This window comes from Penicillium malachiteum, assembly GCF_028827825.1.
Source record: "Penicillium malachiteum strain IBT 17515 chromosome Unknown utg000004l:1.0-4883003.0:1.0-4884900.0, whole genome shotgun sequence".
Lineage (NCBI taxonomy): Eukaryota > Fungi > Ascomycota > Eurotiomycetes > Eurotiales > Aspergillaceae > Penicillium > Penicillium malachiteum.
In genome coordinates, this window is record NW_026643097.1 from 272,119 (window position 1) to 1,230,710 (window position 958,592).

Here is a 958,592-nt window from a genome sequence, read left to right on the forward strand (position 1 = left end):
GCCTGGTATTTTGTTCTACATGTATCGACCCTACTGGCATAACTATTCCATGCCGGGACCGTTGGTGTGGCCCCAGAGCATTGGTAATTCGATCTATGCGGAGGGTGTGACGGGAACGCCCACAGGCACTTGGTCGGCCCCTGCGGTGACTCCCTTGCTTACGTCGGCTGGGGTCATGTCTCAGTAGCGTGCGAGTTACCTCTACGCCACTCACCTCCACACCACTGACTCCTGGGAAGTCACGTTATTCTTTCGGAGCCACCACTGCGCCAGTCGCTGAAATTAGAATTCCAGCAGGTACCATGGATGGTGTGGATGCCCAGGCCTCAGCCACAGACTGTGCTGCGATGACTGTTACCACCACAACGACCATTCGACCTGAGACTTCCACGACTGAGGATAGTTGTGCTGCCGTGACAACTACTACCACTGTTACTACTGCAGTCACTGTCACGGACTTTGCGGCGGAGACTCGGCCTATGTAATTTTGTATTTTTGTTTCAGTAGCTAAATATTTTGAACTTATGAACGGATACAGCCTTCATTTCAGGAGCTTCCTGTACCACCCTTCATCCAAAGTTGCATTTCGCGGGATACTGCTATGCTTTCGCCACATATTCTAGCCCTCGCTTCCGCTACCGGGTTCGTTCATTCCCAGGACCGGTTGATTTGATCCCCATAAGCGGAGGTCCAATTCGGCGCAAATGTCTCAGACCCATTGCAGGCGTCACTGACTCACGAGTGCCTGAAAAAAGGGCAAATACGTCTCAGGAAAATTAAAAGGAAGAAAAACATGCCAGCGAGGAGGAAATCAGGCTCTCGCTACATTGGCCAAGAATATCTTGGCAGGATAAATATCGAGTGAGGGGCATTTCTTCATGACGAGAATACTACTTTATTGTACCCCATATATTTGAGGATTGCCCTAGACAGACTAGCTTCCGGCGATATAATAGAAGGCAGACTGTCCATATTTTCTCAGGCAATACTCGATGCACAAATGGCGCTGCCGCGTGAGACTCGAAATACATGTTCTATCCTTATCGTCTCATTTCACTCCACGGTAGATCGCATCAGAAGGACATACCAACTTGCAAAACAATCGCTGTCAATTAGAGTGGCCGACTTGATTGATTATCTGCTAGTCTTGTTGAGTAGTCTGTGAATTGTATAGTGCTGGAAAAGTATCGAACCCAGTAAGGTTGGATGCTCCGCTCAGACTGGGCCAGTTGCAATCCATGGCACCTGACCCAGGCAGGAATGTTGCTAGCTGGCGATTCTGGATGGCTTCAATTGAGTTCCAAAGCCCAGTAGCGGCCGATACCAGCTGCCTATGAGCTTGGTACAAGGCTGGCTGTATCTCCCTCCAGCCCACTTGGTCTTGCGTGGCCAGGGCCTTCGCCTCCAGCTCTTGCTTCAGACGAGAAATCTCACTCTCGGCCGGTAGATTCTTGGTTTGGAGACTGTCTTTTTCGATGGTCATCTGCTCCAGTCTTTTCGCATCTTTCGCCTTTTCTGCCTGGAAACGCGCTTTTGTCCTAGAAAGGTGCTCATCTGCTTCTTTTTCCATCTCGGTCTGTAGCTCAGAAAGGAGGTCAGAGCAGTTTTGAGGGTCGATCTTGTCATCTTTGCGGGAACCCATCGCGGAAGACCCCTATCTGCTGTCAATGGAAGCACACAAATGGATAGAGAGAGACAAGCTTCTGAGTAAAAGCTACTGCCATGGTTAAGACAAATGCGACTCACACTGCGATGCTTCTTCAAAATGCCAGACTTTGCTCCGCGAACGGTCGAAGCTGGAGAAGCTGACCGGATTGAAGCATTCGAAACAGATCGACCTTTAGTAATCACCGTTCTTGCTCGCTGCGAGTGATGGCTGGTTCTATCCTGCTTGCAACTATTTCCTCTCGACATAGTGAAGGGAGCAACGGAAATGATGAATGATTGGCGGTAGGATGAATCAGAGACGGGGAATCGAGCTGTCAATGATCATATCCCGTGGAAAGTGAGCATCAGGGCAGTATTTAACATACACATTGGAGCCTGCCAAGCCAAGGAACCACGATTTAAATCTTGAAAATTAACTCCCAAACTCACTGGATACAAAAATGATGCTCAAAAGGTTGCTCAGGTGGTTCGACTACTGTTCAATTTGACCGATCAGTGTTTCAGGTATCAGCTCAACCTCACATTGTGAAATCGCCTGGAGGTTTCTGGAACCTAATGATGAGTGAAGTAGAGATTCTTGATGCGAATAGACTGCTATTTGATGCCACCGTCACATTCAAAAGGGGTGTCACTTTTGTTTCTGCGACTTTGGTAGCTGGAATATGTGCGTATGCCCTCGCTGACCTTCACCACTCGACCTAAGTTGATCGACAGTAGCTGATTGTGCTGCATTGTGCTATCATGTCGTGCTGCCTCGAGCTATGTGACAAATATCGTGGATTCACAGAAGAAAAATTTATGGACAGTCTTTTTATTACTCGAGATTGCACGGGATTGATAGTCCTGTCGAGATCTGCAATGCTTGACTTGTTAATTCACTCCCCCAAAGCAAAGTGACCTATTATTTGTGTAAGAAACGATGTAGATTCTGTACTGAGCCAAACAATCCTCATTTTGGTTGTTTCCCCCAATTTATTTGGCAATGGTCCCGCAGTCATCGCCGTTGAGTCCACATATGGGGAACCAACGATTATGCTGACCCATTACCATTGAGTAAACGGAAATCATTCAGCAACCATAATTGATCAATATTTGAAATTGGATTTATCTCCCGATGATCTGCGGTAGGACCAAGCAGTCCCATCAAGTCCCTCAGTAGCAATATGTGCATGCGGTTCGAGGGATATACCGTGACTCACTCAATCAAATTCAGTTGCCACTTCTTTGGTATAAAAAGCAGTCATCTCTCAGCTGGACTTTTTCAATCAAGTGAGTGTCCATTCGTGACTGCCTGCAAAAATGAATGCATTGTCTGACGACTCGACTGCCGACGGGCGACAGCACCCCCGTCAAAGATTGCAGCGTGCTCTCTCGTTGTCATCGCGTGATTCTGATGGTTCTGGAAGTGCTTTGAGTGGTAACACCACAGTGGATGATCCTTCCTTCCAAGATGAGGACGACGAGCTCGAATCCTGCCTCGGAGTTGATGAGGGAGAGCAATCGCCGGGAAATGAGTATCTCGGCCACACTGAAGCGGTAGAGAGAGTTCTCCGTTCATCTGACGCAACCGGCGCAAGAGACAACAACATCCGTTGCCATTCAATGTCTAGCTGAGTATGTCCAGTAACTTCCCTTTTCTTGAGAAATATAGCTAACCTGACTGAAGTCTAGATAATCGGATGAAGCAAGTGAAAGACCCAGGCCGCCTAAAACACTACTGACAACTTCTTCGTGGGCTCGAAGCTGCTCTACGTGAGCGGAATATAGGGAATGAATTTGACGAATCATATGTTGGAAGATGTCAGCAATCGATTGGCAGCGGTGGAAGCGGCCATTCAAAACGTGACTGATACGGGAAGGAAAACGACGAGTGGTCGTCGTCGCTCTACCAGACAGACCGCGCAACCGCGGCAGTGAGGACCTTTTATACTGAACCAAGATGGGACTCGGGCTGCTGAATCGGCAAAGCGGTATCTAAGTCCCCTCGCGTTATGTATGCACCCGGGAGCTTCTCTATTTACACTCTTTGCAACCCTGGCGTAGGACAGGGAGGATGACAGTCTGCCTCCGGAATTACCATTGTCTGGTTGAAACGAACTTATTTCCTTTAATTGTATGAGATAACGGATTTCATGATGATGATATGTAGAAAATAGTCAGAGAGATAATTGACACAGATGGTAGCTCTGACGATCTACATAGTAGTTTGATGGGGTTGACCGCTAAGTAACGTTCCCTGGGACTAAGAGCTCCAAGCTCCAAGCTTCTTGACATCCCCACCACCTTTCCACCATGGCGCCCCTCCGCCGCTATCTCCGCATCACCAAATATTCTGTTTTAGAATGTCGCATATACCTCGAAAGTCCGTCAGATAATCGTTGGCTCCTGAGCTCTCCAGATCCTGTCCTCCCACGCGTGTTCGCCGCAGTTCGCCCGCTGGTACTACCTAAGCTGCGAGAAGAGAACGAGCGACGATGGGCCCGGAAGAAAAGCAAAGCTACCAAAGATGTGATCGCTGAAGGTACTGCCAGACTTTGACTAGATTACCCGCTGGATGAGCATGTAGGCTAATCAATTCTGGCTCTGATTTAGATGATTTCGAAGTGGGAATCTTCCTGCGTGAATCGCGCTCCCGGCATTCCCTCCTGACGCGAAACAAGACCTTTCACAAGCCGACTAAAGATGAGAATCCAGAGAACTCAGCAGCTCAGCTGGGGGACTCTGCGCAAGTTGCAGACACAGAAATTGTTATTGAGAGCGATAGCGAGCCCGAAATCGACTTGCGCAATATTCCCGAAGCGACCGAGGGCGACGAGAGCGTACTGAACACCGAACGGCCCTCACGAAAGAGGAAAAGAAAAGCGGAACTGGATGCTGATGACACCCAAAGCAACACAGATGAGAAAAAGCTTGGATTCACTACCCACTATGAAGGGTTTAGTATCTCCGGATGGGTCTTGTGTCTGCTAGTCGCGCGCAAGGGCGACCGGACACGGGCGGGTGTGAAGGCCGGCGAGCCAAATCAGCCTCTGATGGAGCAGTGGATCTCAACACAAGCAGAAGGTGTCAGCGCGGACTGAGAGCTCAGAATCGTTCGGATATTTTGTTCTGGAGAGAATCTTGAGTACTGGTCAAGCTTTCTCTGTCACATCAGCCACGGTTCCGCCTCCGCGCCCTTACAAAGACTGGATCACGGAGCTGCATACTTGCATCTATATCCAGCATATTCCAAGCTCTCACAAAGACCTCACTTTCGAGACGAATGCTTCTCGTTATGACCTTAGGGCTTCCCATACCTCAGCTTCAATAGAGGCAATCGCACCTCTCTCCATCGATGAAGTGGCCGCCACAAAGCGCCATAGGGCTGGAACAACCCCCTTTCAATAAGTATATGTTGATTGATGGCACAACGGCGGGATCCGTCACCGCAGTCGACTCGGGTCGAGCCAGGGTACTTGTTTTCTGATCTAGCTATCTCCCATGGCCAAGTTTCTACAATCATGTAGATCAGGATAACTTTGACACACATGGGGAGCTTCCGATGGCCATTCCATTAATTTACACGTAGCTAGTACACACATATACAGTAAGATTAGACATGAGTCCCCGGCAGTGGGGAGGATCTTCAAGTTTGATAGCATGAGTCTCATATAACATCTCTCAATCCCAACTTTGGATCATTTGACTTTGGAATTTTTGTGACAATGAACACTGTAAGAATATTTTGAATCCAGAATCTGCAGCCAGATGACAAAAAAATCCAAAGAGTCGTGAATATTGGGATTCATAAAGATTTTTCCAGACTCGGATTCTGTACCCCGTACTCTGTACTCTAGGCGGGATCAAAAGCGGAGCGGGCTAACTCCATTGTTGCCTACTCAAGAGTCAAGACCACAAAACCCGCCATATTTCACAAGTGACACATCCTTCTTCACTTCCCTTTACTAAAACCTCTCTTAAAACTGTTGATTATCACTTATTCTCATGGCTCGGGTACTTCGAATTCCTCGATCCGATGAGCAGGATAGCTTCATCCTGATCCATGTGGTGAGTTCAGGAAGTGGTCCGCTCAACTTAACGCTCACAGCCACTGAAGGCGAATGCCCATATGCAGCTACTAGTAAGGCCACCGGGAAGTGTTGAGAATATTTTTGAAGCACACTCTGACTAGCTCATCTCATAGTCAAGGCATCCCAGCTGAAAGGGCTTCGTGCCAAGAACTACCAGGGCTCAGATGATGAATGGACCCAAATCATCTCTTATATCTTGAAGCAATCGACTTCAAGTACATCTTCAGCGGCATACACTGGAGTAGAGACCTCCGCGAGTATCACAGGCTCAGATGATGAAAACAAAGAACTTGTCATTACGATCCGAAAACGGGTTCAATCCATCACGGTAATGAATATTCTCCAGCCAAGCGCCCACCCACCTTCTGCTTAGAAATTCTAACCTATGTGCTTTTCTGCTTTTCTTCTATAGCAAAAACTAGGATCTATCACCCTCAAGCAAGATGATGATCAAGCCATTGAACTTTTTGAGTGGTCGGGTATCTCTCTCGCCAGAGTGGAAGAATTGGAAAATCAAACCATCGAGTTGTCAGATCGGTGCCGCGTTGCAGATGAAACGATACAAAAGTTGAAAGAGCAGCTCGATGAATTGATCAAAGCCAAAGTACAGCATGAATCTAAATTGATTGCCAACTTTGCTCAGCTCTTGAATGAGAAGAAACTCAAGATCCGCAACCAGCAACGACTTCTCTCTGCCGCAACAGTCGACCCTTCAAAAGGTAAGTCTCACTAGCTTGGGTCTTCATTACAACTGAAACTAAACTCAAGTTCTCATGCTAAATCTAACCGGAACTTAGTTGCGGAGATACGAGCCCACTCTGTTCAGTCGCATACAGCTAAGGGAGAGGAAAATCTTGCTAAACGAGGCGCACAGAGCCTGGACGACACAGATGATGAGAGTGATGATGGTTTTGAGAAAATGGATGTGGATAAACCGAGATCTGGGAATTCATTGGAGGACCAGGATACAGAGGATGAAGATGAAGATGGCAGTAGGACAACAGACGATGACTCTGATGGGTCCATGCAGGATGAAGTACCATCCAGCAAATCCCAAGAGCAGGATAATGATGACCCTCAGCGCTCTAACACAAAGGAAGCGACGCCTCCGCCGCGGAGAGAACTGCCCTTCACGAGGCGGAAACCAGCTGAACAGCCCGAGGCAGCCCCGATTCAGAGCGAGGTACATGTAGGTGGAGAAACTGCCGGAGAGACTGATGATGATGAGTTATAGTCTTGATCTAAATAAGATCTCTCGTTTGGACCGGTCTATGTACTCCATGTAGTATGGATGAGTATATTCGAAACTGATACCCAAATAACTTTACACTGGCATTTTCTATACTGTAATTGCAGTCTACACACTGACCAGATTCTAATTTCTACCTATATGATCTTTAATTTTTCAGTAATTTGAATGTTTCTATGTATTACGCTGAAATGTATCTTGAAATGCCAATGTTTCAAATTTGAAACATGACGTAACTCCAAGCATCCGTCATTCAATCTTATAAACTTCCAATGTTGTAACTTGAATCTTGAATGTTGAATCTACAGCCTTAACCTATCTAACATCTATCATGCCCAGCAATATTGGCCAGAAATTACTCAACGCCCTGGGAGGCCATTCAAATCATGACCCACCCCCGCAATATCCACCGCCACATCAGCTCCCCGGTGGGATGGTGAACAACGATGAGCGCCCTTTATCCTCTCCACCAAATCGGGGTACCTACCCGCGCCTCGCACGATTGTCAGACGGCTCAATTTTATCATCATTTACGCGGTTTCCAGATGGCAAGCGAGCTCTTTGTGTGGCTCGCAGTATCGATAATGGTCAGACATTTGAGAATTTCTCTGAAGTCACGCGCGCTGCGGGAGACGTGGATAATTTGTTCTTGGTAGAAGCAGCTCCAGGCATGGTGCTAGCAGCTTTCAGGAACCATGACCTGGGCCCTCATGGTCCTACACATTTCCGTATCACGGTATGCAGGTCTTTAGACGGAGGTCGCACCTGGCAGTTTGCATCGCAGGCAGCCGAAAAGGGTGCCCCACTCGGGATCTGGGAACCGTTCATGCGACTCGGTCGACAGGGTGAGGTTCAACTTACCTATTCGCAAGAATTCGCACCGAATAATCAATGCACTATGCTCGTTGTCTCGAATGACCAGGGCAGTTCCTGGAATCCTCCGGTCTGTTTGCACGGGCAGAAGGATCTCCTTCGCGATGGTATGAATGGAATCGCAACTACATTTGAAAATGGTCGAGAGGCGTTGGTTATGGTGTTTGAAACCACACGCTATGGAAAATTTAGTGTGGAAGCCTTAATATCATACGATAATGGAGTCTCCTGGCATAGCCGCCATGAAGTATTCCGGCCTAAGCCTGGTCATAATGCAGGATCTCCACAAGTTGCATCTTTTGCAGATGGTTCTATGGTAGTTGTGTTTATGACCGATGAGGATTCATCCCAGGTGGATTGGGTGAAGCATGCTTCTATCAAGGCAGTTTTTGCTGGGCCTCCACAGAATGGACGGATTCAATGGAGCGCGCCTACTCTCATTTCTCCTGCATCTAGCTTTTGGCCTGGTGTGATGGCAATTGATCATAATACTGCACTAGTCACTTATGACCGGGGTGGTCCCTTGGCTAAGACGGTCACTTGGAGACCTTAGCTTAAGTTGAAACATAAAGTGTTGAAAGTGACTCCGAGTCGGGCGCGGTATCCGATGATCGGGTCATGCATCCGGTATAACAACTTGAATATAGTAGACATTGACTCAAATCATGATGCTCCTAGTTGTCTTTATGTATAATACTTTATAATATTTGAAACGATTGATTTATGACAATGAGTACTACATATTCTGAATGTAATCCAATCTTTGAATTGAGAGTCCTTTGCACTTCAAATGTTACTAGAATTCCATACAATCAAATATACCCAGGTGGATAAAGATACAAGCGGCCCCCCATGACCGGGTTGACTCCGCATTCATCGGAGCTTGTCCGCGGAACTCATAAACCATCTCACTCCGGATTGAACTTGTCCTTGTACTACCCTCATCATTTCCCCCCCGGTCGCACAACATTACTATTCATCATGGCATCCTCCATTAGAGCCAATTGTCGCAAGATTATGTGTATCGGCCGTAACTACGCGTGTGTCTCTTTCCCCGACGAATTCCTGCGACCTACACTACCCCAGTTATTCTCACAAGACAGCAATAGATTACTGACCTTTTGAATTTCAATTATTTAGCGATCACATTGCCGAGCTGAACAGCGCGACTCCCAAGCAACCATTTTTCTTCCTCAAGCCTGCCTCCTCAATCCTTACCCCCGGCGCTGGCCCCGTCCTCCGCCCCAAGGGTGTTAGTCTGCATTATGAGGTGGAATTAGGTCTCGTGATTGGCAAGACCATTCGCGATCTGGACCCAGAGGATGAGAAGTCCGCATTCGACGCCATTGAGAGTAAGATTGATCCCAATCTCGATTTTAGCGCCCATGAAAGAAGCGCCCGCTAATTCTAATCTTTCTTCAGGCTACGTGCTCGCTATTGACATGACCGCCCGCAATGTGCAAGACGAAGCTAAGAAGAAGGGTCTCCCCTGGTCCATTGCTAAGGGATTCGATACTTTCCTCCCCATCTCCGAAGTCATCGCCAAGTCACGCATTCCTAACCCCCACGATGCCTTCCTCCGTCTCCGTGTTGGCGATGTCGAGCGCCAGGCTGACTCCACCAGCCTGATGCTGCACCGCATCCCTAAGCAACTTGCTCAGATCTCCCGTGTTATGACCTTGGAGAAGGGTGATATCGTTCTGACTGGTACCCCCAAGGGTGTCGGTGAGGTCAAGGCCGGTGATGTGATGCATGCTTCGATCGAGGTTGATGGTAAGGAGATTGAGGAGGGTCGCATTGTGGTTGAGGTGCAAGACAGTCAGAGCCGCTATGAGTTCAAGGAGACCTAAATCAGGTTTGAATGAATTGTGAATATCATTGATTATATATGGAGTGGGCATGTATCAACGAATTTATCAAAATACACACACGATATCCAAATTTGAACTGGATTTCAATAATCTTTCCACATGTGCGAGGTTCCATTTTGAAACTCACCCATACCAACACAGACTTCAACTGTCTTCCCAATTGCACCCACGGTCTTGCTCACATGCTAGGGCCGATATCAAAAAATCCCGGCCAGTGTATGGACTATTCTTCTTACAAGGGAATCTAAGATCCTGTACATTCAAACTCCTGAAACTCGATGAATGGTCCCAAAATAACTTCTTTAAACGGATGTTGAAATCAGCCATTACTGGTAGCTAAGATTAGACATAAAACCACAATGGGTCATTTATATCATTCAAGTTCTATCGAGTCTTTGTACCATACATCGCTTTCAGCATTCTTTATTCCCATTGCCTCCTGGATTCAAATTCTATTGTCTTATTGTTGCCAGAAAAAGAACCAAAGACTCGACGATACATAGAACAATGTACTAGTAGTCTCCAGGGCTTAGAGTCTCAAACATTGTTTCATGTTTGAAAAAGCACCATTGTGCCCTTTATGTTCACAACTCCATTAAGACTCGAGTCATAAAGAACATTTTGAATTGTGTAATGGTCTCTTTGTTCGAGGATAATGGACCTATTTTCATAATCCGAAGTTCATTCTTCCATTGATTGTAAATAATAGCTCATGAAAAGGCATTATGCGAGAAAGCATCATGAACAACAGCATTTATAGCCGGATGTTTCCCACAGAGTTGAGATCAGATCATCAACAGTCTACCATCATCTTCACAGCTCCTAGTTATCTACTCAGTTTTCTTCCAAATCTCCAAGGTTATTTATACATAAACCACTGGCAGGATTCCGCATTGGAACTTGAATAACAACATCCGGATCTATAAACCAGCTTTATCCTACCTTTACTGACCCAATAGCTAGACCTCCAGTTCCTTATGGTTCAGCGAGTCTTTGTTATCCTACATTCGCAATGTGCTGGCATTTGATCTCAATCAGAAATAAGAAAAATGGCATTCTCAACCCAGCCTCAAATCAATTGGAACACCAAGGTCCAACCACTGGTGCGCCCTGTTATCCCAGAAATCCCAGTCTCAGTCCCAGAAAAGACCCTCACGGCCAAGGTTCAGGATGCCTCTCGTCACCCATGGGGTGTGATCGACTACCACCTGTACCTTGCATTCATTGAACGAGGCCGTGATGATTTGAAGCGCCAGAGCGAATTCATGCTGTTGGAGGCCAACGGGTTGCGCCAGGTTCACGTCGATGACCTCCTCGACGTAAACACATTTGCACACTCTCCTACCGAGACCCATATAATCACTTTCCTTAACTTACCCATGCTACCTTTGTCTATGTCAATGCAACTCACCGAACAAAAGCTTGTACTGGGCTTTGACCTTCAACGCCAACATCTCCTGGGATACTTCTTTGAGTCAGCTCCAGATAATCTCGCTGATGTTTACTCTATCTGGCACGAAGGTGAGGTTGTCATTGACATCCATATTGACCGATTCCTGGAAATGTACGAGTATACTGTGAAGGAAGCATTGGAGATTCTCGGTGTTGGTATGTTCCGCCACTTTCGCGAGAGCAAGCGCGAGCTCCCCGCTGGTATGGACCTTGTGGTGACTATCCAGTTTGCTCAGTTCCTGCGTGATTTCGCCGGCCTCCTATGGGAAGACCGTAGTAACGATTTCCGAAAGGTATATTTTGAACATGAAGATCACCTTCGAACTCTCATGTCGCGAGCCTCGTGGGAATCTTGGTTTGCGGTGCGAAATGGACTAACCATTGAACAGTATCGACAGAAGATGATGGGGAAGATGTAGAGGTTCACCTCGTGTGACTTACTGTTTGATTGGCCAGCTGAGCCAGCTGCGGTGCCTTCCCCACAGCCTCAAATGTCGAATTCTAGTTCATTTGATGTTTCAACTCTTTCACGTATCTTGAAGCCCGAGGGTCGGGTGATGCATGGTCAAGCGTGCCAGGTTGTTTTCACTCACTCTTTGACTCGGAAATGTTCTTACAACCTCAAGCTTTCTCAAAGAATCGGAAAAACCCCGGGAGAATTTCTCACCATAATACGACCTTAGAAGTATTCCAGCCCGCAGTTCTGAGCCTTGGAGAGATTGAGCTTGGGTAGTAACATTTGAATAAATTGAATGTATGTTCGTGTGTGTATGTACGAAAAGCCTGTCCTTTAAACACCTGCAAAAGATGATAGACCCCACATGTGCATGAAAGGTTCAAGTCGTTCCTTAGTTCAAAGCTCTATATCAATGAATGCACGCTAGCCCTTTGATCCGAAAAGCGGCTCACACCTTTGGATGAGAGACCGAAGGAAGTATGTCCCGCAACCACTCAGCCATCATTGCCACCATTTCCTTGGTGCAGCTGTGTCCAGTATTATCCTGAACGAAGAATCTGATATCCTGATTGGCGCGTTCCGGATTCCGTTTACTTGCTTCCACCCACGCGCGCGTGTATTTGGCCGGCACAAGTTTATCATGCACACCGTTGCATAGCAATAATGGCACATCAGTGGGGAACTCATTGGCCGCTTTCAAATCCTCCTGATGCACAATCTCCGCTAGAGGACGAGGCCATCTGCGCTGCTGAGTCGAGTCCATGAGCCGCTGAAGCTTTTCCCAGTCAAATTCGTTATCCTGGTTCACAGTGCTTGGGTCGATTCCAAGACGACTGAGAAGAAGGGTAGACAGACTTGGACAACCGACTACCATTGTATACGCATAGAATTGACCTGGGGAGACCAAGGAAGCAATGCGCCAAGCCGTATGGCCGCCTAGAGATACTCCAGCCATTATGTTGTAAAATCGAGTAAACTGGGGTAGATAGGCTGGGAGATAATCCAAAACCAGCTTGAAATCTTGAGCTGACCCAGATATGATAGACATCAGATCCATGCTATAGTCACGTCAGTAACATAATCTCTAATACTGTTTTGTGAGACGCACGCATGATTCTCATTCCCGTCTTTCCAAGTTTTGTTCGCCCGGGAATCAACCTGAATGATATTAATACTTAATCGCATAGAAGAAAAGTTGCATTAGTGGATGACAAAAGTTCTTACCTCTCGATCTCCATGATTTCTCATATTCATGGTCACAGCGATCAGACCGACTGATTCGCCCTTTTTCTCGTTGGTCCGATACCGATATAGGATCTCGTGGGCCATGTCTTCCATCACCCGATACGTCCTGGTCCGGTTATGTGCCATATACAAAACCGCGATTTCTCCAGGAAAGCTCTGTGATGGATTTGAATTAATCTCATCGAGTCCATATACATAGATTCGTAGGCCCCCAATGGCCAGTTCCGTTTTACTGGAGAGGGGTGTTGTTGGCGGAAGAGAAAAGCGAGGCTCGTGGCCCTTGCTATTAGTGGTGGTAGTAGCAGCGGGCGACATGTTCCCTGATAATGAAACTAGATAATCCCTGTTTATTCGGGTGCGGAGAATTCTAGACTCAAGCGTTACTAGCTGAAGTGCTATGACAAGCGTTTATAACCTGTTGCCCTAGTGTCGATTCCACCTGTACGTGGCTCAATTTTGGCCCGAGATAATTACCGAATTAGCCGATCGCCCCCGAAACTTGGTTATTCTGGTTATTGTGTGAGCAAGATATGCTCTGACTCCTCTGAATGACTAGGATTTGACCGAAAAATTGCCGGGCCCCACTAGATCTACATCCAATTATTGAGATCTTCAGCCTTGAGGTTTGTGAACTTGAAGATCATAAAAGCGAAATTGGGTGATGATGGGTCATACGGTAGAATCAATGATGCAAATTCAAATTGAAGTTTGATTGAGTGAAATTATACATTTCTTCCTAAACCGTGACCGTAGGAGAGTGTCAATCGACTATTTGACAAACTTAGTCATTGAAAATGTGTTCAATTGCAAGTCGACTGTGGTAAAAGACTCGGTGGTAAAGATCACGCTGTAAGCCCAATGGGTCAAGAATCAAGATCTGCGTAACTGGAGATACCATTGAGTCGCGCTGAAGAGCTAGATCGATTATGGAGATGGATGATCAGCACTGGATGGCTGGTGGTGGAGATCGGATACTCGGTTCAGGCTCAATCGGTACAATAACCGGTTAATAGCAGGACTTGCCTTACTGCTATCAACTGGTCAAATATCACTTCAAAGATGTTCAAGCTTCAAGTTTCAAATTGGATGTTTGTTTGGTTAGTGCCAACTCGAGCTCTGGTGGCAGGTATTCTCGAACATTGAATGTGACATTTCCACTCCTTACCAACCCTTGGTCTTGTCCGCGCCTTCGTTGGGTTATAAATGACTGACATGATGATATTCAGGTCTGACTCATCCACGCAAAACACAGTTCTGGCATTTCTTTGTTTCAAGGTGATCTTCCAGGGCTTTTTGACTGGTTCAATGCCTAGTATATTGACGTGTACGGAGTAGTTTTGGGGCTAATTTTCTCTTGATTCCACTCGGCTTCGAAAGCCATGGACTTGGGCGCTTCCTCCATAGACGCATGTTCAACGTTGATCAACTGGTGTAGACTAGATCATCGACGTTAGTCCAAATTCGTTTTTAATTACTTTTTCTTTCTTTTCCCTGCTGTGCAGATTTCTCCCCTCTTCCTCAACCTCCACCATACCACACCACCTTGATCTCTCAGCCCGGTCATACTATCCGGACTTCCACAGCTGCTTGTCGTAGATGCTATTAACATCTAGTACCAATATGATGACGACATGAAAAGCTGGGGAAAGCTCCAGTGGCTGTTCAAGGCGGTAAGTACAGGGCGGACCGAGAGCGCGCTATCTCTTATCTTAGAGCGCGCATGATAAGCCGCGATGCGCTCTCATACACCCCTCAGAAGCAGTAAGCCAAAAGCTGAATCTCACTTCTTGATTCTTTGTATATTACGGCGATTTCCCCATATATCCATTTTCATTCATTCCAATACGGTTCCATCCTTCATTCGACATGACAGACACCATAGATCCGGAGGTTACTACCGAGAATATCGCCGAGCTACTTCAAAATGACCGGATGGTCAAGGTAGCCGGCGTTGATGTCGATGGAGTATTGCGCGGCAAGCTGATGAAGAAGTCAAAATTTCTTTCTATCGTATCTGAGGGCTTTGGGTTCTGTTCTGTCATCTTTGGCTGGGACCAACATGACCAGACCTATTACAAGGAGCTCTCAATCAGTAACAAGGAGAACGGATATCGCGATCTCGTGGCTGTGCCAGACCTGCGCAGCTTCCGTCGCATCCCTTGGGAGAACAATGTACCATTCTTCCTGGTTAGCTTTCTTGACCCAGACACACGCCAGCCGGTCTGCGCGTGTCCTCGAGGCTTGTTGAAGACCGTTGCGGCAAAGCCCGAGGCTGCTGGATACCGTGCCATGGCAGGAGGTAAGTGGTGGCAATGGCCTTTGAACTCCAATATCAAACATGCTATCTAGATCAGAGTGATTAACCAGTGCCTAGCGGAATACGAATTCTACCAGTTTCGCGCCCCCGGTGACCATCCCACGCCTGAACGAGCCGCCTCTCATACCGCCGCCTTCCTTCAATCAAATAAACCAGAAGCTCTGCCTGCCTTGACAGAAGGCATGTTCGGCTACTCTATCACTCGCCCTCTTCATAACCAAGATTATTATTACGGAATTTTCGACGCATGTGAGCAGTTCCGCTGCGATATCGAGGGATGGCACACCGAGAGTGGACCAGGTGTCTTTGAAGCCGTAAGTAGCTTCAATCTGTGACATGTGGCGCAAAACTAGTCTAATATTTGGCACTACAGGCATTGCAATTCGGTGAAGCCAAGGATATGGCCGACAAAGCAGGTCTATTTAAGTATGAACCCTCGGACTCTTACACGCCCAAAGACAAGACAAATGCTAATCAAACATCAGATATGTTGTCAAGGCCTATGGTATTAAGCACGGTATCACACCTTGTTTCATGGCAAAACCCCGTCAAGGTCTTCCCGGAAACAGTGGACATATGCACATATCCCTCGTAGATGCGAATGGGAAGAATGCCTTTATTCGCGATACCCCCGATCCCAACCCTCCATACCCAGATGTTGCACACCTGTCAGATCTAGGCCGCCATTTCCTAGCGGGTCTACTGATCGGATTGCCCGATATTATGCCTATATTTGCGCCCACGATCAACTCCTATAAGCGGCTTGTTGAGAACTTCTGGGCGCCCGTCACCGTGTCCTGGGGACTGGAGCACCGCGCCGCCTCTATCCGCTTAATCACACCACCAACCGCCAGTGCCAAGGCCACTCGCTTCGAGGTGCGTGTTCCAGGTGCTGACACGAACCCGCACTTTGTCCTTGCGGCAATCTTGGCGCTAGGATGGCGTGGTGTGGAGAAGAAGTTGGAGATCCCGGTGCCGCCGCTATCCAAGGGCGAAGATATGGGCGGAGCTAACGATCAGGGTGTGCGATTGGCAAAGAGTTTGAAAGAGGCAATTGAGACATTCATGCGACCGGATAGCATGGCACGAGAGGTGTTTGGAGATGATTTTGTTAATCATTTTGGAGGAACGCGAGAGCATGAAGTGCGATTATGGGAGGAAGCGGTGACTGACTGGTAAGTCACGAAGCCCATATGGATATGACCACGGTCCGCTACAGCTACTAACCGACTTAACAGGGAGGTGAAAAGGTATATTGAGACAGTCTAGACCTCAATCCATTGTATCTAGCGATCACTGGGTGGGATATCGAGTAGGATTAGAGCAGCGACTACTTATGATGGATACTTCTTATGTATAATGCAGGCATTAGCAATGGAATCTAACTCGTTTTACTAGTATATCGCTAAAAGATTCAAGAATAACTTCAAGGTGTCGGTCGTATCAAGCTTAGAACTTCAAGTTTGCGTGAAAAAGCACCCGCGATCATATGAGAATTTCCGGTTTCTCAAAGCTTCGAGGGTGATACATCCCGCTTAGATTCTGCATTTCTAGGCTTTCGGGTTGCAGCAGGAACATGATCCAGCCACGCTGAATCAATCATCTTCTTTTCAAGACGATTCTTCTTCCTCCATGCAGCATTAAAACTCTCCTCCTCATCACGCCAACGCCTAAGCTCAGGACCAATCCAACAGACCGCTGCGTCCGCGCACTCATTCACAGCTTCTTGGGCCAGTAAATGGCCGAAACTCTCAAGGAAAACCTCGCGCACACGACCAGCTGCAACACCGCCACTTCCCCCAAGTCCCGTTCCTGTGTTTGCGAGCTTATCCGCGCGCATCTTAGGCAAACACATATCGGATTTGCCAGCGAATATATAGAGCACACTAGGACGTAGGAATGGAAGCTGTGCAAAGATTCGGGATGGCTCAGGACGGTAGAAAGGGTGAGAGTCCGGATGATCGGCGTCAAGGTCCGGGTGAGTCACACGGTTGACAGGCTTACCACTACCGGGAATATGGTTATAGTTCGGTCGGGAGAAGGTAAAAACTTCTTGATGTAACGTTGTGCGCAGAGTGACGGGTGGATTTTTGGGATCAATATGAGATTGATTATTCGATGGGTGGATAGCCGTGGGGAGATCGCGTAAACCATACTGTACCCATCGATCTAGTACACGTGGATCCCAGGCTTGATAGAATGGACTGCGTTTGAACCCTTCGGCTGCAGCTTGGCGAGAGGGCCAGATGTCCCTGCGGTAGGTAGAGAGCTGGGTTGTTTTGGCGATGACGCGCTTGTTCTCTTCACGGCTAAAGCCATCCAGTTGTGTGGAATGAGGCTGAACCACTGGGTCTAGAAGCACTAATGTGTGCATTAGACGTGGGTGCATCAAGCTGAGTTGCGTACTAGAGGTTTCGACATGAGTATATGTTCAAATAAACTAGTGGGACTGATCAAGTCCGAGTCAGACTTACAGGTGTGCACCGCCGAAACTATGGCCAATTCCGATCATGGGTCGGGGCATTTCAGCGGCCTTGACATTCACCAAGTGAAGAAGATCACGGGGGTGATCAAACCAGCTTGCTATCATATTGTTAGTATCGTATTTAAGTGCGTGTGGCAAAATGCTTCATACGATCATTGCCGAGCGAGTCTTCATTAATTACGCCGCTCTCTCCTTGATGCGCCACGTCGGCCATCCAGACGCTACGAATGCGAAACCCGGACTGCTTAGCACGAGCATGGATTTCTTCCCATAAAGGCTCGTATAATTCCTAGGTATCGAATCAGTGACACTGAGCGGCAAGAACCCATCCATCACATTTGGAATCTGGTACTGGACTCGGCATGAATGCGCCTGTCCTAGCTGAGGACTATCCCACACCTTGGGTGTTTGATCATACCTTAGGAAAGCCATTAGCGTGAGCCGCGAGAATTGTTACATCTCCTGGCTGTGGATTAGGATTGTCAATCGGAATATACTGCTTCACCGCAAGATGCAAGGAGGGTTGATCTTGGTCGTCAGCTACCGCCCCAGGGTACTCGCGGATGTGCTGACAAGGCACTACGTGCTCAACGATACGAAAAGGAGAGGATGACATGATTGATGGTGTGAGGTAAGAAAAAGAAAAATTGAAGACTATATGTCCTTGGTGTTTTCCCCGCGGGAACATCCATGCCAGTGGACCTGTGGTTCAGCCGAGGCCCCTGCAGGCCGAGAGAGGCACTACGTATCCAGTTAACTGCCGAGCTCCACTCCGCTTACATTTAGAGGCGTGATAGAGCAACCACCCCAGGGTCCACCTATTTCCTAAATAGGCAGACTTCCCGCATGTTTGCCTTGTTTACATTCCCCATCTAATATTCTGCCACTTTTTTCTGCCATCTAGTACAACTGAAAAGTACAGGATTTAAGAAGTTATTATAATACTCCTGGTAAAGAGATCTGTTATTCTTCTAATTTGGATGATATTTAAGTATTGACTGTATCTTTTATGACTATAATTAACCCTGTAATCAAGAATAAAATAAGAATTAATTGTTATGATGTATTATGTAACCAATCCTAACCCTTACCTACAAAGAGTTCGCACTAAGAGAGAAGGGATTTAGTCCAACTAGAAAATCCTTTATCATACTAGTAGTTCCAAAAAATAGAAGCTAGAAGCTAGAGTATAGAGATGATCTTGACTTATCCAGAGTAAAATGGAGAGGAAAGTGTAGACCTGGGATTTGGATGTATCTTTTTTGACCGCCTATATACCGCCTTTAAAGTGGGTCTTTGGGGTGGGAATATCCATGGGGTGGTTGCTCTATCACGCCTCTACATTTATGGACTGACTTGAGCACATATATCTTCCAGATCTCTCGAAATACTGATTTTTAGGATATTAGAGGCTCAGTCAATCTCTGTTTCTGATTTTCACTTTTTTTGTATGCACAAGTGCCCAAGTGGAACCTTTGAAAGTTGGAAATTTGGGTGATCAGCCAAGCACTAAGCTGCAGAGTGTACAACAGGAAACTTGGAATCATGCGTCATTTTATTTTTTGGATCACCTCGAAAGAACAAGAATAGAAAATGAGATTCTCATACAGAATACTGAAATTAAAACTTCAGTTGAACTTGAGCACTTGAGCATGAGGTGTTGTCAAAATAAGCTTGAAAGTGGAGGCGGCACTACTGTGACTGACCATTTAGTGACTCCTGAGCCTATAGTACCAATCTTCAGATTTTTGATTAGCTTCAAGTCGAAGTACTATTAGTTATTATAGCACATATGGCCTTTTATTGTAGAAGAAAGGTGTTTTTATTCTAAATGAAAGTATTTAAAATTACAACCTAAAGAGAATCCCGCTCGTTGTAACTTGAAGTGGTCAACCAAATAAAACTCCAATGTGTGCATACTATGTGCATATGTGCTCCATAAAACTCCCAAATGCTGTAACATCTAATATGAACTTAGCCACCCAAGACAGTCCAGCTCATGAGACCCACCCAGCCTGCAACAAACACCACAGTCAAGATACCAGCTCCGGCTCGATCTCCAGTGGTAATTGCGCTTAACGAGGTGGAATCAGCGGATGTATCATTTTCACCGGCATCGGGAACACTGGTACTGTTACCACCAGTGGTGGATGTGACTGGGGCTGACTGATCGAATGCAATCATGTTGGCAACAAAGATGTTCGTTGCACTGATCTCTTCTTCCATGCCGATCCAGCCATCATAGTCGGACTGGTACCATCTGACTCCACAGGTGTTGTTGTTATGACCCGTGCAGGATAAAGCAGCAGCCTTGGCGGAACCTTGAAGGTAAGGCAAAATCGTGTTATAGGTGGAGGGGACCAAAATGGCCGTGAGCGATAGCCAAGTTGAGACCAGTCCCTTGAAGAGAATCTCGTTGTCATTACAAGCCTCGGATGGCTCGCATAGTTTTTCTTCCAAAATATATGTACCATCATGGATAAAGCCATCAAGTGTTCTGTTCAATAGACCATCGACAGCAGTGAGCCAAGTAGAGCTACCGTTTGTCTGTATGATATTAGTCTACGGCCCAGGCTAACAGAGAGAATAAATAATATGAGCTTCACTCACATAATTGTACATATAGGCAGCACCCATCAAGTATGTACCATAATTGTAAGACCACTGGTCATCGCCCTGAGTGGCACAGTCGTTCGTCGTTTCTGTGGAATCGGCCACGTTCCAGGTTGAGTTGCTGAGAAGAGGAGAGGATACCGACCAGTCCCAAATCTTTTGGGCCCAATCAGCATATTCTGAATCGTCTGTGTATCGTGCAAGGCGTGCTGCTAATTGGAAGAGTCCACCGTTGGAGATGGAGTTTTTCATGTCGTAACCGGATTCGTAGGTCCAAATCTGCCATCGCAATCCACCACCGCAGGATGATGTATCCCATTCATTGACTTGATAGTTGTAAACACCCTGTGCGAGGGAGAGCCACGAATAGTCACTTCCAACATCGGTGGCATCGGTGAATTCGAATTCAGCGGCGGTTATGGCTGCAAGGCCCCAGAACATTTGGTCGTCGTTTCCCTGGAGCCATGAATTAGCTAGAAGTTCTTCCAGAATTGAAGACTATACGAGCTTACAATCCAGGAACTATAATTAGTTGGCATATAATCATCATCACCGGCTTGCCATTCTAGACCCACGCGCAATTCGGCGTTATAGGTGGTGTCTCCTGTGAAATGCCAGTAGTGGAGGAGGGCTAGGAATAGGGCTGCACCTTCCCACCACTTGTCTGGGAAAGCTCCAGGAATATGGCCAGTTTCGTTGCCATGATAGTAGGTCATCATAGCGTAGGCAGTTGTACTAGCGGCATCTTTGATGGATTCTATTCAAATGTCCAGCGTCAGCACCACCACCCATCGGATTTAGCGGGCTATAAAAATAGAGCCAGAAAAGAGGTGAGGATGCAAATATAGGGGAGTTGTAGATTTCACGCACGTTCATCGGTGATATCCAAGGTGATCGCATGCACAGAATCAGTGAAAAGGAGTGTGATCAAAAGGCCCTTCAATACCCGCCAGGGGCCGGGGAAATGCATTTTCAATGTCAAAAGAGCCCACAGGTGCTCAAAAGGGAAATATAAAGGAGTGTAAGAAAATTGTTTGCTGATATATGGTAGAAAACGAGTGACTCGGAGTTATCAAAGCGATGTGTTATCCTCCAGGGTTTCGACGTGCAGAGGATGACGCTGAATCACCTGAAAATTTCCAGGATCCAGGAGTAATAAAAAGCGGGTGCCACATTTCGCGCCATGATAATTAAATATAGCAGAGCATGCGTAATCCTCGGCGCTAGCGTCGTCAACTTCAATTGTGGAGTTTGAACGCGTACACTTCATAATGGTAGTGGAGCCAATCATCAGAGTCGGCCAAGCTTTCTTGTCAAGCTTTTTATGCGACGATCGGCACTTCTTAGTACAACTTGGGGACTACAATTCATAAGGGTCTTTTAGATCGTTCCAGATAGTAAGCCACAAGGGTTATCAATACACTGAAATTGTGGGGGATTCCAGACCAGATTGAATGCACATTTAATCGAGATGAGGCTATTCAATGTTGAGTTAGGTCCAGGTACAAGTGGGACTGGTCAAGAATAAGAAACTGTAGTACATGTACATCGGAGGAAGTAAAGCAGATATTTTAGGCACATGGGAATAAAGAAGGGTACAAAGACTAGTCTAGTGTTTCTTAGTGTAACTATCTTCGGATTTTTTGAATATTTCTTTGTCCTTGCTATATTCCTACCATTTCAACATCGGATTTCGGACTTAGGACCTCGGACGTCTCCTCGCCTTATGAAAAGCTTAATCAGCGGGAGGCGACATCCGATAACTAACTAAATGAAATTTCTGTCTATATTCATCTACTGAAAGATCACTTGAGTTATCAAACTACCAGGGTCTTGAACTGTTCATATCATGATAATTTCAGATCCCCCATTCTATAAATATGAATATGAAGTTTCGAGACTCGGAGTGGTGCGTGAGAACAAAGAAGCTATAGAACTTGAAGTGGGTGAATGGGGAACTGGGAGTGTGCGCCCAAAGTCATGAGACATGGTGGACTGCTCAGGTGGTACTAGATGTTGACCATGTGTTCAACTTCCAAGGTTGAGTACTCTCACTCAACTTTGCTTGATAGCCTCAGGGATCCTGGCCTTGAAAGCCATATGAACCGGACAAGGCCTAGATCTGCACTTTCAGTGAACCTGGCATGTTCATTTCTGGGATAGCGAAAAAGGATCTCTAGTTCGTGTTGAGATCTGGCCCGGCCTGGCCTTTCTAATCTTCAATCAGTGGGGCATCGTACTGATTCGTACATGAAGTCAACTGGAATCTTTGTTCATCGGGGCACTTATCCCCTTTTGGACTAGCGGGGGATCAAATTATAGATCACGTGTTATCATGTACTGGAGAAACTATTATCCTAGTGCGCCTTGAACGAACTTGTTGACAGGAATGCATGGATGAGTTCATACATAGATCCATTTGGGGTAGGTCATTGGAAACAGAACTTGAAAAGCCTACCTGAAGAGAGAAATTGCAAAAAAGGACTACAGACTTCGAACCAATCTTCAAATAATATAACTGTTTGCTCAAACTGAGATGTGTTGTCCCAACTTGAATGCCAGTGCTATGTGTACACGAAATCGCGTGGCTTAGATCTAACAAGTGCCAGGCGACCTATGATGCTATCTATTTGGAACAGACAATGGAAGAATTGACGCTATTGAAAACCGTAGGGACTACCGGCTCAACGAGAAAGCAGCCAACAGAACCCAAATCAACAGCCGTCTCGAATCCCCGATTCTGCGCGATTCCCACGAGTGACAGAGTTGTGTCATTAGCCGTCGATTCCTGATACACCTTCCAGGCCTTCACCTCCGTCGCTCCGTTCCAGCTCATAAATGCCGTTTCCTCAGCCAATATAAGCTTTGGCTTCTGTGTCGGTGTACCAATCCACGAGCCCTTGTATGCCCGATAACCTGCAACCTCATTATCAGAGCCATATCGAGCCTCCCATTTGAGATCTGTTACGTTGGGACCAGGTCCGACCCCAAACTCTCGCAGCAAAGGAAGTTGGCCATAACTCAAGAAGCGAGTGGTGGAGTTTTGTTGGTCAGGGACATAATCCATTGAGCCGAACGAATCACTCCAGAGACTACTGGATTCGTTGAGTGTGTTGAGGGAGAGGGGTGAAACATTTCTGCTTGGGGGCAGGGAGAGATGGAATTCGCGGCCAACTGTTGGTACAGTACCCGAGGTGCCGTTCGCGCCGGCATAGTTGTGGTTCACGAACATTGAGAAGATGACGAAATCAGGTCCGTAATCATGAACTCGCGTGTGGTATTGCCTTCTCTGTCAATATGTTAAATCCACCAGTTCCCGAATGACGGACCTCGTGGAGCGCACAATTGAGGGACTTACAAAAGACGATTCCTCGGGAACAATACCCCAATCTCCTCCAGTCTCACCATTGAATGTCCACATTATATCTCCATCTGTACGGTCGATGGCATATACATTCCAAGTGTGGCGTGCGTTGACCAGCAGATTACCGTCATAAGCTGAAACAGAATCGATGTGCACATAATCCCAAGCCACCGATGCATTTTGAGCACCATCAATGAGCGGCAATTGAGAAGCATTGAGTGGGATGTGATCAAGTGCACTCCACTTCCAAATAGACTTGGAGGTGCGAACATCAATCTTGTGAATTTGAGAATCTAATACCCATCCACTAGCCGAGCCGTTGACAGATGTGAGGTCCACCTGGGTCAAATTGTATGCGGTAACCAGAAGCGTTCCCCAAGGTGTGATGTACTGCTCGTTGTAATCAATATCACAATGATGGATTGCCGACTTTTGCGTCTTGATGCCCAATTTTGGGCAGACAGTGAATTCTCTCTCATATTCAGAGTTCAATATGGAAAGACTCCCATATCCAATACTGGAGTTGATGCCATCTTGTCGGTATCCGTGCCAGTAAGTCAAGTACTGTGTTCCGTTTAGGGCCTGCATCCGGAAGTTGCTGTACTCGTAGGGCGACGAATCGTCGACGGTAGGCCCACTCCAAACCAGATCACCAAAGGATGTCATGATCAATGGACCCTGTTGCTTGGTGGCATTGCTACCATCAAAGTTCCTGGGCTCGAGAAGAATGACTCCTGGTTCAAGTGCCTCCCCGTTCCAGCTGATGGAGAGTTCGGGTGGATTGAAAGAGGGTTCGCTCTGGTACTCAAGCCATGGCCAGATAGTGCTGGTATTGGCCGATTGAACGGATTGCCAGCTAGACAACAGAGTGGTTTGAGCAAGGGCTGTAGAGGCCAAGCCTGTCAGCGCACCAATAGTGGCCAACATGCCTTGTCGCAATGCCATTGAGAAGCAACTTGAGGACTCGGATGAAGATGAACGTGAGAGAGGACAATGGTTGATCTACATTGTCCGGTACAAGACGAGCCATATATACTACCCAGTTCTTGGACAAGTACTTTAATCTAATCTCAGAAGACTTTATTTCTCATGGGACTTGAAGTTGCGCGGCCTTATCCACATTCTTTGACAGGAAAGAATATCAGGATACATCTCCGTACTGAGAACCGTAGACATCGACCCACTATCAAGTTTCGTCTATCCGTGGTTGTCACTTTATGGAAAGCCATCGGATGGTCACTACTTTACAGAACCGAAGTCAAGCAAATAAAGCTTGAAGCTATCTGTAGATCGCCGTCCCATTCTGCTCCATACGGTTTAGTCTCCGCAGTTTCAAAGCGTGAAACTCCAGTTCTTGAAAAAACGTCACCGGTCTTCTTTCCCTGATAGGTGTTAAGGGCCTTTTCTCTGATGACGAATGCGTACTCCTTCTGAAGAACTCTGAAGAACTTACTGGATAACGGAAGATCATCCCCCATGGTTTTATTATAGTACGGCCCCCACCGAGATAAGATCTACTAGTATAGTATACTATATCGTAATCTTCCAAACTTGAGGTGCAATGCATGTTTATATTCAGATGCAAACTGCCAGTGGATAGATAGAACGTTCTGAAGGCTCAAGTTGCCGGCCGGGTATCAATCATGATATACTACTCAAGTCAACTGGTGCTACTAGTAGTACTACTAGTACATAACCGTGCAATGCATTTCAAATGTTGGAACAGCGCGACTCAACCTTGGAAGTGCTCAGACTAGCTCTGGAGGACTCGAGTGCTAGTATTATTAAGTTCGTAACGTAGACAAATAGTCATTGAACCTTTAAGTCTTCAATCCAGAGCTTCCACGGGGCCTTCTATCAAATTTATGAACTTGGAAAAACTTGAAACTTGAGGGCATTGATTTCAAATTTGCACATGTGGCCATCTTTCTGATCGATTTAACTTTCATTGAAGTTCAGCTCACCTCACGCACTTCGATTTTTCTATTGTCTTCAAATGTTATCAAGAGTAATGTTTGTAGGTCATGCCAGTGGTCTATACTCTGGGTACTACTTACCAGTTGACTGTCAAAGTAAACTACTAACACTCACGGTAAGACGTACTATAAACAACCTTGGAGCCAAACCACCGGTAAATTTTAATATACAGGTTATTAGGGAGAGAAAACGATCTTACCTTGGCAGTGTCCAAATGTCTCGAGAATGAGGACGGGGAGATATGCTGGGAGAGAGAACTTCAACCTTTGGTACTATGTTAAAGACTGGAACTTCCGACCATATAGGCTCATCGGTACCACGGTATGTAAGATGAGAAGGCACACTATAGATTATCTTACCAGAGTCCTATAATCACAAGAGATCCACGATTCCACCTGGGCATGAGATTAGCATATAACCTCGGCTGGGAGATCAGTCAAGGGACAAGGGTTATACTCGGTCCGCATCGGCGTTTTTTGGGCAAGGTCTTGGCACTCCGTCACCGCAGGCATTTCTCCTCTCATCTTACTCTCTGCAACTTTCCTTGGTCTAAGGCTCCAACACTCAGAGCATTTTCACCATGGCTAGCGGATTACGGATATTGGTCCCCGTTAAGCGGGTAATCGACTATGCGGTCAGCATTCCCTCCCAAAGCCTGGTGCCCGGTAATCGGAGCTGCACGAGATCAATGGGATCATTACCTGGCACCTTTACCTACACGAGAATTGCATTGCTTCTTCTGAAAATCATAAACTACAAATCATATCAAATACAAACGGAATAACTAACATGGAACTCTTGCTTTGCTACAGATCAAGCCCCGCATCAACAAAGCACAGACTGGCGTCGAGACCACCGGTGTCAAGCACTCTCTAAACCCATTTGACGAGCTCTCCATCGAGGAAGCTGTCCGTCTCCGTGAGCGCAAGGGTCCTCTCAAGGTTGAGAACATTCTCGCTCTCTCCGCCGGTGGTCCCAAGGCCCCCGATGTCCTCCGCACAGCAATGGCTATGGGCGCCGACCGCGCATTCCACATCGACGTCCCCGAAAGCTCCGGTAGCCTCGAGCCTCTGACAATCGCCAAGCTTCTGCGCGGTGTTGTTGAGAAGGAGAACATCAACCTCGTGCTTCTGGGTAAGCAGGCGATTGACGGTGATCAGGGCCAGACCGGACAGATGCTCGCCGGATTGCTGGGATGGCCCCAGGCCAACCAGGCCAGCAAGATTGAGATTAAGGATGAGAGCGGCACTGTGGAGGTAACTCACGAGGTTGATGGTGGTGTGGAGACACTGCGCGCGAAGCTGCCCATGGTTATTACTACCGATCTGCGATTGAACGAGCCCCGGTACGCGAGCTTGCCGAATATCATGAAGGCGAAGAAGAAGCCTCTGGAAAAGAAGACGCTGGCCGACTTTGGAGTTGAGGATACTCGCCGATTGAAGACCGTGAAGGTTACTGGTATGTTCAAGCTGTTTCTGCTTATCGCATTTTGTTTCCGATTACTGATGTTATTTGCTTTTAACAGAGCCCCCACCACGCAAGGGCGGTGGTAAGGTCGAGGACGTCGATGGTCTTGTTTCCAAGCTGAAGGAGCTGGGTGCGCTTTAAGCGTCTGATCCTGAATTTGTACTGTGTTTTTATACCATCAATATGTTCTCCTGCTAGATTAGATTTTTGGCAGCATCCCTCTTATGTGTCTATGAGGACTATTCCCTCGGGTTGAGGGTAGAATGGAATGTCTTGTCACTTCCCAATTCCATTTCCTCTTTTCTAATGGCTTTGAGTAGACAGATTTATCGTAAGAGCTGGATCATGTTATCTTCCATCGCATCAAAGTATTTTTCTTTTCTCAACATCACGACTATCATGCTTCAGACGTATCACTTACCTCGGGTGATTCTGTCTATCCGGTCTCATATTCTTCACAAGTACAGCAAACTAGTGCTAAAAGACCTCAGCACTCATCCCACGCTCGGACTAACACCGATATGTCCAGGAGTAGACCCGCCTTCCAAGCTATACCAAGGAGCTATGTGGTAGCAATAGAGGGGCTGCGTTACAGCATTCTTCTTCCAATGCGCGGTAATCTTTACTATGCTAGGGAAAGTCTTATCGAGGGGCTAATCTTGTCCCTCCATGCATGATGCACCCCCCGCATGGAGTATCCCACCTTCTGCGTGGGGGTGTTTGTAGGCGCGGGATCGGAGGGTTTAATTATTATGAGATGTCTTCAAAGATATGGTGCATTTTAACCCGATTGAGATTTCTCTCTCTTCTTATTACCCCTCAGCTCTACTTCCTTGTCTATCTTTCTCACCATGTCCGGCATTCCTGGTGTCACACAACCTCCTTATCCGATCCACGAGTCTGTTCGAGACCAGCTGGATCCGGAGTATGTCGCGTTCTACAACAAATATGTGATAAATAATCAACAAGTGCATCTCCAACCCGTCGCAGCATCTCGCACAAGTGGTGTCTTGATCCCAGGCGCGGGACCGATGCTAGAGGTTGGCAAGACTGAAGACCTCACGATTCAGCGACGAGAGACCCAAGGACCCCCGATTGCATTTCGATGTTTTACACCGAAAGGTGATGTACCAGCTGGTGGATGGCCAGTGGTGCTATATTTCCACGGCGGCGGATGGGTTTTGGGAAACATTGACACGGAGAACGTGGTGTGCTCGAACCTCTGTGTACGAGGCAATTGCGTGGTAGTGACGGTGGACTACCGGTGAGTCTCTTGGCGAACAGCACACATGCATGCATCCTGCATGGGGAGAACCATCCATCGCTAATCATAGTGCGAATTTAGTCTTGCCCCCGAAGACCCATGGCCAGCTGCGGTACACGATTCCTGGGAGGCCTTGTTGTGGTTAGCTGCAGAAGGTCCTGCCAAGTTATCAATCAACATGTCCAGAATCGCAACAGGTGGATCTTCTGCTGGTGGTAATCTCGCTGCAATTATGACCCACAAGGCCTTGACCCTCTCACCCCCGGTACGATTCCTAACCCAGCTTCTCTCGGTCCCCGTCACAGATAACACGGCCACTGTTGAGAACAATGAGTCTTATCGTCGCTACGAACATACTGCTGCCTTGCCTGCTCTGAAAATGATTTGGTATCGTGAACACTATCTGCCTAAGCAAGCTGATTGGGCCAATCCCGAGGCCAGTCCCTTGTTTTATGGGGGTGACTGGTCTCAGCTCCCGCCTGCGCTGGTGATGGTTGGTGAATTGGATGTGCTGCGATCTGAGGGCGAGCAATATGCTGAGAAGCTGCAGAAGGCTGGTGTGGCGGTCGATCTTCAGGTGATGAAGGGTATGCCACATCCATTCCTTGCAATGGATGGAGCGCTATCGGAGGGAAAGAGATGCATTACATTGATGTGTGATGCCTTGCAGCAGGCTTTCTGGAATTAACAACCAGCTGCATGATATAAGTATAGAAAATGAGGCAACCTTTGAATTTCATCCAATCAATATTCTTTTCCAATTTCGTAGATTACATAGAAGAGCTGTAGGATCTAGAGTAAGGAACCTTAATGAAAACTTGAATTTGTACTTAGGTAGCATTGATTGAGACTCAAGCGGCTTTCAGTAGTAGAAACCACCTGACTTAACCATAGTGCATGAGGAAATTAAGGAATAATTGCTCGTCCACTAATCCAATCCCTTGAAAACCTCCTCAAAGCGCAGCTCATTCCATCTCACATTGGGCTTGAGACCGGCAAACTTCCAAACTCCATCAATCTTGCGGTAATAATGCTCATTGGTAGCATGCGAGTGACCTCGCAGCTTCACCTCCTGCAAGTCAACATCGGTATACACTTGATGAGCGGCACGCAATTGGTGGTGACCAATGACTTCAGTGTCAGAGATCTTCTCCCACCAAGTCTGCCCAAGCAAGTGCTGTGTCTTGATTGTAGCGTCACCTAGGAAACCCGGATGAGTGACCATGGCCATGTACTCATCTGCGGGCATATCATCCCATCTTCTGAGTCCAATCTTAGTGTAGTCGACCTAAGATTTTTGATATTAGCCTTGTGTTGATTTGCTGTCGCTGGATTGTTTCATACCGTCAGTTTAGGGGCGATGATGCTGCGAAGGCGATCCCAGTCCTTGAAGAATTACTTAGCACATGTATCATTGACTCATCGAGCTTGAGTAAAGACAAACCTTGGCATCATAGCTATCAGCCCAATCGAAAACCAGCTTCGAGAGAACCAGATAGTCTATACTCTTTAGTAACCTCTCTCGATCGAGGGAAAGTATTTGACAAACCTTGAAAGCTAATGTCAAGATTAGGCTCTGTGTTTTTCTTCACAGCAGGAGACATTCCGGTTGTGTTCAAATTTTGGTCCGATAAATGGGTTCTGGAAGAAATGTGATAGCACAGGAGCGAGTGAGGGTTTGCCTTGGGTATATCTGGCCATTGTTTGAGGCTACAAATGTATGCCAGTGGAGACAAAGAGGTTTTCCGGATCCGGAGGTCAATGGCCTTGTACAGTCATAACAAAGAACATGAATGCAACTCAACAGCCCTGGCGAGGAGTGCTAATGTGACATTCCAGAGCTATCTAACCTTCACTCTCAGCCATGCGACCTCTGCATGCGGTAACCATCCCACGAGGTTGACCCCCAGAATCCATGAAAACAGCCTGCTCAATCTGAGATCCAAGTCTCCGGGATCTATTTTCAGATCTCGATCTAGTAGATGAGATCAATAGATTCCGTCCAGAGAAAATTGCCACATGCAGACCAAGGGAGAAATGTCTTTTTAGATAAATCAAAACGTATGCAACCGCTTTCAGGCATTATCTATTTGCGTCCTATGCTCCTTTTGCAAAAGATCCAGAAACGAGATATCTTGCTTGTAGTACATTCTAAGCTATAATACCTCGACACAGCTGCCGATCCTTTTTTTTTGTGTTTTCTTCCTGTTAATATCTCTTGTCCATCTTCTCCGTCCATAACCTCAACAATCGTCCAAGATGGTTGTTGTTCACCCCCAAGTCGCTTCTGCCGAGCTGGCAGGTAAAGTTGCTCTGGTAACTGGAGGCAGTCGGGGCATTGGTTCCGGTATCGCGCTCGAGCTGGCAAAGAAGGGTGCATCAGTGGCAATAAACTACGCTCGAGACCCGCACTCAGCCGCAAAGATCGTGGAGGAGATCGAGAGCATGGGTAGCCGTGCCGCCGCTTTCCAAGCCGACCTTACCAAAGTCGACGCTATTGAGATACTCTTCCGTGATATTGTGGCACATTTCGGACGATTGGACATTGTTGTGTCCAACTCCGGAACCGAGAAGTTCGTTTCCCTCGCGGATACCACTCTTGAGGATTTCAACGAGGTCTTTGATCTGAACACTCGTGCCCAGTTCTTCGTCGCCAAGAACGCTTACAAGTATATTCAACCCGGAGGACGAGTGGTTTTGATGTCATCGATCGCGGCAGGTGTTGGTGTCCCGGGACACTCCTTGTACGCTGGTAGCAAGAGCGCCATCGAGGGTTTCACTCGTTGCTTCGCTGCTGATTTCGGCAAGAAAAGGTGCACAGTCAACGCGATTGCACCCGCTGGTGTGAAGAGTGATATGTGGCTGAAGAACTCGTGGCGATATGCACCCGGTTGCGACCAGAGCTCATCCCTTGAAGAGATTGAGCAGGCGCTTGCTAGTGGCAGCCCCTTGAAACGGTGCGGTGTGCCGGCGGATATCGGCCGTGTTGTGGCATTCCTGGCCAGCCCGGCAGGGGAGTGGATCAATGGTGAGTTCAAGTTATGGAATGCAGAAATAGGAGATTTGGACGGACTCGGCTAACCGGCTTGCAGGCCAAATCCTACCCCTTAATGGAGGTGCGAACATTTAATGGCGAGCATACATTGATTGACGAAGACAAAGATTTCAATTGATGTGAATTGAACACAGCGCGAGTCATCTCACCTGGAATCAGTCAATATGTGATTATGGATTAAATACGTACCTGTTCCAATGGTTTTGGAGTACGTTATATCCTCGCGGCATGATTATTTTTTGACATTACTACACATGGGTGGCTGAGCATTGATTTTCGAAAACCTGGATATATCCCAAAAAAAAGAATTGAATTAAATTAAATTTTCTTTCAACTGTGAAGTTCTCACTGAGATAGTGTAGTCGAAGCGCCAAGTGATTTTGAAACCCGATCGGATAATGCTGATAGAGAGATCGAACAAATACTGAAAAGGGTCATTTGAGTCGTTAATGCGTTCAAAAGGCTAAAAGATAGACCAAAATCCATTTCGTGTTCGTCTTGAATGCCTGTGCTGATAGGATAAGCTTTCAACTTGGACTATGTCACTATTCGACGAAGCCAAGTAGTTGGCGACTCATCAATCTCAATAATGATGGCAACTGAGATAACCAGAGTAACAAGAATAATCTATCAAATGTAAGAAAGTGCAAGTTGCACAAGGCAGAGTCAACTTACGCAAAAGAGCAATATCCCCACAGAGTTCAGTTCCCAACCTCCCGCGTGAACTTTCCCAAGGGAGATCGCACTCTGCTGCCTCCAGAATCGATAGGCCCCAATAAGCGCCACAAAAACAGCCACACAATGGCAGGTGACAGAAAGCGGGATACCGACTTGATAGAATCGAAGGCGGTCCGCATCGGATGGCGCTCGTTGAAGCCGGAATAGTTGTGCGATGACTACCCCTTGCATCGCAATGACAACCGACGTTCGGATATAGGCGAGGAATGTTCTTTCTAAAGCTACAGAACCTCAAAATCAGACTTCATCCATTGCCATGATAGATTGATCCGATATGGTATCTTAACTCACCATAATGGTCCCGGTTACCCTTGTGTGGTACAGTGATGGTGACATGGTGCGTCCAAAAACGGCAGAGACGACCCCACAGACCGGTTCGGTCCTTATGCGATCGTTGTGTAGCACGAGAGGTTGTTCGACGCGTAGTAATTCGGTACTCGTCTCCCGATGAAGCGGATGCCGAGGACTCATTCAGCTCGTTATCTTCGCGGGTTTGGATTTCATGGAGCTCAAGTGCCTCCCGTTCGTCTATTCGTGAATGACATGGAGATGGCGGTCGGGGATCTGTCATAAGGGCAGCTAGCGGCTCTATCGGCGGTAATGCATTTGGTTGAGTCATGTTGAAGCACCATGGGCACGATGAACCTCTCAGAGCTAACAAGGTCTTTGACACGTTGAAGTCGAGCAGATTTTGGGGAGATTCCATATCAGGATAATCGGGTTGATCCCCGGATCGGTTGGAGCCGATCTATCATGTCTATCAATTCCCATTTGCCCCGCAATACTACTCTACAGTAGTAACAGTCCACGACATTGAATGAATTTGGGAGAAAATAGAGTCAAATTAGAAGGAGAGTTCTGAGTATATTTACTTTTCATTCTGATGACAGACATAGATCAACATACTCGGAGTCCAACCGAACTTGAATGGCCCCTGCATACGAGAATGGGTCAAGAAAGCTCTCCCACCAACCAGAATACGATAATCATCAATTGCACCATCGGTGGTCCTGATGCTCTAATATGCTGCCAATTGTGATGCATTTTACTCAAATCAAGCATTGTCTCCACGCTTTAGGTGCAGAATGGGGATTGGATTCTCTTGGCCTTGTTTCACCTTGAAGGCTCCACCATAAGGGCAATCATTGATTAACACTAACGAGAATTAGAATCCGGGGACTGGAGAAATTGACACCAAAAAGGGACAGCCTTCTTCCAATTGGAAATGTGCTCCTAGTATATGGATAGGTTACTACCTCGAGACCTAATATTCTACTAATAATTCTCGTAGCTTTGCAAGTGTCTCTGTGTAATATTATCCAGTGCACATAATTAACTCGGTGACGATGATACACGCATGATGGTAAGATGATTCACAGACCAAGCAACTCTGCAGCAAGACTCAGAACTTGCGAGTTTCACAGAAAGAATCATCTGCAGGGCCGATGATCATTCATTCACCTAGCATTGGCGGCTATCATCTGCCGTCCAGCAAACATTCAACCAAATTGATTTCTGCGCTTGCTTTCAGAATATTCGTAGTAGAAATAGGCAAGACCCGAAAACATTCCGTTGAATCGCAGTTCAAAGTTTGACTCGTGATGAGACGTAGAGCTTTCTATATACCGCAACTGGGCCATCTGGTCTCCATTAGAAGTCCTGACACAGAAAGCCTTGCGCCCCAGCCCAATGCTTTTATGGATTTCACCTGGTTTCAGCTCAGGGCTAGAGAGTCCCTTTTGGCAAGAAAAACAAATCCAGTCACTATCATCAGAATGGAGAATTTGAGTCTCATCGCATCTTCGGTGATGCCACCTCAAACATTCAGAACATAGAAGCCCGTCCTCAAGCCCAGTTGGGTCCCCGCAGCAGGGGACGGAAAGAACCATTGTTTTCAAACTCATGATTTGGGACTTGGAGAGCTGTGACAGTGATCCGTAGTATGATTGCTCTATTAAAAAGGAGGCTTGTGCCAGTGCGAGAGAATCTCTTGGCGTAGAGTGATCAAAAATAAGGATGAGAATTTCTGATGGTATTCGATGATGCCAAATTTCCCGCGAAGCATACTCCGTCTTATACCCGTTTGCACAAAGAACCTGTGCCAAAAGCCGGAATCCAGGAGAGCTTTCCGAGACTGCCAGATTGTGGATTAATGGAAACCCTTTGGTACGAGCTGCTGTATGCCGAGAAAGCTCAACGATAATAACTTCTCTGGGCGAGAGGAGAATGCATTGAACTGTATGTTGTAATCTCGGGGCATCGAGGAATGTTTTCGCCCGCTGTATTGCTAAGTGGACCAGTTTATCAGAGCCGATATCTTCTTGTAGAAGTACTAAGAATCCATGGAACCACCACATGTCACTCTGGGGACAATTCCACTCCGGGTAGGAGGATGGCCGCACCATTGCAGTTCCACTGCCTTTACAGATCTCAAAATCCCAGGCTGCAAGTCGAAGGAAGGCCCTCGCAAAAGTATGAAATACAGGAGTGATTCGAGGCCAAGTGAATGGATCACCAATCCAGTTTCTCCATGCGAAAAGAAAATCCATAAAAAATTGTTGTTGAAGTTCAAAGATAGTCGATGGGAGTTGCATATTGAACGGTAGATCGGATAGCACGGTAAACTCCGATCCGCTGGGATTATCAATACTAGTGCCAGGCGAGTAATACTGGCCGATTTCTTGAGGCCGGCTCTCGAAGGAGAATGCAGTGCTATTGCACACGGTGGCCAAGTCGGCCTTGAAACTCCTTGGTGTACAACTTGAAGGTGCGTTACACTGTTCATCCTTGACATTCCATACCCGGACGTTGATTATTCCCGTGTCCTGATCCACTGTTATAACACGATGATAGCCCACTGCAAGCGGGTAGGGAAATGGAATCTCAATCCATTCATTCCAGTTAATTTGATTTTCATAGATCTTTTTGAAATTGTGGAGAAGTCCTCCCTCATCTAGTCGCACGCTAAGCCTTCGAGAGCAATACCATTTCCCTGTGAGTACCAGTTGACGTTTCAGTGTATATTCAGAGACGGGGAGTTTTCATCCTACTGGATCTCACCATTACTCCGTAGATTCCATGCTCCCTTTGATTTCGCTAGCTGGAGTGAACCAATACTCATAGTGACCCCGCAAGCTGGCTCAATAAGGTGCTGATGCAAAAGTTCAGGAAAGGCGGGAAGTGGGGTAAGACCATAAGGGAGGAGAGAGTGAAAAAGAAAAACAGATCAAATATTAACGTAGTAAAGACCTGCACTGGCACCTGGGCACACATGCATCATGATGCATGCGGACAATGGTTAAGTAATCCATCTTCAAATATCTCCAATGTATCAACTTGAAATTTATTGGCCTCCAGGGCTGTATTGATCACTCCAAAACTTAGCGTGGTGATAATATGACTTTGTCTGCTGCGAATCTGCGACTTATAGTTATAGTATTGTACTAGTACCTCTGAATCGCTCAGTGCTATCCATTGCCCAGGTGGCATTGATCTCTAGTGACAGGAGTACCAAGACAGCATGAGACCTTGATACCATCAACATTCAGGATACTCTCGGATGGACAGCCGATATTATCTCCATTTGCCGCAGCTCATGTGTACAAGTCGGGGTTATCGGATCTGTTGATGGAAATCGTGGTTCAAGAATCTGTGCAGTAGGATGCACAGCCATAGCCTTCAGCAATCAAGATAATATCTCCAGAATTATATGTGAAGGTATAAGGATAAGCGCTTGAGATGTTCATGATGAGGGGAAGAGTTTTGTATCAGCAAGGAACTGCACCGCTCATACATAGTGGCGTAGTTTCACTCAGACCACTGTACGAGTATGTGCGATCTGAGCCACTGTCTGGATCTTGGTAAGGAACACACAAGGCCTTTGTCGCTGTTGCAACCAGCTCAGAGTCGTAAAGGACTAGAATCTTTTTGTCGTCCTCTGCTGCAATTAATTCAAGGGCAGCTCAATAATCAGTCGTGGTTGCTAGATGGGTGTCTTCTAACTCGAATGACGGGCTCGATGTGCATGACTTACTCTATGGATGTTCGAAAGCTATAAAGAGAAAATTCTTCCAAATCAACCTGAAATTGCCTGTGAAACTCAACTTCATTCAAGATTTTGACCAGGGTTCCAATCAAACTTAGACATAGTCAGTGGCAGCAAGAACTTGAAATGTAGCGACTTTCGTACTATCAAGCTCATCAACCTTGGAAGGCTCGAATCAGTTGACTAACTTAAAATATTATAAGAGACAGTTTATGTATCAATTATTAAATATCATTAGTTTTCAAATCATGGCATAATTTCGCTTTTCAATGTTGATTCCACCTATCGGCTGGTCCTTCCTACAGTAGTAATTCAGTGAATATGAGGGAAACGAGAGGCTCTGGTAATACAGAAACATTATCTCGGGGAGGTGAAGGATAAGCAAATGTGATTGGTTCAAGATCCCGAAGAACTCTTGTTTACTGCATACCATTGGTGTCAAACACCGGAATGTGGTATTTTGGTAATTACAATACAAAACCGGGGCAATGGAGATATCGGTGTCCAGAATAGACGGAATATCAACAAATTCATGAGAGCAGAAAAATGTATTTTGAACATTTAGAGAGCTGTAGAGAAGGGGGGAAATTCTAAAAAGAGATAGAATGGTATATCTAAAAGCAGATATAGAGATAATATCAAGAAAACAAGATGCTCTAGTGAGGTACATTCTGGGTATAGCAAAATATGACATCAACGCCCACCTTAAGGATCAAGCTTCCCTTCTGAGCTTACTCCAACTCCACGATCTCGACCCATCGGCACCATCTCCGTCCTCGGTGCTTCTCGGGCTTAGAGAGCAATCATATTCAAGCTCATCGGAAGCTAAGAACCTTTCAATTCCTCCCTGCAAAGATCAGAAAAGTACTTGAAGAGAAGGAACTCCTCAATCTCCCCGCACGTCGAACCTTGACTCCGCTCCTTGTTCCATCTGTATTATTAAACCACCCCACCTCGAGTGCCGGTTTCCCTCATAATGGAGCGAATCATCCGCCCCGTGTCCCGGCAACTCCTGCGTCCTCATCTTCGATATCCCTTTTCTATTCCCCCGTCCGTCGCTGCGAAGAGACTCTACACCATGGGACACAGCAAGCCTGAGGTTGGTGGTCACAATTTGGCACAAGCTTGACTTCCACTGACAAGATGCGGTTCAGTTGAAAGATCCGTCTCTCTTCATTGAGAAATGCTATGTGAATGGCGAATGGGTTGGTGCCCAATCTGGCAAAACCTTTGAGGTCCACGGTATTGACCCCCTCAATCTAAAAACAATATCTCATTCACGCCGATATTGATGCTTTCTCTCTCTCATAGACCCTGCTACCGGACAACTTATCGGAAAATGCCCGGAATTCGACCCCGCAGATGTCGAAAAGGCGATTGAGGCTGCCTCGGCCGCTTTCCCTTCCTTCCGTACAACCCTGGCCCGCGAGCGCGCCCGGATGCTCCGTCGATGGTACCAACTGATGATTGATAACGCCGAGGATTTGGCGAAACTAATTACCTGGGAGAATGGCAAGCCCCTCGCTGATTCTAGGGGCGAGGTCAACTATGCCGCCGCTTTCTTCGAATGGTTCAGCGAGGAGGCACCTCGTATCTATGGTGACACTATTCCGGCTTCAGTGCCCGGTAATCGTGTCATTACACTAAAGCAGCCCGTTGGTGTTTGCGGTCTGATTACACCTTGGAACTTCCCAGCTGCCATGATCACCCGCAAAATTGCCCCCGCCCTGGCGGCTGGTTGCACAGTTGTGGCAAAGTCTCCTCAGGAGACTCCATTCACTGCAAATGCCCTCGCAGAGTTGGCTCACCGTGCTGGTATTCCCAAGGGCGTTGTCAACATTGTCACAGCCTCGGAGAATACCCCGGCAGTGGGTGAGCTGATCACCACACACCCAGAAGTGCGCAAGGTGTCCTTCACCGGGTCCACAAATGTGGGTCGCATCCTCATGAAGCAGGCTTCATCTACCATTAAGAAGGTCTCATGGGAGCTGGGCGGTAATGCGCCCTTCATTGTCTTCGATGATGTTGAGGACCTTGATGCTGCTGTAGCAGGCGCTATTGCCTCGAAGTTCCGTAGCTCTGGCCAGACCTGTGTCTGTGCGAACCGGATCTACGTGCAAAAGGGTGTGTACGATGAATTTGCCAAGCGATTTGCGGCCAAGGTCAAGGAATTCAAGCTCGGAGCTGGCTTCGAGGATGGCATTACTCACGGGCCCGTCATTCATGAGCGTGCCGTGGGCAAGGTGCACGAGCATATTCAGGATGCTACCAGCAAGGGCGCTCAGATCCTTATTGGTGGTAAGAAGGCCTCCGCGCTGGGCCCTAACTTCTACGAGCCCACTGTCCTTGCTGGTATGACTAAGGACATGCTCATTGCCTCTGAGGAGACTTTTGGTCCGGTTGCTGGTCTCTTCTCCTTCGAGACTGAGAAGGAGGTTGTGGACCTGGCCAACAAGGCCGAGGTTGGTCTCGCCGGTTACTTCTTCAGTGGAAATGTTCGCCGTATTTTCCGTGTTGCTGAAGCCTTGGAAGTTGGTATGGTCGGTGTCAACACTGGCTTGATTAGTGATGTGGCTTCACCGTAAGTTTCCCACCCATTTTGAACTCCAAGGATCTTTGCTAATGAATCTACAGATTTGGTGGTGTTAAGCAGAGCGGTTTTGGCCGGGAAGGCAGTAAGTATGGTATTGATGAGTTTATGGTTATTAAAAGCGTTACTTTCGGCGGCATGGGAGAGCCTCTACAAGCATAAGGGACTCCTATGCATTCATAACTTGGATTAAATGATTGATATAAACATACTTTATATGAGCAAATAATGAATTTGCAAGTTTAGCTCAGTGCTTTCCAATGTTTCCCGTTAATGTGCTAAAAGTTCAAGTCATTTCCACCATACCTATTCAGTGCGAGTCACATGGCATATGAATGCCACTAGTATTCGTATATGGATGATGGATCCTACTAGTAGAGTTACTAGTAAGTCCGGGTAAATCTGGATCTATTAATTGATGTACAATCGATGCCATCTAGAACAATGAAGAGTTCGATCTCCAACTTGAAGTGGGTCATCAATTCAACCGAGATGTTAATTTAGCAGAGCTTCTGCATTTAGCCGGATCTACTTGAACATGAAGATACTTGAAAGCTTTTCATATTCACAATGTCTTGATTCATGGAACAATTTTGATCTCAAATATACCTATGTATAATTCAAACTGGAACTACTAATAATATGAACAATGTCAAGTTAAATTGTGTGGAACTCTGACATCACTACGGACTCATGTCCCCCGGATCCTCGCCAAGGAAACTCGTAGCTTACTTGCCGCAATAAGCTCTGGATAAATGTGATAAATGCATCACCCCTCTTCTCTAAGGGCAATAAAAAAAACATTCCATCTCCCACTTTCAACCTTCTCTCAACTTGTAATTGATTATCCTGATGGCATCTCAATCCCCTCTTTACATCGGTTTCGACCTCTCCACCCAACAACTAAAGGGTTTGGTCGTTAACTCCGACCTCAAAGTAGTTTATATTGCCAAGTTCGACTTTGATGCCGATTCGAAAGGATTCCCTATCAAGAAGGGGGTCCTAACCAATGAAGCAGAACATGAGGTATTCGCACCGGTCGCATTATGGCTGCAGGCTTTGGACACAGTGTTAGCAAGCTTGCGCGAACAAGGACTGGATTTTAGCCGGGTCAAGGGTATCAGTGGAGCCGGTCAACAGCATGGGAGTGTATACTGGAGTCACGAAGCGGAATCGCTGCTCCAGAACCTCAATTCCGAGAAATCATTGGAAGACCAGCTAGAATCCGCATTCTCACACCCATACAGCCCTAACTGGCAAGATTCGAGTACCCAAAAGGAGTGTGATGAGTTTGATGAGGTCCTAGGAGGGCCGGAAGAGCTTGCCCTGGCTTCGGGAAGTAAGGCACATCATGTAAGAAGCCAACCCAGTACATGATATGAGAAAAAGAGCCTCACTGACATCTCTGAAGCGATTCACCGGACCTCAAATCCTCCGGTTCACCAGAAAACACCCTGAGATATATGAAAGGACGGCCCGCATCTCCCTCGTCTCGTCCTTCCTCGCCTCCCTCTTCCTGGGCCATGTCGCTCCATTTGATATCTCCGACGTATGCGGCATGAACCTGTGGAACATTAAGCAGGGTGCATATGATGACCGTGTCCTCCAGCTATGTGCTGGGAAGTTTGGAATCAATGATCTGAAAAAGAAGCTGGGCAGTGTACCAGAGGATGGTGGGCTTCATCTGGGTTCTGTCCATCCATACTACATCAAGCGCTATGGATTTGGTCCTGATTGCACGGTAATTCCGGCGACTGGAGATAACCCAGCGACTATTCTCGCATTGCCACTTCTTCCTTCAGATGCCATGGTATCTTTGGGAACTTCTACCACGTTCTTGATGTCAACCCCCAGCTACAAGCCCGACCCAGCAACTCACTTCTTCAACCACCCAACTACCCCCGGACTTTACATGTTTATGCTTTGTTACAAGAACGGCGGTCTAGCCCGTGAATATGTCCGTGACGCCATCAATGATGCGATTCAAGATACACCTGATAATCCCTGGGCGCACTTTGATAAGATTGCATTGGAGACCCCTGCACTGGGTCAATCTCTCGTAACAGACCCCATGCGAATGGGTCTATTCTTCCCTCGACCTGAAATTGTACCAAACCTTCACTCAGGCCAGTGGCGATTCATTTATGATCCCAAGACTGCGACCCTGAGCGAATCCACAGAAGGATGGAACAACCCTCACGATGAGGCCCGGGCCATCGTGGAAAGCCAGATGCTCTCTCTTCGCCTGCGGTCCAAGGGCCTGACTCAGAGCCCAGGCAACGGTCTTCCTGCACAGCCACGCCGGGTGTATCTTGTCGGCGGTGGATCTAAGAACAAGGCGATCGCCAAGATTGCCGGAGAGATCCTTGGAGGTGTGGAGGGTGTGTACAAGCTCGATATTGGTGACAATGCCTGTGCGCTCGGCGCTGCTTACAAGGCTGTCTGGGGACTGGAGCGGAAACCAGGTCAAACTTTCGAAGATCTTGTGGGACAACGGTGGAATGAAGACGAGTTTATCGAGAGGATCGCGGACGGGTATCAGCCGGGCTTATTTGAAAAATATGGCATGGCGGTCGAGGGGTTCCAAAAAATGGAGGATGAGATTGTCCGTCAAGTGCATGCTGAGAAGCATTAGATAGCTCGATAGAAGAATAGTAAAAAAAGCGTTGATAATTATCCTTGTGCTGTGTACTCCGTATCGTTAACTGTGCAATAATAATGTCTACTCTTATCGTATCGGGGATAAGAAAGGCGGTAAACCCATCAACTAACGATTAGACGTAACTTGACTTGATTCTTGTTCACCACAATGTGACTCACCAAAAGTGTCTAGAGTTCGAACGTCTCGACTTCTCGGATGGCTGGATAAGCTACTGCTCTCTTTCTCGTCCATTTCCTGTGCTGATCTCGCCTTCACCCTTTTACTTCCACCATGGACGACGACTACGTTGCCCGCGTCCTGACCAAAGAGGCCCGGGATAGCTCTCAGAAGTACTCAACGGAGGGTCTAGGTGCATACATGCCCAAGAGGTACGTTCTGACTCGAGAAATTACTTTTCAAATCCTGCTAATTGGAATGTAGACCAGCAGGAAATGCTCCCAAACCCAACACCCGCTTCCTGCGTCATCTCATCAGAGAGACAGACAGCCATAATACGGCACTGAAACGCAAGGAAGAGAGAGAAGCCAGGGAAAGAATGCGGGCGTTGAAAGACCAGTCTAAAGCAGCTTCCATATCTACGTCTCACTCATCGAGAAGACCCGATCGCTCATCAACTACACGAGACTCCGAGCAACAACGCAAACAAGATCGCGAGGACCGACACCGGTCGTATCGACGACGAGATCGCAGTCGATCCCGAACTCCCTCGACAGATAGAGAAAGTTCACAACGACACCGAAATCGGGACGAAAAAGATCGGCATAGAACAAAGGATGATCGCGACCGCGAGGACCATACAGAGCGACGACGGGATCGCCGTAGGCATGAGTCGTCTCGTAAAGATCGACGAGACAGAGAGAGATCATACTCGAGGTCGCGCAGTCGCTCTCCCCGCCGCGGTCGCGATCGCGATCGTGATCGTGCCCACAGATCTCATCGCAGCGAACGATCACGTCGATCTGAATCTCCACCTGCCCGATCCTCGCATCCCCGAACAAAGCGAGAGTCAGAACCGCGCTCTCGACGGGACGAACATACATCCTCACGTCAGAGTCGTCTATCTCCACAACAGACTACGAAATTGAACACCTCAAAAACATCTTCCAGTGCGACATTACGAAATGACGAATCTGACGAGTCCGATCCCCTCGAAGAACTGGTCGGACCTCTCCCGTGACAGACCATTCCACTGCGCCCGTTCGCTCTCGAGGTCGTGGAGCGTACAAGCCAAGCACTAGTACCATCGACGCACACTTCGCGCCCGACTACGACCCTACCCTTGATGTACAACCAGATGAAGAACATGACGGATATGGTACAAAGAGCTCTTCCCGTCGTCATGTTCCAGGTCTCATGACTGGAGAAGACGACTGGGATATAGCTCTTGAGGCTCTACGCGACCGCACACGCTGGAAGCAGAAAGGAGAGGAGAGACTTCGGGCGGCGGGGATTAATGAAGATGCCATCAACCGATGGAAGACCGACGCCATTTCTACCAGTCAAAATGATGAGCGCCGACCTGAAGATGTCAAGTGGTCTACAAAGGACCAAGGTCGAGAATGGGATCGAGGGAAGTTTGTAAATGACGATGGACATATCGATGTTCGAGCCGCTTGGTCCAAGTAGGCTGGAGGTGGTCGACAGATGAATCGCATACTACGGAGTACAAACGTCTTTCTTACATAGAACCGTACAAGATGCTCATATCAATGTAAATTACGAAGTTCACGAGTTCAAATCCCTTAATGATTCTGTATTCGAAGCTCCTCCAGCGCATCCACTGAGATCCACCTGCACCATGAAAATCACATCTGGACCCGCTTCTTCAAGTTCCGCAGCTTTGTCAGTGCGGAACTCTTCCATGCTCGAGTGGATGGTGATACAGTCTGCCACACTGACGACATTTGTCCTCATTTGTGATTTCTCAGCTTATATTACTTGCTGATTGATAAGATTGGTCATCTCCTGGTGGATCAGTGCGTGCCTCGTATATATAGAAACAACCCCAAAATGGTCTAACAAAGTCAAATACAGGACAACTTGAACCCTCCAGCTGGAAACTTGAAGATAACAGCATTCAACATGACAGACCAGTTCGCTTTTACTTATCCATCTCCCTTAGAGGGATATGAGAATCTCGAGCCACTCTCCGAGTAAGCCCAGTCCGAGTCCATCTCGAAGGGGCATTTCCCCACGTTCCAACTTGAAGTTAATCCGAGCTCTGCGTGAACCAGGGAGCGAAACGAAGACGGCAAATCCTTCAAGAATCCCCAACACGGTATTCTCAGTGATGCATACTCAGAGTTCCCGGATCCCCTTAGCAAGGATCGACGCGGCGGTTTCGATGTCCACATCTACCACTTTCAGGTGAGCAATGACCCGGCTAGTACTTGATCCGTGTCACTGTCAGGGTTAAAAAGACTGATCCTGTGTACAGAGCAATCCCGAACAAGTTATATTTGCCAAGGCACTCTGGGAAAGAATTCGACGAGAATGTAAGCGATCTACTTACACCCAGGTACAACATGTATCCAAACTCATGATACCACAGTCCCCGAACTACGAATCTACAAATTCTTCGATCAACCCGTTGGCCCGCATCCTGTAGCCATGTTCGAAGTGAATATATTCACACCGGCTCAGTTCGGTGCTTTCATTCCCTGGTTGGTGATTAATCGGGGCCCGCTCAGTGCTTTGGTCCACCCTAATACAGGTGAATCAGCGGCATCACAAGAGCGAGATCATACACAACGGGCAACATGGCTGGGAGAGCGAATCCCGTTAGATCTGAGGATTTTCAAGTTAATGAAAGAGAAGGAGGAAGCAGCTGGGAAGGAGACGAGGCTGTAGATATCATGACTTGTAAGACATTCAAGTTCTCAGGTGCATAGCGAGAGAAAAGATTGAAGAACCTTATATTTTTTGAACAGCCTATAAGACTCCCAGTTATGAGTAGCTGAGAACATTGCTATTCATGAGTGGCCAATCTTCCTAACTTGCAAGGTTGTTTCTTGAAGGGCCATCGTGACCCCATCATCTGACTGGTAGGCGGTGATCACACCCTCCTGACGATGACAAGATCCATGCGCGGAATGCACTCAGGCTATTATAATATGACAGAAATAGGCTGCTATCGAATCAAAAACATAGATCTCCCAGCGTGGTTCCTGGATATTCATCTTGACCTCGAACCTACGCATGTAACATCAATTTTGAGGCATCCATCCCAAGTCCTTTCAGTCGATCATACTCAACACGAAGATTTGCGGTAATACGAACTTGAGTTTGCACATGTGGTTGTATTCAGATACTATTTGCTATCCCCTATCACTTGATATTCAGATGTTTGTTACAGCATTCAAGGCCCCTAATTTTCAACATAACATTTCAGGTTGATCTCATTTATACAACTTGAGGTGGGGCAAAAGCACCTAGGCAAGACACTTGTATTTGCTGCAGGGTGTGTTATAGACAAGGTTCGAAAATTATACAGATGACTTCTCTTACATTGCTACACTTAATAGTATGTTACTGGGTATAAGAAAATGGAATAGTGGTGGGAAAGGGCCTGTCTGCTGATATGTGCTGGAATGATACTGAGATCATCCAGTTCCAGGTATACTTATTTGGATGAACGCCTCAAACTCAAGAACTCGAATACCAAATCAAGACAAATCCATGACATTGTGAGACCAAAGATAAAGTTGTTTACACTTCCGATTATTGCTATTCATCGAATCTTGGTTAAGACTCCCAGGCCGCGATGCGACTGGTTTCGTGCTTTACGGTGATATTCATCCCACTATTAGCTCTATTTCTCACCCAAACCGCGGCTTCATCACAAATCACTCTAAGAGCAACGTCAAAAATTCCTCAATATGTATATGAATATGGTAGGTATAAAACCCAATATCCCTTTCACCCAATTCCTGCAAGATTCCAAGGTTCTAACCCGTACCCAGCCCCATTAGTCTGGCTATATAGTACAGATGCGTACAGACCAAGCGATCTACAACAACAACTCGACCACACAACCCCAGAGGTTAATTGGACAGCAATCTCTGGTGCTCCGTCCCCACTCACATTGAATAATATTGACCAGCTGAACAGTCTGGGTAATACCAGCGTTTATCTAACCACTCCCGACGGAATCGCACAAGATCCCCAGCCTGCCTGGTGGGATGGTATCACGCCAGATAGCGAAGGCCGCACGGGAAATGGAACAGGATGTGCCATTGTTGTCGTCAACCATGGAGCCGGCAATGTTGATGCATTTTACTTCTATTTTTACGCGTGAGTCCCCCGCGTCAAGACAGGATGAGAATGTTGTCTGATAACTGGCAGATATAACAAAGGAGATATCGTATTGGGTATGGAATTTGGTGACCATATTGGAGACTGGTAGGGAATTGAATCTTTCAACTTGAATGCGATGGGAGTTCGTTTGAAGGATTTCTCATCTCATTTTGAGCAGGGAACATAACATGATTCGTTTTGCAAATGGCAAACCTCAAGCCATGTGGTTCAGTCAACACGCCAGCGGCCAGGCATTTACCTACAAGGCGCTGGAAAAGAAAGGGAAAAGACCATACGCTTATTCCGCCAATGGCACACATGCCAATTATGCAGTAGCGGGGTGAATTGAATCTCTCAATTTTCCTAATAAATATTACTTGAAACGGGCTTCTAATATCATCGCGTGACAGGCAACACGATCACACAATCCCCGGTCTTAATCTCCCCACTGGGCTACTCCTCGATTACACAGACAGAGGAATTATTTGGGATCCGACACTTAATGCATACGCTTATACATATGATCCATCAACTGGGAAATTTACAGGAGATGGAGAGTCCCCTGTCGCCTGGTTGAACTTTAATGGAAAATGGGGAGATGCACAGCCACCTGGAGAGCCATCAATCTTTGGAGAAGCAAAGTACGTGGCAGGACCTAATGGACCAAAATTCAAGACATTGAATCGACACAAGGTTTGTCCATCTACACCGTGTATTGTTTTGCCGTTTAAGATCTGGGAAGAGGGGGTTGAGGCGAAATTAGAATATGATAGCTAGTTCGTTGACTTAGTTTAATTTGGAAAGATTTTCAAGTTTGTGTAATATTTTCGGGATGTATATCCGATTAGTTTTTTTCTTTTCTTTTCTTTCAATTTTAGTACTTGTCAAAAGAAGTGGGGTTGTAGCTTGATTCAAGCGTGCAAGTTCATCTCTATGTATATTTCCCTGAGCATCAGCCTTGCCCACATGTGCAGGTGCCAGTGGGGAAAACACGACTTGCCAGAAAGCTGTAATATGCAATGTGTCTAATTGTAGATGTGTTCTTCGAACCAATATTTTCTCCACTCATCCAGACTCTCAGGTCCGAACCCCTTGCTGCATACTAGCACTTGAGTACATATGCACATGTGTACTCCATAGTTTGACGTTATCTCCGGCCATTTTGGAACGTGTACATTATTACTATAAAACCAAGACCAAATCGAAGAGGAAATGATTTCCGTGATCTACATATCAATTCCCAACTACTCCGTTCTAGTGCTAGTACGGAGTAGTATGGGCTTCGTAGCCCGAGAGATGCCAGTGGGCGATCGCTAATTGAGGCTGGAATATCAAAACGTGAACCCATCCGGTGAGTAAACTGAGCATTTATTGACATATAATTTCAATCAATGGATTATGTACTCCGTACTCAACCCGTGTGCTGATACGAGGGTCGAAGTAGAAAGCATTCGATTATGATCTGTCCATTTCAAGCCCCATGTTGACCACAACATATGCCTTTGGTTCAACATCGTTGGAAATTTCCAGAAATTTATAACTTGAAGCAAAAGTTTTGAACTTCAAGTTCCAAGGCTGAAGCCCTCGGAACTATAGTTGCTAGAATTAACCTTGGAATCAAATGATGCCCATGTGTATTTTCGGGCGCTTGCTGCACCCCAATTTTATTGATAGTATTAAATATAGATCAGTAGGTAGACTGACCAGGTGCAAATTGGCGATTCAAATTTTCTATACTCCGCGCTGGCATACTGACTAGGAAATACCCAATTTGATCTGTCAATCCATATTATGACGATGGATCCAACCTTGGAACTATACTCCGTACAACTCGGTACTTCATCCTGAAGTTTTCTTAGCCTCGCAGCATTCTAAACGCCACGCATTGAATAGTTGATACCAGCGCCCCCTTAATCGCGAGAGAAAGATATGCTGTCAAATATTTTAGCTGACGAAAAAAGCAAAACAAAAGGGGGACCCAGGGGGAACTTGAATTGATCACTAGTAAATTAGCGAAGTATTTTGGTCTCATCAATTGATGGCCAATGTACAGAGTAGTACGGAGTAGTTAACAGTAATTGATCCTGATGAACAATGGGTATTTAACCGATTTCTCAGATAGATGAAGAGAAATAGCATCCCATAATTTAGCTTCAATTACTGAGATTTCCCCTCATCCTACATGGTCGCTAGTCAAAATCCCGCCTAAGGCAAGCCTTTAGTAGGATTCATTATTCATTACCTCTCTCTTGTTCAAGCTCCTTCCAGAAACCACAAGTGACACCCAAAGACGCGAGATAAATTCACGGCTTGACATAAGGTCTTCCGTCTGAGCTGGGATATTGTAGGTTTTGCTTTGCTTATGAAGGCTCTTGAGTCATTTTGACAGAATACTGACCGGAACTACAAGAAAAATTGAGCAGTCAATGTATCCGAATTTCGAAATCCGCGTGCCAGGACCTGCACAATTATCTTTAGAGAATCTGAATCCAGTCAATTTCGAAAACAAATTATCAGAACAGAGTATCCTTATCATGCCACAAAACGCGCCTCCGAGACCTGACCGGATGTCTGGGAATTTGAAAGACAGCGAGGTCTTTAAAACGAAGCTTTTGAAGATTTGCGACGAATGGATTGACTGGGGACATGAGATCAAATGTTACGACTTTGTGACCAACCTTGCCAATGCTTTGCATGAACATGAAAAGGGCAAGGATGGATCCGCGGAAGACATTGGGGAGTGGGCTACCGATTTTCGCAATCAGCGCCCTGAATTCCAAAAAAGGATAGATGACGCTCGCGCCCAGTCAAGAAAGGATAAGGAAACTGTCGCCAAAGGATGGATATCGATGGTGAGACGTTTGACCAGAAAATACCATATCGACCCTGAAGATATGTATGCTGTACGTGAAATCGGATATTTTACTTCAAAATCCGGTAACAGAAGATCGGTCACACTTGTTCGACCTTCACACGAAAAGCTTGCTGCACTCCAAACGGGCAGGTCCATGGCATCGGCCATTCATTGCTTCTCTGGGGCAGGGAAGATCCTCGTTCCTTGGGTGATGACCCAAGCAAAGGACCCATCACCATATGTTACCATTTCTGAGATTCAGGTCGCATCCAATTTGACTGGATGGGCAAGCATTATGGAATGGAAATCTTGGTTGCATGAAAGCTTTGAGCCCGAGACACGAAAACCGCCGCGTGAAAGTTCTCGATGGCGGCTCATGCTCGTTAATGGGTATCAAACTCCTTTCGATGAGAGCTGCTTTCTTTTCTGCAGAGAACACAAAATCCTCTGCATTTCATACCCTAGAACATGCAGGCAGGATCTTGATCCTTTTCATGTACGCGTATTTCCAACTATCGAGGAAAAATATCGGAGATGGATTTATTTGCGATGGGAGCAGTCAAAGAAAGCTGAGGTTCGTCTTGATACTCGGACGTTTTCAGGTATACTCAGCAAAATTTCGTTTGCGGGCCTAGAGACGGAGAAGAATGAGAGGAGAGTCGAAGCAGAAAAAGCATGGAAGAGTTATACCATTTTGATTGGTCCCATGGGTTCAACAGTCAAAACCCACCTTACCAGCAACACTGGCTGTTGGAAGAATCGAGGGGACGAATGCAGAACTTCTGATATTGTGAATAAAAGCACCCGCAACTCTCAGGCTGTTCGTTCTCAGGAATCCGACAATCAAAATGGAAATCAGGAGACGGTTCCCCCTACCTTGAATGAGGGTATCGCTACATTCCAGGCCAATGTCAACCTACCATCGAACGATCAGGAAGCATCCGAGCCTTTACCCAATGTTCATACTCCGTCAAATGATGATGGTAACGCGAAGGAAGATAACTCGAAGGAAAATACTCCTGCCAAGTCTTCGGACCAAAAATGTCAAATCTCAGTTTCGAAAGCCGTTGAGACCCAGGTCGCCTCAGATAAGAGAATTCGATCTCCATACTGGCCTCAACCTAGCCCTAGTGCTCGAAAAGCAACTATTGCCCAGGAAAAAGTCCCGCTAATACCTCTCGATAGCGGTGGATTGAATGTGGAAGGTTCAGTCTCAATGTCCGGACGACAGGTTCGATCTCTCAGTTCTTCGGACAAGCAAATGCCCCCAGCGCCCAAAGACAAAGGGCCAGTTTCCACATTTGGCCAGAAATTGGAACAGTCGACTCTTTCTCTTGTGAAGGATGATTTGCCCACCGAGTCACAAGGCACAAATCCGCTTGCGTTACGGCCCAAGGGATCCAGCCAATCGTTAGACCAACGCTCAGGTACAAAGCGCAGTGTGGACAACCCATTCGACACTTATGACAAGGCCATGAAGAGAATAAGAATAATGCCTGAAGACAAACAAGGAGCCCTCGAGAACCGGTTGAATTCCTGGTTAGACCAAGTGATAAGCTCCAGCTCTTTCGGACCGGAGTTGAATGAAGAATCATAGCTCAACAACGTTCCTTGGTCTCTTCAATTCATATGGGGCCTTATCTGGGGCCCGAGAGATAGTAGAGCTCTTGTCTGAATTGAAAGTTCAATTTCAACACCTACCTGCGCACCCCCTCTCTCCCTGCTTCTTTTTGTTTGTCGTGATATATGTGTTTTATGTAAATTTAGAGCTTATTTCATTGCTTCTATTCAAAATCTCGGAAATATTGTGTTTTGTTGTTCTCTAGTTTTACCTTCAAGTTGATTCAAGTTCATTTATGAGCATGCGCATGTGTTCAGCTAAATTACAATTTATTTTCCCAACCACGAAATCAATGTGATGTCCTATCAGTAAAAACCTTGTCCATCTCCAAGGTTTGGTGCAATTGATGATGTATACAACTCTGAGAGTTTATGAAAATTTTCATAGAACTCTACCAGCACTCCCGGCAACGTGAAGATGAGAGTATCGTAATGCTTCAAGTTCAATACTGGAGCACAAATCTAGCTTGTATGTATCTACTAGTCGGAGTTGTCCTCAGTAGCCCCGACGTCCGGGGTAGTGCATCGCGTGTCTGTCAACGGCTAGCCGCCAACACCACTGGGCAGTTGACTAGTCATGTCTAGTGGTATGCACTCCTTACTCCGTACTGTGCAACTTGAAATAGTTTGGGTCTCCCCAAGAAACGTGCATTATAAAAGAGACTAATTACAAGGAGGAAATGATCTTCACGATCGACACATTAATTTAGAACTAGATGGACGGATCGTCATCAATCCAAATCAGAAGTCACCTGGTGAGCAAATCTGGCTTATCCGGTTGATAGCTGCGAGGTATGGAGCACGCTAAGGCATAATATCTGACAAGCTATGCATCTGTGTGCAGACAACCATTAAATCCCGCTTCTACGCCATGCTGCACATGAAAGTCTCTTTTACGATTTAATGAGATCGGCTCTAAGAGAGAGCTGCTAGCATTTTGGGCTGGCATTTTATTTTTGGATCCAAGTACTCCGTACTAGACGGTATTATGATGTGTCCATTACAGAACTCCGAGTCCCCGGGGCGCGCCTCGACTGACACAGAATTCCAAACACTTCAATGTTGTAGTTCACGCACGGAGAGTACGCAATGCATCTACTCTCTGCGACTTTGCGGCGCCTTTCAAGATTCCTCATGATAATGGGGTGAAATCATGACATGATATTTCGTGTGGATTCATTCCTTTTTCATGGACCCTTGGTGACGTGATCCTAGTGCACACTATGCGTCCCCAGCAATTGGTGACGTACTCAAATGTCAAAATCAGTGCTCAATTGGAAAAGGGGGACCGAGTTGGCCCGCTTCTTTTACTAATGCTACAGCTGCAACCGGGGAAACCAAGAAAACACACCGATATTATCAATTGATACATCCACGGAGTGTTATTCACCGTGAATCTGTCAATTACCTCAAAGGCTCGTTTCCATTACATTAATGATCAATGCCGTCTAGACTTGTCAACCCCCACATGGTAGATCTCGGATATGCAGGGTACGCCCGAGCCAATATCCAGTATCGAATTCCCTTGTCTCTGCGGCAACGCAAAACGCCACGAACTAGATACCTAGTCAATGCCGGACCCTAAAATCGAACAGTGATGGTAAAAGTCTTAGCTAGGCAACAAAAGCAATATGTTTTCCCCCTGATAGACTCATTCACCGTCCAGAGAATCTTGATTAGCCAAGTTGGTCCCGTGCCCTAATTTTCCAGGTTTGTTTTCATACCTAGGTATACCCTAGTACTCCATACCCTCTGTTGTATGATATTCGTGTTTAAAACTTCTTCATATCCCATAGACAAAGATCCGAGGCCATTCTCAGCTTTCATCGTCAATCGTCTATATCAAAAAGAATTTCACCGTCGGTTCCACAATTCCGAACCTCAACGCTTTTCAAGGGAGGCGCCCGAACCTCTTTATCTTCAAGTGCTTCATCTTTGCCTTCAACTTTGAACCTGGTCAAGCGTGCACGGTCACACAATAAACAAAAGCCCTGTTATTGCACAATCGAAAGGATTCTTCAGAATCTTCAGCTCTCTGTAAGGTCTGCTTTGCTTCAATTCCTGATCGTGCCCTCCATGGCATGCTCATAGTCACCAATAAAAGCATTCCCCTGGTCGATGTATAGAGATTTTGAAATTTGCATAGTATCACTCTCGCAACAGCTTTCTGAGACTTCACACCCTTGACTGGTCCGAAAAGCCTGTGAAAAGAGGACATCGAGTTCACCATGAGCCGCAGAAGAGGTTCGAAACCAAGACTATCCGAGGAGCAAAAGAGAGAACTGGTTATACTTTGCGATGACTGGATCAAGTGTGGTCACAACATCCAGGCTTATGAATTCGTGACTCGCCTTGCAAATGCATTGCTTGAACGTGACTGGAGGCTAAAAGGAGAAATTGCTGGGACTTATTTATACGAAAAGTGGGGTTATAACTTTTGTTATTCCCATGGTCAATTGAAGAGAAAAATCCTTCAAGCTCGAAAGGCTTTGAAAGATAACGAGGAGAGTTATACCACTGGCAAGGAGTGGGTCGCGAATGTCAGAAGTTTGTGCAATCAATACGATATCAAACCCGAGAACATGCATACCGTGACGGAAATTGGCTATTTAATCTCAAAGAGTGACAATAACAAAAATGTCACTTTAACTCGACCTCGAAACCCAGATCTGGATCCCCGACCTATGGCCTCAGCCATACATTCTTTCTCCGGGGCGGGGACCATCCTTGCACCTTGGGCCATGTTCAAAGAAGATAATCACTCACCCTATGCGAAATTCGTTGGAATTCATATCGCATCCAATAGAAATGGCTGGCCAAGCAAGCTTGATTGGCAAGAATGGTTGATCAACCATTTCGAGCCTCGAACGCGTCAATGGGAGCTTGGAAGCCCCATATGGCGACTTATGCTGGTCGACACCTACAATTGTCCTATCCACGAGGACTTTTTTCTCTGGTGCAGGGGACACAAGATTCTCTGCATTTCATACCCCAAATATCAAAAGGACGATCTTGATCCCTTCAATTGGGGTGTTTCCAAGACCATTAAACGAGAGTACAAGAGGTGGCTATACTTGCGCTGGAAAAATATGTTGGAAAAGAACAACAGTGATGACCCTCATGACAATAGCAGTGGTCAGGTCAGTCTTAAGTGGCAGGAATTTGCAGGAATTCTCAACAGAATTACGGTTGCAGGCAAGGAGCCGATATTTGCTCAAAGAAAAGCTGAAGCAGAAAATGCATGGAAAACTGGGTCTCTTTCCGTGCTCTCGAGCGCCTCGACGGGTGCCTCGATCAATCGCTTTGAGGATACACAAAATCTGAACACGGAACAGCTGGTAGATGAGGAGCAGGAGGAGGACTATTTCATTGTGGATGAAGATGAGGATTTTCTGGACGATGTGGAATCTAGCTCCCAGACAGTCGACAACTCTGTCTACAGTGATGAGGAAGATGCTCAGAGTACTTCCAGTGAATCGACTGACTCTGCAGACGATTCATACGATGATTGCTCATACCCAGAGCCTTCAGTGAGAGGACGCTCCCGTTCAAGAGTAGCTGAGACACCCTTTGCAGCAGCTCGCGTCACCCGATCTCAGTCTAGAGCAAGATCAATGGCTCTCACTGCCGGTTCAAGGCCATCCTCGCCCGACAGGCGTCGCCGTCGATCACCTTCTCCAGCTCAATTGACATATCGACAGAGAGGTCGATCTCAATCTCGTGCGAAACTGGAAACTCCATCAAGACTGTATGTCAGAGTTCGTTCTCGTCCTGTCGAAACTTTGCCTCGTCCGCAATCAGAGTACTCGAGGTATTATTCCTGCGATATGGGCAATTCATCGTCTCCAGTCCCAGGCCCAAGCTCTTCCCTTGTCGGCCCATCTCCCATGACCAGTTCTTCCTCTGTTGCTATACACTCCTCCCCTTCATTCTCACCGGGCTCCGATTTGATTCCTCCCCTGAAGTCAACAAGAAAGCGGACTGTGAATGAAATCATAGACGATCATGGTCGTGCTATGGAGGCTTTGGAGGTCCTGCCTGCGCATGAGAGGGAAGTCCATCGGCAAACCCTGAAGGACAATTTGTGTGCACAGATCCTTGCGTCATTCAAATGAACAAATATCCTTCGTTCCCACTGCTGACATTTTCTTTGTGACCTTTTTCATCATCGTGATATATAAGGCCCCGCTCTTTTCTCGGTCCTTTTCTTTCCCTGTGCCTATGTCTGAAACTGCAGTGTGTGCATTGTATACAGTCCTTCCCTATCCCTTCCTTTCCTTTCTGCGCATTTTCTGGTTCTTTTTCATTTTTGCTTCAAATTCCTGGAAACCCTGGATTTTTATGGCTTTCTTTTACTTGATCAATTTCATTTGTTAGTCCAACGTTTTGAAACAAAAAAAGGAACAGAAAAAACTGCCAAGCAATAGTAAACCCTCCATTTCATCTTTAAATATTGATCAATAAGTAGCATCCTATCCAGATGTGCGCAGACCATTGCGGAGTACTATGTAATTCATCATGGGCAATTTTCTTACAAAGAAGCTTTAGATATTTCCACCTTAGAATTGATTTCACGGCGCTACATACTGAGTATCACAGTCAATGGTCCCAAGATGCAACTCTTAAGAATAAACTTGAAGCGATCACCTAGCCTTCAAGGGGCTTTAGCAATTCCGATCGAATGATCCAAGATCTTTCGGTATTTTTGTCGCTAAAGCTGAATATTCATTTGAATTGACACACGGGCAAGTGGGAGCAAGAAAATGATCTATTGAGTTCTTTGCAGGCCCATATGATGTATCAAATCCGGAACCCGACACGCGTCTTGCATGGGGAGCTGCAGTTGGCAGGTCGCAGAATTGTGCAGCTCCTTCCCGAGGTCGCTCTCTGTATACCACTCAAGCATGGATCATTCAAACACACAGTTTAGATTTGAGTGGTATTTGGCAACATTTATTGCATCACCAGAGTTGAAACTGGGCAAAATGGGCGTTTTGGTTTCATGGATGACTGGAAATAACATTCTGACTCCCATTCATCTGATTCCCGTCCACTTCTCTGTACAAAGTACGGAAAAAGTTGTTTTGTTTTTCTCAATTTACCAAGCAGACCTGTCAATTCATGTGGTGGGTCCCACGAAAGAAAGCGAAGAGATTTCTGGACCAAAGGCCCAAGTTGCCTAACCAACCTGGGCAGGATCATGGAGGAGATCACCAGGTTTTTCCTAGTGTCGCATCTTAACGCCACCAACTGGATAATCCATCCCAGCCTCTCCTGTATCCAAAGCACACTTGCTTTGGGATTTTCACGGTAATAAAAAAGCAAGCAAATGGCAGTATTACATACAATAACGAATTCTCGGTTGATATAGCGAAATGTGGTCTGTATTGCGCACAACTTTCCAAGGTTTATGTCTTGGTCAAAAACCTATACGATTGAAATTCACCTGAGCAGAGAGCCTGCTACGCATACGTACACAAATGATTTCTTGATGATTTCAGCACTGAATCTTGGCCGATCATTCTACCCCGAGAACAATCCTGGAAACCACCTATCCGAAGCTGGCTCTTGCGCTCATTCTTTATTTTTATGGTTAAGAGTTGAACAGGCATACAGATAGACGTCTGCAGTTTCAAGGATTGTTTCAAGTCCTTGGTCTTTGATCAAACTTCCTAGACCATTGTGAGTTCTGTTTCTCGCAAACTGCTTGATTTCAGTCTTAATGACCTACTGTCAGAAAGTGGTTTTGAGAATCAGATGCTAAGTAACTTTGAGATTCACGTACCACCACCTTCGAAACGATTTGTCAAGCATCCAGGCCGTTTCCACTTCTCAACCACGCTGCACAGAAAAAGCATTCATTCCATGGCCCGGAACACCACTCGAGCGCCTCTCTAGAGCACCTTCTCGAGGGCGAGAGGTTGACAACACAGAAGAACCGAAGCTCTCCGACAAGCAGGAAAAGGAGCTTCTCAAGATTTGCGGGGAATGGATCGACTTTGGACACGAGCTTAAGTGTGAAGAGTTTGTGGCGGGTCTTGGAGATGCATTACTTGAGCGTGATTCAGAGTATGAAAGAGGTGGTGCCACTTTCATGGATCATATATATCCAAAATGGTCGAATCCTTTTTTTAGCAAATTCCCTGTCCTAAAACGCAAGATGACTGATGCTCGGAAGGCCGCAAGGGTTGAGCAGGATGACCTGGCCAAGCAATGGTTATCAAACCTAAAGTCTTTGATCAATAGATATGGTATTCAAAAAGAAAATATGCATATCATGAAAGAACTCAGTTTTCTAACATTAAAAACCAGAAAGACAAAGGCAGTGACAGTCATCCGGCCCAGCGAGCCTAACGACGAACGGCGCTTCGTGGCTTCAGCTATAAATTGTTTCTCAGCCGATGGAACTCTGCCTGCCCCTTGGGCCATCGTGAAAGGCGTAGCAGACTCGTCTTGTCAAAGCTCCGCTCAGCTAAAAGTCATTTGCAATGAAAATGGCTTTATAAACCGTTTCCACTTGAAGAGATGGTTGACCGATCATTTTGATCCTCAGACAAGATCATCTCTCAAAAGTTTTCAATGGCGACTCATGCTTGTTGATGGCTATCGATACCCTGTGAAGGAAGACTTCTTTTTCTGGTGCAGAGAGCGCAAGATTCTCTGTATTACTTTGCCGAAAAATAAGAGAGAGGATTTGGACCCTTTCTATTGGGGAGTGGGGAGTCGTCTTGATCGAGAGTACAGGAAATCTCTGATCTTGCGCTGGAAACAACATTTAGAAAGAGCCGAGCATGAAGCGTATTCCAAAAAGAGCATTGGGATTATTCTCAAGCCTCGAGAATTTGCGGATATACTCCGCAAAATGACCGTTGAGGGGACAAGCAGAGAAATTGGTGAGAGAAAGAACGAAGCGGCAAATGCCTGGAGAAGTGCCCTTTTTGCATCTCTGGGTGCTCAAATACGCGATCCTGAGGATCCAGAGCCTTGGAACAAAGAGAATATGGATGAACTCTTTGCTGCTATAGACGAGAGGGATCTTGGCTCCTGAGTTTCATCGTTCCCAAATCATCATCAAGGGAAGAAGCCCAACTCACCCCGGTCAGCCCCGCAGCCTCCGATGATGAATATATCCCACCTGAGAAGGTTCATTGCAACACGGACTTCTCATCCCAAAGGCGTGGCCGCTTACTGGCAGTAGAAGACATTCCCACCAAGAGTCTCATAACGCGCTCCAAATCCGCAGCTGAGTCAATAGCTTCGAAAGATGTTGCCTTGTCACCCCGACCTCTTGATAGGCGTGACTCTGACGGGATTGAGATGTCTGTGGCGCCACGCTCTGGAGGTCATTCTCGTTCATCAATAAAGCCGCCGGCATCATCCAATACCGAAGGCTGCTCTCGTGCTACCAAATCTTCGCTCCATCCTCAAATCCCAAGCGGGACGCGGCCATCGAGTGATGAGAATGATTTATCAACTTCCCCTCCAAGACCCTCGCTTGCTCAGACGTCCTCCCTAACATACGCTCGGGACCTTGGTCAATCTTGTACGCCAAAGACATCAAAGACACCAAAGAAACGCACTTCAAGCGATATCGAGGACGATTATAAGCGGGACAAGAAAAAAGCGAAGCTTCTGCCGCCAGATGAGCAGAAAACCTTCAAGAAATCTCTACATCGCGTGAAGCGTGCAGAAATTGCCTCGCTCATTGACACCCCGAGTTGAGTAAATACGAAGTTCTTCATCATGTCTTTGTGGTTCTCTTGATACTACATCTTTTTTCCTTTTTTTCTCAACTTTTCTCTCCCATTTTCCGTTTGTTTTCCCTTTTTGTCTCCCTACACCAAGTACTTTGCAAGTCTGGTTGTTCCTGGCTTACTTGAAAATTCTCATTCCCTTGTTCTGTTGAAATATCATCTATTTTTTTTGGTAGCTTCTGTAAAAGTCCCATCCAATCCATGAGTGCCCCAACCTCCACCTACTGAGAATTTTTTGACTCACTGGGTTTGAAAGATTGCAACTTGACAGCACTTGAGTAGATTTATATCAATATGGTGATCATGAGGGGGCATGTGAAATACAGCATAAAACTGTCTCCAGGGCTAGCCTCCAGGCTGGAGCTAACTGCCTGCCCGGGCGCGGTCCACCTCTACTAGTAGGACTGGGGGACACCGGGCACGAAGAAAACTACATATTACATGTCTAACTCCAAAAAGCAAAGCGGGAGAGAAGGCGACAAGAAAATAAAAATAAAGTAACAAAAATGGAAAATGTGATGAAATGGAATCGAGAATACGGAGGTTGAGATGCATGTATTCCACCATTGTACGGGGTACTCCGTACTAGTAGTTTGAACAGGGATTTCTGTTTGAATTCTGAATTGTGAAGTATGATGTATCCATTTATTCACGAGTCTCGGGTCCCAAGGTTCTCCTGGAGCCAATACCTCCATAACCGGAATACTATTTTCTCCAGATTTTCCGTTTTTAGGAGACGGATTTCCAATCCATCAACCTTGGAATTTCATGTTGTATTTGCCATGAACCATTGACTGGGGGATAAATGTGAGAATGTATTTTTGTTTCTGGATGTTATTTCCACAGTACTATTCCGTAGTTCCCACAGATTTCGATCTGTCAACATTGTATAGTGGATCCCCGGATGTATATGGGCTATCCCGCGCCAATCTCCGGGGCTAGACTCCCCAAGTCTCCCCCCTAATCTTGAGGAATCCCCCTAACGCCACAAATTACTTGGATTTCCAGCTCTCTAGATTAGTAGGTTGAAAAAGCAACCAATCAATTTCGATAGTTGTACGGAATACAGAGAGAGAGCACAGAGGAGGATTTTCATTTCCAAAAATGGATTTATTACCGACCACTTACTCCGTATGCACATTTTCTTATGCCCTAATGTGGGAGTATAGATTTTCACAGGTCAAAAATCAGTAGCCCGTTTTAAAATCTTCGATCACTCTCAAAACTTCTCACACAATTGAAGTTGAAGATATCGGAATCAAACCTTCCCCTCGTTCTTTTCTGTTCTTCTTTTCCTCCTATTGCCCTTCGAGGTGCACATACGAGTATCAATTCCCCGCGTCCAAGCGAGCCACTCATTTTGCTGATTCCTTTTTAGTTGATCGTTCATTATTTCGGAACCTCTCATTATACACCTCCCAGTTCATATCTGCTATTGACTAGCCACCGTCCCTAGGACTGTCACTGTTCATAGTGGTTGACAATTGATACATTCTCATTCAACCGCCTCCAACCTTCACGAGTTCACCACGCCCACAAAATCCAAGCACCTTTGATAACATGTCTGAAGAGCCTCAAACGCCCTCCAAGAAAACACACGCATCGTGCTGTCTTAGCAAGAAACAAGAGGAGAATGTTTTGAAGTATTGTCTTCAATATCTCGATTGTGGACATGTCAGTTTGAAGGGTTGCGCGGGACGCATTGGAAATGCTTTATACCACAAGCCCAAGAAGCAGAGCAAATTGTATCGTGCAAAGCCACTGAATAAGAATTGGGGGTCAACTTTCTGTTCTCGCTGCCCTGAGCTAAAAATAGCGATCGAAAAGGGTCAACTGTCAGCTCGGCTCAATGTAAAGGCCTCGGCTGCTGATTTCAAAGTCCGCCTCGCCAAATGCATCGAGGAGTATAATATTCAGCCCGAAAACATGTATGCGGTAAAGGAGTGGGGATTTATCACCACTAAATACGCAGAACATCAGAAGATGACACTCCATCGACCATCAAACCCCGATCACGAACCCCGCAACTTGACTTCCACTATTCTCTGCATCTCCAGGAAGGGGAAGTTCCTGACTCCTTACCTCATCAACAAGGGCAAGAAGTCTGCAGGTTTTGAAAAAAAGTCCAGAGTTTGGCTTGGCTCCAATCCGAATGGCTGGGCAGACAAATTCGATTTTGCGAAATGGTATGAGTACTTTGAGAGTAAAACGCGCGGAGGCTCAAATCGCGAGTCCCGTCCATGGCGGTTGTTGCTCGTCGAGGGTCACAGATCTCCTGTTACGGAGCAATGTTTTGTGAGGGCGCTCAAGAGGAAAATTATTATATTCTCATATCCAAGGCATAAGGACAGTCAATTGGACCCTTTTTGTTGTGGGGTGCTCGACTACCTTGAAAGGCGTTTTGTTGAGTGGTTGAGTCCCAGGTGGGAAGAACGGTCGACTCGCGGAGAGGAGATTGTCGAGATTGAATCACTTGACCTTGCGGCTACAGTCAGTTGGCTTACCGTTGCTGGCAAGAAAGATAGCACCTTGAAGGTAGAGCGAGAAACTGAGATTCGCACAGCCTGGGTCAAGTGTAACCAGAATTGGATTCGGGGAGGAGACTCGAGTGCCTCCAAAGAAATCAAATCAACAGTTGTGAAGGAAGAGAAATGGGATAAGAAGAGTATTGAGGATCATTCCGAAGGCGAGCGTACAGGATTATTGAATGAATTCTTGATACACAACAAGACGGGGGATTCCAGCTCCATTCAGACGCAGACTACTAAGTTGGGCCCCTCTCAGCCAACTCCAGTAGATGTGATTTGTTTGGACAGCGGTTCAGATCTCCCTAATGATAGCGCCAAGTCTGCAAATCGTGGTCACAAGCGGTCGTGGTCAAAAGCTATTAGGACGACTTCTGAGCCTCAAAACGGTGGCCGAACTGGAATTCAGCCTAAGAAGCACCAGTCGATAAATCAACCACAAGCTACGTCCTTGCCGCCAGCTCAACCACAGCCGCAAACTCCCTTTCAGCTGCAAGTTGCATCTGGATCTCAAGGTCTCTCCGACCCTCGAGCTCCCTCTCAGCTGCAGGTTCCATCTCAGCGGCGAGCTTCGCCTCGGCCCCAAACCGCTTCTCAGCGGCGAGGTGCATCTCGACCGCCAACATCCTCTCAGCCACAACGGCGTTCTCAATCAAGGCCTCCCTCTCGACGGCGAGCTTTGTCTCCGCAAGATACTGTCTTTCGACAGCAAGCTCCATGTCAATCAGAAGCTGCTTCTGAGCTACAAAGTCATTCTGAGCCGCGCATTCACCCTCAACGGCAAGTCTCGCCTTGGTCGCGAGCTGGCTCTCAGCCTCGAGGTCCATCTGAACCGCAAGCTCAGCCTCGACCGCGAACACCCTTTCAAGGTCCAGCTTCCTCGCAGTGGCACGGTTCACATCAGCAGCGAGTTCCCTTTCAGCAGCAACCCGCCTCTGAAAAGCAAATTCCACATCGGCAACGAACCGGGCATCCGCCAAACGCTCCCTCCAAACCACGAGATTTAACTCATCAAAGTGACTCATACCGACCGTACAATACTTATGAGCCACCACCTTCAAATGGAAATTCAAACCAAGGAGTTTCTTTCAGAGGCAGAGACAGTTGGAGACCAAGCAAAAGACGAAGAGGAAAGAACGACGGGAGTGATAATGGATTTGAGCGACGAGATGATCACCCACCCTTATCTCGACCTATGACCTCGGCCGCTTTGTCGTCTTCTTTGGCACCCGACTCATCGCCCCTGCGATCCGAGCGGCGCTTAAACGAGCGCATCTACAAACCTAATGTTTCAAAGAACAGCCCCTGCAATCCCTCCCCATATCCCGCTCATCAAGGAACTCCTCCGGATGATGTGATGGAGAAGCTTACCAAATTCGTCGATGAGCATAGCGCTCAAATAAAGGAACTGCTCGCCAAGGCTGGCAAGCTCTAATAGAATATTCCCCGGATGCGGGGTAACAAACTCAGCCTCATTCTCGGGTTCTTGTGTGTTGTCTCTTCTCAATGGAAAATGTTTTATTACTTTGCATCTGAACTTTATTAAAGTTCTTTTATGTAGTGAAATTCGTGAAACAAAATATGTACAGTAGACGACAAGTTCGGTGTCCACAGGATTTACACTCTTTCTCTCTTTCTTAGCGCCACAGTAGCGCACTAGTCTGGATCGAGATTCGTTGAAATTTACATTGTCTTAGTACTGTTATGGTTATGACATTTCCCAGTCAAATATAAATTACATGGCTCGCTGGAACCATTGAGACGTTTAGTGAAACAGCCTAATTACTTTCCCATGGTATTATGATGCCTTTGAAATATAATCGCGGTATATTTTCAGATCCGACGATGAAAAGGGCGCAACGGGCGCAACGGGATTATACGTGATGCTAAACTAACCAATGAGCTGTTATATTCGTATTACAAGATAAGGAAAAGGAGCCCGAGCCCAGTACAATGGCCAGTCATCTAATCATGGCGAAAACCTATGATTATAACTGTCCCCGTAGAGTAACCCAGAGCCAGCCTGTTATGTTGTATAGCTAAGCAGCTCATAGTTCGATACTCAGCAGGAAGCCATATCGTATTTTTGTTTGCAAAGGTAATCCAGCCATTTGCGATGGAGGCATAAGGGCTAGTCTGGTTTGGAAGTTGGCCGAAGATGAACGCGACAGAACCACAATGCCCCTCGAATGTCTGTAGCTCCTTGCCCGTCTGAGCATCCCACAGCTTGATCGTCTCATCAGCCGAGCCAGAGGCCACCGTTTCGCCGTCCGGGGAGAATGCCACAGACCAGACCCAATCAGAGTGCCCCTCGAGAGTCTGTAGCTCCTTACCCGTGTGAGCATCCCACAGCTTGATCGTCTTATCACGCGAGCCAGAGGCGACCGTTTGGCCATCCGGGGAGAAGGCCACAGACTCGACGGAACTGGAATGCCCCTCGAGGGTCTGTAGCTCCTTGCCCGTCTGAGCATCCCATAGTTTGATCGTCTTATCATGCGAGCTAGATGCGACCGTTTGGCCGTCCCGGGGAGAGGGCTACGGACTCGACGGGTCTGGAATGCCCTTCGAGAGTCTGTAGCTCCTTACCCGTCTGAGCATCCCACAGCTTGATCGTACTATCCTCCGAGCCAGAGGCCACCGTTTGGCCATCCGGGGAGAAGGCCACGGACTCGACGGGTCTGGAATGCCCCTCGAGGGTCTGTAGCTCCTTGCCCGTATGAGCATCCCACAGCTTGATCGTACTATCCTCCGAGCCAGATGCCACCGTTTGGCCGTCCGGGGAGAAGGCCACAGACCGGACCCAATCAGAGTGCCCCTTGAGGGTTTGTAGCTCTTTGCCCGTCTGAGCATCCCACAGCTTGATTGTAGTATCCTCCGAGCCAGAGGCCACCGTTTGGCCGTCTGGAGAGAAGGCCACAGACAAGACCCATTGAGAGTGCCCCTCAAGGGTCTGTAGCTCCTTGCCCGTCTGAGCATCCCAGAGCTTGATCGTCTTATCATGCGAGCCAGAGGCCACCGTTTCGCCGTCCGGGGAGAAGGCCACGGACTCGACGGGTCTGGAATGCCCTTCGAGGGTCTGTAGCTCCTTGCCCGTCTGAGCATCCCACAGCTTGACCGTCTTATCATGCGAGCCAGAGGCCACCGTTTCGCCGTCCGGGGAGAAGGCCACAGACCGGACCTAATCAGAGTGCCCCTTGAGGGTCTGTAGCTCCTTACCCGTGTGAGCATCCCACAGCTTGACCGTCTTATCATGCGAGCCAGAGGCCACCGTTTGGCCGTCCGAGGAGAAGGCTACAGACCGGACCCGATCAGAATGCCCCTCGAGTGTCTGTAGATTTGAGTTCCAGTATTTCATCGCCTGTGGTAGTATTTCTATTTGTCTGGGCTTTTCGCGAAGAAAATTCTGTCGTATGATGCTTTGTACTGGTGCAAATGCCAGTCCAGAATAGTAGAGCTGCAGTGGAGCAATGCCAGCTATGTACGCATTTTGAAGAGTGAACCTTTTTGCATCCTGCAGAAATTCACGCAATTGAGAATGGTGCTCATGCTATACACCAGACAAACGACCACTCGACGGGACGCGAAACATCGAGGCAGCGAGATGTCGGGTGACATTCAAAACAAAGGACCATGTTTGTTTATCCTACAGGAGCAGTAGTTCGGCTTCCATAAGACATTCTCTCTTTAGCTTTACCTTGGCGCCACAACCGAGAGCTAGTCGACTATGTACGTATTCGGTGCTCCACGTTTAAAATTGCCGAAGTTCCATCCATGGATCATCCCCAAGTCTCTACTGGCGACCAATCTGGCGACCAATCACTTGGATAGTGATGCACGAATCATGGCTTCCAGCCTTGAAGCTATAATAGGAGAGAAGCAGGTCACATGATAGAGACAACAGTAATGCTACCTTTCATAAAAAGCGTAATCGTGCGAAGCTAAGCGGCATCATCTCCCGGCACAACGGCCTCATTTTCGTCACAAACCTGCCAGGCGTCTGCCTAGTGGTGCTGGGCTCCCTTATACTCCCTGCGCCCGTTGGATATCATTAAATCTCTTCTTTTGGTACGCCAATGTACTAATCCAGTTGTTGATAAACATGTAGCAGAACGTAAGTATGATGAGGCTAAAGGCGATGAGGGGGCCAAGAATGGAGAAGGCTGTAAATCCATACGACGCTGACTGAAATGCCTTATTTTCAGCGAGGGCATCAGTCGCCAAACCAACTTGCATTGCTGTCAGAACGAGGGCGATATAGACCGTAGCAGCGGCCAGCCAGGCAAGATTGTTCTGGAAGAAGTCGCCGTATCGATTCCACTGCGACATGTAACCATGCAGGAACGATGATCGGGTGAATCTGTATATCTTGTTAAGCCGACTCAGACGGAGCTCACCGTAGATGAATCGCGCATCGATTTTTTGGTATAGATGATCCGTAGCGAGGACCTGCTTGACCAGGCTTGTCCAGTCTGCCCAGGATACCTCAGTGGGTATTAGTTTTTTCTCCTGAGCGATCGCGAAGTCGCTCTCATGCGAGACCAGGGCGGTATAAGAAAACAGGAATCCAAGCGCTGACCTCCATAGCCTCCGGCGATCACATAGGCCGTCATTCAAAAGCGTATTTCCAGCCGAGCTGGCCCGCCTTGGAGAGCGGGTGCAGGTGCAACACGGCAGACAGGAGAGGTGGTCAATCCAGAAGCGAGGCACAAGAAGGAAGCGCGGAACCGGTTTGATGAATATTCGGCCACTGGTCCATACGAGATGCATGTCAATTTGCTCTGTGATGAATATATCGCGCGAGAGGAGGAGCTGGTGGTGTAATGAGCGTGGCGGTGTCGGGCGACCGACGATCCACAGCCGGGTGATGATGATCTGAAGTCTACGTAGATCAAGTTCCTTTTGAACGCACGCCGCGATATCCTCGGTGGGAGCAGCCAAGTTTTCCGACGTGGTGCGGTAGGAAGCAGGAAATATCGGGTGAAGTGGGTAGTCGTTAGGGGTTGATGGGTCGCCATGGTTCAGTAGTTGGACGAAGAACGGGCACGTCTGCACAAAATCTTTCAGTTCCTGGTGTCTGTATTGGCATGACGGTAGAACAAACGGACGTGGTCCTGTTGCTTTTCTGCCTGGATGCCGATCTGCACGTCACCCGACATCTCGCTGCCTCGATGTTTCGCGTCCCGTCGAGTGGTCGTTTGTCTGGTGTAGTAACAACAAGGATGCAGCTGCCCCGAGTAGATAGGTCAACGTGTCCTTCAAGGCTGCTGCGTCTGGTCTCTTGTGCTGTCACGTGATTTATGCATGGTGATGACACTGATGACACTGATGAGATGTGACTAGTGGGTCGGGCCGGTGGCTCAGCTGAGGGCTGAGGGGTATGCTCAAATAGTTCCTCGTATCTACTGTCAGTTGACACTATTCTGAATGGTGCCATCTCTTTGGCCGAGTGGCATCATAGTCGCACTGGCTATTCCGCATGACGACTCCGACCCCGCCGTTGAGCCAAGATCAGTGCGCAAGACGTAGGCCATGAATGAGCTTGTGCTGCGGGCCGCCTTAGTCCTGGTTAGTTTAGCATCACGTATAATCCCGTTGCGCCCTTTTCATCGTCGGATCTGAAAATATATCGCGATTATATTTCAAAGGCATCATAATACCATGGGAAAGTAATTAGGCTGTTTCACTAAACGTCTCAATGGTTCCAGCGAGCCATGTAATTTATATTTGACTGGGAAATGTCATAACCATAACAGTACTAAGACAATGTAAATTTCAACGAATCTCGATCCAGACTAGTGCGCTACTGTGGCGCTAAGAAAGAGAGAAAGAGTGTAAATCCTGTGGACACCGAACTTGTCGTCTACTGTAAGAGGTGACTTTCATATCCAAAGAATTGCCGCCCCAATGGAGACGCCTGGACGCCATTATTAGATTCATGGGTTTGATTCTGATAGGCACACCATAGTTTGACTATGACTCGTGTTCAAAGCAAACCATACTTCTGATTTGATATCAAATCGATTCATCTTCTCCCTCTTCCAATAAAGAAATACCATATAGTACTTCCTGAACAAGTCAGTATTAACTCGATAAACAGAGTCCAAGGTTATTCATGTAAAGTACCAGATTAGAAAGCAGTTCAAGTTCATCTTCGTTTTTCTTCACGCCTGATGTGACTTGTCCCGTGTATGGAGCGAGGAATGAGCCCATTCAGGATGCTCGCGACTCAAGCAAGGCGTGTGCGGTAAAGATCATTCCGACCACATTGAAATTGTGGTCGAATACTACGGAGAAGAGAACCCGAGTCTCCAGGAATTGCAAATGGCTCGCCATCACAGCCATAGATCGAGTATTCAAAAATGACTGTTTTGACCGCAGGCTTTGTTTCATCAAAATGATTGTGAAGGTGAGCAGTCATAAGGTCGTTCCATCTACCAGTACATAGTATAATGTTCCGCTAGCCGTCGGGGAGAGTGCAATGTATTCCCCCGAATGAGCACTTGAGTGGGCCCTTTCACTCAAGTGCTGTGGCAACGCGGCCCAACGAGTAGCTTGTTTATCTATTTATTACCCACTTTTTAACCAGTTGACTGGGTTAGAAGAATATCAATCTAAAAAGATCTATACCATACCGTAATCCATAGTAGACTCCCGAGGTCGGAGCCTTGTTTTGTTTACTAGACTTGAGCACTTGAGGCTATACCCAAAAGCGTATACTAACACTTGAAGTATTGATGACGTGGAAAACTTTTGACCCAGTGGCCTATGTATTGGGGGCTGAAAAAGAACCAATTAAATCTTCAAAAGATATAACAAATGGGGAGCTGAAACGTCGAATATTCACCGTTAAAAATATTTGAACCTTGGAAGGGGTTATAAAATTCCCATAGCATCCGCGAACTTTTTCCAAAGTTGTTTTACATCTTTCAAATGTTCGCAGCCGTTAAATAGTAGAGCCTCGTCCTGCGGTCCAAACTTGAAAGCGCGGAATAGAGCCCAAATCGACCCACCCCGGTTGTTATTTCATTGTTCATCCCAAATCCCATCTCACCACATCTTCTTCTGTCCAGTGTTTGAACTCTGAGTTATTTCTATCAAAATGATCGAGACCCAAATTGAGATCGCAGCTCCACCTAGTCTGGTCCGAGGCCTGGTAGGATCCCGTCATTCCTCTTGAACGTTGTTTTGAATGAGACTAAAAGCTAATATTTCGGTGGTATCACTTCTCTATGGATATAGCTACTCGATTTTGCAAAGTACCCGGATTGGCATACCTCAGGGCTGGTTCAATTATTGGAGCCCGAGGATTCGAGCCTAACGCTGGCGACCTTGCAGTCAGGAGACAAGATCAAGTGTGATATCGATGGAATGAAGTTCACAGCTGAGATTAAGGTAAGCCAAAGTCGACAGTCGATATACGAAACTACAGGTAGATCTAATGGGATATCTGGTAGGAAAACTCCGACCGTCTCCTTCAATGGCAAGGTCCACCCGTTATGGGCCTGATTTCCGGGCTACACTCATTTAGCTTCGAGGTTTCGGAGTCTGGAGGAACATTGTTTAAGCAGTCAGAGTTGTTCTCCGGTCCTATCACGTTTCTTATGGGGCCTTCTTTGCTAGGACGGAAGATGCTCGGTCAGTATCGCAAGTTCAATGAGGAGCTCAAGATACACGCGGAGAGAGAATTTGAAAGTTCCTCTTGATGGTAGACCAGGGGATGCCGGTGTCACTGTTTCTTATGTTTATAAGCGTATACTAGTATATGGTACCATAGGTACTACCTACCTCAGCAACTACTCCTCCATTTGTCCTTCTAGATATTAGCCTCCAGGGCTGTACATGTGAGGACTCAGACTCTGCACATGTTTTTTATATTTATGCAGGTGCAGTCACCTTGAATAGCTTGAAATGGTCGATTGTTGAGACAGTCCAGATGAATAATCAGAAACTCCCACCCCTCTCAGATACTAGGTATCAGAACGGAGCTAAACCTGTCGACCTGAAAATCATATACCTAATGGATATTCTTTGCGAGCTCGGCATTCTTATTTGAGGGAGATTGATGCGGTCTTCTACTATCCTTTATCGATCTATATGTTAATCTCAAGTTTGTCCATTTTCAATGAATATTAAATAGAATTTGTGAACTCTTTTCGTTGAGGCTGTTACATCATAAACCACATAATCCACCGTGGACTGCAAAACCCCGCTTGCCCCACTGCTGACCTCGGGCAGCAGATGTGGCACCTGGGGTAAATAAGGATTTAGAGACTAAAGGCTGCGGGGCTAGCGAACATGTGTGTCACATCAGTGACATCATGATGTCCATTTGTAGATCAATAAGAAGGCCATCTGATTCAAATGCTTTCATCCAATAAAGCTTGAATAAGATCTCGGCAGCTAGCACATTTTTTGTTTGAATAGTGGAGAGTCAAGAATTACTAATAGTACTAGTAACGCCACAAGAGGGGTTGAGGGTCAAGCTTGAACAAACAAATGCCGAGGGACAGATTTCTGAAAACCCCCCTTCAACTTCCTTAATCGAGATTCCACACGAGTATCATCTAAGATGAATCAAATTAAGGCTATTGTGGCTCATGAGCCAATAACACCTCTCAAACAGAACTGGTCCTTGCAAGATGTTGATCTTAAAGATCCCGGCGACGATGAAGTTTTAGTTGAGATGTATGCTGTCGGTATTTGCCACACAGATATTGTACTTGGATCAGTGCCTACTGGCACAATAGGAGTTCAATATCCAAAGGTTCTCGGACATGAAGGTATCTTCTTAATGACCCTCCTACTGTGGTGTCCCAGATGAATCTTCAACATTGGGTTAACTATTACTGATTCCACGATATTAGGTGCTGGAATTGCTCGGCAGGTTGGAAAGAACGTACAATCAATCGAACCAGGAGATCCAGTTCTTCTATCCTTTAATTCCTGTGCTTCATGTTCCCAATGTCTGGAATCCCATCCTGGGTATTGTGACACGTTTGCAAATCGCAATTATACTGGCGAACAGCATTCTACTAATTTGAGCTCAACTGATGAGAAAGTATGGACTGGGTTCTTCGGACAGTCAAGCTTTGCACAATATGGTATTGTGCATAAAACGAGCATTGTCAATGGAAAGGATTTAATCCAAGATCTCAGTGAACTAAAACTTTTCGCTTCCCTGGGCTGCGGATTCCAAACCGGCATGGGTGCTATTCAAAATATTACAGAAGCCAGTCCCGATGATACAGTATTGATCACAGGCTTAGGAGCAGTTGGGATGGGAGCTATCATGGTGAGTGGTACTTTTACCAAGAAGAAGAACCAAGCTAAAAGAAGCTAGACTGCCGTTAATTCTCAATGCAAGACCATTATTGCCATTGACAGAGTGAAATCCCGCCTAAATCTGGCCAAGGAGCTTGGAGCGACTCACATTATTGACACAAGCGAGCCAACTTTCACCAGTTTAATGGAGGCAGTTCATGAGCTGATCCCAACAGGTGTCACTATTGCTATTGACACGACTGGTGTTCCTGAAATACTTGAGCAGAGTATCAAGGCTACGCGAAAACGGGGTAAAATAGTGATGATTGGCGTGCCTCCATTTGGTTGGGAACTAAAGGTTCCAGCGACAGAACACTTGAATGTAAGTTTGCATTTTCCGTGACAATGGATGATCGCAAGATTGGAATATACTGATATTTTTCCTTTAGTCTGGCCGTTCTCTTATGGGATGTATCATGGGAGACTGTGATTCTCAGAAGGTCAGTATGCTCCAAGTAGTTTTCTTAATTGGTTAACTAAATTCTGTGCAGACAATTCCTCAGTTAATCGACTGGTATCGGACAGGGAAATTTCCCATCGATAAATTCGTTCAATATTTTGATGTTTGTTGTGATAACCTCTGAATTGGATTGTGCAAAATTGCTAATTCGAATGAGCAGGCTATGGATTATGAGACAGCATTGCAAAGAATGAAGAGCGGGGAGGTAATCAAACCAGTTTTGGTTTGGAAGGATTAGAGTCAATGTTTTATGAACAAGTCAAGTTTGTGCCGCGTCCAAATATCTCGTTCAGCCCATGGACATTTTAATTTCTAGTGATTCCACTTTGCCTTTCTCCTTCGTGCAATGCCAATTCAAGACCCTCGAGTAGCTTGTTGGGCATGCTTAAAAAGGCGAATGAGAGGAGTCGCAGCGAAAAGTCACGGGGTTCCCCAATTTATTCGCCAATGCCTTGAAACGGTAGCGGAAAGGCATTGTCATTAGTGCAGAAGATGTACATAGACGGCATATCATGCCAGGGTTCATACAGAGCCGGCTCTAGACTCGAAAGGACAGAATGAGACGCCAACTTCGCGATCCACTTTGCTGCTCATCGGAGGAAAGATCGTTATAGAAGATGGTCTCCTGTTGAGAAGAGTAGCAGAACCCGTCTCCATGGCTCTGATAGCGAGCGATTAGCATCCGGATATTGTCTCTACTGAATCAAAGGATGGCTTCAAATCACGTACCACGACCCCAGGATCCGATTTGCCTTCACATTCATCAGTAATCGACTGGACCTTCAGCGCCACGAAGGCAGAGATCCATACAACCATCACCACGCCTCCAGAGAGAGACATCTTAGACCTTTGCGCATAGCCCAAGCCTTCAACAGCACTTGCGCCAACGAGTCCACTGTACGAGTGGCAAATGACAACCACCCGCCGACCACTGCAAACCAATCTTCGAATTATTTGCTTCGTAAGATCGATATCAGCATGCAAGCCAACATCAGGGGAGGATGAATCAACAGAGAAGGTAGTAACAGCCTCAGAGTCATAACCACGATTCGCTAAGAGAGCACGGATTCCGTCAAAGCAATCAGGCCTTTGCCATGCCCCAGGAATAAAGACAAAAACCGGGGTTTCGGCTGTCTCCATGGTGAATGAGTAGAAAAGACGCTTCTTTGTATTGATCTTGACTCGTTACAGCCCTACTGAATCATTGTAGAGCTAACCGAAGTCTCTGTATTCACATGTGGGATATGGGAAGTAGAGATGGACAAAGCTCATGGGAACATAACCTATTACTTATAGTGGGTTAGGCAACTTAGGCCCCCCTACGATCCCTACCCATGGGTACGCCTTATTTGAACCTTCACTCAAATCAGTACATGCACGTTACATAAAACGTGTAGATCTTTGAATTCAAAAACATTGAATACCCAATCTTATCACTGACGGTAACTTAGATTCGATTCTCGAACAGTGTTAGACCTGGCATTAGAGTGGGTCAGAAAACATGATCCGGTCTATCACCGGGCTAGGGTCAGTAGCATGTTCAACTGGTGAACACTCTTCCTACTCCCTCACATATCATCGTTCCGATCGGAAAACTTCAAAATCAGGGAAGCTAACCAGGGTCATTAATTAAGCCCAATTCACGGATTGGACTGAACGGAAGGGGCTCAACAGTTGCCATACCGCCTCTAAAGAAATCATCCATCAGGAAAGGTCCTGTAATGGCCAACCAGGTTGACATATAGAGAACGATGATAACACGTCGTAACCAACCCGGTGTAACAGTCAGAGCTAATTTGGGAAGAATCGCATTTTCGAGGACTACCTCAACGAATATACCGAGTGCTTGGAGACAAAAGAATAAAAATGGTCCAGAAAGGGGGCGGGTATCCGCAATTTGCGCATAGCTGCCAGCAGCATGGAGAAAGCCACTGAACAAGAAAATGACAAGAGCGTAAATGAAGCATTGATTCGGATGTCTTCGCTCCAGCTAGTTGGAAGGCTGGAGACAGCCCAGCGTGCCGTGGCAGTGAAAGTGTAACGAAAATACTGTTGCCACCACCGTCCCCAAAAGTGCAGAATTCCATGATTAAGAAAGGTGATGTTCAAGTCGACCCGTCCATATGGAGCTCCATATAGCCAAGGCTCATCCAGTGGGACAGAAGTGAACTTGGATACCAGGTTTGGTACTGTTACAGAAAAGCCAAGGAAAAAGATCTTGTATAAGCTTGCAAGAGCATTGAAACCAAAGTAAATACAGGGTGCAGTGAAAAAAGAATACAAGAAGGATCCCAGTATAGGGAGATGCTTGGTCAATGGAAGGGGAAATGGTGGCACTGCATTCATGGATGAAACTTTGCCTTCAAAGTAAGGGTCTCATATGACCCAGGCCTTTGATAAGTCAATTAAAAGGTAGATCCCGATGAAGTTGCGGACTTCCTGTCCTAGATGTTGTTTCGCATCAAAGCTCATATCCTCCGCCGGCTGAATTCTGCTTGAGTTGAATCCTGACTGTAATTTGTCAAGAACAGATCGAGGAATTAGACCCATGTGAGGAGATCTCTAATTCCACTCAAGGCCTCTGAGGCTGATAAATAGTCCAAGGCACCAGTCTATCCAGTGCAAGAGACCAACAGGATATGACTGCCAGCGTAAAATGACACGCTTTTCGTCAACTACCACTCGCTCAATGCGCTGAAAGTCATTCTCGACGTCTGTGAACACCAACAAAATAGCACTCCAAAGCAGCCACCAAGCTGTAAAGATCCCAATTATATAACCATTACCACCAATCCTGGCTCGGCGATTGAGGAGGATATTGACCGAAATCCCTAGAATGAGAGCGAAAACTGATGGCCGAACATATCGGGTTCTTCCGCGGCGGGGTGTTGTTAGGCCAAGTAGGGGCAGACCAAGCATCATAACAATATGATAAAAGAATAATGATTTGAAGTCGCCGTGCTGTAGTAGTTCACGGAGAGTATCATCTTGGCTTTGTCCGAGTTCCTTGGGAGAATAATGAGATGACCCGTATGATGGTCGCTCAAGTCGATGAAGGATCATGATTTCAGAAGCTTATTCATTGACGATTTCCCTTATCAAAATGAAGGATGGCATCAGTCCTTTAGTTAGCATCAATAAGACAAGACAGAAAGATCTTATGAGAAAAGTAAATCAGAGTTAGAACAAGTATGTGGCGTATTTTGGATGTTTCAATCGTAGCGCATTAAGTTTTGATAGCGACTCCGGACCCGTTAAGTAGCATATGGAGGGATGCGATCTTTCAAATGTTGGAAATTCGTGGGTCCTATCGCTGAACCCGCATACGCAGTTTTAATACGTGGATTTTGCATTTTCTTGCTAATATCCAGCGGTGATCTCAGCTGCCTCCCTAATGGTTCACATATTTGCTTCTTCTTGAGTAACTTCAACCCCACACTCTTCACTATTCCAGGTGTTTTAAATGGACAGGAAACTACAAAGACCATGAACTGTGTTCAATAAGTGCCACAAGGATTTAAATTCTCTTCGAAGCCCTCTAGGTTTCCATCTAGTGAAAGATCGACATTGATATTGCATAAATATGTATAACCTTCATCTTACAGTGGTGAATAGCAATGCCACTGCGAGATTTGCCAAGTCCAGATGATCCCTGGCCGCTGGATTTAGCCTGGAACCGAGGCTATAATCTTTCTAGATCAGAATCCTGGAAAAACTCAAGCACTGGATGTGCTACCGCTAGCAGCAGCCCTGGTGGCTGAGGACCCAGGCGGGGAACCACCCATATTCATGCCAGAATCCTCATTCTCAACACCACCATTCTCAGTATAGTAAGCCGCAGGCGTAATATCACTATCCTCGGTCGCATCGATTCCAACAGTAATCCAAGCAAACACACCGTCTGACACGTTATCGCCCAGGAAGACGTACTCCATGAAGGGATCAATAGTGTCTGCCTCTTCCGCAAGGATGCTATCATCAGCGTTGGTAGTCAGGTCTTGAGTATTGGTAGAGTATGGTGATGTATCTTCAACGGTAGAGATGAGATCTTGGTCGAAGAAGAGTTGACCGACGTGCGAAGAATGGGCTGTATAGAGACCGGTAATAGTGTCATTCGATAGGACCGTTGTTTCGTTGACTGCGTGTGTGAGAACTATCATGAGAGTCTTGTTAGTGTCTTGAAAGGAATGATTGCTTGGGAATCCCGTACCGTGGATATGAGTGGCACGTCCAGTGTAGTGACCAGGGAAGATAGACTCGAACTGCACAACTCCCTCATCGTTGCTAGGTTGAATGCCGCGGAGGAAAGTGGCATCTAGGTTCGTCGCATCGGATTCATCACCATTTCCGCTCGCTTGAACACCGGAGTAGACACCCTGAAGAGTATCATATTAGCAAGTTTTGATATCTGGAATATGTCAAAAGGTACTGACAGTAGCATTGCAGTGCCAGATATCTGTATAGATATTCGGCAAAGGGTTGCAGGTATTGGTATCGATGATCTGAATGTCCATATAAAGAGGAACACCAGTCTGCGATTCGACGATATCCTCACGAATCAATTCACCAGTGACATCTGTGGTCAATTAGAAATCTGGGTATCCTCGCAAGGGTGATGAATGAGTAAACGCTTACAATAAGGCCCCTGGGTAACGTCAGGACCCAAGATACAGGTAGATTCGGAGCCAAACAGAATACTCGGATCAGTCGACTGGTCTACACTGGTTAAGTTGGAATGATGAGAAGTATTCAGCTCGGCATCCAAGTCACGCGCCTTCAGGAAGCGACGACCTGAAATGAAATCAGCCTCAAGGTTTTTCAATCTGTTATCGGAGCCAGAGTAAGAACTTACTGTCATTTATGCCACGTCGGTTGCGGATTTGTTTCACGGCAAGTTCACGACGAGCAACATTTCTGCTCTCAAGACCACGTGCCTTGAGCATTGATGCACATTGCGCAAGGCTTCGGGATTGAAGATTGGAGTCCTTCAGGAAGGCGGAACGCTCAGCAGCTTCGGCCTTGACATCGTGGCCCGGATGAGCAGAAGCAACGCTGACAAGACCCATCAAGCCAAGGGCGAGAGCAGAGGTAAATTGCACCATTATGAATAGAATGAAACGGGGTTGATCAAATTGACTTTGTATAGTCTATGAAGACTCTCATTTCAACTGGTGCTGTCTCCCCTTTATACGACTCTCCACGCTATGCTATGCTATACTATGCTATGCTATACCCAGACGGTCTACGGGATTGACATGATGTCTGATACAATACCAAGAAGAGCTGACGACGAGCCCGGAAATCTCGGTTGAAAGACTCACGAATCAAATCCCAAACGTTGCTCATCAACAATATACAGAAATGCAACGGATATTCCTCCGGTCCCACTACCAAGGCAAATCCATAGTGCCAAGTGAGAGCCAAGATTCCTACATAGTATATAGAACAAGTTTCGGCATTCGAATAAGGTCCAGGCACTACCGAGACCTCCGGGATTTTATCATTGTCCCATGCACCATATGCCGATCAGGGATCCACCAATGCGGCGCCAAGGCCGATGAATGAGCCCTGAATGGGGACCGAAAACCGGTACATCAGGGTGATTTCGATGGGATACACTCAGAATGTGGAGGCAACATGATCTGCAGAGCTGACGAGGCATTGGATATGGTTGGATATCAGATACAACATTTATGGATTCAGGAGGGGAGTTTAATATCGGCTCCGGGACTTGCATGGTCTAGCGCGTGTTCCAGATTCGTCACTGGAGTGGCCAAGACCGGAAGTTTAGCAATTGGAAATCCATAATACGTTGGAATATTAAGAAAATCCATTCTGGGAATTGTCATAATCCCGTGCTAAGGTTTTGAGTATGGTCCCTGGGAGGGTCCTCATGTTGATGAAGACGTAGTGGGTGTACGTACCCTTTCTTGGCACTAGCATTTTGGGAATAACACCGGAGGAGAACCAGGATGTTATGAATCATACTGACAGTCATACTAATATCCAAATTTTATGCAGTGGATAAAAGAGTTAATAAGCAAGAGATATCGAATTGAAGTCATGAATTCCTATCATACATGCGAGCTTCGTGGAAAAGAGTAGAAGAAAATAAAACATCACATCGTATCAGACACACATTACATCAAGGTATTTCGCTAACAGTAAATCAAGCATGGAAATATGGAGGGACCTATTGCATCAACCAAGTGAGAAGTTAAACCTCCTGGTGGCTAACAACAGGGGCAAAAGCAGCCTTCTCATCAACGAAGGTGGTGCTGGGCTTCCAGCCGGCCGAAGTGCGGGGAGTAGTCTCCTCCATCATCTTATCGACCTGCTCGAGGGTCAAACCCTTGGTCTCGGGAATCAGGAAGTAAGTGTAGACGAAAGCGCAAGTGCAAAGACCTCCCCAGATGAAGAAGACCTTGGCGCCGAGGTTACCCTGATCAGTGTCGACCATGTAGGGAGTGATAACGGCAATGATCTAAAATTCTTATTAGAAAATGTTTGAATGATTAATAGTAGTGAGTGAGGATGTGACATACGCAGTTCCAAAGCCAGTTAGAGGCAGTCGAGAGAGCAACACCACGGGAACGAATGGCCAGTGGGTAAATCTCTCCAATAACAACCCAGGCACCAGGACCCCAGGTGCTGGCGAAGAAGAAGATGTAAATGCAGATAAAGGCAATCATAGCAGCAACGGCCTTGTGGTCAGAGCCGTCTGTGACACCAATGATGGCAACGATGAACTGGCATACAATCATTCCAAGAGCACCCCAGAGGAGGAGGGGACGACGGCCGAATTTCTCAATGGCGTAGAAAGAGAGAGGAGTGGAAAGGACGTTGACAATGGTGGTGATGATGCTAAGCAGAAAGGGGTTCTGGATCGTGCCGAGTTGAGTGAAGAAGGTTGTTCCGAAGTAGAAGACAAAGTTGACACCAGTCCACCTGACAGAGATATGTGTTAGAATTTGAAAATCAAAGGGTCAAAGGAGTGAAGACATACTGCTGCATCATCTGCAAAGAGGTACCGAGGATAGTACGACGAAGGTTGCTGTTGGGCTTCCAGAGGCTACCGCGGAAGCAGTTAATCCAGCTGCCAAAGTAGCCACCATCATTGGGGATGCTCTGCATTTCGTAAAAGTGGTTGGCCTCGATCTCATCCAGCTCGGAGTTGATGTACTCGGAATCAGCAGGCTGGCCACGAACACGGGCAAGAGCCTCACGAGCCTTGTCCTTCTGCTCCTTGCGGATGAAGTAACGAGGAGACTCAGGAAGGAAGAGCAAGCCAACACCGAGGATAATAGCCCACATCATCTGAATAGAAACGGGAATGCGATAGGAGCCAGAGTCCTGACGGTTCTCGGTAGCATAGTCAATGCAAGAAGCCAGCATCAAACCAATAGTGATGCAAAACTGGTATCCAGACACAATAGCACCACGAACCTTGCGAGGCGCAATCTCAGACATGTAGAGAATGATGACAGCAGAAACGAAGCCAACACCAAAACCGGCAATGAGACGACCAGCAACAAGGAGGCCTAGAGCGCTAGATGCAGCTTGAAGAGCAACACCAATGAGGAAAACAATGCAACCAGCGATAATGGTAGTACGACGACCGAACCAGTCTGCAAGATCACCAGCCAAGAGAGCGCCAAAGAAGGTACCAGCGGAGAGAATGGAGACGATGAGAGACTTTTTCCAGGCAGGGATCACGAAATCGGCAGCGGGGGTTGTTGCTTTGTCCTATTGAATCATCAATATCGAATCCATAGTTGCAGATATGGAGAGATGATAATTTTTACTTACCAGGCCTTCAAAGGTCTCAATGAAGTAATCCATACCGAGGACACCACTGATATAACCGGAGTCATATCCAAAGAAAAGACCACCAAATGCAGCAAACGCACACATGAAGTAAGTCTTCATGGTGACGGGAGCCTCGATGCGTGTAGCATCGACGCCCCCCATGGTAACAACAGCACCACCGGGCATTTGATTCAAATGACTATGTGGAGGTGTAGTTGAGGATAAAGAAGTAAAACCAAATGAGGTTGGATGAAGAACTTGAGTCAAAGAGACAAGTAGATAAGAGGTCAGGAAGTGTTGGAAGTGTTGGAAGTTGGAAGTGTTGGATAGTAGATGATGAATAAATAAAGTGGGAAGACTTGGTCCTATTTATCCTGGGGAAAAGGACTATATTCCCCGCAAACGAGAGACAAACAAAATTGAACTCATGACTATAGTGGGCTACCAACCCCAGACGAAGCCTGATTACCGATCCAGATCACTCCAGGTTCCAATGGTCCAATCAATTGGGATAGATGTAAGAATAACCTGGGACTCGACTCCATAGTCACGGCCGAGCCGAGGATTGAGCTGAAATGGCACCATCGCTAAGTCGAATTAAGCCTAACGTGGATAGAAAATTCTCCCCAAACTCGCTAAAAAAGACCATGTGGCTAGAAACCGGGGAAGGTGGTTCGGATCCAGCCATGGTTAGACGTACAGAAGCGGGAGATGTGGTTGGTAATTACGAGCTGGACCCTGCGCTAGTGAGAGAATCCTACCATGCGGCGTTCTCCGTGGATGTGGCTAGAATAAGCCAGCCAAACAGATTCTCGGTTCCAAGCCGATTTTGTCTCTCGGGCTCCGGGGAATGGCCCCTGAATCGGGTTGGACTCCGCAAGGAACAGCATATTGATTGGTGGTCGGGTAAGGGTTGACTGCGCCACATCCCGAAATACTTTTTTTTCACTGCATTGTGACTTTTGTTGTTCCCGGTGCCTACCGGTGCCATGTTTTTTCGGCATTCCGTGAATTTCTGACAAACGGAGTTCTGATATGTTGTAAAGCTGAGCCTCATTCGGTGTCTTGTGACCTGACCGTGTGACCACCTGGGCAGTTGTGTTAGCACCACATGTACACCGAGCTCACTGTATGCCAAAAATAAATTCAATTAGACTCATCGTTTAACAAATTTTCAGAGAACGACGCACACGGCGCACACGGGAAGTAATTTTGAATAAGAACCTTGGCACCTGGGCATGAGTACAGAAAATGGCTCAACAAGCCACGTTGTGTACTAGTCCAAAGGTTTAACATTTGAGTGTGAAAAAAACCCTGCCCAAATGTGGAGACCCCGCCCCGTCTTTGATGCCTCGGGCATCAATATTGGAATGAAATACCAAATAACCTTGGATTACTCTAGAGCTCTTCATAAATTTCCAAGGTTATGAGTAAGGGTGAATTCAAATGTTGGGAGAATCTGTAATAATGAATATTTCCTTTTATTCCAATACCGTCAAAGGGACTATCTAGTGAATACACTAAGCTATTGAATCAATGCCAGGTTTGTTCTATACTTTATGCTACACATTATCTGCTTCTCAAATAACCTCAAGCTTTCCAAGACTTCTTTGGCCCGGTAACTCAACGTTGGGCACGAACCCCTGGATATCCTCAATCTGGGGAAGAAAAAAGGAGAATTCACATTAGGTTTGCAATTTGCCGATGCCTTTTACCAAGGATTGGCATTTCTGACACTTGGGTCCACTCTATTTCCCCGGTTTCAAAATGAAAATTGGAGAGAATGAAGAGAATGAAGAAATGGAACAATCTCGGTGAACGCTTTCCGTTAGAGAGAAAACTTTATCAAGCCTTCGAGACTATAGTGGCGCCGTCAAATTTCCGGGGCATGAAAGAAATCCCATTCTATACCGTTTATCCTGTTTATACCGAGGAACCTTGGCGCCTCACATAATAGACTTTCACATTTATCTCACATTATCTGACAATATCTGCAGACTAGACGCCCGGGCCGTTTGCCGATGCTACCTTGAATACGGAGTAATGTTCCAGTCCCAAGTCCCATCTTGGATTATCCCGATTCTGCAGTCGTACTCACACCAGACCTCTTCTTTGTAAGATGCGTCACCCTTGAAATGTACTTCTCTCTCGAAATTCCCAGCTCACGATGAACCCTTCGAGCAAAGACGGCCAATGGACAAGTAAGTTGATGGCGACGAGCAGCACGAACCTCCTCCTCTTGTTGTGTATTCCAGCTATGCCGAGACCCACTTCCATCGATCAGGCTTGAATCCAGATTCCTCGATCTTTGAACAAACTCAACCAGTTTATTCAGGATATTGAATTCCAGTTTCAGTTTCACGCTGTATATGAACCCCTTGATAGCGGTTTGTAGCGCGTATCGTCCCGCAAACTCCAGCACCAATATTACCACGTCCAGAACTAACACGGTGACACTAATCAGAATCAAGTATAGGAGAAGTCGCTTGCCAGCATCACCATGTATCTCAATGATACCTCGTTCGGAGTGAAGCATCTTGGATGTCTCATAGACATAAAGACCGGAGATAATCGATTCTTGAACAAAGAATATCGCGACTTGGATTCGCTCGTAAACCGAATAGGGGATGTTGAAACTGGTATATAATGGAGAATTCGCTCCAAAGCAAAGGATGATGATGGGTATATGAAGTATAATCGCATTGACGATAATCATTCCGAGAACGAGGTGAAGAATGAGACGACTGTGCAGGATAAGATGGAGGCGAGAGTATAGTACGAGAGATTGACCCGTAACCATCATGCACCAGCCGACAACGATAAAGTGTAACATAGAAGTATGTTATCGAGTTTGCGAGGCCGAAGTCTTTAAGGATGAAGCCGATGGAGTAGATCGCGATACCCCATGTTGCAGCAAGGAAGCTCCAGAAATAGAGACCTCTTCGGCGCTTGAACGTCACGAAGACCGTAGACGATAATTCGAGGACATTGTAGAGAGCTATCGAGAGGAAGGCACAGATTATGTACGTGTCTGGAGGGGACAGCTTGGAGTTCAATGTGCTGCCAATGTTATTGAGCGACATCCTGTTGGTGACGTGGGAGTTAGGAGGGTCTGGGATTGATTATGGCTCATCAGCGAGCGCTTGTCGGGAATGATCATGCATAACAGTAAATTTCCGCATGTACACCATCTCCGATCGATTAGTTTAATATTAATGGAAGGTTTCGAGTGAATGAAATTTCTTCCATTGCTTTTGACGTGTCAAAGAATTTTGGTGTGGCGTCCATGGTAGAACGGGTCATAGACTTGGGGATTTGCCACGGACTCGAAGCTTTCCCCTCATTCCAGTTATTTTGACCTGCACATGTAGAGTATCAAGCTTGGAAAGTCTGAGCAGTAAATCGATAGAATTTTAACAAAGAAATTGCAAGACAAACCTCTACCAGTACATATTCATTGCATTGGAAATGATTTCAAGTTACCAATCTTCGCTGGAGAGCCCGATACCAGCACCACGAATCTGACCTCACACATATTAGTAAAATAGTATACAGCAAAATAGTATACAGCTGAGCTACGGAATCATCGACCTCCCAACTTTGATAGTGGTGACCTGCGGAGCCTACTAGTAGTATCTGAAATCTGGAAGCACTGGATGTATAATGTTTTAGGAACATTTTGAACCAAAAACATCGACTTGAAACGTAAAATTCCCAATGACATTGCGGACGCCACAAGAATGTGAGCGTGGGGATGACTTCAGCCCACTGAACTATGCGACCAGTCTTTGCAAACCCAAAAATGCCTTTTCTATTTCCTGATTTCCTTCTTGATGAAGAGAAGATGATAGAATGCAGAGATAGACAGAGAAAACAAAACAAAAGATGACCAAGGTCATGTCCCGAAGACCACTATGCCGATTGTCCCGAGCTCTTGCGAAATCCGCCACGGTCATAGCTTCTCCCTCTCTTAGCTCTCTGTGCCGATTGTCCTGAGGTCTCGCAGAACCCGCCACGGTCACAGAAGATAAGCACCAGCGGCGTAAAATGCGCTGCAGGTTGTGCTACTACCTGCATTGTCAAGGCTCTGAGCCTGAGAAGGCAGAGCAGATGAGCAGTGGAAAGTGGAAAAAGGGTGTGTCCTGAAAACCACTATGCCGGTTGTCCTGAGGTCTTGCGAAACCCGCCACGGTCATAGCTTCTTCCTCTCTTAGCTCTCTGTGCCGATTGCCCTGAGGTCTCGCAAAACCCGCCACGGTCACAGAAGATAAGCACTGGGGGGGTATCTCTGCGCTGAGCGAGAATGCCCTGTAGGTTGTGCTACTACCTGCATTGTCAACGGCTCCAGATGGAGCTTGAAGAAGCTTGTTGGGTTACTTAAATGACGTTGAATTGGATAAAGTTGACTCACAGGGCCACAACGGGGCTCCAGAAACCATCAGCATGACCCAGGATAATATAGGAGAAGGCATTGCTTTGATGATGAAACATTCCTGATCAAGAGGATTTATCGTAGATAACGTGACTTGAGATAGCATGGTAAGACTGTGAGTTCATGTTGGTAGGAAAGAAGCATGTCATGGTGATCATGATTTGAAAACGATAAGTCAAGCCTGTGGATGTGTGATCGAAGAGGAAAAGTGTTCTCAGGGTGCTGGACATATTGATGGAGGGTCATGCTGATGGGAAGGTCATGTTTTCAAGGACAAGACGCGTCGACCAGAGTAAATAGATGAGGTGTTCCGGAGTTCCAGAGGACAGGGAGCTCAAAAGCTGGCAACAGATAGTAAATTCAGAGCCTAAGGTCTTGAGAAGACCAGAACGCGTCTCCTCTTAGCAAGGTGTGTTGCTAGTGGCACCGTGGGCGGGGCTCCATAGAGCAGTAAAGTACAGAAATCCCAGGATGAGACCATGGGCACGGAAGGCTCACCTGAGGAGTTGATGTCTTGACTGAGGTAATATGTCAAGAGAATGTGTTGATGGATGAATATGTTGATGGATGGAGAAGAAGTTTGAAGTGGGAAGTGGAAAGTGGAAAAAGGGAAGTGGTTGGGGAAAATCAAGAAGAAGAATTCAAAAGGCAGGAGCGATTTATGTATACCCTGGGGCAGGCACCCAGATCACAGTCCCAATTAGGCAGGATGGCGAAGTGAGATTGATCTTGAGCTGTGAATGACAACACAGCCATTTCACCATACTCAAGGATGCTTGCTCGCTTCCACATCTCTCACCTGCCATCCCAGCTAAGCGAGCCAATGGTGTGACAGGATCACAAAATCCGTTCTCGATCGTTGATAAGCGAGGCGCCATGGAAGTTTTGTTGATCTGGATCATCACGTGTACACAGGAACTGCATCCCACCTAACTTAACTCGAGTTCAACTAACCCCGATAAGACATCATGGAAGGCATGGATTCGTAAGTTCCCTGTTATACTCTTTTAAAAATCTTTTTTTGTAAACACAACTTGAATCTTTGATCCTACCTAGCAAACCTGAAGAGGCCATGATGTTTTAATGACCAAGACTATGTGAAAATGCGGGGAAAGCTTGGCATCAGCCGCACAGCCTCAAAAAGCAAGTATGTATGATGATACATTATTTACTTAAGCTTGACTGAATACCACCATGGAATAATTGGGAGATATTGGTGGAATTTAATATTGAGTCTAAGTTCCTCATAGAAGAAATAACCACGAAAGTTTCTAGACGTTCGTCAAAGCCTAATGTAACCTCGGCCTGTGAAATCACAAGCACCTCGGGTGCTCCACCTCTGCAATCTCCACACCATTCAAGCCTAAGCAACACCACGAGAACCCGCACGAGAGAGTGGTCGAGAATTCTCAACCTCTGAATTTTATACGCTGGCCAAACATGTCCGGGCTGAGCATCCTAGGCCTTGCAGCTGCCATGGTCCTCGCCGCCTACCTCTTCGATATTTGCGCTACGCCACCGAATCCATCACCTCCTCCACAGCAGGACCGGCCTAGCACAGACCGTATAGCAATTCTGATCTGGTCTCGCAGTCATTCAGCATGGGTGGGACATATCGCTAATGCTTTCATATTATACCATGCCCTCGTCACTGCGCTTCTCGTCATCGCACCTGAGGGAGTGTCCCAGGTCTGCCCGAACGCTGCAAATCGGAATAAGCCACTATTCCAATGGAGCGCTCCGAGTACCATCGGCCTTTCATTGATTTATTTGGGATTGGTTACTCGGATATTGGCGTACGGAGGACTGGGTCGGTCTTTTACTTTTCATCTTGCGCCGCCGGATCACCTTATCACGTCTGGAATCTACAAATGGATACAGCATGCTAGCTACACTGGGCTATTTTTAATTTTGGCCGGGGCTCACTTACTGTCTGGGCGTTGAGATGGTGGGCCTGCTTGCTGGCTTTCCGATGGCCTACTGAATGAACAAACTCCATGGATTTGGGATTTATGCCACCATTTCGATTGTTATTGGTGCAACCCTGGTCATCACTACTCGTATTCGGGACGAAGAGAGTATGTTGAAAGACAAATTTGGAAGGAAGTGGGAGGAATGGCATGCTAGAACGAGCAGAATCATTCCTGGCATCTTCTGAACGCAGCACTGCACGAGTTTACACATGTTATTGCACTTGCATCATGTGAGTACACAGCGGCAGAAGGCCGCCTAGACCAAGAGCTAGAAAAATTTGCACATCTTCATTTTGCCAATTTTCTCCAAGTCAACTCTATCGGGCGTCAGCTCATACTTTCTCGGTATCTTCATTCGCCTCAGTAGTATGCACAGTGTCCACGCCATCAACGCCCAGGTCAATACGGGGACCAGTGAAGTTTCTTCGTCCATCGACAATCCACTGGAAGACGGAGATGATGATAATAACTGCGAATGCGGCAATGCAATAATCTGTCTACCATCAGTAGCTGTACAGACATCATTTGGAATCGACTTACTCATGCTGCTGCCAGTGACAGTACTCGACGGAGGGAACACGAATAGGACGGTGGTCAGAGCAATATACGATAGCGAAACCTGCTACTGTCAGCGTTTGTCTTCACCTACTACGTTGGAACAGACTCACAATATCCGCAATCCAGCCAACTAGGCTGGGTAGCTTCCAGCTTCTCTCGGGAAGGGCATTGCGCCCCTGGAGACAATTAATGAAGATGGGAATGCCATACGACAGGTCAAGCGCCACAACTGATGCGGAGATAATAGCGTTAAAAGCACTGCTCAATTAGTATTTGATATCCTTATTGATATATGGCTGGCATACCTTGAAGAGCCAAGGAAAATACATCCAAAGCAAATCACCACGACCACGGTCAAGATCAGGGCATTGAGTGGCAGCTGCAGAGTTGGATGAACCTTGGCGAAAAACTTTGAGGCGGGAAGACCTCCGTCCCTATGAATGTCAGTACCAACGAGAACAGCGTCTGTCAGAAGCACTTACCTGGAAAAGGCGAAGATCATCCGACTACTCGTGGTCATGACACTGAGAATGGCAAGAATCAAACAGATAAGGGGTAGCCTATAAGCCATTAGCTTCTCCCCCGGGTCAATGATATGGAATAGCTTACATGAGAAGACAAATTGCACCTGCCTTACTGTTTGTTGCGTCGATCAGGATTTGCAGAAGAGGGCCCGCGGCAGATGTGGCAACTTGATCCATGTTACCGGCGACAAATAGTAGTACGACCAAAAAGATCCACCCGGTGACGGTGCCAATGCCTACACAAGAGACCATAATCTTAGGCCCTTCAACCGAAGGATTGGGTACCTCTGATCTCGTTAGATCTTGCAATTTCTTTTCCTCTGTGCATTGAGAGGAAATGGAAATAATACCTTCAATCATATGTGCCACAGCATCCTGATTACGAAGATGTTAGTTTACGACCTTGCCAGTGCATTATTCGATCCACACTTACAAAAGCAGTAACACCCAGTCCTCCTTGCAAGAGCTGAATATATGAATTTTTAGTTCAAATCCATATTCCGAGTGGATTAGACAATAAAGTGGGGCGTGACATACCCCGAGCAGCCAAGCAACACCATCGGGCCCTATGAAAGATCAGCAACTTTTACGTGAATACTATTGGATAAAATTCTCACATCCTGTCTTGTTAACAAAGTCACAGAATACAAAGCTATTTTGCAAGTCAGTAAGATCTGCAAATGAATAACCGTCAGATCAAAACTCACTAAGCAGAGTTATAATCTGGAGAAGCGCATGCAAGCACTGTGATGGACACAATTATGAAGCCACCAATTGACCAGGTAACTTCAGCAGATTAGCCACAGCTCCTGAAGTTTCCTGTGAGAGATACCTACAGGCGCCACGATAGATCGTCGGGAGGATAGCATTTCCAAATGCGTTGATTGCGAAAGCGCCGAGTGTCAGTCCGATATAGATAAGAAATTGCTGCCAGCGGGTAGACTCATAACTCTAACCAAGGTTGTCAACAATGGCACAGGTCAAGTATATGTTCGCTAATCATACCGGATGCATCGCTGAGATAACTCCAACAATGAGCTGGCTCGAGAGAAGGGAGTTGGTGGCCACAAGTGCAACCTAGCTTTTGTTACTTTCTGGGTGACATAGATTGACGCGGGAGTACTGTACCCATCCGGCCACATTAATCCATCCTGTAATCCAGGAGAGGATGGGCACCCATTTCGGCCAAGAAACTGTTTTGATAAGTTCCTGATGTTATCAAGAATGAGGGCGCGTTTGTTTAACGTACTGACTGGGGGGTTTATCAGTATATCACCCACTGCGAGTGTTGAAACATGGCTTCTTGACATACCTGCAACCCAATGATACTGTCCACCAGCCCTGTACAATTTGAGTATTCGATTTTTCAGTAATTAGAGAGATGGACTCACGTTGGATAGGCCGACAAAAATTCCGCCAAGGATGTCGCGATACATAAGTTGCAAAAACCCGCAGTGACAAGACCTATTGGAGTGTTACTCGAAATCCCATTGGTACCGTTAGGTCAATCAACGTACCCCATATGACACTAGTGCTACCACCAGAGGTGATATTTATTGATAAACTCGCTGACAGAGCCGTCCACGACTAAATTGTGTCAGTTTGGGGTGTTCGAGTCATTGTGGTGCATAACTAACATTGAGAACGGCAAATGCCAATCCTAACATCGCCCTACAATAAAGTCAGCGATTTGTTTTTTGCCAAATCTAATCCTATTTCTCAAACAGACCATGTCGAAAACTGTCGCTTGAGCTCAGGCCTATGGCCCATAGCAGCCAACTGCGCATCGTCATCTTGTATAGGAGCTTCTTTATTCATGGTTGTTATAAGTGATAAAGAGATCGTAAGAAAAACACCCAAAATATCGGAAGATATTCCATCTAAGTATGATCCTCGGCTCGGTGTCACCAACAATCTTGGAAGTATCAAGTCCATGCGGATCTCACCGACAGGGTTGCAGCTCTAAATTGGCATGCGGGGAAAAAGATCAGTATCCGAGAGAGCGCCCCCAATCACGGCGAAAGAATGTATAAAGTGGATCTCATCGTGGACCCTCACTATACCAAATCAGAAAGGTCTTATCAGTCCCCCCGAAACACTGGCTTTTAGTCAAAGGTTTAACTTACTATGTAAAGATTATCATTGTTCCTGAAACCGGCTTCTCCTCCCTGTTTGGTCGATCGCCGCATGGACTTACCTGACTTTGGGTTAGTTGCATTAGCTTCATCGTGGCGCCTGCCCTGCAACTACTTACTCTTCACGAGAATTATCGATCCGGTGCAATCTCGGATGGACGTGGTACTACCTGGGGCTATTTTTCTCTCAACAAGGTGCGGATTGCTCGCTTACAAGGTTGCAGTTGACAATTATAAGTAATTGGGCCTCTCGCTTGGATTCCGAGGTACGTAGTATGACTTCGCATACCTTGTTTCCTGCACATGTGGCCCCGATCGCTTCATTTCAACTTCAAATGTTTGAAATCCTCCATGATCACCATCATAATAGTAAAATATAGACTAGCCTGTGATCGGAGCATTCGACTACCACTGGCAGTGGGCTACTAGTAGGTAGTATGGATTATCATTCCTCTCGCACGTTGAGGGGTTGAATACACGTAGTACTAGTAGTAGTATGGCCTCCATAGTATCAGAACTTGAAGTATTTGGAGGATTTTAAAAGTCCGGATGTCTGTTGCCCAAGTGGATGTCTCCATCGGTTATTTTTGGGATTCACTACATAGTATCCTGAAGTTCATGTCAACTCGGACTTCGAGATTCAGTATGTCAATTTATCTGATAAACGTGTGGCAAATTATTCAGATTACTGCAAGTGCAAGTATGACTCAAAAGGTTCTTTCGACTGTTAAGTTCGAACTTCTAGATCCACTGGCATGGATATCTCAGGCTACTAGTCACTTTAACCTTTCACCTTAGGGCTCCAAATGTTACTAGTGGCTTGAACCTTTGGACTGTGGTCAATGGTGGGTGCATGGATACTTGACCAGTTGACTATGGGATGAAACAACTTGAACTAAAGGCTACTGTACTTGTACTATGCAAACATTTGAACCATCAAACTTCAACTTCACTCTCGACATTGAAGTTGAACTTCATTTCAATGTTCAGAGTACTAGTACTACTCGTAGTATTAATATGGGCAATACTATTAAACTCGGACGGCAGCCTGAGCCTGAGGTGCGAAAAACTGTCTATCAGTCAACTAGTGTGTACTAGTATCATTTCGAAAGACATACTATGAATAGTACACAAGTCATCTCTTTCAAATGTTCTACTTTAATTTTGGTTTAAAAGAGGGTTCAAATATGGAGGTGCCTGGGCCAGCTGGCGTAGATCATTCCCCGCGGGAATCCCGTCCTTGGACCTGCACATGTGGCCAGTTGGCACATGTGCATACTTTAACATTTGAGTATTATGATATTGCCGAAACTGAACCTCAGCACTTGAGGTGCGTCAAATGTTAAAGTTAGGAGTAGTGATACTAGTACCTGAATGCACTACTAGTAGTACTAGTGAGTACTATTAGTAGCCGGTAGTCCTAATTCAAGTTTGAATATACTCTCCAGTGCCGTCAACTGGTACTACTGCGTTGAACGGCGAGCGAACTTGAACATTTGAAACTTGAATATCTGACTTTAATCGAATATCTTGCCGATGGCTCACATGCTCCAAAGTTGTATCTCCATGTCTCTGTGCGTATATAATTTGACGGAGTACATAGCCCCGTAACTAGGATGCCTGGTATCCCGTCAGATCATGTCATCGCAGGCAGATTTATTTCGAACGTTATTGATCCGTTCCAGCCTAAGTCCATTTTTAGCTGATTGGATCTGGTTTAATCAGACAATAAGAAAAAAATAAAATAAAATAAAAACTTGGCGTGAGGTCCCGAAATTGGGTATTCCAGGCATGAAACTTTCTCACCTGGGAGCTACACACTGGCACTTAAATTACAGCTGCCTATGCCAGTGCCAGTGGATATTATCGAAAACTTCATGTTCAAATGTTCAATTTGAACTTGAGCATGCCCAGGTGTTGACTCGACGGAGATCAAATCTTTTGCCATTGCCACTGGCAGTCGTTTCCGAGTCATTTCCCTCTAGGCCCAATCATCCTATATATTTTTCGATTCCTCTGTGCCGACCTCCACTCCCAGCCGCCGCTACCAAGCTTTTGAACCAGCGGGTTGAGGCCAGATTAGCGGAGCACAGATGCCAGTTGGCAATGGCTGCAGGCAACAGGCAGACGCGAGTACGAAAAAAATACGAGGCCGAACCATCCGAGAGCCTCAAATTACACGTGTCTGTGATGCCCCACGTAACCCAGCGATTTCACCGATTATGGATTAGTGATCCTCTGGGAAGTGGGAAGTGGATCGGAAGAACGGGGGCCGGATAGATTCTATTCTGCCCTGATTAGCATTTTCCCCCTCTTTTTTCTCTCTCGAATTTTGCAACACCTGGAAGATGATTCCTACGAATGATGTGACAATGCATGGGCACAGACCCACCCATTTTTGACTGTTTCGAAATACCTTAAAAGGAAATAAATGGAAATAAAGTATTGGATGACATTCTTCCGTAGGCAGTCATGATTTTTGGGTGAGAGGAATGGGGTTGAACGGGTTGAAGGGGGATTGAGCCGCATGGATCCGCGGACCCCGACGAGATTCCATTTTGGGAAGCCGCGAAAAAGAGGGGGGGATTGTGTAATTTACAATGATATTACATTTAAAATACAAAAAATGGGGCCACTTGGACCCTCATTACTCCTTATCCCGCATTAATACAAGGCTGAGCATCGTAATATTATCACAGAATATTGACCAATCATAAATCAGTCAGCGGTGCTCAGCCATCCACGCGATACCCGATTTGGTCTCGTCAATTAGGCAGACACTCGTCCGTCATCCTTCCTCTCTCTAATGTCAATGAAAGGTCTCGTTGCCCCCGGAACCCTCCCCAGTTCCCTTCCCTCAACCTACTCGTATCCATCGATCTCGTATACTCTGGATTTGATTTACATATATTCGATCAAGAAATCTTTGAGATCTTCTGTTATATTCATTTTCTTCTCGACCATCTCGGCGGCTATCCCGCGTCATCTTTTTTTTCTAGTCAAGAATCGATAATCGTTGGTTTGACGCCCAAGGCATCAGAGCCCCCTTTTTCGACTTCAGATCTGGCTATTAGATCTGGCTCAAGACACTCATCGTGTCTCTTCTTCGCAGACCATCTCAACGGTCTTGCTCTGTCGAAGAAGGGCTCGCCGGTCCTTATATAGAGACTCCACTCTCATACACTCGCGATAGAGTCGGTGACTCTTAACGCTAGGCATCTTTCCCAATCAGCCGGATTCGTATTCGTGAGTCATAGTGGTGGACCCATTCATCTAGGCTCCTGCACTGCAGCCTCGGAACTATTCGAGCTAACGAAAGGGACTAAAGTCCATCGTCTAGCCCATCATGTCGACCGCCCAGGTTGAGACCATGCGGAAGCATCCGCGCCGCCGGCCTATCTTAAACGCAGACCTCCCGTCCCTAGTGACCGAGTCAGCTGAATCTTCCAAAATGAGCCTCAAGAAAGGAGAGACTTTCCACACGCCCACATCACCTCCCTCGAATGAACGTGATCCGGTATTAAGCATTCGATCGTTGCCTCGGCGGTCGCCTACCTCATTAGAAGCGATTACTGCCAGTGAAGAGCGCATGACGTCGATTCTCAGCCGGTTGACCCTGGACTCCCCAGAGGACGGCGGAAAGGACTTGTCGGCGTCCCACGATGACAAGTCGGACTCTCGTAGTGTATCAAAGCCCAATGCCAAAAGAGACTCTGCTTCCCGTCGCTCTTCCATCGGAGATGCCAATGATGAATCGAAGAAAGTCAGCGAGCGTGGCCATGAATCCGACAGTGGCCTCGGAACATCTATTAGCAGCCAGGAGGATTCAGCCTGTGAAAGTGACACTATAGGTAAAACCAATCCACCCATTTTATTCTTATTTGCGCGAAGGCGATCTTCGATCTTTCAGTGGACTGTTGATTTGCCAAGGCGGTGGAGAATGGTGGTGGCAGATGGTTCATTCACTGTGCTTCCAGTCCTATCGTCCCATCAACGTCATCCTATTGTCCCTCTTTCTTGACATCATATTTTATCCTTTTGTCTATTCTTCTTTCCAGAACATCCGCTAAACCTATCATACAGTGAATGATGCCGCACCTCAATCCCCCATTACCAGCCCCGGGGCAACATTTGACGCTGGGTCTACCCGAAAACGACAACTTTCATTAACTGCGTGCAAGCAAATCGAGCGGTATATTTTGGTCCCTATTCTCAAGGAACCAAAGCTCAAGCCCTTCCACCCGTTAGTGAAGTCGATTCCCACTCGCATTGTCAATAGGCAGATTGTATGCCTGCGTGATCTGGAGAAGACACTACTTTGGCTGGCTCCAGTAAGTTAATTCTTTGGTTTCCTTCGGAGTTTTGGCGTGAATGTCTTGCTTGAATTATGGGTGCTCATCTATTTATTTGAAAAACTGCAGAAGTTCTCGAGCTCTCCGCATACATATCTCAACTTCGCAGAATTTACTATCCAGTGTTTACATACTTCGGCTTCGCATCTGAACGATCGTGATCAGCGGATACCGACTGATCGCCCATACACTAACGGTTACTTCCTCGATCTCGTCTCCCAGGTCCGACGTTACGCCGCTATGATTCGTGCTTCTCGTGAGCGGGTGCAGCAGGCCAAGCAGGCCGCCAAGGCCGAGCAGCCTGAGCAGTCCGAGTCCGACGGCACCAATGTCGAGAGTACTGACAAGATTTCCCTTGTTGCCAGCGCTGCCCTCGAGGGCGGCCTTTCTAAGAACGGCAAGCCAGTCGAGCTGGTTGTTATGCAGGATGGCAAGGCTATCTCCATGCGTACTGGTCTCCCATTCACCCCCGAAGACACTCCTGTCACTTTCAAGCGTACCATCAGCTTCGACGAGAAAGTGGACGAGGGTGTCCAGCGTTCCATGGCCCGTCGCAAGAAGAATGCTCCTCCAATGGACATCAACCAGAAGTGCAGCCACTGTGACAAGGTCTTCAAGCGCCCATGTGATCTGACAAAGCATGAAAAGACTCACTCACGTCCCTGGAAGTGCACTGATAGCGATTGCAAATATAGCCAAGTTGGCTGGCCCACCGAGAAGGAGCGTGATCGCCACATCAACGACAAGCATTCCGACGCTCCTGCTCTGTATAAGTGCAACTTCCAGCCGTGCACTTACGCCTCTAAGCGTGAGAGCAACTGCAAGCAGCATATGGAAAAGGCCCATGGCTGGGTTTATATTCGCTCTAAGAACAATGCCCGTGGTGGAAGCAAGCGTGGCTCCTCCGCCCAGGCTTCTCGCACCCCCAGTGTGTCTACTCCTACTTCCAAGTCGGGTGATTACCCCACCCCTTCGTCGGGTCCCAGCCCATCTCCTCGCCCGTCCTTGTTTCCGGACCCGCCCTTCAACTTCAATGACCCGCCTATGCCGGCCAGTGATGACCGCGATCGCCTTTTCCAGGCTTCGCCTTTCTCGAGCTCTTCGGCTGGTATGGGCATGTCGTACCCTACCTCGCTCAATCTCGATTCTTTCCAGAACCAGTTCGCTGCGGGTGACCCTAACGGGCTCATTACCGATCTGGAGGTACACCGTCAGTCTATGAATTATACGGGCATTCCCTCTGCCGAGTCAGTTCCTGAACTGATGGGTATGAATTACGATAATTCTCCTCTGGTCCCCGACTCGGAGGCGACTACCATGGAGTATGACTGGTCCAGCATGCGGGACATGCCCGATCTCGATAATCAGGATTACATTGGTTTCAACATGGGCGTCACTGCCAACCAGACTGAGAATGTCTACGGTGGCTTTGCAGCCCAGATGTCTGCTAACGGCCCCTTTGGCATGGATGTCCCCGAAAAAGTCAATGGTATTCACGGTAATCCGATGCTCTACTCTCCTGACTCTGTCATGGAGAACTACGGTTATGCCCCTCAGCAGCGCACTGACCAGGACTTCACTCTGTATGCGGATGCTAGCATGACCATGTCCCAGATGATCCCGTCCATTGCGGAGCACCAGGCAACTCGCCCGCTTGCCCAGTCCGATGAGATGTTTCCATCCCTTCACGACGAAGACTCTGCCTTCCCGGGCATGCAGTCCTGGCTCAACGGTCGTGGTCCCACCTCCGACGCGTACCTGCCCAATGACATGAACCTGGAGTTCATGAAGTAGGCGTGTTCCAAAATTCCGCTTTCTACTGGGTATTTTCTTTGAGCGATGTTCAGCAAGCGATGATGGCTATTTATTATTATCCATTACACTCCTTTTTTGTTGCCACTTTCCCTTCGATCGGAACACCATGGATGGTTTTGTGACTGCTATCTCCGCTCACATATGAGTGGGAGTGGATCTCATATTCGAATCTGCTGTCCAATGTCTTATTTGATCTTGTGATCGATATGGTTCATCCTGTTTCATGATGTTTCTGATTTATTATTACCTTAATGATGAAATGCAATCACCTATTATTATTATCTCAAATCAACATTCTTCGTTCTGATAGTTATCTGTTTGTCGTAAGCAATACTGAAGTACCAAGACCCCCACCCTTCTGCACCATTCTTAGGCTGACACCTGGGCATTGGGGGCTATGCTTTCGATATTACTAATATGAGTAGAATTATTACTTGAATAAATTTAGTCGGATCATCAATATCATGCAGTATTCCTGCATCAACTGCATTGTCATGATCATCCTGATCTTACTAGACCTATAGTCCATAGTCCATAGTTCCAATTGACTACTACTCCGTAATCTACTATAGATCTAGGAATTTAGTCCATGCAACCATATTTCAACTTGAAATTCAATATTGATCATTTGATTTCTTTTTTTTTCTCTGAACTTGCACTATCCATTTATGCCACTAGTATCATTTATATTATTCAAAGGCTTGCGTCATGGCGGTTAGATCCTTGACTTAGTGGAGCAATATCCCAGTACAAAAAAAGGGCCGCCGTGTGACTACACCTACATACTGTACAGCCACAGTTGTCACTCATCTATAGATAGTAACAAGAGATACTTGGAGGGACTTGAGAAAACGCTGAGTCTGAATTCATCACCATCTCCACTTTGAAGATAGAATCCTGAGATTTTATAGGTGCCGAGAAATAACAATGCTGATCTTCGGAGCCACTTAGCCCTACCGTGCTAACACTGCTTTAAGTGGGTGACGACATCACATCTCCCCGCTTATCAACTCCTTTTCTTCCTTTCTGTTTTTTTATTTTTATTCTTGATTGTATTTGATTCTGAGAAACTTCTTCTACATTCATTTAGTAGAGGTTGCAGAATTTCAATTAACTCTTTCCAATTCCAGTGGTTGACAGCGCCCAGAGTCTTGTGGGGAAGGTCGACGGGTCACTATTAACTTCTCGGCATCAAGCAGGCGTCCAGGCAGACGAATTCTACCCCTGTCATCTCCCAGCACCGAATATTTGAAACAAAAAGTCAACTGAAGTTCAAGTCATATCTCTCGACCACACTTGAATTGCGCACGCGCAACAATGCAGGAGTCCCATCCCGCATTCTCGAACGGCAATCAGGGCGGAGAGCTGGCTGGTCAAGCTGCCGCCCCGCCGCCAGGGCAAATCCTGACTGGCAAGCAGGAGCACTGTAAGATATGGCTTACACCACCTGGCACACATAATCCCAATGGGGTTTTACACTCATTTATTATACACCTGCTAATAACTTTCTACTTGTTCCATACAGACCTCAAACGTGAGCTCATTGCCCGGCAAGTTAGTGGAGAAATCTCCGAGCTTAATTCTCCCACCGCACTCCAACGTTTCGGCGCGCCCTTTCGATCAGAATTCGGTGAAGTCGCCCCGGTTGATTCTGAGTTACCGATCCTTCGCTATATATTCGTTCACCATGTTCGAAATTTCCCCTTCCTCGACCAGGCACATGAGAAGCAATTCTGGCAAGATAAGCTACAAGTGGTGGGTCTCCGGCCTTACGAATAACATCTTCCCTCCAAATATTGACGGTCGCTATGATATTTAGTTCCTGGAATCATTCGCCAATAAACATGTCTCATCATCGGAAGATCGCCTTGAGGAAACAAAGCGCCGGAAGTTGGCTCGCAAGTGTGAGAAGCTTGTGGAGTTAATGATGGTTTCGGGAGTGCCGACAGCATCGGGATACGAAGAGCGTATACAATTCTCCGAGATGGAAGTCGTCGAGCGTGGGGCCAATGATAAGGGTCTTCTGGTGAATATGCCTGAGGGCCATGCAATTAATACCTGGGATGTAAACGTGGCTGCGGTTCGCGTGACTTCTGTCAAGCGCACTGTTCGATACCATCCCCACGCAGTAAGTTCTTTTCTTCGCAAATCGAAGACCGGAATACAGCATAAATTCTAACCTACTACTCCAGGAATTCATTATTCGGGTTCGTCGAGACGACAAGGAAGAATTTCATATCGGTCGAAGATACGGCGAATTCGTGAAGCTTCATCGACGATTACGCACAGAGTTTCCTGGCAAGCATTTGCCCCCTCTTCCTCGCAAGAACAAGTCTTCAACAACATCTAGCTGGTTTGGCTCAGCAGATGACGATAACTCTTCTGTTTCTTCCTTGTCCACACAGGATGCTACGTTCGAAGATGGAACTGGATCATCGGGTCGCACCTTGGCGCCCGGGGGAACCATCAAGCGATCAACATCACGAGGATCTTTCAGATCTTCCAAGTCACCTCGCGCATCTGGTGATGTCTCTAGGGAGACGGTTCTCTACCGCGAGGAGCAGCGAGTGTCATTGCGAGCCTTCCTTCGTACATTGCTACAGAACAAGCGGATTGCAGAGTCAAAGTCTATAGAAGAGTTCTTGACTGCGAAGCCCATTTCATTAAACGAAGAGGAACTGCTAGATGTCGACAGGCGGAAAGCTATGGATGCGATCCGAATTGAAGAGCAGAAGAAATTCTATGAGATCGCCCGGCAGCGTGCAGCAGAGTTGGATGTTTACATGGAGAAATTCCGTAGGGATATTGTGGAAAGCAGTAAGTCCGCTGATTGCATTTCTTGACAAGATAATATTGACTAACCTGAATCAGATGGTCTCACTAAACTCTTTGGGGAGATTCGTGAGAAATCCTCCATTGACGAGCTGAGCCCTCAATACCAGAAATTCGCTGAGTGGCTTCGTATTGAAGTTGCTGCCACCGTGTACCACTTGTTCCTTGCAGAAGACAACTCTCCTGAGTTATTTGCACAGGCCAAGAGAATTCACGGTCTCGTACCCTATACTCTGCTGAAGAACGTAATTCGCATCGCCAACCCTGCAGCTGTCATGTCTGGTGTTCTTGATCTCTTCTTGGCCCAGCCATTTGGATCACGGTCCCTCCTGCAACGCATTTTCTCCTTGACTTTGAACGACAGCATTAAGGACTTCCAGAAGTCCATCGCCTCTTTGAGTTCTAAAATCGAGGACCCGGTGCTGTCCCAAAAACTTAAGACTTTTGTGGATGCCGATGAGGCGACTAAGAATGAGATTCGGGCTGAAGCTGAGACCGAAGATGTTGATATTATTGTGGCTATCCTTCGTTCTGAGTCGTTATCGCCAGAACTCACTCCAGAGCAGATCGAGAAGGTGTTCAACAGCTGGGTCGCGTGGAATTATGCTGTGGACAATGTGGATTTGGAAATGCAGCAAGGTGCCCAGTGGTTCGCAAACATGAAGCAGCTACTGAAGTTGTACACCAGACAACGGGACAAGTCCATGATGCTGGGTATCGTTGAAGAGCCTACCACACTGCAGCTCTTCCGTGATCTCTTCACCATCTTCTACGAGCCTCTCGTCCGTGTTTACAAGTCTGCCAACGTATACAGCAGTATCACAGACTTTGCTCAATTTGCGGACGATGCTATTGCTGTCATTGAAAGCGCCCAACGTCAAGATGCCTCTGCGGATCCGAACCAGACCGTGCAGTCATTCATTGACCTCTGTGCTCGTCACCAAGACAACTTTTACAAGTTTATCCATGAAGTGCACCTACACGATAACGGGCTTTTCCAATCTCTCATGACCTGGATTGAGGAGATCCTTGACTTCCTTCGCAAGGGTCCTAAGGGTGGAAAGCTCGACATGAATGCTATGTTCCAAGGGGCCGTTGGTGTTGGTCAAGTCGATAGAGACATCGCCCTTGCGGAAATCAATTCACTGATCAAGTGGCACGAAGACCGCAAGCGTTGGCATTTGAACAAGACTCGTCAAAAGATGGCTGCTGAGGGTACATCGGAGTCAGCTCCTGGCTCTGCTACCTTCAAGGGCAGTGACTTTGGACTGGATGAGGTATGATCCACCTTCATAATCTTTAATTTTCCCTTGGGCTTTACACTAATATCTAAATTAGGCTGATCTGGAAGACCTTACCATCTCCGACGAGGCATCTGATTCTTCCGATGAAGGAACTGATGACGACGAAGAGGATGACCCCATTGCTGCTGAGCGTCGTCGCCGCGTCAAGAAGCAAGACCAGCTACGTCGTACCGCTGGAGAACCGATCAAGCCTGAAGTTCACGAAATACTCAAACTTGCTGACCCATTCGTGGTCATGCTACGCTACACGCTTGCTGAGTGAGTGTTAGATAATAGACTTAATACATATTATGCTTTTCGCAGGGAATATCGAAGGCCCTTTTGCTTTTCATAATTTGCAGTCGTGTATTGATTGCTGATAGAATGGATATTGTTTGTCCCCCACTGCCTTATTGCCCCGGGAAATGCGCTATAGAATTTTTTAGCAATAAATGCAATAGAACTTGATCTCGGACACTGACGATAACTTCAAATGTTGACATATATTACATTGAATGTTTATAAACTGGGCTATGCACTGGCATCGGCTAATCTGTTCGCTACGAGTGTAAATCCATGCTCCATCGCTATGTTCATCGGAGTCTTGCCCTCTAGATTCCCCAATGTTGGATCAATACCTTCTGCGTCCAACAAAGCATTTACATTCTCCAAGATCCCCATCGACGCAGCCTTAAACAATGCGGTCTCCCCGTTCTGATCTCTCGCATTAGGATCTGCTCTTCTCGACCCAGTGACCAACCTCCGAATCACATCCCCATTCTCTCTGGTTGTCGACGCTTCGTTCAACGGCGTTGTCCCATGTACATCCGCCAACTCCAAATCCACCCTCTCACTCTCCATCAACACATCCACTACGCTTACTCTCCCTTCCTTCACGGCCACAAACAGTGGCGTCTGATGCTGCCACCCATCCCTCAAATTCGGATCCGTCTTCTCCCATTTCAATAAAAACCGCACCACATCCACCTGTTCTCTATGAGCCGCAATAGAAAACGCACCACGGCCATATCCATTCGTCCCACCATTGGGATCCAAAAGCTCCCCAAAGGATTCAATTAAATACTTCACAATCTCTACCTGGCCCATAATAGCCGCATAAAAGAAAACATGCTGCACATGCGCCTTGGACCCATCCTCATCAAGAATCAGTCTTAAATGCGCCGCGAACAGTAACTCCACATCTCCATCGGCACTTCGATCAGCACTTGCCCTCGACAAAGCCGTAGCCCCTTGTCGATTCGTAACCCTCGGATCGGCCCGTCCACTGCCAACAAGCAAGGCGACTAGTCCCCAATTCGAGGTATTAGCCGCAATAAGCAAAGCCGCATCACCATTCTTATCCTGAAGATTCACATCGACACGCTCATCCCGTAATAACGCACGCACAATACACCCATGACCCTGCTTCACAGCCCAAGAAATAAGCGGCCGGATATATTTCCTATCGCGCGCATTCGGATTAAAGTTTATATCGTCGATTTCGAGCAAAAGTGATAACACGGCTTCGCTACCGTGATACGCAGCTAGTAGGAGAGGTGTACACCCTTTTATTTGTGGATCGGAATCGGTTAGAGCTTGTGGATCTGCGCCTGCGGAGAGTGCGAGACGAGCTGTGGATATTTGGTTATGTTTTGCGGCCCAGTGTAGCGCTGAACTACCTTGACAGGCACTTAATCGGTATAAGGGTCTTTGGAGGAGGGCGTGTAATATTGTTGTTGTTTTGCAGAGGGCGTTTAAGTCTGCTGTTGAAGGAAGGAAGGTTGAAATGTGCAGCAGGAGTTCTTTAGGGAGGGTTATGAGGGATCGTGTGGGGTTGGAAGGTGTCATTATTTTGCGGATGCGGGTTGCCTGTTGTTTGGGATGGCATTTGGGAAGTTTTGGGTACGATTTGAGATATCGTAGGTGGAGTCGAGATTTATAGAGGGTTGATTTGATGGGGGAGGAGTGACCTCCGGAGTTCTTTAGTCCCATTTTTGTTTGATAAGAATTAATGAGACGGATGGGTTTTATATGACGACATTTGGCCCTTAGGAATTGGCTTTGCGATCGGCACTATGTCATTGCGTGGCTGAAGCTGATGTGAGAAGGGTTTGTATGTTGCATAACGGGGAGGGGAAGGAATATAATTAATAGTATAGTCGAATTTAATAACAAGGGTCTCTACGGAGTATATCTATAGGCTATTTGCGAGGTGGTGAAGGATTCATGCCCAAGTGTCATCATTAGGGCGTGACACAGGTAAAATGCGGGGTGACTCTTTACTACTTAAAACTGATGATAGTTGACAACTACTAAGTTTAATTTCAATATTTCCAGATGTTTAAAGCAATCAAAGTGACAATACACCTGCTATATAACTCTCTATGATTCTATTATATTCTATAGGTTCATTAGAGCTGTCCTTTGTGAGTGATGTTAAATGGACACCCCTCACCTGATTTGGTTTAGTCTATACATACATCTCCCTCCAGGGCTTCAAGGCCATGTTGTTGCTACGAAGTACACATATCGGGTGTATGCAGTAGACCGGCAACCTCCAGGGCTTATTTATGACTTTAACTTCTTCTAAATATCACTGCACATGTGCCAGTGGGAGTCTGGAAGTTGTTTACCCCCTTATTTTTATAAGTACATATATTGGTCCCGGTACCTACTACTCCACTTGAGCTTCTAGGCAATGCAGTAGCCTCCAAAATCCCTTTTATATTTACACATAGGCAGTGACCTTGAATGAGACATACACTGTGCAAGTAGCTGATTGATTACCCAGGCGCCTTGACGCATGTATGCACATGTGGAAGTGTGCATTTACATAACAAAGCTCGTTGTAGGAGCAACATTGATAAGATAAGCGGATAAGATAAGAGTTTCCACGACAATTCATCATTGCATCTCTTTCACCACTTCGCTGCTCATCTCTTTATAACTCCGAATGAGCCTATGCATGTGAACTCATAAGCTGTCACTACCATGTATTCTCCATCAAGAAGGACTCCCATCTCTCCTAGAAATGCAGCCAGGCTGCACGGTCTCTTCAAAGAGAACGAGTGGTACTGTAACTGTCCAACCCGAGAACGAGCGGTCAGGTTCCAAGTCAAGAAAGAAGGGCCAAATCGAGGACGATGGTGTAAGTCATGATGAAGTTAAGGTCCATCTCACTTACCTCACTAACAGTTATGTCTACCTACCTAGTTTACACCTGCCAAAAATCCCAGCATCAACGTTGCGGGTTCTTTCTCTGGCAAGAGGATGCCAACCCCAGAGAGAAAGAAATACTAATGGCCAACTCGCACTCCGAGATCGACCCTCGCACCCAAACCCCATCTAAGACTCTCAACGAAAGATCAAGTGGTCTTCTTACCCCGCAAACTGAATGCCGCATATTAGACATCTCGCCGAACAAATACACCCAGAAACCCCCCTCCACCCCACTGAGTGCAAAGGCTCGTATGATGGCAGAAGACACCGACGACTTTAGCTGGGATCTTGACACTGAGGACGAATCGGAAATTACAGCGGTGTTATCATCTTCGCAAAGAGCGGACGAGTCCTTCATATCGCAACCTAATTTCCATGCCGTCGCAACCTCGCCAAACAAAGTGCCCCGCACTCCGAAAACAATATCTCCTGGCAAGCGCAAGCGGTTGGAAGACGTTGAAGGCTCCTCTTTCACCAGCAGCTCTTCTCTGTTCCCAACCCCATCCTCGTCTCACTCAGCCTCGTTCTCATCTCGTATCCCGCCTTCCTCGGCTGAATTGTGCATGACGCCCACGCCGACAAAATACCGTGATGTTCTGAGTAGTGAATCGCGAAGCAATGAATCATCTTTCGCAAGAGATATTATGGCAATCTTGGAAAAACACGAAGTTGTCATTCCCAATGCCGCTCGCGATGAGCTCGTCGCGCGGGCTAATCTGGAAGACTCCAAGTGCAAGGGCGCAATGCGTGCTCGGGATATGCTTCGTGGAACGATGAAGAAGAAGGACCAGGAGATGCAACTGCTGAAGGAGAAGAATACCAATTTGAGGGCGCAGTCTGAGATGGATCAGCAGATGATCAATTCGTTCAGTCGCTGAATTTGGTTGCTAGGGTATTTCAGTTACATGGTTCGCTTGCACATATTATTGTGCCTATCAGATCGATGAAGTTACGACTATTTTTTTTTTCTTGATTTTGAAATTCCAATTTCGTTTTGTTGCCTTCTTCCGCAGAAGCGCTTTTCACATGTTTTTAGTCTAGTTACCCTAGCGTTGCGGAGCGTTCAAAAATGTTGTTAAATGGACACCCTTTGGCAAACTAGACTTAGTCTGTACACTTCCATAGACCCATACGTGCATCAAGGTCACTGTAAATATAAAAGGGATTCCGAAGGCTACTGTAGTGTCTTGCTCTAGGACTGGATGCAAGTAGTTAGTTATCATATGTCCAACTGGGCCTGAATATTTAGGTATGCGATAAGATTTATACACCTCACGTGCCCGATAAGCACCTCAATCCACTATCGACTCCCGATACATTTTCCTGCACGTCTCGATCCTCTAATTGTGCACAGGCCACCTTCCTCTCAATGGAGTCTTCCAACGACGCGCAGCACGTTGCTCGTGACCAACCCAGCATGTTCCGACCTCCCGTTAACCGCGCAATGCGCACCCTCGATCGGGCATTCTTCCGCACCACTATACCCATCTCCGCCGCCAAGATCTTCAAGAACTCCGAGATCTCGAAAGTGCGCCAGGAACTCACCAAGAGCAAGGATCTGCTGGTCGTCCCTCGCGTGAGCGCTGTACGCGATATTAAAGAGGAGGATGGGGTTCGAAAGGCGCTGTTGCTGAGGGAGGACTTGAAACATGATGGTGCGTTTGATGGACTCGACTCGGTGCTTGAGGAATTTCGCTTGCATTGCTGGTCTGGTCGTGAAGAGAACAAATCATGGTGTTAATATGGTGTTATAGACAAGTGGACTTGGTCGCCTACTATCAGCGCACTCATTGAACGAGGAGCCGCTACGCTCGTACCCTATGATCTGGTTTTGGATTATGACCATTGGTCCTATGGTATGGAATTCTTGCGCTGGCTGCATAGCTACACTTATTTGGTCTAATAGTTTGGCTAACTGTGAGATTGCAGCCGATATTATTAATGCCATTCTCCCAGAGGAGGAGTTGCATGATGCCCCTCAAGGGTATACCCAGGTGGGGCACGTTGGTAGGTTTCTGCCCAATGTATAGAGGCACATACAATAATACTAACAAGTGACTCAGCACACCTGAACCTTCGCGATCATTTCCTCCCATATAAATATCTCATCGCGGAGATTATTAAAGACAAAAATGCGTCAATTCGCACTGTCATTAACAAGACGGAAGATGTTGGCTCGCACAGCCAATTCCGCACATTTCCTTTCGAGTTGCTGACCGGTGATAACGACTTGAATGTCATCCAGCATGAGCAGGGCTGTGAGTTCCGATTTGACTATGCCCGTGTGTACTGGAATAGTCGCCTGGAAACAGAGCACCGTCGACTTGTTGAGAAGTTCCAACCAGGTCAGATGGTCTGCGATGTCATGGCAGGTGTTGGACCATTCGCCGTCCCAGCAGGCAAGAAGAAGATTTTCGTGTGGGCCAATGATCTCAACCCACACGGACATGAAGTCATGGAGGATGCCGTTGTACGGAACAAGGTTCAGGACTTTGTCACCCCTTTCAACTCGGACGGTCGTGAATTTATCAAATCCTCCGCCATCTCCCTGCTCGAGGCGAAGCCTGTCACCGTCACTATCCAGCCCAAGATTAAGCACCGCAGTGAACGGAAGAAGCTTGCTGAAGAAGGCAACGAGAATGCTCCTAAGCCAGAAGTATATGAACGGCCGACCATTTTCGATCACTATGTCATGAACTTGCCTGCTACCGCGATCGAATTCCTCGATGCGTTCCAGGGAGTTTATGCTGGAAAGGAATCACTCTTTGCGCCAAACACATCCCAGCCTCTGCCTATGGTTCATGTTTACTGTTTCTCGGGTCACTCTGAGAATGAAGTGGATGACCACCTTGATATCTGCCAGCGGGTATCGGAGCGCATCGGATACACGATCACTCCAGAGGACCGGGTCGGAGGCAGTGGCAACCCAGCTATTGAACTGGATATCTACAATGTTCGCCTGGTCAGCCCTAATAAGCAGATGTTCTGCGCTAGTTTCCGTCTTCCAGGAGAGGTTGCTTTCCGGAAGGTGTAAAGTTGCATTGACAGTTGCATGAGAGGCGTTTGGATATAAAAAGGAGATAGACAAAAGAATTGATTGATACCCTACTCTAAAGTACAAAGATTTTTCGATCAAGTATCACCATTATATGTAATTATCTATCTGAGGAGAGATGTTGGTGTTCTACACCTGGGCATAGTAGATAGATAGCACCTGGGCTACTATGTATGGGCGGTGAGACCTCACCGCCGTGAATTGCCGGCAAGAAACCTGCAGACTCCATCGTCTTCAAGCTCTTGAATGAGGAAATAGCTTTGCAGTTTGCGTGTCATATTCACTCACGACATTTACCTCGACGTACCTTTCTACGTTAGATCACCGGTCTTACCATATTTCATCCATCAAGCCATCTCCAATTCTTCGTCCCTACGATCTCCAACCCCGCCTCATTTCAATACACGCGATCGACAATTCCTGCCATCAACTCATCATTCCACGGGAGCTTTACGAAGGCCTATTCAACCTCTAAGAATTATTCAAGTCGTTCAAGATCGCCATTATGAGTACTATCCAGCTTCCCCCCGCTGCTCATCGCCAGCGTACTGTGCCTCAAGGTGAACTCGAGGCCGCATCCACTCTCCGCCTGGGCGCAGACCAACACACCCACACGCTCTCACTGTCCGAGGCACGACTCGTTATTCACAAGGTGCTGGAGAACAAGCGACGAGGAGGAAACAAGTACGAGGAGCCAGAGTAAGTGTGATGGAGCTTGGACCAACCCAAATTGAACGGATGCTAATTGTGTAGGAACTTGACCAAGACACTTGATTACTTGGATGTGTTTGCCCGATTCAAGGATGAGGAGAACATCAAGGCTGTTGAGCGATTGTTAAACTCGCATACAGAGCTTGAGATGTTTGAGCGATCGCAGCTAGGTGAGTGAATATGTATTTCCCTGTTTGCATTGGTTACGACATCTATACTTGCTAAGTATGGCGTTACGCTATACTTTGCTTGGATCCATTTCTTCTCAACCAGTGGAATGTTAAGCTAACCAGACTTTCATATAGGCAGTTTGTGCTGTGACAATGCCGAGGAAGCCAAGTCGCTTATTCCCAGTCTCCAAACCAAAATTTCGGACAGTGATTTGCAGGAGTTGCTGGATGAGCTGACCAAGCTCCGTAACTTTACTGAGTAATCATTGATCTCCGTGGAAGCACAGACATTTAGGTTTACTGTTAGGTAAGAGACATCGGAGGACAGTTGACCGTCTTTACCTACTGAAAACTAAGATTCCGGCATGTGTATGTACCGAGCAAGGCGTTGGGCGTTTATATTAACATGAAGTTTTGTTCTTTCATGGTATTCAAGTACTATTTACCTTATATGTACTCTGTGGAGTATGTCTTTCTCAAATTTGCTTCATCTACTCCAGAGTCCAGAGTCCTTAAGGGCCAGGTGCCTGGAGTTATATTTAAACCCGAGAATTTCCTATTTCCCCGTTGCCACCCGGATCATTATTTTAGAGGGAAAGACCTCACATGCCGGGGATTGCATCGCCATCTCCGTTTTGTGGGGCAAGACCAGTTAAACTTAGGATTGTCATCAAGGCTATTAGATTCCCCCGTTAACCGTACGCTCCCGCATATTCCCTGCGCCCTTTCTGCGCCTGTTTCTCATTTGAGTCGTTTCCCTGTAACCCCACAATTTAGTAAATCTATTCTTATTGGATAGTCATTCAACATGTTATCATGATATTCTGATTGGTTCGGAGATGATCTTAAAAAAATCCCATTCGGATTTGTTCATATCAGAGGGCTATAGCGTATTATCTTAGATCATTTAATACTCTTCTCATTATTTTTAATTATCATTTTCCTTTTTTTCCCTTTCATTTTAATAGTTTCTTTATTATAATACTAAATGATTCCTCTATGAATCATCATCGGGGGCAAAGTAGTTGAGCAAGGAGGTATAATTCAGTACGTAATAAGGATGGAGGCTCTCTCGGATGGTCCAATCAGCGGGATAATTCTTATCAGAGTTGACAATTTCCAAGTCATAATTGGCATTAAATGAACATTCTCTTACGAGACGAAAAAGGCGATCGTCTGGGACAACCCGAGAGCTCGTCCATACGGGTTTGGTCTATATCGATGTCATCACCCTTTTTTTATTTCTTTCTTGTTTCTTTATGACTTCTTTAACTTGACTTATGATTTGAACAGGAATGACGGAGAGATCAATCCAACATTTAATTCTGTTATCTTTAACAGAAACATCTTGATATATCAGTTCTATTAGCACTTGAGTGCTTTCTTCTTATACTGGTCAACATCTTGAACTTTTTGAACCTATATAGTTGATCGTCGGAGATAACGCTTTTTTTTCTTTCTTTTTTTTCTTTTTTTTTATTATCTTTTTTTGGGATATTTCTATTATTCCCTATTCTTTCTTTTTTTTTTCTTTTTTTCATATACATTTGAACCCTTGATAAGCTGAAGTCATTATCTTGTATGTGCATCTTCCCTTATCTTTCCTATGATCTCCACGAATAACCACTAATCATTCCAATTATAGTCTCGAATAACATTTCAAGAAATTAATTTCAGAAAAAGATCAAGGATCAAAAAAGAGATCCCCAAAAAAAAAGAAAATTTATCGGATTACACATTCAAAAACTTGGAGAAATTCGTGGAGAGAGTCTCCCCGGACTCCCACTTACGTGACGAATTCGCCGCATATCAACCTTGGAGTTATCTATCTCCGATATTTGTATCTTACCGACCCTTTATCTTGACCCCGGTTGCCCACTTCTTCTCCCAAAATGGCTACGGTCATTACTATTCAGCCTTCTTCTACGGGCTCCGCCTATTCCAATCTCCCGGATCTCCGACCCCAGTCCATTTCGACTTCCAATTTGTCCTCGCCTATCTCCACCAATTCATCCTTGCCCGTGTTCAACGGGATGGAGCCAGTTGTGACGCTTGTCTCCGTAGAAAAAGTCGTTGCGCTATGAATGAAATGGTCAACAAGTGTTATTCCTGCGATTTTCATCGCCAGGATTGTACCTTTACCTTGACGGCTGGTCCGGAGGTCCCTAACAATTTGAAGAAAAGAAAGCTGTCTAATGAAGTTCAGGAAGTGGAATCAATTAAACGGTATGTGAGATGATTTTCCAGTCTGGATCTAAACTTGAAAGTCAAGGATGTCTGAACTACTGGGAATATACATTATTCTAATACTAATTTTCTTATCAGACCATCCACTGTCCAGTCAACAGCCCATGAAGTCGTCGCTCGTCCAGGTCATTGTCACGCCATGATCCGTCCGGGTTTCTTCAATCAAACTACTCAACATATTGGCATGACCACCGAGTTGGAACCTGCATTACTGGAATTCTTACCATTAGACGAATACGACGAATTCTCTGTGTCCGCCGCTCGCATTCGGAGGTGCGCAGACGATTGTACCTTCATGCGCGTGGTTAACACTGTTCCCATCGGTGACTCGCAGGCCGTGTCACTTGATGCCATTGAGAGCCTGGTTGCTCCATATGGTTCAACTTTGATTGAGAAATTCTTCGAACATGTTCACCCTTCTTTTCCCATCTTGATGGAAGATGCTTTCCGTCAATCATATCGTGAACGCCGCACACTTCACCTATCACCTTTACTTCTTGCTGCCGTATATGTATTGACCTTGAAGTTTGTCGATGTCGGTGCCTCCTCACAGACGGCACGACGGCCGGATGCTGCTCGGTTGGAGAGTACGGCGTTGAAATTACTTGTCGACTCACTACCTTTCCCTAGTATCTCGACTATCCAAGCTGGCTTGCTGTTGACCCAAAAATCAACACTTGCAACTGCTGCACTTAATGGTCAGCTGGTGACTGCCTGCTTCGAGCTTGGTTTGCACCAGGACTGTTCAAACTGGCGGATGAAGACTTGGGAGAAGGGATTACGGAAACGTCTTGCATGGGCTCTGTATATGCAGGATAAGTGGTCCGCACTTGTTAACGGTCGCCCGTCACATATTTTCGCCTTTAATTGGACAGTGAAGGATCTTGTGGAGCAGGACTTCTCAGATGCCTTCCTGTCTGGTACGGGCTCCGCACACGACGAAGGCGTTGTTGGACACGGTCCTCTACTCTTCTGCCACATGGTGGCACTCACAACTATACTGTCCGATATCCTGGACCGTTTCTACACTCTACAAGCCGCAGAGGATTTTAACGCCGCTGGTAACCAGCGCACACGCATTATTCTGGAAAAGGCCAAGCCCGCCCAGATCCGCTTGAAGGAGTGGTTCTCATCACTTCCAGCATCTCTAAAAATGGAATCCTCCAGCGGCGAGCTGGTCGAGACTATTACAGACGAACACGCCCGCAACGGCGCCCTCCATCTCGCATACTTCGCCACCGAAATCACCCTTCATCGATGTATCGTTCGGTCGCTTGCCACCGACGGCACTGATGCCTACCTCGCTCATATCTGTCGCTCAGCAGCAAAGACCCGACTCATCTCCGCCATGGACTTCGTTAACCGTCTCCGCCCTGCTCATCTACGCTCCTTCTGGCCCGCATCCGCACGTACCAACTTCTCCCTAATCGGCTCATTCGGTATGCTACTACGCATCACCGCACCGACTAGCGAAGAGGCCGAGTTCTACCGCGTGCGTCTATGCGAGTACCGATGGACACTAGATGTAAGCCACAAGAACGCGGAGTTCATGGGTTTCGCATTGGAGAGTCTCGACAATGCCATGGCTCTTCAAACACATGTTCCAGAGAAACCGAACATCAACGAATTAATGGCTTCTGCGAGCAAGCAACCTTCCCGGTTACCCATGATGCACGTCGGATCATACGAAGAAGCCATGAATGACCCTGATAGCATCCCCGGTGGAACTGGAGCTTCTTCATCCGTTATCTCTGGTCTCGCCTCTCCAGCTACATCTGTTAGTGACATGGATGAAGGCGAGACTATGCCACCGCTTTGAGTGTTTTATTTTCAATATACCCACAGCGCATCCTTATCCTCCTTGCAAACTATACCCCTCCTCGCCTCAATACTACCTCATCTATATCACATACCCTTTTCTTTACCTTGCAACCTGATCGGTGTTCAGGAAGGGATCTGGTTCGAACGAAGCATATGATTATTATTATTTCTTGCATTGGCCCGCTTGCATCTTGTTATCTGAACTATTTATTACCCCCATCCGCCGGATTGCTTTGACACGAACTTGACACAGTTGGAAAGATGGAATGACCATCTGGAACCACTGGAATATTATAGAAGGACCAAGGGTCCATAGATCGAATTATGAATGAATTATGATTGAAAACATTAATAATCGCTCCAAAGTATATTAATACACTCATCGTATCTAGAAAAAGGAAAACTCCTGTCCCCCAAACGCAAAGTCCTCTAATATAGTTGGATCCACTAAATTCGCCAACATCTCCGCTCGAGTCCGATCAACCTGTTGTTGTTGTTGTTGCTGTTGCTGCGGTTCTTGACTGAATAACGAGAAAAAGAAATCTTCATCATCAGGTAATCGAAGCTGTCCAGATTGTCCCAACATAGACGAACCCACAGTCTCATTCCCATTCCCATCCTGAAACGAAAGTTGCGGAACCAAGAAATCAGACTCGGTCGCACTTGTCACCGGTATCGAATTCGCAGGTAAAAGCGAATGCGACGTAAGTGAAGCTTGAACCGCTCCAGATGTATAACCCGGCTGCATAGCACTCGATCCGATTCCAACACCATCACCAATCCCAACTTGAGCCGCACGACTCATTGATCCACTAGATCCTGAATCCCGATCCTGTATTTGTCGTCGACGCAGAAAAGTACGCGCCACATCAAGAACTTCACGAAGCATTTCCGCACAGCGACGCGCAACGATAATATCATCCATCGAGGAAAAGATCTCTAGGGATTTCTCAACATCTTCGAGGAGTTCTTCGTCTGGTAAACCTGGGAAATTGGATAGAATGAGATGTAAGAGGATCATGGAGCCGTAAAGCGCGTATGTTGTATTATACCACCTGATATAAATTAGAATGATCGGATCAGATAATAAACAAGATGGATTGGGAGAGTACGTACCATGTTCGTATGTAGATACGGTGCATGAAGGACTCGTATTGCATTTTTATACTTGACCGTGCGGCCTCGATGCAGATGTTTAGGTGTTGGCGGAATTCGGAGGAATCGGTATTGCTTGTTGAGGCTACGAAAAAAGGCCTGTGAATAAGGATTCGGGTATTGTAGTATCCTGCATGATATGAGTCCGGAATTCCGATATGTAAGCGAGGGGGGTTAGAGGAGACATACGTAGTCGTAAAACGAGTTTTTGTTTGAATGCCCATTCGGGATCACTCAATGTATTCGCATCCAGATTCAAAAATGTCGGGATGTTAGATTTCCAATCCTGGAGTCTTTTCTCTAATCCCATCGCTAGATGAGATTTCTCACGTAGGGAAAGTTGTGTTGAGTGGTAGAGTTGATGTGAAGCCTCAGACATAATCTGGGCAAGTGAGACCATAACAGGAATCATAGCGATATCATTATCCTCTGCATCTGGATCATGGTCTCCGAAATGAATCTTGAGTTTTGGAAGAGAAGCTTGGTAGTGATGTAATTCCTTCATGCTATCCAGACGTCCAGATGAGCAACACATTTCAACTTCGTGAGAATATATGCACCACCAGGTGCGTTTCGCCTCTCGACGTCTCAGCCGGGGGTAAAGAATTCATGCTTGATGCGAGTCCAATCGCTGCGGCTGTTCGGACGGCCATGCCACTGTACATGTAGCAGCTATGTGGTTGGAGTGAATTCTGGCGAAATACACTGAGAAGTAACAAGGCTTGGGCTGTTTCGAGAGAGCTGCTTTCGAATAAATCACCTAGTGCTTGTCTTGAGACTCCGAAGTAGAACTTTGCGAAATCTAGTGCTGAGAATCGGATACTCGATGGGGCTTTCTCTGGGTCTGTTGAGTGCTGATAGAAATGATCTAAAAGGGCGGTCTCATTTGGGCTGGCATTTATCGCGCCAAGTGCAATGACCGCGAAGTAAAGACCTGAGAATTTTGTCGTCCCTTGGAAGAGAGCAGATCGTCTTGGTACAGGCCATGCGTCTCGCTCGCAGCGTCGCATGAATGCATCTTTGGATAAAACAGGGTGGATGTAATGTTTATTTGTGAAGTAGCTGGCAATGAAGATCTTTTCGATCTCCAATTGAGAGCTGCGAGGGATTTTCGAGAGTACCCCTGGTATCAGAGCTTCTTGTGCTATAATCCTTCTTATTAGAATCTGCAAATTGCCTTGGGCCGTCATGAGAACGACTAACCATTATTTCCAGGGCCAGGTGTACTCCTCGGAACGTCAGAATAAGGTCTCTGAAGGACTCCTTCTGCACCGTCATAGGACTGCGGCGAGGGGTGGCCTGTATAGTCAACATTGTACAGCAGGTTCACAATGGAGAGCTGGGATTTGCCCGGAGTCGATCGGCTTTCTGGAGACGATGCCTGCAGTTTGTTTGCGGTTGGCGTAGCATCTCGATTCAGAAGCGATTCCTGGCCTTCTGACTGGTGCTGTGCTCTTGCAAACAGATTCCCAAGAAATGCTAAATTAGATGAATTGCCATAGAACTCCGTTCCTTTGGTGTGTAGATTGATACCGCTCAACCCATCTCTGGACGCGGCATCGCCAAGTTCTGACGGAGCTGGGAGATTGTTAGCATTCAATTGAATTAAACCTGGACATGGATATATAAAAACCGACCGAACTGTTCATCGTCATTTTCAGTTGGTACAGTCGGTGTATCGGGGGTTGAGCCCCTTTGTCCAGCCGACTGCAATGCGCGCGACGGCCCGTCCTTTGAGAAGGATGTTGGCGAATCCACCGCCCAGGTCCTCTGAGTGGGAGCTTTGTTTGCAGGACTAGCTGGGCGTTGAATATCATTTTGAACCATGCCAGCTAGTGGCCACGGCGAAGGGCGGATAGTTTCATCTTGGCTAATTTTCGTTACCAGGATAAGCCGTTGATAACCTCATGACCGATGAAGCTTCAAAAACATCAAATTGAGTTTCTTACCTTTTCTGTGTTGCTCTCATAGCCCGCTTCTTCTCAGCAGTAGACTCCCTTGCAGTTCCTCGACCGCCAGAGGTACGATATACACAGTTGAATGAGTGATCTTGATCATGTTAGTCGGGCTTTGGCATAGTGGGGAATTGAAGAAAAACGCACATGCGCAGTAAGAGCATGGCTGAGCTTGGTCACACTGTTTTAACGGTCAGCCATGGTACTTAAAATTATTCAAGCAATTGAATATTTGACTATATTATCAACAGCTAAGGACAATGAATGGATGTACCTTGGTCTTGCGAGAGCGACATGTTTCGCATGCTCGCGACGCCCGCGGCACACGGCGTTGTGAGGCCCATCGCGGCTTAGTCTCAGACGCGTCCATAGCTTCACAGTAGAACTATGGGGCCTGATCAGATATAATCAGTGCACATGTATATCTCTTCATCATGTGTAAGAGAAAATCTTCGGGAACATCACAGAAAGTCAGTATGCCGTGTGAATTGCCGAGCGACCGCCACCTCAAAGTTGAGCAAAGCTTGTTAACATCTCGCATTGCGGAGATGCAATTATTTTGTGGGGTCTGGGGATCTGCCAGCGGCCATATCTTGAGGAATCTTAAATACTTTGAACCTCCTATTTTATTACTTCTTACGTATGTGGGATTCTTCTCAAGTACTGTTTTACTAGCTGGGGCTCCGGGATACCCGACATTATGATCTATGCCCTTATGTGCTTCTATGCAGCCTATGATAGATGGAGTCAATCCTCGGAACATCTGCAGGTTTTATTCTTCAGAAGCTCTAGAGAAATCTGGATACGCCCTTTTACTGAAATGAAGAAAATATGATTGAATCAGCAACATAGTACGGAGTAGTTTCTAATGACATACAGTGCCGCCAACTTCCGACGGGAGAAGTGATCCGTCGGAAGTTGTCCTTAGGCATGTAAAAGAAAACAAAAAGTGCAAACAAAAAGTTCAAAAAAAAAGAATTCTCAGGTTATGGTTTTTTAGGAATAGCCGAACGGGGGGGGTCGAACCCCCAACCTTGAGATTAAGAGTCTCACGCTCTACCGATTGAGCTAGCCCGGCAGGGCTGGTTGGAAGAGGTTTAACTTATGGTTATATAAACCAAAGTTTTTTCAAGCTGCAAAACTAACTGGTGGACTCGTGGTTTGGCCTTCCTGCTAACCTGACTCGGGGGTATACACCTTTGCACTGATGGCTCTCATAGAATTCCTACTGCCCGACTTGGAGTTCTTCAAGCTCAAGTTGATCAATCAAAAATCATGATCGAGATTAGCTAGAAAATTGTCGCTTTTTTCAACCACTCAATTTACAAAAGTCATCAAATCTGAGGACAACCTGGGACTTGCAAGTTAAGCCGGTTTAGTACACTCCGGTGTCCATTTAGAATAATTGGGAGTTCCATTAAAGAGAGCAAAAAAATTAGGTCGTGCTTTTCTTTTTCTCTCCCCACATACTAGCTCCTAGCTCCATAGATACTCCAGACAGCAAATTCAAAGGTGGCCGTTCACTAGTTTGTACATTCAACGAGCCTGTGATCATGCCATTGACATCGAGGATCTACCAATGGTCCCATTTTTGATCTTTTTAAATGCTTCGCCGTCCTGTGTGGATCTGCCTGTGGGGCTTGCCAACACATTCAGCTCAACATTTGAAACAGATGCTTGTGCCCATGCCCAGGTTGACATCTGGATGTAGATGGGCAAAGTCGTACTTCAAATGGGTTGCATTCCAGGTCTACCTAGGTACTAATTCTACGTACTCGGTTATTCAAATTTGAAGTTATCTGTCACTTATCTTTGTTAGTGCATGTATGAGTATCTACGGTAGCTACTACTCTAGTCCTAGGTTTCCATCTGTAACAATGGGATGTCCTTTCAACAACATTTCAGGGTTTGACGTGTCAAATTTTGAAATGTGTCAAGCCTAAGACAATTTATTCAGATGTCAGCCATCAAATGGCGTCCGTATTTCGGAAAAGTAGACCCGCTTATGTGGTAGACTCCCTGATCTGTGTTCTTCGATACTTGAAACGTCTCATCTGCAGATACGTCGAAAACCACATGTCAGGAACTTAAGATTTCACTAGGAGAATAAGTTAATTAATACTGTTCCGCTCTACGATGGTAGGTTCGCGCAGTAGTAAATCTGTTTCAGATATCTGAGTACGGAGTACGGGGCACCAAAAAGAGTTTGATCATTTTGTTGACTCATGTGGACGGTCTAGAATGAAATCCAGATCAAAGGATCTCAAACTAGCAAACAAAAACAATCTACGTCTTCAAAAAAGGGGGTAATCTTCGGGAATCGCAGGATTGACTAGGATTGACTATTTGAACCCGATTTTGAGTCGGTAAATAAAGGCCCCACCATCACTTCGGATGATCCGGCAGGATCAGGATCTTAGCGCTAAAAGACAGATTAGGGCTGATTCCCAGATTTAAAAAAATGAAAGGAGTCAGTTTGTGCTGACAGGGATAGGAAATTGATCTTAAACTTGGACCAGTATATGGACATACTCCGGACACATGGGACCCTGGATGACAGGGTCCACAGGTTCCTAATTCTAGTAAACAGTAGGTTAGTAACTAGTAAACGCCATAAAAAAAGCCTTCGGTTACCCTTACAGTGGCGTTCCCACATGTGTACTAGATCGGATAGCTCTCTTTGATGTAGGCCACGTCAGGGACCCATTTACCTTAACCCACATAGACCGCCACTATGTTTAAGGTGGATAATGGAAGTGAATTTACGCGATCTGTAGGGCGTTTCTGCCACATTTTGATTTGACCAATAAAATCTCATAAGTTCATAACGCCATGTACGCCACTGTATGACTAGCCGCGGGGATTTACTCCTGGCGTTCCTGTAATAATCTCCTGAAACAAGAGAAAAATGTCCGATGTGGATGCATCTGTCAAGGCGTTCAGATCTTCTTAATGTAAAAAATTGATATATTCATTCTTCTTCTCCCTGGCCTTTTTTCTCTTTCCCTTCAAGCATCACACTCCTTTTTGATCTCAACTCACATTCCTTTGATCTACCTACTGGTTAGGTATTACCATTCTTCTCATTCCTTAAACATACTATTTACAGTCCTTCATTACACAAACAAATCTGTGATTTGCCTCAATTCAAAATGGTTGGATTCTCTTACATCATGGGCAGTGCCCTCGCCCTGGCTTCCGTCGTCTCTTCCACCAGCATTCTCCTCCCGCTCTATGAGTGGCCAACCGACAACACCACCTGGTCCCCAGTTTATGAAGCTGCTGTCGCACACCCTGAAATTCACTTCCAAGTTATCGTCAACCCTGACAGTGGCCCAGGCGACACTCGTAAGAGCAATGCATACAATTTTATTGAAATGCCTCTAACATAGACAATAGAGTACCCCGAGTCCGAATACGTCAGTGCTGTTGCGCAACTGAACAGCTACTCCAACGTTCAGGTGCTTGGCTATATTCCAACTGAGTATGCCACACGCGATATCTCCGACGTTGAGAGCGACATCGCAACATACAGTGGCTGGTCCAAGTACAAGAAGCAGAACATCTCTGTCGACGGTATCTTCTTCGATGAGGCTCCCAACACCAATGACACAAGCAAGATCTCCTACATGACCGAAATCTCTAAGTTCGCCCGCGCAGATAACTTAACCACTATTGTGTTCAACCCCGGTACCAAGCTTGACGATGGCTCTGTGAACGGATACTTTGATGCTGCGGACTTGATCGTCGAGTTTGAGAATTCCTACGACACTTGGGTGACTTGTGTGCCTGCCGATGAGTTCTCTGCTCCAGATGACTATTCCAAGGATGCTGTCTTGCTATACAGTGCCCCTCTTGAGGCGAACTATGATGAAGTTCTGCAGGAAGCTAAGCAGATGGGTCTCGGTGCTGCGTACTTAACCAACACTGCTGACTACAAGAATGCGGATTCCATTTCTAAGGTCGCTTCTGCTTTGCAGTTGTGGTAAATGGTGCGTGTGATGGGCTAGGCTGGTCCTGGATCCTATCTCTTTTTTTTTTACCTTTCTTCACGAGGTTTTATCTCGTATGTCTTATGCTTCTCAGGTGCTGTGCTACTGTGTGTTACTCAATCCAATTTTATCTGTCCAATAGACGGCATTTTGATTTATCAAAATTCAACTTTACCTTGTCTATACGATACTGTGCAGGAAGTAAAAGTAAAAATCGGAATTAGCTTTAGATAACAACTAATAGTAGAGCAACCCCAGATTTTCCCCGCTATTGAATCTTGATGGTATTGGTTTATCTGTGTTGTGATGCATCTCCGACGGTGTTGAGACAGAACTCCGCCGGAGAAGAGATAACGACATCACCACGCATCTAGTTCTTCGACAATAGGATCGAAATATTTAAACAGCTACGGAGGATTGAAGTTCATCTGTATTAACCAAATCTTCGAAATGGCCCTTCTAAGTTTTTTCTTATCACCATGGATGGCTTGCACCATCCCCGTTTGGATAGTCCTCTACTATACCATCCCATATTTCACCACTTATAAATCATTATCTCATGTCCCAGGACCGTTCATCGCAAAATTTAGTAATATCTGGGTTGGAATCAGTGCCCGACGGGGACAAAAGTTCGCCGCCGTGGATACTGCCCACAAAAAGTATGGAAATGTCGTTCGCATCGGTTTCAACCATGTTTCCATCGCCGATGAAAGAGCCTTGAATGTTGTATATGGACATGGAAATGGATTTCTCAAAGAGTTCGTATCCCCTGTTTCTTCTATACATACCGCGCCAGACTAAACATTCTTCCAGTCACTACTATGAGGCATTTATCGCACGTGCACCTGGGATGTTCAATGTACGAGATCGGGCAGAACACACTCGTAAACGGAAGATCATTTCGCATGCCTTTTCTCCCAAGTCTGTTGCTGCATTTGAGCCTCACATGGCAGCCAATCTCCAACGATGGGTCAATCAGTTAGACCATATCGCAGTATCCGGGTCACAGACGGGTATTCGCAATGATTTTGCACGATTCAATGCCATGCCTTGGTTCAGTTACCTAGCCTTCGATATCATCGGAGACCTAGCGTTTGGAGCTCCATTCGGAATGGTCAATAAAGGGAAAGATGAAACAGAAGTCCAGTTTACACCAGGAGGACCTATTTCTTTAGCTCCTGCCGTCGAGGTCCTAAATCGACGCGGAGAAGTATCTTCAACACTAGGTCTTCTCCCGGCGCTGCGTCCCCATGCTAAATACCTCCCCGATCCATTTTTCACGAAGGGAATAGCCGCAGTTGAGAACCTCACTGGAATCGCGGTCGCTGCTGTTTCAACTCGACTAGATGCCGCAGAGAAAGGCATGGTGGATACGCGAAACGATATTTTGTCTCGCTTACTACAAGCAAAAGATGCAAGTGGAGCCCCGATGGGTCGCGAAGAACTCACGGCTGAAGCTTTAACCCAGCTAATTGCTGGTTCTGATACCATCTCCAATACTGCTTGTGCGGTATTCTACTGGATTCTTCATGGCGAGCGAAACGCTCCGAACACGATCATTCCTCGATTACGAGAAGAGCTCGATAACGCTATTGGTCATGGTACAGAGATAGCTTCATACAGCCAAGTCAGAGATCTACCTTTCTTGCGCCGCTGTATCGACGAAGGAATGCGTCTACACTCTACATCAGCGATCGGTCTCCCACGTCTTGTTACGGATAGTGGATTGGGAGTTGAATTCGATGGATTTTTCTTCCCGCCTGGAACTGTTTTGTCAGTTCCATCATACACTATACATCATATGGCTGAAATATGGGGTGAAGATGTTGAGGAATTCAAGCCGGATCGTTGGCTGAATCTAACGCCGCGGCAAAAGATTTGCTTTAATCCGTTTTCTTATGGGCCTCGTGCTTGTGTTGGGCAGAATGTAGCGATCATGGAGTTGCAGCTTATTATTGGGACTTTGTTTCATCGGTATGATTTTGCTTTGTATCAACCGAAGATGGAGTCGCATGAAGGTTTCTCGAAGAAACCTAAGGAATGTTATGCTGGGATTAAGCTGCGATCTACTTGATTCAAGTTAGTCTCGGGCAAGGTGTTATATTTTTGTTTCACTTTGTTGACATTGCTTAGTATGATTTAATGATAATCAACCTGACAATAGTCAAACAACACTCCCAAAAAACATGTCCTCAAGAGATGGAAATTCCTGCTCAATGTTCCATTCGCTGTCCATCCATGACCTAGGTGCAGGATCTGCAAGGAGCGAGAGGAATGTTTCCGCATTTTCACTTCCATCCGAAATCAAGGATTCCATCTCGCTGCCCCCATTGACATATTGTTTGATCACATTTAAAGACCACCTGCTCACCGGCTCCGCTTTGCCTCCACGTTGAATATGGGAGATAGCCCGCTCCATCAGATTTATAATATTAACAATATCCGGTACATGGTTGACAAATTCAGCTAGAGTAACCATCGCGAATGAGCAAAGTAGATTCTCGTAAGCAGGGTGGATGCAAGTTGTAAGATCCGACATTGAAAGGAACAGGCACAAGATCTGATCGGCATGGTAGATAGCGAATTTGATGAAATTCAAATCACTTTCTGCCTTGAGTGCTGATTTAGAGCTCCCCGGCCTCTCGGTTTGGGATTCGTGGATATGTTGAAGAGTGCGACGTGCGAGAATCAAGTAAGCACATGAATAGGCGAATCGTAACGGCTCGGAAGAGTCAAGGTCTACATTCAAAACAAGGTTAGTAACAATAAGTACCTTTCAACAAAAGTGGGACGTACTATAGATATGCTCCTGTGACTTGCGAAGTTGTTCAACTTCATGCCAGATTGGTACCTCCTTTTGGATTGAACTTGAACTGATCAATTTCCATAAAGTTCGGTAGAGATATACTCCAGATAAAACAAGCTCATCTCTTGAATTATAGGATGGGAATTCGAGTATTTTGGCGCATTCGTCGAAATACTGGCTGGCAATGACAGGTGGGCGACCAGAACCGACTGAGAACCTGAACGTGTGTTAGCAAAGAGAGGCCAACTGATGGATCTGAAAAATCGAACACCATACTGTAACTGACAAAGGCAAATCAGATTCCAGGTACGCAGTATTTCTCGCGCCCGAGCCTGCTCTTGACTTTGACTGGGAGATTGTAATAGCGATTCAAAGGAGGTGGTGATCATGACCTGCATCGCAGCAGTGCCACTCAATAGCCACGAGTTACCATGGTCATGATCTCTGGTTGGTCGTAGATCCCACATAGAGAAAATCAACATGGCTTGGATTGTATCCAGTGATACCACCGATGCAGATTGTGCTTGACCCAGAAGCCCATGCACATGGCGGTAGAGCGTCTGGTGTGTTGAAGAGCCATGTAAGGAGGGAGTGATGTGAAGCCCAGCAAGAATACATGTTCCAAAGAGAAGAGGTGATTTGGTCCGTAGGTTTGCTGGCTCTGTACTCATGAATAGCCAACGGCTGGACAGTTTTGAGAATCTGCACATATGTTGAGTTAAATGAGGCTTATTGGAATCCATAGAGTGGAGCCATACCCTTTCAAAAGAATTAAGGCGGTATTCTCAGATACTATTCCATTCAGTATGACATCTTCGGAGAGATCCTGCATCTGTAATGGCTGGCGATGTAGTGTGATAGTTTCTCGAATCTCTTGAATGAGGCTCATCGGGGCATCGCGTGCGGTTCTCTCGGCACTGGATTGAGCTGACTGAATATTCTCAGTTGGGCAATCTAGTGAATGATAAATTTGAAAGGGGTTACCTCTGGTCTACCAGTGATTCCACTAGGCTCGACAAGACGTGTAGATAACGAGGCTTGAATACTAGCTAGCGATGTCTCGACCGCTCGCAGTCCATAGTTGTTTGTTAGTGAAGATAACAAATGCAGTAAGGAATATGCTTTAATCCACCCGAAGGGGAGTCCTGCCGGTGATTTACCTGTCATGATAATCATATGTGTTCGTCGTCTGCCTTTCAAGCTCAATCTCAGGCTCTTTCCGCTCTTGAGATGGACTCTCATGTGTTCCATCAAATGAGCATTTGATCCTAAGCAGCGATCCATTGTCCGTTTAAGCTTCATTTCACACAGAAGGAAGATGGAGATTTCATTACCCTATTATCTCACAGCGATGACATCCATCAAGACTTGCATTTATTTCACATCGTGTCTTGAGACGTCGACAAGCTTCACATGAGCGAGCCTTGCTTGGCCTTTTGTGGGATTTGGTAGGAGATGAAAGACCTCGTTTTCCTTTTGCGACTCGTGAAGTGGAAGACATATTGAATCTCATGAGTAGGTCATATGAAGCTATTCATCATGAAGCGGTCAAGTGGAATTTGAAACATACTCCACGGGGTTAGATACATCCCCACTTTTGAAAGATGACTGTGAACATTTGAAGATCGTCAGATTCAGGCTGGAATGTACTTTGTCAGGCTTCATTTTAGTCTCAGAAATTGATCTATCAAATTAGTCCTGAAGATCGTGAGAACTGAGTCTCCACCAATTATCATGCAGATCGAATTAATCGATCAAGCATCATTGGTTCTGGACTTGAAAGTTGAAACAGTACACCCCCACCCTTGGGAGTGACTTGTTCTGCAGTGATAACACTTATTTCACTCAGAAATAAGACAGATACGTCAGACTGAAGAGCTCATGAGACCCCTCACTAATCCATTACCGAAGAAATTATAGCTTCGAGATTCGAGAATTTAGATCGTAAGAGGTCATCGCGATATAATCATTCTGGTGGATAAGAAAAGGGTGAATTGCTTTTTTCCCATACGTGCATCGGTCGCATTTTGATTAAGATGACGTTCCGACCGAATTGACTTTGATCGGAGCTGCGATCAATGAATTGCTATTCTATACGATCATCGCTTTCACTGGCAGCAATCTCAGAACCAACATGCCCACATGTGGAGATGTCTAGAGTCGATGGAGATCATCTCCGGGCGTCAATTTACATCAATTGTTACCCAAGGAGGAGATTCCCAAGACCGACCGCACTCATACTGACGTCTGAAAATTCGCTTCAATTTCATTGCCACTGCGCGTATCTCCTATCCCAAGAAGCAGAGTTCGTGAAGATCGTGTAGTAAGTGGCGAGTATCCGGCTGAAAACGCGATGTTTCAGGAATGAATGAGTTGTTTATCGCACGCACATCTTTCTTGTCATTCGCCTCCAAGGTTCAATTAAAGTATTTTAATGCTTTACACTGGCATGTGTCACGGTTCATTCGACTCCAGCAGTTTGAAGTGAGCGACATCATAACAGTCACAGACAAATAACGATAAATCCAGAAAAATGGATGCACCGATCTCGATAGCAACGCAGTTCATAGAGATCGCATGGAAGAATCTTTCAAATCTTATTACCAGAAACACTTCGAACTTGAACGTTAAAGGCAATCTGAACCACTGGTTACCATTGAAGCCCAGTGCCTGATCGATTTCGACAATCTTGAACCGGAGTCAACCGAGACCCACTACCTATGACATAGTTCCTCGTGGTCCCTGGCTACATCATAACCATCTTCCTTTCCCAGCATTTCTCTGCCAGGAAAATACTAAAAATGGGTATGGGGACTATGACATAGCTCGGTCTTGCAATGCCATATACTCATCCGCATATCCATATAGTCCCAGGCCTATCTTTCAAGTCAACACACGTTTCCAAATTCATAATTCATTCAGCCGCATATATTCTCCGCTGTTTTCTTTTCCATCTTTCCCGTGTCATAGATCTTCGATTTTTACCCTTCTGCGCCATCATGATCGATGCTGAAAATGTCAGTGACGTTTTGAATACTGATATCCGAGCACCAATCCCAGACTCCATCGAAACCAAGATTCTTTCCTTGCCGCCCTTCGTGACCCTGCCTGGCGTCTCCAACTTCCGAGATCTAAGCCATGATAATGACCTGCGACCCGGATTTGCCTACCGCTCGGGTAATCTATCTGATATCTCTGGGGAGGGAAAGTCCATCCTATCCAGTGAACTAGGCATTACCACAATATTTGATCTCCGAAATCAAAGCGAGCGAGAGCGAGCTCCTAGTCCAGAGATTGATGGAATTGAAACAATATGGATGCCATACGGAGCCAGACCCGCGACATTGAATCTTCGAGATTTCAGCAAAGAAGATCAGGGTGCAACGGGATTTGTCAAGATGTATACAGGCATTCTCAATGCAGCTACCCCAATATTTACAGAGGTGTTCACTCATATCAGAGATGAGCCGAATGACCCCTTTATCTTTCATTGTTCAGGTAAGTTAGTATGCTTTCCAACGCTAATCAACGTGGGATCTTCGGTATGTAATACTACCCGGGAACGCCTTTCACTGACAATTTTATGCAAACTATAGCTGGTAAAGACCGAACTGGAGTGTTATCGGCACTGATCCTACTTCTCATTGGGCAATCTCACCGTGTCATAATCGATGATTACATGTTGACCCGAGTGGGACTAGAGAGCGTACGGGAAAACCTGAGTCGAGCACTCGGTATCCGTCTTGACAGTGATTGCTTAAGTCCAGAGGCGAATGGCATGGTTGAAATCAGTGGAGTTCGGGCGCATGCAATGGAAACCTTTCTGAAGACCTTCGAGGCCACTTACGATCGTGGTGTTGAAGGATATCTGACTACTCAACTTGGATTCTCCCTTGATGATTTAGAGCTGATGCGGAGGAACTTGACACAATTTTGAACATTCTCTCATGCACAATAGAAGTTGAATGATAGAAATAGAACAAAGCTATGTATCCCTACTACTTAGATCTCTTCACAATATTCAACTTGAAGTTTTTCCTGCACCTTCATGTAGGACTCATGTACTAGTAGATGCGTGTGGCCAGTGCGCCAAGAATCAAGGGATGAATTTCATCCCAAGTGCTCCCTCTATATACACCGATTTCATCTTTTCTCCTACTGTAGCATCTCAATGCTAACATAGAGTGTCAAATTTTCCGCCACTACAATTTCAAAGCCAGTTGTGCTTCGTTATCCCTGTCTCATGTCTCACCACGCTCCTTCTTCCCCAACATCCCATCTTTACCCCTCTCGAGCTCCACCAACAACGCAGATCATCGCCTTTTGCCGCCACCAACTCCATAATCGGAGTATCATATAGGAGGAATCCCCGGGATCAGCCCCATTAGCTACGCAGCATTGCTACCGTTGCTTCCTTCCCCGCCCTGTGAAGTTTTAACATGGGTCATAGTGAGGTTATCCTCATATAGATTCATCAAAACAACAAGGGCACGGACCACGATTAGCTTGTCAGGTTAATTTGAAAGCCAAGCCATTACCTTGGTTCTCCACTCGTTTTTATACCGGTATTCTCCCGGATCAAATAGCCAAGGCAGGGTTCGCAAGATAAATCGGGGCAATCGCCCCCGAGTTGAATCTTCTTTCTGCGTGACTTAATCCTCAACAACATACTGGGTGTTGTTTGGTATCGCGATGCGTTCCTGGATAAAGTCATCACTGGGGTTTCTCCCAGTGATAGTACAATCTGCACTTGGCCAAAATGTTATTGACCTCACCGGAGATGGCTGGACAATCAGCAGCAAGGCCCTGAATATTTCAGCTCCTGGTTACTTGCCTTCTCAGGTACACCTGGATCTCTACAAGGCAGATGTGATTGGTAAGAGAACTAATGTACTTTCATATATGATCTTCGCTGACAATTGTTACAGATGATCCGTAAGTGACGAAGACAAATCAAGACTACATTCTTGTTGATTGAAAATTGACCTCGGCAGGTACTACGGTCTTAATGATTTTAATTTGCGTTGGATCGCGAGGAACAACTGGACATATACTAGTAACGCGTTACCTGGGCTGTAAGTCCCTTATGAATCCTTCTTTTGGCAATAAAACTAAGTACAAGCAGGTCTAACAAAGCCTTGGAATCCTGGCTTGTCTTCAACGGTTTGGACACATTCGCCACGATTGAGCTATGCGGAAAATTCGTTGGCACAACTGACAACCAGTTCCGTCAATACACATTTGATGTCTCCGATATCGTGAAAAGCTGCCAAGGTGACCCAACTTTGTCATTGAACTTCGGCAGTGCACCCTTAATTGCCGATAAGATCGCCGAAGATCCAACTTCCGAGAGTACGTTCCGCTCAAATTTTATAAACAATCTCATTTCCTAACATGCACCCGCGACAGAATGGCCATACCGTCCCCAGCAAATATATGAATTCCCCAACCGTTGGTACATCCGCAAAGAACAGTCTGACTTTGGATGGGATTGGGGCCCAGCATTTGCCCCCGCCGGTCCATGGAGAGACGCTTATCTCGTTCAATTCGAGGAGCAGGAGAGCATCTATGTTCTCAACACAGACTTGGACATCTTCAGACAAGGACAAATTAATCACGAGATACCCGATCAAACCAAGCCGTGGGTCGTGAATGCGAGCATTGACTTTCTCGGATCACTCCCCGATAAGCCTTCGATGCATATTGTTATCAAGGATGCTGAGTCTGGAACAACTCTCAAGTCTGCTGCTCTTGGGAATGTCTATACCTCTGGCCAAACAATTACCGGAAACATCAACATCGATGCCGATGCACCAAATCTCTGGTGGCCCACAGGCATGGGTAAGCAGAATCTCTACAAAGCAACAATCACTGTTAGTGGCTCAGGGCAAAACAAACCACTCGCCAGCGTCACAAAGCGCACTGGATTCCGCACAATCTTCCTCAACCGCCTCAGTATCACCGATGAACAAATCGCTCAAGGGATCGCGCCAGGAGCCAACTGGCATTTCGAAATAAATGGTCAAGAATTCTACGCGAAAGGATCCAACCTGATTCCTCCTGACGCATTCTGGCCACGAGTGACTGAAGAGAGAATGCAGCGCCTTTTTGATGCCGTTGTAGCCGGTAACCAGAACATGCTTCGAGTCTGGGCTTCCGGTGCCTATCAACCAGACTTTATCTACGACATCGCAGACGAGCGCGGTGTTCTGCTCTGGAGTGAATTCCAATTCAGTGATGCGATGTACCCAGTCAATGCATCGTTCCTGGAAGATGTTGCGGCCGAGGTTGCTTACAACGTGAGGCGAGTGAATCACCACCCATCACTTGCTCTATGGGCTGGCGGCAATGAAATTGAGAGCCTTGAGCTCCCTCTCATACAAGAGGCAGATCCCAACCACTATTCCTACTGGGTCGGACAATATGAGCAGCTTTTCATCAGTCTCATTCTGCCCCTTGTCTATGAGAACTCGCGGTCTATTTCGTACATGCCTAGTAGCACAAATAACGGCTACCTGTGGGTTAATCTCTCGGCGCCAGTGCCAATGGCTGAACGCTACGACAATACCACGGTTGAAGATTACTATTCCGATACAGACCACTACAACTACGACAGTAGCGTCGCCTTTGATCTTGGCAGTTACCCCATTGGCCGCTTTGCCAATGAATTCGGCTTCCATAGTATGCCAAGCCTCCAGACCTGGCGTCAAGCTGTTGACGAAGATGAGCTTCACTTCAATAGCAGCACTGTGATGCTTCGGAATCACCATTATCCTTCTGGTGATACCTCAACAGACAACTTCAAGAACTCATCCATGGGAATGGCCGAGATGACTATAGCGGTGGAGCGCTACTATCCAATCCCGAATAAGGAGAACTCAGTGGCGAATTTCAGTGCCTGGTGTCACGCTACGCAGATGTTTCAGGCTGACATGTACAAGAGCGAGATTCAGTTCTACCGCCGTGGCAGTGGGATGCCGGAGCGGCAGCTTGGATCCCTATATTGGCAGCTCGAGGATATCTGGCAAGCACCAACCTGGGCGGGTATCGAGTATGATGGTCGGTGGAAAGTCCTTCACTATGTTGCGCGTGATATCTACCAACCTGTGATTGTTGCACCTTATTGGAACTACACGACCGGTGATCTCGAAATATACGTCACCTCTGATCTTTGGGAGACTGCTCGTGGAACAGTGAATCTGACTTGGGTAGACCTTTCTGGCAATCCTATCTCCGGTAATGCCAATACACCGGCCTCTACTCAGTTCACTGTCGGTGCACTAAACACGACCAAGATATTCGGGACCACTATCTCAGACCTGGATCTATCTAACAAGACAAATGCTGTTTTGGTGATGTCGATTCATGCAAGCGGTCATCTTCCTAACGCTGAGAACGGCAAGGTCTCCACATTCATTCATCAGAATCAATTCACTCCTGTTTGGCCAAATGAGGTTGCTTTGGTGGACCCCAAGGTGGAGGTTTCCTATGAGGCAAGCACTGGTCTGTTCACTGTTGAGGCTCAGAACGGCGTGTCCCTTCATACTTGGCTGGACTATCCAGCTGGTGTTGTTGGTTATTTCGATGAGAATATGTTTACCCTTCTACCTGGTGAGAAGCGCAAGATCGGGTTTACTGTACAGACAGATGAGACTGGCGGCAATTGGGTTGGGGGAGTGACTGTGCAGAGTCTTTGGGACCAAACGACAAAATGATAGTGTCGAAATATGCATATTTAGTAGTGCACGATGCGCTACTAGCACTTGAGGGATATCTTAGGTAGTATACATATAGAATATATATTCATACTATTGAAGTACCTACGCTAGCACTTAAAAGTAGGTTCTTTGAAGTAGAAAAAATATAAAATTGGGACAAAAAGATTTACCAGGCCCGAACCCAGGATCTACGGGGACCTTGCGCATTCAAGTTTTTTATGCTCAAGGTTAAGACTCTAAGCGCGAATCATACCATTACTAGTAGACCATCTGGGCGGTTCAAATGTTGGTGATTAGCGGGCCAAAACCTGCCTACACATGTGCATGAAGCTAGTTATCAAGGATAGACCCTTGATGGATCTTTCCCGTGCGTTGTATGAGATACATCCGGTCCTTCCAACGTTGCTCTCACCATGACCAGCTAAATATCTTATTCTTATCTCATTATTGCCCCGACTCTTCAGTCCAAGTCAGCTATCACTACTCATCTCGCTTACGATCATCGATCTCCCCTTCAGTCCTATCCCAGACTCTTTGGTAAGATGTCCGACCTGTAGATCAGATTGAAGAAGTATTAGCTCCCTTAAAAGTCCCATGAAATAATTTTACTCAACCAAAAAGGGAGAGTTTACAGACCTTTGCTCATGCTCAGTAACCGGTTCTCCCATGGGCCCATAGGCTCCTCCATCATGACCTCTTGAGGCGGGGCATTCTCCTTAGGTCCTCTGTAAGCCCAGCCCCATCTCTCGACTTCGAGGCTATCAGTCTCAGTCTCTTCCCGATGTGAGTGATGGTTTTCACGACTGAAACTGATAACTGTACGAACGAGACAAGGCTCCCAAGGACCCTTTTTCAATAAGGCCCTGCATTTGTAAATTTCCTCGTCGTCGTACCCAAGTCCACCAAGGTCGAGGCGCACCCTCACACTGCTGTGCACTCTCTCATTCGTATTTTTCAAGAAGTACGGAGTTGGTAGACCAGTCTTCGGATCAACGCGATGGTATTGACCAGGTGTACGGGTTGTTTTTCCAGCCAGACGATAGACTCCAATATCAGGTTGTACAATTTCACCCAAAGCCCAAGGTCGAACGGGATAATGCTCATCGTAAACTCGCCTATGCGCCCAACGTAAATAGTGGTGATCACGCTCTTTTTTCGATGGCTGTGATCCGTCTGGATGCTTGAAGAAGTACCGCATATTCTTCTCCCACATAATCGCGATGGCGTTATCGTAAAAACTGACGCCGATAGACGTTAATTGGTCCATCATCCAAGCCATGCTGACATTAGCTAGCTCTTGATCGGGAAGCCCGCCGCCGACGTTTGAGTGTGCACCACAAAACCAGACCTGTCGAAGATCAGTCCGGACGTCATTTGGTCGCTCCCAGACGGCCGGAGCAAAAGACGTGCGGTCTTCGTCCAAGGCTAGTGCTTGGAATGCGTATTCAACAGTGTCGGTGAGACGTGTGTCGTAGAATCGGCATGTATATTTCAGTCAGTACTTTGAGCTTGTGTGATCAAGGGACAGGGGGACTTATTCTTTCGTGGACCGGGGGAGGTGAATCAGGTTTCCGATATTCGTATCTGGTATGCCTATATAATCATTAGTCGGATGCACCAGGCGAGCGATCTCAGATAAGAAAGAATGAAATACCTAAACTTCCAACGGTCTCCCAAACTGCAACACAACGGACAGTTATAGGACCCCTTTCGTTAGAGACTCTGGTGAGCTCAAACTAAAGCCAATGTCAGCCTTTGAAGGTAGAAAGAAAGGAAATAGAAGATATACATCTACCAATCTTTGCTTGTAGTCCGCTGCGGCATCTGGTCGACGAAACTTATTCGGAAAAGGCGTGTAGGGGAATTTGTCCTTGTAGTCTGGATTATGCATATTTTCCACATCCTTGAAGATGGGATACAGCATATTCAAACCTTCGGAATTGAGTAGACCAACGGCGTCAATCAATGCCTAGACGCGTTAGCATGATCGGACAGTGATACACTTGAGAAGGTCAATGCGCACGTACCGCCACGCCTCGAGCTGTGAATGCACCCCGAGAAAAGCCAATCAAAATAATCTCATCGTCAGTCTCATAATTCGTCGCAATGAAGCTGTATGCCTCTCTGATATTCTGTCATTTGTCAGTTTTCGCATTGAATAAAGATGCTGTAGATTGAACAAACCTCCCCGACACCGTCGCCAAATAGTCCGCCAGAAATAGAGTCTGCCACGCCTCCTGTACTCCCAACTCCGGGCTGGTAATACATAATCTGGCTCTCCCCGTTCGGCCCTCTCTTCTGCAGAGCACGGTACATGCGCGTCACATTCGTCTGAGGGGCGAGCGTTTCATACCGAGATCCGGAATTCTGGGTATCGCCTTTATCACTATTCATCCAAGTGCCATCCAGGCACAAAATAAGACGCCTTCTGTGAGATCGGTCTGGCATTGTGTGTATTGTTATCGGATGATAGGAGGAACTCGGGTCGTCCGGAGGATTTGGCAAATGGAATACCAATATTATGATCTTGTGATTTTTCCCTCTCCAGGAGGTTCAAGCCACCAGAGTATCGAGGGAACCATACAAATCCCACATTGCGATTAATGGGGAGGGGAGAAACTGTGGGGGCGGATGGACCAACCAGATGAACGTCAGCAGTGTGTCGGGCAACAACGAGGAACTAGTATTGAGCAAAATGATTGTGTCGCGCCTGAATTCACTATCCAGGTACAAGGATGGAAATGGATGAAAAAGGAACACGTAAATAATTAATTTTCTGTAGGAAAGCGCTGGGGCGACGAGTCATCATAATTGAGATGACTCGGCGACCCTCTATCAATCTAATAAAATCTTGTCTATCTTCAAATTCTTTATCTCACCCAAACAATCCATGGATCTCAATCATGACTCAGTCTCGCCCTTAGTTTTGCACCAAAGAAATAAAAGACATATGGGATCAACACCATCCCCAGTCCTATGAAGGCCAGTAACCATGAAGCCCACTGCAACCCAAGGCGATCATACATCTGCGTGATGAACAAAGGAAACCCAGCACCGCCACCTGAGCGCAGAAAGACTTTTGCAGCAAGTGCAGATGCAGCATACTTCTGATAGGAGTCGATGATGTAGTTATTCACACCATAGTAACACAAGACCATTCCAAACCCGAATGCGATGCCCGATGATGCAGGCCCCACCCAGATGATATTAGAATAAGACGTGGCACCCAGAATAAAGAGTGAGATTGGGACAAAGGGCGCGCCATACATAGCAGCCGGAAGTCGGTCTTCTGGGGTTGGTGCGCGCAAAAGGCAGGTCTGTTTAAATTGCTTTTCGATGTATGGAGTAACCAGGAGAGCCAAAGCAGCACCGATCAAGATGGGGATAAACATCAATCCAATCTGACCATCGTTGTAGTTGTAGAGCTTTCCAAAGATGACTGGATATGCGAAGAAAAATGCATAGAGCATGGAGTAGATAAGAACAACATACATGCACATCAGATCCAGAACAGGTTCGGTCATGATCATCGTGATGGGACGAATGAGGTTTGTTCGGATCACATCACGCAGAGTAAGTTTGTTCTTTTCTTGCTCAGTCATAATGTTTGCATTTCCTGTTTCCTTTCGAAGCTTGGCCGCTCGTCGTTTAAGGATCACAGGTGCATAGGTCTCCGGGATGAAACAGATCAAAACAGTGCAAGCACCTGCAAAAGCCAAATTGACCCAGAAAAATAGATCCAGTCGGCCTGTGCCAACATTGATCCAACCTGTGACAATGGGTCCAATGACAGGGCCACAATAAGGCGCAGCAGCGAAATAAGCAATCGCCATACCGCGATCCTCGATGTTCCAGATATCAGCAATAGTGCCACCGGCTAGCGACAGACCAGAACTGGAGAACACACCGCACAGGAAGCGACACACAAGAAGACCACCAATATTGGGTGATAAGGCGCAAGGAATGTTGAAGATGGTATAGAGTGTCAATGAGATAATGTATACTGGTCTGCGACCGATGATCTCAGACAGAGGCGACCAGAGTAAAGGTCCTACTGCAAAGCCGCATACCATAATAGAGCAGGTGAGAATGGCAACCTCCAATGACACATTGTATTTGTCCTCAATCAGGCCCAAGCCACCAGTCGTCATTGCAGAGCCATAGGCAATGCAAACTACCAGAAGAGATGCAACAAGAGTGATGTACCAGCGGTATCCACGAGACCAGTTGTGTGGGTGCTCGGCGTCTCCAATGGTAAAAGTCACAAATTGTACTGGCTCTTTAGGTCCTTTCTCGATATCATCATGTCTGTTGCTGAGAGTTTGTGTGACGGAGGAGGTTCGCGATCGCATTTGTTCTAAGGTTCTCTGTGAAACAAGACCGGTTCGAGTTTCGACGGTGTATTCATCAGGGAATTCGGGATTATCTTGACGCTCGACATCGGCATAGTTGTAGTCCACTGGTGGTGGATTCTCCGTGATCCCGACTTTCCGGAGACTTTCTTGTGTCTCAACTCCTGCCATGGCGCCGTGTTTCGGACGAATAGACAGGGATTTTTTTTAGGATGGGTAGGACAATATAATGTTCAAGGATGAGTGATGTAGTACAGATCTGTTCAAACCAAGGGGTAAATCTCGGTTTTTATATTTGTTTGAAGCCTTCAGCTACTACTATGCAATGTATACAATTTTCGATCAGCGCCTGATACAGCCCTGCAGGTAGATAGGATCCTTGTAAGCAATTCCGATCGATCTCCGAGATATATCCAGGCAATGTAGGATTTTTATCAAGCGGTATTTAATCTGATAGGCTAAATGCAAAAGCTAGTCTATCAAGATCTCCCTCTTTTACTTGATGGATATAGTTCGGTGAATGTACGAAGGGGCATAACCCGGTAAAAGCTCGGTACCGAGAAAACACCGCGTCTGATTGAGTTGTGTTCGGCATGCCGGGAACCGATCGTATCTAAAAACAGCACGAGCTTGACGGAGAGTTGACTCATTAAAGAATTAGGCAGGGTCACGGCATTTGAATTTGATTAAGTTGTTCCTAGATTGTCCTAGGAAGCTTCTTCCTGCGGGATTTATCGCCTCTTTGGAGTTGCTGTATGTGTCCAGTTGCATATACAACCTTGGAAGTTGAAAGTGGCCACATTCCGGAGCGTGAGGTAAATGTTGTGCAACACACCCTAGTAGCAACTAATTAGCACTTCCGATCTTTTCAGAAAATTTCAACTGCAAGACTCAAGTTGTCATTTTCAAATTACGATCGGCTGCCGGACCACTGGTAGCCCACGGGATGGATGAGACGGAGCCGCAGTGGGCTGATCAAGAAGCTGGAGTCCCAGTAGATGAGGACAGCATGGAAGTCCGACCACTCAGAGAGCTTCAGAGAGGTCCAATATTATAGAGAAATTGTTCACTGAGAAGTTTAGCCACTCTGAGATCAGGCAATAACCTGGTTGATGTCAGCTGTGAGTAGAAATCAAGTTTGGCGGGGAAGGAAGCAAAGAAACAACATGAATATGCATCTGTGATGTGAAATGTTTGATATACTAGTACTAAATATGCAGACAGCTTGTATAATGCCAGATCGTGTGGACCCAGAGTCAGAAGAATAAATTTTCTCATGGACTATAGTAAGTTTCGACCCTGAGCCTTTCAGCCCGGTGATACATTAGCCTAGTAGTATATGTAAATGTTTATCGTCATTGTCCAGATCGTGACCTTCTACTACACTGGAGCATATTTTTAAAGAACAGGATGAGGAGGGGAGGAGAAAGAAGAAGAAAGAACTTGAAGTGAAATTCTTGAGGGTACTAGGTCTCTCAGCTCGGCCATCTGAATTGAGTCGCGGCGCTCGAAAGTGACCTAGTCAATGACTCAAAACATGATCCAACTCTTTCTCGGGGAGCAAAATTTTATTTACTAGTTCAAATTCAACATTTGAAATGATCCATGGTTCGAAATATTGGTCCCATCTTTGTATTTCTTAGTATAACTCACCTAAATCTGAACACGGTACCTCCAGACTGGGAAGCGGCACCATGATTGCCACTACTAGTATACTATAAATTTGAAGTTGGCACTTGAATACTTAAGTGCTCAAGTAAGAGGCAAATCACAACATTTGAGGGGGATTTTTTTTGAAGTATTATTGATGCTATCGTGAATATTGTATTTTCAAATATTCAAATATTAAGTAGGGATTACCTAGTAAAGTAATCGCGGTGGCCATATCATGATCCTTCAAGTTATATGCAACCTCCAGGGCTCTGAGCCCGAATTGATCCTCTATCAGTATATACACCTACTGGCATGGGACTATGCAGCATAATCATTTCACTCAGTGCACCAGTAGAACCTTTAGAAGCGCTGGGTCTAGTAATATGTCGCGTTAGACCGAGAGAGCGCATCAATGGCCTGCTCAACAGTGATGACATTAAGAGGCATCTTCGGGAGAATACTCTGCAAGATGACATTGTTGATCGAGGTCGCATCATCTCCAGTCTCGATGGTGTTATTAGCGATAACGTAACTATTTGAAAATTAGCATCTGCATTACCAAGAACCGCCACCACTATGGATACTTACACATTGAAATCCAGATCGAAGAGGGCAAGAGCAGTTGTGAGCATTACGCCCGAAGTTCGCAGACCGGACTACATGTGTTATTTTCGTTAGTATCATCCATATACGTAATTGGGTACCATGCCCCACGAATGCGACATCTTAAACGGAATGACATGATATACCAGGACAACCGTGTCAATCTTCTGGTTGCGTAGAATCTGGACCAGAGTATTATCTGTTCCCGCGTAATAGCGAGTCTTTTGTAGCACGACATCGTAGTTGGGAAGAGGTTTGAAAGCAGGATAGAGCTGCGACAGTTCATCGGATTCTGTAAGGTTTCCGACCTCGGCTACATCTTGGTAGAAAGGTGCAGACAGCGAAACCTCGGGCATTAGGCTCGTGGAGAAATAGATACGGCTGAAGATGCTGATCGGAGGAGGGTTTTGTCTGTGGACACTGTAAAGATGTAATTGTTAGTCAATGATCATGTCCGTGCTCTCTCGGATAGTATGTTGGTAGATCTTACGCGTTGATCCACTTGCCGGTGCTCTTGATAAAAGCTTGGCCCTTGGTAGTTGTGTTGATGCTCCCCACCAGGGCAGTGATTAAGTCGAGGTTCAACACGGCATAGTGGGATCCGAAGCTCAGACTGCCGTTCACTGTGGATGGAGTAGTGGTCGAGTACCCAAGCTCAGTGGCATCGATAAGGGCGGGGGCCAGAGCAAGCAAAGCCCAAGAGAGAAGCTTCATTGTGATCGAGATTGGGTACAATTAATGATAATCGAGAGGTCGAGTCGTACAATAGTATGGGGTGCATATAGCTCTTTATAGCATTAAGTGATCCTTGCCGGTACAATCCTTAATTCAAGCTGGATAAAGGGGTAAGCTAAATTCCTTCGGAGTTCCGTTCGGAGTAATCCTTTTCACTACTAGTATGGCTTAAATAATTGGGGCGGAATTTGTACTTGATCGTTCAGTTTCTCCGCGAAAACAGAACTAAGCAATATTAAGCACAATTGCGTGGCGATCGGCATGATCAGGTTGTGGAATCCAAGCGAAACAGGTTCAGGGACTATGTGACTTGAAGTTAAAGTGACCAAATTATCCTCCTCTCCATGCATAAACTATAGATTATAGATCAATTGAGAATTCTCACCTTGTTAATCGTCGTATCTTGTTCCAATCTCTGATAGAAAGTCCGACAAAGGGATTCATCTTTCGCTTCAAATGTGTCGCCTTCGCCCCCACCGCGCAATTGCATGCAACTTAATTAGTGTGAAATCCACTTGAGATTACAATTTATTGGATTCTAATTAAACTTGCATGTTGAAAATAATTATTTTATTAAGGGAATTTCACTAAGATAAGTACTTTGGCTCATTCATAATTTTTTTTATTTTTTGTTTCTGTTAAAGAGACAACAAATCCCATAGTAATGCCAGCACTTGTCATCTTACTACACTGCAGGAAGATATTGCATTAATTTACTGATCATGATCAATTGATTGAGTAATTCAATGCTATGGAGGCTGGGAATTTCAGAATGAATTTATTCCCTCATAATTCTTATGATATTTTTGATCACTAGTAGTAGGTGCTACTGTGCTAGTGCTTACACAGTCATTAAGACAAATTTCAAAGTAAACATTTGAAGGATCGTGCTATCGGCTAGGGTCACCACTTGTTGTCATAAATCTTTCCATCAACATAGTTAACCAATTCTTTCACAGGCGGCAAATGGTCTCGCCCAGCACCGAAGAGCATTCCTTGACGCAATACTTTGCGATAATTCTTTCCCGGTGATACCTTTCCTAGAACGTATTCTTGCCGAGTCTCAACCCGAGTCGGGACAGGGATCGAGCGACCAACTGCTGCTTCCACACCTTGCCAGGCAAAAGTAATAGCTTCCTTTGCCTCACCTGGGATTCCGGCTTCATCTAGCATAAGGATGCGAGTATTTGGATAATTCTGTTGGATGAAGGCAGTGATGTTCGGGTTATAGGCACCACCACCACACATGAATATTTCAGCGATCTTAAGACCCTTGGGTGCGTAGCGGCGGTAATGATCCACAATGGCCTGGGCTGTGACACGAGTAATAGTGGCAACAACATCATCTGGTGTTAGGCCTTTTGCCTCGGCCTTGTTGATGAGTTCATGAGCGAGAGTATCACGGAAGACTTCTCGGCCTGTTGTTTTTGGCGGTTCCAAACCGAAATACTTGTGGCTCAGGAAATCGTCCACTAATTCCTGGTCAACAGTACCACGTGCACCCATCTCGCCGTCTTTATCATATTCAGATTCGCCGTTAGTGTAGTACCGTACGACGGCATCGATGAAGACATTCCCGGGTCCAGTGTCAAAGTCATAGCAGGCGTCCACACCACCGTGTGTATCAGGCGGGATGAAGCAAACGTTCGCAATTCCACCAATATTCTGACAAGCTCGTAATTTAGTTGGATGATGTAAGACCAACGCATCGAAGAATGCAATTAACGGGGCGCCTTGGCGTCCAGCTGCTTGATCACTGACGCGGAAATCGGTCACAGAGGTGATACCAGTGCGAGAAGCCAAAAAGGATCCTTCGGCCATTGTCAAAGCACTCCGAGTTTCGCCAGGCTCTGGCATGGATAGGAGCCATATAGTTTGTCCATGTGAACCAAGAAGATCGATGGAGTTGATATCAACTTGGTAGTCTTCACAAAACTTGTGCACTGCGGCTGCAAAGGTCTTCCCCAAAATCACATTCACTTCGGAGAGTTCCGAGGGAGATGTTTTGTTGTGGAGGATCATTTTCATCACTCGTTTCTTGATGACTGGCTCCAAGGGTATTTCGCCATACTAAATAATTTGTTAGTTGATGCTGGGCCGGAACGGGTTTCCTTGCAGACTTGCTTTTAAGAGCTCGAAATGCATTGGTGATTCCGGTGTCTCTTGACGAAATCGACATAGAGCGCAGTCAATACCATCCTAAAATTTGAATTGTAAGCTCATATCAATTTGTATGTGTAAAGGACTGATAGTCCCATAAAATTGCAGTGACCAAACACTTACCATTGACGTCCCGCTGTTAAGCCCCAGGACTGTCATGTCAAGTGCATGACTAGAAATAGCATTTTCAATACCCGAAGAACCCATGATGAACGCAAATCAAAAGATGACAATGGAAGAGATGAAAAGGAAGAATCGAAGAATCGAAGCACACGACATTTTTGTAAGGTTACTCCCAAAATAGGGTTTATAAGGAACCAAGTTCCAACCTTGGAACACATTATCAATTACCAGAATGATACCGCAGATGCAGAACCAGCAGAGCAAGAAATACTCTCGTATTACTCTTCCTACATCTGATATTCAAGATTCTTTTCCATCTGAATGGCCCATAACATCAGACCCGCTTTAAAAAGAGAAACGGATGATCGGCAAAACGCCTAATCGGTCCCGGAAGAACAAAAAAGCAGGAAATCACCCAATGCTAAATGGCTACGCGCTTCACTAGCAAGGGTGGTGTGGTTCCATCCCCGCGCCCGCGCTTCTCCAGCTCCAGAGCTGCCCCAGAAGAAGCTCTTGGCCCTAGTGAAACTACACTAAGATCAGGGCAGGGACCCATATAAAAGAAATTAATCTTTGCATCACATCCACGTCTCATTGGGCGCACGGGTGCACTCATGCTGCATGACACACGCTATGGGGTACACTACGGCTTGGAAGCGGCTTTCGCCGCGGCAGCTAAACTTAGCTATCCACACTTTTTCGCTGATCTCGATCTTCTTTGAGGGGTATGATCAGGGTGTTATGGGAGGTGTTAACGCCGCGCCCACCTACCTCACCAAGGTGGGCATTGGCAACGATACAGATAATGGGACGGTCACGCATACGACGCATGAGGGAGGCATCGTTAGTGTCTATTACCTGGGTGCGATCTTCGGTTGCTTCGCTGGCGGGTGGCTCGCAGATCGTATCGGCCGCATCAATGGTCTGATGGCTGGCTCGTTGTTCGCTCTTGTTGGTGGTGCCCTGCAATCGGCTGCCCAGAACTCGAATTTTATGATCTGTGCGAGAGTCGTGACGGGGATTGGTACTGGAGGTGAGCTAAGTCTCCGCAAGTGTGCATTAGTGCCAGTGTGACACTGTGACCTATTGGAGAAGATATGTATTACTAGTAATTAGTGCTAACTCACCATCGTTACAGCATTGACAGGGATCACCCCTGTCTTAGTGTTGGAGACTTCCTCCGCCGATCATCGTGGCGGGTTCCTCGGCTATGTCTTTATTGCTAATTGTAAGTAGCGGAATGTCCTACTCAATATTTCTTGCGATGCTGTTTGGCTGACTTTACCTGCACCCAGATCTAGGGATCGCTATTGCTTATTGGATCTCGTTTGGGCTCTCATTTGTGAACGATGGATACTCGCAAGTACGATGGCGATTCCTATTAGCCTTCCAGTGTCTCCCCGCTTTGATCCTCGCCTCATTTATCAAGATGCTGCCCGATAGCCCCCGCTATTTAGCGTCGGTGGGTCGGAGGAAGGAAGCACGCGAGCTGTTATTCCGTCTTCGTCAAGGCAGAGCGACCCCTGATGAAATTGAAAGAGAATATTTGGAGATCGTCACCGCTGCGCGAGACACGCAACCCAGTTCGCCAGTTCAATTTGCCAAGATTTTACTAGGGAAGGGTGGAAAGCCAGGCACAAATCTAGGCCGACGAGCATGGCTCTGCATCTGGCTGCAGATTATGGCTTCCTGGACCGGTATTACTGTAAGATTGCATAATTTCTTATTCCTGCATAGCTACAAGCGATTCTGACTCGTTCTTTTCCAGGCTGTTACTGCTTATTCCCCCACTCTACTGAAACAGGCTGGTTACAGCGATGTGAAGCAGAATGGTCTAGCAGGAGGTATCAACACAATCGGTATTATCGGCACCATCATAAGCGCCCATATCATTGACCGGCTGGGCCGGCGGGCCTGTTTGATGGGAGGATCAGTGATCTTGTTCGCCGTAAACTTGATTGTAAGTCTGGATTCTGGTGTTTACTTAGATCAATCATTAATAATTGGCAGGCCGGAGCTGTGTATGAAGGCTCACTCATTCACCCTGATAAAGCGGCCGAATACGCCCCAGGAGCAGTGACGATGCTCTTCTTGTTTAACCTGGGGTAAGGCCAACCATTCTAATATTCCATCAACCGAACTTGACTGACTTTTTGACAGTTATGCTGCCACTTGGGGTACTGTGGCGTTTTTAATACCCACGGAGATCTTTCCAAGCGAGTTGCGAGCTCAGGGCAATGGTTTTGGCATCACCGGCTGGGCCATCGGAGTTGGCATGACTACCCTCGTCAATCCTATAATGTTCGGTACTATGACTGTAAGGGCAATAATTCTCTTTCTCATTCCCCAGGATCAACTACTCACTTCTTCTTAGAGCCGGACTTACTTTCTTTTCGCTGGATTGAACATGCTGTGGTTGCCAATAGTCTACTTCTGTAAGTGTCCCTACAGTGAACAAACCTACATTGGACTAACATATGATCAAGTCTACCCCGAAACTCGAAATCGTTCGCTCGAATCCATAGAAGCCCTTTTCTCAACCTCGAGTCCGTTCTATTGGAAGATGGAGCAGGCTTACATGTTGCACGGTGATGTCCTTGCAGAGCATGGAGTCTCACGCAGCGAAACCGACGAAATGGACAGGATGGAGGTGAACTCTGACAAGCCGTTGGGGCCTGCTCCTGCCTGAACATGATTGACGTCTTATAGAGCCATTCAGTGGCATCATGATAATCTTAGACCCTTTTAGACTTGGGATTGATAGAATTGGTAGAATAGGTGTGGTATTTCGGATATGGACTCTCATTTATCATTATAGATCATCTTTTATGGTGAATAATCTAACATACGCATGTTATTTGCTTTATCACATCTTTATTAAGACATTTCTATTAAACTGATAACCCATTCTATGAAATAATTGAGATGAACTGCCAGTTGATTGAAGTAAATGTAAACACCTAATGGTGATTCGCTAGCTAAAAGTCTATGACACTGTGATGAGTCAGCAAACGCCAGGCGGAGGCAAGTTTCAACGAGTGACGTTCGGACATCTTTTCCAGTGATTCGATGATTAAAAGGACTCCATTGAAATACAATATTTGTCGGTTAAAATCCTAGTGATCAAAGTGGCCTTTTTCCCTTTCACCATCTCAGCCTTGAATCAACCAAAACACGCGAACCCAGAAATCCAACCCGGGATCCCGAGCGGAAGACCGCACCTGCATCCCCGGGCCCTCACTTAAACGTGGGATACTTCTTTCGAGTCTAGGTTCGCCCCCATTTATGGGAGGCTCTGGAATGAATGTCGCAATCGCAAAAACCTCGCAAGCTTCAGCGTGTCTCTAAGGCCTGTCAGTTACACCCCCTCTTTCTGATGCGCACATTCTCCACTCATCACTTGGCGGGATGTCTAAGAGAACAGAGAAAAAAAAAATAGTTGTTTAACAGATTGATAGGCGACTTCTGCAATAGGCGCAGTATCAAATGTGGAAAGAGTGAAGATCAACTTGGCAGGTGCCAAAATTGCGCGGACTTTGATGTCCCTTGTACCTTTGATCGCCCGGCTAAACGCCGCGGCGTGAAAGCCGGTACCAGGGTCGTTCCCGTGACAGCCCGAACCCAAGCTTGAAGCCGATCCTTGAAGATCAAGTTCCAATGGGACGGGTAAATGCACCCCACAGGGCATCGGGTTCCTCGGCCTCGAGGAGCTCCTATCATCCTGACTCTGTGCCCTCCCGCCCATTGTTGACAGGAGATCCCTGGACCGCCTTCAACACTGGATGGTCAACCGCCGAAGGGTACGATGATGATGGAGCACTGCGCAATTCTTGGAAAGCCTTTGCCATCTCTTGTCACCAACAAATCCGCAATCTTGTACAGGTTTATTTCGAGATCGTCTATCCCATGTACGACTACAGAGACCCCCTATCCTGCCCATCTTGGTGCCTTTCATTTTTTATTTCTTCTGTTTGGCTAATCAACTCCCTTCAGATTTCCTTTGTTTCACAAACAATCATTTATAGAAAGAATTAACAACCAAGAGCATCTACAAAGTCAGAGTTTGTTTGCCTCGACAATGGCTGTCTGTTCATTGGTGTCAGGTCGTGCCCGTGATGGGGCTTTGTACACTAACCGATGGCATCGAGAGGAGCTGTCCGAACCACCTTCAGAGGCATTTTATGCAGCAGCTAAAGACTCGCTTCCTCGAGATCTTGCTGCTGCCAAGGGCTTCAACTATATGCGCGCCTGTGCAATATTGGCCATTGCCAGCATTCAAAATGGACAAATCAAAAATATGCAGAAATATTCCGGCATGTATCATACATTAACGACAATGGAAGGTTTTCATGATGAGAAGCTCTGGCCAAAGGATATAACCACTATTGAGATTGAAGAAAGACGAAGATTGGTACGTCGACTGCCAGTGGTATTGCAAGAAAAGAAGATGAAATTGGTAAACTAACACAAGCTCCAGTTCTGGTCAATATATACTCTCGACATCTACTCCACGATTGTGTGGGGTGGTGTAATTCGATACCGTGAAGCTCATTCCCTTGTCCGATACCCCAGTGAGGTAGACGATGAATTTATTACACATCAAGGCTACGGCATGCCTCCTGTGTCTCCCGAATCATCTGCTCTTAGCCAGGGCGAAGTCCCGGTCGTGTCACGGCAGCCTGTATCTTGGATGCATGGTTGGAACTTCACTACAGACCTCTATCGCATTCTTGAACATGTCGTTGATGGTACTCGACGCAAATTCTCATCAGCGAATGGCACACAGGAGGTCTGGTCTCTTTTCAGTCCAGCTTCCATGTCGGAGCCAGCAGTCATGGAGCGAGTGCTTTCCATGTATGCTGCACTACCATCACAATTTCGAGAGACGCCTCCCACGACTGGTGACATCAGCCAGGATCTGTTTGGTTTTCAGTCTGCAAACATCCAGGCAACCTTGCAACTTCTCCGCATGGTTCTTCTCTCGGCGAGGAGATTGGGGTAGACAGAAAATGTGACGTCGCTGGTGAATTATTGAGTGTGTTTTCAAAGGTGCCGGTGGAGTACTTGAAAGCAATCAGTTCACCTCTGCTCCACCATTTAGGAGGAATTGGCTACATTCTCGGTTCTGTCATGGAGGGTAGCCTGTCGGATGCGTCATACCAACGCGTTCGAACCCTACTGTAAGTGTGCACAATTTGATGATCCATCCTACCTAGCTTTACTAATATATCCATCAGGCTCGAAATGGCCAGTCTTCTCCATCGTCTTGAAGTCGGTCTCCATCGTGCCGCGGGTGCCAGTGAGCGTCTTCGATCACAGGTGGATCGAATCGATGGCTACATGCGCACTTCAAGATTACTGAACATATCAGCCATTCCTCCACTATCCGCTGCACCAAATGCCCTGAATGGAACATCTAATCCGAATGATGTAAAGCAAGAGCCTGCAATTCCCCGAGTGGCTTACATTCACAGCGCTCCAGCCCCTCCAGTTGGGGCAGGACCCATGGCAAACCAGATGATGCAGTTTCAATTACCACCTGAACTACTGGCAGATTGGCCATGGCCATTGGATAATTCTCACTCTGAGGGATTTTTACCATTGGCATTTGAATAGCTACATTCGAGCGGAGTACATGTGCCAAAAAAATAAAAGTAATTAATGTTTCAATAGCATTTTTCAATAATCTACCATCACCGTGCACACAAGCCTTTAAAGATATGGTTCTGCATCCGAATCCACCTTGTTCACCTTGGAAGTATTCAATCCTTCTTAAGATACTCGTCAAACCAAACAAGAGCCTGCTGGAAAGACTGCTCCATGCCGAATCTCTGGACTGTAACCCACGGATTACCATTACCAGAAAAGCCATGCCCAACATGAGAATAGACAGTAATCTGATATGGGTACTTTATCTCCTCGAGGATCAACTCGGCCTCGTGTCGGTCAGCTGTCGTAAAAACAGAATCTCGAGCTATGACCCACATCAGTACCCATATCAACAACTCTATAAGGGATAATGGTCTGACAAAAGAAAGAATAAAACGAGAAGAGACTGTAAACTTACCACCAGAAGCAAGACTCAAAGGTCCCTCAATAGTCGCCAACAATTCAGTATCCAAGTAATTCGGATGGGCAATAAAGCCTACATCCAACTTCCCACGTTCAAGATACTGACACAGACAATCACCCCCAAAGGAATACCCCACTCCGCCAATGCGCTTACATCCGAGAGTATCACGCATAGTTTGAATCATCTTGTTGACGATTCTCCCCGTGCCTTCCGGTCTGTGAAATCTTTCCCAGTAATCAATACTAAAGTTCTCGTCGCGAAACTCAGGTATCGGGTCCCTGTAGAACAGGTCTGGGATCAGAACAAAGTATCCCTCTCTGGCGAATTGATCTGCGATGTGCCGAACACCGAATCTTTGAAGACCGAAGCCATCTGTGAGGATCAAGATGGCATATTTTGTTGAGCGATCAAGCGGGTATTTGACGTAGCATGAGACTAAATATATTCATTGATTGTCAGTAGACGAGATCGTGACCTCCTCATCATGATGTTTTTCAATAGGGGACTCATGCCAGTGAAGGGACCCCGATTATCTTCAAAATGAAATCTCGAAAATATCCTAGTGGACCATATTGGGGGAGGGCGCTATGAGGAGACATGTTGATTCAAGTTCATGTGGATCAGTTGAGTGTAGAGAAGAAGTCACAATTATTGGGACTTGAGATGTGTAAAAGGGGAAGAGAAACAGTTCATGAAGAATGAAAATTTAAGGAGACATGAGATCTCTTTTCAACCAAAATACAACAAATTCACTCACAATTATTAACTCTCCCTCTTCCTCTCTCTATTCTGTATTCTCGAGTCTATACTATATGTACTATGTTCTACCCGCTTGCATTCTCATGATTGGATCAAACACGGAGAGTGGGTCAAGGATCTTCAACCTCGAAAAGTTGGAACTTGATCCTCCTGATAATAACTCTTCTCCAACTCTTCTCCCCAATTCAACAATGTCGTCCATGTCGACTCGCTCAGCTTGGCGCACTCTGCACTACAGTGCTAAGCGTCGCGCTTTTCAACCCACAACCCCCTACCGATGCTTCTCCTGCACCCGCGCATCTCAAGACCAGAAACACGATGAACGCATGACACACTTCGGATTCACCAATGTCCCCGAATCAGAGAAGGAGTCCCGCGGTAAGAATCAATTTCCAACCCAAATACTCCAAGTATTAGCTCAAATCTAACAAAAATACCTAGTCGGCGCTGTCTTCAGCTCCGTCGCTTCATCCTACGACAACATGAACGATCTCATGTCCCTAGGAATCCACCGTCTCTGGAAAGACCACTTCGTCCGCAGTCTCAACCCCGGATCCCCTCTCTCCACCCGAATCAACAACCCAACACAAAAGGGCTGGAACATCCTCGACATTGCCGGCGGGACCGGTGACATCGCCTTCCGCATGTTGGACCACGCAACAAACATCCACCACGATATCGAGACCCGCGTGACGATCAGCGATATCAATGCAGACATGTTAGCCGAGGGACGAAAGCGATCTCTCTCAACACCGTACTACGGAACCTCGCGATTGGATTTCGTTGAAGCGAATGCGGAATCCATGCCTCACATCCCTTCTGAATCCGTGGACCTCTACACCGTTGTCTTTGGTATCCGGAATTTCACCGATAAGCAGGCAGCGCTGAATGAAGCGTTCCGTGTTCTTAAGCCCGGTGGTGTCTTTGCTTGTATGGAGTTTAGTAAGGTCGATAACCCTGTTTTCGATGCTATTTACAAGCGGTGGAACTTCGCTGCTATCCCACTTATTGGTCAGCTTGTTGCTGGAGATCGGGATAGTTATCAGTACCTTGTTGAGAGTATTGAGCGCTTTCCTTCTCAGGAGGAGTTCCGTGGTATGATTCAGAAGGCTGGTTTCATGATTCCTGGAAAGGGTTATGAGAATCTGACTGGAGGAATTGCTGCTATTCACAAGGGTATTAAGCCCGTTCCTAAGGTTTAAGCCTGAGGGTAGCTGGATAACTATGGAATGATGTGGTGGTGTGTATTATAGATTTTGCATTGTTTCTTATATGTACTTTTGTATTATCATAAATTTCTACAATTCTTCTGATTCAAAATGATCTGTGTGGAAAGTGCAAAATGCCCGTTTTATGTATGGGCTTGTCAATGTTTGGCCACCCAGCTGATCTAGTAACCAATCCGTATATCCTGGAATCAAGTACACAGAAGGATAAAATAAAAAGAATAAACATTTGTAGCGTAACATCGTCAAAAGTGTGCAGCCGATGATCTGGACAATCGCAAAATACATGCAAGAAGATCATATCAAATGCTTCAACAAGCGTGACAAGCATGCTAAAAGACCACAATCACTTATTATTCACTTATTCACCCCAGATATCCTCAGCCTCTGCAATACCAATACAACTATTAGGGCGAGTGATATCCTTCATAACAGCGACCACAGCTATCGGAGTTACACCAGCTCGGGATGTGGAGATCAAATGCCGGAGGTCAACCAGAGAGATTGATTCAGGTACCAAGCACCAGTCGCTCCGGGGCACCACTAACGGATGCCTAGGGTCCTTGGCGATAGCCTCAGCCACTCGCATATCCACATCGGTGTTTTGTGCGAGAAAAGAACGAATTCGACGTGGTGGAATGATTTCTGATCGAGAATAGAAGACCCATGATTTTGCTTGGGGATGTTGAATGGCAGTTAGGAGGATATCGAGTAATCGGATATCACCAGGGTTTTGTACGGACGAAACGGTGGGTATTTGGTCAAGACGAACAAGTAAATCTGAAGAGATGCGACGATGCTCTGGTGGTGGTTGAAGTGTAAATGGAGGAATCGCTGAAGCGCTGTTGAGATCATCCCATTGCATTGAAATGGATGATGATGGGGAATCAAATGTTCTATTGGAGTCACCACTCAATGAGTTTGTCATTGGTGTTGCAGATAGGGCTGCAGCTGCACCAATTGCGCCTCCAGGGTGGTGGCTTCGGAAGACTTCTGCAGGTCCTTTGCCGGGCGCAGTGTGTAACTTGCGAGCTATTGCAATTGCCAATGCATCACCTAGACATAAAGCCACTGTAGTGGATGATGTAGGGGCACTAACACCCAATGAAGCTTCCTCTTCTTCATGAATGGGAGCTGATAAAAGAATTCCAAGCCCACAAGGTCCATGTATCGATAGAAGAGGACATTGTGATGGCTGTGTATGTGAGGTTAAAGCGATCACAGGAACCGAAGCAGGGATATGGGGCAGCAGAGAGAGTAGTTCTGGTGAGCGACCGGAGAACGATATGAGGAGCATTGTATCATTCTAAAGAATAATAGTCAGTAAACACATTCACCAGAAAGAACTTAAAGGCCCCGCATTGATCAACTGCACTGCATCTCGGGGATTATGCGGATCATAACTTGAGCAAGGGTATAGCTTACCGGTCGGACCAATCCCAAATCTCCATGTAAAGCCTCAGTAGGATGTAAAAAAGCCGAATAGATCCCCAAGCTGTTCATTGTTGCCTCGATCTTGCGACCGATCTTTCCACTCTTGCCCACCCCGCAAACAACCAGCTTGCCGCCTTCACGGATACTTTGCGCAATGCGATCTACAGCTCGCGCTAGCTCATGTTGAGCCTGGGCATTTGTCTGATACAATCGCTCGAGGTGTGTTAGCGCAGCACGCTCTGTAGACATAACATGAATTGCTGTGACTACAGCAGAAACATCTTTCATCGTAGTTGGTGGGGGATCGGCATCAGGAGGGGTGAGTGGCCAGGATGGCGAGATATCATGGGAAGCCATGGTGGGCATGAAGCATTGGACTCGTAGAGATCATGAGGAAGGTAAAGAAATTGTACAAGAGAATCTTGCCCTCTCCAGGAGACGGGGGCCTGGAGGAGTAGGGCCGGGAAAATGTGGAGGACTAAGAATCAAATCGATAACGGAGGCAGATAACGGCGGAACAGATTGTTGTATTTTCCACGGATTAAACTAGTTATGTACATTAGAAGAGCTAGAATTGGCTGATCTAATCTTACATTATTCCAATGTTCAGATCGGGATAGATTTTAGTTCTGTGAGTGGTACTCCGTACATGCAGATCGGCTGCATAGAATAATCAATCCGAGATGGTGTCATTGACTGCATTGATGGTGCAGGTCGATCCGTTTCCGGATTTAGTAACACCGATTGTTCCAAGGTTCTCGGAGATGACAGCTACCGAATACTTGTAGCTTGAAGAGATATTTCAAGTCATAAACAAAGAGAAGACCTGGGAAACATATGGAGAAAGATATAGAGAAAGACATTTAGCTAACCTTGAACCATGGAGTGTATAGGTGGATTGTAAACTTCAAGTTCTTATGAGAATCTAAATCGAGAGAGGATCTATGCCTCCTATGTACGGCGATAGCAGAAGGAGAATTATGTACAATCGACTGCTTCAGGATCATCAGACTGAAGAACAACTAGACAAGATTGAACCTATTCTAGGTGACAACTTGAAACTTAAGAAGTCTTTGAAGCCTCAGAACACAGATAAAAATGGGCAATAACGTCGCAAAGCAGAGCTAGGAACAAAGCAAGTAAAAAATAAAATAAAAACCAATTCCATGTAATAAAATTTCCAAACGCCAGAAATCATGATATCGTCTAATTCTCGTACAGCGCCATTGGGGATAAATCCTATGGTTCACCGGAGTCAGGCTGGGACCAAGACCACTTGGGAGACTTGGAGAGACTTTGCCGGAGGAATTCGATCAAATCGAATTTAAAATCCATATTTGAGACAGAGAGACATCAATGTGAAGGGGGTATCGTTCAAGGTCGTAGTTGTGTGTTGTGTTCATCAAGGCCGCGCGGCAACGGGGAGGAACTCCTCACCCTGACTTTCCCTCTTGTCTTTCCTTGCCCTTTTCATTTGATGTGCCATCATCTTCGTAAAGATGATGCTGCTCAATGTAATGAATCACGGGAACGGGAATGAGATAACGGACACTCATCTCACGTCGTAAAAAGAGTCGGATCTTGGTGCTGCTAACGTCGTTTTGAATGAGCTGCTGGATTACGTAGATATTGTCCTTCCAAGGTTGCAAACTAGCCAGCGCCTCATCAATATCGGTACCACTGCGCTCAACAATAAATGACTGGAGAAAAGAGAATTATTAGCATAGGAATCTCTCATGGTTAGAAATCGAGTTCACTTACGCCATATTTGCCAAGAATGTGATCCAGATCCTTCTGACTCCAAACACCGGGCGTAGACATAGTGTGAATTAGATCCGCTCCAGCAAGTAAAGCAATGCGAACAGGCTTCCGGGTTCCATCGCCAGCTTCAACTCCACCTCGGACTGTATTGATTTCGTGGTCGAAGTGGTCCAGTACCACCGCGGTCGGCTGGTAGGCCTTCTGCATCGGCTCCCAGGTATCAACCATAAGCCAGTCCGAGGTCTGATCGACTGCTAATTGACACATCGCAACTCTATCCATTCAGAATATTAGCAACCGATCAACTCTTTATTTCTGCGACCAGTGAGGGTTTATTACCGGTGGTCTGCGTTGGCAAGACCGGCTTTGCGATAAGAATCGGATACGGGCGAGAGGTAACCACCCAGTAATTCAAACTCGGTACTAAATTTGACGTAATCGGCGGCCATTTCGAACATGCGCAGGTGGAGGTAGGTGATGGGTGAAAAGGAACCACACGCGACCAGCAGGAGTGGCGTCTTCTCCGGGTCGGTCATCTTGCGCTTCAAGCGCAGTTCAGGAAAGACATAATCTTCCATGGGAGCGGAGGGAATATGGTCGAGACGCTGGTGAACGTCGTCACTCTGGCCTCCGACCATTTGAGCGGCCATTGTTGTTGAATGGATTTGACAGATTTCAAGTAAAGAAGAATTGGGGAAGGTGGGGAAGAGGGGGTTTTAAAGGAAGTTTATGTGATTTTCTAATTTCTTAACGCGGGGGCGAACGGCGAACGGCGAAAACGGGGAAATGAATGGACCGCGTGATTAATAAGGTCTCGGTGAGTCAATGTATAATCTCGACTTAGACTTAGACATGATAGGAAGAATAGGAAGAATAGGCGGGATTTACTAGTGAGTATTTAAATATTTATAGTAGTCTAATTCAAATGTTGCATCTGGATAGTCCTTTACTCTGTGCTACTACTAGTACTAATACATAGTATGCAGCCCTGGAGTACTCTACCTGACGTAGGGAGGAGATCCACGTCTTGAGAAATGAGAAAACCAGGATTCTACTAACCTGAAACTACGTAACAATTGATGTAAAGATAAAGTAGTATTTTAAATTAAATTTGATGCCAATCCTTTTATACTTCAACTTCAAGTGCTACTACCAGCAGTAATTATATTACTCTGAGTTTAATATCAACCTTAAAATACAACTTAAGCACCTAGTTAAGTGTTATTAGCACTTGAGTATGTACTACTAGTCATTAGGTACTATGGCAATAATAGTAGTACATAACAACCATGTACTCCGTATAGTCCGAGTCTTGAGTCCTTCCTATACAAGTAGTAAAGACCGATACTATAGAACTTCTAAAAATCTAGTATAGTACCCCAGGGCTAGTATACTACTACATACTATGAGAATCCTGTAAATATCATCTACATCTCTTAATTAATTTGTATACTAAATATTCAAATATCAACATTCAAACTCATCTACATGTCTCTGTGCCCAATATGTACCCAGGCAGAATATCAAGGTACCAAATTGTCTTATCTCATCATCAGTGTTGCACTTCCGCCGCCTCACGCTCCCCGAAATTGATACCTTCTCCTCCACCCTCTCTGATCTTTCCCCAACTCTTCATTTTATTCTTTTTTTTCTTCCCCCCATCCATCTTCGGGATTTTCTTTCCTTGTGCGTGCGTTATTCTTCCTATTACCGTCTACTGCCCGACCCGATATCTTGCCGCCCCCGTCCCAAGTTCCCCATCTTTCGCCTCACCCTCTTCACCCGCTTGTACGCCAACTGCTATCAGGTGTGCGGATGGCGGGCTGAATCGGTGTTCACCTCTATCTACCAAAGATCCCCCTCCTTGATCCGATAACTTATGGCCAGGCAAAGGCCGTCCGTCAACCGTCAGGACCCTCTTGAGGATAATTCCGTCTCCCCCGCAGGAGCTGCTACCACCTCCTCTGCTCTGAGGTAGTTTCCCATCTCCTTCGCCTTGACCCTTTCCCATCCCCCCTCCTTTCTGTATCTCGTCTCTCCCTCGTGGTGGTTCTGCCTGATCCATCCTCAGGCATCCCTTATTCAACAAAACCCCCAGAAAAAAAAGCAAACAATTCGACTGGATCACTTGATTTCCTCTTGCCTCGCTTCATCTTCATCTTGTCACACCTTCCAAGCGGATTTTCCCAGAATCCTCTTGTGCCAACTGCGGGGAACCTGGAAAGATTGACGCCATAGCCTCTGTCCTCTCTCTTTTGCTCTCAGGCTTCATATCCCCCTCTCCTTTCCACCCACAACTCGTGATATCCCTCATCCGTCTCTTTTACCTGTTCCCTCTTCCATCGCCAATCATATCAGCCAAACCGGTTACTCATGTCACGCAGAATCACTCGCTCCGCTGCGAGACTTGCTACAGACCCTCCTCCGCCCCCTGAAGACACCAATACACCAAATCCTGCCGCTGGCTCGGCTTCCCGGAAACGCAAAGCAGTGGCACGTCGGGATCCTCAATCGGATAACGCCAACCAACCCACGACTAACTCTCCTCCCCGACGATCCAAGAGACAGCGAACTGCAGCAACCACTTTCACTCCTGCTGCACCCGCTGCTTCTACGTCTCGTCGAACTGCTCGTCGTCCAGCCATGTCACAGCCGGGGTAAGTGTTCAGTGTGACTGCTTTACTTGGTCACGAATATGAAATTAATATTGGGTGCTTTGCGCTCTACTTCTAGACCTTCTTCTCGTCCATCGGAAGATTCAAAAACACCTGCATCTCCGCCTCCTTCTAGACGGAGATCTAGCCGAAATGGTACGACCAACAACACTACCAGAGAAATGGCATCTCTCACCGTAGCTGACTTAGAGTCATCTTTCTCAGACCGACTTGCTGCGACCCAGTCTCCACCACCACGCCGACAGAAGAAGCGACCCACGAAATCAAATCCAGATGTCGTAATGCGAGATGCCGAGGAGGACCTGGATGACGAAGATAATCATGAAGAGCAGGAGGAATCACCAACTGGCGATAGCAATGATGGAACTCATCTCTCTGGCTTCGATGATGAAGATTTGGATTCCTTCCACAGTAGCCTTTTCGGTGGACGCGGTGCCATGGGTTTACAGAATACCCTTCGTGCCCTCAGCGGTATGATGAGTGGCATGTCTTCCCGTCTGCGAGATATCCTTTGCAATTTGAGAGAAAAGGATAACCCCTCGATTCAGCTAGTCGCTCTCTCAGAGCTCTCGGAGCTCTTGCTTGTTTCCAACGAAGACAACCTATCCGGCCAGTTTTCTCCTGATCCATACGTGAAGGAACTGGTGACTTTGATGCAACCAAACCAGTACGGCGAAGAGAACGCTGAAATCATGCTACTTGCCTGCCGCTGTCTTGCCAATTTAATGGAGGCCCTTCGAGGCTCTGTGGCTAACGTGGTCTATGGAGGCGCAGTTCCCATCTTATGCCAAAAGCTTCTGGATATCCAATTCATCGATCTTGCCGAGCAGGCTCTAAGTGTATGTCTATTCTGAACCCATCTTGACCCACGTGCGGTGTACGGTGGATGCGGTCAATTTTTTTGGACTTTTTGCTAACACATAGACTTAAGACACTTGCCAAAATATCGGTGGACTTCCCGGCTTCGATCGTACGAGAAGGAGGTCTGACAGCGTGTCTGACATATTTGGACTTCTTCCCCACAAGCACCCAGCGGACGGCTGTCACGACTGCTGCAAACTGCTGCCGCAATCTTCCTCAGGACTCTTTCCCTGTTGTGAGGGATGTTATGCCCACCCTTCTCAATGTACTCTCTAGCAATGACCCAAAGGTGGTTGAGCAGGGCTGCTTATGCGTCTCTCGTATCGTTGAAAGCTTCAAGTATCGACCACAAAGCTTGGAGGAGTTGATTGAACCTGCAATGCTTAAGGCTGTCCTTCGCCTCCTTCTTCCTGGCACTACAAACCTGATCGGACCTCATGTTCACACACAATTTCTCCGCGTGTTAGCAATAGTCTGTAAGGCTAGTCCGAACTTGTCGATTCAACTTTTGAAGATGGATGTTGTCGATACCCTTTACCAAATATTGACTGGGGTTTCGCCGCCACAAAATGTGGACAGCACCGCAGTCAAGATGGACAGCGTCCTGGTTATGCAAGCGTTGATTCATCGGCCTCGCGAACAAGTCCTGGAAGCACTCAATGTCATCTGTGAATTGCTTCCTGGCGTCCCTAACCGTGAGGCGTCTCGGGCCGACAATCTCCTCAGCTCGTACTTCGATAATAGCATGTCCATCGGGTTGAAGTCAGATAAAGCCAAAGACAATCCGGAGGAACGATGTGCCTTGCTAGACCAGTGCAAACCGGAGCTCAAGCGTTTTGCCACCATTCTATTCCCGACCCTCACTGATGCCTACTCTAGTACGGTCAATCTCCACGTTCGACAAAAGGTTCTGATTGCGCACCTGAAAATGCTTCACATTCTTGAGCCAGCCTTGATCGAAGACGCTCTTCGCACAGTCCCCTATGCCTCATTTTTAGCAGCTATTCTATCGCAAAAGGACCACCCTTCGCTCGTTTCATTGGCCCTTCGGTGTGCCGAGTTGCTATTCCAGCGCCTTGAACATGTCTACCAGCATCAATTCCATCGCGAGGGAGTCATCTCTGAAATCGTCAAGTTAGCTGAAGCAACTCCATCCACCGCCGAGGAAACCCACCCCGTCGGAGTCAATGAAAATAAGGTTCCTACAGAGGATGTTGACATGGACGCCGGTGAAGTTCCTAGCCACGGTAACAAGAATGATGACTCGGAAGACGATGATCTAGACAACGACGACGATGAGGATGGGGACGAAGATAATGAAGATGTCTCAGACTCGGAGACCTCCTCCGTCTCGGGCCGTCAGTCCTTGGAGAAACTTGACAAGGCTCTTAACGATCTCGTCGTTCGCGATGCTCATGCCTTCCTGAAGATCTACGAAGCTGGTAATGGTGCGTCTGTGCGAGATGAGGCTCAAAAGATACTCACTGAGCTTCAAGCCCTGGCTGCCAAAATTCGCACCTGCTACTCCAAGGGTGGGGACAACAATGGGCTTCCTCTCTTTAAAAGCCTAGCCTCATACTTTGATGGAGATGCGCTCGAGAGTATCACTAGCTCCGAATTGCTGAACTCAGGTATCATTGACATGCTTCTGGAGGTCCTGGGTGACTTCAAAACGCCGTGTATTAGGTTTGCACGATCTGCCTTCCTACAGGCGTTCATGGGCTCCACAATCTCCGAGAAAGCACAGAGCCAGAGCACGGCCACCACGCCATTCAGCGTTCTCATTCGCAAACTCCAAGATTTGCTGAGTAGAACTGAGCATTTTGAGGTCATGACCGTTAGCCATAACTCTTTGGAAAACACTCGCAGCAATGCGGCATACATGCTTGGCAAACAACTTCGTTTGAAACTTGTGGCCGAGGAGGGCACTGACGTTCCCCGTCCTTACCGAAACCTCATGGTCTCTATCCATGCCATCGCTACTTTCAAGGCCTTGGATGATTTCCTTCAGCCACGAATTGCTGTATCGGAACGCCCACGCCAGTCTCGAACCAGGGATGCAATTATGTCCCAGATTGCTCAAGCAGCGCGTATGCGTGAACAACTCGAATCTGATCAAGCCCCATCTGGTGGAAACAGAACTTCTCGTACCACACAAACTGGCGGAGGTGCAACTGGGCTCCCAGGCGGAAATAATAACCAAGCACCACCCGCAGAGCCACGTCGACGCCGTCGAGGCGCTCCATTACAGGAGGACGAGGATGAGCATGACGATGAACCGCTGGAGTGTGCCGACGAGAGACAGATGAGTGATGATGAAGATGACGAGGTTGATGAGGCGGAAGAGGACGAGGAACTCAATGCGATCGTTGATGATCTTGAGGATGATCTTGAAGATGACCATGTACATGATCCGACTGCGGTCAATATGGAAGTCGCCTCCTCTGGCAAGGTTACTGCAAGAAAAGAGGATGGGACTCGCATTGGCACTCCTTCGCAGTCTACCTCAGCATCCAAACCTTCTTCATCCGCACCAAGCACTAGTGCACCGCTGGCTACTGCTGGACGCCCATATTCCTCATATGCCGCTGCCATGGCTTCCATTCCCCAAGATTGGCACATTGAGTTCTGTGTCGATGGGAAGCCAATCGCTAGCGACATTACTGTTTATCGGGCCGTACACCACAACCGCGAGCACATAGACGAGGCCAAGGCTAAGAATATCTGGTCTGCTGTTCATACTGTCACATATCGACGCGTTCCTGGCCCACCACCGCCTGAGCCGTCTACACTGACGGAAACTAAGCAGAACGATTCATCAGCTACCGATCGTCTCGAAATGCCGGCTTCTCTGAGCAAAGATGCCATTACAGCTTCGATCCTTCGCTTGCTCCGTATCGTGCATGAAATGAATGCTACAATCGATGATATCCTCATGGATGCTCGCGATCATGGCACCATCAGTCCGGAGCCTCTAGCACAGTTCATCAATACCAAGCTGACTGCTAAGGTGAACCGCCAACTGGAGGAGCCATTGATTGTCGCAAGTAGCTGTCTTCCAAGCTGGAGCGAAGACTTGGCCCGTCTGTTCCCCTTCCTGTTCCCCTTCGAGACTCGGCACATGTTTTTGCAATCTACCTCATTTGGGTACTCTCGTGCTATGATGAGATGGCATAACTCTCAAAGTGCCGAAGACAGTCGCCGGGACATGCGGCGAGACGACCGACCATTCCTTGGCAGGCTTCAACGCCAGAAGGTGCGCATCTCACGCACTCGCATCCTGGATTCAGCGATGAAGGTAATGGAGCTTTACGGATCGTCTCCCAGTGTTCTGGAAGTGGAGTACTTTGAAGAAGTTGGAACTGGACTTGGACCGACTCTTGAGTTCTACTCGACTGTCTCGAAGGAGTTCTCGAAGAAGAAGCTTAAGATCTGGCGGGAAACTGATAGCACCATGTCATCTGGCGATTACGCATTTGGAAAGCGTGGTCTTTTCCCGGCTCCCATGACTGAAGAGCAAGCATCTCAAGATGCCGGCAAGAAACAGCTTGGTATCTTCAAGGTGCTTGGAAAATTTGTCGCTCGATCCATGCTGGACTCTCGAATCATCGATATCTCTTTCAACCCGGCATTCTTCCGCATTGCTGACACGCTCTCTTCGGTGGCACCATCGTTGGGAACCGTCAAGGCTGTGGATGAGGACCTAGCACGGTCTTTGGTCATGCTGAACCAATTTGTGAAGGCAAAGAATGCAATCCAAGAAGACCGAACTCTATCTTCAAAGGAAAAGACCAAGGCTATCCAGAACGTAGTTGTGGATGGTGTACGTGTTGAGGACCTTAGTCTGGACTTCACGCTTCCCGGATACCCATCGATCGAACTTATTCCTGGTGGATCTGACATCTTTGTGACTATCGATAATGTCGATCAATATGTGGAACGAGTGATCGATATGACTCTGGGCAGTGGTGTTCGTCGTCAAGTGGAGGCTTTCCAAGCTGGATTCTCTCAAGTATTCTCATACTCCGCTCTGCGCGCCTTCACTCCCAATGAGTTGGTCATGCTTTTTGGACAAGCTGAAGAGGATTGGTCGATTGAAACCCTCATGGATTCTATCAAGGCCGATCATGGATTCAATATGGATAGTAAGAGTGTTCGCAACCTCCTTCAAACCATGAGTGAGATGGACAACCAGCAGCGCCGTGATTTCCTGCAATTTGTTACGGGCAGTCCCAAGCTTCCTATCGGTGGTAAGTTTTTTTTTTCTACCCCCCTTTGTATAGTTTTTTTTGGCGTTACGGTGGATTTCTTTTTTGGAAATCTTGCTAGTACGGTGGATGTTCTCTGCTCTGGATTTTTTTTCTGGTGCGGTGGGCATCTTTTTTTTTGGACTCTGCCTGTACGGTGATGGATTGTATCCCTTTTGGGAACTTTAGTAGTGCGGTTGTTTGTTGCCCCTAGGTTGGGCGGTGGTCTGTTCTGGCTTGCCAATACGGTGTTCCTTCTCAGCCTTCGCTCCCTTCTTCGCTCTTGCGGTGTTTTTCTTTTCTTTTCTTTTTCTTTTTCTTTTTTCTTTTTTTCTTCTTCTTTTCTCTCTCTGGGAATTTACTAATACGGTTTACAGGCTTCAAGAGTCTCACCCCGATTTTCACCGTCGTGTGTCGCCCAAGCGAACCACCTTACACCCCAGACGATTATCTGCCCAGTGTTATGACCTGCGTGAACTATCTCAAGCTCCCAGACTACAGCACCTTAAAGGGGCTCAAGGATCGACTGTCGGTCGCGATTAAAGAAGGACAGGGCGCGTTCCACCTTTCCTAAACACGACCTCGCTTCTTTTGTCTGCTTCCGTTCCTAATTCTCTCAAAAATTTCCAACATTGAATCCCCTCGACAACTGGCAGTGCCGGTATTGCCCCCAGAAAATGTGACTGGTCTTCCATTCCTTCAAGGCTGTGGTGGGACGTTCTTAATGATGCGACGACGTGCGACTTGCTGATTTCCACTTGATCCCCCCTCACATTTTCCAAGTTTTTTTTTCTTCTTTTTTTTCGTTTCTTTCCTTTTCGGCCGGGGTGATTCTTTCATTGCTTTTTCAGTCTTTTATATGCCATTTGGGGCAGGGGGCGTCAAGGCGGACTCCCTTCTCATGATACTGATATTAGATAGCACTAAATACCATTTTCTATCAGTATTAATTTTTATCTTCAATTTTTCTAGTTATCTATAGCTCATATCCTGGCATCACAGTAGCATACTAGATGTATATTTGAATTTCAATTTTTTGTCAACCGTGGAACTTGAAGCTTCCAAACGTACAAGTTCTATAAGCGGATTGAGGGTGCACATGTGGGTAATAATGCCATTTCCGTACGATATTAACTTGAATTTTTATAGCTAACTTGAAGCTATTCAAGAACCTTCCAGTGGGCAGCTGCTTTGTGTTTGACGAGTTAGGTTGAGCGATCATTTCCCACTGGTCCAACCTTGGAAGTTGTCAATATGCTGAATATTCTTTGTTTCTTTTCTTTGCTTTTTCTTTTTTCTTTTTTTTGGTCTCCGAGGTTTTTCCTTCAACATTTTAAGTGACCAACATTCAACATATCGATCGAAATGCTCGATGATCAACTAGTTCAGCTAATTTTCTTTAGGAGAACAACGTCCACATATCTTAGGCTACTATAAAATTAAATTGAATGATTAAGTGTAGTCTATTTGAGTCTGTATCTATAAGTCATAAATGTGCAGCTGTACCTGCACTAGCAACCACTGCTAGTGATATTACAAGCACTGGAGAGCTCTGGAGGGCGCTATTCGTACCAATATCAAAATATTAAGTCCGGTAAACAGACACCATCGACTATCAAATCATGTTAGTTTGAGACAACATGGCTACTAGTATTCCAGGGTGCAACTCACATCAGCAAACTTGGGCTCAATGAACAAAGCCTTAGCCTCAGCAACCATAACCGCTCCCTCGCTATCCTCTGATAACAAACTCTCATCCGGCATGAGATCATATACCCCAGAGCTCTGACCCTGGCTTAACGGCAAGGCCAATGGAAGATAGATCATCTTCCCATGAACCCAAGCCTTTCGACCCTCCACCTTGGTTGTCTCAGTGCGCAACACATACAACCGATCCGGAAGCGCAGGTTTCCGAAAATCCACATTTAAATTCGCTGTCATTCCCAATCCACTTGGGAATGCAGCGGATATACAACGCGCAAAGACTTCATCGAATAAAACGGATAATAAACCCCCATGCACAAAACCCGGATGTCCACATAGATCTCGACCGATGTGGAATACTGAAACAACGCTACTGGTCTTCACACTGGAACTTTCGGAGATGGGATCTGACTCTTTGGCTTCTTCCTTTCGTGATGAAGTCCACATATATGGTGCTAAGGCTAGCTTTCCCGGTCCGGCGAGACTGCCACCTACGAAATGGTGTTGGCGGATAGCTGGTGGGATGGCGAGATGGGGTCTTGATTCTTTGTAGGTTTGTGATTGACGAAGGGATTGGACGAAAGGGATTTGAGAGATTAAGGTGTCGAGTTTGTGGGAGTCCGATGTAATTGATTTTGCTTGTTCAACGGGTGGGATGGGAGCTTGTTGGTTTTGTGGGAGGGCTTGCTCATGGACGACGGCTGAGCGAGATGGTCCTTGTTGATGAAGGTTGGCGGTTTGCGCATAGAGGAACGAGGATCTGACGAGTGATGCTGTTGATGGGCGTAGCCATCTTGTTGAGATTGAAAGACTGGTCATATTGTATCTCGTTTACTGGTGATGACAGGTAGTATAGATCTATAAATACATGTTAATGAGGTCCTAGCTTGTGATGCAGATCTAAGTCTCTTACCTGCATGTGCCTAGAGGCTAACGCACAATAATCTGCGGCTAAGTGGAATCCCGGAACTTTCGTGACAGACTGTATATCAAGACTGTCGTGGTTGCAGCCCTGGAGGAGTTCGATGCCCAGGTGGCGTCGGGTATGGGATGACGGCACTGGTAGTATGAAGGGTGAGTTCCTGGGGGACTTTTACCTATTCCCGCTAGTCATAATTTACGGGTCCTTTCTTTTCTAATCTCCTGGGTTTTTTTCTGGAATTTTTTTCAGATGGACCCAACAGTGGGTCTTCAAGTCCCGATTTTCGGCTATCGGATTGATCCCGAGATCTCGGTATGCCGATATGATCTACATATGGTCATGTTTATACACTTGCTATGGAATAGATTTTGCAGGTTTGTATGAAGTAAATGGTATTCGAGTAAGCTTTTATTTGAACTGTACAGATGAACATAAATATGGTATAAGGTAATGGTCAAACTTGATCAACGAAGATCAAAGAATTTAGAAGTTCAATGGGTCAAGGTGACCCAGGAAGGCATTGTTACCCTCACCACGCAAGAGGGCTTCGATATCAACACGACCAGCTGTGAGATAACGCTCACTCACACCAATGTTGATACGCTGCGAAAGCTGGTTCTTCAACTCAGCTCGCAGACCCTGAAGTTCACCCTTAGTGATAGTGCTAGCCTGCTTCTCCTTCTGTTGTCGTCCACCACCACGACCACGACCCTTGCCCTTTGACTCATCGAATTCCTCGCTATCATACTCAACACCGAGATCCTCCGCCGCAGCACGCATCCAGTTATCTTCAGCGGAGACCTTCTCCTTGGCAATGTTGGAATCGGTGATACGCTTCGCCAAAGTAATACGAGGGCGGAGACGAGACACAACACGGCGGTCAATGTCAAGGGACTCCAAGGGCAGCTTCTTGGCGCTAACATTGGGGTCCCTAGCGTGAACCTTCGCGGCCAAACGAGCGACACTAACAACCTCATCCGGAGCACAGATGATAACACTCTTACCGATTGCACCAGCACGAGCAGTACGACCGGATCGATGCACATAAGCATCAGCAGTGCGGGGTGCATGGTAGTGAACAACACAGTCGATGCCCTTGATATCGAGACCACGGGCTGCGACATCTGTAGCCACCAGAATGGAGCTAGGGTCGGCAGTTGGTGAAGAGAAGCGCTCCACAGAGCGAAGTCGAGCCTTTTGTGCCATGCCGGAATGCAGGGCAAGGGCAGGAAGCTGCAATGTCTGAAGAAGTTGAGTAATGCGGCGAACGGCGGAGATAGAGTTGGTGAAGACCAATGTCCGGTGTTTGGGGTGGTAGAGCAGAAGCGAATAGAGATAGAGATCCTGTTTTCATCGTTAGCGCTGCTGGGAATAGCCTTGAGTGATATTGTTGATTCTCACCTTTTCCATTGCAGGACATTCCACAATACCCTCCTTCAATCCTTGAGCCATCTGTTGCACAGGGTTCACATCGACGAACTTAGGCTTTTCTTCACGGAATTTGAGCTTCTTCAAAAGATACTCCATCGACTCTTTCTTGTCCATTATGTCTCCTCCAGTCCAGCGGCTCTTACCAGCAAGCTTCTGTTGTAGGTCACGGTGGAAAGTAGCTGAAAAGACAAGGGTCTGGCGGGACACGGAAGCATCCTCTGTCTCTTCTTCCTCCTCATCTGGGAAGTCGTTTTGAACCTGTCGATCTAAAGCGCCAAGAATCTCTTCCGCCTCCTTGAAATGACCTTCGCTAAGCAATCTATCTGCCTCATCAACAACCAGGAATTGAATGCTTTGCATCTTGCGGATCAACCCTGTTCCGGTGCTGAGAATCTCCCAAACACGACCGGGTGTACCGATGACAATATCAGCATTAGCGAGCTGTCTCTGTTGCTTTTGAATAGAGAGACCACCTGTGAGAAGAGCGATTCGTACATTTGTATCCGGCGAGTTTGTAGCCAGATCCCCAATGTGCTTGGCTAATTGATGGGCCAACTCTCGTGTAGGTGAAAGAATAAGGGCCATTGGGGATGAAGGTGCCTTCTCAGCTGATTTGCCCTGCTTCTCGCGCTTTTCTAGGTAATGCTCGAGGATAGGAATACCAAAGGCGAGCGTTTTTCCTGAACCAGTTGAGGCTTTTCCAACAACATCATGACCATCCATGATGGATGGGATACAGGCCTTCTGGATCTTACTAGGGGAAGAAAACTTCAGCTTAGACAGGCCAGTGAGAATCTCGGGAGACAAGCCAAGATCGTCCCAAGCTGATACATCAACACCATCATCATTGCCATCATCTTCGAGCGCAGCAAAGGAAAGATTAGCCTTGAGGTTTGAGTTTTGTGAGGATTTGTTGTCCTTTGGCTTGGCTTCTGTTGTCTTGGGTTCCTTCTTTTCTTTATTGTCTTTCTTCTTGGGCTCTTTGGTCTCCTTCTTCTTCTTGGCCTTTTTATCTTCTTTGGGTTCTGGAGTCTCATCGATTGTAGTAGTTGGCTTTTCGGTTGTTTTTTTCGCCTGACTCTCCATCGCTAAAACCAGACCATTCATCAAATTCTGTTTCTTCGGCGGTTGGTGTTCTCAAGATAGACTTCTTTGGTTTGCCTGATTTCGCCTATTGCCAGTTTTCCATTAGCTCAGGCGTGCTTCATACGATGCAATAATCTCATACCTTGAATTGAATCTCTCCCGAACCTTCTGTACGAATAATTTCGACATCATCAATTTCCTCCAAACCAAAGAATCCCTCCGCATCAGTCATGCGATCAGGCATGGCAACCTCCTTCCAGTTCAGATCATCCATACTGACCAGGCCGTCCCAGGAATCATCTTGTGATGCTATCGCGGCCTTGGCGCCCTTCTTGCGTTTTTTGGCCTCGATAGCCTGGGGCTTCGAGTCACGGCCTCGTTTTTGACCCATTATGACAGTAAGTCACACTCAAAAAGTAACAAACTGGAGGGTGTTCAATGTCAATAATAGAAGATTGAAGTGAAGATTGCGCAGAGAAAAAAAAGCGGCAGAAAGTCTCCGCCTTTCGAAATCTTATCGGAAGCTTGACATGCGGGTGCTCTAGGCGGTAAAGAGTATATGGGCAGAATTTATTTTTGACTCTTGAGTACCCACGGTGGGGTATATTGGAATTTCTGGACAAAAGGAAACTTCCCCTCAATTTTCTAGGTCTACTAAGCACATATCCCTCTCACAAAATGGGAAAGTCATCTAAGGATAAGCGCGATGCTTACTATCGTCTCGCCAAAGAACAAAATTGGCGTGCGCGATCCGCCTTCAAATTGATTCAGATCGACGAACAATTCGACCTTTTCGAACACGAGAACCCCGAAAAAGTGACAAGAGTCGTTGACCTTTGTGCCGCACCAGGAAGTTGGAGCCAGGTTCTAAGTCGAGTCTTGATCAAGGGTGAAAGTTTTGGACGCAGAGCATGGCTTGAGAAGAAGCAGAAAGAGCAACAGGCTCTGCAAAAGGGCTCGAACCAGGATTCCAGTGACGACAAGGACCTCGAAGATCTCTATGAAATTGGAGAATGTGACCCCAGCGCCGAATTGAAGCCTCGCAAGAATGTCAAGATTGTCTCTATCGATTTGCAACCAATGGCACCTCTGGAGGGAATTACCACTCTCAAAGCCGATATCACCCACCCCTCTACGATTCCTCTGCTCCTTCGCGCCTTGGACCCGGAAGCCTACGAATCATCTTCAGACTCTCCCTCCACAACCCCTGCGCCTATAAGACAACCGCACCCTGTCGATCTAGTTATCTCAGATGGTGCACCCGATGTCACCGGACTCCACGACTTGGATATCTACATTCAATCCCAATTGCTATATGCTGCTTTGAACCTTGCCATGGGTGTCCTTCGCCCAGGCGGCAAGTTCGTAGCGAAGATCTTCCGCGCTCGTGATGTCGACCTACTTTATTCGCAACTGCGCACCGTTTTCGAGAGAGTTAGCGTCGCGAAGCCCCGTAGTAGTCGTGCTAGCAGTCTGGAGGCATTCATTGTGTGTGAGGGATTTATCCCGCCTACCGGTGATGACAGTATCGCTGGAATGGCCGCATTGAAGAATCCTCTTTTCGGCGGTGCTGCAAACCCGAAGCCTGTCTCCGAGGATGGAAATCTCGCCGTTGAAGTACCCGATGACGATGAGAACGATGCGCCTCAACCGATTTTGACTAATTCTGCTGAGGTCAATGCTGCTTCAAACCACTTTACACATATCAGCTACCTGCATCCATCCACATCCCCATTGGATCCTCCTTCTACCCAGAAGCCGCCCTCTAAATTTGCCGAGGAAAACCGATGGATCCCATCCTTCGTCGCTTGTGGTGATCTTTCTGCTTGGGATTCAGATGCTTCCTACACTCTGCCACCAGACTATGTGCATTTGGATCCTGTTCAACCACCTACCGCTCCTCCGTACCGTAAGGCGTTGGAAATGAAGCAGAGATTGGGTGGTATGCACGGAAAGACTAAATATGCGCAACCGAAGAAGGAGTAAATTTCTCTCTGGACTGGAAATAAAAACTATGGATTTAACGGATAGATGATCATTTATGATGTATAGCTAGAAAAGATGGCGTTTGCATAGACCTGATAAGGCTGTTTGAGGAGGCAGATACCCGTACAATCAGTCTTAGGACTGTTATTAACTCAATCAAACGATCAAAAACATTTGGAAACTTCAAATTCTTAATGAGTTCAAAATTTAATTAAAAGAAAAGAGAATTGTATGTCATAATACTATAGATGCATTTTGATGTCTATGAACTTGCGCTAGGCCAAATCAAGATCTAAATAGGTGGGGAATAGACAACATGATGGGTAAAAAAAAGAAAATGCCAATCGTCAAATCATGTCAAGCTATGAGCTCAACTTCTAGTACACCTCCAAAACGTAACGCTCCTCATCCTTCAACTTTTCAATCTCCTTGCGAGTATCAACCTTCTTGCCGCTGGCCTTGGCCTCAGCAGCGATAGCCTCCTCAAGGACAGCAGTCACATCGGGCACGGGCCAAGTGGGACCACACAGGTAGAAAGCACCATCTTCCTGAATGTAGGCCTTGCGGATCTCAGCCAAGCTCTCGCGCATGCGGTCTTGGATGTAAATCTTCTGAGGCTGGTCACGAGAGAAGGCGGCACCAAGAAGGGTGATAACTCCTGCCTCCTGGTAGGCCTCCCACTCCTCTCCGTAACAGTACTCCTCGCGCTGGTGACGAGAACCCATGTACAGGAGAACGGAACCAATCTCCTTGCCCTGAGCCTTCTCGAGAGCGCGGTGCTGCACGAAAGCACGGAATGGCGCGAGACCGGTACCTAGACCAGCCATAATGAGGGGCTGGGTGGACTTCGGGGGCAGCTTCATCACACTGGACTTCACACTGACGGTGATGGAAGAGCCCACTTGCAGACGGCTCAGGTAGCGGGTAGCGAGACCGAAGCGGTCCTTGCCGTTGGGGCCAACCCAGTTGACTGCGACGATCATCAGGGCGACGCTGTCGGGAGTAACCTTCTGGCACGAGGCAATGGAGTACTCGCGACGCTTCAGAGGACCAACAATGCGGACAATCTCGTGGAAGTCGGGGTGAGCAGAGGGGTACTCGAGCAGGATGTCAGCGAAGGTGACAGTGTCGACCTCGGAGCGACGCTTGAACTCAGTGGCGCCGTCGGGGCCACCAAGAGTGCGAAGATCGGTCTTCTCCTTCTCATCGGTGGCGAACTCAGCGAGTGCTTCATAGAAGCGCTTGGGAGGACGACCGAAGATGTCAACGTTCTGGATCAACGCCTGGTAAACAGTGCGGTTCTCATAAACGTTGGGATCCTCGCGGCTGGGAACCTCCACAATGGCGTCAGGGTCAAGGCCGTAGAAGGCGATGAACTCGGTGACATCGGCAGGGTCGTTCTCAGCGTGGACACCGAGGGCCTCACCAATGTCATAAGTGAGACCAGTGTTGCCCAGGTCGAACTCGATGTGGAAGATGTTACGGTCGTAGGTAACGGGAGTAAGACGGCGGTTCTCCTTGACGTGGACAGTGAAGGTCTTGGTCGCCAGGTCGGGTCGGAGAGCATTTCGGGTACCGAATGCTTCCTTGAATGCCAGACCGGTGGCAGCAGTCTCCCAGCCCTTGAGCAGAGTGGGGACCTCGGCTTCCTGCTTGTCGAATGCAACAAAGCTGTTGGCAGAGATATCCTTGGCAAGCTCAGCAACCTCGCTGACTCCCTCAGGCTCCTTCCAGGCCTCGGGGATCCCAATCTGCCGAAGAACCTTCTCGAGATCCTTGCTGACATTCTCCAGAGCTTCAGCGTTGCCCGCAATGGAGGCCAGCTTCTTCAGGGCCAGACCCTCCTGGGAAGGCAGGGCAACGCGGAGGAAAGCAGCCTGGAGGATGGTCTCGGCAAGAGAAGCATCCTCGTTGGCAGAGGGATCGAGAACAAACAGGGAGATTCCACGGTGAGCGATAGCTTGTCTGAAAGTAGCAGGCAGCTTCTTCTCAAGGTCCTCGTCCTTAACACCAGGGGCGTTAACAATGATCTTAGCGTTGTCCTTAACGGAGGCAACAACATCAACATCATTGAGCAGCGCAATGCTTCCGACATAGGAAACATCAGCAGCAGTAACGGCATAGGGAGCATCGACGATCTTGGCACTCTTGCGAATGTCAACACGGATAGCACCACCCTGGACGAGGTTGTCATGAGCCTTGCTGGTGGTGACATTGCTGGCAGAATCAGCAGCAAGAGCCTGGCTCAGGATGCTAGTAGCGTTCTCAGACACTGAGCTGTCGACGTCCCAGAAAGTGTATTCTTGGACAGTAGTTGAGTCGAGCAGCTGGAGAGGGCTACCCTCGTTGACAGTGTTATCGGCGGGGAGAATGGGCTTATCGAAGATGCGCTGGAAAGCAGCAGCGGTGGTGATTTGGTCCCAACGCTGAGAGCGGGGGTACTTGATCTCCACACAAGAAGGAGCATGCTCGCGACCAGTGGCGAAGGTCAACGCCGCCAGCACATCCTCGTAGAGGGCAGAGTGGACACCCTCCTCCTGAACAGCCTGCTCGTCAACAACCTGACCAAGGACACCGACGGTCTTGGTGGATTGAGGCAGCACACGCAGGAACTCTTCTTCGATAAAAGGACGGTAAACACGAACGTTCACAACACCAATTCGAACACCAGACTTGGCCAAAGAGCGAGCAACCTGGCCAGCAAGGGCAGCCTCGACAGTGCCAAAGACAACGAGAACGGAGACGGGCTCTGAGTGACCGTGGTACTCGAACGCACCGTAGTCGGTGCCAAGCTCGCCATTGAGGGTCTTGAGGAGATCCAGAACCTTACCCTGGGCATCGAGGTGGCGGTTGCGAGATTCATCCAGAGTCTTGCGGATTGTTTCATAGGTACGGGCAAGACCCTCCTTGTCAAGGACATCAATGACACGGGTGGTCTCGCGGCCGACACGAACACCATCATAGATGTGGATGGAGGGAAGGACGGAAGCCAGCAGAGTTGTGAACAGAGCCATGTGCTGAGACTCGTGAGCAGAGCCGCTGGAAACTAGACCCAGGCCAAGGTCCTCAGCCAGAGAAAGAGCAGAGGCATAGTCAGAGACGAGTCCCTCATCTCCAGCGTAATCGACAGCCGCAACGTGTGCCGCCACCGGGCTTGCCACCGAGTAGAGCAGAGAGAGCTGCTCAAGGGCAGAGCGCATGTAGGGCAAAGTGGCAGAAGAAGCCACGATACCCTGAGGCACATGGCGCTTCTTCAGGTCAAAGTCCTGAGAGAAAAGGTATCCCAGAGCCATGTTACCAGCACCCTGGCGAGTCTCCAGGGTCTTAACAACGGGAGATTCTCCATTTGACTTGGTCTCTTGAGCGTCAGACCATTGGCGAAGAGCAGAATCGAGTTCGAAGGTCTCTGGAGAGTAGGAGAAGATCTTGTCACTCAACAAGTAAGCAACTTGTTGGATCAATGCCTGAGCAGTGACATATGTCGGTCCCGAAAGGGCAGAAAGAGTAGGGTTTGAAGCACCCATGGTGAATTTGACTCTTGTCTAGATACCGGGACACACAAGACCGATATCACAGAATGATGACAAGAAAGAAATCACCCCAAATAACAAAAATGCGGAGTGAAAGGAGGGGAGTTCTCGACCGAAAGCCCGCTTGTATAGAAAACCCCCAGGGCAGCCTTCCTATCTGGGTATAGCGTGAATCACGCAATCACGCAATTTGCTTATCGATAAGAAACTCGACGTTTTCGATGGCAAAACTTGGCAGAAAAATTCCGCTTTAGGATGCTGACTCATCTTGCTGACAAAAGTTGATCACCTCATTGAGTGCCTGAGGCAGTAAAATCAATCGTTAATGGTAGCATTCAAGTGCTGCCACAAGTGATACTCTATAAACTAGTAATTTATTAGCATAGTCGTATCATTCATATAGTAATAATTCATTCAAATATGCTTTCATTTCCCTCAATTGACAATTTATACGCTCAAGTTATGAATACAAACCAATTTTAAACTTTTCATGCCATGCATATGCAGCCGAGTACTATAGATCATAAATGCCGAAGTGGCAAACCCCGGAAAATCTCTCACGCTCCTCAACTTTAATATTATTCAATTTCTTCTTTCCATGGTTTGGGATCGGAGGATTTTGGTTCAGAGAATCTCCACTAGAAATTCTCATACTGTTGTCTCACCGTTGGTTGGTTGAAGTCCTGCTGTGAAGAAGCGACCACATGCCAGGCCAACAGCAAGGCTAATGCAAGCTACATCGTAGTATTTGGTTAATTTTCGTCACAACTGCAGGAGGGAATATGGCCAGAGTATTGAAACTTACCCAGAATAATACTCATATTGTCAAACCCAATCTTCTCGGACAGGAGCCCTGAAAGAGGGCCTACCATCAGTCCCAGGTTAAATGCGACCTCATTCATGCCAAAGGCCCTCGATCGCCCACCATGTGCACCAAATATGTTATGTTGCTTAGATTCAAGCTCCTCCAAAATAACTGGTTTGCCAATGTCTGTCAGAGTTCGAACATGAAAATTCTGGTTGGGGGAAAGACATACTCATCATATGCAGTATACCTGAGCCCTGGATCAAGGGTAGCGCAGCTCCTATCCCAACTATAGAAGACACAAAAATAGGCTTCCCATACCCTTCAGCACTGGCCCAGAAGAGCCCATTTCCAGGAATACCCATGAGAGCTAGTAAGGGCGCAAGTATAATCCAACCGATCATGGTCGGGTACCGAAGGCCAACGATATCTCGAAGCCAGCCTGAGAGCGGTCCCAGGATTATACCCGGAAGACGAAGGATTAAAAACATCGTTCCGACATCCAACGGTCCCCATTCGAAGATATCTCGGAGGTGAACCGGTAATGTCGCATTGAATCCGGCAGTGATGGCGGAGGTCATCACAACACTCCCGAGACTGACAAGAACACGGACATCTGTAAGCATTATATAGTAAAAGTTGGATGGTGGTAGGACCTCCTGGATTTGGTCATCTTTGGAGTCTGTCTGAATGATTGGCGAGAGAAGTGGAGAGTTCACTGAGTGAATCTCCTCAGTGATACTGGCTCCATGGTGTTCTGGTGGCTCATCTCGGACAAGGGCCTTATCGGATTCCGATTCCAGCTGTGGCTCAATTAAACCTATCCATGCGATAATGTCAAGCGCCAAAAATCCCATGGGCAAGTACCATGTTGGCCAGTATCCAATCAACTCCAGTGTACTTCCCGAAATCACAGGTCCTCCTATTGTTCCTGTCATCACAATAGACATGCTTAATCCCATCATCTTCCCCATATTTCCGGCGCCGGAGCTTTCGACTAGAACGGCCAGACAAATAATCCATACCGCGGCCCCTGTGACTCCTTGAAGAACTCGACCCAGAACGAGTGCCCAGTCTGTGATCAAATGTCAGTACAAGATACCTGGGATACTCAAGATAAGACGTAAAAATGGGGGTCTGTAGTTTGAAAACATACAACTCGGCGTTAATGCAACAAGAGCAGTTCCCCCCAAAGTCACGACAAGAGAGAGAAGAAGGGGAGACCTTCGACTCGGAGTCTTGTCAATGAAATGGGCAAGTATAGGAGCAGATACCACAGTGGAGAATCCATGGATACTCAACAGCTCTGTTGTCAAGCGCTGCGTCTGTGAGGGATGTTTATGCAAGCGATTCTCGAGCATGTACGGCAAAATCGGCACCACGAAGCCATAAAGCAGTACCTCTTGAACAGAAAGTTAGAGTTGCCACGTATTCCCACTCCAGAAAATGAGATAACTCACCAGTGAACAAGGCAAAACAAGCCGTGCTTACTATCAAGGTTTGGGACGAACGCCATTTATAGCCCGCCGGCAGTTTAGCACCGGATGCCATCTTAGTGAGATGAGAAGAAGATGAGAATCCACCGTACACACTCGAGAAGAGGGATATCAGCGACTCTGCGTGAGTCTTGCATGAGTCATCTGCAAAAGGGAAGGAGCTTGGGGAATATCACAGTCTTTATCAAAGTACTCCAATCACCCCTCACCGACCTCCAGGCATGAACCTATCCCGTTTAGGTTTAGATCAATATGCACTGCATCCTCGAGCTGAAACTCACTCACGCAAGGTTGATCTTCAATTGCCCTCACACTTAATCCGAATCTTCAGGATCCCAGATACTAATAGATTAGCCTGAGGCGGCATTTTTTTCTTCGTATTCAGCCTATGACTCATGAGCTCTTTATTGGCTAGTGTGGAGTTATGATCAATCTTATTGCTAAATTATAGGATGGTAGTAGCAGCTGGATTCAATTGTCTATTGGGTAGGTAGTATCCTTTTTGTTAGCCACGAGTATGATTGATTGTTACTCAGGTATTTTCATCCTAGCTGGCTGTGTATTGTAGAGACTCGGATCAACAATCGATATTGGATTGCCCAGGTGACTGCCCAGGTATACATAATTCTCATGTACAGGATGACTCATCTATACATCGCATAATTCTTGACTCCTGATATCTAAGGTGTCAACTCATGTGATGTCACTAGCATACCAGCACCGAGCCTCGGTCGCAACGCCCCGGCCCCGGGAGCCACTGCGGAGAAGCGGAGCTGGCGGTGGTCCACTATATGTACAAAGTAACAACACCTGGCAACACCTGGCATTGAACTTGATATTCTTCACTCCATATTCCAGTTTCAAAGCTACGTGCTATACAATTTGAAGCAAGATATCTTAACAATATTCACCCATGGCGACCAACTCACCAAATCCAGTTCCTTTTTCTGAACCACCCTACCTGCGTGGTTTGCCATCCCCATACATTACCCCTGCACACCGTCGTTTCCAGGAAGCATGCCGCAAGTTCGCGTGGGAAAATTTGATTCAACATGCAATGGAGTGGGAGAAGGAAGGAACCGTGCCGGATCACGTCTTCCATACCTTCTGCAAACACAACATGTTGTTACCAAACATGCCTGCTCCTCTTCCAGCGGACTGGCTGAAGCGCCTGGGCATCAATGATATCCTAGGTGTCAAGGTAGAAGACTGGGACTACATCTATACTGGAATTTATACTGATGAGGTGAGTGAATCGTAGTATATATTATCAAGGGAACCTTGAAAGTGATACCTGGGGAAATTACTAACTGTCAACAGTTGGCACGATCTGGCCTCAGTGGCCCTGGAGGCTCCTTGAATGCTGGTTTTGCCTTTGGAATCCCGCCAATTGTCAAATTTGGCAGCAAAGACCTGCAAGAAAGGTTTCTCCCCGACTTACTCACCGGAAAGAAACGTGCCTGTATTGCGATTACAGAGCCCGAGGCCGGAAGTGACGTTGCGAACATTGTCACCACTGCAGTCAAGACTGATGATGGCCAACACTACATAATAAATGGAACTAAGAAATGGTATGCCTTTTAGATCTACTGATTTATTCGCGTTTTAACAGACATCAGGATCACCAATGCTATCTGGTCTGACTACGCAACCATGGCAGTACGAACAGGCGGTCCAGGACCTACTGGACTATCGGTCCTTGTAGTGCCGCTCAAAAACCATCCAGGAGTCACGATGCGTCGTCTCAAGGTCTCTGGTCAAAAGGCTGGTGGAACTACTTACATCGAACTCGATGATGTCAAAGTCCCGGCCTCTAACTTGATTGGCAAAGAAGGGGAAGGCATGAGAATCATCATGACTAACTTCAATCACGAGCGCTTGGTTATATCCGTTGGTGTTACTCGTCAAGCACGTGTGGCGTTGGCTGCCGCATTTTCATACTGTCTCAAACGCGAAGCCTTTGGTAAGACGCTTATGGATCAGCCGGTTGTCCGACATCGACTTGCCAAGGCAGGTGCTGAGCTTGAGACCATGTGGGCTTGGGTTGAGCAGATTCTATATCAGCTTTGTCATCTGAGTAAGGAAGAAGGAGACAGACAGCTCGGCGGATTGACAGCTTTGGCGAAAGCCAAGTCAGCCATGGTCCTTAACGAGTGTGCTCAAGTCGCTGTTTTGCTCTTCGGTGGAAATGGCTTCACTCAAACTGGCCAGGGTGAGCTTGTTGAAGGTATGTCGCCTGTCATATTTACTTTTTCTTTCATTATACTAAAACATTAACTCATCAGCTATCTACCGCGATGTTCCTGGGGCACGCATTCCCGGTGGTTCAGAGGACGTTCTGCTTGACTTGTCTGTTCGCCAGCTGGTCAAGATCTATCAAGCCCAAGAGAAGAAGCTTGGTCAAAGTTCAATGATTTAAAATATTTCTATCATAGAACCGTGGAGGAACCTTGGAATTGATTATCTGAACTAAATATTGCATTTTATTACTACTCGCATTTGCTAGGCCTTGACTGGTAGTCTTTTTGATAGTAACAACGACTCGGACGCAAGAAGTTTTATAGAGCCAACTTGAGCGAGACGCCCAGTGTGGCGTCCGTACACCAAGACTATTTTTGCGAGAGGTTTTTTTCCAGCCTTGGATGGTTGTCCTGCTACCCAATTCGCAGATTTTTTACAATTCCACTTCTTTAAAGGAGTCCCCTCTCCCCACCAGCACAATAATTGAACGGATACCACCTGCTGCTGCAAGCGAGCAGGGAGCGGTGATCACTCACAGCACTTATGGCGCACCAGATACACCACCCAGCGACGGGAACTTGAAGTGACTCGGTGACCAACTTGAACATTTGAAGTTCTGTGATGGTACCTACTACTAGTACTACTAGTAGTAGTAGCACTGTAGGAACCCAGGGTGCATCATAGTAGGTACTACCTAGTAATAATTCAAGTTCAACCGAGCACTTGAGGTTAATAGATTCTGAGTCACGGTAAGGGCTCAAATATATAGTAATGCACTAGCACACACTTACTACACATGTAAACTCAAGTTAAGCATTAGACAAAATAAAAGTAAAATTCAGATAAAAAAGAAGTCAGATTTTAAAGAGTCATACCAATGAACGAAATTAATGACTAGGTTTTAAGTAGAATGTCGACTACAGATCTTAATTGAAGCTTCATGTCAATTACCCGATCCGGATTAGCTCCTTGGATGACGAAAGAGGAGCCACCCGTGAACCATTCTTAACTCGAATATCGCAAGCTACCTCCTTTTGTACTTCTTCAAGTCAAAATCTCAAACACACACAGATAATCATGGCGAACGTAGCACTCCTTGGCTGCACCGGTATGGTGGTGAGTTCCCAATTTCCCTACCCCTTGAACCACGCAATATCAAAGTTGTACATCCCCCGCTAACCCCCCCATCTTATCTTTCCTGGTGTAGGGCTCCCACATACTCACCAGCCTCATCTCCAATTCCGCCGTTAATCGCATTGATACCATCTCTCGCCGAACACCCCCAGCAGCAGCCGAAGCTCCCGCCAAACTCACAACATTCGTCTCAGATGATAGTACCAAGTGGGCCGCGCAGCTCTCGGAATTGAGCCCAACGCCTGAACTATTCATTTCCGCCTTCGGAACTACCAGGGCTGCAGCAGGCGGCTTCGAGAACCAATACAAGATCGAGCATGGATTAAATGTGGAACTTGCGCGCGCGGCCCGTGAGGCTGGCACCAAGGTCTGCGTGCTTATCTCTAGCAGTGGCGCTAACAAGAGTTCTTCTATCCCGTATACGCGCATGAAGGGCGAGATTGAGGATGATATCAAGGCACTTGGGTTTGAACGGACGGTTATCCTGCGCCCTGGTTTGATTGCTGGAACTCGCGAGGAGAGTCGTCCTGCTGAGGCTGCGATCCGGTTCGTTGCGGGTTGGGCTGGGAAGCTTCACTCTAGCTTGAAGGATGGATGGGCGCAAGAAGCGGATGTTATTGGTCAGGCTGCCGTTAAAGCTGGGTTGAAGGCTTTGGAGGGTGACATTCCTTCTGGAGGTGAGAAGGTGTGGTTGATTGAAGGAAGAAGCATCATTGATATTGCGAAGGAGTAATCGATTTGATCCTTGATATTTTTAGGCATGGTCTGTACATGCATCTACAGTTCCTGTTTTATTTCGGTGCGACCTGTGTGTATTTATGATGTTCTATTCCCCTTTATTCAGTCTTATCCACTGGCAGTTATATCACGAGTTGTTGAAAATCAAAGTGGACATTGAGCACTTACGCATGAACATTCTCACTGGCAACGACAAGCATCCAGTGTATGATACCCCTTTTACCTCGAAGATCGAAGTTTTACTTCGAGATGAATGAAATTCTACCATTGGTCACAATATAGAAAACCTTGGTTGATATTATGGTTTTGAGTCTTGCTTTTACAAACTTGAAGTTGTCCATACTCTCTCTTGATTTATCAATCATGCCTTGAAACACATTGAATAGAGAACTAGACGTCCCTGAGAAATTTGAAGCATGCTATTATAAAACAGTTAGGGCTGAGGTCAATGGAATTTTCCAAGGTTCAAGAGTTCATGGGTTCGAGTTGCGCTTACACGCCGCTCACTGCAACTAGGATCTACTAGAGTGCGGTATTTGAACATGAAAGGGTATTGGATTCTTTTCATGTAATATTGAAAGACTACCTATGGATTCATACATAGGGTAAAAGACTCAGATACAAGATCTTCAGAATAATTAGGTGCGCATTTAAAGCTCGGTTGAAATTTCAAATATGCGGCTTCATAGGAGTCCCAAGATTCCATTCTAACAATGAAGATGAGTAAAGATTTGAACGAGATAACTTGTATACATCGAAAACCCGACATGACCGAAGAGACTTGAGTCACTTACTCGGCTTTATGATTTCCTCAGTCTGAACATCATCAACTCCTAAAAAAGAAAAACCACAAAATCTCAATCCCGATATGAAACATGCGTTCCATCCTCCTTGACATGTATGGACCGACTCTTCTTAGTAACGCCCTTCCCACTAGCTCCCTTCTTCTCGGCATTACGATCAGGTCCTCCCTCAGATGGACCTCTCCAAGCACTGACTTCGGAATTGGCAGGGCTCATATTCAATGGGTTCCCTTCCTTCCCTTCAGCCAGCTTCTCCTTTCCCACAGCCTCGAGTTCGCTCTCAGGTGAAATGTTGTGTGGATCATAAGCTGAAGCATGTTGGGCAACCTCGCTGTCAGTTCCGGACTTTGTGACCTCTGATCGCTCGGGATTCAGCGCCTCGCGCTCTTTGAAGAATGCATCTGTGTTCCCGGTATCTTTCTGAGAATGGGGTGTTGTGCTGAAGGTACTCCGTGTTGCTGCAGATACCGGTGGTGTCCAGAGACCCGTGGAGCATCGGAGATGACGACTTGTCCGCGTGGCCTGTTGGCTGCTGGAGACGAGACTCTTCCACATTCTATATGAGGCAAGAATTAAGATTGTACTATCTTGCCGTTTGTTAGGAATGTGGCTCGTAATTGGGTATGTAGTATGCGGATGAGAAAATTGGTAAAAATTCTAATGGAATTGAAATCTGCGAAATCGTTTAAGCCAGGTATTTCCTCTGGAACTGTCATGATACTACTGTGGTGCCCTGTTCGGCTCAATGAGAATAATCATATTGACGTCACGATATACCGCTAACCGGATCTAGTAATAAGCTGTATAGAAGTAGTGCAGATAGTTGGATCACGAAAATAAGAGCAAGGGAAAAAATGTGACCTGTTGAATTAGCCTGTGCGAATGTTAGTGTATAATTGTTTTTTGTTTCTGTGGTCAAGCAAGTCAGAATGTGGAAGCGAGAATGAAGTACTGCCACGTCAACAAGTGTACACGAAGATCGACGTATGATCTCAATAATGAGATTCCAGGTTGCATAATCAATGTTTTGATTTCTTGTCAGAGAGAGAGAGAGAGAGCATTAAGATTTAGACTATTGTGCCATGAAAAGGACACTATGGATGGGAAATCCAATTTCGCGGGATGTATACCGGGCACTAATGTTAGCATACACATATGTACCATAGCAGGTTTCCTCGGGAGTGGTTATGGGTGCCTAATGAAAATCCGAGCACCAAGAAGAAGATCTAAAGATCAGCAGCGTTAAACCCAGAATGGAAGAAGCACGGAAGGGATACATCCGTGCCAAGCTAGACATGTGCCAAAATGACATGCGGGAGCATCGAGTTTCCTGGGTGGGAAGAGCACCTGGGCAAATGCAGATGCGAGGGGCCGCGTCGAGAAGGATTCTAATCGACCAATTAACTATCACGCCTTAGCTGGGCCCGGCCTGATACTTGACGATTCCCATTATTCGTCCCGGTACATCGAGGGTGGAGAAGGGATTGTTAGCTGCATATGGCCGACATCCCAAGCAGAGTCTATCATTGGACGCCAAGTTCGGCTGCAAGTGAGAAAGCCCTGTCTGTCCGACCAATCTGAATGTACTGACTCGGTCTCGAGGCAAGTTCCCTTTTGCTCTGGAATCCTAAAGCTCACAGATCCGGCCACCATTTGTCACCTGTTAAAAAATATATGCGCGTGGAAGGTGCGGGAGCCTCCGCTCACTTTAAGATCACGGGATCAGAGGAGCCCAGCAGTATGGGAGCGTGTATGCGGGCCCGAGAATCCAATTTCAACGTTGTAGCACGGATAACCGGAGTCAACGGCACACAAAATGAACCAACAACGACACTAATCCAAAGTTGAGGGCTCAGGAAACTGCTCCGGTAACTTCGCTTGTTGGGCAGGAATCACTTTTACGCTTTTTCCTCCTATTTTTGGCTTGAATCCTTGCCAGAGACAGGTCCCGGACCACGCAAAAAAAAACAAAGTCAGAAATGATCAATTCGATAGTAATACGGGGCGAAAGGCAAAAGGGCAAATAGGCAGGGGGGGCTTGAGAAGCTGATTCGAGGATTGCTGAGTGATGCAACAAGTTCCTCACGGAAATTGGATCAGTGCTCGCCCAAGGCAGTGCCTCCTGAGGCTGTTCGCCGCTCGTCAGAGTTTGCCCGGGTGCCAACTCAACATCTGGTCATGGATCACCATCCCAAATCCAGGCAGAGGACGTAATGTGAGCGGCCGAATCCGACGATCCTGCGTCGTATCACTATGTATCCCACCATCGAGTGGACCGGTGCGCTGACTAGTAGAGAGGCAATGCAGCCACTTCCACCTTGATCCGAGAGAAGCAACCCTCCTGCACTGATTTCTTTTTTTAATGACAGGGATGAAAGCCTGGCTCCTCGTGTGGAGCCTCTGAAGGCCTCCAAGAACGTTGCGGTCCTCGACCCACCCAGTCTGTCCGTCAGCCCTCATTGCCAGGAATTAGTGCACCGGGCCAGAAGAATCGTGCCACGTCAGAGTCTCCGAGCTTTGGTGCAGCTGCATGTGGTTCAGCAATATGTGGGAGGTGTCACGGTTCGTTTCTGAGATGGGCGCCGCACGGCATCCAGATCCTATCATTTTCGCCAAAAAAGAACAACTGTATGACGATGAACCATACACATGAGCGGGGCCAGATGCAGGATCCCTCTTCTGCAGCTGTGAAAGATCAGCTGAACAAGTATGGATTCAGCCCCGTCCAAACCCCGAGTGGACAATGCATCAACCGAGATAGAGAGAGAAAACCCAATTCCGTGGCCCGTGTCCCTGGGTACAGGAGGTACCAATAATAGAGCCTCAGTGACGCGACCTTTGCCACCCGGGTAAGGGACTATTGGCTGGCAGACACGGAGCGGAAAGTTGCGGCAGGTGTGGAACGAAGAACAAATCTCAATTCTGATAGTCCTGTACACAGGGCTCTCGGAGACAAGATGTTAGAGAGTGAGCACTAGATCGGGTCGCAACCTTACGCTGAAACCAAGTGCTATGTTCCCAAATTCTGGCCCGACGCAGGAGACGTAATGGCAATGGTTGACCAGGGATAGATGGATAGAGCGAGAGAGGGGGCGCAATGATGCGAATGTGCATGCGCATGCAATCACACAGACGGCAACGCCGAATGGGATTTCGTGTGGCCAGAAAAGGACATTCGGACAGACGGTGGAGTCAAAACTCAAGATAGATTGTATATTAAGCCAATCAATGGTGGCAGCATCGGGCATGCATGGTGTAGAGAACATCATAGCATTATGGTGGAGTCACAGGGGACGTGCAGAGTTCTGTCACATTCGGAAAAGACAATATCTTTTCTTTTGTCTGAAAACAAGGTTATCCCTGAACAGAGTTGTCTGAGAATTGCATCTGGATGACAGCTGGCGGCGACCGAGAGCAACTCAATCATGCAGGCTCGTCTATGTGGGACATAACAACATCGCTGAAGTCTGACTCCATGCGAACGACATGCACCTTGAAGGGCGGGGAAAGGCAATCTTGCGACGGCATAGTTGCAGTAGTCGAGACTGGAAAATGGACAACTGCAGCCATGACCTGAGGGATTTTCCATGCTTCGTACATCATCATGGGGACAAAACTCGCCACGGTCAACAAAAGTGCATGCATGCTTGAAGCAACGGTTCATCCTTGAGGTGGCTCCATCCGAAGAATCTTGGGCATCTTACAGTCTCCACTATCTTGAGGGAACTGCTGACAGCCAACCGGATTCAGATCAACCAGGCTGCGAAGTGAAATTCGATGAATGAGAAACACGGACGATAAGCCGTCCCGTGCCGGTCAGCGTCGATCAGCTAGATGGCCACGGTTTTCCGTTGGAGTGACCACGATTTTTGGGTGACCACGATTTTTGGGTGACCACGGTTTTGGGTGACCATGGTTTTGGGTGGCCACGGTTTTGAGAGGATCTTAGCGGTGACATGTAAATATTGACCGAAACATAAATAAGCCATTGAGATCCCCTTTATGACCGTAGTATTCAAAATCATCCCCCCTCAAGTTTCAAAATCAAAGTGTCAAAGCAATAAGTCAGGCTCATAGTATTCCTCAAGAAAAGCTTCCTTTTTTCTTTCCGAACATTTGTTTCAAAATTCTGGGCACGTTCCTGGAATCTTCGATCAAAAACATCATAAGTTAGCCTATCAAGCCTGTCAAGAAAACTTGGTCAGTCAGGTTGAAACCAATCGCATTCCCGGATTTATTCTGAAACGAGAGCTTGGGACCCGACAGCAAGTGAGTTTGATCGAACATGAGGATCGAACAGCACTAACTTCATTTGGCAGGTATGTGCTTTTACAACCAGAAGCGATTCTCCTGTGGCGACTGGAGCTGGACTAGCTTCGCCCACCGCTGCAATTACGAGTACCGAACAGGCGAAACCTGCGGAATGAGACTCGTCAACATGACCGAGAATGAAGCGAGCAAGTGCCGGCTCTGTGAGAAAATTGAGACCAAGTTTCGGCGGCGTACCGCCGAGCTCGACCGACTTGACAGGTGGAAACGTGAGGGGGCCACTTTGGTTGCCTCCATGGACCGGTCTCAAACTTTGATCAAGGAGCTGGACAAAGAAATTTACATGTTGCAACGGGAACGGGAGGACAAGCGCAACACCCTCCTAAGATAGGCTCGAAAAGCCCGGCGGGATTGACACAATTTCCGCGGTCTTCATTGAACGAGCAACGAGTGTATTGATTGGACCCTTCGATTTCGTTTTTTCGGCCCCTTCTCTTTCTTCTTTTTTGCTGTTTAGGAGTCTTCATTTCATGTCATCGGCTGGTGGCTTTATTTTCTTTGAACGTTTCATGTTTCACCACACAAAGCACGTCGTCTGTGACATCAAGTCTGAATCGAGTTGCTGCAATGTGATGACCTGTATGGTAGTAGAGGGTCTGAAGAAATTGAACAAAATTCCCTCATTGGCTGAGCTGCATCCTTTTTCCGAGGTTCATAGGCTGTCGATATCCAATGAATACCAGATATCAATGGAGCCTAGGTATATTATAAGCGCCGTGGGTTCTTGGCTTGGTGGGTGAGCGGTTCGCTGAGACGGACCCAGTCTCAAGAGAGAAAAAAGGGGGCTTCCGCTGCAGATAGCCGGACAAAACAGCACTCAAGTCTGCAGAAAGTAAATAGAAATCATTCAACTTTCAGAGAATATCCCCAAACCCTGCAATGGGTTCGAGAAGAATGATAGACAGTAGCCCCGCGAACTGTGGAACGGGTCCACGGGTGGACCCCTCATTTGGGTTATCACGTGTCGATGATTACATAATGGGTGTTGTTTCATCCATCTGGGGCCAAGTTGGGGCCCAACATCCATCATCGGTTGGGTTGATACCTAGAATGCCATTGTTCTTCGGGTACATTAGCTGAGGTGTTAGTGTCTATTCCGAGGCTGGTATGTATCAGCTGACTATCATGAATTTAGAAAGTCGTTGAGGTATACTTAATGGATATACCAGATACACACTGCCAGTGGCATGCGGTGCAGTAGTATATAGTTCCGAGTATTTAGTGGGAACTTCAAGTTGAAATTCCTCTGGATCCCCAGGGCCATACTTGTAGGGACTGCCCTGGACCTGTACTAGTACTAGTAGAAGTGTTAGTGCAGTTTTTCGGCACTGACAGGTCATTCTGCCTTCAAGTTCAAGTTGAAGAAACATACCCATATAAATCCTTCAAGGTCCACTGCACACATCATAAACTTCAAGTTGAACTTGAACGTTTCCGAGTCTGTCATGATCTGAGTACGAACCTTCCAAGGTTGGCACACTCCTTCAAGTTGGAGCTCCTGCGATACGATGATCTCCCCTGTAGACGACTCGGACTGTCAACCACTGTGATCCTGCACAACTTGAACTGCATGCCCAGATATGGCAGCTTGAAGTTGAGGGTTGTTGGCTAACGTTCGTTCAAACTAAGCCGGGCCGGAATGGTGAGCCGGGGATTAGGTATATATACTACATAGTAATATGACAGGCTGATGCAATATCGGAGAATTTATCAACAGTGGTCCCATCATTCAATGACCGTGAGGCTTCAGATTTAAAACTATATCCCGCTGACTACGTGTCTTGGTGTGTTTGATCGAACAAACAGCATCATCACATCGGGAATTCCAACCATCATTGGGTATCAAGACCTAGCCGCTCATGCCACGTCACGAACAGCACTTACTGCAGTCATCAGCAGCAGCATCCGTTGGGCCAGAGTGTGGCAGAGACAGGAACTTGAAGTATGTAAGATGAGTAAATGAGAAATAAATAAGTGCCGTTCTTGATTTCCAAGTTATCTGAAAACACAAGTAGAGGTATTAATCTATTTTATGTCACCAGCCTCAGGCTCGTCATTCACCTTAGCCAGCCCTTGATCCCGTAGAAGGGCATCGATCTCGTCTGCGCTCCATAGGTGGTGGTAGATCTTTCCGTCCTCGGTTTTGCCTACTGTTGCGAACTCGACTGAAGAGAAAAAAGGTCGGTTAGCATGCCGATCAAATGAAATTTCCCGATGTTAAAATCCTGCAGAATTATAGAGTGCGGATGCTTACTCTTCTCGCTGCTCAACTTTGTCGAATCCATGGTCTTGCTCAGGACCTTGACAGCCATAGCACAAGCTTCTTGCAATGTCTGGTCCTCCTTGTAGTCTTGCTTGAGCAGACTCTGCGCACTAGCATTGTTGGCTCCAACGCTGGTGGCCTTCCATCCACCGTAATTTCCACTGGGGTTGCTTTGATACAGCTGGAACTGGCGGAGATGATCCCATCCAGCATAGATGAACGATACACCGAATGGACGGAGACCACCGTGCTGGGTATAACCTTGCTTCAGATCGCACAATCGGCGAACGAGCTGTTCACAAGGGATGTCTTCGTTGTAGGTGAGGAGGTAGCGTTGGGCGTTTTGCCGGGCATAGTTGATCAGGATGTTGGCATCGGCGTTCATACCAGCCACAGCGCAGATCATGTTACTAGAAGAGGGCGTCAGCTCAATTCCACACAGACGGTGATGGATGAAATATTGATGAAACGCATAAATATGTGATAGGTTACGTACTCGTTGATTGTGTAGAGCTTCTCAGCAGAGGTATCCTGTTCCAGCAGCTTGCTGGTGACCTTCCTCTCCGCAGCGAGGACAATTCCATCCTTGGCAAGAATACCGAGAGCCGTACCGGCATGAGAGATAGCTTCTAGTGCATATTCAACCTGGTAGAGTCGACCCTCGGGGGAGAAGATGGTGGTCTAACCCATCAGCGTCATAGGTTAGCGGGAGCTGCACTTGAGGTGAAGATCTGATCAAACTTACTCGTGAATCATATCGCCGAGACATGGTGCATGTAAATAAGAACACAGGAAATTAGTCAAGACGACGGGATCGGGAATATTGCGGGTGGAGGGAATGGGGGGATGAAGATAGTTGAAGGTGCAGATGGAGCTCAAGGAAGTCCCAGGCAACTCGCCCTGGCGCGTCCTCTGTCATCCGCCAAGCTCGGACCATCTCACCACACCAAAGCTTTATCGCAGCTAATTCTTGCGCCAACATTAGGCTCTGAGATGATTAATTCTCCAGCCTCGCAACTGAAAAATCAAATCTGAACGGCTCAAAATGCTTAAATCTACATATACTCCTCCGCCTCCTTTGCCCCCAGGGTGGACAGAGCATCGAGCGCCGACTGGTACATCCCCCATCTGTAGTTTTCAAAAGAATATCTCTAACGATTCATTTGCAGGTCACTTGTACTATTACAACACCGCTACAAAACAGTCAACTTACACTAGGCCTCAATCGCAGGCCCCGCAACCAGCGCCAACCGTCCCTGTGCCAACATATGACCCCAGGTCATTACCGGCTTATTCTTCAACGCCATATGCCCCTGCTGGTTATCAACCCCACGGAGCGCAGCACGGCCAGCCCCAAGCAGACAACAGACATGGCCGTGGGGGGGTTTAGAGGTGAGAAAGGCTACCAGGATCGTGGTCGTCGAGAGCCCCAAGACCGTCCAAAGTCGAAGCATGCTATTCCAGACTGCGCTCCGTGGGTACTAGTAAAGACCAAGTTGGGACGGCGGTTCGTGCACAATCCAGATACCAACGAGAGTTTCTGGAAGTTTCCACAGGAGGTTTTGAAGGGTGTTATCGAGTACGATCGACTCGAGCGAGAGAAGAAAGAAATAATTGAGCGCGGCGAAGAACCGGAAACACCTCAGGATGTGACCGTATCCAAAGCGACTTCTGGCCCAACTTCGGACGATAGAGCCCATCCGGAGGCAGGACCAGTGGTACACGAACACGAAGCCGCGGAAGACAGCGATGAATACGAAGAAGTCGAAGTGACGGATAGCGAGGGAGAGGAGGACCAGCCGTCAAAACGTGCGCGAACGGAAAGCGAAGCCCCAGATAACCAGCCTGTTGAGTTTACAGAAGAGGACATGGAATACCAGCTTGCCGCAATGGGCGAGGACTATGGGTTAGATCCTGGTGAATACGGCGAGGTCGAACAAGAGGACTGGGAGACACAAGGTCTTCCGTTGACCGACGCTGATGCGGAGGCGCTCTTCCGGGACTTGCTGGATGACTTCAATATCAGTCCATTTACAACATGGGAGAAGATTATCGAGGAAGGCCGTATCATTGAGGATTCCAGATATACCGCACCTTCCAACATGAAGACTCGACGAGAAATCTTCTCGAACTGGAGCAGGGATCGTGCCAAGGATGTTCAAGAGCGCAAGAAGAACCAGGAAAAGCAAGATCCACGCATCAAGTACTTGGCTTTGCTACAGGAATATGCAACTCCAAAGCTTTATTGGCCCGAATTCAAGCGCAAATACCGCAAAGAACCAGAAATGAAGGACTCCCAGCTTAACGACAAAGATCGAGAGAAGTTCTACCGCGAATATATTTCCAAACTCAAAGCCCCTGAAAGTACTCGGAAATCAGACCTTTCTGCTCTACTCAAATCTGCGCCATTGCATGCTCTCAATCAGTCCTCCAGTGTTGATGCTCTCCCCACTGCAATCATCACTGATATCCGCTACATCGCACTTCCGCCCAAGGTCCGCGATCCATTGATTGAGGCATTCATATCTACACTGCCCCCTGCACCAGAAGAACAATTGACTCCAGAACAGCAAGAGGAACTGGATCGGAAGCGAAGAGAACGCGAGAAACGTGAGAAGGCGCTTGTGGAGCGCGAGAAACGTGTTGAAGAAGATAAACGGAGGCAGCGTGGTGACCTTCTGCGTGGAAAGCATCTTCTTCGAGAAGGAGAAGCCGAAATCGCGGAAGCTATGCGTGTCAACAAAGATGGGCTACGCAGTCACATGGATATCGATTCTATGGATATCGATGAATCACTGGTACCAGGTGACGAGGAACAGAAATAGTGGAAGTCCATAATTCAAAGAAACAGAAAAGCCATTCTATGTACAGCAGTTATCGGACAAACTCCGGAGGTCCCATTACTCCCAAATATTCCATTCTGAGCGTAAGTTTATCCTGGACACGGACTTTGCATACCATCATGATGACAATGATGTTATGTTCTAATTCCTACTGTAGTATATCATAATGCTCATTCAAGTTGTTATCAACATTTCAATGCTGCCTCATGTGCCACTGACATCATATACAACATAGCGTCTAGATGTCTTGACTCTCGAGTGGACTAATCACTCTAACTTGAACAGTCGTTTTTTAAATGCGCACATTCGTAGGTAGCAAGTAGTATACATTTATTTTCAAAGATTTAAGGCTTAAGGCACAAATACTAGCATGTTTCAATTTTTGAGGGTATCACTGTAGATTAAAAGGCCAATTCCCCTTCATGCAGAAAACATTTTTCTCGTTCCACATTGTTCATTTAAATCTCCAATCATCCCAATCTTCGTCTTCATCTTCATCTTCATCTTCCTCGCCACTATCACTTGCTGCTGCCCCTTGCTCTTCTGAGGCCATAGGCCGATCTTGTACTTCATCACGGGCTTGTTTTTGTCGCAGCTCCTCGCGCATATGTTTGAGTCGACGGACACGCTCTTCGAGCTGTTCCATCTCATCAAATTCCTCTTCCATCAATCGTGCCGCATCTTCCCGTTCTCCTTCCAACTCCGCTTCCCGAGTCCGAGCCCTTGTGGCGGTATCTGATTTCTGCTGTGCTGCAAGCTCCTCCGCGGAGACAGGAGCAGCAAATATAGTCGCGGATGTAGTAGCGGCAGCTGGGGCCTCTGGAAGTCGGCTTGGCGCGGCAACTTCTCGTTCGAACGCGGCCCACTCATCTTCGTCGACCGCGGCAGAGGCTTCTTGTAAAGGTAGTGTAGTCTCTTGTGTCGGTTGTAGTTGTTGAGGGGCAGTCGTCGAGTCTGGCTGATCTTCATCGAGGGGTAGATCTGGCCCAGCGACCTGGTCCTCTTCTACCGGCGCCAATGCTTCACTTGCTACCGTGCCGTCAGCACTCAGTGAGCCTTCCACCGCGGCGTCTGAAGCTGCTTGGACTGATTCCAAGCTGGCCGATCGTAATTTCTTTCGCATCGCGGCATCGTTATTGTCAACCTTGCGCTTCTTGGTGACGCGATTTCCGGTGGTGTTGGGAGACGTGCCCTTGCGCGAAGCTAATTCATTTCGGAGAAGGGATCGGACATCCGCCATGGCTCTGAGAAGGAAAAAGTATTGTACTAAGAGGAATTTTCGAGGAGTCGGAGGCGAGGGAAGTAGTATCGTTGTGAAAGAGATTGAGTTGGAAGATCTTGATTTGAGATAGATTTTCAAGGTGGATTTTGCCTTTGTTGCGGAGTGGGGAATATGGAGATTCTAAGCTTCGATATATCCAGGCCCTGGAGTGTGGCTGGTGAGTTAGTCACGTGACCGTCGCGCCCACTTTATCCTCCTCGGATGTGGCCCTCTTCGCATTCCTTGCTTTCCATCACCCCATCAATATTCAACCCCACGCGCGCGCGCATCACCCAGGGTTAGTCGCTGTTGAATCAATACAAGCGACTTTTCCAATTCGCACCCTAGACTTGTTTTCATTATCGAGCGCTATCATCCTTGAGATACCTCACGCGACCCCGCTCAAGAATAGGTGTCGCGACTGACGCGCAAGGGATTACACACTACGTCAAATCGCATCCCAGCGCATTGTTACTTGCCACCTTACTGTTTCAAAGCTGTGTGCCTCTTGAACAGATTGTTGAAGGAAAGAGGCCTTGGTGACCAAGTAATACTGTGGATCAAGCACCAGTGCCGTCGCAGCGTCTTCCTCTTGTGTATTACTTTAGCCTCCTTTGAGCCCGTAGAGATTCGTTCTTTTCTTTTCTGCAGTTGGCAATTGCCAGCGCATACCTGTTGAAAAAACACAGGTTTCTATCTTTCTGTTTTCTTTGATTGCGCCTGTGTAGTACCATTGGGTGACTAAACCCACGTTTGTGTCATGGCTGGTAAGCAATTCGTACACCAACCCCGGCAGTTGTGGCTAGCTCTACACAACCAACCAGTGAAGGAGACATAGCAACACGAGGCCAGATATTACCTGGATGAATAACTAACCATAATGCCAGACGAACCGCGACGATCGGGCCGAGCCACTAAAGGCCAACACAAGAACCTCGAACTCCCAGATACCCCCGCGAAAAAAGGCAAGGGTAAAGGCCCGAAGGACAAATCCAGCAAAGCCTCCGCCGAACCTACTCCAGGACCTAGCGAAGGAGGAGACGAAGAAGAGGAGGAAATCATTCGTTGCATCTGTGGCGAGTACGAAGAAGAAGAAGATGTGGAACGTGATATGATCTGCTGTGATCAATGCTCAGCATGGCAACATAACGACTGCATGGGCCTGAAGTTCGCAAAGGGCGAAGAGCCAGATCAATACTATTGCGAACAATGCCGACCGGAAAACCACAAAGACCTGCTGGGCAAAATCGCCAAGGGGGAGAAGCCTTGGGAAGAGGTTGCAGAGCGGCGGCGACTGGAGCTTGAGGAGAAGAAGTCGAAGCGCAAGAAGGGCAAGAAGGGAGGCCGAAAAAACAGACCTAGTGAGGGCAAGCTTGAGCCTACAACTCCTGCTCGCACTGGAACATCGACAACGCCCGGACCTGGGCCTTCCCCTGCTACCGGTGCATCTGTCTCGGTTGAGCCTGAGAAGAATGGTCACACCGCAGATTCACGACGGTCAAGTACCAACAAGCGCAAGTTGGAAGAGAATGCAGAGACTGAAATGGTAGGATCTCCCCAGAGTGTCTTTCGTATGAGGAAAAGAATACGCTGATGCTAACTGATTTCACACAGGAGCCTCAAACAAAGCACCCACGGGTTTCTCCACAATCTACTACACCAGTGGCCCCGAAACCCAAAGTGGAAGCCATTCCACTGATTAGCCGGGAGGAGCCTGCAATGCCCGCTCGCAAGAGCGCGGCCAATGCGCTAGTCAAGTTCTTCATAGATCAGATTTCTGCAGCCCAGAAGGAGGGTTCTTTCTCGTTGCCATCTGGACAGTCAGCCGAGGCTACTGCACGACACCTCGGCCTCGGAGTCGAGAATGCCATGTATGAAAATATTTGGGGAGGAACAGGCGAGCCTACTGAGCCGTATAAATCGCAATTACGAGCGATTCTATTCAACGTAAAGAGAAATGACTCTCTTCGGGACCGTTTGCTCGTAGGCAGTGTTTCCCCCGAGACACTCTCTATGATGAAGTCCGAGGAGATGGCTAGCGAAGAATTACAACGAAAGGACGCAGAAATCAAGCGAGAGGCTGAACGGCAACATATCATTGTTGAGGAAGAAGGACCACGGATTCGTCGAACCCACAAGGGAGAGGAACTAATTGAGAACGATACGCATACTGCTGCGACAGAGTCTGTATTCTCTGCAGTCCCTCGCCGAGCGACTGATGCCGGTGCCAGCCCTGTGAACCAAAGCCCTGTGACCCCGAAGGTACCGCAGGCGGGCCAGGGTGAAAGCCACGCTCGAGCTCTTTCGCCGGATGGCGCTCATGGTGATCATGTATTCCCCGAGGTTGCTCCTAATATCCGTGAGCCCGTGCCTCATAGGAAACTTCAGGGAGATGCGGACATTGATAAGTTGCTCGATGATGACGAACCTGATTCCCCACCTTACTCACCAAAGGATTTGAGTGATGACGGCTTAATCTGGCGAGGTAAACTCACCATGTTACCAGTCGCCGAATTTAATTCCACTGCACAACATGTCGGTGGTGCGGAGCTCAGCGGCCGCATTCCCTGGAGCCAGCTCGCACCCCCGATGCTGAAAGTTGATGGCCGGATTGAGATTCAGCGTGCCAACAATTACCTTTGTGGCTTGCGCTGGAGCGCTTCAACGGATGTATCTGTGATTGCAGTTAGCAGCCCTCGTTCCCCTAGAGAGATTGATGGTTTCAACAAGCTTTTTGATTACTTCCATGGTCGCCAGCGATATGGTGTGATTGGCGCGCATCCACTCCCTGCTGTCAAGGACACCTACGTTGTCCCTCTTGAGGTGGGCACTACAAAGATGCCTGAATTTATCGAGCTTCTCGAAAACACAACCCTTGGCGAAGGGCCCATTGATGAACGCATCATTCTTATTGTCTTTGTGGTCAAGACTCGTGACTCCAACCCTCCTTCCGTTCAGCCCTCTTCTCATCGCCCCAGCCAGGAACCAGCTGTATCTGCAAGTCCCTTGACAGCAGCTGCAGCAACGCCTCAAAATACATTCATGGCGGGGCAAGCTGCCTTGAACGCTTCGACTTTGGGTGTTGCTGCTCCCAACCAAGCTGCTTATGGCCAGCAACCCGTCCAGCACCCGCCCTCCCAACAGCCCCCTTTGACGGGCATCTCTTTGGCTATTCAAGTTCTGGGTCCCCAAGTCAACGCCCCTGCTATTCAGCAACTATTGAAGACTGCACCCGACGTGGACATGGCACAACTGACTCTTGTTCGCGATATCCTGGCCCGTCAGCCGGCCGCCGCCAGCAACTACGAGACATTGATGCAGGCTCTCTTTGACACCCAGGCGAATGGTCACGTTTAAACCGTCTCCAATCTGATGACCTCATTCTTTCTAAACTGTACAGTTCTTACTACCGTTCATTTTCTTTTTGTTATCAATATGGATTAGGGTGGGCCGAGGCCCTGTGATCCTTGCCAGGTGTTTGGGACATTAGGTCCCTCATTGAGGGTTTTCAAGTTATTATGGATGTGGGGGATACCAACAAGGATAGTTTATTGTATCTGTGGGCCTGCCCTCAAAAATGAATCTCTTAGTTTGTCTCATTGAATGATCTGAGCAGCTTTTACTGCACATGTGTATTTTCCTACTTCAAGATTGCTATGTATCCAACGTTATCTATGTGTCTATCCAGATTGTGTATCCAGGTGTTATTCTTCAAGTTCACCCGAGCATTCGAGTTGACAGATGAAAATTGGACGCGCTTAGTAAAAATCCAGTTAAAAGATATTTGGAGGTAAAGAATTGATGTATTTTCATGTTATCACGTAATGATAGGGATATATTGAGCACATGGCGAATAACAACCCTCCATCGCCGTCGAGCCTCTTCCACGGACCGAACGTACAAACGCCTGCGCTATGCAAAAAGACAAGAAAAAATATTACGGGAGGCAGAGTAAAATACCGTGAAGCATTACCACCGTCCACGTCGTCTGTATCCTCCACCCCCGCCCCCACCACCACCATATCGCTGCTGACCACGCCCAGACCGAGGTCCAGCACTGTATGGATCCTCCTCCTCATGATGGCGCACAGGAGGTGCCCGACCCTTCAGCTCAACGCTAAGCTTCTTCCAAGTCTTCCGCATATCCGAGTATCCCATGTGCATCTTTCCGAAAAAGTGGTCTGCCAATCTTCGGTCATTGTCGAGTCGACTCAGGTAGGCGCCACACACGTCGCAGACTTGCAATTTTTGATGACCGGATGGACCGGAGGTGTCCTGAAGGTTCTTAAGGTCTCGCTCGGCAGTTTCTTTCTGATGTTTTGCGCTTCGGACTTTGTGCATTTCGTTCATGGCCATTGCGACGGACCCAGTTTCGCCGAGGACGGAAACCTCAAGAAGGCCGGTGTTGATTGTGCTGTTCAAATCGGCAATTTGTTTGAGCTGCAATAGGGTTAGAAAAATATGAATATACTATAGACAATGTCTTAGAAGCTCAAAAACATACCAGATTGTTGGTCTGTCGGATCTCATCCGGAGTCTTTTCCAGTCGACGTTGCGCGGTGTCGATCCTCCGGTCACAGTCATCAATGTACTTTTGCATATCCCGCATGTAATCAAAATCGAATCCCCATTTTGCTTTATCCGCTGACGAAGCTGTCTCGTATTCGGTCTTCAATCCCTCGCTATGTACTTTCGGACAGGGACCAAGATCTTGCTTAGTGTTGGTGAAGAGGTCATGCGGGCAGGTCCCGACAATGTAGGAGCGGCAGACCTTGTTGTCCGTAATGGAAAGCTGAGAATTGCGACCCTGGGCGCCAGTACCAATGAGTTGGTCAGCTATGGGAAAACCCGTCATTAGCTACTTCCAGATAACTTGGTGGACTCATCTTAAGCTGATGGAATTGAGGGGAGGTTATGGAGAGGGGAAGGACATACCGCCCATTAGCTGCTCCAGCAGTTTTCTCTGTTCAGCCGCCATGGTGTATTTGCGTCACAAATAGGAATGGGGCGACGTAAGAAGGTAATGAGATCTCTTTGACGGACTTGGAAAGTAGAAAGTTGAGGGTTTTTGATGCTGGCGCCAAGGAAGGCGGTGAGGCGCGTCAATCAACAAGACCAGATGGACATTATTTGACAATGTATCAGAGCTACCTAGGTACTTGTGCTAGATTTCATTCAATTATCGGATGTACAAGTCCTTTGACTATTTTCAGGACTTCTCGAGGTGACATTCTGTGCACTCGGCTGCTCCGTGGTCAATCCTCATATCTCTACCCCATATTTGATCCCAAATCTCATATGGACTAGGGGCAGTGCATACCAAGCTCCGGCATGAAGTGATGACGGTCTCATCAATACTCTCGCTGTTTTTAGCGATTGCGGTCTCACTATGGGGCTCGCCAACCTTAGCTTCCTCAGATTACCATGAACAACTCTTCCTCGAGCCCCTCCCGCAGTCTTCACTCCTAGCTTCGTTCAACTTCCGGGGTAATACATCGCAACAATCGTTCGACAACCAGCACTTCCAATACTTCCCAAGGGCACTCGGTCAGATCCTCCAACACGCGCACACCAAGGAGCTTCATTTACGGTTCACCACTGGTCGATGGGACGCAGACAGCTGGGGCTCACGGCCATGGAATGGCAGTAAAGAAGGAGGCACCGGGGTGGAGCTTTGGGCATGGATTGATGCGTCGGATGACGAAGAGTATGTTGTCTACATGCGTCCCAGGATAGATTCATTTTAATCAACCTCTAGGGCATTCGCAAAATGGATCACCTTGACACAATCATTGTCCGGACTCTTCTGCGCATCGTTGAACTTTATCGACTCGACTCGGACAACACGCCCTGTTGTGTCCTTCGAACCTACGGGCAACCATCGGAATGCCTCTTCACTACACCTCCTTCACGGAACTCTTCCTGGAGAAGTGGTTTGCACTGAAAACCTCACGCCATTTTTGAAACTACTTCCTTGCAAGGGTAAAATTGGAATATCCACTCTTTTCGATGGTCATAAACTGTTTGATGCAGCATGGCAAAGTATGTCTGTTGATGTGCACCCTATTTGCTCCAGCGATGGGGATTGCATTGTCCAAATTGAGCAGACAGTTGATATGGTTCTCGACATTGAACGATCGAAGCGAACTCGTGGTACGTAATATTTAATATTATGCCAAGTCAAAGATGGAGAGCTAATATGATTTAGATAACCCGATCCCTCGTCCAATTCCTCATGAACAACTCATCTGTGATACTTCTAAACCATACACTTCGGAGGATACGTGCTACCCTCTGGAAAAATCAACTGACATGGCATGGAGTTTGAACGAAGTTTTTGGAAGAACCCTGAATGGCATCTGTCCTCTTGCAGACTCTAACGAGCTTTCTGTCTGCCTGCGCGTGCCTCATGAGAAAAATGTCTTTACTTCCGAGGGCGCGTCTGAATTAAAGCAGGACGATGGTTTCACTCGATGCTTTTCTTTAGCAGAAACCGAACCCTTTGACCTCTCCATCCCAGAGCAGGAAGTCCACACAAAACTTCCCCTGGATGAGCCAATTCTTCATGCAGAGAGAACGATTGTTGGACATGGCCAGGAGCGAGGTGGCATGCGAATCATCTTCGGCAACCCCTCTCAAACAAACGCAGTTGACTTTATTTACTTCGAGTCACTTCCATGGTACTTACGCCCTTATATCCACACTCTACAAGCTACCATTACTGGACCGGACGGAGTTCGACGGGAAATTCCAGCCAGTGACATTGTAACCGAGACCTTCTATCGACCCGCCATCGATCGTGAGCGGGGAACTCAGCTAGAGCTCGCTCTATCCGTCCCCGCAGCTTCTACCGTCACTCTCACATACGATTTTGAAAAAGCCGTTCTGCGCTACACCGAGTACCCGCCAGATGCCAACCGTGGATTTAATGTCGCTCCGGCTGTTATTCGTGTGTTGGACGGTGAAAGTGCTCAACCAATTTATATCCGGACCACAAGTCTTCTCCTTCCACTGCCAACACCCGATTTCAGCATGCCATATAATGTAATCATCCTCACAAGTACTGTGATTGCACTCGCATTTGGTACTCTCTTCAATATACTGGTGCGGCGGGTGGTTTTGGTAGAAGAGGCAGATGCTCTGAAGGCTCAAACCTTCAAGGCTCGACTTGTAGGCAAGGTAGTGGCGCTCCGAGATCGTTTCCGCAAAAAGGATACCAAGGTGGAGTGATCAGGATGCAATGGAATATTTGATTTGATTCATCGAAAACTATTTCCTTAAGCCAACCTGTGCTTGATTCCTACCCTATTGTACATATTCAATTATTTTTTTCTTCTTCTTTCAAACGGTTTCCATGTCAACATTTGAACTATTGAAAGAGTCAGGATTTAGGAGTTCATTCAATCCTAACTTGAATGACCACCCATGCTGTAAGTGACCCATTAGCAGAGTATTCTAAACACCTAGTACGACACGAAGTTAACTACTTACGCCCCCATGAGATTCCTCATAGTTCCCCACCCCGGCATCGTTTTGGAGCCACCAGGTCGATGATTCATGAAAGTGTGATCTTCACTCGCACACGTCGGTTCTCCATGCTCGCTCATAGGTTTCACATCCGCAGCCTCATCTGAGCGCTGCAAAAAATGATACTTCGCTCGTGTCTTTTGTTGTTGAAGACCAAGAGAATCTCCCATCGTCGCTCGTGGGTTAGGAGCCTATATATTAGGTCGTGATTAATGAGCTCGAGTCCTCAAAGATAAACCACATGCAGAGTGTATCAGCTTACTTCTACATGACCGTAGCCCTGACGAGGCTCATCATCGTCGCTGCCGGTTCCTCCTTTCTTAAAACCTGGGTCGCCCCAGCCGGACCCGCCGCCTACATTGTTGGCTGGAGTAGGCGTGGCACTGGTCCCACCGGCGACTATGTTGGTGGGTTGGTTGTGGATTGGTGATTCGGGCATGCTAAGGTAAGTATAGGTATGACTATGTGTGGTATTGATTGTGCGCGCGGTGGGCTTCCAAGGTTGTATGTGATTAAAAGAGCAAAGTTCAGGTATATATGAGGATATTTCAAATATTACAAAGTCTTGTGAAAGAAAGTTCATGTTGGATGGCAAATTTCCTCTTTTCACACTAGATCCCTGCAATTGATCTCATCCATCGCCTCCGATTCTGGAGCGTTGAGCCACCCAAATGAAGTCATCATGAGCTTTGTGTAGATGTCCCCATTGGTCGGGGCTAGCTAAGTCAGCACCCCCAGATGCCCAGGTGCGTCATGCAAAATCATGATAAATATTGATTGATGTCTTTCAGTAATGTAGCCTGTTTTATTCTACAATTATTTCATACTGGAATCTAGTATTTAGAAGCAAACATTGAAGGTCGTCATGGGTAATGTTATATACAACTGGTTGGTTTTGATGAGCCGGGGACGCAATCTTGAATACGCCACTTCAGACCCGGGGATGAATCAAGTTTAAAGCTGGGATTTCAAAAATAACAAGACAGATAGGTATCAGAAAAAGCGAAGGTTTATATCAGACGATTCGGAATGAGAATTTTTGAGGCTTAACTACATGTGTGGACATAATACACAGTCCTGTCAACGAGGGTGATCTCGATCATATTGAATCACCTTCAAAGCCGGCCACCACTGTAACAGTATGGCTGCAACCATCATACACCCTGCAAAGATCTGCGCATGCAGGAAATAAGCTGTATCAAGATTTACCAAGGCACCTGCAATTGGCGTACCCGCCAGGGCGCCAAATGATGAAATCCCCCACATCATGCCTAGACGAGTGCCCATATAGTTCGGATTGGTACAGAAAACCGGATGTGCAACGATAGATGTCGGTGCTGTCACAAGTACGCCACTCAGGATACCCCAATAGCAAGCCCAAACAATGAAACCCGGTGTTTCAGTCGCAGCAATCCAAGTGAACATCGCAATAGCCGAGGCTGTCACACAGAATAGCAAGATAGCAATCGGTTTCACATAAGCAACTAGCAAGTAAGGCACGATACGACCAAAGACGGAAGACCCATTCACAATGGCCACCATGTAGAATGCGAGACTGGTAGTTGTTTGTACTACAGTTTCAGCATAGGATGCAACGTAAAAAATCGGCACATAGTATGCGAGCATGACGCAAGTAAGGGACACAGAGAAAAGCATAAACGGCAGTTCTCGAAAAGCTGTCCAATCGATAAGACTGCGTGCTCTCGATTGATGACCTGGTCGACGACACAGGATAGAGCATGCTATTATGGCCATCAAAAGGCTGACGAATGCTATACAGCGCACTGCCCATGGAAAACCAATCTTAGGCTGAAGCTGACGGAACATCACGGGGAATATCACTGCACCAACGCTCGAGCCAATTGATGCGCATCCAATCGCAATTGGCCGTTTTGTGGTGAAGCTGGTGGAAACTACTGCTAGTGCTGGGATGTAGGATATGCCACCTCCTAACCCGACACAGAAACCTTGCGCTAGGAGAATCTATTGTTTGTTAAGGACTGAAAAGACCTTTAAATCGGGATGTCGGGCTTACCTGATAATATTCAGTCCCAAGACTAGTCATCATGAGACCAAAGACTGTTAAAAAACTTCCAATCACCATCAATGGCCGCAGATACCCCGAATCAACCAATGGCCCGGAAATTATACCGACCATGGGAATCAGCGTTGCTTGGACACTTCCAATCCAGGAGATTGTTGACGGTGATAGATCGGAAAGAAGTTCTGTCTGATAATATGCTTGAAACGCGCCAAATGTAGTGAGGATTCCCCTATCATATTAAATTAGCACATGAAGTACTGAGCCCTGCAGTGCTCCCACATGACGAATCGGACTAACCAGGAGTTCACAAAGACGCAGAACAAGGCTACCACAGTCATCCATGCTTGCATGCCACCATTAATCCTCGGTTTTGAAACCTCATCATTGCGTTCAGACGTAGTCAGTCTCCCTTGAGTAGACTGTCGATGCGCATTGTCGATGTTCTCTGAGGTTGCTTTCTCGGCCATTTCCATTCTTATACCACACACTCCCTGCCATAATGGTCATTAGAACAAATGGACCTAGTTATACGACCGCGATTTTACCCCAGTCCTCCACAGTGGGGGCTCTTTTCTGGGGTTTTCATTAGTCACTCGAATGATGTGCTCGGCTGGGACGGCAGTGGATAGCCGAGCTCTACCGATTTTCAGAATGAGGTTCAAGGGCGGGGACCTCCGAAATGTCAACTGGGACTTGAAATATCTCGGTTTAATGCTTCATCCATGACAAGCTGGTCTGGGAAGGTCGATGGCAACATTGGTGTTTGCGGGAATTCAACGTTGTTTGCCCTATTAGCGCATCAACAATTCATGTCAGGTCCGGAGTAGTGATTTTCTTTTAGCAACCTTGGTCCTATAATGGCGGCCGTCTGTCAAAATTTGAACCTGGATATCATTCAAATGTTCTAGCACTTGGGAATTTCGGATTTCAATATCCAAAGTTTTCATTAGGAACTTGAAACATCGAAGTCTCGGGATCTGATCTTGATACATATATCTCTCCAGGGCCCCAGTGGATTTTCACCACTTCAATGTGCCAATGAGAGTCGATGCCATCATGTTCAAGCAACTCTAGTATAGATGACTCGTGGACAGGACCGTGTGACACCTGGAGCTTCCACTCCAATGCTCAACCTTGAACCTGAAACCTCAAGTGTTGCACTTATTAGCCTGATAGATGAGGCGGGCTCAACTTGAAGTGCCCAGGTGCCCAGAACTGCACATGTGAGCATCAATGTGAGACTGTTACCGCTAGCGAATGCAGCGGTAAAAGCAGCAATATTGGCCAGAAACAACGACTGGCAATTGAACCTTTGAATAAAACCACACCTGCCAGTTCCCAACGCTGAAGAGGTTTCACCGAGGAAAGTACTGAACCTCGTTAAAGAAAGTATGTTGAATTCTTTGACTCACAAGCGCAGGAATGATTATAAGGGCGCTTGAAACATAAGCATAAGTCGGGAGTCTACATGTAGTAGTACATGCAAAGAATTAGACTTGGATTTCATACATCCCGAGTCTCATTCGCAGGCGCCGTGAACTTGAACGAAGAATGAACCAATGATACTCTTGCAGTCTGTATCTTCTACTGCTCCAGATCTGATAAAAGAGGGACGTATTACTCCGTCCAAGAGCCACCAGTTGGCAAATCGGAGCTTTGATGCCCACCCAGATCCAGATTGCATTTTATGAGTTGTGGGTCTTCCATCTTGATTGCGTGTGATGAGATACGCAGCACCTGGACAGACGGGCTTGAAAATTAACCCTTCTCGAAGATTTCGCCCAGATATGGGATGGAGCTGTCATTCGAAAGTGTTACGTATACATGAGTGTTTTCATTTGGGGGTGATCCGTATGAGGGCTTTGAGCCTTCTACGCCTGCGGGCCGAGTTCGCACTGATGCTTTAGCTGTCCCTCAAGCGCTATTGAGCGGTCTGCCAATCCCGGTATTTTCTGTGACTCAGAACCCAAAGATAGTAGTAAGACATTCTGCACCTACCCATCCACAATAGGCTTGACATGAAACGGACGCCGGGTCATCACTCAACGTTTAAAATAGAAGAATTGAACTATCTCGGGGCGAAAAGAAGCTGAGGCATTCAATTGATCAATGCAAATCAGTATAAATAAACTGTCAGTATGTATTCAGGGGGCCGGATTGTTGATTTGGCCCCGTCTTTAGTCAATTCGGCTCTTGACAAACGGACTAAACGGTATATTGTCTAGCGTGCGGAATCTAGCATGTTTACGTGGCTAACTCCGTGGCATAGGCAAAGAAATTTGCTTGTTCCCCGGCCGAAATCCGTTAGATTGCCACAGTGTTTGTGGGCTGTTCTCCATCGTCGTTAGGCACCAAAGATCGGTGAGAATTCGGAACCTTGGCCCTGTTCTTGAGGTGGTCCATATGAGGTCAACGGTGTGTTGTCAATTCTGATGTGTCATCTATATCATGCAGGAATTTAAGATCATGTTGCCTATCCGTATGCTATGACCATGCGTATGTTCAAAGGGGATCTTCTGTGCTCCGTGCCATAGTGGATCAACCTTGGAATCGCTGAGCCTTCCGTGACGCGGCCGCAACTAGCTCCCCCTGACTATATTAAGAGACCAGGAGTCAATAGTTTGTAATTACCAAGAAGAGCATGACGAGGCTTAATTTTAGATAAGCTCAATTTCGAGGTTTAGCGAGTTAATCAAGATTAAGGTGAGATTGGCACTACTGCATGAGTGTACAGAGTACTTTGGTGGTATTGTATGGGCCGGGGGGGGTTAAATACGAATTACGGGTCACATACATGAATACTACCCACCTGGGCAGGTGAGGTTCTAACATTGGAAAGTCTGGAGCCTGCCTGATGCCCCTTTCTAAGGTGGATCGGATCTACGGCACCGAGTACATAGTACATAGTAACCATTTTCTTTGGAACCCAACAAAATTGAGATAAAAAGTTTGGGAAGAAAGAAAAACAAATCTAAAAGAGAAAGAAAAAAAAATTCGGTTAACCATGAAATTGATCTATATAACACTCGGTAGGGCAGAGTTGATTTGACGGAGACGAGCGGATAACCGAGGATGCCTGTAGATTCAGGAACCAATTTAGTATGATTGGACCTCGAGATTATTCTGATCCACCCTTTTTTTTTCTTTCTCTCTTTTCTTCTTTTTCCCCTTTGCCACATCACCCCCACCACCAATCGAGTCTCGTTCCTTAGGACTCGGGTCCACGGAATTGAGATTGAAAAAACCCAGCAGGATGATTACGGTACCTGAAACCTTGCATGGTGCATATTGAAATTTGACACATGGCGATTGTTCCGAGGGGCCAACATGTTTGGTTCACACCGCAATCTATCTGACTCTGAACTATATGGGGAATTGGCGAAGTGTCATTTCTTACACTTATCATCTGTTAATTTCCACTTACCCCGCCATTGAGATGACTGCGATCTCACAATTGAAGGGGAAATACGATGTCTCAAAAAACACTGAAACCTTTAGTGTTACGAGACAGATCTGGCTCAAAATGCGTAATGGAGGGTGGCCTCGCCATCCGATAAGCCACCAAGACGACTCCTCGCACAAGTCCGTTCCCCACAATGCACCTAGATGACGAGTGATCTTGGGCGATTTCAAGCCATGGCTGACTCCACGGCATAATCAACCACGCGATTCCTGCATTATAAGTGGTTCCTGAAGGTTCCGATACTCCATTACCAGTGGAGACCTGATCTCCAATAGTCTCCATTGAGCGGTGTTCCTGGCGCCCGACCAGCGAACAAAATGGACCGAACCGTTAGGCTGACTCCCCCCCCTCTCATTCACCCGTATCCAATCATGATTCCCAGTAGATCTCGCTAGCCAGGAACAAGACGGGATCTGGAAGGCTTATGGGCGTCTAGACTGGCCATGGGGGCCCCATTACCGGGTGATGAGTGGACCGGTGCCTTTTTTCGATGCTTTTTTTTCGTGCGTTTCAAGTTTTTCCTTCACTCAATGGGTCGGGCCTCTACTCCACCCTGAACATAAAGAGCTGACGAGTTCTTCCTTCTGGACCTTTTTTCCTTCTTTTTCCTTTCCTTCCTCACCTGCTGTCAGTCTTTCGATCTAAACCGGTCCCCCTCACTCTTTTATCCATTGAAACTTGAGGCTGAGCCTCTGTTCAATATCCAATCCTTACAATCAACTTGCTAGTCTGTGGAACAGACAAAGCGTCCTGACCGGTCCTTTCAAAGCCATTTCCTCGATACCCATCTCTTCAAAGCATTGTACCTGCAGATCTTGTTTCATCAGTAACCAAAGATAAACAACAAATTTATTCACAATGCGCGTCATCACTGCTCTTGGCCTCGCTGCCTCTCTGACCGGCATGGTCGCGGCCCGTCCTCACGCCCACGGTCACGGTCACCAAGCCGCACACGCCGCTCACGCCGCCCAGGAGAAGCGTGATTTCATTCTCGACATTGTCACTGAATACGCCTTTGTCACCGTCTACCCCGATGGTAGCCCCGTCGCGGAGCCTACCACCACCTCGACCCCTGTCGCTGTGGAAACCACCCCCACCCCAACACCTACTTCCTCCACCCAGGCCATCGCTGTCGATCTCGCCATTGAGGTCCCCTCCAGCAGCAGCAGCAGCAGCAGCATCAGCAGCACCGTGGTTCCCACTACCAGCAGCAGCATCGTCGAGATCTCCACCTCTACCCCTGAGCCTACTACCACCGCCACCCCTACCTGGACTACTTCTACCACCAACGTTGCCAGCTCCACCAGCGATGTCGTTGAGTCTGCCACTGCTACCAGCGGCTCCGGTGTCAAGATCTACAACAACATGAACGAGACCGTCTACCTGTGGACTACTTCCGAGGTTAGCGAGGGCATGAACACTCTGATCCCTAAGGGTGGTTCTTACTACGAGAACTGGCAGATCAACTCTGATGGTGGTGGTATCTCCATCAAGATGGGTACTGACACTGAGGAGCAGTCCGTCCTGCAGTTCGAGTACACCAAGGAGGATGAGACCCTCTGGTGGGATATGTCCTCCATCAACCTTGACAAGGACTCCGCTATTGTTAAGTATGGATTCGCTGTTACCTCCAACGACGCCTCCTGCTCCACTGTCACTTGTGATGCCGGTGATTCCGACTGCTCAGAGTCATACCAGCACCCCGATGACATTGACACCCTCAGCTGTACTTCCAGTGCGGCCTTTGTCCTTACTCTTGGTCTTGACTAAATTGGCCACCCATTTTGGCATATTCAGTCAGCTGTTTGAGTCTTCTCGCTCCTTCAATTCTGTGTGATTTACTTTTTTTTCTGAAGAACATTTTTTTTCTCTTTCTTGAACAAAGCCTTGACCAATGTAAAAGTGCTTTCTTCGTTGGAAATAAATTGGATTTTATGTATACGAATCGACATGAATGATGTAAACTGAAATTTTGGAGAAACAAACTCCGCAACTTGAAAATCTGCTGCAACGTTTTTGAGCCTATAAAGGAGTCAAATCCACAATCAAGACCGTGACAACCTAGTGCATGTGGGCCTTTTTCGAAGATTCTATCGAAAAGAAGCTTTTAGGAATGATTCTAGTTCCAGCTAGCACAAGTATTCTTATCCACAACTTGGAAATCTAGAACGTAGGGCTGACTTGTCGATCTATGCATTCTTTAGCTCCACTCACGATGTGTGAATGCAAGGGTCAACTCGACTTCAAGCCTCACGAGAATTCTATACTAATGATGAATGAATGTATGATACCTAAGCCACTATTGAACTTGAACAAGACAACCTTGGAAATTCACGCCTATAAGTCACGATCGCCATTAGAGGGGATGCTTTAATAATTGCCTCTCTTAAATACTTACAGAGTTCACTATTCTTGAGACAAAGCTCATTGTTTTCATGACCTTGGGTGTGCAATCATTTTTTCCTCTACTACTTCCAAGATTAGTATCTTTCAAATTCTCTCTTTTAAGCTCTGGATATTCTGTCATCTTTCCAGCCTTGGAAGCTTTCTCAATCCACTACTCGAATCCCGATTTCATTTCCGTCCCCTGTTGTATCACTTCACCATGGGCATCGTTATCTCATTTCACCGTTATATCACTTCACCCTTTTCTTAATAGACTGACCCTACCAAGTTTCTTTTAAGTGCTGTTACTTTGGAGGAGTTAAATCACCACCGATACCTGAACCTCTAGCGGAGATCATTCGACTGTTCACAAGTAGTGATCCTGAAGCTAGAAGGTTCCGTCGAAATATCCAAGTGCTAAATCAAGCCTTAGCCTCTACTTCTGTGTGTTGTCAGTTCGACGAGCGTCTGTCACAAAGGGACCGGGCTTCTCTTTACCAAATTCATGGTGACGTCTACGACTTCCACCTACCAGCAATGCCATTCCTCCTCAGGCTCGCACTTCAAGTTGATAATCCTATGATCATCTTCGCGTGAGTATCAGGTGATCTTCCATCAAATGATAATTAAAATCAGACCCATGGATCTCTCACTTGTTTTTTTATGCTTCAGCACCATCGTTCTCCGTCCCTTCCTTTAAACCCATTCAACACTTCGTTTACGAATTAACAACGGCAAGCAACAAACCACCTGGGCACTGGATGCGGTTCATGTCGTCAGAATGAACCCCTGGAGATATTGTGTCCGCTACTATCGCGAAAGCTGATGATATTCTCAACTTGAGAGATGTCACCGAGCTTTTTGCATCAGAAATGCCCTTCCTGTTACCGGATTTGTTACTAGGCTCAAAAGGTCCTCCAAGTCCTTTTCCATACCAACTCTGTGGCTACGTTTTTCTCCATTGGAGCTGAACAGAATTTTCAGAAGCTGGGAAAATTTCGGATAGGCATTATACTAGGCCCGCACTTGCAGGAGAAACCCATGCACTAGGGTCTCTTCTAAAGAAATCCATATACTACCGGCTGCCAACTGAAAAAAAGAGTTGAAAGTCTAAAGATGTACAGGTGAAGAAGAGGCAGAGGAGTCTGATTTATTTATCATCTACAAATTGAACTTCACTGTTCATTGTGATACATGCAGTGCTTCTCTATGCATTCTCATCTTCATCCTGTCCATATCTAGATTGCGTCTTGCAAGGTTCGCGGTGCCATTGTGTCTGGCATCAATACCAGGTTTGACTTGAACTTGAACTTGAAGTTGTTTGCACACTTGAAATATTCAGATCTTAATTTCAATTGAATTAAATGCCATATATACAGGCATATAAAGAAACAAAGTTGTTTAAGGGTTCTGTTCACAGAAAAGTAACATCTGTACACATATATGGATATTCATTTTGACTCATTTGAAAATTTCACAGTAAAGAAATAAAAGGTATGCTTAGTAAACAGGGACCTTGAAAGCAGGGAACTCGTAAGTCCAGCTCTCGTATGAGGCCTTATCAAACACACAGTCGAAGGAAGTAGTGTTCTTCCAAAGAGGGCGCGAGGGCCACTGGCACAGCATCTGAGTCTCGCCCTCATACTCGCCAGAGGAAACAGTCGCGTTAAGACGAGAAGGCTTGACACCATTCTCAACCCAGTTAATCATGGTCTGCATGTTATCCTCAGGGTAAGGACCAGGCTGGAGGTCGTTGGTTCCACAATGAGCAGCACCGGGAATCAAGTACAGCTGGTACCAATCCTGCAGCTTGGCGAGGCCTCGAGATTCTGTGAGGTTGGGGTACATGATAGACTTCACGGATTGCCAGTAGTGGACAGAGGAAGCAGTAGGAACACTAGGGTCGGATTCACCGTGGTAGTGGATAAGCTTACCACCAGACTCTTGGAAGGTACTAAGGTCGGGGATAGTGGTCTGCAGGGAATCCATGTAGCGAACCATAGCAGTGTTCATCCACTCAACAACGGTGTCGTAGGTAACGCCATCCAAAGTGGAGAGGTTATCAAGATCAAGAAGCTGAACGAACTTGGCGATGTATTCACCACCCATCGAGGTGATATCAAGCTCCCATTCCTTGGTGTTGTTGTTGTACTCGGTTTCAGCATCTGAGAGCTCAGAGCCGATTTGCCATGAGAGATAGGCACGCTCACCCTGAGTGTTGTGAAGACCATCATAGATTGCCTGGGCGACAGCAACATCATTGGCGTTCACAGTTCCGTTTTGAGCAGGCTGGTAGCTGGTAGTGCTGCCCTCAGCACGCTTACTGAAACCAAATCCAAGGGATGTGCTGGTCTCAGCGGCACAGTAGTAGGACTCGCCGATGATAGAAGACAGGTTGAAGTTCAGCTGGCACAGGTCAGTGCGAGAGATGACACCGTCGGTACGTCCATCCAAAGGATCACAGGCAGCGATGGTCGCATTGACAATCTTAGCCAGAGCACAAGGGGCAGGGAAGTAGTCCTGAGTATGCTCGACAACGGAGGAGAGGATGTGGTTGACTTGCTGCTGGGCGTAGCGGAACGCAGGGGCACCTGTGATCGCACCATCATATTCATCTCCGTAACGCTGAATCTGACTCATACCCTCACGACCCCCATCGGAGCAGCCCTCGTAGTAGGTGTAGATCTTTGAGCTAGTAGAGTCACCGTAGAAGCCCTTGGTGAAGTATTTGCCAAGCTGGGCCATCTCACCCAGAGCCTGGTAGCCGAACATGTAGGTGGCATCCCAGTTGATGGAGCCGTTGCCGTACAGAACGACCTCATCATAACTGACACCGGACAAGGCGTCGTAGCCAGCATCGGTGGCACCTGAAGCAGCACCGTACTCAAGACCACCAGTGGAACTAGTGGACAGCGAGTAGCCACCACCACCGGCGACGTAGAAACGCTTCTTGTAGTCCGCGGGAGCCGGAAGACCGTACTGCACGACAACACGATCACCCTTTCCGGGGTGGGTGTAAGTCAAAGTGACATTACAATAGTCGTAGCTCTCGCTGGATGCAGTGTTGGCGGTAGTGAGCGAAGGAAGGACATTAATACCGAGGAGAGTGCCATTGGCAGGGAGAGCGGATTCCACGTTGGAGACAGTGCACACCTCTGACAGAGAACTAGCAGAGGCAGCCGCAGCGAATGCCGCAACAGAGACGCCTCTTTGAAGACGCATCTTGGAGTTAAATGTATGTGAAGTGAAGATGCTGAAAGAGTGAATTGAAGAAAAGTATAGATTCCACCGAGCGAAAGAGGGCTGAATTTATACAATTCGAGAATGTCAGGAGTCTTCCAGGCTTAATCTACCTGTAATCTACCTGAAAACCATCAAGCAACAGCCAAGAAACGGATATCACCTCCTGTTTAGGAGAGAACCAGGCTCGATTCCATGCTGATCTCCCGGATAAACGGTATCCATAACATGTAACTCACGTTATGGGCATCCATACTTCTCGAATTTCCGGCGTCGTCATCTCCCACTAGGACACGGCAGACACTCAGGGACCATAAGTTTTGAACAGAGCATAAAACCCGTCGGTAGTTTTGGGAATCAGGGTTTCGGGCTATTCAATATTGGTCATTACCACATCATTGTGGTCCTCAAGAGCAAATAAAGTGTTCTCCATGAGGGCATTGATTGGCTCGTCATGCAGCTATGCCAGGGTCAAGCCAATTGAAAATGTGATCCAGAGGATAGTGGAGTTCACATCCTTGATCAGAATTTAGACTATGGTTCGAAATTAACATGTCAAGGGACGCGACTCGGGTAAATCCAGGACCGGCTTGGCCATGAAGATCTGCAGAGGTCACCACCCAAAAGGTGATTAAAACTTGGGGAGACCGCGTCACCCGTTGTGTGGAAGCATGTTGAAGTGGAGAAGATACTCTCAGCGACAGCACCTTGTTGGCTATCAGAGTCGGTACATTTCGCCTTGTTTCCGCAGGGTAGATCGGCTTTTTTCCAGAGATGATATTGGGATCTTCTTCAGACAGTTAAGCGTGCCAAGAGTTACCTGTGGTTTCATCGCGTTGCAGGAGTTCTCGAACAATGGCGCACATCAATTTCGGGCGTGTTTCCGAATGTAGAATTTCAATAGAATCTCAATAGATTGAGATACAAATTGAAGTGTTGAAGCGAAGTTGTGACTTTCATGTTCCTTTAGTTCCGAGGACGCGTACCCCTAGACGATGGGCGTGGGACTAAACTTGAGAGGGTCTGGCGTTGCCGTTGATGTTGTTCTTGCTCCACAAGACATTCGTCACGGCTCTGGGGGGTTTAGTTTGTTTTCAAGCAGGCAGCAACGCCACCTGTGCGTATTGATGGTATACCCCATGGGCAGGCGGAATCATTGTATGCGATCCCTTGATCCGGAGTGCCGTGGCGCTGGGAGACGACATTGCGGGTAGAGATAAAAAAAACACTACTGTCTACCTAGGTATTATTCAAGTAATACTAACCCTGGAGGTACTACTAGCACTTCCAAGGTTTAACAATAACTGACCTCGGTCTTTGTACCTTATACGTTGGTACTATTATATGAACTTGCATGAAATGTAACCCAAACAATAGTATATAGCTTGACACGAGGGGTTTGAAATGTCGTGGATTGGGTCCTGGTATTCAGTGAGCTAGTACTCCCTAAACGACACAGTGAAAGTGCTAGTATAACTAACTATCTGCATGGCACTAAGCATAAAACTAGTCGACAATAGGGTAGATTCTATAACATTTGAATCAAGTTTTTAATTGATTGTTGATTGTAGTGGATCACTCTACGTGGCCGTGGAATCGTAAATCAAAACGCCCAAATCTCTTCCTCTTCTTGCCCTCTCCCTCAAGTGCTGTTTTCCTCGAAGATCCCCTGTTCTTTTGCTGATCTTGGTATCCCCTTTAGAGTAGCATCGACAACGATAGTATCAACACTCAACAGAATAAGGGCTTAATGGAGTCCAGTGTGGGAGGAAGATGATAATATCTTGTGGGCAAATGCTTCGAGTTGTTCAGGTTATTCAATGGTGCAGGTGCAAAGGATGAGCAGTCCTATGGGTGATTTGATGTTCCACTCCCGAGGTCGGTATTCGCTTTCATGAACCAGCCTCGAAAAAGAAACTCGGTCTGTTATGGCTCTGTCGAAGCCATTTAAAGCCACTCTCGGCTTTTGGCCATCTTTCAAACTTTCTGTCAAACAGGCCACAAAAATTCTGTCTGAGGGCCACTTGGGTGGATTGCAATGTGAAAAATGTAAGCACAAGGGGTCTTTCAAAGAGCCTTGATTCCTTTTTATATCAATGAAGGTATTTTGTGAGCTTTCCATCCATGAGAAGCTCCTTCATGTGACGCTCTGGTTCACTGCTGGAGCTGCGGGCAACGAATAGGAAACTGTTCAATATTCACCGTCAATCCTCTTTCAAGAAACGTGAGGAGATGAGAAGACTTGTATGTAGATGAGGAAAAGCTTTCATAAATTTGATGGATCGCCAAGGTTGTATAGGAAAATACTTCATACTTCACCTGGGTAGTAGGTACTGCTCAGATTTTCACAGTATCACTCAAGCTAGGTAGCATATCTGTATATCCTAGCAATAGTATTATTTACCTGTGGCAGTGCCAATGGAGTACTATTCATTAGAGTTGAATGTAAGTAGTATGTATTGACAATGTATTTTGTAAATGAGGTGATATATAATGATGTGGTTATCGAGTTCGATAGAAACGTGGTTTAAGGGGATTTCGTGTCGTGAGATGAGGAACAAATGAAAATCATTAAAAAAGCAAAGAAAACCACTTGGAAGACACAAAGCTGCGGCTTAGCTGCCTGACCCGTCATAGCACCATTACTCCTCCACCTGGTCAGCCCAAGTCCCAGTCACAGGAGACAGCGTAGCATCGAGGCTCTCCATGGTGAGTGGGGGCTTGATCACAGTAGTGGGTTTATCTGATTCCACAGCTTTAGTAGAGCTGTCTGTGTCTGGTGCTTTCCCACCTGGCAAAGAGGGGAACTCTGCCTCATTATTGACTGCAGGAGTCCGTGAGCCTGCTCGCTGAGTTGAGCCATGAGATGGCTGATCATCTCTTGAGTTACGGCCCGAACCACGGCCACGACGACCGCCTCGACCACGGCGTCCAGAACTTTCTTGACCAGTTGACTCGTCTGGTCGGTTCTCTTCAAAGTCTCGTCGTACATGGCCAGATACGCCACCATGCATTCCACGGCGGAATTGACTGCCACCACCACGAGGGTTGTAGTCCTCTTCCTTTTTCTCAGAGTCCCATTCACGACCTGTTTGCGCCTTCAGCTTGCGCTGGCGATTCTGCTCGCGCTCATTATCCATGACCTTTCGGTTGGCCAGCTCTTCGCGTCGCTTCTTGGCTGCAACCTGTTCTCGTTCGAGGAAGGAGGCTTGATCGGCTTCGGCACGGGCATGAGCAGCAGCTTTCTTGGCTGCATTCTCTTTCGCTGCGGCAATTCGCTTTGAGAGCTCTTCCTCGCTCAGCTTGGGCTAGAAGTGAAGGAGGTAATTAGCGCAAACCACCTAGTGTAATGGAAAATAGAAACTAACCTTTCTGATACCACCTGTAGCACTGCGATCTCCTCGAACAGCCGGAACGCGTTGCGCTTCTGGAGTCGCCTCGGTTTTCTCCTCATCTCCAGGAGCTTGGGCCTTCTTTGTTTCCTCGGGCTTCTCAGGAGTCTCGGCAGTTACTTCTGGGCTGATCTCGGACTTTTGCTTTGACTTTGCCGTGTATTTAGGAGTCTTGGTCCGAATTGCAAGCTCTGATGTCTTGGGATCTGCCCATCTTGAGTCTTGCAGGCCTTGTCCTCCCTTACCCCGGTTTCCACGGCCACGGCCCCGCTGCGGAGTCTCCCCACGCGGATGAGGCTGCTTTTTACCTTGGGCCTTCTCTTGGACTGGTGTGGACTCAGGTTCAGGATCCTGCACTACGAGAACCTCTGTTTGAGCTTCTTGTTGCTCTGCCAAAACCGGGATAATCTCGTCGTCAAACAAGTCGTCAGCCCCGCGCGTCTGCGCGAATTCATCCATGTCAGCCATATGAGAGGTGGTGGAGGAGTTATTAGGAGGTCAAGTCAGAAATTGGGAAATGAAAGTGATTTCTGGATGAAGCGCGAGTTCTTAAGAGTCCTTGCGAGTTGCGACAGTGTTCGAGGGGTAGCTTCTTTGAGGGTTCGGAAGAACTAGTCCGTGCGGGAACTAGTAATGTCTAGACTGGGTCGCGCACAAAATGGTAGTGGGGATTCACAGGATCGGTAATTGCGGTAATTGCGAGGAGAGAAAGAGAGAACTCATGAGAAAGAGAAATAATTCATTTAAAAATGATGCCTGCGTGGTCTCACTTCACCAAGGACCTCATCGGACCCCATTCTAGGCGGTGAGTCGGAACAATGAAATTCTGCCGAGCTATACTCACCGCCTTGATGACGTTGATGTTGATCTCCATGATCAAGATAACCTTGGAATATGGTTAATACTTTTTCTTTTTCATGATGGAAATGATTAATCTGGAAATTTTGAGCATGACAGTATTAAGAAAAGTATGAAGTTCATCGCAATTGTGAAACTAGATGCCTTGGTAATTTCAATGTTGTCTCAGACTCGGAAACAGAATTGGTCGACTCATTTGTGTAGATATAGTCTCAACTGTGGGGTAAAATGAGCCCGATGCAATACTACTATAGTAGTACTATGTCAAGGTGTTTGTACGGAGTACAAAATACCTAGGCACTGGCATTTCTCAGGTATATGGTACGCTTCCACCTCTTTCCCTTGGTTGGCATTTTATCTTGCTCAAACATTCTGATGCATTTTGGCATTTAGAATTTAGGGGGGGCACTAAAGCATGCTTTGGGCTACTCAACACCTATATACTCTAGTAGTTCTGTAATGGCAGAGTTGGCCGGGCTTTCAGATGCCCAAAGAACAGCGGTGCAGGTCACCATAACTGGATCAGCTGGATGTTAATGAACCTTGGAACCCAGCAAACGGTCTGATCAAACCCAGCCCAGATTTTCTCCACCGGTGCATTTTGACTGGCCAAGGGAAGTTGATTAATATTTGAGGGCGATAACCTTCTTATTCACTACCACCTTTGCCTGCGGGCGACATTTTGACTATCTGTGGGGGTCGTTAGTGGAGATTAGTAGTTACAATACCAATATCCGCCTGGATGGGTTAATCATATCTGATTTGATCATTGATATTTTTTGTCTGGATACTTCTCCCACTGCCAATGGTTAGTCTCAATTTACCTCTTACAGTAAAAGCGTTGTATAGCTGACCTTGTTAATTGTAGATTTGGAGAATGGTTCCCGGATCTAGTGAGTGTTACTTTGCGGTGCTCTCCTACAAGTTGATATTGAATGTGTTTCATCCATATTAGTACTTATAGGTTTAACCGGCTGCAGCAGCTTCTCAAAGGGATCTAGATATCACGCCATCAACCACTCCTCGTAGTTCCCCTCTTTCCTTTGTCTTTCTGCGCTCTGTCCCCTCTCCGATTTAAGCCTTGTAGCGGATAGTCTCAAATGTTCTGTATTTTAAATGGCTTGGGGACCCCCAGTGGAGCTGCCCAAGTCCCAGATGCCACTGAATTTTGGTTCTGACCAATTTACTCGATTGGGGGCCATTTCCTAAAGCTTGGCTTGATCCCTGTAGAAAAGCCTCACCACGGGTCAGTATGCTGCTAAGATCATGAATTCAATGCATCTGTTCCACTAGTCATATAAAGTCAATGAAACCTAGACAGGGGCTCATGCATGGCTTATCACTCAATACAAGAGCTACTGCAAGCCACTTCGAATGTTGTTCAAGTTCCAGAGGGGGCCAAACATGATTGAATGGATACTGCGGTGGCAGAACTTCTGGCATTTCTTGCCTCTGAGAGTCTATATATAGAGCTCGAATGCAAGATGGCCCAGATTCCAGTGTCTGTTGACTCATCTGAACCTGAGTATCTACTATTTCTCTCCTCCAATCTTAGAAAGATCGAACAAAATGCCTGAATTGGACCAGTCCTCCAACATGGCCAACTTGACATCGCAAACCAGTTTCCGTCTCGCAGATGGGTTGGGATATGCTCTTCAGCAGAATCACCGCTCTGTCATTAAGCTGAACTTACAACACTTCCTTCGACGCCAGGTATTTGGTTTTCAAATCCATCCTTCCGTCCCCACAGATCTTGAGAAGATCGCCGATGTGGCTTGCGGGACCGCATTGTGGCTGATCGACGTTTCCCGGGAATTCCCTCACTTCCAAATCGACGGACTGGATGTTGATTTGACTCAAGCCCCTCACCCAAAATGGCTCCCCTCCAATATCCATCTTCAACAATGGGATATTTTTTCGGATGTGCCAGCAGGCCTAGAGGCAAAATATGACCTTGTACATGCCCGACTTCTTGTACTGGTACTTTCTGGCCTGGACCCTATGCCTGTATTGCATCATTTGTTTTAGTTGGTTAAGCCGGGTGGTTATCTCCAGTGGGATGAGTTGGATACTACGAATATGCATATTAAAAAAACGGACCCATCTATCAGCGCACCTGCATTGCAAGAAATCATGAAAGCATCGCATGCAGGCGGGCGCCATGATTGAACATTGGAACTGTCACGTCTGTTAACCGAGGCAGGGTTTCAGGACGCTAACATTCATTTTTACGATGACCCCCCCTGAATAACTCTGTGCTTTTAATGATCAACACCTGTTGACTATGAAAGAGTTCGCTACCAAGTTGGCAAGCAAGGGCTAGACGGAGGGTGCGACTCGATTTACTGATTTAACTCAGTCTTGCTATCAGGAATGTGTGAATGGCGCGGCCTTATGCATTCCTCGAGTGGTTATTGTGGCTCGACGACCTCTTTAATCTTTCAAGTTCATGCCAGTGTTTGGTTCCTGGAAGTCTTTAGCTCATAAATCTAAGCTTTTGGTCCCATTCCAATCAATGATGAATCAAAGCCAAGAAATTGAAATTCAAATAAACATTTGAACACTCAAATCCACAGAGTGAGTAAATCTGCTAGGCCTAAGTAATGACTAAAATTTTGAAATTGAGTCACTTCATATCTTCATATGGTATCTTTGACGTAGCCATAGATACTACATCGCTTTTTAAGATCCCTATCAATGTAACATGGAGTTCTGGACTTTAATTGGCCTTTCTTTGTTCATTTTAAATCAATTTCAAGTTCTACTAAGAATCTGGCCCCATAGAATCAAAGTCCCCACGCCTCAGCCGTTCTGACTATAAGTTTTATCCAATTTTCTAATGGCGCAGCTCTTTTTAGCTAACTGTTTTTTTTCACTTGTATTTCTTGAATTTCTTTTGTTTAAATCTCTTTTCTTATCACGAATAAACTGGAAGTTTCCACAACTTTAGGCCAAATTGAGGCCATGACCAACAACATGAAAGATCCAGATACCATCACTCGCGATGCAGAAAGCAGCTCAAGCCCTCAGCTCTTAGTGAAAGAAAAAGACGAGGAGATTGTACCCGTCTCTGAGCAATTGGATGACCCAAATGACCCGACTGTATGGCCTCTTTGAAGAAATGGTCAATTGTGATGTGTGTAGCTCTCATGTACATGCTGGCGTGAGTGAAGACTGTTCTTGAATACTTTGACTTCTTCTAATCCATGCCCGACTAGAAATTTTGGAACCATTATAATTGTTCCTGGCATACCTCTTATTCTTTCAGAGTCAACGTATCTGGGAGCCTATATCAACCTTTAATAGTTTCCATCTGGGAACTCGGTGAAGGTGTCGGGTTCTTTGTGGTTGGGCCTTTATCAGAAAGATATGGTCGGAACATCGTCTACCATGTCGGAAATGTCCTCTTCATTCTCTGCTCTGTTGCGTCAGCTCTGAGTGTCAATGTCTCCATGCTGGTGGCCTTCCGTTTTATCAATGGTATGGCAGTCACCGTTCTCACTCTTTCGCCGAGTATCATTGAAGAACTCTTTTCCGTGAAGAACGAGGTAGAGCGATGGCTGTGGCTATTTCAGTGCCATTAATTGGGCCTTGTGTAGCCCCTATCGTGGGTGGATACGTGGCGAGCGCCCTCGGATGGCGATGGGCTATTTGGTTGGTAGCTATTGCAGTGGGATGTGTACCTCTATTCTCCTTAATTGTTTTTAAGGAAACATACATGCCACAGATCTAGGGAAAGCAGTCTCAGGGGAGTCAAAACTCTGAACCGCATAGTCCTTCTGCTCAGGAAATTCTTCACGATAGACCATCACAAGAGACGAAGCTTCAAAGCTTTCTGCGCCCAGTGCGCTTACTCTTCTCTTCGCCAGTTGTTCTTGTGACCTCGGCTTTTTACATCACTCGTTTACGGTTTCTCTTATCTTATCTTGACTTTCTGGCGGAGATCATGGAGGAGACATACGGATTCATCTCAGGATCTGCAGGATTAACCTTTCTCGGTCGAGGTAATAAATTTCTCTGAATTATTGATACACCCAAGCTAACGGGAAATGTGGGAAAGCCATTGGTAACCTCATTGGTCTAGGCTTGTACGGCCTTACCTCTGATCGCTATCTTGAATATCGGCGACAGAAAGTTGGTGATTCGATCCCTGAAGACCGTCTACCATTAATGGTTCTAGGGACCGCTTTATTACCCGTTGGCCTCTTTCTCTACGGCTGGACATCACATTTCCATGTCCAGTGGAGTGTACCTCTGATTGGAACCGGCATTGTGGGATTCAGCATGCTGTTGACGAAACTGCCAACAGATAATTATCTCGTGGATGCATTTGCACCACAGGGAACATCTGCATCAATATTATCTGCAGATGCCACGTTGAAAGCCTTGTTTGGAGCGGTTTCCCCGTTGCTTGGTCCGTCTTTATACAGGAATTTGGGCCTTGGATGGGGCAACTCACTCTTGGCCTTTATTGAGTTGGCGTTTCTACCTCTGTTCATCATATTGTGGCGGGAGGGTCAGGAGTTGAGAAGGCAAGGATGGAGCTATTTGAAGATCATGATGAAACGAAGATAAATAGCTGAAGATTCAACGAATCAATTGATTACCGAGGAATGCATATAGTATGTATTGAACTAGTATGTGTGACCTTCTGGCGATTAGTCTCCACAATAAGCACAGCGCAGTAGTAAATACTCACATCTAGCGACTGTGAATTCTATTACAGAATATTGACCGTTGTATTGATCTTCTCCACCCTTCAATGCTCTTCAAATTAAATTCAGTTACCAGAGTTGGGGTCGGATAGCACCTGGGCAGGGATTCTACTAATCAGTTTCGCTCTATTTTCCCGAAATAACGTCATGAATCATGATAATAGTTACTCGATAAATGCCAGTGGCTTCAACTGACGTTGCAACTGGCAGTCATTGTTGCCCAGATTACTGCGCGGTTTTCACGAATTGCTTGTTTGAAGAGCAGAATATCATAGCTAACTCCGCCCAAACCCGACCGTGCCACCTGGGCATGGACGAACCATTGGAATTGCACCTTGGCCAGGAACACCATGATCTATAAAGCCGAATTTTGCGTACAATGCGGAGCCCTCGGCACTTGCGCTCAGATAGACACTTACTCTTTTGATATCGGCCTGGTCGCATCCCCATTTCATAAGCATAGAAGCGGCCCCTCGTCGCTGATATTGTGGATGCGTCACAACTATGTCCAGAACTTCAACTCCACAGCGATTAGTCTAACTGAAAAAGCAGGTGTAGCTAATATAATACATACAGATATGCTTCGTATTGCCCATAATACGTCTTCTATTGCTCTCTCCTCTCGCCACAAAAGCTTCGCACAATTCCTTCGGCATATCCTCATGCCACGGTGGGTAGCGCGGTCCCCGCTCCTCAGGTAAAGAGAGGTCCCATTTTGCATATGCTACTATTGGTGGTCCACCGTTGTAATTCTTGGATTTGGGGTCTATGATCTTCATATAATGCTGGAATGGGTGATCAACGATATCATGGAAGATGGCACCTTCCAACCACTTCCGGACTCCGGGCGTATCAGGGAATAGCTGCCTTGAGTGAGAGTCCGAAAATGCTACGAGCCACAGATCAGCGAGGGCTGATCTGTCTCCTGCAGTAACAGGCTCTATTTTCAGAGATTCTGAGAGTCCCATTTTTTTGTAACAGCAGAGACCCGAAAATATCAGGTTAGAAAACCAAAAGGTCAACAAGATAGGGGGAGGCTCATTCAAAATGTTATCAGTGGAGTAAGCCGGGCTATTTGGGTGCAACTTTACTATACCCCTTTAAGCCTAAATAGATGATAAGTTATATTCAAATTGATAAACAACTTTAATACATACTAGTAAAGTGGAAATTTATCTTTCATGAAAAAATGTCCTAAACCTAAATACCCATTTCCCTTGGGGCCAAGGCACGTACACTTCGAGTTATACTCTGTTGTAACCGTTCCGCAATAGAACGAGAGGACCTATCTTCAAGATTCCAATTTCCATATTCAAGTTACAGGTGAGTACTAAAACTTGTCCTTATTCTCTTCCAACCATTGATGAAATCTGATAGGGTCCCGCTTGATATACTTCTTTATATTTCCCATGGCCTCTGAGTACGTAGGAAAAGTGAAAAATGCACCAGCATGTTCTGTCACATCAGTCACAAGCCACTGCGCCAAAGGTTCTTCTACTCCCTGCTCCATTCGATCAACCTTCATCTCCTGAGCCGAGACCCAAGTTGTCTTGATCTCCTTGCCCAAGACATTTGCCACAAGCGCCAGAGCCTCACTTAGAGTGAGTTCATCCAGACCAGCAAGAGAGACTACATGCTCCGAGGACCCATTAACGAGAATAGAGCCAGCCACGCGCCCGATATCTTCAGGTGAAATATAATCAGCCAGTGCGTCAAAATTGGCGTGCTTTACTTTCCCAGCGGCGATTCCAGCTTTAAACCACAGGATATTGCTAGCAAAGAATGCGGGGCGAATCGAAACGAAGTTGTCTATTCCAAAGACCTCTTCAAGGGATATCTCCACTTGAGCGTGCTCATAGGGAATAAAGTCGTCTGCAGGGATAGAGGCAGGGTCCCCTTGCACGGAGAAACTGCTCAAAAGAACGATAGAGGTGATTCCGGCTTCTTTGAGAGCAACTAGACTGGCGCGCATATGGTCATGTGTATCGAAGATAACATAAATATAAGCAGCTGTCGCTCCAGTCTGCTGCACGGCATCTGTCAGAGTCTCAGGCTTGGTAAGGTCTGCCTGAACTTTCTCGGCAGGGATGCCGTCGAGTAGAGGGATGGGTTTAGATGGGTCTCGAACGGCGAGGGTGACCTGGGCACCTTCTTGGTGAGCCTGGAGAGCTGCGTAGGATCCAGTGGCTCCAGTTGCACCGAAGACAATCACTTTGGTAGGGATACCCATTTGAAGGACTCTTTGAGAATTCCAGTTGAGATGATCGGTTATCGGAACAATTCTGTTGCAATTAAAGAGAGGGCTTTTCTAGTGTATTTAAGGACTAGACCACAACTTCCAATCGCTAGCCGCTTAAAATGTTAGTCTTCACATTGAAAACTATCGTAATGTGGTGTCAATGATAGTGGGGCGACTGAGGTCATTAGACTAATCGAGAGCGTGTCCGATGCAAGGGGTGGAGATCGACGAAGATCATTAGAAATCGTAGACGGCTTTAAGACACAACTTGAACTCCCGACCTCGGGAGTTCGGACTTAATAGCACGATGGTGAGGCTTTAGAGTATTTCAACTACTTGAATCTATAATTATTTTCCATCATCTGGATTCCGAGTCTCGAGGCTCAAGTTTAATATTGTCAGATCTCTAAGCTTCAATGTTTTGGTGATTGTGATTAGATGATGAATGGTTCAAAGTCCAGACTCATATGTATCATGATGCAATATAGCTCAGGTAAATTGACTATCTCCAGGGCTGATATAGTAGATTTCCAGTTTCCACTGGTACTAACACTCAGGATCCCGTCGACGAGCATATACTCCAAGGCTACGTAGGTAGGAGGCTTAGCGTGTAATATTACATAAATACCCTACCGTGATGTATTTTTGCGATAGTGAGTGATCTCGAAGCCTCATTTCCCCATAGTGTGTAATATAACAGCATTAGTTTCTCCCCCGTCATACAGCCTCAATTCTGGAAATAATCATTTGAAATAATTGATTCTAGCTACTGAGTATATCTGTATGGCCTCAAGAAATTTTCAGCAGAAAATAATCGCTTTTGGTAGTTTCCCAAGCCTTTTTAAAAGACTGTTCTTAACTATTACCACATCCACATTCTGACACTACATGGAAAATCTGGCACTACATCGACAATCTGGCACTACATGCGCAAACTGACACTACACCCACACAATCTGACACTACACCCACACAATCTGACAACTACACCCATAATCTGACATTACACCCACAAATTAACAGTACCCATAAAATCTAATGCTACATGCTCAATCTGGCACTAGATCCACAATCTAACAGAGCTTTCTTTTCGAACTACTCAGAAGGAGAAGTCTTGTCTCAACAAGGCTTGAACAATTGGTCCGATCAACAATAAAAATTTGATACAAAATTGCTATTCTGAACTGTCGACCGTCAAGAATGATAGTACGGCGAAGATTAGACACATTCCCATGAATTCTCATCTGTGTAGTTTCCAGGGCCCTTGAACACATTTCGTTTGGGCCATTTACAATGCTTGCGCCAGTACTCAACTGGAGTTCCTGCACCGTCTTCGAATTTGGCTCCACGAATAGTCTCCGGTGGGATACCCTCCTCAACCCACTTCACCATAGCCATGAGCACGTTGCTGTCAGGGTCACTGCTGGCATACGTGCTTGAGCCTTGGCCAATACCATAAGCACCATTTCCATCACCACAATGCGCCATGCCGCTGACTGTGAAGAAACGGTAGAACTCGTCCAGGTCTTGAGGTGGGAGTTCCATGGTTTCAGCGACATGCGAATAGTACCATTTTGAATCCTCGGAGCTGATGAGTTGATCCATCATTCCGTGGTAGTGAAGAACTTTACCTCCGGTCTTGCGGAATGGTGTCAGATCGCCGTCCCAGGTCTGAATGTTGTAAGGGTTCTGAGCTAACGCAGCCTCAGCGTCTTGGACCGTCAGGTTACCGTCCCAGGATGGGTCATTGTACACCACATATCGGAACCAGTCCAGACTGTATGGGAAAGGTGAACCGGTATACATGATTTCTGCAGCGTAGTTCTCGGATCCTGGTTGCATTCTCCTGTAAAGTGTGCTACCATTCACGCCGTTCAAAGGCGACAGAACCTGTTGGACAGTTTGGACTTGAGCACTGCTCAGACAGTTGGTGGTATTCTTTGCGTTGGGAGTGCACATCAAGGTCTCAATGATAGGGAGGCAAAGATCGGGGTCCTCGATGATATCATCTTTGGCACCATCAATGGTGTCGCACTGACGCAGGATCTCGTCATGAACAAGACTCCATTCAGCAGCGGTGAGGAATTTATCGGAGGTTGGGGGACCCGTGAGATCGTAGAAGTGAGCACTCCAAGAAATCAAGTTGGCAAAGTTGAGAGCGGGAGAACCTGCAACAACACCATCGAAGTCATTGGGGTATTTTTGGACTGATTTCCACCCTTGTCTGCCACCAGTGGAGCATCCAAGGTAATAGCTCTTATTGAATCCCTCGTCGTAGAACATATTCGTGAGTTCCTTTCCAATCACAACTCCAGTGTGGATGGATCGGTAGGCAAAATCCTTCAGAACCTCTGGATGGTGATAAAAGGGCTTGCCAGAAGTTCCGTTGTGACCATTGTTCGCGCCGACAGTAGCAAAACCGAAGCCGGCAGTGTAAGCAAGATCATAATATTGAATACCTGGTCGAGTTTTAGAATCAGTGTATGTCCACCGTGAGATTGTAACCAAATACTTACAGCCAGATAATCCACCATTACCGGTACTCAAAAATCGACCATTGTATTCGCGTGGGAACCAGGCCTCGAGAGTGATCTGGCTGCTGGAGGAGGTATTGACGGCCATTGCGACTCGACAAAGGTCCACAGAGACCTCCTGGGATGATGCATCGCAGCTTGGAGGGTTATCCGCCAAAGAGAGATTCGTTCCCCGGGGATATACTCGGCAAAGTTCACTTGCACATGGGGGGAGGTTAATCTTATTGTAAAATTGCGAACATTTTGTTTGGAAATCATCTTGGCTACTAGTAGCAACGGCTACAGATCCCAAGAGAAAAATAGGTAGTAGAGAAAAGCGAGTCATTGTAGCTAATAGCTGAAGTCAATCAGAAAAAGCACATTCTTCTTCATCTGCTGCGGGAATACTCTAGCTAAATAGCTCAATTCTACCAGTTCTGACTTCAAAGATCAACACCTGGGCATATTAAAGGCTGCAGATCGGCAAGTGCCTGCCAAGAATTTCCCGGTTCAGATACAGGAAAAAATGGGGTGCGGTCGTAACATATTCCCGAAGATAACCCGTAATCAGATGGAGTGTAAGGTATTGATACATGGGAATGAGCACATGAAAAACAAAGTGGGTCAATATGGGGTTGTGGCTGAAGTATGATGTTGAATAAGAGGGGAAAAAGGTGATTAGGTATCAAGAATATCCGGGAGAAGGGACAGATAACCCTGTTGAGAGGCTGGAAAATCCGGGGTCTCCACAAATGCGGGGAATCTCTTGGGCCCCTCGGCTTCGCATGGCTGTTGAAATCGGCATTTCAATAGGGTTCCGACCTCGGCACTTTGATAAATCGGAGATTGGTGAGCAAGACATCACCCGATATGACGGACTTGAAGGTTGGCTAAGCTTACCCTAATATGTCTACAGAGGACATGCAAAGATTAACTATATCCTTTGAAAGGATATCCCAAAAAAAAGAAATTCAATTCTTATGAGTCTTGAGCTTCCCGAGATTCGATTCAACTCTTTGAGTTGGAAACGCAGAGCTGAGCTCTCTCTAGTTAGGTCGGCATTCGCAGCCTGCTCTTCTTTCAAACGCTCACGATCATTGGGCAGGTGGGCGACTCAAATAGACGCCTCTCAGATGAGACGAAAGGTGCCGAACTAGTCAATTAGCCCGTCCCACTGACATTCCCCAGCATGAGAGCATTCATGGGCCCGCAGGATACTTCACACCTTTAATTCCAATGTTCAGCATGTAAGAGTTAACAAGTCCTCACGCTGCGCTTCGCGCGGCACCATAGCAGCAAAATTAGGAACAGTATGTTCCCAGCACTTAAGTGCTTGGCCAGGCGTATTCACATACCTTAATTACAGGGCTTAGTTAGTAGGTAGTATCTACAGGTGGCTAGTGACCTATATCTCTTTTTATGTGAATACCTACAGGGTTACCTACAGGGCTACCTAGAGGGGAAGGAAGGCTAGCTGCTACATCCATACTAGTTCAAGTTACTAGGAGACCGTAACATAGAGAACCTTCTGGCAGCCCTATGGATACGCTCAGGCGCCATATACTGACTCTGCCTTTCCCCAGATGTTCTTGACTACTCGGGTATTATGACTGGCGGTAAGTAAAAGTACAGGAACCTTGGAACTCAAGTAGCAAAAGAGGCCTGAACATATATGCATGATTGATTTTTCATGTGCAAGGTGCACTGGACAACCTGTTCACAAGCTGGATCAGGCGGATCCCTCTGTTCGAATTTGACTTGGTGTGGCCAAGCGCGACGCCTATACTGGATTAACCCTAAAGAAGCTTCGACACTGGCTATATGGTATGCACCTTACACTGGAAGAGGGTGCAAAAGACTTCCAAGATTTAGTCCCGTGGCAGCGCAGTTGAATCCATCTTCAACAGACTTACCAGCTGCCTGTCTGCACGTCATGATATAGGAGTTTTATAGTTAAATATAATAGTACCTATCTCTCCCATCGAAAGAGATCCACGGCAAATAAAAAAAGGGAAAAAAAACATGCGCTTTCAGTCTCAAAATTATCAAACTTCGAGTCGGTATAACAGCAGTCGTGGACCCAGCCTAGCATACTGGATTTGACCCAATGTCCTGAAGACCTTGGAATATTCGAAGAGCTATTTTCGGAAGCCAGAAACCTACCCTGAAAGCAGCCCTGGAGCAATTAGGCCCAATCTGGTTCCATTCGCCTTCCACATCTGGGCTAGTATATGGCATACTCCGAGCACTAGTCTGTTTTAGACCCCGGCCTCCAGGCCTTTTAGCAACAGCCTTACAAACAACAAATTCACAAACATTCAACAACCTCACGAAAACTCAGTCGCTTATAAATCCTCTCAAGCACAACGCTTGCTTCTTTCGATTTCCACTGGGATTTCCAAGCCAGTCAGCATACACACCGCGTCACCGTCACCATCAACTCCTCACAGAATGCAAGCCCTACAGCTCCTGTTCGGACACCGCCAAAAAACGTGGCAGACCACAATCAGACCTCCCAAGATGAATACGCTTATCGGGTTGCCTACCGAGATCTTGATAACAATCATCGAATACCTTGTTATTGTCAATCTTGCTTGTCTTTCCCTTTGTAGCCAGAGGCTACGCAGGGTCTCTCAGTGGGGTATAAGCCGCCTGGACTGCACTAAGATGAGAAGCTCTTGATCCTGACTCGGCTGGAACGTGACCTACCTCAATGCCTTGCTTGCCGTCATTGCTATATTCTTCATAAGTATGACGGAACCGAAAGCTTCAAAATGGATATTTGGTGCCATAAGAACATTTTGATAGCGTCTTTAGATCCCACAGCAATAAGCCTTATCTGTGGAGTCACCTTTCCTTTCTCCAGATTAAGCTATGCATGAGAAGTTTCCTTTATGGCCCACAATGCGGAATCAATACCGAGTCACTCCACTGTTAACAAGTCTGCAACTACCCACCAGATTCGGCTCACTCGGGAATGAGATTACTTTACTCTCGTGAAGCTTAAATGTGTCCTCATCACCTTGAGCCTGGCGTCTGTCTCAGAACGCAAGATGTCCTTGTCAATGTAAGCGGCGGCTTAATCCCCACTCCAGAAGACCCAGAAGTTCTTATTGAATGGGACCTTGAGTTTGCCAATTTCCAGAAGAATCCTTCTCGCTTTCTGGAAGTATGTCGCCATATCAGTTTTGCCGGCTTAAAAGATGGCATTATAGAGCTTCTTGGCGGAAAACCTGGAGGGAAGCCTATCCCCTACAGATGTGAGGTCTGTAACACAGACGTCTGCATTGAAATCAAACGATTTGACTTTAAAACTGCTCTTTTTATGACAAAGTGGGTTGGCCTAGGCCATGTCATCTACGAGGATGATCCATTGTGGAAGAGCCACGTCTTTTGGAACGATGAAGATATTGATATCGGAAAGATCAATGATGATGACCTTCAATGTCCCCGTATGTGCTTCGAAGAGATGGCATCAGAGTCGTTGAGGGACTTGATATTTCGGAATCTCTCTTGCCTGAGAAATAAGCAGTACAAAAAAGACTCACGTTTCTCTCAACAGAGAATGGATCCATACTCAGGACCATATTCAAAATGCGACGTCTCAATTTTGGTGTATAGAGAGCCCAAAGAGCCACTCAAGACAAGGCCTTGGAGGCTCCTGACGGACTGGCTGTCTTTCTGACAGACTGGCTGTCCTGCCAACGGAAAGGGGCTGCTGGGGCAGCGGGGCAGGGACGGGTTGTTATGATGAAACTTCATTCAGCAGTGCGGTTCAAGCACAAAATTTTCCCACGAAGCCCAACCCAAATGTTGACCTCCAGAATAAAAGTTTTGCCTCGATGGGGAGAGCATGGACATCGCTACCCCCGACTCCAAGAGAGCGGACAGCCTCTTTGGGTAAGCCTTTTTCTTCGCACTTGTATTATTAGCAGCTCCCAAGCCAAAAACAACGAAATCTTCCAAATTCCCAGGATAATCCGTTAGCCGGGAGGGCCAGGTAGAAGTACATGCATATTGAGTCTTGGAGCCTTGGAAGAGAGGGAGCGTTCTGTAATCGGAATGTACGGGTCACGGTTTCCAGCATCATAGCCCCCTTCTGTAGCAGATAAAGCGCCCGACTCATAACTCGCAGGTTTACGCACACAGTCATGGACTTGCATCATCGTATCACTTTAAACATCTAGAGACGCTCCCATAGCGAAAATTAGAAGCAACGCAACGAAAACATCAGCAGCCGGTAAGACCACGGGAAAAGAACGCAGCTTCATCTGTGGTCTCCCATTTGAGCGCAAATTCGACACGCAGCAATCGATATATGGAGGGCTGATAAAGAACAAGACACCATGTTCCACATGATGGTATGATTCTGGCATGATAGCCTCATATCATGATGCATTTTTGGGATGAATATTTCTACTAGTACTTTTGAGCCCATCAAATCTTTTATTTTGCTTTCTATAAGCGCCGGGCTTCATAATCACTGTCCCCCTGCACAAAGACTTCCGTCTTCATTGCAATCCCCTGAGACTGCATCCCTCCTACGAGCCCGATTGTATCATCCCCCTCGCTCTGAGACGAGCTCACTCCTGTCTTCACGTGCGCCGAATAGTTCCCAGTGCGCAACTCAACATCTCCGTATGAAAAGCCTGGGCGAGCGCGTTTTACTGGCTCACTTCCAATAGTGTGCTGCGCCTCACGCAAGTTACCAGCGCTCGGGCGTTTTTGGGTGAAATGTGGCTCGATATACCTGCGGAACAGTGGTGCCAATGCTGGTAGGCTCACGACTATGATGCTTAGCCAGAGCTCGAGAAAGCTGACTAGCCCAATGCGATACAGACCGTATACGAAATCGGCTCCAGTCGCAGGATCGAGTGTTATAATCAAACGAAGTATCATCACCGCTACAACACTGCAAATACTGTCAATATTATTGGAAGACTGGTATCAAAGAGGGGGTGCAAGCTCACAGCAAACCCATTCCAAACATCACACCTATGGTGACTTTGTTCCAGATTGACATGTGCAACTTCCAGATGATGGGGAGAGGTAACAACGCTATGGTGGAGTCAAGAACAATGTTCAACGTTATTGAAGCGATCTCCTGGATGCTAAGCGACCGACAAGAGCCACCTGGAACTGGGTGCCACTGGTAGGATATGGGATGGCACTGAGTGAGAAAGATTGGTAGAAATGCCACAAAGTATCCTACAACCATGCAGCTTATAATCCAGACCATGCGGCGAATTGGCCTTGAGGACCGAAAGATGCTTGTATAGAGTGAAAGCATCGAAAGCTTGCAGCACACGGTGCCCGTCAGCCACGTCATACTTGCTCCAATAAGCATCTAGCCAGGCACTCCGAGTTAAAACAGGAATATCTGTATGCATGATGGGTATGGTTGACATGCCTTGAATTGCACGATCAATTCATCCTTTGACAGATTGACAGTGTGATCACCGAGGCCATTGGCAATAGCCCAATAGTTCAGCCCGGTCATAGTACACGTACTGACCTATTGCATTTATCAGTCTGGGTATGCCATTCGTGAATTTTGATAGAGTTGAGCACATAAGCTATGATCACCAGATAATCGTGGACTTGAAAGCTTCTCCGAGTCAAGTATATTGCCCAGATGCGCAGACCGATAATTGCCGTTGTCAGGAATGTAAACATTGCCATCCAGATAGAGAGCCGAACTCCCGCAGGGCTCACTTTCATGATGTGAGGAAGATTTCAAAAGTTGCATTGTATCTTGAAAAAAAGAGAACTTGAAGTGTTCCTTTTGTAAAAAAAGAAAATCTTGATCAGGTACCTAGGTACTATAATGCCCAGTCTTCAAAACTCGGAGTGCGAGCAACATTAGATGAATGAGCGGGACACAGTTATCGGCAGCAATCCGACGTCACACCCGTACCATGTCACCACATGCAAGTTGTACACAAGGCCCCAAGAATGATCCTGATAGCTGAAACCACCATACCTAACATTTATCAGCAAAATCCTGTGGAGCTTCTTCCTCCAAGGCTGGATTCAGCCCGTTCCTTCCGCCCCCAAACGTCCGGACTGTCGCGGACAAGGCTGAGGTTTCACATTCTACTTCAACTTGCTTGTTCCTCAAGTTGATTGTGAAGATAGAACTACTCTAAACCCACTGAACTGCCACGATGAATCCTCCTTTCCCGTCTTTGACCAGCGTCTGGCACAATGCCCCATATCCAGCCATCTCACCCCAGAGACCTGAACTGAGCGCTGCAAGAAAAACAGTGATTATCACAGGAGCGGTATTTACATTCCCTGAAACCCCTCAAACCTGGATTGAGTCAGATACGGCGTTTTGCGAATTCGTATATCTAACTATTCATAAAGGGAAGCGGTATTGGTCAGGCAACGGCAGTGGCCTTCTCCAAGGCCGGTGCAGCCAACATAGTACTGATTGGACGAACCGAAGCAACGCTCCGAACCACGCAGCAACAGCTCAAGTGCAATAGCTCTATCCATGTGGCCAATGTCACAGATGAAGCGGCCATGGCCGATATTGCGGCTAAAACTGGAACCTGGGATATTATGATCTTGGCTGCAGGATATATCGCCCCGAAAACTGAGATACGTAACGCATCGGTGAATGAGTGGTGGCAGAATTTCGAGGTTTGTCTTGCCATACCAATCCTATGTAAACAATGTTGCATTCTGGCTTTCAATATGCTGACATGAGGTTAGACAAATGTGAAAGGAACCATGATTGCCTCGAAGGTCTTTCTTCCGACCGCTAACCCTGCCCGGTCCGCGGTGGTCGCACTGACTGCCATCGTGGTTTTCCCGACTGCGAGATTAGTAGGAAATTCGGGGTATATCAGCTCCAAGCTTACCATCGTAAAGCTTATGGAATTCTTGGCAGCGGAGAATCCGAACGTCTTTGCTGCTGCGATGCATCCCGGGATGGTTGAGACGGAGATCTTCCGACGTTCTGGGGCAGATCCTACGAAAGTTCCCATCGACTCAGGTAAGACATCAAAAGTTAAATTCTCAATGTTATGCTAATTCAAATCATGGTCAAGTTGATCTTCCTGCTGAATTCCTGATTTGGCTCACAAGCCCCGAGGCTGAATTTTTGAAGGGTCGTTATGTGATGGCAAACTGGGATGTTGACGAGCTTAAAGCCAAGGCCGATCAGATAAAATCAGGCCTTTTGCTAACGTCGGGTATCAATGGCTGGCCGTTTACCCCTAACTAACCGAGTTCGATGGAGGCACGAACATGACGCCTTTGACTTTACGCCAGTTATGCTGTCTTTAGCCCAACCGCACCATGCATTTTAAGAATTCGATTACTTGGGATTAAATTGAGCATTGCCATGATCGTTGGACTGGAGAGAGAGAGAGATCTCGAACTCTTATTATCTATAGTGGATCAGACGGCCGACGAGTGGAATCGATGCTTCAAATGAAAACGTTATTTGCTCAGTGATGACAGCATCCATGGATCTTTCATTAGTCTTTGATCTCTAAACAAAAACATGAACATCCACATGGCAAAGTCAATTCGAGTAGGAAATCTGTTGCACAAGCCCTGAATAGGCGACGGAAAATTTGTATCAACCAGGCTTTATATCGTCGGCCAATTTCGACTTGACAATACAGTCTTCACGTAACTCAAAAAATAATCTTAAACGACCGGGATTGGAGGTAAATTGATCTTTTAGATCTCTCCAAACCGACTCCATTGTCTCACCGTCTGGGACACTGAAGCGATATCTTCTGACAAGTCGCGCGGTGATGAGGCGCATATCATTCATCGCTAGGGTCCGACCTAAACAGCTAGTGTGCCCTTGAAGATCGAAAAGGTCAAAATTCCAATCCGAAAACGAAGGCCGAGAATACTTGCCTGTTCCAAATGGAGAAAACGCTGCCTTGTTGCGGATCATCCGGGGAGTCTTATACCACCGTTCCGGTAGAAACGTATGTGCCTGTTCAAAGCAGTCCTCGCCTGTGGTCATTATCAACAAGACAAATTATGTGAAGTATTCTTGGTGGAAACTGACGGCGTGAAATGCAAAATCTTGGAGCAACTATCGTCGTCTCAGGGGGAATGAAGGTTCCTCCAATAGTGATACCATTTTTCAAAGTCTTCCGGTTACCGCCCGTGGGAAGTGCCGGGTAGAGACGAAGAGCTTCAAGAATCGCACCTTCAAGATGGGGACAAGAAGAGCCTAGCGATCGAGCACCATCGCTAATGTCGACCCTTTCAACCTCCTGGTATATTCTATCAATATTATCAGGGGCTAGTGCTAACTCACAAAACAGTCCAACAAGCACAGCTGCAATCGGTTCACTACCTGCTACAATAGCAAGAATACTATCCCCGGTCAACCATGGAAACTGATGTGGATTTTCTCTGGCATCCTCTAGTAGGTAATGCGCGACATCGAGGGCTTTGGGAATATTTTCAACGCACTATACCAAAACGACTGTTAGTCTCACATTTTCAAGCTCGGCGATATTTGAGTATACCTTACATCGAGTCGTTCTGTGAGTCGCATCTCACACCAAGAAACCATCTGAAACCAATCTTTAAGAATCCATATCCGAGGAAAGAGTTTGAAACAGAGATGAAGAAACCAGGGTAAAGGACTGAGAGGACCTAGGAGAGATAAAGCTCTTTGCAGGAGGACAATTACATGGTGCCATTTCTGCCGAGACAACATGTTGAAAGTGCGACTGAAGATAAAGTCTCCCATGCGATCGAAGCCTATCCAGTACAGCAGATCTGTCATCTCCGAAGCTTTTTCAGCGGTTATATCACCATCGATACATCTTTCCAATTGATCGATCAAAGGTATCAGGCGAGATTGGTATTGATCAAGTGCTATATGCATCAGTATACCCGAGAGGTCACATCTGATGCTTGGGCCGATTACCTTGGGAGGTAAAGCCTCGATTCCACTGTCGACGTCGAGCTCCATGCAGCCTTTTGGTGCGAGCTGTTACGAGGGACTGATTGGGGCTCAACAAGTCGTACCATTCAGCCTTCACACAATTGCTTTGTGGACCGTCTATTGCCATGAAAACATCGGGATGGTAGACTGTAATTTCGCTTGGGCCTTGACTCATACTGTCAGTAAGAAAGGGGTTGAATGGAGGAGAGACTCACCAGTGCGAACAAAATCCCCATATTGATGATGAAGACTTTTTAAAAGAAGGTGATTCTGTTGGCCAAGTAGTTTCCAGGTGTGCCATATCTTGGTTATACGAGCACCCGCCGGACCTGGGAAGTGCTTAAGTCTGTGGAAGAAGATGCGATAAATGATGATACTTGAAAAGAGGCATATGAGATATCCTAGGAGCATCCATAATCCTTTGTCAAGTGTGGCTCCAACAATAGCGATGACTATTAGATGATAACAGAGCAAATCTGGTGCTCTTAGATGCCATTCGTGATGGATAAAAAGTAATAAGTGGCAAGTCACTCCCACAGCACCGCCGATTAATGTGTGGGCAAAGAATTTCATTCTGAGACAGGAAGGTACAGCAAAGAGCGTGGATGATCATATGAACTTATTGATCACACTGGGGTACGGTGAGGAGCGAGGGTTGATGCTATCAGCTCAGATTTTACTACAAAAGACTCATCACAACCACCAGTCTATTCCATATAACTCCACTAACTACTTCTTTGCTATACATTTGCGTTCAAGCATGCCATTTTCCGCTCAGCCACGCTTGGTACAACCACTCATCCTTATCTGGAAATTCACAGAGAGCAATTTTCCAACATTCGTCATCCCAAACTCAGCATTTGGTATCCTTTCAGCGTTAGCAGGGAAAAGACTCACCGACTGTGGGGAGAATGTCCAGACCGACATTCTTGCACGACGGATACCGCTTATTATCTTATTCAATTGGGCCAACGTTTTCATATTCGACCTGGCAAATCAACGCCTACCTGAAGCAATATTGGAGGACAAACTCAACAAGCCCTGGCGTCCATTGCTGACAGGACAAATCACCTCCGAGACAACACGGAGGGTAATGCTGTTTTCAATTCCAGCCACTGTAGCAATAAGCTTCGTGTTGGGTGTCGGATCCGAAAGTTCCTTGATCATGATTCTCACCTGGCTGTACAATGACCTTCGTGGCGGAGATGAAATTGTCAGAGATCTCATAATTTCAGCAGGTTATGCACTTTATTTCACTGCTTCACTGAGAATTGGCATTGATTTGGATTGCCTGGTTAGCACACAAGGGTATCAGTGGATTCTCATTGTGGGTGGAATCATTCTCACGACTATGCAGATCCAGGATCTGAAAGACCAGTTCGGTGATAAGACACGAGGTCGTAGGACATGGCCTCTTGTTCTTGGTGATCGTGTCTCACGTTGGATTATTTCAAGTTTTGTTTTGTTTTGGAGTATTGCTTGTCCATTCTTTTGGAATTTGCCAGCATGGGGATACCTCTGGTCGGGGCTTCCAGGGGTTTGGGTAACATTCCAGGTCTTACGGAAGAGAAATGATTCCGCTGCATGGAGATATTGGTGTGTATGGCAGATTGTTGTATATACGCTCCCCTGGTTGGCCACAGATTAGACAGTCCTGTAATACCTTGTGTGAAGAAACTGAGATTCAAGGAGGATGAATGGTCAGAAACAGCGTTTCATCTTGCGCGGCAACGATCTCAACGATTTTCTTTTCTTCCGGGATGGCTTAGGATGAGAGGATTTGGCCTGAAGATTGACATTGACAGTCAATAAGAGGGAGAACATTTCACCTCTAGTCTACAAAGAGCCTATAGAGAGATCTATTTCACTTACTCATGCTATCTCAAGCTCTTTTTCATTTATGCAACATAGTCGGCTTGACAGCTACCAGAGCATATGCCATGCATTTACTATTCTCATTTCTCGGTCTTATCCTAGGAAAAGCTGCAGCAGATACTACATGTCGCTGCTACCCCGGTGACTCATGTTGGCCAACTCCTCAACAATGGAGTGAATTCAACCAAACAGTCGGAGGCAGATTGATATCTATCGTTCCACTGGGCAGCGTCTGCCATACAGTCGGGCAATATGCGCTGTACGACGCGCAAGCATGTACGAACTTGACCGCCAACTGGGGATATCCCCACATGCACTACCAGACACCCTCATCACCGATGGCATCATGGTTCGCCAATTTCTCCTGTGACCCATTTCTCCCTCCAGAGGTCCCTTGTGAACTTGGTGGGTTGCAAAAATATGCCGTTAATGTCTCAGGCGCTGAAGACGTCTTGGCAACCCTGAATTTCGTTCAACAAAATAACATTCGACTGGTGATTCGGAATACCGGTCATGACTATCTTGGAAAATCTACTGCGCCAGGTGCAGTGGCATTGTGGATGCATCATCAGAAAGATACGCAGTATCTTGATTACACATCATCATATTACAATGGCTCTGCCCTACGTTTGGGTGCTGGCGTTCAAGGCTTTGAGGCTATGAGCGCTGCACATGCTCAGAACAAAGTCATCGTTACTGGGAATTGCGAAAGCGTTGGAGTTGCAGGTGGATATACACAAGGTGGCGGCCACGGTCAATTGGCCTCATATTTTGGTCTTGCTGCCGATCAAGTACTCGAGTGGGAGATAGTTACAGCAGCAGGTGACATCCTAACAGCATCACCAACTGAAAATGTGGACCTCTTTTGGGCACTTTCTGGAGGTGGCGGCGGGACCTTCGCCGTTGTCTTAAGCGTGACTGTTCGAGTCCATCCAGAGATGATAACCACGTCAGCCAATCTGACCTTTAGCGAAAAAGGTGTGGCTCACAGCTTGTTTTGGGAGGTTGTTGAGACATTTGTTTCTTCAGCAGCACTCATGGCCGATGCGGGAGCTATAGCAATTTGGATGGTAAGTAATTCGACATTGAGTGTGACGCCTATCACTTGGCCTGGTGCAACTCGAGAACAATTGCAAGAAAACCTTGAGCCTACTTTGGCTTTGCTTGAAGAATACAATATCGCTTACTGTACGATCCAGGATATGATCTCAATTTGAGGTAGAAATCTCTGATCAGCTTTGTACTAACACTTTATGCAGCATACTACATAAATGAATACCCCAGCTACTGGGACAGCTACAACGCAATGAATCCACGCAGTAACGTGACAGATTCTCAGATTGGAGGCAGGCTAATGCCTCGATCATTATTGCAATCTAATATGAGTGCGCTTATACTCACGCTACAAAGCATTGCAGATGAAGGTGCGGTAATATCGGGCGTATCGCTCAATGTCTCACAATCAGTCGGCATTTCAAGCTCGGTGAATCCAGCTTGGAGGAATGCAGCCATATCATGTGTTATCGGGATGTAGGTCTTATTTTCTCTTCTCAAAACGCCCTTTTAGACCGGCTAAGGGAGGCTAAAGTTTACAGGAACTACAACTCAAAAAATCGTTCTGCTGATGTGTGGTATCAATCGCTGATAACAGAAGATCTGATTCCACGCTTAGCGGCGTTGAGCCCTGGAGGTGGAGCATATCTCAATGAAGCTGACTGGAATGAGCCAAATTGGCGAGATACATTTTATGGAGAGAATTACGATGCGCTTGTTACTGTGAAGAAGAAGTGGGATTCAGACCATGTATTTTGGGCACGAACTTCTGTAGGAAGTGAAAAATGGGCTCAACAGCTCAATGGTCGATTATGTCAAGTTGATAAATGATAATTGGAGGAGTTTGAGGGGATGTATGTATTGAGAACATAGACTTAGAGATTAGAAAATTTACAGCCCTGGAGGTATTCGCTGTTCATTTCTCTGTGTCTTTTCTGGCGCAACACACAGACAGAGGGAAGAAGGTTCTGTATGTGCGCAGTTTGCTTTTTCAAATCAGGTGGCTTTCTCGGATAAAGTCTGAAGCTCGATCGGCCATGGAAGTAGAGATAGGATTCGCACGAGGGATGAGCAGAAAAATGCTTGCGCCAACAATGCGCAAATCCCGAGACAAAGGGAAGGATGTTCTGCATTTTTATAGCTTGCTTTCTTAAATCAGGTGGTTTCCTTGGATCAAGTTGTTTCCTTAGATCAAGTCTAAACCTCGCTCAGCCATAGCGTAAACAGTAGAGACAGGGTTCACATGAGGGATGCGCGGAAAATGCTTGTATCAAAAATGCGCAGATTCTGAACTGGGATAGGGGAAGGAAGTTCTGCATTTATGTAGCTTGCTTTCTCAAATCAGATGGTTTCCTCGGATCAAGTCTGAAGCTCGTTTGGCCATGGCATAGAGAGTAGAAATAGGGTTTGCATAAGGGATGAGCGGAAACTTGGAATCCTTGCGTCGACAATGCGTAAGAACCAAGCTGAGACAGAGGGAAGGAAGTTCTACATTTATGTAGCTTGCTTGCTTTCTCAAATCAAGTGGTTTCCTCAGATCAAGTCTGAAGCTTGCTTGGCCACGGCATGGGGGTTGTTTGCATTAGCAATACACAAATCAATGAGCAAATTCTGAGACAGGAAAGGAAGTTCTGTATTTGTGTAGCTTGCTTTCTCAATTCAGGTGGTTTCCTCGGATCAAGTCCGAAGCTCGCTCGGCCACAGCGTAAACAGTAGAGATAGGGTTCGCATGAGGGATAAGCGGAAAAATGCTTGCGTCAACAATCCGCAAATTCTGTATGCCATAGACTTTCAACTGCTCATCAACAACGCCACCGTCGGCCTGAGGAAACATTGCAGTGGTGCCACAAGCATGATGTGTGGTAGACCCCGTTGCTCTGATTTGATTCTTAATACCTTCGAGGTCGAGTTGCATCTCACCTACTTCAAAAAATGTACTTAAGGGTTCATGTGAGACGACTTGGTAAAGGTCCCGAATATGCCGAGCGAGTATTTCAATGTCCAATTCTTTGGCTGCTAAGCCTGCATCGACAGTTGGTAGATCTTGGGGATTATTCGAAGAGATGTGACTGCTGCCTCGGGAGAATGGAAAGCAGGAGATTGCGGCAATAATTGCTTTGTTTCCAGGGAGAACACCTATGAGGAAACAGGCCGATGCGTTGTCCGGATTTTGGAGAATGGATTTGATGACTTGTCCAGCCTTTCCGTCGATTTTGTGTGCCGAAAACAAATTGGAGAATTCTTCTGAGCTGAGACGAGTAAATGCAACTGCTTTCATTTCAGGTTTAAGGCCTTCCAAATGATCGCCAGCCTTGAGTTGGAATGTCTTAACGCTCATTAAATGTGTTTGGAAGTTTTCACCGACGCCTGGTAAATCATGGATAACTGGAATTCCGAGATCGTCGAGCCGATGCCGATCACCAACCCCCGAAAGCTCAAGTATCTTTGGTGTGTGCATGGCTCCCGCTGCAAGAATGATTTCTTTCGTCGCTTTTAAGACATATCTTTCACCGCTGTGGATGAACTCGGCAGCAGTAGCCATCGGGCCAGCAGATGAATTTTCAAGCAAAATACGTTCAACTGTAGCATTTGTGATGATAGTGACATTTGATCGAGAGGCGGCTATTGCGCCGTACTCATTATCTGCGCTGCTTCGAAGACCGGATGTTGGATCGATAGTGGCAGTATAGTCACGGGTACCAATGACTTTGTTTTTAGGAATGATTTCAACAACATGCTCGTATCCTTGATCTCTGAAGGCTTGATGCCATGCCTGGATAAGGGGCTCGCTCGCTTTATCTGCAAGGGCGGGGTATGTCACTTTGATCGACCCACTGGGAGCGGCGTCATTCAGTGTATCTCGGGTCTGTGTTTCATGCTTTGGCGGGGTTACTGTAATGCTTTTCTGGATATATGGACGAAGTGAGTCCCATGTCCAGGAAGTATTTCCGAGTTTTGCCCATACGTCAATTCCGGATGGCGAAGGAGGGAGGTACACCAGGCCGTTTATTGAAGAACACCCACCGAGAACTTTCCCTGCCGGACAATCTTGTTCTCTGTTCTCTAAACCGGGCTGTGGATCGTCAATGGATCTCTTCGAGAACCAGTGGCCGTGTTAGATATTCACACACCTGCGGCTCAATCTTCATCTTCCAGTCCAAATCAGAGCAACTTGATCGCCATAGCCGAGGGTCTCTCACGCGCGGGTCGGTAGTGGCGTCACTTCCGCTTTCTAAAACAATCACTTTAAACTCAGGATTCTCTGAGAGACGACAAGCAACCACCAGTCCAGCTGTTCCACCGCCGATAATAAGGAAATCGCTCATGGTGGGAAGGTCGACGGATGTCATGGCGATGTGATAGTTGTGGTGGGGGTGGAGTGAGGGCGAAGAGAAAGCTTGGCTCGTGAAATCCCGGGTTTGGTGGTCCCTGGTATACACTCACTTCTCTCTTTCTTCCGCTTAACCATTTGACGCAAGTCCGTGGGTTTTCGCTCTCAAACCTCGACGGAGTTTGTTATGTCGCCATCAATCACCTCCTACCCAGCATCTATCCGAACTCAATCTCCTCGTGCTTCAACTGCCTGTGGGCGCCTATGATACAACTGCAATCCTTGCAATGCCAGGCGCATCTCAACCTCATTGTGGTCGACTGGAATGCAGTATGTATCATAGTCAACCCACATATCCCTTGTTCTCGGGGAGTCGGCGTCCGCAAATGGCTTCCTGTGAAGTATTTTGGTTAGTATGAATATTTTAGAATCCCTGGAAGTGAACTTACCCTTTTTCATTGAAGAATGAGTAGCCACGGGAGATTATGAGGACGGGTCGAGCCAGATCGGCAATCATCTGCTTGACTGGTGCGTTGGGGAATGCCGAGATCACAATTGAGTCGTCGTCGATTTCTGCGAATCCACCTGCTCCGTGACGGCCGACGATTTGAAAGTCCTTCTTGCTGAGGATCTCTTCTGAAGACTCGCTGTAATCCGGGTCTTGGGCGAACAATGAACCCATCTCATTGCCGCAAAATCGAGCCATAGTGAGAGCTACCGCATGCTGGATCATTGCGTTCGATGAATGGTCCACGTCTGCACGTGTACCCCAGACATTGTGTTGCACTTTGAACCAGTGAGGAGCGCAGCGGGAGAAGTCGCCGAGGCCAAAACAAACAACCTTCTTTGCACCACGGCCTTTGCCGAGTAGGTCTTGGACAAGATTTGACAACATCTTGCAGGTTGTACTGTTCTGCCACAGCCAGTCCTTCTCGTCAAACACCCGTTCAGGCTGTGCTTGAAGCTCTTGGAAGTTTTTGGCGGCCTGGTTGTTCCATTCAACCATATAGGAGCTTTGGTACTCCTTGGTCTTGCCCTCCGGTGGTGAGAACACAAGCTGCCAGTATTCTTGGAACTCCACATATGGTTCCCTAGAGACAAGTTAGAATTATAGTTCGATTTATGTCTGATTAAGTACATACCAGATTGGATTCTCCTTCTGGTACATTGGGTTGACAATCTCAATAGTCCGTCCGTCAAGAAGACGAACGGAAAATCGAGCCATCAACCGACAGCTGGTCAACTGCCGTTCAATGTCCTGGAGATCCTCCTTGGTCCATAGCTTTGTCCCAGCTCTGTACAGCTCTTCCGCTCGCTGGCTACTGAGCATCCAGCCTGATGCATTGTTGAGAACCACCTTATCCTCCGAAGCTGACAACATCTTGACTGTCCAGGTCGAGTCGGTGCGTGGGGGAACAGAAATACGGCGTGAGAGCAGCAGGGGAGAAGTTCTGCGTGAGAAAAAAAGGGTGCGTCGAAAGAACACGCGCAAAGACGAAGAACGAATCAAAAAGCAGAGAAAAGCGACGATCGAAGAAAAGCAGTACGTTCAGGACAGCAGTGTGGTGGAAAAGATGTGCGTGTTGAGAACACGAGCAGGAAGTAAGAGAAGGGCGACGGCGGGGTGAGAAATCAACAAGAGGCATGTGATACCAGGCTACACGTTAAACAATCCGTTAAACAATCTAAGGCAATGGTGTTTAATGCGATGACAGTTCTCACTTTTTTTCAAGAATTGACAGCCTGATTATCTCTACTGCTAAAGGAGGACTTGCTTTCAGGATAGCTCAAAGGCGAGTTCGTCAGAATTGACAGAACGTGAACTACTAGAGATATGAAAATACCCAGCACCTAGAGTTTCAATAAGTTATATTCAAATACTGAAATAACACAGATTGATTTATTCACCTGATTCCCATACCTAGCACCAGAGCCTTCCCAAATCTGCCCAGATATCCATTCACTCATACAGCCAACCTGCCACACGGCGAGGATCCTTCGTGGCCTTGGAAATCCCTCGCCTAAGTTGACTGGGCCCACGTCTAAGATACTCACCATCTCCTGCTTTGCCTTTGATTTTACCATCTTCCCAAATAACCTGGCCTCGGAGAATAGTATATCGTGGCCAATTGGAAAATTCCATGCCTTCATAAGGTGTATCTTTATGAGAAGTACTGGTTAGTAGAACATCAGAAAGGGGTATCATAAAATTCACTCACAGTCAACATTATGGTGAAGCATATCGTTTGTCAATTTCAAGCTTTGAAAGACTTCCTCTGGGTGCCACTGTGTTCATGAGGGTTAATACAAAGCACATTGTAAGCATGTCGAGGTACTCACAATAACAAAATCGGCGTCTGAGCCAGGCATAATTGCCCCCTTCTTAGGATATAGTCCATACTTTTTCATGTTAGCTGCAATGACCATCACTCAACTATTGGGAAATAGAGCACATACCAGCTTCGCAGGATTTGTCGATGTCAGCTCTACAAATTTTTGTGGAGTAATCCGCCCAGTAGATAACGCTCCGGTATACAATAGTGGCAGTCTAGTCTCAACTCCCGGGATCCCATTTGGAATCAGTCTGAATGCTCCTTGCTTACGCTCAAGGAGATCTTGTAGCTCTTTGCCAGTGCAATGATGCTCACCCTCCATACTCGCTGCGTCTTCAAGGACACCAGAGGGTTTGCCATTGGGATGATCGTAACGGAATGGACAATGGTCAGAAGAATAGATGGTGAATGTGCCATTTTCAAGGCCCCTATTCACATTAGCAATAGTCATGGAGAATGAATCTGCTCAGATTCAACATACACAAAAAGTTCTTCTTGATCAGATGTGTCCGGCGGTGGTGGTGGAGAACAGATCATCTTGCTGTTCTCAAAGCAAGTAGGAGAATGAAATCGTTTCTTTATCTTTTATCAGCGACTCATGCGAGCAAAAAGTGAGCAGGAAGTAAATTCTTCGCCTACCAAGTCTTCCCATGTCAAGTGGAAATATTGAGGACATGTCTCTGCATAGACGGGAAGTCCCATGGTTTGTGCTCGGCGAACATTTGCGGCTCCGAGCTATATATGATGCTCTCAGTATGACTATTGTCAATTGTGGTGATTGAACGTACTGCAGATCCAACATGAACAAAGAGGATTGGGTTCTGGATCAATTGAGCTAAAGCAATTGCTCGATTAGTTGCCTCCCCCTCAACGAGGGCAGGACGGGATAGTGCGTGGTAATACGGTGCTATACACTGTTAGCCCTATACACTCACTACAGCCCTGTTGGGTGAGCAAAACAATGACTTACCGACCATCCCTTTGCTTTCAAGTTTTTCTGAAGATTAATGAGCATTATTATCAAGCTAATTGACTGGAACTTTCCTGACCTGTCAACCATTGAATCATATCCCCATTCTCGGCATGGATCATCTGTGGACCAGTAAGCATCGATTCCGGCAGCCCTAAAGAGCATTTTCAAGAAAATTTCCAATGCCTTACCGTGGTCATAGAATTCTTTTTAGCAGCAAACATGACATCCAAAAGTTGTGAGTCAGTCATACGCTGTGTTTCATAAGTCAAGAACAGCTTGCAGCTACTGATACCCCAGTCCTTCATCAGAACAGGCATCTCCTCTTCCAGCACATCAGCATCATTTCTCACAATTATTATGTGGAAACCATAATCAACATAGCTGCCAGTCGCCTCCGCACGGGCATTATATGCTTTCACAACATTGATAAGACTTCTGTCTTCTTCTGCACGAGTTTGGGTTGCGAAAGTAATGATGGTCGTAGTACCACCGGCAGCAGCACTTTTAGATCCAGTCTCGAAATTATCGGAACATTCACCTCCCAGACCATGAGGACCTGTTTTCAGATCTTGAGACAGATGCACATGAGCGTCGATACCTCCTGGCATGACATAGGCGCCTCTGGTCAGCTTGATTAGTACGATGAGGGCCAACTGGTGTGCAGATTGGCACTTACTGGGCATCTATGACTCGAGCTCCTTCCATCTCCTCTGGGTCAAAAGAGTCTATCAGTGTTCGGACTTTGCCATCTTTGACTCCGATACAGCAAGCACTGACATTTGTGTCAGACTTTGAATATATTTGAATGTTCCTGGATTCGAGTGGAGTTACCTGATATCGGAGGCGCTGACGACCTTCCCATTAGTGATAATCAAATCGAACTTGGCCATGGTATGGAATTGTTGATCAAATGTTGACTTCCAAGGTTTACTCTGAAAGCCAGAGCCAGCATTCATTTATTTGAACTAATTATCCTTAAGACCATCTCCCAATTCCGTACATCATCTTATCTTGCTGCTTATCGGGAAACATCCTTGAGCGAGATAAGGATGATGCTTACGCCCCGGGGCCGCTTTACTGAATTACTGATAACAAAGCTCCCAATTCTATCTCTCAGGCCGGATTTTATGGTACGATACCCAATAGCAGGTTCGCATTTGTCTGCTCTTCAATTCTGATTATCAATTTTCTTCAAGTTGGAACTATGTGATCCATGGATGGCAGATCGGGTATTTCCCGTGGTGGCCGCGGTATATACTCCCCTGGCAGTACTAGTAGTAGTAGTGTTGTGCCAGTGGAAGTTTTATGAGCAATACTAGTAGTAGTATGCTCGAATTCAAATTTGCATATGCCAATTCTTTCACTATTCACCATAAATTACAATTCATCAAAGATCAATTTTTATTTAGACGACTCTATGCTATAAGAGCCCTATTATCGGGAAGTTCTCCGTTCTACCCGTTCAATGTTCTCCGCATGCATTCTCCGCACTGCGGATTACGGATTATGGCTTGGCCGAACTCTTCTTCCTCCGATCACGTCACTCACAGAGACAGTCTCACCAACGGTCAATAGGCAGTCCTAACACCTGGATACCATCATGGCCATCGATGATAATGAGACGAGAATTCCCGCGACAGAACAAACCCCTCTGCTCCGGGACGACCCCGCCAACTCCGGTCCAGTGGGACAAGAACCGGAACCCGAGGAGGTCAGCACAAAGGAATTGATTATTATCTTGGGTTCTATCTGGGTCGGAGTATTTTTAGCAGCTCTCGGTATGTCAAAATCTCTATCTCTATGATAGTATCCCTGTGCACGAAGCTAACATTAATTAACCAACAAGATACAACGATCGTTGCGACATTATCCGCTCCCATTTCCTCCTCCTTCAACTCCTTCTCGCTGCTGTCATGGCTGGCTACCTCGTATCTGATCTCAAATGCTGCTTGTCAACCCCTCAGTGGCCGATTGACCGATATATATTCACGTCGTTGGGGTCTGGTTTTCTCCAATGTGTTCTTCGCTTTGGGTAACTTGATTTGCGGTCTGGCCAAGACACAGGGAACTATAATTCTTGGCCGTGTCGTCGCCGGTATTGGTGGCGGTGGTTTGACTGCGATCTCAACTTTTGTGACCTCAGATCTGGTTCCATTGCGGAAGCGAGGCATTTGGCAAGGCATTGGCAACATCTGCTATGGAGCTGGAAGCGGACTGGGTGGAGTTTTTGGAGGCTGGATCAACGATACCCTTGGATGGCGCTGGGCATTTCTCCTCCAGATCCCTTTCCTACTGGTTTCCTGTGTCTTGGTTGCGATCAAGGTGAAAATCCCAGTCAAGGAGACAGATGAGGCCAGGATCAAGCGTGTTGATTTTCTCGGTGCTATCACCTTGATCCTGACGCTCGTTACCCTACTGCTAGGGTTGAATACTGGTGGGAACCAAGTGCCATGGACTCACCCAATTGTCCTGGTCTCTTTACCCCTTTCCGCCGTTTTTCTGGGTCTGTTCATCTATGTGGAAGCTCGCGTCGCATCGGAACCTGTCATCCCCGTTAAGTTGCTGCTGGACCGCACGGTCGCAGCAGCTTGTTTGACCAATTGGTTTACTTCTATGACCGTATTTGGTCTACTGTTCTACCTTCCAGTTTATTTTCAAGTGCAGGGACTATCGGCCACTGCTGCTGGCGTTCGCTTGATTCCGCAGGCAATTGGTACCTCTATCGGCTCTTTGGGTAGTGGTTTCATCATGCGGTCCAGCGGTCGCTACCGAATCCTTAATACAGGTGCAATGGCTCTCCAGGTGGGATCCGTTGCGCTTATCTGCACCTTGACATTCTCTACTCCAGCATGGCTACCATTCCTGTACTTTTTCCTCCTGGGAGTCGCGTACGGCAGCATGCTTACAATCACACTTGTGGCTCTCATCTCAGCTGTGGATCATCAGCATCATGCCGTGGTTACATCTGCCTCATATGCCTTCCGCAGTACTGGCAGCACAATCGGTATCACTATCGCTTCTGCTGTCTTCCAGAATACGCTGAAGATTGGACTGTGGTCTCGCTTTGAGGGTCGCAAACATGCAGCAGAGTTCATTGGCCGACTTCGTGATAGCCTTGATGAAATTCACCAGCTTCCTCCTGATTGGGTCCCTGGTGTACTGGATGCTTATATGAATTCGTTGCGTGCTGTGTTCCTGACACTGTTGGGATTGACTGTTCTAGGCGCTCTGGTTAGCCTTGCCATGCGTGAGCACAAGCTGCACAATAACCTGTCTCGTCGCTGAAGACGATTGAAAATATTTAGAATGTTGATAGCGAACAAAAGCATTGCCAGTGGTAAATAAGAATTCCACATATTCTCTACTATGATATAATGAGGTCCAAGTTAAGCCAGTTAGTCATAGTTTAATCTAATTTAGTATCATAGTACCACTAACTAGCACTAAGTTCACGGGCTGCCGCTTCTAGCCGGCGCTTGACTGAGAAATTGTTACTTCCTATCGCTTCCCATTGGAGGAATTCTTCCTCCTTTCCTGCAGGGTTAAGAATCATTATCAGCTCCCGAATACCTTGCAAGTGGCGATACGTGGCGATGTGTGGGGAATCTAGAACCAAAGTACCAGATCACACTCAGCTTCAGGCTTTCAACTTGAACCTCGAGCATCTATTGAAACTCGAACAACACATAAACCCCCACCTACACCGCTTCAAAGCGTGCCGCCCCAGTTACACAAGTTAGCGTCTAGACTGGGCGTGCATATTCCAAGCATCGCATTGGGCCTCTAGTCACCGCTTCAAAACTGGACCCGATTGCCTGATCTCCCGAACCACAAAAACCTGCCCAGGTGCCGGATAAGCGTTTTCAGCACTTTTTCAATTAGACCATACTCATATTTCCTCGATCCTCTTTTCTCAATCTTTTTTTCTTCTTTTATTCCATTTGCAAATTTCTTTCACAATTTTGAATTTCTTTTCCGATTCAAGTACCACCTGTCTTGCTATAGACCCTGACCCGTCATTGATCCACCTTATAACGGCAGTTGACTTTCTCCCCGAACGTGAATAAACCTGCGCAACCAGCATTGCAAACAGAAAGGGGGACGTGAATCAGTGACATGGAGGTGGATGGTGATAGTGATGAGACGGTGATCGGTAGCAAGGATGGCTATCGAGTTTGCTGCGACCGATCTTTGCGGACAGAGACAACCAGCCCACGACATCGCCGAATACTCCTATCAACTGACAGCGCGTTCGCCGATACCGTTCTCCAATTGCTCGTTGACAATCCACACATTGAGCTGCGCTTAATCACCGACGAACCCTCCGCGCTGCTGGCAGGCACGAACAAGATTCCGCATTACATGGATACGGTGGATAGTACAACATTTGACAAAAAGACTGGCGCGCGTAAATGGCTCAAAGCCAAGGCAGCGGAGCTCTGTGAATGGGCAGATATGCTTTTGGTTGCTCCGATTGATGCTGGCGCTCTTGGGTCCATGTTGGCAGGTTTGACGAACACCTTGACCTTGGCACTTTTGCGTGGCTGGGTCTCGACAAAGCCTGTGGTTCTCATTCCTGGAATGACAGTGTCAGAATGGGATAACCCGATGAGTGGTCGCCAACTTAAGGAGATCCACCACTACTGGCCTTGGGTCCATATGGTTTCACCTGTGCTTTGGGAATCCAATGGACCAGAAGATTTAACCCAGTGGCCATGGTATGGTCAGAAAGACCTACTCAAAACACTGGAGAAAGCTTTGAACTTGCCGCCATGGGATGCATCTGTGGCTACTGCATCAGCTGTGAAGGGCAAATCAACTGTGGTGCAAACATCCTCAAAAGCACTTGCGTCACCATTATCTGGAAGCAATACAGTATCGGCCTTACAACATCTGCAAACTCATTGGCCCAACCCAGAATTCAAAGTTCGGTCACTTCCAGCAGAGCTTTGGCTCAACATCTTCGAAGTCCAGCTGGGAGATTGGGAAATAGCCAAAGCTGTCGGGATTCCAAATAGACTTCCTGTCCCGCAAGAATGGCAAAGCCATCTATTGAAAATGTCAACCCCCGCATCTCTCGAATACACAATCCTCAGGGGCTCATTCGCCGCTATTAAAAAGCGCATTGATGCACTTCCTCGATGGAAGCCTCTGTCAGATCTCGCCTGCCATCTTATAGTGAAATTCTCCCGCACCGATATCCTCTCCTACCTCACCGAAAACCATCTTGATCTTCTATGGACGACGTCTCGTCTAACAAATATCCCCTACCGCGCCTCGGCAATCTATGGCAACCCGACTGTCTTAACCTGGTGGCGTGACTCCCCAGCCCTTCCCACTAAAGAGTACATATCTGATGCGATGGATGGAGCATCGCGGGCCGGCTTCACCCATGTATTAGATTGGTGGCTCTACTCTGGACTTCAGCTCAAATACAGTGAACGTGCACTCGAGTCCGCCAGCGCTGAGGGCCGGGTTGCTGTACTTGACTGGTGGAAAGCGGCTTCAGCCAAAGCACCACGTCACAAACCTCTTCCCATGAAAGTCGGCAAATCCGTTCTCCTGGCTGCGCAGTCCGGGCAAACTGCATCTCTAGCCTGGTGGGATGCCTCAGGTATTCCATACAGTAATGCTGAGAATGTGGCCCGAATCGCTAGTACACATGGTCATGTCCATGTCCTGGACTTTTGGTATCGACTCAAGGGACCAAAGATGATCTTCGATAACCAGGTTCTTGTTGGTCCGACAAAGAATGGTCACGATCATGTCTTGCAGTGGTGGAAGGACTGCGGCCTTCGCGTTGAGTTCAAGACCTGTGATATCGAAGAGGCTCTTGAAGATGCAGCTCCAGGTGCAGATGTCCGTGTTCGCAGTTGGTGGGAGCGAAACGGTCTCAATCTAGGCCTCGGGACGAGAGAATGGATGAAGCCAAAGGTTCTTTAACTTGCATTATGAGTATTTTATCTCCGGGGTTTGGGGTTTTGGTTCATGCATTTTAGGCGATGAAACCTGTTTCATTTATCTTATTTCTTTTCCCCATTCGCATTCATTTGGGTTTTCTTGTTTCTTCCTTGGTTATTTGTTATTTTGTACTCATGAGACCAGATGATGATGACCCATAAATACCCATTTGAATATTTCTACTGTCAATTCTATTCATGTTGTCCATTTTGACATGAATGCATACTATTTCAACTTCAGATTGTGATTCTTTTCAAACATTCTCCATTCACTGTATATAGCAGAATATTCTCGGTACTACTACTCTACTAATTGCATACTTCATTTCCACTCCTCCAATCGCATATGCTTAATCTCAGAACCTTTTAACAACTTGAACTCCCTGAACTTGGCAAATTCTTTGAATCCCTCCGTCTCCGCAAATCCAAAGTGATCTTCCACTTTTTCCCATCCGCTGAATAGTACGAATTCCTCATCCTCGCCTTCTTTGTCAATTCTCCAACCCCCCAGAATACGCAAATGGAGCCGTATAAGCCCCCAGATGAGGAACCCCGGCTTTGGAGGCCGCATCAAATGCATCCTTATTCGCCGGCTCAACGAAAAACCGACTTATAGCGATGACAGGTGCATCGAGTGGAATCGGGGATGTAGAGGGCTTTAGAGTGCGAGTCAGCGCGGTCAAGTTCAAGTTATAAAAAACGAAAATCTATATTGAAGGAGGCAACTCACATCAATATCTAGATGAAACATCCACGCAACGGCAACATCATCCTTCAAAAGTCCTAAGTTCTTCTGATTCGTCTCCGACGTAATCCATTCCTCGGTGTGCACGGTCACGGATTCCCATCCTCCAACGATATAGCATATTTCCGGATCTTCAACTTGTCTGAAGAATCGAGCTGGGTACCCGGAGTACTCTGATTGTGCTTTCTGGGCTTGCTTGAGCTGGTCTTTCTTGGTGGGTGATGGATCTGTGGCCTTGAGGCGGAGACAGGCGAGTTCGGTGATGGGCATTTTTAGCTGATACTTCTCAGGGAGTCAGAGCAGTAGAATCTATGTGCTTGTAGAAAGTATGATGCTCCTGTGTACTTGTTTTTATACCTTAAGCTGGTCCGGCGTTAACTCCTGTTCGGGCCGAGCATCATCTTGTCTCATATACCAAGTGGGTCTGAGGCTGCCATCTTGTATGCGTGTTAAAATATTGGGAAAATTTTCCTAAAAGGGATTCCTGAAGGATTGGGTAACTTTGTTGGAGTGGGTTTGTTCCGTACAGAATTGGTGTACGTCGTCATTTGGGAGCCTGGGGGCGGAACTACTTAGTACGGGAAAGCAAGGATCTATATGAAAACATTCAAGCTATGCATCTAGAATGCATTGATTCTTGTGTAAGTACAACCGCCAATCAAACCACAATACAAATAAAGTGAGCACCGTAATCTTTCCAAGCTATACGCGGGGTAATCAAAGACAAATCTGTTCAAGTTGTTAGGAGTCAGACGCTCATACTTCTTTCCTGATGAAAAGTTAGTGATACATATTCGGTTCATAGGATCGGGATTCACATAACATACCAGGTGTAACTTGATTTTGCAGCAATTTCGGGCTTAATCGCATTCCGATCTCCAAAGGGATTATCCTCATCATCCTCTTCTGACTCCTCACTTTCACTCTCCAGATCCTGTAACGATGAAGAGGCAAGTGGGTGCTGCGCTGGACGAGCTGGTCTGGGTGGATTCACACTCAATCCACTGAAACTCTGGCCCATCTCATCATCCAATTCCGCCTTTGATCGCCAATTTCCGGATAGGATATCATCATCGCTGTCACTATCGTAGTCGACGCTCTTATCAAGGACCTCAAAGGCCATCAAAGCTGTCACAAGCTCCTCATTGGCATGAATCAATCCTCCAAGGAACTCTTCAGTCTCGATATACTGAATGTATCGCAGAATCTGGTGTCGCAGCTTCTTACACTTCTCAAATCGATTGATACATTCGGCATCCTCACTGACACGGGTAGTTTCTCGATTAACGAGTTTCAAAGCGTTCAACAAATTCGTACTCGCAACAGAAGCAGATGCAAGGTTCTGCAAGATTTCCGGTCTCTCACGCTCAATATTAAACCCTCGGCTCATACTGACAGACAGCTTCTTCTCACGCTTATCCTTCTTCGGCTTGCTCTTCGTCTTCGGACTCGCCAGCATGGTTGAGGGCCCATTACCCGCTGAGATTGAGACCGTGTGACCCATGGGCGGTTCATTTGAGCTCGGGTTTGCACCTTCACGCAACACCTTGGCCTTAGCCTGCGTTGCAGGTTGCTTCCGCTTCGGCAGCTGTTTGTACAGCGCAGTGATCTTGCTCATCCCCGCGGTGTCCTTGTAAGTGACGGCCCATTGTCCAAACAACACTTTACATTTTTGCTTGACGAGAGGATCGGAGACGGGGTCTGTTCCAGCGATTCGGAGTCGTTCGAGGAGGGGCTCATCGGCGAATTCGCGAAGGAATCGGTCCCCCGCATTTTGGATGAGGAAGTCGAGGATGACGAGGGAGCGGAGTTGTCGGTGGAGATTGCCGTATTTTCTGTGATAATGGAATGTCAACCTAGTTCCTCGAGCTATTTTGCTTCATTCATATAGGTGCAGTGGCGACTCACAGCTTCTTGCGTAGCGCACGGCTCGCTTCCGTTGGTCCGCTCGCTTGGATGCGGATGACCTCTACCAGATCAACGATACCGGAAGAGTCTTCGACTTCATATGTTTCACTTGTGAGGACCTCAATCTGTACTGTGACCGCCGAGTATGGTTTCTATGATATACTTCTATCAGTATGTGCCGTATTGTGCGACAATGGCATGATGGGTTTATCGAATGCTCAATATGGCGGGGAAGAGCTTACCGAAGACTGAAACATGGTGGGCAGGACTCAAGGTTTCCTAAATAACCCCATGGTTAATATATTAGGGCCATTTTGCAAGAGTGTGCGGCTATTATGTGCGTCTACTGACCTTGATCAGTCTGGTATGTAACCCCGCGGGTATTGACCCCTCTCTCACTGGAACCCTGCAGAGTTGAGAGTTGTTGAGAGTTAATGGAAGTGAACGAATGAATTATATCTATGAAGATATCAGAGGTCAAATCGAGATCCTAGTTCCAACTAGGCCGGTGTAAGTTGAGTATGAATGGTATATGGAGTTAAGGGTAAAGAAGATAAGTGACGTCGGAGGTGTCTTGGCGGGGATCAACATTGTGGGTACAAAGAGAGAAAGAGGGAAAAAAAAGGGACTGAGAAGCCCATCTATACTTGGTAATATATATGAAATTGGTTCTAAAAATCCACCTCATAAGATATTATTTTAGATGAAACTGCATTAATGATCCAATCTTCAACTTATCCTGGGAAGAATAGTAATATCTAATGAGAATTGCGGCCAACTGGTGAACTCCATTAGGACTAGGGGGGTTATAAGCTTAATCTTCATCTTCGGAGTACGGAGAACGGAATAAACTATTCATCCTTAGCTTATGAGCTAGGTCACTCCATATAGAGTGCTATATGAAAACTCGAAACAAAAGAAATACGAGACTCCAGATCTCATTCAAAAAAATCCTGCGCCAACCCTTATGATTACCGGGATCTCCCCTTTGGCGCGCGTCCTGTCCCGCTTTCTGCTCTTCTCCACCATCATTCTGGCTCTCAGCGTGGTTCTAAAGGCCCGCTCCCGCCTCTCCCTCTTATACCCCTCCTTCAGCACCCCTCCTCCCACATACCACACCACCATGTCCTACACACAAGAACGTCACATTGCCGAATTGGCCGTCCAGCGTGCCTCCATCCTTACCCAGAAGGTCTTCTTCGAAAAGGCTAAGGGTACCGTTTCTAAGGATGACAAGTCCCCCGTCACCATTGGCGACTTCGGCGCCCAAGCCCTGATCATTCAGGCCATTCGCAAGAACTTCCCTAACGATGAGATTGTCGCCGAGGAGGAGGCTAGCTCTCTCCGTGAGGACAAGGCCCTTAGCGCTGAGATCTGGCGTTTGGTTAAGGACATCAAGCTGGACGATGCCGAGAGCGATAACATCCTGGGTGGACCTCTGGCCAGCGAGGAGAGCATGTTGGACATCATTGATGAGGGCAAGAGCGCTGGTGGTGCCAAGGGCCGCGTCTGGGCTCTGGACCCCATCGATGGTACCAAAGGTTTCCTGCGTGGTGGCCAGTACGCTGTGTGTCTCGGTCTGATCGTTGACGGAGATGTTAAGGTCGGTGCTATCGGTACCCCTAACCTCCCCGTTGATGATGCCGCCACCATCGACGCCAGCACCGGTGCCCAGCAGGCTGACACCTCCGCTAACGGTGTTCTCTTCTCTGCTATCCTGGGTGAGGGCGCCACCAGCCGTCCCCTTGCCACCGGTGCTCTCGCTGCCGCTAAGCCTATCTCCATGCGTCCTGTCGCCGATATCGCACAGGCTGTCTTTTGTGAGGGCGTTGAGGCTGGTCACTCCGCCCAGGGTGATAATGCCGCTGTTGCTCAGCTTCTGGGCATCACTGCCCCAAGTGTCCGTCTGGACTCCCAGGCCAAGTACTGCTCCATTGCTCGTGGTGCCGGTGACATCTACCTCCGTCTGCCCGTCAAGAAGGACTACCAGGAGAAGATCTGGGATCACGCTGCTGGTGACCTCATTGTCCGTGAGGCCGGTGGTCAGGTTACTGATATCTATGGCAACCGCTTGGACTTCAGCAAGGGCCGGACCTTGGCTGCTAACAAGGGTGTTGTCGCTGCCCCCGCGGCCTTCCAGGACCAGGTCATTGGCGCTGTCAAGACTGTTCTGAAGCTGTAGATAAACAAAACGAATTTCTGATTATTTTGTGACGAATTTTGGAATGTCATTTGGGGGTTTTTGTTTTTGCGAGGATCACGCTTGATGCGTCTGAATGTCTTCATCTGTGATACCACCTTACAAAAGATATGGAGGTCTTTGGATTCAAAAAAGTACATATTTGAAAATGATGAACGGGGGATAGAGTACTATACAAATACAAGGGAACCCAAAATACCCATGGTCCACAAAACAAGGAAAATATAATAAACCAAATGCCAGACGCGAGTAGATCATTTGATCTTCTTCGCCTTGAGCTTAATAGTCTCTCCATTGACAAAGATACCCTTACCCTTGTAAGGCTCCGGTCGTCGCCATTCACGGATCTGCGCCGCGAACTGCGTCACCTTTTGCTTCTCCACACCCTCCAACAAGATACGAGTCGGTTGTGGTGTGCTAGCCTCAACGCCTTCGGGAATACCCAGTTCAATGGGATGCGAGAATCCGACCTTCAGGGAAACGAACTTCTGGCCGGGGTATGTTGGGGTGACGGTGGTAGCGGTAGTCTCGATAGTGGCACGGTAACCGACACCGACCATGGAAAGAATACAGATGTGTCCCTCTGAGACACCGGTGATATGGTTCTGGATGTGCGCGCGAATAGTACCTAAAGCGATGAATGGTCAGATATTGGAGCGAGAGGTACCGAAATGAAGTCGGAACTAGATTTTGGATTCAAACATACCCCACATAGCACGCTGGTGAGGATCCTCGGCGTCAATAATAGACAGCGTAGCCTTTTGGCTAACTGTATCGTGGTTAACAGTCAAGAAAGATGGGATTTCAAGGGTCAATTCGCCTATAATGACACCGAGTTAGCTATCAACAGTTGACATTGAAACAATCATATCTGGGACAAACATACCCTTAGGACCCTTGATATGCGCGGAAACCTTGCTGGCAGACTTTCCTCGGCCTTGAGTGCCGAAATTGGGTGCATCAATGAGGCTCAATGATACCTCGGGGGGAACGGAGATGGGAGCACCTCCGATACGGGATTGCGCCGGGGAGGTAGAGGAGAAGCATTGGACGCGAGAGGGGGAGAAGGCGGGGGTCAGGAAAAGAGGTAATGAGCGGCGCTGGAAGGGCTCGCGGAGAAGCTGCCGAGCGCAGCGTTGGGGTAGAAACGACATGGCGATTAGGTTGTTGATTTCGGAGACGATGCGGACTCGATGATTTTGTCGTAAATTATGGGGTCACGTGGCGGTTAGTTATATTGGCCAGATATTCCAGGCCTGATAGGCGAACCTTCTACATATAGTTATTTAATCTTTTCGACGTTCCAAATTGGATTCAAGTTGTTAAATTTTTATTTACTAGTACTGATATTTATGGGGCTCTATGTATGTATAATCTTGATTGTCTGCAGCCCTGGAGGCTATTATGTCGCCGCTTATGTACAGGATGCTCGAAACACTACTAGTACGGTAGTGGTAGGACTCAAATTTTTAAAACCCTGCCACGGCCCACTGTAGACCAGACATCTGAACCCAGTGACCTCTATACATACGGAGAACTTGAACTTGAACTGAATGCAACAAATATTACTGAAACCCGTGATTTTAGGTTCCAGTTGGCCAGGTGTCGTATTTTGGACCTGGAACGCCCTTAGCCCTTGGAGAGAGGTTCTTCGGGGCAACTGGTATAGGTCCCGGGGGCCACTGATTTCGAAAAGATGTGGTTTCCAGGTTGATGATTCCTTCCCCGATTGAAGGTGGTTCTCGCTCGTCTACTGCAAGAGGCTTTGGAAGATGCATACCACGTTTGGTAATCGAGATGAAGATATTCTTATGACCGTCAGGAACAAAACAGTTATAAAGGAGATGCCTGAAAACCGGGCCATCAACTCTAGCCGCTATCGCGCCAGTCGCGGCCGGGTTCCGAGGAACTCCAGGTACAATATTGCAGTCAATCATTGTCCAAGGGGTCATTCGCTTGAATTCTTCGTCAAGGAGACAGACTTCAACAATAATAACCTGACGTTCGGCCTCAGTATTGCTTCCATACACTTGTGTAGATCCAATTGTCCTGAATGTAGTGTTATTCGGGCCACATATAATCGGTATATCGCTATCATAAATCTCCATTCGATCAGATCCAGTGGCGAAGATGAAGTCCAGTTCAGTCCACCATTTGACCCCAGGGATCCTCACAGCAATTCTATACTATCAAAATAGTGAGCCTTGGTCGGGAAACGGGTGTTCAATTTGGAGATTAAGAAAGATCTTTTTCAAGGGGGCTGTACTTCGTTGAGATTTCTCCATCTTGGGTGTCGAGGGACAACAAGTCTGACCTCACTTCGGCGAGGGCCAGCTCAGTCGATCTAGAACAGAGAGATGTTAATATTCGAATTTGAGGATCTTCAGCTCATGTTCCTCGTAATGACCTACCCCCTCAACCCAAAATCCTTTGCTTCCTTCGTAGTGGGTGTTGATTGTTAATAGCTCATCCCAATTGAAAGGTCGAGGTTGGCTGATTTGAGTCCCATGAGACCAATATGTAACCAGATCATTGATTTCTAGCTGTTTAGACTTGTATGCCACTGTAATGGACTTGACATTCGCGCGTTGCTCATATGGATCGTCTAACTCCAATTTCCCCTGTAAGAACTCTAGAGATTCAAGTCGTTGGAGGACATTCCAGCTTAAACCATTCGGCCATTTCGATATAATTTGGCTATTCAACGAGAATTGAACAATCAGTATGAATCAACAAACAAATCTTTGGTCGGAACCTTACTCGCGGTATCCCTTTTTCTTCTCATATTCGTGTAGTCGCCACTGAAAGGCATGGGGCATGATATTATCCTCGATCCGCTGCTTGGCCCGTTGAATATTTGCATCGATATCTCTTAATTAAATGGATTAGCTCAGCCTAAACTGCAGTCAAATTTCAATACATACTCAGGATCTAGATCAGGTTCATTCATGTTCCAACCCTCAGGAAATTTGGAACAATCTGTCAATGGCTCTTTGCCATTACGAGTCCATCTTGGCTGTCTTCTCGACAATCCTCTGGAGCTTCCACTCTTGATGCTATACTTCAAGTTTGAATCATTGACGTATGATCTGGTCAAATCGAGGTCATCTATGTTTATCTGTGGGCGCTCGGGCATATCCCACGGTGAGCCAATCCACCCAGCTGCAACAGCCTCCTCATTTTCATCATCTTCATCATCATCTTCATCATCTTCATCATCTTCTTCTTCCATGAAAGCTTCATCACGGTGATGGAACTCATATTTGCGTTTACGTTTGGCTCCCCTTGCCTTGTAAGACAAAACTTCCATAATTGGTCTTATTCGGTGGATGTGTCCGATACTTTGAAGCTCTGAAGAAATTTGAGTATTGCGAAGGATATTGAGGTTGTTTGACCCGCCGCCATTGATTTCCACTCCGAGTCTTCAATTCAAGATTCTGCATTTTCGAACTACTACTATTAGTAGATGATGCAATGAAGAGTCTTTTTGTATTTGAGTCATGTCATACTGAAGATTAACTTGAATGTTAGAGTTCATGGAAGGAGTATAGTATTCAAGTACTAGTCGTCTTATTTCAAGTGCTCGATGTCAATGTAAGCTACCACAAAGGATGCCTCCCGAGTCTCTTTCACGGTAGGTTTTTCATTTCAAAATCTTTCAACGCCAAATGTAGAAATCAACATGAATATCATTCAGGGAAGAAGAAGCCTCAAGATCAGAGGGTCGGATTACTTGCCCTCTCTAGAATCCTTCTGAGTCCGGATGGGTAAATCACTCTATGGATGCTAGTACTATGTTCAATCTTAGGCAAATGGCATAAAATTTCCATCTATTAGTCTGATCTTTCTGACCAGTCTACAAGTTGTTCCAGCTTCCACTCCTAAAGAGGGTGTCCTCTGAATCCTCCACATTGAATCTCCCTGCCAGTGGAGAGTATAGTTGCAGTATCTTTGCCAGAGGTAGAACTGACAATGAAGCACTTCAAGTTGAGAAATAGATATTGGGAAATAGATCTCGGGATTTAGTACGGTTGACCTGGACAGATATCATCTGAAGTGATAAAGATTACCTGTGGGTTTAAAATTCCACTATCGATATGTTCTGATACTGTCGTCTCATCTCTCACCAAGCTTTGTGAGTCACTTCTCACCCATCTCACATCTTCTTCTTGAACTTCTCCCCACCTACACTTTCTTTATCACACCATTTCACTCCATGAAGCTTTGTTCAGATCGGACATCATGAAGTGGACCAGTCTCTGGTGGCAAAGGGTCTTGATACAATGGCTGATATGTATGACAAATATTGCAGCAGCTGGCCTTGTGTCAACTTCAGAACCTGGTGAGTCTCTTTGAAAGAGCTTTCATGCGCCCTGTTACGCGTCTGCTAATGAGCAAAGCTCACTTTCCTGCTATCCCCATCCCGAAAGATTCCGACCGGAACAATGCCATATCCTATCTCACAACAAAGAATCAACAACAGAACGTCATTTTTGAAGAGGCCATTCACTTGCTTGATTCCATGAAGTCATCACCATCGTGTTACCGGGTCGCAGCCACAAGACTCGTCGCCTCATGCCAGGCAATTGACGGAAAGGGAGCCCATGACTCCGCAGAGTATGCAACTTTGGATCGAATACGATCTGTTTATGCTGCAAGACTAGCAATCTGCGAGCTGGATGGGGCCGGCGCTTCCGTTCCAGCTGCTTGTCTGCCCTTGACTGCCACTCCGACACAAGCCAGACCTCGCTTTCTTTTCTCCAGCAAGCCCAAATCACTCCAAGAGTCTCCCGTGGATAACTACTCGAAGGAGACCTTGGGGGCTTGCTTGAAGACCCTCGAATCACGGCCTCAGTGGTGGACTTCTTATAGCAACAACCGGCAAAACGCAGTGGTCATTTGCCAGGCGGCACGTATGGAGACTGAGAAAGATGAACTACTGAATCTACATCGCTCCATTGTCAATAGCAGTGCAAAACTCAGCAATGGCCTAGATATTGCATTGGAGAAGGCGGCCATGAACTCTGTCAAGGATGAAGAATTTGCCGAAGCTGTTCGTGAATTGCAGAAGAGGATACTCGTGGACTTGGAGACGACGGATCTTAAATTCCAAGATAACTTCAACAAGCTACTGCATGACATGGAGTCCGGCATCGGTACCGTGGTCGAGAGATTTTCTTCAACGCTGCATAATATACAAAATGAGACAGCAAGTCTTGAAAAGGTAAATTGGCTATCTCCAGAAAGCGTCTTTCTACTATTGTTTTCCAAAGACTAATTTTATCAGAATCTTGTAGGCGTTTCTGGTCAGGTAGATGCTCTACAGCAAAGTCTCAAGACTGCAGAAGAAAAAGAACTTTCCGCGCTGCGAGTGCATGAGGAGACTGCACTCGCGTCTCAGCAGATCGCCTCGGACTTTCACCTTTCGTTGGAGTCTTTTATGGGCTCAGAGTTTCAAGCCATTTCTCAGAGAATGGCTAGCTTGGACGCGTCACTCGTGAGTTTCACAATCAACAGTTCTACATATGCAAGCTAACATGAATAGGAATGGTTGAGTAGTCGACTGATCCAAGTTCTCGAGCAAGAGCACAAGCTGGCTCATGTTGGTCACATTCCCAATATTAATTTCCTGCATATCTTCTAACTTTTTCAGAAACTCGAAACTATGGAAAGATCGGTTGAAGTCTCGAGCATCAAGGCCAATGAGCTACAAGTTGCTCAACATGAGCAAGCCAAGATTCTTGTCGCTCAATCTCAAGTTCACAAAGAAATCCAGTTCGCCGCTCAAGTTTCTACAGCATTAATTGAAAGAGCCGCAGCCACAGCAGCCAACCTTCAATCCAGAATCGAAGACGCAGCAAACAAAGCCAAGGGCATTCCAGAAATCACATTCGGGACTCCCTCTATATTCACTTTAATTTTTATTCTCATCCTTGCTATCAGTGCGCAGAATCGCATGGTTGCCATTGGCATGATATTTATGATCTTCGGTTGGTACCCCCAAAATCCTTTGTCTCTGCAAGGCTGACCTTTATCTCACAGGCCACAAAGTCGCGCTTTCACTCCTTCAGCGCTTCTAACTTTTTTATATCTCGTTACTGCTGGGGCAACTTTCACCACTTATTGCTTTAAGCCAACCTCGGCCTACCTATACCCTTTCGGCATTTATCGCCTACCCGATATGCGTTTCAAGTTTTGGCTTTATACTTCTTTCAATATCGATCACAACGGTACTTCATTATTTACAAACATCAAACAGGGTCATCAACATGCATCTCATGATAGCGACTCTTCCAATCTCTCAGCAGCTAGTTATAGCTAGATGCAGATAACATGGACAGAATTTCACTATTTTGACTCCTTACCATAGCCATGTCAGTCCAGACCGAAAGGCCAAAGGTCCTGAAACGAGACATATTATAAGGCAAGATAGATGCTGCTGCTCGGGTGGACTGAAGTAAAGTAGCCCAGCGTGAACAGCGAATAACAGAAATGATGCAGCGATCATTTCAACTAGGTATCAAATGGTCAGCAGAGCCTAATAGGCTTCGGTTAAAATTTGAAACTCACGCATCTGATTCTTGAAGCCAGTTGTCCAAAAGGTCGATAGCACAATCAAAATACTCATAGTGACAGAAGACAAGCTAATTGCTAGTGGCCTGCTGCCAGTGAAAACTGGTTGGATATTAGCCAGGCCTTCAAATGTTGTATATTGCAGTGAGTCGATTTGAGATCTTTAGATATACCTGACAGTGATTGTTGATTCTGAAGATCTCAATCATTCTCCTTTGGGCTTGAAGCCATATTTCCAGGTTTCTTAGACATGGTCGGTCTGGATCTCGCTGAAGTCTTCTTGCGTACCATTTCCAAGTAAGATCTGGAAGACCAGATTTGGGCTGACCGTTTGCTTTTGAGATTCAAATCAAAACATCCGATCTGAGCTCTGAGCTTTCAGAGATTGAGATCGAAGAAGAATGTGACAAGGCTGCGCATTATCAATTTTGTTGATCGCTGGAATGTCTCAGTGCCGGCTTGGCATCAAGACATGTTTATCGATCATAATTTGATTTGGAATTCTTTTATTTTACTTTCCGATTTATGATATTCTGCAATGAGTTCTATGTTGAATTGCAATATTCATCTCCTATGAGTATACTTGAGATGCGGACTCGCCGAGGTTGACTTGGACTCGGAGGACTTTCAACATGCAATACTGATTGGAGGAAATGCTCACATCTCGGACACAATAGGATTTGCACCTTGCTCATGCCGTAGAAGAATCTCTAGATTATATTGAAGGGACCGTCATGACTCATGAGAGTGGCCGTTCAAAATACGCATGCCTGAATTGATCATTATTCCTGGTATAAGAAGCATAGTTCTAGCCTCCAGATGTCAATCCTAAAACCTGAACATAGTATCGGATTCAAATTCCAAGGTTAGACTTGAGGATTCTATTCAAGTCTCTTCTAAGATCGAGTCCTTTGTATTACTTGTATTCAAATGTTTCAAAATAGGACCACCCACATAACTGTAGAAACAGACGGGTTCATTCAACCAAGCATGGAGATCTGGGCCGAAAATAGTGAGGCACGTTTCATCTCTTTCATGCACAAGAATAGAATTGGTCTCTAAGAATGCAAAAATAAGATGAATAACGAGATTAGGAATATAAATTAAGAACCCTTCCACCAGTCAGAAGAATACAGAGAAATTACAATTTCATCTACTATAGACCCCAGCCTCATTTCATTCCAAGGAAATATCTAAAAGAAATCTCATAGAGTCTACTGGAACACTCCTAGGCACACTCAGACAAAATGTGGTCCATTCCACATCATTTCCTGTTTGCCACCCTGATCCTAGACTACTACGAGGATCGACTTGAAGAGGGACAAAGCATGCTCTATTCCCGAGACAACACCATCGTCTGGCTATCTTTACTTGGCAGCCGTCTTTTCCAACGAGGTATCGACGTCCTCCGTGACGCTGGGAAGATTCTTGAATTCGAGAATGTTTATTATGCGGGACCAGGCCAAGTCGGCATGACAACTGTAGACCCCGGCCTTCCATATCGAGACCGATACTTTGAAATCGCAAGCTGTTTCGACGAGGGACCTCTTAGGGACTCGGACATGTGGCTTCCAAATGATATCTTGTTTCGGACTGGTAATACGCCCCAGCAACCGTATTGGTCCAAGATGCTAGCGGGAACTCAACATTCGGCGGATGAGATGGTACCAGAGGGCGAGTTGGCGCTTTGTAGGTTTTGTTTCACAGCTCTTTTGCCGAGCTCGGAGTGCTTGACTCTGCCGTGCGATCATTGGTTTTGTAGTTCGTGCGTTTCTTCCTGGCTTCGTGTGCATGATAGCTGTCCGGAGTGTTGTGAAGAGGTGGTGGTCGCTTCCAACTAAGCCGAGTTGGAGACTCGGGCTCGGGCTTTCTTTTTTTGCTTGGAGCATGGAGTATATAGGAATATCGGGGTGCAGAACCATAACCAAGGCTGTTGTTTCCTTCAAGTTTTCTCTTCTCTTTTGTGCGGTGGGATTGATTGCCAGTGATGTATGCATAGAATGGTGTCTGTCATTCCAATATACTAGTAGTACAGTGACTCTGTTGATTTATCAAGGACTGAAACTTCCAAAATAATAATTCTCAAGTTCAAATGTTCCCTATACTATGAGCATTATGGATCATGGATTGAAATGGTGAGCCACTCCTATGTAGTACTAAGCACTTGAGACGAACCTCTTGAAGGTCAGTAATAAAGAAGTAGTACTTACTAGTAGTCTATTTATTGAACTTATATCGGCAGGTGCGGCAGAGTAATCGATTGTCATGACTATGGATAAAATTTCAAAAAGAAATCACAGAAGCTGGAATTGAACCAGGGACTTTCAAAACTGGTGGGGACTGAGAAATCGGGTGCGCATCGAGGTGTGAGGTGAGATGCTGCGAACAGTCTCACTGGATACACCCATCACCACCATATAATCCCTCATATCTCACTCTTTTTTTTGGGATCTGACAGGAATTATAGAAAGACCGAGTCTGAAAATATTTGATATAAAATTAAAAAAATTAAAAAATTAAAAATCAGTAAGCCCAGCCGAAACTGATTCCCGCCCGCCCTCTGGTATACTAACTCGGCCACCGACAGGACCCAGGCCATCCTGATCAATGCTAATCTGTCCTCTTAGAGTCTGACGCCGCTATTCCGCTAGGCCAGCAGGGCTGAGTTGTTACTTTTCTCCCCCTCAACGAAATTATATAGGATCTCACCCATCAAAGGCTGGTGTTTTCAGCGTGTTTCCTTGTCGCCCAACTGACCCATCGGGTCAACATTTGAACTTAACAGTCAAATTAACATGACAACGATCTCCTATACTGAATCAAGATTCTTAAATTTACCCTTTTCTTCACCACCTGAAGCCTAAGGAGTGATACAGCTACTCGAAGTACCGACGCTGCATCTCATCGCATATGTTGATAGAAATCAATTTCAAGCCAAATGTAGCTAGGGTATCTTATTAAAGCTTCACAAGGCATAATCAAACAGGGGACTCGAACATTCAATCGCCACCGGATGAAGAAGCTCTATCTGCATCTACCATGTCAACATCACCACCGGCTGCAGCCGCAGCCGCAGCCTTTTCCTCCCGAGCCTTCTGTCGACGCTTGAGCTTCCGCTCGCGATTTTTGCGAGTTCGCTTCTCAGCATCCGCCTCCTTTGCTGTTTCGACTGCTGCCGCACGTTTCCGAAGAATAAGTCGTCGCTTTTTACCAGGCTTCTTGCGAGTTTTGGGTGACTTGGATGGAAGAGCCCCCTCAATAACATAAACCGGCAAAACGGGCACGTCCTTGTTCTTAGGCGGCAGTTTTGTCTGGTGTCGCTTCAGACTGATAACTCTCCATGGAAGATGACAACCAGGCTAGAAGAGTGTGTTAGTGATACAATCAAGGGATAAGATCGGCAAATCGACTAACCCATGGTTGGGACTTAGCCCAAGACATCATCTGTTCTCCAGTCACGGCTATGTCTTCAAATTGCTCCTTCTTCCTGGTTTGATCGGCTTCATCCTCTGACTTGACCTCGCTTTTGTTCCATAATGAAGAGCTGGAGAAATAATATTGCCATCCGCGGAACGCCTTCACGAAGCGGCCCTCCGAGGGATCGCCAGAGCCTGGAGTCGGTGACCGTACTCGAATCCGCAGCTTCTGTGTCTCTGAACCGGCTTTATCTCCGCCATCTGATGGTTTTTGTGTGGTATCTGGGGTTTTCGTCGGGGCACTGAACAGGCGAAACTCGAATTCCTGCTCCTCCTCCTCATTGGCGCCCGGTTGTGTCCCATTTGATGTATTTTCTGATTCCACATTGGGGCCAATTAAGTCATCGAGGTTGAGTAATTTCCCTAGACGGGCGTGTGCATCTTGAAGTTTTGATTCATCGACTGGGGAGGGTGACCGTGATGAAGCGGGGGATTGGACTTCATTGCGACGCACTCTGAGTAATAATTAGAAAGAATATTTGATAGAACCTAATACAATTGAGACATACCGCTTGGCTTCAGGTAAATCAAACATGTTGTGACAGGATCAGTGTGTAAGAGACTGATACTTAAAAGGTGTTCATGTAGACGGGGAAGAAAAAAAGAGGTCGGTACTTAATTTCCACGCGTTGCGGCCACGACCATGTTGCTTATCGATGACATCGCACGGACTCTCCCCAGCCTTCATCTCCGACTGCAACCTCTGAACCCGATCGAACTTTTTATTCCTCACACTCAACCTCCCGATCACTGCGCTATTTTTTTTTCTTCGTCGGTTTTGTTTCAGCATTCACCACACTCATTACTCCACATTCTTCGTCTTCTCGATCTAGCCTACCCCAACGAGGGGATTCCGGTCCCACCTTTGCATCGATAATTGGGAGGCAATTAATGCCTCGTGCTGCTCGCATCGTGCCCCTCCACACCATTTCGACTCGCCATTTTTAACCCCGCGTTCTATTTTGTCGCTTTAAATGGGTATCTGTTCCTCGTGCCTGGGCGGTAATCGCCATGAATCTCCCGAGGTGAGTTGCTTGGGCAGACCGCATCAACATGTTTAATGCGCATGACCCCGGCCTTATGCGCGAGGCTTGGCACGCTCTTCGAAAAAAACAACCTTCTAACATATCTTTCTCAAAGCCGGAGTCTTCTCGATTGCTAGAAGAAGATCCTTATCAGGCTGGGTATGGCTACGGCGCACTCAATCATGCCCAACAGGCTAATCAGCCGGATCCGGAGTACGTGAGACGCGAGAGGGAGGCACTGGATGCTATCTGCCAACGGACCTCCGAGTAAGTGTTTATCAACAACAGATGTTCATTACTTCTGTTCTGTGGTTATTTACTGATTTATTATGTTATTCTAGCTCTGTGATTGATATCTGGTCTCTGCAACCACAACCACATCTCCAGCCTCATGCCACTCTCCATGTTCCCCGATCTACGTCTACATCACCTACTACAAATGATGAGAACGCACATCTGACTGTCACCTCTGATGCTGCCTCGAATACCAGCCGTCCTAGTTCCGGAGGTACCGTGCCGAAACATTGGGGTGAAGTTGTTGTCAACCCGAACAAGAAGCGCTCCAGCCCAAACATGAGAGCCGACAGCCGCGATGTGTTTGGAGTCCTCAAGGTGACCTAAAAGTTCTGACGCCTTAATCTGGAGTATTTCTATATGAAGACGATGAATCATACGACAGGGAGGTCTACAGGAACAACGGTTATTAAGGGGTGGTTCAAGGAAATCTGGAGTCTATCGATATCAAGGATACCAACGTGTATCTCTGTATTTTTCTTTTCGTCACGCTATCCCCTCTTTCGTTTATTTGAGTACTTTGTTTTCTTTGCATGGATCGCCGGTCGACTGTTTCGCACATACATAGCCACTCTTTTTGTGTCTCCTATTTTCGTCCTGTTAATACCCACGGTGCAGGCCTCATCAGAATATTTCTTTTTTCTTTTCTTTTCTTGATTTCGAGTCTAGAGCCTCGGTGGTACACCTCTAAATCGATTATATTGGGCTATCTATTCTGCAAAACTGTGGATTCAATAGCTGTTTGGTCTCCCAGATGTACATCTCTAGATACATATGCTACGCAGATAACCACAAATCTGAGGTTCCGATGCCCAAAGTAAATAATGGTGATATTCCGTAAAAGTGAAGTTCCCCGAGAAAGAAAGAAACGGCATCCTTATGCTAGAGTAAGAAAGATAACGCACCGGCCTATCCCATCACTGACAACACCCGCAACGTGATAAATGCATGAATGCACGGTTTGAAACTCGAGAAGAGGTAAAGGGGAGGGGGCGGGAATAAAAAATCCGCGTAAGAAATAAAAATAAAAATAAATGAAGAAAACCTTCAAAACGCCCGCTGGTCCTATCCAATGAGTAAAATAATGAATCTCGAAGAGTTGAGAGGATGCAATATGGTTGTGCAGATCCAGTCTGAGACAAAGAAATGACACTGAGAAAGCCGAGGCCAGTGGACTAAACATCATCCATGGTACCGGCCGGCTCCTCACCACCAGACGCATAACTGCCAGCGGAGCTGAGCTCTCCCTCGGACTCTGTCTCTTCCTCGACCTCGTCCACGGCGTCCTTGCTGGCGTACTTGGCCACGTACTCTGCCACTTTGTTAGTAACTGGCCGAGATTATACCCCGCACGGATTACATACCCTTCACTTTCGCGTCGTAGGACTTGGGCTCCCGCATCATCAATGCTGCAGCCTCTCCATTGAGCGGGTCGGAAGGATTGGGGTAGCGAAGGAGCTGAGGAAGGAAGACTTCGAAAATGTTGATCATGTCATACATGGGGGACCAGGTTTGGTTGATAACATCAAGGCAAACAGAGCCAGACCTATATCGGGAATGGTCAGTATTTAATCTTGCTGGTTCTATCACCGAAGGCTCAAGGCTCAGGTAAAGAAGTATCTCACAGCTCGTCGATGTTGGGATGGAAAATGCGGTTGACGAATCCAATACTAGGGCTCTTGTATGGATACTGGTCGGGGAGCTCGACATGGATTTTCCAATGGCCACCAGCAAACGGAGCTACCGAGGGTTCAAGTCAGTATATAATCTGACTTAGATCCATCATGAGCAAATATTGATATACATACTCTCCTCGGGGCCCTTAAATCGGACGTAGAATTCTTGCCTGTTAGAATTCAAATATCAGCAATATTTCTTTGGTTCCCAACCCACGAAGTATAAGCCATACACTAGACTATGGTTAGCACATTGATCTTGCTCTTTATAAGAAGCCGCCAACTTACTGTTATCGTTGACAAGGGTAACTTCATAGTCACTCATCAACCTAAATCATCTCGTCAGTCATGTTCCCTCAATCCATATTGTTTCTTTTCGAGTCCAATCGAATAGGTTGCAGACAGAAGAGACTCGGGGAAGGGAAGAGGATTTTTAGGGCGTACATCCTATACTCGAGTTAGTATTTGTCCTCGAATCCTCAACGTTTGTATTGATTATTCAAATCATACTTCATAACCTAGAAGCAGTAAGGGAATCTGTTAGCTCATAGCTTGACTTCAGACGGGTAGTTGTAGCTCGAAAAGGTACTCACATCGGTCTCTATTCTGCGCTTTGGGCTGCTCATGATGGCGGATTGGCGATGTGAAAATAGAATGGCTCAGAGGGATTTGTGGTAAATTGAAGCTGGATCTACCAGTTCTCGGAGCTGTCAATGAGGTCACAGGGCAAGTACACTGCAGTCGGAGGCGGGGAATAGAAAGTGTTGTCTCTGGGGGAAGGAGAGGCGGCAAGAGAGGGTGAAGAAGTTGTGATGCCTGGAGATTCCAGAAGTTCAAAGAACAAGAAGAAGTAAGTGAAATCAGGTAACTTCGGAGTAAGTAGTTAGGCGTGAAGGTGGAGGGGGAAGAGGGGAACTGGTGATAATGATGACTGGATGAGTCAGCTCATTGTGAGATGGCCGTGGCTGGATCGATGGAGCCATGGAACTCCTAATGTCACGATCTTACAGCCATCACGACATCCACTTTTCTTTTCCGGTGATGCGGTTATTCTATTCTTCAAGGCGCTTTTAATCTTAATCGCGCACAAATTTCACTTTAGAATTGTCTCTGCGCTTGATGCCATGGTGGAGTGGACTCTCAAATTGCCATCACAACTAGGAACTGTGCACGAAGCCAGTTTTCTACAATCTTTGACCTCCAAGTATACTCCGCTCTTCGGTGAACTGTGCAAAGGGACTACTTTCATGCGTGAAACCGTATGCTGCTATCCATGACTATATGAGGGAACTTGCATGACTGGAATTATTAACATTCAGGCATCAGTCTAGGTTATCACCTAGCACACTTGGGCATAGTACGGGTCTGCAATTTATACTCCTTTTCTAACCATATGTTATATCCTTAAGGGCTCTTTTGACACGTGAGCCCATAAAATACTTGATAGCATATGACCCCATCAGTATTCCTATAATTTGCGTTGTTCTAGGACCTTGGGGATTCCACAAGACTTTTAGTGTAACGCCTAGGTAGCAGCAACTTGAAGAAATCAAGAAACAGGAACGTTTGAATAAACATTTGAATAAGCGAGAAGTAGAAGAAGAGATAAAAAGCTTTAGTAAATTAGACCAAATGAAAATATTGCCATATCCCTAGTTTTGCCATCTCGTGCAACTGTATGTTTGCTCTTGCTACAGTGACTCGGTGCTAATTAAGATTAGAAGATCGACACACCTTAAGTGTTCCTTCTTCATCACCTCTCCCAATACAACCTCCCCTCTCTTGACACCGAAATAAAATCATATTCTCGAAGAAAGCAGGTTTCAGACTATTGAAGTCTTTTTATCACAATGAACCCTTCTTCCCCCTCGGGGGACTCTTCTCAAAGCTCCCCCGCCATCCCACCTCGCACAAGCCTTAGCTATCGTCCCGGTTCTGACCGCCAAGTGCAATCACCAGAGTCCACATCACCAGGCATGACAGATGGCCCAATCCCAGATGATAATCATGGTGCAGATCTACCGATGAATATGACAGCATCCATCATGCTCACGGGTTTACCCCGCGATGCCCATCAGGCACTTGCCGACGTAGAAGCGATTGATGCTGGCAAAGGTACACCCCATCCCGCCGACGCCCAAACTCGGATTCAGGGTCTTTGGACCCAGATGCAGGACTGTATTGCGTGAATATTCTATTTCGATCTTATTGCTGACGTGGTCCCAGTTACTGTTCGCTTTCAACCTCTGCCTTCGGCCCCGATTCTCAAAACTCGGGTTTTCAAGGTTAGCGCTTCACAAAAGTTTGAAACCGTTGTCAAGTTTCTTCGCAAAAAGCTAGATTGCAAAGATACGGACTCCGTCTTTTGCTATGTTAATAGTGTCTTTGCTCCGGGCCTCGATGAAGGCGTCGGTGGGTTATGGAGGGTAAATTTGCATGGTTTTCTACCGGTCTTAATGCCTCAAAGCTAACAAAATGTTACAGTGTTTCAAAACAGACGATCAATTGATTGTCGCCTACTCTATGACGCCGGCATTTGGCTAGGCAGATACTAATCCGCCTTGCTAACCAAAGTGGGATGATGTTTCATGGGCTATGTACAGCTGATATGATACAAGACCATGCAGGGGGAAAAAACAAGAAAAGAAAATCGCAAGCAAATGTATGATCAAGGGGCATTATACAGTCATTAATTCGGGTACTTTTCATCCACCGCCTTCTCAAACTTCGCTAACTCCTCTTTTGTGATGGGGTAGGTGTATTCTGGCGAAGGGAAGGCGCGGCTCTTGACTTCATCCCGGTACTGAGTGATTCCTCGAGTAGCTTCACTCCAGACATCGGCATATTTCTTCACAAATTTCGGGACAAACCGACCAGGCTGGAAGTGCCCAGTCATGTCCACTTGAACAAGGACTTGGCCCGAGCATCCATTGCCAGCACCAATACCGATCGTCGGAACCTTGAGCTTACTCGTGATAAGTGTTGCAACCTCTGGTGGCATTGCCTCCAGGACGAACATAAACACACCAGCCTCTTGCATCACCAATGCATCGTGCAGTAGCTTCATCGCACTGGTGCAGGTCTTGCCCTGAACACGGAAGCCGCCAAGTGCATTCTGTCGCTGGGGTGTGAGGCCCACATGTCCAACAACAGGGATCCCGGCCTGGGTGATCCGCTTGATCGTTGGGCCTAACTCCTCACCTCCTTCAATCTTGACACCATGTACACGGCCCTCCTTCACAAGTCGGAGTGATGACTCGACCGCTTGTTCGGGACTGATCTCGTATGAGCCCATGGGTAAATCACCAACCTAGACATTCATGTCAGCTCGGCATTCAATGGCTCCGTGTCCACCTGAATTCAAAAACTTACAATGAAAGAACTTTTTGCGCCACGCACAACACTCCGACAATGCATGATCATCTCTTCCATGACAACTTCGGTTGTATTATCCAAACCTAAAGCTACCATTCCCAAGCTATCTCCGACCAAGACAACATCCATTCCAGCTGCATCAGCTACATGTGCACTTGGGAAGTCATGCGCCGTGAGCATGGTGATCGGTTCCCCCTTCTTATAGAGATTCTTCAATGTCTGCAAAGTAACCTTCTTGCGAGCATTGGGCGCAACGTCTGGCGAGGAGTAGGAGCTATGCCGGATCTGAGCGCAAGGTAGTGGCGAGGACGAGGAGGTGATGGATGGGGCGCGGAGGTTCAGGATATGGCTTTGACTTGTTGGGTGGTGTGATTTTCTCTCGACATCCGTCCTTAATCCAGACAATGCTGTCGAGAATGATCGAGAGAAAGGCCGCATCGAGGGCCGGATGGCTATTCTCGGCGCAGCCATGATGGCAAAAAAAGCTCAAACCGGAGTCGCACGGAATTCCTCAAAGTGATCAATGAAACCAAGCTGTACAACTCTTTCTCCTTGGTGTATGGATATTCCCGTCCAGATATAAAGAAAGTAAGCAAATGGAATGCAGCGCAATGACCTCACTTAAGTCCGCGGCAACTCGGCTCGCGCCACCAGGAAAGTTCGGAAAAGAAGTGGGTAGAATAGCTATTTCGTAAATGGAACTCCTTCGGCGCTGGCATCCATTTATATCATATCAAAGCTCCATCTGTCCGGATCTTCGTGCACATGTGCTGGGTTATGCGGCGTAGATGGGAGCATCTTAAGAAAAAAAGAGCAAAGCTATCATACTACCCGCCTCGGCTACAAGCAAGCCTCCCATCTAATTTAGGCAAGTTTTTAAGGCTAATGCAAGGCATCAACATACACCGCCTTTCATGGAGTTTCTTATCCACTTCACCGCCTAGACCCACTCTTCATATAACCCACTGGCATATACTCCAGATGTTATAGGCGTGAGAAATGGGATAAGAAAAAGGCTCAGAATATTATGTATGAATGAGAAGATCTTCCCATACTAGATACTTTCGCAGCTTTGATCAAATTCTTGGAGGTACCTCTTGAAATATGCATTTGAAATACAAAATACGGCAGAAAAATGGCAGAAAAGCGATAACAGCGTCTGGTGGCGCTTAGATCGGTCTAAAAGTTGCCTCATGGGAAATCTGATATGAGTTTAAAAGTAACCTTTGCATGGAGCTACAGGGGTCTGCATAATAGAGCAGTACAGTCAATGGATGTATGTAGACTTGTGGTAGCATTTCTCCGATAGGTTATTCGGAGTGGCCTCGTCTGCAGCGCCGAAGCTCCGGGCATAGGTAGAGCTTCCTTGTGCACGATCCCATAATTGCACAGCATTCTTGGAAATAAGCGTATTCCCATAGGTAATGATTTGGATTGATTACTTTTCTTGTATGCTACCTAGGTAATTGTGATATCTCTCCTCCAATCTTGCACCGTGGATTTAGAACCAGCAGAATTCCACCGCCTCCGTTTGCGTGGCCGAGGTTCATTCTACTTCGGGATTAGTGCGGGGAACTACATGGGTGTATAGTTGCAAGTCTGTATCATGTTAGCAAACCAGACATTAAAGTTTCTTTGAGATATTAATAGTTGCGTAAGAGTTTCACTATAATCTGGACGAACAAAAATTCTCAAATCTTGCAGTGCTTTGTTAGTACTTCGGCAACGCGGCATTCGTTCAGCTCCGCAGAATGCTAGACTGCAGACTACGGTGCAGAGTCGAGGCTGGATCGAAGCCCCACGCAACTCGAATAATAATTGGATAAATCTTCCGAGAGTTGTAGAAGGATCTCCACGTGTATGACTGTAAGGTACCGGACCAGCGGAGAAGTCATGGTTGCAGCTGGTGCACTTTGAGTTAGCCACTTAGTGAAGCTTAGCTCTTACAGGCATGGAGGTCGCTTGAGGGTCAGGGCATCATGATGGAAGAAACTGAGAAAAGCGAACTTTAAGCTACCTGTTAAAATGAATGCAAGAGTATCCCAATGATAAGGTAATATATTCGGTTCAACACTAAATTTAAAGAATAAGAATCAAAGACTCCGCTGCCTACACCGGGCAAACCCCGTAACAAAGAAGAAGCCGCCAGGCGGACAGAAACCAAAAGAAACGAAATAGATGTAAAAAAGAACAATTAGGCCCGTAGGCTTTCGTTGAGATGTGACCATGTAAACAGGACATGTCATGCAATTCCACCCGATGCAGAAATGAACCCTTCCCAACCATACTCAGCGGCCGATGACACCAGTCAGCCCTGCACATCTCCCTCCGATACAGATAATAAGAAATCAAGAAACATGAAAAAGAAAAATTCATTCAGGGCATGAGGGCGCACGCTCCACCGCTTGGCTGTTGGGCAGAAAGGAAAGGGTCATGATGCCCAATGTCGCCGACGTATAGACGCGTAATCGTTTGTCTTCCGTAAGATGACGGTGCTGATGCAAATTTTGAGTAGAAATACATGAGGGAAAGAAGGAGAAAGGGATCTTAAACGAGCGGACGACCTCAACTGGTGGAGGTCAAGCAACCTGCAAACTCAAAGCGATATTGACCGTCGAGAGGAATTGCGGTTGCCAATGCGAGAAAAAAAAATGAAACTCCACATTATGCAAATGTGTCGATGCTGGGTATTGATATGGGTTATGCTAACGAGCCAAGGTATGTGCTTCCAATGGCGAGACTCGATTGTCGATATGAAAGGAAATTGGGTAATAGAAGCCCGTTAATGTGTAAGAGGCAAGGAAAAACCGAAAGAGGCCAAGATGGAACAGAGGGATGTTCACAATAAGACAGCCTGGAAACAGATTACTCCTAGTCCAAGTCGTAGTCTTCCTTGAGAGGACGTTGAAGCTCAAAGAGGAGGGAGTCAAGCTCCGCCCAATTTGACATGTTTTGGGCGAATCGGCGATGCATTCGTGTCGTCGTGTGCTCCTCAAAGTCATCGAACTTATCCCTGCAGTTCTCGCAGTAACCTGGTTTAGGGTCTCGGCGCGGTTTCTTCTGTTCCAATTCCTGACTGTCGCGGCGACGCTTTGTTCCAGCTACTTCTGATGGATTGGAGTTTTCCTTATCAGCCCGACGAACCTCCATAACACGACGAGTATCCGTGTGAGTTCCGCGGTACAAAGCCATTTTGCCGATTGAAGGATTCTGAGGAGCAGCCATTGATCCATTCGAAATGGCACCCGTACCCTTCTCAAGGACTTTGCGTTTGAGGCCATGAACCTCTTTGCTCAGACCAGCCTTTGCACCAGGGGCCGCAGCAGTCGACGAGATCATTTGAGAACGGATGGCTGAGGTGACGTTTGATGGCTGCACACCTGATGCAGCAGGCTCACGGCCAGTGTAGAAAGGCCCCGTGCGGGGAAAGTGAGTAGGAATGAAACTTTCCGAGCTCTTTCGCTCATGGGCCTCATCAAGCAGCGGCTTGGTGGAAAGATCTGTCTTCGATGTAGACTTCTCATCCTGCTCACGCTGTACTTTGACAAGCTCGGTCTGAACTTTGGTATCGACCTTCTGACTGACGGCAGTCTGGGAGATCTTAGGGCGGGATTCATTTGCAGCTTTCTCTTCCTTCTCCTTCTGAGCTTGCTTCTGTCGCTGTCGGTCGTGTTCCTTTCGGCTAGGAGGTTCGTCAATGAAGGGACATTTTCCCAAAGGTGCACTTCGGAATTGCGGCCAAGTTCCCTCTTGTCGATTAGCGACGCGAGAGTATTCTCGAACCATGACAGGCTTCGTCTTCTCATTCATATCATGGATGTAGATAAACGGTCCCTTGAAAATAATCATTTCCATGGACGAGAATGGGTCGCGATCTGAAGGACCATTCAATAACTCCTGACGAAGAACACGCGACAGATCGTTTTCGCCACGGCCGCTAGCCGTACTTCCACCAGTAGCCTTGCTTCGAGATGCAGCATCGTTTTGGCCCCCAAGATAACCGTTATCATTAATGGTTATGATCATCCTTTGCAGTTTTTCGAGTGCCCAAATTTTCATCCCCATTTGCCGGGCTCTCTGCAGCACATCCATGGTTCCTTGATCACGACGGGCATCGTTTTTTAATGATACATGGCGTTGCGAGTCGGTGTTTCGTTCAAGAAGGGAAGGGTTTACGGTTTGCACATTGCCATCCCTGTTGGGACCCTCGACAGTCGACTGGTCCAATTCAGTGTGGCTTGTGCTGGGAATTTCTGGAATCGGGCGAGAGGTAACAACGTGAGTAACACATCGGGAAAAAAAAGTTTCTTCGCGCTATAGAAGGAAACAGTTAGTAAAGAAGAAAAAAACCATGGACTTGATCCTCTCCGAGCATATATTTTGGGTGAATACAATTCTCGAAGGGCGGACAAACAGAACAAGAATATCTTCGTAGACAAACTTACAGCACCAAGAGCAATAACCTGTCGAGAGAACTTGCGTCGAACATCTTCCGGAATACTATCGAAGTAGAAAACAAATGAAGGGAAAGCCTTGCGATAATGCCGTTGCCATTGACGAATTGTGTCGAGGGTATCCGCAGAAGGCTTCTCGCCCTTGGTCCCCTTCGCTAGAGACTGACGTTCCTTGTCCCGAGCAGCAACCAATTTCTTCTCGAATGCACTGGGATTGGCATTATTAGATCGACGTGCAAAAAGTTTCGATTCGTTACTCTGTTGAACCGTCGATCGGCTTCGAGTTGGGGATCGAGATTCCTGTTCTGCCGCTTCCATCACCTGCTTCTTCGGGGGAGGCTGGCCATAAGGTATTTCAAGTTGAGTAGACCGGACTCGTTTCGCTGGCAAGGTAACGGTTCTATGGGGAGAATTGGTTGCATTCGGCACGTTGGCGAGTGGACGGCGACTGGACATATTCAAGGAGGTTTGAGGAGACGGTGGGATAAGAACAGCAGCCATAGAGTAAGACTTTTTCAAGAGTTGAACGCGTGGTAGCTTATGTTATGGTCGAATAACCGGTCTTCGAAGAGGGGTATTCGAGTTCAAGCACGCGACGTGCTACACGTCTTTGTAGGTGCAATGAGGTCACAGTGAAAGCATGGTCACACAAAAGAGAAAGGTAAAGAAAAAGAAAAGACCAAATTAGCCTAAGGTATCCAATAAGGTACTTTGGGGGTAGAAAGAGAGGGTGGTGGTTGGTACGAAGTTTGGGGTAGAAGGAAAGGGACGAGAGGGCAAAGTCGTGTGGTGGAGACTCTCTCAGTTTGTTTTGGGCGTGCGCCGGACAACCACCGGCGTCGCGCGAAGCATGAACATCAACAACTACATTCTTGCTTCAAACGCGACGTGCCATACCTATTCTTACTTTATAAATGTCCTTAATTCATTTCTATGATATTCAGACATCTATAATTATGAGATTTCATTGCTGAGGGCATTATTCTTTACTATCTTAACTTGGTAGTCGACGTTCTATACCGAGTACTCCAAACAACAACCATCATTGCCAGCCACCTCCAGCCACCAAACTTTGAGCAAGGCACAATCTTGGGACGATTCAATATAATATTTAGCACGGGAACTGATGTGATAATGTGCTATACAAGAACTTTAGACCATTAGTAATCCACCAATGGGTGGATGTTAGTGTTTACAACTGTTGTTTGTATACATCAACCTTGGAAGTTGTCAACTGGTAAGCCCTCTCACAGGTCAACCTATAAAATACCTTCAACATTTGCATGATCAAGCACACGTGTAGCATTCAAAGAGAATTTTGGAATATATGCTAGTAAAATACTAACAAAAAATTGAGCCGTAGCCCAAGTGACATATTCAATTCTATCAATCTATAGATGCCACTACACCCTATTTCATAATTCCGCAACCACTTTAATGAGCGAAGACAACGGACTGTCCTTGGAATTTCCCTGGATGAGAATTATAGCTCACTCCGTCAACCTTAAGACCCTTCTCATTTATCAATGTGACCGTATCGGCGATGTTAGAAAGGTCAACATGGGAGATATCAAAGACATTAGTTGAATTGGCCTTCAACTCGGCATTTGCAGGTAACTTTTGGGCCTGGCCAGCGGAGTTCTTAATCTTCCAAGAAGACAGAGGAATTGTATGATCCGTCCGATTTGTGAGAGTAACCGAGCGGCGTCTGGTCTCAGAGGGATGCTGTTCGACCGAAGCCTCGTCGATGGATACAGAGGTCTCGATCAGATCAGAGCGCTTTGATGTTGAGCTCAGATAGTTAGGCCAGCGCTCCAATGAAATAGCATGGCCACAATTATCGGTGTGCACAGCTTGTCCAGCGAACCCGAGGAAGATGCCCACCCAATTGCCGGAGGTTGGGTACTTTATCAGAAGGCCTCCATCTTGGAAAATGCTATCATCGGATGTCCATTTCCCACAGTTGCCCTGGTTCATGTGGATATTGTGAATACCATTTTCAGTGTTGAACCTTTCTCCAAAGAGGTAGATCTCCGCCTTTTGATCGATTGCCTTTTGCACCTCGGGCTCGAGGATGTTTGGGCCTTCAGTATCGTGAGGTAAAAGTCGACCCCAATTCACGTTGAACAAATTGCCCCGGATGAAATCTAATCTGAGGCCACCAGGTGCTTTGTCCGCGTGTTTAAGCGAATTGAAGCCAGAGGGTAATTCGGCCAGCTTATTGACCATCGGGTTATCCTTGAAGTTTCGATTCGCCCAAAAAACTAGTCTGGATTCCTGCTTGACGCCAGACTTAATATTGATTGCTGCTCTGCTCAGCCCAGGAATTTCTACAGGCTTCGGGCCGCGATGGTGAGTCTTGTGGCGACCATGCTCGCGAAACTCGTTGGTAGAGCTGTAGTCTTCATTCTGTTCTTGTCCATCGTCAAAGTAGAGAGATAGATGTGGGGAGACGTTATCATCGGCATCATGTTCGAATTTATACATCACAGGGCGTGCTCTCCAGACGCCGTAGTCGTTGATTGGCATCTTGAAGATGGATGGGAATGTGGACTCACCTGCAGATTAAAGTGTTATTGCTAGAGATTCAAAATTGAACTTGAGCTTGAAGTCATGTTTCTGGAGGCAGTTAGTTCTGTTCTTATTTATAACCTCAACTGCTTGAGGCACTACGTACCGTTTCAACTCAAGTGAACCTTGGAACCTTGGAAATGTTAGGAGAGTACAGCACTGTCACTGGGGAAATGTGGTGGCGATTGGCCATAACGCCTCACTCTGACCAAAGAGCACTGTGGAGTTTGAAACATTGATTGAATATTGATAGATGATGGCACAACAGCACCTGCCAGTGCATAGTACCTTTTACTCGATACCTCTCGGCTCGCCACTCAACTATTGACCTCGGGATGGATAGCCAACAAGCTCAACTGTGATATTGGCATGAGACCATCATAGAGAGTCTAGATCAGACAATTGAGATTTGAATGTTGAATATCAGAGTTATTTGCCTTTGAAAGGCAAATTATTCAATTTGAATGAGCAGATACCTAGGTATCTGGAAGATTGCTCTGTCATTGTGGCAAAAAGAAAGGAGAGTCCAAACGACGTGCATCACTTCGAGCCACCTCACTACCTGGGCATCACTAACATTGAATAAGACTCGGTCTCGGGACTTAGGTGTAAGTTATCGTAGTAATATTTGGTAAGCTATGCTGTGGCAATGTATTATACAAGAATTTTTGAGGGTATCTGATTACTACTAATACACATGCTAGTATTGGCACCCTAGCTTCGAAGTGCCTCGATGTCGTCAACCTACAAAGATAGTTAATATCGTATCCTGAGTCCAGATTGCCTGATGAGACTTACTTCCTTGACAGCTTCAGGGGTCAGGACGATCGGATGGTCGTCTCCCACACAGACACTGTCTTCGATACGAATTCCAATGCCCCGGAAGTGAGCTGGCCATCTCTCATCATTAGGAACGTAGATGCCACTAAAATCATATTAGCCTTCTGTCAAAGAGAGGAAGATCTGCGGACGACGAACGGCTCAACAGTAATACACTGCCCAGCCTTGAGGCTGTAACCTCTAGAGTATCCAGGGCAATCGTGAACATCCAGGCCGATGTAGTGGCCAAGATGGTGTGGGAACAGGGTACTCATTGCCTAGTTGAAATTAGCAAGACCGTTTGGTCGAAAGTGAAAGGGTCTTTAGACATACATTGCCGGAAATATCAAATCCAAGCTGCTTGAGTTGGTCTCTCAGTCCATTCTCCGCGATATTATGCAACTGGTCCAGTGACAAACTGGCGCTCTGACGGCATAGTGCCAAACAACTCCGATGCACATTCAACACTGCGTTGTATAAATCACGTTGCGGGTCTGTGAACTTGCCATTGACCGGCCAGGTTCGTGTAATATCGGAGATGTAGCCTCCAAGCTCCTAGGCGGGGATCAGTTTCTGTACTCGATCAAATATAGGAAGACGGAAAACTTACACCACCGCCGTCCACAAGGACTAAGTCTCCATCCCTGATCAATTGGGTCAATAAGGTTTCTATCAAGATTCCATAATTCCATAGGGTGATTACCTTAAGACATCATCATTTCTCGTGTAGTGAATACTCAGCGCATTCTATTCTGGTTAGCATCAATTCTTTTTTTCCCCAAGAGAGAATGCTGCATACCTGGCCACCAGCAACTACAGGAACAAAGGCACTGCCGTCAGCGCCATTGACCTTGAACTGATACTGCAAAAATGAATTCAAATCCTTCTCAAAGTCAAATGTTTGTCGCATCGAGTCTGTAAAGGCCCTGCCGGAGGCTTGTCCCAGCATCCGCAAGTGGACCACCTCACTCTCAGACTTGAAAACCCTCATCTCGTTGAGAATTGATTTCAAAGGCTTGACCTTGCGATGGTCGACAAACTTCTTCAGCTTCTCTGACGCGACTGTTGGTCCGTATAGGTAACGGTGCAAGGATGATCTTGATCCATCGAAAGCGGGGATATCCGAATATACTTCTGTAGCTCGGGCCACAATCTTTGGTAAAATGTTTCCGATGTCTTCGATATTACCGGTCTAGAGGACAGAGTGTTAGTTCATATCCATTGGAGCTTTCACATAAGTGAGGTAGTATACTTCATCAGCATTGAAGATGTCGGCTGCAGCTTGGGTGCCAGACCGTGCGCCATCCCATAACTCTGCTTTAGGATCTTTCTCTCGGACAAAAAGATGGAATGTGTGATTATCGCCAGATCCGTCGTTTACGATGACCGCCAGCGCATTTGGTTCATTGAAACCTATCATGATTCAGAATCATACGATTAGCCAATGCCTCCTTCCCGAACCCGTGTCAACTGTCGTACCGGTCAAATAGAAGAAGTTTGATTCTTGGTGATATTCGTGGAAGATTCCTGGTGCTCTGTATTTCACTTCGGAGGCGGCAAGTATTGCGACAGCTCCCTCCGGGAGTCTGTTGGCGAGTTTGGACCGGCGCTGGGCATATTCAAGAGCAGTGATTCCTGGAGTGACTATTCATCCAAGGGTCAGCGGATTGAGGATGAGATGCAAGATACTTTAACCAGAACTTACGTTCACCAGGGCCCAAGAGATGGGGATGTGTCTCATGTAAGGGCTGTCCAAATTTGAGGTCCGCGGCGCCAACGGAGGTAGCATACGCCTGCGGAGAGAAATAACTGAGCTGGGAATCCTAGAATTGGATATAGGGCTCAAACGAGAAGGTCGACGTAGCTGAAGAGCGCATTGTCTGACAAGTGACCTGCAAGTGGCCATACTCATAATCCTTATACAGAGTCACAAAAGCTCTGTTGGTTCAATGATCAATGTTACCTCGGAACTGTCAATGCATCCCTGGTTGAATGGACCGCCGGGCGGTGTGGACCAATCACCAATTACGCGTTTGGCATCAAAACTATGAACATTTGAACATTTGAACTTGACTTTGAACACTTTGTTCAAATGTTTTAATTGATTGTTTATTAGGGGCTTTTTGTTCTAATTCTGTTCCATTCAATTTGAAAACTACCTAGGTATACATACTATCCACGTCGCAATGGATATGTAGGGATGAATACTACTACATATATGTAGTACTACATAGTACCACTAGTATACTCACCAGGGATTGGAACAGCCTGAGTCAACTCAAGTTAGAGCCTTGGATTTTGTAGATATCTTCAATAATATTTCCTATTTCTATGCTATGAATTATATTTCCCCAACACGTCCCTGTCTGCACCCATCGTCATTACGAATAATGAGCTTAAACGGTAGCTCGCTATCATCAAACCGAGGCTCTGCATAACCTTCTGGAACAAACATATGCACAATAAACCGCTTGGCTTGCTTGATCTGCACTAGCGGTCGAACAATGAAGGCAGCCGCATTCGGACCAAGATTCTCTGGGTGGAGATGGATGATCAACTCCTCTAGATGAGACATTCCAGTAAGGATCTCACAGGCAGAGCAGTAGCGGCGCCAGTCAACATAAAGATCCCCAACATAGCCGTAGGGATTATAGGGAAAATGATAGGTAAATCGAATGGAACGTATTTGGTCCAAACGGTTGGGCAAAAGTGTCTTGGATAGGCTGATTATACTGTCTGCATGGTCAAAAGTAAAGATGTTTCGATCATAGATCATGTTTATCGTCTCGGAATATCTGTGTGACATATCAACATAAGCACTGCTAGTAGAGAGATCCGAGCCTTGTAGATCAAGCCTGGATCTTCACTCACATCAACCGACAGGTCTGCAATAATGTGACAAAGCTAACTTCTTCCATATTAGAAGCTTGTGTCGAGTCCATATCCAATCTAGGCTTTATTGGGGACAACGCATCATGGAATGTCCTTGTGCAGGGAACCTTTCCCCAGCAAAGGTGGTTGCAAAAGGATCCTGCATTGTCTCCATGCTCATATGAACACTTTATTGCAGCTAGCCGGGTCTCCAAAGCTCTTGAATGACCTCGGTCTATACGCACGACATGTATTTGGTGTACACAGAAGTAGTATGTCCAGATCATCCACCGAATTTCGGGCGGAAGTCCCGCGAGCGGGGACTGATGCTGGTCGAGTGTACGTTGAACCTTTGATCTTCTGAGGAGTCTTCTCCAACCTGTCGGTGGCTCTGGTTCGGGAAATCCCAGGGGAGTGAGGGGCCGTCTTATCTCGGGAAGATGTTTGATGGTGTCTGTGCCGGGGTCTGCCTTGATCTCACCTGGTCGAGGTCTTAATTGAATACCACAGGGAAACAGACAGCCACTCATGGTAAACAGACAAAGAAATTAGAATCCAAAGAATCATTTCCAGAGGCCTTGGGAGCCCTGCTGCTAAGTAGGCCGTGTATCTTGTAACTGAGTGGACCGATAGGTCAAAAGGTGAAGGAGAGCTCTTTGTATGATCGGCACTGTGCAGTGTACACTGTTTGCCCCCACAGCCCCGCGTGGCTTACTCCAAACTCCCAAAAAAAACATTCTTTGAGCAAACCATCACTCCAACACGCGTTTCTTCATTCTTCTCAAGTATATTTAAAGAACTTCATTTCTCTTTTTACCTTGGATATATCTCAGATATTTCAGTTTCAAAATGACTTCGGTCGCAAGACAGATGGCTGGCATCCCTGCGGCAGATCTGCAGTCATTCACGGAACACCTCAAGAGCTGTCGACGAATCGTAGCTTTACTAGGAGCCGGTATCTCCGCATCCTCTGGTCTACCCACTTTTCGAGGAGCTGGTGGACTTTGGCGTTCTTTTGATGCTACCTCACTGGCCACGCCAGGGGCTTTCAAATCCAATCCGGGTCTAGTCTGGCAATTCTACAGCTATCGCCGACACATGGCCCTGCAAGCAGACCCGAACAGAGCTCATTACGCCCTTGCAGAGCTATCACGAAGAAACCCTGATTTTATCACATTATCTCAAAATGTTGATGGTGCTGAATACCGTTTACTTTAGAGCTCTTTTGTTTGGAAACTCATTTTTTAATATTCCATGCTGACGTTTGGCCTCATCATGCTTTCGATTTTTTAGGCTTATCACAAAGAGCACAACATCCAGCCAGCCAGCTACATCTACTTCATGGCACCCTCTTCGATGTCAAATGCACCTCATTCCACTGTGACTATATCCGCAAGGATGATTATACCGACCCGATTGTCCCGGCTCTTGACATCCCCAAGAAAGGGATGAATTTTCCCTCGTCAGCAGAGAATGATGGCGAGACAGATACAGATGCCGGAATTGAACTTGACATTTCTAATGCACAGGTCCCTATCCCTGAACTGACTCCCGCTGACCTGCCTCAGTGTCCCAAGTGCAAGGGTCTCCTTCGACCTGGTGTCGTTTGGTTTGGCGAGAGTCTTCCTTCAGATACTCTTGACTTTGTCGATAACTGGATTGATGAAGAACGAGTTGATCTTATAATGGTGATTGGCACTAGTTCCAAGGTCTGGCCCGCTGCGAGTTATCTTCATACTGCCCGGAGTGCTGGTGCCCGAGTTGCGGTTATCAATATGGACGCGGATGATCTGGCTGGTCGAAATTTAGAACCAGGCGACTGGTTCTTCCAAGGCGACGCGGCGGTCATCGTCCCGGAGATTCTGAAGAGTGTAATTGGAGAAATTTAAGCCCAGACCATATGAGCGTTTCTCATTAGTCGCCAGAGATTGATCTGCATTGTGACCTTTTCCCTTACTCCATAATCTTGTCTTTTGATTTGTTTCATTTTGTTTCAACTTTCCTTTTCTCTTCTGATTTTTTCTCTACCTTTCATGGATATCTTGTCCTCTCATATTTGATAGCGGTTTGGGTGCTCTACCTAGGATAATCAATTGTCATCGCTTTAGTTTAGAATATTCTACCTAGGTAGCAATTAGTAAACTCACGTTCAACCTCTTGAAAACTAACATATGCCCGCCTAGATGCTACTTAGTAGTGTTAGGTCCGAGTCTCACTCTCCAGGAGTGCGCATCGAATTAATGACACGTCTTATATCATCTTTTTGTCATACGAATGACTCCTCTCCAAAAATGTGTTTTGTTGCCACAACCCTTCTATACTTGAATCGTCACCATGTTTCAGCTTTGTTATTGATCTGAAGTCGCTATGTAGGTGCATGAATGCACGTGATTAATATACTGGGTATAATATTCGACTCGAAACCCCCCCTTTCTCTCATGCGAGCCCAAGGTACCTTTGCGATCTTTTGCGATCTATGCTTTTTCTCTTGTGCTTGGCAGGTTCTTCGTTCATTCCTTAGTCAAAAAAAGTACTACATTTACAGAGATGGAAAACAATGCTGCCACCACTGGGAATTATCTTCCTTCGAACAAAATCACAAAGTACGCCGATACTCAATTAACAGTCCAGTATCAGACGGGGCTTGACATTATAGGTGTTGGGGCAGCGGGCCAAGTCTACAATGTTGATGATCGAATCGTCTTGAAGGCGTGTAGAATATACCAGCGCCCTTCAAGTGAAGCTACTCCACGCGCCTTATGGGACTATGCCTCAGAAAGTATCTTTCACTTCTTTATCTTGAAAGATGAGAAAACCGTCTTGTGCCTGCCTTACAGAGCATCATCATCCAAACATCATAGAGCCCATTCACACGGATCATCCCGAAGGCATGTATATTCACAAATACCAGCCACTTTCCGCTCTCACACAAGAGTCTCAATCAGATCGGATCTTTCGGTATCAGGATATCATACGAGCGCTTGTGCACCTCCACGGACTTCGCATCGCCCATTCTGATATACGCAAGGATAATATACTCTTTGACCAACAAGGCCACGCTTTACTTAGCGATTTTGGCGCCAGTTGTCCATTTGGATATCCCAATCCTTCTTACCCAGTTCTTTCAAATGGACCATCGGAGACTGTCTCTGGTGCAACAGATCGATTTGCGATGGGCTCACTGATCTACGAACTGGAACATGGAATCCGATCGGAAATATCTATGGATGATCGTGACCGCCTTATTTTACCCCAGATCAATACAGGTCATGATGGCCTTGACTCGCTCATCGAAAATGCTTGGTGCGGAAAGTTTGATTCTACAACAGATATGCTGAACCATGCCGAATGTCTTAACGCCGTTCAGGACAGTCGCGGGCCAGTTGAACATCCGGTTTCAAAGGCAGAATTGATCACACGGATCACACAGTGGAGGAAGAACCGGGAGGAACAACATGGTACTCATTCGACTATGATCCCAAATGCTATAAGGAACCAGGCTAACAATATACTATACTAGGCTGCATCCTCTATTCCATACCAACCGAGTCTCAGCTGCAAATCCTAGCAGATGGCTATGGCTGGAAGATGGGTGAAGAGATGCGCTTTCTGGATGAAAGCTCTGTTCTTCCACGGAATGAATTTTCTGGCTGGTTTTATTTAATTGCAGAGGGGTTGTTCACATAGGAGATCGGTTCTACACTCTAAATAGGCTTAAATGCTAGAGTTTGGAGAAGAGCCAGTCCTAGTAAAAGAGCAGAAAAAGCAACTTGAAGTTACCATGGCTACTAGAATAGACACATCAACCAGAAAGGAGCACCGTCAGGCGAGGATGAGGGTATTCATCTCTCTCCTTTTTTTTCTCTCCATCCTTTCAAAAACGTTGTCCCCTCATAGCTGGTGGTCTGCGCTTTCTACCTACTCCTTGCATCCGTTTGATCAAACAGTATTTCCCGAATAGAAACATGCGTATCTACATGGCAATCCATGAACTATCATGATTTCAATTAACCTGGTCCATTCCTCTGTATTTTTGTAGAATTATGACATGTCAATTGATTCATGTTTGTTTGTTATTGTAAATTCGGCCTGATCTATAAGGCTGAAATTGTTGCTAGGGAATCCACCAAAACAAATCCCGTATCGATAACGTCGTCGATCTCATTCTTCTCAACTCCACCCCACGCTCGCTTTTTTTTTAGGAGGCTTGATACTTGGTAAGTGGGATGAACTTTGATGCTATCTCCATGAATCCCATGCCTTTCTTTGAATTCTGCAAGTGTCATTCTTGCAGATCTGCTTCTTGATATCTCTCCAGCATCTTCGAAAGCTTACAACTAGACGCTCTCCAGGTAAATACACGCCGACGTCACGCGCAAATACAAGAATTTCATACTGGCGTCTCCCAGTAATTGAAGAAACCATCAAAAAAAATTCCGAGTTCCGCCCATCAAACATTTGCCCGGCCTATCCATAGCGAGTAGCTTTACTGTCCACAACAATGGCCAGAGAAAGTGATGCTCCAAGTGTGCCCCTCACCCCGCGGCGGCCACATGAAGCACCAAAATCATCAGTTTCCCAACAACCCGAGTTTGGAAAGCCCTCGCCTCTTGGCCAACCGCAGCGTTCTTCCAATCATCTATTCAATATCCCCAAACACAACCGGGCGCGACCAGAGCATCATCGCGCTCCCCAACCCCCACAAACACAAACACAGCCGCAGCCGCAATCGCAACCAACAGCCCAGCCAAACCGCCTTCCTCAAGGTTTTCGACCACCAGGCGCACCAGGAGGTGGCTCAGCCACACCCTCTGCGAGCCGAAGCGCGGCATTTGACCCTTTCAAGCCTGTCAGGCCATCTGCATACACTGAGTATCGATCAGCCGTCCCACCGGGTGCAACTCCAATCAAACGTCCGCAAAATGTGAATTACACTACCCCTCGAGCCCCTCGAGCTCTTTTCTCGTCAAAGCCCTCAGCCAAGCCATCCAATTCCTCCTTGAACCTCCAAAACTTCATCGATCTTACGTCGGATAAAACTTCATTCAACCAGCCAAGTACCCCACGATATGGGGGAAGCTCAAGCTTTGGCTCCATTGACACATACAGTTACGTTGATGCAGAGAAGGCCAACGAGAACATTAAGGCTCTCCTTGAGGGTGCATTTGAGGAAGAGGAAGAGGAGGCTAAGCCAAAATCAAAGGGAAAGAAGAAGGGCAAGAAGGGCAAGAAGAACAACAAAAAGCAAGCAAAGGAGTCATCTCAAGCTGAAGTTGTCCCAGCTCCGAAGAAGGATGAGATTGACGACCTTGATGACTTGGCTGCTCAGCTTCAGGGCGTCACGGTGAATGACAAGGAAGAAGCGGCTGAAAGTCAAAACGAAACTGTGGTCGACGAAGAGAAGGACAAAAAGGTCGAGGAGGAAGGCGATGAAGAGGAAGACGAGGAGGATGATGAGGAAGAGGAGGAAGAAGAAGAGGCCTTAATCATCGAGGGATTGAAAGTCAACCTTCTACCTCATCAAGTTGAAGGCGTTCGCTGGATGTGTGACAAAGAAACTGGCCAACGCTCGGCTAAGGGTATCATTCCTAAGGGCGGAATCCTCGCCGACGACATGGGGCTGGGTAAGACTGTCCAGGCCATCTCTCTGATTCTCAAGAATCGCAAACCAGAAAACGACGAACACAGCGAAAATACCGAATCCGCCAAGAACAAAGACGACGAAGATGAGCCCCCAGCCAGTCGCTTGAGTGCGAGCACCCTCGTAGTTGCACCTCTTGCTCTGATCAAGCAATGGGAAGCCGAGATCGCCGACAAGATTGAGAAGACCCACAAGTTACGTGTCTGTGTATACCATGGAGCCAACCGCGCGAAAACCTCTGCATCGCTTGACGGTTACGATGTCGTGATTACCACTTATGGTACTCTGACCTCGGAAGCGGCAACAGCAGCCTCGGACAAGGCCAAGAAGTCAGGGATTTTCTCTGTTTATTGGTACCGCATCATTCTTGATGAAGCGCACACTATCAAGAATCGAAATGCTAAGGCCACACAAGCTGCTTGTACCTTAGATGCCAAGTACCGCTGGTGTTTGTCAGGAACGCCCATGCAAAACAACCTTGATGAATTACAGAGTCTGATCAAGTTTCTTCGCATCAAGCCTTACAACGACCTTGCTGCTTGGCGTGATCAGATCACTAGACCCTTGAACAATGGGCGTGGTGGTCTTGCCATCCAACGTCTACAGGTCTACCTGAAGGCTTTCATGAAACGACGTACCAAGGATGTTCTGAAACAGAACCAAAACGACGATTCCGATGATGAGTCCACCGGTGAACCTAAAAAGTCCAATGGGTTCAAGATCGTCAAGCGTGATGTTATCAGAGTTGATGCAGAGTTCTTGGAGGGCGAACAGGAATACTACGATCGACTTGAGAAACGTACGGAAAATCGCCTCGACGAGATGATGGGAGGTCAGAAGGTTGATTATGCGGGAGCCTTGGTCCTCCTCTTGCGTCTTCGCCAAGCATGCAACCATCCTGATCTCGTCAAGAGCGATCTAGCCACAAACAAGGATGTTCTCTTGCAGAATGGAAACCCTGGAAGCCAATCGTCCAAGGAATCGAAAAAAGACGAACTGGACGATATGGCGGACCTCTTTGGAGGATTGAGTGTTGTGACCAAAAAGTGTGATGTCTGCCAGGCGGAACTTAGCAAGAGTGAAGCTAAGAGTGGTGCTAGTCGCTGCAACGAGTGTGAGGCTGACTTGAACATCAACTTCATGGGCAAAGATAAGAAGAAGAAGAAGAAGAAGTCGAAGGTCCACAGACACCACGAAATCACTACAGTTGTCAGTCCCACTGCTAAGCCTGCTCGAGCCCGCAAGAATCGCCGAGTCATCCTGGACAGTGACGACGAGGAAGATGAGGCTGAGTGGATCGTACCCGAAGGTCAACGGAAGATGCCCAACCTCGGTCAAGCTGGCGGCTCCGATGATGAGGATGCCGAGGGCGGCGGCGAGTGGATCGGCTCTGATGATTCTGACACAGACGAGGAAGAGATTGACTCTCCGTCTGGAAAGAAGACTAGACCTATTGTACTGAGCAGCTCCGAGGACGAATCCGACTCTGACGATGGGGATGATATTCCCCACAAGGGTGAAAATGGCGAGCTGCCATCGACAAAGATCCGTCACTTGATGAAGATCCTCCACAAAGAGTCAGCAGACTACAAGTTCATCGTATTCTCAGTCTTTACCTCAATGCTCGACAAAATCGAGCCATTTTTGAACAGCGCGAATATTGGATTCGCACGTTACGATGGTCAAATGAGAAATGACCATCGTGAAGCTAGTCTCAATAAGCTGAGAAACAACAGAGGCACCCGAGTTTTGCTTTGCAGTCTACGCGCCGGTGCTCTTGGATTGAATTTGACTGCTGCCAGTCGTGTTGTGATTTTGGAACCGTTTTGGAATCCCGTAAGTTGATTATGCCATTCTATGAAAATCCTTTTTAATTATATTCTAACTGTTACAACCAGTTCGTTGAAGAACAAGCCATCGACCGAGTCCACCGTCTCAACCAGACCGTGGATGTCAAAATTTACAGAATGGTCATCAAGAATTCGGTGGAAGAGCGAATTGTGGCTCTCCAAGATCGCAAGCGAGAGCTAGCGAACATGACCATCGAAGGCAAATCTGCTGCTGGCAAGTTGACTATGAAGGACATGATGGCTCTGTTTGGCCGTGATGCCGAGTCAAAGTACCAAGACAAGCAGGAGACATTGGATTTCAAACAGACAACTCGTCTACTGGCTTCCAATGAGGACTCACCTCCCCCAAAGTCTCTGGTCACATCTAACCCTCGTTACCGAGATCATCGGCAACAGTCTAGTCGACCTGAGGATTCTGTCTACGGGCGACGTTGGTAAATGACGTGATGCGAGAATTGAAATTTGCAAGTGGAATGGATTGATAGATGAGATTTCTGTTTATTTCGGTTTCTTCTTATTTTATTGGCGTTTGTGAATGATGGATACTGGAATGCTCTGCAAATAGCAGCATGCTGGAGCCCTGAAGGGTAGCAGAATTCCTTTACTTGTCCATGTTTTACTTTTTCCATACATATGATGGAAATTTCTAGGTATTTGCTTTTAATTTTCATATTCATATTCAGTGTGTGTATCTTTCTCTCTATTGTGGTTTTTGTCTCTAGTGCAAGGGGAGACCCAAGGTTGGCTCTTCATGGCTCAACTATACTTACTCATGACTCCGGAACCTACGTCCACGAGTGATAATCTAGGAGGCAATTTCGAGTCACAAAACGTCTCTGCCTGGAAGTTCCGGGATGAAACCCCGGTCAAAAGACCTACTATAGCTACGATTATGGTGAGAGACATCGTGCTCACCTGCGGCCCTGGGAGCTATAATATTTGACCAATTTTGGACTTGCAGATCAATATCATCTTTCTATTCAAAGATCTTAGAAACAATAAAGCTCTCCAGGCCTTGGAACAAAGTTTATCATGACAGAGGAAGAGACCCGGATGATCCGCGCAGGGACCACGGAATGAGGCAATATGATACTTGTCTAGACCAGCCACAGACCAGGGGTGGTCCACTTCAGGGCTCCAGTTGAGCCTAGAGCAAGATGTTTCTTTCTCGCAAAGTGGAGGATTATTCCCCACAATCAAGGATACTGAAGCTATGCGCCATATTATCATGGTATGTTGCTTGAAAAAATGGGGTATCCAAAATGGAGAGATACGGTCACCATGATAATCCCAACGATTTCTAATAATAGTATTGTCTCATTGCAGATTTGGCCTTGTCTCAATCTCAATATCTCATTCCTATTGCATAATGCACCTCATTGCTCACCATGTATACACACCTTCCCTACATGTACGAATCAGTCATCAAGATTAGAGGCATGACTTGCTCTTCCTGACGGGACCTGCGGACTCTGCGGACACTGCGGATTCAGCAAGTCGAGGTGAAAGTGGTGTCCGATAGAACCCACGGTTCTATGGCTTTGGTTCAAGGATTGCGACTGTATTGCCGGTGGGAGTCCCTGACGAACCGGACAAAGGAACCGAAAATACACCTTTTGTGGAAGGCTTAGTGATCATTGAAGCGATCTTTTCATAGGCCTCTTTTCAAGGAGAATAGATGAGGAATCCCCTATTGTTTGGTACGAATGAGGCGAGAGATCAAGCCGTATTCTGGGGAAATCATAAACGTTCTGTAGCTTTTCCAACTGCCCTGGAGCTACAGCCGCGGCTTTCTTTGCTCAGTTCCCACCCATCTTAAATATTCTTTTCAGTTATCTTTGACGCCTTCAGTCTCCGATCAACTTGTTCAAATACAAGATATGAGCAAGCTGGAAGCTTAGGTACTTCATCGCACCCTCGAAACTTTCAACTTCAACAGCTGACACATCACTCTAACATAGCATAGACTTTGCTACATCTTATTCTCTGCTTGATTAAACAGAAACATGCACTCACCCGTTCGGCACGGAAATGAAAGTGAATGGAAAGTCATCTACAATGGACAAGACCATCAACACTTGTCCAATGACAGGCAGACTCTAGCACGACCACTTTCCATTCCAAAGTCCATGAGCATCCTATCCGACAAGAAAACAGATCTTTCAACTGTTACCGAGCTAGTCTCTCCAAGACTGAAGCTACCCAAGTTGGGGAATGACACTGTGGAAAGGGTATTCCCAGTTCGCTCTGTTGTCTCCTTCGACTCGACCCCTTCGTCAGCTCTTCAAACGCCTTCCTTGGATAAACTTGAGAGTCCGATCACACCATTTGCAGACTCAGTCCGGGCTAATGGAACGCCCGATGAGAGAACAGGAATGTATTCCAGGAAGTCTATGAGAGATACTGAGTCCCTGCCACGAAGACCGAATTACTTGACTCGCATGCGCCAACAGCCAAGCCTATCCAACATCTCGCCTTCCATCCTGAGGCCCAAAACACATGGTCCAGATTCACGTTCCTTTAATGACAGATCTCCTCACCCATCGAGTGGTAGGTCGAATGAAGACTCCAGTCTATCCGCTCAACTACAGAACACAATACGCGAAAGTGCAGATGTATTGGCAAGGGATGAGTTGACCCAAGGGCTCGGATATTTCTATGAAGATGAAACCAATTTGGTTGTTCAGCCTTTTGGTGCACTGCTTGTTGTTTCGTTCTTGAACGGACCTATCATCGTCCAAGCTGCAAGTAGCAACTCAGGAGAGATTCTGGGCTATTCCCCTGATGATCTGTTCAGTTTGTACTCCATCATGCATATATTGCCAATTTTGGAGTACAAAAAATTCTTCTCTCATATTGGTCGTGTCTCAGATGATGATTATGATGTGCAGTTGTGTGGGCCTGAGGTTTTCTCCCTTTCGATCTCAACGCGACAAGGTGGTACAACGAATTTCTGGTGCACCATGCACACCAGTCGAGTGTATCGAGGCTATATCATCTGCGAACTAGAGCGCGGTACACCTGATATCAATGAAAAACAAGAAGCCTCTGGCTTTGCAGACACTGCGCCAGTCACCGATTATCGAGCCAGGTTTGATGAATCAGAGCTTCTGAACACTCTTCCACGAATCGTACAAAAAATCTCAAGTACCCAAACACTTGAATCTCTTGTTCATCAGACCATGTCGAGTCTGCAACAGTTAACTCTGTTTGAGCGCATAACGATGTACCACTTTGATAGTGATCAGAATGGCATCGTTGTTGCCGATTGGACCGATGCATCACTCGATTTAGAGTCCTGCGAGGGCCTTAAGTTCCCTGAGTCTTCATTCCCAGATGAGATGAAAAAGCAGTATCTCCGAAATGCAGTCTCTTTTGCCTACAGAAAAGACCAAGATTTCGCAGAATTGAGATATCGTGCATCAACCATCAAGATGGGACTGGACTTGTCTCATTGTTATCTCCTAGCATCCCCAGGCTCCTCAGAGGTCAAATCAGATCTCCCTATTCAAGCATGTATATCGATCGGTATTTATGCTTTTGGAAAACTATGGGGACTGGTGTCTTGTCAATCATATGATGAGAACACACGACTTCGACCACTTGTTCAGCGAGCCTGCTGGCTATTGAGCGAAACAATTTCGAGCAACATCGAGCGCTTATCATACACCTTACCATTTCATGCGCAGCCAAATCCATCTAGCAGGGGCAGTGATGTAAAGCCAGAGCTTCAAACACCTTCTGGTGATCTTCTTGGTCTGTTTGGTGCGGATTATGCCGCAGCATCTATTTTGGGAGAGACGAAAATTCTAGGCAAACCACCCGACTCCCAGGAAGCATTAGCCTTACTGGAATATCTTCGTGCCAAAGAGCTAAGCACTGTTCTATGGTCGACAGACATCCTTTCAGACTTCGGGGATCTCGATTACTCCCCCGGTTTCCGCAATATTTCCGGTCTAATATACATCCCGCTTTCAGCAGATGGACAAGACTTCATCGTCTTCTTCCGAAGAGAGATTGGAACGGAGCAAAAGGCACGAAATGTTGAATGCAATCGAGCTGCACCATGGGGTCAGCCTAGCGACGGTGAGAACCTGAAGACTCGTCAGACAGAATGGTCGGCAGCCGAGCTTGGAAAAGCATCGATATTGTCCTTGCTATATCGCACCTTCACTGAGATCTGGCAAGAGAAAGAAGCTACGATGCAAAATAACCAGCTTATGCGCCTTCTCCTTGCTAACTCTGCGCATGAATTCCGCACTCCACTCAACGCTATCATCAACTATCTTGAGATCGCTTTAGATGGAAATATCAACCAAGAAACACGGGATAACTTATCGAGGTCCCACTCGGCGTCGAAGTCGTTGATCTACATTATCAACGATTTGCTTGACCTGACAAACGCAGAGAACGGCCAGAGATTGATTAAAGACGAGGTCTTCAATTTATCTGATACCCTTTGTGAAGCGACAAATATCTTCTGGGAGGAGGCAAGACAGAAACACGTCGATCTCCAGGTTGTGCAGCATGCAGTATTACCTGCAGTTCTTGGCGATCAACGGCGTGTCCGTCAGGTTATTACCAATTTGATAAGTAATGCTGTTCAGCATACATCAACTGGTGCAGTGACTATCGAATCATGCGTTTTACCCGAGTCTTGGGAACCAGATCGCATTTCGGTAGAAGTTGCAATTCACGATACCGGGTCTGGTATGTCTCAAGAGGCAGTGGAGACACTTTTCTGTGAATTGGAGCAAGTCTCAAACAAAGAATACATGCAGAATCCTCCATCCTATAGCGACAAATCAGATCTGTCCGCTTTGGAGACGGAGAGTGTTCTAGGACTGGGTCTTGCCTTGGTGGCAAGGATAGTCCGAAATATGGATGGACAACTTAGTCTCAAGTCTGAAGAGGGAAAGGGTAGTTGTTTCAAGATCCGATTGAAGTTTCCGTTGCCACCTGAGGAAGTTACATCTAGTTTTCCTCAGGCTTGCACTCGTGGAGGCTTGCAGTCTGATGCAGGTGCAGAGGAATATGATTCCCAGAAACCGAATGAGCAAATTCGCCACAGCCAGCAAGCAAGCGGTGGTCAGTATGAGTCGAACCGGGAGATCCAAGAAAAGGACGGAGTTTCTTGTTGCTGCGGTGAGCCCATAATGTCCGAATCTGCCATTGGTAGAATAGATAGTCCTCTCGTGGATGCAGATGTTACTCTTCTGAATGGAGAGTCGCGAAATCTCACGATTCTAGCCTCGGGCACCAAGGTTGAAGACGTGAGTACTACTCAAAGTTGCCACTCGATATGTGCTAATTCTTTTTTTTGGATTACTGCAGAAGGTGCCTTTGAGGTCAAATAAAACCGAACCATTCGTCAAGTCAAAGCCTATCTCTCCAGATGGGGTGGAAACGCCAGAAATTCCAATAAATCAACAACTCCGTGTTCTCATCGCAGAGGATGACCCCATTAATAGCTCAATCGTTCAGAAGCGACTTGAGAAGTTCGGGTATTCTGTTCGCATGACTGGAAATGGCAAGGAGTGTGCATCCGTGTACAACGAAAGTCCGAATTGCTTTGATGTGATTCTCATGGACATTCAGGTATGGATTGTTCCCTCAAAAACGAAGAAATATTTCTAATCATCTCCCTAGATGCCCATAGTAGACGGGTTAAATGCTACGAAGATGATCCGTCAACAAGAATGGCTGCATTCAACAGACCATGATAGGACTCCAGTTTTTGCCGTTTCAGCTTCCCTCGTCGAAAAGGATCGTCAGATCTACATGGATGCCGGTTTTGATGGATGGATCATGAAGCCGGTTGACTTCCAGCGAGTGCACCAACTTCTTGATGGAGTTTTGTCGGTAGAAAGTCGAATCAAGGATGTCTATGAACCTGGAATGTGGGAGCAAGGAGGCTGGTTTGAGTGAGGGAAATTGAGAAATATTAGTATTACAGGAATTTACAGCTTGAAGACTGAGCTTTCAGTAGTAAGAATGTACGCATATTTTTGAAGAATATTTACTATGTCATAACACATTAATAGTACTCGGGCAGACCCAAGCTTGAGAAATCCGGGACATCATCTCCGCACTTAAATGACGGCGAATAAGCCAGGGTTGGCATAAATCCAGCCTTCCAAGCCGCACGATAACTCCATTGTGCTGCTGATTCCGTACGCCAGGTCCAGTAGAACCAGCCCATTGCCGTTTCAAATACAGAAATTTGGGCTTCTGCGTAGTACAGCAGCCACTTCTTGTACGCATCGGAGTAGTCTGATACGTCGGCATTGGCACCGTCACAAGAACAGGTACCTTCACTTGCAGTTGGACAATACTGTGTCGAGGTACTCGTGTCATATGTCCCTTCCCATCGAGTGCCACGGCCGACATTATTAAGATATTTGGCACAATCAGTGTCAGCTTGTGACCACTCACCACAGATTGTGGGTCCCCATCTAGAAAGTAGGTTAGATATTTTGCAATTTAAACAATTGGAAGATATTTGAAGCTGAAGCTTACCCTGAGCCCGTGACATTGATAGCTTCTATCATGGGATACCAGCTATTGCAAATAAGCTCGATCTTCGCTGTGTGATTCAGCACGATCTCGCCAGTATTGAATGTGGTATATTGATGTGTGTCCAGATACATGTTATCTGGGTGCTCACTGTACATAGTGTCCCACTTGTCAAGATTCAAGAACCCATCATGAAAGACAATAGTGCTGTTGAGGCCGTTTTTTCGAGCAATCTCAGTTGTCGAATTTGTCCACTCGAGCACTGCTGCAGCAGACAGATCAAGCATCAGCGGCTCGTTTGCCACACCGTACATTTTCACGATATTCGTGTACCGATCTTGAGCAAAGAATTGCGTCAACTGGTCATGGATTTCCAGAGAACGGTTCGCAAAAAGGTCGCCGTCTGTTCCATTCAGCCAGCGAATTAGCCCTTGGTGACCACTATGCTCCCATCCATTTTGACTTCCTGGGACTCCATGGAGATCGAGATTGACTCGCAGTCCGTACTTGCGGCAATATTCAATTGCACGCAGGAGATATCTCCAGGCGATTTTAGGTACATATGGATCGTTGTCGTAGATTTTAACTGCCCAGTAGGAATATTGAAGGCGCACATGATCAAGACCAGCTTCTGCAATTTCGGCAAAGTCCTGCTCGGTGTAGAAAGTCGCATAATGTTTCTCAATTTCTGTCGCAGCATCGGACCCCAGCTGAGTTGTCAAAGTCCACTCATCTATGATTCCCTCATCTGAAGAGTAAGTATCAAACAAGGACGGTGTAATCCACGGTTCAATGGAAAGCCACCCTCCAATGTTGACACCTCGGATTGGTTGGGAGCCATAAGGGAATGATTCGTTCAATGGTGGAACATTATCATTGGGTCGGGCGGAATCATCCCATGAAGAGTTGAGGCCCATCATGTACAAGCCTCCCACGGTGTCGTTCGTAAACGTGAGGTTGAAGCCAATGGTTTCATACCATGTGAAAGGATCTAGGTATGTTCCCTGTGCCCAGGACTAGAATTCAGACAGTTAGTGGCCATACACAAGCCAAGAATAAGAAGACACTCACGGGAATGCTGTCGCGGCTGATAGTATCCAAATTCGCAGTCAGATTACTAGAACTTGAAGAAGTCGAAGAGCTGGAGCTAGATCTAGAGCCAGAGCTTGTGTCTTTCTTCTGGGACTCAACAACGGCAAGTGGTATAATGATAGCAAGCAGTATGAGGAGACCAGCTGCAGTTCCAAACCATATCCGCTTCCTCCTAGACCATGAGTCCCAAAATTTCCAGAATGGTCGTCTTCCAGCATTATCAAAGCTTCCCTCCCAGCTCTCTTCCTGTTTCCATGTCTCTTCCATGCCCGAGCCACCACCACCCCGGCGTCGAACATTCATGTCTGGTCTTCGACCTTCTTCTAGATAAGAGCCAGAGACAACTCGAGCTCCAGATTTTTGCTTTGAACGTGCTTCCAGAAACTCAGCACCAAGTGCTCCAGCTCCCGCACCAGCTAAGGCAGCTCGTTTCCGTTGACGACGCTCTCTGCGCTCCTCATCCATATTCCTCGAGCGCTCTCTCTCTTGATGTCGTTGCTCCCACTGCTCTGGAAGATCCTCATCCATCTCATGTTCAGAGACGTCTTCAGCAATTCTTTGAGCCAATGCATCAGCCGTCAATAGACCAGAAGCACTATTAGTAGACTCGGTACTTTTATGTTTCCTCGCAGTAGCAGCGGCAGCAGCAGCATCAGCTTCGAGCTCTCTCTCCCTCTCTCTCCGTTGCCTTTCTCGTCGTCTTTGTCTCCTCGCCTCGGCATCGGCGTCACTCTCCCCCTCTCGATTCCGGTGCCGCCGATCCCTCACAGCCTTTGTCGGACTCCCCTCATCCTCCGTAAGCTCCCTCCTCCGCCGATATCCATCCCGATCTCGTTCTCTATCCCTCTTTTTGATAGGTGACGTAGCAGGTGACTCCTTCGCCTTATCCATGGACTCTTCTCTCCGTCTGCGCCTTCGTTCCCTCCTCCTCCTCTCCTCCTCTTCAAACGCAGCATCACTCTCTCTCCTTTCATCCCGCTCATAAGAATCATAACCTGTCTCTTCTCCTCGGAAACGGTACTTCCCTTTGCGACCACTCCCAGGACTCGACGCCTCCCCCTCATCCTCATCATATCGACCACGAATGTACTCGCGCTCACGTTCAACCCGCCTTTCTCCTCGCCTCTCGCGCTCGCGTGTCCGTTCCCGTTGCGATTGTCCGTATCGATCCCGACTTCTCGATTGGTTTGGCATCCCCGATCACCAGTGACCACAGTCACTTCACCCTCCAACCGAACAATAGGTATCGTACACCGGGCGCGACTCTTAGATGTAGATTTTTAGATTGAGAATGCTAGTGCGGGGCGTATCTTTCTCTCGGATCTCGGAATGCTGAGCGCGTGGAAGCTTGGACAGGAGTGGCGTATGCCCCGCGAAACGTGTGAAACAGGTGGAATGTCGGGTGTTTCTTTTTCCCTTGGCTGGGATTGGAATTGGAATTGAAATTCGTGAGCGATTGATTTGTTGTATTATCTAGAGGAATTGGAGAAAGAGGATTGAATATTCCTCCCCTGAGGGTTGATCGTATGGCCGAGCGTGTTTTTCGGGGATTCGGAGTTATTGTTTTGCTTTTGCCTCTTACACGTTAGTGCTAGGATTGCGTGGACGCGCAGCTCGGGGGTAATTCCGCGGACTGGAATTTTGCCGGCTTCAAAAGAGGGACTGATTCGATGTGGTTTTATCGTTCCTCTAGGGTTCTTTATGGATTCTTGGTGGAGTCTGCGATCGATGTTGCGGAGCAACGCGTCAGAGGTGGAGTTCAGGGTCGTGAAGCCCTCCAGGGCTGAGGGTCTTCAACTTGAAGCGATCAGCGTCTAATTTCGAGACCCTACATACAATGGAACGGTTGTTCTGGCGAGAGGTGATTTGATGGATGAAGAAAATAGATATCAAGTTCGTATCTCAGTAATATGTACTAATAGTAGCAGTATAAGAAGGTGATGTATCCATACTAGTAATCGATTATAGAATACTAGTACCCGTAGAAGGCACCTGGGCATTCAGGTTTGGATGAATATATACTCCGTAGTAGTAGACGTTGAGATGCAATACTAGCAGTAGGTATGGTCAGCTGCCCATGTGGTCAAATAGCCATTTACAATCGCACTCATAGTAGCCCTAGAAAGTGATATGAAAAACGTGAAATGTACTACAAGCCCTGGAGTTTATATCATGTAGTAAGTAGATTTTTCTTGGTCTACTACCTACTCCATACAGGATAAGCATATAGTACTCCAGGGCTGGAGGCTTTGCATGTAATATTTCATAAATACCTTACCGTATTGTACTTTTTCTATAGTGGGTGATCTCAAAACCTCACCTCCCACCTGGCAACAGTATACCTATAATATTACGCCAATATGTTCTCCCCGTCATACAGCTTCAATTTTGAAGATAATAATTTAAAATAATTAATTCCAGCTGCTGAGCTTATCAGTAATACGTCCAAAAAATTTTCAGTGAAATATAATCGCTTTTGGTGGTTTCCCAGGCCTTTTTAAAAAAGAATTTCTTAACTATTACTACATCTACATTCTGACACTACATGGGGAATCTAGCACTACATGCGTAAACTAATACTAAATGCGCGAACTAACACTACATTGAGAATCTGGCACTACATGCGCAAACTGACACTACACCCACACAATCTGACAACTGCACCCATAATCTGACATTACACCCAAAATTTGACAGTACCCATATAATCTGGCACTACACCCACACTGACAGAACGTCTTTTCGAACAACTCTGCCTAGGTGATGTTTATTGCCAACAGCACTTGAGCTACCTAGGTAAATTACCTCTATCAAACTTCAATAGCTTCCATGCTATCTAGGGTGAGCTCCTAGTAACTTAAATACATTCTGATCATAATAGACACTACATAGAAATGCCAGTGAGCATCTGACTGGAACTTGAAGTCACAGCTACTACAAACATTGAACTAACATCCACATATATAAAAGAGATTCCATTATTCTGCTCTATCACTTAGATAAAACTTGGGTGCTATTTTCAGTCCTAGTAGTCAGATTATGAGTTCAAGGTTCAATATCATTTACATCCCCCTGTGCCGGGGCACAAATATTAAATACACCCGATTAAGCCATGAACAAGCACCAGTCCGATCTAGTTTAAAGAGAAAGGAAAAATAAGAATAAGACGAGAAAAACAGAATTCGTGTCCATCAATGAAGCAGGGTATGAGAACTCCGAGGGGAATGAACATGATTGTAACATGGCGGAATAAAAAAAAAAAAGCTCGTCGAGACAGCCTTCCCAATCGATCCAATGCAGTCATTTGTACAACTCAAAAAGAAATAGAGAAAATAATCAAGGATGGAAGAAAGAAAACAAAAAAAACAGATTGTCGCTGAGTCAGGGGAATCTAGAAGAATGAAACTGAGGTGGTGCCGCAGGCAACTCGGCCTCCTGCAATCATCAATGCAGGACAAAATGCGGGAGAAAGATCCATTAACAAGGTATAGTTAAGCCAGTAGGCTTCCATGGGCGGCATCTGAGCCAACCGAGCAGACGAAATGAGTAATAAGAAGCGTCTGGAAGACTTTTATCTCCTTGATTGATGCAAAGTCAGTAGCATACGCTACAGGCATGAGTATTGGAGGTACTTGATAGAGAGGGCGATGCAGCGTAGGCAATTTCCATCAAAGCCGCTACTTGAAAGTACGTCGATGGTAGGAATTCCCCAGCAGAGAACGACCCTCCTTAGCTGCTGATAATCTGGCGAGCCCCTTCCTTGCCCAGAACACCGGGCTCTGTAGGCTTGGGGCTGCGATCGCGGCCTTTTTTGCGACTGAGGAAGGAGAGCATTCCGCTATTGGAACCCTTTCCTTTACCTGGGTCACCCTCGAGGCCTTCTGCCGGAAGAGTATGGCTATGGTTGGCGAGTTCGCTCCAACTACCAGCCTCTTCCAACACCATTTGTACACCTCCTCCTTTGCTCATCTTGCGTGTGGCGCCGCGGGGTCGAGGGGTAGGGGGCAATGGGCGATGGAAAGAGGGATGTTGAGGTGGAGGAGAAGCAGATGCGCGGGTAGAGGGAGAAGGAGGTTGCCCAATAGATGCAGAGTCGTTCGGGTCAAGGTTTTCACTGATCGTTGGTGTCACGTCGGTCGGCAATCTTTGAACGGTGGGCTCGGTGATTGGTGAGTTGCGAAGGCTTGATTCAGGCTGGGAGAATTGTCGGATGTGAGAATTCATGACAGGAGGGGCATTGGTTGATGTATTATTGGCATTAGGGAGACAGTCCTCGGGATTCCTAGGATATGTTAGTCGAATATTCGAGGGGTCAATACCAGAGAAAGGTTCACGCACGTTGATGCAGCAATGGCATCTGCAGCGCTGCCTTGGTAATTAACAGTCGTGTAGTCGAATGGCTCAAACATGGTCTCGATAAGACGATGAAGTTCATCCTCTCGGATTTCCTTGGCCGTGGCATCGTCACGCAGTTCTGCGCGTGGCTTTTGGCGACGGGCTCGAGCCTCCAGCGGTGCCTCCTCCAAGAGTAGTTCCTCTAGATCGTAGGTGGCGTCGAAGTTCGTCTTATCGCTAGAAGGACGGAACACGGGTGGAATTTCCTTGCGTTCGAGAGCTTCAAAGTCGATCTCAGCGAAGAATTGATGTGAAATAAAGCTCTCCCAGCTGATCGCGCCGATTCGACGGCTCCGGTCGCGTTCCATCAAAGCCCCCAAAGCGCGCAGACAGGGGACCGAAACTGCCGGGTTGGTGACATAGTATTTCGGCTGTGCTTTTTTGATGTTTTCACTCAAGGTGTCCTGGCTGCGACCTTCAAATGGGCGCTGAGAATAAAGTTAGCGTCACAATTGGCTGGCTAAGCGGTAACTCTTCACATACCTTGTTGTAAATACATTCGTAGAATGTAACTCCCAAAGACCACCAATCCACTTCGAAAAAGTACCCACCACCCTCGTACACCTCGGGTGCCAGGTACGCTAATGTTCCCGATTTGCTCGTGAGAGGTTTGCCCGGTCGAAAGTCTGAGGCCACATTCTAGATTCTTCATTAGTTGATGAACTGCATAATGTATTGTCAAGGGTGTGTCACGTACGAAATCTGCCAAGTGAACATGGCCTTCTGAATCCAACAACACGTTATCTGGCTTTAGATCACGATGGATGATACCCTGGGAATGAATGTATTTCAAAGCACAACCAAGCTCGGCCATCCAAAAGCGTACAGCTTCCTCGGTAAAGCACTTGCGGGAGATATGGAAACGGAGATCGCCGCCATTCATGAGATCGACAACGATGTAACTGGAAGGAGTCAATTACCTGGACCTTCTGAACACCAATGACCAAGAACTTACATGTATTCCATGTCCTGGAAACTATAGCGCAAATTACAGAGGAATGGATGGTTCAGATGTTCCAACATTCTCCGTTCACGAATAATATTCCGTACACTCTCCGAACGAACCACTAACGTGGGATTAGCAACGTGTCTTGCGCCATGCAGTATAGAAATTGACGTACCCTCTTCCTTCCGAATGTATTTCAAGGCGAAAGTAAGGGCTGTATCTTTCCGCTCAACAATGCGAACCTTGCCGAAGGCACCCTTTCCAACCACGCGAAGGAGGCGAAAGTGGTTAAGGTTGACTAGCGGAAGTTAGTACGCTGTTTGGCTGATGGATACGACTCCCACAATTTAAAAAGTTTCAAAATTTTTTTATGAATGATCCGATATTATCACATACCTGCATCACTGCAAACAACGGGTTTTCCCTGAGTATTTCCCATTCTGGCGGAAGTGAACGATGTGGATGATTAAGACTATAATCTTTCCAACAACATTACACTGATCTGAGAAACCTCGGATTGCAAAGATTGGGGGAAAAGTTGTGTCCGTTAAACAGTCAACGGAAGGTCAGGAGAGATATTTGTATGTGGAAAGCTCAGAGCATGTAGTCCATGAGAAATGATGAAATGCGGCAGAATCGCGGAGCGGGGTGTTGCAATGGAACGCGGTGGGCGAAGACAATCGGGTGGCAGCAGCACGGTAGGAAATTGTGAGGATCGTATTCAAGAAGAATTGCGGGTCATAGAGTGGAAAAGAGTCCAAAATATTGAGAAAGATGTATCTCGTAGCAGGGGTTAAGTATACTCCCTCTGCGTAGAAAAATCGGGGACTAGAGTAAATCGGGGGGAGGCTAAAGCAGCCAGACGAGCCCAAAGCGCTCGGGAAGAGGAAATGAACCCTAGAAGATCAAACTGAAACAAATGTCTTGCAGACTCTTTGAACAAAAGAGTTAGACGTGTTCTGGAAGGATGTCGTTTTTCTTCCAAAGAAAGGGGAGAGAAGAGGGTGAGCGGTCAAAGAGTGGCAGTATAAGAGGATGGAACCAATCAAACTCTTTAATGGAGAAAGGGGGACTTGCATGATCGACGTTGAACTTCTTAATCTTTAATGAGAAGAGCGAGAGACTCATTCAATCATAGATTGTTAATTGGGGTGATGCTTTTTTTAATCTTTATCTCTTTGATCCCTTCTCTCCTTACTTCACTAGTAAATTTGATCTCTATATAGATCTATCACTATATCGAATAATTCTACATCCTACAGGAATGAACGCCCTTATGAACAGAGAGTCATGGCGGGACCCACGGGACGGGAAAAAGGATACGAGTACTATGAAAGACAAAGAAAAAAAAGAAATATCATTCAAGCATTCAATTGATAAAACTCCCGGTTGGATATGACATCAGATTGAGAATTATCAATATGAAATGTCTCTATGCGAATTCTTCTTAGGAATCTAGATCTATTAGAGAAACAGGGGCATCGGCTCTTTCAACCAGACTGGCCTTCGTCCGCTGCAGAATCCCTTTCGTCTCCGAAACTCCGTGCCACTCTGACCTGTCAGATCCGGACCCTTCCCCTCCTGATGTTCATATTTTTTGCATGGATATGGAATTGGGGTCCGTCTCAAGTCGATTTGTTGGATGAATTCAGACAAATAAGATTCCAACTGATCAGTCCCCCCTTTAATGGAAACGGACAGGGAACCATGTATGGGGGGCATTGCTCAGCACATCTCATCTTGAAGCTACGCGAATCAAGACTGGTAGTCGCCACGTTATTGACCGCCCTTATTGAGATGCAGGTCTCGGCTCTGTCCGTCGCACAGGAACGGCCGTAGAACACCTGCAGAACATTCGAAGATGACCTATCAATTGTCCTCAATCTCCACCAAGAGAGACCGCCCCCAAGCTATACGAAATAACTGCAGGGATATCACTGGATAGGTCTGATTATGATGGTAGATCAGTGGTGAAACTTCTCGGAATCGAGCATCAACCTGTCTTGATGGAAGATGCCCAACTCGCCGTCCGGAGTAGAAGTCAAAGAGAGAAAATCTCACTTGGCTCACTTGGCAAGTGCTGATTAGGTTATGAGGCCGGTCGCTCTTTGACCCACCCTGGACAGGGAATCTGTCGCATCCTGGTCGCGTGGGCGTTTCAGCTGCAAGATGACAAAGATGGAGCCTAAGCTGAAACGGGCGGACTCTGACTTTGCTTCAGGGGGATTATCTTCTGCAAAAGTTCCAAGAATGATCTCTATTTTATACTCCGTCGGATTTACTCTGCCCGAGCATTTGAAGATCTATCATGGATCTGATATGTTGGTTAGGTTACTATATTATTCAAGTTACTAATAGTGGCATGGGTGTAGAAGCCAACACCAGTTGACACAGGCAGTTTCAAACGCCAGGTGGGGTGTACTAGTACTAGTAAGTGCCGGCTTAAGACCGCTAGTCTATCTAATCATGCATGTGGCAAGATCCATATGAGACAAGCATGGAGCTAGAGAAGAATAATAGATATTAGAGCGAGTAAAACTTCAACTTGGAACATCTGGTCTCGTCTGGTCTCGGACGTTTACCGGTAGTAGCTACTAGTACCTCCCTGGATCAAGACCTAGATCGGGGCCATGATCTTTAGACCATGTCGGACGTTATGTCTCCAAGACTGGCTGTGATCAGTCCAATCCATACTCTTTGATCGTATAATCATGCCAGTTCAAGTTGTAATAGTTTGATCGCTTTCAATTCGGGAATTCCGATTGGCTCAAATTGGAATAGATGTAGAGCTGCCTGGATGAAGAAGCAAAGTCATCGACTCACCGGTTTTTCGTATCGGGCACTTTGACGTAGATTTAATCTAGTCCAGATATGCTAGGGTTCATCCTAGTCTACGATGGAAACTTGAAGGGGATTCCTGGCGTCCACGGGGAATAGCCCTCAAGTGCTAGATCAATCGAGATGGGCTGAGGAGGATGTAGAAACACTACTCTAGAACCGTTGTATATGGTTTCTTTGTGCCGAAGATACAAATCACTGAGTTGTGAGAACATACACCATCTGTACTAGACTTGTATCGATTAAAATAGTATGAGAATTGATACTTCCCAGATGTCTGGTGCCCAGGTGGTGATGAGGGAGTCCAAGTCACGGGAGTCTTGCACCTGCCTCCAGTTACTTCGTTACTTCCAAATTTGGAATCCATGCACATCTGGGCCTGTATTAGAACTTCCCTTCATCATCTCGCCCCATTCGTTTCCAATTCATCTCCAGCTGAGTACGTAACCATAATCTTCGCTCCCAATTCCTTCCAATATGGAAGGTCGTGGACAGATGCACCTAGATGTCTCATCGTTCACCATGCGTCCCCCAAATCTACTCGGCCAACCATCCCGGAAACAATCGGGTTCCGAAGCATCACGGTTGACGCAGCATCCAGCGGGCCCCAGTATTGATCTCAATTCTTTTTCTTTTGCCAAGCGAGTCCATCGTCAGCAAGCTTTTGCATCTCGAAATCCGGCCAAGCAAACTCCCCTCAACCCGGACACAGGGGGTTCATTTTCTCGGGCTGCTCAAAAAGTGCCAATGAGAGATGACGATCCATCGTTTACGCAAGCAAGGTGAGATGAGATGCACTCATCCCTGGGCAGCCCAAAGACTGATCCTTCTATTCTTCTCAGCGCGCTTGAACCATCTGTGGAGCTAGACTCACAGCTACCTGAAACACGTATTTCCTGCAAACTTATGCCTTCTTTGCCCGAGAAAGTTTCCTTGACGACATCAGCCTCCAGTCATGCAGAACCGTCTCATCTGGAGACTCAGCTTATGGACCGAACATTGAGCCAGTCTCCGCAGCCGGTAGAGGAACATAATAGTGAGCCTTCCAAACCGAGGAATGAGACTATCTCGACGGTGTGTTCAAGTCAAAATGATGAAGGCGTGGTATGTTTTCGAGATAATATTATTATTGACAACCGCTGATGATGTGAAAGCCAATTTCGTCCCGCCCTGGTTCATCGGAGTCGATTCAGGCCCAGGACCAAATGACAGACGCAGGCAAACCGACCCATCCAGGGCTTCTCAATTTACCGCGGCTAAAACTTGATGGTCAAAGTTCAGCACGCTCGACCCAGGTTCGAAAAAGCAAGCCTCTTCGACGACAGAATGCCAATTCCATGAGACCTGGACCTCAGAATCTCACGGAAGACAAACTCTTCGAGCTTCTTATTGGTAGAATGAGACAGCGTGAGGAGAGCGAGGCTGCTGCTGCTTGTATGCAGCGTGAGATTGAGGCTCAAAATGTTCAGTTGACAAAGCAGAATCAAGAGCTACAACAAAAGGTACAATTTTTCAACAAGCGCCTGCATGAGAGCGATGCTGAATGCCAAGCAAATCGTTCGCTGTTGGGCGAATGGAAAGCAAAAATCCGCAACTTCAAGCAAGTTGTCAATGAATTGGGGCATGGGTACGACTCCCTTGGAGATGAAGCGCAGAAGTTGAAAGACACTGTAATTTCCCTTGAGAAAGAGAAGAGTGATCTCACAGAAGTCGTCAACCAAATCAAGATGCGCATTGCTCAAGCGGAAGGAACTATTGAAGTGCAGCAGAACAACAGACATGAGAGTGAAAAACAGATCATGATGTTGGAACAGTATTTGCATGGCTCGAAAAAGAGAGAAGAAGTGGCGCAAAAGCAATTGACCGACCAGAAAACCAGAATAGCTACCTTGGAATCTTACATTCAAAATTGTGCTTCTGTCCAAGCTAGGCAGCTTGGTCTGATCAAAGAAGGCCAGCAAGGCTTACTTGAGAAGTTGACAGCTAGGATCACCACTATGACTGATGACTCTGTCAATGCAAAAGATACTCTGCTCCTGGCAATCAAAAGTGGATTTGAGGATTGGCATTCATCAATGCAGTCCTTAGCCGAAAAGTCCTCGGCAGAACAGGCAAATGTCGCGAGGTTTACCCAGAAGGCGCAGGATATCGTTTCTCAGTAAGCTCAACCGTTGTAACCCCGGTCTTAACCATGTAAGCTAACCATGAATTTCAGAATTGATACTTTGGCGACCCAATTCACTCAAAACATCGAGGGAAGCATCAGAATAAACAACGGCGTGTCAAAAACGCTCCAAAAAAGGTTTCAAGAGATTCAACATCACCTTGGCTCCGAGTCACCAATGATGAAGCGTCTTGATCATTGCGATGCCGCATACGAAGCTTTGAAGAACAAGCTTGATGTTATTCAGCCGGCACTCGGGACCCTGAGCAATTCCGTTCACACTTTCACTAGTACTGAGAATATGCTCGTTCACGATCTGGAAAGCTTGAGCAAGAAGCTTGAAGAGGTCCAAATCCCAGCAGGCAATCCAGCACTGGAATTGGAGGTCGCCAAAAAGTTTACTGAAAATACCGAGTTGCAAGTCAAGGTCCATGAGAGAAATTCAAAGATTGAGACTCTCAATGAATGTTTGAGTTCGAACAAGACGCTGATTGAAGATCTACAACAATCTTTGTCTGCAGCAGCCGAGAAACAGCATGAAACCGAAAACCAAAACAAACGATTGTCGACCGAAAAGACAAAAATGCAACTTGAAATGGAATCAAGCGAGCAGAGAATTCGCCAAGAACTTGACAAGCAGAGTCACGAGTCGCTGAATCGGATGAAAATGGAACATGAGGCACATCTCCGGGTTCTTCAAAACGAAAAGAATGATGTCGAAAGAAGCGCTGGAGAGCTTGTCACCCAACTTCAGTCCATTCAAAAATCCTTGGTTGGTCTTAATCATATCGGGCGAAAGGATACACTGGCTGATATCATATAGGTTGAAGCAAAGGAGCTCGTTAACAAACACAGCCATGAGCGAGAAGTTTCAGTACGTATTTCAGTCTCCCAAACTCATTGGTTTTACTAAGCCCAGCAGCTACAGGGGAAAGAGAAACGAATCGGAGAGCTCGAAAAGAGTTGTACAGATGCACTCACTCAGCTAACGATCCAGACTGAAGAGATCCAAAAGTTCCAAGAGTTGGATGCGACCTCTCGTGTTGAGAACAGTGATCTTCGCGATCGACTGGAGCACGCTCAACAAAAGATCCATGATCTTGAACAAAAGCTGACAGAGACTGGGACAGAGACGGAGAATGCAGCAGTATCGCGCACTGCAGGAATAGTACCGTTCGCCGCAATCCAAAACCAGTTATTGTCGCGGCCGAATACACCACTATATGGCGAATCGTGTGACTTCACGATGCTCTTCATGTCAGATGAACTAGCTCCATCAACGCCGCTTCACACATTTACCAACCCAAAAGCGTCACTCAAGAGCGTTGAAAATTTCGTCGACGAAACTAGCAACAAACCACGTGCCCTCAAAAACAAAGATACGGCAGTTGCTGGCTCGGAGAAATTGTCTCAGTCTTCCAAGGGCAAGAAACGCAAAGCCGTCAACTTTGAGACCGCGAAGACTGGACGCCAAGCAAAGAAGCCCACCAAGACACAGCCAAGTGGCAGTCAAGCTCAGGCGAGTGGTAACCTTGCTCAGCCAGCTAGCAGTAAAATGGAGGAAAGTCAAGAAGGACGTCCAGCCAAGCTATCCAAGCAAGTCCAAAAATGGACTTACAGCCGCGTTCGTAGCTCTGCTACTCAAATCCAACAGGAGGAAACTAGAGTTCCTTTTCATGCGCTCGCAGCTGGGCGACGACCAAGCCCACAGGGCCTGATATCTGCGAATACTTCGGAAGTCGTCACCCGTCCAAAGGCTCAGAGTCGGAGCCGACGCCGCACCCGAAGTATGCTTCCAACAGTTTCTTTTTTTCTTTTTCTTTACTAAGTCTGTCTGACTGACAATCGATAGGCGAAAAATACGATGCGCGTTTTAAGAATGAGTGAGCTTCTTTGCGACTGCTACCTTGGCGGATGAAGGCACCGGAGCGCGCTCGATGGTGCATTCGAGGGAGCGAACCTCATATTGGATGCTGGAGGAATAGTTTTTAAACATGTAGGCACTATGTATGTGTTAAAGGTTAACATGTTCATTAATCTTTGCAGTTCGCCAGCTTTTTCCAGGCTATTTGGTTATTCGTTCAATCTTTTTCCCACGAACTGCCCTCATACTACCTCTTATTGATCCACTCACCTGCGCAGTCGCCTTCAAATTTGAGTTCGAATATTGAGTTGTATATTAACCCCAAAATGACAAGCTCGAGATCTGATGGAATAAGAATTTTTATTTTCAGTTCAGTACCCAAAGCTGTAATGCTCTTAAACGCCAGACACAATGCTCCGTCAAAAAGGAGTAAACAAGAAACAGAACCTGACAGGCGAATTGTGTCACAGTATCGCCCAACTGCCAGAATTCCTGGATATAATGTACACACAAATGTTACAAGCCTCCGCATTTCATCACGACCATCGATTGCAAGCTTGTATTCCAAATTGACAACGCATTCCGTGGATATAATTGGTCCCAGGGAGCAGGATTCGAGGACATTATATGGTCGGAGGAGAGGATAAAGAATATGGGAGAGGTCGTCTAGCGATCCCCATATCGAATCGAATTGTCGTCGAAGGAACCCGGGGAAATGAAGATAAGCCGGATAAATCGGGACGCAAGTGGAGTATCAATTATCGAGATAGAAACAGTCGGAAAGCGAGAGTCGAGATTTAATAGATTTATTTCGCCTTTCCACCCTTGGTCGCTTCAAGGAAAAGCACCGTCTTCTTCACGACGGGGTCGTACTTCAGCATGCTAAGCGGACGGTGGACACGAGGCCGGATCATTGTGCGGTAGTAGCCCGTCATGGCCATCGAGATGAGGCGCACAGCGATAGTGCGTGACTTGGCTATAGAGAAATGGCACAATTAGCGGTCTATTGGCAAGTAATGCTTTGCAAGTTGTTTTCTGTTGAAGGTCTTGCGATCTCGACTTTAATCAGTGCAGACGGTCATTGAAGATTTGGTCCCCTGCATTGGACTCGAATTGATTGAATTGGCATGTCGCTTACATTTCTTGGCCATTTTGCTCGACGTCCCAAGGTGATTTTGGTCGTTGTTCGATAGGGTGGGAATTCGAGGCGCGGAGTTGGGCAAAATCACCGCGTGCACGTGATATGATTAGTCATGCAAATGAGACCGCCGCCCGGCGGTGGTGCTATCCATATTGACCAGTTGACAGGCAAAGACTGACTACGAAGTATATCAATCTCGGTTATTCGATATACAGTGCTCCAGGGCTGATTCGATTTTGCAAGTGCAAATTTACAATTTGTATTCGTTCAATTAAAAGTTTCTAGTTCAGACGAAAAGATAACCGGCCGTAACACAAAAACTCCCTTTGTCCACTACTAGGACTTATTTGTCTAACCTTGATGCGACCGGATTCCAGACTTTTAAGAATTTTCGGGCTTTAAGTACCGCACATTCGCTCCTCTCTTCCAAATCATTGCCACTGCCAATATTTGTGCTGCAGCGAATGCCCCAGCTAATTTCATCTGCATACTGTACGCCATCGCAAAGACTTCTCGAATGTATACCTGGCTCTCTGGTGATAACTGCTTGATGGACTCAGTTGTCTGTTGAAGTTCAGCAAGTGCCTGGGGTGATATATGACTTGCCAAGCGGCTTGTCAAGTAATGATTCAGAATGGTCGTGGAAGCTGCGATACCCAAGACACCACCAAGGGTTCTAAACTGAATTCCAATGCCAATAGCAGCGGCATGGTCCTCTCCTTCGACCACAAGGGGCGCTGCCATGTAGAATGCAGCTATGCTCAACCCAACTCCCAAGCCGGCAAGGACCAAATATCCGAACTGTCCTGTCCAGATGTGTGACGCACCAGCAATTCCTGAGAATAGGAACATGCCACTAACCTCACACGCAATGCCGGCCAAAATAATATAAACAAATGGAATGGCGAAGCGACCCGCTAAGACAGAGCATGCGATTATTCCCACTGGGCAACTCACCGAAAAGGACAATAGTTTTACGCCCGCGCCGAGTGGCGAGCTTCCATTGACAACTTGAAATCGTTGCGGAATCTCAATAATGCAGACAAATAAAGGTAGACCTGATGTTAAAAAGCCACTGGAATCATCGTTAGCTCGTTTGACAAATAAGCATCAACAGAAGGACAACACATACAAAGCAACACCCATGAACACTCGATGTTTCATCAGCCACCAAGGAAAGACCGGTGTGATAGCAGACTTCTTGGTGCAGGTAAGCCGCTCCCACCATACAAAGGCTATAATTGCGATGCCTGAAATGACAAAGAAGCTGATGACCAGGCTTGAGCCCCACGCATATTGCGAGTTACCTTCCTGCAAAGCGGCGATAATGAAGGAGCATGAGGTCAGGATCAATGCGGCACCAATGAAGTCTATCCTCGAGAATGATCTTGCATCAATCCAAGGGCCCTTTGGTTCTGACGGGTCTGGAGGTGCATCAGGGAAATGGCTCGGGATTGCGGCAAAGATCAGACCCCACGCTACGACGCCGACTGGAATACTATCACAATATTAGTTCGGTTGGATTCATCTGATTTCAGAAAACCTTACTTGTATAGGAAAATCCAACGCCAACTGCCATTGTTTGCAATAATGCCCCCAAGTAGAGGACCCAGAACTAGTCCGAGAGAGGAAATTCCACCGGCGAACGAGCTAGCCCTGTCAAAATGCCTGTATGGGAAAACTCTTACGAATGCATAGAGATTAAGAGAGTAGACTCCGGATCCACCGAGTCCCTGAAAGGCTCGACATATGATTCTGGTAATTTTGTCAGTCAATGCATTCTGGTCACAGATGTGGGGAAACATACAGCTGGCTGAGGTCATTGGAGGCAGCACATCCACCAGAAAACACAACAAAAAGAAAAAGTGCTCCCAGAACGGCCTTTTTCACCCCAATGATTGAGCTGCAATTTGACCAGATGATCAAAAACCCTATTATACACTACATTAGCTCTGCATGAATGCCCGAGTCTGAAAAGAAAATGGAATAACGGACCCGTATAGGTGAGTAGGTAGGCAGTAATGACCCAGCTACTTTGACCAGAGCCATCAAGATCATTCGTAATCGTAACCAATGATGTGCTAACAATCGTTGCTTCAATGCAGGTCAAAAATAACGCCAAGGCAAGCCTGTGAATGAGTTCCAGTTAGCTTGAATATCCGTCCCCGGGGGCCGGCCCCTATCATGACTCGGGGAACTATTTTGGGTACCTTACCCTATTGCCCCAAGATATAAGCGGAATCCATTGAGTGCACCCCCCCAGTCATTGTTCCGCTGAAGCGAACCTGAAGAACTTGAATCTTCAGCTTTCAGCTCCATTGACTCGACTTGATCCATCTTAGAAAGGCGCGCCTTGTGACTGGATTTCTCAAACGGAGAAATTTTCACTCGGTTGGAAGAAATCCAAGCGCCACAAAAGTCGTACAGGGGGTTGATCTCTGTAGAATTCATCACGGGGCATTTGAGCTGGTCTTCTGTGATAGATATTATGTGAGGAACTGGTGGCCTGGTCTCCACTTCTGTTTAGACGTACTCCGTACATATACATGAGGGGTAAATTCAAATGTTGCTCTTGGCTATGTCGCAGCCTCATGCAGGTTAATCAATTATTGAAGGGATCAACATGATTCTGAGTCCATTCTGCATGTGAGTGGTGGATTAATGACAATTTGTATTCATATCTTTAGAAAGATGCAATGTACATGTGTTTTGCTGGCCTCGGTTATACCTACAGATAATAGCGTGAAACTAAAGGAATAAGCGAGCTACACTGGACGAGATATTTATTGAAAATGGCGTCCTAACGGGATAATTGACAAGGATAATGCAGGGATTCATAATCCGTGAATATTGGACGTATTGGGTGCTTACACGTGTTTTATGCAGACTGTCAAGACTCAGGAACACCAACGGAGTACGCATAGACACCGATGCATACTAAAGATGCCTGATGAACAACCATGACACCGGCCGAGATAGCTTCGTATTCCGGTGAGTCCTGTGGAGTAAATCTCAATATGGGTCGCTTTTCCTGCGTTTGCCATAATGAATCGAGAATAGTGGATCTTATTTGTAAAGATGAATCGCATTGAATGTCCTCGAGCCCAATTGCTCATTGGTAGTATACTAATATGATGGAGACACTAGTATAGATTCATTGGGAGGACCCAGCGCGGGATATGTGATTAGTAGTTTGCCGGAGGATCTCGGGGCCATTCATCAAGGAACTTGCATGAACTATGAACGCCTCATGTTGTTAATATGCAGGATTTTGACCAAGGGGGTCCGAGTTGAGAAGAACATTATCAGGCCACCCGAAGAAACTTGAACTGACTTTGAGCCTAGTGGAGGAGATCGGCTAAGTTTTGATGACAGGAGTTTCTCGATTAACAAGAACTTCGGTTCTTTTGTTTCGTGCGACCCGCTCCAGGTAGCGCCTTTTTGTACAGATCAACTCTGTGTTTAGGCCTGTGATGGGTGGAGAGACGGTAGATCCGCCCCACACTATCCATATGGATCAATCTGATTCAAGCCCCCCCATCAATAAATGTACCACCATGGAGCCCAATCACGATATGACATAATTGATCAGGCGTATTGCCTAAATTTAAACACAAGGCACACCACTGATGGTTCGAACGGGAAATATCACCACGGGGCTCGTGAGAGTTACTGTATCAGTACTCCGTAGTGAAACTTGACATGGAAGGTTTTGACACGCAATGTGGAGCTCAGGCTGGTCCCAGGCCTGTTGAAGGACACATGAAATCTTATCCCGAGGCTAGAGGATTAGGGGATGATAGAGCAGCTCGTTTATTTTGCGGGCTAATGGATACTAGTAGTGGTGGAATATAAGGCTCGCATAGAGTAGGTATTGAGGCCTGTTGGGACACAATATTCAATTTATATGCACTGGAAGTCCGATTATTTAGATCAATTCTTCCAGAATTTCCACACTTCACCTGTTTGAGAGATTCTTCTTCAATTCAGAATACATTCAATCATTGGACAAATCAAATTCATCAGTTCTTTTTTCATCCCAATCCTTATCTGTCAGTGGTCTTCTGTTGACTCGGAAACGATCATCATGGTTACATTTATTGCTGATGTGAATGGCTCATCAGCTCATGCACCCATTGAAACCAGCACCATTAATGATTCCAATTCATCTGATATCATTTTGAATGCACGACATGTCCCTCCATCGATGCCCATAGCCATATGCGGCATGTCAGTGCGCCTGCCAGGCGGTATACACTCTCCACAACAACTATGGGAGTTTTTGCTAGCCAAACGAGATGCTCGTGGGCCGATTCCCAAATCTCGATATAATGCATCTGCATATTTCTCCGATGCGGCTAAGCCTGGTAGCATCAGGACAGAGCATGGCTATTTTCTTGACGATAGTATTGATATCGCCACTGTTGATACATCATTTTTCAACATGGGCAAGGCAGAGGTGGAGAAAATGGATCCTCATCAAAGACAGATGCTAGAAGTGGCACGAGAATGTATGGAAGATGCAGGGATGACCAATTATAGAGGAAAAGCGATCGGCTGCTATATGGGTAGTTTTGGCGAAGATTGGGTGGAAGCCTTCGCAAAAGAGAATCAACAATATGGGCTCCACCGTGTAAGTGGATATGGAGACTTTGTGTTAGCAAACCGCGTATCATACGAATTGGATTTGATGGGACCAAGGTTAGTGAGAAATAACACAGTATTTTCTTATCCGAAATTTGCTGATAGATATTCAGCATCACTATTCGAACTGCGTGTTCTGCATCGCTGGTCGCTCTTAATGAAGCATGTTCGGCAATTACGAAAGGCGATTGCGAAGGGGCTATTGTTGGAGGTGCCAATCTGATAATGGGCCCTGGAATGACAGCTGCCATGTCGGAGCAAGGGGTTCTTTCACCCGACGGATGCTGCAAGTCATTTTCAGCCGATGCAAATGGATATGCTCGAGGTGAAGCAATTTCAGCAATTTTCATCAAACCCCTTGACGACGCTATACGTGACGGTAATACAGTCAGAGCTGTAATCAGAGCGACTGCGACAAATAGTGATGGGAGAGGTACGGGAGGCATGCAAGTTCCAGATGCGCTTGCCCAGGAGAAATTGATCAGACACGCATATCAGTCTGCGGGTATTACCGATTTATCCCAGACCGCGTATGTGGAATGTCACGGCACAGGTACACCAGTTGGAGATCCGATCGAAGCAACCGCAGTCGGTCGTGTATTTGGGCCACATGGTGGGATTCAAATAGGCTCAGTCAAATCCAATCTGGGCCATTCAGAGGGTGCATCTGGCCTGACATCTGTGATAAAGTCGGTGCTCGCCTTGGAGAATCGCATCATACCTCCGTCTCTCCATCTTGGTCGGCCCAACCCAGCCATACCTTGGGACTCATATCAGCTTTCAGTTCCAACAGAAGCAGTATCATGGCCAAAATCACGGTGCGAGCGAATCAGTGTCAACTCCTTCGGAATTGGAGGAAGCAATGCTCACGTTGTTCTTGACTCGGCGAGAAGTTTTGGACTATCGCCAGTTCCAATGCGTCCAACCACAACACCACAGCTTCTTTTATACTCTGCTACCAGCGCCGAGTCATTGAAGAAAATAATCTCAAATTATGGTGATTTTGTTCTGAAGAACCCAGACCGAGTCAGTGACCTTGCGTTCACTTTAGCGAATAAGCGAGAGCATCTGCCTCATCGCGCCTACGCCGTGGTAGATCTCTTTGGTGGAGTTACGTCTTCATTGACATTCAAAACCAATGCAGTACCCAATATTGCCATGGTATTCACGGGTCAAGGCGCCCAATGGGCGGAAATGGGCCGATGCATGTTTTGCTGTGATACCTTCCCGGCCTTCACGGAAACAATTCGATCTCTCGATCTGCATCTGCAAACACTGTCTCATGCTCCAACATTGACTATTGAAGATGAGATCAAGAAGCCAACGAAATTGAGTAGCCTCAACTCTGCAGAGATATCTCAGCCTCTTTGCACTGCCATCCAAATCGCATTGGTTGATACTCTTGCTTCAATCGGAGTTTCGCCGACCGCAGTTATAGGCCATTCAAGTGGTGAAATTGCTGCCGCTTATGCGGCTGGTGCAATTGAAAGGGATCAGGCAATACAACTTGCATTCTACCGTGGCTATGTGACCAAGTTACAAACCAGGCATGGATCTATGGCAGCTATAGGGATGGGTTCAAAAGAGGTCCAAGGATATCTCCAACCGGGTTTAGTTATCGCATGCGAAAACTCGCCTAGGAGTGTGACTCTCTCTGGTGAAACTGAGGCTGTTGAGACTGCCATTTCGCGAATAAAAACAGATCACCCTGGCGTACTTGCAAGGTTACTCAGAGTTGACAAAGCGTACCATTCCCATCACATGGCAGAGATTGGTAGCTCATATCATGCGCTCATTCAAAGCATCTCTGCTAAGGCTCCTCAAATACTGTTCTTCAGCAGTGTTGAAGACGGCAAGCTTATCAGAGACGCGAGCCTTGGCCCAGACTACTGGCAAAAGAATTTGGAGTCGCCAGTGCTCTTCCGCTCTGCTGTGTTGTCTCTTCTCCGTCATGAAATCTCGAGGAACATGGTATTTTTGGAAATTGGGCCTCACTCTGCGCTCGAAGGGCCATTACGACAGATTCAATCCGAGACTTCGAACACATCTCCATATTCGTCCACATTAATTCGAAATAAGAATGATGTCGAGTCATTGCTAGGGACCATTGGGAAATTGCATTCTCTTAAATATCCCATTGACCTGCAAAAAGTGATCCCTAGTGGCTCAACTCTTCCCAACCTTCCAAGATACCCATGGGATCACTCGAAGAGATATTGGTACGAATCGAGACTCACCAAGGAATGGAGGCATCCAGCCCACCCACATCACAATCTTTTGGGCCGTCGTACCGCCGAGAGTACTGATTTTGATGTATCCTTTCGAAATTTGTTTCACATGGACAATGCACCCTGGATGCGCGATCATAAGATCGGCACAGACGTAATTTTCCCCTTTGCAGGGTATGCAGAAATGATTGGCGAAGCGTTGAAGCAGCTCAATGATTCTCAGAATGGATTCAAGTTACGGAGAACCGTTATCAGCACTGCTCTTGTTCTTCAGGATAATGGGAGTCCCGTGGAAATAATGACAACCATGCGTCGAAATCGCCTCACCGATGCTGTAGACAGCGACTGGTGGGCATTTACGATCGCAGCCCATAACGGATCAAGCTGGACAAAGCATTGTTTCGGAGAAGCTAAATCACATTGTGGTGAAGCTTTTCTAGAGCAAAAGATAACCCAGTTGGTTCGAAGGGTACCGACTAGCAGCTGCTACAGTGCCATGGCACGAGCCGGACTCAACTACGGGCCAACATTTCAGCGTCTGGGAGGTGTCTGTGCAGATACCCTCAGGCAAGAAGCCACTGCGGAGATCACGACGAGGGAATATGACACTCGAGATTATCATTTGCATCCCAGCATAATAGATGCCTCTCTGCAACTTTACAGTGCCGCTGCGACGAAGGGATATGCCAATGCCCCGGCCAGGATGATGATCCCCACCAGAATCGAAGAGATTTTTATCTCATCTTGTTATGAGAACATTCAGTTACGAGTCTCAGCGAAGAACACACCCAACGGCTCGATTATTGGAAATGGAGAATGCGCGACTCGTGATGGAAGAATAGTTCTTCGCGCATCAGGAGTCAAACTCTCTTGTGTTCAGGATGATCCTGCGCAGGGCCCTGATGGCTTTGCCCGGTTAGAATGGGGACCTCACATTGACTTCATGGATGTGGCTAGCCTGATAAAACCACCCACATATGATCGAGGAGCTTACATGGACCTGTTGACAGAACTGAGTCATCTATGCATGATCCAATCGAGACGAGCCATCGAAAAGTTAGATACTCCGCTGGTCTATATGCACAAATATCGAGATTGGATCAATCACCAACTTCAGTCAGCCGATGTTCAGCATCTGGAAGAGCTCCAAAGTGAACTCATTGAATACAAGATTGAGGCCATGATTGGCAATTTGGAAAATCCCCTGGCATCAATGGCTGCACTGGCGATCCAGAAGATATGCAGAAATGTGCCAAGGATTTTCACCGGAGAACTAGAGGCTCTTGACATCCTTCTTACCGATGATACATTGACGGAACTCTATGCTTTCATGGATCAGTGTGATCAGACACAGCTTGTCAGACATTTGGCGCACCGAAAGCCTAACTTGCGCATCCTTGAAATCGGTGCTGGGACAGGGGGCTCTACAGCACACATCCTCAGCACACTGACTGCAGACAAAAGAACCTTATACTCAAGGTACACATTCAGTGATATCTCGGCCGGATTCTTCCCTGCTGCAAAGGAGCGTTTCAATATGTATTCCTCCATGGAGTACACAACTTTGGATATCAGCAAAGACCCATCCGAGCAGGGATTTGACGGTCGCAAATATGATCTTATCATTGCTTCCAATGTAATTCACGCCACTTCTTCTTTGAATGAAACACTCTGCAATGTGCGCAAGCTGCTCGAGTCTAATGGTCACTTTATTCTCAATGAGTTGGCCCCAACTCATAAGTGGGTAAATTACATCTGGGGAGTCCTTCCTGGATGGTGGTGTGGTGAAGCCGATGGGCGGATCGACGAGCCATACATCAGTATCGAGCGCTGGCGGGAAGAGTTGACCGCTGCCGGATTCCTGGCACCCAATGCTGTGGTTTTTGATGCGGAAGAGCCATACCAGCTTGGTGCTGTCATTGTCACAAGACCCGACCGTGAGACTTTGTCAAAGAAGCGTGTCACACTTCTGGCACTCTGCCAGTCCAGTCCTGTGACACTTCTACAGGAGGAGCTGGTCAACAGGGGATATGTTGTTGATTATCGTGAATTATTAAATGACACACCCCTGCCTGCTGAGCAAGATGTGATCGCCATGCTGGATGAAGAGGTATCCTTCTTTGAAGATATGGATGACCAGCGCTTGAATTCGTTCAAGAAGGTTGTTGAGGACCTGAAAAGTTCCAGACTTCTTTGGGTGACAGGCCTATCTCAGATTCAATGTCAGGACCCACAGTTTGCCCAGATAAACGGCATTGCCAGGTCAATCCGCCTGGAGACATTGGTAGAGTTTGGTACATGCGAAGTTGACGACATCAGTCGTTCGGCTAGCAAGGTCATCGACGTATTCGAAAAGTTTGAGCTCCGCCAGGATGACGAAATCCTTAAACCAGACTACGAATATGCGATTCTGAACAATGTTGTTCATGTTGGACGCTTCCATTCTTTCAGTCCCGAAAGCGAGTTACTGCAGTCAAAGTCAGGTAATTCTGTCGCCCTTCGGGTTGGCAAGCTGGGAAGATTGAGCTCTTTGCATTGGTCATACCAGGATACTCGAGTACTGAGGAACGATGATGTTGAAGTCGAAGTGCATGCAACAGGATTGAACTTCAAGGTATATAAGACAGACACCATCATCATAATAGTTTAGATCACTAATTCAATACAGGATGTTCTATGTGCTCTCGATATTGTCGAAGCTCCAGGAAATGGGTTTGGCCTCGAAGCTGCCGGTGTTGTTCATCGCACTGGACCAAATGTGAGAGATCTCGAGGTTGGTGATCGTATCATGCTTCTTTCCTCCGACTGCTTCAGTACGGATGTGGTTGTCTCAGAAAAAGTCTGCGAACGAATTCCTGCAGGGCTGAGCTTTGAGGATGCCGCAACTATGCCTTGTGTGTTTGCAACCGCAGTTTACTCTCTTTTTGAAGTTGGCAATCTACAAGCGGGGCAGGTAAGTGAACCCAAAAGTTTTGCTGCATGAAATTTGCACGGGGACTAATGCATCAGACAGTCGATCCTTATCCATAGCGCATGTGGCGGTGTTGGTCTTGCTGCTATCCAGTTGGCACAAATGGCTGGCGCCCGGATTTTTGCGACGGTAGGAAGTGAAGAGAAGATCAAGTTTCTGGTTGACAGATACGGCTTGAGTCGGAAAAATATCTTCAATTCCAGAGATATCTCGTTTGCTGAGAATGTTATGAAAGCCACTGACGATGAAGGAGTCGACCTGGCATTGAATTCGCTCTCTGGAGAGCTGCTTCATGCGACATGGTCTTGCATCGGAGAATTTGGTAAGATGGTTGACATCAGTAAGCGTGATGCGATAGGTTTTGGCAAGCTTGACATGGTGCATTTCATCCCAAACCGGAGCTATTCATGTGTCGATCTGGATCATATCTGTCGGAAGAGACCGAATGTCGCGAAGAGGTAAGTTGGTCTAATATTCGAATCCATAGTCACAATTCGCTAACTCGAAATAAACAGGCTGCTCAAGCAGATCTCTCACTTGCTCAAGGAGCGCTATATTCATCCAATTCGACCAATCCAGATCTTCAAGGCTGACGCCATCCTTGATGCGTTCCGATATATGCAACAAGGCATTCATCTTGGCAAGATCGTTGTATCTATGAGAGATCCCCAAGGAGCTCTCACAGTACAGTCCAATATCCAGGTGCAACGAGCGCCTATCTCATTTGACTCCTCAGGTGTATATCTTTTGGTCGGAGGCCTCGGAGGTGTAGGCCGCTCTGTTTCTACATGGATGGCCGCTCACAGGGCACGCCATCTGATTTATTTGTCACCCAGTGCTGGCACAAAACTCAGCCATTGCGAGTTTGCAAAGGAGCTTCTGAGCATGGGTTGCCACGTTGATTTTGTGCAGGGCGATGTTTCCAGTCTCAAGGATGTTATCAAAGCTGTCACGCGATCCGAAGGACGATTGAAGGGTATCCTGCAGATGTGTATGGCGCTTGACAATCAAACACTTACACGAATGACTTCCAAGGAGTGGAACTTCGTCGTTGACCCCAAAGTCAATGGCACATGGAATCTTCACAACGCTTCGACGAGTGCCAATTGTGATCTCGATTTTTTCGTCATGTTCAGTTCCATTTCTGGAATTTGTGGACAGCCTGGTCAAACAAACTATGCGGGTGCTAACACTTTCCTTGATGCTTTCTCCCAGTACCGTTCGAATCTGGGACTTCCAGCCTGTTCCATCGAGGTTGGAGCTGTTGAAGAAGTTGGTTACCTTGCTGAGCATGAGGGAATCAGACAGCAGCTTAGAGCATCCAATGCTCTTCCCTCCGCCGTGTCGGAATCGGAGGTTCTTACTGCGTTGAAGTTGGCCATCTCAAAGCCTCAACCAAATAAAGGACAGCCATCTGCACTGAGAAACAACAACATCTGTCTTGGGCTGCGTTCAAGTATACCTCTGAACGATGCCAACAATCGATTAGTCTGGAAAAAGGACATTCGCATGGGCGTGTTTCACAATATAGAGAGTTCTGACTCTGCAGCCGGCACTCCTATCAGTGACGATCTGAAGTCCTTCGTCCAAGCGGCTAAGAAAGATGCTGCTCTGCTAGCTAATCCTGATTCCGCTCACTTTCTTGCTGTGGAGATCGGGAAGAAGCTATTTAGCTTTTTGCTGAAACCCGAAGAAGATCTGGTGACATGGTGCTCTCTGGCAGAGCTGGGAATGGATTCTTTGGTCGCAATCGAAGTAAGACAGTGGTGGAGACAAATATTTGAATTCGACATTAGCGTTTTGGAAATGCTGGGCATGAGTACTTTGGACGCACTTGGTCAGCATGCGGCTACTGAAATGTTGAAACTGTTACATGGTGCTCAAAGTTAGATAGAGGCTGTCATTCTTCTCTATGTACAAGTTTCAAGGCTGTTCTTATGAGTATTTAACCTAGACGTGATATAGAGAATATATTTCAGTATTATTGGTATATTTCAATCTGTAGGTTCGTTTTTCAAGATATAGCGACTCGGAATCGTGTCATATTCAAGTTGTCAAATTTTTTGTTTTATTTTTTTTACATGAAGCACCCATCAGCTACCTACCTATCAAGTTAGTCTATTAATCACCGGCGACTCTTGGTATTGCACATGTCTAAAAAAAGAATAAACAGCTGGCACTACTGCTCGTCGGTCACCTGATATTGCGGCTGAGCACGATGCGCGACTTGGACCTACGGCTAGCACTCTCACCCATATCTACGTCGCCGATCAGTGATGAATTCAATAAATTTCGGTGATAACAATCGAGGAGGCCAGGTGGGAATCAACAATGGACAAATCTACTTCCCGGCCGGTAGGCAAGACACTCCCCAGGTCAAGCTGACACTAACAACTTTTGGCTCAGAGCGCCCGGAAACTCCACCTGCCCCTCTATCGACCTTCCCGTTCCGTCACGACCCTGACTTTGTGAACCGTGGGACCCTGCTGGACCAAATAGATGAGAAGGGTTCTTTTCCAGGTGCTCGTGTAGCACTTGTGGGCCTAGGCGGCGTGGGGTGAGTTTGGGTGTATCCATACATTTTCAAACGCTAATATATCGTAGGAAATCGCAGCTTGCTATCGAATATAGTTATCGTGTACAGGATCGATCTCCAGATACGTGGGTCTTCTGGATTCACACGGCCAATGCAACCCGCTTTGAGCAAAGTTGTCGGGAGATCGCCGACCGAGTCAAGATACCTGGCCGACAGAATCCGCAGGGGAATGTATTCAAACTTCTTTGTGCTTAGCTGCATGACACAAGGAGAAAATGGATGCTTATTCTCGATAATCTTGACGATAACCATTTCCTATGTGAGCACAACTTTCTAGAAAATGACCTCAGACCAATCTGGGCGTACTTTTCTAGCCTCGGCGGCCTCATCCTCATAACAAGCCGGAGCAGACGTGTGGCATCGAGCATCGTGGAAGATGATGATATTGTTGCAGTGGAAGCCATGGATGAGAATCATGCCATTTTGCTCTTTAAGAAGAAGCTCGAGCCTCAAGCAAATATCGAAGATTGCATCCAGCTAGCCGCTGCGCTGGATTTTATTCCACTTACGATCGTGCAGCCGCAGCCTATATCAAGCAAAGAATGCCACGTATGTCGGTCACGTAGTATCTGAAGGATTTTTAAACAGGTGATCATCAGAGGATCGACTTTATAAATTATAAGGATGGGTATATTTGCAGGGACTGGGAAGCTGAAAGCGCCATTCTTCTCACATAGCAAATATCATTTGATCATATCTCAGAAAAAAGATCATGCGCGGCAGATCTATTATCTTTCATGAGCTTCTTCGATCGACAGGCAATCCCCAATTATCTGATCCAGCAAGACCAAAACTTGAAAGGCTTAGTTAACAGAAGTTTTGAGGATGATATGTTGATGTTGAAAGACTACTCGTTGATCTCCATCAGTGCCGAGGGAGTCAGCTTCGAGATACACCGACTAGTCCAGATAGCGATGCCGGAGTGGCTTAAGACCCACGAACAACTTGAGATATGGAAGGAATGCTTTATCAAAAAACTTCATAGCCGCTTTCCCGATGGGATATTCGAGAATTAGGCAGGGTGTCAAGTTCTCTTTTTTCATGTACTACGTGCAGAAGCACAACGGCCATTTGGAAAGAAGTCTTTAAAGGAGTTGACGGCGCTACTCCAAGAAGCAGCGTGCTTTGCATTTATTCGAGGATATTTCATCGACAGCGGGCGAATGACGGAGAAGGCGATGATCGCAAGAAGAGAGCTCTTTGGCATGAGGCATAAGGAGACCATATAAAGCTCTTTAATGCTTGGGCTAGCATATAGGCTTAATGGCCAGTTGGGAAAATCGGAAGAGCTACTGGTACAGGTAATGGATATCAGCAAGCAGGTGCTTGGGCCAGAGCATCCCAGTACTCTGACTAGCATAAGCTACCTGACATCAACCTACCTAAAGCAGGGACGATTGAAGGAAGCCGAAGACCTAGAGGTACAGGCAATGGATATCAGCAAGCAGATGTTTGGGCCAGAACATCCCCATACTCTGTTTAGCATGGGTAACCTGGCATCAATCTACCGACATCAGGAACGATGGAAGGAAGCTGAAGAGCTAGATGTATATGTGGTGGATATCAGTAAGCAGGTACTTGGGCTAGAGCATCCTAATACTCGGACTAGTATAAGTAACCTGGCATCAACCTATCGAAAACAGGGACAATGGAAGGAAGCTGAAGAGCTAGAGATAAAAGTGGTGGATAGCAACAAGCAGGCACTCGGGCCAGAGCATCACTATACCTTGAACAGCATGGCAAACCTGGCTTTCACAATTGGGGCGTTAGGTCAACATGAATCTGCTTTCAGATTAATGGCCGAATGCGCCCGACTCTTTGACCGAAATTTACGCCCTAACCACCCGGATACCACAAATTCAAAGGCCACTTTGAATAGGTGGCGCGGAATGCATAACGCTCAAAGTTCTCAATCTCTTCAAGCATCGGCCGGGATAGAAGCCCAGGGACATATGCAATCCATTACTGCACAAATCAATGAGCGACATCATGAAAGTGGTAGAAAGTTTCGGCGAGCAATCCTTTCGCGGTTGTTCCGCGGAAAATAGGAACCTTGGAACAAAATTTTGAAAGTACTTGGTGCAATCGCTACAAACAACGTTCATGGAATCTTTGATATCAATTTCGGCTACCTACTGTGTGTATATATGAAGACTAAGTATCCCTCAACTTAAAGTGCTGGCTAATTTGTATTGAGAGGAAAGTGGGTTTCGTCATGCTTTGATCATACCTAGGTAGGTACCTATCCATAGCTCATTACCTGCTTCCGAGTCAAAGATTCCGTCACGGTATTTCGATCTACTCAGGTCATAACTAGGGTAGTGGGGAAGGATGCCCTTCCTACTATACTTGAAAATGTACGATACCGTGCCATAAGGTAGTGTTCAAGTTGCTATACACTAGGTAGTCATGAATACACAGTTCTACACCTCTCTGATCGGACCATGAAGTTCAGTCCCTACATCTAGAACAACATGGTTTGACGTTATTGTTGTTGCATGTCGTGCTGTCTCCCGAGGTCCCGAGGTCTACCTATACACCCGTGGACGTGTATTCTGATTACACATCACTACGCCCGGGCGTTCCCCTCTTCCAACCTTGGAAGGTTCACTCGATAGTACACGGTATTTTGGTAAGGAATAATACAGCGCGGAAGGCTTCAAAGGTTCCAAGGTTGGAATCAAAGCTTGGAATAGTGGAAATTGGTGCACCAGTCACGGGACGTATTGTACAAATAAGCAGTCGAAGCATAAGGAACGTCATCAGGTAATGGCAAATAATAAGAGCCATCCTCTTACTTGGCTCTCACATGCGCAGCTTCAAGTTCAATGAAACATTCCATCCAGCTTATTATCATCGCCATGCACACCAAAAATGCCCTCCAAATTTTCTTTACCTCCCTACTTCTCTCAATTCCAACTCTTTCACAAACAGTAGACGGCTCCGAGTACAACAATTCCACAGCAGGACCGCCATCTAGGTAATTTACCGCTGTTACCACAGCCCCTATTGCAGCCTTGCAAAGCGCTGCAGCGAAAGCAAGCCAAACAGCGAAATATGCTACCCATCCTGTGAGCCGCAGTAGCGGTGCGACCAAGGTGACTATCCACAGTGACTGGTCCAACTTTACCGAGGTAACTTCCGGGTTATTCAAAGCTACAGAATTGAGCGTTTATTTCATATGGTTTACTGAATACTGTGGCTAATAGGGTACGGCCTTTGTATTGGTTGCTGATATGGATGTTGACTGCGATGGTATTGACTACAGGTGCAAGGTAATAACGTGCCTATTGGACATACTCTAAGTCGATAGACCAATGAGTGCAGATTGGGACTAAATTTTCTCAAGAAAAATCAAGATGGACAACCACAGACCAATTTCGGAGCATTAGCTGCTTACGAAGTCCCTTGGATCGTGATCCCAGATAAATTCGGAACCCAGTATCGAAGTGTCCTTCCGGGGAACAATATTGCTGCTGTTATCTGGTAAGATCTCTTGCTTTTCTTCGCAAGTCACTTCGAGAAACGAACACCAATTTTCTCTAGTGATGGAAAAATGTTCTACGGGATCTACGGTGACTCTGATGGTGACGATCCCGAAGTCATCGGAGAGGTATCCTGGTTGATGACGCGAACATGCTTTCCGAATGATAACCTCGATGGTAGCAATGGGCACACAGGGTTAGATGTAGCCTGTAAGTTTATTATCTACCTCACTTGAGTCGGGCTACTGGTGTACTTGCTAACGTCTTCCAGATATTCTGTTTACCGGAAACAACACAGTGCTTCCAAGTAGTGCACTAAACAAGAACTATATCACTAACTTTACTACTTTACGCTCTATGTGTGACAAGCTTATTGGAGGTCGCATGAAGAACTTGGGCAACACATCTGCTCCTTCAACGACTCCTAGAACCGAAAGATCTAGTAGCTCTTCTACTCCGTCATGTTCTTGGGAAAGGCATTGGGCAGGTCGGCTCAAAATAGCTGGCATTATACTATTTATTTTCGGGATGGCGCGTATCATATAGGCACTTTGTCTTCTTCCAGCTTGTCATGTTTGCTCAGATGATCTTGTGCATAAGAATGGCAAATGTGCCAGCCCTTTAACATAAATTGAATGAAATTTCCATCTTAAGATGTCAATATGATTCTCTATTTTAGGAGCTTCGTTTCGAGAGCCTCAGCAACAATATCTCAGAGTTTTTGGGGGCCTGGAAGTCCTGAGTAGCCTTAATAATAGTCAGTACTATTTGAGCACTTGAGGGTCAATTGGGGCACCTCGGAGTCCTGGTATCATTCGCCTCCGAGGGTTAGTCCATGCTCTGTTCGTTTCAAGTTCTCTTTTCCTTCCTGTAACAGAGGTGCTCTTTACACGTGCATATACCTCCATGTCTCTTCAAGTTGTTAATCTTTCTTGATCCTTCCAGTTGGGGGCTGTAGCATCCTTACACATGCAGTATACACGACGTACATCGCTTGCAGGACTTGAATTCTAGATCCTGTTCAGAAAGTAGCATCATGCATACCCAGATAGTATAGCAATTTGCAATAGTCTAAATGTGAAGAAACCAACATTCAAGCTTGAATCTCATTGAACGTCAATATATTCAATATATTGTATGCCAGTGCACTAACCCATTTAGGCAATTCCTAATTTGGAATATTGCCTATTTGGGCAGTATAAACTGGTTAGTCAGCGTGCATTTGCTCGCACATGCGGGCTGCCGGGCACCAGTTGGCCACTTTCAAGCATGAACCTGGCGTTTAATCCGTCGGAGATATGATCTCCCCCGGTGAAGGTCAAAGCATTAATTAATTCATGATGCATGGTGAGAACTTGGATGCAAGATCAGACTTCGGGGATGTAAAGTGAGAACCCGAGCACGACGCAGGGTTCAAGAAGTCAACTGGTCGCATAATAAATTGCATTCAATATAGGATTTGATTGACGGAAGGATTAACCCAGTGGACACCGGCATTGACAGTGATACAAAGCATTGGTTCCAAGACTACGGGGCAACTGATAATGTGTGGAAGGATTGAGCTTCGGCGGGGCACAACATAAAGGCATCAGAATAGTTGAAGTTGAAGGGATGGTATACAAATTAAACTTAGTCCACAGTGGCCCGAAGTGCTCTGATGCAATGCAAGCTAATACAATGCAAATGCATATTACCGGTTGAATTGTGCATTTCTCCATCTGGAAATCGAAGAACGCCTTGCGGCCCTTGCCCCACGGCAGATCAACAAGGACCCCGCAAGTCCCACATTGAGCCGTGAGTCACTTTCAAGCATTGAAATGATCTCACGTCGTGTAATGTAGAAAGTAAATCCAGATTGGTAGATCATGCAAAGTAATTTTTTCTTTTTGTTTTTGGAGATCTTCAAGTAGCCTAGTTCTTATCTTACAGTGAAAAGAGTAAATTTCAATCAAGACCATAGTATTCGGGTACCCGCTAACTAAACGTGTACTAGTAACTTGCTATCATCAACTCATCCGAATAAACATCTGCAATCATTCTTCATAAAGACAAAGGAAATTCATAGGACATCGGAGTCCAACAACTGTCGAGTACAAAGAGCCAAGTTCAAAATCGAGTGACTCACTCCCATAAGCCAATAAAAACGTGCAGCAAAGAACAAATCATGCATGAGATGAAGCATCCCTCCCTCTTTCCTATTGGCGGCATCCACACCACCAAGTGTGAATGGGGCGCATTCGCCAATAATGGGCCCAGCCAAGCGACCCGAAGTATAGGATCCCTGTAGCCAGGTTCGCCAGTCACATCAACAGAAGGATTCTTCCCTATCTGGGAGTCCGAGTGTCGAAATTCAAAATTCGAAAGACAAAGAGATTTCCGAGATGACTGAAATGAAGATCATGGGGGCGGGCGCACCAGGCAAGCCACTATCCCCAGGAATTGAGACCAGATTTCATTTGATTTCCTGGTTCTTCAATTTTCCTTGACAAAAAAGGAAATGACCGGCTGGCGGTCTGGGCACTCTATGCCCGTGGTATGGATTGAAGTGAAGGTTCCAGCAATGATGGAGTGGTAACCAGAAAGGCAGCATATTCATAGAAAAATGTTTGTAATTTTTCCCTTTTCATATTTTTTTTGGTCTTTTGTATTCAGCGGTGGTAGCGGTGGCCACGAGAGTCGTATCGTCGCTCTTCGCGGTCGAGGTGGTCATTGACGTACAAAGATCCTCGGTTGGAGGGGCTTTGGCTGGAGTTCGAAGATCGAGAGGATCGAGGGTAGACAATAACGTGACGCTTGCTGCTGTTCGATGGGGAACGCTCGATGATTTGATGAGGGGCAGGAATGTCCTCTGGGGTGATAGACCGAGGGCGCTGTTCAATGATAGGACGAGTAGAGCTGGGAGGACGGACAGGAGGAGCGCGGCCTCGGCGAGGAGATTGAAGACGCAGACCCTCAGAGACAGAGTCCAGAAGAAGGCGAGTAGCACTCGAGTCGCGGGGTAGCTTGACTCTCATGGGCTTTCCATTCTCCTTGTCCACAACAGCATAGTGCTTTCCGTTCACACTGTATAGATACTTGGTTACATCGACAGCGAGGAGGTGGCCTTTGTCACAGTAATTGTTCTCTTTGTTCTCCAGTGAAATTCCGCAGCGAGTACAGCGAGAGACATGACTTTCGAAGTCCACAAGGACGAGCTTCTCATCGTCGCGCAACTCACGCACGACGGTGGGCTCGATAACAACTTGAGCAGGCATTGTGGAGTTGCGGCGAACACTAAGGCGCCGCGAGGGAGAACCGGAAGATCTTTCTATTGTCGACAAAGTGTCGGGGTCGACGAAATAAGTAGTTGAGCGTAAGGGCGACACGGTGACTGATTTATTGATCACGCGTATAGAGAGGAAGGATGATCACGAGAGTGATCAAGTGAAGTTTGGGATGATAGATAGTAGATTTGATACTAGCAGATGATGTATTTATGAAAATGAAGTGGAGTGAAAGAATGAATTTTAGAAATGGAGGGGGAAAAGGAAGTAGTTATATAGGAATGATGATGTATAGAAAGCGGTTTCAACCTCATTGTAGCCTGGGGGAGAGAGGGACTAACCATAATAAGTAGTGAGTTGATACCCACTTAAAATCCACTTAATCCTTGGTCCTTTTTAGTTCCCCGATTCATTTTATTTTATTTTTTATTTTTTATAATATTATTATTCGATTTATTTCATTAAATTCAGTTCAACACCGCCCCTCCAACTGTTCTACAGTCTCTCTCACATCCATGATTGGTCACTAGTACTTCAAACCACGGTCTGTATTGGCCCTTTATCTTCATATTCCCTTTGTCTACTACCATAGGTAATTTCAATCTCGACTACCCTGCATGATGCCGGAACATTCTACTTTTTTTTTCTCATAATTAATTATTATTCACTTTTTTTTCTCCCTCTGCTGCCTGTCTGGAATTTTTATTTTTTTTTAGATTCATCATCGTACGGGTTTCGCTTTGTGTGGCTTGAGCCTCTCGTGTTCCTGCACCGGATGAACAAGGGGGGTCTCGTGCACCAAGAATGTGCTTCCCCCCCTAAACGTCATTAGGAAAGGTCAGAGTCAGACTCTCGATCGGAACATAGATGTCAACTTGTCAACTTGCATTGAGAGCCATTACATTTCATGTAGGTCATTTTAGACCTGAGCCTCCCTCAGTACACCTTCCCCCTCATTGATCGACTACCCGCTGCCCCCAATGCAAAGCGTTTACCGATACAATCATGGAACCTCCTAGTTCATATTTCCTGATCAGATTGAGCCGCATTATCGTATACCATTTTTGGTGATACGACTCGGTGTTTCGAATATCCAAAAAATAGAATCGCCCTCGATAACTAAGAATAGGGTCGCGGATCAACAAAACACGAGTCGATGTTTTAGACCCCACGACTATCCCAGACTCGGACCCCTCTATGGAGGATCCATCCCCTGTCGCCTCAGCCTCCAGCCACACCTCGATTCTAGAGAACCTTGTCCTGGCCAAGAAAAACACTGCCTCAGCCACGGAATTCTCACTCATGATTCGGTGGCACCAGCCACGTCTAAGCCTTTCTGTCATCAAGTTGACACGGGTTCCTGGAAGAGTCCCCGACATGCAGACCGATCAACCTGCAAGGAAATGACAAGCATACATGCATACAATGACGGTGTTCAAGTTTACGCGCGCCATAATTTCTAAACTTTCTATCCTTCCCATCCACACATTCTGACCTGGACCCTGCCTTACACTTTACACTCGCAGGCACCCGCCAATGTATATCCTCCAGGCGATGCCCACGGACCACAAGTTTCACCCGGGTTAACTGTTAACTTCCACAAGTGTCGAGAAGATACTCCGATTGCCCTGTTTCGCCCCTACTGAAAACTGACAAAAATTGCATTCCAACTTATACGCCTATACGATTGTCCAAGGACTCCGACAATTATCCATTCCCCTGCCAATGTGCTTACTTTTGAGTTCTAACAAATGCAATAGTGGACAGGCCTTGTACCTGTCGATAAGAATCGTTCTAAGCCTCTTGCCTTCAACCAGCCCTGCCGGGCTAGCTCAATCGGTAGAGCGTGAGACTCTTAATCTCAAGGTTGGGGGTTCGACCCCCCCCGTTCGGCTATTCCTACAAACAAAAACCTGAGAATTCTTTTTTTTTCTTTCAATTTTCAATGAAAAATTTTCACTTTTTGCATTCCAGAGTGATAAGTGGCTGAGAGCAGTATAGGGCGGACTCCACAGTGGGGACCGGCCCGTGAAAACGAACACATCGATGACCAAGACACTAGATTACTAAGAACTATGAGATCAGAGGAGACTGGCAAGTGACCAGGTCAACCATCTGGCCAACTTTGACGAGTGTGATCTTGAGGAGGGGATTCCTATTTTTGCAGGTAAGCAGACCATGTCTTGTGGCTGATGTGGGGCCCAAGCGCAAGGCAGATCGTGCTAGACTGTTTTGGAGAAGGTTCTGAGGTTCCAGGTTCAGCTTTACGATTTGTCAGATCTATAGGCAACAATTGTGATATGGCGTACAGTGCGGACTACAGCATGGAGTGTAGGTTGCTACCTGAGGAATCAGCCTTGGAGGCAAATTTGATAGAACTGATCTTTGGATCCTATCTATGCGGCATTATTTCGTAGTGTGATTTAACGTCATCCAACGATTGGATGACGATCTAATGATGAGATTTCTTACGAATGTGTGAAACCAGATCTAAATTAATCCATAGCGCTCGTAGGTAATACTGAAGCGTGAATTAGATGTTATTAGATGTTATCTTCTACCTAGTGTAGTGGGGAGACATGTCCTCACTATATTACTCATCAGTGCATTTCGGGTTGCTTATGTCATGTCATTTCATCGTTGCATACAAGAATGATCGCTGTTACTAGTTTAGAAATAAACTCTTTCACATTTCCGATCATGCCCCTGGGGGTCGTCTCATATCATTCATGCAGTAGTATTGTGGTTGTTGGTTTGTTCTGTTCATCCTCGACCCGTGTATCTTCGAGTACACCGCCTATAGTGTTCCCCTCTTCACTAGGTACTATCTAGTACTTATCAAGATCGATTGGTTCCGAGGATTCCGCCTTATCAAGGTTTGGCGCTTAGAAGGAACGACGTCAATGAGATACTCGACCTTCTAGCACAGACTTCAACTTGACCTTCAACTCAATTCCACTAACATAAACTATTTCCATCAAGCTCTACCTTAAACTCAATCTATCTCAATCTATCTCAATCAATTGACCAATAACTATTCCCAAAATGAACATGAAACTCGCCGGTACATCTATAGGACACCATTATGATCCACCGTTTCACGAAGCGCTAACACCAACCCCTCAGACACCCGCACCAAACAACCGCCCCTCAAAGCTCTCTTAGACAAATATAGACCAAACCTGAAACTCTTCGAAGAAATCTACCGCCAACTACATCAAAACCCCGAACTCTCCACCCAAGAATCCCAAACCGCTAAAGCAGCCTCCGATCATCTCCACACTCTAGACTTCGAGATCCACACAGATATAGGCGGAAACGGTGTCGCAGGAATTCTCCGAAATGGACCAGGTCCCAAAATACTTCTACGGGCGGATATGGACGCTTTGCCATTGGAAGAGAAGACCGGACTTCCGTACGCGAGTAAGAAGGTCGTGAAAGATCCATCCGGAAAACCCACACCAGTTATGCATGCCTGTGGACACGATTTCCATGTGACTGCTTTACTCGCTGCATGCACGCTCTTACATGCTGCGCGCGAATCCTGGAGCGGGACTCTACTCGTTATCTTTCAACCCGCAGAAGAGGCTCTAGGTGGAGCGCGCGCTATGATTGATGATGGACTCTATGAGAAGATCCCGAAACCGGATATTGTTCTTGCGCAGCATGTTATGTGCTTGAGGGCTGGAAATTTGAACATTCGCTCTGGGAGACTTCTTACTGCGGCTGATGCATTTGATATTCGCGTTTTCGGACGTGGAGGACATGGGTCTGCGCCGCAGACTACTATTGATCCTGTGGTTATTGGGGCGTCAATTGTGGTGAAATTACAGAGTATTGTGGCAAGGGAGATTACGCCGGGTGAGTTGGCTGTTGTTTCGGTTGGGAGTATTAATGCGGGATTTGCGGCGAATGTTATTCCCGATTATTTGGATTTGAAGGTTAGTGTGAGGACCTTTGATGAGGGCGTTAGGATGAAAGTGCATGATGCGATTCGGAGGATTGTTGAAGCGGAGTGTAAGGCTGGCGGTGCGACTCAGGAACCAGAGATCAAGTTGGTGTCTTCGACACCGGCGACTGTCAATGATGATCAATTGGTTAAGGATTTGGAAGGGACATTTGGGCCCTACTTTGGGGATCGAATGGTGGATATGGAGAGACCAAGTGCTAGTGAGGACTTTTCGCTTTTGGCGACGGAGGTTGGGGCTCCATATGTTATGTGGATGTTTGGTGGCATTGATGAGAAGACATGGGATGAAGCTGTTCGTAAGGGAAAGGTGAATGAGTTGCCGAGTAACCATTCGCCATTCTTTGCGCCAGTGATTGAACCGACTTTGAAGACGGGTGTAGATGCTTTTGCACTGGGAGCGCTGACATTTTTGGAACGGAAATAACATTTTCACTCAAATGCTGGACTTTGATTAGAGCCAATAGATTGATTGATACTCAGCTGCAAATTATGGAAAAGAAGAGTGTTAACCTTGAATTGCATCCTTTTGTACCAAAAATTGAAGACTCCGAGTGTTGAAGACTGCCATGACCAGCACATTTGCACTACTATTATTATCAAAAAATAATCATACAATGAGAATCAATGGAAGCCCTTGTGCCTCTTAGTTGCCAGTGTCCCAGGTCAGTCAATCGAACATTCTATCACCATCGAAGCTGCTTCGTAGTGTACTCAAGTCATTGACAATCTCTGTATCAAAATTAGCTGACCCCATTGAAAAGATAGTCGGCATACTGCTATCACCGCTGCTACTAAACAGGTTTGCACAAAGGGTGCCATCATAAAGTGAACATGGGGGATCCTCTAATAAAGCTGCTGATCTCTGTACCCCCGGAAAAAGATCCCTAGTAGTACTGAAATTTGCAGAACTACTGTGGCACTCGATCGATGACCTTGCATGCTGCACAAATACTTTTGCGACGCCTTCCAGTCCTCGAGCAAGTGAGTTCCGCTGGCCAAGATCTTTCAAGTAGCCTGGAAACAGTTCCATAGCCGCCAAACTTTGCTTCTTTTTATCGAATGAGCGAGTAGGATTTGGAACAGTGTCATATCGCGCAACATCTCGCTCTTATGAAGAAAAACTTCAAAGGCTATCATATGAAATGTTATTCAACGGAATGGAGGAGCTCGGGAAGAATTTTGCCTACTCTCTGCCCATCCAGCTGCATGGCCTTCGAAGGGGTTAGAGTCCCGAGGTACGGTTTGAAGTTTCGGAGCTTCATATCGAAGACCTGTATTCGTGCAGGGTTCCGAAAGAGATGAGAGCGCATCAATCAATCCCTGCTGTTGTGAAGTAGCATTTGTGCTCAATCGCTCGCGAGTAGCTTCTATATCAGGTGCCAGATGACATTGAACAATATCAATACTCCTTTCCGCTGTAGTGGTGATGGGTGTGCTCTTAATGGAAGCCTCCGAAGCGGCCTGGCTATAATCATGCGCTCTGCTTGTGCGCTTTCTCTTGCGACGAATCACACCAAATCGTGAGGAGATGCATTCGGTGCCAATATTGATGCATTGATTGCAGCCATCACTTTCTCTTGAGCAGGCGACCTACATCACAGTCAGTGGTAGTGTTTCAAAGTCGGTAATGTGAAATCACCTTTCTAGTTCTGCAACAGTCGCACGAGTATTTTTCTGTCAATTTGTCATGGTTTGTCTCCATTCTGAAACGCTCGGAGGATGGAAGTTATAGGAATTTACGAGATGAGTTTAGTGAGTTGTGGTCGGAGGTCACGGAACTTACCGGGACTTATGGGAGTAAACATGTCGATGCCAGTAAAGCCGCCAATTGATTGTTCAAGTGATAAAAGAACCGCAAATCCCTTCGGCTTGTAGTATGGAGATTTCACATGAAAACAATTTCTGTCCCAACTCTGTTCTTTGAATCTCATCAACATGATCTCACAACAGGTACCCATAGCCATCATTGGCGCTGGCCCTGCTGGTCTCACTCTTGCACGACTACTTGAACTTGCCAAGATAACATTTGTTGTATTTGAAACATATAATGTCTCAACGAAGATTGCAGATGGGGCAGGAATTGTTCATCTGGACATTCCAGGACAGTCCGGTGAAGAAAAGCCAGAAATTGACCGCAAAGATCTCCGGAAGATTTTCCTCGACTCTATACCAGCTCATAAAGTTCGTTGGGGATTCAATGCCCAGGAAGTGAAAAAAGACATCGATGGATCAATGTCCGTTCATGCTAAGAATGGTCATGTTGAATCTAGATTTCAACTTGTTGTCGGTGCAGATAGTGCTTGGTCCAAAGTGAGGAAGCTGGTAAGCATAACGCATATTGGAATTCAGTTGCTTGGGTTCTAACTCATCACACGTTATGTCTGAGCCACCGCAATATTCTGGAACTACATTCTTTACTTCCTATCTCCGGGTCAACAATCTAGTTTACTCGTCTGTTGCCTCCATGGTTGGAACAGGAAACTATCTCGCCTTAGATGAAGGATCTCAGATATTCTTGCATTATCTGGGTAACAGATCCTATCACCTTTCTGTGGGTATAAGAATGCCAGACGTCTGGGATGCAGAGGCCAGAAGTCTCCGTGATCCTTCGGCTATATTGCAGGCCATGACTCAAAATGTAACTGAGTGGGTTCAGGAGCTTACGGAGCTGATCAAGTCTGCCGATCGGAGTTTCCGCCCCTGGCCGTTGTACACATTGTCAAAAAGCTCTGTTACCTGGGAGCATATGCCTGGGGTGACACTGCTTGGAGATGCTGCGCACTTAACTTAGGACGTCCATTCAAAACATCCACAGGTGTAATAGTTTCAAGTTAACCTTGCTGATGATCACCTCTTCTAGTATACCCTCAGGAACAGGAGTAAATGCCGCATTGTACGACAGTCTAATGCTGGCTAGAAATATAATTCAGCATGACTCTGATGACTTGGACTCCACGGTGATAGAATACGAGAAGATGATGCTGCCTCGTGCTCTCAGCGCTATTGAGAAGGGCCAGTGGTATGCAGAGCACTTTTTCGGAGCTGATGGACCTCAAACCTTCCTGCGGGCCATTGGCGTGAATAGTGAAGAGAATTGAGAGTGCACATATGTATGATACGCAGTTTAGAATGAGCATGTGAATTCAAAGAAGTTCGACTTCGTTTATCTGTTTTGGTTCTGTTTCTCAACTCTGCCGGTTCACTAATGATCATTCAGCGACTCGAATCAGAATCTTGCCTCGAGCTCTTCCAGAGCATAGTTTATCAAAGGCCTCAACAGCATCATCAAAGCTATACTCAGTATCCACATTCACCTTCAGGCTCTTCTTCTGCAACATCTCACCAATTGCCACAACATGTGCTTGAGTATTAGCAAAAAAGAAAATACGATACTTCCTGCGCCCGCCACCCAAAAGCGAAGGCCATCCCACTCTTGACACATGAGTAGACATACCCGCAGCTCCAACCTGCAAGAACACTCCCTGCGGCTTCATGAAATGGTGACACTGGAAGTAAAGATCATACGGAAGTCCAACATGGTCAAAGATATGATCAAACACTACTCCCCGTTCCCGCAGTGCAGCAGAAAGATCCCCATTAGGGACGGTAGTATAATTAATCACCTCGTCAGCTCCGAACTCTCGACAAAGCTCAACATTTCTCGTCGAGCATGTAGCCGTAACATGACAACCCATATTCTTCGCGATCTGAATCTCAAATAACCCACAACCTCCAGAACCACCGTTAATAAACACCTTATCTCCCTCTTTCACGTATCCACTAATCGCCTGGAACGCACTCTGTCCCGCAATCCCAATCGTCGCCGCATCTCCAGGACTCACACCCTCGGGAACAGCGGCAATAAGATCCGCCGAGATGGAAAGGTACTCTGCTAGCGAACCAAATTTCACAGGTTGACTGTGACATCCGAAGACAAGCTGACCAGATGTAAACTGGGATACGTTCGCACCTGTAGCGATGACGCGCCCGCAGAAATCCATGCCCGGGGACGCGGGTAATCCGACTACTAGTTTTGCCGCGAGGCCGAATGCCATCGCGGGGACTTTGTAGTCGGCTGGATTTATGGATGCGAAGAGCACCTGCACGAGGACATCGTTAGGTCTTGGTGATGGGGGTGCACGGGCGGATGGGTCGAGATAGAGGTTTTTCTCGAGACCTCCGCTTGTGCTGGTGTATAGCCATGCTTTCATTTTTGTGGGGATTGAGGTAGACATGTTGATTGATTTGATTGATTGATAGAAGCGGTATGTGTGTTGATCCTTTTCCCCTAAGTTTGCGCTTTGGTTGCGCGGTGGAGTTCAGGGGGTCCAAATGCTTCTGGGCCTGTCGATGGGACCGGTGAGACCGTAATCCGTTTTAATGACGTGGACTTCGCTGATTTTAGAGCTGTCGTTTTCACCCTTGTCAGATCCCTGTCAGTTGCCGTGGTTTTTTATCTTTTGAAACAGTACGGAGTTAGAAATGAGGTGTGGCTGGGATTGAGTGGGTAGCGGAATGTCTGAGTGGGTCGAAGGCTTTTGGTTGGGCAAGTTTACCACTGGCACCAATGTTTCTGGTCTTGAATATTTTGAAGCGATAGTTTGAAGATAATATTTTATAACCTATGATACTTGATTTTTTTCTTCGAGAAATACTTCCACCTTTGCAATACCAGTCGTATCACGTAAAAAGCGAAGCATGGCCCCAAACCACGTCATTCGATGCGTGTAAGCCCGCTCCTTCATCGTAGCACTTTGATACGACAAAAAGCTAGTATAGGTGGACCAAAGAATGCAGTAGGCAAAAATGCCTGGAATATCCTGAGGAGACCTGGGGTCTGCCGAGCCATCTGGTGAAAGCTTGATAGAGTATGGTATGGTTTCGGCGATCTCATCGGTGAGGTTCACAAGAAAGTTGAAACCACGCTCCTTGAGTTCTAAGATATCTGTATTTGTGGGAGAGCACCGGGTGAGAAACTTGAGTATCTGGATCCATAGTCGGATACGCGCTGCGCGACACATGTTCCAGTCACTTGCTGCTACTGGATTGGAGTGCGTGCGCATATGGTCAGGGGCGCCCGGAATGATGAGCAGCTTCTTGGCCCAGTCGGGGCGATCAGTGTGATTCAAAGGGTGTCGCTCGATACAAGTCCACGCAGGAGGTAGACTCGCGGCTCATTCCTGCAACTGGTTATCTGAGTGCAGTGCTTCGTCCAGAGTCTCCATGTCTGAGGATACGAGATCTGGGTCTGTTCCCAAGGTGCATCGCTCATTTAGCTTTGCACAAACCACTGCAGTTGTTGACAGTAGACATGTAAGTCTCTTTTTAATTTCCGTATCAAAGGGAATTTGCTGAACCCAACCAGCCAGATGGGCGGGCGGTGGCTTAAGATCTGTCAGGTACCATACTATCTGCACTCATGTTAGCAGTTGTGACAGGCAGAGTCTCATCAAATGACCAACCACGTGTGTACAAAGCAAGGCGGGATGATTATTCCCATCCTGGGGGGTGGATCCATCTCTATGCGCGATGATGGCTTGTGTGCCGTGCATATGAGCGAGATATGACCCATCTCGTGTTGATGAAGTCAACATCTGTGTATAGCAGTTAGAAACACCATTACTATAGATGAGACGTATAACATTCGAACTCACTTCATACATGCTCATAGGAAAAATGACCATCAAGTTATCATCCCGCTGTATCTCTTTAGGATCAGCCATGATGGCCGCAAATCCTTGCAAGGTTTTCCCATAGTATACAGCCCCTGCATCTTTCGCTTCATCAGACTTGCATCTACTGTAAAAGTTGGCATACGCCACCGCAGCTACAGCAGAGCACAGACACGAGTCGGGAGGATTATTGAAAACTAATTTGGGAATTCTGCTCAAAGCTCCGGGGAATGGGGTGATGAAATCATAGCAGAATCTCCGATATGCGGGTTCATACAAAGAGGGCCCTGGGCTCTGAGCTGTCATGGAAATCGCAGTGGCTTCCTTTTTCGGCGAGGGATCAGCACGCTTGCGCCATTTGGTTATCGCAGCTTCTTTAGCTGAAATATTTTGATCTCGGTGAACACGGTCAAATGAATCTTGATATTCACATCTGTAGCTTCCTTTATTGCATCGGGAACAAATTGGTTTATCTTCGTCGCACTATGCACTGTATTAGTAGTGTCCGACCGAAGAGATAATCCTTTACCCAATCCTGATTGATTAAGATTGGGGGCAGAAGCGAGAAAAGACAAAATAAGTGGGGGAAATATATAAATAAATTTACTCGGACTTTCGATTCTCGACATCTGTAGCATCCTTTACTTGGGCCTCGATAATTGGACATTAGGAGATACTGTGTGCACGGTGACAGAGCCCGGATGTGCAATGTGCAGGAAGCCACTTCGCGGGACTTCAGCGCGCAATCAAAAGACGATGATGTGGAGCAAATATGCTGTGGCTAAGCTTCGAAGCCACATCTCCAAGTGTCGATCAACACCTGTCAGAGAGTAGCGTCGATAAACAACCGAACAGATTACCCCAAGAGGTATAGTGTACGCCCCCAGATGATGGATCACCAGAAATATTTGAGGCCCAATGATAGTTCCAGTATCGAAGAATCCCTTTTCTTTCGCTGTATACTCCATTTGGAGAAAAGATCGGATCTCGCACTCGCATTCGCTTCATGCACGCTGATGACAGGGCTGGGGCAGGATCCTGAGCCTATGATGGGGGCCGGCTGTGTACAGGGCTGAGTGGTCCCTTTCCGTTCATTATCTCATTGCCATTGGACGTATTCGGGATAACGAGGAAATATGATCGGCAAGTTCAAGCCTTTTTGTGTTGTGATCGGCATGGATGAGATGGTCTTGATTTAATTCCACAAAAGGAGGTTTGCGCGATAGTTTAAAATAGGAAAATAAGATTTGGGGGGGGGGATGTCATATTTGGAATTTGTATAAGATAACCCCAAGGATTCGTCCCCAATGCTCCATAGTTTCAAGTTCTAATTCTTTCCTTCTCTTCATTAAGCTCTTGGACCAAACTTGGCTTCTTTTTATCTGAGTTTGTTGTTCCTGATTGTTGATTGTTTTTTCGATTTCTATTCTACCATCATGGATACATTCAATTACCTCGTCTCTCGAGGGTCAATTTCTAATTACTTGACAAATGAAACATGTCCTATGCCAAAGAAACTCAATGAAGGTATGCTCAAATTTGGATTCTGAGATCTCACTGGCATATACTAATCTTCATTCTAGTGGAGGAACCCTTTCTGGGGAACATGACCTTCTACCACTTTAATATTATTGTATCGGGAGCATGCACCCTCATTACCTGTATCTTGATCTTCACACTACAGATGCAACATGCTACTCATTTTAGTGTTCCGTGCGAGCAGATCAAGTATGCTCAACGATCCAAACAAGTTGTTGCGTATCTAACAGAAGCCATTCTAGAATTATGCGAATTGTCCATATGCTTCCCGCCTTCTCGCTCACCTCCTTGTTCGCCATTATTTTCCCCAACTCCTACGTGTACTTGGAAGGATGGACAGAAGTCTTTCAGGCTATTGCTTTATACTCTTTTCATATGCTTCTCATCGACTTTCTCGCTCCATCTGAGAAGCAACGAGACATTTTCTTCGAAAATTTCAAGGTGAAAAAGAGCTTCAAGAAAGGCCAATACAGAGAGGGACTTTCCTGGCTAAAGGTGTGTCAACTTCGAGAATTAAAGAAGTCAAGTACTAACATCAAGTTAGTTGAGCTACTATTGTACTCTACAATACCCCATTGTTGTCTTCCTGGTCGCCATCGGTCAGTCCATCGCACAGGCCTTTAATGTATACTGCCTTGACTCGAATAAACCGGGATTTGCCCATATCTGGGTGGGTGATTAGGATGAATTTGATTAACCCCAGCCTATAAAGCTAACATCTTTACAGCTTGAACTTCTCCAAGAAGTGTCTGTCACTATCGCTATTAACGCCGTGATTCGCTTTTACGCAAACACCAAAGATTATATGAAAGAACACAAGCCACTCTTGAAGCTGCTTTCCTTCAAGCTGATAGTTGGTCTTATTTTCCTCGAACAGGTACGTCTCCCCCATAAATTTGTATCCTATCCTATCCTGTCTGGTGAATGTAATATTCTAACATACTCAGATCATTTTCATGGTTCTCGAATCCTCAAGTATCTTCAAGCCAACTAAGAAGCTGAGTTACGCCGATGTACACATGGGTCTCCCTACAATGGTCATCTGCGTCCAAATGGTCCCCTTCGCCATCTTCATGCACTTCTCATTCAACAAAAAGCCATACATCGTGAAACAATCTGGTCAAAACTTCGAGATGGTCCCAGAAGCCGACGAGAAAGGTCGACCTATCCCACGAAGCTACCAAGGCGGACCCGGTGGTCTCCACGCATGGCTCGCATACATGAACCCGATGGAGTACTACGCAGAGATGAAGTCCATGTACCGAACTCTACACCATGTGCACGTCCGCAACCAGAAACCAATCTACGAAGCCGATTTAAAGACCGAAGCATCATCCAACACATCGGCTCCAGTTGTGAACTCCGAGCTTGAGCAGCATACCGAGTATCCATCTCCGGAACCGTATGAGCCAATTCAAAGCCAGCAGACACATTATGCACACCCCGCTCCGTATGAACAGGCGCAGTTTGAGCAGTCCCAGCCTCTGATTAACCAGGCGGAATACCCTACTCAGCCTGCTCAGACGCATTATCCGGCTCAAGCTGCCGAGCAGGCTCATCAGTATTATCAGGCGGGGATGCAGCAAACACATTCAAGTTATTCAACGCAGCCTTATGACCAGAATCATGAACAGTCGCAGATGCTAAACCAGCAACATCAGCATACTGAGTATAACCAGACTCAATATGGTCATCAACACCAGTTTGGAGAATCTAACTATGATGGACGTCCGTACTCTTAATTTGTTTTATCCAGGGATTGATTCTTAAAATTTGTCATGTTCAATTTCTATGTTTGAGCGTTCTTGTCGTTTGACTTTTGGCAAAATTGGATGATGCCAAGTTGATCTTCACGCATCCTAAAGTTATGTTTCGTTTAGGTTGGATGTAGCTCAAGTGCTGAGCTGTTAAAGATTCAATTCAAATTCTCATATGTCATATCTTCATCCTAAAGAGCTGCATGTTTGCCAGGTTGATCTGGCAGTGGTGTAGAATAGTCATCATCTAAATCCAACTTATGGACTCGATGGACCGTCAGATGCTCCTCGGTCCGTGTATCAACTTCCTTTTGCATTCGCGTCTCTTCATCAAAGCCATCTTGTTTGTTGATAGCCTCCTGTGCAGCGGAAGAATCCGGATCTTTCACCCCTGCTTTTTGCTGATTCTGAAGACGTTCTTCCTCTTGCTTTCTGTCCTCAGCCTCAAGAGCAGCTTCCTCGCGTGCTACCTCACTAATATCAATGTCTTGCAATCCGATCAATTCAATGATCTTTCCCAGCAAGAACTGGTACCGAAGGTGGCCGCTGATCATCTCGCTCACATTGATATTATCAATACCTGACACATTCTCGACTTTCTGCACTCCCGCAATGCCAAGCTGAAGACTTGAGGTGCGATAGAGAAAAGCGAGGACGGAGTCATTCTCCGAATAGACATTTACAACTCGACCGCTGACGACGCTGCGGATACGCTGCCAATAGTCCGCATCAGATGGGGTCGGGGATCCCATCAAGATTACAGACTCGACTAGTCCGTATGCATCTCTCTTGGCCAAATTCTGAAGACACGAGAAAATTAACCGAGAACCCAGAGAATATCCGATGAGCGTTACCGGCCGTTCACCCTGGACTTTGCTGATCAGTGCGTCTGCTAGCACCTCGCCAGCCTTGTCAGCTCGAGCCTTTGCAACGCTGAAAGGATTGTCGACAACCCTGGCCACCTTCATCAGACCCAGCGGCAGCATGACAGCGCTCATAAGCGTGGAAAACACAGTATGCGCTAGAACCTGTCTTCCCGCAACAGACCATGCTGCACTAGTGACCAGCGAAGAGATCGCATTTCCAAGATTCATCAATGACTCCGTCTCCCAGCGCAGCGCAAACACTTCCGAGTCAGCACCGATGACTCGCCAGGGAACCACGAAGTCAGACTCTTCTTTAACCCAGCCGGTAACGCCAATAGTGATGCGCAACCGATGATCCTGTCGCGCAGCATCACTTTCCTTAATCAACCGCTTGCGCTCACCACGAATAGGCATGAAAGCAAAATCTTCCACTTCCCGCGCATACTTGTCCATCATACGACCTGTCATTCGGCCCCCATATGCGCCAAAAAGTCCACCGACAATCACACTGCTACTCGCAAGGACACCGAGGTACCCTGCAGCAGCGGTCGCACCCAGACCAAGCCCGCCCATAATCGTCCCGAGGCCAGCTGCTACTAATGGAGCAGCCAGACCACCAGTAAGACCAATCAAAGTAGCACCAGCGACCGAGGCAATTCCGACTTTCCATTTGCGAGAGTTGTCGCTTTTCTTAGTTTGTTGTTTGGCTTCCGGATCAGATAGTGCCAATGCGGTGTCGAGGAGTCCACGGGCCACTTTTGTTTCATTGTCATTTAGCACCTTGACGTCTATGTCCAGGCTGGACGCAACATGGAGCATCAACACGCGCGAGTAGGCACTGTAATGCTCCAAGCTGAGAAGCAATAGAAGCAAAGAATTTAAAATGAGTAACCGTGTCGCCTTGGGAAGTTGGGCTAATGGAGATTCCACAGGAGAGTATATCTCAGCCAGTTTCTCCTTTCGCTGAATATCCTCGTCAAGAGGTATTTCATCTGACTGCGTAACGGGATCTTTTTCCGCCTGTGCTGAAGGTTCCTCGTCTTTGTTCACAACCTCCCCAATGCGTAGTAGCACTGCATCTCTCCAATCTTCGAAGTGAGAAAGTGCTGACTTCTTGGCTTGAGCTTTCAAAGCTTGATTTTTGATATCTGATTTGGAGGCTTGTGGTTTCTTCTCCTCTGCTGGCAAATCATTACCCTCCGATCTAGGAGGAAGTGGCGGACCAGTGTCATCGTCATGTTCCTTATCTGTTCCAGACTGAGCTGGCTGCGAAATATTCTCTGAATTTTCCGTTGGAGTTTCAAAATTCTCCAAAATTCTGCCTCTCATTGATTCCACAATCTCCGCCACGAGGATTGTGAGGTCAGCTCGTTGCGACCGGTCCAAGATTGACGTCAGATCTTGGCCGCGGTCACTAGCCGCAGAGGCAGATTTATCGGATTGTTTGGACTCAAAGAAGGGGGCATGTTTCTCTTTGAAGTTCTTAAACATTGGGCCTGATGGTAGTAATTGAGAATAAGAGTTCGACTCTCGCAAGGATGAAGAGGTCAACTGGTATGGAACTTGGTAGTGAGGGGTGCTTGGCTCTCGCCTTACCCGGCCTGAGGCAACAATCTTATACGCCCGGAAACAGAAAAACGTCAACAATAATTCAAGTTTAAATGTTGCCTTCAAGCATGAATGTTCAAAATGTTCCACTTCTACTAGTATGCATATCATGATCATGATGGTAAGCCTACTGGCTGTGCTAACCTTCCCTTCCAGATAACCCTGTAGGTAACCCTGTAGGTAATCAATTACCTAGCCATATAGGATATTCTGTATGAATATAGTGATTCTTCATATCCAATTGTCTACGGTACACTACATATCATGATCCTGTAAATGCTAGGACGCAATTAGCCCAATGCTTAGACAACTTGGAATCATCGACCTTAAGTGCCAGTGCTACTAGTACTAGTAGACTACTAGATGGACTTAAAAGTCCCAAATATTCATACCTAGTTGCTAATCGGAGTCTCCATTTAGTTCATACTATAGATAGTAGCTATAGAATGATTCCACATGTGCAGTATCCACTGATATTGATACTCATTGCCCAGGTGCAGGATCCTGTCGCCAAGCGTAGGAGCCCTCTGGCTCCAGGCTTAGTATGTAATATTACATAAATACCTTACCGTGATGTATTTTTGCGATAGTGAGTTATCTCGAAGCATCACTTCCCGGTAGTGTGTAATATAATATTATTGGTTTCCCTCCTGTCATCCAGCTTCAACTTTGGGAATAATATGTTAAAATCAATGATTTCAGCTGCTGATTGTATCATTACCGTGTCCAGAAATTTTCAGCGAAAAACAATCGCTTTTGATGGTTTCCCAAGCCTTTTTAAAAAAGACTTTCTTAACTATTACTACATCCACATTCCGACACTACATGTAAAATCTGGCACTACATTAACAATCTGGCACTACATTGACAGGCACTACAAGCGCAAACTAACACTACACCCACACAATCTGACATTAAATCCACAATCTGACAGAACGTACAATCTGGCACTACATGCGCAATCTGGCACTACATGTAAACTTTCACATTACATGATCCACATTCTGACACTGCACCCACAATCTGACAGAACTCGAACAACATTTGAACTCTGGTGTTTATTGCCAGTATATAGTAGCAGCTAGTACACTACACCAACACTGGGCAACCTCCAACGTTCCATGCTACTAGGACTCGGAAGACCTACTAATAATACATTCTAACCTTGTGGGAGGTCTGGGACTTTTGAACATGCCCCCAACACAGTGTAGACACTATTTAAAATAAAATATGTGTTGAAAAATTAAAGAGCGGTGGTAGAGTGTTGGGACTGAAGATATTTTAGCACTATAACACATACCTTAGGGTGGACATATTAGATAATTATTTAAATGTGTTCAGATAGAAAGTGTGTTGGAAAAAAACTGGTACACCCTGGTACAGGCCAACTTTCAGTCTGGTAACTTTCATCTATATAGCTACATACTTCATACCTTCCTTCCTTATTCAGGTGCTTTACAGTGTATCCCTTTCCTTTTTCTTTTGATCTACAGGGGAATTAAACCCGGGACCTACAGTCTACAGTTTACAATTTGCGATTTACAATTTACAATTTACAATTTACAAGGCTTTACAAGTTACATTTTACAACACTACAGCTACAGTTTACCAACTACACCATCTACATTATTTTAACAGCTTCACACACCAAGTCACATCTTATACAGACCACATATTCAACAAGAAGAAATTCCACAGGCAATTCAACATAGGTAATTTAACATAGGCAGTTCCACAGGTTATTCTGTAGGTTATTCTACAGGTTATTCTACAGGTTATTCCACAGATTATTCCACAGGTAATTCCACAGGTAATTCCACAGGCTATTTTCCAGCCCTAGAGGCTATAGTAGTTTTTCTAGGCTATGTTATAGCCATATCAAAGGCCACATCTATCTTAGACCCATGTTATAACCTATAATAAGTTCTAAAATAGAATAATATTTTAATAGTCTAACATATTAAGCTCTTCAACATATATTTTATCTCCAAAACATATCAATACAGCCAAGATAGCCTACATCAGAACATGTTTTTTATCGGAAATAATACCAACACGTTCATTTCGCTTCGAACGATATTACCACTATTCAATTTTTAAAACTGTGTCTACACCGTTTTAGGGGCATATTCAAAAGTCCCAGACCTCCCGCATGGAAGGCTCTGATGTCCAATTCTGTTTTTCAAGTGCTTATGATGGACATCGTACAAATGTCAGGGGCATCCGACTCGAACTTGATTGTCACCATTACTAACATCAGTCGGCTCTACTGGTAGGACCTGTGAAATAGACGCCGAAAATGACAGCTTTTGACGCTAGAAGACCGCCACCTTTCCGCCATGGTGGGGTTACTGGGGTATACAATGTGGACCCTGGGCCCGCATCCTTAACTTGCCATCGACTATTCCATTCAGTGAGACGTCGCCCCTCCAAGCCTCCATGTCATTCTCCCTTCCTTATTATCGGGACGCTGGCCAATTACCGGGGCCTCTTCCTGAGCAGAAAGAGATTGAACTGGCAACACAGACCCTTCCCAACTTGAGATCGAATTACAATGGGCGCCTGATCGCAATCAGAAACAAAATATGTTGTGAAATGGGGCCCACTTGTCGATGAAAATGAGGGACATGCTCTACTTTTTGTTGAAAAACAACTCGACATCGCAGCACCACGACTCTACGCCATGTATCGTGATCGGGACATCCTGTATATCATCATGGAATACCTCCCCGGCATTTCTCTAGGGATGGCGTGGCCTCCGCTCATTGAGGCAAATAAATGTTCGATCGTTCGACAATTGCGATGCATCTTCGGTCAAATGAGAGCGCTACCATCGCTCGGATTTTATGGCAGTGTCAACAGAGGACCCGTTCCCCATAGGTATTTTTGGTCCTCTGAAAAAGACCTTGCTGTTACCGGTCCTTTTCAGACCGCAGAAGAATTCGCAAAAGGCATCGCACTTCGCTCAAAAGCTAGGTGGAGCGATACAAATATTCGCAGCTTTCACTCAGATTATCTTGCTCGCCACCTCCCATTAGCACTCCGCAATTATCCCCCCTATGTTCACCCACGGAGATCTCTACAGGGAGAATGTTCTTGTCAGAAAAGTTGCTAATTCTGTCACCAACGAAGAAGAGTATGAGGTCGCTGCTCTTGTGGACTGGGAAACGGCTGGATGGTATCCTTCATACTGGGAATACGCTCATATCTTTCTTTTATTACAGTGGATTGACGACTGGCCAGAATATGTTGAGAAGGTTCTCGATCCTTTGCCGCCAGAGGACGCCATGATGCGGGTTGTTTTCAATTATCTGGAGTTCTAAATTAGTTGTCATATTTGAATCCTCATTTGAAACAAGGACTCCTTTCACTGTACTGAAAAGGTAAAGTTGGACATTCGAAAAATCGGCATTGATTGTATCTGTCGATTATTTAGGCTTCACTAGCAAATTCAGAAAGAGACCTAGACCTTGATGCCTGAGTAACTATTGTCTCTTTACCCGTGTCTCTAGCACTGACTCATTGCCCCGTGGAGAGTCCCAAATTTTCACAAGCTCCAGTCCAACGGTGTCAAAAAGATTCTTCCACTGGGACACAGTTCTCTCAAGTCCCGCCGTATGAAGCCACATGAGGATGTCCATCTCCGCACCTCTGAGTTCAGCACCCGTATCTGGCAGCACGTACTCATCAATCAGAAGTGTTGAATACTCCGGATCCATAGCTTCAATTATTCGTGAGAGGATCTGAGCGCTCTTCCCGTCTGACCAGTTGTGCAGTATGTTTCGCAGGAAGTATAAACGAGATCCTAAATTCAAGGTCAGTATAATCCAGAGCAAGAGCTGCAATGATAGATCTACCTTTGACAGGCTGAGGTGTAAAAAAGTCATAATCCATAGCCTCAATCCCATCCGGTAACTTCTCGATACGGTTCAATGTGACTGGCAAGTCTTGTAAGACGAATCGCCCTGGAATTTCGGGGTATCGCTTCTTGAATCTGGCTAGTTCCTGGCCAGGCCCGCCACCAACATCGACCATAAGAGCTGCGCCGGGATTTTCACGAAGAGACCCGAGATGTTCGGCTACAGGAAAGATCTCAAACCACTGAGGCATATCAGCTACACGACGTGCAGCCATATAGTCATCGAAGGCTTGTTTCTGTTCTGCGTTCTTTTCCAACAAGCCGAAGATCACATCAGTGCCGTGAGCATATTTGAATAATGTGGTGGCTCCAGGCTCATCCGCAAATTGTTGAATGCCAGGTCCGCGCATATAGTCGACTAGCATCCCGCCCTGTTCATGGTCAGATGAATAGTTTTGGTGCTTGTACGGTTGATCTCAATCTCACCATCCCAAAATCCAGATCAAAACTGGGATGCTGTTAGTATTGCACATTCATTTGATACTATCGCTTAATGAATATGGAAATACTCACTGATGCTTCTCAGCAGCGATGGATCCTGGAAGAACCTTGAAACGAGTCTTGTCATTTGCCGCGTAGAGTTGGTTACCAAGCTCATCGCATAAGCCGACAGCAGTGAGAACTCGCATCACTCGAACTGCCAGCATTTTATTAGTATTGCACATGTGGGATTTAATCATTTGAGCATTCTGCTAAGTCTGCAACTGGCACATACTGATTAAGAGAAGATCTGATCCCGTTTCCTCAGCCAGTTCAGTGGCTGAAACAGCCTTCCCATCATGAGCAACAAGAACATGAAGGAACTGATGTTCGATCGCGACTCTTATTGCAATGTTTTGTGTTATCTAGTCATCGAATTTAGTTTGAGTCATCAATTCGAGTTCGGAGTTTTATGTTTAAGACTAACCTGGAAATTCATGCGAGATGTAGTCTCAAGGGGTGTCTCTGCCGCAAGCTGCAGTTCGCGAATAGCTCTGAGAAGATCCGCATGAGAATCTTTATTTCCAGACTCCTCTGCAGCAAGTCTCTGAACCTTGGCAATAGCTTCTGATACAGACATTTTGTGTCTCAAGACTCTGTATTTTGGGTTGAAACCAAGGTATATGATCATCTGGGTGCTGGGTGGGGGTAAGATGTGAAACGAGTAGCCTTAAATTGATGCAAAGCAACAAATGACAAATCTCGGGCTGCACAGACCGAAAAAGAAAGTATAGTTCAAGCAACTTGGCGAGATATTCTATGATATGATCTCCACTTATTTACAGGGATTTAGCTTGGATCTTCAGTCGGAGTCAGTCCCAGATAACCCCGTCTACGGTAACCTCTCTGTCTCCTCAATAATTCTGCAACTTTTGAAAGAGCAAGCAAAAGCATGTACATCGTAGAGAGATCCCGAGAATTTTCCTCTCATTTTGGTAGGTCCTCATAGTGAAAGACGCCTATGCTACTAATTATAGCTTAGGTCCCTTGGTCTTCAGAGTGTGGAATGAAAAATGAAATCATCTCTTCCATTGGTTCAATGATCAGATCAATATTAGGACCCTTATTAAGCATCAGTTGAAGTTTCAACAACACCAAGTACCCTAATATATGGTGAGCATGGAAACTCCGTATATCCACTGCACATGTGGCAGATTCCAAGGAAATAACTCACTCGTCCTCTCTGAGTATGAGATGTTCTTCTCCATCAATTGTTATCTTAGTCCCAGCGTACTATATGAACTGTCAACGTAACCTTCTGAGCCCTTTCATAGGATAATTGTGTACCTTTGAGAACAATACCTTGTCACCTGGCTTGATCTCCATTTCACTAACACTTCCATCTTCGAGGGTCTTGCCGCGACCGACTGCCATGACTGAACCCTGGACGGAGGATTTTTGCTCCTCTGCATCCGGGTTGACTATAATTTTACCCTCGAGGGGCTTGGTTGTCTGTATAATTTCAAGTTGTGAGTATAAATTGAACTTGGTCATTTCATTTTTTATATTCAAGTTTTACAATATCTATCAGTAATTTCGAAAGAAATGTTAAGAACGTACCATCTTTGCTTAGGGTCCCGATTGACTTTGAAATAAAATGAAGTAGTCATCTGATATAATTCAAATGTTCAGTTAGGTGGAACTAGGAGCTTAATTTATAATAGACTAAGAACGTTGACACTATGAGTAATATTAGTACCAATCAGTCTCATTATGGATAAAAGAGAGGAAAATACACAAAATAACTAAAATAACATACGTATCTACATAATATGCATAGTAAAAGGGAGGACTGTGATCTTATGTGTAACAGCACCTGGGCACTTGACTCGGAGCTTAAATTTGGTCAACCCTCCAGCCTGCCAGTGGGGCTGTAGAAATAGATGGACTAATAATCCAATCATCCATATGAGGTATATCTCACGCAATTTGGAGTACAGAGTAACGAGATAGATAGAGTAGCGAGATATATGAATTAACCAAGTAAGACATTTATATTTGGAAGGGATATCCATCTGGACATTCTCTACAAGAGAACATTTGAATTTGAGACAATAGGCTATGATTATATTGGGACAAATACTAAGCAGCTAGCTGCCCAGGTGTGCTACCAGTACGTGAGACTCATGTGCATCCATGCCATTTAGTTCGCAACACAATATGAGCACTTCCAAAGTTACGCTACTCTATGTGGATTTAAAATTCGACTTATGACAGCTCTGTAATTATTTTTGTGATTTCGAGAATCCAAAAATGGAGCGAAACCATTATGAATTGAAAGGAAATAGAAGCCAAAAACTAGAAGAAAAAAGCAGAGCACAGAGCTTCAGCCCCTAGAGGTTATCAATCACACCGTGACCATCCACCAATGGCAGTTGACGGGTACAGACTTCAAGTTGGCATCAGACCTGTACATGTGCCATTGCTGGCTGGGAGGAGGGGTTATACATAATAGGTCAAAAGTCTGGGTACACTCCATATATAAGATTTCGGCCGAAAAAGATAACCCCCACGTTAAAGAAATTCTTAAAAATCCAATTCTCAATATTCCGGCTTGAGATTGACTAAGAATACAAATAAATGAATAGACTTTCCCTTCATACACTAATATTTAGTGTAATACCCCCGAACGTTGTAAACCGCCTTACAACGCTTAGTAAATGACCGGATTAAGCCATCGATGATTTCTTGTGGAATATTCCACCAGGCACGCTTCAATAAATCATGAAATTCAGTCCAGGCCACTAAGGAACGTCCGGTATGTCGTAGATCAGGGCGTAATTTAAAAACCTTGCGTTTTAGCAGGAACCAGCAGACCTTAATTGGGTTTAAATCTGGTGAATGGGCAGGCCAACCCATGATGTGTATTCCATGAGCTATAAAAAATTCTTGTGTAGTCTCTGTGGTATAAGACCTAGCATTATCTTGCTGAAAGATTATATCTGATATGTAAGGGTATAAAAAAGCTTATTTAAGAGCCCACTGGTAAGATCTAGCTGAGTATCCACCACAAGGGGCTTTGGAATCACGCTATATGATAACTAGATCCGTACAGTTACTAATCCAAATACCACCCTAGAACATTTAGGCAATATTATGGCCATTGTTAGTTAGATTAACTAGGTCATATCAATAGGCCTCTAAAGCTAGTTCAAATACCTATTAAGTTATTAAATCTGATCACCTTTGAACTAAGCATTTATCGCTGAATACTTCTAATTCGTTGAAATACTGCCATTGATGTGTAAAATTCAGCCTCTGACGGATATCTCCTTTCTTTAATAGGATTCGACGACGGGATTTCCATTTATGGATCTTATAGTGGCGTAAGCATCGGTAGGCAGTTGATCTTGATATGCCTAGGCCTGTCTTAGCAATCAGGGCTGCCCAGCTCATTCTGGGGAACCTACGACACATCTGATAAACATAACGCGTAATTCGATTACTAACCAAGGTAGGGCGACCTGAGCGAGGACGCGACTTCATGTTGTTATGTTCCTGAAAGCGTTCCATCGTACGATATACAGTCGTGCGGCTGATTTGAAAATCACGCGCAATTTGAGCTGGTTTATTACCCAGTTTAACTGCTGTGCCGATAGTAAAACGTAGTTCAGCTGATAGCTTTGTATTTTTTGGTCGATTTCCATTAATCACCGTGCCGAAAGCTCTCATCTTGGTGGTATTATGAATTTTGGAAGTTGGTGGGTTGAAAAATTAAAGTTCTACAGAAAAAGTGTACCCAGACTTTTGAACAGGCATGTACATATACATACCCAAATTTTGTCCCATAATGTGCACCTTCAGATACATTGTATTCAAATAATCTCTCTACTAGTATTAACCTTCGCCATCTATCCTTCCTTGATATGCCTCTGAAGTTATTGTAGTCTTCTTCGTTACCAAAATCTGCTTTCCACTCGCCTCGACTCCTGCATCCTGCCTAGAAATTCCACTGTGGCGAGATGCACATGTTACAGCATTGCCTGGAAGACTCCAGGGTTTTGGTGTTTGTTCACTCAGCGGTACCCATGCCTGATTTTGTTCTCTACTGTCATCCAAATACCCCCGACCAGTAGAGCGTTTTCCCGAGCTTCGAGAGGAAAACCCGGCGGCGCTTTTTATATCTTGTGTGAATCTGACGAAAAATGGACGGAGGGTAGGAATGGAGCCGAATATGATGATGAACCACATCTCAGTCAACACCCAGGTGTTGAGTTTGTAGATCGCATAGGTCAGATCGGAGGATTGAAGAATGGAGGCAATTGCAATGGTCTTGTTGATTCCGGCTATTCCTGCTCTATACCTAGTCAGACGAAGAAGAAGATAGAAGGATTTTAACATTCAAGGATACCTACATCAAGCCGCCTCCCATAATTAAGCAAAGTCCAATTTTTGTGGAGAGTTTCATTAACTGGAGTCTTCCGATAATGTAAACAGGGTATGTGGCTAGGAAGAAGTCTGAGAATGCTCCGATACCTATTATTGACGAATTAAGCCAGAGGAAATTGGATTCACTTTGGGAGGAGGGCGCAGATGAAGAAAATAACCGTTGACACCACTTACTTCCTTGAGCATATCCAACCTGCGAGCAAAGAAGGATTCCATCGCATGTTCCCGGGAGAGAATTATCCCACAACTTTGCCGTTGGCGTGCATTGCTTGAATATCAGTCCGATTTCAATCACGTTGATGATCGCTTGAGTCGCTCCAACAATGTATAGAAGATACCTGCTCCTACTTCTAGTGCCGCTTTGAATAGTCAACAAGAAAGCAATAACAGCAATACGTGCGATGACCAAGTCAAGTATCGCTATCACTTGGGCAATCCAGCTCCATAAGTTTGTTTGCACAATCCTATGAGGAGACAGGAGGTTCTGGTGGGTTCCAAGTCCATACCAAACGCTCACTGTCATCGTACTCTCAGCTGCTAGAGCCACAGTCTGTCCCAGTCAGAATTCAAATCCGCCACATTCGAAGGAAATTGCCATTTCACATACAAAAGCAATCATCACCCAGACAAAGTCCCATCGCAGACCAAACAAGCCTGAAGATAATTGTCGCGACGGAGAAATCGACGCTGTCTTGGCTCGAAGGACGATTAAAATCAATGCGAGTCCCATTTCCGCCCATGTTACTCCCATAACTACGGGGCCCTTTCCTCCATTGGCAGTGGAAGAGCCATTTGTCATTGTCTTCAAGTTGACGTGGACAAGATCCGACGGGAATAATCACCAGAAGATCCGAGAGCTATTCCCGGGGTAGACGGGTTGTATATACATTCCAGTGAGAAGAATTCCCGTGCTGACATGGTGCTCCCTAGGACTCGATTGACTTTGTCTTCTGCCTCCTTACAAGCTTGGAATCCTGACTAGCGACCGTCACGTTGCCATCGGGCACCCGGCTTGTGTGACCCCAAATACTTTGACGAGTTTACGATCGGCCTCGAGCCTTCCGATACGCAAGGTCACCACCACGTTGAAAAGTCAAAAAGTCGGAGGCGTGGAGATCAGGCTATCCTCCACTACTAGCGTGGTTGGAAATGCTAAAGGATATGTAGATCATGCAAGCCAATTTTCTCTTGTTTGTGATTACTATTGAGCCCCTTGTTGCACTAATGCATGAAAATGCACCTCCAGGGCTACCTGCCTGTTTTGGACCAATCTGCGCTCAGTTGAAACCGGGGATCAGCATCAGCATCTCTTTCTGAATAGGAATTGTTGCAGCATCGAGTTTGATGGAGGCATTTCTTCATTCTTTTTCATTTGTTTCAGATTGGTTTGACAAAGCTTGGGAACTCTCCTTTTATACCAATTCATTTCATGAGTGACTTGTTCTAGACAATATCAATTACGAGACAAACCCCAAGAAAAACACCTCTCAATCAGAGTTCTCCTGTATCACCATGTGGTTAGGAGCGATTAGGCCACCCAAGCATATCGGCATGGCTCAAACTTGGTGGGTGGTTCAGAGAATTGTACTTTGTTACTAACCCCTGGGATTCGCCCACGTTTCCTCGATGCAACCATTCTACTGAAATTATAGACATGATTTGCCTGGACCAGTCTCTTGATCAGTGTTGTTCATCTACTGTGATCTACTCTCGATAGCTCAAATGCTAGCCTTGCTACTCCCCCTCGTTTTATTTCTCCGAGTTCGAAAAGCAATTTCAGTTTTTCCTCCTGTCTACCCTGCTTGTACGACCTCATAAGAATTTTCTTGTTCCACTTTGCTTTTTCGTTTTGTGTTATTCTTTGACCGGCAGTCCTTCATCATCACAATGGCCTCACCTATACCGCCATATGAAAAGTCGGTCAATCATCTAAATGCTCCTGGAGTGCTCGAGGAAGTCGAGGCTCTTGAGGGCTACGTGATCGATCCGAGCCATTATGCAGACAATGCAGCTAGGCTAAAGACCACCAAGGACGGTCGATTTGTTCTTATTCCACAACCGTTGGACTCTACAGAAGACCCGTTGAACTGGAGAGAAAGTAAGAAGCTCCGCATTGTTGCAATCATCGCGTACATTGCCTTGTTAGCGGACTACACAGGTGGGACAGCGATCATCACTGTTATTCCACAGTCTATGTCAGCATTCCACATAAGCATGGACTCCCTGTACATTACTAACTTTAAAATTATAGACAATGGGGCCTATCTCAAGAAAAAGTCCAGAGAGCCGTTGTGGGAAACCTCTTCACGATTGGTGTCTGTGGATTAGTTGTTGTGCCCCTGACAAGCTATTTCGGGCGCTGGCCAGTCACCTTGGTTTTTCAATGTATGATGTTGGGAACCTGCGTCTGGTCTGCAGCAGCCACGAGTTTTCCCTCGTATCTTGCAGCACGAATTCTTAACGGTTTCTTTTGCAGTGTTGGACAAGGAGGTGCGTTGTTATGGATCAAGGATCTATTCTATTTCCATCAACATCCGCAGGTCATCAACTATGTTGAATTCTCGATCATTCTGAGTCCCTACCTTGGTCCACTGATTACTTCCTTCATTGTATCGGAGGTGAGCTGGAGATGGGCATTCTGGGGTTGTACTATTCTGTCAGGAATTGGCCTGATTCTTGTCTTCTTTATGGATGAAACGCTCTTTGACCGCAAAAATCCTATCACATTGCGAGGCTCTTATGTTTCTCGTATTCTCGGAGCTAATCAGGCTCAGAATTGGAAGCACAAGAGCTTCTTATCCTGCATGTCACGCCCCATAGTGGCTATAGCCAAAGTTCCTGTGCTTATCATTATCATATACTACTTTCTCAACTTTGCTTGGGTGATTGGTGTGAATACAACCATCGCGATCTGGCTTAGCGATATCTATGGATTCTCAACCCGTGGCATAGGTGAGCCTTGAGCCTAGATGAGCACCAGATATCCCACAAACTGACTACTCATAGGCTACTTTTATTTCTTTGGAATTGTCGGCTGTCTCGTCGGCTGGTTCATTGGTCACTTCCTCCACGATGCTGTTGGAAGATACTATACCAACCGACATGCTGGACGTTTACATCCCGAGGCCAGACTCATAATCACATACCCAGCCACGATTCTCTGTTGTGTCAGTCTTATTATTCTTGGACTCGCATTTCAGATGCATTGGCACTATATGGTCATTGCGGTATTTGCTGCGACGCAATGTGTGGGAGTCATGATTGTCACCACTGCAGTGAATGCCTACTTGCTTGACTGCTACCCTGAAGGATCAGGTGAAGTAGGTGCCTGGGTCTCGGCGAGCCGAAGCTGGGCTGGATTTATGGCAACTTATATCCAAATTGAATGGGTGGATCGTACTGGGCCTGCGAAGGCGTTGGGTATCCAAGCTGGGATTACTGCTGCGTCGTTGTTTTTCATGGCTTTCTTGCAGGTATATGGAAAGCGAATGAGGAAATGGCAGGGTCGGATGGTTTTTCAAGTTGGGAATACTGTTTGATTTATAATGAGTTATGAAGAAGGTCGCGTTATAGTAAAAAATGGACCAGCTATACATACGAGGTTCTTGGTTACGACGAGTAGAATCCACGGCAGGAATCCCCCAATGGTTTGAAGCCACAATTACAAGAGACATAATTATTTTAACTCAAAAACAGTATGAGAACAATGATGAGTTAGGAGGCAGGCAGGCCAATAGCTGCTCCCATGGGGTATATTTAATAGTACAATGAGAGATAGTATACAGATACAAATGAAAGCCTTAGCTGCTGCCAGTTTCAACAACAAAATATTTTCCTTTTGTCTTGGAAGCAGAGCCAAGCACATTGCCATCCCAAGTCTCCCCATCCGGACGATCATTTTTCTTGTCCTGTGTGCGCTGAATCCTCCTCTGTCGCCCACTAACATTCTCCTTGGTAAGTGCATCACGAAGCTGGTCAAGCCCAATGGTTGTTTCCTTAACAGCAGCGGCTGTCTCATCTCGGATACTGCGCAGTGGCTCAACACCTGTGGTATCAACCTGCTGCATTTCTTTCACGAAATGGATTTGTGACTCTAGTGTCTGCAACATAGACTGCTCTTCTTCCGCGTTGGAGGGTTGTGGTAGAGCTGATAGACGAAGGAGATGGCGGAGTTGTTTCGGGGTGATTGAAAGAGTAGATGGCGTAGAATTTTCATCGGGGAGTAATGCTCTGACCGACCAGCTTGGTTTAGCAAGCATTGACTCCAGTTCAGCAGGTATTTGAGTGCTTGAGTAGGTGCGGATGATCGGTGTTCTGTGTCGCAAGGACCGAGGAAGGCGCGAGGCCGCGCGCAGAAGAGACATTATTATAGAGTGATTTAAATTTGCGTCTTAGGATCTGTCTGATCACCACGTATCACTGAATTATGAGACCTGACAGGAAAATCCTTTGTATTGAAAGACGTTGCGAATGTTGAAAAGCAGCTAAACTGAAATGCGGGCAAAAGAGACACCGCCTCCGCCGATCGACAACATCGATGAGATAACCCGATTATACTCCAACCTTAGCATTCTCCTACCCAACCCTTCCAATCTGAATCAAACCAAGGCGGAATACACAGATTCCTCTACATCGCCATGGCTCAAGATCCCCGAGCCCTCCTCCAAAAGGTGAGCTTGGATCTCTTTACCCCTCGTTATGCAGATGTACCTAAAGCTAGGTAATGACGAAAGCCCGTGATAACTAACCATGTCTTGCACCGAGCGGGGATATAGGCCGACAAAGCTCTTTCTGGCGCCTCAGGAGGCTTTAGCTGGTTTGGAGGACGCACTGAGAAATACGAAAGTGCCGCAGATCTGTTTACCCAGGCAGCGAATGCCTTTCGAGTCCAGAAGTTGAGTGAGTTCGCCCCCTCATACTCGCCACGTCGACTGTAGCTGTTTACTGACCTCTTGGTTGTTTCGCATATATTTAGATAAGGAAGCTGGTCAAGCTTTTGAGCGTGCGGCTGCGATTCAGACCCAGAATCTTAACGAACCCGACGATGGTGCGAATACCCTCCAGGAAGCTTTCAAGGTGTACCGCAAGTCAGACCCGGAGGATGCGGTCCGCGTGCTCTCTAGCGCGATTCAACACTACGTACTTAAAGGGAAACTTGCGCCGTGCTGCTACCCAACAGCAATATTTGGCTGAGGTTTATGAGGTTGAGCTGGGCGATATGAAGAAAGCGTTGGATGCATATGAGAAGGCTGCGGAGTGGTTTGAGAGTGACAATGCTGAAGCGTGAGTATATCCTTGTGGGGGAGACCATGTATAGTTGGATACTGTGCTAACAAATTGGACTATAGTCTCGCGAACAAGCACTTCCTCAAAGTGGCAGACCTCGCTGCTTTGGAAGGAGACTACTACAAATCCATCAAGCACTACGAGCGCATTGCCAGCCAGTCCATGAACAACCATCTCATGAAGTGGTCAGTGAAGGACTACTTCTTGAAGGCAGGAATCTGCCATCTTGCCACCAATGTATGTCTTCTTCCGCCTGTGTGCTTCAATCAAATCCATTAACCTAAATCTAGGACCTTGTCGAAACAAACCGGGCATTCGAATCCTACCGAGAAATTAACCCTGCCTTTGTCTCAGAGCGAGAGCACCAGCTTCTGGTGGATCTTCTTCAGTCTATCGAAAGCAAGGATCAGGAGATGTTCGCCGATAAGCTATTTCAATTTGACCAGCTCAGCAAGCTCGACAAGTGGAAGACGACTTTGCTTTTGCGTATCAAGAACAATATCGAGGAAGAAGAGGAGGACTTCTCGTAGAAGATGATTACTTGTTTTTTAATGCTTGGTTCTGATTCCCCCGCCTTTGCTGTGCAAGGAATTTTGTTTGGATGATTTTTCACTCTTGGGTAGTTGGTTGCCCTTCATTGTCTCTTTTCATCTGTATGGCTTGGAAATACATACACACAAGCCTTGCAGTGACACCCTGATGTTACGTACTTGAGTAGATAGTACATCTTGAAATGAATGCTAGACGATTCAAATGCCAGATCAGAAGCGAAAGTATACAAATTAAAGTACTATAGGGTTGAGGAAATTGGCGGGTATACATGCACAGCATGGTTTATGCGATCGTATAGGTGCACCTACGAGAAAACTACTACATCAAAACTCCAAATCGAAGACAAAAACTTGAAAAAATCGTCACTCATTATGAAATCTCTCAGATCTATTTACTTTTAAGGTGTATCAAGACAGAGTCCTGGAGTATTGAGGGTATCAAGAACCATCACCCATCGTCTCATATTCACAATAATATGACACTCATCCATCCCATATAACAAAGCGCCAGAATTGTGCATTTAAGCACAAACAGCCTCCAAAGCTCTGGCCTTGCGAGGGAAAACACGCTTGTACAGACTGATTCCAATGGAATCTTGTGGGTTGATCTTGGCATCGAATGTAGCCTTGAAGTAACCGTGCGTACCGAGACCCTCCTTGATGTATCCACTGCGGCCGCGACGGGTCCAGAGCTGCAGAGCCTTGAACCAGCTGACGTCTTCAGAATTGAAGAACATGTAACGGACTGTGACGACCTTCTTGTGGATCTTGTATGGGTGTCCGGTAAGGATAGCACGCTTGGCAATAACACGGGCTGGGTCGGGGGCAACGACTGTGCCAGTAGCGATAAGATCGAGTCGGTCCAAGGACAAAGGCTGTTCCTTGTCGTCCGCTGAGTCGAGGACCTCAGGGTCTTGCTCGACGGGCTTGTTCTTGAAGACAAGCACAGGGACAGCACCCCAGGTCATGGGTCCAATCCAGGATGCGATGGCGCTACGGCCTGGATGCAGGAAGCGATCGAACTTGTGCACGTTGTTGGGAGTGTTGTCAGAAGATGAGAAGATAGGGTTGACCACCATACGGCGAGGTCCACACTGAACGATAATCTCCTCCTTGGCCCTGAGAGGCTTCTCGACGTATGAGCTCATAGTCATGTTGATGTTAACAACGGTGTGCTTGTGCTCATGGCGGAGCAGCGAGAAGAGTGAAACGGGCTGGGGCTTGTTGCGGAGCAAGGCAGGAACAGCACGAAGGTGGACATCAACGCGGATACCCGGGTTAACACCGCCGACAAGAGCCTCACGGGTGACACGGTTCTTGGTACCCTTGTAGTCACCAAACTGCAGCAGTCTCCGCCAATCCTCAGGCTCGAAGGGGCGATCCTCAGATGTCTCCCAGGGACTAAGCTTGAGGTTCTTAAGACCACGGAAACGGGCCAGACGCTCTCTAGCCAGGACATTGGGGTGCAACTCAATTTCATCGGGGAACTCAAGGTCTTCTTCGGCCTCAGTCCGGCGACTGGCACGGTAATCTGCAAGTTGTTGGGCCTCATCCTCTGGCGATGGGTCAAGGAACATCTCTGATTGAGGGTACTCGGAGGGTCCACCCTCGGTCATAGCATCTGCATTGTCAGGGAAGATACCATCCTCGGGGGCACCGGTTGTATCCATCTCCATCTCCTCATCCTCCTCTCCGTCATCGATGTCAGAGCCAGAGTCGGAAACATCTTCAAGATACCAAGCAGACTGGTATTCAGAGGTACCCTTCGGCAAGCGCTTAGGCTTTTCGGGAATGTGTGAATCATCGTCTGAGAAGTAGTGGTGATCATCAAGCAAGACACCCTTACGCTCAGTTTCGGCTAAAGAGTGCATGTCGTCATCGTGGTCCTCCATCTCAATTTCCTCTGGCGCCACAGTAGCCATATCATCCTGATCGGCAGTGGGTCCATCCAGGACTTGAACAGTCTCGTCGGTGTCAACGTTCATATCATCATCACGCTTGCTCTTAGTGGCGAGCAAAGGAGCAGCAGTAATTGAAGCGATCTGGAAATCGCCCCAGCCGGGGATATGAGTGATTCGGTCCGCCTTCAATCCCATTCCACGCACAACACCGGTAATGACAACATCGTCTACCACTTCCGCGTTGACTTCTGGCCACTGGACATTTTCGATGAACATCCAGCTGCGCTCATCACGCCAGCGGATACCCTTAGGTGTCGCAGTGCAAAGTGAGCGGATAGCGTTAGAGCATTCCTGTCGCGAGTCCAGGGACATAACCTTCTCAACGGCGGGGAAGAAGTGGTTGATGTAAGACTTGAGAGAAGCAGCAACTTGGGAGCGCTTCTTGACAGGGTTCACCTGGTCCAGACCCTGGACAACAGTGATAACATTGGAGATACCCTGGCTTTCAATCGAGCGCAACAAAAGCTCGGCATCTTCTTCCAGCATGTCCTCGGCGGACATGACCAGAACAACGAAATCGGCCATACGGCATACATCTAAAGCGTGCAAAAGGTCGAATTTGGATGGAATGTAAAGAAGACTTTGGCGAAAACGGTCGATGCGCACACGGGTGACGCTGTCGGGCGAAACTGCAGTGGAAACATCGACGCTCTCGTTCAGCGCGCTGATGGCAGCCGTGGCATCGATCTGAGCGGACAATGGCACAACAGCGACGTGGCGAGGAGCACCATTTTGACCGGTGAAAACGCTGTTGGCCTGGGCCTTCTCCTGGTGCTTCAATTGTTGTCTCTGGCGAGCTTGGTTACGGCGATCGAGTCTCGACTTGAGCTGCTGGTGGGGGGGTTTTGCGAGTGCCCCGCTCTCCCTCGACTTTGCCTAGATGGATGTCAATATATGATACAAAAAATTCCAGTATATTTTGTGCTCAATTATGATTATGCATACCCTTAGCCTTCTCCTTCAGAGCACTCTTGGAGGCATGCTTGCTCTTGTAAGGCTTGTGGGAAACCTTGGTGGTAGAGCGGTGGTGGTGCACCTGGGTGGGCGCCATGTTGGCACTGGACCCTTTAAAACGATATGGGAGGGAGTCCAGTTTGAAGCGAAGAAGGATCTCCTCAAGACCTCTTCCAATGAGATTTTTTAATAGAGCGAGATGAATATAGACGGCGATGTCTACTAAGACAAAAAAAATTGCCGATAAGAAAACAAAAATTTGATAGTGGAGAGGATAAGCGGAAGCGGTGAGAGTCGGCGAAATTTTTTGGATTTTACGATTCTCCGCAACAGCAAGAGTTGACTCTTCTCTTCTTTTCGATTAGCTTGACAGCCCATAATTCATAATGGCGCATCCAACTTCCAAGGCCGTTATGTCGGCCGAAGAGCGTGCCGAGAAGCAAAGATTTTCTCAGGCCGAAAAGGTCTACGGCCGTGGCAAAGCAGTATCATCGAAGGGTGTTCATGACAAGAAGCTTCGTGCCAACCTTAAGGCGCAAGAAGCAAAACAAAAACAGGCAATTTTGCAAGCGAAGGATGCCGAGATTCTGCTGGAGCATGAGGCGGGATTCCTTGAGCCTGAGGGTGAAATCGAACGAACCTACAAAGTGCGACAGGATGAGATTCAAGAGAGCGTTGGAATCGAGACTGCGAAGAAGGGCTTCGAGCTCCGATTGAACGACTTCGGTCCCTATCGCATGGACTACACACGGAACGGTCGCGATCTTCTATTAGCTGGTCGCAAGGGTCACGTTGCGACAATGGATTGGCGAGATGGCAAACTGGGCTGTGAGCTCAACTTGAACGAGACAGTTCGCGATGCGCGCTGGTTGCATAATAACCAGTTCTTTGCGGTTGCGCAGAAGAAATATGTTTACATTTACGATCATCAAGGTGTTGAATTGCACTGCTTGAGCAAGCATTTGGAGCCTCTTTTCCTTGAATTCCTGCCCTACCACTTCCTTCTTGCCAGTGCTGTGAGTTTTCTGCGGTTCTTACTTAAGTTATCGGCGTAAACTAATCTCTCACTTTCTTTGTATAGCAAATGAGCGGTTACCTCAAATACACTGATACCTCGACAGGTCAAACTGTCGCGGAACTTCCTACCCGTCTTGGACGCCCGACTGCCCTCTGCCAGAACCCATCTAACGCTATTCTCCACGTTGGACACCAGAACGGAACTGTGACTCTGTGGTCACCAAACTCTCAGACCAACCTTGTCAAGGCTCAAGTGCACAATGGACCAGTCCGTTCTCTTGCAATTGACCGCCTGGGTCGCTACATGGTCTCTACTGGCCAAGACCAGAAGATGAATATTTGGGATATTCGTATGTTCAAGGAAGTTCACTCATACTCTTGCTACCAACCCGGTGCATCCTTGTCAATCAGTGACCGTGGTCTTACAGCCGTTGGCTGGGGTACACAAGTCAGCGTTTGGCGCGGTCTCCTTGATGCCGCACAGGCAGACCACGAGAAAGTGCAAAGCCCCTACATGGCGTGGGGTGGTGACGGCCAGCGTATCGAGAATCTCCGCTGGTGTCCTTACGAAGATGTGCTCGGTGTTGGACACGACCAAGGTTTCGCTAGTATCCTCGTCCCCGGTGCCGGTGAGCCCAACTTTGACTCCCTCGAGGCAAACCCTTACGAGAACGTCAAACAACGACAGGAGGCCGAGGTTCACTCGCTGCTTACAAAGTTGCAGCCGGATATGATCTCTCTGGACCCCAACGTTATTGGTCGTCTCGATACTATCAACGACAAGAAGATGCGGGAGGTGAAGGATCTCGACCGTCGGCCCGAGGAGCATATGGAGAAGATCAAGAACCGTGGTCGTGGCCGCAACAGTGCTCTGCGCAAGTATCTGCGCAAGAAGGGTCAAGGCAATGTTATCGACGAGAAGAGACTCAAGGCCGAGGCTTTGCGCAAGGACCATGCCGAGCGTCGCAAGGGCCAGCTTCAAAAGGCGCGCGACGATCTGGGCCCTGCCTTGGGTCGCTTTGCCAAGCGGGATGCTTGATCTTTCTTTGCCTGTTTCTTTTACTTTGCGCTCTCTTCTTTTATCTGTTGTCGATCGGCGAGGAAAAGCACTGTATATCTTCGGACAACCACCAGATACCCAGCCGCGGCTTCTTTGTGAGATACCAAACAAGACTCGGTGGCCTCTGCATTTCAGGCGTTAGGAACGGCATGAATAATGTATGTATAGAAATTTTATGGACAGCCAAAAGCAGTTGATTTGTATTATTGGAGAAATCCGAGCGCTTCGTGCAAGTTTAAATGTCACAAATACTAGTAATTGTAGTTGAGCTCTATTACGCGAATTTCAACTCGAAGTTTGCATGTGCTTAGTGAAATCTTCAACTGGTTAAACTTGAAGGATTAGCTCAGGCTACTACCTATGCATAAAATTAGTGTCTCCACTGGCATGCAGCATCTAACGATCGTTGAAACACCGCCGTGACACTAGTACAGGGCTCAATCCGAGTCGGTAGCATCTACACTGGCAGGTGACTGATGACCGACCCCTTTTTGTATGTAGGTACGTCCAGGGTTAGCTGGAAGGTTAGCTGGAAGGTTATCTGAAAGGGAAGGTTAGCACAGCCACTAGGCTTACTAGTACCATCATGATCATGATATGCATACTAGTAGAAGTTGAACATTTTGAACACATTCATGTTTGAAGGCAACATTTGAACTTGAATTGAACATTTCAATCCGAAAAGCCAGTTATATAGCAGCATATAGCAGCTACAAGATTTGAACTAGTCTTGCAAATATCTCCAGATATCTACTCATCCACGCTACCAGAACCACGAGGAGCACCCTCCTTCCACCTCTGCACACTAACATCATAAGCACCACTTCCCTTCCAAGCACTCAGAATCAAGTTAACAATATGATTCATTCCCTTTCCATCCTTAACAACCGCAAAGATAGTAGGACCATCCTCTCTCATCTTGGCCGCATCCCGCTCCATAACCTTCAAGTCCGCACCAACAGCCTCAGCCAAATCAATCTTGTTGACAATCAGCAGATCCGAGCCAGTGATACCCGGTCCACCCTTACGAGGGACCTTGTCACCACCAGCTACATCAATAACGTAGATAATAAAGTCCGCCAGCTCGCGACTGTAGTTCGCGGCAAGGTTGTCACCGCCAGACTCGATGAGGAGCAGATCGGTGCTGAATTGCTTTTGGAGGGTTTGCAGGGCCAGGAGGTTGGCGCTGATGTCTTCACGGACAGCGGCGTGTGGGCAGCCACCTGTCTCGATGGCGCGGATACGGGAGGGTGCGAGGGCTTTGTGGCGGGTCAGGAATTCGGCATCTTCGCGAGTGAAGATGTCGTTGGTTACGGCGGCGATGTTGTATTCGTCTCGGAGAGCGAGGCAGAGAGCACGCATAAGAGCGGTCTTTCCGGAACCGACGGGACTATAGAGAAATAATTCTTATGTTAGTTTTTAGATCTCATACTAGCTGCCAGTAGGATTTTGGGTTAACTGCTAGGATGGAGGTATATAGATCCGGGGTAAGCTTGGACTAGTAATAAGGCTGGATGATATATAGACATCCACCATACCACTAGTAATAAAAGCTTGAAGCAAGCCATATTCTAAACCCATATTTGCAGTTCTGTTTGTGTTTGCGCACTCACCCTCCAATACCAACAGTGAAGGCACGGTCCTTCCAGTCTCGACCCTCAATCAGCGGCATCTCGCGGTTGATGTAGGAGCCTGGGCCATCGAGGATATCGTGGGAGTGACCGTGACCGTTGAAAGGGTCATCGTGGGAATGGCTAATGCCAGCGTCATGAGAGTGAGAGTGAGCCATTGTATACAAAAGATCTGGATATATGAAAAAGTTGAAATTGGTGGGCTTGGAGGGGCACACAGCAAGGGGTGGAGACTATCGATAAGAAAAAAATGCCGAGAACTGCGATGACAATGCCCGTAACGCCGGACTCGGAGCTCTCCGAGATCATGAATAATACTTAAAAGACTTACTACAAATGGAAAATGATGAAATATATGTATGATGTTCACGCAGATTGCTGAGATATATGGATTCGTCAAATAGCGGCAAACCGATGAGCCCCGGTGTCATTAAGAATCTCAACGACCAGAACCAAAAGGAAACCCCCAAAATGCTCGCAGACGTATTTCCAGAAAACACAAAAGACCTGACGCCAGGTGCGATCGCCAACACGGATATCAAGAGTTTGGCCATATCAATATGACCGAAAAGCAAAGGGGCAAACGCCCAACCCGCAAAAAAGAAGAAATGAAAAAAAGAGGAACAATCCAAAAAAAGTCGTCAATCCCCAGGCGCAAAAAATAAGGAGATTCCAAATATTCCAGAGAACCCAGAACAAAGAATTCAGGCGATGATTCAAAACCAACAGGAAAACAGAACGCTGAAAAGGGAGATAGAGTACATTAAGGGTCGGAGCGGATATTGAGACCAATGGCGTATGAGTGATCAGTAACCACCTGGTGCCAGCTTACCCAGCTGGTAGGATGGGAACCAGACAACTCAACTGCATCGGGAAAGAAGCAGATTTTATCGTCAGAGTACCGAAACGGAAAAACGAAGAGAATATAAAAAAAGGCAGGTTAGGGCATCTGTTCAGGCATCAGCTGGCTCATAAAATGGACAGAAAAGACAAGGGGCAGGCAAATAAGAAATGCCTCGCTTTGGTATCCGATCATGCGCCGATCCCCAACTCTTGAAATGATGAAAAACGAATAAAAATAAAACGAAAAACGAAGACAATGCCAATTAAGACGCTGCTCCCTTCTGTCGCTTAGGCACCCGGGGGCTAGCTTTCACTTTGCCTGACCCAGGCGCATTCCCATTGACTTCGCCCTGGGACTCGTCATTCTCTTGCTTCACCGTACTAGCTCGCCGGCGTTTGTTGCCTCCGACATTAGGACTGTTATTCACACCAGCCGGAGATGGTTGAACCTGCATACCAGGCGGACCAGAAAGCTGACTCTGAGCAGGACTCGCGTGAGCTGAACCAGTCAGGTGGGGCGAGCCTTGGCCCCCAGGCAGGCCAAGATGAGCCATTGCAGGAGATGCGAATTGCGAAGGGGGTCCCATAGTAGGGTTACGGCCCATAGCCTGCATTCCAGCGGCCATGGGGTTTTGGAAGGTTTGATTGGGGTTCGGAGGAGTCTGATGGAAATTGCTGACAAGCCCTCGGAGAGCATCGTTGGCGGGTAGGTGGGGGTTCTGGCTGGAAAAGTTGAAGAGCAATTGCATCTGTGACATCGTTTCGGCCACCTCCAAGAATTGGATGACGGCACCAGGAACACCATTTGAGGTCACCATAGACTCGGGCAAGACTATTGATTGTGTTTGTTTCTGTGCTCTCTTGGCTGCACTCTTCGCGAGTTTGGGGCTTTGCTTCTGCTCCATAGTATCCAGGGACTGCTGAAGCACGCTGCGGGGGATATATTCATTATGACTCTGGACGCTGATGTTAAGCAACTCAATCTTGTTGTTCATATCAAAACTGGCCCGAAGAGTTCCGTGAGTGAAGACCTGGTTATATTAGCGCTTTCCTCATTATAAATAAACTTGTTGGGACTTACCTGGCTTTCATTTGTGTACCAGTAAATGAAAGAGGTACGTCCACTATCAACCACGTGACCGCCGTTGACACCTTCACATTCAGTGGCACCCTCGACAATCATCTGGATGTGGCGTATGCCGCTGGTGAATTGGGTCAGATAATATCTAGCCAGGGCTGGGGTTGAAATTTCGAATATCTTCGATCCAGTCTGGCTGTTCCAAATTCCCTGGCGCAATACACCCATCGGCGAAAAGAAACGATCGACGAAAGCCGTCCAATATGCGAGATCAAGAGCTTCACCGCGACTCTGTAGGAAAAGGGAAAAAAGAGGACATTGTTAGAAAAAGGGCACCCATATTTCATCTGGATAGCTTGTAAATACCTGGAAAGCACTGAGGTGTTCCGCATAGCTATTGAGAATCAAGGCTGGACTATTGTACTGCCTGTTCATCCGTTGTAGCAGTATCGCATTTTGCTGCACTTTCATCTGTTGCTCTCGCTGTGCGGCCAACGCTTGCGGATTTTGCGGGGTCGTTTGTTGACTCTGAGGGCCTTGCTGTTGCTGTTGCTGCTGACCGGGTTGTCCTGGTTGTTGGCCGGGTTGCTGCTGAGGTGGTAGCTGCTGTGGCTGGGGATTGGGAGTGGCTTGAGATGGAGCTCCCTGGGATTGAGGGGGATGAGTTGACGGCGGTTGTGAAGATTGGCTTGGCTGAGGGGTGCCGCCTTGTGGTGGGCCATGTTGAGACTGAGGGGTACCAGCCTGGGTTTCATGCATGCTTGGTGGTTGTGCTGAAGAACGTTGAGGGGTGTGCTGACCCTGCTGGCCGTTATTCGCCTGAGCCTGGGCCTGAGCTTGTGCTTGAGCCTGAGCCTGGGCTTGTGCTTGGGCCTGGGCTTGAGCTTGTTGAGCTTGATGAGCCTGCTGAGCTTGAGCTTGCTGAATAGCGAAGATCTGCTGTTGCTGAATATTCTGTGGCTGACCATGGGGCATCTGCTGGCCCATATGCATTCCCATATTCGCAGGTCGCATACCGGGGTTCGCTTGTTGCATGGCTGCCATCTGTACAGCATTCATTCCCTGGGAACCATTAGGTAATGATACAGGAAGACCGTGTTGCTGCTGTTGATGCTGTTGCTGTTGCTGCTGTTGGTGCTGTATCATCATTCGCTGCCGCATGAGTTGTGCCTGCTGTTGTTGTTGCATGAATTGTGGGTTGTTCGCGACTACAAGTTACGCGATAGCATTAGTATGCGCCCACAAAAAAAATAGAGATCGTTTAAAGAGCGCGGTTCAAGTGTTATCGATCGGAGATCGGTGCCAATATGCGCGCGACCCAGAAGGAAGTTGTAAAGGCGCAGTGTGCGTAGGTTTCCCTCCAATTTGGGACCAATAACAGTAAATCATCGGATGAAAGAACTCACAATTTTGGGGAAATCCCTGTTGCTGGAAAACATGCGCTTGGCCAGGATTAAGATGAGAGAGAGCATGAGCATTCGGCATCGGACCACCATGACCGCCATTGCCGCCCGGGGGCATTCCAGCCATCATGGGACCAGCCTGAGTTACTTGAGGACCACCAGGTGCTGATACACCTGGGTGCATCTGTTGCATCATACCAGGTCCAGGATGACCGGCGTTTGGGTGTTGACCGGCCATTGGGTGGTGACCAGGAGGCAGGCCGTGTTGCGGCATGCCTTGAGCGGGAAACGGTTGCGCCATCATCATTGCTAGCAGGTGGAAGTCACCGCCAACGGGGAGACTTCAAAAAGAAGCGCGACGAAGAGCGGCGAGCAAGCGGCGGATTCTATAAAGGATTGTCCGGGTGGGCGGGCGCGCCTGATAAGTATTGGGAGGCACCCGGTCTTAGCGCTTCGGAGTGGAGGCCCAGGCGGCTTAGTGTAGGAGATGAGGAAAAAGACCGAAGCATGGATCGGAGGCCTCTTTGGTCACCTGCCCTCAATGCAGGCCTCTGTCTCCTAAGAGGAGGGTATTAGTGGTGTTTGGGGGGGTTGACGTTGAGAGGGTTGATAAGAGGGTAGAGTTCTTTTGGGGGGAAGAGGCGGGAGAAGAGAACGGGGGTAGGTTGATGAGTAGGGGAATAGGGAGGCGTGGAGGGGCTGGGGCAACAACATGTAATAGAGAAAAATATATAAAGATATTGACTCACACCACGAAAGCCCAGGACCTCAGTGCTCTTCTCCTTGACGGTGAAAATGAGCAAATGAGTCAGAAAGAGAGGGTGAAGTTGTCAAGATCGCCCGTATATCATGAGAATGATCGCCCGGGTTGAGAGCGAAAGGAACTGGGGACGGAGGAACCGGGTCCGATGAGTGGAGGATGTAACCGAGCAAGAACAACGAGAACAGAGATAGGGAAGAATCGATATGATGATTAAGAATGATTTCTTTGTATTGATTTAGAGAAGAGGTTTGGGAATTATATTATCTATCTTTTTTTTTGCCATCTACATATTATCTTTCCCACTGTACTCTGTATTTCTCTCTCTCCTTATTGCAATTTTCCTAAAAACTGCAATTTTTCACGAGGGTGACCGCTAATCCCAATCGGGGACACCACGTGATATCCGTGTATTTCAACTTTTTTTTTCTTTTTTTCTTCTTCTTCATGTTGATCATTCTCTTCTCCTTCTTCTTCTTTTATTACTGGTTTTGCTTCTTCTTCTTCTCTGGAAAGCAGATGACTCGATTTAACACTCGAGTTATATTCATTCTTTTACCATGTTCTGAGATCATGTGTTATCATAATAATGTCTTATGATACTAGATCTGCCCACTAATCCTTGATCATCTCATCTTCCCAGATAGACCTGCCAAGGTCCCAAGAAAAAAACACTTGCCACATTGGCATTCCCCGAGGTTAGTACTTTTCTCTACAGAGATTCTTCTCTATGCTTTTTTGTTTTCTGTGTTGTTCGAGGATGTCAAACCCTTTTTACTTCTTTACCTTCCAAATCGCCTATGACGAGATAATTCGGGCCTTCCTTTCCCGGTGGGCCTGCTACTTGCCAGTATACTTTGTCTGAGAACACATTTCTATTCATTTATAATTGAAGCAACGAGCATTGCATGAAACATGAACTGATTGTTTTCTCGTTAGGTCACACCATAGCTGCTATATCAGCATGTCCGCCGTTGGGGATCTATCCATTGGGCATAGCCCTAGCTTAGTAAATAACACTCAAAAATAAACAAGTTCTTTCAATTTCACCTCAATTTCTATATTCAATGTTCATTCTGTGTAGATAATTTCAAATGTTTGTTTAGCATTGCTCTTTAGCCCTATTAAGAAGATCTATATTTGAGGCTAGAGTTCAGGAGCTACTTTAAATGTTGGACCTCTGGGACCAAAATTTTTGGTCAGCACTTAAGCATCAATCTTGAAAATCACCCATGGACCTCGTCGTAGAGCGTAATTCTTATATACTTATAATTGATCATTTCTACTAATTCATGCGTGTTCTGGCAATATATCATATTGTCTTTTAAATGGTGTGTAGAGGGTTATTCCCATTGACTGCTAGAAAAAAAACCGTGGATATAGTAGGGCGATTTTGATATAATTTATCTCCACGTGATGATATCTTCCGCGGAGAGAGATCGGGTCCGTAGCCTCGCCATCTCAAAACCACATGTATTCAATGTGCACGTATTTCCCTCTCCCTGATCTTGACCCTTAATTTCCAGTGGCTTCTTGTGCCCTGGATGTATTCGTCAATGCATCAGCTACGGCAATACGTCGTCGTACGCCCATGTCGCTTGATCTCCCATCGCCGGTATCCCACGCCTGTAGCCTCGCGCCGATTCCATTTGTCGCCGCAATGGATGTCTACGCCACCTCACGATCCTCATGACGACTCATCTGTACCATCCGATGCCATTGATGATAGCCAATCCCCGAATATTGAAGATAAATCTACCATCAATGGCTCGTCACCATCCTTGAAGGGCCAGCCGAGCAAGTCAGTCTCAAGACCGTATGGCTCTGCTTTGCGCCGAGCTATGAGAAATCGCCAATCCGAACAACCACAGAACACACAGAAAGACAGAACAACTAAAACGATTCCTGAATGGTTCTCAGATCAAAACTTGGTCATCCACGACTCGGAAAGTGCGGTGCAGATCAAACAACTCCAAATCACAAAGTCAAAACGCATGCCCGATCAGACGAACCCTGAACCGAAGGAGGTTTTTGCTAGTGCAGGCAGAGAAGATCCTTCTGTGTCAGATGGTCCCACAGATCCTAAGGATCCCCAGGAAGAGCTTGATTATGCCGTGCCGGAGGAGATATGGAGCGAGTTGCTAGCGTCAGTCAAAGCTGGCCTGAGATTACCACCCGTACAGTACGCTGAAGAACCCGTGGCGAGAAAATCACACCTCGTCCTCCAATACCCAGGAAATGACGGTATCCCCTTTCTGGATGCCGTTGTACGCCAAGTGTCAAAAGACCTAAAAACCGATCTGATTACACTCAACGCCCAAGACATCGCTCAGCTTTTTAGCGAGTACGACCTCGCAGAAACCGGCTCATGTTCCCCCGTACACTCATTAGGCTATGAGGTCCATCAGCCGGTGGCAACCCTGCCAGAACCAATCCATATGGAAGGAGAAGGGGTCGCTACTGCGGGCCCAGGAATGCGAACTGAAGTGAGCAATCCTAGTTTCATCACCATTGAGTCTGGAAAGGACTCTGGAGATATTCCATTGCGAAACTTGTCGGGTTTGAAGTCACTTTTAGCATCACTCAATGCCCAGGAAAACCAAGATCCAGCTGCGAAGCATGTCGGGCCACGAGCCGATCGACGCTGGATTCGCCTCTGGCATGAAATATTATCTTCACTTGGCCGAGCCCCCAATCCCAATCACAATCCCAACTCCAAGGACGCGGAGGAGTCTGCTGAGCTGGACATCGCATTCCCTGTGCTCCCTCGGGATACCATTGTTCACATCCAAGATTACCGCGATATTCAAAATGCGCAAGAAGGATATCGGGTGATTGACTTTTTGCAAAAGGTCATCAACGAAAGGCGCCGAGATGGTTCCAGGATTATCTTTATTGGAAGCATATCCGAAGAGCCTCGTCACTCCTCTTCACAGGATGGCGCAAAGGTTATGCAGAACCAACTCGAGGACAACTTTTCTAAGACCTTGATTGTCACCCCATCCATGGGATGGAACGCTCTTGAGAAGAGGTTCGCTCAAGACAAAAAGATTCGTACCATGGACATCAATATCCGCAACCTTCAGACTATGCTGCGATTCCGTCTCAATGAGACTTCTTCTCCCGTTAAGGATGATATCTTTAGCCATCGTGCCTGGCGTCTCGACCCGCTATTGATCAAACGATCTGGCATCAGAGAGAATTTCTGGTCCTATAATCACGTCCACTGGCTTGCAACTCTTGCCATTGGTAGCATAGAGCCTGGAGAAACTTTCGGTATCGAACATCTCAGACGTGGTTTTGAGCTGATGGATAAGGGCGATCGAGTCACCAACGATTGGTTGCATGACAACTCCCCCAAGAAAACGGATTCTCGTTACGGAGAAAGCCGAGAGCGACTGTTGGCTTCCTTGCGCAAGACCTGCACTGCGCATGAAAAGAAATTCCTGAATGGCGTCGTGGACGCAAAAAGCATCCGCACTACCTTCGACGATGTTCACGTATCTCCTGAGACCATTGACGCTCTCAAAACACTCACATCTCTCTCACTGATCCGCCCAGAGGCATTTACCTATGGTGTCCTGGCAACAGAGAAGATCACCGGTCTTCTTCTGTACGGTCCTCCAGGTACAGGTAAAACCCTTCTCGCCAAGGCCGTTGCGCGTGAAAGTGGTGCGACCGTCCTCGAAGTAAGCGGGTCGGATGTGTACGACATGTACGTTGGCGAAGGTGAAAAGAACATCAAAGCCATCTTCACTCTTGCTAAGAAGCTGAGTCCCTGCATTGTATTCGTCGACGAAGGCGACGCCATCTTTGGCTCTCGTATTAGTAATTCCAGCAGCCGCACCTCTCACCGCGAGCTTATCAACCAATTCCTCCGTGAATGGGACGGGTTGAACGCTGTCTCCGCATTCATAATGGTAGCCACAAACCGTCCTTTTGATCTCGACGACGCAGTCCTCCGTCGACTTCCCCGAAGACTCCTTGTTGATCTCCCTAACGAGCAAGAACGTCTTGCCATCTTGAAGATTCACCTCAAAGAGGAGCAACTCGAGCCCACTGTTGACCTCGCCGAGCTCGCCAAGCGTACTGATCTGTACTCCGGCTCAGACTTGAAGAATCTTTCTGTTGCTGCGGCGCTAGCATGTGTGCGAGAGGAACATGATGCAGCCGTGAAGCACCAGGGCGAAGAGCCATATCAATACCCGGCTCGACGTACCCTCACCTTCGCGCATTTTGAGAAGGGAATGGAGGAGATCAGCGCCTCGATCAGTGAGGACATGCCATCGGTTGCTGCGATTCGCAAGTTCGATGAGCAGTTTGGTGATCGTCGGGGTAGACGCGTGAAGCCTAAAGGTTGGGGATTTGGGCCTGTCTCTGATGGGTCCAAGACTGAAGGAGTCCGGGTTCGGGACTGAGTCAAACATAGACTCAGTCTCGGATATGATTTACTTCAATGTTTGTGGGATTTGCTCATTCCGAGTCCCCCTTGTATTTCTAGTGTATTATAGACATGTACCAATACATTACTGGTCGAGAGTACCTAAATACCAGACATATTGAGTCTACCTTTTCCTTCTAATAATCCTTATATACAGGGTCCTATACTAAGCATCCTAGGGGTAGCACATTCAGGTTACCAATAATTAGTGTGACCCAGTTCTTAGGGCTATAGAATTAAGAATTTAGAATTTGCTGCATGTCAGTTCTTTATTAATTGACAATAGAGTTTTCATAGCGCCTTGTGTTTCGTAAATAGATCACTATATAGGATATGGTGTGAGCCCGTGTGAGCCCGTGTGACACCGAAAGCTACCTAAGAGTCTGTGGTATTGATACTATTGTTAGACCAAAACTTGAACTTGAAGATGATAAAATAACCGTAAGTCTATTTGGAGTGAATTTTCTGAGTCACAAGTTCAAGATCAATATCTATATAAATATTATTCAATGAATTGTGATCTATATAACTTCGACTATTTGTTATACATTAGGCGGAGGGCACGTGCCCCATGACATCGGATCCGTCTCCACCCGCCACTTTTTCTCAAGCTTCACATTTCTCCAACCCCGCGTGGATACTAAGGTGGATTCCTGTGCCTGGGTTAATTTCCCGCACCAGGTGAACTGCCCTATCCAACTCGAAATCACAACTTGCTCATTTACGCCTGCTTTTGTGCTTCGTTATCCCGAAATATCTCCAATAAATTCACCTGCAAATCCATCATGAGTGCCAGTGACCCCTCTCGTGACACCGCCATCCGTGAGGCGAAAATATTTGTCCGTGAAGTTGTTCGTAACGACTGGGAATTCACCACCAACCCCGACGGATCTTATCTTTCCTTGCCTCCTCCTACCGACAATGACGCCGGTACACTTTATCAAAACCGCAAAGTGACCGAATGGCGAAGCAGAGAATTCGATAGCTCTGGCTCGGAGCTTGAACCTCAATCGTCTGACCAGGATTCAGACGATGATTCCCAGAAGGCTTTAGACGACCCCGCGACTGAATTGCGACGCAAACGCCGTCGCCAGATGGAGGAAGAAATGGCTTGGAATAAAGGACTACGGATGTGGATGGCTAGACGCGACGCGTGGTCTGGAGCTAGAACCCGACGTCAGATTCGCGCAAAGGGAAAGAACCGCGCTATTTTACAGCCTGGAAAGGACAGTTCCCAAGCGACTGGTACCGCTGCGGCGGACGGCTTGGATTCTGGGGTTGATGCTGCACCCCCGGCCCCGTGCTTGGGGTCTTCCCCGCACTCGGATCGTCAAAGTCAAAACACCACTGACGTCTTGGGGCTAGCCACCAAAACAGACTCATCGCTGTCAATTTCCAAGCAAGAAAAGATTGAAGAACGCCATCGTCGTGAGGATGCAGAGGAAGGACAATCCACTGCGGCCGATGAAGAAGCAAAGCACAAAGAGTCTACCGAAACCAGCATCACGGAGCCTGATTCGCAGAGCAACCCTACTCTTACCAAATTCCCTTCTATTGATGATGACGAACAAGACACAGATGAGGAGCTTGATGAACTTTTGATTCCTGTTGCACCACCTTTCCTCGCACCTGACAACCCTGTCCGCGCTACCATTACACCGACTATTTACCCCTCCATCTACACAAAAGTTGTCGTTCAGGGGATGACTCCCACCGTTCCAGTTAATTTGGCTGACCTGACCAAGGCAATGGTTCAAGGCTGGAAAGCCGATGGCCAATGGCCGCCTAAGCCAGCCGTTTCAAGCATTGTCCTCGCTGATGACGCTACCGTCCCAAAGAAAGCCTCAGACAATGCTGACGCTAGTCCTCAGTCGCGACGAAAGAACAGCATTACGAGTGCCATGCGCAAAGTTTTCCATCTAGGCTCCCACCCATTCCACCGACGCGGGTCCGCTAGTCAGGATGGTGGAAATGGGGCTTCGGCTGGTAATTCTGGCTCCGTTGTTTAAAAGTAATACGATGTCTCTTTCTTCATCCTGACATAAAGCTTAGGCTCTTATCGGGGAAGTTTTCTACATCAATGATGAACGATTATGACTCGGGTCATATACCCGCATGGGAAGATTCCCTGCAACTTGCATCCGGTGTTCATTTTGGGAGGTCCAGGGAATTATGTCTCTTCATTAATATCTCCTTTTTCGGTGTATTGGGCTGTGTTGGTGGATGACCATGGACTTCAAGTTTTATTTTTTTGTATCCTCGGACGCCATTATTTGTGCATGGTCTAATCCTACATTTTCGGATGATGATGATCCTCTTCACAAACGAAGCAAGCAGGTCTTGACGAACCTTGTTAATTTCACGATGTTTTTCTCAGTCACCATGGATTATTTTTTCAGTTCTTTTTTCCTATACCATTCCTCGTTCCTGACTACGTGTTGATTCAAACCCACCTACATAATAGACCTAACATACGGTGTTCAATTGCAACCCGAACCCGGGCCCATATTCACTGCCTCAATTATCCGATCCATGGATTATGATTCGTGCCATTCTGCTCTATTATTTATGGTAAAAGTCACACTCACAAATTTGTTTGGAAAGCGCTCAATGACTCCGCTGTCTCGAACCACCCGGTGTCTCGGTGATCTTTCAGGTGAGAAACTAGGTGAGAATACGATTATTAAGGAATTCCTGAGGAACGAGATCTTGGAGCTCAGTAATATTCAGTGCCTACTTCTGGAGGGGTTACAGATAGCACTGGCATGCATATTGGGTGAAAGCTAACATAGGCAATGAAGGCCACAAAGAAATACCAAGACTTCCTGCTCCAGACCCGCTGACTCATAAGTTCCATACTCTCCTCCGAAATAACGATGTCATGTTCAGGTCCACGGAGTGTCTCACAAACAGATTCGAACGGGATTGTTAAAGGTCCAGTGGCATGTATCATACCATCAGAATCTTCCGTTACTGTGACTTTTGTGACTTCCTATATGTTGAAATGGTGAGATCTGGTCCGAAGATAGCCGCTTATCGGTTCCATAGTTGAAGTAGTATTCCATGGTGGTCTTTGTCAAGGTCAATACCTAGTGAGCACAACCTGCATTGGAGAACATGAAGACTGGAGCCAGCATTCAGCATCGAGGAGCAAACGATGATAGCTCTCTGATAGCCCAACTTCCACAACGAATGAAGCACCACCGCCCGATAATACAATGGTAATATGGAATATCAGAGTACTCCCTTGAACTTCGAAGTTGGCAGTATCTCAATCTTCAAGTTGGAAGTAGTTTGCTATTTCATTTGAACGATAAGGCAACTAGCCCTCTACTGGCAGTTGTTATGTATCCCTCTACTATAGGGTGTGCAACACGATCACGGCCGAAAATCCCAACATCTGGACTTAATGATGTTCTCTTCAAACTTGAAAAGATTAGGTCACTAGAATTTGAAACTTTGCATATGTGAGTGTTTCATCGTTCCCGACCTTGGGAAGTTCAACTACCACTGTTCTTCTATAGGAATTGCGCGAATATAGGCTTTTCATTTGGAATAGGTTCACGCGGCCTGGGCTCATTCAAAGGTAAAGCGGGATTTGCAAGGCAACAAAGGTACCCGCTGGCTTTCCAGCTAGTTACTGACTTTTTAGGCACCAAAGAGCCATTTGGATAGAATAAACATGAAAAAGGTATGATATGGTCGAATGTAGTCATCATCGGGACCACGTTTGTAAGCGCCAACACATGCACCTGAGCATGCATGATGCCTGGGTACCTATTCAGAAAGCACCCAGCTCGTATCAGCCATCGCGAGACACAGCCCCTTTGTTTAAGTTGTTCGCAATAGATAAATGGGGTTTGCGAGGCAAAGGACATCTGGTCTTCCAAATTACGGTAAGATAAGCCTTTCATCCAATTCCCTCCTCAATTTGTCTCATCTACAACTCCAAAAGCAGCTTTTAGTCGAGCATCATAATCCCTCCGATCTTGACGCTTAGCAGCTGCAACATTCACATAGTCCTGAGACCAATACCACGGTACTATCTCATGAAAAGCCTCCTGATCCGGACAATGCTTGATGAAGCGCAGTTGGGTCTGCTTGTAGAAAACAGAAAATAGACCCATGGGACTAGAAAGTGCAAGAGAGAACCAGAAGGCTCCTGATTGCCAGCTTCGGTTCATTATTTCAGAAAGGCTTCTCGTGATTTGACCTTCCTTCCTCAATAAAACCCCCATGGCTTTTTCTTCATTTGCCATACTTTCAAGGAACTCAGACCTGGCAGCATCGTACTCGACAGCTTCCTCGGTGATTTCATCCATAGTTTTGGTTGTAAGCCAAGTCGATGTGCGTATCATCTCAATGGGGCGAGAACATGCCCATTCCAGGTCGACTAGAGAGGTGATATGCCAGTTGTCATCCACGAAGATATTGCTTGGATGAAGATCCGTGAAAGTGAATGCGAAAGGGCCACGGCAGAGATCTCGTGTGAAGAATGATGGGAATGTCGTCTGCATTGTAGCCAGGGCTGCTGTCTGGTTGATATAATCAATTAGGTGGTTTATTGCATTTCGTTGATGTCTGACTCGATTATTGTGCATCCTCAAAAGGTCTACAATATAAGACTCAACAGTTGAGTATGTATAATCTCGTAGCATATCCGTGGGTATGTGGTCATTCTCCAGGGCTTGAATCTCAACTGAAAGAGGACGGTTTTTCAATCGAAGATAACCATCTTTCTCGACAACGAAAGAGCCAATCGCAGGGAGAGATATACGTGTTAAGCTCAGTAGGATTCGGGAAAGATCGCGAAAAAGGGTCTGCCGATATTCAGAATTGTCACGCCTTTCTAGCCATGTTGACGAAAGCATTTGTCCCTTGGTCTTCTCAATAAGCTCGATTAACATATATCCTGTATTTCAAACACCATGCTCTTTTATGTGTTCTAAACTTGGTGGATGACGGGGAATGTAAGATGAAGGGAGTTGATAGCCTAGATATGAACGAAGTAGGCGATGGGAGTATTGGAAAAAACGATTTAGTAGAGGGAGTTGATCGATATGTGTGAGCTATGAATAATATTAGTATTATCTCAGTTGTAATCGAAGAACTATTATAATTAGAGAATATAATACAGTGACTCCATCTGAAGTAGCAAAGCCGTAGAGTCGCGGATTAGGAACATCAGGGCAGTTCTCTTCAAGCTAGGCGTATGTGCCTGCTTCACATCGAATCTTCTCGTCACAATTTCCTGGGCGGAATTCTTCGCCCAGTCGATGTGGGAGAGGAAGCCGAACGAGAACTCGACTTCCGGGTTGTGATCTGTCTTCCAATTCTCGATAGTGACAGGAATGCAGACATTGAAACTCCCATGAAGCCAACCTTTGACATCAGCTACTTGACATCGGTCTGTCGAAGAAAGTCCTAAATGGTGAGCTACGACGGCCTTGATGGATTCTGGATTGTCAGACAGCCTAGTAAAGAATGTCTGCTGTCGTTCGTAATACTGAAGTCGGAGAAGTATGTCCACTTCTTCCCTTTGAGCCTTGGAGTAAGTTATTTCCTCCCTCAGGAGGCGACGTGTCTTTGGCATGATCGAAGTAACTGCAACATTCAAATGTTGAACATGGAAAGTGAGAGCAATCGCCGATCACTTCGATAAGTACAACCCCTTAAATATCGACTAAACCCTAAGGGGTAAGGCTTCAATCGTATCAATTTCACCGCTTTACCAACTTACTAAGGCGGTGAAGTTCTATTCTATACAAGATGCTTCAAGGACATTGATCATTTATCGTGTATATAGATACATTGTGAGTTCAATCATTCAGCCGATCAGCTTATTAAACCAAGATGGATGAAATAACTGTGAGATAGTATTCGGTGGAGCATCACCGTATCTTGAATTTGATAAACACAATCACCGAACGCCAATGCTAAAAATGCAAAGTAGATAAAGAGCTATCGTCCATCTTTTAACCAGGCAGTGGTATATAACAAAAAGAAAAAAAAAGATACATCTCGCACTCCACCTTTCTCATCCAGACAAAAGTCCCAATCGATCAATAAAATCCAAATATTCATCTTTCGCATCCTCAAACACTCTCCTCGCTTCTGCCTCATTCTGAACCACCGCGACAATTTCAAGATCTAAAGTGACCTCCTTCGAGGCATGGCCAGGACGACTGTAGTAATACTTGCTGTCATGAAAAGACCAGTACTTAAGATAAGACTGGTGATCTTCGAAAGCAAGGCGTCGGCCCGTCACAAGATGCTGCGGTAATCCAGTTCCCAGGTTACTTGAGTTGAGATCTGAGGCGGGAATGCCAGCAATATTCATGTCAGACACAGGTCCCGAAATAGGGTTGTTCAACTCTAATGAGACGGCAGTGGACAGATCTCGAAGCCATTCAAGATAAGATATCACACTCGCTGCCTGATCGGTGCTACGGTCGAGGTAGTCAATCACAGGGAGTGAGGTAGATACCATCTTGAGAAACTCGGCGAGCATTGACAAGACAACAGGATCTTTGAATCGTCTTGGGTAGGCAGTCAAGGGCCGGAGAGCACGATACAATGACTGAAAGACCGCATCGAAAGATCTGAGTAAAGAGGTGACGCAAGCCGGGTCATAGGTATTGAGGCTGAAAAGAAGATCCTTGAATACAAGAGAGATGCTCTGAATAATGGGTCTGCTCAAAAGCCAAGCGGTAGGAGTGCTGAAAGACAACTCGAGATACGCTGGGAATACACACTGTAAAAGGACAGCACGAAGGGTGGGTCGATCAGTCCGTCCAGCCTCGTAGGTACCTTTCAAAGCAGTGTGTAGCTGATTGACTAAGTTGCTTTGTTGACGTTCCACCGTTGCTCGTTCGAGGATGCTTTGAACAAACATAGTCAAGGTTTGAACCTCCTTGTTGGAAGACAGCTTCGGCTCATAGCGTTTCAACTTGGCAACAATGTAACCTGGGTCTGTAGATGGTAGAGGGAATGAGGAGGGGTTCGTGAAGAAGGGGTCGACGGGTCGAATGTCGCTGGTGAGTTCTTGGAGGAACCGGATGATGCGGTGCACAAACTCGACATAGGCGCCCTGAGCAGATTCCACCGCTCCATTGCCTAGCTCACGGTAGTTCTCTTTCATTGCGGTCATCATCTGCTCCAATAGCTCGGAATAATCTTGTTTTGTAATCGACAACTCTCGGCTGCCTGAGACCTCTAGTTGTAGGACATGCTCACGCATATTTGAAAGGACACTGGAGATAAGAGAAACACGGCGCTGGCCAATGTCTTGTAGGGAAACATGATATCTGTCGTCTGTTTGGTCTTTCACGAACGGCAGATTTTTCAGAATCAAGTCGTCAGGTCTACCGTTGAGAAGCGCCTCTGTAAGACGGTGTTGAAACTTGAGCATTGGTGCGCGTTCTACTAAGGATGCCATCCAGATGCCCATGACGAGGTTCCGACTCTCAACAAGGATCTGTAAGTCTTTTTCAATACACAATGCCAGGAATTGAGCTGCATATTTCCGAGTCTGGATCGTCGGCCGAAGCTGGGCCCATGAGCGATCTCCGAAATGACTGAGATAGTTATCCCAGCGCTGAATCCCATGGCGAACAAGCGCACTTGCAATTGAAGCCCAAGCATCAACCACGTTCGAGAGAATTGCATCTTCAGGCGAATTGTCCGCACCGAAACAATTAGAGAGGAGGCGAAAAACAACAGGATAAAGGACTCGCTGCACATGCTCAATTTCTTCTCGTGGTGTAGTACTCTGTTGAACAAGTACAGAATCAATGTCGTTCCAGTCATCAAGACCTTCAAACTCTTGACTATCTTCTTCGATAGCCACAGGGGCATCATTGGGCACACTTGCAACAGGGGGAGCAGAATCTTTGTTAACATAGGTCTTTATCACTTGAAGGGCTTCCGAGACCACAGTGTTGACTCTTGGGATTTTCGGGTTGAACAGCCCAATAATAGAATCAAATGGCGTCTTCGAAATCACTTTGTGCGCATGTTCGAGTGAAGGAGCAAGTTCGATAGCAGTTCGTAGTCCAGAAAGACCCATGCTCAACAAGGATTCAATCTGTCGCTGGTTTTGGGAGATGAGGCTCTCAACGAGTTCCTTCGAGGCAAACTTGTCGCTTTTGCTCTGTGCTTCAATCTCACTTCGAGCCTGTGAATGCTGTTGCTGGAGCTCTGCCATGAAGTAGCTATGCCAATCTGCAAAGGGCTCCAAGCTTGAGACTTCCTCACTTGTTGACATTTTGAATCTGATGAGCCTTATCCACGATCGAATGTTGATGCTGCATGTTTCCTGATGCGAAGTAGCTGGGTGAACGAGGTTTCGAATCGTCTCTAGTCGAGGTCTGCACACTTCTGGGACAGCCCAGTACAAGGTACAAAGCAAGTCGTGGTGATTCCTCAAAGCATCCAAGTCCTCATGACGCAAAGGTTTTTCTTTTGGATAAACACGACCATGATTTGGAAGGAGACGCCAGGCAAAATTGCGAATCTTTTTCTCGTCGTATTTTAAAGCCAAGAAGCGAAGACCAGTAGCAATGATCTTCAGTAGGGTGTGAAAGCACGGTTCCCCAGGTCGAATATCCAGTGAGGGCGTCCCATCCAGCTCATCAAGAAAGGCAGGAGACCCACGACTTTCCTCGAGCTTTAAATTGTATAAAGTCTTCAGAGCAAAAAAGTCGTAAAGTGTGTCAAGAATAGCTTTGCATTCTCCCCATCCCCAAGCATTTATGAGACGGTGACATCGTTGAAAAATTGTTCGACAATAGGAATTGAAAGAAATAGGCTGCATAGCTGAATTGGCATCAGCATTATCCAGTGCAGGTGACAAGAGCTTTTTGACTAGAAACCAGTTTTGATGCGGTATCTTAAAGCGAGAATCATGACGTGCTATTCCATGGTGGTCAATCTCAATGAAAGGCTGAAGTAAGAAAAGATCACGCCACGCAGACTCCAGATTGGCAACATCCTTCTGGTTTCGAATAAGACCCTTTGTGCACACATCGATCTGAGTATCAGCAAGAACCCCATTGAAAGATTCTGAGCTGCGCAACAGCTGCTCAGTAACAACCAATGCAGTAACCGGAGCGAAGTCATCCCGAATTCCTGCATCCCGCTCTTCCTGCTTCTTGGTCTCCTCCAAAAAAATCTGAACACTCGCGATTCCAGCCTTGGATAATGCCAGAGAAATGACATTTTTTGCAGAGACTTTGACAAGATCCAATGCATCCTTAGAGAGCTGGTGATCAACGAATTTACCGTCGGCTATCTGGCGCGTTTGGTTTGCGAACACCAGATTATAACATGCCAGCATAACCAATTCATTCTGACCATCTCTCCCGCTGGCGACGAAAGCAGATATCGGTTCTCCGAGCCAGGAAACAAGTCCCATGGCTCTTTGGACAAAGGCTTTTCGATCAGTAGGATCAATGAATGATAATGTATCATTCACATAGACAATCATTGCTCGGTACGCAAGTAAAGCGGAAGACAGAGAATGAGCTAAACTCATTTCTGGGGCATTCGTGCATTGTTCGAGTTCAATAACCATGCTTTCAAACACCGAGCCCATTTGTGAAGAGACGTTCTCGTTCCAGGAGCTCCATTGGAAAACCTGATCCTTTATCATTATTGAACATGACCTCGAATTTTGATCTAAATTCCTTTTGGTAACTTGCAAGGACCGAGAGAAGTCGCCGCTCCCAATGAATGTGGATTCATGGAAAAACACACCATGTCGCAAGGGGGCGATGCCAAAGTCGAGCGCATACGACGACTGCCAGTTGAATAATCCGCCTACGCCAAAAGCAGCAGGACGGGATGATGGCACGGGTTGAGTCATTGAAACAGGAGTCAAAAGCTCTAGATTTGTTGCATTGAAATCCTGTGATTCATCTTGGTGAAATTCTTCTGCATCTATGTTGATTCGCTGGGGTGTGGGCTTCTTCTTCAATCTTCTTCGTTGCTGCCATTGCTGTATGGTTGGCTGTTTATCTTTTATCTGGGTTGGCACTTGTTTCGTCGGACCATCTGTAGAAGGACCCAAAGGTCCAACATCAGAAATATACCGATCTAGTGTCAGGCTAGGCTTGAAAGTCTGAGACTTATGCTGTTGTCGATAATCTCGATTAAGAAGAGTCAACGATCGACTAAACATGGTCTTGGATGCGGCTTGGCTACCGCTAGGTCCTGCCAGACTGGTCGCAGACGGGCGAGCAGTGTTGCGATGTAAAGATGAAATGGCAATATTTCTTCTAACAACCCATTGGTGACCATGTTTCTCTAGCTGTGAAGGCCGAACAGCTGCTACTTGTCGATTTTGTGGCATCTCAACAGGCGTCGCAGCCACATTTGCTGAAACATTCTCTTGCTGAATATGATCCTCATCGTCCACCATGATTGGATCAACCTCTCTGGGTGCAGAATCTGGAGCATGTTCAGGATACCGAGTCTGCTGGGCAACTTGCCGAGCTTGAGTACGCCGACTAGACAGATTTGCAAGAGGGCGCGACTTGCGAGGCTTTGATTGAGGTCGAACATTTTTAGATTGTCGAATTTTGCCTCGCTTCCATTCTTGCAGTGCTTGATTTGCATCAGTTGTATCAACCTTAGAGCTCAATTGAATGAACTTTCGGGTCGGACTTCGCCTGCCTGCATCTCGACGTGAGCGGACACCCCTCGCGGCAACCCTCAGAAAGAGCGGCTGCTCATCTCGTGGCCTTGATGCTACATCTGGTGCATCGAGAATGCCTAATCGCGGAGCAGATCGTGATGATGACTTCTTCGTCCGTCGAGTCCCATAGGACCCATCAGTAAGCCTGGTCTGTCGCTTCAAACGAGCCTTCTTCGCCAATCTTTCTCTTTCATGTGCGCTTTCCTTGGGCTTAGGGCGCTTCAAGCTTTTCCGTCTGTCAAGGGAAGCGGAATATTGACGTGGAACAGTCGGAAGCATGTAGTCGACTCGGTTATCTTCCATGATTTCACCTGCATCATTATCATTAAATGGGGCTTGGGAGGCGAACATGCTCCCGCCATCATCCTTCTCAGCAGTTTGATCATCCGCATTGCGATTGCGACCCTCATCTTCACTGTCATCTGAGTCCTCGAGATCGACAAAAGATATTGTTCTGCCAGATTGTCCAGATTTGCGCACAATCTTTCGAGCAACACCTTTCGCATCAGCCCGCTGAGTAGCCACATTTCGATTCTGCTGCGATGCTTTTTGTTGTTCAAGACGCTGTCGCGCTTCAAGTCGGACCCAGGATGCAGGGAGGACACCTTTAGTTTGACGCTGAATCCTTCGGATCTCACGCTCTTCAGCAGTTTCACCAGGGGCCGTATATGAGCCTTGAGAGGAATCAGAGGCCTCACTATCGTCAGAAGCAGCTTTTGAGTCTATCTGTTCGGCATTCGGTTGTTCGTCGACCCTTGGGGTAGCTGATTTTGAACCCGCAGCTGTCGTTGTAGTCGGAGGTGGTGTGAACCCTGGAGGAAATCGGAACCCATCTGCAGCACGCGGTGTCTGTGTCGCTGATGAAATACCTGAGTCTGGCGTTCTCGGATCTTTTCTAGGAGGTGTTGAATTATTAATTATCACCTGGGGTCTTGTGCCAACTTCTGATGTAGCATCATGCCAAGTTCCATACTGTGTTTTTCTTCTTCGTTTGATGACATGGGCAGATTTCGAAGGCGAGTTGTCTCTTTCGCGACGGCGTTCAGGTCTCTCGGGAGGCAAGTACTCTTCGGGAGGAGGACTTGAACGGAAGGGCTCGAATTCATCTTGTTCTTGGCTTTCGTCTGTAGCTTCTTTGGCTCGCTTTCTCTCCTCTTCCATAATTGGTCTAACAGGTCGAATGCCTCCTTCCTTCATCAATCTTTGGTATTTGGCCTTCTCTAATTCATACGGATGGATTTGGATAGCATTGCGTTCTCGAAATATTCTTCCTGCCGGTTGAGCCGCCTGGATCTCCTCCAAAAGTTCTTGTGGAGTATCAATTTCGGACACAAGCACCTCGGGAGTCTTTTGCCGGGGTTCCTCTTCGACCGCAGTGGCTTTTTCTGGTGTATCCTCTTCAAGAGAGGGTATAGACAAAGGCGCCGAGGACAATGGTGAATCGTTTTCTGAATCTTCTAGCGGAGGTTCTTCTGGCTCGTCGATTTCCTTCTCAGGGCGTCGTTGGGGGACTGGCTCTTCGACTACATTTAGCTCGTCTGGCGAGGAGCTTCGGGATCTTGCATCATGACCCAGTAATTGGGAGTCTTGAAGCTTTTGTTGCAGAACAGCAGAAGACTGAGGGGTTTTCGTGGGAGTAGAAACTTTTGGGGTCGATTGACGGCCACGGCGTCGTGCTTTCCGGGAAGACAAGTTGGGTGCAGCGGGGGAACTAGGAAGATCCCAAATTGTATCATCTTGGTGTGGTAGTTGGTCTCGTGTGCCATTTCTGTCATTCAAGTCTTTGGTTATTTTCTTCCCGCTCGACAATCGTTTCCCATAAGTATTAGTTGGTCGACGTGGTTTCGGTGTCTCCTCCTCAACAGATGCACTCCGTGGACGGTCCTTCGGATGATCTTTGGATTTCTTCGCAGATCCCTCGGATGGTAAATCCAGCTCTTTCGTATATACCTTCCTGATGACGGCAGGGCTTGTCAGAAGCTCTACAGAGCCACGTCGAGCCTCCTCTGTATCAGAAAGAGTCGTCGAGTCATTATCCTCGATCTCTTTATGACCCTCGGCGGGGCCCTTGGACTCGAGCACAGTTGCTGACGTCGTAACAGGAAGGTACTCGAGATCGATATCATGGTCACCGGTATCGTTAACGACCTCGTTATTCGATTCTAGGGATTCGAATTCGTCCTCCTCGTCTGAGTCTGGGACATACCCTCGTTTCCGCCATGGTTCCATTTGCATTCTCGGCGGGGCTCGCCCATGTCTCTAGGAATTCATTGAAAACGGGGAACCGTTAGAGTGAACGATCGGAGAGTCGTACGGAGGGTTTTCGTAATAGAGATAGCTCTTGGGCAGTAAAGTGGTTTTTTTCTGGTAGAAGAGAGACGCGTCGATAAGCAGTTTTAATAAACTGGCGACGCGCCGCTAATCAGTTCGATAACGGGCAGACCCGCATTCTCCGACCTCCACCTCTTCCCGATTACTCTGGAGTTCCGCTTGATGCAAATTGTTTCAATTACAGACTATTTTCACCAAATATGAGTCGCAACTTTATTACCGGTGCTGCCGTTATTGCTGTCGGTGTCTTCACTGGTATGTTGTCTTTCTTTATAACTGCGGTTCAGCGTCGCTCTTGCTAACACCAAATTCCTCCGCAGGCTATTACACTTTCCAACCGGCTTTCCAAGAGCTTGCCATTCAACGGGCACATGGAAATCAGCCTGGCTCCTCCCCTGACACATCTGCTTCCAAGCAAAATGCCAATTCTTCAGCCATCAATGCCCCAGTTCAGGCTCCCGCGCCCGTCGCTCCAGGACCAGAGAAGAGCAATTAGAGTCTGCAGGAATGGAATCGTACTTGCACACAAGCATTGATTACTCTTTGGGTCATTGCGGAGGGGGATGGCTTTTTGCTCCGATTCAGAGACCATTGCAGGCTCTTGATCATAGAAAGCTGTCACTTGGCGCTTCCCTCGAGCGCTCACAATCGCCAACTATTCCAGAATCCCAACTACACTGATGGGGCTCGCGAGCTATCTTCTGGTCTATATGTGTTACCGGACATATGTTTGGAATGGTGCTGTTGAGCTCAGTCGTGCTGGTCAACATGGAAGATACAAATCAGCCATGGTATATATGCCACTTAATCATATGGGCCTACAAAGGAAGCCTGGAAGACTGTACATAGAAGAAAGATAATGAGGATTTATTATGCATAGACCCTGCCTAGTTTGCATCCATCCTGAAGGCTAACTAATGGCACTTCAGCATGTAAACTTGATAATTGTAAAAGAAATTTGAACCTTTCAAAGGTTCTAACACCATGCCTTTTAACCCATTAACAGATGCTCCTAAAGGATGGTTCCCAGTAACGCCTTGACCCGAGATAGGCTCTTGTAATAGGTGACTACAGCTCTTCCACCATTTTTCCGTTCCCAGTGTTGGGTGGTCCGAACAGTCGCCCAGCCGGTGTACCAAGCCATTCCTCCGGTACGATCAGTTTGCAGCCTTTGGCGTTGCTGACCCATCGCACCATTGTGGGATCCGGCTTCTCAGGTTCTGCAGCCTCCTGATCGCCCGGAGTGTATCCAGATCCATCAGCTGCCGCTCGCCCGCGTCGCTTCGGAGGTTGCTTTCTGAGAAGCCGATTGATCGTATCCATCTTAAAGAAGTGTTAGCGTTTGAATTGATGGGCTTGATGACAATCGAATACTTCAACATACCTTTTCTTCTTCGTTACGCTTCTCACTCAGGTTCTTTCTGCGACGAGCCATTTCAGTTCGTCGCATGGCACGCTCCTCAGCCGTCAGGTGCTTCTTGACTTGGGGTTCTGCTCATAGATTAGTTTTCACTCTTGGCGAGGATTCCAGTTAGGGACTTCAGTGAACTTACCCATTGGGAGTTGGAGGAAATCGTTGCCCAGACTTCCACGTTGACGCTTGGTTTGCTTGCCACCGTCCATAGCCATCGCATCGCTGTCCATATCATCATCCAAGTCGTCTTCTTCGTCCTCCTCGTCCAAATCATCAACATTGACATCTGGGACGGCGCTCTCGTCTTGATCGTCAGGCTCGCCCTCGGCATCCGAATCGGTGTCTGAAATGTTTTCTTCCTCTTCATCATCTTCCTCTTCTTCTAATTCCATCTCTTTCTCTTCGACACTCTTGGCTCCTTTTCCACGACTGGATGTAGCTGGTTTGACATTGCGCCTCGCTGGCGGTTGTGGGGGAGCATCGTCCATATCCACATCGCCATCTGCATCTGCATCTTCATCATCCTCACCGGGGGCATCTTCATCTTCAACTTCATCTTCCTCTTGGTCGTCAATGTCATCATCATCCGATGTGGCTACCTCTACAATCTTCTTCTGATTGCGACTAGTTCGAGGACCAGAGACGATAGGATTCTCTTGGAAGACATTGACTGAGCGGCGTGCAGGCCGGCCACCAGTGGCATCGCGCAATTTGCCAGCGGGCATTTTTAATGTGAGACGAAGAGATCTGCGTGGCTCTTCGGGGGAATCAGATGCTGATCTTGAGACGGATACTGAAGCTTGAGCAGCAGTGTGTTGAGTAGGCCTCGTAGTTCTAGTTGGGACGTCAGCATCAGGATCAGACGGGTCATCATGGACAACTTTCGACCGGCGAGAGCGTCGAAATCCCATGTTGGTGAAACAATGATAGTAGCGATTGGAAACAAAGTTGAAGCTCAAGGTCAAAGGGATTGAGAAATGGAGGAAGGTGGGAAAGAAAAACAAAAGAAATATATGAAGCGGGGGGGTTTTAACAGAGTCCTAAGGTACACACGTGTGGCAGTACAGATTCCAGCCGCTCTCTAAGCAGGGAGGGGGAAGCAGTAAACCGCCAATCACCAGACCAAAAGAACGAGTGAATGATGCAAACCGGGAATGCACAGGATGGAGCAGGTCTTAGACGCCACGCTGGAGGATTAAACAACCAGTGCGAACAAAGCGCAACCACCAAGTTGCAGGGGGATCATGAAGGGCTTCCTGCCGTGTTCCCCGGAGTCCGGGTGGGAGAGATTGATCCCGAATACATGAGGAGCACAAAGACGACATAACACCAGGGCCAGGGGGGTTCAACTCACAGAGTACTTTTTTTCCTTAATTCCCAATTTGTTGTCACTGACACAGAACGAATGAAGTCACTCTCGCTCCATTCAAATGTTCTGCCGGGCGGTGACTTTCTTGCCCGATACATTGTTTACTGATTAAACGGGGAGATCTATATGTAGTACAGCTGGTAATATCTCGAGGGTATCCTGAGTTTTTTTGAAATGAGTCGCATGATTCCAAGATTGATTTAATCTGATCCTATTTCTAGTTGCATCATTATATGCCGATATTATCTGAAAATGATCCAGAGGTTAAATTAGGTACGATTGTACTCCATAAAGTGGGTCTCCCGCATATGCAGTTTAGTTGGGCTGCTAAATATCAAGACTGAATTAGCCTTATTAAATTAAAAAGTCAAAATAAATCAGGTTTAAGGGAGATCATTCAAGTGGTATTGATGATTGATAATGGTGCATATAGAATCAGTGAGTGAGTAGTACGAGAGTGCAATACTAGTATAGCGAAACATTGAATATTCAACTTGATCAGAGTTAAGCTTATATAGAGCCATAAACATTGAAAGAATAACATGATCCACTCAAACTTGAACATTCAATTGTATATTAAATAGACAACATAGACCTGAAGTACATTAGTATATCGTATTCATCTGGTTTTAGTCTAAGATACTCTAAGCCCTATAAACTAGGTATGTAGCAGCAATATGCCTATACTAGATGAAGACGGCAGGCATAGGCATTTAGTACAAGATTGATCCAATTAGAAGAAGCATTAGAACTGAATAAACATTTTAAATCTCAAGCTGGGCTTATTCTAAGCTAGAACTATGTGGATTTATAAGGAAATTAACAATAGAAGCTTGGTAGTAATATGGGGTCTAGTATGGTTCATTGCAATTTGGCAAGTCAGAAGGCATCATAGACATAATCCGTAATTTAATTGTAAATGCAGAGAAAAATGATTTTTCACTACAATTATATCTATAATATCTAGTAGTGGGTTAACAGTGCCCAGGTGGATGCCAAAGAAAGTAGAAGATCGGACTCTGCCGAATTGGGGGAACAGCCGAGGTCGGCTCACATGGCAAGTCCGGGGAACCTCCATATCTCGGTGAAGGTCAACTCCTCTGCTACAACACCACTACAGGAAGCTTGAACAATGTCGGATTCCTCTAAACCCCCTTCAATCCCCTCTTGGCAACGACAGCCTGCCTCGTCATCTACGGATCAATCCCCGACTCAGTCAGAATCACCTTCTCCATCGCCGAGCTCCGACGTTGCGCCCGAATCCACCTCACGAGAGGACCTCATCAACCAAGCAGCCCGATTCCTAGAAGATGAATCGATCCGCGATTCCTCCACTGATCGCAAAGTTGCCTTTTTAGAGTCTAAAGGTCTCAACGCCGAAGAAATCCAACAACTCCTCGGCGTTTCCCGAAACCTGGAGGCGACCAGCGGCAGCGCGAGCACAACCGAGGATAAGGCCCAGGAGACATCTGAGACCTCTCCCTCTTCATCAATCGTCGCACCAGAAGCTGCAAATTCATCTACTGAGACTACATCATCACCATCCCAAGCCTCATCCCAACAGACCACTATGTCTCAACCACGCGCATCCACCGCCACCTCCGCCTCTCCTCTCACAAGACGCGATGAGCCTCCCATCATCACATACCCCGAATTCCTCTTCCAGCCAGCCAAGCCTCCACCACTAGTAACCATGCAAAGTATTCTCTACACAATCTACGGCGCAGCAGGGCTTGGCGCTAGTATCTACGGTGCAAGCCAGTACCTCGTGAAACCGATGCTAGCGAATCTCACAAGCGCACGTCATGAGCTAGCAGAGACAGCACAAACGAATCTCCAAAAGCTTAACGAGAAGCTCGAGCAAACCGTCTCTGTAATTCCGGCCCATCTTACCGCTCTCAAGGGAAAGTCTTCCAACGAAGATACAGAGGAAGATAATGATAGCGAAAGCATAGCTTCCGATCCTACGGAACTCTTCCATCGCGATATCGGGACTCAAACTACACCCGATGTTTCATCTTCATCTACATCGCTAGAGTCAGCTTCGAAAGAAAGTGATGCAAAGCCTGCTGATGCGCCCGTGGTGGCAGTATCGAACCACATGAACAGGCTGGAGTCTATCCAGTCGCAGCTAAAGGAAGTCAATGATGTCGAGAAGGAGTCAAGCACCTTGGATGATTCTTTACGAACAAGTTTGAATGACCTGCATCATTATCTTGATGGCATTATTTATGCCGCGCCGAGCTACGCTACTGGTGCTTCTTACGGACTTTTTTCTGGCGGCGCTAGTTCTGGGACGAATGGGACCTCAACCGGGGTGCGGAAGTCGGAGGAAGATGCCATTGCGAGCTTCAAGGCGGAGATTCGCGGTGTCAAGGGTGCTTTGTTGAGTGCTAGGAACTTCCCTGCTAGTCGGGGTGGTAGACCTGCAGGATTTGCGGCTGGAGCTAGATAATGCGGGCTGAAGGTTGTTTCTTGTTGCTTTTTGTTCGCCCCTTTAGTATGTTCATGAGACCAGCGACATTTCGTTTCGATAGGCTTATTTGTACAGTGTAAATAGAGTCGAATTAAACTATCCAGAGGATACAGTGTCTACTAGTATTACTACCTAATGTGTTGTCGTGCATGTATCAAGGTAGAATATCTTGGATCGGTTTTCCACATCTAAGCAGTACAAAGGTTGAAATCTCATCTGAAACCGTGACAGTCTATTGATATCAAGTCATGAATTCTGTCTATCCTAACCGTCATCACACATAGCATGAAAAGTGCAGGAAATTTCATCTCACGATACAAGATTTTACCAGACTAGACCCTCAAGGAGCACATAGGAAAACGAAGAGAAAATGATAAACGCAAGCATTAATGGTAAATGAACAAGAAAAATAACATAAAAAAGCCAAACGCTTTATACCAAAGATCCAAACCACTCATTTTCGGCCAGGGACACATGTTACCATGTCAAGACTCTCAAGACCTACTGACCTGTTACAGAATTTGTGACTGAGAAGGAGTTTCTTCGGCTCTCCAGGTGGCTGAACACATCTGGATCAGATACTTGACTCCGATCTGTAGCCATTTTGTTAGATTGATGAAAGATCGTGATTCAAGATTGAGAGGTTTCTGCTTACCTGCAAGCTGCTATATTCATCGTTGTTGTTGACCAGAAGATCGCTGTGGATCTTGGTAGCAACATCGTATCTGCGAGCTTCAACGGCTTGAGCTAAGCCGACCAGCTTTGACACGGTCTCTGGCTTGAAAGTCTCGTTGTTGAGGCGATCGAAGATTTCATTCAAAGAGCTCGCAGATCGCTGAGTCTGCTTCTTGAACTTCTCTGGCGCACGAGGCTCAAGGAATTGGATTTTAGGGTTAAGGATCTCGTAGATGGGCATAGCGTTCGGGGGGATATGTGAACGGTCGCCGGCAGCTAAGAACTAGATTAGAAGGTATTCCAAGAAAGCAGAAAATGATTATTACTTACGATACTTGGATGCCGCTGGTGGAGGAGGGGCAGCCGCCTGGGATTGAGCAAGACCTGGGCGAGCACCTTGAGGTGGCGGCGGAACCTGGGCCCGAGGTGGTGGTGGAACAGCAGCAGCCGGGGGAGGAGGAGCAGACGCGTAAGGGTTTGGTGGCGGGGGTTGAGCAGCTGCTATAGGGGCGTACGGAGAGGCACCAGCCTGGGGAGGAGGGGCCATTGGGCCTCGGCCCTGCAGTTGTGGGTTCGCAGCCTGGGCTACCGGGCTAGGGGGCATACCGGTTTGATGGAGGTGGCATGCTCGGAGGGGCATTGTAAGGCGAGGGTCCCCGAGGAATAGACGCAGGAGGGGCCATGTGAGACACGGGCGGTGATCCAGGGAGGGAGGCATATGGATTGACCGGGGGAGGCGGGGAAGGACCAGGAGCAACATTTGAGGCCAAGGGCGATGTTACACGCTGGGGAAGAGCACCAGCCTTAGGTGGAGGGGGCACAGATGGTGCGCGTGGGCCACCCGCCGGCGGAGGACCCTGAGCGAAAAGAGGAGACTGGTTGGGGAATGGAGAGCTGATGGCAGCGGGAGCAGCAGCTGGGGTACCGCGACGAGAGACAGGCTTAGCAAAGCCCTCTGGCAGGTCATTCCATGCAGGGAGTCCAGTGGCAGTTGTGTAGGTGGTGATGGTGTTGGCAGGCGACTGGTTAGAGGCACGCGGGGGAGGCGGCACACCAGTAACTGCAGGCTGTGCACCAAATGCGGGCTGTGCACCAAATTGCGCTTGTGGGGCGTAAGCTGCAGGCTTCACACCCTGGGATGGCTGATAGCCTGCAGGCGTGTAACCACTGCCACCGGAAATTGCAGCATAGGGGTTAGTCGGCTGCGATGGGGCGGCAGCTGGGGGGGGGCATATGGGTTAATCGGTGCCTGGACAGCAGGAGCTGCGCTTGGAGGAGCATAGGCATTGATCGGTGACTGAGTAGGAGCGTAAGCATTCTGCGCAGCAACAGCAGGAGCAGCAGCAGGGGTGAATGTTTGTTGAGGAGAGTAAACATTCGGCTGCTGGGGAAGGGGCTTGAAGCTGGCCCTTGAGGTGGCAGCAGCCTGAGCCTTCTGTGGAGCTTGTCTCATGGCGAGTCTAATGCGGTTACGAGCCACCTCGGCTTCGGGGTGCTTCTCAGGAACAAGATCGAGGTACTTCTGAGCAACTTGGAGACGGCCGTGGGTAGCCACAACGTCTGCATACTCAATGTACTTCTCATACAGGGTTCCCAAGCGCCAGTCTGAATCCTTGGTTCGTTCAGTGTCCTGGAAGTTTGTGACCTGTCGGAAGATAGTAACCTTCTCGATCAGGCCTTGCAACGCACGGACGTGAATGGAGAAGGTAGAGCTGCTCGCATCACTCTCGATACCCGTCTGCTCGTTCTCTCGCAACTCCTCAACCCAAATAGCTACGACCTTCTCCAGCTTGGAACCAGCAAGGTAACAGAATGAAGCATCCTTGCGAGCGCTCTTGTCATCTGTGGCCTGAACCTGCTCTTCAAGACGGTCTCCGAGGGCGTCACAAAGATCAGGGAACTCCTTCTGGTCAGCGAAGGTGCACAACGCCGCCATAACCTCCTTCCAGTTGGAGAGATCAGCATTGTGGACAACATCCCACAGGTTCTTGCCCACAATGGAAGCAAGCAGGCGCATGTAGTTGGGACCACCGGTCTGCTTAGAGAAATAGTATTCCTGAGCCTTTTCAATGCACTTCTGACCACCGCAAATAGCGATCATGAAGGCATCAGACATACGGTCCTCTTGGAGGGCGACATCAAGAGCCTTGTCAAATTCACCGAGCAGCAATGACCGAGTGATCTTCTGCTCAGCTTCGCTTTCCGAGCCATTGAAGATTTGGAACGGGTTATTGGTCCGGGCACCCTTGGATGCAGCGAGATCTGACAGGAAGTCACTGTCAGGGGTAGCATCAAACATAGACTGAAGACGCTTGTGCTTCTTTACTGAGGATTTGGGCTTTTCGATAGCACCGTTGGTCTCCTCGTCCTCCTTCTTGTCCAATCCAAGCTTAGACAGGGTGTCGGCAACCTCGTCAGTAGACTGATCCTGGAAACCTAGGTACTCCACAAGGCCCTTGCGAGGGTTCTCAGAGAGCAGAGCCTCGATGACCTTCCAATCAGCCTTCTCCTCCTCATTTGAGGCACCGGAGGCACGGGTCTCGCAGAGAGTTCGAAGATCACCCTCCTTGAGAGCAGTCTCGAAGCTCTCGGTAGCATTGCCAACACTTTCATCAACCTCAAATGGAGTAATCTTAACCTTAGAAGCGCGCGAGCCCTTCTCAGAAAGACCAATGGAAACAACACGGCCGCCAAAACCAAATGAAGCACCACAGGGGCGCTCCATCCAACGTGGGGGCTTGGGAAGAGAGAACTTAGAGATCTGGGGCTGAGTCTGAGCCTTAGCGAAGAAGTCCTCGCCATCGAGAGTCTGGTTGTGGTCATCAATGGCCTGTGCACTGTCTGTCTTGGTGTTTTGAAGCGTCTGGATAGAAATCTTTCCGTCGAATGAGGCGGTCGCGAAGAAGTTGGGGTTATGAGGGTTCCAGCGTGTCTGGAAGGTCCAGTTGGTGACAACGGGGAATTCACCGTAGGCCTCACCGGTTTGCGGGTTCCAGCAAATGTTACGGTTATCCTTACCGGAGGAAAGGAGAAGGTCCGGGTCGTGGTCACACCAAGAGAGCGAAAGAACACCGGATTCGTGGCCCTTCAAAGTGCGTTCGGGGGCGTGAGAGTTGCGCAGATCCCATACATAGATCATAGGATCATCCGCCAAAGGAGTGGAGGTAATCAGCTTGGTAGGTCTCTCGGGGTCCCAGGCGACTGCGCTGACAGCCTTACGGCCGATGTTGTTGAGAGTCAAGCTCTCCTTCTTGGTCTTGACATCCCACACAGTCACAAATCCAGCACTGCTACCAGTGACCAGGATGTGAGCAACCTTCTTGTTCCAATCCAAGCACTCAATATCATCTGTTCGGGCCGCATTGTTGCCCAATCGGAAGGGGTTCTCGAGGTTGTTCAGATCGGAGAGGAAGAGCTCGCCTTTCGCGCCACCGGTGGCCAGGAGGTTGGAGTGCTTAGGGTTGAATTGAAGAGCCTTGATGGCGCCAGAGTGCTTCGAGGTTCTCGACATCAAGGAATCACTTGAGACCAGTTAGCGACAATTATCCCTTTCCAGGAGCCCTAGACACTTCACCCACCTTGATCCCGCAAGTAGCTTATCGGCACTCCACAGATCCAATGAACCATTCTCCAGACCACCTGCAATAACACCGCGACTTGTGTCGTCATACTCAGCCCATGCGAGGTCATTGAAGCTAAGCAGTCATAATCATTAGCAAGAAACTCATATCTCAAATGCAAAACAGTTGTATCATACCCAGCATCGGTCTCGATCTTAGCTAGCGGTTGAAGCTCCTCGCTAGCGTCCTGGCGATCTAAACCAAGATCCCAAAGCTCAAGACAAGTCTTGTTAGAGAAATCAACGTCGACGGCACCCGCCCGGGTTCCTGTGGCCATCAATGGAGATGCCGCACCAGGAGACCAGGCAAAGGTGGCCGTCCTTGGGATTTCCCGCAGACGGACCATGATGACGGTATGTGGGTGGATGTGGTTTGGGGGAGTTAATTAAATTTTTAAAAAAGAATAACAGAAATTCAAATGGTCATCCAATGAAGATCAGTAAGTCCAAATCCCACCCCTGTACATAAATTGGGACAACGGGGGGTGCGATGCTCTACAAGTCAACACCAAGTGGCCTCCTGGACTCTTGGAGGGACCGGGGAACCCGCGCTAAACCCAATTAGGCACTCGCCAAAACACACCCCCGATGCTTGTCGCACGTGATATCAGTACTCTCTGCAATGCGACGCCGAGTCTAGAGCTCACCCTCCTTGCGATTATCTACAATAAACCGAATAGTTCCCCATCCGTTCTTTTACAAGCTGCATACTTTCTTACTGGGATAATTCACATACCCGATCCGGTTCGAAACAACAGAAATTTTCTTTTCTACAGGACTAGACTTGAAATTCTTCACGACATCATGAGTGAAAGCACCCGCCTCAAGAGCACCATTTACGTTGGTGGCCTCGATCAGGCCGTCTCCACCCACACCCTGGCTGAGGCCTTTGTACCCTTTGGAGAGGTTGTCGAAATTTCACTTCCAAAGCCAGACCAGCCCAACTCAGGCGATTCTCATCGGGGTTTCGGATATGTTGAATTTGACCTCCCCCAAGATGCGAAAGAAGCTATCGACAACATGGATGGAAGTGAACTTTACGGTCGGACTATTAAGGTTGCAGCCGCGAAGCCGCAGAAGGATGCCAATGAGGGGCTAGGCAGCAAGACTGCTATCTGGGAGCAGGTACGTGGGATTCTACGAAGATCCTGAATTCTTTGTTGCTGTCGCATTGGTCGCAGTTATACTAATTGGATATGTTTCTACAGGAGGGTTATCTGGCCAAATACGCTGTCAGCGAAGAGGATCGCCAAGCAGCTGAAGAGGCCCGAGAGGCAGGCAACCGGCCGCAGGATCCAATGCAAGGTCTGGAACAGCTCGATGTTGCTGGCCCAAAGCCTGAGTGATGTACACAATAAAGGCCATGACGATTATGAACCACGAACGACAGTACTATTTGCCGAAAAACAAACCAACGGTCACTGCGAAGCCGAAACTATGTACACACGCTCCGGGACCGAGCACGGGCACGTCTTAATTTTGACCACTATTTTTTCTGGACTTCCAATTGTTTCAAACAATACAGGCGGACAAGAATTCAAGGAAAATTGGAATCGCATTCACAGAGCTCAAAAGGACACGGTGGTACATTTAGTGCTCACGGCTCTCGGGGCTGTTGCGGTAGAGACGCAGAGTCTTGTCGGTCATGAGCTTCTTGGTGCTGGCGTAGAAGGCGGCACCGAGGGCGACACTGCGGGGAGAAATGGGTTAGTTGTGGAAACAGAAGGATGGAGTGGTATCGATAATAATTCAATCGGAGCGAAATCAAAAGCGATGGGTATAGGAAAAGTTGTGCATAGTTTGGCAGATTCAACCGGGGAAGTCGGATTAGATATAACATACCCAAGGACGATACCTAAATTTCAAAGAATCATTAGTAACGTGTTTTAAGGCTTCATGAAGGTCCGGATATCATAGGGTACACATACCGAGAGGAATCAACTCTGGGGGGGCACTTCTTGATCATGCGCAGACGCTGGGAGATGGTGTGGGCTATTCAAATGCAATCAGTACAGCCGAACCTTAAGGTAAACTCTCACTTCAGCCACATGGCTCAATGCCCAGTGCCTCCACGAGAGTGTGGTGTTGGAAAGCATACCGCTGTGAGCCTCCTTCTGCAAACAGGAGTTAGTATTAACCGACAACCCGATCGTATGATCCCGAGGGACAAGAGACTTACAGGGGCGGGGTTGAAGAAAGCGCGCGAAGGCTGCATACGGAAAGCCTGAGTAGGGTACATGTTGAGAGAGGGGGGGAGGGTTGGTAGGTATATAAGACCAAGAGAAGTGGGAGAGGAGGTTGGAGTCGAGCTTTCCAAGAGCGTCGTTCTGAGTGGCTCGGGTGTTTTGGGAAAAGCGAGACTCTCAGTGGCTCTCGCTTGACCGCCCGCGGTCATACCCGGCACTTCACAGCTTCGATCACCCAACGTCTCTCGTTCTCTTGATCCTCTCCCACCACTCTCCTCTCTCTTTACCCCCGTTTAAACCGTTGAATCTTTTGTGTTCTTCAATCGAAGCTACACATTGCCAAAATGGGTGCCATTCCTGAGTTCGACCCCGAGGAGCCTCAAGAGACCAAGCCCTTCAAGTTCGTGACTGGTAAGTCCCAAATCACCCCCCTCTCCGTGGTTACAGGAGTAATCTCTTCAACTTGGAGTCAATTGCTAATATCAATGCAGCTGGTACGTATATAATCGATTTCCTTCCACTTTGAACGATTGGCGGGACACCATGAAATGGGTATCTCCGATTGGCCGGGGGACATCATAAGATTGACATTTTTCGATGCGACTACAGGTTACGATGCTCGTTTCCCTCAGATGAACCAGTGCGTCACCTTACCTCCTGATAATATCACGAAGATATCTTTCTAATTTTTTGCCTTTTTCAGAACCAAGCACTGCTGGCAAAACTATGTCGACTACTACAAGTGTGTCGAGGCTAAGGGTGATGACTTCCGCCCATGCCGTCAGGTACTTCTACCAACTCTATTTCTCTCGACGATTTATTTCTAACATCTCAATCAGTTCTACCACGCCTTCCGTGCTCTCTGCCCTAAGGCTTGGACCGACCGCTGGGACGGTCAGCGTGGTACGTCACCAAACCCGACCCTAGAAATCTCTTGTTCTACGCATACTAATCGCATATACCATTCACAGAGGCTGGCAACTTCCCCGCTCAGCTTGACCGGTAAATAACCAATTAAAGTTTTGAGTTGGTTATTGGGCTTTCGAATTTTTGTGTATCGACAACTACCAATGTACTCTACCTGGTCTTGCGGGAATACATTTCCTTTCTTACTGATTCAGTTCATCCGGTTTTTCAGAAAGGGTGTATATAAACTCGCCGTTTCGCAAAGAGATTGTTTTTTACTGGTTATTACAATTCTTTCATGACGTAAATTTTGAAAACATTGCTATGGTAGTAAGTAGTCGGATCCAAGGCCGAAGATGCCACAGTGAGGACTCGAGCTTAGTAGCTCTTTGATAAGAGTCAAACTTGTTCTTTTGGTCTGAACTAGTACTCTTGGAAATACTTAATGGGAAGAAAATAGCTTCAATGTTCCTCGCGGAAATAATCTGGATGCGATTCAGGTATATCTCTATGTCTATATCGTTCTAGTCTAGAAAGAAGCACAGCTTTCAATGCACTCTATGTGCAAAGGAAATGCCGCACCAAATCAGCAGGCCGCTGCCCACTGCAGTAAGGACATTCCAAGAGGAATGTAAGATATGTACAAGCTGAAGGTGCTCGTGAATCACAGTTGCTCCACCCAAAACAATTGGCAGAAGAAAACAGAAAAAAAACTCTTAAATGGGGTCATATATGACGAAAGATGAGAAAAAATGATGCAAACAATAGAGGGTCTCAAAAATGGAAATAAAGCAAAAGGCAAAAAAGAAAAACGAACAAACCTGGAGAGGATATAACCTCCATAGATTGCAACTGAAATCACATTTTAGATACCCTGCAACCTCCTGTAGAGCTTCTTGTGCTCTTCAAGGAAGATAAAGGTCGCAATAGTATGAGGGCCGAGACGAATGAAGCTGGGGACCCAACCACGGAAAGTCCAGCCCAGGCCTTCTTTGCGACAAATGTCACGAAGCAAGCCAGCGATGCTGTGGCCACGACTCTCAGCAGGAGAGGCAGTCATGATGCGAGTCTTAATAACATCCACAGGACTACAGACAGTGGTAGCCACAAATCCAGCCATAAATGAGGCTGTGAAGTGAGTGCCAAGGTTATCCTTCATGCCGGCCTTTTCGATGCACATTTTCTTGAAGGTATCATAAGATGCCAGCTGGGAGGCAGTCATAAGCACCGCGCGAGTTGAGTTTGGCCAGACACCACGGAACAAGGCACCGAAGCCCTCTGTGCGGGTCATCTGTACAAGACCATGGAAGGCGTGACGGTAGTTGCGGCGTTGCTCGATTGGCAAAGCGGCGTCCGATTGCATGCGAACGTTAAGCACATCGGCGGGGTTACCAGCGAATCCACCAATGAAACCTGAAATGCAGGATATTCCGAGAAGAGTGAGGAGACCTGGAGGTGCGGTAGGATCTTGGGAGTTCTTCATGACGCGGTTTTTGAGTTCTTCATAGATACCGAAGCGAGTAGTGGAATAAGTTATCTGGCGTAGGAGTGCGGCGGAGAGCTATATTGTAGAAACACAATTGATCTCTGGTTAGCTTCATTCTTGATCTGTATAAGGTGGATCGTCAGGGTCCCCATTCGAGGTGGACCCGCGCATGCTAATACTTACACCATTGTATAATCCAGTGACTCCATTATGTCTCACGATGTGTCCAAATGTGCCCACCATTGTCTTTGGCGCATCGGGCGCCCGTGTTTGTAATCGAACCTAGAATGCGACGAAAATTCCATGATCAGCGACGGAGCGATAAGAAGGCATGGGCGATTTCACGGTCTCGGCCTGAACTCCGGGGGGCGTAGGAAAATACCTTAACTACGGTGGCGCGAAGAGTCAGTACCAATGTCATAGAAGCAGTCGCAAGGAAATCATACCTAAATCTAAAGGGTGTGTCACACCCGCCGCAAAACATGATGCTGAACCTCCAAACCAAAAGGGATAGTGCACTTTCTTTGATTTGGACTGCGGGAGTGTCGATGTCGAGACTGACGCCACCCGTGAATGGGCAGGAGCCAACATCTTTCCAGTGTCTGCCATAGCCAGTTTCTTGAGAAACCTTGGACGACACTTGTGGGAAATAACGTTGGAGTAAAGGAGATTGTGGGAATAACCCAGGTGACAAAGGGATTTATTTGTGTAAGAGAATCAGCATTTTCTCTTGACCGTGAACCTATTTGACGTAATTTTGGATCTCAAATACCAACGGACACAAATCAGGTCGCCGAAGCCACTCTCGGCAGCCCCAGCCGACGGAGTCTTATGCCCAATCACATTGTGCGCCTTTATGGATCCTGGGCTCTTATACCAATCACACTCTCGGTTTTGCCTCCCCCCGGTGAATCTCCCCCCTGTAAGGAAGATACATGACCATGAGGGTGATCATTAAAAACAAAAGATCATGAACTACAATCATTCGGAGGCAAAATGTAGACTCCGAGAGATATACACGTCATTTATATTCGAGCATTTAAATCATATTGACCAATTATTTTGTTATCTCAGTTAAAATAGTAGAATGATCAATATCCTTGGTGCGGATATCCTCGGTGCAATTGCGGATGTTGAGCGGACGTAAGGATAAGATTACCGAGGGACGAGGGGCTCCAAGTTTTCCCCTCCATGAGATAATCAGTGGAGTAATACGTTAAGTGGGTGTAGGAATAGTCTACAGTCATGCTAGTATATTCACATCTTCAAAATCATTAAAAGTACAGGTACTAGTCACCTGGTAGTTTGATCACATGTCCACCAGTTGACGTAGTTGGGGCTGTACATGTAGTATGATGTCGATGCACTCACAACCTGCAAGGATCAATGTAGATAATACTAGTAAGATGCAATTGATCTTTATATGTAAAGTTATCAGCTTCTTACTAGTAGTATATATTCATCCTGGATATACCTACTAGAACTTGAAGCTAACTTACTAGTAGTAGTAAGACAATTTGTTCTGCCGGTCAATGCTTGACCAGTACCTACCTATATATCACCACTAACCTTGGAATACAGCTGTCCAAATTTAGTTTTATCTGAGAGGTGCTAGTAATCCGATCAAAGGTTTGAATTTGAAAATGAACCCCGAGTCCTCAATCAAAAAGTGCCAATCAAAACTAAAATCCTAAATAACTTGAAATGAGACCAAATACTATTGTGATCCAACTACATTGATCTGAAGATTATACCTCGGCGACTCATTTCCCCGATCCGGACATGTTTTCCACCCCGAAGTACAAGCATTAGTGCCAGCTACCCAAGTGCTTCAAGTTCCAATCACAAATCCTCATGAGGTTACTCGCAACCGGAAGAGCCCTGCGTGCCAGCAGCGGCAGATGGTCCATTCCTGCCGCTCGCTCCAGATTCTCAATTACTCGTGCCTACCCTCTCCACCCCATCCCGGCCAGCTCAAGAACCTGGAGCTCAACGGCAGCTCTCAGAGTAGCAGATAGTAACCAAGGCAAACCATCGTCGCAAACAAAATCCACTCTCCAAATCCAAGGCGACTCCCACACTACCGACCAATGGACAAATACCACTGATCAGATCCTTTCCCACGTGGGCCGACGTCTCTACTTGGACGAGAACCACCCTCTAGCGATCACGCGCAAGCTCATCGAGAGTCAATTCTCCGCGCCAGTCTTCGGAAACTATTTCGAGAAGAACCCCGTCGTCACAACTCGACAGAACTTCGATGTTCTCGGATTCCCATTGGACCACCCAGGTCGCAGTCGCACAGATACCTACTATGTTAACGACAAGACCGTCCTGCGCACACATACAAGCGCCCACCAGCAAGCGTATTTCCAGCAAATCAATCGCAATGAGCAGACTCGACCGGAGGAAGTCGGATACACTGTGATCGCAGATGTCTACCGTCGTGATGCCATTGACCGGAGCCACTACCCTGTCTTCCACCAGATGGAGGGTGCGATGCTCTGGAAGCGCCCGGATAACAACCCCCTCGCCAGCTCCGCGGAAACTGCTGCGCGGATTAAGGCGGATGTGGAGTTAATACCCAAGCATGATGTTGTTGTTGAGGATCCGAACCCTACAATTCATGCTCAGCGGAACCCGCTGCAGGCTGAGCACCACAGTGAAGAGGAGGTGGAGGCTATCGCGCAGCATCTGAAACGATCGTTGGAGCGTATGGTTATTAAGGTCTTTACCGAAGGAAGCAAGGCTGCTGCTGCTAGTGCTGGCGGTGCCGAGCCCGAGCCATTGAAGGTGCGCTGGGTTGAGGCTTATTTCCCCTTCACAAGTCCCTCATGGGAGCTTGAGGTCTTCTGGCAGGGTGACTGGCTGGAGATTCTGGGATGTGGTGTCATTAAGCAGGATCTGTTGATTAACTCCGATGTGCCTAACCGGGTTGGTTGGGCCTTTGGATTGGGTATTGAGCGTATCGCCATGCTTCTGTTCAACATCCCTGATATCCGGCTCTTTTGGTCTAAGGATGAGCGCTTCTTGTCCCAGTTCCGTGCTGGAACAGTCACTCGCTTTGAGCCTTTCTCAAAACATCCGGCTTGCTATAAAGATGTCGCTTTCTGGCTTCCACCTGCTGCTGTCACTGGAGGCAGCAGTGCTGCTGGTGGAGGTGTGCCTTTCCATGAGAATGATGTTATGGAACTCGTTCGTGGAATTGGTGGTGACCTTGTCGAGGATGTTTCGTGCATTGACGAGTTCACTCACCCCAAGACTGGTCGCAAGAGCATGTGCTACCGTATTAACTACCGTAGCTTGGAGCGCACTTTGACGAACGAAGAGACCAATGAGATGCATGAGAAGGTTCGGAGCAAGTTGGTTGGGGACTTGGGTGTTGAGCTGAGATGATCGGAAGTCATTCTCTTGTACTATTATGAATCTGTTCTATATCACTGTAAAATGTGTACAATATCAATCTTCAATCTCTCGATTGAAGTTTAACAACATGCTTGCTAGTGCTGATGGCCTCTACCTACCACATAAGCAGTTATCTTAAGAATTATACAGAGAAGTAAATTGAGATCGAGGAATCATTGCCTCTAGATGCTGGTGTATTATACAAAAAAGTGAGGAGAGAGTTATCAGAACACAGATTGTGCAGAAAGAAAAGGGACAAACCACCCTAACACAAGACAATCCAGACGCCTCCAGTCACATGCAACAAAAGTGTATCATACAGACCCCAAAGAGAAGCAGATATCAAGGAAGTAAAAGTTTTCCGGACCCAACAGCCAGCAGAATCCAAATGCCAATCCTATCGTGATCATGACGTATGATATATGGTACAGAGAGAAGGAAAAAGGAAAAGGAGATTATAATAGAGGATAAATTTAGGCGTTCTTGACGACACCGACCTTGGCAGCCTAAGAAGAAAAAGTAAAGATTAGCAAAAATTCTATACCGCAATGCGATTTCGGAAGAGAAGAACATACCCGAAGAACCCGTCCGTTCAGGCGGAAACCCTTGCTCTGGGTGTACATAACATCACCATCCTGCAGATCGGCGGAAGGAGCCATAAAGGTAGCCTCGTGCAGGTTAGGATCGAACTTCTGAGTCTGGCCATCAACCTTCTCAGAAGGATCGAAGCGCTCAAGGCCGTGTTTTGTGAGAGTGTTCAAGAGGATGTTCTCAGTCATCTTAAGACCAGCAACGAGCTCGTGCAGAGCCTTGTTCTCCTCGGTCTGAGCAGCAGTGAGCTGATCCGCGGGCACGGCCAGCAGCGCGCGGTCGAAGTTGTCAATGCTCTCCAGAAGGTCCTTGGCGAAGCGCTGAATAGCGAAGTTACGGGCACCATCCATGTCGCGCTTAGTGCGCTCCTGGAGGTTACGGAATTCGGCGACAGAGCGAAGGTACTTGTCCTAATAAACAGAAAAAATAAAACGTATTAGCTATGCAAAGACCAGGTAATGAGATGAATGACGTTGATTACCTTCAGATCAAGAATTTGCTTGTCCTTCTCCTCGAGCTGCTTCTGAACGGAGTCCTCGGCATTTTCGGCGGACTCGGCCTCCTTGGGAGCTTCCTTCTCAGTAGAGTAGAAGCGGGAGAAGGGCTGAGCAAATGGGCGAACAGCGGGCAGACGTGTTTGCAACTGTGATGTCCGGCGGACGGCCAATGAAGCTGATGTGGAAGAAGAAGCAGTCAGAGCTGACCGGGCAGCCTGGACTTGTCTGAGGATGGATCGTTGGAACATTATGAAAAGGTAGAGAAAGGAATTGAAAAGTGTAGAAAGATATCGAGTAAAAAGGTGATTGGACTTGTCTACTTCGATGCGATTGTCGGGCAAATTTGGTTGAATATCACCTGATCCCGGGAAAATTAAAATGCTTGCTCCGAGGTACAGGTGCCTTCCTAATCGGGTATGGACGTGGACTATCATTGATGTATGAAGATGAAGAGTTGATATGGTCATTGCAATTGAAACATTGAATTGGAAATGTCCGCCTGAAAGGTGTCATTTGCGGTCCTACTAAAGCTCAGTGTGCCTACGCAAATACTCCCAGCTATCATCCTGATCATCCGAGTCTTCACAGTGCGCCATTTTTGTCATCTCATATAATGTGAGAGCGTACCGAGTTGCAGCCTTCACTGAGAGAGACTTATCATTCTCTGAGTTTCCACCAACTATTCTAACATGTTCACCAACACTTTTCCGGATCGCTCTTTTGACCACCGATCGAGCACATCGGTTTCCCAACATGATCACACTCTCGATAGGGTTTGAACGTTCTCCACGTTCGTTCATTCTCCCTGTACCTCGTAGTTAGAATAATTGAAAACAATTTCGTAGGTTTTAATTCAAAGCGACATGATTGGTCTCACCTTGCAGACAGTCCAAAGTCCTATCAAACTGGTTCGCCAGCTCATCGATGTATTCAGCCTCGACAGCCTCTAGATCCTCCCAGCGAAGAACAACTGTTTCATAATCTCCAATCCACCAGTCCTGTAAATCGAGTGGCCTTTCGGCATAGTGATCATCGCCATCCTCGAGTGTGTCAATCTCGCTTGGATATCTAATACTCTGACTCGCAGTCCACAGAGCCGAGTATAAGTCCGGCTTTGAAGCTCCCTTTTCGACCTGTTGTTTCAATGGCCCATCAAATGAAGTAAATCTGTCAAACAACTTCTTTGCGATTCGCTGACAACCTAGTATATCCATTGGATATTTCATATGACACCTGCCATTTGTTGCAATATCAAAGTACCCAACTCCGTAGTCAATGAGTAACGAGTTTTCCCATGGCTCCGAAGAAAAATAATCAGTAACATCTTCGTCTAGTATAGAATTCCAAGGCCAGATCAAGTTTTTTTGAGGGAAAACGAGCGGGAAGGCAAGAACTCTAGTGATTCCGGCTTCAATAGCCGCTTCTTCAGCGAGTTCCCGAACATGGTCGCCCAAAAAGTCGGGAATAGTGATGACTGCACCTCGAATAGTGATGTTCATTGTTTCTCTGGCACCTTCTTTCAGGACTTCGAATGCCTGTAGGAATCCTGTCTTGATATAATCATCCGAAAGCTCTACATCAGTCTCAAGCTGCGAAGAGGGTTGAAATGAGCTCGATAATGGAGCGAGAAGATTGGACGTGAATTCACGTATTCTTTGAAATCCCTGTAGCAGTTTCTGTACTGTTTCCGAGTTAGAATCAATTAGAGAAGGTACTCTCTGAGACACGGAATTTTTTAGTGTAGCGATAGTGTCAATGATTGGCGATAACACTGGAAATCCTCTCGGAATATCTTCGGTCTCTTTGTTCAGACTTTCTGCATAATAGGCGAGACGTAGCTGTTGTATCGATCTTGCGTAATTTGGAATTTCGTCGCCTCGAATCATTTTTGGGCTGATCATGCTAATGTTATTCATTGAATGAGCATACGCCGCGAGTCTAAATCCAGGGAATCATATTAGCATTTCATCTGAAAATAGTCTCATTGAAAAGTCTTACAATGATTCCATTCCCAAATGAATTCCAATGGGTTGCATGTAATGGCACTCATCGTAAGCGTTGAGAGGCGTGCATAGAGCTGAGAGAGCCAGCATATGCAAAAATGCCAATGAACGCATTTTTGAACTGCGATGAGGTCCTATCTTTGCTGACAGTGCCTATGTGTTGATGACTGAATGAGAGGAAATCTCGGGAGTGGGAGCAGAGCCTCAGGGTCTCAGGGTCTTGAGACCCAGTCTAACCGGAAATTGTTATCTGGGGCTGATTCTTGCTATGGCCAATAATGCAAGACTACACAGTTCATGACTAGACAAAGACTCAACTGGAAATCAAACCCAAGAATGAGAGTAGGACAGTCATATTTAGCTGATTTATCATAATCAGATCACTTTTTGACACAAATGGTCTTAAAGCTGCCAGGTGACTGATATGAAGATTCTGGATTACAAAGCGGCATTGAAAAAATGGATACCAGATGGCTTCTGAAGACGTAGAATGCTTCTCAACTTCAAGTTGGCTAAATGGGATAAGTTAAATTTGCCCCAAGTTTACCCCATGCTGAAATGATGTGGAGGAAACCAACAGCGTTCATGTAGAGTCGGGATGTGGGGATGGAAGACGTGGATGCCCGCATTTCTCAATTCCAGCACTATTCAAGATTAAAACGATCATGAATGGTCACTTATTTCCGAGAGACAAATTTAATATTGTATAAGTCAAGTCTGACCCCATTAGCTCAAGATATATCCAATTCAAGCGCTTCTTCGATACCTCTCAACTATCAATTTCCTGAATCCCCGCAAGCCATTCCTGTGTCCACCATCAGACACCCTGGCTCCTACTACAGTTGTCAGACGCCTGAATCATTTGCAACAGACTTTAGGCACAATGACATCCCAAACTCTAGCCGGCAAGGTTGCCATCGTCACAGGATCAAGTTCCGGTATTGGCGCAGCCATTGTCCGCGAGCTTTCCTCTCGAGGAGCAAACACAGTCGTTAATTACCCCTTCGACAAGTTCAAAGAAGAAGCCGATGCAGTTGTATCATCTCTTCAGACTCCATCCATTGCAGTCGAAGCAGACATGTCGCAGATATCATCACCTCAGAAACTGGTAGATGCAGCACTCGCGAAATGGAACAGAATCGACATTCTGGTCAACTGTGTCGCATTAGCCGTGAACAAACCACTAGAGGAGCAAACGCTCGAGGACTGGGATCTTCTCGTTAATATCAATGGACGTGGCACATTCCTCCTAACGAAGGCTGTGCTACCACATATCACCAAGGGTAGTGGGCGCATTGTCAACATAGCCAGCATTTCGGCCCGGGGTCCACCTCCAAACCAGACTATCTATGCTGGTACCAAGGGCATGGTGGATTCGTTTACCAAGTGTTGGTAAGTGCTATTCTATCAAGCTTATTCGTCTATAAAATACTAACTAGTGTAGGGCGAAGGAACTTCCGCCCAAATACGGGTGCACTGTTAACGCAGTTAGCCCCGGTCCTACGATGACTGAAGGCTTTGCTGCTGCTGGCGAGGAGCAGATGAAGATCCTTCAGCCCATTATTGATCAGACACCTGTCGGGCCTCGAATGGGGCAGCCAGATGAGATTGCGTATGCTGTTGCATTTTTGTGTGAGGAGCGAGCGCGCTGGATCAATGGGACTCATATGATTGCTTCAGGAGGATTGTTTATAGATTAGGTGTCAATGTTTCTGCTCTACTCAAACTTGTTGGTATGCCCAAGTTGGGTATCGTTATGGATAACGAGAAAGCTTTGTTTGTTTACATGAAATGGGTCTTTTAGAGAAAACGAATATATCAAATGTCTTTCAGTATAGTATAGACCAGGCTCGTCGTATTGATAGGCCGTCCGAAGGTTTCACATTGGTAGAGGATGACAGTAAGGCTATATTGGTTAGTTGCTTTGCTGTTCAATTCCACATCAATTTAGCCAACAACATTACTAGAAAATAATAACTTGCAAATTGGTGATACGACACCGTATTCTTCATGTTTCACCCACTGTGGCAAGGCTGCCTCAACTATTTACCCGCGATTCTCATATAGATGCCCAGGTGATATCTTCTGGAGTAACAGGGCTCATTTGTCAGGCCCAGTTTGCACTGATGAAAAAGGTCCGCACAGCCTGCGCAACTAGGGACAAGGGGCTGTATGAATCAGACTCCCTATTTGGAAATTGAGAGCTTATGCCCAAGACACATGATAGTGCCGCATTGCGTATTCCGCCTTGTGGGGGCACAGACCAATACGGAGCTGATCTTGCAGAATAGTCCAATTTCAGGAGCAAGCATCATGAGGATCTGGAGATCGAGATCATGAGGCCCGATAGATGACACGAGGCGCGCGCAATTCAAATTTCCAGATCGGGTTAATCCTGTGATTGGTAGCCTCAGCTTGGGGTAACATGCAGTATCTCATCATAAACGTACTCCGTATTGTTAGCGCAATGCCCCTGTCTAATATTCCCCTGTTTATTGAGCTCCGTGGCACCTGTCGCGGCAATGAAGACCCCAGGCAAAGACAAACCACAGCTGCCAAGTGGTTCAAGGGGAGGGATTAGCTAGTAGCAAGCTCGGACTTTGGTCATTCCGCAAGGGCACTGCCCAGAACGAGAGCCAAGCCCCACAATGTATCTCCAGGCAGAACAAATAATCTTTATGTCATGCCGGTTCCCGAGGAGACTGAGGCGAAGCGGGAAGAACATTCGCCCCGGATATTGCGCGGTAAGTTGACCTGTAGGGGCGGAGCTTTTGGTGGAGGCGAGTTCAAAACCAAAAATGTGGCGTATAAGGTGTGGCGCATGTATAAATTGCATGAAAAACTACCCAGAAGAGTTTAGAGGCAGATGAGTGCGAGAAGGGGCTCAGCCAGTAGACGTGGAGAGTGGATCGCCAGGAACGGCGGAGTTGAACGGGTTGGACGGTTTCGTGCAGGCTGTGCAGGGTGACGATACACGGACCCAGATACCCTGGACTGCGCCTCTAAAAAGAAAGAAAAATTAAAAAAAATTAAAGGATAAATATAAGATTCTCTATGGCCATCTGAATCTTTCATTCTCTCACACCCTTTCAAGTTCATTAAAAAGAACAAAAAAGAAAATCTAGACCTTTACTCCGATTTAGTGGCGATTCCCAGTCTCCTTTATCTTCTTATCCGCCCACCGCTTTATAATCTTCAACTTGACAACTACCACACCTTCACCCAACTTCAACCCTCCACACTCATACACCACACAAAATGGTTAACTCAGTGTCTTCGCCGCCGCGTTCGCAGCCATCCTCTCCTGCCTTTAAGGCTACTAAATCCGCGCGATCATCACCTCGCCCTTCCCTATCTATCGACATCAACAGTCTTCCCCCACTCTCCCAGCCATCGCCTCCTTCAAACACACTCTTAATCACCGATCTCAACGACCTTGTCCTCTTCCAGCCATCTTCCCTGGATGAGATTCGCAAGCAGATTACTGCACTTGTGGCTTTGAACTCATTTTCCCCACTGCCATCCCTCCGTCGCATCGTCTGTTCCTTCCACTCCGATGCCGATGCAGTCACAATCCGCAAGATGCTGGAGGGAAAGCGTCTTCTGAATCGCAACGTGACTCCCCGCCTTTACTTCGGCGAACCCACACCTATCATGAGCGATGAAGGACCCAAATTCTTGCAGGCGCCTCAGAGTAACAAGCTGTTCTTTATCTCCCCGCCACCCAGCCCCCCGCACGGCTGGATGATGCGCAACGAGGACCCACCAAACAAGGAAGTGCATGCTCATGATTTGGCCCACGCACTGTCTATGCTGAAGACCGATCCCTCCGAGCCTATGCACGTTGATCCTGCTACTCCGGTTTCCATCTCATCGGATAAGAGGACTCCTAGCTGGCCGCTTGCGGGCTCGCAGCAGCGCAGCCGCAGCAGTACTATTATCTTCCACCCTGAAGATCATGGACACAGTCCTAATCTCCCGGCTGTTATGGTTGAGGATCACAGTCTGCCAGTGGATGATGAGGATGTTGATATGGATGCCGGTGATATGAGTCCGATCGAAATGTCGGTGAAGAAGATGCCGCCCAAGACTTCTCGCCCACCTGTTGAGCTGATGGGTTGAATATTCCTTGGATCATGTTCCTTTTCTTAATTATCCTGCATTTTCTTTGAGCGATATTTCTTCGTGTGCATAGACCTCTTTCGGTGCATTGCTATCGTCTGGCGTTGGGGATGAATTCATCTTTGCATTGCATGGATCCGGATCAAATATGTTTTTTACTGTCTTTTGAAAATAGACTTCAAGTTTATATAATAGTTGAATTCTATATCAAAATTATCTGTCCATTATTTCTCTCTTCACCATAGGATCGTAAGTGGAGCCTACTAGCAACTCGAGTATACTTAGTGCTCTCAGCATCAAGTCAACAACCTCCACAAAACGCAAGTACATCCCAAGGAGTGTAAGGTACTCCGTAGTCAAGCTTGATAATCATATGTTTATAGCTAAATATGATATTCAAGTTAAGCGCTGATTTACATCATAGTAGCCCTCGACGCAATAGCGCTCTCCATCAGCCAAGCTAAACTTTTTACCCTCTCGCTTTCCATCGTAGAATCATTCCCCAGCCACTGTTTGTACATTTTTGTAGCCATATCCCAGGCATGATTTGACTCAGCATCCAAGGGACGGCTACAAAGTTCGGTTAAAATGTAGCCCATGACATACCATTCTCTAAAACCCTTCCACAGCCACTTCCAGTCTTCAGTGAGTTCATTATCTTGCAACAGATGCATAAACTCCAAAACCTCAACACCAGTGCGAAATAACATATCCTTGGTGGTCGACTGGAAATCATCTGGTGTATCAGGTGATGGTAAATTGACAAAAAGCCATGCTCTTGATAAGTGGAGTCGTGCGATGGTGGCAGTCATCCACTCCAATGGCTGATCTAGATCGCAGCTTTGAAGATATCGCTCCTCCATTCTCTTCCCCAACATCTGTACAGCTTCTTTCCTTTGCTCTGGTGGAGTTTCGTCATGAATATCACTCAACCAGTGTAACTCGGTCAAAAAATGAGCCGTAACAATCGCCAATGTGATGTTCGTACAGCCGTTTTTCTCAGGTGGAATAACCTCCATATCTTTTATAAGATCGTCATCATCAATGTTTGCTGGAAACCCTATCGGACATACCAGGGTAAATCTGTCGAGGTACATCCTGGTCCTCTGATACAAGCATATACAATATGCATATATGCCACCATAATCGACGCTGCATCTCACAATCAAAAGGAGATAAAAATATCTTTTTTCCATCTAGATGAAGCTTTTGGCCTTGAGCCACGCCACTCGAATAACAATGGCCGTCTCAGCCCAGATACGTCTTGGGTCTTCGCCCACTTGAGAAGTAAGAAGATAGAGCACCGCAGCTTAGAGAACACTGAAGTTTTGAGTTGTGAGGAGCTTAGCTCGGTTCAAAGCATCGTTCACAGCAATATCGAGATTCTGTCTCGTTGTTTGATACTCTCGACCGATCTCTTCTTGACACTGTTCTGGTGTCATGCTGGCCACAGCCGCTGAGCAAACAGATAAACACAGCGCCTCATCCTCAGGTTCCAGTTCAAACCCAATTGACACATCATGGAATATGGAGAACACTGATGGATTATGCAATATGGCGATTATTGGTGCGACTCGCGTTAGGTATATTTGCCAAAAGCTTTTGAGCTGCGAAGGCTGAAAGTACTACTCATAGAAAGTTTCTCGAGACCAGTCCTGGATGAGAGGAGAAAAGTCGAAGAAAGCCGACGGGCTTGGATTCGTTCCTTTGAGAGAGTTCTCATTCGTCACTTGGTCACGGTTCACAGAACGAAGCTGTTCAACTTCCGCTTCCAGCTCCTCCAGGCGAGTGAGGAGCCCAGGGACTGATGGACGATTCAAGGTTCGCGGTGCTCGCTTATCTGGGTAAATGCACGGACTGCCAGATTCAGAACAGGCTTTGCATGGGTCCAGTCGGTCGCATCCAATTTTCTTCTCATTGCAGCGTTCACAGCTGCGCTTTTGCCGCTCAACTGAGGCCGAGATGGGGGTTTCCCTGTGGTTTATCCGGATATTCTTCGACATGTCTGTTGTCTTTCTCGCTCGCTAAGTCAAGCAGGAAGAACTGCATTTTCAAAAATCAAGATCCGGGGATTTATCAGGATTATAGGGCGGGACATTGTTGAAAGCAAATGCATGCGGAGTTATTTCGTGGCGTTAGGCCTCCCAGGGACCGGGGTTGAGTTCAACCCCGAGTATTATCAATGTAGACGGGGATTAAGAAGCTTCGCTAACTTCGGTCTTTTGAAAAGCATCGCATATTAAAAATTTGACCTCAGTTCGTATTGCGTGGTCTATATAAGGAGGGCAAAGTCCCTATCGGATCTACATCATCAATCAGTTTTCTCTTCTCTCGTGTTCATACTATACCGATATTCTACTCCCCGTAATACTTTGAGGGACTTCGGCAGACATGACCAAAGTTATCCTTGTTACCGGCGCCACTGGCAAACAAGGTGGCAGTGTGGTCGACAAGCTGCTTGAAAGAGATGCAGATGTGGAGATCCTAGCTGTGACTCGCGATGCCAGCTCCAACGGAGCTCAGAAACTCAAGAGCAAGTCTTCAAAGATCAAACTTGTCCAATGTAGCCTGGATGAGCCTGAAGCAATCTTTGCCAGCGCCAAACAAGTTACTTCGCAGCCTATTTGGGGTGTATTCAGTGTCCAGGTGAGTACATACCATATGCTCCATACTCCGCAATATCTGAGCTAATAAAAAGAACAGGTGCCAGTACTTACCGCATCAGTCCAAGAAGCTGAAGAGCGACAAGGAAAGATCCTAGTGGACGCGGCTTTAAAGAACGACGTCAAGTTCTTCGTCTACTCATCTGTGGATCGCGGCGGTGATGCATCCTATGAAACCACCACAGACGTTCCTCATTTCATCAGCAAGCACAATATCGAGCATCATCTAGTCGAGAAGACCAGAGGTACTGATATGATCTGGACAATCCTGCGCCCCGTAGCATTTCTCGACGCCTTCAGCCCAGATTTTACTGGGAAGTTCTTTACCACAACATGGAAGACAGTTGTACGACACAAGAAATTCCAAACCATCTGTTTAAGCGATATTGGGTTCTTTGCGACGGAAGCATTCCTAAACCCAGATGAATGGAAGAATAAGTTCCTCTCATTGGCTGGAGATTCGCTCACATTCGAGGAAATGTCGAAGATTTTCTATGCGAAGATCGGTCGCAGTGTTCCCACTACTTTTGGCTTTATTTGTACATTTGCTTTGTGGTGGTTGCCAGATTTTGGGAAGATGTTTCACTGGTTTTATAATAGTGGATTTGGGCCTGATATTCCTGCTTTGCGGAGGATGCAACCTGGATTGAAGAACTTCGAGACTTGGTTGGAGACTGAAAGTGCATTTGTTACTAAATACTGGGTTCAAGTTGATATGGAGTAAATGAGCGATATGGTGGATTCAGTTATAATCTGTTTGTTACGTGATCGTGTTTGATGTGTACTTTTGATCTTATCTCCAATCTTCAAGTTTCAGATAATGCACTGCAGTACCAATTGCGCCTTATTGAGATCAAAGTAATATCCACGGCTGGTATCTATCGTGCTGATTTTTATTCATATTAATTTTTAAAAGCTGTAAACCAAAAAATGTTCTCTAATTAGTCTGATTAATCTCAGTGTTTACTACAAAAACACCCGTGGACGCTTTCCGGATCAGAAGACCCCTGTCTAGATTTTAATACAGCATTGCTTCTGGGGTACATGCATTTGCTTCATAGTATACGCATTGATGAATACCTAGACACCTATCATCCAAACTTTTACAGACTTAAATCTCTTTTCTGCCAACGATTCTGTAGTTCAAATGCTATAAATTCAGCTAAATAGTATGATACATCGTGTCTCTAGTGTCACTATAGAATTACCAAGATGAGTGACAGCCTGAGTTATAATGTACATGTGTAGCCTAATAAACTGAGCTCGCCTACAAGTAGAAGTCCTTTTATAGCCCTGGAATAATTGGGGCGTACTTTTGTAGTTAATGCTAAAACATAATTGCTCTACTCCGCACCTGGGCATACATGTGCATGCACAATCTTGGGGTATTTGGAGTAAGATGCCGAGAAAATGATAGGTAGAATAACTCAGGCTGACTTTGCCGACGGGAAAGCATGACAGGGATTATATTCTCACGCTATTATGATTTTAGAAGGTGGCTGGACTCTTGGTGGTCGGGAGCTAGTCAAGCCACCAGATCAGGGGCTGACCGGGGACCACGCCCGAAATGGGCTGATTAACAAAGAACCGGGTACGGCACCCGGGCCCGTTTGTTTATATGAAGAGCGATACCGGCACGGCTCCCGTCATGCACTGATCATTAATAGGCCTGCTCGCTCATGATTATGAACGGAGTTGATGTCACAAACATCTCCGGCTTATTGCATGTTGAGTATCTTGTGGAAGGATTCTACCCGAGATCAGCGGAAGCTTTCCGAAACTAACTTGAAAGGATACGTTGTTAGTATTGAGGAGAAACCTATCGAATGGTTGAGGACTCATCTCAAAGGTACAGATCTCCTGAATGGGATCATTTGTGCATTATCTTCATCTTTCATAATACAGTTATCCAAAGCACATCACCTTTTCCTATTTCAAGTCATATGATACTAGTAGAATAAGTAAGCTTCTCCATTAGGTAAGTGTCTACGTAGAGGAAACTCTTGCCGGATAAGAGATTAGGATGAATTGGATATGACTCCAAAGTGGATTTACAAAGAATAGCAAGTTAGTCCCGGACCACTATTCAGATTCGTATGACAGTGGATCTCAAGCCGTTAGTTTGCGGGATTCACGAGAGAATCAACAAAATTTTGAACTTATGACGACGTAATTGCGGATTCCCCGCACTTAAAAAAGTGGACTCTAAAGGAGCAAGATGTGGTTCATTTGCGGGGGAGAACAGCGATCTGCCAAGAAGAAATCCGGGGTGGTATTGTCTGGGGGGGGGGCTACTAGTAGAGACATCATAGTAGATTCAATGCTACAAGAAAGGAATCACATTGAATATTCAAATGTTTAGAATAGATATAGAATTGAAGTACAATTAAAGACATCAGATTAGAACTAAATAAGATAATGACTCTTATCTATGGACTGTGGAGCCTGTTTCGCAGATCGAGATACGCCCCCCCTGAAGTCTTGGCCTAAAGAGATAACACTTTTTTAACCTGGGAAACCTGGGCAAGGGTTTAAGCCTAACTCGGGGCTGGTGAATGCAAGAAATGTCACCTTACATGGTTGACCCGGCCTTAACCGGTTAAGGACACAAAAAAATGGTTTAAATGCAGTCCCCGGCGCCCGATTCGAAATGTAACCTCATATTTTCATTTCTAACCTCTAGAGAGGTTTGCAATTCTCTCTCTTCTTTCAAATTTCCGTTTTTGTACGATTCTATGTCTTAAACATGTCGCTAGTGGACAAAAAACATGATGAGGCTTTATCGCCTACTCCATCAAATGTCGGTCAGGTTACCGATAGTTACGCTCATGATGCTGTGTTTGGTGAAATCACAGATGAAGGTCCTAATTATCGCAATGTATGTCTTTCTCAATTCCCCTTAATAGTAGTATCCACTAACAACCAAATAGGTAGGATGGCTTGGAACAGCTGTTCTCATGATGAAGACCCAGATCGGTCTCGGTGTCCTTTCTATCCCTGTTGCCTTCGATTCACTCGGCATCGTTCCCGGCGTAATAGTGCTATGTGCTATCGCGGGTATCACTACATGGTCGGACTACATCATTGGAGTCTTCAAGGTTCGCCATCGTGAGGTGTATGGAATTGATGATGTTGGAGAATTACTCCTTGGTAAAACCGGGAGAATTATTTTGGGAACAGCCTTCGTTCTCTGTGAGTCATTCCAGAAGATTAAAAAACTTGAAACAAACCTGGATTCCTAACGTATGACGATAGGGTGGGTATTCGTCGCAGGCTCCGGAATGCTGAGCATCTCGATTGCCTTGAACGCCGTGTCGAGCCATGCCACTTGTACCGCTATCTATGTCGCCGTTGCCTTTGTGATAACATTCATTCTGGGCAGTATCCAGACACTAGGACGTATCTCTTGGATTGCCTGGGTGGGTCTATCATGTATTCTAACCGCAAGTGAGTTTCCATTTCTATTACCACACCTAAAAACCCCATCATGGACTTAAATTAATCACATCATTAGTTATGACTGTTACCATCGCGGTTGGTATCGAAGACCGCCCAGCTCTAGCCCCCAAAGACGGCGTTTGGCAATCGGACTACAAAATTGTGACTAGTGCATCATTTTACAAAGCAATTTCAGCTGTAACCACGATCGTATTTGCGTATGCCGGCACCCCAGCTTTCTTCTCCATCGCGTCCGAGATGCGCGATCCCCGTCATTATAACCGCGCTCTTATACTCTGCCAAACAGTCGTCACCTGCTTCTATATCGCTGTTGGTGTTGTTATCTACTATTACTGTGGATCATATGTCTCCTCGCCTGCTCTTGGATCTGCCGGTGCGACAGTGAAGAAAGTCAGCTATGGCTTTGCCCTGCCTGGATTGATTGCCAGTACTCTACTTTTCATCCACGTAAGACTTCTCTTCAATCTTGATCGGGTTTCCAAGCTCCTCACTAACAATTATCTAGATTACTGGCAAATACATTTTTGTCCGCCTCCTTCAAGGCTCCCGACACCTAGTTGCAAACACAGTCACCCACTGGGTGGTCTGGCTCTCCTGCACATTTAGCGTTGCTATTTTCGCATACATAATTGCGAGTGCGATTCCCGTATTCAGCGATCTCGTTTCTCTCGTGGGTGCTTTACTCGGTACACCCATGTGTTTCCAGCCCATGGCTGGTATGTGGCTTTACGACAACTGGAGTCGACCTAAGCGAGATTGGAAATGGATGGCGATGGTCGCCTGGTGTGGCTTTGTTATTATCTCTGGAACCTTCCTCATGATTGCTGGTACATATGGGTCGGTTATTGCTATTATTGATGATTATAAGGCATCTGGTGGATCGGCTGCCTGGACTTGTGCCGACAACTCATCTTCGTAGATTGGGTTGATGTATTATTATGAATTTGTCTTGCTACTTGGATGAATGTCGCGGGCTGATAGTCAACATAGCTTAGGGCATTTAAGCCACATAACAAATGATTCATTATTATTTCCAAACTCCTGGTGATTAACACAAAAGTTTTAAGTCATAATATTCAGAATCCTTTTTGCTGTTCAACGGTAACTTTGTCGAATACCAACAGCTTTGGGCCCAACAAATAGAAATGGCTGGTGGAACTTTTTGAAAGGGAAAAAAGGGATCATTGAAATATTGATCCCAGAACACATCATAACACACTGACAATGGCTCCCAAAATAACATTTAGCGATTTTTAATATGTAAACTCTGAGCTTGAAGAGCTTGACATCTCCCTCAGCTCAAACGAGCCAGCCTCGAGATCGAATTCGAAGCCACTGACTCGATCTCGGTGAACAGGACAACAGTTTGAACAGTGTGAGATTAATCCAAGGAAAGCCTTTAATCCGTTGAGAATGAACTCCATGGCGGACTAGTTAACAAAGAAAAAGGAGGTTAGTGCAAGCTTTGTTCAAAATAACCTATGAAGAAAAGAACAAGCCGAGTATGCGATCTCTCGTGTCTCCTGTGCGGACTTTTCTTGATCAATAAGAACCTAAGGTAAGGATGTACATACTGTGAGCTCAAATCAAAATTTGAGAATAGGCTTTGTATTACTGGACGAATGATTTTTCAAGTCAAATGAAGATGTGAGCTAGCGACCTGTGATAGTTGAGTGTCTGAAGTTCATATAACATCTCCGTCATTTAAATTTCTCTCGAGACAAATGGGTTATAAAATAGTCTTGGTTCAAAATTTCATTTCTGTTATGGGTTTAACAATCAATCGGAAGCCCAAAGAGTGACCGGCACTGGTCTGTTTTCTAGCCGCCTCCTAATCAGAGTGCCGACGATGTAAAGTATGTAATATCTACTTAATTCTCAGACTGTAAAGATGAGTAATTAAGTTAAAGATACTTCATCACTAAAAATAGCATCAAGTTTAAATGTCCTGACTCCCCAGAGAGATTATCGTCAGGAACCTAGTCAAAGCTGGGAACTCACAGTCATGATCTCCAGGCCTCCATTGTAGTATGAGCTTACATACCCCAACTTGAAAAACACAAAGAGAGTAAAACACAAAGAGAGCAACCTTGAAAGTAAGAGCTAGGAGCAAAGGATACAAAGTTTGAAAAGTGATGAATAATGCATAAGCTTGGTGACATTAATTCAATAGAATAGGACCTCATACTATCTCAACTCCTTCAATAGTGATTATCATCTTCTGTTTATGAGATGAACTCAAATACTTCTGCTTGAAGCTAACCTCATTCCCTTATATCAGTCAACATGCTCAAATTCGTCGTACTCACTCCCTTCTCATATTGAATACAAAGTTTCAGATACCAAAAGCTCAGAATTACTCTACCTCAATCACGCTCCTGATCAACCTTTCAAAAGCCTACCTTTTAACCGACACTTGATCAGGAGCTCCCATCAGTACCATCTTTCGTGAAAGCTCACTATTTTCAGTTTACCATCAATGACCACATTACTTGATCTTACTTGCAAAATTCTTGGATACTATGACTTTGGTCAGGCTCGTTTCGGATCACCCAGCCACACGGTATATGTTCAAGCAGATTTATCGAGCTCCTGAAGTGGTACTGCGCATGCCTTGGGATCATAAAGTTGATCTTTGAAATGCCGAAATTCTGGCAAGAAGAGCCGTTTATGGCACAGAAATGAGCTCGAGTAAGAACCCAATCGATGCAGGCTTTTCTCCATACCTGCCCAGGACACCTACTAGTATTTCCAGGAAGATATGCAAAATCCCAATACTCTGATGCCGTACAGCTCTCAGAGATGGTTGCGCTTTTTGGACATCCGCCAAAAGAGATAGAGAAGTGAGTATGCTGCGCAGTTTTTCGATAGCAAAGGTATGGGAAGAGTCTGTCACATCATATTCAGATACTGATGGCATTCAAGGTCATTGAAAGTGGGATTCACTCAATCACTGTATGAATGTGGAGCCGTTGGAAGCAGCTGAAACGCGTCCGCAGTTCCTAGGTTCCATTTGATTTTTGCGCAAGGTGATCAACGAGGGATTCAAATGACCGTCCGCTGTGGAACTATGAACCGATCCGTGGCATCGGTGTTCGAAGTTGTGACTGGTGCTGGGTCTGGTTTTGGGTCTCAAGAGGTACAGTAGTGGACATATTAGAACCATGAGATGAATCAAAGCTTCCATACATAGCAGAAACATTCTGAATAAGTTTCTTTTTATATTTTCTATGAGAATTATGGACAGGGCGGTCTCAAAACCAGTTGATCATCAGCAGCGGTATCATATCTCACTCAGCATGGAAACTCCAAATTGCGCCGCCAACCCGCCAGAAAAATAAGATAAAAAAAGAAAATAAAAGAGAAAAGGAAGAAAATGATCAAACTCCACTCCGCATGCTCTGGAGCCCTTTTTGGTTGCCCTTTGTGCCCATATCATTCTTCTTCTAGAATCCATAAGCACTCTGCCCGTAAGGCGTAGCGCCATATGGGGTCTGCGCACTAGCGCCCCAAGCACTGGCAGCACCATTGCCGTACGAAGTGAGGTTCCCATCGATACCCTCTGGTGGCTCATAAGCATCTCCATCACCGGCACCCATCATGTCGTGGTCCTCAACTTGTCCGGCCTGACCGTCCTCTTCACCCTGGAGCACAGAGACAGTGGTGGCGAGCTTTCGTTGCAAGCAAATAATACCCTGCTGGATAATGGTGTCCGGTTCCAGGTTTCCAATACTCTCCACATCGAAGTAGAAAGTGTTCGGCTCGGCGTCGTAGTCGAAGGGCTGATCTGGGTTGGCAACCGGCTCCCATGCGGCATTCTCAGAGATGGGCCTTCACAGAGAAAGTCAGCAATCAAAATACATGATATCTGGAAAAACATCAAGCAACATACCACTCCTTAGCCGGATCCTGCTCATACCAATAATCCACATGACGCAGATTATTGTTTGGGTCATACTCGAAGCCGACCGCAGCAGTAGGCGCCCACTTTGCATGCTCCTTCGCTGTTCCCTTCTTCGCCAGACAAGTCAACTTGATCTCCTGGCCCTTTCGCAGCTTGCAAATCAATGGGCCTTTGCCCTCTGGATCCGTAATAACAGGGTCACCGATCGTATCGTTCATGCGCTCGCCCTGGACGACAAGATCTCGCGCATAGACTGGCATGATACCATTCCCGCAGCGCGCATGCAGTGAAAGTGTGACGCTGCATCGCACACAATGGTCCTCACAATCACAGTCACGGGTGTACTCAAGGTCCTGGTCGCAGTTCGTCGCGATCAGGGGAATCATACCGAGACGGTGGGCAAGCATCTCATCGGGGAGGACGGAGGTGTTGGATTCAATTTCGATGAGGTCGAGCGCGACATTGGGAACTTCAGCGAGGATTGAGCGGCGGAGAGAGTTGGCGACAGCAAGGTCAACTGAACTTAGACGGAAATCCACGCGGTTGAGTTCAGCCTGAAAGATAGGGGTTGCAAGGTTAGTTCAGCTTCAAATGGACTCTTTAGAGATATCTGTGGATGGTTGTGAAAATTCACCTCACGGACGGTGACCTGAGGGCCCGCGGGCTCCTCCATGTCCACCATATCATATTCCATTATTGCGTTGCGGCAGCGCCTGTAGCCGCCACCTGTGTTCAAAATTAGGTATCTACCGGCAATTCATGCAGTAGAATCTGTTTTTGATGTGTTATTGACGCGTTAAGGAGATGGGCGAGACAAGAAGATGGGTGAGGATGAGGTTGAATGCCGTTATTGAAGATCGCGGATTTGTTCTCGGAGCAATTTGGCGCTTTTCCTAATCGGGAACCGCCCTGGAGTATACTTTCACTCCTTCACTACGAGGATTACGATAGAACATCTGTAAATTTTAATTGAGAGGAGAATATCATTTTTGGAGGGCAGGGTCCAGAATAAAATTCAGGTGCTAGCTACTCTCAAGGCTAAACTGGGTAAAACCAGATCCCTAGACATCAGAGATCAGAGTCTCTAAGAGACTCTTCTATCAATTGGGCGTCAATTGAGCGCCTTCCACCACTTATCTGACCACGTAGAAAAAAGAAAAAAAAAGCACCATAGCAGCAGTGCCCCCAAGCTGCTTCTGAGCCTTGCATAACAAGGCTGACCGTCTATGACAGCAAAAAACCGAAGATCACAGACGCCAGGAAAAAAATGGTCATGTGTCGACCAGCCACGGGAAAAGGAACATATGCGATGCAAAGTTGAGATCAACGGAAAGGTAAAAGATCAGCGGAAAGGCCGATAAGCGAGAAGATCGATATCAGCGCAAAAGGCTAACATCAGCGGAAAGGTCGATAGTAAGAAAAAGCAAACAGACAAAAAACCGCCAGCCTTTCTTTCTTTTTTTGTCTGAGTCGTTTCGAGTCGTCATCAGGGCAAAACACCCCAAGGTTCAAGGTCCATGTATGAGAGAAAAAAAAGCAACGCAAATGTATCCGGACCATATGTATGCGTGGAGTTGACTAGCGCTGCAGGGAACTGCGGTTCAAAGCCTCCAGAAGCTCAGGTCGGTTTGCGAGAGCAGTTGCAGCCTGAGTGTAGCTAACCCACTTGCGCTGACGCTTGTGCTTCTCGGGCCACTCAGCCTCCTCCTTGTCGACTGTGACCTCGAAGAATTGGTAGGATGCCTTAGGCGCATTGGTAGTCAATTGAGCGGAGGGCCGCATATCGGGAATCACACCCAGGTCACGCTGCACGGTGCAGATCACACCAGCTTCCTCCCAAGCCTCACGGCAAGCAGCCTGCTGAGGAGTAGGTTCATCGGTTTCCCAACCACCCTTAGGAAGAACCCAACCACCAGGACCAGCAGACTGGATCATAAGAACCTTAGTCTTATCAGTGGAGAGAGGGACAACACCGGCAACGAGACGTTCGCCCTTAGAGCCGTAGCCTAAAAAAGTAAACGAAGTATGTCAGCAACTTTGAACTCATTCAACACGTACGCAACACGTGCGATTCTCGTAAAAAAGTGGATTTTGAAGCTCAACAAGGGTCATGATTCGATTAATCTAGTTGAATTCTTTATAACAAGGAGGAAACTCACGTTGATTCTTGCGCCCAACACGGGCTTCCATGGAACGGTTTTGAGCCATTGCGATGCGCCAAGATTACCCGATGCGGACAACGGAGTAAGAAGCGTTTATTTTTGCGGTAAGACGTCCTGTTGGACAATGTATGGAAAAAAAGGAAAAAAGAGTGAAATGGACCAAGGGTAGAAAGGAAAAAGAAAAGTTGGTGGGAAGAGAAAGAGATTGGGTCCAGGTGACGACGAAGAAAGTTCCTTTTTTTTGAAATTGTTTGAAGTGCTCTCTCTCTCACTCTCTAACTTTTTGCGCTTCCACCACTCTTTTTCTCTTAGGTCGGGAGGAAGTTCAGGCTTCCCTAAGGGCGGTCGGGGAAGGAAATTTTTTTTTTCCTTGATAAAATGCGGGGGATACGGAGGAATTGATATCAATTAAGTCTTCCCATTCATTCCCGTAGTGGACGGGAACCAAGATTTAGAAGAAGTACAAGGCATGGTGAATCAAAAATCTTGAGAGGAAATGGAGGAGAAAGATGAATTTAGGAGCAGAATAGGCAATGGAGGGGCAGCAGAACCGGCGGCGCACGGAAACTGGGCCAAATTAGGTGACTAATTTGGTTACGGGGGTTACGACCACTTTACATGTAGATTCATTTTTATTCTATTCATTACTAGTATTTCTTTGTGTCAGTGCAATTAGTTATAGTGACTTCCAAGGTTCTACTTATGTACTTTCATTTTGACTTATTGAATAATGTTCAAGTTGCTTTTTTTTTCTTTTCTTTTTTAGTATATAACAATATGAGTCATGTGATCTAGGGTTCATGAACTATATAACCTCATTATCCTAAGTTTTATCTCATATTATTTTTCTTCTTTTTTATTCTTCTTTTTTCTACTCCTTAAGATCTACGTTCAATATCAAATTTATATGAGCCTCGATCCCCTTTAAAACAGCCACATTTCATCTAAAAAAAAGAGGCCACAAATGGAGTTCTCGGGTACCAGACCCTAACTCCGGTACCGAGTAGTAGGAAAGTCGGAGCGATTCGATACAGATCTCCGCCGATCTGGTAACCGGGCACGGGGGGATACTCAGGTACCTATTAGAGAGAATCACTTGGGAAAAAAATCAGGAACCCGAAATTACTAGTAATCCAAAAAAAAGTTGAATTTTATCTTAATTCTCTAGAGCCTCAGGTCTTCATGAGATGTATCAGATACAAATATAACAAATAGCTGTAAAATCATTCCCCCGCCAAAATAATATCCCCCTTCTCTGATGTCTTCTTCCCCACCAACCTTCCCCCTTGAATTACTACCTTTTACCTAGTAGTTACCAACCCAGTCATTTATCGTTTTTTTCTTACTACGTACTTCGTGAAATCCTTCTTATTCGCCACGATCCACTTCGCTTTGTTTGTCTGCAACTTCCATCACCTCAATTTCTTGATCCCGCCGGGACCGCCAACCAACCCAAACCCATCAAATACACAATATGGAACCTGTTGACGCCGAACGCGCGCGACAGCTGTCGCTCTTCCGGCCACTAGGTACGTCCCACTTTTGCCCCTGCAGCGAGCCACTAAGGTAGGGCATTGTCCCCCCCGTGGCGCTTCCACTGGTCCTCAGGGTTGTTCAAGGGAAGGGGCAACTGGGGGGGCAACCACCCACCTGGGCAGGGTGGATGAGAGGGGGGAGAACCGGAGGCAACTTGGCGGGGGGGGATATACACTTGACCCCCCCAATACCAAACTCAACTCATAAACCACTAATGCGGGTCTGTTTTTGACAGGTTATCAACGTAACTCGTGTGGTTACTGTAAATCGGACAATGGAAGTATGTTCCTATGTTCCATTTCGTCATGCTCGTCATCATCAATCTCTTCTAGGAGGGTCCAAGCATGGAACTGACACACTGACAACTGACACGTCATGGTCTAGGCGCGTCATATTACACCAGCTCCGTGGCCGTGCGCCCCGAGCATTATGGAGAACTTATGGATCGGGGTTGGAGACGGTATGACAGCTGGATAGGGTCCATTTATTTTTTTTATTCAATCAAATGACTCACATTACTCCTAGATCGGGGACTCTGTACTATAAGCAGAATCTCCAGCGGTCCTGCTGTCCGCATTACACCCTAAGATTGGAAGCTTCGGCATTTCGCCCCCGCCGTGATCAGCGCAAGGCCATCAATCGTTGGAACAAGTTTATTCTCGGCCCCGAGTATATGCGAAAGGTCGCTCGCCTGAGTCCCCGTTCTCGAGAGTGTGTTCGCCTCTGGTTGGTTGTTGATCATTCTAGCTGACGATCCAATGCAGAGAGAAAAAGGAACGCAAGTGTAACTTCAATGTCCTATCCGCTGTCCACGAGGTCGAATACAGCAACCTGAAGCGCCCTATTGATCCGGCCACCAAACGAGCCATAGAGCCAGCACATCGCTTCGAGGTCAATCTTGAGGGTGATTCAGTCTCCCAGGCAAAATTTGATCTCTTTGTCAAGTATCAAACGAAAATTCATCGCGAGGATGTTTCCCGCTGGAAGTTGAAGGATTTTCAAAATTTCTTGTGCTCAGGAATCAAGAAAACCGAGACAGGCGAGAAAAAGCTCGGCTCATGGCATCAATGCTATCGTTTGGATGGGAAGCTGATTGCTGTTGCGGTACTGGACCTGGTGCCGAGCGGCGTGAGCTCCGTCTATGTCTTGTTAGTAGATTGATGCTGTACCCGTCTGTGAGTCCTGCTGACCGTTGATAGCTATGACCCTGAATATGAACAATGGGAATTTGGAAAGCTGAGTGCCATGCGAGAAATCGCATTCTCGATCGAGAACAAATATCCTTACTATTACATGGGTTCGTGTCTCATAACAAAACATTACGCCATCGTCACTAACCTTTACTGATTAGGATACTACATCCACAGTTGCCAGAAGATGCGGTACAAGGGAAATTATCGCCCACAGTACATACTTGGTTAGTAACAATCCCTTACGTTTTGTCGAACACTCATCTTGTCTTTTGAACTCTCACTAACCACACGTGATAGACCCGGAGTCAAACACATGGGATCCATTAGATGGCGAACTCACCGAGAAACTAGACCAACGACCCTACGTGTCTCTTTCCCGAGACCGGTCCTCCGGCGACGAGTCCATGTCCTCCTCCACACCCCTCGACTCCGATGTGAACGAGGAAGAGCTATCCCTTTTCGCCCTCAATATGCCAGGTGTGTTGAAGCTGGACGAGGTGAAGGCTCTGAATTTGAGTGACTGGTATCTACTCTATCATGGGTCATTCGTACAGATGAGTGTAAGTCAGACCAGCGCCATTTCATCACATGATCCACTTTTCTTACCTATCGCAGGACCTGGTTGGCTGGGAGGACATGCCCATAGACAACCCACAATCGTTGAGAGGCATCGTCTCAGAGCTCGCAGCCGTCCTCGGGCCGTCCATTGTCCGTAACAGTGCAGTGGTGCTTTTCGATTGAGATGAGCACTGGGATACGATTGGTTAGAGCTAGACTGCGTTTATGAATCACCAGACCAGCTGCATTGACTTGCGCATTTCATTCTCACATACTCACATATAGATCTCGCAGTTAATGCCCATGCTGATATAGTAAAGCTGGAAAGGGTATGCAGGGCGCGTAAGGCCTTCTGCACGGAAAGTCGCGGAAATGCCAATCTGATCGAGACGTTTTATTCGTTCAAGTACGGGACGTCGTAGCACTCAAGCCTTGAATGCGGAGGTGATCCACCATGATTGCTTTTTCATCGGGTTGGGAGCCCCATAATGCAATTCTTCATCAACAAACATTCGACCACGTATTCCCCACTATAAAGCTATCAAGGCCAATAAAACAGATAAAATTGATCAAGAGAATCCTTCCGAGGACCCCTCATCAATAAACGGATCCTTCCACCTTAGATTCACGGATCGTTTAAGCAATAAATGCGAGCTTACTGGATCTTCGCACTAGGTTGTTGATACTTGGCCCCCAACCACGAGCTCAAATGACCAAACTAGGGAAAGATCGACAACGTACTGCTTACCAAATAAGGTAATTCACTATCAGAATTACTACTTTCGTTAGCTTAGGAGCAACTAGGTATAAAATGACGTTTAGAAAATCCGGTCACTATCAGGGGGTAAGCATCTTAAATTTCGGCCAGTTCAACCAACTTGTTCAAGTTATTCTTCATATCTTCTTCAATCAAACCAACATGGCTACTTCATGGACAGTAAGTGCTACTATACTGTCAAAACCCATGAAAGAATCACAGATCAGAAGCTCACAAATACCAGAACAAGAAAAGCTCATCAGAGTCAGAGCGTCCTCCGAGATCTTCCGGAAACCTGAACAATGCGGCTCTAGGCTCCAGTGCGGATCAAATGCAAAATGAGGCTCAAAGAAAGCGACAGGCTACAGAAGAGAGTTTATCCATATATCGTCAGTTCCTATTTGGACGTCGAAATTCAAATTCCTGTGACACCACGCCTGTGCAGCATAAATTTTGCTATGATTTGCTAGGGTGAGTTTCGCTTTTCCAGTGCGATTGTTTTGAGACTGACTCGGATTTGATATTAGAGAGAAAGCAGCTGCTGGTCACTTTGCTCTTGGACCTTAGAGTCCTGGAGCGACAGTTATATGATAAAATATTGATGGATTTCATTCATTTTCTGCATTCTAGCGTCTATCACGGTGTACTCTGCCTATATCTATGCATGCAGGTATACCATTGCTTTTATCTCAACACAAGGTCAAGTACCAAGCTGCTTGACTACATTTCGGGGTTCTCGTTGCTTTTGTCTTTGTTCTCATTTGCTTGATATCCCAAGCCCTCTCAAAATTGACATCCTTTTTCTTTTGTCTCTTTTTTAATACTACAATCTATACTGAACTATAGGTACGAGATTGAGCAAAATAGTAAAATCATATAAATTGTGGAACTTCTAATAGTATGAACGGAAGTCATTGGCCAAGTAGTTTGGTGTTTCTGATGACTACCGTGCATAAGTTGGATTGAGAGAGGTCGGGTACAGGATCCTGGCCAACACGACTTTCACCGGTTGTCTTCTTCGGTCCATATTGCCTCGTTGAAGTTGTCGACGTTGGCGAGGCCGGCCCAGATAGCTGGAGAACATGTTGGAAAGCTTCTATGTAAAGTTCCGGAATTCCTTATAGCTGCGAGAGGGCATCGTTCAGGTCTGTGCGTGGCTTAGCAACCTTAGTCACAAGATTGAAGGCGCGAGATATCTAGCTGTATCCCAGCGGCATCTTTGTCAAGTTCCTGTGTGATAGCGATGCTAGAGTCGGTAAGGTAATTTGCCCTGCAAGGTGCTTTCCCTCATCTCCGGTTGCTTTCTCTATGAAAGGCTTCATCGTTGGTTCATGTTGAACGTAGTTGGGGGAATATGTTTTGTCCAGCCGAAACTAGTCATATGCTCTCCATCACCAGGTGTCGGAAGGTATAAATAATGAGGTTGGTAGATTTTCTGTATGGATTCCGAGTGGCTTGGTCCTGGCCTAGGTCAAGGCTTTCAAATGCCTCGGCTGGGCCCATGTCAATCGACTTACTCGGTCCAGGGAGCCAGCGGATGCGATATCCAGGGGGCTTGGGGATCTGGATAATGATAGGGTTTGGTGTAGGACACTGAGTAGCCTCTACTAATCAATGGATCCCTGATAGGTAATTTGTCATGAGCCTCAACCCACGGTATTGAAGTCCTGAAGAGGTGAAGAACTCTCCTGACAGCCCAAGTCTTCACGGAGTCTCAATAAGCGCACGTATTGGCTTATTTCTTGGTTGTGGAGGGCTCATCTTGGTCGAAGGGCTCGAACAGCAGATTATCCGAGCGGTAGTATCGCTTTTTTATGTCGAAGAAAGGATCGGCCCATGGTTGTAGAATGGTTGAGTGTCGTAGGGGCCAGGATAGTATATTAACAATCCCAATCTCAGAATTACGCAATCGCCTCTTCTGGTGATATATTCTCAGTCTTAAGCTTGACCAGCGAGATATGGGCAAATTGTCTGTCTGACCCACCGGGGAGTAATATGGAGCCGAAGTAGGAGAGGGTGGATTACACTTGCTCTGGCGTGTTCCTGGATTTGATAACTATCCAGGTGGTGGAATGGTGATTGTAGTCGTGCGCACCCACGTGGAAATCGAAAACCTTGAAGCTGTATACAGAACTCTTTCAGTCCATGCATATAGAGTATTTCCTTAAGAACGATGGCGTGGGCTAGTTTTGAGATTCCGTTGTATTCCGAGTGACTTGGATCGATATTTGACCTTGGCATGTCCATCGCGTTCAGCGGGGACAACGATCTCGCTTGTGGCCCAAATGGCGACACTCGAAACACTATAATAAGTTAATCTAACATGTACGTTCCGTCTATCTAGCATGACTTGATGAAGGCTGCGAGAGACCTGACTGTGACCGAGATGATCTATATTGAGTATTTGAAGCTGCGTTGTATGTGCCGATGGAAGAATTGTGAGGACGGAGCTTGAAGCCGGGTTCGGGAATTTTGTCGTAGGGAGGGGAGAAATGAATTCAGTTCAACTCTGAGGAAAAAGGCAACGATGTGTAATGTCAATGTTGTAAGCTGGTGGTGCATCCGTCAGAGTACGTGCCAACCCATGACGATGTAAATGATGCAGACCTTTCCTTTTGACTTGGTTTGGGTGATCACAACATGTTCGTTCGTTTAGACAGGCTATGTAGTAGTCCTTGTATACAACCACCTCACTATTCAAACCTCGTTGGTCAGGAATGAGAAAGTGAGATTCGATTCCAATCCATAGAAGAACGGAAGGTCGAAAGCTCTAGTTGGCTCCGGTTGAATACCAAGTAGATGCTTATCCGGGTGGAATTTGGCATCCCCGATCTTGATGAATGTATCCCAAGCGCTGCGTTTACTCTTCTTTGGAAGTGGACTTTATGAACAGGGGAACGAAGTTCATCGAACAGACCGGCGAAGCTAGGCGACGGTATAGTCTGCTGGGTCCCTCGCCAGGTGAATCACATGTCGGTATGCGACTTGGATATCCTGGTAACGAAAGAGGGTAGATCAAGCAGTTACCAGATTGGTTGATGGTAAGATGTTAGCCAGGTATTATCAACGCAGTGATGACCGAGTCGTGCATAATATCTGCCAATAACGGAGACTCATAACTGCGTGTCGCGTAGAGGTCGCTGGCTTGCTCGGTGGCATCTCTGGCTTAACCTTATCACTGCATTTGAAGCTGTAAACACGTCGTTCGAACCTTAGAGATAGTTCAGTAATAGGTGACAGTTCACCTGGTCGGAGTATGGGAGCTCTAGCCCCTCCAGCGCTCGAAAGCTGTGAGAAGTAAAAGATCAGTACTGAGTTGCGTCAAGTTGAAGAAGAGACAGAGAGATAGACTCGAAGCTCATATTCAAGGCTGTTTGTTATCACGTGAAACACGTACGAATGTTTGATTTTGTAACTCCTCTCACCAGGTCTTTTCTCTCACTTAATATTAGAAATCGCCATATTGGAAGTGGAAGTGAGCCAGGTAACAGTCGCAGATTTCTGCAGAAAAGGAATGAAATCCAATCAGTGAGATATATGGTAAAACTATCCTACAAGTCCAATTGGTTATAAAAAGCCCGTAGTTTAGTTACATTAAAATGACATTTCAAGTCTTAGGATTGGGTGATAAAGCCCGAATAGAAAGATAGTTCAATGACTAGAACCAATAAAAACCATGATATTTGTCCCCGATATGGATTGCAGGGCTATCCCAAGTTGACATGATGTATAATTGACTACAATTGGTCATTTAGTATCTCCTAGCATTAGTTCCGGCATATTCCCCCCTGGTGTCAGAGCGGGAAAGTGTTCAACGAGACCAAAGGGAACCCGCAGTTCAAAATCAAATTTTGGGTTGTCAAACTTGTCAGGGGTTAAAAGGGTCCACAACTCATAACCCATTCTACCCCATTTTTCACCAAGTCTCTTCCAAGGTTCTTGATCTTGTTTTCCAAGAGGGACGTGCTGGGAAGACACGAAGGGTAGTTGAACTTTGGAATACGTTTATTGTGACATGTCGACCCCTAACATTTGATCGATTCGCTACACAAATCAAGACTTGGCGGATATGATCTCCGCTTCCAAGATTGACACGACTGAGTCGGACACGGTTCATAAACCACTGGCAATCCCCACTTATGCACTCCGTACTGTGTTAGTCTGTGTTAGTCTGTGTACGACCTAGGGTTTGGGTCCGTGAGAATAATAAAAAAAAGATCCGTATTCGCACTGGCCTTATTCCTTCCCTTAACCTTGAAACGTTCACGCACTCATAATCGACCGTAATCATGGACGAAATCGAAATTGCTGTGGTAAGAGCTATGCTCACGTGAGATATTTCCACATAAGCAAGTTCAAGTTTCTTATCATAATTTAATAGGATTCAACTTTTCATACCATGGAAAAACCATGGGGGGAGGATGATTGGAAGTCGTGAGTGGAGTGATATTATCAATCGTAAATTCAAGTTCCGCTTACATTCAAATGTTCTCAGAGATACAACTTCACTGGCTTCGGAAATTGCTAGAGGTCGTGTAGAGAACGGTCGGAGGTATGAATATACTCAAATGAGTTTTTATAAATTTGAATGATATCAAATCTCCGAGTCCTGACAAGATTAATAGATATCAATCATTCAAGTCAGAGGAATACTGGTAAGATACTATACACTTCATCGGCATGTATTGATCACAGCTCACAATAACAAGGACCCCATCTGATGAACAACAATTCGATGCATATGAAACTGGGTAGGTTTATCATACCATATGATAAAAAGATGATACATCAACTAATCTTTATCCACAAATTTCAGCCATATTGTGTATCTGTTGATGGAAAACAGTGCCTCCAATCCATTACACCTAGCACCCATCGGTAAAAATCCCAAAGTGAGGATTCTTTAACCTCCAGAACTATATGTGCTATACTCATTCATTCCATAGCATATTCTCGATGTCGGTACCGGTAAAGGCAGTTGGGCAATGTAAGTTCCACGCGTCGTGTCTTCCAATGTTTGAGCAACAATACTAACGATGTCTAGTGATGCCGCAGATATGTACCCAAATAGTGAGACCACCCTCCCCAGACATACTGCTCCGACACTAATACTCAAAATTCATAGCTGTTGTGCGTGGCGTCGATCTGTTTCCTCCTCCGATCAACTGGCTACCCCCAAATTGTCAGTTCGAGGTAGATGACCTAGTACGAGAATGGACCTGGAGTATGCCATTCGACTTCATCTTCCTGCGTCATATGCTAGGATCATTTGACCAAGAAGGCTGGGCGACACTATATAAGAGATGCTACGAGTGGGTTCCAAATATACTCCCTTCCTCTCCAAAAATTGAACTCCTCCCGATACTAATGCTGTTGACTCCCAGAAACCTGGAATACGGCGGCTGGATCGAACAATTCGAATTCGACATCCGCGTCGAATCAGATGATAACTCCCTCCCAGAGGACAGTTTACTCGCCAAATGGGGAGAAACCTTCCTCGGATGCTCCAACCGAGCGGGTCGGTCCCTAAGAGTCCAAGAAACGATGCGAGATTCTATCGAGAAAGCCGGATTCATCGATGTACACGAAAAAGTCTATAAAGTCCCCGTAGGACCCTGGCCAAGGGATATGGTCCTCAAGGAAATCGGCAGACTGAACCACGAGCACTGGTCTACTGGTATGGAGGGATACGCCATGTGGTTACTTACCAAGTTTGGAGCACCGGAGCCATGGACTCCTGAGGAGGTACAGGTTTATCTTGCACATGTTCGGGCAGATTTGAAGAATCCTAAAATTCATGGATGGGAATATGCGTGAGTCTCCCTGGGTATGATTCGAATACTGGTTGTGGCTGACAGGGGGATTTAGACGTCGGGTGTGGGCTAGGAAGCCCCGAAAGGATGAAATTGATAGACAAGGGACCCCGATCACACCTGAGCCTTGGTACTAGTCTCAAGTTCAAGTTTCACTGATGACTTTAACGAATTTGCTTGTCTAGGTTGGGTGTCCTATTAGAGAGGATTGGGGAATTGCTCAAATGGCTCGACTGATTTCATGAATCTACTGGATGTTAGCAATTTTATATCATGCGGTGTCCTCTTCAATAGCTATCAGTGGGCCCGAGTCCCTAAGCCAGCTTTGTTGGATATGAGGTAAATTAGTAGAAGTACTCAAGGGCTCATCGTATCAATCACGTGGGCACATATGCAATATCTTCCAAGGTTTGACTGTACATACTCCTACCTTTCTACTCACATCAATGTGCAAGTCCTTGATGCCAGTATAGGCATTACTATTACTACATATCTGCAAATGAACGGATTATGATAGCACTAGTAGTGAGATCATGATGTTCACATATAAAAGCAACAAGCTTCATTCACCAGTAAAGCTGCTACTACCTATCAAATGGATTCACAAAGAGACGTAATAAAAACAGCCCATTCCGAGATCTAGTTCCTCGGATCTCGAAGATGATGTCATCTCTAGCTCATCCAATAATCTCAGTTCCACACCGACGCACCCACGCGATGATACTAGTAGCCAGGATGTGCACAAGTCAGCTCAGGCTACTGTACACATGTCCTACCTAGTTCTTCTTCCACCAGTGCTTGCCATGCTTTGGAGCATTCCAGTCTTCTTCGCCAGAGTCTTCGTCTGCGTACGCGAAGATGATCTCGATGATCCCATCCGCAGCAAAGTTGTCACTCTTCTCAGTGTCATAGCGACTGCCACGGTGAGGGACCTTGATACGGTAGGACTTTGAGTTGGAGGAAGAGCTCTTCTCATCGATTTCCTTGTCACTATAGGCGGACAGGATTTCGATAATGACATCATGATCCAAATTGAAGTCGGCAGAGCGCCCTGCCAGTGCATGGTCATGCTCTTCCGAGTCCGCTGTTATATCAATTGTTAACTTAATATATCTCTAGATGTCTTTTTCAATGCTCTTCCAAAAACTTACGGACAGGCGCGGCGCTAACGGAGACGGTAGCGGCAGCAATGGCCAGAATGAGAGCGGCAAAGTTCTTCATATTGGATGAATGAAGGATGGACTTTAGACAAGAAAAGACTTGTGGAGCTTGAGTTGTGGAATGTGATAAATTGAATGAAATCTCTGAATGATGGTTAGAGAAGAAAAAGATGAATTTTAATGGGAAATCTAGGTCTATTTATTACATCTAAACAGGCTCTTCCCCGCTCGCTCTCTATCATTCCAACATGAATTCCAAGGTCTAATCCAGCGACACGTATTTACAGATACGACGTTCTCCAACTTCTCAGTTTTGGGCATCTCATCTTTGGTTAATCAAAGCGGAGATACACTATCATGATGCGTTGATCCTGATACGGCGTTCTCCGACTTCACAGCTTTGGGCATCTCATTCCTGGTAAATTAAAGCGAAGATGCATTACATTGATCAACCTACTACGTTGCATTGCCGCTGAAGCTCGAGGAGCTTACTTTTTACGTCTAGATTGCGTGCGCCATGATGTTTATTGCCAACAAGAACTTGAAGCACGAAAGCTTAACTGCCTCGAATGGAGTCAATCCCTGGCTTAATTAGGAACTATCAATATAATACAGAATCCTGATTGCCAGCAAGAGCGGGGTGATACATTCCTGCCAGTGCTAGTCTTGAGATAGATATAGCCAAAGATAGATAGATACCTATTGATACGTAGGTCTATTGATCAATCAAAAGGCTCAAACTTTATAACTTGAAGTTATACTTAAAGGTGCATATGTATGCATGTGTACTAGAATGGCAGCAAGTGCGAAGGGATACCTATATGATCATTGCTCTTGTTCTTATCTCATACTCTTAGTGTTTGGTTCCAAAATCACATATACATGTGTATCTACTTCCAGGGCTGTAAATGGGCACTTCTCATAACTTGAAGATAGCTCAATTACTGAGCTTCCAAGGTTGATAGTCATCTTTCATGTAAACAGGCAATGGATGTGATGGCCTACTATCACATTGGGATTTGGGATAATGTATAGTACCCTTGGACATGTATATGCAGATATAGCCCCTCTTTGGTTGATAGGTCGATTTGCGAGCAGGAATGAAGATAGTGGCAATGGTCAAATCAAGGCGTTCGAATGTTATTGATGTTGCATTCATGCCAAAGATTACTGAAGGCTTGCATCCATTCCCCCGGTGCCAATCAAGCTAATAAGAGTCACGAAGAAATGTAAACGCCTCCAAATTGATAACTGCTTCCCCTCACTTTCTCCAGGAAAATATAGGATCAGACAGATGCCCCGGTATATCATGTCAAGCATGTCGCCCGATAATTATTAATGGTCTTAATTCTCTATTGATAGCTCTTTTCCCTATCCATGTTTCTCAAATATCTTTTCCGTAACTCAAACATGAGTGAAATGGTACACCCTACTCTATTCACATCCTGCCTTTTTCCATCAAACCAAAGAAGACTAAAATTTTATCTAGACTAAAGCATCCATAGAAAATTCCAAGCCCCACGACGCTGACTCTGTCAGCAACGCGTCATATGATAGTCTTCCACTGAAAGACTTCAATGAACAAGAAGTGCCGTTCTTGGGCATGCAAAAACTGCAGAAGAAGAAAAAGTCCAAGAAGACATTCTTTTTGCTCTTGCTGGCAAATGCACTTTTGTTTTGCATTTCCATTGCTCTCATTGTTTTTTCTGTTCTCAGAAAGCCTACCTTGACAGATGCACAATGTGACCGTATTCTTTCTCCATACTGTGAGCATCTCTTCCCCTCCCACAAACTCGGTCATTGGCCTATATTGGGACTGACTAATTTAACAAATAGCACCCGCACTTGAGGCTGTTGAGTACGAAACATACACATTCAAGAATAACTTTAGCCAGCCATCCGAATACCGAGGCCCACCTACCCCAGAGCGAGAAGCTGCCTGGAAAAAGCTAACGCATGGTATGGCTTCATGCAGTAGAGATGAGATCATCAGAAAATTGACAGAAAACATAGGTCCTGCAATCAATGTTCCTATGGAAAAGCTCTATCTGTTGAATAAATCCACCGAAATTGATTGGGTGCGCACACCAGAAGAGGCAGGCGGGGGCGCTGCAGCCCTTTTGGAAGTGGTTCACCAACTGCACTGCTTGGTATGCAAGCTGGAAAAATCCACGATTGGTATTCAGATAACTAATTCTCTGATGTGAGTAGGGCATGTTACGCAAATGGTCATACCGCGAATGGTATGAGGAAGCTCCCCCCGAGTTTGATGGCCCCGAAAATCTGATGCATATGCATGTTGGTAAGTTTTCCTAGAGTCAGACTTGGTGTACCTTCCAACAACAGAATTAAGTTGGGCTCTGAGATTGGGCTTTGCTAATTAAATACTCTCGATATGCTAGATCACTGTATAGAGATGCTTCGTGTGCACTTGATGTGTGCGAGTGATGTGACTCCTTTCCTGTCTACCGTCGACAATGATTCGATCATTGGGAAGCGTGCAGACTTTGAATCCATGCATAAATGTCGCAATTTCTCAAAAATACAGGAGTGGATGTGGGATAACTTGGCAATTCCGTGAAGGATTCTGCTGTACTCTGTGTGGTGTAGTTAGCACTGGTCCGAGTCCCTATATTACCCTATCTCGGGAATTGAAGATCGATGGCGAGAACTTGAAACCTGAAGACGTGCTTAGGAATTTGATTAGTATTTAGTTATCAAGGACTATGTATAAGTTACCTATGATACACTTAGTCCACGGCTCAGGCCCTAGATATCATATAAGGACTATGGAGTGGGTACTTACTACTACCTAATGAGTCTTAGTACAAGAACGTCTTCAGGACATCATGCCTAGGCGTTTCAATAGTCCACCGGTATTTGTCCCTTAAATACTAGTATATATCTACTAGGTATTTCCAGGGCTCTCTAGTATGTGCACATGTGTATAGTACTAGTAGTAGTGTATCCCTATTTAGCTGGTAGAGCACATGCAGTATTTAGTATGGATATCAACATGCCAGTGGCTGTGACTAGGTACTGCCAGTGTCAGTGGTAGTTGACCCTCCAGATGTCCTCATGTGCTTCAACCTTGGAAGTTTTCGTTTATAGTACATTATTATAGGTATATATACCAGTATGTATGTATAGTATTCATAGCACTTCCAACATAGAAGGTTGAGTACTAGTATGCGCTGTATCATGATGTTCAATGTTTTGAACCACCAGTTGACGTCACGGTGTAATGACTCGGAAGTCAATACACCTTTCAATTCCCCTGGGATATCTGTCAGTAAACTTGGAATTTAATCAAATCCAAACCACCCTGAGTTTTTGAGGACTCTGGATAGTGCTCAGTCCGGATCCTGCTCGAACAACTTGAAGCCACGAAGAGCATAATTGGTTCGTTTCCGGAATGTGGTGTAGCCCCCGCAATCCTTTGATACATATGAGGTAGATATTCTCCGTCTATACGGAGGAGTCTGAACATAATGTATATGGATAGTTTCCAAGGTTTTTGCCTATCCCTTTCACGCCGATCCCCGAGGTCGTTCACCAACTTTCAAGGTTGAACTTTAAGTTGAACCTTAGAAAGTCAATCGATTGATACAACAACAACAACCTTGGAACTCTAGGGCTTCCAAGGTTGGAAAAATGTATCCATCCAACGGCGCCAACCTATCTAGCCCGGTCCATCACTCAGCGTTAGCTTGGGTCCGAGTCCATATACCTTGCCTCTTTTCGACACAAATGCATGCATAATAGACGCTTATTGAATGGATTGTTCACCAACCCGGTCCTCTTCACTTCTGTAAATGGACATAGACTCCGAGATAAAATAAACTTTTATACTATCACTCCATATGTACAGCTCTGAGTCTGATTCATAGTAGGACGACTACCCAAGTGCCCAGGTGCTATTACTAGATAACATATACAGAAGTGCAAACTAGTACTCCATATATGCACTCACCTAGTTTCTACTAGTTCAAGTTCCACTACCCTGAATGTGTATGATAAGCGATTCAGTCTAAGTTTCAGAGGGTAAAAACAACATTTTGAACAGCACTTGACTCAGACGGCCCAAACTCATAACCTCGGGATAGTCAGTGGTGTGTGTACTGTGCAATGTGCAGTGGTAGTTCATGGAATAATCAATTTATCATTTAATTGTTTAAAGTTGGCTAGTCACATGCAATATCAAACAATTAACATTCCCCATTTCTAAAAGATACCATGCACTGGCAGGTGCAGGTGCCTAGTGAGATAATCCAAGTCCTAAACAGATACATAGTGTATTATCTCAACCAGGTCGGCATTTCAAGGTCTTTTGCACCAGCGCATGTTATTAGATATTCTAGTAACCTCTAGCGCCCGGGCGCTCGGTCCAGGTACCTACAGTGGCGTTAAAATGTTGTTGTGATTTTTATCACCTTCCAAGCCCTGGAGGCTTATTCCCACATTCTAGATGTCTGAATGAGGTTAGAAGCCCGAAGTACATAGACCTGGCACAAAGAACTGAATTAACAATAACATGCGCAGTGATACCAATATTTGATCCGTTTCAACATGGTGAGACTTGATAATGTATTAAAATGAACATCAATTATATAAGCTATAGGTGGTGAACTGGTTATTCAATTGAAATAATAAACCTCCCCTATAGAAAATTATAGCGGTAGAATAAAGGGAGTAAAAATTATTCAACCTTTTTAACACCACTGTACATACATACCTCAGGTGGCATCCATCCAGATGTCCAAGGTCAACCCCTGGGCATGGATATACATACTGTATTTTACTAGTAGGTCACGTCCCAAGGTTAGGTACTGTAAGTACAAGACCGCCCTGACGAATCTCACCTGGGGACTAGATCTACCCCGGGCCGCTCAGCTGAGCATGGACCCGTCCTTCGAAGCATTCTAACGTTCCAAGGAAACTTCCGACTACTGCATATCGCTGCGCTAACCCCCCTACTGGCTATCCCGGGATCTGTCACGGTACTTTAGGTGGAGGGTTTTGAGGGTTTAGTGCAGCTGAGTTGACATGTACTATACTTCAGTTGATAACCACATCCACATCTGAATTACTCCGCCGCCCAGCACCATTTGAACGGATGCATAGCTTAAACTGACACCGTGACCTAGGCCCCTTCTATGGCAAGAATCACCGCAAGATGCATGTCCAAATGCAATGTATCCATGGACGGACTCCGACGGGGAAAACGGTTTCCCCATTACGCCGCGGCTAGGGCTCCTAATGCCAGTTTCCAGATATCGATATCTGTGCATTATACGACCTTGGAAGGATTAGTTGGTACCAAAGAGATTTTACAGCTCTCCAGACCCTACTACAATGTTAGTTTATTTTACTCACTCCCTATTCCAAGCTTGGTGCTTCAATATACACATAATAAGACCTCTGAATGAATTTATTTTGCAGATTTCCAGTGTGAGGATGAAAAATAACCATGAAAGTTGACGGAACATGAACCAGCTGGCAGCTCTGGAGATGGTCGAGGTGCAGGGGGTGGCGTAGAATTACGTGTTCTTTTTAACTTGAATACCCCTGTATTTTTGCAGGCTAACTACTACTAGTGAGGTCGCTTCAACACTAAATGTTCCAGCTTCCAAGCCCTAGAGGGTTATTGGTGGAAGCATCGTTAAAATGATCCCATGATCTCATAAGGGTCAACTGGTCTGATTGGGCACAGCAGTATCTTCTCATTCATTGATGTTATTGGTGGGCTCTTATCATCCTACATTTTCTTTGTTCTTTGTTCTTTGGTGCCGCTCGCAGTCTTTGTGTCTTTCAAGTCGAGGGGGTATCTTTTACCTTTTACTGGTATACCTTTTTTTCACAACGGCCTGGGTGGTCAAGGTGCAATTTGGAAGAAGAAAATAATTCACCATTAAGGCTACCTGTGACTTGCTAATTTAGTCGCTATGCTCGAAACCTGTGGCGCTGGTAGTGACAATAATTTTGGCCCTCGTGTTGATGTTCACTGTCGAGGGTTCGATTTCACCCTTCTGTTCGAAGATGCCGTACTATCAATGGTACCAGCGGCTTTGTGCATTGTTTTCCTACTACTACGACTATATAGCATGCGAAGAAAGTCGGTGAAAGTGCTGTCCTACAAATTGGCGGCTTATAAAATGGTAGGTATGATACCTTTACTTGGGTCATATGAGCTTTGGAGTCACAGTGCAAGTTCTAACCAAAGATTGTGTCAAAAGGCGTTTCTTATAACATTATTTGTTCTACAAGTGATTTATGCAGCATTCCGGTTCAGAATACCAGTGTTGCGTACCTCATTGTCACTGCCATCTGATATTCTGAATATCCTTGTCACCGCTGGCGCAGTGACCCTTTCATTCCTCGAAGATCAACGCTCAACACGGCCATCTGACCTCCTAGTTGTCTATTTCTCTCTGCTGGTGCCTCTATGGGCCGCCCGGCTACGGTCGTTGTGGCTGATTCATACGTCAAGTCCCTGCAGAATCTTGTGGACAGTCATATACGCCATTGTCATCCTGGTTGCGTTCCTTGAGTCGACTCAAAAGACCAAAGTCCTGCGATCTTCGTACAAACATGTAAACGTGGAACAAGTCAGTGGTTTTTGGTGGCGAAGCTTCTTTGTATGGGTTGTACCTTTCATCAAAATGGGCTGGTCAACGATTCTCTCCGTCTCAGATATGCCGGAGGTTGACGAGAGCTTACAGGGCGATGTGGCACGTGTAAAACTGCAAAGATCCTGGGAAAAGTCAAAAGGAACACACCAGTTAATGAAAGCTGTCTTCCGCGCATATCTTTGGCCCGCTCTCTCTGGAGTTATCCCTCGTCTAATGCTCTGTGGATTCACCTTCTGCCAACCATTTTTAATTACATCTACCGTGGATTATTTCTCGCGGGACGCAGAGTCTATGCCCAAGGAATACGGACAGGCATTGATAGGAGCCTTCTTGATTGTATACATGGGGATGGCGGTATGCGCTTATCAATGAAGTCTTTCTGAGAGGCTGCTGACCATACTTCTAGATATCGACGTCTGTATACTGGCGCCAAACATATCGGCTGAGTACAATGATACGAGCAGGCCTCATCTCAAGCTTGTACCGACAAACCACACTCTTAGAGAGCGATGATGTAAAAGACAACGCCGCGCTCACATTAATGGGTACAGACGTGGAGCGAATTGTTGGCAGCTTCAGGTACTTGCACGAACTCTGGGCCTCGATCCTAGAGGTCGCCATAGCAATCTATCTTTTACAACGACAGATCGGGTTGTCCTGCATAGTCCCTGCAATAATCTCTCTAGGTGAGCCAGACCTTCTAGCAAGTCCCTAGCTGGGGATGCTGATGCCGTTTAGCATGCGTCTTTGGATCGGGGCCGATATCTGCAAAAACTGCACCAGCACAGAAGGCTTGGGCCGAGAAAGTCCAAAAAAGAATAGGTGTCACTTCCTCTATGCTTAAGGATATGAAATCGGTCAAAATCCTGGGTCTAAACGATGTGTTCTTCGGACTTATCACCAAGTTGCGAGTGGCAGAACTTAAAACATCTGCTCAATTCCGCAAGTTATTTATCTGGACAGTTGTGTTATGTAAGGTACGCAGGCTCTTTTAACAGAAGACAACTGACTGTGAATAGCAAATTTTCCTGCGGATCTAGCTCCGTACACCACATTTGCAGTTTATGCAATCATCTCTGTGGTCCGGAAAGATCAGTCCCTTGCCACATCTCAGGCCTTCACTTCACTTTCATTGATTTCGTTGATGACATCACCGCTATTGAGCTTTGTGCAAGCTGTCCCATCATTCATCCAGTGCTTTGGTTGTTTTGAAAGAATTGAGTCATATTTGGAAAAACCTGCGAATTCCTCGAGTGACGAACAGCTTTTTGGATTGACAGACGCAGAACAGACGCAGACAGAACTTGAACTTCTAAACAGGCCGACCTCCCCTCATGTGGTATCAATAAAAAATGCCGATATCTCGTGGCAATCCGATTCAGAACCCGTATTGCAAAACCTGAATTTGGAGATTGGCAAGGGAATCACAATGATTACCGGCCCTGTCGGCTCCGGAAAATCAGCCCTTATCAAATGTCTCTTAGGCGAAATGACTGTTTGCAAAGGGTCTGTGACTACAAATTTCGGCAATGTTGCGTACTGCCCTCAGATTCCATGGATTCTGGACAATACTATCCGGCACAATATCACCGGAGGCACAAACTTCGATGCGAAGTGGTATGACTTCGTGATTTCTAGTTGTGGTCTGAATGGTGATTTCCAGTCTATGCCTGCTGAAGACATGCATGTTGCAGGGAGCAGTGGTGCCTCCCTTAGTGGTGGCCAAAAGCAAAGAGTGGTGAGTCATACATGCCCTGGATGAGATCGCGTGTCGATGAATTAATCAGAGAGTACAGGCGCTTGCACGGGCAATTTACTCCAGGCTACCCGTCATAATTCTTGACGATATATTCAACGGTCTAGATTCTAAGTGCATTAGTGAGATATCTTCAAAGTTGTTTTCCGAGCATGGATACTTTCGCACTGCTACCAAGAACGTAATCCTGGTCACTCACACTGGTACGCATATTGTATTAATACCCTGGGTCGATTGAAGACTAAGAATCACATATTACAGAATCTCTACTGCCATATGCTGATGATGTTATCGTTCTCGATCATGGTGCGGTCTCTTATAAAGGTTCATATCAAGACCTTCCAAACAGGAACCCTCGCGCCATATTAAAAGATTCCATCTTTTTACAAGAGGCGGAGATTAATTCTAGTCCTCAATCAAGTCCTGCAGATAAGACCTGGTCTGATGCACCTGAGAATGCTCTAATTGATGGCAGTCAAAGAGAACTTGAAAGTGACATCGACTATTCTCGACGCGATGGCACTTGGGATGTGTATAAATACTACATCAAGGGCGCAGGCCCCTGGATCACGGCAATATTTGTCGCGTCTTTCATTTTTTATGCCTTTTTGAATACTTTCACGAGTAAGTCTAAGCTCTAGTATCGGTCCAATTGATTCAACTGACTTTACAATCCGAACAGCTCTGTGGATCCAGTGGTGGTCCGACTCGAATGATAAAGACCCCAACAGCAGGATTGGCTGGTACCTTGGCTTCTATACTACCTTCACAGTGGTCGGAATCTTCTTTTTCTTCGTCGGATGCGTGTAAGTCCTGAACTCAAAGAAAAATTAAATGATTGGTTTGCCAACTACTGACTTGTCTCCAGTTTATTTTTCATCAATATCATCAATGACACAGCTCTAGCATTCCACACTGACTTACTGAAAGCCACGCTAAGTGCCCCATGGAGTTTCTTCCAGACTACTGATGTCGGTATCATGACCAATCGGTTCAGCCAAGATATGGACCTCATTGATATGAAGCTTCCTCTCTGGGTTGTCAATACAGTAGCAAGTGAGTAGGCTTGACTCGACGGTAGTCTTAATTTAGCTTACTGACAATGATAGATGTCGCACTTGTCATAACGAACATGCTTCTTCTATGCGCAATAGGAAAGTATATGGCTGCCACTTTTCCTTTCCTAGTGACCAGCTTCGTGATCATTCAACGTATCTACCTCCGGACTTCACGACAAGTCCGATTACTAGACATCGAAGCCAAAGCACCTCTTTACGCACATTTCGCGGAGACCATTGATGGAAGCACGTCAATAGGAGCCTTTGGATGGCGTGATAGCTTCCAAGCTGAATGCAATAAGAGAATCAACCACTCCCAGAGACCGTTTTATATGCTAGCTTGTCTACAACAATGGCTTAGTCTGGTTCTGGACTTAGTCATAGCAGCAATGGCAGTTATTCTCATAACGGTTGCCTCGTCTCTAAGAGGTCAATTCAGTGCTGGTACTATGGGTGTGGCACTCAATCTTGTATTGAGTCTCAATCAGATTCTAGTGCAAGCAATTCAGTCATGGACACAGATGGAAACATCTATTGGTGCGGTTTCTCGAGTGCACAGTTTTAAGAGAGACACACCCTCGGAGGATCAAGCCCTCGAACAATCACCCACAGCCGACTCTCCAGGTAATAGTTCCATCGCTTTTGACAATTTAACAGTGGCTTATGGGTAGGATATCCAACTCCGATTATGACTTCAGAGATAACTAATTCTTATAGCAGTGTCGGTGGTCAATCTATCATCAGGAATTTGACTCTAGACATCAAGCCTGGAGAGAAGATCGCACTTTGTGGTCCGTCGGGCAGTGGTAAAAGCTCTCTCATTATGACCCTCCTTCGTATGACGAATATCAAGAGTGGGCATGTATTTATGGACGGGCGAGATCTCGCATCCATCAAGCCATCCAATATCCGCTCACAACTCAATGTCATCCCCCAGGACCCATACTTTGTATCCGGTACTATTCGATTCAATTTAGACCCTCGTGCGGCTATTTCCGATGATGACATATGCCGCGCAGCCAAACGAGTGGGTATGTGGGAGCAGATTGAGATGAATGGTGGCCTTGACGGAGACCTCGATGCTTCAAGATGGTCTATGGGAGAAAAACAACTGCTGTCACTGGCTAGAGCATTACTTTCACAAAGCTCAGTTTTACTTCTTGACGAAGCGACAAGCAAGTATGTTATTCCATATACTGGGTCCTTGACAGTGGCTAATTGATGGCAGCGTCGACCGTGAAACGGAATCACTCATGCAGCAAGTTATAGAGACGGAATTTACTAACCAGACCGTTATCATGGTTATGCATCGACTCCGTTATGTGGCTCGTTTCGATCGAGTGGCTTTAATGCGGAGCGGGGAGCTTGTTGAATGTGATAGTCCGTCTGCATTACTTGCGCGGGACTCGGAGTTTGCAGGGTTCTATACTTCATTCATGGGGTCACATTAAAAGACCACGCTCAGGGAAAACCTAAAATCTAATATGTCCAGGTGCATAGCGGTCAAGCAACTGCAATTTGCATTGTTTTTTCTTTTTCTTTTTACCTCTAAGTTTATGAGATTTAGTACTGGAGAAACAAATTTGACGAACCTTGATTGCACCATTCTTTCTCAGATATGAGCAATTTTAATCTCGAGATTTGACTTAATACTACTTATTGAACTTGAACTGATATCCTTAAAGCTCTAACAACATCTTATAGGCACTAATATACATCCATTTACACACATTTACACACCACAGGCCATTCTAAAGGCCATATAGGCTCCAGGGCTAGCACTATAAGCAGCTGGGTATGAGAACTTGTGTATCATCAAGGTTCGCAAATCCCCCTGGGCAACACATAAATCTCTTCAATACCGATATGAATCCAGCCCTGAAGAAATGACACCTGCCCAGGTGGGGTATTTTGGGGTTAAAATGCTTTCTGTAATGTAATGTACATCAATCATACATACCATACCGTAAAGAATGTCCACTGAGGCCGTGTACACACCGTATCAGTCTAGGGTTTTTTCTCAAATCCGTGGACTCCTATAAAGAAAATAAGCCCTGGAACATTTAGATCTGCTGAACCTGGGAAAGACTCGGAGTCTTCATGGAGTATTTTCACCTACTCTTCCAATTCTTCCAGTTAATAATTTTTGTTCTGAAATTCGAATCAATTTAAATTGCACTAAGCCTAGCTAGGCAGTTCCGAGAACAGACAAGTTTGGGTACATAGTACTAGGCCCCGTATTATTAGTATGCATCGCCTTATCGCACCCTTGACTATAGGAACAGGAATGTACGGCCCCGGGAGTCATACGGACCAAGACGCCACATTGCGTGCGACCTTAAAATGTTAGCGCCGAGTAGTCACTTCAACGTTCAGACCCAAGGGGGCTACCTTCGACGAGTGCCAGTGTTCCCCCAGGTGCCATCATCTTCTCTATTTTCATCTCTTCTCTCCATAATTTCCTTATAATCTTGTCTATGATTGGCAATTTTCAATCCTGCACAGCTTTGGACTCGGATATATATATAAATATAATTTTAAGAGGCCCAATGGCAGACATACCTGACACAATGAATGCTCACGATGAATATCAACTTTTATTGGGCACTGGCACCAGCCCAGAGTCGGACCAGATGGAACCTACATCGAAATCACAGAAGCTGACCGTGATGATTGCAGCATGCACACTTGTCCTCGCCATGGATTTTGGCTTCTATCTAACTGCTGCACCCCAAACAGAGGTCTTCGAGAATATCATCTGTCAGAACTACATGGCTGCTTTAGGAGAGCACGCAGATAAAACTTCAACAGAGGATATTTGTAAGTCTAAGCCTGTGCAGAGTGAACTGGCCCTGGTGAATGGATGGAAAGATACGTCGGATGTCTTAGCAGGTATGATAATTAAATGCATACCAGCATAGATCATTTACCACCGCAGGCTGTTGGTAATAATTAACAGGAATTCTTCTTTCCGTTCCATATGGTGTCTTAGCGGACCGCTGGGGGCGTAAACCGGTTCTTCTTCTGGGGATCCTGGGGGGTTCTTCTTGGGGAAACCTGGGTCCGTATTGTATGTAAGTGATGCATTGATTCTTCAAATATTGCATCGTGTTATTGTGGAGTGCATATCAGCTAACGCAAATAATGCAAGGTTTTTATTCCACCGCCCTCCCACTGCGATTGGTCTGGCTATCGGGTTTGCTGAGAGTAATTGGGGGCGGGGACCTCGCCATGTCATCCATGGCTCTAGTCATCGTTGTAGATCAGTTGCCAAAGGGAGAGGTGTAGGGAGTTTGACTGTTTAGCGATTCAACGTGATTATTTACTCATTTATTCTTAGAGCAACTGCCTTGTTCCGCATTACCAGTGCTACTCTTTTGGCTGAAGCCCTAGCAACTCCGGTCAGCGCGTACCTCATGACTCGTGATCCATGGATTCCATATATGCTTGGACTTGGAATTGCCACACTCGGAGCATTCAGTGCATATTTCATGCCAGAAACATTAAGCAAAGCGAAACCTGAGACTTCCACGGAGACCAGACTCGCCAATGAAGAGACGCAATCACAAGACTCACAATCGACTTCAAAGTACTACTCGATAAGGCGATTTATCATAGGCAAGTTACGGGATCTTCAAAGGTCGACTCGGTTTATCATGGGCAATCCAGATATTAGTGCCTGTCTCTTTGTAGTGTTCATCACATCCATCACCAAGCAGTCAACAAGTCTTCTTCTACAGTTTACGTCAAAAAGGTTCCATATGACTATTGCCAAGGTAAGTCTGATCGTGCACAACAACTTTTCCCCCATGGATTGATACAGTGCTGACGAACTTCAAGGCTAGTCTCCTTATTTCAGTGCGCGGCTCCATCACATTGGCAAACTTCATAGTCCTCATGCCAGCAGTGTCCTTCTTAATCACACGCTATTTCCATCTTGAGGGCAATTTGAGGGATCTGCGATTAGCACAAATCCTTTGTCTTATTTCTGCTCTTGGCTTCATAATCATGTCAGAGGCCATCTCCTGGGCGATGTTGATCATGGGCGTTGTTCTTCTCTCGTTAGGCGCTGCCTTCGCAGTGTTTGGCCGCAGTTTTATGACATCGCTGGTTCCATCAGAGCATATAGGGACACTGTATTCATCTGCTGCAGCTCTCACATCACTGGGGATGATGATTTCCGGTCCATTTTTGGCTTATATGTTTCGTTGGGGTCTTGAACTAGGGAGGTCATGGCTTGGACTGCCATTTATTCTGGCGGGGGCATTATATTTCCTTGGTTTTGGTTTTCTGATCTGGTTGAAGGTTCCTCAGGCTGATGATGTTTGTGAAGAGTAGTTCAAGTTTGCCACTACTATGTATTCTCTACTTTTCGGCTCGGCACCTTGAGCAACATTCATATTTGAAGACATGTTTCTATGAATCGCGGAAGTCGAGGGCTAGGTACCATTTTCATGTTTTTGGATTGATAGATGTTTTTTGCTTGCTGACTCATAAACACCATTTGAAAATTCCAGAATATTATCGACTCGGAGGTCAAATATCGTAAATTTAGAGTTGAATTACTGTTGTTTATGGGAAGTCATACATACTACTCATTTTGATCCTATTAATTTGAGAAGTGGGTAATATAACTAAAAATTGCCACTCTTTCTATCAATTGGCAAGATGGCCGAGTTGGTCTAAGGCGTCAGGTTAAGGTCCACCTTGACTCTTACGGTAATCCCGTTTCCTGATCTACGTTTGTAGGCGTGGGTTCAAATCCCACTCTTGTCACTTCTTTTTTTCTTTTTCTTTTTTTGCTTCATTTTTAATGCGATTGGAAAGCATGACATCTGGATAAATTACTCCTGTTGAGGTCTGGAATGGCTTCGGGTCTTTTCAATTTCCATTTAGGCGAGACCTGGATGCTCACCTGGGCAGGTCAACATTTGAATCAATCAATTGACTCAGATGCAGATACTAAATTTTTTGTGACACCTACTATATGGATGTGATGCTAGGCTCCAAGGTTTCTCTTTTGTCTTATCTCTATCACTTAAACCTTGGAAATATATATATTCGAAGGAAAGCCTGGAGAGCATGCAGCTAAAACAAACTTGAACATCATACATATTCATTTCTTGAAAATCAAACTATCCTGAGGTCACGATACTAAATGAATGCCATCTGCACACGTGTGAAATCCATTTCAAATTCCCAGCATCATCCATTACTTCAAATCCAGAACCAACAGTTTCTTCAATCTCAATGACCCTTTACCAAACCGTTTCCTTCCAGTCTCACCTGGGCAACTTGGTGCGCCTTGACTCCATTTCCAACCCGAATGAGTCTTGTCCATGAACATTTGAATCAAACTCAAAAATAGGCTATCATGAAACCATTCAAGCCTTAGGGTGTCTACCAGGGCCCTTGTTAGGCTTTCCACCGTAGGGAGGAGGGTGCGAGATCTCAGTCTCAGTGGTCTCCTCACGCTTGTGTCCGCCGTGGGGCTTTCCGCCGTGAGGAGGAGGGTGTCCATCCTCAGAGTTCTCAGAATATTCTTCACGCTTGTGTCCATCGTGAGGCTTTCCGCCGCCGCCGTGGTGAGGAGGAGGAGGGGGAGGAGGAGGATGGCGACCCTCAGAGTCGGCTTCCTCACGCTTGTGTCCACCATGAGGCTTTCCACCCTGATGAGGAGGCTGGTGAGGCGGGTGTCCATCTTCAGAGTCCTCAGAAGACTCCTCTCGCTTATGACCATCATGCGGGTGTCCGCCGTGGTGAGGGGGAGGGGAAGGAGGGTGGTCGTGCTCAGAATCCTCGGAGGTCGATACCTCACGCTTAGGGTGATCTTTGTGACCACTGTGAGGAGGTGGATGACCATCCTCTTCGCGCTTTGGGTGGCCGCCGTGGCCACCGTGGGGTGGTGGTGGGTTCTTGTGCTCGGTTTCATCCATGGTGGCTACCTCGCGCTTGGGATGTCCGCCATGGGGGTTTCCACCTGGATGATGAGGCTGAGGACCAGGCTTTTCAATTCCATTGGTGGCTGTGAAACGTTAGTTTGGAGAACTCAATGGCTTCATATAACGACGAAGGATAGAAACATACCGGGCTCAGCGATGGGAGCGGCGCCAACAAGACCGGCAACCATCAAGGTTGAGAGGATAACAGAAAGCTTCATATTGAAGAAGAAAGAGTTCGAAGCTGATGCTTAGAGAATACTTGAAGTGATGTTCGAAAGAAGATCTCGATGCTGCTGGATACTCATCTTTCCCTGGGTTCGACGCTCCTTTTATACTTCTTCGCCACAACCTCGAACATCTCAATGAGATACCCTTGTCCATAGACGTCGATAAAAATGTCTCAGGCGTCGTCAGCTCCAAGCTCTATTTCCCAATTCTGCAAGCCAGGAAGCCATAGCACATTAGCTTACGAAGACCTGCAGGATCCCATGATGCTGTCATTCCTGCGTATCGGAGCTATTGAATATATGACCTGGAATCAGAAATGTGAGATAGTCTTCCCCAGCTCCCAGTGGACCTTGGTCTCCTATCCCCGGATTTTCAAGCTCCTACTGGGACCTTTATTTCTGAAGCCCTTGAGGGACATATCGAATTGAGTTCCCTTGGAAATGGCCACGCGTGCAAATATTCCTTGAATCTGACTAGTTTTGTTGCGGAAAATTGTGGCAGAGATCAAGGATGCAAAGGGGAGAAATACAATCATGTACTCACATCGAGTCGGGTTTACAACTCGGACTTATTTTGACAGGTAAGATTGCATGCAGTCGGTAGTTGATTGATGTACTACGAATAAGTCGGGTAAAATTTCTATTCTTTTAAGCTCAGTTTCAGTAGATTCCAGGTGCTGACTATATTGTTGATACGAAAAAGCAAGGATATGGAGGTTTACAAAAACCCTGTGCCTTGTTCGGACATATAAGAAGTCAGAAACACATCAAGGAGTACTTTGTATAGGAAAACGGCTTTAGATACCCGAAGGAGATAAAATGACCGATAAATATCATACCAAGCATTCATAAACATTATGATATACTTCCTATTACCAGGACTGTGCTTATCCTGCATTATTATTCAGCGTGCATGGATATGCAGAGCCCACATTGAAATTCTAGCTATTTAATACTAGCTCAAGCCACGTAAGATTGCCTGCAGATAGACTAACCATTTTTCATTTAGGGACATCTGGAAGCATGTTGTGCATGTCCCTGACAGAATAAACGATAGTGCACGTCAAGTACTCCGATATAGTAACCGCTACTACTAGTACTAGGTGATGTGTTCAGGTTTGAGTGTGCATAGTAGCACAGGGATTCCCAAATCTGACATAGATTGGATGCTTGTTCAAATCTAGTGGCAAGAGTTCAAGTTACATGAACTTGATGGCGGTGAATTCCATTATTAGATCCCAATCGTGTGTGACCTTGTCTACAGCTCAGTCCTGTCCAGAATTTTTGCCCCTCTGCCCCCTCTTCTACTTGATTCTAAGAGTCAACATTTGAACCCAGACGAGATTTGAACTAGCCGTTGGTCAATTCTTTCTCAAATGACGGCGGCGATCTGGTTCGCATTCCACCTAGATGTAGTTTGAATATTCTGCACGTGCGAAAGGTTGTTTGATGTAAAGCAAGGGAGAGCGGAAGATTTGTATCAATCGATCTCTCATTCTATGTTTGACTCGGATAAGTCCGAGGTCTAGAAGATAGTAACATAGTCAAAATCACGTCAATTCTATCATTATGGAACAATATTCTGACAAGGATCCTAAGTACGGGTTAAATGCATTCCTGATGCTAACAAAGTCCTATCAAAAGACAAAAAATGAAACCAAAGAGAAAGAAAAGAAAAGACGAATAAAGAAAAAAGGAAAAAAAGAAGACAAAACAGACAGTTCAAAGAAAAAATTGGAACAAATATGTGCCACCATCCGTATATCTATCCCTCGTCTTGTATGCGCCCTCACCTGTCTCCGATTCGCCTGAGATATTGCACCAAAAGAGGCAAATCAGCAGAGCTCAAGACCGGGGAACGCCTTTGCCAGCCATATTCGTTGCAGGACCATAGTTGAACTATAGTCTCAGCCATTATGATGACTCCTTAACCATAACCAAGCCCAAGGGGAGCCAATAAACGCCAAAATATATGAAGCCCGAGTGAGAATGATGACAATGATACCGGATTCCATGCTTAGAACAAGTCAAGGTTAGGAATGAGAGTGTCGAGGAGGAGACGTATATGTGAAGGTAGGAGTGTGTCAGAGGGCGGGGGACCAAGATGGGAGTATAGCAAATGAGAAGTTTGAAGAAGAACAGGTAGTTTCCGGCTATGCACCTTCAATACCAAGTTCGTCTCCATCTATCCCTCCAAGTATGGACTGTGGTGGCTTTCGGCCAGACCCATATACCATCTCCATCAGTTTTGCTTTTTGTCGTTCGCGAACAGACCGCAGGTAATCGTATGTGCCCTCCAAACCCCGGATTTGCCCGTCGATTACAGACTCAACGGGTCCATGCATACGGCCTGCAGCACCAGAGTTCCCCGCTGCAGAACTGCCATCTACACTCATGAAGCTGACAGAATCATTGCGACGTACAAGTGGGCTGACTAACTTCCGGCGCAAGGTTTCAAGGTTAACCTTGAGGGTTAACAGGCGGCCACGATGATCGACTAGGAGATGTTTGTTTGCGACCGTGCGGCTTCGAACATTAGCGAGGAGTCGCTTGTTCTTTTCATATTTACGAACGGCGACGGCGTCGGGGCCCAGAACGCGGGTCCAGAGGGAACTGAGCATTTCACCCTCTGCACGCTCTTGGGCATCGGATTCCCGTACGACAGTTCGTTGGAGGTTCAGGAATTGGCGGTCGATAGACTCGAAAAGGGCGAAGAGGGCGGTGGAGTGTGTGAGCTCGCTATTGATGGATTCTTCGAGCACAGAGAGGAATTCGGTGAAGGTGCGTGTGATGGTGGCGCGGGTGCGCTGAGCAGATGTCGGGCCGAGGATGGCCATGACGAGATGTCCGAATGCTGTGGTTGTGGTTGTAGCTGAGACACTGCCATCTGAGACTTCGCCGGTACGTTCCAATGCGCCGAGTCGTGATAACATGTTGTGAACGTTGTCGAAGACGATGGTCGGTAAGGTACTTGGTGGTTGGGCAGATAATGTTTCAAGTTCACGTTTGGCCCAGTCCATGACGATAAGGATGGAATCAATATCCGAATCAACGTTGGCGAAAAATCGGGTCAACTCAAGAGACAGTGACTTTAGTGAATCGGATAGCTCATCGAGTTGCCGTACAATGATAGGCGCACTAGTCATGTTTGTTCCACGCACTGACTCACTCAGATCCCAAACCGCTACCCCTGTTTCTTGCAGAGTACCAATCTGCTGAACACCATTCTCCGAATAATATATTAATGGTTCGAAGGATCGCGCAAAGCCAGAAAGTTTCACCAGATCCGGAATCGCTTGCGGCAACCCTGGTAAGAACAAGGCGCGCATAAATGCGATTGAGATGAAAAACACCAAAACCGATAGTGTGGCATTTGATTTGGAGCTAGTGATGCGATCGAATTGTTTGCGCATATAGCTGCATAACGCAGCAATCGGTTCTCGATGCTGGACTTCTGCTCGCACTGCAAAACGGATATCTTCAAGACCATAAGCAAGAACAAGTTAGTGTTTCCATAATCTATAGAACAACAAATAACAAAAAACAATCAAAAAAGCATCCGACAACCGAGATTCAGGCAGTGCCTACAATTACTCAGATTTTCCGCCCCAAGGCCCAGTCTATCATCGTCAGTATGGGGTTGCGCCGCCATCACCGGTTTCTTCGGTGGACAAGGACTTGGAGATCGTCCAGTCTGCGGGGTCCCCACGTCCGCCGGTAAAGGCACATTTGCCGCGGCAGTGACATCAGAATCATCACTTGGTTTGTTTTTACGCGGCACTTCGAGCGCATCTTCATATTGGGGACTGGGTTCGCGCGACATTGATGGCGACAAACTGTGACCCATGGTTGGTCGCAGCTCTAAGCGTTCATCCAAATTCCCTCCTCTGCGCGAATAAGGTTGATGACGATACCAGCCACTTCCTTGGATGTAATCATGTTGGCGAAAGCCTGGAGCCGGTTCAAAACCTGGTGGCGACCAGCGAACGGCTGGTTCGGGTTCATCCATCTCACCATCTGATTCTTCAGAGCGAAAACCCGAATGTTGCGATGGTAAGAACAATGGGGACCGATGCGCATTGCTATTATTCTCAAAATCTTCCAGCGACGCATCCAGTGACGGATGGTCGTCGAATTCTTTGTCCAAGTCCTCCAGCATGGCGGACGGCGTTTGCCGGGATTGGCGCTGCAGGTCGGGTGGTTGTCGCAAGGCACGCAGCGCAAAAGCGAGCCCCTGCGGTTTGTTGGTTTACTTTGAATTACTGAAAATAAGGGTCGGTTAGTAGAAGCCGGACTGGGATCTCATGCGCTGATACAGAAGAAAGCTGAGATCAGAGAGTAAAAAAAGTCAAGAAACAAGTGGAAAGCCGTTTGAGAGACAATCGACCCCGCTTGATGCGATGCGAATGCGACAGCGAATGCGACGGGTAATGTTTGTGAAGAAGTGATATTGTATTTGTTGCGCGAAGTAAGTAGATTGGAAAAATGGATCAAGTTCAGTATGAAACAGGACTTCGAAGTGTTCAGGAGATCATAAGATAAAGCTTTCTTTTCCTCAAGTTGCGCCTCGAGCAATAATGTGGGATAAAGAAGTGAACTCCTCTTTACAAGGGGGGGAGGCTGGGCCAATCCGAGTCAGTAACAAGACACTCGGTCGATCATTTGGTATCATAAGTAAGTTGGACCCCCCCTGGTAAGTATCGAGTAAGTACCTGATTGAGATGAGATGTATGTCAGATGGTATGTTGATAGACAAAAGAACCTTCGAGGTACTTGGACTCGTGCCTGACCGCCCATTGCCGCCCAATCGATTCTCCTCATCGATCATTCTGAAACAATATATTACCATCTCAGATACAATCATCGTCATAAAAATGAGGTCGATCATTGTATGTACTCTGTATTGCTCTCAAGGTGGCTCAAGGTCCGCATGACCTGGAAATTGACATGTATCACATTTGAGATCCACTTTGCATACTATTGTATTGGCCACCCCCTTCCATCCAGGTTCTCCCCTAGTCTCACCTTGGTGATGATCGTACCTGCAGAAGAAGAAGAAAAAAAGTTATAGCTTATCATGAAAGAAACACATATTCAATAAAGAGAAGAGAGTTAAATCCAAATCTATTGCGGGTCAACCATGAGAATTTGTGATAATATTACATGCCCCGTCCCTCGGATGCCCGGAAATCAGCCCACGGCGCCAAAAAAATAAACCAATCCCAGACGTCTATGACTCCAAGAGACAGGGTGTGAAGGAGAACGAAATCAAAGGCCGTGTTGGAACAGTAGAAAAAACATGTCATGTCATTTAAGCGGTAGACTCCTTGAGGTAGCTGTATGGGAGAAACTCGTTAGTCTGATATTCGATATGGCGCATGTAATATTATGAGGGTGAAAACGTACGTGATGAGGTCGTTGCGCTCCTTAGCCTTCTTGAGACCACCGAAGGCCATCTTGGTACCGGGGATGAACTTCTTGGGGTTCTCGAGGTACTTGAACTATAGCGCGATAACCGATTAGTATCTGCGAAATATCATACGATACTTAGGGGCTTCAACTTACCAGAGACTCCTCGTTCCAGTGGACACCAGCCTGCTTGTTGGCATCGGTGTAGGAGTAACCATCGACCTCACCGGACTTACGGCCGAACAGACCGTTAAGCTTGGGGCCGACCTTGTTGGCACCGTCAGCCTCGACGGTGTGGCACTGAGCGCAGCGAGTCTGGAAAAGCTTGGCACCCTTGGCGGAGTCACCTAGAGAAAGAGTCATGTTAGTCTTGGTCTTTGAAGCTTCGATAGCTTTCTCATTTTCATCAGGACCATGCATAAGAAGAGCCAGCTCGTAATGCCAGGCCATCTCCCAAGCAGTCCAGCTCATGATGAGAAGGTCCCTAAGGATAAAGCGTTTGGAATCGGTTCTGAGGGGGGATTTGAGAGTGCGAAAGGATTGTTCGTTCCAATGTTGGTTTGATTGCAGCGAAGATGAAGGTTTGAAGAGAGGGTATGGTTGTTTTCATGGTTGAGTGGTCGAGGTGAGAAGTGACGGTGTTGCAATTGCGACGCGTGCCTAACTTGGGCAATGGCGAGGCTAGGTAGTGATTGCAGTACTTTCATCCGATCTCTTGTCCATGTGTTTGCTGTTTGCTGTTCTCTCTTGATCTCCTTCCTTCTCTGTCGCGCATGACCAACTTTTTTTTCTCTCACACTCTCTACCTTCCCCATAGAACCGATTCCAAAAGAGAATAAGAATTAAGCTTACCGGGAGCGAAAGAAGCTTCCTTGCCCATTTTGAATGTATGAGGATTAAAAGAAGAGGATAAGGGGGTATAAGCTGTACAGAGAAAAAAGATGGAGAGAATTGGCAAAGTCAAGATTTTCCCGCGTTTTTGTACCTGGAACCCCCGTCGGCTCCCGTGATCCAGTCTCTCCGCCAATCAACTTTCGGCTAATTCATTGCGAACGGGCGCAACCGGGATAAATCTCGGTGAGACTGTCATTTGTTTCTTGAATTTCCATGTTTGATGCGTGAGCAAGGATAAAATTAAACTGACAAAATCATAGAATATCATTGTTTTATTCTATACTCTATCCCCAATCTGCCATTGAATATGGTGGTGGCTAAATAGAGGACGCCACTTGTTCGAACTCCCATGATCTCATCATCCATCATCAGCCCGAAATGCGACCGGCTTAGAAGAGGCTCTTGATGACCAAGAAAATATACCTGTTCTCATGCATACTCATCCTACTCAGTACATATTAGCCTATTGATCAGGTTTCTCCCCGTTGAATCTATCTCCTTTGTTGGTGCCCTTGTTGGGGATTCTCTTCCCCCTTGAGAATTGGGGCCAAGTTTCTCCCCCGGTCCACTGGGGCTTCGAAATGCGCCCGCTATCATTCGTCCACGCTCCACAATACCGAACTTGGCCCGGTCTCTGTGGATCCTGAGGCAGAAAATGAACGTGGGTACTGTGGGTTTGTGGTCGGCAGTCAATGGAGTCGAGTGAATACACTCTCGGTGGACCGGAGACACGTAGTGCCAGCGTGATATTAGACCGCAAAAATAGAGGTTATGAATTGGCTTCATAGTTTGTAGAAACCGGCATGTATTGCTTGTCAATCTTTCATTCCGAGGTCCGAGACACGAAAAACCATACCGCAGTATTTCGAAACTCATGTTGACTTTTACTCGGCACAGTTGAACCGAGCTGCAGGTCCGGGCCGAGAATTCTCTTAACAGTGCATTATGTACTCGCATGTAGGAGCACTTCGTACCTGCAAGGATTCGAGAATAACCATGGAAAAGACCGGGGCGATCAATGCACGTGAACAAGAAGGGGAGGGAAATGATCCGGAAGTACCAGCCAACTGGTGTTCACTATAAAGTAGAGTACATGATACAAAACAGTGCTCGCTGAAAGTGAACGTGAAAAACTTGAAGGCAATTGCGAAAGACGAAGAACAGAGAACAAAGTATCACTGGCTATGATTCATCTAGACAATAGGAGGTTACTTGACGCCCAGTACCTCCAGTTATCTTTCGACTTAATTTAGGCTCTCCCAGAATAACTGCGCCGTCTTCATCCAAGCAAAGCGACTCGTCTGGGGTTTTTGACATAGAGTAGACATGACTGCACTCTGTACTTTGACCCTTTTGACACGCCTCAAATGTATCTATAGTGGTTGGTCTGGACATGAACAGCTTTTCGTTAACTTCAACTGGTTCTTGGAGCCTCCATTTCTTCTTGATAAAGTTTTCAGGCATTTCAGACTTGCCAGAATTAGATACTGATCTGGAGGAAGAGGATCCCATGCTCCGCATACTTGTTCCTGGAAGGGCTTGATGGCATCCGCCATACCTTTTGAGAATAGAACAATCATGTCAGGGTTCTCACGAATAATCCTGTAACATGAATCTGATAGATGATGACCTAGGGGCAACAAAGGCAAACGAATGCCCTTCTCCCATGATGGTCTGCAAGCAGCGATATCAACCAACTCCCAGCCTCGCAGACCCAAGGCTCCCATTCGAATATAGGATTCGTTGAATATCCTTCTTTGTTCCTTTCTCTTCTCCAGAGAGAGAAAGATCTCTTTCAGTTTGGACATGAAGTATAGAGGCTTCTCATCAGCATAGCCCTCTCTAAGCAGAAGTTGCTTATTGGACATCACTGCTTGCAAAGCCTCTTCGCCTCCTGCAGTGGTCTCAGGAAGGAAAGGAATCCTTGAGAGGAGCTCATCTCTGTCTGCCTGTCTGAAGGCCCAGATATGAAGGATCTGAAGGAAAACATTCAACTTGGGCACAATGAATCCAGTCTTTTTGCCTACATCATACAGCAAAGCTGGACTATCTTTGGAGTTCAGTAGTCTATCCTCCAGTCAAGTCTCTTTCGCCTGCACTGTTGCGAATAGTCCCTTTGCGATGATTATCTTGGCTGCAAGTCCAGCACCAAATATTCCCATTCCTCCAGTACCCATTGTCGAGGAGATTTCGCGTCCTATTCGCAAAGATGAGGAGTCCTGTTCCGCATAAGACAGCTGAAAAAACTCATAGCGAGAGTCCTTTGTTCCTGTTGTGACATGGGCGCGATTGCAGTACCCCACGAAAGATCTGCGCTTCCTGAGATCGTCGATTTCAAGGTCGAGTATCTCAAGATTCTCTGGGATACAATCCGTTGGCAAGTAAAGATCTTGCAAATCGGATTGTATAAAATGCCACTGAATTGTATCATTTGTTGTCCCAGGGGTGGGGATTAGCATTGTCGAATATCCTTTCAGCACCCTTCTGGACGGCAATTCGAGAAAGTATGAGACCCTTGCGAGGGTGACCATGATGTCAAATTGAATTTCCACTCCGATTTCCTCCCCTCGCCCTGGCACCGGAAACGATTCCGCTATCAAGCAGTTCTGGAAAAGGGAAAGCCAGCAAGCACCTAGTATCATGGAAGGCAAAACGGACACGCTCCCGAATCGAATTTCACAGCGGCGCAAATGCGCAACCGGGAATTCTAGAAAATTGATAGTAGGAGACAACAGTTCATCGTCTTGAGAGGTCGATTGACGTATGGTCACATAAGAATTTTCCGGCTGATTTAACCCTGTTTCCTCAATTTTCTGATGGAGACAGGCCGTCATCCAAGATACCAACGCTGCAAAGTTGATGACCTGTGCTTGACTGCCTGAAATCATGATCTTACAGCGTCATCCATCTATAATTTTGCAATATGCCTTGTATCTCAGCCCTGGCTCATCAAGGGCATCCAATTCCCAGTAGTGTTCTATATGCCGGTAAGGGAAGGAATAGATTCATCAGTGGAACGTCACATGGGAGATTCTTACCACCATGTTTCAATGCTACGATTAGATGCTCAATGAACTGCCAACCTCCTCTCCCCCCAAACTGATTGACATAATCATAGCATGTTGTAGCATAGGCTTTCTCCACAATGCCACTCAGAACTAGAAACTTAGCAATATCCTGAAAGTCAGGGACTTGGGCCATCATGCGGTCCAGGAAGTCGTCAGGGAGGGAAAATATGACAGTGTAGACACCAGAGGATAGTTCAGATCCAGATTTTCCCATTATGTCTTTTATTTGCCATTCAGCATGTTTAAAAGCTGCCGAGCGGTGGAGGATACGTAAGTCTGTATTTTCAGCGCGATGGGACTCGGAGGAATGAAGAGGCGAAACCGATCGACTCGTAGTCTTTTCTTGAGAGGTAGACGAACCATCACCTTTCTATCTCGGGATATTAATGTAATTAACACCACAATTCCTATTGCAGATAGATCCTTACCACATATGTGCAATCGCCACATGGTCTGTGCGAACATGGACATTGGGATTGAACATTATGGGGGCCCTCTCGGCATTGGCAACAGATGTATGTAGGCGTTGGCGCCATTCTTGTGGTATAGTTCTTACTCCCCTTGAAAAGTATGAGTATTTCTTGTCTAGATCTTTGAATTGTGAAAGTACAGATTCAAAGAGTCAAGGGAAGACAGGAATGTGGAAATCATCAGAGGCACAGAGACCTGCATGTGCGGGGATTCAGGATCATGTGCTGGACTCGGAAGAGCCTCATTTGGGCATTGATGCATAACATTGCGCGTTGTCAGATAAACACCCTAATAATTGCCAATGTATAAGCCTTGGAAATGCACAACATGTGGAATTCGATGTCGATTTCCTGATCGGTGTTTCGTGTTATGTTAGTTCAGCCAAAAATGAGTGATTAAGAAGCTCAGCGACCGATTTCCGATCCCCGCATGCTCCTGCAACATTAGCCAAAAGAAATCTGCAAACTTATCGGTAATTTCCTGTCCAAAATCACTCAATACTCTCTCGCCAATCTACATGGCAAATTTTTGAACGCCATCCCCCCTACAGCCCATATATCAATATTTTCGTGCCACACATGCTGCCAGTGCAGAAGTCACTCAGATGCACTTAAAGTTACCGAAGTTGCAGGAAGGAAGACATCATGTGTGTTTGACATAGCTAGCATGTATTAGTTAGCAACAAATAATCCTCATCGTGGAGCTAGGGGTCAAATCTCCACCGGATCACCAATCTTAACTATAAGCGTTGAGAATTCTGCATCATCCAGGACTCGGCGGGGACGCTGCAAGCTGACCAGATACTGCCGTGCACTGTTAGTAAGTTCAACTCCTGAGAACCAGCGAAAGTAATTGAATCCAGGCTCTGTCAATATTTCGCTTGGTGAAACCGAGTTCACGTGAATAGTATATTGATGGGCTCTTGTACTCAAGATATGCACCTCTGTGGACTATTCCCTATCCATGAATGAAGTTCAGTCCTTGGAGTAATTGCTTCGAAACTTCCTGAACGTAGACCATGTGCCGTGGCTTCTCACGAACAAGCATTACTTCACCATCTGATATCATGACTGGAAACACAAGACAAAGGTGTAAGCCATTAGGATATCGGTGTTCAAAATGATGGGGTAGCTGGAGAACATGATTTTCTGCTGGATGACCCAAGTGGTATCTATGACTCGAGGTGACGGAGAATAGAAAGCTCTCGACTATTACTCGAGACATCCGCTTTGGGAATCCTCAACGCAACGTATTCTTGAAGTCTATGCCAGGAGAAAGTGTCAGCTTGATACTGGGCAGTGGGAGGTCTAGTAAAAAGCCAAACAAAGAGTACCTCGTATGTTTGGCAAGCCGGACTGTAGAAAACTGGCCGAATGCCCACTTCACAACAACCTTGGTATCTCAGGTGGAAAGTATCCTCGAGATGAACTGAATGATATCCTGCCGTACGATGATCTTCAAAAGGCTTAACTGAACTTGTTAATTCGTTCGAAGCGACGTATCTTCCAATATTGGAGATAGAAGCACTACATGCTTCTGGGTAGCCAACATGGGAAGGAATGGAAGACAAGAAAGAAGCCGATTTGAGTAACGATAATCACGTGGTGGTTCAAACCTTGGAAATAACACAGCCTTTGATCTCAAACACTTCCAAAGTTCTTTTATTATTCTTCTTTGATTATAACTAGAGTATGTTCCCCAAAGAGTATTGTTGAAGACAATCTAGAAACCTCGGCCAAGGTACCCAGAGGGGCTATCTTCGCGGAAGCAGAAATGCACAAGAACAATCTTGACCCTTGAATATGGAGGATTTAGGCTATTATGTTATCACACAGAGCAAATTCACAAACAAAATATCTTCATAGGTCTTGAAGCTGAGCACATGGATATATTGTGGCGTGATTAAGCAGCTCTAAGGAGAAGTCAAAATACTTCCCTCCCATTGGCTCCCGAGTCCACCCGACCCATTATCCAAGGGCAGAAAAAAAAACATCCTCTTGAACTCCCTCTAGACAGAGAACAGAGTACATATTCCCATATACACCCGGGAATCAACCATGCCACCCTCAATCCCACCATTCCTCCTCCCAAGAGGACTCCCTACAACTCAAACTCTCCGCACAATCCGCACCCAACAAGCCCGCACCCTCAGCACAACCCGCAGTCTCTCCGCACGAAACCGCAAGCCCGAAACAGACAAGAGTCGCATCCTCGCGAAGCCCGATAAATTCAGACCCCCATCTCACCCACAGCGTATTGTCAACCCCGTTGTCCGGACTCCATCGGGTCAACCAGTGAACTATGGACCGCGATTGACATCTGCGGAGCGCGATGCGCAGAATAAGAAGCAGTATCCGAATATGTTCCCGCCGGAGGGAACAGTGATGTTTAAGTTTTTGACTAGTCGATGGATTCATATCTGGATTGCTATGGTGAGTGAACAATTCATCAACCTAAAGATTGATGCTAGGATCGGATCGGATCGGATCCTGGAATTTTATATCTCCTGTTCCCTGCTAACCAATCCCTATAGAGTATCCTCACAACTCTCGCTACTTTCACCTTCACCACAAACTTCAAAGCATCCTCTCCCTTTGCACACCTCCTACCATCTTGGTCTGGTCTTCTCACCGCACCTTTCGAGACAATCTCTCAAGCAATGTCCGTCTACCGTATGCACGTTCAACACGAGTCCATGCGTGTCCGCGAACAGCGTCACCGACGTATCGAGGATGCGGAGAAGCGTAAACAATACCGTATTGCGCATGGATTGGAGGAGGCTCCTGAGACAGAGACCGTGGATGATCAGAGTCCTATTGCTGTTGAGGCCTCGACTGCTCCCTCGCAGGGTAAGAGTGATGCTTATGTGGACTTTGAGGGCAATGTGAAGCCTGTTAAGAAGTGGTTTGGCATTTGGTAGATCCAACCTACTTGATTCAATGTATGCATTGGGCGTGTACTGTACGATTGGATTGATATGGTCATTTGTTCAAGGATGAGTGGTTGATATGACCTTGTATAAACTGTACACTATATTTACTTTCTCTTCTCATGGGGTTCTGTTTCCTTTAGAATGCATGTAATTGATCAATCATGAATCATGAATCGCGGGATTAATTTTGAAGTGGTATAAATGCAGAAGCTCCAACATAGTACAACATCGTTAGAGACTGAAAAACATAAGCCAGATTATTCGACCTCCACGCCCTCTAATCCAGCAAGAACCTCCTCACCAACACCGCCCTTCTTCAAGGAAGTCTTCATCATCTCCGCAAGCACACTACGCTTGATTCCACCACGTCGAGGGCGCCAGACACCAGGAGTATCCTCTTCAGCAGCAGCAGCCGAATCCGGACCATTTCCATTCTCGGTCTCGGAGTTGGCTATTCCGCGCTGCGTAAGTCTGGATGGGGGATCAATTGTTCGCATAGACAGTAACTTCAATGGCTCATCTGCGGCTGTACCGGAGTCACTGTTGCGTGTAAACGAGATAGCGAGTACGGCATCAGCAACGGCGATCTCTTCACGGCTGGGATCGAAGATCACGTTCTCGCCAACAGAGATCACAAGCAATGTGATTGGAGGGCGGACTTGTTGTGATGGGTTAGAGTTGATTGTAGAAGTACGCGGGTACAGATACTCCGCAGCAGCCCAGTCATCATCGAAGAAGGGGTCCTCCTCGCCTGTAGACTTCAATTTCGGAAGCTTGGTAGAGAGAAGAGCGAGATGTGTCGTAAGAGAGAGGAGAGGAAGTGGGTATGACAGAGGCTGAGAAAGTAGAAGAACCTAGTACAGGCAAAGTTAGTACACTCGTTCCTAGTATAAATGAACCTGGGGTTTGGCTTCCAACTTACATCAATGTACAACCTCCAGTGCCAGCGCTTATTGATAACCAATCTCCCCTTCAATCCTCCAGCCATATGCCTCTCTCCATTATCCCCATCATTTCCACCAACGGACCCAACAAGACTCTCCCTCAACATCTCCGCCAGGAAAACCGGCAGCGCATCATCGTCTCGGAACCCAGGAATCTCAATGGACATCTGCACCCATGATCCGTGTCCACCAGTCGCAGCGGACGCAGACTCCCCCTCACCTTCGCCGGTCTCAGCATCTTGATCCACATCCAAAGTATCAGAAATAAGAACAGTCCTCTCAACCTCTGCTTTCACACCGACGATAGCCTGCGTTCCATCTGCGAAGCCAATGCGCGCACTTCCATTTGTACCGGGTAAGATGTTAGATTCAGCAGATAGAGGACGGAACTGAGTTGGAGAGCGGCCGTCAGGTCGGATGGGGCTCTGGGGAAGGGCGAGAGAAGTGTAGAGGTAGGAGAGTTCGGCGGGGGAGAGGTGGGGGACTTGAGCGGCTGATGAAGCCTGGCGTTGAGACGACATATTGATTTTTTGTTTTTGAGACTGATTCCTAGTCTTGATTCTTTGTTTTTGTGTATCGCTGAGAGGGAAGAATGTGAAAAAGTTGTTTTGCGAATGAGCCTCGGAGATCTCTTATCGAGCTTGATGTCCGCAGGTTCTGCAGGCGTGGTTTCCTGTCAGGTGGTGCGGGGAATTTGCTTTTCGCTTGGGTGATAGCTGCAAGAATATCAAATTCTCATAAATCTCAAGTCAGTCCTCAAGAACTGGGGCTACTTGGATGTCAATTGCACAAGGTTAAAAAAGATTAAGAAAGAGCATGCTTAATCGGGAAATTCTAATTGATGCCGGATCATAGTCGGGCCGATACTATCAGACCGAAACTACTCCGTATATCTAACCAACTGGGCAGAGTAGGGATGATGACCTTGTAGTTGAACTTAGTAATTCTGTGCGCAAATCATTGACAATCATATATGGTTCCAGTCTAGTTAAAACTTGTACTCTATTCTATAATGAACTACGTACTTGAAGAGAAAATTGTGGTGAAAGATCAGTATTATGTATGTGAAGTATATGATTGGCAAGAGCCATAAGAGTCTATATTACAATATGATAGAGGACTGAAGCCAGCCAGTCAGATAGGGTAATAAATAGTACATGAAAGAGTGAACAAGTGGCTGGCAAAAATCCAGAGGGGATCAGGAAGATCGTAGATGTAGATGAGTGAGTGAAACGGTGCAGGGAAAATGATCGGCAGGGTGAGATGGCAGTAGCCAGGCAATGTACAAGAGACAAGAGTATATAGACAAAAGAAATTTGAGACACCGGGTTCATGGAAAGATGATCGGAGTAGGATGCAAATGATGGATGAGGTAGAGAATGGTAGAGGCGGCTGGCGCGTGGTATCAATGAAACAGAAAAATGGGTAAAAAGTATGTGCAAACGCCCTCTGTAGAAATATTCCAAACAAGATGTGAAAAATGACTCCAGGGATATCCGAGAGAAAAAATAACAGGGTGCAAGGCCAAATCCATCTATCAAATAGGCCTGTAAGGGTATGAAGATGTAAATGGTGAAAAGAAAGATAAGAAAAGAAAAACACTCCGCAAAGCATATGAACTCCATGCTTTTGCGTTCAAACGATAGCCAGAACGACCACACCTTGTAAAAGAAAAGAGACCGAAACCATACGCCGAACTCAGGCTATGCCGCTTTTATGCGGTTTCGCCAGACTTCTTTTGGAAAGCTGTCTTTAACCGATAACAAATGGAGAGAATAGGAGTTTTTCAAGACCGTCATCATGGCAGAAAAGATATTCATCACTTAGATGAAGTTGGACCCCGATGGGACGTAGTGAGAAGATGCCTTGCTACTCCACTCAGATTCCTCGTAAGGGGGAGTCGGCCATTGGCGATTCGAGTTCACAGGGTCAGCCTTGGAGATGCCCTGCTTGACAGGGGTATCGAAGTAGCTGTCACGGTTGGCCGCTGTGGGCGACGGAGTGGGATAAGGACTTGGTAGAGCACGAGATTGAGTCTGAGCTAACCGCCTAGCAGCCTTGCTGGCTGAGTGCAAAACCTCATCCAACAGCTCATCCTCCTCTTCTGGTGTCTCGTAGCGATGGACAGGGTGACTTGTCATTTGCAATGCACGGCGTGTCCTGCTCGAGATAGGACCAGGGTTGGTGCTGGTAGCCTGGGGCATGGACTGACGCTTAGTGATGTTGCCATCCGAGTTCAGCTGCACGGGAACATTGCCGAGAGTTGAGGAGTCCAATGAGTACTTGACGCTTTGAAGAGCCTTGTCAAGTTCAGTCAAATCAGAGTTACCCTTGGAATCGGTGATGCTAGCACCATCGAAAGCCATAGAGGAACGGTTAGACCAGGGGTTGCAACCAGCATTGGCTTCGACATCATCGGCGGGTGCTGCCTGATTACGGCCCGAAAGTCTGCGAGCACGCTTACGCAGGTGAGAGAAGAAGCTTTCCTTAGTAGTCGGTGTGAGGCTACCCGAGGCATTCAGCATTTTCTCAGCTTCCTGACGGTGCACGTCAGAGTAGTGATTGCCATTGGAGTTGACAGACAGCTGACGACCGATCTTCTTGCTGGCCTTGCTGGCCTCGCTTTCAGCCGACTTGAGTGACTCACTGTGACTCACTGTAGCATTGGCTTGAGCGGTCACTGAAGCTGAAAGAGGGGAAACAGGGCGAATGGACGGAAGAATAGGCATCGGAGCACCGTTAGCCCAAGTAGCCCGCTTGTTGTTTGCAGGACGGGGCTTCACAGGCTGGATTTCAGGGACGGTAGTGTATGAGACAACAGGAGGTCTCACAGGGCTATCGATCTCAGAGGGGACAGGACTTTCGGAACGTCCAATCAATGAGCGACGGAACCATGAGGGCTTGGTAGAGAGAGTTGGAGAATCGCTGGGGGTAAGGGTAGGGGACTTGAAGCTGCGCTCTGATTGCTTGCGACCAAGCAGTCTTGACGAGGTCGAAGATTTGGGGCGCAGAGGATCCATGGCATCAACAAAGTATTCGTGGTTCAAAGCTTGAGTCGAGGTTGGGCGATTCTTGGGGTCCCACATCAAACACCAAGTGACAAACTCAGCGAGAGCCGCAGGCCACTGAGGCTGCTGAAGAACTGTGTCCATCGCATGCGGTGCCATCTTAGGGAAAGTGAAACCCAGCTTGTGCGCTAACCTTGAGCCTTCCCGCCATTCACCACCACCAATTTTGGCACCAGACTTGCTGTACCAGTTTCCAGGGCTTCCCATAATTTCACACACACGCCAAACCTGATCAACCTCGTTTCCTCCAGGGAACAGTGGTTTCAGGGTAGCAATTTCCACAGCCATCGCACCAATTGCCCACATATCGACGGGGGCAGAATACTCTCCGGCACGCAGAAGGACCTCGGGTGCTCGGTACCAACGAGTAGATACGTAAGTTGTGTAGGGCTGCTTGGAGTGTGTTTCACGGGCAAGACCAAAGTCGGCGATCTTGACAGTGTAGGTAGGAGGAGTTGAAGGAGGAGTGACGAGGTTTGAGTAGCGACTAAAGGTCGAGTCATTGGGAGCGGAGGTGGAAACGAGAATGTTCTCGGGTTTGATATCACGGTGGAAGAAGTGATGCGCATGGATATGATCTAAACCAGATAGAATCTGGTACAAGATACTCTTGACGTGCTTGCCTTCGAAGTACTTGTGATCACGGGACTTCATCAGTTGGTACAGATTGCCGTCCATGTATTCCATACAGATGTGTAGTTTTCGGGAAAGAGGGTCGAGGAAGATGTCGAGAGCGGGAACTAGATGAGGGTGAACCGGCAAAGTTCGCAGAAAGATGACTTCCCGCAACTCCATGCAAGGTTGTAGTGAGTCGAAGGTCTTCTTCATTGTTTTAATGGCAACCTATATTTTTTAATTCGTTAGTATGTGTTTCTGGACGCAGAAGGGCGTCTTTCGCCGATCAACAATCGCTACGTCATTTTTTTGATCCGTACCATTGTTCCACGCCGCGCAATATGGGACCCAGCGGTCCGCACACGGGCAACCGCCACGCTACCGAAGCTGCCATCACCGACTTCTTTGATCACTTGAAATCGATCCTCCAAGGTCGCCATTGATGTGTTGGTTGGTCCCCGGGAGGGAGAGTCATATGTGACTGTCATGGTTGTTGAGGTTTTCTTCCGGTCTGCCCGCAGATAGAAGAGGATATGTACTGTATGGGAGGTATAAAATTAGCATTCACTTTCGAGGAAGCTCGGTTCGATTGTGACATCAGGGTCACCCAATCACTGCTCACATTATTGGAGGGGGAGGGGTTCAGAATTGGAGCTTTTCCCACTGTATGATGTGGATGGAGTAGTGGGGGATTGAGGAATTCAATTGGTGACAATGCTCATCATTCGAGGGAAGTTTGATTATGGTGAGCAAGGAGAATGGTTCTCTCCCATTTGATATAAAGTAAGGAGTGACGGAGTAGTTGGAAAGGGAGTATAAGAGGGGAGGGGAAGAGAGGTTCAGAGCGATCTGGAAAGACCGGGCGCGAAGCAATAAAAGGGAATTCCCACCAGAATAGGAGAGGACCCGTTGTGGGCACCAAGTCGATCGGAGACCGAACGAAGCCCCTGACGCGCGCTGACAGCTTTTGAAGCTCTGAGGGGGACGGGGCCGTGGAGACGGTAAATTAAACCACGTTAGGAAACGCAGATCAGTCCACTTTCTTTTTTGCAGAAAGTATTTGATTACTCTGTGTATAAGAGAGTACGGAGAGTAACGTTTTGAGAGATGTAGAATGAAGGAGAAAGAGAGATGATTTAGGAATAAAATGTGGTATATCTTGAAAAGAAGAGAATCCAGCGCATAAGAGGGGCCGGAGACACGACTATTGAGGAGATTGTAATGGTTGTATTGTGTATGAATACGGGATGAAGAAATCCCATGAAATCCTATGGGGATTTCTCAAAGTGCTGTAAATAATTACCATTTTGGTACCAGGTACATCATAGACTAAGATAGACTAAGATGAATTTGGATTAGAAGAAGTACACTATTAAAGGACCGGGGGCAGACTAAATGACTGGAGTTAGTTAATGACCATTCAGATTCACTATATAAATGGGGGGGATTTCCGTTTCCCACCAATTAAAGAATAGTGGATTCTTATTGGTATTTATTTATTTATTTATTATTTTTCATATTTATTTTCTTACAAGTTTCTTACAATTACTCCGTACACTCGATGGCATGATTTTATTTTTGATTTGTTTTATTTTTCTAAGTTTTCTAAGTTTTATTTCATTTTAGTTTATTTTTTATTATTATTTTTCTTTTGTTTCTTGTTACATTATTCCTACGTAAAAACGGTGAACTAGTGAAAGCGATCGAGGCAATTTATATTCACCCTAGTAAAATAAAATAAAAAATAGAAGAAATATTGGCAAGGAATCATTTGAATCCAAAGTTTAGAACAATTTTAACGGCTTTCTTTGTGTAATCCCGAGGTTCTTTATATACTTGGCTAAGGCACAATGCATAAGAATAGACGTTGGGCACCATATGTACCAAGGCAACTAGGGGCGGTCCTTCCCGTAAGAACCAACTGTTGTACCTCAATGCTGGGAGCCTTGGAGTGGGAGGTTGGGCCGCGTTGCGTAAATTACAGAGTAATTTATGTAATTTATGTAATTCATAACTCTTTCTCTGTTTCTCTGGTTCTCCAGGGTCTCCGCGCGCGCATATACCGCGTTGCTGGGACTTTTAACTTCGTCCACATGACGTTGCTTAACGATGAACCGTCTGGACCCAATCTATCATAATCTTCATTCGAACAGATCACCTTTTTACTCTCTTATTCAATCAATATGATCAATATGCTCTATCACTCGTATTTCTCATTAATTCTATGTTCTAGATTCCACCTTTCAATCATGTTCAGCCCTAGAGATTCATATAAATCACGGGACTCCTAAAATAACAAAGTCAAAGGTAAGGAGACTCTGGGCGCATGTGTTGATGCGATGTCATGTCCTACGTTGGACTGGTCGCAAGGACGCTCCTCCACTGTCTATTTACTGATAATCACTCAAGTGCTCTCCTGTTTCACTTCTCATTGGTGAGATGGTGGGTTTAATTGATTTCCCTCGTTGACCGGGCACCCTGTCTCGCCACCTGGGTTTCTGGATCCGGGCTTTCCTGGGAAAAAAAGAGGGGAGGCTATTGTCCATGGGTTTCTTTTTCTAGAGAAGATCTCCGACTGGTCCGAATCGCCTTCTGGATCATCCTATTCGTTATATAACATGGATTTTAGGTTCGGGTGGACGGATGCGTTCGCATCGGGGACTACTGTACGGACCATGGTCCAAAGGTCCCATTAGACTCCCCCCAGTACTCTCGACGGGGTAAGCTTAACCTGGGGATTTTTACGGAATAAATGCATCTCATGTATGAAGTACTCCGTACCGATCGAATGGGATTTTACCTATATCGCACATCTCGCATATGATATGTGGTTCCATCTCAGACGCTGCCTTCTTCTCAAAGACTCCCCCGGAACATGCGCCGATTGGGAACAGATGGCGCCTCATGATTCAGTTTTGGCTGTGACGCGACTCAAGAGAGAAAAGTCCTTTTTCATTTCTCACATTTTTAGTGTTTTATCATTTTTCTGACCCCTCCAAATTTCCCTTTGTCTCCGGGGGATTCGCTTCTCTCTCTAGTCTGTCCCGTGTGGGAAATTAATGACAGCGGTCGATCGACATCCCTGCACCGGGGAAACATATCCCGGTGGACAAGGAGCTTCTTATCAAAGGTTTTTGAGACTTTTTGATTTGGATTTGGGCAATTAGACGTGTACGGAGCATAATGACCATGATCCACTTGACAAACTCCAGGAACCCGAGGAACAGAGCCATGGGCGGTCGATCTGTCTATCATCTCAATTTTCAGTTGGTTTCTTTTTTTTTTTTCAAAAATTATGATACATATCAAAAAAATAATTTGAAATTACTAGGTGCAGCAAAATACAATACATGTACGAAGTAATGTTTCAAGTTCAAAATTGAATACCTGCAGGAATCGCACCTGTCAGACTACGACGAACCCTGGGGCGACCGTTTGGCCCGCAAGGATCCAGGATTGCGTCGCCCCCCCGTCACCACCACCGTCACCTGTTTTTTTTTTTGTTTTTTTATTACTTCGCGAGTTTATCTCATATGGTTGTTGCATCAACTGATTTTCATCTGATGTGATCCGTTTCTTTTTCTTCCTATTCTATACTGGGGAATTCCTATTTGCGTTGTCTGATTTATCCCTCATCAGCCACCCCCAATTTAGGACGCAAAGGCCCCCCCCCCCCCTTTTTAATGATCATGTGGAAAAGAAATGCCCAGAGAGCTCTATGATGGGCCGTACCGCCGGAGTACGGATCCCAAAAGATCCCAATTACAGCAGTGGGCCGTGAGAGGACTCGAGTCTCGAGAAAAAAAATCAAACCTTGGAGGAAATGACCCAATAGTGAAGTCTCCCCACCATGATGGTGTGCACAAAGTTGGAAAAGCTTGGGCATCATCACAGACAAAAATGGGGCGTTAACCGCGAATGAAACACCAACAATCAAAACAGCGCGTACATGCTAATGTACCAAATACCGATGGAGAACGGAGTACCATTATGGCTTTGTGTGGCCTAGCCACATGTTGGCCCTAGTGGATCCAGGTACTCCGCGCGTACCAAATAACATACATTGATTTTAACGGAGTACGGAGCCCTGGAGAAAACAACTGGGCAACTACTCCGTACAATCGGAAATATTCAAGTTCTTCCGAGACCCTCCTTGCACCAGGAACATACAGACTACATAATAAGTGAAGGATGATTGATCCTTTTCAAGAGTCGGTCTGTACTTCATTTTCGCGCCAATAATACCATTAGGTTATTTCGAAGAAAAAAACCCTCATTGGCTCCGCTATTGGGAACGAAAAACGAAAAAAGTAGGCCAAAAACGCACGAAGTGGATTGGTATGGTCCTTCGTCTCCAGGCTTCAAAATAGCGGTGCCCATCACACGCGTTCATTGCTGGAGGCGCTCACAGAGGTGGACCTAGCGCTGCGACGGTGTGTTCGGGGGACTACGGAATCTCCACCGCGTGGACCTTGTCCAGGCCCGTCCCTCGTACCCGAGAGCACCTTTACAGCGTTGTGTGTACTCCGTAGGAGGATCGCCTACCCTTCAAGTTTGCCACAAGTACGGAGTCTCATCCGCCAGGATTGGCACTATTTGCACCGGTGGCCAAACTGCCGGGTGCCGCCGTCAATCTATGACCTTCGAGAAGGTCACTCTAATATCGCTTTGACCTTGGGATCAATAACCTCATTATTCAACTTGCCCTGCATTTCTAGCGAGAAATCTCCATATCTAGTTCCCACCGAACAAAGTGGATGAGGCCACTTTGACCACACAAAATCCACTGTCGCTTGTGGCTTTGCAGCCTCCCTTTTTTTGCCCTCCCCTTTCCTTGTTCTTCCCTTCCCTTCCCCTTCCCCGGGGGACTTGTCCCGTACCCTTGAGCCGCCCCTTTATCCACACAAAATTCTCCGAAAACCAATCTACAACAAGAACACATCCCGCTATACGGAGTAGACGAGGATCAAACCCTGGCAAAAGCACCCGGTTTTGGTCTTAGCACTTGACTCCATCAAACCAAACTTAACCTGTAACTAACCTCACACAAATCTGGAGCAAATCAGCATAAAGGAGAAGGGACAAAACCGAGATAATCAAACACCTTGACCCACATCAATCCCCGACCTCAGTTTCTATTGTGTACATCATCACATCATATGGAGTATCCGTAGTGGCGCCCCTTAACTCTGGTCACCGGATAAAGCCAGAATTCCAAAGCAACGTATCAAAATCCACGATGACTCCATCTCCCCCTTTATGCATCATTGATCTCCCGATTAAGATCACAGACCCGGATCCGCCCCAGACCACGGTTGACGGTATCTTAGTGCCCGGGAAAACTGCACGAGGGGAATTCCAAGTTATGGCCCCCTTGACCTAAAATCACCGGTAAGTTCGGAATACGGAGTCCCTCTTGAGAACCCTTTACTATAGATGGTTAGTTTCAACAGTTTAGTTTCCTGACTACGAAGTCCTTAATCATCATTGCTCATCCTCGAGCACTTGTCTCCACTATCACTGGAGTAACGCACGCCCCTAGTTGACGCTATGCGTTTCTGGAAGGTCATTAAAATTGTTCTATGGAGACAGATGCCCACGCGGCCCCTAGTCTGTTCTGAGGTCACTGTGTTTTGTTTTGAACGTGCTCTTTCATCCTATTTCCAGAGGATTCCGGAGGAATTGATTATCTTGGCCCTAGTCTATTTCTAACTCGGATGACCGGGTCGGTTTTCAATTGACCCTGCCTATTATGGAGTACTCTAGTGTAATTGGTTTAATATACTCTCCTGTTTTGATTTGATATGTGAAGTTTCTGGAAACTTTCCCTTCCCGTCCCGCCTGGATGGCCAATCATGATACTGTTTACTTCTGTCATTGCCGCGATGCTTTTGGAAGCATATCCCGGTGGCTTGGCTCGCTTGAGTCTGGAGATGCGCAATTTCAAATGTTTAGAGGGCTTGAGGATCCTGGTCTGGAGGATGCTACTAGTATAAGCGAGCCCTGGAGGGCCTCGGAAGAAGGATGTGAACTAAAAAGGAGAATAGGGTGAGTTGAGATATTTCTTTGTCATGCCAGTGGGGATTAGCTCTGTTTTTACTACGGAGTACGGAGTATCTCCTTTACATACTCCTTGAGAGGCTATGCATGGCTGTGTAATCTTGAGGCTGTGCAGGTCAATCAATTTGAATTGGTGAAGGAGGATATCTGGAGCGTCTATGTACGTGTACGATTACTATTAATATTAGCTACATAGTAGGTAGTATGTATAAATTTACTATTAGTAGTACTAATAGCAGCAGGAATAGGAGTACCACTTCCTCAAGCCTAAGCTCTTCCAAATGTTAATATCATTACGTATATAGACCCTCCTGGCTCGGGGCTTGGATAGAGAGCTCCCCGCAGGAGGTAAACTAAACTAAACTAAACTGAATCGGACATAACCAGATATGAGTCAGAGTCAAACAAGTTCTTGGAATAAATCATCTCACCCTGGACTCCCAAGTCAAAGCTTTTACCGGGTCATACCCAAAATGCAAACCAGGGCATCTGATTCTGAGGGTGAGGCTCTAGTAGTTTTCTATAGTCACTTAGCTATCACTTTCCAATATCTCAATATTTCACCTTCAAGTTTTGGGTTATTTCTAACATTTGAAAGTACTAGGAGGGCATTGGAGAAGTTTAACCACTAGTTTAAGCAAAATTTACTAGTTTTTTGGGATTTTCCCAGGCTATGCCTAACACCTTAGATACACATATGTATATAGTAGTGAGACTACCACTCATTTTCCAATTAAGCCTTTTGTGTACAGCACTTGAGACGGCACATATCTTTGAAGAACTTGAAAAGGTTCTAAGATTGTCCCAGGTTGAAACTTTTAGAATTGGAGAAGATAGTATACTATAGTATTCTGGATAATAATACCATCATTGATCAACATTGGAATATGATGATCAATTGATACTACTATATAGGTATATCAATCTTAGGCTTCCAAGATTTTATTGCATGCACACATGAACTTGAATAGCTTTGTTGGGTTGGTTGAATGGTGATCACATGCATATGCATGCATTTTACCAACATTTGAAGATAGCTCAGTTCTTCAAGAATATCAAAAGACTCGGAGCAATCGTGGTACTAGTTTGTGATTTTTAGGGTATGCTTTTACTAGGAATGCATAAATAGAATCACTGTTACTAGTAGTACCAGTACTATAAAATTGCAGTCACAATATCTCTAAGCATTCAAACATTTGGACTTTTTGAACAAATGGATTCTGGCAAACTCCCAGCATTTAAATGTTATTAAAGAGTTCAAGCTCTCATTAGCGGCCAATGTATATCATGTACAAATTTTACCATATATATGTATATAATGCACACTATCATGGCTTAAGAACTCCATAGGTAATTCCATGAATCTATTCTCCAGAGAATATCTTACTGTCCTCATTCAGTAGAGCCCGGTACAGTCTCACTTTACATTCCAGGGCTTGTCTCTAAATGAGACTACTCAGGCGAAAATGCATTTTTGGATTAATATTTAAGCAAGCCGATCAACATTTGAACTTGCCTTTGCCTATCTGAGCTTATATCCAGCTCTCTCTTTCTGAAAATAAACTTTCACTTCTCTGACACCAAACTTCTTCCATCTTCCCAACACAACTACTTCCCCATCCATATCGCATCCGATCTGTCTCTCACGACGTCTGACATGTCTCACGAAAACAAGCCCTCGCTCCAAGAAGCTATGGATCTCCCCTCTAGTCTGTGGGACAGCCCGGATCCGTCACTGAAATCAAAGAAAAATCGTGCCTATGGCCGAGAAGGCTACAGTCGCGGTTTACAGCAGGCGTTAGTGGCCTGTCCTCTGCTCAATGGCTGAAAGGATTTATACTGATCGCTCTATTAGCATTACAGCCATGGAACTTCCAAATCCGTAAGTCGCGCATTCACTGACTAGCCAGGACTCATACTGACGGAGATAGAATCCGTTGCGCCATCTGCAAGGAATTTCGTCGTCATGAGGAGTATTCCAAGACCCAGTTGAATTTCCTCAAGCAAGAAGCCTATGTCAATGGCCCTGGAATTGTTTACGATCAGCGCATCGCCAAATGTCGTACCTGTGCCCACAGTACTATCGACGAGCTCCATTGTTCCTCCTGTGGCCATTGGAAAGCTGTTGATGAGTTCTCAAACACTCAGCGCCGCGTTCAGCAGCATGTATGTCCATTTCTTTGGAATTTCCATCTCTGATTGTTAGAACTAACGGCGCTACTCTTTATAGCTCTGCAAACGCTGCCAAAACTGGTACCAGCATCCGAGCACCTTGGAAGACGGCATTGGCCATATGAATGTTCTTGAAGAGGGAGCTCAACTCCCACTGGACTGGAGAATGGACGAAGTTAGTACCAGCAATTTGACTGGTGGGGGAAACTCCGATGAAGGATTTGATGGACTGCCCCCTGCTACAAAAACGCCCTGGCTGGATGATGAGGTAAGTTTCGCTGCTAAGTCCTAACTCATGATTCTTTATGAGTATTCTAGTTAATACGTGTCTACCTTTCTTACCCATAGGGCCGTCCTCTCATGGTGAAAGGGCGCGACGGTCTGGAAGATATTCCAGTCAGACATCCAACCAAAGACACCAGACATCTCTACCGTCCGGAGACCCTCAAGCAGCCCAGCAAGTTCGGGGCTGTCGTTGTGAGTAGTTATCAGTTTGAATACTTGGTCTTAAGTACTGACTATGATAAAGCGAAGAGCTCGTGAACACTCTGAGGACTGCGATCTACCCCTTCCCCCTCAAACCCCGCCTCCAGTTGACCCTGATGAGGAACTTCCGCCTCACTTGAACAAGGCAACATGGGAATATCTATGATCGACAGCCGGTTTGCAACAGAGCAATACTTCTCTCAGTTATTCGTGTTATTCTCTGTTTCTAACCATAAGTGGCGCTCGTTTCATATGGCGGCGGCTCTGCCTTGCTCGATAGCATTCGGTCAATGTCATCCCTTCTGCGGGCTTAGCAGTTTCATCCATTTCTATGCCGCGCCCGTTTTCCCCTGTGTTTTTGTTTTGCCTTTTATGATTCATTTTTTTTATCGCGTTGCGTGGTTCTATGGTCGCATCGTTCGACATTCTCCGGTTCGGCCCCTGCTGCACCGTGGTTAAGTCACTGATGGTACTGCCTCCCCACACTTTCCAAAGATGCAAGTTGATCCTTTGATCTTCAAGTGGCGTTTATGGTTTAAGTTATTTTTTTGCCCTAGCTACAGAATGAAAAATGGGACTTTTGTTTCTGAAGTCAACTAGCATATCGGCTCCACCTTCCTAGGGACTAAAATTGATCGACGAAACCTCTCTGGGGCATCGTTCGAGATTAACTACCCTCCATTATTGAAGAATTTCCAGTCGGTCCAATAGAGCTTCAAATGTTTGTTTCCATCATCATTGACAGCGCCAGATGATGCTATAATCTGCAGATCAACTAGCCTGCCCCATGCTTAACCCTGTCTATCGAAGTATATCAATACAATACTATACGACGCCGTCTCCGATTATTGGGCGGGAAACCCAACCCCTAGGGGTTATCCAAGTCGCATCCTTAACATATTGATTTATTTATCCATGCGCTTCTTCAGATTTGAAACGTGGCAGTAGCGCATCCCGATAGGTGATCAACCCATGTTCATCGATGCAAGGTATAGAGGGGAAAGCTGTTGAATTATATTAACCGCCGATCATGACGCTTACGACCAACCATAAAGACCTCGGGATATGGCATGGATAGTATTCTGGTTTTGCTGGTTGTTCCTGTGGCACTTGAATAGATTACAAAAGCGCCACATCGTGACGTTGGTACTTTTTTATCTATGAACCTCTAAAAGTCACACTTGAGGGACCCGGTGACGCCAGTTTCAGATCGCCACCTTTTTAGTTCTCCACTGCCCCGCCATGAGAATCTCACTGCCTTCAACTCTGCGGCTTACTTGTGTGCCTTGATTTTCTTTTTCTCTGCTTGCGCCCTAATATTTTCTAACAGATCCAGAGAAAGAAATAGAGAGCACACCCACATATATCATCATCAGTCTTATTTACCATACACTGAACACTCATGGCCTACGATGGGTATCAGCCATATCCCAATACGGGATACCAGATAGGCAACATGAACCCAGAATCAAACGATTCTCCTGCCCCAGGTGGTTATCCATCGGTCCCTCCTTATCCCTCGTACCATGAGTCGGATCATATCAATATGCCTCAACCACAGATGCCTCCGACCGCATCGCCAGCTCCGCCAACTACGGGATACGAGCAAGGCTACGAGCAGTATCCGGAACCACCCCACCCACAGAGCGCAAACACGGGGCAGATCAATGAAGCCGTTAGCTCGGCTGTGTATAATAATGCAAACACAAATTCTTATCTTTCACCCGAGGTGCTATCGCAGATTACCTCGACCGTTATTCAGCAACTAAAGGCGTCCGGTTTAAACGATATCCAAGGCTCTTCAAACCAAATCCCGCAACCCCATTACCCACCCCCACCCACATCGCGACCGCACTCTCAGACTCCGCAGTCGTCATGGTCTGTACCACCCACGGATCTGCCACAACGGCCGCAGACAGAATCTCCACCTGGCGTGGCGTACCCAGAAGGAAGGTCAATCCCACATGCGAATACTTTGCCAAATGGCTTTGAGATCAACCCGCCGTACTCGGAGCATCTGGGATACTCTGCCAAGCCTCGGTCGAGCTCGAAGTCCTCGGTGGACAAAGTGTCGCGCAGAACGGCTTCCATGTCGAGCCAGAGTAGTAGTGTGAAGATAGAGTCTCGACCGAAGCCACCAGACCGTGATACTACAGTCATGGAGATGACGACACTGGAGAAGATTTGGGGAAAGCTGTTTGAAGATGATAAGCCGACGAAGAGACTTGGTCAATTTTTGAGAGGAATTGCTATGCATCTTGTGTGTATTCTCGCAAAGCGATGAGAAGGATTTATGTCGCTGACCCAGTCTCAGATTGAAGATTATCCGCCCGGTAACACTCTCGTTATTACACCTCCAAAACTGCAGAAATTCTATGCAGACACCGACTTGGACTGGGATCCTTATCCATGGCAGGGTATGTCTCTACTATACTTGCGCCTCTCTCTGGTCATGTGCATGATCTGATGACTTGTTTTTACTATAGACATCTTTGATGATCGCACTTCTTCTATCTCGAGATTATTCCGTGAAGTCCGTGCAGAACACCATCTCGTTCAGGGAGATGATCTGAAAGAACGACCTGATACCCCTGGTCTAACTCCCAAGGGCTTCGAGACATGGGCCACTTTAATGATTCAAAGTCACCCGGATCGCGAGTACGAGCGCTTCCAGAAGGCCGTATTGAACATGCCAATCAGCAATCCGGATGATAAGAAGGAACGGTTCCCCAAAGAGATCCCACGCAGACTGTTCCCCGAGTTCGCTGATATCAAGCTGCGAGAGAAGACCGAGGAGCACCTGATGAAACACTGTGGTGTCGATCTACCTTACATTACCGAAGCAGAGCGAGCTAGAGCCAATCGCCCCAAGAAGTCTTCTCCCGTCTCTGCAAACAACACAGCCAATAAATTAGGCAACCTACACGCGCGTACTGGATCTACCGAACGAAGCCGGTCCTATGAGAGAGGACGACCGCCAACATCGGCTAATTCATCCTCCGCTGTGATCGATGACGAAGATGAGACCATCCCGTCTGCGCCCATCGAGCGCGAGCGCAAACCCTACTCGGCAAACCCTGGAGGTGGAAAAAAGTATGAAGAATCCGGCGGCTCGCGGAGCCACAGGGAATCGTTTAATACTTCGCGCCCCTCGGATATCCCAATTGCAGCACCGTCTTCCAGTCATCGTGCCTCTGCCTCTGCGAAAACGGGATCACCACTCCGCGACTCCCTATACTCGCGGTCTGGATCCGACGCTCCTTCCCGTCGGTACTCAAGGAGCTCGCGTAGCTCATCGCGCGGCATGGGCCATGATTACAGACACTCTGAAGGCGATTTGCTGGGCCGTGATCCCACACCACGATACGGCAGCGCTTCCGCGAATGACCTGTACATGGAATCACCCACCTCGATCGTTCCGCCTGAGTCAGATGAGCCCCGCCGACATCACGGGTCTCACCGTAACAGCCGACAGGCGGCGCCTGATGAAGAGTATTACCGTGGCATGCTTGGTGGACAAGGTGGCGGTCCCACTCATGAGTACAAATATTATCACTGATCTCTAGTTGTTTCTGTTTGGCTTGCAGCAATTTACTACTTAGCAGGTGTTTCGTCGTTGTACCTGACGTTTAGGGCTCATGTTACTTATGTTCTTTTGCCTTCATTGCTTTGTTGTCAGCTTGGCGTCCCGTTTGGCATGAAGATACCTCTTGTCTCTGTGCATTATGATGACTACGACTCTCATGTCTAACACTGTTCTATACCGTCTTGATCTTTAGCTTGAAAATATTTTGCATTAAAAGCCTTAATAAACCCTGATCTATCCTTGCGCGAGATAATAGCCATACACTGAACCCAAAGAGAGACAAAATGCCCAATAACACAGCGTGATTAAATAAGTGTGATGCCTTTCTATGTCTGCTCTATCCAATCTATCTTAAGGAGACTCCGAGTTCTCACCCCGTGCAAGTTTCGCCCTCTTCCTTTCCAAAATCTCCCTCATAATCCTCTCTCCCTCCTCTCTGCAAACCACAGCTTCTTTCTCCCTCTCTCGCTCCTCATGCTTGTACCTCCGTAAAATATGCTTAGCATCTTTCTCCTCCCTCTCAGCCCTCCTCTTAACCCTTATCTGAGCCTTGGACCTCTCCTCCGCAGCCCGTAAATCGCCATCCTCCCCTTCTCGACGCAGCATCTCAATCTCCTCATCAGATAATACCCACGGCGAAGAAAGCACCTCAACCAAAAACTGAAGCCGCTCATTCAGGAATACCATCTCCGCATTCGTATCTCGAAGAATATGAAACCGCTCCATATTAAGTTGAATAACCCCTCGCCAAGAAGTCAATGTGCCCTTCACTTTGACCATAGTACCGGGTACTAGACCCGAGATATCAATGATCGATTGATCCGTCGTACTGACATGCACATGCTGAACAAGCGAAACACCAGATTTGGGATTTGTATCTTTTGCATCAAGTGTAAAGTCTTCTTGGCTCTCTGGTTCGACCTGCCCACTGGTATTGGGGTTCGATTGGGAAGATTCTGTTTGTTTTATGCTTGAGCCTGGTTGTTGTTTTGGGTCAGATGAGTGTGGAATGACTACTTCTGCTAACGCGCCACTGCTATCGTCTATTGTCAGGATTGTACGACGATAGACCTCTGCTTTGGAGACGATGAGACCTGCTATGGTCACGAAGCGGATTGGGTGATTTTTGTAGAAGTAGATTCTTTGTCCTAGATCTCTGTTAATATAGGTATATGTAGAGAATGATTGAGAAAAATTAATCAAAACCATGGAAAGGGTGTATGGCCTGGAAAGGGATATCAAAAGGATGCATAGGTCATTTTATACATGGTAGATCTTGCCATTTCGAAGTGGATTAAGCCAGCGAGGAAGTTGCGTATCTGAATACCACATGCTATAGTTCCACAGTCCAAATGGAAAGAAGAAAAAGAATAATAACTCACCCTCAAAGCTTCTTGGCTTCTGTAGTCGATGCACGTCGGCTACCGACATCTTCACCCAGGTGAAATGTGTAGGCGAGGCCTTGAAGCAGAATGCAGGGTATATGACATGGTCCTTATAGTCATATGTAGCCATTTGATCATTTTCCGGTTGGCTATTTTTGGGAATTCGGTCAGCTTGGAGGTATAGAGCAAAGGTTGACGTTGTTTAACTGGAATTTCAAGGAAGAGCGGGGTCACGTGGAGTGGTCTGTAATTGTAAAGATTGTAGATTGTAGATTGGAGATTGACTCTTCAAGCGAGTCATCATTGGAATTTATTTAGAATACACGTCGAATCAAAAGTTGTATAGATCAGATGCATCATCGGGGGGATATTATCGAAGAATATGATCAAAGAATATTACCGCCCAACTTGTGGATCATGACAGGGGTCTGTAAACAAAGAACAAATAGCTCGTGGTTTAGTGGGAACTTGACCCGCGCTAACTCAGGCTAAGCATGGCTGAAGAGTTGGATTTTTATTCCAGTCTATATTGCACCAGTTGACGTAAAAACATCATATCATGCAGAACATTTTCATCTATTCATTTCCCTAAATCTAATAAAGAGTATTTTCTCCCTCCATCATTCTTTTCTTCGGATTCCGAGGCTGTGCCTCCCTTCTCCTCTGCTCCTCATCTCCTTCTACACCCTTTCCCATCTTCTCCAATGCCTCTCTCACCTCCTTTTCTGAATCCTCATGACCAGCCGTAGCGACCTGCAGAATCTCTCTCTCTAATCCAGAAACATGCTCCCACTCAATCCCCGCCTCAGAAAGCATCCGACACCCCACTGACGCCCCGACAAACGTCTCAGGCTCCTTAACACCAAAGTAAATCTTGTGGATCCCTGCCAGCCCCCCTTCCTTTGTCTTCACGATGCGCTGTGCACAGGGCGCATTTCCCGATAACCGCTTCCCGCATGGCTCCATGGTAACATACATGATGAGCTTCCGACCCGGCTCCACAGGAAGCACAAAGCCAACATCTTCTTCGGGAACCTTGTGCACAGAAGCGAAGTTTGAGAAGCAGCATTGTTCAGCATGTGTGTTGCCTGCTAGCTCCATCGTGTAGCCTGTGGAGAGAATGCGATCACCGCTAAAGGTGGGGTCGGTGTCTGAGCGTGAGAGGAGAAGGGCGCCAACGCGGAAGTTTGTTGGACGTGGAGGAGATTGTCCTGCAAGAGCCAGACATTTGCGAATATAGGCTGTGTGGTCCATGGTGGCCATTTTGCAGGTTGAGTATGGGAGCTGGATGCGAGATGAGAGCGAATGGAGAGGTCGTAATTTGTGGTGGTTCAGATAAATATATAGAGACTATATTTTATCCTTTTTTAATTGGCTCTTTTTCATTCAGAGAGGATGATTTTTCGCAATTCAAATAGCTGTTGGAAGGGGAAGAACTGACAGACGAGGTCGAGGATAAAAGGCGGGGAGCTTTTGGGATCAGCTATGACGAAATAGGGTACTGGGTGCGGCGCGTCTATTTCGTGTTAACCTACCGCGTCGTACTCGACATATCCTTTCCCCAACAACTTCACTTCTCGATATTCCATACAAATATACCCGACTGTCCTCCTTCTTCCCCTGTGTCCTAAATCTTCAACCCCAAATTTTCAAGCACGCGATTTTCTCCATGGCACGAGGCAAAAAGACGGAACAAATCCCCGAGGAGCCGCCCTCGGTCCAAGAGAATCTCTACAAGATCCTGGGCGTTGAAGAAAATGCAACCCCCGAAGCAATTAAGTCGGCCTACAAGAAAAATGCTTTAAAGCACCATCCCGGTATCTACTCCCGGTCAAATCTAGACAAAGACAGCAAAAACTAACACTCCAAAGACAAGGTCAGCGACGATGCCCGTGACGAGGCCCATAAAAAGTTCCAGCAGATTGCCCTAGCCTACGCTGTTCTATCCGATCCTCGACGCCGTAAGAATTACGATCGCACTGGCAATACCGAGGAAGTCCTTGGAGAAGATGGCGACTTTGACTGGATGGATTTCTATCGCGAGCAGCTCTCCGCCATGCTGGACACACGCGCCATCTCGGATTTCCAGAAGAAGTACCAGGGCTCCGATGAAGAAAAGGGCGATCTGTTGGAGGCCTACGAAACTCACAAGGGCGATATGGATCGGATCTATGACTCGGTTATGCTTTCCAATGTCCTCGAAGACGATGAGCGTTTCCGGGCCATTCTCGACAAAGCAATCGCAGATGAAGAAGTTGAGACCTACAAGAAGTATACCGAGGAACCCGAGAAGAAACGACAGCAGCGCAAGAAGCGCGCTCAGAAGGAGGCCAAGGAGGCTGAGAAGCTAGGCAAGGAGGTCGAGGAGAACAAGAATAAGAAAGCCGCAGCTGCTTCCAAGGCCTCAAAGGGTTCTGCTGGAGGTGAAGATGATTTGCTGGCCATGATCACCAAGCGACAGCAGCAGCGTGGTCAGGGCTTCCTTGCCCAGCTGGAGGAGAAATATGGCCAGCCTAATGGCAAGCGTGTTGCTGCTGATGAGCCTTCTGAGGAGGCTTTTGCGGCTGTTGGTGCTCGTAAGAAGTCGAAGGTTACGAAGCCCAAGTCCAAGAAGTCTAAGGCATAGACCTTGGATACTCCTTTCAAATTCTGTACAAATAGTCTTTCATGATGTGCATGAGCGCTTGATATTTTATGTTTAATGAACCTTGGAGTTTAGTTGAAATGCACGTATGTTATTAGGGTTAGTTAATGACTCGGAGATGGATCATCGTCCACGGGTGATTCTTCGAATGTTACTATCAGTATAAATAACATAACCTTCAAATTTCCGGGATATAGGCTCAAGTTGTTATACATACCTACCTAGGTACTAATTACTGATACTAGTACATAGCACATATGTGGTAGCTCCTGCACGTGTGGTCTCCGAGTCTTTAATGTTAAAACTTCAAGTTAAAAGCATTCCAAGGTTTCAATGTTGGACCTTTTCATTAGCCTCGGCAGTACATGTAGGTACTCAAGTTAGTGGCACTTGAGTAGACCCGAAACAAGCTATATGTAAATATCAGCTTCAAGTTGAATCTTGAAGGTTTTAACCTCGGAAGTTATAACAACCAGTTGACTTGAAACTCGAGCCATATACCAAGCACTTCAAGTTGCCGGTGGATCTACAGCTGTTACCTAGGTAAGATAAAGAGAAAGATTATGATACTAGATGTCTAGACCAACATTTGAACGTATACTGTTTTGTTAAGGCGTACCTCGTAATTCCGAGTCTTCACATGTGCAAGGTTCTCATTAGATTTGACCGTTATTCTACTAAATCCAAAGTGGATGTTGGTCATTATACTATGTATATGGATCATGGGCGCTGAATGGTTAACTCAAGTGCTCAGCCCTTCAATCACCGATTCACCACATAACGTCATTGCACATCGGGGATTGACACACTACTGTGCCTTAAAACACAACAAAATCCTTTGGTACAGTCTTCAATTATCCCCAGAATTGAATATCCTTACAGCCTTTGACAATCATCTCCGATTAAACAGACTACTCACGCACGATGTCGACTTCCAAGGTTCTGCCACTTAGTATATACTACTCCTACTATTCCCAGACTGGCAGTACATGTCTTTATGCCGGAGAGTTCACTTCCCATTATCTATATCACAAAAGTGCTATCAATCTAATATGTAAGTGAGCTGAAAGTAATTTGATAAAGAGCTTTATTAGACTCAAATTAGAATAATTGAAAAGTCAATGAAGACCTAGAATTATAGTATAGAGCTTCTCTAAAGTGAGGAACTTGACTCCGTTGCCTATTTAGGGTAATTAGGGTAAACCCTAAATTAGGCCCCACACTGACCGCTTCTCCCACCGCCTAATATGTCCGGACTCTCCTTCTACTTTACTCACCGCCCCTCTCACCGCCATGATGTTGTTCACTCCCGCCTGGGATACCCCACCAGGTTGGGAGAACTACCCGATCAACATCACGGCGGAGTTGAGAGGGAAGGTGCTTGGCCGCTTTCACATCGCGGCGAAAGGGAGGTTTGAGAAGCGACCACCCTGGCTCTTTCCGCCAAGAGTCTTTTTCGAGGGGCGAGGGGGGCCCACCACCATTTGCGCCATCCCCCTTACGCCAACAACACAACGCAGCCGACATGCCCTCAGCTCCAAGCTCGCCAGAGAGGCACCTGGCCGAACCTGATGATCTGCCCCGGCGATCATCTGATGAATCGGGCCGATGTGCCTCAACTGGCCAAGCTTCAGAGTCCTCCCCCGCCACTGAGCGTGCAAAGAAGCAGAGATCCCAAGGACGCAGCGCTATGGCAGCTATGATGTCAGGATTGGAATCACGTTTACTCCCAAAAAGTCTCACTCGCGGCCGCACTTCCAACCGTGAATCTAGTCAGCGTAACTCCTCTGTTGACTTTCTCTCCCCCGCCGTACATCCACCCGACCAACTCACTCCCTCTCACCGACCGGCCGAAAGATCGAAGCAGCCTCAAAGAAGCTCCAGAAGATGACCATCGGGGGAAAAACCGATCATATGTGGGGTCCATCAATGAACGAATCCGATGAAGCTTTCGCTCAACCATCCAGCAGCTCAAGTCTCCCTGGCTATGTAAAGCCGACCAGAGCCGAGCAAGGCGAACGTCTCGCAAAGGATGTGTTTGATAGTGAACACAACATCATTCACAGCAGCGACGATTCCGACTCCGATGGTGATGATGATATCTGGAACGAGGATATCCAGTCCACTGCGACACCGAACGATATCAAAGGCAAGCAGCCCAGGAAGTCCGCATTGAAGTCCGTGATTCGTCCCCAAGCATTCTTCGATAACCCAGCTCCAGCTCCACGATCGGCAGCTGGTACGCCATATGGATCGGATGACGAAGCAGAGCTAGAAGAAATCCACCGTGCTCAGAGACTTGCAATCTACGTATCCCTTATCGACAATAGTGTCCCCAATCGGTCCATTTGCACCATCATCCGCGGCAATTTTGAGAGTCTTCAGGCTGAAGCCGATGAAGGACGTCGTCGCCAGCGCAAATACCTGGTAGCCACCGATCTCAGCGATGAATCAGTCGTGGCGCTAGAATCTACCATTGGAACTTTACTTCGAGACGGCGATACCATGTGGGCCTTGTATGCTATCCAAGAGGATGCAAGCAGCTCATCTACTCATGTGGCGGAAAGTGCGCACAGCAACCAAGACATTAATACTATCGTGGGCAACCAAACTCAAGAGGCTACGAACCCTGGTCGCAATTACTTCTCTCTCTTGGGGTCAGCAATTGTTAAGTCTGCCTCCGCCGAAGGTCACACAGTCTCTGCCACAGAAGCAGAACGTGTCAAGGCCGTGAAAACCGTGACTGAAACATGCCTGAAGCTGTTGCGCAAGACCAGTTTGCAAGTTCGGATCGCAGTTGAGGTTATTCACTGCAAAAATCCTAAGCATCTGGTAACTGAGGCTGTATGTTCTGATCCCAAGCCACCATTAAATGTGCCCAAAATTGACCAATATTTACTTAGATCGATTATGTTGGGCCCACTGTTACTGTTGTCGGCGCCCGAGGTCAAAGTGCCCTGAAAGGGTGAGTTCTTGACCATTCATTGTTTACTGTTGTTTCAGTATGTCCTTTGCGTCGAGTCATGGATTCAGACTAACAATTTTTTCAAGTGTTCTCCTCGGTTCATTCTCCAATTACCTTATGGCCAATTCATCTGCCCAGGTGATGGTCGCACAACTCCCCAAACGTTCCTCCAAGAACGGACCGAACCGAGAGTACCGCTATCCCAATTACCTCCGAAAGCCCAAAAGTCTCACACAGGCCAGAGTTGATTAAGCCTATGTCCGCATGTTATGTTCTGCTCCTTTGCAAGTTCATGAAAAACGTCACATGCGAGTTATGGGTATCGCTTGACCTTGATCTCCTTACTCCCAACATCCCGTATCTCAACATTTTGAACCCATATCATCTCTTATCCATGCATGATACCCCGATAATACTGACGACCTGATGATGACGATTATTTGTTCGACTTATCTTTACTCCTCTCAACCTGAGAGTCTCGGCTTGTTCGGTCTACTTTGACCCGATACATGTATCCTTATGTCGAGTCAGAAAATCCCAAAAGAAATCAAAACTGGTCGAGAGCTATCCATCTTTCGGAAGCTCCCGCTTTTCAAATCAAAATCCATCCATCTTAACCCCCAATATAAGCTAGAAACAAGGAACATCGTTGTACATGTAGATTTATAAATGAAGTTGTCAATGATAATCGTCAACTGGTCAAGGCGCGGGCGCTTGTCGTCAGCCATCACGTGCCACGTCACCGCCCAAGCTATCGACAGCTTAGCCAACCTCGGAGTCGAGACCCTCCACATCTCCCCAGAAAGCCACCTATTCCTTGCTTTCGTACGATTCGCCCGCCATGGCTGAATTTGTCGATCCCCGGATGTCCTCCATCAAGCCCCGCATCCGCTACAACACCATCGGAGGTATCAACGGTCCGCTGGTCGTCCTTGATAATGTGAGAACCCCCGATACGGACCTTGAGATGCCGAGATGGAATTAAATGCTAATATGATCTCTGGGAAATAGGTTAAGTTTCCCAGGTAAGCTTACGGCTCATGCCTCGTGTGCGCAATAGAGCGCATAATCCGCAACAAACACCGCACTTCGATATTCGTATATCTTGCCTCTCCTGACTCCCCACCCTCCTTTTTATAGATACAATGAGATTGTTAGTCTTACATTGCCCGATGGGACGGAACGCTCTGGTCAGGTGCTGGAGGCTCGAGGTAAGCTATCGCAACTCCCTCTGTTCGGTTGGACATGAGCTAATACGTGGATTTGCTTGTCATAGGAAACCGAGCAGTTGTCCAGGTACGCAACCGATAAGAAACCACCCCGGAGCCGCTCCTAATGACTTTATATTGACGAGACGACTTGCTACTAGGTGTTCGAAGGTACCTCGGGTATTGATGTGAAGAAGGTATACAGCTATCTTGCAATTGGGATTGCGGTACATTGAGTGCTGACTTCAGGCTAGACCAAAGTCGAGTTCACTGGCCACAGCATGAAGCTCGGTGTGTCCGAGGATATGCTGGGTCGAGTGTTTGACGGTTCCGGACGTGCTATTGATAAGGGTCCCAAGGTTTTGGCAGAGGATTATCTGGATATTAACGGCCAGCCTATCAACCCATACTCTCGAGTAAGGAGCACTGGGCATTTACTGGAGAGTTCGAGACGCTGACATGCCTGCTCTAGGCATACCCCGAGGAGATGATCTCTACTGGTATCTCCGCCATTGACACTATGAACTCTATTGCCCGTGGACAGAAGATTCCCATCTTCTCTGCTGCTGGTCTTCCTCACAGTGAGTTTTAAGCTGATTTCCAGTGCGAATCACTTCATATAGACAGTGCTGACTGGACTAGACGAGGTCGCCGCCCAAATTTGCCGACAGGCCAGTCTGGTCAAGCCGACCAAGGGCATTCACGATGATCACGATGATAACTTCTCCATTGTCTTTGCTGCTATGGGTGTTAACATGGAGACTGCTCGTTTCTTCACTCGCGATTTCGAGGAAAACGGAAGTATGGAGCGTACCACTCTCTTCCTGAACTTGGCCAACGACCCTACCATTGAGCGTATCATTACCCCCCCGTTTGGCTCTGACTACCGCCGAATACTACGCTTATCAGCTCGAGAAGCACGTTTTGGTTATCATGTCTGACGTGTCTTCCTACTGTGATGCCTTGCGTGAGGTTTCCGCTGCCCGTGAAGAAGTGCCCGGTCGTCGTGGTTACCCCGGTTACATGTACACTGATCTGGCTACCCTGTATGAGCGTGCTGGTCGTGTTGAGGGCCGTAACGGATCTATTACCCAAATCCCCATTCTGACTATGCCTAACGATGATATCACGCATCCTATTCCCGATCTCTCAGGTTACATTACGGAAGGTCAAATCTTTATCGATCGTCAGCTTTACAACAGAGGTATCTCACCACCAATTAACGTTCTGCCATCCTTGTCCCGTCTCATGAAGTCTGCTATCGGCGAGGGCCGTACTCGCAAGGATCACGGTGATGTTTCCAACCAGCTTTACGCCAAGTACGCCATTGGTCGTGATGCCGCTGCCATGAAAGCCGTCGTCGGTGAGGAGGCTCTCTCCCCTGAGGGTAAGTACCAATTTCTAACCACCTACGCCACATGAAAATTTCCTCAACTAACAACTACTTAGACAAACTCTCCCTCGAGTTCCTTGATAAGTTCGAGCGCACCTTCATCAGCCAGGGTGCCTACGAATCCCGTACCATCCATGAATCTCTCGACCTCGCCTGGAACCTACTCCGCGTCTACCCCAAGGAGATGCTTAACCGTATCCCCAAGCGTGTCCTGGACGAGTTCTACGCTCGCTCTGCTCGCAAGATCCCTAACAAGGATACCAAGGATACCAAGGATACCTCTGCCGAGAACCAGAAGAGCGGCGACCTCATCGATGCTTAAAGAAGAGCATTGGGGCCGTTCTTTCGTGATATCTCAGTTCTGTTTCATGTTTTCTTTGTTTGCGCCAAGAGTGATTTGAGGAGGTTAGGTCCGGCCTGTGGCTAGTGATCATATAAAGGTTATGCTTATGCACATTCCTGCTTCTTCTTTACTTCTTGGTCTCATTGCATATACTCTACTGTACGGCTGTATCTGTTGTCTGTTTCCGTTTTTGATCTAAACCTTGGTTTGTGTAGGCGGTTAAACCTCAATCTATCTGTTTTTCACTTTTGATGATTAGAATATGGACTGGTGTCACTGTAGCGAGATGACAATGTTTTGGTTGATATAGATTTTGCGTATAGAGCCCAAACTTGAATAATATTGAGTTGGAGGCCAGTCAGTCAAGTCCAGTGATGTTAGAACCACATTAGTGTTTAATAAACACAGTTGATCTCAAGAACTTGGATTTAAGAATGATTTAAATCTACGGAGATTCAGTGAAGTATTCAATGCACAAGTACAGTAGTTAATTCGATGCTAAAGTGCTCAAGTGCTTAGACACATACATATGGTAGTACATCAGTGCGGGATAAAAAAACAACGCAACGGTCTTAGATGAAAGAAGGCCATGCAGTTAGACAATCCTCTTGGACAACGTATTCAGAATAAGATAAGAAAAGCATGACAAGATATGCAAACTCAGAAATAAATCGGAACTAGAAACTAGAAACAACCATGGCTAAGATGCATAACCATTAGCGCTTACCCTTCTTACGGGGAGCGACAACCTTGAATGCAGCACTGCTAGCTTCCTCTTCACGCTGGGTAGCAGCAGCAACGCTAGCAGTAGAGCCCTTCTTGGCGACCTCGCTCCATCCGCCGGAACCACTCTGCTCAGTACCGAAGGCGCTAGGAGAGACGGGGTCAACAACACCCTTATCAGCGAGCTTGCGGCGACGAATGAACTCATCAGCGAAGCGGCGACCATCCAGAGTCTGGGAGTTGGCGTAGACGGAATCGGAGATAATCTCGGCCTCAGCAGGGAGGAAAAGGAGTTGCTGGACGAAATCGTCGACGTTGATGTTGCTGTTCAGACCCTTACCAAGAGCTAACTTGGCCCACTTGGTGAACTCCTCGACAGCCCGGTTAGGGTTGGAGGATTGCTGGACCAGGACAGTACGAGTAGTGGTAACAGGACGAGGCTTGGCAACGGCTACAGGAGCTAGAGGGATGGTACCACTGGTTGAACGAGGTCCAAGAGGAGCAGCAGGAGGAGCTTTGGCCTTGCCACCGGCACCAACGGTAGTCCAAGCGCCAGGAGCGGATGGAGCAGCATTAGCAGCAGAAGCAGGGGAAGTAGAGGCAACCTTGCTGGCGAGATCGGCGTAACGCTTGCCGACAGATGCGGGAGGGCTTGGGCTAGCAGTCTGAGCTGCGGCTGCGGCAGCAGCAGCAAGACGCTGCTTGCGGGCCTCCTCTTCTTTTTGAATCTGGGCGAGAGTCTTCTTGGTAGCGGTGGTGGTGGGTGCGGGCTGGGTCTTGCTGTTCCACACTGATCCAGTGGTGGTAGGAGCAGGGGAGCCGGCGCTGGCCCAGTTAGCAGAAGAGGGCAGACCAGGCACAACCTGAGCTTGGGCTTGGCTGAGACGTTCTTGCTCAGCGAGAAGCTGGGCACGACGGGCAGCGGCAGCAACTTCCTCACGCTGGGCGGCGTTGCGAGCTTCGGCTTCTTGGATCTCCTTCAGAGAAGGACCCTTGGGCAACTCATTGGCATCCTTGGCCCATGGCGCAACTGAGGTGGGAGGGGCATCGACGGGAGTCTGAGTCTGAGAACGAGATCCCGCAGCGAGGGACTCGGCCACGTTCTGACGGTTACGCTGGGCGGCCGGAGCAGGGAGAGGCGATGCAGATGGTGGGGGAGGGAAGGGCTGGGGCATACCATTGTCCAGCTTGTTAACTCCCCACACGGATTCAGGAGTAGCCTGGGGTTGCTGCTGTTGCTGATCCTCTTCCTCTAGCTGACGCTGGGCGAACGCGGCCTTCTGGACCTGCTGAGACAAGGTCAAAGTAGGTTCATCGACGATAGGCTCTGCCTCGGGAGGAACCTCCAAAGCAGCTGCGACCTCGGCTTCAAGCTGCTGAGCGGCAACAGCGGCGGGGTGAGTAGGCAGACCCTCGGCGGTGCGCATACCAAGCTCTCCTTCCTGAGCCCGGAGAGCATGGAACTGACGAAGGCGTTCCTCACGAGCCTCCTGGTCGAAGGGGTCATTGGCATTAGCCTTATCGAACTGCTCCTGCTCTTGCTGAAGCTGAGCACGATCCTGGAGCATGGAGGCCACCTGCTGAGAGTGCAACAAGCTCTCGGGCTGACGTCCGGAGAAAGAAGAAGCCCCACCAAAGGCAAAAGGATCCTGTCGGCCAACGTTCAAGCGATCGAGAAGGGCAGGGAGTTGGTCCTGGGCAACACCACCAAGATCAGTGCCAAGCATACCTGGTCCAACATTGGACAGACCTCCCTGTCTCAGTTGAGCGGCAGAGTCAAAGAAACCAGGAAGTCCCTGGGACTGCTGTTGCAGAGCAGGCTGAATCGGAGAGGGTTGGTAAGCGCCCGGAGAGGCAATGCTGCCGAAGCTGGGCTGGCTGTGAAGGCTATGGGCACTCGACTGGTGTTGAAGCTGGGGCTGCAGTGTTGGTGGCGCACCGGGAACAATGGTCTTCAACATGGCTTGCTGCTGAGCCAGGTGTTCCTTCTGTCGAGCCATCAAGTACTGCTCTTCTTGCTTACGGCGCTCAAGAGCATTTTGCTGTTCGGCAGTCAATGTAGTACCGAAGCTAGGGAAGCTGCCGGGGAATGGCGGCTGGGCAGAGCCCTGGGTGTTGCCGGTCCACTGAGTAGCATTGGGCTCAGGGCCATGGGGGATGCCAATCTGGGGAACAAGGAAAGGCTCGCGAGAGTTCCCAATGCGACGCACCAGCTGGGCAAGCGGCTCAAATTCTCCATCTTCGAGCTTCTTGATTTGAAGGTCGGGACTAAAGAATCCAGCCTTAAACCAATCGTGCATTTCAAGACCAGTCCAAGGTCCTTGGATGTTACCCTGAGGGTCGCGATAAATCCAGCGCATCCGGTCTGGCATAACCATAGTGCGTTGCTGAGAAGCAGGGAGGGTGCCTCCAGGGGTCTGAACTTGGGTGGTGTCATGGCCCAAGTTGACAGGGATAGTTCCAACAGCTGAGACGGGTGTCTGCGATGCGGAATTGGATCCAGGCTTGCTTGCTTGGCCAGATTTGTCTTGAAAATCAAGCTGTCCGTCGGTCAGGCCAACGGAATCCGGTCGTCCTTGGTCATCCTGCATGTTAAAGAGAGCACCCAGTTTGCTTCCTCGTCCAATGCTTGCAGTACCACTCAGCCCGGCATGAGGACTGAAGAGGCCACCACCACCAAGAGTAGACAAGCTGGGAGATTGAAGGTCGCCCATGGTGCCAAAGATAGGATCGCCAAATCCTCCACCAAAAGCTGGACGCTCACGAGTCGGTGTACCAATAGCACCTCCAGCAGAAGGCCAAGCAGATCCTCCACCGAGGGACGGAAGGCCACCCAAGCTTCCAAGGCCGGAGAAAGTTCGGTTGGCATTAGCGCTCGAGTTCTGGCTGCGATCAATAGAGGGGAGGTCGATTCCTGAACCGACACGTCTCACAGAGCCGAACGGGTTCGAAGGATCGCGCAGTCCGCTGAGTCCAGGGTGCTGAGGGTGCTGAATGTCCGAGCCATCAGTATCCACATCCTCCTGGTGGTCCGCAACTCGGTCGCCATGAGGGCTTTGGTAAGGATTGGTATTGGTCGGGCTGGTCGGTTCATGTCCTTGGAGCAGATTCGGGGTAGGGTTTCGCGAATTTTCCTGGCTCTGCATCAACTCCCGGAAGCCAGGGATACTGGAAGTCATGCCGAAAGCACCAAATCCAGAATCCTGGGAAGGCGCTTCAACATCCTGGGAACCGCCCAGAGCAGCACTTCCACTGCGAGGTTCATCGAACGGATTAGTCTCACTGCGACCCATGCGGGTCTTCACAGAATCGCCCCATGGAGACTGAGCACGTCTGAGACCATCATCCTCCACCAGTCTCTCAAGGCTGCTCAAGTTTTTCTCCCTCGCAGAGCCCGCAATATCCTCCGAGCTGTCCTTGGAAAGTAGTCCCTTGAATCTACTCTCGCCGCGCAAGCTTCCGTATCCAGGCTTCTTCTCAGCTGTGGGTGTGGTAGCAGAAACGGAACCCGACGCGAGGGAGAAGGCGCCGAAAGCCCCCATCGGAGAGAAATTTGCACTCGCCGATGCCGATGCCGGACCCCAAGGAGAGGATGGTCCTACCGCGGTGTTCAACGGGTTGGTGGTGCTGCGTTTCAGGGAACCGAAAGGCGAAGCAGCATCGGAAGCCTCCTTCGATTTTTCGTCCGGTTTCGCGGCCGGGTCTCGAAAGTCGGTCTTCCGACGCAGGAGGGCCGGAGGAGGGGTAGAAGTATTCGCTTCGTCGCGGAAAAAGCGAGAGTTAGACGCGGTAGGAGACATGGGATTACCGACCGAGTCGCCCGTCTCTCGACGTCTCATTCCTGGACGAGTGGTATTGGGAGAAGAGGTATTGTAGTTATTAATGTGGCCTTGGGTGTAAGAAATAGACCCTTTACGACCACCACCAGTTACTACTCCGGTATTTTCTTTCGATGCGTTCGTAGGCGGAGGCTTGAGAGGGGAGTTGACAGACGCGGCAAAGAACTGGAAATTTTTTCTCGGGTTAGTTTTTTGATGATTCTCCCGCGTGGGAAAAATAGGGAATTCGTGAAAATGAAAGGGACCCACCTCCTTCTCACTCTCCGTCATATCATTCAAGCCCAGCGGTTCGGCCTGACCCTCATGGTCCCAACACACCTCAGGCCCCGCGGAAGTTTTATGGTCGTCCCGCTTCCCCCACGCTCCATTTGCGGAAGCTGAAACAGCATGAGGATCCCAGTCGGCCACGAAATAATCCTCCACATGCTTACCCAAGGATCCCGATTCTCTCTGTGTCTTGTACAAGTCTAGGAGTTGATCCTTGGAGTATCGGGCATCGCCGTTCCGCATTGCAGTAGACAAGGTATTTGAGCTCATGTGGGGAGGGACGTAGGCTCCCGAGGTCGGCGTAGAAGCAGAGACTGGGTGGCTACTCTCTCGAGTGTGCGAAGGGTTGGTCGCAACTGATGGACGGCGAAAGGTTTGAGTGGCTCCGTTGATGCGGGATCGAGACCTATATAGAAAAGGCTCTAGGTTAGCATCGGATATCTTGTTCGAGGCGAATTGAGCATCCACATGATCTCCCGATAATTCGAGAGAGCCGAAAGAATGTTGTTGACGCGATTATTTGAGAGATATGGGCGAGAGGGAGAGGTGCAAGTCGTGTTTAGAGACAAGGAACAAGATTGCATACCATTCTCCACCAGTACTTCCATCCCCTCTCCGACTGGGGTCCTGGGTGTTGCCAGCGGCGGCGGAAGCGAAACTCGACGGAAGTGGTGTAGGCATTATGGATAGTGCTGTTTGAAATGGAGTAATATCCCTCAAAAGACGGCCGGATTCTAGAGTTTGTCGCGAGACTTTTCTGTGGCGGATGATAGTGCGAAGTGTGGGATTGCGAACGGGGACGGGACGCAAAACACGGAAGTTGGAAGAGATCGAGAGAAGATGACAGCTAGAAGCTAGTCAATCGATGAGAGCTTGAGAGAGTTGGATGAGAGGGAATGCAGAATGCGAGGCGCCTAACAAGGTTGAAGGTTCAAGGTTCAAGAAACAGTCGAGTTTCGACTTCGCTAGCAAAAATGATTTAGCGGGCGCGTGGCACTAATCACACCCACTTGTGTCATTACCGTGTAAGGAACACCGTGGAGTCGCGTGCTTTACCTTAATTTGAGTGTGTAATACATGGTATTAATCTGTAATAAAATTACCTCCCTACAAGACAGTTTAAGATTAAGTACTAGATACATTTATCTAATACTATCATCTCACTATAAAATAAGTACCCAGTACTTTGATATATATGGCTACATTATATCACTAAAGACACTCTTCCGGATCAGTAGCAGTAAGAAGTCTGGATAAAGAATCAGAATTTAATGTTTATAATTTTAATAATAAAAAAGAAATATATAACCTTTGACCCCTTTTAGTCTTCTCCTTCATTTCTTACAGTTTTCTTTGGGGGTGTGTGGGGGAATGAATCTCCTTGACATATCTCTGGTGACGCAAAGTGTGGAATTGAAAATGTCTTCATCTTGTGTATGCATGCGGAGGTTGTGTATTTAAGATTGATATTGTATGGTAATATTAATGCCACGCTCTGCCCACAATTGGGTGGAGCTGCTTTCAAACGGTTCAGGTTGGATTGGACTGATCGTGAACTTTTTGTTACTTGTTACTTGTCATTTATGAAATAGATATGCTGGTGCCCTTGCGCTGATACATGTCGCTTTTTTTATCTTATTTTTTACAAGGTTCTTCTCTTTGATTTGTTCAATACTCTTGTAAGGTTCTTTGGAGAGGAGGGTTACCTGCATATCTAGGCCTAATCCTATCCCTTCCTTATGCTACTATCCAATTCCAGCCACCCTGCATAGATGGATAGAAGGACCCAGCCTGCATATTGTAGGAGCTTCCGTTGGGGTTCAGGCCAGTGGCTAGCCGAGTTGAAAATACTATCCTTTCTCTCCTGAACACTTGGGTGCCCAGAACTCCTTTATTTTGATGTATAAATGCCCAGTTTGGACAGTCTGGCCACTGACACGGTAGATTCGTCATACACCGACTAGATGCACGCCCCTCTCAATCCATCCCAACAGAGACCACTATTGAAATGGAATCAGAATGAAAGAAATATCTTTTAACAATGACTAGAGACCAAGCTTGGAGTAGGACATGAATGGATAGATCGTCCAGCCCTGAGTGACATGGCAAAACTTATTAACCTTTCCATCCGTCATCTCGCTCTCTATTCTTTACCACGACAAGACATTCTTTGGATCTATATCAGACATTGCAAAAGACTTCCAAGGTTGGCCGAAGAAAAGAGAAACAGATCTAGAAGCAGTTGTCTCCCTCCTACCCAGATAGGAGCATGTTCATGAGCAACCCGCCTCAAGCCCAGCGCAAAATGCGACATCCCAAACCCGATATCCCCTATGCTTGGTTCTGGCAGGGCAGGCCTCTACGCAGAGGATATTCCAGGGGCGAACATATCACAGCTGTCCCATTAACTCAGCAATTTACCCCAGAACCTTCCCATGCATCTCGGGATCCTTCTCCGACTAACAAACCCGCTCCTCCCCAATGCACTTGCGAGTTGCACGAACAAACAAGACCTCCAATGCCCAATAGTGGAAATGTCGATAACACAAACCGAGCTCATGGCTTTGGACCATACTGTCACACAGAGCATGAGCCAGAGCCTGCCCAGTCGGTGAAGAAGTGTACCTGCTCCGAATGTATGAGGTCCTCTGCTCCTTCCGCTACCTCTGTCCATCCTGGATATGAAAATCCAACCCCCTGCTCCTCTAGAACGATGACACCCGTCATGCCATTCCATCATGCTTGTGCCGCTTCGAGCTCCCGCACTGTCTATTGCTTGAATTGTCTCCAATACCATCATGAGTGCCAGTACCTGGCTGCAGTTCCTATTTCCGAGGCACAGCCCCAGCGTGCTGAAACGTCAGCTCCATCTGCGGCACCCATACAAGCTCAAGCTCCAAATCCCGCTCCGGTACCCCGCGCCAGCGATCCTCAGGTAAAGTGCGGATGTGCTCACTGTGTCGGTATGACTGAAGCTGTACCTGAGGTGGAGTCTCGTCACCATGGTTGCTGCCACCCCAAAGGATGTCGCATTGACAACTATGTCACACCTGCAGTGACTGATGACACCGCTTCGGTGTTTTCGGCGGAGATGGTTGGGGATAGTGAGAGTGTGGATGAATTTCGATATGGACATCTTATTATTGCATCTCCTATGCATTGCTACCCTGAGTGATGTCCTTGTAAGGCTGGTTATTTGGATGACTGTTGTGATACGTTCTGTTTTCTGAGATCTTATATAGTCGTTTTTGTTTTATAGAATGCCCGCCTATCGATTGATAACAATTCAAATGTTGATGATCTGAATATATTCATACTCGTAAGCGTCAAGTAGAATATGGATTGACCATAATCTGATCTACTTCAATCACATTTGGATAAAAATAGACTATTATCCGCCATGAAACCTTCCATGGTTTAAATGTTGTGTTGATGCAGCCCAGAATCCCCAAATTGGAGAAAACGGAGATCAATAAACCAAGGTTTATCCGTGGACCGAGGTCCCTAAACAGCTATGATGCATTCCCCCAAGACTTATAACAGAGTCTTCTTCCACTTTTGCAGGATTCATTGATTCAACTTCCATTTGAACAAAATTCAATAAAAGGGAATCATATTTCGAACCTATATCAACCCCCTCATATCACACTACAATTCCTGAATCTTCGGTTATCGATAAGCATCCCCGCACTCAATTATAAACCATACTCTTTAAGTTGCGTTCAACCTCAGACTACAAGCATCTCAAGTTCTCAACTGAGACGGACAAGAAAATGTCAAAAGCTGTGTATATCGCCCCAATTGATGGCAAACCTGGCAAGCCAGGCCAAGTATACTACCCCCTCACCGTACGAACCGTACCAAAGCCTACCCCGCAAGGCAAGGAGCTCCTCATAAAGCTCACAGCCGCCTCGCTGAACCACCGAGACCTCTTCCTCCGCCAACACTTATACCCAGGCGTCACATTCGATGTACCACTCCTAGCTGACGGTGTAGGCACTGTGATCAGTGCTGGGCCTGAAGTTTCGAATGCAGAGAAATGGAAGGGTAAGCGTGTGCTGCTGAATCCTGGTGTTGGGTGGAAAGATTCCCCCCGATGGACCTGAGGAAGCAACTGGATACCGAATTATGGGTGGAACGAAGTCCTATGATAAGGGCACATTGCAGGAATTCATCACTCTTCCTGAATCGGAGGTTGAGGAGGCGCCGGCTCATCTTTCTGATGCCGAAGCTGCGGCTTTGCCCTTAACTGGGTTGACGGCTTGGCGAGCTCTTGTTTCCAAGGCTGGAGAACGCAATTCGAAGGATGGGGCTGCTATTATCGTTACTGGTATTGGTGGTGGTGTCGCATTGATGGCTTTACGCTTTGCTGTGGCTAGAGGTGCTCATGTCTTTGTGACCAGTTCGAGTGAAGAGAAGATTCAGAAGGCTGTTGAGCTTGGCGCTTCAGGTGGTGTGAATTATAAGGAAGAAGGCTGGGATAAGAAGCTCTTGTCTATGCTTCCGGCAGGAAAGAAGAATTTTGATGCCATTATTGATGGTGCTGGTGGTGATTCCATTGAGAAAGCTGTTAAGCTGCTCAAGGTAAGTCTTCGCTCTATATTTCCGTTTTTATGTACAGTTTCTCATGCTCGGTAGGTTGGTGGTGTTATCTCTATCTATGGAATGACTGTCTCTCCAAAGATGCCCTTCTTGATGCAGGCTGTCCTGAAGAACATCGATGTCCGTGGCTCTACTATGGGCTCTCGCAAGGAATTCAAGGAGATGGTCGAATATGTCAGGGAGAAGAATATTCATCCTGTGGTTTCTCGAACACTTCAGACCGAGATTGACGATCTCGCAGGGCTTGACGGGCTCTTTGAAGACATGAAGCAAGGCAAGCAGTTTGGGAAATTGGTGATTGACTTTGGAAAGACCTCAAACAGCAAGCTCTAAACAGAGCCAGGTATGAGTCTGCCCTGGGTATTTTTATTATATAATTGATTTAACTTCATTTTTGTAGACTCTTTAAGAACTACGATAGCTGCATAGATGAATAAGTGGAATTGGATTATTATTTGGACTTCAACTTGATTTGCGGCACTAGCACTGGCAGAACCCATTATGAGATTCAAACCATGGAACGTTCAGATAATATTCGTCTCTGACACATCAGTCCCCTGCGAGAATGGTGGCCGGTGAGCGCGTAGTAGCGACTATAAATTGGAATCCATGGCATCATCCGAGACCACTATGTTGACGTTCTTCTTTGGCGTCATGTAGATCACGTTCCAGCCAGTTGTCAGCGTCACCCCATGACTCGAGAGGACGCAATGGCACCCTGTACAAATTACTGTCTCGTGAATCTCCTATATTTACTCCCAGAAGCCCACAATCCCGCTTGACGGAATTGAGGTCCTGTTGGTCCGTATGGCAGAACAGATTCCGATCCAAATAAAGGTGTATGGACTCCTTAGCTATACCGATGCTGACTCCAGGCCACCTTAGACAAGTTTCTTAACGGTCGCTTGTAAAGTGTCGAGAGTGTCGCCCCATGCTTTACTTCACTGCGGAGGATATTGGCAGCTGCAACAACTGAGTCGGGCAAAGAAGTTTCTGTGTTGGGAGGCTTGCCTCAAACAATTCCAGATGCGACCTGCATAATCACCTAAAAGAAGCGTCACACACAGCCTTCAATCAGCTTCATTACATTTGCAAGATGCCTCTCCATCGGCTCAAATTCCAATGCGTTAGGGTACACATGGCTACCCTCCAAAGAAGAGAGCACTTCCCTAAGGCGCAGCTAGAGATCATCGATTAGACGGAGGTTCAAGGCAGGCTGCTCAGAAAGGTCACAGCTGGGACATCTGTAGGAAATGAGGCTGACACAATTAAAGTCCAGCGGCCAAGACTCCTTTTGCATGGCCGCTGTCTGTGGCTGATTGACATCCTTAGACCTGAATCATAGCTAAACGCCAGGCTCTTGGATCAGTTGTCTTTCATTGAAACCGTTGATTGTTGAAATCCCTCTGGTGATTCTGAGCAATTTTATGTGGCCATTTTGATCGACTCAGTATCTCGCCGGCAGCCCAGTCTGCTAGAGACCAGAAACGAGTGCCCTTAGGTATGGTCAAGAAGCATATGATCGCCACTTTAGATCTCTGACCCCCACCAGCTTTGAATTGGCATACCGCTATTGTGCGTCAGTGCGGGCTGGGTTCAGATTCAGACACTCAGTCTCTATTTCAAGGGTGACTATGTATTGGCCAGCTTTAATCCTGAGTGTTCGTTGAATGAGCTGCATCTGACATAAATTATCGGCCGCCCTTCGCTGCTTTTTCAACATCCGGAGGGACTTCTTTCTTTTCTGCCTTATCGTTGTTTCCAAGCCCCAGGGCCAGATGAGCTGTGGTGATTTTAGGTTCGAAGAAGAAGGTCCAGATTGCCAACGTTGCAAATTTCCCTTGTACAACTGAAGGAAATTGATTTAGTCAATATCACGCATTTCCTTGTTGCGACCATCGTATTCCTCCGGTCGACGGTCTAGGACGTAACGGAGATCAGAGATGGTTTAGAAGTGGTAAAATACCACTCTGGCGCATGAAAGCATCGCCAATCGAGGATCCTGTTCTATTAATTCTTTTATGATGCTTTGACGTTCCGCATCATAGAATTCTGAAAACCCCCGTTTGTGTATCACTGGCATCATTAACCAAAGGTTGGTTCAGAAAGAGTAAGAGGAAACTCACATCATAGAGATGCTGTGAGAAGAAAGCGGATTGATCTCGCAAAGATCGACATTCTCGCTCCAAGGGACCAAAATGGCCACATTGGTGACAACGCACCAACTATAAGAAACAAGAATCCACCAGTGTAGATTGTTTGTGGCACTTAACGGACTACTCTCTGTAGTATCTCGTTCCTGGCCTGTGTGGAGTTCACGAGTCTAGTCTGGTGCAAGAGGACCACCAGCCAAGGGATCGGTTCTCCGTTCCTTAATCGAACAACACTGTAATATCTGCGCATAGCGGCTTCACATATCCTCAGACTGCATTATTGAATATGTCGCTTTTCAATCTGCGTTTTGCAGGGCTATTCCATGACCAGATCCTGAACGACTTGCTCATGAGATAAGACCAGTGAGAGAAGATCTCTCTCCCTGTATCAAGCCATACGGGGGAAAAACATATTTTCCCCGAGATTTTTTGGTCTTGTTTGCTCTGATCATTGAGCTCCGGTCTCGTCCAGAAGCCGGACGGTTTGTCTGATGACATTCCTGATTCGTTCGGTAATGTATGCCTTATTCAAAGGTATAACAAGCGACAGCATTGAGAGATTTCTTCTAGGTGGTTGGTGTCTACCCTGATATGGCCGCTTATATCGAAGTCAGCCCGATGCGCGAAATGGCAACTCCTGTTCCTGAACTGGTCTTTTCCCTGGCCAATGCCCAGAACAAAAATAAAGGCATTTTCTTTGACTCAGACATACAGTCTGATTTAGGATAAATGCATAACATCATAGATGGAAGATGCGAAAGGGTAACAACAAAGAAGAACGGAAAGGGGGCGAATAGTGAGATCTTGTGCGCCAGCCACCATTCTCGGTCATGCCGTTCGAGTTTCTCAAAGCAACTCCTCTCTCAGTTTTAAGTCTTGCCATACGACTCGAATGGTTGTGGGACAGGGAGAACGAGTACGGTCATCGACCCGTTTGGCGAACGTCGATGATGATTTGGCTCTCAGCGACTCTCTTGTTGTAGACCTCATGTTCAAGGCCGTTTACCACAGCCTAATTGACGAGGTCCTAATATGGCTGGCCAATGTTGGCTTGCTACGAAGGGTGTGAGGATAGGTCTGAGCACAGGCGCTGTCAGACACAATTGAGTTGATTTTGGCTTCATGGCCTTGGATCTCTTTACACCGGACCAAGGAGAGGAGGAGAAGATAAGAAACTCGTTGAAGAAAATTCGCTTAGGCAGCCATCCCAGTGATATGTGGGAAATGGTTAGGGTTGAGTCTGCCCAGAATCGGCGGGTAGGTAAATGGATCGGTGAAAGTAAGAAGGAGTGGAAGTCCGTTAGGAAAAGTGAGGAAGAAAAGTTGAAATCTCAATTCCGTGGAGAAGCGAGGGAAGCTAGTCTGAACGCAATGATGGGCTCCAAACCACGACAGTATAGCCGGAGAGTAGGTACTTGGTTCTGCGTGTATTCTAGCCCCGGAGCTCATAATGGGCTGGCAAGGCTTAGGATAGTATGATCGATTGAAGGGGAATTTGAAATTCTTTATCTCGCAAGCTCGTTCCTTGCCTCCTAGTCGGCCACTCTCTATAAAAAGATATCAGTAAGCGCAAGCCATTACCAACCTTGCAGAGTAGCTACTCACGGGCACTTTGATAATCTCTGCGCGGTTACCGTTCCACTGGTAGAGGCATCGTAATTGGGTCAGAGGAGAACAGAGCATCTAGCAAAATCAAGTCAATGACCACTCTGTCTGGCCTTGAGCAGTACTCTTACTTGATCGGTCTGTGATTTCTGTCGGATTTCCTCGAAGTGTGCAAGGAATCCTCTTTCCTTTGTAGTTCAGGATTCGTTGGATGGAGCGAAAAAAGGCATATTCGGATGTGGTCTTGTTTCGAGAAAAGACACTTGGATGTGGGTACGACTGAAAGACTGTGTACACAGATGGTTAGAGCTTTTAAAACAGAGTAATATGGGAGGGTGGTTACATACTAGATAGTATGTCACGTTGAAGTGCTAGAATTCTCGGTGGCAAAGATAAGAAACCAATACTCGCACTGTTTTCGTATACGCTAAGGTGTATACGCTAGGATGTTATGGTGTGGCCAGTCGATACCTGGTGCAATGAACCACACTGGATGGGAGATACACTGCCCGAGAGACACAAGAGAATATTAGTCGCGCGCTGACTGTATAGGGTAGATCATTCAGAGAATACTCTACCTTCCATATGCCTGGTGACTAACGAGCTGTCTTGATGTGCGCATCTGTTGGGTCTCGCAAGATCTGAAAATTCTCGACACAAAGGCCAGCCTCTGTATGAACTCATTTAGCTGAGGGGCATATTGCTCATCGTCAAGGAAGGGATAACCCAGGGGACTTTGACTTCTCCCACCACCTTCGATCGTCATCATCCTTCGAGATCACAGCAGGAGTGGTAGTAGACGTGGACTCCCCTTAGTCGGCATGTCCAAAGCGTATCTCCTTTGACTGAGATGTAACGATAGAGTTAAGCTTATCGCCAAAGTGTTTATGGGATCTTCCTTGGACTCCATGTTCGTCGCCAGCATCAGTTATAATCTCCTAGGATTATAGTGAGAACGAGGATCATTCTAGCTTGCAAGTTAGCATATAAGCGTATTATTTTTGTGTTTATTTCAATGACTTACCAGGCGTTTTAGGTTGATGATGTGAAAGAAGGCTGGCCGAATAAGCTGGCTCGACTCGCGAGTCTGGGACACTGAAGTACACAGCATGGCCTCGTTGAATCCTTGATAGGAATCGGTCGCCAATTTTGTATGTCCCTTCATCAGCAAAAATTGGATCTCCTCTAGACACCACTGATGTAAAGCGTAAGTCCATCGTTTAAAGGTGACGTCGAATTCTCTCGAATGTTCCGAAGTCAAAAGCCGACGTTGTCAGAGGTCCTACTCCCTGTTACGTAGAGATAAAGTATGAATGGACAGTTGACAGGATGATGATCAACTGGTCAAGGAGCTTGAGAGTTAGCCTCAGGAATCAACTAGTGAGTTTAATCACTTTCCTTCATCGACAAATAGAACATGAGAGGTTGATGGAAGTAAGAGTTGCCAGGAAGAGAAATCAGGTAGCTCAACGTAATAGTTACCAAGAAAGGTTAAAATGATGATCAGATAACCGTAAGAGGATTGATATTCTAAAATAGCTAAGGTTTGTAGCTGCGCTGACTGTACTCCGTACTAGGATCTCAAAAGATGAGATGAAGTTATAGATTGCTCAAAATATGTACAAGAATAATCGTATACCGCATTATGCACCTGTAGCTGACCCTTGCAAAAACGGTAGCTTACTGTGTATGTGTAATCTCACACCTGGCAAATAAGCTGCTACAGTAGCATCAGAATGCTGCCATACCAAAAAAGAAAAAAGAAAATAAAGCTTCAGACCGCTAAATTTTCGGGATCACCCCTATTACACAGCCACCAACGGCAGCTGCCCTTAGAATAAATGTTCGCTAACTTGAATTCGTCTAAGGATCCGTAGATCAGGCGGCGGGACTAACTTACACATGGCGAGCTGAAATGAACTAAGGGGCCCCAGTAATAAAAAAGCAAATTGATTTTGATGTGTGAGTCGCTAGGTTTTCCTTTTAGATTGTCACTACTGACTCTTTAGGGAATAAGCTTCAGATCAGGGCTTTGAATGGGCTATGGAATTGTCACCGTTACAGGCGGTCATTGTTGATACTCCATTATCCTCCACTACCTATCGATATACTCAAAATCGAGTTTTTAATCAATAAGAATAGTAACAATTTTCTGCTTTCTTTGTCTTTTCATTTTGATTGATTATTCTCAAATTGCCATTTTTATTTTATATTTTTGCCTCATTTTTATTTCGTTTCACTTCTTACTACTAGGTGAGACAACTGACCAGTTCCCGCACCACCGTGCAGCCGACTGGTGAACTGGCGGACCAGGTTATTAAACCAATAACAAGATCGCCTCATATGGGTCTAATTCAAGGACTCCGATTCGTCCCGGTTCGGTTAGGTTCCGATATCTCTGAGAAAAAAAAAGGCGACCGATGATGTCGTCAATTTCTACCGTCTATGGAGTAATACAGAAGAGGTGCAGTAGTTCGGCATTGGTGCGGGAGGAGTCAACATCCTAGTACTCCATACATAGAGAACCAAAATACTCCGTGCGGAGCATAATCATGCAGCCCGATTAGTAGACAATTGAAAGAATTTTCACTTCAGTGACCCTCGTATACCTCGATAAGCTCTTCTAAGCGAATGTTCTTTCAAGTTGTGGTATACCAAGACTCCAGTGCTGACCTATAAGATGGCTAACCGTTTTGAAATCATCGAAACACTTGCCCGATTTGGTCAAGTTCGAACTGTTTACTTTTTGTGGAGAGAAGTTGCAATTGAGTTCAAGTTCATGCTGTCAAGATGAAAAGCCGAGGTTCAATTCCAGTTTAGTTAGTTCAAGTTCAAAGTTCAAAGTTGCTGCCTACCTTGGCCGAGCTTGTGTACTTTGGTGCAAGTGGATGCCGCTTGGCAAATATATTATGCTTCAATCGTAGCCGAAACGAGGGAAATGGGGCAAGTTCCACATTCCCCATTTTATAATTCAATTTTTCTTTCTTGTTCTGAGTTTGCATCTGAATTTTTGACCCGTTTGGTTATTCTGAAAGGTGGATAAAAGTGCCATTGTTTTCTTCTTTTTCCTTCCAAGGTTCTTTTCCAAGAAATGGAAAAAAGTGGAGTATTTTGAATCGGGTCCGAGATAGAAGTCACCGAGCAAGATATCCAAACAAATCAAGGCAAAAGCAAAACTCTAATTGGCAAACTAGAATAGCACTTATCTCTCAATCCGGTTTAGAAGACTCGCGCAAGAGCAAGTCGGATCAAACTGGGTCCCGAGATCCCGAGCTTCTGTGGCGTTATGATTTGCTCGGTCTACTCCACTGTGTTTATGGAAGATCGCTTTTAGTGCGATGAGCATGGTATTCACCTGGGCACTGGAGGAGATCGGGATATCTGGAGCGATATATCTGAAGCGGCATTTACCGTGTTCAAGTTCTTCACAGTGACATGGGTTGTGAGTAATTGATTGAGGGGCAATCGGAACATGGGTTCAAATATTTAGTGTGTGGAATGGGGAAAGCGTTCGCTTCAGATTGATTTAAGTGGATTCCCCCATGCGTCGACTTCCTAGCTCCAAAATCCGAAAAGTTCGCTTTTCTTGCCGCACGTGCATGTTTGAGGAGTGGAAAGGTCCGTGGAGCAACATGAAACAGGCGTAGTTCGGCGGTGGTTTCAAGCATGGACGATCAAAGACGATCATCTTCAAATGTTCTCTTTGTTCCAAGGAGATAACTTCCAATGGGGTAAGTTCAAGGTTTTCGGGATTTTATCAATCTTCAAAGTTTCAATTTGACGTGTTCCAAGGTTCATATGTTGGCACTTGCAGATTCGGTAAAATTATCGGTTAATTGATCACCAAGATACTATTACTCCAGTTCAAGTTTTTGTCAATGAAGTTTACAAACATTTGAATTTGTTTGGGCCAAACTCTCTCCGCAAACCGTACTCCATTACTCCGTACTTTGTATGCGTAAACATAGCTTGATATATATCTGCGGGATGTCGATCACTGCCAGTGATGTCCTCGTGCCGAACTCCCATACTGAGAGTGGCTCGTGCTGAGACTATCGGATGACCTCACCAAGACTTACATGATTCAAGTTGGATTAAAGGTTTATTACTATGAAGAATGTTATTGAGGATAAAAACCATCTGAGCTATACAGAATCAAAACAGAACATTCATTTGAACACTAGAATATTATTAGAGCACCTGGGCATCTGACTTGGCAAAAGCGAACCCGCCAACCTACCTAAGAGTTGATTCACTGTTAAAAATAGCCAAAATTGTCTCACAACCCCTGAGCCACCAACAAAGCCACGAAGCAAGAACACTTGAAAACGAGCATCGAGATAAAATAAGAACTTTGGGCTGAAGCCACAAGACCGACTAAACCAAAATTGTACTTTCCAAGGCAAAACATCAAGATCGGACTAATTCCCCAGAGATAATCCTACAAGGAAGGTCCTTAATTCAACCATAAAAAAACTTTCGGCATGCCACCGTCAAGATCTCAGACGGGAAACGGGACATGCTTAGCATCCCAACAAAGACTAAGATCTACAAAGAGCTCCACGGTGCGTGGAGAGAATGACTGGCACCATTCCCACTAAGAAGGCATAGAGCTTTCTTCACACCAAGCCATACCAATTACGGATGTGATCATCGGCCACAGAGCGGGTGAGGGTACTTAGAATGGACCTGATAACCACCTGGTCAGTTCAGCTGGTGGTGAAACCCTTCCTATCGTTTTATATTTACTGAAACATTGAACGGGATGAGTGGTCACTAGGATTATATGGAATTATTCTGCGACATAACATATTCAGGTTTCTGTACGAGGTGCAAAACATCAGGGATGAAAAGTTGGATTTTGCTCTCATTTTTTTCGTTGCTCCGTACGTGGCTTGCATTGTATATGCAACTACAAATACAAGCATCAAGACACGTCACGATGGTCTTTCCTCATAACGCCACTAATGTATATTATATTAAGGCAGAAAAGTCAACTGGGGCATTTCATGACTTTAAACCATGACCGCTGTTCTACTAGTGAAGCTAGCACCTTAATTAAAAGCCAAGAGCACCCCAGAAATACAGTGTATGGGGCATAAAGTCACCGAGAAAGCACCGGAGAAGGACCGAGTCGTATGAGGTGATTGCCTGCAGATAATCGTTGCTTTTGGAGGATCAACTCACTCATCCACAACACCTCGATAGTCCATTTGAAGATGCCTAAAAGCTCTACCATGAATACCCAGCATCTTGGCATCCATGAAATCACCAGATATTTCAAGGTTAAAGTTAGTGAGGCTTTTTCTGTATAATCGTACCAAGCGAGAACTCCAAGCTTCTGAGTGGTTGATTAGGACTCGGCCCCAAAGCATAACCACAGCACACCCTCCACAGGATCAAACTATCAAATAATCGGTGCATATCCAAATAAAAAGGTGATTCTACCAGGATCGAATGAAAGCAAACACAATGAACCTTGTTCTTAACCCAAGAACCTGACACCGGAGTAGGATTCACAAACCAGACATTCCTCCGAGCTTAGCAGAATACAATAAACACTATCATCATTAGTCAGGATACTATTAGTCCCAAGGGCCACAATGTGGCTGAGCGTACTCCATCTACCGCAGTCCGTACGGAGTCGGAGTCGAATACATAGCCTCGCGGATCCACAACTCCAACCAGGTTTGAGTATCTCAGCATTGACCATGTGGGCGTTTGAAGATATCCAAGTTGAACCCCTGGCACGGGATCAAACCAGGAGCCCGAATTTTGATCCATTTCCATTAAAACATTGAATAGAGAGGGGGAAGGCGCCGCAAGGGTCCAACCTTACGGGATGGTGATGATAGACCCGGGAGGGGAGGGGTTTCACAACGATGATAGAATTTGAATTTGATTTTGATTCAAATGCAAGGTTCCTATCTAAAGCCCTGACATACACGAAGTCGATGAAATCATTCTCGATAATGCGTCATTAGATATACTTTGTATACAACATTTGAATGTAGCTTTTAGTTCAATGGTTATTAAGGAGGTATTTTTTTTTATCCCCTCTCATTTCAATGAGAAATTTAGCCTAATGCATAGTACTTAGTAAAAGCTAATTTTTGAGTAGGGAATAATGAGCGGAGCCTCTGATAATAGTATACGGAAAGAATAGTCGTTGGCAAATATGGATATATGGACAAATCGGGAGGATTACAAAAGACCGATACAAACCGACACGGAGAAGAGTCCCAGAAAGTTGTAGCTCCGACACCCTGAGTTTGCAAAGGATCCGCTTTTCGAACTTGGAATTGTAAAATCAATTCTAAATCAATTCTAAAATCAATTGTCAAATCTTGGGACGAATCGGGGATTTTTCTCCATTCCTTTTATTGTAGCCTGATCTTCCGTTGGTTTATGGAATTATTTCGTATAGCTGATTTTAAATGACGTTTTGGCCTTTTTTGCAATTTTTTGCATAATTTTTTTTTTTTTACTCGAGTCTGCATCTGCATCTGCGTTTACGTCGTGTGGAATGTGGCGGGTAAAGCGCCGAGGATCCGCCGATCCAGGACAAACGCCAGATCCGAGTCAAACCTGAACCCAAGGGATAATTGTGATCTGATACCTAGGAGGTTGTTGGTTTCATACTCTCCTTGCAAGGGTGATTGCAGGGGTCAAAATCGAAGTAGATGACTTTAGATGAAAAAGTCAACTTAGGGTGAAAGGTGTTGATACTAGCCGGGTAACAACCTGGACAGTGATTGGCGATCATCAGGATATGATTCAGTATTCTGTGCTCCATATTATGATACTCTTTTTAGAGTACTCCTTATTGAAGCTTCGCAGAAGATTGCTGATCATAGTCAGATCCACAGTCGCTTGAACCCGACCTCCCGTTGACTCCGGATGGTTCAATAAACCCTGCCCCTCTCTAAAACCCACCCGAGCCATTTAAACAGTATCCTTAGAGTTATTACGAGATAGGGTCCCACAGCTCTTTTAACGTGGCGAAAATCAATGGAGCACTTGAGTTTATGGAGTTGACCCTGAGAACCAAATTTTGAAGAGTATTTGATACTTCGATCAATATCCAAAATCGGGATCCATTTTCGGGCATTTACCTGCCATCGGATTTTTTTTTTTATGGAGTACGTCGGAGAAAGGCTGGCTCGCAGAGAGATCGTGGTGGCTGGTTGACATGCAGGTAGTCAATCTTTCTCGAAGGAGTTATGCACCCGAACCGTTTAAAGCCAGTGGTTCGTGGTGAAGGTCCCTATACGCCGGATCTCTTCCGTACTTGGACTCGATCTACTCCGAGTCTGTACGAAGGGGTTGGTCGGGACTTATCCTTACGTGCATGAATTGATTTCCCCCCCCCTCTCTCAGCTCCCTCGTTTTCCCTCCCTCGTTTTCCTAGAACCCTTGCACGTATGCGCTTTAATTCATGCGCGTGCTTGAATATGTATGTAATGTTTATTGAATACGTACATCGTGCCAGAATTTGAGGTATGGTGTACGGAGTACGGAGTACAGATTAGTGCGTATGGGTCACGTCGGGATTGTCCCGCGCCACGATGATCTGGTGCAAAGAATATCGGCACGATCGACAGGGCTCAACGTATAGGAAAGAAGCAATAAACTAGGTCATATTAAGCACTAATCTTGGAATCAAATCAAGATAATCAATATAAAGTAATGATCAACTTAAACAGAGACATCATAATGAAACGATGATCAAATTACGGGGACAAAATAGAGTTGTCATAGCCTCAGCTCTCTCTGGAAATAGAAACTTGAACTTTGCAACCAAGGTGACAGTGCAGAGTGACGATGGTGATGATACCGTCCCGTTCGCCAGGGATCATGATAAAAGTATGAATAAATCGAAAACCACTAAGAAATCACCAAAAAAGAACAAATCCCAGTAAATTCCCAGTAAATTCTCCCAAACCAACCTCAATTTGACTGGCAACACACAGAGCATCACACTAAACCAATAAGGGGTTAGTTCCCAGTTCAGCCCACCCAATCAGGGATCATATGCCCTTGCATTGTCAGGCCACCAAGTCACATGAGATGCAAGGTGTACTATGTTTAGGTTATTCAGTACTAAGAAGTAACCCGTGGACTCGTTAAATCCATACAGAGTACGGAGTAAAATACGACTAAATACGCAAATTATTTCCGAGAGTTCTACTTGGGTATACAAAGTACATAGTCTACGTAGGTGGGAAGTGTACATAGTACGAAGTAGATGAAATAGTTGGGTCAGGCGATGTCAAAGTTTAGATAAAACGCATGAGTACCTTTGAATCCATTATTTGGGGTAATCTCTAGCGAGATTTCACTAGTAACAAAGTGGGTATTTTTTTTTGACTTGCAGCCACCTCGTTTACAGATCCCTCGAGGGAATGTAATGTATGTGCATGAAATATCGCATTTTAGTTAAGGGCGCATGATGGCATCATGACACACGAGGGCTGAAGAACTGTACGGCCGAACCGGCGACTATGCTCCAATTGTTGCGCTCAGGGCGATCCAAGTGGACCTGGAAGTCCCTTGAAGTCCTTGGCATCTCTGGAGAAAGATTTGGAAACGCAGGGTTCTCTTGGCTCTCAGGCTTACCCCATTTAGGAGAGGAGATGTTAAGTAATGTCCCTAGGTAAAAAAGAAAAATGACCTTCCCTCCACCAGTTTGGGTTGTCCACTTTTTTTTTCTCACTCTTTTTTCTGGTTGCTCCTTGCTGGGTTGAAAAGAGTGGGATTAATTGGGGCCGTCACGGCCTAACTCCCTTTCCGAGACTAAGTTAGGGCGGGAGCTAATTATACCGGAGTAAGAGATTCTCAAAGAACAAGAGAATAGACGATAAACGATAAACGATGGGGTTTTTTGAAAGAGGAAATATTTGAATCTGATTGGAAGGGAAAAGCAGGAAAAGCAGGAAATATATGTGCATCATAGCCATGATTGGATCTATGCGTTGCAGTCCAAGGGGGACACTTTTTTTTTCTTTTCTTTTTCTTACATACATGATACATACCCGTATGTACTCCGTACAGCGACATTGACAGCCACTTGCTCCCATGATCTTCATGATCTCCGAGTCTTTCGTATAATCCGACATCATCTTTCTTTCTATACCATGAAGTCATATTCGGGGCTGAGAATCTGTGACCGTGGTTCTCTCCTAGGATCCCTTTTTTTTTTTTCAATTTTTCTCCGTTCAACCATGGGATCCACTTTTCTATCGCGGCGCAACCCGCCAGATTGGTGTTTACCCCGAGCGCATCAAGCTCTCTCGTCTTCGTATTACTTACTTGACCCACGGGCATGTACTCCGTAAGCCAACCCCCTCAAAAAAGATTTTTTTTTCAAGGATCCAAGGTTCTTCAATAATTGAGCTATCAGTATGATAAAGATCGATAATCAAAAAAAAGGATTGACAAACCAACCTTTTACCCTATTCTAAATGAGTTAGATGTCCGAACAGATCCAAGTAGATCCGGAGACCTCGGATCGAATGAACTGGCATCCGAGATGGATATACCGGGAGTGTGTATCAAAGTATGGGAGAAGTACTGTCGTACATTGTACATGTACCCCGGGCCGGTACAAATGTTTACTTCAGTGTTATTAGTATTACTCTTAAAGAACTCGATGATTAATTATCAAATTGAATTGTACACCATAATATAATACTATTTCTCCCGAGACTCTCAGTGTGACGATCTGATTCTCTTGTGTTGCTCAGTGTTTCCGTGGCCCCAGTTCGACATCTTGTGCATCCCCCGCCACGATTTCCCACTAGTCCCTTAGTTCAGGGTGACCCGGGAAAAAATCGAAAATAATAATGATAATAATAATGAAAAATAGAAAAATAATAAATATTATTCCATAATATTTCGCGAAAATCAAAAATAGATTTTTATTATTATTCCCATTTTCCCAATCGGCATAAGCGTAGGAGGTGACTCCACGCTCTCGTGGCCCTATACAGTTTAGGTCGGAGGGATTGGCACTCTGACCTGCTCGGACTCTGCCAGGTGCTAATAATAATCGTAGATGACCGTTCGCTTTTAACCCTTCTCCATCCTTGCATGATTTATCTTCTTTTTTTTCTCTCCCCCTCCCTTCCCCAAATCTTCTTGGATAACTATTATGACACCTTGAACGGTCCCACATTCGCTCACCCACGTTCGCTCTTACGCTCGCTTGTTCCTGCTACGAGAACCACGTTCGCTACGCCTTTTTTTTTTCTTGAAATATCCATTGAATTCATTCGGATCAACAAGAAAAAAAAAGAAACAAAAAACACAAAAACCCTCTTCCTCCAAAAATTCAATTCTTTACTGATTAAAAAGTGAGACCTAATAATTATTGTTATTGATCTCTTCTTTTTTATTGTGTCTTGAGAGGGAAAAAAAGGATACTAAAAAAGGTTCATATCGAATATTCTTAATATTTAATTTCGCAACGCCTTGCGCCTCACACGTTGATTCGTTGGATGCACCCTTGATTTGATATATTCCCACGATCTATCGGAAGAAAAGGGGAATTTAAATCGAAGGGAGATTGTATACGGCGTTTGCCGTTCCAAGTTCTCGATTGAAGTAGAAAAAAGAAGTGCATCCCGTTTGTTCTGCCGGATATCGAATCTCCCCCCGGGTTTGATCTATATCCACTTATACTACAATCTTCGAAGAAAGAGATCAACCCCGCCTTCAATCAACCTGATTGAGTTACGCTCGCTCTAGACCATCATCTCCATCTTCATCAACTTGTCTCAGCTAAAGGCATCCACTTCATTGATCCCGGTACGGAAAGCATTCATCTGTTTGGCAAGGTCTCAGCGCAAAGCCGTCAAGGGTCAAGATATTGCTCAGCTTAAGGTTAGTACAAATCAGAAGTTGATTACTCCACTTTTCTTCCCCCCCTTCGCGCCCACGGTCTCACTCTCCCCGTGCCTTGCATTTTTTCCTATTTGGATCTTTTACCCCGTCTCCTTGCAGTCAAGAAGTCGTGCTTCAAAGCTGCCCCCACCTGCGGGAGATGACGACCGTCATGGAGGGGGGATCAGTTTGGAGCTATTGAGAACGGAAAATTGAAGAGAGATGAGGAAGCTCGAGCTTTGGATGGGTCCTGTCGGATGGCGTTCCCGTGTCCCGCTATTGCATTTGATGTACGTGTTTGTTATTGACATCGGACTCTTTTTCTAGATTCTGGCGTCGGCCAAATTCTTGCATATTAGGCGACTTCGAACGACAAATCAGTCTTACTTTTTCTACTTCTTTTCAGTATTGATTCACTCGGTGAGTTCTTCCAAGACCTCGTCCATGCATCATTCCGACGCCGGCTTTTAGCCCTAAAAGAGGAAATCGAAAAAAAAGTGAAAGTCAAAAAAGTGTTCATACTCATTGCGAGAGTAGTTCGTCATCCCCGTATCTTGGTGCCCAAACAACATCGTTCCCGAAACCTGGTATAGGGAAATCAAAAGAAAGCAAAGAGAACCCTGTCAATCCCAGAACCTCACCAGTCATCGTTCATCGGATCACGCCTCCCAAGTCAATCCCGCTCCGTTCAATCTCGTGGATTCTCTCCAATCTCGGATCTCTCCGTCGCCACGAGCGGTGAATTCTTGTCTCTAAGTCTTGCTATCTTATGCGACAGGTTCTTCCCACAGTTGCGGTCTGTATGAACCATCTTGGGCACTTTTTCATTTGAGAAGTTCTCTTTTTTTTGCTGCAGCCAGCCTTCTCTAGTCTCAGCCTTGGTGGTGCAAATCCTGGATGGTGATTCGAGGCTTTGTATTGCCGACTTCCTTGTGAGACTAAACAGCCCAAGCTTCGTTTCGCCGTGTCTTCTGTCTCGGATTTTCGCCCCTTTCTCGTGTGTGTGCGTGTGGGTTGCTCACCAACGTGGTGTTGAAAGAACAAATAAATTCTCAGTCACTCGCTTCTTAAGAAGGTTCTGTCTCGTTGCAGTTTCTGCAACACTGTCAAGCTGGCTTACTCGAAGACACACGGTGTTTTGGTGAGATCTATTTCCCCATTTCTCTTTACCCCTGGTTTTTGTCTCTGGGTGCCCGCATGTTTTGCCTCTTGTGCCAAACCCAGTGCATGGTCTTGTTTGAAGCCACACCAAACCATTTTCCCCCTGAAAACCTTCTCTCTCTTGTTCCATGCGTTTTAGATCATGGTGGGCTGACTCTGGTTTCGTCTTTTCTCATTCTAGTTCGACCCGGATTTCCAAACGCCGTTAATCGTGGGTGAATCGTTGGATTTCTCGGATTCTGAAGAATCTCAGTTTCTCGGTGCATTTTCAGACGGCCTGTGGGCCAAGTCTGAGCATTTCCTGTCTATGTCTGGTTTCCAAAAGCCGGGAGCTAGCTCTGTACTTGGTATGATATCCATTCAATCCTTCTTATATTCTCCCTCAGACTAACACGGTGGATACCCAGATTACGCTGCCACACGATCGTTGCATGATGCTAGTTCGTTCACAACTTACGGCCAATCTCCCTACGTGACTACTTCTCTTGTTCCTTCCCCTATGGCCGACCAGGCTAGCCAGATCTCGGACTGTGTCCCATATATTCCCGGTACCGAGTATGGTAGTTCATACGAGGAGGCTCCATCCCCATTGATGAGCAACCGCTCCCGCCAACTACCCGAGATTGTTACTTACAGCCCTCAAAGGGGATGTGAGGGAACTCGGGTTGTGGTGCAGATCCAGTCTCCTTACGATCTGCATAGTTCCGCGTTTGGAACCCTATATGTGGCATTCGGTTCAAAGAGATGCGAATGCATCCCAACATTTTTGGGATTCGAGGGCTCCACTTTCCAATATGCCCTCGCCGCTGATGCGCCTCAATTCATTACCACTGGCTCGCCCTCGTTTGCTGTGCCTTTGCAGGTGGTGTTGGAAGCGCAAGGGGATTACCCGGCCGCAACCTTGCAAGTCGGTGTCTACACCTATGAACATATGCCACAGTCATCGGCATCTGGAGCCTCGCACAAGAGGAAGTACTCATCGTACTCCGACAACCCCGTGCCGGCGGCATCGGTCAAGCGACCAACTGGGCCGATCGCGCCTAAGGTCGATTCTCAAGAGAACTACTCCTACCGTGACAACACCCACAGTCGCTCCACTTCCACCTCTTACTCTCCATATGTGCAGTCTCTTCCTGCTATTCCGGGCTTTGTGGCTCCTTACCATGCTGCTTCTTCCCCTCGCACCGCTGCTGCTCAATACTCAACAGTCTCCGCCACACCTCACAACGGCATCCGTGCGCCCTCTCCTCTTACTCCCGCTTGGAGCCCTTCATTCGTCTCCGTCGGACCTGATGGCAGGGCAGCAAGTATCCAATCGGGTCTTTCCATCGCCCATGGAATCCCACAGCGCAGGGGACCTTCCCCAGGACGCGGCTCCGTTCCCACACTCATCCGCACCTCGACTCTGCAGCAGTCATCGACCATGGCTCACACCCAAGTCTTCAACCCTTATACCATTTACCCTACCAAGGCCATCCTCAAGTTGAACGGAGATCTGGATACTATGGCTGAGGGATGGAGCAAGGAAGAGTGCACTATTCAGCGACGTCTTGTCCAGTTCACCCGTTCCCAGTCCGGTAGCACAATTCACGCTGACTTCAAGCCTGTGACCCCTGAGGAGCGCACACCTAACAGCATCTGCATCAGCTGTATCGCCTGGGAGGGCAAGACTGAATGCTTCGTGACCAGTGTTGACACCATCTACCTGCTGGAGTCTCTGGTCGCTGTTCGGTTCACTGTTGAAGAGAAGAACCGTATTCGCCGCAACCTGGAAGGATTCCGCCCTCTGACTGTTTCCAAAGCCAAGGCCGACAGCGAAGATTTCTTCAAGGTCATCATGGGTTTCCCTGCACCCAAACCACGAAACATTGAGAAAGACGTAAAGGTCTTCCCCTGGAAGATTCTCAGCCATGCCCTGAAGAAGATCATTGGGAAATACGTGAGTAACCCACAAGTCTCCATTTTTTAACTCGACTAACCCTGTGTATCACAGTCCGCTAGTTATTCCTCCACCGCAGGCTCTTTGCACACCCCGATGACAACATACGCTAGCCACGGCACGGGCTCCGATTCAGGCACTGAGGCTCACACTGCCCCCTCTCCTCGCTCAGTCTCTGATGCTGGACCGACACCGAACTACCACGCCAACCTGGCGCCCGCGGTCTACTCAACACAACCAGATCAGTGTGCCTCTTTGACTGCTGCCGCTGATCTCCGGGCGATTATGCCTGCGGCCACACAGCCGTATACCACCATGGGTATGGGTAGCTACACCTATCCCGCCATTTGCCAGCCTCATGGCACCCACAGCTTGGTGGCCCCAGCTCCACGGTCAGCATGGGATATCCATGCTCTTGGTACCACAGCACCCTCCACGGCTGCACCGGCTAGCGCCTGCTACACCTATATGGAGCCCGTGTACCCGCTGCACGACTCGGCACCTGGTCATCATGGTCCATGATCATCTAATTATTGATTGATTTTTGCTTTCTGTTTATTGTTGTCGTCTTTTTATCCCCTTCTATTTTTATATTTCCCCTCTGCTCTGTTGAAGATACACGATTCTCCTTCCTGTCACTCCTTTGCCACGCCCAGACGGCGCTGTTGGCCTCACCCTTGGATTTCAAGGCTGGGGGCCTGACCATACTTGCTTTTTGATTTTTTCCACGATCTCACGTCTCTCCTTACAACATTTACGCCTGAATGCCCCCTACCCAAAATTTTTTCGCATCTTTAGATGGTGTCTTGTTCATTCCTTTTTATCTGGGTTGCATACTTTTGCCGAGCATTTTGGGCCTTACTCTCCTTTTGCATACAAAACTTCTGGGCTATTACTGTACGAGTACTTGGCATAGCATGGGCGCTGCAGTCATTCCTTACGCATTCGCAGGACGGATTTTGGATAGATTTGGTTTTTTGTTTTACTTTTTTGGGATTTCGGATTTGGAGGTCTGGGTTTTGGCTATTGCTGGTTTGTTTTTTTTTATCCCGCGCATTGCAGATTGAGGGGGTTGGGAGTATACAAGAGATCGGGCTATGTCCTTTTCTTCTTGGCTTCCTTCTTCTCTTACTCCTGCTGGTTAATATTGGGAGTATTTTGTTATTTTCCTGTTTTTTTTTTTTCTTTCGAGCTGAGGGTTCTCATCCTTTTTTTCTGCATTGTTCGGGCGTTTGGGCAGTGCCCTGATACTATATCTACTAGTAGTTATTACTTGAGTTCAAACCAAGGGTTTTGTTGGTTTTATCAATCTGAAATCATTCCAAATACTTCAAGTCCACTATAATCTTCATCCAAGACTGTAAGATCGAATAGAACCCTCTCTACTCCGTACACTCCTCCGTGCCTGAGCCTCCCACCAGGGCAGGGCTCCAGGGCTGGAGACTCCAAAGTTGACTAATCAGAAATCGTCCGAATTAGGTTAGCCATGCGGGTTGTTTATTTTCCAATCAGATCGAGGCATTACACGTGACTGGCCAATCTGAAAACCTTAGAACTCAATTCACGTGACTAGTCCCAGTTTTGGTCACGTGCTGTTACCCCGTTTCTTGGCAACACATATCCCATACCCTAACCGCCTGGCAATACCTTCATAACGACCAAAATAGCCTCACGTGATGATCAGATTGCCTTATCGCACGTGATTTCAGCGGGGCGACTGGCAAAAAAGGAAGTCGAAACTGACTCACGGCGATATTGCTACCTTCCCCCACAGCATTGAATAGTGAAGTGAAGAGTGAGCTGGTCAATTGCAACCCCGCCTTTCTCGACTTCCAAATTTCGCCCCTCTCCTTCTTTCCTCTTTCCTCCTCTATCCCTCTCAACCCTCTTCTCTCTCCCCCGATTACAACACTTTGACTTCAATCATGGAAGCCATCAAGCGCACTTTCGCTAAGTGCAAGGAAGCTCGCCGTGCGGCTCTTGTCGCTTATATCACTGCTGGATATCCCAGCGTCGAGGAGGCTGTTGACATTCTCCTGGGTCTGGAGAACGGTGGCGCCGGTACGTGTTCACACCCCTTCCACGCGGTGGCGGGGTAGACGTCAACTCACTAACACTCTCATTTATAATTCAGATATCATCGAACTCGGAATTCCTTTCACTGACCCCATCGCTGACGGACCTACCATTCAGAAGGCCAACACAAAGGCTCTGCAAAATGGCGTGTCGGTTACTACCGTCCTGGAGATGGTCCGCACTGCCCGCAGCCGTGGCCTGAAGGCTCCGATCATGCTCATGGGATACGTGAACCCGGTTCTGCGATACGGCGAGGAGCGTATGCTTAACGACTGCAAGGAGGCTGGTGTCAACGGTTTCATCATGGTCGACCTGCCCCCAGAGGAGGCTGTCCGTTTCCGTGACCTGTGCGCCAAGACTGGGTAAGTTACATCTTTTTTTTTTTTTAATATCTGAGTTGTTCATCGATCTGATAGATTGTGAACCTCTTCGATCCCCTTTTCTCACATGCGTTAATCGCTTGTTTGACGCAATGCCTTTTATCCATGGAATGATCGTTTGTTTCACGCAATGCATTGTTCAAAAACTGACTTTTTACAATTAGCCTTTCATACGTTCCTCTTATCGCCCCGTCCACCTCTGAGGACCGCATGAAGCTCCTTTGCAAGATTGCGGACTCTTTCATTTACGTTGTCTCTCGTATGGGTGTCACTGGTGCCACCGGCAAGCTGAGCGCCAACATCCCCGAGCTCCTCAAGCGGGTTCACGAGTACTCTGGAAACGTCCCCGCTGCTCTTGGCTTCGGTGTCAGCACTCGCCAGCATTTCCTTGATGTTCAGCAGGCCGCTGAGGGTGTTGTCATTGGCAGTCAGATCATCACTGTCGTTGGCCAAGCCGCTGAGGGCAAGGCTGCTCAGGCTGCTGAGGACTACCTTTCTAGCATCACTGGTCGCAAGCTTCAGCGTGATGCTCAAGGAACTATCATTGGTGAAGTCAATGTCATTGAGGCTGTCCACAAGGCCCTGCCTGATGCTGAGGTCCAGCCCACCAAGGTCATTACTGAGGCTGATACCCCTGCCGGCCCCGGTCTGGGTGACCAGCTCGTTGCTCTCAATGTGACCAAGGATCCCAATGTCTTGCCTTCCCGCTTCGGCGAGTTCGGTGGTCAATACGTTCCTGAGTCCCTCATGGACTGCTTGGCCCAGCTTGAGCGAGGTTTCAATGAAGCCAAGAATGACCCTAAGTTCTGGGAAGAGTACCGCTCTCACTACCCCTACATGAGCCGTCCCAGCAGCCTTCACCTTGCTGAGCGTCTTACTGAGCGCTGCGGCGGTGCCAACATTTACCTGAAGCGCGAGGATCTTAACCACACTGGTAGTCACAAGATCAACAACGCCATCGGCCAGATCTTGATTGCCAAGCGCCTGGGCAAGACCCGCATTATTGCTGAGACCGGTGCTGGTCAACACGGTGTCGCGACTGCTACTGTCTGCGCTAAGTTCGACATGAAGTGCACTGTCTACATGGGTGCCGAGGATGTGCGCCGTCAGGCTCTCAACGTCTTCCGCATGAAGCTTCTTGGTGCTGAGGTTGTCGCTGTCGATGCTGGTAGCCGTACCCTCCGTGATGCTGTGAACGAGGCTCTCCGCGCCTGGGTTGTTGATCTTGACACTACCCACTACATTATTGGTTCTGCTATCGGTCCCCATCCCTTCCCCTTGATCGTTCGCACTTTCCAATCCATTATTGGTGACGAGACCAAGGAGCAGATGAAGGAGCTCACCGGCCGCCTTCCCGATGCTGTTGTTGCTTGCGTTGGTGGTGGCAGTAACGCCGTTGGAATGTTCTACCCCTTCTCTAAGGATCTGAGCGTGAAGATGGTTGGTGTTGAGGCTGGTGGTGATGGTATTGATACTGCCCGTCACTCTGCCACTCTCTCTGGCGGTACCAAGGGTGTCCTGCACGGTGTCCGCACCTACGTCCTGCAGAACGAGCATGGACAGATCTCCGACACTCACTCTATCTCCGCCGGTCTTGACTACCCCGGTGTTGGTCCCGAGCTGAGTGCCTGGAAGGATGCCGACCGTGCCACCTTCGTTACCGCGGATGACGCCCAGGCCATGAATGCCTTCCGCACCCTGTCCGAGACCGAGGGTATCATCCCCGCTCTGGAGTCCTCCCACGCCGTCCACGGCGCCATGGAGCTCGCCAAGACCATGAAGCCTGGCGAGAATATCGTCATCAACCTGAGTGGTCGTGGTGACAAGGATGTCCAGAGCGTTGCCGATGAGCTGCCTCGTCTGGGCCCCAAGATCGGCTGGGATCTGCGTTTCTAAACGCGTTCCGTCTGCCTTTCTTTTTTTTCTTTTATATTTACCTTTTCGGCCTTTCAAGGCCTGACTACTTCTCCCGGCGTTTTTCTTTTACCCCGTCGTTCTACTGCATGAGATGATACGATTGCATGATTTTTCATGAAAAGCGTGTTTTCGGGGTTTCCGGGGTTCATTTTTCTCACTTTCATCTTCAATCCTGCCCAAGATTCCTTTAGATAGTTATCATCTTTTTCGGGCACATCTCTCTTTATTTCCCTTTGTAAACGTGTACTCTTTAAGATCAAGATATTAAATTTATAGATTTAGATTTAGTACCTTTATCCAGATGTCAGTAACTAAGTGTAGCCAAAGATTGAGAATGGCTGTGAATAGTCCTGATGTCATTCTGATAGAAGAACCATGTACCAGTGACAGCGCAGAGCTACTAAATTGCTCACTGGCATATCACAAACACATTTGTTCAAACATTCCAACAGTATCTATCATGGATTATTATAGTTAGCCAGAGCCTTATTCACTCACAGAAATCCCTCAACTTACGCATCTCTAAATGTCTTGGTATAGGGCTACTTGATCCCTCTGTACTCGATAGACCTTTGCTTCAGCATTCTCAACAGCAATACTGAGACCTACCAAACCAATAAACTTGAGCCATGTATTCAGGTAGTATTTAGGCTTGACTTTTAGACTTCGAAAATCCCTCTCAAAGCCTAAGGTAAGAGCCATGGCACTGCTGTCTTAGACTAGGCGGTGCATGCGGTGCATACACGAGTTAGTTTTACAAAGAGAAATCTTCAAGTGAGATGAGACACTAGTACATTTTCCATATTTGACATATAGTCCCATTACCATGACACTGGGTTCCTATGGTTCCTCTTGTTGGAACACGAGTACGAAGGTTCAAGTTGTATACGGGGACATCCGCGTGACTCCAAAATTGCGGAGAAACTATAATTAGGATCAAACTACCATGGAATTTAGCTTACCTATACAATTTGGACCTCCAATAGTAGGATTCGGGTTAAAATATCAAGTCTTCAATCCATGAATTCACCGTCTTGTCTTCTATAGCATCTGCGGTAATGCCTCGAATTTGTCTCACATGTGCAGAAATCAGCAGGATGTTGACTCTCACGGACGTCACCATTCTCATCGTATTACTATCAAAAGTCCATTCTATGAGAGCAGATATTTTTGGATCATGATGTACTTGATTCTTCAGCTATACAAGTTCCTGTATGCTGAAAATCTATAAAGTCCTCCATTCTGGACGTCTCTGGTGTGTTCATCAGCAACAATCGAGCATCTCATTCATCTGAATCACTCACTAGTACATCAATTCGTTCTTATACAAATACATCATGCATTTCATCACAGGACTTAGTCTTCTGGCTGCTCTCGCAGAAACCTCATCTGCAAGTCCCATGAAGCGAACTTCAACAGTTGACATTACTTTCATCGGAGCAGCAAATGCTCAGTTCTCCCAGAACTTCCCTACTGATGGCTCTTCTGTCTCTATCTGTATGCTGAAGACCTACCTTCTATTCAAATTTATCTGAGCAGAATCTAACATGAAACAGCCAACCCATTAAGCATTTCGCACATTGCATCCGGCAACGGAAACGTCCAGTGCACATTCAACGGCATCGACCACAGTGTGACAACCGTTACTGGAGCCGAGACTGTTGATGTCGGGCCTCCCCAGACTCAAACCTCTGGATCCTGTCATAAGATATCCAATCCCGTTGGACAACACGTCGTGGTTACTTTTATCGGGGCTGCTGGTGCAGAGTTCACCCAGAGCTTCCCAGTCAATGGAGGATCTGTTCAGATTAGTAGGTTCTCCGAATCTAAGTAATATGTGAAGTGTTTGAATGCTGACTGTTTTCTAGCTAATGTCTTGAGTATCTCTCACATTGAGATGAATGCTGCGGGTGTTACTTGTACCTTTGATGGTATTGATCATAGTGTTACCACACTTAGTGGCTCGCAGTTTGTGGATGTTGGACCTCCTCAGACTCAGGTCTCTGGTATCTGTCATTCTTAAGAGTGTCGATGACCAAGTCCTCTTTGGAGGCGTCAAGGACTCCAGGGACCTAATGTTTGAGCCTTGAAGTTAGGGTGAACAGGTCCATATGTGCTTCTTTCATTTTCGTTTTGTTGTTCTGAATTGGGAGAAAAAAACACAGAAAATGATATGTACAGATCCAGTTTATTTTAGTCAATTGCATTCTTAATGAGATCTTGAACAAGTTCCAAGGTTCTAAGGTTGTCTATGTACTTCGTTGGTAAGCAATTCCAATTTCATCTGGTCATAGATCCAGGGCGGGATGATCGCCGCTTACTAAGACCCACAGTGGGCTGGACTCCAGAGCTGCTTATGAGTTTCTGATTATTCAACATCCCGAATCGCTGACAATTATTGCCTCCTGTGTCCCATTGCCTGCTTATGCTCATACATAGTCTCTCTTCGATTTCGCAGATAAGCTCACAGGGCCCCACTCACTGTCCTGAGACTAACATTAACCATGCCTGACGAAAAACCTCCGACAGCTGAGCCTCGAAAGAGAGGTCGTCCGCGGGTTATCACAGATGATAAGGAGGTACCCGAGGTGGGTTATCTGATGCGTATCTAGTTTTGATATAGACTCACAATCCCCAGAGACGTCGCAAGCAGCTCCGCGTCGCTCAACAAGCCTATCGCAAACGAAAAGAGACAACTATCACTACCTTACAGACTCGCGTGGCAGACCTAGAATCAGGCATTGAGAAACTCAGCCAGTCCTTCCTATCGTTCAGTACTCTTCTAATCGAAGAGAACCTACTGAATTCTCACCCAAATATTGCCTCTGCACTCCAAGATATCACTCGACAATGCGTATCACTCGCCCAACAAAGCTCCAATGAATCAGATCAACAAGGCTCTACCGAAGTTGTGGAGGAGTTGCCCCGAAATGGACCCATCGTCCCACAAGTTGCGGTCAATCTAGACTTTGACGCGGAAATTGTCAGCTCGGACTTTACACTCAGTTCACTTAGCTCTCAAAGTTCACCGACACCATCTATGATGGGTATCAACCAGTGGACGGATCTATCATTTCCTCCTACACCACCTTACCAAGAACAAACCATGCTCCCGTTCGGAATAGTTTTATCAGAACCCACCTTACCTCCCTCACTACCAATTCCACAGATGTCAATGTCTCCTGAAAATCTAATACAGCAAAGACCGTGGACCCTCACACACCATATTGTGCGAGAATGCAGTTACCAGGGTTATAGATTACTCGCTTATGCACCGCACGATGCCGCAAGGATTCAACGTGTGTTTGGCACTGTTCTAACGAAATCGGAGCGCGACAATATCATATCTGGATTCTATAGCGTCATTACTGATTATGTGGGGGATATGGTTGACCAGCGCACCAAAGTTCTGAGTCCCCTACATCCCAGGAAAGATGTCTTCTCTTTGGACCAGCTGGCACATAGTTCCAGATCGTGGCAGCTAGTTGCTGAGTCCGGTCCTGGTCAATGGCTAGATGCCTGTGGAGTGCAGCGTTTTCTACAAGAAAGGGGGATTGATATCCAACCTGACAGTACACAAGACTCTGGTTTCCGAATCAAACCAGGCTTTGCATTTGATGTCAACACTTTTATAAGGGGTGAGTGGTTCTTCCTTTCTTAATACCATGTCCCTTACTAATTATACAAGTTATCTCTTCCGATTGTATATGCGTTGGTCCAGGACCAGCATTCAGGCGGAAAACTGTTGAAAAAGCACTATTACAAGCGACCTCTAATGACCCATGGGCCTATGTGCCTCCATGTACTATAACAGATCCAGCTTAATTCATCCAGCTATAATATTAAAAGAAGTTCGTTGCCTCAATGAGTTTCTGAAGCCGTTCATCTCGCCAGTATTTCTCCATCGCCTCTGTCTTCCAGATCTCCCAGTTTAGGTGCTGATCATCACCGAATTTTCTTGTCAAATCCTCACTCAACCCGTTTACGAGACCAAAGAAAAGACCCAAGAATCCATCCCAATCCGAGATATCATAGCCGCAGCAAAAATCAAATCGATGAAGTAGACGTCCAGTTCGTGTAATTTCACCCAGGTCGGGGTGTCCTTTCTCTTCCATCAGTTGCGCGAAGATCAACTCATCATCGCCGAGTCGGTTGATCCCATCATAGAACTCGCGCACTGGAAGAAGAGCAATGGGCGAATTAAACGCGATTGACTTCGGCGCTGTATACGCCCATTCCCAATCGATGATTCCAGTGATGTTGAAGTCTTCATCAACAAGAATATGATCACCCTTATCATCCGCATGTCTGAGATAAAAGTTCCCGTCGTCAAGGTCATTAAACGAGAAGACTCTTGCTACGGTATCCAGGAGATAGCGATGGATCAAGTACGCATCGACGGGTCGAGATGTGTATATCTCCTGTCGCAGAATCAAATCCAGTGTGAGATTGATACCTGATTTGTAATACTCTTGTATAGAAGAACAAGGGCTCGTTCTCTTCATCTCCTTTCCTCGTCGATCTGTAAGGGATTCAACAGCAAAGGGACCAACATTTTTGGAGCCTGGGTCATCAAATGAGCCCATTTTGTCAACCGGGTGTTTGAGAAGCTTAATATAAATGTCCGCAAGCTGACTTAGGACTTTTCGTCTATTCTCAGGAGACCACGTCATGGACAGAGAACTTCCCACGTTTGTACCGGGCATTTTCTCCATAAGGATATATGGAACACCGACGGGGTTATGCTCATCTGTTTCATAGTAATATACCTGAGGAGTTGGTATGTTGATATTGCTCAGAAACTGCAGAGTCGCAACTTCGCTCTGCAGAATGTAGCTCTGCAGTTCTGCAGGTGGAGATGCAGCGTTTGATCTTCGGATTCGCACGAGCCAGATGACTCCATCGCCGAACTGGATTTCAAGGTGGTAGTTCATACCCCCCATGACCTTGTCTCTGGTTTCAGGGTCATACTTCAAGCTACGAGGAATGGAGCAAGTAACTCCACCGCGTAGCTGGTTTGCTTGAGAGAGAAGAGCGGGTGCATTGATCTTCAAGAGAAGTTTGTTCATTTCGTCTCTTTCTGCCTTTCCAGCTGCTGGGAGATATTGATCTGTATCCTGTAGAAGATTAGTCTAGTACAATGAACTTGATGAATTGTTGATTTACCTTCCATGATGGACATTTATGATATTGGGGTTTCACATGAACGGCGCATAGATGTCTGTCACATAGAGTACATCCGCCTATTTGCCGGACTGCGGGCCTGCTGCAGCTCATAAAATCACAGTTCCACATGTTGAGTGATTGCAGAAGATGTATCTTGTTCGAATGTTTCTTTGGTCCTTGAATATGGAAGATATTAAGCCCAATGTATACCCCCTTGCGTATCATGTGACGCGGACTCATCGAGAATGCTCAGCGCTTACGGCTTCTTTTTTCAGTCACCCTGAAGAAGATGAAACAACAACTGATTTAATTTTCTGATCTAAACTACATGGTTGGATATTTTCGTCCCGTTACACATTGATGAGTGTTTCGGTTACTATTTTCATCGGAAAATTATGACGACTCATGTTGACCATTACGAAAAGCCGAACTGTGATCTGCACTCCAAGAATACTAGTACTCCACCCCATGGACTGTACTAAAAAAGGAAATTGTATCTTGCACGCTAATATTGTGAAGGGCTCAAATTGATGATCCATACATTTATGTGACTGATAGTATTCAGTATGTGGAAGGCCTGGAAGGCATACCTCATACCTTTTCCTGTCCAAATCTGAAGCGTAGTAGTCGTGCAGAATCCCTAGCACTTGCCGACCACGAAGTAAGATACATCCATATACGAGTGAGTAAAGGAAACCTCTCTACTCCTGATGCCTGTATAACAGGAACTGACTCGACTAGTTTTAGATGTGGATCAAGATCTTCTAAGACCACGGGATCATCAAGAGAAGATTGAAATTTAGCCCTCATATCAGTGACAGAGTTCATCCAACCCGAACGATTAAAGAACTCTATTGCCGCGGAGCCTATACCCTCGAATAGCATTTCTCCACAAGGGACTGTTCGACAAATCATCTGTAGAAGCCTGTTCATATCTTCTTCCCGAAAATAAGGTAGCAGACCTTCCATAATAACGAGAACGGGCCCAGAAACATCCCCCAGATCATGCATCCAGTTTTCTTCAAGAACGTCAACGCCAAGGAGAGAATAATCTCGGTCGGGAAAGGATATAGGTTGAGTTTTCTTTCGAAGCTGAATAACCTCTGGGAGATCAATATCGATCCATCGAGTATTTTCACCCCATTTAACCCGTTGCATGCGACTATCAAAACCACATGCTAGATGGAGGACCGTAGTGTTGGGGTTTTCCTGAAGGAATGATGATGTCCAGAGATCAAATTGGTATGTTCTCAGCACAATGCTCCTTTTCTGAAAATCTGTCATGGGAATGGCAGGGATGCTGAGTTTCTCCATGACTTCTCTCGCGTATGGGTCACCGAGAATAGGTCTGGGGAGGGCGTTGTCGTATCCACGGGCGATCAGAGTGAGCAGGCAAGTTCTTGCAACGCCTTTCAGATTGACCTCGATCTTGATCTTCGGCGTGAGATCCGAGTGGGGGCAGGATGAGATACTGGCTTTAGGCCATCCATGTTCCTCTTTGATATAAGCAAGAGCCATGTCGCTGGGAGGAAGTTGTGTCAATCTGGGATGAATTTGATCTTGATTTCAAAGTGTCAAGGAGCATGGCTGCTATTTATGCTGTTCATGGAGACCTCTTTTCTTTGTTGAGCCTCGAAAAATTCAGCTGGTATCCACTGGTCGTTGGGAATCGACGAGGCCATCTCCACTTCACTAGGCAATCCTTGTCGACATACGTAGCTCGCCATTTTGGTCCCATAGAAACCCTGTCGCTTGGAATACCGCTCTGATTTCTCATTTTCGAGATGTGATAAGAGATCACGAGCCCCGGAGTACGAAGTATCAGGCCCACCAATAGATGCGTGAAGGATGATGTGAATTGCAGGTCTGTCAACTGGTTGAAAGTGTGAATGGTAGTTCTTCGTTGACATATGAATCCATAAGAAGCATTTCAGTCCTTGAAAAGCCATAATTGAACATCTTGAATTATTCAATGCTGATTTATGTTCTTTCTGGGACATGTAACACTAGGTTGACATGCGAAGAGGTCGGTTTAGATCGGGGAATGACCATTCCAAATTCTGTAATTCTTGGAGGTTAATACTAGTAGATCCATAAAATTTTAAGCCTGAGAGATCTTAGATCTTAGATTTTTAAAATTGTAAAGTATGTGATCATAATCTTAGATTTAAACATGAGATCTACATCATCTATTAAGATCGATAAGTGTTCCCCGCTGATAATGCTTAGGTGGGGTTCGATTCTTATTAAGTAATATCAACCATTTAGTTACTCTATGTACTCATTCCGTTTCACGCCTTTCGGACGCCACGGGTGGGACTGGAGATAAAGTCCTATAAATCCATTGGTCTAAACCATACGACGAATTGTAAATTAACACTATCCGCTGCGACTAACTTGAAGCTTCTGGATACATGTTCCGTTGACTCATTTCTTCCCAATCCCCTCTGACTTGATAGAAACCTTTATATTGGACTGCAACTCCATTCTTTCATCGCAATTCTTCATTATTCAAAGTGAAAAGTAACTCGGATCACCCGGAATACTCTTGAAATCATGACTATCACCAGTGGCTCGGAGCCTACAGCTTTTGGAAAGCCAATGTTGAAGCATTGGCAGTTTGACCCCTCATATACAAATCTTAACCACGGTCCGTATCCGAGTCCCGAGGTCTTCAATCATGAAACTACTCGACATAATGCTAACGCATGATAGGTTCCTATGGCGCGAATCCCATCGTAGTCCGAGAGAAGCAACGTGCTCTTCATGGTCTCGTCGACAACCGTCCAGACCCATATATCCGGGTCGAGCAAGCGAAACTTCTCGGCCAAGCTCGGGAAGAGGTCGCTGCCATTATTCACGCCCCAAAGGATGAATGTGTCTTCGTGAGGAATGCAACATCCGGCGTCTACACTGTTCTTTTCAATCTGAACTTCCAAAAAGACGAGGCGATCATTTATTTTGAGTCTGTGTATGGAGCCGTGGAATATGGCTTCGTCTCTTTGCAAGAACACTCTCCTCTCCAAGCTCGCAAAGTTCCTTTCGAGTTCCCCATCGCAGAGGATGAATTGGAACGCCGTTTCCGTGATGTGCTTAGCAAGGCGCGCGCTGATGGTCTGAAAGTACGCGCTGCAGTCTTCGATGCGGTTGTCAGTAATCCGGGTGTTCGATTTCCTTTCGAACGGTTCGTCAAAATCTGTCGCGAAGAGAGTATTCTTAGCGTGATTGATGGTGCCCATGGTGTTGGAATGATTCCTCTCAATATGGAGGAGCTGCAACCTGACTTTTTCATATCCAACTGCCACAAGTATGTATCACTTTTCCAGATCTCCATCATCCTGGCATGACTCATTATGTCTGACCTGTTATCTAGATGGCTCTACACCCCTCGCGGCTCGGCAGTGCTTTACGTACCCAAACGTAACCAGCACTTCATCCGCACAACACTCCCCACATCGTGGGGCTTTATTCCTGGACCCAAGACTCCCGATGATATCTCATCCGGCATCCGATCTATGTCCTTACAGGACCAGTCAGCCAGATTCCAGCAATTATTCGCAGAGACCGCAACAAACGACGATTCTTCCTATGTCTGCGTTCCTGCAGCTCTGAAATTCCGCCGGGAAGTCTGCGGTGGCGAGGAAGCCATCATGTCTTATTGCCAGACCCTTGCCAACGAAGCCGGTGATCTAATTGCCGCCGCTCTTGGAACAGATGTACTCCAAGAACCAGATCTCAAGCCTGGCGAGAAGAGTAATATGCGTCAATGCTGCATGACTACCATCCGTCTGCCTATCGGGGTTGCGGGCGCTGATCTCGGGGGCGCTTGGGGAACCTTATCCTCCGAGGAGATGAATCTCGCAGTCGTGCATATGCAGCGATCGTTGGTTGCTAAGTATGATACGTTCCTTCCTATTTTCCGCCATGGTCCGTGGTTGTGGACTCGTATTAGTGCTCAGGTCTATCTGGAGAAGAGTGATTTTGAGTGGGCTGCTGGTGTCCTGCGTGAGCTGTGTGAGAAGGTTGCTCAGAAGGATTTCACTGAGGATTTTACTGAGAAGAAGCCTCAGATTGCTGCTAAATAGTCATGGTTTTGAGATTTGTTAAATTTACTCAAGTCCTGTTCAAATGTTCCAAGGTTTAATACATGTCTACCTAGTATGGATTATTTGCAACATCATTTGGAAATCTAATATCCCTCCTCCAAAGCAGATAGCATAGTTATCGCCATAGCATCAGTACCTACTCACAATGTAGGCTGGGTGGTCAGCGTAAAGAAAGGTGAATAAGTTTATTTCTGTTGTCGCTGTAGTATGGAGACGCTAACACGAAATGGTAACAAATTCTCCCTTATATTCGAGTAAAAAGCTCCCCAGGTAACCTCTCTACCCGGCTATAGTCTAGCGGTCTAATGACCCGTTTGGGGGACATTGATACGAAAATTAGGTATGCAGAGCCTGATTTTGGTGGGAGAGATGATCCCTGCGGGCGGGAGGGAATCAGCTTCGGCTGGAATAATGATTTTTGGGGGGGGATTTTTTTCCCTTTTACCCATGATACTTCTAGCCTTTCCCTTTCTATTCCATCTTTCAGATCCTCAAAATAAAAATAGTTGAGCGAGCTAGAAGGGATTATGTCTTGAGGATGGATGTATCAAGTGAGGCCACCGGGGCCACGCATTTCTGATTTCGAAGGTCTTGGGTTCGATCCCTGACCTTGTTGGATTTCTTTTTCTTTTTTCTTGTCACAATACTGAACTTTCTTTCTTACCATATAGGTACCTTCATATTTCTGGCTTGACTGATGCCTTGATGTAATACAACTCGATGAATGATATGGAGACTTTCATTCCAGATTTAAAAGCCCACAGAAGAGAGTAATGACCAGTTCCTTAAGTGGACACGTAAAAGACTTGAGATCTAAGCAACTATGGATTTCAAGTTACTACCTCGAAAGGGTTACCCTGCTACATACATTCTGCTCAACGATGATTCAGAGTGTGTGTTTGTAGTAAACTCTCAATTCATACCTAGGTATACTGTCGATTCCAGTTCAATCACGCAAGTCCAGTCATAGATAAATACTCCGAGTCATGATATTGCCAATCATTTCTGTATAAAATCAAGGTTCAGCACGCCATCCAATGCCAGTCTCATCACAGATCACCTCATACTAAAGCAAACATCAACTGCGGGGGAAGTTATATTCCACACATATTCCTCCTTTTCACCAAGGTCCTCTCTTGACTGCTAGCTTATAATACCATTTCCAACATTTGAAATATTCCATCATGTCAGTCGCCCGAGAATTCGAAACAGCGAACGGAAAATATGCCGCATCTTTTACAAAGGGTGATCTCCCTCTCCCACCCGCGCGGTAAGTATATCCATGGATCACACACTGTGGATCAATCAAATCAATCACATCTCCACTTTATCCCCACTGTGATATATCTAAAGCGCTAACATCATTTTTATATCTAGCAAGGTCGCTATAATCGCCTGCATGGACGCGCGACTCGGTACGTCACGATCTATTCTTACATCTACACTGGGAACTAGGTAAAGATGTTGAACTTCTCAACTGAGAACTTGATAACTTCTGGATATGCTCCGTATGTATGATCTATAACTAATTTAACAATCTCAAATTCCAGATCCCGCCCGTGCATTAGGCCTCGAAGAAGGCGACGCCCACGTCATCAGAAACGCAGGCGGACGGGTATCTGACGCACTACGCAGTATCGTCATCTCGCAGCAGTTACTCGGGACGCGGGAGATCATCATCGTGCACCATGTAAGCTGTTTCATACAATCAAGTTATTTGCCACTCATTGAGTCTGGATGAATCTTGATACATACTTGACTGCAGTTCAATGCTAATGGTTATAGACTGATTGTGGAATGCTTACTTTTACGGATGATGATATCCGGAATAAGATTCGAAACGAGCTTCAGCAAGACGCGGATCATATTGCCTTTTTACCTTTTCATAATCTGAGGCAGAGTATTTCGGATGATATTCGGTTTTTGAAGGGGAGTTCGCTTGTTTTGGATGTTCCTATTACGGGGTTTATATATGAGGTTGAGTCGGGTAAGGTTGTTAAAGTGGAATAATGCTATTGATTAATAGCATTAATATTGTCTGCTGCACATGTTACAAGGTTGTTATGGTCTTGATATTTCAATTTTGACCAGCTTACTACTATTATACTTCAGGACTACTTGAGTGGATGAGATTGCAATATATTCAACTTCTGATTGCAATATATTCAACTTCTCATAAGTACTGACCCGACTACTATACAAGTCTACTGTTACTGCACAGGTGGAGGGTGAAAGTATTGGCATACCGATAATATATTCTACCATCACCATAAATGGTAGTAGTATCATCAAGAAATAATACAGAAAGCATGGTGACTAGCCCGGGCACATCATGATCCGCCTGCGTACCGTGTGTGTAAACCTATCAAGAGAAACTGCAGCTGAAAATGAAAATGGGGGTATGAGGTGAAGCATAAAAAAAGAAAAGGAGCGCTCAAGCTGCTTGTATCGCCACATAAAACACAGGGCAAAAGAGATGTAATCCGAGGGGAAATGGTGTGTTGGAAAAATAGACAAGTTCGCTAGCTGCGTCATTCATGACATAGTCTTTAGTGGCTGCCAGACCCAAATCGACTCCAAACCCAGCCTGTAAAACCTCCACGTTGTCCATCACGACTGTGCCGACTGGACCGGCTAGATCGCCTCGTACCGGAGCCAGAAGCATTCTGATCAGGAGTAGGAGAATTGGGGACCGATGAATTTTGATTCGAGCGATTAGATCGAGAAAAAGAAGAGCGTCCACTAAACGATCCAAATGGGGAACTGCGTCGTCGACGTCGATTGGAAGATGTAGCGCCTGGGCTATCCTGGATAATAACTGGGTCGTCACTGGTGCCTTCACCAGTTGTCCGTGTGGTCCTTTGTGAAACATTTAATGTCAGCTGGGCTGGTCTAGGTTGGAGGGGCCGGGCTCATGAGGGAGGTGAAAAAAAAAACTCACCCACGAGCAGGGTCCTGAGCAGGGTCCGCCTGGGTAGGATTAATGCTCCGGCGACAATGTGGGCAGGTATTTTGTTGGGTGAGCCACATCTCAATGCAGTCGAAATGGAACCAGTGTTTGCAAGGTAACATGGCAACTTCCGTTCCCAATTCTACCGTATCCTTGCAAATGGAACATTCAGCTTTGCCATCCGATCCCAGCATCTGCTGGTCGGCCTTTTTCCTGGGTAAGGAGTGAATGGCCGAAGTGGGTGCTGGGGGTGGTGCAGTCCCTGTAGCATTATGATCAATTAGCTGGGAGATTACTCGATCTAGTTCCTCTTGTGAATAGACAGCATCTCCATTCCGGTTTAGATCTAGTAATGCAGAAAGCATCGCCAACGGGTTTGGGCCGGTACCAGTTCTTCGCGCCGTTGCTGGCCGAAGAGATTCAAAAAGCCTAGGATAGGCGACGTTAGCGCGTCCAAAGTGATTACGATACCTGGGTTTATGGAGCACATACTCAGCTAGGCTACCCTCTGACGGAAATGCGGTTCTTGATGCATATCGAGGCAACGCGGGATCTGCATATCGTGGTAACGCGGGATCTCGTGGAGCTATTTCTTCGGGATCGGGATGGTCGCCCAACCCCCGATGGAAGGGATCTTCCCAGCCTGATGAATCAGAATGGAATGGATCTATTGCAGCTCTTCTTGCCCCATTCTCAGTGTATCCGGTCTCCCCAAGCGATCGGAATATAGCATCTAGTCCCTGCAGCATGGTTGGCACGGTGGGAGCAGGTTGGGCATTGCCTTGTCGGGTTGGGAATCCGCCTGTTACCGAAGTACTAATGAAAGTGAATCGATGATTGGGTGACGAGTATGAGTGGGTAGTAAATGATGGAGAGCCCGGCATGCTTGAGCGTGAATAAGTGCGGTGCTCCGTTCGTCTCCAACCCGGACGATCATCATCTGTTGACTCATGGCGCGGGGATTCTGGTGCTGGGAATTGCTCTGGAGGATCATTATCGGGAGGAATTTCAATCTATAATAGCGTCAGTAAGAAGTTCAAGCTCGAAATTATCTTAGGTTTAAATTGATGCCGCATACAATCTCCGTAAAGTCAGATTCACATAGCGGGCAGCTTAAATCCGTCTCATCAACTTGTAAGGCTACCCCGCCACAAGCATGACAAAATATGCGATCTTCTCGGTTCGACATGGTTGAAAGTGAAAGAGAAATCAAGTAAATGCGTCAGGACACGCGTTGGGGGAGTAAAGACACTCAAGAGATCAAGTCGCCGGATATTGCGCGGAGCAGTCACGAGTCATGGCCTTATCAACGCGGGGCAGCTATGTGTTATTGGACTACTGCAAGTATCCGAGGTAACGAAGCAATAAGAAGATGGATTTCTTTAAGAGAAGCGACGTGTAATATTTCCAGGAGAAAAAGAAAAGAAGAAAAGAAAAAAAAGAAAAAAAGAAAAGAACTAGCTATTGAATATGACGTCGGGAATCAAAGCGGTTGCCTTATGGCAGTATTTAGGTACTACACGACAGTATAGAAATCCACACTTGGCATAAAACACCACGATTTCTTTCATGCACTATAAAAATAGAACCTGCAAGAATGATTCAAATTCAGCTTAATTTCATGTCTCGGAAGAATAATGATGCAAGTGGCAAGGAGTATGGAAGAATGTGAAAACTAAATAAAACACTTTATATACTACTACTACCTACTACTACCAAGTCGTAGTGCTATGTTAAGACTAAAGATATCAGAGTAAGCCTCCCAACATTTGAAGCTTCAGTCGGGATTGAATAATAGTTCGTTAAAGCCTGAGTAACATGACGAAACAGAAAGTACAGGTATAACGCCTGAAAAATGCTTGCATCATACAAATAAATCCCCCGATGAAAAGAAGCTAGGCAAAAGAACACCACTGGACACTATACAGAAATAGAAAAGAAAAAGAGTCAAAAAGCCGCGACGCAAGGTCGCCCCGAGCCGACTGTGCCACAAACCCTTGCAGCGCGTCAATCCTAACGCTCACCGTCTTCTACTAGCTCCCTTGAAAACTAGGCTGCCAACGACTCCCGCAGCTACAGCTAAGCCTCCCACGATCGCAATGCCCATTAGACCTTCCTTTGCCACTTTATCATCGATGAGGGATCCGAGACTGGCTGCCTGCAGATTGGCAGGTTCCTTCTCCAGCAGAAGATCATTATACCGACGAGCTTCGCCATAATTGCCCAACTTGTAGTTGCCTAGTGCGAGATAGTACAAGCACTCTCGTCGTCGTTCCGGTGCGCCACGGAAGATCTCTGACAGGAGCCGGACGCCTTCTTGTTGGTCGGGCCGAGTGTTTGACTTAATAAGACCCTATATTGAATTAAATCTCCGACATAAGCGGAGAGAAAGGGTTAGCCGGATATGTACAGTGATTGATTGCGTTTTCCGGTTGGGTAGCTGGGTAGCTTAGAGGGGTCTCATACCCAAGCATAGTTGAACTTCGTTTGGATGCCCACGTAGTCGCCTTCTTTCTCGTACTGGGCACGTAAGACCTGCAGCTCAGCGGGTTTCAACGGACTGTATTCGTATTAGATACGTCATTTTGCTTCGTCCCAAAGTGCTCGGAGCACTTTGGCATGGGAATTCCGACAGACCTTTCCGCATCGGCGGCATCTGGAACAGTGGCGCATAAGTTAGCAAACAGCGAACAGAAATGGGAAGCGGGGATAAGGGGCATGGGTAACCTACATGGGAGATTAGACATGATTCAAGATATTCTGTTAGAGTCGAGGAGTTGCAAACGGAGAAGACGGAGATCCGAAAAGAGTCCAAAGTAAGATCCAGAATAATCATAGGCGCCAACGTCACTTGCGGAGAAACATGTGGCGGTGCAAAGTGTGGCGGTTGCTGCCGCAACAACTAATCAAAACATCTCCAATTTCATCAACTTACACATATTAAACAGCCATCATGTTACTTGACGAGGATCCTGGCACGGTATGCTGAGTAAAATATTTATTATTCATTTGATCAGACACTAATACTCATTTTAGCTCATCCACCACACAATCGGCAACTTCAATATCCATCCAGATAAACAAGCCGTCACGCGCATCAATGACTCGCTCTCCACCCTCCAACAGTCCCGCGACCTGCGCATCCGCGAGGCTGAATCCTCCTTGCGCAAGCTGTCACGCCACCTCCACTCCCTGAACACCCAACACGAAGAGGCAGTCGCTGTCCACGACTCGGGTAAACATGCCGCGGAGATCGTCGAACTCGACACCAAGAAATTCCGCGTTGCGAAAGCTGCGACGGAACTAGAGATCGAGAGCGAGCGACTCGAAAGTGAGCTGGAAATGCTCAAGGAGCGACTGGCTGATCTTGAGGCGCAAGGTCTGGAGGGTGATGAGCCCACGCGACGGGAACGCGAGATGGACGATGCTACAATGTGAGTTGCGCCTTGTTCACTGGACTTGACTTTATACTAATCAGCCGATCTAGTCTGAGACTTAAGATCTTCCGATCACTGGGTATCGATATTGAGCCTGATGACGCGGGAAATTTCCACCGCGCAGTTATTCGTAATAGCCGTAAGGGTGATGTCCATGTCGTTAACATCGACCCCAAGTTTTCACGATTCTTTTACTCGAACTATTTCTGGCAGACTATGCAGGGATAATTGAGCTCATGGCGTTTTAGGGAAGGTGCTTGTCTGGCTGGAGTTCTTTTTTATACCCAAAGTTTTTGATATGAATGAAATGATTATCCATTTGGAGATTATTGTCCTTTCTGCTGACAATAGTGGTATCAACTATATAATACATATAAAAGTAAATTTTTATACACGCTTCAAAGCCTCAATCACCTTCAGCTGATGCACTTCCGCCACAGTTCCATCCGGATCTGTTTCTGGACAGCCACCAGGAAAGACCCTTTCAATCGTATCCAACAACACATTCTTATCAACCTCCAAGTCCTTTACCCAAGATTTAACCCAGCGCTCTTCCTCCCTCTCCAAACGAAGCTCAACAGACTCCATGTCCGGAATATCGGACCCATCCCACGTAAGTTCAACCTTCTTCTTAAGCTCCGAAGACTCAGTAGATCCATCCACCTCCGCATACCGCATCTCAACTCCCAAAGCTCCCAACCCCATCTCCTCCGCCTTAGAGTTCCAAAGCGCCTGTCTAAGCACTCCATCCCGCTCAATCATCATCCAGAAAAGCGGGAAGGAACTCCTAGCCAACGCATCCCGTACTCCCTTCGTTGCCTCGCGCGGACTAACCAAAACCCCCACTGTCTGGCCCGTGCGCCAACCCACCGGTGCTTGTCGCAAGGCACCTTCAAGCTCTCGAACAAGGTTCGGTCCTAGTTTCGTCTTGAATGCCTTGCACTGCACTAATACGCGGAGTGCACGCGAGTCCACGTGTTCGGGTAGGTGCCAGGTCCCTGCGAGATCGATGCCTGCATCGTCGCGGCCGCCAATCCGGTGGAGAGCTAGTGCATAGCGACGTAGACTTTGTAGAACTGTGTACTCGTAGTGCGTGCCTATGTAGACAGTACTTGATTCTGGAAGGGAGATTCTGGAGGCGTAGGAGAGGAATTGGGGGAGGTTGTCATGTTGTGAGGAGGGTGCGGAGGGTGCGGAGGGGAGTTTGTAGAGGCGGCGTGTGAATGGGGAGAGGTTATTGTTGATTTGAGTAGAGGAGAAGCATCGTGTTGAAGGAGGATTTATACTTTGAGAAATGAATGTGTAGATCGAGGATCTGGCACCGAGGCCATAATTTAATCGTAAAGAAACTCTCATTGACGAGTTGTTGTCAAGTCGAGGAGTGATTGCGCTCTCACCGCATTACAGCTTTTTCTCCGCATTTCAAGTTAACAGATCCACTTCTTCCAAAGTTCTTCCCTTCTTCAATACCCTCATTACTTCCTGAATTAAGCATCCAGTCGTCCACAATGGCAGACATCTTAACTCAACTTCAAACCTGCCTTGATCAGGTAAGAACCATATACTTCATTCAAACTCATTGATAATTCACCCAGCTAATACTCACCAGCTCGCAACCCAATTCTACGCAACGCTGGGCTACCTCTCAACATACCATGACAACAGTGCAGCAATACCACCACCAAACGTCCCAGACGCAGCGCCTGCTCTTGCAAAAATCTCCAAAAACACAACCTCCCCTCCAGTCCCAGCATCCATAGCCGCGAAAGTGGGCGATGCAACCACAGGACAAGCATCTCCCCCACCCGCACCACCACAACAACCCGGTGAAGGTCCAGCTGAAGGTGAAGATCCGAATCTCCCACCGCAGCCTGATTCACCGCGCACATTTGCGAGTCGGCAGCGGGAATTGGCGCGGGATCTCATTATCAAGGAGCAGCAGATTGAGTATTTAATCTCTGTGTTACCCGGTATCGGTGCCTCGGAGGCAGAGCAGGAAGCTAGGATTCGGGAGTTGGAGAGACAACTGAGAGATGTGGAGAAGGAGAGAGAGGATAAGGTGCAAGAGTTAAGAGCGTTAAGGAGGCGGCTGGAGGGTGTGCTTGGGGCTGTTTCGGTGGGGATTCATGGAGATCGAGAGGGAGGATTGAGAGAAGTTGGCAATTGATAATGAGTTTTAATTCAACTCTTGCTCTTACTCAAGGTTCCTGTCTCTCTACTGATCTAAGTTCTCATTGTTCGTTTTGGTTAATTTTATGCCCGAGGAATGGATGGGCAATGGCGTTGGAAGGTTACTTTGTCATGCTAGATACCAATTTATAGAACCTACTAATTCATTTCAAAAGATAAACATACATCAACTTAAATGACATAAGAACGTTGATTAGGGGTATTGGAGTGCAGCGAGCATCAAAATCTAAGGGCATGATAGGGCATCTAGATGAAACCATGCGTGTATCGGGTAAAGCATCGAAATGAAACTTGGTGAAGAGACTCAGACTAAAAGCAAGAAGAAATAGGAAAGAAAAAGAAGAGCAAAAGACCCGGTATATGTGCGCAAGGAGTATCATGCGCAGAACCTAGCGCCCGAGTAAATGACCGCCACCGCCGGGTATAAAACAAATTGTGAAAAATCAAAACCATCCTGCCGCCGGAATCCGAGTCTGAGCCGTGATTTGGGATGCGAAACTAAGAAAAAAAGAACCGGGGGAAAGAAATTGGGAACGAAAGCAAAAAAAGGGTGAGAAGAAGGGATACCAAAAGCAGAATCAAGGGCCGTACGAAAAAGAGAGATAAAATCATCCAGAACAATAGACACTTTGAAGATGGAATGAAAAGAACCCTCCAGGTTCTTTTGAAGGAGCAACCTTGAAGTCATCACAGGAACAGAGTACGGTATTCTTCCATGCGTTGTTCCTGAGCTTCCTTCTTATCAAGCTTGCCTCGATTCAGACTCATATCGGCCAGTCGCTGCTTCTTCTTCGCCAGTTCAAGAATCTTCTTTTCGATACTGTCATTCATGATGAACTGAATGGTTTGAACGGGTCGCTTCTGACCAAGTCGATGGACACGGTCTACAGCCTGCGCAACCGCAGCAGGGTTGTAATGTGGTTCCATGATATAAACCCGGGATCCAGAAGTAAGGTTCAGGCCAACACCACCCGCACCGATGGTAGCTAGCAAAATGGTAATGCTATCGTCTTTGGCAAAGGCATCCAGTGCTTTCCCGCGCGCTGCGAGAGTCATCGAACCATCAAGACGAGTGAAACTGTCGAGATCGGAATTCTTCAAAGCGATCTCAATCAAATCTAGATGAGTGGTCCATTGGGAGAAGACCACACTCTTGATAGGAGGCTCATCTACCAGGTTCTTGCTTTCCTCTTGGCTAACCTGAAGATGCTCAATCAATGCCTTTGTTTTTGTATGAGGCCCCTCATACTCGCCTAAGATTTTACCGTTGCGTCGCAGTTGTCGGTCTTGAGCCTGTTGAATGGTATAAGCCTCGAAACCTGCTGGAGTAAGGACGGTGTAAGCCTTGGCGATCCAGCCATCACAGGCTTTACACATAATATCTGTCCCAGAGGTAGCTTCCCATTCATTCTTCTGATTTAAGAAGCATTCAGGACAAATGATATCAAAGCATGGTAGGAAAACCGCCATGGCTGTATCTCGGTCGACTTCGCCGGATCCATTTCCATTACCATTACCATTGCCATTGCCATTGGTATTTGCTGTTCCACTGACTGCATCAGCAAAAGACTTTCGGCACAAGGCACATTGATCAGCGTTTGTTGCCTGCATCAGCGTGAACATTTCGTATCCCTTTTTCTCATCAGGAGGGCCAGTGATGTCCTGGGTATTATCGTCAAGATCGATGGGTTCATGGCGATTGAGACCCTTGATACGCTCTCGATCTTCAAGAGGCAGAAGCTCTTTGCCATGTGCACTGACTTGACGCAGGATCATCATTGCCTTCAGCACGTGGTGATAGACACGTCCTCCAATACTGGATTTTGTATCGTTGGTAAGGACCTTCATCATTTGACTGGATTCGGCACGGAAAAAGTTGTGAAGTTTCTTTTCCTCCTCAGAGAAATCGAGCATGATGAACGAATCCTCGCGGGGTGGTAGATCAATTCTGTCTTTGACACGGCGTAGCGTGAAGGAATCGATGAAGAGTTGCAAGCTACTCAGAGCAGTAGGATCACCACTTTTGAACCGACTAATGATAAACTGATTGAAATTACCGCGATCATCATAGGGGGGCAAGTCGCAGGAATCTTGTGACGGAGAGCAGATCCTCGAGGCGATTCTGCACAGGGGTTCCAGTCACTGACCAGCGCCTATTTGCATGAAGACCGAGAATGGCCTTCGTTTGCTGAGCGTTCTGTTCGCGAATTGTATGTGCTTCATCCAACACGATACGGAACATGTTCATTTTAGTCAGGGGACTGGGTCCACGTCCTGACCGCTCTTGGATTTCACTGAGGATGGTACTGTAGGTAGTAATGATCAGATCGTATGTAGAAAGCTCTTTGAGATCGAAGGTGCGGTTCGGTCCATGGAAAGTGTACCACTTCACGGAATTTTCCTGGAGGTGCTCTTGAATTTGCATCTCCCAATTCTTCACCGCACTCAATGGAACTACCAAAAGAGTAGTGCGAGTATTACGAACACCGGGGATTGCTCGGGCTAAGCCAGCTGGTGGGGGTTTCTTTTCCCACTGGTAAGCTTGTGGGAGTGACGAAAGAGCCAGAGAGAGGATGCTCAGTGTCTTTCCCAGACCCATCATATCGGCCAATAAGCCACCAAGAACCTGAGGTGGTTCTCGAGATACGACGAGGCCAGTGATTATCTCCCTGTATTCTGTTTGACCGTTAGTGTTGCTTTTGTTCGAGGGTTGAGCACGCCAGAGCGAGGTATTGTCTGCTTCGGTATTCCCAAACTTTCGTGGCTTTTCTTTCTCTGTCATAAACCACAAGGCTTGTTTCTGATGATGAAGCAGAGGAGTCAAAACTGATGCAGGTGCCTCCATCTCGGGGATATCAGTGTTGTGGAGTTGGTTAAGCATCTTGGTCACAGAGTCTGTAATCTCTTCTGCGGTTCGCACTTCGTACCTCTGACCAAAACGATCTCGCCCATTGTTGACAGCTGCAGCTGTAGATGCGACTGCCATCTCTCTTCTCTTCTGTTCATGAGGATTCCAAAGAGGAACCCCCTTCTCCACAAATGGTGGTGTGCTCAGCCATACGTTGTTATGACCGAGCTGTCGGCCAACAAGGTGTGCCCACTGGCGTTCACCGTACAAGATCAGTGATGCCTTGTAGCTTCGTGAAATAGGGTTCCATATAATCTCATCATCGAAGATGTTGCGCATATCCAGCCGAGCTCCAACATCGAGGTGAAGATGCTCTGAGTGAAGTAATGGGCAAAGTGCATGAGCGGTAATGGGGTCCACGAAGCCAAAGATTTTGCCATGAGGGTCCGAGACCTCAATGCGCTTGTCCATCATATTGGGTATTTGATGTAGATCCAGCTTGACAGGCGGCCACTGGCCAGCAAAGATAGACTTGGAGTTTTCACCTGGCTTGGGAACCAAATGCGCGTTGACCGTGGCTCCTTCAATCTTACCGTAGCAAACCCGTTGTTTTCTGAGATCGTTGGACCCTGTGACTTGAATCTCATCGTCGGTACTGTCCTTTGGGGGCGTGGCTGTCAAATCAACCACGGTATCTTTTTGATCTTCTTTGATAAACCGACCAATCTCGCTGTCACCGGGGATATTGACGGATTGACTGGCTGATCCAGTAGGCGATTCCTGCACCTTGATTTTCTTGGCAGGTTGCTGTCTGCGCTGTTCGACGTCGTAGATATCCTCAATAAAGTTCCGAGGTCGTGCAGTATCTTCGGCATCACTGGTTTCGTCGTAGCTGCGCTTTGAATCGGTGAACTGAACGGATACATGATCGTCAGGCTTCGGCGCGTCGGCTGGCGCAAGACTCGATGTCATGGCAGCATGTGAAGGAGAAAGCTTCCGAGGTATTGTGGTCGAGAACTGAACAGCCGGAGAAGTTCCAGCAGGTGCGATAGATTGGGACGAGGGTAACGCTGTGTCGAGACAAAGTAAGTGAGTTGATTCGGTCGAATCCACTGAGTGAAGCGCGGGGGAAGCCGTTGCAGAGTCAAGGGACAAAGAGGAGGGATTTTCTTCCCGCATTGTGTTGACTGCCACCTCACTGTTCCCTTGCAAGGCATCTTGGCTCTCAGAAGTGGATGAAGTACCGTTTTTCTTCATTTGTTTCTTGAAGCCCTTGGGGTCTAACAACATAGCCGCCTGGGAGGCCATGATGCCTATTTGATGTTGAAAATGAGGATGTCGTTCGGGAGTCGGTTTGCTCCAGGAAGGAGGCGTCGCGAACGAGAAAGACAGATGAGTAAGGAACGTTGGAAGCAGGATGAGGACGGGGTTGATCGAGGAAGAGTTATGAGCAGGTGACCAGCACGGGAACAAGAAACGCGTTCAGTCTCAGGTTCACGTCCTGTAGCACATCGAGTGCCTCGAGGAGGAGGAGAAACTGCAAACCACTAACAGTTGCTCCTCATGCCCGGTTCGCGTTAGTGTGTTGAAACTCGAGGATGTATTGAAGGAGTTGCGATCATGACCTCACAGCTGGAAAAGGCGGCTCGGAAGATCCCGCCGATAAGGAGGGTTTATCTGTAGTGGTCGGTGGGTTGGAACAAAAGGTGACGAGGGAAGAAAGGAAATTGGAGTAGAAAAACTATTTAACGCGGTCAGGATATGAAGAGAATTGAAAGGTGTAAATTGTATGGATTTCCATTGCATGTGTTCATAGTGGTTTTGCAACTAAGCGCTAGTTTATCAATCTATCTCTATCGCCTCGGGCCCCGCAGGTACAATCATAACAGCGATCATAAGAGAGGGAACTTGACTTAGGCACTAGATGCATGAATGCGTGAAATTTCCCAGAAACTAATACCATATAGGTTTAATATCTTAATTGTATTATATGTTATTAGCTCTTACCTATAGCTTCATATATGGATTTCCACCAAGAACACTCCATCTGTGCCAGGTGTATATCAATGGGATGCCCTAACAACCGCAAGGGAGATGAGGATATGGTGTATTCTACCTACTAACAGTGTCAATGGTGTGTACTGTGCCTAGTGGTGTGGTTTATGGTGTGGTTTATGGCGTAGCGTGTAGTGTGGCGTCCTGAATAGATAGCGCCTCAGGTCAATGACCAATACGTAGGTGTACAAAAAAAAAGATGGAGAAAAACCTAGTACATCTAGACGATGGTATCATGGAATTAGGTCTCGTCATATATGCTACATGAGGCGCTCAATCAATGCGCCACTACCCCAACCCGAACAGCCAGAGACGGTCTATATACAACACAAATTCTCCCAATCATGAGCGTGGCGTACAGAGCAAAAAGAGGAAATTGGGCAAAATGCGACATTTGCAGAAGCAATTGCCGCCAGGACAGGAACAGGAAAGAAGAGAAAGAAAGAGAAAATAAGAGAATTCAGATGCAGAGGACTCGGAAACCGGTCACTCTAAGCTCTGAGGAGAACGCTAAACGAAACAATGGCGGATTAAATAGTTGAGATGGGAAAATGCGACGGCATGAAAAGGGAATCGAGGGAAAGGTATCAACACCAGGTGAAAACAGGGTTCTTGCTCTTCACGGCTTCTAGGCGCTCCACAATGACTTTGCGTTGGTTGCCCTCCATGCCCTCAGCAGCTGCATATCCGAGGTCTCCTTCGAGGTCATCGCTGCCGAAGGTATTGATATGGGGAACACGGAAAGAAAGGGAACCACCATGCTTGCGATGTTTGTTTGTTCGAGCAGGAAGATCCGGCCATCCATCCAGGGACCGGGCATAAGTTCCATCCATGGTTTGGCGAGAATAGTCTCCTTCGTGGATAGTATCAGGACTACCAAAGGTGTCAGTAGCTCGCTCATCATTCCGGCCACGAGAGAGCTCGAACCGGTTAGGATTAGGAAGGTCGTTCGAAGATGGGCCCAGTCCCAGAAGATCTTCCTCATGGTTTGGTTGAGAGTACTTGGCTGCACCAATGTCCATCTCTTCATCTTCGTTGTCGTAATTCATGGCTTGGCGTCTTTGCATATCCGTAGAGGGTGCTCGCATAGGGATGGCAACGGGCACATCGACCAGATCATCCCAGACACAGACGCGAGTTCTTCGGGTCAACTCGAGAGGACCGTGATCCGCGTGCTTCAGTGTTTCAACTACGTTCCATGCTTGTCCCTTCATAACCGCGATTTGTCGAGCAAACATGCCCTCTTTGAAATCGTCGTCCTGAGAGAACACTCGGCGTAGCGCCATTTGCGTCCCACTCCACCAGGCTGTAGATGTGAGCAAAGGAAGAAAGTGGTCGCGCGTCTTTTGTGAAAAAGGTTGACCGATTAGTGAAACTGGTAGGAAGAGCCATCCGAAGGGGAAACTCCGCCACTGGTTTGGTGTGTTAGCTTTCAAGTAGATAAACAGATAAGGTCGAAGAGAAACATACCGCATCGGGATGCTTCCAGGGCCATGATAAACTGTTATCAATGGCACCAAGTTGCACAGAAGCTTGTTGCTCTGAAGAAGCCAATGGTGTTCCTGTGCGGCTCACTGCCATCATTGTCTCGCGTCTTCTGTAGGGGTTGGATCCGTTTGAGTTGACCGAAACCGGGCGAGGTGGGGGGAGGAGTTCGTCATCGTCATGCTTGGGTTGCGGCTCTGTAGTCTTTGGAGGATCTGCCACAATGGAAACCTGCTCGGTGGCCCAATCAATCTTGATCATCCAGTTATCTAATCCTCGATCTGTATTCCGCATGATGTAGTCCAAAATAACCAATTTTTCGAGTTCCTCGCGGAATGATTGCTTCAAAGTCTCGGTCCAGTTGAAACGGCGCTCGGCGCTTTCATCGCGCGGTGTACGAGATGCATTTCCAGCCTCATCATCGTCCTCGTCGTCAGATTGAGCACCCGATGGGCGACAGGCTTCGTTCCATGGTCGCTTCTTTCGTCTCGGCGCATCTTCAGCTCGGAAGCCTGAGTTAGTCTGATCAGGCCAAGGGTGTTCCCGCAGGAAGATATTCGCGTCTTTGTATCCTTTCAAGAAAACCTGGAAACTACCAGCCTTGGGAGGAAGGGTATTCTTCCCTTTCCAGGCCTTGCGGCGATCCCAGAAATCGTAGAAGAAGGACTTGGAGGACAGGTAGGCAATATCGGTATATGGAACAAGGTTTGTGCGCAGGCGGGCATCGAGAACATATGCGGCGGCTTCGGAGACGTAGGAGAGGTTGGGAATCAAACACGCTCGGCCAAAGAAACAAGGGAACAAATTGCGGTGAATCCATTTGGTCCATTTGGGATTTCGTGAAGCGTACGGTTCTTCGTCTTTGGGCTTAAACACACCCACGATTTTTCCTTTCGGGGTTTCGAGCAAAATAACTACCTGAACTTCCCTGTGAGATCATTCGTGGATGCACCCCAAGCTCAATTGCCAGGCGAACACTCTCAATGATCTCTTCATACTCCTCCTTTGCCCTGCGCTGCTGACCCTCAAATTCATCGGATTCAAGCGCCTCCGCGGAGATGGGGCGCACTCCATCGGGGGCCTGGAAGACCGAGTGATAGATTTCCAGCTTCTCTTCCTCATAGGTCTTGCCCTTGACTCGATTGATTTTGAACTTGGCGGCAATCTCCTCCGCCCATCGTTCCAGACGCGCATTGATAGCCTTGATGTCCACACCTGAGTTCCGACGACTTCGGCGAGAATACCCACTGTGTCTGCGTCGATGTCCTGGTGGCGTGGCGAGACCGGACGCCTGCATCTGGGCTCGAGAGGAGATAGGAGCATAACGAGGATTAGACGTTGATACGGTGGATGAGACCGCAGCCATTTCATCATCTTCGGAGTCATCGTGGATATAGCCGCGTTCTTCCTCTTCCTGGGCGAGACGGGCGTAGCCCGACGTGGCAGGGCGATTTTTCGGCATTGTAGAGGACACGCCGCTCTATGGGAGAGGAAGAAACAGGGAATAGAAGAGAGAGAAGCCAAGGGAGGGACAACAAGCTGTAAAAGAAAACGAAAGACAAGAAAAAAAAAGATTACTCCATTAGGGATAATAGTCCAGGTGCAAAGAGACTTGAAGGCAGAGGAATAACGTAGCCCGTCATGGTTAATTATTATGGCCAGACATGGCTTAAGGTAGGGGGCTTGACTGGGGCGGGTAATATAACTGGTAATTTACGAAACATAGCCAATAATACTGCGGGAGGGACCCCATCTCCCTCAATCTCCCTCCATCTCCCCGTCATCTGGCTCTAACTAATCAGTAATACCAATACGGCACCGCCACAAACTGCCGCGGGCTCCACCCCCTAAAACCCACCCACATAAAAGGGGGTTGCGCGGGCTCCAACTTGTTGGTTTATCATAATAATTGGACCAAGAAAAGGAAATGAGGTCTTTCACTGACCCACATGGTCAATTCGAGGACACAGTGTACGATGGAGCAACTGGGATCTATCAAACATATGTATGGAGTACCTTGAATTCATCAGTATATCAAGGTACTCATACTCCATATTGTTGATGCAATATGATTGATCTCTGAGTTGTACAAAGCACGTTTGACAAACTAATTGATTGAATCTATATAGCCTCAACTGACTTGAACTGAATGGTACCAGGGCTTAAAAGTGTCGAGTTCAAGTATTCAATCTCGACCTTGAATGTACCCGGCACTTGACAGTATATGGAGTACATGCCACCTAAGCCCTGATCAGCATAGATAGAGGAGGCAGGGTCCAATGCGACTCCATACTTCATGAAAGAGTTTATTACTACATTCCAGATATCCATTCAAGTGAAATATCATATTCAAGGAAACAATAGCCTAGATCCAGCTCCAATGTAAAGGCCTTCTAATTACCACCTGGGGGTACCTAAGCCTAGATACCTACTAAGTTTACCCTTTATCGTAGGACCCCAGTGCGATAAGTGATAAATCTGATACGCGATAATAACAATCGGTCCGGATAAGATCCATTTCTGATTTCGCATCCTCCACACCTTTCTTGTCCAATTGATCTTCAAACTAAAGACATCGGTCTCAATTTTGAGGGCGATCTGAACCCAGTCATTCCTTTGATTTTCAATTGATGGTTTGGTTTCCATAAGAAAGTCTTATCTGTCGCTGTCGCCTAGCGCTGGTGTCGGTAATGCGAGCCTTCCCTTCACTTTGATAATTCACTCAGCTGTGACTGACGAACGCGTTGTAAATCCAGATTACTCTCACTGTTTCTCCCATCTCCCCGGACACGCGACCCCGCGCTCCTCCTTCACAACACCGCACCCCGGATCTCGGCGCGCGTCCCGGATCTTCTCTTCTCCTTCATTCGGTCTCAAGCCGGATTTCCCATTTAACCTCATCTTTATCCTCCATTGTGGCTCCAATTCTCTATCGGGCTGCGCCCATCGATCCGGCCCTCAAACCTGGATCACCTGCGCACTCCCGTTTCGATTCGTCACCCGTCGAACCTTCCACCATTCGGTCTACTGATACCGACCTCCCCAAATCATTCTCTCCTGTTCTACCAGATCTAGGTAGTATCGGCAAGTTCGATACATCTGAGTACAGAGACACCTTCCCAGGATCAGTCTCTGTCAGTGCCTCACTTCCCGGTTTAGCAGCACTTGCCTCAGTCGCGTCTGCGCCTACATCTAATCTACGGTATGTTCAAGAATGGGCAGATGAGAAAAGATGAATAAAAGCAAAGGATATATATTCCGAGGCATCTTCCCCCCTCACCAGCTTGATACCCCTCTTCACTGCATGAGACACATTATCTACCTAGGTAGAATTGGGCGCGAATCGATTGGCTAACCGGTTTTCCTTCACATCAGAGAATCCAGTAATGCGAGTTTGATCATGAACAATATGGCGAACTCTTCTCCCGCTGCGACTACTGGTGGCCAAGGTGCCAACCCTGTGAGTTCTTTTTTTATATTGTTATTCTTTTATCCTTTTCATCTAGGTAGACTGCGGTGAACTGTATGGTCTACTGCAGTTCACTGCGGTTTTTTTTTTCACGTCATTCCCATATCACACCCTATCTATTCCTGATTTTCCAGGCTTATCGGAGTTGTTATCTTTGCCCGGAATTATTATCAGCAAAATCGGCGGGACTTGGCACCACCCGATCCGTGCGCCGACTTCTCTTATCGAGCCCGTCAAATCTCTCCCAATCTTATCACTACACTCCCCCCATCCCTAATCTCAGATTTCCTCTACTTGATCTATCATACCTCAATATGGCGTCCACATTGACTGATGACAAACAACCTCAATTACAGCCCATTTGCCGAAACTGTACCACCTCGACTACTCCCTTGTGGCGCCGCGACGAAGTGGGCAATGTCCTTTGCAACGCTTGCGGTTTGTTCCTCAAGCTGCACGGGCGGCCTCGTCCGATAAGCCTTAAGACCGATGTCATTAAGAGTCGCAATCGCGTTAAGACCGGTCAGGGTCCTAAGCGTAAGGTGAGTGATGCGGTGACTCGCAGCGCCGAGCTCCTAGAAAAAAAACTTTCATGGGGCCCTTCGATCCAAAGAGATGGTAGATAAGAATTTTCGGTACTGACAACCCATTGCGATCTGATAGTCTGGCGGCCATGTCGATGTCAACGGTCTTCCTGCGCAACCTGATTCTGGCACCCCACCTCTGACCTCCAACAATTACCGACGCAACTCACGCCGCAACTCCAACGGTCACTCTGATCGCTCGAACTCTCCCTTGTCGCGCAACGAGACCCCCGGATTTGGTTCCCTCCACGCGCACAACTCCAACATCGCCCCTCAGCATATGTTTGACAGTGTTACTCGAGGCGACGGTGCTCTGAACTTGTCCGGCAAAATGGTTCCCATCCCGCTTGGTTCCCCCTCTGGCATGAACGACTCCCCTCAGACCTACGAAAGCCTTCTGGCTCTTAACACCTCTCTTAAGACCCGCGTCAGTGAGCTTGACCTTATCAACGAACTTTTCCGTGGTCGCGTCGCCGAACTTGAGCAGAGTGACGCTAGCGCGCGTCGTTCCGAGATGATCGCCCGCGATTCCGAGTCTCGCCTGCGCGACTCTGAGGCCCGTCTGCGCCGCTCCTTGGAGGACGCTCAGCACCGCGAGGAAGGACTGAAGAGACGCATCAATGAGCTTGAGAACCAACTGACCGAGGCTGACGGCGACAACGGCGAGCCCTCCGCTAAGAGAATCCGCCTCTCCGACATGGTCGAGCAGTCTTCTGAAGAGTCTCCCTCGCAGACCAAATCTTCTCCTAAGAGCGCTTAAGAAACGAAAAGTTTCCTTTTTCCCCACCAATCAAACATTTGCGGTTCTTACCGGTTCTCTCGCTATTGACATCGAATCCCTCCTTCATTTCGACCAATGCGCTGACTGGAAGTCCCGATCTTCTCTGGTCTTTGTGATACCCTTCCTGACTCTCGTCGCCGGTGGCTGGAACTTTTCGCGTTTTTTCTTTCTTCTGTCGCACAAAAAAGCTGTCTTTTTATTGTGGATTCTAATATTTTTGTCCACCTTATGGTTTGATTTGAATGATTCTCAAGGGGCTTCGTTTTTATTCTTTATCTTTCTCGCTTTGCGCCCCGGGTTTGCGACAGCTTTTCCCACTATGTTTCTAATACACAGTTTTATCTTCTACTCTTTTCCTTTCCCATTGCTTTAGTTTTCCTGGCCTCCTGTCCTATGGATCTCATGTAGAGGGGAATGAGGAAGCCAGAACCAGTCCAGTAGCAGTAGGAGTAGCGAGTACCTAATGTCTAACTTCATTGACCTAACTCCCCCATGCACAAGATGCCATACAAGGTGCGCCACTGGTCAGTGGACAACAGAGACGATGATCTACACCAGGCTCAGCCTGCAAGACGCGCGAACGGCATGTCACTGCGGCCTTCGCTATAGCAATGTAGTACATAGCTGTTCAAAGGTTTAGTATAGGCCTCAAGTGCTATGCTGCCATACTACAAGATAGTCATTCCCACCATAGTTATTTCCAGGGTTACCTTCCACATCTTCCACATTTCTTATACTATCCCACAGTTAAGCAGCCCCCAAAATCTCACCCTAAAACGCCAAAGTTTCAATGTTTACAAAAGTATTGATCTCATCTAAACCTACGGCCAAGAAGTAAACTAGAGTAACTTGAACAGAATGAATTTTGGTCCCGGAAAAGAATCATGTACAATTTGAATTAGAGTCTGCCCCTTGGCAGAATGAATGAGCCTCCCAATCCCAAGTCTTTGCAAGAGAAAAAAGATGCAGCAAAATGCATGGAGTATCAAGTCTAAACGAAGAAAAAAGAAACAAAAATCAAAGAAAAGAATGAAAGCGATGAGCCATAAGGTTTGTATGAAGATCACATCAGGTGCGCTTTTTACGCAATCATAAGAGCTCAATCTTGGGGGATTGCTCTGCGCTAGTCATAGATGAATAAGAAAAACACCAAATACCCGAACTACTCCTCACGAAGAAGCCTAATTCAAGCAATACGGTGATCAGCCTTCTTGTGTTGTGTCTTGTGGATCTGCGACTCGCGCCAGATACTCCACAAACAAACACATACACCACAGAGGCCAGAGAAGAAGGTCACATAGTAGGCGGAGCGGTAGCAGGCTAATCCATCGGGACACTGATTGTCACCGTCAGGGCCAGCGACGGAGTGGTGATCGTAAACGGTACCGTAGATCAAGTTGAAGACGTTACCGCTAAGCACTGGGGCCAGAGTCATGGTTCCCCAGTTCTGGGAAAGACCACCAATACCGAAGGTGTGGGCGGTTAAGGAGGGGAAAACACCGAACAAGAAGCCGTAAGCAACACCAGTGAAGGCAGAGACGACAACAAGCGTATTTGGGTTTGAGATCGATGCGCCAGCAAGCTGGGTGATGGTAAAGACAGCGGCCGAGATGAAAAGACACCAGAAGCGAGACATGTTGAGTTTCTTAACGAGAATATCGGAGCCAATGCCACTGAACAGACGACCAAGGAAGTTTCCAAAGGACAAGATGGAGACGTGCATGACCTGGCGCTGCTGAATGAACTTTGAGGTTGCGCTGTCGTCATAGTAAAGCCAGAGGGCCTTGGTGCTGTTACCGATATTGTTGATGGTCATCAGTCCAATACCTGAAAGCAGCGCCATGGTCAGAAATAGCTGCCAGAATTCGGCATACTTGAGCATGGCCAACCCCCGGATATCGACGTGGTGTGCCTCGACAGCTATGTCATCCAGGAAGTCATCGTCCAGGGTATCGAAGGATGGCCGGCCATCGGGCTTAGATACCAATGATGAGGTTTCGTCGTCATGGATGTTGTAGCCTCCACTGCGGTGGTTCGAGAGGGTTGAATGACTGCGTGCATGCGCCGAGCTTTCATGGTCATAGCCAGTAGAGTCGTGGCCATCTGGGTGATCTGCCGCATTGCTAGATCGACGCAATCGTTGAGACTCGGGACCACCGGATTGTTCATGGCGAGGAACAGACGAATATGGCTCACTCAAGATAGCTGGGAAGATTCGCAAGAATGGGATTGACACAAATGAGAGGACGGTGGTTCCACAGGCGAGAAGCAACAGGAAACGACCAGTATCATCCTTGAAAATGATTGTCGACACATTGGACCAGAACAGAGCACTCAGACCAAAGGCAGCCAATGGAAAAGCCGTCGCGGTACCTCGGCTCTCGCCGAAGTTGGATGCGGCTGGAAGGGTTTGTTAGTCTCAGAGAGTTCAATCAGATGGGATGAAGTTACGACATACCAACTTTGATAGCACCACCAAATGCTGCGCAACCTCCGGTACCAGTCAGGAAGGCGAAAAGGCACAGGAAAACAATGGGAACGGATCCTTCTCCGTGTTGATAGGCTAATAGATGTCAGATACGATGTTACATCACAAGCCTCGGATTCTTCAGAGGCAATGGCGACGGCAACCTACCAAGGTAGATCGGGTAATACCCGAGGCCCAGACAGATTGATCCGACAAAAGTGACAAGCCGAGGACCTTTAGCATCGGTCAACAAGCCCATCGGGATTCCCATGGCATACATGCCCAGATTCCCCGCCGCACCCTGCCAAGCTGTCAACATCAAGATCCATTATATGGAGATACCTTGTTACACTACTCACGATCAGATTGCTCTCCGTCGATGAGAGCTTCATCTTATGAGCGAATTGTGGTGCCCATGCTGAATATGCATACTATAACCCCCAATTGTTCAATTAGCGATACGCGCCCCTCAAGTTCACCAGTTCCGAATCACGCACGTTCGTCCCGCAGGACAGAGCTATCAGAGTACCCGCAACCACGGAAATAATCCGGGCAGTTGTATGAGAGGAAGCCACAGTCATTGTGAAAAAGATTCGATCTTTATGCGTCCCACGAGGAACCGTCCACCTCGAGCGGATATTATCGTGCGAGTAAGTGCGTACGATCGGGTCACGCGTTCGATCGGAATGGGATATAGCTGAAAATGGGGATAAAGGAATGGGGAATGGGCCAGGGAAGGCGCATCGGAGCCGATAAAAGAGTGACGATAAGTGGAAATCCGAACCGAAAAGAGCCGTTTAACGAAAGGGGCCAAGTCGATGTGAAGTTTCAGGAGCGTCGTAATCGGCCTACGGGGAGGCCACGATAACGGGGAAATCGCTCCACCGGGTATGGACGGTAAACCCCCCGGTCGCCAAGCATTGATTTTATGTGCTTGTCTGAACTGTAGATAAGTCTGCATGGAATTCAAGGTTTATTCATCCGAGTCTATAGTTATCATGATCTATGTAACTTGAATTATCCGCGTCACTTCTGATATACTACATTCAATGTTACTCCGCGTTTCTCTTCAGCTGGGGCAGATTCGGACCACTATTGCGTCATCAGTAGAAAAATATTCTTACCAGTTGACAGCTGATGATGATTGCCGGCTAAATATCTCTCAATGACTCCTATCGAGAGATATGTATGGTTCAAATATTTTATGCCGGCTGAGATAATGCAAGGAGTGCAGGAATTGCGTGCCGTTTAGTATTAAGCTACACTATGCACATACTTCGTATACGGACTGTGTTACTTAACATGGTTTAGCGTCTCCCGGCAATGGTCAAAGAGAGGGTTCAACCTTATATCTATTCTAGAATGGCCCCTAAGTATATAAAGTTATTCTTAATTTTATACTACTAGAGATGTGTCTAAATTTATACACATAGACTGCCAGTGTTGGGGTGGGATAGAAAACAATAGTGTTAGGAGTAGATGGTAGAAGACTCCAAGTCAGAAGCTGGCCTTGATATGGTTTCTCAGTTATAGGGGTAAATTTGGGAGTCCAGATAACCATCCGCATCCCAGTAGCTCAGCGGGCTATCGTGTCTGTCCCGATGTGATTTGACACTATGATACTATAAGACTAGAATGCTGGGACTGAGGGTTGTCAAGTAGCATCAGCGAGCGTGAGACTTGCCTAAGTGGAACACCACCGTGAGAAAGCATGCAGCGGACTATGTGAAAGACTTCTGCGGAGCCTTTTTCTTTTTGCTCTTTCTTTTAATATTACTTTTCTATTTTTATCTATTTTATTAGATTTGTTATGATTTTTTGAAAGTTGAAGCTGGCATCGTCTTCTCATTTTGAGGCCTCACTTGTCACAAGCATCGTGAAATCTAGAAATCCCTGGTTCAATCCCTGCTCATTCCATTCCAAGGTTTCTTTTTAATTCTTTTCTTTTTTTCTCCCTCTCCTTTTCTCTTCCCTAGTGATGATTCTCAGGTGCTCTGATAGGAGCCACTAATATCTAATTCCAAAAAACCACTCCCAGGAACTCAGAGAGCTAGTAGGTTTTCTACTGCTCTCTCTTTAATTTTACTCAAAATATCATTAACACTAAACGTTATGGGTAAAGTCTGCGAGCAATGAAAGTTTACCCCACCGGGACCATATCCCCCTTGCTGACATTTAGATTAAGGCCCGCAACCTGAACTCCATATACAGGTGTTACCTTGTGCGAAGCGCGTATGAGAACCCAAATCTATAGGCTACAGCCCACGAGGCTAGGTATCTTTGAGCTATGTACCCAAATCCGTATTTTCTCCTTAAAACCTGAGCGTTCCCATCCATTCCAGGATCAAGCTCCGAGATATACGTGCTTGCCATGGCCACACCACAAGAACGACACCCGGATCTATTCCGTCCTGTAAACTATGAATCGCCCCGAGGAAAGAAACGAACCATTGCTCTAGAATGCCTGTGTCTTGGCTTCAACCGAACAGGGACTGCATGTAAGATGCCAATATCATATACCCCTGAAAACTATCACTGACCCACCACAACAGCGATGTGCAGTGCCATGGAGACCCTCAGCCTTCCCTGCTGGCATTCCATCCACTTGCTGGGTCCTAAATTCGGGGACATCGAGATGTGGCAGGAGGGTATCGACCGGAAGTTCTTCGGCGCGCCAGGTCCCAAGTACGGGCGTGCCGAGTTCGACCAGCTCCTACATGACTATGGTGCTGTCTCTTCAGACACGCCGGCAATTGCCTTCGCAGAGGAACTGATAAATGCTTACCCGGAAGCAAAGATTGTCCTCATTGAGCGTGAGATTGACTCGTGGTACGAAAGCTGGATGAACGGCGTGATCAAGAATACTTATGACCCATTCGTGGCATTTATCTGTATTATTGACCGCTGGTTCACTCGTCCAATTGGGCATATGCATAAGTCAAGCTTCGAGGGCTGGCTGGGAATTAAGACCCCTGAAGATGCAAAGCGCGTGAGTAAGGAGAAATATCGGGAACACTACGCGCTTGTACGTCGGCTTGCACCCAAGGACCGCTTGCTGGAGTTCAAGCTGGGTGATGGATGGGATCCTTTGTGCGAGTTTCTAGGGAAACCAAAGCCAGATGTTCCATTTCCATTTGAGAATGAGAAGAAGTGGTTAGATGAGAAGGTCCGGCTGGTCATGCAGCGAGGGATGACGCGGTTGGCGCGAAAGGTAATCTTGTATTTGATGCCTTTATTGGTCGCATTGGTGGCCTATAAGCTCTGGATTTAATTGGCGCCTCAATACCATATAAATGTAATTTATACTTGCATGAGACGAGCTCTCGCGGAATCAACATTTTGAATGGATTCAGTCCTCTGCTGATACAATTAAGTTCTTACATAAATATTTGAATGCACATGCGTTATAATGAATGCAGCTTTGAAAATCGGCAGTACTGTATGTGTAACTTCAGGTTGAACTTGGTAGCACTAGCACTAGCACTGGCAGTTACTATTTCCTGCCAGTGCTGTAAATCGATTGTAAATCAACATATTTACTAGTAATGACGAACATTATGCCCAGATGTAGGTACGGCTTCGACCGATGATGCCATTCTCAGCTCTATCGGCAATGGAATTTACATCTCCGAATGTGCAGATATTACTGGGCAGTCCTGGGATGAGTTCTACCCACATGTGTAGATATCTGGACTCAGAATTAGAGAGAGCGTAGTATTTGCCAGTCAATCAGACTTACATATGTCAATTGATAGGCTATAAGATTAATCCCTCCCAATACACGGATGGCATGCTCCATCAGGATCCTTAAGGGCGGATCTAGTTTAAAACTGGTGATTTGTGAGAAGATTTATATGGTCTACTCTGTTTCCCATCCATGTTACTTCACCCTGTTAAGAACCCTGAGGAGAAGAAGGGCTCCGGTATGGTGGTCCTAGTCTAATTCAGTCTATGTTGGACTGGCTTGATGACCTACTAATTCTGTATTTATAATCCTTATCATCTATATCCATGTATACTACTCAAGTGCTAGTACTAGTAGGGGTTGTAAATGTTAGCGTTAAAAATTCCATATCTTGCTTTCTCTCTTACCAAACATTGAATTGATCACTCTTGATGTCATATTAATTGTTAATTTGGAATTTCTAAGGAGATTAAAGGAACCTCTGGCTGCCTATTAGTATGACCAAAGGTAAGAAAATCTCCTCTCAATGCTAAAAAAGGCACCACCCAGTCCGATAGTAGTACTCCTAACTTTAAGTTATAAAGCCAAACTTGAAATCGCTTCTTTAAGTTACATACCTTCAAGTTACCTTCAAATGTTCAAAATATATTCAAGTTCGCGGAGGATTCCAACTTGAAGTCTCCACTGATAATCCACACTTGCTTCTAGACCAAACAGAACTAGAATCATCCCAGGCCTTAGGTTCCTTGACAAGATTATCCGCCTTAACCTTGGAACCTTAGAGGTATGTGATCACTGGCATGTTAATTAACCAAACCTTCTATCAGAGGAGGTCTTAAAAACGCTAACTTATTTTTCTCCCGGGCGGCACCTTATCCCTAGAAATACTAGCCAAGAGCTTTAAATCTTTCCTTGTTAATAGATTGTTATAGGCTCATTGTAATTTATGGACTGGACGGATTTGGACGTTTTGGGAGGAGTTTAGACCTTTAAAACCTGGTTGACGCCCAAAATTCACAGGCGGCTTTCTGCTGTGGTATATTTTAGACTGCTATCTTTACATCTGTGGTTAAGCCTCTGTTGTTATAAGAGAGTTATACCCTGGATAATAATATAACCTATAGTCAAACTTGAATGCTGTTATCCTATACTGCCTTTGGAAAGAGAGGCTATAGGGTGGTGGTATAAAAGCTACTTTATTATTCAAGTTGTGATATTAAGGTAAATATATCTAATAATTATGGAATATGTAATGGTATTATTCTGTGTTATGGAGTGAGGTGTTAAGGAAATAGTATAATAGCTACTTGATCACTCTGGTAGTAAGGTGAATATATTATATACCTGATAGATAAAGAATGATACCCTCTAGGTATTATTATATACTATAAAGTAAGGCCATGAGAAAATACCATAATAGCTACTAGTATAGTAAGACTACTCTAGTTTTAAGGTAAATGTTCCTAGTATAAGGATAATACTTCACTCTTAACTCTGGCTTTGAGATTAGGCTACCTGAAAATTACTAAGCACTTTCTTGGGAAAGTTTTGATTGCGAAGCCTTCAAGTTCAAAAAACGTGAATATATAATATGTATAAATAGCCACTCTTCAAGACCACCATGACATGATCTAACTTTCAGATGTCTATTACCATTTGGAGACTTCATCATAACCTGGAAGAAAAAGAAGCCCGATCAAGCTTTCCAAAATGGGGATCTGCCTTTGGGCAAATCGCTTCTCGCTGACAAGAAAGATGTTATGCTGTTAAATAAGCGCGAGATTAATGGCAAAGCAGCCCTGCACCATACGGCGAGTCTTGGTGACATCGGATCCATGGAATTGTCTATGGGTTTTCACGGCATAGAGCTTAATATGGAGGGTGATAACGAACAAACACCTCTGTGCTGGGCCGCTACCTACATAGTGTAGTGGGGTACCCTGTCCCCTACTACACGTCCCCTACTACACGTACCGTGCTAAGAATTACCGTTTGGTTACATCTCTGTTTTGTCATGTTTTCAGTCCCGTCTTTGTACGTACAAGAATACCCGTCGTTATAGTCTAGAATACACACTCCTACACATCTCTCATCCCACCCCTACGGGGTAGTCCGGCCACAACGTACATGTTGGTTGGTGTTATCCATTCATGCTAGCTGGATCGACCCGTGTATCTAGAATACACTGCCTAACGGTTCCCCTCTTCAATAGGTAGAGACGGTAATAGCAATTTTAGCAGCTTGCTGCTTAAAATCAATGGCATTGACCCTAACTTAGGTGGCTATAATGGTCAGGTGCATCTTTTTCAGGCAGCGCAAGATGGCGACGACGAAGTTGTTGACTTGCTCAAGACATCGACAGTTCAAATGTTACACTCCATTACCAGTAGAAATCGCCATCCGGAACAGACATCCCAATTCAAGCGATTCCTAGAAGACATGAGAGTAGACACCTGGGCAGACTTGGTCAACTTATGTAATCTTCAAGCAGAGCTCAATTTGAAAAGTAATATACTGAGGCTAACTTGAAGGTATGGAGCGAAATCTGCCGAAAATGTCAACTTTGGGTAAGAACCACTGGCATAGAGTGAGGACTATATATTGATCAATGTACCTAGGTATAACAATTAAGAAATTGGGGCTTTATATTCCAAGGTTACATATGGATACTAGTAATGTGGATATTCTCCATTCGCATTCTCTTCGCATTCGCCTAAGTTAGTGTCCTACGAGATTGTTACAGTATGCATCCATTAGGCACTTGTCCCGTGAACATGCTTTTCTAGGATGCGCGCCCTATAGACAATATGGCGTCACCTTGTCTACTCGTGGTCCTACACCTGTACCTATGACAACCTCCAGGGCTGCATCATGCACATGATGTGCGTGATTCAAACCAGTTCCGTAGATTCCGATTCCAAGGTTCCTCATCTCCGCACCTTCGCACCGTCGTATCTTCATGCGAAGTTTAAAGTTGTACTATATATAACTAGAAAGCTCGCCTTCCGACAACTCCTTGGAAGTAGAATCTCTACAACCTTCTATCCTAGGTATTAGGTTTTCCATTCTTATAACCGAAGCCAAGTTTTACAGTACAGAGGTACTAGTAAGCTTAAAAGCTTCAAATGTTTCTCTAATCTTACTATGGATTTTTACTAACATTAAAATATCCTAAGCCTCAACTTGAACCTCAAAATGCGGATCTCTTGGCCGTAAATTCTTACCAGCTCTCTTTGGCATAAATCTGTATGCTCCATGGCTTTAGCTCGTGAACGAAGCCCAAAATGATACCGCTCAAAGTGCCATGGAAGTAATAACTCTCGATCTTGAACGCTGTATGATTCCTGCGGAGGGTGTTGCACTCCTGAACACAACAGAAGGTGCTACTGGTTATTTTGCCCTTGATCCAAAGTACGAGGTACTTGAGCTTCAGCCGGGAATGAGCTACGAATTCAGCAACCACACGCTTGTTAAGCGTGGTGGTATCCATAGCTTTTTAGCCTGGAGCCTCGCTAACTGCAGAGGGAGTATTGAAGGCTATTTAAGGAACTGTTTATGCGCTGGTATATGCGTGGATTGGAATACTGCTGCGAATAGCGTACAGCTATTTCAACAGTATACGAACAACCCGCATCCCACAGCATCGGTTTTTGCCTCTAGGTACTGTACTGGCACATATCAATCTGTTGGCATTCTGTCGGGCGCTCTATCATCTTGTACCAACAGCCAGCTTGGAGGCCTGCGCTCAGCTTTTGTAAACTACAACTGCTGAGAAACCAATTTGGCCTTTCTCTGCACTTTGATACTACTTGCTTCTTCAAATTTCTTATTGGCTTTGTATAGTTGGAGAAATGCTACAGTCGTTGTATGGAGTTCCCATGAGGTTTAAGCTCGGCTGACTGGAAGCAGGGTGCCGATCTTTATCATTATAGAGATCATCTTAAATTCAAGCGTTGAATATCATGTCATCTCAAGTGCTATTGCTTGGCAATATAAGGATATGTTAAGTTGATTATTTGTCTTTGATCTCTAGTCAGTAATTGGCTATAAAGCATAATAAAGGGACTGACTAAGGTGGTAGTGAGTCCTCCGTTCACGGTTCTATACACAGTTCCCAATCAGGCAGAATACTGTCTATCCTAATTTGGCCTAGCCCCCCTAAACACCGCGTAATAATTACATAAGTGTCATGTGACAAAAATGACGAAGGCGGGCGATCGTCAACTCCACTCTCCAACTCCCTTCTCCAACTTGCCCTTACTCAACGTTTCGAATCAGCCTGCCTGTGAATACTCAAAGTCTTGTCTGGAAATTAAAGAGACCAGAGATAAGAGATAAAACCCGAAATATATATCATGGGTGCTCTTCTCTCTCTGCCGCTCCTAGCGGTGCCTAGCATGGGCACGGTAGGTCTATTCCGAGCGCAATCAACACATTTCTCGCTAATAGCCCTTCTTCGTTTGAATAGCTCCTCACGCTAGGTGGATCATGTTGTGGTGCAGCAACTTGCTCGGCGGTGTGCAGTGCGTGTGGAAAATTCCAGAATAGGTATGGGAGAACACTTGGTTGCCTAGTCCGAGGGTGTCGGTTAACAATAGAATAGTATGGCTACGCGAATCGCCTACGCATTCATCCTTTTGATCAATTCTATTGTGTCATGGATCATGCTTACCCCGTGGGCGCTCAAGAAACTACAAGGGTTGACACTCGATTATATGGAAATCCGCTGCGATGGCAAGGAATGCTATGGCTGGGTGGCAGTTCACCGCATCAACTTTGGTCTTGCTCTCTTCCATTTGATACTTGCCCTTTTACTTTTGGGTGTTAAGACTTCGCGGGATAGTCGTGCCGGACTTCAAAATGGGTTCTGGGGACCGAAAGTCATTCTATGGCTGGCATTTGTTGTCATGTCTTTCTTCATCCCCGAATCCTTCTTTTTTGTCTATGGCAACTACATTGCCTTCTTTTGCGCTATGCTCTTCCTCCTTTTGGGTTTGATCCTCTTGGTGGATCTTGCGCACACGTGGGCAGAGCTTTGTCTGCAAAAGATTGAGGACAGTGACTCGCGCCTGTGGCGTGGTCTGCTGATTGGCTCCACTCTTGGCATGTACTTGACTTCCATCGTCATGACAATCTTGATGTATATCTTCTTTGCCCGGAGCTCATGCTCTATGAACCAGGCAGCCATCTCGGTATGATTTCTCTGTCCCCCTTTTATAAACCGGGTTTGACATAAACACTAACATCTTCCAGATCAACCTCGTTCTTTTCCTAATCATTTCGTTCGTCTCTGTGCAGCCTGCTGTCCAGGATTCAAACCCTCGGGCGGGACTGGCCCAGGCCGCTATGGTCACGGTCTACTGCACCTATCTTACCCTCTCTGCCGTGTCTATGGAACCTGATGACAACGGCTGCAACCCTCTTATCCGCTCAAGTGGTACCCGAACAGTTACCATTATTTTGGGCGCGATTGTCACCATGGCCACAATCGCGTACACTACCACCCGTGCGGCTACTCAGGGTATTGCACTGGGATCCAAGGGCGGCCATAGCTACATTCAATTGGACACAGAGGATAATGGACATGGTCTAATTACACAACAACCTAGCGTTCGCCGGGAGATGCGGGCGGAAGCTCTTCGGGCTGCTGTTGAGAGTGGCAGTTTACCAGCTAGTGCCTTGGATGAGACTGATGACGAGGATGACTTTGAGACGAGCAGTAAAGATGATGAGCGTGGTTCGACCCAGTACAGCTACTCTCTCTTCCACATTATCTTCTTCCTGGCTACCACCTGGGTCGCAACCTTATTGACGCAGGGATTGCAGGTCGACACTAATGTCGACTTTGCACCCGTTGGCCGGACCTACTGGGCTAGCTGGGTGAAGATTGTGAGCGCGTGGGTGTGCTACACCATTTATCTGTGGACATTGGTAGCCCCCGTTGTGTTGCCTGACCGATTTGGGCCTTGAAATTATAGATAACGCAAAGTTGTATAGTGGAATTTTTGGAATACTTGGCGTTCTGAGCGATTAGTGGCTTGTGGCTTTTGTCTAATTTTCTTTTCGGAACATACCGCATTAGCATTGGAAATATAAATTGATGCCTTTTTGAACCTAAGTCTCTCACAGTTTTTGAAACTTGTGTATCTTTAATCATGGCGTCTCTACACTGCCCTGAGCGTCTGGGCGGGCGACCCATCACCTTATGTGGATCAAGTGGAGCTCAAGCTTGGCAGCGACTCTCGCGCGTTAAGTGCGACGCGCTCTCCAACACCCAAGACCATAGCATAATGGCAACCATCAAGGCCATCGAGGCCCGCTCAGTACGCTCTGGAAACAATGATTTAGTGAAAATTGGACCAGGCTAACTCCTACTCCCACCAGGTGCACCAAATCCAGTCGGGCCAAGTCATTACTGACCTTTGCTCCGTCGCCAAAGAACTAGTCGAGAACAGCCTCGATGCAAAGGCGACAACCATTGGTGAGTGTCTGAGGCAGAAGATTCAGGATGAAATAATAATTATGGACTAATTGTCTCCTCCAGAAATCCGCTTCAAGGATAATGGCTTGGACTTGATAGAAGTTCAGGATAATGGGAGTGGAATCTCGCCGGAGAACTACGAGAACGTTGGTGAGACAAGCCTCCACAACTCTATTTGTTATCTATAGTCTAATCATCTCGTGCTTTACCAGCTCTTAAACACTACACCTCCAAATTATCCTCTTACACCGACCTTGGCTGGCTCAACACTTACGGATTCCGCGGTGAAGCACTCTCCTCGCTCTGCGCTCTCTCTGACTTCCATGTCGTAACCGCCGAAGCGCACCAAGTCCCAATCGCCACGAAACTAGAATTCGAAGTATCTGGAAAGCTCGCCAAGAAGCAAGTGGTTGCAGGACGGAAGGGTACTACCGTCTCCGTGGGCACGATCTTTAAGCGTCTACCTGTTCGTCGACGAGAACTCGAGAAGAATATCAAGAGGGAATACGGCAAGGTTATCAATCTCCTACATGCCTATGCCTGTATCAGCGCTGGCGTAAGTTTCAGTGTCCGGAACACGGTCGGCAAGACAAAGAACGTCTCGGTGTTTTCAACGAACGGGAATCGTACGATCAAGGAGAATATTGCCAATGTCTATGGTGCAAAGACGCTGTTCGCTTTAATGCCTCTCGAATTGGACCTCGAATTTGAACCTTCAAATGCGATGAGACGGGCCAATGGTGACAATGCACAATCTAATCGGATTCAAGTTCGTGGACACATCTCTCGACCCGTCCTTGGAGAGGGTCGACAGACGCCTGATCGACAGATGTTCTTTGTAAACTCGAGGCCTTGCACCTTACCACAAATTGCGAAGGCCTTCAACGAGGTGTACAAGTCCTTTAACGTCTCACAGTCACCGTTTGTTTTCGCGGATCTGCAGATGGACACGTCTGCTTATGATGTGAACGTGTCGCCAGATAAACGAACCATCCTGTTGCACGATGCAGCGGCGCTAGTTGACTCGCTGAAAGCTTCTCTTACGGAGATGTTTGAACTGGCCGATCAGACGGTGCCCCATGCTCAACTCGGATCAAAATCTTCCGCACGTAAACAGCAGTCGCTGGGGTCATTACCAGGATTTGTGACGGCTAGGCAAGTCGCTCGGGGAGTCTCTGAATCTCCCACAACTACGAGTCAAGAAAAGGAAAGTACTCAACCTGATGGTGACGAGCCAGAGACACAAAAGCGGACGACACAGAGTGGTATCGGGCGGTTTATGAATTTGCAAGATGATTCGAGTCAGCCAGACTTTCCATCCTCGCCTATCAGATCTGACAAGGAGATTCGAAGAGATAGGATAACTACAGTGATAGATCCGCCAAGGATAGACGATGGGACTTCCAGCGTGCAATCCCAGGGCCAAGAAGAAGGCGTCGCGCCAGAAGAACAAAATGAAGACCCTGCAAATCCACCCCCGGAACTTTCATCCCAGCCATCTGAAGCGGAGCAAATGCCAAGTTCTAATACGCAAGAATCCGAAGAGACGCCAAATATGGTTCAAAATGCGTTTGACCGTATGCGCCCTCGTCGAATGCCGGCTGAAATGGCCACTATCACTATCGCTGGTCGTACTGTGACATCGATGGTGGGTAGTGGTTTACCGCGGAAACGGACGTCAAGCTCTGGCACGTCTACGAATGAGCCTTCGAAGCGCAAAAGACTAATTCATACGCCGTCAAGGCCAAATATCTTCGGAAAGCATATGCGGGCTTTCGCAGCACCGGGAACACAGACGGAAGAAGAAGATGACGAGGCTGACGACTTCGTTGGCATTGAGACGGAGCAGGTGGAAGAAAACCAATCCGAAGTGGATGATGAAGAAATTGAAGAAGTGGAAATGGAAACAGAGCAAGAAGTAGAGGATCAAGAAGAGAATGCATCTTCCCCAGCACCTGAAGATGACGAATGTGTCCCAGAAAAGGACATGTATGACAACCAAGAAGCGACTAGCAAAGAGCTCACTGTTGAGACGAGTCAAAGTGATCTTGATGAAGCGGAGAAAAAGGCCCAAGAAGACGCCAAAGTTCAGCGTCTGATTCACCAAGCCGAGGAAACCGCAGTCCTCCCAGAGCAGCATAGTGTCAGCCGCGCAAACAAAATGAATAAAGGCGCTACACATCGTGATGCTACTTTCAATCTCATCAGCACTATCGACACGTCAGTTTCCAAACTGCGTTCTCAAATGGACAAGCTACGGGAATGTCTCCAACCTCGAGATATCCCATCCCAAGCTGATGACCCTGATGTCGACGAGAAAACCGCAGAAGAACGTCTCTCGCTTACCGTCAGCAAGGCCGATTTCGCCCAAATGCGCATCATCGGCCAATTCAATCTCGGGTTCATCCTTGCTGTACGACCAGGCGATGACCACGATGAACTCTTCATCATTGATCAACACGCCTCTGATGAGAAATTCAATTTCGAGCGCCTACAGGCTGAAACTGTTGTTCAGAATCAACGACTCGTATGTCCCCAGCGTCTAGATCTAACAGCCGTTGAAGAAGAGATTGTCTTGGAGAATCGACCGGCCCTCGAGAAAAACGGATTCATCGTCACAGTCGACGAAAGCGGTGATGAGCCAATCGGTCGTCGATGCCAACTTGTTTCCCTTCCCCTGAGCAAGGAAGTTGTTTTTGACTCCAAGGATTTGGAAGAACTTCTCGTTCTTTTATCCGAGGCGCCGGTGAATCATGAAATCTTCGTGCCGAGGCCAAGTAAAGTGCGGAAAATGTTCGCCATACGTGCCTGTCGCTCTAGTATCATGATCGGAAAGACTTTGACTTTACGACAAATGCAGCGAGTCGTGCGTAATATGGGCACGATTGATAAGCCATGGAATTGTCCGCATGGTCGACCGACCATGAGACATCTCATGGGTTTGGATCATTATGAAGAATGGGATGAATATGGGCCAGAGGACCCAGAGGACCCAGAGGAGATGTAATAAATAGTTTGTACGAAATGTCAGAATGTGAATATATCAATTTCATTAAAAGTCACGGTCTCTTACTCCACCCTTTCCTTTCTTTGCTTCGCCCTACTACTTAGTAGATACGGACCAAACATTTGAAGCAAAGACTCTCAGCGAATTTTCTGAAATGGAAAGATCTCGCTCGGGTGGTGATGGTGGTCTTCCAGCGATGCGAACGAAAGATAAACAGAGCAGACCGGAGACATAAATCCTCCCTCTGGTATCCTCAGTGATAATGACACTATCGATTTCCTCGATGGGTGTTTGCTGTGATCTTGTTCTTACCAGTCGAGTCGATTGCGCCCACTGTTTGAAAGTTATGGAGTGATCGATATCGCTTATCTCAATCGTTAAAACAAGTTCCACTGGTGATCCCGGTACTTGTAACCATCCTTGGGCGTCGAGCATGAAATTCCGATGATCCAACTTCCACCACAAATGACAGGCGATCGGGGAACTGTCCGGGCACATATGAGGCATCCGGATCCTTGGTCCAATTCTGAAATCTTTGTGATGACCGTCCCCTACCAATGACGAGCTCAGGGTCTATATTGGCGAGTTCCATAAAAAAATATCTCTTGAACTCTTCCAGAGCTATCTCGTGTCTTTGCGAGGCTCTGACTTTTGCGATGAGTATTCCTTCTTGGTGGTTCAAAGTGAGTCGCGCGAATTTTATTCGCCGGGAAACTTCGGTTGCAGCTTCAGCGCAAAGGTCTACAGGTATGTTGGTAACGGCAAGGTATTGATATGATGTTTGACCTTCCTGTAGAGAATGTTGTAGACTGTGGAGCGCCGTTTCCAAGTCAGGAATAGAGGTAAAATAATGTCTCCGGCGTATGAGGCTTGCAAATTTGCAGAACGGAGTTTGATCCTCAGCAGGGGACAAGTTGAGAGGCGTCATGGTCAATTGGGAAAGAGTTCAAGTTAACAGAGTTGGAAGTCGCAACTATAGGTAAAGTATGGATGTATATAGTAGGTAGATATGGTTTAGAATTAAAAAAGTAACCTTGAAAGGTGAGTGGAGGAAGTAAAAGAGAAGCAGTAGGAAATGGCAATATTTATAGTTTTATCATCATGATGTAAAAGCTTCAATGGTCATATAAGGCTATAGTGAGAGATAGGTAAAGTGTAGGTGAGAGATAACTGAATTAAAAGGAATTCATATAGAATTCTTTCTACCCCTATACTTAGTACTTACTATTTATTTAAGTATTATTAATCTGATATTTAACTTAAAAGATTATACCTTACTTGATAGTACCTGATATATTTACTCTCAGATAGATATATTAGGCTTCTAAAGATATGAAATATAAGAATATGAATATATTGATTTCATTAAGTCGTCAGATATTCCAATCATAATCAGTATAAAAAAAGACCAAAACATAGAGATCCAGATCAAGATATCATCACCACCAAAAAAACCAACTCCACCGCTTCTTCTTGCCATCATCATGATCCTTATTACCGTTACCATTTCCATTCCCATTCATCAAGAAATCCACATCTCCATTCTGATCAATCACCTCATGATCAAAATCCATCTCATCAACCCTCATCTCATGATGATCCTCCTCATCCTCATCATGACTCCCAAATCCCTCAACATCATCCATCATACTCTCCAACACTAACAAATCCCTCTCAAGAACCTCCGCCCAATTCTGCACATCCCCAATCTCCTTTAACTCCGCCCTAGTCTCATCCGCCATTTTCTCCCATCCTTCATTCTGTTTCGCCAGTTTCGCACTATGCCCCGCTAACTCCGCCTCTTGCCGTTCCAGCGATACCGCGTTCGAGTTGATGATTGTTGCGCGTTCGCGAAGAGGTGCTTCGAGGTTTGTTCCAACGCTGTGTAATGTTGCTGTGAATGCAGCTAGGGCTTCTTGTTGTCGTGTATTTTCTTCATCTCTTTCAGTCGTGTTTCCGTTGGTAGGAAGTGTTGTGCTGGGTTTTGTGGTTGTGGTGTGGTTCAAAGAATAGGAGTCTTGGTTTGAGTTTGATGGACCTGGGGATGCGGAGGATGTGGATTGGGGGTAGGTCATTTTGGATTATAATGGATATTCCAGTCAAGTATATAGATGGGACTCGGAGTAGAGTTGAGTGTTTATTTTAGAAGTTGTGTTCCAAGGTTTCAAGTGGGGTGTTTGGGTGGAGTATGATAACGATAGACTGGTCGATACTAGATAGTATGTAGAGTTCTGATAACTTCAGGATTGTGGGGTCTGTGTAGTATTTATAGGCTGAATTATATCCACGTGAGTATGCAGGACCGTGACATGGATCAATAGATGAAGTTGAATCTGAAAGTTCGAAGCAAGAAATATAAATGCGGAGTCGGGATCGGCAACCCCACTTAGCGTGGCATGTTGTCAGCCTATTGATCTGATATGATATTTCACTTGAAGTTGAGACTAAACCGTTGTTGTCAGTTACATCAGTAGCATACAGTATTAAGTTATAACTGATCTTGATTTACGTGGGAGCACAGATAAAATTAATCACCAGATCCACTCTGGGCATTATGAGATTGCGTTGCGCCCGGAAGATACACGATGGCGGTTTATGAACCATGTCGGACCAAGATATTCAAAGAAACAAAATAATAAAATCGCAGACCAATACTCGCTCGAAAAGCGCTCATCCATGCAAGCTCATGCTCGGAAAAATAGAAACAGAAACAAAAATGAGGAATGAGGAGTGGAAATGCAAAGACATCCAATCCATCCCGATGACGGGACCCCAATGAAGATATTAATAACAAATGGTGAAATAAACCGCATGCTCATCTAAGATCCGACTTTTGTTGTGAAAAAAGATCTTGAGAAGCTAGTCATAGCTGATTAGAGAAGACCGGAAAGTACAGCCTCGGTAGCTAGAGTAAGATTGTTAGTAAAATGTAATAAGCTAATACGCAGAGGGGAGAAAAAACATACCAGAACTAATGTACGGTCGCTTCGGATCGAGATTAACCCCAAAGCGTCGCTCAAGCTCTTGCTTGATACTCTTCTTGGTCACGGTCATCAGATCGGCTGTTCGTAGAATCTCACGAATCTCAGTTAGAAGAACATCGTCACTTGGTAGATGACTCAAGTCCTCCATGCCAATATCCATGTCTATATGACGACTGAGCATTTCCGACGGTGCGACAGAAAGACGCGAACCTGTTCCAAGCAGAGGCAAATCAAGCTGGGAAGCAGGTCGGGAACCAGAAAAGCCATACTCAGAATGAGGTGTGTGGAAAGCGTGCGATTTAGTACCATATGAGATACCCGAGATCTCGGAGTGATCATCACGAGAAGTCTGGGCCTCCCAGAGCTCGACCTGGTAATCTTCCCAGCGCTTCTTGGGGATGGAATCTGGGTCAAATTTACCCTCATCGGAGATAACAACCTTGAGGCCCTTCTCTCCCGTGATAACACGAGTGTTACCCCAACTGAAATCATCCATATTCCAGAATGAATACAGCGGCAAAGCAAGGGAAAAGACGGGAATAGCCATAAGGTAGATAAACATCCAGCCAATCATCTCCCATTTGCGGCGCAGGATAAAGACGAGTGCTTGTAGACCGTAGATCACACCAAGGAGAACGAATGAAATCCACGGAAGAGACGATGTATCCTCGACCAGCCAGACGATCAGATAAATAATGTAGGCGAGGGTGACGGGTTGGATAATGGTACTGAGCAGATCAATGAAGACGATGAAACGCATACTGAAACAGCAGAAACCACATAGCTGCTGCAGGGGAATCAGCTCAACCAGATTGTGTACGGTTGAATTGATCCATCGACGACGCTGAGATAAGAAGACAGCAAAGCTCTCAGGGGCCACTGTGAAGGCATGAGCACGGAAGATGTACTTGGTCTTGAACTTCGGGTGGTGCTTGAGAAGCAACGTGGTCAGATATCGGTCCTCACCCAGATGGAGCAGGTTTTTCATATGAAGAGTGTCCACACGGATCTCCGAATAGTTTTCGATAACTTCCTTGCTGACGAACAGGGGTTTGCCAGTTTCGGATGAACGGACGCGATACATGGTGAAACAACCAGGTAAACAAGTGACTGACCCAAACAGACTTTCAAATGCTTTGGTCAGATTGTGAGAGATGTAGTACTCGTAAACTTGGATCATGGTCACCATAGAAGTTTTGGCATTGGATAGAGAAGTCTCTCCACATACACCGATAAGTCTTGTATCAGATAAGAACGATGAAACAAAGCGTGTGGCAGCATCTGGTGCTACCATGGTATCAGCATCGACTTGAAGAATGAACTCGTAGAACGTTGGATTGACACCGATAATGTTTCGGACCTGGTGATGCATTTCAAGTTCCATAGGACTCATGGGCAGGTTGTAATGGATACGGTTCAGGAATCGCATAACGATCATTTGAGAATCACGCTTGCCACGGTTACCGGGACGAGAAACCTCAGAAGGCTTGCCGACCTTGACCACAACCAAGTATGGAACAATGTGACCCATGACTTCGTAAAGCCCAGAATACACTTTACCCATATTGTGCTGTTTCATGCCCTCGCCAAGAGACTCAAAACTAAGAGGCTCTGGATCCATATTTTCAGGGACACCCAAAATGTCTAGCACAATTCGAGGAGTAGGCCGATCGTTGCCTTGACCGATAATCATACCATCACAGATAATCAGCAAGAGTTTGCGCTTGTCATCGTACTTCATACGAGCCATAGAGTCGATAGCTCGACGGAGAGAGTCTTCATCCTCCGTGTAGGCCGGGACTTGACAAATTATAAACTTGTCGAGATTCTCTGGCAGATTCTTCTTGCCAAACTGCAAGGCAGCCATGAACTTGAAGACGACAACCAAGCAGATCAAGACGGAGATCGAAAGAATAAAGTATTGTGCGAACTGACACTTGGGCGAGTTTCGAGTATCGACGTGCCCAACGAAGAACAGATTGTCCATGCACAACTGCATCCGGTTTCGCATGGCAGTATCAAAGGGTAGATCATTCCAGTATTTGGTGACGTCTTTACCGGACTTTTCCTGGAATAGGCTCGTGATCAAAGAGCTCATGAAGTCGGTATTGATGTTGCTGGTGGAGGAGTTCTTTCCCGCGGGGAAGCGAGGGATTCGAGGACCAGCCATGTAATAGGTCATATCATAGACTTTGCCATTGATACTTGCTATCATCTTATCGTCATTGTCCGCCAGGTCCTTCATGTATGCAGAAGTGTACCCAACGTAGCCTTTCTTGTAGCTCGCTCGCAGCATGATCATCTGCTCGTAATACCAATCTGGACGATAGTCACCGGTAATCCAATAACGGAAGTCATGATACTTGGCGTTTGCATCTGTGCCAGTCGTCGTGGATGACGAGGTAGAGCTGGTGTTCAAGTTTGATCGATAATCCAATGGCACACTTGGGTCCACACTCCCGTCCACACCTTGACACAAAGCCGACACTTGAATTGGGAAAAGGTCGGATGCATCAGTGCCAGCATAGGTCTTGAGAGACTTCTGCGGAACAATGCTGGGATAGTGGGAGGGCATGAAGTTGCCCAAATTAAATACAACGCCAGAAATGGCAACGAAGGAGCTTTCCTTTTTCTTGCCGTTGTGTGTAGCGAGTTCACCCTGGGAATAGACATGTTGCGTGGGACAAATCAAACCCGGGAAACCAACGATCATGAAGACAGCACAACCGCAGGCGAACCAAATGATGAGGTTGATGGCCAGTTTCTCTCGCCAAGCAATACGCACGTCTTTGCGCTTCATGCGACCGACCCATTTAATAATGAAATCGGGAATGTAAAATGTAAGCAGATAGACCAGAGCCATCCAGCGCTTGCGAGCTCCTGACACAGGCACCTCATCCACCTCTTCCAAATTCTTCTCGTTGCCCTTTTCCAACATCTGCTCTCGTGTTTCGAAGTTCCGGAACATATCACCAGAGTTGAATGCTGAACCTCCTGCCTCGGAGCGGCCATCCAGCTCACGGCTACCAAAATAACCCTGCTTTGCTTCGTCGCCGTAGATGTATGCACCAGGAGACTGGTCTGTCGGATGAAGCAGGCGGACTTTGGCGTCTGGATTGCCGCCTGCCGCGTTGAAATTCGCATCTCCATCGTCAACGCCGATACCCCTGTATGAAGGCACCACACGCTCACCGATCCTAGCAAGATCTGCCCAGCATCGCTCGCTCAAGAAAATACCGGTGCTACCCACACGGGCTTCGTTGCCGGGCCATCGTCGCTCATCCAAGACGACCTCGGCTTTTTCACGATCACTCCCCACGACCACATTGCCGATCTCAGCCAACCCCAGGAATTCAGCAAATGGAAGGAAAACGCTAAAATCGGCGTTGCGCAACCGTTGACTGATCTCTGCAATACCAAAAGTTTGGACTTGCATGCGAACGCACTTGCTATCGAATTGATTGGCAATACGACGGTCGTTCGGCTTGAGACAAATCACGAAGTAAGGATTCACGTTTGCCGAACTTAAACACTTGTTGATCACCTCTAGTCCGGAGAGGAACTGACCGGCTGCACCTTGCTCTGGACCGGTCATAGACCCGCCCTTGCGGTTACCCGCATTGCGCTTAGAAGTCGTGCCCTGACTGTCAGTATCAGCTGGGTCCTCGCCTTCTCCGCCAAATACATCAGGGGTTGCTTCATTCACAGCTGCAAGACGAGAATGCCGATTAACCTTGCGTCTAGCCATACTCGGCATTCGAATAGGCTTGGAGGATACTTGTGCTTGCATGATGGTGGCTTTCTCTTGAGGGTGCGAAATAGTCTGTAGTGCTTCTTGACCAAACAGCTCGCGTACAAAGTCACTTCGAGTAGATTTCATCAGATTCATGAGATCACCGGAGATCACCTCTCCGTTCTCTTCGAGCAGACCAGTGATAGAATAATCGACCTCGCCGGCATAATGTTTGACGGTGAACGCACTTCGGGTTTGGGAAATGTAAGCGCCAGCCCCAGAGCTGGAGCCACCGACAGAAATGGCCGGGTTCTTGTTCTCGAAACGCTTGCGAACGCTCTCCAGGAACTGATTCTCTGATCGACCGCGGCGAGTCTGATCATCCAGAATACTTAACAAACCGTTGCCCTGCTTCAGGAGACCCTTGACGGCATCAGTGTTATCAAAGTAGCTGGTGGCAGCGACTGAAATCTCCTCTCGGTCCAGTACATCGGCCTTTCGGTCGAAGAAGGACTGAAGACAAAAGTTGTACAGCGATTCAGTGGCTGCATTGTTGAGGAGTTGATCCAAAGTAGAGCCAGTAGCGGAGGACTGAGCAAAACCAGGGAAATCGACAATCGAGATCGTGTTGGCCACGCTATCCTCTGCCGCACAGATCTTTTGATTTACAGTCTCAATCACATAGGTGACCAGCAGAGAGTAAATAGTGCGGGCCAAAGCATCGGCATTCTGTCGAGCACCCTTTGGATCCAACATGACTGTAACTCGCTCCCGTTGGATAGTCTTGGTCTTGTAACCCAGACTGTTCTCCAATGCCTCCACGCTGAGACCAAGGAATGCGGCGACATTGGCGAGAACATCCTTATTCTTGACCACGGTGACAGTCTCACCACCTTCGTGGGAGTAGCCACCGCTCTCTTCGGCATAGGTAGTTGTTGACTGACCCGACACAAAATCGAGTTGTCCGATGTGAAGAATACTTGCAAGAGTCTGGCAAATCTCCGCGATTTCACCACGCGAAAACTCTAGCTTGCGAAGAGCGGTCTTGAAATGCTGAAATCCTTCGCCATCGTTGACTCCCACCTTCAATTGGGTCGGGTGACCCAGATACCGCCATCGCTTGTGGCTCACCGAACCTCCACCGCCAGTAGTAATGTGAATGGAATTATCAAATCCCAGATGCGACTTCTCGGCTCCACTAGTACCCGCTAGAAGATAGTACAGGACATGGAAACTACGTTCACCAGTGGGTACAGAAGCGAGACGGCTCCGTTCCAAGCGGTAGTCGATAATTTTACCACCAATCAAGGTCGGATTCACTGAAGATGAGCCATCGTATTGTAATTCGAGGAACAGACCAGCTTTGGAAGCTGTCGGGGTGGTAACGGACTTAGTTGTAGTCAAGGTGTCGAAAACAAACGCTGCATAAGAGAGTTTCGAGGATAATGGAGTTGAGGAGAAAGATAAGAAGGATGATAGCAGATGCGAACGTAGAGTTGTTTTTCCCGAGCCACTTTCACCTCTAGATCCATGGATTAGCACATGTGCGTCCTCTCGAGACCATGGAACCACTTACAAAAACACCACTGCTTGGTTCTCCGCCCGGGCTCCTAAGCGCGTGAACGCACGACGGGCGAGGTCCTCGGCTTCCCCCGCAGCACTTCCTTCTTTCTTGCCATCAGGACCCTTTGTAGCCGAGGTGTATGTGTTCAATGCAATTAATGCTTGAGAGGAGAGACGTGCTGTGGGTAAGCCGACATGGAAACTAAGATGCGGCTGATATTAGCACGCGTGGTGACCCTGAACGTTGCAAGGATCTACGTACCGACTGGCCAAGTGCGCTGTCAGATGTGTATCGGATTGGAGATGTGCGGGGAGAGCCGGTAGCGAGGATTGGGCGTGAGCTGGTGTTGCTATGAAATTTCCCGAATTACCTGCCATCTTGGATTGAGGTCCTCTGGACTCTGCGCTGATGGCAAGTGGGAGATAACGAGGGTATCAAAGGCCCCGATCAGGGACCTAACCTGGAAGGCGATTGAAAGTCTCAACTTTGATTGGGAATGAACGTGGAGTGAAGAATGTTGAGAGGAATGAAGTGACCCCTAGCGAGTGATGGGGGTTGTACACATTGACAAGCGATGAGAATCAAATGCGAGAAGAAAAACAATACATGTAGCGCGAGAAAGTAAGAAAAAAAAAGCAGGGATCGACTGTGAGGGTGATCGAAATCCACCTGGGGCACCTGAGAATATGGAGTGTATTGTTTGTTACCATAGGTACGCGGTCACACACTAAGAATAGATTACCAATGCATATCGGGTAAACCCACACTCCACCTGAGACAGTGATGGGTTACATTTATACGAGTGTCCCATATGTTATATATTATACCTAGGTATTTTCCATATGAATAGGTATAAAATTAATATAAGATAGTACTATAATTCAAGTTCTTCTGAACAATGCTTACCATTTAAATGTTCTTTTCTACTATGAATTTCATATCACATATAATGCACTAATAGACCGTATTTCTTTCGATTTCTGCACTAGTGGTCTAGTACTGATAAGCGCCCCACATATATAACAGGGTCCCGTCAACTGGTCCCTGAGAGTCCCTGAGAGTCCCTGACTCGTCACTTTGCATTTTGCATTTGCATTTTCAGGGTCTCAGGGTCTCAGGGACCATGTATTCTATCCACCTGTGAACTCCTTGCGTGTTGGCCTGATACTGTGCATCTAGACCATAATTTATATAAATACTAAACTTTGACAATGCGATCTATCACTCTTTCCTAATTGACTAAAAAAATATTACTAATACGGCACACTGACTCAATATGACCTCGGGATGTGGATCGAGTGAAACTAGGGGGGTTCGTGGCGGAACCGTAAAGGCAAAAACCTTGGGTGGCAAGGTGAAGTGTGAGACATGCCAAATATAGACGTAACAAAGCTAGGTAACAAAGCGCTGTAATACCTTGAATATTCAGATCTTTCACAACGTAACATTAGAACTTTTGGGAATAATAAAAACAGATTATAGGAGAACAGATTATAGGAGACCTGATCATACCCAGGGTTTTGTATTATATACCGTAACAGTCTTAATATATATCGGGTATTGGGGCGGGGAGAAACAACAATGATCCACATAAAGATGATTGCTGACAGATTCTCAATGTTTTCAATGTTTTCAATGTTGTGTTAAATACTGGATGCCGTGTGATCTTTATTTATATCATTACAGAATTATTTCATCTTTACTACACAGTAAGAATATTACCTAGGTGACCTACCTACTATAGAGAATATTCTTAAAGTTCCAAGGTTAATCAGACCATCACATATTTGAATATTGATATACAATTTTATTATAACATTTGAATATTCCCATTATACGGAGCACATATACACAAAAGCTTGTCGGCGGATCAGCAACGCGGGATCGGCAGGATTATTTTCAATGGACAGGACTAAAATCAGGACTAAAATCTGTAAATCTGTAAAGTAAATAAATCGGAATGACCTTTTTTTCATCGTTTTCACTAGTAACCGGTATTTTACCTCTAAAATGTGGCCAGGTGTTCCAGCTATCCACATGGGTCAAAGTAGTGGTATTCAGCTTGTATGGAATATCGTACACAATACACAGTGGAGGTGGACCCTTCTCCCCACGCCCATCACCTTCCCTTATCTCACTCTTTTTTTTTCTCATTCCTTTTGCTCCAGCAGTGACTGGCTTCTTTCTCCTGATCTTCTTGCAATCTCTTTCTCTCAATTCATCACCGTCTCACCCAACCCCCTCCAAACTCCCCCCCTCTCCTGTCGCTCGCTTGTTTCCCCGGAGTATACAGCCACGGAAGTTCACATTGTTGACGCGACAACTCTATCCCTCTCCCAAATCAAACTTACCGTCACATAAGAACTCTCCTAGATTGAACCTCGGATGCTGCAGTGAGGAGTTCCCCTCATTTATCAATTCGGGACGGTTGTTACACCTCGAGCGTTCGCTATGTCGAACCGCTACTCCGTCTTCTCTACCCACTCTGCTGGGATCTCCGCTGGGCCTCGGCCGTCCTCACAACATACGGGCCAGGTCTCCACCACAACCTTACTCAATGCTCTACACTCCTTCTACAACGCTGGTCAACCTTACCAGCTAGATGCTAGTACTAGCTTGGTTGTCAATACGTGGGTGACGGCCGCGACCATTCTTCCAGATGGCCGAAATGGCGCAGCTATTGATCGAGATCTGGCAATTCGAGCCTGGGAGCATGCTCGCCGTCGAGCTGAGGATGGCTGCATCCTTCTTTGGTACGTTCATGGCGACAAAACAAAAACCCAACAATTATCAATATTTGAATCTTGAATATGGCCCATTTTCTGACACTATAATAGCTCACTCCATCAATCCACTCCATCTTTGCTGGAGCCCTTCCTCACCGCGATGCCGCTGACCACCCCAGAGCTCGGCTTTACAGCACTCGCTGCACTGAGACCGTTCCTTGCAGCTGTCACTTCATTCAACCCATCCTATTCTTTACATTCGGCCCTGTCTGCCTCTTACACATTAACCCTTCAAGGTACTGTCGTGGGATTTTCCCTGGCACTCTCATCCTCCGGAATCAATGTGCCAAAGGGTCTATTGGAGATCCCGACAGAGAAGGGATATCGTGCATTTGATGTCTTCTACTATCTGCTCACATCCGCATCTACTCCCGCCGAACGTGAATTTTTGGACTTGAAAGAGCCCGCTTCATATACTCTATTGAATCGATCGGGAACATACTCGCCCCCGTCCTATCTTCCGACCGCAGATGATACAGCCGCCGCCGAAGACCTTCGAGCCAATTTGAGGACTATTGGCATTAAAGGTGCTGTTCAACGTAATCTACTTTCTGTTCTCGCGGGTCTGCTTAAGCTTGGCAATGCTATTGGCTTCATGGTGGACCAAGAGGAGCTGGAAGAGGTCTGTGAGGATGTCGGTGGTCTCCTGGGATTGGATCCAGAGGTTCTCTTGCATCGATGCTCTACCGACGAACGTGAGATCCTTGTCGCTGGCATCTACGAAGCTCTTGTGGATTGGGTCATTTTGAAAGCAAATGAAGCTATTGCTGTCGATATCCAGAATGCCCTGGAGAATGACTCGAGTGTCGGCGGAACTGGTGCCCCTCAATGGACCAACGAAGATACCGTCAGTTTGACTGTGATTGATGTTCCCCGCCCGGCTCTCGGAAAGGCGGTCGCGATGAGAGGCGTCTTTGATGACGATCTTGGAATCAATGCTGAGATGAAAGATGATGGAATCGCCATACCGTCTCTTGGCCAATCTGTCATCAATGAAATGAAGGCTGCTGTGTCCCAAGTGGAGGCAGATCTCGGAATCGCGGGCACCGCCCTCCGCGAACGAGAACACGATTTTGATCGACGACAAGGCGTATTGGAGAAGGTCGGCGAGGAGTTTGAATCGGATGCTTTTTTACGTCAGCTCCTTTTCCCTGTTGACGGAGAGGGCATTTCTGTAGGGAAACGGGGACGTTTTGATCTCGCGACTACTCTTTTGAGCAGCCGTGTTTGGTATCATCTCTCCATCCACCCTACAGATGAACTACCGGAGAAGCTCAATAGCTCAGCCCCAGCTTGGTCAGCGGGCTCAGTGTCACGACAGCTGCGAGATTGGCGACTTCCCGAGTGGGCTAATCGCCGCTTGAAGCAGCTTGATTTCACCGCTGATTTTGACGTGGAAGAGTTTGTCGGTCGCTATTCTCGACTGGGTTGTCCTGAAGGCCAGGATGGTGTGGAAAGCTGGATCCTTGAACGGGGATGGAGCAACGGGGATGCTGCTGTCGGCCACCAGCGAATCTGGATGCGAGAAGGGGCGTGGTGGGAAGCTGAAAGTATGCTTGATCTCAAGCCAGACGAGAACCCATCGAATCCATTTGGATATGGCGCTGCTTTGTACGAACCCGGAATCACCCCAGATGGGCACGTCGTGGGCGAATCGACCAACCTGCTAGGAAGCCAACCAGATCTCCTTATGAACCAATCCGCCATGATTGCTCCAAGTGTCATGGGAGGTGCTAAGTCGGTTGCCCCCAGCATGCCTTATACTCAAGCTCTCTCCCCTGGTGACTATGGTCTTGGTCACAAGGGTGACGACAACAAGGGAGATATTGCCTACTATGATGACTTTGGTCGGTACATTGGCGATCTAGACCCAGAGTTTGGAGACCCCAAACACATCGAGAAGAAGGATATCACAATGAGCCGTCGACTATGGACGGGTTTTGTATGGGCAATGACTTTCTGGATCCCATCCCCCCTCCTCCGCCACGTTGGACGTATGAAGCGTCCAGATGTTCGCATGGCGTGGCGAGAGAAGCTTGTACTGGTCATGCTCATTCTGCTTTTCAATGCTGTTGTCTGTTTCTACATTATGGCTTTCGGCGACCTTCTCTGTCCCAACAAGGGCAAAGTGTGGGACAACAAAGAGGTGAGCTGGCACACTGGAGACGACAATTTCTACGTCAGTATTCATGGTCGAGTCTATGATATCAGCAAATTTTGGCGATTGCAACACAGTGATGATGGCACGGATACGACTTCTACCAATATGGAGCCCTTTGCAGGGTTGAACCTCGATGCTTATTTTCCTCCACCTCTCACCCAGTTCTGCAATCCCTTTGTTACCGACCAGTCGGTCAAAATGATGAACAATGACACTTCAGCCATTCTCTACTCGGATGCTGAGCATGACTGCGGACCTCTGAACTATCCCTCGAATACCACAAAACTTCACGAGATCACTTGGTATGGAGATACTTTCTTGCCCAAGATTGCAGATTACTACAAGGGCGAGCTGGTCTGGTCCAAGTCCACTATTGAGAAGCAAGCCAACGATTATTCACGCTACTGGGTTATTGTCAACTCCAAGATTTACGATCTGACAAATTACTTCTACACCCTCGATTACTACTCCACTGAGAGTTCTTACGAGTTCCTACCGAGTGCCGTCACCACTCTTTTCAAGGACTATCCCGGAACAGACGTCTCAGATAAATGGCTGGACACTAAAGAATGGCAAGAGGCTACAAGATGTCTCGATTACGTCTTTTATGAGGGCAAGGTCGATTTCCGAGGTGATGCTCGATGCACAGTCAACAATTGGCTCCTCCTCTCATTCACTGTTCTCATTTGCTCTGTGGTCCTGATCAAGTTCTTGGCTGCGCTACAGCTAGGTTCCAAGCGACGACCAGCCCCCCCAAGACAAGTTTGTGATCTGTCTAGTCCCTGCTTATACCGAAGGCGAGGACTCGCTGCGGAAAGGGTTGGACTCGTTAACTGCTCTGCAGTATGACAATAAACGGAAACTCATTTTTGTCATCTGTGATGGTATGATCGTGGGTGGTGGTAATGACCGACCTACGCCCAAGATCGTTTTGGATATTCTGGGTGTGGATCCTAAGCTGGACCCTCCAGCCCTGCCGTTCAGATCGGTTGGCCAAGGTAGTGACCAGTTGAATTATGCCAAGGTTTACTCCGGTCTCTACGAGTACGAAGGAAATGTCGTGCCCTATGTTGTTGTCGTCAAGGTTGGCAAAGAATCGGAACAGACCAAGGCCAAACCAGGTAATCGAGGAAAACGAGATACACAAGTCCTGCTCATGCACTTCTTGAACCGCGTGCACCATCGAGCTCCAATGTCCCCAATGGAGCTTGAGATCTTTCACCAAATTAACAATGTCATTGGTGTGGATCCAGAACTGTACGAGTACTGCTTCATGGTCGATGCCGACACAAGTGTCAAAGAAGATTCTCTCAACCGTCTGGTCGCGGCTTGTGCGGCAGATGCAAAGATTGCCGGTATCTGTGGTGAGACAAGTCTCCAGAACCAAGAGCGCAGTTGGTGGACAATGATTCAAGTCTACGAATACTACATTTCGCATCATCTCTCCAAGGCCTTTGAGTCCTTGTTCGGCAGTGTGACATGTCTCCCAGGATGGTAAGTCAATCATTTCATCAAATCCGAAGCCAATTTATCTAACAAGTCTTTGAATTAGTTTCACCATGTATCGCCTTCGAACCGCGGACAAGGGTCGACCCCTGATTATCTCCGACAAGGTTATCAAAGAATACGCCGACATCGATATCGATACGCTTCACAAGAAGAACCTGCTATCACTGGGCGAAGATCGATTCTTGACGACTCTCATGACCAAACACTTCCCAACCATGCGATACAAATTCCTTCCTGATGCATACGCGAGTACGGCTGCACCGGAAACTTGGGGAGTGCTCGTCTCTCAGCGGCGTCGCTGGATTAACTCCACAATCCACAACCTGGTTGAACTGGCTGCTCTCAAGGACCTCTGTGGTTTCTGCTGTTTCAGTATGCGTTTTGTCGTTCTGGTAGATCTCCTAGGAACCATCATTCTTCCTGCTACCTGCGTCTACCTCGGATACCTGGTGTATCTCATCGCCAGTGGCAGTGGTCCTTTCCCCTTGATCTCTATCATCATGTTGGCTGGTATTTATGGTCTCCAGATGATCATTTTTATCATCAAACGTCAGTGGCAGCACATCGGATGGATGATCATCTATCTTCTTGCTTTCCCCATCTACAGTTTCGTTTTACCACTGTATTCTTTCTGGAAACAGGATGACTTTACATGGGGTAGTACCCGTGTCGTTCTCGGAGAGAAGGGCTCTAAGCGTGTGATTGCCGTGGAGGATGAGACCTTTGACCCTCGCAGCATCCCGTTACAGCGATGGGATGACTATGCAATGGCAAACAACCTTCCTGGTCGGCGTGGAGAGCCCGGAAGCGAAAAGGTCTACGCCACTGGCCAGTATGTGGATGACATGGAGATGGACGAGATGCACTCACAGTACTCCTCAGTCAAGCCTGCTTCAACCATCCTCACCGGTTTCCCAGGACATGGCCGCCACGCGAGTCCCTATATGCCACCTCAGTCACCAGGTCCGATGATTGGTGGTAACGTCCCTGGAAATCGCAATTCGCACATGTCCAACCTCTCTCGGTACACCGATTATCCCCAGCTAGGAGCTCATCCTGCTGCTGCCTCTCGTCACATGTCTATGGGCAGTCTTAGCGGTTACCAGGATAGTCCTGGTCATGCTACTCGCCACAGCATTAGTTTCATGAAGAGCACTGATAACCTCATTCGTGCTCGTAGCCCGGGCCAACTTCCTTCCCGGCCGGCCAGCACTGCCTTCGATTTCCGCGGCGTTGCTGGTCCTGATGAGATCTCCATCACTGATGCTATCCGCGCCTGTCTCGCAGAGGTGGATCTTGACACGGTTACCAAAAAGCAGGGTAAGTCTACATGCTCATCATTGCAGTGCATTACCCATCGATTAACTTTTATTTTCTAGTCCGCGTTCTTGTTGAACAACGCCTTCAAACCTCGCTTTCGGGCGACAAGCGTGCATTCTTGGATCGTCAAATCGATCAGGAACTCGCCAACATGTGATTATTCTTTCGCGCATACCTTTAATTCTTTGTAATATGCATCTATCAAGCGCATTTTGACCTTGTTCCTGTCTTCTTTACTTGTTTTGCCTCTGGAAAATTTCGGCATGTCTGGCGTCATGAGTTGGGATAGGCGATAATCATCACTTTTTTTTACTCTCAGTAAAGAAAACATTTAGCGAATTGATATTACAAGCTGGACGAACCTTGTTTAATGATAATATGGAACTTGATTGGAATAACTACTGTAAAGCTGACGTGTTGATTGGAGTAGCGTAGGGTGAATAGAACGTATACACACCAGTACATTCAACTTCAGTAGTAGTAAATACCTTCCATCTATTTGTCGTGGGAAATTGTTACCGCTAACGGTGCAAAAACTGTTTTCCCTGCTCCACGAGCTTCTTCCATCCCTTCGCACCATGCATTTGGACACCTACATGGTGATAGTAGTGGTCCTTTGCGGCATCCATGATAGCCTTGACTCGAGCAACGGGGACCTTTTCCTTCCTGTCATAGGAATAAAGTCCATTGACCTCTTGTTCGATATCACACCTAGAAGTACAATCAGCATATTTCATCTCATACCATCGATCAGGTCTTCATTTTCAACACGTTTGAAGCCTAACCCGGTGTAAACTTCAGGGAAGGAAACTCACAGCTGCGTGTAAACCAATCCACAAGAATGACCACCCTTGACGATACCCATAGTCAATTTCTCGAATCGAACGAGGAAGTCCTCTACATCCGCCGCGGTAGTATAGCCCCAGTCTCGCTCTCCAGCAGCTTTACCATCTTTCGGTGGTGTAATATTCACGCCTCCGAACTCAGTGCAGATCACCGGAGCTCCTGCTTTGTGCTGTGCACCGGAATCGAGAAGTGTATGGCCCGAGAAGCCAGAGTAAATAGGCTTCGTGAACATGTCATGACCACCCTTAGGGCCTAAAATACCACCTTCCATCTTTGAGCATGTGGCTGTAAGCTCGGGGGAATCAGTGTAGTCATGGTAGGTTGTCAGGTCCGTGAGGACATGTTCCCAACCACAGTTGTCATTGATAGGTCTACTTGGATCTATGGATCTGCTTCTATGTTATTTCTTTCTGTGCTGGGATGCGCAATACTCGAACTGAGCAATAGGAGCAAAGGAGAACATACTTGGTCAAGTAGTACAGCGAGCGAATATGATTCCGCTGCTCGATACTCCCCTTAAGATCCGTATATGCCCAGCTCTCATTAACAGGGGTCCATGTTACAATGCATGGATGATTGATATCTCTCCTCACAGCGTCTGCCCACTCAGCATCCATGCGCTCCACGTAATCCACTCCGAATTCATACGCATTCGCCATTTCTCCCCAAACCAACCATCCCAAACGATCGGCCCAATATTGGAAGCGTGCATCCTCGACCTTCTGATGCTTCCGACACCCATTAAAGCCCAAAGCCTTGCCCATCTCAATGTCTGCTTTCAAAGCCTCAGACGAAGGGGGCGTCAATCCGGTCTCAGGCCAGTATCCCTGATCAAGGAAGAGCATCTGGAAATACGGCCGTCCATTCAACCGGAACGTCCCATCTCCAGTTGTCCACGAGAGCGACCGCATACCAGTCGTAGTCTGGATCTCATCAATCAAGACCTGAGACGAATCATAGAGTCTCAGTGTGAGATCATAGAGGATCGGATGTTCAGGTGCCCACAGTGCCACAGCCTGGTCATCAGCTGCATGCCAAATATCCTCGGCCTTTAATGCTGGATCAATCTTCTTCACCTCCAAGATCTGCTCCTTAGACAACCTCACACTAGTCTTGAGCTCTGCCCAGTCCCGACTATCATGCACATCTGCCTGTGTCAAGCTAACCTTCACACCCGCCAAACAAACCTCAACCTCCACATAAGGCTTCTCCGACGCCGCACGTCCCTGAATAGCGATATGCGCACTGATTTCCCCAGACTCGATATCATCAGCCCGTAAAACTGTACCTCCACTTCCATCACAGATCCTCATACGCGGAACGCTTTCCAGCCAAACAGAAAGCCAGATCCCGCTTGTAGGGGTATAGAAGATAGACTCCGGGACTGGGCCCCAGAACTGTTTTCCGCGTGGTTGAGCCAGATCAGTGGGTGAGTCTCGCACACGGATAGTAACTCTAGCTTCGTCTGCATCTGGTAGAAGTGCGTCCGTGATATCGATATCAAAGGGGACATGGCCACCATGATGACCACCAACGTGGGCACCATTTACCCAGACGATACACTCGTAGTCTACTGCTCCGAAACGAAGGAAGAGTCTGTTTCCCTTGTTTATCTCGGCTGATGTGCGGATGTCGGTTATCTGGCGCTCGTACCAGAGGACTTCGTGAGCTTCGTAGAGGTTTATTCCTGATGCTGGGGTTTGGAATGCGTAGGGTACGTTTATGGTTTGTTTCTGGTGGGTGTCATTGGTAGACTTGTCTGGAAGGGGATTTTTTTGCCATTGGGTTCTTAGACCTTTGTCTGCATCGTCGAATAGAAAGGACCAGGGACCATCTAGGGTTTGCCAGTTTGGTGATTTGCGGGTGAAATCTGGACGAGGGTAGGCCATCTTGAAGTGTTTTTTCTCTTGTTTTTTGGAGTTTGATTTGGTTTATGAGAGGATTTATGGGAATTGAGGTAGATGTTTAAGTTTACTGTTACTGAGTTAAGAGTGGAAGTATGAGGGGATGTTGATGTTACGTAGAAACCCCGCGTTGATTGCTACGTCAGCACTAAGATCGCCATGGTCCACTTGAACTGATCAATTATTACTACAAATAGAAGGAATTATGGACTACAAGAACTTATGGTGTCGTCTAAGGTCAAATCTCATTGATGGGGATATCAAAAGAGTAAAACAATAACAAATTCCGAGTCAGTCCACAGAGAGGTATCACATCAAAGACTTCAGACTCGTTAAACCCAGTCCTCCCATGCACACCGAATGACAAATTGCAAAGACAAGGCATAAAAAAAACAAACCATCGAATCGGCGGAGAAGAAATTGTCTCCGCTCTATCTCACACAGATCTTGGATATCTCGTTTTCTTTTCTGACGCCTTCGTTGCTTGCGTTCCGTGGTATCAATCAAAACAAAATAAGAAGAAAACATAAAAACCAGATGATCAAAAGAGGAAGAAAAGGGAAGAAGAATAAGAGTCAAAAGAAAAAAGACACATAGACCGAAACACACGCTGGAAAATAAGATCAAAATCAAATCACATCAAGGGTATACTGCTGTAAATGGATATTTTGTGGTTTAACGCGGTGGCCCAATTGGGGCCGGGTATCCAGAAGTAGAATTCGAAGTGCTAGGACGACCACTGTCAAAAGAGGCACGAGGGTCATGCTTGGGTGTCATGTCCCCAGGTGCAGTACCGAAAGGAAACTTGGTGTCGAAGCGTGCGGGCCAGCCATTGTTGCTGTTGCTGCTCTTGTGGCTGTGCGAGCTCCCCAGCACAGGGAGATCATCCTCGGGGAGATTCACGCCAGAGTCATTCCAAGGATTGCGGTAGCCACTGTCCCGCGATTCCATTGAGACTAGCGATGCCTTGGAGGCGTTGCTGGACGCATGCTTGAAAAAGGAGGCAGGGGATGCCGAATGGTTCTTGCGACCGATGAAGGAGGAGAAAGATGAAATGCTACCAGGCTTGCGGAGACGCTCAAAGATCGATCCACGCTCGCTGACTTCGTCAACAAAGCTAGGACGAGTCGGCGAATCAGTCACAAGTGGAGCCGGAGCGTGTTGAAGCAACTTGGAATCGAAGAAGGGAAGTGACTCCTCGAAGGAGTCCGACTTGGGTCGAGGGATAGCACCCTTGACGGTATTGGCGTCGAGACCGTGAGCGACAAGGCGGGAGATAAGGAAATCAATGGCATCCTTGAGACCACCAGCATTGTTTCTGGTGTAACCAAGCACCACACGATCCTCCGGAGCCGGGTCAGGGGAAGAAGCCCCCCTGTCATCCTCATCCGGAAGATCAGCACTGGTGTCAACATTGATGTCAACCTCATACTGTTCCTTGAGTTTGGTGCGAACATCTGCAAGGAAGTCAGGAGCCTTGAAGTACTCCCGCAGCACTACAGAGCTCTGGAAGTGAAGCTCGTGACTTTCCGGTACCATACCCAACAAGGCATCAACGGCTTGAGGAACCTGGTATTCGGGACCCGAGATAGTCACAACATCACTGGCAAGCTCAGTGCTGGGGAACTCGATCTTGCAATTCCATTTCTTCTCCAGCTCATCGATCTCGGTCATACGAGCCAACAGTTCGCGGTGGTACAATCGGTTAATGACAACTCTCTCCGAGACATACTCGGCGTCCTGCGGTATCACCGTCAGCTCGGCATTCTTCTGTGCTAGGGGGGGCAAGATAACAAAGGAGTACTTACAACTTTCTCAACCATGTCCATGATCTCCTGCTTAACAAGGTCCAGGCTCTGGGCATTGCGAGCGGGAGTTCGACAGATGACATTGTCGACCTTAATGTCATCATCTTCCTTGCCCATACCACCACGGTCCATGGCGTTGGAGAACTTGACAAAAACGGAGTATTTCTTCATGATACGCTGGATGTGCTGTCCACCGATACCAATGATCCGTTTGTGGTACTGATCGGGGACGTGAAAGGAGATGGAAGCAGGCATCTCTTGCTCGACTAGATCAAGACCGTTCTTGGTAGACTCGTACTGATTTCCACAGACATCAATATAGAAATTGTACTCGTTGAAGCCGTCAAAAATAATTTGAACATTGCCTGCCTCATAATTAGCCTGAGTTTCATAATGGAAATTGTAGATCAAATACTCACTCTGACCCATGATCTTGTTGATCTTGCCATTCTTTTTCCCGCTAACGAACTCCTTGTGCTCATTAGCCAGCTCGATCTTGACTCGCATCTGGTATTGGCTTCGGGTAACAAATGGAATCTGGTTCACCACGGTCATGGCAGCCTTGACGGCATCGTCGGATCCGTTGATGGTGAAGGTCAGATTATCGAAGCTAACCTCAGCTTCGGAGTTGGTGCAGATATCTGAGAGCATCGACCGCACGTCGGCTGTCGAAGGGGAGCGAATGCCGCCCTGGGCAGGGTCAGGCATGATGATCCACCACGAGGCGCTGTAGAATTGACCAGCCTAGAGAAGACGTAAGTTAGTCGAGTGCCACTGAGAATAATTATCATGCGTGTATCATACCAAGGCCATAATCTCCCGAACGGTGCGCTCAACATGCAAGACCTCTGTGCCTTGAATGCGAACAAGCCCACGTTGGCTACCCAATTGCGGGAAAAGAACGTAGGAGCCATTCATCTCCATCACTTTGCGGACCTTGTCCAAGCGGTCCAGCAAGATGTTGTCAATCTTGCTCGAGTTGACCACCACATCCTTCACGTAAATTTTCACGCCCATAACCAGCTCCCGCAACTTCTGCTTCGCGCGAGTGATTTGCTCCGGCGTCTCACCAGTAATGTAGACCTCATCTTCACTTCGACGGTTTGCACCAGGTGGGGTATACCCAAAGATTCGAGGAAACGGCGGAGGGAAGTAGATGGCGGTGCCGGTGGCAGCTTCAATGAGCTTGATGTTCTTGCGAGTGCGACCACACACCAAGGTGTGCATGGTCAACTCCAACTTGATAGCATCGACATGACGTTTAAGCTATATAATGTTAGCTGACAAGATCCTAGGATGCGTAGATACAAGAAGAAACTCACAATCTGATCAATCATGATCAGAACCCGAGTCTTGGCATGTTCCGAGCTTTCCATGTCACCGTAGATAGCGACTCGGAAGCGTTGGTCCAAGCCATTGTCAGAAGCATATCCATACGAGGAGACGATCGCACTATCCGCATCGTGCAGCTTGGGTGTAAGCAAGAAAATATCGGTTCCGGTGTAGGCGGCCAAGGTGTCCATGTGTTCCAGAACGCTCGCTCGAATTCCTTTAGGTGAACCATCCATAATCAAATGCATATCCACGTCGACGGTTGCACATCGCTGAAGAAAACCGCAATCATTAGCATGGGGGCCTCTTTTTTTCTCTTCTCAAAATTTGTGTTCTGTTCGCTATTCTTCTAGCAACCCTCGAACAGAGCTTTCAACCAGCCGAGACGGACAAGGGGAGAAAAAAAAAATTCAAAAACTTCGCCCACGTACCAACATAATGGGGGTATCATTCAAAATCTTCGCACGCATCTTACGCGCCGTCTCTCCATCGCCGGTAACACAGACATTGGTCACCAGGCCGTTGGGTCGCCGTTGCAGCGATGGTACAGCCTTGGGTTCTGAAGATGTGACCGTGGCTTCGACGCGGCCACCACTGTTGTCGGTGATCTGGCGACATAACCTCCGCAATCCATCGACATTGCTTGTGTGCACCGGTAGTTGGTGGACGGGGGTACCTTCGGGAGTGCCTTCAGGAAAAGTCCAACGTTGTAAGGCGGCGGGACTAGCATGTAGCACATCTTCGACATCGGGGCCGGCCAAGGTAGAGGAGAAGGGGACATTGAAGGACAGGTTGACGGTAGGATCGATACTGGTTGGAGGGGTCATGGGCGGAGCGCCATGTGGTCGACGAAAAGCCATGTCGGTATGAGGCCTAGACATCCCGAAGGTTGGCGTCATTCGTTCCCAACCATGACGGGCCTGGCCCGTGAAGTTGGAGATCTTGTGCATGAGAGAAGTAGCGGGAATCCTTCTCTCTCTTACCCCTAGTGAAATTTGGGGGGTTAAGAGGGAAAGGGGGTGAGTTTTGAAGGTGGATGGAGGTGGGAAGAAGATCAAGAGCGTTCTCGACAGGGATAGGAATGACCGCTGTGTGGGCGTTTCGGGAATGGTGGGAACGAAGATCGATCGATTGGGGGAGAACAAGAGAAAAAAAAAAAACCAAAACCCCACGATTAAAAAAAAAGAAAAGAGAAATAGTTTCTATTGAGAACCAACTTCGAATTTGATACAATCAAATAATTAGAAATATCTAAAAAGATTGAAGTTGAAGTAGATTTGGGAGGATAAAGTAGTAAAAGGATCGAAGTTGTCGTCAGTTGTGCGGGTCATTTCAGTACGGTAAAGGTAAAAAAGGCGTTTTCTACTATACAAAAGTATAGACTCAATTGACATGACCTTAAGGACGGAGGATATCCTACTATGAAAAGGCTATATCTTCTTCATTCTCCTATTCAATCTATCAATCTCCCATTTTTTAAAGGGGAAGTGGTACGGAGTACCAATCCACATTTTAGCACTGCCTCGTTGGCAAAGAATGCGGCCGATCCGACAGAATGACCAAGGGTGCTCTTGGCACCTTTTGATAGTCATATTAATTAGTAGGTTATATTGTGAGATGAAAGGTATTGAAGGGATCAAGAGGAATATAACTATATAAGGATATCTTGAGTAGAAGAAGAGCTACAGAATACTATAGTCTGTACCTAGGTATATTGTTGAAGACTCTATGCGGTCACGTGACTGTATCACATACAGCCTGGAGTGTCAGAGTTAAGAGTGTCAGCTCACCCTCTACTCTTCCAAGGTTGTTTTCTCACTCTTGAGTCTTGACAGTACAGAGTAGAACCCAGTGGAACCACATCTCAAAAGTACAAACACTATGGGGGCCCAATCTTGGCTTTGGCGCCGTCGCCGTTGGTGCATCTGATGACAGATCCAGAATCTGGTCCATTGAATCAGAAACGACGATCCGAGTCCTTCCGCGTCTCCTACAGCATCCATACCACCAATCCTGCTTCTCATAGGTCGCGGGTTGAACAGCCCTGTACCACCACCGTATTTGACCCCGATCCACTCTGGAGTGATAGGATAGTCCTGGGGCCCGGCTAGCCCGGACACGGCCACCGACTTGAATTTACGGAGGAGAGAGGAGGGGAAAGTCTCAGGGCCCTAAGTGGATCAGAAGGAAGCTACTACCGCAGAGATGCTGATGCCTGGAGGACAAAGAGGGGGGGGGCAAAAAGAGACGCGCGCGCTGACCTCCACCCCTCCACAACTCCATGTCTCCACGGGGAACAAGTTGACCTTGAAATGAGTTTGAAAAAAAGCGGGCCACAGAGCCATTGTTTTTCTTTAACCTGTACCACTTTGTAGTTACCGAGTCCCTCGATACACTCAGAGCCCTGGAGTATGTAAAGAAATAACATTTGAACAGTTTAAATCGGGGGGAAATTGTGGTAACTCCGTACAAGGTTTTTGCGTTAAAACATCCCAAAATGGTCGACGTCATTCTCTCGTATGGTGCGGTGGGTCACTTCATTCCCAGTGTGAAGACTCGATGTCTCGAAATCACTTCCGACTGGAGGGGGACTAGAAGGGACGAGGGTTTGAAAGCTGACTGCAGGAGCCGTGCCGCATCCCCAGTTTTTTGGCCCCCATGAGTAGGTGCAGTCACCAAAGCGCCAACATTGCAGATATTCACTTCATATCACCATGAATGTTTGGATTGAGCCCAATGATTGGCTTAATAGTAGACATATCACACAGTATACCCAATTAAGACATCATGATTAATCAGGTTTAGATATGCGCTGCCTAATACACCATGAGACTTGTGGACGTTTGATCCACGTATTAACTACTTCCAAGGTTATGTGTACTAAACAAATGCCAAGTTCCTACTTCAGGGTTGACCAGGTTTGTGCAGCTTAAGACCCTGTTTTGAAGATTCAAATCTTCAAGTCTGTTCAAATAAATCCATGTTCCAAGGTTCAATCAATAGTCCCTGCTTTTCTGTTGCCCCTCAGTCTCCATCTCAATCCTGGAAGACACCATTGAAAAGATGCATCTGCATCTGCATATGCATATGAAACAGCAAGTCACCAGACAATACCAGAATGCATTCGGCATTTGACAGAGCACCTTCCCTGCAAAAAAAATCGATAATGCAATATCAAACAAATAATAGCCTCTCACACATCCAACTGATTAAGATACCTACCCCAAATCTTCAACGCCTCCTCAAACTTTTCAGTAGAGCATACAAACCCCACTCGAAGATACCCCTTAAAATCTCCCTCCCCCTCTGTTCCAAAAGTCTCCCCACCAGGTACAATCAATAACCCACACTCCCTTATCATCCTCTCACAAAACATCTTATCATCAACCGGAGCGCCGCTCTCCGGATTAAGCACCTGCACGAACGCCGAAGACGCGCCACTCGGCTTCACCCACCTTAGCCACCGCGAATGATCCACAATAAAGCGCTCTAAGATCGTAAGGTTGTGGCTGCATATAGCTAGCGATCGCTGGAGAATCTGGTCCTGTACAGGGGCATCGAGGGCGTAACTTGCTATATCTTGGTCGACTTGTGAAACGGAGATAGTGATATAATCTCTTGCCTCGATGACTTGATTCACTAGCTCAGCGTTGGGCGATATCACCCATCCTACTCGGATACCTGGTAAAGAGTAGGCTTTCGAAAGGCTGGATGTTGCTATGAGGTTTTTATACCTTCCCGCGAAGGAGATAATTGAAAGTGGGGCTGGATTTTCTGGAGACATGTCATGGAATAGAGGGCGGAATACTTCGTCGCTGAATACGATTATATTTCGTTCAGCGGCGAAGTCGACGATACTTTCCAGGATGTCCGAGGGGATTAATGCGCCGGTCGGGTTGTTGGGGTTGCTATGAAACTGGTTAGAACTGCAGATAGAAGTAAGTATAGATGAACCAACTTGATGATTATCATTTTGGTATTCTCTTTAACGAGTGAAGAAAGCTCATCTATATCCGGAATCCACAACTTCTCCGCACAGGTTCCCCAGAGCGAGACCTCTGCTCCTGCGCGTTGGGGCACATCGTAGAGCTGCTGGTAAGTGGGATACTGGCAGATGACATGATCTCCAGGGCCTAAAAGCGTGTCAAGGACTAGGAAATTGGCTGAAATTGCACCCTGAGTGACGGAAAGAGAGAGCTGGTCTGCAGGATTACCAGTCTCGCTGGCGTAGAGCGAGAGGATCTTGTCTTGAAGGCCGCGACTTCCCAGTACTGAGCCATATAGTAGTGGGTTTGAGGTATTTACAGGAACAGCTGAAGAATCGGTGGCACGGAATTGAGAAATTTGCTGTAAGGACAGTGGATCCACGCATGTATCTGATATTGTTAGATGAAAGTATCATGAGGACTTGAATTAGAGCATACCGTGCAGGGATGCCCTTGCTGCAGGCTATCATAGTGTTAGCTGGTCACACCATACCCATTGACAGGGAATATTTTTCACTTTGAACTTGCGGACTATCCCAGATAAGTGCCATCAGCATGAGGTTATTTTAGAGTCATGACAGGGGTATCTTTAAACCTACCCCAGTTATCCAGAACAAACGGCTTCACTTGAACCATTTTAGTCTTGCTTAATTTATGCCGGCAATAGTTTCAAATTCAGATTGAGTTGAGGGTATTTAACCTCCATTAAATACATACAAGTAGAGTTATCGAGCTTGATGCGTCAGACTGTAGATGCTAATGAGTCATTCTTATCTGTTTGGCCCCTTTCGAGGCACCGTGCATCAACGGGCCAGATATTACGAGTGCTGTATGAAAAACGTGAAGGAAGAAAAATGCTCAAGCCCTATTAGTTTAGTAACTTTAGATTACTAGTAAGCTGGAAACTATCTATCTCGAATGTCGTCAAATTTTCCATCAAGAGTTCCAAGGATACAGTATTCAACCGACCCCATACTAGCACGCAAGGAACGAGTCATTCTATACCCCACTGCTAGATATCAATGCATTTCTCTTGAAGTCCAATGATCATCATTTACAATCTCTATGATATAATTTCCGAGAGCTCTTTTTGGAAGTCCTTCGCATCATTGATAAGCTTCACCACCTTCCTTGCCGCATTCCGAGCAGAATTCTCTCCAACGAAGAAGAAATGGCTACCCTGCACTGGAGAGAACAGTCGATCCGGCGCAGAATGAACAAAATCCATTAACGTCTGCCATTTGAGTGTCCCTTGTACCTTCTGTAATCCTTGTTTCCCAATCATCGCTTCCAGTTGATAGGTAAGCAAGAAGCCCCAAGTGGCCCTGTCTGCAAGAGCATGGCTAGCATCAAGTATACTAGTCGGGTATAGAGCCGTGATGAAAGGGATATTGGCTATATCAAAGACCTTCGTATCCTCTTCATGAGTCATTTCATCTGCAATAAAAGAGCCTTGTCCATTATATTTCAACTGCACACCGGTGAGATTGATCGGAGTTCCTCCAACATATTCACGTAAGAATATTTCCCGAGGAATAGGAATCTGCTTATCATTGAATTCCCCCCATAGCTTCGACCTGGTGGTAAAAGTTACCAAGTCGATCTGGTATACAGAAATACCCTGCTTCACTGCAGGCCATTCCAGGTGCAGGATTGCGAATGCTCGATATACCCGGCGTAGCAGCAAAACTGACTATTTGCTGTACATTCAGTCCGAGCTCCTTTGCTGATATATTGAATGGTACGATCATTCGCCCCGCCATACTCCATGGTATCAAAATAATAGACCGTGTCGACAGGTCTCTGTCCTCGATGACTTTCTTGGCAATTGTGGCTACTTGGTGACCCCAGTCTTGAATTCGAAAGGTTGGAGCTGTGGCTGGCATGAGTTCAGGACTTGATTCGAGTGGGTAAGACACTGATAGAACGTTGAATCCATGGTTGCTGAGATGGTATGCCAAAAAGTCACTTCTTTTTGATCCTTCGTGTCCGCCGTAAAATATTCTGGCAAGGTGCATAGACCCTGGAGCGCAGACCACTAATGGGTTTGTTTTCTCACTGCCATTGGCTTGTTGCTGGCTGGATTGAAAATGGTATATTGTGGGGAAGCCGGTCACATTTTCAAGCAGCTCGTCCGGGTACAGCGCTGGGATTCGGGTGGCCTCGGCCGTCATGGTGCTTTAGATGCGAGGAGCCGGGTTCGCAGGGTCTTGGTTGTGGAAGAAATAAACAGAACTAATTGAGGACATTCCAAGGTTCCCCGCATTTCCCCCAACTTCTCCAGATGGATCCGTTTGTCGGTCACGTGTAGGCTGAATGGAAATGAGGTTATTGGGTAGAGCTGGGATTGTTCATTTACTTATTATATGGTTATTGGCGGCCAGTACAAACATTAAAAAGGGAAATAAGCAAATTAAAAAAAAAAAACTGTTGAAATTATGGGCACTTGGGTATTTCCGAGTCTATAGCCTATATAACATCCAGTCTATTCCTCCATTCTCTTTTTCCTGTACACGGCAAATTTGCCACTTGTTAAGGTGTATGTGCATATCTTCGTCAAGAGGCGTATTCCCACTTATCATGACATAACTTTATTGATCAAGCCACTTCAGTACTGGAAGAAGCTTCCTTGGCATAAGCATCAATATTATCCGATGCGGTATAGCCCATGGGTAGCTTTTTAGCCACTCGAACGGGATCAAAGATCGAGTTGGACTGAATAAAGATTTCATCAATCTCCTCCAGTGTTCTTCCTCGGGTCTCGGGGTAGAACAGGTAAATAACAACGCAGCCCGCAGCACTGGTAGCAGCGTAAACAATATCATATTTCCATCCAATGTTGTCTCGGGCAATTGGTGTCACTTCAGCGACCATGAAGTTGAAGAGCCAGCTGGAAATAGCTGTCGTCGCCGCAACAATGTGACGGATAGACAAGGGGGCAATCTCCGAACCGTACATGAATGGCATAATGAACATGCCGATCGGGAGACAGTACATGGCGAAGAAATAGAAGAATACGGCCGCTTTGCCGTTGGCTTGTTTCGATAAATCTGATGTCAAGCCTGAGACCGCTGCTTGGGCAAGGACCATGGAGCCGGTTGAGAACAGCATCAGAGGGCGACGGCCAACACGGTCGACCAGGAAAATGGCAGTCAATGCTCCAAGGGCCAGAGCGACCTGCAGACAAGCGGAGAAAATTCTCGCATCACTGCCAGAGTAATCAAGGGTTTCTTCGAAGATGGAGGTAGAGTAGCCAGCGATCACGTTGATGCCGGACATCTGAGTGAACATCGTACCGCTAGCCGCGATCACCAAGCGGTGCAGATGTCTGTTTTTGTCCATAGAGAATGGGTTGGCGGAGTCCTTGCCTGGTTGACCTGCGTCTCTGTTGAGGGCGGTTTGAATGAGGGCAATCTCCTTGGCCACTTCAGTGTCGGTCCCTGGGAGAGCCATCAATCTGGCCATAATGGCAGTAGCTTCTTCAATTCTTCCCTTTTTGATCAAGTACCGTGGAGATTCAGGTAGCCACGGGGTCAGCGAAAGAATGACCGCGATGAACACCAGTGGAAGTGCCAGAGGAAATCGCCAGCTCACTGAGCCTGTGGTATAATACATGCCGAAGTTCACCCATGATGCAATGGCAAGACCGCTCAGAGCAAATACACCTTCGACTAAGACAAGCTGGCCTCTCTTTTCAGAGTCGGACATCTCGCTCACGTACATCGGAACAGTTCCTGTGTAGATTCCAATGCCAACACCTATGTCCTCTAGTTAGTTGAGTGTTCACCAGAGAAGGCTGGTATAGTCACATACCGGTAACAATTCGACCAACGAGAATCTGAGCTAGAGAGTAGGTGGACGCTTGAATGATCACTCCTACTGTGCAAATAGCTCCTGCTACCAGCATTGATTTGGGACGACCAAGTCTATCACCAATGAAAAGACAGGAGAGGGCGCCAATTGCAGAGCCAAGTTCAAAGATAGCCACGACAAGACCTAGAGGTGGTTCGTCAATATTGTTGATGTCTAAACAGGGAATTGTTGCCCAGGTGCATAGATGTATGACTAACCTAAGATTGTCGAATTATGCGCCTCCTGGGCGCCGGTGGTGTTGACCGTATCGACCTGCGGAATTGCGGCCAAAAAGCTCGGCAATGTAGTGAAACCATTCATCACCGACTGATTATATCCTTGAACTAAAAACGCGACCGAGCCAAGAACCGCGATTACGCGCTGTAGGCTTTCGCCCTGGACATTGAGGATCCCCATATCCGCCAAGGGATTCTAAGACGACAAGCTTTTTCTAGTGCTGATTGGAAGTGTTGAGTATCCCCAGATATGAATTGATGTCCGAGTAAAAATAGAAGTTGACGTTAGTTCAAATATTCAATTCCAGAAATGTGCCGATCAATTAAAAAAAAAAATCGAAAACCATGACAGCGAGGAGTCATCGATCTTGGGAAGGGCAGCAGGCCTCGGAGTTATGTCTCTAGTCCCCGAGTGGACATGATCGACGAGGGATTTCCATTCTGATCTGGAGTGCATTAGCATTAGCTTGATTGGCTCATGGTTTAAGAAAGAGGATCCTCTTGGGGGGGAACTTGGGGTTCAAGATGATCAAAAAGTGAAGAGAAGTAGGTCCGATACCGGGATTAAGCCAATAACATGAAGTACTCAATTTCATGTTATCCACTTCATCCACCTAATGAAGTTAATCTAGTCCGCACTATTGGGATTTTCAGCTCAGATGAACTAAGCCTGATTGAATTAGTTAATGATCGACTTGGGTTGATATACATGAACACGTGTATACTCCGTACAGTCGTCTATAATCTTAAGAATCAATTACTAGTAGTGTTTTTATGATTTCTATAGTAGATATTACGGATAAGCCTGAAGAACTCATATATAAAGATAAGTTATAGGTATGAATTATTCAAGAATTGAGAGCTTAAAAAATATTTAGATGGAGATACTTTAAATACTTCCAAGGTTGTATCTAGTACCTAATTATCAATGCTAGATAAATGTGTATAGTAAGAATTGAGTATCATTTGATCCTACTGGTGCTAGTTATGTCGTAGTTATATTTTGTAAGAAGATGCTTATAGGATAGTACCTAGGTACTAGGTAGTAGTTAACACAAACTGAGTAAGAATTTTAGCAGTGAATCTTTGAATGATCGGAGAGCAACTCGACTAACCTTGGAAACAATGTAATCTTCTCTTATTCATAACTCACAACCTGAAGCTCAACTCCTCTAGAGCCCGCCCTTCAATATCTTGACTTGATTAGTAGCACCAGCGGGAAGCTCAAATCTAAGAACAGGTTTGTGAAGTCTTTTTTATATCACCACTACAGCTTAACCCTTGAAACTGCCAGCTAAAACACGTCTTAGTTGCTTGCGCGGTGTTTACCTCACTCGCCCTCAAACTGCACCGACACATCCCTCCCCCCCCCCTCCCTCCTCTCTCTCTCTCTCTCTCTCTCTTCCACACACACATACATTCACTCAGTCAGTCAGTCAGTCAGTCACACCCACTCACTCACATCCCCTGCAATTTTCTTCAGAGAGAGGTCTTGGCTCGCATAGGATGATGATGAATCCTTCAATGATCCGAGTTTACCATGTTGAATACTACATTGTCACTCTGATGTGAGCCAATTACCTCTGCATCATTACGAGCTCCCATTCATCAAGACCCCGCATCTCTGGCATACACTACCCATCAAGTGAGCAGCTTGAAGAACGCCAGGAGCCTGACCCTTCTTAGGTAACCAAAGTGCAAGTCAAGACTTTACTGGTTTACTTCCTTTCCTGACCTGATAGATCCATACCAAAAGAATTTCTTGACGCGAATCTTGGAAGTGACAACAAAAACAATGGGACCCCGAAAAAACGCGAAGCTCTCAGCTGCCCTACTTGAAACGCATTCAATCTTGAACTTCACTCCACATTGATATCTCTGCTCGAAATCACAAATATTCAAGAAACTAACAGCTGGAGCCACATGAGCCTCGCGTCTTTTCTCTTTTCTGATCAACGGTACGTTTTATAATTACTGTGATCTGGCAGACCTGCAAATGATGAACCAATCCAACTTTGATATTTTTTATGTGATAAGCTTACGAGCAATCTTTGAGATCTGAAAAATTCAACACTGCTAGCTTCTGATTGTATCGCAAGGCCAAACCCATTACTGACTGTGCTGCGTACCCCGTCAAGGTCTAGGATTCTTCACGAACACGTCAGAGAGAGTCAACTCTCTAGATCACATCCCCGCCCCTCATTTTTGAAGATGCAGACAACCTCCTTAGGTCAACCTCTTGTTCCCTCTTCACGATGTTGATTGAGCCTTGACCAAACACCTCTCTGTCGCAGAAAGCCATTATAGATTTCGTTCACCCAGTTCATTTCGACCGGATAAGACATGCGTGAATTCTCCAAGTGCCTTGATACCCGAAATACAGGTGAGCAGTCTGGAACTTCATGCAGAATGAGACCAAGTCAGAGCCCACCGATCAAGACCCAACATGATGCTTATATACAAGGCGGGGAATATTGAAATGTCGATCGAGAGAGCACCACTATGCTTCTCGTGAATGTCATCATGATGCTATAAATATATGACCCTAAATCTATTTGGGCTTGAAACTCGGGTTGGCGATGAAACTGAGTACTATGCATTGTTTTCGAATCATGTGCTAACTCTACTCTATTGCCTTAGGTTTACCATTCTAGACCACGACCTCGAGATCCTTCCGTCTTTCAGCTACCTACGTACCGCCGAATGAGAAACAGTTACCCAAGTCCTGCACATGATGACCACAAGTTGTTCCTAATTCCAAGATGATATGTAATTCTGAGATGATATGTAATTCCAAGATGATATGTAATTCTGAGATGATATGTAATTCTGAGATGATATGAATTTTCATGAGTCTGATGCGAGCTTGACGTATGTCTACTTCAAGTTCTACCTATTCACTTGGCGGGCTCGATTTGAGAACATCGACGAGTAGTACTTCTATGCCCACAGGTCATGTGTCTGATACTCAAATAATGAGGAACAAGTTCCGGGAATACAATTTCGGGTTCTTTTTGGCTTCCATGATGGCTTAATGCATCTATGCCGACTTTCGGTTCTCTCATAACTTCCAGTATCCTACTAATAATATCTTAAAGTAGAGAAAATGCAGTGGTCAGTGTCAATTACACCCAAGTCGTCCATTCGTGATCATATAGCGAACTTAGCCTACCTACTTCAAGTTGATAATGCTCATCAATCCATATTAATCCCGACTCAGAAAAGTATAGATCTTTCTCAAGCTAGAAGACTCGCCCAGGGCAAGTGATGTACAGACTCGGAGTAGAAGAAAATACGCCTGGACATAGATACTACAACAGGGACTAACTAGTAGAGCTGATTTGGAAATCACATTGGGAAATAAGTTGAACTTTTGCATTAACAAAATTGCAGATGCATCATAATGTCATTGTACACTAGTTTACATAACGAATTGAAACTTGAAAGGTTCAAGACCTTTCAAGTTGGATCATGGCTGCAGATTCATCTTGCTCAAAATATTCAACAACTTTACGTGTTAAATGTTTCATAAAGCACATGGCTGTGCCATCCTTTTATGCTTATGCTTGTGCACCCATCTTCAAAGAAAAATACAAGCGCCTTAGTAATGCTGAGAAACACGATGCACAGACTCCGCCGTCCCATCCAACGCCATACGATTCTCCTCGTCGTAATATCGTCGCTCACGGACATAATATGGCCGCTCAACATAGTCACCAATAGGTCTCTCCTCCAGGTACACGCTGACTTCACGAGCAGGCCCAGCAGGACCAGCAGGACGGGTGCTACCAACACGTTGGATGACATCATGGGGCTCTTCATATCGATGTTGTGGTTGTTGTGGACGCACACTAGCAGTCCGAATCACTCTCTCTTGAGGGATTGCATGCTCTTCTACATAGGTTTGGCGACGGGGAAGATATTCGGCAACTTGTACGCTGCCTGCACGAGGGTAAGGTTCATGAGCCTCTGCAGGAGTGACATACACCTGTCTATCGCTAGCAGCAGGGCGAGCATAGTTGGATGTGACACGTCTGTAAACAGGCTGGGGAGGTGGCATCTCTTGTATGTAGCGACGCTCAACATATGGGTCTTGATGAACAACCGAAGGTGCACGAACACTGGCGGGGCGAGCAGGAGGTCTGTCGTCGTAGACTTCGCCCTGAGGAGCGGGAGCTCGAGAAGCTGGTCTGGGGGGGAGGTGCCATGACCTGGGTCCTGCGGGATGGAATCATCTCATACTCATTTCCATGTTCATCGACAACATATCGGCGTTGAGGGGGAGGTGGCATGGCTCGTGCGGGTTGAGGCTCTTCATAGTACTGGCTTCGGTAGGCTGGTTGTGGTGCATCATCTTCAACTTGAATGTACCGTGGTCCATAAGAAGGAACATCTTCGTAGTATCTATGCTGTTCCGGTAACCGTCTCTCCACAACAGCATAAGAAGCAGACCTGGCAACATGAGGGTCATGTCCAATGTACTCTTCTTCGCGGTATTCAGGCTGTCGACCATACTGTAAACTAGCAACTCGTCTGAGATCGGCATCGTCACGAACCAAACGTCCAGCCTCCACTCGGGAAACTGTCCTTGCAGGTCCTTGATCGGTAGAGATCTCATGGTATGGATCCAGTTCATACATAGGTGCAGCATTGGTTGGCTCACGTCGCTCCACATTTGCTGTGTACTGAGGGGAGTCAATTTCGATATACACAGGCTGTCGGGTTCGCACAACAGCAGGGTCATCAGTGAATGGTGGTGGGGAAACCGGCTCTTCCTTGATGTAAGGACCAGAGGGATCAGCATTCTGCCTCTTGTATGACACACGAACATCTTGTCCCTTCTCCTGAACCCTTCTTCGCTTGCGAGACATGATTTGCGGAACTGGGGCATTGGGACTAGCACGACCGGACTCCGGATCGGAGTAGAATCTATCTACCCCTTGGTCGAACTGATCACCTCGAATTTGTTGAACTGCAGGAACCTTGGCAGTTGCAAGAGGCGAAACGCGGGACGGACGAGGAGCTGCTGGAGATGTGATATGGTTTCGGACTACTGTGAGATTGTTTCCAGATCGTTCCTGCACATCCTGTGATGGCTCAACGTATTTAGGCCGGCTTTCGTCGGTCGCAGGTACTTGCTCATAAGCTCTTTGGTCAATCGAAGGTGCAACTGGGGCGGGTGGGGAGTATTCCGGCTCTTCCACAACAACAGTCTGCTGAGCTTCATGGAAACGACGGGTTGTCTCCGGTTGACTGGGATGCAGCTTTTTCTGGGGAGGGGGTATGTGCTGGTCAGCAACAGGGTAAGCATCTCGCATTTCCTGATCAGATGCAGGTCTGTTCAAAGCTTCAAGCCGCTGCAACTCAACTGAGTAATGCTCTACTGGAGCCGCTTTAGAGACATTGGCTGGACCAGTCGGCATGACTGGAGATTGTTCTTGGTGTTCACCCATAGGAGGCGGCGAATCAGGCGCTTTACTGGAGTAATAGGAATTCTCATCAAAGGAGTCTGGCGCGTTGATCTCAGGTGGGTCATTAATCGGGCCAGGTTTCACAATTGTCAGCGCCCTGCTGAACACATCCGACACATCAAATTCAGGTTTTGTATCCTGGGTAGCGGGCTTCTGCTTTGAATCCTGCTTTTTGTGTTCCAATTGATCACGCAGTGTTCTTTCCACTCGCTGACGTTGTAATTGTAGTTCTGCCCTCACCAGATCATCTGACTTGGTCAAGAATATGGGATCGATCTCAGACGCGGGCTTGGACGCAACACACGCCATCGGTTGTGCATTCTTGGGAGAAGGAATCGATGTCATATCAGACGCGGATGCTTGTGCTTTGGTATTATGGGGGTTGTGCGATATTTCCGATTGAGGGGCGGGTTCTGTAACCGAAGGTTGATTTTTCACTGCCTGCTGAACCAACGGGCTATCTTGGCCTGGTTGAGTCTTGGGCTTGCGGACAAACTTCTGGGGGACTTTTAGGCGCGGGTGTGATCCAGAGAAGATCTCCTCGCTAAGTTTCAAAATCCTCTCATATTCTTGAGTCTCTTCAGCTGTTATCGGTGTAGAAGACACCATCGGCCCTGCTGTAAGGTGAGTTGCGGTCCCATTAGCTGTCGCCATGATTTAGGGAAGCTTCCAAGCTTTCAGGAAGGGGGGGGGCAATCAAGTTGAAGCTAAGCAGAAACAGGTTGAGTCTTTGGGGAAGGGAAGAAAATGTGACAACTATTAGGAGAGTAGAATCATATCCTTCATATCCAAGTATTTGGAGAAGATAAACTCTAGTCTTAATACTAGTCAGACCGCCAGAATGGGGGTTGGTGAGTTAAAAACAGAAAAAAGTGACGACGATGCGCTTTTCACGCTAGAGCGGATTAGGTAACGCGGTAGGTTCTCCGCGCCCTCCACTTGCCCAATGATACAACTCAGTCTAGCCATCCCCGTTCTACTTTGCGACAGGTCTTTTCCCTCTCAATGAATCGCGTATTCTTTGGGTTGCCTGGTCGTTCGTCGTTTCGTCCTTCTTTTACAATTCCTCGTGCTACATTTGGGTTTTTCCCCCGAGCAAGCCCATACTCTACAATGGCAGTCAACGGCACAAATGGCGCAAATGGCGCAAACGGGGGTGACTCACGACCGATCTTCTTCTTCGACATCGACAATTGTGTACGTATGATTAAGAACCTCAAGTCTGGACCTTCAAAAACCGTGACAAATTTGCTAACATTCGGTTTTACCAATTAGCTTTACTCTAAACGTGTGTCTATGATCCTCCACCTCCTAACAACAAGACTGACCCCTTCTCGTAGAATGCAATATCCATGATGAGATGCAGAAGTTGATCAGTGAGTCATCGCAATCTCTTGTTCAATTATACTGTTGCTGACTTGCTCATCTCTACCTTTCTAGACAAGTTCTTCTGCAAGCACCTTGCTCTCACTCCCGAAGATGCTCATATGCTCCACCAAAAATACTACAAGGAGTACGGCCTTGCCATTGAAGGCCTGACACGCCACCACAAGATCGATCCGCTCGAATTCAACTACGAAGTGGATGATGCTCTCCCTCTCGATACAATCTTGGAGCCCAACCCCAAGCTGCGTGAGCTGCTGGAGGCATTGGATACCAGCAAGGTGAAGCCCTGGCTGCTCACTAACGCTTACGTCAATCATGCAAAGCGGGTTGTTCAGCTGTTGGGTATCGAGGATCTGTTCGAGGGGGTTACATTCTGTGACTATGCTCAGCTGCCGTTGATTTGTAAACCCAGCCAGGACATGTATGCGAAGGCAGAGAAGGAGGCCGGAGCGCCTAGCACCGAGTCGTGTTACTTCATTGGTATGTTACCTTGAAACTTGCCACGTCTCCCCATGGCAATACCACCGAACACCATAAGCCATTATTAACCATTTTGATTTTACAGATGATTCATATCTGAATTGCAAGCATGCTGAGGCCCGAGGCTGGTCAGTCGTTCATCTGGTGGAGCCAGGTGTTGAAACCCCTCGCGTTCCAGCTTCCAAATACTCGGTTTCTAACCTTGAGGAACTGCGTGGCCTCTTCCCAGAGGTTTTCAAGTCATAGAGCAACGCAGTTTCGATGATGGAGTACGACTTTCGATGATTATATGCCTTGTTTATAGAGTTCTTATAATAAGTGACGTGGCGGATGCGATGGCTGTATATATTTAGTGGGCTTGAAGTGAGCACAATGTCTCCTCAACGCCATGTGTTTCCGGAGGTTGGCCATGGCAGACATTTGAAGACTTGGGTAGATGAGTTGTCAATTTCAACATTTGAACCTGAACACACCGGGGGGGTGAATTTTTTGCTTCAGATCCATGTTCTTATTCATATATAGGGAAACTTCTACTTTGCCATGCATGGTCTCAATTGCTCAAAGAACTTGGGCTTTCCATAGCTTCTGAAGAATGTTGTATTAATGTATTGGTCATATCAGTGAATACATAGTCTACTATAAGGAGCTGCTAGCATCTACTTTTTGAATATGAGGTGGAGCCAAGACTGATTGTGATTGACGAGCATGAATATTAACAAACAAAGATGAAGAGGTATCAACCTCTGTACAGGATTTAAAAGCCATGAGAAGGAAACAAACAAGAAGGTCAACACCGGATTGACCAACCACCCAAGAAGACCGAGGAAAGACCATGATGAAGGACCGAAGTAGAGAGAAGACCGAGATGGAGATTATATGCTATATGCCAATGTAGAGATGGCAGGCCAAGGTAGAGAGATGGCAGGCCAAGGTAGAGAGATGGCAGGCCGAAGTAGAGATTGTGTGCCAATGTAGAGATGGCAGGCCGAAGTAAAGATTGTAGGCCGAAGTAGAGATTGTGTGCCAATGTAGAGGTGGCAGGCCGAGGTAGAGAGATGGTAGGCCGAAGTAAAGATTGTAGGCCGAAGTAAAGATTGTAGGCCGAAGTAGAGATTGTGTGCCAATGTAGATGGCAGGCCGAGGTAGAGATGGCAGGCCAAGGTAGAGAGATGGCAGGCCGAAGTAGAGATTGTGTGCCAATGTAGAGATGGCAGGCCGAAGTAAAGATTGTAGGCCGAAGTAGAGATTGTGTGCCAATATAGAGATGGCAGGCCGAAGTAAAGATTGTAGGCCGAAGTAGAGATTGTGTGCCAATGTAGAGGTGGCAGGCCGAAGTAAAGATGTTAAGCCAAGGGGAGGCAGAGGAGTAAAGTATTGGAATGGTCAAGTAGGTCAAGGGTGGTTTGGTCAACAGGCGAGGACAACGTACAAAAGAAAAAAAAATCAAAGCTCGATAATCAGTAAAACAGTTGAGGCAGTTGGCAGGGTCGACCAGCAGAGTGAAGGCCGGAGAAGATGATTGAGTTGAAGTTGGTTGATTGGAGGCCGACAAGGTCAAGGCCAGAGAAGGTTGAAGGTGAAGTTGGTTGAGTGGATGGAGTGAATACCGACCAGTAGAGTGAAGGCCGGAGAAGATGATTGAGTTGAAGTTGGTTGATTGGAGGCCGACAAGGTCAAGGCCAGAGAAGGTTGAAGGTGAAGTTGGTTGAGTGGATGGAGTGAATGCCGACCAGTAGAGTGAAGGCCGGAGAAGATGATTGAGTTGAAGTTGGTTGATTGGAGGCCGACAAGGTCAAGGCCAGAGAAGGTTGAAGGTGAAGTTGGTTGAGTGGATGGAGTGAATACCGACCAGTAGAGTGAAGGCCGGAGAAGATGATTGAGTTGAAGTTGGTTGATTGGAGGCCGACAAGGTCAAGGCCAGAGAAGGTTGAAGGTGAAGTTGGTTGAGTGGATGGAGTGAATGCCGACCAGTAGAGTGAAGGCCGGAGAAGATGATTGAGTTGAAGTTGGTTGATTGGAGGCCGACAAGGTCAAGGCCAGTGGAAGGTAAGATTGAGGCAGACACCCAAGGCAGAAGCAGGACATTGAGGCCGATGGCTCAGATGGAGAAGCCAGGTGGATTGTGGATTTTGAGTTGAACAAGGCCGACAGGTAAAGTTGAACAATGCGAAGTTGAATGTAGTCAAGGCCAGAGGATGTGTCGTGTCAAGGCAGAAGCGGATATCGAAGACTGACAGGTCACAGGTGGGAACCGGACCGAGTGGAGTGGAGGCACACAGAAGACTGAGTGGGGACCAGGTGGAGACCAAGTGGATGTAAGTGGGTTTGACAGGCCAGGTAGATTGTGAGTGGATGTATCAGGCCAAGGTGGGTCGGTCAGGTCAGGTCAAGGTAGACAACAGTCAGTGGAGACATGTGGGTGATGTCGATGTGGATGTGTCAGGCCCAGCAAGAGGTAGGATGCTGACATAGATTGATGGAAGGTGTGATGTATCCGCTTCTGCCATGAGCTGCTTCTGCCTTGAGGTAAAGAGGTAAGTAAAGATGAGTCTGTGGTTAGTGCTGTACCACTGTAATTCATTGTCGACATGTGTGGGCTACAGCAGCTACCACGGTGAGGGAAGATGGTTAGAGCTTGATGGAATGTTAGTCGGAGCAGGAGGAAGAGAGACTGTAATTCTTTGTCGACATGTGTGGGCTACAGCAGCTACCACGATGAGGGAAGATGGTTAGAGCTTGATGGAATGTTAGTCGGAGCAGGAGGAAGAGAGACTGTAATTCTTTGTCGACATGTGTGGGCTACAGCAGCTGCCACGGTGAGGGAAGATGGTTAGAGCTTGATGGAATGTTAGTCGGAGCAGGAGGAAGAGAGACTGTAATTCTTTGTCGACATGTGTGGGCTACAGCAGCTGCCACGGTGAGGGAAGATGGTTAGAGCTTGATGGAATGTTAGTCGGAGCAGGAGGAAGAGAGACTGTAATTCTTTGTCGACATGTGTGGGCTACAGCAGCTACCACTGAGAGAGGGAGGGAGAGAGAGAGTGTGTGTGTGTGTGTGAGGAAGAGAGAGAGAGAGAGAGAGAGAGAGAGAGAGAGAGAGTTGGGGAAAAAAGAAAAGAGAAAGTGGAAAGGGAGGTTTTGGGGGAATTTATACCCTGGGGAAGGGGCCTGGGAGATCACACATCGAGGGTTCAGGATCAGCCAATCAGAAGCTTGGGAGGTACACAAGCATCGCTCCTGATACAAAACTGACAGACACGCAATGCGTAGTTACTTCAGGGTCAGGATCAATGTTTGCGAACCGAAGATCACCAGCCTCGAGCAAGCGAACCAATCATCATCCAGGATCACAGATTCTAAGCGAGCCAATTACGTACGAGGGACTCTGGAGATGTACTCCAGCATCTCTTTCCGTAGAAAATTATCTGCAATACGATGCTTGTTTACTTCCCCGCCATCGCAGCTCCAGGATCAGCGAGGCTCGGCGGGAGATCATCACCCGCTTAAATTAAGCGAGCCAATCACGGGCCAGAATCACCAGGACAGTCCTTGGTCCCTTTGGCATCGCGCCCCCTATCATAATAGCAGTACACTTGTGCTTCAACATGTCTCGATAATTTTAATCCCCAGACTTTGACCAAGGAGAACATTTACAATTCCTGATCTTGACTCCGATGATGCCGATGAGGCACAAATCATTATGGGGATTTTGAGCTTTAATATGGATGTTTATAAAATCGCAGCACTGATGGCTCACGAGGCTCCCAGGTGGAAAGATCAGACGTCGACGCTGTAATGCAGGGGAAACTTTTGGATCGGGAAAGTGTGAGGCTATTCGAGTCACACCTTAGCCTTGAAGGACAGCTACGACACAGGAGCGCCCACTGGGCAGCCTTCCACACCGTAAATTCCAATGTTACTAATATTGTACTAACAGACTTCAAGTTTTGCAAGTCCTTACTCCGAGTTGGATGTCATCCATACTAGCACCCAAAGTAATACGCAGGCTTGACTCCCGAGGTCGGAAATAATGTACTATTATGTCTTCCACTGGCATCGATCATGGATTGCGATCTATATATATTTCAGTTGATACAAAGGCAGTATGTACCTAGGTATGTAGTACATATGTACATATGTACTACTAACATTTGAAAACGCCCTGGAGCATACCTATGTAGGTACTAATGTAGGTACTATATGTGCTAGTACATACTACTACATAGCACTTGCACATGAGTACACACTATGCCTTCAAGTTGGAACATTTGAAGTGCTACTAGTAGTAGTAATTCCAAGGTTGGCATCACCACATGTGTACATAACTTGAACTTGAATTAATACGTATCTGGACACCAGTGCGTGCTAGTGCCCACTGGCAGGTGTCCACCAGCCGGCTGGTGGTGCTGGTAGTTACATATATATACTACCTATGCATGCCATGTGCAAGGTCAACCGGTAGTCATAATCACTGGCAGCCTGAGCCCTGGAGGTGGATACATATTCTAGTACACATCAATGTGCCACGGCAGGGGCATCAATACTAGTACTATCGGCTGCTCCCAGTAGTAGAATATTATTGAAATTCTTCGCGCAGCTCGGGCGATACCCCAGGTGCTGACTACCCTACAGTCATGGTGTAGCACATATGGTTAGTAGTAGTAACATTTTTTGAATCACAGAACCTTGGAATCTGAAGGTCCCCCACATAAAACATGGATTGGAAGGAGTGATTGGAATTTCCAAGAAAAACAGCAGCTTGATATTGATTACTAGGTACATATAATCAGACGTGCACGGCTTGATCTTCTTCTCCGAGAGGTAAGACGCGTTCTAAATTTAGGAGCATAAGTACACGCATGCAAACAATGTCATCGAGTCTGAGAGGCTTCAAAGCTAGATCTACTACAGGTAGTGAAATTTATCCTTCTGAGTTGAGCAGCTTCAAGTTGACAGAATTACAAACTACAACCTGTGGGATAAGCAACATTTGAATATACTGGGACGCATACCAGTGTGCGGTATGGTGCTGAAGAGTATAACAAATCCTACTCATAATATGCGGGGCCTCTGGCAGTGTTTGAATTAGACACTAGGTTCAAATGCTGCTTGCGAGGGCCAAGGATCATCAGACTCAGCTAGATTTACTCGTGGATCCTGCACATATTTTTTCATCTTGAAAATACCAGTAATAGCACAACTCCGGAATTATCAATTCAGATAGAACTCGAGGCACAAAACTTCGTATTAAGCCACCATTCACGGTGCCGCCCATAGATAAACGCATTGTCACTTCTCTCAAAACAACTGGGACCTTCGGAACCACGAGCACGAACAAAAAATCGTAAAATTCAAATGGGTATTTGAAACGGCCATAATAACCTTGGAAAAGACAAAGAAAGAAAGCGTAACACGTATTTATGTGAAAATAGCCTGGTAAAATTGGGCTTCGTATCTTGGAAACACATCACGTCGTGGCTCAGCCATTAGAATGCAACTCCGATTTCAGGTTCCCGAAAGACCAGCGAGTCCTCATGTCGAAGCGAAGCAAACGCATTACCGGGCTGTCGCACTTCAGGCATTGTTGGATGGAAGAGACCCAGCTCGACATCCTTGTCCTTTGAGATTGATGGCTTATGCAAAGACACTCGTGGTGTCGAGAAACCAGTAGTTGAGCTCGAGATAGAGTTATTCGGTCTCCACCAGTCAGTACCGCCTGGAGCCGTAATGTTTGAGTCGACCGTGGAACCACTCATGGTGCGGGTTCGCTCCCATTGGAATCCATTCTCGTTGGGGAGGGAGACTTGAATAGGGGATGTGTCCTTTGCTGTTCCTGGGAAGAACCACTGCGAGAGACGGTTTGGAAGCGAAGGCGATGCGATGGTTTTACGGTTGTCTGTTGGGGTGAACGAGGGACTATGTAGCGAGAATAGACGAGATGGGAAGGTGCGAGAGCTCGCGGTTGATGGGGAATCCCACAGGAAAGAAATTTGATTAGGGGAATGTCGGTCGCTTGTCGGGGTTCCATCCATCGAGCCCTTTATGGTCACCGGGGTCTGAGGAAGAGCCTCCAGTGTTGATGAGGCTGGGGAACCCGTCGAGTGGTCGTTCAAGATATCGGTGTCCAGTGTGAGCTTGCTCTCGTTGGAATGAGTTCGGCCATGTCTGAGAGGAGAGACTGGAAGGTATTCCGCTGGAGAGGGAGTATTGAAAGGATTGAACTGAACCGGAGATACAACAGAAAAATGGGGGATCAACGGGCTTGCAACGTGGACAGGCGTGCGAGGTGAAATGAGCTCCATGTTGCCCAAAGAGCGACGATTATCTCCGGATCCAACAGGCTTGCGATTCACCTTGAAGCCAGACGCAGTTGACACACATCGTCGATGACGGATGTTAGGTGGAGTGAGAGCTCGAGGTGGTACTGTCAAGGGCTGGTATTGGTGCTCTTCCCAAACTTGGAATAAATCAAAGGACGGCAGGTCCGACAATCGATTTCCCGACCGATGGATGCTAAGTTGGAGAGGCTGATACTTGGTCGGAATAGGGTCACGATATGATTGAACCCTACGGAAGTCCGATGGCCCACTTATCTTCAAGGGTGTAGTAGTGTGCCTCTTCCGGGATATGGTCATACTGGATGCCCGCGTCGCCAGGCTCCGACCCTCCTCCAGCCATGATGACATCGACAGCGATCCCCGGACATGGTGCATTCGAGGACTTGGGAGAGGACTTGGGGGATCATCATACACCTTCAACTTCATGGGGGAAACTAGATGTGGCTCGGAATGGCATACTTGCATCTCCCGTTCGACACCTGTAGATTAAATACCATGTTAGACCCATTAATTCTGCGAATATGGCGATATTCGAGACAGTGTTGATGATGGGATTGATGACTGACCTTCAGGAAGTCTCGGCGCGTGTTTATCGTTCTCAGCGTCATTCTCGTCCTTCTCGGCGTCGTGGCCTTGGGACAAACATGACCAGCACGACTGTATCCAACCAGTGAATAGCGACCCCGCTTGGTCAAAAGCCGTTGTGGCCATCGCGGGAATCTAATCCATCACCTTTCCTGAAGGAGGGGAGTGGAAAGAGACGCGCGCTGATACAAAGGAGAGACTCGCGTTAGGCAGAAGAAAACATTTGAAGAGATAATTTTCTTAAACAAAGAAGATTTAGTAGTACAAGGATCACACACCAGCCTTCCTACTACTAGTACTTTCTTCCCCTCCTATGTGGAATTCACTAAAGCCCGTGCACCATATATTTTCCTGACTTATCAGGAACCATAAGTGAGACGGTTTGCCGCTAAGACTGGGGCTATACCGCACAGAGCAAGTCAGCCTAGCAAAATTACACTTGAAAGGACGGGTTGGTGGTGAGGATCATCTCTGCAGAGCAAACTAAGACATTTTATTTGTGGAGATGAAGTGGAGCTGTCACAATTTCTGTGCTTATCATGGATTCCGTAGCTTTTGTTCATGTATAAGAAGTGGGGCTGTCACACAGTTGGGCGCGTATAAAGGATCCCTTGTGTAGTCTGATGTAGTCTGGTGCAGTCTAGTGCAGTCTGATGCGTTGGCTCTTCTGCACCTCGCTTTCTTTTAGGGAAATATTAGGCAATGCCCCGCGATCTAGTTTGATCATGTCTCGTTTCAGAGTCTGAAATATCTCCCTATTGGTTCATTGAAGGCTGGTTTATATACCTCCTACGTAGTAGAGCTTCAAATAAATCTACGATGCTCTAGAAACCAATCAACTCTGAAGACTAGAATGCTTTCCAGGTAATCAAATAAAAAAAGAAATTACACCTAACAACTAATCATAACTCTTTATTTGCCCCACACATTGTCATCCTCCAACGCACTGTACCATCGCGTGGCAGTTTGATCATGGACCGGTTTGTTGGAGTTGGGGGCTGGAGCTGGGGCTTCGGGTTCGGTTTCTTCATCAATTGGTTGTCCAGTTGGTCTTCTAGAATATTGGGGAACAGGGTTAGTCCAATAATAATTATAATATTTTTCAAACACGAGAACGAAGATGAGGGGGGAAAGTAAAACAGAATCCATCAAAAAAAGATCATGAAAGTGTAAGGAGCTACTTACGAGAAGCGTCGAGCATCAGCTCCAGCCCAAGCAGACCCTGTTTCACGTTGGGCCTGAAGTCGTTCTTCCTCCTCTGCTTCTTGGTTCTCCACTACGAGGTCAACAAGCTGGCTGCGATGTGACTGGTGGGAGCTCGTGGAGCTGGCGTTGCGCTGCAAGGGACCTGGTCCATTGGAGCTCTTGCTAGACCTGCGCGAGGAATTGGGGTCTCGTCTACTCTCGCTACCCGACCCTCGACTTTTCCGGTGAGTGCGGGACTTTTTCGTATGGCCCCCAGAGTGCGAGGAACGGGATTCTTGGTAGCCCCTTGTTATTGGTAGTCGCTGGTCTCGGGGGGATTTCGTTGGCGGTGATGACCGGATACTATTCATAGTCAAAATTAGTATCTGGTACAATGAAAGCCACACATGCGGGACTTACATTCCAGTCCCCAAACTCTAGCGCCCGCGCATTGGTGAAAAGATGCTCATCTTCCTCGTCTAGGGTGACTTCAATCTCACTATAGGATCGAAATCGATCTGCGGAACTACGACTGCCTCGTTCACTGCGACCGCGTATACTAGATTCTCCACCGGCGAGAAGTGGAGTGCGACTATCAGCATCCCCGGGCTTGCTGGCCTCGCCAGGTTTGGGAATCCAGTACTTGGCCTTCCCTCCTCGCTCATACCGCATCCCCTCCATGACTCGCTTGACTCGCGATTCAGACTCTGCATGAGCAATAATATTGTCGCCCGAGTCAAAAATTCGATAGTCATAATTGTCCCCGCGGAAGGTAATCTTTGTATCCTCGACCAGATCCCTAATTCCGAATGCGTCTCGAAGTGCATACTTCACCGGCATTCGTGCAGCAGAAACGGTGGGGTCAGCATAATCATGCCAGGAGAAGGCATACCAATGTGCAACTGCAAAGAAAGGCATCTCAAAACAGAGGAGACTGTCTTGGATCGCAGCTGCAAGGTTGTCCGGGGTATAGCCTGCAACACCATTGCCTAGTGCACCCAGCCACTGCAAGATGGATAAGAAGAATCCTTGCCAATACGAGGCAAAAATGATCAGTTTGACACAGAGAAATTTGGGAACTGGGCGGAATGGCAAAAGGTCGTCGTGCAGACAAACCCAGAACATCGCCAGGGAATACAGGCTAAGAGTCACGCTAACATTGTATATAATGCCAGTCCACAGATAGCCTGATCCGATATCCAGATAACCTTCATGGTATGTATCGGTTGCTTTCATCACAATGGAAGCGAGGGCCAAGATGGGCTTCAGCCAGGCATATTGGAGAATGCCACGCTTGACAGCCAGGAATGTATGAGGGTCGGATATATCCACCTTCGGGAGGAAATGGTTGAGAGGCCAAGCATGCGATACCGGTGGTCGGCCATGGGCCATAATAATGAGTGCTCGTTCACCCCCAAGGAAATTGATCAGGAGCTGAAAAAAGGTGTAGATAGTGAACGCCTATTCATCCGTCAGCATTGTCCTATCAGTGCCATCGTTTGTGCCATAATACCTCATAAATATCGCGGATTGGATCGAGGAATTGAGCTGCAGTGAGCGATACGATGCTTGTCCATGATGCTGCAGCAAATATTGGCACCCTTATCTCTGTCAGCGAAACCGTCAAAGCTTCTCGGTGGCCCCTGAGCCTGCGAACGTAGTCGGCCAGCTAATACTCACATCAAGAGAATGCGGACAACGTATCTCTGCAGTAGGGGCTTTCGGTAGTTTTTGCTATCGGAAAATCTCGAGTTAGAAGCTATTGGGGATAGTGATCCGAGGCGAGGTCGTACATTTGGAACCATATCGATCTGTAAATAGAATCGAGAAATTAGCTTCATATTCTTAGCGAGACTGTGCTATGCACCCCTCGAGAGACCAAAACTCACATCACAGATAGTAGCGATGCCACTAAAGCTGAGACACCAGTCACAATAATGATCGCGCGAGCTAGGCTGGAGCCTGTTCCTCCGCCGGGGACGGTCTTCACAACAGCCATGGTCGTGAAAAATGGCAAGTGCGGATGGGATGAACCGCGAATTTAGATACAGCGATTCATTTCGTAAGCTCGTCAAGGGCGTAATTCATCTTGGACTCGGCGCGCAGAGGGCGGGAGAGCTCAGGGAACCAGGAGGCGGGCGTGTTCCGATGACGACTATTCTCGTGACACCGCCTTAGATTAAACATTGCGGACCCGCATCAAGCTTCGCGACTTCCATGATCTAATTTACCACATCTGCCTTGGATTTTGAAATCTTGGAATGATAAGGCTCATTGACTGGGCTCGTCGGTCGCGAGTCGCTCTGTCTCGCTGAAGATGTTCACGCCAGCTGGCGGCATCAAGGAGAAATGTCCACTACAAGCTTAACGGCCTCTGATCTGACGCCGGATCCAAGCTTCAATTGGTCTGTTAGAATTCGAACCACGGTCTTGCATGATTACTGACGGATTTTTTCATCGATTAGGTTTTTTCTCTTGGAGCTCATAGTTTGTTGTATTCTGTGAGTGTTTATGCGATTTGCTAGTTTGATTGTCACTAACGTTCCAGTGTATTATTCTTCCTGCTCTACTTCAATCGACTATTTGCGACCCTGCTTTCGTACGGAATCCGAGCCTACACCTGGCATTACTATCGCGTATATGTCGATATCAACTCCTTACAAGTGTCATTGCTAGGCGGCAGGATATTCTTCAAAGGCATTCGATATCATGGCGTGAATGAGACTATCTTCATTCATGGAGGTTTCATAACATGGCGGTACTGGAAACGACAGGTGGAACGGACCAACTTTTCCGACGGTCAAAGTCAAGTAGACGAGTCCAACTCCTCAAAGAAAGGGCTCGATGCCTCTGCTTCCAGTGACTATGTAGCCCCTGGCGGCAATGCTGCCGGGCTCGGAGAACAAGGCGGCTTGGAAAAGACAATTGAATTACCCTGTCGGGTCTCTGTTAAGGTTTATGGACTGGAATGGTTCATCTACAATCGTACTCCTGCCTATGATAGTATTCTTGCTGGCTTTGGCTACACACAGAACGATTGGGATGAAAATGAGAACGGTTCAACTTTCCACACTGATGAGCAGCCACGTCGCACTGAAACAAATTTCACTATGGATTCTGTCAACAGTACCAAGCGGAGCTTTGACAACGCCTCGGCGCACAGTACGACTGAAAGAAGACCCACTGACTACCAGGACACTGAAATCCGCAGGTCGGAACTTTCAGAATCCGTGTCAAATATGCTCGAACTTCTGCCAATCAAGCTTGATTGCTCTAAAGGAGCTATTGTGATGGGGAATGAGCATACTCATTCTGTTTTGACAACAACTTTTGATAAGGCAACGGGAAACATAGCTGCTTGCAAGGCCGGACCCCTGGATTTGTACCGGCAGCTTTTTTCATTTCAGTTCCAACATCCGGTGATTCAAATGAGACCAAATCCTGATTTCAAACAAAATCAAGTTGCCACCGCGAAAACACTCAACTCTACAGAAAACGATGAACCTGTCCCAGAACGAAAGCGAAACTTTTTCAGCTATCGGCTTCAAAGACGCAGGATATGGCACAGCATTCGTGACCTGGTTCCTTATTTCCAGACCTCCGTGGAGTCGTTTCATGTCAACTCAAAGCAGGCTGGAAGTATGCCCAAAAGTCAAGCCGAATTTCCAGATGCCATTCGTTGGACGGGCCTGTCCCGCTACTTGGACCAGGAGAATGATGATGATCATGAAAAATGGAACTCAGTAGAATATGCCCGCTTCTCCACTATCCTTGATGGTACAAGCCTGGACTTGACGTACTTTTGGGATATCCCCGGGGCGCGTGAGGCCTGAACATACAGGATCTACTGAACATACAGGCAAGGATATCAATCATGCTCTTCCTCCGGAGTGGGGGGATTGATCTCAAGATCAAGGGTGGAACCATCAACTATGGCCCCTGGGCTGACAGGGAACGAATTGGGTTGCAAAATGTTTTCTTTCCTAATTTCTATCGAAGTGCAGAGGCAGCCGAACCCTTGACACCCGGGACCTTAAGACAAAGTACAGCCTTCAAGTTACGCGTTGAAATCAGCGAAGAACTTACGCTCCGTATTCCTACCCGAGAGCAGTCCAAGGACTGGCAATGGAAAGGTCGAGCAGATACCATCGGAGGAGCTGCAAGATCCAAGAAGCCGAAAGAGAGAAGGAAACAACGGCCAAAAGAAGGAGAGAAGAGCCACCTTGGTCCGGATATTCGTCCTTTCGGATGGCTTTCTCTTCGTGTCGGTCAAGATTCTACCGTAACCTATTCAATGGACATGGCAGCATCGAGTGCTGGGTATGATAATGAACTTTCTCTTGATTTGCGCGACTCGAAACTCTCGTCCAGTGTCAACCATGGGCTGCTCTGGCAATCTCCTCGACAGCTGGTCACATGTGACCTTTCCAATCCTCTGTGCTGGAATAGCTTGCGATCGTGGAGATTTGGCGTGGAGAGTCATGACATGGAACTTTTCCTCTTGAGAGACCATATTTTTCTTCTGACTGACCTTGTGAGCGACTGGGCATCCGGACCTCCTTCGGATTACTACACTTATGTGCCTTTCATCTACAACATCGATCTCACGTTCTCAAACTTGCAATTGTTGGTCAATGTGAATGACAGAAACATCATTAGTAACCCGTCTGATCGAGAGGATAACCGGTTCATCGTCATCAAGGGCAAAAAATTGACATCCAATGTTATGATTCCGTTGAACAAGTATCAACCTGAGCAGAATACGGTCGAATTCAAAGTCAATCTTCAAGATGGTGGTGTGGATCATTTGAACCCTGGCTGGGATACACTCCACGCCTTCCTGCCTGAAACCTCCATGGCAACCTTGAACAGTCTTTACATCGACGGGTCATATACCTACTTTCTTTCAACTTCTCCGGATTCGACAGATACTTTGGTACTGAACATCAGTGGAGTTTCGCCTCGATTGTATCTCTACGGCTTCCTGATAAAGAGCTTCATGGCCGTGAAAGAGAATTATTTCGGCGATGAAATGCATTTCAAGACATTGGAGGAATATCAAGAACTAGCCTTTGCTGAAGAACCCCCGGCAAACCCAACGGGGGTCAATCCGAACCGAAAGTCGAATGACATGGATGTCTTGGTTCATGTCTCTGTGGACGATCCTTGTGCTTTACTACCAGAGAACATTTACGATCACTTGAAGTGTACGAGGCTTCGCGCTGCTTCCTTGGAAATCGATTTGCGATTCACCAACTATTACATGGACATGCAATTTTCAATCAGCCCATCCAAATTAGACATGCAGTCTAGTCCAACAGGCGGTTCCACTTCCATCTCCGAACCTCAACTTTTCATCGATGGTGTATCGATTTATGGTCATCGTATTTTTGGATTGCCTCCGGTGGAGCCCACTTATGTATGCAACTGGGACTTCGAGGTTGGCAAGATTCTGGGCGAATGCTCCACAGAGTTTCTTGCATGTTTAGCCTCCAGCATCAAGAGCTTCGACTTCACGTTCGATAATGAGGAAAATACCCTGCACCCACTCTTTCCGCCCGTTCTCCACGACGTGACCTTTTTGAGGGCTAAGATAAGCTCGATCTATATTGCGGTGTTACTTAATCAGACAGCTCTCATCGTGAGCTCTAAACCGGTTACAATCAACTTCAATGACTGGGCGAATTCTAAGTTCTCCAAGCGCATGAACTTCTTAATGCCGGACTTGACTGTTGCTGCAGTAGACCGTCAGTTAGCGACCCAGGCTCTGCGATCACCCGATAGAACGGTTAATCCTCTGGGTATCTTTCAGGTGACAATAGGGTTCAAAATGGCCCTGAGAAAACACGACATTGCGGAAAGCCGACGCTTACAGCAAGAACACATTCGAATACACGATCAACGAACCCACCGAGCTCAATGGCTACTCTTTGACTGGGAGGAAATTGCTCCCATTTCGTCTCGTACCCCTGCGGAAGGTCTTTCAATTCCAACCATGGAAATACCTTCAATGCCAGAACCTATCCACCGACACCTTGGACCGGTGAATGCATCATCATACAGAGGCTTCTCGAGAGCCCGATCTGCTGGAAGTGCCAGAAGTTTTCTTGTTCATTCCGAAACATCAAGCCTCAAGAGTGCCAAATCTCGTGGCGATGGCTCAACTCGCCCTGCCTCAAGATCAAGCTCTGGGTCAATAAAACGGCCCGTAATGTCTCCGCGTGATGGAAGTTGGGGTGCAGTACGGGGCAACCGAGGCAAAGATAATGAAATTACTCTGTATTCCACTTCCAGGGGAGCTACATATTCTCAGGCCGCGATCAGGGATGCGAATCCTTGGATCCTTCCGCAGTTTTTCTATCACAAGCTTTCTTTGAACATGTCTGAGTTACCGTCACCACTGAACCTCCAGCTGGACGAGAATGATAACGACGCGTATCCGAGTCCAAGATCTATCTTCTTGACTTTTGAAGATGACGATACAACATACACCAATCTTGCTTTGGATTTACCGTTGGGTATCAGAGGGTTCTGTACTCCAAGATTTCTATTCGCTTTGGCTGCCTTGCTTGATGGTTTGGAACCAAAGCATCCAGTTCAAATTATGGATTCTCTGCAGAAAGATGTGATCTCAGATATAGTCGGCTATGACGAGTCTATGAGCAAACAACCAAAGAAAGCAACGAGTATTGCTCTTCGCATTCCTTCCATCCAATTGAGGCTCGTGGATATTTCGGAATCGCCCAACAACAAGAAGATCGAGTTGAAGGACGAGTACAGCATTGAAGTCCGACGTCTTCGATCAGAGATTCGAAGGCGTGTTCAACGGCAAAAAGGTGATCTCCTAGAGGGACTCAAACAAGACATTACCGCCCATGCTGTGGCAGATCACTTTTCTTTTTGGGTCGAGGGAAGTCGAACAGATGCTTTCCACGACAAGGCCTTGTTTAACTGTAATTTGAGTGATATGAACTTCTGGCTCGTGACGTCTCCAAACATTCGTGCGCATTTGCAGATGCGAACATTTAATACGGTCACATCTCCCAAGTCCGTCGAGAGGTTGGCCTTTCTTGTGCGTCGAGCAACAACCATGTTCGACTCTGTTGCATCATCATTTCAGCAGGTCTCAAATACAAGCAATCGGCGTCTCCAATATCTCATCTACTTCACAACTCAATCGGCTGGCGACATCTCTGACCCGATTTTCCTTGCGCGTATTTCATATGTTCTTCGTGTCGCGTCAACTCATCTTCGCCAACATGATTCTTGGAAAATCATTTCTCGCATCCGAAACATTTACAAGAATCTTCCACTCCACCGTCAACGTGAGTTAGACCGTGTGTGCCTCGGTGACAACCTGCCATTGCCGGGCAATGCCAAGTCTACGGTATTGACTGGATTTGACCAGTGGCGAGCATGGGACCTCGCACATGTGGAGAAAAGTTATGTCATGCGCAAGATCTGGCCAAGCCAGACGTCACAACAGAGTGCTGCGGCGCCTTCTATTTACCTATCGTGTACTGTGAAAACATTCCGCTTTTTATTGGACCCTGGGCCAAGAGAGAGTGGTTTTATCGTGGAAGACCTATCCACAGCCACATCCGTCGTGCCTGACAAGAAGGTTCAAGAAGGCGATTCCGTGAAGCTTAAGAAGCTTATCGTTTTTCAAACATATTGTTCTTCCGCAGCTTTGCGTTTGCGATGGGAGATTCTGGATCTTGTCGAAAGTGTTACAAAAGTCATGTCGACTGTTACTCTTGAATCCAAACCAGCTCAAGCAGCCCATGGTGAGGAAGCGAAGGGAACAACGGAGCTTCAAATCGTGCTCGGCACAGATTTTGGATCCATTACTCTTGATGGGATCAATGTTAAACTTGCACTTGTTTCCAAGGCTTTACGAGGCTCCATTGTCCACAGCTCACAGATTGCTGGAACGACACATAACAACAATCTCGCTGTCCTGTTCAGTGCAGATGCATGCTCATCCGAACTCATGAGTCAGACCGGGTCTCTGATGTTGACGAGAATTGCGGATCCATACATCTATTTCTCGCTCGTGTCCGAAGGCAATGACGTTGAGGATAAGAATGACTGGCGAGTCGCCGCCTCATGCAGAAAGCTTCGCTTCGAGATGAAAGAAGACCCTGTAAGCTTAGCACATACTGCCGACCGTCTGATTGAAGATGAAGTCAGGTATATCCGACAACTTACCGACAATGTGAAACTACCGAAACCCACTACTCCAGAAGTCGAACAACTACCAGCATTCAAGAAACCCACGCATCACCGTATCAATGTGGCTATGTTTTTGGACGACTATCAGTTGAGGTTCTCTCTCCTGCCGTCTTTGACCTACCTTATCTCCGGTGATGTAGCCCGTATGTCGGTCATGCCTACCGAGTCATCCAAGATTGAGGTCGACTTTGATGTGAAACAGAACTCCCACCTCTTCCTCTCGGGAGAGGGCAAGAAGCTTCGCGCGCTATCCCAACTCGATATTCCCCCTGTCAATGGCCGAATCCTCGCAAACATCTCATCTGGATGCAAAGAATTGGAATTTGACCTTACTATTGAGCTTATTCGCCTTGAGGCTAGTGCAGTGCGAAGTATCTTGGGTGTTCTGACTGGGCCTGACGTTGCCCATATGTTGGACGACCTCAAACAGAATGTCGAAGTCCTTCAATCTCACCTCAGTGATGTGCTTTCCCTTCAAAAGGCGACATCGAAGCCCAAGCCTGCTTCTGTTGCCGAAGAGTCTGCCATCTTGTATAAAGCTAGGCTCACTATGGCTGGCTTTGAGATACATGCTATTGCACCCGGTTTGAACGGAAAGGATTACAGTGCAGAGATGATGTTTAGTCTTGGAACGATGCAGATGAGTCTGCAGAATGGCCTGGACCGCGGTTATTCTATGGAACACCCAGAGTTCAGCATCGATGCCTCTCAGATAAGCCTTCAATTGCGGCGTCTTGAGAGGACTAAGACCAAATCTTATGGAGGACTTGCATTTGCCGTCAAGCTTCTTGGAACATCTACAGTTCGTGAGAATGGAGAGGTTTCGCGAGCATACCATTTCACAAGTGACAAATTCGACATTGAGCTTTTTGCCGAGACAGCAGCACTTGCGGTAGATGTCGCCATTCACATGCAAGAGCGTATAAAAACGTTGGATCTTTCTCATGAAGTCAACCGCCTGCGCAGACTCCGGCACCGAAACCACCACCATGAGTCAAATGAAACCCAATCTGACATGCCGGAGATCCAGGTGAATGATCATGATTCACCAGAGCCCTTTCTCAATGCACTTTACTCTTTCAAGTTTCGAGACATTCAAGTTGCGTGGATCATGTCGACTCTGCTCTCTGCAGGCTCCGGTCGCCAACCTGAAGACCTTGTCTTCTCTATTCGACAAGTTGAACTTTCAAATAAGAAGAAAAATGCGGCCAAGCTTCATATTGAAGATATGCAACTCCAGATGGTTCCATTCCGTGCTGACAGGAAGAAACGTTCGCTGAATTCCGCACTCATGCCTCAATTGGTCTTCAATGTTGCGTATCATTCCGTGGGGAAGGAACTTTCGCTTGCTTTCCATGCAGCTGGGAAATCGCTCGATATTCGTGCAACTTCTGAATTCATCATCCCTGGTAACATGATCCGTGATTCCATTGCGTCCGGAATCGAGGCTCTTCGTGAGGGTAAGGCAGCTTGGGCTACAAAGCCGTCTTCAAATCAAGAGAACAACACCAAGAGCCAGAGTCTCTTTGGCAATAGACGCCTGCGATCAGTTCTTGTAGATGTTGATTTCGCTGGTGCTACCGTTTCTCTCCAAGGCAAGCAAAGCCATGATCCTCAGAATTTAATGGTGGCCGCCATGAAGGGCAGTCGACTCTCTGAAGTCAAGTATGGTGAATATGTCCAGGGAGACTCTGCAACTACCGCAACACTCAAAGCGCCTGGAGTGGCATTGAAGGTCCATTTCGATGATAATGGCACCGATGACCCGGCTTTGAATGCTGAGTTGAAGGTCGATCCATCCTCAAATGTTCTGTATCCAACTCTCGTGCCCCTGGTCAAGCAAATGACTGCCACGGTGAAAGAGATCATGAGAGACAAGGATCAGAAAAGCCGGTCGCGGCGTCCGTCTACTGCGACGAGACTACAATCTCAGAAGCTGATGCAAGAAACCCCATTCGGAGCACCGGATCCAAACTCCATTCTTGGGAGATGCAAGGTCAATCTTGGGTTGTTGTTTTATAAGCAAGAGTTCAGTCTGAGCTGTCAACCAATTGCTAGAGTCGCAGCTACGGCAAGATTTGAGAGTGTCTACGTTACAGTTAACACGATCATTTCCAATGAGCAGGGACGATTTGTTGCACTCTCATTAGCATTCAACAACTTGGAAGCCTCTGTGAAGCATGTTTATTCAAATGAGTCTACGGCAAGTTTCGAAGTTGAGTCTATGGTGCTCTCTTTGATGAACAGTAAGCATCTTGGCAGAACGAGTGGCATGTCAGCTATCCTCAAAGTGAGCCCCATGAAAGTCTTGCTTAATGCCAAGCAAGTTCAAGATTCTCTTCTGTTCCAGGAAATTTGGCTCCCATCAGACGATGATCCTAGCTCCAGCCCAACTATGCAACCGGAGGAACCTCAAGAACCAGAGACTCAGACATACATAGTCCAGCGTTATCAACAGGTCGCTGCAGCATCCGCGTTCCCTTGGAATACGACGGTTGCTATTGAAAAGCTGGAAATTCAAATGGACTTGGGATCAACGCTGGGCAAGGCTGAGTTTGCCATTGACAACTTTTGGGTGTCATCAAATAAAACGTCTGACAGCGAGCAAAGCATGTGCATAAACTTTGATTCCATCGGCATTGAGAGCAAGGGTCGCATGAGTGGTATTGTGGAATTACGATCCCTTAAAGCTCGAACTTCAATTCAATGGCCAGAATCTCGTGAACCCGGTCGCACACCTCTCATTCAAGCCTCGATCGCTTTCCAACACCTCCAAGCCAAGGTCTCCTTTGACTACCAGCCTTTCCTTGTGGCACATATTGCGATGTTCAACTTTTTGATGTACAATGTTCGCGAACCCTCTGGTCAGCAAAGTCAACGCCTATTCAGTATCCTTGAGGGAGATGAAGTTCAAGTATTCTGCACGTCGTTGACAGCGTCCCAGGCGCTGGCACTCTTCCAAGCATGGCAGAGACTAGTTCAAGACAAGAAATCCGCGTATGAGGCATCTCTCCGCGAGATCGAAAGATACCTGCGTCGGAAATCCTCTGCGGTTCCCGATCGGGTGGAGGCCCGGGCCAAGGAACAGACGCAAAAGGAGGAGGACTCCGAGAAGGCACCTATTCAACTCCACACTGGTGTGGTTGTCAGTATTCGTCATGTCAATATCGGAGCATTCCCAAGCTCGTTCTTCGACAATCAGATCTTCAAGCTCGAAGCGTACGATGCTCAAGCCCGCTTCGCCGTTTCGTTAGAGTCCATGAAAATCCACAGCGCTCTGGGCCTCACCCTGGGACAGCTCCGGGTTGCCCTCTCCGGGATTAGTCGCCCCAGCTCCGCTCAGCTCGAAGACTTCTCAGTGGACGAAATCGCCGAACGAGCCTCTGGCTCTCGTGGTGGTACTATTCTCAAGGTGCCCCGACTGGTAGCCGGTATGGAAACCTGGCAGGTCCCCGGAAGTCGCGAGATCGAGTACATCTTCCACAGTACCTTTGAAGGCAAGGTTGACGTGGGCTGGAACTACTCGCGCATCAGTTTCATTCGTGACATGTGGGAGACTCATTCGCGTGCGTTAGCGTCCCGTCTTGGTAAACCGCTTGCTCCGTCTGCAGTCCGTATTACAGGTGGACCTGGTAGCAGCAACCATGGCAATGATATTGAGGGCGGTGGCGCGGGCTCTGAGCAACAGGAGAAAATCACGGCTGTTGTCAATGTTCCGCAGTCCAAGTATACCTACACAGCGTTGGAGCCTCCGGTTATTGAAACGCCACAGTTGCGGGATATGGGAGAGGCAACGCCACCGCTGGAATGGATTGGGCTGCAGCGTGATAAATTGCCGAATGTTACGCATCAGATCATTATAGTGACTTTGTTGGAGATTGCGAAAGAGGTTGAAGATGCCTACGGGGCCATTCTGGGGACTTGATAGTGAGGTTTTGCCTGCAAATGTGGAGGTTCTTTTGGTTGCATTTGGATTTCCCCCCCCCCCCCTCTATACCTTATTTTCCCCTTCATTTTGTTATCATACTTATTTTTGTCTATTTTTGGAGTTTCGTCTAGTATGAATACCCACTGGCAATGGAAATAATGATTTGAAATCAACATCAGCTGAGCTTACTGGTAGTACTAGCGGTAGACCTGTCCTATCCTAGTATATCCAAACTGGTATTAGTACTATTGCCAGCCTGAGTGAACATCATCTCTAGTTGTATGCAAGTGTTAGATCTGCTGGGTATTGCTACTACTACATAATAGGTGGTACTGGTCTGAAATACTAGCATAAGCATTGAGTTTCTACTAGTATAATGCCATTGTTAGTACTAGTATGAGGTATATTGTGCTGACCAGGTCCTTCAGGTGGGATGATGTGTATTATTAATCATAAATGACCTAAATGACCCCGCGTAGTGGGAGGCGGTGAAGAGCGGGGCTGGTTGCACGTTCGATTATGTGGGAAATATACATGATGTACGCTTAAAAATTTTCATTTCTTTTTTTTTTCACTATCAGTTGACCATAATTAGACTCGGAATTCTAAATAAGATTGGTAGTAATATCGGAGCGGCAAATTTGAGCTCGGAGTAGCTAGCCCCCTGGTTAAGGTGGTGAGCAAGAGCTCGGAGTACCACGGATGCTCTCGGAAAATGAGTCATTAGATTTCAAAGCTACATGGATTCCAATAGAAATAAAGGCAAATAATTTGAAAGTAAGAAAGTGAGAGATTGTGACTTGGAAAGAGTCAGAATATTCCAAGGTTAGAATATCTGATTTTGGTTTTTTAAGTAGGGTGGGAAATTGAGATATACTAGTACAGTAGTAAAACGCACACAAAAACCCGTGAGCGGGGCACACAAGAGAGAGTCCCCACTTTCGCTCTCATTTTTTTTCTCCCACTTTCTCCTGCACCCCTCCTCCCCTTCTCTCTTCTTCATCTTCCTTCCCTGGAGCAGTTGCACATAGAGTTGCTTGATTAGGTCCTTGGTCCTGATCATCTGTGTGTTCTCTTGCTTCTTTTATTTTCTTTGAACTTATTCCCCCGCCTCTAGGGCTTATTTGAGGAAAAAACCGTCAAAATGGTTAAGTAAGTTATCCATCAAGACCCAAGATCGACCTTGTATCCAATTTGAGTGAACATTTCTTATCAATCATGATTCTAACAATGGGTTTTTCTATAGCTTCACCATTGAGGAGGTGTGTACTACCGTCAAAGCTATCTACAAGACACTGGAGGATATAGAGGGGAGGATAGATTGTCGATGATCTACCCCTCCCTCTCCAGTGGTTTATGTGCGGCACAGAGAACTAACCTTGCATCTCAACAGATCCGGTCCTTGATGGACCGTCCGGCTAACATCCGTAACATGTCCGTCATTGCCCACGGTATGTACTCTATTGAACACATTGAACAAAGGAAAAATCAAGATTAGTGGTCCAAGGTGGCTAATTTACTACCTATAGTCGATCACGGAAAGTCCACTCTGTCCGACTCTCTGGTCCAGCGTGCCGGTATTATCTCCGCTGCCAAGGCTGGTGAGACCCGTTTCATGGACACTCGTCCCGATGAGCAGGACCGTTGCATTACCATCAAGTCCACCGCCATCTCCCTGTACGCCAAGTTCCCCGAGGAGGATCTCGTCGAGATTCCCGAGAACACCGGTAACGAGTTCTTGATCAACTTGATTGATTCTCCCGGTCACGTTGATTTCTCCTCTGAGGTTACTGCTGCTCTGCGTGTCACTGACGGTGCCCTTGTCGTCGTCGACTGTGTCTCTGGTGTCTGTGTCCAAACTGAGACTGTCCTGCGTCAGGCCCTGACCGAGCGTATCAAGCCCGTTCTGTGTATCAACAAGGTTGACCGTGCTCTGCTTGAGCTCCAGGTCTCCAAGGAGGATCTGTACCAGTCCTTCTCCCGTACCATTGAGTCCGTCAACGTCATCATCTCCACCTACTTCGACAAGGTTCTTGGTGATTGCCAGGTCTACCCCGACCGCGGTACCATTGCTTTCGGTTCCGGTCTGCACGGTTGGTGTTTCACCGTCCGCCAGTTCGCCGTCAAGTACGCCGATAAGTTCAAGGTTGACCGCAAGAAGATGCTTGAGCGTTTGTGGGGCGACAACTACTTCAACCCTAAGACCAGGAAGTGGACCAAGTCCTCTACTGATGCTGACGGCAAGCCCCTCGAGCGTGCCTTCAACATGTTCATTCTGGACCCCATCTTCAAGATCTTCGCCGCCGTCAGAGACAACAAGCGTGAGCAGATCATGGAGCTCGTTGAGAAGCTCAAGATCACACTCACTCAAGAAGAGAAGGACCTCGAGGGCAAGGCCATCCTCAAGGTCATTATGCGCAAGTTCCTGCCTGCCGCCGATGCTCTTCTGGAGATGATCTGTATCCACCTGCCTTCCCCTGTCGTTGCCCAGAAGTACCGTGCCGAGACTCTGTACGAAGGTCCCGCTGACGACCGTGCCTGCATTGGTATCCGTGACTGTGACCCCAAGGCTCCCCTCATGCTGTACGTCTCCAAGATGGTCCCCACCTCCGACAAGGGTCGTTTCTACGCTTTCGGCCGTGTCTACGCCGGTACCGTCAAGTCCGGTGTCAAGGTCCGTATCCAGGGTCCTAACTACACTCCTGGCAAGAAGGAGGATCTGTACATCAAGGCTATCCAGCGTACCATCCTGATGATGGGTCGCTTCGTTGAGCCCATTGAGGACGTTCCCGCCGGTAACATTGTCGGTCTGGTCGGTGTCGACCAGTTCCTGCTCAAGTCCGGTACCCTGACCACCGACGAGACTGCCCACAACCTGAAGGTCATGAAGTTCTCCGTCTCCCCCGTCGTCCAGCGTTCCGTCGAGGTCAAGAACGCCCAGGATCTGCCCAAGCTGGTTGAGGGTCTTAAGCGTCTGTCTAAGTCCGACCCTTGTGTCCTGACCATGATCAACGAGTCTGGTGAGCACGTCGTTGCTGGTGCTGGTGAGCTCCACCTTGAGATTTGTCTTAAGGATCTTGAGGAGGACCACGCCGGTGTTCCTCTCCGTATCTCCGACCCCGTCGTTTCTTACCGTGAGACTGTCACCGAGTCCTCCAGCATGACTGCTCTGTCCAAGTCCCCCAACAAGCACAACCGTCTGTACATGACTGCTGCCCCCATGGATGAAGACGTCTCCCAGGCTATTGAGTCCGGCAAGATCAGCCCCCGTGACGACTTCAAGGCCCGCGCTCGTGTCATGGCCGATGAGTACGGCTGGGACGTTACCGATGCTCGTAAGATTTGGTGCTTCGGTCCCGACACCACTGGTGCCAACTTGCTGGTTGACCAGACCAAGGCCGTTCAGTACCTGAACGAAATCAAGGATTCCGTTGTTTCCGGTTTCCAGTGGGCCACTCGTGAGGGTCCCGTTGCTGAGGAGCCCCTGCGTTCCGTCCGCTTCAACATCCTGGATGTTACCCTTCACGCCGATGCCATTCACCGTGGTGGTGGTCAGCTCATCCCCACTGCTCGTCGTGTCCTGTACGCCGCTACCATGCTGGCTGAGCCCGGTATCCTCGAGCCCATCTTCAACGTCGAGATCCAGGTTCCCGAGCAGGCTATGGGTGGTATCTACGGTGTCCTTACCCGCCGTCGTGGTCACGTCTACTCCGAGGAGCAGCGCCCTGGTACTCCTCTGTTCAACATCAAGGCTTACCTGCCCGTCAACGAGTCATTCGGTTTCCCTGCCGATCTGCGTTCCGCCACTGGTGGTCAGGCCTTCCCTCAGTCCGTCTTCGATCACTGGGCTGTTCTGCCCGGTGGTTCTCCTCTGGACCCCACCTCCAAGCCTGGTCAGGTTGTCACTGAGATGCGTAAGCGCAAGGGTCTCAAGGAGGTTGTCCCTGGTTACGACAACGTAAGTTTTTATTCAATTGATGAACAAAGCTTTGAATCTTATGCTAACTATATCACTCCTAGTACTACGACAAGCTGTAAAAATGTTCATTGGTCAGATCGCCCTGCTGCCAGTCGACGCGAGGAATCTTTTTTTATGAGATTGATGAATGCAATACAATTTCCTAGTTCAATCAAAAATCCATTCTCTCTTCGATGTGAGAATGTTTATTCTTTACACCACTTTGCTTCTTAGAACACGCGGGGCTTGAGGAAGATTCCAGAGGTCTCTCAAATGCTTGTCTGCTTCTGTTTCTATATTTGCTTTTTTCCTGATACGTTTTGATGCTTTTTATTTTCTTTATATTTTCTTTTTCTTTTCTTTTCTTCGCTATGGTCTAGTTTATCACATTTGGTATGATAATCAGCATGGTATTCTAGACTTATTTTCGATCAATAATGTAAGTCTAACGTAGAGCGGTACAACCTTGGAATGTGGTTTCCAGTAACTGGGCTTGACTAGGTACTAGGTACTTGCAGGTTTCCATATGTAAGTAATAAATGCCAACCTGAAGTACCTCAGGCTCTCGATGTATGTACCCTCTTTGGCTTCACATTGGTATGAAGTGGGTTTACAAACTCCATTGTCTTTCCGTCTTTTCCCCGGATTATGCTGAGATTTACTTGGATCAGTCCACCGTTAAGGTTCAATACTGGGTTCGTTAAGGGACGCTGTCTTAGCATTGAAGCTATATAGGAATTGATTTCTACCCTGGAAATGAAAAACAAAAAGACAAAAAGACAAAAAGACAAACTTGAAAAGACCAACAAACAAAAACGAATTAAACTGGAAAGTTTCCCACTGAGTCTCGTCGCGTTTATGGGTCATCATCTCCTATGGCTGGCACAGCGCCAGCCTCAAGAAGTAACTTCGCAGCATTGGAATGACCCTCCGAGTCTTGAGCTGTGCATGATAATGGGGTCCGCTGATCAATATCCCTTGAATCAACCTCTGCTCCAGCCTCGAGAAGTAATTCCACCACATTGGACCGACCCCGGCCTGCTGCGAGTGATAATGGGGTCCTTTCATCTGAATCCCTTGAATCACCCTCTGCTCCAGCCTCAAGAAGAAATTTCACAACATCGGAATAACCCTGGCTTGCTGCGCATGACAATGGGATCCGTTGACTCATACTACTCAGATAAACATCTGCTCCAGCCTCAAGAAGTAACTTCGCAGTATTGGAATAATCCTCCGAGTCTTGATCTGCGTATTGTAATGGGGTCCGCTGATCAATATCCCTGGAATCAACCTCTGCTCCAGCCTCGAGGAGTAATTTCACAACATCGGACCGACCCCGGCGTGCTGCGTGTGACAATGGGGTCTCTTGATTTTCATCTCTCACATCAACCTCTGCTCCAGCCTCAAGAAGTAATTTCATAACATCGAAATAACCGTGGCGTGCTGCGTATGACAATGGGGTCTCTTGATTTTTATCTCTTACATCAACCTCTGCTCCAGTCTCAAGAAGTAATTTCACCATATCAGAATAACCCTGGCCTGCTGAGTATGACAATGGGGTCCCTTGATAGTGATCCCTCGCATCAACTTCTGCACCAGCCTCAAGAAGCACTTTCACCACATCGGAATGTCCCTTTTTTGCTGCGAGTAATAATGGGGTCCGTTGATGATGAGCCCTCGCGTCAATCTCTGCGCCAGCCTCAAGAAGCAATTCCACCACATCAGAATGGCCATGTTTCGCTGCCCACGATAATGAGGTTCGTCTGCGCCTTGAATCGGTAGATTCTATGTTGACCGAGCCATCTTGAAGTATCTTTTTAACAACACCCAAAATGCCAAGCCAAGATGCTGTTATCAAGGATGTCGCATGCTCTGGTGTGCCTGGCCCAAATATCTGCGAGTTGTAAAAAGGAGACCATCTTGCGTACTCCCTGGATCCGGCAGTGCAGACTTGAACTGCCATATCCAGGATCTTCTCTTCTTCCTTGTTGTCGGAAGAAGGGGACGCTCGAAGATGGATATACCAGTGTAGACTTGCGTACGTCAGAAAACCTTCAAAGCGTGGCCCCAACAGATCTGAGTGGAGAAACCAGATACATATTTTTCCCAAGAACACTGTTCAATTCGTGCGTTGAAAATAAGCCTTGCCATTTGAGTGTCCCATTTGATGTCAGACTCGGAGGCTTGTCTTGAGGTGATTCTTTGAGGACCAGAAAATCCCTAACTGTTTGGTAGAGCAGATAAACCTTGTCATCACTGAACCACAGCAACAACCCGCAAAGACCTCGTATTGTTGTCTTGAATCTTTCAACGGGCTCCATATATTCAAAGACCTCATCGCTTGTTTGGTCTGCCCGCTTTACTGCCATCGCGACAGAGAGCTCCTCCAACGAGAGCGGTCGCTTTGCAGCAAGAATGATTTGGAGCAGTCGTATGGCTTTTTCTTTTTTTTAGGACTTATTCTCCGGTCCAGTATTTTCTCGTAGGCTTGGTTCACACTCTGAGGGATATCTGTACCCAAAGCTTTGCGGACCTCCCCTTTGGTAAAGCTTTTGGTTTCCTTGATGAATTCCAAAGTCAAAGTAACCCAGAGATACGTTCGCTCCGGGTCCTTCCGAGTATCCAGCTGCTCAGTCACGAATGCATGCTCATCATCAAGAAGCCCTTTATCACGAACGATGTTTTCGATTATATGTTTCACCACGAGGTTAATTTCTTGAGAAATCTTTGCCACCTCGGCCTCGGATTCGCCACTTAGACGAATTTCGGGAAAGTTATCTTCGAGTTTTCGGAAATTGCAACGTATATCGTCGTACGGACGACTGGTTGCCAGGAACTTGAAATTGCAGACAGAGTTTGGTTCCAGGAGAAGAGTGGTCAGACTATCGATCAACAGCTTCAGCCCATGATCACCAAATTCATCCAAGGCATCTATCACAAAGATGACTTCCCCTGCTTTTGGATTTCTTGCGAAGGATAGAAACATATTCCAAAGCCCATGAAAAGAGCTGGTTAGCTTTCTCCATCTTTCTCGGCGGTTTGCAGAATTGCATTCGTGACAAGAGAAGGTCGAACATCGATAAGTTGTCGTAAAATACTCGAAAGAGCACTGGTGGCGGTCTTTTGATCTGCAAAATCATCTTTGAAGAAGAAATAACAGACCGCCCGATCTGGTGCTGGGAGCACCTCATCAATCGAATACTTGGCAAGTACTGACTTCCCACAGCCTGGATCGGCGGAGACCCAAAGAAGACGAGATTCACAACCATCCCGCCATCCCTTGAAGCGCTCGTGCTCAGTAAACCATTCGCAGGTCCCGAGAACACGGTCGACATTTCGATTTTTGCGGTCTTGATATTGGCAGGTGTCTAGCGTTTGCAACAATTTGTTGATTTTTTCGTTCCGGACTCTCTCTTCCGATTCTCGCTCTCCAATTAGGCCTCCAAGCTTCCTCGCTTCGCTTTCAGATAACTCTATCCTTTGAATCAACTCTGTCCAGGTATCCTGTTTGAACATGTTGCGGACTCTCTGAGCTGGTGCGCCTTTTTCAAGGTAATACGACGCTCTGGCCTGAAATTCCAGCACGTTGGCGCAAAGACTCGTCAGAATTTTGTTGAATCCTGTCATGAGGTTTGTGGAGTCATCTGATTTAGAATATTTTCTTTGCATCTCATCGATGCGAGGAATCAAAGCTGTTGTCTTCTCAATACCTTCAAGGAGCTTGTCTGACTCTTTGGCAGATTGTTCAAACAACTAATCATGACTTGGTTAGAATATACTCTGATATAGGGACTTGTATTGATGTGAAAGGGGGTATTACCTCTAGGACAATTATCAGCCCAGCACAGGCAATTCCTGCTGCGAGACTTGAAGATGCAGCTGTGCTTCGCCCCCAACATTGTTTTGAAAAGCTTTCGAATCCGAGGATGGGAGGTAGGTTTGTGGGATCTGTCCTTAAAGAAGCTGGCGAGCTTTTGGCGAATATCCGAGTCATCTCTAATGTCTAGCTCGTTTTTGAAGATTCTCGAAGCATTTTCCATGATCTCTTTTGTCTTTGGGTCCTCTCGCAACTTGAGCTCGGCCTTCCCCCACAAATCGATCTGGGACGGTGTGGGGTCCTTTGGCGCAGACGGATCGTTTTGTGTAGACACATTTGACAGAGAGGGCTGACTAGGCTGTCCAGCGGTTGAACTTTCGGATCGCTCGATTCGATTTAGTGGGTACTCTGATGCTTCTGGTGGCAGTTTCTTGTTGGACTTGCGACGAAAACAACAGAATGACATTTTGTTAACTCAGATCTAACCGCTCAAAAAGTTCTAGCCTTGGAGGTTAAAGAAAATGGAGTTATACAAAATGGAGTTGTAGGAAATGGAGTAGAGTACGGAGTAGCAACTAAAGAATCAGATTGATCTACCCAGGAGGACTCTGTATTGTCTGTGGGAACTAACAAGATCAATCCATTGCACAAATGGAATTTGAGGCTGTGTGCTTTAGCGCCAGGAGAGGGGGCGTGAAATTTGTCCATCGGGTGAATACATGTGTATACCAGCTCACTCATATCGTATCGCCCGGGCACCTACAGTAGTAATCCTCTCTAGGTGATGATCTACGTCTTTAGTCTGAGATTTGTATCCAAAGATTTATAGCAGGGTTTTAATTTTTCAACCAATAATAAATTGACTGTTGATTTACTATATGTTTTATTTAACTATTTTCCAAAAAAGGTCAAGGTACCCATGTCTTGTGCGATGTACAACTGAGTCACTGATCCGGATTTACTAATTAGTAATGAAATTGATAGAACACGGGTGCAGAACTAGCCCAATTGGGTTAGTTCAAACCAGTATTCAATGGAGAGCTCTGATTGGTCGAATCAGAATGGATCACATGACCGATCAGGTGATCTCCAGGCAGAATTTATGTGCGTAATTATCAGAATGAGAAAACCAGACCTGTTGATACATCCCATTGGCGACCGCCTACTGCATTAGACATTGTAGTCTGTCAGAAATTTTAGTGCTTGTAAGAAATTTAACGGTTACGAGATAGTTGTGAGATAATTACTCTATAATCATTGTAGTACTACATGTGTAGTTCTACCTTATTATTATAACTTGATTGAAATAACCTTTTAAGGTTGGAAGCTTGCCTACTACCTAAAGTTCATTGAGTTAACTTAACCGTGGAACCATTATAGATATATTACCATAGGATATGGTAATCTCGTGGCGTATGGGCACGTTTTTTTGTGTTTTCTTACCAAATTGATACGGATATCATATCCACCTGGCACCTAGGCTAGGTACTGGGCAGTTGGCGGCAGTTGGCACCTGGGGTCCCGGTGCCAAGGCGGATATCCGCAGTAGAAAAGCTGACGTTTTCTGTCTCATTGAACTTACCTTTTACTATGTAATAGTTTTCCCATCCGTATGCACATGTCTCTAAATAATATTCCTCTACCAATCTCGGTTCATCCTGTTTCTACAGGTCTATGGTCCACATTTGTGTGGAGAACGGTGTCCATCTGCACATGTGTTCATTTTCTCCACTTTGGGCATTCCTGGAGGTAAGACAGCCACGTCACATTGGAAGTACGCCGAAGTACGCCAATTTATGAGTACAAACAGACACTGGCAGCATGAGGAATATCAATGTCATCCACGGATGTCAAACTTGAAGGCGCTCTGGGGGTGATCAACAATTTTGGTCAACTACATACGTAGTACTACCTAGTAATGACTTAAAACTTGAAGAAGTTACATATTCTACCTATACTGCATGTGCTACGTATACTACTATGTTTCCTATCAACAGACAGACTTGACGCGGCGGTAGAAATAAAACGAAGGATCCAATGTTTTTGTTAACTTAAGGAAGATGAAACAAAAAAAAAAAAGTGAAAAGGTGAAAAAGTGAAAAAGTGAAAAAAAAATATAAAAATATAAAAAAATGAAACATTTGAGCAAAATAAAATAAAATTAAAAGGTGCAAAGGCCCGAGACAGGATTGACGGGCTCGCGCAATCGTTATAGCCACACTATGGCCTAAAGCGCGAAGATTTGAATCATACAGTTCCAAGGTTGCAAGTTGTTAGAATTCAGATCAATTACTGCAGATTTTCGGCTTGAAAGCATAACTAATCTTATCTTATCTGGAAGATTTTAGATACCTTGAATACACATGCCCAGGTGTGCATCCATGTAACCTTGGAAGTAGAAGAAGTCTTGGATCCGATATATGCGCTTCGCGACTGTAGCAGCGAAATTGGGACATGAAATCCATGTACTCAGAACTTGAGGGCTTGGCTGGGTAGGAAGCTCGGTTAAATGGCCACACTATATCATCAAAGATTCATCATAGTCTGATCATCTAACTTATAAGCGCCCGCACGGTACTAGTACACCCGCCCAGGTGTGTTCTGGAAAGCCATATTTACATAGGGACTCAGTCAGTAGTATCTATAGGTGACCGGTGACCTGGTACTCGATGTATGCACATCAGTAGCTACAGAGGTAGGTAGCTAAAGGTGAAGGCTAGCTGCTATACAGTTGGACAGATGATAGAGGAGTTGAGATGATTCTGCCACTCAGGTATTCCGTCAGGCGGTGGGAAAACTGACAGCAACGCCTATCAGCCCTGGGTGAATAGTACGAGCACAATCTCTACTCTGTAGTAGGTCATGTTCTCTTGTTTCAAATATTTCTTGTACTAGAATATTCAACCAAAAAAATATTGATCTCATATCTCTAGGAGTACTCTATGCATGTATGATTCGACACAAAACGTATTTAATCATATCTATTTCAATCTCTATTGTGGTATAATTTATGCTCCTTATCGAATTTCTCGGGAGTCACGTGTCATCGCGCCTTCGCGTTTTCAGAAATTCTGTGCTCCCAAAGCTTTTGTACCCACCACGACCCCCTTGTCATGGCTGGACCTATTTCGTGATTGCTATGATACCCTATTTGAACTGAGATCCGGAAACTATTCATTTAAAAAGACCATCTCTCCAATTGTTTGTTGTCGCCTGAACCTGACCGCGAGCCCGGATCCCTGCACCTAACCACATCTTGGATCTATCTCTTCTCCGAGGTTTCGATTTCAGCTTCGTCTGAGTCCGTGAAAACAATTGAGACACCGTCGCAATGCATTTCACCGATTCGGAAGCTGAGGAGGTGAAGTCATGGGTGGTAAAGAAGCTGGATGATATGTGCGTCATTTTGAGAGACCCGATATTTCAAAGCTCCTTGATTCGAGAAACCCGGCTAATTTCTGTCCCTATTGTCTATAGCTCTGACGCAGATTCCGATGTCCTTGCCGACTACGTCCTCGCGCTCATAAGGACGGACGCCCCAGATGAGGAAATCCAAAAAGCCTGCTTAGAAAACTTGGATGATTTTCTACGAGAACGTGCGCTGAAACCCTCACCTACCCTTTCAATTGTAGCCATCGCTAATGAAAACCAGATACCGAATCTTTTGTGACTGAGCTGTTTACATACATTGCCGCAAGAAACGCTCCACCCGCTCCCCAACCGCAGCACATCTTCTCTGCAACTGCCCAACCATTCAATCCTCCCACCGGCCCAAGAAGCGATGCCAATAGCCGGAAACGGTCATTCAATGAGGGATTCCAGGGAGAACAAGACCGCGATGATGGTGCTCTCCAGAACCGCGCTTTCAAGACCCCCCGAAGAGGTCGTGGCGGAGGTCGCGGTGACTGGGGAAGCCATCTGGCCCAGTACGGTGGCCAGCCATTCGCCCAGCCGCAGCAACAACAGCAGCCGCAGCCGCAGCAGGGTGGGTTCCCAATGATGTCTGGGTTCCCTGGATTTGATCAGAATGATCCTATGGCTGCTATGATGGCGATGCAGGGGATGGGTTTCCCTCAGATGCCCGGAATGCCACCTATGCCCGGAATGGCTGGCCAGCCTGGCATGGAAAACCTGGCAAACCAGCGCTGTCCGTTCTATGATACCCAGGGTATCTGTTACCTGGGCGCTGCCTGTCCATACAAGCATGGCGAGGCTGGCGGCAAGAGCGAAGAATATGATCCCAGGACGGCCGGATTCATGGCTAGAGAAGGAGATTCTTTCCGGGGCGGCGAGCGTGGCCGTGGTCGTGGACGCGGCGGGTTTAGTGGACGAGGACGTGGCCGGTCCGATTTCTCGTCTGCTGGCCCCAACGAAGATCGTTCAAACACGACAATCGTGGTGGAGCAAATTCCAGACGAAAAATTCTCGGATGAAGCCGTGCGCGAGTTCTTTGGTCAATTTGGTAACATTGCAGAAGTCTCACTACAACCCTACAAGAAAGTGGCTCTTGTTAAGTTTGAATCATTCGCCGAGGCAAAGCAAGCGTGGTCAAGCCCCAAGGTGATCTTTGATAATCGATTCGTCAAAGTTTACTGGTCTAAGAGCAAGTCAAATGACACAAATGGGGAATCTCAGCCTGCATTCAACCAGGAAGAATTCGAGAGACAGCAAGAAGAAGCCCAGAGGGCGCACGAAGAGAAAATGCAAAAGCGACAAGAGACGGAAAGAGCCAAGGCAGAACTTGAGCGCCAAAGGGAAGAGCTCATGAAGAAACAACAAGAAGAAAAGGCACGTCTGATGGAGCGCCTCGGGGTCTCAGCGAGAAATGGCTCTGATGCGACTGATGGTCAACCTGCCACAGATATCGATGATGAGAATGTGAGCGAGGAGACTCGGCAGCTACGCGCGCAGCTGGCCGCTTTGGAGGCAGAGGCGCAAAGCCTTGGCATTGACCCTGCTCAGGCTGATGCTGCGGGCCAATTTGGTCGCGGTGGATACCGGGGTCGTGGCGGATACCGCGGGCGTGGTGGATACCGTGGACGCGGAGGCTATGACCCTTCATATCGCGGCGGCTACCGTGGTCGTGGTGGGTTCGCCGCTCGTGGCCGTGGTGGTGTGCTGCGTTTAGACAACCGACCTCGACGAGTTGCTGTGACTGGTGTTGAGTTGAACTCTGACAAGGATGAAGCCCTGCGTCAACACTTGATGGTAAGTTAGAACTTTTGTTTATACCCAAAAATAAGTTACTCGAACTAATTGATTATCCAGGGTGTTGGCGAGTACGAGTCCATTGAGCCCAATCCTGGCCAGTCCGACTCTGTCGTCGTGGCCTTCAAGGAACGATACCAGGCCGAGAAGTTTATGTTCAGCCCCTGGAATATTCCCACTGTGGGCGAAGTGCAACTCGCCTGGGTTCCTAACCCACCGATCACATTACCCGCTGCCACATCAACGGAGGCGAAGAACGACATCGGAGATTACGAACAGGATACTGTCATGGATTCAGCAGATCTTGCACCAGCAGTGAACGCGCCACCTCTCCAACCGCCACGCGATATGGACTATGATGTTGCCGAAGATGATAGCTGGGGTGCATAGTAATATCTCTTTCATTCAATTTCATGTACCATTGAAACCCTGTGCATATAGGCTACATTTATCTACATGTTGCTCGGAGCAGGAGCCTTTCGATGTTCTCCCTCTCTGCTTTGAATCTCTTCCTTTTTCATCCATTGTAGACACAAGTATAGATACCAAAACCCATAGAACTTCAAGTTCAAGTCTGAGCTCGATTCTAAGCTTGAATGTCCTGTGGTATCAACTCAACCATATACCCATCCGGATCAGCCACCATGGCAAACTTCTCAAAAAACCACGCATAATCCGCATGAAACTCCCCCTTCCCAATCCCCCTCTCAGCTTCCCATTCACTTAAAGGAACAGACTCCCTCGAACAAACCCCCGGTTCCTTCAAAATCGTCACCCCAGCTCCACGCAACCTCTCCACCGCACTCACAACATCCGGAACCGTGAATCCCAAATGCGCAAAGCCCAAATGAGGAGGAACATTGCCATTCGAAACAGTTGTCTGTGAATCTGCACTTGACCCAGTCTCTCCAATCCCATTCTCAGTCCCATGCACATGGTACAACTCCAACAATCCCTTCGTCCTCATCAAAACGGGTATCTCTGCCGTTTCCCCCGCCCATTTCCCCACCTCTCCATCTTTTGTCTCAGGTGGTGGGTGTCCAAGATAATAGATCGTGAATGGTCCTGCATTCATGCTGAAGATTACTCGCATGCCTAGGAGATCGATGTAGAAGTATAGAGAACGAGCTGGTTCTGTAATGCGTATTGCGAGGTGATTTAGGTGGTAGTTCTTTGTTGCGGTGTCTAGATTTGGTGGGTTGAATGTTGGTGTTGGACCGCCCGGGGAGAATAGACCTTCTTTTGAGAGAGGGAGAGGGGATTGGAAGGAATTGTTTTTTATCATTTTTGGGGTTAATGTTCAGATTGATCCCGTTAACTTCAAGTTGCTGTGTGTGTTTGTGTTAGGTGTTTTGTAAGTGATGTTGCATGGGATAACTTGAATATGTTGCGGGGCTTCGATTGATTGGCGTGCGACTTGGCTCTCAAGGGTTGATACTAGCCCTGAGGTATGTAAATGTATACTTCGATGTTAAATACTATTGAAAGAACTGCTTGGATTCGGAATGCATCACTTATTAGTAATGAATGACTCTGATTTAATTCCAATTAGCTATGCTTAAGGCCTATGTGGTCTGTGTATGGGGATGGGTGAGAAATCCTATATAATTGAGTGAAGGGGAAGAAGGGTAACAACTCAGCCCAGCTGGCCTAGCGGTCAGCGGTCTCTGACTCTTAAAAAGGACAGAAATATTGATCAGGATAATGTCGGGTCCTGGTCAGTGGCTGAACTCACACCGGCGGGCGGGCAGGGAAGTAGCTTCGACCGAAGCTACGGGCATTCTTTTTTTAAAAAATTTTTGATATTTTTTTAGAAAAATTTTAGACTTGCTCTTTCTACTCCTCTTTTCAGAAACCAAAAATAATCAATATTGATTGAGATATCAAGGATTATGGTTTGGGGATGGATGTATCAAGTGAGGCTATTCGCAGTGACTATGTATTTTGCACAATGAAAGGGTTCGATCCCCGCGCTGACCTTTTATTTCCATTTCTTTCCTCTCGAGTGCTCATAAAAATGCAAGCTTTATTTGAGGTTCTTCAAGCTCCATGAAATATCCATACACAACATTTGAGATGACAGGAGTACTAAGTCATAATATACTATCTAAGATCGCGATATTCAAACCAATTCCTGTCATACCGAGCTCTCAGCTGCCAGTGAGTCATGCTTTGGTAGAATATTACCCCGTTGATCTCGCCAGAAAAACCACGAGATCGTAATAGCCCCCTTCAAAGCAACAGCAAACCACAAGCTACTCGCCATATCTGTGGTCCGTGAGAGTCCCCCAGAAGTCATTGCACCTAAAAACAAAGCCAGAAACGACGCAATTCTCCTATTCCGTTTGAGATTCCCAGACCAAGGCCGTGTATATAACTTTGTATCCGCCAGTAAGTCACACAGGAGAGTAGTAACAACAAGGGTTGGGATCTCGTCGAACGCCAAAAGACGCGATGCGCATATCTGTCCCGCTGCTTGGAATGCTAGCAGTGTTATGGGAAAAATTTGGATCCATGCGATCGGGGCTCGTGGGTTCTCTGGTCTGGGATCGACGATTCCTGCCTGGACTACGGCCGCGGCAACGATAAGCGCGGCTGTTTGCAGTCCGAAGGAGAGTATCAGAGATGATCGACGGACGGGATTTAAAGCGCGAAATATATGGATGAAGAAAATGTTGCTTAGTAGGAAGACGACGATGGCGATGAGGGATTTTGCCCAGAGGTAGGCAGGGTATCTGGGCTGACCGGATACGCCGAGCGCGAGGAAGACTGTATTTCCTGTTATTTTGTTAGCTGAAGCTTTGAGATGGTTGACTGGGTCGATATACCTGTTTGCATACTGGAGAAACTACCCCATGCGTTGAAAGATAAACCATCAACTAGGCCGCTGACGAATCCACAGATGATTAAAACGATGTCCGCGTGTTTGGGGTCTAGCTCCATGAGCAGGTATTGTGCTGTGCGGGTAAGAATGCTGGCTGCACTTGTTTTTGATGTCGGATCACGCGGGCCTTCAATATCAAATGTTACCCGGAGCGTGTTATCGACAGGCATGCCACTTGGACTCAATATAGACCTGATATTTCTATCAGGACTGTGCTCTGTCGTTGCAGATGAGAGTGAGCGTGTAGAGCCGGGCATTGTGTGTGGTGTAGAGCCCATGTGAGATAGGATTATAGTATGAAACAAAGTATTCGACTGCGGTTGGTGTTTCATAGAAGGATTTGGAGCTTAATCCTTAGCTTGGGCCAGTATAAATACTCGTAGCTTTTGGGTAGTGATTGACTCTGATACAGAAAGAAAGAATATCTGAAACACTGCCTAGCAAGGATCTGCGAACGTATGGGTTTCGTGATTGTCTTGGTATCTTCGTGTTTTTCGTATAGCTGATGCCCAGTCTCCAAAACATGTGCAGATTGACTTGGCTTGCATTGATTTCAAGGAAACCACCTGGTCTCTTGCTCAAAATACGAAACGGGTGCTAACATGCAGCACATGGGTCTAATGATAGATCATTCTGGCTCATGCACATGTGGAAAGTGGGGTTTGGTTCTTCTATTTAGCAACATTGGCAGATAGATCATTTCCAGGGAATAGATAAGAGACTGACGACATAGATTCTTATCATATAGCTTTGCATATTGTGAGTGAAGCTTCTTCATGTTTATCGCCACATGCAATTAAAGATCTGGGTTGCGCCAAGTGCATTGCCTCAGCGGTCCACGAATCTGAATTTCTCTTCAACAATTGCTCGTCAATGTTCCTGTGACACAAACGAATGCTGATATGAAATATTTGATTATAAATTCTTAATAATCTTTGAGGAAAGAGCGACAAGAAAAACAGTGAGGAAATAAATAAAAAAGTTCAAGTTAGCGAGGAAGGGATCCCGGATCACCACTAGGTCAGCAGCCCCTGGTATTAGACGAAAGGATCTTTATCCACGAATATAACTTGTTTGTCTCATCAAACTTGAAATTAATGTAGTTTGTGATATTGACGATGATCGAAACCACAAGTGAACTCGAATAGCATGACTTCCAAGGTTTCGATGGGTCAATCACACCTGGTGATGCATTACTGTCCAGTGGAATCATATTCTTAATTGGCGCCTAGAGCAATTAGATCGATGGGTCCAAGATGATCGACAAAATAAACCTTGGAAATATCTCTATTACACTCTATGGTTCAACTGGTTCAACATCGCCTAGGCAGGGTTCCAATGTTCACGAATCACGCCAAGGTTCCTCCGCTCGGCGGGAGCCTAGACATTCCTCTGGGCGGAATCCGCTGAGAATTCTTACATTGTCGTTTCATCCTTGCAATTGCGGCGCACGACATCAGATGTAAACTGACATTCTTATTCTCAATAATACCAACAGCCTTGCCATGTACATTGTAAGAGCTAGGGAAAAGTACTAAGGCTGCCCAGGTGTTCTGAGTTCATGCAGCGGGAGCGTTGTGGCGAAGAAATTGATACGTCGCTCATTTTTGGAAGAGCTAGCTGGATTTCACTTGACTAAGAGTTCCAAATCCTGGGTTGAGATATTATGAGAATCTTTCAATTGAATTGAGAGAATGCACATTTGATATAGTGAAGAATAAGATAGACGCCGCTCGAATGGATATCCTCATGACCCACGTAATCAAAGGATAAAGGTTTTTCGCAGTTGTGGGTCAAAATTGAGAGGAGAAGTTGGACAACAGGTCAATCTGAAACCGTGCGACGGATACTCCGTTACGGAGTATCCGTAGATATTGCGGAATTTGCGGTGTAACTATTGAAGCCAGAAACCCCAGAAAACCCAGGTAATACTGGAGCTGATTACAAATTCAAATAAACCTTCCACATCTGGAATAAAAATTGGAAGATCTTAGCCGGGAGGTGAACATTTTTGAAGTAAAAGAATGCAATAGGTCAATCTGTACTCATCCATTGAATTCTATGACAGATTACTAATTGTCATATTTGAACCATTTCCAAGGGTTCCAAGGTTGTTTCGCTGCCCCGCCAATTCCCCCCAATTAATGATTATTCATATGAACTAAATGTTCTGTAATATCGGATCCATTCAGGGGTATTTAAATAACTTGAGTTCCTAGTAGAAATGTTGCCATAACTATAAAATCTTGCTCATCTTTGCGTGAACTCCTCCATACTTCCTCACGAACCAGTACCTTTGCTTAAGTGCTTGTATCATTCTCTCCTACAAAATGTCTATCCCATTCTACGACACCTCTATTGCCCCTGTCAAGCAGGCTCTTACCTCTCTTGCCAACATCGTCCGCAAAGGAGAGGAGCACGCCAATGGTGCCAACCTCCTCACTGCCTCCCTTCACGATGACATGAAGCCATTGAGCTTCCAGATCTGTCTTGTCGTCAACCTTGCCGAGAAGCTGGTCGCCAGAGCCACCGACACCGCGGTCCCAGAGTCCGTTATGGAGCTTGCCTCATTCGCTGATGCTCACGCACTCATTGAGCGGGGTCTCAAGGCTGTCGACGGTACCGATAAGGCCGCTATCGATAACAACGCCGAGAAGGTTGTCGAAGTTGGTATGGGCCCTGGTGTCAACTTCCCCATGCGTGTGGACAACTATGCCCACGCTTTCACCATCCCTAACATCTACTTCCATGTTGTTACTGCCTATGCTATCCTGCGAAAGGAGGGCGTGCCCCTTGGCAAGATTGATTACCTCGGTGCCTGGATGGGACCTTACCTTCCTCAGAAGGAGTAAGGTATCCGGATTATCGAAAAAAGGAACGGCAGAATGGACCACTATGAGTTATGAAACAAACATCAACAATAAATTCAAAAAAGCATTGCATTGCTCAATTTTTACTTCCCCTCCTTTCTTTTGAGATGAAAGGAAAAGAAATCCTTCAAATGTAGACTGAGTAGCTTAACCGTAGATATTACGGACAGGGTTTAACGCCACTGACAGGCATGTACAGATCGAAAATGGAATCATCGGCCCCATATCGGGTCTGTGCGGTCGCGCGGCTGTAATTGCTACATCAATATCCAATAAGAAAACCGAACCCAAGCTAAGGCTAAAATTGAAACAGCCTATTGAGACACAGCAGGTACTTTCTACTCCGTATATCGCGCATTATATGGCTGGGCCGTCATCATACGCGATAAGCGACAATCGGGTTGGGCTTCTAAGGCTATTGTTACACTAGTTATCGCAAGCTGTGCAGGTGGAATCCGAGAAGACCTGAGCATAAATAATATTGGACAAAAAGAAAATGCAAGGATTTTTGGACCTGAAGAACTGGGCCAGCAAGTCATCCAGATGTGCAAATTGTAACGTAAGGCAGCTCCCTAGCCTAAAGCTGTCAGCCTCTTATTGCTGCATTTCCTGGAGTTTTCATGTTACTAGAACCAGCTGTAACTCGGGACTTCAAACAGTTGATAGAGAAAGAGAAGAGATTCAGGAGCCGAACATTTAGCAAGTGAAACATGTCAGTACGTAGACTCGGAGTTTCAAATTAGAACAATGATCAACTTGAAAGAGGCCGAGGGGCGAACCATAACAGGGAGGTTTAAGCAATCCTCAGAGTCAAGCAGACGATCTTAACACTCGGGATTTAATATTAGTAGTGAGCATTTTGACTGACCTATCAAAATTAGATGAATTCAAATATTTGCCTCGGAGTGTCTTCCTGAGTTCATATAAATGATAATATCATATCTTCGGACATCTGGAGTGACCGAATATAGTATTGAAATCACCCATACTAATATTCAAAAGGGCGTATGGACACTCGCACAGCCCCACAAATGACTGGCGCTTTCTTTGGTCTTGAAGTTTTCTGAACTTGAGATAGTACATTGAAATTTGGCTTAATAATGTCTAAGAAGTATTTGTTGGATGAATACAAGTTATCAGGACCATGTAGATAGACAATGTAGATAGACATTTGGGTTTGATTCCTTACTAGTAAGTACGTGACATCTTGAATAAAAAGAAAAAGTAAAAAAAAAAACTTGAAATATATAGAGTATTTGAAAATATCCATCATATATCAGCACCTTTATGTCTGAAAAGCAATGATCAACCCCCGCAAATATCACAAGAGAAAAAAAATAAAAATGTCAAAATCTATGGGGCTGGTGATGTTTCTATGGATCTGTCCTATTGTAAATTGCCATATGAATCAACTAACAAGTGGATCACTGTTTGACCTGTCACCTGTCTGATCTTCGCCCAACTCTGCAATTCAGGAGCGAGAAATAATAACCATGGAACTATCTCTCATGAGTCATTAAGATGTGAAAGTTTAAGTTGAGCAATAATTTGAACCTTGGAATACTAGTAGTACCTAGTACTATGTAGTAGTAGTAGTTTAAATATAGTGATAGTAGTCAGGTGACAACCTTGGAAGGTACCATCACTTACTACTACCGTTATCTTTCTTTCCCTCTCTTTCTTCACACATTAAAACGCGATTCATTTCTTTTCATTGACAGCTTTTAACCTCTACTGGAGTGACTGCCTTATCGCAGTCATTCTCGAGATCGTGATTACATCTCCCCCCGGAAAAGAAAAAAAGGCCCCAAAGGTGGGGCTGACAACAGTGAGAAGTCAAGATCGGCTTGATTTACCTCCATTTCTCTTTAGCGCCTTGACAACCCACTTGTACCAAAGTGTGACAACATGGACTTCTTCACACCCTCTCGAGGAAACATTGCGTCGTGGATGAGTCGGACACCTGTTCCGCCTAACGATGAAGGGAGTCCCATGTTCCAGTTGTGGCATCAATATGATCCTGTTCAAGGCTGGGTCTCCACTCGCTGGGATGATAGCGACCCGGCAGAGTCAACCAACACAAAAGATACATCCAATATAACACTCCTGACATGGAACATCGACGCAGCAGCGTCCCGTGAACCGGAGCGAACTAAGGAGATAATCAACTTCATTACTTCGCGGGATCCTAAAGTCGATATTGTTTTCCTGCAGGAAGTCTCAAAGTCAGCCTTGCGACACATCTTAGAGGACGAACGCATTCGCGAGTCCTGGATTTCAAGTGAACCAGATGACTCAGCTTGGGGCAACCGACCATTTTCAACGATGACCTTAGTATCCAAGACGCGTTTTACCCTAAGGTTAGACTCTGGAATCCGCAGTATTGCTCGTGGTCTCATCTGGCGCGTGAAATATCCAAGCCACTTTGGTCGAGATGCGCTATGTTGTGATCTTATTCTTCCTCCACAAGGGTTCGGACAATCAAGTACGCGAATACGTCTGGCCAATGTTCATCTGGACTCACTACCGATTAAACCATCCCATCGACCCACGCAGCTATCTACTCTTACTTCCTTTCTGCAATCTGCAGGCTGTGGACTAATAGCTGGTGACTTTAATCCAGTTCTTCCGGAGGATGCCATCCTTGTTGAAGCAAATGGTTTAACTGATGCTTGGAAGGCTCTTCATGACAACGACCCTGGTTTTACATGGGGAGTAGATGGAAAGCAGCGCTTCCCACCAAGCCGACTCGATAAAGTTGCTGTTTTGGGACTGGTGCCTCACAGTATCGAAGTTTTGGAGCCCCAACTTCTTTCAACTTCGGTCCAATCGGAACACGAAAATGATGACGCTCCAGAAGAGGTCTTCTGGAGTGACCATCACGGCTTGCTTTGCTCTTTCAATCTTTCTTAAAGCAAGCTCCTGCAACTTTTGCTGGAAGGCTGACCGGGTATTATTACTGAGGCTCGCAGGCAGGGCCTCTTATGCCGAATATTCGGGTTGAAAATGATAAGCAATTACGAGCACCTGAGGTATCAAAGTGGAGATTTTCTTTTCATTGAATGCCCGATGCATTATCGAATCTTTTGGTACAAGTGGTAGTGATAGTTGGAGCGGAGTTTTCCCCGCTGTAGGAGTATGGAAAAGCTTTGAATCCATGGTCATGATTATGGAAACACTCTGTAGATCTGCCTAAGACTGGGTTCTCATATTTCCGTATTGCTTTCAAAGTTTTTAGTCGTCGAAGAATGGATGTTCCATTAATTCGCGAGCAGTCTTCCTCTTCTCCGGAAGCCAAACGAGCATTTCTCGCACAAAGGATAAAAATCCCTCTCGTTCCTTTTCTTTGATAAATGGGACTGTATCCTCTAGACTGCGGTCTGGAATCAAGCCCTTGCAGAGAAATTTATCTTGAGCACAGTCAGTATTTGGACACTGGAACACGGCAAATCGGCGAACCCACCTTCTGCATCAAATCGGCGAACCCACCTTCTGCATCAAAGAAAGGGCCACCGAAACATTCTTCGGCGCTATGGGATAATATTTCAGTATGATCGCTAACAGGCCCAGGCCAGCCGAACTCTGCCATCTTCTATGATTTCGAGAGCCATTCTTCGGGTGGCGGCCCAAGTAGCGCAATCATTTCGGCAAGGTGTGCTTTCGCGTCATATCGACCATATTCGTCTTGTACTTGTTGAAACAGCACTCTGTGCCCTAGCATATTCCATAACTAGCAACATTTTCAGCAATTAAATGAAGTAAAATAAAGGGAATCATGAATTTTGGTGAAGTAGATTCAAATCTTACCATCACGCCAAAATTCCAAATATCTGCCTTGAAATCCCAGCCAAAGCCAAGAATGATCTTTGGAGCACGGTAATGATTAGGTTGAATAGGATTAATTCCCAAAGCCACACCCTCTACTCCGTCTCGAGGGGGTGGCTTCTCCAGCCTAAGTGCATTTCCGAAATCAGTTATCTTAGGGAACATCTTTCGGAACGAGAGGACCGAAGTTGTTATGACAGAGATAAACAGTCCGCCCCTCTGCATCAACTTTGAATTCCATTGCCTGTCGTCGTTTAACAAAGTCAGTCAAAATTTCCTCGTTTTCGAAGCTCATGAATTGAGATCTAAGAAACTCGTTAAATCTTTCTTAAACAAAAAAAAACGTCATATTGGCAAAATTGACAATGAGTACTTACCAGCATGAACGACTTCGCACTCCGAATGAAGATAATCAAGGCCATTAAGAATAGAGTAAATGTAGGCTTTTGCTAGAGGCAAAGGAATCTCCCGATCAACGAAACGATCCTGGAAAAGCCAAAAAGGGTCCCTCAGCGGTTCGTACACAAGACATTTGTGCTTCCCATTTGGCCCAGTTACACGAGTTCATCAAGACATGCTCGTACAATCATATGTCCAGGGTGTTTCGGATTTTTCTGCCTGATGTAGCTTTCAAGCTCCTTTGCATAATCGGCTTTGTCGGAATCGTTACTGTTGATGATTTTCAATGCGACTATGTTTTCAGCTTGCCATTTTAACCTGATCATATAATTGTTAGCACTTTGACACAGCTGGTATGAGAGACATATGTAATCAGCGTGATTGGAATTGTTCAATTATGACTCCAGGGCTCGGAGTTGGATGTAGTATACCTTGAGATATCTCGGGCGAACCACACAGTTGATTGTGTTCCAAAGCCGACTTTCAAAACTAGTTGGAATTTATCCGCTAATAATTCCCCTTGTTTTGCTGGATAGTAAGCTCCTGAGTCATACCCAGGAAACTTCTCCTCGTCAATAAGTTTGTGTTGGGGAATTGAAGGTCCAGGGCTGGGTGGAAATTGCCAGAGTGATTTTCGGGCAACAGAGGTCAATGTACGCCGTTGTGTCAAGGTCAGCCGTAGGAGATGTACCATTATGCCATCCAGACCATTTGAATTTCACTGTCAAACGTAGTAGAGGGAATATCAAAAGATTGAGCTCGACTGTCTGTCATAAACAGTCACTGGTGTGGAATGACTAATCGCCACGGAATATCCATCCCCGGGGGCCTTGTATACTTACAAAGGTGCGATTGAACACAAGTCCTCACATGTGCACGCACTGTAGCGGTGAGTTTTGGAAAGGTATCTTCTCCAGATGTCAGTACTCAATATTTGAAGTGCTTGCCCAGAAAGCATCCTATTCACATTAACTTGTAAGCACCCATGCAGTACTATACCTGCACATGTGCAGGTATGTTCACGTCTTCTCAGGCAGCGATGTTCACATAGTTACTTGAATACTCAGTTAGTAGTATGTAGCGACAACTGGTGACCTAACCCTCTTTGTATGTAAGTACCTACGGGATTATCTGGAAGGGAAGGCTAGCTGCTATTTAGTTGGATATAGACAACTAGTCTAGGGATGAACTATGGGCGGATTCTGACCATCTGTGTATTCTTCCAGGCAGTGAGGAAACTCGAAAACCCCCTGCCGAATTAAGTTGTTAAGTGCACTTCTTCTACGCTTGCAGCGTTCGAACACTATTCAGGATGTAAATCACAAAGTTCCATTGAAAATTGATGCATTGAACACAAAGAAGCAAATAAGAATCGAAATGATGTGCATGGAGGGTATCTTGACCAAGGCATAAGGATATGCACCTGAGTATGAGTATGCAATGGGAATATCAACAAGAGAAAAGGCACCACAGGTATTGTACAAGTCCAGATCAACCAAAAAGTATGAATCACTCTATAGGTACAATTTCCACGCCGTCTGGAGCAGGCCCACTAATGGAGCCACCCTTGCGGTGATTCTGCATACCAAGAATTTGCCATGCACGACCCATCATGCCATGTCCAAGACCCTGAGGGAACTCGACAGAAGCTTTGTGAGCATGTTTCGGCATACGATCACGTAAAGCACGCTCGCGCTTAGCGGCTGCGAGACGGTCCTGTTCACGCTCGTGGTTGACAATCTCATCGCGCCATTCGGCCCAGTGCTCGTAGTGCTCGCGCTGTTGGAGCACCTGGTACCGGAGCCGAGACTTGGCAGGGCGCCATGTGGTACGATTGGCGGAGCTACCATCATCGGTTGTCGATGGGATCATTGTGGACTTCAGGTCAGAAACACGTGAATCCTTAGTCAATTTAAGCAGATGAGTAAAGACATCCCGGCTTTCCAGGGCAGTGCGTTGAATCTTCTCTTGCTCCACTGTAGGGTCCGCCCGGGTGAGAGGAGCGTCAAGCCAGGAGTACATGTCAGTCGACTGCTGGATAGAGTACGGGTCCATGCGATTGGCGCGGCGGTTTTCTTCGCGCAAGAAACGAACAGCTGATTGAAGGCTCTCAACCTCAGCACGCAGAGTCTCATTCTCATGCATAGCAGCGAGAGAAGCTTCGTTGTCGATAACGAGACCATCGCCTGTGGTCTTGACGCCTGCAGTACCGGAAACACGCTTCATGCGTTCCAGGCGAGTCTTGTATTCATCCCGCTCTGCCTCGGCGGTTTGGAGTTCTCTCTTCTGTTGCTCAACAGTCTTCTCCAGCTCCATTCCATTATTCTGGGCCTCTTCAATCTTCACTTCCAGATCCTTGACCATGGACGCCTTCTTACTCGCCTCCTTCATTCGAGATTCCAGAAGTTCAATCTTGATGCCCTGCTCCTCGATCGTATTGTCCTTGACACCAAGAGCAGTGGAAACTTCGTGGACCTCGTTCTTCAGACGACGAATCTCTTCATCAGCATCAGGCGAAATGGTCTTGTTGGACTTGAGTTCGTCTGCTCGCGCGATCCAGGGGAATGTGCCCCTCTCAAACTCGCTAGTACGAGAAAGATCAGTGGAGATCGAATCGAGCTCGTCCATCTGGCCAGCCAGCGCACGCAGTTTATTCAGAAGTAAAGAGAACGGATCATTACTTTCTGCGGGGCTTTCTGATCCTTGGGTAAACTCTGCGCAAGCTTGCGACATGCTATCCAGCATCTCTTTGAGGGTGTAAGGTTCGACACGACCTTCGTCACTAGTCAGACTCAAAACAGCTCCCCCGAGCCTACGGGAAAGTTCTGAGAGCTCGCGAGTGAAAGCCTCGGTCTGCTTAAATGGCTCATCGGCCTGCTTTGAAAGTGCAAGGGATCTCGAGCGCAAATCTTCGAGGGCCCGATATATCTTGCCCATGGCTACCTTGTAACCGCGGGAGTGAGAAACAAAGGCATCGAGCTGCTTAAAAGCAAAAGCTCTTTCTTCCATGCTGTCATCACTCTCAGTAGGGTCGTTAGCCTCATTGCCTTCACTGCCCTCCTCCGCTTCATTCTTTTGTTCCGGAGTTGGTAGTTTAGACTGGATGAGAGACTTCAGTCGAGCGATGGCTGTCGCTGCATGATCGAGGTATGACTGAGATAGATTTGCTCGCATGGTCAATTCACCCGCAAAGGTCTCTGGGCTGGGTGGTAGAAGGGTTTCTGCCAGATGTGCCAGAAGCGCGATCGATCTCTGCAATTCCACCGCAAACTTCTTCATATTGACCTCATTCTTTTTTAAGCTTTCAATCCAAAAATTGAGAGTGCGTTCAACTGGTTCCATCTCAAATAAAGCAGCCTTCATACCTTCGAATTGATCTGGCGTGCAAGCGTTAATGTAGCTGACGAATCGGTCACAAACGCTGGAGATCCACAAGAGGTGCTCAGAAACTTCCAAGGCATTAAAAATCTCTTCGTGGCTAGAAATTGCTGACTGCTCAGCAATACGCTCGCGAATAGTGCTGTTCATAACAACAGACTTAAAGCTGACACGCTTGAATCGCAGCAGCGCCAGAACAGCGTTCCGTTCCCCGTCGAAGTACTCTGGTAGATAAAGCTTGACAATTGAGAGATGCTGCGCAGCCTCTTCGGATTCCATGCGGTTAAGTTCCACATCGATAGACTTGGTTTGTGCCTTTGATACGGAGGCTTGGAGCTTCATGTTGAGGTCCATCATAGCCCGTGATCGGGTTGTGAGGTTAGTAGCTTCCACCTCTGAGATCTGCTGGGATGCTCGCATGTCTTCCAAATCAGATTGAAGATTTGTCACCAACTCTCTGAAGCGAGATAGTGTATATTCAAGGTCCTCAATAACCTCATCTTGCTGAACAATCTTCCGGGATTGCTCAGTGAACACGCCCTCGCGATAATCAATCTCTTCCTGGAGTTGTTTCTCAGTCTCGATGTGGGTATATTCCAGCTCATCGCTGATCTCCCTTAAGGCTTCCAAATCTTCGATGGCCGCTTTGAGCTCATTGATTTCTTCTTGGTACCGCATGTTCTTATCGGCGAGTTCTTCTATCATTTCTTCTGCGCCCAGCGCAGTCTCCAATTGTTGTTTGAGATCATCCACATTAGTCTCTGCGACCAATAATCTTTCCTTGGTAGCTTCGAAATCGGACTTCACTGCAGAGTATTCCTCGAGGTCTTGTTCCAATTCCTTGATCTGAGACTTCAGATCAGACTCTTGCTGCTGTGTCATATCACGAAGTCGAATGAGTGCCTCGCGAAGTCGTTCATTTGTCTTTTCCATTTGTAGCCACCCATGGCTGGATCGCTCTTCGGGGCTTGTCACTTGAGCAAACTCCTCGTTCTCCTCTCGGAGAACCTCCACCTCCAAGTTAAGTTCCTCCATCTTAGACCGGAGCGCATCACATTCGTGTCTGAATGCCTCCGCGGTTTCTTCCGCCATCTCTCGATCAAGCGCAGCCATTTCCATAAGCGACTCATGCTCAGCCTGCACTCGTTCGACTTCCTCCAAACGAGCCTCGCTTTCTTTAAGCTTCTTGCGCAAGTCAGTGATCTCCATTTGCTGGGGCTGATATTTCGACTGCAGCTTCTGAATGATAGACTCAAACTTATCACGCTCAGACTGGAGTTGTTCGAGAACCTTCATTTTTTCGCGGTCTTCAGTTCGCTTTTTCTCCATCACGCGGAGCTTGGTGTTAAGTTCTTCCAGTTCTCGGGAGACAGCAGAGCTCTGCCGTTGGGCTGTAGATCCTGGAGCTCCAGGGCGAGAGGCCGCAGAGCGGGTCGCAGCCATAGATTGTCTAGGTGGCTTGGCCGACGGTGCAGATCCCGCGCCCATGTCTGGCGAACCATCATCAGCAGCCATAGATTCGTTATCTGTTGGCTCTTCCGAAGGTCCGCTCACCCCTGTCTCATCCGATGCCTTGGTAGGGGCTGCTTGGCGTAAGGAAGGACGTTTTGACAAGGCAGGGCCAGTAGTGGACACATTGCTTTGGGAACCTGGTCGCGATGACCGTGTGGAGCCGGATATAGACGGACGTGATGCTCTTGGTGCTGCTGTCTGGGTTGTGGATGGTCCGACCGAGGGTCGGGTGGTAGGTGCTGGGCGAGGCCGGTTTGAAGCCACAACAGAAGTACGCGAAGCACCGCTGATCGAAGCACGGGGAGGAGCCGCTGAAGATAGATGTTTTGTCGGAGACTTTGTGGGAGACTGTCACATTACACATATTCATAAGTACTTGCGCGATGTATCAATGAGGACCAATACATACTCTCAGAGATGACCTTTGAGCCCCCCTCGGAGCCGGCGTAGGAGTGGACGCATTGATGCTTTGTCTTTTTAAAGCACTGGGCGGTATTCCTGCTGGTTTCTTCGAGCCCGCAGAGACTGAGACCCTGCCGGTGGACGTATTGGTACCGGGTCGGGTCGTTTGTTTACTCTCCCGCGGAGCTTGTTGTAGAACCGCGCCGATGGCTGTCGGCCGGATGAACATGCCAAACCCTGCCTCACAATCGAAGTATCGCTCTCCTTGAACCGCACCATCATTCTTTCCAGTCGCTTCTGTCAATTCCACGCCGATCCAGTCTCCAACTGCGAAGTGTGTGCTGCCGATGAAGCGTACGGTGGCCTGTCGTCCGTCGGTCAAGGTAATCACCGATCCAGGCGAAATATCTTGACCAGACATCTTGTCGAGAGCCAAAGACCCACGGTGCGCTGGAATTGTGGTCGAATATGTATGTGTTTGTCGGGATGAGTTGGGGGGAAGAGGGAGCCTCCATCTGGAGCACTAAGGAGTTACACGCGAACGCCGATCATTGGTGGCCTAAGGCACCGATGATGATATACGGAGTACATATACGCTCCATGTTCTTTCTGCGATCGCTAAGTCCTATAATATTAATTCAATAGGACTGACTAACTATTTAATCTGTGTTATTAATACTTCAAAATTCATTTCTTTCACAGTATCAGTGGGTGCTCAATAGCATGATGTTCAGTTATGCAGAGTACGCAGCGGCAAGATGCACAATCTGCATTGTAGATTCAGCTTTGAGATTCAGCTTTGTGCCAAGTTGAGATGAATAATTTTCATTCAGTCTTGGAGGGCACCAATATGGCTTCCTCTCCACTACGAGGCAGTTGCATGCTCAAAAAGCTGATATAGTATAGCATGTCGGATACTAGCACTTGAGTAGACGCAAAGATCGAGAATTTCCAAGATTCATTCACTCATAAATCAAACATAGATATAGATAGTAAAGAACTATGATATGACAGCCTTGGTTAGACCTTGGCAGATTCTCACTGATACACAATCATCTCCAGACCTCCAGCATACGGCATAGTAATTCTCCGGAACCGACTATCCGGCGCATCAACATACGCAAACAGCTCAGCATATCCAGCAGCAGCCTTGATTGTATTATCCGCAATAATCATAGCACCAGGTCGAAAATGCGGTTCCACGAGCTTCAGAGCCGGCAGGGCTAGTGGTGTCCAAACTAGAATGAGATGATTAGTCCTGACTTCGTATATCGAGTATCCTAAAAAGACAACAGAGATGGATGAAGGAAACTCACTATCCAGATGCAAAAAATCGACTGTACCAAGACCCTGTGCAAGCGTCTCACGAAGATCTCCAATTCGCAGATCAATCACACCATGAATCTCCTCTCCAGCCTTATCCCAGTTCTTCTGTGCTACCGCTGCCTTCGAGGGCTCCTTCTCCGTACCAATAACCCGAGCCTTGGAACTACCATCGCGAGTGGCATTCTGAGCTGCAGCAAGAGCAAGATAGATTGTACTCACGCCAAAGCTTGTGCCAGCTTCAACGATTGTCGTGGCGTTGATACTGCGGAGCAGCTGATAGATCAGTTCACACTTGTCTTGATCGAGTGCGATGAACTTGTCGCGCATGATATCGTCGAATTCATCGGTCGTTTGACCAGGTAGAGACTTCCATTCTATCTTTGATTCCTGGTTGAGGGATTGGGAATGAAGCTCCTGCAGAAATGATAGGAGTTGCGGGGATGCTGTGAGGGGGCTTCGAGGCGCCATAATGAATGGATGTTGGGTTGATTGAGAATTTGGATGAAGTGAATCGGAACCTTGATATACTTGCTATCGATATGGTGGAAATATGGATTCGGTTAAATACAATAGTCCACTCCGTGGATATGGCGTGGGTCAGTGAGTCAGAACGACTTCCAGATGAACTATGACGATGGCATGGATCTCTCGGCATCAGAATTGCCGGTCGGAATTGTGATCTGATAGATGTGCCGTATTTCCTCTACTCCTCCACGAACTCTCTTAGTACTCATTATAGTTGACTTAACGTAATAATTTCTGTCTTATATGACTATCGAGGACTAGTAGTTTCATCCTAGCTTCATTATTATCTGATCTAAACATTCCCCGCACAAGCCAAGTCTCCACTATCCGGCTTGTTCTAGCAACTCCGCATAACTACTCAATGACCTTCCAATCAAATTAACCATTTCCCAAATATAATCCGCTGTGAAAAGGCGCGCCCAAAGGCGGGTCACTGCAGCACTAAGCCTGGTATTAGTGGCTAAGAGCCACTCCCTCGAAACGCCATGCTGCACCTCCATCACCATTTCAATCACAAAGTCCCGCAATCGGGTCTCTTGCTCCGTTAAGGCCGAGCCTGGATTTGGCCCTGTCACCGCTTCTAGCCATTTAGCTAATACCACGGCACATTCAAGCGAGCACAGCGCATGCTGATTTGACCAGAGTGCAACTTGCGAATGCGCCACATAGCCGATCCCCAGTTTAACGGGTGTGCTAAGTGCGTGGGCACAGTGGAGTGCTGCTCGAGTCAGACGATCGCCACGTTGTACAGATAGATTGTCTTTAAGACTCTTCGCTATTTGAACCGGATCCCAGGATTGAAGCTGCCGTGCTGAACCACAATCGGCACTGAGTCGAATATACGCTAGCCGGAGTAAAGCCGCTGATGTGAAGGAGACTGGCCCGTGAGGGCTCAATGGGTCAATGGATGACTCCTGATTACGCTCCCAGCATTGACACCACCGCTCCAGTGCCTGCTCAAAGGCGTTGAGTTCTGGTGCCGGTGCTATCGCCAAGTTGGCGCGGTTGCTGCGGGATAAAGTGAGGCGACTGGCTTTTGTCATAATCCAGATATCCTGAAGCAAGGCATGTATCAAGACATAGCCTCCGAGTGAAGAGAAGCGCCCCACCTCGCCGTTAGGGTTGAAAAGCGCAGAGAGGGCATCTTGAAACTTCGGCTCTCCAGGACTTTGGCTACGAGCCGCCTGCCATGCGTCGGGTCCAGATGCCTGCCATTCTTTCTCAGTGCATGGCAAGTCCAGGCTGAGTTCCTCTGTAAGAATAACAGGCGGTATATCGAATACAATGGTGTGGATGTTGAAGAAGCAGAACACAATCAAATTTGTGCGTTTGACTCGCTCGCGAAAGATCCAGCTCTCCCAGGATCCGTCTTGTTCGGGCAATTGATTGAGACCTCCTTTCCTCAGAAGTGCTCCCATTGTACTTCGAATAGATAGCGCCTCCCAGTATGGTGGGTTGTTTAGAAACCATGAAGAAACGGATATCAAGAAAAGCAATGATTGGATAGTTTCAAGCATATCAACGCTATTTGTCGCATCTGCTTCTGGCAATGAGCCTGACTGGAACGTCCGTCGAACATGTTCCAAAGTAACAGGCTTCGCAATCTGATAGAGCCACATGCTAGTATCTGGCTCACGGCAATAGCGCGCACCTAGGGCAGCCATGGAAAGAAAATGGTGGAGGGATATAGAATCAACATCAAAAGTCGGTCTATGCACAACCGGGTAGTGATCATGATATCCCATCATATAACCTGTAAGACATCGTGATAAAGCATGCCGCGAAGGGAGAGTCGGATTTGGGACAACATTTGAATATTCGGCTAAGCCATGAAGGATCTTTTCTCGGCATTGCGCTGTTACTGGAATGAATCCTGTAGGTTGCCTTGCTTTGACGGCTGGAGATTGATATCCTTCTGGCTGGAGAGATGGTAGTTGTGCTCCATGGCGTGGAAGAACAGAGCTTGATGGTGTTGAGGCCGGCTCTGTCGTTGGTTCCCTATCGGATGTTTGCTCATACTCTGGGCCAGGAGAAAATTGTAAGGGAGGAAATAAAGGAAGTGGCTGGAAGGCTGGGGAGAATGGGTGGCTTGGTAAAGGAACACTATCTAAGAAAGACGTGAAATCATTCCCTTCATAGATACCGGTGGGAATACCACTCATTGGGTATGCAAAGTCAGATCCCTGAAGGGGCGTGGTTGGCCCTGCTGGAGAATTTCCCGGGTGAGACAGCTGCGAGCCAACCATGGACCCACGATGTACAGGCATAGTGGCCGAGTACTGGCCATGGCGCAGGGATGGTGACTGATGGATTGAATGCGCATGATCTGTCACGACCGAGGCTAATGTGCCTAGGCCATCTACGGTTGGATGGGCCGGGGATGGTGATACTGTTTGGTGACTACTAGCAGCGGGACTTGTCCCTGCCTGATGGGCTAGCCGCTCATGGCGCGCAAGTAAGTCTCTGGATTGAAATTAGAGATGTTTGGAATACAGTATGTTTCGAATCCCGCAACGTACTTGCGCGTGAACGCCTTAGGGCATTTCACGCAAACATACGGCTTCTCCTTGGTATCTAAGTCGGGGGTTAGTGGTGAAAAGCACTCATTGGACTACGGAAGGAACATCTTACGTGATCGATCATGACGTTGAAGATGCTCTAGTCGAGCAAAGGATCTAGAGCATCGCTGACACTGATAAGTTTTGTTGTTCATGGCTTCATGACGGGTGAGGTTGTACCGAACGGGAAGAAGGTGATGTCAGTCGGGGAGTTACAAATGAACTCCGATGATCTACCATTTTTAGTATTACCTGCAGACGATTGTCTCAATGACTCCGGTTATTTTCTATATCACTTAATTCTTCAGTTAGATGTTTTAAATTATTCTAATATAGAAAATTCAGTTGGATTTTGACAATTTTCTATATCTTCTTACTCGATCAATCTCATTCTTTGTCATCATTCAAGTTGTTTTAAGTCCCCGATGATCTCCAATTTCCTTCTCCAAATTGGAGATTTTCATGTGGAGAATCAGTTTTCCCTATCAGGAAAACATTAATAATACTAAATAAAAGGTGATAGAATTGAAGACTTGCATGAATCCCTGCATAATGATTCGGTAAGATCGCCGAACTACTTCCTTCTAGAAGTCATTTGTCCATATACTCCGTACTCCGGATGTAATTCCTCCTCTTTTTAACCATCTCCCATACATTGGCAGCTTATCAACTTCCCGGCCCCACAGAATCCATGTTGTCCCTTTCTTGGTTCAAATGTTGGAGATTTGCCGATTTTCCAGATTTCTCCAATTTATTTTTTCGGTGACTCTTTCCACCCAAGCTTATAAGTTGGGGCTCTGGCCCATTATGGCCCAAATTTATCCAAACGTGAGGGGATCCTGGTTAAGACATTCAACAAAGAAACAAAAAAATCCATTCGTGGGATAAGTGGCGTTGAATGGCATCTCATACATCTGTTGAACCCAAATTTGGGCCCGCAACCACTATGAATGAACGGGAGTCCAGCCCCGAGTCGTTGGTCGAATCGCAAGAGATAGAGTATCTCTATCTTGAACTAGAAACGCCGCTACCCACTCCATGCATCACCTTACCCCCATCTGCTGGCCAGTCTGCACCACCCGAGGCACCAAGTCTAGAGGAGTATACTTCGCCATTTCTGTGGCCAAAATGGCGTAAATGGATGATGACTTGGATTGCTTGTGGTGTTACAGCTTTAGCTGGTTATTCCGCGGGTGAAGTGAGTCCGGCATCTGAGGAGCTAACAAAAGTGTGGGGTATTAGCACGGTGGTGTATAACTTGAGCATTACTATCTTTTGTATTGGTTTTGCTCTGTCTCCTATGATTCTTGCGCCTTTTTCCGAAATCAATGGCCGTCGTCCTATTTTTGTCGTCAGTGGTATTGTTTTTGTTGGTATGTATAGTATTTACCTAGGGTTATCAAGTTATCCACGACCATGCTAACCAATCTACTCACAGCTTGTCTGATTGCATGTGGAGGAACACATTCCTTCGCTGGTCTGCTACTCGCCCGTTTCTTCCAAGGTTGTGGTGCATGTGAGTTCAAGTTTCTCTGTCAATCTTCATCCTTATATCCACATTATGCTAATAATTCCTCAGCTACATTCTCAACTATGGTTGGCGGTGTCATCAGTGATATCTTCCACGCTGAAGACCGAAACACACCCATGGCACTCTTCTCTGGAGCTGCATTGTTTGGAACAGGCCTGGCACCTATTCTGGCCGGTGCGATCGTCACGCATACCACCTGGCGCTGGATCTACTACTCTCATGCTATTGTTTCCAGTGTATTTGTGGTCATCATCTATTTCTTCTTTAAGGAAACTCGTGGCAGTGTTCTCCTTAGTCGCAAAGCGGGTGCTTTGAATAAATACTACGAGAAGCTGGAGGAAGCAGGCCATGTCGGCGTCATTATGTGTACCGAAGGTCAAGAGGCAGAGAAGAGCATCCGACGTATTCGATGGAAGGTCAAGAGCGATGAGCAGCGCACATCACTTGTGACAGCCGTCCGAATCTCCGTGTCTCGTCCCTTCCGTAAGTCCTTCCACAAATTTTTCCAAATATTCTCGCTAATACCTCTTCACAGACATGCTCTTCACAGAGCCAGTGGTTTTCTTCTTTTCTCTCTGGGTTTCCTTCAGCTGGGCTACCCTATACCTCCAATTCAGCTCCATCCCTCTCGTCTTCCGTATCAACCACAACTTCAACGTCGAGCAAACCGGTGCCGTCTTCACCTGTAAGCCAATAGCTTTCATTCTGATTAAAATGAGTACCATCACTAACGAATATTAGCAATGTGCGTCGGAGTCATCATCATCACCTGTGTTAGCATCTACCAGGAAAAAATCGCCATGAAATTCGGTAAACTCTCCTCCTCAGCTGAAGGTCGTCTCTACTTCGTCTGCGTCGAATCTATCCTCCTTCCTATTGGCCTTTTCTGGTTTGGATGGACTTCTTACCCCTCTGTTCCTTGGATCGTTCCTGCTATTGCTGTCGGCTGTTCGACTATGGGTATATTCTCCATCTACCTCGCTACATTTAATTATCTTGCGGATACATACCATCGGTATGCTAGCTCCGCTATCGCTGCACAGTCTTGCTGTAAGTTTTCTTTTGCACTTTTATGATGAACTATGAGAAAGGAGACGATGTTAACATTCTCCCATCCCAGGCCGAAATCTGCTTGGTGGTGTCTTTCCCCTGGTTACCAGTGCTATGTTTACGAACCTTGGATACCCTGAAGCATCCAGTTTGCTGGGCGCCATTGTGAGTTATGGATCTATGATGTCTTTTTTGGGGTTTACTAACAGAAACTGTGTAGGGACTTGTCCTCACTCTTGTTCCTTGGGTCTTGGCTTTCTACGGACCAAAGATCAGAGCACGAAGCAAGATGGCTAGTGTAAGTCTTGAGATGATATCAATCTTGAAACTTGAATCTCATACTGACTTTGTTTACAGGAACTGAGCCACTGAAAATACCTGCATATCTATGAGCAAAATTGAAGTCACATAATGCCGATAGAGATACTACTAGATTAATGTACATAATGCATTTGAGAACATTATCATATTGAAGCGAATGCCTGACATTGAATGCATTATGAGCAATGATACAATCATCAGACCTTGGAATGGATCATTATGTACCTAGATACAGAAAGTCCAAGGTTCTTGGTAGCCATTTAGGCTTGTATGAATAAACTCGACCTTGAAATCGGAATGCAAAATGCAAAATGCAATTGCCCCAGAATGCCACCCTTACCATGAATGTATGAGCCGTAAACACCTGACAGATAAATTGATCCACCAGACACCAAATCAAAATGATTGTTACCTCCAAGAAGAGCGGGAAAAAGATTCTACCATTTACCTGCGATATCCATGATACCCCTTCGATGTTTGCGTTTGGGCTCTAGGCCGGTGCGATGCATATCGCTCATCATCCTCGCTGTCACTTTCCATCTGATCTAGAATACGATCGATCTCGTCTCCAGCATTCGACTCCAACCCAAATCCAGATGGTCGGAGCTCGAGCTCAAAGTTCCTTCTATTGTGTGATTTGTCGCTTTGAGAACTCTGATCACTGACTCCGTTGAAGTGCGACTGGATTGATTCATTCAGACTGAGTTGTGAGGCTGGTGGTTGTAAAGGACGTGGACTAGATCGGTAGCCAGAGTTTTCAGGGCTGGACATGAATAGGAGTGTTTCAATTGCATCCTGCTCCATGGATGTGCTTTGTGAATGGGTGCGTGATCTGTACACTTCGTGTTGTGCTGATAAAGGCATCCGGGCAGACGGAGGAATGTGTGGTGTATCTGGGCCTAGCACAGGTGGTGAGCCCAATGATTTCGTTACCGATGGCTCTTGCACTGAATGGTGTCGACGATGATGCCGAACATAAGGGCTGCGATTGAATTCTTTTGGACCCGTATTTGGGTTTGGCCGGCGTCGGCGCGAATCTCCATTCGATGAGATGATATCAACAGGAGGCGCTAATTTAGGAAAGGGAAGAAGTTTGCCAGGGGAGGAGATAGTTGATTGGGAGGGGTTATGAGAAGAGGAGTTGTGAGATGTGCTTGTGGATGTTAGGTTCTGTGGGTGAGAAGTTGGTGTTAAGCCTGACGGTGGCGTTGAAGTAGCCCCACTGGGGTTAGGTGTGCTCGCTGATGATAGAATTTCAAGTCCGCGAAGTGCAAGCTGAGTGTCTTTTTCACGCGCCTGTCGGGACTTTTCTATCTTTGCTGCCGCGTATGATAGACGGGTACGGATGTGCACCGACAACTATGGACGCGTTAATAGAATACCAAAAAGAAAATTGAGCAGAGAAGGTAGTATTACCTGTGCTATTCTACTTCCGTATGCTGGCGAGCCAGTGCTTTTTGAGCGTCGCCGTGCAGCCCCGAAATTGTCATCATCTTGATTTGGAGGTATTGTAATACTCGAGGCCATGGATTTAATATCCCCAGTTGCCGTCCTTTTGTGTCCTGGCGCAAAAGAAACTCCATTTTCTGGTCGTGCCAGTGGGTTTGAATGGTTGGGCGATTGTGGTGGGGATAAGGATCCATTTTTATGTTGCCCTGAAGTATGAACACCTTCTTCCATTCCATTCCCGTTCTGTTTCACTGGTAAATGTTCTTGTGGGGTCGAATAATTCGTTGGTGTTGGTGTGATCTCAACGGAGGACTGGGAATTTTCGATTTTGATTGATTGACTGGAATCGTTCAAGGAAGAAAGGGGAATACTGGACAAAGAGTCTGCGAATGTACTGGCGGACTGGGGCTCCGGTCGAGGGGTATCGGTCGAGGTATTGCTACCACGTTCGGATGATTCAACGTAGGAGGGAAACGAGATGACTTTATCATGAATACGTGCATTCAGTCCATCTATCTGCAAAGACAATGGCTGTGGTGATCGAGGAACTTGAATAACTTCTGATCGAGTCAGGCCTCCTGGCTCTCGTGACGTCGATGCGTCCACAGACCCAGTGTTCGCACTGGCCTCCACATCGGGAGCCCCGCGACTTGATGGAGCACGTTGGAGGTCAGTCATAGTTCTCACAGCAGACTAGAAAATAGAAACGTCGGTCAAGATGAGGGACGAGGAAAGGAAGGCGGCCAAAACGCGATCACGCAGCAATTGCGAAATTACGCGGCCGCACGAGGGGATCTAAACACGGCAACAACTGAACAACTTGCGCCGAGTCACCGCATAGAGACGGGGTACCGGGGATGTCCGACGTGAAGCGACCAAGGATATTCTAGCCACGCGGTCAAGATCTCAATATCCTCGAGTGTTGTCGGGTATGTGCAGTGTTTCTGATGCGGGCACTAGGGCCAGCCAAATCCAGTGGCGATCGACCAACGCGCGCAGGGTTAAGCACGAGCGGTAAAACGGTCAACTGGCAGCCTCTCCACTGGGGCCAAAACAGGAGATTCTCTGATGAATTGGCCCACGACTAAAGGAAAAACATAGATACGTGGGTATGATTTAGAAGTAGAAGACAAGTAAAGAGGAAATATCAAAATTTGCTCCGGAATCGCTAGAGAACGGAAGTCGAATGTCGCCTTCGGCTTTCCTTCTGCGGCGACGCGTGCGAAACACGGTCACGTGTGGCGGTGCCACTCCGTTAGGTGATTATATAGAAATGAATTTAGGTATGAATTTATCTGATCACTTAAGAAAATAAGAAGTATTTACTATTAGAGATTCGGTCCTTTAGAGTATTAGTCGAAGGGAAAGCACAGTTCGATTCCAACTTGAAATAATGTTGCTGATCAACAGCAACTCTACTAGTAGTAATACTACTAGTCAACCTTGGAAACTATATACATTTATCCCAACAAGAAGTTAGTATACTCAAGTGCTAGTGCACAAACAGCTTTGATCCTCTGAGTCAGAGATTCAGAGGCTCAAGTCTATCATCTTCCTGATTTGCTCATTAAATAATTAAGGGCAGCCGCTGGAAGGGTAGTTACAGCTGCTAGTCTCACCACCGCCAGTGATAGAAACTCCAGAGAAGCTGAAGTCGGAACAGCTGTCGCTACCGCAAAGAATATAGTAGTCCATACCATCATCGGTGGCAGTACCAGTGACATCAATGAAGGAGATGTTGGTAATGTTGACACCGTTGGTTGGGGTGCCAGTAGCACCACCGTTCTCATAGTCCTGCTGGACATCAATACCGTAGTCGGAAATGTTGGAGAGGGTGATGTTCTCGTAGATGACATTGCTGATGCTACCGGTGGTATCGGCGTTACTCTTGATACGGCAACCGTTCTCGCTGTTAACCACCTGAGAGTTACTGAAGGTGACAGTGTCGACAGTGTTGTCGCTCTTGCCGCCAATAGATCCAATGCTCAGACCGTGACCACCGGAGCAGTAGAGGTTGTCAATGACGATGTTAGACCCACTGGTGACAGCAACACAGTCATCCTGGTTGTAGACGTAGGTGTCTTTAACAGTGACGTATGTACTCTTAGAGATGTCGAATCCGTCGGTGTTGTGGGCGGCGGCATCACCGTCACTTGCGCTGTTGGGAGAGTCACCGGCAGTGTTGTTCAGCATAAGGCCAGAGATCGTAAGGTGCTCAACATCCTCAATCTCGAAACAGTGAACAGGCCAGTTGACAATGTTCAGGTTGGTGATCTCAGAGTAGTAGGCATCCTTGACGACAATGAAGTGGTCAGGCCTGGATAGAATGGTCAGCATCACGTTGTTGTAAGGCGTTGAAAATTTGCACTAACTTGTCCACTCCACCGTTGGAGCCTTCACCATCCCAGTAGGCCTCACCGTTACCATTAATAACATGGCCAGAAGCACCAGTGATGGTGATGTTGGTTCCGGAAATGATGATAGGATCAAAGTCGTCATCGTAGGTATCACCGAAGGTCTATTGCTTGTTAATATATATTCATGCTAGGTAGCTAACGTGTTGTTACTCACGGTAGTACCAGCAAATGTGACAGAGGCACCAGTCTGAAGACTCGACAGGTCGATGGTGCTTGAGGCTGGGGCGTAAAGGTTGGACAAAACAATGTTGGTGCAAGAGGCGACAGCAGAAGAGAGCGAGGCATATTCGCTGACCACACAGGCGGAACCGCTAATGGAAGCAGCCGCAACAGCGGTATCGATGACTTGAGAGGTGGTAGTGGTCGCAGCCGCAGTTGTTACCGGAACATCCACGGAAGAGGTTGCAGTGGTCGCAGCCGCAGTTGTTACTGGAACATCCACGGAAGAGGTCGAGGTAGGTCGAACGGCCTTCACAAAGGTGGTCTTAGTGGCCGACGAGGTTTCGGTAGGCACAACTTGAACGGGATCAGCGCTACTGGTAGAAGTCACAGCAGCGACAGCTACAGATCCAGCCTATGATGTGTTAGAGATATACTAAATTTCAAAGATTCATTTCATCCAAATGCTTACACTGGCGGAGTCGGTGGCCCAAGCAGTGTCCAGACAGCTGCAAGCACTTGATAGGTGCTTGACTTTGTAGTCACAGGCAGAGGCAAAGGCAGGAAGTCCAGTAGTGGCAGTCACAGTACTAGCTGTGAAAGTGGCACAGAACTCAGCAGCCTCGGAGCTAGAAGCTGTGTATGCAGAAGCACAAGCATGGCTCTTGGGATTATCACATCCCAAGACCAGCAGGGGGAGAAAAGAGAGGACCAGCGCGCTGCGCATGATGAAGATCTTAAAGAATGAATAAAGTGAATGACAAAAAAACAAAAAAAAGAATGAACAAATGAAGGTTTGATGAAAAGAAAAATGAATGAATTCGAGAAATGAAGGGTATCTTATACTATTCTAACAATGGACGTTTTCATGGTTCAAGCCACAGACCACACTAAAACACTACACCATGAACTAGGCCCACCTATTTGAAGCAGTATAATATGGAAATATGGGTTGAATGCATAGATGATCGTAATTGTTGATTAAGAAAACTCCACTCTTCTCAACTTCATGAGGGAGACTCATGTATCCACCAGTATGATCCTTGACATTGTGAAGCATAAGCCGAGTATTATGCAGTAGGAGGGATTATGGATCCTTGATTACGGAGTATACACGAATACAGAATCCTCTTTTAATTAAAACCTTGGAAGTAGGAGCACCTAGGGATGGAAGAAATATTGGATCCAGGTATAGTTTATGCAGGGGAACTTGAAATAGTCCGGCGGCACTATGTTACTAGTATCAGGGGAACGTTTCATGTTAAGGAGATTGATGTGAACGTGGGCGGTTTAGGGTATACGTAGTTAAGACTAAGCGAGCCTCACATTTCAAGTCTACGGGTCTTAGGTTGTTCTACTTTGGGGTTAGTTATCTTCGCTGAAACGTAGACACATTCTAGGTGGCTTTTTTAGCCCGAAGCAATTTATGGTAGCTGTCACAACTATGGAGTAAGTGGTTCGAGCTCATGAATATTAGCCGATGTTTCCGAATACATGACCCACTTAGTGTTAAAAGGAACTTGGAACTCTGGCCAGCCCCTTCTTCTGGGGCTTGTTATTCTTTTTGAATGGAGAAAAAAGGGAGAAAGGAGAGGGGATGTAGTATTTGCCGAGTATATTGATTGGTCTAATCCTGAACTTGACGCCGAGGTTCTACCGTACATAACTTTGGAAGAGTCCGAGATTAACAGTTACGAGTATATGGAGAAACTTGAATCAGGTTAACATTGAACTACCGGTTAAAAGACATGAGTAAATACCAGGAATTAGCAAATAGAAACTATAGAGGCTCCACAATGATTGAATAATGAATGTACAATTGAATTTTTTAGGGGGGCTCTTCTAACGCCGTCTATGCAAGAATCAGATAGATCATGTCAACTCAGACATGTACAAAATTTAAGGACTAAATCATCTGCGCTTCTTTCCACCACCGCCAGCATCGTCGTCATTCTTGCGTTTCTTGCCCTCGCGGCGCCAGTAGTCATTGCGCTCTCTCTTCTCACGAGCTGCCTTTTTCTCCAAACTATCAGCAACCTTAGCACGGTAGACTTGGCGGCGCTCTTCCTGTTTAGCCGCACGCTTAGCCTGCTTTTCATTGCGCATAGTAGTCAGCTTCTGCATAAGATCGCGAGCCTTCTTCTCCTCGCCTCCAAGAACAACAGCACGCTTTTGCATGTAGGTCTGGTCCTTGCGAGCCTTCATCTTGGTGATCTGAGAATTGTAGGGAAGCTCGGCGGCCAATTGGCGAGGCACACGAAGAGGGTTGAAGTGACGCTCCTGGCGCTCGATCTTGCGGTATGCTGAGTCCTTGTTCATCGGGGTAGGAATACCCTGATCACGACGGACTTCACCAGTCAAACGCATTCCCTGCCAGCCACTGTCACCAGAGCCACCTTCTTCTTGGTCAAGAAGGTTGGTGACAGGGTTGTAGAAGCGGTGGGGCTTGATAGGGTACCAGGCCCGTAAGAAGACAATATCACTCATTAGAATCTTATCTTCAAAGGTGGCACGGTAGTAACCATCGGGCTTGCTAAGAGCTCGCTTGATCTGACCACGAATACCGGATACGGTACGAATAGAGGCACCTTCGAACTTGGCAATCTCCAAGGCAGAGTTGAACATATCCTTGATGAAAGCGGTGTTCTTGAAGATCTTGTATGGCACACCAGTGAGTTTCAATTTCTTGACAATCTCGGTGTGTTCGTCGACATTTAAGACGACACCAGTAGCGGCAATGCGGAAGCCAGGGTTCTTGTTTGAGAACGATTGAACACAGCAGAAACCAGTGTTAGGAGCGACCAGAGGGCCGTAGAAAACACCAAAGCAGTGCATATGCTCAGGTGTATATTTCAGCATACGGTTTCTTGTTCGACTGTCCGAAGTGCTGTAGATGGGCATGGACTGGAAGCGACGCCAACCAAGAGAGAAGATGAGGGGATCGTTACTCTTCAGAATCTTCTTGTGCCAACGGTGACGCTTGATACGGATTTGCACATATCCAAAGCGGTCTTCAGTGGGAGCCAAGCCTCCGACGATGATAGGGAAACGAGGGCTGAACTTGCTAACAAACTCGTATGGAACTTTCTCCAAAACAATTCGGGCATAGGTTCCAGCCTTGTAGCCTTCAGCTCGGGCACGGGAGCTTGGGTCAAGGTTGTCGAATTCCGCACGGTTGATATCGAGCTGCTTTTGCATCTTTGCTTTCTGCATGTCATACCAGTCGTCCTCGCCGAACTCCCCATCTCCGCCATCACGCGTGCCTTCTTTAGCGTTTCCAAAACCTTCACGATCTTCCTCCTCAAAGCGAAGCTTCAGCTCCTCCTTCTTCTTTGCATTGCGCTCACGCTCGGCTTCCAAGTCAACAGGGCCCTCGGGCTCTGCCTCGTCATCGTCTTCATCATCCTCGTCGCCATCCTCGTCGTCATTGTCGTCGAAGCCGTCAAAGGCCTCACCAGTCTCCAAGTCTTCGAAGGCACCGTCGCCCTCATCATCCTCGTCCTCGTCATCGAAGTCGTCCAGATCGTCGTCATCATCCGAACCACCACCACCAAGCTTGCCAGTAACAAAGCGTTGCTTCAATGACTCGATCAGCTCCTCGTCGCGCCACTTGCGCTCAAGCTCATCGTAGTCGTATTCGGGAACAGCACGGTAATCAGCTTGGTCCTCCTTTTCGGTGTTTGTCTTTTTGAAGAAGTCATCGCCCTCCTCAGCCTCAATGTCCGACTCGTCTGATTCATCATCTCCATCCTCGCCACGCCAAATTTGGATAACGTCGGCAGGACTGATAGATACATCATACATCATGCGAGATAGATCAGTGACACGGAAGGGAGGTCGCTTGCCGTGGAGAGCCTTTGCGTTGTCAAGCATGTTCTCTTTCCATCGAGCGTTGCCCTCTTCGTCTTCGTCGCTCTCGTCATCGTCATCGTCACTTTCCAAATCCTGCTCATCGCCTGAAATTGAACCAAGATCGGAGTCACTGTCGGCAAAAGCGACATCATCACCCTCACCATCATTTTCAGTCTGACGTTTTTTGAAGCTGGCTTCGAAATCCGCTGGTGCAGAAACGTCGACTTCATCTTCGTCGTCGTCAAAATCACCTTCTTCGTCCTCATCATCGGAAGCCTCCTCGTCGTCTTCGTCGCCCTCGAGATCCTCGTCATCAGATGCCGCCTGAACACGCTCGGAATCGGCGAGTCGAGCGTGTCTGCGGTGCTTACGACCAGACTCTTCCTCTGCATCATCCTTGGAGATTGCCTCACCACCGCGGAATAGACGGACACCTTGATCACCCTCACCCAGCAGACGTCGCTCGCCCTGGAGACCAACAACGAGCTGCTCGCCAAGGCCGCGGTTCTCGTCTTCCGAGTCTTCGTCATCCGAGCCTCGGTTGAAAGTGTTTGTCTTGATATCAATGTAGACAGCATCCTTGTCGACCAAGACACCGCCAACATCAGACATAGGGGGCAAAAAGCAGCTTCTGCTTCTCACCCAGCTTACGTCGTGAGGATTTTCCACTTGACTTGGCAATTTGCTGGTCCATGAAGGGAGTCGGGCAGGGATCAGGCAATCCCTCAATGGCAGAGACAGTCAAATCACCAACACCAGGAACATGGACTCGAGCACCATTCGCTGGGAAGTTAGTACCTCGAAGATAACCGTAGAGTGCAACCGTACGGTCACACTTCGGGTCTTCTTCAATCTTTGTTGGAGGTGTGATATCCAAAAATCGATCTGCCAGCGCATAAGGGTGGGAGTTTCGCCAGATCAGCGGACGTGGGTTCTTCATAACCGACAGGAATCGGGAGAGATTGTGCACTTCACGATCGGGGTATCGGCCATTGATTACACCAGAAAGATAGAATAACTTGGCACCCTGGTAAAGTTCGGTCCAGAAACGATGCTTGAGTCGCTTCTTGGTCATCTTCAATGTACTTTGCTTCTTGAACAGGTCAAGATGCGTAAGAATTCCGAAGACGTTACCCGGCATACCACTTGTGGACAAGGCGTTCAGGAATTCCATGGTTTCCATCTCAAATCCGTAGTTACCATCGATCATAAGTAACACGATATCGGCGATCTTAGAAACATCAATCATGGCGGCGAGAGAATCGGAGGGACATTCGAGGAAGGTGAGACGCTTTTTCTTGGATGTCACGATGGTCAATGGACCCTGGGGCGAACTGAGTGTCTGCTTTGTATACCGACGAATGAGGGACTTGATGAGAGTAGTCTTGCCGACCTATGTATTTTGAGAACATGTTAGAGACTTGATGCGTCCTCTTGTCTTCTGAAGGATTATCACTTACACCGGGAGGTCCAACAACCGCAACGACTGTTGGGGGAGCCTCCTCCGGCATGCGATCTACCTGGGGCACATGGAGTCTCTTTTCCTTGACCTAAAAGAAAATTCAGATTAGCTTGCGACTCCAAATTTGCGATGCTTTGAAATCGTACATCACCAGATCGCGCAGCCTGTTTACCGAGCTTGCCCGGGTTGGCATAGGCAAAGGCCCTGGGATTTTGACCTATTGTTCAAAAAAATAGTCATTAGCAAATCATGCGTCGGACAATTGGGTCTCGCATGCAATCTTTAAAGATTTGCAGATGCGCTCTAGCAGCACTTACCTTCATATTTCTTCTTCTCCTTGCCAGGCCGATGAGACCTATTTGATTGCTTCTCCATGGTGCAAATTAAGAGGCCTCAAACCTCACGTCTGCTCTTTGTTTAATTCCAAAGAACAGAAGCACCAAGCACAGCGACGACAGCAGTACCTCGAAGTTGCTCGGCCAAAAATTATTTCTCGGGCGGAAATATGTGGAGCCGGCCCAGAATCTGATTAGGATTAGCGCGAAATTCAGATGTTGAGATAATTTCTCAGGCATCAAGGCACTTGTCAGACTACAAGGTCTAATGCAGTAGGCGGTCGCAATGGGACGTATCAACAGGTCTGATTCTCTCATAACACTAATTTACACGAATAAGCGTCTGCTGCGACCGTAGATCACGTGTCTAATCATGTGATCCATTCTGGTTCGGCCAATCAGAAGCCAGAATTTAATCGTGTTAAAACCGTCCCAATTGGGCCTAGTTTATCACGTTATTTTGGCTGACATGATTATCAACATCTCTTATCGCTGCCCCAGGTGACTGGCCCGGAATATGGATACATTATTGTGACCCCCTCATCGGGCTGATACATTCTCCAGGGCCTTTCCCACTTTGTATAGGGAGTGTGAAATAACAGTAACCGACATTGGAACCATGTAAAAGCTCAATTGCATGATACTGCTGCGTTGTTGACTAGGATGCCAGATTACCCTAGGTCAATTGGGGATAATATTATGTTTTCAAAACAGAATCGCCAAATCTTCTCAAGTTCGACTCATAAGTACTTTTGAACTAGAATGCGGGGCAGGATCCATTATGCCATTTCAAGTTCAAGGTGGTTAGATAGCGGGATTACCCCCGAAATGTTTACGTTTGGGCCTCGGAGATCCCTGGGACCATAAAATAGAATGTATACTACCCCGACTGCTGCATGGTTCAACTTGAAGTTCACGGATTGATGTTGAGTGGTTGGCTGCCAGTGTTCGACGCAACTTCAATTTATATACTAGTAGTGTTGGATGGATCCTTCTCACACAGCTCGGTAATACTATCAACCATCCCAAACTTTCCTACTATTAGTTTCGACGATCCAACTCTGGAGGAGATCATTACCTTTAAGTCTCATCAATACCAGGAATGGCCGTTTCCCGACCTCCCCCAGCCTATACGGCCCCTCCTGATTCAGGAATCCATGCAACCTCGCAGCTTTACCAGTCCATTTCGCAGACTGCATCCGAGCCCTCCGCCCGCATACCCCAAGAGTCATTCACAATCCGACCATGCTCTGGTCAGGCATGGGTAGTTCCCGCCGGACATATCTGCCGCCTTACAACGCCAAATGGCCCACAAGTTGGCGACCTCAACATTTGGAATGCCAACAATCCCCGGGAGCGAATGTGGGCCGCCCGAACCCGACAGATCCACGCCTCGCACGTCTCCGTAGGCGACCGTTTGTGGTCTAACCTACCATACCTGAGACCGCTAGTGACCATCACCGGGGACTCGCTGGGTGGCGGGCAGTTGCATGATGTTCTAGGGCCCGATGGGAAGCGAAGACCAGATGTCGTCTTTGGCACCACGCAATTCGGGGGACGGGTGCATGACCTGATGGGTACTCGCTGTGATCCTTACGTGAACTTGCTCATGGGTGGAGAGACCTTTGATTTCCATTGCCATTCTAATTTGACACGAGCCGTGGTTCCCTACGGATTGACGGAGCTAGATGTTCATGATGTATTGAATGTGTTTCAAGTAACCGGGCTAGATGAAGAGGGGAAGTACTTTATGGAAACCTCACCTGCAAAGCCGGGCGAGTATTTTGAATTTTTTGCCGAGGTGGAGGTTCTATGTGCGCTTTCAGCATGTCCTGGTGGTATGTATCACCACATCTTAGGCAACTCTGGCGCATATGCTAATGTGCTTTCCCCCTTTCCCAGGCGATTTGTCTAATTGGGGCTGGGATGATAAAGGAGGTATGGGGGCAACCTGTCGCCCATTGGGGGTTGAGGTGTACAAATTGGCTGATGAGAAGATACTGGATGGATGGAAGGCACCGATTAGTCCTGCATACAGAGGTATGCATGGAATGAGTATGCCTGGTCCAGCTGGACGCGTAGCGGACGGACAAGTCGGACTGTGAGTTGATCCGAGATGTCATAGCACGTGAGTATGCCCCGCGTTTACGCACGTCATCGAAGAGGCCCGGACTCATGCCGCATTGTTACATCAGCGGATGAAATTCAAATAGAAAAGCCTGGAGGTCAGGGATGAGGAAATAATCCATAGACTGTGGATGATTGTACCTTGGCTGTCAGACTTGGCTGTAAGTAGCGCTGACAGCGGCTGATTTAATTCTATATCTCTGGTTCAGGCAACTATTTTTTTTTTCTTGGTTACCTAAATGTATAGATCCAATGAACTGTAACCTCGAGTTCTGGTAAAGAAATCACGACATCTTTGTTGTTGGACAATGTGGAGTCGCTGCGGTGTAACAACTGCTTGATTGCAAGTATCAAGACAGAATTGTAGAAAGTCAAAGGAAAGTGAGGCCAGAGGCTTAAACAACGGAATAAGAATCCCCAAAAGGTCCTTGGTAACTGAATGGCGTAAGACCAAGCTAGCCTCTTATCAGCTCTGCATATAAAAACCAACTTCCCCCTCCCTCCAACTCCGCTTTCTCTTATCTCCACCAGCCTCTCTAAACTTAACCTTGTCATCTACCCCCACGTCACCTCTTCCCTTTCCCCAACAATCACACGCGATCAAAACATTTCATTCAACCAAGATGCCTCAGTACAATGTATGTTTCAATATCACCGTTTTGTCTTGGCCATGAGGCTCTGTTACTGATATTGATTTTCAACAGGTTACTCTCAAGACCGACGCCCCTCCCGAGGAGTTGGAGAAGTCAGTTTCGCCCTCTTACCTATCACCCCCGCACTGGAAAAACGCCGAATAACTGACATTTTCTTCTATTCACTTGCAACAGGGCCAAGCAGCTTGCGACCGAAAAGGGTGGTGTCATCACGCATGAGTACAGCCTCATCAAGGGCTTCATGTATGTTCTCTATCCATCGTTCAAAATCATCCCAATAGTCGAGATACTTACAAGTCTACCGTGCAGTGTGGAGTACCCTGAAGACCACGTCGATACCCTCGAATCCAGCGAGCATATCCACGTCGAGCAGGATGGCGAAGTGAAGACGCAGTAGTAGGCTCGGGTGGAGCTTAAAGCCAGAGAGTCATCTGTGGGACACCTGCGAGGGCACCAGCCCGAATGCCAATCCAACCACACATACGATGGGGCTTCCAATTCAGTTATGATTCGATACCACTTTATGCTTAGCCACCATTCGTCATGTTATGTATTCATTTTTCTTTTTTAGCGAGCTCAGTAGCTGCCACGGCGATGCCTGCAGCTAGAGACGATTTTTTACGACATTCAATATGAACTCATTTCAAATTTGAACCTTTTGTTCATCGAAGCGGTCACCTCGTAGATTCTCTTAGGCTATTATCCGATTCCAAGCTTGATAATGCGCTGTAATGACTATAGAACTGATTGATAAAGGCACTTGAGGATGTTCATTGGCAGAATTTTGCCGAAGATATCCGCTCCACATTGAAGAACTATATGAGTAATGCACATAGTGGTACTAACCTTGAAACTCAAAAGCATCATGATCTTGATCAACCCGCCGTGACCTCATAATACATGTGGCACTGCCAGTGGGTACAAGACATGCGCTAGTGATGGTTGCATGGGTACTATGCAATTTAAAACACCGTCGATGAGACTCCTGCATGCACGAACGTCATGATCTCGGAAATGATATTTGAAAGAACAGCGGAATGACCCGGAATTGTCGAAGGGTCAACTGTATGTACACGGGTAGTTTTCGTACTATGTATGCTTTACTACTATCTACTAGTACTCTTCGACTTGAAGTGGATCTGCAGAAATTTCGTGTTAAAGCACAATGGGGTGTAGATGTTTAGAGGGATCCTATCATGATTGATGAACTTGGACTCGGAGTCGGCGAGGTTCATTACATTTCTTTAAATAAGAGCCTTGAAGGCCAACTAGATGTTTGGAATTAAAAGTAAATTGGAAGCAATTTTAAGCATATGTGCTAATTTTCTTGGCTAAGATATCGGCTGTACTTTTTACAATGTTTACTATTAGTGAAAGGCTGATGGATACCCAGGTAGGTTGCGCATCGATTAGTATGCGAGTGCCCCGCATGTGTAAACTCGGTGGAGATAACAGGTTGAATGGTTACCGAGATGGAGGTTAAGAGTTCCCAATGGCCAAGCGTGATCAATTTGGATGGTCGTGTGTCCATGCGTCCAGTGAGATGTTTAGAAAACAGCGGACATTGACCGCTATAAGAATAAGACCTGTATACTTCGTCCAAGCACATTAAGCTTATCACGCCGATGCCGGCGATAGCCTTATCTAGGCGGGGCTCTTTGTCCCTCTTGTTCTGGTATTACCGTATCTCTCGCGACACACCGCTAATTTATAAAGGATCTTTTTGTACTGTGACGTATCATACCCCTCCGCGCCCTGCATTTGACAAGGTAGCAGCAGCTCCAACGTCAACAGCCACGAACACCATGACTACGCGGGGCCACATTAGATAACAGAAATCGATTCTACGCTAGATTACTGGCTCGATTGCCTACGGATCTCCCCCAAAAATGCCCATAGATTCATACATTCCGACCTGCATTGATGAGTCATGGGACCCAGCCGGAACCGCTGCCGGGTGGATTAACACTTGTGAATTCCACCGGCTGCACCAATTCGCCTTCGTTCCTTATTTAACTCTTGCTTTAATCTCCTCTGCTCTTGCGCAATTGCTATAGTCGCAAGGTAGCATCGCTTTTTTCTCGATATCATCATATAGTCAGACACTGTTTACCCTGAACATAACTCCTACCAACCGCCTCTCGCACAAACCGCACCTATCGACACCGCAAATTACCTTTTCTACCCGCACTTTGTCAATATGAGCCCGCCTTCTGCTATGGACATTGAGATTAAGGCGGTCACCGATACCAGCGCGGTGGCCGTACCTGACCCTTTGACCATCAATGGTATCCCTGCGTGGCGCGAGAAAGTGGCTAAGATGCCGACAGGTGTTGCACCGGAGTGCAGCAGTGACATGTGGAAGAGCCCGGTATGACCTCGACACCGAATGAACATACTGGAGATATATCATTTGGCAAGGAAAGTGAAGGAAGAACCAAGGGCTGATCAATTATGCGTGGTTACACAGGCTTGTTACACCAAGCCCAAGGCAAAGCGCTTTGAGCGTGAGTTTCTATACTTCACTATGAAAGCGGCTCAATGCTTGCACATAGCTATATTGAAAACAAAATATTTACTGATATCTGGTTCTAGACTTCCTGTCTCAAGAGGCCAAGTCTCGCAAGGTCCGTATCGCATTATCCGACTAGGGAATCCTGAGAGTCGGCACTAAATTGTTTTCTAGGCCTCGACCTTGAAAAGTGCTGCTGGATACTTGAAGAACCCAGGTAGGAACAAAAACTTGAAATTAATTTTAAGGCTGAATGTTAATTTATGCCTGCAAAGGTATTATCTCTCTTGGTGGCGGTCTGCCCTCTGCCGAATATTTCCCAATTGAGCACTTGGAGATGAAGGTCCCTACAGCACCGGGCTTCACTCCTGAAGAGACTCAAACGTCCGGAAGCATTTTACATGCTGGAAAGCACGACATTAAAGAGGGCAAGAGTCTGTACGGTATGTGGGAAATCAAATCCTGAACTCAATTTCAATACACATGAACTTATTACTGACGATCTTCTGCGCAGACCTGGAAATTTCTCTGAACTATGGTCAAGCTACTGGATCCCCCCCAACTTCTCCGCTTCATCACTGAGCACACCGAGGTATGTGGACCTATCTCCATTCCTTTTGCTCATCAGTTCTGACTCCGTCCAGCTTATTCACAACCCTCCCTACTCTGATTGGCAATGCACCTTGACTTGTGGTAGCACCTACGCTTGGGATACCGCATTGCGTCTGTTTACCGAGCGGGGTGACTATATTATGATGGAAGAGTACACATTTGCTAGTGCTGCTGAGACTGCTTTCCCTCTGGGCCTGAAGGCTCTTGCCATCCCAATTGATGCCGAGGGTATTGTTCCTGAGGGCATGGATGAGCTTCTCAGCAACTGGGATGTCCAGGCCCGTGGTGCTCGCAAGCCTCACGTTCTCTACACTATCCCTACAGGCCAGAACCCCACCGGAGCTACCCAGTCCGCTGAGCGCCGCCGGGAGGTGTACAAGGTTGCCCAGAAGCACGATGTCTACATTGTTGAAGATGAGCCATACTACTTCCTGCAGATGCAGCCCTACGCTGGCGAGGGAGCTGCTGTTCCTCCTCCTCCTGCCACCCACGATGATTTCATCAAGTCTCTTGTTCCCTCTTACCTGAGCTTGGACGTTGATGGTCGTGTGTGTCGCTTGGAGTCCTTCTCCAAGGTTGTGTCCCCCGGTTCTCGTGTTGGTTGGATTGTTGCGTCCGAGCAGATCATTGAGCGCTTCGTGCGCAACTTCGAGGTCTCCTCGCAGCACCCTAGCGGTATCTCCCAGATTGCTCTTTACAAGTTGTTGGATGAGCACTGGGGTCACACTGGATACCTCGACTGGCTTATCTCCATCCGCATGTCCTACACTAACCGTCGTGACGCGCTTCTTCACGCTTGCGAGAAGCATCTTCCCCGTGATATTGCTCACTGGGTTGCCCCTGCAGCGGGCATGTTCGTAAGTTCACACCAGAAAACTCTACTCTGATAGATTAATTACTGACGTTTAAACAGCACTGGATTGAGGTTGATTGGCGCAAGCACCCCGGTGTTGCCGCCGGCAAGACCCTTGAACAAATCGAGGAGGAGATTTTCCAGTCTGCAATTGAGCAGAATGTTCTCCTGTCCCGCGGAAGTTGGTTCAAGGCCGACAAGTCGGCTACCATGGAGAAGATGTTCTTCCGCGCCACATATGCGTCTGCTTCATTTGATCGTATCGATGATGCGATTGCCCGTTTCGCTGCTTCTCTGCGTGAGCAGTTTCGTCTGTGAGATTGGAACCGTACAAAGTTCTAATGTCGTAAGTTCGCCTTGAGCTGTGATTACATTAATCTGGGTGAAGTTTCCAGAAGTGTACATACTTGCGGGAAACCCAAATATCGGAGCCACTCGCAGCATCTTGTGAAATTGTCGGCGCTGGGTCAATTTGTGTTTCACGTTCCCACACATTTGCATCGATGTCCTTGGAGATGAACAACCTTACTTTTAATTGCGAGGCATACTTTTTATACTCTCATAGATCGTCAAAATTGATATTTACTAGACTCCAAATCAAATAATCAATCATATGTAACAGGATGTAGTGAAATTAGAAACCACCGACACCTCTGACTCGCTTCACTGCACCAACAACACCCTTCGCCCAACTGAAGTGTCCGGGATCAGTGCCAATTGATCCATCAGGGATCGCTCCAGTAGTAGGATCATGCCAGCATCCATCCTCGGAGCTTGCAGCACCATACTTGGCAGTGTTCTGGTTGCGATCAATGGCTTCAAGCCACGCCTTGCACACAAGAGGCGAGTCAAGCATCATGTTGATTTCCTGACTGTGGAAGAAGGACTGAGTATCCAAGTTTCCATTCCCTGCAAAGCAAAATTATGTTAGCTTGATATCACACAGAAAATGACGGATATTCTGAAGACTTCGTACCTTGGATAGCAACATGCTCATCAATAATCATCAACTTGATATGACAACTGCGCTTCTTGAACGAGTTATGAATGGGCTGAATCTGATCCTTGCCAACATAGTAATGGACCTGTAGTCGAGCCTTTTCCTCGGGAGCTTCGAGAGCATTATATAGTCTATTCGCGATCATCTCGTTGGTTCCGTTCTGGAATGGCAGAAGTTCTCCTGCGTCGTTATATCCGAGACATAGGTAAGGTTTCACAATTACACCACGTCGGATAGCACCAAGAAGGGGCTTAATGAGAGGTTCGGCATTCATGTTGGGGGTTTGAATGAAAATCGAGTGCTTGGCGTGGTTAATCGCAGAGACGAAAGCCGCATCCTGAGGGTTATGGGTGCTGCTATGGTTTGGGGCTTGGTGATATCTTTAGAATTTTGTTTGGGGATATTGGACAAGATTTTGGTAGCTTACATCCATAGGGCTCTCGGTTGACCATTGCCATGGGGAATAGTTCATGTTGTGGTAACAGACTGTACGGTGTCATTTTCAGATCCTGGTCAGAATCGGGGGCGTTGCCGGCAGTGTCCGGTTGAATTGTTGTGTCTGTCGATCGGTTAGTCTGGAGTCATTATGTTCTTGAATTATATTACGTACTCAGAAGACGGCTGACTGCCTGAGTTGGCGTTTCATCTCCACGAGGGATAATGCTGTTGTTGACTCTCTTTGCTTCGCTCTCAAAGTCGATATCCCAATGAGGAGAAGCTGCTGTGTTCTGTGGCAGATCTTCAGGCAAAGTCTCTGATGCAGATCCCAGCTTCTGCTCCCCATGGTGGCAAGGAATAGGAGCACTCTCAGCTGGGGAATTCAGAAGAGGCAATGGAGGGTCAAGCGGCTTGCCCCAAGAGATTAAGGCCGAATCGTAGAAAGAATCAACAATAGGTCCCTCAATATGAGCCAACATTTCTAGATTGTCGTTATCTTGAATATTACTACTTTGCAGGAGTGCGATACGGCGGTCGATGACAGTGAACTTCGAATGGAATGTTCCAAAGACCGGGCGATGGTAATTAATGACTTTCAAGTCAACATTTGGGATTTCATGCGGTGCGGGAAGTCGGACTTTGTCACTAGTTCGCTGTTCACCATCAACTTCGAGTCGATTATCTAAGACCTGGTTGATTTGTTAGCATTGATATTGAGTCGAGTTTGGATTCTCTTTGACTCGCCTGCTTTGGATCTCCTCGATCATACACCATCTTCATAACCACTTTCTGGCCACGCTCTCCAGCCCTCTTGGATAACTCCCGAATGGCATTGGTAACCAATGTCGCGGCCTCGGAATGAATCCAAAAATTTGTACCCAAAAATACTTCATGTTCAGCACGGGCAATACAGTTGGCAAGATGACGGCAAAGATCAGGCAACGGGGCAATAATTGTGAGGGGCACAACGCCTCGGCTACCAATAAGCGGGGGCGAGACAACACCTGTGCTGGGTTCCTTATCCAGAGATCCTAACACATCATGGTAAATCTAGAATTTCAAATTGATCAGCATTGAAGCTTTTTTGTCTTATGTTGGAATCCTAGAGCTACTCACTTGAAGGAACAGTTCACTGGGTTCTGTCGATCCCCAATTTCCGGCAGCAAGCGCTTTCTCGACAGCATTTTTCTTTTCAAACTCCTCAATTTCTTCTGCTGACAGACCGTGTGCACCATGCTGGTGATGCGGGTGTGGGAATTCATGATGCTCATATAATTTCTTAAAGATTGTTGCTGCAGTTTGCGACGGATCTCGAGAAAGCTCCGAAGTTACTGTCTGCGAGTGTTTCCACAGACCATATACCTTGGTAGTAACCATAATGAGAGTGATAGTATGTTAAGGATGAAATTTCTTACAATCGAAAAAGATCTTAGGGACTCGCACTTGCGGGGCCGTCTATTTTTATTGCAAAGGCTAGAATCGCAGGATCCGGATCAGAGGTGACGTAGCTAAATTTAGGGGGGTTCGCTTAGGGTCACTCGCAGACTTAGAATCTGACAAGCGCAAGTTCATCACGTTATCCATGGATATTTCGATATTTTATTGGTGGACACAAGGATATTAGTTCAAGTTGTTTAACATTTAAATTAATATCGATGCCTGGTACGTGACGTAGGTTGTTTGGTGTTTTGCATGCAGCTCTCGGCGTGGTCCGTACAGGGCTGAATGACGTACAAGCAGCCCCGCAAAGCTTAGCGATGCTTGTTTATCTTCGCTTTGTTCTTGGGGATCGACGTGTCTGTGATATAATCATTAAATGCTACTTTGCGAGTAGTTTGAATTATTTCTACTCAAAAGCAACACAAAATAGGACCGATGGAAATTCCCATGTATCGCTGTTGGTTGCAGATCAAATGCCAGGGAAGTAGGAAATACGGCAAGGTCGTCATCAGTACCTTTCCAAACTAAGACCCTGTATGACAGATTCTCATTTTGGTAATCACACGTGGCTCAATAACAGGGATATGAGCTCAAGAGGCATGGAACTGTGATCAAAAAGAGAGACTGGAAATGATTTAATATGCCAATTTAATTTCCTATGGTTACAGGAGAAATCAAGACGGCCCTTGAAAACAATTGATTCTTTGGTCTCGATAGCAGGCGACAGTTCCCCTGCAGGGCTGTGCCTGTGTAATTATTGCCAAATAGACTTACCTGTCCATTTAAACCGACCCGAGAACTGTGAACCTTGCCCAATCTAGAATGTTCAGCAGCCCCGTCTTCGCGGTTATACCTAGTGTCTATGATCTCCAATTTGACGAGATCACTGTCGAGATGGTACGAAGTGAGAGCGTATGTACAGCCACATTTGGATGGCTTGTGCCCTTGTTATGAGGTTAGAACTTCGCTGTTGTCGCTGTAAAGTCGTATTTCCACCGTTCTCTGGAGGTTTCTCATTTCTGTAACCAGCTTTTTAAGGAACACAAGCTTCCTTCTCAGCCCCATATAGGCCCCATATTCGGCCCCTGTGTTGGAGGCAGTCACACTCCATGGTATAGTTCAAGGTCCTTTGAAGATCAAAATGTAGGCGTGCGTGATATAAGAATATCCACCCATCAGTGAATTTCATGCCCTTGTTGTTGGCATTGAGGGGTCCACCTAAGCAACTAGGCGTAACATGTTGGCGTTTTCTATCAAGTTTAGCCCCATCATGACTGTCTCCACAAGATGTCCGAGGATTTGCTTTGCCAGATCGACAATGTTCGAGCATGCGTGTGCTGCTCATTACCTACTGGAAGTAGAAGAATCGGTATGTGTGTTGGAACTTGAAGAGCTATTATAATCAGTCTGAAGCCGGGAAACAATCCGACAAGAAGTGTGGAACCATCTGTAGGGCAAGTTATGAGAGCGTGGCAGCCTATAGCATAAATGATGACGAGGGCACAGCTGCGAATTCCTGGTTGATTTCCTCTCATCGGTCGTCTTGCTCTGCCGGGGAAAGTGGCCCAGGCTGGCTTTTAATTCTCTGCAGCGCCTGGCGTTTTGAACAGGGGGTGAGCGTGCAAGTAATAGAGATCATGACTAGAATAGCCGTGCTGTAAATGATGGGACTCAGAGGCCCGAGAGGAGTGTTATATCTCTTGGTCAGATAAGAGGCAGTAGTCAAGCGGTGGGCCCAGTCGAATAGGCCTCAGACTCACGGCACCAGCTTATCAGTGAAATTGAAACAACTTGGATCACAATCACCCGAAACCCAACGGGCATTTTGGACATCATTGGGCCATTATATTTATCCTTCTAACACCTTTCCAGAAGATCACCACGAAAGAATGAGCGAGACCTACTTATTTCGCAGGCGGATTTGGCAATCCTTGGAAATACTGTTTTTGATACAATAGGATAAAAGAGTGTGCTGTCACTAGTTTTCATTTTTGCTGCCAAGGTGGTATAATGATAAATGGCTTTTTGATTAAACTACGAAATTGTATTGCATTCAATCTCTCAACATTGAAAGCATTACCAAAGGCGATCTGGCCAATGAACGAAAATTCCCCATTTTCAGGCCTGAGGCAAGAATATATTGATGCCTTAGGCTCTCAGATCACGTGTATTCATTGGCGGGTCTGTTCACTTATTGTGAGAATGACTACATGTATTTAGTGATACGCGTTAAGCCTCATTCACTTGCTTTCAATCTAGCTCACGCATCCTAAATCCTCTCTTCTAGATTAGCAAGGCTAGATTCTATTCTTTTGTCGCAAGCTGGTAATTGTGAGAAAAAGGTGGACACGCGGCATAAAAACCCCATGTTGATCCACCCCAAAGGCGAGTGAGATACATACAAACTACAGTCTGCCCTGGTGGTTAGTTTCGACGACTCAGCGCGACGACTCGGCACAACGACTAATCGACGACGACTCATCCATGGACTCACCATCCATCGACGACTAATCGACGACATCATCATAACAAAAAATCCGGTATGTTCTACAGGCTCTCACCATGCCCAATTACTTTCCCCTGTCTGTCTTCTTCCCCTCATCCTCCATTTTCATCACCATCCCCTCCCAAATCCTTCATTTTCATCAGCCGAGTCACTCGGAAACCATACAGGCACCCGAAACAATGACTGACCACGATTGTAAGGAGCAGCCACTAGAAAGTGACCTCAAGCTTTCTCCAAGTGAAAGCAATTTTGTGCTTCGCCTGTTGGATGTGGCTCAGCAGTCTCGTGTCTCACTGATCTCGGAGCCTGAGCCTGAGCCTGAGGCGAGACCAAACGACAAGACATCTCCCATCTCGAGTTCATCCATCCCACAATCATCCAACGCCGGGGCCCATCCAATTTCACCGAAGTAAGCTTCAATGAAAATAGTCTCATCCTGCGTCTCTTTTGATACTGACATTATTCCAGGAAACGCTTCCAGCTCCCGCAAATCAAGAGCGGAGATTGCGGCCCATTGGGTGAAATAAATGAATACCAGGAACTCCGATCCAGCACTGACGAAGACACATTCATTGCTGAGTCGGCTAAATTGATCTCGGAACTGTACCAGATACTCGGGCAACTTTTGCCTCCTCCGAGTCCAAGTTGTCACCCTGCCTGGCTCAATAAAAAGTCTCCAGGGACTCCACCTACTCCATCGATCTATCGCAGTATCTCCTCGGAGACATCCAGCAGCTTCTGTGATCCTCCTATTGCTGATTATCCAGATTATTCTCCCACATCTGAGAGAACAATTACAGCTCGTCCCAGCTCCGCACGTTCATATCAAGAACTAATCGGTCGTTACCCATCAGACTGGAGTTACGATTGTACCCGTCTAAATTTACGAGACTATCCTGAGAACTGGCCTTTGCGGGAAGCCACCGGCAGAACTTTCCCAAGAAGTCACACTGACATTCAGATCAGTCACACTGACAAGTGCACACCCTCGTCTTCCGACTGCATTCCCCTTTCGAAGTCCTGTCCAACGTCTCCATTTACTGAGTCTCGTCCTCGGCGTCGTCAAACATTGACCAAGGTCAAGGATCGCCTGTCTAAAATCTTTGGCGATCGGGCGGCGAACCTCTAATTTTGCTCAGTTTAAATCCATTTTTCGCTGTGTTTGATCCCACATCCTCCTCATTTCCCCCATCCTTCTCATCTTCACCACAAACATACATCATCCAAAGTCGACCACAGCCACAAAATGGATATCCGGGGGTCTCGGTTCCTAGACCCATCGTCTGCGATGGCAGCGATTACAAGACACAAGGCTGAAGCGATTAAGCTAGCACGAGAACAAGGAAACGCCGTGAAAGAAATGTGCCGTCGGGCAAAGACTGAAGTTCCGCCTTATGAATTCGAAGAGTTGATTGGAAAAGGAGCATACGGTCGAGTTTACAAAGGCAGAGAGATGCCATCTGGCCGCCTCGTGGCGATCAAGGTGCTGGATATTGACTCGCTGGACTACAAGTCCCTGCGAGATTTCAGAGATGAGTCCATCAAGGACTTTATTCACGAGACAAAGGTTATGAAGCAAGTCAAAGATTCTGGGGCAAAGAATATCAACGAACTTATCGAGGCAATATCTATTCACTCGCAGCTGTGGCTCGTTTGTGAATATTGCCCAGGTGGCAGCGTTCGAACATTGGTAGGTCTGACCTTCTGTTCCTGAAAGTACCGAGTTCTAATCCAGTCTCCTTAGATGCGTGCCACTAGTGACAAACTAGAAGAAAGATTCATCATCCCAATCGCTCGAGAATTGGCGGTTGGCTTACGTGCGATCCATGAAGCTGGGATTATCCATCGGGATATCAAAGGTATGACGCAAAGATTTATAAAAAGGGCAGCTCACTAACAACCTTCCAGCTGCAAACATTTTGATCCATGAAGAAGGGCGTTTAGAGATCTGTGACTTTGGCGTAGCCGGAATCTTGCAGTCGCAGCGAGATAAACGATCGACTTGGATAGGTACGCCTCATTGGATGCCACCCGAAATGTTCTCAACTCGAGGCCAGGCCCATCAATATGGCAGTGAGGTATGTCTTTGTTTTCTATATCTGCTCTTTAACCTCTACTGATGTGTCTAGATTGATGTGTGGGCATTTGGCTGTACCTTGTTCGAGTTCGCGACCGGCAATCCTCCTAATTCAGGTCTTCGTGAGCGAATGCAGATAGGGCGCCAACTAACTCGCAACACCCCCAAGCTTGACAGCAATGATTACAGCCAAGGTCTGAAGGACCTGATCGCCTACGCTCTTGACTCTAACCCGGCCACCCGCCCTTCAATGGCAGACATCATAGCTCATCCATACATTGCCGAAACCGATGAAGAGTATCCCACATCGTCTGTGGGCGAGCTTGTCCGAAACTATTACCAGTGGTCTCAACGGGGAGGCCAGCGTATTTCATTGTTCCACCCAGGCGGTGCCGCAGCCGCAGAACTTCCAGGTGCTGAAGAGTCTGATGATGACTGGAATTTCAGCACAACTGATGGCTTCGAGCGAAGATTTTCTGTCATTGATTTAGATCAGATCGCTGCTTCTTTGGCGGAGATCCAGGAAGCCATTAGCCCAACCACCCCCTCGCAAGATCATGACTTGAATGAAGACACCGATACCGAACTGGATCCAGAGCAAAAAGCCAATTTCGATGAGCGCGTGCGTCGGGGCGCAGCGGCAATGGAAGGGCTTTTTGATGAAGAAAAACCAATGTACAAGTACGAAACTAAAAATGATTTCGTGCCAATTCAGCCTCCACAGCCAGCTTCTGATCTACCACTACGAACAGAAACAGATCGATCGTCTGTGACCTCAACATTCATTGACATTGATATTGGATCCTTCGATTCATCGCACTACGCAGCGGGTGCACCATCGGCACAACCTTTCCAGTTAGCCGACGCAGATACCATTCGTGCAAATCGGTCAAGTCTTCGGGTGCATCGAAATTCCAACGACAATAGCTCTCAGTCATCTACAAGTGGTGGCGAGGACGAAGAATTACAGACTGAGGATTTCCAGCCGCAGTCAGGTCCCCGCCCACCAACGATGGACTGGAAGTTTCCGTCTTTCATGCAAACAGAGGAGGAAAATCAAGAGACTCCCGCCGCAGCACCAACAACAACCGATCAAGCAGTTGATGAACCCATACAAGAAGAATCATTCCAAGCCGAAAAGCGCGCAACGATGGAGTGGACATTTCCGGTCATGTCAAATGCGTCAACTCCACCAAATGGGGAAACTGAGGATCACCCACGCCGAGACGATACTCTGAGAGCACCACTTCTCCCTCTTCACCCACACCCCACAGAGGAACCTCCTGACTCTCGTCCTTCCACCTCCGCTTCTACTCTTTCCAACGCATCGGACTCAGATTACGATCCTTTCCGACTTGACCGCCCACACACCCCTTCAGACACACCCATTACTACGTCCATCCGAAGTCTTTCTATTGATTCCACATCTTTCAACATGGCTTCGCACCAGCTCGATTTGCCTCTCGAGATCCCCGAGGACAACGAGCTCCACCTTGATGGTCCTGGACCTGACGAAGAGGAACCCGATTCAATGTGGAAGTCTCCCTTGTGGAAGGACAACACCGAAATCATTGATCCTCATGAGCTTCCCCACGGCTTCGTTGCTCGCAAGCAGGTCAGTTCTGTTGTTGCTCATTACTCTCAGCCCGAATCTCCTGTCTACGAAGATCTTCCCACTGCTCGACTGGACACCTCCGCCGAAGCCAGTAGCATGAACACCACTGCTGAGAAGTCGACTGAATTCCCTATCCCTAAGCCACCCAGTGCGAAGAGCATGATGGAAGGTGCCGATGATGCCGTCATTGAGGCAGAGCTTGATCGACTGCTCGATGATTTCCAGAATGCGTTGACCAAAGTTGGTGACGGCATTCGTGAACTTTCCGCTGCCAACTCTTCCCAGGACTCTCCTGATGTTTGAGTCTGCAAACACTTTTAGCGACTTCCTGATGGTGTATCTGTTTACCAGATGACAAATGCTTTGCTTTAAACTGATGATGATTTTTATCTTTTTCTTATGCTGCATGTACTATTATTGAGCGATCACCATGTGCGCCCTCACAATTCTTTTTATGAGTTAGCAGCAGAATCATCCAGTTATTATTATCCATCCTTTCTCTTTATTTTGATTCGTAAAATAATGATCAAGAATATTAGCTAGACGCGTTCAAATCTGGGAGCTTCTCATAGTACATAGGTAGTGGGCATTCAAGTTAGTCCTATAAACAGTCTGACAACAAACGTCCAGTTCACGTCACATCAACGCGTCTGTCTTCCATGCTTCTCTTTGTTTTTCAACCCCCATCGTCACGGCAATATCATTACGGCAATCAGACTGCTAAACAATTAAGATCGATTCACATCTTCTGCGCACTTCTCTCTTAGGCACATCAACATATCAGCCTTCATCGCCACGGCGATGGGCCTACTGGGTCTAGGCATCCAAGATCCGATTTTACCTTTTGACCCAAATATTCCACCTGTATTTTAGTTTCTGTCACCATGCTGGGCGGTTTCTCAAGCAAGAACGGTCCTCCATCATTTGCTTTCCCCTCTTCACGACCAGCTCCACTAACAACCAAAGATTGGAAAGACACATTAATGGAGGTCAAACGCCTGTATCTGCAGCGACAGTACAAGCAATGTGCTGCTCGCTGTGTGGAACTTCTGAATAAGGCAAAGCCTACGGTCTGCTAGCACCTGATTCCTGTCTGCTCCCTCCTTGTGCTAACATCCTAGTATGATACCAGGTCCATCCTATCTGCAAGTCTTTCCTGTCCTTCTATGCCGCAATCTGCTACGAATTCTTGGGTCAAGCTGCCCATCCGTACTCTGTCCACAAGCTCACCCTCCTAAACTCGGCTCTCGAACACTTCATCCAGTGCGGTGATGCTCTTCCTGCACCTATTACCCTTCCCCGACTGTCCAAGACCGATGACGATCCATCTTGTCCATCAAGCCCAACTTCCCCAGCTACTCCAATCACAGTGGACGAATGTCTGGCTTTGTTCCAGTTGCCAAACCAGATGTCTCCACAGCGAGACTCAGTGATAGCTGGAATTTCTCGTCTAATCGATGCCTCTCTTCAACAAATAGATGATCCTTTCTTGGACAGTGATGAGGATGATATTGAGGAACTACTCAAGCTGGCAATGATGACGACCAGCACCAGTGAGGGTCAAATCACCACTACTACAAATTCTCCAACCTTGCCAATCACCACCAAACTCACTCGAGACTCCGTGAAGAGAAGAAGTCTCCTGCCCTCACCCCTAAGCATTAACAAGACAATTGATGACAACGCCTCTGACACCACTGTTGTTCCTTCCAAGCCGGCTTCGGGGAATGGGAACCAAACTCTGTCTAGTTCTAGAGTCCACCCTCCCAGACTTCCTCTGAAAATCATACCTACTGCGAATCTCAATGCTGGGGATGAGAGATCCAGCCCGTCATCCTCATCCTTCTCCTGCTTTTCGAGCCCGATTTCGACTATTCAGCCCCTTTCTATCAATCGTCCTCGTTTCGAAACCCCGCCTACCTCTCCCCTTTCCGATGGTCTCGGCAAGGGCACACCTAGCATCGCACTTGAGAACTTGACACCCGTTCACGCAGCCCGAATCGTACGCTCTAACCGGGGAATCGCATTCCTGCGTGAGCAAATCACAACAAGCATCCAGGAGATCCAAACCCATATTCGTCGAGTGCAGGAACTTCAAGCAATTCGCCGAGCTCGCAAGATGCAGCGCGCGGCATCTTTTTGGAGCTTCGATCCTGTTACCGATTCAGAGAATTCCGAGATGGGTTTAGGTCCTGAGTCTACGATCGATGAGTTTGGGAATCTGATTTTAAAGGAGACTAAAGAACAACGCCTTGTACGTCTGCGATCTGAGAAATGGGAGACAGTTGGGCTTCGCTCGCCACGTAGCACATGGAAGGGTGCACGCTATTACCAGGATTTCTGTGCTATGGTTATGAATGAGATCAATATGGATTCGTGAGAGTGATACGGGTACAAAATTCAGTGATTGAAGATCGCTTTGGATAAAGACTTGGGGGTGTGCTGTTGATGGTCTTGAAGGAGTCTACCGGGACGGCTTCTTATCTTACGATGTGGATTTGGACCAAGATGCTCTGAATGGTTCAGGTTCCTGGTCCTATAGGATGGATCGGGTGTATTATACGGTGTATGTAATGGTGATCAGAGCCTCTACAAGGAGTCACGGTTGTGAAATGTGCGAATGCCATAGTTCAAACATTTGGAGTGAGGTAGAAATGTGACTATTAAAACAACTCAAGACATGTCCTATCCCCGCGATTATGGTGCATCATGATCGACTTAGTTTATAATCCCTTGCTCAACACTGATCCTAGACCCTCTCCAAGACCACCCTTTCCAAGGATGCCTCCAAGTTGATTCCCCAGTTGATCTTGGATCTTGCTCAAATTTTCGTCCTCGGTAAGCTTTTTGGCAGTCAGTCTGTCTGGAGACGTGTATTAGCACATGTGCATTAAGTCCTTCGAAATTCCCTTCAATCATGTTTATTACTCTTCAGTCCATAAGAGACTTTCGTTTCACCCATGGTATCAAGAATGATTTCTTGTAATTTCTTTTGGTATGGATCCAAGGAACCAGAAACCCAAGCGCCGAGAAGGATAGTCTGCGAGAGGGAGATAGAGGATGAAATAGAACATTGTAGGTCAACTGATGAGCTGAAATATTCAAATGCTTCCAAGGTTGAAGGAATGATTATTTTGGTTCAAGTTCCTCATGCAAATGAATTATGCAATGCAATGCAATCTTGCCCATCGGGGTTTTATATGCAAGTTCTGCAGATCTGCAACTTGAAGCCTATGACGTCCTGGGCGTGGGATATGACGATGTCGTGCGACATTATAGATTGAGTGGAGTCATGAGCCACATCTTCTTCCAATGAGCGGGTATTGTATATATTAAATGTAAGAATACTTTCCAGTATCATGATCTTTACCTAGCTTATAATGTTGTTCCTTTTTTCAACTTCTTACAGAAGTACTATATGCACAGATATGCCCGCAGGCATTACTATTGTTCTAAATACTGTCCCAAACAGAATACTTCACTCCCGTAAGAAATCTGGATCATCAAACACATAGCAACTAGACGAGGAAATACAGTATAAACAGACTCGGAGGAAATACATGCGGGAAAAGACAGGATGGATAAAAATTCATGCATCTTTACTAAGATGCGCAGTTTCCCATTTGAGCAATGTATTGGCACACGACACAGTAGAAGGATGAGCGGGGCCTAAAACTCGTTGCTGCTTAACTACACAGGTGCGAATCAAATCAATTGCTTCGGCATGCTTGCCTGCAGATTCCCACGTGAAAGCTAAGTTGGCCATACTTAGCAGCGTGTCAGGATGGTCCGCGCCAAGTTTCTTCTTGCTCATCTCCATAACTTGCAGCCCGAGATGCTCTGCCTCTGTATATCGGCCCTGTTTCCATAAGGCCAACGCTAGGTTTGCCATGCTTGCCAGCGTGTCAGGATGGTCCGCGCCGAGTTTCGTTTTATGATTCTCTATGACCTGTAGCCCGAGCTGCTCCGCTTCTTCCCATCGGCCCTGGTGCCATACTATCAACGCTAGGTTGGCCATACTTGTCAGTGTGTCGGGACGGTCCACGCCGAGTTTCGTCTTGCGATTTTCCATGACCTGTAACTGGAGCTGTTCTGCTTCTTTCCATCGGCCCTCGCTCATTAACGTCAATGATAGGCTGGCTATACTTGCCTGCGTGTCGGTATGGTTCGCGCCGAGTTTCGTCTTGCGATTCTCTATGATCTGTAACTGGAGCTGCTCCGCTTCTTTCCAACGGCCCTGTCTCCATAGCGTTGAGGCTAGGTGGCTCATGCTATTTAGCGTGAAGGTATGATCCGCGCCGAGTTTCGTCTTGCGAGTCTCGGTTATCTGTAACTGGAGCTGCTCCGCCTCTTCCCACCGGCCCTCTAGTTGGTATACTTCTGCTAATATCGTAGTGCTTTGAAGGGTCTCCTGATCTTCAACACCACGAATCTTTATTCTCTGCTCCCTCGACATAGCCGCCATGTCCTCCGCCACTGAATTACTGCCACATTCTTTCGCATACCACGCCCCTTTGTAGAGTAGCGTAGCCCAGATCCGGAGTGAATCTTGTGATTTCGGTCGATGTACAACGGCTGACCTGACATGTGGGAACAAGGACCGGCATTTCTCCCAATTGTCATATTGACCAGTCGGAAATTCACGATAAAGGACATTAATGAAGCAATCCTTCCACTCCTCCGCCTGGCCATGGGTTTTCAACCATATACGTACTGTTAACTGTACCAGCCGATGCATTGTGAGCACCGTCCTATCTTTACTTGAAGTAATAAACGAATAGTCTTTGAGGATCGTAATATCGCTCTCAAAATCGTTATCTACGTCGGCTTCAGATGAGGAATCCGTATCCTCATCACTCGATCTGTTCCCAGCGTGTTGTGGAACCTCTGAAGACTCATGGTTTCTGTACATGTCTTGCATCTGTAGAAGATCCTCCGGGATCCCTTGCCAGTCAAAAAAGCTCATGAGAGACAGCAAATCAGCGGCAGATTGTCTGATTCCTCGAATATGGTCGAACGAAATTTGCCAAGTGCGTAGAATAGAGTTTTTAGCCTCCCAATCTCGATGCATATGTTTTCCCTCGTGATCAAGAAGTTTCGTTGCTTGCCGATCACTCTGCCGAAGCTTTTCTAGGTATTCTAATGCTGAGCATCGGGGTGAACGGTGGTTGATATAGCTAGCTGCTTGGGCAATTGCGAGTGGCATGAACTCAAGTTCATGGACCAGTTGTACCAATTCCTCTCTCTCGGCAGATTCGTCTAGCTTCTTCTGTAAAAGAAGTAGCGCCTCGGCTGAATTCATTGGTAACACATCAATCAGGTTCTTCTTGTGGCCAGCGATCTCCAATGCTACTGCTTTATTCCGGCTCGTGACAATGATAGAGCCATTCGAGCTTTGAAGGAGGTACCTCAGCGGGGGTTGCGTTGGAGTATGTCTCTGGGTATCCGCTTGGGCCTCCATCCGAGAAGTTAAAGGTTTCTGAAGAAGCTCATCATCATCGACATTATCAAGGACAAGAATCCATTTTCCGATCTTCCCATCTTGCAACCAATTGCCGAATACTTGGAAAATATTCGAGTTGCGATCCTGGCGCCCGGGAATCTTAGCACGGTCGGCAAGGTTGCGAAGACTTTCCTCACACCGCGCGGTGTTACTCGCGTGGACCCAGAAAACCCAGGTGTCGGGCGATTGCTGCCGTACTCGATGGCAATGTTCGATGGCGAGTCGAGATTTTCTTTGGCTAAGTTAGTCTTGATAAGACTGTCAAGGGCTAGCTTGGCCTTACCCAACCCCTCCTAGGCCAACAAGAACTATTCTAGACGGTATCGATGATTTTTCGTGGATTTGATCGAGGAGCTCATCGCGACTGACAAAATCTGGGTCATGCGGGAACGGGACGGTTGATAGTGGCTCTGGGCGGGGTTCCGGTTGCTCTGGGACCACAATTAGTCCAAGTCCTTCATTCTGAGTTTGATTGTTTAGGTGATTGGAAACTCACCGCTGGCAGATGCATAGTATATAGGCCCGTTATTGGTACCCACCTGTAACCCCTGGTTTCGGTCGCCAAACGAGATAGTGGTCATGATATAGACAATGTTTATGTTTTGCACTTTGTGGGTACGAAGTAAAAGAAAGGTGTCAGACGGTACAAGACCCCATTATTTACTAGGGCCTATATCAGCATGCAGGGCTTACTCTCAGGTGACTTCGTCGCGCTAACTAAACAACTTGAACCTTGGAAACTGTCTACGCGCCTGTTAGGGAGTACTCAGCCACTGGCAATTAATACCAGGACATTCAGCCAGTGGTATATGGACATTTCCCGTGACTTCTCGAGTTTCGAAGTGGAGACTTGGGCATCAATTTGTATTCCGAGTCTCTATGATTGACAAGAATCAGAGATGTTGCAAAATTGAATACTGCCCAATTATTACAGAATGATATGCACCTGGGCAAATATGTGTTGCGCTCTGCTTGCATAGTCACATGTCATCACAGTCAACTGGTTCAACTGCATACGGAGTACATGATGTTTACTCCACTTGAACACGAGGATCATCATGCCAGTGGCTTAAGCCGTTTAACTGGGGCACTGAGATAAGCCTTGAAACCAATTGACTAACTAGTATTCAAGGTCTGTACTGATCTGCAACGCATCTGCAATCCGGAAATATCTCACATAGCCCGATGTACGAGTGTTCGTGGGTCAATAAGATGCTTGTCATAAAAAAGCCCGATGTACCGATGGGGGCTGAAGGAATGAATCGAATGATTGGTTCGCAGTTGGATTTTTAGCACTTGGAGGGGTCAAGACTCAAGGCTGTACTTCGTAGGGCTGTTTTTTAACTTGAATTTCATAATGTTCTATTTTAGTGTTCTTAGAGATTATGATGAATATCAATATGATATCTCACAATTCCTAATAAAATTAATAGTCGATCTCCCCTAATTTATTTTCACTCCCACTCCTATATATGTACTGTTGGCCCCCAAATGTGTTTTCAACTGTGGCGGTGCACTGTTAACTCCCACGCCAAGGCTCCACTCGTAGAGTCCACTAAACCCTACAGACCCCCCCGTTATCGCGCGCATCTAGATCTCTTTCTCTCTCATATACTCGAGTTTTTCCCTGTCTCATTTGCTTCCTCAATTCTTTTTTCTCAAGCTTGTGCTTTTTTATTCTGGTAAGTATCAATTTCCCCTTTTAGCGTATCACGGTAGCCTGATATCTTCTGGTCGCGATCTGCAACCTCCGCCCCCCGCTTCATTCCTGGAAAAGCTGCGACCTGTCTTTTTTTTATTTCCCATTTCTCTCTGGCTCACATTTGGAATTTCTTCTACAGCTCCCTCGAGAAAATTCTGCTGCGCAACCGGAGCAACCTCAAAATCTCATTGCCTTCTACTCTCGCCCCGCCATTCCCTCCGTTGCGGGGTTCATAAACCCGCTTTTGCTACCTAACCGGGTCCTCTACCTATCGCACACGAATTCTAGTTGCCTAGGGTGCTTCTAACCCTTTTCTCCACATCATGAGTTGTGAGTCAATTCAATAGAACAGTGCTTTCGGATCTCGCGGCGCTCGGCCGGTGCTCCACCATCCACACCATCCACACCTCCTGCTCTTCTCTGGTCTTGCTCTCAGCTCGCCCCCTCGACCTGAAACCCCATGCCCAGAAGGGCACGTTGGGGCGAGCGATAACTTGATCATGTTTTTTCCAATGCCTCTTGTCTATGCTGCGTGTTATTTGGCGGATTTGGTTCTGGCGCTGTTCTCTTTCTGGTGTTATGGTCTGGTCAATGCGCATCCCCTATTTGACTCGTTCGGCGTTTGCCTTTTCCGCTACTTGATTGGCGTCATGACTGTGGATTGGAACGCGATTTGCTGACATCATCTTTCAGTCGCAAATATGCTGAACAAGCTGTCCGGACAGCCCGAAAGCTATGAGAAGAAGTATGTATACCCCCGCGATTCATGTTGCAGGACCATTGCTGACAGGTCTTTCCCTCTCCTGTATAGGTCTCTCTACAAGTTTGGACGCACACTGGGTGCTGGCACCTACGGTATCGTCCGCGAGGCCGAAACTCAAGACGGAAAGAAGGTTGCGGTCAAGATTATCTTGAAGAAGAATGTCCGGGGAAATGAGGATATGGTGTATGATGAACTGAAGATGCTTCAGACGCTCCAACACCCCCACATTGTGTCCTTCGTGGATTGGTTCGAGTCCAAGGTGCGCATTGCGTTTTTGGTCCTGTTGAGGTTTACATTATCTGACAAAAAAAAACAGGACAAATTCTACATTGTCACACAACTAGCCACTGGCGGCGAGCTGTTTGATCGAATCTGCGAGTATGGCAAGTTTACTGAGAAGGATGCGTCTCAGACTATTCGACAGGTGCTTGATGCAGTCGATTACCTGCATAAGCGAAACATTGTCCATCGCGGTAGGCACTCCTTGTTACCCTCCATAAACACACGTCGTATCTAACGCACCCATAGATTTGAAACCAGAGAATCTTCTGTACCTTACTCGTGCGATTGATTCTGAGCTCGTCTTGGCGGATTTCGGTATTGCCAAAATGTTGGCCACTCCGTCCGAGGTTCTGACCAGCATGGCAGGGTCCTTTGGCTACGCTGCACCGGAGGTCATGCTTAAGCAAGGCCACGGAAAGGCTGTCGATATGTGGTCCTTGGGAGTCATTACCTACACATTGCTTTGCGGTTACTCGCCCTTCCGCTCCGAAAACCTGACCGATCTTATCGAAGAATGCCGCGCTGGCCGAATCATCTTCCACGAGCGATACTGGAAGGATGTATCCCAGGATGCCAAGGATTTCATCATGTCCATGCTTCAGACTGACCCTCACAAGCGAGTCACTTCCGAAGAGGCTCTTAAGCATGAATGGCTGACCGGAGAATCCGCCAGCGACCGCGATCTGCTGCCCGAGATCCGGGCTTACATTGCCCGTGCACGTCTTCGCCGTGGTATTGAGATCGTCAAGCTTGCCAATCGTATTGAGGCTCTGCGGATGCACGAAGAAGACGAGACAGGTGAGGATGACATCCCCAGTCCCGTTGCAATGGCCTCTGAAGGAGAGCCTGCCTCTGCTGGTTCAAGTGAAGAACAGTCCCCCGGTCACACCAAGAAGCGAAGTTTGAGCAAGATTGCCCACGGTGGCGCTATCTTCCGTGAGGTTGTTCTGGCTAAGGTTCGCGAGGCAAAGGAGAATGAAGAGCGCGAGAAGGTTGAACGTGAGGCCCGTGAGAAGGCTTCTCATCATGCGTAAAAGCATAACTTTGTCTCCTCTGTCATTTTCATTTTTCCTCTACCATTTTCCTTTATACATCCATGACCTATTGTTTGTCTATGCCGTGAATTTCCTTTTTGCCATGTTTCTGGAAATAGTTACTTGATTCCCCAGTCAATAATAGGTTTGCATATTCTCAGAAAATTATAGGACTTTTCTCAACTTGTATTTCCGCTTTAGTGCTCACCCCTTGCCGCTTTTTGTAAGTATATCTGATCATAGCCCTGGAGGTACCCGGACTACCTAGTGTAGTGAAGAACGCAGTACTACTCATACCTAGTACAGGCATAAGAAGAACTACCTACGAAGGCTCGCCTCTGGGGGCAGTATGGGTATGGAAGGAGACCACAGGGTATATGGAGAAGGTGGAAGAGGTCTGAGGTTCTACTGTCACACACGTAACGACTAGTATGTACCTAGGTAGTCATATGTCACACCGCTAGGTACTCCTGTCTACACTAGGTCCACGGGTAGGAGAAAGGACCAAAAAGAGCAAAAATAGCAGTGGCCGTGAGTCGAACACGGGACTTCAAGATTTGCAATCTTACACTCTAGCCAACTGAGTTACCACTGCTCGTTATGTCATCATTAAGTTAGCATTTTGTATTTATCAGGTTATTGATTAAAGTAACCAACAATGGGCAACTTGAAGGATGGTAAGTATAGTAATGGCCTGAAGGTAATGAGTAATAAGAGTACGGAGTAGGGCGTATAATAATATATGACCTATAGGGAAATAAGTCTACCAGTGGCTATATAAATAGGAGAACCTTGGAAAGGACTAAAAAAATATGATAGCAGCACGTGGCCGTGAGTTGAACACGGTACTTCAAGATTTGCACACTGTGATAACTTGAATTAGTATGAATTTCGGAACTATTGATAAGAGACGAATCCTTACTATAATGCAGCATCGACCGCCCGCTTCACATGAAATGGACTTTTAGGCAAACTTTTCATATTTGACCATTAGTTATCTCTCTTAGTTCTTTCTGTTCAAAATGCTGCTTCGAATGTCTGTCTGACAGGCGTCTCAGTGATCTCTAAATGATCTTCAAGGTGAGAAACTACATTAGGATGGTAATAAATTCGTGGGGGAACTTGAAGTGTAAAGTAAGAATTTAAGATCTCAACAGCGAACAAAAATAAGTATCTCGACAACAACGCATACAGAACCTTGGAAACCTCTGACCTGTCGATTAGGTGATATTCTGAGATCTGGAATTTTTCAATAACACTGTCAATTTTAGAAGAAATAGATGAGGTAGAGTCTTCGAAGCCTGATTAATTTCAATGTGACCTAGTATATCACGTGCAACGCGCAACGCCCTGATCTTATCTCCCCGCATCGATCAACTTGTGTCACTCCTTGTCTATATTGGATACTTTTTTTTTACTATTCTTCTTTGCACCGAAGTACTCGGATAGAAGAGGGGTTAATACGCTCACTTCTACCCACCTGCCCCGCTCACAAGGCTCACTTTATCAAGCCTCACGTTTAATTGCCGTTACTCGAAACCTTCACTGAAGCTTGCTGGAGCTTTCAGTCATGGCGATGGCATTTGCAGGCAAACGCTTGAGCAAGGTACGCAAACATTGTCGGGGCGTGGTGCACTTGTGCCCACGGGAAATATTCTTGCTAACTAAACTTTCTATATTCAGGAGCTCTTGAAGGTACTTTACTCCGCTCGTCGATTACCACCATCCTTGAACGATTTGCACCACGGACAATTTATTTCTGCCATGCATTGACAGCCACGGACTCGAAATCACTTGCTCATACTTGATGGTATTTAGATGAATGAACACCTTCCACCCGGTATCACACTCGTCAAATCCGATACCCTAGAAGAATGGCAGATGGACATTAAGGTCCTGGACGACAACCCACTCTACAAGGACCAGACATACCGATTGAAGTTCACATTTTCAGATAAATACCCCATTGGTACGTCAAATACATCCATGTTTCTCACACTTCAATCCCTTCCGATTTACCCGCCCGAGCCGCGCCCTCAATTCCTCGTCCTCATACAATAGTCCCTCAATTTACACTTTACTCTCTAGAACCTCCAGAGGTCCAGTTCATAGAACTACCCACCACCTCCGATACTCCTCGTCCTATTCCCATCCACCCGCATATCTATAGCAACGGTATCATTTGCCTTGATCTCCTCGGTCGTTCAGGCTGGTCTCCCGTGCAAACCGTTGAAAGCGTCTGCATGAGTTTGCAGAGCATGTTGACAGCCAACACGAAGGACGAACGACCACCCGGTAATAATGATTTCGTTGCTTATAACCGGCGGCGGATTCGGGACATCAACTTCGTTTACGAGGATGATAACGTATAGGCGGGTATCTATTTTCTCATGTCTTTCTGTTCTCAGCGCAGAATGTCTGTCTTTAGAGGCGTTACTGGTTCTTTTTCGTGAAGGGGTGCCTCATTGTGTCATTGCGAAATATTGGCGAGCTCCAATATGCGGTGAGCTCCTTACTCCTAAGTATTTGCATGTTGATGGCGCTGGTGGTGCGGCGAAGATTGAGGCTACTTAATTCTTAGTTCTCTTCTAACACGACATGAATCGGCGGTTAGGAGAGCATATTTTTCTCAGTATCATTATGAACAAGATTCTAATAAATTTCTCTCAGCAAGTCACCTGGCCAGCTATATTGGTATTTACCAAATGTAGTTCTTTTATCCTGGGATTTGCCAAATTTAATAACTCCAATCCTCGTTCATGGAAAGTTCCATGGCAATTTGTTCGGCATTGTGTATTGACCATAGGCACTCCTTCCAGCACTCGAGTCTATGATTAATCCCTCACTCACATGTCCTTTGCCTTGTACTATAAACAGTTATCGTGCTTTTGCTATTCAGCTGATGCGAGTCCCCGGTGCCTGGTTAGCGTACATAGCCCTAAGCCTCATACGAGTCATACCAACCTTTAATCGCTCAGTATTTCAAGTTAGTGCAATTCTTGAGCATCTGCAGAACTTGAATCATGGAAACACATTCGTCACCCTGATGCATCAGCCCTGGAACATCTGAGTATTAAACTCAAACACCCTACAATCCAATCATCATATACTCTCTTATCTAGGGCTACAATGCATTTCGTCATCGCATGAATCTCAATATAGCACCTCTTTCACCAAAAACTCAAAAAGATACCAAGACGCGTATACCAACCTGACATCCGAACTCCCCCCCGAGCACGGAATCACAAATCCCAGATCCAAGATCCAACCCAGACCCCGGTAAACCCGGCAAAGATTCAAAATCCAAGCCCCTTGAGCTCTAGCTTCGAAGATCAGCTGAGCTATACGCCTTTTACTAGTCAGAATACAGGATAGGGAGGGATCCGATTGGCGCTATTAACATTTGAACCTGACGTTGCTAAATTCTTGATAGAAATAGGGTAGGAGCTTAAGGGAATCCTTGCATATCATCCGACCTGGACATCAGATTTTGTGGTATAAATGTAGAAACTTGCATGGCGATTCGCTCTCTTTTAAAAAAGTTTCCCCCTGCATTCTTGTGGTGAAAAATTTGGTGTGCTGGTTGGTGGGATTCTGCACGCGAAGGCGTGTGGAATGTGGTGAAGCTGTCGAGAATTATCCGATCAATTAAAGCTCTGTTGGATTTTGTAGATATAATATGTAGGCTTGGAGCTCTGAGGATGTAGATTTGTGAAGAGTGATTTAGTACTTGTTGAAGTTTGTTGGATATTCATCATGTCGGAAAAGGAGACTACTGATCGAGGTTTGCGGAGGTTGAATCTCGGCATTGCTTTGATGTTAGCTGCTTCAGCTACGTCTGGGTATAATGCTAGTCAGATTAACAGTTTGTTGGTGCTGCCAGAGTGTAAGTTCCCTGAGCTTGGATCAGTCTGAATCTTGCTTCTTTTTCTTCCTTCTCGCACTCTGGTTTGTTCTATATGAAACTGACGAACATCGCAGTTAAGGATTACTTGAGTGATCTCAGCTCCAGTGCTGAAGGCTTAATCATTGCTGCTGTTTCGCTTGGTGCCTTCTTAGCTTTTATCCCTGCCTCCTATGTTGCCGACCAACTAGGCCGTCGAATCTGCGTTTGTATCGGTTCCACCCTCGTCATCCTCGCGGCTATCATCCAGGTGGCAGTCACGCATCCATGGGTATTCTTCGGTGCTCGGATAGTCACTGGAGCGGGTGTGGGCTTTTCGCAAACAGCTGCACCATTGCTCATCGCCGAGGTAGCCCATCCTCGTCAACGTCGAATTCTCACTGGACTTTATAATGCGGTGTGGTTCTGTGGCTCGATTACAGCTGCCGCTATAGCCTTTGCGACCTTATCTATTCCAAATAGTTGGTCATGGCGAGCTCCATGTGTCTTGCAAATACTTTATCCGATCTTTCAGTTGATCGGGTTGTTCGTTATTCCGGAGAGTCCCAGATGGCTTGTTTCAAAGGACAGAGTCGGAGAAGCCCGGGCTATGTTGACACGGTATCATGGAAATGGCGATATCAGCAGTCCGCTTGTCGAAGAGGAATTCGATCAGATCTGCAATAGTATTCGTGCAGAGGCCGATCTTAAGGAGAGCTCGGGGTGGAGTGCATTCCTGAGAACCCGAGGTAATGTGCATCGGCTATCGATCTGTATTCTGCTGGGTTTTATGCAAGAGTGGACCGGCAATGGTATGTGTCAACGGATATTTTCCCGATGTTCTACTTTATTCAGGATTCTAGTCTCTAACATCAAACTTAGGTGTCACTTCCTACTATCTCCCTCCTATCCTAGGTTCAGTCGGTATCAAAGATGCCTCGCATCAAGCAGCTGTCAATATCAGTCTCCAGTTTTGGAATCTCATATTTGCTGTTGGTGGCGCCAGCACCTCGGATAGATATGGACGACGTACTCTCTGGCTTAGTGCAACGACATTAATGACGATCTTCTTATCAACATCAACAGTCATGGCAGGCCTCTTTGCTCAACTGCATATTTTTGAAGCAGGCATTGCCGTTGTGCCCATGCTTTTCCTCTTCTGTGCAGCTTATGACTTTGCATATATGCCACTGTTTATCGCATACCCTGCTGAGATCCTCCCTTATCAACTTCGTGCCAAGGGTCTCGCCATCACATTGACAACGGATTCGCTGGCTTGTTTCTTTAATCAGTATGTTAATCCCGTGGCGTTCCGGGCACTTGCGTGGAGGTACTTTTGTATCTATATTGGGTGTCTTGTGTTTTTCTTGGGCGTGATATACTTTGTGTTCCCAGAGACACAGGGAAGATCTTTGGAAGAAGTGGCGCAGATTTTTGAAGACTCGGATGATAAGGATGTGAAAGCTATCAGTCCTGTCGAGTCCGAGGACTTTCACACTGCTTCCTTTGCAGCGAAGTCTGAAAGTTGAGCATGTGCATCTCAGTGGGAAGAGCATATATTGTATACGACTGTTGATGGTTGGGTTCCATCGCGCTTGGTTCAGGTTCAAGTTGTCTCTTATGTTGGGCCATTGTGGCGATGCTTGCAGCTATTCTTATATATTGTATGTGGAGGTTAGTTTCAACGGGGTTATTACTAGTTTACCTACTAAGTAGCATTATATAGCAGATGAATTTATTGATTAACTACTGCATAGAAACGTACAAGGAGATTTTATTGTATCAAGTAAAATGTCTGTTCATCCAAATTTCAAGTTCCCTTCAAGTTGATATGACTTCCAAGGTTGTTCCAAGGTTTGAAAAATAATCTCTAGGATTATGCCCAGGTGGCAATAATCACCAGCGTTCCAAAGTTCTTTGGGAAATAATATCAGCCCCAGAGCCATACCTAGCACCTGGGCAATAAACACCACTGGCAGCGCTCCCAGGTTGTTTGGGAAAACATCACCTGATCCTCTCACTCAGCTAGGTACTGCCTGGGTAGGTATCCATATATCACCTTCATTCTGACCACCCAGGTGGTATTCTTTACTACTACTACACCATGACCACATGGCTGATACTAGCACATTCCATCATCTATCAGGTACTCCAGCATCTTGATATCAGGCTGATTACTTAAAGTTGACTCCACATGTGCAACTATACTTCCAAGGTTACCTCAGGCTTTCGGCTTTAAACACCGAACTCCGCCGGGCATCTGGACGAGTCCGATCAATGTCATTTCAAGTTTACGTCTTTGTATACCTAGGGAAATAATCAGTCTCGTCGATTCTTCTTACTAGGTAATACCCTACCTTGACTCATTGCTATTATTGGATTGTTCTCATGTTCTTTACTTAAACTCCGCGACAATGAGTTTCAAACGATGGATTTGAAGTATCTTATTTGATCCCCTTGCAGATGACAGCAGTGAGCACTACAAACCCTCTAGAAACAATATCTCCGGAGTAATTCCGCCAAGTATAAGACCAACAAGGATTCGGGCTTATGACCCCTCATTGATGATTACAAAACTCCGTCTCAAAGACTCTACATACATCGTGTCAACTCTCCGTCTATCCTTTCATCTTCATCAACTCTCAACTACCCTTTGCTTTCTACGATTAACAAACAGCCATGGCCGCAGTACCTAACGGCATTCATAACCCCGGAACCGCAGATGGCTGGCATGGCGTCATTCCCAGTGCTGAATTCCCAGCCGAAAGAGACCGCTATCACCTATACATCGGACTTTTCTGTCAATTCGCCCATCGCGCAAATTTTGTCCGTCATCTCAAAGGCCTGGCGGATTTCATTGATATCAGCATCGTAAAACCGTATCCGAAGAGTGACGAGGGATGGCGATTCCCAAGCTCGGACGAGGAGTATTCCGGTGCGACAGTCGACCATTTGTTCGGGGAAGATTACCTGCATAAGATCTATTTCCGGGCGGATCCTGAGTACAAGGGTCGTTACTCGGTACCCGTGTTATGGGATCAGAAGGCTGGGACTATCGTTTGTAATGTATACCACCCAAGCCTCATTCCACTCATGTCAGTCCAATACTAACAATATGCATAGGAGAGCGCTGAATTACTTCGGTGGCTTCCTACAGCTTTTAACGAGCTTCTCCCTGCAACACTCGCATCGGTTGATCTTTACCCATCGCATTTGCGAGCGAAAATTGACTCGATCACGTCCTGGATGCAAGATGATATCAATTTCGGTGTGTACAAGGCAGGGTTTTCGCCAACCCAAGAAGTCTACGAGAAGAATGTTGTGCCAGTCTTTGGTGCACTGAATAAGATTGAACAAATAATTGCCCAGAATGGAGGTCCCTTTGTCTTGGGGAAAGAAATCACCGAGTTAGATATTCGTCTATATGCGACATTGATTCGATTTGACGTGGGCTACGCTCAGTATTTCAAGTGCAATCTGGGTACTATTCGACATGACTACCCAGTGTTGAATAACTGGTTGAAGGGAATGTACTGGGACGTTGAGGCGTCACGGGCATCTACTAACTTCAAGCATATCAAGGAAAATGTAAGTCCTATACTCAGCTGCTGGGTTCTCAAGACTGATCAATTTTAGTATACCAAGAGCACCAATCCAAACGCAATCACACATATGGGTCCATTCCCTGACATTGAAGAAGGTGTCGAAAGGCATTGGAGTAGATTGGTTGTAGGTGGAGTTAAGCATCCGGCAGTCTTGGAATATGAGCAGACTTTGCCAAATCTCCCCTAGATTTTATCCCTGCTATTAAGCTCTGGGGATGAACACAGATCAACTTGAACACAATGATATCATTTCAATTACAGGCAGTCAACACAGATAGTATACATAAAAACGCCCAGCCAGAGTAAGATGCACACGAAACCCTAGTATATACAAAAAACGTGAGACATTAAATCATTTTACCGGGTAGGCCAGTTTCCCTTCCATTGCACATAGTGCTGTTCTTCTTCGTCATCGATAACAATCACCATCCACACACCGACTTCCCCATTATTCGCCAATAGTGGCGTACAGTGGATCCAGCGATATCGACCATTCTCACTAAATCGTGTCACCCACTTGATCCGGGCTGTCACACTGCGACCCGCCATCATAGCATGCAAAATGCTATCTCTCTTTTCACCTGTATCTCCAATCCTTGACAGGAATGATGACTGCATCATACCGGGAATCTGCATAGAGGGGGAAGTGAAGAGAACGCGGAGGGATGGGTATGGTCGAACTAAGAGGTACTGATCAAGGTGTTAGTATATTGATATTCGATTGAGTATCACGGGAGAACATACGTGTTGGTAGACACCAGTCAAAGAACCACCGAGACCTGCTGATGGTTTTGGCAGCTGGGCCTCGCTAAGGCGTTTGTCCGCCTCATCGTCAGGGCTTCCGGGGATAAATAGACGGCTATTTGTTGGGTTGACCCTTTCCTCGATAGGTTGGAACAAGTTGCCACCATACGCATGGATGTTTTGCAGCTCACGCGGGCTGAACAGTTCTCCCATTTCTTGAAATTCGGATTTGGGCTGCTTCCATGGTTCTTCCCTATCTTTCTTTGCCAACTGCTCGGTGAGATTCTGTAATGATTCCATTTGTGCACCTTCCATAGCAAGCCCGGAAACATCGATTTGTGCACCAATAAAGTAGCGAACCTTTCCTTGACTATCGCAAAGAGGAGCGCATTGAAGGAGATTCATAAACGGGGACCCATCGCGGCGGCTGTTCCCATTCGTTAGTCGGATGCTGGAGAGTCAATTGTAGGGCTGGGACGTACTAATTAAGGAAAAGCTCCGAGTGATGCCTCCCGGCTTTAATGGCTTCTCTGAGACGTCTGACACTGTTGGGGTTGGTCTTGGGTCCCTGCAAGAACCGACAATTGCGTCCAAGAACATAGTTCATGCCATATTGTGTAGTTCGGTGGAATTCTGTAAACTGTGGTCAATTCGTGCTCATATAACGTACGTCGGAAATAGCTCTCACCTCCGGAAGCGAAGATAATCGGGTTATCAGGTCGTGATGGATCCGTCAAGCAAAATACTTCTGCCAACGCATCGGCGGTACCCTGAAACTTCTCCGGAAGAGTTCCACGAACCCGTTCTTCCACAACTTTACTTGTGATATTAATGCAGGTAGATGTGATAAAAGCCGGCAGTTCTTCTGCCGTCAAGGCGTTTAGCGCATCTTGCACACGGGCTTCCAAGGCTAAATTAGTGGTAGGTCCCACTGGTTGCTCTGCCGGCTCGATCCCGGCCGGAGGCACATCCACTGAGAGTCTGACCAGAGCATTGACATACTCCAACGCTTTCAAAGCCTTGCATGTATTAAGGTAGTATGTTAACACTGGAGTTGATCCCGGTCGCTCTTGGAGTATGAACTCTCGAAATTGCGCAAGGTATCGCGGGTTCTTCAGAATGGCTAGCATATGTGCTGCTGAGAACATGGAATCCGCTTGGCGCTCAAGTGTGTGTAGTGGGGCCCCATCGCCCTTGTATGGTGCGACCAAATCGTATGATCCATCTTCTTCATCTTCGTCGACGGGGTAAAACTCCTCGGCGCCATTGTTTGGGTTGGTTTCTTGCAACAGAGGCAATTCGTTTACGGTAAAGTGACGGCGTAGTGTTTTCAGTGAAGGCTGTGAGTGCAGCGAAGGCTGCGAGTGGAGGTCCTGGCTAGATTCAGTCGGTGGAGTGGGACTGGTTCCGATCAGCGGCGTATTTGCAAAATTTCTAGAATTGTTTTCTTACCATTGCTCAATATGAACCTGCTCATCTTTGGTGCTTTCGTCATATTCTCGTTGTTGAGCTTTATACTGCGACTCTGGATATTCTGGAGAATAATCATCAAGTACGATCGTAGGCGAGGTCAGCACCGAGGCTGGCTTATGTGGGCGGTCGTCAGGAATGTCGGGGATCTCCATCTTGGTAGTTTTGAAAAATCTCAGGAATTTGCCCATCTCGCGCTGGAGGATCAAGGTCCTTTAAGAAGCTAACCCTGGTCAACAAGTCATGGCCAGATCGTTTAACCGCGTGTCGAGAGCATGGCTTATTGAATTCTATCCACGGTTCCTCTTTCATCCTGAGCGAATGGAGTGTATTTTACACCGCTCCAGTAGAAGAGATCTACATGAACGCAATTTTCGCTCGTACATCTCTCGTACATTTCTTCGATCGATCGGGCGATCGTCAGGTCCACGAGCATAAGATCAGATGCCAGGACGGGCAATGATGTAATTTTGCAAGGCACGGCAACCAAGTGGGTCAAATCCCGATCTTAAACACTTGGAAATGTTCTAAAGTAGTGGAGACAAGGGGTCAGCATCAATGGGCTGAAATCGACATCATAGAAAAAGTTAAGTCGATCATGATCATGATGGTGGATCGAGTTAGATCGGAGAAAAAGATAACCTCGGTCTCTTTGTATAATGAGTACCCACATGAGAATTCTCCTGGAATTCTAATTCAAATCAAATGTCCGAGCTTGAGAATCATAGTTCGAGTTGACAAATTGAAGGAGAATGGATTATTTGTGCCCAAATTCCCCTTCTCACCCCCTAACTTGAGTTTCAAGGTTTGATGCTCGATGCCCAGATCGGGAAGACATCTGAGGGTATTCTTTACCACAAATAGACTAGAACTTCACTGTGCATGTAAGGTAGAAACTTAAATGTCCATGTGATTCAAATCAAATTTTCGTATACGTTTGGCATATGATATAGCATGCAGAACTGACGGTGTCAAATCTGTATTGGGCTCGATATGGATATAACAGCGCCAACGCTATCAATAGAAAAGCTAACGGAAAAAAACAAGCAGGAAAGTTCGCTTTACTGCATAAATCGAATACGGAGAGCTGCAGTATATTGCACAGAAACATTGAATTTCAGGATCTCAAGGGCCTCTCTGTATCAAAACAGACCGGGGATGAATCGTTTAGTCGAGCGATGCCAATCTTCCCATTGCTTTCCAAACTTCTCCTTCAACATGTTCTCTTCGTCTCTCACTCTTGCACTCAGCAACAAGAGACAAATGCCCAGTATAGAAACCCAAACAGTATAGCCCCACCCTGTCATGCCAGTGCTTGATTCTCCGATCCAGCAAGCTGGGGCCGCGTCCCACCTCATGAAGAGTAACATACACCCAACCAATATCGCATTTTGACCTGCATAACCAGGATGCTGTATCCAGCGGTAAATGCCACTTGTCACAAGCTGGTCCGGTGCTGCAAGATTGAAAGTAAAATTGCGACCGAGACCTCCATATGCAGACAATCGTACAGGAGCCCCCACAAGCATCAAAGTGATTGCAATAATCGAGGTCTTACTCCAGGAAAGTAGGGCTGGGTTAACCGATTCCAATTGTGGGCAGATCTGCGCTGTGATATCGGGGAAGTAGCCTGGAACGACGATCAGGAGAGCTTGGTAAATCACGAGAAGAACGAGAACTCCGCGAAAGATATATGGGAATATTCCAGAAAATGGTGCAATGCGATCGACCTTGTGCATCCTTTTCCGCTCTAGAGATGGATTGGGAGGTGTACAGCAAACAGCTGCTAGATAACCTGCCACCACCATGGTGATGGCTAGTATTATGGAACTTGTTTCTGCCATGATAAGAGTTTTCGATAACAAGGCAAGTCACGTCAAAAAACCGAGATATGCACCAGAAATCCAACCTTCAAGCTTGAAGGTTGTTTGTCAGTTCGCGTTGCTGGCGTTCGGAGCCTTGTGTGATCACCGCCAGTCGCTTATCGCTGTGGAGTCGTCGGATGATGGCCGGGGCGAACCCGAACATTCTTCCTTGAAGCTATTTCCCCCTTTATTAGAATCTGATTGAGAATCTCTTTCGTATGGATGTAGAGCGTTGAGCGTTGTTAAATGAGCACTCGAAAAATGATACAGGGATATATCCATGTCCCCTTCGCCAAATTAGGTTTAACCTAAACCAGTTGACAGCAATAATAATAGATGATGGATTGGAAAAGTTAGGAGTGGTACAAATAAAGAATCTGGAATAATTGATTGGAGAGATAGAAGCTTACTCAAACTTGAAACAGCTGAAGTTGAACTGGGAACATTGAAATCGGCCCTGGGGGTGTGTATCAAAGTTGAAGTGAGATGCGAATAGCCTCACTTCGTGCATTTATCATCACACCATCCAGGTGTCATCCTTGATATCTCACTCATTCTTGATTGTTTTTCATTTCGGTGACCAATTATAGAAATTTGGAGTCTGAAAGTATTATAGAAAAAAAATGTCAGAAAAAAACAAACAAACAAAAAGGATTGTCCCCAGGTGAAGCTAGATTTCCGCCGGCTCTCCGGTGTCAACTCAGCCATCGAGTAAGACCCACACCCTCCTGATCCATACCTCTGCCTTAAGAGTCTGAAACCAATATGCCACTAGGCCAGCAGGACTGAGCTACAGTTCTCGTCCCCTTTGACTCAATTAAAAGGGATTTCTCACTCTACTCCGAGTCCTTAAGTTTGCACATGTGCAGCTGCTATTACACGTCTGCCTAGCTCCACTAGGTATGACCGCATGTGTGCACAGGCCTGGGTCTATATTCCTTCCTCATCTAGAGCATGACATCCTTCAGGTACTTCCAAGTTGCCAGTACTACAAGTACCTAGTAGGAAACTCTCATCATTATCACTGGCAGCACGTATGGCATTCCAAGCGATAGTATATGTATACTATTATCAAACCTCAAGTCCTAATAGTGTGAGTAGTACTATTGATTAGACATCTACTACAGATGATACGGAGGAAATACTAGCACTACATATGCCACTTCAAGTTTGCACTGGCATAATCATCTCTCAGGCTCTTCTCTAATACATAGTACTATTACATTCATACTACCCGTACTAGTAGAGTCCTATTATACTTTTAGTTGACCGTGACGAGTCCCAATGGCAATTGATGGCGATAGCCAGAACATTTGAATGGATTCAACGTCAAATCTAATTGCCGTCAAGATTATTTAAGGCGCCCACTGTCAGTCGGAACTCGGATGGAAAAATTTAACTCTCCGCATTGAAAGTCTCCGAATTAGTTATATGTATTTCTAAGCTTATCAAATGGCATAATGAAATTCATACCGAGCATCATTGATGTCAAATTGAGGCTATTATGGTTTCTAACCATCCAATTTGAAAGAATCATGCCTCCTGGTAGTGACATGCAACCTTCCAAGGTTGGAACTATATGATGCCTTAGTAATTGCATGATGCATGGATCCTGGGCCTCGGACCGCTCCCGAGTCGCTGTCAAAGCACCCTTCAACCATCAATGCACAAAGAGTTGGTCTGGTTTGTCAAGTTTCTTTGGATTTGTTATACCTGCATCCTTACGGCCAATTGATGGCTTGTAATATTTGACTTCATTATAAATCTCGGGCAACGTGGGCCCAGACTGGTACTAGCATGTATCAACTGGTTCAAAAGGCAGTGTATAAAAAGTCCGAATTTCCCTCAGTTGAGTACTCCCTTCTTGTACATATTCAAGTTTCCAACACAGTGACATTGATTGAATGATCAACTTTTGAACTTAACCTCACTTACAATCCATATTTATATAAATAATCTTGAGACTATCAAAATGTCTTCGACTGGCAAACATTCCTCCAAGCTCGCCAACCAGCGAGTCCTCATTCTAGGTGGAAGCTCAGGACTCGGCTTTGGCGTCGCCGAAGCTGCATTCGAGCTCGGTGCCCACCTAGTCCTCTGCAGCTCCAATCAAAGCAAGCTGGATGCTGCCGTCGCTCGCATCAAAGAAGCCTATCCCACCCAAGCCGAAAAGCAAAGCATCATAGCCTGCGCTGCCGACCTCTCTGACGTAGCAAACCTCGACGCTACCTTGGAAGCCCTCCTTCAAAAAGCGACAAACAATGGCGCCAACAAGCTGAACCACATCGTGTCCTCGGCTGGTGATGGAGTTGTTTTATCACCGCTGGAGAAAATCAACGCGCAATTGATCTACAAGGTCATGAATGTGCGCCTCGTCGCCCCTGCCACGATGGCCAAGTACATTCCAAAGTACATGGAGGTATCCCCCCTCTAGCTCAATTACTCTCACGAGTGGTGTGCGTGGTCGTCAGCCCCTCCGAGACTGGTCTGTCATTACGACTACTTGTGCCGCGATTGAGGGTCTTAGTCGTGGATTAGCGCTGGATCTGGCTCCTATTCGAGTTAATGCTGTTGCGCCTGGTGTTGTGGATACAGAGCTGTTCGATTCCCTTGCGGACGAACGTGATGCAGCAATGCAAGCTCTTGCCAATGACACGCTTGTTGAAACTCTGGGAAGACCGGAGGATCTAGCAGAGAGTTATGTGTATTTGATGAAGGATCGTTTTGTGACGGGCTCGGTGATTGAGTCGAATGGAGGTGTGCTTTTGAAGTAGACTGATCTGTAAATTAGTATAGGTTATTGAATTTATCTCCACTCTCCACTCCCTTTCACTTTATCTTCCTGGATATACATACATATATATATATATATATATATATATATTCTTTTTGGTGGTAAAAAGTTAGAAACTCACTCATGCTTGTTTCTCCAGGGCTATAGATCTTGCCCGGCGGGATGAGTGGCAAGCCTGAGTCAGCTTAGCTCCGTTATCTCCGCCCGCTGCAGGTTTCCTTGCCCAGGTGGGTTCGAGTCTCTTCACCACATTGTCCGACACAGAGCTGTCATCAGCTCTTACCACCCGCTTCATAGCGCTGGCTGGTTGTTTATTTCAGCAGGGTAGTCCAGAAGTGCCCACGATCATTCAAGATGCAGGGCTTCAGTGAGTTCCATCCGCCCGCCTCAAGGTCCGACACAGGCTAACATGCAATTACAGATATGGGACGGTTCGTCGCAAATCCCCGAGTCCACCCTACATACCAGCTAACATATAGAATAGTTATGTCCCACCGGACCAAGAAGGCCTTATATCTGCGAACAAGTTAGCAGGAAAACACCCTCTCGGCGCGCGCGCCCGACACCTCCACACAACTGGAGCGCTAATCGTCCGCTTCGAAATGCCCTTCGCAGTCTGGTGCACAACATGCAAGCCACACGAAACTATAATCGGACAAGGCGTACGCTTCAATGCCGAGAAAAAGAAAATCGGCAACTACTACTCTACGCCCATATACAGTTTCCGCATGAAGCACACGGTATGCGGGGGGTGGATTGAGATTCGAACGGATCCGCAAAATACGGCGTATGTTGTTCATCAGGGTGGAAGGAAACGAGATACTGGTGATGATAAGGAACTACAACCTGGAGAGATATCTCTACGGATGCCGGGGCTAGACCCAGATCCTGCGGAGAAGGACCCATTCGCGAAAATCGAAGGCAAAGCGGAGGATAAAAAGCGGGCGAGTACGGAGGCTGGTCGGATTATGGAATTACAGGATAGACAGTCTCGGGACTGGGATGATCCATATGCGCAATCTCAGAGATTGAGGAATACGTTTCGGGTTAAGAGGAAAGGGTTAGAGAGCCTTGAAGCGAATCGGGAAGCTTTGAAGGATAAGATGAGCTTGGGTATTGAGCTTGTTGATGAGATAGAGGAGGATCGACAACGGGCTGGACTGGTGGATTTTGGTGGAGATCGGTCTGCTCTTGAGGCTGAGGCTGTGCGAATCACCCGCACTCGACCTATGTTTGAGCAAGCTGGTAAGAAGTCGTCTGATTCTCAGAAGCGTGATAAACATTCACGGAAGACTCGGCGGGATGATGAGGCGGATCGAATTTCAAAACGCAAGGCTTCCTTACGGCATGAGCTAACTGGCAATACGCGTGCGGTTGTGGATCCATTCTTGAATGATGTTGGTGAAAATCAAGATATTTGGAAGCTGGGTGTGAAACGGAAGAGACCTGCCTCGCCAGCCATAAAAAGCGATGCAGAAGCAGATGCCGATGCCACTGACTCCTCCACTGAGAAGACTTCTAAGTCTAGTCCAGTGGAGGACTGTTCAGAGAAGAAATACAACGGACCGCCAGCTGGACCAACCCCAGCACTGGTGAGCTATGCATCTGATTCAGACTAAAGGGCATTAATATGCCAACTTGAAGTATATATACATAATTTGATACCCCAAAAGGCCTTCAAGGTCTTTTCAATGTGCCAAAAGCTCTCTTCGTAGTTTTAAGTATACCATCTAAAGTCTAGTAGCCTTACTAGGTAGTTATATCGGGTATCATATTGCTGTCAACATTCTATTTGGCCCAAGGCGCCTTTGTGGGCACTTGACCTCCATCTCCTGGCAGTGGCGCAGCTTGAGAAGCTGCCCAGGGAGCTCTCGTCGGAGCCATAGGGCCGGGAGGCATCCGGGATGTGTCGGGAAGAGTTGAGATCGAAGCCGGAGGGCCATTCCTTTGCGCAGCTGCCCAAGGTGCTGCAGTAGGTCCCATAGGAGGTGCACGAGATCCCGCTCCTGCAGTAGCCCATGGTGCCTTTGTTCCTGCATCCACTGTTGGTCGAGCAGGAGTCGATGACACACCTCCATCTGGTACAACAGGCCGAGCTTGGGGACCAGAGGTTGAGTGCACTGTAGTGGGAGGTGCTACTGCATTGGGATCTCGTTCCCAGCTAAACAAAGATCCAAATGGGAAATGCTGTACCACAGGGAACTTGGACAGAACCTCTGCGTTATACATCTTCACCATCCCCTGTAGACAAGATTCATTAGTGGTGAGTTGAATACGACTGAATATGAGATGACACACCTTGTTGATCTTGCCCCAGCCAGCTCGGATGCCGGAGATATCATACAGCATGGGGCTGTGTTCCCAGAATGGACCCTTTTTCACATCATGAATGAACCCAACTGCTGAAAAGTACATATTGGTCTTCCTTTCCCTTTCAACCGCGTTTGCCTTGGCAACTCCACCTGGATCAGGCGCGCCTGGGAGTGAGCCTTCTTCAGGAATGAGATCTGCCTTGTTGATGGCTGGGGATAGCTGTGCGGAACCAAAAATATAAGGAATGAAAGAGCTATCATCAAGTCCCCAGACACCATGAGACCCAGCTGGTTCCAGGGTGTATGTTTTTATCAAAGCCCGAATCAGTTCAAGGTATCTAGATTTTCGTTGTTAGGTCATCTCAACAAAGGGGGAATGGGCGTTTTAAGCATACGGTTCAATAACCCCAAGGACCATAGCTCTCTCCTCGACACCAGACTCTGATTGTGGGAATCCATTGAGCTTCCAGATAGCTGCCAGAAATGCCAAAAAACTTAGCTCATGTCCAGTTCCATAGTCCAACCGTTGACCACTTCCCCAGCTACCAAGAAAGTATGCCTTCAGTTCAGCCTCTGCTGTAGGCCCAGCTGGGTCTGCTGAGGGGGTATCCAAAAGCTCCGCAGGCAAACAATCCCTAAGCAGATCTGAGGCTCTTTCAGCCAAAACTTCATGCCATCTTCGAAAGCTGATATTTCCAAATCGCCGCGGTCCATTGTCCGGTGGAACCTCCTGTATTAAATCTTCGACCTTGGAGAGCAACACTTGAAGCTGGCGGATAGGCGCAGAGAACTGGACTGCATCGGTCCCGATGGGCCAACTCTGTGAGGTTCCATCGGGAAGTTTCGAGGGGAACATCGAGCGATTGAGTTGTAGAAGGAAGGTCATGATATCAGTGTAGGCTTTTGACACCAAGAAGGCGGAAACATCTTGCGACTCGTGGATCTTTTTGCCTGGAGCGATAAAATCGTGAGGGATTGACGCATCCAATTTAGAGAGATTACGGACAGAACGGCCGTCCGTATTCATTTTGAATTATTCGTGTAGGGGAGAAGTTTGCAAAAGCTCGAAGACTGTTCAGAATGAAAAGTGTTTAGATAGTGAGCGGGGTGGAGGGGACATCTGGAAATCAGGAATGACGCGTGCGGCAGGTTCGCCGAGATTTGTTATATAGACACCCCAGCTAAACAACTTGTGGTTTGCAAGCCCCTATACAACATTTGAAGTATACGGCCACCAAATAATTATCTTCTCTAAATTACTAAGTCCCAATTCCAATCTTTGGAGGTCAAGCTACTACATGTAAAAGAGATTTCTAAAGGTAGAATAGCAGGTACCTACAGAGGTACCTATACTACAGGTACTTAGAAGCATAAGGAGGTAGGTAACCGTACCGCCAGTGGTAGATAAGAGCCTTGGAATGATTAGAGGAAGATAAAAGCACGAATTTACTGGTCTAGCCAACTACTATAAATAATAGAATATACAAATGCCCATGGGTATCTGCTTATACTGGCCCCGGACAAGTTAACCGTATTCAAGGAAAGGGGTGTCCATTTAACAAGGCCTAATGCTCCACCCGAGCTTCTTCAGCTCAACTCTTTACTCCACCAGAAATCGGGATCCCTTGCATTTTAGTGTGGTTTTCCCACGCATTCGCCTTTGACACGCGACTATCGCTCGCGATGCCCTTGATCAAGAAAAGAAGGCTTCACAATTCTACAAATCAATCTCTGAACTTCCTCAATGAAATTAATAGTAGCTACGCGCCGCGTCAGAAAAAGACCCCACGTACAGATATCCACGATATTCCTGAATCACCGGAGCCACCGACTATCCGCAGAAATGGAGTACAAAATCGACTTCAAAACCGAGATCGAGAACCGCTCTCAACATTAAAAGACGTTGAAGCCGATGAAGAGCCCTCCGAGTCCTCTTCAGATGATCAACAGACGGACGATGCGCCTGTACAGGTGCCCCTCAAAAATGGCGACGATGAACACGAGAGCGATGAGGAATCAGAGGATGAAGAGGAGAACCAAATGGGGAACCAGTTTATACAATTAGGACTACAGGGGGGGAAATGTGCGATTAGAGGATGCGGAGGAGTCACAAGTACTCGAGGCGCCAGAGAGTCCTGGGGTTCAGGAGTCAGAGGAGGCTTCTGAGCCAGAAAAAAGCCCTGAGCCAGAGGATAGCCCAGGGTCAGAGGATAGTCCGGGGCCAGAGATCATCCAGGCGCCTCAGATGCCGGAGGGGGCCCGAGAGTCGGGGGGGGCCTCAAGAGTCCCAAGAGCTTCGAGGATCAGAAGATCTCCGGCGGCCAGAGGATTCTTGGAATCCAGAAGATTTTTGGTGGCGAGATGACTCTCGGAAGCAAAAGGACTTCCAGGAGCCAGCGGAGCCAGAGAAAGACGAAGACTACGTAGAAGGGAGCGAGGAGGAAGATGATGACGAAGAAGAGAATCAACGACCACCTTCCGAAACACCCCAGGCTGTCATTGAAAACAGCACAACCGTCGTCATTTACGACAAAAATCAGTCAAAGCAACCACAGCCGAGAACTCGGTCGAACAAACGACGTCAGGAAGCACTTCAGACTGAGACGGAGGAAATTCAAACAAGTCAAAAGCGCTTTCCCGATCCCAAGGAAGACTTTCCGGATTACGAAGATCTTCCTCGGGATGACCCTGACTTAATGGAATGGCTAAGAAAGAAAGTCGAAGGAACTCGCATGAGCGATGATTGGCTAGAGTTCTATGTGGGCGCCTACAAATTGCCTGAATATGTGTCTGGACCCATGCCCAGTTCTTTCGAAAATGCACTTGAGTTGCTGGCACGTCAGCTGGAGCTGCATGTTGACCTGGAAGATCGACCAGCTGCCCAGAACGTACCAGTTAATTTCAAGTCTGACGCAAATAATCTGTGCGCGGATGTCATTGCCGAGGTCGAAGGGATACTGAATTTTCCTGATATACCGCAGTCTGAAGCTGATCCCGAAAAGGCAGGAGAATTGGTCGTCGACCTTGAGGGCTACTTGCTGCCGGAACTAGCGTCCCTGGTAGTCATGGCGTTCAAGACCTACACTCGATTTGGACCTGGGGAATCGGCCAGCTCTCCTCTCCTCAACAGTCTAGACGTTCTTTTCAAAATCGCCAATCGTATTGATGTGCTAAGAGACTATTATATGACATCGCGCAATCGACAACGATCATGGAAACTTGGCATGTTCGCCAAGCGTATCAAGGACGCTTTAAGGAAGGGCAAGCTCAGGATGTTTGTCACGGGCGATGCTTAGAACCCCAGCGAGGACCGTGACGTGGAAGATACCCCATCCGTGTTTGACATGAGGTTATGAAGAGGCGCTCCGTGACACATTACGGAGATAAAAATCCGAGACACAGCTGGCTGGTCAATTCACGGTCCAAAATCCCATACTCCAAGATTCAGAGCTTCAATGTTCGCATAAACTTGTTTGTTTCGGATTTCAAAGATGTGGGTGGGTGGATGGTATGCTCTCCACTTTTCATCTTTTCAATTCTTGTATAATAGCACTCTTAATATACCCATTTTCCTGTCAAAATGTTTCAATATCATTTCAACTTGAATCTATACTGTAATATTCTCCAGTTGTTCATCTCAGAGATCTCGGGGTTCCGGTTGGTTCGGGTTACGCGGGCGTGAACCGTGGATCCCATTGTTTTGATTCAGAAAAAAGGGGTTTCGCGTGTAATCAAGCTAGAACACCTTAGGTATCTGATGAGTTTCAAATTGATTGAAAACTACCAGCGGGGATTCTTAGAATTCGAGGTTGAAAACCCCCCAAGGCTATACAATGGGGTCTGTGATTGTAAATCTGGGGCAAAGAGGTTAAAATATAGTGATCGACATTGCCATCTCCTTTTCCATCAGACTCATAGATTGTCAATTGCCAATAAATTGATCTATAGCCGTATAATATAGGAAAAGAAAAGGCTGAGACAGCACATATGATAACATTGAAGAATTTGAACTCTTTGATTAAAAACTTGAACCCCAGTCTTCCCCAGATCCTGCAGAATAGAAGGGTTTGTTCATAAACGCGCGCATGGACATTTGGAGCAACGACGATCCCCCTCCTCCACACCGCTTTCAAAGGTTTCCGCTCTCCTTTTCCTTCCTTTACTACTCGAACACCTTGGGCAACTTGAACTATTTCGTGTCATTTCGTTCTTCATTTCGCGGGCTTTGATTTCTTGCTCGTGTATTGAGGTTTATTCCTCGAAGTCTCGAAGAAGCCCCTGAAGCTTCACAATTCTGCGCGCAGTGCGTAAGTAGAACCCTGTTTCTTTGATACACTTCCCCATTCTCTACAGGTTATATACAAGCTCGACTTCCTGGAACTCTTTGTTTGTCTCTGCAGGACCATTGGGACTGTTTCATATGGGAGGTCAATTGCTGCTTTGAGCTTCAATGTTGAATACTTGGGACTATAAGCTTCGAAGCTCTCAGAGCTGAAGCTATGACCTCCACGACAGACCATCTGTTATATCCTCCCGTGGTTGAGAGACAAGGGACCTTTTAAATACATTTCTCCTATGGGAATTCGATTGGTCGATTTCATCTATGGTTGCAATATGTGCTGATGTATGTAGGCTGTTGCTCTTCCCAGGCCCCTTTTCTATACATCGGAACTTTTTTTTTCTTTTTCGCTCGCATTTGCTTCGTCCGGAACTCTCTCCTTTTCATCACATCAATACCTACGCATAATCCGACAAGATGGCATCCACCGAGGAGCCCATGCCTATTCCCTCGGATGTTGAGGTTGACAATGTCCCCCCAGCGACCCCCGTGGACTCTGCGATGCTGTCCGGAGCGGAGGAGACATACAAGTCTAGCCCGGAGGCTTCCAAGGAGAATACTCCCCTGTCTCCTGCCAAATCTACTATTAGTACGGCAACAACATCAAAGCGTCCCGCCACAGGTACTACAGGCCTCAAGCGGCCTACTTCATCCTCGGCTGCGGCGAAGCCCGGAACTACTTCTACTCGCACCAGTACGAGCAGCACGCTGAGCAAGCCTCCGACTCGTCCTACAACCACTACTGCTACTCGAAAGCCTTTGAGTACCTCAACTACTTCGTCTCACCGATCTCGTATGTCTGTCAGCAGCTCAGCAGATGAGAAGCCCCGATCAGTCGCAAGCTCGGGAGACGAGAAGCGCGGCATTTCGAGCACAGCGAAGCGAATGTCGATGGCCGGCACTACTTCTACACGTACTCCCTTGAAGTCTGCATCCACCGCGGACCGTAGATCAAGTGTTGCTGGCTCCGCTCTGGAGAGAAAGACGGCCACATCTTCTACCGCTACACCTCGCACGGCTACTTCCACCAGCCGACCAGTTGGCAAGCTGACCTCTTCCACCACCCCCACCACCCGACCTACTTCGGGAACCACAGCTACTCGTCCTGTCACAAGTCGTCCAAGCTCCTCGGCGACCGTTACCCCTCGTACCGCCATTTCATCTGCGACAGACCCAAAGAAGCGGTTGAGCACCGTATCTGGGGCGACTTCCAGAACTGCTGCTGATTCCGAAAAGTTGCAGACTTTGCAGACGAAGCTCTCGGAGAGCGAAGAGACCGTTATCAACCTCAAGGCTGAGCTTGAGACTGTCAATGAGAAGCTGACCCAGCTTTCCATTGCTGGGCAAGAACCCAAGGATGAGGATGCCACCGAGGCTCTTCAGGTTGAGCACACTGCCGAACTTGAAAAATTGACCTCGGCTCACGCAGAGGCGGTTCAGGCTCTGCAGGTTCGCCTCGAGGAGGCCGAAACACAGCGCAAGCAGTTGGAGGAACAGTCCCAGAAGGAACTGGAGGAGGCTAAGCAGTTGGCTACTTCTAAGGGGGATGACCAGGCTGCTGCCGCCATTGATGAGCTCAAGGAGACACATAAGGCACAGCTGGAGGTTCTTGAGAAGGAGCTTGCCGAATACAAGGCTTCTGCCACGGCCGTTGAGGGTCAAATTGAGGCTCTGAAGAAGGAGCTTGAATCACAGAAGACCGCGTTAAGTGAGGACAAAGCTCTAGCTCTCGACACTCTCGAACGAGAACTCAAGGGTCGTGATCAGGTTCTCGAAAACTTGAAGGCTGAACTCAACAAGCTGGGTGCTTCTAAGGATGAAGAGATCCGCGCTGAGAAAGAGGCCGCTGAGAAGTCTACTTCTGCTCTTAAGGAGCAAATTGCTTCTCTGGAGGCTAAGATTGCCGACTCTGAGTCTGTCACGCAGCAAACTTCTGAAGAGACCACGGGCTCCCTTGCCCAGAAGGACCAAGAGATTGCCGAGCTGAAGCAGACCCTCGAGAAGCTCCAAGAAGATCTTAAAACTGCCCAGATTTCATCCTCTACCGACCTTGAGACCAAGCTCAAGGAGCTGGAGACTACCCACGAAGCCGCAGTGGCTACCTTGAAGGCTGAGCATGAGCAGGCTTTAAGCTCTCTCTCAGCTTCACATGCCGATGAACTCTCTGTTGCTAAGGCTGCAGTGGAATCTTCTGGTAGTGAACACTCACAGCAGCTGCAAGAGCTCCGTGATGCACTGGAATCTGCCAAGGCTGCTGCCCAGGGAGAGAATGAGAGTGCTATTTCAGAACTCAAGACTGCCCACGAGCTTGAGCTGAAGACTCTTCAGGTGAAGATTGAGGAATATGAGAAGGCCCTTAGCCAATCTCGTCAAGCTTTGGAAGAAGGACATATTTCAGCGCAGGAATCTGCCCTCCAAGAGATTGAGGCTCTTCGCCAGAAGGTTGGTGCTTTGGAGACTCAAGCCTCTAATGGTGCTGGCAAGATCGATGCTCTTCACCAGGAAGTCCAAAGCAAGCAAACTGAAGCAGATGAGCTCTACCGCAGCTTGAAGAATGTCGAGAGCGAGTTCAAATCCAGGGAGGGTGAGAAGGACAGCAAGCTCAAGGCCCTGGAAGACAAGGCCACCGAAGCGACTCGTCTCCTTGAAGAGCATACCTCGACGAGCGCCACTGCGAGGGAGCAGCACACTAAGGAACTAGAGGGTCTCAAAGCTGAGCATGCCGCCAAATTAGAGCAGATTACGAAGGAAGCATCCGGTTTTCACACAGATGCTTTTAACGAACTTCAGCAGAAGCACGACGAGCTCTTGTTCAAGAATCAAGAGTTGGAATCAAGCCACGCATCCCGCGCATCCCATGTTGAATCGCTTGAAGCAGAGTTGAATTCTATTGCCGAGCGTCATTCCGGGGGGGGTTGACAAGTTGATCAAGTCTCATGAGTCTAAGACTGCTGAGCTTCAGAGCCAGTTGCAGGAGTCTCAAACTAAGTTCGAGGCCTTGCAGTCCCTGTCCAACGACGCCAACGACGCTCATACAAAGGAAATCTCTGCACTTCAGACGGGCTTTGAGGATATCAAAACTCAATTGCTGGCCGATATTGAAGCTGCCAAAAACTCCCGTGCTTCCGATGCCGATGCTGAGCACAGCAAGGCCATTGAGGAACTACTCACTGTCCAGGAGGCTAAACTGACCAACTTGAGGGATGAGCTTGAGACAAGCAACAAGACTAAGCTTGACGAATTACAGAAGGCTCACGAGGCTTCTCTGGCCAGTGCCAACGAACAGCTCTCACAGGCCAAGGCTGCTGCACAAGATACATCTGTTCTGGATGGTCTGAATGCCACCATGGCCGAGCTTGAGCAGAAGCTGGCTGCTTCAGAGAAGTCGCATGTTACTTTCCAGGAATCTGCTGCTGCTGTCACTCGGGATATTCAAGAGAAGCATACCGCTGAGATCACCAAGATTCAGGCTCAGCACTCGGAACTTGTCTCCAAGCACGATGCGGCGCTTGCTCAGGTTGGAGAGCTTCAGAAGTCTCTTGCTACTTCCAACGGCAAGAGCTCAGAGTTGGACTCTATCATGAAGCAGCTTTCTCAGTCTGAGGAGGAAGTTTCATTCTTGAAATCAAAGCACACTACCGTCAGCCAAGAACTGGAGGAGACTCGAGCTTTGAAGTTGACCATTGAGGCGAAGCTTGCTGCTGGCGAACAGAATCTGAATGCCCAGATCGACAAGAACATGGCTCTTCTCGAAAACCTCGGCGATTTCGAGTCCAAAATGTCCACTGGCCGTCGACGCATCCGCGAGCTCGAGACAGAGCTGGCTAGCTTGAAGGAGACCAATGAAAAGAAGGGGACCGCGGGCTTGGGAGCAAGCCGATGGGCCTCCGCAGATGAGAGCGACGAGAAAGCTGAAGATGGAGGTCCAGCCGCAGAAGGTGAGGACCTTGGTTCATCCATCGAGGGAACGGTGGGAGATCCCCGTTTGAACACTTCCTACTCCCCAGAATTGCCCATTTTCCATCCATTTACTTGAGTCACAAAATTTTACTTGTACAATCACTAATCAAATTTCCCGTAGATGGCGAGCATTCAGGAACAGCTTAAGCATATTCGATTCGCAAACGATGAGTGGTATGATGAGCATCGCAGGTCAGTCTTTCTCTCCCTTGATATCACCCCTTACTTTCAGGACTCGTGGCTAACGTATCCATTCAAACAGACTGATGGGAGAATTGGCTCAGCTTTCCCGTCGAGCTACCCCCAACCCTCCCAGCCACTCATCAACTCCAGGTCCTGAAATTGCGGCCTCTGCTCCCGAATCGGTGAGCGGCCGTTCTGAGACTTCTAAGCGATAAATATCCAAGTCTTCTTTGGATTTTTCTCGTGCTTCCGGTGAGTATCTCTCCTTATTTGAGATATCTGTTTCCTGGAGCACGATTTTCTCTATCCTGTTTCACTCGTTTCGTCTTCGTCCCGTTGCTTCGGTGTATGCGATAGGACTCAGGATACCCTGTTCGACTGCCAGAGGTTTTATCCCTGTATTTGGTACTTAATATGTTCTTAAGCTTAATGTCGATATCAGTTCCCTTACTTTCCGGAGCTGATTGTCTTGTGTATATTCATGTGAATAGTAACTACAACGTTGGAAGGCGGGAAGTTATTCAATTGATTTTTTTTCCCACACTACTCTAAACTTGTTTTGATGATTGTGATCTGGCAGGGCTTGAGGTACTAGTAGTATGTACATGTAATGGATAGTAAATCTGATAGAATATCTCTAGTTCAAGTCATCTGTTAGTGAAGCTTGCAACCTCCCGAGGTCGGAAAGACTCAAGTGCTCGGAATGTTGATTCGATATATGGATTTAATAGCGTAATTAGAGTATATTCATTCAGTCTAAAACTTGCATCATTGTTTGAAGGCAGATGAAAGGCAATAGAAGCAAGAGAAAAAAAAGGGAAGATGCATCCATTATATTTACGAGGATATCATCATACAAGTACAAGTGAGGCTCTACTGAAACTCTCTCTATCCGGAGATTCCATCGCGGCCCAGTCCCCAACGACCAACCTCGCGCATGGCGTCATCGCCACCTTCCACCAAGCGACCATTGGCATTAGAAGGATTCGATTCACCCAAGACACCAGCAACACATTGCCATCCATTCCGACCACCGCCCCATCGAAGGACCTCATTTTTGTATCGCTCACCAGCAGCTCGATCCACCGAAGCTCTACCAGACTGGAAAACATCCTGCCAAAGCTTATTGGCGATGGCGCGATCAAAGATGTAACTGTAGTAGGTTCCTCCGTAGCCGTAAAGATGACCAAAGAAGCCTTGCCAGGAAGTCTGGGGTCGGACATCATCCGGGTCTGGGAGACTAGAGTGCTGGGAGAAAACCTTGTGGTAGATTGCGGTGGTATCAATGCCGCTGGTAGCCTCCTTGCTAGGAATAGAGTGGTAAGCCTGGTCGACGAGAGCCATGAGGATCTGAGCCTCGTTCTCGACGGCACCGTATATAGAGCCGTGAGCTGTGCGATCCATTTCCATGCTACGCATCATACTTTCAGATAAGGGCTCGTTTGTCTTCCAGTGTCGGGCATAGAGGGAAAGGACCTCGGGTGCTGTAGCGAAACTCTCCATCAAGACTGAAGGGAGTTCGGCGAAGTCGGTGGCACAACGTGTGCCAGAGATCGATTGCAGTGGTGTTTGTCCCAAGATGGAGTGAACGGCGTGACCCATCTCATGGAACAGTGTGCGGACACTCTGCTCACTGAGAAGAGTGGGTCGGCCTGAGCCATTTGTCACTGGTTCTTGGAAGTCGCAGACAAGAGCGATGGTTGGTAATTGGCGTAGAGTCTTTGTCTTAGGATCCACAGCCGTCGCCATGCCATCGTTGGGATGCGCAGATTGATCCATCGAGGCGCACTCTGCGATCTCCTCAGCAGAGATCTTACGCGAGCAGCGTAATGTGAAGTGTGCTGGGTTGGGGTGTTTTGTTGGCCGACTAAACAGATCGCAATAAACAACTGCGATATGTCTGTCCGCCTCATCAACCACGTCTAAACGGCGGACATCAGGGTGCCAAGTCTCTCCAGCAGCAGTCTCCTGAGGGACGAGGCGGATACCATAAAGACGGTCAAATAGTCGCGAGAGCCCTTGCATAACTGTACCCAGGGAGAAGAACTCAGGGACAATGCTCAGCTCTCGAGATCGACGAGATTGGGAGTACTCCAACACCCTTTTATGCACATAGAATGCATGATCCCATGGCTGTAGGGCGCTGCCTTTCAGCTGTTGGAGTTGAGACAGCTCTTCTTGAACGGGGCCACGGTTATTGGCGATGAGTGAAGTCAAGAAATTGGATACAGCCTCTGGAGTCTTAGCCATCTTATCACTGAGGGTCATGTCCGCGAAGCTGTTGAATCCTGAGATCTGTGCTAGCTCTGCTCGTTTCATGAGAAGCTTCTCCAAGCGGTGAACTTGGCGCGAACTGGAAGTCCGAGTAGCTAGATAGACCTGCTTCCTGACGGATTCATCTCGCACAGATCGTAACACAAGTCGAGGAATGACTCCCATAGTTGGCACCGGTGCCTTATTATTCCATCTCTTGATTTGCTGAACCACAATTGGGTCTAGTCCTTGAAGGTTGTTCGCATTGAACGTAACCTGGGATCTAGCCGGTTCTGCGCCATTGAAAAACGAGGAGCCAACTTGGCTGATATCGTTTGAGAGGTTGACAAATCGTTGCCGCTCACTTGGGGGCATGTGAATTGCAGATGTGGTAAAGTCTTTCATCAAAATCTGGGCCACAATTTTCTCGGCTTCTGTCCAGTGCGATGTGACCTCAGGATTGGACAAGGCCTTACTGAGTTGCTCATGCAGGCCTGTTGTGGTGTTCAACACATTCATATATTCAAACATAAGAGCGTACGCCTGCGTCGCTGCTTCTTGAATCTTTGGATCGTGGTGGATGGTTCGAATAAAATCAGAAAGGTCAATGACTCGACATAGAAGATCGCTGAGTCGATCTAGGTCTCGTGCCAATGATCGGTATTCGTCTACAGTAGAAGCTCCCAGGACTTTGGACACAATTGCCTGGCATTTTTGTAGCGATGCATGTGCAAACTCCCTGAATCCGTCAGGGCTTGTCAAGTATTGGTTCTGAACCAGCCCAGCCCGCTTTGGAACGGCCGCAGTTCGTTGCTGCGAGAAATCCTTCCAAAAGTTCTGTGAATCGAAAACGCGTCGCAGAGTCTCGTCGTCGAGGTTCTTATTCGGGGCATTATTGTATGCGGGAACAGAATCGAGGGACGATCGAGGAAGTTGTGAAGCAGCGCTTTCAAAGGTTCGAGTCTGGCGCTGGAGTAGACATTGCCTGCATGTCCATGGCCGGCGCCCAAGAGGGCGAAGCATGGTATGAGCTGAAACGGGTATAAAGGTGGGAGGTAAATTATAAGACCAGAAGAGGGAAAATGCGAAACAGCTATCAGTAATTCGACTTTCACTGTAACAATTAAAAGCTGGGGTAGAAGAGCAGCTTCAAAGAGACACGGGCAATGACGGAAGTTTTCATGAGGTCCGAGCCGAAGAATTCCACCCGTCTTGGCTGCGAATTCCGAACCGCTTCAACCTCTCTCTCTTACTATCTCCTCTCCCCACATATCACCAACATGTCGTTCCGGCCGATCTTGCAGCAGGTATGTTTCCTTAGATGCGTTTGCATCTGCTTCAATCCTGGCAATTGACCCAATGGCGGAAACTAACTCGTGTCTAGCGGGCTGTGGCTCCGATCGCAGCCACCCTCCTGGCAGGAGGCATGGCTCTGTACCCCAAGCAGACAGTCTTCGCGGAAGAGTCTCGAGAGGTTAGACTATCAACCCACTGACTTTATATGTGGCCAACTGTGGTCAACTGGGATGAAACTTATCTGACACACGACTGCCTTCCGAAAACAGAGGAAACCCATCTACGACGACTTCGCGTCTGAAATTCCCGAAGCTATCAAGGCCCCTACGCCTGCGCCTGCGCCTGTTGCTGCATCCGAACCCGAGGCTTCCAAGTCTTCCTTCTCTCTGCCTCTGCTGCAAACATCTCCTTCCTCGCCTACTCCGACAGACATCTTGACCTCTCAGGTCCGCCAAGCCCGTCTCTTCATTTACTCGCACTCTCTTGCCGCGGAGAACGGCTTCAACGACTTCCTGTCCCGTGCTCTGCACATTGAAAATGCTTTCACCAACACCGTTGCATCTCTTGCTCCCTCCGCCGAGTCCGGTGAGCGTCTGACTCCCGGCGGTGTCTACGTCGTCGTGGCCGCTATGGCCGGCTCCATCGTGTCACGCAACCGCGGCATCTTCCTTCGCACTCTGTCTCCTCTTGCCTTCGGTACCGTGGCTGCTTACTCTCTCTTGCCTGTCACAATGAAGAATGTTGGCGAACTTGTTTGGTCATATGAGAAGCGATTCCCCGCCGTTGCGGACCAGCACATTGCCCTTCGTGAGCGGGCAGAGCACATTTGGTACACTGGCATTGCGCACAGCGGAATGGGTCGCCAGATGATGGAGGACAAGATTGGTGAGACTCGGAAGAAGCTGGAGCAGCTGGTCAGCAAGGGCCACTAGATGTTGTTTGGTTTTTATACCACGTCCCCCTCATTTCAGGTGTGCTGAGGGAGTTCTTTATTTTTCATTTTGTTGCATATGTACGTTTAGAAGAACTCTTTAGATCCGAAGATATAATCCGGGTTAGTTCCTTTGTTTGAAAAAGGTGTATGCAATGACACTTGGAAGTTTTATTTCAAATTTGGTAATTGATATAACCTGGTATATTTGCTGGTAAAAAATAGTGATGAAGGGAGCTTCAAAATCGTTCTCATCTTCATCTTCGAACGCTACATGAGTGAAATCGATCATGCCTCCTGTGTTGGGCCAGGTGATCCCTCCACAGGTGCTTCAGCTGCAGGAGCCGGCGACCCTGTGTTGGTTGGCGAAACGCCGATTTTAGGCGGGGGTGGCAGAGGGGTTCCCTTCCGTGAAGGAGCAAAGTCCTGCTCTCGACTCTTCTGTTCACCCTCGGCAAAGTAATCATCAAATGTCAGGTTAGCAACATGGCGGGGCTTGGCTCGACGATTCGACGGTGATCGACCCTCTGGGGGCGGAGAGGTCACTTTAGGATGAGATGGAAGAGGTGGGATAGATGCCATGTTTGCCGGTACTAAAAAGTTACCCCCAGTCCCTGCGCCTGTCCCAGGGACGGTGAACTCTGGCATTGGAGAAGCAGTTCCATCCTGGCGCGTTTCAAACACCACTTCCCCAGGCCCTTCCACTTCCTCTCCCAATCCGATGGGTAGTCGGTGCAGGGCACCGAAGCCTAACTCAGCACCAACAGCGCCCTCGCCACCCCATCCTCGAGTTGGGACCAATTCAACTTCTCGAACAACATCGAATTCGCTATTGTACACCCATAGTACCAGCGTGCGGTCGAGGTGGTCCTCTACTAGCTCTCCAAGCGCGGATTCCCCACGTAGTGTACCACTGGGTGTTCCAATAATATAGTCTGAATGTGGCAGAAGCCCTGCACGGAAAGCGGGACTAAGTGATGAAGGAATTGAAAGCACATGCCAGATGTTTTGAGTGGAATTCAGAGGCGCAAGCTGTAATGCCAGGCCGAGGGAGGGGTTCGTAGAGGAGACAGGCACGTTAAAGGTATGTGTTCGTTGGCCCTGCAGCGAGAACATAAGATCAGTATGAAAGAATTTGATAAAATTAGGACGCATTTGACAAGTACCTTAGCACTCCAGACTTCCAATGTCAAGCTTGATCCTGCGCAATTGCGGACTTCCGTCGCAAAGAGGTTTGGATCAGGGTCCTCCTGCAGACGAATTTTAGCAAGATTTATCAGCTATTTCCCAAATTATGAGGACACATACAATAGGATGACCATTAATGCCCACAATAAAATCAAACCAAGGCTCTAGAGGTAGCGCAGAGTCTTTATTGCGGAGAACCTGAAATCCGAAGGCGTTGTCACTGGGTCCATTCCGAGGTTGCTGAGCAGGCTCGCCGTCAAGCCGGCCAATAAATCGATTGAGAGCACCAAACATTGTAATAGAAGCTCTTCTTGTTTAAGTCCGAACAAGTACTTAATAAACCTGCTATGAGACTTGTTTGGGTGAAGCTCTTGCGGGCATGTGAGCTGGCCGGATGATAATGCAAACACCACAAACACCCGCGTTTATCCAACGTTATCGCTGTTATCGAAGACTCGATTTGTATCAACTACAATCCATATTCACCATGGAAGATTTGGAAGAGGCTCCCCCAGAGGTACATCATTACAATGAGCTCTATGAAGTTCCTTGGGATATTCAAAAGTGATTATCAAGCTTCTCCTCACCTCCAAACAACTATGCTGACTCTTACAGCTATTGGTCACAACGCCATCGTATTTTCTCCAAGTATGACGAAGGCATTTGGCTGACGGATGATGCTTGGTTTGGAGTGACCCCAGAGCCTGTTGCCAAGTACGTTTGCAACCTTTTGATGTTTGTTCCCTTGAAATACTCAACTAATATCGCATACAGCAAGATAGCACAAGATATCGCCGAGGCAGCTCCTGCTGGACGGAGCATCTTGATTGATGCCTTTGCTGGCGCTGGTGGCAATACTATTGCATTTGCAAAGACCGGTAGATGGAAGCGGGTATATGCAATTGAGAAAAATCCAGCTGTTCTTAAATGCGCCAAGCACAATGCGAAGATCTACGGAGTAGACCAGCAGATCACTTGGTTCGAGGGTGACTGCTTCGAAATCCTCAAGAACCAACTCAAGGACCTTGCACCCTACAGCATTATCTTTGCAAGTCCTCCATGGGGAGGTATGTCTTTATTCTCTGATTTTCCTTGTCGACGGAGCTAACGCGTTTCGATCATGATAGGTCCTGGGTACAGGTCCGATGAAGTCTTCAACCTGCGCACTATGGAACCATATTCTCTCGAGGTTCTATACAAAGAGTATTCTGCATTCACCAAACACTTTGCCTTGTTTTTACCACGAACCTCTGATCTGCAACAAATAGCGAAATATGTTCCTGATGGATTCCAAGCTCCAGTGATACATTACTGTATGGAAGGACACAGCAAGGCATTATGTGTGTTCTATGGCGATTTTAACATGTCATAGTCATTTCTGTTTTTTAAATACTCTGCTTTTTAATCAGGAATACCATGGGGTTTTGACGCCCAAATAACAGTGCTCGCTTTCATTTGGTATTTTACTCTGTGGTCCACATAGATCTCAAGACTCAAAGTTCTTGATGCAAACCATAATCGGATGTTTAAAGAACAAGTGCATACTCTTGAGTTCCTATGAAGAATACATCGTAAAAAGAGTAAAATATTCCCAGCATTCGCTTTGCAATATCTCTTTTTAAAAAAAAATAATTTTACCTTATCCCCTCCATCCACTACATATTAAGCTTGAATGGATACTATAGTATTGGGGCGGGTGGAGCCAATAGAATAAGAGCACCTCCAATTCTGCCCGCCGCCTTCACCTCTCACATTCACTACTCTTGCGATATCTCTGGACTTCACCCACACACCGGTGCTACGCTCATTCACTCTTTCCCTATCTTGATTTGCGCTTGCTTGTATTATTACATGAATGCGACTTAATTTACCAGATGTGCTCCTCCTGAATCCTCACTGGCACGCGCCTTGATATCTCGCCAACGCAACTCTCTTGTGCCCTCCTCACAAGACTCAGTCTTGTAACACGGCGGTTTCGTCCTCGATCCTTCCAAAATGCCACATGCTACAAAGAGCGCGGGCTCTGATGCCCAGGAAGATGCAGAGTTTGAAAATGTGATGCGACAGCTGAACAATCTCGAGAGTAATCAGGACTTTGAGTTCATGAGCCGAGACTTGGATGTTGGAGAGAAAGCGGACGATGCGGTTGATTACGAAGATTTCGATGATGACGAACTCCCCGAGGAAGAAGATGCGTCCGTGCCGACGCGTCTACCACCTACCGATACCGCCGCGCCGGACCCGTTATTTGCGGACCTAGGACCTGATGATGGTCTCTTTGGACCAGAGGATGACATATTTGGTGATGGCGGCGATGATGCCACTCAGGACCAGGGAGATAATCTTGATGATCTTTTTGGAGATGAGCCTACATCTCCTCCACCTGGTGATCAGGTTGACCACACCCAGGGCCTCTTTGAAGATGAGGAACCGTCCTTGTCAACCCAGCCAATTGAGCTGCCTTCTATCCCTGCAGAGCCTGAACCTCAGTCCCAGGCAATGTCAGTAGATGATGAATTCGCCGATGATGAAAGTGTTCTCTCTGAGGAGATGGATGCAACGACTCTTCGTGCTTGGAAGCTTCAGCAGGCATTGTTTGCCATGTCAGGAACTGGCCCAGATCACCCACCAGCACCGCCAGAGAATAGCGAAGAACTTCTGCACTCTCTGTTTCCCAGTTTTGACCGCAACACTCTCCCCCGATGGCTAGAACTGATTCCTCACAAGAAGGCATACTTTCGGGGTAAGCCGCCTCTGAAGGTTCCAAAGCCAGTGCTTCCAACAAAGGTCAATATCGAGTTGGCTCCCGATCAGGAGCGATTCTTTAGAACCGGCCAGCCCAACAAACGTGGTCTCGACCAAGAGTCCATGGGACTAGTCATCATTACCGAGGCTGCCCAGGAAGAAGAACAAGAAAGCAAAGATGATTCCGAAGCTGCTGAAGCGGATTCTGATGAAACTCTTCCGGGAGGGTTTACTATGCATGACCTTCGAATACTTTCCACCACTTGGGATATCAAGGATGAGGATCCCTCGATGTGGGAGCCCGAGGAGCCACGCGCTCAGCCACAAGCCCGCGACATATTTGATGATGACGAGCCGGATTGGCTTATCAACGCGGATCACCCTTCGAAGAAACGGAAAACAGGACCAACACCAATGGACGTCATTGCTCTGGCACATCGTGATATTCCCATACTAGATGATCCTGAGCTAGTCACTAAGCGAGTTGCCAAACGAGTCACCATCGATATGAACGATCCCAATATTCTAGTTGAAGAACGACAACTGGAATCCATCATCAATAAACCAAAACACACCATCCCGCGCACCAGAGACGAAATGGACACTAACTTGACCCGTCGTCTAACTCAGCGCTACAACATCTCAAACGACCAAGCATATGATATGCTCAAACAAAACCATCAGAACAAGATTCGGAGCACGCTTGGCAATGTTACTCTTGAGCATGCTATGCCAGCTCTGCGCTTGCAATGGCCTTACTACAAGACAGAACTGGGCAAAACCGAAGCTCGATCTTTCCATCGGCCTGCTATGGTCTTTCGCAATGGCCAAACATCATGGTTCAAAAACCCTCTACACATCAAACGCAAACAACAAAAAGGCAAGGACGCAAAGGCACTGTATGGATCCACGAGTTCTCTATCTTTGGCAGATAACTCGAATGTTCTTTTGGTGGAATACTCTGAAGAAGTTCCTATGTCACTGTCCAACTTCGGCATGTGCAACCGTTTCATCAACTATTATCGAAGAAAGAATCCAGAAGATCCTACCCGTCCCCGAGCAGAGATCGGAGAAACAGCTGTTCTCCTTCCACAGGACAAGAGTCCTTTCTCCATTTTTGGACATGTGGACCCTGGAGAGATTGTACCTGCAGTCTCCAATTCAATGTACAGAGCACCACTCTTCCCACATCAAGCCAAGTCCACAGATTTCCTTGTGGTCCGAAACACCACTCAGTCCAAAGGCAGCAACTATTATCTGCGCAACATAGAGAATTTGTTCGTTGCTGGACAGCAATTCCCATCTGTCGACATTCCTGGTCCCCACTCACGAAAGGTCACGACTGTCGCAAAGAATCGCATGAAGATGCTTGTCTATCGTCTTCTCAAAAAGAATAGCGAGGAGCGCCTCGCCATTAGTGATGTCACGGCTCATATTCCAGGCACGACTGACATGCAAAATCGACAGAAGGTGAAGGACTTCCTTCAGCATGATAAAGACACCAAGTATTGGAAACCTTTGGACCCGGTTCTTCCGGACCAAGATACCATCAGATCTTGGGTTCAACCAGAGGATGTCTGTCTTCTTGAGTCGATGCAAGTGGGCCAACAACACCTTAACGACACTGGTTTTGGCGGCGAAGCTGAAAATGCGAACGATAACGACGAAGATGAGGAAAGTGAAAGCTTCGAGCAGCAGATGGCTCCCTGGAAGGCTAGTCGTAACTTTTTGTTGGCTTCTCAGGGTAAAGCTATGCTCAAGCTTCATGGTGAAGGTGATCCTACCGGTCGTGGCGAGGGTTTCAATTTCATCAAGACGTCTATGAAAGGTGGCTTCAAAGCAATCGGTGAGAGTGTTGAGGACAAACTGGATGCACAGCGACTCAAAGAGCTTGGTGGCCATAGCTATAATGTTGCCCGTCAACAAAAGTCATACGAGACCTCTATTCGACGAATCTGGGATTCGCAGAAAGCAAGTCTTTCCTCGACTGTCGAACACTCCGATCAAGAGAGCGATGTCGATCAGGGAGATGAAGAGGAGTTCAACAAGCCCACTCCCCGTTCCGAGGCACCAACTCCAGCTCCTTACCGTCGCGATGATGAGACAACCAGTCAATTCAGCAAGATGAGTTTCGCCAGCCAGAAGGGTAAGGTCTTGCGTATCACCCGCCAGTTCAAGGCTCCGAATGGTGAAATTGTGCAGAAAGAGCAGCTGATCTGGGACCCACGAGTCATCCGACACTACATACAGCACCGTCACCGCTCTGAAGCCCTCACTACCAAATTGGACTCTCTACAACCAACCGGTGATCCTGAGGTTGATGCTCGGAACCGCAAATTGATCGAGGCCGAGTTGAGCCGTCTGAACCGTAACAAGGAGCGTCGTTTTGCCCGTGAGAAACAGAAGGGTATTACTCGCGCCGGCGATTCCCCTGCTGATGGCAAGCCTACTGGAACTCTGCGAAAATGTGCCAACTGTGGTCAAGTTGGACATATCAAGACGAACAAGAAGCTTTGTCCATTGCTCAATGGTACGATGAAGCCTGAGGACCGAGTCACCGACTCTGCTTTCTCCATGAGCGCACCTGTTCTGTAAAACCGGTTGCATGGAACGTTTTTACATCCGCATTTTTCTTCAACACGGCTTTCGTGAATTTCATTACAAAATGATATCCCCCTTTCCTTTTCATGATGATTTCAGCTCCCTCTTCTCTACAATTTGCTATTTTCGCTTCAGCGCTGTATTCCATTTTCAAAAGCATGGTGCATAACTGGTCCGAGACCTTTCCGTGCATATCTTACGTTACAGAGTGTTCAGCCGTATTTCTAAGCTAATTTATTCATGTAATATTATGACTTTCAACTTCCAACCAGGCGATGCTAGTGCTGGGTGTCTAATACCTGGTAGTATAAGTCCTACTACTAGCCTCATAGCAATAACAAAATGTTGAATCAGCCACGTTCAAATTTTTGAAAAATGTTCTTCAATGTTAGCTTTCAGCCTACATCATCACGAATTTTTCTTTTTCCGTATTAGTTCTTTTGCCAAGGTTTCCCCTATAACAGCCCTGGAGATCGGTTTATTTCCCTCAGAATAACCTTGGAAGTCACCTTACCTATACATCCACATCATTCTTCATGCTCTTCTCCAGTGCGACCTTTGAATCCTTACTTTGTCAAAACAATTTCCGCTGCGAAGGCCGACTGCAACATTTCAAGTTGGTTTCAAACAGATTGTGGAGACTAAACAAAGTCCCGACTCGGAGCCACAGTCGATATATGCACACATATCGTCGCCTACAACTCGGCGTTGAAGATGATCTTGAGAATGGATTTCAAACCCTCTTGTTTCTCATGGAAAATCCGGAGCTAGCAGATCTACGTCATTTGGAAGTTCATGGGAGTCGAAATGTGTCGGATGGCCTGAATATTGATTTCAATAAGCCACCTGATGAGCCTCGACAGCTAGAGCCGGATGATCTTGAGAGATTAAAGGCTATCATCCGGAGAGCTGGGTTTATAGAAGGGAATGAGCCACAAGCGGTGCTGCATATGCTTCTCCAACCTCGTACGAGAGACCTGTATGTGGATTACTTTTCCATTTCCATTTGCCATTCCTCTATCCATCCTTGATTAATAGATGACTAACAACTGAAAAGATTGAACCCCTCTCACTTATGCCATATGGCCTTCAAACAGGCCCTTGCAGCGCTACTTATTGCTATTTCACCCAAGCTAGAGACCCTTGCTATATTCCATATTGGGGAACCTAGTTCCAAGACCAAGGATTTTGCTCTCCTGACAATGCTTCGTCGTGCAAACAGGACCCCTTATCCAATTCCCTATCTACAGAACCTTAATCGGATAATTTTCCCTCCAGATGAGTGTTCATCAGGCAATGATGGCTTTTATTACAACATCGCTGAAGATTATTATCATCGACTGAACCTTGTTCGACGACTCCCAGCGCTCATGTCCGTGTCTTTCAGTTTAGTTTCGTGGAATAATGAAGCTGGCCTGCCTCCTCCGCCAAAGTCGGCAAATTACAGCGATATCAGTTTCACGCACTCAAACTTGGCAGGAAATGAGTCTGATATGTGCCACATACTTGATTCTTCTAAGGCTCTGCACAAGTCCACATATACCATTGGTGGGCGTGCTTATCCAGAGGGAGGTAAAGTAAGTGTGAGTCTTACATCTATTATAAGATGTCTTTGGAGACACCGTCATCATCTTGAGGAACTTGATTTAGATGTTGAAGATAATGTCTCTTGGGGCGAGATATATGGTAATGAGAGCTTCAAGTTAGAATCTACTGAGGGCATTGACAGAGACGAAGATATAGAGTATGAAGAGGTATGGGAAGGAGAGATGGATGAGCTTGATATGGAACTTGAGACACCGCCACCAAACCTGAACATCTCCCTGATTTCCCAAAGCTAAGAAGTCTGAGTCTTGGTGTCCACACACTTTGTTTTCTGGCAAGGGGAATAGGTCCATACTCGGATCGACTTGATGCTAAGGCGTTCTCTCTAGTGCATACCTTACCAGCCTCACTGAGAAACCTACGACTTTATGGGAAAGGAGAAAAACTTGGTGATCCAACATTGAACCTGAAAGACCACTGGCATGAGCCTAACTTGGATGTTGATGCTCTTTTGGAAAATCTGGTGGCTGAAAAGGATACAAGATTGCCACTGCTGAGAATTGAGGGCTTTGATCCTGTCATTCCACGAGCAAAAGAAGTCCCGGAATATGCGGATGAGGATCATCCACTTCTTTGGAAGTAGTACAGTCCGTACAGGGGCCTATGTAATTAAGAGGTCTAGGTAGCTCACTTCAAGCTACACTTAATGTATTGCTTGTTTCTATTCACAGCATGTCGTCCTAGTGATTGGGACAGCTCAATGATAATGTGATACATGATATTAGTGCTAAGGATAAACAAATAAGGAAGGGAAAGCATTCAAGCTACCCTACCCTCTGAATGTGGACCAGCAGTGCCGCGCAACGAAAGACTCGCAAAGAAGGACTCGGAGGACATCGATAATGCGTGTGTCACGGTGTGTGTATAGTAGGAATAATTGACGGCGGGAGGTAATGTTCTCGCCAGACAACAAGATTGTAGTGCAGGATCTCCAAGAGCGCTTTCTTCAAACAACGTACATCTCTGTCAATTGGCCTCTTACGAATGACTGACGTCCACGCTCACTGCTTAGAGCCACAGCCGCTCCTTTCGGTCGACGGTATGTATAGCCTAAAAAGGCACCTCTCTTGCGTATCTCCATGGCCGCTCGACCAAGTTTCTTATCTCGAAGTATTTTGTCGCGAGGCCGTTTCTTCTCTTTTCGCTTCTCAGCATCCTGAGCCTTCTGGGCGTTTCCATTGGCTGCAGGACTAGGATCTGGCCCTGGCTGGTCAGGTTGAGGAGAGTTTGCCATAGAGTCAAGGTTGTCTACGCCATCAGGATCTGGCTTTTCGTCGCGGTCGTCATCGCTCCCTTCTGAGTCACTTTCATGAGATGCTTCCTCAATATTGCCAACAGACTTCTTCCACTCATCGAAGTACCTGGTATCTTCCCAGTTCCTTACTCGAGGCACCCGCGGCGGCCTTGTTCTGTGGAGCTCATTCCACCGAATACCCCTGAAGAATGGATGGGCTTTGATGTCAGCAGCGTCATTTGGATACACAAAGTAACTTTTGATGGTCTTGTATCGTGGATCCATAGAGTAAAGAAATTGTGCTGAGACGGGGCGGCCGGCGAGCATGTCATTTGCTTGATATTTCTGAGAACAGAGTCTGAACTGGCGCTCTTGAAGTATTTGACTAATGAGATTGATAGCATCTTGTGAAATCAACTTGTCCGTTGACTTGTCTCGCGGAAAGTGCAAGCTTCGTGTATGTTGCTACCAGAGTCAGTCTCCTTCATAATATTGGATTCCATGGGTGCAACAAACCAGAATTCTGATTTTTGTATCATGCCGATTTTCGCAGGCAAAAGGCGTGAATCCATAAAGACACTAAATAATTCATGAGAACGGGCATTTTCCTTTGATATTGAGTCTCAGATAGACTCACCTCGTAAAGAATGACACCTAGACTCCACCAATCGCAACGTCCATCATACATCTCACCGCGAATGACTTCAGGTGCCATATACTGACTTGTTCCAACAACACTTTTCGCAAATCTTCTCCTCTCTTTGCTGTTGCGCCAGCCCAGAAGATCTTCGGATGGAACTTGGTAATTTGAATAATCGACCGAGCCCTGTGGCTCCGACGAAGGCTTGGAGTTCTTTTGTGCCTCCGCAGAGTTCTTCTGGTCCTCTGCATCGCCAACAACGGTAATGCCAAGTCTATCCAGCAAAGAATAGCGATGGTTGTTGTAATAAGACTGATCATGCGACCAATGACCATTGAAAGCCAGACCAAAATCGGAAATTTTCAAGTGACCCGATGCAGATATAAGGAAGTTGTCAGGCTTGACATCGCGATGAATCCAACATAGTCGATGTGCTTCTTCAATGCACAAGATCATTTCGGCAATGTAAAATCGTGTCCATTCCTCACTCAGGATATCTTTTCGAATGAGCAATCCAAGAAAATCTCCTCCAACCATGTAGTCCATGACGAGGTATAAATGATTCTCATCCTGGAAACTTGTTATCAATGGAACCACCCAGCGAGATCTTTCAGATGCGACAAGAAAATCTCTTTCAGCACGGATATGACCTTCTTGCGAGTTTCGGATCATGTCAGACTTTCTGATCACTTTCATGGCATAGACCTCCTTCTTCTCTCCGGTCATGAATTTTCGGCGGCTGTGCTTGGTCCCATCAACAGCGGATCTTAACATTTCGAGAGGGCTGCCGCGAGCGTTAGGCATATTGTCTTCCTGGATTGAAGAAATTCCCTCGGGAAAATTGCTCTTGTCTTGATTCTTCTCGCGTACCAACCGCACCACTCCAAAGCTACCCTTTCCGAGAATTTTGATTGTTTCATAACCAGCGGCTAAGATAGTATTGGCGCTTCGGATACATCGCATATTTGTCCTGAGGTTTCGGCACTGACGTAAATACTCATTCTCCTGTAATAGCCAATTGCATCTTGTTGTAAGCTGCTCTTCGGGTGCAAGTTGAAATGAGTACATATGCTGTTCCAGCTCACACTGCCGCTGTTTTCGTGGGTCGGCGTTTTGGAAAATCGAGTTGAAGTAAAGCTCCAGGTATACCTTGGCAACCGCCACTGCTTCTACAGTCACGATTGATGGAGAAATGATTGGTACTTTGCTCCCTGGGGTTTCTTGAGGAACAGTGATATCGGAAGTTCGCGCTGATAGAAAGGCCCAATCTGTTACCTGCGAATTATATCTCTCAATCGAAGGCGAGGGCTCCGCAGACGTAGCCGGAGTTGGGGGAGTTGAGTGACCAATTGGGGAGCTGTTGCTACTGGGCGCTGTTGAAGGGTCCGAGCTATCATTTGCTCCATCGCCTTGCTTGAATTGTGTGGGTGTAATTGGCGACTCGGGGAAAGGAATGCTAGGTCTTGGACGGAGGTGAGTTCGACGAATCACCGTGGGGTTACCAAATGTCATGGAAAGTCTTTGAGAGAGTCGGTTGACCAATTTGGGACTTGGAATGTTCTGCTGTTCATTTGATCCGGCACATCCATTGTTATCATCGTCGCCATCTCTCTGTATTCCTCCTCCAGACTCGGTCACTCTCCCTTCGGGCGATGAATCTCTAGTGGCTGGAGAAGATTGATCGGGGCTGTCATGATCTGGATTAACTGGAGAAACACTCAGGGATTCGCCGTCGAGGTATTGAGCAGAGGGTGTATAGCCAGGATCATTTCTTTCCGTGGCAGGTGTAGATGTAGTAGTTCGACGTTGCTCTGCACGCTGGTGGTCTTCGCATGACCCAGATTCTGCACTTGTCTTATTGCCTAGCAGCTGTTAACAAATATGAGCCAATGACTTGGATAATATTCATAGTCTCACTGTTTGAGGAACTTCTCAGGCCAAATAAAAGAAGGATTTTGGAACCACTCCGCGTCAATCTCAATCTAAGCCGATCTTTGCCCGGCCCGGGGTTGATAATAGGTTCAGAGGTAGGACTTGCGTCCGAAACGGGAGACTCGGGTGAAATAGGATCACATTTGTTATTCGATGCGACCCTGGTGGGAATCCAAAGACCGAAAACACTCTTTCGTCTTCTGATCTTTTTTCTATAAGAGATTGTCATATCGGTGGATGTAAATCGGGACAAGGAGTGAGGTGCTGCTATGGTAAGAACGTCCAGAGCTTGAATTAACGATAGAATATTGACGATGCTGGGACAGATGAGCACTGTAACTCTGGGCAGCTGGATGGTGTGAACTTGAAGTTGCTAGATGCATGAGTTTCATGAACTTGAAGACGCCTGTCAGTCTTGGGATAAATGGAAAGAGCCATCATGACATTGACTGCTGCATGTACATTGTGTATCTATCAATTTAGGGCTTTTTGGGAAACCACGGGCATCAGTGTCACCAGTTGACGGTGCCGAGGCCAAACTTGAAAGTTGGAGCTTGAAGTGCCTATATGAGAACCCACAGGCTTGTTCTACGTAAGGTTTACTACTAGTAGCTTACCAACTACCTGGGGAAGATTCAAATTCAAGTTTAAACAGACAAAATACATTTCAGATATAAAATGCGCAGATACACATTACAGGTCACAAAATAGGGACTTTTCCATGCAAAGATTTTCACTTCTCCGTGATAACCTTCCTCGAATCGATCGAGGTAAAAACAAAAACGAGCCGGATATCACGGGAAATTATGCAATCAAATCGACCGAACCACAAAAACACCCCTGCGAATCAAGCGGTACAAAAAGAGACAGAGGTCAAGAAATTTACTTGATCTCCAGCAGCTTAATGTCGAAGATCAGCTTGGAGTTGGCGGGGATGCCGGGGAGGGCCTTCTTGCCGTAAGCAAGCTGGGGAGGGATGGTGAGGCGACGCTCAGCACCGGGAGCCATACCGGCGACACCGATGTCCCAACCCTTGATGACCTCACCGCGACCGAGCTTGAAAGTGAAAGGCTTGCCCTTCTTGTTGGAGTCGAAGACCTTGCCGTTCTCGAGCTTGCCAATGTAACGCATGGCGACGGTGTTACCGCTCTTGGCAGCAACGCCCTTACCGAGCTTCTTGTCATCGATGGTGACACCACGGACCTCCTTCACTCCGAGAGTACCGGTAGGCTTGTCACCGGAGGGGGTAGGACCCTGCTCGAGGTTCTTGGCGAACTGGACCTTCTTGTCGGTCTTGGCCTCCTTCTTGGCCTCCTTGGGCTCAACAGCGGCAGCATCACCGTTGTTCTTCTTGAGCTTCTTCTGCTGGGCCTTGGTGAGAACGGGCTCCTCCTTGGTAGCAGTCTTCTTGGCACCCTTAGCGATCAACTCGTCAAGAGTCTCCTCCTCGGCAGCGCGCTTGTTCTTGCCCTTCTTGCCCTTAGCCTCAACAAGCTTGGGGGGCCTCCTCCTCGCTGTCAACCTCAGTGATGCGGGGGTCATCCATGCCGTCCAGGTCGTCACTCTCGTCGCCATCCAGGGCAAGGAGCTCCTCCATATCGAGCTCCTCCTCATCGGGAGACAGGTCGTAGTCATCCTCATCATCGTGGTCATGGTCGTGGTCGTGGTCGTGGCCCTCATCAAGACCAATGACGTAGTTACCAGTGAGGTAGACGGTGTGGTTACCAGTGACCTTGAAAAAAACTTGCTCACCCTCGCAGACAGTGATGTCCAGAGTTTGCTGGCAGTTCTATGAGTTTGTTAGTCTTGAATTTCTTGATAAAGAAGTCAGGAAGAGGGAAGAAACAATTTTACCTTCTCGGGGTTCAGAGTACAGATGACACTCTCGTCGAGGTCAAGACCCTCATCGGACTCATCGTCGGAGTCCTCGTCATCCAAAGCGGGGCCCTTGCCCTTAATAAGCTTAGAGATAGCGGCCTTCAGATCAAAACCACCATCGCTCTCATCATCGTCCTCATCCATAGCATCTTCGAGTTCCTTCTGGGCAGCAGCTTGCTTCAACTTGCGAGCCTTCTCCTTGTCACTGGGACCACCGTTGACCTCCTCGTCGTCAGAGTCCTCCTCATCATCCTCCTCGTCGCTGTAGTCCTCATCGTCCTCATCATCCTCATCGAGGTCGAGACCGGGAGGAGCGCGAACAATCTTCAATGTGGCGCGAGCGGGCTTGCTGGAGTCGCCATCCTCGTAGTCAGGCTCCTCATCGGGATCGATGGCGGCCATGCTGACACGGAACTAGAATGTAAGTCAGTATATGATGCGCTGTGCGTCAAAAGTTTTCATACTGACCGAAGCGGCGGCATTGGGCACGGCGGGAACCATAGCTCCGGGAGGAACCCGGAGGGCGTAGACTGCGACAGGCTGGACAGCAGACATTTTGAATGAATTGAGAGAAATATGAGATACAAATGGAAAAGAATGTCAAAAAAAGGGGAGAAGTAGAAAAGGAGATGAACCACCGAGGAAAACAACAAGTGGGTGAGAGGAAGAAAGGATGCGGACCCCAGCAGCAGAGATCGTCCGGGCAGAAGCTTCTGCTTTTTTTTTTTTTGCCTGACTTTTCATCCAATGAGATGAAGATAATCCACACCGCTTTTTTAATATTGATGATGTAATCTGGTTCTGAGATAATGCCCATGGTGGCCGCTATCGCCTTCCGTAGACATTCTGCCATTGACGCGTGAATTGGCCGCGTTCCCATCTATTATCGAAAAACTTCTATCACTGTTTGATCGATCTTGGTCAGAGAGGCTTAGCCCAGTATGGGCTCTCGTCTCGAAGAAAATTCAGATGCTATGCGTAAGCGCATTGAAAACCGCAAGTCTCCTCTCTAGATGCCTTAATTAGTACCACTATCTAATCAGAACCGTGATATAGATGACTTCCACGATGAAACTGGCGAGGAGTATGAAGCCTCCAGTTTCGGAGGGTTTTCAGACTATATGCGACGTAAAAAACTCAAGCTGCAAAATCTAGATGCAGAAATCCGAGCAAATTCCGGGGATTGTCCCCAAATATTTCGTGGCATCGTCGCGCACGTCAATGGCTATACTCAGCCTTCCTTACAAGATCTCCACCGTTTGATTGTCAGTCATGGCGGAGGTTTTCTTCAGTATCTAGATGGCAAGACAGCGGCAACTCATATCATTGCGAGTACCTTGACTCCCAAAAAATGCGAGGAGTTTCGTCGATACCGCATTGTGAAGCCCTCTTGGGTCACTGAGAGCATCAAAGCCGGTCGACTACTACCCTGGAATGACTTTCGAGTTGTTGATGAGGGCCAATCTCAAAAGGTCCTGAAGTTCGGTGGTGGACGCATTAGCAGCCAAGCAAGTACACCTCGATCGGGCTACAAGGACCAATCCAGTACAAGCTGGTACAATACTCAACTTCAGGCAATGGGTGCGGATATGACTTCTAATGAACGAACTCGAAATCATACTACCCCCTCAAAACCAACCCCATCAACACCTACTTTGCCACTTCAGTCTCCTCGATCAAGTAAACGCCATCGTTCTAATTCACCTGTCGCCAATGATATCAAGGCCACTCATTCAACAGAATCCCAAAGCACTCGATCACATATCATGAAAACTCCATCAAAGAGTGCCCCCTACAGCTCCAAATGAAGATCCAGATGAATTGGAGAGTCCTCGTAAAGACGATTCGGCTCGAATCCAGGTCGACCCAGTCCTGAGCAATAGTGCACATAAACCCTTGAACTTATCCGGGTCTCAGTTCATTATGCCCCCTGCGCCGGAACCCAAAAACACACCTGCGCCTATGGGAGACATTCGATCAAAACTAGGTGCTCAAGCGAAACCTCGTGATAATGGATCTCCTTGTCCTACCCGTGAAACACCGGAGGCTTCTTCAGATAGGAGAGAAAATCTTTCTACTCACCCTGAACTTGATCCCGAAACTCTGGCTGCATTACCAGAGGATATTCGCAAGGAGGTTCTAGAACATTACAATCAGATGTCTGCGCAATCTGAGTCAACTTCACCACCAGCCCCTCCGCCATCGTCGACGCCAATGCGGCCATCTCCGTCGCAAATAGCAGGATCCAAAAGATCTGCTTCGCCACTGAGGAAACCTAGTCGGCCATCTAAATCCGGAACGGGCTCTACGAGGACATTGATGCAATTGGGATTTGTTTCACGGCAACCCACTACCTCGACCCCTGATATTAATTCCACGCCCAAGCACTCAACAGTATCAGCAACACAGCCACAACCATCATTACCTGTACCCATTTCAAATGAACAGAGTCCCCATTCTGAAAAACAAAACCTCGACAAAGATACAAATGAAACCAAATCCGACCCATCTGATCGACCTGTCTTCACATCTAAGGGACTATCAAATATAGATGATCTTCGCGACGCCATTAGTGCCTGGCATTCAGCATTTACAGTTGATGGACCATATAAAGACGATGTGGAGGCACTTTGCACATATCTCCGCCGAGTGACTACAGAAGAGAAGGATGTTGATAAGGCTGTATCGGTAGTTCGTTGGCTTATGTGGCTTGTTGATCAAGATTCTCGTCAAGGGGAGAAGGATTCGAAGAGTCAGGTTGAAGAGGATGTTGTTACCTGGCCGGATGCTATTCGAACTATGCAAAGTAGTGTACAGTCTGCGTTGGAAGCAAGAGGGTTACCTGTGGTCAAGTTTGAATAGTGTTTACTACAGATGCTTGACATTCTCATGTCGCTATGATAATGAATAATGCAATAATTTACTTGAATAGTATGCACCTAGCTACTAGTAGTATGGGGAAAAAATCTGCCAGTAGCTAGAGATGTAATTCGTCAACTGGTATGGATCACCTTTTCGTCCTATGTTAACAAACTGACAGTATTATGGGACCAAAGCCTCTGGGGGTTGATGTACGCTAAAATCCAGCTTTCTGATATCTACTGGGCTTGTGGTTTAGTGGTATAATACTCCCTTAGCATGGGAGTGGTCCGGGGTTCGATTCCCCGCGAGTCCATCTTTTTGTCGATCTTCCCTCCACTCAATTCAAGTTGTTAGTTCAGGAAGAGTGGTTTTTTGGGGTGAATTTTCTTTTTCTTTCCTGTGTATTCAAAATTCCAGGTCATTAATGGTCCCAGGTTTAGAGTAAACTTGATCCGAACATTCATAGATGCCAAACCCGCATCAAGAAATTTTTTGATGCACCCGGCAGATTGTGAGGTCACGACCCAGTTATGTAGTATATATAAGCGGGAACGACGGATCCATGGACAACGTGAAGACTCGGACCATCATCACCTTCAAGTGGGAAGAAAGTAGCAGTATGTAAGGGTATCTTATTCAGACAAAAGTTAGAATAGTCTCTAATGCAAAATTAGTCTAAAAATGACCGCGCATAAAAACAGACATAGGAATCGGTAAAAAGCACCGAACCTTGGAAGCAGAGATAATCCCCGTCAACTGAATGGACAGAGTCCACCCCCACTTATCCCTGCAGGTGGACACAAGGACCAAGGTAAGCGTATGTAGCTCAAGTTGTCTAGAAATTGAAACCAGACGGGTCACTTGGGAAACTTGACAGAGCCTGCAAAGGAATCAGTAAATATCCATCTCGAAGAGACACAGAACAAGTGACAAAACATACCCATGAATCAAGCTGAGCCCACCAAATAGACCCCTCAAGACTCTCAAGCAGTCCTGCATCCTCTATCGGGTTGATACCAAGCTCAGGAGGCTGTAACATGGCCGGCATACTCGCAAAATCAAGACTCTGCGCATCGAAATGAACGGATCTATCAAGCCCCTTCGTGTTTCCGGGACTCAGAACCAGATGACGTGCTTCAGACGCAGCAGGTGTCTGATCGATACTACTAGCCTGATCATCTGATCCAATTTGACGATGCACTTCACGTCTAAGCTCCTCAAGAATAATGCTATATCGCCGACTAGGACAATTCTTCCGTGTTGCTTCAGCAAGATGCTGCTGACATGTCTGTGCCAGAACAAAGAGATAGTGCATTTTATCTGGATCTGCAGGGCTTCCCGCCGATGGACTTGGGGCTGTGGATTGGCGGTGCTGCTGGATGATATGGATGTAGACGACGAGAATCGCACAGAAGCACACATAATGTGTGAACCAAAATGATTGGATGAATACTTGTTGCTGGGCCAGACCATCTATTAACGTCATCGTGTCTTCGGCTGCTTGGATGCACTTTTGTACATGTGTGCTGGCCATCGATGAAGGATCTCGTGGTCGGCGACTAAGATCGGTGAAGTCGCTTAGGAGAAATGACCGGGTGACATGAATCATGGCGTGAGAATAGGCTAGTTGCAGAACTTGACTCTGGCGACATAGTGGTGGGATTAAGCTGGTAGGTCGGACGCTGTTGAAGAGAGGAGGAACACTTTCCTTCCATCTTTCTAGTTCTGATGTAAGGCGAATGGCGGTGTCAAGTGGTGAAGCACCAGAAAGGGGATTGATGCTATAGAGTTGGCGGGAGATTTCGCCCAGTATACGACCAAGCCTGTGACTGTTAGTGGGAAGCACTATGTCTTAGCAGTAGAGCCGTGTCTCTTACCGATAATGAAGGACAGAGGCAATCATCATGCTGTCTGTAGATCCTGTTCGGCGCGTTGGATCTTCTTCTAACAGGTCCTCATCATTCATCTCATCCGGCAACTCTTGATCTATGTCTTCATCATGAAGCAGTCGAGGGCGTCCAAACATAATACTTAGATATTTATCTAGTGTATATACGCTCCAAAATATTCGCTTTCGAAGCTCAAGCTCAAGATATGAACATCCCTTTTTTGACCGTTTAGCGGGCCACTTGCGATGAAGGCCAAGTGCTGTCACGACCTGCAACGCGGTTCCAAACGAGTACCAACACTCATTGGCTCGAGAGGACGATAGGAGATAGAGACACTGTATCAATCGTACCTGAATAGTCTCTAACCGCGGAGGACCCGATTCCAGCGAGGTCAAATATTTGGAAACTGTGAACCAATGTTCACTTTCATCCGAAGGTTATCAGTCCGTCGTCCAAAAGAAATAAATCCAAAAACAGAACTCACCTTTTACTATGGACATTCATCACATCCCCAGGTTGAGGATCTTGATGAAGTGTGCTTACGGCAAAAATCATAAGAACAATCGCGGTGCGGGCCAGCATATTCCCCACAGGAAGATTTGATATAGAGATGTCATCCTCATACATCTGCCGAACCCAGCCCTCTACATTGCCTCGATGTAAAAACCGGTAAGTAACCATGGAGAAGTCAAAGTAGATAGCAATCAGTTCCATGGCCTTCTCAATGGACGGCAAATCAAAGTCCGAGTTCGCATGATAGACATACGGCTTATCACCAAACATGAACACCCCAGTATTCTTCGACGACTCATTCTGAATTTCATCAGGGATCCGCGTCTCATCATGATACAAGCGCCTCCAAACACGATTAATAAACGAAACCCCGGACGCGGGACCAAGATAATTTCCTTCAAAATCCGTAGATCCAGGCTCCGGTGAATTCCGTAACGAGATCGCATGATCAATATGACTCGCAGTAGCCCTGAAACTACTCACAGAATCCCTGATAGAAGGATTCCCCTCACTGCCTCTGGAGCGGGAACCGCCTGACACCCTAGCATCGGAGGACCTCCGCTGGTCCGGCGCCACGGGGGTAGTGGGCGAAGCAGGTAAAGGCGCTGGTGGCAAGCCTCTCGAGTAAGCTGCATTATATTCGCATGGCAGCGATAGGCGCGTACACCTTGTGCATGGAAGCGTGCCTGTGCATTTAGTTTTTTTGGTCTTACATGAATCGCACGCCCTGGTCGTCTTTTGACGGGTGGCGGCATTTTTTGTTGGTGACAGGACGGAACCAGAATCAGACGCCTTTCTCTTTCGAATCGATATTGGCGCTACATCGATAGCCCCGGTTGATTCCTCGTCTTCGAACAATCCAGACCCTTTCGACCCTTGCGTGGCTGTGCGGCCCACGCTACTAGTTGGAGCCATGTCAAGATCGGCGTTGGGCTAGCTATGAAGCGGCACATGAGCGATACTGCTTCATTCTAGAATTTGAAATTCTTTTTCCCCAGTCCTTTCAAGCAGTGTGTTTGTGCTTCGAATTTTTTTTCCCACCTTGGTAGAAGCGGAAACTTGAGATGAGGGGAAGGAGAAGAATCCGGGGAGGTAGAAGTGGAGTGGAATCCCACGCGGTGTGCGGCCGAGGGCTCCACCTTTAGCCCCAGATTCTTTGATGGGTTGGTTTGTATCGATAAATGATAGATTTTATTCTTTTTATTCCCCTCCAAACATTCCGATCAGATACCACACGGGATATATCCACACAGCTACTCTAGAACTAGACTAGGGGCTGCACAGTAAAATAATCACCTGAGTGATCAGCACTGCAGAAGCGAGGTGACCATTGCGCATTTGGCAGTGGCCAAGTTCAGGTACCAGTGCATATCCCCCAAATTCATCACACCCGCGACAAGCTGGGATGATCGCAGCCCGGGCTGAAGAGTAACAAGCAAGTAGAAAGCCATGTTTTAATAGCATATTGGATTGAAACCTGCAAATGTGTTATGTTGTTCACTCGAGGCCGAATACGGCCGTGGTTTCAATAGTTCGTTATTCATACTATAGCAGAAAAGCAAAACTAATCTTATATACATGGACCTTGGAAATCATCCGAAGCCTTTCCCCGCGAGTTCGCATTAAAACTGGCATATTAGAACCATCCTTACTAGACGCAAAATGCGGGTCTCTGAAAAAAAAAGACCCAAATTAGAAATCAGTAAAAAGCGAGAAAGACCCAGGGTGCCAGGTATCAATCGAATGTTACAGTGATAGTGAGGATCTCCAGGGCTGGCCTCTAGACGATCGGTGGCAAATATGCGCGTGTGAGGTTTCATCCAGCTGATCTTGGTCGCAAGCCCTTGCGAGATTGGCGCCGAATATCGCGAGCGAAATTATTGCCGCAACTCTTTTCCGGTGTGTTGATCAGCTTCGCTTCGGTACCGTCCGACATTGGTCTCCATAAGCGGAACTCAATTCTAGGACAAGATCCACAGATTTCGTGACGAAAATGATAGCTCAACGCATTCCGTGTGATCGGAGCGCACGGTTGTTGAAAGGCAAGACAAGCATAACTCCGATGTGGGGATGTTCATCAGCTTGAAATTTCCAGGTAATAGGATAGGATGAAAGCCCTTCGGAACTCGGGAAGCCACCAGAAAACCTCGTATAATTTGTATGGTGTCTTTTCCTTTGGTGTGACATGTCGCAAGTGATCCCTCGAGGCACTGAAAAAGCACGGGGCGACAGATACAGGACTAGGGCTGGGTTTGAAAAAAAAAGAAGAAAACAATGTACAAATGCTTCAAAGCGATGGTTTGTAAAATGATTCTTTATCGGGAAGGTTTAGTGCACATATATCTCTCCGACATCTGGAGAAAGCATGCCACACTTGAGGGTTGCATATTGGGTAATGATCCATAGACCTTGCAAACCCCCTGGAGAGTAGATAAACGATTGAATAAGAGTTCGAATGTCAAGTCTCCGAATAAGATCCAGATACTAGGAAAAAAAAAAAGGGAAAAGAAAAAGGAGCAAACGAAGCTAAGAGGAAGAAAAACAAACAGCCATCAACTTTGAGGGTATATATATCAAAAGTTGTTGGTTTTTATGGCATGAAATCGGCCTCTTAAGGCGTGTACTTCGAGGCTGATGCGTATGCGACAGGTCCAGTTGGGACGATCAAAAACTGTGAGTCACTCCAATGGGATGCAACGCTCCTGGTATAATGCGGGAACAAGATCAACGGGGATCATAATAAGGACTCATTTGATCATTTATCATTTGATGTTCCATCGGATGATGCGATGGCCTGGTAGGTTGCAGGTGGGAGCGGGCCTCGAGAATGGCATTGCGAATAGCATCGTTTGAACCCCCGGAACGAATGGTGTCGACGACATGCTGTACATGTATGGAATCCGGGTCAAAATCCCGAAAGACTCCTAACAAATCATCCAAAAACGTTCGTAGGCTGTCAAGTTCCTCTTGGGTTTTTCTCGCCGCGGCCTTGCGGCGTTTATCGGATAACTCGTCGAATATGCAATCACGGCCGTGTGCCTGACACTCGGAGCAAGTAGGCAATCCGCTACACTAATTTGAAGAAAGAACGAACGTCAGACATACGTAGATGTGTATTTGGATTGTCATCGGGACTCGGATAAGAGAGAGAAAAAAAACGAGGGGCAAAATGAAGAGAGAGAAAAAGGACAAGAGGGAAAGGGAGGGATCTTTCTGGGGGGGAATAGTCTATCGCGTACCCTCGTGCGCCTTTTCTGACACTCTTTGCACGCGGTTGAGGCTCTTTTCATTCGACCATCCTCTGGAGGTCCACCACCCGTAGGAGGCTGATGCCCACCTCCACCACCTGGAGGGAAAGTCCGTGGGGCAATGGGCCTAAAGGGCCGGGCTACGTCGCCCATCGCGAGCAAATAAGTCGGGGAGTTGCAAAGGGTTGAAAAAGGAAGAAGAAAGGAATTGGAGGAAAAATGAGGAAAGGCGGGATAAAAAAAAGGATAAGAATTCCGAAAGTAGAAAGAAAGGAGCTTAGGTGCAAAGGAGCTTAGGTGCAAAGGAGCTTAGGTGCAAAGGAGCTGGAGCCAGACTAGTCTCTATCAAAGTAAGCCACCACTCTAAGACAACATATTCAATCTCATGCGAATCATATCAACAACGGAGTCGTCCGAAGAGACTCGAAACGTTAATTCGTCGGGCGCGAGGCCAGGCCCCTCTTCTCATGTAATTTATACAGGCCAGACAAGGAACGACGCACTGGTCCCTGATAGTAATAAAAAAAAAGAGAAAGTGGAGGTGGACGATCTGAGATGGGGGGGGGGGGGTAATGGGTAAAGATGGTAACAAGGAAAAAAAAAATTAAAAAGAAAACAAGAAAAAAAAAAAGAATACTGAGAGCGAAAGCGAACATTTTGAAGAGAGTAAACTGCGTGTGTGGCGGGAGTGGATCTTTTTCATGACATTCCCCTACATAGTGTTTCGGGGGGAGAGAGGGGCTACCCATTAACCAGGAAAACTCCTGTTAGCCTTAAAGACCGTGCTACCGCTAGCGTCCACAGCCAGGAACAACAGATCTACTGCTGAATTTACAGCCCCAGCACGGGGCTGTATGCAATTCGGTCTTCGTTTTTTGTAGCGCCACACGCACAGATCATTGCCCAAAAGTCCCAAACCCACAGGCAATGCACTTTCTGTGGGACTTGAAAGAATTGTTCCGAAAAAAAAAAAATTAGAATTGTAAAAATATGAAAATATGAAAAATATAAAAATAATGGATTTATTTTATTTTTATTTTTATTTTTTAATTAATACCGGTCCGAAAAAATGGGGTTGCGGAAAAGATAAACGACAGGGGGGAAAGGGGAAAAAAGGAATGCATATCCACTTTATAATATGAACAATCAAAAGGGTTTAAAATAATGTTTTTTTTCCAAGGTTATTTTATTCAATAGCATAGCCCTGGAGACCCTACTGTACCCGTGTACAACGGAAGCCTATGCTCTTTTGGTAGTGTATCCGAGTCCCCAGAGCTCTGGAGCTTCTGGCTTATACCTAAACGACCTATTATATCAGAACTAGACAATGCTGATAGGTAGTTAAGATCCCAAGGAGTTGGTCCGATAGTGTGACCTGCCTTGGCTTTCGGGCACTTCCCGGCTCCATGATTTTTGGGACGTGTCAATATCATGTGTAATCAACGTTCAATGAATCATTGTTTAAAAATGTGGTTTTTTTTCCTTCTGATCTTTAGGGCAAGGCCAAAAGAGGAACTTGGTACCAAAAAACAATGGGGAATAATGGAGTTTGATGGAGTTTGATGGAGAATTAATCGTCAGTTTTATCCTGAAGTGGATAATTAGGGAGATCCATTATGGTTCCCAGAAGGGGTTGACCCCGGAATTTATTTCCATAAAGAACGATAGGCTATGGTTGAACCAATTCGGCGTTTGAAATCAACATTTGAACGAATTTTAGCTTCGATCGGCGAATATGCACTTCCGGTATTAATAATTGGTTGATCTGAACACTGTTCTAATCTTCGTTCCAAGGTACTTATGTACTTAGTGCAAGATACCTCCAGTCTCCCCTTCACTTTACTTCAATCTTCAAAAGTGAATAATACATATAGTATTTTTTTGGCCAAAAATCTAATAATATAAATACAATGCGTATCCATTACGGAGCCCCTCTAACCGGCGGCAAATATGATCTGCATTCCATTCCACCGGCTCCAAGAGCATGGCTCAATATCCCAAAAAAGGTTAGCCGTCATCTGGCATTCCTATCGTGAAGAAAATCATCTGCATCCCCCATGCGTGGCAGGCGGGAGAAGAGGGTTCGTCGCTTACACTGACATATTTCGGATACCATTGGGATTGGTGTAAAGCCCATTAGGCTGCAGACTGTCCAAAAAAATTGGTCAATCTCCACCAAGCGAAGTTATTGACCCCACTGTGGCTGGTTTTTCCACTCAGAACTCCAATCTATGTATCTATGTATCTATGTATCTAATGTATGTATACGGGATCCATGTATGGGGGGGGGGGGAGGGCACTTACTAGTAGTATGGATGAGGGGGGCCACCTGGGTAGAGGGGCATCATAATAGTTTAACGCTTTCTGTCACGTTGCAGCGCCATTGTTTTTTGGTGCACGTTCGACGTGTCCATGTCCTTAAAAATCAAGTTCTAACGGGGCTGACTTCTTTAACAACGGTTGGCCGGAGCCTTTACCCGCACGGCCCGGACGAATGGGACATGACAGCCAAGGCGGGCCAACAACTTGAAATTCGCCACCGCTGGCGCAATGGGCGTCGTTGGTTCTGTGCCCTTCGTGAGGTAACTGTCACAATGCGATACGAGATATATGCGAGACCCTGCTAACACCTAGGTATATGTACGAGGCACGCTGTACTTGAATGACAAATCACTTACTGCCAGCTGGCTGAGAAGATTGATACTGGATTCCACACCATCGGGCACAAGGTAATAATAATTTTGATGGTCTATAATCACAAGTTTCTAATTTGTTCATTCTACTAGTTGGAATACAAGTAATTTTCATTGGAATCATTGAAAAGATACGAAGCTCCGATCATTTCGATATGTCTTGTTGGTACCACGTACTACACCGTGAAATATCCACATCTAAAATCTACAAGCCAAGAATCCCCAACGAGATCGCGGCTCTCAGATACCCCGATATGAAATTATGAAACAAAGAAAATGATCAATAATCAGGAAGCTCCGCTAAAACGGCCTACCCAAGGAAAATGAAAGTGGATCGACTACAGGGGTCCTGAGTGGTCTCGGCGAACAATTCCGCAGCTTCATTATCCCAGCTCTTTCCCACTCACTGCAGCTTTCGCATCCATGACTCACTCAGCGCACTATCCAACCCTCAACCTTGGAAGTATGACATAGGAGGGGGGGTTTCTGAAAGTTTAAATTACATACAAGGTGCCCAACCCACTTGTCCCATAGGGGGTATCAACCGGAGGGGGAGGGTGCGCCACAATTCACGTTGACGCTTGCTGATCCTCAGGATACTTGTTCCGAGATCGAATCAATTAATCAGGACTAGCCGAGCAGATTCCTCAGCCGAGTCGCTAGCTCTCATTCGAGCGTTTTCTCGTTTGGGCGAAATGCAACCCGGCCCAACAACCGGGTCACCAAGATACACTAAACTCGGATCGGTCCCTGCTACTGTGCCGGAATGGAGAAGCTTTCTCTGTCAATCTCCGCTAATACCCATTCTATGGGTGATGATCTCTGTGGAATGCCCCTTTTGTACTCACACTCCTCCGTACTATGCCGCTGCTTTGATTAACGGCACACTAGTTTCTTGTCTACCAAGGTGAAATTAAGGAAACTAATATCGATGATTTTCAAGGTATATGTAAGGAGCTTTCAAAGTCGGTTACTTGGCAATACCATCCACACAGGGTAATGCTGCTGCTGCTCTTCTCCTTGGCTGGTCCTACTGCTAGTATCCCCATACTTATCCATGGACAGAGATGAAGAGCCCACATAGTTCAATGCTAGATATTCCCTCAAGGGTTGTAGGTCAATTTGAACAAATGCATGTGCAAGATGCATAGATTCTTTTTATAAACTGATACTAGTACATACATACGAGTACGAAGTCTCTACGAGTACTAGTACGTAGGGTAATGTCACGCTGAGCCCTCATTACTACCAGTCTGTTTAGCAGATATAGCTAGGTACATTATCAGAGTATATAATGCGTTGTTCTAGGAACATTTTGAACTTAGTACATCATCCAGCCTGAGATTCTAGTATGTGTGTGTGATAAAGCCCCTCTCTAGTCCCGAGTCAATTCCCTACCAGGAACATGGACACCTGATGGCTGAAAATCAATTCAATGGCGAGTGCCAGTTTGCATCATCATCATGATCCACAACTTCACGTATATGGAGCAGCACGAGAAAATATATATTATTCCAAGGTTTCAATTGTAATCTCTCTTAAAAGAAAATAAGAGAAAAAGAGTAGGTAACAGTCCAAACTTCTCTGACAGAGTTCAGACTGATACTTCAGGAAAAGAAAAAATAAGATCAAAAAGAAATGCCCTCATCCAGACTCGAACTGGAGGCCTGCGGATATCGATCCTGTTACCAGGAACTTCATATATAAGATATGAGACCGCCGTCATAACCACCTAGACCATAAGGGCTGATTGTTGAATAGCAGCTCCAAATTAGGATACAACAACCAATTAAGCTCGATAGACTTAAAAATGTCAAAAGTGACCTCGGAACACTATTCCTAACTTGCGAGAATAGTTTCAATTGGTCATTTTTAATGGATACTTTGTAGGGCGCTTTGTCCGCATCAGATAAGCGCCCGGCCGATTCTCAGGCTTAGTCATCGAACGCTGGAGCTTCTAAGGTTTAACCTCACTTGGATCTATTCAAACATTGAAAGTATACATCTATTTTCTGTAAGACAACTGAGAGATAAATTTTGCTGCTGCGGTGGCGAAATTCGTTGGAAAGCACCCAGGTGCCATCTACGGTACTCGTCCACTGGTAGTTCTCCGTACCGCTGTCCCTGCTTGAAGCACTTCAAGTTGATACTACTAGAGTCCAACAGCCATAGTATTCAACTTGAACCTTGAGCCTGGAATTTCGAATGCTTGAGTTTCAATAGACGTGTTTCCTATATTTTTCTAATAATCTAAGACAAAAGGAATTCATGATCTTTCTAATTTAGAATAGTCCCTCACACATTCGTATTGTGGTGCGTATTTGATAAGTAACGAATTTTCCCACTATTTGCTAATAGTGCCTACCTAGATAGTTCTTCATCTAGATTGCAATCCCAATCTTGGAAGCTTTATCTTTTCCGTCCACGTCATAATTCACTAGATGAATAGTCCGAATATCTCTCATCTGATATCGAATTTCCTTTCTCTCTTTGGATGAATCAAATGTCATCAGTGGCGTTGTAGGGCTGCCATCAGGTTACCCGGGTGTGAATAAATGGGGCCAGAAGAATCGGGATTTGATCCACAATCCGGTATTTCAAGATGTAATAAATATGTACAGAAGTATCTATATGAGAGGATGGAGACCCGAGAATACCATACTACGCAATGAAATTGCCTTCATTACTCATTGGTCCCATGGTACTCAACATTAACGTATGCGAACTTCAAGTTAACCAAATTGTAGGTATCGATTCGAAGCTGCGTCATACATACTAGACTGGGCAAGGCGCCAAAAATTGAAAAGAAGCCTTGCAAAGTTCCCCCAGTTTCTAGTTCCACTTCCATACAGTAGTCAGAACTTGAAAGTGAAAGCGAATGCAAGCCACAAGAGGGGCACTTCTCGGCGATGAAAAGAAATTTACTCTATATGCCCCTCCTCCTTGCCTACGTAGCAGTATCCACTTCGAATATTACTCTGAAATCCATAGGATGCAAAGTGGAGTGACTAGTAAACATGCCTGCCACCTGGACAGCATGTAGCGTACATATGGAGTATACTACGCTGGTCATAATACGGATAAACCAGTACTAGCACTTCATTAGAATTAGATGCAGTAGACATATTCCAAGGATTTATGGGATCAATAGATCCGGTTAACCGAGAGAAGAAGCGGTCAATTGAGATGGTACTTTTGGTTAGACAAGGCGGTTTTTGAGTGTGGGCTTAAAAACCCAAGTTATGGAAATATTATCCAGACGCTCCGCGCATTAACCTTAGGGTTCAATTTGGGATACACCTGCTACACCAGGATAAAAAAAGTCTTATTAGGGCTGATCATTCTCATATATATGGAGACAACCTTTGGGTTTACTATAGTATGTAGAGTATAATGCAGTCTACAAGAGGTTCGCATTCGATTGAGGGGCAAGAAAGTGGCTTCGAAACGAGGTGCAGCTATTATGCCGTCATTTCTCGCGTGTCTCGGCATATGATTGGACCGAGCCGCATATACGTATTTTGTCATGAAGATATTCGAGTTCAGTATCGTGTGAATCTTCATCTGCATCTCAGATGTATGCATGCGCACGAGAAAGTCAATCAACCGATCATAACGCAGAAGCTAGCTCGGGGTCTGCTTAGGAAGATTAAGTTTACGTCAATGGCTACGGAGTAACTCAAAAAAGAAAAAGAAAGTCATACCCATATTGTGTATTGTGCATGGATGGAAATGAGAGTGTGGGACAAAAAAAAACTCGGAAATATTAACGTCGAGTTCCTCATACGCCAGTTCGGATCGAGTCTCTACCTGGGTTACTAGTATGATACCTGATATGTACTCTATCCTAGTTGGGATTATTCAAGAGAAATCACTAGCTACGGTTCTCGAAACGCCCATGTCATTTTCCCCCTGCGTATCGATGAACATCAGAATGTCGACGCCACGTCGGTCCCAGTTCCCAAAACGAGTAAATCAAACTAAAGAAACATTTGATTTCAACCCTTGCCCCGGGTGACAGCTAACCCTTTGGGTCTGACAACAGCCACATGTCTGTGGACCCGCCCTCTAGTGTACTGCACTAGTCTACCCGGTTCATCGCCGAATAGGCGGGTCAATTGGTGGTGTTTTCCCAAGGATCCGAGGGATTGGAACAGGGGAGGAATTCCCATCTGTTCATTTGCCCATCGGGATTAACAGACAGATGCATACATGTATATTCTCATCCTAGACAAATTTTCAGTTTCATACATCATGTAACTACTTTCTCACACGTGCAGTGGCCCCTCACCGTTCGTAAAGTGGAACAATTCTTAGTGGAAGCACAGAATTGCATAAGATCAACGAGGGGCCATGGAGCTAAGCCACGCCGGGATTTGAACCTATGTAGGTTCGGAGACCACTGTGTCGGGTTATGGATCATCAATACAAGATCATTTGGTGAGTTGGCACGGGAAAAAGTGATAAGCAACTAGAAGTTTCTTTGAGCTAATCTTATAAAGTAAAACGAAACAGCTGTAGATTTGAAAAGGGTATTGAACATAAAGGGATAACAGGACGGATTGCAATAATCAGAGATGTGCAATATGTACTAGTGGCAGAATAAGAGATTGGAGGGGGAAAATGGAAGCCGTACAAGGTTGACAGAAAAGTCGCAATAGCAAAGGCCGTCTCTCATGTCTCGCAGAATTTGAAATCAAGCGAGGATCCATAGAAATCAATGCACCATAAGATGCAGAGATGCCCAATATACAGTCCCATTCTCTTTGAAAGTGGAGACAGTTAATTTAGTAGATCGGACGGCCCTCATCCCAACGGCGGGCTTGTCTAGGACTAGTAGCCAGGTCGTCCTTGCCGCCGTTATCAGCCACGTGATCATCGGCGTTCCGGCTGAGCGGAGAAGACAGGGATACTCGACCACTTCGTCGACGAGCACTGTCTTCGATTTCGCCGCTGTTGCCGCCGCTAGGACCAACGCTTCCGATACCGCCAACCCACTCCCAGCTGCGGGCGACATCACCACTGCGGCCTTCACGAATAGCGGAACGTACATTAGCGTTGCCTTCGACAATTCGGCCGACTCGACGCCACAATTCTTCGCGCCGCTTGCCCTGTAGCTCGAATCGAAGGACGTCATCGCGCAGCTGCCCTATGGAGATGTAAGGCTCTCCGGCTTTGTTACCGGCATGGAGAGCAGCTTGTGTGGCCAAACGGTCCAAAGTAATAGCAACTAGTTCAGGCACACGCGCAATATCTGATCGCCGGGCGAGAACCCGAGCGCGAGCATATATGAGACCACCAATGCTTAGAATTAGAAGTGAAAGAGGGAGTCTATACGCGAGGAGAGCGAGTCGAACGTAGCGGCGGGCCGCGCATGTGAAGGGGAGTCGTGCTGTGGATGTTGATGTGAGGATGAGGACGGCGGAAGGTCTGTGATGACGATGTCGCCTCTGTTAGTTCCGGTACACAATGTCAGAACCAAGACCTTCAATATGAAATAGGTTTCGGGATATGAAAATCCGGAACGATTATCGTAGACAAATAAAAAGTGACAAGAATATGCCCTCCATCAGGGAAAAGAGTGAAGACTTACTGCTTGGTGTTGGTCACAACTTCATCTTTACCAATGATTTCTCCAATAGCTCCTTTCCAGAGGTCATCGAACTCCATATCACTAAGACCCTTGCGGCGCTTCTTTGCAACCTCTTCCTTGAGCTCCGGTTCACTGATCTCAGGAGATGGCTCTTTGCCTTCTTCATTCAATTGACCGCATTCCCACTTGGCTCTGCGATCTCGTAGCTCTTCTACAGCCTTATCTGCGACAGCCTTAACACGACGTGCCTTCTCACTATCGGCTTCACATGTTGGAGGTAGAGGAACAAGCCCATTCAAAGAGAGAGGATGAGACTTGAGAATGAAATCATGTTCACAGCGTGCCTCGAACTCCGGGTAACAAAAAGCATGGGGAGGACATGGCTCACAGCGTGGCTCCAAGACATTGGCCCATTCGGGGACATTAGTCTCAGCCAACGACCAAGTAGGCTTTCCAAGACCACAGTATCCAATTTCAATCTTTTCCTTGCGCCACCAAGCACCGAAGCCACCAAGCACTGCAAGAATCACCAGCCAGGAAGCTACTACGCTTGAAGAGCCTTGCTTGGTAGGGCGTTTTCGGACCTGGGTGAGTGGTGCGTATTGCTGGGTTTCAAGAGCAAGCTGCTCCTCGGGTGTGAACTCTTCTCCGGCGCCAAACTCGCTCTCTTCATCGGATTGCTCTTCAGATTCTTCAGATTCCTCCTTTGTGGGTCTCAATCGGGGTGTAAAGTCGAAAGATTCCCTCGCGGGGGCCATGATGCCATCCTCCTGTTTGATGCTAGCAGGAGTAGCAGACTTCCGTGACCGCAGTCCACTCTTTATCGGACTTTCAGTTGATAGGCGTCCACTGCTCCGACGCTTGCCATCGTGGCTTGATGTCCTGCTTCGTAGGATATCAGACGGGCTGCCACTCTGGAATGGGTTATCGTCTGTAAAGCCGCTATCGTTGTTCGACTCGGTTTTGACGGTAGGTGTAAATTCTTCGGGCTCTGTTGAAGGGAGGACCTCACTACGGCGTAGCTTCCGGGCGGTAGACTTGCGGGGCGAAGCACCAACGGCGGCTACTGGAGTCGCCATCAGGTCATCACCGGTCTCTGTATCGGAAGCACGAGGGTGCTTGCCTACAGAACGCGCTACACTTGCTCTCTTAGTTTTTGCGAGAGGAGTAGACGGAGCGAGGTTCTCGTCTGTATCCGCAGTTGATGCACGAACACTGCGTCGCGACGCGCCTCGTCTTGTGGAACCAACAGTCGACGGTGTTGGGGGAGGAGGCATCGAGTCACGATCATCTCTTTCACTGGCAACCGATGAAGCCCGACTACCCATGTCTGTAATACCCGCACTTGTCCTTCTCACTCGCTCACGATCCCTGAGCAGCTTTCTGGCTCGCGGAAGGACTTCATCCTCTAGGATTTGGATCAGTTGCGCTTTCTTTGCGGAGGCAGGATAGGGCACATCATGATTGACGAGGATTGAGCGTAGGCGAGGAACTGTAAGGGAATTTAGGTCGAAATCCGCCTGCAAGTAGTCTAATTCATCCGCCATGGTGGGTTGGCGCGTGGGGGGAGTGTCGACAAATTTTTTTTTTCTCTTAGCCAATAGGCTCAGGTCGCCAACGCACGAAACAGAGGTCGTGACAGAGAGTAGCGTGGTAAGCTAAGTGAGTTTCAAGGTCACGTTAGGAAGGCCACCGATCGCTCCTTGTTCTGGAATGTTGCCTGAGGATGAACAGGGGAAAAATGGAGCGGATGTTTGTCCAGCTGTCAATTAAGCCCGACTCGGTTGGTCAGGCCCGTAGCCACGGCAACAAGTGGGGTAAATTGAAGAAGTGTGCTGCTAATGCTTCCAGCTGCCCATAAGATAGGTAGTGTCTATCTTCAGTGATACAGGTGTAGATTTGAAGCCTTCTGAAGTGGTTCATGCAGAGAAATTGATAGAAAACGAAGTTACCCAAGGTTGTCGTACGATGACGCACCTACCAAAACAAAGACACGTGACTCGTTTGCCACCACTACTAATAATAAGGGGGCATCATATGTACCTTTAACCAATTCAAGGACATTCATTTATCAGAGGAATTTATCAGAGGGCTATATTTAGTTCTTTATCACCATGATATTAATACCAGGGTTAAATCAACAGCTTCATAGGTAAAGCAGACTCCTGGTCTTCCAACTTCATTGTTTGTGCCACAGTACAATGGAGAGTCGAGACTCAATCCAACCAATCTCCGTCTTACGACTTGGTCATTGGGAAGCTCTTCTTCTACAGCATTTGAAATCTTGAAGGGGTATCTGGCTCCTTGTAATGCGAAAAATCCCACATAGTATACCTAGCCTTAACAAAAATTTGAATGCAAGTGATCGAGGCCTAGACTCGGACCTACTATAGAAACCATAGGTGGATTCCGATACTATAGGATTAAATTAAGAGCTATTATTCTCTGAAAAAATGAATGAAATTGGCGATACAATTGTATGTTTTGAGTTCTCAACACTGCTCAGTCGTAATTCGACTTCCACCCTCGTACTATTTGACTTTGCTGGACAATACCACATGAAGTAAAAAGGACCCCACGAAATGACCTATCATCACCCCGTTGATGAGGAAAAGGATGGTGAAGGTTATAGTCTGAATTTGATATTTGACTGTATTAACGTCAAATACGTTGGCTTCGGCAGCAAGAATGAGACCTTGGCTAAACGACGGAGCATCAAAGTGGTCATGCCAGTAGCTGTGGCATGAATCATCCATGCTGCAAAATCTACCATTATCACCGCTAGCCCTCTCTACAGTTATCAATTCATTACCGAGATGATCAAGAGCACATGCGCAAGTCCAACTCAAACTCTTGTACAATTACTCGGATCCACAGAGCCCACTCCAATCTGGATTATGCCAGTCAAAACCACGAAAGTGTCTCTGTACACTTATGGGCCAACTCCGAGTCCCCAACTTGCCCGATTATGGTTATTTGATATGAACAGCAGCTCCAACTGTATTGGCTCACGACCTCTTCTGGTAAATTTTATTTTGGAAGACAGATCGGGCCCAAGCCCATGTGGCACTTCTGATCTCCAATACATCCGCGTCGAATCGAGATTTTGAAACGGGCCAGAATCGAGCTCGACCACGCTATCCCGGCTCAGACAAAACACATGAAAAAAGGATATTCTGCTGTTCTGATTCATTATTTTGAAGCAGATCATGCGGTGGTACCATGGCATGGAACACATTGTCTCATCATGGGCAGGCTATGCAGATCGAATCAAATGTAGAAGATTTGTTAGAAATGATCCGAAACGAAGCATGATATCACATTCTACTACTTTCTTTACAGGATCTCCGGATTTTTCTAAATTGGAAATCATAATTTGGACCCTGAAACTCGATCTGCAAATGGAATCAGGCAGGAAATCAAGAGGCTGGGCTGGACCCACATATACCCTGCGCCCGCGGTGTATCAACATCCTTTTTTTGGTGGGATTATTATATCATTGGGATCCATAAAAAGTTCAAGTACTTGTGGGGAAAGACTCAGAAGAATAATTGATACATATTTGTTGCATATCTTGTATAATTATTGTTGAATACAAGGCATGGGATGGAATATAAGATGATGTTAGTACCCGAGACCCTTGAATGAGCCCTGGACCCTGGAACTAACGTGGCTGGATCTGCATGCTGATTGGTCTAAATAGAAATTAAGACCCACGGTTGACACGGAGTATTATAATTCGATTGGAGCCGCAGTAAACCTTGAATGGAAACCGCCCAGATGTGCGAAACCGCCAGAAATCAAGGTGGCTGGCACTTTCCCCCTATAAAGATAAATAGAAAAGTGCCTCAACCGGCAAGTACCGAGGACAAAGATCAGACGACTGCCACCGGGTAGATTGTGTTTCTTCTGTTTCTCTTTCTGTTTTATTTACTTTCTGTGCAACTCCCCGCTCTCTGTTCCCCAACCTTTTAACACATCTATCTTCACGTTTACTATCAAGCTTGCATACCACATTCATATCCAAAGCTCTTACCCACCATGCAGTTCACTCTTGGTGTGGTTTTTACCCTGGTCCTGGCCGCTATGGTCTCGGCCCAGACGTACACCAGCTGCAACCCACTTCAGAAAAGTATGTTAACAGACCTCATCCTGATATGCATCGAATTCAAACTTGAAGATACTGATCTATATAATTCACAGGCTGTCCAGCAGACCCCGCGTTTGGCAAGGCCGGCCAAACCTTTGACTTTACCTCGGGCGCATCGTCTGCATTTACTGCAACTGGAAGCGTGACCTTTGATTCTACCAATGGCGCAGCGTTCACAATTGCCAAGCAGGGTGACGGTCCTTTGATTCAGTCTAACTGGTACATCATGTTTGGTAGAGTTGAATACACTATCAAGTCTGCGCCTGGTACTGGTATCGTGAGCAGTGCAGTGCTTCAGTCTGATGATCTTGATGAAATTGATTGGGAGTGGCTTGGGGTTGATAACACCAAGGCCCAGACCAACTACTTTGGCAAAGGAGACACTAGTACCTACAGTCGCGGCGCCTTTAGCGACAATGCTGGGAACCACGAATCATTCCATACTTACTCTGTGGATTGGACTAGCGAGGAGATCGTTTGGGCCATTGATGGCAAGACCGTCCGTGTTCTCACCCCATCTACTGCAGACACAAACCAGTACCCACAGACTCCAATGATGATTAAGGTTGGCGTATGGGCTGGTGGTGATCCAAACAATGCAAAGGGTACCATTCGTAAGTGCACTGGCGACTCTGGGTTCTCCCCATGTGTACTGATTTATACTAACAACATGATATGCAGAATGGGCAGGTGGTGAGACAGATTACAGCAAAGGTCCCTTCGTCATGTACATGAAGTCACTGAGTGTGACCGACTACTCAACCGGAAGCTCCTATACCTACAGCGACAAATCTGGTACCTGGCAATCCATCGTTTCAGATGGAGGCAAGATCAACGGTAACAGTGCCGCGGAGCCCGTATCAACCCAGTCTGCCCCATCCGTCACTGCGACCGTCGACATTCCCATCCCATGGAGTGGAACACACAAGGAAACTTCGTCTTGGGTCACACCCGATGTTTGGCCTTGGGTCTCCACAGATTCCCCATCAGCCACCTCAAATGGTTTCACTACTTCTGGCTGGGAATCTAGCTCTGGCCATGTTCAACCACCCGATGGGGGTTCCCTGAGTGAGCACTCCCCTCAACCCACTCTCCCAAAGGAAAAAACCACTAAGACTGAATCCATGTTGCAGTCTACATTCCTCTTTACGTCAGTAGCATCGGCTTCCTGGTCGGATTCGTTTTTCCCCTCTGGCTATAATACTGCAGCCTGGAAGAAGAACGTCACTCACACTTGGCACAGACCCACGATTCCACACACTGAGAAGTCGGGCCATGAAGGCACAGCGACTGCCGTGAATTCCCCCAGTTCCACTCCCATGCTAGGTGGCGGGGTGAACTCGATCATGGCTCCCGTCTTATTTGGCTGCCTCTGTGTCTTCTTGGGAGGCATATTCGTCTTGCTCTGAGCATGAGCATTTTTTTTCGCATTGACGACCTGTATTATTATGACTCATGATGGGATGAGATCAACGGCGTTAATGACATTTTATCTGACCCCTAAGTTTATGGGTCTATTTTATGCTTGTATTGGGGCGTTTATTGTTTGGGGACTTGAATTCTTTTTGTTTCATTATTACTACGGACCGCGGGGACTCTTTTGGTTTTTTTTCTTTTTTGCCAGTATGGCTTTTCTTTCATGTATCAATGGTTCCCATGGAGATAGTTTTTAATCAAGAAGTCCCACTGAAATGATCTCAATCCTTAGTAGCATGTAGTCCAGGTAGATTCTCTGCCATTTTGATCATCGACTGGCATCGCCTCAATTATTTTAATTTATAAGCTTAAGACTTAAAGCATTTATTACCTATCATGGACACGATAATTTAACTGTTCAGATCTGACAAACAGGCTATCATTGCTTTTTAACATTTGAAGATTAGAAGGGTTGACACAGAGACAGACAGGATTCGAGGCACACATCCAGTCAGAAAGCTCTGAAGAATACATCACATGAGAACTTGAATTTTAGTTCCAGTTTCAATACAATTAACACCCAGATTATTGCTCATTTCTACATAGTAAGTGCTGGCCATATTTTGTCTATGTGGTATCTGCAAGCCAAAACTCTCAAAGGCTCTGCTACGCCCTTCAACGCGAGCGAGCCACCCGGTCCGAATTAAAAACGACAAACAAGATGTGCCTATCAGAGACCAGCAGAAATAAATAGATAAATCAATAATCAGAACACTACAGTTGACCAGACTATTAACATAGCTTAAGAGAGTAGGAATTCCAAACAGTTGGGGTATATCATTAGACTCTTCACCCACCGCCTGAACATGTGAGATAAATCATGTCTTTTGTAGGTAAAAGGGAGCCTCAAAGTACGGTGGGAAGAACACAGAGTATTTCTAACTTGAATATACAGTCACCTCTTTCCGAGTCTTTCGTTCTTTCGTTTCTTCTTCGAGTTACTAGGTACTAGTAGTTTGGACCGTATCCAACATTTGAACCATCTCCAACCAAACATCAGTAATACTTTCAAATGTTCCTATCAAGCATTGGAAACATTGGAAATTGTGTACATATACATGTATAGCCCAGATGAGTAATTTGTTTTCGGGAAATAACCCTAAATAGGAAATTAGAGGACTTTTTAGCTATTCTTCAAATGTTGCCCCCGTGACCATGCAGTTGGCAGCATGGTTATGCGAGATGTGGTCGTGGACTAAATCCTGTCATCCATACAATGTCATAAGAGTAACCATTGCATTCAAGTTGTCAAGAACATCAAGTTTGCCAATAGTATTATAGTATGATGGCTTAGGGATGAAATTTGCTTGAGATGAAAAGTAAATAGTTCTCATTGAATCTCATAATATCATCAAGTATAACTAAGCCCCATTTTTACAGAATATTCCTCTTAGCGAGGAGTCTTGGACTGCTCTGTGAACCATCATGTCCCATAGATCATGTCATTTATCAAACCGGACTTTGGAGGGCCACACTCCTTCTATGCAGAGGCCCAAATAGTCGCTTAATTCCCATCCAAGGAGTGTTGACCGGGCTATCTAATCCAGTATACAGGAAAAAATCATATATCCAGGCACCAAATATACAGCCCAAAAATGGTGCAACCATAGGGACCTGTGAAGAGAGATAAAGTTAGCAAAGCAAACATGGTATTTGATATGAGATGCACATACCCAAAAATAATAATTTCCTGCTTTCCACACCTCTTGTCCGTACCCAAGCATGTAGGATATGAGTCTTGGTCCGAAATCTCGGGCTAGATTAATAGCATATCCAGTCTCCCAGCCGAAACATGCACCGATGCCGAAGATCACGAAGAACAGAGCCAGGGGCATTAAATGTCCCGCGCCGAGGTTGCCATCATCTTTGAGCGCAAATATCATGAACATTAATATTGCACTTGCGATAAATTCTGAGAAGAATTGGCCTGTCTTCGTCATAAAATCTACTGGGTAGGTGCAGAAGATTCCTCCAGTCGCTGTGCTCGAGTATCCTGGTACAGTGCGAATACCTGGACCGCCCTCGAAGACGTCGATCGCGGATTTGTAATTCCCATATACAATTGCAGCACCGCACATGGCACCGAGGATCTGGGAGATAGCATAGACGGGGAATTTGCGCCATGGAAAGCCTCTGAAAACACAGTGTGCGAACGTCACGGCTGGGTTGATGTGAGCACCTGAAGAGCCACTGACGTAGACTCCGAGCATGACGCCCAGACTGATGAAGAGTTGGTGTCAGGATATGAGAATCTTGTCGTAGAGAGACGAAGTGGAAGAACTTGAAGACTCACCCCCCAGCCCCAGGATATTGATTGATAGTCTCCCTTCTGGTCATGACTGAGTAATACCTGTGCGACAACACCGTCACCGAAGAGAATCAGAATCATTGTTCCGAAGAACTCGGAGAATGCATCACGACCGTACGCTCTGAACCTATGCCAAAGAGATGAAGGAGGCGGAACAGAGATCTCAGACTCTGTAGTAATGCCATGAATCATTGATGTCTCCTCTTTACCTCCAATATAGAGAGAGGTACATCCACTATCATGACTTCCAGCAGAACATATCTCTTTATGCGTATTTGACACCGGCTCAAACGTGGCATTCGGCCAAGAACTCATGACAGCTTCAAGTTGACTCGAGTCTTTTGAAAAAGAACTTTGGAATAGTCTTAATATTGCAACAAAGCACAAAGAATCGAACAAGAATCGAACAAGATCAGAAGACAAAAAACGAGTTCGCCACAGCGCGGTCTCTCAGAGATATATCAGCGGCCACCGAACATAGTCGTGTAACGAGTGCAAAGTTTTCGTGGACTTCCAAGGTTTCAAGGTTGTCTTGTCACGAATCGGCTCAATTGGACAGTACAAGACAGTGCCGGGCTCTCGGAAGAAGTGTAGTCCTTATTATTGAAATGTTCGAAGTCCGCGTGAGCATGCAGCGAGAATAGCCTCGCGGTGGCTTAATTGATATCAGCCTGACCCCAAGATGACGGGACATCTTTCCCTTTTTCATTTCTCTTCAGAGAGACTGGTATATTTGGTCAGTGGGTTGTTAGTAGAAAACAAATTGATAGCACACATTCTTTCCCTTGAAATGCGTTTGCCCGCCGTTTGAACGGGTTAGGTAGCCGTGTAGCTGGAAAACGCCGGTCAATTACTGCCAGTGATTACTTTATTTTTTTTTCATCTAATTTATTTTCATTGATTTTCTGGGGTTGGAGTTTACTCCTGTTTCTTTCACTTTTGTATTGGTGACACGGTAAGTTGCCCATTGGCATGTATGCGCTCATCCCACAAGGGGCATGGCACTTACTTATTACGGATGCGACACAGGAAAGCTTCTATGCTTCTGTTACCCATCTTCAATTTAGACCCAATTGTAATTTCTAGAAGTTCGAGCTGTCACACATCTAAGGTTTCTCAATTGGACATAGTTGGGAAGAAGACGGTCTTTATCTTGATAAACAAATACCGGACAAGATTGATCCGAATCGGGAAACAGGGAATTATTCCCGAGTGATATCACGAGAGTTGATGGTAGTATCTGATGCTTGATTTTGAATGATGACACCCATCCCAACCCTTGTGTGACCATATTATGATATTCCGAGGGTTGTAGTATCACTCCGGCCCAGCAGAAGAAATAATAGGTTGATGTAAACAAAAGTGGCATCATGTATAGGGAAACAGTTCATTCAGAAAATAATAGGAGCAAAGAATAGGAGAGAAAAAAAAAATTATACCCCACAAAAGGCCTAGATTGATGATAGCTGCATAAGCACTCACCGACAGAATAAAGGCTGGAATGGTAATAAAAGCACTGGAGAATGCGAGATTCTGATTCTAACTTACGGAGTTTCAATATGGGCTGATTCGGTTAAGGACGATATCTCACGCCCAGCCTGATCAATGCATCGGGGAAGTGTCAAATCCGCGTAAGTACAGAGAGTTTAAGTGAAAAGGTTAGGTAAGATTAACCATTTAGGACGAAATTGATTGTATTTCTCCAATTAGATGTATTTCGTGGCTCCTTTGCATCCATCAGAACTAGGACTGCTTCCCCTAGCTATGGCAATGCGGCCTGGTGCCTAATGATGCCTAAAATAGGAATTTCCTACCCGTGTGCAAATCTGGGGTAATTTCAATATTTGGACAAGGATCAGTGCCAGTGATTCCTAGGATGTGATGGTAAGTCTAGTAATTGGGCTCATTTTAGGGATGATGACTCTAAATCCAAGTCTGGCAGTGCCCAGGCTTTTACGCTATTCGGTAAATTTCCATATATTGGATAAATGGAGTGTTAAAGTCAAGTTCAGAGACTTAGAATACAAATAAGAAGTTGAAGTATGTGGGTTAAAATTAGACCGCCAGATATAAAATTTAGGCAGAAACCATGTGAGTCAGTTCTTGCGGCTGACTTTCTTAAAGAGAAATACAAAACAGTCTCAAGGCGCAGCATTTGATCATGCATTTGTTGCCAAAAGTTTGAGATAGGACATTCTCACCTCTTTTTTCCAACGCAGAAAACCTGTATTCTACCTACGAATCTCCCGGGCGTTCAAGTTGCACCGATCAATCATGTCACTGGAAACGCTAGACACGAATGGCCTTTACATACTCCTCTTCATCAGAGATGACCCACCAAAGCCCGACGAGTTCCACTGGGCCTACTATTTTCATCGTGATGCCAAGCGAGGAGGAACTAAGTACCATGTACGAGGTGTTGGTGGAGGATGGATTACAGGACACGAAGATACTCATGCCGTGATGAAGGAATTTCTTCTAGTGGGACTTTTCAAAATTGCCGATATTTCACCCAAACACCAAGAAAAAATCGATCCAATCATGAGAAGCTTTGATGGCCAGTTGAATAGACCAGAGATCACTTGTCGTGTCTGGCTTCTATGGGTTCTCGCTCTTCTTCAACGCACAGACGACGGAGAGAGAATCGTGAAGTGCGATACGTTGGATGACCTCGAGACAGAGATCAAGGATTGGGGAAACCAGCACGCTATGAGCGCTGCAAATAATGTGCAGCCGAGACCTGTGGGGGCATCTTTGATCTGTGAACTTTAAGATCTCCTATGCGCATGATATTGATATTTCAAGTCCATTGGCGATGGCACGAATCGTGCATTATTGGGTAGAATAATCATGGAGGGAATGAGAGTTGCAACTTACTCTTATGCTAGTTTTATTCCCACGTTTGACATAATGAGATGAAGAGCTTTCGTGTTGCGTATGAAACGAACATTTATCATTGCCTTCAAGTCGATAAAATCATGAGCTATAAACTACATATAAGGATTGATTTCCGTAACGATGTCTGGACTATGAAGAAACACCCGTCTGAGAGCGCGCGAAATCTTCCCCTTCTTTAGCAAACACACAATTAAATTCTGCACCAGGGCTGAGGGTAACCTCGAACCTCAGTATCGGGTCCTCAACGTGATCTTTGCCACTGACCGGAAGTGCGATGACTCGCTCGTAGGCTTGCAAGATGCGAATGATAGTATATCCCATCTCAATGGTTGCAAACTGTTGACCAATGCAAATACGAGGACCTCCATTGAACGGAATAAATTGCCAAGGACGTGGTTGCCATCCCGCCACCCAACGGTCTGGAATCCACTGACGGGGATCAAAGTAGTTCTTCGAGTCAACTCCATCATACAGATCCGGATCTCGTTGCATTAAAATGGTCGAGTAGACTAAACGGGTGCCAGCAGGAACACCGACTGGTGAACGTCCATCGGAGCCACCCCCACGAGGAAGGGTGGTATCATGTAGCGAGAAGCGAACGTTGAATGGAACCACTGGGTACAAACGCATTGTCTCGTTTATGACACCATTGAGATATTTCATTTCTTTCAGATCATTGTAGCTGGGCTTTTGGGCATCAGCACCGACACCGAGACGATCACGGATTTCCTCGCGTAGCTTGGCGACAACTTCAGGGTGTCGGGCGAGCTCAAAGAGACAGAATGAAAGGGTTCCAGCGGTAGTATCTCGGCCTGCGAGAAGGACGGCGACAAGCTGATCTCGCAGAACTCGAGGATCCCGCGTGAAGCGGGCGAGGGCATCTAGAAACGTTTCGCGCTTCGATAGCTTCTTATCTAATTCGTCAGTGGACAGAGAGAGTACAGTCTCGATGTAAGGTTGAATGAACTGGTCCATGATCTTGAGGTTTCGACGGAACTCCTTGCGTGACATGAAATTGGAAAAGACCCTGTTTCAGATTACACAGATTAGGTTCCATCGATCTAATCGGAAAATTTACAGCATCACACAGGAAATTTGCTTACCCGGCACGGAACATCTCGGCTTGTCGCTGTTGTACAAATCTGAAGGCCTCCGCAAAACGAGTCGCAGGGTTTTCTAGACTGTCTGTACCCTGACCCAGCAGATAATCTGTGGCTGCGTCGAGGGTATAGCGGAAGAACAAGGAGCCAACATCAACAACTCTGCTCGCATGGGGTGATGTACTTCCGCCAAGGAGTGGAATGAGCTTCTGGACATGCTTTTCAAAGATTTCGGTGTCGACAATTCGATCGCGAGCAAACATGGGTCGGATAAGCTGACGAGAGCGAGACCACAGCTCACCATCAGTAGCGAAGATACTGTCGCCTAGGAACTCCTTCCATTCTCGATGGAATGCTTCTCCTTTGCCGTAGTCGGCGAACTGTCCAGTCAGGAGAGCTTTGATATTCTCAGGGTCCACGGTCATGACAATACGACTGGAAACTCCAGCATCAAGTTCGGCAGTCTTCACATTTGACAGGCCACCGGCGTTCTGGATGTTTTCCTTCCAGAATTCGAGGTCGTTGTTTGCCAAGTTGGCTTTTTGACTCTTGTATATGAAATCCACAGCTAAAAGGGAAGGACTGAGTGAGCTCCTGAGTTGATAATCCAACTATGAGAGGGCGGACGTACCATATGGCAGACGGAATCTGATCTTGGGGGCTCTAGAGCCAAGACGTGCGACCCGTGCCGAAACCTGAATCATGCGAAAAATGCACGCGAATGTGAATAGCCCAAGGAGCCATAAAGCCGCCCTGCTGGGCGTCATACCCTGCAGGAGAGTCTCGATCATTTTGAAGTAACACTCTCAAGCTTCAGTGATAATCAGAAATAAGAGATCTGATATTTTGGCGAAGGTAAGCTAAAATTTGGAGTGGGGTACGTGGCATAAGAGAGATTGAGGAGTAACGAGGTTTATCTAACGGTTCCAGCCCCGGTGGAGATTGGATCAGATCTTAATATGTCATACAGTCCGCACATGCTACAGGGCACGAACCTCTATTTAGACTGCATTCAGTTCAAAATGTTCATTAAAGTTAGATGGATTGGTCCATTAACATGAAGGATTTACCACTCGGGGCACAATAGAGCCGATTCCATATAAATTATTGTGGATCATCCTATAATAGAGCTCCGGGATGAACCCGGGCGGCAAAATCCTTGATCATTCTAGGTATTCTTGCGAGGTACTTCAAGTTCCCCAGGTAGAATGATTTCATCCCGTCTCCACCCTTGATACCCATACTTTAAGATCACACTGGCATGGTCCAATACTAGTACATGCCTTCAAATTACAAGGCAGCTATAAAAACAATTGTGACAGCACATTAATACCCCCTTTTCACTCTTTATTTCCTATTTTGAACCTTGGAACCCAAAAAGTAGGTTTGAGAATCTGGGGGAGTTGGGGGTGGACCTCGGCTGCCCCATGGCCCCGGCTTCATATGATGTTGAATAGGGGATCGACATCTGCATTACAGTGGGCATAATGCATGCCAAAAATTCTCCCTAGATATATGCATTTTGTGCTTAAACGTTGATCTTTGAAGACCTATCGATGTTAGTCATACTTAGGTAGTTTACAATCCTTTACCACTACTAAGCTTCTCACAAGGACAAGATGCAAGATATCTAGCAAGGAAGTGGCTTCTCACCAAATTAACCCCCTTCTCGGCACTGGCACCATGACTTGAAGCTTATTGGACTCTATCACCCTGACAATTCTTGTAACTTGCGTCTTGGCCAGATCAACAGCTTTGGAAATAGAATATTCTGACCTAAACCCCTTTCCTGCCTTCTTGAGATGTCAACGGTGGATTTCTGACTGTGTGGGAGGGGGAAACCGGCAGTGTCCGACTTCAAGTCGTATATAACATCAACATTTGAATAATCCGGTGAAGATAATAGATAATCACCAGAGCATAATGTGGAGAAGCAAATATTTGAAGATTTCATAGTATTTAACTGGAATATTGCTATCTGTATCCATGCTAGAATCTGATTTTGGATACTGAGACTTTGCTGATTCAAGTTTCTGCATTCAACAGTCTGAGACTGCCAAGTAAGACTGTCTATAAGCTCATATCGCTGATTTGGGCTGTTTCAGTTTCGCAATGACATACAAAACATCAACTAAACCACCAATCTGAGTCAACTGGCTTTGGGTATCAGCATAGATCTTCCAAGGGCTACCTCAAATTGGGTTCGGAGACTCAGTCATATCTCTCTGTCCCCGACCACCCAGGCACAGAAAAATAGCCCTGAGTCTTTGATGCATGAGCCGAAACATGAGAGAATGGATGGAATTAGTAGCTTGGATGCAACTGTCAAATCCTTATTGGTGAATGGTGTGTTTGCAATGTTTGATTAGATTTACGTAATGTCACGTGAGATTAAACTCGGAGTCGCATTTTCGTCGCCGAAGCTTCTATCGCGTCAACCCACTCTCTCAACCAAAGATCTTGATTACAGGAAAGATCTTGGCCACAACACATCTCTAAATAACGCTCTGTGCTGCACACGTTGATAATTGTTTTATTTTCGTTCTTTGATTTGACTGAAACCTGCCAAGCCTTATCTTTTCTCCGGTGGCGCACTTCACCATCTCATTCACCGTCCCATCTAGCAGCCACGAGACGTCCTCTTACACCTCACTTCCCCTACTTCTCATAACATCGATTCAATATGTTGCCAAATATTACCCAAGACTCGCCTCTTGCAGCTGCAGTAGCCGGCGTCATCCAGCCAAAGTTGGTCGAAATAGGTTGGAGTACAGACGACGGTCAAGAAGGGGCGCTCATTGAATACATCGTTCTCATGCTAGTGAATGGTAAAACTGAAGAGGAACTCGCAAATGAACTTTCAAACGACTTCCTTGGATTGGAGGAAGGTGATACACAGGCTCTTGAATTTTCAAGGTGGCTGTTTGCGCAGGTTGAGGCTCTCAACCAACAGATCAACGGAGGACCACCAGTCGAAGCTCCCCCCCCAACCAGTACCTTCATTCGACCAAGAATCTCCCCAAATATTCCAAATGGACGGAAGCAATATGGATGCAGAGATGGGTGATGCAAGTGATATGTAAGTTCATAACTGACTTGAGGAGTGATTTCCAAATACTGATCATTGCCTCTCTATTTTAGTCCTACAGGACCAAAGTCTATGCGCAACAACCGAAATGCTGGCAAAGGAAGAATGCTCAACCAAATCAACCGCAACCTAGATCGCCAACACGATGGAGCTCTTCACCGAGTCCGCGGACAGCAAGGAAACGGACGAATCAATGGCCATGGCAATGGTCGCGATCAAATGAGAGGTAACCGACGTGGTGGCCGGAACATGAATGGCATGGGGATGCAAGGTGGTCATATGGGTGGACCCATGATGCAGATGACTCCTGAGAACCAGATGCAACTCATGACGATGTTGGAGGAGCAGGCTAGAATGATGTCTCAATTGATGCCTGGATTTGTCCCTCCTGCTGTCAACCCTGCTTTCCAGAACGGCAACCAGCAAGGTCGGTCATTATTTGATCGTGTTGAGCGACAGGGCCAGGGGCAGGGCCAGCGTGGTGGGGGTCGTTTCAACAAGCGTGCCCAAAACCAACGACCTCAGGGAGCTGCGGACGTTGATATGGATGCTGAAATGGGTGGCGAACAGACTGAGAGCAACCCTGATGGTGTTTGTCGCTTCAACCTTCGCTGCACTCGCAAGGACTGCCCATTTGCCCACCAATCCCCTGCTGCCCCAGAAGGAACCTCAGTTGACGTGTCTGATGTCTGCTCATTTGGAGCAGCTTGCAAAAACCGCAAGTGCACAGGTCGCCACCCCTCCCCAGCCGTCAGGTCCGCCCATCAATCCGAGGAGGTGTGCCGATTTTTCCCTCGCTGCACTAATCCCCATTGCCACTTCAAGCACCCCGACATGCCACGCTGCCGCAATGGTGCTGATTGCAAGGAAGAGGGATGCAAGTTCACACATATCCAGGTCGCTTGCAAGTTTAACCCATGCATGAACCCAAGTTGCCCTTACAAACACGCTGAAGGTCAACGTGGTGCTTTTCCAGACAAGGTCTGGACGGCAAACCACGTTAGCGAGCGCAAATTTGTGGCTGACGAAGGCGCAGAGGAGCTCATCAAGCCTGAGACTGCTGGAGACGGATCTCAAAACCAGGATGAGCTTATTGCCTGACTCCGCCTTAACTGAAGATTACGAAAACTTTACTTTCCATGAGAACATTGCTTCCCCGCAAGCAGTATCGTGTACAATCTCAATTTCAATTTGACTCCGTGATGATGAATGGCGGTTTGGAGACGGGCGTTCATATTTTGATCTATTTGTTTTACTCTCGATACTGCAGAGTCTCCTTTACTTGTACATAGATATCCCCCTGGTACCAAAAAGAATTACCAAACGAATTGATATCCAAGCATTGCTTAATACAGACATTTATCATATTCCTGAGTTGCATATCTAATGCTTTAATTTCCATTAGTATGTAGGAGATCTCCTGCATATATCTGCTTTTCTACCTATTACTAATAGTATTTACCAAAATGGTTGAACATACTGGAAGTGAACTTAGCATCAGGGGTGCAGTTCAATTCATCGGTTTCTCCGTGCCTGATATTAAAGTTGAAATTTGATAAGATAAGGCCGGCTTAAGTAAGGAATTGAATTCCCGCGGAGCAATGACCGAGGCGCCTGCATACAACTAACACTGAATCTCTGTCGCTGAGATGCGGTCAATATGTGCCTCCAGTATTGGCAAACTTAGACTCCGTCCCCGAGCGACTGTTCTCCATTGTCAACAGCGTACATTCAAAGCGGCTGTGGTTGGAGGCGGTGTTACCGGCCTGACAGCGGCATGGCAACTGTCGCATGACTCTCAATGTTCCGAGGTTACCGTGTACGAGAAGTCCCCCCGCCTGGGGGGGCTGGATGAGTTCTGAATTGATTCCTGTTTCAGGAGGGGATGTTTTATTTGAATACGGTCCCCGCACATTGAAGAGCGGAGCGGAGTCATTCGGGACATGGTGGCTGGTAACTCTCCTTTCATGACATGCTCTGACCATGGCATAAGTAAGACTAATCTGATTCTCCAACAGGCCAATCAACTGGGAATTGAAGATGACCTCTTATGGACTCCAGTTGACAGCGGTGCTGCAATGAATCGATATCTCTACTATCCAGATCACCTCGTCCGCGTACCAGTTCCTATGCCAGGGCTATCGACGTATGGAAACATGAAATATATCCTGAATACCCTGAGGAACGAACCAGTTTTTGATACAGTGATACCGGGCATTCTTTTTGAAAGTTTTAAGCCTCCACGAACGGCTGATCAATGGTCCAAGGATGAGTCCATCGCCGAGTTTATCTCACGCCGTTTCACGCCCGAAATAGCAGATAACCTGATTTCAGCTGTTATGCACGGCATATACGCAGGAGACATTGATAAATTAAGCGCTCAAGCCCTTCTTGGTCGGCTACGAAACATGGATGATACTGGAATCATACGCGGTATGCTCGACAGACTCGTGATGCGGAAAGGATCCGGGTTAATGGACCACCAGCTCTTCCAGCATGCCGCAGTAGATTCAAGGATCAGATACCCAAAACCCTACAATGAATTATTTAAGCTGATCGAAAAGAACATCAAGCATGCAGCTACTTTCTCATTCAAACGAGGAACCCAGCAGCTTACGGATGGATTGGCTGATGCCCTGTCCAAGTCCCCCAAGGTCAAAGTCCGAACCAACTCTGCAGTCCAGAGTATCAGAAAAATAAAATTCTCGGATAGCATCTACGTATGTCTTGAGTCCCCCCAAAATTCCATTACCCATGCTCGTTCCCAAGCTAAACTCAGGACTTCTCTTGCTAAAGATTACGGCTCATGGCAACCAACGTAACACCTATGACCGTGTTATTGCCTCACTTCCAGCCCCCACGTTGGCCGGTCTTCTAGGCAGTACCACAAATCATCCAGACCAGGTTATGCCCCATCAATCAATCAAGAAACTCAGTCAACATAACTATGCCACCAGTGTCATGGTCGTGAATCTCTATTACCCGAATATGAACCCTACGGATTTCAATGGCTTTGGATACTTGATCCCACGATCCATCCCTTACGGACAGAATCCTGAATGCGCGCTTGGTGTAATTTTCGCAAGTGCGTCTAGTGTTGGTTGGAAGTTTACCAATTTTGACCTTAACTTCGTTAATCAAGACACTGCGCCAGGGGCTAAATTCACTGTGATGATGGGTGGTCACTACTGGGATCACTGGAAGGACTCAGATTATCCTGACGATGAGTCTGCCACGAAAATGGCGCGCAGCGTCCTTGAACGACACCTTGGCATCACTGCCCAACCCGAAGTTACGCGGTGTAGAATGCAGAAAAATGCAATCCCGCAGTATACAGTCGGCCACCTGGACCGTATGTACGATCTATCCGAGACTGTGCGAGAGGAGTTCAACCGCCGTCTTGTTCTCGCTGGCAACTGGTATACCGGTGTTGGTGTGAACGATTGTGTGAGATCAGGTTTACTTGCTGGAAGCTTTGGCACTGGTAGCCGTAAGCTGAGTCAAGATCCCTACATAAAGGGTAAGTGGATGGACCACAACTTTTGGGAATGGAACTTGGAAGGTGGCATTCCTACCGCACCAGTCAGTTTTTACTCCTAGGGTAAGTGAGATGGAAATGGACTACATAGACGTTTCCGCATCTTGTAATATAGTCAGAAAGAATTTCTATTGTGCATTCTGGACTAGACTTGAGTTTTGATTTAGATGAGAGAGTTTAGTGCTCTGTATAGATGTAGCACTTGAGCAGTCCAGACCAATGGACCCAAATCATATTAAATGACATCTTCTATCAACCTTCAACTTTATCTCATCGGTATGGTGGATGTATGATATGTGATGTGATGCGTTGGTGTCCCATGCTGTACAAGTGGGCTTGTAGATAGACCAAGGAGCTCTGGAATGCTCATCTGAAATGATAGATGTATCATCTCCAAGAACCCTTTGAAGATATCCACTGCTTGCCTCAAAACCAAGCCAATGTGGCCTGATGTGTGTTGATTGGGCAGAAAGTATTGCAAACTTCGATGAGGATGCTCCTGGGTGCAAGAGGTGTTGGAGGGGTAGCTCGGGTAGCTTCGACAATGGTGTTGAAGATAGGGAACAACATTGGAAGTAGGCAGCATCACGCATAGCCATATATGTATGGTCTAGATGCATGTGGAGAGTCCGACCACGCGAATCGCCATATCTCACCAGAGAACTTCAAGATGTGTTCAGGCATTCTCAGTCTTGGGGTCGCCATTGGCATCGAAGCCAAGTGTTTCGAGCTGTCGAACCAGTTCGTTGATCTTGATGACCTTTTCCAACTGCTCGGGCAGCAAAGCCTCACCCTGGTTCTTCTTATCACGAAGGTCGCGTGCCTGACGGAGCTTCTTCTTGAGATTCCGAGCTTTCTTCTCCTTTTCTGCCTCAGGATCAACAGGCTCCTCGGCGGGATTCTCCTTTGCAGGTGTGCGCCAGTTATCTGACTCAGAGCCCTTCTTTTCGGTCGCGGAGTTGAAACCGTCAGCTTCCTTTGCCTTGCGCTTGGCTTCCCGACGTTTGGCGTTCTTGTTGCTGGCAGCCGTAGTATCTGCGGGAGTCGAGTTGGGCATCATTTTATCGTCCCCACTACTCAGAGCCTCTGCGCCTGGCACCCCGCCTTTTCCACGAGTTTTCCATGCAGCGGCAGCACGGTTTCGGTAAAGTTCGACATCCTCTGGGGGCTTGTAACCGGGTCGGACGCGAATCTCACGGCGCTTGGAACCATCTGCGCGAACCGAGGAGGGGATGTAGCGTTCACCAGTAGCCTCATTAGTGGTGATGCCGGCTTTGGAAACGGAATCAGACATCTTTTATAGATGTTGAAACTGGTGATAGAGGATAGAGGATAAGTATGATGAAAAAAGAGATATTCTTGTCGAAAGGCGACTCAAATGAGCTCGCTCACCGTGAAGGTCAATGCAAGTTGATTATAATACAAATTAAAGAAACAAAAACGAAGACGGAGAAACCGGAGTGGTTGGTCACAGTGTTGAGCGGGCCAATCAGCGGACCGGGAATTCCCGCAGCTTTTCGTCTTGGGAACTTCCAATCTTTCCCTCTCTTCTCTCCCTCTCTATCCCCCCCACACTTTCTTGCTCTCCGACTCGTGTCAATCCCGTCGTCATGCCTGTATGTGATTCTTTCAATTCTTCTCATACTCTGAATTAGTGAATTGCGCCGCAAATTGGGACCTCTAGCTAACCTCCTCGTGACAGATCTCTAACGCCATCTACACGTCCGTCTCTCATCTTCAATCATATGGTCGCAATTGTCGTCCTTGAGTCTAACAATAGCTTGTGAATCTACAGTTCTCTTTTCCGCAAGAATGCTGTCTACTTGACTGCTATCTTCGCTGGTGCCTTCGCCTTCGAGCTGTGCGTTACATCTCTGAACTCTTCCCGTGTTATGCCGAGATATACAGACATCCTGACTTAGAGCTTCGAAACAGTTCCTTCGATACCGCCTCCAACAAGATCTGGGACTCCTGGAACGCCGGTGTATGTTAATTCTTCATCTTCGATATCTCCTTCCTATTCCGACCATACCAGAGACCCATAGATACTAACCAGCACCTCTTCTTCACTTATAGCGCCAATGGAAGGATATCAAGCCCCGTTACCTCGTCAAGGATGAGGAGGAGGACGATGACTAAATGCATAAAGGGGATGAGCATCCGGGATCTACCATGTAGATATCCCTTATAAAGGGGGGTGATGACGATGGAAAAGCGGCCCATTGAATGGTTTCCTTACTATTCCCCATTCTTGCCGCGATTTTGTACGCGATAGAGCTTTTTCTTTTTTTTATTCTCATTGGAAACCTGTATTTTGACATAAAATATCCTTCCTTTATCTAAATGATGTATATTTCCGTAATAAGTGGACGATCGGGAGATAGAGCGTGGATCGCTGTGGCGTTAGGAGCGAGACCGCTCCAACGATGTCATAGCGAAAAATGCTTGAGAGGTCGCTTCCCAACTTTGTCTCCCTATATTTACAGCTACACTTTTCTCATCTGAAGGTGTACGATTAATCAACTCCCTTTCGTCCAATACTTCAAACACTGAGACTCTAATACTCATCAAACTGAACTCCTCACTTTTTACTTGATCCACTAGTGTTTCACCCCCACTACAATTCTTCAGTGAGGTCGGAGTGCGATCGATCACAGCAAGCATACATGTATGTACTAGTAATGCGGTGTGAACTACTTCAAGTTTGATTGTGTGTTTGCCTATTAACAGAGCCAGATAACTATATCTTTTCCGTCTAGTTTCCCCGATTTCTTTGCGTCAACAACCTTGTCAGTTCTCACCTTGTCCCCGAGCGGCCCCAACCCTCCACCTCCGCCCGAGCGTCTTAAGCCATGCTCTTACTCACGGAATGTGAGAAAGTGCTCGGCGATGGCTTGCTTCAACTACCCGCCAAGCATAAATATCGGTACAGCCCACAAGCCGAAAAAGATCTGCTGGAGCTATTATTCCGGTCGCTAGTGGGACACAATGAGGAGTTGATACACCACCTGTTTCCCAACGGCGCGCCCACTGGCGCCTGGAAACTCGCTGAAGCTCAAGGCGCCAGGGAAGGCGCTGAATACACCGAGGCAGCACGAGGTAAAAGATGCGGTCATATTTTCCGCGCCGGAGAGGCTAACTACCGCTGTATCACCTGCGCCGCCGATGAAACTTGTGTTTTATGCAGCCGATGCTTTGATGCCTCAGATCATACAGGTCATCAGTATCAGATTTCTTTGTCTTCGGGTAACTGTGGTTGCTGTGACTGTGGTGACGATGAAGCATGGCGACTACCTCTCTTTTGTGCGATCCATACCGACAGTGGGAATGCCAAGGGAAAGGAACGCGCCCAGCGACAGTTACCGGCTGACTTAGTGTCTACTATCCGTCTAACTATTTCGCGTGTCCTTGATTACTTCTGCGATGTAATTTCTTGTTCACCGGAGCAGCTACGCCTGCCCAAGACTATCGAAGGGATCAAGCAGGACGAGGAAGCATCACGACTAAACCCCGACTGGACAAATGCAGCCGATGAAGAAGAAGAGAAACCTGAATTTTCACTGCTGCTGTGGAATGATGAAAAACATACCATCCGAGATGTTGCCCACCAGGTCAGCCGTGCTTGCCGTGAAAGGGATAGCTTCGGTGTTGCTCGAGCTCATGAGACAAATGACATCGGCCGGAGCGTTGTGAAGCATGGAACAGATCTGCATAAATTGTTGGCTGTGTCTAAGATTATCGAAGAGATTAAAGTCACCGTTACCATTCGTTCATCACGCGACACCTTCCGTGAACAGATGTGTGGGACGATTGTTGAATGGTTGGCTGATATTGCGGGATGCAGCATCTTGGATGATAACGAGATATTCCGTCAAGTCATTTGCGAAGAGCTACTTATTCCCTGGCGGAAAGGAAGTGGAGCTTACAACGCTGAAATTGGCATGAAGGGTATCGATGATCATGAAAAAGCAGATCACTTGCCTGGCCGTACTTTCATGCTTAGCCTCCCTACCCATGGAAATCTGATTCTACAAACTAACGACGATGATGACGAGGATGAGGATGAGGATATTGCTGATGAAAATAATGAGCAAGAGGACGATGAAGACTATGTCGAAGCCCACGACGATGCTGATGACGAAGATGACGATATGGACATGGAGCTCACACGTCTCCAAGCTGAAGCTGATGGCGATGGTGATCAAGATATGGATTTGGGCGGGGAAGACTTTGGACCGGAAGAATTTGCTATGGCACATCAAATTTTGGCAGGTCTAACTGGCATAAGACCGCCGTCTCCGCGTCCTGCTCCGGAAGAAACTGAAGAGGAGCAGACCTCTCAGCAAGAGCAGTCCACTTCGACACCTCAAGATGTCGGAAATAACCAACCCTCCGACCCGACCTCCTTCATCTCAATTCCACGGACTCCTTCAGGCGCTGTCAGACCTAGACCAGGAAGAACTGAAGGGCACTGGCAAGTCCGACCTCCCCTTCCAGCCCCCGGCGAAAAAGTTGCTGCATATGAAGATCTGTGGCAGCGAACCCGTCTGGACTGGCTTATTCTCTTCGACTTGAGGCTGTGGAAGAAGACACGCACTGATCTACGGGATCTATACATCAGCACTGTCGTTAATGTGCCTCAGTTCAAGCGCATCATGGGCCTTCGTCTATCTGCCCTTTACACAGCTCTGGCTCAGTTGTACTTGGTCGCGGATCGTGAACCAGATCATTCCATTGTAAACCTCACATTGCAGCTTTTGACCACGCCGTCCATTACAGAAGAAATTGTGCTTCGTGGAAACTTCCTCACAAAGGTCATGGCCATTCTCTACACTTTCCTGACTACAAGACAAGTCGGAGAACCTCAAGCTGTCAATCCAAATGCTACATTGGCATTTGATGCGGGCTCAGTGACTAACAGACGCCTTTATCATTTCTTCTTGGACCTTCGGTATCTTCTTCAGTCAGAATATGTCCAGCATCGTGTACGAACAGAGGAGCAATATCTGCCCCAATTTCTAGATCTTGTGAAGCTTTCTCAGGGCATTTGCCCTAACGTTCGTGCAGTTGGTGAGCATGTGGAATATGAGACAGATGCCTGGATCAGTGCTTCTATCCTCATGCGCGAAATCAACCGTCTTTGCCGCCAGTTCTGCGAAGCTTTCAGACACCCTGAAGTTGACAACGGACACAACCTTCTGCGAGCAATCAAGACCACAACAATCACTGCAATCACTCACTCAGTGGGTATGGAACGTAAACGTTTTGATCAAGCAGAGATCAAAGAGGAGGTACGCTTCAAAACACTACCTCCATTCGATTTTGAGGTCGGATCTTCCGGTCAAGTCCCCTGCCACCGCGTCCTTGAATTTGTGGTGGAAAAGGGCTCTATCAGTTTCCACCATGCCCTTCACTATACCTTGTCCTGGCTCATTGAGTGCGGACGCAGTGTCAACAGCGACGTTCTGCGTCAGGTCATGTTTGAGGCTGCTCAAAGTGCAAGAGAAGAGCTCCATGCTGCCAAGATTGCCAATAACGTAAATGTTGACGATAGTCTCTTGTCGCTTGGCCCCGAAGATTTGTTGTTGACCATGTTCGATTATCCTCTCAGGGTCTGTGCTTGGCTTGCGCAGATGAAAGCCGGTATGTGGGTTCGCAATGGGCTCAGCCTTCGACACCAGATGTCCCAATACCGTGGAGTATCCTCGCGCGACTTTGCCTATTACCGTGATATTTTCCTTCTCCAGACCGCCCTTGTAACATGCGATCCAAGTCGGGTTCTTGCTTCTATTGCGCACCGATTTGGTATGGTCGATTGGATGTCTCGCAACTACCTACCCCGTACTGGCTACGAGGACTCTCAGATCGTTGATGTTGCCGAGGAATTTGTTCACCTCCTTGTCATTCTGTTGACGGACCGAACCTCCTTGACGGCCATTGATGATAGTATTGACATGACTAAAGAAACCATTAGCCGGGATATCGCCCATGTATTATGCTTCAAGCCTCTTTCCTTCTCCGACCTCTCGGCCCGCCTTAGTGACAAACTCCTGGATCTGGATGAGTTCCAGGATGTACTAGAGGAAGTCGCCAACTTCCGTCCTCCTGAGGGCCTGAGCGACTCCGGAACATTCGAGCTGAAACCTGAATATCTGGACCTAGTTGATCCGTACAGTGCACACTACACAAAGAATCAGCGAGATGAGGCAGAGAACATCTACAAGGATTGGCAGGCTAAAAAGACTGGTAAAAATGCCTCGGATATCGTCTTTGAACCGAAATTCCGTTCTATTAGCTCTGGTGTCTTTTCTGACCTTTCACGCTTCACCGGAACGATGCTGTTTGCGCAGCTTGTGCATCAGTGTCTTGAATATGTCATCTCCTCCCACGAGTGCACACCGAGTATCCCCCCCAACTCGCGTGGAGACGTTCCTTCAAATCATCCTTCACCTTATTCTTGCTGCAGTACTTGAGGATGAAACTCAGGATGATAGCATGGAAACTGAGCAAGAGCTCTCCTTCAACCTGCATGCGCTCTCTAAATCTCGTGAGATCAAGGCCGGTCATTTGACAATTGTTGGCCTTTTAGAGAAGATCTCGGTGACGAACGAGTTTTCCTCATGTGGTCCTAAGATTCGACACATTCTCAAGCGTCTGTGGCAGAAGCGTCCCCGTACTTACACTTCCGCTACCGCTTCTCTCAAATTCCCATTTGACCGTATTGAGACAAATTCGCCTGCAATTGATATTGAAAATGAGAAAGAAATCAAGAAGAAACAGGCTTTAGAAAGACAAGCTAGAGTGATGGCACAGTTCCAGCAACAGCAGCAAAACTTCCTGAGTCGCCAAGGCGATATTGATTGGGGTGAGGAAGACTTCAGTGATTTGGAATCTGAGAGTGAAGCTGCACCCGAAGTGAAGGTCTGGAAATACCCAACTGGCACGTGTATCTTGTGTCAAGAAGAGACCAACGACTCGAGGCTGTACGGTACCTTTGCATTGCTGCAAGACAGTACCATCATGCGACAAACTGATATCAGGGACGCGGATAGAATTCGTGAAGCACTTAGAACTCCCACCAGCTTGGATCGATCTGCTGAACATGTTCGTCCCTTTGGTGTCGCTGGAGAGAACCGGACGACGATTCGTCGCCTGGACTCATCTGGTGGTGAGGTGATTAGTGAGAAGGTTGGTCTGAGTAAAGGCTTCAATCCAAAGAGTACATTACGTGGACCCGTAACAACTGGCTGCGGGCACATTATGCACTACTCTTGTTTCGAGGCTTACTATACAGCCACTCAACGACGACATGCCCAGCAGATTGCCCGAAACCACCCGGAGAACACCATGCTCAAGGAATTTGTGTGCCCACTGTGCAAAGCCCTTGGTAACACTTTCCTGCCTATCACTTGGAAAGGAAAGGAGGAATCATATCCTGGAGCGTTGTCAGCATCTTCATCTTTTGAAGAATGGATGAACACTGGTCTCAAAAATTCATTGAACCAGCAGCAAAATATCTCTGTTCTTATGACCGAGAAGGACAAAGTGTACCAGAATGCATACACCGACCTCTTCGCCGACTATCTCTCTAAATCGCTGGTTCCTCCGCTAGCTTCCAATGTTGTTCAACTCATGTCTGGCTCATTGCATCCTCCAATTAATATGCCAACAATCACCCAACCGATGCCTGGGCAATACATCCAGCCTGCAATTCGGACTGAGATGCCTGGGTTTTTCCCTACCACCGAGGAGATCCCCTCGCCATCAAGTCCACTTCAGCAAGTTTCTAACCCGTCGGACAGTCCTATGACTGAGCTGCTCCTGATTTACAAGCGCCTCAAGAAGACTATCAAGTCCAACCACATCATCTCCTCGTTCAACAACAACCCTGATTCGACCAACGGTGACGATCTGGTGCACACGGATTGTTTGATTCGGAGCTTCGGACATAGTATTGCTGCTGTCGAGATCGCTCAGCGTGGTGTTGAATCTGAGCCTGGCTCCACACTCTTGGATAAGATTCCTCCTTTGACACTGACGCACCTTCGTGTTTTGGCCGAGACGGCGCTCAGCTATGCCGCTGTTGGAATCGTTTCCGCGCGGAACAATGCCAAGAGTCGTCCAGCGCAAGAGTTCCAGGAGATGCATCGGCAGAAAATATGCCAACTCCTTGTCGGACACCCTTGTCTGACTAGCACTCCGCTGCTGAACGATGTCCGTAACATTGAGCCCTTGCTTGCCATAGATACCTTCGTTTTCATGGCGGAATGCTCTCTATCATTGCTACCGGTTCTGCACATTGATATGAAGCATCTGCTTCAGATGTGTTACATGGCTGAGATCGTCAAGGTCGCTGTCACCTTTATTCTTTGGCCGCTGGGGTTGAAGGAGGAAGTCGCAACTGAAGGAGATGCTGATCTTACGGAGGAGGATCTTTCAAGCGCTCGCTGTAACATCACAAAACACTTTTTCGAATCTGTTGTCTCGGAGCTCAAATCAAACTCTGTTGGACGAGCCGAGGGGTCCTCGTGGCCTGCCGCCAGTGGCTTTGTTAAGGAGGGAGAGTCTGCCACTACTGGCGTAATCCTTGCCTTGCGCCGCCTCATTTCAAGCTATGCTCTTACCTTCCTGCGCAAGGCTGTCATCCTCCTTCATGTTCAACATGGGGTTGAATTCCCCAGTACTGGATTCACAGATGTTGGCTCGTCAGAGCTGGACCGACTCACCAAGGCACTGCATCTCCCTACGATCGATGAGATCTTGATGAATGTCAACCCTGCCCATACCAGCGCAAACCCATCTGATGCTGTCATTTCCGGATGGATCTTCCACTGGAATGCGTCGCGCTCGGGAATTCGATTTGAGGACCACCGCTTGTGGCCCAGCCTTCCTCACCCAGCAATCTTCGAGCTTGTTGGTTTGCCAAAATACTTTGATAATTTGATTGAAGAGGCGAACCGGCGCCGTTGCCCTAACTCCAAGAAGGAGCTCAGTGATCCAAGTATCTGTCTATTCTGCGGTGAAATCTTTTGCTCTCAGGCAGTCTGCTGTATGAAGAACAAGCTGGGCGGATGCAACCAACATTTGCAAAAGTAAGTTTCCATGCATGCAAACGTTATTTTCATAAACACTAACCTGTTTTAACCCATAGGTGCGGTAAGAACATCGGCTTGTTCATAAATATCCGCAAGTGCACGGTCCTTTACCTCCACAACCAAAATGGATCCTGGCACTATGCACCCTACCTTGACCGCCACGGCGAAGTAGACCCCGGTCTTCGACGCAACCGCCAGCTGATCTTGAACCAAAAGCGGTATGACCGACTTTTGCGTGATGTTTGGCTGTCTCATTCCGTTCCCGCGACTATCAGCCGCAAACTGGAGTCCGAGATTAACAACGGTGGATGGGAAACAATTTGATGATCATCACCGATCAAAAGAGAGTTCTGATTCTACAGTACTTGTCTGCGAAGTATGATTTTTATTCTGAGAGCGAAATTTCGGATAGCGGCGATGCGGCCTTGTCTTTGTCTACCACTTCCAACATAGTTCCGTTCCTCATCTTGATTTATTTCTTTACTTTGAACCTGTATCTCTCTCTTTTATCGATGAACATCGAATTACAAAATATTTAAAAGTTCCAAAAACACATCCCAATCTACACTATTACTTAGATTGCCAGGGGTGTAGGAGTGGTGCTCCGCAGCAAGCAAGCAGACACCAAGGCACAACTTCAAGTTGAAGTAAAATTCAAGCCAGACATCGTACGTATATGAGACTGTTAAAGCCTTTTCTTCTGAAAATTTTCGCGAGTATATTCTTCCTTCTTCCAGGTGTTTATTTTCATTTTGAATTCGGTCTTTGACAGTTCAATCACTCATTGTCCTGCGGTATCAAGCCCCGATAAGCCAAACCTTATCGCGCGCCAAGAACGGCCCTGATGCTAAAACTGACGTCGACCAACAGCGTTTTCGAGGCCAAGTGCGCCAGCATGAACAACGAACAGTTTCGTCGGCTACTGGCTGACAACTCATCGTCAGCCAAGTCAAATAATAAACCCTCACCCTCACCCCGAAATGCTAGCTCCGGGAATGCAACCCCGGCCAGCGGGCTACTCGGCTCCCGAATGCGCTCCAGCATCCCCATGACCCCGTCAGTAGACTTCGGTTCTCACTGCAAAAGTGCTGGGCTTTCTCCCCGTACTCACTAGCTAACATTCCATCTTTTAATCTCCAGTCGAGCTGTCTCAGGCGTTGATTTCGCCCGTCAACTCGCAGAACAGCGCCGCGAGGGTGGTGACCGACCCACCAAACGATTCAAATCCTCCGCCGCGCCAAAAGGCTCTAAGTTACCGTCCGGATACCAAGATCGTGCCCATCTACGAAATGAAACATCGGAACAAGATGAGGATGACCTCTCCAAGCGGATCAAGGCCCTAGAAGATATGGTGAAACTAGGCCAGATCGACCAGGCGACATTCGAGAATCTGCGCACGGAACTCGGTGTCGGAGGCAATACTAGCAGCACGCATATGATTAAAGGTCTAGACTGGGAGCTTCTGCGCCGAGCGAGAGCAGGCGAGGATATTGAGGCGCAACCTGAGAAACCTGAACCTGCACCTTCCGATGAGCCGGTCACTGCCGAAGATGCAGAAGCGGAATTTGAACGATTAATGGAGGAGAAAGGCACTGAGGAGATCCAGGCTGCACCGAAGGAACAGAAAGAGAAGAAGAAGGGAAATATGGCGCCTCCACCGGCGAGCAAGAAGACTCGAGATGAGATTCTGCAAGAGTTGAAGGCTAAACGGGCTGCTGCTAGTGCGCCTGCTCCACCACCGGAATCGATCTTGGGTGCTAAGTTCAAGAAGCTTGGAGATGGAAGGCCGGAGAAGAAGCGGTTTGTTGAGACAGATAAGAATGGCAGGAGGAGAGAGGTCCTCCTTATTACCGATGCGGAGGGTAATACCAAGCGGAAGACGCGGTGGCTCGATAAACCTGGTGAATATGTCAAACCCGTCGCTGCTATGCCCATGCCAGAGAAGGATGCCAAACCTCTTGGGATGGAAGTACCAGCAGAGATTGCCGCCAAGATTGCAGCTAGTGCTGCGAAGGAAGAAGAAGAAGATGATGATATCTTTGCGGGTGTTGGCGCAGACTATGATCCTCTGGCTGGTATCGAGGATGAAGAGGACTCTTCTTCCGACGAGGAAGGAGAAGCTGCGGATTCTGCTAAGACTATACGGAAAGAAGCGGATGCTCCTGCCCAAGAAAAGGACCAAGGCTTGCCAGGCGCTACAGCTCCTGCCTCGAAGCCGCGCAACTACTTTGCTACCAGCTCCTCTGCTGCTACTGCTGAGCCGGAACCAGAGGACCGATCCAACCCTCTCACCAAGGATCCCACTATTCTCGCCGCACTCAAGCGAGCGGCCGCTCTTCGGCAGGCCTCGCCGTCCGCTGAAAATGAGGCTGAGTCAACAGAGTCCTCATTGCGACAGAAGCGCTTTCTCGAGGAAGCTCGACGACGTGATGCCATGGACGATGCGGATATGGACTTCGGATTCGGGGGCAGCCGGAACGAAGACGGTGATGAGGAGGATGATACTGTGCTTCTGGACTTCGAAGATCATGGTGGCAAGAAGCGCAAGCGTGGACCTAAGAAGAGGAAGGGAGATAAGGATAGCGCAGAAGATGTGATGCGCGTGCTGGAAGGACGACAGAAAGACTCGGCATAGATTTGAAGCAATTATCATGTCTTGTATAGTCTAATAAATTATTTTGACCTACTCGTCTGCTACTTGATCGCCGTCTGTCTTTAATGAAGCTTTCTAACTGTTAGGCGTATAATAGAATTCTATCGTGGGTATTCCTGTTAAGGGTATTCCTGTTAATATGAAAACATCGTGAAGTGCGCCCTGATGCTGATGTTCCTACTCGATACTGTACTGCGTAGCTCCCAACTGAGGATGCAGCCCTTCTATCTTGATATTTTCTATATCCCTACCAGTACACTACTTCTTGTAGATAACCTTGGAACCTGTCTTATGCTGACTGGGCTGCTACTTTCCCTAATACAGAGCCCGAGTCCCAGACAGACCTCGCCGGCGCTGTGAATGTCCTGTCATTTCCAATTTAGGCAATGTTGTGCTCGTTAGGGCTTAGGTCCTGGGGCAGGCCACAACGAAGTGAGAGATCGTCGACCTTCATTCACTCTCACTTCCTCAAAATGTGATTTCGCTTATTTTCGACGCGTCTGCCTGCCAGGTATAAATAATTCTCCCCTCTCTTTTTTTTCTCTTCTTCCTCTTCCTCCTTCCAACTTCCCACTTCCCCTTCCCACTTCCCCCCTTCTCCATCTCTTTGCTTCTCATCCACTTTCAACTTCGTTCATCCTTTTCATCATCCTTCTCTTCATCTTTTCCATCTTTCTCCTTTTGTTTCTTTCCTCTACCCTATTTACATTTGCCTCACATCTCCTTTTCCAATAAGTTACAACCTTCTCTCATGTTGTTTACCTTGCTACTCACTGCTGTTCACTTTGCTAACACGCGTTCAGGACTACATATCATTTTCAGTCAGCTCTCAGCGCGCCTTACGCGCTGACATCATGATGGGTGGCCAATCTTTCTGTTCTCACCAAGGTAAGAACTCTAGTAACTTCTTTTTTTCCTTTGTGGTCATCCTTCTTCGGTGGGGTTCCTGCATCGGTTTTTTATACTTCCATGAGACCTGCTGCCTACGCGCGCCGTCTCGGGGTGACTGCTATGAAATATTAGCCTGGGGTCACCCCCGTGCACCTGCCCCCTCCGCCTCCTTCTCTTCTTCTATCTTTGCCTCCGCCCAGTTGTCTCTCATTAGCCCCCTCGGTTCTTCAATCTTTGTCCCCTCACCCCTTGTTTTTCCCATAGTTGCATTGATGAGTGGAAGACCTTACCAGCATCCCGTGCTGACGGAGGTTAAAACCTCCAGTTTTCTAGATATCTACCACATCGGCGTCCAGCGTCAATCAGTTCGCAGTTTTTATATTGTTCCAGGTAAGAACTCTAGCAGCTTCTTTTTTTTCCTTTGTGGTTATCCTGCCTCGGTGGGGTTCCTGCATCGGTTTTTTATACTTCCATGAGACCTGCTGCCTACGCGCGCCGTCTCGGGGTGACTGCTATGAAATATTAGCCTGGGGTCACCCCCGTGCACCTGCCCCCTCCGCCTCCTTCTCTTCTTCTATCTTTGCCTCCGCCCAATTGTCTCTCATTAGCCCCCTCGGTTCTCCAATCTTTGTCCCCTGATCTGCCCCATTCTCTTTCTCATAGTTGCATTGATGAGTGGAAGACCTTGCCAGCAACCCCAGCTGACGGAGGTTAAAACCTCCAGTTTTCTAGATACCTGCTACGTCGGCGTCCAACATCAATACTTTCACAGTTTGGGTGTTGATTCAGTCAGGTGAGCTTCCCGTGCCCATGGTCTCATCCTGGGATTTTTTGTATTTTTATTACTCTACGGAGCCCGCCCACGGTGCCACTAGCAACAACTTGCTAAGAGGAGACTCATTCGGTCTTCTCAAGACCCTAGGTCCCCAACTTGAAATCCGCCGCTGACCCCCAACTCAACATACTAATTCAGGTGAGATTTCCGTGCCCATGGGTCTTGACCCTGGGATTCTTCTGCTCAAAAGGTACTGCTCATAGAGCACTGCTGCCTTTACTGCTACACCTATGCCGCTGTGGTCTTAGAAATTCTGAGCTTTCCCACGGTTCCACTAGCAATAAATTGCTAAGAGGAGACTCTGTTGGTCTTCTCAAGATCATCTAGGTTCCAACATCTGCCATGAACTCCCAGTTCTATACGCCAATTCACGTGAGTCTTTCGTGCCCATGGTCTCGTCCTGGGATTCTGTATTTTTAGCTCTACGGAGCATTGCCCACGGTGCCACTAGCAACAATTTGCTAAGAGGAGACTCGTTCGGTCTTCTCAAGACCTTAGGTTCCAAAATCTCGATCGGTTATTATCTTGACTTGGGAGGCCTTCCTGCATTTATCACTCAGGTGAGCCTCCCGTGCCTAGGATTCAGACCTGGGATTGTGCATTGAGCTCTACGGAGTGTTGTCCATGGTGCCACTAGCAAAAACTGGCTAAGTGAAGGTGCTTTCCGCTCGTCTTCTCCAGACCATCTAGGTTCTATTCCAAACGTACCGTTGGCGTTGACTTAACTTGGAAGCTTCAAGATACCAGTCATGCAGCCTGCAGGTGAGCCTCCCGTGCCTATGGCTGAGTTCTGGGATTGTGCATTCATTGTCGACCGTCCCACTAGCAACAACTTGCTAAGCGAAGATGGGGTTTTCAGTTGTCTTCTCCAGACCATTCAGGCTCCGATATTCTGTCGATACGGTTGGTCATTAAGTCGTCTGGTCTTGTCGCTCAATCAGCACTCATTTTTCTCGTCGCCTGCGGCTCGACCGTTCCTGGCTGATTCTTCCTTCAACTCTAACACTTATCCGCTTACTATGTATGGTCTCGGCTCTTCATTGTAGCTCGACTTGGAGTCAACCTTGGAAATTATGCATGTCCTTAACCTGGATATTTTAGATGCTTCAGTCTTTCACTCTCCAACAAGCCGTCTCGAACTCTCCATAGCTCACTCCTAATCCGTTGGATTAATATTTTCTAGCCTTCCTCTGTGATGCTGTATTCTTTTGAACATTTATGCCACTCCTTCTCTTCACCGGGTTAAGCGATTGTTTTTCAACAATGGTGGGAACTAGGTGACAGTAGCTTAGATACTGGTCGGATCCAAAACCAAAGCTTGTATATTCATATATCATTCAAGAAATTAACACCGACTCAAGAGACTCACGTCACACTACCAACGACTTCGTGGATGGATATCGAATGTGAACTCTACAGAGCATCCTAATTCCTGATTCCTAATTAGAAACTAGGGAATCTCCCGAGATCGGGTCCGTGCGCCATTACACATCATCACCAGATTCACCACACCTACTTCTCTACCTACATTTTTCAAGTCTTTCATGGCTCTCCAGCGTTATTGGAGGCCTTTATGTGTCTTCAATCTATTTGCATCTTATTCAAACCATACTCGAGCAGCCATGACAGGACACAAACGCAGTGGAGCAAAGCACCATGCTCGGAATCCTCATCTCGAGAAGCGACCTTCTTTGACGCATTTCCTCTGCATACCGCTGGTCAACTCTGCATCAATTACCCAGCTTGAAAAATCGTTGGCATCTTTCAAGGAAGATTATCCTTTCATTTCATCTTCAGGCCTTCCAGAACGGCGTGGTCAGTCATCAAATGATCATGTTTCGCGACCACTGATCCCCGAGGGTGCAATCCGCCCCTTAGGCACACTTCATTTAACGCTCGGAGTCATGAGTCTTCCAAATAGAGATCGTCTCGATGAAGCAATTTCATTCTTTAAATCACTCAATCTAGACGAACTATTACGGGAGGCTGAGCGGGTAGCTCTCCAGAAACAAGCAAAGAGCCACAACAAGTACAGGTCTAACCGTACAAAAAATGCAACAGAAGATCCCCCGCAATTTTCTCAGAACTCCATACAACCACTTACTGCTTCGCTTGAGTCTCTACATGCCATACCGAGAGCAAAGGCCGCTACAGTTCTACATGCCTCTCCTGTTGACTCCACAGCACGACTATATCCATTTTGTCTAATGCTGCGAGACAAATTCATTGAAGCGGGATTTATTACTGGCGATTCCAAAGAAAAAGAAGAAAAGTCAAAGAAGAATGATGAAGCAAGTGAACGGCAGACAAAGACTGCAGATGAACCCGCTTCACCTCGACATGATGAACCAGACCAGTCGAATACATCGACAATATCAGATCCCTACACTGCGGCTCTTGCACGCACACCAAAAATCCGGCCTCTACTATTGCATGCGACGATTTTGAACACGATCTATGTTCGGGGTCGACTGAAGTCTGCACAGGGACCCTCTCATACACATCAGAAGAGGAAAAATGTGCAGAAACGCATTGAAATTGACGCAAGAGGTCTGTTGGATAGGTATAAGAATTACTTCACGGATAATACGAGGACAACTCCTCGTGTACTTGATTCACAAAGCTCTTCTCCTCGAAGAAAAGAATCGCCAGCTCAGAACGATGAGCAACCTCGTCCGAAGACGGATTCTTCTGAAGTTATGAACGCCTCAGCACGAACTGAGCCGCAATTTCCCTTTATTTGGGCAAAAGATATCCCGATTGATTCGGTGTGTATCTGCGAGATGGGAGCGAAGAGGCTTCCTGATCAAGGTCTTGATGCTGAAACTCTGGATCTTAATAAGCGTCTCGGTGAAAAGTATGTTGTTGTCGCGCAACGAGCTATACTAGATTCATCTAGTTGAAATCCCAGATGTCATCTCGGTTTGCCTGATATTCCTCGGTTTGGGACATCGGATCCATGGAAGCTTGTACAATACATCTACTAGTAAATGCACAATTGGGCTCCTTTGGCACTCCAAGGTTGTGAAAATCGATGTTCATTTCTATTATTCGTAGCAGTACGATAGATATTGCTTGCTTGCTAATATGAGGTAAGGAATATTCCATGATCCCAAGCCAGCTTGGAGTTACCATAGATTCTTGTATACTGCGCAATGGCTTTAAAATCGTTGTTTGTTTCTCCCGATTCCATCACAATCACCTCAATCGGCTCATGATAGTCTCCATGCCTCTCTCCACAGACAACTCGGCAGCCTTAGCCTTGACGCCACTGACCATGCTTCGTTCAAAGTCATCACGACAACGCAAAACAGCTTCGATCCAGGAAAGTTGAAGATCCCAGTACTCCAGCTTGAATGCTTCATATACATTGGCCAGGCCCATGCCCTTCTCAGCCTCGAGCAAACGAACCAGCCAGTCCACAAGACGCCACTTTTGCTTGATGGTACCCTCAAAAGAGTCTTCGTATTTCTGGAAGAAGGCAAAGACGGTGAGGACGTCGTCCTTGAACTTGTCTGTGAATGGATCGGTATTGCGGCGGAATTTGACACTCTTGTTTCGTACTGAGGACAGGTAGCGGACCAGTAGCTCGTCTGACAATTCCTCAACCAAGATATCGGCAAGGGAGGGATGCAGGACTGGGGTGTAATCGGCCATGTAGTCCTCAAAGGTAGACGTGATTCGTTTGATTGCGTATTCACCGTACCATTTCGTGGTGAACAGGTCTGGAATAACGGTAGTCAGATCCACAGTGAAGACAACCTGCACAAACTGCGCCAGGCAGTGTGTGCTGAGATCCACATAGCCATCGCGCAACGCATCCAGCTCTGCATTTGCCCGTGTGGCCATGTACTTGGGTGTCACCAGTGACTCGAAATCGCGCTTGAATCTGGACAGGTAGCCCAGCTGGCCGGTCTCCTCATCATCATCGATGCAAGCAATTTGATCGTTGGCCACACCAACCAGCCAATCCTGTAACAGTTGAACCCCTTCAGCCTGTTCGGGGCCTGCTGACTTGGCCTTCGTGCACTCTTCGTCAATCAAGGATTGCCATGCGACCTGTCGACTCTTCAGTGAGCGGAACATAGCATCGATAACGCCCTCGACGACATCGGCTCGTTCAGAGGCACCTGCAGCACTGATCTGCTCATGAAGCATACGCCACATATCTGCCAATGTCTTGGTGCGGAAGTAGCCTTCTGCGTTGGTACCCAGTGCATCTGGTTGTCTGTCCACGAGCCCTCTCTTGTCGGCGTCGAAAATGCGATCCATCCATTCCTCCACGGCTTCGATAATGACACTCTGCCACTGGCGCACCAGCTCCGGCTCGCGGTCGTCGAGGATATTGGGCATCAACTCGTTCGGCATCCAGCCCAACTTCTTCATCTTCTTGTAATACTTGTCACTCCAGTGAATGATCGTCAGCAGATTATCTGCGGGGATCTCGGGGTCATCAATCATATTCACGAGGAATTCGTGCATCGTGCGATGATAGATATCAGTGTAGGTCTTGTAGATCTTCCATTTCTTCGGTACCAGCTTCTGCATGCCTTGCTTAACCGTAAACAAGTCATTGAAGAACCAACGGAAGCTCTTTTCCAGTTGATCAGGGTCTCCGAGAAATTCGTCTTTGGTGTTATCGAATTGATTTCGGGCATAGAACTCGATCGCCTGTATAAGCTTCTCCTTGTAGCCGCGCACAGTCTTCGGACCGATTCTCATAGACTTGAACCGACTCGCCAAATCCTTGTGGTCTTTCTGTGCTTCCTGAAGCGCACGCACAGTATCATCATTTTTCTCTTCGTTCATAACCACAACAGCCAATCGAACCACCATACTCTTGTTATCCTCCTGAACCAACGGAATCAGATTCATGCAAGCTGTTCCGAGATGATCGTCAAACCAATCAATCACAGAATCCAGACCCTCGAAGTATTCCGTAAGAGTCGTCTCCGCACTTGAGTCCTGCGCCTGGCGAATCTGATCCATCGCCTCATCCCTGAAATCCCGCAATCGAGAGATCTGCATATGAGCTCGTAGAAGATTCGGCTGGTTCTCAATATCCTCATCATCCTCTCTTAACAACTCCTCCACCTCTTGTAAATCAGCGCTGAAATTCTCCAGCCCTTTTTTCATCATCAACGTCGCATCAAAGTCTCGTTGGATGCGCGCTAACTTGTCGATTTGCGCGAAATCCTCCACGCTGTCTTGTGACTCGGCGCATAACTTGTCGATCCCTTGCAGCTCGTCTTTCGTTTTCATCACTTGTCTCTGACCTTCTGTCAAGGTCGCAATACTGCGCTGTACGGCTTCGAGTTGGTCACGCAGTCCCTCGCGGAGTCGAGAATCAACGGCTGTCTTCTTGCGTAGGTATTCGGCTTTAAGACCATTAATCTTGTCCAGGTCTTCCGGGTGACGAAGAAGGTCTTCTAGTCGTGGCATCGCGACAGTGCCATCGGCATTGGCGGTTTGTGCCATCGTGGTAACTTTATCCATGAATACAGGAGGGGTATAGGCGTTGGCGGGTAATCAATCAATTGGTGGGAGGCAGCACCGCGGTGCGGCTCGAGTATTAGATACAGGCTCAAGCCAGAGATGCAAGCATGTAACCTAAAAAATTGCAATAGTCGTTTGCGAACTGGTTTATTGGATATGATTGTGGTTGCTTAACACGGTGAAACACAACACTGCATTACCGTGTAACCGTGTTACCGTTGAGGTCCACCTGGAGATGGAGAGCTGCGGAGCTACAATGGAGGAGTGGCAGAATGACTGCACGTGAGTCACCGCCCAGGAATTTGCGGACTCGGGATTTGAGAGCATCAAGTTGATACCGTTCATCATCCATTAATTCTTGAGCGCACCACGTCTCTCTGCCATTCCCTGCGCTGAAACTCTTCAATCAGCCTTCCTTTACACGAATATTTCCGGGTTTCGTCGAGTTCCCCAACTCCCACTTCAACCTTCAACTCCGAACGGCATCACACTATCTATCACGTCAAAGTCTACCTCAACTCCTTCAAAATGACTTTCTTCCGCATCACCCTCCTGCGTTCCGCTATCGGTCTGCCCCGCCGCTCCACAGATGTTCTCAAGGCCCTCGGCCTGAAAAAGCGTATGGCCACAGTTTTCCACCCCGTGTCTTCGTCCGTGGCCGGTCAGATCATGAAAGTCAAGGAATTGGTCGAGGTACAGGAAGTCGACCGCTCAATGACCAAGCAAGAGGTCTGGCTTGAGCGCAAGCCTGATCCTGGATACTATGTTGAGAAGACCTCTGTGCAGGAGCGCGGAGAGATGGGTCAACAGTAAAGATGCTCTTTATCTTTCTGCTTCATTGATCTCTATCTTTATACTCTTCTTGCGGTGAATAAATGAGATACCAAGGGATCAATTGGCGATTTTTGGTCCCGTCTGTACTCTATTTCTCCTGCCGCTCTGCATGGGATCTATTTGGTCTCTTTCTGTCCATTTTTCTTGGTTTTTCTTGCATGGAGCGGGCTTTTGTTTCTATGTCATGTATTCTATTTTTCGATCTCATGGCCACATGATTATATCGTGGCTTTCTCTTCTAACTGGACTATGTATTATACGGGTTGTTGATTGGAATCCATCTGAAAAGAAATATGTGCAATCTGAATTAATCTCACTATGAATAGAAAAGAATAGACACGCCAGTCGTGTTTTCGTATCATTCGCTTGGGTGAATAGGAGGCGTTCATAATAGTATCGCGAACGCCGGAGGACCCAATCGGGACTCCCAAAAGGGTCTATGTATGATCCATGGCTCCCATAGAACACATGGAGTTGTTTTTTCAGTAATGTAGAAAGAAGGAAAGGAAGCAATCACTCCGAATGTACATTGAACCAAGACATTGCACAATTCTCGCAGCCTTAAGCCTTGTAAAGCGTGTCGAGGAAGCCTACTGCCAGACGACTGATGACACTCTTATCTGGGATACTGCCAGCAACTCCGTACAGTGTAGATGTATCGCCGCGCTGCAGGATATACGACTTGCCTTGTCTGCGGCGCTCCTCGGCCTTCTCAAGCTCCTTCCCAATGACCTCGGTCAGATCAGTAATCAGCTGGTCAACAGCCTTCGCAGTAGGGATAGTGAATGCGCAATGCATAGCCGGTGGTGACTGCAGAGCACTTAAATGCCATCCCTTGGCGGAGAGATCATCGGCAATGTCGTAGATATCGATGGCACCGTTCTTGCTGCGGTAAGCAATAACACTGACAATCGGGTTGCCCACGACCTCCATATGTGCTGAGATGACGGGATGTTCGCGAATAGCAGCCTCGAACTTGCGCGTGGCGTTCACAATCTCTGTACAGCTGTTGATATAACCCGCTTCACCGACGCTCATCATACTAGCCCAGCAGCCAGCGATAAGAGCGCCGGGCCGGGAGCCAGCAATCGAAGGCGAGGCATAGACACCACCAGACCAGTCGGGGTAAACAAAGTACTGATAGCTTCGGTAGGCCGAGTTGCGGTACAACAGAGTGGAGTTACCCTTGGGCGCGAAGCCGTATTTGTGAGTGTCCACACTGATGCTAGTAACACCAGGCTGGCGGAAATCGAAGCCACCTTCTTCCTCATATGGAGAGGGGAAGCCAGCCTTCTTGAGAAGAGCAACAACGAATGATCCCAAGCAGCAGTCAACGTGGAGAGGAATCTTATACTTGGTTGCCAGGCGAGATAGAGCAGGGATGTCATCAACAATTCCGTGGGGGTAGTTGGGAGCGGATCCAACGAGAAGGACGGTGTTAGGGTTGATCAAGCGACGGACAGCATTGACGTCAACCTTGAACTCAGGCTCAGGGCAAGGAACTCGGTGAAGCTTGATCTTGAAGTAGCTGCACGCCTTGATGAAAGCTGCATGGGCTGTATCAGGGATGATCCTATGTACTGTCAGTAATCTCGTACATTATTAGTCCCAGATACTTAAGATAAACTCACATCTCTGGCTCATTGATGCCACGCTCTAGCAGTCCCTTTTGCCGGGCAGCCAAGCAAGCCATAAGGATTGATTCTGTACCACCGCTTGTGCTAACACCAGCACCATCGGAGGGAGCATTGAACATGTTCAGAACCTATAACAAGTGGTCAGCTTCCAATACTTCGCCATATACGGATTCGCGCGCATAGATCTTTCATGCATGACATACCATAGCAACAACCTCTGCCTCCATCTTCCGAACTCCCGGGAAAACATCCGGATGGATCGGATTGGTGACGCCAAATTTACCAAATGCCTCAGCCTGTAGTTTCAGAAGATCCTCACCTCCATGATAGACTGCGCCGCTGACCCGGCCATCTTCCCAGCGCTTATGTTTCAAGTCGGCCAGTTTCCCGAGCTCTTCGCGGACTTTATCCGGAGTCCAACCTTCCTTCGGAAGCGACAGGTAGCGATTCACGTCTGGACCACTGGGGACAAGCTTTTTCTGAAGGTCAACGATAGCAGTCGATACCTCTTTATCGATCTTGCCGCGAACGCCGGGCAAGCGCAGGAAGGTGGAGACGATGAAGAGGCGAACGGCGAGATAAGCATTGCGAATGCTTCCGAAGATACCGTAACCGCGGAGGGAGTAAAAGGCTTTGCGCACATAACGGAGGATAAACAATATGAATACAATGTTGCGAATACTATAGATTCATTGAAAGAGCGTTATTCGTCAGCGATGGCGATCATCGGAGGTTTCGCGGGGGAAGTTCAACTTGAAGCCGGCGCGTACTTACATGTCCAAGTTTAAGGCAGATAAATGGGCGCTGGACGCTCGACTATAGCCGAGCAGTTTATTCTGCAGGGCGACTGGGAGCGCCGAAGAACTCATTTTGGCCCTTTGGAATGAGTTTAGGGAGTAATGATGCAAAAGATGGCACCTGGAACTTGAAGTTGGAGAGAGCGGAGGTGGACATTAAGTAAGGTCCGGACTCCGGTCCGTTGGCCATGCCGAGGCTGCCCACATGAAGAACTACATCATGCTACGAAGTTGTACTAGAGGTAGATATGGGAATTGCGGTGAATTGAAGATATAATTTAACTCAGACCTCTTCGCATTTATTCTGGAATCATGATCTTAATAACGAATGGTTCTAATAGGAATTTGAAGAATCGACTATTCATTGCTGCAGCCGATTAAGGCTCCGCGCTTATATACAGTAGAGAGAACTCTCTCCAAACACCACCCTTTTTCTCCCTTTTCCGGGTTCCATATTCCATATAAAAAAAGACTTTTTCAAAACCTGAGAATAAGACAATAAGGAAAAAAGCTCCAAACATAAATCACATCAAATCATCAGAGATTCCGCGATGTTCAACTCTCACGCGGGCTGCCGCTGTGCAAAGTTCATAAAGTCGGGAAATAATCTGGCGAACGCACGCTATTGAACAAAATGAATAAGTAATGCGGGAAGGGCGTTGAAGCTTAAAGGCCGTTGACTTTGGCCTCCTGGGCAAGCTCCTTCTCTTTGGCGGCGAATTGGGCCTGCTCCTCGGCAGTCAGATCCAGAAGAGGCTTGTCCTCACCGGACTTGAGGTTACGGTGGTAAGCACGGATAATACTGTCAGCATCATCGACGGCAATAGGACGAATATCAGCCAGAGCCTTGATCTTGGCAGTGCACTCCTTGTACTGGGCATCGGTCATCTCCAGCTTGAGTTGTTGAGCACGAGACTTGATGGCGTTCCATCCGGTCAGACGAGAGGCAAAGTGCACGTAACGGCTCATACCGAAGTCGGCAGGGTTGATGATCTCGTAGGTGCTGGGGTTGTTGAGGATAGCCTTGGCGTGGATACCAGCCTTGTGGGTGAAGGCACAGAACCCGGTGATGTAGTTGTTGAAAGGAATGTTGACCTCGACAGCCTCCGCGACCAGGTCCTCAATGTCCTTGAGCTTCTCGAGCTTGTACTTGCTCTTGACGTACTCAGGGGCGGCGACAATCATACGGGCCATCAGACCACCAAGAGGGGTGATACCATTGCGCTCACCGATACCCAGAACGGAGGTATCAATGTGGGTTGCACCAGCCTCAAGGGCACAGTAGGCGTTGGCAATAGCACAACCGGTATCGTTGTGGAAGTGGGTCTCAATATCACAACCAACAACACCACGCAGGACACGGACAAGCTCGTAAACCTGACGGGGAGAGGCACAGCCAACAGTGTCGGCAATACCAACACGCTGCACACCGACCTTGTCGACGGCAGAGTAGATAGACAGAAGGTCAACCAGGTCGGAACGGAAGGAGTCCTCACTGGAGAAACGGATCTCGATACCCTTGGACTTGACGAATTCAATGACCTCAATGGCGGTGTTCTTGATGTAGGTCATATCCTTACCGTGAGAGTGCTCACGGAGGTATGAGGAGGTACCGATAACAACGTCGCTGTAGAATAATTAGATCGATTGTTCCATTCTCAAGCTTGATTTTTTTTTCTTGGGATGACTCACACTCCATCAACACCGGTCTCAACAGCAACACGGGCATCATCCATGTGGCAACGAATGTGAGTGAGAATCTATACCATAATTAGCTTTCCTGCTTGTATCCGAAATCTCCCATTGTTGGAGGATTTGCCACCGAGTGAAAGTGGGGGTTTGGTTTTGAAAACATACCTTGGCCTTCAGACCAAGCTTGCAAATGGCCTCGCAGTCAGCGCGGGACTGCTCAGAAGCACAGGGGCTAGTGAGCTCAATCTATAGGAACATTGTTAGTTTTCCCCTTAATTCCAAGTGTGTATATCTCGCGATTGGCGGCAAATGACTCACGTAGTCAACACCAAAGTCATCGAGAGCCCTGGCGATCTCGATCTTCTTCTCAGTGTCAAAGAAGGCATTGGCGAACTGTTCACCCTCACGCAGAGTACTCTCGATAATCTTAAAGCGGGAAACATTGCTCAGGAAATCGGTCACGCCCACATTGTGGCCGTAGGGATTGCGGGAAGCGGAAGGGTGAGGGTTCTGGCGAGTCTCAATACCGGTGAAGCCGGGGTGGTCACCATCTAAAGATCAATTAGTATATACTTCCGGTTGAAACAATATCATGGCTCTTGGAATTGCAATTCATACCAACACCGTTAACACCATTGGCTTGCCCATTGGGCTCAGGGTCGGCACCGGGACACATTGTGGATAGTAGTGGGGTTTGGAGGGGTAGTGGCGGTAAGGGTTCACTTGAAGGTATAAAGAACAAAGAAATGACCAAGTTTAACAAGTCAAATTAGAACTTCAGATGATATTTAAGTCAAAGAGGGGAGAAGTAAGAGTCATAAAGTGGAGTGGGCGGTGTGGTGGCTTATTTGCGTAGTAATCGTCGTTCGATCTCTCGGCGGCAAAAAAAAATTGGAAAATTTCACTTTGCGGGCTTTGCGGGGTGGAGCAAGGGGCCGAATGCGCTACACTAGATGTATGACTCAATTTCATCGTTCTTTATAGGAAGTCATCTGCATATATGTATCATTAGACTATATTCAGTTAGATCAATCTACTCAATTTGCCACATAGTTTTTTACTTTGCGCTTATTATTATTATTATTCTCTATTTATCAGCCTTAAAATATTCACATATTATCATGGCCTATAATTCAACTTAAGGGTTCGAGCTGTACTACTGGTCCCCGACATCGGCATAGCGGGGGTGAACCAAACCATATAACTACGTACTACATACAGTGACCGGTGGAATTCGCCGACAGTCTAGTCCCGATAATCTAGTCCAAATTGATTGGTTAATACTCACTTCAATTTTTCTTATGTTATCACCTGTGGGAACTTGAAGCTCCAACTTACTATCATATTGTATGTCGTCATATACTACACCTTACTATAACTAACCCTACTTCGACAGAGTCATACTACGGGATCTTCAATGCGACCGAAAAAAAGATCAGATTTCTTCACTCATCTCCTACACGAGATGAGAATAAAAAAACAAAAGAAAAAACAAACAAGACTGCCCCATGGGCCTCACTCTCTGGCGATGTAGGCCGGGGGAGGAACTGTTGGTACTTCCCCCCCCGAGCCAGTCGAGTTCGACAGCAGGCTCAGGTCGTCGGCGCTTGTGCAGGGCATTCCGCAAGCCCGCGATGATGGTCCGCCAGTTGAAGTCTGGCCGGATGGCGGGCCAGCGCTTACTGGCGACCCACCAAATGATGCCCAGAATGAAAATCGTCACCATACAGCCGGTCGTCCAGATGGACCACTCTGGCATGGTGTCGTGATCGCCGTCGTCGTCCTTGCTATCAGTGCTGTCTATGCCACAAGTCAATTATTATGTCAACTAATCATTAATAGGTATATTGAAACTCACTGGACAGTGGCAGGGGAGGGTCATAATAGACCTCTGAACGGCGGCCAGGAGAGAGGGCCAGAACGGCATCTAGTGAGTCAAACGTCAGCTCCACATCTATTATATACCTCTCTTTGTGGAGTTTCTTTATTCTCATAAAGGACCCAACAGGTCACTGAGGTTCTCGTCAGTTGGTACTTACTGGTGGAGGTGATGGCGGGGGTGATGGTGGTCATTATGGCATCGTCGATGCCCGCAATTGCGGCCTCTACCGCGGGGAAAGCAGCGTAAAGGTACAGAGAAAAGAGAAAAGCGATGAGAATCGCGTACATCTTGATGAGAGAGACCATCTTATTGATGGGAAGCTTGGTTTTTGGTGGATGGTGCAGATCTGTGTACGCGATTGACTGGGGGAAGATGAGAATGAGAACGCGAAATTGTTTATAAACTTCCTCGCTGTCGCCTATCTCTAAGCGAACGCGTGCCTAAAGTGAATGCGATTCACATGGTATTGATTATCGACTTATCAACTTATCGATAAAGAACCAAGGTAGCTCAGTTGACGCCTGTTTGTTGTCCCCCAATTCGTCATTCATACTCAAGTCCTGTCACTCTAGTCCTAAGCTACACAGAGATACTTTAAAGTCTTCCTAGGTAGAACATGTACGATATGAACCTTAGAGATATTGAAAGATAATTGACTAGAAACTGTTCAGATTCAGACCATCTAGTGTAAGAGAGTTGAAGGTTAGTAGATTGATGGGTATCAACCTTGTGGGTTGCAGAATCATAGTGTTAAGCCCCCTCAAATGCTGAACAGGAATTCTGAGCTCCACATAAGTGTCAGGTTTCACAGAGAGTAAAGCACTTGAGTTATCCGAGTCTTTGATTTTAATAGTACGTATATCAGGGTAGTTATGGGGAAGCCCTAAGTCAACTTGTATGCGTGCTGGGAGGTCACTGAGGACTACTTGGTAAAGTGACAGTTTCCATATACTAGCTAAGGATAGAAGTACTATTTGAAAAAATTTGATCAGTTCTACATAGGTCTTAATCGGAATGATTTAGATGCCTACAAGTGGCTAGGTTAATTTCTGGTATGGGAACATGAATCCAGCTTCGGTTAGTTGAGTTTTTTTTTTTATCGGATCTATTTATATAACAGGTTACTCTTTTATTCAAGTTGTGTTTCATGTTCTAAATAATTAATACACGCATAATAAAGTGAGATATAAGCGATGATGAGATTAGGGTGGAAGTGTGTTGTGCTATTGACAACTTAAAGATTGATATCACCAACTTGAACCTTGGAATTTGATTTTTATGTACTGCAGTGCTCTTTGTTTCCACATGGACTTTGAGACTAAGAGCTCAAGCTCTGCCATAATTGTTAGATTTCTTTTATATTTTCAAGCTCCTTCTTATACTTCCTTCAATGTTGGCTTGAACATTTGAACAATATACTACATAGTAGTACTACTATCTCCCATTCCTTATATTAAAAGTTGGCATTGGCACTTTTACAAAAAGAAAATGCTTGAAACTGGTTTGAATGATCAGGTTATATAAGGCTTCAAGTTAAACGTCAAAGAGTTTTTCCAAATATGGTTTAACTATAACACTTATGATATAGTGTACTGTGTGGAGGTAAATAGATCCGACTAATGTGGTCCCAGAAAGAGGCGCTGGACTAATGTAAGTCATCAGATGATCTTGATGGATCCATATACATTATTTCAAGTTGGACTCTGTTCTGAATTCCATTTTAACATGGAATAATTTAAGATAAATTATATATCTTCCATAACTATGATCCACACCCCTTTTAAATAGTTCATTCATAAATTTCCGCAAAAAGCAAGTCAAAAAGAACATTTAAAGTCAATGCGGCTATAGCGGATCCCCCCCGCGTGCAAGTTGCGCGCCCGTGGTTGGTCCACGCTCAGGCCAGCTGGCGTCCTCCAGGGCGAGAGACCATCTTCTTCTCTCCTATCCACCCTCCGGTCCGCGTCAATTGATCTACCTGTAAAAGGTAAAGTATCCAGATTCAAAGATTCAAAGCGCCATCTATCTGCTTATAGAATCATCATATTCTATCACAGATCAATAAAACTAATACGTGTCACAGCCAAGATGCACTTCACAACACTTGTCGCCCTCCTTCCTGCCCTTGCCCTGGCACAGGAGCAGGTTCCTCTCGCCGACCGCGTGCAGGGATGGTTCAACAAGGCCAAGTCCTATGTGCCCACTGCTGTCCCCGCTGAGCCTATCGTGAAGCTGTCCGAGAAGGTCGCGGAGAAGCATGTCACTACCCTGAACCTGGAGAACTGGGAGTCTGTCCTGGCTCCTGCCCAGGAGCCTGAGGACTGGCTCATCTTTGTGACTGGTGGAAACAAGACCTGCTTCGGTCGCTGTGGTCACGCTACTGATGCATTCCAAGTAAGTACCGGTGAAAGAAGAAAAATAACACTGCTGTCCACTGGAATCCATGTCGCAAGTCGCGCGGAAAGGGCTTCCTGGAAATAGAATCAAGAAATAATAAACATCCCATTAGGAATCCGTCTCCCTCTTCGCCGCTGATCCTATATCCCCTAACCTCGGTCTGCTGGACTGTGAGGAGAACCGTATCCTCTGCTCCATCTGGTCTGCTGGTGCTCCCACCGTCTACTACTTCCAGAAGCCTGCGGCCCAGCTGGAAGGTCGCGCCCCTACCCCCTTGCACATCATCTACATGAACGCCACCACCGTGACTCCCCAGGAGCTGTACGAGATTCACTCCGAGAAGAACTTCGAGAAGGTTGAGAAGTACGATGGCGCCATGCACCCTCTTGACAGCTGGCTCGCTCAGAACAAGCTGAACATCCCCATCGGCTGGGCTCTCTACGGAATCAGTGTTGTTCCTAGCTGGATGTTCATGATTGGTATCAGTTTCTTCAGCCGGACCTTCATGTAAGCCTTTCCCGGTATCTGATTATCTCATGCGATGGTCCCTCGTGCTAACATGATATTTTCTTAGGGGTCGCCGTATGGGCAACATCGGCACACAGCCACCTCGCGCCGCTCCTGCTGGAAGCGCCAACTAAGGGATTAATTTACATGGGGAATAGTTTGGCATTTTCTGGTTGTATATAGCGAGACTTGAGACTTCACTTTTAATTCAGTGCGATTGATCTGGCATGAATTCTTTACGGGAGACTTTAGATGTTTGTTGGAATCGAGTGGCTGTGAGTTGCTCAATAGTTTTTTTAATCAAGGCGGTTCTCAGGGTTCATTCGCTTCAGTAGACCAAGATGGCCATTACTCTAGCTCGGTCCCGTTTCACCAATCTCCACTCACCCAACGCGTCTGGAGATCATACATACTGGATAAGTTATAACCTCAACAAGGACCATAATGGATCCCTACGCCTCGATATTGCAAGTCTCTCTAAGTTTCTTCTCATGTAGGTTTAAAACAATTCGACAAGGAAGAAACATTTGCAAGCATTATTTACTGTGAGCACCATTTGACCGTCTTATCCCAAACCGCGCTCTGCTTGTCCTCATTCACACTATCTGGTGGCCCTTCACCCTTCTCTAGCATTGTGAAATACCCACTCGTGCCTTTGAAGCGGTCGTTCAGCGCTAATTCAATGACGTCTTTTCCAGCAGACTCGGCTGTCCGCATGAGCGGATCTACTATCCGGCGTAGTACTGGTCCTAGAGGGTGAATCACAAAGCGTGATGCGAACTGTAGCATGAATGGAGTATTGCTACGAAGCGCGCGTGAATCGCTCAGGTTTCCTGGGTTGATAGCGACTGCAGTGATATCTTTGAGGTGCGCATTCTCAGGCTGAAATAATATGTTAGCTATAAAAATATATAAAGGAAGAGAGCAGAGAATAAGCAACCTTCTGTAGATGTTTATTCAACGCATACATCCAGGTCACAGTAGCCAACTTTGAGAAGGCATATCGTTGGAAACCATGACCCATATGATCATTGTTGTCAAGTCCCAGATCTGGCTTTGCGAGGTCATCAAGGTTCTCTGGTAGACGAGGTGGATATTTTTCAAGACCATTATGACCAGGGAATATGGCGTCACTGCCAAAGACCACAATACGTCCATACCGAGGACTGGAGATATCTAAAGGCCCGAAGGACTCTAAGAGCTGCTGCACAAGAAGTGCATGGGAGAGGTGATTGATTTGGAAGGTCCTCTCAAAGCCATCCTTGGTGAACTCTGGGGCTGTGACAAGATTCCAGTAATAGGCGTTGCAGATGATGCTGGATAGTGGCGGGATTGAGCCGCTGGTGATATCAGTAGCGAGGGCAGTGCCAAAGCCACGTACAGAGGAAAGGTCGGACAAGTCAAGCTCACGAATAGAGGCTCGGTTTTGGAAGGGGTCAATGATGGCGCGTAGTTTCTGAGTGTTGGGGTCAGATGCCGAAGCATTCCGGACGGTTAGAACAGCATGGTGAGTGGCATAGTTTGTAAGGAGATGTTTGATCGCGGGAAGAGCAAGAGAGCCGTTTGCTCCAGTAATAAGAATAGTAGAAGTCATTTTTATACTGCAAACTGGTTGTTCATAGATATCTGGAGGAGACAAGAGTACATATAGGGACCCGGAACCTTGAAAGAGATTGAAGAATTGGACTCGGAGCAACTTCAAGCCTTCCAAGGTTCCTGCCTAGGTACAGGGTTGGCTGAAGTTGAACATTTGCCAGCCTTGGAGTAAGCTCACATCCATGGGTAGATAACATTTGGACTCTCCGTAGTGGCCAGTAGGAAGCGGGCGAGAATGCAGAGTGGGAACGACTAGCAACACTGAAGTGCGAGATGCACTGGCACGGCCCCCGGGGTTACAGGTATTAGTCTTTTGAGTTACAACTAGTCATAGCTCTCGGCCTGTCAGCGTCTAGTACATCAGGCTTCAGGTTCAGGATTGATGGAATATCATGTTGGGAAGAGTCTATTAAACGTGGCTGCTTGGATCAATTTATCAGTTTATTTTAAATATTCCAAGGTTTTATCCCGATCTGGCCTTGTTAATTTAAACATATGAAATGGGGGGTAAAAAAGGCTTCCATGGGTTCAACCTTGAAAGTTGAGTCGCTGAACTAAAATGTCGCCGCCGGATATGTAATCATTTTCGGCAAGCCCAGCCCTGCGCCAACCATCAAACGTGAATATTGCAGCCACCAGCTCGAACTCCCAAGTGCTCTCAACCACCATAATTCTCCCTAAAATGGCCGCACCTGTACCTCTGGATCGGCTCCCTCCCACCACAACCGCCTACGTGATTGCGACCGCTATTCTCGCCGGCGTGACAGGCTACTTCATCGGCCAAGGTTCCTCACTGCACCTGTTCAAAGAAAAGCAAGGATGGCCAAACGGCTACGACGTCAAAGTCCACCGGGACTCTTCTGACGAGGAATTCGAAGAGGAATCCGAAGCCGAGGATAGCGAGGATGAGGGAAATGGGGAGGAACTGGCCGACTTCAAGGAGAATGCGGAAGAAGTGAAGCTTGTACTGGTTGTTCGAACTGATCTGGGCATGACCAAGGGTATGTTACGTTGCACTCTGCATGGAATGGTAGCTCTTGAGCTTCAAACATTCTACAGGCCCAGAATTGGGACTCGAAGGAGTTTTAACGTCATCTATTGAACTCAAGTGCTTCATGACTTACGGACACAGTGCTGACTTCTTCTCATTTTAGGCAAAATTGCCGCCCAAGCCTCTCATGCCACGCTCGCCTGTTACAAGTACTTTATTACGCATGCGCCCGATTCCCCGATTCTCCGCCAATGGGAGCGTATGGGACAAGCGAAGATCGCATTGCAGATTAAGGGTGAAGATGAGCTGTTGACCCTGCAAGCGCAAGCCATGAGCCTGGGTCTTTGCGCGCGCGTGATTCAGGATGCCGGTCGCACGCAGATTGCTAGTGGGAGTCGGACAGTCTTGGGTATTTTAGGTCCTAAGAGTGTTGTGGACGGCGTGACGGGGCATTTGAAGTTGCTGTAAACTATCTTGTTGCATTTTTCGCCTCATCTATACCCAGCATATTGATATGCGATAGCATATAATGATCATGATCATGTTATGAAGATGCCCATTTGCATGCTGTACTTTTAGAGCTACATGTACTCGTAGCGCTCGAGAACACGCTCGTAGCTCATAGCAACGAGTGGAGACCTTGCGCGGCTTGTTGGAGAAATTTTCATGCGACACAGATGGATCTGCAAAAATAATTTACTTCCAGTACTGAGTACAGTACTCCAGACTGCTTAATGCCTATGTTGAATAGACTTAAGGTGTATTCGGGTTGAGACGATCCATCTCTGATCTACAAAATAAAAAAAGTTCTATATAATAGGGATGTAGGCTAGTCATGGTTATTCCCTAACCTCACAGGCCAACGGCCATCGGTAAAGGGATCAGGAATATGACGCCGTCTACAACCGGGCACCGGAGCCGAGCTCACCAGAGGGAGCTCAAGACCCAAGCCACACCCAGCGCAGACTTTCAATCTGAGATCCGTCGACTGGATACCGTAAAGTGCCATACATGTTAGAAATGGATGGCTCCATGTCGTCGAGCTGCCCAGCTCTCAACCGATACACAGGAAGTAAACTTCCCATGACCAGGAAATCTGGACACAGATCTATGGTTGTGTTTGGTGAAGAAAAGAAGAGAAAAACGGGAAAAAGATTCTTTTTGTATGATCTCAGGAACACGCTAGTTCATTTATGGAATAGCGGGTAGTGTCACATGACACCGATTAAATCAAGTGGAACTTGATATTGATAGCGGGTTCAAGCCGACTTTCTAATCTGGACCAACCTTGACTTGCCTTTTCTTTCCTATCTTCCTTTATTTCTCCCACTTCTCAGTTGTACGGTCTCTGAGATACCCACCCGTCACCATGACGGACGCCGTATCCATCGAACAGACCAATAAAATCCGAGTCTCACTCGGTCTCAAACCACTCCCTGTTCCCGGTGCCGACGCCACCGGTCCAGATTTCAGAGATGACGATTCCTCGAGCGGTTCCGAAGACGAAGAAGACCCTGCGAGTACATTAGAAACCCGCCAAGCGGAAGGATACGCAAACTGGAAGAAACTTCAAGATGAAGCCGACGCGAAACGCCGACGAGAAGAAAAGAACGCCGCGATCAAAAAAGCACGCGATGAAGCCCAGCGGAAACTCAAACTGGCAGGACCGACCTTGGGCGATACAGATAGCGCCGAACTTGACACCAAGGCCTGGCTGATGCAGTCGAGGAAGCGAACGAAGAAGATCGAGAAAGAGCGTGCGCGCAAACTTGCGGAAGAGCTTGAAGAGCGAGAGCGAGAGGCTGCGATTCAGTACACTTCTGCGGACTTAGCTGGTGTCAAGGTCGGACACTCCATTGGTGCCTTTGAGGGCGGCGAAGATCATATTCTTACCTTGAAGGATGCTGGTGTGGACGATGATGAAGAAGGCGATGAACTCGAGGATGTGAATTTGGTGGAGAAGGAGAAGACCGAGGAAAAGCTTGAGTTAAAGAAGCGCAAGCCTGTCTACGATCCTACGGCTGAGAATCATGGAATTCTCTCACACTACGATGAGGAGATCGAGGGTAAGAAGCGCAAGAGATTTACGCTAGATGCCAAGGGCTCCACTGAAGAGGAACGAGAGGCTAAGCGACAGGAAGTCTCGAATAAATTGAGGATGGGTGCCATCAACCTTGATTTGGAACCTGAGATTCCAACTTCCGATTATATGGATATCAGTGAGGTCAAGATCAAGAAACCAACAAAGAAGAAGAGCAAGACTACCAAACAACGAGCCACCATCGAGGAGGATGACATATTCCCTGCCGCTGAATCAAATGGAGCGTCCATGGATATTGATTCGGCTAATGGAGTCCCCGTATCTGCTCCGCGAAAGCCAGTGGATCAAAATGTTTCGTTCGTGGATGATGATGACCTACAAGCATCTCTTGCCCTTCAACGACGCGCTGCGTTCAAGAAGCGTAAGAAGATGCGTCCCGAAGATCTTGCTCAGCAGCTCCGTGAAGAAGAATCACAAACTCCCATGGAAGTGGAGACACCTGGGGAAGACACCGAAGAACCCGGTCTCGTCATCGATGAAACCTCTGAATTTATTTCCAACCTACAGAAACCTACCCTCCCTGAACGAGAAGAGAGACGGAATTCTACACCCACCACAGAGGCAGCTCCTCAGCCACAAATCGAAGACGAGCCAGAAGATGTGGACATGGAGCGCTCCTACAATGATATTGAGGATGATGAGGACCTTGCCGAGCGTCTCAAGCGCGAGAAAGCTCAACAGCCCAAACAAGAACTCACAGGCACTGGACTGGAGGAAGAATCTACTCTGGATCAGGGTCTGGGAGCTACATTGTCTATGCTCAGACAGCGTGGTTTGGTGAAGGAGACCAACAGCAGCGACCAAAATGCTCTCATGCGGGATCGTCAACGTTTCCTGCAAGACAAGATGAACCGTGAGGTCGATGTCGACCGCCGTGCCCGCTTGCAACGTGAACGTGACCGTGCTTCTGGCAAGCTCGACCGCATGTCTGCCCGTGAGCGTGAGGAACACGCACGCTGGGAGAACAAGCAACGTGATCAACAAGAAGCGCGACACATGGCCGAGGTGTTCAACAAGGAGTACAAGCCCGATGTGCAACTCAAGTATGTTGACGAGTATGGCCGTTCGATGAACCAGAAGGAGGCATTCAAGCACCTCAGTCATCAATTCCACGGCAAGGGCAGTGGCAAGATGAAGACCGAGAAGCGGTTGAAGAAGATTGAGGATGAGCAAAAACGCGAGGCCATGAGTACATTGGATAGCAGTCAGCATACGGGTATGAACAATGCCATGGGAGCTCAAGCACGAAAGAACCGTCAGGCTGGTGTGCGACTTGGTTGAAGCTCAATTAGCTCTTATTTCCCTGTGTATAGAGTTGTGAAATGACCACTGTCATGATCTATTTTCTATTCTTTCTCTTCCATCTACTTCCCACTAAGCCGAATCTGTCATGTCCTGCCGAAGGACTCGGCATGCTACGTAATAAGTAATTCGGCGCCGGGTCGATCAGACAGCGCCTCTCCAGTTGTCTCCGCGTGTGGGGATTTGCATCATACGGGTAGTTTATCCCCATATTTAACCGAGTTACTTATTTTTTGCGTCTCTCCATGATCCTCTAAGAGCAGAGCATCTCGTATTCAGAGATAGTCTCACACTATTCGTAAAACTCGTATTCTCTAATAAACTCAAATATATTTTTTTTATATTGGTCTGATATATTTTTATATACTGGAACCGGTTATTACCCCAATTTTGTGTGAGGGGAAAATGTGATGGTGTGGAGCTGCCATAATCAGCTCACCGGGGAATCGAATCCCGATGTCGCGCAATATTGGACTCCCGAGTCTTATACTACATTTACCTAGGTACGTTATACAATATCAGTTTCATGTTTCGTTATACAGCGGGTGTTTACCTTGCATGCAGAACAGGGCTGCATAGTAAAGATCAGATAATAGAGATCACATAACTCTATATAAAATAAAATGAAATAAAATAAATTTTAGGTGGATATTATCATTTCCCAACTAGTCTCTCCAAAAAAATTCTGTAAAGCTCAATGATCATCATCTTTATCCCTGTAGTACAGTAATAATGTTCACTGTGCGGAGAGCCAATACTAGCAATCCCGCCCTTTCGCCATCACGGAAGTACCCGGTACCAATGTTAACTATGTAACCCCACACCGCAGACTTTGTACCCGATACCATCATCACATGAGTCAAGGCCAAAACATCTAATTTTCCCCCGGTTCTTCCCTTCTTCTCCTTCTCCATCTCATCTTTTATTTTTTTCGTTTGACTTCATTTTTTCGTCACACATTTATATAAAATGCTCTCCACTCTGAGAGTCGCCAGCCGTTCGGCTGCTGCCCGCGAGGCTAACTTGCGCATGGTTATTGGTGCTCGACAGGCCTCGGCTTGGTCCAAGGTGCCTCAAGGTCCTCCTGTAAGCTTTGCTACCTTCACTTTTTTTTTGGTCTTTTAGCTCTGCAATGAGGCACACTCTTTTTTCAATTGGATAATTGAGACCAATTTTGACCCAATGAACTCATTAGGATGCTATTCTGGGTATCACCGAGGCCTTCAAGGCCGACTCCTTCAAGGAGAAGATCAACCTTGGTGTCGGTGCCTACCGTAAGTGACTTCTCACTGGATACTCATTGAAACAAGGAGCTGGCTAGCTCCGTACGCGCGACAAACACAGAAAGGCTAATTGAAACAATTGGTAACAGGTGACGACAAGGGCAAGCCTTACGTTCTGCCCTCTGTCCGCGCCGCTGAGGACAAGGTCGTTGCGTCGCGCAGCGACAAGGAATATGCTGGTATCACCGGTATTCCCGCCTTCACAAACGCCGCCGCCGAGTTGGCCTACGGTTCCGACTCCGCTGCCCTCAAGGAGGACCGTCTGGTCATCACCCAGACCATCTCCGGTACCGGTGCCCTGCGCATTGGTGGTGCTTTCCTCCAGCGCTTCTACCCTCACGCCAAGAAGGTTTACCTGCCCAACCCCAGCTGGGCCAACCACGGTGCCGTCTTCAAGGACTCTGGCCTTGAGGTCGAGAAGTACCGTTACTACAACAAGGACACCATTGGTCTGGACTTCGAGGGTCTGATCGAGGATATCAAGACTGCTCCTGAGGGCAGCATCATCCTCCTGCACGCCTGTGCTCACAACCCTACCGGTGTTGACCCTACCCAGGAGCAGTGGCGCAAGATCAGCGATGTCATGAAGGAGAAGGGTCACTTCGCTTTCTTCGATATGGCTTACCAGGGCTTTGCCAGCGGTAACGCTGACACTGACGCTTTCGCTCCTCGTCACTTCGTCAAGGAGGGTCACAACATTGCTCTGTGCCAGAGTTTCGCCAAGAACATGGTAAGTCGAGAACTGCATTCAATGGGACATGTAAATCCTAAACAATGAACATGGACATGAAAAATCTAATGGTTTGTTTTCTAGGGTCTCTACGGTGAGCGTGTCGGTGCTTTCTCCCTGGTCTGCGAGTCCACCGAGGAGAAGAAGCGCGTTGAGTCTCAGATCAAGATTCTCATCCGTCCCTTCTACTCCAACCCCCCCTATCCACGGTGCCCGCGTTGCCTCTACTATTATGAACGACCCCGTTCTGAACGAGCAATGGCTCGGTGAGGTTAAGGGTATGGCCGACCGCATCATTGAGATGCGTGCTCTTCTCCGCAAGAACCTCGAGCAGCTCGGCAGCAAGCACGACTGGTCTCACATTACCAGCCAGGTAAGAATCAAGAATCCCCCAATCATCACATCCAGATCTGTCATCTAATAAATTAATATAGATCGGTATGTTCGCCTACACTGGTCTGAAGCCCGAGCAGATGGATGTCCTTGCCCAAGAGCACTCCGTCTACGCTACCAAGGACGGACGTATCTCCGTTGCTGGTATCACTACCGGCAACGTCCAGCGTCTCGCTGAGTCCATCTTCAAGGTTACTGGTTAAATTGGGGATAGATATATAGACGTGGGCACTTTTTAGTAGAAGAAAAGTTGCCCTATGTATTACATGATTCCTACAATGAATTGAACGGACCGGAACCTGGATAGGATACGAAGGAAAAAGGAAATCGAGCCCGAACGGAACCGATGGGTTGTGGTTATGGGCTTTTGTATTGATATCTCATGTCTCTGTTTTCATTTAGCATGGTTTGGCTTTGTCCATCTCAACGGAGATTCTGGATTTATAACTTAAATTTGCACAGTACTCTATTCCAACCTAGTGTGTTTGTCTTTCTTCATTGATTTTGTTCAAAGTATAGTTGGATTAATAGCTTGGAATTACTAGTCCTCCATGTACATTGAGCTCTGAGCACTCAAGTGCTTGAGAATGCTAATGGCGTCACCGGCCAGTTCATTGAACTTGAACTACAGTACTTCTTAGCATGAGACTATATCCTCTAGTATGATGATCAAAATTAAAATGCATAATTAATTACTAGTACTCATATATTCCGAGTTTGCAGTTTCTTCACCTCCCAGTGTAGAGTCTAGCCTCCGTTCAAATTTACTCTCAACCTGAAACTGGATAGGAAGAAAGTATAAATTGCGACCAAAAGGGCAAACCACATATAATCCATGTAAGTAGATCGAACACGAGCAAGTAAGAAAGAATTCTATTGCTCAATCTCAAGAATGGAGTATATGAATTCTCAGTAAGATCTATCACGAAGTATTATGGCGCGGGTTCCCAGATAAATTATTCTAATAGGTTATTCTTCATGCAGCATGACCTCAGCCCAACCTTGGAAGGCTCAAAAGAGTCAACTGGACCATGATGTAATCTGCCCAGGTGTATTTTTACAAAGTTCTCGTAATAGTACGAAACACATACGGTATTGTAATGATTACCAAGAATGGACATCCACCTGGGCAGTCAGGTGCAGATGGGTCCCGTGACTTAAGCCATGTGGAATTGAACCAATCAGCTTAATGATAACTGGTGAACCAAAGATTCGCTGATCCGGGGAAATTGTAGATGGATCTACACATCTATATGGTACGTGAATACGAGGATGTTTCAAAATAATAGGCTTTGTCTTTTTTTTTCAATAGTTTGAGGATTCTTATAACACAAATTGGGGAATGAGTAAATTTTTTGAAGATTTGATGGAACCCGCTCCGGGCGGATGGGAATATGAATATGGATGCGGAATTGAGGAATCGAGATGCAAATGGGGGTGTCAATGATAAGTCATGGATGCAAATGAATATCTCATGAGATGCGAATCATGGGGAAAGACAACTTGGGAAATTAAATAAAAAGAAAAAAAAAGTGGAACCAGAGAACGCCGAGCTGTCGATTTAGGGGGGTACGGTCAATATTCACGCCATGTTGGGTGAGTGCGGATGATTCTCGCTGTCTTCACCATGCAGAAAGAGAGAAGGGGGAGAAATAATCAGGAATAAAACACAAAAAGGAGAAATAAGTATGAATTAGAAAAAAAAAAAATCACGAGAGAATACCCTCGCGTAAACGTCGATCTTCTTCCCAGATTTCCATTTTTTCTTTCTGGAGAAAATCGTGCTGCCTCACCAGTTTATCCAGATCGGCTTGAGATGGGTGGGCCTGCGTCTCAAGGTTCTTATGCAAGGTGCGGTACTTGGCATAATTCCTCTTGAATGTCTGCGACCGTTCCCACAGCCGCTGCCGCGCAATGTCAAAGCTCATTGGTGGGGATGCACTGCCTGTACTTCCTCCACTGGAGGCACTGACTGCTCGTCGCCGCTTATGGTCCAGATTCCCGCTCGTACGTACAGGTGCTGCATGTGCCGCTGATGGCTCCGCCTTGCGCTTCAAGGGGTTTGCGCCTGCAGCTGCAGACTTGGTGACGCCATTGGATGGTCCTGAAGGTTTTGACGCACGTGCAGCTGTCAAGCCCTTGTTGGCTCGAGACAGTTGAGTAATGAGAGGGGAGGATGAAGATGAACTGGAGGACTGGTTGTGACTATCGGAGCGGTTGCGGTTTTGCACATCAGAGGCGTTGGCAGGAGGCGAAGATCCAAGTGGAGATGGCTTCTGAGGGGAGGTGGATTGTCGAGAAACAGGTTTCTTGGAGGCAGTCCTCGGCTGAGAGGCTTCCAACTTGGGAGTTGACGTATCAGGCTTTGCAGCCGTCTTGGATGCTGTATCCGCGGGCCGTTTGCCAGGGACTGGGGCTTTGGGAAGGTTCTTCTGAGGCTGAGGTCTCTTAGGCGGAGGAGCCGCCTTCTCTTGCCGCGGAGGTGGTGGTGCCGGGGGAGAAGGTGGCGTGGCCTCGGGCATATCGGAATCTTCATCGTCCGATGAGTGTACAAACTCTTCAGATTTGAACTTCGTCTCCACCTTAGCGAGAGTCTTTCCGCCGGTCTTCTTGGTAATCCGACCAGTCAATGTGCTGTTACTCACGGGCGCCGTAGTCTTTCCCTTGGCAGGCCGTTTTGCGGGCTCTTTCTTTGCAGCCGGGTTTGATCGAGGTGCAGCACCATCCAATCCCATGGAAAAGCTAGAACTAGCAGAACGGTCCTGCTCATTGCTCGTGCTCTCATCATCTCTGGCTCCATCTTCAGCTCCGCCGACTTGGATACGAGGAGGAGCAGCGGCCTTCTTGATAGGACCGGTGCTCAGTTTGAGACGTGACAGACACTTCCCTTTACCTCGCTCCTCCTTCGAAAGAAGCATCTGCCAGAGTTTATCAGAGCGAGAGATCCGCATCCGATCGAAGGCAGAAATGGCATTCTCGATGGCCTGTTGTCGGTCCTCCTGATTGGGATAGGGAAATTTCCACACGTCCAGGTCCTTGTAGGATTTGTCCTTGAGATCGAACTTCTCGCGGTTGAGTCGGTTCTCGGCGCCATACTTCGTAGCGAGGTTACTGCAATCCTCAATGGAAGAGCAAGTCTGACGGGAGAGGAACTTGGGCGAGACGGCTCGGACGGCGAGAAGGTGAATGAAAGGGGTCTTGAGAGCTTCGAGACGGGCATTGTTTTTGACCTGTGAAGCAGGAGCGGAGGTCGGTGTGAGGATGGGCAGTGGGGATTTGGGAGCGCCGAGGACTGGGCTTGAGGTGAGAGATCGATTGGCGGCAGTTCGAAGCAGTCGGTCCCTGTCCAGCTCTGATTTGCTCTTAGGAGCTCGGTGAGCACCAGCAGCTCGCAGGGCTTTCAATTCATCGGGATGCTGAATAATGTGTGTTTTCTTGGACTCCTTCCCTCGCTCAAAGGCATTGAGACTCTCCTCAAGATTTGCCAGTGCCTGATCAGTAGCTGCGGTAGCCTGTTTGGCCTTTTCCACCTCTAAGCTGTGGCTCAGAACACCAGTGAAGTAGAGGGTCCGATCGTCGGTGGAACTTTGGTAGATCTCGGAACGGTGTGTTTCGGGGTAGGCATGAAAGGATTGGGACTTGCCGCCATAATGAAGAGACGGGTGTTTCCCCAGGCGGACTCGGGCAGGTTGGTCGTTTCGTAGACTTTGAATCAGTTCGTCCAGTGTGCTCTGCACCAGGCTCAGCCGCATGATCTGGGCGGGTTTTGCCGAGCCGGCTCCGGACTGCTCTTCATTGCGAAGAGTGAGTCCGGAGGCAGGAATTTTCAAACCAGAACCTGTCATGGTTACAGTCACTGCTTGAGGAAGGAGGATTTAAAGCAGACTTCGAGGTTATGAGCAGGGACGGATAGCAGCGTGAGGGCTGCAGGTCAGGCGGCCAACTGCACGTAGAAGTGAGGCAACACCATCCGCCATAAGATCGGGTATGATCCAAGGGGGAAGAAAAGGGTGAATGCCTGGGGGTAAGAAGGTGAAGGTTGAAGAGAAGAGTGAGTGAGTGAGGAGAGACGAGGCGAAGCGGAGAGTGGGGAGGGAGCTGACGGGGCGATTCCCTGGGTTGAAATGGTAAATTACAGGGGACTTCCCGATGGGTTTATTCGGTTTTTTATTTTTATTTTTTTTTTAATCAGGTAGATATCATTATTTACTGTATTTTATATTTATAATACTTTCCTTCTATTCTTCCATGATTATATGGTTTTTTATTTGGGGAATATCCCTCAGTTTATAATGCGTCAAGAAGTGACCTTTGTTTCGTACACATAAGGAGGCAATTTCATAGTATTCCATAGTACTTCTAATACTCAAAGTATTCAAAGATTCTCCCCCTAAAGATGTTCCAGGATAGACAAACCTCTCGGTTTTGTTTCCTTTTCAGTATTCTCTTCCAGGATCTTTGTTCTATAACCCAGGTGTAACTAGTTGACACATCGTGGGAGCGGGTCATGAAACGGCTTTGAAGTCGAATATAGAAACATCAACAAGGAGGAATAAGTGATTGATTCCTTTCAGTTTGAATGAATCATCTGGTTTCCTCATTCTATCACTTTGTTCCCATTTAATGTTTTTTTTCCTTTCAAATGGTTTGACTTCCATTTCCTCCGAGCTCCGGAGTTGTAACGCTGTACGCCCCCAAGCACAGACAATGCCAACTAAGCGCAGCCGACCTACTCCATTTAGGTACTTTCAAAGCAATTATTATTCCTGAAATTCTTTGGGTAGCAGTCAAGAACTTATGATCCAATGAGAAAGACTTGATCAAGAGCATGTTCATCCCAATCTAAGTAGATTAATACCTAGGTATAGAGAAGTTGAACTGGGAAAAACCACTACAGTATTGCTAGATTGTACTCCGGCCAAATATCTCCACTCTCCGGTGGTACACGGTGAGGAGAAAGCGCCATCCGCGGGCAAGAAAAATTCCTAAAAAATAAAAATAAAAATAAGAAAAAAACATAGAAAATCCATGATAATTAACGGAACAAAATAGAAAATATGGGGCTTCCCGAGTGTAATTCAGTCGTACGGTGCCCACTTCTCCTCTCCAGCGGAGTCTTGGGATTTTATACGGGTGCGGCCGGGATCCGAAGTGGTCCATAATTCCTGTTCAGTGATAATGATACTGAGATTTTTTTGGTCGGGCACCCTTTTCAAATGTTCTCTCTGTACTCCGTAACAAGTAATAAGTAACAAGGGTAACATACCAAGATCCGCGACGTGACGGCCGATCACCCGCCAAGGTACATGGGAAGGAATGTTGTCGGGACTCGGCGTACGGGAAGTACAATTGTACAAATGACTCTCAAGGTTCATTTTAGTATTTGCCCCTCGTTCGTAAAGAGTGTGTAACTATTTTAACAGTTGAATTTTCCCGACAATTCGGTAGTGGAACTTGTTCACCGGTTATGATATTAACTCAAGCCATTTTCTTCTTATGGGGGGGAGTACACTCAAATCAGTCTAGTTTAGCGAGAGAAAGAGGAGAAATAAACCTTAGATTTCTTCTGAAGTACTAGGATACCATGGTAAGTAAGTAACTACGTGGGTAAAGTTGTGAATGTATTTAATTATTTAAATTATTCTAGAGAGAAACTAGAAGTCCAATCCGGCCCCAAAAGGTCATCGCCTGATTAATGTGGGTTTTAGTTGCACGGGTCATGCATGGACCTTGGGAACGCAAAAGCCTGACGCTTTCAAATGGTTTAGCTAGGTACTAGTTTTTTCATTTTATTTCACTTGATCTGATCACATTCAATTTAGTCCTACTATGAAAGTACGATACTTCGTACAACCACTACCTTGAATATTTAAAGATGTAAGTTTAAATCGGAGTTATTTAATAAACCGGTTTCTTTTACTCTCCTTGGAACCGAGAGGGGCATGTCCCCCCGTGGATCCCCTTGCAGCCCAGTGGGCTCGGATTACCATAGCGTGTTCATAGTCCGAGACAGGGGAGCTAATATTTATCACTAATTATCCTGCATCGGTTTCCTGGGATCTCCCCGAGAATTATCCTACTGTACTAAAGTACTAAAATGCAATGATAAATGGCGAGGACTCCCCGGTTCACCTGGGAGACCACGCGAGGTTCCAAGGGGTCAGTGGGGCCTAAAGCTTGGTCTGGCTAAACTGCAAGGTGTTTCTTCATGTTTCAGGGTTTGAGCACTACAAATCAATATGGAATGGACCCATAGACCCATACAGGGGGCTCCATGGCTTCAAATGTTGAGGATCAGTTGATCAGATGTCTGCAGAATGCACTAATCTCAGCTATTATCACATTATTAAATGATTCTATAGTGAAGGGCATAGCTCACTCCTAGTAACTAGGAAAATCAATATTAATTGCAAGGTACTCTCAACTATGAGATCAACCCCGCCAATCCCTATGTAATCAATCCTAGTAATGTCCAAGTCCACCTGGCACTGGCAGTACTGCTCATATCATCTTCCAGCCGCCCGCGGCCCGCACTGTTACTTATCACCATAATGTCAATGCCCTGCACAGATACTGCATCAAGAATACTAAATTCCAGCCTCCTGTTAAGACTCTTAGTAAATCCGTTATTTGTCTGAAAGAAAGGTGAAGGCTGCAGTCCTCTGGCGCTATGGGAACCTCAACTCCGCGGATCATCTCCGATCTCAACATGAAGATGCTTACGGGTGGAGCACGGATGACCGTGGGGGCTGCACGAGGAGACTGGTGGATAGGGCGGGTTTCTTTTTTAGGGACATGGCACCCGGAGTTTCTATTTTGGTGAGGATCACTTGGGGCGGATAATCTCAAGGCTACTTTCTGAATTTGAAGAGCTATTCAAAGATCACAGAGACATATTCAATGTGTTGGAGGATTTTTCGCAATCTAGTAGCATCGGGCTACGCAGGCGGGCTAAGAAAAACTCGAACCTCCTTAGAGCTGACACATACACTGCATGCGCTCCTTGATGACCTACATATGTGCAGTCCATGCCCTGATCTCATACTTGACCTCGGTTTAACAAGGATATAAAGTTTTTCTTCCTGCAGGATGGACCTTGTGGCTGGAGTCTGGGTGTAATTGGACATCGTTCTTGAATTCGTAGCACTCAAGTGCTTTTAGCCATGTCGTACTAATGTGAGTTCAATCTCATATATAATACCTACGTACTGCCAATGATCCCTATTTTGTGCAAATCCCATTGACACAATTGTTCCCGTAGCAACAATTCTCAGCAATAAGGCATGGACCGCCGTTCTCTTGACATCCTGGCCATTGCTTATCGGTGGATCTGCACAGGGTTGCAGCGCAGTAGCCAGAGCAGCAATTGCCAAGGGTATTACCGAAGTCGCATTTAGCTGCAAAATAATCAGAGCTGAATTTGTCTGAATTTTTCCCCCTCTTTCAAGGATTCTCTGTGCTTACCATAGACGCCTAAACATGTCGGAGTGGGCACGCAGGTGATTATTGTGGTCTGAACGGGTGTTGTAAAAGTCGCCGTGGTGCAGATCTCGGTGCCGATACAGGCATCGGAGTCGCCGCACTTTGCCTTTGCTTCCCCTGGTGAATAATGTTAGCTGATTACTCAAAGATTTTTTAAGGCTGCTCATGCGTTAGTATTGAACGAGGCTCACCACATGCAGTTGCTGTCTGGTAGAGGCATAGCAGGGTAAGAAACTTCAAGTTTGAGAAGTGCATGTTTCAAGTTCAAGTTCAAGTTAGTTCCAAGGTTGTTTGATTGAATCTACGTGTGTTTGACGGGATAACCCAGGTAATAACTTCATCCAAGTTTACCTGGGCACGAGTCCTATTTTCATTTAAATAGTACCTCTAATGCTCCCTCGAGCAAGGGTCACGTTTCTCATCTACAGCGGTAATCAACACGAGATCGTGATATCATGACCACTGTTCAAACTTCAAGTTGAAGCCATGTCTCTCTTTCCGAGGATATAGATGCCCGAATCTGCATCGGCTGCGCCACAAAAATACGAGTATGATACCAACGATTGGATATTTGAAACCTTTGAATACGAAGTGCCCAAAGTCATGCCAGTGATTTGGAATCATCTTGAGACATTGTTTATGGCCTAACTTATGACTCGTGTTAAGAACAATAGACCACCTGGGCATGACCTTGGACATCTGGAACAATGGATGGGAAACGAAAAATTAGCTGAAACAAGGCATCCCTGTGCAGCCACAGCTCAGCCTCGAACGTAGATCGGTTTCACGGGGGACGAACCATGCAAGAGCCTAAACTATTGATCGCGATCGTCATTTTTCTTTCTTTCATCCATTCAAGTTCTTTCATCTCATTAAGGGAAAAGGCGTCTTTGAGAATACATGTAAATATACCTAGGTAGTCCATAGCCCTATTCCTCTTTTACAAATTAAATAAGCTTACATTTCCACCAGAATAGATCAAAGAGAAAAAAAAAACTAACGTTTCAGCAAAGAATGGGGGGGGTCTCTTTGGCCCCCATTCGCGAATCAGTCAGGGTACTTTGGGTACGCCACCCGAGCCCGAACCCCCAAAATTCAGAGCTTCAACTCATCACTCATCACTCCATCACCTGGGCATCAAACATCCAAAATTTCCGTATATGTACTACATACAGAACACAATCCTTTCCTTTCATGCATAGCATCTTCTCCCAAGTATCAAAATGCCACGGTGACCAATCCCACTACATCCCTGGCCCCAGACAAGGCCAGCCCTTGCAGACGATCCTTCCGTACCGGCGTCTCATATCCAATCATTTTGCGGTGGCGGCGAATGTCGCTCACGGTCCATATTTTGGCTGTAGCACAATTGGTTCTCCATGTATGTATACACGTATACACGCAGCTATGTGCTACACTGAGGGATAGGTACCTAAGTGGCGCGCAAGGTACAGTGCCGAGTACCGATTTAGTACTTGAGTGTTGCCACACTCCAGGCTCGATCTACTGTATCACTCGTGTTGTAATTAGTGTATTTGTACTTCGGAGGCACTGTATGCAGTACACAGTGCTGGCAGCACGTAAGATCTGAGTCCTGATTGGAAAATTTTGAATGTCCAAACTTGAAGTAGATACGCGGGCGTTTCCCCTATGGTTCTCATGTCTGCGAATTATGAGAGGTTATTGTAATCGCCTGGGCATGGATTCCTATTTTACCCTAGTTCTGCTCTGCATTAATTAAAGATCACCTTCGGTAATAAGCTACTGGTCCTGACTCCGAGTCGTCACTGAGCCCTTACGGATAATAATGGGATGATCGACAAGCCATCGCCCTATTTTGGATGGCCACCTGCGTCACTTTTTGTCTTTAAGGCTGATGCAGGTGTTCGTGAGGCGAAGAAAATCAGTGGATGATATGTTTGTATTTTCACAAGCTGGAAAAATAACTGGGATTTGATATTTAATTTTTGTAAAATTCAAGTAAATGACAATTTTGAAAGGGGCTGAAGGGGAAAAGAAAAATACTACCTAATAGTATACAAAAAGCTTTGAGCAAATGCTGACTATTAGTAGCAAGTGCTGGTGCACATGTGCTCTTCATGAACCTGAAAGCTCCTTCATTTCTTTGGAGGATCATCAGGTTGGTAAATCAATCCAATACGACCTATATCGTGACAACTCAAGTAGACTCCAATAAGGGTCGAATTGTTCGGAGGCTTAAAGATATCATTAGATGGTAAGTATGACTCGTAGCTTTCTGTGGAGGCGTCATCTCTGCACCAAACGCGCTGCCTGATACCTCCTGCTGAAGCAGTATCGATGGAGTCAGTATCGATGGAGTCGTGGGGGAAATCGGTAGGCAGACATAGCTTGCTAGTCATAGGCTGCCCATTAGACTGAAGCTCGAACTCGATTCCCGTCAGTCTCTTTTCATCGATAATGACAGATAATCCAACAACTTGAGAATCTGGCGGTAGATCAATTTTTTTGAAAAGTGCCAGTATCAAATTCTCCAAGTTTTGCAATCTTTCCAGACTGGTAGACAAAGACAATCCCGATAATTGCCTGGTCTCGAATGAATGCCTTTATTGAATTGGTGGTCTCGACGGTACCATCACTGTTGGTTTGCATGAAGTAGAGTCTCCGTAGCTGATCATAAGGAGGAGTACTTTGTTCCGGTACCAGTATCTCAGGTCGCCGACGAGTGTTCGGAGAAGCAACTGCCCGGATACGATCATAACGCGAGCTCAGTACCCACGAAATGGCAGTGAAACCCTCTCCAGATTCAGGGTCACTCTGGTACTGATCCACAAACATCTCACGAGGAGAAGTTTCAGCTCGGGAAAGGCAGAATTTCATATTGCGAGAATCAGATGTCTCAATAACAATGACCCTAAATTGACCTAGTTTGACCCCTCGGTACTCTTCGGAAGAAAAGCCTGGCGACGTGAGCCAGATAGTCAAAGATTGAATTGTTTCACCAGGGGAGAATCAAAGCCATCATCAACTTCCTCCATCCACTGGCCCAGTAATCTAGGGGTCGAATTATCGAAGTACTCGATTCTCAAGCCGGATATGCAATTGGGGCTTCTGGATCTTCCTTGAATGCCTCTTGACGCCTGGATCTTTCGAACATTTCTGAGCGAGGCATAGGTTTGATAGGTAAGAAACCAGCCTGCGACTGCGAGGATACCGAACTTTTCGTCGTATTGAAGCTGCTGGTCTGGGGCATGGTTGCACCCATAATCCATGATCTCTTCTCCCGTAGAGTTCTTAGATTGTTCGTCACATAGCTGAGATTGAACCCCGATTCGCGAGAATCTATTTTGGAAACCTTAGAGATGGTCAGATGATATCTCTACTTTCTGAAAGAACTAGCACATACATCTCTGATGGCAATCAAGCCAGTGATGGTATGATTTGGCGGCAAATATGGCAGTGACGTAGTCTGGCCCGCGAGTCGAGTGCGAATAGGAGCAAAGCTAGCAGTTCTTCCCAGGGTTGTTGAAATCTACATGCAAAGTTAGCATCTTTATATGAGCCAGAAGAAGATATTCTACGAACATATAAGCCATTGAGGCTTATGATCGGGCCAGTTTCCGTATTGTCAATCCTGCCGATATCCCGATTATATGGGTTATCTTCATAGATGCCAACCTTGTCGATACGCTCCCCTTTTGCTCCGTCGAGAAAAAGAGAGAGCTCGCAATCAGTCCTTGTACCACACATTACAGATCTGCCATCTGAATGGAATATTTCAATTTCGACCAGTGGGCAATTATCTTTGGTCATATAACATGTAAACCGTCTCACACTCCCAAGGAACAAGCCCTTCGGTCCCCCGAAGTCAATGTTCATCAACGGCTCAAACGCACGAGAGGATTTTGATAATGGCAGCAAGGTGCTAATTTCTACACCTTTCTTATTCGGAGCGCACGGTACCCACAGCGAGGACTGTGAACCAAGTGAATCAATCAGATCATACGAGGGTGATTCGTTGACTTTGCTGAGGCCTAGAGAGACAATTTTAAGATAGTCTAAGCCGACCAGCAGATATTGACAATCTGATCCTTTGTGAATTTCTAGGGTGCCGAATGCAATTCCCGGACTTGCCGTATCACCAACCCATTTTGATGAAGTCGAGTCCGCAAAAGCAAATCTGATCCCTCTCAGTCCTTCAGAGCAAAATGCCACAAGGATTTCTCGCAGACTGGAAATATGTGGCATCTCTATCCAGTTCACGAATCTTGGGGTATAATAACCAATAGAACAGTCAGCAGGCCAGGATTTTGCTGGTCCGAAGAGGTTTATTCCTGATATAAAATTTCGTCCGCCCAGTTGAACGGTGGAAATTCCTATTTGGTGTTGAGTTTACTGAAGCCGTGGTATAAGTAGTTGTGCCCTGTGATAGAGTACACGACATCCAGTATAAGAAGGCAAGATTGTGTTACCAGAAGGAAGTAGGCCGGAAAAGGAAGACCCTACTTGCAGACGCAAAAGAGGCTTCTCAAAGGATGACAGGGAGGTATCACTGTCATTCGCTGGGCAGAAGGCAGATCCGTAGGGTTCACTCCCCAGAAAAACACCATGTAGCTCTGAAAATGCCGCAATGGGTTCTAACAATTTCCTGATTCTTTTTCGATTGACCAATTCCAGAGCCTCTCTCTTTAAGGAAAGATTGGTCCGGTTGAAAAGTTGCGCCCAGTCTTGGGATTCCTTGAGATTTGGGAAAAGAAAGTCGGCCTCTTGACCGATAAAAAATCGACTTCGCCAGTATGACTGTGAGAGTGTGGAGGTGGTTGCAAATAAAGCGAGAGCTCGACACACAAGCCTTAGGCTCAAGACTTCGCGAAAGACAAGTAAGAGAAAATTTTGGATCTCAGTTCAGGAGTTAATTCATCGAAGATGCAGTAGCCATGTTTTTCCATTGGGCGAATTCTGTCCGCTGCATCTTGAAGAAAGCGTAAGAGAGTTGGCACTCTCTTTGAATTGGAAAGAGCAGAGTCAAAGATGGTATCTTTGCCATTGAGGCCGATATCTATCTTGTCATTTGAATCATCACTCGCGTTGATTTCTGGATCCTTTGAAGATTTGATTATACAAGGATCAGCGTAAAGAGCTGAGCCCAGGTCGACGGCTTTTGCCCGCCTGTATAGCATATGCGTTTTTGCGGCGCCCTCATAGTCATGGCCGAATTGAAAAATAGAATGCTCAAAGCAAGGAGTGCAACAAAGTTGATAGAACAGCGAGTTGATGATGGTCTCATGTTTTAAGGCTTTCTTTTGTTTATTGCCGAGTCTGAGGAGCAAGAGTTCCCAGCAAGAACCATGGAAACTGAAGCACCAATGTTCCTTTTCGGGAAAGCCGCATACTATCCACTCCTTTAGTGTATCGAGATCGATACCCTGATCAGAGTGGGATCGGTGGCTTTCAGGTGGAGCGTATAGAATGTTCCGACGATGAATGAATCCCAATCCAGTCAGGCGGATCGACCTCGGAGCCTCAGTTTGGTATATTCCTCTCACTTCTGCATACCAAGGGCGGCACTGGGCTTTTTGAGCCCAACGATTACGGTGACGAATGTCCAGCATAATAACCCCACAAAGGGGGCAGTAGACATTGCGATACATTGACGTCAAGCTTCACAGCTTTCCAAGGCTCAGTGGTGCTGACTTGTGGAAGGAGAACATGGGCATCGTCCGTATTGACTGGGCATCGTCCGTATTGACGAGAGAGGATCCTCCGCCCCCACCCCCACCAGTTAACCCTCACCTGGGCAACATGTCACAAAATATGCACCACTATCAATCTATTAGCGCCTGAGAACATGTGCCAAACACATCCACCTGTAATCAAACAGGCTCGGCGGCTGCACCTGAGTTGGAGTAAGTACGCGCCGATGATTGCAAATTATATTCAATCTTCCTAATTTTATCGCATCCACATTTACTCGGAATCTTTGTTCAAATAATACAGCCCCTTGAGTCTTGAGTGATCAAATGCATTCCTTCGGCCCGTCTCTCCAACTTGACGGAAATCGCGTCTTTCATAATGCTTTGCTACATGTCAACCCACAGAGTCCCGAACAAGTAGTCCAAGACCTGTGGACAGTGATACTTGCAACATGGTTCTCTCCCGATGATGGCTATATGTTAAAGTTCAAAGCCTCTACAATTGCTACTGAGAGCATGCCTGATAGCATCATTCAAGTCATTGGAGTAGTTTGCAATCCTGAAGTTTCAGATAGTTTCATTCAGCGCCAAGTCCTCATGGTCGAATGCAAGCGCCCATCTGCTGATACTCCTAAGGGTTGGGAAACCGCCATCCAAAACCAAGTTCCCGATGACATGTCGCAAAACTGGAATACTTCCGAAAGATATTACAGTGCAGTTGCTATTGGTACAAAAGTGAGATTCTTTAAGTGGGATGGAGGGGCAGTCGATAACTTGAAACTGTGTCCGCTTCATCAAGGAACCTTTGACCTGGGATCTGCGGACGGCTGCATGCAGGTTGAGGAGATGGTAAATCATGTCAAGGCAGACGGATTGCATTGGGTGTAGTAGGAAGATGAGACTGAAATGACTGGAACATTGGAAGACGATGGAGGATAAGTTTGAGATCTCGGGTGCCATTCTAGTGACCTCAAGCTACAGAAAACCATCACAGTTTACCATTTTTGCCGTTTAGAAAGCTTGGTCCAAATCTTATAAGGGTGTGAATGCTAATTACTCTCCAAATTGAAGCGTCAATCATTGCGTAGAATTAATCTCTATAAATCTCCCATTGCTGCCTATTGCTGCCTGGTGGTAATGCGCCATTAGCACTTGAGGATTAGCGCCTCATACTAGGCGCCAACACCACGATCCACCTACTAGCCCGGGGCTGTAATCAAAAAGTCCAGCGGCTAAACCTACAAATAACCACAATCTTTCCCAGATCATCTCTTTCACTTCTACAATCATCTCATTCCCTATATCAATACCGAAACAGACATCCTCCCAGAATGGCTTCTCCTCCCTCTCTCCACAACAACATCGGCTTCGACTATTCTATACATTTAATCAAACCAGACCCCCCCCCCAGGTAGAAATCGAAACGATGTGGAGCGGGATACTTTGGACATGATTTCCGGCCAGGAAGAGCTATCACGTCCATCACAGTCTCTCTACACCTGCCCCCGCAGATGCACGTGAAGCCCTCTTCCAGGCTATTAAAATGGTCAAGGGTCCCGAAGAGACAAGTGGCTACGCCCGGCGTCAACTTCTCATCGTCAAATGCAAGCGCCCGGCCGCTGATACCCCCGAGATCTGGGAAGAGACTGTCTGCGGACAATTTCTGGGAGATATATCGACTTTTATCACCAACACTTCTCAGAGAGTTTTTGGGGCGATTGCTATTGGTACGAAAGTCAGATTCTACTACGGAATTCATCTGCCCCATTGATGCCGCTTCATGAAGGGACATTCGATCTGAGAACTGAGAATGGTGTTGAGGAGGTGGAGAAGATGCTGGACTATATCAAGGCTGAGGGATGGGATTGGGCGAACTCGGAGTCGGAGATTGAAGAAATGTCGTGAAGGCTTTCATCGTTACAATTGACATGATGTTATTGCTTTTGTTTAATGTCTGGTTATAGTCTCCGAAGCTCGGATCAGGTGTGGGTACTGCTGTCTATGAGGATCCAAGGTCGAGAAGTGGCGATTTCCCCGCTTCCCCGGATTCGAGTGGGGGCTGTTAGGGTAGATGAGAGTTTTATATCCAAGTTTTAACTTCAAATGATGGATAATATGCCTAGAATGAACTTGAAGATGTGCTCAATTGGTATTCATAGTGTTCAAGTGCTACTCTGAGTCTTGATCCAGGAGTGTAAGATTTTAGATCTAGACTAGGTACCTCGGCTTTCCGGTTCTCATTTCAATCTAGTCAGTAGAATACAAGGGCACCTGGGCATGAAACGAAAATAAGAATGGATGACATATGAGATTGATTTGACCTCGGAGATACTGAGACTCGTGAGCATACCATAAGGCTGCTATTGTGAAACGTTGGACAAGAGTGGATGAAAACCACACACATGACTTTCGGGTTGATCTGGTCATTCTGGGTGCTCTGCTGGTCGCCTGGTAGATGATTAAGGCATTTGTGACTTTCGCGGGAGATTATTATTGAGATCATAGTCTGGCAGAGTTCAGAGCAAGGAAACTCCAGGTCTTGTTCTAGTCCGCACGTATCAAGATTACCGTGTATCTACCATGGGAATGGCATGTGCTAGATTTGTTTCAAACAGCTACTGCCTAGGTAGTATTGAGCGAATTCTTCGAGAGAATTGAATTGCCGCAATTCTATCACAACTATGATACAGGAATAGGATCGATAAGTGGTAGTCGACCTCTTTTACAGAGTGGTATTTGATGCGAGAACAAAACAACACAAAAGAAATGACACAGGGAATAAAATAGCAATGGAAAGCAAAAAAAAAGTAATAGCAATACACGAGCACAAATTAAGATGAATATGCAAAACAAAAGGGAGACTAAACAGAAAAAAAAAGCAATTCAGCAATGCGACGCCAAACCCCAATAAAATCCATATCCCAGACACCGCAGCTCGGCTCTCCCAAGCATAAGAACCCCATGTTCCCAATTCCCATATCCGATACAATGTTAAACCCATAAAAATCCCAGATCCCACGCTCTATCTATGCTATTCCTCGTCTGGTCGTGTCTCGGTAAACAATGTCATCCGCAAATGATCAAAAAAAATCAAATGTCACAAAGGGAGTGTAGGCAATTTGGATGACAATCAGAAAGCAAAACTGAAACAAAAGGCACTTGAGACCACAACACGATCAGACCAATCCTGACTCCATGGGGTTTTAGTTTCCCGCAGTATAGATACAAATAAATCAAGATGCGCAAAAGAAAAAAGCAATACAGCGCAATGTGGAATCAAAATGAACGGTGGAAAATAGTTGCTTTCCGTGGGAATCAAGGAAATGATGCAATAAAACAATTTGACAAAGGAAATAGCGAAGCGTTGAGAGATATCAATAGAAATGATGTCTCAACGCCTATCCATGCCATTCATGACTCTCATCATACCGGTGTAGACCAGGTATGGTCCCCCATCCGCGACTTGCTATCATAGTTGTCCGGTTCGGTACTATTGGGCCGACGAATGGTTGAGTTGGGGAAGTACATGTGAGGAGGCATGGATGTTGGGTATGCTGGCCCGCTGGGTTCAGGGTAGCCAAAATCATTGGTTGACCCTGGCGAAGGCATACTGCCATGAGAGGGAGATGCCCAGCCCAGACTGGTCATGTGTGGGCTACCGTTCACACTGTTCGGACGGTGGTCATTGTTGGCCGGGGGCTCCAGAGGTTGCGGAGGTGCGTAAGGGTGTGAAGTCATAGGAGGGCGGGCGTGAGGAGCACTACCATAGCTGGATAGCGAAGGGGATGTGGCTGTTGGAGAAGCGCGGGGACTGGCTTGAGGGAAGTCTCCTCGCATATGAGGTGGAATAGGACCACTTCCCATATAGTAGTCTCCAGTTGAGCGATGCATGTTCAAGGGTGGTAGATCACCTCCTGGAGACATGGATGGGTGCTGGGCAGGAGATGGAGTTGAGCCCATTGAACCATGATCCGGGAACATACCCTCGCCAGGAGCACGTCGTTCTTTGTTCTGACGCAGGTTGGCTTCAGTCTCAGCAGCAGCTTCCTCGATCGTCCCCGTGTGATGATTTTGGTGGCGGGTCAATGTCGTACGTCGAGTGAACGTCTTTTGGCAGTTGGCGTAAGGGCATTTGTAGGGTCGCTTTCCGGAGTGAATTCGACGATGTCTGGCAAGGGATGACGAATCACTGAAAGGCTGTATGGACATCATATGTTAGCAAAATCAACCTAAAAAATGGACCCAAGCAAAAATAGGGGAAATAAACAAATTTACCTTTCCGCAACGCTCACACATGTGGGGTTTTTCTCCAGTGTGAACTCGAGAGTGCACGGTCAGTGCGGACCGTTGAATAAATTGCTTTCCACACCCCGGCCAGTCACAAGCATGTGGTCGAACACCAGTATGGATTCGTTCTGTGAGGGTTCAGTGTCAGTTCATTCAACAACATTATTTCGAGAAGAGATAGCCACATACCGTGACGGGCAAGGTCACTGCGTCGAGCAAATCCCTTGTTACAAGTAGAGCAATGGAACGTCTTGGGTGGAGCCTCCGCGCCAGTTCGCCCAGAAGGAACGGGGGCCTGCTGCATCTGAGGTTCTCCGCCATATCCACCAGGGACATACCCCATGTTTCTAGGAGCGGAGCCCTGAGCTTGGGCGTAGTAAAATGTCTCCGCCAGTCCCTGGTCCATAGGCACACCTGCATGGGGAGGGTATGCGTTCACAGGGTTGTCCGCAGCACCTGGTTCAGGCTTCATGGCTGGAGAATGTTGATTCATGTGTGCACTTTGAAGATATTGTTGGTGTAATTGTGCTTCTGCGGCGGCGGCGGCGGCTGCGGCAGAATTCTTGCGGTTCAGAATAGTCGTGAAGTCCATGACCCGTCCCGCGAATCAGCCTAAGACCGTAGTCAAGGACAGCGCAAATGGGGCGTCCTTTCTGTTTCAACCGTCTTTCCGTATCGAGTTGCAAGGATCCGTTGCACTCCGCGAAGAAACAATACAAGTCGTGTCTGACGAGTACCGGATCGCTAGGCTGTGCGAAGACTGCGGAACAGAATACCCCCGTTTGGAAATGTGATTGCAATAGTGTGATTCTCGCGATGTTTGCTCGTCAAATTCGGTGGGGCCTGACTTCCGGGTGTTCTCAAAGGGCACGCGTATATAACGGCTCGACGACGTAGATATCGCCAAGTTCTTGAATTCGAATCCGAGATCAAAGTTCCAATGAAATCACCGGCGTTACTGCAAAATGTGACGACTCCTTGGCGAATCTTTGGGATCCAAATTTCGGGACTTTGCGTATCAACAGGTCTTCCGCCACGGAAGAAATCGTAAACCTCGTCTGACTGTTTGATACCGGGCTCTGTATAATGATCGTGATCGTGATGCGAAGGAGGAGACGCGAGAAAAGACAACCGGCTAGAAACGGATGGTGTGGTGGGTGGTCGGGATCGTCGTGAGGGGGAGGAGTAGGGTGAAAGGGTGACAATCCTATCAGCGACAAGCACGGTCAGCCTGAATTAATTAACAACCGCCTCTGTCGTAGCCCGCCCCGTCTATTTGACCCTTGAGCCTGAAATCAAGTTGTCCTCGGTTCTTCGGGACTCCACGGCACTTTGTCCAGATATCTAGAACGCGACGAACTCGTTTTCATAGACAAAGAGGGTTGATGCAGATCCTCCTGCAGCGGGACCAGGAACTTGAAAGCGTCACGGTAACTGGGGTCAAGTACCAAGAGTATATGAATAGGGATATGGAGTACCAACGTTTGTAAAGATGTCAAGATGTGTTAAAAGAAGCGGGAAGGGGGAGCCGAGATGGATCGGAACGGAGAATGTAAAGGGGAAAGGGGATGAATTAATATAATATTAGGTGTGGTAGGTGCCGTCTACAGAGAGAGCATAACATCATTATTTACAAGGGAATTTTTTATTTTTTTTAATTTTTTTTTTTCTAATTTTTTTTTCTCTTTAGGTTCTCCACTTATATAGGGAAATTGAATCCTTAATTATAGCATCTTTTTTTCTATATAACTTGTTTCTCTTATATAATTGAAAATATAGTGCTTTTTTTTCTTCTTCTTCTCTTTCTATGCAGAGAGTATTATAATTCATAGCCTCAATGGGTAGGTAATAACTTGGAACATGAAAAACCATCAATTCTACCCTCCTATTTAGTAAATTTCACCCTTTTCTTATTTTATTTTTCATAATTCCCCAATTAAATCAATGACACTAAGCCTTTAGTTCATCCCTGCATCGTGACCTAACTAGTTTTCCCCTGGGACCCAGCGAAGTCCGCTAGAAGGAAACCGGGCGGCACCAGAAGGCTCCCGTCAGCATTCCGGCTCCACAACGTGCACTTTTCCCCCGTCCCTGCACGCATGTAAAAATCAATAAATCATAGAATAATCATGGAATCCCCCAGTGGATACGAAGAGAGGTCGATCTGAATCCGAAATCATAATAGAGACACTAGCCTTAACATGTATGGTTTCTCTCCTTTCAGCCACGCCATATCTTTTATGACCTTATAACCCCCAAATTGAATAATCTTAGCTTATTCAACCTATGAAACTACCCCGTAAATCACAGCCACCCAAGGTGAAACGTGTATGCATGAAGAAAGTTTTTTTTTCAAGAATTTCAATATTTCTGAATAGGAGAGCAAAACTTGAAATAATAACATATAATAAAATAAAATTGTGTCAGTAAAGAAGGATCGGAGTGATCTGCTCAAGTGGATCGATATCTAAGGGGAATCCCACGGTGCATGTGGCACTTGCCCCCTGGTCAAAACATAAGGCAAGATGTGGCTGAATACCTTACATTATGAGCTCGTTTTACCTGTATCATGTTCCTATTTTTATATGCACATGTGGTATGTTTAGAATCCCACTCAACGGAGACGATTAAGAAAAAGCAATTCACTTGGAATCGGAAATAGGCAGAAATGTTAAAAAAAATAAATAAATAAATAAAAAACATGATGACATGCATGTTCTGTGATGGTGCGACACAACCTTGACCCTATAGAACATCCGAGGAACGGATCCGAAGCCGAAAGTCATGCGGGAAAGGGATTATCTCGATAGTCTAATAATCAGTTCCCACTATTATTCGATGGTCAAACTAAAAAATCAATGCGTCCTTCTAGAAGGTTTCGAACCTTCGGAGACACGCCCCTAATTGTCATATCCCCACTCATGCTCCGTAGAGTACCACATCAACTTGTAACACACGGGGCACAATGAGAGCCCTGGTGCTGTCATCATTATTCCTCTCTAGAGCATGGATTATGGATACGGATATCCGTGCAACCTTTTCTCCCATTACAATCCTCACCCTTTTGCTCTGGTGTTAAGAAGATCCCAGTGGAGACCCCTGAACATCGGGAATTACGTCTTCCCCCCTTTTCCCTTTTCCGGGGACGCTAGAGAGTTCCGGTCGAGACTCAGCCTCTAGTTATCTCCACTCTCCTGCCACTTGGAATGGGGACGGGCTGAGAGATCGCTCTGGATTGGCTTGCCAAGTCTTCTCCTGACCTTCTGGAAGGACGCCAGAAGGGATTTGGAAGGTCTATGGAAGCCGTAGAAGCCGTGGAAGCCGTGTGAAAGCAAGGGAGAAAAAAAACAATGAAGCCGTTTGCCCCATTTACAAGAGGTCCGAGCACTAGACCCAGGGCTTCGCAACTTTTTACCGGTAGAAGAGCGTTATTTAGAAGATCATTACGGAGTATGCATTTTATGTCTTTTTTCGTCCAAAGAAAATCTTGATTTAGTCAAGTTTCGGTGAAGATAATACAATACAACTAGTACCCGATTCCACCGAGTACACATATCGGATGCCCAAAAGGGGGGAAGATCGAATGAGCAGATCAAGAATTGACGAAAAAGAAAAGAAAGAAAAAAATACCAAAACAAAGAAAAAAAGAAAAATCAATCCGGAAATAATAACCCGGGTGATCAATCACCTTTCCTATTATTGGTTCAATATTCTTTTCTCTCTCTCTCCTCCCCCCTTCTCATGATCGCTCATCCACTCCAGGGCTGCACCCCTGACCGTTGTGACGACAACGCTTCGGAGCATAAATACCCATCCCGGTCGTGCGGAGGTTTGCGGAGATTATGCCACTCTGGACTCCATTCACATAATAAAAAAAGAACATTTGAATCCCAACAAACAAGATCAAAAGTATAATAGACAGAAAACACGTTGGAATGGAGTACAGTATACGCAAAGAGAGTATCTGGATGTCTCAAATTCGCGTCAACTCTATGGCCTCACACCTATCAGAAGGTGTTTCTTGATTTCTCAAGTAGCTCGATGTGCCTGACTGGGGGCCACACAATGATCATTGGCCACCCAGCACCGAGCAATGCCCACATGGTTGTGGCTGAGACGTGTCTTGGTGTATCAAGTTCACGCTAGGCTCCATATTTCTATTAGTAGAACGGGGTTGTCCTACCCCTGGCACTGTATGGTGATTCACTGTTCCAGAGATTTTCAAGTAGAATTGGAACGAGAGATAAGAATTAAAAAATAATAATGATAATAAAAAATAGAAAAAAAACCCTCATCCCCTATTCTCGCACTTGAAGAATCAATAGAATCAGGATATCATAGCCACATCAACGCTATGACCAAGGGGTACAATTCCAACATGATGTCACTGGGGAAATCGTGCACAGGCCGCCGCAGTTCCTCAACCCAGACCCATAGAAAATAAATAGTTCGGATCGATTAACGCCTTGCTCATTTCGCGCGTGCTTAGTGCAGAAAACGATCTCCTTAACGAAGGACCCCAATGAATGTGGGTGCTTGGCGGATAGTTTTTGAGTCCTGTACGGAGTACATTATCCCCTCTCCACTCGATTCTTCAGGTTCTACGGAGTAGTCAAAGCGGATTCGAACACGCCATGTACATGTAGTGCCATGTGGTCCTCTAAATGGGAAATGAGGCAATTAGTGCGTTTCGCGCGGTAGATCCCCACATAAGGGACACATTGTAGCCCATGAATTTTTCTTGACCTTGCCTTGCGCCGCTCCTCATTTATCGGCTGTGATTGCTTTCAGTGGGGATTTTCTTTCACTTCGCTTAAATGGGTGGAAATATTGACGTCAGGATATTTCAACGGTGTCCACGGGTTGTCGATCGATTCAACTTCCAGGAGTAGGTACTGGTCCAGGCTTGTATCGAAGGATCGAAAAAAGCAATGATGAGAAAAAAAGGTTGTCTATTGTCAGCTGCCTTGCATAATGACTTAGATATTCTCCGATTATTGTTAAGCCGCCAATAGCGCGAGGTACAATGCCTAAAATGCTACCCTAAAGGAGGGGATAAAACCTGCTTGTACGGAGTACTAGTAGTAGTACCATAGATAGACTTCGGTAGTAGTACCAAAAACGTACATCCATCTGGACAACAATGTTTCTCAATGTCTTGTAAAATATCAGATTTGGGTTCAAGTTCTCACTACTGTTATATTCATTTCTACAGAGTACTAGTACTACTAGTAGTCTTTATCTTTCATGATCTTCAAGTTTCATATCAATCAATTTTATCCAACAACCTATTCATTCATTTGATCTTAAGACGAGTACACCGTGTTGATGCCCCAGTCACGATCATCTTGATATTCACATAGTACCCTCGCGGCCCATACCAGAGTGCTTGATACCTCCAAAACTAATAAATATTAGTGCCATTACTCACTTGCAAAAGATAGGATCAACTTACGGTGCAGCAGAATCAGAGATCACCCCAGTATTGATCGCAACCATGCCTAATTGCAATTTCTCAGAGACTTAGTGAGCCCTACTCAGGTCACTGATCATCAGGTAAAATGCTAGACCAACCTCTCAGTTATTTGCTCGGTCAACAACCTCGTCTTTTGTGGTAAATTTGGAAAGCGCAGCCAAAGGCCCGAAAGTTTTCTCCACACCGTTTGTTAGAGGATCGTGTGTGACAACGGTATTTTGTCCATCCCCAACTTGAGACTTCTTCATCTCCTCAACAAATCGCTGACTCAACTTCTCGTAGATACCTTCTTGAATGAAGAATCGGTTTGCACACACACAAGTCTGGCCAGTAACCTTGAACTTGCTGGTAACAGCACTCGTAACCGCAGTCTCAAGATCGGCATCATCGAGGACAATAAATGGAGCATTCCCACCAAGGCTCAGCTTCTTTAACGTGCTGCTAGATTGCTGCATAAGTAACTTTCCAACGCGAGTCGACCCGGTGAAGGAGTATTATCAAGAGCAGTCACTACGTTAAAGACACCCTTTGGCACACCCTCACGCTCGGCGAGAATAGCAAGGGCATTGGGAGTGAATGGTGTTAGACCATCAGATTTCATCACAACCGTGCACCCAGCAGCCAGAGCAGCAGCCACCTTGCGAGCTCCCATAGCCATGGGAAAATTCCATGTGTAATCAGGCCACAAACACCGACTGGCTCCTTCACGACTTGTGTTCGGCAAGAAGGATTACTATGAGGGATGACATCTCCATAGATACGGGGTGCTTCCTCAGAGAACCATTCAAAGAATCCAGCCAAGAAGAGCGCCTTGCCCTTAGCTTCACCCTTGGTTTTTCCATTCTCGGCTGTGATGATCTTGCCAATGTCTTCGTTGTTTTCGACTATCAAGTCGAATATTTTGCGTAGGATTCGTCCACGCTGGCGTCCCGACTGAGCTCGCCAAGTTGGGAAAGCTCGCGAGGCAGCCTGGATAGCGGCGTTGATGTGGTCTATCTTTGATTCGAGACAGATGAATGTTTTGGTAGCATTTTTTGGTAGCATGTTTGTAAAAGTTGAAGGTCCTGTTCGATATTGGTGAAATTCATTGGCCGTTGATATATGACTTCTCAACAGAGATCAGGGTCTTTCAAAGTGGTGGGGAGTCCGGCCATATTGATGTGTTGTCTGTATGCTGAGTGATTGTAAGATGATAGGACAGTCGAAATGATGATTGTTTGAAGAAACCTTGGAAGAGAGGTGAGCTGATATTCTTTTATCGGAAAATTGAGCATTTGACATACACTGGTAGATCAAATTCTAGTGTTGATCTATACTGCACATGCGTATAATTCATCATGAAAACACGAGAATCCTGAAGTATAGAGCACTGTATGTGTCACACTGAGGAGAAGCCCGAGATGGAGCTGGAGATTCAAGTCCGTCATAATTCCTTGACTGAAACTCTAATCGCTTGACTTATTCTATTGTCTCAAGAAGCCTATTATGCTCACTCAAAGAGCAAGACACACAGAAAATGCGTAAGTAAACACTGCCAGTCTGTGCGATTCGACGCTAATGAGTTCAATAGGTGCGCTGCTTGCCGCCATAGCAAAATCAAGTACTCTGGTGATGATTCTTGTATTGATTTTAAATGCTGAGATATAAGATGCGACTTTACGGAGGGTACCAGTCGCGTTGTGGTGTCGGAGAGGTTGCTTGATTCCCGTTCTAGACGCAAATTTACTATCAGACACTGAGACAGGCACGCGACAGATATCTACGACAGCTAGAAGCACAAGTGCGAAGTCAACAGGTGCTTAATGCACGATTTTCTCGGCTGCGCAGTCTCGATCCAATGCCGGAGAGCAAGCCGAATTTTCAGGTCTTCCTGTGGTGCAAACTTGAAGTGAAGCACCCTCGCCAGCGCCAACAGCAAGTGATGCTCCCAGTATATGGACGAGTCCCTTCAGCTTACCATCAACGACCATTAAGAATACAGAAGGGAACAAACGTAGTTGAAGTAAGTAGTTGAGCCCCATATTAAGGATCGCCAGACTGAATCTGTAGTTTGGCTCGCTCCCTGTCTATGTGGTTATTCACAACTCGCTTGACTATCCTCATGATAGAGAAGCACTCAACATACCTGAATAGTGCTCCAACTTTGGTAGCAAAGGAAGTGTATCCATTATGATGGAACTCTTGTGCATCAAAAGATTTACTCGATACAAGTGGCTTACCGTCCCTCGACTACGCTCTCCATCTCTTCGAAACCATTCAATTCCATTTGGGCCAGAGCTATTGATTTTTCTTTCCTTTGAGACGGCATTCCTTTGTCGAACGAAAGGCGATGAGCCACCGTATTCAGTGTTCTTCGTCCGTGCCATGTCTCTAATGCCTGATCATGCGTCCCTGCGGAAGGACGGCCTACTTGGAATTGAGGGTTTAGCCAGGACAGGGCTGTATTTATATTCAGTTGACCAAAGGGAATTAAAGTGGTAGTCTTCTTGGTATGCCCTTTTTCTCTGAAACACTTGATTGGCAGGCCTTCGGAGAAGAGGCTTATTCCATTCTAGATCAAATGATCGGTAACAGGAATAAGGTAGCTCAAATAAGACTTAAAGAGGATTTGATTCATGTTGGAAGGTTATTCTTCGAACTAGCTACGCAAGCTAAGTCGAATGGACTCCAGCCTCTTCAAATGTTGTATTGTTTACGGAAGAAAGGCCCACAAATGAGTCTGCCATTCATGAGGAGCAGCAGAGAAGAAAGGGGAGTTTGTGAATATTATGGCTCCGATTGATCTACCTTGTTATGAATATGCTTCCTCGTCCTATCAGGAAAACTTGTTGATACCAAGCACTAAACTGCTGGATGATATTCAATGTTGGGGTCTCCTCGGCGGAGTTTTTGGCGACTGTGGATCAGTTTGGGAGTGTAGAAATGTCTTACTCTATTCATGATCTTCAGATGACAAGGAAAAATGACATGTTGGATGAATAGTCCAGATGTCTGTCTCTATTTGTGTGACTCATTTACTTTTATTCTCAACTTGAAGGTTGATTAGCAGGCATTAGTTATGAGACTGGTTTCCAGCTGTCCCAAATATTTGAAAGAAGGCAACACGTATGTTCAAATGTTTATTCCTTGTCACATTAAAGGCGAATCATATGTGGTAGTATCACCACAGTGACATGAAAACTGTAAAGGTGTATCACCAATCTATAAACAAGAAGTTGTAAAATGTGCCCAAGACCAAGCGCCGGACAAAATGAGGAAAGATTGGCCAAAACAATGAGCCAATTCGCACCAAGAACTCGCTGACAATAGCGAGCCTATGCAAATATACTAAAACACCAGGGACATGAAAAATTTACATCTCAAAACATTGAAATCAAACGATTCTCATGACTGTTTCCGCCATGAGAGCTCCAGAACTTCATCTCCTTTTGAGTCACGCTTGACGTACCACTGCTTGACAGCGCCACTGGGCTCAACCACAGAGTCTGCAAGGAGATAGCTGACCTTCTCCTCATCTTTCATGCGCAGAGGTCCAAGCTCGTGAAGGTAGGATTCGGTGTTGGCACCATTGTGCGGCTCCCATGTCATTTCCATGGAAAGATCACCCGGCGGCGGCGCGTAACCATATTTAATCACCGAGAAGCCGTTGGTCAGAACCCACTCGTCGTTGAACTTGAATTGACGCAAAAGACAGTCTGGGCCACAGAGCTCGGAAATAACGCTCAGTCCGGGGATATCAGCCTGGAACCATGATTTCCAGTGGTGCACGGAGAGCGGGAGTTCCCGACCCGACTCAAAGAAACCGGAAGCATCCTTCATCAAGTCCAGTTGATGCAATCGGTGATCAACCGTCAAGCGGGTGCTGGTGTATTGGTATATGCAGTTGGCGATACGGCGATCACCAGTGAAGGTCATTCGTTCACATATGTCATAAACACCGCTCAACTCAGCCAAGAGCGGACGCGACAAGAAGACGCCAGCGCCTCCAAACGCGATCATTCCAAATATCGCAATCTGAGGAATTCCCTCAGACACACTGCCGATATACATGGACTTGGTGTGGTCATATTCGGCGAGTGCGTTGACCAATGCAGGCATGGAAGGGAAAAAGGTGTCATCATCAATGATACATCCCCATTGCGTATCCTCGCGCATGTTTTCCTCTAGCAGGGTAATCAACGAGAAATACCGGTTCAGGTAATTATCCTCCTCGATCTTGATATGCAGGTTGATTCCCAACAGATCCGCCTTGGCCCGCACACTGTCCAACGCCCCTTCATCATCTTCTGGCTCGACCGATGCGAAGATCCGTGTGCGTGTGTATCCGGCCCAGTGGGTAAACTGATCTAGGGAGTCGTTCAACCGTGAGACTGTGGTGGCGACTCCGAAGGCAATGTGCGAGGCATCTGGTAGCTTGGGGGGTCTCGGGACCTGAAGCGTTACAGGGATAGGAATCGTGCAGCCGTCGATTTCGGGATTGATCTCGTCCGGACTCGGGGTAGGCGCCTTTGCTGTGACTTCTAGGAAGGGTTCATCGATATACTGCGTGATGGGCAAGGGGTCGGAGGTAAGTTGCGCAACGATCTCGCGGCGAGTGTATTTGAGTAATTTTTTGATCTCGAGTCGCTCCAGAATATCGACATCAGGATTGCACCTCACACTCGAGGCAACTGTTATGTTGGAACCTGGGTGTATCAGGGCGGTGGTCGGATGAGACGGCCATAGCATGGCGGCAAATCCAGCGACGGCGAGAAAGATCACGACAAAACGCATTATCTTCTTCCATGCCCAGGAAGCCGGAATGGCTCCTTCCCGTGATTGAGAGATCATTGTGTCTCTACTTCCTTTTCTTAATCTTTCTCCTTTTTTTCGTGTGACTTTCGGGAGGCTTTTTTTCGCGATTCGGCGAGCCGGGTATTCTGGAGGTTATGCTCGTACTCGTACAATTTGGGGTATAGGCTAGCGGCAAGCGATCCGCATTGCGGAGAAGACGCGCTCCAGAATTCAAGGGTCCTAATGGGGCGAAGAAAGAATATATATGTACGAGACAAAAAGAAGGAATGAACAAAAGTATCTACGAAGAAGAGAGAGAGATAAGAAGAAACGAGATCAGGGACGATCACGGATCCATGGATTCAATTACATTAAAAGGGGAATTTCATTTTGGATTTTTTGGGCTTTTTTTTTCTATTACGGTGACGTATTTCCTCACGTGTCCTCGATACAATATTATAAGAACGGGTCAAGTTGATATCGAATCCCGTATGGAGTACTCCGTACTGACGCATTCTCAGTTCTCCATATTTCGTTTCTCCATTCTCCATCTTTAGCAATTCGATTTATAGGGGCGTATTGAATCTCGTACATTTATGCCAAGAACTCCGAAGCATCTTTGACTCGTCATTCCGCCCCAAGTCCCCACGTCCGCGCGTCATTCACGGCCGCGCACTGCCCTGCTTTTTGCTCTTCCCAGTGGTCTGTGTGAGATTGTAACACATTTATGGAGACCAGACGTCTCCAGGGATTATATTATCATCAACATATCACCATGCCACTGCTGACGAGTTCTTCCCGACTTCGGCCTGGAAAAATATTTTAGGAATCGGCATTGATACTCCTCAATGTTCGAAATCAACGGATATTGCTTCTTCCCGTTCCAATCTATTTCGGGTGGTGGTGGCGCCGATCAACCCCTGTCGATGATCGTCTAATTGGAGCTCACCGGTATCTCAATACCCTGCGATCCAAATCAGATGCTGGATGTTGGATTTATCACTTTCAGGTGGGACTAGCTTGTCAGAGTCAAGGGGTTCTGGATTTCAGGGTCCAGTGAAAAAGACTTTAGGGCACTCTAGTGTCTCCATTGTGGCCAAACCGGCAGCATGCATTGGCCGTCATTGTTGCCTGGCCCCTTTTAAAAGGAATGAAGCTTTGCACCGCCTTGGTAGTGCAGATCCAGGGTCCAAACAAGCGATTTTCATGAATTGGGATTCTACTGCCGAGCAGTTACCTAATAATGTTCCCACTTGGAGGTTCAGTTCCACTCTCTTGTCTCCGTATCCTTGGAAGTGAGGGACGATGCTGCTCCACGGATAGGTCATAAAGCCATCGACTCGAAGATCGTAATATGTCGTGTTGATGGAGTGCGGAGTATCTTTTTATAGAAGGTCATACTTCCCATTCCGTATGGAAGACCAACCACATATGCATCCATGGATGTTTCAAGTTACTTTGAGTATGCTATACCTCCAGGCTACGTATCACTAATTTTTCCCTCAAGTAGAGATGTCCGGGTTTTGATCCAACAGGCTACTGAGGTATTCGGCTAGTGAAGACTTAAGAATTGAGAGATTGATATGCAAAAGATCTAAACAAGCAATATGAATTAGTCTGATAAACGTTCAGTCTAGATATTGGATATCACTGAGACGCAAGCAGTATAATTTGCTTCTGTAGTCATAGGAATGAAGTAAACAGTAAACTTGTAGTATCCTTTCATTGTTCAAATAAGCATTTGAATTAGATTGGTCGATTATTGCGAATGGTATTCCCAGCAAATCGTAAAATGCAATCAAGTGCTCATTGCGGCTCCAACTGATCATAACATCATAACTCAGATCTAATCTACTACAAACTAAATCAACCAGTTGGCCACCTCCTATCATGTGATTGATACGGCGGGGCATTAACCCCCACCGTGCAGGACTTCCAAATGGGGAAACTCCAATCCCGCACACTCTGGTCTTGTGGAGAGGGACAAGAGACAGATCACTGCAATTGCGTAATTGGGTCTTATGTCAACAGATCAAATTCGCATCTCCAACCCCTTTCGAATTCGTATTATAAAATCGGTTTACACCGCGACCCCGCTATGGTTGCGCAGTCACTAAGCTCGCTTTTGGAGCGGGCCTCGATTGACGATCATGAGGAAGTCCTCAAGTCCTGCAACGAAACCCTTAAGAAATCCAAGTCCGATTCGACCGCTCAATACATCAAAGTCATTGCTCTGCTGAAGCTCGACCGCTATGAAGACGCTTTGCGAGTACTGGAAGCCGGAGGTGATGCCTTGAAGAAGCAGGCCGGCCTGGAACACGCATATGCACTGTATAAATGTGCACGATGGGAGGAGGCTCTTACTGCGATCACTCAGGCTAGCGCGAGTCGAGGTGCCAGCCACCTTGAGGCTCAAGTGGTATGACTTCAAATACCCTCATTTCTGTTGACTGTGGCAACTCACATTTATCGTCTTAATAGAGTTACCGCGCTGAACAATTCCGTCGGGCCGCCGATATCTACGAGAAACTCTCCCAAGACCGAGAGAGCTCTCGTTATGAGGAGCACGATCTCAGCATTAACTCTTGGGCGACTGATGCCCAGCTTCAGTGGAAGGGAGAGTCGGAACATGTGCGTCATCAACGGCCTTCGCGGGAGGATTTGGAGGCTTTCGAAACGGCATACAATGCTGCTTGCCTGAACATTGCCAAGGGAGAGTTTCCCCAAGCAGAGGTTCTTTTGAAACGAGCGAAGAGTAAGTCCAATTCAACCAATATGCTTGGTATTGTATTCAAGACTAACGCCTACCTAGATATTTGCGAGACCTCCGAAGACCTGTCGCCAGAAGACCGAGCTACCGAAATTCTTCCAATTGCGGTCCAGTATCTCTATGTGCTAATTCGGCAAGGCAAGACGGAGGAGGCCGAGTCCCTTCTTGAGGAAATATCTGTGGAAAAGTGAGTTTTCGTCGAGTGACTGTAGTCAAATGGTTACTAAAGGGTGGAACAGCATCCCGGAACTTTCAACTAAGAGAATTGCCCGAAACAATATCGTGCTCGCTCGCCAGACTACTGTCAACCCTTACCTCCTGTACAAATCCCTCCACGAGACTCCCGAGGCCATCAACAACGATCGATTGTTCGCTTTCCAGGATAACACACTGCTGGGCAACTCACACGCCGCAGACCTTCTTGCTCAGAAATATGATGGCATGATCCGATCAACGGCAAAGGGTCTCTCCAAGAGCTCTTACCCATCTATTGAAGCTAGCACGAACCTTCTCTCCGTGTATAATGCCGCAGGCCACGCACAGGGCCAAACCGGGTCCAAAGGCCTGAAGCAGATCCTCCCCTTATTGGAACGACGACCAAAGGATCTTGGTCTCCTCTTAACGGTTGTTCAATTATACGTCAGCGCTGGCAACACCACCTCTGCCATTACCGCTGTAGAGCGATCACTCCGTGCTCTGGAGGAGTCCATCTCCGAAACCGACCAAGAAGCCCGCTTCAACCCCGGTCTTCTCAGCGTTATTGTTTCCTTGTACCAACTTGAGGGTCGAAAACTCCAGGTCCGCACCGTTCTCGCACAAGCAGCCTCCTTCTGGCGGACCAAGCCAGAAGCTCCTGCAGGTCTTCTGCGCGCCGCCGCAAAGTCCCTCCTCCGCTCCGATGCTTCGTCTGATCTGGCTACAGCAGGCGACCTCTTCAAGTCTCTTTACCAGAAAGATTCTAGCGATCGCATTGCCATCGCAGGATATGTCGCTTCCCAAGCTACACTAGATTACTCCCAGGTTGAGTCACAACTCGACCATCTGCCTACCATTGGCGATCTTGTCTCTGGCGTGGACATCTCTGCGCTGGAGTCAGCCGGTATTGCGCCCTCCGCCTCTTCTAACGCGGCTGCCGCTGCCGCATTCGCCGGTGCTCGTAAGCGCTCTGCGGCAGACAAGGAAGACCGCTCCACGAAGCGAGTGCGGAAATCCCGTCTGCCTAAGGACTTTGATCCTGCCAATCCTGCCAAGAAGCCTGACCCTGAGCGCTGGCTGCCTCTGCGTGACCGCTCCTCTTATCGGCCGAAGGGTAAGAAGGGTAAGCAGCGCGCTGCGGACCGCACACAAGGTGGACCAGTGTCAGAGAAGCAGGAGGAGTCAGCTCCTCAGCCTCAACAGCAGAAGGCTTCTGGGGGAGGCAATGCTAAGAAGAATAAGAAGAAGGGCAAGCGGTAGATGTGTATTAGATTGGGCTCGATGTATTTTGCTAATAAAATGATGGCATACCCAGGGATTCTTGTGCATACTACATAGATGAAATGAGATGAGATCAAGAACTTCGAATTAAAACCACTTTTATTTGCCCTGCATATTAATGGATACCTGCTAGTTGGCCTTGGACTTAATGATACATATCGCTTTTGAGAAGGAAAAAATAGACTCCGAGGCCTACCACTGCAACTTGAAATCGCCCGAAATCCCACTCTATCAATATCAACCCTCAAGAATTTCCAGCAGCCCAGCTTCCTCGTCACACTGAAACAGCCTCTAACCCAAAGGTGTCCGAATAGTCCCACACTGTCGATCATAATGCTTAAAGATCATACGCAGCAGCTTCAGGTCCATCCACGCATCATCATCGGTCGTCTTAGCCTCCACACCAGACTCAGGCACATCCGTCTCAGTAAGATAGGCATGCATAGCGAGAAACTCCCGCTCAAAAGCCTCCGCAGCAGAGCTCACAAACTCAGTTCTCTTCACCCGGTGACGAAGTCCGCTCTTCCCATTAACAACCACATTCTCGCTCCCATTAGCACCGAGCACTTTGTCATCATCACTCTCGCCCTCTTCCACAATAACTCGCACCAGGCCTCCCTCACTCGCTTCCGTGGAAGCTAAGTAGGGAAAGTCATATTCCACGGAAATCGTCTTCGTAGCCCCGTAAACCGTCAAATGGGAGTCACATCGGGGTACAGAGTCCATACCCGTTTCATACATGACTGTAAACGGATGTCCATCGAGAATTTTGGCGTTCTCTCCCCCATAATCGCCTGCGCCTTCAATCGACTTCTTATCCCTTGAATCCGTGTAATGGAAAATAGCCGAGTAAAACGGGTCCGTGATAGCTACATTCGCGACTGCATCAGGAAACCCAAGTGACTCGCGCATCAGTGAGAGATCGTGACAACCCAGATTACCCAAGAATCGACAAAATGCGACACGGTCTGGTGTAAGGTCATCAGTTGAGCCGAAGACCTCAGAAAGAAGGGCATTGAATAGCGGGAGTGTCGGGATAGACAATATCCCATTAGACTTAGCTTCAGCCTGGAGTCTTGTGAGGTTTCCATTTGAGCGCACACGAGGATGATTGTTTTCTTTTGCGGATTCAGGTGCAAGGAATGTTGGAGTTGGGGTAGGAGTTGGAGCTTGAAGAGGAGGTTGGGTATGTAATGGACCCGCGATATTACGGCATCGTGCATAGTGGATGCGGCCGAGGCTGGCGAGCTCCTTTTTGAAGATATCTGTGAAACAAGGCGCGTAGCGACGGGCACATCCGACAAAGACTTTGGGTTGAGTATTGGCTGTTGTGCCTTTCTTTTTGGCTGCACTGATGCGACGGAGACCGTTGGGGCTCATGCTCAAAGGTACCTCTACCATGACGTGCTTGCCTGCCTCGAGGGCAATGATGGTGTATGCTTCATGGGATTCAAATGGGAGAAGGTTCACAACTAGATCTACCTCTGGGTGGGTGATAATGTCACTGGCACATGTTGTGCTGTGGGGGATTTTGAACTGGTCTTGGTAGACTTTTGCTGCTTCATTGCTTGGGTGGTAGATGATCGTGAGCTTGAAGAGGTTTGGGAGAGAGTGGATGGTTGAGAGTAGGGTGGTCTGGTTTTTTGGTGATGCGCCTAGGATGCCGACGCGAAGGACTGATGGCGACATTGTTGTAGTTGGACGCGATGTTGATATTGAAAGACGCGATGGAGAGGATAGAAAGGTTCTAAGGTTAGATGAGGAAGTAAGGAGGAAGAGACAGATTTGTCAAAGGAATATTTTAAATGTTTCTGTCAAGCTCTTCTTTCGACTTTTTATTGCTGAAATTCACTGAGTGTTGTGACCAGGATAACAGAGAAAATAGTACCATGAGGTCAACTGATCTTTATTGATCATAAGATTGTAAAGGGATACTTTTCACTATTAAAGCAACTTTTCAAACAAGTTCATTCCAACAAGTGACATCAGAACGGTTGAACCTTTGTTATGAGACAGGGGCCGGAGTATCCTACTTGGATCGTTCCAATAAAGATGCTAGAATGCACCCATGGGTTCACAAAGTCGGCACTTCCGGGCCCGATTTAGCAGATCCGGGGAATCAGAGGTCGATCGGTGTTACAACGGATCAACATAGGGGGCAAATCGCAATCTTCAGTTAATGGAGTATTTATCTAGTCAATTAGATGAGACAATCATGATGAGGGTATATGATCAGTGTTCTGCCTAGGTGGAGGTAGAGCACTAATACTATTAGACCTCAGGTTTCATATTTTTACAAACTGGATGTGGTTTCATGATTGATCTATTTTGAGAATATTGATGCTCAACTTGAAGAATAGTAGAACTAGAAGTACTATATCCCCTTTATAATATAGAGTAGAGACCCGTGCACTTCTACTATACTAGTAGGCATTATACCTAGGCATTGCCAGTGAGTCAGACCGAGGCAACCATGCATCCTTTGAAAAGAGCAAGTTTTACTCACATATTAGAAATCAGAACAAAGAGACACTTGACTAGATCTATTACTACATTAGCTGCATCTTGATCTGGGTGGAGTTTTAAGTGGATCTCAGTACGCATCAGATAATGTATAGGTGTCTTCGATTATCCCATATTAGGTACTATGGAACATTCCAAGGCTGAACAGCCCCCCCTACTCCATACAGATGACAACCATGACACATATCCATGTTGATTTTAAATCATGCATGACACATTGAACGTATGATCTAATGTCGTAAATCCAGGATTCCCTTGTGTGTCACTAGGCTGACATGGGCTGTGTACCCCACACCCACCAGGTGGACACTGGACAAAGCCCATGCTCTCAGCCTTGCCTAGTTGGTAGTGGCGTCTCCATACTTACTCGTTTACTCGTCATCTGCTGACTCTCTCTCTCCTTCTTAACTCTCAACTCTCCCCTTAACTTTCAGAATGGGTGTAAGTTCTCTTTTACATCTATCTACTCTTTAACATCCTGACACAGCCTTCAGTTCGCTTCAAAGATCGCTGCAGCTCAAGCCAACTCTCAAGCTCAACCCGGCCAAGGTCCGAGTCCAAGCCAGAATATGTCTAGCAGCCAAGGCACATACGGCGGCGCACCGCCAGCAGGCTACACTGGAGGACCTCCTGCAGCACTGCGAGCTGGTGGATACGTAAGTCAATCAGCTGTCACAGCGACGTCATCCCGTAACATTCTTCATGCAACTAACATGAGAGTAATAATAGCCGCCGCAACAACAGCAGCAATCGCCACAGTATCAGGCTTATCCAGGATCCCCACCTCCTAATCAAGGATCGGTAAGCTCCCTAGCGTGATTTTGGATTTTGGATTATTTCTTTGAAGTCTTTTCTTTCCTCAAAATTTTGGTGGTTTGAATTTGTTACTTTTTTTCCTTCTCGCTTTGTTTTGTTGTTACCTGTTTTTTCCCCCTCTATCCGAGTTACCCCTCCACAAAACGCCGGCTGTTCGAAGGCTACTCCCCCAACTTGAAAAAAAAACCCCCTCATCATGTCGGATCCCTATCGACAGGGCTATCCTCGGTACGGTAGCTCACCAGCTCAACAAAACCAGCCATATCATACACCTTCTCCGGCCGCGACACCTTACGCCAGACCTCCTCCGCAACAGCCTTCCCCTTACCCCGCATCGGGTCAGCAAGGTCAGCAGGGTTATGCACGTCCTCCACCACCGCCGCCTCAAGGTCAGCCCTACGGATCTTCGGGATCGGCATACCCTGGACAACAACCTCCTTATCCTGGGCAACAACAACAATATACTCCATACAATGGACAGCAACAGCAACCCGCGTACCCTGGACAGACTCCCCCTTATCCAGGACAACAGCCTGTGCAACAACCATCCTGGACGCGTGATCAGCCACAACAGCAGCCGACCCCGCAGCCTTACCCTGGACAACAGCCTGCCTATGTACAGATGAGCCCTTTGTATTTTTCTATGTGATCGTGTACTACGTTGCGCTTACGTGTGTTTTCTTTTTGGCATCGAAGTCATCGTGGGGGTTTTTTTTGTTTTTGTTTCGGATCGAGTGTGGTGCTGACCAGAAATAGAATCAAGGCGCGTACCCTCCTCAGGGTTCTCCATACCCCGGACAGGGTCGTCCTGGACCTGCTCCCGGTCCTGGCGGACAGTATGGTGCCCCCGGCGGCGGTCCTCCTTCCCAGGCAGCCCCGCCTACCCCACAGCAAGTTTCAGCATATCGCCAGCTGTTGATCGACACGATTCAAGAGAAGCAAATCCAGAGCTTCTACCCACCTGAGCGCCTGGACCGTCTTGTTCAGTCCTTGGCAAGTGAGGCCCCAGTCAAGCTTCAAAGATTGATCCAGGAATGGAATGTTCCTATGGAAGTGGCTACAGATGTGATGAAACTCGCTTTGTTCGATGTGATTCTCTACGTGGATGACAGTGGATCTATTGAGTTCGAAGAGAAGGGTCTTCGTAAGGACCAGCTGCGCCAGATTCTTGGAATCGTGGCAACTGCCGCCGCCACCTTCGATCAGGATGGTGTCTCTGTGCGATTCATGAACTCCCAAGAGAGGGGCGATGGTATTCGCAGTGTCGACGACGTCAACAGACTGGTCTCACAAGTTCGATTCTCTGGGTTGACTCCCCTTGGTACCGGTTTGAGAAGCAAGGTCATTGACCCCATGATCGTTGCACCTGCTCGGGCTGGCCGTCTCGACAAGCCTGTATTGGTGATCACCATCACTGATGGCCAGCCTGCCGGTGAGGCCCATAGCAGCGTCCACGACGCCATCTGCCATGCTGTCGAGGAGACCTCGCGCACTCGCTACGGACGTGGTGCAGTCTCCTTCCAGTTCTCGCAGGTTGGTAATGACCAGCGGGCGCGTGAGTTCCTGGGTGACTTGGATGAGGACCCTCAGATCGGTAACCTCATTGATTGCACATCGAGTGAGTTAATCTATGATTTTTGTTTGCAGATGTAGTCCTCTTGATGCTGACCATTATCGGCAGACTTTGAGGTGGAACAGGATGAAATGTCGCGTGCCAACCCTCCTGTCCACTTGACCCGTGAACTTTGGGTTCGTTTCCCCATTCTCCCCCATTCTCATTTCTATATTGATACTGATTCATTTGCAGTGCGCCAAGCTGATGCTCGGTGCGATTGACTCTTCGTACGATACCAAGGATGAGAAGGCCTCTGGTCGTGCCCCTGGCGGTGGAGCCCCTCCCGCTCCTTTTGGCGGGTACAACCAACCGCCCCAAAGTGGACAACAAGGGTATGGTGGTCCGCCACCTGGTTATCAATCCGGCCCTCCCCAGGGATCTTACAACAGCCCTCAGCCTGGATACCAACAGGGTCCTCCTCCTCCACAGCAGCAGCAGCAGCAGCAGCAGCAGCGTCCTCCTCAGCAACAGCAACAAGGCCAACAGCCTTACTCAGGCGCCCAGCGTGGATCTCCCTATGGACAACCCCAAGGGTATTATCCTCCTTCTAGCGGAGCAGGTTATCCGCCACCACCACGCCGTTATTAGAGAAAACTGGGACCTGACGTCACGCGCCACTTAACCCACTTTTTCTTCTTTTCTTTTTCTAAATTCTTTAACGTGTTCTCGACTTTTTCTCGACTTTTTCCTTATCCCGTATTTCTGTAATTTCTTTTTTTTTTTTTCCCCACTGTTTTTTTCCCATGGAGGATGATAGAATGGTTGGAAACTTGGGGGTATTTGATGATGCATATTTAGCCGATAGGACAATGATCCGACGGTCTTTTTATTGAAATTCAAGAAAAATTCGAAAATCGAAATATGTACGAGTACGAACTAACCTTGGAACTAATCGTAGTACGTACATTATCCTACGGACTAGGACTAGGAGTACGGAGTAGAGATCACATACTCCGTCTCCGTACCCCCACGTGTTAAATCTAGACTAAAATAGTCTGAAGTCATAAGGACCAAACAGGGCTCTTCTATACGTCTATCTTGGTCTATCTTACCCTATCTAAGAAGAGATCAGCATAGATCCAGCCCTGGGGGCATTGGCCAAGGAAATCTTCATCTCAAGGTGGCCTAAGAAGAAAAAAAACCATGATTCCAGGCTGAAACGTTTAGATAAAAGTACAAGTCACTACACAGCATATACAGTGTAGGAAAAAGTACCTCCAATCGCCTAATATTAGCATACTCTTGCATTGCCACTTAGAAAGCGCTGGGACTGCATGCAGTTCCATGGTTGCGGTTAAGCCTATTCGTCTTTACTTGTGTTAAACTGTACTTCTTGGTGGCTGTGTCCAACTTCTCACACATGGATGCAACCATCATTGCGCGTTAAGACTCCACTTTGAGTTACCAAGTTAACTTTTTTTTCTTATTTTCTCATTATCTTGAATTCTCTCATTTGCTGGGGTGTTAGCGTGGCCTTTAACCCGCTTTAAGTGTGTTGCCGCATTCGGGGTCGAATTCGATCTTTCCAAGGCAACTGTCAACAACTTCTACTCTTTCAAACTCTTTGTGGTCTCTTAGTCTTTGACTCTGACTCTCGTTTTTATTTGACAAAAGTCATTTCTCTCTCATTCGTTGCATTGGCAATTTCTATACGCCAACCCTTCCATGTGCTGAGACAATACCTGAGACCTCAAAAACGCGAAACGGAGAGAATGACCACTTTACTACTAACTTGGTCAATCTAAAGAATTTTGGGAACACCAAACGGTCAACACAATTATCATATTTTTCCGACAAAGACTCTAGAGAGCGGGAATCAAAAAATTGTTGAGATCGATCGGAAAACTGCGAAGTGCGAAGTGATCGACCTTCCGGTCCAGCGCCGGCACGATCTCGCATTCCCGACATGTCCAACCACGATGAGAACCCCAGCAATCCTCGACAGTCCCAGGATATCGCGCGACGGCCCTCCCTCGTTTCGTCTCGTGCCATGTCCGATTCAGGACAGCGTTCCTCTCAACAATACCATGTGCGATTCTCCACGGAGATTGAACCTCCTGTCGATGAACAACGCGATCCCTCGTTAGCCTCACATACCTCACCGGGGGACCGGCGTCCTAATTCCCGCGGTTTGACCATTAACACGGCGCTGGCGCCTCCAAATATTCCATCCGCGGCTCGGTCTCCTACTTCCCCCCTCTCGCCCCCGAATGCCAATTCAGGTCCCAGCCCCGGTGCCACTCTCTCCCCAACGTCTCCGACAAGTCCTGATTCCAACGGTCGGTCTCGGTCGCGAAATCGCGGTTATTCGCTGCGTCGATCCCTTTTCAATAAAAATATCCTGTCGCAGTCGGAAGATGATGTGGACGCTGCTGAACTGGGTGAGGCCAGAGGACCGACACGTCCTAGCCAGGATGAGGGTCCTACTCCTGCGGTGGCGCCCAGTTTGGGTCCGGTAGAAGAAAAGAATGAATTGGTCGTTGCGCCCACTGTGACAGCGACGTCTGATGTCAAGGAAGCGGCATCTACGTACCTCTCGTCTGAACTTTCAGACACTGGGTTCAAGAAGGATACTTACATGTCCGCTGCGCAGGATAGCTGGTACAGCAAGAAGACAAAAATGGCTGTGCTGTCTGCCAGGCTGGATGCGTATTTGCTCAAAGTCCAGAATTTCATCCTTCGCGTCAAGGAAATCCCACCTACTGAGAACGGTCGCCACATTGATATGAACCCTTCTATGGTTGATACCTTTCTGGATGAACGTACTGGAAAGCCTTACATCAAGAACTGGATTCGATCGACCCGATACAGCTTTTGGAGCTTCTTCCCTCGTCAATTGTTTGCGCAGTTCACGAAATTGGCCAACTTTTACTTCCTTGTGGTGGCGATTCTGCAAATGATTCCTGGATTGAGTACTACGGGTACTTACACGACCATTGTGCCATTGCTGATCTTTGTCTGTATTTCCATGGGCAAGGAGGGATATGATGATTTGCGCCGTTATCGTCTGGACAAGGAAGAGAATAACCGGATGGCTTATGTGTTGAGGGCTTCTGGGAATGCCGACGAACCGTTTCGGGAAGATATGTCGGAAACGCGCACATATTCCTGGGAAGAAATCAAGTGGGAAGACATCCAAGTTGGAGATGTCATCAAGATCGAGCGCGACGAGCCAGTTCCTGCTGATATTGCCTTGATTCATTCCAATGGGCCCAATGGTGTAGCATTTATCGAGACCATGGCCCTTGATGGAGAGACGAACTTGAAGAACAAGGCACCGTGTCAGTCTGTCGCCAAGGTGTGCTCCACTGAGGACGATATTGCTCGCAATTCCCTGCATTTCGTTGTGGAGGACCCGAATTTGGATCTGTACAAGTTTGATGGTCACGTCATCGTCAATGGCGAGGAGAAGCTGCCATTAACTAACAACGAGATTGTTTATCGTGGAAGTATCCTGCGAAACACTGATTGCGCATTCGGCATGGTGATCTATACCGGTGGAGAGTGCAAGATCCGTATGAACGCCAACAAGAACCCTCGCATCAAGAAGCCGGCCTTGCAAGCCAAGGTGAATCGCGTTGTTGTTCTCATTGTGCTCATCGTCGTTATCATGTCTGTGGCCTGCACAATTGCCTACCGCTACTGGGCGAAGGATGTGGGAAAGCACGCTTGGTATCTGGAACATGCTACCATCTCCTACGGCCCTGTCTTCACCTCCTTCCTCATCATGTTCAACACCATGATTCCTATCTCGCTTTACGTGAGTCTGGAAATTGTCAAGGTCATCCAGATGTATCTTCTGAACGATATTGACATGTACGATCCTGAATCCGACACTCCGTTTGAAGCACGTACATCGACGATCAACGAGGAGTTGGGTCAAGTGAGCTACATTTTCTCCGACAAGACCGGCACTCTCACCAACAACTCCATGCGCTTCCGCAAAATGAGTGTCGTTGGAACTGCTTGGCTCCATGACCTAGATCTTCAGGAGGAGGCTGCTCGTGAGGGTGAGAAGCTTATTCACAAGAAGCGAAATGTCAAGGGTAAGAAGGCTATCGGCCGGAAATCCAATCTTTCCGAAATACAAATGCCTCGTCCATCCAATGTCTCTGCCGCTGAGGTCATGCGCCGCTCTGCTCCGCATCGCACTACTGAGATGATTGAGTACATCCAGCGCAAGCCTTACACCATTTTTGCTCGAAAGGCCAAACTTTTCATCCTGGCTATGGCTCTCTGTCACACTTGTATTCCCGAGGAAGATAAAAATGGCGATTATACCTTCCAGGCTTCTTCGCCCGATGAGCTGGCTTTGGTCTTGGCTGCTAAAGAGTTGGGATACTTGGTGATGGACCGACAGTCAAACACTCTGACTATCCGCACACAGCCCAACAGTCCCGATGAGGCTGCCAACGAAGAGACTTACGAAGTTCTGGACGTTATCGAGTTTTCCAGCGCACGGAAACGTATGTCTGTTGTTGTGCGCATGCCTGACCAACGCATCTGCCTATTCTGCAAGGGTGCCGATACCTCGCTCATGCGTCTTCTTAAGCGTGCAGACCTGGCACAAGAGAAGGCAACCAAGATTGAGCGCCGTGCCAGCCAACGTAAAACCGCAGAAGCCAATGAAGTCATTCGCCGGAACAGCGAGTACAACAGTCGGAAGGACAGTGGCGTTCGAAGCAGTTTCAGTCGTCCCAGCTTTAGCCGCCCCAGCTTTAGCCGCCCCAGCCTTAGCCGCCCCAGTTTCAATCGCCGCCGCTCATCCATCTCCGGTCAACACACCTCTACTCTTCGTGCTAGCATTGATGTCTGGTTGCGTGATCGTGAGACAGATGGAGGCCGTCTCACCCGGGAAGCCGATAGTGAATACTACTCTCCTCGTCCCTCTGCACAGATGGGAAGACACTCAGCAGTTATATCGGACTCTGGTGACTCGACTAATGGCGAGGAAGATGAAGATCTTGTTGAAGAAGCCCTGGTTGTGAATGAAAATGCCATTTTCGAACGCTGCTTCCAGCATCTCAACGACTTTGCCACCGAAGGACTGCGCACTCTTCTCTACGGTCATCGGTTCTTGGATGAGTCGACTTACGAGACTTGGAGAGCTGCATACCACGATGCTTCTACCAGTATCATTGACCGACAAGAGAAGATCGAACAGGTTGGTGAGCAGATCGAGCAGGAACTTGAGTTGACAGGTGCTACTGCCATTGAGGATAAGTTGCAGAAGGGTGTCCCCGAGGCCATTGACAAGCTGCGACGTGCGAACATCAAGCTGTGGATGTTGACCGGCGACAAGCGTGAGACTGCTATCAATATTGGTCATGCCTGTCGTCTGGTTAAGGACTACTCGAAATTGACAATTCTCGATCATGAGAACGGCAATGTTGAGCAGCTGATCGTTGAGCTAACCAGTGAGCTCATGCAGGGTCGTGTTGCCCATTCTGTGGTCGTTGTTGATGGTCAGACTTTGTCGACAATCGAAGAGAATGAAGTTGTGCGCAAACGTTTCTTCCAGCTTGCTATCCGTGTGGACTCGGTGATATGTTGCCGTGCTAGCCCCAAGCAGAAAGCCTTCCTTGTCAAGACAATTAGGACTCATGTCAAGGATGCCATTACCCTCGCTATCGGAGATGGTGCCAACGACATCGCTATGATTCAGGAGGCGCATGTTGGTATTGGTATCGCTGGTAAGGAGGGTCTGCAAGCTGCGCGCATTTCAGACTACTCCATTGCTCAGTTCCGATTCCTGCTCAAGTTGCTTCTTGTCCATGGTCGGTGGAACTATATGCGTGCGTGCAAGTATACATTGGGTACTTTCTGGAAGGAAATGCTTTTCTACCTTACTCAGGCGATGTACCAGCACTGGAACGGCTACACTGGAACCAGTCTGTATGAGTCGTGGAGTTTGAGTATGTTCAATACTCTTTTCACTTCTCTTCCTGTGATCTTTCTGGGCGCCTTCAGTAAGGATTTGGCTGCGTCGACTCTTCTCGCTGTTCCGGAGCTCTATACCAAGGGCCAACGCAACGGTGGATTCAATATTCGACTGTGGCTGGGTTGGTCACTCATGGCTACCTGCGAAGCAGCAGTCATCTTTTTCACCATGTACAGCCTCTTCGGTATGATCGAGATCAACATCAGCGATGTTGACACTTTCGCTCTCGGCCTACTTGCCTTCACCACCTGTGTGATCGTCATCAATATCAAGCTCCAGGCTTTGGAAGTCCACAACAAAACCTATATGAATCTCATCGTGATGATCATTTCCATCGGTGGCTGGTTCCTCTGGAACATGATTCTCTCTGCGCGCTACACAATGAGTTCTGGCAAGGGCGTCTACGACGTCCCAGGAAATTTCCTCCACCATGTTGGTCACAATCTCCTCTTCTGGGCTGTGCTCCTCCTCGCTGCCATGGGAGTCATCATGCTAGAAATGATGATCAGTACCCTACGCGCCCTCTTCTTCCCTACAGACGTCGACATCTTCCAAGAGTACGAACAAGATCTCGACATCCGCAAGCGATTCGAAGAAGCTGCCGCCACGGAACTCCAGCAGGGCTGGGACCACGGCACGAAGAAATCCAGTTTCGAACGTGTTCGTGAAACCGCTGAGATGGATGCCCGCGAGCGTCAAGTTCAGGAACTTCTTTCCCGTCCTCGTGTCATGCCAGACTCGAAACCTGTTGCTCAGGAATTTGAGCTGGAGGGTTACTCTACCAGTAGTGCCCATGTGAGCCGCACAGGTAGTAATACTGTTGAGCAGGCACAGACCGCTGAACATGAGCATGATCTTGGTGTTGTACCTGGCTCTCCTGTCGAGTCATGTGCTCCGCGTCGCTCTGTTGAGATCCACGAACTATTCAGTAAAGGCTTCGGTGCTATTCGCAAAGGCCAATTGAAATAGAGTCTCGTGATTCTTGACTTTTTCCTTTATTTTTTATCATGTACAGTGCATGATGCATGTTTTCCGTGTTTCTTTTTGCTTTTCTCATAGCGAGCGTTTGGCTTTTTTCCTTCTGTTCTTTCCTTTATGATACCATCATTCCCATGTGCCTGTCCCATACATTCCCTTTTAGGGATATCACGGCCTAACTAGAAGGCGTTGGTGTTTTTTAGTTCAGTCTCTTACAGACCTCGATTTCGATACCCCGACTCTGTTGGAAATTTGATTCCGTTTCGGCTTTCTCTTAGATAATTTTTGAAGTCTTTACGTTGGCATCGAATTCGTATTCTCATAATGTCATTTTTGCGTAAACGATTCAAATGTTGACGACTGGGCATGAAGTCTTCCCCCTTCTCTCTCAGGGTAATATAATTTCTAACGTTCTACGTATGGACAAGGACCGTTGCATGCGAAGATGGCCTGCTCTGAGTCCAAGCCCTGCCTAGATGGAGGTTGTGTTTTTGAATTAAAAAAAAAAAAAGTTGAGACTTATTCACTTGGATCAAATCAAAAATCAAAAGTATACGATTCAAATTGAGGGTTGAAGACTGCATCTTTTTCATACTATACCAGGGTTGTGCAGTATATGCGGTAATTTTGGCAAAGCTATCAACCAGTGGCTGGTTAGCTCAGTTGGTAGAGCGTGAGATTCCAACGGTTTCAACTGTTAAGGTCTATATCTCAAGGTCGTTGGTTCAAGCCCTGCACCGGTCATTATTTTTTTTCTTTTTCCATCATTCTTCTTACTATCTATCATCTACGTGCTATTAAGATTTTTCCCTTTTTTTTATTTTTTAATTTTCTTTTCTACTCAAAGATATTGTAATACGTAATGTAATGATCAGGGTCTAGGTTTATTCTTATACTCCGTACCTAAGGTACCAATAAGTACTCCATATGGATTTTCTCGACGGACCCAAGGGAATACAAACTAAGTTATCACAAATCTAGTAATTCCTAGAATGTTTTATGTGTGATAACTTTCTTGACGTCAAATGTAATTGGCTGGTTAGATCAGTTGGTAGAGTGTGAGATTCCAACGGTTTCAACTGTTAAGGTCTATATCTCAAGGTCGTTATCAAGCCCTGCACCGGTCATTGTTTTTGTCCCTTTCATCCAATTTTTTCTTCACTTTCTTCCATTTTTTCTACCTTCTTTTTAATATGTCCTCTTCCTGTAAAATGTTCTATATTTTTATTAGAAAGAATGTAGCTTGTCATCTAATGTGTACCTTAGTGAGTATGGATGATGATGATGATATATAAACTGCCAATGGTACTACATATGAGTAATCACGTGGTAAGTTCTATGTACTACTGGTATCCCTTTAATGTTGCCAATTCACAGTGCTAGCAGCATTTGAGTAGTCCAATGGTGCTAATTAAGCATGGTACTAGTACACTCTACTCACTGGACATGATAGAACGAAAATATCCATGTGTATCTAGTTGCCTACTCCTTTTGGGGAGGTGGACTGGTGCTACCATGGGTTAATTAAATTAGAGTTCATAATGTCAAAAATGGCCATCCTTTCACAAGCCTTCCGAATTGGTGTAGTGGCTAACATCGTCGTCTCTCACACGACAGCCGGGGGTTCGATTCCCCCATTCGGAGTTTCTTTTTTTAATTTTTAATTTTGTCTTCTTGCGTGAAAACATTCAAGAGTAGGTAAAAAGTTGTCTAACTTTTTGGGTTGATTTCTTTTTTGTCTTGGAGCCCCAATAAACAATTGGGCTATGTTGTTGTTGATGCACCGAAGCTGATATGCCCTACTGTTCATCATCAATGTCAATCAATCAAACTAGAATCCAGATGAGTTACATTTTGAAGGTTGAAAGCTTCCAAGGTTGGTAAATTTTGTTACATATTGAGCTAGATTTCAAGCGGGAGCTGTTACTGATGAATTGATCCTATGTCTCAAGTTCAACCTTACATTTGGATTGAATTTAACTATAAGCTAATTCGTCGAAGTATTGTAGTATAGCCTTAAAGATTCAAAGGTTCTGTTTCATCATATTAAAACGTAATCGTAGCGCAGACAATTGCACGCGTGGTGATAATATACACTGATGCCCTCCAGGGCTATGGGTATCCCGTAAAAATGTCATGTCATACATATCGATAGCATGTATGGCGAAAAGAAGGATATTCGGTTATCCACGTCCCAATTATTCCCAGACAACCACCCGCCATTGAAATATTCTCGCAACAATACTCAGGATATTTTTCCAGCTACTTTGAGCTCCCGACGACGATTATAGATATCTCGTGCCTGGAGACAAATATCCGGATTAGCATCCTTAAGCAACAGAAGGATTTGCTGAGTAGTAAGAGGTGTGAGGCGTAGATAGCGATCAATTTCTGCTTGATGAGCTCGTAGATCCGCTCTTCGGTGGACAGGATGTGTAGATGGTGGCGAAGGCTCGTGGTTGTGTGTGATGTTCGCGTGAACTAGTAGCCATTCTTTCGATGGCAATTGTCGGCGTAGTGACACAGCAAATGGACATCGAAGTGCGCGTGTTGATGTGTTGCGACTCCTTGGTTGCCCTTCATATTTACCTCCACGGTCACACCGCAAGGAAATTAACCTCAGTTCACCCTTCTTCGATGGCTTCGATCGCGCCTTGACCACTGCATACCCTTCCCCGCGAGCAAATGTGTTGATTTCAGCTAGCCCGGTCTCCCATGACGGCCATAGCTTTCCTGCAGGGAGAACAGGGAGTCTGTAGATCTCCGAAGTCGTACTTGTAGGTTCATCTGCGAGATCGTCTTCAGGGTCGTCTTCAGGGTTGTCCTCAAGGTCATCCTCAGGGTCTTCTATAGTATCTTCTGTAGGTTCTTCTGTTGGAGTGTCCGTAGGATCCTCTGTGGGGTCTTCTGTTGTAGGGTTGTTTGTAGGGGTTTCTGGCGGGGTCTCTGGAGCGGTTGCCTGGGGATTTTTGGGTGCTTCCACCAGAGGAACAGGTGGAGCACCATTCACGATGATCATATGATGCATCTCGGACGTAGGCGGCTTGGTGGTAGACTAGAGGCTGAGCAGCGAATTGATACTAGCTCAAATGCCCGGGGAGTATAATTGGTAAAATTATAGAGTGAAATTGATGTGTCTAGGTGGAAAGCGGTGTATATTTTGCACGAATTGTCTCTTCAATGTTTTATGATTGGTCAAACTAAGAAATGCGGGTCACTCGGAGAAGAGGAATGACACTTCCGAGCATTTGTTCTCGAAATGGGGCGTCTAAATCGGAAATGGCTTCAATATCGTGCAGATCTAAAAAGTAAATATAGTTTTTATGTAGATCACCTGCAAATATTGAATCCGAATTTTAGCTCCACAACTTGAATGTATCTTCGACACGCAAAATGTACAAGAGTGCGGATAATTAGGCGAAAGATATCGGCTCACTTACTGCATTCCAGGAATACATCTACATGTACATACATCGCCGGGCGGTCAATCTAAGGTGAGGAGTCGGCAACATTACCGTTTTTGTCTTGGCTCGCCTCGGTCGCCTCGTATCTACCGCGACGACTTCTGACCTTGATAGGTGGTGGGTTGGGAATAACACAAATTATTGTCGATCCTCTGAGGAGGCATGCGCTCTTATTCTGGCTGGTAAATTTAATTTGATCATTGGTTTGAATGGGAATTATCTAATTCATTCATACAGTTTGACTTGTAAACGCAGACGCGTGAAATGCGATGAGGCAACGCCGACCTGTTCCAGGTGTATGAAGGCGTCCCGCGACTGTAGTTATGGCGAAAGATCCATATTCCGAAGTCAGGAGATTGTATTAACACCAGGAATCAAGCGACAACGTCCAAATCATGATGAGCAACAGGAGCTGGCTAGTGGCCGCCAGGAAATAACTACTAGTTGGGTAGAACTTCCATCCGAATGTATGCTTCAACCTCTCGTTGGATGTGCAGACACTAATCCAATAAAACCAGTCACTTTTGTTCAAACAGAAGATCCCTGCGACCATGAGAGATCAAGGGCTAGGGGGACTGGTGAGGAATTTGTGGAAGCAGGCAGAAGAGACACAGTTGGGCCAGTGATTGCCGATGAAGGTGATGAACTTGCTTCATCTCTTCCAAATCCACATCTTGTCTCAGCCACACCACAGTCTTTCAATCAAATAGCATCGACCGTTGGCCATTATACGCCGCGAGAACTCGGGTCCTCTGTATCTTCGCCTATCCGAACAGAGTCGGACCCGTTCGAGAAAGTCCTAGTCTCGTATCTCATCAGACACTTCAAGCAAGGCCCAGGCCAGTGGTATGTACCATCAATACTCGAAACTAGGAGTGAATAATGGGCTGATGGTATCGAAAACCTCAAGGATGGATCTTTTCGACACTACGTCGTACTTTTCTTCCAAAGTGCCAGTTCTCGCCACGTCGAAAGTCCTATTGAAATCAGCAGTCTGTGCACTCGCATCCAAACATCTCCGGCATCTTTGCCGAAATATGAGCCAAGGTGGCAGAAATTCGAAACTTCTTTCTAGCTATATCGGCCTTCCGTCTTCAAACGAAGAGATGTGGCGATATCACTCAGCGAAGTATTACGACCAGGCTCTCAATCATCTCCAAAATGCTGTCAGTACGGGTTCCTACTGCAATAGTATATCGGATAAAGAAGAGATGCTCGCGGCGGTCGCTATTCTCTGTGCTTTCGAGTTAATGGACGCCCCTGGGAGTGCATGGCGTGCTCACCTGAGCGCACTACCCCTGTTCCATGATAGAGGTGTCTCTGCAACAGAGCATGCTTCAGTAATAATTCCCCAGACAGCTGTGAAAGGACCTATATTCTGGAGTCTTGCGAGGCAAGACTTGCTATGTGCCTGTGAGTTTCTATAAAATTCACCCAATGTAAGTAACATCTCTGACCAAAGAATTAGTCATAAGTGAGAGTCCAACAAGCTTGGACTTGAAAGATATGCGGCTTTGGCAAAATGCAGGCTTAGCCACTGATGAGAAGGGAAGCCTCCTGGCTTATAGCCCACGAGACGTGATGGAGAGCCAAAACTCGTCTGGGTTTGAAGAGGATAAGAAGAGCAATGAACTCACATGGATTCTAGGTAAAATTGCAAATCATATTACCGCAGGAGATGCTTTGGTTCCAGCAGACAATACTTTACCGCGTCATCAGAGACCTCGGATTGGATTGAACCAGGAAAATATATTAGAAAGATGGAATATATTGATGAATGATCTATCCAACTGGAACGAATCTCTTCCTCAGTCCTTCCGCGCAACTGCTCGCACGCGACGATTGGGCAACGTGCCTCCTGGATTTGAGCTAAGCTTTGATACATTCGAGCAGATCTGGTTTGATATCCCGCTGTGCGCTGCCACGATGCAAAGCTACCATCAGGCAAAGATTCTGTTATTGGCAAACGAGCCGCAAGAGTCAACAGCGATCCGATCAACAGTATCAGCACGTTTGAGATCTTATCGGCATGCTCTTCAAGAAGTCATATACCACGCCCGGGAGGTCTGTGGTATCAGCCTTGCAAATTCAACTGATTCATTTAGAATCAATTCAGTTCAGGCGCTATTTGTTGCTGGCCAGGTTTTCCAAGAGCGCCGAGAACAAGATGCAGTTCTGGAGCTGCTTTCTGGAATCGAAAGAGATTTTGGTTGGACTACGAGATATCATGTGGCAAAGTTGAATGATGAATGGATGAAGGGAAGGGAGGGTAACCATGTTGATCGTGATGGACATGGACATGAGTCTAATTGGTTTATTTCAACTTCAAGTTCTTAGGCCTGCTTGAGGCAACTTGAAGCCTCGGCGAAATTCTTGGATTCCTTCCTCAGGCTGGGAGTAATTCAATCCCGATGTTAATTTTAACTTGGATCATTCGAAGTATCTGCGATATTCTACGCTCGTTTGGTATTTCATGGTCTCATTGCTTAAATCTCGGAAGGAAATCGATGAGTCTTAGTTAACCTGAAAGACTGACCTCCCAAGACTCTCAATGTATTCATTGCACATGTACTCCGTTATACGGTGAAGAGTTTGAGAAAGCTCAACACAGGCTTTATCAGTCGACGTTCGGCGACTCAGATCGGAAAATGGGCCCCAAACGTGCACTTTCTTCCAACTTTGACAGAGGATCATCATGAATGGCCTCGGCAGACACGCCATATATGATATAAAAATCCCAAGTTTCACCAACGGAGATTATTCCGACCATTGGAGGGGGGATTTCAGTCCCTGCTCGATGCTCAAAGGCCCATAGAAAATGTCCAGCCACCCAAGCTCCTAGTTGAACCTCGGCTTCCATCCGATTTCCGTATTGAGGTTTCACCTGAATCCCAACACCTAGAATTTGAGTGCCTGTATGAACATGATCGACATGGTTGAAATATCCGTCTTCAAACTTGATACTGGCTTTTCTATATAGTTTCTGCCATGAATCTGAAGGAAATCCAATAACGTAATCAATTTTGCGATTACATCGGTCTCGGGCCGTATACTGAGGCTGATAGCAGGAGCGGACCGATTCATTCTGACTAAAGGCATCATTAGCAAAAAATTCAAGTTTTATTTCTGAATGAGCAGGCTCAGGCTGATGCCTGTGATGACGTACTGGCCCCAGAATTCTAACTTCATCTCCCCTTGAGATAACAGTAGCATAATTCTTGTGACTTCTGTCACCCATGAACTCTCACTTCTTTGCTGTGTTGAGCATTTCCGAGACCCAGTCGATGCCTCTTTGATTTTATTCATGTCAGGGCTCCAATCCGATGCTTGGCTTAGATATACGAGCAAAGCCTTTGCAGCTTCATTTTTAGGCTCGTCTTGTTCGTGGACATAAATGACTCTGGGATGTGTGTTCTTATTTGCTAATAAAGTTTTTTGGCGAGCAGGACTTGGAGATCGCTGACCTCCGCTGCCAACGGAAGATGGCCGAGATAGAGACGGGAATGTAGAGTCATCACGCAATGTTGGGATTTGTGACGAGGCATCTGAATTACAATCTGATGCTGCTGTGCGGTTCTTCTTATATGGGTCTATTTTATCTGAACAATGTGTCCGATGGCGTTTTCTTGTGATAGATGGAGAAGATGAGATGAATAGCGGGATAGGGCACTGGCCTGCAGCGGCAGATTCCGTAGCACAATTTTCAAGCCATGCCTGCACCATACTTGCTGTAGAATTGGCCATCATTCGAAATCAGTAGGGTGATACCCCGTAATGTTGGAGGCTTTTTTGCTACCCAATGGCGGTATGCCGGATTAAGAGCCCCAGATGTCTCTTTGTTTGGTTTGTTTGTTTGATGGGGCCGTCAGGATGCTTCGTTTGGTTGTCATAGGCAGAAAAATAATATATCATTGGTTTTCTTGGATTTCGTAGTGTTGTGTATGTAGACTTCAAGTTCAAATGTTCGAATGTTGGAGGCTAACCTTGAAATCATTCAGTGACTGTACTAGTAAATATCACTCCAAGTCCAAGTTGCACCATGCAAACCACCTTGTAAATTCTATTTTCCCTTCTTACAACTCCCCAAAGAGTTTATTTGGTAGGAAGTCAGCAGCAGCGGAGGTCAGAAGGCAGAATGATCGACTAAGCAGAGAGAAGCTATTGTAAGTGCGTACAAATATGATACCCCACAGATTGAGCTAGCCAGAGAATTGAGGTTCGATTGAAGGACTATGTACAAAATTTGAACATAATCATAGATACCGCATTAGATCAAACTTTTCTCTTGGGTTCGGAATGCACGGAGCTCGCGTTGATGGCAGCATGCACACATAGTAGTGCAATGCGAGTAGAGGTACATAGCTGGTCTTTCCTTTGGAACTTCCCCAAAGGCCCGAATTTTCTCACAGCAGCCACATCCAAATGTACAGCATCCGTCTCGACCTGCACAGGTGAGTGAATGGGTACCATGTTTGGTAGCAGACGTTTTTCTGTCATAATCTCGAATCCACGCTCCCCCAGGGCTCTCAAAAGAGAGTTGTTTGATGTTTTTCCAGTTTTCGTGCAGTTTTGGCGATAGATCTTTGAGTTCCGTCTGATGGTTGTCGATGATTGATTGTGTTCCTAGATGCAGGGCTAGATCGCCTCCTCGTCGTCGAAGATCAATCTCTTCAGCCAAGAAGACTTCTCGCTGTACCAGCTCATTTGCTTCAGTCACCAGCTTTTCCTTTCTTTTCAGGTACTGGAGTTGTTCATTCTTTTCCTGCTCCGAGGTCTGAAACTTGGCAATGCACTTTGTGATTGAGAGAAGAGGTCTGTTGTTCGCAATTTGATATTTAAATTCCAAATATTCCCACAAATCATTTCCGGAGTATTCAAAAATGGCGGCCAGGCCTTTCAAGGTGAGGAAAATAACAATAGAAACGGCAGCGAGTAAAGCGCAGAGGATAAGAAGACAAAAGATGATGATTAATGAACAAAGACTGACTACTATCACGGATTTCTCCAGATATTTTAGATCCATGAGGTGTGGAATATGACTGAAAATTGTAATATGAGATAGAAAAGATTGTTAGTTGAGGTAGAGGAAGAGCGAATGTCTCAAAAAATTTGAGAATGCGTAGAGCTGAGCTTGAGGCTGAGCTTCGCACTGCCCCATTCAGACCAAACTAAATAGCTAGAGTAATCCATAGGCGGCTAACAAATTTCTATTTGGTTGACCAATCAATACATAGGGTATGCTCAGGTGGTAATTCAAACCTGGTTTATCGCAAATTAATTACGAAACTAAGATCCAAGGCCACGTAATAGGGCCACTAGTTTACTCCCACAGACCTCGGGAGTATAGGTCTTTACGAAGTATTACCGGAACATTGAATCGACTTTCATAAGGGTATGTACATATCTTGATGAACTGCCTAGGAAATTCCAATTCCTGTCTTTTTTTCAATTTAATAAGCTACACACAGGAAATTCTCAAAGAATTTCATGAATATTATGATTTAGGATAAAACAAATATTCAGGCATGATTTTCATAATACCCCCGGGGCCGATTGCAAAGGGTCTACAGAGACTCGGAACAGAATCACAGAAGAGGTTACTAGATTCTAACCTTTGAATAAACTTAAGAATATTAGGAAAAGAAAGCCTTATAACAAAAGACAAACCTATACATAATAAGATAATTATAAAAAAAAGTACTAATAACTCCTTAATAGAATATACTACCTACTAGTATAACAGGAACAACAATAAAGTAGTAAGTCATCAGGTACCTAAGCATGCACATGTGACACTTGCACATGTAAAGACATTCCTCCAGCTACTATAGCAAAGAAATGTTACAGGATAAACCAATAAAGGCCCTGAAACATTTGAATAGAACTCGGACATTTGAATCCATCCTATCTTTAGCTATCTAGGACATACTGCATAGGCATTGGTGGGGTTTGCCCCGCTCAATTGAGCTTGCCTGATTTGGATTGACCCTTTTTTACTCGTCAACAATCCATCTATTTCAACGGAGATGAACCAACTGCCTAGACACGATGGTTACAAATATTGAAGTTACCATGAGTGAATATCGACTCCCCATAGAGCTCACCATGCAGGTGATCTCCTATCTCATTGACGCAGGCGTCGACCCTGCCCCCTATGCCACTGTCAGCCGAGAGTGGCAGATGCTCATTGAGCAGCGCATCTTCAACACCATCAATCTGAATACAAGTAAGCAGTTAGCAGCGTTTAAGCAGATTGTGGCTCAAAACACGCGACGAAAGACATGTATCCGCAAGATCAAGCTGGTTGTAGAGTTGGAACCATATAGCATTGAGGCTCGTGCAGAGTTCGAGACTGCGGAGGAGCACCGCCGGAATAATGGAATTTTCGTTCCAGCAATCCAGTCGCTGTTTAGCATTCTTAAATCTTGGCCTGAAAATGAGCCGGGTATCAATCTATCAATCGAAGTAATGTCTCCTAGCGATATTGTGGATCGTCAACGGGCGAGACAGGCTCGCAAAGATCCAGAGACAGATCTTTGGCAGCGAAGGTTTGAGAGGAACTACAGTAAGGATCATCTAGAGCGCCTCCTAGTGATTTATATAGTCACAAAACTCTTAATAGGAGGGAATGGGTACCTTAAGATAGCTGATCTTGCCAACCAGTGTATGCCTTATTTTATCTAGGCTACCTAAATTAAATACACTGTGAAGGGCTGTAGCAAGACTTGATTCAATCTAACTAGGCCGGCATGCTGTTTACATTAATCTTGAAGAAAGGAGCTTTCCGTGTATGTTCGTGTGTCAACATGTGTGGTCGGTCACGTGCTTCCGTGACCAACATAGGGCTTCGGCCCGTGACATCAAGAAACTTTATCTTATGTTTACTGGTTATGCTCCTGTAAATCAGGACTTTGCTCCTACTAATCTAGTAGATAGGAAGATAGAAGACCCCTTAAGTTCCTTCTTATAGGACTTTTCTTAGCAGCTTACCTCCTTGTGCCTTGACTATACTATAGTAGGGAAAGAACTCTTCTGGCCTATTAATCCTACAGATAATATGAAGCTCCCCACCTGGCTAAACCTGATCCATATTCACCTGCAGTGTGGGATGACCACCCCATCTGGAGAATGGTTATATGAACGAGATCCAGAAGAGGTCGAATTCGACCCGAACGTTGACCCTGAGGAAGACCTCCCAGAGCATAAGATGCGAGCGCCAGAGGATCGTGTTTCGAATACATTCCGATTAAAAGCATCACCTACGCTGTGCAATGGATTGTACATGTCCTCGGCCCGTGCGGCACAGCGGATGCCCCGGCTCAAATTTATGTCTATCCGTACTACAGAGGCTCATTACGAACTATCCTTCGAGTATAAGGTCGATGGAACGACTGCGAAGGCAACCTGGGACTGCTGGAAACTGTTTACGCTAGATGAGCCGGTATTGAAGGCTTGGAAAAATGCTGCCTTTCAGCACACAGGGGTGGAGTTGGAAGTACAGTTGACACATTGGGAGAACCCTGTTTAATATCTTTTCTTTTCCTTTTCTTTCTATACATTGTGTTACATGTACACCGTACAGGGGAGGTGCCTTCTAGGTAGAGTGGCCCTGGAGCCCTCCAGCCCTGGGCTGGAGCGTAAAAACTGCTGAAGAATCGCATATTCGACACCTGGGCGGGTGGGCATCAGTAGTCGAGATATCACCTGAACTCAAGTGCTTAAAACCATGGAATATCCGAACCGAGCCACGTGATATGCATTCGTAACCTTGGCAGGAGGGGCTGATCGCCAAGCTCTTGGGTTTTTTTTCTAGCCAAGGTAGATCGTGGTCATGGATTTTTCAACGCTTTCTAGCGAAAAACGTGGCAAGTCTCAATGGTTTTCCCTGGGAGGTTATCTTCCGGATGTCACATTTGTCGCACACGGAAAGTGAAGGTGAGAACACCCTTCCGAAGCTTAAACCTCCTGAAATCATATTGAACAAGCAGACAGTGTGATGGAGTAAAGCCAGAATGCCGCCGTTGCTCTCAACATGGAGTGAAGTGCACAGGGTATCCAGATAGGTTTAGCTTTCGTGAATACAAACCGCCCAAGGATAACAAAGTTGGAAAATCTGCATCATCCCGTTCAAGAACTGCCAGCCCCCGGCCAGGTTCAAAAAGTACCTCACCGAGTACCAGCGAGAAACCCATACAGAACCAGAACTTGAATTCAAGGTCCGGAGTAATTATCGCTGCTCAATCACCTTCCAATGCTCTATCTATATGTCCAGACTGGCAATCTGTGTGTAATTTGATGCACCAGCTCGTCTTGTCAGTGCATCGTTCTCCTTGCGGAGGCTATCTAGCATTTCTGCCTAGACTTTTTTAAGAAAAGGGAGAGAGCCCCTCTTTAAGGTATGCTATTCTAAGTGTATCATACCTTACGCTCTCAAAGTTACACAGCGGCGCCGAACTTCAAATCAAAGCCCGTAAAAACTATGGTGCCTGCTTGAACGCCCTGAACCAGGCAATCGGCTCGCAAGACAATGCAATCAGGGCTGAGACACTTGCAGCATGTCTGTTGCTCAGTATGTTTTTTGTAAGTATTCAAATCTGAAGCATGGCTTATTCCTGTTCCGTTCAAAATGTTGGCTCTATTGCTTACAGACATCTATTGATGCAGAATCTTGCCCATGAGGCAGAGGGATTTCTAGACCCCCATATGGCAGGGGTATTTTTTCTCTTGTCGTTACGTGGCCAGCAGCAGTTTACAAGCCAGTATTTTCGAAATCTGATCGGATGGACCATAATACAAACGGTGAGCCTTCACACTAGCTTTGTGGTGCTTTTTGTCTCTATTTCTGACCTCGATTCTAATCATTGTGTAGCAAATTCAAGCTATTGGTACTGGAAGGTTCCAATATGCAAAACTTCCAGAGTTTATCAAGGCCAAGCCCCGGCCTTGCAACGTGTTTGGTGCAGGAATATTAAATAGTCTGATCTCTGAATACCTGCAGTCGTCCAGCGTGCTACTTAACACGTCAGCTATCTCAGATCCCATCTTAGATCAGACGCGATCAGAATCGATTCAGTCCATGTTAATTTGGGCATTCGATTTGATTCATCAGATTGATACCTGGGAAAATTCCATCCCACCTCACTGGCAAAAACAATATTGCAAGCAAAACACTCCTGGGGTAGTCTCTATCTTGGCTGATCCATGGACTACTACTTTTCTTGCTGTAACTCATTCAGCCCAGATTCTCTTCTACCAGAATGTTATTGCCCTCTGTGATGAACTGACCATGAGAGAACCGGCAATGGGATCATTCACGGACAATCACCAACATATAAAACTTCGAAAAACCGCCGCGGATCGAATCAAAGCCCCTTTGGAGGTCGTCTGTTTTGCAGTCACATCCAGCATTGGAGAGTTGGACACAGATGGCCAGTTTTATGCAAAGCCGACTGTCCAGTTGGCAAATCATAGAAGTCAAACTGCTGACATCTATGGATGCATCCCGAGGCCCCCTAAACCCTAGTAAGAAATATGTATAGGATAATTTGGAGAATGAGACTGAAAAACCAGCACGTAGGTTAGACACAGGACGTTATTAGTAGAGTATAGTAATGAGAGGGAGATAATGATAGAAGGGTACTGGCACGTGCAGGACAGAATAGGAAGGCGCGAGGTGTGAAGACTGCACAAGAGCTACCCCTCCAATTCATCTCGTTCCTTTATTCAACCCATCAAGTGGAAATTTATTAAAAACGGTATACCATGTTTCATTTGATTGTTGAGTTTTGATTACTGATGCATTGATAGAAAAATATCTCAACTGCCCCCCGCTTGCCTCCCCCCCAACCAACCCCACCTCTCCCAAGCGTGCAAGGTTGAGCGATGCTCCCAAGAAGAAGAAGGTTCTTACAAGGTGGACTTGGGGCTTCCGCTGGAAAGAATGAACGCGAGATTCGATGATGTTGCTTTTCAGATTGCTATAAGGTGGAGATCCGAAGAATTATCGGAAAGGGTATGCCAAAGGACGCTCGTGAAAATTTTGATACTGAGAGATGGTTTTGTGATTAGCATTGCCAGCAGGTCAGGAGCAACTTGAAGAGGGGTGTTGATCCGGATTTCGTCCGCACACCGGGAAAGCAGCAGGGCAAGACGACATAAGGAAGAACGAAAACGCAGTTGGATATGAGGTTGGGAAAGGGCGCGCTGAGGGATGGGAGATCAAAGTTGGAAGCTGGGGGCTCAAGGTATATCCGAGATCTCCTGGTGGCTTGATCATGACTGATTCTAGATTGGTTAGTTAAGTGAAAGAGGAGCTCAGGAGGATGGCAAGTAGGAGGGTGGGAGCGAAGACGAGGGCGAGGACCGGAGAACCTTGAGAGGATGAGGATGAGGAGGAGGAGGGGGCAGCAGTGGTGGCCTGTTTTCAAAAAAAGAATAAGGTGAGTCAATTCTTACTTGTGCTTGTTTGATTCAGGCTGATGTGAGGTTATTATAAGAGGAGGCGAGAGAAGATCACAGTGTAACGGCAAAGTTTTCAACGAAGCAAGGTGCAGAACCACAAGTAAATCAATGATTTACTACACGTGCACATATCTCGCTTTCAACGCATTGGGCCACCGAGTTTGGTACCGCGCGAAAATATCAAAATGCTTGATCCTTTTCCAGAGCGTTGATAAGCCACCTCCACTCTGCATCCGATCAAGATCTCCCAAACTCGACTGAGAACGATATTCCTTGATTCACAATTGGGATTATAGAAGCCAAATATTGCTCGACCTCTCTTTCTGATCTCTCTCTCTCCGCTCATCTCCGCTCATCTCCGTGCTGCGCGGTGGGCCGTTGGTTTAGGCTATAACCACAGCTTGCGCGATCTTTATGATATCTATATTGACAACCTCCGAGCCACTATCGCATTTCAAAGTATCAAGCAGGATTGAGCCCCCACTCTCGCTGTGTAAACCTAGCAGCTGACTTTGCCTTGATCCGTGTACCACAAGTTGACTATTCTTGGGGCTGATATCCTCTCATCCTCGCCAACTCTCCACACGTGTGGTTGACTGCTGAGTCTTGGTTGAGGCAGCAGTCAACCACTGCACATACAGCAAAATGCTGGAAGTATCTATACCAGCTCAAGCAATCGATTCAATGCAACCCGGAACCTACTTGATGGGCTCCACTGCGGAGCATTACCCCATCCGCACAATGGCGACTGTTGCTGAAGATATTGTTCTTTCATTCACTTCGTCGACATGTCTACAAAATCTTCGATCGCCTCATTGTTTTGCTCCGAGCGGTGCCCTTGCGATCTCGCCCTTTCGCCAATCCTGAGGCTAACGGCAATCCATGAGAACGTGCTAACCGGCGAAGAAGACATGAAAAGGGGAGGAAGATGAGATTCAGACGCGGAGCTGAGACGAATGGCAAATAAAGCTGCGGATCCCGGCTTATCTATCGTATGCAGATTGGAGGTTGAATCAGATTCAAGGGACGATCTCGCGGAGCCACCTAGATCGCCAATGTGAACGAAGATTCGCCCGCTTCAAGAGAGTATATTTCTTGTAATGTATCTCTCTCCCCCTCGAGCTTAAGAGCATTTCCGGCGACGGAACACGGATCCCCACCTCCGAGTCGATACACTCTATCTCCCAGTTCATCCTGTGGTTGTCGATACTACTGCTTAGTATCTTCCACATTGGGTTGTTTCCACATAAAAAGGCCAATGTGATCGTCTTTTCAACCCAACTAATGCAAACTCGATCGGACCTAGTTCAATCTGGTCGGCTATCGTCAATCTACAGATTCCCCTTACAGGAAGAGGTGGCTAATCTCCATATGACGTCAGGAGCTGTCATAAAAATCACTCTGCAGCATCAGTGGTGTCAAATCATAGTTACGATTTTAAAGAAGGGTGCAAGTTCTTGGTACCCCTTGAATTCTGAAGAGAAGGAAGGGTTATCGTGTGGTTACAATCTATTGAAGCGATCAAGGTATGTGCAGTTATATACTACAGACTTACTGAGGAACTCAATTAAGGCCAATGCAGGATCATGCGTCAGATGAAAATAAGGAGGAATAATCATCGCCATTTAGACTGAAAGAAGGAGGGAAAAGGAAAAGCATGAAGAACGGAAAGAAGGGAGGAGATAGTAGGGGAAAAGAACATGGAGAAGAGAGATGGGTATGTCACTTGGTATAACTGACCATGTTTTGATTGAAACTGATCCCAATATAGCTAGGGGACAAAGAGAAAAGGCGAAGGATGATTCAACAATATGACAATATGACAATGAGGGAGGAGGGATCAAATATAGGAAAAGGAATTAGATGACAGAGAGAGAATAGTGAGTCATTTCTATCTTATTCTATTATCAGATTGAAACTGATCCAGGCTTCTTGTGAAGTTCCGAAGGCGATGATGTGGTCATGGAAACTCCCAGCACGACAAATCAAGCTCGATTTAGCTATGGCCTTACACCAATTTGCTTCAACAGGCCACCCGACCTCCTAAGGCTCGGCTTTGCGATTTCCATGTCCTTCACCCGCCTTCCTTTGCAACGTCCTATAGAAATCCACCAATGGGGTGTATATCCTACTCATGCCGAGGTTGAATGTGGGAGTATGATTTCATACAACAAACGGTACGCCAATTCAATTTCCGCCACGGGTTTGACCAAAACTGACTCAATTTTGTCATAGAACCGGTGATTTATCACGCACAATGACATATCATGCTCTTTTTCAAGTTCTTGTTCAGGTGTCTATCACAACTACACATGCATTTCAACACCACTTGTCGGAAACAAGATATATAGGAGAACTAAAGGTTGACCCAATCTTGTATTTATATGATTCTTGAGTTGGACCACACAGACGAAATCATTTACTGGTCTCAAGATAGCCAACCTCACGAAAAGCTGATTTTGTGGCAACGAAAGGACTCAAAAGACCATGGAAATGGAGCAGACAATCCCCGCAGCCTTTTTTCACGGAGCAACATCCTATCAGTCCATTTGCAAAATTTCATTTGTGTCCACTTTGTGCCTTCAAGAATCTTTCAGCCATTTCCCGATAGTACCGTGCTAGATCTCGGCGACCATTCAATCCGGTTTACCTTGGCTCAAATGAGCCCTATCCAATTTTCTGTTATAACGAGGCGGTATGATGGCATACCTTCAAAATCAAGCAGGTGTGTCAATTAGCATTTTTTGATGATGGGTCAATCTAAACTAATTCAGTATTCTGATAGTGATGTCCAGTCATACGCAGCTGCTCAAGGTATACTATGTTAAAATTCTCAGGGTCACTCTTTATCATGACCACGGCTCCGGCCAGTCAGAGACTATGTTGAATGATGGGGGTTTTAACATCAAAATCTGCATCAGCACGGATTTCTCTTCGCGTTCGTTCTTAATGCCTGGAAAGGTCCGACATTCCGAGTCTTTTAGAGGGCTCGTGGAGAGCGCTTCTTATGGTACCGGGAGAACTACATCGCGACCATCGATAAGTACCAGGAAAACACGGAATGTCAGGAAATCTTCCCCTTGGCGATTTTCAAATTTCATGGGAACTTTGCAATGCGAGGCATCTGTAGTTGGGACAGACTAAAGCGTAATCTGGAGGCCCTCGAGCACGATTTGATCACCGTACTCAACAGCTGGTCCACCGCGGGCCTAGATGCTCTCGCCAATGACTCTTTTGTCGCTCATAAGCTCAAGGGCAAATTCGAGAGCCTCAAGGAAACAATGTCCGAGTGCACTTTGGCAGAGTGCGCACTTCGGCAACCTGTGTTCTGGATTTGGTTGATGGAAACCCTTTCATCTGGCAACTTACCTGATTGGTGACAATTATCAAATGGAACTCATACTCTTTATCACACCGGTCTTCTCCCTGCGATGCATTGCTTACAATGAACAACGTCAAGATTGTTAAAGTTTTTTTTGTATGCGTCAGGTAAGATGTTATTCCTGACCTTACTGCTATCAAAATGAGAGATATAGTTCAGATGTTCAATACTTACATCACTGCCACAGATGCCAGTTTGCGCGACATGAACAATCACATCGTGGGGGTCTGAGAGCACAGGCTTAGGACGGTCTTCAATGACAACATCCTTAATGGCGCGAAGGACAAATGAAGGGTTCTGAAACTGAGTTAGTCTTCAAAAAAATACAACACGCGTTGAGTGTTTTGAGATGGACTCGGAGCTCCAAGACTGGAAAACGTACCTCCATAGCGATGGTTACGGTGATATGAGAGTCTGGTTTTGTTTTCTCTTCTTTTGACCGAGGAGACTTCTCTCTTTTATATCATTTCTCCAGAGCATCAGCACACCCCCTCCTTATCACCTTCATCCCACTTTCTATCTTTGAACAATTGTTCTCGGCCCGAATTCACTACTGCTCCGTACGCAATTATTGTACATCATAGATTCATAGCTCCGGGGAACCCCATAGCCGGAGGAGTTACCTAAACGGGTAATTTTGGCGGCTCAACTCTGATCCACATCGCGAGATTTACTGAATTTATCACACTCACCAGATCTTCATCCTGCTTGCTATGGCTGATTTTCTCATCATGGCAAATTTGGCAGAGAGGGGTATCTATAGTGGAGAATCAATTCAAAGCTCCCTTGGATCAAGAAAATCCAAGATATCTGGCCCCTGAACGTACATAAGTCTGTACCCCGCGGCGGGGTATGTCTTTTTTCTTTTTCTTTTGATTCATGATGCTGTAAATATTCTTCATCTTTCAATTTCAAAATACCAACGCGTTCATTCATCGATTGATTCTACAAAATGCCTATCTCAATCCCTCAGGCAGACCGATTGGTCGATCTCTTCAGCTTGAAGAACAAAGTTGTTGTCATCACCGGTGCCTCTAACCCGCGTGGCATTGGCTACGAGGTTGCTAAAGGATGCGCCGAGATGGGAGCCTCCGTTGCAATCACCTACTTCAGTCGCAAAGAGGAAGCCGAGAAGAATGCCTCTCAATTAAGTGAGGAATTTAACGTCAAGGTCCAAGCCTACTATTGCGATGTCTCAGACTATGTCGCAACGGAGTCATTAGTTCAGAGCGTGATCCGTGATTCTGGTCACATTGATGGATTCATTGCCAACTCGGGACAGGCCGTTGGATCTGGAATTCTCGATGGATCCGTGAATGACTGGAATAACATTATCCAAGTCGATCTGAACGGTCCCTTCCATTGCGCCAAGGCTGTTGGCCCGCATTTTGAGCAACGGGCAACAGGCTCCTTCATTTTCACCTCTTCCATGTCAGGCCACATTGCCAATTTCCCCCAGGAGCAAACATCTTATAATGTGGCCAAGGCTGGATGTATTCACTTCGCCAGATCTCTGGCTAATGAGTGGAGAGACTTTGCGAGAGTGAACTCGGTCTCCCCGGGTTATATCGACACTGGGCTGTCTCATTACATTCCGCAGGAGACTAAGGACTTACGGCGTTCGATGATTCCTATGGGCCGTGTCGGCGTGGCTAAAGAGTTGAAGGGTCTTTATGTGTACCTGCTCAGTGATGCTAGTTCCTACACCACTGGCTCGGATATTCTGGTTGATGGAGGATACTGTGCTCGTTGAATGCATTGAAACAATGAATTAATCTATAGAAAGAGACTGGAATTATCTCAATGAAGAATGGATTTCATAAAATGAAAGTTCGTTAGAGTCAGAAACTGAATCAATGAACAGAGTTCAAAATAGAACTTGAATTCCATCTCTGTTGCATGTGCTCTGAAATGATTGTACCGTTGAAATGCGCAGAGTTGATTTTCTCTCGAGTTATTTTTGAGTCGTTACTTGTCCGCCTCAAAGATAACTTTCTGGCATCTCATGTTATTGAAATCATCATAGCTGTTTGTGATCATATATTAGCATCCATTTATCAAATGTTCTGGATGGGAAGCTTACGCTTGAACAGCCTGAGAAAGTGGCCGGATATCCTCTGACATGAAACTGGACATCGTTAACTCAGTTGAAAAGCATCATTTCCTTCATTCAAATACTTACTCAAGATCATCTTGCTTTCTGGCCAAAAACTCCATTGCCTCCCCAAAGATACCTGACGGTTCAGTTATTTGATAGCTCACGCGATCTAATATGGAAGAACTTACTTCGTACAGGGCACCGTCCCATCTGGATAAGCAAATTCTTTCCATACGCCTCATTGCCAGTCCAAGGGATCTCACCATTGTGCACTCCAACACTGGATAAGATTCCCCATGGGCGCAACATCTCAAATCCCATTCGCAATGCGCTGCTATGACCCACAACCTCAATGACCACATCGGCTCCCCGACCCTCCGTCAGATCCTTGACTCTCTGTCGCAAGTCTGCTTCATCTTCCTGGAAGTTCCAAGGTTCTGCACCCAGCTTTCCTGCAAGCTGAAGACGAGATGGGATACTGTCGATTGCAATCAGATGCTTGGGACGATATTCTAAAGCACTCACAAGAGCACAGATACCCACAGGCCCACAGCCAAACAAGAGAACGACGCTGTTTTGAACCTCTGCCGTATCCAGTGACTTAAAAGCATTCAAAGCTGCGAAGTAACCAGTCGGAAAAATATCCGCCATCAACACCAACTTTTTCTCGTCGATCGAAGGGGGCGCATGGAATAATGTTGAGTCTGCGAGAGGAATGCGAACATACTCCGCTTGCCCTCCATCCAAAATTACCGATCCATATAGCTGACTCCGAGCGCAGCGAGATGAGAACCCGCGTGCACAATAGAAGCAAGAGCCACAGCTGGTTGTGAATGGCGATACCACCTTATCCCCCTTTTGAAACGTCTTGACATCTTCGCCTGCTTCCACGACCACCCCCGTGAATTCGTGGCCCATAATGAATCCTGTATTCGATGCTTGGTGGCCTCGGAAGACGTGCAGCTCGCTAGAAAATTTCAGTTTTCTGTCGTTTTGATGGGAAAGAAAATGAATCAGCCCACCTGCCACATAATGCCGTGTAATGAACCTTCAGAATGACATCTGTTGCATCTTGGATCTGAGGCTTTGGCCGTTGCTCCAGAGCAACCTGGAGTGGACCTTTGAATACCACAGACTGCATTTCTGAGAATAATCAAGCAATATAAGCAATAAAATGAATCCGAGAGGATAGATTTGTCCGGTGAGCTTGAGTATGAAGTTGCGGGGAATGTTGGTGTTCGTACACTTGAGGGGTTGAGCTTGGTTGTTTTGCGGGTTCAACTTTTGCCTCGGTTGTACTCGGGTCATGCGGGGTGTGTTGTTTCACAGCATTACTTCAAATGTTGAGATAGAAGAGACTTCATTTCAAAAATTTGATTCATGAATGAATTTGAAGATTTTCAGCAGGTGATGCTGAAGATATTTTTAAGCTTCCAGAGTCATCTTGATCAAACTAACCTGGAAGCCGCGCACTTGGTCTTAGTCAACTGGTTTCAAGCCCTGCTAGTGGAATCAGATCGGTATTTCCAATTTGCGATAGATGAAACATTCAAATGCACATGTGTTTGAAGGCGGGAGGAATATAAATACTGTACATGTTTGACTGAGAGAAAGAGGTTTACTCCTAACTCCATGATTTAATGGTAAATTATACATAGTACCTAGGAGGTTTTGTTCCGCCGTTGAGGTTTCCATGGCACAATTTTGCTGGAAGTGATGACCACATAAAAGTCAACCTACCAAGTGAGGTGAATAGGGGTTAAGGAGAGAGTTTTCCAATGAGAAGATGTCAAAGTCGGCTCTGAAATTATTTATGGCTGAGCACCCTGATAATGCCTGTGGTGTCGCACAAGGTACCTGCCAGTGGCCCATTCATAATCAGAGGCATTGGGGAAAATTGGAAGTTAAGTATCTTGCTTCAGGTCAATAGAATTAGTTTGCCAATAAAGGAAATGACTAAGAGCTTTATAGACCTTAGACCACTTCAAGTTTTCCTACTTGGGTTGCAGTGGTTTTTCGAGTTTCCTCACGAGTCACCGTCTGGTAGAATACTCAGAGACCATCATGATACTGTCTACTAGTATATCTCAGACCATAAATTTACAAATAGAGTTTCCGTTTATTCATTGCATCTGAAGATGAGTATATCCCTCCTAATTCAGCTATCTCTCACTTGAGATATCCAACTATATAGCAGTTAGCTTTCCCCTCCAAGTAATCATGTAGGGAACCCTGTAGGTACTTACATACAGAAAGGTGTAGCTCATCACTCACCTTTACCTATATGCTACTCCTATATGCTACTGACTCAGACTGAGACCTGTACCTAAGTATGTGAACATGATCCATGTCTGAGAGGATGTAGATATATCTGGCCAAGCACTCGCGTGCTGAGGACGTACATTTCCTGATTTAAAATGCTTGCTGCTTCACTGGCAGGGTGAGGACTTGTGATGAATTACTTGCAGAAGGGGAGCAAACTACTATGTGCGGCTGTGGCATGGAGAAGAGAAGGCACTTGAGAGAAGGTCACTGCCGGTGAGGCATGAGTTATACAGCCTGAGGCTTCCGAAGATCTTGGACCGACCTAAATGGTCAAACTGCCTTGTTAGTCCAATAGTATTACTTCCAGGCGCTATCTAAATACGCATCTCAACCCAGAGCCAGCTTCAAGACTGATTTACTTCCTATTTCTGGAATCTGTGATTGACATAGTTGAAACCCACTGGCAGTATATCATAGTTAGAGTACGAAGCTAATAGTAAACTTCAAGTTAAACTTCTCGAAGAAACCAAGGATAAGATTGCTCAACGACCAGGATCAGTCAATGGGGTTAGCTGGAGTCGTGATTCTGTTACAAATTATGCGGATTTCGACCTCCTAGCGTTTGGGCCATTATGAACTTGGCCAGTTGCATTGAGATTTGAATTATGCCCTTCCTTATGAACGGGTCTGTGCAGCCATGCTTCTCGATGCAATATCATGAGCAAACTAGTATCCACCTGGCATGGATCATATTTTAAAGGTGGTTAGATGGTGCCACATACGTACCCCAGCTCACATGAGAGAACGCCTTAGAGCATATATGATGGATGGAGGCAACTGTCTCAAGATCTCTTTGTCAATTCCCTCCTTTCACCTAGATTCTACGCTATGCCCATGATCAGTTGACTGATTTATGGTCAGCTCACTGAAACTCAACTGCACTCAGATCAAGATGACATGATCCACCTGGAGATCGAAACATGTGCCTTGCTTCATTCAAATTCCTCGACACTCTCATATTCTTTGGGCTCACAATAATTATTAGTTCCCGTCTGTGCAGAAGGCTACGATTTCACTACCCACCAGGTGCCGAAGAAATGAATGGCCCCAATGCTACAGTCCCGAGGTCTCCACCTAGCCCCCCCGAAATTAAGCCGAGTGAATTCTGTTGCTATCCGATGATACTCATCCAATTTGGAATAAAACTCTGAATTCTATGATGGGGCGTAAGCGCCACACAGATGATCAGGCCAGATGAAAAGCCTGGGGAAGGTCTTGGTGTTGTCAATGCGCCAACTTTGTGAGCAGGGGAGTAAAAATTATTATTATTAGGCGTCCCCACATTACGTGCACCAGTGTTGTTGTCGGGGAGAATAAGAGATTGATTTCTGAACCTCTTACTGGGGGAAAATCTATTAGATTTCTCCGTATCCACTGCCAGCAGGGGTTTCGAGTTGAATCGCATCGTCACATGGGCTCACGCGAATGTCAGTCACCTACAGCGCATGAACGGAGTAAGTTACTGTGTATAGACATCGGGGCGTCTTTGTCATCTAGGGAAGGTGGAGTTCCAAGGTTCTCCACATCGACTCGGAGGTCTTTTTTTTCTGGGGATTCGTGTACATATCTGGGGATGTCCATAACCTTGGAATCCCAGCCGAGGTCCCTAATACTCGGCACTCTCATCTGCCCAGGTGGGCACGGAGTCTCACCCATTTTCCAGGGCTCTACCGTCAACTCCCCTTGCAACATGAGCCGGTGAAAAGCAGGTTCAAATAATTTTAGAGATCATTTGAACCTCCCATGTACTCCGTTCTGGATCATAGGATTCGGGTTCCGGCCTGTTAATTCCGAACTGTAACCAAACCAAGGCTGATGCGACTAATGTCGATCTCTTCGTTTTAGGTCCCAACCGAGGCGCCACCGGTATGGTGGTTGGCCGCTAGACTAGGGGGGCGCCCTTGGCGTTTTCTCTTTCGAATCTTAGTTAGATTGGTCCAGCGCACAATCATTGGTCGAAGCGGCCTAGACGGCCGATGCAGGCAGGTTTCCCGGAAAAAAGTCATGGCGTTCGGCATGCTAGAAGTCGGCGCCACAACCCGCGACCAAGCTTTGCCAACCGCTGCCGGAAGTACCGTAGAAAGCTAGAAAAAAGTATGTTGTCGACTTCATGTATAAAGGAAAGACTCGCTTAGAGGGATAGTGGAATATGAAAGGACTTGTTCAACGGAGGTTTTTTGTGCAAGACCCTTGGAATCCGGATTGAGACCCTCCTGCGGGGAAATAGAAACAACGAATAAGAAATAATGAGAAGAAAAATCAAACAAAAATTATCATGCTCCTTGGAACCCAAAAAATACAAGCAAAATTAATTCTTAAAAATTCGATTCGTTGTGTTGGAGCCCACTATGTAACCGCTTTTCCCCATGGGGGTTGCTAACATTTGAAGCTTGCGCGTCCTGTCAATACTCTCTCATAACAACTCCTATTCAAAGTTTCTGAGGATCGGACCAGGGACGGGCCATGCGACATTGCATGAAACTAACTCAAATGATGAATAAGTGCCGCAAACAAAGCTCCGAGTCATACTTAGTGGGTGCGAGCCTTCTTTGAAACGCTCGAACCCTGCATCTTGCCGCCGATGTCTATATAACCTGCTCTTGTGCCCACTTTCTCTGAAGCCAAGAATTATTCCATTGTCAACTGGCTCTCTTCCCCGATATTCATCATGGTCATCGGGAACATCTATGTCATTGCGTCCGTCGCCGTCGTTGGCGGCGGTCTCTTTGGCTTTGATATCTCGTCCATGTCTGCTCAACTGGATGAGAATTCCTACAAATGCTACTTCAACCAAGGTCCCAATGGTCCTCCATTCAATGATGACTCCGACTGCAGTGGTCTCAGCTCCTTGAGACAGGGTGGAGTGACTGCTTCTATGGCAGCCGGTTCCTGGCTCGGTGCTTTGATATCTGGCTTTATCTCCGATCGACTCGGCCGTAAATATGCTATTATGATTGGATGCATTATATGGTACCTAGAAGATTCCCCGAAGAGCATTTTACGGATGATGAAGCAGTCCATAACTAACCTACCTCTCTTAGGGTCATTGGCTCCGTTTTAATCTGCGCTTCACAGGACATTGCCATGCTGTGCGTGGGCCGTGTAATCAACGGAATCTCTGTCGGAATTGAATCAGCACAGGTCCCAGTTTACATCTCCGAGCTTGCACCTCCCTCCAGGCGTGGTCGATTCGTCGGATTACAACAGTGGGCTATTACCTGGGGTATTCTGATCATGTACTAGTAAGTGATCCTCTGCAACCATTGCTATTTCAACTTCAAACTTGAAGCTTGTCACATTGAAGCTAGGTTGAAAGAATGGTGTTCGGCTAACTGCGTACTAGTATTTCATACGGCTGCTCCTTCATTGGAGGTTCAGGTTCAAGCAACTATAGCACTGCCTCTTGGCGTGTTCCCTGGGGTCTGCAGATGCTTCCTGCCATTGGGCTCTTCTTCGCCATGATGCTCCTGCCTGAGTCACCTCGTTGGCTTGCTCGCATGGATCGCTGGGAAGAAGCTCACGATGTGCTGGCCTTGGTTCATGGTAAGGGAAATAGGGACCACCCATTTGTTGCTATTGAGCTGTTAAACATTCGTGACATGTGTGAAACTGAACGTCAGTTTGGAAATGTCACCTACTTTGACCTGTTCGCCCCGCATATGGCTCATCGAACCATCATTGGATTGTTCACCCAAATTTGGTCCCAGATGACCGGCATGAATGTTATGAGTAAGCCTCTTGACCTATTTTTCCTCCAATGAAACTTTGCTAACCTCTTATCTTCTCCAATAGTGTATTACATCAGCTACGTTTTCGCCATGGCCGGATATACCGGTAACTCGGGTCTGCTCTCCTCTTCCGTGGAGTACATCATGTGAGCGCCTCTAGAGTCCAGATCAACATAACTTTGCTAACCTTGACACCTAGCAACGTGGTAATGACTGTTCCAGGAATTCTTTATTTGGACAGATGGGGTCGTCGTCCTACAATGCTTGTCGGGGCAGCCCTCATGTCGATACTCATGTTTGCGAATGCTGGAATTCTCGGTGGCAAGGCTATAATTATCCCACTGGATGAGCGCAGCAGTCCAGAAGAGTCAATGTCTCTGACCGGTCCAGCAGCAAAGGCTCTTGTTGCCTGCACATATCTCTTCGTTGCATCATACGCACCCACATGGGGTCCCGCCTCTTGGACCTACCCACCCGAGCTATTCCCCTTGCGTCTGCGTGGTAAGGGAACATCGATGGCCACTTCTGGTAACTGGGCTTTTAACATGGCTTTGGGTCTATTTACCCCATCTGCCTTTGAGAATATTACCTGGAAGACCTATATCTTGTTTGGCGTCTTCAATGCCGCTGCTTTTATCCATGTCTACTTCCTCTTCCCTGAGACCGCTGGTAAGACGCTGGAGGAGGTCGAGGCCATATTCGAAGACCCTAACGGCTTCAAGTACTTGGGTACTCCAGCATGGAAGACTCGCAAGACCCGTGCTACTGTGGCCCTGGAGCGTGGTGATGTCGAGACTGCTAAGGCTGAGGTGGCTCGCGAGGAGGTGGCATACAACTCTGAGCATAAGACAGCCACTAAGTGAGTGGCAGTGCTGCCTTTGAATTGAATGAAATATTGTTTACTGTAAATAGTCACTGCTACATAATTGTCGTTGTTGACCTTTGTGCTTCTTAGATTTTGTTTCTTTCTTGGAACATAGTTTTGAAGAACGAGAGAAATACATACATACATATGAATGATGGATTGTTTCAATTTCAAATCAAAATCTAATGCATATGAGACATAAATGACCTGGCCTGCCAAAAAAAATAATCCAAATTTCCGAGGTTATTGATCTCGAGTTTTATAATAGGACAGTTCGTGGATGTCTCCAAGTTGGATATCAGTTCAACTATATACCAGTGCCTAGCTTCGTTCATCATATCAATTCTGTGTTTTTCCTGAAATAAAGGAGCCCAAATTCAAAGTGCAGCGCGGTTTCGGCCATCTACAGCGCGTAAAATCACGTAAAGCGTCTCGAGGAAGGGGGCGGATATCCCTAGTTCCCTCGCCTTGCGTACAGGAAAACCAAGAATCACATCAATCTCCATAGGACGCCCATTCTTACAGTCAGTCTGCATACTACTCCCAATCCCAGGCAAAGCATTGATTTTATCCATAAGCTGGTCCACCAGGCCATCTTCCAGCTGCACCCTACAACCACGGGCAATACTAATCACCTCCCTCATCAACTTACGTGTGAAGGGCTCAGCATCTGCCGAGGAATGAAGCCAGGACTGAGTATCCAGCATGGTCAATGCAGTGAGCGAGTTCCAAGCCACATTCCACACGACCTTCTCCCATCGCTGACGCTGGATGTCCTCCATAATCTGGAATCTGGTCTTTCCATGTGCAAGAAGGTCGGTGAAGGTCTTGAGTCGCTGTTGCTCGGTCGCAGGGTCGACTTTTGAGTTGGGAAATAGGCCGATTTGCATATCCTCGGATTTCATATGCTTTACAATACCCGGTGTGCTTTGGATGGCACCGACCCACGTCTGTGATAGTCAGCCATGGCCCATCGTGTCCCACTTACGTGCCGGAAGATCGGAATTCAGCTTACAACGCATGTTAAAATTGAAGCGTCAGGGAATTGAGATCTGAATGGCTCTTCGTTTCCAACGCCATTCTGAATAATCACAATCGTGGTCCGACCTGCCTCCACAACCGGACTCAACTCCGCTGCCACCTTATCCTGGTCGATCGCTTTGCTGGCACAAACAACCCAGTCCATTGGCGATGATGCATCTGCCGGAGACTTCACGACTAAGATGAGAGTCAGTTGAAACCACGGTTTCTCGTGATATGAGTGCCTTACCTCGATATGGGTGGAAGGTGTGCTTTCCATGATTTTCGCTCTCGAGGGTGATTCCCTACCCGCTGTCAATTACCATTCTCTATTAATGACGTAAAAAGATGCCCCCCTCACATTTTTAGAGACAGCATCATAGTTGGATCGAGCGACAACTGTGAGTCGGACACGGTCGGATCGACTAAGAATGAATGCGTAGAAGGATCCGATGCTGGAACTGTGTTAATGAAGGGAACATAGTCAAGAATCTCCAAAACTTACGCCCCAAGGCCGTATAGAAGGACATCAATCTGATCGGGCATGGTCAATGATACAGAGCAGTTTGAAGTTAGGATGTATCTAGAGTTTCAAGTGACTCTTGATCCCTGCAGTTTGAGCTCTTTCAAGGCCTTAGTCCACGGTGACCTTTACGAATGATCTGCGGGACCTGGACTTCTCCCCGCACTTGGAATGTGGGGGTTCGGCGTATGTCCGCGGCGTGGGGGTCAAGTTATAACCGGCATTTGGAGATTGGGCGCCAGTCACCTGGACCATGACAATGTGGAGTCTCAGACCATTTATCCGGCCACGGCTGATGCAGGAGTCTTAAATGGTGGTCATACTGAGTTGCGTGTTGTGACTCGAGTCTGTATGAACCTGATATACTACGCACCCAGTCAATACTATCAAGGAATAGACTATAAAGAAATCGAAAGATAACATTTTGAGATATAGAAAAACTAAGGAGGAAATTACAGAGTAGACAGTTTCCAATGTGACCGAAGTACTAGAAATTTGAATAGTTTGAGTCTCAGAACAGAAATCCATCATTCGGGAACCACTACCACCTGGGCATATATCATAATTTCACACTACCAATTAATTCTCGCTCCAACCGACTAGCGTTCACCATCTCAGGGCAAAGCTCGCTGAGACTAGTTGCTCCCAGAAAAGTCATATTGGACTCAATTTCATGTCGCAAGATTTTCACCATTCGCCGCACTCCAGCTTCACCATAACCCGCCGAGAGACTGAACAGAAAAGGCCGACCCAGGCCCACTGCAGTCGCGCCTAGAGCAATTGCTTTGAGAACATCAGTACCCCGGCGAATACCACCGTCGATGAAGATTTGCATCTTGCTGTTTATCAAGAAGGGAGCGAATTTGCGAATCTCCAGCAACGTGAGCAGTGGTGATTGAGCCCTGTAAAGTAAATTAGAAGATTCTCTCAGCTTGAGAGCTGCTTGCAGCATTGAATTGATTAATCTTACGTATCTTGGGAGCGGCCTCCGTGATTCGATAGGCATATGCCCTGGACGCCAGACTCGTAGGCAATTACCGCATCTTCAACACACTGAATACCCTTGATCACCACTGGCAAGTCTGTCAAATTTCGCAGCCAAGAAAGTATGCTCCAATCAATGAATGGAGATATAGAGCTTGCTGCTGTCTTTGCAACACCTTGTCCTTCTTCATCGCTGTCATTTGCCTGTAAAGAAGACTGGTTAGTATATAATATTGAATGTAGCTATGCTGGACCTTACCATGAAGCTCAAGTTAAGCCTTTCATCCATTTCCCGCTTACCAACAACAGGAGAGTCGACCGTGATCCAAATCGATTGAGCGCCCGCTTTTACAGCTCGCTTCACGAATTCAACTGATTTATCGATGTCTCGGTTGACATACAGTTGAGCAAACAAAGGCTGGTCGGAAGAGAGACGGGCCTCTGCTACCTGCTCAATGGGATAGCTAGCCATATTTGCAAGTACCTGCACGAGCCCTTCTTTTCCGGCCGCAGCTGCTAAGGCCAATTCTCCCTGCGGATCCGCAAACTTAGCAATGCCAGTTGGAGACAGGTACACGGGCAAGGAAACAGAATGACCGAGAATTGATGTCCTTGTATCCACTGCCGCGATGTTGCGCAAAATTCGTGGGCGCAGTGAGACTTTTTGATATGCTCGAGCGTTATTCTTTTTGCTGATCTCATCATCAGCTCCTGAGGCGTAATAGGCCCAAGCATTGGCTGGTAGGTATTTTTGGGCGACTTTTTCGAAGTCATGGAGATTAATCAGGGTGCTTAATCGCGGTGGACCTTCATTCTTGACGTCTGATTTCGCACCGTTGGAGGAGTTTGCGGAGTCATTGGGGTCGCACAGCTCGGCAGGATCAATGCGGCCTTGGAGAGCTGTCGGTGGGAGCGCTTCATTCAAGAGTTCGGGGGAGTGAACTGAGTCGAAATCGGATGTCGCGTCTTTTCCTGCACATCGAAGAATCACTCTGGCGCCACCAGGGTGTGAATCCAAAAAATCTCCAAATTGTCAGTTCTATCTTTCTTTCCCAGCAATGCATGCATTCGGCGTGGGGGTTTACCTGTCACATCGTAGACTACCCCATGGATAGCTACCCAACAGGACTTTCGACTATTATGTTGCTCAAGGTCTGCACGCGTGAGATTCATGATTAATATCTGAAGTTCAGCCTTTGGCCTTCGGAGGTGACTGGATACAAAAAGGTCGGGTTACTGTATCCCCTGTACTCCGCATTTCCTGACCAACGTCAGGATCCCCACTTCTCCCTAAAATGGATCTTCCCGAGGGAAGAGGGAAGCGTGGGGGCACCACTTCTTTGTTTTTGGCCTCAGACCACGATCGGCATCATTGGACCATTCCTGTGGGGGAGTGGCGGAGAATCTGGGGTGAGCAATCCCCAATCCCCCAGACCAAGGATATCGTTGTTGGCTGGGAGGTATAACATCCTCCATACTCTGGACCAGCCTGGTTATCAACAATTTTACACTATCTATACACTCAACTTGATTCATGGCCGGAAATGCTCATGATGGGTCTAACCCACCACCAAAACCTCCAGCAATGCATGTTGAGGGCACAGGAATCCCTTCCAACACGGATAAAATCCACGATGGTGATGCAGCACTAGCCTTGTTCGATAATCTGGCAGATATGCATGATACCTTTGAGCCTGCGGAAGAAAAGAAACTCATTCGCAAAATTGATCTCATGATCCTGCCATTTTTGGCGGTATGTTATGCATTCTACTATGTACGATTTCCTCTGACCAAAAGTTAAATGGACCGGACCGGGCTAACCAGACAGATTGACAAAACAACGCTCTCCTATGCAGCTATCTTTGGCATCGAAGAAGATCTGAACCTTTCCGGCGATGAATATTCCTGGCTATCAAGTGTTTTCTACTTTGGCTTTCTTTTCTGGTCGCTACCAACAAACCTTTTGATGCAACGATTCCCAGTTGGCAAGTATTTGGGCATCAATATTTTTCTTTGGGGATTTTTCCTCATGCTGCAGGGTAAAATCCCATCCTTCAAATCTCAACTGTTCAATAGCTCACATTTATCCCTCAGCTGCTGCAAAGAACTTCACACAACTAGCCGTGCTACGTGTCATCTCAGGCGCCGCTGAAGCATGCAGGTCAGATTAGTGTCCCTCTACTTTACAAGAGCAATTGGACTGACCTTACTAGTGATCCCGCCTTCATGCTCATAACGAGCATGTGGTATACTCGACGAGAGCAACCGATTCGAATTGGGCTGTGGTACACGGCCAATGGCTTCGGTATAGCCATCGGTGGCTTGCTAGGATATGGAATTGGTCAAATCAAAGGCTCTCTTCCGTCTTGGAAATACGAATTTCTCATTATTGGAGCTTTTTGCTGTACTTGGGGAATTTTGCTGTTCATATTTCTTCCCGACTCCCCAGTGACAGCACCTCAACTGTCAGACCGGGAAAAGAGACTTGCAGTTGAGCGACTACGCGACAACCAGACAGGTATCGAAAATAAGAATCTCAAACCTCGACAGATCCTCGAAGCTATTTTGGATTGGAAAGTGTGGGTCTTCTTTCTACTTGGCTTCTCAGGTAACATTCCAAACGGTGGTATATCTAATTTTGGAACGATCATCATTCATGGTTTTGGCTTCTCCACCTGTAAATAATACTCATTCATTGCAAACCTGAACAGTGCTAACATCATCGCAGTGGTCACTTCGCTAATGCAGATTCCATATGGTGCATTCATTTCTGTGATGATTCTTGTGGCAGTCTTCGTCAATGATCGGCTGCCTCGCAACAGCAGATGTATTGTGGCTATTGTATTCCTGCTTCCAAATCTGGCGGGCTCATTTGGTCTACACTATCTCCCATCGTCAAATCAGGTTGGCAGGTTGATTTGTTACTATCTGACAGGTTCCTACAACGCCTCGTTTGTGATCATCCTTTCCATCCTCACGGGTAATATAGCTGGCCACACTAAAAAGGTTATCACAAACGCGATGATATTCCTCGGAGTTTGTGCAGGCAATATTTCTGGGCCATTCTTTTACAAGTCGAGCCAAGCCCCCGGTTATTCCCTGGGTATCTGGTCGATGATTGTTGCCAATTTTGTCGAGATTGCCCTGATTGTGGTACTGGGCCTTGGACTGGCATGGGAGAATCGACGTCGCGATAGGGCCCAAGGTATTTCTCCAGGTGATGAAGCAGACTATACGCGGGAACTTGAGCTGGATCGATCCGCGTTCAGTGATCTTACAGACAAGGAGAATCTCAACTTTAGATATCTATACTGAGTACATAATGACCCGAGAGAGCTATATGAGAACAGTGAAATGTCAAGAGTCAAGCCATTGTACATTTTGATCCTAAATACTAGAAATTTTAAATTCATCCCTATACATCAGTAACATAACTAGCGATGACGATACCCTCGGTAGATCATCCCTCCGACCAAATAAGCAAACATTCTCTCTTCCTGCACTGCTACTCGACTGCTCTGATCCCCCACTCGTGTGCATTCAAACTAGTGTTCTTCCACCAATAATTCAAATCCTGTAGTCGCGCGTGGGGGGCACATCGGATATCAGGCTGATTTCCACCCCGGACTTCTCCCGAGACTTCTCCCGCGTGGGGAACGTGGGGTGCAATATGGGGGCATCAATGATTGATGCGAGTTCATAAATGATACCCCGCTCTCTCCATAGCTTCGAAAGCTTTCTGATTCAAGTTTGAATATTTTGCATTTCACTTTTCTTCGCAATCATGGTCAAAATCAAGTCGATTGAATACTTCCGCGTAAAGCCTCGCTGGCTGTTCGTCAAGGTTACCGACGAAGAAGGTCAATTTGGTTGGGGTGAAGGTACACTTGAGGGTCACTCACTAGCTGTTGAGGGAGCTCTTGAGGAGATCATCACTCGGATTATTGGCTATGAAGCAGAGTTCGTCGCATCAATTCCATAACGTAAATTCTTGCTGACAGTTTGAATAGTGACATCGAACACATTTGGCAAACGATATGGCGTCTGGGCTTCTACCGCGGCGGTCCGGTCTTCATGTCTGCCATGTCTGGTATTGATATCGCACTCTGGGATTTGAAGGGCCGTCGATTGGGTGTTCCGGTGTACCAGCTGCTTGGTGGAAAGGTCCGCAGCAAGGTGCAGGTATACGCCTGGATTGGAGGAGACCGACCAAGTGATGTGGAGGCTGCAGCGTAAGCTTAACCTGGAGAAACATTGATACTTTTTGTTGCACTACTAACGAGTAATATCCAAACAGAAAGGCACGAATTGCTCAGGGCCTTAAATGCATTAAGATGAACGCGACCGAAGATGTCAACTGGCTTGACTCACCCGCCGTCCTACAATCCTGCGTCGAGCGTTTGAAGCAGGTCAAGGCACTTGGCCTTGATGCCGGATTAGATTTCCACGGTCGCTTGCACCGCCCAATGGCTAAGCAGCTGGCCAAGGCATTGGAGCCTTACCAGCCCCTTTTCATTGAAGAGCCCCTCCTATGCGAACACCCCGAGGCGATTAAGCAACTTTCCAACTCTACAACCATTCCAATTGCCTTCGGAGAGCGACTTTATACTCGATGGGATGTGAAGAGGTTCCTGGAGGATTCCTCTGTGGATGTTCTGCAGCCTGATATTGCTCACGCTGGTGGAATCTCAGAGACAAAGCGCATCGCCACATTAGCTGAAACTTATGATGTGGCTATCGCTCCTCATTGTCCCTTAGGACCAATTGCTCTCGCTGCTTCACTTCAGATTGCTGTCTCTACTCCCAACTTCGTCATTCAGGAGATGTCATTGGGTATGCACTATAACGTTGAAGCTGGTGATATTGATCTGAACAGCTACCTGATTGATAAGACTGTCTTTGATATTTCAGAAGGCTTTGTCGGAGCTCCAACCAAACCAGGTATTGGAATTGAGATTGATGAAGAGTTGGTGCGCCGTATTAGCAAGGAGTCTGAGCCCTGGCAGCCCAAGGAGTTCTTTGGACCTGACGGGTCAATTCGCGAGTGGTAACTGCTCAAGCACTAGAATAATCTACATCAGCATTTCGAAGGTAGTCAGTCATCTTATCAATATTATGGGATTTATCTATAAAACATCAAAGCTGGTTGTTCACTACTTAATGCGTCACTCGATCTTGTAAATGTTTTGATTCAATTCCGGACCAAAAAAAGTCAAATTTGAAAGTCCCCTGCTCATGGGTAATAGGAAATGCAATGGCTTTTCCGCGCTATTCTCCACATAAATTCATCATAGTATGTTCTAGGTATGAGTGTGGGCGGCGGGTTCCCCGCGTCTGCTGATGAAGCTTCAAGTGGGGTGAACGTGGGGGTACCCATGGACCCCTCAAGTATGCTACACACGATCGTGGGGTACGATATATATGATCGCATTATCCCCGTTCCACTGACAAGAACCTCCACGATTTCAAAACTAGCCCTTTGAACTCATTTTGAGGAGTTTCAGCAAATATGGATCTTTTCACTCTCACGGGGAGGACTGCCTTGGTTACGGGAGGTACCCGTGGAATTGGCCAGTCCATGGCCATTGCTTTAGCGGAAGCTGGGGCCGATATTGTTTTGGTTCAAGTGAGTGGATATTCATGGCTTTGAAAGACCTACTATGCCTGAAGCAATGGTCAAGAATCTACACCCTACTAACAAATCCACAGAGAGACACCAGTAACCAAGCGACGAAAGAGAAGATAGAAAGTTTGGGCCGAAAAGCAAGCATATACACAGCAGACCTCTCATCGAAGGACTCAGTTTCAACTCTTGTCTCTACTGTCCTCGCAGATGGACATGATATCAACATTCTCATCAATTGTGCGGGCATTCAGCGGCGACATCCGAGCCATATTTTCCCAACCGAAGACTGGGATGAGGTATGGCTTCTATGAGAACTTGAACCGGCTGTAACAATATTTAACAGTGTGTCCAGGTTTTGCAAGTCAACCTATCCACAGTCTTCACTCTTTGTCGCGACGTCGGCGCATATATGCTTACTCGCACCCCCAATGGATCGGGTCAGCGTGGGAGCATCATTAATGTCGCCTCCCTCGTATCATTCCAGGGTGGACTTACAGTGCCGGCATACGCAGCTGCGAAGGGTGGCGTAGCTCAGCTCACCAAGGCGCTATCAAACGAGTGGGCTTCCAAGGGTATTAACGTCAACGCGATTGCCCCGGGCTATGTGGCGACGGATATGAACACGGCCTTGATTCAGGACAAAGATCGTGCGGCAAGTATCTTGGCACGCATACCGGCAGGGCGATGGGGTGACCCAGATGACTTCAAAGGCTCCATTATATACTTGGCTAGTCGAGCTAGTGCATATGTTAGTGGAGAGGTCTTGACAGTAGATGGAGGCTGGATGGGTCGTTAAAATAATTATGGTAGAAGCCGACATCTTGGGAAGTGATGCTTGTGTTGATTTTCACAAGCTTGGAGCTCATATGTGGCATGGGCAGATATCTATACGGTATATACTATTTGCAAGTGCTCAGGTGGTTGCCTAGTACCTTATGTTTCAAGTCATGATTTTATAAGTACATATATGGATACCTGCGCTAGGCAATACTCTTTAGATTATTCCAAGGTTGTTCTTAGAAAGTACTCTTTTTCCTACGCCTACAGTAATCTTTAATAAGAGGTACATCATGTACCTGAATGATGGCCCTGTAGAGGAGCTCACAGCTGAACATTCATTGATAATTTCTCCGATGTATGTACATTTAACAGTAAGGCCGAGGTAGATTACTTCAATGGATGGTAGTGTTCTCTCACCTTGGAAAATCTTTGCAGTCCGCAACATATCAACTCTGCAGCCAACTTCTTCCCTTAACAACACAAACGCGCTCCATCAAACCTCTCTCATCTCAGGTGCCTTTATTAGTCAATATGTTGCCAAAATCCCTGCAAGGTAGCTATACTCGCTACAAGGATGATACAAACAGCCTAGCAACCTGGCTTCTCGAAGCCGCTAACAAGTGTGGTTATCAACCCGATGACCTTGCCTCCACCGCCCCTCCGCTAAACTCCAAAGAGAGCAAGGACAAGAACAGAAAAAAGCAAGAAAACGTCTCCTCAAATCCAGTTCAATACAAAACCACAGTCAAGAACCTCCAAGTCCTCGCCGATGTCGTTGCCAAATCTTCCCTCACCGTGCCTAGACCCATTATCGCCATCGCCAAACGAGCTATAAAACTGAGAAAACACGTTACTTCTTGGTTTCTTGGAAAGGGAGACACCGAAGAAAATGAACGGCATGCACACTTTGTCTCTGCGTTAGAACGGGTCTGCGAGACGCTGGAATGGAAGGCTAGCAAATTTCCCAAGCCTGATGCCAAGCAGCCTCGTCAAACTGCTGACTCCAAAGATCATGATGCGGACATTGGCACATTCTTGAACAGATTTGCTGTTCTTACCGTTGAAGAACCCAGCGAAGCACATACATCTGAACAGGAGCAGATAGTTACATCCAAACCACAGAAGGTCGTCAAGGTGGAGCTCATGGAGAACGATGAGGATGAGGCAGAGAATTATGAAGATTATGTGTTTTTCAAAGCGCTCTGTTTGTTCCAGGATTTACAAAACATGCGTGGCTTCATTTCCGATACCTGGTCAGAATATCGAGATAAGAAAATCGATCTCATGAATGCTGCCCTGGTGACTGATGGCGCGTTAAAACTCGCAAAAAGCTTGGTACAGGAGGTGTTAGAAGCCTGGGATGCTTCCCCTCTTTCGTCAGTATGGAATATTCAACAATTCTTTTTCCATAAGGCCTGTGACGCCCGGGATATCCGCCCACCTCTATCTGATGATTTTTCGAGCAACAAAGATGTGGCCGATCTAGCTGATTTGTCATATCTTCCAACATGGCTTATCTTGCGTTCGTTCTCTCATACGTTGAAATGGACTGAAATACTCGCGATGAAGAAGGGCTATTTTGGTGTTCACAATCCTAAAGCAAATAGAGAAGTGATGTCTCCACGTCAAAAATCCAATGAGGACAGTTTTCTTCTTCTAGAATTCCTCTTGGAGTTTCGCATGATCTATCCGTCTTTTCTTCGTTGCCCTTTTGTGGATTCAATTACTGGAGGGTTGATTGAGTTTTTCCGAACCAAAAAGATTAACACTTGGCTTTGTTTCGCCTCCCAGATTTATCTTGATATTTATCATCTCATGCGGCACAGTACTCTAAGTGCATTTGATGACCTCCGAATGTCGGGACTACGCATCAAAAAAGTGGTTGAAGACTACTTCAAGTTTTGCAAGACACACCCAGAACTAAAGTTCTGGACCAAAGAGAGCGATGAACCAATCCAGGCGCTCAACAACGCAGTGCATACATTAGTAGACAAAGATCAACTCTTCGAAATTCTCTGTTCTGACTTCCCAGAGAAAGGACCGTTCGAAAAACATGCCTTTATTTCTCGAAGTCCTGTTATGTGCGGGTTGAGCTCTTTTTTCCTCAATACCTGGATGCAAGATCTTGGTCAGAGACTTGTCAACTCGCGGTACGATGTTCGGTCCCTGGCATTCTTGTACAATCTTGTTAACGCACAAAGCCACAAGAGCACCAAGTGGCCTGATATGGAGACATTCATCAAGATTCATGGCGAGTCTCATATATTCGTTGGGTCTCGCCCCAAGAATGCCTCTGAGTCATCGAAACAATTCAATCTGGCTACCGGTGAATTCTCAGCTGCTAGGTTTGCCCGCGATGCCCGCAACAGGCCACACCTTGGACCTGATCGCAAGGATTCCATACCACTTAAACGAACAACGACAATTACAGAAATCCTCGAAACGCAATATCTTCAACGTTCCGGTGAAAGTGGCGATATCGGAAACATTGAGAAGGTTCTGGATAAGCTTTCACAGGAACTTTCTTCCAAATCCAGCGGCATAGGGCTTCAGTCATCCAACTCGCAAGTAATGTTTCAACGGAAAGGCTCTCATGCTCACAAAATCGATGCACTGCAAATTTTTGCTCTCATGAAGAGCAGATTGGCTGAGGAAGAACCCATGGTTCTGTTCAACTATTTTGGCATGCACCAACGATGTATTGAGATCCTGAGATTGATCCAAGGAAAAGAGCATCAAGAGTTCCTACGGCATTTCGACTCTCCCTCTTCGTATATGCACTTTTGTGATGGCCCGTCAATCTCAAGCATTGCGCTGCTGGTTCTGCAGATTGCGGAAGCCACAGATGAGAGTCTCAAATTGCTGAGATTTGTACCCCCAGTAAGCAGTGACAGCTATTTTGCTTGTCGACTTGTCATAAGCTGTGGGGAAGTGATGAAGGAATATCTTCAACGGAATGGGGATGTGGCATGCAAAGAGCTAAGGGTCTTTTGCAAGAACAAGAAACCATTCTATGATGCGATTGATTACGATAAGGAGAGTTCAGACACAGATGACTTTATCTGTGTTGATATTGAAAAGACTATGGACCCAAAGACTCTTGCCTCGCTAGAGACTGGAATTCCAGTGGCGTAGGGCGATGGAGAACTTGAGCTTAACCATGGGATTGAGGGAAACCCGCAACCCTACGAGACTCATCAAAGAACTGCCGCAGATTCAATGTAGAGACAAAGTTCAATGGGACGGGCGTATGGATGATGTAGGCATACATTATTGCTTTTGGACAGTCGAGGGGCCTTCCAAGGTTCTATTTCAGGTTAACCATTTCAAGTCAATTCATTATTGTGTAAGAAAATAGGTATGTACATATCTATTTGTTTTCACTTTATCTTTTCTTCCATATCCGAAGCCTTTCAACGGAGACATCTTTCGGAGACAATCTGTCACATTCGCAATTCCAAATTCCACATTCTATTATTTGCATAGTGAGTTCAACTTAAATATTGTTCCTTCACGAAATCCTCAACCTGCATGTCCTGAGGCTGGCAACTGGGTTAACTTGAACACTCGCTTGTCACATCATCACGACTTGGAGACTGCCCAAGTGATATAAGAAATACTAGTAAAGTGTCCAGAACTGACTCGCTACCTAATATGAGGGACTTGGGGCCTGGGGCTTCCCAAATTTCTCGTCTCGTCGATTAGAGAAATATCCTTGGTCGGTTTAGTGGGTCGACTTTGGGCCAAACAACTATCCAAGTCGGCTCCACATGCTCACTCACTACTAACAGTTCCTGCTCTCATGCAGTTTGGTTACATATCTTATTTTATATATTAATGAAATTTATGCACTGAATCAGTGAAGCAGACTTGTTAGCACGTTGTGTGGACCGGTTGGGTAAATCAAGTCTTTCGACATCAAAGCGAAGGGTGAACTGCGATCTGATGAGGTTCAAATGCGCTAATAAGAAGATGAATTTGAGGATCTACAAACTAGCTTGATTTCCCCATGGCACGCATCTCCATGTGGGCCACTTTGAGGGCTTGATGCCGATAGCAGAACGAGATCAAGCTATAGTCTCGTCATGATCGGATGATGTCTTTATCGCTATGAAGTGGAAATTGCCATTCGCCCGATAGATAGATACGACGATCATCCACTCCTACTACATAGGATTGATCTAGCCAACAATTCACCATTTCACATGTACCATGGAAGTTGATCAATATGCCTTGCATGGCGTGATGCTCATGTATGATGTCTCAGACCATGTGCACTTGTGTGGGGAATCGGCATCACTCTGAGATGCAAAATGCCGACCCCAACTAGCTATAATCACGAAATTGGCCAATAAATCAGTGATGTGGAGAAGTTCCCCATCTTTTCCAGGGTTCTTCAGCGGGGATTATTCGCGGTTCGCCTGATTGATGGTTGAACCACTCGGCCATTTCGCCAAACCCGGCGATTTCAACGGGGATCGACGGATCGACGATCGGTACCAGTTCCTCAAGTCCCTGACCCGAAAATTCAATTAGACATTTTCTCCAATGATATTTATGGGAACTCTCATGTTTCAAGGCCAGATATGACTGGTCCCGGGGTACATTCCTGATGCGTCTATCAGCTCCACAGTTCAAGGGGCCTGGACAGTGTTATCTCCCCTACTCCATCCACATGGGCCATTGCGATAGTGTGTCCTCCAGGTGAACCAAGCTTTTGAATGTGGAGCTTCTTAATTTCAGTGACTACTTTTTAATACCAATTATGGAGAACGGCACTGCCGAGGATCAACAATTCACGCACGTTTTCCATAGCTTACCCAGGGGAAGCGCTCCAAACCAGGCCTTGGATCTACGGTTGATCGCCAATTAGTCTATTTTTACAGACGCTGCTTGATATCATGTTCCTTTGGACAAACCAAGACTTGCCGATCTGGAAATCGAGATGTCTGTTCACGATGGGCCATTGCACAATTTTGTCTCAAAACTTGGAGAAGTGATGTGCTCCACTGTTCCTGAAGATAAGCAACATGGTGGCGACTCCATCGGCAGTGCTACAGATAGGCAAAGCTCACAATACGAAGTATACGATAAGATGCAAATCTATTGCCTTTGATGATGAAAGTCCATCTCGCTCTTGACAAGATATAAAAACCCCCTCCAGCCCATCCAGAATCTCTCATCATCAACCAGAATCAATCCGCTTCAGACTCACTACAATCTTTACTACTTTTTCCCTTCTTACTTCATAATGAAGGTCACTCCGAGTCTTTCTCTCGCTCTCGCCCTAGCGGGCTCTGCTATGGGCGCCCCTTTCAATGGCTCCTATGTCTTTCCCTCTTCCTCTGGGCTTCCCGCCCCTTCGCGCACTCCTAGTGGCACTCCCAGTGGTGTCGCCGCAGCTGCTTCAAGTGATGCTGCATTCCCAGACTCCTTTGCCTCATCTGGAGCCAGCCAGGCCGGACCGACTGGCAAAGCCTTTGGCTCAACCCCAGTTTCTGTGATCCCTGATCATGCGAAGCGCAGTGGATCTCTGACCATTCCCACTGATCTTTCCTCTCTTGGTTCTGATGTCGAGTCTGCCATCAGCTCGCTCCTTTCCGCTCGTGCTCAGAAGCGTGGTTCCGTCTCTCTCTCCACTGATCTTTCTTCCCTTGGCTCTGATATCGAATCGGCCATTGGGGCTCTTTCTTCTGCTGGTGCTCAGAAGCGAGACGGGTCCATTGCAATCCCCACTGATTTGTCCTCTCTGGGTTCAGACGTTGAGTCTGCCATCAGCTCACTCCTTTCCGCTCGTGCCCAGAAGCGAGACGGATCTATTGCAATCCCCACTGATTTGTCCTCTCTGGGTTCAGATGTTGAGTCCGCTATCGGCGCCCTTGCTTCAGCCGTTGTCAAGAAGCGTGGTTTCACAACCAAGGCTGTGCCCACTCCCTCTCCTTCTGCTTCTCCCGCTGACAGGTCATCCGCTGCGCCCTCCGATGTTCACTCTGAAGCTGCCAGAGATAGCCCGAGCGGTACACCCCCGGCTGGTTCGGGCTTGCCGCTGGCTTCCGAGAGCGCTACTCCCTCTGCTACTAAGGCTCAGGCCTCTCCTTCTGGTCTCTCCCTCTTTGGTATTCCGTTGACTTAAATCTGCCTTACTGGATAATCAAGGATACTCAGCTCCTATACTGAGCTACTGAGCTACTGAGCTGGGTTCTTGTAGTTCGAATTTCTGTTTTTCACTGTATGTATTTTGACTGACCCATGTCTCTCATTTCAACTGATGAGTTTTGTTTGCCCTTTGTCTTTCATTTATGCTTCTTAAATCGAATACGAGAATGTACCTATATTATTGGATTATAGCTGGCGTTTTGAATATAGTTTTCTTGAAATCTTAAACCTCTGACTTCCCAAAATAAGAATTACTAAAATGGAATTGGGATGAGCTCACTAGATGGTGAACTCCTACTATGGCATCAGTCGTTGAAGGATAAATAGAAATTGATTTCTCTACGAGTATTATAGATACAGGTACTGAAATTGTTGTGCAAATCAGCTTGCAAATATATCGATTTAAATAAATTAGAATTATAAAGCTAAGCGTCTTGAAATCGTTTCATCGGGCCATAGCTCGAAGTCCAAGCTCGCAGCGGGCGGCCACAATAGTACAAAGGAATAGCGAATAGAACGCTAACAACTTGAATCGCTGTCATTTCTCCAAAGACAGCAACAGTACCTTGTCGTGTAATCCAATCGCTCGCATAGAGAGACAAGAGCATACCAATGGTATTGCGAATGACGAAGATGATGACCAGGGCCTCACCGGTGACCTAGTAAAAATTAGTCTACGATCAACAAGCTAGCGTGTACAAGCTATCACTCACTGGCTTATAAGAGTCGAGGGAGTATGTTACCGCCACGTTGGAGATAGCAGCCACCCCAAACGCTTGCATAGCATATCCGATCGCCGGTCCAATCCAGTGTGTCTGGTGCGCAATACAGAGTCCAAAGATGAGAATACCCGCAGGGCCGATTGTACCGGGGACTATAATGGCGGGTAAACGGTACTCTGGCATGCGGACTCCTCCGTGCTTAATCGTACTTCGATTCGAGATAATATCGATCAAGCGTCCACCCAGGTAGAAGGCAAAAAGACATCCAATAAACCCGGAGATGGATAACAGTCCAAGATCACCAAGCTCCCAGCTGTAAGGTGGCTTGAGGAAAGTGCGAGAAGATGTCAGCTGGACGACGATATTCCTAAGCGGTTGTCAGTTAACAAGTACATATTAGCTCCACGGGCATCTCGAGAATAACGAACCATCCAACTGAGATACCAATGGTGAGGGAACACCATATCAGTGGTGGATAAGCGGCAGAAGCGAGGATATCCAAAAATGCTTGGAGAAACGACGCATCCCGATTGAATCCAATTGTTAAAGACATCCACTGCAACTGCGATCGTTTCTGTCCAACATTGCGCTTGACGTATGACGTCTCTCGAATAGTGAAAATGGCGACCATCCAGACAACACCAACAGCAATAGCTAGGAAGTAGCACATCCAACGCCAGTTCTGCTGTTGTACTAGGTATGCATTAATTAAAGGCCCGACAAACAAACCTGCTGTCATAGCCAGGTGGAAAAACATCATATAATGACCCCGATCCTTAGCTGGGACCATATCAGCCACCACGGCTGGCACGGTGGCATCTGCTGCTGCTGCTGCAAAGCCCGAGACAATGCGCGATGCAAGAAGTTCCCCATAGCTGGTGCATTGGCTTGACCAGATGTTTATCATGCAGAGTAGCAGCATGGCGATTAGATAGACTGGGCGTTTTCCGGTAACGCGCATTAGGGGGACCCAGAAGATATTTCCAACTCCGAATAAGAATACATTGAAACACACGAGTTGTCCGGCCTTAGTCTGGCTTACACCAAACTCTTTTATCACGGCTGAGGTGGCGACCGTGAAGTTACTCGAGTTCACATTGGCTAGAAATGTGAACGAACAGATGGTAAGGTAGGTGGAGAGCTTGGCTAACAGAGACCAATTCTACCAAATCAATTAGTATCATTGCGTCATAAGCTGCAGTCACTGGATTGATGTGTTTACCTGAGGATTGTTCACATCTTCGTCTTCAATAGCCGATTTCAAATCTTCTACCGGAGGGCCGTGCTCATCGGCCAAATTCTCCTGATGAGTGAAGCCGCGATATGACTTTGATTCTTCGCCAGTGTCAGCCATATTGTATCAGGCTCGGATGGCCACCAAGAAAGACTTTTAACTCCCTCGTGAAATTTATAAAAAATGATGGATGTTGGGATTGGGGAGGGGGAGACGAGACCTTATCTAGTCACCAAACCTACCCCAGCAAGTTCTTCCCCGCAATTCCACTCCTTTGCAATATCGGATTCCTTCCAAGAGCCTGTTCAACTTTGGAAGGGTCCCATTGGATCTCAAGGGAAGGGCATGCTCGGCAATTCCGAGTAAGGTGGCTAAGTGGAGTTTTTTTGTCTCCACAGCCTTGTGTTTCTGTTAAGCGTGCATTCGGGATATGGATTTTGATCCAGAGCTGACAGAGCCAAGATTTAGACACTCGGCATTTAAATTGAATCCTTGTTTCTCATGTTCTCGGTAGCTAACATCCTCATACTCGGTATATCCAGAGAAAAGAAATGAAATCTTCCTGGTTCAGTCTCTTGGCTCGGGATTCCCGATTTTCACCTGATGCGGCGATCTTCTCTCACAATGGATATCTGGACATCCTGAGCACATTCCTACACAATCAATCTTCAGATATTTCACAGTTGAATCAATTGAAACGTTTGAAAATGAAAACATTAGACAATTTGAGGACTTCCTCAACCAGGACAACCATGGAAAATGGATAACTCTATCTAAATATAGATTTAGCTTATATCCAGCTCCAGATGTCTCCTCGAACTTATAACACCAATCAATATTTGAATTCTTAATAAGTAGTCGTCTAGCCAAATTAATGTTAATGGGACTTGGAATACTATTTTCAATGCTCTAGCCCTGGAGGCAACTTATAGGTTAGACATAGGGATAGGAACAATCACTTCTGTGGCAGTCCACGGGTGTATGTCAATTTAGGCATCACCCTCCTATGATCTTTCAATCTTCATAGGTTAGCTATACTTGAAATCATGTAATTTTTATTGAAATTTTGATGGTAGGGAAGAGAGGCTGAATCGATTGGTTCTGAAGGTATATCTTCAGACATCTGGATAGCCGTATAAGAAGTAAGCTTAAGCTTGAAGACATTTTCAAGGGCAATAGAAAGGGAGTAGTTATAGATGGTAAGGTAGGTAAAGGAGGCAGAAATTATGAGACGCGAAACTGGAGGAGAAAGAGAACCTTAGAAGAGGGTGAGGTTGTAGATTATATCATGATGACAATAGGTCTCGCACAGCTAAAAGAAAGAGTAGTATATTAGGCTCAAAATAGCTAAATATCAACTTGAATAATCTTTGCAGTGTATCAAATCCAGATATTTTCTTCAAATCCTACTAGTAACTCCCCTCTAGAGCTTTTGACTTAAAATAGTATAATTACCCTAGTAGATATAGGCCACTACTAGCTGTTCGGTACACATTGGCATGTGTATCACCAAGTAGAAGATTAGATGTTTACCACTACTTAACATTTTCTTTACATATGGAGAGCTTAATTTGAAAAAATGTGCCTAGTAAATCTACAAGTTAGTTGTGATTTATGTTAATAATTTCAGACGAAAATACTAGGCATAGATCGGATCTATATTTCCGCCTAGTATGAGGTTCAATTTTAAGCTAGGATTCCAATTAGTAGTAACTTTTGAACAGTGCATAATATTAAACAGCAAACCATCAATCACATATAGAGATAAAGTTGAATGAGATTTCAAAGAATCATTGTAACCTTGGAAGCTTATGAAACAAAAGGCATTGAAGTTGTGAAGTTACAAAGTACCCGCGGGGAGCTCTCGTGAGTCGTAACAAGGAAACTTCCGTTGCCGCCTTCTCTTTCTCCGCAAAACTCCAATTCATCTCCAACTCATCTCCCCCCCTCTCATATCACCCACCTCCCTTCTCCAGACTCGGAAAACACCGGAAAACCTTAGAAGCCATGGGTCTGATCAAGCGCTTCTTGAAGATTACCGCTGCTGGCAGCGTAGCCACGGTCGGTGTCTTCTGGGGTGCCACGCGCAATGACGTCTTTGAGCCGATGGACGCCTCCGATCCGATCTTCCAATCCCCCTTCTACAAGAAGTACAACCCCGAACAAAACCCTTCGCTGCATGACCTCTGTGTCCGTCGTATTCCTCTCGACAAGATCAAGCCCGAGCTCCTGGAGAAGAAGGGCAAGCTGACTGAGGCCTTCTGTGCTGGTGTCTGGGGTGGCATGGGTAAGTTCAATGCACTTTGATCCGATCGCGTCGCGTGCATTGTCTAACTGGTTTGGCGATAATCACAGGTTACATTGCCCAGCGTGCCTACTTTGCAAACAAATTTCAGGGTCCCGAGACTGCTACTCACCTCTGGGAACGTAAGGACCTTCTTGCCAACACCTACGAGGTCGGCACTTTGATTACCGATCACTTCGAGGTCCTGGAGAAGACCGAAGACTGCATTACTGTTCGCTGTGGTGATACCCCCCGCAACCCCGATATTCGTCCCTCCGATGGCCTCTTTGAGATGGGTGCGGTGATTAAACAGGAGGAAGGTGTGGCTGAGTTTACTCTGAAGAGCTGCTTCTACCAGGGTCTCGGCAAGGCCGACGCGGCTCCTATGGGTCCTGTCATTACCTGGTTGCACCAGCAATACACCAAGTTGTGGATGGAGACTGCTATTCTGAAGAACTGTGTGCGGTAAAGTGTTGCACACATGCATGTATGAGTTGTTGAAACTTGTGGATCGGCGCGAAAGAAACCCGCCTGTAAATATCTTAATGGTCTACGAATAAAGGAATACATGTTCTGAGTTGAAAGCCGAAGAAGCCCATTCTGTTAATGCATAGGTGAATATTATGATATCATCGGTTTATATTAATTGTATGCGTTGATTGAAAAAGCCGACCGTGCTTTATTCGCGGCACCAAGTTCAATTAATATTCCTTCAACTCAGCAGTTGGCTTGTCCGAGGAAGGAGAAATGAGATCATTTGCCGCAACTACAGAGTCGGTATCGCTGTCACTAGTAAATGTGACAGCCAGGACTGCAGGAATCGCAATAACCAGAGATCCCATGCACATTCCCCAATCCATGGCAAACTGAGTCATAGCAGGTTTGCCCAACGCGTTGATGCGCCAGGCCATAGCACCACCAGCACTCTGGAAAGTCTTGTATGCACCGACTAGGATTGCCGTCACAGCTGGCGAGTTGGAGCGAGCGCCCACTAGCCAGTAGCAGAAAGACTGCCAAAATGCATCGTATGCACCATAGAAGATGTAGAGGAACATCGGCCCAATGGAAGTAGGGCTATCGGTGTAATCGATATCCTGTTTAAGACCCTGCGCCATACGAGCAGAAGACCATTTCTGGAAAGCGTATCCACCACCCCAGATGGCCATCCCGGTCGCAAAGAGGAAGACCCATGCAACGCGGGCGCGAATAGGACGGCTGAGTCCGGGGAGGTCGAGAATAAGGCCGATGACCAGTCCACCAAGCATCTGAGCAATCCAGTACAGGGCACCATTGAGAGACCGAGAACGGATATCAAAAGTCATGCCGTTGACCACATTTTGCTGGTAGGAGTAGAAGACATTGGCCGAGTAGAAGAGCGGTAGCATGCACAGGACACGCCAATCCACGATTGTTCGGATTGAGAGGCGGAGTGTCTCCTTCCAAGTGCTTTGTTTCGGAGGAGTAGATTGTAGCTGGGCAACCCGTACTGATGCTGGGGGACAGATAAATACACCGAGTAACCAACCAATACCCATAAGAATCAAGAGAGCAATGTAAGTACCATCGGAGACTGTTCCACTTGTCGAGTTGTAGTTCAATCCAAAACTGGCAAGAGAGCCAACACCACCGCCAAGGTTGAAGATAACCCAGAATACCGCAATGGCGCGTCCTTTTTGTGATTCGGGCACATAAGTCGTCATTATAGCACCTTGAGCGACCCATAAAAAGGATGCACCCACACCGAGGATAGCGCCGGAGGCGATGACGAATGCTCCATTGTTTGTTGCTATTGCAGGGAAACAAACCCCAGGTTAGCCATTTGGGCCATGAAGAATTGAGTGATAGATGCATGCAAACATACAGTTAAAGCACAGGAGACTCCCCGAATACAAGGGATATGCCCAACCTCCGAGGAGGAGACAGACTCGGGGACCAACGCGGTTGAAAATTGGACCAACAATAAATAGTGCCGTGGCTGCAGTTGCTGCTAAGAGAGCGACGGTCGCATTTGCAGCAACAGTTTGATTCACTTGTCCGGAGCCTCCAAGTCCAGTGAGCGCATTGTACATCTAATGTGTGGGAAAAAATTGCATAATTAGTCTCCTGATGTGGGGATTGCCGAACGTGAAGAAAGCAAACTTACACCAGGACAACAGAAGCAAATAAAACTGATTAATAGGATCTGGAACCAGCTATTGGTATAGATCTGGTACACGCTTGTCTTCTTCTGTTCTTGGTTTTCCACAACCATAGTCTCTTCGGTCCTCGTTTCGGCCTCCATGATGATTGTAAAAGACGCGATCAACAACCTCCAACGTCCGTCTGTCCAAGAAAAGAAAGAGAATTAAGAGTAATTTAAGAAATTCGATCAGTCCGGGGCACCCCTCATGAAATACGAGGCGGGTACAGAGTTCTGTTATGTTTGTGACCCTGTTAATGCAAATCCCTGGATTCCAAACACGCGCAGTGGTATCTGGTGTGGAGCAGGTCGATCAAGCACGGGCATGGACATCTCATGACAGGCGTTAGGATCGGACTGCCTGAGATAGATATCTGCAACGTGAATAAATTCATTATAACCTTCAAGTTGCGGAGAGAAGCGCTTCTCTTGTTCCATATCGAGTAATCGCTGGGGAAGATGATTCTCCACACGTTATCGCGTGGGATGAAGAGCCAACCGCGGTTCGGTACCATTAGATACCAGATACCACCACGATCCTCGTTACGACTCTGGCTCGTAACGTGGGGATGGAGATTTTATGTTAGCCATCGGCATTTCTCCGAACAAAGAGGGTGATAATATGCGAATGTGTCAAAGTGTGTATATCATCGCCGAGTCATCGGTAGGAGACTAGGAGTAGTCTTGGGTCCGAGTCCTGGTTAGCGTCGGCTTTGCGAAATTAGCAATATGAACCATTTCTTTTCGATCTTCATTTAGTCACTTAGTCACTCATTCATCTCAAAAAGCTTCGCTCAATAATATTTGTGATACTGGTGACAATCGCGCGAAAATGGATCTCAGTAGCTTGAGCAAGCTACAGACCGAAGGGGTCAACCCCCGCACAACCAATATTGATCAAATGTCGACATTGGAAATGTGTGCTGTGATCAACGGAGATGACCACCTGGTAGCGGAGAGCATTATACCATGTCTACCAGTGATTGCTGGCGCGATCGATGATTTGGCGTCGCGTGTTCGCAAAGGGGGACGAGTGGTCTATGTTGGGGCTGGTACAAGTGGAAGGTTAGTGGAAATGCATATCCCTAGTGGAAGAAAATAACCAACCAAGTATGAAGACTAGGGATCTTGGATGCTTCCGAAATTCCTCCCACATTTGCCGCTCCTCAATCTCAATTTATTGGTCTAATCGCTGGCGGAGATGAAGCAATTCGACAGGCTCAGGAAGGCGCCGAGGATAATGAACAGGCTGGACATGATGACTTGAACCGACTCAATCTTAATCCCGAGCTGGATAGTGTTATTGGTATCGCCAGTTCAGGACGCACGCCATATGTTCTCGGGTGTCTTGCTTTTGCTAAGAAGCTGAATTGTCTTACTATCGGTGTCGTATGCACATCGCCATCGGCCATGGCTCGGTCGGGAAATGTGGATTATTTGATTGCTCCTCTCCCTGGTCCCAGAAGTGGTTACTGGGAGTACTAGGCTCAAAGCTGGAACAGCCACAAAGATGGTTTTGAATATGCTGAGCACGGGTACCATGATTAAGTCTGGGAAGACTTATGGGAATATGGTGAGCATCATGCTTCTGGTCTGGAAGGACTATGACTAACATTGGATTTCATAGATGGTCGATATGGTGGCATCGAATCTGAAACTTGAGCAGCGATCTCGCAATATGCTTCGACGGCTTAGTGGAAAATGCAATGCGAGGTCGGACTCTGAACTGGATAGTCTTCTTTCTGAATCAAACGGCAGTGTTAAACTTGCAATCCTCGTTGCGGAGACCGGCGAATCCGTTCAGACGTGTCAGCAGTCCTTAGATTCAGCGGAGGGAATCCTTTCAAAAGCCTTGGCTGGGATATCTCAACCTAATCAGCCACATATACACGGCGAACGACAGTTCGTTCTGTGCATTGATGGGGGCGGCAGTAAATGTGCTGCCGTTGTGGCAGATAAATCTGGAGTTATGAGCTATGGCTCTGCTGGACCATGCAATCTGTAATCTCAACCTTTAATTCCCCCTGTTGATTCTGGTTAACGAGCTAACTAATTCCTAGGACGGACAATATTGAAAATATTGACGGAATACTGGCTACCTTGACACAAGCTACTCTAGATGCACTCAGAAAGCATTCTTCATGTGCCAACGAGGGGATAGTATCCAATGAGAGGAGTTATCTGCAATCATGCTTCCAATCAGTCTGGATTGGTCTAGCCGGCATGGATCGAGCCGGTCTGCATCATATCTTAGCACCAAGACTTGCCAAACTGTTCGGATTGGAGGAAAAACAGATGACATTCAAATTGACGAATGATGTGAACCTGCTGACTGCATTGGGATCGGCTGACGAAAGAAAGCCTTCAATTCTTGTCTTAATTGCAGGCACTGGCAGTGTGGCGATACGATACAATTGGAGCGATAACAAGAGCTACAATTGTGTTGCCCGAGCTGGCGGTTGGGGCCATTTATTGGGAGATGAAGGTGGCGGATATTCCATCGGCCTTGAAGCAGTTCGACACACTCTAGATATTCTAGAGCAACGGAAGTTGGGTCTTGGACCCAATAACTTGAGTGGATTTGATCAAGCTGTACTTGATAAGCTGGGTTGCTCTTTCGGGAATAATGATGACATCGACCTTTTAAGCGAGATTCTGTCGCAACGTGGCACGCAGAGTGCCAAGGCCCGTATAGCTGGTCTAGCTGAGACTGTGTCCGAGCTGGAGGATGAGAAAATAGCTCAAGCAATTATTGACCAGCAGGGGTCCGCCATTGTGAGTAAGACACTTGGTCGCCTTGTCGATCCCAGGTCAAGTGGCTATGTCGCGCCTGAGGAGACGGAGTTGGTATTGGTTGGTGGTTTATTTAAGAACAAGATATACCAGCAAAAGATCCAACAGATTCTTGCTCACAAAGGCTTGAAGTTTCGAGGAATTCAGGTGGTCTACAACGTTGCCGGGATGGTAGCGAAGTACATGGTGTCCCAACGCATTGACTAGCGTTAACGTCTGCCCCTCTATCATTCAAATATTCAATTTATCTTGATTGTAAGAACACCATAGAGAATAAAGTTGATATAGACAAATGTGCATTTAATCTCCCGTTTATCATAAATACTTTAAGTGACAATTAGTCGAATCAGATTAACCACCAGTCCGGGTCGGTCTCTGTGTGCCCATTTACCCTCTTATTCTACTTTTGCAACCAGACCTGTTGAGATGGGAACAGCCTCAATAACAGACTCCATCCCAGGACTTTGACTCCAGATGCCTTCAATCTTTAATCCAGCACTATGAAGCAAGTCCCGCCACTGTCCTTCCGACCGTTCAATTCCTGCACCGATACTCATCATCTGAATATCCAGAGAAGCCTGCATGAGAGGGGCATCTGTATCCGACAAGACAAAATCCACAATCAAAATTCGCGAATACTCGGGTGCCATAGCAGAGACTGTGTTGCGCAGGATCTGATGGCATATCTTATCAGACCAATCGTGAAAAATCGAACGGAAATAGTAAACCCGAGCTCCCTTGACAGGCTGCGGATCAAGAAAGCTGTAGGGCATCACTTCAATACTAGATCCAAAGTTGGACACATTTTTCACAACGGCGGGCAAATCTTGTAAGATCAATCGTCCAGGGATTTGACCATGAGTTTGCCGAAAATGATTCAGATCATGACCCTGGTTACCTCCAACGTCGACCAGGAAGACGGTGTCATCGCATGGAACTGCTGGACCGAGAAGTCTCTCCACCGGGTACATTTCGAACCATCTAGCCTTTCCTTGTCTCCGACTGGCCATGTATGAGTTGAACAAAGCTTGTTGTTCTCGATTGCGGGCTAACCATTCGAACTGACTGTGGCCAACGGTCCATTGCATTGGCGATTTTTCGTAGTCTTGAGGATTGTTATAACCGTGGACTCGGAGGTATTCGGGTAATTGGCTTAATGTGGGAACTGTGAGATCATATCTATTGATGCGTATTTTAGTGAATTTGTTCCAATAAAGCGGAGCAGAGCGAAAGAAGGAGAAATCTTACATGCATCGGACACCATCTCGGCCAATCGGCTGTGTCAGTGCAATGGTCTTCTCGTTGGCTCGGTATAGTGCGGGTGCTGGAGTTGCGCAAAGACCCAGAGAGGTCATAACACGCATCAATCGAACTATTCAATTGGATCAGTAATGAAGGTGGGGTAAGATAAGAAGATGAAGAAAATAGGGCACCTTACCGATCAAATCTTGGTCTGCAACAGTGTATTCTGCTAATTTTGCAGCAGATATACCTGTGTCCTTGTATTCCTCCCGGCTGATTATATGAAAGATTCCTAAATCGACAGCTGTCTTGAGAGCAGCGTTTTGAGGAGGCTAGTACTGATCAGTTTGAATAGAAAAATGACTACCAGGTTGATCAAGTACCTGATAGATGAGACGAAGCACCGTCTCGGTCGGTGTTTCTACTGCAAGCTTGAACTGGTCAATCATCTGCAGCAGCTCAAAGTGTGTCTGAGCAGACGGATTGATGGTATCCTGGAGAACAAGCTGGCCGAGATGGTTGACCATCGAATGTAAAGGTGTGGTGATCGTCATATTTGAAGGTGGATAATGAACAATATTGGGGAAACCAGCTTCCCAGGTGGGAATAAATTGCATGTAGTACTGACTCAGGCCAGGATGCAGCTTTTTCTCTCTCAAGTGACTTGAAATTTCTGGCTAAGTAATCTTATATACACCACGAGCCACGGGGCCATATTGTTACATCGTCAGACACAGCTCTCGGAGGGTAGTCTCCAAGCCACAAATAGTGAACTGTATTTACTGACTAGAGACATCCATTGGATCCTAAAGCAGCTTCGGGCCCAACCTGTCAGCAAGAAAAATGGGGTCTGCACTCAAAGTCCACTAAGACAGAGAATGTACATTGTTAGATTGGTTCGGGATTAAATTCTGCACACTGTGGCTTGGCCCCCATCCCTGTCGCATTAGCGCACATGTGCACGCAAGTACGGGGTACTTTTTGCGACAAAACGTAGGTAAAACATGCGACTCATGAGAGATATTTGCTTTAGATCCACCTATCATATTCTATGATTAAAACTTATCTACCCGAATACCTCAGCTTCAAGTTCTTAGTGAACCATTTTTGAAGGCGACGGCTTCGAATGTTCTATTTGAGGGCTGACTATATCGTACCTGAGAACCTTTTAGCAGTAAATGTTAAATCAGCTCAGCCACCGTGATTTCTTCAGTTCTAATTAACGATAAAGTTTATCATTTATCCCTTGACGTAATAAAATCTGCCATCTGCGCTCCTGGGAAGTGGCGTGGTATCGATCTTACTATCGCGTATAGCGCCCAGGTGGACCCAAACCAGCAAACTAGTATACATCGGGGAATAATTGAGCTCCGTGCTACAGGCCCTGAGATACTGATAAAAATGTATCAGGTCCTATATGTAGTACTGGTACATAAGTTATTTCTGCAGCCAAGTCAAGTTGCTTCGCATACAGATTAAAGCTGAAACTTGAATTCCTATTATCATGTCAGAATGAATACCAGTCAACTTTCTATAGCTGAATACTAATATAATGATCAATATTACCTCATTATGAAACTTGACGAAGAATGACACGCGAGATCAATGATTTCATAGCAGTCTCAGACTCGGAGTTGATCACCTGCCCAGGTGGAAATGAGAGATGATCTTCACTTTGAGTGTTACTTATTATACTTCAAAGTGGCAACACATAGACTCATTCAAGTTTTCCGCCTCAGAACTTGAACCTACTCTCTATGGTCCAAAAATGTTTCACCAGATCCGAATTAGTATGTCTCTACCTAAGCTTTAGTTCTGCATGTCGATTGGCCATCTATATCGACACATTTGTAGGACGCGTCTTCGTATGTCCTGGGTGGACAGCTAACGGTGTGTTGGGGTGTAATACACTCGTGCATAACATGCATAAACTGAATGTTTGGTGAAGTCATTTTCCTGGCTTATGCTCCAAATCGAAGCTTGAAGCTCTAATCCGCATCCAAGTATTCGGGAAGCATTCCAGTTACACGATTGTACCTCGATGATAAGATTGAACTTGGATTCGAAAATGCTCCACCGTAGCCAAGAGTTTTGTTTTGAATTACAGCATCAGATCATTATCCACCTCCCGAGGCCCACTAGGCAAGCTTCCCGTACGGAATACTCCGTGCCAGCGGTCGGGATCAGCAGAGACTTAGCGGGAAACACATCCTGTCGATCTCTTCAAAGTCGAGGGCGCTTGGAGCAGGGATCATACTGAGTACTTTGTGCTGTGATAAGCATTCAATGTTAGCCAAGGTGGAGTGATTTGAAGGATCGACATGCAGAATCCGGTCCAAAGGGAAGCATTCTTCGGCCGAACAAACAGCTGTGATCCCGAAGACAAAATGAAGACTTGGACCCACTGCAGATCTCCGTGCCTAGTACAGGTGTGCTGCAAAGTCGTTGGACTCGAATAAAATATAAAATCAGTTCCGCAGGATATCTGGTCAACTGGTTAGAACTTAGAGGCAATTTTGGTATCATGTCAACATTTGAATATCCGGGGTACCTAAGCCCCCGTTCCCGTTATCCGTCCCCGTTATCCGTCCCGGTTCAAATGTCACTAGATTTGAATGTTAGTTCAGGAGTAGAGTATACTAGATAAGATCAGAGATAGATCTTTGTTTTTTTTTCTTTCTTCTTTTTTGGTCGAATAGATCTCCTTATTAAGATCTATCTCCGATTCGTCACATTTATGGGTCGGTTCAAATTTCCGAGAAAAAGGAATGAAAAAGAACTAGAATGGTCGCTTGTATTTTCCGCCACTGTGGCCATCATAATTGGCATCTAGGCTCTTAGACTTAAGAGGTGGCGTTCCCGAAGCGCTGAACTTGAAGCTGAGCAGCTTTGATCCACAATTTTAGGAGATATGCTTTGCTTACGACGTGAATATCTTTCATTCGTGGCTATTGGGCAAGCTTGAGGATCTGATTCGTCTGATCCATCGGTCTTTTTTCCGAAATACACAAAGATCCTGGACTTTCAGCTCATCTCGCCTCCACATGCATGTGTGCAACTATCCATATCCATATCCCAAGGAGATTTCCGACACACTTACCGACAGATGTCCGAGTACATATTGTCAAATCTGAGACCTGTCGCTTTGAGCAATCACGATCTAATTTAGCGCTGTGCCATCCCAACGGGATTTGATTTCCAACCACCTGGAGGGGTCATTCAGGCACCTCTGCAGTGTAACCACCGCTAATGGCGTATGATTCAAGAGGTAGAAGCACCTGGGCTTATCATGCTCATAGTGCGTTTGCTCGTCCCGTTTCGAATAAATCACACTTCCCGAAATCCGCGAAATCATACCCTGATTGGCCTTGAAATTAACGAATAGTGGCAATTTCGTCACATGAAAACTCAGGAAACCCCAGATATCAAGGAAAGTCTTATGCAACTACAGATTCTTCATATGTTTTCATTACACCTAGGCAGTAGGATCTACGTATGGCTTACGTTAGTGCTTAGTGCTCGATGGAGACAAACACATTGTCCCCGATACCTCCAGATGTTTGCAGCTCGTTTATTAAGGCTAGTTTTAGACAGGATGGCCATCTTTGACCCACCGCATCCTCCCGGCCATCCCGAGCTCGATCGGCAAACATGATCAGTTCAGTAACCGGGGTGAGGCTTGTGTGCTGAAAGCCAAGTCATTACGCTCTCATAGATAAATACTACCTTTATTTCCTCTACTGTAGTGCTACTAAAGCCTATTTTCCGCTCTGAGTCCCTTCTTCACTTCGATATTTATCTGAATTCGTCATCATGGGTATCCAGCAAGGAGATCAGGCAGGACCAGCGACTCCGTCAAGAAGTATTGATCCGTTGGTTCAAAAATTCGGCCAGCTTAATGTGTTGGATGATTTGATTCGTCTTCGAGCAGCAGATGTAATCCAATATCCTATTCTCGCATATCCAACTTCTAAAAATGATGCGACAAATTACGATTACTATAGTGGTCAGGATCTAGATGAGATGATAGATCAGAGAGTTTCAACACTGATAGAGGATGGCTTCAGACCGGTTCGTATCCACATAGATCATAAATAGACTCTCAAGGCTAATATTCACTAGTCCCAGAGAGACGGGTGTATAGTAGCCATCCTTGCTCTGTCTGACTTGCATATGGTTGTGACCTTTTTTGCGCTCACTCGACTGGGATACACGGTCATGATGCTCTCACCCCGTCTATCAGGAGAAGCATGTGCATCCTTACTTGAAGAGGTCGGATGTGAGAGTATCATTTATGGCAATACAGCAGCTATTCGCACAACCATGGGCCACATCATTCAAAGAAAGCCAATGGTTTGTCGTCCAATGCCTGTCCATTTTGAAGAAAAATCGGAAGATTCTCTGCTAGTACTTCACAGAAGTCGCAACTCTGCGAAGCAAAGAAGCAAAGTCGCCTTGGTATTACATTCATCGGGGTCAACTGGTACCCCAAAGCCATTATATCTCACACATCAGGCCTTGATGACCCATCCATTGAGGGGACCAGGCCTGACATCATTCAATCCACTCCCTTGGTATCATCTTCATGGGCTTTCGACTGCACTTCAGGCCATGTGGATGAGGAAAACAGCTTTCATGTGGAACGCTGAGTTACCACTAACGGCAGACTCGGTCATTTCCGTCCTTGAGGCCTCCAGGCCCGAATCTGTTGCTGCAGTCCCGTACATGCTGCAAATATTAGCGGACAATCCTAGAGGAATTGCCGCACTTCGAAAATGCAAGATCGTGACTTATGGTGGAGCGCCTTGTCCAGATGAGCTGGGTGATCATCTTGTTCGAGAGGGTATCCCGTTTGCTGGGTCCTTTGGCTTGTGAGAACATCGATCCATCCTTTATTAGATCGCGTTAACATTTTTACTATTACAGAACGGAAGCTGGACTAGTTGCCGAATCAATCTCTCGACCGGAAGGTGATCCTTACTGGAATTATTTGAAATTCTTCGACAATATTCAGCCTTACATATGGATGAAGCCTATTGGTGACTCGCTCTATGAGTGTGTTTATCTTTCAGGGCATCCAGCATTAACAACCTCGAACTCAAATGAACCACCAGGCTCATTCCATTCTAAAGACGTGTTTACTCCGCACCCTACGATTCCAAATCGATGGAAATATGCTTCGCGACTGGATGATCGAATCACCCTTGTAAATGGAGAAAAGGTTCTGCCACTTCCTATTGAGGGTCGTATCAAACAACATACTCTCATACACGATGCAGTCGTGGTTGGAATAGGACAGGCGGTCCCCGGTCTTCTGGTCTTTCAGACTCAACATGCACAGAACATGTATCCTTCAGAAGAAGAGTATATGGATGAAATTTGGGAGGCCATCAATGCGGCCAATTCATGTGCAGAGAACTTTTCGCAAATATCTCGAGATATGATTGCCGTATTGCCATACGACTCACCAGTTCCACGAACGGATAAAGGCTCAATGATCAGAGCGCAGGTATATCAACAATATGCGGAGCTTATTGAAAGCATCTACGATCGAGATGAAAAATCAGAAGGGGATATTCAACTATCCACTGATGAGACCGAGACCCTTCTAATGCAGCTGTGCCAGGATCATCTCGGTATTAGCCTCTCAAGCCCAGAAGCAAATTTCTTTTCCGAAGGAGTCGATAGTCTCAAGGCAATTCACCTCCGACGTCTAATCCTCCAGAATTTTCAGATGCCTACGGACCTCTTTCCACGAAACGCTGTATACGAAGCGGGAAGTGTTTCTAAGCTAGCTGAGCAAATCTGTGCGTTGCAGAGTGGCGAGGACTTGATCACAGAGGAGGACCAAATCAGTGCGATGGCAGAATTGATCCAGAAATATTCTACTTTCCAACAGCACATTCCTCACGATGTCCCAGCAAGTAATCAAGCCACTGTAAGTTAGCTCAACGTTCTGACGTGGAATCACCTGATACTGATTATATCGCAAGATTCTCACTGGAGCCACTGGCTCTATTGGTTCGCACACTCTTCACGAACTTCTCAACGATGATTCCGTCTCAACGATCTTCTGTCTAACCCGACAGGAATCTCCTTTCGAGGCGATTCTCAGTGGCCTCATTGAAAAGGAGCTGTATATTACATCAGAAGAACAAGTAACGAAAATTGTTGCACTGACTGCCCATCTTGACCAGCCAGATTTCGGCTTGGACCAAACGATCATGACTCACATGCGCAGCTCAGTCACTCAGATTCTCCATGTCGCGTGGCCAGTGGATTTCAATCTTACGTTCACTCAATTTGAGCCGCATATTAAAGCACTGCATAATCTCATCCAGTTCTCGCTATCCGTTCATCAACCCCAACCCGCCACTGTGATGTTTTGTTCATCCGTTTCCACAGCTCTTGGTGCAAATTTCTCTGAAATCACAGAAGGTCCGATGGCCCTGGATACTGCTTATATGGGCTACGGGCGGTCTAAATTGACAGGAGAGCACATTATCAGTGCTGCCCGTCAAACAGGTGCAAGAACATACTCACTTCGAATTGGACAGGTGTCCGGCCATTCAAAGAAAGGGCTATGGAATGACACCGAGTCTCTTCCACTCATGATTCGCTCAGCCTTGACTCTAAAAGCCTTACCCGATCTACAAGAGAGTTGTTCCTGGCTACCTGTTGACAAGATGGCCGCTATCATGTTAGAGTTAATGAGAACTTGCTCAGCGTCGACCAAAGAAACATCGAACGGCATACCATGCCTGGAAATAACAGAGAAGTTTGAAGATGATTCAGTTTACAATGTGTGCAACTCACGTGTTTTCTCTTGGTCCACTCTTCTCGAATCACTTGCTCGAAATGGGTTCCAATTCGAGGTCGTCCCATTCGAGAAATGGTTAGATCTTCTTCGAGAAAGTGAAGCGAAAGGCGAGGAATATACGAACCCTGCTATCAAATTGATTGATCACTATGAGGCTATGTACGGGGCGAAGTCGTCGTCTCTCCTTACACCAAAGACTTTTGTGGTGGAGAAAGCAGAGCGTGACAGTCTTACACTACGGAACGGTCGGTTGAGAATCATTGAGGATGGTATTCTAGACTGCTATGTTCGTGACTGGGTTTCACGGTGGATGAGATCTTAGTAGATCAACTAATTCTTCCGGTGTTTTTCCTTTTGTCTTTTTTCTATGTCATTTAATTTTTGGTAAATAGATAGAGCTCAACAGATATGATATTTCATCTCTCATATCAATGACATCCTCTTCCACGCACGTGCGTCCAAGCAATGAGTGATCAGAATTTTTTGTACGGCTGGATAGAAAAGACCCTGCGGCTTAGACTTAAACAGATCCACTAGCAATATTGATCTGTTGGTCACAAATAGGATTATCGACAGGGTCGAGACTCATCCAAAGCCATTATTTCGTCCTCGGCTAGTAGAATAACGATCAGTATTCGTGTTCGCATCGGTATCCGTATCCGTATCTTATGATAACGTACCCAATTTTTGATATGTCTCCGTATAGACTGGAATCATGGAGTCCTTTGGATATGCCGTATGTAGCGGCTCGGTGAAAGGACTATAACACGGCCAGCAAGTCCCGTATGATTCATTCACGGCTTGCTCACAGGTTGGTGGTGGAGTCCGCCTATCAAAGCTATCATCTTGAGTAAGAAATGGGTCAGACATATCGGTGTCTGTCAGTGGTTTGCGCTATGCTTTTGATGGAGATCGGATCGGAATTTTCAAATTTTCGAATGTTCAAATATTTTGAAGAGTTCAATTCAGTTTATTTTCTGTTAATATAGGACTTGGAGGCTCCCGTTGACAAAAATGAGGTAAAATGATGATCATGGCCGGGAAAGGATTCCGACCCCTTTTAATGGTGTTACTTGAAGGTCAGATAGAATTTGAAATATCATCATTAAAAATGCAGACTTGAGATGAACCATGGCCTACTATTAATTAGTCTATAGTGGATTCTGCTGATATTACAAATTTGATTTATACTTCTTGGGATTAAAGCATAGACTTCCATCATGGTATTCCTAGGCAATGATTCAAAGTGTATGGCAGGTCTTATTCTTGAGGTGCATCATGATCAAGTATTTCTTCTGGCTCGGGCCACTTCCGAAACAGATCTTGCAAGTAATCCAGTGGAGCCGTGATCAGTCCAACTGCAGTCTGATATGGGGGTCGATCGGGTGCACTAGGATGAGCACGAGTAGGAACGAAGTGCTTAGTGCGAGCAAATGACGCCGCTAAGCGCTTACTTTCCTCTTCACTTATAGCATCTTCCAAGTTGGTGAGATCTATCTTCTCTTCATGGTTGACATGGGCAGCCAGATCATCCATGAGCACTGCTACCGTGGGCATGAAGCGAGGATCGTTGGATTTCAGGTTTTGGAAAACTGCTAACTTGTCTTTAATCTGAGAAATTCTTCAGTATATGTCCCAAGTCTCACAGTCCATTCATGAATTCTCTCACCATTTGATGTTTTTGATGGTCTTCGACTGCATCCTCCTGCAGGTGCTTCTTTAGCGCCGGGTACAGCACTAGCTCCTCGCCTACCACATGACGTGCTAGTTCCCACGTCAACATATTTTGCCATCGAGTCTGTTCATCTTCATCTTCTGCTTCGAGGATTCGTTGATAGTATGCCTTAAGATCTTTGTGGTCGTTGCAGATGACATCACTGATGCGACTCATATTGGATAGTCACAAATTGAGGTGAAAAGCCAGTTCCTAATGGAATTTTCACAAGATGAACAGGGAGTCAAAGCTCAGAATCAATATTGATCTACGAATTCTTCAAGTTCAGATGCACATTTGAACTCTTCTATGATCAATTACTCCTAAGTGACGTCCAAGCTCCGTATTTTCTCCGTCTATTCCCCGTGGAATACTGCTCCGTGCGCCCATAGACCCATAGGCCCATAGCGCTATAGCTCCAACGCATCTAGTGGGGCAAGATAGTCATACCCCGTGTCTTTTAGGAGTCAATGTGCTGACAACACAAATACTTCATTTCCTAATCCTCCTATGATCTGTTTGCTGTGGGGAACCCCGTTTTAGGGGAAGATCGTTTAACTCCCCCCTTCCTTCCCCCTCTTGAGGTATTTTTTTCCTTTCTTTTATAATAAGTTTTTGTTCCTTTCCTCAACTCAAGTTCTCGGATTCTCAGATATCTTCACTATTGAAAGCCCAAAAAGACTGAGAAGAAAAGGAGTTAAATCATGGCAGTTCCAAGGTTCGTATGATCGACCCGGATCGTGCCCCGCGTTCATGACTAAACTTGAACTTATCAGGAATCAAACGCGTACCGACACGTTCACTCCAAAATCTCAACCAGCAGTCGTTTCTCGAGGTGTTTGTGATCGAATTTCGAAATGGATATGGTCTGGGTGGGGCAGTTGTGAATCTCACGGTCCTTCGTCCCGCCAACCACATCGAAGCACTCCCACCGACTGTAAGGCATGCCGAGAGTGGAAGGTTCCTTGCGATCATGCCCAACCTCAATGTGATCACTGTTATCAACAACAAATACTCTGCTTCTATGTCAATCCTGATCAACCAAAGCGGAAAGGTCGTCCAGCTGACGCGTCAGTACCCCGGATTCGCGAACCTACCCCACGAAAGAGACTCGGCTGAGGTCAATGCGGATTTTGCCTTGGGTTCTTTATGAAACGACCTCACCTATGGGCTACTTTATTCCCTCATCCTTTCTTGTATCTTCTCGTTTATCCTAGCATTTTAGAGCGTGGCGAGATCTTTTTTTTATTCGCATTGTGGGAGATCTGGATCATCTGATGTCAGGATCGCCCAAAACAAAAAGTTATGGCTATGACGTGGTAGAGCGTTTCATATCATCTTTCTCCTAATAACAAACGGGGCTCATTTCAAGATGCACGTGTAGAAGTGATTTCGAATTCATATAAAGCTTTTTCCCTATGAAGGTAACGGTACTAATGGCCGACGGCGGATAGTGGAATCCACTTTTCGGTCTACTAGACCAATGATGGAAGAGGATGAACCTGTATAGAAAACATTGGAGGCCAAGACTTGTTATACGGAATTGGTTCCACTATTTCCTGGGCTTCTATTTAGTTCTTAATCTGTTTAAGATCTGTGATACATACTAGACAAGTGTGAATGTGATAAAAAAGCGCATTTTATATGGAAAAGGCTGCAAAGTGGGTCTATCCAATGCCATAGCCGAAATTGTGCCGTATATGCGTGAGTCAGTGTGACAAAAAGTTCGAAGTTGACTGTACATGAAGAATGAAAATTGAAAAAAGAAAAAAATCGATCATCACTCATAGCTCAGTCCGTGCCCGAACCGGAAGATAGGATCTTTGGTGTCGAATGGCACATCCGACTTGGACTGGCATACAGCCTCTGTTGAGGAAGGAAGATCAAATGGAAGTTTGCCCTCCGGTCTATAGACACTGAGCACAACATCCAGGAAAGCATCTACACTTGCACCGTAGTTGAACAACAGAGCAGAGGCTTCTTGTACAATTTCAGGGATAACAGCGGGACGATCAACGTACACATCCACAATAACGGTGGGGACAGCTGCGAAGATGGCTGCCTGTCGAGCCTTTTCTTCATCGGTGAACTCCAAAGATCCAGCATGAAACATGGATTCGAAAGCACCTGGTCGAGGCGTGAATGGGGCTTTCAAGCGTACAAGAGCAATGTCTGCACAGGTCGGATCGGAAACCACCTCCAGCCCCCTTGCTTCAGCAACCTCAGCGGGAATTCCATCGAGATAAAACTTTTTCCCCTGATTAGCTACCAGAGGAAGAACGTTTTGATTATTGGTCAGAAGCGTGTAGCTGCGTCTTTGAGCCTCGTTGGCTAGTTTGACAAACTCAGGGTTGCCAACAATTCGCTCTGCAGCATCTTCATCCACAAATGGAGAGTCGAATAATCCCAGAACGAACTTTTCGCGAAGCAATCGTCGTATAGATTGGTCAAGTCGCTCTTCAGAGATTTTGCCCTTGGAAACAAGGCTGCTTAGGAGCTCGGAGCATGATTCACCACCCAGTTGATCGCATCCAGCATCTATGACTTTCTCCAGGCGTTCTTCGGCCGAGAGATGTTCGACACCCCAAGCGCGTGCAGGCATGGGTTCGCCAAAGAAACTCTTATCATTCAATACTGCCCAGTCTGTGCAGATAATTCCCTGGAAGCCAAGCTCTTCCCGAAGCAGGCCAGTCATGACACCTTTGTTAAACGCAAAGCCCACTTCCTCGTACTTGGTGCCAATTGGCATTCCATAGGACGGCATTATATGGGCAGTGCCTACCTCAACGGCAGCACGGAACGGCTGAAGGTGACCCTCCCAGTTATCACCAGGGTACACTTGCTCTCGACCATAATCGAAGTGTGGATCCTCACCATCCTTCTGAGGACCTCCTCCGGGGAAATGTTTGGTCATAGTTGACACTGATTGCGGACCCAGAGTCGTACCTTGGAATCCACGAATATAAGCCTTGAGCAAGCTTGAGGTAAGGTCTGAATCTTCACCAAATGTGGCTGCGATCCGAGACCAGCGAGGTTCCGTTGCCAGATCAACCTGGGGGTGCAAGGCAAGGCGAAGACCGATGGCTAGGTATTCCTGGCGGGCAATGTCGCCAAACTTTTCCACGAGCTCTGTAGAACGGATAGCGGCGAAGCCTAAGCTCTCTGGCCATTGGGAGAGAATACCTGCTTCAAAGCCTGTGCCCACATTGTCGGTGAAGTGGTTGCGAGGGTCCGTGGATAGGGTGACGGGGATGCCCAGTCGTGTGCTTCGCGCGACCCGTTGCAGATTGTTGTGCCACTTGGCAGCTGCTCGTGCATCGGTAACAGGGCCGAGAAGATTGAAATATGACATTTTTCTCTCACGCACCATATCCTCATTGCTGATCATGTTAAAATGAGGTTGGGCTGGAGCAAGAGCGCCATTCTCTCCCATCACAATCATGTCCTGAAACATCAATCCACATTTTTCATCCACCGTCATACGCTGGATCAAGTCCTCTAGCCGTTCGTCAATCGATAGTGTTTGGTCCCAGTATGGGAAACTTGAACTCTCTCTTGCTTCGCTCATTTTGCCTTGGTGTAAAATATATTCTAGTTTGGGCGTGACTTAGAGCGAACGATATGATGAGAGGGGAAAAGAAGGAAGTGGTTCGGTGAAAATCGAATCAGAAAATGGGAAAATGGAATAAAAATAAAAAAGTACCGAGAGGTGTCCGAGTTTCGGCAAAACAATAGCTACAATGTGTCCTTGTCCCGGCCGAGCATTTATATTGATAACTGACAGTCGGTTTTCGGATCGTCTGAGTATTCAACTTGAATACGGTAATGATATTGTCGTAAAAAAAGGCGTTGGCTTTGGGCTGAACTCCACCTGGGCATCTGCCATCGGCTTTTGTGAATACCGAGTACTCCGTAAATTGGAGTAAAAAACGGAGCTAAGATGAACCCGTGTCTTCAAATGTTCTCTAGACCAGGCAGAGCATCGTATTCGTGTGGCGGTACCATCGAAGCGTATCAAGTCCTGTTAATTCCTACGGAGATGATTAGTTCAGGCTTGGAACAAGGGTCTGGCTTGGAATCATCTCTCCGCATTCTGATTCTTGGCAAGGCTTAAATGCATCTTTTCGGGATACATATGCGCAGTAATGATTAGAATAGAACCAAAGCGGCTCCCAGATGTCGATCTAGATATGCTGTATAGACTTATCTACAGCTACGCAACACCAGATCCAAATAAGAAACAGTATAGCAAAATTCCATTGCGCCTAGTATCAATCGACAATCATCAGTTGACTTTATTACCAGGTGAGTCACCGTGGGGATACCCAAAGACTTGGAAATTCACGAAGGCGGGGGAGTGGCGGGGAGCCGGCGGGGAGCCGGTGGAGAGCCGACACTAAGAACGATTTCAAAGAGAAACACTGCAATCTATGTACCCCAGAATCGTAAATCCAGGCTAGATTAGCCGAAGAGATCTGGCTCCGGAATGTGGAGATCCAAAGGTCCTGTCAGTATGAACTGATATTTTCTTTACAAACATTGAAGTGGAGCCGAGATTTAGTATAAGAAATTATGTTGTCTAACAATCATTTTGCTCAGGCCTGCTTGCATTGGAATGTTCACAAGCCCCAATTAGTGACTAGTCGTCTTCAAAAATTGACAAAAAAACAAAGAAATATAGAAATAAGAGAATCGTACTATGCATCTTAGTCTTTTCAAGTTAGATCAGGCGTTGGCTGGTTCAGCTCGGTGCGGCTCACTCGGCAGTGGATTTAGTTAGGCGTTGGCGTCTTCCAAGGTTTGCAATAGACATGCACCCCAGAGTTTTTATCTCCACCTGGGCACATGGGCTCGTATTATAATACAGATCTTTCCATTTTTACAGACATTTGACACCCGCGTAAGGCTCGGGTTTCTGTGGGGGTACCGAGGTTTCCCCGGTATTACTAGTATGGATCAGTAGTCATTGGCAAAGACAGCAAGTTTACCAAATATGCGTACTAAGGAAGGATTTGCCTTTCATGCTGGCTTGCGTGGTTTACAAGAAAGTTTTACGCCACAATATATGAGTTTTTACTAAGGAGAAGGGGTATATAGCCCTGCCACTTGCCTGCTTGACTTTTCTTTGCACCTCGCGTTCACCAACACTTATCACATACATATCACATTTTCAATGGCCCAAAACCTGGAGATGGAGGAGAAGGCCACAGGCGATCACATGGAATGGACTGTCAAGTCCGAGATGGAACTGGCTGCCGGCAGTGATGATAACGTTTCCATGTGGCAGCTTATGAAGAAGAATAACTGGGCAATCTTATACTGCTGTCTCATGAGTATCAGTCCAATGGTTTTTGGATTTGATGTCATCACTGTTGGTATCGTTACAGCAATGCCGGCGTTTCAGTAAGTTTGAGAATTTCATTCCACCAGACCTCCTCGCGCATTCAAAGTCCCAAGCCGTTGCTTACGAATTATCCTACAGAGAGTCATTCGGAACCCTCACCGATGGTACATACCTTCTTCCGGCCATGTGGCTGTCACTATGGACCACCATGATGCCAGTTGGTATGATGTTTGGTTCATTGAGCGGCAGTTTCACCACGGATAGGTTTGGAACGAGGTGGTCCATCATGCTTGGAGGACTCTTCGCAGTAGCCGGTGCTTTACTCACTTTATTCTCGGACCGATTGCCTGATCTAGAATCAAGACGTGGTCTTTTCACCGGCTCCAAGGTGGTTTTGGGTTGGGGTCTGGGTTTTATGCTTCCGGCATCGCAGACATATGTGTCCGAGGTAGCTCCCGTTCGGCTTCGCGGAGCTCTTCTTTCATTTTTCACTATATCCATGGTATGTTGGACGTGTTTATTACCACAGCTTTATCAACCTCTCTCTGTTCCAGAACACCCTCGGACACCTTTTCTTCCAGACACTAACCACGTTGGTTCAGCTCATTGGTCAAATTATTGCAGTCGCTGGAATTGATGTTCGCCTTCTCAACTACACTCCGTCTTCATACCGTGTAAGTCTAACCCGATATCCCCATCGAGCAAGCCAATTAGAAAGCGACTAAACTTTCGTTTCTGAATAGGTTCTATTTGCAGTGGAACTGGTCCCAACCGGGCTTTCAATCATCGCAGCCATCTTCTGTCCGGAAAGTCCAGCAATCTACGCCAAGCTGGGCAAGCGTGTACAAGCAATTTGCGCATACACCCGAATTTTCTCTTCAGAAGGAGCAGAGGAGGCAGTTACAAAGATCGAAAGCTCTCTCGAGCATGAGAGACAAGCACAGGTTAACGATGAAGCTCCAAGCTATATTGAATGCTTCCGAGGAACAAACTGGCGCCGTACTAGAGTTGTCATCTACGCCAATATGTTACAGAACTTTGTCGGAGTTGCTATGGTGAACCAGTGCACTTATTTTATGGAGCTGGGTGGCATGTCTCCCTATATCTCCCTGAATGTGACTACTGCACTCCTGTGCGTGGCTCTCCCGGGTTATATCTCCTCTTGGTACACCATGAACGTCTATGGTCGACGCAATGTCATGCTTTGTGCCAGCACTGCCATTGGAGTTCTCTGGTTGGTCATTGGCATCATGGGATGTTTTGGGGCCGAAAAGATATTTTGGTTAGTTTTTCGTCGAAGATGTACTTTCCATACTTTGATACTAATATTTTGCAGGACTATTGGATGTCTCATTGTGGTCATCAACTTTGTCTATGCTATGGGTGTTGGTAGTGTTTATCCTGTGGTTGCATCAGAGACCTCAACCCTGCGGCTTCGTGCTAAAACACAGGCCATTGGGTTCTGCGTCCAGTTCCTTACCACTTGGGCGTTTGGATTCTCTGTGCCATATATGTACACGACCGATGAAGGTGACCTGGGCGGTAAAGTCGGCTTCATTTTTGGATTCCTTTCTGTCGTTGCGTGGGTGGTAATCTACCTGGAAGTCCCGGAAATGATGGGTCGCACGATCGCAGATATTGATGAGCTCTTTGAGCGAAAGACTGCGACAAAGGATTTCCGCAAGACAGTTCTCTAAAGCTCCAATCGTGCAGTCTATTTCACTTTGAAAGACTATAGCATACCACATCCAAGAACAGAACTGTCAAACATTACCCAGTGAGATTTATTACAGCAAAGTACCATAATTCAATCATAATGACTTAAGCGTGTGCAAACTGGTACCCATGACTATTTCGCAGATCCAACATTTGAATCTTAATGCTAGATATTTTTCAGACATTTAATTCCCCACAGAATGTTTATTTTTCCAACTTTGTTGAATATCAAGTAGAGAACGCAGAAACCTTGGAATGAAAAACCTCGCCCCTCTCCACTCGCCCCTCTCCACACCGCTACCTCCGCTATTCAACCCCAACTCGAAAAACTTTGAACGTTGCTCCCATTCCAAGGTTACGGAGCACAGGGTACCATTTATGACATCTCCAATATCCGTCTCGGATCAATCCCGATTGCGGTGTGTTTAAGTCGGAGTACTGTGACCCGCTCCGGACACTGTGCTCCGCGCCTCCACTACTCTAAATAACAAGGATATCTGGGAATCCATCTTGAGGGGCGTGGACAACGATTTCAATCAATATCACAAAGACTATACACAGGGCATTTACCATGATGCGTTGATTGGATCCGCCGTGAGGCTCTTAATATCTTATCTTATTACGTATACCCGAACACGACCTTATAATTCCCGCAAATTTTAATTGTGAGTAATGCAAATGATAATCCTTGTTCTTATTTCCTTCATACTAACTAAATTCAAAGATGGATTCTGAATACCACCGATTGGCGAATGCCATTCTGGAACAAGCCTCAAAGTCTCCAAGACGACGGTATCTCGTCGCAATTGCAGGGATACCCGGGTCTGGCAAGACCACCACAGCTGAAGCGATAGTCCAACAAATAAATAAAAGCTCACAAAGTCACGCGGCTCTTCTTTCAATGGATGGATTCCATTTATCCCGAGCAGCTCTCGATAAAATGCCGAACTCCTCAGAAGCCTATGTTCGTCGTGGTGCCCCGTGGACATTCGACGTGGCTCGTTTTGTCGACTTCATTCAACGACTTCGTGTCTGGGCTGATAAGACTCCCTTGGTCACATCTAAATCAAGGAGTGCTTGGTCTACCACTGACATCATACACGCACCAACATTCGATCATGAAGCCAAGGATCCAGTGGAAGACGGGATTGCAATCACACCGGATACATCGGTAATCATTATCGAGGGGAATTATCTTCTACTTGATGAGCCGGGCTGGCGGGATCTAGCTTCTCTGGTTGATTATCGAGTTTTTGTTGATGCTGATCTACAAGAAGCTCGTGATAGGACTGCCAAACGGCATGTGCGAGCAGGAATTGAGAAGAATCTGAAAGATGGGTATCGACGGGTTGATAGTAATGATTATTTGAATGGAGTCTCGATCAGGGAGAAATTATTGGCTCCAGATATGGTAGTGAAGAGTGTGACGGTCACAAGTACGACTTAGCACCTGAGACATACTACATGCAACTTGAACGAAAATAATGACAAAAATTATGAAGTAACGATACTTCGTGCTATTTTCCCATGTCACATACTAATAGATGTCATAATTCTAGTAGATTTCCTCCTTGTGGAACACATCTTTCGTTATTAGCAGGTGATCAAAATTTTGTGGAAGAATCCAGGACTCACTAGGGATTTCTGGCATCCAGCCTGCGCGACTTTTGCAGAAGAATTCTCCTTTAGGAGGTAACAGCTCCGGATCGTCTAGTGAGCCTGAGCAAATGTATCGAAAATGATCTTTCGCCATCTCCTATGTGTCATTAGCATGGAGCTATGCATCAATTTAGAGTGTTGATTTGGAACGCACCCCATACTCTAGAATAAAACTGCCACAATTATCACAGAATTCCCGGTGAATCACTACTCCCGATCCATTGTCTGCAGTATGCTCCTTAGGCTGGCCGGATATGAGATGAAATGTATCTTTTGGGACTTTGGTAGTGAGTCCATAATTTGTTCCAAATGCTTTCTGGTTTCCCTCACGATGTTAGCTGTCCAGTAGAATGACTTAGAGGGTATTCCGAGAAAATCATGGCTATGTAGTCATACTTTGCAATTTTTACAGTGGCATAAGGACGTGCGCGCATCTTCTGGTGAAGCTAGATGTACTTCATACTGGATGCTTTTGCAGAAACATGAGCCTGTATAGGTTGGCATCCTTTAGTTTGGTCACTTGTAGATTCTTCCTTTTTCAAATCATAAGTAATGGAAAATTGGGAAGAATTGTAATCTCTCATTTATCATCGAACTTGAAGGATATCCAAACTTCAACCCTGATGTCGACGACTATAACATAGACTTGTATAAGTGACTTCAAGTTCCCCGCCCGCAGTTCTATGATGATGACATGACACCACCTCGAAGCTTCATTGTTACTAACATTCCAAACAAAACCAAGAATTTCACTTATTATCAAGATTCTCTCATAAATTACTTTTCGTTCAATTTTGTTTTTCTCTAAACTGCCAAAAATGTCAGTTCAGACTGCAGACAACATACGGCACAGCTTCGTGGTGGCTTGCTTCATCTTCAAGTTCTCAAAAAACAACGCCACTCCGCAAGTTGCTTTATTTCGGCGCAGTGACCAAGTGAGAACCTACCAGTGTGTTATGCTTAGTTTTTTTCATCTCTCCAATTATCAATCTTACCTGGGGCCGACATCCTCTTTTTACATATGATGCAGTTCAAGCTTCTTCAGTGAGCTACAAGCTAACCGAATAGACACCACATAGGACCCATTTCGGGAGGTATAGAGGCAAATGAATCACCAATCCAAGCAGCTTGGCGCGAGATAAATGAGGAAACTACTTTGACTCCAAATGAACTTGATTTCTGGCGCCATGGGAATCCATTTACCTTCACTGACACTTCAGTGGGACGAAAATGGACTATCTACTCTTTTGGATTTCGCTTGAAATCTCAGGAAGAGCCCAGTAACGGTGCCTTGGCCATAGAAATTGACTGGGAACATGAGAGTTGGGCATGGTATAATCCGGCAGAGATACTGGATGAGGAGCACTTTGGCGGAGTCCCTCGCCTCGCAGAAAGCTTTCGACGAGTCTTTTTTGAAATTGATATGAATGAACAGACCAGCTTGGCTTTGCAGTATTGTTTACAGGAGCTGAAAGAAGACCATCGCAGCGGATCACATGAACTGACATCTATTGCGCTGAGAGGATTCCGAGACGTGCTCGTAAATCTCAAGTGTGACTCAACTCCATGGATAACCGCTCGCACGGCAGCATGGCACATTTGGAAAAATGGGCGAGAAAGCATGGGTTCAGCAACTTTGAACGCTCTCATCGGAGCTCTTGATGATATGAGAGAAATGCTCGACCGGGATGTTATCAGCGAAGCTTGTTGGGATCAAGTTCTTTCGGTGGTCGATCATCACTTGGAATACCGCCGGAAAATGCCACTGCGAATTAAACAGTCCTTCGTCACATACCTTCAAGATCATTATTCCTTGTCTCAAGGCTCCAACGGGTCACAACCACCACAGACCCTGACTCTCCTTACCCTTTCTGCGAGCTCAACCATTCGGGATAGTATTCTCGATGCCTTTGCAGCAACCTCGATACCCAGGTTAGATCTCCATATCCTTGAGTCGCGACCTTTATTTGAAGGAGCTAGCATGGCGTCATCCATCATCACCGAATTCCAAACCAAGTTCCCGCCATCTTCAACTCAGTCTTTGAATCTGACTATCCACACCGATGCCTCTGCAGCTCTTGCATCTGTGAATGTGGACCTTGTTCTTCTTGGAGCAGATCGGATATCCAGCTCCGGAAGCATAAGCAACAAAACAGGGTCACTTCCAGCCGTTCTCAGTGCTAAACATGTTAGTCCAAATGTGAAGGTCTTGGTATTTAGTGGGCTAGAAAAGGTAGCGCCAGACACGGAAGCCCAGCATGAGGCCGAGGAGAATGATCCCGGTGAAGTTGTGAGCAGCTGGCTTGCCAGTGATATTAAAGGTGTCCATCTTCTTGGAGAAATGTGTGACACACATACCAGGAATGCCAACTGCACTGCTCAGGTGCGGAATGTCTACTTTGAGTGGGTTCCTGCTGATCTTATTGATGGGTATATTTGTGAGAATGGTACGCTTGATCGGCCAGCGATATATGCAAAGGCAGAGAGCGTGAGAATGAAGGCAAGTGAGTACTTTAGCACGGTCTAATCTTGGATATGTCAGCGGGTAATCATTGCTTAAGATATTATGCCATACACTGGCACTGGATTTCATTATGGTTGATCTTGAAGATTGCTGGTACTCGGGACATTCTTTTCTTACAGAGATGGCCTTGCTGTCTGACCCATCATTTGACAGCAACAAGATGAAATACGTCGCTTTTGAGTATTCGAATATCGAAAGAAAGATTGAAGGCCCTATCTGTGCATTCATTGAACCGACTACTTAACATCCATACAATCCATAAATCCAGCGCCAGCTAAGGCCACGTTAAAGTCAGAGGCTGCGTAGTTGAGGTAAAACAGAGGAAAATCATAAGCCCATCCACAAAACTCCAGAGGTAGAAGACGGGATCGTAAAGAATTCTACCTCCAACAAAGGAAATCCGACCTATATGCAAAACGAAAAAAGGTATCATCATATTCAAGAATCACGGACACGCGCCTGGCGTTTAGCGGTGCCAATGTGGGTGTTGTGTACTTTGGTGGCAAACTTCAAGCTTGTCAAGGTCTCTGAAAGATGCGCCTGTAGAGGGCTAACCATGACAAACATGAGTGTCTTAGAGTTGCCACCAAGAGAGAATTGGAGCAGGTATGTAAGCTGCGAAACGAGTTAGAAAATGGATTGGATAGAACGTTATCATAGTAACTTACTTTGCTGTTTCGGTACGGAACATGGCCTCCATCTTTGCCCTGGCCCAGGGCTGCAATAACATCACCGAGGGAGCTCAGACTGCGATTGATGTTCTGTGTCTCCTTCAAGCGCTCTCCAGTCGCTTGACTGTGACTCAATCGCTCACTTCCGGCCAGATCGACCAGATTAAGGGTGCCTTCGCTGCGCTCCCCGGTGACATGGTTCTCGCCGGTGAGCTTAAGGATGAAGACGGAATGGGATCGGGATGAGCGCTCATTGGCCTTGGTGGCGGCAACGGAGCGATTGGCATCTGCGTTCTTCAGAATCCTGCTGACCATTTCGGGGGAGTCGAGCTGGACAGTGGTGATATCTGTGATGAAAGTCTTGCCTCGCTGCATGTCATGGCGAATCTCATGCTTCTTCTTGTCCAGGTCATCTGGATTGCCCAAAAGATCGTTCAGGTTTTCGTTGTAGACTTCCACGAAATTGCCTTCCATTGTGTACCGCCAGCCCTTTTCCTCGAGACCTTGGGCGGTCTCATAGATTTGATGAACAGCCCGAGGGATCATACCATCCTGTGAAGACATAGTATGGGTCTTACCACTACCAGTTTGTCCATAACAGAAAATGCAAACATTGTATCCATCCAAGGCACTTTGGACCAATTGACTAATTTCATCAAAGACCTCAGCATTCTGGCTAGAAGGGCCAAAAACACGATCAAAACTGAACGGGTTGTTCTTGCGAGACACAACGCCAAGGGTATTCTTCTCTTCGGGCCCGATGATGTTGATCTCTTTTGCGTCTTCAGACTCATCGGGATACAGCATGGGTGCGATTTGGGTTGTCGGTTCACTATTTAGGGATGGACGGACACGACAGAACACACGGATGTTGCCCTTGAGTTCCTGTACCTGATTGTGAAGCTTGCGACGGAGGGTTTCCTCTCTTCGAAGCTTCTCCTTGATCTTGTCCGTCTCTGAGAGAGCATCCATCATCTCTTGGTTGCATCGCTCAAATGCCTGTGACTGTTCCTCGCGTCCGCCTTCAAGGAACTCGATACGAGCTTTGAGAGCCTTAATGGTGGATTCAAGGGTGACACCGTTGGTGGTAGCTGTATCCAAATTTTGTCGAAGATCATGGACAGTCTTACGCTCACGTTCAATATCGGCCCTCATGTTGTCGAGCTCACGTTTCAAAGTCGTGATTTCGCGCTCTTTGTTGTTCAACTCGAGCTGAGACTTTTGGATATCCATGGTAGATTGCGTAGCTAAGTTACCAAGCTCTCGAACCCGTTTGGCTTTCTCATCTTCAATCTCGCCCTCGAACTTGCGCTTCAGGTCACGAATCTCATCTGCATGTTGAATCGCTAGCACTTCCTTCTCTTTCTTGCTTTCGTGACTGATAGTGGCAAGTTCGATGCGGTGGCGGCCTTCGAGGTCATCAATCGCGATGTCTTGCTCTCGGCGGGCAATTTCTAGGGCATTCTGAGCGAGAGTAAGCTGGGTCTTGATAGATTCCATCTCCACCCTCTGAGTGACATTGGTTTCGGTCAGAGAGTCTCGATCTCGTTCCAGGTCGGCAACTGCACCCTTGTCAGCATCATGTGAGTCTCAAAATTGGATGATTGACTTACTGCGGGATTTATAGACCTCAACAGCGTCTTTCAATCCCGAGGCTTCTTGGCCGTTTTGATCCATTTTCATCAAGAAGGTCTGGAAGATTTCAGACATGTCTCTCTCTTTGGATTCATGGTTCCATTCGGTATCTGCATGATAGTCAGGATTTATCAGCTTTGTGCTTTTTCTTAAAAATTGCGGCCGTGGGGCCTTTGATGGTGATTTTTGTGGGGGTGGACTGGGGACTCGGAAGGGCTTGGATGGGGTAAGAATGGGAAGCCTGGATCGTTGAGCTCCCTGTACTGGGATGATTGCTGAGTTGTACTCGGGATGGGCAGTTTGCGCAGTTTTCGCAGTAACGAAGCTCGCGTCGGAGGAGTCATCATCGAAGACCTTTTCATCAGACTCAACTCCGACGGATGCTGGGCGGCGCAGACTATTATGGCACGAATGATTCTCCAAGGTTCCAAGGGGGCCAGAAGAATGGAAAGAACTAAAGGAAGAGGATCGCATACCCTTTCGTTTTCCAAGAATACTTCCGGCACTATCTTCGATGTGGGTGTTCAATGAGGTAGGGCGCTGTAGCGAATTGTTGGCTCTGCGAGTACCGAACGAAGTTTGAGCACGAGGCATGCCGGATATGCCACGGGATCCATAGCTCATAGTACTGGCGGAGAAGTTGGGTGTTGGGCGAGTAGTCGTCGATCCGGACCGGGAAACAGTGGATGAATTTAACGAGTTTCCCCGCGCATGTACTTTCGATGCAGCCGATGCTGGACGGGAGATTGGGGCTTGTTTCTTCGGTTCCGGAGAGGTCATTGGCCTTTGACGGGTCGCTATGAAATCCCGTTAGCTGCGATACTCCTTGCCCTGAGAAGACCTATATCCGCCCTTACGCGACACTGCTTTAGCAACAAGGGTTCCAGGCGGCATGATTCCCGACCGAGAATTAGCAGATGCAGGGTTCATTTCTCGGAGGCCACCAGCCTGAGGAATGCGCGACCGAGTCACGGGTCTGGATTGAGCCTGGGGGACATGGATGTCAGCGTTTGCGCAAATGCGACCAGATGGGGATGTTGTTTACCATGTTCTCGTCCTCCATGGTGGGATTTGTAGCGCGCCAGGTTACCGGTGAGTAGATAATCCGGGCAAGTAAAGTAAATTCTCGTCCAGCCACTGTCTCAATGGCCGGCTAGGCAATGGGGGAAAGATGCGCGACAGGAGTAGGGAACATGCAACAGGGTCGAGGCGCTGGAGATCTGGAAGCTCCTCTGTTTCTGGAGAGACGGATAAACAAAGCTGACTCAGCCATCGACGATATTTGCCTATTTTGGACTAGCGGTATTTATATAAATCACGTGAGCTTGAAGGCGGTGTGATGACGAAGGCGGTGGATATTACCAGTAGATTTCATGACCGATACCGCACGTGAGCAGGATGATCATCAACTTCATTGTTTGAACTTCTCATGAACTTGATTTTGTGTGATTAGATTGTGCATGATCTTCTCATCTCATTCCTTCTCCACACTCCATACATTTTGAAGTGCAATTTCCCGGAAATTAAAGACCAATTGGATGTGGCATTGGTTGAAACCGTTGATCCAATCCCGGCGCAGACTCCACTAGGCCCGCTTGAAACCCCCCAAAGGGCCCCAGTTGCCGCATTCCCTGGCAGTTGGAGGGCAGCTGCTTCTTCTCCTTCAATCTACTCCTTCAAGCTTCTTTCTTTTTTCTTTTTCTTACCCCCATTTTCCCCCGGCTCGGTACCGACCATGTCCGGCCGTTTTGTGCGTTCATCCAAGTACCGTAAGTCTTGATATTAGCGCCTGCGATGTAAGCTCTTTGCTAACCTTTGGGGAAGGCCACGTCTTCGGGCGCTCGACGCGAAAGGTACCTACATTTGTTCCCAAGACTGGCCATGCGAGATCTCTTTGTTGATCATGATTACAGGAGCAATGCTATGATAACCTTCGAATCTCCCGAAATGCCTGGGATACCAACTTAATCAAGGTTCGTCAACTTGCGCCACTGCCCCTTATCCTGTGCTACAGGGTCCCTCGTGAGGCTAACAAATCTCTCAAATAGGTCAATCCGAAGCATCTCGCTGTCAATTGGGAAGCTGGTGGTGGTGGAGCTTTCGCTGTCATTCCCCTCGAGGAACGGGGCAAACTCCCAGATCGCATCCCTCTATTCCGAGGTCATACCGCAGTAGTCCTCGACACCGACTGGTAATTCTGATTCCGGCAGACAAACAATTACAAAATACAATGCTAAACAGACGAAATTTAACAGGAACCCTTTCGACGATGATTTGATCGCTTCCTGTTCCGATGACGGCAAGGTATAGACGAACACAAAAAGGTGTTTTGAATTTGGATACTGATTTAAAGGTCTAGGTCTTCCTCTGGCGGGTCCCAGAGAACTTCACTGTCCGCCCCGATGCCGACGCCGATGACATCCAGGACATTGCGCCTGTTGGCAAGCTCAGCGGTCACCCCAAGTATGCAAACGTGTCTCAGATCTCGACGTTGGGGATGAATGCTAATACTTGCTTGCAGGAAAATCGGCCACGTGCTCTTCAACCCCGCGGCGGAAAACGTGCTGGCAACGGCCTCGGGCGATTACACTGTGAAGATTTGGGATATTGAGGCGGGTCAACCGAAGCTGACCCTGAACATTGGCGACATTGTGCAGTCCCAGTCGTGGAGTGCCAACGGCTCTCTTCTCGTTACCACCTCTCGCGACAAGAAGCTCCGTATCTGGGATGTTCGTCAGGAGCGCCCGGCACACGAGGGTGCTGGACACTCAGGCGCCAAGAACAGTCGTTCCGTTTGGCTGGGAGAGCGCGACCGGATCGCGACCACCGGTTTCTCCAAGATGAGTGATCGCCAACTGGCCCTGTGGGATATCCGTGCGGCCCGAGAGCCCATCAACGGCTTTAAGACCCTGGACTCCATCTCCGGTGTATCCATGCCTTTCTGGGATGATGGCACTAACTGCCTGTACCTGGCTGGACGCGGGTGAGTTGATAACAGCTAACAATCTGTCTACATTTCAGTTTTACTAATATAGGTTTGCAGTGATGGAAACATTCGCTACTTTGAGCTTGAAAACGACAAGTTCGAGTTCCTTTCTGAGTACAAGTCCGCCGATCCTCAGCGTGGCGTTGCCTTCATGCCTAAGCGTGGTGTGAACATGCACGAGAATGAGGTCACTCGCGCATTCAAGACTGTTAATGATGGCTATATCGAGCCTGTCTCCTTCATCGTCCCTCGTCGCTCTGAGAACTTCCAGGACGACATCTACCCACCCACCTTCGGCCTCACCCCGGCTATGGGCCCGTCAGACTGGCTTTCTGGCAAGGAGGCCATTCCTCCCAAGATCTCCATGGCCAATCTGTTTGACGGAAACGGCTTGAAGGAGATTTCCCCTGTGCAGGAGAAGCCAACCGGCACTATGGATGCTCCCGCGCCCAAGGTTGCCGAGCCTGAGATCAAGCAGCCCGAGCCCATGGCACCCAAGACTGCTCCCGAGCCTACTCCCGAGCCTACCCCAGAACCCACCCGTGTGACCCGTCCCGCTCCATCTATGAAGGAGCAGGGTGCCTCCATGGCTGCTATGGTCAACAAGTTTGCCGATGATGAAGAGACCGCTCCCGTCGAAGAGGATGACTCCAGCTTCGAGGAGGTTTCTAAACCAGTTGAGCGTACTGCTCGCTCCCCCGTTGCCGAGTCATCTTCGCCACGGGTCAGCAGCCCATTGCGTCCCAAGGAGATTGAGACTAAGCCCCAGCCTGTTCCTTCCGTCCAAGTCGTATGTTCACTCTTATATTTCATCCTTTCTGTGTTCCCATGCTAATTGTCTCCTCACATAGACCCCCGTTGCCTCGTCGCCCGCCAGTGAGAGCAGCGTGTCCACTACTACTGTTTCCAAGGAGATCGAAGAGATTAAAAACTTGATTGCTGAGCAGACCAAAACCATTGCCGAACAGGCCCAGCAGGTGCAGACACTGACTGCAGAGATTGAGGCGCTGAAGACCAAGCTGAACTAAGTTGTTAATTTCCATTGTTGAATATCTCGCAAGCATTACTGTGGTATGTATTCTGGGGAGTTGTGAGACCGACCTTACGGGGCCGGTATTGATATTCTTGGTGTTGCCGCAGATGAAGGCGCACTACTGTATGTGGATATGCGCTGTCGTTTCTTTTTAGCGGATTTGTCAATACATTGGCCTTCAAAATAGTAGATTTTTCTTTCCATTTTTGTAACTCGTAACGAACTTTCATGCTCTTAGTCTCTAAGGCTTCCAAGTCTGGCATTAGGAATCGCCATTGAAGATGGGGAACTACACATGTACGAAAAATTCAAGTTCAAGATGATTTATATGGAACACTCCATTTTATTAGATTATGTACTAGTACGGTAGTACTCAAGATTGTGCTTTGTGCAAATTTCGCAATGTACAAGCAAGAACCAGCCCAAATGCAGATACGCAAAGAAAGAACAACCAAACATACCAGAGACCCTTAGTGATGACTTCGAAGATAACATCCTGTTCATCATCCGGCAAGCCTCGAGTAAGGCTCGCAGTAGAGGTAGACGCTGCAACGATCTCAGCAGCTAAAGTCGATCCTAAAGCCGCGACCAATTTAGCTTTTCTAGCCGCGACCTCGTAGTTATAGATCACAGTAGCCACGACGACAGAAATGGAGGCGGCTATTTGTCGAACAAGGGAAAATGCAGCTGTGGCCTGACTCATCTCCGTAGGCGATACATTCGCCTGAAGAGCAATCAACGTTGCTTGGAAGTTAGGACCTAGTCCCAATCCTGCAACCATCTGGAACAGAACTATACGTGACCAGGAGGCATAGGGTTGAAGATTCAGATAGAGTCCATAGGCAAGGGTTGTGAAGAACATGCCGAAGATGATAACCTCGCGGAAGCGGCCTGTGGCGCGCATGTACCAACCTCCCAGGCCAGAAGAGACGGCTAAAGCGCCGACGAGGGGAAGAAGGAGGACACCACTCATTATTGAGCTTTTCAGTAGGACGTTTTGGAAGTAAACTGGAAGGTAGAAACATCCTCCAATGAATACCACCCCGTGACAGAAGTTGATGAGAAGGAGTGCGACGTTTTGTCGGCTGCTGAACACTGCTAGCGGGATTATTGGGGAAGCTGGGAAGCGTTCGTATATCCCGAAGAGAATCAAGGCAATAATTCCGAAGACAATGAGGCAGATTACTGTTGCGGAAGACCATGCGAACTGATCACCTCCGAATTCTAGTCCAAGAAGGAGCAGGATTGTTCCGGCGATGACGAGGCCCACACCAATCCAATCGATAGCTGCTAGGCCATCAAGTAGATTCTTCTTCGTGGTGTCGATCTTTAAGAAGAACATCAAGAAAAGAAAAGCAATACCGCCGACGGGTACTTGTGAATGTCAGTTCTGATAAAATATCATGATGAGAGAATTGGGACCAGTCAAAGACTCACAGTTGATATAGAAGCACCATCTCCAAGTCACATAGGTTGTAAAGGCACCGCCAATAATAGGTCCCACTGCACCTGCAATGGCCCATGTGGCGCCAAAAATGCCCAAATAAGCAGCGCGTCGTTGCACGTCGAAGAGATCTGAAACACAGATATTGGCCATCACGGTGATACCACCACTACCCACGCCCTGCAGGGCGCGACCCGCTATTAACATGTTGACATTGATAGCCAATCCGCAGATCAAACTGCCGCCGAGAAAGAGAATGATGGAGGAGCTGAGGATAAGCTTTCGCCCCCCAGATATCACTCAATCTGCCCCATAGACCGACGCATGCTGCATTTGCTAGTAAGTAAGAGGAGGCGATCCATGAATATGCTGAGTCGGAGGCATGGAAATGAGCGACGATCTCAGGGAGAGCGGTTGAGACGATGGTCTTCAAGTTGTTTAGTTAGTAAATTACTTAGAAGTGAAATATTATCCATTTTCATGGATAGTGCAGTGCTCCTTACAATATCTAGTGCAGCAAGAAACACAGACAACTTTATATAGGAGAACCAATTAGTATCCAAGTCATCTCCGAGTCGTTCAGGTTAAATTCTTCACTTACGCCTAATCCAAGCAGGATGATCACGATTCTCTGCTTGCTAGGATTGTCTTGGTATGTGACATTCTCAGCAGGGACATCTTCCTCTGCAAACTTTTCAGGGACCGTGCTGGCGGCAAGTTCCTCATCGCGGGCGTGAGCACCGATTGAAAGACGGTGTTCTTCCTTTTCCGAAGACATGATGAGCGATCGGAGAAGGTCGGATAATTAGGATAAGATAAGAAATTAAGAAAACATAGTTGAATGAGTGTGTATTGGATAAAAGATTCAAGTTTAAAAGAAAAAGAAAAAGTGGTAAAGATGAAGAAAATAGGAGCCTGCAGAAACTTGAACTTGATCTTGAATAATGGGGTTTAATCCACGTTATCCAGGTTATGTGTATGTCTAACGCTATTCCTATTTAAGCGATATACACTAGAATCACATTTGCCGATATCAGAGCCCTCTGGAGTAGAACAATGTATTAATGCCAACCGTCCATATTCATTAGACTGCAAGCGGGGAATAATCTTATCCAAAAGCGGCCCCTAAACTCGAATCGAGGATTTTCACTGTCAAGATCTTCTTCACCACATGGACGTGACATCATTCTACTCCACCACAACCAATGAGAGAGACTCGGTTCGCTTCATTAGGACTAACCTGAATGACTTTCACCAGTGAGATCGAGCGGGAGCTGACGAAGACATCTGATCTGGACTTTAGCCGACCCCTTTATACACGTGTTCCAGGCCCCTATTGATAGATCATATAGTAAATGGTGTAGGTTTTCATCATGATAATGAATTTATCTGAAGTTGAACATCCTGAATAGCTTATTGAAATGAAATCAATTGAGACATCCCATAGCATCTAACCGTTTCAAAGCATTTACTAGTACTCCGTACATACAAACATTCCAAATCGCATAAGAATCCTATATCTTCACCCATGAAACACTCATATAAATCATGATACCACTGGCTGACACTTATTCCTCCTGCTTATCAGACACAAGACCTTGAATACCCGCCAACCCACTACTAGTGACCTTCTTAGCAGACTCAGCACCTTGAGCCACACCTGAACCAAGGGTATTAATACCCTTAGAACCAGCATCCGTCAAGGTGCCAAAATTTCCATAAGACCCATTCTCATCTTTGCCATTCCTCTCAGCGCGATTAACTCCTTCCTTGGAGACAAATTGACCAACAGGCTTGAGTAGTCCTTTATCGCCAAGTTGATTCCCGAGGAGATTGTTCGTGTCGTCTTGGAGTTGATCGACTTGGTTAACACCAGTGACCTTTGTCTTGGAGAGTGAGTCTATCATACAGAAGATGTCAGTACCATTTGCACACATGGGAACATGGATTCATAGAATCGACGGTGTAAGATTTTTGGTAGACAGAGTTACCTTTAGTCGCATAGGACACTTTGTTATCACCCTTTCCAAACCACTTCAGATACTGGTCTTCGATCCAGGGCATCCATCTCTCGTATCCATTGTTGTATGCTTCTTGGAGCCATTCTTTGTATGTTTGTTTCTCTTGGCTCTGGGTGTTCCCACCAGAGAATAGTTGCTGGACGCTATTAGGAATGCTCATCTTGATACCGGTATGCTTCGTCGGATTTTCAGACGTCAGTATAAGATAAGAGGATCACTTCAGAGAGAACTGGGAGTAAATATACATATATATCACCCTCTAAAACCGGGAATGATATAATTGTTGTCATATTTAACTTCGTATAGATTAACTGGACACCCGATGACGTCAATGGTCATGATCTCAACATTAGAGGATGACGATAGGCACAGGTACCATCTGAACATTGGACTGTATACGTACATCGTACAATGACCTATCAGTCCTGTGTACTTAAATAGGTGTACTATTTAGTAAAGCCAGCTGGCAGTAGTACTACTAGTAGATAGTGTTACGTAGATATAGTATGGGTGGAATCCTACCACTAAGCTGGGCAAGTTGAATATAAGGCTGGTTATTATGTAGTATCTCATTTTTATTGGAAACTACTTTGATATGCACCTCGACTACTACTAGTAGTTCGTATCTATCGTACTAGAAAATCGTTCACCTCGAGGGGACCTCGCGATAGATGGCATGTAGATGTTGAGAAATCATTTCAACAACATTGGAAAGACCGGTAGAAACCATCCAGAACGCCATGTCCATGCCATGAAACTGAAACTGAAACTTTTGTTGATGCAAAGGCCGGGGAAATCACTGAAAATCAAGTCTAAAGCTCATCTTCGTACTTGCAGCTGATGAGGCGGCCGGCCACCATACGTTCTTGTCGACTACCACGACGTTGGCCTGATTTGGCTTTCTCACGGCGCTCTTTCTCGCGGAGCAGTCGTTCACGGTTACGTGCTTCACGCTCGAGTGTGTGAGGGTCCTTCTCTTCAGCTGCCGCAGAAGGTGCCGCGCTGATTCGGGGAGGATCATCGTGGTGGGTTTTGACACGGCGAGTTCGCGGGTTGGTAGAATATTCACTGCCATTGGCAGACTCGGATCGGTCACGGCGTGAGCGCTTGCGGTCCTTGTCACGGTCTCGGCCACTTCCTCGGTCACGGTCGCGTTCACGTTCACGTTCCCGCTGGCGATCCCGATCACGATCCCGATCCCGGTCACGGTCACGGTCACGGTCTCGGTCTCGGTGACGGTCTCTATGCGAATCACGGTCTCGATCGCGGCGGTCTTTTTCGCGCTCTCTATCATGATCTCTATCATGGTCACGATGGCGGCTATCTCTGGTTCGATCTCGATCCCGGTCTTTTTCACGCTCACGCTCCCGATCGCGGTCATCCTTCTGATGGCCAGGTCGATCTCGACTTGTTCGATGGGAGTGTCCAATCCGAGCAGCGAGCTCACTGGGGTTGATTTTGGGTTTCTCTTTGGTACGACCATTCCGATCCTCTGGAATAGGTGATAGGCGATCGGGACGATTGTCACCCTTCCGAGCTGTGCTGCGGCTGCGGCTGCGACTGCGGCTACGGCTGTGGTGGCGACGTGATCGGTGTGATCGGTGGGTGCTTCGTCGCTCTCGCTCTGGTTCTGGTCCTCGCTCTCGCTCCCGGTCCCGGTCGAACCCACGTTCACGATCACGGAAAGCGTCTGAACCAGGTCCCGTCGGCGACAAAGAGCGGTGCTCGGTATTAGAAGTCTTCATCTGTCTGCTGCGCCTTTTCCGACCCTGATTTTGGGCGGAGCTATCGGTCTTAGGAAGATTGTCAATGGACTCTGGGCGGGGTGGTGAGGGTGATCGAGACCAAGATTGACCTTTAGGCGGGTGAGGTTGAGATGGTCCTTGAGATGGAGAATTGGTCGCGGCCGAATCCTGAGGAGTATCGGGGTTGCTGCTGCTTGAATCAGATCTCGACCTTCTAGTCTCATAATCTACAAGATGCTTACCTCTGTGCTGTCGCTGGCATATTGTTTCCTGCCGAGGGATTCCCTTGATAAAAGCCTCGCTGTCGCAAGACACTTGTATTAGGCAATCCTTCTCTCATTGCACGTGGCGCTGCAGGTGCTCCTTCAACCCCAGGATTGGTTCCTTCTAGATGAGGTTGAATCCCCGGGTTACCCCAAAAGGGTGGCTCTCGCATGTAGCCCCTGCGATACCCCATGCCCATATGTCCTTCATAGTCACCTCGTCCACCGAGCATAGATTCATTTAGGCTATCAATTGTGGGGATACCCTGCAACTGTTGAGCATCATTTTCTGCTGATGGAGCTTCCGCATTCGCATTCATATCTGCCGAGTTGGTATTGGCATCTGTCGTGGGCTCAGTACTACCGCCTTTAATCGCTTGAGAATCCTCGCCACCAGCTATGTCATTGGAGTCTTCCAGGGGGTTATCAGACAGAAGCGGGCGATCAGGGACGCCAGAGTTAGTAAATGGAGCAGAGTGGCCTTGGCCATGGCCTCCAAATCCACCTCGACCAGAGGCGCCTTGGTAATATCCACGGCCTCGGCCTCGGAACCCACCATGGCCATATCCTGAGCCGTAGTAACCAGACTGAAAGGCAGGGTTAGGGTAAGACATATTAGATCCGCCAAATGCTCCTCCATACGGAGGGCCCGAGCCATTTGCAAAAGCATTTGGATTGAATTTATCTTGTCCTTGGCCACCTTGCCACATGTTTTGCTGTAAGTTGTCCCATCCTAATGAACCATACATGCCCTGACCGTTGTAGTTCATCCCCATGTTCATGCCCATACCAGTCATGTTCATCCCGTAATCTCCGAACATCCCCTGATTTGCGGCCATCGGATTCATTGCCCCAGACATACCTATGATGCATACTGTCAGTCAATGAATCAGTGAGCTGGAGTGTGGTGATACTGCATACCCATTTGATTCGAAAAAGGAAACATTGAGTTAGACATGAAGGCATTTGTTCCATTCATACCACCAGTGCCACTAGTGTTGTTCCATCCCATACCGGGGAAGCCACTAGTATTTGTATTCGTTGCATCTGAGTCACCTGGTTCAGCACCCTCCTGTTGCGTCGAAGGGGCAGATGCGTTGGGAGCCGTTCCATCTGTGTTGGTGGAATCTTCGTGAACAGGAGCATCCGCGTCTAAGGGATCAACCGGATGCATGTCCTGGTCATCAGATGACTCATGTGGCTGGTTGAAAATGTCAGTCTGAAGGAACAGAGAGAGGAAAAGAGGAGGAACGAACCTTATCTATTGCCTGTTGTGACTCAACTCCATTCATATCTCCCGTGCTCTCACTTTGCACAGGTAAATTCTCGGCTGCCAGGTCGCCTGCGGGTTCCTGAGGTACTGCTGCGTCGGTCTCCCCGGGGGATACCTGTGGCACTGACTCCATTGTGGCTGAGCCAGTAGTAGGATCAGTGGGTGTATTCGCACTCTCTACTGGTGTCGGTACAGTTGGTGTTGGTGGTGCGGCTGCTTGACGTTCCTTCTCACGTTTCTTCTCTTCAGTCCGGAGGTATGCTTTCAGCGTTGTGCGCAGTGCTTTATTGGGCTTGCATAGATCTGGAGAGACTGGAGTATGTGCGCAAACGGGACAGGTATTAGGCAGGGAAGTCTGGCCTATAGACAGGTTTCTCAGTTAGCGGTTGCTCTTCTGGATTTTTTTTTTCTTTGAACCGTTGGTGCAACAAGATTTCACGCGAAGAAGCTTACAAGATTCGCAGATTGACTGGTCACAGCATGGCAGGCGAAATGCATTTACCGCCAGCGTGTTGCAGATGGCGCATCGCAGCTTCATGGGAATTTCGTCCCGAGACATGCTGCTAAAGTGGATGTTAGTTGGTTGAAGAAATCGGTGGTGGGGGTGAGGGGAATTCACCTGGCGATGTCCATCAGACCAGCTGGCGGATCTGCCACGGCCATGGCGACTATGAAAAGCTAACGGATGAACCGTTTCCTGTTGTGAACTTGGGTGCAAGATGATCGTAAAAAGTGACGAACAACGCGATATGGAATTGAAGGATCGGAAAAAGGTTTCCCCGATGCCATACAATATTCTAGTCAACTGGTGTGCCCTTAGATATGGATATAGGAAATGGCTATATAAAGCCCTGCACATGTGGATATTTGGAAGAAATATTTGCTATTCACGATCTATATAAAATAAAGAACAATCTATATACTTTGTCTCAGATTAGATCAAGTAATTTATGGTCCTTCATCAGTTTCCTGCGATACCATAGTGGTGTCATCAGGGTTGCCTCGGGTTGCTCTATCATCATAGACAGGGATCGGATACTAGAGCCGATCCAGAAATGCGACAAAAGAAAGAATAAGAATAAAAAGAAACGGAGTAAATAGAAGACAAAAAGGGAAAATCAAAAATAGAAGCAACCCTGAAGAATGTTCAAGGACTCCTATACTCCTACTGGTAAGCACAGAGTCTCCAAAGAAAACGCGTCTATTAAGTAAATATGGAGAGGGGAAACATAATAGATAGGATCAAAAAGAGCCTACATACTACACAAACCAATAGAATATAATCATGAAAAAAGATATGATCATATGTAGTAGAGAGTAAAACAGCCCTGGAGTAAAAAGAGTGAAGTTAAACCCTGCACATATGTGTAATGAAGGGAGAAGAAAAACGATCCACCGGGCACTTAAAAAGTCGTGACCGCCCCAAACTTCCCGCCATCATTTTCTTCCTCGAAACAATCCCCCACCACCGACCTCCATGGAATCTCTTTTGTTCCCCTGCTAGTGAAAGCTACAGCATGACAGAGGACAACTATCGACCAAGATCTCCTGATTTCTCTTCTCCGCTTCCCCCGAACCCCACTCAACCTTACGCGCCCTTGAGTAGCCCACTAGCGCATCGCGCTTCCTACGACGCCTCGCCTTTCTTCAATACGTACCAGCCTTCGAGCTCGAGTCGCGTTCCCCAGCAGTACGTTCCACCTGATCATATCGCCTTTCAAGACGAAATGGCCCGACGCTCATCACGCCTGCAGCCCGAGGACCCGCCCGTCCCCGAGCCCGCAATGCCCGCAACAATGCCTGTCGCGATACCAGAAGATCCCCCACAGACTCGCCCCGGCGCCGGTATCGAAGTGAAAACCAAGTTCCCCGTGGCACGAATTAAGCGCATCATGCAAGCAGATGAAGATGTGGGCAAGGTCGCGCAAGTGACTCCCGTCGCAGTTTGTATGTGCAACTCATTCTTCTTCTCCCATCTTACTCCCACGTCGAATTGTCACGGGATCAAAGCTCACTAATTGTTTTCTTTTCCATATTAGCCAAAGCACTCGAGCTCTTTATGATTTCTTTGGTCACCAAAGCCGCCCAGGAGGCACGGGACCGTAACTCGAAACGCGTCACTGCAGCCCACCTCAAACAAGCCGTTGTCAAGGATGAAGTTTTGGACTTTCTCGCTGATATCATCGCCAAGGTCCCTGATCAGCCTGCCGGTCGGAAACACGAGGACGATGGTAGTGATCAGAATGAAGGTCGCCGGAAGCGTGGTGGACGTCGACCCAAGGAAGAAAGCGACTAAGTATGTTGCAAAAGAGGAGGACAAAGAATCTAAAAAGAACAAAAAACACGATTCACGACATCCTAGAATGGGGAAAGGCAACTGGCGCATTTAATGATTGGTGGGGATTTGGATTTTTGCTCTGTGTTTGATTGAACATGGAATCTTGGGGCGTTGGGGCAGGTTGGATTCGACTTAGGAGCGCATTTTCATGTGAATACTTAATTTTCATGCGGGTATTGTCCTGCTTGGTGAGTCCTGCCATGGACTGACATGATCTTCAAAAGGTTTCTATTCAAGCCGTAGTCGTAAGTGTAGTCATGGCCTCGAGGTTGGTATGCCTCATGTGGAATAACTTGGTGTAGGCTGAGATGAAGTCAGAGGATCCATTATAGTTGAGTGAAGGGGGAGAAGGGTAACAACTCAGCCCAGCTGGCCTAGCAGTTAGCGGTCTCTGACTCTTAAAAAGGACAGAAATATTGATCAGGAAAATGTCGGGTCCTGGTCAGTGGCTGAACTCACACCGGCGGGCGGGCAGGGACTCGGAAGTAGCTTCGACTGAAGCTACGGGCATTCAAATGTTCTTTTTTTTGAATTTTTGACATTTTTATATAAAAAACTTTGCTTTTTCTATTTCTCTTTTCAGAAACCCGAAATAATTAATATTGAGTGAGATATCAAGGGTTATGATGTGGCGATGGATGTATCAAGTGAGGCTATTCGCAGCGACTATGTATTTCGTACAATGAAGGGGTTCGATCCCCGCCCCACCCCTTTTTTATTTCTTTTTGATTCCCCATGAAGTCTCATGTCAGTAATCAATTGACATATGGACCTGGTGTTCACTTTTGATTATCTTCAAGGGCCCATGTTTCGTATATCAGCCTCTTCTATCAATTCCGAGTCAACTTGATCCTTTCAGCACCCATCTAAAATGGCTACTAGCAATGACCCAGATGAAGTGCTAATCCCCTCTTACAGATCCTACTTCCAATATATGTCCGAGTATCCATTATCACCACAATCCTCCCCGGGTCGTACAGAGCGATCTTGATTATCCATATTAAACCTGCCGAGGTCGGAAGCGAATACCCCCAAAGGTTCTCATCGATTATTAGAGATACACATATCAACGCGTATTTATGCCCAGTTCGGAGCTCCCAGAATAAATTGCTTACTACAAGCTTTATCACTTGACCCGCGAGCTGGACCAACTAGGCTTGTCGCCCAAGTACATACTCGGACAACACCAACACCAACGACAAGCTGGTACTTGGTGTTGAGTTGGCCATGTGATGGATTATACTGCCCGTGCTAGGTATGCAATCGTGACTGCACTGCTCTACACGAAGACATGATGATGGATTTACATCCTGAAGTTCAAGTTGCAGAGGTCCCTGATGCCCGGGGCCTGCTAGTGAGATACACTTGTGCGAGTAAAAATGGCCCAGGGTGGATCGCATAAGTCATGATTGCTCTGACTCGGAGTTTTCTTCAAGTTTCCATGGTTGAATACACATGTGAATATATAAGTTCATATTACCCCTGTTTTGGATTACACTGAACCGACGATGCTTTAATAAGTAGTAGTCCTAGTTGATGAGAGTTGTCGGCTCGGCGATATTATATTACACAATGCGCTAGTCTCAGCCATCAATTACCTAGAGATGCAGAACAACTTGAATTCAACACCCATCTGAACGGTGGCTTGGCTTGAGGAGGTACCTTCATATTCCAACTTGGACAAGTATTTCTGCCTGATAACATTTTCATTCAATCACAGAACACATACTCGCACATATGGGTAAAAAACATGGTCTATGAGTACACGAGCCAGCGAATTGACACTGCAGCAGCTACGGTCCGTCAATCCTGGCCTGAAATACCCTGATTCTCTGCGCGGCGCTATTTTCACTCGCAGCCTCATTTCGCACTCAATTAGCGAATTGGCAACCGAGGGATTGAAATCATATGCGAAATTACAAGGGGAGTCAGGAGTTATGCACATTGAACCACGTATTTACTCCAGATGTTCCCGACTCGGAAAAAGGTTCTACACCGCTACTAGTAAACCAAGCCCTGAGGTACTAAGTTTGAGCTAACATTGCTGACTCCGTGTTTTGGTGAGGCCTTTAGATTGGAAGAAGCTCACGAATAAATACAGGATATTTGGGTGCTCTTTGCTCATACTTGGACAATACAAGCGTTGAATACCGATGCAATCAATGCTGTTGCGAATGATCAAGATTTGAATCCTGAATTCTGTTGTCATCAAACTTGGAGCTTGAATAGATTCCTGTTTGAAGCCAAAGAACAATTTACAGCTGGGCACTATAGTAGTACAAGAGCACTACTCATTTTCGGTGTGTTTAGTCCAAAATGCTTCCAGATTTCATAAAATCGATGGTGAGGTCATGAATAAGACACGGAATTATGTTAGTGGATACTAGCATTCGTCAAGGCCACGCACGAGGCTCTGCACTGTTCAGGTGAATCTAATCCACTTCTTCGATGCATTGATACATATGGTTACGGATTGATGAACATCCTACTCCGTAAGGTTTCAATTATTGGAACATCATGATATACTGGGCTCCGATCTACATATGGAATGATATACCTACTCACATCATGATGTGCAGATCTTGATATAGCTACTCGCCGGCGGAGAATTGATTGGGCAATTGCCCGCTGGCGAGGAACTTGAATTTGAAATCCATAATTATTTGGCCCTAAAATCCATAGATAGCCACTCGCGAGAAGTCGGAATTGAAAATTATTTTGAACACTCAAGTGATGCTAGGAGCTGACTCAGTGAATGGTAAGTCACTAGATATTTTGAGTCAATATCAATGTGTACTAGTGCGAGAAGCTATGCAAGCTCACCTTTTCCCTAAAATAATATTGTCGAAGCTCAAGATTTGTAAACCCCTAACCTCAGACCATAGTGGGCCCTCGGCATCTGCGGAGTTACAGGCATCATTGGTATTAACTGCGCTACTTGTAGTGGCCGGAATACCGGCAGGATGGTTCTGGTCGCGTGGAATTTTATGAAGTTACGCTATTGATTGATCTAACCAAAAGAATCCAAATCTAGAATAAATTATTATGGGTATTGTTAATCTAATCCATACCACCACGTGTGCACTAATCAACGGCGCCTAATCACGCTAGAACATTGTAGCTTCTAGTCATCTCCGAGACATCAGTCCAGATGTCTTCAGCTTATCTACTCTCACATAATCATGATCGCTTAGGTCGCTAGGAAACGTCCTGTTCGCATGATGCTTCCACATCCTGAGTGTGGCTTGCAACCAACCGGAATCCTTCCGATATGACATTTCCTTCTTTTGGGACCTCATTCTGTGCGAGTTCTGATAACCCAGATGGATATTTTCAAGTTCTTCAGGGTCCTCAATTTTGAGATTTTACGTACAATTTACGTACAAACATAATTCATAGATCAAATAAAAAAAATCGTAAAATTCGCTTCCCTCCCTTTAAATAATACTAAATAATAAATATGGTCTCAACCGATATATTTTGGCATCCGTGTGGCTTTTAACTCTTCTCAACAACAATCTCGGTTGTTTTCCAAATTTGAGGGTCCCCAGGTCCATCACCCTGGCCAGAGCCGGATCGATTGCTATCGCCCGTAGATGCGGCCGAAGTATGTGCATACTTCATGTTGTTCATTTCGATAATGTGCTCCCGGCTTTCACCAATAGTTCCCATGCTATACATTGCATTTGCACGGCTGGATCTCTGATCCACGCCCGTTCTCGCCCTAGAAGCGGCTGCAGATGCGTCTGTTCCGTATGGTCCATACTTGGGTGTGGTTTTTGTGTTATTGCTGTGGGACTTGAGGAAGCTCACTGTTGATCGAGCTAGGGACCAGACGAATGGTGCGTTTGTTACCCAAACACCGATCGAGGCTTCGCGGAGGTACCAGAATTGGTAGCTGCTGTCGTAGATGTCGTGGAATGTGAAGTATTTGGAGATGATTGCGCACAGAATCTGAGGTTTTTTGTTAGTTTATATGCGGAGGGTTGAAGATTGGTTGTTTCGTTATACTTACCACCACGATACCCATTGAAAATACCACTAGAACGGGGAGCTTCGTTCGCATTGGCAGACGGGTGCGGAATAACATTGGTAAAATGACTAGCAGAATGGCAATATCCGAGCTGAGATTGAAGACACATTGTACGATTTCATATCGGAAGTAGGTGGCGCATTCACGATGCGGTGGTGGGAGAGTCCAGTATCCGGTCAGAGGGTGACAATTGAGGAATAAAGTCAACTCGGTGGCTAGCCAGCCCAAGAACGTATAAGCGGCGCAGATTTTCACGAGTCGGTGCTGTTTAAGATTGGATCTGCCATATATCAGGGAAATTGTCCAGGGTTTCGTACATCGTTGTGATCACTTACGTGAGGCGGAAATACACCATCAACATGCATGCCTTTAGAGAGTAGATGGTACATAGCTGACACTAATAAAGGTTAGATGGATGAATAACGAGTTTGATTTTTGAACAACGTACGTTCTCCGAGGCAAACTCGATCTTTGATCCCAGAACTCGCTCACGGATGTCTTGCGCAGTAAAGGTTTCAAATTCACCAGGTTCATACAATGAACTACCTCCACCCTCGGCAATTTTGATATTTGTAACGACGAAAGCAGTGTACCAACTCTAGTTTTTTTTTGGTTAGTAACTGAGTTCCAATGTTTCACGTAGGGTCTGGATGACGAACTATAGCCATAAACATAAGGTAATCCTCAATTTGTAGGTGGAACTTCATTCGTTTATATCGGGCGTATCTGTTGCCAAGTCAGCCATTTCTTCAGTCTGAAAAGCTTAAGAGATCACTCACAATCGGACGACGAAGAACAATATACCAATGCTGTACATGATCCATGACTCGACCACGAGCTCATGCGGTGACCCTCCGCCCTGGTTTGTCATGATGTTATTGTGACAGTTTAGAACATTGCTCTAAAATGGTGGAGGAGGAGGTTCGAGAGCATGAAATGTATGTGGGAAGTGGGCGTGGCAATGTGTGGAGCACGGGTTTCGATCGCATCCTTTTTCGCACTAAATGCACTAAATCCAATCGTGGTCGAAGACCGAGACCACACCATATACGGAGTATGTGGGGACTATCTCAAGAACACCGGGGTGGATCCTAATTTATTCGTATGTACAATGTAATTGAAGGATTCTTGACGGAGTAATCCATTCAGGAGGGGTACATCCAGCTTCCAAATTTTCATTTTATGGAGTGTTACTCCGTAGTGACGCCAACCTTCCAAGTTAGAGTCTAGTTGATCTTTAGTTGCGAAATTTTTCCAAATATTCTAAGGACATTCCCGGCGGAGTCCGCATTTTACACCTAGATATTTCCGATGCTGATTGAGAGTAAGCAGATCCATAGTAGTATACCCTCAATGAGTCTTTTTTTTCTCTCTTAAAAGAAAAAAAACCCCTCAAAATACTAGTATTTACTTGGCCTCCCATAATGGCAGGGATTGTCAGACAGGGATTGGATGATCGGTACCTACTCCTCATTCTTCAGCAAATGTACCTCTACGCCTTTGGTACACTAAGCAGGGGTCTTAGTTCGAATGTTCCTGATAAATTCATATCAAATTGAAAAATTCATGCAAGCCACATGGGCATGAGGATTCAAAGTTTGACCAGGATTGTTCTGTGTGCAGGGAAGATTATAAATTAATTAAAATCATAAGAGAATGGTGGCCGATAATTCCGTCCGATTGGACTAATATCATAGACTAGTATGTAAACGAGGACCTGCAGATGCCCAGGTAGTATTTAGTACAGACTAAACATGCAGGGTGACCCATATCAGACTCCACTTTACGCGTACATGTAGGCTGATCTCGGGGGCTGCATGTTGATACCTACTCTTTTTGGTCTTTAACCCATCGCCGTGCACATGTGCACGAACCATCATTGCAAGATTCTATTCCAAGGTCCTGGTTAGAGGGGCAATTCCATTAAAGATCGCCATTGATTTTTTTGATTAATGTGATGGGATATGGATATCATTAATTCGGTTTTTGTACATCTCGGTAAATAGAAATATGAACTTTTCCCTTATCGATCATCTATGCGAATGCGAACCGAGCCGTCTTCTGGGCTAAGCCCAACAAAGCTTGGAACAGCTTGGCGATGCTTAGATCTGTAATGACATGGAATTGTTCCAAGATTTTTTTATAGCTGATAATTTAGCGTTGCTTTCAATTGGGCCGCGGAGTTCCTAGTTTCGGAGCCCTGCATTTTAGAACCGGCCGACCGCATTGATAGGTTCCCCCCCCCCCCGTGCATTGTGCCACATCCGACTTTTTACATAAAACTTCCTAGCGGCTATTACTTTCTGAGGCCTTTTTTCTTTTTTTTCTTCCTTTGTTCTGTGCATGAGCCCATTTAAATATTTGACTATATAGTCATTTCTTGCCATTGTTCTGAAAGGCTAAATCTATTTTTTTTTATATTTTTTTTGCCTTCGAACATGGTTAGCGAAAATGGATGAGGAGAAGGGAATTCAGACCCCTACGGTCACCTCTGAGCCATCATCATCATTAGGCCCGCAGAATGCCTTTACCCGATTTAATGATCGCTTTACCTCGCTTGACTTGGTTGAAGCGCGCGGCATTGAGCGTGTTCCTGAATCACAGCGCATGAAGGATGTGACTGCCGGTGATTACATGCAGATGGCCCTGCTTTGGTTTAGTACCAATATTACCGCCAATAATATGGCCGTCGGTATGTTGGGTCCTTTGGATTACTCTCTCGGTTTTGTCGACTCTGCCCTACTTGCCACCTTTGGTGCTCTGCTGGGTGCGGCTGGTGTCGCCTATATGGGAACCTTTGGTCCTGCCAGTGGTAACCGAACCATGGTATGTTATATCTCCTTCTGGATATGATAAGTATTACAATATGCTGATTTGTGTATAGGTCATTGCTCGTTTCTTCATGGGATACTGGCCCAGCAAGCTGTGTGCCCTGTTGAACATCTGTATCATGTTGGGTTACGGTATGGTTGACTGTGTCGTCGGTGGACAAATTCTGTCGGCTGTCTCTGGAGGTGGCATGTCTGTCGTTGTCGGTGTTGTCATTATCGCTATCATCACTTGGATTGTTGTCCTGTTTGGTATGCGTGTGTTCCACATTTACGAACGGTACGTTTCTCATACTACAATCTATTTCCTCCATATGCATACTAACATACCTCCCAGATGGGCCTGGATCCCCCAGCTTATCGCTGCGTTTGTTCTGGTTGGTTGCGCTGGTCCCAAGTTTGACACTTCAATTCAGACCACTGGTGATTCTGCTACTGTCGCTGGTAACCGACTGTCTTTCTTCTCCCTGTGCTTGTCCGCATCGGTCGCATGGGCCCCCGCCGGTGCCGACTTCTACGTCTACTTCCCTGAGAAGACTGCCAAGTGGAAGACCTTCACCATGACTTTCCTCGGTGTCGGTCTGTCTCTTACCTTTGCCAACCTTCTCGGTGTCGGTCTTGGCTCTGGTGCTATTAACAACGCTACCTGGGCTGCTGCCAATGATACCTCGTCTGGCGCGTTGATTATGGCCGGTTATGAGGGTCTCGGTGGCTTCGGAAAGTTCCTCGGTGTGCTGGTCGCTCTGGGTCTGATCGCCAACAACATTCCCGGTACCTACTCCGCCTCTCTTGGCTTCCAGATCCTTGGTCGCTACGCCGAGAGACTGCCTCGTTGGTTCTGGTCTTGCGTTGGTGTTATCATCTACTTCGTCTGTGCGCTTGCCGGTCGCAACCACTTGTACGATATCTTCGAGGACTGGCTTGCTCTGATGGGTTACTGGGTGTGTATCTACCTCAGCATCTGCCTTGAGGAGCACTTCTTTTTCCGCTGGAACACAGGCTTCGTGTGGGAGGACTGGGCGGACCAGTCGAAACTTCCTATCGGAATTGCCGCCATGGCAGCCTTCCTCATCGGCTGGGCCGGATCCATTGTCTCCATGGACGAGATCTACTATGTCGGTCCCATTGCGAAGATGGTTGGTGATGATTACGCTGATCTTGGTATCTGGGTCGGCTCTGGCTTCGCACTAATTGTTTACCCACCCCTGCGCTGGCTGGAGCTGAAGAAGTTCAACCGTTGATTGGTTGCGCTTTGTATATTTATGTACATGATTTTTTTGTTTCGATGATGTTGATCCGACCTTTACGCTCTTTCCCTATTACTAGAATAATAGCCCCCAGTATGTCTGGGGTGCAAAATTGGATTGATTGCGGGCTTTGATCTTATTCATCCCATCAATCAGCGAGTCACGCGACCGCAGATCCATATATCCGAAATACAATATGAATAAAATTTATTTCAATCAATACTCAATTGTTCCTGTTTCAAATATAGCACATGCAGTAAGAGAAAAAGAAAATAGAATGCAAATTTGCACACGTGCGTCACGATGCAATCTACACGATGCTAGAGCTGCACATGTGTCCTCCCGCAAGGAAACATTCAAAATGATTGACAATTCAAGTTCGATTCACCATATGTCTGACCCTAGGGACTCGGACATTCAAGTTCAAGTTCAAGTTGGTATGTCACTGGCAAATGAGACTGGACAAGCGTGGAATTTTTTGTATTTCCTCCTTACATATGCACACTGGCATGTGTCACACGGTGATGATAGTATATATCAGCTTGAAGATCAAGGTGTACATACCTAGGTATGTATATTTAAGTTTGTAGTATGTTTTGGTAGGCATCCCCAGAGTGTAAATCTGAATAATATGATTCGAACTCCAGGGCTTGAATTGGGACTTTAAACCTTCAAGTTCAAGTTGGAACTGGAATTAAGAAGAACTCGATAGTTATCAAATGCTTGCTTTAAGTTCAATCTTCCAAGAATTGTTGAATCGATGTTAGGGGCTCGAAGATCAATGCATCAATCTCAACTAGATAGAGCACAAGATTCGAAAAGAGAAAATTCGAAGCACTGGCAGTTGAGAGTCACGACACTTCCAAGGTTAGAGCTCAACAGTATAATATAAAAGTGGAAAGAGACCCATCGGCTTGCCGGACTATGCACATGTGCTCTCAGCATTGATCCAGTGGTTGGACATATCCGACTCGGACTAGTTGACATCAAAGTACTATTTACTCCTTCTCTTTTCTCAATCGCTAGATGTCTCTCTGGCCTATATGAAGCTTTTGATCGAGTGCAATACAATAAAATATCAGCAAATGACTCTCATTGTTACAAAATCAAGGTGTTTGTATTCAAAATGCTCGACATCAGGGGCTGAAAAGACCATTTCGAATTAAATTTACATCTTTATGTTGATTGAAATGAGAGCTAAAAGGAGTAACAAAGACGACTAGAAGTTGACGAACTCAATTACTTTCGTAGTCTCCAGGGCTGAATAGTTCATAAAAGTCCAGCCCATCGGGGCTGCGGAGTCGATCGCCGCAACACGAGATTCCACCCCGGGGATCCACTCCCACCATCAACCCCGTCTTCACTCTTCTCCCAACGCGTGGGATGATGCTGTTGCAGCATGGATTTTGTGTGTATTACCAACAGAAGTTATGGAATCGCGTGGTTGCTGACTACCCCTAGTGGTCTCGTCTTATTGGTGGCTCGCGCGCACTGTCTAAGAACTCCCGAGCAACCTCCCCGACTGAGAGGCTAACAGCATTTAAACGCGCCTGCAATGGTCTTCAGGTACTCCATTTTCCAACGAAAGCCGCCGCTCTGATCTGATCATGATTCTTTATAGCAAATATGGCGATCGAATAATACCCCCGCGGGTGAACAACCCATCGCTCACGCGCGTACCTACATCGAACGATTGAACTCGATCCTCAGTGACGAATCCCGAGGACCGGCTCCCCATCCCTGTGTAGCATATGCTGCGTCTTCACAGATCTTCGTGACCGTCACCAAACTTGCTCTCTCCTACTACGATGAGCAATTGCTTCGTTCCGCCACGGTATTCTTCAACACCCTGATTGATGCAGAGGTAGACGGCGTGGTTGATAACCGGCTCTTTGCCCGTGCAATGGTAGATCTGGTTCGGCGAGCAGACAAGGGCTCAGATGAGACTGAAGGGAGATTAGTGGAGCTGCTATTCGGTATTGCCAACAACATCCGTCTACAGCCCACCATTCTGCCAGCGTGGTTCGTGCCTCGAGTGACCCCAGTCAGCCAGGACGGGGACTCAGGTGCGGCCCCTGGGGCGGAATTTGCGGGTGCTACGCGTAAAGACGAGTTCCCATTATTCTACCTTCTGGTCGACTACGTACATAATGAGGGCCGGGCGGGTGACTTTGCACGAACTGGTCTCCTATACTTGATCGAGACGGCGTCGCGGTCAAAGAACTTGGAGAAATGGTTAATTGAAAGTGATCTGGCTACACTGATGGCTACGGGTCTAGGTGCATTGTACAGCCAATTGGGAAGGTGAGTAATAGTTGGTATCTCCAACGATGAACGAATTGCTAATAGATCTCAGTCTGTGCTTCCCCTCCATTGATGAGGAGACTCCCCGTATAATCGCACTTTCCGATCATGCCGACGAGATAACGGCCCTTAAACCCGCTTTGGGGGAAGCTATGGATGCTTTCATGTCATATCTCCTGTTCTGGCAAGACACAATCGACCACTGCAAATCTGCGGAGGTCAACGATACCCTTCTGGATCATTTCCAGGTTCTTTTCCTTGAGCAACTATTGTAAGACCCAGCTCAGTTTGGTTCATGCTTCTGTGTACTAACGAATCCAGATACCCATCTTTATTAGAATCCTCCGACGTGGCTGGTGGTTCAACGGCGGCTGTATTGACCTACCTGTGCCGCATTCTGGATTCCATCGACCAAGGTGAATTAGTCCACCGGATCCTGCATTTTCTTTTGGCTTCATCGCCACCACCGGAAAAGCAAATGGATATGTCGGCCAGTCGGCGAAAATCGCTCACTGTGCTGGCTGCGTTGGCCTCCGAGGTGGCACAACCTTCTCCATCTCTTTTCAACTTGCGTGATCTTGCGCTTCTAGGACTTCAGTCCACCAACCGCCAAACCGTGTTAGCCACACTGCGTCTCTTGAATGTCATTCTTCAACGCCATCATCCATTTGCCCGGGCACTTATTCATACGGTCCCTGGTCTGCCAACCCAACAGCGCTCCGTTGGTGCATTTAATGCGGAGCTAGAACAACTCCTCGCAATGGGAAAATCTCTGATCAATGAGCCGACCCTGAACGAGTCTTATGATAATTATGTCGCGGATGCAACTTGGGTACTTGAGTCTCGCCTTTGTCTCCCCGTCTCCGTGGAACAGGACGAGGATTCAATCCCTCTGCCTCTCCAGCTCCAGCAAGATGATCCGATCGTACAGGCTCTACTGAGCTGTGTTGATTCCTTCTTCAGCAACAGTGTCATCGTCAACCTGGCACTCACTGGAGTTCTCATGAGTCTGGCCTCGTCTCATCTGTTCTCCCTGGATGGATGGGTACTGGTCGACCCGGCTCAATACGACTCTTCTGAGGAGTCTTCGGACGAACTCTCTCATGTTCGTCAAGCCTATCAGTCGCCGACATGGCCTGATACAGCTAATCCCACATTGACTTCAGCCTTCAAAAAGCTGGTAGATCAGGTGCACCAGTGGCAGCAAGATCTACCGGACTTTGATGTCCTGGTTGCTGCTCGCCGTGACCTGCTTCACCGTGAGGACCGTCCACAGACTCCGACACGTCCTTTGGAGTCTTCTGAGACCCCGGCTCCATTGTCCGCCGATCGTTCGCGTCCCTCATACCCTGGATCTCCAGATCAATCAGTTCCTGGCTCACGTGGTCGATCCCCTCAGTCAGTGAACACCTCAGGAATGCAGCCTAGCCTAATGCGGGGTGAACCATCTGGGCGTCCAATTGACTCTCGGGGCTCCTCGGTTTCCCGTGCCTCCGCGGCGGAAGCTCTCCGCCAGCGGCTAGCCATGCCATTTCCACCCCCGACACCCGGACCTCCTGCAACGGAAACTGTGGAGACAAGTTCCGAGCAGGACGCCGATCATGAAGCACGGCCAACTGTTACTCTAGGTCACGTTCTCACCAATGTGGTAATTCTTTATGAATTTTTACTTGAGTTATCTGCGGTAGTGCAGGCACGGGGAAGCCTTTTTGAAGAGGCTGGATATACTTAAGGAGGTGGGTTTCAATCTAGGAATTGATTGTATAGAACTTGAATCTTTTCAAATTACCAAAGGCTATTTATATACATTTATGTCAGTTCTCAATGTAGTTATACAATTATTCAGTCTTAAATAGTACTAGTGAGTGGGGCGATCTGACGCACGCTATCTTGGCACGCATGGTATCGTGCGGCCGCCGCTTGCGACGATTGGGCCAGCCCTTTACGGGCCACCTTTCATTGAGGGTATTACTGTACTACTGCACTATTGGACTCAGCCATGTGCCTCTTGACTCTTTCTCTCTAATTATATCACCCCTAAGTGAGAGTTAGTATATATACGGAATGACAGGCCATGGCCCCGGATCTTGATCTCAATCGCGAGGATCGCGAAGACGCTCCTTTCCTCACCCCCGAACCGAATACGCATTTATCAGCATCTACCCCTGGCCCCGTCCTCCATAATGAACCAAAACCCATTTCACAGGGTACCGCTGGCAACTATGCGTCGGTACAGAAGATCAGCTTTCGGCTGAAGTTGATCTTATTCTCAATGATCCTCGCGGTCGAGATTGGGTTCTCCTTTCTCGAGGGCCCCCAAGTCCGCATCTTCGAGTCCATCGCCTGCCGACAATATTACTCCGTGGTCGATCCGAGTCAGATTGGCGCCAATGGTCAAGTACCGGAGGAAATGTGCAAGGGTGCGGAGGTACAAGCGGAACTGGCGGCTGTGAAGGGCTATCACATGTTTTTCGATGGGTTATTATGTAGGGCTGAGTCGATAAGATAACGTGAGGGTACCTCTGGTCTCTAACCATGATATAGGCGCCCTCCTGGCTATCCCTTATGGTCTGCTGGCAGACCGACGAGGCCGCAAGTCGACTCTCCTCATCGGATTACCGGGATTCTTCCTAAACTCCATGATCACGGTCGCTGTGATGTGGTTCTCTGAGACTATTCCTCTTCGCGCGGTTTGGTTATCCTCATTGGCCTGGTTGCTTGGAGGTGGGCCTGTCGTCACATTTGCTATCATTTGGACGATGATGTCGGATGTGACGACAGAGGATGAAAGGTATTTTCATTCCTAATACCTCGAGGAATTTTTGATTGCAAAACTGACATGTGTCACAGAGCCGCGCTGTTCTTCCAATTTGCCGTCGTATCAATGGGTGCTGAATTCGTCTCAAGTGCTTTCGCCTCATACTTGATGACGTTGAACCCATGGATCCCTCTTAGCATCGGCTACGTGATCGTTTTCGCAGGGTTGATGTTGATGATTGTGCTCCCTGAGACAAAGCACGTGAAGCTAGCTCCCAATAAGCCTGAGCCCTCGAATGTGGAGATGTCGGAATTGGACCACGATCAACCCGAACCTAAGCCTGAATCGAGACCATACCATGACGACAGCGATGTGGAGATAGGATCAGACCATGGAGAACACATGTCCTGGAGCTATCCCTCGCGCCAGAACCTATCCCTCTGGGGAAGAATTCGGGCTAATGTTCGATTTTACGTGCAACCCTATTTATTCATCTTGAACAGAAAGCCCGTTCTCCTTCTCTTGTCGGCTTTCTTGGTATATCGTCTTAGTCGTGGTTCATCCTGGTTCCTAACCCAGTATGTCTCAACACGATACCACTGGACCCTGGCCCAGGCCAACTTGCTTGTGTCGTTCCGACCCACAGTATCCATCCCGGTGTTCTTGTTCGGCCTTCCCTGGCTGAAGAAAAATTACCTGGATCCACGACGATCGTCCACGGAAAAAGATCTCTTCCTTGCTCGTGGAAGTATCGTCTTGTTGACTGTGGGGACACTGGGAATTGGTCTCTCGCCTGTCATCGGCACCTTGATTCCTAGTTTGATTTTCCAAACCTCCGGATCGGGCTTCGTCTTTTTGACCCGCTCCATTATTAGCACCCTGGTGGAGCGAGACGAGACTGCTCGTTTATATACAGCGATTGAGATCCTCCAGTCTATAGGCAATGTGGTAGCCAGCTTGTCTATCACGACGGTGTTCCAGGTCGGTCTTCGCATGGGAGGATTCTGGGTTGGATTGGCATGGATGATGACTAGCACATTATTCTGCATGGTCGGAGCTGCAATTTGGTGGTTCCGACTCCCCGATACCCCTCATGCTCCGGAGTTTGTGGTAGATGATTTTTCGGAGGATGATTGAGTCTTGCATCCTGCATCTCCAGACATATATAGATTCGATCTTGTACAGTACGAGTTCCCCTCAGCATCGCACGGTGTTCACCTTTTCTTTGGGCGTTGGTCTGTTTTTTCTGCCAGTGGTCACATAATTGCATCATAGAATTAGCATTATATTGATTTTGTCTGAAGCTTTTCAAGTTCCATGGTGTATCTATTTTTAAGTTGATGGGTCCAGTTGTCTAAAGTGACCGCGGCACACTACTGGCATCACGTGGCTCTCACATGTAAAGCTCCCATCAACTTTTTTAGGAAAGTACGACATCCTCCACTTATCTAGTCCCACACTGCAGGTGCGATGGAGAAATTCTCCCAATTTCGGGATCGAGGTATGTGATATCATCTATTAGTATATCTCATTCATCTTCTGAACCAGTCCTGAAGAGCTTCCATGCTAATACCTGGCTAGGTTCGGGCATCGCGCCCTTCCTGCCCATTCCCTCCGAGTCACTCGGCTTACAGGCCCCTCTTCGCATCTTTCTATTTTGTTTCCGTCTACCCCTGTTCATTTTTGTGACATTGGCCTATTTTGTTATTCTCCAATGGCTTCCTATAGGTTCCCTGGGAAAGAAAGCAGCTCTTTGGTGTATATTAGGTGTCCCCAGCATCTGGTGGATTGACCTGCAAGTGGATGGAGTAAAGAAAGGGTACGGTAGATCAGCTCGAGGAACCTCAAGATTCGAGAAGCTAATTCCCTGCGCAATAGCTCTTTATCAAAGCACCAACAAGCTCGCCTTCCCCAGCCGGGCTCTGTGATTGCCTCCTCCTTCACCTCTCCTATCGATGCTGTATACCTGGCCGCTATCTTCGACCCCGTCTTCACAGCCGCCTACCCCAACACCCGTCAGGTTGAGCGCATCTCCCTCCTTCAGGCAATCCTCCGTCCCTTCGCTGCACCCCGAGCCCAACCAACACCGGGTTCGAAACTCTACGACCTCGCGACATTGGTGGAAAAGTATCCCAACCGACCCATCGTCGTCTTTCCCGAGTGCACCACCACCAACGGCCGTGGAATCCTCCCGCTCAGTCATGCACTGCTTAGCGTTCCGTCCAAGACGAAGGTCTTCCCTGTTAGCCTTCGGTATACCCCAGTGGATGTGGTGACTCCAATCCCAGGAAGCTACATTAGCTTCATTTGGACGCTGCTTAGCAAGCCTACTCACTGTATCCGTGTCCGCATTGCCGAGTGTGTTATGAACAACCGTGGCTCAATTGATACCCCGCCTGCTCGATCTACCCGCCAATCGACTTATATTTCCAATTATCTTGATACCCTCGAGCAGGACACGAGTGAAGACGGTGTCACAGCGGCTGAGAGGGCATTCCTTGACCATGTCGGGGAATCGTTGGCTCGTCTGGGTCGTGTCAAGCGGGTTGGATTGGGAGTGAAGGAGAAGCAGGAATTTGTTCGAATGTGGACTAAGACTCGTAGTACGTGGTGAGCTTTGTTCTGGTTCTGTGGAGGACTATGATTATAGAGTGAATCAATGAAAGTCATGACCAGAGGTTATTCTTATAGGGACATCTTGTGCCTACTTTTTAGTCTGTGTAGCTCAAGGCAGCATGATCATCTGATTTAAGGTTTATGCGTGCGGCATGATAGCCCACTTGCATGACTAGTGCATAGGGATCAAGAAGTCTAATCATTCTAAAAAGCGTCTCCATTCTGTTCATTCGCTGAGTCAAGCAGTTTCACTGGCATGAGACAAGTCCTTTGTCCAGAGACACCTTTGTTATAGCAAAAAGATAGTCAAAGGAACAATGTCTTTCCTGGAGCTCTTTGGTCTCTGAAGACAATAGAGCTAGTTTTCACCCATCTATCAGTGTATACAAAATACTAGTTAAGCCCTCTCTTCCTCAAACCAATCCAGCTACTACTCTTACTCAGGACCCAAGACTCTCAGTAAAGTCTATCAATCCCCAATCTCCCTGAGCCCGGAAGGGATAATGTGTATCCAATTCTACATAAAATTCCAATGTGGCCACACGTCCAAATCTCGTCTGGAGTACTGCGAAAAGAAATTCCGACTAAAACGGAACGAACTCACCTCCCCTCAAAACGAACCAGCCAACATTTGTCACGACCCCAAGAAGCAAAAAGTTGACGACTTTGAGGAAAAAGCTGGAATGTGTCAGGAATGCTCTATTGCGCTGTATCAGGATTTCTGGATTCAGAAGTGGAAGGTGAGGGATCGGGTGAGGAAAGCAGCCCGGATTGCGGCTCGTGTGGGGAACACCACTGCTAATAGGCCTGAGAATTCGGTATTCAGAGACCGAGAGTCAGATTCTGGGGAGTCAGGACATGTTCTCAAGAACTTATAAGGTTTAGTGTTGACTCCATTGGATCCATTTAGCAATGAGTTTAATCTATCAAGTTCGCATAACTCAGTTGGTAGAGCGCACAACAGTACTTCCTCGGAAATCTTGAAGTCTCCGGTTCATCCGGATGGATGTGAGCATTTTTTTTGCTATTTTCATTTTTGTTTATACTCTCATGTATGTAGGCATATGGAGATCTTAGTAGGTATAGTCAGTCCATAGTATATCATTGATTGATTCAATGTTGCATTTCCAAAAAAAATCTGAGAAGTATCTCCAACATTTGAAGTAAAATAATTGAATCTATGGGGGCTACTATCTACAACTAGTAGTAAACATTGAACTTGAACCACATGTGCAGTACGGGTGGCTCAGGCTATACATATGTTACGTCAATATATTTTAGTCTAAGTGCATGTGTGTACTAGTAAATTCAATTATTGATCTCTAGGGCAACACCTTTCTGCTTAGTCCTCAATGGTTGCGGTAAGAGTGGCGTGAACGAATCCTTCAAATGTTTCCCCGAGTTCAATACTTGCCACTTGGATTCTGGTGTGATAACAACTTGAAAGTTGCAGTACATTTGGAAAGTCTGGCGATACTAGTCTGCTGTGAAGAGAGATAGATACCAACGGGTCAAATTGTGGGAAACAAGCTTCAAGTTCTTAACATTTTCCCAGCTGCACTGGTATCAGATCCTAAGGTGAAGCTGGTTATCTGAAGCGTAGCTTATAGTTCCCACAGGGTCCACCATTCTCTTTGACTATAGGCATCTGCTGGTTTTCACCATTGATTTAAGCCCTGAGGTCGCCTTGACAGACATGGCTAGACCAAATGCTTCAGCTTCCAGGGTATGCTCCGTACACCCATTTTGGAAGAAGATAAATCTCGCGGTATCCAGATCGTAGAGCGCTCGCTTCAGCCAGGTGAGACAGTTCGGTTCCCGGACCACGCGACTCAGACAGTCGTCTAGACGCGCTCCACCGATTCCTTTGTACTTGGGATGATGCCAATTCTTAGAGCGACAAGTAAATTGAACGAGGATGGAACATTGCTAGTTACTGCAGCATCATACTCCCATTTGTGACCTGTCCGAATGTTGCAGATCATTTGATATTTCTTCCTATGTTTGGCGCTATGTGCATGGTAGAGACCCCAAGATACCGCTGTATCTCCCACATGTCTGAAACTAGGGTATAGAGACCATCAGTCTCCAGTTCCAAGCCCATATCGGAAGATTCAAGTTGGGATATCTGGATGAGGTTGGGCAAGACTTATTGACAGTCTTCCTAAAACCTGGGAAGGCCAATGAGTAAAGATTTGGTAGAATCTGGAAGATGATTTTTGATCAATGACACTGTCCCCTTTTATATCAAATTGGGTAGAAGCCGATTCAAGTTCAAATTATATCTCAGCGTCAATATAGTACAAATCGAAATGGAGGCACGGACCCTGAATAACAGCTCATACAATATTCCTGACCAATAAAAAGCCGATCACTGGGGTTTCTCCAGCCAATCCCCGCAATTTGTTTGCTCTTTTGTCCAGTCAAGGGTGAGTCGTGACCTCCATCAGCCATCAACCTCGATGACTGCATCATCCAGCGACCCCTCTCTATTGCTCTAACATTCTTTGGTGCTTCTAAATCTATTTTGCAGTACAAATTCATCAATCAAACCAACAATCTAAGTTCATGCCCCGATTTTGAACTCGATCCCTCCAATATTAGCCTCCAGATAAACGTTGGACTCCTGAAAGCGCCACGGGCTTGATTGTGACTCCCAGCTGACGTCCTAGAAACAAGGGTGCGTCTCATTCAGAATTATACTCGCTCATATATGTACCAGCTACTATATTTGATTCGACGGTTCCACGAGAACATGGCTAATAGTTGGGCTCATGAAGGCGCTAAAAGCGTGATCGTGACCTCCAACCGGCATTCTAGGAACAAGAGTGCGTCTCGGTTAGAATATTTATCTATCTACTGGCTACTATCTTCGGTTCGATTGCTTGACCACCGGAACATGGCTAATCATTGGGCTCATGAAGACGCTGAAAATTTGATCGTCACTTCCAGCACCCCGTGAGAGACGAATATACTCGTGGACGTTTCCGCCGAGTATCGACTACTTTTAATTCAGTTGGCTCTACCTAAGTGCCATCTACGGGGCTAATCTGCTGTCGGAACGTCTGTTAAGACCTGGAAAACTCCCAAGGTCGTAACTTGCACATGTGAGTCCGAGTCGTCTTCTCTTTGAACACGAATCTCTGCGGGCGTATTCACCTGCTGGCCACTCATCTCGTCGATATTTTTTCACTAAGTAGTCAGCTTCAGAATAGATAGTGCAATAGGAAAATTCCTACAATTTGAGACAAGATTTCTCCAGTCCTGCTTGAATGAACGTAGGGAAGCCTCTGCCCCAGCATCTGGTTGTATTCTGGATAGGAGATACTGGGCTGCGAACTCTGGATCTAGGGCTTTCTCAATGAAGTCTTTCAGCAGGAGGTGCTCATTGGGCGAGAGATTTGCCGAGGATATGGCCTTCAGTGCAATGCTTGAACTGGCCATGGGTGAATGAATGACAAGTAGAGCGATGGGCAAATCGAAAGGAGTAAGACAATCTTCCAGGTATTTTCTGATAAGAATATGGTTTGCAAGAGGCTCAACGACACCTTCGGGGAGGTTCCGGAAGATCTGGATACTCTAGTCCGCCGTCGAGATGGCCTAGGTTGTTGCATGACCAACAATTTGAGGTTGAGCAAGAAGCCACCTGCGGAACAAAGTATTCCTTTTGAAGCTGTCCAGCCGGCATACATCATTCATCCATCGATACTTCGAAAAAAGGTCAGAATAGCAGCCTGATTATACACCTAAATATCTGACAATCCTGTATTTCTAGGGCGCGTCTTTGGAAGTTCTGGAAGCATTCCTTTCTCCATCGGGCTTTGCACAACTGAAGTCTCTAGTGGGTAATCACGACGATATCCAAGCTGCTCTGCAAAACGTGTGGTGCTTATCGCCTAGCATGCATGGGGCAATTTGGAATGGTGATTTAATTATATGGGATCAAGCTACTAGATATATCCAAAATCAGAATTCGGACTGTACACTTAGTGACGATGAGATGCGCGAGAAATACAAAGACACGGTAAGGGTATTTCTAACCTGAGAACCATAATTGTACTGACAGTTTTCTCCTTCAAGTATATCCTCACAAGATGCAGGTTGTGGCTACAGATTGAAGGTCTGAAGTATGCAGATGGCACTAATTGCACCGGCTATGCCTCCGTTCATCTATCTTCATCTGACTCGGCCCTGAAACTACCCAACAAATTCCTGTCTCACATTCATGAGCGTTTCGCACACGCACTTGATTTTTTCTCCATCGAGGATGAGATTGCGAGGGGTTGGCCGAAACCAGAAAGAGGTATGTTCGAATATTCTGCGCGATTCATTCATAGCCCCTAACATTTCCCCAGATCCCATTCCTCGTTTCCTCCGACAAGCATTCTACTATCTCTCACGTTTAGTACCACTATGGGCACGAATGAGGTTTTATGTTCTGCTCTGGAAGATCGGAAACGGAAGCTGGCAAACTATAAGTCGTGGATGTGTCCAGCGACTTCCCATTTCGTCTAATCATGAAGGAGTGTCTCAAAGCTCCCCAGAGTGAACCAAATGCCCTGGAACTAGTTGAAAAACATACCACTATTCCAGCTTCTCGACTCGTTGATGTTGGACAGTATGATGGGAAGACCTATATGATTATGACAGTACTCCCCGGAGAGCAGCTTGAATCCGTGTACCATCTCATGTCCTACGAAGAGTGCGACCGTCTTGCTGAGGACCTAGGGGATTGCGTCGCTCAGCTTCGACGAATCCCTAACAATACACCTTATCGCTTCGCTAATACCGCTGGAGGTCCTATATATGATCATCTTCTCCCGGACGAAGAACCGGTTGGTCCATACAATAATGAATCCGATTTCAATAATCATCTTCTGGGCTATATTGACTGCACCCCTGAAGAGGCTTTCCAGTCCAATGGCGAAAACAGGTCTATGTGCCAGGATCATCAGTCTTATTTTACACATGGTGATTTACACTCTACGAACATAATTATGCAAAATGGTCGGCTGAGTGGCATCGTGGATTGGGAATGTGCTGGGTATATGCCTGACTACTGGGAATGTATCAAGGCCCGGAGAGCTTCTTGGTCTAGTCCAGTTTTGTGGGCCATATATGGTCCTGTGTTCAAGCGATTCGGAGATTATGAAGAGGAATGGGAGATCGAAAGGATCTTATGGCGACATACTCACTAGTGAGCGAGTAACCAGCTGGAAATTGTATTGATATTCAAGTTTCTAGTTCGTAGCTTTCTCAGATATTCCTCTCATTTCAATTCGCCCCCTTTTTTGCCGAGTCCTTGCTTTCAAGTCAACTAGAGTCTTTGGCCTCATCAAAAATACGAAGCTGCAAAACCTTCGGGTTATTGCTTGCGATATGCATGCGATCTATGCGGAAAAGGAAGGGATTTTGACACCCACACACGGTTTGACATAGGCCAATCGGTTAGCCCGCTGTATAGTATCGTATAAGGACTACTAAAACTTGAAATATCGTTGAATGATAGCGAGTTCACATTTAAACAGGGCACGCGGAATATCTTCCAAGGCTCCGTTGTCGTTGGAGGCATTCAGATTTGAGGCGAACTTCAAGTTGGATCGGAAAACAGTCAGGGATTGGATGAAATGAATGTCAAACTCACTTCTGTTACTAATGAATCCAGATTTGAAGAAAGTTAAATGATGCGTTAATACAAAAGATCAAATTGTGAATGAAAATTATATAGCACAGGTACCCAACCGAATACATCGCTTTTCATGCTCGGGACTATGCCCGAGGATATCAAGAAACACCAAGGAATCGTTTACTCTAAAGCGTCAGTGATGCAGCCGTGGCTAGCATCCTGGACAGATCGGGCATATTTACCCAGGGTACCACGCATGGTCAGACCAGTCTCAGGCAGCTGGCCGGCAGCCTTGCGGGCCTCCCAGTTCTCTCTACGCTCGACCAGAGTCTCGTCAGAAACGTCAAGGTCGAGGCGAAGCTTCTCAGCATCAATAGTGATGACATCGCCATCCTCGACGAGACCGATGGGTCCACCAACAGCCGCCTCAGGGACAATGTGACCGATCAGGAAACCGTGAGAGCCACCGGAGAAACGGCCATCAGTGATCAGAGCACAGTCAGCGCCCAGACCGTAACCCATCAGGGCAGCGGAGGGCTTGAGCATTTCTAGAAGGGAAGGTTAATATGGATTCCACAAACTGGATGAAAGCGAACAAAACTTACCAGGCATACCGGGGCCACCCTTGGGACCACAGTAACGGATAACGACAACGGTCTTCTCGCCCTTCTTAATCTCGCTGCGTTCCAGCGCAGCAATGAAGGAATCCTCATCGTCGAAGACACGAGCCTTTCCAGTGAAGGAAGTACCCTCCTTACCAGTAATCTTACCAACACTGCCGCCAGGAGCCAGAGAACCACGCAGAATTGTGATGTGGCCAGTAGGCTTGATGGGTTCAGAGAGAGGACGGATGATCTTCTGGTTAGGAGCCATGTCGGGGACCTTCTCCAAGTTCTTGGCGAGAGTCTCACCGGTGACGGTCATACCAGAGCCGTCAATCAGACCCTCTCTCAGAAGCATCTTCAGAAGGGCAGGAGTACCACCGATCTCGTGAACATCGGCCATGACGTACTTGCCAGAGGGCTTCAGATCAGCCAGGAAGGGAATACGGTCAGTGACGGCCTGGAAGTCGTCGATGGTGAGCTTGATACCAACGGAGTCGGCAATGGCAATCAAGTGCAGAACGGCGTTGGTGGATCCACCGGTGATGTTGACAACGACCATGGCGTTCTCGAAAGCCTGGCGGGTCATAATATCACGTGGGCGAATGTCCTCCTTGAGCAGCTTCTTGATGGCACCACCGGCAGCCAGACACTCGAGGTACTTGGCCTGAGAGTTGGCAGGGTTGGAAGAGGAACCAGGGAGGGTCATACCCATGGTCTCAATGGCAGTGGCCATGGTGTTGGCAGTGTACATACCACCACAGGCACCCTCACCGGGGCAAGCGTGACGAACAACATCGAATCGCTGGGGCTCAGTGATCTCCTTGGCGATGAACTGTCCATAGGCTTGGAAGACGGAAACGATATCAATCTCGGCATTGTTCTGGGTAACAGCACAACCGGGCTTGATAGAACCACCGTAAACCATCAAACTGGGACGGTTCACACGACCCATGGCCATCATGACACCGGGCATGTTCTTGTCACAACCGGGAATGCTGATGTTGGCGTCATACCACTGACCACCCATAACAGTCTCAATGGAATCGGCAATCAGGTCACGACTCTGCAGAGAGTAGCGCATACCAGTGGTACCCATACTGATGGCGTCACTGACACCGACAGTGTTGAATTGGAAACCAACAAGGCCCTGGTCCTGGACACCCTCGCGCACCTTGTTGTTCAGGTCGAGCAAGTGCATGTTGCAAGGGTTACCGTTGAACCAGACGGAGGAAATTCCAACCTGGGCCTTGTTCATGTCCTCCTCCTGGAGACCGACAGCGTACAGCATAGCCTGGGAGGCACCCTGGGACTTGGGCTGAGTGATGTGTCGGGAGACTCGGTTGAGACCTTCATCTTTCTGGAATCGGGGGAGGGTGGTTGAAAGAGAGCGACTACAGCCAATGCAAGAGGTCAAAGGTTAGCAACACCATCACGTCGTCCATCCGGGGTCATCACACTCACGCTGGGATAGTGGACCGAGACAGGCTGCGGAGAGCCGCGGGCACACGCGCCCGGGTTTGAGGGAGCATTGTGACGGAGATTGGTAGAAAGAACCGGGGAACTGTCGTACACAATCTAGAATTGAGGTGAGAAAGGTGGTGGGGGGGAGGTCGGGGTCGCAGTAAAATAAGAAAAGGCGGAAGCTACGATGTCGGAGTTGTCGTTCCTCTCCCCGGCTCCACTATTCTGATTTAACCAATCTACGAGCTCCAATTGTCATCGCTAGTCACCGAGCTTGAATCTGCGAGTCAGACACCAATTCCTTTTTTGAGTCATATTTGCATAAATGCATCCACAATTGAATGATCTATCTGAAGATCTTCGCAGTTTCCCCCGAGTTCGAGTCGGTGTTGAGGCCGATATTCTTCTTCAGGAAATTATGATGCCTTAGTGCCTTAGAACAGCAGCTCCGATCCACTTTTATTGCGGATCATGCTGTGCATAACAGGTAATGCAGAGACAACAGCAAGACATAGGTGGATTATGCTCACATATCTCCGTATAGATTGACGTTCTAGATCCACAAATATCGATTAGACCTTAACCCTCCACCTCCATCGATATCCCAGACAAGCCCACCGCGCCATAACAAAACAACAAGCAGCAAGTGCCAAAATACTACCCAGGACAGCTACTAGGCGTGAAGGACCAGCTACTTGCAACAGCTGGCCTCCAATTGGAATGCCCACCAGTGTCATATGCCACCATGTCAGCACGCATGGATGAATTGCCCATCGAGGCCAGGGAAAATCTCTTACCCAAAACTAGCCACAGAATAACAAGTCCCAAACCAGACCCCAAACTTGTCCGTATCACATATTTGACCAAGGCATACAGGAGTCAGACTCAGGATGGTACCTGTACCAAAACCTAGAATTGCACAGAATGGATAGAGAACACCAAGATAGTGGCCGAAGGGATACCACATAACCCAGATAATAGCAGCTGTTGTGGAGATCACAGTACCCAAGGTGTTGAATCGTCCGAGGTAATCGGAGCACATACCAGAAAGCCAACGACCAAATGCCGACCCGCTGCTTTTGATCAGTATCTCCCAGAAAAAAAAGGATGATGACCATTTACTCACGCATTGAAGACAATCAATAGATAAAAACCAACACCGGTATTGAAGCCTTGCACGACGGCATATGTTGGTATGAGACCCAAAGCTGCAAAAAGGACTATCTCTGTCACTGTACGCACACATATCAGCATTTTTATTAGGTCTGATAATAGAGCCATGGAGTGAACATACAAAAAGCCCCAGCAGTGATCCAGATGAATCGAGAATCAGTGAAACATTGCAGATCAATCGTTCCAGTCCGCTTCTTGCTTGGGAATCGACTCCGAACACAGATATTGCCAATCCCAAGAAAGACAATAAAAATGAAACCGATAATCCTCACTGCCCAACCCCATCCTAATCGATTAAGTGTCGTTTTCAAAATAAGTGGAAACATGATTCCACCAACGCTGGCACCAACCATGGCAACTCCCGTTGCAGTTCCGCGACGGTCATGAAACCAGTGAGATAGCGATGCCATACTAGGATCTGAGAGACAAGCACTGCTGATTCCTCCCATAACCCCAAGACAAAGCATAAACCGGTAGTATACTTTGCAAGATCCTAATAGGAAAAATGAGAGAGTGTATATCATTGAACCGCCCAGCATGATCCATCGTGGACCATAGCGATCAAATAGTGGACCAACCTGCACTCCTAGAAACAGGTTGAAGAATGTGAATAAGGATGAGATCCACCCGATTGAACTGGAGGAGTATTCTTTCAGTTGATGCGTTTCCCAGTATGACTGTAGGACTCCAACTGTACCCATCACCCCATAAGTACAGACCAGTGTCATGAATGATCCAAATACTACGGACCATGCTTTGAGTCCTCGATCGGGATATTTGTATGCTGTTGCGCTGAGTGTTCGCTGGTCGAGTTCATTATCGATATCGATGGACTCCATAGTAAGTTTGCTTAAGATGCTTGTCTCTGTCCAATACTCAAGTGCCGGAGCTTTATTTTATTTCACCACAAATTCGCTTTCTCTTCGATCTTATAAGCATCGAGAT

The 958,592-nt window shown here is 46.8% G+C and overlaps 368 protein-coding genes across 368 annotated transcripts in view; 192 read left to right on the forward strand and 176 right to left on the reverse strand.

Moving 5' to 3' along the window:
* N7483_008248 (lytic polysaccharide monooxygenase auxiliary activity family 9 protein) overlaps positions 1–187 on the forward strand; it is a gene marked incomplete at both ends in the record, with an annotated part of 816 nt that extends 629 nt beyond the window's left edge. Inside the window, one exon of the mRNA XM_057091675.1 lies at positions 1–187. This exon is cut by the window's left edge and continues 629 nt beyond it. Within this exon, the coding sequence (XP_056942849.1) occupies positions 1–187 (187 nt within the window).
* Positions 188–302: 115 nt separating this feature from the next.
* N7483_008249 (uncharacterized protein) lies at positions 303–485 on the forward strand (the record flags this gene model as incomplete). Its single annotated transcript, XM_057091676.1, has 1 exon — positions 303–485. The coding sequence occupies one exon, from the start codon at positions 303–305 to the stop codon at positions 483–485; it is 183 nt and encodes a 60-aa protein (XP_056942850.1).
* A 656-nt stretch (positions 486–1,141) lies between these two features.
* On the reverse strand, positions 1,142–1,642 carry N7483_008250 (uncharacterized protein; the record flags this gene model as incomplete). The annotated part of the gene is made up of 1 exon (XM_057091677.1): positions 1,142–1,642. The coding sequence occupies one exon, from the start codon at positions 1,640–1,642 to the stop codon at positions 1,142–1,144; it is 501 nt and encodes a 166-aa protein (XP_056942851.1).
* A 1,325-nt stretch (positions 1,643–2,967) lies between these two features.
* On the forward strand, positions 2,968–3,585 carry N7483_008251 (uncharacterized protein; the record flags this gene model as incomplete). Its single annotated transcript, XM_057091678.1, has 2 exons — positions 2,968–3,204; positions 3,436–3,585. The coding sequence occupies 2 exons, from the start codon at positions 2,968–2,970 to the stop codon at positions 3,583–3,585; spliced, it is 387 nt and encodes a 128-aa protein (XP_056942852.1).
* Positions 3,586–3,960: 375 nt separating this feature from the next.
* N7483_008252 (uncharacterized protein) lies at positions 3,961–4,748 on the forward strand (the record flags this gene model as incomplete). Its single annotated transcript, XM_057091679.1, has 2 exons — positions 3,961–4,189; positions 4,261–4,748. The coding sequence occupies 2 exons, from the start codon at positions 3,961–3,963 to the stop codon at positions 4,746–4,748; spliced, it is 717 nt and encodes a 238-aa protein (XP_056942853.1).
* Positions 4,749–5,652: 904 nt separating this feature from the next.
* N7483_008253 (uncharacterized protein) lies at positions 5,653–6,972 on the forward strand (the record flags this gene model as incomplete). Its single annotated transcript, XM_057091680.1, has 4 exons — positions 5,653–5,788; positions 5,852–6,066; positions 6,151–6,457; positions 6,536–6,972. The coding sequence occupies 4 exons, from the start codon at positions 5,653–5,655 to the stop codon at positions 6,970–6,972; spliced, it is 1,095 nt and encodes a 364-aa protein (XP_056942854.1).
* Positions 6,973–7,318: 346 nt separating this feature from the next.
* N7483_008254 (sialidase family protein) lies at positions 7,319–8,413 on the forward strand (the record flags this gene model as incomplete). The annotated part of the gene is made up of 1 exon (XM_057091681.1): positions 7,319–8,413. One exon carries the CDS (start codon positions 7,319–7,321, stop codon positions 8,411–8,413), a length of 1,095 nt encoding a protein of 364 aa, XP_056942855.1.
* Positions 8,414–8,841: 428 nt separating this feature from the next.
* On the forward strand, positions 8,842–9,710 carry N7483_008255 (fumarylacetoacetate hydrolase family protein; the record flags this gene model as incomplete). The annotated part of the gene is made up of 3 exons (XM_057091682.1): positions 8,842–8,900; positions 9,001–9,212; positions 9,283–9,710. 3 exons carry the CDS (start codon positions 8,842–8,844, stop codon positions 9,708–9,710), a joined length of 699 nt encoding a protein of 232 aa, XP_056942856.1.
* Positions 9,711–10,780: 1,070 nt separating this feature from the next.
* N7483_008256 (uncharacterized protein) lies at positions 10,781–11,602 on the forward strand (the record flags this gene model as incomplete). Its single annotated transcript, XM_057091683.1, has 1 exon — positions 10,781–11,602. The coding sequence occupies one exon, from the start codon at positions 10,781–10,783 to the stop codon at positions 11,600–11,602; it is 822 nt and encodes a 273-aa protein (XP_056942857.1).
* A 486-nt stretch (positions 11,603–12,088) lies between these two features.
* N7483_008257 (alpha/beta fold hydrolase) lies at positions 12,089–13,200 on the reverse strand (the record flags this gene model as incomplete). Its single annotated transcript, XM_057091684.1, has 3 exons — positions 12,089–12,698; positions 12,749–12,798; positions 12,865–13,200. The coding sequence occupies 3 exons, from the start codon at positions 13,198–13,200 to the stop codon at positions 12,089–12,091; spliced, it is 996 nt and encodes a 331-aa protein (XP_056942858.1).
* Positions 13,201–14,751: 1,551 nt separating this feature from the next.
* On the forward strand, positions 14,752–16,471 carry N7483_008258 (glutamine synthetase family protein; the record flags this gene model as incomplete). Its single annotated transcript, XM_057091685.1, has 5 exons — positions 14,752–15,184; positions 15,260–15,516; positions 15,576–15,628; positions 15,688–16,377; positions 16,441–16,471. The coding sequence occupies 5 exons, from the start codon at positions 14,752–14,754 to the stop codon at positions 16,469–16,471; spliced, it is 1,464 nt and encodes a 487-aa protein (XP_056942859.1).
* Positions 16,472–16,709: 238 nt separating this feature from the next.
* On the reverse strand, positions 16,710–18,303 carry N7483_008259 (putative toxin biosynthesis protein; the record flags this gene model as incomplete). The annotated part of the gene is made up of 4 exons (XM_057091686.1): positions 16,710–17,607; positions 17,677–17,785; positions 17,838–17,976; positions 18,106–18,303. The coding sequence occupies 4 exons, from the start codon at positions 18,301–18,303 to the stop codon at positions 16,710–16,712; spliced, it is 1,344 nt and encodes a 447-aa protein (XP_056942860.1).
* Positions 18,304–19,661: 1,358 nt separating this feature from the next.
* On the reverse strand, positions 19,662–21,270 carry N7483_008260 (glycoside hydrolase family 76 protein; the record flags this gene model as incomplete). The annotated part of the gene is made up of 4 exons (XM_057091687.1): positions 19,662–20,234; positions 20,298–20,756; positions 20,813–21,057; positions 21,171–21,270. The coding sequence occupies 4 exons, from the start codon at positions 21,268–21,270 to the stop codon at positions 19,662–19,664; spliced, it is 1,377 nt and encodes a 458-aa protein (XP_056942861.1).
* A 1,656-nt stretch (positions 21,271–22,926) lies between these two features.
* N7483_008261 (arylsulfotransferase family protein) lies at positions 22,927–24,609 on the reverse strand (the record flags this gene model as incomplete). Its single annotated transcript, XM_057091688.1, has 2 exons — positions 22,927–23,589; positions 23,659–24,609. The coding sequence occupies 2 exons, from the start codon at positions 24,607–24,609 to the stop codon at positions 22,927–22,929; spliced, it is 1,614 nt and encodes a 537-aa protein (XP_056942862.1).
* Positions 24,610–26,221: 1,612 nt separating this feature from the next.
* Positions 26,222–27,249, forward strand: N7483_008262 (electron transfer flavoprotein subunit beta/FixA family protein; the record flags this gene model as incomplete). The annotated part of the gene is made up of 3 exons (XM_057091689.1): positions 26,222–26,275; positions 26,454–27,099; positions 27,167–27,249. 3 exons carry the CDS (start codon positions 26,222–26,224, stop codon positions 27,247–27,249), a joined length of 783 nt encoding a protein of 260 aa, XP_056942863.1.
* Positions 27,250–27,959: 710 nt separating this feature from the next.
* N7483_008263 (alpha/beta hydrolase) lies at positions 27,960–29,060 on the forward strand (the record flags this gene model as incomplete). The annotated part of the gene is made up of 2 exons (XM_057091690.1): positions 27,960–28,372; positions 28,454–29,060. 2 exons carry the CDS (start codon positions 27,960–27,962, stop codon positions 29,058–29,060), a joined length of 1,020 nt encoding a protein of 339 aa, XP_056942864.1.
* A 240-nt stretch (positions 29,061–29,300) lies between these two features.
* Positions 29,301–29,976, reverse strand: arp1 (scytalone dehydratase arp1; the record flags this gene model as incomplete). Its single annotated transcript, XM_057091691.1, has 4 exons — positions 29,301–29,660; positions 29,717–29,758; positions 29,817–29,872; positions 29,922–29,976. 4 exons carry the CDS (start codon positions 29,974–29,976, stop codon positions 29,301–29,303), a joined length of 513 nt encoding a protein of 170 aa, XP_056942865.1.
* A 655-nt stretch (positions 29,977–30,631) lies between these two features.
* On the forward strand, positions 30,632–31,502 carry arp2 (hydroxynaphthalene reductase arp2; the record flags this gene model as incomplete). Its single annotated transcript, XM_057091692.1, has 2 exons — positions 30,632–31,400; positions 31,465–31,502. The coding sequence occupies 2 exons, from the start codon at positions 30,632–30,634 to the stop codon at positions 31,500–31,502; spliced, it is 807 nt and encodes a 268-aa protein (XP_056942866.1).
* A 462-nt stretch (positions 31,503–31,964) lies between these two features.
* N7483_008266 (DUF202 domain-containing protein) lies at positions 31,965–32,784 on the reverse strand (the record flags this gene model as incomplete). The annotated part of the gene is made up of 3 exons (XM_057091693.1): positions 31,965–32,054; positions 32,103–32,386; positions 32,457–32,784. 3 exons carry the CDS (start codon positions 32,782–32,784, stop codon positions 31,965–31,967), a joined length of 702 nt encoding a protein of 233 aa, XP_056942867.1.
* Positions 32,785–37,186: 4,402 nt separating this feature from the next.
* On the forward strand, positions 37,187–38,962 carry N7483_008267 (NAD-dependent succinate-semialdehyde dehydrogenase; the record flags this gene model as incomplete). Its single annotated transcript, XM_057091694.1, has 4 exons — positions 37,187–37,309; positions 37,365–37,452; positions 37,522–38,791; positions 38,845–38,962. 4 exons carry the CDS (start codon positions 37,187–37,189, stop codon positions 38,960–38,962), a joined length of 1,599 nt encoding a protein of 532 aa, XP_056942868.1.
* Positions 38,963–39,652: 690 nt separating this feature from the next.
* N7483_008268 (xylulokinase) lies at positions 39,653–41,435 on the forward strand (the record flags this gene model as incomplete). The annotated part of the gene is made up of 2 exons (XM_057091695.1): positions 39,653–40,153; positions 40,212–41,435. 2 exons carry the CDS (start codon positions 39,653–39,655, stop codon positions 41,433–41,435), a joined length of 1,725 nt encoding a protein of 574 aa, XP_056942869.1.
* Positions 41,436–41,732: 297 nt separating this feature from the next.
* N7483_008269 (uncharacterized protein) lies at positions 41,733–43,088 on the forward strand (the record flags this gene model as incomplete). Its single annotated transcript, XM_057091696.1, is given in 3 exon segments — positions 41,733–41,830; positions 41,883–42,599; positions 42,617–43,088. 3 exon segments carry the CDS (start codon positions 41,733–41,735, stop codon positions 43,086–43,088), a joined length of 1,287 nt encoding a protein of 428 aa, XP_056942870.1.
* A 456-nt stretch (positions 43,089–43,544) lies between these two features.
* On the forward strand, positions 43,545–44,312 carry N7483_008270 (DOPA 4,5-dioxygenase family protein; the record flags this gene model as incomplete). Its single annotated transcript, XM_057091697.1, has 4 exons — positions 43,545–43,615; positions 43,697–43,829; positions 43,900–43,957; positions 44,014–44,312. The coding sequence occupies 4 exons, from the start codon at positions 43,545–43,547 to the stop codon at positions 44,310–44,312; spliced, it is 561 nt and encodes a 186-aa protein (XP_056942871.1).
* A 913-nt stretch (positions 44,313–45,225) lies between these two features.
* On the forward strand, positions 45,226–46,535 carry N7483_008271 (uncharacterized protein; the record flags this gene model as incomplete). Its single annotated transcript, XM_057091698.1, has 4 exons — positions 45,226–45,755; positions 45,807–45,863; positions 45,937–46,098; positions 46,169–46,535. 4 exons carry the CDS (start codon positions 45,226–45,228, stop codon positions 46,533–46,535), a joined length of 1,116 nt encoding a protein of 371 aa, XP_056942872.1.
* Positions 46,536–48,292: 1,757 nt separating this feature from the next.
* N7483_008272 (uncharacterized protein) lies at positions 48,293–50,209 on the forward strand (the record flags this gene model as incomplete). The annotated part of the gene is made up of 1 exon (XM_057091699.1): positions 48,293–50,209. One exon carries the CDS (start codon positions 48,293–48,295, stop codon positions 50,207–50,209), a length of 1,917 nt encoding a protein of 638 aa, XP_056942873.1.
* Positions 50,210–52,916: 2,707 nt separating this feature from the next.
* Positions 52,917–53,922, forward strand: N7483_008273 (uncharacterized protein; the record flags this gene model as incomplete). The annotated part of the gene is made up of 2 exons (XM_057091700.1): positions 52,917–53,762; positions 53,809–53,922. The coding sequence occupies 2 exons, from the start codon at positions 52,917–52,919 to the stop codon at positions 53,920–53,922; spliced, it is 960 nt and encodes a 319-aa protein (XP_056942874.1).
* A 2,032-nt stretch (positions 53,923–55,954) lies between these two features.
* N7483_008274 (uncharacterized protein) lies at positions 55,955–57,280 on the forward strand (the record flags this gene model as incomplete). Its single annotated transcript, XM_057091701.1, has 2 exons — positions 55,955–55,972; positions 56,051–57,280. 2 exons carry the CDS (start codon positions 55,955–55,957, stop codon positions 57,278–57,280), a joined length of 1,248 nt encoding a protein of 415 aa, XP_056942875.1.
* Positions 57,281–57,549: 269 nt separating this feature from the next.
* Positions 57,550–57,954, forward strand: N7483_008275 (uncharacterized protein; the record flags this gene model as incomplete). Its single annotated transcript, XM_057091702.1, has 1 exon — positions 57,550–57,954. The coding sequence occupies one exon, from the start codon at positions 57,550–57,552 to the stop codon at positions 57,952–57,954; it is 405 nt and encodes a 134-aa protein (XP_056942876.1).
* A 1,592-nt stretch (positions 57,955–59,546) lies between these two features.
* Positions 59,547–61,518, forward strand: N7483_008276 (uncharacterized protein; the record flags this gene model as incomplete). The annotated part of the gene is made up of 2 exons (XM_057091703.1): positions 59,547–60,958; positions 61,002–61,518. The coding sequence occupies 2 exons, from the start codon at positions 59,547–59,549 to the stop codon at positions 61,516–61,518; spliced, it is 1,929 nt and encodes a 642-aa protein (XP_056942877.1).
* A 188-nt stretch (positions 61,519–61,706) lies between these two features.
* N7483_008277 (uncharacterized protein) lies at positions 61,707–61,946 on the forward strand (the record flags this gene model as incomplete). The annotated part of the gene is made up of 1 exon (XM_057091704.1): positions 61,707–61,946. One exon carries the CDS (start codon positions 61,707–61,709, stop codon positions 61,944–61,946), a length of 240 nt encoding a protein of 79 aa, XP_056942878.1.
* A 530-nt stretch (positions 61,947–62,476) lies between these two features.
* On the reverse strand, positions 62,477–63,866 carry N7483_008278 (WD40 repeat domain-containing protein; the record flags this gene model as incomplete). Its single annotated transcript, XM_057091705.1, has 3 exons — positions 62,477–62,998; positions 63,051–63,689; positions 63,753–63,866. 3 exons carry the CDS (start codon positions 63,864–63,866, stop codon positions 62,477–62,479), a joined length of 1,275 nt encoding a protein of 424 aa, XP_056942879.1.
* Positions 63,867–64,531: 665 nt separating this feature from the next.
* On the reverse strand, positions 64,532–65,667 carry N7483_008279 (uncharacterized protein; the record flags this gene model as incomplete). Its single annotated transcript, XM_057091706.1, has 2 exons — positions 64,532–65,557; positions 65,617–65,667. 2 exons carry the CDS (start codon positions 65,665–65,667, stop codon positions 64,532–64,534), a joined length of 1,077 nt encoding a protein of 358 aa, XP_056942880.1.
* A 1,943-nt stretch (positions 65,668–67,610) lies between these two features.
* Positions 67,611–68,214, forward strand: N7483_008280 (SRPBCC domain-containing protein; the record flags this gene model as incomplete). Its single annotated transcript, XM_057091707.1, has 3 exons — positions 67,611–67,664; positions 67,751–67,903; positions 67,966–68,214. The coding sequence occupies 3 exons, from the start codon at positions 67,611–67,613 to the stop codon at positions 68,212–68,214; spliced, it is 456 nt and encodes a 151-aa protein (XP_056942881.1).
* Positions 68,215–69,080: 866 nt separating this feature from the next.
* N7483_008281 (NAD(P)-dependent alcohol dehydrogenase) lies at positions 69,081–70,308 on the forward strand (the record flags this gene model as incomplete). The annotated part of the gene is made up of 4 exons (XM_057091708.1): positions 69,081–69,291; positions 69,376–69,803; positions 69,852–70,154; positions 70,222–70,308. The coding sequence occupies 4 exons, from the start codon at positions 69,081–69,083 to the stop codon at positions 70,306–70,308; spliced, it is 1,029 nt and encodes a 342-aa protein (XP_056942882.1).
* Positions 70,309–70,830: 522 nt separating this feature from the next.
* Positions 70,831–71,432, reverse strand: N7483_008282 (uncharacterized protein; the record flags this gene model as incomplete). Its single annotated transcript, XM_057091709.1, has 2 exons — positions 70,831–70,953; positions 71,022–71,432. 2 exons carry the CDS (start codon positions 71,430–71,432, stop codon positions 70,831–70,833), a joined length of 534 nt encoding a protein of 177 aa, XP_056942883.1.
* Positions 71,433–72,854: 1,422 nt separating this feature from the next.
* N7483_008283 (uncharacterized protein) lies at positions 72,855–73,355 on the reverse strand (the record flags this gene model as incomplete). Its single annotated transcript, XM_057091710.1, has 1 exon — positions 72,855–73,355. One exon carries the CDS (start codon positions 73,353–73,355, stop codon positions 72,855–72,857), a length of 501 nt encoding a protein of 166 aa, XP_056942884.1.
* Positions 73,356–74,008: 653 nt separating this feature from the next.
* Positions 74,009–75,394, reverse strand: N7483_008284 (intradiol ring-cleavage dioxygenase; the record flags this gene model as incomplete). Its single annotated transcript, XM_057091711.1, has 4 exons — positions 74,009–74,668; positions 74,726–74,868; positions 74,928–75,083; positions 75,145–75,394. 4 exons carry the CDS (start codon positions 75,392–75,394, stop codon positions 74,009–74,011), a joined length of 1,209 nt encoding a protein of 402 aa, XP_056942885.1.
* Positions 75,395–76,509: 1,115 nt separating this feature from the next.
* Positions 76,510–78,287, reverse strand: N7483_008285 (sugar porter family MFS transporter; the record flags this gene model as incomplete). The annotated part of the gene is made up of 4 exons (XM_057091712.1): positions 76,510–76,776; positions 76,838–77,240; positions 77,299–78,038; positions 78,102–78,287. The coding sequence occupies 4 exons, from the start codon at positions 78,285–78,287 to the stop codon at positions 76,510–76,512; spliced, it is 1,596 nt and encodes a 531-aa protein (XP_056942886.1).
* A 461-nt stretch (positions 78,288–78,748) lies between these two features.
* On the forward strand, positions 78,749–79,018 carry N7483_008286 (uncharacterized protein; the record flags this gene model as incomplete). Its single annotated transcript, XM_057091713.1, has 1 exon — positions 78,749–79,018. One exon carries the CDS (start codon positions 78,749–78,751, stop codon positions 79,016–79,018), a length of 270 nt encoding a protein of 89 aa, XP_056942887.1.
* Positions 79,019–80,172: 1,154 nt separating this feature from the next.
* Positions 80,173–81,184, reverse strand: N7483_008287 (uncharacterized protein; the record flags this gene model as incomplete). Its single annotated transcript, XM_057091714.1, has 2 exons — positions 80,173–80,845; positions 80,892–81,184. The coding sequence occupies 2 exons, from the start codon at positions 81,182–81,184 to the stop codon at positions 80,173–80,175; spliced, it is 966 nt and encodes a 321-aa protein (XP_056942888.1).
* Positions 81,185–83,973: 2,789 nt separating this feature from the next.
* On the forward strand, positions 83,974–84,477 carry N7483_008288 (methyltransferase family protein; the record flags this gene model as incomplete). The annotated part of the gene is made up of 1 exon (XM_057091715.1): positions 83,974–84,477. One exon carries the CDS (start codon positions 83,974–83,976, stop codon positions 84,475–84,477), a length of 504 nt encoding a protein of 167 aa, XP_056942889.1.
* A 367-nt stretch (positions 84,478–84,844) lies between these two features.
* N7483_008289 (uncharacterized protein) lies at positions 84,845–87,406 on the reverse strand (the record flags this gene model as incomplete). Its single annotated transcript, XM_057091716.1, has 19 exons — positions 84,845–84,999; positions 85,047–85,125; positions 85,175–85,322; positions 85,370–85,498; positions 85,547–85,624; positions 85,674–85,963; positions 86,022–86,054; positions 86,126–86,154; positions 86,206–86,240; positions 86,296–86,374; positions 86,425–86,539; positions 86,594–86,665; positions 86,717–86,781; positions 86,838–86,840; positions 86,901–86,929; positions 86,980–87,052; positions 87,106–87,175; positions 87,226–87,259; positions 87,318–87,406. Coding segments are annotated over 19 exons (1,605 nt in total), but the record flags the coding sequence as incomplete, so codon positions are not given.
* Positions 87,407–91,069: 3,663 nt separating this feature from the next.
* ace1 (putative C2H2 transcription factor (Ace1)) lies at positions 91,070–93,869 on the forward strand (the record flags this gene model as incomplete). Its single annotated transcript, XM_057091717.1, has 3 exons — positions 91,070–91,574; positions 91,807–92,054; positions 92,145–93,869. The coding sequence occupies 3 exons, from the start codon at positions 91,070–91,072 to the stop codon at positions 93,867–93,869; spliced, it is 2,478 nt and encodes an 825-aa protein (XP_056942891.1).
* Positions 93,870–95,207: 1,338 nt separating this feature from the next.
* Positions 95,208–98,288, forward strand: N7483_008291 (PX domain-containing protein; the record flags this gene model as incomplete). The annotated part of the gene is made up of 6 exons (XM_057091718.1): positions 95,208–95,316; positions 95,416–95,645; positions 95,710–96,018; positions 96,083–96,707; positions 96,762–97,999; positions 98,061–98,288. The coding sequence occupies 6 exons, from the start codon at positions 95,208–95,210 to the stop codon at positions 98,286–98,288; spliced, it is 2,739 nt and encodes a 912-aa protein (XP_056942892.1).
* A 248-nt stretch (positions 98,289–98,536) lies between these two features.
* On the reverse strand, positions 98,537–99,997 carry N7483_008292 (ankyrin repeat domain-containing protein; the record flags this gene model as incomplete). The annotated part of the gene is made up of 1 exon (XM_057091719.1): positions 98,537–99,997. The coding sequence occupies one exon, from the start codon at positions 99,995–99,997 to the stop codon at positions 98,537–98,539; it is 1,461 nt and encodes a 486-aa protein (XP_056942893.1).
* A 999-nt stretch (positions 99,998–100,996) lies between these two features.
* On the forward strand, positions 100,997–102,102 carry N7483_008293 (uncharacterized protein; the record flags this gene model as incomplete). The annotated part of the gene is made up of 2 exons (XM_057091720.1): positions 100,997–101,153; positions 101,201–102,102. The coding sequence occupies 2 exons, from the start codon at positions 100,997–100,999 to the stop codon at positions 102,100–102,102; spliced, it is 1,059 nt and encodes a 352-aa protein (XP_056942894.1).
* A 491-nt stretch (positions 102,103–102,593) lies between these two features.
* Positions 102,594–104,258, forward strand: trm5 (tRNA (guanine) methyltransferase; the record flags this gene model as incomplete). Its single annotated transcript, XM_057091721.1, has 4 exons — positions 102,594–102,879; positions 102,979–103,080; positions 103,154–103,231; positions 103,288–104,258. The coding sequence occupies 4 exons, from the start codon at positions 102,594–102,596 to the stop codon at positions 104,256–104,258; spliced, it is 1,437 nt and encodes a 478-aa protein (XP_056942895.1).
* Positions 104,259–104,784: 526 nt separating this feature from the next.
* Positions 104,785–105,423, forward strand: N7483_008295 (DNA-directed RNA polymerase II subunit RPB4; the record flags this gene model as incomplete). The annotated part of the gene is made up of 3 exons (XM_057091722.1): positions 104,785–104,978; positions 105,033–105,160; positions 105,296–105,423. 3 exons carry the CDS (start codon positions 104,785–104,787, stop codon positions 105,421–105,423), a joined length of 450 nt encoding a protein of 149 aa, XP_056942896.1.
* Positions 105,424–107,052: 1,629 nt separating this feature from the next.
* On the forward strand, positions 107,053–109,226 carry N7483_008296 (putative C6 transcription factor (OTam); the record flags this gene model as incomplete). The annotated part of the gene is made up of 3 exons (XM_057091723.1): positions 107,053–107,220; positions 107,289–107,386; positions 107,486–109,226. The coding sequence occupies 3 exons, from the start codon at positions 107,053–107,055 to the stop codon at positions 109,224–109,226; spliced, it is 2,007 nt and encodes a 668-aa protein (XP_056942897.1).
* A 390-nt stretch (positions 109,227–109,616) lies between these two features.
* Positions 109,617–112,708, reverse strand: N7483_008297 (Zn(II)2Cys6 transcription factor; the record flags this gene model as incomplete). The annotated part of the gene is made up of 9 exons (XM_057091724.1): positions 109,617–110,283; positions 110,345–110,513; positions 110,573–110,889; positions 110,969–111,527; positions 111,587–111,961; positions 112,021–112,253; positions 112,333–112,432; positions 112,486–112,519; positions 112,613–112,708. 9 exons carry the CDS (start codon positions 112,706–112,708, stop codon positions 109,617–109,619), a joined length of 2,550 nt encoding a protein of 849 aa, XP_056942898.1.
* Positions 112,709–115,490: 2,782 nt separating this feature from the next.
* Positions 115,491–116,327, forward strand: N7483_008298 (spherulation-specific family 4 protein; the record flags this gene model as incomplete). Its single annotated transcript, XM_057091725.1, has 2 exons — positions 115,491–115,686; positions 115,738–116,327. The coding sequence occupies 2 exons, from the start codon at positions 115,491–115,493 to the stop codon at positions 116,325–116,327; spliced, it is 786 nt and encodes a 261-aa protein (XP_056942899.1).
* Positions 116,328–116,780: 453 nt separating this feature from the next.
* On the forward strand, positions 116,781–118,404 carry N7483_008299 (cytochrome P450; the record flags this gene model as incomplete). Its single annotated transcript, XM_057091726.1, has 2 exons — positions 116,781–117,088; positions 117,144–118,404. 2 exons carry the CDS (start codon positions 116,781–116,783, stop codon positions 118,402–118,404), a joined length of 1,569 nt encoding a protein of 522 aa, XP_056942900.1.
* Positions 118,405–118,494: 90 nt separating this feature from the next.
* Positions 118,495–119,968, reverse strand: N7483_008300 (fungal specific transcription factor domain-containing protein; the record flags this gene model as incomplete). Its single annotated transcript, XM_057091727.1, has 4 exons — positions 118,495–119,069; positions 119,127–119,353; positions 119,413–119,838; positions 119,895–119,968. 4 exons carry the CDS (start codon positions 119,966–119,968, stop codon positions 118,495–118,497), a joined length of 1,302 nt encoding a protein of 433 aa, XP_056942901.1.
* Positions 119,969–122,135: 2,167 nt separating this feature from the next.
* Positions 122,136–123,073, forward strand: N7483_008301 (tyrosine-protein phosphatase; the record flags this gene model as incomplete). The annotated part of the gene is made up of 2 exons (XM_057091728.1): positions 122,136–122,634; positions 122,733–123,073. 2 exons carry the CDS (start codon positions 122,136–122,138, stop codon positions 123,071–123,073), a joined length of 840 nt encoding a protein of 279 aa, XP_056942902.1.
* A 755-nt stretch (positions 123,074–123,828) lies between these two features.
* N7483_008302 (uncharacterized protein) lies at positions 123,829–126,851 on the forward strand (the record flags this gene model as incomplete). Its single annotated transcript, XM_057091729.1, has 5 exons — positions 123,829–124,012; positions 124,065–124,071; positions 124,131–124,211; positions 124,262–124,488; positions 124,546–126,851. 5 exons carry the CDS (start codon positions 123,829–123,831, stop codon positions 126,849–126,851), a joined length of 2,805 nt encoding a protein of 934 aa, XP_056942903.1.
* A 631-nt stretch (positions 126,852–127,482) lies between these two features.
* On the reverse strand, positions 127,483–129,302 carry N7483_008303 (T6SS phospholipase effector Tle1-like catalytic domain-containing protein; the record flags this gene model as incomplete). The annotated part of the gene is made up of 5 exons (XM_057091730.1): positions 127,483–128,279; positions 128,509–128,590; positions 128,650–128,823; positions 128,882–128,986; positions 129,039–129,302. 5 exons carry the CDS (start codon positions 129,300–129,302, stop codon positions 127,483–127,485), a joined length of 1,422 nt encoding a protein of 473 aa, XP_056942904.1.
* Positions 129,303–129,751: 449 nt separating this feature from the next.
* On the reverse strand, positions 129,752–131,377 carry N7483_008304 (MFS transporter; the record flags this gene model as incomplete). The annotated part of the gene is made up of 1 exon (XM_057091731.1): positions 129,752–131,377. The coding sequence occupies one exon, from the start codon at positions 131,375–131,377 to the stop codon at positions 129,752–129,754; it is 1,626 nt and encodes a 541-aa protein (XP_056942905.1).
* Positions 131,378–133,234: 1,857 nt separating this feature from the next.
* N7483_008305 (cysteine hydrolase family protein) lies at positions 133,235–134,176 on the reverse strand (the record flags this gene model as incomplete). The annotated part of the gene is made up of 4 exons (XM_057091732.1): positions 133,235–133,391; positions 133,448–133,515; positions 133,564–133,882; positions 133,953–134,176. The coding sequence occupies 4 exons, from the start codon at positions 134,174–134,176 to the stop codon at positions 133,235–133,237; spliced, it is 768 nt and encodes a 255-aa protein (XP_056942906.1).
* Positions 134,177–135,100: 924 nt separating this feature from the next.
* N7483_008306 (UPF0075 domain protein) lies at positions 135,101–136,564 on the reverse strand (the record flags this gene model as incomplete). Its single annotated transcript, XM_057091733.1, has 3 exons — positions 135,101–136,267; positions 136,322–136,396; positions 136,481–136,564. The coding sequence occupies 3 exons, from the start codon at positions 136,562–136,564 to the stop codon at positions 135,101–135,103; spliced, it is 1,326 nt and encodes a 441-aa protein (XP_056942907.1).
* A 549-nt stretch (positions 136,565–137,113) lies between these two features.
* On the forward strand, positions 137,114–139,169 carry N7483_008307 (putative MFS sugar transporter; the record flags this gene model as incomplete). Its single annotated transcript, XM_057091734.1, has 8 exons — positions 137,114–137,513; positions 137,619–137,708; positions 137,776–138,185; positions 138,249–138,440; positions 138,491–138,585; positions 138,641–138,797; positions 138,855–138,915; positions 138,967–139,169. 8 exons carry the CDS (start codon positions 137,114–137,116, stop codon positions 139,167–139,169), a joined length of 1,608 nt encoding a protein of 535 aa, XP_056942908.1.
* A 615-nt stretch (positions 139,170–139,784) lies between these two features.
* N7483_008308 (uncharacterized protein) lies at positions 139,785–140,111 on the forward strand (the record flags this gene model as incomplete). The annotated part of the gene is made up of 2 exons (XM_057091735.1): positions 139,785–139,890; positions 139,939–140,111. 2 exons carry the CDS (start codon positions 139,785–139,787, stop codon positions 140,109–140,111), a joined length of 279 nt encoding a protein of 92 aa, XP_056942909.1.
* A 26-nt stretch (positions 140,112–140,137) lies between these two features.
* On the forward strand, positions 140,138–142,096 carry N7483_008309 (fungal specific transcription factor domain-containing protein; the record flags this gene model as incomplete). The annotated part of the gene is given in 5 exon segments (XM_057091736.1): positions 140,138–140,388; positions 140,474–140,891; positions 140,958–141,452; positions 141,470–141,660; positions 141,718–142,096. 5 exon segments carry the CDS (start codon positions 140,138–140,140, stop codon positions 142,094–142,096), a joined length of 1,734 nt encoding a protein of 577 aa, XP_056942910.1.
* A 146-nt stretch (positions 142,097–142,242) lies between these two features.
* Positions 142,243–143,002, reverse strand: N7483_008310 (dienelactone hydrolase family protein; the record flags this gene model as incomplete). Its single annotated transcript, XM_057091737.1, has 3 exons — positions 142,243–142,454; positions 142,548–142,925; positions 142,978–143,002. 3 exons carry the CDS (start codon positions 143,000–143,002, stop codon positions 142,243–142,245), a joined length of 615 nt encoding a protein of 204 aa, XP_056942911.1.
* Positions 143,003–143,503: 501 nt separating this feature from the next.
* N7483_008311 (class I SAM-dependent methyltransferase) lies at positions 143,504–144,514 on the forward strand (the record flags this gene model as incomplete). Its single annotated transcript, XM_057091738.1, has 2 exons — positions 143,504–143,690; positions 143,754–144,514. The coding sequence occupies 2 exons, from the start codon at positions 143,504–143,506 to the stop codon at positions 144,512–144,514; spliced, it is 948 nt and encodes a 315-aa protein (XP_056942912.1).
* A 385-nt stretch (positions 144,515–144,899) lies between these two features.
* N7483_008312 (SIS domain-containing protein) lies at positions 144,900–146,329 on the reverse strand (the record flags this gene model as incomplete). The annotated part of the gene is made up of 2 exons (XM_057091739.1): positions 144,900–145,844; positions 145,964–146,329. The coding sequence occupies 2 exons, from the start codon at positions 146,327–146,329 to the stop codon at positions 144,900–144,902; spliced, it is 1,311 nt and encodes a 436-aa protein (XP_056942913.1).
* Positions 146,330–147,405: 1,076 nt separating this feature from the next.
* On the reverse strand, positions 147,406–148,383 carry N7483_008313 (nicotinamide/nicotinic acid mononucleotide adenylyltransferase; the record flags this gene model as incomplete). The annotated part of the gene is made up of 3 exons (XM_057091740.1): positions 147,406–147,672; positions 147,734–148,007; positions 148,073–148,383. The coding sequence occupies 3 exons, from the start codon at positions 148,381–148,383 to the stop codon at positions 147,406–147,408; spliced, it is 852 nt and encodes a 283-aa protein (XP_056942914.1).
* A 1,723-nt stretch (positions 148,384–150,106) lies between these two features.
* N7483_008314 (HECT-type E3 ubiquitin transferase UFD4) lies at positions 150,107–156,090 on the forward strand (the record flags this gene model as incomplete). Its single annotated transcript, XM_057091741.1, has 4 exons — positions 150,107–150,390; positions 150,566–151,247; positions 151,340–155,519; positions 155,894–156,090. 4 exons carry the CDS (start codon positions 150,107–150,109, stop codon positions 156,088–156,090), a joined length of 5,343 nt encoding a protein of 1,780 aa, XP_056942915.1.
* Positions 156,091–157,101: 1,011 nt separating this feature from the next.
* Positions 157,102–158,039, reverse strand: N7483_008315 (PaaI family thioesterase; the record flags this gene model as incomplete). Its single annotated transcript, XM_057091742.1, has 2 exons — positions 157,102–157,128; positions 157,188–158,039. 2 exons carry the CDS (start codon positions 158,037–158,039, stop codon positions 157,102–157,104), a joined length of 879 nt encoding a protein of 292 aa, XP_056942916.1.
* A 586-nt stretch (positions 158,040–158,625) lies between these two features.
* On the reverse strand, positions 158,626–161,050 carry mak5 (ATP-dependent RNA helicase MAK5; the record flags this gene model as incomplete). The annotated part of the gene is made up of 3 exons (XM_057091743.1): positions 158,626–159,486; positions 159,544–160,686; positions 160,802–161,050. The coding sequence occupies 3 exons, from the start codon at positions 161,048–161,050 to the stop codon at positions 158,626–158,628; spliced, it is 2,253 nt and encodes a 750-aa protein (XP_056942917.1).
* A 287-nt stretch (positions 161,051–161,337) lies between these two features.
* Positions 161,338–162,645, forward strand: N7483_008317 (tRNA methyltransferase TRM7; the record flags this gene model as incomplete). The annotated part of the gene is made up of 1 exon (XM_057091744.1): positions 161,338–162,645. One exon carries the CDS (start codon positions 161,338–161,340, stop codon positions 162,643–162,645), a length of 1,308 nt encoding a protein of 435 aa, XP_056942918.1.
* A 377-nt stretch (positions 162,646–163,022) lies between these two features.
* Positions 163,023–166,169, reverse strand: N7483_008318 (sulfite reductase subunit alpha; the record flags this gene model as incomplete). The annotated part of the gene is made up of 1 exon (XM_057091745.1): positions 163,023–166,169. One exon carries the CDS (start codon positions 166,167–166,169, stop codon positions 163,023–163,025), a length of 3,147 nt encoding a protein of 1,048 aa, XP_056942919.1.
* Positions 166,170–166,823: 654 nt separating this feature from the next.
* On the reverse strand, positions 166,824–168,531 carry N7483_008319 (major facilitator superfamily domain-containing protein; the record flags this gene model as incomplete). The annotated part of the gene is made up of 5 exons (XM_057091746.1): positions 166,824–166,909; positions 166,981–167,151; positions 167,213–168,055; positions 168,137–168,382; positions 168,441–168,531. The coding sequence occupies 5 exons, from the start codon at positions 168,529–168,531 to the stop codon at positions 166,824–166,826; spliced, it is 1,437 nt and encodes a 478-aa protein (XP_056942920.1).
* Positions 168,532–169,389: 858 nt separating this feature from the next.
* Positions 169,390–170,895, forward strand: N7483_008320 (acyl-CoA dehydrogenase family protein; the record flags this gene model as incomplete). Its single annotated transcript, XM_057091747.1, has 4 exons — positions 169,390–169,722; positions 169,797–170,047; positions 170,096–170,703; positions 170,762–170,895. The coding sequence occupies 4 exons, from the start codon at positions 169,390–169,392 to the stop codon at positions 170,893–170,895; spliced, it is 1,326 nt and encodes a 441-aa protein (XP_056942921.1).
* Positions 170,896–171,794: 899 nt separating this feature from the next.
* On the forward strand, positions 171,795–172,584 carry N7483_008321 (uncharacterized protein; the record flags this gene model as incomplete). The annotated part of the gene is made up of 2 exons (XM_057091748.1): positions 171,795–171,833; positions 171,925–172,584. 2 exons carry the CDS (start codon positions 171,795–171,797, stop codon positions 172,582–172,584), a joined length of 699 nt encoding a protein of 232 aa, XP_056942922.1.
* Positions 172,585–173,446: 862 nt separating this feature from the next.
* Positions 173,447–173,947, reverse strand: N7483_008322 (uncharacterized protein; the record flags this gene model as incomplete). The annotated part of the gene is made up of 1 exon (XM_057091749.1): positions 173,447–173,947. The coding sequence occupies one exon, from the start codon at positions 173,945–173,947 to the stop codon at positions 173,447–173,449; it is 501 nt and encodes a 166-aa protein (XP_056942923.1).
* A 2,868-nt stretch (positions 173,948–176,815) lies between these two features.
* On the reverse strand, positions 176,816–177,037 carry N7483_008323 (uncharacterized protein; the record flags this gene model as incomplete). The annotated part of the gene is made up of 1 exon (XM_057091750.1): positions 176,816–177,037. One exon carries the CDS (start codon positions 177,035–177,037, stop codon positions 176,816–176,818), a length of 222 nt encoding a protein of 73 aa, XP_056942924.1.
* Positions 177,038–177,713: 676 nt separating this feature from the next.
* N7483_008324 (uncharacterized protein) lies at positions 177,714–178,052 on the forward strand (the record flags this gene model as incomplete). The annotated part of the gene is made up of 1 exon (XM_057091751.1): positions 177,714–178,052. One exon carries the CDS (start codon positions 177,714–177,716, stop codon positions 178,050–178,052), a length of 339 nt encoding a protein of 112 aa, XP_056942925.1.
* A 1,694-nt stretch (positions 178,053–179,746) lies between these two features.
* pre9 (proteasome core particle subunit alpha 3) lies at positions 179,747–180,753 on the reverse strand (the record flags this gene model as incomplete). The annotated part of the gene is made up of 4 exons (XM_057091752.1): positions 179,747–179,886; positions 179,976–180,394; positions 180,481–180,665; positions 180,730–180,753. 4 exons carry the CDS (start codon positions 180,751–180,753, stop codon positions 179,747–179,749), a joined length of 768 nt encoding a protein of 255 aa, XP_056942926.1.
* A 276-nt stretch (positions 180,754–181,029) lies between these two features.
* N7483_008326 (uncharacterized protein) lies at positions 181,030–182,809 on the forward strand (the record flags this gene model as incomplete). Its single annotated transcript, XM_057091753.1, has 2 exons — positions 181,030–181,160; positions 181,189–182,809. The coding sequence occupies 2 exons, from the start codon at positions 181,030–181,032 to the stop codon at positions 182,807–182,809; spliced, it is 1,752 nt and encodes a 583-aa protein (XP_056942927.1).
* Positions 182,810–183,281: 472 nt separating this feature from the next.
* Positions 183,282–184,067, reverse strand: N7483_008327 (uncharacterized protein; the record flags this gene model as incomplete). The annotated part of the gene is made up of 1 exon (XM_057091754.1): positions 183,282–184,067. The coding sequence occupies one exon, from the start codon at positions 184,065–184,067 to the stop codon at positions 183,282–183,284; it is 786 nt and encodes a 261-aa protein (XP_056942928.1).
* A 901-nt stretch (positions 184,068–184,968) lies between these two features.
* Positions 184,969–187,445, forward strand: N7483_008328 (uncharacterized protein; the record flags this gene model as incomplete). The annotated part of the gene is made up of 2 exons (XM_057091755.1): positions 184,969–185,634; positions 185,703–187,445. 2 exons carry the CDS (start codon positions 184,969–184,971, stop codon positions 187,443–187,445), a joined length of 2,409 nt encoding a protein of 802 aa, XP_056942929.1.
* Positions 187,446–188,057: 612 nt separating this feature from the next.
* On the reverse strand, positions 188,058–189,066 carry N7483_008329 (LUC7 domain-containing protein; the record flags this gene model as incomplete). The annotated part of the gene is made up of 3 exons (XM_057091756.1): positions 188,058–188,528; positions 188,593–188,924; positions 189,024–189,066. 3 exons carry the CDS (start codon positions 189,064–189,066, stop codon positions 188,058–188,060), a joined length of 846 nt encoding a protein of 281 aa, XP_056942930.1.
* Positions 189,067–189,427: 361 nt separating this feature from the next.
* Positions 189,428–191,318, forward strand: gpi16 (GPI-anchored transamidase subunit GPI16; the record flags this gene model as incomplete). The annotated part of the gene is made up of 3 exons (XM_057091757.1): positions 189,428–189,795; positions 189,847–190,241; positions 190,297–191,318. 3 exons carry the CDS (start codon positions 189,428–189,430, stop codon positions 191,316–191,318), a joined length of 1,785 nt encoding a protein of 594 aa, XP_056942931.1.
* A 176-nt stretch (positions 191,319–191,494) lies between these two features.
* Positions 191,495–192,054, reverse strand: N7483_008331 (uncharacterized protein; the record flags this gene model as incomplete). Its single annotated transcript, XM_057091758.1, has 3 exons — positions 191,495–191,516; positions 191,580–191,806; positions 191,878–192,054. 3 exons carry the CDS (start codon positions 192,052–192,054, stop codon positions 191,495–191,497), a joined length of 426 nt encoding a protein of 141 aa, XP_056942932.1.
* A 641-nt stretch (positions 192,055–192,695) lies between these two features.
* On the reverse strand, positions 192,696–194,126 carry N7483_008332 (putative MFS monocarboxylate transporter; the record flags this gene model as incomplete). The annotated part of the gene is made up of 3 exons (XM_057091759.1): positions 192,696–193,598; positions 193,651–193,888; positions 193,957–194,126. The coding sequence occupies 3 exons, from the start codon at positions 194,124–194,126 to the stop codon at positions 192,696–192,698; spliced, it is 1,311 nt and encodes a 436-aa protein (XP_056942933.1).
* A 3,854-nt stretch (positions 194,127–197,980) lies between these two features.
* Positions 197,981–198,892, forward strand: N7483_008333 (uncharacterized protein; the record flags this gene model as incomplete). Its single annotated transcript, XM_057091760.1, has 1 exon — positions 197,981–198,892. One exon carries the CDS (start codon positions 197,981–197,983, stop codon positions 198,890–198,892), a length of 912 nt encoding a protein of 303 aa, XP_056942934.1.
* A 2,115-nt stretch (positions 198,893–201,007) lies between these two features.
* N7483_008334 (tannase) lies at positions 201,008–202,729 on the reverse strand (the record flags this gene model as incomplete). The annotated part of the gene is made up of 1 exon (XM_057091761.1): positions 201,008–202,729. The coding sequence occupies one exon, from the start codon at positions 202,727–202,729 to the stop codon at positions 201,008–201,010; it is 1,722 nt and encodes a 573-aa protein (XP_056942935.1).
* Positions 202,730–205,389: 2,660 nt separating this feature from the next.
* Positions 205,390–206,607, reverse strand: N7483_008335 (uncharacterized protein; the record flags this gene model as incomplete). Its single annotated transcript, XM_057091762.1, has 2 exons — positions 205,390–206,055; positions 206,116–206,607. 2 exons carry the CDS (start codon positions 206,605–206,607, stop codon positions 205,390–205,392), a joined length of 1,158 nt encoding a protein of 385 aa, XP_056942936.1.
* Positions 206,608–208,566: 1,959 nt separating this feature from the next.
* On the forward strand, positions 208,567–209,025 carry N7483_008336 (class I SAM-dependent methyltransferase; the record flags this gene model as incomplete). Its single annotated transcript, XM_057091763.1, has 1 exon — positions 208,567–209,025. The coding sequence occupies one exon, from the start codon at positions 208,567–208,569 to the stop codon at positions 209,023–209,025; it is 459 nt and encodes a 152-aa protein (XP_056942937.1).
* A 936-nt stretch (positions 209,026–209,961) lies between these two features.
* N7483_008337 (bicyclomycin resistance protein) lies at positions 209,962–211,572 on the forward strand (the record flags this gene model as incomplete). The annotated part of the gene is made up of 4 exons (XM_057091764.1): positions 209,962–210,099; positions 210,216–210,545; positions 210,731–211,001; positions 211,058–211,572. The coding sequence occupies 4 exons, from the start codon at positions 209,962–209,964 to the stop codon at positions 211,570–211,572; spliced, it is 1,254 nt and encodes a 417-aa protein (XP_056942938.1).
* A 415-nt stretch (positions 211,573–211,987) lies between these two features.
* On the reverse strand, positions 211,988–212,680 carry N7483_008338 (uncharacterized protein; the record flags this gene model as incomplete). The annotated part of the gene is made up of 2 exons (XM_057091765.1): positions 211,988–212,232; positions 212,287–212,680. The coding sequence occupies 2 exons, from the start codon at positions 212,678–212,680 to the stop codon at positions 211,988–211,990; spliced, it is 639 nt and encodes a 212-aa protein (XP_056942939.1).
* A 362-nt stretch (positions 212,681–213,042) lies between these two features.
* On the reverse strand, positions 213,043–213,942 carry N7483_008339 (SDR family oxidoreductase; the record flags this gene model as incomplete). The annotated part of the gene is made up of 1 exon (XM_057091766.1): positions 213,043–213,942. One exon carries the CDS (start codon positions 213,940–213,942, stop codon positions 213,043–213,045), a length of 900 nt encoding a protein of 299 aa, XP_056942940.1.
* A 1,227-nt stretch (positions 213,943–215,169) lies between these two features.
* On the reverse strand, positions 215,170–216,573 carry faeB-2 (putative feruloyl esterase; the record flags this gene model as incomplete). The annotated part of the gene is made up of 1 exon (XM_057091767.1): positions 215,170–216,573. The coding sequence occupies one exon, from the start codon at positions 216,571–216,573 to the stop codon at positions 215,170–215,172; it is 1,404 nt and encodes a 467-aa protein (XP_056942941.1).
* Positions 216,574–219,471: 2,898 nt separating this feature from the next.
* N7483_008341 (uncharacterized protein) lies at positions 219,472–219,992 on the forward strand (the record flags this gene model as incomplete). The annotated part of the gene is given in 2 exon segments (XM_057091768.1): positions 219,472–219,916; positions 219,934–219,992. The coding sequence occupies 2 exon segments, from the start codon at positions 219,472–219,474 to the stop codon at positions 219,990–219,992; spliced, it is 504 nt and encodes a 167-aa protein (XP_056942942.1).
* A 930-nt stretch (positions 219,993–220,922) lies between these two features.
* Positions 220,923–221,811, reverse strand: N7483_008342 (uncharacterized protein; the record flags this gene model as incomplete). The annotated part of the gene is made up of 2 exons (XM_057091769.1): positions 220,923–221,376; positions 221,435–221,811. The coding sequence occupies 2 exons, from the start codon at positions 221,809–221,811 to the stop codon at positions 220,923–220,925; spliced, it is 831 nt and encodes a 276-aa protein (XP_056942943.1).
* An 18-nt stretch (positions 221,812–221,829) lies between these two features.
* N7483_008343 (uncharacterized protein) lies at positions 221,830–222,185 on the reverse strand (the record flags this gene model as incomplete). The annotated part of the gene is made up of 2 exons (XM_057091770.1): positions 221,830–221,979; positions 222,051–222,185. The coding sequence occupies 2 exons, from the start codon at positions 222,183–222,185 to the stop codon at positions 221,830–221,832; spliced, it is 285 nt and encodes a 94-aa protein (XP_056942944.1).
* A 446-nt stretch (positions 222,186–222,631) lies between these two features.
* N7483_008344 (SDR family oxidoreductase) lies at positions 222,632–223,698 on the forward strand (the record flags this gene model as incomplete). The annotated part of the gene is made up of 4 exons (XM_057091771.1): positions 222,632–222,748; positions 222,834–223,112; positions 223,185–223,467; positions 223,523–223,698. The coding sequence occupies 4 exons, from the start codon at positions 222,632–222,634 to the stop codon at positions 223,696–223,698; spliced, it is 855 nt and encodes a 284-aa protein (XP_056942945.1).
* Positions 223,699–224,058: 360 nt separating this feature from the next.
* On the reverse strand, positions 224,059–225,972 carry N7483_008345 (cytochrome P450; the record flags this gene model as incomplete). Its single annotated transcript, XM_057091772.1, has 6 exons — positions 224,059–224,450; positions 224,506–224,726; positions 224,757–224,917; positions 224,980–225,329; positions 225,382–225,564; positions 225,615–225,972. 6 exons carry the CDS (start codon positions 225,970–225,972, stop codon positions 224,059–224,061), a joined length of 1,665 nt encoding a protein of 554 aa, XP_056942946.1.
* Positions 225,973–226,159: 187 nt separating this feature from the next.
* N7483_008346 (UbiA family prenyltransferase) lies at positions 226,160–227,047 on the forward strand (the record flags this gene model as incomplete). Its single annotated transcript, XM_057091773.1, has 1 exon — positions 226,160–227,047. The coding sequence occupies one exon, from the start codon at positions 226,160–226,162 to the stop codon at positions 227,045–227,047; it is 888 nt and encodes a 295-aa protein (XP_056942947.1).
* A 538-nt stretch (positions 227,048–227,585) lies between these two features.
* On the forward strand, positions 227,586–228,491 carry N7483_008347 (FAD-binding oxidoreductase; the record flags this gene model as incomplete). Its single annotated transcript, XM_057091774.1, has 1 exon — positions 227,586–228,491. One exon carries the CDS (start codon positions 227,586–227,588, stop codon positions 228,489–228,491), a length of 906 nt encoding a protein of 301 aa, XP_056942948.1.
* Positions 228,492–229,981: 1,490 nt separating this feature from the next.
* Positions 229,982–231,677, reverse strand: N7483_008348 (GMC family oxidoreductase; the record flags this gene model as incomplete). The annotated part of the gene is made up of 2 exons (XM_057091775.1): positions 229,982–231,400; positions 231,459–231,677. 2 exons carry the CDS (start codon positions 231,675–231,677, stop codon positions 229,982–229,984), a joined length of 1,638 nt encoding a protein of 545 aa, XP_056942949.1.
* A 209-nt stretch (positions 231,678–231,886) lies between these two features.
* N7483_008349 (uncharacterized protein) lies at positions 231,887–232,391 on the reverse strand (the record flags this gene model as incomplete). Its single annotated transcript, XM_057091776.1, has 2 exons — positions 231,887–232,052; positions 232,108–232,391. 2 exons carry the CDS (start codon positions 232,389–232,391, stop codon positions 231,887–231,889), a joined length of 450 nt encoding a protein of 149 aa, XP_056942950.1.
* A 1,227-nt stretch (positions 232,392–233,618) lies between these two features.
* Positions 233,619–235,854, reverse strand: N7483_008350 (uncharacterized protein; the record flags this gene model as incomplete). Its single annotated transcript, XM_057091777.1, has 12 exons — positions 233,619–233,818; positions 233,878–233,944; positions 233,999–234,058; positions 234,116–234,419; positions 234,473–234,567; positions 234,631–234,726; positions 234,780–234,898; positions 234,962–234,988; positions 235,041–235,083; positions 235,153–235,585; positions 235,641–235,736; positions 235,796–235,854. The coding sequence occupies 12 exons, from the start codon at positions 235,852–235,854 to the stop codon at positions 233,619–233,621; spliced, it is 1,599 nt and encodes a 532-aa protein (XP_056942951.1).
* Positions 235,855–236,564: 710 nt separating this feature from the next.
* Positions 236,565–238,249, forward strand: N7483_008351 (uncharacterized protein; the record flags this gene model as incomplete). The annotated part of the gene is made up of 2 exons (XM_057091778.1): positions 236,565–236,742; positions 236,811–238,249. 2 exons carry the CDS (start codon positions 236,565–236,567, stop codon positions 238,247–238,249), a joined length of 1,617 nt encoding a protein of 538 aa, XP_056942952.1.
* Positions 238,250–239,080: 831 nt separating this feature from the next.
* On the forward strand, positions 239,081–240,907 carry N7483_008352 (uncharacterized protein; the record flags this gene model as incomplete). The annotated part of the gene is made up of 1 exon (XM_057091779.1): positions 239,081–240,907. The coding sequence occupies one exon, from the start codon at positions 239,081–239,083 to the stop codon at positions 240,905–240,907; it is 1,827 nt and encodes a 608-aa protein (XP_056942953.1).
* Positions 240,908–241,415: 508 nt separating this feature from the next.
* On the reverse strand, positions 241,416–241,939 carry N7483_008353 (uncharacterized protein; the record flags this gene model as incomplete). The annotated part of the gene is made up of 2 exons (XM_057091780.1): positions 241,416–241,631; positions 241,655–241,939. 2 exons carry the CDS (start codon positions 241,937–241,939, stop codon positions 241,416–241,418), a joined length of 501 nt encoding a protein of 166 aa, XP_056942954.1.
* Positions 241,940–242,425: 486 nt separating this feature from the next.
* On the reverse strand, positions 242,426–243,834 carry N7483_008354 (LSB5 family protein; the record flags this gene model as incomplete). Its single annotated transcript, XM_057091781.1, has 4 exons — positions 242,426–242,438; positions 242,497–243,504; positions 243,578–243,729; positions 243,820–243,834. 4 exons carry the CDS (start codon positions 243,832–243,834, stop codon positions 242,426–242,428), a joined length of 1,188 nt encoding a protein of 395 aa, XP_056942955.1.
* A 710-nt stretch (positions 243,835–244,544) lies between these two features.
* N7483_008355 (3'(2'),5'-bisphosphate nucleotidase) lies at positions 244,545–245,759 on the forward strand (the record flags this gene model as incomplete). The annotated part of the gene is made up of 1 exon (XM_057091782.1): positions 244,545–245,759. One exon carries the CDS (start codon positions 244,545–244,547, stop codon positions 245,757–245,759), a length of 1,215 nt encoding a protein of 404 aa, XP_056942956.1.
* Positions 245,760–246,031: 272 nt separating this feature from the next.
* Positions 246,032–246,931, reverse strand: N7483_008356 (mitochondrial 54S ribosomal protein uL6m; the record flags this gene model as incomplete). The annotated part of the gene is made up of 3 exons (XM_057091783.1): positions 246,032–246,405; positions 246,484–246,597; positions 246,664–246,931. The coding sequence occupies 3 exons, from the start codon at positions 246,929–246,931 to the stop codon at positions 246,032–246,034; spliced, it is 756 nt and encodes a 251-aa protein (XP_056942957.1).
* Positions 246,932–247,360: 429 nt separating this feature from the next.
* On the reverse strand, positions 247,361–249,087 carry N7483_008357 (uncharacterized protein; the record flags this gene model as incomplete). Its single annotated transcript, XM_057091784.1, has 4 exons — positions 247,361–247,963; positions 248,189–248,474; positions 248,538–248,648; positions 248,702–249,087. 4 exons carry the CDS (start codon positions 249,085–249,087, stop codon positions 247,361–247,363), a joined length of 1,386 nt encoding a protein of 461 aa, XP_056942958.1.
* A 1,080-nt stretch (positions 249,088–250,167) lies between these two features.
* On the forward strand, positions 250,168–251,857 carry N7483_008358 (uncharacterized protein; the record flags this gene model as incomplete). Its single annotated transcript, XM_057091785.1, has 5 exons — positions 250,168–251,001; positions 251,065–251,274; positions 251,323–251,379; positions 251,431–251,767; positions 251,820–251,857. The coding sequence occupies 5 exons, from the start codon at positions 250,168–250,170 to the stop codon at positions 251,855–251,857; spliced, it is 1,476 nt and encodes a 491-aa protein (XP_056942959.1).
* A 1,740-nt stretch (positions 251,858–253,597) lies between these two features.
* N7483_008359 (RING finger protein) lies at positions 253,598–254,191 on the forward strand (the record flags this gene model as incomplete). Its single annotated transcript, XM_057091786.1, has 1 exon — positions 253,598–254,191. One exon carries the CDS (start codon positions 253,598–253,600, stop codon positions 254,189–254,191), a length of 594 nt encoding a protein of 197 aa, XP_056942960.1.
* A 1,158-nt stretch (positions 254,192–255,349) lies between these two features.
* N7483_008360 (DUF2011 domain-containing protein) lies at positions 255,350–256,361 on the reverse strand (the record flags this gene model as incomplete). The annotated part of the gene is made up of 3 exons (XM_057091787.1): positions 255,350–255,709; positions 255,765–256,281; positions 256,336–256,361. 3 exons carry the CDS (start codon positions 256,359–256,361, stop codon positions 255,350–255,352), a joined length of 903 nt encoding a protein of 300 aa, XP_056942961.1.
* Positions 256,362–256,879: 518 nt separating this feature from the next.
* On the forward strand, positions 256,880–257,472 carry N7483_008361 (LAMTOR1/MEH1 family protein; the record flags this gene model as incomplete). The annotated part of the gene is made up of 2 exons (XM_057091788.1): positions 256,880–257,118; positions 257,193–257,472. The coding sequence occupies 2 exons, from the start codon at positions 256,880–256,882 to the stop codon at positions 257,470–257,472; spliced, it is 519 nt and encodes a 172-aa protein (XP_056942962.1).
* An 848-nt stretch (positions 257,473–258,320) lies between these two features.
* Positions 258,321–259,447, reverse strand: N7483_008362 (E2 ubiquitin-conjugating protein UBC8; the record flags this gene model as incomplete). Its single annotated transcript, XM_057091789.1, has 8 exons — positions 258,321–258,457; positions 258,510–258,691; positions 258,771–258,885; positions 258,954–258,991; positions 259,055–259,150; positions 259,225–259,268; positions 259,332–259,339; positions 259,411–259,447. The coding sequence occupies 8 exons, from the start codon at positions 259,445–259,447 to the stop codon at positions 258,321–258,323; spliced, it is 657 nt and encodes a 218-aa protein (XP_056942963.1).
* Positions 259,448–260,671: 1,224 nt separating this feature from the next.
* N7483_008363 (ubiquitin-like protein ATG12) lies at positions 260,672–261,365 on the forward strand (the record flags this gene model as incomplete). Its single annotated transcript, XM_057091790.1, has 3 exons — positions 260,672–260,999; positions 261,048–261,247; positions 261,306–261,365. 3 exons carry the CDS (start codon positions 260,672–260,674, stop codon positions 261,363–261,365), a joined length of 588 nt encoding a protein of 195 aa, XP_056942964.1.
* Positions 261,366–261,510: 145 nt separating this feature from the next.
* On the reverse strand, positions 261,511–262,667 carry N7483_008364 (3-methyl-2-oxobutanoate hydroxymethyltransferase ECM31; the record flags this gene model as incomplete). The annotated part of the gene is made up of 2 exons (XM_057091791.1): positions 261,511–262,131; positions 262,194–262,667. The coding sequence occupies 2 exons, from the start codon at positions 262,665–262,667 to the stop codon at positions 261,511–261,513; spliced, it is 1,095 nt and encodes a 364-aa protein (XP_056942965.1).
* A 2,400-nt stretch (positions 262,668–265,067) lies between these two features.
* Positions 265,068–267,151, reverse strand: N7483_008365 (protein serine/threonine kinase activating protein nimO; the record flags this gene model as incomplete). Its single annotated transcript, XM_057091792.1, has 2 exons — positions 265,068–266,510; positions 266,642–267,151. The coding sequence occupies 2 exons, from the start codon at positions 267,149–267,151 to the stop codon at positions 265,068–265,070; spliced, it is 1,953 nt and encodes a 650-aa protein (XP_056942966.1).
* A 933-nt stretch (positions 267,152–268,084) lies between these two features.
* On the reverse strand, positions 268,085–269,179 carry N7483_008366 (uncharacterized protein; the record flags this gene model as incomplete). Its single annotated transcript, XM_057091793.1, has 1 exon — positions 268,085–269,179. One exon carries the CDS (start codon positions 269,177–269,179, stop codon positions 268,085–268,087), a length of 1,095 nt encoding a protein of 364 aa, XP_056942967.1.
* A 756-nt stretch (positions 269,180–269,935) lies between these two features.
* On the reverse strand, positions 269,936–272,816 carry N7483_008367 (aminopeptidase P family protein; the record flags this gene model as incomplete). The annotated part of the gene is made up of 12 exons (XM_057091794.1): positions 269,936–269,965; positions 270,020–270,146; positions 270,200–270,318; positions 270,374–270,595; positions 270,651–270,684; positions 270,744–270,787; positions 270,840–271,232; positions 271,293–271,453; positions 271,520–271,684; positions 271,746–271,863; positions 272,293–272,308; positions 272,413–272,816. 12 exons carry the CDS (start codon positions 272,814–272,816, stop codon positions 269,936–269,938), a joined length of 1,833 nt encoding a protein of 610 aa, XP_056942968.1.
* A 944-nt stretch (positions 272,817–273,760) lies between these two features.
* N7483_008368 (SIR2 family NAD-dependent protein deacylase) lies at positions 273,761–274,800 on the forward strand (the record flags this gene model as incomplete). The annotated part of the gene is made up of 2 exons (XM_057091795.1): positions 273,761–274,106; positions 274,205–274,800. 2 exons carry the CDS (start codon positions 273,761–273,763, stop codon positions 274,798–274,800), a joined length of 942 nt encoding a protein of 313 aa, XP_056942969.1.
* A 658-nt stretch (positions 274,801–275,458) lies between these two features.
* On the forward strand, positions 275,459–276,598 carry N7483_008369 (uncharacterized protein; the record flags this gene model as incomplete). The annotated part of the gene is made up of 3 exons (XM_057091796.1): positions 275,459–275,690; positions 275,749–276,369; positions 276,432–276,598. The coding sequence occupies 3 exons, from the start codon at positions 275,459–275,461 to the stop codon at positions 276,596–276,598; spliced, it is 1,020 nt and encodes a 339-aa protein (XP_056942970.1).
* An 814-nt stretch (positions 276,599–277,412) lies between these two features.
* Positions 277,413–280,840, forward strand: N7483_008370 (putative SNF2 family helicase/ATPase; the record flags this gene model as incomplete). Its single annotated transcript, XM_057091797.1, has 2 exons — positions 277,413–280,388; positions 280,451–280,840. The coding sequence occupies 2 exons, from the start codon at positions 277,413–277,415 to the stop codon at positions 280,838–280,840; spliced, it is 3,366 nt and encodes a 1,121-aa protein (XP_056942971.1).
* Positions 280,841–282,408: 1,568 nt separating this feature from the next.
* Positions 282,409–286,330, forward strand: N7483_008371 (hybrid sensor histidine kinase/response regulator; the record flags this gene model as incomplete). Its single annotated transcript, XM_057091798.1, has 3 exons — positions 282,409–285,675; positions 285,737–286,000; positions 286,052–286,330. 3 exons carry the CDS (start codon positions 282,409–282,411, stop codon positions 286,328–286,330), a joined length of 3,810 nt encoding a protein of 1,269 aa, XP_056942972.1.
* Positions 286,331–286,439: 109 nt separating this feature from the next.
* Positions 286,440–289,204, reverse strand: exg2 (putative exo-beta-1,3-glucanase; the record flags this gene model as incomplete). The annotated part of the gene is made up of 3 exons (XM_057091799.1): positions 286,440–286,857; positions 286,922–287,934; positions 287,990–289,204. The coding sequence occupies 3 exons, from the start codon at positions 289,202–289,204 to the stop codon at positions 286,440–286,442; spliced, it is 2,646 nt and encodes an 881-aa protein (XP_056942973.1).
* Positions 289,205–291,739: 2,535 nt separating this feature from the next.
* Positions 291,740–293,790, reverse strand: N7483_008373 (Serine/threonine-protein kinase 32B; the record flags this gene model as incomplete). Its single annotated transcript, XM_057091800.1, has 7 exons — positions 291,740–292,292; positions 292,349–292,833; positions 292,889–293,044; positions 293,103–293,307; positions 293,361–293,472; positions 293,527–293,649; positions 293,748–293,790. The coding sequence occupies 7 exons, from the start codon at positions 293,788–293,790 to the stop codon at positions 291,740–291,742; spliced, it is 1,677 nt and encodes a 558-aa protein (XP_056942974.1).
* A 2,876-nt stretch (positions 293,791–296,666) lies between these two features.
* On the forward strand, positions 296,667–300,240 carry N7483_008374 (uncharacterized protein; the record flags this gene model as incomplete). Its single annotated transcript, XM_057091801.1, has 7 exons — positions 296,667–296,971; positions 297,032–297,293; positions 297,344–298,347; positions 298,405–299,125; positions 299,177–299,227; positions 299,276–300,140; positions 300,206–300,240. The coding sequence occupies 7 exons, from the start codon at positions 296,667–296,669 to the stop codon at positions 300,238–300,240; spliced, it is 3,243 nt and encodes a 1,080-aa protein (XP_056942975.1).
* Positions 300,241–301,023: 783 nt separating this feature from the next.
* Positions 301,024–301,368, reverse strand: N7483_008375 (mitochondrial 54S ribosomal protein bL33m; the record flags this gene model as incomplete). Its single annotated transcript, XM_057091802.1, has 2 exons — positions 301,024–301,193; positions 301,356–301,368. 2 exons carry the CDS (start codon positions 301,366–301,368, stop codon positions 301,024–301,026), a joined length of 183 nt encoding a protein of 60 aa, XP_056942976.1.
* Positions 301,369–301,739: 371 nt separating this feature from the next.
* Positions 301,740–302,937, reverse strand: N7483_008376 (uncharacterized protein; the record flags this gene model as incomplete). The annotated part of the gene is made up of 4 exons (XM_057091803.1): positions 301,740–302,275; positions 302,316–302,368; positions 302,491–302,848; positions 302,907–302,937. 4 exons carry the CDS (start codon positions 302,935–302,937, stop codon positions 301,740–301,742), a joined length of 978 nt encoding a protein of 325 aa, XP_056942977.1.
* A 2,508-nt stretch (positions 302,938–305,445) lies between these two features.
* Positions 305,446–313,091, forward strand: N7483_008377 (reducing polyketide synthase sphB; the record flags this gene model as incomplete). The annotated part of the gene is made up of 5 exons (XM_057091804.1): positions 305,446–306,059; positions 306,116–310,844; positions 310,899–311,183; positions 311,244–311,659; positions 311,717–313,091. 5 exons carry the CDS (start codon positions 305,446–305,448, stop codon positions 313,089–313,091), a joined length of 7,419 nt encoding a protein of 2,472 aa, XP_056942978.1.
* Positions 313,092–313,477: 386 nt separating this feature from the next.
* On the forward strand, positions 313,478–314,813 carry N7483_008378 (Tetratricopeptide-like helical; the record flags this gene model as incomplete). Its single annotated transcript, XM_057091805.1, has 5 exons — positions 313,478–313,556; positions 313,608–313,758; positions 313,806–313,932; positions 313,993–314,346; positions 314,556–314,813. 5 exons carry the CDS (start codon positions 313,478–313,480, stop codon positions 314,811–314,813), a joined length of 969 nt encoding a protein of 322 aa, XP_056942979.1.
* Positions 314,814–315,101: 288 nt separating this feature from the next.
* Positions 315,102–315,845, forward strand: N7483_008379 (uncharacterized protein; the record flags this gene model as incomplete). The annotated part of the gene is made up of 1 exon (XM_057091806.1): positions 315,102–315,845. The coding sequence occupies one exon, from the start codon at positions 315,102–315,104 to the stop codon at positions 315,843–315,845; it is 744 nt and encodes a 247-aa protein (XP_056942980.1).
* An 813-nt stretch (positions 315,846–316,658) lies between these two features.
* Positions 316,659–317,828, forward strand: N7483_008380 (glycoside hydrolase family 75 protein; the record flags this gene model as incomplete). Its single annotated transcript, XM_057091807.1, has 6 exons — positions 316,659–316,777; positions 316,823–316,931; positions 317,007–317,072; positions 317,147–317,283; positions 317,344–317,492; positions 317,554–317,828. The coding sequence occupies 6 exons, from the start codon at positions 316,659–316,661 to the stop codon at positions 317,826–317,828; spliced, it is 855 nt and encodes a 284-aa protein (XP_056942981.1).
* Positions 317,829–319,930: 2,102 nt separating this feature from the next.
* Positions 319,931–320,536, reverse strand: N7483_008381 (uncharacterized protein; the record flags this gene model as incomplete). The annotated part of the gene is made up of 1 exon (XM_057091808.1): positions 319,931–320,536. The coding sequence occupies one exon, from the start codon at positions 320,534–320,536 to the stop codon at positions 319,931–319,933; it is 606 nt and encodes a 201-aa protein (XP_056942982.1).
* Positions 320,537–323,590: 3,054 nt separating this feature from the next.
* N7483_008382 (putative zinc metallopeptidase) lies at positions 323,591–324,939 on the forward strand (the record flags this gene model as incomplete). Its single annotated transcript, XM_057091809.1, has 2 exons — positions 323,591–323,609; positions 323,672–324,939. The coding sequence occupies 2 exons, from the start codon at positions 323,591–323,593 to the stop codon at positions 324,937–324,939; spliced, it is 1,287 nt and encodes a 428-aa protein (XP_056942983.1).
* Positions 324,940–325,664: 725 nt separating this feature from the next.
* On the reverse strand, positions 325,665–326,320 carry N7483_008383 (uncharacterized protein; the record flags this gene model as incomplete). Its single annotated transcript, XM_057091810.1, has 2 exons — positions 325,665–326,089; positions 326,299–326,320. The coding sequence occupies 2 exons, from the start codon at positions 326,318–326,320 to the stop codon at positions 325,665–325,667; spliced, it is 447 nt and encodes a 148-aa protein (XP_056942984.1).
* A 130-nt stretch (positions 326,321–326,450) lies between these two features.
* On the forward strand, positions 326,451–327,306 carry N7483_008384 (FAD-dependent oxidoreductase; the record flags this gene model as incomplete). Its single annotated transcript, XM_057091811.1, has 2 exons — positions 326,451–326,837; positions 326,902–327,306. The coding sequence occupies 2 exons, from the start codon at positions 326,451–326,453 to the stop codon at positions 327,304–327,306; spliced, it is 792 nt and encodes a 263-aa protein (XP_056942985.1).
* Positions 327,307–327,724: 418 nt separating this feature from the next.
* N7483_008385 (NAD(P)-dependent alcohol dehydrogenase) lies at positions 327,725–328,750 on the reverse strand (the record flags this gene model as incomplete). The annotated part of the gene is made up of 1 exon (XM_057091812.1): positions 327,725–328,750. One exon carries the CDS (start codon positions 328,748–328,750, stop codon positions 327,725–327,727), a length of 1,026 nt encoding a protein of 341 aa, XP_056942986.1.
* Positions 328,751–331,623: 2,873 nt separating this feature from the next.
* N7483_008386 (OSTA/TMEM184 family protein) lies at positions 331,624–333,468 on the forward strand (the record flags this gene model as incomplete). Its single annotated transcript, XM_057091813.1, has 6 exons — positions 331,624–331,714; positions 331,771–331,915; positions 331,969–332,221; positions 332,271–332,396; positions 332,454–332,603; positions 332,674–333,468. 6 exons carry the CDS (start codon positions 331,624–331,626, stop codon positions 333,466–333,468), a joined length of 1,560 nt encoding a protein of 519 aa, XP_056942987.1.
* A 206-nt stretch (positions 333,469–333,674) lies between these two features.
* Positions 333,675–335,840, reverse strand: N7483_008387 (DUF726 domain protein; the record flags this gene model as incomplete). The annotated part of the gene is made up of 1 exon (XM_057091814.1): positions 333,675–335,840. The coding sequence occupies one exon, from the start codon at positions 335,838–335,840 to the stop codon at positions 333,675–333,677; it is 2,166 nt and encodes a 721-aa protein (XP_056942988.1).
* A 3,176-nt stretch (positions 335,841–339,016) lies between these two features.
* On the forward strand, positions 339,017–339,280 carry N7483_008388 (phosphotransferase enzyme family protein; the record flags this gene model as incomplete). The annotated part of the gene is made up of 1 exon (XM_057091815.1): positions 339,017–339,280. One exon carries the CDS (start codon positions 339,017–339,019, stop codon positions 339,278–339,280), a length of 264 nt encoding a protein of 87 aa, XP_056942989.1.
* Positions 339,281–339,442: 162 nt separating this feature from the next.
* Positions 339,443–340,936, reverse strand: N7483_008389 (uncharacterized protein; the record flags this gene model as incomplete). Its single annotated transcript, XM_057091816.1, has 6 exons — positions 339,443–339,762; positions 339,815–340,247; positions 340,303–340,324; positions 340,390–340,513; positions 340,592–340,721; positions 340,784–340,936. The coding sequence occupies 6 exons, from the start codon at positions 340,934–340,936 to the stop codon at positions 339,443–339,445; spliced, it is 1,182 nt and encodes a 393-aa protein (XP_056942990.1).
* Positions 340,937–341,575: 639 nt separating this feature from the next.
* N7483_008390 (uncharacterized protein) lies at positions 341,576–341,850 on the reverse strand (the record flags this gene model as incomplete). Its single annotated transcript, XM_057091817.1, has 2 exons — positions 341,576–341,589; positions 341,667–341,850. 2 exons carry the CDS (start codon positions 341,848–341,850, stop codon positions 341,576–341,578), a joined length of 198 nt encoding a protein of 65 aa, XP_056942991.1.
* Positions 341,851–345,155: 3,305 nt separating this feature from the next.
* N7483_008391 (uncharacterized protein) lies at positions 345,156–345,544 on the reverse strand (the record flags this gene model as incomplete). Its single annotated transcript, XM_057091818.1, has 2 exons — positions 345,156–345,209; positions 345,353–345,544. The coding sequence occupies 2 exons, from the start codon at positions 345,542–345,544 to the stop codon at positions 345,156–345,158; spliced, it is 246 nt and encodes an 81-aa protein (XP_056942992.1).
* A 1,088-nt stretch (positions 345,545–346,632) lies between these two features.
* On the forward strand, positions 346,633–348,284 carry N7483_008392 (putative MFS transporter; the record flags this gene model as incomplete). Its single annotated transcript, XM_057091819.1, has 3 exons — positions 346,633–346,970; positions 346,997–347,697; positions 347,752–348,284. 3 exons carry the CDS (start codon positions 346,633–346,635, stop codon positions 348,282–348,284), a joined length of 1,572 nt encoding a protein of 523 aa, XP_056942993.1.
* A 261-nt stretch (positions 348,285–348,545) lies between these two features.
* N7483_008393 (Asp-tRNA(Asn)/Glu-tRNA(Gln) amidotransferase subunit GatC) lies at positions 348,546–349,109 on the reverse strand (the record flags this gene model as incomplete). The annotated part of the gene is made up of 1 exon (XM_057091820.1): positions 348,546–349,109. One exon carries the CDS (start codon positions 349,107–349,109, stop codon positions 348,546–348,548), a length of 564 nt encoding a protein of 187 aa, XP_056942994.1.
* Positions 349,110–349,382: 273 nt separating this feature from the next.
* sec17 (alpha-soluble NSF attachment protein SEC17) lies at positions 349,383–350,561 on the forward strand (the record flags this gene model as incomplete). The annotated part of the gene is made up of 6 exons (XM_057091821.1): positions 349,383–349,415; positions 349,521–349,644; positions 349,721–349,851; positions 349,895–350,028; positions 350,094–350,268; positions 350,322–350,561. The coding sequence occupies 6 exons, from the start codon at positions 349,383–349,385 to the stop codon at positions 350,559–350,561; spliced, it is 837 nt and encodes a 278-aa protein (XP_056942995.1).
* A 542-nt stretch (positions 350,562–351,103) lies between these two features.
* N7483_008395 (small subunit rRNA maturation protein TSR1) lies at positions 351,104–353,594 on the reverse strand (the record flags this gene model as incomplete). The annotated part of the gene is made up of 2 exons (XM_057091822.1): positions 351,104–353,340; positions 353,489–353,594. 2 exons carry the CDS (start codon positions 353,592–353,594, stop codon positions 351,104–351,106), a joined length of 2,343 nt encoding a protein of 780 aa, XP_056942996.1.
* A 289-nt stretch (positions 353,595–353,883) lies between these two features.
* Positions 353,884–355,553, forward strand: N7483_008396 (WDR46/Utp7 family protein; the record flags this gene model as incomplete). Its single annotated transcript, XM_057091823.1, has 2 exons — positions 353,884–354,513; positions 354,579–355,553. 2 exons carry the CDS (start codon positions 353,884–353,886, stop codon positions 355,551–355,553), a joined length of 1,605 nt encoding a protein of 534 aa, XP_056942997.1.
* A 771-nt stretch (positions 355,554–356,324) lies between these two features.
* Positions 356,325–357,363, reverse strand: N7483_008397 (urease accessory protein UreG; the record flags this gene model as incomplete). The annotated part of the gene is made up of 2 exons (XM_057091824.1): positions 356,325–356,964; positions 357,188–357,363. The coding sequence occupies 2 exons, from the start codon at positions 357,361–357,363 to the stop codon at positions 356,325–356,327; spliced, it is 816 nt and encodes a 271-aa protein (XP_056942998.1).
* Positions 357,364–358,311: 948 nt separating this feature from the next.
* N7483_008398 (LIM domain-binding protein) lies at positions 358,312–359,885 on the reverse strand (the record flags this gene model as incomplete). The annotated part of the gene is made up of 3 exons (XM_057091825.1): positions 358,312–359,079; positions 359,130–359,417; positions 359,493–359,885. 3 exons carry the CDS (start codon positions 359,883–359,885, stop codon positions 358,312–358,314), a joined length of 1,449 nt encoding a protein of 482 aa, XP_056942999.1.
* Positions 359,886–360,433: 548 nt separating this feature from the next.
* On the forward strand, positions 360,434–361,105 carry N7483_008399 (uncharacterized protein; the record flags this gene model as incomplete). The annotated part of the gene is made up of 2 exons (XM_057091826.1): positions 360,434–360,470; positions 360,585–361,105. 2 exons carry the CDS (start codon positions 360,434–360,436, stop codon positions 361,103–361,105), a joined length of 558 nt encoding a protein of 185 aa, XP_056943000.1.
* A 1,740-nt stretch (positions 361,106–362,845) lies between these two features.
* Positions 362,846–365,707, forward strand: N7483_008400 (ATP-binding protein; the record flags this gene model as incomplete). Its single annotated transcript, XM_057091827.1, has 1 exon — positions 362,846–365,707. The coding sequence occupies one exon, from the start codon at positions 362,846–362,848 to the stop codon at positions 365,705–365,707; it is 2,862 nt and encodes a 953-aa protein (XP_056943001.1).
* Positions 365,708–366,515: 808 nt separating this feature from the next.
* N7483_008401 (DUF4050 domain-containing protein) lies at positions 366,516–367,739 on the forward strand (the record flags this gene model as incomplete). Its single annotated transcript, XM_057091828.1, has 1 exon — positions 366,516–367,739. The coding sequence occupies one exon, from the start codon at positions 366,516–366,518 to the stop codon at positions 367,737–367,739; it is 1,224 nt and encodes a 407-aa protein (XP_056943002.1).
* A 1,917-nt stretch (positions 367,740–369,656) lies between these two features.
* N7483_008402 (uncharacterized protein) lies at positions 369,657–370,637 on the reverse strand (the record flags this gene model as incomplete). Its single annotated transcript, XM_057091829.1, has 1 exon — positions 369,657–370,637. The coding sequence occupies one exon, from the start codon at positions 370,635–370,637 to the stop codon at positions 369,657–369,659; it is 981 nt and encodes a 326-aa protein (XP_056943003.1).
* A 212-nt stretch (positions 370,638–370,849) lies between these two features.
* Positions 370,850–371,323, reverse strand: N7483_008403 (uncharacterized protein; the record flags this gene model as incomplete). The annotated part of the gene is made up of 1 exon (XM_057091830.1): positions 370,850–371,323. The coding sequence occupies one exon, from the start codon at positions 371,321–371,323 to the stop codon at positions 370,850–370,852; it is 474 nt and encodes a 157-aa protein (XP_056943004.1).
* Positions 371,324–371,767: 444 nt separating this feature from the next.
* Positions 371,768–378,661, reverse strand: N7483_008404 (uncharacterized protein; the record flags this gene model as incomplete). The annotated part of the gene is made up of 1 exon (XM_057091831.1): positions 371,768–378,661. The coding sequence occupies one exon, from the start codon at positions 378,659–378,661 to the stop codon at positions 371,768–371,770; it is 6,894 nt and encodes a 2,297-aa protein (XP_056943005.1).
* A 296-nt stretch (positions 378,662–378,957) lies between these two features.
* Positions 378,958–379,253, forward strand: N7483_008405 (uncharacterized protein; the record flags this gene model as incomplete). The annotated part of the gene is made up of 2 exons (XM_057091832.1): positions 378,958–379,012; positions 379,078–379,253. The coding sequence occupies 2 exons, from the start codon at positions 378,958–378,960 to the stop codon at positions 379,251–379,253; spliced, it is 231 nt and encodes a 76-aa protein (XP_056943006.1).
* A 572-nt stretch (positions 379,254–379,825) lies between these two features.
* Positions 379,826–381,082, reverse strand: N7483_008406 (PAPA-1-like domain-containing protein; the record flags this gene model as incomplete). Its single annotated transcript, XM_057091833.1, has 3 exons — positions 379,826–380,080; positions 380,142–380,248; positions 380,311–381,082. The coding sequence occupies 3 exons, from the start codon at positions 381,080–381,082 to the stop codon at positions 379,826–379,828; spliced, it is 1,134 nt and encodes a 377-aa protein (XP_056943007.1).
* Positions 381,083–382,672: 1,590 nt separating this feature from the next.
* Positions 382,673–383,995, forward strand: N7483_008407 (peroxisomal membrane protein PEX14; the record flags this gene model as incomplete). The annotated part of the gene is made up of 1 exon (XM_057091834.1): positions 382,673–383,995. The coding sequence occupies one exon, from the start codon at positions 382,673–382,675 to the stop codon at positions 383,993–383,995; it is 1,323 nt and encodes a 440-aa protein (XP_056943008.1).
* Positions 383,996–384,528: 533 nt separating this feature from the next.
* On the reverse strand, positions 384,529–385,238 carry N7483_008408 (WD40 repeat-like protein; the record flags this gene model as incomplete). The annotated part of the gene is made up of 3 exons (XM_057091835.1): positions 384,529–384,609; positions 384,672–384,967; positions 385,022–385,238. The coding sequence occupies 3 exons, from the start codon at positions 385,236–385,238 to the stop codon at positions 384,529–384,531; spliced, it is 594 nt and encodes a 197-aa protein (XP_056943009.1).
* A 46-nt stretch (positions 385,239–385,284) lies between these two features.
* Positions 385,285–388,657, reverse strand: N7483_008409 (Protein transport protein sec31; the record flags this gene model as incomplete). The annotated part of the gene is made up of 4 exons (XM_057091836.1): positions 385,285–385,776; positions 385,824–388,212; positions 388,270–388,386; positions 388,449–388,657. 4 exons carry the CDS (start codon positions 388,655–388,657, stop codon positions 385,285–385,287), a joined length of 3,207 nt encoding a protein of 1,068 aa, XP_056943010.1.
* Positions 388,658–389,114: 457 nt separating this feature from the next.
* Positions 389,115–389,656, forward strand: N7483_008410 (RNA-binding protein; the record flags this gene model as incomplete). Its single annotated transcript, XM_057091837.1, has 2 exons — positions 389,115–389,435; positions 389,519–389,656. 2 exons carry the CDS (start codon positions 389,115–389,117, stop codon positions 389,654–389,656), a joined length of 459 nt encoding a protein of 152 aa, XP_056943011.1.
* Positions 389,657–389,900: 244 nt separating this feature from the next.
* Positions 389,901–390,549, reverse strand: N7483_008411 (uncharacterized protein; the record flags this gene model as incomplete). Its single annotated transcript, XM_057091838.1, has 4 exons — positions 389,901–390,000; positions 390,239–390,302; positions 390,409–390,424; positions 390,490–390,549. 4 exons carry the CDS (start codon positions 390,547–390,549, stop codon positions 389,901–389,903), a joined length of 240 nt encoding a protein of 79 aa, XP_056943012.1.
* Positions 390,550–390,840: 291 nt separating this feature from the next.
* Positions 390,841–391,502, forward strand: N7483_008412 (cytochrome c oxidase subunit VIb; the record flags this gene model as incomplete). Its single annotated transcript, XM_057091839.1, has 5 exons — positions 390,841–390,907; positions 391,106–391,136; positions 391,200–391,281; positions 391,336–391,399; positions 391,468–391,502. 5 exons carry the CDS (start codon positions 390,841–390,843, stop codon positions 391,500–391,502), a joined length of 279 nt encoding a protein of 92 aa, XP_056943013.1.
* A 765-nt stretch (positions 391,503–392,267) lies between these two features.
* Positions 392,268–393,131, reverse strand: N7483_008413 (uncharacterized protein; the record flags this gene model as incomplete). The annotated part of the gene is made up of 2 exons (XM_057091840.1): positions 392,268–392,963; positions 393,072–393,131. 2 exons carry the CDS (start codon positions 393,129–393,131, stop codon positions 392,268–392,270), a joined length of 756 nt encoding a protein of 251 aa, XP_056943014.1.
* Positions 393,132–394,742: 1,611 nt separating this feature from the next.
* On the forward strand, positions 394,743–396,284 carry N7483_008414 (phenylalanine--tRNA ligase; the record flags this gene model as incomplete). Its single annotated transcript, XM_057091841.1, has 1 exon — positions 394,743–396,284. The coding sequence occupies one exon, from the start codon at positions 394,743–394,745 to the stop codon at positions 396,282–396,284; it is 1,542 nt and encodes a 513-aa protein (XP_056943015.1).
* A 482-nt stretch (positions 396,285–396,766) lies between these two features.
* On the reverse strand, positions 396,767–397,629 carry grpE (mitochondrial nucleotide exchange factor MGE1; the record flags this gene model as incomplete). Its single annotated transcript, XM_057091842.1, has 3 exons — positions 396,767–396,799; positions 396,869–397,294; positions 397,366–397,629. 3 exons carry the CDS (start codon positions 397,627–397,629, stop codon positions 396,767–396,769), a joined length of 723 nt encoding a protein of 240 aa, XP_056943016.1.
* Positions 397,630–397,905: 276 nt separating this feature from the next.
* On the reverse strand, positions 397,906–399,267 carry N7483_008416 (uncharacterized protein; the record flags this gene model as incomplete). The annotated part of the gene is made up of 2 exons (XM_057091843.1): positions 397,906–398,186; positions 398,259–399,267. The coding sequence occupies 2 exons, from the start codon at positions 399,265–399,267 to the stop codon at positions 397,906–397,908; spliced, it is 1,290 nt and encodes a 429-aa protein (XP_056943017.1).
* Positions 399,268–400,267: 1,000 nt separating this feature from the next.
* On the forward strand, positions 400,268–401,084 carry N7483_008417 (SDR family NAD(P)-dependent oxidoreductase; the record flags this gene model as incomplete). Its single annotated transcript, XM_057091844.1, has 2 exons — positions 400,268–400,776; positions 400,829–401,084. 2 exons carry the CDS (start codon positions 400,268–400,270, stop codon positions 401,082–401,084), a joined length of 765 nt encoding a protein of 254 aa, XP_056943018.1.
* Positions 401,085–402,642: 1,558 nt separating this feature from the next.
* On the forward strand, positions 402,643–403,506 carry cbpA (putative calcineurin binding protein; the record flags this gene model as incomplete). The annotated part of the gene is made up of 1 exon (XM_057091845.1): positions 402,643–403,506. One exon carries the CDS (start codon positions 402,643–402,645, stop codon positions 403,504–403,506), a length of 864 nt encoding a protein of 287 aa, XP_056943019.1.
* Positions 403,507–403,919: 413 nt separating this feature from the next.
* On the reverse strand, positions 403,920–404,625 carry N7483_008419 (uncharacterized protein; the record flags this gene model as incomplete). The annotated part of the gene is given in 2 exon segments (XM_057091846.1): positions 403,920–404,566; positions 404,580–404,625. 2 exon segments carry the CDS (start codon positions 404,623–404,625, stop codon positions 403,920–403,922), a joined length of 693 nt encoding a protein of 230 aa, XP_056943020.1.
* A 506-nt stretch (positions 404,626–405,131) lies between these two features.
* N7483_008420 (Zn(II)2Cys6 transcription factor domain-containing protein) lies at positions 405,132–405,509 on the reverse strand (the record flags this gene model as incomplete). Its single annotated transcript, XM_057091847.1, has 1 exon — positions 405,132–405,509. The coding sequence occupies one exon, from the start codon at positions 405,507–405,509 to the stop codon at positions 405,132–405,134; it is 378 nt and encodes a 125-aa protein (XP_056943021.1).
* Positions 405,510–405,897: 388 nt separating this feature from the next.
* N7483_008421 (NmrA-like family protein) lies at positions 405,898–406,893 on the forward strand (the record flags this gene model as incomplete). Its single annotated transcript, XM_057091848.1, has 2 exons — positions 405,898–406,152; positions 406,210–406,893. 2 exons carry the CDS (start codon positions 405,898–405,900, stop codon positions 406,891–406,893), a joined length of 939 nt encoding a protein of 312 aa, XP_056943022.1.
* A 2,022-nt stretch (positions 406,894–408,915) lies between these two features.
* Positions 408,916–410,547, forward strand: N7483_008422 (uncharacterized protein; the record flags this gene model as incomplete). The annotated part of the gene is made up of 5 exons (XM_057091849.1): positions 408,916–409,047; positions 409,100–409,361; positions 409,425–409,616; positions 409,684–410,075; positions 410,134–410,547. 5 exons carry the CDS (start codon positions 408,916–408,918, stop codon positions 410,545–410,547), a joined length of 1,392 nt encoding a protein of 463 aa, XP_056943023.1.
* Positions 410,548–413,074: 2,527 nt separating this feature from the next.
* N7483_008423 (DNA-directed RNA polymerase II core subunit RPB3) lies at positions 413,075–414,226 on the reverse strand (the record flags this gene model as incomplete). The annotated part of the gene is made up of 3 exons (XM_057091850.1): positions 413,075–413,459; positions 413,521–414,086; positions 414,167–414,226. 3 exons carry the CDS (start codon positions 414,224–414,226, stop codon positions 413,075–413,077), a joined length of 1,011 nt encoding a protein of 336 aa, XP_056943024.1.
* Positions 414,227–415,110: 884 nt separating this feature from the next.
* On the reverse strand, positions 415,111–415,740 carry N7483_008424 (NUDIX hydrolase; the record flags this gene model as incomplete). Its single annotated transcript, XM_057091851.1, has 2 exons — positions 415,111–415,538; positions 415,692–415,740. 2 exons carry the CDS (start codon positions 415,738–415,740, stop codon positions 415,111–415,113), a joined length of 477 nt encoding a protein of 158 aa, XP_056943025.1.
* A 1,428-nt stretch (positions 415,741–417,168) lies between these two features.
* N7483_008425 (arginyltransferase) lies at positions 417,169–419,164 on the forward strand (the record flags this gene model as incomplete). The annotated part of the gene is made up of 8 exons (XM_057091852.1): positions 417,169–417,223; positions 417,615–417,690; positions 417,756–417,941; positions 417,995–418,378; positions 418,430–418,527; positions 418,582–418,647; positions 418,721–418,983; positions 419,039–419,164. The coding sequence occupies 8 exons, from the start codon at positions 417,169–417,171 to the stop codon at positions 419,162–419,164; spliced, it is 1,254 nt and encodes a 417-aa protein (XP_056943026.1).
* Positions 419,165–419,900: 736 nt separating this feature from the next.
* On the forward strand, positions 419,901–420,305 carry N7483_008426 (uncharacterized protein; the record flags this gene model as incomplete). Its single annotated transcript, XM_057091853.1, has 3 exons — positions 419,901–419,918; positions 419,983–420,209; positions 420,266–420,305. 3 exons carry the CDS (start codon positions 419,901–419,903, stop codon positions 420,303–420,305), a joined length of 285 nt encoding a protein of 94 aa, XP_056943027.1.
* Positions 420,306–424,027: 3,722 nt separating this feature from the next.
* N7483_008427 (class I SAM-dependent methyltransferase) lies at positions 424,028–425,788 on the forward strand (the record flags this gene model as incomplete). Its single annotated transcript, XM_057091854.1, has 12 exons — positions 424,028–424,051; positions 424,120–424,172; positions 424,234–424,290; positions 424,364–424,393; positions 424,448–424,489; positions 424,555–424,630; positions 424,685–424,725; positions 424,783–424,808; positions 424,864–425,050; positions 425,123–425,551; positions 425,607–425,681; positions 425,737–425,788. 12 exons carry the CDS (start codon positions 424,028–424,030, stop codon positions 425,786–425,788), a joined length of 1,092 nt encoding a protein of 363 aa, XP_056943028.1.
* A 539-nt stretch (positions 425,789–426,327) lies between these two features.
* N7483_008428 (uncharacterized protein) lies at positions 426,328–426,772 on the reverse strand (the record flags this gene model as incomplete). The annotated part of the gene is made up of 2 exons (XM_057091855.1): positions 426,328–426,635; positions 426,703–426,772. 2 exons carry the CDS (start codon positions 426,770–426,772, stop codon positions 426,328–426,330), a joined length of 378 nt encoding a protein of 125 aa, XP_056943029.1.
* Positions 426,773–428,314: 1,542 nt separating this feature from the next.
* Positions 428,315–429,292, forward strand: N7483_008429 (oxidase ustYa family protein; the record flags this gene model as incomplete). The annotated part of the gene is made up of 4 exons (XM_057091856.1): positions 428,315–428,477; positions 428,548–428,861; positions 428,923–429,013; positions 429,114–429,292. 4 exons carry the CDS (start codon positions 428,315–428,317, stop codon positions 429,290–429,292), a joined length of 747 nt encoding a protein of 248 aa, XP_056943030.1.
* Positions 429,293–432,656: 3,364 nt separating this feature from the next.
* Positions 432,657–437,608, forward strand: N7483_008430 (uncharacterized protein; the record flags this gene model as incomplete). The annotated part of the gene is made up of 12 exons (XM_057091857.1): positions 432,657–432,869; positions 432,948–433,697; positions 433,750–434,029; positions 434,082–434,315; positions 434,363–435,081; positions 435,140–435,302; positions 435,361–435,723; positions 435,782–435,905; positions 435,968–436,155; positions 436,209–436,824; positions 436,875–437,336; positions 437,386–437,608. 12 exons carry the CDS (start codon positions 432,657–432,659, stop codon positions 437,606–437,608), a joined length of 4,335 nt encoding a protein of 1,444 aa, XP_056943031.1.
* A 1,119-nt stretch (positions 437,609–438,727) lies between these two features.
* N7483_008431 (MFS general substrate transporter) lies at positions 438,728–440,495 on the forward strand (the record flags this gene model as incomplete). The annotated part of the gene is made up of 4 exons (XM_057091858.1): positions 438,728–439,049; positions 439,117–439,231; positions 439,498–439,933; positions 439,998–440,495. 4 exons carry the CDS (start codon positions 438,728–438,730, stop codon positions 440,493–440,495), a joined length of 1,371 nt encoding a protein of 456 aa, XP_056943032.1.
* A 1,046-nt stretch (positions 440,496–441,541) lies between these two features.
* N7483_008432 (uncharacterized protein) lies at positions 441,542–442,317 on the reverse strand (the record flags this gene model as incomplete). The annotated part of the gene is made up of 2 exons (XM_057091859.1): positions 441,542–442,182; positions 442,245–442,317. The coding sequence occupies 2 exons, from the start codon at positions 442,315–442,317 to the stop codon at positions 441,542–441,544; spliced, it is 714 nt and encodes a 237-aa protein (XP_056943033.1).
* Positions 442,318–444,479: 2,162 nt separating this feature from the next.
* On the reverse strand, positions 444,480–446,485 carry N7483_008433 (uncharacterized protein; the record flags this gene model as incomplete). The annotated part of the gene is made up of 2 exons (XM_057091860.1): positions 444,480–445,789; positions 445,915–446,485. 2 exons carry the CDS (start codon positions 446,483–446,485, stop codon positions 444,480–444,482), a joined length of 1,881 nt encoding a protein of 626 aa, XP_056943034.1.
* Positions 446,486–447,637: 1,152 nt separating this feature from the next.
* Positions 447,638–448,206, reverse strand: N7483_008434 (cytochrome c-like domain-containing protein; the record flags this gene model as incomplete). Its single annotated transcript, XM_057091861.1, has 3 exons — positions 447,638–447,662; positions 447,733–447,827; positions 447,892–448,206. The coding sequence occupies 3 exons, from the start codon at positions 448,204–448,206 to the stop codon at positions 447,638–447,640; spliced, it is 435 nt and encodes a 144-aa protein (XP_056943035.1).
* A 2,501-nt stretch (positions 448,207–450,707) lies between these two features.
* Positions 450,708–451,088, reverse strand: N7483_008435 (uncharacterized protein; the record flags this gene model as incomplete). Its single annotated transcript, XM_057091862.1, has 1 exon — positions 450,708–451,088. One exon carries the CDS (start codon positions 451,086–451,088, stop codon positions 450,708–450,710), a length of 381 nt encoding a protein of 126 aa, XP_056943036.1.
* Positions 451,089–451,529: 441 nt separating this feature from the next.
* On the reverse strand, positions 451,530–451,911 carry N7483_008436 (uncharacterized protein; the record flags this gene model as incomplete). The annotated part of the gene is made up of 2 exons (XM_057091863.1): positions 451,530–451,606; positions 451,668–451,911. 2 exons carry the CDS (start codon positions 451,909–451,911, stop codon positions 451,530–451,532), a joined length of 321 nt encoding a protein of 106 aa, XP_056943037.1.
* Positions 451,912–452,540: 629 nt separating this feature from the next.
* On the reverse strand, positions 452,541–452,836 carry N7483_008437 (uncharacterized protein; the record flags this gene model as incomplete). Its single annotated transcript, XM_057091864.1, has 2 exons — positions 452,541–452,681; positions 452,789–452,836. 2 exons carry the CDS (start codon positions 452,834–452,836, stop codon positions 452,541–452,543), a joined length of 189 nt encoding a protein of 62 aa, XP_056943038.1.
* Positions 452,837–454,225: 1,389 nt separating this feature from the next.
* Positions 454,226–455,088, forward strand: N7483_008438 (uncharacterized protein; the record flags this gene model as incomplete). The annotated part of the gene is made up of 2 exons (XM_057091865.1): positions 454,226–454,600; positions 454,702–455,088. The coding sequence occupies 2 exons, from the start codon at positions 454,226–454,228 to the stop codon at positions 455,086–455,088; spliced, it is 762 nt and encodes a 253-aa protein (XP_056943039.1).
* A 269-nt stretch (positions 455,089–455,357) lies between these two features.
* On the reverse strand, positions 455,358–456,565 carry N7483_008439 (exosome non-catalytic core subunit RRP42; the record flags this gene model as incomplete). Its single annotated transcript, XM_057091866.1, has 2 exons — positions 455,358–455,954; positions 456,023–456,565. 2 exons carry the CDS (start codon positions 456,563–456,565, stop codon positions 455,358–455,360), a joined length of 1,140 nt encoding a protein of 379 aa, XP_056943040.1.
* Positions 456,566–457,867: 1,302 nt separating this feature from the next.
* Positions 457,868–460,215, reverse strand: N7483_008440 (serine/threonine-protein kinase; the record flags this gene model as incomplete). The annotated part of the gene is made up of 2 exons (XM_057091867.1): positions 457,868–459,955; positions 460,048–460,215. The coding sequence occupies 2 exons, from the start codon at positions 460,213–460,215 to the stop codon at positions 457,868–457,870; spliced, it is 2,256 nt and encodes a 751-aa protein (XP_056943041.1).
* Positions 460,216–467,444: 7,229 nt separating this feature from the next.
* Positions 467,445–468,611, forward strand: N7483_008441 (uncharacterized protein; the record flags this gene model as incomplete). The annotated part of the gene is made up of 6 exons (XM_057091868.1): positions 467,445–467,584; positions 467,643–467,669; positions 467,719–467,953; positions 468,018–468,227; positions 468,308–468,436; positions 468,489–468,611. The coding sequence occupies 6 exons, from the start codon at positions 467,445–467,447 to the stop codon at positions 468,609–468,611; spliced, it is 864 nt and encodes a 287-aa protein (XP_056943042.1).
* A 1,236-nt stretch (positions 468,612–469,847) lies between these two features.
* Positions 469,848–472,004, forward strand: N7483_008442 (uncharacterized protein; the record flags this gene model as incomplete). The annotated part of the gene is made up of 3 exons (XM_057091869.1): positions 469,848–470,705; positions 470,760–470,862; positions 470,932–472,004. 3 exons carry the CDS (start codon positions 469,848–469,850, stop codon positions 472,002–472,004), a joined length of 2,034 nt encoding a protein of 677 aa, XP_056943043.1.
* Positions 472,005–472,382: 378 nt separating this feature from the next.
* On the reverse strand, positions 472,383–473,546 carry N7483_008443 (OB-fold domain-containing protein; the record flags this gene model as incomplete). The annotated part of the gene is made up of 2 exons (XM_057091870.1): positions 472,383–473,179; positions 473,414–473,546. 2 exons carry the CDS (start codon positions 473,544–473,546, stop codon positions 472,383–472,385), a joined length of 930 nt encoding a protein of 309 aa, XP_056943044.1.
* A 464-nt stretch (positions 473,547–474,010) lies between these two features.
* N7483_008444 (putative DRAP deaminase) lies at positions 474,011–474,679 on the reverse strand (the record flags this gene model as incomplete). Its single annotated transcript, XM_057091871.1, has 1 exon — positions 474,011–474,679. The coding sequence occupies one exon, from the start codon at positions 474,677–474,679 to the stop codon at positions 474,011–474,013; it is 669 nt and encodes a 222-aa protein (XP_056943045.1).
* Positions 474,680–475,085: 406 nt separating this feature from the next.
* On the forward strand, positions 475,086–476,042 carry N7483_008445 (DnaJ domain protein; the record flags this gene model as incomplete). The annotated part of the gene is made up of 2 exons (XM_057091872.1): positions 475,086–475,233; positions 475,288–476,042. The coding sequence occupies 2 exons, from the start codon at positions 475,086–475,088 to the stop codon at positions 476,040–476,042; spliced, it is 903 nt and encodes a 300-aa protein (XP_056943046.1).
* A 1,543-nt stretch (positions 476,043–477,585) lies between these two features.
* On the forward strand, positions 477,586–479,277 carry N7483_008446 (universal stress protein family domain protein; the record flags this gene model as incomplete). The annotated part of the gene is made up of 4 exons (XM_057091873.1): positions 477,586–477,870; positions 477,918–478,904; positions 478,964–479,025; positions 479,112–479,277. 4 exons carry the CDS (start codon positions 477,586–477,588, stop codon positions 479,275–479,277), a joined length of 1,500 nt encoding a protein of 499 aa, XP_056943047.1.
* A 589-nt stretch (positions 479,278–479,866) lies between these two features.
* N7483_008447 (H(+)-transporting V1 sector ATPase subunit B) lies at positions 479,867–481,948 on the forward strand (the record flags this gene model as incomplete). The annotated part of the gene is made up of 10 exons (XM_057091874.1): positions 479,867–479,965; positions 480,037–480,050; positions 480,166–480,236; positions 480,302–480,321; positions 480,395–480,430; positions 480,488–480,649; positions 480,706–480,814; positions 480,876–481,168; positions 481,206–481,620; positions 481,683–481,948. The coding sequence occupies 10 exons, from the start codon at positions 479,867–479,869 to the stop codon at positions 481,946–481,948; spliced, it is 1,485 nt and encodes a 494-aa protein (XP_056943048.1).
* A 737-nt stretch (positions 481,949–482,685) lies between these two features.
* Positions 482,686–487,479, reverse strand: N7483_008448 (GYF domain-containing protein; the record flags this gene model as incomplete). The annotated part of the gene is made up of 2 exons (XM_057091875.1): positions 482,686–487,204; positions 487,385–487,479. 2 exons carry the CDS (start codon positions 487,477–487,479, stop codon positions 482,686–482,688), a joined length of 4,614 nt encoding a protein of 1,537 aa, XP_056943049.1.
* A 1,624-nt stretch (positions 487,480–489,103) lies between these two features.
* On the forward strand, positions 489,104–489,973 carry N7483_008449 (uncharacterized protein; the record flags this gene model as incomplete). The annotated part of the gene is made up of 1 exon (XM_057091876.1): positions 489,104–489,973. One exon carries the CDS (start codon positions 489,104–489,106, stop codon positions 489,971–489,973), a length of 870 nt encoding a protein of 289 aa, XP_056943050.1.
* A 598-nt stretch (positions 489,974–490,571) lies between these two features.
* N7483_008450 (putative alcohol dehydrogenase) lies at positions 490,572–491,733 on the forward strand (the record flags this gene model as incomplete). The annotated part of the gene is made up of 3 exons (XM_057091877.1): positions 490,572–490,845; positions 490,910–491,382; positions 491,437–491,733. The coding sequence occupies 3 exons, from the start codon at positions 490,572–490,574 to the stop codon at positions 491,731–491,733; spliced, it is 1,044 nt and encodes a 347-aa protein (XP_056943051.1).
* Positions 491,734–494,144: 2,411 nt separating this feature from the next.
* N7483_008451 (uncharacterized protein) lies at positions 494,145–494,622 on the forward strand (the record flags this gene model as incomplete). Its single annotated transcript, XM_057091878.1, has 3 exons — positions 494,145–494,266; positions 494,299–494,349; positions 494,421–494,622. 3 exons carry the CDS (start codon positions 494,145–494,147, stop codon positions 494,620–494,622), a joined length of 375 nt encoding a protein of 124 aa, XP_056943052.1.
* A 1,348-nt stretch (positions 494,623–495,970) lies between these two features.
* On the reverse strand, positions 495,971–496,323 carry N7483_008452 (uncharacterized protein; the record flags this gene model as incomplete). The annotated part of the gene is made up of 2 exons (XM_057091879.1): positions 495,971–496,096; positions 496,183–496,323. The coding sequence occupies 2 exons, from the start codon at positions 496,321–496,323 to the stop codon at positions 495,971–495,973; spliced, it is 267 nt and encodes an 88-aa protein (XP_056943053.1).
* A 9,976-nt stretch (positions 496,324–506,299) lies between these two features.
* On the forward strand, positions 506,300–509,664 carry medA (transcriptional regulator medA; the record flags this gene model as incomplete). The annotated part of the gene is made up of 4 exons (XM_057091880.1): positions 506,300–506,332; positions 507,385–507,550; positions 507,611–509,142; positions 509,197–509,664. The coding sequence occupies 4 exons, from the start codon at positions 506,300–506,302 to the stop codon at positions 509,662–509,664; spliced, it is 2,199 nt and encodes a 732-aa protein (XP_056943054.1).
* Positions 509,665–511,067: 1,403 nt separating this feature from the next.
* On the forward strand, positions 511,068–513,494 carry trpB (tryptophan synthase TRP5; the record flags this gene model as incomplete). Its single annotated transcript, XM_057091881.1, has 3 exons — positions 511,068–511,203; positions 511,277–511,580; positions 511,763–513,494. The coding sequence occupies 3 exons, from the start codon at positions 511,068–511,070 to the stop codon at positions 513,492–513,494; spliced, it is 2,172 nt and encodes a 723-aa protein (XP_056943055.1).
* A 1,358-nt stretch (positions 513,495–514,852) lies between these two features.
* Positions 514,853–515,538, forward strand: N7483_008455 (uncharacterized protein; the record flags this gene model as incomplete). The annotated part of the gene is made up of 3 exons (XM_057091882.1): positions 514,853–515,012; positions 515,072–515,326; positions 515,384–515,538. 3 exons carry the CDS (start codon positions 514,853–514,855, stop codon positions 515,536–515,538), a joined length of 570 nt encoding a protein of 189 aa, XP_056943056.1.
* Positions 515,539–516,019: 481 nt separating this feature from the next.
* Positions 516,020–517,176, forward strand: N7483_008456 (bZIP transcription factor; the record flags this gene model as incomplete). The annotated part of the gene is made up of 2 exons (XM_057091883.1): positions 516,020–516,103; positions 516,154–517,176. The coding sequence occupies 2 exons, from the start codon at positions 516,020–516,022 to the stop codon at positions 517,174–517,176; spliced, it is 1,107 nt and encodes a 368-aa protein (XP_056943057.1).
* Positions 517,177–517,357: 181 nt separating this feature from the next.
* N7483_008457 (phosphotransferase family protein) lies at positions 517,358–518,584 on the reverse strand (the record flags this gene model as incomplete). Its single annotated transcript, XM_057091884.1, has 1 exon — positions 517,358–518,584. The coding sequence occupies one exon, from the start codon at positions 518,582–518,584 to the stop codon at positions 517,358–517,360; it is 1,227 nt and encodes a 408-aa protein (XP_056943058.1).
* A 688-nt stretch (positions 518,585–519,272) lies between these two features.
* N7483_008458 (class I SAM-dependent methyltransferase) lies at positions 519,273–520,199 on the reverse strand (the record flags this gene model as incomplete). Its single annotated transcript, XM_057091885.1, has 1 exon — positions 519,273–520,199. One exon carries the CDS (start codon positions 520,197–520,199, stop codon positions 519,273–519,275), a length of 927 nt encoding a protein of 308 aa, XP_056943059.1.
* Positions 520,200–521,237: 1,038 nt separating this feature from the next.
* On the forward strand, positions 521,238–522,766 carry N7483_008459 (putative aminotransferase family protein (LolT); the record flags this gene model as incomplete). Its single annotated transcript, XM_057091886.1, has 3 exons — positions 521,238–521,331; positions 521,397–521,988; positions 522,055–522,766. The coding sequence occupies 3 exons, from the start codon at positions 521,238–521,240 to the stop codon at positions 522,764–522,766; spliced, it is 1,398 nt and encodes a 465-aa protein (XP_056943060.1).
* A 1,205-nt stretch (positions 522,767–523,971) lies between these two features.
* Positions 523,972–524,797, forward strand: N7483_008460 (beta-class carbonic anhydrase; the record flags this gene model as incomplete). Its single annotated transcript, XM_057091887.1, has 4 exons — positions 523,972–524,057; positions 524,165–524,202; positions 524,338–524,477; positions 524,573–524,797. 4 exons carry the CDS (start codon positions 523,972–523,974, stop codon positions 524,795–524,797), a joined length of 489 nt encoding a protein of 162 aa, XP_056943061.1.
* A 927-nt stretch (positions 524,798–525,724) lies between these two features.
* N7483_008461 (putative RING finger domain protein) lies at positions 525,725–526,926 on the reverse strand (the record flags this gene model as incomplete). The annotated part of the gene is made up of 2 exons (XM_057091888.1): positions 525,725–526,750; positions 526,816–526,926. 2 exons carry the CDS (start codon positions 526,924–526,926, stop codon positions 525,725–525,727), a joined length of 1,137 nt encoding a protein of 378 aa, XP_056943062.1.
* An 837-nt stretch (positions 526,927–527,763) lies between these two features.
* Positions 527,764–528,484, reverse strand: N7483_008462 (mitochondrial fission 1 protein; the record flags this gene model as incomplete). The annotated part of the gene is made up of 4 exons (XM_057091889.1): positions 527,764–528,090; positions 528,204–528,297; positions 528,375–528,393; positions 528,469–528,484. Coding segments are annotated over 4 exons (456 nt in total), but the record flags the coding sequence as incomplete, so codon positions are not given.
* A 206-nt stretch (positions 528,485–528,690) lies between these two features.
* Positions 528,691–529,402, forward strand: N7483_008463 (kinetochore Spc24 family protein; the record flags this gene model as incomplete). Its single annotated transcript, XM_057091890.1, has 3 exons — positions 528,691–528,717; positions 528,774–529,171; positions 529,225–529,402. The coding sequence occupies 3 exons, from the start codon at positions 528,691–528,693 to the stop codon at positions 529,400–529,402; spliced, it is 603 nt and encodes a 200-aa protein (XP_056943064.1).
* A 159-nt stretch (positions 529,403–529,561) lies between these two features.
* Positions 529,562–530,530, reverse strand: N7483_008464 (uncharacterized protein; the record flags this gene model as incomplete). The annotated part of the gene is made up of 1 exon (XM_057091891.1): positions 529,562–530,530. One exon carries the CDS (start codon positions 530,528–530,530, stop codon positions 529,562–529,564), a length of 969 nt encoding a protein of 322 aa, XP_056943065.1.
* Positions 530,531–530,682: 152 nt separating this feature from the next.
* Positions 530,683–531,341, forward strand: N7483_008465 (med21 domain-containing protein; the record flags this gene model as incomplete). Its single annotated transcript, XM_057091892.1, has 2 exons — positions 530,683–530,724; positions 530,784–531,341. The coding sequence occupies 2 exons, from the start codon at positions 530,683–530,685 to the stop codon at positions 531,339–531,341; spliced, it is 600 nt and encodes a 199-aa protein (XP_056943066.1).
* Positions 531,342–532,051: 710 nt separating this feature from the next.
* On the reverse strand, positions 532,052–535,520 carry N7483_008466 (DEAD/DEAH box helicase; the record flags this gene model as incomplete). The annotated part of the gene is made up of 2 exons (XM_057091893.1): positions 532,052–533,360; positions 533,512–535,520. The coding sequence occupies 2 exons, from the start codon at positions 535,518–535,520 to the stop codon at positions 532,052–532,054; spliced, it is 3,318 nt and encodes a 1,105-aa protein (XP_056943067.1).
* A 1,334-nt stretch (positions 535,521–536,854) lies between these two features.
* On the reverse strand, positions 536,855–539,214 carry N7483_008467 (1-phosphatidylinositol 4-kinase LSB6; the record flags this gene model as incomplete). The annotated part of the gene is made up of 3 exons (XM_057091894.1): positions 536,855–537,679; positions 537,738–538,680; positions 538,751–539,214. 3 exons carry the CDS (start codon positions 539,212–539,214, stop codon positions 536,855–536,857), a joined length of 2,232 nt encoding a protein of 743 aa, XP_056943068.1.
* A 2,321-nt stretch (positions 539,215–541,535) lies between these two features.
* Positions 541,536–542,565, forward strand: N7483_008468 (putative GATA transcription factor (AreB); the record flags this gene model as incomplete). The annotated part of the gene is made up of 2 exons (XM_057091895.1): positions 541,536–541,763; positions 541,885–542,565. The coding sequence occupies 2 exons, from the start codon at positions 541,536–541,538 to the stop codon at positions 542,563–542,565; spliced, it is 909 nt and encodes a 302-aa protein (XP_056943069.1).
* Positions 542,566–543,772: 1,207 nt separating this feature from the next.
* N7483_008469 (uncharacterized protein) lies at positions 543,773–545,634 on the reverse strand (the record flags this gene model as incomplete). Its single annotated transcript, XM_057091896.1, has 5 exons — positions 543,773–544,986; positions 545,045–545,149; positions 545,222–545,354; positions 545,413–545,484; positions 545,551–545,634. The coding sequence occupies 5 exons, from the start codon at positions 545,632–545,634 to the stop codon at positions 543,773–543,775; spliced, it is 1,608 nt and encodes a 535-aa protein (XP_056943070.1).
* Positions 545,635–547,424: 1,790 nt separating this feature from the next.
* Positions 547,425–548,324, forward strand: N7483_008470 (sulfotransferase family protein; the record flags this gene model as incomplete). Its single annotated transcript, XM_057091897.1, has 2 exons — positions 547,425–547,551; positions 547,606–548,324. 2 exons carry the CDS (start codon positions 547,425–547,427, stop codon positions 548,322–548,324), a joined length of 846 nt encoding a protein of 281 aa, XP_056943071.1.
* Positions 548,325–553,093: 4,769 nt separating this feature from the next.
* Positions 553,094–554,708, forward strand: N7483_008471 (serine incorporator domain-containing protein; the record flags this gene model as incomplete). The annotated part of the gene is made up of 4 exons (XM_057091898.1): positions 553,094–553,144; positions 553,207–553,286; positions 553,342–553,930; positions 553,992–554,708. 4 exons carry the CDS (start codon positions 553,094–553,096, stop codon positions 554,706–554,708), a joined length of 1,437 nt encoding a protein of 478 aa, XP_056943072.1.
* Positions 554,709–555,028: 320 nt separating this feature from the next.
* N7483_008472 (ATP-binding mismatch repair protein PMS1) lies at positions 555,029–558,226 on the forward strand (the record flags this gene model as incomplete). The annotated part of the gene is made up of 4 exons (XM_057091899.1): positions 555,029–555,061; positions 555,123–555,219; positions 555,283–555,369; positions 555,432–558,226. 4 exons carry the CDS (start codon positions 555,029–555,031, stop codon positions 558,224–558,226), a joined length of 3,012 nt encoding a protein of 1,003 aa, XP_056943073.1.
* A 1,439-nt stretch (positions 558,227–559,665) lies between these two features.
* Positions 559,666–560,301, reverse strand: N7483_008473 (uncharacterized protein; the record flags this gene model as incomplete). The annotated part of the gene is made up of 1 exon (XM_057091900.1): positions 559,666–560,301. One exon carries the CDS (start codon positions 560,299–560,301, stop codon positions 559,666–559,668), a length of 636 nt encoding a protein of 211 aa, XP_056943074.1.
* A 798-nt stretch (positions 560,302–561,099) lies between these two features.
* Positions 561,100–566,884, reverse strand: chsE (chitin synthase class Va; the record flags this gene model as incomplete). The annotated part of the gene is made up of 4 exons (XM_057091901.1): positions 561,100–561,131; positions 561,193–566,465; positions 566,520–566,708; positions 566,769–566,884. 4 exons carry the CDS (start codon positions 566,882–566,884, stop codon positions 561,100–561,102), a joined length of 5,610 nt encoding a protein of 1,869 aa, XP_056943075.1.
* A 2,074-nt stretch (positions 566,885–568,958) lies between these two features.
* Positions 568,959–574,440, forward strand: csmB (putative chitin synthase; the record flags this gene model as incomplete). Its single annotated transcript, XM_057091902.1, has 5 exons — positions 568,959–569,260; positions 569,345–572,184; positions 572,234–572,948; positions 573,007–574,283; positions 574,343–574,440. The coding sequence occupies 5 exons, from the start codon at positions 568,959–568,961 to the stop codon at positions 574,438–574,440; spliced, it is 5,232 nt and encodes a 1,743-aa protein (XP_056943076.1).
* A 364-nt stretch (positions 574,441–574,804) lies between these two features.
* N7483_008476 (glycoside hydrolase family 2 protein) lies at positions 574,805–577,018 on the reverse strand (the record flags this gene model as incomplete). The annotated part of the gene is made up of 3 exons (XM_057091903.1): positions 574,805–574,994; positions 575,099–575,518; positions 575,595–577,018. The coding sequence occupies 3 exons, from the start codon at positions 577,016–577,018 to the stop codon at positions 574,805–574,807; spliced, it is 2,034 nt and encodes a 677-aa protein (XP_056943077.1).
* Positions 577,019–577,708: 690 nt separating this feature from the next.
* On the reverse strand, positions 577,709–581,123 carry N7483_008477 (KH domain protein; the record flags this gene model as incomplete). Its single annotated transcript, XM_057091904.1, has 6 exons — positions 577,709–578,773; positions 578,842–579,206; positions 579,261–579,585; positions 579,646–580,107; positions 580,164–580,445; positions 580,605–581,123. 6 exons carry the CDS (start codon positions 581,121–581,123, stop codon positions 577,709–577,711), a joined length of 3,018 nt encoding a protein of 1,005 aa, XP_056943078.1.
* A 2,243-nt stretch (positions 581,124–583,366) lies between these two features.
* N7483_008478 (aspartate aminotransferase) lies at positions 583,367–584,795 on the reverse strand (the record flags this gene model as incomplete). Its single annotated transcript, XM_057091905.1, has 5 exons — positions 583,367–584,081; positions 584,132–584,549; positions 584,598–584,622; positions 584,677–584,690; positions 584,759–584,795. The coding sequence occupies 5 exons, from the start codon at positions 584,793–584,795 to the stop codon at positions 583,367–583,369; spliced, it is 1,209 nt and encodes a 402-aa protein (XP_056943079.1).
* Positions 584,796–585,222: 427 nt separating this feature from the next.
* N7483_008479 (thioesterase domain protein) lies at positions 585,223–586,333 on the reverse strand (the record flags this gene model as incomplete). Its single annotated transcript, XM_057091906.1, has 2 exons — positions 585,223–585,736; positions 585,780–586,333. The coding sequence occupies 2 exons, from the start codon at positions 586,331–586,333 to the stop codon at positions 585,223–585,225; spliced, it is 1,068 nt and encodes a 355-aa protein (XP_056943080.1).
* A 424-nt stretch (positions 586,334–586,757) lies between these two features.
* N7483_008480 (sugar porter family MFS transporter) lies at positions 586,758–588,428 on the reverse strand (the record flags this gene model as incomplete). The annotated part of the gene is made up of 3 exons (XM_057091907.1): positions 586,758–587,917; positions 587,973–588,155; positions 588,230–588,428. 3 exons carry the CDS (start codon positions 588,426–588,428, stop codon positions 586,758–586,760), a joined length of 1,542 nt encoding a protein of 513 aa, XP_056943081.1.
* Positions 588,429–591,848: 3,420 nt separating this feature from the next.
* Positions 591,849–594,372, reverse strand: N7483_008481 (uncharacterized protein; the record flags this gene model as incomplete). Its single annotated transcript, XM_057091908.1, has 2 exons — positions 591,849–592,437; positions 592,490–594,372. The coding sequence occupies 2 exons, from the start codon at positions 594,370–594,372 to the stop codon at positions 591,849–591,851; spliced, it is 2,472 nt and encodes an 823-aa protein (XP_056943082.1).
* Positions 594,373–594,831: 459 nt separating this feature from the next.
* N7483_008482 (putative pyrimidine 5'-nucleotidase) lies at positions 594,832–595,830 on the forward strand (the record flags this gene model as incomplete). Its single annotated transcript, XM_057091909.1, has 5 exons — positions 594,832–594,915; positions 594,994–595,006; positions 595,059–595,094; positions 595,159–595,584; positions 595,670–595,830. The coding sequence occupies 5 exons, from the start codon at positions 594,832–594,834 to the stop codon at positions 595,828–595,830; spliced, it is 720 nt and encodes a 239-aa protein (XP_056943083.1).
* Positions 595,831–601,069: 5,239 nt separating this feature from the next.
* On the reverse strand, positions 601,070–602,632 carry N7483_008483 (uncharacterized protein; the record flags this gene model as incomplete). Its single annotated transcript, XM_057091910.1, has 2 exons — positions 601,070–602,400; positions 602,488–602,632. The coding sequence occupies 2 exons, from the start codon at positions 602,630–602,632 to the stop codon at positions 601,070–601,072; spliced, it is 1,476 nt and encodes a 491-aa protein (XP_056943084.1).
* A 786-nt stretch (positions 602,633–603,418) lies between these two features.
* N7483_008484 (OSTA/TMEM184 family protein) lies at positions 603,419–605,690 on the reverse strand (the record flags this gene model as incomplete). The annotated part of the gene is made up of 8 exons (XM_057091911.1): positions 603,419–603,560; positions 603,692–603,880; positions 603,918–604,054; positions 604,112–605,152; positions 605,205–605,292; positions 605,372–605,425; positions 605,485–605,502; positions 605,581–605,690. 8 exons carry the CDS (start codon positions 605,688–605,690, stop codon positions 603,419–603,421), a joined length of 1,779 nt encoding a protein of 592 aa, XP_056943085.1.
* A 350-nt stretch (positions 605,691–606,040) lies between these two features.
* On the forward strand, positions 606,041–615,851 carry N7483_008485 (uncharacterized protein; the record flags this gene model as incomplete). The annotated part of the gene is made up of 4 exons (XM_057091912.1): positions 606,041–606,096; positions 606,157–606,192; positions 606,240–607,487; positions 607,556–615,851. 4 exons carry the CDS (start codon positions 606,041–606,043, stop codon positions 615,849–615,851), a joined length of 9,636 nt encoding a protein of 3,211 aa, XP_056943086.1.
* Positions 615,852–616,998: 1,147 nt separating this feature from the next.
* Positions 616,999–619,922, forward strand: N7483_008486 (elongation factor 2; the record flags this gene model as incomplete). The annotated part of the gene is made up of 5 exons (XM_057091913.1): positions 616,999–617,006; positions 617,101–617,116; positions 617,248–617,305; positions 617,384–619,812; positions 619,875–619,922. 5 exons carry the CDS (start codon positions 616,999–617,001, stop codon positions 619,890–619,892), a joined length of 2,529 nt encoding a protein of 842 aa, XP_056943087.1. The 3' UTR covers positions 619,893–619,922.
* Positions 619,923–620,668: 746 nt separating this feature from the next.
* Positions 620,669–622,798, reverse strand: N7483_008487 (ankyrin repeat domain-containing protein; the record flags this gene model as incomplete). The annotated part of the gene is made up of 3 exons (XM_057091914.1): positions 620,669–621,845; positions 621,910–622,255; positions 622,312–622,798. 3 exons carry the CDS (start codon positions 622,796–622,798, stop codon positions 620,669–620,671), a joined length of 2,010 nt encoding a protein of 669 aa, XP_056943088.1.
* Positions 622,799–622,824: 26 nt separating this feature from the next.
* Positions 622,825–624,095, reverse strand: N7483_008488 (uncharacterized protein; the record flags this gene model as incomplete). Its single annotated transcript, XM_057091915.1, has 2 exons — positions 622,825–623,543; positions 623,633–624,095. The coding sequence occupies 2 exons, from the start codon at positions 624,093–624,095 to the stop codon at positions 622,825–622,827; spliced, it is 1,182 nt and encodes a 393-aa protein (XP_056943089.1).
* A 2,865-nt stretch (positions 624,096–626,960) lies between these two features.
* N7483_008489 (CCCH zinc finger and RRM domain protein) lies at positions 626,961–629,227 on the forward strand (the record flags this gene model as incomplete). The annotated part of the gene is made up of 4 exons (XM_057091916.1): positions 626,961–627,025; positions 627,107–627,225; positions 627,282–628,837; positions 628,898–629,227. The coding sequence occupies 4 exons, from the start codon at positions 626,961–626,963 to the stop codon at positions 629,225–629,227; spliced, it is 2,070 nt and encodes a 689-aa protein (XP_056943090.1).
* Positions 629,228–629,423: 196 nt separating this feature from the next.
* On the reverse strand, positions 629,424–630,122 carry N7483_008490 (putative lactoylglutathione lyase (Glo1); the record flags this gene model as incomplete). The annotated part of the gene is made up of 1 exon (XM_057091917.1): positions 629,424–630,122. The coding sequence occupies one exon, from the start codon at positions 630,120–630,122 to the stop codon at positions 629,424–629,426; it is 699 nt and encodes a 232-aa protein (XP_056943091.1).
* Positions 630,123–630,980: 858 nt separating this feature from the next.
* N7483_008491 (YoaK family protein) lies at positions 630,981–631,999 on the reverse strand (the record flags this gene model as incomplete). The annotated part of the gene is made up of 2 exons (XM_057091918.1): positions 630,981–631,615; positions 631,666–631,999. Coding segments are annotated over 2 exons (969 nt in total), but the record flags the coding sequence as incomplete, so codon positions are not given.
* A 2,052-nt stretch (positions 632,000–634,051) lies between these two features.
* On the forward strand, positions 634,052–634,573 carry N7483_008492 (DUF1993 domain-containing protein; the record flags this gene model as incomplete). Its single annotated transcript, XM_057091919.1, has 1 exon — positions 634,052–634,573. One exon carries the CDS (start codon positions 634,052–634,054, stop codon positions 634,571–634,573), a length of 522 nt encoding a protein of 173 aa, XP_056943093.1.
* Positions 634,574–636,499: 1,926 nt separating this feature from the next.
* Positions 636,500–637,504, forward strand: N7483_008493 (endonuclease/exonuclease/phosphatase family protein; the record flags this gene model as incomplete). The annotated part of the gene is made up of 1 exon (XM_057091920.1): positions 636,500–637,504. The coding sequence occupies one exon, from the start codon at positions 636,500–636,502 to the stop codon at positions 637,502–637,504; it is 1,005 nt and encodes a 334-aa protein (XP_056943094.1).
* A 321-nt stretch (positions 637,505–637,825) lies between these two features.
* Positions 637,826–638,180, reverse strand: N7483_008494 (SRSF protein kinase 3; the record flags this gene model as incomplete). Its single annotated transcript, XM_057091921.1, has 2 exons — positions 637,826–638,001; positions 638,081–638,180. 2 exons carry the CDS (start codon positions 638,178–638,180, stop codon positions 637,826–637,828), a joined length of 276 nt encoding a protein of 91 aa, XP_056943095.1.
* A 3-nt stretch (positions 638,181–638,183) lies between these two features.
* Positions 638,184–639,509, reverse strand: N7483_008495 (uncharacterized protein; the record flags this gene model as incomplete). The annotated part of the gene is given in 6 exon segments (XM_057091922.1): positions 638,184–638,321; positions 638,399–638,635; positions 638,646–638,743; positions 638,794–638,924; positions 638,975–639,133; positions 639,247–639,509. The coding sequence occupies 6 exon segments, from the start codon at positions 639,507–639,509 to the stop codon at positions 638,184–638,186; spliced, it is 1,026 nt and encodes a 341-aa protein (XP_056943096.1).
* An 815-nt stretch (positions 639,510–640,324) lies between these two features.
* N7483_008496 (uncharacterized protein) lies at positions 640,325–644,528 on the reverse strand (the record flags this gene model as incomplete). Its single annotated transcript, XM_057091923.1, has 2 exons — positions 640,325–644,053; positions 644,115–644,528. The coding sequence occupies 2 exons, from the start codon at positions 644,526–644,528 to the stop codon at positions 640,325–640,327; spliced, it is 4,143 nt and encodes a 1,380-aa protein (XP_056943097.1).
* Positions 644,529–645,145: 617 nt separating this feature from the next.
* N7483_008497 (O-methyltransferase) lies at positions 645,146–645,901 on the reverse strand (the record flags this gene model as incomplete). Its single annotated transcript, XM_057091924.1, has 2 exons — positions 645,146–645,345; positions 645,424–645,901. The coding sequence occupies 2 exons, from the start codon at positions 645,899–645,901 to the stop codon at positions 645,146–645,148; spliced, it is 678 nt and encodes a 225-aa protein (XP_056943098.1).
* Positions 645,902–646,281: 380 nt separating this feature from the next.
* N7483_008498 (transcription factor domain-containing protein) lies at positions 646,282–648,671 on the reverse strand (the record flags this gene model as incomplete). The annotated part of the gene is made up of 3 exons (XM_057091925.1): positions 646,282–648,421; positions 648,478–648,532; positions 648,590–648,671. The coding sequence occupies 3 exons, from the start codon at positions 648,669–648,671 to the stop codon at positions 646,282–646,284; spliced, it is 2,277 nt and encodes a 758-aa protein (XP_056943099.1).
* A 791-nt stretch (positions 648,672–649,462) lies between these two features.
* Positions 649,463–651,469, forward strand: N7483_008499 (MFS transporter; the record flags this gene model as incomplete). Its single annotated transcript, XM_057091926.1, has 8 exons — positions 649,463–649,889; positions 649,955–650,032; positions 650,096–650,530; positions 650,583–650,732; positions 650,789–651,097; positions 651,168–651,262; positions 651,318–651,395; positions 651,455–651,469. The coding sequence occupies 8 exons, from the start codon at positions 649,463–649,465 to the stop codon at positions 651,467–651,469; spliced, it is 1,587 nt and encodes a 528-aa protein (XP_056943100.1).
* A 393-nt stretch (positions 651,470–651,862) lies between these two features.
* Positions 651,863–653,545, reverse strand: N7483_008500 (uncharacterized protein; the record flags this gene model as incomplete). The annotated part of the gene is made up of 2 exons (XM_057091927.1): positions 651,863–652,777; positions 652,835–653,545. 2 exons carry the CDS (start codon positions 653,543–653,545, stop codon positions 651,863–651,865), a joined length of 1,626 nt encoding a protein of 541 aa, XP_056943101.1.
* An 897-nt stretch (positions 653,546–654,442) lies between these two features.
* N7483_008501 (glycoside hydrolase family 28 protein) lies at positions 654,443–656,170 on the reverse strand (the record flags this gene model as incomplete). Its single annotated transcript, XM_057091928.1, has 4 exons — positions 654,443–655,184; positions 655,240–655,385; positions 655,439–655,858; positions 655,916–656,170. The coding sequence occupies 4 exons, from the start codon at positions 656,168–656,170 to the stop codon at positions 654,443–654,445; spliced, it is 1,563 nt and encodes a 520-aa protein (XP_056943102.1).
* A 1,184-nt stretch (positions 656,171–657,354) lies between these two features.
* Positions 657,355–661,132, reverse strand: N7483_008502 (GTPase BMS1; the record flags this gene model as incomplete). Its single annotated transcript, XM_057091929.1, has 5 exons — positions 657,355–659,874; positions 659,906–660,688; positions 660,756–660,845; positions 660,904–660,974; positions 661,075–661,132. The coding sequence occupies 5 exons, from the start codon at positions 661,130–661,132 to the stop codon at positions 657,355–657,357; spliced, it is 3,522 nt and encodes a 1,173-aa protein (XP_056943103.1).
* A 1,062-nt stretch (positions 661,133–662,194) lies between these two features.
* On the forward strand, positions 662,195–663,197 carry N7483_008503 (urea carboxylase-associated family protein; the record flags this gene model as incomplete). The annotated part of the gene is made up of 2 exons (XM_057091930.1): positions 662,195–662,930; positions 662,995–663,197. The coding sequence occupies 2 exons, from the start codon at positions 662,195–662,197 to the stop codon at positions 663,195–663,197; spliced, it is 939 nt and encodes a 312-aa protein (XP_056943104.1).
* Positions 663,198–663,842: 645 nt separating this feature from the next.
* Positions 663,843–664,269, forward strand: N7483_008504 (uncharacterized protein; the record flags this gene model as incomplete). The annotated part of the gene is made up of 4 exons (XM_057091931.1): positions 663,843–663,857; positions 663,924–663,964; positions 664,047–664,115; positions 664,182–664,269. 4 exons carry the CDS (start codon positions 663,843–663,845, stop codon positions 664,267–664,269), a joined length of 213 nt encoding a protein of 70 aa, XP_056943105.1.
* A 1,803-nt stretch (positions 664,270–666,072) lies between these two features.
* N7483_008505 (aminotransferase-like domain-containing protein) lies at positions 666,073–668,167 on the forward strand (the record flags this gene model as incomplete). Its single annotated transcript, XM_057091932.1, has 8 exons — positions 666,073–666,243; positions 666,343–666,379; positions 666,468–666,499; positions 666,559–666,601; positions 666,660–666,822; positions 666,899–666,976; positions 667,082–667,853; positions 667,910–668,167. The coding sequence occupies 8 exons, from the start codon at positions 666,073–666,075 to the stop codon at positions 668,165–668,167; spliced, it is 1,554 nt and encodes a 517-aa protein (XP_056943106.1).
* A 316-nt stretch (positions 668,168–668,483) lies between these two features.
* N7483_008506 (IQ calmodulin-binding motif protein) lies at positions 668,484–670,664 on the reverse strand (the record flags this gene model as incomplete). Its single annotated transcript, XM_057091933.1, has 6 exons — positions 668,484–668,758; positions 668,826–669,218; positions 669,277–669,408; positions 669,460–669,976; positions 670,032–670,337; positions 670,404–670,664. 6 exons carry the CDS (start codon positions 670,662–670,664, stop codon positions 668,484–668,486), a joined length of 1,884 nt encoding a protein of 627 aa, XP_056943107.1.
* A 2,748-nt stretch (positions 670,665–673,412) lies between these two features.
* On the forward strand, positions 673,413–674,362 carry N7483_008507 (uncharacterized protein; the record flags this gene model as incomplete). Its single annotated transcript, XM_057091934.1, has 2 exons — positions 673,413–673,642; positions 673,702–674,362. The coding sequence occupies 2 exons, from the start codon at positions 673,413–673,415 to the stop codon at positions 674,360–674,362; spliced, it is 891 nt and encodes a 296-aa protein (XP_056943108.1).
* Positions 674,363–674,479: 117 nt separating this feature from the next.
* N7483_008508 (putative serine/threonine protein kinase) lies at positions 674,480–677,228 on the forward strand (the record flags this gene model as incomplete). Its single annotated transcript, XM_057091935.1, has 4 exons — positions 674,480–674,923; positions 674,978–675,092; positions 675,142–675,311; positions 675,363–677,228. 4 exons carry the CDS (start codon positions 674,480–674,482, stop codon positions 677,226–677,228), a joined length of 2,595 nt encoding a protein of 864 aa, XP_056943109.1.
* Positions 677,229–677,809: 581 nt separating this feature from the next.
* On the forward strand, positions 677,810–679,305 carry N7483_008509 (uncharacterized protein; the record flags this gene model as incomplete). The annotated part of the gene is made up of 2 exons (XM_057091936.1): positions 677,810–677,995; positions 678,058–679,305. 2 exons carry the CDS (start codon positions 677,810–677,812, stop codon positions 679,303–679,305), a joined length of 1,434 nt encoding a protein of 477 aa, XP_056943110.1.
* Positions 679,306–679,648: 343 nt separating this feature from the next.
* N7483_008510 (uncharacterized protein) lies at positions 679,649–680,016 on the reverse strand (the record flags this gene model as incomplete). The annotated part of the gene is made up of 2 exons (XM_057091937.1): positions 679,649–679,788; positions 679,854–680,016. Coding segments are annotated over 2 exons (303 nt in total), but the record flags the coding sequence as incomplete, so codon positions are not given.
* Positions 680,017–680,514: 498 nt separating this feature from the next.
* Positions 680,515–683,009, reverse strand: N7483_008511 (uncharacterized protein; the record flags this gene model as incomplete). Its single annotated transcript, XM_057091938.1, has 3 exons — positions 680,515–682,666; positions 682,712–682,883; positions 682,925–683,009. 3 exons carry the CDS (start codon positions 683,007–683,009, stop codon positions 680,515–680,517), a joined length of 2,409 nt encoding a protein of 802 aa, XP_056943112.1.
* Positions 683,010–684,831: 1,822 nt separating this feature from the next.
* N7483_008512 (serine/threonine-protein kinase) lies at positions 684,832–686,209 on the forward strand (the record flags this gene model as incomplete). Its single annotated transcript, XM_057091939.1, has 3 exons — positions 684,832–684,875; positions 684,942–685,366; positions 685,422–686,209. 3 exons carry the CDS (start codon positions 684,832–684,834, stop codon positions 686,207–686,209), a joined length of 1,257 nt encoding a protein of 418 aa, XP_056943113.1.
* A 1,570-nt stretch (positions 686,210–687,779) lies between these two features.
* On the forward strand, positions 687,780–688,581 carry N7483_008513 (ubiquitin-conjugating enzyme E2; the record flags this gene model as incomplete). Its single annotated transcript, XM_057091940.1, has 4 exons — positions 687,780–687,815; positions 687,893–687,904; positions 688,028–688,178; positions 688,298–688,581. 4 exons carry the CDS (start codon positions 687,780–687,782, stop codon positions 688,579–688,581), a joined length of 483 nt encoding a protein of 160 aa, XP_056943114.1.
* A 1,384-nt stretch (positions 688,582–689,965) lies between these two features.
* N7483_008514 (uncharacterized protein) lies at positions 689,966–691,621 on the forward strand (the record flags this gene model as incomplete). Its single annotated transcript, XM_057091941.1, has 3 exons — positions 689,966–690,095; positions 690,191–690,904; positions 690,975–691,621. The coding sequence occupies 3 exons, from the start codon at positions 689,966–689,968 to the stop codon at positions 691,619–691,621; spliced, it is 1,491 nt and encodes a 496-aa protein (XP_056943115.1).
* Positions 691,622–692,771: 1,150 nt separating this feature from the next.
* Positions 692,772–693,884, forward strand: N7483_008515 (uncharacterized protein; the record flags this gene model as incomplete). The annotated part of the gene is made up of 3 exons (XM_057091942.1): positions 692,772–693,149; positions 693,216–693,680; positions 693,729–693,884. The coding sequence occupies 3 exons, from the start codon at positions 692,772–692,774 to the stop codon at positions 693,882–693,884; spliced, it is 999 nt and encodes a 332-aa protein (XP_056943116.1).
* A 176-nt stretch (positions 693,885–694,060) lies between these two features.
* On the reverse strand, positions 694,061–696,066 carry N7483_008516 (PAS-associated C-terminal; the record flags this gene model as incomplete). The annotated part of the gene is made up of 5 exons (XM_057091943.1): positions 694,061–694,387; positions 694,442–694,868; positions 694,924–695,074; positions 695,130–695,842; positions 695,894–696,066. Coding segments are annotated over 5 exons (1,791 nt in total), but the record flags the coding sequence as incomplete, so codon positions are not given.
* Positions 696,067–697,053: 987 nt separating this feature from the next.
* N7483_008517 (methyltransferase family protein) lies at positions 697,054–697,719 on the reverse strand (the record flags this gene model as incomplete). Its single annotated transcript, XM_057091944.1, has 1 exon — positions 697,054–697,719. The coding sequence occupies one exon, from the start codon at positions 697,717–697,719 to the stop codon at positions 697,054–697,056; it is 666 nt and encodes a 221-aa protein (XP_056943118.1).
* Positions 697,720–699,748: 2,029 nt separating this feature from the next.
* N7483_008518 (SDR family NAD(P)-dependent oxidoreductase) lies at positions 699,749–700,550 on the forward strand (the record flags this gene model as incomplete). The annotated part of the gene is made up of 2 exons (XM_057091945.1): positions 699,749–700,173; positions 700,229–700,550. The coding sequence occupies 2 exons, from the start codon at positions 699,749–699,751 to the stop codon at positions 700,548–700,550; spliced, it is 747 nt and encodes a 248-aa protein (XP_056943119.1).
* Positions 700,551–700,924: 374 nt separating this feature from the next.
* On the forward strand, positions 700,925–702,189 carry N7483_008519 (Saf4/Yju2 family protein; the record flags this gene model as incomplete). The annotated part of the gene is made up of 3 exons (XM_057091946.1): positions 700,925–700,937; positions 700,992–701,001; positions 701,055–702,189. 3 exons carry the CDS (start codon positions 700,925–700,927, stop codon positions 702,187–702,189), a joined length of 1,158 nt encoding a protein of 385 aa, XP_056943120.1.
* A 169-nt stretch (positions 702,190–702,358) lies between these two features.
* Positions 702,359–703,909, reverse strand: N7483_008520 (serine/threonine-protein phosphatase 2A activator; the record flags this gene model as incomplete). Its single annotated transcript, XM_057091947.1, has 3 exons — positions 702,359–702,811; positions 702,869–703,220; positions 703,278–703,909. 3 exons carry the CDS (start codon positions 703,907–703,909, stop codon positions 702,359–702,361), a joined length of 1,437 nt encoding a protein of 478 aa, XP_056943121.1.
* A 106-nt stretch (positions 703,910–704,015) lies between these two features.
* N7483_008521 (uncharacterized protein) lies at positions 704,016–706,178 on the forward strand (the record flags this gene model as incomplete). Its single annotated transcript, XM_057091948.1, has 3 exons — positions 704,016–704,031; positions 704,783–704,933; positions 705,149–706,178. 3 exons carry the CDS (start codon positions 704,016–704,018, stop codon positions 706,176–706,178), a joined length of 1,197 nt encoding a protein of 398 aa, XP_056943122.1.
* Positions 706,179–707,638: 1,460 nt separating this feature from the next.
* On the forward strand, positions 707,639–711,579 carry N7483_008522 (M protein repeat protein; the record flags this gene model as incomplete). Its single annotated transcript, XM_057091949.1, is given in 4 exon segments — positions 707,639–710,100; positions 710,120–711,191; positions 711,303–711,373; positions 711,444–711,579. 4 exon segments carry the CDS (start codon positions 707,639–707,641, stop codon positions 711,577–711,579), a joined length of 3,741 nt encoding a protein of 1,246 aa, XP_056943123.1.
* Positions 711,580–712,252: 673 nt separating this feature from the next.
* N7483_008523 (mitochondrial intermediate peptidase) lies at positions 712,253–714,640 on the reverse strand (the record flags this gene model as incomplete). Its single annotated transcript, XM_057091950.1, has 1 exon — positions 712,253–714,640. The coding sequence occupies one exon, from the start codon at positions 714,638–714,640 to the stop codon at positions 712,253–712,255; it is 2,388 nt and encodes a 795-aa protein (XP_056943124.1).
* Positions 714,641–714,783: 143 nt separating this feature from the next.
* Positions 714,784–715,845, forward strand: N7483_008524 (MICOS complex subunit MIC26/MIC27; the record flags this gene model as incomplete). Its single annotated transcript, XM_057091951.1, has 3 exons — positions 714,784–714,924; positions 715,002–715,091; positions 715,183–715,845. 3 exons carry the CDS (start codon positions 714,784–714,786, stop codon positions 715,843–715,845), a joined length of 894 nt encoding a protein of 297 aa, XP_056943125.1.
* Positions 715,846–716,132: 287 nt separating this feature from the next.
* N7483_008525 (uncharacterized protein) lies at positions 716,133–717,326 on the reverse strand (the record flags this gene model as incomplete). The annotated part of the gene is made up of 3 exons (XM_057091952.1): positions 716,133–716,945; positions 717,011–717,094; positions 717,153–717,326. 3 exons carry the CDS (start codon positions 717,324–717,326, stop codon positions 716,133–716,135), a joined length of 1,071 nt encoding a protein of 356 aa, XP_056943126.1.
* Positions 717,327–717,519: 193 nt separating this feature from the next.
* On the forward strand, positions 717,520–718,404 carry N7483_008526 (RNA methyltransferase; the record flags this gene model as incomplete). The annotated part of the gene is made up of 4 exons (XM_057091953.1): positions 717,520–717,596; positions 717,648–717,746; positions 717,807–718,099; positions 718,160–718,404. 4 exons carry the CDS (start codon positions 717,520–717,522, stop codon positions 718,402–718,404), a joined length of 714 nt encoding a protein of 237 aa, XP_056943127.1.
* A 623-nt stretch (positions 718,405–719,027) lies between these two features.
* Positions 719,028–722,372, forward strand: N7483_008527 (DUF3591 domain-containing protein; the record flags this gene model as incomplete). The annotated part of the gene is made up of 1 exon (XM_057091954.1): positions 719,028–722,372. One exon carries the CDS (start codon positions 719,028–719,030, stop codon positions 722,370–722,372), a length of 3,345 nt encoding a protein of 1,114 aa, XP_056943128.1.
* Positions 722,373–723,130: 758 nt separating this feature from the next.
* Positions 723,131–724,566, forward strand: N7483_008528 (uncharacterized protein; the record flags this gene model as incomplete). Its single annotated transcript, XM_057091955.1, has 3 exons — positions 723,131–723,357; positions 723,436–724,132; positions 724,216–724,566. The coding sequence occupies 3 exons, from the start codon at positions 723,131–723,133 to the stop codon at positions 724,564–724,566; spliced, it is 1,275 nt and encodes a 424-aa protein (XP_056943129.1).
* A 363-nt stretch (positions 724,567–724,929) lies between these two features.
* N7483_008529 (serine/threonine-protein kinase) lies at positions 724,930–728,018 on the reverse strand (the record flags this gene model as incomplete). Its single annotated transcript, XM_057091956.1, has 4 exons — positions 724,930–725,682; positions 725,734–725,796; positions 725,855–727,719; positions 727,775–728,018. The coding sequence occupies 4 exons, from the start codon at positions 728,016–728,018 to the stop codon at positions 724,930–724,932; spliced, it is 2,925 nt and encodes a 974-aa protein (XP_056943130.1).
* A 653-nt stretch (positions 728,019–728,671) lies between these two features.
* Positions 728,672–730,222, reverse strand: N7483_008530 (FKBP-type peptidyl-prolyl cis-trans isomerase; the record flags this gene model as incomplete). Its single annotated transcript, XM_057091957.1, has 4 exons — positions 728,672–729,303; positions 729,353–729,578; positions 729,644–730,081; positions 730,136–730,222. 4 exons carry the CDS (start codon positions 730,220–730,222, stop codon positions 728,672–728,674), a joined length of 1,383 nt encoding a protein of 460 aa, XP_056943131.1.
* Positions 730,223–730,608: 386 nt separating this feature from the next.
* Positions 730,609–731,475, forward strand: N7483_008531 (BRCT domain-containing protein; the record flags this gene model as incomplete). The annotated part of the gene is made up of 2 exons (XM_057091958.1): positions 730,609–730,645; positions 730,724–731,475. The coding sequence occupies 2 exons, from the start codon at positions 730,609–730,611 to the stop codon at positions 731,473–731,475; spliced, it is 789 nt and encodes a 262-aa protein (XP_056943132.1).
* A 115-nt stretch (positions 731,476–731,590) lies between these two features.
* On the forward strand, positions 731,591–732,529 carry N7483_008532 (uncharacterized protein; the record flags this gene model as incomplete). The annotated part of the gene is made up of 1 exon (XM_057091959.1): positions 731,591–732,529. One exon carries the CDS (start codon positions 731,591–731,593, stop codon positions 732,527–732,529), a length of 939 nt encoding a protein of 312 aa, XP_056943133.1.
* Positions 732,530–733,364: 835 nt separating this feature from the next.
* N7483_008533 (fungal specific transcription factor domain-containing protein) lies at positions 733,365–735,846 on the reverse strand (the record flags this gene model as incomplete). The annotated part of the gene is made up of 3 exons (XM_057091960.1): positions 733,365–734,352; positions 734,407–734,841; positions 734,903–735,846. The coding sequence occupies 3 exons, from the start codon at positions 735,844–735,846 to the stop codon at positions 733,365–733,367; spliced, it is 2,367 nt and encodes a 788-aa protein (XP_056943134.1).
* A 1,809-nt stretch (positions 735,847–737,655) lies between these two features.
* Positions 737,656–738,332, reverse strand: N7483_008534 (Zn(II)2Cys6 transcription factor domain-containing protein; the record flags this gene model as incomplete). The annotated part of the gene is made up of 2 exons (XM_057091961.1): positions 737,656–738,003; positions 738,171–738,332. 2 exons carry the CDS (start codon positions 738,330–738,332, stop codon positions 737,656–737,658), a joined length of 510 nt encoding a protein of 169 aa, XP_056943135.1.
* A 7,327-nt stretch (positions 738,333–745,659) lies between these two features.
* Positions 745,660–748,012, reverse strand: N7483_008535 (putative sister chromatid separation protein (Src1); the record flags this gene model as incomplete). The annotated part of the gene is made up of 2 exons (XM_057091962.1): positions 745,660–746,302; positions 746,466–748,012. The coding sequence occupies 2 exons, from the start codon at positions 748,010–748,012 to the stop codon at positions 745,660–745,662; spliced, it is 2,190 nt and encodes a 729-aa protein (XP_056943136.1).
* Positions 748,013–750,506: 2,494 nt separating this feature from the next.
* Positions 750,507–752,024, forward strand: N7483_008536 (glycoside hydrolase family 16 protein; the record flags this gene model as incomplete). The annotated part of the gene is made up of 3 exons (XM_057091963.1): positions 750,507–750,597; positions 750,669–751,229; positions 751,297–752,024. 3 exons carry the CDS (start codon positions 750,507–750,509, stop codon positions 752,022–752,024), a joined length of 1,380 nt encoding a protein of 459 aa, XP_056943137.1.
* A 1,516-nt stretch (positions 752,025–753,540) lies between these two features.
* N7483_008537 (uncharacterized protein) lies at positions 753,541–754,301 on the reverse strand (the record flags this gene model as incomplete). Its single annotated transcript, XM_057091964.1, has 2 exons — positions 753,541–753,705; positions 753,765–754,301. The coding sequence occupies 2 exons, from the start codon at positions 754,299–754,301 to the stop codon at positions 753,541–753,543; spliced, it is 702 nt and encodes a 233-aa protein (XP_056943138.1).
* Positions 754,302–756,673: 2,372 nt separating this feature from the next.
* Positions 756,674–757,171, forward strand: N7483_008538 (uncharacterized protein; the record flags this gene model as incomplete). The annotated part of the gene is made up of 1 exon (XM_057091965.1): positions 756,674–757,171. One exon carries the CDS (start codon positions 756,674–756,676, stop codon positions 757,169–757,171), a length of 498 nt encoding a protein of 165 aa, XP_056943139.1.
* Positions 757,172–757,426: 255 nt separating this feature from the next.
* N7483_008539 (cytochrome P450) lies at positions 757,427–759,188 on the reverse strand (the record flags this gene model as incomplete). Its single annotated transcript, XM_057091966.1, has 3 exons — positions 757,427–758,324; positions 758,401–758,965; positions 759,029–759,188. 3 exons carry the CDS (start codon positions 759,186–759,188, stop codon positions 757,427–757,429), a joined length of 1,623 nt encoding a protein of 540 aa, XP_056943140.1.
* A 1,892-nt stretch (positions 759,189–761,080) lies between these two features.
* Positions 761,081–762,586, forward strand: N7483_008540 (mRNA-binding protein NAB2; the record flags this gene model as incomplete). Its single annotated transcript, XM_057091967.1, has 3 exons — positions 761,081–761,390; positions 761,455–761,476; positions 761,539–762,586. 3 exons carry the CDS (start codon positions 761,081–761,083, stop codon positions 762,584–762,586), a joined length of 1,380 nt encoding a protein of 459 aa, XP_056943141.1.
* Positions 762,587–763,134: 548 nt separating this feature from the next.
* hem14 (oxygen-dependent protoporphyrinogen oxidase) lies at positions 763,135–765,085 on the forward strand (the record flags this gene model as incomplete). The annotated part of the gene is made up of 3 exons (XM_057091968.1): positions 763,135–763,302; positions 763,504–764,205; positions 764,255–765,085. 3 exons carry the CDS (start codon positions 763,135–763,137, stop codon positions 765,083–765,085), a joined length of 1,701 nt encoding a protein of 566 aa, XP_056943142.1.
* Positions 765,086–765,699: 614 nt separating this feature from the next.
* Positions 765,700–766,317, reverse strand: N7483_008542 (putative RNA binding protein Pym; the record flags this gene model as incomplete). The annotated part of the gene is made up of 1 exon (XM_057091969.1): positions 765,700–766,317. The coding sequence occupies one exon, from the start codon at positions 766,315–766,317 to the stop codon at positions 765,700–765,702; it is 618 nt and encodes a 205-aa protein (XP_056943143.1).
* A 316-nt stretch (positions 766,318–766,633) lies between these two features.
* N7483_008543 (cytochrome b-c1 complex subunit 9) lies at positions 766,634–767,162 on the forward strand (the record flags this gene model as incomplete). The annotated part of the gene is made up of 5 exons (XM_057091970.1): positions 766,634–766,639; positions 766,726–766,745; positions 766,819–766,884; positions 766,959–767,007; positions 767,100–767,162. The coding sequence occupies 5 exons, from the start codon at positions 766,634–766,636 to the stop codon at positions 767,160–767,162; spliced, it is 204 nt and encodes a 67-aa protein (XP_056943144.1).
* A 713-nt stretch (positions 767,163–767,875) lies between these two features.
* N7483_008544 (putative ubiquitin-protein ligase E3 component (UBR1)) lies at positions 767,876–774,442 on the forward strand (the record flags this gene model as incomplete). Its single annotated transcript, XM_057091971.1, has 3 exons — positions 767,876–771,443; positions 771,490–774,115; positions 774,175–774,442. The coding sequence occupies 3 exons, from the start codon at positions 767,876–767,878 to the stop codon at positions 774,440–774,442; spliced, it is 6,462 nt and encodes a 2,153-aa protein (XP_056943145.1).
* A 571-nt stretch (positions 774,443–775,013) lies between these two features.
* On the forward strand, positions 775,014–776,753 carry N7483_008545 (uncharacterized protein; the record flags this gene model as incomplete). Its single annotated transcript, XM_057091972.1, has 2 exons — positions 775,014–775,174; positions 775,259–776,753. The coding sequence occupies 2 exons, from the start codon at positions 775,014–775,016 to the stop codon at positions 776,751–776,753; spliced, it is 1,656 nt and encodes a 551-aa protein (XP_056943146.1).
* Positions 776,754–779,246: 2,493 nt separating this feature from the next.
* N7483_008546 (uncharacterized protein) lies at positions 779,247–779,543 on the forward strand (the record flags this gene model as incomplete). The annotated part of the gene is made up of 1 exon (XM_057091973.1): positions 779,247–779,543. The coding sequence occupies one exon, from the start codon at positions 779,247–779,249 to the stop codon at positions 779,541–779,543; it is 297 nt and encodes a 98-aa protein (XP_056943147.1).
* Positions 779,544–780,119: 576 nt separating this feature from the next.
* Positions 780,120–781,400, forward strand: N7483_008547 (uncharacterized protein; the record flags this gene model as incomplete). The annotated part of the gene is made up of 1 exon (XM_057091974.1): positions 780,120–781,400. The coding sequence occupies one exon, from the start codon at positions 780,120–780,122 to the stop codon at positions 781,398–781,400; it is 1,281 nt and encodes a 426-aa protein (XP_056943148.1).
* Positions 781,401–781,695: 295 nt separating this feature from the next.
* N7483_008548 (SNARE-binding exocyst subunit SEC6) lies at positions 781,696–783,975 on the reverse strand (the record flags this gene model as incomplete). The annotated part of the gene is made up of 1 exon (XM_057091975.1): positions 781,696–783,975. The coding sequence occupies one exon, from the start codon at positions 783,973–783,975 to the stop codon at positions 781,696–781,698; it is 2,280 nt and encodes a 759-aa protein (XP_056943149.1).
* Positions 783,976–784,521: 546 nt separating this feature from the next.
* On the forward strand, positions 784,522–784,806 carry N7483_008549 (mitochondrial 54S ribosomal protein uL30m; the record flags this gene model as incomplete). The annotated part of the gene is made up of 1 exon (XM_057091976.1): positions 784,522–784,806. One exon carries the CDS (start codon positions 784,522–784,524, stop codon positions 784,804–784,806), a length of 285 nt encoding a protein of 94 aa, XP_056943150.1.
* Positions 784,807–785,388: 582 nt separating this feature from the next.
* N7483_008550 (sphinganine-1-phosphate aldolase DPL1) lies at positions 785,389–787,333 on the reverse strand (the record flags this gene model as incomplete). The annotated part of the gene is made up of 4 exons (XM_057091977.1): positions 785,389–786,400; positions 786,459–786,592; positions 786,668–787,145; positions 787,239–787,333. The coding sequence occupies 4 exons, from the start codon at positions 787,331–787,333 to the stop codon at positions 785,389–785,391; spliced, it is 1,719 nt and encodes a 572-aa protein (XP_056943151.1).
* A 594-nt stretch (positions 787,334–787,927) lies between these two features.
* On the reverse strand, positions 787,928–789,629 carry hcsA (homocitrate synthase; the record flags this gene model as incomplete). Its single annotated transcript, XM_057091978.1, has 5 exons — positions 787,928–788,888; positions 788,954–789,021; positions 789,119–789,199; positions 789,272–789,504; positions 789,572–789,629. The coding sequence occupies 5 exons, from the start codon at positions 789,627–789,629 to the stop codon at positions 787,928–787,930; spliced, it is 1,401 nt and encodes a 466-aa protein (XP_056943152.1).
* A 759-nt stretch (positions 789,630–790,388) lies between these two features.
* N7483_008552 (uncharacterized protein) lies at positions 790,389–791,140 on the reverse strand (the record flags this gene model as incomplete). Its single annotated transcript, XM_057091979.1, has 4 exons — positions 790,389–790,409; positions 790,473–790,753; positions 790,812–790,880; positions 790,993–791,140. The coding sequence occupies 4 exons, from the start codon at positions 791,138–791,140 to the stop codon at positions 790,389–790,391; spliced, it is 519 nt and encodes a 172-aa protein (XP_056943153.1).
* Positions 791,141–792,923: 1,783 nt separating this feature from the next.
* N7483_008553 (uncharacterized protein) lies at positions 792,924–793,873 on the forward strand (the record flags this gene model as incomplete). The annotated part of the gene is made up of 3 exons (XM_057091980.1): positions 792,924–793,229; positions 793,345–793,739; positions 793,807–793,873. The coding sequence occupies 3 exons, from the start codon at positions 792,924–792,926 to the stop codon at positions 793,871–793,873; spliced, it is 768 nt and encodes a 255-aa protein (XP_056943154.1).
* Positions 793,874–794,279: 406 nt separating this feature from the next.
* N7483_008554 (uncharacterized protein) lies at positions 794,280–795,333 on the reverse strand (the record flags this gene model as incomplete). The annotated part of the gene is made up of 2 exons (XM_057091981.1): positions 794,280–794,621; positions 794,680–795,333. The coding sequence occupies 2 exons, from the start codon at positions 795,331–795,333 to the stop codon at positions 794,280–794,282; spliced, it is 996 nt and encodes a 331-aa protein (XP_056943155.1).
* A 684-nt stretch (positions 795,334–796,017) lies between these two features.
* Positions 796,018–796,794, forward strand: N7483_008555 (aminoacyl-tRNA hydrolase PTH2; the record flags this gene model as incomplete). Its single annotated transcript, XM_057091982.1, has 2 exons — positions 796,018–796,336; positions 796,490–796,794. The coding sequence occupies 2 exons, from the start codon at positions 796,018–796,020 to the stop codon at positions 796,792–796,794; spliced, it is 624 nt and encodes a 207-aa protein (XP_056943156.1).
* Positions 796,795–797,695: 901 nt separating this feature from the next.
* On the forward strand, positions 797,696–799,708 carry N7483_008556 (U4/U6-U5 snRNP complex subunit SNU66; the record flags this gene model as incomplete). The annotated part of the gene is made up of 1 exon (XM_057091983.1): positions 797,696–799,708. One exon carries the CDS (start codon positions 797,696–797,698, stop codon positions 799,706–799,708), a length of 2,013 nt encoding a protein of 670 aa, XP_056943157.1.
* Positions 799,709–800,698: 990 nt separating this feature from the next.
* N7483_008557 (aspartate aminotransferase) lies at positions 800,699–802,338 on the forward strand (the record flags this gene model as incomplete). Its single annotated transcript, XM_057091984.1, has 6 exons — positions 800,699–800,815; positions 800,925–801,003; positions 801,102–801,742; positions 801,827–801,888; positions 801,911–802,115; positions 802,177–802,338. The coding sequence occupies 6 exons, from the start codon at positions 800,699–800,701 to the stop codon at positions 802,336–802,338; spliced, it is 1,266 nt and encodes a 421-aa protein (XP_056943158.1).
* Positions 802,339–803,844: 1,506 nt separating this feature from the next.
* On the reverse strand, positions 803,845–805,980 carry N7483_008558 (uncharacterized protein; the record flags this gene model as incomplete). The annotated part of the gene is made up of 1 exon (XM_057091985.1): positions 803,845–805,980. The coding sequence occupies one exon, from the start codon at positions 805,978–805,980 to the stop codon at positions 803,845–803,847; it is 2,136 nt and encodes a 711-aa protein (XP_056943159.1).
* Positions 805,981–809,346: 3,366 nt separating this feature from the next.
* Positions 809,347–809,872, reverse strand: N7483_008559 (uncharacterized protein; the record flags this gene model as incomplete). Its single annotated transcript, XM_057091986.1, has 3 exons — positions 809,347–809,549; positions 809,600–809,734; positions 809,809–809,872. Coding segments are annotated over 3 exons (402 nt in total), but the record flags the coding sequence as incomplete, so codon positions are not given.
* A 2,223-nt stretch (positions 809,873–812,095) lies between these two features.
* N7483_008560 (uncharacterized protein) lies at positions 812,096–812,476 on the reverse strand (the record flags this gene model as incomplete). Its single annotated transcript, XM_057091987.1, has 1 exon — positions 812,096–812,476. The coding sequence occupies one exon, from the start codon at positions 812,474–812,476 to the stop codon at positions 812,096–812,098; it is 381 nt and encodes a 126-aa protein (XP_056943161.1).
* A 3,140-nt stretch (positions 812,477–815,616) lies between these two features.
* On the forward strand, positions 815,617–816,177 carry N7483_008561 (uncharacterized protein; the record flags this gene model as incomplete). The annotated part of the gene is made up of 1 exon (XM_057091988.1): positions 815,617–816,177. The coding sequence occupies one exon, from the start codon at positions 815,617–815,619 to the stop codon at positions 816,175–816,177; it is 561 nt and encodes a 186-aa protein (XP_056943162.1).
* A 443-nt stretch (positions 816,178–816,620) lies between these two features.
* Positions 816,621–817,194, forward strand: N7483_008562 (uncharacterized protein; the record flags this gene model as incomplete). The annotated part of the gene is made up of 3 exons (XM_057091989.1): positions 816,621–816,700; positions 816,754–817,016; positions 817,076–817,194. 3 exons carry the CDS (start codon positions 816,621–816,623, stop codon positions 817,192–817,194), a joined length of 462 nt encoding a protein of 153 aa, XP_056943163.1.
* Positions 817,195–818,712: 1,518 nt separating this feature from the next.
* On the reverse strand, positions 818,713–820,168 carry N7483_008563 (putative C2H2 finger domain protein; the record flags this gene model as incomplete). The annotated part of the gene is made up of 3 exons (XM_057091990.1): positions 818,713–819,486; positions 819,565–819,704; positions 819,766–820,168. The coding sequence occupies 3 exons, from the start codon at positions 820,166–820,168 to the stop codon at positions 818,713–818,715; spliced, it is 1,317 nt and encodes a 438-aa protein (XP_056943164.1).
* A 4,763-nt stretch (positions 820,169–824,931) lies between these two features.
* On the reverse strand, positions 824,932–825,075 carry N7483_008564 (uncharacterized protein; the record flags this gene model as incomplete). The annotated part of the gene is made up of 2 exons (XM_057091991.1): positions 824,932–824,980; positions 825,032–825,075. The coding sequence occupies 2 exons, from the start codon at positions 825,073–825,075 to the stop codon at positions 824,932–824,934; spliced, it is 93 nt and encodes a 30-aa protein (XP_056943165.1).
* Positions 825,076–825,153: 78 nt separating this feature from the next.
* Positions 825,154–826,096, reverse strand: N7483_008565 (aldehyde dehydrogenase; the record flags this gene model as incomplete). Its single annotated transcript, XM_057091992.1, has 3 exons — positions 825,154–825,493; positions 825,523–825,689; positions 825,743–826,096. The coding sequence occupies 3 exons, from the start codon at positions 826,094–826,096 to the stop codon at positions 825,154–825,156; spliced, it is 861 nt and encodes a 286-aa protein (XP_056943166.1).
* Positions 826,097–826,851: 755 nt separating this feature from the next.
* On the reverse strand, positions 826,852–827,220 carry N7483_008566 (uncharacterized protein; the record flags this gene model as incomplete). Its single annotated transcript, XM_057091993.1, has 2 exons — positions 826,852–827,114; positions 827,178–827,220. 2 exons carry the CDS (start codon positions 827,218–827,220, stop codon positions 826,852–826,854), a joined length of 306 nt encoding a protein of 101 aa, XP_056943167.1.
* A 1,216-nt stretch (positions 827,221–828,436) lies between these two features.
* Positions 828,437–829,882, reverse strand: N7483_008567 (glycosyltransferase family 31 protein; the record flags this gene model as incomplete). The annotated part of the gene is made up of 1 exon (XM_057091994.1): positions 828,437–829,882. One exon carries the CDS (start codon positions 829,880–829,882, stop codon positions 828,437–828,439), a length of 1,446 nt encoding a protein of 481 aa, XP_056943168.1.
* A 2,041-nt stretch (positions 829,883–831,923) lies between these two features.
* Positions 831,924–834,050, forward strand: N7483_008568 (signal recognition particle subunit SRP72; the record flags this gene model as incomplete). The annotated part of the gene is made up of 4 exons (XM_057091995.1): positions 831,924–832,244; positions 832,307–832,580; positions 832,638–832,782; positions 832,835–834,050. The coding sequence occupies 4 exons, from the start codon at positions 831,924–831,926 to the stop codon at positions 834,048–834,050; spliced, it is 1,956 nt and encodes a 651-aa protein (XP_056943169.1).
* A 312-nt stretch (positions 834,051–834,362) lies between these two features.
* Positions 834,363–835,760, reverse strand: N7483_008569 (Gfo/Idh/MocA family protein; the record flags this gene model as incomplete). The annotated part of the gene is made up of 1 exon (XM_057091996.1): positions 834,363–835,760. One exon carries the CDS (start codon positions 835,758–835,760, stop codon positions 834,363–834,365), a length of 1,398 nt encoding a protein of 465 aa, XP_056943170.1.
* A 1,269-nt stretch (positions 835,761–837,029) lies between these two features.
* N7483_008570 (uncharacterized protein) lies at positions 837,030–837,413 on the forward strand (the record flags this gene model as incomplete). Its single annotated transcript, XM_057091997.1, has 3 exons — positions 837,030–837,035; positions 837,089–837,250; positions 837,324–837,413. 3 exons carry the CDS (start codon positions 837,030–837,032, stop codon positions 837,411–837,413), a joined length of 258 nt encoding a protein of 85 aa, XP_056943171.1.
* Positions 837,414–837,606: 193 nt separating this feature from the next.
* Positions 837,607–839,613, forward strand: N7483_008571 (vWA domain-containing protein; the record flags this gene model as incomplete). The annotated part of the gene is made up of 4 exons (XM_057091998.1): positions 837,607–838,026; positions 838,167–839,028; positions 839,092–839,159; positions 839,218–839,613. The coding sequence occupies 4 exons, from the start codon at positions 837,607–837,609 to the stop codon at positions 839,611–839,613; spliced, it is 1,746 nt and encodes a 581-aa protein (XP_056943172.1).
* A 1,318-nt stretch (positions 839,614–840,931) lies between these two features.
* On the forward strand, positions 840,932–845,935 carry N7483_008572 (aminophospholipid-translocating P4-type ATPase DNF3; the record flags this gene model as incomplete). The annotated part of the gene is made up of 1 exon (XM_057091999.1): positions 840,932–845,935. One exon carries the CDS (start codon positions 840,932–840,934, stop codon positions 845,933–845,935), a length of 5,004 nt encoding a protein of 1,667 aa, XP_056943173.1.
* Positions 845,936–848,189: 2,254 nt separating this feature from the next.
* On the reverse strand, positions 848,190–848,963 carry N7483_008573 (uncharacterized protein; the record flags this gene model as incomplete). Its single annotated transcript, XM_057092000.1, has 1 exon — positions 848,190–848,963. The coding sequence occupies one exon, from the start codon at positions 848,961–848,963 to the stop codon at positions 848,190–848,192; it is 774 nt and encodes a 257-aa protein (XP_056943174.1).
* Positions 848,964–850,319: 1,356 nt separating this feature from the next.
* Positions 850,320–851,745, forward strand: N7483_008574 (uncharacterized protein; the record flags this gene model as incomplete). The annotated part of the gene is made up of 2 exons (XM_057092001.1): positions 850,320–850,821; positions 850,877–851,745. The coding sequence occupies 2 exons, from the start codon at positions 850,320–850,322 to the stop codon at positions 851,743–851,745; spliced, it is 1,371 nt and encodes a 456-aa protein (XP_056943175.1).
* A 280-nt stretch (positions 851,746–852,025) lies between these two features.
* On the reverse strand, positions 852,026–853,155 carry N7483_008575 (uncharacterized protein; the record flags this gene model as incomplete). Its single annotated transcript, XM_057092002.1, has 2 exons — positions 852,026–852,497; positions 852,575–853,155. The coding sequence occupies 2 exons, from the start codon at positions 853,153–853,155 to the stop codon at positions 852,026–852,028; spliced, it is 1,053 nt and encodes a 350-aa protein (XP_056943176.1).
* Positions 853,156–855,456: 2,301 nt separating this feature from the next.
* Positions 855,457–856,936, forward strand: N7483_008576 (uncharacterized protein; the record flags this gene model as incomplete). The annotated part of the gene is made up of 3 exons (XM_057092003.1): positions 855,457–855,973; positions 856,152–856,336; positions 856,391–856,936. The coding sequence occupies 3 exons, from the start codon at positions 855,457–855,459 to the stop codon at positions 856,934–856,936; spliced, it is 1,248 nt and encodes a 415-aa protein (XP_056943177.1).
* A 1,027-nt stretch (positions 856,937–857,963) lies between these two features.
* Positions 857,964–858,931, forward strand: N7483_008577 (uncharacterized protein; the record flags this gene model as incomplete). Its single annotated transcript, XM_057092004.1, has 3 exons — positions 857,964–857,977; positions 858,057–858,120; positions 858,278–858,931. 3 exons carry the CDS (start codon positions 857,964–857,966, stop codon positions 858,929–858,931), a joined length of 732 nt encoding a protein of 243 aa, XP_056943178.1.
* A 1,583-nt stretch (positions 858,932–860,514) lies between these two features.
* N7483_008578 (uncharacterized protein) lies at positions 860,515–860,736 on the forward strand (the record flags this gene model as incomplete). Its single annotated transcript, XM_057092005.1, has 1 exon — positions 860,515–860,736. One exon carries the CDS (start codon positions 860,515–860,517, stop codon positions 860,734–860,736), a length of 222 nt encoding a protein of 73 aa, XP_056943179.1.
* A 2,642-nt stretch (positions 860,737–863,378) lies between these two features.
* N7483_008579 (GroES-like protein) lies at positions 863,379–863,639 on the reverse strand (the record flags this gene model as incomplete). The annotated part of the gene is made up of 3 exons (XM_057092006.1): positions 863,379–863,381; positions 863,426–863,548; positions 863,634–863,639. The coding sequence occupies 3 exons, from the start codon at positions 863,637–863,639 to the stop codon at positions 863,379–863,381; spliced, it is 132 nt and encodes a 43-aa protein (XP_056943180.1).
* A 564-nt stretch (positions 863,640–864,203) lies between these two features.
* N7483_008580 (SDR family oxidoreductase) lies at positions 864,204–865,004 on the forward strand (the record flags this gene model as incomplete). The annotated part of the gene is made up of 1 exon (XM_057092007.1): positions 864,204–865,004. One exon carries the CDS (start codon positions 864,204–864,206, stop codon positions 865,002–865,004), a length of 801 nt encoding a protein of 266 aa, XP_056943181.1.
* Positions 865,005–865,219: 215 nt separating this feature from the next.
* On the reverse strand, positions 865,220–866,490 carry N7483_008581 (alcohol dehydrogenase family protein; the record flags this gene model as incomplete). Its single annotated transcript, XM_057092008.1, has 5 exons — positions 865,220–865,277; positions 865,335–865,379; positions 865,434–865,485; positions 865,538–866,316; positions 866,372–866,490. 5 exons carry the CDS (start codon positions 866,488–866,490, stop codon positions 865,220–865,222), a joined length of 1,053 nt encoding a protein of 350 aa, XP_056943182.1.
* Positions 866,491–870,342: 3,852 nt separating this feature from the next.
* On the forward strand, positions 870,343–872,265 carry N7483_008582 (sugar porter family MFS transporter; the record flags this gene model as incomplete). Its single annotated transcript, XM_057092009.1, has 5 exons — positions 870,343–870,644; positions 870,716–870,916; positions 871,018–871,403; positions 871,467–871,548; positions 871,602–872,265. The coding sequence occupies 5 exons, from the start codon at positions 870,343–870,345 to the stop codon at positions 872,263–872,265; spliced, it is 1,635 nt and encodes a 544-aa protein (XP_056943183.1).
* Positions 872,266–872,644: 379 nt separating this feature from the next.
* Positions 872,645–873,833, reverse strand: N7483_008583 (ketopantoate reductase family protein; the record flags this gene model as incomplete). Its single annotated transcript, XM_057092010.1, has 5 exons — positions 872,645–873,217; positions 873,283–873,485; positions 873,538–873,592; positions 873,649–873,742; positions 873,793–873,833. 5 exons carry the CDS (start codon positions 873,831–873,833, stop codon positions 872,645–872,647), a joined length of 966 nt encoding a protein of 321 aa, XP_056943184.1.
* A 536-nt stretch (positions 873,834–874,369) lies between these two features.
* N7483_008584 (FMN-dependent alpha-hydroxy acid dehydrogenase) lies at positions 874,370–875,967 on the reverse strand (the record flags this gene model as incomplete). Its single annotated transcript, XM_057092011.1, has 4 exons — positions 874,370–874,712; positions 874,781–874,998; positions 875,054–875,817; positions 875,880–875,967. 4 exons carry the CDS (start codon positions 875,965–875,967, stop codon positions 874,370–874,372), a joined length of 1,413 nt encoding a protein of 470 aa, XP_056943185.1.
* Positions 875,968–876,328: 361 nt separating this feature from the next.
* On the forward strand, positions 876,329–878,109 carry N7483_008585 (uncharacterized protein; the record flags this gene model as incomplete). The annotated part of the gene is made up of 5 exons (XM_057092012.1): positions 876,329–876,547; positions 876,623–876,833; positions 876,889–876,955; positions 877,008–877,471; positions 877,523–878,109. 5 exons carry the CDS (start codon positions 876,329–876,331, stop codon positions 878,107–878,109), a joined length of 1,548 nt encoding a protein of 515 aa, XP_056943186.1.
* A 469-nt stretch (positions 878,110–878,578) lies between these two features.
* On the forward strand, positions 878,579–879,845 carry N7483_008586 (mandelate racemase/muconate lactonizing enzyme family protein; the record flags this gene model as incomplete). Its single annotated transcript, XM_057092013.1, has 3 exons — positions 878,579–878,754; positions 878,805–879,026; positions 879,092–879,845. The coding sequence occupies 3 exons, from the start codon at positions 878,579–878,581 to the stop codon at positions 879,843–879,845; spliced, it is 1,152 nt and encodes a 383-aa protein (XP_056943187.1).
* Positions 879,846–880,303: 458 nt separating this feature from the next.
* On the forward strand, positions 880,304–881,216 carry N7483_008587 (uncharacterized protein; the record flags this gene model as incomplete). Its single annotated transcript, XM_057092014.1, has 3 exons — positions 880,304–880,420; positions 880,504–880,716; positions 880,764–881,216. 3 exons carry the CDS (start codon positions 880,304–880,306, stop codon positions 881,214–881,216), a joined length of 783 nt encoding a protein of 260 aa, XP_056943188.1.
* Positions 881,217–881,731: 515 nt separating this feature from the next.
* Positions 881,732–884,335, forward strand: N7483_008588 (uncharacterized protein; the record flags this gene model as incomplete). The annotated part of the gene is made up of 1 exon (XM_057092015.1): positions 881,732–884,335. The coding sequence occupies one exon, from the start codon at positions 881,732–881,734 to the stop codon at positions 884,333–884,335; it is 2,604 nt and encodes an 867-aa protein (XP_056943189.1).
* A 2,116-nt stretch (positions 884,336–886,451) lies between these two features.
* On the forward strand, positions 886,452–887,333 carry N7483_008589 (uncharacterized protein; the record flags this gene model as incomplete). The annotated part of the gene is made up of 1 exon (XM_057092016.1): positions 886,452–887,333. One exon carries the CDS (start codon positions 886,452–886,454, stop codon positions 887,331–887,333), a length of 882 nt encoding a protein of 293 aa, XP_056943190.1.
* A 448-nt stretch (positions 887,334–887,781) lies between these two features.
* N7483_008590 (uncharacterized protein) lies at positions 887,782–889,432 on the reverse strand (the record flags this gene model as incomplete). Its single annotated transcript, XM_057092017.1, has 4 exons — positions 887,782–888,015; positions 888,070–888,445; positions 888,507–889,240; positions 889,301–889,432. 4 exons carry the CDS (start codon positions 889,430–889,432, stop codon positions 887,782–887,784), a joined length of 1,476 nt encoding a protein of 491 aa, XP_056943191.1.
* A 1,887-nt stretch (positions 889,433–891,319) lies between these two features.
* N7483_008591 (uncharacterized protein) lies at positions 891,320–892,065 on the forward strand (the record flags this gene model as incomplete). Its single annotated transcript, XM_057092018.1, has 2 exons — positions 891,320–891,599; positions 891,668–892,065. The coding sequence occupies 2 exons, from the start codon at positions 891,320–891,322 to the stop codon at positions 892,063–892,065; spliced, it is 678 nt and encodes a 225-aa protein (XP_056943192.1).
* Positions 892,066–892,297: 232 nt separating this feature from the next.
* N7483_008592 (putative MFS transporter) lies at positions 892,298–893,877 on the reverse strand (the record flags this gene model as incomplete). Its single annotated transcript, XM_057092019.1, has 3 exons — positions 892,298–893,382; positions 893,458–893,665; positions 893,740–893,877. 3 exons carry the CDS (start codon positions 893,875–893,877, stop codon positions 892,298–892,300), a joined length of 1,431 nt encoding a protein of 476 aa, XP_056943193.1.
* A 730-nt stretch (positions 893,878–894,607) lies between these two features.
* N7483_008593 (putative glucokinase regulator family protein) lies at positions 894,608–896,775 on the forward strand (the record flags this gene model as incomplete). Its single annotated transcript, XM_057092020.1, has 5 exons — positions 894,608–894,840; positions 894,894–895,193; positions 895,261–895,348; positions 895,403–895,776; positions 895,836–896,775. 5 exons carry the CDS (start codon positions 894,608–894,610, stop codon positions 896,773–896,775), a joined length of 1,935 nt encoding a protein of 644 aa, XP_056943194.1.
* Positions 896,776–896,963: 188 nt separating this feature from the next.
* N7483_008594 (uncharacterized protein) lies at positions 896,964–898,364 on the reverse strand (the record flags this gene model as incomplete). Its single annotated transcript, XM_057092021.1, has 4 exons — positions 896,964–897,747; positions 897,817–897,940; positions 898,007–898,142; positions 898,194–898,364. The coding sequence occupies 4 exons, from the start codon at positions 898,362–898,364 to the stop codon at positions 896,964–896,966; spliced, it is 1,215 nt and encodes a 404-aa protein (XP_056943195.1).
* Positions 898,365–901,623: 3,259 nt separating this feature from the next.
* N7483_008595 (AMP-dependent synthetase/ligase) lies at positions 901,624–904,952 on the forward strand (the record flags this gene model as incomplete). Its single annotated transcript, XM_057092022.1, has 4 exons — positions 901,624–901,881; positions 901,933–902,681; positions 902,737–903,748; positions 903,804–904,952. The coding sequence occupies 4 exons, from the start codon at positions 901,624–901,626 to the stop codon at positions 904,950–904,952; spliced, it is 3,168 nt and encodes a 1,055-aa protein (XP_056943196.1).
* A 938-nt stretch (positions 904,953–905,890) lies between these two features.
* On the reverse strand, positions 905,891–906,521 carry N7483_008596 (uncharacterized protein; the record flags this gene model as incomplete). Its single annotated transcript, XM_057092023.1, has 2 exons — positions 905,891–906,241; positions 906,300–906,521. 2 exons carry the CDS (start codon positions 906,519–906,521, stop codon positions 905,891–905,893), a joined length of 573 nt encoding a protein of 190 aa, XP_056943197.1.
* A 527-nt stretch (positions 906,522–907,048) lies between these two features.
* On the forward strand, positions 907,049–907,497 carry N7483_008597 (uncharacterized protein; the record flags this gene model as incomplete). Its single annotated transcript, XM_057092024.1, has 2 exons — positions 907,049–907,066; positions 907,165–907,497. The coding sequence occupies 2 exons, from the start codon at positions 907,049–907,051 to the stop codon at positions 907,495–907,497; spliced, it is 351 nt and encodes a 116-aa protein (XP_056943198.1).
* A 627-nt stretch (positions 907,498–908,124) lies between these two features.
* Positions 908,125–909,912, reverse strand: N7483_008598 (glycoside hydrolase family 3 protein; the record flags this gene model as incomplete). The annotated part of the gene is made up of 1 exon (XM_057092025.1): positions 908,125–909,912. One exon carries the CDS (start codon positions 909,910–909,912, stop codon positions 908,125–908,127), a length of 1,788 nt encoding a protein of 595 aa, XP_056943199.1.
* Positions 909,913–911,517: 1,605 nt separating this feature from the next.
* Positions 911,518–913,385, forward strand: N7483_008599 (uncharacterized protein; the record flags this gene model as incomplete). The annotated part of the gene is made up of 5 exons (XM_057092026.1): positions 911,518–911,747; positions 911,827–912,190; positions 912,243–912,362; positions 912,432–912,970; positions 913,025–913,385. The coding sequence occupies 5 exons, from the start codon at positions 911,518–911,520 to the stop codon at positions 913,383–913,385; spliced, it is 1,614 nt and encodes a 537-aa protein (XP_056943200.1).
* Positions 913,386–914,128: 743 nt separating this feature from the next.
* N7483_008600 (phosphoribulokinase/uridine kinase family protein) lies at positions 914,129–914,851 on the forward strand (the record flags this gene model as incomplete). The annotated part of the gene is made up of 1 exon (XM_057092027.1): positions 914,129–914,851. One exon carries the CDS (start codon positions 914,129–914,131, stop codon positions 914,849–914,851), a length of 723 nt encoding a protein of 240 aa, XP_056943201.1.
* Positions 914,852–915,881: 1,030 nt separating this feature from the next.
* On the forward strand, positions 915,882–917,590 carry N7483_008601 (translation initiation factor eIF-2B subunit family protein; the record flags this gene model as incomplete). Its single annotated transcript, XM_057092028.1, has 2 exons — positions 915,882–916,012; positions 916,132–917,590. The coding sequence occupies 2 exons, from the start codon at positions 915,882–915,884 to the stop codon at positions 917,588–917,590; spliced, it is 1,590 nt and encodes a 529-aa protein (XP_056943202.1).
* Positions 917,591–918,025: 435 nt separating this feature from the next.
* N7483_008602 (putative kinesin family protein (KlpA)) lies at positions 918,026–920,956 on the reverse strand (the record flags this gene model as incomplete). Its single annotated transcript, XM_057092029.1, has 5 exons — positions 918,026–918,202; positions 918,256–919,820; positions 919,872–920,690; positions 920,751–920,880; positions 920,939–920,956. 5 exons carry the CDS (start codon positions 920,954–920,956, stop codon positions 918,026–918,028), a joined length of 2,709 nt encoding a protein of 902 aa, XP_056943203.1.
* Positions 920,957–921,628: 672 nt separating this feature from the next.
* N7483_008603 (coronin) lies at positions 921,629–923,907 on the forward strand (the record flags this gene model as incomplete). The annotated part of the gene is made up of 9 exons (XM_057092030.1): positions 921,629–921,662; positions 921,718–921,746; positions 921,807–921,866; positions 921,942–922,084; positions 922,149–922,197; positions 922,253–922,356; positions 922,415–922,876; positions 922,937–923,669; positions 923,731–923,907. 9 exons carry the CDS (start codon positions 921,629–921,631, stop codon positions 923,905–923,907), a joined length of 1,791 nt encoding a protein of 596 aa, XP_056943204.1.
* A 378-nt stretch (positions 923,908–924,285) lies between these two features.
* Positions 924,286–926,134, reverse strand: N7483_008604 (efflux pump antibiotic resistance protein; the record flags this gene model as incomplete). The annotated part of the gene is made up of 5 exons (XM_057092031.1): positions 924,286–925,286; positions 925,350–925,553; positions 925,657–925,783; positions 925,860–925,889; positions 925,958–926,134. 5 exons carry the CDS (start codon positions 926,132–926,134, stop codon positions 924,286–924,288), a joined length of 1,539 nt encoding a protein of 512 aa, XP_056943205.1.
* A 790-nt stretch (positions 926,135–926,924) lies between these two features.
* N7483_008605 (uncharacterized protein) lies at positions 926,925–927,537 on the reverse strand (the record flags this gene model as incomplete). The annotated part of the gene is made up of 2 exons (XM_057092032.1): positions 926,925–927,256; positions 927,348–927,537. 2 exons carry the CDS (start codon positions 927,535–927,537, stop codon positions 926,925–926,927), a joined length of 522 nt encoding a protein of 173 aa, XP_056943206.1.
* Positions 927,538–928,189: 652 nt separating this feature from the next.
* Positions 928,190–931,321, reverse strand: N7483_008606 (RING finger protein; the record flags this gene model as incomplete). The annotated part of the gene is made up of 7 exons (XM_057092033.1): positions 928,190–928,869; positions 929,047–929,312; positions 929,365–930,247; positions 930,307–930,586; positions 930,642–931,018; positions 931,112–931,221; positions 931,278–931,321. The coding sequence occupies 7 exons, from the start codon at positions 931,319–931,321 to the stop codon at positions 928,190–928,192; spliced, it is 2,640 nt and encodes an 879-aa protein (XP_056943207.1).
* An 854-nt stretch (positions 931,322–932,175) lies between these two features.
* nctA (negative cofactor 2 transcription regulator complex subunit BUR6) lies at positions 932,176–932,954 on the forward strand (the record flags this gene model as incomplete). Its single annotated transcript, XM_057092034.1, has 2 exons — positions 932,176–932,605; positions 932,698–932,954. The coding sequence occupies 2 exons, from the start codon at positions 932,176–932,178 to the stop codon at positions 932,952–932,954; spliced, it is 687 nt and encodes a 228-aa protein (XP_056943208.1).
* A 3,540-nt stretch (positions 932,955–936,494) lies between these two features.
* On the reverse strand, positions 936,495–937,900 carry N7483_008608 (uncharacterized protein; the record flags this gene model as incomplete). Its single annotated transcript, XM_057092035.1, has 6 exons — positions 936,495–936,950; positions 937,012–937,309; positions 937,365–937,426; positions 937,478–937,627; positions 937,689–937,755; positions 937,809–937,900. The coding sequence occupies 6 exons, from the start codon at positions 937,898–937,900 to the stop codon at positions 936,495–936,497; spliced, it is 1,125 nt and encodes a 374-aa protein (XP_056943209.1).
* A 1,580-nt stretch (positions 937,901–939,480) lies between these two features.
* N7483_008609 (purine-cytosine permease family protein) lies at positions 939,481–941,098 on the forward strand (the record flags this gene model as incomplete). Its single annotated transcript, XM_057092036.1, has 3 exons — positions 939,481–939,855; positions 939,914–940,137; positions 940,195–941,098. The coding sequence occupies 3 exons, from the start codon at positions 939,481–939,483 to the stop codon at positions 941,096–941,098; spliced, it is 1,503 nt and encodes a 500-aa protein (XP_056943210.1).
* Positions 941,099–942,659: 1,561 nt separating this feature from the next.
* Positions 942,660–945,140, forward strand: N7483_008610 (uncharacterized protein; the record flags this gene model as incomplete). The annotated part of the gene is made up of 4 exons (XM_057092037.1): positions 942,660–942,662; positions 942,726–943,408; positions 943,461–943,679; positions 943,730–945,140. The coding sequence occupies 4 exons, from the start codon at positions 942,660–942,662 to the stop codon at positions 945,138–945,140; spliced, it is 2,316 nt and encodes a 771-aa protein (XP_056943211.1).
* Positions 945,141–945,482: 342 nt separating this feature from the next.
* Positions 945,483–948,780, forward strand: N7483_008611 (putative MFS transporter; the record flags this gene model as incomplete). The annotated part of the gene is made up of 4 exons (XM_057092038.1): positions 945,483–945,894; positions 945,953–946,199; positions 946,259–947,269; positions 948,045–948,780. 4 exons carry the CDS (start codon positions 945,483–945,485, stop codon positions 948,778–948,780), a joined length of 2,406 nt encoding a protein of 801 aa, XP_056943212.1.
* A 505-nt stretch (positions 948,781–949,285) lies between these two features.
* Positions 949,286–949,660, forward strand: N7483_008612 (uncharacterized protein; the record flags this gene model as incomplete). The annotated part of the gene is made up of 1 exon (XM_057092039.1): positions 949,286–949,660. One exon carries the CDS (start codon positions 949,286–949,288, stop codon positions 949,658–949,660), a length of 375 nt encoding a protein of 124 aa, XP_056943213.1.
* A 2,644-nt stretch (positions 949,661–952,304) lies between these two features.
* N7483_008613 (uncharacterized protein) lies at positions 952,305–953,126 on the forward strand (the record flags this gene model as incomplete). Its single annotated transcript, XM_057092040.1, has 3 exons — positions 952,305–952,502; positions 952,558–952,806; positions 952,863–953,126. 3 exons carry the CDS (start codon positions 952,305–952,307, stop codon positions 953,124–953,126), a joined length of 711 nt encoding a protein of 236 aa, XP_056943214.1.
* A 173-nt stretch (positions 953,127–953,299) lies between these two features.
* N7483_008614 (aminoglycoside phosphotransferase family protein) lies at positions 953,300–953,980 on the forward strand (the record flags this gene model as incomplete). Its single annotated transcript, XM_057092041.1, has 1 exon — positions 953,300–953,980. One exon carries the CDS (start codon positions 953,300–953,302, stop codon positions 953,978–953,980), a length of 681 nt encoding a protein of 226 aa, XP_056943215.1.
* A 608-nt stretch (positions 953,981–954,588) lies between these two features.
* ilv3 (dihydroxy-acid dehydratase ILV3) lies at positions 954,589–956,542 on the reverse strand (the record flags this gene model as incomplete). Its single annotated transcript, XM_057092042.1, has 3 exons — positions 954,589–954,956; positions 955,014–956,404; positions 956,475–956,542. 3 exons carry the CDS (start codon positions 956,540–956,542, stop codon positions 954,589–954,591), a joined length of 1,827 nt encoding a protein of 608 aa, XP_056943216.1.
* Positions 956,543–958,592: the final 2,050 nt, after the last annotated feature.